This window comes from Aulonocara stuartgranti (assembly GCF_965226115.1).
Source record: "Aulonocara stuartgranti genome assembly, chromosome: 15".
Lineage (NCBI taxonomy): Eukaryota > Metazoa > Chordata > Actinopteri > Cichliformes > Cichlidae > Aulonocara > Aulonocara stuartgranti.
The window spans coordinates 41107501-42020000 of record NC_138951.1 but is presented as its reverse complement, the minus strand read 5'-3'; the positions used below and the strand labels follow the sequence as shown (position 1 = coordinate 42020000).

The 912500-nt window shown below is 41.8% G+C and overlaps 16 protein-coding genes and 4 long non-coding RNA genes across 70 annotated transcripts; 9 read left to right on the top strand and 11 right to left on the bottom strand.

Annotated features, from left to right (window-relative positions):
- The first annotated feature begins 2478 nt into the window (after positions 1–2478).
- On the top strand, positions 2479–21895 carry LOC309689773 (BTB/POZ domain-containing protein KCTD1-like). 12 transcript variants are annotated; one of them, XM_082506421.1, is made up of 5 exons: positions 2479–3022; positions 15452–15643; positions 16265–16409; positions 17271–17576; positions 20087–21895. In XM_082506421.1, exons 2-5 carry the CDS (start codon positions 15477–15479, stop codon positions 20240–20242), a joined length of 774 nt encoding a protein of 257 aa, XP_082362547.1. In that variant the 5' UTR covers positions 2479–3022; positions 15452–15476; the 3' UTR covers positions 20243–21895. The 12 variants fall into 12 exon arrangements, with proteins under 12 accessions (XP_082362547.1, XP_082362555.1, XP_082362554.1 ...); XM_082506429.1 differs by having other exon boundaries at positions 15447–15643; XM_082506428.1 differs by having other exon boundaries at positions 15429–15643.
- A 1917-nt stretch (positions 21896–23812) lies between these two features.
- LOC309689522 (transcription initiation factor TFIID subunit 4-like) lies at positions 23813–40964 on the bottom strand. 8 transcript variants are annotated; one of them, XM_082506028.1, is made up of 16 exons: positions 40757–40963; positions 39287–39715; positions 37591–37712; positions 37393–37497; positions 36844–36966; positions 36314–36436; positions 36009–36098; positions 35598–35747; positions 28277–28400; positions 27887–27971; positions 27382–27542; positions 27152–27282; positions 26741–26866; positions 26528–26584; positions 25127–25234; positions 23814–24230 (listed from the first exon to the last, which is right to left on the bottom strand). In XM_082506028.1, exons 1-16 carry the CDS (start codon positions 40806–40808, stop codon positions 24105–24107), a joined length of 2112 nt encoding a protein of 703 aa, XP_082362154.1. In that variant the 5' UTR covers positions 40809–40963; the 3' UTR covers positions 23814–24104. The 8 variants fall into 8 exon arrangements, with proteins under 8 accessions (XP_082362159.1, XP_082362154.1, XP_082362155.1 ...); XM_082506029.1 differs by lacking the exon at positions 40757–40963 and adding an exon at positions 40449–40750 and having other exon boundaries at positions 23815–24230; XM_082506030.1 differs by lacking the exon at positions 40757–40963 and adding an exon at positions 40427–40515 and having other exon boundaries at positions 23815–24230.
- Positions 40965–44279: 3315 nt separating this feature from the next.
- On the bottom strand, positions 44280–50648 carry ddx10 (DEAD (Asp-Glu-Ala-Asp) box polypeptide 10). The gene is made up of 2 exons (XM_082506024.1): positions 49180–50648; positions 44280–46498 (listed from the first exon to the last, which is right to left on the bottom strand). Exons 1-2 carry the CDS (start codon positions 50527–50529, stop codon positions 45293–45295), a joined length of 2556 nt encoding a protein of 851 aa, XP_082362150.1. The 5' UTR covers positions 50530–50648; the 3' UTR covers positions 44280–45292.
- Positions 50649–52588: 1940 nt separating this feature from the next.
- On the top strand, positions 52589–165537 carry szt2 (SZT2 subunit of KICSTOR complex). Of its 19 annotated transcripts, none has more exons than XM_082505996.1 (74): positions 52595–52835; positions 54704–54829; positions 55049–55222; positions 57315–57485; positions 57768–57890; positions 61197–61359; positions 62471–62577; positions 62753–62963; positions 64025–64195; positions 64285–64516; positions 64624–64753; positions 65072–65217; positions 65597–65749; positions 65830–65944; positions 66186–66391; positions 66542–66778; positions 67051–67129; positions 67206–67294; positions 67809–67974; positions 68098–68215; positions 68459–68572; positions 68755–68958; positions 69119–69216; positions 69604–69742; positions 69808–70116; positions 70199–70406; positions 70764–70811; positions 73402–73529; positions 73748–74012; positions 75061–75238; positions 75348–75440; positions 75640–75715; positions 77552–77842; positions 78010–78145; positions 79384–79564; positions 79766–79951; positions 80184–80417; positions 80642–80858; positions 81208–81282; positions 81465–81603; positions 84309–84444; positions 84696–84816; positions 84986–85138; positions 85709–85811; positions 87284–87398; positions 89103–89190; positions 103132–103250; positions 103474–103638; positions 105402–105486; positions 113564–113737; positions 120241–120432; positions 122152–122351; positions 122517–122683; positions 123922–124019; positions 124117–124249; positions 125466–125596; positions 127944–127991; positions 129483–129604; positions 130062–130247; positions 135718–135973; positions 136047–136126; positions 138004–138129; positions 140591–140793; positions 142499–142595; positions 144474–144554; positions 145827–145901; positions 153415–153480; positions 159635–159848; positions 161062–161239; positions 161327–161449; positions 161631–162147; positions 162589–162699; positions 163238–163306; positions 163388–165537. In XM_082505996.1, the coding sequence occupies exons 1-74, from the start codon at positions 52812–52814 to the stop codon at positions 163529–163531; spliced, it is 11136 nt and encodes a 3711-aa protein (XP_082362122.1). In that variant the 5' UTR covers positions 52595–52811; the 3' UTR covers positions 163532–165537. The 19 variants fall into 19 exon arrangements, with proteins under 19 accessions (XP_082362121.1, XP_082362132.1, XP_082362131.1 ...); XM_082505998.1 differs by having other exon boundaries at positions 65827–65944; XM_082505993.1 differs by having other exon boundaries at positions 65827–65944; positions 67803–67974; positions 73399–73529.
- A 3322-nt stretch (positions 165538–168859) lies between these two features.
- Positions 168860–182325, bottom strand: hyi (hydroxypyruvate isomerase). Its single transcript, XM_082506048.1, has 8 exons — positions 182003–182325; positions 179470–179581; positions 172702–172816; positions 171200–171278; positions 170312–170361; positions 170176–170245; positions 169142–169276; positions 168860–169060 (listed from the first exon to the last, which is right to left on the bottom strand). The coding sequence occupies exons 1-8, from the start codon at positions 182199–182201 to the stop codon at positions 169002–169004; spliced, it is 819 nt and encodes a 272-aa protein (XP_082362174.1). The 5' UTR covers positions 182202–182325; the 3' UTR covers positions 168860–169001.
- Positions 182326–279463: 97138 nt separating this feature from the next.
- Positions 279464–677414, top strand: ptprfa (protein tyrosine phosphatase receptor type Fa). 9 transcript variants are annotated; one of them, XM_082506013.1, is made up of 34 exons: positions 279464–279776; positions 326987–327064; positions 384910–385084; positions 421218–421363; positions 474523–474664; positions 526842–527030; positions 539087–539197; positions 555938–556207; positions 560891–561472; positions 563145–563281; positions 565400–565544; positions 570387–570692; positions 578895–579088; positions 600610–600727; positions 601725–602306; positions 603618–603727; positions 603875–604131; positions 605687–605768; positions 611909–612121; positions 628297–628460; positions 633681–633790; positions 641151–641183; positions 641750–641847; positions 653048–653171; positions 653264–653439; positions 657225–657344; positions 659668–659822; positions 663926–664211; positions 665708–665886; positions 671004–671130; positions 672472–672597; positions 672735–672889; positions 673006–673141; positions 674314–677414. In XM_082506013.1, the coding sequence occupies exons 3-34, from the start codon at positions 384991–384993 to the stop codon at positions 674380–674382; spliced, it is 5736 nt and encodes a 1911-aa protein (XP_082362139.1). In that variant the 5' UTR covers positions 279464–279776; positions 326987–327064; positions 384910–384990; the 3' UTR covers positions 674383–677414. The 9 variants fall into 9 exon arrangements, with proteins under 9 accessions (XP_082362139.1, XP_082362143.1, XP_082362142.1 ...); XM_082506017.1 differs by lacking the exons at positions 279464–279776; positions 326987–327064 and adding an exon at positions 357798–358075 and having other exon boundaries at positions 603630–603727; positions 628300–628460; XM_082506016.1 differs by lacking the exons at positions 279464–279776; positions 326987–327064 and adding an exon at positions 357798–358075 and having other exon boundaries at positions 603630–603727.
- LOC309689541 lies at positions 435843–438455 on the bottom strand. Its single transcript, XR_014271430.1, has 4 exons — positions 438224–438455; positions 437941–438057; positions 437721–437824; positions 435843–437618 (listed from the first exon to the last, which is right to left on the bottom strand). It is a non-coding gene; the product is annotated as an uncharacterized lncRNA (long non-coding RNA).
- LOC309689545 lies at positions 481763–484582 on the top strand. Its single transcript, XR_014271435.1, has 3 exons — positions 481763–481815; positions 484160–484193; positions 484301–484582. It is a non-coding gene; the product is annotated as an uncharacterized lncRNA (long non-coding RNA).
- Positions 636323–639503, bottom strand: LOC309689539. Its single transcript, XR_014271428.1, has 3 exons — positions 639025–639503; positions 637402–637519; positions 636323–636784 (listed from the first exon to the last, which is right to left on the bottom strand). It is a non-coding gene; the product is annotated as an uncharacterized lncRNA (long non-coding RNA).
- A 2952-nt stretch (positions 677415–680366) lies between the features above and the next one.
- Positions 680367–701336, top strand: kdm4aa (lysine (K)-specific demethylase 4A-a). 3 transcript variants are annotated; one of them, XM_082505424.1, is made up of 22 exons: positions 680367–680490; positions 682801–682965; positions 683617–683792; positions 683879–683993; positions 684627–684820; positions 685123–685172; positions 686170–686273; positions 686393–686530; positions 686640–686875; positions 688059–688366; positions 688735–689129; positions 689559–689655; positions 689837–690021; positions 690996–691200; positions 691654–691730; positions 692957–693012; positions 693660–693768; positions 695486–695674; positions 695781–695951; positions 696989–697108; positions 697492–697584; positions 697685–701336. In XM_082505424.1, the coding sequence occupies exons 2-22, from the start codon at positions 682828–682830 to the stop codon at positions 697823–697825; spliced, it is 3297 nt and encodes a 1098-aa protein (XP_082361550.1). In that variant the 5' UTR covers positions 680367–680490; positions 682801–682827; the 3' UTR covers positions 697826–701336. The 3 variants fall into 3 exon arrangements, with proteins under 3 accessions (XP_082361550.1, XP_082361549.1, XP_082361548.1); XM_082505423.1 differs by having other exon boundaries at positions 689556–689655; XM_082505422.1 differs by having other exon boundaries at positions 688735–689153; positions 689556–689655.
- Positions 701337–715836: 14500 nt separating this feature from the next.
- On the bottom strand, positions 715837–718711 carry fam174c (family with sequence similarity 174 member C). The gene is made up of 3 exons (XM_082506703.1): positions 718274–718711; positions 716743–716865; positions 715837–716445 (listed from the first exon to the last, which is right to left on the bottom strand). The coding sequence occupies exons 1-3, from the start codon at positions 718531–718533 to the stop codon at positions 716442–716444; spliced, it is 387 nt and encodes a 128-aa protein (XP_082362829.1). The 5' UTR covers positions 718534–718711; the 3' UTR covers positions 715837–716441.
- A 1693-nt stretch (positions 718712–720404) lies between these two features.
- On the top strand, positions 720405–744434 carry LOC309689627 (calcium/calmodulin-dependent protein kinase type IV-like). The gene is made up of 11 exons (XM_082506206.1): positions 720405–721356; positions 724279–724357; positions 724720–724782; positions 727105–727187; positions 728302–728374; positions 734918–735008; positions 735935–736009; positions 737060–737135; positions 737447–737573; positions 738157–738309; positions 738899–744434. The coding sequence occupies exons 1-11, from the start codon at positions 721250–721252 to the stop codon at positions 739409–739411; spliced, it is 1440 nt and encodes a 479-aa protein (XP_082362332.1). The 5' UTR covers positions 720405–721249; the 3' UTR covers positions 739412–744434.
- A 1763-nt stretch (positions 744435–746197) lies between these two features.
- On the bottom strand, positions 746198–750578 carry LOC309689646 (uncharacterized protein). Its single transcript, XM_082506216.1, has 4 exons — positions 750253–750578; positions 750010–750066; positions 749772–749923; positions 746198–746778 (listed from the first exon to the last, which is right to left on the bottom strand). Exons 2-4 carry the CDS (start codon positions 750042–750044, stop codon positions 746465–746467), a joined length of 501 nt encoding a protein of 166 aa, XP_082362342.1. The 5' UTR covers positions 750045–750066; positions 750253–750578; the 3' UTR covers positions 746198–746464.
- A 1894-nt stretch (positions 750579–752472) lies between these two features.
- On the bottom strand, positions 752473–758788 carry sid1 (secreted immunoglobulin domain 1). 2 transcript variants are annotated; one of them, XM_082507115.1, is made up of 3 exons: positions 758726–758788; positions 754071–754138; positions 752473–753398 (listed from the first exon to the last, which is right to left on the bottom strand). In XM_082507115.1, the coding sequence occupies exons 1-3, from the start codon at positions 758785–758787 to the stop codon at positions 753013–753015; spliced, it is 516 nt and encodes a 171-aa protein (XP_082363241.1). In that variant the 5' UTR covers position 758788; the 3' UTR covers positions 752473–753012. The 2 variants fall into 2 exon arrangements, with proteins under 2 accessions (XP_082363241.1, XP_082363242.1); XM_082507116.1 differs by having other exon boundaries at positions 754071–754135.
- A 766-nt stretch (positions 758789–759554) lies between these two features.
- Positions 759555–776505, top strand: LOC309688632 (uncharacterized protein). Its single transcript, XM_082504510.1, has 5 exons — positions 759555–760462; positions 766887–766983; positions 772833–772986; positions 773078–773223; positions 775167–776505. Coding segments are annotated over exons 1-5 (726 nt in total). The 5' UTR covers positions 759555–760135; the 3' UTR covers positions 775169–776505.
- Positions 776506–776666: 161 nt separating this feature from the next.
- LOC309688633 (cocaine- and amphetamine-regulated transcript protein-like) lies at positions 776667–778459 on the bottom strand (the record flags this gene model as incomplete). Its single annotated transcript, XM_082504511.1, has 3 exons — positions 776667–776837; positions 777233–777316; positions 778328–778459. The coding sequence occupies 3 exons, from the start codon at positions 778457–778459 to the stop codon at positions 776730–776732; spliced, it is 324 nt and encodes a 107-aa protein (XP_082360637.1). The 3' UTR covers positions 776667–776729.
- Positions 778460–779115: 656 nt separating this feature from the next.
- Positions 779116–792087, bottom strand: LOC309689306 (uncharacterized protein). 4 transcript variants are annotated; one of them, XM_082505607.1, is made up of 10 exons: positions 791954–792087; positions 791679–791744; positions 790561–790692; positions 790036–790224; positions 788275–788469; positions 785801–785911; positions 783112–783252; positions 782472–782627; positions 780995–781031; positions 779116–779389 (listed from the first exon to the last, which is right to left on the bottom strand). In XM_082505607.1, exons 1-9 carry the CDS (start codon positions 791984–791986, stop codon positions 780996–780998), a joined length of 1059 nt encoding a protein of 352 aa, XP_082361733.1. In that variant the 5' UTR covers positions 791987–792087; the 3' UTR covers positions 779116–779389; position 780995. The 4 variants fall into 4 exon arrangements, with proteins under 4 accessions (XP_082361733.1, XP_082361734.1, XP_082361735.1 ...); XM_082505608.1 differs by having other exon boundaries at positions 790036–790226; positions 790575–790692; XM_082505609.1 differs by lacking the exon at positions 790036–790224.
- Positions 792088–798459: 6372 nt separating this feature from the next.
- On the bottom strand, positions 798460–799103 carry LOC309689631 (growth arrest and DNA damage-inducible protein GADD45 beta-like; the record flags this gene model as incomplete). The annotated part of the gene is made up of 3 exons (XM_082506208.1): positions 798460–798573; positions 798695–798908; positions 799003–799103. The coding sequence occupies 3 exons, from the start codon at positions 799101–799103 to the stop codon at positions 798460–798462; spliced, it is 429 nt and encodes a 142-aa protein (XP_082362334.1).
- Positions 799104–818630: 19527 nt separating this feature from the next.
- LOC309689322 (growth arrest and DNA damage-inducible protein GADD45 beta-like) lies at positions 818631–820288 on the top strand. The gene is made up of 4 exons (XM_082505624.1): positions 818631–818881; positions 819082–819183; positions 819299–819521; positions 819643–820288. The coding sequence occupies exons 1-4, from the start codon at positions 818838–818840 to the stop codon at positions 819754–819756; spliced, it is 483 nt and encodes a 160-aa protein (XP_082361750.1). The 5' UTR covers positions 818631–818837; the 3' UTR covers positions 819757–820288.
- An 8657-nt stretch (positions 820289–828945) lies between these two features.
- Positions 828946–831310, top strand: LOC309689542. The gene is made up of 3 exons (XR_014271431.1): positions 828946–829204; positions 830948–831033; positions 831140–831310. It is a non-coding gene; the product is annotated as an uncharacterized lncRNA (long non-coding RNA).
- The last annotated feature ends 81190 nt before the right edge of the window (positions 831311–912500 follow it).

Here is a 912500-nt window from a genome sequence, read left to right as displayed (position 1 = left end):
AATAGTCCTGGCCAGGGGGCAAAAAGAATTCAAATATAACAATATAAAAATAAAATTCTAAAAATCCATCAGCGAGTAGCCAGAATCTGCACAAATTGTTAAAAACACTAAAAGTCCAATAAAGTCCCTGTAAAATACTAAAGCAGCAGCGTCCCCACACGTCCTCTGCAGTCCTGCACTTCACTGCCGAACTCTCCAGGTGGGCACCGCCCTCAACTCTGCCCACCGCTGTTCTTCGTTTGACTCAGTCGTTAACGTTTGTTCAGCAGAGATCCAAACACTCCCTTGCTACAGATTACACAGGTTTCACAATAAAAGCATGCAATAAACTATAAGAACTAAAAACACACTTAGAAGATAATCAAAAGATTAAAACTTATAAAACACTGCGACTCATGCAAAGGGAGTGAACCTCAAACAAACCTCTCTTCCTCAGGATGACATTTATGTTCACTATCTTGCCAAAACTCTTCACTCACCCATCCAAATCATCAGATTCAGGTGTTCCAAGCACTTACGTGGCCTGCAGGCATGCAAGCTGCTTCTATAAACATTTGTGAAAGAACGGATCGCTCGCAGGAGCTCAATTAATTCCAGCATAGCGCCGTGATAGGATTACAGGACTTGCACAAGTCCAATCGCGAAATTTCATCAGTAGTAACAGGCAGCTATTAGTGATATCATTACAAAGTGGAAGCGACTGGAAATGCCAGGAACTCAGGAGGTAGGCATATAAAATCAAAGCATCAGCTGAGCTGTTCTGTGGCGCATGGGTCGCAAAGGTCACCGAGTTTCTGCAGAGTCGATCGCAACAGACCTCCAAACTTAGTGTGGCCTTCAGATTAGCTGAAGAACAGCGTGTGGAGAGATTCATGGGATGGGATTGGCCAAGCAGCTGTATCCAAGCCTTCCATCAACAAGTGCAATACAGAGCATAAGATGCACTGTTGAACAGCAGACTGCTGCTGGACACTAGAGCAGCACAGAGGTGTCCTCTGGAGTTACGGATCACAGACTCCCTCTTGAAGGTTTTTGGCAATCCAATAGAAAAATCGTTTTGGTGATTGCCAGGAGGACGGTACTTGTCCAATTGCATTGTGCCAAGTGTAATGTTTGATAGAAGGGGCATTATGATGTGGGATTGTTGTTAGGAGTTGGCAGTGTTGGGGAGTAACAGAGTACATGTACCGCTGTTACGTATTTAAAATACAAAATATGAGTGATTGTATTCTGTTACAGTCGGCTATGAGCCCGACACGAACCCGACGTATTAGCCAGAGGTCCCTTTACTACGGTGAAGGCAGACGTGTCAATGCTTTGAACAATCTGGTTTATTTTATACACATTTCTATGACCCTGCATGTTTTTGTCTTTCACTTGTGTTGTTTCAGTGAAGTGAGTCTCTGCGCACGGCTGCACTGACTTAAACTGTGACTTCAAAGTGGTCTGTTTGTCCAGCTCCCATCAAGACTCCACGCAGATATTTCAAGGTCATTTCACTGCTTTAGACACATCACATTACCTGATCATAGCTAATGTTTCACTCCAGATGTTGAATCATTAGGTGATGGACTAGTATCAGAGTCCTGACCACTTCCACCATCAACCCAAATATCGGATCCCAAATGCAGGTTTGTACTGTTCTCTCTACAGGGACAAATTAGTTACAAAAATACACACATGCACTACTTTACCCCCGCTTCAGTGTTTGTGTGTTTTCTGTTTGGCTCAGCTTATATTTGGATGCGCTGCCTCAGGCCACTCAGTAGTTTGTCAGGTTATTAATAATATATCAGACATTCATTTAAGACAAAGCACGAGCTTGCAGTGCATGCTTATAGATGCACAAACCTGGAGCTATTCACAGCACAAAGAACAAGGACGCAGTTTGAAATATCACTGCCAGCCTCGCTGTCTGTAACTGAATGAGAGGCTGAGTTCTGTCGCTGATACAAATTAAAGTCACTCATTTAATTAATGGAATTAATTTTTACACATCAGTCTGAGAAGCTGTTAAAACTTTTTAAAAACCTACATGTTCTTGTATTTAACATCTTTCTTTGACAACTGAAAGATGTGACATCTTCAAGCACTGTCCATCCATCCATCCGCTTCTCCTTTTCAGGGTGGCGGGAGCCTATCCCAGCTGTGTTAGGGCGAGAGGCGGGCTACACCCTGGACAGGTCGCCAGTCCGTCACAGGGGTAACATACACACAGACACAACCATTCACGTGTTTCCAATTAACCTATCCCCACTAACTGCATGACTGTGGGAGGAAGCCGGAGTACCCGGGGAGAACTCACACAAACTCCACCAGTGTTGGTCAAGTTACTTGAAAAAAGTAATCAGTAACTAATTACCGATTACTTCCCCAAAAAAGTAATCCCGTTACTTTACTGATTACTTATTTTCAAAAGTAATTAATTACTTAGTTACTTTTTAAAAACACGATTTACAACCTGAGTAGGTGATAAAGCAATAGATCTTTCAGCCCAATTCTACTTTTTCTGCATAATCCATCATACAAAATGTAATCAAATGGAAAAGTCTCTTTTTAAAACTTGTTTTATTAGTTTTAATCTTTTAACTTTATGCATCAAGCAAAAATTTAATTATCTGCAACATTCTCTGACTGGAAGAAATTAGTTTAACATTGAAACCTATTTTCTGCACATTCCAGCACATAAAATAAAATATTTTTTGTGTTTACACTCAGTCTTTCAAATAGATGCAAGTAAAACACAGCAGAAAATAAATAAAGTCACAGACTCAGCGGTCCTTTTGCTCTATTTTCACCTGTAAAGCAGGAGTGGGGTAGGCGGAGGTTTACCCTGGTGCAGGTGTGCCGCGGTCAGTGGAAGAATCCGCGAGTTTCTCTGTGAGTTTCCCATTACGTCGTAGCTACTCGGTGCTTGTTGGAAGTTTAGGGGTTTTTTTTCGCTGTAAAAAGAAGTTTTCTTCCCACGCACAGCGGACACTAATGTTTTTGTCACTTTTTATGGAATCAAACTCAAAGTAAGGTCAGTACTTCCACGCTTTAAACGCTGCACGCTCATACTCTCTCTGCACTCGATATATGATCCATTGTTGATCTGCACACAGCTGTTGTCACGAACATCGCACTCGCTTACGTCACTGTCATGAGACATTCTCGCAAAAAATCACGGTTTTAGTAACGCAGTAACACAGCGTTCCTACGGGAAAGTAACGGTAATCTAATTACCGTTTTTGCAATAGTAATCCCTTACTTTACTCGTTACTCGAAAAAGTAATCGGATTACCCATCTCTGGATATAATCACAGTCTGCATTTTCACCAAGTTGTGTTGCTAGACTTTTGACTTTTTTAAGAGCCTTTGTTTTTCTATGGTCCCGGGTCATTTGACCCAAATTACATTTTCCAAACTCCCACTGTAAATATGTTCCTGCGTGAAACTGTTCACATTTACACGCTGCATAATCTTGTGGTATAAAATGGTGTTACATTAAGCTCTCATCCCTCTGCAGTTAATATCTCTTTATAACAACACTGACATAAGAACATAAACATAATAAGTAACAGTTTCTTTGCTTTCTGCTTATGGCTTTGAGTTCATTTGGAAAAGTTTTAAACATTTTTCTAAAGTTCTAACTCGTATTTACAAAAAATATTCATAAGATAAAGATCAGACTTGAACATTAAAGAGGTCAGAAGCGTTGTTATGCAGTTGCTAGTTAGTAAAACATTTTGACCAATCACTGACCAGAGGGAGACTTGAACTGAACCACCTGATTAATGTAGAAATATATAAACTGAATAAAGAAATAAAAAAACTTGTAGTGCAGTTTCTACTTCAGTTTTAGCTCCATCCAACCTCCACCTACACTCTGCTTCCTCATCCAACACAAACAAACAGAAACAGTCTTGTGTCTCGTATCGCACCACAAATTAATTATCTCCGGGCACATATGCGCTCTCATATATACATCAATACACTGCTGTGTGTATACTGGTAAAGGCAGACATGTTCACACACATCCTCTCATTACCTCGGAGGTTTGTGCTGATGCTTGTCTGTTCCAGCTATTACACCTCGGTGTTAATTTCTTCAGGTGTTTGACAAGCCTCGGAGCTACAGCTTGCTCTTTGTGTAAGTGCTTTTTCTGAACTTCTCCCTATCTCTGCAGATTAGTCAGGGAGCAAATTACCTGCCTGGACAAAAAAAGCGCAGTCCTACACATTTTGCTGTGCTTGGTGCACAGATCTCCCTTTGAAGACGGGCCATGTTATTTCCCCTCTCCCTGCAGCAGTCCTGGCATGCAAATCATCACAAAATTACATTAAAAAAAAACCTGCGCATGTACTGCGGGTGCTCTTATCAGCGTCTGCACAAACTGCATACAAATCAGGCCAGAATCACACACCACAGCAAAGGTCTCCACTTAAAAGGCTGGCTAATTGCTAATTGAGTAGCAAGGTCTAAAGTGGGCTTGCCTAACAAGAATTAAAATGCGGGGGCGCCTCATGCCTGTGAAGTGTCTCCGGCTTCCTGGTGACATGCCCCAGAGCACAAACACACTGACAAATGCCACTGCCGCAGCAGTAGAGGCTGACGCTTCTTTAGAGCTGTTTAAAAACATTGCCTATATATCACATAATGGATACAACAGGTGAAATGATTTCTGCTTTGCAGCGACGCTGGCACGCAGTCGTTTCACTGTGGTGTGCATGGACAGGCGCATTTATTGTTAGCTGCATTTACACAACCATGTTTACAACAGACATTTCTTTTCCTACATGAAGCCCCCACCCGTCTACATCTTGGAATTAAGCATCTGTTTTATATCCAACTGCTTTAGCACAGGGCGAGATAATGAGACAGTGGGCCCCTGGGCACAGAGATGTAAAACACACCAATCCGCGCCACTTGCAGCTGTTACATGACTTTTTGTCCCTACTATAATAAAATTACTGAATTATGCAGAATATGCAAAGTAAAACAATAAAGACCTCTGCGATATTTCTTGCAATATTTAATCAAAATTTAATTATGTTTTCACAATAATAAATTGGGGTGTTTTAAAGTGCTGTGAAAAAGTATTTGCTCCTTTTGAATATTTGTCCCACTGACATGTTTCAGATAATCAAGCAAATTTTAATATTAAACAAGATAACCTGAGTAAATACAGAAAAGACGTTTTTAAATGAAAGCGATTAAAACCTACACTGCCCTGAAAGGAATTGCCCCCTAAACCCAGTAACTGGTTGAGCCACCTTTGATGGCATTAACTGCCAGTGAGTCTTCCAGACCTCCTTTGTGTTCATTCAGCAGATGCTGTGGGTTTCCAAGTTTAAGGTCATGCTAAATCATCTAAATTGGATTCGAGACTAGGCCATCCTAAAACCTTAAGTTTGCTTGTTGAGCCAATCAGAGGACTTGCTGGTATGTTTTAGGACATGGCCTTGCTGCATCACTCAAGTGCACTTGAGCATCAGTTCACCCAGCTGAATATTAGCAGCTGAATGTTTTCCTTCTGGATTTTCTGGTACAGAGATTTCGTAGTTCCATCAATTATGTCAAATCGTTCAGGTCCTGAAGAAGTCAAACAGGCCATCACACTGCCACATGTCTCACTGCTGGTATGATGTTCTTTTTATGAAGTGCTGCTTTCATTTTATGCCCGATGTAAACTTGTTGCTGTTGTCTCATTAGTCCCCAAAAGTCTTGGGGATCATCAAGATGTTTTTTGCATTTGTGAGACGAGCCTTTGTGCTCTTTGTGTCCAGCAGGGTTTTCTCCTTGGAACACTTTAGTGGATGCTGATCGTCTTTCTTGTTGTTGAATCATGAACACTGATCATAACTGAAGAGAGTGAGGGCTGCAGCTCATGAGATCATTTCTGGCTTCTTTTTGTGACTTCCTGGATGCGTTGTTGAAGCCTCATTCTAAATGAAATCCTCTCCAGACCGAAATATCTCAATGACTGTTTCTTGAGTTTCTTTGGGTCCTGATGAGATTTGTTGGTTTATTAAACCTATTTAGGCATCTTTACTTTGTCTGACAGACAGTAACGGGTCTGGCAGTGGCCTGAGTGTGGCTACTGAAACTAAACTTGGCTTTCCAACAAAATGTGATCACAGTTGAGTTAACAAGAGAGGGCCACTACTGTTCTACTCATGTACGTTTTAGCTTTCTTCACTTAATACATTAAATCATCATTTCAAAAGCACATTTTATATTTACTCAATTTAACTTGTATAATATAATAATAGGAATCTGATATATCTGCTTTTTTGTTTGTTCTTTTAATTTGTTACTTAATAACAATAAGTATCTGATTAACAATAATTATCAACTAACAGACAAGAATGAGTTTGTGTAAAGTTTATAACTAGCTAGCATTAGTAGCATTAGCACTTCACTAAAAAAAATAATTGTCATTAAAGATTGTCATTATTATTGATACACAATCTATTTCCAAATGCAAGAATGCTAACTGCTGAATTTAAAAGGCTGACAATTAGGGAGCTGATTATTTAGGCCTAGAGACCAGTTCCTAAACGGTTTGTGGCATTAGCTGGGAAATCAATTGCTAAACCCCAAATTAAACAAACCTAGAGACTGCTCAGTGACCACCTGACGATGGGGAAAAGTGTGCACACTTTTGGAGAGTGGTTGCTGGAGATTGCCAGCAGTTGCTAGCTTGAAATTGGTTGCAAAGATAAATATACAGTGCGGCACCCAAAATCTCTTTGGAACTGATCAGATCATTAGCAGGTTTTTGTATTTATCCAGTGGAAGTGTAAGAAGTACGACCCAAACCAGAAGCACAGAGTGTTTGGCCTTAAAGTAAAAACAGCGTCTTTTGAAATGTGTTGGTTACAGAACAACATTTACGTAGAAGGCCAGTGTTCTCAGTTTGCGGTTTATGTCACACGAGTTTCATTACCGATTGAAGAGCAAATGGCAAGTGTTTGCAGACAAGTTGGAGGCTTTCATCCAAATAACAGGCAACTGCAGCAACCACATCAGCCTCTTTGCAACTGATATCACCTGGTGACAGCCAGCAACCACTTGCCAATCAGTCAGGGACAACATGATTTATCCTGCTAAATGAGCTGTCTCTTCATTTCAAAGACTGTGATGTTGTGAGTAGTTGTAGGGAAACAGTTATTTCAACGGTAGCTTGTGTGAGTTGTGTGGTTTATGGTAATCCCACACACCGCACGATTAAGTTGAATTATACACTGTAAAGTCCACTCACTGGAGTTCACAGTGAGTGGACTTTACAATGATTTGTTGATTAAAAATGAAGCGCTTTGTTTGCGTGGTCGATGTGCAGTTGTGTTTTGTAATATTGTTGACACACATTTTCATGGGAATTTGAATGAATTCAAAGTTTTGTTTTTTCGATTACACTCTAAAAAATATTTTATGATCGCCGCCACTCTTTCTGTCACAGGAGCAGCAAGCTCTGTAGTTTAATATGAGATAATAATTTGATGTAATCCCAACAGTAATGAGAGCAGTACATGGGGTGCAGACTGTATATCAAGGTCATGTTTGCCCAGGGGAGGAACCAGTGCTCTTAGCTCGGAGCAGGCATAGAGCATGATGGGATGCTATATTAAGAAGCTGCTAAAATAACTGCTAACATAACTGTGCATCAGAAAGGGAGTCTGAGACGAAAAGATCAATGCTGCATTCTTCCATCAACGAGCCCAGAAAAAATGCAAATAAACAAGCAGAGCGATGGTAGGTGTGTGGTAGGGTTACTATGACTGCAAACTAAAGCAATTTCACCTAAATCCTTTTGGGTCAAATGGTTCATAATGATAAGTGGGACATGTTAAAGTGCAAATGCATTAATTCAGTACAATACTTCCTTTTAGGTTGGGGGACTTCAAGGTTACCTCTGGCTCTTGGTACTGACATTTAATGCACTTAATGGCTTAATTTATAAAATGTACGTTAACATGTTGCAACAATAAGAAATGTAAAAGAGCTGCATTAACACACAGACAGCGAAAAACCACCACTTTTACCCAGAAGACAGATTTCAGGGACCGCTACTTGTATTTTTATATTTTACTTTTATTTTCAGCCTCTGTGTTGGTTTGGGCACTAAAGCTGTTGGTTAGGTTTAAGAATATATCCTCACCTCAGCACCTGTGTCGGCTGATTTGCTGAAACAGGCCGCCATCACATTAAAGGACAATATGTTGTAGAGTTGTGCATGCATGCAGTGCATCAATTCTTCTAACTGTGAGGAAGAGGAGGAGGTAACTCTCATTTAAAAAAAACTACAGACGCCTTGCATTGTAATATAATGGGGTTGCCTTGTCATGGTCCTGCGCCACGTTGGCCCAGTATTCTTAGTTTTCGTGTGTTTTGTATTTTGTTCTTTATTTATGCCGTGGTTCCTGGGTTCTGTTAAGATGCTCCTTATTTGATTACCCTCTGTGTATCTGTGAGCCCTCGTCTCTCCTTGAGTTTTATTCCATGTGTTCCCCAGCCCATTATGTCTGTGCTCTCTCTCTCTCCTCCTGTCTGAACCTCTGTGTACTTCCTGTTTTACTTTGACAGTCTCCCGTCAGTGTTGCGTTACTCCTGCCGTGTCTTGTTATGATTATCTGTGTCAGCTGTGTTCCCCGTGTGCTCCCACTTCCCTCGTTAACCCTCTGTGTATTTATGTCTGCGTCTCCCTCAGTTCTGTGTCGTGTTCTCCCGCATTCATGGCCGTGTGTTTCTCTGTGCAATATGTTATAGTTTCCGGTTTAGTTTGTATGGTTTTTCTGTCCAGCAATAAAGCTGTGTTTTGAGTTCAATCCTGCCTCCGTGAGCGCTGCACACAGCCACAACCATGACATGCCTTCACCCAACAAAAGAGTCAAATTGTATAAAAGTATGAGAAAATTATCCTACTGCTCACTTCATTTGTGACCTCAATAAACACTTTCCTGATGAGTTTATGGCCTCAATATTTTCAAGTCATTTTGAATACATGTTTATTTTGTCAATTTTATACACGTTTGTCACGTCACTACCACACTGAGCACGCAGCGTCCCTCAGTTTCTGAAGCATATGTCCAGAGTTTCTAAGCTCACCTTGAGGTTTCACAAACAGGATTTTTCTTTCAGTCTGTGTTCGATCAACATCGTTTTAAAATATGAACATGACTTTAACAGTAGCAGCAACACAGCCTGTAATCCATACAGTTTGCAACCACTGAACATAATGATATGAATGAAAGGCCCAAAGGTCCAGGTGCTTCTCTTTTAGATCTGAATGTCCCTCAACAATTACCAATGTTGTTCATGCAAAAAGCACAAAAATCCCAGTGCACATATTCAAGAAATGCTCAGATCAGTTTGATTTATTAGCTCAGTTCTACAGTTTCTGTGGCTTAAAGATGGGTCTCTGTATTGTTGTTGATCAATTTGCTGCTCCGTTCTCCTGTCTGTACTGCTTCCTATCCCTTGTGTTGATGCCACTTTATTACAATCACAGTAACAGTAATTTTATTTTTCAGCAGTTGAAATGATAAGCTTAGGCAACCCCATTATATTACAATGCAAGGCTTCTGTAGTTGAAATGATAAACTTTAGGGGTGCAAGTTCCCTAAAATACAAAACATAAACAACATGGGCTTTTCCAACTACTGCTGATGTCCACTTTCCCCACGTGAGTCATGTGCCACGTTTTCTAAATTGTGATTACCTCTGATTGAATATTTTGACACCCATCTGCGTGCATCGCCCCTTCCTGCCTTAATGTTGCGTGCATTGGTGGTCCAAAGCAAGAAAGAGCCTCTGACCTTTCATGTCACAGATATACCTGGATGTTCTCTACATTGCAACAATAAAAATACACAAATGATATTGAATTTTCACTGAGCTGCAGTTCTGGGTTTCTTTTTAACCGTGTTAACTCCACTGGACTACATCATGTGCATTTTTGCTTGTTTCACGTGCTTGTATCACGACCTTACTTTCTTTTTATAAGGCACCAACTGGACTCTGTGACTGGTGCAGCAAACACACGAGCACCTAAGCTATCCACGCGTGTACGTAACTAAAACAAGCTGCGTGATATTTATTGTTGCTTTTCTTTCATTCTTGGCTGCCTTCCGTTAATTTTCCGGTTAAGTATCAAACTGCTTCTAAAGTAAAAAGATATTTGGATACTGGCGGTGGCACTACTGCAGTCTTGCCATTTTCCTCATCAGTGCTCGTGCTGCTGGTCCAATATTCAGTCCAATACTGCAGCCTTTCTGGCAGGGAGCGCGCCTCCAAATTTACCCTCCCGCTGCGCTCGCTCCCCGTACCTTAAAAAACGCGTGCACGGCTGAAGGTCACTTAAACACAAAAGGCTTTCAGCGCTGCGGTCCAATATAGCGCATGCGCGCTGCCGGAGGACTGCTTCACAGACCGCAATATGGCGAGAATGCCTGGCAGCGGAGACACGGAGCAGGAGCAGATGAGCTGCCCCGAGAGGAGCAGGGATGAGGAGGAGGAGGAGGAGGAGGAGGAGGAAGATGAAGATGAGATTCAGGAGGTCCAGATCACCGGGGAGGAGGAGGACGAGGAGTCCGACAGAGATGGAGTGGAGTGGGAGTCAGGGAGCACAGTGCTGGACTCCAGCGGTTCCGCCGCGCAGACACAAGCGGTCGTTATGCGGAGTATGGACCGAAGGGAGGAGGGGGAGGCGGACCCACTCGGCAGCAGCATCCCCTCCGGGCGCGAGTCTCACCCGGAGGGAGAACTTCAGCGGTCAGAGCGAAACAAGCTGAGCGAGAACACCCGCCTGGCCACCAGGTACGCCGTGAGGATCTTCAGGGAGTACCTCAGCGAGAAAGCCCAAAGTCCAGACTTTGAAACTCTGGACAAGGATGCGCTCTGCGCTGTGCTGCGCTCCTTTTACGCCGAGGCGCGCTCCAAAAGTGGACAACTGTACAGCAAGTCCTCCCTCATCAGCATCCGGAGCTCTCTCAATCGGTACTTGAACGAGCCGCCCTACTGCCGCACCTTGGACCTCACCAAGGACCCAGAGCTGCGCAGCGCCAACCTGACCCTGGCCGCGGTCATACGGAGGCTGGAGGAGCAGGGTGCCGGTCCGGTGGTGCAGAAACAAGCCATCACGCGCTCGGACCTGCGGAAACTGTACGAGTCCTCTGTGTTCAACACCGACACCCCGTTTGGGCTTCTGAACAAAGTCTGGTTTGAGACCTGCATGTATTTCTGCACCAGGGGAAGAGAGAACCAGCGGGAGCTGGAGGAGGACTCGTTCGGCCTGGCCGTGGACGAGGACGGAAGAAAGTTTGTGTATTTTAAAGCTCTCGGACCCTATCACAAGTCCCGCTCCGCCGCCTGGACCAAGAAGCGCCCGGACGCAGACGAGGACACGCTGCCGCGCATGTACGAGACGGGCACGGAGCAGTGTCCGTACGCCAGCTTCGTCCGGTACGTGTCCAAACGGAACCCGCTGTGCAGGGCGTTCTTCCAGCGGCCCCGGGACCACTGCTGCGCGAGCGACGTGACGTGGTACGAGAACAAAGCCATCGGGAAGAACCTGTTGGGCACGAGAATGCAGATGTTGTCGCGCGCTGCCAAGCTCTCGAAAACCTACACCAACCACTGCATCGGTGCCGTCTCCATAGCAACCCTCAACAGCATCGTGGGGGCCGCGGGCTTCAAGCCCTCGACGACGCTTTACGTTGCCTCGGAAACGGTCAATGGTCACGCGCAGTCCCACCTCCAGCTCGTGATCCCGTACCTGCGCAGGGTCAGCGACGCTGCGGATCTGAATCAGCAGCAAAGCACAGAAGCAGAGACGTCGAACACATCGCCTACATCAGCAGCAGCAGCAGCAGTGAGGAGGGAGAGCAACGAGGACGACCCGGGAGCTCCCTCTGCCAAGAAGCGCTGTGTGCGCCCCGGGACGCGCGCCGAGTCGCCCGCGGAGCCGAATGAGAGAGAGTCGGTGCCTGCCACAGCCACGGAGTCCCGTCTCGCACAGTCCGGCGCCCGGTCCCCTGTGCCCACAGAGGTAACCCGGAACATGTTGGTCCGTTTTCATCTGTTGGAGCTTCAAGCCTCCCGTGTTAAACCCGACAGCCAGTCAGTCCCGTACCGATGTGACGCCCATCTTTAGGAGGAGAGTTAGTTAAGAGCGCAATAAAATATTAAACTAGTAGGTGTTTAAGGTGGGCTGTAATCTATGAAAAACTTTATTTGAACTGCTTTATTAGGGGCTTAAAGTAAAATTAAAATAAACAGACGCTCAGGAAAAGCATACCTATTCGAGTTGGCTACCTTAGTAAGCACTCTGACTTTATTTCTCTTCTCGGGCAAATACAACGTGATGCCTTTAAGAAGTACATCAGTATCAGGGTGAACTTCCTGTTACAGGGACATCTGGGATCAGATCAGCCTAATAAATACAGAGAAATAAATAAAAACAAAATACAGATGCCGAACCATTGCACCCTTCATTTACAAAGCAATTCATCACTTTTGTGTTATTTTCACGTCGTATAATCTTGAACATGACATAAAACATCTGTAATCATGTAGTTTACTTCAGTGGTGCCACAGTGTGAAAATCGATGCACATAAAGACCTACAAACACTAACCTGGAAGCCTAATTAAGCGTTCAGTTCTTTAGATCTAGGTTGTAATTGGATACCAAAACATTACACGTGCTCAGTTTTTCAGTGAAATAATGAAAGTAGAATTTAGCTTAAAGTCCTGTACCAGAGTTTGTGCACCCTTTATTCTGAATTACAAACATATAAAACCATTTGCACAACATCAGCTCTAGTGCTTGGTACGAGGGAAAATCATTACTTTGTAGTCACAAATGTTTATCACTAAGGGCTGCACAGAAATATGTACATGCATTTGTCTGTGAAGGTTCTCAGTCATCCAGGTCATCGTAGTCTAAGGAGCTTGGAAAGAAAAGCGTCTGGACTCGTTTAAGTTGCTTGAAGATGTTTCTCCTCTCACCCAAAAAGCTTCTTCAGTTCAGTTCCCCCAGATGTACATGCATTTGTTTGTTTTTAAATCAGTAGTAAGTGGATAAAAAATGATCTGATTGTACATTTTTATATTTTTGTTACTTAAGTTGCTCTGACGTAAACATAATGCAGAATTAGAGAATCTCACCCTGTAGGAAACTGTGTTGTCCATGTGGCCCAATCATGTGAGGAGAAGCAGTGATTTGTCTTTGGGAGTGTCCCTCTGTTGCCATGGGTAACTATACCTGCTGATGAATTTATCCACCATGCATTAGTGCCATAGCTGCAGGGTACAGACTGCTTGTTGGGCAGTCACAACACGCACGCACGCACACGCACACGCGCACACACACGCACACACACGCACGCACACACACGCACGCACACGCGCACACACACGCGCACGCACACGCACGCACACACACGCACACGCACACACACGCACACACACACGCACACACACGCACACACGCACGCACACACACGCGCACACACGCACACACACGCACACACACACACACGCACGCACGCACACACACGCACACACACGCACACGCGCACACACACGCACGCACACGCACACACACGCACACATGGATTATATAGATGTGATAATCTGTATCTGCTATACATCGTGTGAGGCCGGTGTCTCAGCTGTTTGTTTGCCCTTCATGGTGCTTACTCTGATATTTATTCATATGTAATTTGATCATATGTCATATGTACATACAAGCAAAGAATTAAGCAAAATGTTAAAATTATGAATTAGACAGTTGAACTGTTTGCGCTCTCTGAGGTTATAAAATTAAGGTCAAGGGAGACGAGGCAGGAATGTGAAAGGTCACAGCAGAAATCCTTTAACAGCACCGAGTCATTCAGGAGGAGCTCGGAGTAGAGAGACTCGTCCTCCACATTAAAAACTACCAGCTGAGGTGTTTTGGGGATTTATCTAAGATGCCTCTTGGATGCCGTCTAGATGAGGTGGTTCCTGTATGCTCTTCTGTAAGGAGACCCTGGGAAAGCCCCAGAACAAGCCAGAGAAGAGTTTGTCTACTGTCTGGCTTGGAAACACCTCAGTGTCCTCTTCAGAGAGCTGGAAGCACTGGCAGGAAGAGGAAGGTCTGCTTATCTCTGCTTAAACCGCTGCTTACACTCTTACACTGCTGTTTTCTTTAGCAGTGCCGGTCGTTGATTACTTAGCAAGTTAATCCCTTACATATTCATCTGTAGCCCTTATTGTAGAATTGCTCCATATTATCATAACATATAAACTGGCACAGTGCTACAGCAGCCAGTAACAGCAAATGTTCAGGGCATATCCTCACTGCAGACCATTCACATTTAGTGTTCAGTGTAGTTGAACTGACATGAACACCATCGTTTGGAGCAGAACAGGTTTGAAAGGAGCCGTTGGAACAGAATGAAAGGAAACGGCGGATCAGTCTAGAAGAGCAGAGTGAAAGCCCAGAGGACGTGTGTTCCCAGCCTGTCAGCCACTGGCCTCCTACCAGGCTGCCAATTGTTTCTTTCAGAGCTTAATGATTTGTTTCGTGCCAGACACCTGGCACTATAACGTAGCCTACAAGGCAGTCAGGAATAGCTCTGACCGAGCCGTATCTGTGAGCCTGACAGGATGTCCTTGTGCTTCTTAGCTTCCTGTCAGGCTCCTGGCTTTACCTGACAGTCCCGAGTCTGCCTGGCAGGAACTGTTCTAAGCAACCAGCTCCTCTGTAAAACTGTTCAGGTCAGGTTTGCCAGGCTGCTTGCAGGTTTTTATACAAACATCGACGAGACCCAGTTTGGCTTCAAGCGCAAAACATCTTTCAGGAGCTGCAGATAGATGCATTTATTATGGAGCATGACTTCATGACAACACGCAGAGATTTCTCTAGTTTAACCTGCAGCAACCAGCTGTTCACATAAAGGTTGAGGGTGCTGCACTTTGGGTTGCAGAGGTGGTTGTGCAGTTCGCCTTGTTGTCTCCAGCCTGTCCAGCTCGGTGGCAGAGAGAGGTTTGCAAATAATTGCTGCATAATTTATAAACACAGATTGCCAACATGTTGCAATCAGTTACATTTGCTCTGCAAGCGGTCGCAAGTTAATACATAACTCGTGGGCAGCGATGAAAATGAGTGTGCTGAAGGGGACAAATCTCCCCTCTTTGCTATATTTCCTGCCTCTCCTCAATCATTTTGATTTATCACAGATTGCACGTAAACGAAAACTTGATCCAAACTGATAGCAGGCTGCCTTGTTGCTGCCTTGTTGCTAAATTGTTGTTTAAACAGACACATAGCAGTTCCATGACTTGGTGATAAATATGTTCCAATGTATTAACTGTAAAGATAACCTATGTCCATGGATGTGGAGATATTCATGGCTATGTTTGGTCTTTTTTTCATATACTGGCACCACCATCACTGCAGCGTGTATTTGTGTCCCAGGACAGACGTAGCAGCGGCAGCTGCAGCAGCATGTCGAGTCAGAAGCTGGCTTCTTGGTCTCCGATGTCTCCCCCGTGTACCACGGGAATCCCAGCACCAGCTCAGCTCACCAAAACCAACGCACCAGTCCACATTGATGTAGGAGGACACATGTACACCAGCAGCCTGCCCACACTCACCAGGTACCCCGAGTCAAGGTGAGGCACACATCCAAGCTTTTAAAGTACATTCCCCCCATTAAAATACACAGGATGGCTGGTGGACGTATGAGTAAAGCTAAGGCTGTAATCCACCTCAACACCTCAATATCAAAAGCTCTTAATCAACAAATTAGTTCAACATTACTGATTATTTTGAATATCTGCTACCTTAATTATCACATTTCAATACAAATGGATATTTTTCCTATGATTCAGGAAACAGAATTTTAGTATATTGAGTTGGTTTTAATGGCTTCTCTGCAAAATATAGAAAGAGTTTGCTTTTCAGTTATTTGTTCAGAAAGTTTAAATCTGTGAATAGTTTAACAGGCAGCGGTGATCTACTTCCTGCTTCATGGGGAAAAGGTGGCCTGCTGTCCACACATTAAGGAAAATGCAGATATCTCAACTCATCAAACAGCGAAGATTTGATTAAAAAAGCCTCATAATCTCGATCACTGTACACTGTTACAATAAACTTGATCATCTTTGAACCTACTTTTTAAAATTAACTTAGCATTTACCCTTCAGTGAGCTAGGAAATGATTTAGCTGCAACATGTACATTTAAATTTAGCCACAGCTGAGTGTAGAAACCTGTTTCCTTCTCTTTGGGCAGAATCGGGCGTCTGTTCGACGGCACAGAGCCCATCGTGTTGGACAGTCTAAAGCAGCACTACTTCATCGATCGGGACGGGGACATGTTCCGCTACATACTCAACTTCCTGCGAACCTCCAAGCTCCTCCTGCCTGATGACTTCAAAGTGAGTGCCTGATCAGGTACTTCCACAGTTCACCGCTGCTGCTGCGTGACCTAAAGCAGGGAAACAAATGTCAAAAGAAAGACTTGAACCCCTGTCAGAGTCTCACACGAGCCTGTCGCTTACAGTACTGAGACTTCTTTGAGTGACTCTGTTGCCCTTTTCTGTATTTTCTGTCATATTCTCTCAAACATCATAAAAATGACCAATAGATAAACTGCAGTAAAATAAATGAGTATTTGTTCCATTACTCTAGGAAGGCGACAGGTTATGGCAGCAAAATGACCCCAGATCTCAAAACTGATTAATGCATGGAAGGATTTATAGTAGCAGTGGCTTAATGTTTGCATCAGGGAAATTACCTGTTATCAACATTGTGAGACTTCAGGCGAGAAACAGGCAGCAAGTCCGTGCCAAAGACACATTCATTCTCTTCATTAATTCTTCATCACAATTATGACAGCCCAAACAGAAACTGCCTGCAGCCAGCGTGTGCAAACTTCTTCATTGGCTTGTAGCAGCTTTCAAATGAATCAGAAGGTTTTGTATGTGATTTGTTTATAGAATAAATGAAAACGAGAGTCTTCCTTCGGTTAGTGTGTTAGCAGCAGAGCAGCTGCTACCAAGGCTTTAGTACACCTTTAGTACTAAAGTACTGAACGAGCGTTTATATGTGTTAATGCATTTTTTAAACTTTGTTTTTTGCAAGAAAACGTGGAGTTTTCTGCATTTTTTGGTGGGTGTTGTGTACTCATCTGCATGTGTGTGTATTTGTGTGCATTGTGCGTGTTCTTTTGGCCTGTGTAAGTCTGCACTTATGCTTCTGAGAGTGTTTTCTTGTTTCTGCTGTGTGTGTGTTTGCAGGAGTACTCCCTGCTCTACGAAGAGGCTACTTTCTTCCAGCTGGCACCTCTAAAGACCGAGCTGGAGCGCTGGAGGGCTGAGCAGGAGCGCCGGGACGTTTCTCGAGACTGTGAGTGTGTCGTGGTCCGCGTGACGCCGGAGCTCGGTGAGAGGATCAGTGTGAGTGCATCCCGGGCGCTGATGGAGGAGATTTTCCCTGAGGTGACTGATATCGTCTACAGTTCTATGAACGCCAGCTGGAACCAGGACCCCACACACGTGCTCCGCTTCCCACTCAACGGCTACTGCCACCTCACCTCAGTTCAGGTACATAACATCCTCTGAGCCACACTGGTTTATATTCTCTCAACATGTCAGATGCTGGAGTGAGCAACTCAAAGCATTTAAGTATGTAGACACAGTCAAGACAGCCTGCAGAAGTTCACAGAGTATCGTGGTTGTTGGTGGCAGACGGGCAGCTCAGAGTGTTCCAGAAACTGCTCATCTTACATGGAATGGTTGGAAAAGTCAAAAATATCCAGTTTTTGAGTCAAAATGCCTCGTTAATACCAGACCACAGCTGACAGGAAGAAAACAGGGACTCGAATAACAGCTTGTTACAACCAAAGTGTGCAGGAGAGTGTTTCTGAATGCACAACATGTCAGACCTCGAAGCGGATGGGCTACAGCAGCAAGAGCCCACAGCTGCTGCTGTCAGCTAAAAACAGGAAACTGGTGGTACAGCTCACCTACTTTAGACAATGGGAGACTGAAAAACATCGCCTGCTCTGATGAGCCTTGATTTCTGCTGCAATGTCGGATGGAAGGTCATAATTTGACGTAATCAACATGAAAGCTTATATTCATCCTGTCATAGGTTGTTTATACACCACAGCGTCTGGACTGTTGCTTCTGTCCATCCTTCATAAAGATGGACGTGTTACACGGGACCTGGAATTTAGAAGTTCACCGTCCAGACACCCAGTGTGAGAGAGTCAAGCTAAACAGCCGCCGCTGTGATAGCTGTGTTCAATGCACCGTCTCAAGCTGCAGCTTAACTAAAGGAGTCAAGATGATATCTGGGACTCTAAAATGTGCCGTCGCCTGTTATCTGTCAGCTCCGTCTTTGGCAGATGCCACCCTTCCACCATCCATCAAAGCCTGATGTGTTTTTATGTGATGTTAGCATACTCTGAATGCTGACAGTCGGTTTGTAACAGCGCTGTGTTGAGGCGGGTGACACATTTCATCACCTGAAGGTCTGCCTTTGTCTCCTGGGGGAGATCTCAGTAAGACAGACCAGCAGCACAGAGAGCAGAAGCCTCCAGAGGGCAAACTGAGATAATGTCACCGCGTTCACCTCAGGAGGAAACGCTCAGAGAGGGGAACTAATGGACTACTTCTGAAGTGTTTGTGTTTCAGGCCAGATAGGCTGATGGGTTTCTTGAGATGGAGAGTGACCCTGGGTCCTGAGGCTCACATGTTGTTAGCAACACATTTAAACGCAAACACAAAAGAAGTGCAGAGAATAACCGTAAATCAGAAAGACACAGATTCGCTGCTTGCTTTCCTTTGTTGTCATACTTACTGAACACAAAAACATCTGGTTTGTGTCAAACACTCTAATGAAAATGCAATGATTTGACCATTTCATAATAAGTCAGGGGAAAGAACAAAAACAGAGCTCAGACATTAAGTGTTTACGGGAGGTTTATAAAGTAAAGTTAGCCATCATGACTGACCTGAAAACAGTTGGATTGAGGTACTTCACGTGGTCTGGTAAAGGCCTAACAATAATAGAGCAAAAACCCTAACAATCAGATGACCCCGTATGAGCAAGCGCTTGGTGACACTGGCAGGATGAACTTCTGTGGAACAACCAGGCTCAGGGAGGGGCAGCCATCTCCAGAAACTGTACTGAAGAGAGCCAGAGTTTAAAAACAGCTAATAATTAAATGCAGTGTTGGTTATAAACGCATAGAGAGTAAATCCAAACTGGGAGTTGGTACCACAGGAAAGATTGGATTCTGGATTTACCATTGTGTAAAGCACAGTGGCTCCAGCACACAGCCCTGTGGAGCGCCATATTAGCCTTAGTGTGTGAAGAAGACTCCCCATTTACACGAACTGAGTTTATTAGATATTATTCAAACCCCTGTAGAGCTGTACTGTTAACACTACTAGTGTGTTCTGATATCTACAGTAAGTTACTGTGATTATCATAATTAGGGTTGAAGCACTAATTAATAGCTGAACTTCGCCCCAGCCTGCAGGTTTCTTCCACAGGAATGTGTCTTTCTGTGGCAGCAAGCATCTGTAACCCAGTGGGCTATTTATCCCCTTTTACCTACTTTTCCACATAGAGACTTGATGCTTTGATTAAATACTGACTATATCTACAATATCTAACGAGCTGCCCAAGGAAATCAGGTCAGATGAGTTGAAGGCAGCTTACACTGCCTCTTAAACCATACTTTACTGCAGAGGCTTCAATTTCAGAGTCTATTTCTAAACTGTTTAAATGCCTTTGTGTATTGGGGTGGTTATTATGTGCTCTGGTGTGTAAGTATTGATACCAGGGAGTATTTGGTAAAGGTGTGATAAAGTTATTGGTATGCATGATGGTGAAAATGAGTGTTTTTAATGCATGCACTTCACAGGTTCAACTCTTGTAGCGAACAACCGGGTGGAAACGCCATCAAATGCTGAACAAGTCCCACCTTCCTTCAGTATTCCTGACTCCAGCGAGACAGAGATCACGTCTAAATGTTTTGCTCTGGATCTTCTCGTTATGCCTCATTCTTTGTTGCTGTTATTTGGTTTGTGTCTGACTGCAGGTGCTGGAACGGCTACAGCAGAAAGGTTTCTTTATCACAGGGTCGTGTGGCGGCGGAGTGGATTCCTCCCTGTTTAGTGAATACGTCCTGCGACGGGAGATCCAAGGCAGACGCCCCCTGATCCTCAAAGCAATAAAACAGGAACTCCTGCATTAAATTCAGAAGACCTGATTGCACATCTGTTCTGTGCAAGTGCGTGGACAGTTTGTCACATGACACAGACTCCCTCACTGCAGCAGAACAGTGAAACAAAGCGGGACGTGCAAAACGTGGTCTAATCTTCAAACGTGAACGTAAGGTAGCACCTGAATTAAAAGACAACACGGCCATCCTTTCACCAATTTATTTCATCACATTGATGCAAGATATGTTTTCCTTCCTGTGATCCCCAAAATTGTCCACATTAACTGTCAGTCTGTGTCACGCTACCAGAGTGAAATCCAGCCATTACAGTAAATAAAGCTTTTTCAAAGAATAAATGTTTTTAATAATTTGTGATGAAATAAAAACACGTAAGAGTTGTTTTTTTTAGATTTGTTGGAAATCAAGAACTCGATTCTCGCCTTTAAAGGTATTCAGACCTTTAACTCTGCGCTTTGTGAATGCGTCTTTGGCAGCAGTGACAGCCTCAGGTCTTCCTGTCTGCTCTTCTCGAGCTTAGATTGGATGAAAGCATCAGTTCTGTAGTCCCGCACACGCGTGCGTTATATGTAACCAATGCTCATTTTCTCCTTTAATGCACACATATGTAACCATGTGGGCCTCACATCAAATCTGTACACAAACATTTGCATTTCAGATGTGAGTCAGTGGCCCACAGATCGTCAGAAACAGGTTTTCACAGCTGATGCTGGTTTCTGTGCTTTCAACAGTTGCATTGAACAGTGTAAATATGAAGGCCTTGCCTGCATGAACCTTTACATTCATATTTAATACTTGCGAAGACCATCAGTTACTTTTACCTGATGCAAGCGTGACAGGTTTATTTTTGGTACGGCAAAAACACAAAAACGTGTAACAAACCGAGCTTCTCAGTTATATTTTTAAGCCTTAATTTCATTTATGGCATGCAACGTTTTTACTGTAGAAGCACAATTTTTCTCCTCATGCTTTGAGAACTTACAAGAATCTACAAAAAAGAAATGAATGCATTTTGTATTTGGTTTTTCAAACGTGTTTTAAGGGACAGCGAATCAGTCCCACATTGTATATTCACGTCATCTTTTGTTTTGCATAATTACCTGTAAGATCATTTTATGAATGAAGAACTGAGACTCTTTAAAAGGCTAAATGCACAAATCTGTCATGAATTTTATTTTGAAGGCAAAACTTTGATTCTTCATTTGTTAGTGGCATCGTGCACTTTGAACAGCTCAGACATTTGGAAAATGTGCTTGTCTGACATTAAGAGGACAGATCGACCTCATATTCATGTACAAAGGTGAACAAACGTTAAATAGAAATCTCCTGCCGCTGTGCAAACGGTTAACTAACACGAGTAGCCATCAATCAGATCACAACAAGAAAACAAAGGAGCACATTTTCCAAACGTTGAGCTAATCATGTAAAAATATTAGGAAAACTGGTTTGATGCTGCTTTCTGGCACTTCCATGATGACACCGGAGTGCAGGGAGGCTTCACGCCAAACAATTATGTAAGAAACCACAAAATGCTCGAGAGGACCTGGTTCAATAAAAGACATTTGCCACATTTCATGTTACTCTTTATTACCTGCTGTGCTTTAACTCTAACAGCGTCTGATGTTGGGATGCTAAGTTCAGCTAAACCAGAGTTTGCAGTTTTACATTTAACCGAACCAACACTGCGTGTGTGTGTAAATGACATCCTTAAACATGCGTCCACAGCTATAATCACTGCGTCTCCATAATCGACTGCAGTGTTGATCTGTGGTCATGGGCACAGCTGCCTCGTGTGCCACATGTTGGCCTTCAACTAATATTACTGAGAGAAAACGTTGAAACAGATCTATAAAAACAAAGCAGTGGGATTTAAATATGTCATTCTTCATCCATCAGACATGTTTATAACCCTACTTGTCTTTTCTTGTTAGTCACAGCATAGATCTAAAATGGAGTAAGAGCGGGGCGATCGTGGCTCAAGAGTTGGGAGTTCGCCTTGTAATCGGAAGGTTGCCGGTTCGAGCCCCGGCTCGGACAGTCTCGGTCGTCGTGTCCTTGGGCAAGACACTTCACCCGTTGCCTACTGGTGGTGGTCAGAGGGCCCGGTGGCGCCAGTGTCCGGCAGCCTCGCCTCTGTCAGTGCGCCCCAGGGTGGCTGTGGCTACAATGTAGCTGCCATCACCTGTGTGTGCATGTGCGTGTGAAGGATGACTGGATATGTAAAGCGCCTTGGGGTCCTCAGGGACTAGTAAAGCGCTATATAAATACAGGCCATTTACCATATAAGAGGTGTCAGAAGGAAAACTAAAAGACTCGACGCCAACAAAGAGCAAAGAAATCCCTGCTGTTAGGCTGCTGATGATCCGAGATGTGATTCCAGGTGTGAACCAGAGAACATTTTCACATTTGTCCTTCACTCTGGGCTCATGTACAAACACCTGTAAGCACTGAACTGGACTCTGCAGTGTAACAAGCAGCAGGATCAGTGCTGGGATCAGCAGCACGTTGCTGTACGTGAAAATAGCCCCGCTGCTTGATCCATTAATCTCAGTCAATGCTTTTGTGATGGAGTTTATGGTCTTTTTAATCTTACAGACCTATTTGTTGCACCACTTTGTTCACTTTCTCAGTTATGGTCTCGTTAGCGTCATAATGGAGACGAGTCGACCGTGGCCACGGTGACACTCGTGTGGTAAAATTCATCTTTTATAGAGTCTATTGTTGTCTTACTGCGGAGGCTGCAGTTAAATATTGACAAGTCATTAGCTAATGAACGTTACGTAGTGTGTTTCTGAGTCTAATGGAGATTCTGTTTGACAAAAACTTAAAGTTGTATTCAGTGACTGAGCATACAAAGTCATTAGGAGCCAATTGCAGGAAAGCTCAGATTTTTGGCATCTGACTTAATTTTCTGAAGTTTTGTAAGACTAGAAATGTCAGGTTTGTGGGCGCTTCCAGCGGGCTGGTGCTTCTTCATGCTACCTGAAAACATCTTGCTAAGGTTATTTAAGATTGTTCCCTGGCTGTTGGTGTGGATGCAAGCGACAGGCCAGAACTGCACCGCATCACTGAGTTCAGCTACGCTTAATTACAGCAATGAGCTATCCGACTGACAGCATCGTGCCAACAGCCCATATTACAAATCAAGTCTTTAAGTAATTGTAGCACTGACCAGCTACACTTACCCTCACATCAAGCAGTCACACAGCTGATCACCTACTCAACTCAGGGTTTCCCAGTTTAGCCAGGTTCATGGACAGGTATCCTGGCAGTAGATCGTATATTTTACAAACTATGAGAAAAATCATGTCATGGTCTCACAACTTGCAGCGAAGAAGAGAAAAAAGTAAGAAGTGAAGAATGTCCTTAATTTCTTTCCTTAATAAGTGCAAGTGAATATTTAGTTGGGCTGCTTCAAGCTACTGACTCCGGGGTCCAGAGTCAGCCTGAGACTCCGATTTATTATTTTTTTGAACCTTCATGACCCTAAAAACTCAGAGGTAAAACTACAGTTTCCTGGTTAAGCAACAAAACTTCCTTTGCACTACAGTCTTCTGTCGCAGAGGAAAGAATCTGCAACTGTAGGTAAGAAACAAAGACACAGTGAGATGTGCAATTTCAACATGTTTTTAATCGTGGAAAAAACCCAACAATCCAGCAGGAAACCACAGTCACTTTACTTTTTCCACACAGCTCACGGACACACAGCTGTGCTCACTTTCACATTTAGTTTTTCCAACAGAACAACAGCAAAACCAAAACTGACTGCGATTCAAATGCAGCTGAACCCGACCGTGACAAAAAGCAAAACAGAATATCACAAAACGAGGACTCCAACAAATTATTTTAGATCAACTGCAGGAAGACAATCAGCTGATCAAAGCATGGCTTTGTAGAGGGTGAGAGAGTGACGCAGAAAGGGTTCCTCCTCCATACACACCAGCAGATCCTTCAGGATCAGCCGGGTCACTCTGTGAACACCTGGTCTGGGCAGCACACACACCTGACACACAGACACAGTTTCTGTGTTACCCTCCCTGCATGAACCTGCTGGTTGTGTTGCGACATAAACACATGCTCCTGCTCTTCAGCTTGCTTGGCTGCTACAGATTTAATTTAATCTGATCTCTTAAAACAAAGCAGCCCAGAGGTGATGATCCATCCACCAGCAAGAGTACGGAGAGGACGTCTCCCTCGTTCAGTTTTATGCTCGTAATTATCCTGACATAATAAAAATAATCTCATTGGCAGGTTTTAAAACAGCATCTTTCCTGTTAGGTAGCTAATATGTTGCTTTAGGTTTCAAATATTCTCCGCGATCACACTTAAATCAGTCTCATTTCAAACCATGTCTAAAACATTTTAAAATGAAGGGGAAAGGCTTCTTCTGGTTACTGATAACATAACTGATGTGTGATCTGAGCACTAACTCGATATTGAAAAAGAACATCTGTGCAAAGATGGCGCTCTCTCCATCACTACTCCATGCTTCCTGTCAATGTTTGCTGAACTAGCTGAGGTAAAGTCTGTACAGACGTGGAGGAAGGCCTGCAGCAGCGAGAGGAAACAGAGGCGGCACGCAGTCTTTTCCTCTGGGTAATGGAGTTCAAAGGCAGCGGGTAGAGTGTGCAGCTAACAGAGCGTCCCCATCTATAAACCTACAGCCTGAAGCGCTGCGACTTAAACACACAAAGAATTAAAGACTCAATGAGCTAAACTAACAGTCTTATACAGGCTAACTGCAGCAGGTTCTAGATTTGCTGTGTCTTCATCAGCTGAGGAGGGCAGCAGTTTTACAGCAGCAGGTTAAACATTCACAGATATCAAATTAGAAAAGATGTTTCTGAAATGATCCATTCAGACCACAAAAGAATAGAAAACAAAACTTTGTGCACCCACCTGGCTGTCGGCCTGATCCAGGGGTCTCTTCCTGCGAGGGCCAATGGCAGCCAGAGCAGCGAGGTTGGCCTCCCTCTGCTGCAGCTGAGCTTCCTCTATTTGTTGCAACTGAAAAGAGAAGACAACGAATTCGTAAACATTTATGTTTTCACACATATTTTCTGTATGCATACGTGGACACACTGTCATTGTTTTATACATGCAATATATAAGCCAGGGTTTAGAGGCAAATGCACTTTGCTTGATGAGGCAGCTGTAGCTAAATATATATGACAAATTATGGCAAAGATTTGTTAATCAAATCCACACCAACTTTGTTAAGTGCGTGTCACTAAAGGCACGATATTCACCAGTGGGAATCCTTTCAGTTTGTACCTACTCATACTCTCAGTACTTGTGTAGGTACAGACTTGGCAAAGTGCTAGCTTGTGTGCAGTGCAGAGGTTGAGTGTGTGTGTGGGGGTGGGAGGGCATGTAAATGAACAGATTGTGTTGCTGTGGAGAAGCCTCTGGGGGCGTGATGGCTGCGAGCTACACAGCTACAGCTAAACACGCCATGTGTGGCGTTTCCGCCTCCTTAAATAGCCGCAGTGCTACCGCTGCCTTTCATCTTCCTCACACTACTCCGTCTCCTGCCAGCCAAAAACATCACACACACCATCGTATTATTAAACGAACAATTAGCATGAAAAGTAGCAGGGACTTACAGAGTTTGACTTCCTGATGCTGAAATGAAGCCAGCGATAAAATACGAACTGCCGTTCCCACAATGACCCAGATTTCCAGCAGAATAGAGAAGCTTATGGCCTGGAACATGAATGACTGTGGGCTGCATCTCTCCTTCACTACAACTGACAGACTAAATCTTATCAAGGCTTCAGAATTAACAGAGGTGTGGCTACTTCGACTGACACAGGCCTGCTCGAGTCTTCTAGACTTCATCTCCGTGATGATGCACTGCTAGTCTGTGGGACGGGAACAGCAGGTCACCTCGGCCACTCTTACTGCTGTTACTTCGCCTGTCCTTCCCTTTCAGCTGATCTGTATTCAGCCCACATGTAGCATTGTTCAGTTAAGGTTTACAATCCCTCCCTCTGTGAAGTCAAACAGTGTATGGATGATGCGTACTAACCAGTAGTGTTACCTGACACCCTCCTGATAATTTTAAGTTGACTTTTATCTGAAAAGTGGTCACATGTGGCTCAAAAAACAATCAAGCCTTTAAATTTGGACTTATAGTGGCAATGTTCATGTTATATACATGTTCTTTCTTCACAGTTCCAACCTGCAGTCAGAACAACAGTTTCTGCCTCCCAGAGTAAACAGAGCTCACAAACGCCAACATAAACGGGGGCAGGTGGAAGAATGACTCCTGTGGAGGTTTTAGAGAAGGAAACGCACCTCTTTGGCTTTTTGCTTGAGCTGCTGATACTCTGGATCTTCAGTGTGAGAGCGACTCTGTGATCACAACCAGACATGTAATCCAGGATTTAATGCACAAACTCTTCTCAGTAGTTGTTTTCAAAGACACATTGAATCTAAAAACACTAATCGTGTTAGAGTTGTAAAATTCTCGGTTTGATAAGAGTGCAGCCTTATTCTGGCTTCACCTACTCTGGCAAAACGCAGCAATCTCTCCCTCTCCTCCTCATCTCTCTTCTTCTTCTGCAAGGTCTCAATTTCCTCCAGGAAGCGAAGCTGAGAACGAACGTCACTGACTTGCGTGTGCCACGAGTTCTGCTGTTGAAAGACAAATTTAACACACATGTTGCATTAGTTTGCCACAGGTTCACGGTCCTTTGCAGGCCATGTCTCCATATAAAGTATATGATAGTGCTTCAAAATAACATCTTGTTAACAACATCTTAACAAGTGCCAAGCACCAGGAATGCCACAGTAAACTAGATGGACATTACCTCAGCTGGGTTTTTCAGATGAGCGGCTGATGCATGTATTAACACCTCGTGGCGTTAGTAGATGCATCCCTGCTCGGGTCTTATTCATGCCTGTGTTTTACATCTTTACCTTCAGGGCTGTCTTGCGGTGTTCTGCCATTACAGTGAGTTTCTCCAGCAGCCCACGAAGAAACTCCTGAGTAGCATGAGAAACCAAAGCAACCACATCTGGACCAACATCGGTTACTCCCAGAGCCTGTCCTAACAGAGGGTGCATGACAATATCACATCCTGGGAGTCTCAGAGACTAGTCTGAGACAGTGTCTGTAATAAACATGTGTCTCAGTGTGGATCTTGTACCTGTGTGAAGGATTCTGCTGAGCACCGGGTGAGTGGACAGGAACAGCTGATCCTGACACGACTGCACCACAGCACCAACCGTGCTGGTCAAGATCTGTGCGTTCTCCTCTCTCAGGTTGACTCCAGCCATGGAGGTGACGTCATTAATATCATCATCTTCTCTGGGACACAACACACATTTGTGCTGAGGACGTTTGTGATTAAATGTTGCTGCTGCAGTTAGACTGCTGCTTAATATTCTCTCATCATGCAACATTAGGTGACTGTTGGATCTCAGATGTCACACAACCACCTGCCACAGATGAAGACACCCCCTCTCTGTGACGGCGGATTGTGCATATGAAGGGTGCGAGCTGTGTGAACCAGCACAGCTCCACTTTGAAGGACAAACAGCTGGATGTAGGGCTGCTTTTACACACTTCCTTTCATCCACCCCATAGTGCACCGATTCCAACCACCACAAAATTCCTATTAAAGTCTCAAATGTGTGAACTTTATATCTTACTTGTAAGATCCTGAACTGTCTCTGAATGCAAATTTGGTAGAATTAGGTGGCTCACGAGGGAAGGGCTGCTTTACCGAAAAACCTCCTATAAAACAGCAAAATGCATAAAGAGTGAGAGCACGCCAGGGTCATGCAAGCGTCTCTTGGTGTCATATGGTCTGTACATGTAATTCCACTACACTTTTGAATTTCTAAAGCCTAAAAAACACATTTAGGTCTCCTGAAACATTGTGAGGACACACTGAAGCACCCTGACTGTGTACAATTATTAAAAAAACAAAACAACACCCTCACAATGAAATAAACAACTAGAGGAACAAAAATGAGCTGATTGATCAGTTCTGTGTTCACCTCGACGTGGCTCCAAATCTAAATTTTAACAAAGTTTACCTGAGAAGTTTTTTCCCGAGTATCCCACTATGGGCCGAGTGGTGGGTTTCTTAGATATGCAATTTCTGGACTGGACTAATGTCGTCAGGCCAGGTCTCAGAGCCACTCCTCGAGGCTGGAAAACCTGCATTTTAAAAAAAGGTCATCATCATAAATCCAACACTATGATCATAAAAATGACTCCAGCTGTAAGTTTCTATGCCATCTAAATATCTCATACACATTTGTATTAATACAATAAAAAAGGCTCTTAATATCTTAACTATAATTTCAAATGTTGGACAACAACACCTCTGATTTTTTGTGTGTTTTTCTTTTGTGTGTTTTTGTATAGTAAGATACAACCTGGTTCTCAATTTTTCTAGTAGAACAAGGACAAGGTGTATTTTCATAGTGAGACCTTAGCCGCCACAGGGAAGATCAGAATCAGAATCAGAATACTTTATTGATCCCTGGGGGAAATTATTTTTTGTTACAGTGCTCCATTTTAAACCAACATTAAGACAAGACAGACAATACGCTAACTAAGAATAGTACAATATATACATATATATACATACATACATACATACATACATAAGTCACTTATAAATAAATATTTGGAAAAGAAACATGTGTAGCTGTAGCAGCAAACAGTGTGTTAAGTGGATGCGTTGTACAGGGAGATGGCCACAGGCAGGAATGATTTCCTGTGTCGTTCAGTGGTGCTTTTCGGTAATCTCAGTCTCTCACTGAACGAGCTCCTGTGACTGACCAGCAAGTCATGGAGTGGGTGGGAGGTGTTATCCAACATTGTCTTTATCTTGGACAGCATCCGCTGTCCAAGCATCTTTGCAGGGGAACGTTTACACCCTGCTGTGCAGTGGACACTTGCAAGTTTTGTTTTCAGGGGTTTCCAGGTCCAGTTTATGTCGTTCCATGTGTATTTGTATTGTCCGGTGTAGGGATGGGTACTGGTATCTGGTGCCATGACGGCACCGGTTCTGACATAAACGGTAGTAACCAGACCGAAAAGCAGCGCACATTTCGGTGCTTTTTTTTCCTGAGCTGTGATACACTTTGGATTCTAGCCAATCATTTTACGTTTCCGAGGATAGTAGGCGGGGCCAGGTACGTACGTTCTTTTAGAGCAGAGCTACAGATTAAAAACGCCCAAGGCGAAAGTCTGGCTGTACTTCACAGCAAAAGATGCAAACTCAGCAGCAACAAGTGCTTTAAGCTGATACTGCGATACTGTCAAAGGAGGTAACACCTCAAATCTGATGAAACACCTGGCGACGCATAGCGTTTTTTTTAAAAGCCGAGAAATGCGCCGTATTTGATAGCTTGCTGCGAGCCCTCACACCGAGCACATCTACTGCGGGTGTGGTGCCTGTTATCGGACCCGGAGTTAGCAACATCCCCCAAGAACCCGAAGAGGAGAGTCCTGGCCCCTAGCCCTGCCAGTGTAGCAGAAATGATGAGGATGATGATGCAGCAGCAGCCGTTCTTCTCTGCGTGAGTAGCTTAATGTTGTTCGTGTGTAATTTACGTTGAGTAGGCTAACCACGTTATTACATTAATGCATGTAAGGTGAACTAGCAAACATCATCATAGCTACATGCGGCTGTCTTCTTGTTTGATGGCAGATACTCCCTTCACCCTGGACAAAAAGGCTAAAATGACCAAAGAAAAAGTGGGAAACAGCTGAACATGAGAGGTTTTTGGACAAAGTTTGTGTTTTTTCCATTGTTTAAGCACTGCTTCCAGCCAAGAGTGATACCATATATGTCCTATAGCTGCAGAAAAGGCACACATTGTTATCTTTTTACAAAAAACCAGCTGAACATGAGAGGTTTTTGGACCAATTTTGTGTTCTCCATTCTTTAAGCACCGGTTTGAGCACCGTTTGAGCACCGGCACCGTTTCAAAAATACCGGTTTGGCACCAGTATCGGATAAAAGCTAAACGATACCCATCCCTAGTCCGGTGTTTTGTTCTTTTTCCTTCCTGTTCACAGTCTATTACCTCAAGTACAGACAGCAGTCTTCCCTCGGCCACTGTCAACTTAGCCAAGTCAACAAATCATAGACCCGTCTGACTACAGTAAGGTATGTTGAACACAATCAGTGGTCTTAGAATCGTCTCCTGGGATGTGAGGGGTGCAGGAAATGCAACCAAAACTAACAAAGTCATGGCGCATTTACAGCAGTTGAAAGGAGATGTGGTTTTTCTTCAAGAGGCGCGTCTCTGCAACAAAGAAGTGAGGCGACTCAAGAGAAACTGGATCGGGACTTATATATCACTCCAAATTTAACGGCAAGGCTAGAGGGACAGCCATACTTATTCGTAATAATATTCTGTTTGAGCAACATAAAGTTATTGCGGACCCAGATTTGTGTCAGGAAACTCGCAGGGCTCACTTGTGTTACTGGCAGCGTGTACGGGCCGACTGGGACGATGAATCTTTTATAGCTAAACTTTTCTCTTCACTCCCAAACTTGGAAAACTATCATCTCATTACTGGAGGTGAGTTTAACTTGGTTCAGGACGCTCTGCTGGATAGATCGTCAACTAAGGTCTGTTCCCTGAGTAAATCTGCTGAAACCCCAGAATCTGTCAAAACTCAGCTGTGGATCCATGGCGACATGCGAATCCTAAGACAAAGGCATTTTCCCGTTTCTCTCATCCCCACCACACATATACACGCATAGACTTTTCCTTATCAATATTAGGTTTCTCTGTAAAATTAGCCACTGGGAGTATCGTGCTATCCCCATTTCAGATCACTCACCAGTTTCTTTTGATGCGTTATTAGCGACCCCGTCTCGACCCATTAAACACTGGAGATTCAACTCTAGCCTGTTGATAAGGGATGACTACACAAAATGTTTCAGATCACAGCTTTCACGTTTCCTTGAATTGAATGATTCCACTGAAGTGTCGAGAGGTGTACTATGAGAAACGGCAGGTAGCTCCAAGCCCTCCTGGGTTTTAAATGCACCTTAGAACACACATGCATCAACACTACAATGAGCGGGTGGAGGGAGGTTTGGAGTCTTCTCCCACCCCCATTCTCTGCGGCCTGCTGGAGCGGGGGGGCTAGGAGGAGGAGTTGGCCGTCCGACTGCGGTCTGGGGTGTGGGGCCTCCCTGCTGCTACGGAGTCGGGGCGGTCTGCCTCTCCCCACCGCAGGGAAAAGGGTAACACCACCTGGGTCTGGGTGCAGTTCCCCCTCCAGGGGCAAGGGTACCTAGACCCGGTTTGTAGAGTACGCTTGGGGAGTGTGATTGTGTGTACAGCGTCTCTTTATGTCTGTCTCCACGTCGGTTGAGTGTGGAGTGAGTGCATATGAGAGCATGAGGGGGGGAATGGATGTTTGTATCTGTGTGTGCCTGTATTTCTGTGTCTATATGTCAGGTTGGGTGTCAGACGCCACCTCTCTGGGGACATCTCAGGCCCTCCAAGGTTTGGAGGCCTATCTCCCCCCACCACCACTTCCCCTGCCAGTGGCGGACTCCCTCAGACATCGGTGCGTTGGTGGTTCTTTGTGTCCGGGGGTGGGCGTCCAGGTACACACCGGCTCACTCCTTGGCGGCCGCTTATCGGGGCCTGGAGCCTGGGGCTCACTCGGGCCACTTCGGAGGTGGGCTGCCCCCGGCCTCTGGGCCTGGGGCTCGGTCACTCAGGCACAGCTGGGGGCCGGCGGAGCTCACGGGCGCGTCACTGCAACCCCCCCTGGCTTCTGCTCCGCGGCTGCTGAGTGAGCCCTCATCTGGGACTCTCCTCAGCTCTTTCTGGGACAGTGGCGCGGCTGCCCCTCTGTTGGTCTTCCTTGGTCTCTTGTGTTCTGGGGGCCTCTGGATGTCTGGAGTCTTGATCTCCTCCATACCCGCTTCACACCCTGGAGGACGGGGCTGTGGCCCCCCCACACTCCCTAGCAGATCGTTACATGGAGAAACCTTTGGAATACAAGCATGCTGATCCACACAGGTATGCACACAGGTGTACACTGCTCGTAGACCCAAATTACACCTTTCTTGGCCGCTACTTCGAAGCACATCTGTCCTGCGTGCTGCACAACAACATTGAATATTTAGTATTTACTGCTGTTTACACTTAGCTAGATTAATGCGATGGTGTTGTGTTTAGTATGTTGCTTTGTTTTTTTTCTGCTTGTTTTCTATTCTTCTTCTCTCAACAGGTGATCCAGGAGATTTTTTTTCTCCCCCCTTTCTCACTGTCCCTCTCCCCTTCTGTTTTTCCTTTCCTTCCTCTTTCTTTCTCCCTTTCCTATCTCTCACTCATGTCTGTCCCGTCTGTAACATCTGAAAATAAAATATAATAAATAATAAAAACAAAGATCGACCAAATGGACCAATACGGCAATGCCACGATGATCCATTTGGCAAAGTAAATCCATTGGGTATCCTTGTTGGTCTTCAGACAACAATTCTGACGGCTAAAGAACCAAATGGGACAGGCAAAAAGAAAAAAAAAAAAGAGAAACGTCGAAAGCCTACATGAGAGGCCAGCTTATAGCTTTGTTTCAGCTTTCTTACACGCCCAGTGTATTGAATAAGATCAAAGATCTAGATGGCAGATATGCATCGAACCCAGATCCTAACCTCTATACAGAACGTGTGAAACTTCAAGCCAGGCTCAATTTAACCACCACTGCAACAGCTATGGTTCAATTAATTAAGACAAAGCAACGCTTTTTTGAATCCGGTGATAAGGCAGGGAAACGTCTGGCTCCGACATAATATCGGACCCAGAGGGAATTAATGAAGTATTTGTTTGTTTCTATTTCGATCTGTACACTTCAAGCTCTCCACCTCTATCAGAAGAAACTCTCCAAAATATACATTTTCCAAGAATAGATAGAGATCTGACGAAGGGATTAGGGGGACCAATTACTGTAGCAGAGGTGCAAGAAGCCATTAAATCCTCAAACACGGGTAAATTGCCGGGTCCTGACGGCTACTCTGCAGAATACTATGAAGCCAATGCTGATCTTATGGCACCATTGTTGAAAGAAATGTATAATGAAGCCTTTTCAAAATGTCAGTTACCCAAGACTTTGTCCGAAGCTACTATTTGTTTAATCTTGAGAAAAGACAAGGATCCTCTGTTGTGCAGCAGTTATGGACCAATTCCTCTTTTAAATATTGATTTTAAAATACTTTCTAAATTCTCGCACTTTGGCTACAACGTGTTCTGCCACAAATCATCTCCTTCGATCAGACGGGGTTCACGGCCGGCAGGCACTCATATCATTATTCAAGACGCCTCTTGAATATTATCCAGACATCGTGCAATTCAATTCCAGAGGTTGTGGTATCTCATGACTCAGAGAAAGCTTTCGACCGCGTCGAGTGGAGCTTCCTCTACGAGGTGATGGATAGCTTTGGCTTGGGGGCTGACTTTATTCTCTGGGTTAAGTTACTGTTACTTATTATCTGCCGTTACTCATCATCATCAATACTCAGCTCACCACTCCCTTTCTCTCCGACCCTTGTTGGGAAGAATCCAATAGCTAAGGAAACGGTAACTATTTGGCGACAGTTCAGAAAATACGTTGGGCTACGTGGGCCGTCTTTGCTAACACCTTTACTAAAGAATTGCAATTTTGCACCTTCAAACACTGATGCGGCCTTTAGCAGTTGGAAAGATAAATGACAGGGCTGTTAAGGACTTGTACAGTCAGGACACCTTTCTATCTTTTGCTGACCTATCGTCTAAATACAACCTGCCTGATTCCAACTTTTTTGTTATCTTCAGGCTAGATTTTGTAAAAAAGCAGTTCCCTCACTTTCTCCAATCGGCCTCCAGAAACAAATCTGGATATGATCCTGCAGACGAACCCTCATCAAAACAGACTGATACCAGCCTTGTATAAAATACTAGATGCTTTGGTCCCCAAACCAATTTCTCCTACTAAGCTGAGATGGGAGGAAGAGCTGCCAGAACAGCAGTGGGATTCTGCTTTGAAACTCATTCACTCATCCTCAATTTGTGCCCGTCATGCTTTGATTCAGTGCAAGGTGGTCTGTAAAGCACATTATACAAACACAAAATTATCTAAGATCTATCCAACCATTACTGATGCCTGTAGCAGATCACCTGCCAACCATGTCCACGTGTTTTGGTCTTGTTCTAAACCGAGTGCATTTTGGAGGACTGTCCCTCCTAACCCACTCTCCGCAATGTTTGGCATCCCCCCCAGTTTACAGTAATCTGGCCCCCTTAAAAAGGCCTTAGCCTTTACCACTTTACTGGCTCGGAGGCTTATTCTGTTGAAGTGGAAGCTTCCCCATCCCCAACTCATGACCATTGGGTGAGGGACGTACTCTTTAACTTAAAGTTAGAAAAACTTAGATTCTCTCTAAAAGGTTCAATTAGGAAATTTAACAAAACCTGGAAATCATTTCTCTTACTGGTGGACACTATTACTTTACTTCCTGAGACTGAAGTGAACTGAGCGAGGCGACATTATGAAGTTTCTGGTTTTTTTGGTTATGCTTGTTACTCACTTTCTTTTGTGTGTGTGGGTGTGTGACTGGGTGATGTGGCTTGAGATATTTTTATGTGTGGAGACTGGATCTCTGCCGTGTCTTGTTTAGTGTGGACCTGGAAGAGCAAGAATCCAGGATTGGGGGGTGTTGGAGGGTATAATGGACATACATTGTTCTGAAATCAAAATCGACTTTGCTGTTGCTAACTGTGTGTGTCATGGCTGAAATCAATAAAACAAAGGTGGAATAATTTCAAATGTCTTACTTCAGGTTGCATCATGTTAAGTTCTTCAGTGTAATCAGGTAATTGGAGCACGCACGCACGCACGCACACGCACGCACACGCACGCACACGCACGCACGCACGCACACGCACGCACACGCACGCACGCACACGCACACACACACGCACACACACGCACGCACACACCATTAATGTGGGATGCTTAATGTAACATGAGGATGTTCCTAAGAAGAAATATTTTTACTGTCAGTCCTGCAAATACAAGACGACCAAAGTCAGGTCCACATTTTAATGCATTTAAAACAGCACGATTCCTCCTCAGTATACCATCTCTGATTTCTGTTTTGACTATATATTCTTGTGCCGACTGCACAGCTGGATTTTTCTTTTTGCATTTCAAGTCAGTGAATTTCACTTTTGTTAAACTGTGAACCTCCATGGATGCTGCAAATACAACAGTGCTGCTCAGCAATGCCTTTAATCACGTCAACATCCATGAATAAGATCACAGATCAGACATGGTTTATGTTTGGTACAATTAATGTCAAATTCCCCCCCATAAAATATTGCATCTGGTTACCTGCTGCCTGTTCTGGAGGGTTTTTCCTATCTCAGTGTTGGACTGCTTTATGCTGGAGGACGGTGTTGAGGGAGGGGGTGTGGAAGCTGAAGCTTTCTGGATGAATAACTGGGGGTCTGCAGTAAGGCAACGCACCGCAGGAAGACTTTTCTGGTGGCAATGAGGAAACAGAAATGTCATCAGCTAAATATGTAACAGTCTAGCTATGATCAATGTGATTCACATCCTTTCAGCAAAGTGTAACGCAGTCTACACAAATGCAAAAAGGTTTTTATTTTTAAATCAATCACAGACATCTGGAGATGAGGAAGCAACAGAATCAGAATCAGAATCAGAAAGGGTTTTATTGCCAAATGTTGAGCAGGTTTACAACATTAGGAAATTGCTGCTTGCGGCTTTACTTCTCAATACCTTGAGAAAAGGCACCAAGCAGGGTTGTGGAGTCGACTTCAACGTGTCATAGAGCTGCTCCGTAAACGCTTCTGCTTCCAGTTTTCCTTCCTGCAGGTAAAAAAATTCATCAATAAATAAATAAATAAGCTGGTAATTTAATAATGAACTTCATGATAAGAATTAAAAATTACAAACATGTAGCACAAGAATACAACAACTTATTAACTCTTACCAACAAGCCTCTTTCAGTCTGCCTAGTAACAATACTTTTTGTAAACAAGGTTAAAAACAACAGGAGAAACAAAGTGTCTTCAGAGATGTACCAGCAGACTCCTGACCAGCGCTTGGACATTGTTAGCCACGTTCACAGATCTGGAGTCACTGGAGGCCAGCTTGATCAGCGTTACCAAGAAGTTCTTGCACTTCTTCACACTTTCCAGCGTCTCCTGTTGGTGAAATATTTAGTAGTCACATCTCATCTGTTATCTCAGCTGTTATCTCAGCTGTTATCATCTACTCTAAAAACTCAATTTGTGGCTGCTTTTTGTCGTGTGTTTCGTGAGAGGATATCCCTCATATGGATTCCTGCACTCCTAACTCAAACTCTGTTCTGACTGGCTGTCCCTGACAAAGTTGGTTTAAAGAGGAAGAACTAAGCGGCTACACCAGTATAAGATTACAAAAATTAGTCTGAACTGGAAACTGTGTGAAAAGATTTCCTCTTTGACAGTACAACAAATCCTTGGATTTTATAAACAGTATCAGTAAAAATCTAAAAAACTCATTTGATGGCTTCTTGCTGAGCCAGGTCAAGCTGAGTGTGCAGGTGGGAGCTGGGCCTGGTCGCACTCACCTTGCTAAACGTGGGCGCTGATTCCTTTTTAGCGCCTGCTGCCTGAGTGCCAGCATGGCTGCCTCGCTCAGACATCACGTTCACCGTGTGGACAAGAGCTGGTTTGGGGGCAACACCAATGACCTGAACACAAAGTCACCAAAAACTAAAACCAGGAACAGCAAAGAAAAGCCAGCATCACAGCAGCAGGAGCCTCTCTGGTGTTTGTTGCTCATTATTTTTTATGTTTCATTGGAGAGCTCTGCTTTTACTCAACTCGGGATCCTATCAAACTGCAACTTTCCAGCATCATTCTGTTTTCATTAGTGTTACTGATTAAAGATGACGTATTGTTATTAACACAAAGTTCAAGCACCGTCACTAAATGACATTTTTTATACTTCAAATGAAAACAAATGTGTCCATCAGTCGTGTAATTATTGCATCGATTTTTTGGATTTTCTTTCTATACCTAAAAGAACAAACTAACTGTCAGAGGTGCACACAGTCATACACTGCATAACATGCAATCAGTGACTGTGAGCTGCAAACAGACTCCTGTAATTTTACCACAGCAGTCTTCTGGACTGGTGCTGCTTGCTGGAAACTGGAAGTAGGCGTCATCTTGATCACTGTTACATTCTCATTCCTTTTACTTTCAGCTGCTGCACACACCTGAACAGCAGACATGCAGCTGACATCACAGGTGCAATCACACATCTGTCATTATTAAATAACATAGAAAAGCAGCCACGCACATGCACCCACCTGCGGTGCAAGTATCCTGGTGGGTTGACCACTGATAAGTCTTTGTCCCTGCTGAGCCTGAACCAAAGCCTGCTGAGATACAAGCATCAGCTGCCCACTGTCACTGCGGATCAGCATCATACCTGCCATAAATGTGGCCCAAACACTACAATAAACTGATGAATTATCCTTGCAGGTGACACGTCTAACTGAAGTGTTTATTAGCAAATTATAGACAGCACATGTCCAACAAGGTTTTGGAATATAATAAAGGAGGATCTGTAATGGGATTACAGTAGAGCTGGGCGATATGAGATTTTTTCATATCACGATATGTTTTTTTCATTTCAGGCGATAACGATATCTATCACGATATAAGCCAAATAACTTGTAAGAATTTGTAAGATTTAAATGTGCCATTGCTCACAAGTAAAATGTGAAATAATCAGCAGCTTGTTTTTATTTAAATATTTATTTCCCATAATAAGTTCAACAGGGTAGATGTACTTAAGGAACATGAGACTTTTTCAGATAAATAAAGGCAAATATTGCAAACTACACACAAGGCAGCCGCTAAAGCGTTTAAGTTTCAAAATAGAACAAACGAAACAGACTAAATTGTCAATTCCACTTAGAAACAAAATATTAATTCTAAAAATAAATCTTAGTTTGTTTTACAGAAGAACAGACAAAACTGACTAACTTTTGTCAATATCAAATAAACTGAGAACTAAAAGGAAATTCTCAATCTCTCCTTGTTGTATAGCTGAGCTTTTCATACAGTTTTAACAGTTACTTTAGTCTGACAAAAGCCGAATGACGAATCAGCGCTTCCAGTCAGAGACTGAGGCTACGTCCACACGTACACGGGTATTTTTGAAAACGGAGATTTTCCGTTTTCGTTTTAAAAAATAATCCCGTCCACACATAAAGGCAGAAATGAAGGAAAACGCTGCTATGAACATGCCAAAGCAGCAGGTGGCGCTAGATTCCTAACCGTGCAGAAATGTTGGCCAATCAGAAGTCTAGAAGCCTCGGTGGGAAAAAGTAAACAAAGCTGGGGCATAGAAGCAGAACCGAGTCGTATGTGTGGAGGGACAGTAACTGTGTGTATATGTAAGCATTTAAACACTGCAGAGAGTAGAATTAACAGTATTGTAGAAATTCATTTCACCGAAACAATAACGTGGCGCACAGTGTGACGCATGCACCAGTTTATTGTATTTCCAGACTTGCTTTCGGCACATTTACAGTGCACGCTACTCTGTTTTTTGTCAGACTTGAAATAGCCGAAATACCTTCACACTACGGAACTTCTATGGCTCTTCCGTTCGACAATCTCTCCGGCGTTGGAACCATCATCTGTTTTCTCTTCGGTCACGCTCGGTTGATTTTTCTAGTCGGCACACTCATTTCCTCCATTACCCGCTGGCTGCTTCCCAAACAAACACACGTGCGGCTTGGCACTTGTGCTGTACGTAACAAGTCACATGACGTGACGCTGCGGCTGTGATTGGTTCGGCTCTGCGCTACTTAATTTGGATTGGCTGACCTTTTTTTTTTTTTTTTTTTTTAAGAGGACAAGAGCGGCGAGGTCTATCGCGATAGCTTAATTTCTCTATCGAGTAAAAGTTATATCGCGATACATATCGTTATCGTTCTATCGCCCAGCTCTAGATTACAGTGTAGACTACAGTCAGCGGGTTGTGCAGCTCACCTGGAGGTATCTGGATATTGGCTGGGAGATGTGGGGAGGTGGCCTGTGGCAGTCGAGGAGTGACTGGCTGTGCAGTTGCTGATCTGGGAACAGTTATCAACACCGTCCTTCCTGTGGTTGTAACCTGTTTCACGGAGGCCACCTGGTTCTGAGGCTGTTTCGTTGTCTGTTGGTTACCTGCACTCACGCCTGCATTTGCAACCACCACAACAGGAGGTGAGGTGCGAGGCCCTGACACTGCACAGGTTGAAGGCTGGCCACTCGGGACGACTTTAGGCGGGGCTGAGACAGAGTCACTCTGTGACATGCTTGCAGCTGTGACAGCGACTTGTATCCTGACTTGAACAGAAGCGTCTCCATCCCCGGGTGCTGCCTGGGGTTCCAGCCTGTTAGCTTCAGTAACCACGTTGTTTGTGGCCATGACTGCAGCTGAACGAAAGAAGGGTTCAAAGCAAAAGCATAGTTAAATACAACAAAGGAGTTTTTCAAACGCGCCGTGGTTTGCTAGACTCAATGTCACCCGCATCGTGCCAAAGTGTGTCTAATATCTCAACCTGTTAGCAAACACCTGTCTCGACATGGAGTAGCTAAAGTTTCATGTATTTGCAAACAAATATGAAACCGGCTCATGTTAACCACAGATCTTACCTGAGACACAACCAACCCCCCACTCGAAAAACAATTAACACGAAAAGAAGGACACCGGAAGTGCGAAACTACTCGTTTATTCCAGGTTTTAGGACATTTCTGTGAATTTCTATTTCAGCTGGATCTGACCCATGTATGCTTCGGGAAATTAAGACTCCTTGGGCCTGAATCCAAGATCATTTCGGCCAGTTTTGGTGAAAGATTTCTGAATCCAATCAAGCGAAACTGGGAGCCAACCGGTGAAAATGGCGGCTGTGGCAAAATGTAATGCTAATAATTACAAGACGATTTTATCATTTTCAGCTATAATAAATTCAGGACAGCTACATGTAGAACGGTTTCGTTTTTAAAATGTATGCATGTGTTAAACACCAGGAGCATCCGAGGGTAAACCCCGTTTCCTGCCGGGCTCACATACAGGCTGCGCTAAAGGTTTAAAGCGGGAAAAGGTTTATTTGGTCCTACACGTTTCCCCATCCAAGTCATGCTTACCTAACAGTGAGACAAAGCTTACCTGTGTGCTAAATCTCCCACACACCGAGGTTCAGTCACATAAACCAAAGGGTCCAATTCCATTTCTGAGAGCTGCTGTCCTGCAGCTTTTACATGCATCCTTGTTCCGACACAGCTGAACCAAATGAATGGCTTGTTACCAGGCTTCTGCCAAACTCGGTTTCATGCTAAAGAGGTCATCTAACCATTAGATTAACGCTGTGTTGGAGTAAAGATGCATCTAAAAGCTGCAGGACAGCAGCTCTCGAGGACGAGTTGGACACTCCTGACATAAACGTTGGAGGAACGAGGCCTTGCGCACGAGCTCACCTGTGGTAGCTTCGAGAACGGTGTGACGTTCACGGGCTGTCCTATGCTGCATTCAAGGGCTGCAGCTAAGATGACCCAGCCCGAACTTTATTAATAAATCACCGCGAGTTATTTCTTATCGATCTATTCTGAATTTCACTTTAAAGGTAAAATAGATGTACTCTTTGGTTTCTGTTTTATGTAGATTTAGGGCCGTGCAGTATTTAGAGCACTTGCCCTCCTTCTCCATAAAAGAAACAGGTAATTAGGGGTCGATCTTCTAAATTTTATCCCCAAAATATAATTTTAAAGTATTTCATTACTCGAAGCTTTTCAACACAGTCCTCTCTGGTGACATCTGGTGGCCAAAAATATGAAGAGCAGCTTGAATCCACAAAATAAAACCAACTGCTTCATAATGATTGCCCACTCGACAGAGTGGAATTCTGTCTGATATTGGGCCGCCGTTGTGTTGCTTTGAACGTGTATTTTTGGGGGGTTAAAAAATGTGGTTTATTTGTTTAATAAACTCTCCTTGTTTAAACATGCACCGTTGTGTGGTCTTCCTTTGCTTGTGACTTCTTGATGTTGGTAAATAGAATAATTGAAAAATACCACATTACATATAATAAATACATATAATAATGTACAACACATTATGGAGTAGGCTTCTGCTCTGAGGTCCTGCCTCCATGCACTTATGCAATTAACCGCTAGACAGGTATATTTATAAATAATATTACATTAGGGAAATTTTCCCAGACATATTTTTGACCTGGGGGTTAGAACTGATTGTGAACTGGAAAGAGAAAATGCTTATGAACTTGCAAATTAAAAACATGATGCATTTAAGGTAACGCTTTTTCATTTTTATTTAAAAAGAAAATGTATTCCACTGTGCGATGGCCGAACCTGTTCCTTTTCGTGGAGATAATTTCTCCTGCCTTAAGGGAAATCCCTTCACATGGCCCAGAGGAGGCTGGAGTGCAGAGAAACTGGTAGAGATGCAGTTATACAGTCTACCACACAAACTATCAGCTAAAGAGAATAAATACATTCAACTGCTGCACATTTGGCAGACTAACATTTTCAGATTAATTAAACAATAAAATATATATTTTTACAACATTACATGTAAAGAATCAAGTGGAAGTTTTTCTAAAGTTATTTAATGATATTTATATTATGGAAGCAGATTATTGACATTTTTCCCTTTTCCTGTTTTCAGATATAATAAACACGCACAAACAAAATCAAAGGGCCAGAACACAAAGCTGGAAAACCCACCCGATCGACCAAAATCAACTCAAAATTCTCCCACACAACAGAACCTCCTCTCTTCCTCGCTGCCTCCAAATCTCCCAGTGGAATGATCACTGGTTCGCTATTTGTCACCATCAAAACGCGAATGATTCACCTGCTTATAAACCAGGGAATCAGACACCGAAGCAGTTAGGCTCTAAATGAAGCTTCGGACGTCACTGATCACGTGACTCTGGCCAAACAAATCAAGCTTCGACACAGTGCTTCTGAAGCACCAGAGCGTCAGCTTCAAGCGGGCCATCACTACCTTACAGTATAAAGTGCATCAATGCAACTAAAGTTGTGATTTGGCAGTATTTGAATAAAATGTAAATGTATTCAGCAGACCTCAGCGATCTAGATGTATGGTTGTAGTAACTCACTGATGCTGCTATTCATACTGTCATTATATTAATGCTGCTATCCTGTATATATGTACATACATGTTTGAGTACTTACGATTGTTTTTTTTGTACTTTTTATATTTTACATTTATATTTAGGCAGCACGGTGGCACGGTGGTTAGCACTGTTGCCGCACAGCAAGAAGGTCCTGAGTTCAATTCCACCATCAGGCCGGGGTCTTTCTGTGTGGAGTTTGCATGTTCTCCCCGTGTTTGCGTGGGTTCCCTCCGGGTACTCCGGCTTCCTCCCACCGTCCAAAGACATGCAGCTTGTGGGGATAGGTTAATTGGATAATCCAAATTGCCACTAGGTGTGAGTGTGAATGGTTGTCTGTCCCTGTGTGTTGGCCCTGCGACAGACTGGCGACCTGTCCAGGGTGTACCCCGCCTCTCGCCCTATGACAGCTGGGATAGGCTCCAGCGCCCCCCGCGACCCTGAAAAAGGATAAGCGGAAGCGAATGGATGGATGGATGGACATTTATATTTATTATTGAAACTTGCACCAAGGGAGTGGCACTCCAATTTCATTGTACTCTGTACAATGACAATAAAGGCTATTCTATTCTATTCTGATGTCACTGGGTGAGAACATGGATTGTCATTTTCAAAGGTGATAGTTTCAGGTTAACAAAGAAATAAAATTAATCCACAAATTTGTTCAGAAACTTTTACACATACCAACCCTTCTGAAAGCAGCTGGCTTCCTTTTGTCCTCAGGTGTGTGTTTGGAAAGGCCCGAGACTGGGGGTAACAAGACCTTGATTATACTTCCCTAACCTTTCCCTTCGGTTTGCTCCAGGAGCTCCTTTTACTTTCACACATGGTAAGGAGAAGACAACTAGGTGAATATTGCTAATGTCTAAATTAACATCCACTCACAGTAAACTAAAAACATTTAGGTTTATAAGATAAATAAATATAAGTTGTTAACAGTTCTAAGGTTTTATTTCCAACACAGGCTGGCCCGTCCTCCTCTGTTTCTTCACCTTCAGCATAAACTGTCAGCTAAATATTACTCTGTAAACTCAGTAAAGGCTCCTTAAACAATAGTTTGTGCTGTTTCATTTAGCGTACAACATTAATCACTCAAACTGTTAAAATATAGGTTAAGCATCATAAATATAATTAAAATCACCCCCAGCTGCAACATTAAAGACTCAATAATTACGATTAAATATGACATGTATGATTCTCCATAATAGGTACATATGAGTTAAATACATTGTCAAGTGTTTAAACATGTAGAAATTCAGATGTTATTTTAGAGCAGTCAAACCAAATTATTGCATGTTGATAGAATAAAATAAAAGACGATTGCTTCATATTTGAATAAGAATCTGAAAGGATTTTTGAGTCTATTGCATGAATTGCTTTGTACGGGGAAATGTAGTGGAACAAAGCTAATTTGTTTTAAATCTACATTTGCACTTTTCCAATTAAGTCTCTTTTGTTCTTGCTCTGCATCACCCGGCCTCATTCTCAACACATAACAGCCCAAACACGTGCATAACCAAGGAGCTGCCGATCACTGAGATGAGCAGCTACTGGGTCACTTTAGCTCCACCTGCTGGACACATGTTGGACATGCAGGGTGTAGCGTCGCATCTGTGGAGCAAAATAAGTGGGAAATCTCAATGTAAATCAATCTGACTGTAATCCTGACATTCTTAATTTTTCACAGAAGTACATGTTTGTGAAAAACAGGCACACACCGAGAGAAGCACTTCAGCTGACTTTAGAGCAGGCTGATCCATCCAGGTCACTAGAATTCACTTGAAATTCCTGGAAATTTACCCCTAAAGTCCTTAAAGTTCAAACCAATGACAAGAAAACTTCAATGATTACAAATATTTTAATAGCATAACTCAATAATCAGACAAGTCAAAGTTGTGACTCTCAGACATGAAATTATATTCATGGATCAAGAAGAAGAAGAAGAAGAGGCCACGATTCCAGGGGTGAGCCAGGGAGCCACAGGGAACATCGGTGCATTAACTAAGCTGTTTAGTCCTTTTGGAGAAACACAGCTCCCCATGGATGCCAACCAGGCACCGCTTGTCCTCATCAGCAGCTCTGGCATCGTGGAGCTAACCTGTTCACATTTAACAGTGGACAGTGATTGAAAACGATCACCCCTCAGATACTAATGTGGGCATCAGAAAACAACTTCCTGTTTGGTTTTCAGTTGAAAAGTCACAGACTACCTTCCAGAAACGGTTTTATCCCACTATGAGTGCAATAACACAATGACCTAGTCTTAACCTCAGCAGCCTAATGGCCATTTTAGCCACTTGGGGAAAAGTAGAACAACAGTTTAAACATAATACATGTAAAATAAAGATGCACTCATTGTCCCTCTGCAGGACCTTCAGTAATGTTGCTGTCTCAAGCTTTGTTGAGACTGACCAACCCCGAGCTCGTGTTTAAAGTCTGAAAGTCTGCATTACAAACTGGAATTGACTGTTTTACAGAGAAAGTTACACATTAATGGCACACCGCCATCTTTCTTCTGTTTTGAACAGCTGGGTCACAACTTCTGCCTCAAAGTGAGCTTTTATTTTTTGCTAATGTGCTCTAACATGACTGACTGGTGCTTCACTCTAGGAGCATGTTTGGCTCGTCTCTTTGCTATGACTCTGTTCTTGTGTAAGCCAATCAGGACGGGGCAACATTTAGCAGTGTTTCTTTCACACCCAATGGGATCAGTCCTGATAACGTTTGATGGCAGTTTCTGATTGGAAGCCTCTGGACTGAACAGTCACCTGCACGTTTGCACTGCAGAGTAAAACACTGGTCAGATTGAGTACTCCTCATTAGAACTGACGGAACCGTTCTGTTCTCTTTGGGTCATCTACCTTCGCCCACCCAGCAACTGTAAGACTAACTCCTCATCCTCTGCCAAAGAGAGACCAGTGTCCAGAGCTGTGTGCTCATCATCTTCATCGCTCACTTTCCTCCTCTTTCCTGCTGTATGCTTCTCATCCTCCTCTTCGCTGTCCTCCTCCTCTTCCTCTTCACTGCTGTGCTGCCGTTTAGACGACCCCATTTCCATCTCGTCCTCCTCATCCTCTGACGACGAAGAAGACGACGAGTGCACTTTGTCGGGATCTGGCAGGGCACTGGGGTCAAACTCGTCTTCGCTGTCATTGGCCAGGTAGGCCACGACCTCGTCCTCCTCGTCCTGGTCCCGCTTGCTTGCCTCCTTCCTGGCAGCCCTCTCCTTCAGCCGCTTCTCTCGGTGTTTGGCTTTCACCTTGCGGCTGTACTCCTGCTTATCAAACTCTTGATCTTCCCGCTTCAGCCTCTCCCGAGCCTTTTCCACATTGATTCCCGAAACGTCCTCCTCTTCTTGCTCCCCCTCATCCTCAGCAGTCACTGCTTGCTGGACTGGTGGCCAAAGCTGCACAGCCTCACCTTCTTCATTGAAAGTCACTTTGGTGTTTACCTGAAACTTTCTCTTGAGGATCTTTTTAGCTTCTTTGTACTTTGTCTCTTTCTCAGTTTTCTTTTCTGGGTCATTTTCAGGATCCTCTGGACTCTGCTGATCCTCCGTCAGATTAAAGACATCCTTTCGTTTGACTGTCAGCAGGTCCAAGTCTCGTAGATCATCATCATCATCGTCATCAGCGTCACCTGCACTCGGGGTTAATGTCTTGGACGTATCCAAACCTCCTTCATCACCACCGTCCTCATCCTCACTGGACTCGTCTGACTCCGAGTTTTGCCGCTCCTCACGAGAAACCTCTCCTTTCAGCTGGGCCTTAAATCTCCTCAGCTCTTCTTCTTCCTCAGACTCCTCCTCCTGCACTTCTTTCTCTACTTTCTGTGCCTGAGCTTTACTTAGGAACCGAACCCTTGGGGCCACAGCGAGGCCGAGGGACAAAGCGTACTCGTGAAGCTTGATCTTAAAGGCATCAAACACCTCTTTGTTCTTCATGAGGTACACCGAGCGCAGGTAGGAAACAAAACACCTCTGGGCTCGCTCCTTCTGCTCCTTCTCCTGAGCGAGGAAGGCCTCCAGCTTCTGCTGCACGTTCTGCAGTTTGTCTGGGTTCACCTGGAAGTAGCCAAACAATTAAGTTAATCAGATCTTATGTAATGTTTTGTGACTACACTTAAATCTGCCTGTTTGAAACCACATATAACCACGTATATTAAATAAATGAACTATAATAAATATATTCTGAGGAGGTTTCTAAGACTAGTACAGCTCTGGGTGACGAGATGTGCGGACAAAGGTTTTTTTATTTTGCAATATTTGAAATATAAGTACCACATTAAGCTGTATCAGCAGTATTGGGTTTAGCATAATCATATTATATCTGCCTGTACTTGTTCCTAAATTTGAGTTGCTGTCACCACTGTGAGTCTTTTCCCCAACTTTTCTGTCAGATTTGTAGTGATACTTAAAGTTATTTGACGTGTGCACACCTCGTTAGGACGGCAGTTTGTGCAGATATTAACAGTGTTATACTAACGTGTAGTGCCTACACTACTAAGCTCTTCACCTCACTGTACAATACCTTGTGCAATACTTTTTGTAAATAGTCAACAGTGCAATAGACTCAATACTTGAAATGTGCAATTCACTTGTATTTTTATTTTTATTCCTATTTATTCTATTTATCCCCTTTGTATATTTTATTTATATTTGTCTCTGTATTTATATATATGTGTGTGTGTGTGTGTGTGTGTGTGTGTGTGTGTGTGTGTGTGTGTGTGTGTGTGTATATATATATATATATATATATATATATATATATATTAGGGGTGCAACGATATTCGTATCGATATTGAACCGTTCGATACAGTGCTTTCGGTTCGGTACGCATATGTATCGAACAATACAACATTTGTAATTTATTTTATCAATTTTCCTTCTGACGATGCTGTCTGTGTGGAGCACTCAGTGAATCTGTGTTCGACTACTCCGCCTAGGCTGCACTGTCGAGCGCAGATCCACTGAGCGCTCCACACAGACAGCATAGTCAGAAGGAAGAGCGCAGGGCAAGCTAGCGAGACAGAAGTTAAGCTCTCCTTGCAACAGGCAAATTGACCCTCATTCAGATCTGGCGTTTGGAATTATTTTGGTTTTCATGTGACGTATGACCCTGAAGGTAAGCGAGTCATGGACTAAAGTAAAACAGTATGTTGGATGTGCCACGCAATGCTCAATTACATGGGTGGGAGCTAGTGTGTTAGCGCAGTTAGCTCGTTAACGTGTTGGCCGTCCAGCCCCATGCACGGGGCGATCGGCGGTAGATCGGCGGTAGCTCGTTAACGGAGATTTGCCGTGTTGTGGCGTTAAGGTCATTTCAACGAGATTAACCTGAAAGCACTAGTGGGAACACAACGAATATGACTGCACATTTACACCGACATCATCCTAGTGCAAAGACAAAAACAACAAGCATGCTACTAACTTTAGCCGAGTCATTTAGACAGCTGTTAGCACATGATTCTCCTTATGCTGCTGAGAATATAGCCCAGAAGAAGCGTATAGTATAGCTTTTATTTTGGAAAGAGACATTTCTCTGTAATAAACTCTCTTTTCCAAAGATGAGTGATTCCTCAATCAGATACAGGGCTTGCAATATCGCTAGCCCGACGTCCTGGGGCTAGCGATTTTTTCAGTCGGGCTACCAAAAACTATCTCTGCCCTGCCCGTCGGGCTATTGTAGGAAAAATATATGTCAATGCTTCTGCATTCTTTCAGAAATGTAGCTGGGTAATTATGTCATTGGCATCGGTGAGCCACTGTCAATATGTGACATATTGAAATCGTGTTTGAATTTGGGCTTGTTTTTTTGCTTTCACTTTGCAATCGTGCGAACTGTGTATAGAGAGCGACAGCACTGATCTGTGAGTGATGATAATTTGTGCACCAATTCCTCTGACATCGTCTTATTAATCGTTAGCTTACTATGCAAACATGACAAGTGAAATCTCCCGCAGCTTAAACATGTGAGAGGTTGATCGCAGAGAATCGCTGAGCTTATGTGAGTGTGTGTGTAAAAGCATTTCAGTTCTGCTGAGCCAAATAAGACAGGTCAGGGTGAAGAAGTGACAGCCAAAGAAAAGCTTACCACAAAACGGAGAAGTTATGACAAATCAGACTATAAGGCAAAAAGAAAGTGCAGCTTTATGGTTTCATGGACAAAAGAATTTCTGTGGCTGCAATATGACGAGCTAAATAACCAGGGCTGCACATAAGTGGTCCGCAGGTGCGCATTCGCTGTCAAAATAAAAAACACGCACAAGGGTTAGGGTTAAATTTAAAAACTGTACTTTTGAGTTAAAATATATATTTATAATTTTAATAAATGACAAATTAAAAATGCATGAACATTTTTTTGTATCGAAAAAATATCGAACCGTGACACCAAAGTATCGAACCGAACCGAACCGTGAATTTTGTGTATCGTTGCACCCCTAATATCTATATATATATATATAACAATTCTGTAACTGTAACTTCGGTCGTTGCTGTGCTTTTTTTTGGAAGTCGAATTTCCCAGAGGAACCCACCCGAGGGATTAATAAAGTTCTATCTTATCTTATCTTATCTTAATTCCTGGGGAGTAATGCAAAGTACTGTACCGAGGGTTTGAAATATCTCCTTCTAAATGGAGTAAAAACATCAAACAGTTATTTTACTGTTTTACATAAACCTACTGAACAGTGTGTGTGTGTGTGTGTGTGTGTGTGTGTGTGTGTAATGGGTAGATGATGTCTCACTTGTATCTTGTTGATGGGAACTTTCTTCTCCTCCAGCTGCTTCACCATGCCTGTCTCCTCCGAGGGCAGCAGCAGCAGCAGGGCCTCTCCACCCTCCTTGTACCTGGCCGTCCGGCCCACCCTGTGGATGTATGTGTCGGCGTCCTCTGGACAGTCAAACTGCAGCACCCAGTGGACGGCAGGGAAGTCCAGGCCTCTGGCAGCTATGTCGGTGGCAAAAAGCACAGCGTTTTGCTTCTTGAGGAAGTCGTTGTACACCTCCACCCTCTTCATTTGCTGCTGTTTTCCATGCAGAGCCAGGATGGGCATGCCTGGCCGGAGACGGCAGAAAGCTCGGAACAGGTACTGCACCTCCTTGCAGCAGGCGAAGAAGACTATGATCTTCTTCTTTAGGTGGCTCCTAATGAATGAGTAGAGCATGTTGACCTTCTGGTGGAGCTCACACACGATGTAGTTCTGCTCCAGCGTGGCTGGCGTGCTGAACTTGGCTTTTTCGTGCACCCACACATACTCCGGATCTTTGAGACTGAGCCGGCCCAGGTCTTTGACTGATTTGGTTTGCGTGGCAGAAAACAGCAGAGTCTGCCGGGACTTGGGGAGATTCTCCACGATGGCATTGAGCGTATCTGCAAAGCCCATGTCCAGAATGCGGTCTGCCTCATCCAGGACCAGCATGTGGAGGTCGGACGCGTGGAAGGTGGCCGTTTCATCCATGTGCTGGAGGAGTCGGCCCGGGGTGCAGATGACAATGTTGGTACGGTGAATCCTCTCACACTCGCTTTTCAGGTCTTTTCCGCCGATGATGAGCCCTGCAGAAAACTCGTGGTTCCTGCCCACCTTGCGCAGGACTTCAAAGGTCTGGTAGGCGAGCTCTCGGGTGGGAGAGATGATGAGAGCACCGAGGCCGTCCATGGAGCTCCATTGCTGGCGGTAGAGACACTCCAGGACCGGTATGAGAAAGGCTAAAGTCTTACCGGAGCCAGTTTTAGCCGCACCGAGAACATCTTTCCCCTGCAGAGCGAAGCCGATGGTCTGCCGCTGGATCTCCGTAGGCTGCCGATACTGAGCCTCCTGCAGGCCCAGCAAGGTCTTCTTAGAAATGGGGAAGTCGGAGAACTTGACAACCTCCTTGAGGTTGATTTCTCCATACCTGCTCACCAGCTTATCGATGTACTCTCGTTCTACCTGCCACTCGGGCTTCTTCTTCTGCGCCCTCTCTTGCTTCACTCGTGCTTTGGTCCGGTTGTACTTTTTCTTCCATTTCTCGAAGTTTCTGACGGGGTCGACGCTCGCTTTCATCTTTTGGGGTTTCGGTTTTTTCCCAACAGGATTTGGGCCTTTTTTCTCCATGACTAAAGACGAGAATCGCAGCAAGATCGAGTCAAAAACACACACGCTGGACTCTAGATAAACAGCATGGAGAAGCCTGCTCGCCGTCGCGTGTTGAATGACGTAGTCATCCCGCGACTCAAATCTTTAACATGGGGAAGCTTTGCCCTGAACTTCATTTGACAGGCAGAACTGCAAAATATTTATTTATGTATTTAAATGTATTCACAGCGCTGTGTAAAGACAACGGGCGAATAACAAAGACAGAAGTGGGTGCAAAGGTCAGCATAATTCCGCAGTGTTGAATATTTTTACCGTCAAAGGTGGCAGCTGCCTTGGCCAGCTTCAACCTTCCTTCAGAAAACGTGTAAAAACAACAGTTGTGGTTGTCATTCTCACAGAGGACTCACGTATTCACATCCAAATTAAACCACGATGTTGAGTTGTGTAAATCTCATTTCGCTGCTTCTTTTGAATCTTCTTTCACTTTAGGGGTTTAGGAGGTGGAAACATACTTTCTCCTTATTATTTAACATCCTCGACACCAAATTCCTTCAGAATATAATTCAACTTTTTGGGTTAACATATATTTCAGTGATTTGACTGCTGCAAATCAGAATTCCCACTATATGTCTAAAAAAATCCCCTAACCTTCGCATTTGACCAGGTCCTCACCTTTCGCTATAGAAATATTGTTTGTAGCACAACACATGGAGTTTGCGTGTTTTCCACATATTTTCCTAGGTCCTCCCACAGATATGCGTGATTGACTCTATAGTCTTGAATGGTAGTATATCTCTATGTTTAAGACCCATGACAGTTGGCAGCCTTTCCAGGGTTTACCTTCTCTCTCACTCTATGATATCTTGTTACCCTTCAGCCCACCAGCTACCCTGAACTGGACAAGTGGAAGAAAGTGGATGGACAGAAAGATAGCCCAATTTAAAATCAAAATGTTTAATAAAGCAGGGTATGGTGTAGGGTAGGTCTGCCTTGGGACCGTAGTTGCTGTTGTATGGGTGTGCAGTGGTTCTTGGTGTCACAATTACATGAACTTATTATGTCAGTGTTTGTGTCACAGAAGTAGCATCAAAACTCTGAGTCTTCACAGCAGGACCTCACCTGAGTGCATCACAGTGACTCTGTGGTTTAGCCCTGTGGCAGACTGGCAACCTGTACAGGGTGTATTCTGCCACTTGCCCTGTGGGATCTGGGATAATGTTCAATGTTCACAGCTAGAGTGGAAAAAACAACTCAAAGAGTGCGAGAAGCAGAAAATATTGTCTTCAATCCATCATTTGTTTTCAACAGACATGATATACAACAGACCTAACGAGCACTAACAGTCTGCTTCTCTATTCACATTTCAAAAACTCCTTCATAAACTTTTTTGCGTATAAGTATCAACTGCTTTTTATTCAGCTTTCACAGCCATCTTATCCACCTCCAATTATTCATAAAGAGCATGCCACAGGCAAAATATGGCAGCAGTAACAGTTCCGCTATAATTTCTTTATTAAAATCATGAAAATCAATTCTGTGTCAGAGAAAATCTAAGAATGATGTTATTGCTGGAGATAGTCCTCGTTTATAAAGTTTGTAAAATGCCCCATTAGTGCTGTGCCATACTGCAGATTTTATTTGGTATCACTCTGATACCAAGCAGGGCCAGTATTGCTGATACCAGTACAGATAGTGGTACTTTGAACTTATAAAGGCAGCTCGTGTTGTGGAGAACAGTTTGTGAGCTTTTTATGTATTTTCAAACTTCTATGAAGACCTGCAATGTAAATGTGCCTGTCTTTAAAGGACTTTGTGTTTGTAGCCTGTAGCACATTTATAAGACAGAAGTCTTATAAATGTGCTACAGGCTACAAACAGCATAGACCTGAGAGTCAAAAAAACATCATATGTCACAGTGCATGTTTGATGTTTATTTTTTTAATTTCTAAAAAATAATTCATTTAACACATGTAAATATTTATATGTATAAATCTTATCACTCTTTCTAGTATTGATCCGATACCAACACCAGCATCGACACTATCGTTTCGACCCGGTCACCTGTAGGTCCCGCTACAGCCCAGCAGGTGGCGGTAAGACCGCAGAGTTTGGACGTCAACTGCGCGAAAACAAGAAGACGAAGAAGAACATGTCGACGCTGGTACCGCTCTACAAGCACCTGATCAGAAGAGAAGACAGATGATAAACAAGTACTAATACAGACCACTTTGCACAACACAGAGTGGATATCCGTCGGCCGAGCCTCGCCGACACCCTGCAGCTCTTATGCTAAACACGGCATGGCAGAGAGACCGGACAATGAGGTAACAGTCAGGGTAGCACTGGTTAGTAAAACATGCCACATTTTAACTTCGTGCTCTTAACACCCAGAAGTCGTTAAAGTCCCTTTTAAAGTGAAGCATGAATTTAAATAATCCACAACAGAGAGGCAGAGCTGTTACGTGACGTCTGCAGACGAGGAGAAACTTGTGATAGCTGCACAGCTACACGACTACAGGAAGCTAGCAGCAACTGACAAACTGGAAGTAAACACGAGTCACATTAGTCAGAAGGTTTAAGTTAATTTTGCTGAGTTTCTGGCCTGTTAGCAACTCGGCGATACGTGCCTGCAGATTACAGAGCCAAATAAAACTTTCCTTCAGCATTAAAATAGGCAAAAGGGTTAACGCTCCGCGTGTGTTCGTTAGGAAACAGCTAAAAACATTTAGCCCACATTATGTATTTACAATAAATACAAATGCAGTTTTATGAAGTGAAATTTTAACATGAAAGTCCAGTATCTCAAAATACCAGCTAGCTAAAAGATTGACTATTATATGTTATTTAAAGGCAAGCTGTACATTTGTACTGTTGGACTCTGCAGGAGGAAAGGTGGAGAAGAGCCTGCAGGCAGAGTGCAGCGGGTGGGGACGAGTGTCACGGGTGATTTTTGACAGATGGATAGCAGCAAGAGATAAAGGGAAGATTCCTAAGATGTTAGTTAGACCTGCTATTATGCACTGACAGAAAGACGTGAGGCCGACCTGGAGGTGGCAGAGCTGAAGATGCTACTGAAGATTTTTGTTGGGAGCGACCAGAATGGACACAGAATGGACACAGGGACAGCTCATGAGTGGTTTGGAGTAAAGTTAATGAGGCAGAGCTGAGATGGTGCAGAGGAGGGAGAGTGCATGTGGAAGGATGTTGAAGATGCAGCTGCCAGGCAGGAGGAAAACCAGAGATGATTCATTGACGTAGTGAAGGAGGATATGCAGAGGACTGGTGTGACTGAAGACGATGCTGTTGAATTATAATTACTTCTTATTTTATTTGTATATAAGTAATGTGGAAGCTACAGCTAATGTTGATCAATATACTGCTGAGTGTTGTAATCTATAACTATGTGTAATGATGCACAAATATGTAGGCTAACATTGTTATTCTTAGATATGGACCCTGCTGACTGCCAGTCAGCAAAAAAGCTCACACTTACTCTGGCCTATGTTTAGCTGTTACATCAGTTTAGCATTGGCAAAATGTTGAATTGTGGTGTAATAAAAAGCTGAAGCAGAACAAAAGAACATCAGCACAAAACGTGGTATCAGCCAGATGGTGTTTTAAACAAAGGTAATGATTTCAAACTTGGTGAAGCTTTTATTTGGATTATTTAAATGATAATACTAAAGATTTTACGGTACATTGAAGCACAACAAAACTGATGAAAATGATGCACAACAGCCAGCAAAGCAAATAGGAAAAATGACATATCAAATTAAATGCAAAATTAAAATATAGTTAAAAATGAGAGTCGGTGCTGTTCACAGAATCACACCTGTTAACAATTAAAGCTAAAACTGAAAAGGTGAGTTTTTAGTTTCGATTTGAAATCTGTTGCTCTGGAGTTTCTGCGCTGGGACCTCTGAAACATGGAGTGAAAGTTGTGACCCTACTGCTCTCCTGAACTGTGATATTGGTAAATACTTTCATATTACCTTTATAGCCACTCTTGCTAGTTTAAATAGAATAGATCACATAGATCTGTTCTACATGGACATGCTTATATTAGAAAATATGGTCTTTATTATTCCTGAATAATGCTGCCATCCAGTGGGGTTGGGCATCCTCAAACCCTCTCTCGCTCATACAGATGTGTGAACATCCCAGATTTATGATTGTGCATGTTGTTGTTAAGGTGGAGGAGGCTGACCACATCTACCTGCTCATGAAAGAGGACTACCGGATCTCTAGGAATGTGCGACTGGCGTGGTTTCTTAGTAAACTTAACCAAATCATCTGTCCGGCTTCAAAGCCTGAAGTGGTGAGTTTCCTCTCCTGTCCTCATGATGGCCCAGCAGCACCAAGATCAAGATTGGCACCCTTCTATTATTATCCTTGTATATGCCACCGATGATTAGATGGTGGCTGCACTGTGACAAATTAAAGGAAAAATGGAGAGCTATTTTAACATTGTAACTGCTGTTCTGATTGGTCTCTAAAAGCTACTGCAAATCATATTTCCTCCCACTTCCTGTTGTAGCTGCACTCTGAAAATGAACTGGACCTGCTTAGCATCTTACCTAAAGGATGGCAGCCAGATATCTCCCCAACTTCACACCCATGCATACTGATGCCTTCAACCCGGGCCACCTTCCTGGCCCGGAGGTACCGCTTCATCATCGAGCTGGACCTGAGTCCCTCCACAGGGATTGTGGTAAGTCTTAAATGCACTGTCTCCTGAATGAGTTCAAACAATATTAAAAAGTGCTTAGTGCAAGAATAGATGTAATATTTAAGTTTGTTATGATTATTTGCTGTGTAAATTATTCATAGTGGACAATCCATTTGTCTGCTTGTCTTATATCAAGTACATCACGTCTCTTTCTGGCTCCTGAGTGTCTCAGTGTGTTTCCATTTGTAGTCAAGAAGGCTTTTAATTTATTCAGACGCTGTTAGAAGAGCAAAAAAATTTAAATTTTGTGAATGAATTTTGCAAATGGTAAATATTTGATCACTTAAAGTGCTTTTTCTTACTCCAGCTGCCTCTTTATTTAACATTGGGGACAACCTGGGGTTCAGTATGTTGCTCAAGGATACTGCAGATGACCCGCTCTGCCTTCTGAGCTCACAATCATTTGCTGCTCTGACTCGCAGACGAAGCACCTCATTAAGATTTAGATTGTTCACTTTTAGTTGGTTGAATGTGAATCGTGCTCGAGCTGTTGCTCAGTGGGATGTTGCTACTCCGTACTGAAACCTCTCACAGAAAACTGGATGCATGGCCATCCATGCATGTGAAGCAGCACTGCATGGTGATCCAATGAACTCTTACCAAGTGCAATCACAAGGATAGAATTAAAGTCTGAAAGCACAGAACTGAGACTGTTGTTGTGCTGCTGAATGTGTTCCTCAGTCTTCACATTTGACCCTTTTTATATGAGACAGCACAGAGTATTCTGTAAATGCACACGCTGCACTGTTGAACCATATCGTTGCATAAGAGAAGGAGCTCATGCAGTTCAGAGGTTTCAGGTCCGCTTCTCTCAGCATGTCTGGTAACATATGGACAACGGATGGACTTATTTGCTTCTTTGTTAGCATGAAGCCCATATCTGGAAAACTGTTAAGCAGTTACCTACAGATAAGAGATATCCTTATATGGTGTAAAATAAGAACTTGTTTTTAAGTGCCTTAAACCTGCACGACTTCAAATTGGAACCTCGGGTTGCAAAAAGTATTAATTCCTTTAAATTACAACCTCAGTAAGAGATTTTTCATAAATTTATGTAGTTTATAAATTCACCTAATGTTAAAGGTCCCTATTCCCATGTTGACGTCCAACATAACAGTTTGTCAAATCAAAGTTGCAGACCTGTCTGCTGTGGTGAACCCTGCTGATTAAGAGCAGCTAGAAGAAGCTTTAGGGGCCGTGTGTGTTCTCTTTGGGGATTGTGGCTTCATCCAACAGTCCAAAGACATGTGTAGGGTTAAATTAAATGGGTTGAATGTAAGTGTGACTGGTGGTCTGTCTCTATATGTTAGTCCTGTGACAGACTGGCAACCTGTGCAGGGTCATGACAGCTAGGATAGCCTCCAACATCCACTACTCTCAGCTGGATAAGCAAGTGAGTAAGTAAGTAGATGGATGGATCTTCTAGAGTCAGAAAGCTGAATAAAGGAGGGTTTGCTTTAGTGTGGGCGTGGCTTGTGACTGAAGTTGTATGAGTGCCATGTTTCTTTGTTTCACAGTTACATCAGTGCTGTTTGTTACGTCAGCAGTTTGCTAAAGTAGTGCCAACACAGATGTTCCAGTCTTCACAGCACAATGTCATCTAACATGTGAGTGACATCACAGTGATGTCATCACAGTGATGTCACTCACATGTTGCCTTTAAAAAACAGTTAAGATAAGGCCTTCCTGCAAAGCCTCATCCTGAACTTCCACATCAGCCTGATGTTAATGTTAAAACTGTTATTCTCAGTGTGGTGAAAATCCATCAGACCGGCTCTTCAGTCTGCACAGCAGAGCTTCTGTGCACAGAGCACCACTGGTTGAGTCAGCTCCACTAGTAACAGACTTTAATTCAAGTTTAACGTTTTTTTGACGTAGACCTGGGCTCTCACAGTGGCTTCATTGATGCATGTAAAGAACATGTGTTCAGTTCAATATAAAACCTCTGCCTAAACTGGGCAGGTATGAATGTCATAGACTGAGGGAAACAGCTCACACTGAGCCCTGCCTCTGGTGCACAATATGCCAGATCATTTGGTGTCTCTGTGTTACACGTTGGTTTTGTGTCCTGCAGGATGACAGCACAGGCGAGATGATCTTTGATGAGGTCTTCCACGCCTTGTCCAGGTGTCTGGCTGGTCTGGTTCAACCATTCAGAGTCCCTGGAACAGATCGATTTTTCAAGCCTAAGATCTTCATCACCATCCTTGCATATTCCTCCATCATTGGCCTCCCTTCACATCAGGTAATGACTGTAATTTACTTTAGTCATAAAAATGAATGAAACAAATGTCTTCGAGAGTAACTTAACGCCAAGAAAAGCAGAGTTTCTCTCTCCAGCACGTGTTTATTGCCCAGCCCACATTGGTGTGGAGTGCTTCACGCTTACTTTAATCTCTGTCTTTACTATGTTTGACTACATTTCAGCCACCAAAGCACACGTTGGGTTAGTTTCTGTGGGAGATGTTAGGCTGCTGTAGATGTTTGTGCAGTTCTCTGACGGTCTTTAATCTTTTGTTCCCTGCAGGTTTTGGTCCAAGGATGCCAGCTTGATAAAACAGACCTGGATGAGTTCTTGCATCACATCTACCAGCAGCTCAGAGCGTTGGAGAGTAGCATCGCAGAAGTCCTGCATCAGCAGCACGAACAGGCAAGTGCACACTAGCAGAAATGACACTGTGCTAGCAAGAATGCTGTAACTATTAGAGAAACACTGCAAGTGTAAAAGCTCTCACCAGCACCCTGTAAAGCTCCACCGTGCCTTACAAGCAAAAATAAAACAACATCCTACTTTATCAGACTAGATTAGCATCGCTCTTCAGTTTGACCCCGAACATCCTCTCCACGATTGGCTTCCAACCACAAGCACCTGTTGTATCCATGGTTACCAAAAACAGCATGGGTGTGATACTTTAGCCAACTGCGGCAGGTTTGTTACGCCCATGGGATTCACTTGTGACTAGGGATGGGTATCGTTTAGGTTTTATCCGATACCGGTGCCAAATCGGTACTTTTGAAACGGTGCCGGTGCTTAAACGGTGCTTAAAGAATGGAGAACACAAAATTGGTCCAAAAACCTCTCATGTTCAGCTGTTTTTTTGTAAAAAGATAACAATGTTAGCCTTTTCTGCAGCTATGGGGCATATATGGTATCACTCTTGGCTGGAAGCAGTGCTTAATCAATGGAAAAAACAAACTTTGTCCAAAAACCTCTCATGTTTAGTAGGGCTGAACGATTATGGAAAATAATCTAATTGCGATTTTTTTGCCCCAATATTGCGATTGCGATGCGATATGCGATTATTTTTTAAGGTCTTTGTCTTCTGTATTATTAAACAAAGACAAGCAATACATCATATAGTATGGCCAATACTATATTACATTAATTTTAAACTGTTCTTTCCTGGAAGACAGACCTCTGTTATGATGACATGAGGTGATGCATGAATTGATGACTGACATTTTTATTTAACTTCTTCAATCACAACAGTATATTTGAACATACACAATAGTTTATTTTTAGCTTACAAACATCTGAGCATAAAGTGCTGACAAGGAACCCTGGTGTAAACATTAAAATGAAAGTCAGTACAATGTGCAGATTGCAGAAATATACATAAACAAAATCAGTGGCTTTACCACACTCAGTTTTTCGACATCTGTGAACTACTAGACAGTCATTCAATTAAAAAATAATATTAAATAAATAAAACTAATAAATAAAAAATACACACATCTTACTGATCTCTGCAGTCAGTAACATTACACATAAAGTGCAAACATAATAGCAATTGTATAAACACACACACAAACACGCCTTTAAAATTTAAAGGCGTGAAATTGGACGGTCTAGTTCTGATTAGCGTCACCGCTGTCTCGGTGGAGTTTAATAAACTCGGCCGTCTGCTTCTTGCTATCTAAAATATAACCAGACACTGGTGTAAATTCTCGACTGTCTCATACTTCTGTTTAATAAGTTTTCTGTTTGACGTTTAGTCAGCTGTGTGAAAACCAAGGAGGAACCCACCCGGGGGATTAATAAAGTTTTATTTTATCTAATCTAATAACTTTAATCTCAGCCAAACCGATTTACTCACGAACAAACAAAACACTGAAAAAAGCCCAACAATAACATTTTTAGGTTGTCTAAGTGACTTATATATTACGTTTAACCCGAGCAGCGAAACTCCGCGGTGATCTGAAAATGATGTGCCGGGAGTTGTGCCGTTCTCGGCCGCATCAGTAACCCTCGAGCTCCCGGCTAGCTGTCGAGCTGGTGGGTAGCAGACGCCTCTGAAAACGTCGAAGCACTTTTGCAAATATGCGATATCTTGATAAACCGAGCAGATATTTGATGTTTACACAGCTACTTTATCGCCTGAAAATATGTTAAAAGTTTTTTTTGTGACCCAGAAAGATTAGTATGAGTAATTTTAAAACTTAGTAGCGGCCGCCATTGCTGGAAACTGGAGTTTGGCTGGGCCGCGCTATGAATTCTGGGATATGGTAGTAATTTGGACAGCCTTCGGCGCGTCGGTGTGACGTAATCGGTCTACAAATGCGGCCTCAGGAGGATGCAGCCCATGAATTTGGACATGTCCAGAGTATAATCGCAGCCTTTGCGGTTAGAAAATTGCACTTGATCATGTCGCGATATTATCGCAAATGCGATATATCGTTCAGCCCTAATGTTCAGCTGTTTTCCTCTTTTTCTTTGGTCATTTTAGCCTTTTTGGCCAGGGTGAAGGGAGTATCTGCCATCAAACAAGAAGACAGCCGCATGTAGCTATGATGATGTTTGCTAGTTCACCTTACATGCATTAATGTAATAACGTGGTTAGCCTACTCAACGTAAATTACACACGAACAACATTAAGCTACTCACGCAGAGAAGAACGGCTGCTGCTGCATCATCATCCTCATCATTCCTGCTACACTGGCAGGGCTAGGGGCCAGGACTCTCCTCTTCGGGTTTTTGGGGGATGTTGCTAACTCCGGTCTGATAACTGGCACCACACCCGCAGTAGATGTGCTCGGTGTGAGGTCTCGCAGCAAGCTATCAAATACGGCGCATTTCTCGGCTTTTAACAAAACGCTATGCGTCGCCAGGTGTTTCATCAGATTCGAGGAGTTACCTCCTTTGACAGTATCACAGTATCAGCTTAAAGCACTTGTTGCTGCTGAGTTTGCATCTTTTGCTGTGAAGTACAGCCAGACTTTGACCGCTTCGCCTTGGACATTTTTAATCTGTAGCTCTGCTCTAAAAGAACGTACGTACCTGGACCCGCCTACTATCCTCGGAAACGTAAAATGATTGGCTAGAAGTGAAAAAAAAAGCACCGAAATAAAGCACCGAAATGTGCGCTGCTTTTCGGTCTGGTTACTACCGTTTATGTCAGAACCGGTGCCATCATGGCACCGGACACCGGTACCCATCCCTACTTGTGACCCCTGTTTGTAGCAGGTCATTGTTTTTAAGAAAAAGATCTTCTGTCAAAGATCTTTATTGAATGGTTCATTTTGGGAAGAAGGGCCAGACTTTAAACAGCTATGTCTGAGTCTTTTTGTGGGTCGACTGATTATGCAGGTCAGTAAAATATCGTCTCTCATCACACGGCTGATGATCCCAGGGGAGCGAGTAGCTGATATCCTGATATGTTAACAAACACACAATTCCCTGCTGACATTATTCACTGTTATTTGCTAGAAAACAAACAGGGGCAGACTTTGCACTGCATTCAGTGCGTCACCTTGTCCACCTATGAAAGCACATGTTGTAACTGCCCTCAGCAAAGTGAACTAAAAGCTCCTCCACCTGGGGGCAGCTTGTGAGTCTACATCAAAGCGTGTCACAGTTTAATGCTGCTTTATAAAGAATGAGTGTGGCATTAAATCCTGCCTTCTATGTTGTGCATTAAATGTGTCCTAACACATTTATATTTCCTTTGCTTCTTAGTGCGTGGAGCCGTCACAGAACTCAAGTGACCAGAGCAGCGGCTTGGACGAGCACCCCCACCGGACGCAAAGTGTTTCCCTGGTGTCAGCTGAAATGGGGCTGGTCAGCATGGTACGCCAGGGCATCCTGGCCCTTCAGCTGCTGCCTCCCAACTCCAGTGCAGGTTGGTGAAGTTACACTTCAAGTATCAGAGGTGTTATTTAGCAGTTTCTCTTTCGTTGTCGTGCCTTATTTAAAAAACGTCTCTTCTAAGAACAAATCTGTTTTTATGCAGATGATTTTGCACTTGACATCCACAGATCAAGAGAACTGTTTCCTCAGAGCCCAAAAGGTTGATTCTGTTCATCTGCACGTTTTCAGTGGGGGAGGAGTTTCGTCACTAATCTCAGCTGACTGCAGGTTTCAACCTTATAAACAGCACATTTCTGTGAAAAGGGAACGACCACCTCTGAAGCAGAGGGTGCATCTGTCTCCATCTTACATGCTGTGATTGCAGCCGTTCCCCACCTCTCTGTGAATGGGACTCATGGACATTGATCAGTGGTGATGAGGATTTGCATAATTATGATGAAGGTGACCTCCCAGCCCATTGTTCCTTCAGTGGGCTGGTTTCAGTCATTATGCAAATGTCCTGTTTATAAGATTGAAACCTGCAGTCAGCTGAGACTGAAGACGTGAAAACGCTGATGAAGAGTATCAGCCTTTTGGGATCTTCTTACCTGGATGATTGTTTCCTCAGAAATAACCGTTAACATCTGAAAGCACACAGTACTCCATCAGATATTACTGATGTTGTTTTCCTGCTGTATGGGTCAACTTATTGATCTGATGTGAACCACTGAAGTCACACATCTGGGACTTTGTCATGGCTTCCTTTATTCTGCAAGCCAAGAAACTGTTGTTTTTATTGAGTTTATGACATGATTGATGGAGGAAGAGTGCACACTCTCAGACAGGTTAAATCACTGATGCACTCAGTTTCTCTTCTGTAAAATGACAGGTGTACTTATGAGAGAAATAAAAATAGAGAGGTTGAAACTCTGCGTGCATTTGTTTTTTAACGTTAAGTTTCATTGATGAACAAGTAAATGCAGTCGCATAAAACACACATAAGCTTCCTGTAACTTTTAAAGGTTTTTAACGAATGGTTTTGTACCACATGACAGTCATTTATGTGACGATCCTGGAGCGATGGATATAAAGTTGCCAGTGCTTTACAAAGAAGAATAAACTTGGAACACCGACTCCTTTCTTTACTTGTCTTTCTGTCAAAGGCATCATTATAATCACGGACGGGGTCACGAGTGTTCCTGATGTGGCCATGTGTGAAACCCTGCTGAACCAGCTCCGGAGTGGAACCATCTCCTGCTCCTTTGTACAAGTAAAGACAAGAATCTAACTCTGTATTCTGAATATACATTTTTGTGTGCAAGAACTGTTATCTAAAGCAGTCACAACAATCGTTTTCCACAATAGAAGTGATGATGATTATTATTTAAAGATATTTAGGGGATTCTCCAGCTGCTCGTCTCTGAGTCCTGTTTTTGCATGCACAGGTTGGCGGGGCGTACTCCTACGACTGCAGCTTTGGCTATATCCCCAACGTCGAGCTGATGAAGTTCATCTCATTAGCCACTTTTGGCTCCTACCTGCCCAGCTGTCCTGAAGTGGACCTAAACAGCGAGGAGATGAATGCCTACCACAAAGCATTTCTAACATACTCCTTCCTCAAGAGCCCCGAGTCCATGAACTCAGAGTATTTCTGTGGTGAGACAACGATGTACAAGTCTGATGCTAGTTTTTTCATCAGTCCTGTGAGCACTGGTTCAGTGACAGGATGCAACACAAATGAGCTCTGACAGTTTTTAAAACGGTGCAGAATCTAAATATTTATTCTTTGTTTTGAAACACAAAAGCTGTGTTTTTTATTGTTAACGTTTTTTTGAATCCTCAGTCTCAATGACTCATTTTACATGAATATATGAGCGTTCCCCCATCAGGCCTCACAGGACAGCACTCTGGTTGACACCACCGGTACCAAACGACTCACGCACCGGTACCGGTCGTTTGGTACCGGGCTGCGAGACTTGAGGCTCCGGTGTGAAGTTTATGGTTTTCAGGGTTTTTATCGTTAGCTCTGGTTCCCTGGGTCTTTCCTGTGTTGTAGTTGTGTCTTATTTTGAAAGAAATATTTACGCGTTACCATAGTGACCAGAGAGCATTAAGGGGCAGAGAGGAGGATGTTACTCTCATGTTGTTGGTGCATTTCAGGAGGACGCTGCTAATAAAGTTACACAGTGAATTAATATTTATTATTATATTTACAAAACACCACAGTTTGTCTCGGTCGCATCATTTTATTTTGTTGTATTTATCCGCGACACCTTAAAAATATTGTCTGACATGAAACCGTCTGTGGAGCAAAAAAGGTTGAGGAGCGCTGATTTACACCAAGCCTTTTTTACATTTTACTGTCAGTTTTTACAGAAAAGCAGCTGCTGAATTATAATATTAATCTTAAGCGTATCACAAATACAAGATATGTTGAATTCTCTTAGTTCCATAGATTGTTAACAGTTACTTACCTGGGATCTCTTTAGCTACATTATATGAAAAACCAGTTATATTTCAGGTCATATGAAGGAATACATAGAATTACAAAAATGTCCGAGGAGTTCAAACACTGCTGCATTTATCGCTAGTCCTCTTGCTCTTCATTGTCAGCTTATTAGCGTTTGTAGGCCATAATCTCTTTATTGTTAGTGATGAAGACGATAGTGATGGTTCTAATCATCATGACACATACTAACTGCTTCTGTTTTTTGTAGTTTCCCAGCACAAGCTGTTCAACGAGCACCTGGTGTCGGCCAGTGGAAACCCTGCTCTGGTCATGAGGAGGAAGAAGCACACGGAGAAGGAGGTCCATGCTCATCTAATCAGCGTGCTGTCTGTGAGACTGAGAGAGGGCTACACCATCACTGACATCAGCCTCACTAAAGGTAAACGGCTGTGTGTCTTTACTAACATCTCACACCAAGTCAGGAAAACTGAATGTTTGTGTTGAGACTGAAGCTGCTGGTGACATTAGGTGGGACTCAGCTGGAGGTGAAGCTCGTGCTCTTATGGAAACACAACATGCACATTGAGTATCTCGCGGCTGCCTCCTGGCCACTGGACCCCTCCAAGAGAACCACCAGAGTGGAGGTGACGATGGAGGGGAGCTACGACATCTTGCACGACATCAGCTGCACCCAGAGGAAACCCATCACCAGCCAGTACCGCACCTCTGTCATCCGGCGCTTCTGGAACACACTGCAGAGGTACGACATGAGGACTGGAATCTGGTTTCCAGTTAGAGACTCTGTGCGATCCCACCATCATGTAGCCATATTGATATGAAAATCCATGTGCTGTTTGTCCTTTCCAGCATCAACCAAACTGATCAGATGTTGGTGCACCTGCAGTCGTTTAACTCGATGCCTGAGAACTACATGATTCCTGAGAGCACCAAAAATGGAGTTCCCCTGTTCTACATCCCTCCTGGTTCCACCACTCCGGTCAGCCTTGTTGCTATACTTCACACTATGCTGGGAACTTACCAACTCTTATGATCTGTGTTGGTGCAAGGTTTAAAAACTCTGTGTGTCACAAAGTGTTGCTTTTGCGTAGTTGCATTTTTTCTTGGGAAACTTTCATCCCGAATGCTCCTAAATCCTGCAGATTTATGAAGCAAGACACCAGAATGGACCTAAATATTCACAAATCGTTCTTATTGTTCCCGCTGTGTGGGACCTACTAACATGTAGTGTTTGTAGAGACCAGCTCTGTTTATCTGTTTGTCTCTTAACGCTGTCGTGTCTCTCCTCCTCCTCCAGGTCTTGTCTCTGCAGCACAGTGGATCCAAAGATTCCTCTCAGTCCCAGTTTGCATCATACTGGAAGCCCATCCTCTCCATGGACGCCAACTTCTGGCAGAGATGGCTACACATGCATCGCATTGTCATCATCCTTGAGCATGATATGTAAGAATAATGAATCTCCAAAAGTTGATTCTGTTTATCTGGACGTAGCGTTTTGTGGGAGAAACGTTTCGTCATCATCAGGTGACGTCTTCAGTCTCAGCTGACTGCAGGTTTCAATCTTATAAACAGGACATTTGCACAGTGACTGAAACCAGCCCACTGAGGGAACAATGGGCTGGGAGGGCAGTTCCTTCATCTTAATTATGCAAATCCTCATGACCACTGATCAACAACCACTGAGATTTCCTTACCTGGATGATTGAGCTTGCATTAAGAATAATGAAGCTCTTGTATTCTTTTTATCAGCCATATTTGTTTATATCAGCTTGTTTTTCTTTGCCAGTCTTTCATTGCTACCACAATACTTTGACCTTTGCAGGCCTGTCCCCAAACATCTGCACACACCTGGGAACAACGGGCGCTACAGCACCATCCAGTGTCGCATCTCCCACTCGGCCCTCACGTCACTGCTGAGGGACTGCAGCAGCTTCGTGCTGGTGGAGGGTTACTCGTATGTAAAACTCATATACAGGTGAGACGACAGGTGGTGTTGGCTGATGATGTTTAAGACTCACTGCTTCTGCCTCAACGCTCTTTGTTTTTTCTCAGCAGCTCTTCTGATCAGCCTCCCACCTCCTTCTACTTGGTGCGTGTCATCTCAAAGACCCCCTGCATGGTCCTGCGTCTGGGTTTCCCCATCGGCACACCGGCCCACATTAGGAACAAGGTACTCAGTCAAAAAACATGGGGCCAATACAATATCAGTGTTATGATCCATAGCTGTTAGTAGATGACAGTATTGTATTTTTCGTGCACTGTTTTTATAAAATGTGGTTCTCCGTTTCTTTTATGAGCAGTTTTGTAAAAACATGAAAGGAGGTTATAGGACACATGTATGCTCGGGGAACAAACTGCCCCACTTGTAACTCTCTGTGAGACTCGTGTTGTGCTTTGTTTTCTAAAATCAGATTGTGGATGAGCTGCGAGAGCAGATCCTCAAGCTTCGCTTCCCTCATCGTGTTCAGAACAAAGAGGCAACACCCAAAACCAAGAGGAAGGCTGTGGGCCACCCGTCTCCATCCAAGTCTCCCTCCATCCCTGCTCCCAAGCCTGCGCTCTCTGACAGACCCTGTGTGGTGGTGGTCAGTAAGCCTCTGGAAAAGCTGCTAATCAGGTCGGTCCATGTCATAGTAGGCCACCAGAGGAAGGTCATGTAATCTAATAATAAATAAATAAATGCATAACCACTTAAAAGTACTGGTTACACAGTTTGCTGTTGCTACCAACAGCAACTGAATGGAGACTAACGGCTGATCCTGTGCAGGTATGACAAGCTTCCTCTAGACTTCAGGACTCCCTTCATCTTCAACATGGAGACCTTCCCACTGCCCTCCAACACCGCTGCACCCCTCAGCGTGGCAGCAAACCGCACAGCCTCCTCGACGCTGGCCTCTCTGTCACGTTACTTCCTGCACCAGCGTTGGGTGTGGGCCGTGCAGAGCAGCCAGGGACCGGCTGTAGCCATGCAGGCTGTTGCCCATATCCTGTCCGTGCTCTCGGAGTAAGTTCAAACTATTAAATGTGATCTATTTAAAAATACCACAGCTACGAATATAAATGAGCCAGAGGAAAAAATGCACGCATTTGAGCAGCAGTTTTTCACCGTGGTTTTGATGGTATCTACTCTGTGGTTATGCAGCTCTCCCATAAATCAAACTGGAACAAACAAAGATGATTCTGATCTAAATTCAGGATTCTTTAAGTGCCGTGTCTCTCTTTACAAATTTCTTCTCTTTGAGATGCAAAACCTTAAAATTGTCCTGATGTCTGCAGGATTCGCCTGTCAGAAGGCTTCAACTTTGCTGCCAGTGGCGAGGGCATTATAAACCTGGTGATCGAGCTGCCAATGAAGGTAAAGAACAGCAGGACAAACTGCTCTCCCAAAGTGATTCTCTGTGATCCTGATTTGGTTTTATTTGTGTCTTCAGGGAACATCAGGAGACGTGGACAGAGAGAGTCACTCTTGTATTGTTCAGTATATCCTGTTTCCCCCTCACTCTACCTCAACGAAGGACAGGTAAGCCTGGCAGTACCCATAGTTTAGACCAGGACACGCTGTTAGGACGCAGCTTTTATTAAAAGCAACAGGAATGTTTGTCACTTGGTTTGAGTTCAGCGTGATCAAAGTCTACGTTTACTTCACCTGTTTATTAAAGCTACAAATAAGCAACAGAAACCAGAAACGGTGGATTTCATTTGAACCTCAGAACCTCTTAAAAAACAGTAACATGTACATAATGCAGCATTTTACATCCAGGCTCAGTTTGACTGATTTATTCATGTTTATTGCAAAGCTGCAGCTGGTCAGCGTGTGGTATCGACAGTGATGAGGAAGAAGCTGTGTGACTGACATGTTTATGTTCCGCCAGCAGCGTGTCGTTGTCATTTAATCTGAGATACCCTGATGCTGTGTCGATGTCTGCAAAGTGTTAATCTAACACGAAGCCCTTTAACACAGTTCAAAATGTTTGTGCAGCTCAGCTGAACTCTTCAATTTTCAGCATTTTGTTTTGTCTTTCGTGGAGTTCTAGCTTCTCCACCGACGACGACAATGACACCGAGGTGGAGGCAGTCGACCTGGACACGGAGCTGAACCTCGTGACCGAATGCTGGGTGGAACCGCAGTGCGGCACGGTGAACTGCACGGATCAGCACCGCTCCTTTCAGGGCCTTAAGTACCAGGAGCTCCCTCGAGCAGTACGAAAAGCTGGCTTATACAAGCTGCTCTCAAACTAGAGCTCAGTTTGCTCCGTTTGTGTACGTGAAGCTTTGCTCGTCAAAAGCAGCAGGTTTGGTTTACGCATCCCTGTTGTGTTGCAGATCTTCCCGAGGGACTTGGCCTGCATGTCCACCATGATGACCTTTGAATATCTGAGCCAGCTGTGTCAGAATAAGGATCAGGTCTGCTCTCTGCCAGCTGGACTCAAGGATGCACAAGGTAACAAACGTAGCTTTTAATCAGCGTTAGCAAAACGTCTCACATCACAGAAACGCCTGCAAGAGTCGTGCCTCGCTGAAGTGTTAGCACTCAGTCTGCCGTTGTTAGACGTTTGTTGAGCTCATTCTAGTCAAACATTAAACTAAAGCTGAATACATTAAAGCCTTGATGGCTCAGCGGATGCGATTCTCCGGTTTTTGCTTGTTTGAAAATGTGATGATTTTCCATTATGTGTGCGTGCAGGAGAACATCTGGTCTCTGAGGAGAGCATCCACATGGTCCCTTTCCAGTTTGACCTCATTAAGCTGCTCCCAAAATGCCAGCAGGTTGAGCTGTTTTTCGTCACATTCAGCACAGGTATGTACAGCACGTTTTACGTCAACCTGCTTTAGACAGAGTAGCGCACTGTATATGAGGGCTCGCTGATCTTAATGCATCTCACTTCCATCTGTGTCCTACAACATGCATCTATACGCTTAGAAATGATAATAAATAAATATAATAAATCGATTTGAGCGCGTTTCCCTTTTTGTGCTCAGCGACGGGGAGTGAGGAGCAGATGAACAGCTCCCACTGCCTGCCCAATGAGCTCCTGCTCAGCCTCTTCCACACCAGCCTGGAGAACGAGCTGAGTGACAGAGAGATCCCGTTAGCTGACGGGGACCACGTCGCCTTCATGCATCACATCTTGGAGCGGGAACGAGACGGCCACGTCGCTCCTTTCTCCCTGCCGGTTATTAAAGGTCTGTACGAGTCTGTGTCCAAGTGGACGTGAATCTAGCCAGAGTATCTCCTGGAGGTAGATGATCCCATTATAATTGGAAAAGAATGATAGGAGAGTAACAAAATATGAGTGTTTTGTTCTCTGTTTTATCAGTTTCTCTGTCGTCTCGGTTTCTTTAGAGGAGTGCGTCAAGCCTCCAGAGAAACAGGACACGGTGACGTCATTCTACACGGCCGGCAGCAGCAGAGAGGTGATGGGGTCAACCAGCACTTTACAGGTGATCTCCAACATTGGCACAAAACCAAACCTGTGTCACTTTTAAGTGTTTTTTTATTTATGTTGTTCTAATGCAGCTAGTGATGATCTGTTGAAGCCTTTGAAAATGTTTGAATCCTTACAGCCGTTGGTGCCTTTAGGCCACACACGTCTGTGATACTTGTATTGTTTTCTTTCAGTCTGCTGTTTCTAGTTAAACGTACTAAAGTAAATCATGGGATAGGAATGCAAACATTTCTCTAATAAATTGAAATAGTCCTTTTGAGCTCTCTGACTGTTTCTGTGGGTAATGAGGCCACAACCACACTGGAAATCTGCAGTGGGAGCTGCTTCAGGTCCCTCGTTGGTCTTTCCTGTATTCGTGACAAATGTCTGTTGTGTTTGGCAGAGTTTCAGCAATGCAGACCTTGTGGATGAAGAGCCCCTGTTGTTGGAGAGCAGCTGCTCTGCGCCACAGTGGAGATGTTATGCCAAGTGCATCAGCTCCCAGCATCTAATCCTCACCTTCCTTCCTGCTACCTTCACAGGTGAGTCTGGAGTTTGTTGGCTGTGGTGCTTCTAGCGCGCTCTCATGATGTTTGTTATGTTGCAGATGTTCTGATGTTGATGGCTTCAGGAGAGACCGAGCCTCGGAGTAATGTGAGCACACAGGAGGACGACGCTTTGACCCCCAGCAACAAATCTCAGGCTGACTCTTTGTCTGGATCCACTGGTGGCTTTGAAGGGTCCGAGTCTGGACTCAGCCTGCGCTCTAGTCGGCGACTGAGCTCCAGCACCGCCAGGTCCCCTGTGCTCTCATCTCCATCTGATGGCCAGACTGGAGCTGCTGACTCCCAGACCCTGGAGCAGAACAGCTGGGACAGCAGAGGCTCAGAGATGGAGAGTTGGATGCCGGGCTCAGGTGAGCCTAAAACCGCACGTCTGCAGGGTTTGAATTGTTCAAACATTTTGCACAAAGATTGACGTTTTTCTGATGTTTCCAGATGCTGCAGAAAAAGAAGGAGTCCACTTCTCTGAGCCACACAAGTCAGACTTCCATATCAGCCTCAGCAGACAGCTTTCCCAGCAGAGCACTGGTGACAGCAGCCAGCTGAAGTGTCCAGTTTACGTCTACAACTGTTCACTGGAGAATCTGAAAGAGCAGCTGGTTCACCCAAACTCCAGCCGCCAACCCAGGGACGTCTTCTTCAGGTACTGAGGGAAAAACAAGCAAGCATTGAAATCCTGAAAGACAAGGAAGGTTTTACAGTTGTGTTGCCAGTTACAATTATAAAATGATAAGAAGGTCTTATAGAATTATTGTATATATTTGGGTCTCTTTGTAACCTTGGCTATCTCATAATAATGACACTGTTATTGCCTGGAACACAAAAACCGTCACCAAATACTGAATATGGATCATCTAACCCAGTCTTAGAAGTACTAGACGAAGAGGAGCCGTGTTGTAATTAGGCTTTGTCATGATTGTGTGACGCACTGCGAGCCTTGGATTGTTGCAGTGGAGATGTTAACATGTGTGTCTCTGGTTGTCTTCACGGGGGAGAATAGAGCCCGAGATGCAGAGTCCTGGGAGATGTGTCAGCAGATGAAGTTCAGGTAGCACACTGTCTGTCTGTCTGCTCTCCTTCTGTCTGCTGAGGGGCTGCTCAGCTTTCTCTGGACACTTGTGGCAACTTGGGGATGCGCTTGTAGAGCGGGACAGTGTGGCTTTCCTAAAACTAGGCTGGTAAAAGCATCTACTCCCCGGGCCTGTCTGTGCTTCCTCCTGTTGCTGCAAACATCAGAGAAAACCACAGACACTCATCAAAGGGTCACATTTCTTCTTCTGTTGCTTATTTGGAGCTCTGACATTGTTGAAGTCTCTTAAAACTGTGGCCTTGCCTTCATGCCTGCTGTCCTGTCCTACTGAATAAGACATAAAAATGATGTTTGGTATCATAAATACCAAGACGTGTTTTTTTTTTTTTGAGGTTGTAAATCAAAATTGCCTCAGACACTTCCTGTGGGATGGGGGAAGGACTGCAGGTTTAAGACACTTCCAGTTTAGACTGATATTTAAACCTGGGATCTACATCCATGTTTTATATACAAGGTTTTTATCCATGAACATGAATTATGAAAGTCTCAGCGGGATGCTGGCCTCGCTGTATTTATATGTATTAACACTGATACTATCACAGGCTGCAGTTTTGTCTGCTGCTCTTCAGCTTTGTAATTTGTTTTAGTGGAGAACCAGCCTCACTGCTGATGAGCCAAGGATTACACATGAACTATAGTTTTAATTCAAAGAGATGATGTGGACAGATCAAACTTTCTGTTTACATTATTTGTGCTGGTGCGACTGAGTAATGCAATAATTCAGTTTTCTGTGTGAAACAGCACTCACTGCATGCTTGAAGCTGACAGCAATAGTTTAAAATAGTTGGCAGTATTTACTGGTACACCTCAGAAACACTGAATGTGGATTGTAGTGATATTTGAAGCCAAACTCTGTTGGGTCGGCAGGATATTTGTCAGGGATGATTATTGATACCTGTTATTCTATATAAGAGTGTCACACAGACACTGCACTCTGAACAGTGCAGATCAGCCTATTTAACACCACATGCAGTTTACACGAGACAGTTTTATTTCTTATATGAATGTTATTTATTTTAACTGTCATGAACAGGATGTGACACGTCATAATAGTAATAACTGTGCTGCATTAAAACAGCAGGTGGGATAGCCAATCGTTAAGTGATGACGTCTGAACAAACTGCTCCGTGTTTATTAAGGCTGCTGTGTTTTTAACATGTTTTAATACTTTGTACCTTGTTCTAATCTCAACAAGCCCGTAAAAACAGTCAGTGATCACTGTCGGCCTCTCACTGTTCATTTTACAGCTCAGTGTTTAAACCCTTACGATGTAGCTGCAGCCCAGCAGCAGTATATGAATGACTAACCTCGTATTGTGGATGTATTATCTCAGTTGTTCTCCTGCTGAAGTTTGGTCCGTTTACAGCATCCTGCCATACGACTGCATTTGTCCCTAACTATCAGGAACCCTCAGGTTAACTTTTATCCAGTGGAAGAAAGTTAGCTTCATCCTCCAGCTTCACTGTGTTTATGCTAACATAGCTGTGTTGCTAGCGATCACGTAGCACATCATTATATAGCAGCTAGCCCAACTTCAGTAACCCTACAAACGTCACTGCTGTTTAGTTTTCTGTCTTCATTCATGTTGGAAGTGACAGCAGAGCTGTACGTTTGAACCAGAACGTGCCAGATATCATTTAATCTGGAGACTTCCCACGTACCACTAGATGGAGCCAAAGTACCACCAGTGGTACGCGTACCACAGTTTGCGAACCACTGATGTAGCGGGAATGCAGAGACTGGTGATGCTTAAACTGACAGCATGGGGCCACGACATATTTGTAAACATGTAAAGTTATGCTGATGTTTATAAACAGAAGCATACTGGAGTCTATCCTAATACTTAGAATGGGTTAACTGGGAAACAATAAAAGACTTCCTGTGCTTAACTAACAGTTAACTCTGGGTGTCAATACTGAATTAAGACTGTTGTTTTAGATTTTTGTGTCTTATTTTAAGTTTAAACTACAAACCTATAAACACACACAAATAATTTCTACACTTAGGTTAAAAATAGAAATATTGTTAAATGACTCGTCTCTCCCTGACTTTGACCTGATAAATCATGTTTGCTCCTCCCCTAATTCAGCGCTTCAGATGCTTGCTGTGGAGGTTCAGCTGTCCCTCACAGGCTTATTGGCTCCTTCGATGATGCTTAATCCCCAGTCCCAGTCACATAAGCATAGAGACCAGTCAACAACCATGGTTAACATGGAAACATTCAAATTTATTTGCTTTGGGAAATGCATGTCGGTCATTTAGCAGTCGGTCAGAAGGATTTTGGCTTGTGAGGGTTTCATCGACTGGTCTCTCGGCCTTGTGACTGGGCTTGTACTGTGGTGCAGATATGGGTTCATGTAAGTGCTTATGCAAAACTAGGTGCAGTGGAACTGTCTGTATTTTAACCAGCACTGTTTTCTACATGTGTGAAATTGAGGTTTTATGTACTAACGTAATCTATCCTTGTGGGTTCAACTGATCCTTCATCATCCTGTCAGACCCGGGTTCCTCTTCTCAGTGTCTTTTCTGTGCTGTTGTTCCCCAGCAGGTCTCTATCTCAGGATCGCAGCAGTCAGTCTCCTTGGACCGACCTCCTGTCTCAGCCTCACAAACACAAGGAGCTGGCCAACTACTGCAGCATGCTGCAGGAGCATTACCACCAGAGCTACGTCAAAGGTGATCTGTGTCCACCAACACGAATGCTTCAAGCTTAACTGAGTAGTCAAAAAGAAAAATCCTTACTCCACCAAAACACACACACAACTGAGGATCTGAGGTTAAGTCCATCACAGCAGTGCAACATGTCACAGTCGTCCATGATTTCACAGGTGTTAAAATACAGTGACTGAAACTCGTCCGAGCGTCGTTTGGTCACGCGTCCATGTTCTTGTCAGGTGTATACCGCAGCCTGCAGCAGTCCTACAACATCAGCTCCCAGGACGTCCTGATGGCGATGGACTACTGTGAAGAATCGCTGCAGGAGATCGACATCACCTCCTTCCTGCAGACGCTATGTGGACACATCAGGGTCTTCAGGGAACACGGCAAGACTCCAGGATGGGGAGGAGGGCCTCTGAAAGCTTCAAGGAGCCCTGCCACGTTTATCCTTGGTGAAGCTGAGGGGGAGCAACTCGATGATAAAGTGGCCTCTTCATGCAGGTGAAGCCAATCATCAGAATCAGACACATGCCAGTCTTTGAGAAACGAGTTGCTTCTATTTAACAAAGTTAAGTTACAGCTTATCACCTTCTTATATTTAGCTTTACATAAAACATCTCAGCATAGGGGGTAAGCCACGTTTCTGCCCATCTGTCTGTGGATCTGTTTATCTGGGGCTAGTGGCATGCAAACCATCAGCATACAGTTTAGTCATTTGGTAATGATTTAAACTGTCCAGCAGGTGGTGCTGTCTGAGCTGGTGAATTCACATCCACAGAGGCCTACGTCAGGGTTTTCTTCACATGTGCTGATGTTGGTGTGACTCAAACATACTTTGATTCGTTTGTTATATTAATGAACTTTATTTATTTTTCTGTAAAAAGAGGGTTTAGTTCTATTATAAACAAATCTTTGTTTCTTGTAGTCACACTTCTAAGCACTCGTCTTCTCACTGTGCTTTACATGGTCAGGGAAAGACTTAGTAAACTGCAGTAAAAACTATAACATTAGACCTCCAGACCAGCCCCTGCAAGCAAGCGAGCGTGCGGAAGAAGAGCTCCAGTTTACCAGGATGAGATCTCTGACAGGAGCCGAAAGAACGAACACAGCACAAAACTATGATACAACTAAGCAGAGTTTTAGTGTCATTTAGCTTCATGAAAATGTTTGTAATGTAAGAAGTATAGATGGTGTCTGTTTCCTAAATGCAGTCTGCCACCGGTGGGCCTGTGCTCCCACAGTGGGCTGCTCTGTTGGAATAATGTGGCGCTCTGAGACCTCCAGGATGCCAGAGCTGTTTGAGACGTGATAAATGCATGTTTCCCTTTCACCAGTCATCATTCAAATAAAGCAACAAACCACCACACCATGTTGCTAATTGTCCTTTGATGAATCACATCTGTTAACACGTTCCAGTTCATAAGTTTGCTGTCAGTGTGTTGGCTTTTCCCTTCCAAAGCACTTTTATAACGACTGTTTTAAGGTCAGTCTGCAATAAGATTCATGTTAACTGACACAGTTATTAATTGTGTGGTATTTCTGGCTGCAGTACTGAAGTGGAGGACACCAGTGAGGCTGAATCCAGAGGAGTTCCTGATTCCTCTGCTCCTACATCTCCACCGATCAAGGAAGAGCCCAAGAAAGGAGCGATAGCAGAATTCCCTCTGACGCTGCTGCAGACACAACCCGCGTGTGACGTGTATCCAGATCTGCACAAAATAATACAGGTAGTGTCTGAAGGGGGATCCCATACTCTTCAGTTCCTTAAAGCTGATTCTTGGACCAGAAAGCTAACGGCTTTAAATAATTATCATTTCAATTTTAAACTGTTGTCAGGATAAATTCATGGAGATCCTTTCTCAGTATTTCAAAAGTGTTCCCTCCAACCCACACTACTTCTACTACTCTCCACCTTCATCCAAGAAAGAGGTGAGTTTGCTGTAAATTTGCTACAATATCATAGCAGGTTAGATGTTATAAAGAGGGATGGATGTCATCAAGGATTTGGACAAATCAGATGTTGGGGGGAAACTAAAAACTGTTTATTTCAGAGAAGCAAACCGAAGAGAGGTGAGTCTGTATCTCTATATCTGAGCATGAACCTTGCTGCTCTGATTTTCCTTCACAGGAGTCGGAGGACGGCGAGATGAAAAGACGGGCGAGTGAAGAGCTGCTGTCAGAAGCTGAGCCCGCCACTGAAGACGGTAAAGGCCGTTCTGAAACGTTTGCCTTTAGTTTGGGTTTGTTGTTAGTCTCCCGTCAGCACTGTGGTCACACATTCAGTTGTTCAGTGTTCAGCAGTAACAAATGTTAAAGGTGGAGGACCTTTCATGTTTCGTCCTTCATTAAGCACAAGTTGTTATACTGCTAAGCTTCCCTGAAGCTTCTGTGCAGGAGTATCGTAGCTTTTTTGTGTTTGTTGTTTCTTTTCTTCCTCCTGTAGCTGTTGATAACCTGTAGCCAAAAGGCTGATAGTGGAATCATCGAAATTACTGTGAAAACGTGACTCAACAAAAGGGCTGTTGTTGTTGGAGGAGGCTACAAAAGATAAAATGTGAGACTGATAGAAAGGGAAAATAAAACGAGTGAATTTTCAGCAGTCGTCCATCCTGTGCTCTGAGCACAGATATTTCTCTCCAGTCAATAACAGCACCTGCCTGCTCGTGAGCGTTACACAAGTGGCTTTTTATAATGGAAAGCAATCGTTATGGTGACTTCAGCGTCTGGGAGAAAGGTGTAGAAGAACTCAAAGCAGGGTGAAGATGAGGAAGACTCTGAGGCCGAGCCCAGTTAAACTGATCATTTTAGTACGGCTCATTTCACATTTAATATCCAGTTAGTGCTTCATCAGTTAGTTTTTAATCAGCCGTCGTTATTTCAGCGACTTCTGTTTCATGCTTTAGAAACGCGAGACACATCGCCTCCTTTTGAGGTGTCCCGACTTCAATAAATGTGGAGCAATGAAACAAACAGCAGAGGCCCAGAAGAGTGAGGTCCAACGCACACAGGAGAAGAAGTCTGCAGCATCACATCAGCACACGTCTCCTGCTAAGAACACACTTGAAAATGCTTTTATAACATCGGGGTTAACGCCCCTTCTCACGTCGATTGCAGATCAAATACATCGATTGCAGTAAATGGTACATGTTAGATGGCTAAAAACAGACACAGAAGTTCCTCTTTCTATAACAGCTTCCATACATGGCAGTAAATTTCCAGCCTAGACGGTCCCTGAGGGCTTGTCCTTTTCTTGACTTGTCTTCTGTCATCTGTTACCAAGCAAACTGAAATGCAGTTAGAAGCTAAATGAATTTCAGGCTTTTGGCCTGGCAGGATTATGTGTTTGTAAGCGTGTGCGCTGTTTATCCTTCTGTGCTCCAAGTCACCTACACTACAGATTGTGAGGACACAGCGCTTCACAAAGCTTAAAACCTTCTTTAAGAGACTGAGCATCAACTCTGAATGAGCACAAACATGCAATGTGTATAAAATAATTATAGCTGCACCTGTAATAAAAAAGTTAACATGGTGGCAATAACTTTAATAAGCATCTCTAATGCAACATCAGTGCTGTGGGATATATTACTAATACAATGTTAATAATGCAGGTTATATTGTAGCAGTAAATGATCTCTGTACAGGTGTCTGATACTCGTCTGTGTATTCATATACAGTTATATGCCTTTACTGTTAGACACTGACACAAACACATAAGTTATAACTCAGTGAGTAACCTTCAGGGATTCCAGACGTTCATGTGGAGTCCTTTATTTCCTGGAACGCCCAATGCAGTCCTGCGTTATCGAGAGAACAACGTCAAGACAGGGGTCGCTTTTCCCGTAGTCGGCATGTAGCCCACATATGCACAACAATGCATAACAGGCAGGATCCACGTGGTCCCTGCGGGTCAATAAAAAGCCTGAAAGTAAAATAAAGTCTTTCCTAAAACCTTATTTAACCAAAGACGTGAAACAACAAAAAGAGTTTGCAGAGTTTATGATTCTTAGGACTACTTTAAAGTTGTCTTGCTACACTTGCAGAAAATGTGCCGTCTTCCTGCATAATGACGGAGAGCGACACAGATCTGGTGGTGGAGTATGAGGAGCACCCAGGCAGCAGCTCCCAGGGAGAGGGTGAGGACCAGTCCCTGTCTGACTCCAACACTGTGAACCAGGACCAGGACTCGTTCAGCATCCTGGAGGGAGAGTCCCTGCTGGAGAACGAGGCCCCACAGCTGGACATGCCACCACTGTTTGTTCACATCACCTGCTCTGTCAACATGAAGAGCTGCCATGGCTCCGTGCCCATGCAGACGCTGCCCACGTGCCTGGGTGAGTACAGCTGACTGCTTTCCACCTAAGTGGCTTCTTTCTGTGCAAGGAAGCATATCTGAAGCTGTGTTACTCTTTTGCTTCTATAAATCACCACTTTGGACAAAGAGCTTCTTCTTCACACTGTTAATTTTGTTCCCGAGCTTACTTCACAGTTGTGTTTGCAGGTGAGGTCATTTCCTGCCTGGAGAATGCTGAGGCGGTGCAGTCTGTAGATCTGAACGAACTCTCGGTCACGCTGGATATTTTTGTTCTGACGCTGCCTCTGGAGATCGAAGCCATGGCGGACTTCCATCATAACAGGTCGTGTGCAAAATCCAAATTTTTTTTTATCTCAATTTTACATCCTGATCGATTGCAGTAAAGATCCTTTGTAGGAGCGTTGGTAGGATTTTAATGAAATCACACTTTTTAAAAGCGGTGACACGGAGCAGAAATAAAGACAGAAACTGGTGACGTTGCTTATTCTGCAGTGAATTTCTCAAATGGCCTTTAAAGAGTTATTGATGCCTCTTTGGGCAGGACGTTACTCACTTTCCTGGATTTGACCACAAAAAGCAAACAGAATGAAAGGAAAGCTGAACATGAACCAAAAACAGACCCTTTCAGAGAACAAAGGATCTTTCTGCACTGCTCTCTGAATTAAAGTGGCTCCAGCACAGATGAACCAGGAACACCTTTGAAAGAGAAACACGACAAACTGGACCACAGTTTGTCAGCGTTTATGTTACCCAGTCCTAGTGCTCGTTAGCTCTGCTGGTGACCTGTCCAAGGTGTACACCGCCTCTCAACCTGTGATAGTCGCAGCCAGATGAAGAGATGAATAAATGTCAGGCAGATGAAACTCAATGAGAGCATTTTAGCAAATCACAAGCTTTGAAAGTAAAAAACAGCTCTGTGAGATGGAGGCGGAGCTTCATTTTAGACACACCCCACTCAGGACCCTGGACCTCTATCTGCCTGTATATAATCATCCATAATGCACATCTAAGAAAACACTGCAGCATCAGTCTGGATCTCACAGACAGTTATAGAAAAGGCTGAACTGACAGTTGGTAGATGGACTCCAACAAGCCTTAGAAAAGCAAAGCAACAGTTGTGGCTGTGTCGGTATTTCACTGATGACTACACCAGCACATCTGGAATATCACTCCATTCATTTTACTACAATTAAACACGTGCTGTTTCCTTTTATTTATTTAATTTTTTTAAGTTGAATTAATTGATTATTTTATCCACAGAAAATATCTTATTTCAGTCATTTTTCATTCAAAGACTGCTAATTTCCTGCTACCAAGTTATTATTGTTTCTATCATCGTGTAAACCTAAAAACCGAGGTGACAAAAATAATCAATTGTAATTTTTGTCTTCATGTTCAGTAGTTATTGCTTATTTTAGATTAAATTGACGGGATTGGAAGTGATGATTAGCAGCAGCACCAGAGTGAAGCTGTTGGCAGGAGACCCATGCACCCACTGCGTCTTTGAGTCAGTCTGAGTGTGGACTCCATGATGTTCACGTCAGCTGTCTCCGTGTGTAGGTACACCTCAGAGAGCAGCATGAATCGTTCACCAGGGCAGCCCTCCTCCTATCGCTCTGACGAGGAGCTGATGGCCGTGCTGGACAGTCTGAGGGGAGGAGGTGTCAACGGCATCTCTGGTGACCCCTTATCCAAACTCCCACTTCCCCACAAGTTGGCAATCCTGGCCACAATGGACGAGGTGAGTCCTCCCACACGTGACAGGTGGGCAGCTTTTCCACATTACTGAAGCGTGCAGCGTTCGTACACTTCACAAGAGCATTTCTAATAGTCTTTGTGAAAGATTCACTGAACAGATATCTGTGCTTCCTGCTGTTCCTGCACACACACACACACACACTAGCAGTGCTGCTCTTATCCTGGTTTCTCTCGTGTGATTCAGATCCGCTGGCTGCTGGAGGATGAGATCGTCTCTGCTCTGCGTCACTCTCGGGTCATCGGCCCGGCCACGCTGCAGAAAGTGGCGGAGCACGTTTTACGCTCCAGCGGTCGACCGCACTGTCACTGTGAGGAAGTCCCGCTTCAGTTTGTCTTTGGGCCTGAACAGTCGCTGGAAAAATTCAAAGAGGCAAGAAGAACAAACAGGATTTAAACTTGAGACACAAAGTTTCTCCAGGAATGTTCTACAAAAACATGTCTGCACATATTTGTATGAGAACATGATAGGAGTTAATTAATGAATCTTTAATTTTGTTCTTGCATATGTGCCTACAGGCTGATTCACAGGCATGCACAGAGGTTTGTTACTTCTGTATAGATGGACGTATGAATATAAAGTACAACGTTTGTTTATCTTGCAGGAGTTTCGTAGGATGTCTTTCTCTGGCTATGTGTTAAATGGAGAACAGGCCGGCTTCTACTATATGTCTCTGAGCAGACTGCACCCTCAGAGGATCCGAGAGACCGAGAGGCTGTCTGAGAGCACTGCATCCCCCCCACAACAGCCTGCTGCCGCCACCATATCCTGCAGTGCTGCAGCTCAGGCGGAGACCACGACGCTCGAGAGCGAAGCAGAAGCTCAGGCCGACAGTGAGGTTAGATACATCAGTGACTGTGATGTGCAGAGGAGGGAAAATACATCAGATCAGCCTTCATCTGTCCAGCTGTGCATTCAGTTTGTTTTTATGTTATTATTGACATCAGCATAAATCCATGATCGGAAATAAATCAGGTTAAATTTTAAGACGTATAGTTGGTAGAGTTTATCTGCAGGAGTTTATCAGACAGAATGACTAACTTTTACTTGAACTCTGTGCAGAGTGAGGACAGGAAGCCAGTCAGTGACACGACTCCGGACGCTGGTGAATCAGTTGCAGCCTTGAAGCCTGAAGCAGATGACTCTGTTAGCATGGTTGGGGACAGAGGTCAGCCCAGTACCCCCCAGCTGCAGGCAGAGAGCTGCACAGAGGCCAGCTCACCCCCAAAGACCCCCTCGAGTGTCAGCCTGGCTGAGTCCGTGCAGTCGGCCTCTCACAGTGAGTTTCACATTCATACCTGTTTAGGTTTGCTTGTTTCACTGTTTTGTTGCACGTGTGTCATCATCATGTCCAGTGATGATGACACACCTTACATTTGTACTTTATTCATTCCAGAAGTTGGTCAGTAAAAAAAGAAACTTCATATAAAAAGATAAATATAATGCATAATAAATCTTAATAAATACAAGTATTAAAAAAATAAAGTCCGTGTAAAAGTAAAATGTGAAGATATTGTAACAGTAACCGATTCTTTCAGCGTGGTGCACCGTTCGGGTTTCAGCTCTGTAGTTTAACCTGCGTAGAACAGAGACGCGCTCCTCTATCACTTCTTGTTTTCTCTCCTCAGGTGGCGGCAAACTCAGGCCGAGTCGAGTCCAGAGTGTCGTCTCCAGCCAAGGCAGCCTGGACTCAGACATGCAGGGTAAGTGCTGCACAAAGCTGAGTGAGAGGCTCCCTGTGGGGGAGAGTCATAGAAACACCTGAAAGGTTCAAAGTGTCTGCTTTACAGAGTCTTAATTCTTATGTTATAGACGGTTCATGTCAATGCGTCTTCAGAAGAATGGTGGAAACATGTTAAATACAGACGTAATGCTGTGTTGACAGGTTATGATGGTGGCAGCAGCGACTCTGAGTGTGAGAGCTCCACCCTGGATGAACAGGAGTGCCAGGCCCGGCTTATGCCAGACTTCTGGCTCATTGTTAAGATCCACCAGGACAGAGTGACGGTGTACTCCCACTCCAGGTCAGAGTCATTTAGTGATTCCCATTTTTCATTCATTTAGTAACAAGTGACCTAAAAACAACTATACAGGTTTTAATTGAAGCAACTGTAACAAGTTTTCAAAGAAGCCCCTGTTTAAGGATCCGTTTTTATTTTTATAGACATGAAAAATCAGAACCGTTTAAAGCAGGGTGTCGGACTCCAGGCCTCGAGGGCCGGTGTCCTGCAGGTTTTAGATCTCACCCCGGGTCAGCACACCTGGATCACATGATGAGTTCATTACCAGGCCTCTGGGGAACGTCACGACCAGGGCTCTAGAGTGCCACCAATTTGGTTGCAAATGCGACCAAATATTTCAGTGGTGCGACTAAAAAAAAATATTTGGTTGCACCTGTGCGACCAACTGTTCAGGTAGCAAAAAAAAAAATCTGCAACCTTCCCTGTGGTCAACAACAGACACACATTATGCCCCTATCGTGGACTAAACCAATCAGAGATAGTCAGGGGCGGGACCTCTCTGATTGGCCGTGGTCCAGTTGAAAGTGCAGGTGGAAGTGGGAGGTGAGTAGCTTGAATAAAGCGATATTATTCATTAAATCCTGACTTTTAAATATAACTGTGTTTTGTCAGAAACGCCAGATTCTCAGATTAAAGCTCACAAAACCATTTCAACAACAACCAAACAGCAGATGAGAGCAGGTACACGGACTCCACACAAAGACGTAAACACAGACCGACGCATCAGGATCAGCTTTGTCTTTCTCGGCTTTCTCACCCGACGTAGACGGACACGCTGTCGGAGCTCAGCGATCCTGATGCGTCCGGTCCGCGCTGTGTTCACGTCTTTTTGCGCTGATTCTGAGCTGCAGGTTTTGTCTCTCCAACCAAAATCCACCGAGCCAGCAGCAAAAGAAGCAGCAAACTGCGCTTCACATTTGATCAATGTCGTCATGAATTTTGCTGTTTTGCTTCCACGACTATTAAAATCACACTTCATGCACAGCTAGCTCTCTCTCTCTCTCTCTCTGTACTTCAAGAACAGTTTCCGTCTCCAATCTCTGTTTTCTGTATTATTCAGTCGCTTATTACCCACCAGTCTACCGCTGTTTACAGCGCTGTGGCTGCTGTCTTTTTCTTTTTCACTTAAATGTCCTCGGACAAGAAAGCCTATTTTTTCTGTTGTTCAATACTGAAGAAATTTAAACTTTATATGCAGAACATTGTAGAATATTTTTAAGGTTTTCTGCTATAAAAAGCCAGACCAGGAAAATCTCCTTCATGTTTTTCTGTTTTATTCTCAGTTACTTTCACACAAAGGCATCTGCTGTGATGTTCACAATTCTGATGAAGTCAGTGCTGATAAATGATCAGAATTATAATATTTCTGACTGTCTGAGGCTAAGTTGAATCGAATCGGGACTTTGAAAACCTGAATCGAATGGATTGTAGAAATCAGTGATGATACCCAGCCCTAGTGAGCCGCCTAGGCCCGACAGAAGTGGATGTAGCTGTAATAGGAAAAGAACTATTGCTAACTTTTCTGTTAAGGCCGGATCCTTCTGAAATTCATAGCCAGTGCTCTGACACGGTGTCATCAGTCTTTGAATGCTGAAAAAGCACATTATATAAATTATTATAAAATTTGTGTGCGCCTAACTTTTGTGCCGGTACGCCTAACTTTAAAAAGTTAGGCGTACCGGCACGCCCATGGCAAAAAGTTAGTCTAGAGCCCTGACGGCATGCTGAGGAAGTAATTTAGCCGTTTAAATCAGCTGTGATGGATCACATCTAAAACCTGCAGGACGCCGGCCCTCGAGGCCTGGAGCTGGACAGTCCTGACTTGCAGAGAGGTAGACGTTGATAAGTCAGATTGGACTTCTCTTTTTTCACATTTGTGCACTCAGATATTAAATGCATTATTCATTTGCAACACAATTTTCACTACACAAGCTTCTCATTTTTCGTTTTTAGTGGTAATAGTTTTTGACCTGGCTGCTCAAAGATTTGCTTTAAACCTCTCTGAGAAGCGGAGATATTAAACTCATGTAATATTTTTCATGTATGGTTTATAAACATGAACTCTGTGAATAGCTTTGCTCTGACTTTCTGTGACTTCTTCCAGACTAAGTCCAGACTGGTAACCAGTTATTCTTAATTGAAACACTTACTACATACCTTATTATTGCATGTTGTTACTGTAACTTCTAGTATGTGCTTCGTGACCATGAAAGGATTTGATCCATGAAACATCACAGTGCTAAAAGATTTACTTCCAGTTATTTGAAGTTCTTATTATTTAACAGTACAGTCTGTTTGTAGGTCATGTTGTCAGGTGTAATGGTATTTCTGGATGGCTCCCAGTTATCAGCTCTGTAGCTCTTGTAACCCTTGTGGCTCTTCCGGTTTCTGTCATATCAAAGTCGAGTTTGGATCAGAAGTTAGTGATGGCGGTCTCGGTCGATGCATGTACGCTTGGAAAAACAGTCGACTGATATATACTACGGTGTCAAACTCGCCATTAATGGGAGGTCGCCAGATGTTATCTTTATGAGGGAAAGTCTATCAAATACAAATGTTGTTTTCCTTTGACTCTTTCTTATTTTTCATTTTTCTTTTAGTCAAACGTTTTTCCTTTCTGACACTAGAGGCACTAAAAACAAGTCTGAGCTTCCTTTCATAACTTTGATCACGGCTGTTCATCCTTTGGGTGTGTTGTGTCGTTACAGATGCTTCAGTGAGGGAAAAGAGGTCGGCACCGAGGAGCTGGAGAAGAAGGAGGAAGAGCAGGAGTTGCCTGAATGCTTACAGCTGCATCAAATGGTGGTCAGGAAGATCGGAGAAATGTGCAGAGTTGTGAATCAGGTAGTTACTGCAGCACCCCAAGCTGCGTCTCTTTCATTGTTTGTAGCAGCATAATGTCCTCGTAAGTGGACATCAGGCCCTTGTAGAGCAAAATTGAGTATTTTAGTCTAAATAACCCAAAATGTGACGTCCACATATGTGGACGCAGGTCCTAGGAGGTTAATTGCTGGATCATTTTCAGACATTTAAGAGGATTGAAACTTGCATTTTCAGTCTACTGCTCGGTGTTTGCACACTCTGTGCTTTTGTAGCGTATGCTGCTCCAGGACCTGCACGACAGCCATCTGTGTAACAAGCTGCTGGTGGCTGAGAGTGAGGAAGACATCTGGAAGAGTGAGCCTCACTGCAGGCAGAGGCTCAACACCGCTGATGGTGAGTGAGAACAAGCTGCAGGTAGTTTTACAGTGTTTTATATTAACGCTGGGATTCCTCACAAAGGGTTTCAGAGCCTATAAGACATTTGCAGTCTTCTGTCATGTTGCACTCTGCAGTTAGTCCTCTGCAAATAAAGTTGTAAATATTGGTATTTCTCTAACCACAGACTACAGCACAGAGGAGAGCTACCAGGCCAGAGATTATCTGGCTGCTACCATGCAGTTTATCCCAGGGCACTTTGCCTGCGATGTGGTTTGGCGCACAATCATCCACATTCACCCCCGCCTCAAGATGGGACCCAACATGGGAGTGGCCAGAGGTGAGAGGAACGTCCGGGTGCTCGGCTTTAAACGCGTGCAGTCATTTCAGTTCAGTGTATGATAAATCTCTTCTTACTCCGAGGAGTCGCTGTGTAGGATTTAAATGGCTCCAAAGCAAAAAAAGTAATTTGTAATTCTGTTATTAAATGTGCACCCGTAGCTATGAATCCATGCGTTTTAATTAGCTTTAACTGGGAACATGTGGACTCTTTTTCATGGCTCACTGCCATATTTTCGCTCAGGTTATGATCCAACTTTTTCAATTCCAGTATGATACTGAGGGCTGGACTAATCTTTGATACAGAGAGCTGAAGAAATAAGTGCTTGTGACTGAGCAGTGACTCGAGTCACAGCAGCGACTGCTGTAATGTCCTGTTGGACGCTGGTTGTTGCAGTGGGCTGCAGTTGGGACTGTGGTTGTACTGAGTGTGTACTTGATGTGCAGTTCTCATATTTACATCAGTTATGTGCTTATTAGAATCTTTCTCTGTTTCAATCCAGCGAAGATGATGTTCCTAAATCAGTGGATTTGTTCTGTAAACGTGGATGTTTCTGTCTTCCTGTCGCAGCGATCCAGGCCCTGCGCTCTGTGTTGAATGCCTTCTGCGTGGTCAACAGGAAGAACATGTTTGTCTACCAGGAGCGTTCCACTAAATCAGTCTTCTACCTCAGGTTTGACTCTCTGTTACTTCTTTTCTTCTCCAGTGGGTCCAGTTTTGTCCCCAAAGTATTTTTCAGCATTTCGCCCCCGATGCTTAAAGAAAGCTCCCAGTATAAACTTCCCAGTATAAGTTCCCAGTATAAACTTTCCTCTATATTGCGAGAGCTTTGTGAAGATTGTTGTGACACGGCTCTCCTTGACTTTTTTCCATCTCGTTTGCTGGAAGCAAAAATCCACCCACAGATGTTCTTACAACAACAGTGTGGTGGAGGAGAAATCCGACTTCCTGGTAATTGAACTGCTGTCAAACAGGACATCGCAAGGAAACAATTTTGTGATGTTTGTGCCAGATGGAGGAGCTTCCAAATCGCAGTGTTCACTCTGAGGCTGGAGCCAGCGTTTCCTCTCATGCTTGCTGACGCAGTTCCCCGTTCACTTCACAGTGAAACACAGTCAGTTAACTTACTGTGTTGTGTTTAACTAAAGATTTGCTGGAGTTGAACACAACACTTTGTGTGCGTGTTTGTTTGATTCATAAGGTGGAGTCCACGGCATTGAAATGTGGGTTTTTGATGTATTTGGAAAAGAAAATATTTTATTTGCATAAGAACCGTCGTCAAATGTTATAAATCGGCCTGACAGGCATGCAGTCATTGTTCTTTACAAACCAGCAGTGTGTCATCCCAACATTAGCATCGAATCTTTTCTATTTAGTTTCTTTGTTTATTTAAGTCGCACATCCTCAGCAATCGCTCTCCTTAGAACGCACCTGCGGCAGACGGTCTTTGGTTTGAAGGGTTTGTCACTGGAGAAATAGCTGAGACGGTCACGATGGTTCCATTTCAGTTGTTATTCAGGACGTCTCTGGATGTGGTGCAGAGGGAAAGCACGAAGCATGTGCTGCTGCTGCACACAGGTGATCAGCTGATGATCGTATCAGCTGTTTCATTGTGTGTTGTTCTGCAGGAAAAGCCTAAAATCCCTTGTTTGAGAATAAAACAGGAAACAAACAACAGAATACGGAGTTTCATGTAAATCAGTCTGTGTGTGAATGTGTGTATTTATATAGATTATTGAGGTGATGTAGTGACGATAAAAACAGCGGCGAGACGTATGTAATGTTACACCTCAGCAGCATCTTTGCTCCGACATGAATTTGTGATGAGGATTCAAGCGTACGTATTGATTGGAGCGTGAGTGATTAGAGCAGTTTATCTACACTCAGAGTGGCAGCACATCGACGTTTCTCTGCACAGGCAAAGCAGAAAGTAAGTATTGTAATTTACCTCTAATGTGTTTCAGATATGCAGCATTTCTTTAACATCACTGAGTGAGTTTCAGATAGAATAGCCTGAGAAGCAGCAACAAATTGTGTGACATTTGTCGTAATGGTGCGGGCAGAGATGGTTCTCTCTTCTTAAATACATGATTATTACCAGCTCATCCAGAAAAACATCAACTTACCTCCTCGTGCTCTTTCCAGACTCTGTGAAACGTCACTAACAGGGAAGTACTCCGACATGGACGGGAACCTCCACGTGCCTCGCTGCATCGGGCTCGCCAGGAGTCAAGAGCCTTCGATGTCCGAGGACTCTGTAGTAAGTGACCAAGTCTGTTCACCACTGACTGCAACCAGTAACAGACCATTTCACTGTGAGATGTGGGGACTGTGTGATGATGTAAGCCAGGATAGGCAAAGTTAGATGCAGGTTCCACACAAACGTCTACATTCTGAAACATTTAGAGTTTTTGTGTATATAAAACTCAAAGATGACGATAAGGTTTTTGTTCAGAGTCTTAGTCGGTTTGAGAGGTGCAGGCATGGGTGGAGAGTGGGCAGACAGGTAAGTATCAAGAGAGGCAAGGATCCAGAAATGAGGCTGACAGTTTGCTGGCGGCCACACGGGGGGAAATTTACTGAACAAGGAAAATCTCCGATAATTGACTGGGAGCATAATTTGAGCCTAAATTGCTTTGACGACTGTAACGTTCTGGCAGAGACGGTGTATGAGCTGGTCCTTAAATACTGCAGGGTGATGAGGTGGTAAAGCACAGGTGTGCCAAACCTGCCCACAGGCATGAACCTGAGCTGCAGAAGGAGAGAGGCAGAGTATGTGCCAGGCAGGGAAGGCTGGGACGGATCAAACGTATGAGACTGTTCAGCTTGATTTGAATCCCATTTTTCACAGTTTATCTGCAGCACTATTCCTTTAATCTTATCAACGTGTCATTTTATCATGTGTTTCTGTTGGTTGGTGGACTTATGTTAAAACAGCAATTATGCCATTAAGATGATCTCGCTGGAATTTGTTCTCTCTGAGGGCCACAGGCTTAGTTTCCCAGACATGGATTAAGTCTACTCTCGGACTAAGATCTGCTCTTAGAGTAAAAGTTTCACTTGTCAGACCACTAAAGCTGGACCATAGGTGCATCTACTGAAAATCTCGGATGAGTTTGAATCTCAGTGGTCAGGGTTCGAGCTTCATCAAAATGCAGTTGAGAAGAAGGTGAGATAGGCTTTTGAAATTGATACCATAGTTGTATCTACTGGGAGGCTGAAGGGTAGCACTGGTGGAGACCAGTATCTTCCTTTAATTTCCCACTCTTCTGTGAAATGCTTCAAGGACTTCCTCCCGATAATAAACCACAGTGTGCACATGAAGGTTTGCTGCTTAATTGGATTAATAAAACAGGGATTTTAAGTCTTCTGGAAGTTTCCTGTAGTCAAAGGTCAGAGAATTCAGGCAAGTTTTAGTTCAGTGACTGTAATTCCAGGTCCGGTGGTTCTGTGCACCTTATCTGATGTTCTGAAAGGGAGATTATACCCGAGCCTGTCAGTCACTGGGTGCAGTCGATAAGGCAGGAAAGCAAGACGTTTTCAGCTGCGTTCCCTCAGATTCACTCACGGAACGGCTGATGGACAGTTTTGGAAAGCACTTACATTAAGCAGCAGAAGTAAATCTCATCTTCCTCTCAGCATATTTCCAGAGGATCCTGTGCCCATGGAACGGGCAGAAAGGACAACGTGAAGCGAAGTATGAAGGACTGAATATTTGTCAGCACAAGCAGAGAGAGCAAACAGATGTCTATCATAATATGAACATGCACACTGTTTACCAGATTAAGCACGGGGGAGGGTTTTGGTACATTGGCAGGAGGCATGAGCACATTTGATGCCAAGTCCATGTACATATACCTCCCACAGAGATGCTCTGTCACACACAAATTAAAGGATACCGGTGTAATCTGCATTGAGGTTTGAAATCAGAGTACTGTTGCCAAATCTTTGATGTGTCTTTCAGGGCTCCAGGTCTTCTTTGGAGGGCTCTCGGCCAGTTGGACAAGTAGATAAGCACATCCTGCTGCTGGTGCATGGAGTGGGAAGTGCAGGTGAGAACTGGGAAACATCAGGGCTTGAGAATCATTTCCAAGTTGTAATAGTGCGTTCCAAATGAAGTCAGAATTATTTTCCCAGGCGGAAACGCCCTCTCAGCTCAGAAAGTTGGAGCAGCTCCACCAACACGAGTTAATAAAGTAAAAAGGCGGCAATGAACGTAAACATCAGTAAAACTGTGAAACTTTTAATCTGTACAGTTCTTCACATCACAGGCTCTATCCACTAATGTGCTGTTTTATAGTAAGGAAAAGTATTGTGCTGTATTGATCGTAATGTACAAATTGCTCTACCTCGCTAGCAAGCCAAACAAATTCTGTTTTTCTTTGATTTTCTGATTTGGCCACGATAATGAAGCCAATTTGGGAGTGATGTCACTATGAGTAGCTGAGATTTTCATATTTTCCAGGTGAGAAATAAAAGCGCTCATGTGCTAGATTGGACTAAAATGATCAGATGTCCACCGGACAGAGAATATGCTCGATGCAAATCTAAAGTAGTTTTCACCGAAGGTTTTTAATGCATAAAAAAAGCAGAAATCATCCATGTGATGGAGAATGCATATGGTTCAAAGGCTGCCTGCAGTAGTAATAGTGTCCTTTGCTGCAGCCTTTGTGGTTCATTGTCAAACATTTCATTTCAATATTTGTGAAGAAGCAAGCCCAGCACAATATCACCTCCTGTAGAATAATGTCATTAAAAGGCAGCAGCTTAATCTGCTCATCTTCATGTTTGTCTTAAAGACTAAAGCACTGAAACACAATCACCTCCTGATGGTGAACACAACTCCTGCACTGGTTTTAGTGGGACAATATTTAAATAACCATTACTTAAAGTATGAGGGGAAAAGCAAACCACAGAATCAAAGCAGCTGATGTCAAAGCCAATTCAGCTTTTACACCAATTAAATTACAAATTGGTGACTTAAAGCCTGACCTGCAGATCGCTGCTTCTCACACTATAGACACAGATGCTGCATCCAGACTCGTGAAATGGTAAACGGACGGTATTTCTATTTTCTCTTTTCTATACTTTTCGTCTTTGCTGAGAACTGAAAGCACTTCCTTACAACAAGACACACACACACAAACACTCGGTGCTTTATTTTGTCCACTTTAGGTGCTTTTTACCTGATGCGTGCACACACCCATCACACTCTGATGGTTGCATCAGGAGCAATTTGGGGTTTAGTATCTTGCCAAAAGGCCCAAAGGACTCTTTGTCATGTGGGTTCAGCTCGAACCTCCTCATCTTTAAGCAGAACGTAAGGATGCATTTGTAATGGTATTTCTAAATATATATATTTTATGCAACTATGTTGTAAACATAAGATAACATAAGGGTACACCACATACCCTGTGTCATAAACAATGTTCCCTCTAATGTTTCACGTGTCTGAGCGAACACACAAACTCCCTGAGCCGACACTTGGACCACTGTGAGCAACAGCAGACGTGAGCACTGTGGTCACGCCAGCATCCAAGTTACATGGTTATTAAAATAATCAAATTACAGCGTTTATGTTAGACTACTTTTAATTAACTGCTTCAGCCCACTTACAATGAAATTTAAAGAAGATCTTGTTGATGACCTGTGCAGCATGTTAACACTATTGGAAGGAAAAATAACTTTAACTTTTTATATATTTATAAAGCTCTGACTTGTATTGTGAGTCTGTGGTCTGGGAGAGAGTCTGTAACTCTGTCTGTAAAATACAGTTAATAATGACCAATGTTGGGCAATTAATTATATAGTTACTTCTTCAAAAAAGTAACTGAGTTATGCAAACAAGTGTTTTTGCAGCTGTTTACCTAAAAATGCAGCCAAGGCTTTTTTAAACAAACATTTCAAACTATTTACAGAACAATCAGCTGTTCTGCATCAAATCTGATGCCACACAAATTATTTGTGCCGCTCCAAAAATAATTTGTGTCCACTATGAGATGAAGGAGAACAACAGCCTGATACCTGCAGGCCTGACAGCAGCAGATGTATCACTGCTGTAACACCTGTAACACTCAGCAGGCGCCTCATTGTTCTGACACACAACAACACTACTGACTACACACTGACTACACACTGACTACACACTGACTACACTCTCACTACACACTGACTACACACTCACTACACACTGACTACACACTGACTACACCCTCACTACACTCTCACTACACACTGACTACACTCTCACTACACACTGACTACACACTAACTACACACTCACTACACTCTCACTACACACTCACTACACTCTGACTACACACTCACTACACACTGACTACACACTCACTACACACTGACTACACACTGACTACACCCTCACTACACTCTCACTACACACTGACTACACGCTGACTACACACTGACTACACACTGACTACACTCTCACTACACACTGACTACACACTGACTACACTCTTACTACACACTGACTACACACTGACTACACACTCACTACACACTGACTACACACTGACTACACACTGACTACACACTGACTACACTCTCACTACACTCTCACTACACACTGACTACACACTGACTACACACTGACTACACACTAACTACACACTGACTACACTCTCACTACACACTGACTACACTCTCACTACACACTGACTACACACTGACTACACACTGACTACACTCTCACTACACACTGACTACACTCTCACTACACACTCACTACACACTGACTACACACTGACTACACTCTCACTACACACTGACTACACTCTCACTACACACTCACTACACACTCACTACACACTCACTACACACTCACTACACACTGACTACACACTGACTATACACTGACTACACTCTCACTACACACTGACTACACACTGACTATACACTGACTACACTCTCACTACACACTGACTACACACTGACTACACTCTCACTACACACTGACTACACACTGACTATACACTGACTACACTCTCACTACACACTGACTACACACTGACTACACTCTCACTACACACTGACTACACACTGACTACACACTGACTACACTCTCACTACACACTCACTACACACTGACTACACACTCACTACACACTCACTACACACTGACTACACTCTCACTACACACTCACTACACACTGACTACACACTCACTACACACTCACTACACACTGACTACACACTGACTATACACTGACTACACTCTCACTACACACTGACTACACACTGACTACACTCTCACTACACACTGACTATACACTGACTACACTCTCACTACACACTGACTACACACTGACTACACACTGACTACACTCTCACTACACACTGACTACACACTGACTACACACTGACTACACTCTCACTACACACTCACTACACACTGACTACACACTGACTACACTCTTACTACACACTGACTACACACTGACTACACACTACACACTGACTACACTCTCACTACACACTGACTACACACTGACTACACTCTTACTACACACTGACTACACACTGACTACACACTACACACTACACACTGACTACACTCTCACTACACTCTCACTACACTCTCACTACACACTGACTACACACTGACTACACACTACACACTACACACTGACTACACTCTCACTACACTCTCACTACACACTGACTACACACTGACTACACTCTTACTACACACTGACTACACACTGACTACACACTACACACTGACTACACACTGACTACACACTGACTACACACTGACTACACACTCACTACACACTGACTACACACTGACTACACACTAACTACACACTGACTACACTCTCACTACACACTGACTACACACTGACTACACTCTCACTACACACTGACTACACACTAACTACACACTGACTACACTCTCACTACACACTGACTACACACTGACTACACTCTCACTACACACTGACTACACACTAACTACACACTGACTACACTCTCACTACACACTGACTACACACTGACTACACTCTCACTACACACTGACTACACTCTCACTACACACTGACTACACACTAACTACACACTGACTACACACTGACTACACTCTCACTACACACTGACTACACACTGACTACACACTGACTACACTCTCACTACACACTGACTACACACTGACTACACACTCACTACACTCTCACTACACACTCACTACACTCTCACTACACTCTCACTACACACTGACTACACTCTCACTACACACTGACTACACACTAACTACACACTGACTACACACTGACTACACTCTCACTACACACTGACTACACTCTCACTACACACTGACTACACACTGACTACACACTGACTACACTCTCACTACACACTGACTACACTCTCACTACACACTGACTACACACTGACTACACACTGACTACACTCTCACTACACACTCACTACACACTGACTACACTCTCACTACACACTGACTACACACTAACTACACACTGACTACACACTGACTACACTCTCACTACACACTGACTACACTCTCACTACACACTGACTACACACTGACTACACTCTCACTACACACTGACTACACACTGACTACACACTGACTACACTCTCACTACACACTGACTACACACTGACTACACACTGACTACACTCTCACTACACACTGACTACACACTGACTACACACTGACTACACTCTCACTACACACTGACTACACACTGACTACACTCTCACTACACACTGACTACACACTGACTACACACTGACTACACTCTCACTACACACTGACTACACTCTCACTACACACTCACTACACACTAACTACACACTGACTACACTCTCACTACACACTGACTACACTCTCACTACACACTGACTACACACTGACTACACACTGACTACACTCTCACTACACTCTCACTACACACTGACTACACACTGACTACACTCTCACTACACACTGACTACACACTGACTACACACTAACTACACACTGACTACACACTGACTACACTCTCACTACACACTGACTACACACTGACTACACACTAACTACACACTGACTACACACTGACTACACACTAACTACACACTGACTACACACTGACTACACACTAACTACACACTGACTACACACTGACTACACTCTCACTACACACTGACTACACACTGACTACACTCTCACTACACACTGACTACACTCTCACTACACACTCACTACACACTGACTACACACTGACTACACTCTCACTACACACTGACTACACACTAACTACACACTGACTACACTCTCACTACACACTGACTACACTCTCACTACACACTCACTACACACTGACTACACACTGACTACACACTCACTACACACTGACTACACACTGACTACACTCTCACTACACACTGACTACACACTGACTATACACTGACTACACTCTCACTACACACTGACTACACACTGACTACACTCTCACTACACACTGACTACACACTGACTACACACTGACTACACTCTCACTACACACTGACTACACACTGACTACACTCTCACTACACACTGACTACACACTGACTACACTCTCACTACACACTGACTACACACTGACTACACTTTTACTACACACTGACTACACACTGACTACACACTACACACTGACTACACTCTCACTACACACTGACTACACTCTCACTACACACTGACTACACACTGACTACACACTACACACTGACTACACTCTCACTACACACTGACTACACACTGACTACACACTGACTACACTCTCACTACACTCTCACTACACACTGACTACACACTGACTACACTCTCACTACACACTCACTACACACTGACTACACTCTCACTACACACTCACTACACACTGACTACACACTGACTACACTCTCACTACACACTGACTACACTCTCACTACACACTGACTACACACTGACTACACTCTCACTACACACTGACTACACACTGACTACACTCTTACTACACACTGACTACACACTGACTACACACTACACACTGACTACACTCTCACTACACACTGACTACACACTGACTACACTCTTACTACACACTGACTACACACTGACTACACACTGACTACACACTGACTACACACTACACACTACACACTGACTACACTCTCACTACACTCTCACTACACACTGACTACACTCTTACTACACACTGACTACACACTGACTACACACTGACTACACACTACACACTACACACTGACTACACTCTCACTACACTCTCACTACACACTGACTACACTCTTACTACACACTGACTACACACTGACTACACTCTCACTACACACTGACTACACACTGACTACACTCTCACTACACACTGACTACACACTGACTACACACTGACTACACTCTCACTACACACTGACTACACTCTCACTACACACTCACTACACACTGACTACACACTGACTACACTCTCACTACACACTGACTACACACTAACTACACACTGACTACACTCTCACTACACACTGACTACACTCTCACTACACACTCACTACACACTCACTACACACTGACTACACACTGACTACACACTCACTACACACTGACTACACACTGACTACACTCTCACTACACACTGACTACACACTGACTATACACTGACTACACTCTCACTACACACTGACTACACACTGACTACACTCTCACTACACACTGACTACACACTGACTACACACTGACTACACTCTCACTACACACTGACTACACACTGACTACACTCTTACTACACACTGACTACACACTGACTACACTCTCACTACACTCTCACTACACTCTCACTACACACTGACTACACTCTTACTACACACTGACTACACACTGACTACACACTGACTACACACTACACACTGACTACACACTGACTACACTCTCACTACACACTCACTACACACTGACTACACACTGACTACACACTAACTACACTCTCACTACACACTGACTACACTCTCACTACACACTGACTACACACTGACTACACACTGACTACACTCTCACTACACACTGACTACACTCTCACTACACACTGACTACACACTGACTACACTCTCACTACACACTGACTACACTCTCACTACACTCTCACTACACACTGACTACACTCTCACTACACACTAACTACACACTGACTACACTCTCACTACACACTGACTACACACTAACTACACACTGACTACACTCTCACTACACACTAACTACACACTGACTACACACTAACTACACACTGACTACACTCTCACTACACACTGACTACACTCTCACTACACACTGACTACACACTGACTACACACTGACTACACTCTCACTACACACTGACTACACACTGACTACACACTGACTACACACTGACTACACTCTCACTACACACTGACTACACACTGACTACACTCTCACTACACACTGACTACACTCTCACTACACTCTCACTACACACTGACTACACACTAACTACACACTGACTACACTCTCACTACACACTGACTACACACTGACTACACTCTCACTACACACTGACTACACACTAACTACACACTGACTACACTCTCACTACACACTGACTACACACTAACTACACACTGACTACACTCTCACTACACACTGACTACACTCTCACTACACACTGACTACACACTAACTACACACTGACTACACTCTCACTACACACTGACTACACACTGACTACACTCTCACTACACACTGACTACACACTGACTACACACTGACTACACTCTCACTACACTCTCACTACACTCTGACTACACACTAACTACACACTGACTACACTCTCACTACACACTGACTACACACTGACTACACTCTCACTACACACTAACTACACACTGACTACACACTGACTACACTCTCACTACACTCTCACTACACACTGACTACACACTGACTACACACTGACTACACTCTCACTACACACTGACTACACACTGACTACACTCTCACTACACACTGACTACACACTAACTACACACTGACTACACACTGACTACACACTCACTACACACTGACTACACACTGACTACACACTACACACTACACACTGACTACACTCTCACTACACACTGACTACACACTGACTACACACTACACACTGACTACACTCTCACTACACACTCACTACACACTGACTACACACTAACTACACACTGACTACACTCTCACTACACACTGACTACACTCTCACTACACACTGACTACACTCTCACTACACACTGACTACACACTGACTACACACTGACTACACTCTCACTACACACTGACTACACACTGACTACACTCTCACTACACACTGACTACACTCTCACTACACACTGACTACACACTGACTACACACTCACTACACTCTCACTACACACTGACTACACACTGACTACACTCTCACTACACACTGACTACACACTAACTACACACTGACTACACTCTCACTACACACTGACTACACACTGACTACACTCTCACTACACACTGACTACACACTGACTACACTCTCACTACACACTGACTACACTCTCACTACACACTGACTACACACTCACTACACACTGACTACACACTGACTACACTCTCACTACACACTGACTACACTCTCACTACACACTGACTACACACTGACTACACTCTCACTACACACTGACTACACTCTCACTACACACTGACTACACACTGACTACACTCTCACTACACACTGACTACACACTGACTACACTCTCACTACACACTGACTACACACTGACTACACTCTCACTACACACTGACTACACACTGACTACACACTGACTACACTCTCACTACACACTGACTACACACTGACTACACACTCACTACACTCTCACTACACACTGACTACACACTGACTACACACTGACTACACACTGACTACACTCTCACTACACTCTCACTACACACTGACTACACACTGACTACACTCTCACTACACACTGACTACACTCTCACTACACACTGACTACACACTGACTACACACTGACTACACACTCACTACACACTGACTACACACTGACTACACTCTCACTACACACTGACTACACACTGACTACACACTGACTACACACTGACTACACTCTCACTACACACTGACTACACACTGACTACACTCTCACTACACACTGACTACACACTCACTACACTCTCACTACACTCTCACTACACACTGACTACACACTGACTACACTCTCACTACACACTGACTACACACTAACTACACACTGACTACACTCTCACTACACACTGACTACACACTGACTACACTCTCACTACACACTGACTACACACTGACTACACTCTCACTACACACTGACTACACTCTCACTACACACTGACTACACACTCACTACACTCTCACTACACTCTCACTACACACTGACTACACACTGACTACACTCTCACTACACACTGACTACACTCTCACTACACACTGACTACACACTGACTACACTCTCACTACACACTGACTACACTCTCACTACACACTGACTACACACTGACTACACACTGACTACACTCTCACTACACACTGACTACACTCTCACTACACACTGACTACACACTGACTACACACTGACTACACTCTCACTACACACTGACTACACACTGACTACACACTCACTACACTCTCACTACACACTGACTACACACTGACTACACACTGACTACACTCTCACTACACTCTCACTACACACTGACTACACACTGACTACACTCTCACTACACACTGACTACACTCTCACTACACACTGACTACACACTGACTACACACTGACTACACACTGACTACACACTGACTACACACTGACTACACTCTCACTACACACTAACTACACACTGACTACACTCTCACTACACACTGACTACACACTGACTACACACTGACTACACTCTCACTACACACTGACTACACACTAACTACACACTGACTACACTCTCACTACACACTGACTACACACTGACTACACACTGACTACACTCTCACTACACACTGACTACACACTAACTACACACTGACTACACACTGACTACACACTAACTACACACTGACTACACACTGACTACACACTGACTACACTCTCACTACACACTGACTACACACTAACTACACACTGACTACACACTGACTACACACTGACTACACTCTCACTACACACTGACTACACACTGACTACACACTGACTACACTCTCACTACACACTGACTACACACTGACTACACTCTCACTACACACTGACTACACACTAACTACACACTGACTACACTCTCACTACACACTGACTACACACTGACTACACACTGACTACACTCTCACTACACACTGACTACACACTAACTACACACTGACTACACTCTCACTACACACTGACTACACACTGACTACACACTGACTACACTCTCACTACACACTGACTACACACTAACTACACACTGACTACACACTGACTACACACTAACTACACACTGACTACACACTGACTACACACTGACTACACTCTCACTACACACTGACTACACACTAACTACACACTGACTACACTCTCACTACACACTGACTACACACTGACTACACACTGACTACACTCTCACTACACTCTCACTACACACTCACTACACACTGACTACACACTGACTACACAAGATTTGTGCTAAACGTCACAAATCTCTCACATCTCAAACACGCCGTCACTCCTAAAACTTCCCCCTCCCTAAACAACTAAAGGCCATGTTGCCATATCGTTTTTTGATTGGTCCACATGGTAATTTTTGCACCAATAGGAAAGGCTGGGGGTGTTTTTGTCTTTGCTCACAGGCTTTCGAGCGTTTTCCTTATAAAACGCCGTTTTTACCGTTTCTTCCTGCAGTAAATATAAACAACGACAGTATTCAGGAAGAAAAACAAACATTGCAGATATTTTATCATAACTCTGGTTTTACGCGGCCGATCAACACAATTTAAAAACTGCTATAAAGTCCACACTTTGTCCGTCAGTTGTTCGTCTGTCCTGCTCACGTCTCCAATGGTCGTACACGTTGTCATTAACGTGGCTTCACTCCACATCAGCCGGTTTGCTAAAACACCGGCACATAAGGACGCTGTCATAGCCTGTCAGCGACGTTGATTGGCTGCGTATATACGAATGTGAATCGCATCATTGGCTGGACTTTGGGATAAGGTGGCATCGTTCTGATCACATACGGGAGCAGCCAGTCACTGACTCACACTGCAAAACTGAATCGTTAAAGTTTTCATTTTAATTTCAATTCAGGTTAGATTTATTTTTTTTGTTGTTTTTTTTTGTGCGCAATGCAGATTTTCTGTGCGCAGAGACCGAGCCAGCAGTGCACAATTGCGCACGTGCACAGCTTAGTGGGAACATTGGTCATAAATATAACTTGAAAATTCATATTTTTACCCCTCAGTACGGAAGAGGATTAGGGCCACTGGAAAAAAAAAGTGGGCACGTCTTTTTTTTTTTTTTCTCCTTTTCCTGAAGTCAGAATTCTGACTTTAATCTCAGATTATTATTGTTTCCAGTGGCCCTAATCCTCTTCCGTACCTCAGCCATAAAAGGCTGATGGGATATTGTTGTCACCCCACTGTGGGGGGTGGGGATGGGGGGGTGGGGGGGGTCAGCAGCATGAACATCTAAGTTTGTGAATAACTGGGAACGAGGCAACGTAGGAGCTTCAAATTGATGCCATTGGTGTTCAGATCTTAGTGACTTTGAGGGTTCTGCCAATCTTGTGAATGGCATGTCTGCTGGAGGGCAGCTTCTAGTGTTTTGAGTGGTGTAGAGCCCTCAAACTCCGTAGATGTCCATGCATTAGTAAGCTACTGAAAAACATGGTGACTGCATTGATGCATTGTTTCAATTAATGGCAGCAATGCAGCAACAACTTAACCTGCAGCAGTTAGTTAGGTTATCCTGGTGTTAATAACGGGCTTTGACATACATGTGGCAACATTTCCACATATGAACTTTGATTTCTTAAGGATAGTTGGGTCAAATGTTTTTTATAGATGTTCATGTTTCCTGCAGCCTAAGATGTAATGCGCTGTTATCTGTGACCATTGTCAGGCGCAGATTTTGCACAAAGCAGTTCTCAGTTTCTGAGGAGGCTTTTTAGTGCTGCGTAGCATTATGAAGGGCTTTGAGTGCTCAGGTCCATTTACCAGAAAACATAAATGAAGGCTTGTTGCACTGTGTGGCGCCCCTCAGTGCAACAAGCCGGTGGCTGATGCTGCTCCGCTGCACACACAGTGGTGAGGGGTGGAAACCTGCAGACAGTTTTGCTAACACCCTTCACTGCTCCTCTTCTCTCACTGAGTGTGACTTGGGGCGCTGACAGAGAAGGCAGTTGTCACCTACCTTGTTTACACATCTTTTGGGGAACAAGGGTTCTGTAGTCGAGGGGTGTGACTCCCAAATTGGACTCAATTTAGAGAGAAATGTTTTTCAGCCCTGCACACAACACAAACCCAACTACTGTGTGCACCTTAGTTTCATCACACTGAATAATCCCACTGTGTGTGTGCTTTAAACACGTCTTCCTTCAGCTAACTCATGTTAAAAATAGAAAGTCGAGACGTTTGGGTGTGAAGAGTTTCTGCTGCCCGGTGCTGTTCCTCCTGCGGACATGTTGATGGGGCTGTTGCACTGGGAATCTGTCTCAGGCAGACACGCTGGCCTCACTTCATGGTTTCTCAAAGCATAACTCATTAAAATCCTCCTCTGCTTCTTCCACTCATCATAGTCTGAAATGATCTTTATTCTGCAGTATCACTGGATGGCTGTATTAAAGTCTCCTCCATGTGTTTGTGTGATTAGTTTTCTTTTGTCAGCAGAAGAGCTGCTTTATTAAAGCAGACCCAACATTACTCCTTTACATGTTTTTTCTTATATAGAGTGCCACAGTAGTATCATGGTAATAGTTTCCAATATTGAGGTTAACGTATGTTTAAGCTGTGCGCCAGAGATGACCATATTAGGAATGTCCCCTCTCTGTGACATCATACAGAGCCGGAAGTAGAAAAAATGCCTCTGTGTTTAGAGCAACCACAGGGATTGATTGTGGATAACCTGACCTTGCTATTTGAAACCAAGGCCATGTTCAATATCAACATTCACCTTGGAAAGTATAAATATGTCTTTGAGAAACAAAGACGAGGTTCCCTTGAAATGCTCAGCAGAAGCAAACAAGAATAAAAATGTTTCCGTCTGGATTTGAAAATTCGTTTTCGAGACGTTCCTGAAACTATCATGTTTTTTATGCTGCATTATATGTGAAAGCTGCTTCCCCATACTTTGGTTTTGCCCTTGGCACCACAGGCAGTCCACTCCCCATCGATCCAAGGCGTCTCACTCACATCAGCAACGGGCCCATCTTAGCATCTTTAAGCAAAGACTGATATTTTTTCCCCTTGTTTTCGATTTCTTCTTTCTTTTCTCATTTGTTTCTATACAGCAAGATCCAAGCAAGGTGCTGTATCCTTACTTTATACTGGGTTTCTAGGTTCATACAATATTAGTGAGACAACCATCCTGTGGCAGAACCAGTGTCTGCAGCGTGGTGCAGTCATGTGCTTCCATCACAGGATGGTGAACACAAAAACATCGGGCTATAGACGTGACGTTGGCATGTTATTAGAGATCAATATCACATAGCTGGAGACTTTCTAAACATCTCGCACAGCTTGAAAGTTTCTGAACTTCACAAACAAGGACAGTCTTAAACCACTTGGACGGTCCCTTTGTAGGCAGAACCTTTGGATTATTTGACTTTGTCACAGGGGAGCAGTTTGCCTCATGCACTTGATCCTCTGAAGACTTTAATCGCTAACTTTCTGTCCCGTTTCTAATGCACTGGCAGAAGAGGTGAGGGTGACACAGGGCTCTTTTATCACCGTTTGTTCAGGTCCAGAGATCACAGACGAGCTGGTGAAGGTGCTGCGTAAGCGCCTGGATGAAACCACCTTGGACATCATCACTGTCATGCTTGTCAGGAACTGCAAGCTGACGCCAGCTGATGTGGAGGTACATTATGATTTTCACTTTTTAGGGGAACGTTGCTTTTGTGTTTCTGTGTGTGTGGTGTTCTTCTGTAGTTCTGTGTGCAGCGACTTGTACAGTGAAATGAGTAAACTGTGTCCTGCGTCTGGGTTGTATCCACCCTGGGGAATGCAGAAAGCACTCGTTTGCACTCAGACTACTGAAAATTGCTTCAGATAAAAGCCTTCACCAAATGTTGTCTGGTCAGTTCATCCAGCCGTCAGGATCTCCAGCCACTGAGGTGATGACCTTCAGCCTCCCCCAGTACTGTCTGCCCTGGCTGTCCGCTGTGGCTCACTACCTCAAACAGAACCTCCTCATCTTCCTGCACGTGCCCAAGTACACGGACATGAACACAGCACATCACTTCAAGGTACAACCTAACATTTCCCCTCATGCGTTCAGTTTAATATTAGTCTTTAAATCTTTAATAATACCTGGAATCAGCATGGTGTTAGTCAGGTGAGCAGAAAGAAATCTCGTTTGTTTCCAAAGGTTTTCAACCACAGTGACACTCTGTGATAAAACGCCAGCCTGTGGTGGAGAGTAATTACAAAAGACCTTTAATGATGGCTGCCTGTCATTACATTTCTATGTGAGCTGTGACGGTGCACCAGTATGCACAAAAACAGAACACCCTTTAAGTGGAGTTGAGCCTTCATTAAAACGCGAGTCCTCTGACACGTCAAAGTGTCGGCTGTGCAAGTGATCGTCTTTGTAGTTCTGGCTCTTGGCAGTTCTGTCACTTTCAATAACTGTTTACACCCCAAATGAAAGGCTGAGTTCAGGCAACACTGTGACATTGTTACAATAAAGTCTGATGGCGTGAAAAAAGCAGTCGGATCAGAAAGCTTGTTGTTACTTTATCGTTCACTCGGTCTGCTTGTTTGTATCTCTGTTTATTGGTTCTTTAGGCTTATTGAACATTGGGACTTATTACAGTGTTTTCTTTACTAATAATTATAGACTGTGTGTAAAATAGATTATTATGTTAATATTTGGTATCAAGTTACAGATGAATAAACTACTTGAATGCTCTTGTATGGGCCATTAGTCCAGTTACCTCCCACAGCAAACAGTGTTAGTTCTCAGATAATTAAAAGGGACCCCAACACATTGCTGTGGATGTGCAGGTTAAAGACAGTTCACAGGAATTTGGAGGCAACACAGAAAACTTGAAGAAACTGTCAGGAACTAAAGTCAGGTTTGAAATTCTGGAAGTTGCCTGAAAAGCTCTGCAGTTTATCCCTGTGGGCCTCGAGGAGGCTGTGACGTGAACCACAGACATGAAGAATAGAAAGGGACCACCAGACATTCTAGTGAAAGAAACCCGCTTTGATAAAATAAATAAAAGGGTAATGTAAATATGTCCTAGCATGTCTACTAAGATCGTTCTGTTTGAATAGATTAGCCTTTATTTTACTGGTAAATCCCACTGAGATCAAAAATGTATTTCATAAGAGACACGTGTCCAAGGAAGCAGCTAAACAGGCTCACAACACATAAAGATACACGAGCGATAAACAAGTGTCCACTGGTCCACTGCAGCTGCCTCCCAGTAAGAATAAGAAGCAGGCACTGTTACTGGTTACCTGAGCATCTGATCGGTGTAACCCAGCTTCCTGTAGTGTGTACCTGTTCAGGTCTTATCTCCACACTGTGTGTTTAATTTACAGGATTTGTTTTGTTCTTAAGAAAAGAGAAAAGTCAGCAGATTGTGTGGTTACTCATTCAGCAGCTCTCTAATCACTCACCATGAGATCGTTTCTGACAGTTTAACATAATCCAAGAAACTACTGCTGCTTGATTAAACACCTGAGTAAACAGACTTTTTTGTGTCCTCCGAATACTTTGAAAGATTTGTTGACTTGTAAAAAATAGGTCCGTGCTCCCTGCAAACTGAGGAAGGCCTGCCTGCATTGATAGATGACAGGCTGACATGCGAGTGCACTACAAACAGCACTGTTTAAAGTGATCGGGATTAAAAATGAATAAATCCTAGATATGGGAGGCTCTGCACAACTGAGGCAGACACTAAAATCATTTTGACAAGTCTCATTGTGGTGTATGAAATAAATGCTGACTTGTGTGGTTTGAGCTTCCAGGGACTGATTTGCTCTCCTGTTCTGTCTGCAGCACTACTTTCATTTGAGCAGTGACACGGCTGACGGTGATATCTACCTCTACAATAAGCCCGGAGGCCAGGGGACGGGAGGCAAAGGTAATCACATTCTCCCAGCCCAGCACGTCAGTGCCACCAGGCCTCAGTTACTCTGTGTTTGAGGGGAAGGTAATCCTACAAAGACAGTCAACAGCACAGTAACCTCAAACCTGTCACCTGTGAATACCGATAGCCTAACCTTATCCAGGTGGGCTGCACTACTGTGTTCAGGAAAATCCAGCTTTGACACATGACCAGAGCCGGCGGTGTCTCTTATTGAGGCTGTTTGCCACAGCCTGTCTCTCTGATAGTGATGCAGGAGTCTACATGTAGGTTATTGCTGCTGTGGTGCTGGTTGCACCTGCTGGAAACCTGTAAGTACCTGGAGTCTGTATACTTACTGAGCACTGCTGATGTTCATTCCTGGTAGCCAGGACTAAGTCTCAGCACCTGGCAGCCATCTCGGCAACACCAAAAGGATGTCAGGTGATGTGAGACTGAGCGCCTGAACAAAAAAGAGGAGAAGCATAGACTCAGTTTCATTTGTCACAGAGACAAGAAATGTTGCAGCCTTGCCTCAAAATAAGGTTTAAAAACCTTTATTCTCTGATCAGACAACATTATGGCCCCATTAGTGTTCAGACACGTAGCTTCTCCCAGCTGAAAGCTGAACCCAGCTGTGGGCTGATACGTTTCTCAGTTTTTAAGCAGATCTTCAGTGCAGTGCGTCACCTTTGGCATTACGTGACACGTCTCTGTCCTCGTACGGGGTTTGGTGGAACCTGTGACACTAAGGTTAGAGTTGGTTTCGTCCACTGAAGTAAAAAAGGTTTTGTGTCTAACTGAAGGTGCAGGCCACCTTTTCTTCTGATTGGCTGTCCCTCAAAACAAGAAGCTTTGAACTGCAGGTGGGCGTGTACACAGCTTCCTACCTCAGATGCCTGCACGTTGCATGTTTGCACTTGTGGACGCTCAGAGTAGAAAAAGCAGTATGAAACTAAAAAGTGTTGAAAACAATGTGAAGCCTGAGCTTCGGCTCACAGGGTGACCTTTCAGTCCTCTGTCCTCATTATTCGAAACCTTAGGCCTTAAGTGGGCATCCACTGCCGTGACCACATATATGTGAGAGGAAGCAGAAAATGGCCTGTTTAAACACGGATCCATTTTCATAAACTGCTTTACAGCACTGACAAGTTCTCCTTGTTTACTGTGAACAAATAATGACTTGGAAACTTTGCTGTAACCTCAGCTCTTGGCTCCGTTTCCTTTGTTAAGCTGCAGATGTGGAGTCAGTGTGATATCGTCAAATTCGCTGACATTCTCTGTTTTTTGTCCTATTTATAACTCCCACATTAAATTCAGGAGACATTTCCCTGTCCCTGTCTGGCATAACAGAGACCATCACACTCGTCCTCCCTTTGCTGCACACTCTTAATTTCTGTGATGAGAATCAGCACATTTGTTTTCCTGAGGCGGCTCTCTTTTCCCCCTCCTTAACCTGCACCTGAAACTTGTGTTTGTGTGTGTCTGTGTGTGTGTGTGTGTGTGCGTGCACGTGCATTAAGCTGGGAGCCTAACTTGCTCTTTAACCAGCGGTGACCTGCCTGTTGCAGGAAAGCTTCTCAGCTGTCCTGCTCGTTATGTGGATTGTTGTGAGCGGCACAAACCTTGAGCTAGCAGCTTGTACAGTGTGCTTTATGCACTCATGAATGTAATTTCACACTTGTGTAGAAATTGGTTTGCTTCATGTCAACGGTGCCTCATTTAGCTGTGCTCCTTCATTCAAATCGAGCTGAAGTTCTGCAAAGTTTTTCCACTTTGCTGTCATGCTTTCTCCTGCAGAACTGATCAGTTCCATTTCACATTGCAATACTTTCTTGTTTATCAATATGCTAATGTCATCTACTGGCATTTGAAGCCAGTTAAAGGGGAGTGCTGCTGCTTTGTAACTGAAAGGTTAGCTAGTTCACTGCGAGAAAGCGAATGTATAACTCTCCAACCAAAGGGCAGCTAATTATCAATGTAAATGATGAGTTTACTGAATTGAAGCGCTTATGTATAATTACTGTTTCTGTGACACGTTCCCTGCCATTGTCAATACAACTCAACGTTTGGCTGTTAATTACACTGCTTCATTTTCATTTGTAGAATCATTGTGCCGCCCAAAGTACACTTCCTGTATTAACCAATAACAAAGATATTGTATATAATCAGACCTTTGGTTGCAAGTATTAAAAAGCAAAAGCACATCAAATGAAGAGGTGGCCAAGGAGACGGCCTGGAAGGGGAAAGTGGCCAAATTTACATCAGGTGTGGTTTTTGGTTTTGTAGAGTTTTGCACCAAATATTGGATCAGTATCAAACCAAGATCAGCAACAACTTCTCCTGGCATATCTTTAAAAATAAAAAAGCCAAGATTTATTTGTTTTGTTTTGGTACCAAGTAACTTTCCAGTGAACAGACACAGCGCTGCTTCCAGCTGCAGAGCAGCGAGAGCTCTGGAGATGGCCTCCTCGAGTCTCTTTCAAACTGACCTCTGCGCGCCTGTCGAATCTAAACATCAAGGCTGATGTGAAGAGTTTGTCCCTCGCTCCTACATTCGCTCCACTTGCCGTCTAACTACTTTTTAATTGCTATGCAGGAAAGCTCTGACTGAATCTCATTAGTCTTAGCAGCTGTGGAACGAGGTCCTCAAGTTATATGATGATATCCAAGCCCCCACTCACTGTGTGAAATAACTCCCGAGTGTCAGACAGCTCGAAAAGTTGCAAAGTGAGAGATACCCTGACTCTCACCTGTGTTGCCTGACTGCTAATTAATGATGACTCTTTGCTGCTCAGTCGTTTATCGTCTGAATCCCAGCTGACTAAATTAGGATCGGCTTCCAAACTAGCTGTGAGGTAACAGCTTCTGTTGTAGCTTCAGATTTTATTTGCACTTAAATGTCACGGGCCTTATCAACACTTGTTAATAGATAACATCCTTATAAAGCGCTTATTAACACACACTAGCTGTTAATAATATGCAAATGTGGCATCAGATATCACACAAGGGTTTATTACATGTTATAGACCCATTAAGACTCTAAATAGATTCTTATGCTTAATAGTGATGATACTTTATTATTTATTTATTGTGTTTAACAACTAACTCTGCCTTCATATTCTAAATCAACAATAATACCTTATTAAGAAGTCCTGTTAACATGTAAATTATGTCAGCAAGCATCTTATAAAGACCTTTTTCTAACTTCCAGTCAGGTCATTTTGGTTTGCATCGACCGATTTGTGGTTACATTTCTCAGGAAGTGCACGTCAGGTTACGTGGGAGGTTGCAGCGTAGGGTTAAGTAGGGTTTTGGTTGGGGTGTAATTTACGGCGTAGATTTGACGCAGCAGTAAAACTCGCGTGCTGAGTCCTGTTCTTGGAAACAAGCTGCCTGCTAACCTGCTCAGTTACAAACAAACTGAAAACCTTTTTCTTCACACAGGCTTAGACTTCACAGGTGCTGTTGCTTTGTTTTATTTCACCTCTCAGTGCAGTGAAAGCCTGCACAGCTTCTTCTTTTTTCAATATATTTTTATTGATTTTATAATTGAGCCGTATACAACAATCACCTTCCAAAGAACACAATAGAAGGTGGACGGCAAGTCAACGAGGTGGTAATGCAGCACACATAAATGTTAAGACAGAGCACATTTCACTTAAATTTATCCATCAGGCTAATGACTGGTTGCCAAATCTTATAAAACACTCTCTCTCGATTAGACAAGGTAAACCTGATTTTCTCCAGGTGGAGTACATTTCCAAATTCTCTCAACCACATTTCGAAGGTAGGAGGTTTATCAGACTTGCAGCTTTCTTGCCGCAAGTGTGGTCATTGACACAACCTGCGTCTCTGTCTTGTCCCTTGCCCATCCCGGGTCAGACACCCCGAACAATGCTGCAAAGGGGAACATGGGACCTCCCTGCCAAAGGCTTTGGTCAGAAAATCAAACAGATGATTCCAAAAAAGTTAGTTTTTGGCATTGAAAGAAACGGTGAGGCAAAGTTCCTCGACCACTTGAACACTTAAGACAGAGGGCTGAAATGTTCTTGTATATTTTTTCCACTTTAGTGGGAGAAAAAAATACCTTAAATTGGCTCAGACTATGTCTAGCATTTATAGAACTACAATATGTATTCTTAATGCACTCTTGCCAAACATCATCAGTAACATCCACCCTGCCACTGCTCCCTAAAAGTATCAGATGAAGCACTGTATGTATCTAGTAAGGCGTGTAGGGCTCAGCTGACACGGAGCTGTCAACTGCACAGCTTTTTATGCTTTTTCATATGTGTTCAACACACTGAGTTTACCTGTAATGAAATGTAAATGAAGTTAAAGTTCAAATGTCTGTGAGAGGTCACACTCAGCAGGGCTTTAAACATACATTAGATAAAACTTATATATATATTTAAACTGCAGTTTAAACAGGTGCTTGTGTCAATACTTTAAAAACTAAACTATACCCACAAATGACTCTGTTGGTTGCCTCCGAGAGAAGCTCTTGGATTTTCTCAAATCCACACAATTCCCACTCCCGAGTGTCTTGCCTGAGTGCCTCTCCTTTGCTCGTGTCTTTGTCGGTTCTCAGTCCTCTTAAATGCTTAAATAGACGGCAGCTGGACTTCAGTAGGTTTGTGAAAAGCTTCTGCCTCTCATCCAAGAGGCTTATTCAGTTCAACTGTCAGCTATGAGGCACCTACAATGCAGCCTCCAGATCCTCTTTAAACCCCACGCTCACTCCTGGCCTGAGTTGACCTCGACAGCTCACATGAGGGTGGAAATGGGGCGATGTCTTCACACTTTGGCCCCAGTAATGCTCACCTTCTATCACACCGTGGCTCATGTGTATATTATTAACAGTAGGTGTACGAACATCTGGCCCCCGTACAAGGGGTCAGCCCCACCAGGGGATCTATACCTGTGGCTTGGTAACAGTTTGAGAACTGCAGAAGCCTCTTGGATGAGAAGCATCTCCATGAACCTAAAAACATGTAGCTCCCCTCTTTTTAAGCACCCAGGAGACTGTTTTGCTCCCAGCATCAGGACTAAGCAACGATAGTTAATGGTAGCTTAGAAATGCAGTAACCAGCACAAACTCCAACACACAAACACAACAAAGCAACGAGTTTTATTGGTAATGACATAAGCATGCTATGGTTAGACAGCTGGCTGCTGGGTTGGGCATTAAACAACATGGCAGGCTGTTTTGGTTTGGTGGATCAAATCTGACTCACAACCCTCTTTCTTTAAGCTAATGTTGGCTAATGCTAGTGTGCCTACAAACACAGAAAACTGTCTCATGAAGCCAGATACTGAGAATAAGGCTGGATGACTCCCTGGGCTGATCTGGCTATGTATAAATGAGTTTATCACCGAAACATCAGCAGACAGTGAAGTTGCAGCTAGCTGGCTAATCATGTTTTGCTTGCAAATATTACTGCAAGCAAAATCCCGCCAGTGGGTCGGCTTTACTAGTGTGGTGCCCAACAACTGCCACCCCCTCTTGGAGTTTCCTGGTGTTAAATTGGATAAAAATAAAATGTTATTGGTTTTGCATCCCTAATACTCTCTGTTCTCTGGGTCTTTTTAATGTTGACCCAGGTACCATGTTGGAGCTGGTTCAGCATCTCTTCCCACCTTCTCAGTTTAAAGGTACCTGCCCGTTTCACTCCTGCTGGTTGTGTCGACTGAAGCCTGCGCTGCTGCTGCTGCTCGTGGCCTTTTATTTATTTTCTTTGTAGTGCCCTAACACTGTGTTCGGCCTTTGTTAGGCTTCCATCAGCATATACATCGTTGTTGTTGTTGTTATTATTATTATTGTTAGCTGCATCCATCTTTTAGTTGGCTTAAGATTTGGCATGGACTTGCAGGGTGCATGAAATGCGGTGTTCCCAGGGTCTCTTCTGCTTACGGACATTAGTAAGAGTTCAACACAACCACAATGAAATGGACCTGAAATATAAGAACATACACTTTAAGTATGACACTGTGTAAAATGTAAACGGAAATGAAACAATTTGCAAATTTCATAAAGCATTTTTTTCCACAACAGAACAAAAAAACCATTTTAAAATGTTGAGAAATGAAAAAGTTGTAACAGGGTCATGCTCATTAAGCTTCCCAGCTTTTATAGAACTGTTAGTCAGTCAGGACCGCTTTAGTTAAACACATGTATAGTTCCCGTAAATGTCTGAGGACGCTGGTTGCTGGATTTTTGTGGGAGGAATGTCTGATGGAGGATTCTAGATGCTCGACAGTCCTGTGTTTCTGTCGTCCCTTTCACTTAATTTCACTGCGGGCCAGTTCAGACTTTTGTATTATGAAGCTATGCTACTATATAATAGATGCAGTGTGGGGTTTAACATTATCATGTTGAAATGTGCAAGCCCTTCCCTGAAGAAGTGTCATATGTAAGGCAGCGTACGCTGCTCTAAACACGGTCTCTAACTGTGCCCTTTAATGGCGCCTGATCCCTGGGCACTGATGCACTCCCGTCGCACCAGCAGCAGGCTTTCATCTGAGCGCTGAAAACACGCCCAGTGGTCTTTCTCCTCTGCAGGCCAGAGGATCCAGTGTGCATGTTGCGCATAAAGAATTTCAAATTTGGATTTGTTTGACCTCACAGCATTTTTCCACTTGGCCTCAGTCTGTCTTTTGGATCATTTTTCTGCCTCGTGTTCACATTGAGCTTCATTATTGCATGATACGGCCCATTTTTATTCTTTTGAAAAACATTATTCTAAATTTGTTGCACAGTGTTTTGCAGTTTTTTTGCACACTGGTGAACTTCTGCTGTTAAATCAGAAGAAAACAAATTCAGTGTAAATATGTAAATGTTTTCTGTGTTCTGCTGTGAAGGAAATATGGGTTTATGGGATTTTACTTTTGTCTCGTCCTGGGGAGCATTTTATGATTTCGTTTTTATTTGTTGTGTCAAGCTCACCAACCAGTGTCAGTGTTGATAGACTGTGCAGAGGACGGCCATGTGCCCTGAGAATGGAGCCTGAAGTCACTCTGTGGCTGCCCATTAGACACACAGGCCTCATTTCCCAGCTTGATCGTTCGCTCACCATCATGAAGAGCCAGTTACAGGAAGCTTATATCAGTAACTGGCTAATGCAGCATGCTCGGCTGCATGCACATTGCAATGAATAGTCAAATATGAGATGCAGATTCACTTTGATAAGCAGTAAAATTAGCAATTTAAATTGTTTAAAAAATAAGAGTCATCTCGCCCATGGGGACTTTCCTATTTCTCTGAGCAGGGTCCAGTATCTCCCAGTACAGAACAGAGCGGGCACAGGTGGCAGCAGACATGATATTAAATAAGGCGGAGGTGGAGGGTGGAGGTAGGGCTGCAGAGTAGCTTGCAGTTTAAAGGAGCTTAGTTGGAGATTCGCAGTGACGGCTCGGCTGGTACCTGTACTGCTGCGCGAGGGTTTCAGTTGTTGCCGTCTTAGTTTAGTAGCGTGAGCTTTGTTGTCGTCTTTGTTGACTTTGACCTTCGTGTTGACCCAACATAGGCCACTAACACGGAAACACGCTCACAGACAAAAACGGGCCAATACTTGAATAACCTGCTTGATCTAACAACACATGTGAGTTTGGTTTCTTCTTACTGCCTTGGAATAATTACTGCTACATGTGATTGCGTAAGTTTTCATTTACTAAACACCGTGGTAGAAAGAACGCAGCCGCGGATGCCCTCACTCATCCTTCCTTAAGCTTCACAGTATTTCTCAGGGAGTGTCAGCTTGTATGGGTTCAGCTCACTCCCAGTACTTTATTGAAATTATAAAGTGTACATACGTGGTGGTTATGTAGCTGTGTGTTAGCTCAGGAGCTTTCTTTGATAACTAGTATAACATCCTCAGACATGTGGTGGCAGCTATACTTCTGATGAAGCTTGTGCAGAGCTGTGATGCGTCAGGAAGTATGAGATGATCAATAATGAGGCCTGAAAACCTCAAAGTTGCTGGGAAATTTCAAATAAACATGAAATGAGGAGACTATGAATTGAAAACTAATGAGCGACCCAGACTTTGGTGATTTGAAGTTGGTCGTTTGAACACGTTCCCTGCTCTTTCAGGTATCGCCTGCATCGCCCTCTCCTTTGTCGATGCCCACGGTCGGCCCCTTCAAGTTCCAGCTCAGGGCGGTGCCGCCCTGCAGAAGTCCGAGAACTGCTCCGTCCCCCTGCACCCGGATCGCTTTAATGAGCTGACCGCTGTCGTCAAAGTGGAGTCCATCATTAGCGGCTCAGGTAATCAAAAAGAAATCGCAGTCATTTGTAAATGTTGTATCGATATTTTAGTCACAGCAGAACAAAGGAAACACGTGTTTATCAGAAGGAAAGAATTTGCCATTTTAAGAAAAATATTAGCAGCAATGTTGATGACAGGTCGACAAGATTCGTGCAGCAGGAAACGGCTGTGAGTGGTGTTTGGTGCTCGGTGGGTCCATAAATAAGCTTTATTGAAGAGATGCTGGAAACAAGAATTCATCAACACAACAGTGCTGGTTTGGCCTCTGAGGAAGACGAACTGATTTACAATGAAAATGAAAAAATGCCTGCTTGTGTTCCTCAGAAATGAATTTTATTGCTCCTATAAAAGCTTAAATTGACCACCGAGTGACATGCCCCGAGGAGAGAGGGAAAAGAAATGTATAAATATTCAGTTACTTTGCTCCTTTTTGAAACTTTCAGTGATGTAAAGTATCTGTTGAATGTAACCTGCAGCCGCGCATGTACGTGACGACTCACAAGCTGCAGATTTGCAGCCTGTAAACAGCTGATGCAGCCTGTAAACAGCTGATGCAGCCTGTAAACAGCTGATGCAGCCTGTAAACAGCTGATGCAGCTGTCACTGTCATAGCTGCACTTTTATTTTTCATTTGCTGCAGTTCTAAAAATCTCCATATTGTGAAGCTGCCTTTCTGGTGAACCTGAACTGTGTCTTTGCAGAAGCTGTCCACACACAGTGACTCGAGATCACAGGCCTTTGTATTTCTGCAGTTCAATAAGCGTCTGTGTTATCTGAGCTTTGCTGATATTTTATTGAAAACCCAGCAGCCAATCAGAGCTGCAGACTGTAAACAAATTTGTATCTCAGGTGAAGCTTGATATTGACAGGGAGCCACTTTGATGTGCAGGATGTAGACTAGAGCCTCTTTCAGTCTGACATTATTAAAGGAGGTGATGAGAGGTTTGTAGCAATGCACAACTCTCTTAAAGGTGTGCTGAGTTTATGTTGATGCAGCTTGAGACAGAAGATGTGGCTCTGGGTGATCTTTCTCTTCATCTGCTCCAGAGCATATTTTAATATTAGGTATCACTGAGATCCAGATGTCCAAGCCCAAACTGAGGTAATGACCTGGTCTCCAGATGTTTTCATAGTCTGCGTAGATTAAGCACGACTTGAATTTAGCATGTGAAAATCAGTGCAGCCCACTTTTACAATGCCAAACTAATGTTTCCAGCAGAGACTGGGCTCATTGGTTTTCACATTATTCTTCACCCTCTGGAGAATCGTTTCACTGCTGGATTTGTTTATGCAACAAGGTTACAGCACGTCCCAGGAGGCATGTAAACGCCACTCATTTTAAAATGGATTAATTGCAAACATAAACATCAAACTGTGCTGGGGTTAACAGTACAGCCATTAAATTTAGTGTCCAAATATGAAATGCCCCTAAATCGGAACAAGTAAATCTGCCGGTTAATGAATACGAGTCTATTACGGAGCCACTTACGGAAGCTAAATTTGTCAGTGTGACACTGCAGCACACGGCCATAAATCAAAACGAAATCTCATATTTGGGGCTTGTTGTTATATAAAGTGTTAGTCACACTCTGCTGCTGGGATTGGTGAAATATGGGGGAAATAATAACCAAGCTGTTTTAGGCATTAAAAATAGTCATCGTCAGTGCTGTAGGTTTAACTGTGTAGTATAACCTTCACATTACATGGTTTCTATATAGTTTCATGACATGTTCAGTGAATTCTGCTGAAATATGAAGTGTGTGTGAAGCAGTGAACAGAGGCCACAGAGTTCACATGATGTGTCCCTAACAAGCATCTGAACATAACGGGCCATCGTCCCTCTGAGCAGGTGCTTTTTATTCTTCATCACCTTCTGCAATTAGGTTGAATAGATGTGTAGAAGTGACAGAGAGGGATGTGTTAGCTAATCGTTAATGCAATGTAATTTAAACTGTGCGCTACCATGAGCTGGTTTTAACATCGATATATCACAGACAGTTTAATCATGATCCTTGTGAGAGAAATGACACCATGGTGCAGATGATTAATGGCCCTTATCTGAGTCCGACATGGTGCCACAGCTGACCTGATATTAAGACCACATCTCTAAGAAACGTGTGCTGATTACTTCTGAAAGCTTAAGTGTTGGTACTTTTATCTCTACCTGGATTATAAGGAGCAACCCTTTCTGTGTAGGAACCCCTAAGATTTAAAATGACAGAAGCCTCGTGGAAATTACTGAGAGACGAGGGGCTTGGTGTCTACGCAAAACATCTAAACAGGCTTTACAGTTTTGTCACTCCAGTAAACACCTCATGCATGAGATGCAGGTGTTACCATTTCAAACTGAAGTCTCTCCATATAAGTAGCTTGTGCATGTAAATGAAGTATTTAGATATCAGGGCCCTATTTCAGGAAGCCGGTTTAGAAAACTCAGAGTGAAAAACGATACTCAGGGTTGAGTAACCCCGAACTGTCCAACTCGGAATATTCTGTTTCAGAAAGGCTGATAACAATTAGTTCAGTCAACGCGGAGTTGCATTAACCCCAAGTTAAGCGCGCGCACGAGGATACATAAAGCCCTGATTAGTGGAGCACAGATTAAGCGAGTCACCATGGAGACGGAGGGAAAGAAGGCGCGGTCAATGTATCTTACAGCGCTTGAGGCCGAAATTCTGATGGCAGTATAGGGCTTTGGAGCGTGATGTCACGGGGGTGGGCGATAACATGCAAATTTTGCGGAAAAAAAGTAACACAGCCTCAGCTGCAAAAGAAAGGGAGCATGCATGGCAAAACATGGCCGACAGAGTCAATGCGTGAGTGTTAATTTAAACATTGATCGAGGGATTTCCACCCATTTAACACGTTATTTTATTATATTTTATTTTATTTTTTATTTCATACATTTTATTTTGTGATGTGATGTGAGCGCAGGTGCAACCCAACAGGCCCCAAACGTTCCTGGCAGCAAGTAAAAATGAAATATAAAAATATAGTCCAAACAGGTAAGGTGTAATTGTATTATGAGTCATAGTGCTTGGTCTGTTTGTCCCATGTAAATCAATTGCAGTTAGAGGCTACATTAATTTCCCCTCTGTAAGCACTTATTGAAATTATCTGAGCACATTACAAGTACATATTTGCATACTCTGTATGCTCAAATGTGACCCCGTTATAGCCAACAGAAAAAAAAGCAGAGGCCCGAAAAACAGGTGGGGGTCCTCCACCACCACCACTCACAGAGGCTGAGCAGTTGGCTTCCACATTTGTGATAATGTTGGCAGCATCACATATGATCTTCACAGTGCAGAGAACACAAATTAGCATCCATTACTATAATGAAATAATTTGTTAGTTTGAAATGCTACAGGGAACTATGTACCTGTACATTAATGCTGTGGAATAAATGTAAAATTTAAGTAGTAGTCCAAGTATCACCACATCATGAATTAAGTTTTGTTCATCCTGCTACCTGCAATTTTGTGGCATCCCTCTTTGATAAATCTTGTGGGTCCATGACCGGGGAACACCACAAACGAGTACAGGAGACGTTTCAGTGCAACTGTAACATTCCTGACTGCCCGACAGACGGTAGCCTTGGAAACGTGCTCAGCGTCACCAATATTATACAGAAAGCTGCCGTTTGCAAAAAACTGAAGTGCAATACACCTTGTTCCCATTTTCTTCCATTTTTCAGTGACAAAGTTTCTACTGCAGCTTTAAAAGCGAAGCACAAGCTCACCTCTCCTCTCACTGCCCCTTACTTAGGTGACAAAGCTCAGTCGACCGTTACAGCCACTGCCTGGGAAGCATAAGCTTACATTAAAAGAACAGCAACTGGTATTTTGTCCTACCTGCAAACTGCACCTCACTGCTGCCCTGTGAAAATAACCAGTACTGTGAGTAAATACAAATTATATGATTCATTTTCTTTTCAGTTTGGATTGGTTGAGACTACTTGTTTAGGTTAAGACACTAAAATGTATCTAGTTAGCTTTGGGCACAAACACACTATTGGTTACTTAAGACAGTAAAAACAGAAAGCTCCCGTTTGCAAAAAACCGAAGTGCAATACAAATAATATGTACAGAACTGAGAGAATGTCCGCGATGTGTCACATGAGCAATATTAGGCCTGAGGATGTTATTCAAATAAATTATAGATTGTGCTGAAAAACGGTAACGTTCACACAGGAAATCATCAGGAAATGATAAAATGTCCGAACGCGCTCTGATCACTCTCTCCCGGCGGAGAGCTCTGCGGAGAATTTGGGCTTCAACATCTACTGGCTCTTCAAGGAAGGAGCACGCCATGTCTGACACTTCCTACAGTCAGGTTTCCGACAAAGAGGCGGAGAAAGTCAGGGTTAGTTGAAGTAAACCTGCTAGGGGGCAGGTTAGCTTCACGGAGTGTGTCGTCATAGTGACTCACTCAGGCTTCAGCTGAACTCGCTTTGTGAAACCGAAAAACCAGAGTTTTCGTTAACTCAGGGTATACTTAGTCAGACTTTGCACTAAACCGGCTTCCTGAAACAGGGCCCTGGATAGTGACTAAAACGGTTTTCTTTTGTTATTTTGGTATCATTATGAGACCCTGAAACTGTGTGCTGGAGGAAAACTCATAGTTTTGGATGTTTGTCCACATCACAGGTGATCACATATCAAAAAGCATGAACGATGGGACAGCTGGTGTCTGCAGTGCTTCCTTTTCATTGGCCGTAACATTTGATGTCACTTAACAACAAAGATGTTTGTTGTTATGACTTCTCTGCAGCAGAGCAGCTCATCCACTCATTGAAAGGTTGATGGTTCGATCCCTGGATGTAATAAATTTACAGTTTACTAACAATAATCCCAAAATGCTCTTTGATATCAGAGTATGAATGTGTGTGAATGTTAGACGGACAGTGCTTGAATAAATGAATGTGAATGGGTGAATGATGTATAGAGTACTTTGAGGGCTTCAATAGAGTAGAGAGTGCCGTATAAGAACCGGTCCATTCACCATTTACATCCTACAGCTACTGAATTTTACTGAAGCCAGTTCTGCATTGGCTTCAGCTACAGTTGAAGCCAATGCAGAACTGGGGGATAAAAAGTCCGACTGCACATGATTAGAAATGAATAGGAAAACAACCTTATTGCTGGCTAACTCGATGACCTCAGTAAATACTTTCTGATTATTTTAGGATCTATTAAAAATGTTTATATTAAATATATTGGACCTGATTAACCTTTAGAAAGAAAAGTATGCTTTATGGCGGGCCTGTCCTGTGGTTGATGATCCCTCAGTGTCACAGTCAGACCTGCCCTGTGCTTTTCATGCATGGGTGACATGAGGCCAAGCCAATGAAAGGGCTCAGTCTTAGGCTTTGCAAACCAGTGGGTGATATCACAGTGGATACAGACACCTTTGATACAGGGGTTAAGCTAAAGGACACACAGCACAGGCATTAAGAGCAGCCTCATTATCAGTTGTTTTACATACTTGTAACACAACGTCCGCTGATGACAGCATTAAATGCTGCCATGAGGCTGTGGCCCTTAAAGGGAAAATAATGATATCTCAGTTTCATTTTGCCACCCATCCATCCATCCATGCACCCGTCCATCCATCCATCCATGCACCCACCCACCCATCCACCCATCCATCCGTCCGTCCGTCCGTCCGTCCGTCCGTCCGTCCATGCACCCGTCCATCCATGCACTCACCCACCCATCCATCCATCCATCCATCCATCCGTCCGTCCGTCCATCCGTCCGTCCGTCCATCCATCCGTCCGTCCATGCACCCGTCCATCCATGCACTCACCCACCCATCCATCCACCCATCCATCCATCCGTCCGTCCGTCCATCCATCCATCCATCCATGCACCCGTCCATCCATGCACCCACCCACCCATCCATCCATCCATCCATCCATGCACCCACCCATCCATCCATCCATCCATCCATCCATGCACCCACCCACCCATCCATCCATCCATCCATCCATCCATCCGACCGTCCGTCCATCCATGCATCCATGCACCCGTCCATCCATGCACCCACCCACCCATCCATCCATCCATCCATCCACCCACCCATCCATCCATCCATCCATCCATGCACCCACCCACCCATCCATCCATCCACCCACCCATCCATCCGTCTGTCCGTCCATCCATCCATGCATCCATGCACCCGTCCATCCATGCACCCACCCACCCATCCACCCACCCACCCATCCATCCATCCATCCATGCACCCACCCATCCATCCATCCATCCGTCCGTCCACCCACCCATCCACCCACCCATCCATCCATGCACCCATCCATGCACCCATCCATCCGTCCGTCCATCCATCCATGAGATGTTATGCTCAACAAAATATCACAGATTGATGTCAGATATCTTTCTGGCTCTGTGGGATGTGTGTGTTGTGGTGTGAGTCAACAAAATGTTCCTTTTTATTGCTTTTTTCCCTTTTTTCACTTATTTGTCTGTTTTGCTTCTAACAGAACCACAGCTGTATGTCCGCTTCGACATCTGGGAGCAAGGCAACATTAGCCCCTTACAGCTGAGTGACAAACTGCAGGGGGCACTGCGCCACGCACTGTGTGATGTTGTCATGGAGCTGAGAGTATTGCCAAACCCTCTTTGTGTCGGGGTCCTCTGCCCAGCAACGAAAGCTCAGAAAGAAGAGGCAAAAGGTGAGCTCATTACTGCATCTGTATGCTGGGTCTGTTGTGTCTGCACCTATTTGCAATCAGATTGTACCAAGCAGTCCAATAAAAACAATGCTTTACAGTGTAATATCATTCACCACACTTCTGACACTGTGTCAACAAAAACACTGATGTCATGGCTTATGTTCGAGGAGCAGCAGAGATAATTGGCTCTGTCTACGTCCTAAAAGTTTGATAATGGGTCTGAAACGGTCACATAAGCAAATGTAGCCAAAATAGCCAAAGAGGTTTATTTTTCTAAAATGATTTTGACACATTGTTGCTGTGCGGTGCACGGTGTTACATGAAAGCTGTAGTCAGCAGCAGTTTCATGTTGTTACAATGTTTTTGTCTTTAGCAAATCAAATAACAAACGTTCACTGCAAGACAAAACTACAAGCAGATGAACCAGAAGGTTGATTCTGTTCATCTGGACGTCGCCTTCTCATCCTTCAGGTTTCCACAAACTTACAGTCAGTACATTCACATAATGACTGAAAGTAGCACCACTGACTAACAGTGGGTCGTGAGGTCAGTTTCATTATCATTGAACTGTCATGATCAGTGGCCATGAGTGGCGTTCACAGAGAGTTGGGGGCTGGCTGCAATCACAGCATTGTAAGATGGCGACAGAGAAGCAGCGGTGCTACAGCCAGGTGTAGGTGTACTCTATATTTGTGCTTTCTTGACCCGCAGACAGTCCTGTTCCTAAACGCGAGTCTCTTTCGGAGTAGTAGGCGACTATGCCATGGGTTTTTTTTTCCCCCATCATTTGTTTTTCAGTTTTTTAGTTTAGTGCTTGAATCTTGAGCTGGTACAACTCAGCGGATAATTACACAACCCAAATGGTGTTTGAGTAGGTCTCAAAAATGGATGCAGCTGTCCCTCCAGGACTGCTCTCTGGTATCAAAGGGACGTCCTGCTAACCTTTTAACTACAAAGCCACAAATTTAGCTGAGCCTACATTATCAATGCCGTCCTCAGAGCGAGGCGAAGAATTCTGTTTGCTGACAGATTTTCTGTTTGTTACCAACATGGAGTGTACTGCTGGCCTTTGTACATATTCAGTGAGATGGTTTACCTGCTGCTGCATAATGGCCCGTTTGGCCGGATTAATCCAATATTCATGCTGCTTCATCTGTTTGTGGCCTTCCACACTGATATCATGACACAGATCAGAGGTTTAATGATGGTGATGGTGAAAATTGGCAAGTTGTCCTCTGAGCTGATAATATCAGCACAAGCAGACTTAGACCGATGGGTCACAAAGGACTCCAGATTACCCCACACTTTGGAATTTGTCAGATACCCCACAAGCATGGAATCTGTTTTTGGTTAACCCAACATCAGAGGATGACATGTAGGAGACGCAGCAGCACACACTGAAGCTGCAGGGCCTTTGTGGAAAGGTAAAGTTTTAACACGTTGGTACGACAGACTGATTTCCTTTTCCTGTTTGAATGTAGTAAAGCTCCCTCCCATGTTATGTTTGACCCTCATGTAATTGGTCATGAAAGCACTCTATTATCAGGCTTATTTGCCTCACAGACTAAACGAATAATCTAGAAGCGTGTGGGATATTTGGATGCGGGCGTTCGTGACACCCGGTGGCAGAAAGCAGAACAGCATGGAGGATCTCACTGCAGCCATCCTTGGGAAACGTTTAAGACTTTAATTGAAGTTTGATTGTGAAATGTTCTTCAGGGCTGCTGATTCCTTTGGCTGAGGCGAGAGAAGTGAAGGACAGCCCCAGGCAGCGCAGTGGCTCAAGGGTTTTTAAAACCAGTCCATCTCCGATCAGCTTAATCCAAGCTGTAGGAGGCGCCCCCACGACAGGAAGTAGCACACCCGAGTCCACCACGCCTACTGGCAAAAGCACTCGCCGCAGCTTCTGGGACATACTGGTCAGTTACTGGCTTTCTACATCAGCATTTTGTGATCATTTAAAAAACAATCGTTCCTTTTTTGCACAGTTCCCAGTGCTTATTGACTGTTCGTCTAGTTTCGACAGATCAGACGTGTCGTCACAGACACGTATGAAAGTAAGCATGTTTCTTTCCCTCCATCAGAGTAAGCCAGACTCGGCCGAGCTCGGGAGCCCCAAGACGACAGATGACATTGTGCAGGAGAAAGGCGAGGAGGGCCGAGCAGCACGCCGCAGACACAAGACGGAGAATGTAAAGCAGCAGTGGAGCCAGGATAAGACGGTGGCTGTGGAGCTAGAGCAGACCCAGAGGTGGGACTCACTGAAGCCACTTTGAGTTATTATACTGAACACTAACTGCATCAGGGAGCTAGAAATCATACAAAGTTGAACCCTTATGCAGTCCTTGGAGAGAATACGGACACAGCGTGGGCTGTGCAGTTCCTCCTTCTACTTCATGTAAGAGTGTGATATCGCAGGAAAAGACCAATTATTACTAATGAAAGCTACATGACACATCATATATGCAGCATTTTTCCTGTGTGGCCCTCAATCATATATTGGCCCCTTGGGTTAACACTTGGACATTAATGCTTTGAGAGCCGCTTGTCTAAAGCGCATTAAAACTTTATATCGAGAGGAAAGCAAGAAGAGCTGAAATCATTCTGGTATGGTTTAGAAGATGGTCACGGTCTTTGGTGCCAAATTTAACCTCCTAAGACACGAACTCCTTCATGGCGTTTTTAATTTCTCTTTGCTGTTTAGGCTGATTGGATGTAAAAGCAAAGAATGATCTTTTTACCTGATGTAGTGTCTGAGAAAAATGAGATCCACATATGAGGACATTCGTTCTATATCTCGATAGAACAGTGGTGAATAATTGTGGTCTAGACAACCCAAAATGTGAAGTCCACATATGTGGACGCCCGGTCCTAGCAGGTGGGTCTGCACTATGTATGGAGAAAGCTGATAGGTGTAAGCTGCTGCACAGTCTTGCTGGTGGCTCTTCAGTCTCAGACTGTACATAGATGCACACAGCTGCTGCATCGTCACCATTTAGCTTCATTGGCATTTTGATGCCTGTTAGATCATTGGCTGCTGCTGTGGTTGCCTTTTGGACTCACCAGTGACTGTATTTACAGATGAAAGACACCAGCTAATACTTGCAAGACTGGTTAGCAAGTTGCTGTGACTGACAGGCTGTTAGCTGGTTAGTGTGCGGTGTCCTTGGTTTCATAGTCAGATGTCTTCCAGCGCGATCACGATGCCTGGTTTCAGAAAAGGCTAAGACAGCATGATGCTTGAGTGGGTGGAGTCACAGTGCCAGTACTGTCCATTTCATATTTAAAGATTAAATATTTTACCATGTATGGTAGTATTGTCATTTCTGTCTTAGATATGGAGCTGAGAAAGCAGAAATCTTGCCTGACCACCACTGCATCACTGATGGCAGGCAACAAGCCTTTAAACCACCAAAACAGGTTTTCTCTCTGCTGTGAGTCCCATAGAAATGTGGTTTAATGAAGTGTGGGGGGTTTGTGGCTGTGCAGGAGGAAGCTGTCTCAGTTTGAGGAGGGAGATGCAGGCACTCTGGACCCCATTTACCAAGATATCTGCCAGCCGTGGATAACTTTCATGGCCAAACTTGGTAAGTTTTATCTCTACATTCATCCAGAATCTGAAAACTTATTTGAGAAGTTGGGGGTTTATATTCTGCGAGCTCTCACACTCTGTGTTACTCTCAGGTTGCCCCTCCATTCAGCAGTGTACCACTAAAACGGCCTCACACTTCCTGCTGCCTTCCATCTTGGCAGAGATTGTCAGTTTGGTCAGTTCGCTGGCCGCCGACACAACAGTGAAGACATTTCGAAAGACGAGGTGAGTTTTTACATCGTGTTTTTCTTGGTAATCGATCATCACTCTTACCTTCCTGATGTTGAGAGCAATAAAAAGTAACACTGAGTTGTGATATTTTTTGTTGCCGAGGTGCATGAAAGCTGTTGTTGTGCTCTGACATTCAAAAACACCTCAGCTGAGACTCTTCAGCTTCAGCTCAAATGTCGATTGTTGCTTCCAATGCAAATGACATTTCCACAGCTTTCATTCACTTTCATCTCTGCAGCTGATCTTCCAACTGCTGTCTGCACTTCATCAAATGGCATTCCAGCTACTTTCAGCCTCCTCATGCTTTGAGTCATTTTGACTCTTCAGCTGAAATTTGAATGACTTTTATTGGTTATAAGTCCAACTTGCTGTCATCTCTTTCAGTGCAGACCCCTGAAAGCGAACAAATTGTTCTCGCAGACTTCTTAGCAGCCTGCTCGTTAGAAAACACTGTGAATAAGAAGTGTGCGCTCTCTGGAGCCACACAACTTCTTCGTTCCTGATTGTTGCCACACAGATACCGAGTCACTGTTGTGATCGCACTCGAAAATCAGTTCTCCTTTAGACTTCTCAGACATATAATCAATGAACACGACTATAGACACACAGTTTTACCTTATAGAAGTTAGGCGCTGTTTTTGGGTTACCACCCCCAGTTCATCCTCTGTCAGCCATGAGGCCTTTTATTTCTCTCCCTTTACTGCAGCATTTATTGTGATTGGCTGCCAATCACAAACTAAAGGTTTGACGAGCAGGTCGCGTTGGTGACGTTTCAAAAATAGAAAAAAATGTTAAACTGAGGATTTTGAGCAAACAGCTGCAGCTTCGGGTCACACTCAGAAACACTTAGACTGAGCTCAGGGGGCCGAGCAGGTCATCCACTAATCAGAAGGTTGGTGATTCGATGCCTGGCTGCTCCAGTCTACATGCCAAATGTCTGTGCACAAGATACTGACCCCAGGTTTCTCTCAGCTTCATCCACTGGAATGCATCCAATGCACTTAGCCATAGAAAGCAGTGCTTCTATGAATGGGACTGAAACATTAAGACATGTTGCATGAAGCACTTTGAGAGCTCAGAGAGTAGAAAGGCATATTTTTGGAAACTGTTAACAGGATATATACCATACCTGGTGGGCGCCCTCTGACTGCACACTGCCATTAAAGTCGTTCAGCGCTATAATATTGCACCTGTATTATACTTTTTGCAGCTGCCCCACATCTGGAGACCATTTTGTGCCGCTCCCTCTTGGCCAGAACCTCAGCCAACCACCGGACGCTGTGAGGAGCTTCATTCTCATCGGCCGCAACTTCCATCAGTGGCACTACAGCACAGAGCAAGGTAACCGCTGCAATACCAGCCGTTCACATTAGCCCCTTACTACCTTACCCTCTGCACAGGCTATGCATCACTACCTCAGCTCCAGTGTGTTTTAAACAGCCTGTTATGGTTGTTTCCTTTTTCTCCAATTCATCAGGAAATCAGAATATTTGATTAGAAATGAATGCCGTTCATAGATTTGTGCAGCCCTGATATAGATGTAGTAAGTGATGAGTCTTTCTGTAAGAGTCCATGTTTGGAATTGAACAGCTGTTCAAGTACGAGTACATCGGTGTCATCCATCAGTTTTCCAAAGCCGACCCCAGCTGACCTTTAGGTGGGAGGTGGGGCGCACTGTGGACAGGCCACCATACTTGCATAGAGAGACGTTCACACATTCATTCACACCTACAACCAATTTAGAAACACCAGTTAACCTAACATACGTGTCTTTGTTCACGGAGAGCCACACAGGCACACGGAGAACATGCAAACTCCCGCTGACCCCAGCTGGCCCCCAGCTTTAAACCCAGTGACGGCGACCACCACATTATATTATTGGATGGCGATATGTTCAAATGACACATTGTTAGATTTATATTTTATCATCTACAAAGTACCAGAGTTTTTAGAATAAAAGTTAATTACTTTGTCTCCCTCCTGCTTAATTACCAAACAGTCAGTTGACAGATGAGCAGAATCAAGGCCAAACAAAACAAGATGAAGGTAACGGTGAGAACGAGCTGCAACAAGACTGCACAATGCAAAACACAGAATAAATGTCAACAACAGAATAAAAGCATTTAATGAGAAATGATCAAGAATAATTGAAAACAATAAACAGGCTTATAAAGACAATGAGAGAGAAAAAGCATCACATAAAAACAAGTCCATGTAAAGTGTTGTTGCTGGTCCTGTGAGCCTGTTATGTGCTCGAGTCATTCGTTGCTTCTAATGAGCAACAGATGACCCCATAATAAAGTAAAATAGAAGTCCAATAAACACATTATCCTGTGATGTTCTTTTGTTTCCTCATTATTGTAATCAATCACATTTCAGTCTGTAGTTCGTCTCATGCAAGTAAGTGCAGTTCAAAGAGCTTCACAGACGACTGAGAAGCCGACGATGAGACAAAGCGAACTGAAACCAAACAGAAGGTGGAATAAAAGGACGTTAAATACAAGCGCGCTCAGAGTTCAGCACATCAATGAGGATTAGCCCCAAGTCCAGTGTTGTGGTTCTACGGTGGAACAGGAAGGAACGTGCGCTCCGAGTGTGGAGGAATTTAAGTTCATGTTAACGTCTTGTTCATGAGTGGAGTGGGAGACTAACGTATAGTCAGACCGTCCATCCTGGTGAGAAAGAGCCGAGTGTGGAATCAATGCTCTCAGCTTCCTGGTCTGTCTACGGTCCTACTCATGGGTGAGGCTACCATAGAAAACACAAGTAGTGGAAATGAAGGGTGTGTGTCTGTCTCACCCTCAGAGTGGGGTGAGTAACTTGGCCATGGGGTAAAGACCAGCAGCTGTTTGATATCGAGGTTGTTTAGGCATCTGACCTGGATGCCTGCTGGGTGAGGAGTTTGTGGTTGACTCGGTAAATGAAAGCTGTGTTTGGTTGCACCGAACATTATGTCAAACATTTCCACTATAAGCAGCAGAGGATGGAAACACAACAAAATGACACAAACAAAAAAGAAACCTCTGAAAAGTTGATTAAACATCATATAGTTGAATAAAATGCTACATTATAAACTATAGTAAATAATTACCAAAAACTAAAAAGAATCAACATGAATAAAACTATAATTTACATATAACAAAGTCAACAAACATGATGGCTATAAAACATAAATACAGTTTAATTTGAGATATTAATGTCTAACTGTAGTGTAGTTTATGAGTCCTTTCAGGTGTCCAGTGAGTGAAGTCTGCTTTTGTCTCATGCAGAGCTTCTGTTTCTAGTTTTTTCTCATTTATTCGACTGCTGCAAAATAAAGTTCGGCCTCATTTCTGTTGCTTTTGTGTCGCAGCAGCTAATCACACACTGCTAGTCTAGTGAGGATATTCTTGAGGTAAAGCTGTTCGGTATATTAGGCTGGCATAGACCTGTCTGCAGCATGTTGCTAACACTTGTTTTAACACCATGAGTAGTGTGGAGGAGACGCTCCACGTGTTTCCTGTTGAAGCTTTGAACGTGCTCTGTCCTCGCCGCCGCCGCCGCTGCTCTTTGATTCTGTGTTTCTCTGTCCGTGCTCGCTGCTCTCTAACATCTGTCTTATTTTTGTTTTGCTTACATCGGTTTGTGTCGAGCTGTGTTTCACTGTCCACGCCGCCTTGCTGTTTGTACCTCCTCTGTTTACCCACAGAAGACAGTTCAGATGAGGAAAACAGCCCAGTGCTAAATAGGTTCACACGTAAGTTTGCTCCTCAGCTTACCAACAACTTTCATGGTAATGGGATTTTCTTTATGGCTGCGTTTTGTCAATATATTGGTTTGTTTGTTTGTTTTTCTATATTCTCAACAGCTGAAATATATGTAAGCGAGCTTTCACAGAGAACAGCAGAATACTTCACATGTTGACATGAAAGTCTTAGAGAGTCAGTGTGATAAAAAGATGTTAGTGTGTTCGCCTCTTCAGTTAAACTGAATTTTTACTGGTTCTTTAAGACCTGCAGTTTTTTAAGATCCATGATCTGAATTTAAGGCATTAAAATGTCTTAAATTCATTTTTAATGGGTCTCAAACTTAGTTGGATTTATGAAATTTGTTTTACATTATAAATAAAAGACGACTGAAGTTGCATTAACTTCAGTCGTGTTTTTAATTGTATCGATCACCCTGTAACAAAGCTACAGAACGGAGCCATCATAAAACGATAACCACGAATGCTAACTATGTCGCCTCGCCACTTTAAAACACATCAGTTAATCAGACTAATTGTTATGCTGTGATAGCAAAGTTTTTAATGTGGACTGTATAGAAAACATGGATCTATTCATGTGACGTCCTCTTGTTCATCCTCGAGCTACGACTGTGAAAGCCGCGGGATACTCGATGCTCATTGGCTAACAGCTCGATCACAATTTAGAAAATAAATGTATTTTTACTTTTGACTTCTTTACAATCAGACTTATTTCTGCAGTTAGTCCCCTGCACTGGAACCCATGTCCGGTTCTTATTACACTACATGGCTTCATGATGTTAGCAGTTCTCTTCTTGAATAGTTTCTCCATAGCTTCATAGTTTGGGGCTGAATATTACTAATTTATACTTTGAGGTAACAAATAAATAACTAAACCTGCCACCAACCAAAGTGAAGTAAAAGCAGCCCCGTGACGTTGTGTCTCACACTGACGAGGAGAATAAAACGCACACATTGAGAGAATAGCACTCATGAGCTTTTATAAAGCTGCAGCACCAATACGTTTTGTTTAAGCGCACCTTAAATCATCTTGAAGCTGAAATGCTGTTTGACCTTTCTGTGGTAATGATATTACTTCATCATTCTCTGCTTCCTTTCTGCGGGGATATCACGACCGCCGCTCGCAAACAGGTTTACATCGGTTTTAAAAAATAACCACGTTTCTTCACTCCTGATAATCAAGCCAACACTGTTTTTGTGGTCCATCGAACGCTGTGATTTCAGAAGCAGCATCACAGTAAAGCTTTCGCTCTCGTCAGTCAAACCTCAGAAACCCCAAAACCTCCCAGGAAGTGAAAAACCTGCGAAGCAGCTGCCCAGTACGTTTGTATTTAAAACTCAGTTATGTTCATCTGACAGTTCAGTAAAGATTGTGATCAGAGTCAGCTGGGACTCTTTGTTGAAGGACATAGCACAGCCTGCTGGGCAGCTTGGACTCGTATTGCTTTGCTGTTGCACTGACTTTCTGTCTTTTCTGTCCAGCTCATAAAGGCTTCCAGCGCTTCGATGCTCTGGAGCAGAGCGATTCGGTCGGTCCGAGCCAGGCTGGGGTGGGAATGGCTCCTCGCCAGAGGTTCCTCTTTATCAGCATCCTGGACAAAGAGGTGATTTGGGATACGGAGGCCTCTGTACACTCTGTATATCCCTCAGGCCGGGCAGAGAACAAGATCCCAAAGGGTCCCATTTGTAATGGCTTTCAAATACATGAACTTGTCCTTAGATGTATTTTTGTCAGTGGGTGCTTGAGCAAATAAAGATGGTGCTCTGACAGCGCATGTGTATAAGCTGCCCACAATAATGAAAATGTGTGACATATAAGCCTACGTGGTAGCCAGGTTACTAGCCCAAAGATCTTTAATCCTCTGGGTTTTTTACCTTTATTAGTGTGTTTTTGAAGCCAAATGCTGTCATTTCTCTGTAAAGCAAATTTCTCTGATATCTTTTCAAAAAGGTAGCACACATATCCTCATTGTGCTTCATAATTAAGCTGTGGGATTATGTTTCTAAGTACAAGTGTGCTCTTTAAAACATGATTGTAATACTTCACCGTTGGTTCTTCAGGTGACGCTGTACAGCTACAACTGGTCCGTGGATCTGGGCGCCTCTCTGAATCGCGAGCTGGTGCGTCTGGTGAAGTGGCAGAATGCGAGGGCTCACGTCGTCCACTGCCTGTTCAATCAGAAGATGGGTCTCTTCCATCACTACTGCTTTTCCGATGCTCCCATCCATGAAATAGACTCCAAGCAGGTGAAAACACTCTGGTGTATTGTAAGCAGGCCAACAGCAGTACAGGAAGAAAAGCATCATGGGATCACTTCATTGTTAGTTATTTGTGAGGGACGTTTTGTGATGTCTGTACTCAGTGAGAGCTGAGTCAGAGAGAGCACACAGAGGGTTTAAGCACTGAAGCACCATTTAGTACATAAACTGTACCTCAAAGATGGCCTTAACTGGTTGCTGAATGCCTGTTTTAAAAGCAGGACAGCCTCACTGTGTCTTAGGTTTTAGGTTATGAGCAAGTTGTCGTCTTATAAGTAATCAGGTAATCAGACTTGGCAGTCAGACCCACAAATGAAAGCTTACTACATTGTTTTTTTCTGTGTATAAACAATGTAAAATACTTTTTGGTGACTGTTTTGTTTACATACACGTTACCAAAGTCCGTCTCTGAGGATACTTCAGTCTCCTCTGATATTTACAGGTGCCCAAACAGTCCTGTTGTTGTCTGTGCCACCCCAACATGCTTTGCTGGGTAGATTGCACTGCATGACTGGAGCGCAGCATCAAACTGTTAAACTGTACAGTTGCACACTTCCTACAAAATCCAGCAAAATGTAGTTTACGGTCCAGTTACCCCAGCAGGTGTCTAGCAGCTTAGTCTGCCCTCACCTGTCAGTCAAAGCTTTCGATTCTTAAAAATAGAGATCAACGCATTTTTGATACAAATCTGTTGATGTGCTTTTTGGCCGTTAAGCACCGACTTCATTTTTTAGCCCTGGAGTTTTCTTTTGGGTTCAATATCGCATACTTTATTCTAACATCATTTGTGTGTGTGTGTGTGTGTGTGTGTGTGTGTGTGTGTGTGTATATACATACATACATACATACACATACACACACAAATGAAGTCAGTGCTTAATGGCCAAAAAGCATATCAACAGATTTGTATCAAAAATGCATTGATCTCTATGTATGTGTGCATACATATATATTCATATATGTATGCAAGGCAGTCAAAGCAGTCAAAGTTGAAGGTACAGTGCTCTGACAGAGGAATCAGTTCCAGCTCCAGTAATACTGACTTTATGAGAGAAGCTGCAGTATGGACTGAAAGTAGTATTCGAGTATTTGATTTGGAACCCAGGGCGTATTTTTTATTCATGGTATTTCAGCAGCTGCTGAGTCACCAGCAGCTCTCACAGTCAGTGCTGTGCTTGTCCTGCATTAGAGAAAGAAAGGAGGCAGCTGACTACGATCGGCCATCATGTGTTCACATGTGGTGACAGCAAATGACCAGTGTCAAACTCACTGCAGAGGTTATGTGGCATCAGCACTGTGGCAGTCACCGCGTGCTTCCTGTAATGACACGCTGTGTTAACTGAGTTCTGCAATGACAGGCTGTGCCGCTCAGTTATTGTGCAACTGTGGAATATGATCTGCACAGGGGTGTTTTTCATATAAAAGCAGGACGATTAACGCTGCTTAACATGTCTGGGAGAATAATCACAGCCTTCTTTCTTTTTATAACAGCAATATAAAAAATGACATCAGAAAAACCTCGGCAGCATTTTCAGGCTCCCCCTTAGACCTCAGACTTGCCTCTAAAAAGCACGGCTGCACCTTCTGTTTCTGCTGCATCTGGTGGGGAGCTGGTGAGGAGAACAGGATGCTAGCTCAGGTGGAATCAGCCTGGGAGGGTAGCATCTGCACTCGCGCTGTCACAGGAGGCAGCAGCTCCCGGAGCACACTTCATGCAGCTGTTGTGTCCCGAGGACGAATTTGTGTGACTCCCACATGGATGGTGATGTCATTACTTGATCCAGCCTGTTAGTGGTCCTCGTGCTATTTATGAGTTTCAGTGACGATGTGTCACAGTAATGTGTTTTCATCTTGTACTATGATACAATAGTTGTATAGAGAGCTGCAGGGCTGCATCTCTGTGGTTCCTCTTACAAAAAGCTGAAATCGTCGCGGCTTATTACAGTAAATAAGCATCGTTTATCATTTTTGCAACATGCACACAAAATGCTAATGCTAGGCTATGACAGTTGTAGCCGTGGGACTATAACCACCTCTTAGCATGTACGTAATTAGCCCGAGAGGTTTGGGATTTATCTGAGTGTGAGTGTCATTTTTAAATGAGCATTTCTTGCTTTTGCATCAGAACCATTTCTGCTTTGCTCCGTTTGTCCTCCTGCAGCATTTTCTGTACGATCACTGTAAAGTTTGGCTTTTTAGATACAAGAGGTGTTTTTTAACTTTGGTCTGCTACTAGTCGCCCCTACTACACTTATCTCGTGTAAAATATTCAATATTTGGGAGATGCTGCAGTGTGCAAACTGTTTTCAGTTCAGTCGATTGACATCCTGTGTAAATATTGGCAGGCAAAGACTGTCACTGAAGCCTCTTCCATATTTATGCCACTTGCAGCTTCATCAAAGCTCGCTGTGGCTCGATTCAGCTTTGTTTTCTGTTTTGCGTGTCTCAGCAAAAACTGCTGGACACCCTTTATTAAATATGGAGTTTTGGATCAATATGCAGTTGATGGTGTTGGCAGCAGAAACCAAAACAAGATTTTTCAGCCACACGACTAAGCATTTTTATTCTCCTTGATTATTACCCTTCTCTATCTGCTGTCTTCTTATGTTGTCCGGATCATATCCTGGAAATATAACCCTGTCACATCAGCGGCCTTGTTTTCCAAAATGGAGGACTTAACCACCTCAGTGCAGTTTAGCCTCTGTCAGTTTCCATTCATCCTCCTCGATTATTTATGATCCTCTCTCACACAGAGGGCTTTGGGTTGTAGGTTTCTGTAGTCTGCTGTGCCGCCTGTTTAATAACTGTTTGCAAAGCATCTTTTACATCCCATCTTCCCTCCCACTCTCACACATCAGCTGTCACATCAGCTTCGCTGCTCTGAGGACAGCAGTGCAAGAAGGCTCCACTTCTACAGCTACTGATTGATTTTACAATCGTTTTTCCTGGTGAGATGAAGGGGGTGTCATACGTGATAGTGTACTACAGATGGCTTGAGAATTGGGCGACTAAAAAGGCTTCTGTGTTGGAACATCTGGAAAAATGTAGGCAGAGAAAGCAGAGTGACGGCATCAGCGACTGCTGCTAAAATACAAGAGACATCATGCAAATGATAAAGCCATCAAGCCACAGAGCTTTTCAAAAATCGATTAAAACTAGCTTGCATCGTGCAGCATTGGCGTAGATGGAACATTGATTTGTAACCTGTGATTCAATTCAATTCAATTTTATTTATATAGCGCCAAATCACAACATAAGTCGCCTCAAGGCGCTTCATAGATACAGAGAGAAAAACCCAACAATCATATGACCCCCTATGAGCAGCACTTTGGCGACAGTGGGAAGGAAAAACTCCCTTTCAACAGGAAGAAACCTCCGGCAGAACCAGGCTCAGGGAGGGGCGGGGCCATCTGCTGTGATTGGTTGGGGTGAGAGAAGGAAGACAGGATACAGACATGCTGTGGAAGAGAGACAGAGGTTAATAACAGATATGATTCAATGCAGAGAGGCCTGTTAATACATAGTGAGTGAGAAAACAGTGATGTGAGGACACTGCAGTTTATCAAGTTTAGTTTGTTTACAGATGTGAACCTCACAGATGTGCAAGACTACTGTATAAACATGAAAAAGGATTTGAAGAGACATGAAAAACGAGGCACAGTCAAAAACTTTTATTTAAATATGGTCTAATCCGGCGGTCCCCAACCGGTTTAATGTCAGACGGTATTTTCACAGACCGGCCTTTAAGGTGTGGCGGATAAATACAGCAACATAAAATAAAACCCGAGCCTCAACTCTCGCGGCCCGGTACCAAACGACCAGTGCCGGTCCACGGCCCGGGGGTTGGGGACCGCTGGTCTAACCTTGTGACGAATGGATTCAGAAACCCTCTCATATTATTGAAGGAGTGATTATTTAAAAAGCTGCCACCTCATGTTGCACAGCCATGTTTTTCATGTCTTCTTTTCAGAACAAGAACTTTTGAATTGTTTCGTTTAGGGGACATCTGTAAACTGTAAAACACAAACCTCTGTGAACAGGCCCCCTGCTGGTGGTGGTAGATGTGAGGAAGAGTCCTAATCTGAGCCAAAGCGCTGTCCACGCAGACTAGCCAAAGGCCCAGCTACAGTGGGGAGCGAGTATTTTGGGATCGTTCGATTGGAGGAAAACTCCTGGAGTAGATGCGTCTGTAGAACACACTAAGGGACGAGGTCTTTGGTGACTGTTCGGCTCTTCTCAGATCGGAGATCACTGGTTGGATAATCAGCATACAGTACTTTTCCAGTATGGAGAAGTATACCGAGAGCAAAGAGTGCCACCCTTCCCCACCATGTCAAGCTGACCATGGTGTTGTTTAAATAAATCATGTAATGCTGTTTTAGTTTGAATGAAAGTTCAGTAAAATCCAGCAAAATGTCATGCACAGTGTGAGCAAAACAGACGGACGAAGGGACTTATTAGACCCCGTTTTGCAGCCGAGAATGACACCAAATGCCCTTTCAGTCTTCTCCCTGTGGCCAACAACAAAACAAGCGCAAAGAATAGAAAGAAGCAAACTTTTCCTTTCCCTCCGATGGCCTCGCTCTTCATCACGGCATTACTAATGAGTGCGGACAGAAGGCAGAGTCAGAGCAGCAGAAAATTTGCCTGAACAGAACTTCATCTGTCAAGGTCCTGATGAGAAGCAGAGGGAGCACCAGTGCACGGTTTGACCCCCCAGCCTGTGGGCATGGTGCAGCCAGCACTGCCACACGAGGGGCATCTGGGCCCTGAGCTGCTCCGCTGAGCAAACTCACCCAAAAGCTCCTGTCAACAGCAAAAAGAGAAGAACAGACAAAACTAATATGCAGCGCGGTGACTGCAGCACGTCGCTGCGTCATGTGATAGAAGAATGCAAATGTGCTTCCTGTCTGTGGTGTCCAAGGCTTGAGCATCCTCAGGTTAAGGCAGAATTAATCACCTGATGAACACAGACTAAGATTTCACGTATTAAACTCTTTTAAGATGAGTTTTAACGGACCATACAAAAACAAGACCTTTCCAGATTATTGAGTTCCCTCTTGCTGCTTGTGAAATGACTTCTTGTGAAGGACTTGGGCCCAGACTTCTCTTCTGCTGTGAGCAGCACTGTCTGAGCGATGACACCCAGCAGTCACCACCACAAACATCAAACCCTCCAACACAAGCTTCTCATACAGAAACGCCAACCTGTGGCTTCAGACAGTGTTTTAGTGGTGACTTTAAAAGCTACTGTGCTGTGCTTGGCTCAGATATAAGCTAGCATTTGCTAACAGTAGCCCGGTGAAAGCCTGCTTGGCCAGACAGGAAACTGCGATTCACTCGACAACTATGTAATAAGAGTGGTTTCCTGAGGTTACTCAGGAGGTATTTAGCTGCTAAGTGAGGTGATGGCGTCATTAATTGTCGAGGTATTTGATTTATTCTCTATCTTGATCAGGATCCCAACCCATTCCTCGGTCCCTCCATGGAGCCTGATGCATTGCTGCGTAGCGCAGTCCCTCCTCTGCCCAGTAAAGAGCAGGGCAGACTGGGAAACTCTGGTCGAAGTCTTGCTCCCCTCCACTTTCCCTCCGAGTTGCTTCCCTTTGATGAAGCTCTGAGGGACGTCTGCACCATTCGGCCTTTGATGGACGGAGATGTGGTGGCTCGACATGGCAGCCAGCTGTTGGAGATCAAAGCTGCTGAGCGGAGAGGTGAATAGTTTGACCTGTACATTAAACATGATGTCAGTTTGAAAAATTAATGGCTTTGTTTTTATTCTTACAGAATTAGAGAAGCAGATGAAGATAGAGAACCTGTTCGTGACCTGGCAGCAGAGGTCAGCACAGTCCAACATGCCCATTTCAGTAAGTACCGTATTTCCCGGACTACAAAGCGCACCTGAATATTAGCCGCACAAGCTAAAATCAGGGGAAAATCCTGTTTTGTACATACATTAGCCGCACCTGACTAAAAGCCGCAGGTGTTTCAATGTTGACTTATCATATGCAAGAGAATATGCACAAAGGGAATTGTCAGGAAAGAGATGGCTGTTTGGAGACATCACTTTTATTAATATTTTGAAAAACAAGTTATGGGTACATATTTGCACATGTAGTACATAACAGTAACCTACAGCACACCAGAAAAATAGATCCGGACTACCTTTTAGGCTCAGGTGCAGTGACACGGCTTTAACAAGAAGAAAAGTCAGTCATTCACCATCTTTCTCTTCTTCCTGCGCTCTAAAACCACCAAAGTCCTCTTCTCCAGTGTCGGAAACGAACAGGCTCAGGATGGCTTCGTCATCCACTCTCCGCTTCTCTCCTTCGTTGTCACTTTCAAAACCAAAGAAATCCTCGTTGTCAGTGTCAGAGTCGAACACCCTCAGAAGGGCCGTGGCGGTGTCCTCCTCTCCATCATGCAGCAGTCCAGCCCTTCAAAATCCGTTGGTGATCGTGGATGTTTTCACACTTTTCCACGCTGTCAGAATCCACCGGTGGAGTTGGGCATAACTTGCTTTTCGCAAGTTTATCGCCGCTCGTCATCCACGCCTCCCGCTGAACGCGTAGCGTTAATTTGAAGTTTGTTTTTCGCGCTACTTCGTAGGGCACTACGTTGCCTGGCGGACGGACATGTGACTAACATACCACTCTTGAACCCCGATCCTTCCGCCAGGCAACGTAGTGCCGTACAACAGCGGAACAAACAAAACAAATCGTCTTACGATATGACAAAAATCATGGAAAATCCATAGAAAAGCCGCACCTGACTAAAAGCCGCAGGGTTCAAAGCTTGTGCAAAAAGTAGCGGCTTATAGCCCGACAATTACGGTATTTTCAACAGTGTTTAACCCTTTAGAGCCGGTCGCTGGGGTCACACAGGCACCTGCAATGTTTTTATTAAACATCTGTAATTCCCATAACTCCTGAACCAGTTGCTCAATTGAAAGAATTCCCACGCTTCCTGAAAGCAGCGGCTCAGCAGGGTCAACGTAAGTAAATGTAGCCTTAAAGACAGCTGTTCTTATAATGGAGCCTGTGGAGTGTGAGGAATGCAAAACAAAAGAAAGTTAAAAGAAAAGCAGCACACGTGTCGTTATACTTTCTGAAAAGCCTGCCCCCTGGTGGTGATAGTTTTAGTTAACGTTCATAAAGGGGAATCACAAAATGCACCTTTAAGTTCATAATGATGATGGATATTTAAAACATAAACAGCAAATTGTATTTGACCAGTAAATTCTTCCACTGTGCAAGCAGCATAATCTCAGATGGAGCTAATTGCACTCGACTAACCCGGGGGAACAGCGTCTCACTGCTTCATGTCTTTGAGGGGCTTCAGTTACAGCTCACTCCTCGGGGAAATCATTTTGCATCGCCTTGTTTCAAAGTGGGGAATATCCGAGCTAATTAAAAAGGTTCTATCTGACACCGTGACATCTCGAGAGGTTACACGGTGGCATTAAATTTACAAATTTGATATTTCAGCAGTCGCCCACATGGTGCTCTTACTGAAGCACATCCAGCAGGAGGTCTGCAGCCTGAGCTGAGTCTGTCGGGGCCAGGACCCGTGTCCAGTGCAATAAACAAGCTAAATTACCTGTTGGCTGTAGTTTGAATGCTGATCTGCTGCTAAACGTTCAGCCTGGTGTCATCTTTGATGTTGCTGTGGTCTTTTATGTCATCCCACTTGCAGTTTCATACTTTTACCATTTCAGTAAGAGTTACCTTGGCTGTCTCTGCAGGGGACAGATTTGGAGACTCTGAAGCAGTCGTCCCGACTGGTCCACTACTGTGCCACCCCTCTGCTCTTTGACCCCGTCTTCCGCAAGCAGATCCAAGAGGAACAGATTATTCAGCCTCTAGAAAAGGTTTGTTTTCCATGCAGCTAAAGGCAAAGTTACTGGCAGATTCATTTTTCACTTTAGACATTTTATTCATATGAAGACCGAATATAAATACAGTCTTCAATTTCTGATCCTGTGTTTAATGTTCCTCTCTTACTTCATGGTAAACGCAGTGACTCCAGGTTAGGAATCCTCTGTTTTACATTCATGCTTGATTTGAGATGTTCTTTTACAAAAGGATTTGCTTTAACGACGACACAGAAAACACATCAAATATTTAGACTGAGAAAATGGATCATTTTGGTCCAGAAGAGTCATTTTCAATTCAACGGCAGGAAAAATGTTTACAAAACTGGAGCAGGGCGACGTGTAAACAGTGTAGCATCGCCCCTTCTTTTAACAACAGTCCATAAATAGACTTGGAGCTGAGGACACCAGTTGCTGGACTTTTGGAAACAAATGCTGTTGTTTATTTTGGTCCCTTTTTTTAACTTTCCCTACGCACAGCATTATACATCTGTAAAGACCAGAAAAGGGCTGAGTGAGGATGGGCAACTCTCCGTTTAATCCATTTATTGTGCACAGATAAGACATCTGAGAGCATCATATCACAAAAGGCTATTCATATCATCAAGTATTTCCAACACTGAGATCCAGTTTGTTCTTTCTATGAAAAGGCCTCAAATACTCCAAACGAGTGAGCGGGTAACCCTTTAGCTGAGGAGAAAACATGCTTTCATATTAGTCCTGTTAGTCATTTGTTGGATATAAACCTTTAAGGGCCAGAAGATATTTTCACTGAGACGAGATCCTGAATGCAAACTCTTACTGCTTCCCAGAATGCATTTATTCGAACACACTGCTAATTATTTCCACATTAAAGCATAAATGAAGCTATTCTTTGCTCTGGTGCTCCGTAGGTTCATGTCAACCAATTATTTTTGCAGTAGCCTAAAACATGCGTTGAATGTGTTTTTGAATGAGCCTTGGATGCCTTCCTCCACTCTTCCTGGGAATATCGTCGTGTTAGTCCTCTGCAGTGTTTTTACAGAAGACTCAGAGGACTCGTCTGCTAATAAGTGATATAGTTTACATATCAACCCCTTCCCAGAAGACTAGTTTTTCTATTATGGTCAAAGAGGGAATAGATAGTGACTGATGAAGTTAGTTAATTGTAAGTATTTAAAGCCTTTTTATTGTTATTTAACAACACAATGAAGGTTTTAGAGGAATTTATTTCAGAGCCTGATGTTTCCTAAAGTATCTCAGTCTGGCCCCAAAGTGTGTGACTAGATTTGCTTAAGTCTTTAACAACGACAGTATCATCTGTGCAGTGTTCGATGTGGCGTTCAGGCTGCTGAGCTGTACATCCTGTTTCATTACCCACCAAATGTGTTCAGTTGACGAAAGGTCTGCAGACACTTCAGTTCAGCATACTAAGTGTTTGCTTGGGCGCGTGTGTTGCTCTAAAACCTGCATATGCTTTCCAGCATTGACGGTACCTTTGCAGAAGTGCAAGCCACCAGTTCCAGCACCTTCTGAACTGATAACTAGCAGATGGTCCCTCTCCTCGTTAGTCCAGAGGAACAAGAATTTCAAATTTTGCTTCATCTGATCACAAAACAGTTTTCCATTTTGCCTCAGTTCATTTTAAATGAGCTTTGCTTAGTTGAAGATCATCTTCTGTGCCTCTCTACATCTTACTCACCTGTATTAAAGGAACCCAGTTAGCTGCAAAATGCTCCTCCGGCTGGTTTACCCCACCAGCCTCGTGTTGTTGTCATGCTGACAGATGAGGAGGGGGCTGTGGACACCCGACTTCCTCAACATGAGCTCAGCTGCAAAACGAGAAATGGTTTTTCATGAAAGAGTAAAATGTCTCAACATTTGATATGTTTTCTGTGTTCTGTTGTGAAAGGAGTATTGATTTACACAGCACTCCAGCATGTTTTATGTTAGTGTTGTAAATTTATTCCCTGGAAGTTCCTTTCAAACCTCAGGAGGAAGTTTTGTAGGATTCCAGCTTCTTTCATCTGAAAAATCTCACAATCGGAGTCACTTTGGTCATTTTCAGTACAGGAACATGTTGTATGTATGGAGCACTTTGTGGTCGACAGGCTTCAGACAGATTCTGGGATGTGGATCAGTTTGTGACGTGTATTTCCACATGTGAGCCCCGGTGCTCCTGCTTCCTGTCAGAGCTGACAGCAGCCCCCTGTCTTTCTGCCTGTGTGCTCTAACTCTGCACATGTCGCTCTTTTCAAGTTAAACAGGCCTTCATCAAAGTTCAAATGCTCTTTCCATTAGTGGTGCATTGATCTGGATTATTCAGACGTATGGCTTCTTTGTTTCATCAGGCTCAAAATGAAAGTTGTGATTTTCAGTCATCTTTTAGAATTTTGTATTCAAACATGGTTCATTTCTTTGATATGTATTCAGGCCATGTGCACTGTACTATAAATTCTTCTGAAACTGTGTGTGTCAGAAAAGGCATCGCTCCAGTGATTCCACGGCATCAGGTCGGGACCGCAGCTACAGCACAGACTCAGCTGACATGCTGCCCGGCCGACTGAAGGAAGAGTCCTGGCTGCTTGAAATTTCCAGCACCTTCCTTCAGCAGTATGTCCAATACCTGCAGAGCATGGGCTTCATTTTGGTGCAGGTCCGGCCTCAGTCTCCAGCTCGCAGGTGTGTTGGATGTGTGCTTTTCAGCTGTTGCTTCCTTCTAATGTACCCTCAACCCTTTCAGCACCTGTGCGTCCCCCTCCACGAGCTCAGACGTGTTAATCAGAACTTTACGTTGAATCCGGGCTGCTTGTTCTCAGAGATTTCTCTTTAATGCCCCCATTTAAATTCAAATTGTATTTGTCACATACACAGTGAAGTGCTTAGACAATGTTGCGAGATCGATCAACTTTAGACCAGACAACAAACGACGGAGGCTCCGGAAAAGTGCAATCAAACGATGAGTTTTATTATCACAGAACAACCAACCATCAGCATACGGATTGTTTTGCTCTGACAAGAATACACTGGGTTCTGGTTTTATAGGACAAGATAGCACACCTACGTCAATACAGTTCAAAAATACATGGTGACAGACGGGCAAAAGTTCAACTCGTACAGACAAGGGTTCATCACGTACATATAACCTTACACCGACATATAACTTCTCCTTTCTACATTACTTGCCTTTTAAGGTAATAACTTCAGGTCTTAGCTTTTCTGAGAGCTAATAATGGACCCTCGTCATTAATCACTAAGTAGAGTACTTTTGCAGCCAGTCTCAAACTGAAGCAGAAGACGCTTAGGCCTTCACTCAAACCTGCTACTAGATTAATATGTGTATTGTAAGCATGCATGCAATTAACCTGCTATGTTCTCATCTCCCCTCAGCATGTATCATCTGGACACTCTCACCAGTGAAGCTTAAAACCTTCTAGAATGGAACATCAACTCTAACCAAGCACATTTATGCATTGTGTATAAAATGAACTCAACCTGTAAAAATAGAAAGGTCAATGTGATGACAGACATATTCAATGCAATATAAACCCTGCAGGAAATATTACTGATAAATGATACTGTGAAACATGTTATTAATACATTCTTCATAAGGCAGATTATATGGTAGCAATAAAAGAATCTCTGAATCCCCACAACAACTGCTCGTGACCTAAAATAAACGACTATGAATAGGATAGGAAATAAATATGAAAATAAAGGGTAAATTTAACTAGGAAAGAATAAAGTAAAATATAAAAATTAAAGTTAAAAATAAAATAACTGTACAACAAAATACACAATATAGAAAATATATAAGAGAATATGAAGAAATATGGAACAAAAGCAGCTGTACGAGTATTAAATGGTAATGAAAGAAATGTAATGTCCAGGGTTGGGCACATGTTTAAGTGTCTTGTGAGTGATTGCATCTAAACTGGGGCATGTCTAATGGCAGCAGTTAAAATAAAGGCTTTCATGTGTAAGTCCATATTTATGTTTATTAGATAAGAATAAACAAGTTTCATAAACTGTTTAATTAGTAAACGGGTGTTTTTTTCTCTCCCTTTAGTGTGTAAAATGTAAGACAATCAGGAATCATTAACCTCCAGTCTTCTCTCGCACTGTCGTGTGTCATACTTGTCTATTAGTCATCTAATCGCATATGTTTTGATTCTCCTCTGACCTTTGACCTCCATCCACTGAGGCAGGAAGCCTGAGCGTCCTGCCTGCTGTCACTTTCTCAGTCTGTGTGTGACTCGCACTGAATTGTCTTCCTGCTTGGATATTTGCTGCTGGCTCTCTATGAGCCTTTGTTGGGTTTTTTATAGTTTAAGCAGATCTTTACTGACCCCTGTCCCCCACTCCACCCCCACCCCCTGTCCTGCAGCATCGCCCGCGCTCGTGCTGCCATGTTGAACTCTATGTCATCAGAAGGCAGGATGTCTTTTTCTTATGTGAAGCAGAAGAGCGAGGACAGCCCTAAGGTTAGTGTTCACCTTGAAAATGCTCTTTTATTCACAAAACTTGGGGATAAAGTCAGACTGTGCTGTGGGAAAACGGGTCCAGTGAATTTCTAATGTGTCAGTAAAACTAAAGTCTCCAGCATCTCCAGAGACGGGTATTTCCTCTACGTCTGATTTAAACTTTTTTTATCAGATTTGACTGAAGAGCTGCCACAGCCATGGTTTGAGCTGTGGTGAGGCAAACTCGAGGAAGACTCATGTACTCATGCACGCTGAGAAGTTGACAGTTTTAGATCTTTCTGTATTTTTAAAAAACAGATGTGAGTTCCCAAAGACGGTGTAAACATGTGTGTAATGATGCAACAATGGAAAAAGACTGCAGCGCTGCTTCAGGGGGTCAAGAAGCTGTTTTGTTTGTACTCAGGCAGTGGTAACCTTTTCATTGCTGCTAACTTTAATGAGTTATGGCGTGTAAAAAGTTCCTCTGTGGCACAACTTCAGCACCTGGCAAATATGGACGCTCTCCTCGATTTAACGGAACATCAGCCTGATTTAAAGTAGGAAACAAAATGTGACGCAGGTTTAAATGTTGTCCTTTCATTGTGTGTATTTATTGTAAATAATCACACTGTTTAGGCACCAGCAGCTGCACATAATCAGACACAGTAACGTCTTATTGGGCAAATATAAACCTGTTTACCTGCTGGGTGAGACTAACATGCACACCTGCATCCTGAAACAGGCCACAGTGAGAAATCACAAAATTCAGTTTCATCACTTGTGATCCTGCAACAGCAGGCGGAAAATCCAGATCCCTTCTGTCCCAGCTTTTAATGACGTCACCTTCTATGTCGTTGCTATTTGAACATGAAAACCACAGCCAGCTACGTAAAAAGAGAAATGAAAAAGATTCGCAGTGGCAGATTTTACAATATCAGCCACAGGCCTGATCATCTGTCTCTTATTTACAAAGCTGAGGTCTGAATTGCTCTTATGCACTGGACCTTTCACGTGCTGCAGTTGGAAAGTTACCTGCATGGTTTGTTGGCTTTGCAGCCACACAAAGATCAACCTGACCTTCACTCACTGCATCAGTCAGGAGTTTCAAATCTGTGCCGTGATGCTGTCCAACACAGAGCTTTGGACTCGTTTGCATATTTATTGACTCGTCGCCCCCCTCCATGTCTGCAGATTTACAGAGATGCTAAAACAAAACTTTGCTTTTAGATTAGAAATTAAGACGGCAGGGACGTCTGACTGGATAATGATCGAATCCAACACCGGTGGGTTTTTGTCAAACAAAAACATAATGCGGAGTGGAGGTGTGCCTCCTGTGACATCGCATGCTTCTTGCAGCAAGCACGTTGGCTCCACTGGGGCAGCATGAACCTGACGGACGTCTCTACAGGTTAGATGAGCCTTCTGTGAAACAGCGGAGAGACGGGCAGATGGCTTCAAACCTGTGGGAAGCAAGAGCACAATAATCATGTTCGTCAGCTTCGAGGAGCTCGGTAGCATAGCTACGTTTGGTGCTGCCCCCCCTCCACTGAATGCTTTGTTTGGATGCGCCCTGGTGTTTCGGAGACCATGAAAGCCTCTGTGCACAGATGGAGGTCCACACCACATATGTGCATAAATAAGACCTAAATCCCATTAGGCTGAGATGACAGCCCTCGCTTTGATATCAGTCCTTCCCTTTGCTTTCCAAACCTGCACAGCAGTCAGTCCACACAGTGGGAACAGTTTGTTGCTTTAGAAACAATATTGTGTTACAATAAAGAATATCTACCATTATAACATTAGTGTTGATGAGGGTGCTGGAGTAGTACTATGCTACACATAAAGGTGGTGCGCATTTAAAATGTTACAGTTACAAACTGTGACTGTTGTGACCTTCAGACTGCGGCGTCTGGGACCACCGCATATCACCTGCAGAGGGCGCTGCCAGGAGGAATCGTGTTGATGGAACTGGCTTTTCAGGTGAGAAGCGCTGTCCTCACTAATACACTGTATGTGCTAAAATCACAGTGGTATGATTCTTTCAGTTCTTTGAGACAGGCGAACAGTTTAGTTTAGATAATGATTAAAAATCTAATGTGATGGTTAAATGTTAAATAGTTAAAGGGATGATGGGTCACAGCGATCAGCGGCCAACTGGCTGTTCAGACGAGGTCCATGTGACGCTGATGGGGATCGTTTCCAAAGTTCACAGTTATTCTGTTCATCCTGGAGAGATCCGGTCTGAACGCCAGCATTTCTAACACTTTGTTTCTGGTCGTGTTGGTTCTGCTGCAGTGTTGAAAGATGCTAAAAAAGGCAGCAGTGAGAAGAGAAGAGGTGCTGAGCAAGTCGAAAAGTGTTCAACTTCAGATAAAAACGCTGAGCTTGGTGTCACTTTTCACCTTGCTGTCAAATTCCTGCGAAGGAGAGCGCGACACACTGACCAACAGCCACATCCTACTGGTAGCACTCAACAGTAATGACCTGCTTAAAGCCCCAAACTCTTACAGTAGTGAAAGGGAAATAATGCTTGGAGGAACTTTTTGTTTGCAGTGCGTCTACAGCAGGCAGTTGGTGTCAGGTACTTCTGTATCATAGGAGTGTGTCAGACAGTGAAACGCTGTGCTGCCAGAGTGCTCTCGAGCATCCCCAGTAAAGCATTTGTACCTGTGGTCAGTGTCTCAGTGTCAGCAGCGCTGCCACTGCAAACACTCAGAGTGAATCAGTATCAGCCTGCATCGTGGGTCCCACTGAGTAACTGGTGTTTCCCACACTAGCATCTTTCGTTAGGCCTTCAGTCGTGTTCAGCTAAGGTCTTCCTCCCAGGTTGTTATGGCAACCTTTTTGTTTACTGTGTCCCACACTTAACGTACAACGAGACAGAACACAACTGGTGTGAGACGAGTGAAATAAGCCACAGTGTTTGCCAAAACCTATTACTGAGAGTGGGAGGAGTGGGTAATCACTGCTGTGATGTTGTCGTCGCAGCGCTGTGCGTTTGGCCCCGTGCTGTGTGTGTGGTCTGATATCCTGGCACTATGTGTTTGTTTTTGCCGTTTGCTCATCCTTAGCTACACGTGAAACGTTTTGACCTTTCGACATATTGTTTGTTGTGATGGTGAGGATAGATTTTTTCCACATACAAGCCTTCAGCTCTCCTGAAAATCAGCACATTGACTCCCTGTGTGCAGTCTTACGGATTATTTTACTCTGGTGTTGAGTAACCTTGTGGTCTTTGTGTCACTCCACCAGGGCTGTTACTTTTGTGTGAAGCAGTATGCACTGGAGTGTTCCCGTATTCCCATGGGCCAGACCGTCAACTCGCAGGTAAATGCTTGACACTGATCTGCACTGCTGTGTGGACACACAACACTGAGCTCCGTGTCCTCAACAAGAACATAAAAGAGCGAAAAGGAAACACAAACCAGAACACAAATGATCACAGTGGGAGGGCAGGAGTGCCGATCTGTGTGCATCATGTAGGTTTGGGGTTCTGACTGGTGTTGGGCTGCTGGGCTCTTTATGATCATGGGCTCAGTCAAATTTAAATCCTTAAATCTTTGTTTAAATCAGTTTTTGTAGGAACTGATATACTTGAAATTAAAGCCGTTTTTAAAACACCTAAACTCTTTCAATATAAATGCTGAATAAATTCCTTGTAGTCTGAGTTGTTTAAAAACCACATTTTTTGAAGCCCTTCACACCATTAGTGCCTCACGTGAGTCGACATGTAGACTTTATCACTCTGACTACATTTTCCCAGCTGTTAGCAGTAAAGCAAAATAAAAAATAAGATAAAATAATCATTTGAAGCAGCCAGTTCCTGACAGCATGATGGGAAGAGGTGAACCACACGTAGCTTTTATGCTAGCTTTACTGTAGTTTAGTGTTATTTTGCCTCTTCTGTTCGTGCTGCAGTTGAATATTATTATTGCTCTGATGCAGTTTAAGAGCCACGTGGTCAACAGCAGCTGTTCAGTCTGGTTTACAGCGTGTTCGCCCATTTCTTTACTTCTCGTCCGATGTAATTTCCACCCTTTGTCTGTTTATCCACCGTGAGCAGAAACACACTTATTAATAAATAAGAAGCAGATACAGATTTGAAAATAATCCTCTGGCTGAGACAGAATAACCTCCACTGTTGTTTCACATCTACTAGTCATGTCAGGTCCAACTAGGGTAAATTTCTCATCATAAGGTGGCGCAACTTAAAAGTGTCGGCCGTAACCATCTATGAGAAACTACACTGCAGTGACCAAACAGGCTACAGCTATTCAAACACTCGTTGTTGGAGCCAAAGCTGCTCTCTGACATCACTTCTCTTCATAGCTTTCATGGACAGAAGCTGCAGGTTGAAGAGCATCTATCTATGCTAGCTTTTAGCAGATGACCTGCTTATCTTGGTTTCATTGACCTCTAAGTGGGAGGATCCTAGGATTGGAAATTTAGCACTTTCAAGTCTGAGGCCTCAGACTTGAAAGTGCTAAATTTCCAATCCCTTTTATGGTACAGGATTTGTGGCAGTAGTAGGTATCTGTGTATGCAGAGCTTAATCATGGCGGTAAGTAACAAATGCAGGCATGCTGGCTTCCAATGACCCAACAGTATGTAGCCTGATGTGGATGATGACGTGTGTAGATTCAATGCTGGTTTCATGGGAAATGTGCTGGAACAAAAAATGAGTGTCAGTGCAGCAGTACAACAAAAACACCTAAGATTTAAAAAACCTACAGCAGGAGAAGCTCACACGGGAGACTGCAGGGGGCACGTTTCTCTTGGTGACAGTAAACAACTACAGCATGTAGGCAATAATGTCTGTCTGCAGGCTGGGTGGAGGACCGCTGCATCATTCAGCCATCAGCTGGAAGCAGGTAGAGCCCACTCAGAAGGTTGCTGCACCTGTGAAGGAGATGTAGTATTTCAAGGCCTTCACATAGTAGAGTAGAGTAGAACCGTACCCTGTGGTAAAGACAGAGTATGAAGGCAGAACTGTAGATTTGTATGGCAGTCAGCATCACACCTTCGCCTACGGCCACGAGCAAAATAATGCGAGTCTGCGAAAAAGCACGACACAAGCTTCCTCCAGAGGATGTGTGGACACAAGAACCAAAGTAGAATGTCAGCAAAAAGAGCAACAGGTCAGTGAAAGTGGCATTTATTCAAAACACAGTACAGTAGCAAGGACATCAGCCAGTTCAGGAAGTGATCCTGTCGAGCACTTCTGACCAATCAGTCTGGTTGTTTTAGACTCTCTGTGGAAGTCCCACTATTTCCTGTGTAAGCAGCAGTCTCTCAACTTTAAATTGAGTTGAGTGGACAAATTTGTGTTGTAGTGTTAAGTAAAAATGGTGCCGCTGTCCTGCGTTTATCCTGCTGTCTGTGCTGTCACAGGACAACCACAGGCAGTCTCAGCTGCAGGGACAGCATCATGGAGCACAGTGAAATGAGAAACATGTTCCTGGACTCGCCTAACCCACCTTTAGGCTCGTGAAACTAAACTAAACTTCTCAGCCACAGAGGGAGGAAACAAGAAACTGCTCCAAATGTTCCAGTTCTGCAGACTCGTGCACCTCCAAGCTTATCGACTCCTTTTATCAGTGCTGGCATGTTATGTTCTGATATTTGCATAAAAATGGCATCAAGCTGGTGTCGGAGAAGCAGCAACAATGAAGCTTTTTTTCTTTCTGTTGAGACTCAGATAATGAAACATGAATCTGGAAATATTGAGGCGATCGATAAAGAATCGGACCTAATAACAGCATTCGTGTCTTACAAGTCCCGAGCTTTAGTCTTGTCTTCGTTTTAAATGTGTTTTATTTATGAACAGACAGAGCGGCTGTAAAATTCTGAAACAGGATTCAATCACAAATGATTTTTAAAAATATATCCGCATTTTCTTGATCTGCACATAAAAGCTAACAGCTGTTTGTTATTTTCTGTTTTGAGTTCACATGTTTTGAGTAACTGCCTGTGAAGATGAAATCCTGACGCTGTCCAGCAGCGACTGTTCATCTGGAAAGAAAATCACTTTGCTCCAGTACTTTCACCATCCAGGGTGTTTTTCACACTGTGTCACTTTTCAGATTTCATTGGGTCTGCCGCTCCGTGCTGTTTCATGCTGTGCATCCCGAACATGTATTACTGCAAGGAGGAAAAGTATTTTAGAACAGGCACACATGGCCTGCCTGCTTTTAGCGACAAAGTGAAGTGGAACTTTTTAAAAGCCCATTTCAATCTAAGTGGGCGTTAATTCAACTGTTTGCAGAGCTGTTTAGTTCTGCAAACAGTCAGCTGGTTTTTATTTATTTCTATTTTTATTTAAATTTGCCTCCAGTTTCAGACCCGCTGTTTCTAACAGTTGCTGATGTTTAGCTGAAGGGAGAAATAAGTCCAAGTTCTCCTCTCTGTGAGGTCTCCTCCGATCATGCACGAGTGACAGTTGCTGCCATCAATCTGGACGCCAAATATGTTAAAGCAAATTCAACATTGGTGGACTGTTTCTGACAATGTGTGGCTTTAGCCTGCAGCTCGGCCCCCTGACAGTATTTTACTATCAGCCATGTTGCACTTCCCATCTCATTTCACCTCGTCTGTTAGAGCATACTCCACGTGGTTTAATCTAAAGATGCATTATTTATCAAATGTATTATTGTCTGATGCATAAAATAATATGCTTACAACACAGCCTGAAGAAACCAGAGTCAAAGTAACAACAAAAGTACTTTGGAAATAATTCAGGTGGAACCTTTTCCAAGTTTTAGGAACAAAAGGATGATCAAACAGCCTTTTGATCCTCTCATCATTAGTTGTTGTACTGGTCCAGCGTCAGAGGAGCATCCTTTTAGTTTTTGGCAGCTTCACTATAAATCATTCAAACATACAAAAGTTACTAAACTCAAAGGATGAATCAGCGTTGTTTGTTTGACATATCACATAAACAGCTGTGCAGATGACACACAAATATATATCACAATGTCACCAGGAGACCGAGGCCCTGTACAGGCTCTTGGTAAATGCATTGAGGAAATCAATGACTGGTTGTGCCACAATTTTCTCCAGCTAAACAAAAACAAAACTGAGGTAATAGTCTTTGGCGCCAAAGAAAAACGATTACAGGTCACCAGAGAACTTCAATCTATACATCTAAAAACCACAAACCAGGAGAGACATTTGGGTGTAGTGATGGATGCAGACCTAAACTTAGAAAAACACATTAAGACAATAACAAAGTCAGCTTACTATCACCTCAAGAATATATCAAGGATAAAAGATCTGATGTCTCAACAGGACCTGGAAAAACTAGTCCATGCATTCATCTTTAGTAGGCTTGATTACTGTAACAGCATCTTTACAGGTCTACCTAAAAAATCAGTCAGACAACTACAGCTCATTCAGAACTCTGCTGCTCGAGTCCTCACTAAGACCAAAAAAGTGGACCACATCAGTCCAGCTCTGAGGTCTTTACACTGGCTGCCTGTCCGTCAGAGGATAGACTTTAAAGTTCTGATGCTGGCCTATAAAGCTCTGAATGGTTTAGGACCAAAATACATCAGTGACCTCCTGACCCAGTATGAACCTTCCAGATCCCTCAGGTCATCTGGATCCGGTCTTTTATCAGTTCCCAGAGTCAGAACCAGACACGGAGAAGCTGCATTCAGCTTTTATGCTCCTTATATCTGGAACAAACTCCCAGAAAGCCTCAGATCAGCTGAAACACTCAGTTTATTTAAATCCAGGTTGAAGACTCACCTGTTCTCAGCTGCATTTGAATAAAGCACCAAATCCACACTTTAAGCTTAAATTTCAAAACTTACATTTTTTTCATGCTTTGTTTTTGTTTTTTAATGTCTCTGTAAAGCGCTTTGAATCACCTTGCTGTAAATAAACTTGCCTTACACTTGTACAGCTGTTACTGCAGCTGAATCTGTGCAACATGTGGGGTTTGTTCCAAAAATGGATTTCCAAAGAGCTGTTAGCTGCATACGAATGCATTTATTACATAATAACAAACACTGTGATAAAATCAAAAAATGCAAATATTTTAGAAATTTATCAAAGTTTAAAACCAAACGATTATGTTATTTTTTAAGGCAGATAACAACTGGCACACTGGACTTCTTTATGGTTATTTAATCAAGTATTTATCTGTAATTTGGCGTCTTATAAAGATCATAATATACTTCACTATTTTTTTTCTGTTTTTTGGTGAAAAATGATCATTTAGATGAAAGAACTTGCACATAGTGGTGGACTAACTATTACAGAAATATGTCAAAAAGGATTTTAATGAGCAATAGTGCTGTTTTAGAGCAGCTGCAGCTTAAACCGCACACTGGGGTGGTGCCTGGCATGGTGTGCAGTGTGTTCTTAAAAATACTGAGGAAATTAGATAAATGGAGGATTCAAGACTACATGATCAGAAATGGTGTCAGTGGAAAATGTAACTGTGAAGGAGACAGGAGCAGGAAAACATGAAGAAAAGGTAACCAGCGGCAACCAGAGATAAAAAAATAAATAAATGAAAATCCTACAAGAATACTTCTGGGTGGAGTCATGAATCAAACCATCAGTTTTTATATCGAGTAACAGGACGTGTAAACATGAAGGGAAATAATGAGACCTGCATTAATCTGCCTCGTAGCTTAGGCATGAATTTTAAAGCCAAGTTAGACGCAGCAATATTCAATAAAAAAAGACAACATAAGCTAATCGCCATTAGTTCTGCTAAACTTTGTTTATATGGACTTGTTAAATGAAATGTCCTCTATCTTGTATAAATGCCATTTCTACTTTAGGATGGCTCACAGGAAGTACCAAAGTACAACTTCATGGTGTTCCCTTGTGCACAAAGCTGCGATTGTTTGTTCTGTGCATGAGCAGAGGTGCTTTTTCACTTCTGTTTATGGATTTTTGAAGAATTTCCTACCTTGAAGATTCAGCTCTTATCCCGAGTGCCAGCAGCTTCGGTCCTTGTTCTGCTTCTATATTAGGTGAACATCTCTCCCACTTGTGACTGATCCATTTTCAGATTAGGGGGTCGGTGCACTTTGATGTGACGAAGGCAGAGAAAGATGTTTTGAAAGATGTCATGCTGTTTGTTTCCCTCCCGGTGGTGTTGTCAGGATGTCTACAAAGTGATGTGAGAGGTTGACTGTGTTGAAAGAGCCTGTGCCTCTAAGCACAGTGGGGAGGCCAAAGGGTTTAAGTGTTGAGAAAGGAAGAAAGGTGCATTCGCTGCAGCTATTGTGAATTAAAGATGTCCATAAATCCTCAACAAAAAGCTTGACATTGAGTAAATTAAGCGTAAACAATGTGTTTTATGTTTAAAATGAATTATCTCTGTAAAGCCCAGAGATGTGTTCCCTGTGTTAGAGAGGGAGTCATAACTGCAGTCAGTATTTACAGGTGAGAGCACGTTCTGAAGTGGCTCTTCACATTGGCCCAAACATTATACACAAAAGCAATGAATTGCTTCTTAATTAATAGATAATTTTAAACAGTTTAGAATATGATTTACATTTAAATGACGATGTTGCTGAAACACTTTAAACAGGAGACTTGTTGACATGTGAGAAACACACAGATATAAAAAGAATGAATGTTCATGCTGGCCACATTAAAGGGGACCCGTTTATTTCCAGCCTTTGTCCTTTGGCTCTGTTACAGTAGCTTTGCATGATTTGCAGAATAAGCCTTGTTAATATCAATAATATCAGTGCAACCCCTCAGTTCATCATCCGTCTGACAAAACCTCCCATCTTTCTCCTCATTGGATGTCCCTCATAAGCAAAAAGATTTGATTGGAAGGTGGGCTTGATCTGTGCCTGAGACAATAATATCAGAGTAAATAGTTTCAGTCTTTTTATTCAGATCTAAGAGGTGAAAAATGCGTCTGGAACAGTGTTTCAATACGCCATCATAATAGGCTGCATGCAGAAACGAACTCTTCCCCGTGTTTTTCCTAAATGTGAAAATACTGTGGGATCTTTTCCATTTTAAGATGCAGATTTTTTTCTACTTTAATTTGTTCAAATATTGTTTCTCGTGTTCCTCTGATCATCAGTGAATTTAATTGGCCAGCACACATGCAAAGTTTCAGACGGTGTTCAGGACGAGGACTGTGGTAATTCATTCGTTAGCACTTGTTAGTGCTGTCAGTATAAAATGTCTTTATAAATAAACACAAATTAGTTGCATTAGTATTTGGGGTTTACAGCAGCGTGCATTAAACTTAATGTGTTACTGCTTTGACAGTGTTCTGGTAAATACTGAGAAATAGGCAGGCAGCTTGTTAGTGAAGTGACACCAACTTAATGAATGAAGCGTAAAGTTTGCTAACAGCTATGGATCAGCCCAACATTAGAACCACATATCATGTGATTATTATAAGTCCAAGCCCAGGTCGTTGAGCTGGCCTCCTAACACGCCTATCCCAGTCTGACGGTGCATCTGTGGGAACTAACCTGATCCTGAGGCCAACAGAAGGATGTGCAGCTTAACCACAGGATGGTGGTTTTAATGTTGGGGCTGATCGATGGATATATCAGTCTTATGATGCTTTACTGAAGTCGTATTATCCACAAGTAGTTTCCTACTAACCAAGATGCATATTACTGTGACTATCAGCTAGTCAGATTAGCTGAGTGTTTAGCTGGTTAGTGTCACACTAAAAACAATAAACACATCCAAGTCCACAGTTCTAGAGTGTGTATGTAATGTGGATATTTGTAGTCTGAAATGGTTTTATTTGATCTCTTAGCACATCTTCAGTCTTCCTTTCCATCCATCTGTCTGTGTCTCTGTGTCTGCCTAGTCCCACCTCATGTCATCTCTCCATCAGGGCAGCCTCCTCACCAAACCTCGTTGCAAGCCGTTTCCAGATGCCACACCAGTATCTGACTGTGCGGTATGTCCCAGCCATTCTCAAGGGAGGGGTGTCTCACTACAATCAGGCTCCACCCCTCTTCGCCACTCTATGCTTGCTCTCATCAGTCCTGGTCTCTTTCCTTTCAAGTTTACCTGCCTGTCTCTGTGGGAATGATTGGGTTTAATGTTAAATCAAGTGCACTGTGGGAGCTACTGTTGCTGCAAACTACAGCTTGACTGTAAAAACGCATCTTTAGCTTAAGGCAGGGACTCAGACTTAAGTTATGCAATAAAAATGATGCATTTATACCTGATTGTGTTGAGGATCAGGTGAGGGCCAAGCACCTCTATGATTTTCTTTTCCTTTTCTGTTTTCAACAGGCTGTCTTCTCTGTGGTTGTTGGTTTGGTGTTTTGGGTGTTGGAGCTAATTTTTTATGCAACCATGTTTTTCTTTTGCCCTTCCTCTTCTTCCTCTTCTTCCTCTTCTTTAGCAGCCAGGTGGTGATTGGAGCTAGGGTCTGTGTTCATGTGTGAAGGTTCAGTCTTTGAATTACACAGAATGTAAACTGCTGCTTCTGCTGCTCCGCTGCTACAGATACAATACTGGAAAATTCTGTATAATTTCTATTATACAGAATTTATACAGAACTATTAATTCATTTAAATTGTTAGTGACCACTGGGTGTTTATAACTGTATGTCTGAGTAAGTATATGTTGTTCCCCAAGGCTCAGTTATTGGGCCACTTCTGCTTAAATGCTGCATGTTTAGCAGCGTGATGGTAGCTACAATTGAATCATGCCATCAATGACTCATTTCATTGATTTTTCTTCTAATATTTTCAGACTATTTTGATATATTTTCTTTGTAATGTAAAGCTAAATGAGCTTGAGTCGAGTATTAATTAACAGTATAATGGTAGGTTGCAAAGTGCAGGCTGTGAGGGTGCGGCCACAAGGAGTTTGTTTAAATATTATATTCTAGATTTTAAAACAATCATTAAAAAAAAGTTTATAGGAGAAAAAGGTCAAAGGATGAAAATAAATCACTGAAAGTGCACAAACTTTACAAGCTTGTGTGGTCATCCAGATTGTGATTATTAGGTTATCGTGAGCTGAAAAAGATTTTTTTAGATTTTGAAATGATCTGTCTTAAGTTTGAGTATTTGATAATTATTAGTATCCATCCATCCATCTTCATCCGCTTTATCCGAGGCCGGGTCGCGGGGGCAGCAGCCTGAGCAGAGAGGCCCAAACCTCCCTCTCCCCAGCCACCTCCTCCGGCTTATCCGGGGGAACACCAAGGCGTTCCCAGGCCAGCCGAGAGATAATCTCTCCAGCGTGTCCTGGGTCTGCCCCGGGGCTGCCCCGGGGCCTCCTCCCGGTGGGACATGCCGGAATCGACTGGTAAATTGAGAGCTTTTACACTCAGCTCCCTCTTCACCACGACAGACCGGTGCAGCGTCCGCATTACTGCAGCTGCAGCCCCAATCCGTCTGTCGATCTCCGGCTCCCTTCTCCCATCACTCGCAAACAAGAACCCGAGATACTTGAACTCCTCCACTTGGGGCAGGAACCGATGAAGCCAACAGAACCACATCATCCGCAAAAATCAGAGATGAGATTCTGAGGCCACCAAAGCGAAAGCCCTCCGCCACTTGGCTGCGCCTAGAAATCCTGTCCATAAAAATTATGAACAGAACCGGTGAAGCCCATCACCCACCAGGAACAAATCCGACTTATTGCCGGCAATGCAAACCAAGCTCTTGCAACGGTTGTATAGGGATCGAATGGCCCGTAGCAATGGGCCAGACACCCCATACTCCCGCAACACCTCCCACAGGACACCCCGAGGGACACGGTCGAATGCCTTCTCCAAGTCCATAAAACACATGTAGACTGGTTGGGCAAACTCCCATGCGCCCTTGAGTATCCTTGAGAGGATAAAGAGCTGGTCCAGTGTTCCGCGACCAGGACGAAAACCACATTGTTCCCCCTGTATCCGAGGTTCGACTAGCGGACGAACTCTCCTTTCCAGCACCCTGGCATAGACTTTCCCAGGGAGGCTGAGGAGTGTGATCCCCTTGTAGTTGGAACACACCCTCCGGTCTCCCTTCTTAAAGATGGGGACCACCACCCCAGTTTGCCAGTCCAGGAGTACTGCCCCTGATCTCCACGCAACATTGTAGAGGCGTGTCAACCAGGACAGCCCTACAACGTCCAGAGCCTTCAGGAACTCGGGGCGGACCTCATCCACACCAGGGGCTCTGCCACCAAGGAGTTGTTTAACTGCCTCAGTGACCTCGCCCCCGGAAATTGGCGGGTCATTCCCCTGATCCCCAGACTCTGCTTCCTCCTCGGAAGACGTGTCAGTGGGATTAAGGAGGTCCTCAAAGTATTCCTTCCACCGCCTGACAATTTTCTCAGTCGACGTCAGCAGCGCTCCGCCAGCACTATACACAGTGCAGGTAGAGCACCTCTTTCCCATCCTGACGGTTTGCCAGAATCTCTTCGAGGCAGTCCGAAAGTCTTTTTCCATGCCCTCTCCGAACTCCTCCCACACCCGAGTTTTTGCTTCAGCCACTGCCCGAGCCGCATTCCGCTTGGCCTGTAAATACCTGTCGGCTGCCTCCGGAGTCCCACAGGCTAACCAAGCCTGGTAGGACTCCTTCTTCAGCCTGGTGGCTCCCTTCACCTCTGGTGTCCACCATTTGGTTCGGGGATTACCACCACGGCAGGCACCAACCACTTTGCGGCCGCAGCTCAATGCAGCAGCTTCGGCAATGGAGACGCTGAACATGGTCCATTCGGACTCAATGTCCCCAGTCTCCCTCAGAATGCTGTTGAAGCTCTGCCGGAGGTGTGCGTTGAAGATCTCGCGGACTGGGGCCTCTGCTAGACGTTCCCAGCACACCCTCACTATGCGTTTAGGTGCACCGGGTCTGTCCAGCGTCCTCCCCCGCCACCTGATCCAACTCACCACCAGGTGGTGATCAGTTGACAGCTCAGCCCCTCTCTTTACCCGAGTGTCCAGAACATATGGTTGCAGGTCTGGTGATACGATTACAAAATCGATCATCAACCTGCGGCCTAGAGCGTCCTGGTGCCACGTGCACTTATGGACAAACTCTTATGTTCGAACAAGGTGTTCGTTATGGCCAAACTGTGATTTGCACAGAAGTCCAATAACAAAACACCGCTCAGGTTCAGATCAGGGAGGCCATTCCTCCCAATCACGCCCCTCCAGGTCTCGATGTCGTTACCCACGTGAGCATTGAAGTCTCCCAGCAGGACAACAGAGTCTCCAGGTGGAGCACCTTCCAGCACCCCACCCAGGGACTCTAAGAAGGCTGGGTACTCTGAACTGCCACTCGGCGCATAAGCGCAGATGACAGTCAGGCCCGTTCCCCGACCCTAAGGAGCAGGGAACAAACCCTCTCATCCACCAGGAAAAACCCCAACGTACCGGCAGCAAGCCGAGGGGATATTAGAATACCCACCCCAGCCTGAGACAGAGTCCAGCCCCTCTCCAGGAGACTGGTTCCAGAGCCCAAGCCATGCGTAGAGGTGAGCCCGACTATATCTAGCCGGTACCTCTCAACCTCACGCACTAACTCAGGCTCCTTCCCCACCAGAGAGGTGACATTCCATGTCCTTATTGCCAGTCTTGGCAGCCGGGGATCAGTCCGCCAGGGCCTCCCCTCCTGGCCGCCACCCGGCACACAATGCACCCGACCCCTATGGCGCCTCCTGCGGGTGGTGGGCCTGCGGGAGGATGGGCCCATGTCTCCTCTTCGGGCTGTGCCCGGCCGGGCCCCATGGACTAAGGCCCGGCCACCATACGCTCGCCCTCGGGCACCCTCCCCAGGCCTGGCTCCAGGGCGGGGCCCCGGTAACCCTATCCCGGGCAGGGTAAACTGTTCCCTCGATGTTCTCTTCATAAGGGTCTTCTGAATTATTAGTAATGTGTGTAATTATTCTGTGCCTAAACCTGACCAAGCAGCCAGAGAAAGCAAACGTACTGCAACACTCACACTAACATATCCTCAGGGTGTTACGGTTAAGAAAATCAGGTACTAAATACATAAGCAGAGAATCAGACACTCACCAGCCACTTTATTAGAGACACCAACACTGCAAATACTAATGGGCCAATCACATGGCAGCAACTCAATGCATGTAGACATGTAGGCATAGTCAAGAAGACCCGAAGTTCAATCCGAGCATCAGCAAATGTTATTTAAGTGATGAATGTGCGATTTTTCAACACAGACACTTGTAGGCTTTACAGAGGATGGTCCAGTAAATGCCAGTGGTCAGAGGAGATTGGCCAAGCTCCTGTTAGCTGATGGGAAGCCAACAATAACTCGGTCAATTGCTCATTACAACCAAGGTATGCAGAACAGCATCCCTGAAAACACCAAGTGAGAAGCTCTACAGCAGCAGAAGACCACACAGAGTGCTGCTGCGTGCAGGTAAAACCAGGAGACCACGGCTTACGATTTCCACAGCCTCGCCAATAGTGGACAGTTTGGAAGCTTATCTGCTCTGATGAATCTCCTCCATGTACCCGTCTTCCAGCTGGAGAGCATGGCACGTCAGGAAACTCTCATGATCTGAAACTGGATTCTTGAACCTGATTCTGCTGTAATCAAAGGTTCAAAGTGTTGATCCCACACAGCACCTTTAGGATGTGATGTAACAGGAGACTTCAAATCTACAGCATGCGTGTGACACTATCATGTCAGTGTGAACCACGAGGAATGGTGCCAGCACCTTGTCGAATCTGTGCCACAAAGCACTACGGCAGTGCTGAAGGGGGAAAGGTGTACCTGGTAAAGTGGCTGTGAGTGTATATTTGCAGTTGTAATACACACATCACAGCTGGATAACTGCTGTTACTCCTGTTGGGTTTCAGATCACTGCATTGTGATAGTACCACTGCAGAAATGTGAGTCTTTTTTCCAGGAGTGAAAATGCAGAGCCTCACAGGGACGCATCGATGGATGTCACAGTCTGAGAGCTTTCCTCTCGTCGCTCTGCTTGTTTTTCTTTCAATCAGCTTGCTTTGTATTCTCTTCTTTTTCTTCTTCTTGTATGACCTCGCTGATTGCAGCTTCTCCCGTCAATGCAGCCGCTGTCATTAATTTCACTTCCACCGAGTGCCGCTGACAGGAGACGAGTTGCAGCCCCACGACTCAAACTGGCAATTTGTTCTTGTCAAAGTTACACGGAGTGTTTTAATTAACTAGAACATGAACCATTTGGGATTACAGGTTAGGAAATAATAAATGTTAGCGTGATAGCAAGGAGGACACACACACACACACACACAGGAACTACCTATGAACTGAGGAGAGCCGCGCAGTCCCATTGGCTTCCAGGCTCCATAGATAACAGGCCAGGAGGTCACACTTAATTTGTCTGCCAGACTGCAGGAACACCGCTGGGGAGAGAAAAGTTAATATTCATCTTTTCATTCCTGTGTGCAAAAGAATATTCTTCCTCATTCTTATCTCTGCGGTGAGGGTGCTGATGAAAGTCTTCTGCCCTTTTGCCAGTTTCTGGACAAGTGTCGAGGCAGGAAAAGGTTCCAGACGGCGAAGAGATGAAAGTCTGTAGCTACAGAACGCTGTGCAGTCTTTTCTTGGCTCTTTGATATAATGAAGCTGCTTTTGTGCACGTTCCAGGCAAATGGTCCAGATCAAAGTAAAAGCAGGAGTAGCAATTAGAGCTCCTTGTAAACTCTTATTGTGCTGTAATTAACTGCACAGCACAGCCTCTCACTGCAGCCATTTGCATTTGCAATTATTGCTTTTGTCAGCTCCCTTTTGATGTTGGATTTAATTAAAAAGGATATTATTATGAATCTGATTGATATCAAAGTTGCTTACAAAAGCTTCTCAGTAAGGAGCGATGGGAGTCACAGTGCAGCAGGGCCTTAAGGTGTGCTGTACAAAGCAGTCTCTGTTGGAGTGGCTGGAACAGCAGGTCCTTCCCCTTCAGATGCAAAACAGTTTCATACATGGCTGATCGCACAGATAGACATTCAGAGTTAGCGCTGTCTGCCAGATCAGTTTTGCAGAGGTATTCAGACTGACTGAGTTTGGAGTTAGAGTACCTCCTTCTTTTCCCGTCTGTGTCAGTGAGTCACGCTGTCCTGGTGATGACCGTCTCACAACCTTCTGTTGCAGCTCTCCATGCTCTTCACTGAGGAGTGTGATAAAGTCAGGGACACCATGCACGTTCACTCCTTCAGCTACGACTTCCACCTGCGAGTGGTTCACCAGTACCTGGTCGGCTGCCACATGACGCTACGGCAAGGCTACCAGCTCACCGACTTCCTGGACGACTTCATCTCCCATCACCCGGACATCCCCAAGTTCGGCCGCAACCACGTCTTTCAAGGTGATTCTGGTGTTGCTGACTGCATCGAATCCCATGTGATGATGATGATAATGTTTTTTTGATTCTGCCATGATTTCTAGCTTTTCAACATTTACAGCAGCCGCCAGAGCAGCCAGTGAAAGTAAACAAAAGATGGCAACACAGTGAACGGTGTACAGAGCATTTACTAAAGGGAACAAAACTCGAATTCACCAGAAACAAAGACCAGAAAAAAACAAACTGACAAATGAAAAATAGGCCCAAAAATCATCATGTGATTAGAAGCATTTGGACTGTGGGTCAGTGCCCACACAAACACACACTGGTTCTGATGGGAAATACAAACTAAGGATCCAGTTATATCCACCATATAGCTGCACGTCCTCACTAAAGTGCGAATGGCATTCCCCATTTTTATGGTGCGATTAGGTTTATCCAACCTTAAAAAGTGCAAGGTTATAACTTTAATTTGTATTCTTTGCCTCCGGCTTTCAACTTCCCCCTTTTACCTAATGGTCCCTGATACATGAGATGAAGTCTTTCCACCAGCTTCATTTAACAAAGACTTGCATCTGAAAATGTGTCCGTGTGCTGTGACTTCACTGAAGTTATTCGCAGCACGTTTATGGAAGTTGTGGTCATTTTAAAAAACAAACTCTGCTGTCTTGGCTTAAACTATGCAGACGTGCAGAAAAAAATAAGTGCACCGAGACCTTTGGGAGGAAGTGGTCTGGATTAAATTCCAAACTCCAAACAAAGTTTGGGTTAAACTCCTGTAGCTAAACAGGTAAATCTGAATCATCCACAGTGATGGTTCATGAATTTTTTTTTTTTGTTCTGAAATAAACAACTTTAGCTCACCTCTTACCCCCCCCCCCATCCCTGTGGTTGATTTAGCACAGAGTTTATTCGCTAACCTCTGCTAGCACGAGTACTGGAAGTCTACTCAGGTGAATTTGTGTTCATGTTTAGCGTCTTCTCCAGCTCCCTCTGGTGGTCAGTGCAAACCAACTGAAATGATATTCAGAGTAAATATTTGAAATTGTTTCACTGAAAGACGAGTTCAGTCCCTCTGTGTCCCGCCTCCGTTCGGGCGTCACCAGCAGCGCTCTCTGAGCCGTTCTGGATCGATGAGCAGATATTTGTTTTTCCATCAGAGCTTCTCGGGCTCTGTGTGTGCACAGGAACAACTGTGTTTGTCCTTCTGAGCGTCTGTCATTCTTGTGTAAATCAGGGAGCTTCTCCATCTCCACGGGGATGATAACGGCTCACCAGCTCTACAACTACATCACCGACCACGCCAGCACGTATGGCATGAAGCCGCTCCGCATGTCGAAGGCTGCGGTCGCCACTGACAACAAGAAGGCGATGCCTGACCTTCACGAGTATGCCCTGGTGGCTCTGTGGAACAGGTGGAGAAACAGCTCTGACCTCAGAATAAACCTTCTCTCCTCATATCTGCGGCTTAACTTTACCTTTGTTGGCTCCTCTTGCTTTAGTTCGGGCTCCTACAAGGATCTGGACGGTCTGCCCCACCACGATGACTTCGATGTTTCCCTGGTGGTGTGTCACAACGCTGCTCCGTTTGAGGAGCAGTCAGACGGGGAGAGGCATCTGCTCAGGTAAGATCTACTCATATCTGGGCTGACACCATGTTTGTTTTATCTGACATGTCCTGACACAACCTAAAGAGGACTGGTGGACGTTTCACGGGCCAAACAAATGTGTTAACAGTACATCACTGAAGGCACTGGATAACCTTGGATAAACTTTTGCTGAGTCTCATCTCGTCCCCTTTCATAGGCTACGCTTCTACGTGATCATGACCAGTCAGCGGGAGCTATTCCCACGCCTCACTGCAGACATGCGCCGCTTTAAGAAGCTTCCTCAGATCCACCGTGATCCCGGAGAGCTGGGGGGACGGCTCTCCCAGGATCGAGCAGAGGCTTCTGGGTCACGTGGTTCTGAGCAGGACCTCTGGGAGGAGGGTTCGTCTGAAGCTTCAGCACCCTTGGCTCCAAGTGATGGCAACGAGTTTTACCCTCTGACAGGCGGTGGACCAGAGGCTCAGGGGCTCCTCTACGCCTCCCCTCTGTTCCCTCTTCTCAACAACGAGGTGGCGTCTGCCCGCAGACAGATCCAGATCAGCGTGGAGCAGGCCATGGGTCACTGCCGCAGGGACAACCTGTGGAGGAGGCTGTTCCACGGCGAGCATGTGGCCCTGGATAAACTGAAGCTGGCCAAGTTGTCGTTCAGCGAGCTGGAGGAGCTGCTGGAGGCTGTGCAGAGCCGATCAGTGGGGGAAATCGACCCGCAGCTGGTGAGATTCTAATTTTAGCCTATGACCATCAAACATCAGCAATACCAAACACCTTGATTACTAAGACCACAGCTCGACACAAATGAACCGCCAGCAGCTCGACACCCTGTCATTTGAAACGCAAAGCAACACCAGCACACAGCTAAGCATCGGTGCTCCCACAGTATGAGAAACATTTGGAGGTGATCAGGCTCTCGCTGTGACCTCAGCCAGCTGCAGGTGACCTGCAGATCAAACATCAGCTCGCACATACATGTTAGCAGGAGCTGTGAATGGGAGGTAAATGTTCCTAACACATCAGGAGGCTTCAGGATTTTGTTAGTTAAAGGAGGAGCTTTTAAATGATACATCTGCAGCTTGAATATTTGACTTTGCAGGTGAAACCCAGTGAAAGTTTCTGATGGTCAGTGTTGTAACTGTAGTGTGAACGTGTTGCTGCAGGACTGTTTCCTGACCATGGGTCCAGCCTGGTACCAGAGTCTCATCAAGGTCCTGCTCAGTCGCTTCCCTCAGAGCTGCAGACACTTCGACGACAACGGCATCCAGTATCTGGTGAGAAAAAAAGAGTTCAAAGTGGCAAACCCACAGGCCCCTGTATCCATGAGTTTCCCTCTGCTGTGGCTTCACAAACGGGCAGCAAAACGTTACCAGCCAACAACCAAATGAAGGCGTTCCCTTTAATGCTCAGTGTCATCAAGATCCCTTTAAAAAATATTGGAAACACGACCCCAAACGTCATCTCTAAGCACAGCTCCGTTAGTCTCTAGTAGCATTTCTCTGGACACAAATGGGACCATTTAGCCGACTCGAGCTAGAAACACCTGCAACACGTAATGCGACACTGATTAGTCTCACTCGCGTTCAGACTCGATTGTTAGATCAGTCGAGTCAGAGTGTAAAAGAGACCTCGAGTGACTTACAGGCGAGAGGATGGAGCATCGAGCTCAGAGTGAGAGCTCCAACACATGAACTGCAGTAACACATATTTCTTCTGTATCTGTGGAGACAGACTTTAAAACGGTGACGTTTGTGTTGCACACACCTGTTCACCTCGTTCCAGCTAACGTCCACTCGTGTCTTTGTACTTCAGGCTGTTCTGAACCAAAAGTTCACCGACTGCTTCGTTCTGGTATTTCTGGACAACCAAGCTGGAAAAACTGTGAGTTCTTATACACGTCTGACTTATTTTTTCTTATAATAAAGTCATGCAAAGTTCTCAGATTTCATCTTCCTCCCGCAGAGTTTAAAGGTCGTGTTTCGGGAGCCGCTGCCGTTGCAGCCGCAGGCCGGCAGCAGCCCCCCTCCTCAGCTGGTGTCCATGTATCATCACCTGGAGTCTGTAATTAACACCGCGTGCTACAATCTGTGGACCGGACTGCTATAGCACCCGGACCCGAGTCGTGTCTTTAACACGAGACAAATGGAAATGAGAAGAGAAGCTTTCTGCATAACGCTGAGCTCACTGAGTGGGAGCAGCGACATACTGGACTCATGTGCAAGAAACAGTTTTAAATGTTGAGGATCATAAAGTTGAGCAGACACTACGATGGGTTCCCTCGCAGTTACTGTACGAGCCTTCAAACAGCACTGTGACCACGCCACAGCAAAAGCACCTTCCTTACCACTATTGTCAAGAGTCAGACGGGCGATCAACATCCAGATAAAGAGAACTGCAGGCTGTATGCACTTATGGGTTGGGACAGTCCCTTTAAATCACAACGTACAAAATCCTGTTTAAAAAGTGATGTTTTAGATCTTTGTAGCAGGTGAGACATGTCAGCAATATCTCACATCCTGGAACAGATTCAAAAAGGGGCTGAGGATGAAGATTTGGCCAAAGCAGCATCACTGGCTCCTGGTTCCTCGAGGAACTTGAGGTCATTTGCAGTGCTTGATAAGATTAAGTTTGATAATTTAATATGTAGCATATATCAAACTGAGTCCTACTCAGTCCAAATACTTGGGGCGGTCTGAGCTGAGTAGGTGAGATGATCTGCAGCTTTTCAGGGCTCATATCTTTAACCTTTAACCTCCACCAACGTCGTGCCAAATCCAGAACCAGTTTCACGTATTTCCACCTCCCTAAAAATGTACTGGTACTAGTAAGCATGGCACCACAAACTGATGATGCCTTGCTGCCTCCAGTTCTTCCAGGAAGTGAGGATAATGAGACGTTCCCGAACAGCTCAGCTGTGTCCCGGGTCTGCAACGGGGTCTCCTCCTGGTTGGACGTGCCCAGAAAACATCACCGAAGAGGAGACGACCTGAACCTCGTCATCACAGACGCAAGAGCTCTGCTGCTTTGATGGGATGCTTTTGGTCACCAACCAAAGCTGGTGTCATAGCTGAGAGTAAGGACATACCTTCACCACCACAAGCTGCTGCAGCTCCATCTGTCAATCTGGAAACAACTCTGAGCATTCGGTGCTCAAAGGCACAAAGGTAGAACGGGTGGACGACCTGGAAGGTGCTCTTTAACACATTCTGATGGATATGACACGGCGAGGACGCCGTCGATGTACGGACAGAAACATCGTGAGCGTGCAGCGGCTGTTTGACATCATTGAGCCTGAGTCAGTGGTCAGAAGGCAGCACTTACATGCATTCTGCACAAATTTGAAGCTCCACATCTTCACTAATGTCTCAGCGTCGGTTTGGATCTCGTGCCTTCTGACAGTATTTAGCTTCACGCCACATCAGTGTTAAAACAAGAAGAGACAGCCCAGATGCCGGTGCGCAGAGTGGGAAGGCTTTTATGTTCAAATGCGTCAAACCTGTTTCCACTTGAACCCCACTGCCATGTCTGTTGCCCTCAAGTGCCTTTCTCTGTTTATTATTTTCTCCCTTTTTTCATTCCCAAACCTGTGAAGTGACGCCGTTGTCGCTCTGGCAGGAGATGTGTGGAAACACACTGCTGGTGTTATGCAGCGAAAGTGCCTGAGTCAGTTTGGAGAAATGTGACAAAAATTGCCTTTCATAAGCAGGAAAATTGGTCATATTAACTTTGGTGATTTGCATAATAACATGCCACATGTCATCAGCGCCGAGTGTTTCCAAAGCATGTTGGGGTGGTGGTGTGTACTCTCACACAGTGTGGCTGGTAGTCATACCTCGGCCTGGCACAGGACTGTTACATCACAACAGGAAGGCTCCGTGTCCAGTGTGGCTCCTGTAGGAGTCGCACCCGTTCTGGGAGGGAACCAAACAGGTCTGAGCTTCACCAACTGAAGAGGACTGAATGTTAAACACTGGATTATTCATCATGCAAAATGTGAACTGTAAGCAGACAGCCCTGTAAAATAAAACCTGCACTACCTGTGTCGTGTATATTGTGTATATACAGAACACTTTATACAGTATGTAAAGTTAAATAAACAAGTTACAGAGTAAGAGTGTGCTGAACTGTTCTTCACTGTGCAGCTTCGTGTCGTGACAGAAGCTCCGGACAAAACTTTAGTGCCGGACTGTCCAACGCCAGGCCTCGAGGGCCGGAGTCCCGCAGGTCTCAGATGATCCAACACAGCTGATTCAAACGGCTGGATGACCTCAACATGCCAATGAACTCATGTGATTCACGTGTGCTGACCCAGGGTGAGATCTAAAACCTGCAGGACACCGGCCCTCGAGGCCTGGAGTCGGACGCCCCTGTTTTAGCATCTTCAATCCTGCAGACGCCAGAATCATCGGCATAAAGCACAAAACGTTTGTTATTACAGTGTGTCAGAGCATTTATTATAGTTCGGGTGTTCAGTCAGTGGGAATAATTTTAAAAAGGCGCAGCTAGTTGGGAACACTGCAAGTAAAAGATTTAATGAAGGCGTTAGCATGAGTCAGTCAGGCGTGACAACAACACCAGTTTGTGAAAACAATTCAAATTCTGGCTCATGTCTATAAAACGTACTGATTTGTGGTCTCACTGAATGAATCCAGAGTGGTTTTGACACTCATGCCATCCATGTCACATTTTCATGTCTGTGTTATTTTTAAATGTGTTCACTAAGGGTGTGTATCAGAGGTCATTGGGTTAAAATGCAACAGCTGGGATGAAATAGAAAAAGCTTCTTTCAGGTTTCACACGCGCATCTCTGCAACCTTTAGAACAGGATCAAACAGATGTGTTTTTCACCACTATTAGTGTTTTTGTTTAGAGACTGCAATGAAGGGGAAAAAACGCAGATTTAAAAAATAATTTCTCTCGGACGTGACTCTGCAGTACATATTTGATCTCCTCCAGTGCGTCAAATTGATGATCCTCTGACTTCATTTCCATTTTTAAGATGAAGTCACGCTGAGGAAAGTCTGCTTGCACCCACCTCATTTATCAAAGCCTGTGTCAGTGCAAAAGCTGAGTATTTACCCTAGGATGTCTCCGTATTAGTCCACGTGCACAGTTTCACCCTGGGAATGACCTCGGTCACAGTCCCATTAATGTCACACACAATTATGAGCACAGTCCTGGTCTCAGTGCTCACCGTCCAGCATCCAACCAAAAAATAACCAGTCCACTGAAAACCGTGGAAGAGTTTTAAAGAGGATGCTTGCTCTCTGCACAATGAGCAGCATGTTCTGGCCAACAGTTTACGCCAGCTGCCCATCCTGATGCAACAGTTCCAGTATGCAAATGTCCTGTTTATAAGGGGAAACCTGCAGTCAGCTGGGGCTGCAGAAGCCACCTGGATGAGTGAGAAACGTTTCTCCCACTGAAAACGCCACATCCAGATAAACAGAATAACTTTATGGGAACCGCCTCGGATAAGATGCAGAACATCTTCAAGAACCTTCAACCAAGCTCTCAAATCTACTCGTGCAGCAGAACAACAGGAAAAAAGTCTCCAGAAAATCCTCAAAGATGAAAAAAAAGAAACAAGCTCGTGGATTGTGTCACGTCCGTGTCACTCACACCTGAGGAAGAGGAAGAGCACCGTAGTAACGCCAGTAAATAAAGACTGGTGGGTGTCTCTGGTGATGCAATTGTCATAGCAACACAAATCGCTCACGCGGTCCTGGCTGAGCTTCAATTAGCACTCGGCACGAGCCGAGGTAGCTGCCTCTTACAGATTCAGCTCATGTACACAGCTGAGTGACTGCTCACTGCAACGATCAACTCTTCCTTCGTTTTGATGCTGAACTGCACAAGCAGCCAGTCAAAGCATCACCTGACTGCTCGACACGTGAAAAACATTTTCTCAACTTTGAGTGCAAAAGCAAAGCAGCAGGTTCACCGTTCAGTCGACAGGACGCCATCGCCATAAATACGTCGCGTAAGTTACGACGCGAAGAGGCTGAAATGCGTCCATGTGGAGGCATATCGATTATTAACATAACGTGTTAATAATCAATACATATCTGAAATGTGAGATGGACGGTTAAACCATTCATTTACCTGAGTGTTCATCAGTATGTGCACCAGTCCAGTGGCTCCGTGTGTGGAAATATTTCTTAAGTGTACAAAAGCTGCTGTGGACGCAATCATCTCAGTGTAAAGTCTACAGGCCACGAGGGTCAGGACGATGAACACTAATGAGCTGCGCGCTGAAGCAAACCAGAAGACAGAATGGAAAATGATTTGGTGTCGTTTGTAATTAGGACTCAGAGCTGAAAGAAACCACGAAACATGAAACCCGTGGAGTCAGATCCACATTCTGCATCTCGCAGATGATCGACCACCGCGGACTCACCAGCCTCAAGCCACAGGAATGATTGTATGTTTCTATATTACAGCGTGGAGTGTATCAGCAAACCTCAGAGACTGAGCGACTGTTCATACATTAAACCTCACAGCAGGACAAACAGTTGCCTTCTTTTATTCTTACGATCTCCTCAATGTAAACAAGTTCGCCCAAATAAACTGAAGGTAGCCAGGACAATAAACCTGATCAGACACTTCAAATGACTCACACAGCTGAACATTTTACAGGAGCTAACAATAGCAAAGTGGCTAGAGCCAAAGCCTCGGTATGAGCAACGCATCACAGCATAAACGCTCTGGTTCTGTTACATTAAGCAATAAACTTAATGAAAGTACCAGAAATTTGTTTTAATATATAAATCTGTCCCAACTCTGAGTTTGTCAAATTCATCAGCTAAATGTTCAGGAAATGGTTTACACTTCATTACTTGGACTTCTTCTAGTAGCAAAGCACTTAATCAGCTGTAAATATGAGAGGACCTTAATGCAGTTTGGGGCAAACTGGAAAGTTTATTCATTTCTGAAAATACTATTTTACATCGAAGGAAAGTTTATTTTTCTAATATCTCGGCTACACGTCTCGGAAAGAAAACCCACTTCAGCACTTTAACTTTTCAGCCCTGAAGGTCATTTTCTCAGACGCCAAAACTTCAAATATAACATTCATTAGTTCATTATTAAATGTCATTATGTTGCAGTTATTTGTTTTAAATGTCGTACCAGGAGTCAAAATATTTCATTCAAAAACGAATTCTTAATCATTTGCTCCATCAGGCTGCTACTCTAAGATTTTTTTCTTAAGAAACACCTTTGATGTCGAGCTTGCCTCTCACAGTCAGTATTTTCTACTTCTGAGCCTTCGGCAGCTCTGCCTGCTCCGTCCTACGTTCCTTCCACCTGATGCTACGAAGAAACTTATGGAAAAAATGATTTGAACTTTTAAAGAACAACATTGCCATCCTGAATCACTGCTGTGAATGAACTGAGTGCACCGATGAAGAAAGAAGCACAAACCCAGCAACGATGAGGAGGAAGTCGTGTATTCACTTCTTTCTACAGTGTGGAAACAGATTCAGAGAGGAGGACACAGGAGTCTGTGCAAAGTCCGCGTGCTGCAGGTGGAGGTCCGTCGGGCTCTGGCAGCTTTATGCTCCGTCACCTCCTCTCAGCACTTTCTGTGAGCCCAGTACTCTTTGATCCAGCCGAGACCCTCGTCTGTGGAGCCTGCAGTGCAAAGAGAGAGTTAATTACGGCTGTTTTCTAAGTCTTTTTCATAATCATTCCTTAAATCACACGAACACTCACCTTGCGGCTTGTACTCACACCCGATATAACCCTGGTAGCCGATGTTTTCCAGTGTGTCGAACAGGTAGCTGTAACTGAGCTCTCCGGCGCTGTCGGGCTCATTTCTGCTGGGAACCTGAGCAATCTGGACGTGACCTGAGAAACGTGGCAACCTATCATCTTGTGATGTGTTCACACGAAACATAAAACCAGGTTTTATGTGTGAAACTGCCCAAATTTGTGTTGGGCAACATAAAGAGCAGAAGTCAGCGCCTGACCAGATACCTACTGTGGATAGGATTACCTCCAGTAACACGGAGGACCTGGGAGTGCTTTTGTCCTTCAATACAGACACGAAAGAAACACGTAGGACTCTTTCATCTGTGCAATGATGTGTCAGAGTGATGCTGAAAATCAGCCCGTGCATTTGTTACTTCTACACTTCAGTCGCGCTGCACACAGAACTAAACTAGACAGAAAGACTTCTGCCCAGTGCAGACACAGCCTCTCTGAGTGCAGCTGACAGAGGTCAGTGTCCATATCAAGATTATGAGGTCTGCAAGGTGATTTTAATTAACATCCTTAATGCCACTTGTGTGATAAGACACAGATACCTTTAGTCTGCCTCTGAGAAAGAAAAAAGCATGCTGCTCGATAACAAGGTTCAAGTTTTAAAATGTCATTTACGGCAGCCTACAGTCAGTATCTGATGCTGATGAAGCAAACGACCTGATGGACCTCGTTTCCTCTGTAGCTGCTGTATAAAGGCAAAGCACATCATCAGCAGGGTAAGTCAGTTCCCTCTGCACATCCAGTTTTTGTGCATTATGGCCATTTCCTGGCTCTAACTCAAGCCACCACGCCGTCACCCCCACGAGTTCGAGCACTTTCAGAATAGAAGAGACAGGAAGTGTGAGTGACGGCAGAAATTAATAAAGAAGAGAAGGAAAGACAGGCAGCCTCTGCAGATATTAACCCAGAAGGATTCGATTTGAGGTCTTGACTGCTATAACTGATTTGAGTTTTTAATACCAGATGAACATTTGCATACTCACCAATGACAGGAATATACTTTTGAATGTTTTGTGTGAGGTTTCCATCCATTATTTGCCAGTGAAAGATGTCCTGAAACAGTGTAGACGGCTGTTACGTTATTTGTCTCCACTTTAGACACATTTTGAAAGAACCCACCATCTGCAGTTTCATATTTGGCTTTCCAACCTTCTCCAGGATTGCAGATGCTGCAGACAGAAAAAAGAAGCATCTACATGTGCTGGAAATGAGACGACATACTGAACGTCATCATTACAACATCGCGCCGTTCATGGTTCAGGGTCACTGATGAATAAACATACCAGCTCACATTTAGGTTGGGATTTTACCGCTTTAGCTGTTGACTAATTTTAATGACACAGTCTGAAGGCCTTCACACACCAGATGCATAAAAACTGTGCAGTTTTTGGACCGATTGTTAATGCAGCAGCTGTAATTTCACTTTTTAACCAAGCTCGATTTTTCGGCTCGGAATAAACCGATCTGACCAATCAGACCACTGCATTTGGTTGGTCCAGCTCAGCGATGATGGAAGATTTCATTGCTGCTGTTGGAAACAGGCTTTTGCATCATTACGTTCACGAGTTAATTTGGAAAAAACAAACTGATGAAAGTCTTTAAAACTTTACCAAAGTCTACAGGTTGCACGTGCAACCACTGCCATTATTCATTTTGATGTCTGAGACTTTTATGACTCTTTGGAGAACAAAAGTAGTGAAACTGGTAACTAAGGTAACAGGAAAAGACGTAGGCAGACACAGCAAAGCAGTGTTAGCATGTCTGCATGAAGGACATATAATACACTCGCATCTAACATGATATCCAGAGGGTCAAAGGTCACGAGTATGACACCTGGACTGAGCCCTGATATTATCATCATTCTAGTCAACCAGTCAACTCTTACTTGAAGCTCCAGCTGAACTCATAGTTTGGTCAGGTCAGCGGTTTTTGATCATTCATATGCAAAAGTAAACATAACGTGTTTCTTGATGTCAGTTCAAGGGTGTTTAGAGTGGGCGGGCTTACCCTGATGAGGAGAGTCCAGAAAATACCCGGGGTCTGTAATCCTGGTGTTGATCGGTTCAATCAGTCCAGTGATTCCTTCCTAAGAGCGATAGTGTGATTGGTGTAACTTGAATCATATTTTTCATTCAATATACACATTTTAGTACCTAACAGGGACTCAAACCAGCAACCTTCAGGTTACTAGTTGCCAGTTTCAAACTCTGGGCATCTCATATTTTGCTGCCCAAGCTAACATCCCAGACCTGGCTCACCACAACGTACTACAGGTGTCCAAAGTAGTGACTGTTGACAAAAATAGTTACCGAGAAATCCAAACGTTTGGGGAAAAGCCTGCACACTGTCCACAGAAGAGTCGAGAATATCGCCCCCGAGCACAGACCCTGCTGTCCTGTCAGAGGCGCTTCTATCTTTGCTTTTACTCTGCTCAGTAAGTGCAGAGTGGAAAAGGTTTCAACAAAAACACATCATTTTGAGTCATTTTACACAAAACTATAGCAGCCGCCCCCCCCCAAAGGAACAAATACAATCACAGCTGTTGGCTTTTACGCTGATTTTACCAGATAATGCTGCAACTACTAGAATCAGGATTTCAGCAGAGAAACAGCAAGAATAAAACTGGAGTTTTAGTGTGTGCCAGCTTTGGTCTCTATTAAATTACAGTATACGAGCACATATACAGCCTCACATCATGGCCTTACTTTCAGCAAACAGTTGGTAAAAGCCAATGTGTCCCAGTGCCAGCCCTAGAATGGATTCAATTATGTTTTATTGTAGGTCTATTTTGCAATGACTTCTAGAAGCTCCACACGAGTGCAACTGTATGTATTAAAGGGATAAATTGAGCATGAAATATTTGAAATATCAAGATATAAACTGTCTATTGTGGTATAGCCTAAAATCATTGTCCACAGGCCATTACACCCAGCTCCATCTCTGTTCATATCTGGCAACAGTGCAGCTAGAAACGATACAGAAGTGCTTCAAACGCTGTCGCAGGTCAGTGTCGGGGCTCGTCCACGTGGATGCACATGTGGTTTTCAGAGTATTTCGCTGAAAAGCAGCCGTGTCAGACACCGGAGAGTGGAGGGCTGGGAAGCGGTGACAGGGACGCCAGCTGAGGTGGAAAGTCACTGACTGATGTCGCAGTGGGCGTGGCTCTCAAGCAGAAGTTTGTGGAGAAGCAAACGGCTACAGAGCACTGAGTGACTCTCACGTTAGCTCATCTCTGTGCGACAGCTTCAACCACTGGAACAGATCCAGTTGTTAGCGTGGAGATCCTCTTTCTCAGCCACGACACCAAACCGCCTCCACGTAGGCTCAACCCACTCAATTAAACATATATTTACCTTTGCTGTGCTCATCACGTGCACTCTGAAACTCTGCCTTTACTCGAGTGCAGGGATTAAATCCTTTTTCATGCCCAAAGGGGAATGCATTCATGAAAGATTTATGACTGCACTGCCGTGACAGTAGTGGTATGTTGGACAGAGAAGGTCACTTACCTTTGAAAGGATATCAGCGGCATATTTCAGGTTCTGCACAAAGACCGTCTCCATTTCCTTAGCAACCGTTGCTCTGTCAGAGTCCACGGGAACTCTCCCAGCCATCAGGTGAATCCTGGAAATGTAGAAAAGATGGCACACAGGAACATCTATTACTCTATTCTAGCTTTTAAAACACATTTATAAAGACTGCTTTTGTGCCAGACTTATTAACTCATTCACTGCCAGCCATTGGCAGTGAATGAGTTAAGGGAGCTGAGCTTGTCCCAAATTGGTCTGAATCGACCTTTTTCACAGCAGACACGTTGTCTGGTTAAAGCAGGTGTCATTAACAATGCCTGCGTTCTGCTGAAATGTGACAATGAGTCTGCACGAGCAACACCAGCAGCTAGATGGATTTGTATTTTTCACACACTGTGCCAAATCAACATGGCTTTGTTCAACTCTGTACCTGCAGGGCAGCTTTACACACCTGAGAACAAAAGTGACACACAAAGATCTCCAAAAGGTGCGTTTGTTTGGTTTATCAACCATCTAATCAAACTGGCTCAAATTATGAGATAACTCGGCGGCAATTACAAGAATTAAGAGACAAACAAGCTTTTCAAATTTACGTTGCCAGCTGCTCGGAAACAAAACAGAAAAATGAGCCGACAGATGTTGAAAAGAGACGTTTCCAGCACGTTCCAGGGAACAGCCGGGCGCTCGGACACAAGGGGCTGTTTTATGACTCGCATTTGGCAACATGTCTCCTTGTTTGCAACTGTGGTCAGTCTAACACGCAATGATGTCCAGTGAGGATCTGGAACCATAACGCCATGTCACAGGTCAGCCAGCATCCTCTACATGAACAAAGCAGTGGGGATGATGTACGCTTTAAGTCCAGATCAACACACAATGTCTTCACTTAACCTTTAGTGGAAACGCGACGCTCCCGTAACTGGATAAGACAAAAAGGAAACGCACACTGCAACATGAAGTAGAAATTTCTGCTTTACATCTACGGAGCATCAGCGAACCTCGGCGGACCTCTCTAAAATCTCGCACCATTAGACAGCACCATTAAGAGGCTTAGCCCGCCCCAGAGCGGTCATCAAGAACCTTACGCTGAAATTTCCTGTAAATTACTCCGATTGTATCAGGGGACAACGCCAACGGGCGGAGTTATTGATTGCTGTGACGTCACGCCTATTTACATGAACTGAATTGACTTTTCCTGGTGGTACTTTGGTCCCGACCACAGTGGACTCTGGTGTCTGCTGCACACAGCTGCTTCTGTTCGCTAAATCTCTGCAGCCTCTGAAGACAGCATATGTTGGCAAATCTGTAGCCTCAGATGCCAGAAGTGTGATTAACTTCATTATAACACATCCAAAAGATATCAGGCAGTTAATGCATTTTATGAAAAAGTCACAAAAACCAGCAAAGCTGTGACTGAAAGCTTCCAGTAACCAGAAAATCTTCAATGCAAATTTTGAAGATGAACCAGAAAATCAACAGGAAGTTACAAACCAACTGCTTTGACTGTGTCCAGAACATCTGTGCACGGTGCTGAAGAGATATCAAATGAAATTAAGTTCAACTATTGCTGAGCTTTACTTTCATTAAGTACCAGCTGGTGTGTCGTGACTTAATCAGACGATAACATAACGGAGCGACAAATGACAACAACTCTCGAGGAAATGAGGGCTGTGCAATAAAATGCAAAAACAATTCAACACATCCACCAGTAAATCACCTGCTGGCTGAACCTGCCAAAGCAACCGCAGCATGTACCAGTAATGCTGCGGTTGTGTCACTGCCAGCACAATGAAAATGACCTTTGATTTTCTTATACTTTGTATAACATTTGGCAGAATGAGTGGACACCATGTGGAGAAAGCAGTCTTTGTGTTTTAAAGTAAATGTGTTTCGGCTGCTGAGAGCACAATGTTTTACTTAGTGAAGGAGCACTTACATTTACAGAGTGGTATTACTAGGCCATAAACGTTGCCTGGTGTTCAGCAGACAGTGTTTGGGCTCTTGCTGGCAGCCATGCCTCTTACTAAAGTGCCTTTCTTCTAGCTGCTCTACTATCATGGCCCGAGAAACGTCTGAGCCTGGTTGACTTGCAACTGTAAGTAAGTTAATTTTATTTATGCCGCACTTTTCAAGAACAAAACACACAAAGTGCTTCACAATGTGTTATAAAGAAAGCGCACAGATTTAAACCATTTAAACCATGTAAATGGATCCAGCTAAATAAAGGCAAGCTTGTACACAAAGCTGAAGTCCACCGGGAGCGAGTTCAGCCTGGACTCACTGCTGGAACAACCAGCATCACTCAGTACAGCTCACTGAGAGAGACAGCTGACCCCAGAGAGCAGGGGGGGTGATAGTGTCCCATTTTTATATTTACAATATTTAAAAATACTGTTGAAAAAAGCTACGAACAGCTGGGAACAGCAGCATTATTGGTGCAAACTAAAACTGAAATTCAAACCTTGGTTTTGATGACTACTGTCAGTGATGACAGACGACCTGTTAGTGTGAATTTAATGTCACAAGCTGCCAGCAGAAGCATCATAGTATAACAGCAGTGACACAGTAACAGATGCAGTTGGACTGCAAACATTCAGCGAGTAATTTGAATAATTCCATCGTAAAAAATTCTCGACACAAATTCTTTGCTTCGTTTAACACACGGCTCTGGAAATGTGAGCCACTGAGAACAGAACTGCAATACAGGTAATACAACTTAGGAGCAGCAAGTAAACAAAAGGTTAAGTTAATTAAGTTTATTAAGCCCGCCAATACTGACAACACCACAGCAGCAGAGATGATGATGGTCTAACATGGAGCCAGAGTTTACACACTGCGAAGAACAAACCTCTGAGTCCAAAGACGAGGAGTATGTGGTCAATGTCCCCGCAATTAGCTGAGCTGACGACATGGAATATGTTGACGGGTTAACCAGAGATGAGCCGGAACCACGCGGGTGGCCAGCGCCCCCCAGGGAGACGAGGACGTGCTGGACGTGTGGTTTGTTGAGGGATGAGCAGGAGAGCCTATCGCAGTGCGCCGCTACTGCTGCGTCGGCCGGCCACAACGACGTGTCTCTTTTTCCCGTGGACTGACCCTCTCCTCTGCCAGCTCAGGACACGTTGTAATTCTTATCCTCCCACCGGAGCCCATGACGGCCAAAAACTGGCGTCCCATGTTCCCGACTTGGTCTCTGAGCTGACCGCATCATGCAGCAAAATACTGTCACCTGTGTCACTGTGGACCTGGATGGTGCTGAGGAGGCTGGCTTAGCTGGAGCTGTCCCTGGCTGCTTATCTGCCCCCGTCTCACAACCACGGTGACGGTTGCCCCACAACTCTGCCGTTCACGCACTGCAGCTTCAGCACGCGCAGCTGGACAAGATTTATCGGGCTCAGGCACTGTCGCTTCGTCACAGTGCTCCAGACGTACCAGGCGATGTCCCTGGTGGTGCTCGGGCTGCTGGTTCCTGCAGACAGCCCGCTGGCACTTCTCCTTAACAAGGTCATAATCGCCACTGATTAGATCCTTCGTGCGCCCCGCTATGCAGTAGTGGTATGGAGTGCTGCACCCTATGCAGCACTGCCTTGGCAGAGGGATGGTGTTGATGGGAGTGGCACAGAGGTACCTGTGGCTGACGCTCTTTGATTTCCCAGACAGGGACAAGGCTGTGTATTTGACGAACCAGTGTCTGCTGCTGGGCTATTCGGACCATCACTGGAAGCAATGCAGGCTGGATTTGATCTGAGGAAGAAGCAGCTCTAGCTCTCACAGGCCTGCCACTCCTCTGCCGACCTGCGAGAGAGCGGCGCCCACGGCTGCTGCGGGTGACCTTGCAGCGAGCGCACAGCCTCCGTATCGACTTCCACACCAGCAAACCCTCGGGCCCAACAAGCCTCAGCCCTCCTATCTCTGGGACCGAGTGGAGAATGGGTCCAGAGGCAGGGAAATGCTGCTTTTCCCTCTCTGTTGCTGTCCAAGAGGCACCACTTAAGTTGTGTTTAGGTTGTCGGCCCCAGACAACACTGCACTTTTCTACCACCGTCTACGAAGCACAAACCCCCTGCACACGAAATTTCTCAGGTTGTAACTCCAAGTTTGGGTATATTGAATTTTCAGGTGACCAAATCAAGTGTTCCTGCTGTGTTTCATTGCTGTGCCCCACCAAGGTGTCTCCAACAAACTATTAATGTACACGGTCCTGTGTTACAATCAATGAAAAATGCTTATTCAAATGCTCAGCCTGCAAGCGAGTGAGCCAGGCCAGGCAGGTGATGCATTTCCCCATGAACACACTGGCAGCGTTAGCACCCCTCAGAGAGATGGGTGTTTGCATCTTATCTGGACCACTGGGCTCTCGTAACTTGCTAAACAGAGGAGGTGGCGACATAGCTTTTGCTGGAGGATGCTGACGGTAACCACAGCTTGCATGTTAGCTCTCTGTCCCTGGAGGGAGCCCTGGCTGCTGCACCAGGGCTCTCCGACTGGCAGTGTTGTTTCACAACGTGGTATCCACCACTGCTTCTCTGATGGGGTGGGGAGCTCTGTGTGATGGCGCATCAGTGAGAGGGATCTGGACCACAGCACAGGCTGCACATCGATCACTTACTAGCAGTGTTCTCAGCTCTCAAGCATTTTCGTCTGATTCTGAGGAGCCAGAATATCCAAGTCAGGATGGTCTCTTATATAAACAGGCAGGGAGGGGTATCTCCAGTTCTAGAGAGAGCACATCGGCCCCGCATGTCCTCAGTTCATCATGATGACAGGTTCAATTTGACAGCTAAGGGTCTGCCCCCAAGCATGGTAGCAGCAATCAGGAGCCTCATATGCTTACAAATGGGCAGCCTTTGAGGAATGGTGCCAGGACCATCCCAGTTATCCATTTCGACATTCCTGCAGGAGCTGCTGGATAAAAGCATTTTTTTTTCTACAATTGAGGCTTATTAAGCAGCAGACAGGGTGAGAGCAAGTGCACCTCCCCTTGCTATGCGTTTCTTTGAAAGGGCTTCACGGGCTGAGACCCGTGGTTAGGGTCCGCATCCCTGTATGGGACGTCTCTTTAGTGTTGGAGGCCCTCTGTGTATGCGAGTATGTGGATATGAAATGTCTTTCATATAAGACTGCATTACTTCTTGGTTTCCCTTGTGTAATTATTCTGATTACTTGAAGAATCAATGCAGCCCTATTACACAGCACAAGACAAATGCAAGCGTTCGTATGACTACACGCTTGTTAATAATAGAGCAGGGCGATATGGCCAAAAATATTTATCACAATATATATTTGAAAATTTGCGATAACGATATAACCGACGATATAATTGATGCGAGACAAAATACAACTCCACAACATTACTAGCGCAAAAACACAACCTTCCATTTATTTTCACTTAAACAAGAAGCTGGTTTTTATGTACATTAAAGCTTTATAAAAATGTAACAGTGCAAATGCAAATTCCTTGCTGAAAGTTTAACCAAAAGGCATTTCCAGTAGAAATGGGCTGACATATCCTGAGCATAACCATGTATAATATCCACTGAAGTTAAAAAGAGGTGCTTTGCAACATTAAACTGCAGTGTGCAGTACGTATTTTTCGGACCATAAGGTGCACGGGATTATAAGGCACATTAAGCGAAACAAAGCAGTCAGATAAATCAAACTTTATTAAACTCATTCTTCCTCCACTTCTGTAACATTGATTCATTAATGTTGAATTCTCTGGCAGCTGCTCTATTCCCATGTTGTTGCAGTATATTAATGACTAACCTCGTATTGTGGATGGATTATCTCAGTTGTTCTCCTGACTGAAGTTTGGTCCGTTTACAGCATCCTGCCATGCGATTGCATTTGTTTCTAACCATGAAGAACCTTCACGTTAACTTTTATAAGTGGAAAAGTGTTAGTGTTCGTCCTCCAGCTTCACTGTTTATGCTATGCTAACATAGCTGTGTCGCTAGCGATCACGTAGCACATCATTATATAGCAGCTAGCCCAACTTCAGTAACCCTACAAACGTCACTGCTGTTTAGTTTCCTGTCTTCATTTATGTTGGAAGTGATAGCAGAGCTGTACGTTTGATTTTTTTCAGAAATCTCTCAGTCAGAACATGCTATATCATGCTTAGGTAACTAGCGAAACTAGCGAGCTAACTTCCGCTAGCTTCCTGCTAACTTCTAACTCCGTTAAATGTAATAACTTTTGTTTTCATGGATGCCTGGAAGTTAAACTTTATAGTTACACCTGGTAAAGCAGCAATGCTGATCGTTTTATTAAAGATGAAAGAATTTAGACAGTTTTTAACTCTCAGTGATGCTGCAGTGTTGTTTGACCTGAAACATACGGAGTTTAGGACCCAGATTACTCCCAGATTTAAGAGCATCTTAGTCCGACAAATATGACAATAACAACGGCCGCTTGCATGTTCTGCAAAAAAATGTGCTTTGTTGTGTATCTGACGGACAAACACCAAACCAGTTCCACATCACTGAAGTTGCACCATTTTTACAAACCAATTCTGGTTCATCTGTTTCACTCAACAATTGGCCATGTGCGTATGAAAACAAAGGCACTGCGCATGCGCGTTTTACTCCCATTCTATCGCGATATTTCATTTTCCTATCGTTGCCTAACATTATACCGGTATTACCGTGAACGGTATAATATGGCCCAGCCCTAGTTAATAATATATGCAATTTCTTTGTTTCTCAGGTTGGAGGTTAGGGGATAAAAAAATGGATTTCAATTTACCTCTTACAGTCCAAAGCTCTGGCATACTTCACACTTAGATCCAGTCCCTCTCTGAACTCTGCTTCTCTTCCAGGAACTGCTCCAAGACCGAGATCACCTGCCTTTATATCTCCTGCAACACACACACACACACACACACACACACACACACACCACTCTTAAGCTTAATTTCTGTGTGTTGAATGCCTGCTGTAGTGGGTGACATCATTGTTAGTGTTTATGATGCGTCTTCATTGCTCTGCCTCCGTAAGTGAAACTGATGATCTTGTTGCTCTGGGTGATTAATAATCTTGAACGACAGTTACTTTTAATAAAACCCTGAGGAAGAAATGAGGACTTCAAAACCAAAACTATTCACAAACTGTCAGAGCCGTGAAAATAGGGAAAACTGTTTGTCTATGCTGGCAGATTCCTACCCAACATATCCTTGTTCTAATCAATATACTGTGTTTACACTAGAGATGGACCGATCCGATATTACGTGTCGGTCCGATACTGACCTAAATTACTGGATCGGATATCGGAGAGAAATAAAAAATGTAATCCGATCCATTAAATATCACAAGAGCACCTCACAAAACTTGCCACATGGCCTAACTCTGCTCATAACCGCAGCACGTCGGAGCAGTGATAGGGCAGGGATAGCTCAGTAGGTAGAGTGGTTGCCCCATGATCGGAAGGTCGGGGGTTCGATTCCCCTTAACAGCTACCCTGAGGTACCCCTGAGCAAGGTACCGTCCCTACACACTGCTCCCCGGGCGCCCAATGGCTGCCCACTGCTTCACTGAGTGAATGGGTTAAATGCAGAGAGCAATTTCCCCACGGGGCTCAATAAAGTACAATAATGTACACACTTTCTTCAGTGTGGTCACGTGATAGAGCGGCTGTGGTGCGAGACCTGTCGGCGGTCTGGTTGAGTCTCGCTACCAAACCAGCATTTCATCTCCGAGGAAGTGATCCCAGAGAAGTAAAGCAAGTGTGTAAGTCCATCTCTGAGTGTTTGTAAAGCATTCCAGCGTTAAGCTTAACAACCGATATATGGAGCGACTGCCTCCCCCTCCCTCTCCTGCTGCTACTTCAATCATGAAACTGATCAATGATCAGCTGATCGGCTTTTCTCTCGTTTGTTTTTGGCCCACTTTGCTTTTCAAGAGACAGCAAAGGGCAGCTCAGAATTGAAATGCACACATGTTCATATCTCAGATTTGCTCTTTTGACCAAATTGGGACTATGCATAAAAAAAACAAGTTAATGCAATTGCATCCATCCATTATGTTCCCCTCATTCAAATTTGGACACCTCTGGCAGCAGGGTATTCCATACATCCTTCTCCCCAGTCACATTTTCCCTCCGGGGGGGGGGGGGGGGGGATTCCCAGACCTCCAAAGGGAGGTGCCTGGGAGACATCTTAACCAGTGCCCAAGTCACCTCAACTAGCTCCTTACAACATGCAGGAGAGTCAGCACCTCGGAGTCAGAGTCTGAGTCCTACAAGTCTGAGGCCACAAAAACAGTGGAAGTCTCCCACTGTGTTGGAGAAGAGACGCTGCCTCAAGCAAGAGAGTTCAAGCATTTTGAAATCTTATTGGACCAGCAGATTGGTGCAACATCAGCAGTATTGCAGGTATTGTATTGAATTGTCAAGGTGACGAGAGCACCAAGTTGAAAGACTGAGACAGTCCATCTACGTCCCAACTCTCATGGAATTTGGGTAATGACCAAAAGGTCGCAAACTCATGCAGTTGAAATGACAGTATGGTGGCTGGGTTCATTCTTAGAGAAAGGGTGAGAGCTCAGATGACTGGAGGCATAGTGTGGAGTAGAGCCGCTGCTCCAGCATATCGAAAGAAGACAATAAATGCAATACTTTTGTTAACCCCTTGAATTATAGCTTAAAGTCTACACTTCAATCAGATTTTATTTATTTATTTTAAATGATCAGTTTCTCCCTTTATTAACCACCTCTCAGTCAGCTGAGAGGAAACATTAACACGTTTCGCCAGAGAGCCACAACTATAAGGCCACCCTGCCTCCCCCTCAATGACATGTGGGACAGGCTCCAGCCCAACTGTGACCCTGAACTGGATAAGCAGATGATGCATGGATGCGGTAAGACTAGGGGTGGAACAATCCTCAAACAGACTGAAACTGTGACACAAACACAATGCAGCGCTATCGTCCTGTACTCACCCTGTACTGAAACTGCATTAGTTACATTAGAATAGCTCAAATGTAGTATTTTTGGCTTTGTAAAACATGCCAGTAGTAGTGGAGCAGTAGCACTACCTGACACAGGCCTGACTGGCTTTGTATTGGATTTAATTTGTATTTTTAATTTTCAAATTGGCTTATTTAAGAATATTTGTCATTAAAAGAAAAACAATTAATATATATCGTTTTAAGAAGGTCGTGGGTTTTTTCTTTTATTGTTGTGCACTCCCACCCGGGAGGAAGTTGCTCTCCACGCCATTCTTCAGCATTGGTAGTTAACATGAACAGCTGCGTGTAACGGTGCGACCCCCTCTAGTGTCTACCTGGCGGGGTGTTGATAAGGACGACCTCCACCCCTGTGGCCTTTCTGACTCTCTGAAGCTCCTGTAGATCCGAATCGTACAGCCACGCTGCCTCCACAGCCTGAAATCCAGCCGCGGCTGCTGCTAATATTCTCTGGCTGAAGTCCGGAAGCTCTGTGAACAGCCACGAAATATTCGCACAAAACTTCAGTGGAGCCATTCTGTTAAACTTCCGAGGCCAACGACCGAGTTCAGCCGTCCAGCTGAACTTTCTACGTGCTAACAGACAGGGAGGAGCTACGCTAAGCTAGCTACATTTCCGTCGGTCTGGACCGGAAATGGAAAGCAAACCTTTCAAAATAAAATAAATATTATTTGAATTTTTATGTATATAGAACACAGTTCCTTGAAAATGTTCTGACGTAAAGCTAAAATATAATTAAAACAAATCACCATTGATATTCAATTGTTTTACACCACATAAAACCATTCGGGGCCGAACAAAATTCATGAAATAATTAGAGCCCTTTATTGTGAAAAATAAACCGGAAACGTTAATCTTAGAACGTCAGAGGAGACCGGTGTTATCGTCACGTGATTGGCAGCGTGCGTCCTTGCTTGTTTTTCTAAATCCAGTACGATTATAATTTTATTTAATCTTATTTTATTTTACTTTGTTCATTTTATTCTACTTTATTTTACTGTAAAATTATACCTTAAAGTATAAATAATACAAAAATAATAATAAAAATGTAATATAAAAAACTAAAGAAAAAGTACAGCAAAGAATGACTTTTAAATAAGATTGTAAGTATGCGGATAAATGTAATCTCAGGTAGGAAAATACTGTTTTCCCAAAGTTTTAAGTGTTTTAAAATACACTGTCTCCAAAACAATAATGAGTTAAAAACAGTGTTAATGTAATATGTTCAACTCCAGCATCTCAATGTTTATGTTTTCCTTGTTGCTTTCTTTTCTTTTCTTTGTTCGTTTTTTGCTTGTTTGTTTGTTCTTTTGTTTTATTTAAAGACAAATCACAAATGCAAAAAAACGTATTTCAGGACAATGTTTTTGAAATAAAACTCTATTACTGAACTGTACATTAATTTACTTACCACACACTTACAAAAAACTGATATCATACATTATTGCTCTGGTTCATTTGATTCTTTATTGTTTGACTTATTTCAGTCTTTTTTCTTTCCATTTAGCAGTTTTGGTTCGTTATAAAACATCTGTCATGTTTATCATTGGAAACCTTCAGATTGTGAGGTTTGGCAGCTCAGTTTATCCCCAGTTTGTGCTCTTACATGGGCTTCTAGCTAACAACAGCTATTCACATCATCCATATGTGACATTTTTCCATTGTGAAAAGGCTCTTTTAGTAAGTTCTCAGCTTACATCTGTGTTTCCCATCCTGGATTCCAGCAGGCTGCTAGCTGTGGTTTGATTCTGAAGCAGAGGTGGACCTTGGGGTTACAAATATAGTTTTTGTTGTGCTCTGAGCTGAATGTTTTTTTCTCAATCCAGATATGATATCCAGCAACAATATCAACCTTCTGGGTTTTCCAAACATTGCAGATCTGTATCTTTTAGAGGAATTGGTGCTTATCTGTGGCCTGTCACCTACTGATAGGCACAAACCAGGGTTATCTTAACTTGAATTCACAGTAGCTTACTTTCTCATTAAAAACATATTAATAGACTGTAAAGGCTCAGAAACAATCATGGTCTGCTATCTCAGTTGTAAATAACTGGATACAGATATTAACCTTATGTATAGTGTTTTGACTAGAACTGGTCCTTTAAGTTGAACATAATATTAGTGTCTTCTTTCACCTGTGCGGTCCTGTCACCGCTTTGAAACATCGTGTGATGTTGCCCTGGCAATGAGTCTTTACAGCACCATGGAGGAATTTTGTCTAACTCATCTTTGCTTAACTCATTGTTGTAATTGAGCAACACTGGAGTGTTTTCAAGCATGGACTGCATTTCCAAGGCCATGCCCCAGCATCTCAGTCAGATTCAGGTCAGGGCTTTGACTACGTCACTCCACATACAAGTCGCACATACATGTTTCTGCTAAGCCATTCAGAGGTAGACTTGGTGTGTTTCGGATCATCGTCCTGCTGCAGAATCCAAGTGCGCTTCAGCTTGAGGTCACAAACAAACTGCCGGACAGTCAGCAGAATAACATGGTTCAGTTTAGCACAGGAAGTCTTCCAGGTCCTGAGGCAGCAAAACAGCTGCAGACCATCACACCACCGCCATATTTGACTATTGTTATGATATTCCTTTTGTGAAATGTTGTGTTAATTTTACGCCAGATGTAATGAGCCACACACCTTCCAAAAAATTTAACTTTTGTCTTGTCAGTCCTAAAGGTTTTGGGGATCATCCAGATGTTTTTGGCAAATGTGAGATGAGGTCCTTTTTGGTCAGCAGTGATTTTCTCATTGAACTCTGCCATGCAGGCCATTTTTGCCAAGTCTCTTTTTTATTGGTAAATTATAAACTCTGACTGTGACTAAGACATGTAAAGCCTGTGGTTCTTTAATGTTGTTCTGGGTTCTTTTGTGACCATCTGAATTAGTTACCTTCTGGACTAAATTTGGAGTAATTGTGGTCGGCTGGTCACTCCTGGGAAGGTTCACCCCTGTTCAGTGTGGATAATGGCTCTCTCCATGATTAATTGGAGTCTCAAAGCCTTAAAATGGCTTCGTAACCCTTCCCAGGCCGATAGATGTCAGTGACTTTGGTCCTCAGGGGTTTCTTTAGATCGTGGTATGATGTGTTGCTTTCTGAGATCTGTTAGTCTGCTTCACTTTGTCGGACAGGCACCATTCAAGAGATTTCTTGATTCAAAAACTGCGTTTTGTGTTTACTTGAGTTATCTTTGTGTAATATTCAAATTTGTTTGATGATCTGAAATATGTAAGTGTGACAAATGCAAAAAACTAGAAAAGGGAACAAACACTTTTTCACACCACTGTATACCCCTCAGCTCCTAGTAGATGCTCCTATAGTATCAGTCCTGCGTCGCCTCATTCTTATCCCAACTTAAAAGTGTCCATGCCACCTCCCCGCCTGGCAGGTTGACAACAATACCCCATACCCTTTTGCAGCTGAGAATGACCCTGAGAATGACCCTTATCTCCATGCAGTCAAATGTGATGTGTTATTAGAGGAAAAGCAGAAGTCAGAAACGCTCTTACAACCAAAAATCTGGTCCATTTATTCATATCAAGATTTATAAAGATGAAAAATGATTTTATTGGCTTAATGCTGCTTTTCTGAAACTTACCAAACTTGTAAAATAGATTCTTAAAACAAAAAATAAGACAATTTTTTTTTATTTGGGACACAGAATACACCGTCCTAGTGAAAACACTACCCTGTGTCATTTTGGAAGGGCTGACCAAACAAAGCCTTTGGTATAATTTTAAAGGACTTCTCTTGGTGCTCGATCTGCTGAGCCTGCTGTTCAGTGCAGCCATATTTGGCTGTCATCAGAGGCCTGACCTGTTTTAGGCTTCCCGCTTACCTTTACAGGTATCCTTCATTCATTATCTCTGAGCAGACAGTCCTGCTGACTAAGGCTAATGCATGCAAAACCAATATTATTGCACCTCTGACAGCAGCTGATAATGGTGCTCTAGCTGCTGATGTGTTATTTATACTTTGGCATCCACCTAGGGTGGGAATTCCCTGTGAATTCAGAGCATTCTCAATAAAAACCCTTCAGGCTGACTTACAAACAGTGATCACTGTTTAATAAAGCCAACAGGAAAATATCTGCTGTGAGATTCAGAAACATGATTCTAGTTTATGTTATTGTCAGCAGTGCACACCAAGCTCTTACTGCTTGTGCATGACTAAACAGCTTATTCATACACATATTATATTATATATATCCTGTAATCTAAGAGAATATGGCACAAAGTAACAGCTAAAGTTATACAGAAACATCCTTAAGATGTTAATGTTTCAGAGGAATGACGCACCTGTTTCAGAGCGCCAGATGTGACCAAACATCCTCTCAGTGCCGTGCTTCATCGGTGTATCCCTGAGAGCGCTGACACTCCTCCCTTTAATTTAACATGAATGCAGATATGAGTCACCTCCAAAATATTGTAAGGCAATGAATGAATGCATGCAGTACGAAGATTTTCACAGCAAATCATGTTAGTTAGATCAATAGTAATAAAGACTTTCTAAATATTTATAATTTTAGAACATTTTGTTCCCATATGGTTCAAATTGTGCTGCTGATTTTTTTCTCTATGGTAACCTGCTTTGATTTTAAGGACTCAACATCAAATGACAACTCCAGTAAACACTGCTGTCACCAGGGATCATTGTCCCCTCACACCAAACAAGTCATGAAATAAAGAAACCAAAGAGTGAAAGCACGCTGGTCTACACCATATACTCCATATTCTCTCAAATGTCAGCAATCCACACAAGTGAGGCAGCTGCTTTGAACTAACTTAAAAAATATTGTGAGTCCAAACGACTGCCAGACTGTTACACAGCTCCTGATGAGCTGTAGCTGCTTATTTTAGCCATAGTTCCCCCCCATCACAGTCATGCCAAGTCAAATCTTTTAAAACATCAACATGTCCTAGTTCATCAGAGCTAGTTTAGTCTCTGCCTGGTCCTCAGGGAAATATCTTTCTTGTTAGCTGCTAAATGCTCCCACTGTTCACCAGCAATTTATAAAATTGTAAACATTAAAGCAGCTGCTCATGTTACCCAATATAAAAAAACAGAAGCAAAAAAAGTGAGTACAGAGCGATCACGCTATGGTGAGCCTGTGGGCGCTCTTTTATCCTTCAAGCTCAGGCCCTCTACCAGAGCGCCGGGAGCTTGAGGTTCTTCAGTATCGGGACAGAGGTCTCAGATGTTGTTGCAGGATCTGCTGGAGCCACTCCCATAACCTGGGGGGTCACTGCACCGAGTGCTCCGATTACCACTGGGACCACACTTACCTTCACTCTCTACAGCTTCTGCACCTCTTCTCTGAGCCCTTGGCACTTGTACAGCTTCTTGTATTCCTTCTTTCTCACGTTGCTAACACTTGGTATAGCTACATCTATCACTATGGCCGTCTTCCTCTGTTCCTGTGCTGCCATGATTAGTGCCTCTGTGCTGTCTTTCAGTCCACCTTTTCCAGCCACTGGTAGGATTTCTGGATGTCAGCCACTTCTTCTATCTGCGGGTGGTACATAGCATGCGGGGGCCTGTCCTTGCATGATGGTTCTTCCTCTTGCCTGAGGTATTCATGAATCACATGGTCGTCTGTGATCTTCCTGATGTCCTCGTGGATGTTTGTTTTCTCATCTTGGGCAGTGGTTTTGCTCAGTGTGAAGTCTCAGGGTGCTTTATTTGGGGTGAAATTCTCCATGATTGGTCAGGAGCTTCCCTGTCTTGATGTCAGTGGCCTCTATAGCCTCCTTTGGTCATCTTACTATCCTAGCAGGGTGCTTGATCAGCAGCAGGGCGTAGGTGTGGATTACCTAGATCTTGTTTTATCCATTCAGCTGACTCCTCAGCCTGACCCTCTGCAGGTCTTGGGTGGTTGCGGCTTTCCCAGCGGCCTCTTCATTGGTCCAATTTTTCACCCCTCTGGTATTCCTGCCAACTCCTTTCTGCGCCCCGCTTATGCACTGAGCCGTGTGTGTTCATCTTAGCCACTATGATACCTGACAGGAGCTTCCATGTGGTACTGAGGCAGGTTATTGGCTGGTAGTTGGATGGGACAGGGCCTTCTGGGGATCCTTGGGGATCAGGACTCTCCAGACATCAGTTAGCCAGTCTGGGTGTCTCTTGTCAAATATCAGCTTGTTCATTTGTGAAAGAAAAGAAAAAAAGCAGGTGTAATATATATATTATATATCTTCTGGCTCTTGGAGGAGGCGGACACATCTTTCACCCTCTCCTTCCCTTATCTTCCCTGCTGCTGCTTCTATGTCCTTGTCTTGTCTGACTCTAACCCTGAGAGAGTCTCTTTCTCACTCTTGTTCTCTAAAACTAAAGAAGAACTATGGATTTGATCAACTGGTCCCTTAATGCAATTGACACTCTATTCTTGACGAGAAGCCTGGGTTCGGGAGAGCCCGAGTGTCACTTGCTGGATACACGATGGACGGGTGGCAGAAGTGGCGTGTCCTGGTGAGACTGTCTATCGAAGACATTGAAGACATCCACTTATTCGGACCCATGATAACAGGGCTCTTGGCTACAGGATACCACTATGATACCTGACAGGAGCTTCCATGTGGTACTGAGGCAGGTTATTGGCTGGTAGTTGGATGGGACAGGGCCTTCTGGGGATCCTTGGGGATTCAGACATCAATTAGCCAGTCTGGGTGTCTCTTGTCAAATATCAGCTTGTTCATTTGTGAAAGAAAAGAAAAAAAGCAGGTGTAATATATATATTATATATCTTCTGGCTCTTGGAGGAGCGGACGCATCTTTCACCCTCTCCTTCCCTTATCTGGCTCCAACACCATTGTGAAGTTTGCTGACGACACAGTGGTGTTGGGTGCCATCTCCAACAACGATGAGGCGGCCTACATGGATGAAGTGAGAAATCTGGCATCATGGTGCCAGGACAACCACCTCCAGCTGAACGTCGGCAAGACCAAGGAGCTGGTGGTGGACTTCAGAAGGGGTCAGCACAGAGACTACAAGCCCATTATCATCAATGGAGCTCCAGTGGAGAGGGTGCAGTCCTTCAAGTAACTTGGTGTCCACATCTCCTCAGACCTGACATGGGCTGCCCACATTCAGGTCCAGACCAAAAAGGCTAGGCAGCGCCTGTATCACCTACGACAACTGAGGAAGTTCAGGGTCTCTCCAAAGATCCTCAGGATTTTCTATACAGGCGCTGTGGAGAGCATCCTCACACAGAACATGACATCGTGGTTCGGGAACAGCTGTGTGAAGGACCAAAAAGCTCTCCAGAGAGTGATCCGTACAGCAGAACGCTGCTGCAGGATTGCTCTCCCCCCGCTTCAGGACACCTACACCAGGAGATGCTGGACGGAATGATGATCAAGATGGCGCCGAGTATGGCAGCCTCGTCGCGAGCTCCCCCAAGCAACGGCTTTCTTCTGTGTTTAATTTTACTTTTCCTTTATTTTTTCACGAGCAGCACTTGTCTCCTTGTGTACGACCGACAAACCTTACTGGACATAAAAGACGGTCTTTCTTATAACTTTCCGGAGTTCAAGTTTTGCAACACGGACCCTCCGTTCGCAGACCCCCCATTCATCTCACCTGAGACGCCTTTGTTCTCTGGCCCTGGAGGCCGCAAACGCCGACGCAGAGAGAGAAGATCTGGCGTTCTGGTTCGACTGAGACGGCGCACTTACAGACCACCGTTACCCAGTTTATTACTGGCTAATATGCAGTCTCTGGAGAACAAGCTGTGCGAGCTTCGGGCACGGATCTCATTCCAGCGAGAGATGCGGGACTGCTGCGTGATCTGCCTCACAGAAACCTGGCTATCGGACAAAGTACCGGACTCCGCAATACAACTGCCGGGGTTCTCTGTGCACCGCGCGGACAGGTCACAGGATCTTACTGGGAAAAGCAGAGGCGGTGGTGTGTGTTTCATGATCAACAACAGCTGGTGTGATTATGCGAACGTGCACCCGGTCAAATCCTTCTGCTCACCGGACCTGGAGTACCTGATGATTAAGTGCCGGCCATTCTGGCTACCGAGGGAATTTACAGCAGTGATCATTACGGCTGTTTACATTCCCCCACAAGCCGACACTGACCGAGCACTCAGGGAACTGTACAGCGCGATCAGCAGCGAGGAAACCGCACACCCAGAGGCAGCGTTTATCACAGCCGGAGACTTTAATAAGGGAAACCTGAAGAAAGTCTCACCCAAACTCCACCAACACATCCATTTCAACACACGTGGAGATCGGCTACTCGACCACTGTTACACCTCTTTCCGGGATGCGTACAAAGCCCTCCCCCGCGCCCCATTCGGCCAATCAGATCACTGCTCCATCCTGCTCCTGCCCGCCTACAGGCAGAAGCTGAAACAGGAAGCTCCAACCCGGAGGGCGGTGCACTGTTGGACGGACCAATCGGAGTCTGCGCTGCGGGACTGTTTTGATCACGCGGACTGGGAAATGTTTCACGTGGCTGCTAGGGACATTGATGAGTACACAGACTCAGTCTGTGGATTTATCAGGAAATGCGTGGAAGATGTCGTCCCATCCAGAACAGTTAAATCCTTCCCAAATCAAAAACCCTGGATTAACAGAGATGTTCGCGCGGCACTGGCGGCACGGAACACCGCCTTTGCCTCCGCGAACACATCGGACTACAAACACGCACATTACCAACTCCGGAAGACGATCAAAGCAGCCAAACGTGAGTACAGGGACAGGGTGGAGCAACAGTTTGACAACCCTCGGAGTATGTGGCAGGGACTAAACACGATCACAGACTTTAGAGGGAAAACCAGCACACCGCAGACCACGGCCTCTCTGTGTGAGGATCTAAACGTATTCTACGCTAGATTCGACACAGCGAACACCATGAGACCGGACAGTGTGCGCACCGCGGATGACGTCAGTGCGCACACTGTGTCTGAGGCGGATGTGCGGAAGTGCTTCAGGAAGGTGAACGCACGCAAAGCTACTGGTCCGGACGGGATTCCCGGCCGCGTCCTCAAGTCATGCGCGGCTCAGCTGGCTGGAGTGTTCACGCACATCTTCAACCTTTCCCTCTCTCTGTCTGTAGTCCCAGCCTGCTTCAAAATGGCCACCATCGTCCCTGTACCCAAATCCTCCACCATCTCCTCATTGAACGACTGGCGACCTGTAGCCCTGACCCCCATCGTAAGCAAATGCTTCGAGAAGCTGGTCAGGGACTTCATCTGCTCTGCACTACCCGACTCACTGGACCCTCTACAGTTCGCATACCGCCACAACAGGTCCACTGATGATGCCATAGCCCTGACACTACACACTGCCCTGTCACACCTGGAGAAGAGAGACACGTATGTGAGGATGCTGTTTGTAGATTACAGCTCAGCATTCAATACCATCGTTCCCTCGAAGCTGGACAGGAAACTGCAGGATCTAGGACTGAGCAGCTCCCTCTGCAGCTGGATCCTTAGCTTCCTGTCTGACAGACGCCAGGTGGTCAGACTGGGCAGCATCACCTCATCCCCCATCACACTGAACACTGGTGCTCCACAAGGGTGTGTACTGAGCCCTCTCCTGTACTCACTCTACACCTACGACTGCACAGCCACTAACAACTCCAACATCATTGTGAAGTTTGCGGACGACACTACAGTGGTGGGTCTTATCACCAACGGTGATGAGACGGCTTACAGGGAGGAGGTCAGCGCCCTGACCCACTGGTGTCAAGACAACCATCTCACCCTCAACGTCGCAAAGACAAAGGAGTTGATAGTGGACTTCCGGAGGTGCAGAGAAGTACACACCCCCATCACCATCAACGGCGCTGCTGTGGAGAGAGTGAGCAGCTTCCGGTTCCTTGGAGTACATCTGGCTGAGGATCTTACGTGGTCAGTACACACAAACAAAACAGTGAAGAAGGCGCAGCAGCGCCTCTTCTTTCTCAGGAGACTGAAAAGATTCGGCATGAGCCCCCGCATCCTCAGGACCTTCTATCACTGTGCCATTGAGAGCATCCTCACTGGATGCATCACCACCTGGTATGGCAACAGCACCGCCTACAACTGCAAAGCTCTCCAGCGAGTAGTGCGGTGCTCTGAACGGATAATTGGAGGTGAGCTTCCCTCCCTCCAAGACATCTACAGGAAGCGCTGCCTGAGGAAAGCGGGGAGGATCATCAAGGACTCCAGTCACCCCAGCCATAAACTGTTCAGACTGCTTCCATCAGGAAGGAGGTTCTGCAGCATCCGGTCCCGTACCAGCAGACTGAGAGACAGCTTCTTCCACCAGGCCATCAGACTGCTGAACACGTCATAGACACCTCAGCTTCACTACTGGAACTTCAACATTATGCACTCCACACTGTATATAAATGCCACTTGTTCTGCACATATTCAACTCTGTATATTTTATATATTTTATTATTATTATTATTATTATTATTATTATTATTATTTTATTTTATTTTTTTACTATTTAATTTGTAAAAATGTGTATACACACACACACACACACACACACACACACACACACACGTAGGAAAATATTTAGTATACACATCCAGAAATGCATACACTATTATATATTGTACATATATTTATTAGTTTCAGGTTGGCCATTCTTGTATTTTGCTCGTTTGTGTTGTTGTGTTTGCACATCTCTGTTGCTTGTGGGGCTCGCACACAAGAATTTCACTCGCATGTGCTGTGCCAGTGTGCCTGCACATGTGATGTGACAATAAAAGTGATTTGATTTGATTTGATTTGACTAGAGCAGCGCAGATACTGAAGGACCCGTCCCATCCAGGCAACAAACTGTTCCAACTTCTGCAATCTGGTAGAAGGTTCCGCATCTTCTGGGCAAGGACAGAGAGACTCAAGAGGAGCTTCTATCCCCAAGCCATCCGGGCCCTGAACACACACACCCGCCCTCTCACATCATCTATAAGTGACTGAGACAGGACTCTTCCAGACACTAAACCAAGGCACAATGTACATTTCAATTCCTTTAATTTTAAATATGTTTATATTGTCTATCCTGTAAAATAGTCAGATGTCTATTCATATTAATGTACAGAATTCACCTGCTTGCTGCTACTACTGCACATTCACCCAGTGTATATACTATATATATAATGTTCTTCCTCTAACCCCCCCCCCCCCCAATTTTTGCACATGTCGAGGAGCGTGTCAGGCTACATTTCACTGTGTGTTATACTTGTATAACTATGCATGTGTCAAGTAATAAAGAACCTTGAACCTTGAACCTTATCTTCCCTGCTGCTGCTTCTATGTTCTTGTCTTGTCTGACTCTAACCCTGAGAGAGTCTCTTTCTCACTCTTGTTCTCTAAAACTAAAGAAGAACTATGGATTTGATCAACTGGTCCCTTAATGCAATTGACACTCTATTCTTGATGAGAAGCCTGGGTTCGGGAGAGCCCGAGTGTCACTTGCTGGATACACGATGGACGGGTGGCAGAAGTGGCGTGTCCTGGTGAGACTGTCTATCGAAGACATTGAAGACATCTACTTATTCGGACCCATGATAACAGGGCTCTTGGCTACAGGACACTTTCTCAAGCTGAACCGATGGAGACACCCGCTCAGCTGGAGGCGTACATCGGCGTACCCCCGCCCTTATGTTGCTTGTCTGTGTTTCATGGCGTTACAGTGTGATGATATCTGTGCTTCTTTATGTGCTATGGAGTTTTTGTGTTTTCTCCTCATGATGACTCACTGGTTGGAAGTCATCATGGGCAGAACCCTTTTTTTCTCCTGACTTTGCCCCCATATGTTACATATTTCACTGTCTATCCCTTTTTTTGCTGCCTCGCCTGACCTGTCTCCCCAATGTAAGTCTGTATATTGTCTGTATGGTCGACTGGGTCTGTCATCTCAGCTGCAGGCAACTGCAACTGACAGATAAAGCGTATCCTTATCCTTAATGAGGTATCAAAAAAATATTTAGTAAGAATATTAACTGATGACATGTCACATTGCTGCGTTTTTCATCTACAGGTGAAGGACACCTGTCAATGGGTTTGACTAACTGCACCTTTATTCTTACTCTTAATTCCTCTAGATTTTTCTCCACATCACTGTAGATAGATCCCAGAGGTCTGCAAATCCTTATACCTGCAATCTTTCTTTTGCAGGGACGACTTCTCTGGAAGTTATACAAAGTATGATTGCATAGACGCCTACAAGAAAGTTTCCCTGCTGCTCACTTGACCTGTGACCTCAGTAAAAACTTTCCTGATGAATTTATTCGGTCACTTGCTAGTTTCAAGTTACTGGATATAACATGATTTCCATTTCGTAAATGACTTTCACATTGAAGGTAAAGAAATGCAGTAAAGTCGACTGTGTTTTTAGTGTGACTGGAAATGTTGGTGCACTGTAAGCTTGAAGTTTCTGCCTGTTTCATATTCAGATCTGCACATTGCTCATCGTGTCCATGCAACATCAATATACCCAGAAGGTGATGATGAAAATCCTCAGCTCGAGGTTTCAGAATTGAGCTTCACTAATCAATGGCTGACATCATGATTGCCATGTCTACCTTTTATTGATAGTCTATCTGAGCGCTACACTGCTAATAACAGAAGGCACAGTTTACAGTTAGATCCAGTTGTTTATTTTTTTGGACACCGGGATTGTTTTTGTTATTTTTCTTCTATACATCACTTTCTGCTTTATTACAATCGACTTAAGTTCCACCTTAACTGTGTGGTAATTACAGTCATTTTTAGACGGTCCCACATTTTCTTGTGGGACAGGTGAGGCCTGTTACCTTATTTTTGTTATTTCATAACAAATGTGGAGAGAAAAGAGCTACAGTTGGTTCCAAGTGTTGACGCTGCAGCTGGTAGCGGTTCAGCGGAGCTCCCAGTGTGACCCAGGATCAGGTGATTCGGTTAATCCATCACTTTTGGTAAGGACCTCAACAGCTACAGGCCGGTGGCTCTGACATCCCACCTGATGAAGACCCTGGAGCGGTTGGTCCTGGCTCAGCTTCGGCGCCTAATAAGCTCATCACTGGACCCACTTCAGTTTGCCTACCAGCCTGGCATTGGAGCGGATGATGCCGTCATTCACCTCCTACATCGTTCCCTCGCTCACCTGGAGACCGCTGGAAGCACTGTGAGAATCATGTTCTTTGATTTCTCCAGTGCCTTCAACACCATTCTTCCCTCGGTTCTAAAGGACAAGCTGGAGAACTCTGGAGTGGACCATCACCTCACTACCTGGATTTTGGACTACCTCACCGACCGACCACAGTATGTGAGGACTCAGGGCTGTGTGTCGGACAGGGTCGTCTGCAGTACGGGGGCCCCACAGGGAACGGTTCTGGCTCCGTTCCTCTTCACCATCTACACTGCAGACTTCTCCCACAACTCCACCCAGTGCTTCCTGCAGAAGTTCTCTGATGACTCTGCAATAGTCGGCCTCATCACTGATGGGGACGACAAGGAGTACAGAGGTCTGACCCAAGACTTTGTGGACTGGTGCCAGCTGAACTACCTCCAGATCAACGCCAGTAAAACCAAGGAGCTGGTGGTAGACTTCCGCAGGCACAAGCATTCTCCACTGCAACCACTGAACATCCAAGGTATGGACATTGAGGCTGTGGACAGCTACAGGTACCTTGGTGTTCATCTGAACAACAGACTGGACTGGACTCATAACTCAGACGCCCTCTACAGGAAAGGCAGAGCAGGCTGTACCTGCTGCGGAGACTCAGGTCGTTTGGAGTGGAGGGCCCACTCCTGAAGACCTTCTATGACTCTGTGGTGGCTTCTGCTATCTTTTATGGCGTGGTCTGCTGGGGCGGCAGCATCTCTGCTGGGGACAGGAAGAGACTGAACAGGGTGATCCGAAGGGCCAGCTCTGTTCTAGGATGCCCTCTGGACCCAGTGGAGGTGGTGAGTGACAGGAGAACGGCGGCTAAGCTGTCATCCCTGTTGGACAACATCTCCCACCCCATGCAGCAGACTGTGACAGCACTGAGCAGCTCCTTCAGTGGGAGACTGCGGCACCCACGGTGTGGGACGGAAAGATTTCGCAGGTCTTTCCTCCCCACTGCTGTCAGACTCCATAATAAAGACTTTAACTGATCAAGCACACACATCCATACATATGCAATAATACTAAGTGCAATAATCCTTTCTGTCATCGTTGTATTTTTACTCAGTTGTATATAGTATTTGTATTTGTATTCTATTTTTATCTTATTGTATATTTATTTTATTTTATTCTACTGTATATAGTATTTTATTTTATTCTATTCTGTACAGCTGTGTACTGTATTTATTCTTATTGTATTCTAATTTTTGCCTCATAACTTTTGCACTGTCCACTTCCTGCTGTGACAAAACAAATTTCCCACGTGTGGGACTAATAAAGGTTATCTTATCTTATCTTATCTTATCTTATCTTATCTTATCTTATCTTATCTTATCTTATCTTATCTTATCTTAAAGCCCTTAAATTCCAGCTGAAAGTCTTCAATCACGTGTTCATTACTTGGTTTTAAAAGCGACTGTAGTGGTGTAAAGAAACTAAATTAAAAAACAAATGTTTCACTGTCCAAAAGCTTACAGACCTACCTGCGCATGACATTATAGATGTGGTGTTTAATGATTGTCACCTATGTGATGGAGTTTAATGCTAAAGAAAACCACTGCTCACGAAGGAGCATGATTAAGCAAATGTGATGGAGCAGCAGAACCATCGGTTGGATTAAACCAAAAGGATACTTTGGACTTAAACGGGTACCTGACTGGCACTACTGCAGTGACTGTGCTGAGTGCAAAGCATCGGGTGGGAGTGTGCTTACGTGGGATTGCATGGTGGAGAAATGGGGAAAACCCCTCGTAGTTTCATGAAGCTTGAAAGAAGAGGAACATCATTTTTTACAAAGATCCCAAAAACACTGAAACAGCTGAGACTGTTTAAAAGGAGGGAACGTGCGACCTGTCATTTGGCTTGAATCTGAACACTTCTGGTGTTTTTCAAAGTGGAAAGCAGAGCAACAAAACCTTGTGTGAGAGATTGGTATCACCCATCCCCAAGAGGGTCCAGTCTGTCATCAAAAACTAAAAGACACAAGATGTTTGTCGTACTGAGGTCGCAGTTTGAGCCTTAGCTTTTTAGTACACCCTTTCTATGTAGTTTTTAAATTTATACATACGGTTTTTGCACTCATCTTCTGAAGAAGCTCAAGATGTGAATAAAAACATTACAAATGTTCTCAGAGCAGCATTTAGCCTTGATAAAGAAAATGTGGCATTAAATGCTGTCTTTATTTTCTTCAGCAAACCTTCCCTTATTCCTCATGTAGCAGCAAATTCATGTAAAACACTTGTTAGAGGAGGGTAGCTGAAGCCAAACTGAAATAAATATCCTGACAGAAGCAGGTTACAGTGGTGAAGCAGCGAGTGCCTCTGGAGGCTTAACAGCACACGACCCAGGAGGATTAATATTCTGCTAACACACAAGTTCTGTCACACTGAGGTTAGCAGCAGTGAGGAGTTATTTCTCATCCCAGCACAGAAACTGCTGTATGTGAAAGAATATCACAGATCTGATGAGGTCCTAACGAGAACACCGTTGTCTGCAAACATCTTTTTTGTTCTCTCTAAACGGTCGTTTTTAAACAAAAAATTACTGAACTTATGACCGGCGGCCATGTATAGCTTACAGGCAGTTAACTGAATAATTACTGACAGCTGTTTTGTCTATAGCACTTCATCTAATGACTTTAAAGTTGAAAGTAATTGTAACAGCAGCTGTAGAGTATTTATACTGCTTAAACAACACGTGTGTGTCAATATTTACCAAACGCCGTGTATTCATTGATTTCTCGTAGGTTCCAAAGTAAACGCTCTGGTCAGTGTTGTGTGATACAGCAGCTGGAAACATGGGCCTCAGTCCTCAGCTGGTTCAGCCTATAAATCAAAGACGGGGGCTGTGCTGCTGTTTCTGGAGCCCATAAATCAAAATCGTTTCCAGGGGCCTCCACACGCTCCCTTTAGGTTTCTATAACGTCTGATCATTAATGACAATAATGTTAGAATATAATATATAATGTAATGTAATATCACAGCTGTGCAGACAGCACTGCTCCCCACTGAAAGAGTTTAGAGAAGAGTCTGAAAACTGAAGTGTAATTCATTGTTCCTTCAGCTGAACCTAATGTGTCACAGACAATCTCTTCCTGAACTCTTTCTACACTAGTTTGGCAAGAAAAGGATGATTTCATGTGACATCCAATCGTCAACGTCCAGTCTCTTATTTTATGTAAAGACTTTTCCTTTTATTTCTTTGATTCTAAATATTAGAGCCGGTAAAAATAGGTGTCTCCTGCTTGTCTTGTCAGCTTTCCTTTTGCTATGCCAGTCTCTGTTAGCAACAGAGGTGTGCTTGTCTCGCTGGAGACCAAAATATATCAAGAACCTACATTAACATAGAGGTTATATTAAACCTTATGACAGGCTGTATTTGGACGGTGTGACATGAGGTGAAACTCAAGATCTTGTTTAGGACTTAAATCCACCAAAAGCAATAACAAACCAATATTATGAGCTACTTAGTCATCAGCTAATGCCAGTTTGCTTGTCATACACATAGACTGTACAGGTGTAACGCACAAACAGAGACACCTGCTAATTAATGCTAAGAAAGAGACTAATAAATGCTAGAACCTCACTCACCAAAGCTAGAATTCTTGGAAAGGCTGCAAACTGTGTATTAATTTAAACACATGAAGCATGGTTGAAAGAACCAGTTCAGAGACTTGAATTAATGTAGCCCACACGCCGAGCTTTAAGCCCAGACGTACAGAGATAGATCTGCCAGTCACATTCGACTGATTTCAGACTGAACTGTTAATGTATTCCACTCAGTTTCAGTTGTTATGAAGAGTGAAATTAGCTACAACAGAGCTTTTAACAGAGCTGTAAGATGATTTCTGATGTTGACTCCATTTAGCTCCTGTGATGCCTGACAGAGAGCACCCTTTGACAGCACCCACCTGCCATTCAAAGATGCCATACTTTTAATTATGCATATTCAAGCCCTCATACAATTTAAACAGGTGAGTTAAAAATTGACACAACAAAGGAACATTTTTATACCAGACTTTAAATCTGATTATTTCTGCTCTGTGCGTTTCAGACAGGAGGTTATGGCAGCACACTTGGTTTTGGCAATTCTGTGTTCAGTTTCATTACAAACAAACATAGTACGCGTAACATAGTATTCTGCTGTATATCCTCCTGAGACCCAGTAATTCATTTTTGTGCACTGTAGTACACATTTAGTTTTTGCTTGTACCTCTCATACTCTACTTGCCACTCTTCTAAGTCCTGATGTTTCTTAGAGAGGACAACAGTACCTTTAAAATGATATCACATGTGTGGGGGTGTGGCCTTGCCAATTGTCTTTTTCCCACCTTTTCAAAATGGCTGGCGTGCCCACAAGAATATTTTATGGAAGAAAGAAAGGTAAGCTTGATATTTACATTTAAAATGTTTTTTAAAATCAGATTTTGAGTAATTTTCAAAAATAAACATCTAGTAAATAATTTGAGGGTTTTTTAAGAATTAAGCTTATTTAGTTTCACAGAGGAAATGACTAATTTATTAATGTGTACTCTGGTGCACGTCGGGACTTTGTACTTATATTTATTTCACTTTTTAGTAGACAACTCTTTGACAAAGGCAGAGAGAATTATTAACAGAATCATTGAGGGAGATTCAAACATAGATTCTTCAGAAGATGAGTCATGTGAGCCAGATAGGAGAGGGTGAGAACCGAGGAGGAGCCACACGAAGATTATCAAGATGCAGTGGCAGATGTAATAGAGAAAGACACAGGGCCACCTGAAATCTGTCGTCCTATCTGGTCCAAAACCAACATGTAGGAGAATCTGGAATTTTTGATTTTGAGTTAAAAATAAAATATGGGTAAAATGCAGAAATGTTTTCCAGTAAAGTAAAAATAAGAGTCGCATTTATAAATGAATCCATGACACCTGATTGTTTCTACAAGATCACGTCGTTGTTAAAAGTTGTCAATGATCTCAATGTGCGAAAAGAACTCACAGTATCTGGAGTTCAAGCTCCTCTTGGCTGAGAAACCAGGTACAAACATGTGATCAAGACCTGATTAATACCAGTAATGAAGAGTTCTCTCCAAAAATCAAGAAAAGGAAGCCCCAACCAGATGAGAGTGTAACAAAATATGGTTCACTCCACTTGCCTGAAATGGTTAACAGTCCAAGGCATTTCATTTGTAGAATGGTTGGGTGCAACAGTAAAACACATGTGGGAAGTGCCAAATGTTGCTTTGTGTCTCCAAATAAAAAAATCACAGTACTTCCTCAGATATCATAAATGAATTGACTTTTGTGAAATAGAAAGCCCAGTGCAATCACTTGTTCCTGAACCAATGGCTTACAGCTAGTGAAGTGTCAGTGACTTCTAAGTTGACCCCTGATCGACATTTTTATGATATTGTTATATAAATAAGTTTTAATATCCTGCTTACAAAAAATTCAGTGGAGCATTTAATTTTCTTAAATAGCTCTTGAATTTTGTTAGTTTCACATTCGTGATCAATGAACTCCCCTTGTGCACTGAAGTGCACATGTTGTAAAATTAAAATAAAATTAGTTAAAATTAATTTTGTTTTTGTAATGTGTTTTTTTGCCATCCCAACACTTGATTTATCTGAAAAAAATCAAAATCAAAATACTTTTTTTCCCTGGGTCTCAGGAGGATATGAATAACAAATCCCAAAAAGAAAATACCACTCAGTGAAAAACCGCTGCTCTTGTGTCAGATGTGTCTTCAGAACGAGCAGGATCACAGCAGAGGAGCCATTTTAAAGCAAGCACAACTTTACCTGGATGATCTCTGCAGTGCAAACTGTTGCCTGTTGTGATCAAAGGCATCATTTGTGCCAATAATTGAGGAGCTCTTATGCGTGAGAGTCCAGATTTCTCTGTTAGGTTATTTGGTGGCTTTCTGCACAGTAAAGGTCTTTGAAAGCAGAATTGCCCAATCATCAGCTCCCAGGATGCTGTTCAAGAGGCTTGTTTCAAGAGCTGACAATCTTTTTACTCATGCAGTGTTTGCCAGCATGTGTATATACTTTTAACACCACCCTGTTTCACATTCATATAGTCTTCAGCATGGCCAGGTTGAACCACCTGCTTTTCCTACTTAAAATGTCAGTCATTTCAACATCACAGCATCTACTTTCAGCAAGTGCCTCAGAGTTGTTTATATTCAGCTCCTTACTGCCAGTTTTAATTTAGCAAGCCAGCTTCAATGAAATTAGACTAGCAGCATAGGCTTTAAACTCTTGACCTTGCAATCATATGCTGTATATAAAAATTGTTGTTTCTACATGAATGTTTCTGCCTCAGAGGGATATTAGATAATGTAAGCAAGCCTGGTTAGCCACAAACTTTATTAGTAACCCAGTGGTGATCAGTGCGGACAAGCAAGGCAAGCACTGCTTGTCCAATCAAATCTAAACATAGGCATCAATGAAAATCAAATGAAGGCGATCCATCTCCGTTCACCTCAAAGGGTGATAAGAGCCATAAGCTTTTCTTAATGGCTGCTATTGCATCCACACTTCAAACTACTACTGTCTGCAGTTTGTATCAGGAAGCAGCCTCTGATTTCACTGAAATATGGAGCTTCTCCTGATTGCGTTGACACATCCTGAGAGGCCAGCAGCTTTATCTGACTGTTTGCACAAATGTATTGTGAATAAAGATCTTGTCTTTGATTAATGGGAGACTTGCATGCTAGACAAGCTGCTACTGGCTCTGCCTTCACTGCTCTGAATCAGTTATTCAATTCAATTCAATTTTATTTATACAGCGACAAATCACAACAACAGTCGCCTCAAGGTGCTTCATATTGTAAGGTCGACCCTACAATAATACATACAGAGAAAAACCCAACAGTCATATGACCCCCTATGAGCAGCACTTTGGCGACAGTGGGAAGGAAAAACTCCCTTTTAACAGGAAGAAACCTCCAACAGATCCAGGCTCAGGGAGGGGCGGGGCCATCTGTTGCGACCGGTTGGGGTGAGAGAAGGAAGACAGGATAAAGACATGCTGTGGAAGAGAGACAGAGGTTAATAACAGATATGATTCAATGCAGAGAGGTCTGTTAATACATGGTGAGTGAAGAAGAAACACCCAGTGCATCATGGGAATCCCCGGCAGCCTATTGCAGCATAACTAAGGGAGGATTCAGGGTCACCTGGTCCAGCCCTAACTATATGCTTTAGCAAAAAGGAAAGTTTGAAGCCTGATCTTGAAAGTAGAGATAGTGTCTGTCAAAGCAGACAGCAGTACGAGTAAGCTACTGTAGGAGTTTGGCAAAGAGAAATGTGGCAAAGTCAAAGGACTCTAAGTACTGCTCGGTAAAGAGACTGAGCTGGATAAGCAGCAGACTGAGATAGAGATAGAAATATGCTACCGAGCAGTGTTGGGTAAATTACTTTAAAAAAGTAATTAATTACTAATTACTAATTACTTAATCAATATTGTATTTAAAATACTTATCTAATTACTGTGTCTGAAAAGTAACTTAATTACTCAATAAGTAATTTAACTAAATTGAAGTAAAATCAGGTTTTGCTGCTTAGCGGGAGTTGCGCGGTGTTATGGATGATGAACAAGGATCACTCAGAAGTGTTCGTCTATGCTCTGTGTCAGGCGCTTCAGTAGATTACTGCTGCTGTTAACAGCAGCCGATAGTTTTTACATATTACTGTAATGTTCGTGTCTGCTTGTTTCAGAAAAGTGAAGAGACGGGAATATGTCCATGTCATAAAACAGCCACTGCTTCAGCGAGTCCGACAGCTTCTGCTTTAGAAAACGACTGTGCAGCAAACTGGCGCGAAATGACTCGCAGCTGCACTCTTCTGAGAAGAGAAGTGTACTGGTTCCAGTTTTTAAGAACAAGGGTGATGTGCAGAGCTGCATAAAACCATATGATGAGTCACAGTTATGCTATGGGAAAGGTGACAATTAGTGAGCATCAGTACAGAGGAGGCCAGAAGAAATTGCACTGTTTCTCTATGGATCTAGAGAAATGCGTTTGTGTCAAGAGTGGGACTGCATTGGAGTCACGTGGGACCGCCGAAGAAGATGGCCGCACACTAGAGGCGCTCCTAAAGCCTGTTGATTAATGTTCTGAATCTGGAAACATACACTCCAGCTGTAGTCGTAAATTGGACGCCCTTTGTGGACTTTGAAGCTTTTCAAGGATTACCGTCTTTGGAAAATGGCAGGTAACAACAAAGCAAACTTTTTTAAGGGAGCTACCACGAGGAAGAAGCAAGCTAGCATTAGCCTCGCTCCGGAACCACCCGAAAGTGCATCTGCATCTGAGGCCGCCTCTCCAGTAGTTGAGGACGGTATAGGGAGCGAGAGCAAAAAAGACATTTTTGAAGAAATTAAGAAGATGAACGCTACTCTTCAGGTCGTAGCAAAAGATGTCACCACTATTAAAGAGGCCACTAAAGAATTGAAAGATTCGGTGGAAGATATAAAAGTGAGGTTAGGGGAGGCGGAACAACGTATATCAGACATGGAAGATGCCAGCGTGCTTACCGAGGCAAAAGTGGACAAATTCCAGAAGAGGATGGACGCGTTGTGGTCGCGAGTGGAGGACCTTGAAAACCGTAGCAGGAGGAATAATGTACGGATCATTGGACTCAAAGAAGGTGTGGAGACACCCGGGAACGTGGACAAATATGTGATGGAAATACTGGCCAAAGCATTTGAGCTTTCTGGAAGTGAATTTGAAATTGAACGTGCCCACCGTTCCCCGGTACCAATGCCGGAACCTAACGAGCCTCCCAGGGTGATACATGTCCGCTTTCTACGTTCATCTGCTAGGGAGAAAGTGCTTCGGGTGGCCAGAGAGAGGCGTGGAGTCGACTGGCAAGGCTCCAAGCTTTCCTTTTTTGAAGATATTACAAAGGAGCTGGCGGAGAAGAGGAAGGCATTCAATCCGGTGAAGAGGCGTCTTCGGGAGCTACAAGTGAAGCATAGGCTGATGTATCCTGCAACGCTCGTTTTCACGTGGAACGGACAAAAGAAAGCATTCAAAGACGGAAAAGAGGCCGAGAAATTTCTGCAGGAGTCGACTTAGAGGAATGCGGGACATGATGTAACAGATCGGAGTAGTGTATGTGGATTTTAAAATAAGGTAACAAACAAACAATGGGCACAATGGGGCTGCGGCGGTGGTGCTGCTGTCGGATGATTAGCGTGTCTCACGGACCACGAGCAGTTTGGGGTCTCAAGCTAAAGTTAGTTAGGCTTGGGTAGGAGGGGAGGGAGGGGGCGCTTAGCAACGTTGTTCAGAGTTGCTATGCAAAGAAGGGTGTTGGTTTTGTTCAGGTTTGTTTGTTTTTTTGTTGTTTTTTAATGACGGCTAGTTTGATAAGACCAGATGGGTTTTGTAATATTGAGTGCCTATGCATATATTTGTGTTGTGTTGTAAAGCGCACAAGGTGTGCCTTACCCCATTTCTGTTAGAAAGCGATGAACAGGTATACTAAAATAATATCGTGGAACATAAACGGATGTGGGGACCCAATCAAGAGGAGGAAGGTTCTAACATACTTAAAATCTAAAAATGCAGATATAGTGTTTATTCAGGAATCCCACGTTGCGGGGGAACTAGAGTCATGGTGCCACGACAATAACTTGGTCTTAAACACCAAAAAGACCAAGGAGATCATTGTAGATTTCCGGAAGAGGGGTCATAACAACCATCTGCCTCTCTTCATTGGCAGTGAGGCGGTGGAGAGGGTGAGCAGTTTTAAATTCTTGGGGGTAACTGTGACCGAGGACCTGTCCTGGGGCAACCATATCACCTCAGTTGTACGGAAGGCCCAACAGCGCCTCTACTACCTGAGGAGACTGCGGAGCGCACACATTCCCAGATCTCTGATGTTGAACTTCTACAACTGTGCCATCAGCAGCGTTCTGACGTATGGATTTCTAGTGTGGTTCCCCAGCTGCACCAAGGCCGATCAGCAAGCACTCCAGCGGGTGGTGAAAGAAGCTGGCAGAATTATTGGAACAAGTCTGCCAGAGATCAGTAATATCTTCCCCACTCGCTGTCTGAGGAGGGTGCACAGTATCCTGCGGGACCAACATCACCCTGCGCGCCACCTTTTCCATCTGCTGCCCTCAGGGAGAAGGTACAGGTCTATACAGGCCAGAACATCCAGACTGGCCAACAGCCTGTATCCACAGGCTGTGAGGCTCCTGAACTCTCTGCCCCCCCTCTCACGGACAATAACCATATCCAACTTCTTAATAGCAATGAACTGGTCTGCATTGGTGCATCATATCTTTATTCTCTTCCCCCTCCTGCCCCCCCCTCTTTCTTAAATAGATAACTATCATATCTGATATCATATCTCACAGTACAATAATATTGAATGGGTTGCATTGTTGTATTTTGTCATGTTTCTCAGGTCTTTGTCTGAATTTCTACGAACATTATTGCTAAGGATTGTCTTATTGCATTGGAGTCACACTGGGTTAAATATGTACACTTGGGTTTTAAGGGGTATTTATTATTTTCTTCTTTTTTTGGGTTGTATGGAAGCCCCAAACACAATTTCATTGTTCTTGACAATGACAATAAATAAATAAATACTAAATACTAAATACTGAAGAGGCGAAAAAATTTAAACGAGACTGGGTGGGCTCCGTTTTTCATAGTTCATATTCGAGTAAACGAAATGGTGTATTGATCCTTGTTAATAAGAAATTAAGCTTCGTGTTGCTGAAGAAGTATAATGATGACGAAGGACGCATTATATGCTTGGAGGCCTTAATTAATGGGGTTCGAACAGTTTTGTGCAATATTTATGCACCTAATAAGGAAGAGCCAGTTTTTTTTCACAAAATGAATAAGATAATAGGGGATCATGTGGGGCAGGTGATATTGGCTGGGGATTTCAACCAGGTGATGGATGGGATAATTGAATCAAATCAAATCAAATCAAATCAAATCAAATCACTTTTTATTGTCACATCACATGTGCAGGCACACTGGCACAGCACATGCGAGTGAAATTCTTGTGTGCGAGCCCCACAAGCAACAGAGATGTGCAAACACAACAACACAAACGAGCAAAATACAAGAATGGCCAACCTGAAACTAATAAATATATGTACAATATATAATAGTGTATGCATTTCTGGATGTGTATACTAAATATTTTCCTACGTGTGTGTGTGTGTGTATACACATTTTTACAAATTAAATAGTAAAAAAATAAAATAAAATAATAATAATAATAATAATAAAATATATAAAATATACAGAGTTGAATATGTGCAAAACAAGTGGCATTTATATACAGTGTGGAGTGCATAATGTTGATAAGAGTAATCCCAGGGGTACGTCTACACCCAGGGACAGAGAGGCTGTTCATTTACTGACAGAGGATCTTTGCTTAACGGACATTTGGAGGTTAGTTAATCCCAGTTCAAGGGAATACACGTTTTACTCCAACTGTCATAAAACATATTCGAGGATAGATTTCGCCTTAATATCAAAGTCTCTGGTCGAGTCAGTCGTAGACTGTGAGATTGGTGCCATTGCTATTAGTGATCATGCCACAGTAGAGTTGCAAATTGACTTGAACACAGATAGAACGAAGAGGGGCTGCTGGAGGCTTAACACGATGTTGTTGCAGAACAAGAGTTTTAGTGAGGAGTTAACAAAGGATCTCAAAAATTTTTTCGAAATCAATATGGGTTCCACAGACAAAGTAGATGATTGCATACGCATCAAAAGTTAAGAAAAGTGATCTAGAACGGGTAGAAACCTTGGATAAAGAAATACGGGAGTTGGAGAAGGACTTAGCGAGTCAATATTCAAATTATAAATATCAGACTATATGTAAATTAAAATACCAGTTGAATGACATTTATAACAAAAAGGCGGAATATGCCTTATTTAGGCTCAAAACAAAATTTTATGAAGGTGGCGAAAAGAGTGGAAGACTGTTGGCAAGACAACTGAAGCAGCAAGATAATTTGAATAATATATCTATGATTAAGAAGGACGGCCAAGTGATAACCTCATCGAAGGAAATAAACTCAGTTTTCCAATTATTTTATCAAGATTTGTATACGTCTGCTGGTGCGCTTGATGAAGAGGAGGTGGAGACATTTTTTTCAGGTCTACAATTACCTACTCTCTCTGGGGAACAGAAAACGAGACTGGATGAGCCTATAACGGAAGAAGAGGTCAGGGCTGCGATCTTATTAATGAAGAATGGGAAATCGCCAGGCTTGGATGGCTTCCCGATTGAGTATTATAAGAAATATATCGATATTTTAGCCCCAGTCCTGCATAAAGTTTACCTTGAGGCATTGGAGATAGGTTCCTTGCCGAGTACGTTTAATGAAGCACTGATCTCCCTTATTCCTAAAAAGGATAGGGATCTGTCGGACCCAGCAAATTACCGGCCTGTAAGCCTTTTGGGCGTTGATTGCAAAATTTTGACAAAGGTTTTGGCCTCCCGCCTGGATCAAATATTACCAGATATCATTAATGGTGACCAGGTTGGCTTTATTAAAAATAGGTCCTCAGGTGATAACATTAGAAGACTTCTTCATCTCATGCACAGAAGCGAATCTAACCTAACCCCGGTTGCGGCCTTCTCGCTAGATGCTGAGAAGGCCTTTGATCGGGTGGAATGGGGCTTCCTTATGACGACCCTCGCAAGGTTCGGGTTTGGGCCTGGGTTTTGTAATTGGGTCAAAACTGTATATGCAAGTCCAAGGGCAGCGGTTTTGACAAATGGATTGGTGTCAGGGTTTTTTCATCTTACTCGCGGGACCCGACAGGGGTGCCCTTTGTCCCCGTTGCTTTTTACAATATTTCTGGAACCGCTGGCCTTGGCTATTCGAGCAAACAGGGGTGTCAGAGGTGTTCATGCAGGGGGTATGGAACACAAGTTGTTTCTATATGCTGATGACATCTTAGCAGTATTGACGGATCCCATGCAGTCTCTACCAGCGCTACTCACGTGTGTTGAGTCATTTTCAGGGTTGTCAGGTTATAAGATAAACTGGGACAAGTCAGAGGGCATGCCATTGTCAGCATCATGTCATTCTGGATGCGTTACTCCATTCAATTTTAAGTACTCACCTTCAGGTATGAAGTATTTAGGAATATTATTAAAACCCGACTTGGAGGATATTAAGCTTTCAAATGTGGAACCTCTCCTCCTAAAGATAAAAACAAATCTGGATAAATGGGGTCAATTGAATCTTACACTATGGGGTAAAATTAATGTGATTAAAATGATGGTGGTCCCACAGTTCAATTATGTTTCCATGATGTTACCTGTACGAATTCCTTTGCACATATTTGGTCAAATTGAGAAGTTAATCAAAGATTTTTTGTGGAATAACAGGAAGCCGAGAGTGAATATAAAGAAAATGTGGGCCTCTAAAGACATTGGGGGAATGGCCCTCCCAAATGTGAAGTTGTATAATTTAGCTTTTGAATTGTCAAGACTGGCCAAATACTGGACAGGATCGGGCTCTGAGCTGAGCTGGATGAAGATCGAACAGGAACTAGCGAGCCCCTTCACACCTTTGGATGTTCTCTCGCAGGGCGCGGCAACTAATGGACAAGACTCTCATGATAACCCAGTGCTCAGGTATTCCAAAGCTGTCTGGGTGGAGGTGCACAAGTTGTGTGGAGCATCTCATCTAAGACAACCTTATGCCTCGCTATGGAACAATATTGCTGTAAGGATTGGGCGGAAAACTGTGTTCTGGAAGGAATGGCTTGTCAAAGGCATACGCAGGATAAGTGATCTTTACTCAGGGGGAGTGTTTATGTCATTTGCTGAAATAACCCGAAAATACGGTTTGATAAGAGAAAATAATTTTTGGAAATATTTACAAATAAGGGATTGTGTTACCAAAGGAAAATTTGCTCAAAGCTCGAATATGGTTGTGGAGTTTTTAGAATTGTCCAGTACAGCACATAGGGCGGCGGTTTTCTACAAACTGTTTAACAATCCAAAAAAAGAGATATGTGAAAACTTGAGGGTTATATGGCAGAGGGATCTGGGTTGTGCAATTTCTAAAGAAGACTGGCGCAGAATTTTTCATTCTCTGATAAATATATAAGAGAGGCCAGGGGTAAATTTACTCAGTATAAATTAATACACAGGTGGTACTTCACTCCGTCCAAACTTTATAGAATGGGAATTAGTCCCAGTAATGTATGCTGGAAATGTAGTTCAGATCCAGGGGCATTTATACATGCTATTTGGGAATGTGGGAAAGTTTATCCCTTTTGGCAAAAAGTATTGGACAAAATAGGAAGGTGGATTGGTTTGATGATACCCCTGTCACCAAGACTGTGCTTATTAGGGGATCGGTCAGTATTACCTGGGGTTTCAAAATATGACTTTGTGGTTATAAAGGTGGGGGTGATCGCAGCGGCTCGAGTTATTCTCAGTGTATGGAAGGAACCGTCTCCTCCAGAATATAATAGGTGGAAAGAAAATATGCTGAAAATGGTGTCGTATGAAAAACTCTTGGCTAGGATTAATGATGATAGGGAGGGTTTTGACAAATCGTGGGGACGTGTTTTTGGCTGAGATGGTTGGAACTTATTTGGTCAGGGCAATTATCTTTAGTCATGTTGTACGCTTGCTGCACTGTTTGTTTGTGTAGGCACTCAGTAAGGGAATGACTTAAAGATTTGAGTTAACTGATTTGAGGGTTTTTTTTTATTTTATTTTTTTTATTATTATTATATTTTTTATATATATATATTTTTTTTCTGTTGTTGTTTGTTGGTTGTTTTGTTTGTTTTCGTGTTGTGAAATGTTAAAAACAAATAAAGACTTCAATTATAAAAAAAAAGAGTGGGACTGCATTAAGAAGTCAGGAGTGGCGGCGAAGCATGCGACGGTGGTGCAGAACATGTTTGAGAACAGTGAGAGGTGTGCGTTCATGACCTGACCCTGTCAATCCAGGACTGTCACACAAGAGAAGGTGAAATGGAAATAAAATAACTCAGGTTAAAAAAACGACCACATCAAAAGAAAAAAAAACAAGAGTGAAATCAAAGCAAACACTCTTTCAGATGAACTGGAAAGCAAAGCTTCAACTCATCTGTTTTGTACTGATGATTTTTGTATCTGTCATAAAGGTGCTGCCCTGTCATCTTCTCTGCGCCCTCGAGGGACTATAAGTGGTGCTTTACACTTTAATCTTTTCGAATATCCCAGACAAGATATACTGCGACGAGGTCTTCTCTGTGCTTGATAGCACAGTGATGAATATTTTCTGTATTTTAAGCAAAGAATTGAGTCACACATTTTTCCAGATCAGTTCCAGTTCAATTCTTAAAGCTTCGTGATTTTGAGGAATGAGCTGCAAAGCTACATTTCTCTTTGTGTCTGAGTTTCTTACGAACCTTTGATCCCTGAACAGCAGACAGGCTCTAAGTACTCCCACACAAAGGCGCTGTAGAGACATGGCTGCTTTAAAACAGAACCTATACGAGAAGGACAACTTCTGAGGGGCAGCTATGTTTGCAAGGACTAAGTTTAGAAGCTGCAGATTTACAAGTGCAGCCAGCTGCAGGCTGAATAATATTAGCCATAGGATTAGTTGAAGGGGATATATCCTAGTCATTCCTGCTCCATATTATTTTTATTCTAATACTAGAGTAGCTTTGCATGATTTACTGTTAAAAGTCGCTGTTATTTCACTTTTACTGGGCTTTGCCTGCAGTTTATCCTTTGGCTGAAATAAGCTGATTAATCATGGTTATTGATATATGTACTACTACTGACAATAGTAGCATTCAAATCTACAGAGGAGTGAAAAGAAGGAAGGATAAACGCTCAATTTTTTGTATTTATTTATTATTTCTCCCGATAAATTGAAGCTATAGCAACATAAATGAAGGACTTCTTAAGGTCATGTGACCCAGCCCTATCAGTCTCATGTCTCCAGTGTCCTGAACCCAAGCTGAACATAACATAACAACAGTTCAATTCAATTCAATTTTTATTTATATGGCACCAAATCACAACAACAGTCGCCTCAAGGCGCTTCATAGATACAGAGAAAAACCCAACAGTCATATGACCCCCTATGAGCAGCACTTTGGCGACAGTGGGAAGGAAAAACTCCCTTTTAACAGGAAGAAACCTCCAGCAGAACCAGGCTCAGGGAGGGGCGGGGCCATCTGCTGTGATTGGTTGGGGTGAGAGAAGGAAAACAGGATAAAGACATGCTGTGGAAGAGAGACAGAGGTTAATAACAGATATGATTCAATGCAGAGAGGTCTGTTAACACATAGTGAGTGAGAAAGGTGACTGGAAAGGAAAAACTCAATGCATCATGGGAATCCCCCGGCAGCCTACATCTATTGCAGCATAACTAAGGGAGGATTCAGGGTCACCTGGTCCAGCCCTAACTATATGCTTTAGCAAAAAGGAAAGTTTGAAGCCTGATCTTGAAAGTAGAGATAGTGTCTGTCTCCTGAATCCAAACTGGAAGCTGGTTCCACAGAAGAGGGGCCTGAAAACTGAAGGCTCTGCCTCCCATTCTACTTTTAAATACTCTAGGAACAACAAGTAGGCCTGCAGAGCGAGAGCGAAGTGCTCTAATAGGGTGATATGGTACTACAAGGTCATTAAGATAAGATGGGGCCTGATTATTTAAGACCTTGTATGTGAGGAGCAGGATTTTGAATTCTGGATTTAACAGGAAGCCAAAACAGGAGAAATCTGCTCTCTCTTTCTAGTCCCTGTCAGGACTCTTGCTGCAGCATTTTGGATCAGCTGAAGGCTTTTCAGGGAGTTTTTAGGACTTCCTGATAATAATGAATTACAGTCGTCCAGCCTGGAAGTAATAAATGCATGAACTAGTTTTTCAGCGTCACTCTGAGACAGGATATTTCTAACTTTAGAGATGTTGCACAAATGGAAGAACGCAGTCTTACATATTTGTTTAATATGTGCTTTGAAGGACATGTCCTGGTCAAACATGACTCCAAGGTTCCTCACAGTGTTACTGGAGGCCAAGGTAATGCCATCCAGAGTAAGAATCTGCTTAGATACCATATTTCTAAGATTTTCAGGGCCGAGTACAATAACCTCAGTTTGATCTGAATTAAGAAGCAGAAAGTTAGCGGCCATCCAGGTCTTTATGTCTTTAAGACATTCCTGCAGTTTAACTAATTGGTGTGTGTTATCTGGCTTCATGGACAGATAGAGCTGGGTGTCATCTGCATAGCAGTGTAAATGTATGCTATGTCTTCTAATGATGCTGCCTAAGGGAAGCATGTATAATGTAAACAGAATTGGTCCTAGCACTGAACCCTGTGGAACTCCATAATTAACCTCAGTGTGTGAAGAGGACTCTCCATTTACATGCACAAACTGGAGTCTATTAGATAGATATGATACAAACCACTGCAGTGCAGTACCTGTAATACCTACAGCATGTTCTAATCGCTCTAATAGGATATTATGGTCGACAGTATCGAACGCTGCACTGAGGTCTAGCAGGACAAGCACAGAGATGAGTCCACTGTCAGAGGCCATAAGAAGATCATTTGTAACCTTCACTAAAGCTGTTTCTGTGCTGTGCTGAGCTCTGAAACCTGACTGAAACTCTTCAAATAAACCATTCCTCTGCAGATGATCTGTTAGCTGTTTGACAACTACTCTTTCAAGGATGTTTGATATGAAAGGAAGGTTGGAGATTGGCCTATAATTAGCTAAGTTAGTTGTGGCTAACATTGAGTTTCAAGGCTCATGTCAAACTCAAACTGTAGTATATGCCATATAAAAACAGTCAAACATCAGAGGACCCAAATGCAGAGCATAGGCAAGTTAAACAATGAAAAGCAAACTGTTATTGGGCGACCAAAGAATACAATATACAGAAAATTCAAAGAATAAAACAAGCAAAAGAAGCCCATTAACTGAGAGGTGGACCCACAAACCAGACAATCTGACAAAGACAAAGACTGGACTACGTACACACATTAGAGAGTGGCTGAGAGGCAGCTGAAACTACAGTGCTTAACAACCAACTTTCATAAAAACAAAAAAACATTATTTTAGAAATCCTTCAAAATCTGTTTAAAACTGAAAAGCAAAGAAAAAACAAAACCTTAAAGTGAGACATGACAAAACTAACCTTCAAAGTAACACAGAAGGTAAACAAAATCATCACAACAGGCACAGGAAGAAACGAAGACAAACTAAAGGACATCCCGGGTACCATGTCGCTGTTGGTTTATCAACTTTTAGCTGAATGCAAGTTTCATTTTAAGAGCTGGACTCAGCTGCTGTGATGACTTTTTACAGGAATCACACTAACTGTTACCTCCTGCTTCACTATGTCCAAATCTCAGCTTTAAACATCTGTCAGCCTGTCAGCTGTCCAGTGCTGAAACGCACTGCTTACTATAAACAGTGCAAACAGTAACTCTGCTTCTGTGCATCTCATAAGCCTAAAGCCATGAAATCTGGAAAACATTGTAGCTACAGTGACCATCACGCTGACTGAACGAAAACAGCAAAGTGACAAACTGCAACGCAGTGGCAGAGGAAACTACAAAAATCAATTACAATGATGTGGCTTTGTAGACGGACAGCCTGCTGCAAACTTGGTCTGTGTGCTTCGGTCGGTCTGTAACTCTATTTCACTTCTTGGGGATGGTGGTTACAGTTTGGGATAAATTCTGTTTTCTTGCACTGACATTTATGCCGAGCTGTTTATCTTTGGTTATCGATTAGAACTTTAACAAAAAGTGAAAACACATTTCACAAAATGTTCTGTTCAAAATTGACAAAAACAAAAGAGAAATAATAATGGCGCATTTCTCCAAACATTTCGACAACCTCCTGTACAGTGCACAGATGTATCTTTAATTTCCAGCCTACATTTGGGCTCTTCTCCTCTGTGACACCCCCCCCCCCCCCCCCCCCCCCCGCACTAACACATCCTCCAACCACACACGCCCATATTCAAGCAAATACAAGTAATCTGCAATAAATTACAGGTGGTAATAAAAGAAACTACTAACTCTTTTAAGCTGCGTCCGCACCTACACGGGTATTTTTGAAAGCGCAGCTGTTTCGTCCACGTAAACGGCGTTTCCAATCACCGAAAACGGAGATTTTAAAAACTTGTTTTTTGCATTTTACGAGGAATACAGAGTTCGTCACACAACGTCAAAGGTATGTGCCTTTTTCACGCCACGCTGTGGCCACGCTATTGTTTACATGAGATGAATTGCAGAATGATAGAGACAAAATACTGTTAATCTGACTGTCTGCAGGTTTTACACGCAGTTACTGTCCCTCCATTTACAAAGGCAGAGGTGTCACAGTGTCATTATTTTACATGTAGTTGTTTTTTCCTGTGTAATAATGTTCAACATTGCTGTCAATACATTTTTCAAAAAACGCCTCTCTGTGCAAAATGGGTTTAAAAACATAAACAGCTGTGGGATCCTGTTTGTCTGTGATTTGATGGTATAACTACACATGTTTCTTTTCCAGCTATTTATTTATGAGTGACTTATGTATGTATGTATGTATATATATGTATATATTGTACTATTCTTAGTTAGCGTATTGTCTGTCTTGTCTTAATGTTGGTTTATAATGGAGCACTGTAACAAAAAATAATTTCCCCCAGGGATCAATAAAGTATTCTGATTCTGATTCTGATTTAGACAGGGGCGGACAAATCGTGGCAGGATCAGCCTGATGTTATTTGTATCCAGCTGTAACTTTACTGTATAAAGAGCAAACATCTCCAACATGTCAGGAGCAGTTAGTCATTACAACAAGTGTTTGTGAACTAAAAATCAAGAATGTGGGATCCTGTTTGTCCGTGATCTAAACAGCCCAGCGCTGCTCCAGACACAGGAAAGACCAATCCTGCAGGGAGACCTACCTCAGCACCTGTGCAGGTGAAACCAAAGGGAAGAGTTGCTTCACCATATTTTCTAGTCTTTGGCTTAGAATGAAGTTGGTTTGGAAACATATTCAGCGACGCTTCATCTCCTGCTCTGCGTTTGTGTGGGCGCCCATGCCAGCAGTGTCCAAGCGTTTTTTGTTTGTTTTTTTCCCTTTTCATACCGCGCCCCCCCTGGGGCAATGGGGCCCCACACTTTGGGAAGGTCTGCCACACAGTACACCTGCAGCTATTATCAGCTTATTTCTGCAGCACCAAACTTGAAAATGTCCTTTTTCTCCTTCCCATCCACAGACAGCAGATATTAGAATAGTCAGCTGTTATCACCCTGTCACATGTGCCAACGTGCTTAAAAAACCTGAAATACTGTAATAATTGCTGCATGAAATTCTTGCACCCTTCCTGCTAAACATACACTGACCAGGAGAACTTCTTCATTAATTATTTTCAGCTTAACTATTTTGAGGATTTAAAGTCTTTTAACTTTCAGACTGAAGAACTAAGCCTGTAAGCAAAACATCTTTGCTCTGTAATTGTCTTCTTATCACAATCTGCTGTTAGAAGATAGCTGCTTACTATACTCTTCAAACACTAACTTATTGACAGGCTACATGAAAGACGTGTCGTTATCTGGAATTAGGGGTCTTATCCAAGAGCATCTGGCTGCAGCCACTGTGGAGCTCCACAGTGGCTGCAGCCAGACCCTTCTCGTCTTATCTCCTCTGCTCTGCTGTAGTAGGTTTAACGGTTCAAGGCCTGATATTAGACCACTATTAAGGGCAAAGTGTGCGTGCCATAATGGCTAATCAGGGGCATCACACGAAAATTCACAATTTCATAACCTCATGGATAGAAGAGCTTTAAGTATATATAGCTATGGAGCTATCTGAGCCGTGGTGTTATTGTGTATACTGCAAATAAAAAAATCTGATGTTTGTCAGTGAAAAAATTATATTCTTCAGATTCTTCAAATTAACTTATAGTCACTAAATGCCTCAAAATCTGGAAGTCGGCCTCTCATATAATTGTATATCAGACTTAGTCTGATGTGGCTAACTGGCACCACTGATAATCTGTAAAAACACCCCCCAAATGTAGTTTACAACAGCTCATTATTTTTGTAAAACAGCTGGTCACAATAGTTTTTTTTCCTAATCTTTAAACATACAGAACAAAAGCTATGTTACCTCAAAACAGGATTGTTGACCTTAAAGGTGAGAGCAGAGAGTGCTGATTATGGCAGAAATCGCAGGGCTAGCTTGAAAAGAAGGTGAGTTGCAAAGCCGCTTGCAGAGGCAGCAAAACTACAGGCAGCTGAAGAAGCTGAGATCAGATCGATGAGATTTGCCAGAAGGATGTGCAGAAGGGTATCAGCCAAAATCAGCTGATGTCTGGGACTGAGCTCAGTGTCACACTAACGTTATGCTCAGTTTTCAGTAAGTCGTTACAAAAAGCATACTTTCATTTACTATTTAGCATTAATGCTATACAGTTGGCCATGTTTAAGCCACATAAGAGCAATTAGAGTGCCAATGCACATGTTTATCAGACGTTTAACAGACATGTCAACGAATATTTAACAATATTCTTCCTATCTGCTGTCGCACCAGAGATGTGAATCTACTCCATGAGAGGCCAGATAGCTGCACAAAGACTGTAAACCAAAGGTGGGCATAGCCATTAGCATTACCAGCTAATTTTTAGTCCCATTCTGAAGCCTCAGTTTGAGTATTTGTTGCCATCTTGTTCTGTGAAACAATTAAAAATCACAAGAAATCTGCTTTTAAAAGAATGTGACATCAGCAGGGGCAGACTGACCATTCAAATATACAAGCGCACATTCATGGTTGAATAATTTCCGAGGTGAACAGGTTCTGCTGGAGCGTTCGAAAACAAAGCTGCTGTAAAAATCATAATGTGAAAGAGTTGGACGGTCGTGGGAAGCTGTTTGAAAGATATAACAGGTACTGTTATTCTAAGCATCCACTGGTGAAACTGCCACGTTACTCAATCTGATGACAGGTCTCTGTACACATTTGTACTCATCTATGAAGAACTTTACTTATGTGCTTCTAAACCAGATTTTGTTATACTATAAATGAATGATCAGCTCACGGTTGTCTTTGTTGTCTGTCTTTGATTTGCTCCTGTTCTGTTCCTTTGTGTTTGTTTTGTTATTTACTTGAAATAATTTTGATGAGTCTGAAACGACGAGCTGTTTTGTAACTTCAGCTGAACGTCCTGAATTGTACCTGATTGTGTTGAGGTATCTGACAGACTTGCCCAGTACCAGCCTTACTGACTGAGTAGATAACTACACTGCAATCAAAGTGAAACTGACTTCAGTCTTTCCTATTGTTCTTGAGGGAGGTACAACAGCTTAGAGTACTTACAGCTGCAGGCTCTGCACTGTTGAGTCTGTCAGCTCGCAGATTTTGGGTGAAAAGGTCACTGATGGCTGCCATGACTGGAATACAGTGTGCATGAGCCACAGACGTGTAATAGCTTTTAATGCTTTTTCAGCACTGGACTCCAATTCATTTCAACTCTGATAACATGTGAGAACCTGGTCATGTCTGGTAATTGCTTCTTTACTTCAAACTTGGGCTTTTCCACTGGAAGCTGTTGTTTCTTAGAGATGTTTTTTTTTAGTGTTTGAGTATTGGTATCCAGAAGAAAACAATGAAGTTTAAAGTGCAACACAGTCTTATTCTTTAGAGCTGTGGGAAGCAGCTGCGTGTTTCTGCTCGGGGTTCGGTTTATAGAATTGGATTATAAAGTTTACCCACCAATCATGGACACTGAAGTGCTTTATAAGATCCCTCCTGAGTGGATTTATAACTCTAGCAGTTCAGTGTAATTCTCATTATTTGTGAACACGGGGGACGGACACACCAATCCATTATAGTAAGGTCAAAATGAGACCCCAAAGGCAGGTTGCAGGATATTGCAGCCAGGAATGATGAGCCAAAAGGTAACTTTAGTTAAAACAAAAGAAAACAACTTAAAACAACAAATATTGGTGGAAAGTGTTGGCAGCACACAAGGTGACTGGAGAGTTTAGGAAAGCCCAACAAAAATTATATTCTGGAAGAAAAGTCCCACAAAACTGAAACATGCTGGGAAAGTGAAAAGAACCAGTTTGAACTTTAAGTATCTCTTCAAATAAATTTACCTCACAATCAATCACATTGTAATTTCAGATTAAAATATGACAATAGTGATGCAGTCTGAGCTCTGAGATAGACTATCCTCTCGTCCCGTCACAGCTGGTGGGCTGCAGCATCCCCTCAACCCTGAGCTAGATAAGAAGACTGATGGAGGGATGGGTGGGTGGTCTCAGACAGAGAACCTTTAATAGAAACGCACAGAAAAAACTGAAGAACTTTGATTATCATCACCAATAAAGGTTCTCTTTTTAAGTTTCAACATTTCCTTCTTTATGTGTGCATGTTTCTGAACTTTGCTTTTGAAAGGCTTTATTCAAGTCTGATTAACTGTGAACCAAATATACCGTTGTCAGCTTTTGCTTCAGGCACATTGGCTGGCTTATGCTTTTTCAATTAATGGCTTTAAAACTTTTTTTAACCTTCCACATTTTCTCTGCATTCATTATTATTGCTGCCAGTTTTTATTTGCTTATTCCTGCCTGCTCCGCTCACACATCTCCAGATCTGAAAAAGATAAAAACCCGACCTAAATGAAACAGGCATTAAAATGTCATTATTCTACAGTGTTATTCGACCTGCCGCGGGTTGTTTGTGCACATGTTATTCACATGGTAGGAACTTTTTGTATGATCTTACGGTTGAAGTATCAGAACTGATGCTTTTGCCAAAACCAGAGGTGTAATAAGTCCAAATATTTTAAAGGTAAATAAGTGTGAGAGGACTGTTGAAGCACTTCTTGTTTATTTCCACATCAAACTTCTACAAGTTCAAGAGAAATCATCTGTCAGACTCCAGGTGAGTTCTTCTCTCGTTTCAGACACCCCGTATCGTTGTTTGCAGGAGACTCTTTCCACCTGAAGGCTGATGACATTCAAGGACTCCTCTCTGAGCTTCCCTTGGGCTCGTGCTTAAAGTCGCACACTGCCTGCTCATGTCATCTCCGTGACACCGACTCAGAAATGTTTACCTGCTCTGCTCACATGTGCAGCTGATGTGCAGATACCAAATGCAGCTTTAAAAAATACCAAGGTTTTTAATCTCAGGACAAGCATTTCTTCTGAAAGAGCTCTTTGACTTCCGCTCAGTTTGGGATCGGCTCCTGTCCTTTGTGACTCAGTTTTACTTTGCTATGTTACCCTTTCAAAAAACTGATGAAGGTTTTTTGACGTCTCATAAGGACGAGTAATAATTTTAGAGGTAAAACTAGAGCAGTTTTCCATTTTCAGTTTTGTTATTCCTAATGTGGATTTTCCCGCCAGTCTTGATATCATTAACCACCAAACCTGATGTTTGGATGCAAACACTGACTTTAACATAAAAAGAGTTGATGCAGCTCAACATATGTGACAGTAGACGCACAGCACAAGTGCATTTGTGTGCTTGTGTTTTGAAGACAAGCAGAATATACTAACCACATAAAGCACAGCTCATCAGCGACTTTATAGATAAAACTGTTTAATGAGCAGGCAGAGAAGAGCAGAAGTAACGTGTCAGCTGCGACCCTCAAGGCTGCTCGAGAACCATGTTGACAGAATAATCTCAAACCAGTGAACCGTGTCGGGCATGTCATCTACTGGCACTGCCCGACGCTCCTCAAGAACAAGTAAATAAGTGCTTGTTTGTTCTGAAGCCACAGAGCTGTGTTCCTCTGACATTTGACTTTGCATTAATATCCACATGCAGAGCGGCGCACGCGTGCAGTTAATTACTCTTAACAAGGCCTGTGTCCATTTTTCCGTTGCATGTGAAATGAGACCGGGCATCCAGCTGAAGGCTTGTCAGTTGGCTCTGTGCAGCTCTGCCCAGGGACAACGGGGAGGAGGCCTTCATGGTCGATGGAGCAAAATGAACTAGAACCGCAGTTTTTCACTGCTGTGTACAGATTTCAATCATTCCTATCGTTCAGTAATGCTGAACAACGTGTCAACGTGGCTCCTGTCAGGTGATCCACCTTCACCATCAGCTGAATCACTCATTTGATTATTGTAAATGTTTTATAGCACTCTTTTGTATTAAATCACTTTGTTGCCCAAAGCCAGAGTGTGTTGCAGTCTATTCTAAGAAAATGAGGCCTTGCCAAGCTCTCGTGGTGGCCTCTAACAGCCTGTGGAATGACTTCTGTGAAGTACTTGGGTTGGATTTCTGCTCAAACTCAAAGGATGTGGAGCTTGTACGTGAGCCTCATTGCCTGTTTTCCACTCCAGCCTCAGCGTATGCAGCCCCAGCTAATGGTACTGTAGAAACAGAGCTTGGCAAATTACTTCACCAGGTAATTTGATCTATAATACTAACTTATATGTAATGTCACTATTGATTTTAGCCATTAGGAAGCTGTGACACAGGACCCACACACACACGGGTTATGCATGGCGTCTTTTTTATTTTGACAATAATCTGCGGCTTTTTGGCACCCGCCTCGGACGCAGCCACCCCGTCTCCCTGCCAGCATCATCTGGTCCATCTCACTGTGGGAACACAAAAAGACATCTCCCTCATTAACGCAGTCCCGTACACCTGTTGCCTCCCCGCCGCCCAGAGAGCTCACTGTGTCACCCCTCCTCTGCAGCAGGTCAGCAAACCACGCCCCCGCCACAGAAGCTGTTTATGATTACAAAACAAAAGATTGCTTCTGAGTACTTGCAAGCTTTCCAGCGTGATAAATTTCAGGGTTGAGGGGCAAACTTGTAACTACTGGAGAGGAACAGAGTGAGAAACTTCAGAAAGAGAAATGAACCAAAAACATGGGGGAGACATCACTTAGAAAATACTGCAATGCTGAGTACGGCGCTGTGCTGGAAACCGACCAGTTTAAATGAACTCTCCCAAGAAGAGTAATATCAAGACTTATGCCAGAAGCTTGTTAATGACTATTTTATTAGTCCTTTATTTATCCAGGTAAAAATCTGAGATTAAAAATCTCATTTCCAAGAGAGACCTGGCATCATGGCAACAAAAGTCACATACCACATAAGTATATAACATTTAAAACAAATACAACATCCCATACCAACATGTGTAAAACATACAATAACAGTATCAACACTATCAAGAGTGTCTGACTAAAGTAAGATTTAACCAGATGCTAGAGAGGGTATATGTTTATATTTGAGCCTGCATGAACGAGAGAAAATAAATAAATTCAAACCCAATTCTTGTTTTTTTAAAATCAGTCAGTGATGTGATGCTGTACAGTCTCTCCACCCAGGAAACAGAGCAGGTCAAAGAAATCGCTAAAAGCCCAAAGTTACCATGAGATTCATGAGAGCGTAAGCTTCTGAAACATGTGGAAATGTTAATTATGAATTTTAATCTACTACTGTAAAAATCGCCCAAATATTTATTGCAAAAATAGTTGAGAAATACTGAATATGTTGCTAAAATGAAAAAGCTTTATAAGGAGGAGGGGTAACTTATTATCATCTGCTGTTCATTATGGATGATGATGCTGTTGGCATTTCTGCTGTCAGGTTATTCTGACCCAGATATTTCTATTAAGGACAGAGCAGATTCTCTGAATCACTGTCAGGAAGAGAAATGCTCCTAAATATCACAACTGATGAGCTGCTAAAATGCAGACCACCCTCATATTTAACTCTGCCGTCTGTCACCAACACATCAGATAGATGACAGCTGTGATAGTTTGTCACGGGGTCCTCTCGTAAACTTGTCCCGAACAAACAGAAGCGTAGTCAGTAGGGTTTGGGGCGTGTACCTTATTCCCAAGTGCACAAAGGACTATTTACCAAAAGAATAAACAAGGAACTTGTAAAAAATAGAAAAATAAAAAATAACCTATTCCCGAAGCTCAAGCGGCTGAACCAGCCTACATGTAACCACGTTACCATCTCACCCAGGCCCAGGTATAGCCTCCCTTGCCCCTCCCACTAGGCATTTATCCATCAAGGGGATTTTCTTCACAAAACAATACTTTTCTTATTTCCAGCCATATTTTCCATAATAATCATATATGTGTTTATTTATGATTTATGACAACGTACAGTGTCTCGTAATAGGAGAAAAACCCAAACAAAAAATAATGTGGTTCACGTGACTGCGCAAGCGCGCGAGAACCCACTATTTAACTAGGGATGAGTACCGGTATCAAGGTACCGGTTCTGACATAAACGGTAGTAACCAGACCGAAAAGCAGCGCACATTTCGGTGCTTTATTTCGGTGATTTTTTCCCCTGAGATACACTTTGGATTCCAGCCAATCATTTTACCTTTGCGAGCGTAGTAGGCGGATCCAGGTAGTACGTTCTTTTAGAGCAGAGCTACAGATTAAAAATGTCCAAGGCGAAGTGGTCAAAAGTCTGGCTGTACTTCCCAGCAAAAGATGCAAACTCAGCAGCAACAAGTGCTTTAAGCTGATACTGTGATACTGTCAAAGGAGGTAACACCTCGAATCTGATGAAACAGCTGGCGACGCATAGCGTTTTTTTTTAAAGCTGAGAAATGCGCCGTATTTGATAGCTTGCTGCGAGAGCTCACACCGAGCACATCTACTGCGGGTGTGGTGCCTGTTATCGGACCCGGAGTTAGCAACATCCCCAAAAACCCGAAGAGGAGAGTCCTGGCCCCTAGCCCTGCCAGTGTAGCAGAAATGATGAGGATGATGATGCAGCAGCAGCCGTTCTTCTCTGCGTGAGTAGCTTCATGTTGTTCGAGTGTAATTTACGTTGAGTAGGCTAACCACGTTATTACATTAATGCATGTAAGGTGAACTAGCAAACATCATCATAGCTACATGCGGCTGTCTTCTTGTTTGATGGCAGATGCTCCCTTCACCCTGGACAAAAAGGCTAAAATTTCTTTTTAATTATTTATTTAGGACAGTGCATGTTAATGAACATAAATGTAAAAAAAAAAAAAAAATTACATGAACGTAAACATACCAGATTATAGCCAAAGGCTAATTTCCATCTGTTGTCCTTAAACATAAAAAAATAGACATAATAATTCATAAAAATTCATCATTCATTCATAATAAAAACTCCATCACCAAACTCATACACACACCATTCTGTTCCCAAATAAAACATTAAAACTATACAACTCATACATGATCACACACTTGATTTGTCCATAACCAGTTTTTAACCTTTGCCTTAAACAAATTGAATGTCGAGCGTTCTCTAATGGGCTGAGGAAGACTGTTCCACCGATGGCCGCCCTTAACAGAGAGGACGTTCTGCCCAAATGCTGTCCGTCTGTGGGGTATAAACACGTCTCCTCGGATTGTAGCTCGAGTGGTCGTGTCTGAGCTTTCTTTATGCCTAATGAACTGCTTCAGTGGTGGAGCAAGGGAGTGTAAGACTTTATATATTAAACACACTCTTTTAAGTTTCACTAAGTGAAAATGACTAAAGAAAAAGTGGAAAACAGCTGAACATGAGAGGTTTTTGGACAAAGTTTTTTCCATTCTTTAAGCACCGGCACCGTTTCAAAAGTACCGGTTTGGTACTGGTATCGGATAAAACCTAAACTGTACCCATTCCTATATTTAACCCCGAAACACCTTCGGCTTGCAGCTGCTCTTGCAATCTGAGACCGCAGCGGGGACCGCGCGCCCGGCTTTAATTAAGGGGAAGTGACAATACATGGTGGCGGCCCGCGCACCGCTGTCACCCTTCCCGTTTATCTGACCGGTTGGCCTGGCATCGCTGGACTGGCCATCGTGGGCCGATGGTGATTCTTCATATTTATGGGCTGATGTTTTTTTGTTTTTTTCTTGTTTGTTTGTTTTTGTGACGGTATAAACAATGAAAGGTGGTGGGTTGTCCAGATGCTGGCAGATGTTTAAAAATAACTCTTTTGGCTCTCGGGTGACTGTTTCCTCGTGGCTGCGTGCAGCAGGGCTAGGGGAGGGTCTGTGCTGACGGACGTGGGTTACTGACCTGGTAGCCTGGCTGCCCCTGGGTGGGTCCGGGATGGGCGTGAGGTTCTGGGGGCGCTCCGTCTCTGGGCTGGGGCCCTGGCCGGGCCTCGGGGCCTTGGGTCCTGGTTTGTGTGTTGCCGGGGTTGTGGGCGGGTGGGTGCATGGGGGCCCATCCCTGGCGCAGGGTGCCGCCGGTGCGTCGAGCCGCCTGGGGGGCTCTTCAACTGGTGGGGGAGATTGTCACATCTTGCAGGAGCTTTCCTCTCCTCAGGAGCTGCCTCTGCAGGAGGGGGAGATACAGGAGAGGTGGAGGAAGATCTCAGCCTGGGCGTCTATTGTCTCATGTAGTCTGGAAGATGAGTGGATGGTGGGGTTGGGTGGACTGTCCCGGGCTCTGTGGGGCCGGGGGCGCTGCTGCACTGGTCCCTGGTCTGGATGGGCCTGGGCCCCCTTTCCCTGACGGGTCGCGGAATATGGGGGTGCTTACTGGGGTCAGCGGGGGAGCTGGCCCCAGGGAGGGGTCACTTGCCCCTCCCTTCCTTCCCTCCCCATCTCCAGCTGCCTCCCTCTTCCCGCTCCTCCACAACCACCCACACATGCAGGGCCTTGGAGTAGGGGTATGTCACCAGGGTGCAGAGGAGGCTACCCCCCCCTCTGTCCCCTTCTGGCTGCCTCTGCCTCAATTTTATCCCACAACTTAGACATTCACATTACTCACACTCTCATTACACATACATATAGGATCTTGGGGGTGGGCACGATACACGGAATCCAAAGTACCATCAAGGTGTACACCCCACCCCTGACGTCGTTGCCCACCTCTCAATTTTAAATACACGTAGACATTGAGGGCTAGCAGGAGGGACCATGCGCTTACCTGCTGCTCTCTGGCAGGTAGCTCCATGCCCTCCTGGGTTTTAAATGCACCTTAGAACACATATGCATCAACACTACAATGAGCGGGTGGAGGGAGGTTTGGAGTCTTCTCTCACCCCCATTCTCTGCGACCTGCTGGAGCAGGGGGGCTAGGACTAGGAGGAGGAGTTGGCCGTCCGACTGCGGTCTGGAGTGTGGGGCCTCCCTGCTGCTGCGGAGTCGGGGCGGTCTGCCTCTCCCCACTGCAGGGAAAAGGGTAACACCACCTGGGTCTGGGTGCAGTTCCCCCCTCCAGGGGCAAGGGTACCTAGACCCGGTTTGTAGAGTACGCTTGGGGAGTGTGATTGTGTGTACAGCGTCTCTTTATGTCTGTCTCCACGTTGGTTGAGTGTGGAGTGAGTGCATATGAGAGCATGAGGGGGGGAATGGATGTTTGTGTCTGTGTGTGCCTGTATGTCTGTGTCTATATGTCAGGTTGGGTATCAGACGCCACCTCTCTGGGGACATCTCAGGCCCTCCAAGGTTTGGAGGCCTATCTCCCCCCACCACCACTTCCCCTGCCAGTGGCGGACTCCCTCAGACATCGGTGCGTTGGTGGTTCTTTGTGTCCGGGGATGGGCGTCCAGGTACACACCGGCTCACTCCTTGGCGGCCGCTTATCGGGGCCTGGAGCCTGGGGCTCGCTCGGGCCACTTCGGAGGTGGGGTCACTCAGGCGCAGCTGGCTGCCGGCGGAGCTCACGGGCGCGTCACTGCAACTCCCCCTGGCTTCTGCTCCGCGGCTGCTGAGTGAGCCCTCATCTGGGACTCTCCTCAGCTCTTACTGGGACAGTGGCGCGGCTGCCCCTCTGTTGGTCTTCCTTGGTCTCTTGTGTTCTGGGGGCCTCTGGATGTCTGGGGCCTGGATCTCCTCCATACCTGCTTCATACCCTGGAGGATGGGGCTGTGGCCCCCCCACACTCCCTAGCAGATCGTTACATGGAGAAACCTTTGGAATGCAAGCATGCTGATCCACACAGGTATGCACACAGGTGTACACACGGGTATTCACAGACGCGGACTAGAGCTTTCTTGGCTGCTGCCTCAAAGCACATTGTGCGCTGTCAATCTTTCGTGCTGCACAATATTGTTTATTATTTAGTATCTACTGATATCTACTGCTAGCTAGTTTATTGTGATGGTGCCGTTTTTTTTATTATGTTGCTCTTTGTTGTTTGCTTTCTCTTCTGTTTTTTTTCTCCATACAGGTGACCCAGCTGTTTTGTTTTTTTTGTTGTTTGTTTTTTTTTTTCTTTCTTCCCCCCCTTCTCACCGTCTCTTCTCCCCTTTGGTTTTCTTTCTCTCCCTCTCTTTCTTTCATTCTTTCTCCCTGTCCTATCCCCCAGTCATGTTTGTCCCGTTTGTAGCAACTGAAAATAAAATAAATTCATAATTATAATAAAGGTCAATCAAATGGACCAATATGGCAAGGCCATGATGATCCACTTGGTAAAATAAATCCGCTTGGCATCTTTCTTGGCCTTAAGACAACAATTCTGATGCTAAAGATCCAAACGGGACACAAAAAAAAGAAAAACAGAAAAAAGAAGTTATGACCTGCAGTCTATCTGGGTCAGATATGAACCAAGTTTAAGTGGAGTTTATTTTCGTTGTGCTGACTTTTTACAGTCAGTTACAATAGCCTGTACTGTGTGCTAGCTAGCATGATGGAGTTTCTATACAGCTGGGTGGGTGCTATGATGTTACTGATGTTGAACTTTATTCATAAGGTTAGTTAGTAGAGTTGCCAGCCGTCCCGTAAAAGACGGAATCGTCTCGTATTCAGAGAAATTATTACGCGTTTCGTGTTGAGGTGAAAAGGAACAGTTTGTCCCGGACTTCAGCTAGAATGAAAAAGACACAAAGCTGGAGTTATTCTGTCTTTACACTGTCAGCTGCCTCTTCTTCTCTCATTCAATCATGAAACTGATCAATGATCAGCTGATCGGCTTTTCTCTCTTGTTTGTTTAATGTTCACTTTGCGCCAGAAACAGGAAACCATTGGATGTCGCGCTAAACAACAGCAGCACGTTTAAGCTTGATCAGCTGTTGTTAGAATTTATTTAATATTAATTTCTAGTATCAGCTGATGTTTGCTGGAGCCACAGCTGTAAAGCTGCTGGTCATGATGTCGGTTTGGATATGTGGTGAGAGGGAAACATGAAGATGAAACCAGGAGACGTCCTTACTGAATCATCAGAGCTGAACAGGTGATGGAGAAACAGGTTTACCTTTTAGGTGACATGGATGAGTTGAAGTTATGAGCTGTTTCTGAGAGACAAATAACACCAGGGCCCTATTTCAGGAAGCCGGTTTAGAAAACTCAGAGTGACAAAAGATACTTATCTTGAACATCCGATGACCTGTATAGTGCACTCTATGAAGTATTTTGTATTGTATTAATTGCAGACTGGGATTTTTAATTAATTTAAAAGTTTTTAAGCAAATCTGAGACCAGAAGTTTTGGTCTAGGTTGACTGATAAATCTGCTTCCCACTTTGCAGTAGGAAGGGATATTGATTCATCTAATTTAGAAAGTGTTCTGTATATTTTAGATAATAATTTGGGGGATTTAAGAGTAAGAAAATGTGCCGCACTTAGTGGTGTTTGTAATTCAACTTGACTGAGGTTAAATTTCTTTTTTACTATGGATTTAATTTGTTGATATTCTAAAAACCTTGTCTTGTTGATCCCATATTGTTCAACTAGTCTGTCAAATGGAATAAATTCTGTTCCCTCTAATATATGTTCTAAGTATTTAATTCCTTTACAACTCCATTCTGGGAAATTAATCATATTATTGTTTTGTAATATGTCAGGGTTATTCCAGATAGGTGTACGTTTGCATGGGATTAATGAAGACTCCGTTATTTTTAGAAACTCCCACCATGCTGTCAGAGAGAAGCTGATGTTGATACTTTTAAAGCATTCATGTCTTTTGATGTTTGAGCTAATAAATGGTAGGTCTGAAATCTCTAGATCCTTGCATAGTGCCTGTTCAACATCTAGCCAGGGCTCAACTAAGAAGGTATGTTTTAACCATTCTGAGATGAACTGAAGCCTGTTGGCTAAGAAGTATTGGTGAAAATTAGGCAGATCTAATCCTCCTCTATCCTTGGTTCTTTGTAGCGTTTTTAAGCTAATACGCGGGGGTTTATCTTTCCAAAGGAATTTGGAAATATATGAATCCAGAGATCTGAACCAATCTTGTGATGGTTTGTTAGGGATCATCAAAAATAAGTAATTTATTTTTGGCAAGATCATCATTTTTATAGTGGCGACCCTTCCCATGAGTGATATGGGTAAAGATTTCCATCTAGTCAGATCGCCTTCTACTTTCTTTAGAAGTGGGATGTGGTTTAGTTTAGTTAAGTCTGAAAGCTTAGGAGAGACATTAATACCTAAATATTTAATATTTCCGGATTGCAGTGGGGCAGAGGAAGAATTATGGAAGGAGCAGTTAATGGGGAGAACTGTAGATTTTGGCCAGTTAATTGAATAATCTGAAACTCTTGAAAACCAGTTTATTAAAGTAATTACCTCAGAGAGGTTGGTTTGTGTGTTTTGCAGAAAAAGCAACACATCATCCGCATAGAGACTGATTTTATGTTCTATGTTCTTACATTTTATTCCCTTAATTGTTGTAGCCTGTCTAAATGCTGCTGCTAGAGGTTCGATAAAAATTGCAAAAAGTGAGGGGGAGAGTGGGCATCCCTGTCTGGTGCCCCTCAGGAGACAGAAGCTGGAGGATGTCTGGTCATTTGTTCTGATACGAGCCGTTGGGGAATTGTATAATATTCTTATCCAGTTTATGAAAGAGTTTCCAAAACCAAATTTGTGTAAAGTTGCGAATAAAAATTTCCAATTAACTCTGTCAAATGCTTTTTCTGCATCTAGAGATAATATTATGGTTTCGATGTTTTTATCGTATGAGTAGTCTATTAAATTAAGTAATCTACGAGTGTTTGTTGAGGAGTGCCGACCTTTTATGAAACCAGTTTGGTCAGGATGAATTAAGAGGGGGGTTATTTTCTCTAATCTCTTTGAGAGAGCTTTGCAGATTATTTTAAGGTCTACATTTAAAAGAGAAATTGGACGATAGCTTGAGGGAAATAAAGGGTCTTTGCCTGGTTTTAGCAGGAGACTAATGTTGGCAGAATTCATATTTGGTGGTAGTCTGCCATTTTCCTCGATTTCCTGCAACATGCCGTGGAATACTGGTGCCAAAATTGTCCAGAATTCTTTGTAGAATTCTGCAGGGAAGCCGTCTGGACCTGGAGCCTTATTATTGGGCATACTTATCAGGGCTTCCTGGAGTTCACTTGGCATCAGTGGCGAATCCAGTTCCATTGCTTGACTGTCTAGTAATTTTGGAAGAGTTACGTTGTCAAGAAACAGATCAATTTCGTTTTTAGATGGGTTTATTTGTGGTGAGTATAATGTTTCATAGAAATCCCTAAAAATGTTGTTTATTCTTCCAGGATCATATATTGTGTTCCCCGATAAATCTTTAGCAGCACATATAGTTGTTTTTTCTTTCTTTATTTTTAGCTGGTTAGCTAGAAATCGACCTGATTTGTTACTGTGTTCAAAATTCTGCAAGCGAAGTCTTTGTATAAGGAATTGTGTTTTTTTATTAATAGTTTCATTTAATTCTAGTTTTGTTTTGCATATTTTGTTCAATGTTTCCTGATCTTGGTGGGACGCGTAGGCTTCTTCTAGTGATTTGATGTTTTTTTCTAATTCCTGAATATTTTTGTTTTCTTTTTTCTTTTTGTGTGATGAGAAAGAAATTATTTTACCTCTCATCACAGCTTTCCCTGCTTCCCATAGAACAGAAGCAGATATTCCGGAAATGTCATTAAAGTCTAAATATGAAGTCCATTCCTTTTTAAAGTATTTAATAAAGTCTTCATCTTTAAGTAGTGATATATTAAATCTCCAGTTTTTACTTGGCGTAGTGTTATTCTTGTGCATTAGTGTTAAAGATACAGGAGCATGATCGCTGACAGCTATAGGATGAATCTCAGTGTCTGAAATGTCACTCAGCAGTGAGCTGCTGACCAAAAAATAATCCAGACGAGAGTAAGAGTGATGAACATGCGAGAAAAAAGTATATTCCTTACTGGTGGGGTGAAGAGAGCGCCATGCATCGCAAAGACCAAAGTTGTTCATATACTGTTTGATTATATTTGTGGACTGCCAATTACGCTGAGTTCCTGTTGTGTTGAGCCTATCCATGTCTTCATTTAGTCCAAGGTTGAGGTCACCGCCAAGAATGAGTGTGCAATCAAGGTGTTCAGAGAGTGCACTAAAAAAACCGTGGAAGAATGAGGGTTCATCAACATTTGGACCATATATACTAACAATACATAGTTTTTTGTTCAATATTGATAGTTTAGTAATTAGAAATCTACCCTCTGGATCTATAACTGTATCGAGTACTGTAAAATTAACATTTTTATGTATTAAAATTGCTACTCCCCGTTGTCTAGAATTATAACCGGCTGCAAACACATTAGGAAACTCAGGTGTTTTAAGTTCATTTAAACCTGTGACAGGTCTGTGAGTTTCTTGTAATAAAACAACATCTGCCTGTAGTTTTTTAAGCTGGTTAAATATTTTTAACCTCTTTCCTCTGGTGCCAGCTCCATTTACATTCCATGTGACAAACCTCAGCATGCCCTTAATTGTGCGTGTATGTCTAATGATGTATGCTGGGTGTTTCGTTTAGATAGGTGGAGAGAATATGGAAACATCCCTTGTTTGTAAATAGAAAGAGAAAAAGAAGTGTGGTGAGAGACTCCATAAGTCTGACTATGTGTGTGAATATTCACTAATATGAACAAGCGTGGCTTGCTTATGTGTCCTGCAAGTCTGTGCGTGCTGTGAGGCTGTTGTGAATGTGCCGCCGTTGAGCTGATGTGTTTGCCTGATCGTGTTGTGAAAATATGGAGAAATAGAGGGTGTTGTTTGTAGGTGAGTGGGGAAGTAGGTGACCACAGCAGTGAAAGACAAGAGAAAGAAAGAAACCACATGAACTGTGAGCGACAACAAAAAAAAAAGAAACGAAACGGAAACATTCCAATTAAAGCAATGACGGAGGGTGACGGTGTTATATCTGCTATGACATCATATTGATATTACTAGCTTAAACTCATGTTAAAGGAGAGAGTGTGAATGAATAAGAAAGGAGTGTAGCGGGTTCTTATCTGGAGTGCAGTTAATATAACCACGGTGTGGTGCCGAGGTCGCGGTAGAGCTGTCCGTCCACGTAGAGCCGGTCCACGGCGATGACAGCACGGGAGCCTTTCTGGATGAAGCTACGTCGAACTGGGAACAGGACCTTGTGTCGTTCCAGGATCTCTTTGGGGAACTGGTCGTTCACGCTGAAGTCCGTTCCTTTCAGCTCTCTGCCGCGACTCTTCACCTGTTCCTTCTGTTTGAATTGACTGAATTTGGCCACAATAGGCCGTGGTCTCCCGGTCCGCGACCGCGCGCCCCCCAAGCGATGTACTCTATCGAAGTCGATGTTCTTTACGGTGTCCTCCGGCAGCTTCAGGTGGATTTTAATGAAGTTTTTCACCGTTGCCTCTGCGTCCTCTCCGGCAGTTTCTGGAATACCAGAAAACACAAGATTATCTCTCATGCTATGGGCTTGTAGATCGATAACGGACTCTTTTATTTTTTTATTTTCAATGTTTAGCTGGGTCACGTTATCGGTGAGAGATGGGCTTTACATCTTCCAACAACTGCTCACACTGTCAAGGCAATACACCAGACAATTACATCCACGCTCTTTGGTTCTGTCCACCAGTGCAAAAGTTTTGGCGCGAGATATGTGAAGACTTATCAAAGTGTCTGAAATGTAACATTCCAACTTCCCCCTTAGTGTGTCTACTGGGCAGCTTAGATAATGTCACTTCAGAAAAGAATATAGCCCATATGATCTTCACTGCCCTATGCATAGCCAAGAAAACAGTCCTCATGAACTGGAAAAATAAAAATAATCTTAATTCGAACCAATATAGAAATTATCTATTAGATTACATTAGTCTTGATACAGCCTCTGCCACCACATTAGATCAATTGCTCTGGGCCCCTTTTATCAGCTCCATCACCTAGTGGGGGTGGGGGGTCATAGTTTGGTCCCGCCTTCACTGTTGTGATTGGTGAGGGGGTAGGGACAGGCTTAGGGCGTCGGGGGGTTCCCCGGAGGCATCTTCCTTGGGGGGCTCAACCCGGGGTAGCGGTCACGTCCGGTTGGGGGCTCTGTTGGCTCTCAGGTGACTGTTTCCTCGCGGCTGCGTGCAGCGGGGCTAGGGGAGGGTCTGTGCTGACGGACGTGGGTTACTGACCTGGCAACCTGGCTGCCCCTGGGTGGGTCCGGGATGGGCGTGAGGTTCTGGGGGCGCTCCGTCTCTGGGCTGGGGCCCGGGCCGGGCCTCGGGGGCTTGGGTCCTGGTTGGTGTGTTGCCGGGGTTGTGGGCGGGTGGGTGCATGGGGCAGGGTGCCGCCGGTGCGTCGAGCCGCCTGGGGGGCTCTTCAACTGGTGGGGGGGATGGTCACATCTTGCAGGAGCTCTCTTCTCTTCAGGAACTCTCTGCAGGAGGGGGAGATACAGGAAAGGTGGAGGAAGATCTCAGCCTGGGCGTTTACCGTCTTATGTAGTCTGGAAGATGTGTGGATGGTGGGGTGGGTGCAGTTTTCTCTGTGGTGGGGTTGGGTGGACTGTCCAGGGCTCTGTGGAGCCGGAGGGCGCTACTGCACTGGGCCCCGGTCTGATGGGCCTGGGCCCCCCTTCCCTGGCGGGTCGCGAAGGGTGGGAGTGCCTACTGGGGTCAGCGGGGGAGCTGGCCCCAGGGAGGGGTTACCTGCCCCTCTCTTCCTTCCCTCCCCATCTCCAGCTGCCTCCCTCTTCCCGCTCCTCCACAACCACCCACACATGCAGGGCCTTGGAGTGGGGGTATGTCACCAGGGTGCAGAGGAGGCTACCCCCCCCCCCCCCCCCCCCCCCCCCCCCCGTCCCCTTCTGGCTGCCTCTGCCTCAATTTTATCCCACAACTTAGACATTCACATTATTCACACTCTCATTACACATACATATAGGATCTTGGGGGTGGGCACAATCACGGAGTCCAAATTACCATCAGGGTGTATACCTCACCCCTGACGTCGTTGCCCACCTCTCAATTTTAAATACACTTAGTCATTGAGGGCTAGCAGGAGGGACTATGCGCTTACCTGCTGCTCCTTGGCAGGTAGCTCCATGCCCTCCTGGGTTTTAATTGCACCTTAGAACACATATGCATCAACACTACAATGAGCGGGTGGAGGGAGGTTTGGAGTCTTCTCTCACCCCCATTCTCTGCGACCTGCTGGAGCGGGAGGGCTAGTAGGAGGAGTTGGCCGTCCGACTGCGGTCTGGGGTGTGGGGCCTCCCTGCTGCTGCGGAGTCGGGGTGGTCTGCCTCTCCCCACCGCAGGGAAAAGGGTAACACCACCTGGGTCTGGGTGCAATTCCCCCCTCCAGGGGCAAGGGTACCTAGACCCGGTTTGTAGAGTACGCTTGGGGAGTGTGATTGTGTGTACAGCGTCTCTTTATGTCTGTCTCCACGTTGGTTGAGTGTGGAGTGAGTGCATATGAGAGCATGAGGGTGGGAATGGATGTTTGTGTCTGTGTGTGCCTGTATGTCTGTGTCTATATGTCAGGTTGGGTATCAGACGCCACCTCTCTGGGGACACCTCAGGCCCTCCAAGGTTTGGAGGCCTATCTCCACCCACCACCACTTCCCCTGCCGGTGGCGGACTCCCTCAGGTGTCGGTGTGTTGGTGGTTCTTTGTGTCTGGGGGTGGGCGTCCGGGTACACACCGGCTCACTCCTTGGCGGCCGCTTGTCGGGGCCTGGGACCTGGGGCTCGCTCGGGCCCCTTTGGAGGTGGGGTGCCCCCGGCCTCTCGGCCTGGGGCTCGGTCACTCAGGCACAGCTGGGGGCCGGCGGAGCTCACGGGCGCGTCACTGCAACTCCCCCTGACTTCTGCTCTGCGGCTGCTGGGCGAGCCCTCATCTGGGACTCTCCTCAGCTCTTACTGGGACAGTGGCGCGGCTGCCCCTCTGTTGGTCTTCCATGGTCTCTTGTGTTCTGGGGGCCTCTGGATGTCTGGAGTTTTGATCTCCTCCATACCCGCTTCACATCCTGGAGGACGGGGCTGTGGCCCCCCCACACTCCCTAGCAGATCATTACATGGAGAAACCTTTGGAATGCAAGCATGCTGATCCACACAGGTATGCACACATGGGTATTCACAGACGCGGACTAAAGCTTTCTTGGCTGCTACCTCAAAGCACACTGTGCGCTGTCTATCTTGCGTGCTGCACAATATCGTTTATTATTTAGTAAATATTGATATCTATGACTAGCTAGTTTATTGTGATGGTGCTTTGTTTTCTCTATTATTATGTTGCTCTTTGTTGTTTGCTGTCTCCTCTGTTTGTTTTTTTTGTTTGTTTTTTTTTTTTTCTCCATACAGGTGACCCAGGAGTTCTTTTTTTTTTTCTCTCTCTTCCCCCCCCTTCTCACCGTCTCTTCTCCCCTTTGGTTTTCTTTCTTTCTCTCCCCCTCTTTCTCTCATTCATTCCCCCTGTCCTATTTATTAAAAAAAAAAAAAAAAAATGACAAAGGATGAACTGAAGCTCTGCCATCACGTAATGTCGCATACTGCTGTTTCTGATGTCATTTAGAAAAAAAAAAAAAAAAAAAAAAAAGACAAAAGATACTCAGGGTTGAGTAACCCCGAACTGTCCAACTCGGAATATTCGGTTTCAGAAAGGCTGATAACAATTAGTTCAGTCAACGCGGAGTTGCTTTAACCCCAAGTTAAGCGCGCGCACGAGGATACATAAAGCCCTGATTAGTGGAGCACAGAGTAAGCGAGTCACCATGGAGACGGAGGGAAAGAAGGCGCGGTCAATGTATTTTACAGGCCGAAATTCTGATGGCAGCATATGCCGATAACATGCAAATTCCGCGGAAAAAAGTAACACAGCCTCAGCTGCAAAACAAAGGGAGCATGCATGGCAAACATAGCCGACAGAGTCAATGCATGAGTGTTAATTTAAACATTGATCGAGGGATTTCCACCCATTTAACACGTTATTTTATTATATTTTATTTTATTTTTTATTTCATACATTTTATTTTGTGCTGTGATGTGAGCGCAGGTGCAACCCAACAGGCCCCAAACGTTCCTGGCAGCAAGTAAAGATGAAATATAAAAATATAGTCCAAACAGGTAAGGTGTAATTGTATTATGAGCCATAGTGCTTGGTCTGTTTGTCCCATGTAAATCAATTGCAGTTAGAGGCTACATTAATTTTCTGTCTGTAAGCACTTATTGAAATTATCTGAGCACATTACAAGTACATATTTGCTTACTCTGTATGCTCAAATGTGACCCGTTATAGCCAACAGAAAAAAAGCGGAGGCCCGAAAAACAGGTGGGGGTCCTCCACCACCACCACTCACAGAGGCTGAGCAGTTGGCTTCCACATTTGTGATAATGTTGGCAGCATCACATATGATCTTCACAGTGCAGAGAACACAAATTAGCATCCATTACTATAATGAAATAATTTGTTAGTTTGAAATGCTACAGGGAACTATGTACCTGTACATTAATGCTGTGGAATAAATGTAAACTTTAAGTAGTAGTTCAAGTATCACCACATCATGAATTAAGTTTCGTTCATCCTGATACCTGCAATTTTGTGGCATCCCTCTTTGATAAATCTTGTGGGTCTATGACCGGGGAACACCACAAACGAGTACAGGAGACGTTTCAGTGCAACTGTAACATTCCTGACTGCCCGACAGACGGTAGCCTTGGAAACGTGCTCAGCGTCACCAATATTATACAGAAAGCTCCCGTTTGCAAAAAACTGAAGTGCAATACACCTTGTTCCCATTTTCTTCCATTTTTCAGTGACAAAGTTTCTACTGCAGCTTTAAAAGTGAAGCACAAGCTCACCTCTCCTCTCACTGCCCCTTACTTAGGTGACAAAGCTCAGTCGACCGTTACAGCCACTGCCTGGGAAGCATAAGCTTACATTAAAAGAACAGCAACTGGTATTTTGTCCTACCTGCAAACTGCACCTCACTGCTGCCCTGTGAAAATAACCAGTACTGTGAGTAAATACAAATTATATGATTCATTTTCTTTTCAGTTTGGATTGGTTGAGACTACTTGTTTAGGTTAAGACACTAAAATGTATCTAGTTAGCTTTGGGCACAAACACACTATTGGTTACTTAAGACAGTAAAAAGTACCTTCAGGAAAAACTGATTAGGAACCAAACCTGCTCGGCTTGTGTTTGGACACTCTAAACTACAGTTAGTCTTAGATACTGAAGACTCGCTCCTTTATTATTTATCACCAGGACTAAAGTACCACTTTTCAGGATTCCCTCTGTGAATGGATTGACTTGTTCAGCCTTCCTGTTTGCAGAGCACTGAGCTGCGTCTAACTGTGTGAACCCAGAGAAACATTTGCTTAATGTGACACTCTCCTGGGAACTCGAGACTGCTGCTGTGCTGAGTTTCATGGAGAGAACTGTAACCACTCCAGACCATGAGAGGGCTGCAGGCAGCATCTGCTGCTCCTCTGTTGTTTCATTAATCCCGAGGCCACATGCAGTATGCCTGTTTCATCATCCTTGCAGTGTGCTTTTAAGTGACAAAGTCAGAATTGTAGTTTTATTTACTTTTACTGTGTGCCTATCCTAGAATGATACTTTTATAGCACCAGTTTCCAACAACGTTCATTTCAAGGTGATTTATATTGTAATGCAAAGCCTATAAAGACCCACAGACGAGAGAGAGAATGCTAATGATCCAATTATTCTCTGAGCACTATGAGCCAGTAAGGCCCCCTTCTAACAGGAGCAGCCATCACAACTAACCAAAGCAATGCGTTTGAATACCTGAAAGCATGAGGTGGCAAAAGAGTACCAAGTCTACCTATAAGCATCTTTTTGGGAGTTCTCTAAAGCATGGTCAAACAGTTCACTGAATATTATTTTAGCTTGAAGGGCTCATTCACAATCTAAGATTTCTAAATCCATCATATATCCTCTATAAAGGTAGTGCACCATTGTTTGAGCAATAGATGCACTGCAGATATGCCTCACTCTATCTGTTGTTAATATTTCTCCTCATGGAGAACCCTTATTTGCCGAAACAATTACTTGGTTTATTAATAATTCATCATTCGCCGGTGTAATTAGTGATTCGGTTTACCTCCGTGGTTGGGGAATATCTCCCATTTACCCCATGTGTATATATTGTATCAGCTTTTTTAAAACCGAAAGCACTCAGGATGAAAGCTCCTGCCTGTCTGCACTCTGCTGCTCTCACTGCTTCTTTGTAGTTTGTTTTCTCTTACACAACCTCAACCTCGAGCTGCCACCGGCCAACTCTCGCTCACCTCTCCCTCACCTCTTCCATCTGCTTCATCTGTAAAAATTAACGCTAACAGAAGTTGTATTCCTTGTTGACACCCATGCAAGGTTTTCCCCTCACTGACCTTGTGTTATCTGCCTTGTTTACAGAGGACACTTAATGGATCTCAATCATTTCTGTTATTGGGGGCAGAGATGTCGTGCTTCAGACACATCAGCTGAATTTAATTTCATGTCTCCTCTTCAAGCATCAACCTGTGGGGCTGAAAAATGAAACAAAACTAAATGCCACAGACTGCAGTTCCTCTAATGCCCACTCGAGGCTTGTCTCAACAGTGAGTCATATAAAGTCCTACGTCCAAATACTCCACTTTGTAGCAGAAATAAACATGTTTGCTTCAGATCTGGTGAGTGAAACACTACCATTATGTTACTATGTTACTTATCACTAATTCAGCAGATACCTGTGTTTGTGCAACAGCAACTGTACAGTTCATAAATGCAACTTATTAACCAACAACTTTACTCTCTGGTCTAAATACTTTCACATAAAAAACCAACATTAGCACAAAAATAATTTCACCAACTTCTCTCTGTGTAACTTGGATGATGTATTATAAAGTGCTACCAACCTGACCTAGAGTCAGTGTGCACAGGATGGAAATCAGTGGCCTAAGAATCGAGCCTTGATGAACTCGTGCAGTTTGTGGGATATGATCATCAGAAGCAACAGTCTTACATAGTCTGAACTAACTGTGGCAAACATGTCGCCTTCTAATCAATCAGGATGTTTTGGTGGAATCTGAACTCAGATGATTCCACACAGTACAGGAGGTGGTGTTCGGATTAGAAGCTGGCAGTAATTTTCCAGTGGAAGGCAGATTTGAGATGAGTTTATAATTATTTAATATTGTTAAGTGTTGAGGAGTGAGACATTTTCAGCACATCCATTTACAAGCACTTAAAAATGTTTTAAAAATCTGGTTGTCATGGTGAGAAAAGGAGAGCACTGATTAAAAAAGTCTTTTTTGCACTTTTAGTATTGATTGCATTAATACTGGACAAATTATTTCTGTGCGTCAGAAGAAATCCAGTTCAGTCAACACGAGAGAAACCTGATGTCTCCAGTTTAATTACAAAACAAAGAGATGGAAGTGAGGTCGACAACAGACAGGAAGCCAATGGGCTCAATGGCACTTGTTAATACTCATGCTGATTATGTTAGATAAACGCACATCTACTCATCTTTGGATTGTAAACCAGGCGTTTCTCTAAAGATGAATTTGCACCATTTGTTCTCAGCTTCCTGACTTGTGACAGCTGGATGGTTTCTCCACGGTGCTTTCTATCTGCCAGGCGCCAAAGTGGGAAATAATATCACAAAGCAAATCTCCAGTGTGACACATAAATTAGTATTTATTTATTTAGGTTTTTATATACCTGTGTATCTATTTGTACTTAGCTTACCTGCTATGTTAGTGGGTTTGCAAACTTATCAACAAAATTAAGAAGAAGACAGTTCAGTAAAATCTGTTTTAGAAAGAAGCTGAAAAGGAAGTGGCTGAGCATGGATCCGGTTCAATAACAGCTAGTGTCGAAGGTTTCCAGTATTCAGTCACACCTGGAGTGGCTCCTACTTAACTTTATACAATCAGGAATGTGTGACCTGATGCTACCAGAGTACATTAGAGCGGTGCTGACCCAGAGGATGAACAGAAAGTGGAAATGATGGATCTTGTAAACATGTACCAAAGGGAGTCTGAAGTGGGCTTAAATGGTCGAACACAGAGCGAGTTACTGGTTTGGTTAAATGACAGTAAACAGGGTTTGGTCTCTCGTTCCAGGTACAAGGAGAAATACAGGCTTCAAATATTTTTCTCACTGTGTATCGATGTCAAATTGCCGTCCTTGAACTCTTTTGCCGTCCTCTCAACTTGGTTTGAAATTACTTTTTACAAAATGTGTCTGCAAAAGCTAAAAACCAACAGCAGCCCACATATCCATGCGCCTCGGATGATTCTCCCACTGAATCTGGGAGAAGCCGTTTGGTAGCACATGTGATGAAGCCACCAGGACTTTAGACACTCATTTGAAGCCGTACGTCCGGCGTCTTTATGGTGTATAGGCAGTGACATACTCCTACCTGCTGTTCAAGGACTTTTCCAAAGTAAAGTTCTAGGGAAGGCAGATTGCTGTCTCTGAATCGCACTGACAGTAGTGCTGGCAATGGCTTTGGGGTAAATACAAACAAAGTTGTTGAGCAAATTTAGAAAACCCCTTTTGAGAAACGGAAGAAAAGACGAAGGAAAAGAAAAGAGTTTGAGAAAAGGAAAAAGAACTTAAAAATACACCAGTTCTTTAAAGAAAAACCCTCTGAATTACTGGGTCAACATACAGGTAAATATATAGTGTTTTGCAAATGAGATAAATTCATCCATAAATTCATCTTCATATATCCAAACAGTTAATCCAGCACATCTGATAATCAGAGCTAAGTGAGTGCACTTTCAAAGCTACTTAGTCATGATAATGTGTTTTGAAACAAAGCCTGAAGACTGGCACATATTCAGATACGCTCCTTGATAACCTGATAATTTGGTGTCCAGACCAGCGCTGGTCTACATGTAGCACACACAGTAGCATCAGGAAGAATCGATGGTTACAGGTGATTGTTTTGCCTGATAGCAGAAAGCAGTTTTGTTCCTGGGACATCTACAGTTTGAAAGTGGTTTTCTTTCTGACATCTGGAAATATCATTATTTCCATTTTATGCAGAAAAGTGAAACATATGTACATAAACATACATACTGTATACTACCACAGTAATACTAACTGGGAGGGAGACTTTCATGATGACTTTATGGACTCAGTCACTTGTGTTAAGTCTCATTTGATGCAACTTCATACATTTTAGTTTCATTTACAGTAAACTAGAGTGTTTGCTTTACAGCATGCCGACCTTGGGATGTTACAGATACTGTATGAGTATTTAGGGTTGCTTGGTTTCTCAGTCAAGTTAAAGCTGGTGGCAGAGAAAAGGCTCACCTTTAAGCTAGTTCCTGACTAACCAGTGCGTCACACGGCTACTTTTTTATTTTACATACATGGAATAAATGCAACCTAATACAGAGAGGTCCTTGAAAAACAGTGTGCAGCGACTCAACCAACTCTGAAGAATAATGATTTAAAGGATGACCCAATTACTGCTAACTGCCGAGCGCTGAAAGCCAGTGTGTAACTACTTGGTTTATTTTGTGTTTATAATCACTGAGTGATCTGCCAGTAAGTTGGACTTTGCATGAATCATTATTTTGAGCAAGTTGTGCTTGATAACAGATTTTTCAGGACTGATTTGACTCTGATAACTGATATTTACTCAGGAGATGCACTTTCAAGGAGACACCGTTGTGAGGATCAAATTTGTTTCAAACTATAAAAAGATTATTATCAGTAGGGTATCCTTTCATCTGCAGTGCAGAGACAGAGCACCGAAAGCCTCAGACGTGAGTGGCTGAGACTAAAGCGTAGTTCAGATTTGGGCTCTGGCAGATTTATATTTCACAGCTTTGAAAACCAGTATTCCCAGAGGACCCAACCAGCGGAGATACTGGGTTAGCACTGCAGAGACACTCAGCCCCATTACACTGCTGCTGCTGCCTCTCATATACAAAAGGTCCTGTGACCTTGACTCACATTTTTATCAGCAGCCTAACCCACATTGATAGTTAAAATATTATGTGTCTTCATTATGTTCATGCTATGAATTTATTTTTGCCACAAAATGCAGGAAAGACAAATGAATTTGCCCGTCATAACACGAGACAACAAACACACACGAAGTTCATTCAAATTATACAGAATGAGCTATACTTCCAACACTTCTTGTTCATCAGCACGACCACACTTAAAGTTTCAAAACTGGGCAGATGCTAATCAGCATCAAGCTGTATGCTGGCAGCGATGTCCAACATGCAGCTTGGGGCCAGAAGCAGCGTGCTGAAGGGTCCAGTTATGCCAACTGGATGACCTTGCAAAAGGGGAAGATGGCAAAGTTTTGCAAAGACTTTGTGCATTTAGAGTCCCTCTATACTGTGTGCCACGTTAATTGTAATTATGCCAAATTATGACATCTTAACATATATCACATTGAAATGACATGCTTGTTTTTTAAAGACATCACCGTGTGCTTTATGTAAGCATTCTTTCTTCCTTTCGTTCTTTCTTATTTGGTTTTATTGGTATAATTTTCTGAGCATCTAACTGACTTGTACATTGTCCACAAACTGAATGGAGTTTTGAACCGTTGCTCTGGGGGACTGTGCTCAGTATGCATCAGGGGTCTTCTATCACTCCTGATCTTTGACACTCATGTAAAGCAGATCTTTAGCACCTGTTTCTCATATATGAAAAATATTATTAAATTGAGATGCACAGTTTCTAATGAGGAGCTAAAGATCCTCAATAGTGCATCCATCTTACCCCTTATTGACTATGTTATTCACTATTTTCCTCACTCGATGAATCTGCCCTGAATCTCTTGCAGATAACTCACACTGCTGCTGCTGGGCTACACACAGGTCAGACAGACAGTGTCATCTGGGGGAATACATAAAGAAGTGGCTGTAGTTCATAATCGGCTAATGCAAGGCATTATTACAGCCCATGAATTAAAGATGAAAGTCTGCACTTGTATTGCATCTTTTTAGTGTTTGATCTAAAGTCCAGTGTGGAGTCTACAGAGGCAAAAGTACAAGAATTGTGTAACTGCCCAAATATTTATGGCTCTAAATGTATTTTTACTGGTTCTCAGAGAGCTCCTGACTTAGCTTAAACTATTAGGGTTTATGATTTCTGACAATGCCTAGAACAACTCTGAGCACAGAAACTTAAACATCACAGTGAGGAGGTGTGGATGGAAAATTAATATCAACAGATGTGATCCGGTGATGCAAAGACAAAAGAAAAAACCTGAACAACGTGCAATGTTATTAAAATTATGGAGCACTGACCGATCATGGAACTTACTATATTTAATGATGGACTTCACTATTTGATTTCACTATTGAATAAACTTTTATGCTTCTGTGTATGAAACTCTTAACACTTCACAGCTCTTCACCTGTTTGGTTCACCTTTGTTTAAAAATGCTTGTGAAAACTAAACCCACTAATACACGAGCGAGTAACAAACAAAACCCCCAAAAGTGAAATTAACATTATTTCAAATCAAACATATGCCTCTTTAAATGTATACATTAAATACATACAGTTATATGTATTAGTATTACTTCTTCCAGTAAATAAAATATTATCTGTAATGAGACAGAAGACTGTCCTCAGACCCTCAGGCCCACACTGATCTCACTGATGCTTTCCACACTGTACAAATTCTTGAACATTCCTATTTTTATTAGTTTGTCTATGAAAAGCACTTTCTAAACAAATATTGTAAGTTCAAGTTCATTAAGCTAGTTTGTTGTGCAACAGGTTGAACAGCTCCAACCCCCCCCCCCCAAAAACAAAGCAAAAGGGAAAAAAAGGGAAGAAAAGCATTATGGGTAATATTCAGAGTTACCATTAGTCAGGTAGAGAAAAAAAAGGTCTGTAATGACCAGGGAGGTCGGTAACTACCGGGAACGGATAAGGACCGCTAGCAGCAGTCCGACTGTAGTGTCAGAAGCAGATTCCCACAGTGTTGCTTCAACATGTCATTCAGCGTAAACATTGCATTGATGACTTTTATAGACGCTGTTGTCAAAGAAATTAGACTTCAAAGGGACACAAAGGGGCAAACAGGATGCTGGTGGTGAACTGCAGCTAATCACGATCAAAACCACATCAAGTCTTCCACTGCATGAAGGATGCTGCAAACAGTTATGACTGAACTATAATTGGGTTCCAGAGAGTAGATCAGTCTGTAGAATCCATGCTTGTTATGGCAGTTGCAGTTTACTGAAATAAATCTGTTAAAATTATGGCTGAAAGACGAATAACTGATTAGGCTGTTATCCTGATGGGACTTCCAATCAAAATGAAAAGCAGCAGCACATCAGGGCTACAGCCAAGGACCTAAAAATCCAACTGGAAATGCAGACTTACTCTGCGAGCACAAACTAAGGATCAGGACTTTTGTATTTATGTTTTTTTACACTGCATTGCCAAAAGTATTCACTCATCCATCCAAATCATTGAATGCAGATTTTCCAGCCACTTCCATGACCGCAGGTGTATAAATCAAGCACCTATGACGAATGCTATGCTTCTACCAACATTCGTGAAAGAGTTTCTGAGAGTTCATTCCAGAAAAGGGTCAAACATTCCCATGAACACATTCCTAAACCCTGTGGAAAGCCGTCCCTGACAAGACGGACTGACATTATACTAAACCGTTTGGATTAAGAATCGGTCGTTATGAAAGTTATGAAAGGCAGATGAGCGAATACTTTTGGCAGCATCGTGTAACTCACCTGTCCATCTGTTAGCTGTCCAGCACCCTGAGCTGACTGTTCTTGTCAGTTGGTTCAATAGGAACAAAACTGATATTGAACTTTTATTGGACTGAATTAAAGTTGACTGATTAAACATGTTAAAGTGAAAGATGAAAAAAATTAAAAGATTATTATTAATTTCATTAACCTCATGGTTTGTGCTGCTGTGGAGAGGAAATGCCCTGTCAAACTGAACAGATCACTAATGAGCTGTTTGTATGAAATATGCACTGGTGTCCAATTTGTGTGGAGTTATTCTCTTAAAATGGGTCTAATTTCATTATCACAGACCCATTAATGTCTTTATTTGTCTGTCCACCGTTTAACAAGAAGACCAGGGAAGTGCACTGCACAAGTTCACCATCGCATCTCTTACCTGACTTGACAGAACCTGGAACCCCATCAGAGATAATGGTATCACAACAATAGTTATTAAGTTTCTATGTTAACTCGGGCTTTCTGCTTCAAGCTCTGTGTGCACTCACATAATGAGGGGTGGCTGACACATCATTTCACTCCTTTTCTACACAAAATCAATCAGCCGAGCGCTGCCTATGCTAGTCAGAGACATTATCACAGGGAAACCCTGAACGTGATCTGGTCCACACCAGCTTTACTGCACGTGTTCAGAATAAGTGATCAAAGGAAGAGGACGACCTGTCACAGTGAAACGTTTGACGTTAGGCTCAACATACCTGTGCTGGCTGTACACTCCATATGACGCATAGTGAGGGCAGTAAATGATAAGATATTGATATATTTAAATATGTAACAGTAAAAAAACAAAAACAAACAAACAATAACTGAACTCTATTCACTTGCTTCATTTTCAGGGTCCTTGTATTGTTGCTTCATGCCGTGACTCACATTAACGCCACGTGGGATTACGAGGATGCTGAACTACAGCTGAGCCATGGATACAACTGCACATGCTACAAATACAGCTGCTATAAAAAGGCTACAACTGAAAACTAGGCAATGACATTTATTCATTTACAGGTAATAAATAAATAACAAATTAGAACAAACTGAGCAGTTTGTGAAATGTTTACCTACCGTCTACATTATCAGCTGATGGATTTCCTTTTGAAGTTTTTCTACACATATAAATGCAGGTTAGTAGTGAAACCACTATACACAGAAACTGCTAAGTGAATTATTTTTCTGTTTAATTAATAAAAGAAGTCTTTACTGTCAAAGCTCAAACTTCATCGGCTCCTTTATGAAGGAAAATATCTGTACCAACGTTTGTGTTTAACTTCCACATAATCCTGGCTTTTCTGTTCTAGCTCTGGGGTCAGCAGTGTCCCAGCTCAGGACACAGTCAGTATAATTAACTCCCACACTGAACCTCTGTTCTGCAGAAACACACATTTCTATTCAAACTGAGCATCCCACACTCAGTTCAAGGGAATTAAGCTTGATTTCCTGCTGCCAGTGACCCCACAGAGATTACCGTGACGCTGTGATGGTTGCGATATGTGCCGCATGCTGCTAACAGCTGCATTTCCACAGAGATTAGCGCTCCACGCTGAGCAGATTGTCTTCTGTTCAGGGTGGTCTGCACAGGACAACAGTAAACAAAAAGGTGGGCTGCTCTACTAGTCACGCTTGGATGCTCCTGGAACATACAACAGAAATCAGCCATGGCTCAGGCAGGACAGGGCAGTCCTATTTATACTCAGTTTTTACTTACAGTTACTGATTACAACCCTTTTGTTAATAGTAACTTGATTACTTCTTGTGAACAAAAGCCACAAAACAATTATTCTTACTTAACTTCCCAACATCTGTCAGCGTACATGCCCCTGTCTGTGCTACATCATTTTTTATGGCTGCTAAAAGTCCTGTTGCTCTTTGGATGGATGCCTTTGTGAAGTTTTGCCTTGTCTCATTGAAAACGGGTGAAAACAAGGTTTCGTCTTAGCTAAAGCACGTGTTGTCTGGTGGTAGTGCCAATGACCGTGGTAGTGTGGAGCACACCTGGCGGTCTATGGAGCAATCCCCCCTAGATTGTTGTTTTTTAGATGTGACGATCTTCTGGATGGTCAGCCTGACACTCACGCCACCCTTCAAAGACTTTTCAGCCCTCTAAAATGAGGCTGTTACCTCACAGCAGCCAGTGCGTCAAGATATACACGTGTAAAGACACGTTGTGCGTAATGGTGAGACGCAGGCGGCATCTGACAAAATGGCATTGTGTGTCACCCTGGGATGAGAACGCGTTGTCTCCGACCTCGTAGTTAGACTTTGGCAGCAACCAGCACAGTCTGCTGTCTGCTGGGCCCACTGTCAAAATATCTTGAAAGAAAAATTACTCTTACGTCTAGAATGCTTTCAGAGGGCTCGGACTATGTTTAGCCTTAAATATAGAGTGCTAGAGTTTTCATAGTGCTGCGCTTGGTTAGATTTCACTCACATTGTGCTGTGAGTCAAAGATGCTCTCATGCCATCTGTCAGTGGAAGTACCTTGAGAAATGCTCTAATATGTCTAATATTAGCTGCTTTTCCCAGTGTACATCCCCTCAGTAGCTGTATCCTGGGGGTGACCATCTGGTGGCTTGTTTTAGGATTTGTACAACTGCCCGGGGGAGGATGGAGAGGCATTCAACACTGGGCCTCTATAGCATTCATACTGTACATACACATACGCATATATTAGATTTGCTTGTGTTTTACACACATAAATTGATATTTCTTTTCTAAGCTAAGGAAAATATAAGCTTTTCCATGCATTTAACAAACACTGCACTGCTCCTGATTATTGCAGTTCTTATGCACTAAGAATTTATTATATTTGTGGAGGAGAGCACAGAGAACACAAAACCTGAGGCTCGGCCCCTTGAGGAGAAATGCATAATCTGGTTTTAGGGGAAGTGTACACTTCTATTGTGTTTGGATTTCTTATAACAAACATGCATAAAACATTTTACCATTAATCTGCTATTTATTACCTTACAGTGCTAGTGTGAAAAACAGACACATTCAATGTCCACAAATCTAGAACAGAATGATTTAAAAAGCTCCTGCAAAGCTTTAACTAATTTTGCTAAATATTAGCCTGAATGTTGTGTCGTGCTTGTTCTTGTAAAAATAATTGCATTTGTCACACAGGTTCCTTTTAGATGGGCAGCACAGCGGTGTGGTGGTTAGCACTGTTGCTTCACAGCATGAAGGTCCTGAGTTTGACTCCACCATCTGGACAGGGACTTTCTGTGTGGAGTGTCTCCCTGTGTTTGTGTCTTTTGACTGCAGCTCCCTCCCACAGTCCAAAGACATGCAGGTAATGGGGTTTGGTTAATTGGTGACTCTAAATTGCCCGTAGGTATGAATGGTTGTCTGTCTCCTTTTTTTTTTTTTTTAACATTTGTTTTTTAAAATTCGCGTTAACTTGCTAACGGAGATTTGCACGTATGTATGTGTGTGTATATATTAGGGGTGCAACGATACACAAAATTCACGGTTCGGTTCGATACTTTGGTGTCACGGTTCAATATATGTCTAAACGACTCGGGTAAAGTTTGTAGCATGCTGCTTGTTGTTTTTGTCTGCTTCCACTTGTCTTTGCACGAGGATGATGTCGGAGTAAATGTGCAGTCATATTCGTTGTGTTCCCACTAGTGCTGTCAGCCTTAATCTTGTTCAAATGACATTAACGCCATAACGTGGGAAATCTCTCGCCCCGTGCGTGGGGCTGGACGGCGTTAACACCTTAACAAGCTAACTGCGCTAACGCACTAGCTCCCACCCATGTAATTGAGCATTGCGTGGCACATCCAACATACTGTTTTACTTTAGTCCATGACTCGCTTACCTTCAGGGTCATACGTCACATGAAAACCAAGATAGTTCCAAAGGCCAGATCTGAATGAGGGTGGGGGAGGTTCAATTTCGGGAAGCGTTGAGGCAGTTGCCATGTTGCAACGAGCTTAGCTTCTGTCTTGCTAGCTTGTGCTGCGCTCAGATCTGCACTCGACAGTGCAGCCTAAAAGTTTCATACATCTCCGAAAACGTCGGAGCACTTTTGCAAATATGTGATGTCTTGTAAACCGAGCAGATATCTGACATTTACACAACTACATTCACGCCTCAAAATATCTTAAAAGTGTATTTTGTGACCCAGAAAGAGTAATATTACAGCTAAGTAGCTGCCGCCATTGTTGGAATTCAACTTTTGCGAGATCTCGCAAAACTTTTGCCGTCTTAATTTTTTTTCTCCCATGTCCCCTACGGGGCTCCGTACTCAACACAGACAGCATCATCAGAAGAAAAGTTGATAAAATAAATAAAATTTTTTGTATTGTTCGATACATATACGTACCGAACCGAAAGCACTGTATCGAACGGTTCAATATCAATACGAGTATCGTTGCACCCCTAATATATATATATATATATATATATATATACAGGTGTGACTGAGCATAAATAAAATATATATTATTAATCATTTTGAGAATAAAGTGAAAATATTGAGAATAAAGTCTAAATTGTATTTTAAGAAAATTTTGACATTACAGTTGTTGTTTCAAGACAAACTGCCACGGTACCCTCTGAGCTAGTGAAATTGTACTTTAGAATCAGTTTTAGTAACGAGGAACGATTTACAGTGTGGTGATAAATACAAGGACGACAGAAACATGGTGCAGAAAGCTGCATCTAGTGAAACAGAAAAACAGAAAAACATGGAAGAGTGAATTTATGCAAAATGAAATGGTTGGTAATGGACAGATGCAAGGTTATCGATGGTTAGACTGGTGCAATAAAGAGGATGTATGTTGTATCACGGCTTATCAGTCTGTTTCATTAAGTCATCTCCCTTTATATAGAGGGTATAGCAGCAGTGGCAGTTTGTCTTGAAACAACAACTGTTATCTGCATATTTTGTCTTTCTTCTTGAAATGATCAATAAATGTTTTTTTCTTTATGTTGCCCTAATAATCGTTTGTATACAGGTGATCCACAAAGGTTGTGTTGTTTTCTAATCAAAGCTACAGTCACTTCATTTCAATAAAAAGCTCAAAAATAATACATAGATTTTTCTGTGTTACTATTGGCGTCATTAACTATAGATTGTGTTGCACAAATGTTAGCAAATCATTTTGTACACTTGATTATATATGCTTTCAATAACTGAGAGGTTCCTGCCTGTTACACGCAATCTTGTCACTGTGCTCTTTGTAAATACCAACATTTGCACTGACACAACACAGCAAGTCTGGCCCACAATCTACTACAAGGGTAGCCTGATTGCTTCTTGTGAACAAAAGCCATGAAACATTATTATTAGTTAATTTCCCAGTACCTTCTGTCAGGGCACATGCCCCTGTTAGTACTACATAACTTTTTATCGTTAGTGGGGATAAAAATATGCCGCTCTGATTTAGTGCTGTATCTTGAAATAGTCTACAGCACAAACGTCAAATCAGAAACTGCCTTTCACTGTCAGCACTCTTGATCTGGTGAAAGTATAGATGAAACTGCCTTTGGTTGATTCTTTTCATCTCGGTAATAAGCAACAACAATGTCTGAATAAAAGCTACAAAAAACTACAATTAACTATATTGAGAATTCCGAGTGCCAGGAAACTCAGGAAATGCTAGAAACATTCAGATTGTCAACCCCTTCACTAACTCCTGAAGAATTCTCGATAGGTTTATGTTAAATTACAGCTATGCAACATTCCTGCTCACTGCATCTCAAAAGACACCATACACAGTATTTTGGACTTGAGATAATAGAGAGAAGCAGCCACATTCTGGTGTGGACAGAAGCCACTCCAGCAGACTTTGAACACAGATGTATTGGTGTGGATAAAAGAGGGTGACACGCTACAGCTGTGAATATTCATAATCGTTTGAGTTGACCACATTTTGTGCTGTTATAATTTTAGATTATTTCATAGTAAAAACTGATGTTAGATGTCAGAGCTGGAAAAATAGTGCTAAGTGTAAGAGGAATGGTTAAATCATTAGTACTGTCACATTTGGTTGGATCATCTATATCTGAGGAAGAAAACCAGAGCCTGAGGATGCTGTGTACATTAACATAATTAAACACATATATGCTTGTAAAAGCTGAGTTATGTGTTTAAATACTGAACGTGTTTGTAAATGTTACATTGATAGCAGTGGATGAGTACAGTACATGTGTAGCTTCACAGTATATGAGACCAGTCCAGTTCATGAATTATTTTCCCAGGAGGAAAGAAAACTTTTGTCTTGCTGATGGAAAACTGACAACTGCCGTGTAATCGGCTCATCTTCAGTTCTTTTACATCAACTTTACACAAATCTTTTACAGTAAGTAAATACAGCCACTGACATGTTAATTTTTTGCTAGCAATGGCTGAACACCACCACTCAAATCCTTACAAATTATATATGCTATGTGCACTGACTCATCTCTTTAATATTATGAGTACGTTCCAGTGCGTCTGTGAACTGTGCATGTCAACAATGAACTGCAGGATTACAGCAACTCTACGTGCATGTTGTTGAGATTCCCTTATTATTATTATCCAGTTGGCTAAAATCCAACAAACTTGATTAAAAGTATTTAATTTAAATGTCAGTTTCAAACTACAGAAACTCTAAAACGTGATAAGTCATGTCTCGCTACATATTAAGCAGGGAAAACATTTCACATCTAACATCAGCTCTTGTAAACATAATGACAATCTGCACGTAATATCTCAGTGCACCTGCTACCATATGATGTTCATTTGTTGTGGCATATGGTCTGCTTCAGATAGAGTTAGCACCACATTTGCATCTAATTTACAAAGAACTTCCTGTGTTTATAGTGAGCCAGCTCTGCTACCTGAGAGGATTACAATCAATATCGCACGAAGAGGTTTTTGTTAAAAGCAAAGATGCATAAATTAGTGTGCAGTGCAGCAAATCCACAGACGTGTGCCAACGTCTTCATTCAAGCATACTGGTCTGACACAAAGAGTTCCTTATAGTTTTCTAACCCGGTTCATTGTTAACTGCACATACATACACAATCATGTAAGGCCAATCAAGATACTGACAATCCATCAGAAACAAGTGGAACAAAACAAACAAAATTCAATGACAGCAAAAAAGAAAAAAAGATGATTTGTGATATCTCTGAGTGTAATCGAGGTTTTCCAAATCCATTAGAGTTAAAAAGATGATAAATCATCAAGGGGATAAATATGATGTCTCATGTTTATTACTTTCACTGTCTCATGATGCTGTAGGTCTAAACTTGTCTGTCGGTAGTTGTGATGTTTAGATTCTTCACTGAGCTGTCATGTCTTATATGATTGGCACAAAGTGATTTAATTGGCTGCTGATGAGAAACTTTTTCACAGACTTGTAAAATAAAATAAATCAGAGTGGCATGCTTTCTGAGATTAATACTGGCGTCAGTCTCTCCTTAAATATAAGTCTGTAATGTGAGAAGTTTAACTCCAAAGATCATGTTCAGTGCAATCACAGTTAAACCTGAGCACAGTTATGTTGTATTTTGCTCTCATTTTCTATCTCTTCCACTAAACAGAAATATCTCTGATGCCCAGTGAATAAATGCAGAATCTTTGTTGTACAAAACATTTTATGCTGCTCGGTGAATAGTTGTCTGCTGGCCATTGGATTCAGCACCACATTAAAGACTAGATTTCATGCAAAGGAGCAGTTTGCGTGCGACATGGCTTGGGAGGCAAACGTCTGAAGCCACAGTGGTGGATTGCTCCCTCTGGGTTGATGCCCAAAGCCAAAGCATTGAAATATCTTGGGATTATATATATAGGATCTTTGTTGATGGGAAGGTGGAGCATGATGATGAGGTGTCAGGAGGCATGAAGGTGTTGGGCTGGACTGTTGTGAGGAGAGGCTTTAGATTTACCAGTCAAGCGACCACTTTCCCTCATTGGATGGGCCTAAGCCTTAGAGATGGTTTGAGTGCTGATCTTTCATGTTGAAAGGAGGCAGCTGCAGGGGTTTAGCCATCTAATCAGGATGCCCCCTGAGCGAGGTCTTCAAGGCACGTCCAACTGGGAGAAGACCCCAGGGGAGGATTTTCTGGAGAGATTATGCGGCTCTTCTAGTATGGGATTGCCTTGGGATCCCCCAGGAGACACTAGAAAACATTGCAGGGGAAAATATCTGTGGGATAACAGACTTTGGTTATGGGGAAGAAATGGATATAAACAGACAAATGCCAAAGAAGGGATTCAGAAGAGATGATGATGGCCCTAATACACGTCCTCTCTCTCCCCTGTTGGTATTGATCTGTACATTACTGTCTATGACTCAGGGTTTTACTCCTCCAGTTGTTTCTGGTCTGGCTGAATGAGCTGGAGAACAATACAAAGGAAACAGAAAGTTCTCTCTCTTTTTTCCTTATTATTATTATTATTATTATTATTAGTGAGTAAAATAGTACCATTATCTTTACTCCCCCCTCCCCCCTCTGATTGATGCCAGAGGGAATAAAAGCATGAATGATGGTCCGAATGGCACTAAAATGTAGAACGGATCTTTTCCTCACCATATTCCTCAGGTGGTAGTAGCAGGACTCGTTGACTATGTTTATGTATTTCTAAAAATAGGGTACAATCAAATAGCACACACGTTTCTGACAGAGCGAACAAACTATTGATGCAGAAATGCCCTTAAAGAGGTGCTTTTACACAGTGTTCTGCCCTTGATCAGATCAGCAAGTTGTTTTTCTCCACTTTCATACAAAAGTCAGATTTCCACTGAGATCATGGAATGAAACAGACTGAAGCAGGTAACGTTGAAATCTGCTCCCTTCAGGTTATGCAAACACTCGTTTTACAATTCAAGCTGCTTGTTTAAGATTCCAATAATGTTTCACATCCCCTGTTTATTCGAACTTACCAGGTTTATTGCGTCTTTGCAGAAGCCAGTTTACTGCTGCAGTTTGGATCTGTGTAACAGTTTGAAAAAACATCATTTCCATGCATTGCCTTTACCCTCACAATGCATGTTCCAGTGGGACAGAATTAGAATGAATTAGCATTTAATGCATCAACTATAGGGATGTGAAGTAGTCCCAGTGCAGCCTGCAATGCCTGCAGCATGCCCAAGCACACTATTTGAACATTGCTTCATGCGGGGCACACAGGTTCATTCATGTAGAACAAGAAGTTGACTTTAATTGCTGCTATTTTTTCCCCAGCAGTTACTTTAAGGCCTAAAGTTGACTTAATATGCACGCAGTATGCACGATTTGGAACTCAGACAGTAGCTGGTTTCTTAATTAACTTTCATCATTGTTCATCATTACATCCCAGACCCAAATATATGTTAATGATGGAACCATTCCTACATTTAGCATCTGTGAAGATCACTGCTGCTGACAAAAATTCATGTTGATCAAAATCTTTGTCGCTTCTTTCAAAACAAAGATGTTAGAAATTCTGTCGGGGAATTTCATTAATTACTCTACTTCTATATCAAACTGCTCTTCCTGACTGGTGACAATTCAATCCAATTCAATTCAATTTTATTTATATAGCGCCAAATCACAACATAAGTCACCTCAAGGCGCTTCATAGATACAGAGAAAAACCCAACAATCATATGACCCCCTATGAGCAGCACTTTGGCAACAGTGGGAAGGAAAAACTCCCTTTTAACAGGAAGAAACCTCCGGGTTTCTTCCTGTTAAAAGGGACAGAGATTCAAACTCAAAGCAAACATCAAAAGGTTTGAGTTTTTCATTCAGTGCATTCTTGTCTCTGAGCAGAAAACTTAAACCTCTTTGTGCCAACACACACACACACACACACACACACACACACACACACACACACACACACACACACACACACACACACACACACACACACACACACACAGCACAAGGAAATCATGTCACTCCAAGATTCAAAGTTATATTGCTTATTGGAAAATGAGATTCATCTTAGTCTTTAGAAAATTTGATCTTACCAGCAACAAATGTATCCTGTTAACAAATCATGTGTGAATCCAAAGCCTGATCTGTCGTGTTCCTCTGTGCCCCTGAGCTCTGTGCTTATCAACAGGCTTCACTGTTGAGTGCATTTCTCTTATTTTGACTCAATCCCACGTACATTACACGCAACAAAACATCTAGCAGCAGTGCCGACATGCCTCAGATGACTGCGAGGACGTTTCAAGATGTCGGAATGTGAAGTATTTTTATTCCTTGATGCTGCAGTAATAATAACCGCAGGTCATAATGCGTGTTCCCAAATAGCCTCTCAGAAGATTTAACACTGATGGGAAAAACTGGACTGTGTTTTGAAATTTGGAAACGGTACTCTGACATCGTGACATCGAACAATATCAGCAGCATACAACTACGCCCATGGGGATGTCATGGCCAGCTGATCACAGATGTTATAGAAACGTCAGAGAGAAGTGCAAGATTATCAGCTGTAAATGATGCTCAGTAACCAGTGACTGATATCACCACGGCTACAATCAGGTGATCAGCTGAGTTGCATAAAAATAAATCTCTGTACAGTTACTGAAGGTAGAAACTGAACACAAAAGCATGTGTGCACAGGACAGTAAACTGATTTATTTTTCCTGCAAAGTTGGACATTTTAACCTGGAATTTGTGAGGACTGACTTGCTTTTAGAGTTGCGTTCAAGAGGACATTAGAGGAACTGCAGCACTGCAGTGTTTCATTTGTTTGTGAGTTACAGAGGTTGCTGCTTGGATGATGCACCAAACATGACAGGAGCAGGTGGAACGTTTTTAGCGATGCCCACAAAATAAAGAAAGAAAGGAAGAAAAGAAAAAAGCTGCAATGTAAAAATCAACCAAGAAGTACTGAAGGAAATTCACATTTTGCCCTTGAAAAGAGTGGGAAGTTTTAAATTAGAGGTACACTGCCAACTGCTCTTGCTTAATAGTAGGAAACTCTGCCTGCAGGTAAGCGTTTTTGGACTGGAACTCAGCAGCAGTCGGACCGGGTTCCACAAAAAGCTTGTTGTGCAGTGAAATGAAGTCTGGTGATACTGTACCCACTGGACAGCAGCCCCCCCTCTGCAGTGCTTCTTCACAGTCTGCAAAGAGATACCTTATCTGAGCCATTAAAGTAATTAAACATTAACCAGGTCACTGTTGTGTGCTGTCTGCAGCAGAAGAGGACAGGCTGGAACGGTTCCCTCTGTAAACTCGAGAGAAAGAGAAAATTAATCATTTACGCAAATTCTGATTGTTAGAATTTGCTACATCTTAAACTGCCAGCTAAAGATGTAGCAGAGTGGCACAGAAATGTGGACAGCAGTGACGGCCAATAATAATAAGGGGGTGACAAGCTAAGTATGAAAAAGCTGTGTCTAAGTCCCAGTGTATTTCTGCAGTGTGGCAGCAGGCAGTATCAGGACACATCAGCCCCTGATTATCAAGGCTGATCTCTTCAAATTAGCACCTAAGAGTTGCCGTGGGCTGTGGGCTCACATCACAATGGAGCATTTGCTGACTTCTGTCGCACTGTCAGGGAATGATGTCCTGTTGTTTTTCTCAGCCCGCTTACTCACTGATTGCTGCAAGGTTCAGCGTCAGCTCGTGTTAGCGGGAAGTCACTTCTACAGTAAAACACACTGTTGACTCACTCATTTAGCTGGGAGTTTGTGTCCTGTCCAGTGCACAAAAACAATGAATGTGTTATCTTTAAATGGAAAAACTGCCTGTGAGATTTTGTTACGCTTCTAGTAGAGTGGCTCAGGGAACACCAGTGACAGCCAGCTCTTTGATCAAGACAGAATCCTTTCAAGAACAGCTGCTTGTTAATGTAAATATAGATCAAAGTCCTGTCCTGCCACCCATTCTCTGTTACTCAACACCATTGGCCCATACCTCCACCTTCACTTCCTGTTTGCCATTTGTTTGGAAGTTGTGTTTTGATCGTGTCCTGTGGATTTTTTAAATTTGGCCATCAATTTCTGGAGCAAAGACTACTCACATTGTTGGAACTTTTGGTACAACCCTGTCTGGATTACGACTTTGATACAGGATATTGGACTGGACTAACGGAGTTAACGAGGTAATTGCAGGCTAGCCAACGCGTTACCAGGCTAACAGCTGACTGAGGAATCAGCTGACCGAACCTGCTACCAGGGTAACCAGATAAAATGGGGCCGAAGAGGACACCGACAGCTGAGGAAGTCGAGGACATTAAAAAGTCCCTTGACTTCATAATGGAGGAAATTTCTACTATCAGGTTGCAGCAGAAAAATATCATTGAAATTGTGGAGGAGGTAAAGCTCCTCCGCATCCAAAATGCCGAAAAAGATAAAAAGATTGCATACCTGGAAAGTAAGGTCGCTGACCTGGAACAATACTCCAGGATAAACGACGTCATCATCACTGGGCTCCATATTAAACCCCGGTCATACGCTCAGGCGGTGACCGCTGACAGCAACGAGGAACCTGGAGAGCTTGACATTAGCTCCACGGAACAACAGGTGGCTGCTTTCCTGCGGTCCAAAGGGATTGCCCTGGACTGTAACTCTGTCGAAGCATGCCACCCTCTTCCCAGGAGGAACGGCAACATACCGGCTATTATATTAAGGTTTGTAAATCGAAAGCACAAGATTACGCTGCTGAAACAAGGAAGAAATTAAAAGGATCTAATGTCTTTATCAATGAACATCTAACCAAACACAACGCTGAAATAGCCAAAAAAGCGCGACACCTTACGAAGCTGGGAAAAATCCAAGGCACTTGGACGACGAACTGTAAAATATTCATTAAACTAAACGGATCACCAGAGGAAGCCAAAGTTCTGACCATTAAAAATATGGCGGATCTCGAAAAATATCAGTGAGCAACACGATCTGGACGGCAAACAAGGTAACAGACAACCACACACTCACTTATGACACACACTGGAAGGAAGAACTCAGATACATCTGGAAGAATCAGCTGCATCAGTCAGACAGTTGCAGAATATGATCAATTGGAACTGAAAACATTTAACTATATGGATCACAATACACATGACTTGGAATATGAAATAGATCCAGACAACAACTTTTTCTCATCTAACAATAACAATTGCTGCTACTATACAAATAAAGACTACAATCAGAGGATTAAAACTGAGAATAAATGATCAATTATCCACTTTAACTGTTTAAGTCTCTATGCTAATTTTAGTCAAATCAAAGAATATCTTAACCAGTTTTCACATCCATTTAGTGTCATTGCCTTATCAGAAACTTGGATCAATATGGAAAAAGGAACAGACTTTGAACTGGAGGGTTATGAATTCACATTTATAACTAGGCGAAACAAAGGAGGAGGAGGAGTGGCCTTGTATGTGGACAAATCCTTGAAATTTAATGTGGTGGAAAAGATGACGATGGTGATTGATAATGTACTAGAATGTATTACAGTTGAAATTTGTAAAGAAAAAAGTAAAAATGTAATCATTAGCTGTATATACAGAGCTCCAGGTAGTAGTATTGATACATTTAAAGACTGGATAGAAGAAACATTTATTGAAATAGCTCGCAAAAAAGTTTTCATTTGTGGAGACTTCAATATTGATTTGCTAAACCCAAATAAACATAAAACCACTGAGGAATTTATAAACACAATGCACTGTATGAACCTATTCCCTAAAATTACTAGACCTACCAGGATTACATCACATTGTGCAACTCTCATAGACAACATTTTTGCAAATGACATTGAAAATAAGACTGTAAGTGGACTCCTGATTAACGACATAAGTGACCATCTTCCAATTTTTACAATCTATGATAGGAATTACAAGATCAATAAAATGGACAGTAAAAAAGAGTACAGATGAGTAAGAACAGAAGAAAGAATGAATGCATTTAAAAAAGATTTATTGAAGGAAAACTGGGGTGAAGTATATCAGGAACAGGACGTTAATAGTGCTTATAATAAATTCCTTAGAATATTTACATTACTGTACAATACCAACTGTCCAATAAAGCAATATAGTAGGAAACAGAAATATATGGACTGTCCATGGATAACAAAAGGTCTGCAAAATGCATGTATAAAGAAAAATGCTCTATACAGAGAGTTCTTAAGAACGAGAACTAAAGATGCTGAAATCAGATACAAAAGATATAAAAATAGGTTAACTAATATACTTAGATTTAGTAAAAAGGAATACTATAAGAAGCAATTAGATATAAATAGAAATAATAATAAAAGATTATGGGAAATCCTGAACAGTGTTATAAAATGTGGGACTGGACAAAAGAACTATCCCAAGTATTTCATTTGTAATGACCATGAAGAATACAATATGGATGTTGTGGCAAATAGTCTCAATGAATTCTTTGTAACTGCTGGACCAAATTTAGCAAGAACAATCACTCATCCTGGGAAAGCACAGGAAAAACCCGATACACTGATTGACAGAAATCCATATTCTATGTTTCTCACAGCCGTTGATGAAAATGAAGTTCTTGAAATTGTCAAAAAATGTAAAAATCACAAATCTTTGGATTGTAATGATATTGATATGATAGTGGTTAAAAGAGTCATTGAGGCTATTATAAAACCATTTACATACATCTGTAATTTATCATTTCAAACTGGTCGATTTCCAGACAGAATGAAAATAGCAAAAGTTATACCTCTATACAAATCTGGAAACAAACACCATTTCACAAACTACAGGCCTGTCTCTTTACTACCTCAATTCTCAAAAGTTCTTGAAAAACTGTTTAAAAACAGACTGGAAAAATTTATAGATAAACATAAACTACTCACTGAGAGTCAGTACGGATTCAGATCAAGCAGATCAACATCATCGGCACTATTAGATTCAATAGAATACATCACAAATTCCATAGACAAAAAGCAATATGTGGCTGGGTTATTCATAGACTTGACAAAGGCATTTGACACTATAGATCCTGATATATTAATAAGAAAACTGGAACGTTATGGTGTCAGAGGGGTAGTTTTAGATTGGGTCCGGAGTTATTTAAGTGACAGAAAGCAGTTTGTGAAAATAAATGGTGGTTGCTCCTTATGTATGGACATTGCTTGTGGTGTACCCCAAGGGTCAGTTTTGGGTCCAAAATTCTTCAACTTGTACATTAACGACATCTGTAAAGTGTCCAAAGTATTAAAAATGGTTCTCTTTGCTGACGATACAAACATTTTTTGCTCTGGTGATGATCTGCAGAATTTATTGGAGGATATGACTAATGAAATAAGTAAAGTGAAGTTCTGGCTTGATAAAAACAAATTATCATTAAATTTGAATAAATCTAAACTTATGTTATTTGGAAATAGTAGTTTAAATACTAATGCAAAGATTCAAATAAATGGTGTTGATATTGAAAGAGTCAGTGAAAATAAATTTCTGGGGGTAATAATAGATGAAAAACTTAACTGGAGAGCTCACGTAAGATATATTCATTCCAAAGTATCACGAAGCATTGCAGTACTAAACAAGGCAAAGCAGGTATTCGACAGAACATCACTTCATATTCTCTACTGTTCACTGGTTTCACCATACTTAAGCTATTGTGCAGAGGTCTGGGGCAACAGCTATAAAACCACATTACATTCACTTTTTACTCTTCAAACGAAAGCAATTCGAATCATCCACAATGCAGGTTATAGGGAACATACAAACTCACTATTTTTGCAGTCTGAAATATTGAAAATTGACGATATAGTGAAATTCCAAACAGCACAAATTCTATTCAAAGCAAAAAATAAAGAACTGCCAGGTAATATTCAGAGTATGTTTTTTTTGAAAGAAGGAAGTTATAATTTAAGGGGTTTTTGTAACTTCAAAACAATGAAGGTACGTACTACAAGAAAAGGCTTTTGTGTTTCTGTTCAAGGAGTGAAACTATGGAACAAACTGAATATGGAATTAAAGCAATGTCCAAACATAAAACTGTTCAAAAAGAGTTATAAAAATATGATCTTCTCGATCTATAAAGAAAAGGAAAATATTTAAATTAAGTGAATGTCTCTATTTAAAAACAAACAAACAAAAAATTCATGATGTGATATTATAGTATATAGTATATCAGAAATCTGTTCACTATTTTTATTACAAATTATATCAGTAAGGAAGCTGACTAAATATTCACTGATAATTTATGGGACAGGGGTGGGATTAAATAAGTGTATACTTCTTCCCACTCCCTTTCAACATGTAAATTAATCAGAATGTTTTTTTGTATGTAATTTGTATAGTATATATTTTTTTCTCTCATTTCTTTTCTAAATGTACTTGTATATTGTTCACATGTTGAAATAAATTACCAATCAATCAATCAATCAATCAATCAATCAATCAATCAATCAATCAAGATCTATGAGCTCAGAAATTGTTTGCTTCACATGCTCATGAACACACGCTTTGTCATTGAATCACTCCTGCCCAGAGTGATTCAGGCTTCACACTGGAAAAAAATGCAGCCCTCTTATTCTCTTGAATGGAATCAGTCCTCAGGGAAGCATCCCCCAACCAAGCATCAACCTCTGGGGCTTATGACAGCAAAGTGAAATGGCCGGGTGAGGCTGGCTCCAAAGCTCCAAATTATGCATTTTCATGTTGCATAACGTCCTGCGAAACAGACTCAACTATACTGAATCTGTGTTGTTCAAATGTTGCAAAATGGGGAGTTTTGTGCAGGACAAACAGGTCCGCTTGCATTAATGAGGTGAATTCACAGTAAAGCTCTGTGTTAGACTGGTGCACAGTGGCTGTGGTGCTCATGGTCAGATTTAGGTTGCAGAGATGAGTTTGTATTTAATGATGCTTAGATTAGTTCCAGCTTCTATTAGTCCCCCTCTACAACGTAGGCTACAGACAACTGTTATTTTCTAAGTTCTCTTGTGCTGTATGTGTCCTACATAATAAATCCTCTGGTGATAATCACAGTTTAGATTAGAATAGTATTTGTATTCTCGTGCACTAATATTTTATGATTATATCAATATGGCACAAGATTCAGTTCCCTTTGTGCAAAAAGAGTCAGTAGAATTTTTCTTCAAGTAGCTACTTTTTTACTTTGAGTACATTTCAGAGTCTGTACTTTTTCACTTTTATTTGAGTAAAAAAGTTGCTTCCGTACTTTTACTGGAGTATTTTTTAATCCAGGTATCTGTACTAGTAAAGAAAGTCTGTACTGTTGTCACCTCTACTCTGCAGGAGAGGGTTTCTCACTAACTCATCCATCTCCATGAGAGCGACTGACAGGTGGATGCAGACACGGGGGACGGTTACTGCTAAGGTTTCACCACAGCTAATTGGAATCACTGAACTCGACCTCGTTGTGATGTTGGTCCCTCTTCAAACATTTTGGTTGCAATTCTCTTACCTTAAATCCGTCACCTTTGCCTAAGCTGTCTGAACCACAGTTTAATGTGCTTGGTCTGCAGGTTTTGAAAAATATGGCCAGATGCCCTGTGTTCTGCCTGTGTCTGATGTTCAACTCTCTCTACCCACCACAACTTTTTGCAACACAGAATGATCAGCTGCTTCTGAGAAATGGTTTGGAGACCAAGGACCTGCAGTCTGAAGCCGACTTTCAAGCTTATCAAGGTTGAACCCTGGGTTTCACTGTCAGAAGGACACTTTACTTCTTGGAGCACATTGCCATGCTAGCAAAATGTTTTTTGAAATCCAACAGCCCAGGACACAAACGATGTTTGGGTTCTTTAATCGAATTTATAAAATTAGTATTCAGAACAAATACAGATTTCAAAATAAAGTTTGAAAAGCCAGTTCTCACAAATATACAAACAGCGCTCCACACTGTTACCCAACATCCACCACAGTTTGTATTATCTAAACTTTCCAGTGCTTGTCATGTACAAAGACGATGTGCTATTTGGTGCGAAGCCCTAAATTAAACAAAATAGGAAATGCTAAGAGTGACGGTAGTTTCTTCTGCCGTTCAGTATCAATCTGGAAGACTGGGGAAATGGATTAGACAGCTTCCAAGGTGCGAACAATCAGGCTGGCCTCCTTCATAAGCGATGGCTGGTCCAGTGTTCTGTCCAAGCCCATATTCTCTGGAAACATCCATTCTTGTTAACCGAGCTAACCCAATATTCTTCATGCAATATTGGCTTATTGTTCCTCTCAAAATAAATGGCAAATATGAACATAAAGCAGGCTCTGTTTAAAGCCAGAGTGTGATTAGTCAAACAGATCAGTTTAATATTAATAGAATTTCTTAGAAAAAGAGCTGCTTTTTTTCTGCTGAGGCACATTCAGAGACAATTGCAGTGACGGCCCCACACTGATGCTGTTCTAGCTATTTACAAATTAGAGTCCCAATTAAATCCATTTCAATTAAATTCTTTCTTCACTTGTTTCAATACAAACATAATAAAGCCTCTGATTATCAGAGTCAGCCCAAAAACACCTCAGACAAATGAGCCACAGTGATTCGGTTAGCAACCCGGACTGTCATGACCACGGCGTTAGTAAAAGGGCATCCGGCGTCATGTTACCACCAGCGTAGTTTCAATAATAAACAAAGACAGAAAGGTGTGTTTATTGTGCACTCGTGACTGGAAATGATCCCTTGATGAAATGATCTTTTTAAAGGAGAAAAAGAAAAATGAATTGTTTGTAAGTGAGTCCAGTCATTGAGTCCGTGGGTCAGATGTTTAAAATACCTGACTTCATTCATTCTCTTCACCTGTTTGGTGAAGAAAACCAATTTGTTGAGCGTTTGTTCAACGGGCCAACAGCAGGGTCAGAGGATGATGATGATGTAGGTCAGCAGCGTGCATGTTTGTGCACTGGTGGACTACAGGAGGGGTCTTTCAGTGCTGTGGTAAACCCAACCCAAAAGCTAGTATTAACATAGTAAACGTACTGGTGCTTACACAGCACATCTGAGCTTTCAAAGCACTTTTTCCTACAAGCCTCAGTCACACAGTCATGCAGCGCTTTTCTTCTGTGCCTCAGCACCTTGTCTAACATTCACACTCAGATGGATCCTCCCAAGGATACTTTGAGAAGCTGGGGGTTGACCTGGTCTACTTCCTGATCCACAGCTACCTCAGCTTCGAGTGTTCATTTTCATTGCATATAGATCCATGACAAATTGTTCCTTGTCATGAAATAGACATCGAACAGAAATCCCTCAGAAAGGTCGTTTCAGTACAGTGTAGGCCAAACAAACCCAGCAGTGCGACATTTCCTGTGCTGTTATCAATGGTTTTTAATTTCATGTTCCACTTCCTCTGTGAAGTTGAGTTTTGCCCACTTTATGATTCCCTTAGGCCAATTACCCCACAGCAGCAGCTTGTTTGACACTGTGTCAGAGAGAGTGAACGCAGGGAGCTAAATGGTGAGAGGCAAGATGGACCAATATATGAAACCATATGTTCTACCAAATAAAGTGTGTGCATGTATTGATACACGCACACGTTTTGTAGCATAGCATAGCATAGCATCTTTATTTATAACGCACTTTACATCCAACTATGTTGACCAAAGTGCTACAAATATAAAACAGAGAGGAAACAGTTTAAATTACATATAAAATATCTTAAAATTAAAAGTAATATAATTAATAAGAAACGTATTAAGAGACATCAACAAGTCCTGCTGTGCTAAAAGCCAAGGTAAATAAATATGTTTTAAGACGTGATTTAAAAACAGATAAGGAAGGTCCTGTCTAACATGTAAAGGCAACTCATTCCACAATTTTGGTGCTGCCACAGCAAACGCCTGATCCCCTCTGAGCTCACGATTAGTCCTGGGCACGCTCAGGAGGAGCTGGTCTGCCAACCTGAGGGACCGGGAAGGTATGTATGGATGAAGAAGCTCAGAGAGGTACACAGGGGCAGCATTGGACAAACATTTAAAAACAAATAAAAGCATCTTAAAATGGATCCTAAAATGCACGGGCAGCCAATGAAGTGAATATAAAACTGGGGTGATATGCTCGTATCTATGAGTGCCAGTTAAAAGGCGTGCAGCAGCGTTCTGGACTAACTGCAGTCGAAAAACAGAAGATCGACTCACCCCAAAATAAAGAGAATTACAGTAATCCAGCCGAACGGTTACAAAAGCGTGGATTACTGTTTCAAATTGCTGTCTCGTAAGAAAGTGCTTAATTTTGGCCAGCTGCCTCAGATGAAAGAAACTAGACCTTACAACCAACCCGATCTGGCTTTCAAGCTTAAGCTCAGGATCCATTTTAAAACCCAGATTAACAATCTCTGGTTTACAGAATGATTTCAGGGATTGCAAATCAACACACGGAACAGCAGTGGAGGCAGGTCTGAACACCATTACTTCAGTCTTAGAATCATTAAAACAAAGAAAGTTTAGCGCCAACCACGACTTGACGTCCTCCAGACATGTTTGTAAACGATTTACAGACGACCCATCTTTCTTTTTAAGAGGAACATAAATCTGGCAGTCATCTGCATAACAGTGAAACGAGAGTCTGTGTTTTCTAAAAATTGAGCCCAATGGAAGTAAATAAAGTGAAAACAGGATAGGGCCCAGAATGGAACCCTGTGGTACTCCATGAGACAGCGGAGCACGGGAGGACTCACAGTTTCCTAAGCAAACTGAAAAGGTTCGGTTTGTTAAGTAAGACCTGAACCATTTCAGAGCCACACCTGCTATACCGACACACTGCTCCAAACGTGAGATTAAAATTTCATGGTCTACAGTGTCAAATGCAGCAGTTAAATCGAGTAAAATAAGAATGACACTTTCACCAGAATCACATGATAAAAATATATCATTAAAAATTCTTAAAAGTGCTGATTCAGTGCTATGCATTGCTTTAAAACCAGATTGAAAAATCTCCTGAACATTTTGTGCATTCAAGTATGAGATCAATTGGTCATATACAATTTTTTCCAAGACTTTAGATAAAAAGGGCAGCTTAGATATTGGTCTAAAATTCTCAACAGCGTTTGTATCTAGCCCAGGTTTCTTAAGAAGTGGTTGCACAATTGCATCTTTGAAATTCTTTGGAACCACACCTGAAGTAAGGCTGTTATTTAAAATGGTTAAAATAGTTGGACCTAAGGTAGAAAAGACTTCTTTCAGAAAAAGGGGAGGGATAGGATCATAAGGTGAGCCTACAGGCTTTAAATGAACCACCACCTCCTGTAGCTGAGCAAGAGTAACCGACTCAAACTGTTGAAAGACAGCTGAGCAAACTGGAAGATCAGAGGCGTCAGATGTGGGCAAAATAATCTGCGCCCTAGCCGAGGCTACCTTGTTTATAAAGAAGTGCAGAAACCTTTGACACATTTCAAGTGAAGGCTCAAAACTAAGAGCAGAGGGAGAGCTTAAAATAGTCTCAATTGACTTAAACAATATGTGTGGTTTCTGATAATTCACCATAATAATATTTGCAAAGTGTTTCCGCTTTGCTTCTTTTATTGTAAGCTGATATAAGGCCCAGCACTCTCTTAAACGTTGTAAAGAGAGTTTTGTGACAATATATGGACTGGATGTATCGCACTCACTGATTTATGCTCACAGCAATGGAAGCATCAGACCAGGATTCAGCACCTTGGACAAGGAGATCAGGAACAAGCCACGGACCTGCTCTACATCCTGAGGCACAGCTGCTGTTATGTAACAAAGCAATAACTAGTTGCCTCTCCAGGACGTTCTTTATCACCTGGACAGATTTCAGCCCCACCATCCTGTGCTGTAGCTGGGGAGGGTAGAGCCTGCTCCGCATCTTAGCTGAGCTTGCTGTGAGTCCCTCCAGCTCGCACTGGATCTCCAGAGGATATATCTGTTTATTACCAAAATGTTTTTAATGTAACTCTGGAAGTATAATATATAGACGAATGAAGTTTAGCTGTATGTGAACATAATTGTTATGGAGGTGCAGAGTAAGAGTAAACAAATCCTAAACTTTAGATTTAAGACAGTTTGCTCGTACCCACGTAAGAGCAAAGTTTAGCCCATGGTTCTCAAAATGAAACTTAAAAACTGCAGGTTTTAATTCTCAAACAAAATGAGTCACTTCCTAAAACAGCTGCTCACTCCGGCAGCAGACATCACAGCAGCGAGAGAGAATGAGATAATAAACAGTGACTGTTTTTAGCCGTGGATTAATCCATGTTTGTTGCTCTGGGGAGTTTTCCAACAGTGGGACACTTTATGTGGGACTGAGTCAAAATAAAGTAGTTTCTGTTGATAATGAGGATCCTAACACCCCGTAAAACACTGAGACTCACTGATATGTTTTTAATGCAGCAGAGCCCTGTGGCACAGAGGCATGGATGTTTAAGTGAGACGTGCCAGTCATAAAATCTCAAACTGGCGTCTTTGGGAGGATTAAAAAACTGGAAAACTGGTGTTACAAGTGAAAATTAAAGAAAAAAAGGTTTTTAAAACAGTATTTTGGGTTAAAGTTAGGAAAACATGGTTGAATGTGTTTTTACTCTCTTCTTTTTGTCTCTTGTTAGTGTCTGATAGAGATCACCAGTTCCTTATTAGCTCGTGTAATTAGCCTGTGTCCAGTCCATCGGTCTTTGCCAGGTAGTTAGTACGGGTGGCCCTCAGTGGACACCACAGTCCTGAGGACAGAGCTTGCACTGAAGGCATGTGTGGACCAAAGTCTAATTAAAGACATTTAGAAAGGCTACAGACAGGAGCGTCTTTGGTCACATGTCCTCTGAACAGGACAGCTGTACTGAATGCATAAAGCAGTGTTAAATATTCTTACTTTGAAACCAGAACATTCTTAAACGGCCCTGAAAAAGAAACGAGACACCGCTTAGTGTCAGGCTCATTAGCTCCTCTGTGGAACAAATGTCACCGTATAACTGGGTCAGATGTGAAGTGTGTGTTTGAAGGAACATTTTAATGCCTGAAAAACACACACACACACACACACACACACACACACACACACACACACACACACACACACACACACACACACACACACAAATCCTATAAAATTGCTACCAGAGAAAAAGATGGGGGAACATTTACAGTTTTTTCTGATTGCTTAAGCACATTTTTTGTAACTATTGGCTAATTTTGCAAAACTCTTCACACAAATAAGAAAACCTGTCACCCAATCATCAAAACATTTTAGTTCTCTTGCAAAAGCAAACACAGCTAGATTAACTCCTCACACCTTCGTAAAAGTGGTGTTTCCGTATCAAACAGTACACACAAGCCATCATCTACTAAGCACACAATGCGCCAACTGCACACTGATGGTATGAATACAAAACACATCTGGCTTTTGCTTCCTCTGTGCACAAGGTAGGCTATGTCAGTTTGAGCTCATACTTCTGTCATAGATCCATAAGCATAGAGGGATCCAAACTTCAAGTACTGCTGTTTATTCAAACACATCAAAACAAACACAAGTGTTTATTTCCAAGTATAGGATTATTTGCAATCGCCATAATGACTATATGGGTTACTTGGTCTGCAGTGAACATGCTTCCTCTGCCCCAGCATCTGGTCATCTAGCAATTCTGTAAAGTAACAATTTCAGTATTTTTACATCAATGGTATTGGTGTGTTTCTCATTGGCATATGGCAGTGCTACAAGTCTTTGTGCGAAGTGACTGTACTCACCGATTCTCATTTCAAGATGTCCTTATGATGCTTGCTACAGTGTAGCGGCTCGAGTTAGGCTGGACCCGTTGGCCAGCTTCCCTCAGGGTCATTCCACGGTTGATTACATGGTCCACTATTGTAGCTCTGATGTCATCAGCAATTCTATTTCTTACTCTTCCTACCCTTCCTATCCCCCCTCCTCATCTTCCTCTCCCCCCTCCTCGTCTACCTCTTGCTCCTCCTTGTCCTTGTCGTCCTCTTCATCCTACTTCTTCACCTCCACGTCATCTTCCTCGGCCTCCTCTACTTCTCACTCTTTCTGCTCCCTCCATTGTACTCCGCACACACAGCTTACCTGTATTATAGTGCTTAGGCTGATTGCAAAGTGAACTAATTATCTAAGAAAGTCTTCACATGTGAAAGTGTGCCAGACAGTTGGCAAGTTAGTGTTAATGATAGCCATACATGTGTATACTTTTGCTAGGAGTGTGTTGGAAATTTGATAATTGAGTGTTGTGCAGTGAATTGTGCCTACAGTTTTGCAAAGTGTGTGTTACAAAATTGCAAACTGAGTGCAAAGCAGTTTTTGTGCTTTTAGTTTTGCAAACTCAGTGAGTGGTTTTGCTATAAGTCTGAATAGTTTTAGGAATTGTGCTACAGGAATCACAGTTAGGGTTTAAGCATTCAGAAAAAACTGTAAGCTTGATTGTTGCAAATGTGCCTCAGTGGTTATGAGCACAAAGTAATAAAGCCACTGAAATACTGCAGACATTATTTTGGTTTCGAATACTTTATCGCAAACAAGGACATAAAGTCCTTATATCCTACTTCAATGTCACAGTACAATTGATTATGTCTTGCATTAATACATATTATTTCATGACCCTTTATGGGTCAGATACTAGTCAAAAAGTACTACATGAAGGAAATATGTTAGTCTTTTTTGACCCACCCCTCCTTTTTCTATCACACTGCTTTTATCTTTCTTTATGAGAAAGACAGGTGGGGTAGATTGTTTGTATACTACACCCTGTGTAAAGACCAGGGTTTTAATAGTTTTGCAATTTTCATTAGTTTTTATTTTTATTTAGTTTTGACTTCAGATTTTCAATTTTATATCAGTTTTAATTAGTTTTTACCAATTGTTTGCTAGTTTAGTTTAGTTTTTAGTTTTTTGAAAATCCTTAGTTTCAGTTTAGCTTTGATTAGTTTCAGTTATAGTTTTAGTCGTGTTTGCAATAATTAAGTGTAACAAAATCCCAGTTTCATCATATCAGTCATGCTCTTCTGCTCATCCTTGGGTATGTTGCTATTCCAGCTACCATACCCTGCACCCTGGACAGGTCGCCTGTCTGTCGCAGGGCTAACACGCAGAGACAGACAACTCACATTCCCACCTATGGGTTCTTTAAATAAATAAATGAATAAATAAATGAATAAATAAAGGCAGGTGAACAACCATTGATACCAGGCAACTATAAAATGTATATCTTGGCCCCAATGAGACTATTACAGTTTTTTACAGACGCTAGGACACATTTCTCAATACTTAGGTCACGTTTGTAAAACTCCTCACACAGTGAGCACAACAGAAGTCTATGTGGGCTAAACTGAGGATCAGTTATCATTGTTTTGGCACAAAATGCATTCAATGACTACATCTCTCAAATTTCATGAATTATCTTCTCACTCAGACACAACAACTGCCAAAAATCTTTGTACGTACAGGACATTTTGCATGTGCTTACATACTGTTTTCAAAACTGTTAAACTTATGGCCAAAACAATAACACAATGCAAAACTTGAAAAGACAGCAAAATGCAACAGCAATATTTTATTGAAACATATTTTAAATCTAACAATGCAGTTTAACCAGCCACAGCTGATTCTCATTGTAGATGAACATCTACACAGGTGTTACTCCTTCAATTTTTCAACTCCTTCAATTCTGGCAGCCAGAAGATTCTTTCCTAGGTGTGTTGCCCTAGATGACATAAGATGTGATGTGGATGAGAACCTGTGGCCAAATGGAGAAGACCGAGTAGATTAGCATTACTATTGTATGTGTATCAGTGGATGGTGTGTATACAAATTCTTGTATTTTGGGATTACTTAGTGCAGAAAAATAAAAATACATAAACAAATATTAACGAATTCTGCATGATGTCTGATTCATTGCAGTAACATATATTGAAATTATAAACAGAGATGTGTCCTTGTTTTACACAAGAAAACACTGTGTAATGCTACATGTTGTTAGTGTTTTTTAGGTCATTGTTTTGTGGGTGACAAAGTGTGTTTGTCGGCTGTCAACCTTTGCTAGTGTTCTGGAAGAATGAGTTTATTTGAGACCTGAATGAAGTGTTTTGGTAGTTGTAGTGCATTTTGAATGTGAAATGAACTGCTTTGCCAAGCTGACGGTCAGTTAGGAGGATTGTGTGAAGTGTTTTGCAAAAGTGACCTAAGTATTGAGAAATGTGTCCTAGCGTCTGTAAAAAACTGTAACTCTTGCAGCACCGGGTGTTCCTAATTTTGGTTCAAGTGAATTGATAAACTTTTTGAAGGCAACTGACTCACACAGTTGTGTAGATGTCCCAGTCCTGTTGTCTCGGGATGCATCACGCTGCCTTGCCTGGGGTTAGCTTCTGTTTCTGGGGATGAGGGTTGAGTGCGCTCCCTTACCTTCTCAAGGTAAGCTAGGTTAGCCTTCTTGTGTGAGCTTTTCAAGTGCACTTTGAGGTTTGTGGGATTTTTTCCCTTTAGAAATGTCCCTCATAATTTGTCTCTTTCCACTACAAGACACTTGCTTTATCCAAAGCACAGTCATATTCAAAGTAATCCCAAATTGGACTCTGGCGCTTTCTCCCGACTTTTCCTGACATGATTCTGCGCGTGGACGGAGCGACACAGACGACTCGACTAACGTGCTGCCACCTGCTGGCATAATGAGACACAGCAAGAAATAAATCTGGAAACTAAACTTCATCTTCACCCTCGACTATTGTATGACACGCACACATCAATGAAAACTAAACACATTTTTGCTATAAATTCAGTTAATTTTAGTTAGTTTTGTGAACACTCATTACAGTTTTAGTTAGTTTTCCTTTTTTTGTTTTTATTTTTATTTCCGTTAATGAAAATGTTTTTCGCTTCTAGTTTTCGTTATTTCGTTAGTTTTCGTTAACGATAACAACCTTGGTAAAGACTGTGTCTGTATATGGACTGTGAGCTATGAAAACAACAAGAATATACTTAAAAAATAATAGCATTGTAATTTTTGGCATTTTGCTGAAGCTGCTGACTTCTCTGAGGCATCCTTTGATTTGATGCACTATGGGAGGAATACTGGACACTGACAATTAGTGCTTCTGCATGAAAGAGCAACAAAATAAAAATAAGGAGGCACAAGGGTGCCGTGACTACAGCACTGTTAATCAGGAGACTGTGTTTGTGTCCAATCTGCACACTTTGTCTCTTGCATTGGGTTTGAGCACCAAAACTGCTTTGTTAGGTTTATCAGTCATGATTAGGGTTCAAATTTTGCCATTCACATTTTTATTTATGTCTAAATGTCACGCCAGGGGGAGCCGGCCATGTGTCCATGCGTAAGTAGTCGGGAGTGAGACTGGATTCATCACTGGCTGGTTCCTTCAATAGTAGATGTCAAGTAGAGTTATTGGAGATGAGGTCAGCAATCTATAATCCACCATCACTTATACCGTCTGCTTTGAATTGAAAACAGCTCAAAAGGTAATTAGTCTAGACGACATATTGACAAGGTGTAAACTGTAAATGTCCTTGATCGCATCACTGGAGTTGAATATCCATCAATAGCATCATGCTGTTGGTACTAGAGACAAGAAAAGAACTAAATAACCCGATGAACTCTCACTCAATGTGCTAGACTCCTCCCGTGTGAAGTATGGGATGAGGTTCCCTGTTTAAGAGAGATTTAAACTTTAAGCCCCTCTGTCTGTAGCCACAGGGAAATGTGAGGTTACTGCTGAGGATCGATGAGTCCTCTGCCTCAGTCAGGGCACAGTGGGAATATCAACCACCAAGTCCAATTTGCTGTACAAAGGCTTTGTTACAGGAGGATACTGCAGACTCTGTCATCAGTCCTGTTTTCAGCGTTCACCGCTGGACCGAGTGTGGTGAGAGAGATGGACGTTTTTATTCCAGTATAACTTTCTGTCTACAGCCAATAATCCAACTCTCACTGCCACTGTGATTTGGATTTTCATCGACTGATTCAGCGAAAGTAACAAATAGTCCACACAAGACAATTACTTCAGTAACATTTATGAAAACAAACAAGGAGTAGCAATGAAACGGTTTCAGTAATGCAGCGAGTGGATGAGTCAGTGCTGTAAAAAGAGTGGATGGATGTGGTTAAATAGACAAATTCTTCAGCGCTGTTACGATGAACCAGAGCATCATTTGTTAAACATTAGAAGATAACAAACAATCCAGCAGTTCACAGTGACACGTTATCAGACTGTTCACAATGAGCCTCACTGACAACTGAAGCAGATCAATATACAATCACAGGTGCCGTTTCCAGTTTATAAACCCACAGGTGAACTCATTAAAATCTGCTTGTTGCTTCCTTCTGAGACCCACTTTGCAACACGGTGTTCAAACAGGTGCGTTTTAAACAAAGACGACTGGCTCCATCACAAAGTAAAAGTAGATGATTGCATTGTTTACAGCAGAGGCTCCTTTTGGACGTTGCCTTTCTCGTTTGGATTATCATTAATTCATTTGACTACAGACACACTGAAAACTGAAACTGAAGATTGTATGCAGTAGTTAAAGTAGATGCTATGTGCCGACAACATTTCATTTAAACGCTCTGACTTAATATATTCTTCGTTTTTAAATTGCAACCATGGAAATGAATGAATCGTACAGTGGTTTCCATGTTTGTGCAGCTTTCATCCTCACAGTAAGAAGGCTGGGATAACGTATTGAAGTCATTTATGACAGACTGGTGTCCTCATCCATCCACACATGATTAAGCAGTATAGTGTAAATGCAGTCACCTTCTCTGAGCAGTGCGGTTCTTCAGACTCCTTTTGAATTGGCTTTTACAGCTTTTCTTGACCTCCTGACATTTTCCATCAGGGTCAAGAAAATTTGATGTGAAAAAGACATGAGAGGAAATGAATACTGACTTTGACCTCAGCTAGAGTGAAGCCACAGGCCAGCTCTTACCCAGGCCCAACTGAGCTGCATTAGTGTTTGACACTCCCTTGTCAGCCCATTGCTCTCCAACACTGGATCGAACTGACTACAAGGAAGTGGGCGGGGCATCACATTGCCCTTTTTTGGCCCCACTTATTATTACATATGGGCGTGGCTCCTGTGATGTCGTGCACTGGTTCCTCAAGTAATGTTTGAAGCATTGAAATGAGCATTGCTGCTCTGACATAGGATTGGATGAGCAAAGTTCGGATACTCTGGTGTGTAAGTTTCATTAGATAATGGTCTTAATGGTTATTCAGTATGAGTGACTTAGCCCATAAACTCATCAAAGTGTCCACAGAGGTCAAGTCAAAAGCTTTTTTCCCTTTGTAGGATATCTATAGGACCAGAAGTCTGTAACCAAACAAATCACCCCCTGGTGGATATTATAAAGAATGCAGATTTGAGATACTTATGCATCACCGTCACTTTTCAGACCCAGAAGCTACAGTATGTCCATCTCTTTTACTATCTCTGCTTTTGCACATACCTGTTGCCACAAATCGTTATTTTATTTCTAAATCTGTCTTCCAAAGAGAATAGAAATGACGGACACGTCTTTTGGATCTGAAGCCGACCTGGAAGTGCCTCAAAAACCTTTTGTTTTTACCAGCCAGCAGGCTCATCACAACTTGTTAGTCAATGAGTGTGTAGCTGCAGAGGCTTATCCACCGCTCATTTGGTCCTGACAATGCTCAGAGAATGCTAACATTACCTCAACAACCACTTGGTGATGTTACTGCAGCAATGTCAATCTTTTGTGCTGTGGATCAGAACCATAATAAAAATGTAGAGCAATGAATATTACACAAAGTCGTTGCTCTCTAAGGTAGGTGCCACGTGCCTCTGACTGTCTGTAGCTCAGCTGAAAATGTGCGTGACAGCTGATTCTTTCAATTATTTCTGAGAATTAACAAGATGCAACAAGACTCGCTGACAACGGCAGGTTTGGTTACAAGGGAGGAGAGTTTCCATTATTGATAATGCAAATGTAAAAATTAAAGGCCTTAACTGACACTTGTTGTTCATGTCAATAAATCATGTGGCTTGTGATTAACACTCCGGTGTGTGTACGTTTCAGATTCCTCTTTTCTGTCTTTGTGATGCTGTGCTTTGAAAGAGACAGAGCGTGTTTAAATGTCCATATTGTTGAAATGCTTTCAAAGCAATTATTATTGTTATTACCATTTACAACACAAGATTGAGTAACGTAAGACTACAATACACGTGGCACAACAGGAAACACAGGAAAAAGCTTCTTCATAAATAAATGCATTTAAAAAATCTTTATCTCGTGTTGTCCTGTCATTCATTGACAATTTCAAAAGATTTGGATGCAGAATGGAATAATTTCCAAATTTCAAAACCCCAAATTTTACAATTCTGTGTTCACAGCAGAACGTAGAAAACATCAAATGTAAGATGAGCTTGAATGTGTTCAGTCGCCGCTGTGAGGAGTCTTTCTCTTGATGGACAAAAAGGCTCCTGTAGCGCTGAGTTGATTGATGCAACTTTTCACTTTTGCAAAACTGATGTGATTCACACTGATTTAAACTGACTGGAGAATGAACATTCATGTGTAACTCTAGCTCATTCCACATGTTTATATTTGCAATTTGCTGAATTTACCCGTTGTATTCACACAATTTAAATATATAAATTTTTTTAAACTGCAGATTTCCCCTTAATTTAAAAGCCGTCCCCATCCACCCCACGCTCAGCCGATCCTGCTTCCGACTACAAAACTCTTGAAAATACAAACTTTAGCTTCAGATCAATCAGACTTCTTCCAGTAAAGTGTCAGTTTGTGCAGGATTTTCCTTGAAGATGTGCTGCCAGTGTTTCGCACTGCTGACTCACACTGTGGTTCAATCCCTGTTCAGCTTTGTGGTTGACACATAAGCTCCTGGTAACATGGATTTGGTATGAAGTTGGCTGATTGGACAAAACTTCTTCCTTTCACAAGGCTATCTATCAAAATCTGTCCCCTTTTACCCTTCACTGCTCCCAAATCAACACAATTACTGGCGCTAACTCCTAGAATTAGCTCTTAAAGTCACACATCAGTCTGTTTTTGGGAGGACTTTTTGGTTTGTGGTTAAAAAAAGTATAAACTTTCAAGAGTGAAGAGAAATCATATGAAGTTGTGACACTGAGCATAAAGGCTACATGTTTGAAAGGTAACAAAACCGGTGCATGTAGAGTTAGAGAGAAGTGCAGCACTTTGATCCTGTTGTTTTAACTATCACATCGCTGATGTGCTCATACATGAAAGTGTGATCTTACACAAAGCTTCTCAAACTTTGTCTGGCATGCACATTGCAGAAGTGGGGGGAAATAGGCTAACACCCCACATTTTTTACAAAGTACAAAATAAACTGGATTTTTGTGACATGAAGATCAGCACGACTGTGCTATTTTATTTTCTCTGGATTCGTTTAAATTACAATAGTTTCACTCTTTGATAAAAGATGTAAAGAGGTCGGGTTTCTCAGGGATCCTCATCTTTCTGCCACAGTCCTCGTCGTGTCCATTTACAACACTGCAGAGCCATGAAACACTCAATCCACATTTGCCTTCATTAGACGAAGAAATATAGTGAAAGAAAAGAATGACATGCAAGAGGTCCAGCCTGCAACACTATTAACACTAATTCCAGTTTTACCTGTAGAGTATGACACCTGCCAGTCAGGTCCCAACAAAGGAAGAGCTATTGTCATGATGCTGATGTGGTAAGACCACATGTGGACCCAAAGGACCTGAAAGCTGCTGGTCCTTCACCAGGTGTGACCCAGGTTAGATAGATTTTCAACTGTATGTTTGCAGGACTTTCACCTCCTTCCTGCGTGCGCTGTGATTTCTCAACACTGAATGTTTTATATTCACTGTTACAGAGACTAGTGTGTAGAATTAGAAAGAGGCGGGATCTTAGGTAGTCTTTCTTCACCTTGTATGAAACTGGCCAATCACAGTTGATGATAATTCTCTAAATTAGCTACGGCTACACTGATACTGGATTCTCTTCTTCTGTGCTGATCTGTGGAGAACCTCGTTGCTCCAGATGAGGCTCTGTTACATTGTCACTTTATCTATTCGTCATGTTGTATATTCAGAACCTATAATATACTCATACCACAGTCATGCTGACAATAACCAGCTATACTGATCCAGGCAGCTCTAATTCCCTTCTTCACTGTAAGATTCAAAATCCTTCAGCTAGAACAAAATAAAAAAATAAGGCAGCCAGGTTTCCACCACAGTCACTGCCCTTTGTCATATAAAATCTTAATCTGTGGTTTAAAAAAATGTGGACCACCACCATTTGTTTTGGACTAAACATTAGCATTTGTCTTGATGGTTTTGGGGCAAAGAATTAACCAGCGAGCAGAAAAAATGAGAGCTGAACCAGAGCAGCAACGTTTCTGATGCTGCTTTGTTATCTCTCCCACCTACGTCCTTGTTAGATTTTCTAGCAAGCTAAAGTTTGTGTTCAAGAAATATTTTCTACCAACTTTTTATTGATTAAGATGAAACACACAAAAAATAAAAAGCTTTAAGCCTCGACTCTGATGCCAGACCTCTTTTACATCCACCTCTTGTCCCGTTGAGCTAATTAGCTTCATAAGTTAAAAAGCAGCATTCCTAAGTTTATGTTGTGGATAAACTGAATCAGAATCAGACGTGTTCAGTTTAATTTTATTTATATATTTCCATTTCACAACAGTCACCTCAAGGTGCTTTATATTTTAAGGTAAAAGGAAATCCCAACAATCACACAACATTGGAGCAAAAGATGATGCTTTAAGTTCACCATGTCACAAATGAATTACACTTGAAATGTAACAAACTGTTAGTGGCGTAAAGACATTTTACTTATATATTTTATTTATTGATTTATTGATTAGCATTCAAATATCTCAGTGAATACAGCATAAAGATCTACCACAAAGCATGAAAGCACGAGACAAGGCTAATTAAAAGGTATTAGCTGAAGCATATATGCTTATTACGCCAACTCTTTTAACAAAAGGTCTTTTAGCATGCAGCTCATGTACACAGGGCTCGAAGCAAAGAGTGAAACAAACAAACAAACAAACAAACAAACAAACAAACAAAAAACTTTCCAGCTTAGATAAGTAACTACATTAAATTAAATGTCATTTCAGAACATAATAAAACATAACGTAATCAAAGCAAAACAAGAGTTTCAGTATTATTTTGCCCTTTTCATTCTTGATGTATGCTCACAGCGCAACCACGTGCTGACCATTTTAGTTAAAAAAGACAAACAAACAAACAAAAAGCACAAATGCATTGAATTCCTTCTTTGCAACATCAGCCTGTCTGCGGTGCTCTGCTATTGAACTGCAGCCATTTATGACCAGAGAGACGATGTCAGGGTTTCAACCATGTTTGCTGGGTGTGTAGCGAAGACGTTATAGTACTAAGTTATCAGCTTATGTTAGCAAAAATGATCAGCAAGATGCAGCTAAACTATAAGCAGTATTGTGCAGACCACATATGCAGTAGTCATGACTGTATTTGACAGAGGTGTGGACTCGAGTCACATGACTTGGACTCGAGTCAGACTCGAGTCATTAATTTTATGACTTTAGACTTGACTTGAAAAAATGTTCTAAGACTTGTGACTTGACTTGGACTTTTACACCAATGACTTGGGACTTGAATTGGACTTGAACCGGTTTACTTGAAAAGACTTGATATTTTACCCCAAATATAAAATTTAACATGCATATTATATGGAGATTGAAAATGTGACGTCATTCACGGGTAGAACCGCAAAGGATTCTGGGAACTCGTGGCAAGCGGTACTAGCGCACGCAGGCTTTCAATTGAAATCAGTCACACAGCGATAAAAAGAAACACAAAAATGTCAAGAAGCTGTTGTATTATTAACTGCAATAGCCGGTCGCATGACAGCCACGGGAAGCCGACGGGTAAAGAGATCGGTTGTTATCGGATTACGTCGTGGAAGAGAAATTGTTCGAGCCATGTTTCCGAAGTAACAAAGAGGCGACTGGATTGCAGCCATTCAAAGACCAAATATAACGTCCTAGAACACTCCAGCTCACAGGTTAGTCTGCTCCAAGCATTTACACAAAGGTCAGTCTGCTGTTGTAGTTAATGCGTCATTTTTCTTAACATAATTGGTGATATAGGTTACAAGCAAGTCTGGCGCTGAACAGAAATTGTCGCGCTATGCTCCTTTATTTATTGTGCATAAATAGTGAATTGTCCTGACACAATATTGCGTTTCGCTTCTGTTATTATGGTACACTGACAAAAACACATACTTTTATTCACAGGATAAAACAGGTTTTTTGTATCACTAATTGCCCAGTACGATTACAGCATACAATATTATTGTCACTGCTACATTTCTGTGATGGGTACCAGAAATTATTTCCACTACTAATTAATTACCGTTGAGCTCAAAGGTCCTATTAATAAACGGTTAACGAATGTGTATTTATGAAGACGATTTGTGAGACTGGTAAACTTATGATACGTACGATGGTCTTTCGTTCTACACGGTGCATTTCAAGGTCCTGCACCCATCCGTCGGTAAACTGTACCTGGGCTTGTTGCAGTGACCTGAAGTTACTAAACTTCATGAGTGTATGCACTCACTCCAAGAACCGTATAATTATAAATATGCATATAAATATGCTAAGATGAGATAGCTGACTTCATCTAACTAGCAAATGTTGTCCAGGCTACGTTGGTGATACAGTTTTTTTTTAATGTGTATGATATTTTTGTCATGCGATTTTAAAGCTGGTCCTACAACCGCATCCAAGAATAACATGCAGCTTATCTCAGAACTGTCGGTGAAAATTATTCTTGGAGCTAAGTTTAATTGAGCTGCATTTTAAAGAGGTGCAATTTCACAATTTGTGTATATTTTCTAAGTTCACTATTTTGTATGTGTTGAGAAAAACACAGATTTTAAAATTACATGGTCTAATATTTACATTTAGCATAACTGCAACATTATTTTTTCGTTTGTTTTTTTTAAAGACTCGAAAGGACTTGAAATTCAAAGTTTCAGACTTGTGACTTGACTCGGACTTTTACACCAGTGACTTGAGACTCGACTCTGACTTGCCTGACATTACTTGAGACTTGACTTGAGACTTGAGGATAAAGACTTGAGACTTACTTGAGACTTGCAAAACAATGACTTGGTCCCACCTCTGGTATTTGAAGCTATTTTTATTTTTGTATGATTTTATATGGAATATGGCTGAAGTAAACTAAAGCCTAAAATACTTAGTCAGCCATTTGTTTAATACTAATTTAACATTATAAAATTCACATATAAAACTATGAATTGTAATTTTAAATGGTTTAAAAGCAGGTAGAATAGCACATGTAGGCAAGTATAGAGTTAGATGAGGCGAAGCCACCGAGAAGTTTAAAATATATTTGCATAATAAATACATAAATTGCATAAAATAAATATTTGGCATGATTAAATTTGGGTATCACTGGTAATTGGCCAAAGTTAAAAAGGTAAGTTGTACAAAATAAGTAAAAATATTCAAAATAAATGTTTGTACCACAGTTTTTCGTCCCGCTGTGTTTCCTCGGTGAAATGTCTCATTATCGCTTTCAGTGCCAGAACTGTAGGAAATCCTTTTCTCTATAGATGGCACCTCTGCACTGTCACAGGCTGCAGCAGGTCGATGGTGTGGTGTTAATTACTGCCGGGACCTCCTCTGGAGCAGGTAGCTTATCGCTCATGGGCTCCGACGGGGGAGCTGTCAGGGGGCAGCGTTTTCAGTGCGGGAATCGAACCAAAGACACAGCCTGGTTTTGTGTTTTAAAGTGTGTGTAAACGAAATTTCTATAGAAATAAATGTCATTATGAGCGGGATGATTAATACGATTCAAGAGGAGCCTGTCAGTGTGTAAATAAACTAGGACGTCTTTGACAGCCTCCACCCAAGAGCCTATAATGTTACCGGAAACAGCCGAACACAGCCGACGCCTCCCGAGGGTGTGTGTGTGGACAAAGTGTTAGGGATGCTGCTCTTTCAGAGCGCGGCTACCGCGGACGGTCAGGGAGCAGACCGCTGGCTTACCGGGAACACTAACCAACGCTGAGGCGGGGGAAGCTCCACGCACGGCGGCAGCTGAGCGGAGGATTTACCTGACGCTCCTCACGGTGCATTTACGGACCTTTTTCTTATCCACCTCGGGGAATTAGACCAAGTGTTGTGGGACTGGAGGAATTCCAAGACTCTTCGCTAACTGTCTGTAATCTCGGGACCCCCGTGCATTCATTTCTTCAACATCTTCTCCGAAATGCAAACGTCTAGGAAACCCTAGAATATGGTGAGTTTAAAGGTCTTTTCCCTTTTAAAACGGCTTTTTCGTGGAAAGTGTCACAAATGGAAGAAATGCAGCGCTGTGTGGTGACAGCTGTTAGAGAGGAGCGTCCTGCAGAATGGACACACTGAAGGCGAGAACGAATTTTGTATTCACACAAGTCCGTCAACTCTCACTCACACCTAACAATGCAGTCTGCACAGAGGGAGCACAACAACACCCAAACTATGTTTTTTAAATCTATAAGAAGCATATAGAAATCATCTTTAAATGAAACAACAAAGCCTGCCTCCAAAATCTCAATTGAATCATTTAATGTAAATGTGAGAATTATATAAATGTAGCTATCATATGTCATATGCAGGTACAGTATGAATACTGAATCACAGTCATCTTTTTTTTTTTTTTACCATTTATTTGTAAATTATATACGCATTATATATGATTTGTATATTATGCTTTTCTGCTAGATGATCATATTGCTGCTACAGTTGTGAAAGTGTTGCCCACATTTATGGGAATATTTGCGCTGTCACGAAGACTGTCACAGTAGTTTTTCCCCTATGGTGCGCTGTTATTTTTGGAATCAGGGTTTTTTTAATGCAGTTTGATGGGAGCATCTCTCCGTACAGGCATATAATGGCACAGTTGTTCTGCGCACTGAAAATCTTTGCAAGTCAGGGCACTGCTCCCTGTCCTTTTGTGTAAGATGTCATTTCTGCAGCAATGTGCAGCACCCTCATTAATCGGTCATTATTAAGTTACCTTATTAGTTTCATTAATTGCAGACTCACAAGTCTTTCTGTTTAGACTTTGTCTTGGTGACATTAATTAAAATGTACAGTTTAATGCGTTTTGCACGATTATGATAAATGCACGTGTGAGACTAGAGCGACCTGCGGACTTGTTAACGGAACATTTTAGTGTGAAACGGTTAAATGTGCCAAAGCATTACGTGAGTGGGCTTTCTGAAAATAATACAGGCCTAGTTCGTGCACAAGTCTTTCTGTATTCTACTCTACACGTAAATTCAGTCTCGGCTCTGTTGTGGCGTCTGTGTGGCAGCCCGCGTGTCCGCTTGCTTATCCTCGCACGGCTTCATACTCAGCCTTCATTCTTCTGGCAGTTTCCTAAAACAAGAATAGCGAACTGTCCTGTTCGTGCTACTGATGCAAAAAATCAAATTCCCGCAAGGCTAAAAAAGGGCAAAAGAAGAGGGATGGGAGTGCATGACTCGGTGTGACAGAGTGATAATTGGCTGTCAGCTCACCTGGATTTGACGGAGCTCTAATTAGGCTGGATGGAAAACAGAGACCGAGCGAGGCGGGTGGAGTGAAGGAGTGCAACAGATGGAGGGAAAAGGGGTGAGGACGGGGATGCTGGATAGCAGGTGGAGTCACAGAAGCAAGATGCAGAGAGAGAAGACGTGGAGGGAGTGTATTCTTTGTATGTGTGTTGCTCATAAATGCATCAGCTGAAAGCCAGCACTGTGGGTCTGCGTGTTTGTGTGTTGCTCCTCTCACCCTAGTGAAAGCAGCAGGAGGCTTGGCCCTGAATGCTGAATGCTTCACTGCTACACACACATGCATATACACACGCACACGCCGGTGGCATTTATAGGATTTCTTAAATTGGGTGGCACAAGGGGGCCGAAGAACATCAGATTAGAAATGATTACAGTGTAGAAAATTGGTTTAGAAAACACCGAGCATCATTTTCAGGCTAACACGCAGCTCTGTGCTCTTGTACAGATGCATTACATGAAAAGTGACATTGCCCAAAAGTTTAAATGTTGTTACACAAAACAAGAAATTAGACTCTACATGAGTAAATGTCATGCAGCCACATGTACAAAAAGACTTGGCATTAAAATAAAGTACTGAAACTAAACATGCTTCCAAACTACGTTCAAACGGCACGCACACACACTGGTTGCACAGCAGCTGTGCAGCTTCTGGCTTCCTGGCAATTAATCAGCAGGTTTTTCTCCTGACATATCCTGACAAATAATAACCATCTAAAGCTGTTTCTGCATCAGACACCAATTAAAACATTCCCTCCATTCTATCAGTCACATTTTCACATGTGAACTTTTCTATCGCCATTTGTGAAAGAAGTGAATGGATTTTTCTTCTTTTTTTTGTGGCTACTTCTCAGAAGCTGTAGCTTTGAATGATTCCAGGACCTTGCTGTCAACTGTCACATGGCTGTTCCCTCAAAAAAGGTCATATGAAAGCTATTCACAGCACTGCAGGTTTTCAGTTTGCACTCTTCAGAATTGCTAATAATTACTCACTTAAACCACCTGGACCTCAAAAACTGGGTTTAAAAGGCTAAAAGTTTGCACATTGCACTTTGTCTGGCAACGAAGGCAGAAACAGCGACACACTTCTTTGTGTTTATAGCTTGGCACAAACCAAGAAGGGCTTCAGCCGATTAAGTTCAGGTCTGGAACCAGAATTAGCTGTTCCATCAACCACATGAGCAACGTTACAAATAAACCAACATAAATCCAGCTGGATGCAGCACACACACACACACACACACACACACACACACACACACACACACACACACACACACACACACACACAGACAAGTATGTCATATTTGAATCATACACATCTTTTTCATTAAGTTATTCGAATGTGATATTCTGCTGTGGAAAAACTAACTGCAGCATCATCTCCCTTTAATAAAAATGATTACTTAAGTGAATCATTTCTGAACAGCTGACGTCATCTTGTTGAAACTTTTGGGCAGTCTTGATGCTTTTCAGTTTGAGGCTTCACTCTGGTGTACTTAACAGAGTTGCTAAAAAGTTTTTCTTGTAGTTAACTAAAACTAACAAAACTTTTTAGGTGATTAAACAAGAAAACAAAACAAAAGAAAAATATGAAAAAACCTGAAAACTAACTGAAATGTTACATTTATAAAACTCCCTGAAATAAAATAATAAATAGACATTACATTGCTTTAGATTTAGTTTTTGTAAATTTGGTCTAATTTGTCAACACAGCCAGTCTGAGGAAGCTTCCCCTGACGAGCAAATCAAAACTAACAGCGAAAACTATTCAAAGACGAAACTAAAGCTGAACATTTTAAAATAATTAAATCTAAGCTCTGGAAAACTGCCCACTCTGGAAACGAGCTAAAACAAATCTAAATTACAAAGAAAAACCCTGAAGTCTATCAAACTTTGCTGTGGCCTTCATCAAACACGCCTGCTGTCAGGTCAGGAAACTCTTTGATTCCTCTGTCCAGAGCACATTATTCTGAAAGGCCTGGTCTTTGTATGTTCATGAGTTTTGGAAGCACCCTTGTTCTCTTTGGACCTCAAAGGATTTTTCCCTGAAATTCCATGAAAGTCAAATGTATGCAGTGCTTTTCTCATAGTAGATGTATCTTCTTTGGCAGCTTCAGAGTCGCCTACAAAGGATGTGAAGACATTTTCGAGATCTTGGTGATTTCTTTTTGCATCAGTTTATCTGGTCACGGCAGAACCTTGTGGAACAAAGTGAGAGCTGCTTCAGATGTACTTGAAGATTATTTCTTTCAGTGAATTTATTTTACAATTTTAGGAGAGCCCTTTGGAGTGCCAAAGATAGCCAAGTGGTCAACTGTTTAAATAAATTAACTCCCTGATGAATTTCTAATGACTGGAACCTGATAGGAGTTCAAAGTCGTTATAAGCGTTTTTTTAACTGTGTCATTTATTGGATCATAATAGCTTTAGCTGTAGGTACTGTTTCACAGACGGTCGAGTGCTTGTTCAAATATGTATGAAAGAGGCAACATTTTCAATTAAAACATGTTTTTTTGTCCTCGACCTTTAAATCCAACTCAAAGCTTTTTTCTGAATGAGATCTTCTACTGGTGGCAAAGGATGTTAGAAGCAGAGTTTATAATAGAAAAGGCAGCAGCATGGCCTATGTTAATGGCTTTGTGGCTCTCTAACTGTGTCATGTCACTTCCTCTTCAGTCATAATTACTAAGACCATTAAAGATTAGGCCTAAATAACTCTTAATGCTAATTCATGACATGGTTTAGTAGAACTCTACATGAAAAAAAAACATATATACAGTTGAAAAGTGACATAAAAAGCCTTCAATGGAACATTAATTTACTTATGTAAAATAAATAATGTCAAATCACACTTTTTGAAAATAAGATTGATTGAAAACCAGGTGTTTTTATTAGATGGGATTAAATAACTTCACATATCTGAGCAAGAAGCTGGGATTCTTTGTCTTGATCACAGCTCCATCCGAAGCTGCTGGTATTACAGCTGAATGTAGGCTGGCTCGCCTCCATTTCTGCTCACACTCAGCCATCCTCTGCACATTGATAAATTGTGTGTAATTTCAGGGATGAACAAGCATGAAAACATATGGGTGGAAAGGGCTGCTATGTTTTGGCGTTCTGTATATACAGCTATTTTATCCAGGTTAGAGAGACAAGAGGACTAACCAGGGCAGTGCTCAAATAGTTCTTTACAGTGACTTTAAAACTCTATTTTTAATGAATTTTAAACACTTTTTAAACAAATTCTATTCATCTATCTATCTGTGATATTCAACATGACAGCTGCTATCATGAAACCTACCAGATGAAATAATCTATTAACTAATTAATTGTTAGAGATTAAAGAAGTGGTTTGATAATTAAAAAATCAATCATCAAAAAACGATTATCTTTCTCCAAAATACAAAACATTTACACACACACACACACACACACACACACACACACACACACACACACACACACACACACACACACACACACACACAAAGTCTTTTTAAACTGTCTGCCGATATAGGTGCCCAAGTTCAGTGCCCTCTAGTGGCCTTGTGAATAAGTGCATATAAAATTGTCACTTCCATGAACTTGGTAGAAACACTGGAAACATCCCTATCTATGGTAGGTGACAGTGACATTGGTTGGGCACAACCATGCAGTTATTTAGCTGAAGGGCTTTTTTTCATTTCATATGACACAATTAAATCAAAGTATAATGAGAAAATGTTCATTGCTGCAACTTAAATTGTTTATTTTGTAGATACTACAGGCTAATGTGTCCTGGGTCCAAAGTAATGGATCTCAGTCTCTTCTGACCTCTCTTTCTCATTGGCTGCTGACTGGTCTTGCACTTCTTGGAGGAAAGATATATTTTCTGAAAACTTGTCGTATTGCACGATCTGATAGCCCCTTGTTGGTGTTGTTCCTTTATCGTCATAAATGAACCAATGACGTTGTCTTAGTATTCAGTTAGCCAAGATTAGCCAAGAAGTTAGCTATTGCTATTAAAACCTACATTTGGCTAACAGAAAAACTGACTTGATATTATATTGGGGTCTTTGGGGTCCTTAGGGACTAATAAAGCGCTATATAAATACAGGCCATTTACCATTTACCATTAAATTAATCAAGAAAATAAATGCAATATTTACACTTTGTTCTAGGAGAGTTTTTTAAAAAAGGGCTTTTTTTTTCTTTTATCCTCACTTTGCAAAGCTGTGACATCATTGGTCAGTTGCAATGTTGGTGAACCAGTATTACTATAATAATGCAAGAACCACCCCAACACGTGTTCATCAGTGAAATCTGGGTTTACTTTTACTGTAAGAGTGTTTTTCAACTTGGGATTGAGCCATTGCCCACTTACTATGCTAAGCTGGTCTGAGCACATCCTGCCTCCACCTGCAGCTCTCATTGACCTGAAACTGACCCAGAGAGTCTCCTACAGTCTGCTGCCTGGTATGGATTGATGCCTCTGCTTCTCAGCATCAGTCCCATAAACCTAAATGTTTAAAATGTACAAATACATCACTCTTTTTAACTTAATTGTTTTTATTTTTAATTAAAAAACCAAACAAAATTAAGGCAATTTGATTAAATCTGAGATGACAAACAGGCCAAGCAGATGGAGAATCTTACTTGCTCTCCTTGTTGACAGTTCCTTGAAAAATCTCCAAGAACACATCTCCCACTCTGCTGCCTCATTACCATACTGTGTCATAGACCAAAGCAGGAGATTGTACTGTCTTAAAACAGTGCCTCGTGTGGGTCTTAAAACCTGCTGTGTGAAATCATGAAAGACGTTTTCACTCCCGGGACCACTATCTGGGCCCGAACCCAAAAGATTCCTGTACATCCTTCCCTCAGCAGAAACACCAGTTTTTCCTTCTTTCCTCCTGTGAACATGAAAGAGAACAGATGCTTGGCTCTGTTTTTATTTGTCTGGAGTCACAGTTGCTTTAAGAATGAGATCAGATTACAGCAGGTTGCGTTTCCTGCTGCAGCACCTTCAAAGATAAACATGTTTCTTAATCATAAGCTTTGTAACAACACAGACGGCTGCTCCCTGCTATCATCCCATCTCATCTGTCTGTAGTATACACCAGTTGTTTATGGGTGTTTTCTGCCAAACTACAGCTGAGGCAGAGAAATGTGATGAATGCAGTTTGTTTGCCTGTTTGTCAGCACAAGAACAACCAAGCTGAAATTCATCAGCTGTGGTGGGGAGGCGAAAAACCCACCCACATCTCGGTGTGGATCACGATGATTTTCTCTAAAACTGCAAAGTAGGGCATTGGCAGTGTCCTTCTAGTGAGGTACTGTACAGGGAAAAGCTCTTTTTTATTTATTACATTTAATTTCAAAGGAAACGTGTGTTTAATGTAAAACACAATGTTATTGTTGGTGCTAATTTTAATGTGAAAACGGCAGAATATTCAGTTAGAGGTGCCACAGCTCTAAAAACTTAATCTGCGAACTAATTTTAAGGTCTTGTGTCTGGGTTCAGTTTTAACGTGCTGAGAGTCCTGAAAGTAGTCATTTTGTGGTAAACACGCTGCGTCTCTGCAGAGAAGAAAACTGATAAGATAGCAACAGGCTGTTTGGCTTCCTGTGGACATGATTGGATGCGAGTTCAGCTTGTCTCCTGTGTGCTGTGGCATTGTTCCTGTGCTGATTGACCCATCTACTGCACAGTCCAGTTTGTCTCCTTTCATTCCCACAATAGAACTGCAGTACAATAGCCAGGTTTTTCATTCAGACTCTATTATTTTCTGTTCAGCTAAAGAGTGGCTGCAGTTGTTGTTGTTTTATTTCAGCTCAGACTGGGAGCAAGATCCTATCAGCACTGACAGCCCTGTGATTTCCCCACTGTGACACAGGATATTTTCTGGTATCAAAAATGACCTCTGCTACGGGTATTTGGCTTGTGTGGGTTTTGTGCACGCTGCAGACGCTGTATTCGTCATCGAAGGAACAACCCGCAGAGAGAGTGTTCACAAATCGAGAGCCATGTGACTTAAACGCACACTCAGATCACCTGCCATACATCCTGGTGACATCAGGTGGTGCTTGTATCATTAACGCAAAAACTCATGCACAGAAATTACGGATGGGTCACAAATGTGAAAATGATTTAGTAAGGTGCTGGGCCACCATGCGCCTCCAGGGGAGTTTTAGTGCTCCTGTAGTTTTCAGGTTTCTCAGCTTTGCTGGAGGGATGCAGCTTCAGTGTGCTCAGGATTACTTCTTTGCTTTTTGCAGACGTTGTGGTGCTTCTTTTTTCATCATGCAGCCTGACTTCCAGCCTGTGCCTGTGTGGCAGGCATCTATGAGGATTAGCACTTCTAAATCAGATGCCAAAGGGTGGAGCACCCACTCCAGGGTTGGAGATTACTTGTTGCCAGAAGAGTGTAGGGTAGTGACCCAAAGAATAAGAAGGATAAGACTTCTTCTGTCGGGTGTCTAGGCCTATCCTTAAAAATTGGGTAAACAAATTACCAATAGCTAACCATTTAATCATCAGGAGATTTATCACTCCAATAATTATCACTCTTTCAGTGTGCACGGGCAGTAGTAATGGCACTTCATCTGAAAAAGCTCTGCTATGACCTGCCATGGGTACCCCTCTGTCCTCCTCCTGTGCACATGCTGGTCTTCAAGTTGTGCTGTATCTGCTCTGTCTGTCGGTTATGGCTCCATCACATGCCCGTGCTGCTGTCAGAATGATAAGCTGCTCTTTACTGCAGTGCATCAATTAATAAGGCTTCAGAGGCTGATAGCTGAGCTGCGGGATAATGCCACATATTCTCGGAAGATATTTGAAATTATGGAAAGGAATATAATGTGAAATTTAGAGTACAGTGGGGTAAAAAAGTATTTAGTCAGCCACCGATTGTGCAAGTTCCCCCACCTAAAATGATGACAGAGGTCAGTAATTTGCACCAGAGGTACACTTCAACTGTGAGAGACAGAATGTGAAAAAAAAAAAATCCATGAATCCACATGGTAGGATTTGTAAAGAATTTATTGGTAAATCAGGGTGGAAAATAAGTATTTGGTCAATAACAAAAATACAACTCAATACTTTGTAACATAACCTTTGTTGGCAATAACAGAGGTCAAACGTTTACTATAGGTCTTTACCAGGTTTGCACACACAGTAGCTGGTATTTTGGCCCATTCCTCCATGCAGATCTTCTCGAGAGCAGTGATGTTTTGGGGCTGTCGCCGAGCAACACGGACTTTCAACTCCCGCCACAGATTTTCTATGGGGTTGAGGTCTGGAGACTGGCTAGGCCACTCCAGGACTTTCAAATGCTTCTTACGGAGCCACTCCTTTGTTGCCCGGGCGGTGTGTTTTGGATCATTGTCATGTTGGAAGACCCAGCCTCGTTTCATCTTCAAAGTTCTCACTGATGGAAGGAGGTTTTGGCTCAAAATCTCACGATACATGGCCCCATTCATTCTGTCCTTAACACGGATCAGTCGTCCTGTCCCCTTGGCAGAAAAACAGCCCCATAGCATGATGTTTCCACCCCCATGCTTCACAGTAGGTATGGTGTTCTTGGGATGCAACTCAGTATTCTTCTTCCTCCAAACACGACGAGTTGAGTTTATACCAAAAAGTTCTACTTTGGTTTCATCTGACCACATGACATTCTCCCAATCCTCTGCTGTATCATCCATGTGCTCTCTGGCAAACTTCAGACGGGCCAAAAATGTCCCGGAGATGCAGTACACCTCTTCAATCTGTTTTCTGGCTGTTTGTGACCAGCAGACACCTGAAGGTGAATAAATGTCCCCAACAGCCTCTAAGTACTACAAAACAGGGCCGTACACTGTGGACCGTCAGTTGTTTATATATGATATGATATCTAATATGAAAATGAGCAGTTGTGCTTTCCATTAAAATGAGTACGACTGTTGTTATTATTTCGTTTCTTATTTTGTCTGGGCACAGTCCCACATAGCAGACACAGTATTTTGTAATGAATGTCACAACAGCCTGCCAGTTATTAGCACCAGGCCATGTGGTTGCATCCTCGAGTCGTTCCAAACCCCGGCTCGAGTCCAGCCGCCACGCAGACCTGCTGCTGAAGCTCTGAGCTCGAGCTCTGCAGGAAAACAAATGCTTCTGACAAGCAAACATGGCCACCAGCAGCTAGCAGAGAGTCAAAGCTTTGCCCAGTAAAAACACAAGAGGGAGATTAATTTACATGAATGGACCATGAATTATTTACATTGTTCCTATTTTTGCTGTAACACCGTGAGGCCTTGATATCGGAATTAAATTTTTATTGCACAATAAAAGTGAGATTTTTCTGTTTCTAGTTAATATTCCGTTAATAATAAATGACTTGGGTTTATCTGACATGGGATTTGTTCAAGTTCAAGTTCAACTTTATTGTCACTTCAACCATATACAGTTTAAAAATACACAGTGAGGCGAAACAACGTTCCTCCAGGAACCAAGGTGCTACAAGACAAGTTAGTGCAAAAAAAAAAATAATATATAATATATCTAGTAATAATATTGTGCAAAAGAGCAATTTGTGAAGCTTATAGGGATTTTTCTTCCAAGTGATTTGTCTTTCAGCATTAACTCGGACATTTCATGGCAACTAAATGAAAAATGATTAAAAAGTGGATTCTCCCAACATTTTTTACTTTCGGTTTTTATTGTTTTGGTAGTTGCTTGTGATTCCAAATCAAATGTGGAAGCCAGGCAGGTCCTTATGATGCAGCCAGCTGTCAGAGAGTGTAACATAAGAAGTGTTTTTAGGGAGTTTAACATTCCCTTTGCATTCCTAAATTAAATCCAATTTTCATATATATGATATTGTTTCAGACCTTAAGCCTTAGATTTGAGCACATTTTTAATTAAATGAAAATGACTCTGCATTGATAGCTTTACAAATAAAATGAAATATAAATTAAATATCTGCAAAGTGTCAAATAAGGAAACAGTGGTAAGAACAAACCTTCACACAGTTTTTCTCTGGTTGCTGTCAGTTGAAATTGATTCCCTTACATGGTTTGAGGAAAGCCATTTACGCTCTGACTGATTTGGATGCTCTTTTCAAATATTCGACTGAAACGTTGTCTTTACAGCACGAGACACTCGCAGACAGACCTAAAGGTTCTCTTTTGCCACCCACAGGCCATTTGTTTGTTCCCCAGAGGAATATTCACGAAGCGTTTTCAGTGAAGTTAATGGTGTAAGACACAGTTGTTCCATCTATAAACGGCTCAAAGGAGTCAGAAGCAAAATCTATGAATAACACATGATGTTTTTCTTATACTGATAATTACATCGAATGGCTTATGACTGCTGGTTATGATGAAGACAAAGGAAATAGGCTGGGGAAGTGATTTTATGTTGATGTCATGTAGCTGAAGCTTGTGTTCAATATGCCAAATATTATTTTTAGCAAAAAAGACAAAGTGCTGTAAGTAACTTAACATTAACTGGAAGTAGGAGGAGCTAAATGAAGGCAATTGCAGCTCTTTTTATAATGTGGGCCAAACTACAATAAGACATTACCTGCTGCACAGCTGTAACTGCACAGTTTATTGAGATTAATAAATACTTTGTCTTAAAGACCTCTGCTTTCATCATCAAGCTCGTCAAACTATCAATTTAATGACACAGGTTTAAGCAGCAGTCGTGTTTAGTCCTCTCTACTACTTTTTTTAATCCAAGTCGGTTTTCACAGAATAAACATGGTCTATAATTACCGCTCTGTGGCTGAACTGCAGCTTGTCAGCTTCTTCTGTGATCAGGGTCATGGCCACTGGTTTGCTTTACAAACAGCTGGTGTGCTGCCCAGCAGGGGAGCGGCTGATATTTCCATCTTTCACATGACTTTCACTTGTTGTCTGAGGGCTTTTAAAGTCCTCGTAGGCCCAGGATTCAGTGGTAGCTGATAACCAGCAGCATTTCAGAGCTCTTTTAATGCACTAAATACATCAAATGAATGGGAGAGAAGTCTAATAACACAGCTAGAGGTTTTGTCTTCATCCACAATCACTTTTTCACGTCTCTCTCCTCTTTTTATGGATGGGAAAGCTGTCAGACTAATATCCCTTCCTGTGATGATAGTTTGGGAGTACCTCCGTTTTTAATCAATGGTGGTACTCCAACGTAACTGTGTTCTTGGCCTTAATTTGTATTAAACACTTTTTAAAGACTGAGAATGATTAATGTGTTTTTAACAGTGTGTGCAGCTAGTACAGACCATCGCTAATATGTATACATAAATATAAAGCCCAGAAGTTGAAGTCGTGACGGTTCCTCTTAAGGGGAGTCAAAAAACATGAAATACACTGCACTGCAACTTGTAGTATATCATGCTGCACTATAATGACTTCAGTGCTTGAGCAGTGGTCTTATTAGCTGCATTAGATGCTTCATTTTGCCTCATGAACAATATTTCATGGAAAGCATTACCCAGTCACTCACTGGGACACAATCCATCCTCAGTGACTGGTTATGTAATAAGGATTGATATTTATGGCTATGTAGTGCAGAGCCAGTGGCAGCAGTATGAATGCTATAAAAGGCAAGTGTATAGAGTGTCTTTTATGGGGTTTTTACGGTGCTTCCTCCTAACGGCACACAGAGATGGGCGCTGAAGTGGGCAGTTATGAAGGAGGTGCTGATATTGCTTCTAGATTGGGACTGTAGTGACTGTGTGTGTTTAATAAAGATGTTCACCCAATGCTAAAAAAGAAGCCGCACGCGTGCAGTTTGCTTTCTGGAAATATAATCCAATAGGTTTCACTTCACAGTTGTATTCGTTTCTGGAGAAACGCTGCCTGAAATTCATCTGGTAATCACTCGAATAACTTCAAACAAGAAACACTGCAACTTACTGAGCGCGTCTTAAGATGACGAATTTCTTTGATGTCCAGAAAGTGTGTTTCATTTGATGCAGGCATTAAAAGGGTTTGACTGGTCTGTGCTTTATTAAAGCCACAGAAAGAGCAGCGAGAGAACTGTTTGTTTGGATTTCACGTCTGACTCAGAGTCTTAACTGTCACATAACAAATGCAAAGAGATTCTTCAGTATTGTAGCGAACACATTTATTCTCATTTATTACAATCACTTTACATCGCTCCTCCACGGCCAACCAGTTTCTCCAAACGTCCAACGACAACTAGACTAGATTAGACTTCGGCTGTGTAACTCTCTCTCTGTGCAGAGAAGAGAGTGCAGGGGTGGATGTGAGAGGACCGGAGAGGAGGGGGACCCCCTATCGATGTGGACAAACCATCTACCCTGACAAAAAGCCTGATTTCATTTGTAAGGCATCAAAAAGTGACTTTTTGCCAAAGCCACTGGCATCGCAATAATGCACACAAGGTGTCCTTTGGCTATGACTCACCGTGTTCTGGAAACAACATAGTGAGAGACAATCATCTTCACATATGGAGGTCTTTGGGTGTTCTCGGGCCACACAGCTAATGCACACACTTTCAGTATCTGCAGCTACGCCAGCGGACGCCTTATGCGTGTTTCGGCGATGGAAGTGTGATAAGCTCGAGATAAATGGCAACAAAACTGTTTTTCCAGACATCAATGAGCAAAACTCCTTTAATAGAAGATGAGCGAGTGTATAGCGTTTTGTTTTTAATGATTTAAGTCTCAGGCCCAGTTTCTACTGCATGAAAACCAGACTTTGTCCCTCATTTTTCATGTCAGCACTTTGCTCGTACGCCGCACTCTTTCCTGACACCCAGCTGAGGGCTTCAGCTGGAGGATGGAGCAGGTCTGCTTATTCATGAAGGGATCTGGCTGTGTCCCCTGGAGGCCCACTGGAACAGCAGGCATTATCAGTGGTAAATGGATGTGAAAGGACTTGGGTCAGGACAGCCTCACAGCTGCCTGATTTATGGCTGGCGATGTAACAAACAGTTTGCCGTGTTACCAGCGGGGATATAAGCATTTTCATAGCCACAGTTCAAGTTTATTTCAGCTATAAATTCGAAAAGATATAGAACAAAAAGAGCCGTGAATTTACGACACAGGAGATGTTGTTTGTGAGCTGCCAGGGAAAAGTGTGTTTTAATACCCCGTGGACAAGGATGAATGGTCATTTTGCTCTCTTATCTCAGCTTTTTGTCCAGCACAGCATCAAAATAAATATTAATCTCCAATCCTGTAAAAAGCATCAAAACAAACCATAAAACCCCCAAAACAAAACGTTTTTCAAGAGTAGAGGTGTTCAAAGCTTTTATCAAAACCAAGTTATGTTAACCCCTCCAGCCATGAAGATCTCTGAACCAGCACCAGGCTATATCTGCTAGATAAACAACGAGTGGTGCAATTTTTCATATGCTGCTAAGTGAAGCACGGCTGGTGCTGCTATTATGAAAGTGCTGCATTTCTGTTCTATCAACATCAGTACAGTTAGGAATTTTTCCAACAGGTTCAGTAACAATGGTGTCATGATAGTGAGTAACAGGAGCTGCTGGAGAGCTGCTTCACACGAGTGTCACACGCTGCGATCAAAGATAAAACCCGTGCAGCAGCGGGCACAGACGCGTTCTGATTGGAAACTTTTTCCGGAGCAGGATTCAGAAATGCTCTTCTTAGAACTAAACTGTTAAAAAACCAAAGCCATTGTCCATCAGCAACACAATGGTTCATCATAACTCAGGACCATTAAGAAAAAATAAAGCTGGATGTCATCTGGAAATAAGCGACATGCTGTTATTTGTCCCAATGCCAACAGAAATAAGAGCCGAGCCCCAGGGCTGAGCTCTGAGCGATGCCACAGCACAACAGTCTTCCATGCAGTGAAGTTTCTGTCCACCAAATACAATTCAAGCATGCTTTAACTGAAATGCTCATCCAGTTATGCAGCCTCTTAATCTCTGTCGGTCTCCTGCATCTATTCCCAAACGAATGATTGCTGTGGCCACTTTCACAATATTCAGATTTTCTGCAGTTTGACCGGCCGTTCATCACAACTCTGATTTCTTCACAACTTTAAACTAGCTTGTAAATTTTTAATTAAATCTTCTTTTTGTGTAAATGAGTTATTGTGCACCAGCAGAGTGTTCCAGCCCACACTTTGGGTATCATTGATCGAGGTCTAAGAGAGCGGCCCCCGCCCCCCGGGCCACGGACCGGAGTTGTTTGGTATCGGGCTGCCAGAGTTGAGGCTTGGGTGTGAAGTTTATGATTTTCAGGGTTTTTCTAGATTTTTATCTTCATTTTTTATCGTTAACTCTTTTATTTTGTTGTATTGATCTGTGACACCTTAAAGGCCAATCAGTGAAAACATTGTTGGGCATAAACCGGACTGTGGTCGGGGCCCGCTGGTCTAAGACTTATTTATGTTTTACTTTTCTCAATCTTATTTTAAATGTTGAAAGAAAAACACTCTGCAGTACAGACACATTTATTGTTACTTTAATAAATATTTGCTAGATTTAGGCAACAAAAGTACTTTCTCTTAGTGCTGAGTCAGTGTAACAATGTAAAACACTTTTAACGACACTGAAGCATGTGCATGAAGCAGGGCTCAGCTAACTGACTAAAACCTCTAAAATCACCTCACCAATCAGCAGGTGCCTGTTGTACAATCAAAGCTTTTCTTGACTGCTGAATACTTGTTGCATAATTCAGTGTGTCACATGAGGGGACGCTGTGTTTCCTGTATATTCTCTATTGCAGGAGCTGTTAGGTCTGATGGCGTGCGTTCCAGCTCCCCCATGGAGAGGCAGTAGATTAATGAAAGTGATTAACCTCAGTGTGAATCACAAACAGCAGGCCGGATAAAGGGAGGTGACAGGCTCTGAATTCAGCCTCTCTTTCTCCTTTATTACTCATTAGGGAGCACAGACGGTAATCAGCCCGACGTTTATCTGCTGCTCTACAGCCTGCCGGACAGGACCGCATTTCTGCACAGGTTTCCAGGATCCCTGCGGTTTGGTGAGCTGGATGGAGTGAAGTGTTTTCTAGACAGACAGGAAAATTAATTGTTTGATTAGTTTTACAAATCCTGTTCAGGGCATCAGAGAGTAGAAGCATTTACCGCTGCATGAGGCACCGAGCCCAAACCTCCGTTACTGATGAGTACAGTGCTCGTCACCTTTCCATGTTCTTGTATTTGTACTGAGTCTTGTCATGTGACGTTGCTCAGGATGGGATTTATTCTCTAGGTCCCACATTGTCATTATGATCGTCACACATCCAAAACGGCCAAAAGGTTAATGTCACATTTTGTTTGTGTAAAACCTGCTTAGCACCATTTCACAAGAAGTCCTGTCTTATACTGTAAACACTGTGTACTATGTGTAAAGACTGTTGTGAGGAGCATGAGGAGGAGATGAGGAGAAAGAGCTCAGTTTGTAACAGGAGACCTCCAGCAGAAGAAAGCAGAGCGATCTCCATCAACTGGATGGAGAGATGGAGAGAGAAGATAGAAACGTTGAGCATAGAATGACTATAAACAACAAACTGTGGGAGAGAGTATACAGAAGCTAATGACATTTAATTGTGATACATATAAACCAATATGGTGCGAGAGGTGAGAAAGGAGAAGTTCATTATGGGGAGTCCCCCAGCAGCCGAGCCTGTAGCAGTGCAGCAGAATCGAGTCTTTTCTACATTTGTTTGTTTTCCATACATCAGTTTGTCATTGCAGTAACCCAAACCAGCTTTCAGTCTCATCCTGTTCTCTTTGATCACTTTCATTTGGCTTGTATTGGAGTCGAGTGCATGAAATAGCCATTTAATCATGAGTAGTTGATTAAAGATCAAGCCTCATGAATACTTAGTTGACCATCAGTCATTACTGAGCTTCTGAGCTGCTGCAGATAAAATGATTTTGTTATGATTGCAGTAAATAAAAATCTGGTCAAGGACAGCAGTTGACGTTTAAAATGTGTGATAACAAAGAGGAACAAAAGGTTGTCACAGTCAATGCAGCCTAAAAGCATTGTTCCTGTCTCAGTGCACCGCTGTGCTAATGCTTGTTAAACACAAAAAGCAGACAAAACAAACGACATTAGAGATGCGACAGTGCAGCTGGCCTTTTGATTAAACAGGACAGTGTGCAGCAGGCAGTAACGTGCAGGGGGAGATGCACAGCAAACAGCTCGGGACTCAAACCTGTGACGCTGCAGGAGCACTCCAGCCCATGCTACAAGGATTGCTCAAACAGGTGAGCTGTGGCGCCACATACACATACTCATTCAATATCTACAACACGAGCACACACTTCTTTTATAAATCAGCCACAAATGTTGAACATAACATTCAATTCATTTTTTTTACATTGCACCAAATCACAACAACAGTTGCCTCGAGGTGCTTTTTATTATGAGCTAAAGTCCACACAAATATAGGAGAAAACCCCAGCTGTCACATGACCTCCTGTGACCAAGCACTTGGCAACAGTGGCAAGGAAGAGCTCCCTTTTTAACAGGAACAAGCCTCTTACAGAACCAGGCTCAGGGAGGGACATCCATCTGCCATGACTGGATGGGGTTCGGGGAGGGAGACAAGACAAAAGACACACTGTGGAAGAGAGCCAGAGTTTAATCATAGCCAATAACAACAGCTCTTAGTTTCCCTTTTTTAGCACTCACCACTGGTTGATGGGATATTTGTCGTTTCCAACTCAAGGCTCAGCTCCACCTTGAAAGAAACGCATAGCGTGAGAAGAAGAAGAGAAGTGCTGATAGTAACTAATAATAATTAGTTTAAACTAAGAGCTATTCTGAATATAATTTGTGGATTTCCTTAACTCTGACTATCATCACGTTATTTCCCACATTTAATATCTAATGTGTGAACCTTTATTTTCTACCACACCTCCTGCATTGAGTTATGTCGCCTTGTCTGTATCAGACATTATTTTTCATGCTAAAAAACACACAAACAGTGTGAAGTTTGACTTGTGTGTGATTCTGCCTGATAAGCAGAGCTGTTCTACAGACAGCAGGTAGAGCAGCTGATAAGCAGGACTGTGGCAGCTCACAGTTGTTGGATTGTCTTAAGAAGCTGACAGTTGTAGCGGGCCTGTTCGTGACTGATAGAAAACCATCGAGCTCTGAAAGTTTTGCACAGAAATGGGCCCAAATGTCTCTCTGCTGCTGCCAAAAACCATGTTCCTGCAAAACTGACAGCTTCCCCACAACAGACACCCTGAAGCCATCGCAGTACAAAAGAAACTCCCAGCAGAGTTCACTCTCACTTATTTTCACTGCCACTTTGCTGCCATTTTTCACATGAATTTATTTTATTATTCCGTAAAAGTTCTTCTTTTGCTTCAAGGACCTAAAGATTCCCAGAGCGAGTTACAGAAGGAAACTGTTTAACCATAGATTGTATTGTAAGGGTGGATGTAGTCACTGCAATGGCACTCATTCATTAGTGAAGCACTCCCATATGGAAAAGATATATATAAATCTTATAAAGTTTGTATCTGTCTGTGTGAAACTTGTATGAAAAGCATACAAGAGTGAAGACACATATAAGATCCCTTGAAAAATTATATAATGAAACTTGTATGTTTTGGATACTTAGTAAAATAATATATGAAAGAAATGAGAAAGTGGCCACTTTCATGAGTGAATCATATAAGTTTTTGCTATTTCTTTTCCATATGGGCTGTTACGAAGCCTCGAGCTTCAGTTTTCAGTGTCGAGTGTTTTGAAACTGCATACAAAGAACAAACGGTAGATCCGACTGAGCGACTGAGGGACAGTGACACGATTGGGCAAGTTGTCATCCTGCTTTTTGGCTCTAATGGACATAATTTCTCAAAAGATTTTCATTTTGTTTTCAGCAAGACTTGAACGTAACGTTTGAGACCATAAAGTCATCATTAAAGTGTTTACTGAGGCCATAAATCAAGAGGGCTGAAAGTCATATTTTACATGGACTTTTTGAAATATTCTCACTACATTTTGAAAGTTTAAAGCACTTCTGCATCAGCTTCTCTTTTCATACTCAGAAGGTTTTTTGAAATCCTCTAGGATTAGGGAAAAATAGTGTAACTCAATATGTTTTCTCTTTCTAAAATTCTCTGGCTTCAGGATTATCTCATGAAATCTGTCATTTATGGTTCTCAGGCGGAAAAAGGTGAAATGCCCACTTTAGACAGACTGAGAGCAGAGCGCCTGTTCCCGGACAGCGAAAAGGAGACAGTTAAGTGGTTCAGGTATTTCACTTGGATGCCTCCTCGATGTTTCTTACGTGGGGTTTTCTGGACATGTCCGACCAGGAGGACCCAGGGCATGCTGGAGAGATTAACCTCCTCATCTAGCTTGGCAAGGAAAGGGAGGTCCTACACTTCTGCCCCTGCAGGCTGGCCCCTTATAAAGGACAGAGGCTTTTACATTTTACTTTATTTACATGGAAATTGTATAATGAGCGAAACACGACTCTAAATATAATGAATTATATTTTATTATAAGTAGACTTTTACCAATATTTGTTTAGAAAAGTGACGAACCTAAATGCTGTCCCTCGTCTTGTGTGGTGGTTTCTGTTTAAATGCATTATGTGATAGTTTCAGCCTCCTGTATATTTCAGTGTACTTATTGTGTTCATAATGACCATCGGGATCCCTCTGTGCTCCTGCATTGCCTGAGAAGTCTTTAAAACATGACTGCATGTGGAGAGCTGCAGTCAGGCTTTCAGTGACACCTCAGGTGGGCTGGTAGCTGATGCATAACAAACGCGGCCTGAGGACATAAAGAGTACCACCTATGAAGAAAAAAGTTTTCTGCTGTTTGTCTCAGCTAAGAGCACAAACTGCAAGCCAAACAGAAACATCATGCAAATGGAGTGTGCTGTTAGTTACTAATGTCACATCTAATGCAACAAACAAACTCAGGAGAACTTACAACCAGTAGCTGCTTAACATCCCAAACGTTCTTTCCATGGATCCTCTTCCTCCTTTCCTCTTGTCCTGCACCTCCATATTCAACATCCTTTGTCCAGCATATCCACCATCCCTCCTCTGCACATGTCTAAACCATGTCAGTCTCTAACTTGCTCACCACTGAGACTGTCTTCTTCATCTGTTTGACCCCAGGTATACAATCTCATCTACACTTGCAGCTTCAGTGTTGCACCTGTCTCCCTCATTCACACATCTATTACGGCCTTCTTCCACTGACTGTTATTCCTCTTCTCTCTGGTGCGTACTTCCACCTCTCCATGCTCTGCTCCACCTTGTTCCTGCTCTCACTACAGATCCTAATGTTGTCTGCAAACATCCTAATCTTTTGCAGATCCATCTGTTTATCACCACTGCAGACAAGTAGGGGCTCCCAGGTGATACCTTCTGTGATCCCACCCCAACCTTGAATCCATCTCGCTCCTCCTCAGCACCACTGTCTCGCTGTCCTCATGTCCTGGACCCCCCTCACGTACTCCTGACTTCTTCATAGGCTACCACAGTTTCTCTCCTGGCACCCTGACTTCTGTACATCCACAAAGACACAGTGCAACTCCATCTGATCTTCTCTAGACTTCACCATCAACAAAGATCTGTGGCGCTCTTTACGTCACTGATTGTCACCTCTGTGTTAACCTACCTTCAGCAGATCTTTCCCCTAGCTTCATGGTATGACTCATCAACTTTAGTCTGCACCTGCTGACAAAACCTGTTAGGAAACCAAAACTGGACTGAGACGCTCCAGACTGATTCATCTGAAGCATTTTTCTAGCTAACAAGGACATGTCAGAGCAGTTTACAGATGAGAGGAACTTATCTTTTAATGCATGTTTAATGAGATGAAAGGGTGCATTTTGGTAAAAGCACTGGTTCTTGTGTTGCTCTTTTCTGCTCTACCTGAGCACTCAAAACGCTTTATACAACACGCCTAATTCACCCATTCACACCCACTGCAGAGCACAAGCACTTTTTCTATGCTTAAGTGCTTCCTAACAGTCAGACACGTTCACACTCACGCTCCGATGGATGCATCGGACAGTAACTTCAGGTTAGTGTCTTGCCCAAAGATATTTGGCAGGCGGACTGGAGCGGCCACGGATCAAAACCTCCACCCTTCCATTCGTAGGTGACCTGATGTAGCTCCTGAGCTACAGCCACCCCAAGCATAATCAAATCTGTTAGCGTTCACGTGATTGTGTTATCGATTTTCCTCCAGTCTTTTTGTCGTTCATCATGTTTGAAATTGATGCTAAAGGGTTTATGTTGCAAACAAATACATAAAATGGGTGTTAAAATATGACAAAAAGGAATTGCAACAGTCACACAGTCACACTTGGGTATTGAATAAGAATGTACTGCTCTCATTAAGCTATGGACATGGACAGATTTCCATGTAATACGATTAATATATTGAATACCTAGTGTACCTGGTGTCTGCAGTGGAGTTTTTTGTTCTTGCTCAAAACAGCTGCGTGCTGGAAATTAGGTTGAGAAACTGAAAGCCATAAACACAGTGGAGACATGAAAGATGCTGAACTGAGGGAAGAATATCAGATAATTCTCTGTTGGGATGTCACGGCGAGCAGCACCTTTAATGCCAGACTCCTTCATCTATTGTTAATGAGAAAAATATTTAAAAATGAGACAAGAGGACATAAAGAAAGACTGTATTTCCTTATATATTTGTGTTTGTAGTAGCCCTGTCAGATAACACATGAAAGGAATATCAGAGAGATAATGAAGGATGGGAAACAAAGACGGGAGAGACGGCGTCGCTGTCACATTCACAGTGATGACATTTCTGGCGCACACAGCACCTCAGTTCCCCTTAACCATCAGCACCAAACAAAGATCTTTGATACAATTAATTGTATTTCCACATCTATCACAACCTGCCTGCAGCTTTTCATATGCTGATGTTTCAGAGCTTTTTCCAGCAGCAGCAGCAGCAGCAGCAGGCGGCTGTGAAAAGCTGCTCGGTGGATCTATCTTTGAGCACTGCAGCACATGGAAGTGTGAGCGGCTGCGTCGTTGAATACTGATGATTCTCTGTTGCTTTCCGTCCAGATTTGTTAATTAATGTTTAACTCAGCTGCCATGAATAAGAGGCTCACTAATAACTCTCTGTAGATTATTTTCTCTCTGCTGGAATAAAGTTCACACAGTACCGTGTGTTTTCCTTTAAACTGTGTGCTAACACATTTCATCAGCATTCAAATGAAGGAGACGAGCAGGCAAACAGCACTTTGCTGTGGGTTTGAGCCTGACTAACAGGTCATTTTAGATTCTAAAGAGCATTTATTTCTGCCTTGTCTCTACAGCCACTGTACCATTGTTGTGTTTACAGAAGGATCTCCTGTAAGTGATGTAAGGAAGCTTGGTTAATAGCACTGATCGTCCACCACCTCATATTAAATGTTGCGTTTGACATGACAGTCAGGCTCTGACATCCCTCTGCATATTAAAGGCTCCCTGAGGAGACACTGATGCTGATTTGTCTCCAAGTCCAATTAAACTGCAACGCTGTGCCTGCGGCATCTCTGCCACATGTCAAGGGTTTAGGATGAGCCACGGCCTGTTTGTCACTGTTTCCTCTTGTACATCACAGCATCACAATTTTCCAGAGGGTTAATACAGCCGATTGTCAGAATAACAAATACCCAACCTATCAATACTGATTTTGTTTTTAAAGATACTTTGCACGCAGGAAACCCCATTTTACCATTCGTAACTTGTTGTTTTTGGGCTAATTGGTTAGCTCATGTAAGATTACTATAAGCACCAGAGGCTTTGTGAGGGTGTGGCTTGACTAGGGATGGGTATCGTTTAGGTTTTATCCGATACCGGTGCCAAACCGGTACTTTTGAAACGGTGCCGGTGCTCAAACGGTGCTCAAACGGTGCTTAAAGAATGGAGAACACAAAATTGGTTCAAAAACCTCTCATGTTCAGCTGTTTTTTTGTAAAAAGATAACAATGTTAGCCTTTTCTGCAGCTATGGGGCATATATGGTATCACTCTTGGCTGGAAGCAGTGCTTAAACAATGGAAAAAACACAAACTTTGTCCAAAAACCTCTCATGTTTAACTGTTTTCCACTTTTTCTTTGGTCATTTTAGCCTTTTTGTCCAGGGTGAAGGGAGTATCTGCCATCAAACAAGAAGACAGCCGCATGTAGCTATGATGATGTTTGCTAGTTCACCTTACATGCATTAATGTAATAACGTGGTTAGCCTACTCAACGTAAATTACACACGAACAACATTAAGCTACTCACGCAGAGAAGAACGGCTGCTGCTGCATCATCATCCTCATCATTCCTGCTACACTGGCAGGGCTAGGGGCCAGGACTCTCCTCTTCGGGTTTTTGGGGGATGTTGCTCCGGGTCCGATAACAGGCACCACACCCGCAGTAGATGTGCTCGGTGTGAGGTCTCGCAGCAAGCTATCAAATACGGCGCATTTCTCGGCTTTTAAAAAAAACGCTATGCGTCGCCAGGTGTTTCATCAGATTCGAGGTGTTACCTCCTTTAACAGTATCACAGTATCAGCTTAAAGCACTTGTTGCTGCTGAGTTTGCATCTTTTGCTGTGAAGTACAGCCAGACTTTTGACTGCTTCGCCTTGGGCATTTTTAATCTGTAGCTCTGCTCTAAAAGAACCTACGTACCTGGCCCCACCCACTATCCTCGGAAACGTAAAATGATTGGCTAGAATCCAAAGTGTATCACAGCTCAGGAAATAAAGCACCGAAATAAAGCACCGAAATGTGCGCTGCTTTTCGGTCTGGTTACTACCGTTTATGTCAGAACCGGTGCCATCGTGGCACCGGATACCGGTACCCATCCCTAGGCTTGACACACTGATGCACAGAGCTAAAGCAGTCATTATGGGCCTGCCAATGCCAGGCTGAATTGGGCACCTTTTAAGTGATGATATAGTCACATGCTGCCTTCCTCTCAGTTACTTTTCTGACTTATGTGGAAGAAGAAAAAGTGGGAAAATATTTTTAATTATTCTTCAAAAATATAGGTGTCACATGGATCAGGATTTTGTTTTGTCTTGCAAAAAGCATCCAGAGGCCGAGTGGGCAGTAGCAGACACTAGACTATCCACTGAGTTCCAGTACAATATTCACTAAGGGGGAGTCCTTACGTTGGGTGAGTGCTCAGTTTTTGTATATGTGAGCATGAGGGTGGGAATGCATGTTTGTGTCTGTGTGTGCCTGTTTGTCTGTGTCTATATGTCAGGTCGGGTCTTAGACTCCACCTCTCTGGGAACTCCCAGGCCCTCCAAAGTGTGGAGGCCTATCTCCCCTCACCACACTGCCTGCCGGTAACTGATGCTGCCTCACAGGCCTAAACAAAGCTGTCAACAGGTTTCATGTTTCTCTCCAGATGTGCCCACGCACAGCATATTAGTATGTGAAGAATAAGACACACCTTATTGACCATGGATTTTGCACATTTCATATCCAGATCACATGTGGAACCAGGTGGAATTAGGGCCTACATCTAGCACTGAAGCAGATCAATGAATAAATACCAATAATAAAAATCAGACAAAAGTTGAAGTGCATCTGAATGCTGGCTGACAATCCCTCTGGAAAAGCAAATATTTTCAGATTTTAAGGACGGCCTCCATAGCAACGGGCCAGCGAGCCAGCAGGTAGCAGTGACTGAACTTTAGAGTCAGAAAAATAAGAAAAGGTCATCAAAAGATTTCAACAATGGAAGATCATTTGCTTTTAAAAGATGCACAGCTGCAACATTACCCTATGCAAAGACATCGAACGAGATCATTAAGTGTGTATGTATATAAGATCAAAAGATCAAACTATCAAGCTCCTTCTTCCACATGCAGTTGTAGAGTTAAAAAATGAAGTCTTCTATCTGCATATACATAACTCCCATCTATCTGTGGTAACCTTTCAAAACCACTGGTCAAGCTGTATTTTGGCCACATATACTTGATCTGCTAGAGATTTGTATTGGGTCGAGCTTCTTTGTGCAATATCAATCTTTTAGTTTTTCTATGCTCAAAAAGCTTTGGCTTCATCTCGTCTATTTTCAAAGTGTTACTCTTCTTTCACATTTTTTCATATAAGAATACTTGGACATATTTTTCATGTTGGGTCGAGATGTTGCCAAGATATATTCTCCAGGATGTCTTCTAAGTGGCTCTTTTCTGTGTGGAGGTGTAGTAGTTGTAATCTCCTGCTTTCTTTCAAGCTTTTCTTTTGCTTCCTCTTCACGGTGAACGACCACTGTCACTTCCTTTTCTGTTCAGGTTTTCAACTGGTCAGCATTCTGGCATCATCAACATAAGACAGTGAAAGAGCATCTGCTCAGGTACAGCTGCACAGTTGTACCATGTACAACCATGCCACAGATGCAGCTGTGCGATCCAAGGCTGCAGTCATAAGCACAGCCACAATTTGTCTTATGAGGGGAGAACAGGAGAACCGACTTCTCTAGCTTTCTTTGGAAAATTCAGTGGTACATGCATCTGCCTGACAGCCACAGTTTTGGGTGCACTGCCGCTGTGTCATAATACAGCTCAGTGCCTCTGTGTGGGATGCAGGGAATGAAAACAGTTGTTGGGGGGCCGAGTATTGTTTTGTTTGCTGGAAAACTCGTTGACAATCAATACAAATAAAATGAGGAAAATTGATTTTGCAATAATGCAACTGAGTTTAACTTGCTGGTTTTAATTGGAACTGAAGTCATTTAGCTAAACCTTTATTGTATATGATATCAATAATTAGTCATTTTACAGTAGTTAGCCTCAGTCATAAGAGTTTGGAAATCTGCACTTCCAGTATTTGTAGACGCTTGCAGACAAAACAGCTGGTCCACTGAGGCAGAGCATGAACTCTGGTGGGGAGTGAGTGGGCCTATTCACATGCCACTGCACTGATAGTGAATTGAAAATGTGGTTTCAGGTGATGAGGAACTGTGGGAACACAGGTGGCATTACCAGACAGGAACTGAAATTACAGGAGAGTTAATACAAGAAGACAACGTGACTGTGACCAATGTAATAATAATTATAATGCTAAGAATGTCTTTACTGGCAAGTACAGAGGGTAAAACTCTCTCATGACCTCACTAACTAATAACATCAACTTTTCTAACTTGCTTTCTTTTTATCTTTTTCCTTTATCATCTGTTGGCTGCCCCAAACCAAAGACCACATTCAGTAAACCCCTTCAAGCACATAAGTCCATCCTCAATTCTCTTTTCCTTCAATTAGTGACACGTCAACATGCAGACGCTCAGACTCAAGGGATGAACTCAAAATCACAGCTTTATTGGCTGGCAGGGAAAAAGCATACAAACTAAACTAAACTAAACTGGAAAAATCACAAACTAAAACTCGCAGGGAGACACAGGAAGACGCACACAGCAAGAGGGACGACACAACACTGACTCAGAGAAACACAGGGTTTAAATACACTGGGAAGTAACGCGGGGAATGAGACACAGGAGGAGGGCACAGCTGGGAGAAATCAGAACTGACGAGACAAGGAAGCAAAGCAGGACACATTCACATAAGACACGGACCTTCAAAGTAAAACAGGAAGTATCACACAGAGACGCAAACTTGACACGGTGGAGACAGCAACTAAGAAACACAGAGACATAAACCATAAGGCAGAGGACTCTAAGAAGAGGGTCGCAGATGCCAACAGACTTAATAAACTGATCCGTAAGGCCAGCAATGTTGTGGGGATGGAGCTGGACTCCCTCAAGGTGGTGTCGGAGAGGCGGATGCTGTCCAAGATAAAGACAATGTTGGATAACACCTCCCACCCACTCCATGACATGTTGGTCAGTCACAGGAGCTCGTTCAGTGAGAGACTGAGATTACCGAAAAGCACCACTGAACGACACAGGAAATCATTCCTGCCTGTGGCCATCTCCCTGTACAACGCATCCACTTAACACACTGTTTGCTGCTACAGCTACACATGTTTCTTTTCCAACTATTTATTTATAAGTGACTTATGTATGTATGTATGTATATATATGTATATATTGTACTATTCTTAGTTAGCGTATTGTCTGTCTTGTCTTAATGTTGGTTTAAAATGGAGCACTGTAACAAAAAATAATTTCCCCCAGGGATCAATAAAGTATTCTGATTCTGATTCTGATTCTGAACAGAGAGACACAGAGGGAAACACTCAGCATGGAACACAAGAAACTAGACTCGAGGGAGAAACAAAAGACCAACCATGAGAACATAATTCACAATGCAGAGGGACAGAAAACACAAGAAACTCAAAACATGTGACGACACAGACCAAGAAACACGGACGGGACACAGAACAGAGGGGACACAGAGAAACATGAGGGGCGAGGGATCAAAACTAGGAACCACAGAATAAATCCCACAAGTACAAAATACAAAAATCACAAAGAACTAAAGTCGCTGTCTGAGGCCAAGAAAAGAGCATCAGTATCAAAACTCTGTCAATAGGGCAAAAGTGAATGTAATGAATTATAATCAAGCATTTCAATAAAGTAAAAGATGGTTTTTAGTTGCTAGTGGGGTTTAAAGATCTGAGAGCAAGTGAAGATCAAATACAAAAGCAGAACATTCAAACGTAGCTCTGTGATAATTTCATAGTCATCAAGTACAATTATGCACCGTGTTTCAGGATTAATATTTATATTAGGTTAGTGTTCCCTCTTAAGTCCTCAACGTTTCATGATCCTTGTTATGATGTGGACTCCTGTATGTTAGACTCGTCTGGACTCTTCCTACCAACCGAATAAAACGTTTGCTTTTTCTAATTGAGACTTTTTGCATTTGGTTCTTTCTTTCTTCAGTAGATAGCAGCCTTACTTTACTCCTGCTTTCTTCACATTATTATTGGTTTATTTCTCAGCAGTAGCTTAAATAGTTCTTCCTTTGCACATCATGGTTGTTGATGCCGGTGGGTTAGTCTGCTGGGAATTTTGTCTTTTACAGCTGCAGGATGTAAGTCTCTGTCTTTGAGATATATGAAAGTGTCTTAAATCAAAACAACGAAAACATATAACAACAAATAAATAGCTTTTTGTGCATAACCACGATTATATATTCATGCCTTCGACTGCAGCTGCTGTCCTGCTGTGACCTCCCACATTGTAACTAATGGCTTCCCCACATTGTACTTTGCAGAGCTCCTTCTTATCGGCCACCATTCTCTTTCCCCTCCCTGGTTCAGATTGAGTTTTTACAGCTTATATTATCACAAGAGCAATTCCTCTGGCGGATATGAATCATGACCATATGTCCAGTACATGATGTGCTTGTATAGTCAGCTGTGAGCTGAATAAGGGGAGGCCTAGCAGGGTGCTGGCGCTGTTTTTCTGGGAGCGTGACGTCCCCGATGGCAGGAGGTTTGGCTTCTGGCTTGACGGCAGCCTGGCCAAGGCTCTGAGGGGATGTGACCCACAGAGCCTGGCAGAGTCCACGGCCCCAACAATCTGCTGCTTCCCTGGACACTGGTGGGCAGGGTTGGGGTGGGTGGAGCAACACCCTGCATGTTGTAACAGCATCAGGGAAATAATGATGCCAAAAAAAACAAAAAAGTGACTCTAAGTGGGTAAAAAGGCGTTTTTTCTCTCCACGCCAAACCCTCTGTTCATTTAACATAAAAAAAGCATCACAACCAATAAACGAGCTTAAAGAGGCCAAAAGGCTCGATAGTCTTGAACTGTTGTGTTTATTTGTCAGTAAAAGAAACACTTTCTACTGTGAAAATGGATTACACTATAGGTCATATTTGAACTGAGATCAAGTTAGTACCACTCCCAGTGCAGCGTCCAGAAGGTAACAAGTATCTCCAACTGACAAAAACACAGCGGAGCTAATGTATTATAACCCTAATCAAGTGGAAACAAACAAATCCAGCCATATTTATAATTACTTAGAATATAATTTTGGATAAAATAACACAAGCTAGCATTCATTTTAAACAACAGTGGTAATTAATGTCACAATGTCAAGGGGTGAAGTGCAGGTACAGGGCCGGGTGAGAGCCTGCAAACACAAATGAAGTCAAATATGGAGGAAGGAGTGCTGAAACCTGCAGCTATGACACAGATATTTGATATATTATTAATGGAAACATTGCAACTTTGATCACTGGTATCCACTTTTGGTTCTGTTAGACCCAGTTAGACACGTTTCTCTGACTTCAACTGATTAATTATCTCATTTTATAGCGCAGAATATCTCAAAGAACGGATCAAACACAACAACTCAAACTGTTTGCTGTGCTTTCACTCAGGCCTTTTACATAGTGTCATTTTTGTCAGGGTTCTTAAAGTTCTTTAAAGCCCCCAAAACCCTTTTAATTCATTCATCTAAAAACAAACTGCTTTATTTTGCATTTGTGATGTGAAATCTGAGAGTACGGGGGCTAAATAGCTCAGAGTAGATACACTATGCTATCTGGCAATCAGCAGTGAAATACAAAAGTCCAAGCTCCAGTCCTGTTTGAGCCACAATATGTTTTGTGCACGTTGGTATGACGGGAGCAAAGGCAGCTGAATCACATGCAAGTTGCAGGTCAAAGATCACACACAAACAAAAACATGATCTTACAGGAACAAATAATGATCTTGATAAAATCATCTGTGTTCCTCACACCTTCAGATGAGCGTAGCCTCCTGAGACTTGACCTATTTGTGTCCTACAGTGGACATTTTATTCAGCTGTGTTTGAGTCACCCGATCAAGTCCTACAGTCCTCTTCAGAAAACATTCGGGGCTTTGCAGTGATGTGCATCTTTTCAGTTAGGCCAGCATACAAACAGCCACATTTTATGCAAAGGGGAGAAGGAAGCGAAATATTATTTCTCTATTGCCGTTTTTACCATGATAATTATATTGTTTATTAACATGTCGATAAAACTATTTTACATCTGAAAACAATTAAATTATTTCTATTTTGAAGCACTCCTTTTATGAACGTCACCTCAGTGGACAATTTTTATAGATTAAAGGCTCAACATTGGTGGAGAAAAAAGTGAAGCAAAGAGGAATTTATTCTGAGTAGTAGAGCGAGAATCTGATCTGGAGCTGTTAGATGAGGAAAAGGATGGGAATGAGTATTAGCCTGGGATTGGAGGAGATGGTGAAGAAGAAGTAATTGAAGGAGGGGAAGAAGATGCGGGAGTATCTGATGAGGAGACAGGCTCAGAGCCAGAAAGGTAAGAGGAACATCGTCCTGCTCTGTGGGCCGGGTTTGATTATCACGTTAGAAATATTGAGTATTTTAGCATTTATTTGTTTTTTCTTTTCCATTCGTCTTAATAGATTGACACTTTGTTTCACGTCAGTGTCGTGAGATTCAGTCTCTTACACTTTGCTTCAGCCTAAAGGACTGTTTGAAGGACTGGATGAAGGACTGTATGGAGGACTGGATGAAGGACTGTATGGAGGACTGTATGGAGGACTGTATGGAGGACTGCATGGAGGACTGTATGAAGGACTGCATGGAGGACTGTATGGAGGACTGTATGAAGGACTGTATGAAGGACTGTATGGAGGACTGCATGGAGGACTGCATGGAGGACTGTATGGAGGACTGTATGAAGGACTGCATGGAGGACTGTATGGAGGACTGTATGAAGGACTGTATGAAGGACTGTATGGAGGACTGTATGAAGGACTGTATGGAGGACTGCATGGAGGACTGTATGAAGGACTGCATGGAGGACTGTATGGAGGACTGTATGAAGGACTGTATGAAGGACTGTATGGAGGACTGCATGGAGGACTGTATGGAGGACTGTATGGAGGACTGTATGGAGGACTGCATGGAGGACTGTATGGAGGACTGTATGGAGGACTGTATGAAGGACTGTATGGAGGACTGCATGGAGGACTGTATGAAGGACTGCATGGAGGACTGTATGGAGGACTGTATGGAGGACTGTATGAAGGACTGTATGGAGGACTGTATGGAAAGCAAACTACAGCTCAGATTCTCTCCAAAACGTTTTGGCCGTGTGCTTCTGAAGTTCTACCAATTGTGTTGTGGCATAATGAAACATCATTGGGTGAGCACTAGTTTAAAGTGGATCTCTGCATCTTAACGTTATTAGAGAAGCATTTGAATATCCATGTGCTCAAGATAATTAACTGTTCCTACAATTTAATTATCTTGTATGCACAAGATAATTAAATTGTTCCCAGAAGTAACATAGTGTGCAGAAGATGAAAAAAATAATCTTATGGTACTACAGGGACTTAAGGTGAACCTGAGCTGAGCTGAGATTAAATATGTGGTGAAACACCTTATTGTCCTGCTCCACCTCACATGGTTACAGTGCATGAACCAGTACGGACTCTCAGCTCCATCATCAGCTTTCTCATTTCAAAATGAAGGACATTAAGCTTCAGACAGACTTTTATGGCCTCAGGTGCTGGAACAGTCTAAGCTGGAGGACACGAGAGCAGCTGGAAATGTGTAAAAGAGTTAAAAGAGGGCTAGAGACTAGTTGGCAACACCTCTGGTAGGGCTGCTAGCAGATTGCTGCAGTGTCCTGTGTTTTGCATGAGACTCCAACTTCTCTGCGACACTTACTAACTAGTTACTGAGCAACAGTGAAACCTGAAAAAGTAGAAATCGTTCTTGCAGAAAGACCGGAGCCCACGCTCAGTGTTCACAGAGTGTCTCTTTATTTCTGGTTACTTTATTACTGGGCGTGCTCACACACGCTGCTCTTCCCCGACGTTGCTCATCAGTGCCATCACCATCACCTGTCCACTCACCTGCCTGGCACCGCCTTCAGCTCACTGCACCACCCTCCCCTACAGCTGAGTCAGGGGCCACACCTCTCCCACAGTTCAAAAACAAAGTTGCACGTTTTACTTCCACATATGGTTTGTGTCCCACGTTTCCCAGTTTCACTGCTGCTCCACAAGTAGTTGGGGAATGTTTGCGTCTGCCATGCAAACTGTGGACAACTGTTGCAACTTACTTGCAACCAAAGCAATTGAAAGGAGTTTTTAGTGTAGCATTATACATCTCTTTGGGACCAATTTTATGTAAGACTGTTAGCAACCTCCAACAACCACTCGCCAACCAGTAAGGGAATATGTATTTTCCATAAGGACGTGGTTGTCAGGGGAACGCAAACTGGTATCTGTATCTGCATGACTGGGAGTTTAGCAGCTGATTCCACAGTGATTCTAGCAACAGCCGCCTGCCAACTGGATGGGCACTAAAGCTTTTCCTAAGTGACCGGTGGTTGCGAGCAGTCTTATCTCTAGGACTGTGTGACTGGGGCCTTGCTAAAGCACCAAAGCTAATGTCCTGTTTTAAAGAAAGCGATCTAGAGCCACACCAAAGATTAATGTTTTGTTCTACTGTGCGGGGCCTCCCTCCCACTGAGTTACATGAAACCCAGTTGGTTTTGCATAATCCTGCTGACAGTTAAATAGCACTACAAACCGTAGGAGGGCGGTTGAAGAACACATCCTCCACTGAGGTTAATGCCCTTACTTTATATTTTAGGTAAAGTGATTTGGATCTAAATTTGATGAGTTCCTCTTCTGTTCGTGCATCAGCTCTCCACCAAGACTCATGAAATCCAGCTTTGAAGCACTGTAAGCATGTCTTTGTGCTGGCAGCAGAACAAAGAGAAGTTCTAGTGTGAAATTTTAGATGCAAGTTTTAGAAGCTTTAGCGATTTCTTAAATTTAGTTCCTTGAACAGCAATATTTAAAGATACAGTAAAAATACACCCACACTCAGAAGACACATTTAGATGTTGTATGCACTAGTACAGCCTCCAGTAAACTTACGGTACACTGTCTTTTTCTCATTTTCTCATATATGCACAAACACACACACGCATTCCCAGTGTGTATTAGCTGAGGCTGGGCTGCAGCAGTGTAATGACTGCAGCCACCAGCCTTTGACTGGAAGCTTGCTCGATGACTCTCCAGCTCGGGTGTTTTCAGCTGCCCGTCTCTTCTCAAGTTTCAGTCAACAAAATCAGCCGTTTGAACTTCTTCCCCCTCAAAACAGCGAACAATCGCAGCGAAGAAAACTTGATCTAATTTGGTAGGTTGCTCGTTCCACAACATGAAAAGCACATGATGTTGAACTGACTCTGACCTCAGTGAGATAATTTTTCAAGGGCAGCCTGATCCTCGTTTGTGTGGGAACAAATTATTATTAAGTTCAGCCAGGCTTGGCTGCACATCAAAGGCTGCATTTACAGTGCGAGTCATTATGATCTGTCTAAAAATTGCTGCTGGTATCAAATGTTTTGGACGGGTGTTGATATACAGATGTGAGTGTTTGGTTCATGAACCCTACAAAACTAATGAATCTGTGAGAGATTTCCCTTGAAAATCATCATTTTTAAATACCTTTGAAACATATTTTAAAGAGAAATATTTAGCAGAGAATTACGACGTGTGTCTCATTTTAAACAGTCACCTCTCAGTCTCCTACTGGATGAAATGGTTTTCACCAACTAAAACTTTGTTCTCTGGCCCTGGAGGCCGCAAACGCCGACGCAGAGGGAGAAGATCTGGCGTTCTGGTTCGACTGAGACGGCGCACTTACAGACCACCGTTACCCAGTTTATTACTGGCTAATATGCAGTCTCTGGAGAACAAGCTGTGCGAGCTTCGGGCACGGATCTCATTCCAGCGAGAGATGCGGGACTGCTGCGTGATCTGCCTCACAGAAACCTGGCTATCGGACAAAGTACCGGACTCCGCAATACAACTGCCGGGGTTCTCTGTGCACCGCGCGGACAGGTCACAGGATCTTACTGGGAAAAGCAGAGGCGGTGGTGTGTGTTTCATGATCAACAACAGCTGGTGTGATTATGCGAACGTGCACCCGGTCAAATCCTTCTGCTCACCGGACCTGGAGTACCTGATGATTAAGTGCCGGCCATTCTGGCTACCGAGGGAATTTACAGCAGTGATTATTACGGCTGTTTACATTCCCCCACAAGCCGACACTGACCGTGCACTCAGGGAACTGTACAGCGCGATCAGCAGTGAGGAAACCGCACACCCAGAGGCAGCGTTTATCACAGCCGGAGACTTTAATAAAGGAAACCTAAAGAAAGTCTCACCCAAACTCCATCAACACATCCTTTTTAACACACGTGGAAACCGGCTACTCAACCACTGTTACACCTCTTTCCGGGATGCGTAAAAAGCCCTCCCCCGCGCCCCATTCGGCCAATCAGATCACTGCTCCATCCTGCTCCTGCCCGCCTACAGGCAGAAGCTGAAACAGGAAGCTCCAACCCGGAGGGCGGTGCACTGTTGGACGGACCAATCGGAGTCTGCGCTGCGGGACTGTTTTGATCACGCGGACTGGGAAATGTTTCACGTGGCCGCCAGAGACATTGATGAATACACAGACTCAGTCTGTGGATTTATCAGGAAATGCGTGGAAGATGTCGTCCCATCCAGAACAGTTAAATCCTTCCCAAATCAAAAACCCTGGATTAACGGAGATGTTCGCGCGGCACTGGCGGCACGGAACACCGCCTTTGCCTCCGCGAACACATCGGACTACAAACACGCACATTACCAACTCCGGAAGACGATCAAAGCAGCCAAACGTGAGTACAGGGACAGGGTGGAACAACAGTTTGACAACCCTCGGAGTATGTGGCAGGGACTAAACACGATCACAGACTTTAGAGGGAAAACCAGCACACCGCAGACCACGGCCTCTCTGTGTGAGGATCTAAACGTATTCTACGCTAGATTCGACACAGCAAACACCATGAGACTGGACAGTGTGCGCACCGCGGATGACGTCAGTGCGCACACTGTGTCTGAGGAGGATGTGCGGAAGTGCTTCAGGAAGGTGAACGCACGCAAAGCTACTGGTCCGGACGGGATTCCCGGCCGCGTCCTCAGGTCATGCGCGGCTCAGCTGGCTGGAGTGTTCACGCACATCTTCAACCTTTCCCTCTCTCTGTCTGTAGTCCCAGCCTGCTTCAAAATGGCCACCATCGTCCCTGTACCCAAATCCTCCACCATCTCCTCATTGAACGACTGGCGACCTGTAGCCCTGACCCCCATCGTAAGCAAATGCTTCGAGAAGCTGGTCAGGGACTTCATCTGCTCTGCACTACCCGACTCACTGGACCCTCTACAGTTTGCATACCGCCACAACAGGTCCACTGATGATGCCATAGCCCTGACACTACACACTGCCCTGTCACACCTGGAGAAGAGAGACACGTATGTGAGGATGCTGTTTGTAGATTACAGCTCAGCATTCAATACCATCGTTCCCTCGAAGCTGGACAGGAAACTGCAGGATCTAGGACTGAGCAGCTCCCTCTGCAGCTGGATCCTTAGCTTCCTGTCTGACAGACGCCAGGTGGTCAGACTGGGCAGCATCACCTCATCCCCCATCACACTGAACACTGGTGCTCCACAGGGGTGTGTACTGAGCCCTCTCCTGTACTAACTCTACACCTACGACTGCACAGCCACTAACAGCTCCAACATCATTGTGAAGTTTGCGGACGACACTACAGTGCTGGGTCTTATTACCAACGGTGATGAGACGGCTTACAGGGAGGAGGTCAGCGCCCTGACCCACTGGTGTCAAGACAACCATCTCACCCTCAACGTCGCAAAGACAAAGGAGTTGATAGTGGACTTCCGGAGGTGCAGAGAAGTACACACCCCCATCACCATCAACGGCGCTGTTGTGGAGAGAGTGAGCAGCTTCCGGTTCCTTGGAGTACATCTGGCTGAGGATCTTACGTGGTCAGTACACACAAACAAAACAGTGAAGAAGGCGCAGCAGCGCCTCTTCTTTCTCAGGAGACTGAAAAGATTCGGCATGAGCCCCCGCATCCTCAGGACCTTCTATCACTGTGCCATTGAGAGCATCCTCACTGGATGCATCACCACCTGGTATGGCAACAGCACCGCCTACAACTGCAAAGCTCTCCAGCGAGTAGTGCGGTGCTCTGAACGGATAATTGGAGGTGAGCTTCCCTCCCTCCAAGACATCTACAGGAAGCGGTGCCTGAGGAAAGCGGGGAGGATCATCAAGGACTCCAGTCACCCCAGCCATAAACTGTTCAGACTGCTTCCATCAGGAAGGAGGTTCTGCAGCATCCGGTCCCGTACCAGCAGACTGAGAGACAGCTTCTTCCACCAGGCCATCAGACTGCTGAACACGTCATAGACACCTCAGCTTCACTACTGGAACTTCAACATTATGCACTCCATACTGTACAGTAATGCCGCTGTTTTGCACATATTCAACTCTGTATATTTTATATATTTTATTATTATTATTATTATTATTATTTTTTTTTTACTATTTAATTTGTAAAAATGTGTACACACACACACACACACACACACACACACACACACACACGTAGGAAAATATTTAGTATACACATCCAGAAATGCATACACTATTATATATTGTACATATATTTATTAGTTTCAGGTTGGCCATTCTTGTATTTTGCTCGTTTGTGTTGTTGTGTTTGCACATCTCTGTTGCTTGTGGGGCTCGCACACAAGAATTTCACTCGCATGTGCTGTGCCAGTGTGCCTGCACATGTGATGTGACAATAAAAGTGATTTGATTTGATTTGATTTGATTTGAAACTTACAGTTCACAGATTCAGCAAATTCAGCTCAGCTCCACATTTAGAGAAACAGGTGGTGAAGCTGTAAACTTAATGATTGGTCCTAGAATATATTTCATTATGGAAGAAGTATTCAGGACAACGGTTTGCTAATCCTCTGTTTCTTAATGCAAAACTATCATTACCTGTGTGCTCATCATAGTAAAAACAGCCATTCACTGTGGAAATTACTGTATTGGGCAACCGTGGCTCAGGGGGTTGGGAAGCGTATCTGTAACCGGAAGGTCGCTGGTTCGATCCCCGGGCTCTCTGTCCTGGTCGTTGTGTCCTTGGGCAAGACACTTTACCCTACTTGCCTACTGGTGTTGGCCAGAGGGGACGATGGTGCGATATGGCAGCCTCGCTTCTGTCAGTCTGCCCCAGGGCAGCTGTGGCTACAACTGTAGCTGCCTCCACCAGTGTATGAATGTGAGAGTGAATGAATAGTGGTATTGTAAAGCACTTTGGGTGCCTTGAAAAGCGCTATATAAATCCAATCCATTATTATTTGTTTTGATGTTTTTAACTTATTGATAAGGAGGCATAAATTCATAAAGAGTGGTTCACTGTAGTAGCTGCTCAATCGGAGAATCAGGTGCTTTAATAGATTTACTGCGGTAATCTAAGAGGCTGCTAGAAAATTAATGGAAGTGAAAATGAAAAAAGTTGATACATGAATTCATTTTTATGAAAGTCTTATGTTCATTTTATGTTATGGGGGAGGGAGGGGGCTTAAGCTAATATTCTGAGAAAAAAATGAGTTCATTATGAACAAGATCCTTTTGAATATTCTCTTGGATTAAAACTGTAAATTCATGAGAAATGAACTTCAATGAAACTGTTTTGTTGTCAAAGAATTCCATTTCTTCATTAGTTGAACAGCCACGTGGAACATTTAAGGTTTAGACTGAGCTACAAATGTGGCCAGGAGTTTATCCGACCCCCAGGCTCGGCTCTCGGGTGTTGTTTGCCACCTTGTTTCCTTTTTGTCTAATGAAATAAAATGCTGTGTCATCAGACATGGGTAAATGGTGTCTAGTATTATTTTTAAAAGTAAAGTAAATTCTGAGGAAGAAGAGAAAAACGAGCGAGTGCTGTTTTTTTTCTCGTTTGTCCGGCACAAGTGCCGTTCTTTAAAGAGCTGTGGTTGAGGTGCAACAACACGATGGAAGACATCCTTACATCATTTTTATTCACCCAAACAGATCGATTCAGCAGCAGCGTCTCTTCTGGATGCTTCCATTGATGATTCGGATATATTCAGTAGCAAGGGGCTCTAATCTGACTCGGTCTATGTGGGGTGAGAAGGTTTTCTCTCCAGCTGAATCTCTGAAAATTTATGTTTTTAAATTTGTGAGTACTATTAACAGAGTTTTTTTTACTCTCTGAATTCAATCGAAGTTTAATTCTGAGTTTCTTCTCAGTTTTTGTAACAAATAGTTCATAATAGCTGTTTTAGTTGTTTTTATTTTTAGAAATTTGGCAAAATATTTAATTCCTTATCTACAACAGGAATCTGACCAGTATGCAAAAAAATAAAATAAAGCTACTACTTTAACTTCTACTTTTCCCGTGTTATTAGAATATCTGATTTTTCATTTCCTAAGTCTTGACAATCAATGGAAAAATCAGTCTGATACATATAAAAAAACTGTGGATATTTTTTTCCAGAAAAGTAATTTAAGACGCTGTGTTGGAGACGTTGGTTCAAAGTGTCTTTATTCAAATAATCTTACTGAAGGAATCTGCGAGTATATTGATAAAGTGAGAAACATGATGGACTCAGTTACCTTCCATCAATTATGTTCCATACTTGTGCATCTTTATAAAAATGTAAGTCCAGCGTCACAGGTTTGTGGCCGAGGTCTAATGAGACCTGCAGTTTATAAAACGCAGCAACACAGACAAGGTCAGACCTGCTAATGATTTAATGTTCCTGTGAACCTCTGGCAAGACTAATTTGTTGCAATTTGGGTCTGGTTTCCCCATTAAAAAGCTGATAAAGGCTTGTAAATAATGAGCCAGTCATTGTCCTCTTTGTGCCCTTTAGTCCTGTTGCACCATTAATTAGCTGTTTGATACTCTGAGTCTTACCTTTAGTCCCTGTGTGCCTTTTTCGCTGTGGCTCGCTGTCCTGCTGGTTTGATGTAGGTTTTAATGAGACTCCAATGAGACTCTCAGCCTGCTTTCACAGCTGCGTCCACCAGCTGTACATGTGATGGAGCTGTTGGCTGAAATCTAATGGAGAATTTGAATCATCATTAATTGTTATTTTTTTGTATTTATGTTTGCTGTGCAAAATGTCTGCACACCTGAATGTGTGGCAGGAAAACAAAGAACCAAAACCCCTCTATCTGACCCTCTCATGTTAAATGAGGAACATCTAAACTTCTCATACTTGCATTTATGTAATAACATTAACAGCAACATTTACTCAAAGGTTTAAGGAGATTCCCAAAGCAGTGAGCTCATCTTGGCCCCGGTCAAAGTAATCCTAGACGCACTCGGGTATAAGATCACGGACGCAGGTAGAGGAAGCCCTCCGTAGAGAATAAGGCTGGAAGCCAAAATCCAGGAAGCCTGGAAGGATGTTAGCTGGTTAACTGAGGTGCACAAGGTCTCCATGAGAGACAGGCCCTGGGTGACAAACAGATGTCCATAACACTGAGACAAACAAAGCCACGAGGCTGAAGAGATAAACCAGAGAAGCAGAGGGCCTGTTCTCTGAAGATCCATCCAGGGTGTTCTCTCATCTACCGGGAATAACAGCACGAGGGCAGAGCCACTCAGAGCTGAAACTCAACAACACTGGAAAAACATCTGGGAGAAAAAGGTGTCACATACCACCAATGTCAAGCGGCTGGTGGACCTGAAAGCAGACGACAGCAAACAGAGCCAGGGGTGCCAGGTGCTGAAGGAACAGCTGGAGCAAATGTGGAAGGTCAAATTCAAAGTGGTCCTAATGGTAATAGGAGCATTAGACACTGTAACCCCCAAACTGGAAGAGTTTCTCCAGCAGATTCCAGGCCAACATCAGAGGTTGCTGCCCAGAAGACAGCAGCTAAGATCCTGGACAGAACCCTCAGACCCCCCCAGACCTTTAATAGAGGACCTGAGGGACACACACATTTTGTATATTTACAGGGAGGACAGGGATTATGCAGACGCTGCCCACTGTGAAACCTCTACTCTGATGAAACTGTTGTAGTATTTAACAAGTTTTACTTACCCAAGGGTGGAAGCTGAGATAAATAAAGGCTTTCTAGATATTAGAGATATTGTCACTCGAGCAATAAATAACTTTTACTTAATTTAATATTTTAGTTTATTTAAAATCCAAAACAAAACTGGTCAGAAGTGTAGACGTGAACAGTATAACACAAGTCAGTTAACTTTCAGGGAGATTAATCTGCATAGAAATGTGACTCTGAACTCTTTGTAGACGGTTTTGACTTTAAACTTCTAGACTTTGTGTTTTGGATTTGAATCTGCTGCCATGTTCAGATATTGATGATCTCGCTCATACTGTTGTACAGACAAACATATGTGCAAGGATTTCATTGGTCCAACTAAACTCTTCCTATGCATTTATAAATATGAAAATGCTGCTGCTCATAAATCTGATGAATGTCACACAGACCAAAACATTACAACTTAATGAATGTTAATAAATGTTCCAGTAGTAACCGAGCCAGCGTGTGAGCGCTCCTTCTAATTGCTTTTACACTGTTTCATGTTTAAAGTGTTCTATTCTCTCTTGTAATTTACACTATCTTTGTCTCATTAGTCTCAAATTGTTTCAATTGTGTGAATTGAAACTGTCATATTTTTGTCATTCTTCTGCAAAGCAATTTAAATTGGACTAACCTGAATGAATAGAGGGGAATTTGGAGTGATACATTTACAAACAGACACACATGCTGCTGCCTTCTGATTGGCTCTGAGAGGACTTAATCAGCTGAATGTGAAGCAGTCTGAATGAGATGGGGAAGGAGCTGCTTTTAAAATGCAATATTAGAGCAGTGAGACACACGCTTGCTTTGTTTGTGTGCAGGTGTGGGGGAGGCACTTTCAATCCTTGCAGGATTTGTGGTTTCTTCTCTAAATGTATTCAGCAGGGGGAGAATTGGTCTCTGGATTTGAAGGTCTTAAGCTAGAAAGTCTTTCCTGCGGGGACGTTGCCACTGAAACACCTGTCTTTGGCTTTTTTCTTTGTGCTGAGATACACCAGCATTGTGCTCAAATCTCAAAATGTAAATTGTACAGGCAGAACTGCAGCGTATAATCCCTCTATGGATGCATTAATGTCCAAGTAAAATATTAGAAAGCAGTAATATTGTGTTTGCTATGAAGTTCCTGATAAAGGATTAGCCAACAGCTGTCACAGCGCTGAAATGTTGATTCTCAATACTTTATGCAGTGATGCCTTTCAAACAGTGGGACCAATATTAACTCCACAGCTTCAGGAGGTGAGGAGTTAAAAATATCTCTCAGCAAACATTTCTGGCACAACTTTGCCTTCTTCCAAGGTGCATGGAGAGGATGAGACGCTAACAACATGGAGATGTGATGGTTAATTTGACTTTTTTTTTGTTTCTTGTCCTTTATTCAAGCCCAGATGTGTTATGTATTACTATGACCCTGATGAAGGCCGAAACATGTTAGTCAGTTAATAAAATTGTTCCTCTTCACTTTTAAGTGTTGCTGGAGTTCCTGTGTTGTTAGTTTAAGATATTTCTGCCATGATTTGAATCTGGTAAAAAGATGGTTTGTAAGGTTGAAAGTCTGCTCTTGAACGTTGTTCATTTCACCTTTTGTAATTTTTGCAAAAGTTGTAATTAAGCTTTGACAGTTTGCATCATTTTTGACCGGCTGAAAACATTCAGAGATCTGCAAACATTTAATCTACATTTTCACCCTTTGTTCACTGTCCTTTGTTTCAAATAATGTTGTTACTCTTGGACTCTGTAGTCAGACTCAACAGTAGCTTTTCATGACTCATAATAGGTTCACCACAGGCCATTTTAACTTCTGTCTCTTTATAGACTGAAAAGCCAGCTTCTTTCTCATTGGATAATTTTGAGCTGCGTGGCTGAGAAGACCATATACTTGCTGCCATATTTAATGACATCATACAGACACCAGTGTAAACAAACTGTCTGAAACTTAGCAGTATGAAGCTTCACTGATTCGTTGTTGGAACCTTTGCCCCTCCCTAATATGAGTATTTATCAAATAAATACACCTGCTCAGCTCCTCAGATTAGCTTTCGTCAGGCATTAAAACTTGTTAAACTGACAATGATTCAGACCCCTGGCTGAGATAAAATTAATAGTCTGGAAATCCTCTTTCATGGCTTAAACGCTTGTAACAAAAGTCCAAAAATAAAGCTTTTCAGAGTTAGCAAAGCCATCCAGTGGACTGGATTGGACCCTTGGGTGGGCCCATCCTGGCTCATGGGCCATATGTTTGACAATTTTGTCAAAAGACTCTATTGTGGCTTTTGAAAAAGATATTATTGGTTTTGCATCAAGCTATGAAGTGCATCCCTAGTGTTTTCAGCAGGACTTTGAAGTAATCATTTCAAAGAAACATCACTTCATACATAAAGGAGATGCTGAGATTAGACGTGTCACTTCCTGCATGGAGTCTGCAGCTGCTATCAAGATGTTATCACATCAGGATTTATTAATGCCTTCTGATTATTGTATTCATTTACACCCGATGAGCGCTGTCATTATTTGGATTCTATCAGCAGTCAAATCTCCAAATACAAATCAGAACTTATTGTGCTATTCAAATGTCAAAGTCATAACATTACTGCTATATATGGAATCACCAGGTCAACAGTAGTTTTAGACTACGCAAACGTCAAATAGCTAATTATCACACAATTTACTGCATTTATTGAATATCACACCTAAGCTTTCCTTACAGCCTTTCCCAGGATGTGAAGTGTGTGGTGTGTTAGTGCAATTATGTAACAGTATCGCTCAATAATTAGAAGCCAGCTACCCACCACCCATCCACATTTTACATGTTTAAATAATTTAGGCACGTCTACTCCTGCACTTTATGTCAGTGTCCAAACGAGGGTGCTTGGTGAGGAGGAAAAAGAAGGAGGGGCAACCTAGTGTCACGGTCTGGCTGGGGCAGACCGTATGTGTTGCAGAGGAGGACTCAAACGCAGACCAAAACGTAGTGTGGATAAACAAAACAAGCCGTTTATTGAGGCTAGCAATGAGGGTAAAAATAATCGGGCATCGGTGAAAACTAAACAATAACCTAAACTGGGTGAACTAATAACAAAACATGAAAAAGCTTAACCATAGTGAACTGACATGGGTACCTGGGGATGAGACATGGATGAGCAGACGACCTGACAATGGCATGCAGAAAACAAAGGGCTTAAATACATACATGAGGTGATCAGGGGAGGTGGAGACACATGGGGGAAACAGCTGACAGACATAAACCTAATGACAGGACCAGGAGAGGAAAGCTAAATACAATAAACAAAGAACACATGACATTGTCAGAATAAAACAGGAAATACTAAAACTAAAACATGACAACACAACTTAACAGACCTAATATGTGATGAATAAATACAAAACCCCAAAACATAGAAAACCCAGGAACAATAACTGCCTAAACTAAAGGCAGATAGGAAATAACACAAACTAAATCACATAACAAAATGAGACAAATACAAACATGAACTCAGAGCGCTGGGTTAGAGACCCAGCCTGTGACAGAGCCCCCCCCTCAAGGGCGGAGTCCAGACGCCCAAAACCTCGAAAAACAAAACCAAAAACAACCCACCAAGGGCGGGCGGTGGGGGTCCAGGACGGAGGGCCAGAAACAAGGCCAAAAAAACCAAAATGTCCATCAAAATCACAGGAGCACAGGGAACAGTTCATGACTCCTCAGGGGGCCGACCCGGAGGGTGACGGTCCAGAAAATCATAGTTCATGTGATCAGGGGGCCGGCCCGGAGGCCGACGGCACAGAAGTCCATGGTCGAACAGTTCCGGGGGCCGTCCGTGCGGACGGCAACGGCGTAGAAACAGTTCAGGTGGCCGACCGTGTGGACGGCAACGGCGTAGAAACAGTTCAGGTGGCCGACCTCGACGGTGGTGACGTCCAGCAGGTGGCCGAAGATTCCCAGGTGCAATGGTGGCGACATGGAAACCGTTCACGGGGCCGACCGTGCGGACGGCAACGGCGTAGAAACAGTTCAGGTGGCCGACCGTGTGGACGGCAACGGCGTAGAAACAGTTCAGGTGGCCGACCTCGACGGTGGTGACGTCCAGCAGGTGGCCGAAGATTCCCAGGTGCAGAGCGAGGCTTGGGCGGCGGCATAACAGCCGTAGGACCAGGCGACGCTGAAGCAGAGGCTGGACCAGGCGTAGCAGAGGCCGGACCAGGCGAGGCAGAAGCAGAAGCCGAGGAAGACTCGGATGAGGCCGAACCAGGCGAGGCAGAAGCTGAGGCCGGACCAGGTGAGGCAGAAGCAGGAGCAGAGGCCGAAGCCGGACCAGGCGTAGATGAAGACTCTGACGAAGCCGGACCAGGCGTAGACGAAGACTCTGACGAAGCCGCACCAGGCGAAGACGAAGGCTCTGACGAAGCCGCACCAGGCGAAGACGAAGGCTCTGATGAAGCCGCACCAGGCGAAGACGAAGGCTCTGATGAAGCCGCACCAGGCGAAGACGAAGGCTCTGACGAAGCCGCACCAGGCGAAGACGAAGGCTCTGATGAAGCCGCACCAGGCGAAGACGAAGGCTCTGATGAAGCCGCACCAGGCGAAGCACAGTCTGGAGCTGCAGCAGGCGAAGCACAGGCTGGAGCTGCAGCAGGCGAAGCACAGGCTGGAGCTGCAGCAGGCGAAACAGAAGCAGAATCTGAAGGTGGCTGGACGGGCTCCTCGGGCCCCCCAGCTGACGTGGCTTGAGGCTGGTGCGGTTCTCCTGAACCCCCAGCTGACGTGGCATGAGGCTGGTGCGGTTCTCCTGAACCCCCAGCTGACGAGGCATGAGGCTGGACGGGCTCCTCGGGCCCTCCAGCTGACGAGGCATGAGGCTGGACGGGCTCCTCGGGCCCTCCAGCAGACGAGGCATGAGGCTGGACGGGCTCCTCGGGCCCTCCAGCAGACGAGGCATGAGGCTGGACGGGCTCCTCGGGCCCTCCAGCTGACGTGGCATGAGGCTGGATGGGCTCCTCGGGCCCTCCAGCTGACGAGGCATGAGGCTGGATGGGCCCCTCGGGCCCTCCAGCAGACGAAACTTGAAGCCGGCTGGGTTCACCCGAACCCCCAGCAGACGAAACTTGAAGCTGGCTGGGTTCTCCTGAACCTCCAGCAGACAAAACATGAAGCTGGCCGGGTTCTCCTGAACCTCCAGCAGACGAAGCATGAAGCTGGCTGGGTTCTCCTGAACCTCCAGCAAATGAAGCATGAAGCTGGCTGGGTTCTCCTGAACCTCCAGCAAACGAAGCATGAAGCTGGCTGGATTCTCCTGAACCCCCAGCAGACGAAGCATGAAGCTGGCTGGGTTCTCCTGAACCTCCAGCAAACGAAGCATGAAGCTGGCTGGGTTCACCTGAACCCCCAGCAAACGAGGCATGAAGCTGGGTGGATTCTCCTGAACCTCCAGCAGACGAAGCATGACCAGCAGGTGTAGAGACCACCGGCTGGACAGAAGGCTGAGCAGGTGATGGAGCGAATGACTGAGCTGAACAATGGGGAGCTGGCTGAGCTGCACAGTGGGCTAAGGGCTGAGCTAACGGAAACACAGGAAAATGAACTATTGACTGGGCTGCTAACAGAGCTAATGACTGAGCTATAGACTGAAAAGCATGCAGTAGTGATGGTGGTGTTGGTTGCGGACTGAATTCTCCTGAGCCTTCAGTAGAAACAGGAACGGGTGCAGGCACCTGCTGGACACTAGCCACTCCCACCCGAGGAGTAGGTACGGGTGCGGAGACGGGCTGTATCCTGGCTGACCTCACCCTGGGGACCGGCATGGGTGCAGGGGTGGACTGGTTCACAGCCCCCCTCACCCCGGAAGCCGGGACAGGCACCGGCAACGGCTGGGCAACTGCCCTTCCCACCCGAGGAGCTGGTACGGGTGCAGAAACGGACAGAGCCTCAGCTGGCCTGGAAACCAGAGCAGGGACCAGCTGGGCCTCAGACTCCCTCACCCGAGGAACTGGTACGGGTGCAGGGGTACGCTGGGCCCGAGCTGCCCTGGCAGCAGAAACACGAACAGGTAAAGGAGCAGGCTCAGAAAAAACAGTCTTAGAAACGGCAGGCTTAGGGTTAATATGTATTGGGTCGACAAAAACAGACCTAGCAAAAATGAATCCGCCGTCCACTTCATGTTTAGCAGTCTTAGTATTAGCAGTCCTTGGGTTAATAGTTTTCGAAATCCTTGGGTTAACAGTTGTAGAGTGAGCTGACTTGGGGATGACTGAACCAGACTTAACAAAACCTGAACTGACAGAACCTGAACAGACGGAAGTGGAACTGAGTGTGTTTGTCCTGGTAACGTAATTAACAGTCTGTCCTTTAACCCTATGTGCAGGCTTAGGCGAGCGGGAATTGTCTTTCATCCCTCCCTGTGTAGAGGGAGTAAAACAAAACGGATCCTCCCAGTCCACGTCGTCATCCATAAGGGAAATTCCCCATGGATCGGAAGTGAGCCGATTGTTGTTAGCATCAGACGGGTCGTGAGGGTAATAGTCATTGTTACTCACCACCGTGAGCTCGGCATTGTCCAGTTTATGGCGACGGGCGCGCTGCTTCCTTCGAGTGGAGGAAGCCGGCGGAGCGAGCGACTGAGCCCCCGGTGCACAGAACGGAGACACCGAGGCTGGAGCGTGAGCGCCTGAAGCCACACGGAGGACTCCCACCTGAAGCGAGCGAGGCTTAGATGCAGGCAGCGCAACAGGCGGGGACTTTCGGCAGCTCTTGGGACCTCCGAGAGCTAGCCGAGTCCCGTGGAAAATGCGCTCGTAGTCGGGGGTACGCCACGGCTTCCAGCGGAGCTCCTCCTCCAGCTGGGCGAAGGCTGCCTCCCGACGCTCGTAAAGCTCGCGGTCTGCTGAGTCCATAGTGGTCAGGTCGTACTGTCACGGTCTGGCTGGGGCAGACCGTATGTGTTGCAGAGGAGGACTCAAACGCAGACCAAAACGTAGTGTGGATAAACAAAACAAGCCGTTTATTGAGGCTAGCAATGAGGGTAAAAATAATCGGGCATCGGTGAAAACTAAACAATAACCTAAACTGGGTGAACTAATAACAAAACATGAAAAAGCTTAACCATAGTGAACTGACATGGGTACCTGGGGATGAGACATGGATGAGCAGACGACCTGACAATGGCATGCAGAAAACAAAGGGCTTAAATACATACATGAGGTGATCAGGGGAGGTGGAGACACATGGGGGAAACAGCTGACAGACATAAACCTAATGACAGGACCAGGAGAGGAAAGCTAAATACAATAAACAAAGAACACATGACATTGTCAGAATAAAACAGGAAATACTAAAACTAAAACATGACAACACAACTTAACAGACCTAATATGTGATGAATAAATACAAAACCCCAAAACATAGAAAACCCAGGAACAATAACTGCCTAAACTAAAGGCAGATAGGAAATAACACAAACTAAATCACATAACAAAATGAGACAAATACAAACATGAACTCAGAGCGCTGGGTCAGAGACCCAGCCTGTGACACCTAGCCTGGATTTAGGAGAGTTAATAAAGCTGTTTCCTGTTAAAGTTAAATCCAGGCAACATTAATATGTTACATCCAGTAACATATTAAGGAACAGAAGGATAAAAGAAATCCTTTTTGGTCAAAGCTGCTCGTGTTAACTTAAACAAACAAATGTGTTGACTTTGTAAATGAACAGCGGTGGACTTCGTGTGATTCTGTGTCAGCTTTCCTGGTGAATTTAAGGCAAAAAAAAGTTGGTTAGGCACAATTCTGTAAATATCTTCACAGACCTGTAAGAGAAGTTTGACACACAATCAAATCTAGCTGCACTACACGGTGCACACTGATAAAGCTGAGTTTAACATAAACAGCTGCAGATAAAGACAGAACCAGTTCTTTTTACTGGTTTACTACATCCGTATGACTCTCAGCTCTAGAGTTGTGGCATCTCGCTGGCCTGCAGGCATACACTGGATACTAACACTGTAATAAGATAGTCCCATTCACCCCACAGCATGCTAACATTAAAGACTGTCCTGTTCCTGTGGGTGTTTTGGTAAAATAAAAGTAATCGACTCGATGTTCTGTTCCTTCCAGGAGGGCACGAGGACAAAGAACTAAAGCTGGCCGAGGCGTCTCAGTATCAGCTGTATCAGTGATGTCAGGCAAACAAACGTAAGTAATAAACAGTCGTCCACCAACAGGAATCAGTCTTGTATGTTGCAGCCAAGATGTTACTGATGGAGAGAAAATAACTTTAGTGAAAATGTTGAATTATGGAAACAACAGCTCTTAGTCTGTAACACAAAGACTGATTGTGCTCAAACAGAAAGCCTCCAGTGCTGAATATTGATCAGATGGAGTCAGCAATTTGAAGGATTTGCTTCGGGCTTTGTTGCATATGGGTCCCCTTACTGCCAGCGTCTGACTGATTGAAGAATGAATCAGTCAGTCAAACAAAATAATCGATATGTTCAGTTTGTCCTTTATATTCATTAATACAGATTAGTTTCCCTAGACTTTTCTTTTTTCAACCACACGCACTTTTGTTTTGCTATTAAAACATAATCATATGGAAATTATCTGCTGTGCTTGTTAATATCATGGGCATAAGAAGATAAGATGACAGCACAGCAGAGTTTACCTCCAGCCAGCCTGCAGGTAAATCACTGCTGAATCTGTTGAATAATTTAAAACTCAACACTTGTAAATGAGTTTTGTCTTTTGGGAACAACAACCTAGTTCAACACGTGCTGCAAAAAAGAGCTGGGCATAGGCGTTGTGAAGTCGGCCACTACATTCGGACTTCTGAACCCATCACGACAGCGTTTTAGCGGTCGCTATTTGGGTCTGTTTGAGTCCGACGTGATCAGCTAACGCTATCATTAATAAACTGTACAGATGCAAAGCAAAGACATGCTATATATCTGCTATTGGATTAAGACAAATGTGCTTCAACACACAGGAAGACGTAGTGTTTGGCATATCCAAAAGACACCATTAGCAACAATACAGTTGAGAGGACCAGTTAACTGACTTTAATTAACAGAGCCAAGGACTAGCACACAGCATTTAGCTAAAGCTCCCAGTGCACCCTGTTAATCAAAGCAGCAGTGCCCTTAACTCTCAGCCTTACTACTCTCCAAATGCAAATTACCTGCCGCTGTTATGGAGGTGTACATTACTCAGAGGCCAAAACAGCTTTTAAATGTAATCAGTTGGTCATTTTAAAATAGGAGTCTCGTGAGATTTCATCACTTTAGAGACACCCCCCCGAGACTTTGGGTTTGCTGCTGAACCTACCTGAGGACCTCACTACATCCCTACAGCACACAAATCACTTACTGGTGTTCTTCTGGTTGGTTTAAGTTAGCAGAAGTACAGCCCATTAATTTCTTCCATATTAGTGAAAACATTGACCGTGAGTTACAACAGAACTGCCTCCTGATGATTAGAAGTATTTGTACAATGCTGGCACAGTGTCCCAGTTGTATTGACTGAATTAATGACACACTTTAATGAAGCATTTTTTTAACCTTGGCTCTTTTTTCCATCTTTTGGGGTCTAAATAATTTATACTGACTAAATCAGAATCAGAATCAGAATACTTTATTGATCCCTGGGGGAAATTATTTTTTGTTACAGTGCTCCATTTTAAACCAACATTAAGAAAAGACAGACAATACGCTAACTAAGAATAGTACAATATATACATATATATACATACATACATACATAAGTCACTTATAAATAAATATTTGGAAAAGAAACATGTGTAGCTGTAGCAGCAAACAGTGTGTTAAGTGGATGCGTTGTACAGGGAGATGGCCACAGGCAGGAATGATTTCCTGTGTCGTTCAGTGGTGCTTTTCGGTAATCTCAGTCTCTCACTGAACGAGCTCCTGTGACTGACCAACATGTCATGGAGTGGGTGGGAGGTGTTATCCAACATTGTCTTTATCTTGGACAGCATCCGCCTCTCCGACACCACCTTGAGGGAGTCCAGCTCCATCCCCACAACATTGCTGGCCTTACGGATCAGTTTATTAAGTCTGTTGGCATCTGCGACCCTCAGCCTGCTCCCCCAGCATGCAACAGCATAGAGGATCGCACTGGCCACCACAGACTCATAGAAAATCCTCAGCATTTTCTGGCAGATGTTGAAGGACCTCAGTCACCTCAAAAAATAGAGACGACTCTGGCCCTTCCTGTAAAGTGCTGTGGTGTTTTTAGCCCAGTCCAGTTTATTGTCAATGTGTACTCCAAGGTATTTATAGTCCTCCACAATGTCAACACTGACCCCCTGGATTGAAACAGGGGTCAAGTGTTTCCTGGTCTTCCTGAAGTCCACGATCAGTTCCTTGGTCTTTGCCACGTTGAGCTGCAGATGATTCTGCTCACACCACGTGACAAAGTAGTCGACCACAGCCCGGTACTCTGTCTCATCATCCCTGCTGATGCATCCAACCACCGCAGAGTCATCAGAAAACTTCTGAAGATGGCAGGTCTCTGTGCAGTGGAGACCTGCCATCTTCAATGGCTGTGATTGGTCCAGTACTGAGTAAGAATGTAACCAGCAAACTGCAAAATGGCTTTAAAGTCCCACAGGGCAAATTCACATGTCAAAGTAAGAATGCTTGTTTTTGGGTCTGACAGGCTGAGGTTGTTGTTCTTGTGCAGACAGCAAGATGGAAAGGATCTCTGCAGACACACAAGTGTGTGACATGCTAGAGAAGTGTCGCTCTGAGATGTGGTGAGAGGTGTGGTGTTGTAGGAATACAGTCTGTCAAGATGAATATGAGACACAGTCCTCCAAGGAAAAGTGGAAAAACATTAAATAGTTAAAATATAAAATAATTTTAAACAAACAAAGAGAGATAAGACCGTCTTTTGGGGGTCGGGGAGTTGCGTTCTCTCTCAGTGCTGGATCAGTAGTTCACCTATTTTTATTTTGAAGATTGGAAAATCAGACTCACGGTTAAAAAAGCGTTATTGCCCTTTAGCAATGGATGGTTGTTTTGATGTAAATCAATCAACCACTGGGATGGAAAAATGAAGCCAACAACTGTGCAGTTCCTCAAATGGCCACTGAGTCAATTCCAATAGAGTCCTGAGTTGAAATGTGCTGTACGACTTTAAAGCATAAAAACATGTTTACAGGCGGGTACAAAGGCTGAGTCCTCACAGACAGGCGTCCCAGTCAAAGGGCTGTGCTAACTGCAATCACTGAAGTGTACTGGTCTGCTGTGTTTGTGTTGTTTTGACCAGTTGGACCAGTTTAATGGGATTATCTGATCAATAATAAAAACCCTGTTGTGTGTTACAGCTCAGCCAAGAAATTTGTTCTGTAGTTTTGGTGAGTAAAGTTTGCAACACAAATTCAGGTAATGCTTCTGTCATTGCATTTCACCCCTCTTACTAAGCCTGTTAGCCTTAGCTAATGACTTAATAATAACATAATAGTTATGTATTAGTACTTCAACTAAACCTGGTTAAAAGAATCTGATGTTAGGCTTCCAAATGAGTCCAAAACCAGTGCGTGATGTCATAGTAGCCACCTCAATTTTTGTCCACAAATACAGAGTATCGATGTACTTTTCTGTACCAAAGATGATAGATTTAACCACTACATCTTTGATGATAATATTATCATTAAATGATCATCATTAAACATTTACTGGAAAACAAATCTCTCTGCATTTGCAACGTGCTAAACAAATAAATAAATGTTCTTTTTCTTTTGCTGTTGCAAGCTTGTTACATACAAACCATTTCTATGAGACCTGCTTGAGAAGAGACTAAAGATGTAGATGTATGTCTGAACTGTCCCCACACGTGCTTTTTTCTCTCCTAGCATGGTGAGGTTAAAATAGACACAATTTGCGTTGCTCTGGAATTGAGAGCAGCTCTTGACAGACACTGTTGCTGGTTGAAGTGTGCTGGTTAATGGCATGTGGGCAAACAAGCATTGCATTGGCAGGTTCAGAGAGACTCTACTGGTCTGGTGTAGGAGCTGTGCATCACACAAGGAGTGCCTTCTCTGCCGAGCACCCCGAGGACCTCTGTATCAGCAAAGCTGCATTCATGAATATAAATGTGTTCCCACTATTATTACACTTAAACACCTGAAGTCACGCACAGAAGCAGTCGCTAAGCGCTCGCTATTAGTGAGCTGCTCAGCAGATGACACTAAGGAAATATAGATATTGAAAGATGTTGACACTGAAATAAGTTGAGTTCCCTATAACTTTTCTAATATGTAACAAGTGTAAGTGACATCTACGTGAAGGGACATTAAAGGGACAGCTTGTCAAAGTCAGTAACAATGACTCTTTACATCTTGTTTACCTTTGCTTTGTGTGAGTTTTTAGTAAAAGTAAATGGCATGCTGCAGTTTATGTTTTTCTTTGATATCAAAATCTTAATTTTCTGCAGTTGAGGTTTGCAGCTCCCATTCTTCATTTTATGTAGGGATGTACTATAGAGGAGAATATTATTAAAGCCAGTAGGTTATTAATTTCATAGCACCAGCATGTAGAATGTCCTTATATGTCCTGTGATCTCAAGTTCAGCTCAGAGCATTGCTATTTAATAATGCCAAGTAATATCATCCTCATCTTAGGCTAGATCATATAGTAAGGTCAAGCCTTTGTGTGTATATATATACATATATATATATACATATATATACACACAATCATATATATACATATATACATATATATATATACACACACACACACACATATGTATATATATATATATATATATATATATATATATATATATATATATATATATATATATATATATATATATATATATATATATATATATATCCATAGGTCCCTCATCCTATTCATGACCGAGCTAAGATCCTGTGGGACTTCCAGATACAGACGGACAAAATGGTGGTGGCTAACCAACCAGACATAGTGGTGGTAGACAAACAGAAGAAGACGGCCGTAGTGATCGATGTAGCGGTTCCGAATGACAGCAATATCAGGAAGAAGGAACACGAGAAGCTGGAGAAATACCAAGGGCTCAGAGAAGAGCTCGAGAGGATGTGGAGGGTGAAGGTAACGGTGGTCCCCGTGGTAATCGGAGCACTAGGTGCGGTGACTCCCAAGATAGGCGAGTGGCTCCAGCAGATCCCGGGAACAACATCGGAGATCTCTGTCCAGAAGAGCGCAGTCCTGGGAACAGCTAAGATACTGCGCAGGACCCTCAAGCTCCCAGGCCTCTGGTAGAGGACCCGAGCTTGAAGGATAAACCGCCCGCAGGGGCGTGCTGGGTGTTTTTATATATATATATATATATATATATATATATATATATATATATTTATTTATAATCCCAACAATCCCCCACTGAGATGCACTTGGTGACAGTAGGGAAGAAACCCCCCCAAAGATAAAGAATCTGACTCAGGTAGGGTGGACATCTGCCTTCATTATTTAGAGAGGAGAGGGAAAAGGTTTGAGAGACTTCTAGCTGTAATTCCAGATTAGAAATATGCAGAGCACCTGCAGAAGGATACTGCAATTTTATATAGATTCACTGCGAGTGAAAGACAGGAAGGGTGCTTATGGGACCCGTACCCACATGTAACTAAGGAGTATTTCAGGGTTGTCTAACTATAAGCTTTATTAAAAAGAAAGGTTGAAAGTTTGAAAAAGGAAAAGTTTGAAGCCTAAATTTAAAAGTATAGTGGGTGTCTGTCTCCCAAATGCTGCTTCTCTTCTACTTTTGGAAACTCTAGGAAACCAAAGGCAGGCCTGCTGTCTGAGAGCAAAGTGCTCCATTGGGATAATATGGTCTGATCATTCAAGAGTGTTTTTCTGAGGAGAAGGATTTTAAATTTCACAGAATTTAACAGGGAACCAATGAGAGAAGTGGGGAAATGTCTCTTTCTAGTTCCTGTTTGTACTCTTGCTGCAGGATTGCAGATCAGCTGAGGTGTTTAAGGACAGCCCGATAATTGCATGCATGAACTATAGCTGGTATCCTAACTATTCCTGTTTCTGACAATATGCAAGTCCAGGAAGGCAGTCCTAGATATTTGTCAAAAGTATGAGTTAGTGACTCCGGAGTGCCTCACAGTACTACTGGAGGTGAAGGTGAAACCCTCGTGCTAAAGTAAATTGTTAGACCAGTCTGAAATGTTGGTGGACTAAATACTTTAACTCCTCCTAGCAAAAAGAAATGAAAAAAACTATATTTAATTCAATTTGACAAGCTTAGTCTAAGAAGACTAAACTTCCACTGAACTGACACGTGCCAACATGACTCAGGGTTCAGACTTGTAGAAGCTCAAACTGTGTCCATCCATTAGGTTTATCTTCCTCATATGATATCTGGAGCTGCTTCGATGTTTTCCTCTGTTTACTTGTTGTTTGGATGACTCACGTTGTACACATAGTTCTGCTGCTCTCACGTTCTCTTTGTTGCTGTGGTAGAAAACTTGTTTCCAGTCACATTTATTCTCAATCAATGAAAAGCAGCAGTTCCAGCATTTGTCACATTAAAACCCTATCACCATTCTGGGAAACATTTAACGTGAAATATTTGCAGAGTCACTGACAGAGGCTCAACAGCAATCTGTGAAACTGCAAACCAGCCTTTATTTGTTACAGAAGAAAAACTCCTAGACACACAGCAAGCACACAGACTGCATATTAAACATACAGCCATCATGGTGTCATCCATGAGTCTCTGAAGTGCTCTTGACTTTTGTTAGTCACTGTCTGGATCAGACTGGAGAACCTACGGACGTTGTAAATTCATGTTGGTGGTAACTTGTCAATCAGAAGGCATCCATCCATCCACCATCCATCCATCCATCCATCCATCCATCCATCCATCCATCCATCCATCCATCCATTCATCCATCCATTCATCCATCCATTCATCCAACCATCCATTCATCCAACCATACATTCATCCATCCATCCATCCATCCATCCATCCATCCATCCATCCATCCATCCATCCATTCATTCATCCAACCATCCATCCATCCATCCATACAACCATCCATCCATACAACCATCCATCCATCCATCCATCCATCCATCCATCCATCCATCCATTCATCCAACCATCCATCCATTCATCCAACCATCCATCCATCCATCCATACAACCATCCAACCATCCATCCATCCATCCATCCATCCATCCAACCATCCATCCATCCATCCACCCACCCACCCATCCATTCATCCAACCATTCAACCACCCATCCATCCATCCATCCATCCATCCATCCATCCATCCATCCATCCATCCATCCATGTGTTGTGTTGCTGGCACAGTGGTCCAAATAATCCTTCCAGTATATCCCAGGTTTGCCCTGAGGCATAGGTGAGAGTACGAATGTAGAGCCAGTAAATTGGCAGGTACTTTTTTTTGTTTTGTTTTTTTTACATTTAATTTTCAGCACAACAGACCACACAGCCTCACTGCAGATCCTACACTAGCCTGTCAATTATCAGGTTGCCAAACCCTAAAGCATATTCTGTGTGCTCATGTGCTCTAACTTGTACTATAATTTACAAAATGAGCATCCTATTTGATTCAGACTTAAAATCAACAACTGAGACCATAAACTCATTGAGAAAGTGTTACCCCTCTGTAGTCAATATCTGGAGGTGATGTCCATACCTGACTTCTATCAGCAATCCATTTGAGATTGGTATTTCAAGTATAAGAAATATTATTTGTTAATATTCGCCAGAGGTGGGACCAAGTCATTGTTTTGCAAGTCTCAAGTAAGTCTCAAGTCTTTATCCTCAAGTCTCAAGTCAAGTCTCAAGTAATGTCAGGCAAATCAGAGTCGAGTCTCAAGTCACTGGTGTAAAAGTCCGAGTCAAGTCACAAGTCTGAAACTTTGAATTTCAAGTCCTTTCGAGTCTTTAAAAAAAAAACAACGAAAAAATAATGTTGCAGTTATGCTAAATGTAAATATTAGACCATGTAATTTTAAAATCTGTGTTTTTCTCAACACATGACAAAATAGTGAACTTAGAAAATATACACAAATTGTGAAATTGCACCTCTTTAAAATGCAGCTCAATTAAACTTAGCTCCAAGAATAATTTTCACCGACAGTTCTGAGATAAGCTGCATGTTATTCTTGGATGCGGTTGTAGGACCAGCTTTAAAATCGCATGACAAAAATATCATACACATTAAAAAAAACTGTATCACCAACGTAGCCTGGACAACATTTGCTAGTTAGATGAAGTCAGCTATCTCATCGTAGCATATTTATATGCATATTTATAATTATACGCTTCTTGGAGTGAGTGCATACACTCATGAAGTTTAGTAACTTCAGGTCACTGCAACAAGCCCAGGTACAGTTTACCGACGGATGGGTGCAGGACCTTGAAATGCACCGTGTAGAACGAAAGACCATCGTACATATCATAAGTTTACCAGTCTCACAAATTGTCGTCATAAATACACATTCCTTAACCGTTTATTAATAGGACCTTTGAGCTCAACGGTAATTAATTAGTAGTGGAAATAATTTCTGGTACGCGTTACAGAAATGTAGCAGTGACAATAATACTGTATGCTGTAATCGTACTGGACAATTAGTGATACAAAACAACAGTTTTATCCTGTGAATAAAAGTATATGTTTTTGTCAATGTACCATAATAACAGAAGCGAAACGCAATATTGTGTCAGGACAATTCACTATTTATGCACAATAAACAAAGGAGCATAGCGCGACAATTTCTGTTCAGCGCCAGACTTGCTTGTAACCTATATCACCAATTATGTTATGAAAATGACGTATTAACTACAACAGCAGACTGACCTTCGTGTAAATGCTTGGAGCAGACTAACCTGTGAGCTGGAGTGTTCTGGGACGTTATATTTGGTCTTTGAATGGCTGCAATCCAGTCGCGTCTTTGTTACTTCGGAAACATGGCTCGAACAATTTCTCTTCCACGACGTAATCCGATAACAACCGATCTCTTTACCCGTCGGCTTCCCGTGGCTGTCATGCGACCGGCTATTGCAGTTAATAATACAACAGCTTCTTGACATTTTTGTGTTTCTTTTTATCGCTGTGTGACTGATTTTAATTGAAAGCCTGCGTGCGCTAGTACCGCTTGCCACGAGTTCCCAGAATCCTTTGCGGTTCTACCCGTGAATGACGTCACATTTTCAATCTCTATATAATATGCATGTTAAATTTTATATTTGGGGTGAAATATCAAGTCTTTTCAAGTAAACCGGTTCAAGTCCAATTCAAGTCCCAAGTCATTGGTGTAAAAGTCCAAGTCAAGTCACAAGTCTTAGAACATTTTTTCAAGTCAAGTCTAAAGTCATAAAATTAATGACTCGAGTCCAAGTCATGTGACTCGAGTCCACACCTCTGATATTCGCTGATGACTACTCAGCTGTGCTTTGAAGAATACACCTGATCCTACTATGCAATGACAGTGTATACTTGTTCCAGACTTATGGGCCAGCTTTACAATAGCAGATTACAACTCAGCTCATTTTCTGTTATTTTGTGAAGAGTTCTAGGCAGGAATTATAAATCGTTGCAGAAGTCTTTGGCTTCACATACAATCATTAGTAAAACTTTGTCAGACTTATCTGTTTAACTGCTTGTTGAAGCCAACATGCACGGCCTCAGTCAGTGCATTTAGACATGTTGTCACCCGAGTTTCAGCGTGGGGTAGAAAGGTGGTTTAAATGAGGTTGCATCTGTGATGGTTGTCAGTTCAACACAGTGTGTTTAGTCAGTTTAAGAAACTGCTGATTCACAGAATCACTCTATCTACTACAGCAGGCTTTGCTGCTATTGGCTAAAAACAGGAAAGTGAGGCTAAAGTTCACATTGGCTCACCAAAGAAGACTGATAACTAGGGCTGCACGATTTTGCATAAAATGAGAATCACGATTTTTTGGCTTAGAATTGAGATCACGATTCTCTCACGATTTTCTTTTCCAGTATAAATATTTCCAGTATAAATATTTATCGCACTTATTAACTGCACATCAACTTCGTAACAGTTGAGCCTGAACATAAAAACAATAAATAAACATAAAAACAACAAATGTCTCACATTTTGTTGTTGCTGCAAAATGTTGTACTGCTTGAAATTCCGTCTCCACCGTTGCTTGACGCTGCGTGTATAGAGCAGGTAGTGCAACAATAGAAAAATAGTTGCTGGACGGCACTGTGTAGCGTTTGTCTAGGGTGTTGATCATTTTCCTAAATCCCTCGTTTTGCACAGTGTTGATGGAGCCATATCTGTGGTCAGGTGATAAGTGATAGCCTCCGTAATGTCTTTGTGCCTGCGGGAGTTCGACGTGTATAGGGAAGCGCTGTATAAGGTTCCCGTTATTGATGTTTGGGTGGTTGACCGGGACGGATTTTCTCCTGTCACTTTCTCGTCATCCCTGACGTGCTCTCCGTGGTTTTTTCCTGCTAATTTTAGCATCACACGGCACAGCTTCTGTACCACGTGGTATAAGGCTCCGCCCTCGTCATTTGTTGAGCAGGAAGAGTGAGCGCTTGTTTTCATGCAGAGAACGTCCCGAATCAAAATGCCGGGATTCATAATTCTAATTATGAATTTATTTTATTTTCAGTTGCTACAAACGGGACAGGACAGGGAGAAAGAATGAAAGAAAGAGAGGGAGAGAAAGAAAACCAAAGGGGAGAAGAGACGGTGAGAAGGGGGGGAAGAAAAAACAAAACAAAAAAAACAAACAAAAACCAAACAACAAAAAAACAAAACACCTGGGTCACCTGTATGGAGAAAAAAACCAGAAGAGAAAGCAAACAACAAAGAGCAACATAATAAAAAAAAACAGCACCATCACAATAAACTAGCTAGCAGTAGATATCAGTAGATACTAAATAATAAACGATATTGTGCAGCACGCAGGATAGACAGCGCACAATGTGCTTTGAGGCAGCAGCCAAGAAAGCTGTAGTCCGCGTCTGTGAATACCCGTGTGTACACCTGTGAGCATACCTGTGTGGATCAGCATGCTTGCATTCCAAAGGTTTCTCCATGTAACGATCTGCTAGGGAGTGTGGGGGGCCACAGCCCCGTCCTCCAGGGTATGAAGCAGGTATGGAGGAGATCAAAACTCCAGACATCCAGCTGTGCCTGAGTGACCGAGCCCCAGGCCGAGAGGCCGGGGGCACCCCACCTCCGAAGTGGCCCGAGCGAGCCCCAGGCTCCAGGCCCCGATAAGCGGCCGTCAAGGAGTGAGCCGGTGTGTACCCGGACGCCCACCCCCACACACAAAGAACCACCAACCCACCGATACCTGAGGAAGTCCGCCACTGGCAGGGGAAGTGGTGGTAGGGGGAGATAGGCCTCCAAACCTTGGAGGGCCTGAGATGTCCCCAACCTGACATATAGACACAGACATACAGGCACACACAGATACAAACATCATTCCCACCCTCATGCTCTCATATACACTCACTCCACACTCAACCAACGTGGAGACAGACATAAAGAGACGCTGTACACACGATCACACTCCCCAAGCGTACTCTACGAACCGGGTCTAGGTACCCTTGCCCCTGGAGGGGGGAACTGCACCCAGATCGCGATTTTCTAACGATTAATCGTGCAGCCCTACTGATAACAGTGACTGGTCTGTTTACCTTCTTGATGCAGTGGAACAACAGAGCTGCATCACAGAGGTGCAGCTGGCACAGTGTAATAGTATCATGTCAATAGGGACCAAAATCTCTGATGAATGTTTCCAGCACCTTGTTGAATCGGATCCATGAAGAATTAGGCAAAACTGAGCGCAACGCAGTAACAGCGAGGTCTAACTAGCGTGTATTTCCCGTGTCCTGTTTGTACAGTAGCATCCAATCACTAATCACAGTTATTGACTCGTTTTTAAAGCCAGTTGGCCGATAGCTTCTGGGGATGTTACTGCCACCATCTGGCAGGTCTTCCATTCTCTTTAGAAAAACTCTGAGGTTATGGTGAGGCATGTTGCTGTCGTGGTTGACGATTGCAGCTGACTCTGCATGTCCGTGACATCACACACATACACACAACTGTGTGTGTGTGTGTGGGTGTGTCTATGACTTCAGAAGGATTTATATTGGCTTTCATTCATTTCCTGGACACTCTAACCTTAAGAGAAGTCTTCCTCCTGTGATTTGTGTCGTGGGGTTTTGCTTTTTGTCCCATAAAGAAGATGCTCCCCCAAAATGTAAATATGGAAATTGATGTTTGTCCCCACAACATGAGTAATACCTGGACTGCTTACACACCTCAACATGGAGTTGGACCATTTACCAGGCCTGGTGAGAACACACACAGGGATTCAAGGAGAAAACACTGCCAGGGCATCGCTCTCGCCCACACACACACGCACGCACACGCACACACACACACACACACACGCACGCACACACACACACACACACACGCACACACACACGCACACACACACACACACACGCACACACACACACACACACACACGCACACACACACGCACACACACACACACACGCACACACACACGCACACACACACGCACACACACACACACACGCACACACACACACACACGCACACACACACGCACACACACACACACACACACACACACACACACGCACACACACACGCACACACACGCACACACGCACACACGCACACACACACACGCACACACACACACACACACACACACGCACACTATAAATCTTGGCACAATGTTGCACAAAGCATCACTGATAAATAAGCTAAATAAAGCAATAACAACAGTAAGCAAACTCATAATAAGTAAATCCGATATAAAAATGGTTTTAAATATAAGGCAGGAAATGGAAACAGAAATCTATTTGTGATTGGTTGAGCATGCCAGGAGGTGGGCTGAGCTGTGTCACATTAGAACAACAAGATGAGTTTTGTATTGGAGCGGGAGATCGATGAGAACAGTAGGAAGACATCCTTCATCAGGTGCTGTTGGGAAAGTTTATCGAGCGGCTCGTAGTGGAGGACATTAATTTGACAGGAGTCGGCCTCCTGGTCACGCTGCTCACTCCTCTTACCTGTCTGCCCTCAGCCGGCTGCCTCGTTAGACACATCGGCCACGACAGATCACAAGAGGCGATGTGACCAACATGGGGACAATGACCCTGTCTGGGTTCTCTCAGCTGCTTCAGATTGGGAAAGAAAGGTTTTCTGTCCTTGTCCAGTTAGTTTGGACCAGCAGTAAACAAAAATCCCAAATACTATGAAGAAATGAAGCAGCTCTCATGTTATTTTACTGACATTATTATTAGTTATGCTCAAACATACGCTCGATCCACCTTTATATCATAACGGGATTCTCTGTAAAAGAGATGGAAGTGTTCGATACAACAGCTAACTGATGTTTTTGACTGGTGGAAATGAGCAAAGAGGAGCTTATTATTCCTGTCAGCTTCTGCAAAGTTGTTGAATTGTAAGAAGACGACACAAACAGCAGTGCCACCGGAAACTATGACTGGAGAGCTGGTGTTTGAAGGAGGAGTGTACCTGACAGTATTTATAAAGATGGAAGTTACAAGGTGTGACACTACCTGCTGGTTTCGTTTGGGTCGGTTTAAAGCCCATTGTTGGTGCCATCTGCTACATTCAGAGCCAGGACAAAATACGGAGCACAGGGGAAAACTCAGAACTCAGAGCTCAGTCAGAGCTTACAGACTGGCCCACACATGGGCTCATTGCTATTTATGCTACATCAGGCTTAGAAGACAGTTTGCATTCTTGTAAGACTGAGATGATAATAATGATAAAAAGCCAGCAACAAATGAAATATTAAATATCAGTAAAAAATGAACATGGTATGAAATGCAGCAAGATTAGTAAATATTTGTAAATGTTCTGCATAATATCTGACTTATATTGAGTGTTTATGTCTCTGTTTATGTCTCTGTTTATGTCTCTGTTTATGTATGCCAGTACTGGGTTCTCCTCTGCAGCCCACCCATCTATTTATTTCCTAAATTTCTGTGTTTTTACATTTTTTTTAAATCAATTTCTGCTTAATTATGAAAATGAGGGGTCTGCCATTCAAAGTGTGTTATAGTGTTGACAAAAGTCCACAAAAGGAGCGGCTGCCCCCAGAGAAATTAAATGCTTAGCAAGTGTAACTGAAACATTTTATCTATTACCTTTACTCTTTTTAGTTGTATAGTTATTGCAATTATTCACTATTCAGCGTTGATGCATTTTCAACATAAATGTTTTTCTGCTTTTATATTAAACTTTGGTTTTGTGGTTTGTAAAGCCTGTGCGGGTCCTGGTAGGGACGAGCGGATTGTCAGTCACAACCACACAGTAGTCGTCAGAGCTCTCTATAAAGATCTTATCAGCATAGCAATAATTATTTGATTAATTACCAGGATGTAATGGCTGAGACCACAATGAGTTCTTTCTTGGCACGTGTGGATATACTTTTGGAGTTAACTGATTCCAGTTTACAGTAAAAATGTAAACAAAGCTCCGTCTGAGTGATGCTGATTCAGTTTGTTAGGATTCACTGACATCAAAGGGAGACATAAACCATGAATCAAATAAATATACTGCATGAGCCTCATATAGGCACGTTCTTGTGTTGATGGATGATCGAAGAGCACAAACAGAAGTGGGAAGTAAACTTTTGAGTGCTGCACCACCTTCAAAGGTTGATGAATACATTGCCTTGATCAGAGATCAAAGACAGCATCTCCCATCTCTGCCTCCTCTAAATCCCAACCACATCCACTCACAGAGAGTTACTTTGACTTTACAAGCTCTTTCTCATCCTGTGCACTTTCCATTGATCAATTAGTTTAGGTATCTCACCCTGACAGGGAACACGTCTCCTCAAAGCATAGATGATGTCCCAATCAAAAGACTAAATAGGCTATATATCTCCTGTCTATGTTTATGGCTGATAAGTAATGGAAAAAGCAGAAGACCAGGACTTTACATTTAGCATATGTCACTGTGAAGCTAAGTGTACACTGACAAAACACATCGAGACAACACAGGATCTAAAGAAAATTCAAATTCATTTCTGTAAGACAGTTCAGTTCAATTTTTCATCAGATTTCACCCACAAGTAATTAGATCATTCTCACGAGAAGAAAAACAAAGTGTGGTTCGGAATATTAGTTTGATACGTTGATGCTTCACGTGTTCGTTTCAGAGCAACGTTAGCCTGAGTTCTTTCATCTGAAATTACCTGAGATCTTCATGATTTATCACTTCTGGATTATATTTCCTGTCATGCCACCTTTTTATTCTTTTTATGTTTTTGAGGTCTGTCCCTCTTTTGATTTTATTGTTTAGTTATAAGTGTTTTTGTTTCTTGTGTGTGAGTTTCTGGGTATTTTAGCTTTATGGTTATTCTTGTTGTTCTGTTTACTTGTCACGTTTTTATTCACTGCAGTAGTTTCAGTTCTTTGTGTCTCACTTTGTTAATACATGGTGGTTATCATGCACAGTCTATGGTTGCTTCCTTTTTACTTTGAATGTTAATTTTCTTTTGTGTCTATTAGCAATTTGCTTTGTGCCTTTAACCTCCTCTGTGATTGTTTTCCACCTGCTGTTAACCCTTTACTCTTTCATTATTCCTGCTCTTGTGTTTTCTTATTGTGACACTTTTAAATTATGATTTATTTATTCTAGTCTGTGTTGTTTGCACCTTTGTTCATCTGCCTGAATTTTTGCTATTGGTCTAACAAAGGCTGAATTTAGTTACTATGTTGGACCAGTGTCCTGCTTTTGGTTCATCTGTTCCTGGTAACTAATGACATTGTGTTTGTATATCAGCGTTGGAAGTATGTTTGAATTAAGTGCTTTAAAGTTCACTTTACTAAATTCTTTTTAATTCTTTTTTTTTCCACATTTCACCTTTATTAATGCAGTTAAATCTCATTTTCAAGAGTGACTGTTTACCATTTCTGGGTCCAAATGCTCAGTTTGCAAAAGCAGAAGGGACAATTCAACCTTCAGCGATCAGTCAGCTGTTCTCTCAGGTACTATGGTAGTTTAATGTCCAGACATATTAAGCACACATACTTTAAATGGTAAATGGCCTGTATTTGTATAGCGCTTTTACTAGTCCCTAAGGACCCCAAAGCGCTTTACATATCCAGTCATCCACCCATTCACGAACACATTCACACACTGGTGATGGCAGCTACATTGTAGCCACAGCCACCCTGGGGCGCACTGACAGAGGCGAGGCTGCCGGACACTGGTGCCACCGGGCCCTCTGACCACCACCAGTAGGCAACGGGTGAAGTGTCTTGCCCAAGGACACAACGACCGAGACTGTCCGAGCCAGGGCTCGAACCGGCAACCTTCCGATTACAAGGCGAACTCCCAACTCTTGAGCCACGATCGCCACTAAATGAATTCAGTTTTATTTAAATGGTAACAAAGACTTTTGCGTCAAGGCACTTATACTGTAAGGTAAAGACCCTACAATAACTAAGAGAAAAGCCCAACGATCACACGCCCTCCTATCAGGAAGCTTTTGGTGACAGTGGGGAGGAAAAACTCCCTTTCAACAGGTAAAAACAAGTTTAATTATAAATGTTTAAAGTGTGTATAAACACACTAAGAAACACTAAGAAACACTCAGTGCATCATGGAAACCCAGCAGCCGAGGCTTTTATGCAGAAAAGGTTCAGGGTCACCTGATCCAGTCCTAAGCTTTATCAAAGAGCAAAGTTTTGATGACATGTTACTTACAGAGCTATCAGCAGGCTAACATAAATATATTATTGCAGGCATGATGTTGGAGGAGAGTTTAATTGCTCTCGATAAAAGTACATTCTGAGATTCCCGTATCAGCAGAGACAAATGCCATCACATGACAGCAGGAGACGATGCACAAAACCTCAGCCGAGCAGTCGTGGGAGAGATAACCCCAGTCTCAACACAAGGACAGCTATCAGTATGTTGCAGTGCAGTTTGTGGATTACGTGCTGTGAAAAAGTCCTGATCCTAACTAACCTGAGAGTAAGCATTAAATATTTGGTGTGTGGGTCATACGATGAGTTCATACAAACTATGATAGACATGAAAGACCAACAGAAGCCTAACATGACAGCTGAATAGTTTTTGGGGTCTCATGTCTAGCAAAACATGCGATGAAGCAATGCAACACGTTAAAAGGATGAGTGCCTGATCCAGTGCAGCAGACGCTTGGACCTGGAAACAGAGTCGTTTTTTCAAGACTTAACAAGCTGATCAGCTGTGAAACAGCTGAGTGGCTCATTAGCATCCACTATAACAACTACCTCATATTTTGGCTGCGCAAACCTCACACAGCAGACACATTTCTAAATTATGTTACTTGAAAACTATGAAATTCTCCTTTTTAAACACCTCGGCATTCTCAGATCAGTTTCTGACATTCTGACTATTTTATTCTGTCCTCTGCAATGGAAGATGCACCTCAGTATTCATCAGTGGAAAAGTCTGAATATATTTGTTGTCTTGTGAAGCTTAAGTGAAGTGGATGATAAAGAATAAAGGAAGGCAGGAGTTTTTTGTCTTGGTAACAGCGACGTGTTATTTTAAAGGAATGGAAAGATTTAAAGGGGTTTAAACAGAGGATTAAAGTTCTTTTTTGTTCAACCTGGATCCTAAATTCCCTCTTTTGGGCTTTGAGTGATTACTATTTAGCAAAAATATGTGGAGCTGTTTCTTTATGAAATACAGTTTGTATGTGCAGCAGTGCTTAAATAAAATCTACACAAACATGTTCAGGGTTTTATTTTCTGAGCGATTGTTTGTGATTTCATCCTGTTATACCTTCATGTTTAGCAGGAAGTTCAACAAAATCATGAAAGAACTCAAACACAGGCTTTATTTGGCCTTCCTGAGAGCACTTTGCTTTTAATTAGGCATTTCTCCCGAGGGAAACTGAATCTAAAGTTGGATTTTTTCTGTTTGTTTTCAGAATCCTCTCATTCAAAGTTGTTCCAAACTCCACAGTTTATGCAGCACGGTGAGGAGTGTCACTACCCCCAACTTCAGTGCATCTCCTAAAGGTAGTCAGTGCAACTTCCCCCCACTGTGATGCATCATTTTGTAGACACAATTAAACAATGTGCTATTATTTGTTTCTTAAATCATTCAGGTCCCAGTAAGATCCACTCCCTGTTCTCCTCTCTGTCATGTTTACCCTGTTGTCTTCCTGCAAAAACGCTCCTCCAGCGAGATATCAGAGTGAGACACTGTTTGATGTGAGATGTATCTCTCTAGGGATCTCTTCTATAATGTTGTCAGACACTTGGAACAACAATCTGAGATCATCAGCTGCAAAACTAGCACTTTTACTTTGATGCAGACAACAGCCTCGTGGGACTGTGCTCTAGTTGTTTCATGATTGGTGCTTAATTCGTTCCTGCTCGACTGTAGACTGATTCTAAAATGGACTCAAAAAGAAAACTATAAACGCTTTCTGTTGTCCTGAGTCATATATATATGTGTGTGTGTAGAAGTCTTGATTTTAAAGGTACCGTCTTATAAATAAGGCTAAAATCCAACCTTAGCTCTACCAGTTTGTTTGCCAGTGTCCTGATAACTGTCAATGTGAGCCACAAAAATGGGTAAAACAACAAGCCCACTCAGGTTTTTTATGGCGGTTGAGACTATTTTTTGTAAATACACTTTTGAGTGCTATAGACATTTTTTTTAACACTGGAGTCTACAGAGTTTGACTTTGGAAGCAGCCTTAATTATAGTTTTTGCCACTTCCACTTTGGCATCATGTTTCAGCTTCTTGCCCCCTGGTGGTGGCCCGTGTAGGGTTAGGGTTTGGCTACTAGCCATCTCATAGCAGAAAACTAATGCAAAAATGTATTAGACTGTATACATGGCTAAAAGAAAACCCAATCGTAATCGTCACGGTTCTGCTAGTGACTTGGTTGACAGACACTCCCTTTGCATGAATAAAAGACTTCCTTATCAATCCCAAGCTAACAAAACAACACCTATTTTATTTAAAGGTATAACTTCACATAGGTTACAGCTCTGAAAGCAGTGATGTGCTTTCAGCATCAGTACAGTAACGTCAGTAAAGAATACGCTTTCCTGTAGCAGCTGCTCCTCGTGTCCCTCATGTCGGGGCAGAGAGCCTAGACAGGTGTGAGTAGATGTGGAGCTCGCTGTGACTTTGCCAACCTGCAGCATCAGCTCTAACAAACATGTGGGTTGTTATCACCTCATTATTATGGCCCCCTGGCATGGCACATCCATGGGCTATGTGGGCGTTATGAAGCACTAGAAAACATCATCAGCATAGATCATCAGGCGTGTTTTGTAGAGGGGGCTGGTGATTGCTACTGATGAACACATTTAGATTCCTGTGGATATTAGGAGTGCTTTTGACTGCATGAGAAGAATTATACGGGAGCCTGTTGTGGCAGTCATGTGGCTCAGATTGCGAGTATTAGCGCTGGAGCACACTGCTGCTGCTTCTTCCCTGCACATCAAGGTTTCCATCATCCCTCACATGTGCTGACATGTCGATTTCCAAGTTTTAATACCCAAAATGCACAGACGTGGAGCACAGAGATGTTAAGTACCTGTTTGTGTCATGCTGGAAGGGAATGATTAGCTTGCAGGATTAAATCAGTTTTTGAAAATAAATGTAACTGGGTCCAGTTGGAACCAATCACTGGACAGAAAGTTTCATACTGATGAAACGACTTGTTTGACACGTAGAGATTATTGACACAGCTAAACCACAAATTTCAAGTTTGTTTTTGTTTTATTTATGATGAAAGATCTGTTGGGACCAGTGTTGCCAACTTAGCGACTTTGTCGCTATATTTAGCGAGTTTTCAGACCCCTTAGTGACTTTTTTTCTAAAAAAAGACGTGAAAGCGCGTATTGCTTTTACTCTCAACAAGCAGCGGGTGCTGTAACGCAGTCAGTTCTTCTTTTACTCTTATGCTGTTTTGTGGATCACAAGGTTTAAAACTACTTATAAACACACACACAAAGTAACTCCACCAGAGTGCCTATTTCGGGTCACTTTTGCCGGTCCAAGCCCGGGTAAAGGAGCAGGGTTGGAATTGTGACATTAAAAAAAAACAATAATTGCTAAAAGAAATTTAATTTGTAGCTCTAAATAAACTCTAAATGCATTTAGGACGTTTTTTACTCACTTTATGTCTCTTCCACGATGTTATTTCTCTCTCCAACAACATAGCTTACAATTAGATTAGCATGACCAATTATGCAAATTAGGCGATGGCATCATTTAGCGACTTCTAGCGACTTTTAGGACAACCAATAGCGATTTTCCTTACTGAGGAGTTGGCAACACTGGTTGGAACTCTGACTGAAGCCTGATGCTACCAAAATAACTCAACACCCTTTGTTTATATCTAGAAGTAATGCAAGTGCATTCTTCTATAAACCAAAGCTGGAGGTAATTCGGTAGAGTTCAGGTTGAACGTGTTGCACGTCTAACTTTCATGCAAGAGACAAGAATTTACAACTCTTCTCAAACGTGCAGTTGCTGTAATTTAAGCCTTTAAATGCTCGGCACTCAACAATGTGTTTTGATCGTTTTTGCTTCTGTTAGATGTTGGAGCTTCACTGTGCCGAATACATTCAGAGTGTGACACTTCAGTTCATCTGCTGAAAGGAGAAAGTTTCGCAGCGCTTAACTTGAATTTCGGTTAAAGCCATTTTGCCTGGCAGGATGTTCAGACGTGAAATGAAGATTCATGCTATGGCAGCTGTGCTCTGCCTTTTAATGTAGCTGGGTTTATACACACATTTCTGCTGATTGTGTAACATCTGTGACACACCCACCAATATGTTTCTAGAAAATGTGTAATTCAACCTGGAAACATGCTGTTTTCAAATTGAACATACCCGAAGATTTGTGATATCTTAACTATTTTTGATGCTAATCCTGGTCCAATAGCTGACTGGTATGATGTGTGAACCTGAGCAAAACTAAAAGATGATCCTGCAGTGATATAGAAGAGATGCAGTCCAGCTGTAGAATTAAAACCTTTACGCTGTTTGCGCATATTAAATGTTAATTAAAAGAAAACAAAGAAGAAAAATCATTTTACAGGGTTGAACACTTATCTAAACCTTATGCTCTTTGTTTCACGAACAGTCTTGATTATGAAACCACACCATAGATATGACACAGTAAACATGATACAAAGGTTTAGTGTATTACATGTAAAGTTCTTTATTATTAAGAAGATGCGAAGGAAATCAAGGGTGCGATGTTGAATGATGTAAGTGCACATGCCTCACAGGTTGGATGTCCAAGAAATGTTGACGTTTGTTGGGTGAAGTGGTAGAGAGTGTTCCCGGGGGGTGGAGAGAACAAGCTTCAGTGCACATGTAGGTTAAGAGAACAGAGGTGATGAAGAGGAGGTGTTACATAGGTATGAAGTTAAGGAGAGAAATGCGGATGGACAGATGTTAGTGGATTTGCTCTAAAGGAAGGCAAAAGCATGGAAGCATGTATTGATCACATACTTCATCTTAAATTATGTGGTGGACACATTGTTTAAGAAGAGTAAGGAACGTAGAGTATAAGTGTGGACAAAGGTGCAAACAGTTATCTTATGCACAAAGTTGAACCTGAACGAGAAGAGTCTGCAAGGTGGTGGCAGGGGAGAGTGTGTCTGCATGGATGGTAGTCTGTAGGATGACTTTGGACTTCAATACAGGAACCAAGTGAAGGCATATGCATGGCTGCATATTACCAGTGCTTGTCTTAAGACAAAGACCAAAGTAGATCCTGTGTGCTATCTGCTACTATCTTCCTGTGTGAGGGAGTAAAAAAGAGATGAGTGCTCGTTTTTAGTATTTCATTTCTGTTCATTGTGTGTTCTCCAGCTCTTGTGGAACCGTGGGAAGCAAACTGTTTCAAAGTGAAGGAAGGTTTGATTGGACAGATTGTGAAGTCTTCTCAGATTGAGCAACAGCTCACAGAGCATTGTGTGTGACTGTCAGAGCCAGCAGGAAACCTTTAGACAGACCTTTAATTATCCGCTGATGAACAGAGGCTGTATTTGTAATTAGAGAAAGAAAATGTTAATGCATTCTGTGGAGGATAATGGCATCACGCTGCCCAGGCATAAATCTCCACTCTGTGACTTTGCTAATCTCACGAGGCAACACAACCACACTGATTACCGTTAGTGTGTCCACACTGCAGAATACCTTCCCGGCATTAACTGTCACCAACAGAAAGCAGAAAATGATGCTGCACTCATCCACGCAGAGAGACCGCTGCATTCTGTAGAAAACCTTTAATATCAAACAGGAAAACTGTTACATTGTGTTTATCACTGGAGCTGCTCTCATAGACTGAATTATGATGGTGTTTCTGTTTCACATTAATGTAGCCTGACATCAGGTTTCAATGGGGTGTTATTTTCCATTTATCAAAGCAGTAGTATTGAGTGAAGTATCTCTGCAGCCAGTGTCGTTTTCAGTTTCTGGTGAAGTCATGGTTGCTAGAAGCAGTTAACATTTCTCATGCCAAACAATATGTCAGTGTGCAAGTGTGTCCATTTCATCCATGCCTGTCAGTATTGTGGCAATTTCTCTGCTGCTGTTTGTATTAATACAGATATTTTAGCGGCTCTGTCACAGAAATATGACGACAGGTTGATAGTAAAAAATGACAGGGTGATGTTTTCCACTGCTAAAGTGCTCTCAGAAACTCAAGAGAAAATGCAGCCTTTGTTAAATCAAGGTGGGGCATTGCCCCAACATATCCTCTCTCACCTGTAGCGCATTGGTGTAGGTGAGTGGAGCGTACAGGAGCCAGGACATGGGTCAAGCTCTCAAATCAAATCAAATTATTTCCAGCACAGTTCTCACATCTGCACAAATGCAATCACATGGTTTTGGGAATGGAGAAGTTAAAGACCTTTTATTGACTGCGTTGGATATTCGTGTTTCACATGCACCACTGGGCAATGGTGCACGTGAAACACAAACGTATAGAAAAGTTCAGAGTGCACTGCGAATGTGAAAACAGCTTATGATGGGAAATTCTAATGACTCATAAAAGTGAGGTATGGTGATTTCTCACATAATTTTACATGGCGTCTAAAGGACATGGGTTCAGGGAATGTTAGATGATCCCCATCAGTTTGGTGAACTCCAGTTTAGTCCTTAAACTACAAAGCTTTGTGTTGCTTTTGTGAAGTAAGATATCCCAAGTGCCAGATTGCAAAATGAGGACGCTACGGCTATGATGGTAATTTGTAGCCATGCCTTAAAGAGTTCTTAAACACACCATGGTCCCTACTCTGTAGGGATACATATATATATATATATATATATATATATATATATATATGTATATATATATATATATATATATATATATATATATTTTGCACCCCTAATATATGTGTATATATATATATATATATATTAGGGGTGCAACGATACACAAAATCCACGGTTCGGTTCGATACTTTGGTGTCACAGTTCGATATTTTTTCGATACAAAAAATGTTCATGCTTTTTTAATTTGTCATTTATTAAAATGATAAATATATATTTTCACTCAAAAGAACAGTTTTTAAATGTAATGTTGCTGAAACAACAAAGTAATAAAATAATAAATCTATCTGATTGAGGAATCCCTCATCTTTGGAAAAGAGAGTTTATTACAGAGAAATGGCTCTTTCAAAATAAAAGCTCTACTATACGCTTCTTCTGGGCTATATTCTCAGCAGCATATTAAACATATCAGGTCCCCATAAGGAGAATCCTGTGCTAACAGCTGTCTAAATGACTCGGGTAAAGTTTGTAGCATGCTGCTTGTTGTTTTTGTCTGCTTCCACTTGTCTTTGCACTAGGATGATGTCGGAGTAAATGTGCAGTCATATTAATTTTGTTCCCACTAGTGCTGTCAGCCTTAATCTTGTTGAAATGACATTAACGCCATAACGGCAAATCTCCGCTAACGAGCTACCGCGGATCACCCCGTGCATGGGGCTGGACGGCCAACACGTTAATGAGCTAACTGCGCTAACGCACTAGCTCCCACCAATTGAGCATTGTGTGGCACATCTGACATACTGTTTTACTTTAGTCCATGACGCGCTTACCTTCAGGGTCAGTGGATCTGCGCTCGACAGTGCAGCCTAGGCGGAGTAGTCGAACACAGATCCACTGAGCTCTCAACACAGACAGCATCATCAGAAGAAAAGTTGATAAAATAAATTACAAAATTTGTATTGTTCGATACATATGCGTACCGAACCGAAAGCACTGTATCGAACGGTTCAATATCGATACGAGTATCGTTGCACCCCTAATATATAGATATATATATGTATATATATATAGATAGATAGATAGCCTTGCTGCATTACTTTTATGGCATGGTGTTTAGTGAATTAAAAACCTTTGAATCAAAATTACATTTGACTTTTATTTTCAGAGCCTGTGGATCACTTAATGGAGCCCTGCAGGTTGCCTGCATCAGGATTTTCAAAACTCATATTGATTGGTCCGTGTATTGATGTTTTTGCCGAGGCCTAAATGCTTTGATGTCATACCCATGTGACGTTCTTCCTGGAGACAGTCGATCTATACTGTATCTCATTGATGCCTGTGTGATAGTATTCATATTACGGGCTATATTAAGCACCATCATGTCACAATGACAGCGCTCAGGCTAAAAATAGAGAGCAGCAGAGCCAAATGAAAATCTAATAGCCATAGATTACAGCTCTTTAATAATGATTTGAAAGATGTGATGAGAACATATTAGAAGATAATTGAAGTTCATGCTCAATTACAAAAACATCATTCAGTGATCAGAGTCTGAAGGTTTGAGCATCCTTCATCAGTATATGTTGTGTTTATTCAGGTTGTTTTAAATACGTCCTCATTCTGACAAGCACACATTCAACAGATCTGTTATCCTGTGAAATAAAGGGGATACAGTTCAAAGATGCAGACAGTGTGACCAAGACGGCTGCATCATTGCTGCTTTTTTCTCAATTATGATACTTCATTTGATTTTGATTGGACGAGAATGAGATAATTATAATATAGCCAAAATTGTAGACAAGTGAGCCAGAGCCTTTTTGAAATGGCAAAGCTTGTTGAGCCAAGACAGAAGGGCTAAAATTCCTGAAATGGCCATTTGATGTTGGTTTTGATCTCTCATCGTTCATGAGCGCACCATTCCTGGCCATGCTCGCTGTGCTGGTGTTTGCAGCATTTTCAAATGAGATTATGACAGATTCTTCTCATGCAGCAAACCTGCAGCTGACCTGAGCTGGCGGCCTGCTTCACCCGCATGCAGCAGTATTGAACCAGATGCAAACTATCACACATGTTACTTACTACCAGTGGCAGCCTGTCAGGGCAAGCAAGGCAGGCCCTGCTTGATCAGTTAAATCTATAAATAGCCATAATACTCAAACAAAGAGAAAGTAATTTTATTAGTCCTTTATTTATCCAGGTAAAAAATCTCATTGAGATTAAAAATCTCATTTCCAAGAGAGACCTGGCATCATAGCAACAAATCTGTCTACTCTTATTTCAAAGAGTGATCTGTGTCATAAGTTTCTCTTTGTGCCATCCTTTCAATTACTCCCATCTTGCAGCTGCAGTTAGCTGTTGTCTCAGGAAGCAGGCTTAATTATACATGCCTTCAGTTCCAGTGAAAGCTGTTGTGTCCCTCAGTGTCGTTGGCTTGTCTGTCTCACTAACAATGGCTTGATCTTGTCGAGCTATGAGGCCAACAGCTTTTTCTGATTATTTGCACATTGTGGATAAACCTCTGCTCTGTGATGACACTGATAGGAGACCAGCATGTAAGACAAGCTGCTGCTGTCGGTCCTTTTCCACTCTGGGATCTGTTGACATCTGAGTGATGTGTGTAAACAAAGCCAGCACTAGCAAGTTAACAAGCAGTCTGATGGTGATTTCATTGTAGCATATACGTTTTCTCTGATTAACCACTTTACTCAATATGTGTGATGTAAGAAATCTTTATTAACTCCTTCAGCACATTTGTAAGGAAAGCCTTGATGATGTGGAGGGAACATCAGCTTCTCCCACATCTGTTTTAATAAAACAGGGACGTTTAAGAGGTGCAGGCTCAACAAACATTTTTATGATGATGTTAAGTCTAACCAGCTGTTTTGTCAGCAGTCTACCATTTTTCTCTGTTATCTTTAATATCCATCTAGATATTGACAGTTTACTATGTCACACAGTACTCGAGCCTTTTAATTCAGCGTGATAAATAAAAAAGTAAATAAAGGTGTAGTCCTGTTTTTCACTGTAGTACATAGTGTTATGAAAAACTTGTAGGTATTGTTGTCTGTGTCAAGCACCCATACAGTCTCTGGATGCACCTTTCAACCCAGCAAACACTTTTTCTCCCACCAATGATCCCACTGGAAGTCCACAATGATTGCTTTCTGAACTGACCCCACCTGCTGACTGCAGAGGTGGTGCATGTGTGTTTTGGGCATTCAGTCAGAGGTTTCATATGAACAGCCCACCCCTAAAGTTGGTGTTGGAGCTTTTTCCCGAAGGAGAAAAGTGATGCATTGCACCCTGCTGCTCAGTAGCTGAGTAAGCCTCAACATTTCCTCCAGACTTTTGCAAACCAACATTTTAAAGTTTGAGGATTATTGTATTATTGTATTTCAGCCTGACACATCCTGCTTCTGAATCTATGATTTCAGAGGGTCATTAAGAGGCAGCTCACGTCAGTAATCACAGATGCCGGGTGACTTTGTTGTAACTCAAATAAGGGAAAGGAACTCTACCAGGTGGCCACTCACTTTTAAGGGGAACTACAGCTTGTTTGATGTGGCTTTTGACCTTGTGAAATTACTGGAGTTCATTTTGCTGAAATGATAAATCTTTACGAGAAACATGAGCCTGCAGGCTTCTGAAAATCTGCTCTGTGATGTTAAGTCAAAATGGATACCCCCATCAGAGCAGCAGCACAGGTAAAGAGAGATGTTCTTTGTTCATGGATTTAATGCCATTGACTTTCTTGCATTGAACCAGGTCCTGCTGTGATAAATCACTCTTCTGTAATAAAAAGTTTTAAGTCCCTTTAAAAAACATTGAACCAGTGGTTCTTTGGTGAGGCTTAAACACATCAAACTGTGGGGAAAATGGACCGACAGGTGATACCATCTGAGGGTTTGTGAATCAAGCGGAAACTTGTACAGTATGTTGGCTGTAGCGACTTGTCTCCGTCTCTCTGCCTTTATGTGTCGAATTTCTTTTCCACACCAGATTATGGATTTTCTACTATTTCTACTCTTGGTAGAAACTTTGCCTCTTGATCACTTCTGAATTTTGTTATTATATTTCTGATTGATATCAATCTACTTCACAGGGCTGAACTTGTGTTGGTCATATTTGCTTAAAACAGCTGGTTTTGTCACAGTAGAATTGAGTCTTTATCTACAGTTATGTCCATAAGTTTTTGGACAATGGCATGTTTTCTACACCAACACTACGAGTTTTAAATCAGTCAACATGTGATTTGACTGCATGCTTTTGTCTTTATTCAGAGGCTTTCACAAAAGCATTTCATTACCTGTTTAGGAATTACAGACACATTTATACATAGTGCCCCATTTTCAGAGGATCAGATGTAAATGTGCGTTTGTTAAAACCCTAAAATCAAAGCAAAAGTTTGACATTTTTATCAAACAATGAAACGATGTGGCAAAAATACAAAAGATTAGTTGTTGTCCAAAAGTGTGACAAAGTGGGTGGAAACACCATTTGTCCACATTAACATTCTTATTTTGAGTTAGACATATCTCATTCTGTAGCAAGCAAGCATGTACTGGGTTTGTTTATGCTTTGCACTTTTACAGATTATGTAACATAATCTTGGTTTAAATCAAGCATGCTATTTATTTCAACTGTTAATTGTCTAGTTTGAACTCACCTTACCTACCTGTGTCCCAGGAACAAAAGGAGGAAACGTAGCTTCACTTCCTGTATTTAGAGTTTCCTAGTTAGTCTGAGGTCACAGGTGAAGAAGGGGGAGAATCCTTGTAATTTAATAAAGTTGATTTTAAAGTGTGTTTATAGAGAAATAGAGTTATTGCTGTAATATGTATTGATGACACTGTAGAGTTTTATTGCTAGGAAAGAGTTTCAGTAAGTAGGGAAATGTTTGCCTTACCTACCTAATGGAGCAGTCCAGGGTGTTTGGTTTGGACTGTTTAAGCAGAAGAACGCAGGTGTTTGAAGGACCAGGTCAGTGTAGCTGTGTGCATGTGACTGTAACTTCTGTTGATCTAAGTTCAGTTGTGTTTATTTGAACCGAGTTAACTATGGAGTTGAGTTTCTTATTTATTTTTGTAAATATTGTTTGGTCACAAAAATGCTGAATAAATCACTCGCTACAGCATCAGTCTCCTGCCCTTCTTTAGCCGCTTAGGCCAAGTCTTACCACACTATGGACCTACATAAGATTTGTATTGACTGCAGTTACTTTGGATTTCTCAGGGTTTCACACGTTCATTGACCTGAGCTGTCAGCTAAACAGGTTTCTGTGTATAACTGCAGAGGAAGGACTGTGCTCGTTTTCTTTGTTTACATGAGACTCGAGAAATAATGAAGCAGTTTGAAGAAAATTTTGTTGGATGATTATTGAATAGAATAGAATAGAATTCAACTTTATTGTCATTGCACATGCACAGGTACAGGGCAACGAAATGCAGTTTGCATCCATCCAGAAGTGCTTTAGCCGTGATATAGATATATTACAATATATATTAGCAATAATATAGATATGTAAGTATATTACAGAAATGGGTCTATTATGGTATGTTATAATGTACACGGTATGAAGTATGTTGTGAATATTCTATAACTATAAGTATGTACAGGCTGTAGTGAGTACAAGCTATGTACAGGATATGAACAGGATATAAATATGAAAAACTATACAGAATATGAAATAAATAACTTTACAGAATCTGAGATATACAGCTATACAGAGATGGGAACTATGCAAGTTGTAAACAGTTGTAGGATTAAAGATTATCGAATGTACAGAATGATTATTTACACAGAGCTATACAGTAGTGCAGTTAAGATAAGTGAGGGTGTAGATAGTTTCTACAGAGGCTATAAAGTGCTAGTGGTTGTGAGTGGTGGTTCAGTCCATGTTATTATTGTGTGTTTGAGGGTACAGTTGTCCATTGTGGGTGTGTGTATGTTCAGTCCATGAGTTTAACGTGGGTCAGATGTCAGGAGGCAGAGTTCAGGAGTCTGACAGCTGTGGGGAAGAAGCTGTTCCGGTACCTGGTGGTCTTAGTCCGGAGGCTCCTGTGGCGCCTCCCAGAGGGCAGGAGGGTGAAGAGTCCATGTGATGGGTGACTGGGGTCTTTGATGATTTTCCCAGCCCTTTTCAGACACCGCTTCCTGTAGATGTCCTTTATGGCAGGAAGTGGTGCTCCGGCGATGCGCTGGGCAGTTTTCACGACCCTCTGCAACGCCTTCCGGTCCGAGGCAGAGCAGTTCCCGTACCAGACTGTTATACAGTTGGTCAGGATGCTCTCGATGGTGCAACGATAGAAGTTCACCAGGATGTCTGAGGACAGGTGGTTCTTCCTCAGAGTCCTCAAGAAGAAGAGGCGCTGGTGAGCCTTCTTGACCAGCTTGGAGCAGCTGGTCGTCCAGGTGAGATCCTCGGAGATGTGGACTCCCAGGAACTTGAAGCTGCTCACACGCTCCACAGCCGTGGAGCGTGGAGTTATTTGGAAGACAAAAACTTTTTTTAAATTAATTTTCATTCAGCGATCGCCTCAGTGTGTATTTGATGTCCAATGTGTTCACTAACAAAAGTTTGGAAGCTTATTTGGGCATTTATAGAAATATTTTCAGAGAAGTGTTAGATGACTCATAGTTGGTGGTTTCTGATTGATATAAAGCTTTGTTTGATAAGCGAGTGCAAAACAACCTGTTTTATTTTGTGAAAAGGAGTCAAAGTCACTGGATGCTCACTTACAGATTTATTTAAAAGCTCAGTTTATTCCCTTATAAGTTTCTGACAAGTGATCACTGTGACCAAAGACTACAGACCCTGCAGCAAATAAAGACTTTTTTCTGAAAGTCATGGAGAAATGTTTTAGTCAGAAACAAAAGTGAAACGATGTAGCAAAACCCCAAAGATCTGAAATGGGAATATGTAATGAGTAAAAATGTTCCCAGGACCAGCTGCTGCTCTGGCTGTGCAGCACAATGAGCTGATGAAATATAATCACAAAAGTTTTTGCTTTTTGTATGAAGGAGAGGAGAGAAATGCAGAATACAGCAAAACAAGAAAAACCCCAAAAGACTGCAAGGTGTGATCACACAAGCTCAGTCAGCAAACACAACAAAGTAGCAACAACAAAACGAGGAAGACCTGAACCCAAAAATCTGTGTTTCCAATATGATTTCTCAAACTAATTTTTACAACAGCTTCTTTTGTATACATATGATTCAAAGTTTCATAGTATCAGAGTTGGCTGAACAGAAGATATTTGACATATCTGAATATTTTAAGAATGGAATGAGACATTATATCTACTGATAGTGTTGCTGAAGTTTAATTTAACTGTTCTTGCAATGACATTACATAATGTGATTTAGCATATTGTTGTATTATGATACAAGTATATCAGAAATGGGGTTTGCAGATTGGAGCTCTGTTTTCTGTTGCTCTTCTCCGCTAACAACAGGTAAAGTAAGAGGGAGGAGCCTGTCTCACCTTCCTTGGGTTAAACCCAAAGCACAGCTTCCCAGCAGAACAGAGCCCGCCTCTCGGCCTCCACAAACCTCCCCTGAAACCTAACACCTGTGACATCATGCTCCACACACAGGCTGCTGGCTGACTAGTTCTGCGCACAGAGCTGCAGGCTGTTCACTAGCTCTCCCTCCCAGGAGAGATCCACAGCTCTGAACCCGCGCTACCAGCCACAAGGAGGTAATCTGCGATCAGATCAATCACGCTGCTGCAGCCCGGGCTCATTGCTCCAGCAGCTTGGAGGAGAAATCCTTTATGGGCTTTGTAGGGGAATTGTTCTGTCACTTCTGAGGCACATCGCTGAAGACTGCCAACACTAATTCAGCCCAGGATACTCTTTGTTTTCTCCATGGAGCCTAATGCAGGTAAGCACTTGCTGTTCAGCAAGTTGTGAAGTTTTAATGCTGAACGAGGCCACCTGCTCTCGTGTCTTTGGAGACTTATTTTCGTCATTATAACTTCAAAAGTGCCTCTCAGATATCTATTTAGAGTCTTTTGGAACATCATCTTCTCACTGGCTGAATTGCAGCATTCATGGATTGCACTTAACAACAAAAGACCCTGATGAGTTTACCTCACACAAGGGTCTGCGCTCGTACACACACTTGTGCACACTCACACAAATGGCAAAGAAGGAGGACAAAGAGGGAAGAATGAACAAACAGAGAGTCTATATCGAAGACTTCACTTTGCCTGCAGAAGTGAAACTTAAGATTGGGCTGTGATTTAGTGCAGAGACCTAAAGAGGTCTGTTTACTGCTGTTTGATGAATTCTTCCTTCTTGTTTCACTCCACGAGTAACACATCATTAAAGCCTTCCAATAATGAATTTAAGATTCGGCTTATTTAGTAGTTTCTAAGTAATTTCTCACACAAAGTCAAAGTTTCTTAGAGAAAATTAACAATCCACAGATTCACGTTGCATCCAAGAGATTTAACAAGGCATTGCAGGTAAACCAGTTCCAAGACCTGAGTGGTAAAAAAAACATTAAAAATGAGTCACGACAAACTCATTTTTGCCAGTTTTGATCTCCAAAAGTCTGAGAATAAGGATTCATGTCTGTTAGGCTTACCCTGTCCAAACTGTATTCATGTAAAGCCAACAAAGCAGACCTTTCCATGTTTTATATTCATGTTGAATCCGTTTTATTTTGATAGACTTGATATTTGAAGTTGTACCTTACAAGCTCACAGCAGCTCACACACCTTGCACCTGACACAGAAAATGTTTTCCTCATAATTATATTGCTTCTCATATTTGACTTTATTCAGTCAGCTGCTCAGTATTTTCTTTAGTGTTTGCATTTTTTAAATAGACTTTTCTTGGTTTTTAGTGGACAAATCTAAACATAGCTTTTTCAAATACTCAGTGCTATGTACCATGCAAATAAAATAACAGACTGTCACTTACCAAAAATAATGCATAGACTGCTTTTTCTTTGTCTGTTAATTAATTAATTAATTAATTAAAATTACCAGAAAATTGCATTGAAATTGCTCCAAAAGACGCCATCACCACCACGATGTGTACGCTTTAGTGATTCAGACGACCCACGTAGGTGTATATATGTCACTACTAATACGGTGACGAGGTGGATTTTCATTGTTCAGCTTACTTTATATGAAATAAAAAAATAAATAAAGCTTAGCCATCATTTTGCTTATGAATTATTTAGTTTCTGAACAGTTGCAACATGTTTTCTTCATTTTCATGCATCTTATTAAGAAAAAAAACATCAAACAAGGTGAGAAATAAGGCAGCTTCCCTGGAGTGACATGAACAAATCCCTACCAACAGGTTGTCTAATATCCACCAGAGAGCCGACCGACCTTTAGGGAATGCTGAAATTTCATATTTTGACTTTCCACCACACCGTCCCAGGCGCTAATCCCAGCGTCTTATGCAGCCCCTGTCGTTAGTTTAACGAGACCATGATTTGCTTAAGACTAGCTGTGCTACATATTAATGCAACTCTTTTTTTTAAACTAAACATCCTAATCTGCTCCAAAATAATTGTTAATTTTCAATACTTAACATTAAACTAAACACTTCTGTTATGTGAGAAACATTTTGCTCCTTTGTTCAAAGATCTAGATAATCTCTCATGTTTCAAGGGTTTAAGAAATTAGAATATTTATCAGAAGTAAACACAGTGTGAAACAAAAAAAGTAATATATAAACTCTTGACTGAATGTCAAGTATTTAAGTGAAAGACTGCTTAAATAATTAAAAGATACTTGAGGAAAACAGTTATTATGCAGAGTTGTTCTACACTAAGTCATAGTGAATATAAAGCATCATATTTACGTTTAAAGTATTGCAGGATAAGATGACATCACTGCCATGATCCTGGGTTCGTTCTGTTTTGGACCCTTTGACAGTTTTCACTTGAATCATGTTACATAAAGTTCTTCAGTAAATTATTTGAGTAAGTGTACTCCACGTCCAGCTTTGGGTACATGCCCTCCCCCCACCTCCCTTTATTATTCCTTCCTATGCTGTTCCTTAGCACATTATTTGTGAGGACGCAGCCTTATACTGTTTCCTGGAACATCAGTGAGGCTCTTAAAAGTGTGAATGAGAACTTTGTGTGTTGGCTTTGTGAGTTGTGGTCATTCTCCCAGTGGCAGCGGTGTTGAGAGAAAAGCAGAAATCGTGGGAAATGAAAGGTGCAGCAGAGGAAAAGTAAACTTCCATTTCTGTCGTCTATTCTGGCTTGTATGTTCAGTGGTAGTCGTTGGTATAGGTCACTATCTCATCACTGCTTTCTACAACCAATCGCCTTTTTCTTTCTACCCCGGCATGGTGAGCTTTCCAAAAGCACCCCCACCCCTCGTCCTTCGTCACTTGGCCTCACTATCATCCTCCTCCCGCTCTGCCGTTTGGTGCCTCACGCTGGAATCTGAGACGGGGCTTTGCTTGCGGCAGGTTAATTGCCTCTGAGATTCCTGTGCTAATAGAACTAATCCTACTTTTGTGTAGCTTGTGCTCCGCTTTTGAGCTTGTTAGCAGGGTTATTGTGTGAGGTTGTATTAATTGATTAGTGTCAAAGCTCTGTGTGCTCTTGTCTTTGTGATGAATCCTTCATTTGGAGCTCCGGGAGATGTTGGTCAAACATGAAACAACAACTAAAGATGCCAACGAAACGATATGCATGCACACATGTCCGTTCACCTGTGTGAGCTTGATCTGAAACCTTATACCAGTTACAGTTAACAGCATGTATTGAACTATTTCGCTGCACTCTTTGCGTCTTTGATGAAGGACTTTAAGTCCCTTCCCTCTACCACAGGCTTCTGAGGCTCACATCAAAATAGGCAGAATTTATTATCATTTCATTTTCCCGCCTCAGTTATTTAGGGTTTCATCTATAGCAGGGCCTGTGTGGGACTTAATCTCTCTCGCTTTTGCTTTTGTGGAGCAACAATTTAAATATAATTTGTTGCTTAGTTAATTTTTGGGATGTAAAGAGAAAATATTCGAGAAATGTATGACTTGCAATGGGAAATGATCCCAAACTGGTTATAAATAAGAGATGCAAATATTCTGCTTTGAGGTTTCTGTCATTATGGCAGCCTGAAGGAATTCTTTCACTGTCGAGCAGTCGGTTATGGGTCTAGGCGTCCTTTAGAGGCCAGTTACAGACTCCCGGCAGCGTCTGTTGCTCATCAAGGAGACTCTCAGATTCAGATGTAAAGGAAATCTTTAAAGGGATTGTTCTGGGTTTGGTAAAGCCTATCGGGTTCATAATGAGCTCCTTCTTTAAAGGAGCCGCCGAACCCTTGTTCTTTTTAGTCTTACGTCAATCAGCTGTGACAAAAAAGAGAAAAAACTGTCTTGAGTCAGTCTGTATTTTGCCAAATTAAATCTTCACACATTTCCCCTCAAAAGTAGAACAATGGCAGGTCTCTGCCGTAGAGATGTGTCGATTTGAAGTCTGGACAAATTTGCTTTGTTGAGTGAATACTGTAATTGACTGATGTAATCCGCTAATGTAAACAGTATTTGAGCCTGCTTTTTACATTCCTGTATCCAAAGTGGCTGCTAATCAGCTGTTCAGTAAATTGTTGAGCACACGAGCTCATGTGCGACTCTTTTAACATTTTAATTTTAATTTTGATTAAACTAAGATTACGATGACTTTTTTCCAAGCTCCTTAGATTAAACTAAGAAGGTGTAGGCTACCATTTTAATCTGAGACCTAGTGGGTGTATTTGACTTAATTTAAATAAACAGGCAGCAGAGTTAAAGATGTAAGATTCTTGTCGGGAGGGTCCAGGAGCATTTCACAGAGGCGGCTCAGTTTGGAGACAAAGTTAGAGAGGCAAGGCTGAGATGGCTCACACATGTGCAGAGGAGGGATAGTGAATATATTGGAGAAAGGATTTTGAATATGGAGCTGTCAGTCAGAATTAAAAGAGGAATACCACAGAGGAGGTTCTGGATGTTGTGAAAAAGGACAGGAAGGCTGGATGTGATAGAAGGAGAGGAGGGATAGGCTGAGATGGAGCAGAACGAAGACCAGAGCCAAGTTTTGTCTGTAACTTTAATACTTTTGTCAGAATAATCTTACCCATAGCTGTCTCTTTGTTTAGAGGCTGTAAAGCGTCACCCATTCGATTGCTTCACTTGGGTCGGCTACCATCGATGGTAAGAAAACATGGACGGAGCTCCTGGGTCAGAAAGATTAAGCCAGGGTTAGAAGTGCCTTAAAGCTGGATTCTGACGGCCACCCGATGGTGATAACTGTGGTTGCAGAAAGACTTCCAGGCTGGGAAGGTGCATGGGAAGTGTTTCATAGCTTCTCCTCTGTAAATCCTTTCCTGCCAAGCTTATGGACTCTTGTTTCAGGACATATAGAAAAAAATGTCTATTCTTAAAATCTTGGTGATACCATGTTTCAAAAGAAGGATCTGCACTATGAAACCACATGCTTATTGGCTAACAGTGCATCAATCACAAGATGTTAGTCAGCGCCACCTTTCATTTGTTCGTTGCAGCCCAGATGGCCTGCTGGGAATGCTCACCTCGAGGTGACGGGACTTCAGACACAGGTGGGTGATGTCACAGTAGCCACACCCACCTGTTATACTGTGCATGTTCTGCTCAGATACATAGACATATATCGTCGGTTGTTGAACTTCATCATTACGTACCACTTGACCACTGTCTGTTATTCCTACCAGTCCACACTGAAACTGTCCCAGTCTTTATGATGCACCATAAACTGCTGGCTGCTGCTTACATTTTAGATGTGGAGGTCATATCATTGATCTCATTGAGGTGTAATTGTATTAGGTTTAATTTTCCCAGCCTTAACCCTGTTTATGTAGTTCGCTTGTTAAAACAGCTGTTTTTCCACCATCTTCAAACTTACTGTAGTTGCCGTGCAAAAATACTTTCACTGAATCACCCAGTATCACAGTCTCGTCTGGCAGGGGGGTTGAAAATTGTGCTTCTGTAAATGCTGGTGTGACCAAGCTCCAATAGCAATGAATGATGAATGCGACTGTTTTTACAGCCTCCTCTGCTGTCACATCGTTGAAGCAGTCAGTGGAGTTATCACAGTGCAGCCTGTAGGCCTCCAGCAGCCACTGAAAACATTCACAACCGCGTCTGTGTGAAGTCAGTAGCAAAAGGATGAGTCTGCACACGCCTGCTGAATGCAGCCGGCAGCTCACCTGACTGGCTGTTATGATAGGAGTTATGGCCTAAGACAACCACCCTTTTCCTTCATTTCACTAAGCCGGGCTGAACGGGACAATAAAGTGGAGAACAGGGGATGGCTGCGATTCTTTGAATATATGTCATCATTTATACACGAAGGGGGATATTTGTCATCAGCCGTCTGCCTACAGATCCATGAGTGTGCTGATGGCTGATGCAGAGAGGAATGATGGGTGACTCACTGATGCTGCTGGGCACAGGCAAATTTTTGTGCCGGCAGGTATTGAATTTGACCTGGATGTGGATGTCACAGTGTTCTAAAAATGGATGAGACTGAATTAATTTTTTTATTTATGAAACATTCAAATGAACTAGCCCTTTGAGACTGAATTAGGCACGTGAGTAAGTGCAATTTCAGGCGCTTACGTTTTAGTGTTTATGCTGCAATTTACTTTGTACTTAATAATAGTTCAACATGAGTAGCTTTTTGTTTACCAAGTAGGGTTCAAAAAGCTATTTTGAGTTAATTATCTGGGGTCAGTTTTCCAAGTTATTCAGTGTTATTTTGTCTGTTTTAATTGTGCAATTCAAAGCTTGTGCCCACAGGCATCGGTAGTCAAAGTTCAACTTGTCTTTCACAAAACAGGGCAGGCAGTGGCTGAAGGACATACAGTACAAGCTCTCTTTTGTGCTTCAAAATATCAAAGGCTAGTTCTAGTTTGGTTAAGCTGACATTGAGGGAGATTAACAAGTTTTGTTAATGATTACGTGAACGAGGAGTCAGTCTCAGCTTTGGAGTGCACGAGCTCTGGTTGGATGATCAACATGCAGAGGCATAATTTCATAAAAACATAGCTTGTTGTTTTTTTCACTCCTTGATGCTTTTTTGTTACATTAAACACAACTTAGAAACGAATGTGTTTCACATATGCTTTGAACTTTGAAAGAAGTGGCAACACTTACATTTTTACTCAAATTATGTATTTTGTTTTTAATCCTAAACAAACCGAGTGATTTTTTTTTATAAGAAGGTGTTAAAAATGTTTGTTTATTTGGCGTGCATGGACCAAAATCATGTTCAGGTAAACAGGAATGAGGGGGAAACATTACTGTCCTGAATCACACCCAGCTACTCTTCACTGCACAGGTCTCTGTCGGCCCACACCGTTTGGCCACCGGGAGTGGAAGCAGCCACGCAGCCTGGGGACGCGCTGGCTCGTCAGCATTCATATTTAACAGTGTTTATGGAGGCGGACGTGAGCAGCTGTTCTGCCAGGAAGCGTCGCCTTAAAAGCTGCAGTTTGTCTGTGACCTTTGGCACGGGGGAGCATGGTGTGGAGGCACAGCTCCTGCCTTGGTGGTGCTGTGCGTCACACGTCAAATGTTCTACAGCCACGAAGCCTAGAGTAGACGTTTTAGGTCAACAATAGCATTTAGTGACAAAAAACAAAACAACTGTTTACTTTTCTCCTTAGAGTGCTGGTGTCTTCTCTGACTTGTAATTTGCAATAATATACTGTGTTGTTGCTTCCTAATTAGTCCATAATTGCATAAAATAGGGAGCTGTAATTAAAAGGCCTACTGCAAAATGTAATCAGCAGCTTTTCTACCAGTGGAACATTTTGATTTTAGCCTTTCAAACAGTAATACCATCCTATCACAGTGAACACACAATGCCTTTCATTTCGGTTTATTTCATTTCATTTTTAACAACAGCTTGTCAGCACTGAGTGTTGGTGAAATGGAGATAATGCAGATGGTGGCAGGATGGCAGTATGCTTAGTTTGTTCTGTAAAGTGGCGTCCTCTATGTTTGGTTAATGTCTAATGTCTGCTCTTGGATCTGGATGATGTTATAGAAGGATTATATCTCTTAGGCAGTTAGCTCTGCTTGTGAGCACAGATTTCCCATTTGCCTGGTGTTCAAACCACTTGTTTGGGAAGGGTCAATCAAAAGACAGTTGCTTTAAAGGATAGCTGGCCTTAAAGTTGGAGGAGCTAAAACAGCTAGTTTCTGATGGAGGAAGAAGTGAGGCGTCCCACCGAGACTCAGTATAAGATAAATTAGGATGATTTTGAGCTGTGAAGGATGGAAGCTACTGTACTGAGCTCACAAATAAAAATTTAGCAGCTGAGCTTAAAGATTACCAACAGATCAGAACAGCAAGCATTCAGAAGGTAATGATGCTCTCCGTGCAGACTGTGATCACAAGCACATGTGGCACATCTCTCATTCAAAGCTGGCTCATTCTGGATCTGTTCTAGCCTGGCTGCTATTTTTAGATGATTTCCTGGAGCTGCCTCTGCAATCTGTGGTAGATAGTATGTTATATAGTATTGCAGTATTATTCTTCCTATAAGTGCCCTCAGACAATTCAGGACCCGCAAGGTAGTCCAGAGGGGTACAAGAAGGCAGCCTTGAAGGAGAGATTATCTGTAATTAAATAATATTCTGTCCTGCAGCATGTCAGTGAATTTGAGGGGCATCAACAAAGCAAATGATTAGCAGCAATCTTTCAAACCGATCCCACAGAAAGTCACTTATATTCAGTGCCACAAAGTGACAAAGGGCAAAATAACTACTGGAAAAATTCCCTGTTAAATCCAGAATTGAATTCAAAACTGCAAACTTCCTTGTTGTTCCTAGAGTATTTAAAAGTAGAATGGGAGGCAGAGCCTTCAGTTTTCAGGCCCCTCTTCTGTGGAACCAGCTTCCAGTTTGGATTCAGGAGACAGACACTATCTCTACTTTCAAGATTAGGCTTCAAACTTTCCTTTTTGCTAAAGCATATAGTTAGGGCTGGACCAGGTGACCCTGAATCCTCCCTTAGTTATGCTGCAATAGACGTAGGCTGCCGGGGATTCCCATGATGCAGTGGGTGTTTCTTCTTCTCACTATGTATTAACAGACCTCTCTCCACTGAATCACACTTGTTATTAATCTCTGTCTCTCTTCCACAGCATGTCTTTATCCTGTCTTCCTTCTCTCAGCCCAACTGGTTGCGACAGTTGGCCCCGCCCCTCCCTGTGCCTGGTCCTGCTGGAGGTTACTTCCTGTTAAAAGGCCGTTTTTCCTTCCCACTGTCGCCAAAGCACTGGCTCATAGGGAGTCATATGATTGTTGGGATTTACTGTAGGGCAGGGGTAGGGAACGTTAGTCCTACCCCGCTGCAGGGTCTACCTTACAAATAAAGCGCCTTGAGGCGACTGTTGTTGTGATTTGAAGCTAAACAAATAAAATTAATTTGAATTCAATTCGGATTTTGGTAGATTTGGGTAGTCCTAATTAAAATTTTAACTAAGTGACTGCCAATGTGAGTGAAAGGGTTAAATACATCAGAGCTTCATTTGGTCAGTGAGAGTTCTGAATATTTGCTAGTGGCCAACTCTTAACTACAAAACAGCGCTCGACGGCCAAATCACTTTCAGGATGGATGCACATTAGAGTTATAAATTCCTTCTTAGCCCTGCAATCTGAATTAGACTATTTTCTTTGATTGCTTTTTGAACTTGATGCTCTAATTGTGTCACTGTGCTTTGCTAGCTTGGCATTACGGTGCATTTACCTTTTAAATGTCATTAATTTTCCTTTACATGTGAACTCAGTTGCAGGAGATAATTAGGCAGCTTTTAGCTTCAGCTGTTATAAATTAGGCTGTTAATCATGCAAAGGTACTAGTTGAGTCCACAAATGAAAATATGGAGGTGGAAATGAGACAAATAGCCCGTTGTGGGTAAGCGAAGACAGTGCTACGTCTTCACTTTATAGTGCGGCACAAACGGTTTGTTTAATGTCAGAAAAACCACAGTCCAAGTGATGGCACATGATAAACCAGACACTTTCAAATTGTCATTAACATGTTTAAAATGGGATCACAGGCCTCGCTGCCTATAGCTCACCTCTGTTTCCGTGTGTCGTCAAAGTGTTACAATGGTTTTGCTAAGGACTGTAGAGATTTAGGGTCCACAGCACGCTGGCCCTTGAGGAAAATAGGCTGCTCTGGCAGTAATTGGCTGAGAGATGGCTTTTAGATGGACATAAATTATTCACCCAAGCCATCTCTTTCCATCTTCAAGAAACACAGGAAACTGACTGATGTTGTACTGTTTGTTCTTCCACAATCTTTTTAGAATGACGTGTTCTTACAATTTGTTGGTGACCATCTCATACCAGCAGGATCATTTTTTAGGAAAAAAAGAGATTTATGGATATAAAGGATGTCACTTCCTGTCCCTCGGGATGGAAATGAAAAAGAATTTAGCAATTCTTATCCCATTATTGATATCACTTATCAATTTGATTCCTTATCGATTCTCATTGGGTTATTATTGGCTCTGCTTTGACAGTTACCACCATCGCCTTCATGCTTTCACATTTCTCCACAAAATAACCCTTAAACACATTGTCTCATAATTACCATCAACCATATAAACCTATATGTTACAAACATGCAGAGCAACACAAATCCCTATTCTAATCAGAATACACATGAGCTATGATCACAAAGCAAACATGAACAAGCACAAAGAGAAGCTATTGTTATATATCCATAGATAGATCTCTCTATCTGCAAAAATTGCTGTGACATTGATGGATACTTGACGCTTCAACATTGAATCAATCCCCAAAGACGTTCACCAAATACTTGCATGTTAAAATGTCCAAATTTTTAGCAGAATTAAATGTCACTGCAGGCTTGTACAAAACATGCTTTTAGCCCCTATGACTGATTTCTCCCTTCATAAAACCTGTACAGTGAATTTTTGTTAGTTTACTTTCATTCTTAGCAAAATCCAAAGAGAGTAAAGTTAGGAACATGAACTACAGATGTGCTGCCACACGGCAGCCAGAGCCTGTTCTTGCCTGGGAGGCTCAGCTAATATGAGCAAATAAACTTGACTTCTTTACTATGTTTGCAGTGTTGTTGCTTTTTATGACATTTTAAATGATATGATCTGAAAAACAAGAGCACTCACAGAGTGCAAATCCCCTGAAGGACAAGGCCTATATTAAAACGTTGATGTTTTATGAGGTTTTATTCCAACATGCTGACGTCAGCCTGCTTTTATAAGAACGCGCTGATTTCACCTCTGACCTTGAAGCACTACAGACTAAAAAGGTATGTTATGTTATGTTATGTTTACCCCAATGACGGAAGCAAAATTGTCTGAAATCTTTGGCTGTAGAACTTGAGATTTAAACATATATTATTGTAGTGCATGATTTTGAATTTTTATGGCATCATTGTGATGTTGTATTGAGAAAATAAAGTGTGCTGCACATCTCTCTCCATGCCCTTTCATATGATATATTATAATATACGTTTTCTTGATTTTGATTGATCTCGGGTGCTGATAATGAAGGCCAAGGTCAAATGCTTAGCCAACGTAGCTGCTCGTGTCCCCGAGGGGCTACTATATCGTGGAATTTGAAGACAATTCATAAAACATTATGGGTAATATAAAGGTCTTACAGCTTTTCACATTTAATGTGACGCTGACTTTGACCCAGTTTCCACCAAAATTAAATCAGCTAAAGCCGTTATTGGTTTCAATCATCACACAGAATTTGGACATTGAACTTTGGACCCTGCTGACAGACAAACTGTTATATCCTGCTGTGGGGAGAAGAATTCTGCGCCCCAGTTTTTAGGAAGTAAATTCTAGTGTGATTTCAGCACTAGTTGGCAAGAGTGCATGCTGTGCATTGTACCTGTGCAGTTTATGGTTGCAGCTTGCTAACCAAATAACCAGTAACGTAGAAATTCACCCTTCTTATTCAAACATGATGAGTCTTTGCTAAATAGAAAAAAAATCAGTGGCCAAAACACAAAATTTGAGGCTTCAAAATGCACTAAGTGATGCCCAGTCAGTTATATACGGTCAGTTAAATACGGTCAGTTGCTAAAACGTGGTAATTTGTCTCCTTCACTCCAACTGCCTTGTTTTTCAGAATTTTATTTTGCATTATATTCTGCTCGAGGGAAATTGCTTCCTATGTGTGAATCAAGGGTGCAGATTTCATTGAGTATTCTTGAGTTTCAGAGCTCCATAAATCTTCTTCTTAATTAATTTTTGTGTAGCTGCACTCCACGACATCCAAACTTTCATGGCAATAAGGAAGAAATATCATCATATAGGCTGTGGGGGTTTTGTGCAGAAACTTCAGTTTCATTAGTTATTTTCAAAATAGATAAAATACTTGGCGATTAGTATTTACAAAACTATACTGCATGTTTAATCTGTTTTGATCATGTTGTATAATTACAGCAAAAACACATCAGTGAGTAGAGGTGACTGTTTGTCACTATAATTGATTAGGATGTTGGGATGAGACGTGTAGATTAATGAGAAGATTGAAGTGATTGGTAACTGATGAGTGCAGCGTTTCATCTCACTGCATTAATGTCTCCAAGCTCTCTGAAGGTTGCTTCTCATCTGTGTGCTGCGGCTGCCAGCTGACAGACAGTCTTTCTTCCTGCCAGCTGTCTGGGCCATCAGTAAGTGAATAACCCTGTCGACAAATAGCCTGTATAGGATCTCACAGTCTCCAGAGGGATGAGGTGGACTAATCAGTGTCTGTAGTGGAGCACGGTGGGACTGCTCGCTGGGGAGAGGGATGAGAGCTGATACTGTAGGTTGGGTTTTAACGGTAGGCTTACGTCAACGCGTACGTCTTATGTGAATAAATACACCACAATGGCTGTGCAGCATTTCTCCAAGCGAGGTTGCATGTAAGTAACTCCAACTCGGTTAGATGTGAAATGAAATGGTTGATGCACATGAGGATAACACAGGTGAATTCACGAGGTTCAAGTAGCAATACTATATGTACGTTTCTATAGTTGCTATGTCCATCACTTAGAAACTCACAACAAAAACAAACAAAGTAACTGTGATCTGTAGACAGCCCACAGCTGGACAAGCCTCACACAGCTGCACCGAGACAGACATTTATTATGCTAACACACCACATATGTTACTTCTGTGTAATATTATTTAACCATCTATCAGCCTGGATTACTTCATACATTATCTATATAGCTTTTTATACAGCTTGTAGAAAATAACAACAAAACAGGAGCGTACAATGTAAGCTGCAAAATAAAAAACAAACCTGGCTTTGTGGTGACCTCCAGCTTGCGCTATGGAAATTGTTACTTCTAAATCTAAGGCTTTGGTTCTTTGGATTAGTCGTTGCCCAAAGTAGAAAAGTTCAAGCCGTAGAGTGTTGTTAACGAGTGAAACTGGACCAGGAGATTGACAAACGGCTTTCAGGTCTGTGTTAGTGTGAAGGTGAAACCCTCGATTTAAGGGTTGATCTGTGTTCTACCCTCAGCAGTGACCTTAAGCTGTGGGTAGTGACTCAAAGAAAAGGGATTTTAGGTACAAAGTGTCAGGACTTAGCCTTAGAAATATATGTGTGGGGCTCAGAGTAAATTACCTCTCCTGCATATCAAAAGGAGCTAGATGAGATGGTTTGGGCATCTGATATGATACCTGACCGATGCCTTCTAGGTGAGAAGTTTTAGGTATGTCCAACCGGCAGAAGACCCAAGGCATGCTGGAGAGATGCTGTCGTTTCTAGAGTAGGTGGGAAAGATATCTGGGCATCTCTGATCAGAGATAAGAAGTAGAAAATAGATGGGCAGCAAAACCAACGCACAAAAATAAAGAAACAACAACATGGTTTACACCCTTTTACTCTGAGATTCATGCAGGAGTAAAAATTTTAACTTGGTTGAGGTTTTAAAATCTCAGAGTGACCTGATGGGCAGAGAAAATCACCTCGATGTCTCTGATCCATAATTCATCTGAAGTAAATGGCTTCATTTTTAGATTAGATGGTTACATATGAGTACTGTGGGTACTTGATAAGAATGGTGTTAAAGGGACTCAAGGTACACTAACATTTGGTGACTTCAACTTCTGGTGTTGGAAGCTCAGGATGAGCCAACACTACCACCTGCATGTCCTGACTGACTGCAGCTGTTACCTCCGCGGACTTTAGACTTGAAGCTGAGAATGGCCCGACTCAGAGACAGTAAAGGAAAGCTTTTAATGGCAAACTAAGGTGAGGGGGTTTAGTCTGCAACATAATAGCCGAACACTTCTATAGGCTGTGGAGATGAGCTTATCAGCAGTGCACAATAAAACCATTCAGCAGCCACTCTCCATTTGTTCTCTCTTTTTCTCTCTAGTGGTTGATTTGGCCTTTCCTTCTCTTCTTTCGGTTATGATAACTTGATGGATACAATGGAAGCATCAAAGCAGCAGTAATTTAGATGGTTATATTCTAATGTCAGTACCAAAGCAGGGTTTTTGTACTTTGTTCCCTTACACACTGCAGGATGAAGGAGCAAAATGAAACTGGAAATGTGACAAATCCACATTTCAGAACTTTAATCACGATCTTCTCTTAAATAAACTAAGAAAAGACTTTGTGCCAAAGACCTCCGGTGGTTCTGTGACCAAGCAAAACAACTTTACTTACTGCTATGAACAGGAGTACATGCCATGCTGTAGGAGCTTCACTGAAAAGTGAAAACTCTAATCTTCACGCAGGTGGGATTTACTGCAGGATTAGATCGTATTAGCTGGTGCTTGTGTTCAAAGGGACATGACAGGACGACATAATGAACGGAGAAGCAGTAATTCTGATCTGTCGTGGTGTTTCATTACCACGGCACATTCAGATCTTTCTGAATGGGTCAATTAGTCTATTCTTGTCCATCTGAACGTGTGCAGTCCTAGAGAGAAGGGCAGCTGGAAACTAAAGTATTATTATTTTTGTTGTGTTAAGACCATTTCATTTGTTGCATTTGTGAATTTTAAATTTGCTTCCTGGAAAGGAGATTCTGCCCATCAGTCGCTCAGGATGAACAATGTGCTTTTCTTACAGGCTATAAAACACTGAACTAGCTTTTTACCTTCTCAATGTCACCTGTGAGTATATATGTGAGTATATAAGTTTTCACAGCCAGTTTGCAGAAATGTACGTGGAGACCACATGTGATTAAATCCCTCATGGATTTAATCAGTGGGGCCGTGTGCGCGGTGGTTTGGGAGTATGGGCTACTGGACCTAATGATACAGTTTATTTTGGTAAGTCCTGTACAACCACAGACAGAGCTTGGTCCACTTGCTAGAAATAAGTCAGACTTATTGTGGGTGACTGTACCAGTGATTGTACCAGCACTACTCTTTCTGTCTCATGGAATTGAGCTTCCTCTGAAGGCTAAGATCAGATCTCCTGCTCTTCCACATTGGGGGGGAAATGCTATTTGCGGTGGCTGATGGATGCCCTAATGAAGGTGTTCTAGGAATGTCCCCAGCTGAAGTGAGAACTTGGGCCATAAGTGTCACGATCCTGGGTCTTATGACCCAGTGTTTTGAGTTTTAGTTCATTTTTGATGTTTTAGTTTATGTAAGCCCTTCAGGTTCCTAAGTTCATTTGTTATCATGCTTAAGTGTTTCTAGTTATTATTTCCCCCTCGTGCTTCCACCATGTTAAGTCTCCCCTGCTTTTCATGTATTTCATGTCTGTGGCTTATGTTGTCAAGTTCAGGTTGTCATGTCTATATCTCACTCTGTTTCCTGTTTTATTGTGAAGAGGTCTGGCGTTTCTGTGTTCATCGTGTTCAGTTTTACTCTCCCACTGTGACGTCATTATGTTCATGTGTGCCAGCTGTTTCCCCAGGTGTTGCCACTTCCCCTAATCACCTCCTGTGTATTTAAGTCCTCTGTTTTCAGTGTGTGATTGTCAGGTCGTCTGTTGTCCACGCCATGTTTCCTATGCCATGCTTCCAAGTTTCTTGTCTAGGTTTTTCTTATTGTTTAGATTTCCCAGTTTAGGTTTGTGTTAATTTTGCTTCAGTTTGCCTTGCCCTTTGTTTGTACCTTTTTTTACCAGCCATATTAAACGGCTCGCTTTTTGTTAACATTCAAGTTTTGTTCCCTGTTCCTTGGAGTCTGCATTTTGGGTCCTTTTTCAATTCATACAGTCTGCCCTCGCCAGACTGTGACAATAAGCCAGATGTGGTGCCCCTGTAATACAGAGTTAGATGAGTGAAAGGGGGGGGGGGGTATTCTTCAAGGCTGATTAATAAAATGTTGTAACTTGATTTAGTTGACATTAATACAGCCAACCTATGATTAGTGATAGTACTGCTGTTGCCCCCTCCCCAGATCAAAAACTCAGTCGTAAAGTTCATTTAAAGACTTTTTGTCTTAATTTGACTTTGTCTGCCCGGCCAGTGGCAGGAGGGGTCCTAAAGAGATTTAGGAAGTCTAGACTGCCCCTGAACTTTTATTTGGTTTCTCTTTATTAAGTTACTTCAAACTTCATTTTGAATTCACCTTCATCCAAACCACAGACAGGAAACTTTGAGCCCAAACAATTCACTGCTCACCGCCTTTCTATTTGTGACATTATGGTTTTTATATCAACGTCTAATCAAGTATTGAAGCTTGAGGCTTTTTCGAGAGCTTTCCTAAAATCTCTTGCTTTTGTTCTTCACAGGAGAAGCCATGAAAGATTTCTAATCAGCACATTTATTTTTGCTTGATATTTTCTTGACATTTTCACTTCCCCACATGAATAAAATGAACGAGTTTGTCTTTTTTGTTGTTTTTTCTCCATCTGGTTGTGTGACACTTCCAGCTCTCCTGGAGAAAGGGGATTGTTTCTTTATCACAAAGTAAGCCTTTAAGGAATCCTGCTTCTGTTGGCTCTGCTGGTGAAAGTATTAGAAGTGCATTAAAATTGGATTAGATTCCCTTTGAGGTTAGAAGGTTGCAGGTAGTGGGCCCTGCTATCATGCCTTCCAGCATACTTTTCTACATTGTCAGGTCTATCCTGCTGTCAGTGCAGAGCTCAGTTATTTCCATTGTTCTTGTTGTTACTTGCAAACAATAATGAAAGTTTTTTGCTAGCTTTTTATATGTTAGGATCCACCTATTGATCAAAATTATTAATGTACATTCTTCTTATATTTTCTTTAAATGCTACCTATAGCAGCCTACAAACATGAGAAAATCTGGTTGCAGTCTCTCTTCCTTTTGTCACACAGCCGTCCTCTTCGATGGGTTCGGCAGATGTGAACTCTAAGCAGCAAACTTATTTTCATATTTTCACTGTGGGCTTCTGAAAGCTGAGCTCCTGGAGCTAAGACTTACTATTACAAATATATCAAAAACCTTAAAAACCCATTTCATAGAGCTGCAATAGATTTAATACAGCTGAGCTGTTTAATTTTCCCTTTTTTCTAATTATGAATGAACATATGATGTTGTGCACTCATGTCTAGAATGCCATACGGCCACTTTAAGAACATGACGGGATGTAGTGTGATCGTGTGTGGTTACTGGTCCCTATAGCTGTGGCAGGCTGACTCTGTGCCACCCTGCTGCTCTCCCCCTGACAGGCCTGATGGTGATAGATGCCACTCCTCTCTTCCTGATGAAGGGGATACATGGCCCTGTATGTGGCTGCCTGTCTGGGGAATATGAGGCTGCCAGTAAACCACTGGCTCACATTGTGATTGAGGAGCACCCTCATTCCTGTACAGCAAGTCGTGACCTTCTCTGTCAGATCTCACCAGGAGTGCTGGTCTCAGTGTGGTCTGTGGATCCACTGGGGTTGCTTCAAAAAATCCAATACACCTGAGCAAAATTAATCATATTTCCATAACTCCCATATGTGCTGTTCATATCAGCGCTCATGTCATTAGTTCATAACAAGCGAAACAGGTTATCAAACGTGGTTGTAAGTCATGTGTTTTGTGTTTTTGTGGTGTCCAAGCAACACGTGCTTTATGCAGTGGAAACAAAGGATTTGATCACTCACCAATATAACTTTAAAACTTCAAGTTTTGTAAGAGAGTCAAAGTTGTGTTAAAGGTTCACGTGTTGTTTAAGGAACCTCGCATATTTTAAATGGGTTACTGTTATGAGCTGTCCTACGTGACGCCTTTACAAGTAAACATAATCAATGAAGAAATAACCTGGTTTTATGTAAATGTGGGAGTCGTAGCAGCTTTGAGTGATGGCGCTCTGTTAAATTAACTGGACTGTCAACACACTGAGTGACAGCTTGATCCAATCCAATCAACATTTTCAATAAATGTGTACAGTGTGATGCTCAGGACGCTGATAAGTAGAAACCAAAAACATTCAAGAGTCCAGTGAGTTAAGGTGTGTTCACACATGCTCTGCAGTCATGAACGTGACCTTACCTGGCTGACCAGCACAGTCGTGAAACTGTCTTCGACTGCTCAACACCTGCCGAGTTATAACCGGTGGTTTGACTCGGCAGGTTGCATTGAAATCTGCTGCAATGACCCAGTTACTGCGTTCACCAGATATCAACACAATTTCGATCCTCACGTGTTAACCTCTTCGACATGTCGATGGCTGTGAACAAAGAGAAACTTGTAAATAACTCATGAAAGAATAAAGTTACGTTGAAACCAAGCACACCATTGTTTTTCTTGTGACATTACCAATAAGTTTGATGTGTCACATGGCCCTCTTCCTATTGAAAAAACAAAAGTTGTATCCAAGATGGCCGACTTCTAAACGGTCACCATGGTCACCACCCATCTTGAGGAGTTTGCCCCCTCACATATACTAATGTGCCACAAACAGGACTTGAATATCACCAACCATTCCCATGTTATTACGGTGTATCCATATAAATGGCCCACCCTGTATTGACACATCGTGCAGAAGGCCGGCATGCGGAGCTTCTCGGGATGTCTGGAGCATGCCAGCATCATCTGGCACCAGATTCAAACTGCCAAGAAAGAACAAAGGGTGGTTTTTTTACACCTTGCCAACACCTTTGGGTCAGTTCCGCACGAGATGTTGTGGATGGCCTTCAACTATTTCAGCGTACCAAACCACATCACAGGACTGGTCAAGACGTACTTTCAGGATTTACAGTTTTGTGTGACAGCTGAGAATACCGCCACAGCCTGGGAGCACCTGGAAATTGGAGATTTCTGCTCTGGCATTTATCATGGCAATGGAGTTGGTCCTGAGGGCATCCTGGTGGGTAGTGGGAGGTGACTCAAGAGTGGCCTTCGTCTTCCTCCCATTAGGGCCTACATGGACGACATGACCATCATTACAACAACAAAACCATGTACTAGGCGATTCCTACAGAAGCTCCTGGAAAACAATGGGCAAGGATGGAGTTTAAGCCAAGTAAATCTTGCAACATCTCCATCGTAAAAGGAAAGCTGACAGCCGAGCAATTCTATATCAGTGGAGAACCAATTCCAACAGTATTACAGAAGCCCATAAAGAGCCTGGGACGGTGGTATAATGCAGACCTCCATGATACATGGCAACTAGAACAACTAAGGCAGAACTTGGCTGATGACCTCAAGCGGATTAACAACACTGCACTCCCAGGAAAACTGAAGCTCTGGTGCTTCCAGTTTGGGTTATTACCCAAAGGAGGAAGTGGACCACAGCCACATTTGTGCTACAGGCGAAATCTGCTCTTCGGCATTGTGGTGTGGTGGGTCACGTCCAACAGGGAAGAGGAGGATTTGGTCTTGGCGCAGTAACATCAGTGGCAACAGGCATCTGTAACTGAACGTTGAAAAATGGTGGTGGAGGAGGTGCGACGACAGGAGGAAACAGCCAGACATGCCAGAGCCGTGGCGCTGGCCAAACAGGGTCGCTGGATGAATTGGGAGAGTGTGGAAAAGAGAAAATCTGGGGAAAGGACACACTCCAGGCCCTGATCAACCCTGGCAGGGCCTCCTTGGATGAGGGTGTCTAGTGATAATGGCTGAAACACCCGACACAGGTCCACTACTGACGATGTGTCCCAAACTGGTAAAGTGTCTGGGCTGCCTTTCCTCGTAACAGCCATCCCTCAACATTTCTCCATTTAAAGCAATGCATTATCAGGGACTGTAACATCCAGTCCTTTTTACTGAATGGCTACCAATAGTGTATCCAGTATGCACCATCTCCACAGTGAAGCCAGACATTGTGTTACACTAGTACACTACTATCTGCATAATCTGTTATACAAACCGCCAAAAGGTACGTATAAGTAGTCCGGGGCAAAAATGCAGTTAATTCCTCAACCAGCACCATAGCAAGACTTGCTGTTGTTGTTGCTGAAGGAAAGCGATCCAATGGCTCTCGGGGAGTCAAAACATGTCAATAACTCTTTTATTTATGAACCATCATCTCAGAGCTTTTTACACAGTAAGACAAAGACCTGCACACTAGCTGAAGAGGAAAGTGACCTTGTAAGAGAACCAGAGATAGTGACTGACGGGCTTCCCACCCCTCACTGGACGAAGACCTCTGCAGTGCTGACCCACATGTTAATTATAAAGGATGCATTAAATTTTACATTTAATGAAAAAGTAAACACAGGATCTGCTGAGTATGCCTCAACAAAATATCTTCAACATCAACCAGGTTAAAAAACAGGCTTTCAAATTAAATTTAAGCCATTTAACTGAGCGTGCTGTTCCATAGTGAAGGTGCCAAGATAGATGGCGAGCATCTTTAAAGTCCATTTGTGTCATTTCGCTTTGTTCCTTCTAAAACACAAGTACATAACCACATGTACCCATTAATAATCATCAGGCACTGTTGCCTAGCTAGATTTGAGTGGGACTAATTATTCTCACCTGCATCATCTAGGCACCCCACACAGTGCATTACATTAACTTCAGCATTGCTACCTTTATTTAAGGCTCCAGTGTTTCTGTTTTAACGTGTGCAAAGAAAAACAATCACACCTTACCCATCCTGGTTCAATCAGAAAGGTTCTTCCTCATCATAGCCCTTATTTTTGACCTTTTGTGCTTTATATTTCTTGCTTTTCCATGAAATCCATATCTCTCGGCTCTGTATCTGCAATCCTTTGGTTCAGCTTTTTTTCTGACCCCGGTGTTGTTATCGGTCAGATTTGGGGAAACGCATTCAGCCCAGCTGTGTGCAGAAGGTCTGCCTGGTACCATAGCCTACCTCAGCGCTGCTGCAGTGCTCACAATGAATTAGAAATATGAAAGTAATGCAGCCCTCCAGGCACTCCCTGTAAAACAAATATTTCTGCTAATGGTCATCTAGAATTTAGCATCACTCAACAACAGTGAATCATCTCTCTGCTGTTATACAATCGCACTGAATTCTTTGGGATGTCTTAGCTTGTTTTTGTGTTGCTTTATAAATCAGATGTTTTCTTTAACCCCCCGAGGCCCTGCTATTGGTATTAAACAGACTTACCTTAGCTACATGTGTGAGGCAAAAGAAAACAGACAAGTGAGAAACTCTGCAGAGCAACATATCCAGACGCTGTCATCAGCATAAAGATGAATTTCTTTCGAATTCCCTTACCTGAGTTACAACAAGCTGTACTATCCTGCACTTGTTAGCAAACAGATTCAGAAGAACATAATAATTCATCTGGAGTGATGTTTGTGCCCACATGATTAATCCAAGTCCCATATTTGCTGTCTTTTGTCTTTTTTTGTTTTTGGCGGTTACTCCCGGCCATGAGAGAAAAATCAGGCTCTGCCCTGATGAAGAGTTCCCTGCATTTACAAGCTGGTTTGCAACTACTGGTCACTGACGAGGACCGGAGAGGAGTGTTGTGGCTTTAGAGAGGGTAGTGTGAGTGACCCAGAACAGCTTAGCAATGCTCCAGATTAAGCAGAGAATTCTCTTTAGGTTATGAGTGTGAGCACAACCTCAGATGCAAGCACACGTATTTTTCTGTTGCACAAAATAACCAGATTAATAGATTATTTTAAACGGGAAAAAACGAGAAACCTTAATGAAATCATATGAAGCATAACTGTCAAAATGAGACATGTAGTAATAAATGAAATCAAGTGGTCAGGGTGTGCAGAGTGTTATGTCAGTCAAAAAATAGCAACACGCTAGTGTTCCTTGCATGGAAAGCTTGTTAGCTCAGTCATTTTTTGGACACTGGCATGAAGACTCACCTGTGCTTATGTTGACAGCTGCTGCATGAGGAGGCACTACAAAGTTCTCTTCTAATCTTCGAGAAGCTGGATTCCTGAGAGGTTATGTTTTTCTGATTTGTTGTCACTGTATCATTTTCAAGAATAAAGTTTCAAATTTCTGAGAGTTTTTCTCAGCTATGAGCTATTCTAAATTGTAGAAGGCTGCACATAAATAATGTAAAGACTTTTAGGCGGCTCTGCTGGATAGGAAATGCAGTCTCTTCACAGACAGTCGACAGCAAACACAGAGTGCAAACTCTTTAAATCTGACATTTTTCATTGGCTCTTTTCTTGAGATCTGTTTTTCTTGTTTCGTCTTCTTTCTATCTTAAGCTGAAATGGAGCTTGTACGGACACTAGTATACTTCTGTCAACTGCTCGGTAATTCATCACTCAGCCACACACATGTTTCTGTGTTCATACGTCAATGAACAAAAAGTCTCTTTCTTTCGTTAAACATACGTGGTGTCAGACGACCAAACACACATACAAACAGGGCTTTGTATCCTTCAGTAGTACAATTTATTTTTAAAAAACACTCTATTTTTAAGTCATAGATCTCATTTAAATGCATTTTATTGCTAACCCAGTGTATTATGAGCACTTTGCATTGGTGAAACTCTCATTGTCCTACTGTGTACTCTCAGAACTATGCAAATGGACTCAGACTCTGGATGATAAACCCTGCTTGTGATGGTTATTGTAAAACTTCTTCAAGTTCCTGTGTGCTTTTCATGTCACCATGGACCCGGCTGTGTGCCTTTCATTAATCGACACATACTCATCGCATTATTTTGCAGCAACAAAATGGATGGATCCATCCAACACATCCATAATTTTCTTAAATGGTTATCTAATCCTGGGATGTGGGGCAGCTGAGGCCAGTCCTATTTGACTTTGAGCAGGAGACAGGCTATATCCTGGACATGTCACCATTCATCACAACAAAACTGCTGCTCAAGAAGATCTACACAGGCATAGGGGGGCTGTGGAAACCCCACAAAAGAGTAAAACAGGAGCTGTGAGGTGCACAGTGGGGCTTCCAGATATGTCATTGGTGATATAATTGATATTTGATTTTGAATAAAAAAGTTTCTTGTTTCGACCTTCTATCACAGATATGCTTAAATATTGAAAAGTAAACAAATCAGATACACTAGAGCTTAAGAGGTCTCAGTGTGATTGGTAAGCTGAGGTGTGAGTTGCTGCAGAATGGGTGTGTTGTGATTTGTGAGACGGCTGAGTGCACATGAAAGTGTTGCAACTGTCTCTACAGTGCTATTGGCAGACAGTAGTAATGCTGCTCCAGAAACACTAGAAATCCAGCACTTAGCCTCCTCCCTGCCTTCCTGTCACAGCACACTTAATGATGCGTCAAAGATGTTTGAAATTGTCTCCAAACTTTCTCTGAATTGTTTCTGTGAGACTTTCTGTAATTGTTCAACTTTTACAGTAAACAGTGGAAGAGGGTTTTTCAGTCAAACTGATGGAAACAATCAGAGCTTTGTGAGGTTTCTTTTCCTCCAAAAGAGAAAGTTTTCAGCTGTCGAGCAGTTTTGACAGAGTACCGTGTGCATCTGCATGGATAGAGATGCTGATGGGGATTCATGTTTCGCTTTATCATTCAAGAAATGAGGAAATTCAAAGGAAGCTACACTGTGACCACTCCTCTCTCTCCCAGTCTGATTTTAATGTGTGCTGGGGCATACGGTGGTTGCATGAGCTCGCTGCTCTATTGGAGCTCACGTTTGATGTTGATGTGCGGTGAAGGTGGAAAAATGGAGTTGTGCTGTACTTGTCATGAATGCATTTCTGTAGTCTTGTGGAATCCGTGGACGCCACAAGAAACGCAGTAACAAACAAGCTACTGTGTTTCGTGGAAGACTCTAAAATAGCAGGTTCACCTGTGGAGAGAATTACTTATAATTGCACAGGCTGGCCTGGATAAATCAGTCTATCTCAAGTACTGTCATAATGTAGGTTAATTCTACTGGCATTACATCATATATCACTGTAGCTTCCTGTTTGATGCGGCCGAGGACCCCACTGTTTCCTGCCTGCTTGTTAAGCAAAGACATTAACCCTGTTTCAGCTGCAGCCCATTGTTTTAGCTGCGCTGAATGCTGTGCAGCTGATTGATTGATTTAACTGTCATTTCTATAAGAACTATTTGTCCCAGTCTTGCTGCTATGGCTCTCATGGGCTACAAGCGCCACAGTGTTGTGTTGCTTTATCTTTTGGTTTTGTTTTTTTATTGTAGAACATACAACGGGAAAAGTAACGAAAGGAAACACAAAGCAAAAATCAACACAATGACAATCTTTGCAGTAGAGCATGTGTACTGGTGCATCATGCAGACAAGCTATCCATGCCAGTAGACCGTGTGTGCACAAATATATTTAGTTGCCAGTTTATTAATATACAAATAGCTTGAGTTTACCCACTTAAATACAGCGGTCCTGCAGTGACATGCGAGTTTCTGTTGAAACTGTTTCAGAGAGGTGTGGTTCTGTCTACATCCTGGAGGAGGAAGTTTGCAATGCTGTTTCCCTCATTCGCTATATTTGGCAATATGCTTGAACCATATTAGAAACATACAACGTTGAATCCTCCAGGTGAGTTATTTTACTTGTAATGATGATTGTTACATGTTGCAATAGTACAAGAGCTCAGAGACATCCAGTACAAAGGGCTGCTCAGGTGGCTGAAGGACAAGAATTGTAAAAATGAAAGCTGACATTTCAGTGTGACAACATGATGTTGAACGAATCATTTTTAAATAGATATTTCTTTTGCTGAGGGAATCCGTAGACACTTATCTTAGACATCTCTCAGATGTCTAAGCGAGGGCTGCAGGTCCCACCTGTGAGTCAGGTTCAGTTTCTAAATACAGAGAGTTTGATATTTATTAATCTTAAGTGATTGGCGAGTGCAGCCACATGTTAAAATTTATACATCCATTAATATGAAATTCCGTTGTTACATGAACTTGTTTCCAGTGGGAGCTGAGCTCCCGCAGGCCTGGTCTTTGTCACCAGTTCTAACTTTTATGGACAGAATTTCCAGGCTTGTGAATGATGTGCTCCCTCTGGGTTATGTGAGCAGTGACCTTAACGTCACACTGGGGTGGTTCATAGTTGATATAGTTTGATACAGTGGGGACGAGAATTAGCACCCAAATCTGAGGCCACAGCTTTAAGTTGCTGCTCCAAAACGAGGAGTTGAATTAAACCTTTGATTTTACTGATTGATCGATGTTACTATTTTTACTGATGGAAACAAGGTGATATGTTTCTGCCATGTCCAAATGGAAAGAGACATCAGGGCAGACCAGGATGTGCTGGAGAGATGATGTCTCTGTGGCGGCTTCGTAACTTGTTTGTGTCTTTGCTGGGAGAACTGGAGTTAGTGGCATCTCTGCTTAGAGCAATGACCTCCAGTATGCTGGTGACTCGGCGAAGTGTTGGCAGCTCGTAGCAAAGCTGACTTTTAGTGTTTTCGCCAGTTGATTGTAGCAGATTTGGGAAAATAACCGAGGAAGCATGAGAATCATCTCTTTGTTCTCTTGTTCTTACTCTGACATCCCCGATTACAGAGTGAAATATAATGACTGACCAGCTTCTCTGTGACTGACCTTTCAGTGAACCATATCCAGAGCAGACGCTGGTGTTTCCTGCTAACTGGAGTTTCTGATTAACTGGTCAACCAGTGTGTGAGACAGATGTGTCGTAGGTGTGATTTATTGATGTTTTCAGCATGTCCCACAGACACCTTACTTGGCACTGGAACCAAAGCCTTAAACTCAGACTGCGTCCACACCAGCCCGGATAGATTTGAAAACGGCGTTTTCGTCTGAAAACGCTCCGCATCCACACTATCGTTTTCATTCGTTTTCACCGAGTTGTGCGTCCACATTGAAACGGCCGAAAACACTTACGTTCCAGTCCTGCGCAAGAAGATTCGACCTGCCTCATTTCTGTCTGCCGCTTATTTACTTTCCGGCTCTTTGAAACGTCGCGGCAAAATGTTGAGGAAAAGCACCGAGTTTGTTAAATGCACTAACAATGAGGCGGAGTTGTTGCTGCGAGTAACACAAAAGTACAAAGGTCCAAAAGCGAGTGAGAATTAAAGAATTTGAAGAAAAGTTCTCAGGAGCATGTGCAGGCTGATGTTAATCTTTAATAGGGCTGTCAAACAAAACAGCTGCTGTTTAATGCCCTCCGCTATCTTTGCTTATTTGGTCACATGACTGCATCACATGACTAAAATGCGTCATTGCTTTCGAAAGTCTGCGTCTTTGAGTGTCCACACTGCGACGGGACAGCTCCGTCTTCAAATGTATGTGTTTTCAAGAGTGTTTTCAAAACGCTGCGTTTTCCTTCGGGAAAACGGCGTCTCAGTGTGGACGGGAAAACGATGCGTTTTCAAACGAAAGCGCATTAGTGTGGACGTAGCCTCAGACAGATATCACCAATTAAATCAACACCAGCTGTGTTGCATGTGTGCAGATACACAATACAACCCTTCTGCTGACGGTGCCTTCAACAGGTGTGAGAGTACGGTGATGCGCAGATTTACCCTACAGACATAAAATAGTGTTTCACATAGTTTTTAACTACCAGCACACAGGACATGACTGTACCATCTGCCATTACTTTGCCATCACCATGCTGATGCTTTGTAACTTCATACATTACTCTGTACAGTAATGTTAACTTACCCACATGAGATACTCTGGAAGAGAAAGAAAATCACTGTGCAGGGCCCAGAAATCGAAGACATAACAAAAGTGTAAAAGCAAAGCTCTCTGACTTGTGACTCACACGGTCCCATGCCAAATGCATCCTGCAGGCGTAGTCACCGGAAAGACATTCTCACCGGCCAACCACACGGCACCATTTTGCATTTAGGCACGTAGCCATAGTGGAGGAGACCTGCTGAAGTTGAAAACGAGCATCAAGATGAGTTAAGTAACTTTGCACACTGGATGGTTGTTGGTGCCAGACAGGCTGGTCTATCAGAAACATCTCATCTACTGGGATTTTTGCAGCACAGCTTTCTCGGGGTTTGAGAGCATGAACTAAAATAATGAGCCAAAAAAGGCAACAGTCACTCAATAACTGTTTATTACAACCGAGGCATTCGAAAGAGCATCTTTGAACACACAACATGTCAAACCTTGATGCCTACAGCGGTCGGACACGCAATGAGGCGATACTCTTGTCAGCCAACACTAAGAAACTGAGGCTTCAATTTGCTCAAGCTCAAAATTTCACAATAGAAGATTGAAAAAATGTTGCTTCTTAGTACATTTCCAAGTTAACCTGGCAGACTTCATTACCTTCAGATGTTTAATTAGCATTAGGACTTGCGTGTGTGCTCTGCAAGTGTGTCTGACTCTATTAACTGGGGTTGTATTATAAAGAACATAAAACACTTTCGCCACAAGCGCACGACAACACACTCAAGTACACTGATGTACTGAACCTCTGACTTTAACATCGGTTTGTCTTCTCTCGTCGCAGGTGTCCATCTATGAACCTGTGAGGTCATAGCCATCTAACAGCAGCATCAGCACCAGAGGAGAGTTTACCAGCAGTGGGACCATGGACCTTAGATTTAGACGTCTGTCGCCTCTCACCAGGGCAGCTCTTCATCTCCTGCTGCTGGCCAGACTGGTGCTTCCTTCTCACACAGAGAGTGAGTCCACATAGCTCATAGCTGTGCCTACATGTTCACAGTTTTACTGTCAGCTAATATCCATTAGCTGACAGGAAGTGTGCACAGACAGCTTTCAAATGGAAATGTGTTATGTGACTGACATACAGCATCACTGCTCAGTTGAAAAAGCCCTTTGAAAAGCTTTGATATAACAGCTTTGATACATGATTTCATATTTCACATTATGAAAGCGTCACACAGAAAGCTGACACCCTGTACCTTTTCCTGTGTTTGAAGGGCATTTTTAAAGTAGGACTATTCTGTTATTTTTTAGCTCTGTATACAATAAACTTCATGGGGCCCAGTTGTTACTGATGTCCACCTGTTTAAACCAGCTTTCTCCTGATCTAAGTAAAACTAAAAGTCCTTATTTGCAGCGAGAGTTGAAAAACAACATTTCATTTCCAAGTACCATTAAAATGAACTTTAATGGTGGTCAGAAAGTGCAAAATAGAGCAGTGATGTTGGCAGAGGACGCAATTTAAAAGAAAGAGTGAATGACTTCTTCCCATGCCCAATCTCCATCTCCACTTTCTGGGTTTTTTGTGTATTCTAGCTAAAGTAAAATAAAAAATAGAAAAACAAACTGCAAGCATCACTCTGGCATCCATGTAACAAAAATCCAGCCCTACAACCTGACCTCACTCTTGAGTTTGCCTTGCGGTTTCATGCAGCGTTCTCTTTTCAGCTGCCTTTAACAAACACCATTCCTCACAGGACTATTGTGTGTTGAATGTCAACCAGCTCGACTCTACCTGAGGCCAAATCAAAGGAAAACAAAAGGAAAGGAAAGAAAGTGAGAAAGGGATCGAGAGATTGTGTGAGAGAGGAAAGGCCTGGGCCCTTTCTGTCTCTCTTAGACTGGTGAACTTATTCACACCTTATAAAACTTTTACAAACATCTGTTTTGCTTGGCTGGTGCATTTACTATCAAAGGCCTGCATAAAAGTATCCAGTAGAAGTGATAAAGTTTGACATTTGTTACAGCATCAACAGAACTCTAACCTTTTTCTTAATGATCCTATTTGTGAATAATAAATGTGTCTTGAGAAATCCATTTTTATTCATATAGCTCAAAGCCAGATCAATACTCATTTGAAGGCACTTTTTCTGAGGTAAAACCTGGATTACCACAGATATAAACCCAAACAATCTAAAGACACCCAATGAGCAAAAATATAGAAAGACGTGCTAGGGCTGTTCGATATAACGATATATATCTGATGTCGATATAAAAACGTCTATCGTTTCATTTTACGCTATCGTTTGTTTCGTGGTGTCGCAAAATAAACTGTTTTTGTTTATAAACCTGTTTATTTTCTCATTGTTCTGATGGTCCCTGTAGTGGCTGTATTCAAGTTCTCTCTTTCTCTTATATTTTATATAACCACACTATGGACGAACAAGCGCCTGTTTTTATGTGTTGTCTTTAGCAACAACGACGGTAACAGCATCGCGTGTCCGCTTGTTTATGTTCCACATAAAACTTTCACAATAAAGCTCAAGATCCTGTTGAGACTTTTCAAAATAAACTGAATCACGTGAAAGAGCAGATTATTTACGGATGAGAAGTAAAAAAGAGCCGCCAGGTGCTAAAAAATAAACCGTAGACTCAAACGTTAGAACAGGCTTCTCCCCGCAGCACGCCGTGTAATAAATACAAAGAAAACGGCGCCGTTACAACTTATGTCTAAAATGTATCGTTTCATGCATCGGTTAAAACACTCGACTCCAGCTACATGACGCACAGCTGGAAACACTTCACACAAGTCGAGCTGCCCGAGATTCACAGAGTTTACAGAAAATGTTACATTTTTGTGATTTACATCGTTATCGGACGATAGATGTCTGATATCGGGAGATGAGGTTTTGGTCGTATCGCACAGCCCTACGTTGTGCATTTAAAGGCAATAATCATATTTGATTTGATATACCTTTATTAGTCCCACAAGGGGAAATTTCATAAGGCTGCTGACCTATTGCACGCAATGGCGGCGCCATCTTACCCTCTGACCATACATACATGACACAAACATCACATGGGGAAGACAGGTCAGAGAGGGATAACAATGGAAAATGCACCACATGAGGAAAGATAAGGAGAAAAAAATAACTCCCCCCAGACTGAGCTCCAACAGGGAGATCAGTTTGAGGACAGAAAAAACACCTCTGCACATGAAAACACTCTTAATACACCAAAGAAACACATGACAAGCAGCAGGGGGGTAAAGGTGAGAGACAGCCGATGTAGACAGCACATCCGGGCCTGCGTGCGCTGGTCTCCTTGATCCACCGTCAGCATCGGAAGGGAATAAGCGTCGAAGGCGTTTGGAAAGGGAGGGGGGATGAGTGTGTGCATATCAGTGTATATGTGTGTGTGTGTCCAGAGTTCAGCTGAGACAGTGTCCTTCGCCCTGCCAGGCTAAGTAAACAGTCTTCCAGCCAACCCAGGTGGCCTTGCATGGAATGGGAAGGAACAGACTAAACTCAGTCGCTATCAATATAATCTGACAAGTATCCTGTAAAAAGAGCTTTACGTAAAAGCACTTATAAAAACGTATAATTATTCTGATCACAGCTAAGGAAGCGTGCTCGTAGAGATCATGGTTAAGACAGACATAAAAGCTTGTGCTGTAGAAGCACAAGCTCAAAACTCTACCTCATGTTTCAACTGAAAAGGCGACGTTATGATTTTGTGGTTGACCAAAGCAGCAACTCCAAACGAGCCATTAAAAAACAACAACTATGGGAGGAACTGAGATGGTTGCTGCTTGGGTTAGCTGACATACGTTTCACTTGATGAAGTTAGATTTGAGATTAGAAGACTAAAGGTTGTAGGCATTTAAAAAGATGTTGCTCTGAATTTAGCCAGAACATGTCTTAGCCTCACAAACGACTCCGGACTTTTTCATGGCCACTTAGATGTATCTACCCCAGAAAAACTCTCTTTTTGTCTCCCACTAAAACATCCCTAAACAAGGTCCTCCAGTAAAAAGCGGTCTTTAGTCTACACCTATATTTAGCCCCAGGTACTTTCTGCAGTATATTTGTCCCACTCTGCACTAATGTCTAGGAAGAACATAAAAGGTCAACATTAAAAGCATTTCATTTGCAGAGGGGTCATAGTGGGGTTTGGAGACTAAAAAATGTTCTGCATGCACGGAGCAGACTCCACTTAATTTGATAATGGTTATGTTGTTCTTCCTTTAGAATCCTATTGAACCCAGTCATACATGTGTAATCAGCACAGCATTAGATCTGAGAAGGACAAAGGATGTAGAGGTGAAAGGTTAAGTAGGAACATTTGGAATTCTGTATTAGTCCAGTCATAAAGGGAAATGAGGCAGCTACAGTAACAGCATCAGAAAAATTACTAAACATCACTGCACAATATGCTGTACGAACTATGGCTTTGGAGATCTTCATCGATCTATTTGTAAATCTAAAGAGTTTCATGGTATGTTTTTGGATGCTTGGGGACAATAAGCAACATTGTACAGTGTTTCCCACAAGGCAGGGGGTGCAAAGGAGGTGATGCTTCCACACATAAATGACTATAATGCCATATCATGTCACCTCACCAAATGAAACAGAATTATTCCAGTCACATGACACTGCTGTCACGAACCCTCTTCTGAAAGTATACAACATTTTTACACGTGCCAATTTACAGTCACTGTATTACAGAGTCAAGCGTGTGAGGCCAGCCAGGCCGTAAAGTTGAGCTCAGTAATAGTCTTTTCAGATCTCTGTGCATCAAACTCGCAAATCTTATAATCAAAGCTGCTCTAACAAGTCACTTTCTCTGTATATTTCTGTGAAACAACCAGCGCATTTACTCACAGCTCTTACAGCAGCACAAAGACCCTGTTCATGTATGTCAGGAGACATGGTCTACATTTAGGCCAGGCAGGGGCAGGCTGATGCTTCGGAGGTCTCCGAGGCAGAGGAGGAGCTCCGTGGAGGGCAGTGTTTCTCGACAACAGGTTCATTATCAAGGCTATTTGCTTTATGGCTGCAATGAGCACATTTTATAATTTTCCTTTATAATTTGCAGATAGGAATTCATCAGCGAGCTGTGTCAGTAATTACCTTCCAGTGTGAGCACTCCGGAGAAAATGAGAATCATTAATTGTTCACAAAGAATTGAGATTTTCTCAGATTTTTAATGAAACCATATTAAAACCATTTAAACCTGATTCATGGAGTTTGTGTCAGAAATGGAAACCCTTTAATTCCCCCAAATTACCACTGAAATACACAAAAGTCATTTTACATGCTGCTGGAATCAACCGGCGCTCTCGATGAAGGAACTCACGATCTTGCCAGCTAACAAATTTACAGTATTTTATTTCACATCAAAATTAATGTGATATGTTTATTTTAGGGTTCAGTTGTAGGCCACAGAGTGGCACGGGTGTCGTTACGGTGATTGATGGAGCATCAGTCAAAGCTTTATGAGGAAAGTTACAGGGTAAAAACAAAAAGCACCATGGCCTCTTCATTCCATACTGTGTGCACTTCTGTGTATCATCAGGATGGTTTTAATAGCCATTCTTCTGCAATGTCCTATTTTAAACCTTGACTAATGATTTTTGGACATCATCATCTTTTGCAACAAACAGAGAATAATAAACACACACACAGATCATCTGTTTGAGTATCAGTGGGACATCATGCACAAAATGAACATCATGCTGTAGTCAGTAAGACTTGAAGCTGAAGATTGAGACCATAAACGAATCAGGAAAGTGTTCACCAAGGACATAAATAATAGGCTTGTTTTCTCACCGGCTTTGATAGACTCAGACCTCTTTCTGAGGAGTCGCCCCCTGCTGGCTGTTGAAAGAATGCAGGCACCAAGTGTTGCATACACCTTCTTTAAACAGTGGATGACCAAAACATATTTGTTTCATGTATTATGACTTGCATGTCTCTGGATGGAGTCATCAAGTGAAAGGAACATTCATTACATTTTATAAGCCTTCAAATTAAGGGCGTGGAAGAAGAAAAAGAAAAAGAAGCCTATGATTCCAATATTCTCAAAGAAAAATGCAGATGCACTGCAGTATTGTGCTGTGCATGGTTGGCTGCGCAGCAGTTTTCATGACCTTAATGACTTCATAATATTGCATTTTGTGCGACTGTTTCCTTCTGTGCACAGTTGGCTACTCAGTGTAACACAGTCCTATCATTTGTTGATTAAGTTTGAGGAGGAATCATTAGCACTTGATTTGATGCAATAGATCTCCCTGTTGATGCAGTGTGAGGGGTTGTAAATGAGATGGATGAATAGAAATTGTCATTTTAATTAGTTGAATCCATCAAATACTGAAATGTTCTTCACATGTGCTGATGAGAACGACCTCCTTCAAAGGAAAAGACATAAGCCATGCGATATTATGTCTTTGTAAGCTGGTTGCATGTCAAACGTCAGCTCTCCGCATGGAAGGAGTCTGTGGCTTATTTTCACCATATAATGAAAAGATTTGAACAGTGCCCCCAAAACATTAGGCTGCTTAATGAATGATTGCGCACAAATAACTACCTGATGTAAAAAGTAACCCAGACTGAGCTCAACACAAAGTCTTTTAAAAGCAATAAAAGTTTCATCATAGTCTGTTTTTAGAATCTTTCCATGACTCACTCATAATAACACCGTGTGTGCAAAATTACCTTTGCTTTCTAAACAACGTACGTTAGAGCGAACTCTGTTTTAGTTTGATTTTGATTTCTTTAAAGCATTATTCCAAAGTATTTATGTAGAAGTATCAAAAACTTTTCTTTCAGCTGCACCTTTTGCCAAATTGTCACATTTCCAAGCCTGGACGTGCAGGTTTGACTACTTACTGAAGAGCAGATACGTAAGTGTATCTGCTTTAAAACTTTAAAATGTTCCCGAACATTTAAATACAGAGATTATTAGAGAAATACAACGTTTTAAGCCAATGAGCGACACGGTCTGATCACTATACCGGTGGGTCACAGAAGTATGCACTCATTCTCTGATGCAATTGCAATCTTGTTTGACGCTTGTATGAATTTGCAACAACAGTTTTGTGGAGCATAAATGTTCTGAACTGTTCTGAGTTTCAGTAATGGGCATAAGTAACCTGCAGTAGCTCACGGTACACCAGCCGAGCCGGCGCGAGCACAAAAACTACTGCTGTAGATGCACAAAGAATCAATATCAGTTTAAGTGGACGCTATATTTAGAACATTTTCATCTTCTTTCTGTCAAGGAAGTGAAGCCATTACATGCCAGACTCCATTGACCAAAACAGTAATTTTACGCCACAAAACAAGGGAATTGCTTGTCTAAAGCTCCCTCGACTGGTTCGTTTCTGACTTTGATGTTTAAATGGATTAGTTCACAAAAAACGCAAACGTCAGACAAAGTGAACACGACTCCTGTTTTCTGAAAAGTAACAATCAGTGTTTGTGTTCAGGCTCACGTGTGAACGATGATGTTAACATACTGCACAGACTCTGGGTTATTAGCAATGGACCAGGCTTCATGCTTCAGTGAAACTAAGACCACAAGAGCTGAGACACTGGCAAAGTCTTACTGAGCAAATACTTTACACATCATCAGACTGTAAGATGGAAATTTTATTCTCTAATTTGATATTATTTCAGAAAATATATATTTTTAAAAATCAGCTCTAATAAAAAACTCTTAAAAATATTAAAAACAGTTTTTCTAGAAAATTGCTCATTTTATAATTTTTTAAAACTTTTAGTTGTTACAATAATGTACTTGGTAATGTAGTGAGCCAGTCTGAAATATGTATATATATTTTTCTGGAACAAATTTTATTTGCTTGTAGTAAATCATTTCCTTTTTTTAAAAATATTGCAATACTAACGTTCTTCTCTGTAGTAGGTTCAAGAGAGAGTTGTGTCCCAGCAGTTTGGTTAAAACCAATGCATTCCTATTTTAGAGTGATAAATATTTACCTCGTGTATTTGAGGCTGTTAAATCAGGAAGGTATTCTGATCATTTCCCTTCTCCAGCAGTGAGGAGTTATATCTCATGCACGGTGCTGTGAAGAAGTTATTATTGTACATTATGCTGCAATCTGAAGAAACGGCTGAGAAACAAAGTCGTTGACATTTTTGGGTCTGAAAAGGAGTACAAAACCATTTGCTTTGGGACTCCAGTGAGAACCACATATAGAGAAACCTTGGTACTGGTGCGTACCTTCCTAGGATTGGCTGACCTACTAAAGTTACTTCAAGAAGGCATTGATGACTCATCCATGAGGTCACAAAAGAATCCAGCACAATATCTAAAGAACTACACGACTCGTTTGGCTCAATTCAGATTATTTGGGACGTTTGGAAAATATTCTGTGCACTTTTTGTTTGAGTCCCGTTACATCTGGCATAAAACGAACAAAGCATTTCATAAAAGGAACATCACCAGTCCAACACGGTGGTGGTCGTGTAAAGGTCTGGGCTTGTTTCTGCTTCAGGATCTGCACGATTTACCAACATTGATGAAATCCTGAATTCTGCTCTTAACCAGAAGAATGTCCTGGTTCAACCCTTGAATCACACTCTTGCTATGTAGCAGCACAATGATCTGGAAACTCCACCTCTGTAGGGCTTAAAAAACAAACTTTTTACACCTGAACAGGTAAGTTTGAATTATCCCTTCTTTTTTTTTTAAATAAACAAAATCCACATATAAAAACTTCATCTTGTGTTTACAAGCCTAATAATAAAATCTGAAACGTGTGACAAAAATGCAAATATATAAATATATATAAATATCTACAGTGGGGCAAAAAAGTATTTAGTCAGCCACCGATTGTGCAAGTTCCCCCACCTAAAATGATGACAGAGGTCAGTAATTTGCACCAGAGGTACACTTCAACTGTGAGAGACAGAATGTGAAAAAAAAAATCCATGAATCCACATGGTAGGATTTGTAAAGAATTTATTGGTAAATCAGGGTGGAAAATAAGTATTTGGTCACCTCAAACAAGGAAAATCTCTGGCTCTCACAGACCTGTAACGTCTTCTGTAAGAAGCTTTTCTGTCCCCCACTCGTTACCTGTATGAATGGCACCTGTTTGAACTCATCATCTGTATAAAAGACACCTGTCCACAGCCTCAAACAGTCAGACTCCAAACTCCGCCATGGCCAAGACCAAAGAGCTTTCGAAGGACACCAGGAAAAGTATTGTAGACCTGCACCAGACTGGGAAGAGTGAATCTACAATAGGCAAGCAGCTTGGTGTGAAAAAATCAACTGTGGGAGCAATCATCAGAAAATGGAAGACATACAAGACCACTGATAATCTCCCTCGATCTGGGGCTCCACGCAAGATCTCATCCCGTGGGGTCAAAATGATCATGAGAACGGTGAGCAAAGATCCCAGAACCACACGGGGGGACCTGGTGAATGACCTGCAGAGAGCTGGGACCAAAGTAACAAAGGTCACCATCAGTAACACACTACAACGGCAGGGAATCAAATCCCGCAGTGCCAGACGTGTTCCGCTGCTGAAGCCAGTGCATGTCCAGGCCCGTCTGAAGTTTGCCAGAGAGCACATGGATGATACAGCAGAGGATTGGGAGAATGTCATGTGGTCAGATGAAACCAAAGTAGAACTTTTTGGTATAAACTCAACTCGTCGTGTTTGGAGGAAGAAGAATACTGAGTTGCATCCCAAGAACACCATACCTACTGTGAAGCATGGGGGTGGAAACATCATGCTATGGGGCTGTTTTTCTGCCAAGGGGACAGGACGACTGATCCGTGTTAAGGACAGAATGAATGGGGCCATGTATCGTGAGATTTTGAGCCAAAACCTCCTTCCATCAGTGAGAACTTTGAAGATGAAACGAGGCTGGGTCTTCCAACATGACAATGATCCAAAACACACCGCCCGGGCAACAAAGGAGTGGCTCCGTAAGAAGCATTTGAAAGTCCTGGAGTGGCCTAGCCAGTCTCCAGACCTCAACCTCATAGAAAATCTGTGGCGGGAGTTGAAAGTCGGCGACAGCCCCAAAACATCACTGCTCTCGAGAAGATCTGCATGGAGGAATGGGCCAAAATACCAGCTACTGTGTGTGCAAACCTGGTAAAGACCTATAGTAAACGTTTGACCTCTGTTATTGCCAACAAAGGTTATGTTACAAAGTATTGAGTTGTATTTTTGTTATTGACCAAATACTTATTTTCCACCCTGATTTACCAATAAATTCTTTACAAATCCTACCATGTGGATTCATGGATTTTTTTTTCACATTCTGTCTCTCACAGTTGAAGTGTACCTCTGGTGCAAATTACTGACCTCTGTCATCATTTTAGGTGGGGGAACTTGCACAATCGGTGGCTGACTAAATACTTTTTTACCCCACTGTATGTATGTATGTATGTGTGTGTGTGTGTGTGTGTGTGTGTGTATATGTATGTATGTATGTATGTATGTGTGTATGTGTGTGTGTGTGTGTGTGTGTGTGTGTGTGTGTGTGTATGTATGTATGTATGTGTGTGTGTGTGTGTGTGTGTATATGTGTGTATATGTGTGTATGTATGTGTGTATATATATATATCACACACACAAATTAGAAAAAGAATATGTAAAATAATTTTTCATGGCACTCAATTAAACATGTTAGTGCACTTGACATTATTCAGCTGCTCGGTCTTTTCCACGCAGGGTTTCTTGCTCTAACCTCTCTTTTCTTCCTGCCCAGCTCTGCTCAGATGCGAGACTCCCCTGGGTCGCATACACATAATGATTAGAAAAACAGAATCAGTTTATTCCCCGTGTCTTTGCCTCCCTCCTCCCAGCATTCATGCAGCATGTGGGTACTGCTACCGTACTTGTGTGGGAGGCAATTTTGCGGGTCATGAACAAGAAGCAGTGGTGAACTATGTATTATTTATAAGAACAAACACAAGTGGCAGCCGTGTCTCTGCATCCAGCTCTCCAAACAGAAAGGAAGATTACTAAGACTCCGCCAGGCTGTCTGGGATTCGATTTTAGACAGTGGAGTAAAATGATCAGTTTAGTCTCGACTATGCAACACATGTGAATGTAGAAGATTTATAAAGTCCAGCTTGGAATCTGCGTCCTCCTGAAAGAACGTCTTAAAAGTCCATTTGCACCTGTTCAGTTAATTATTGAGTGATGATATTCCTAACTGTTTGCTACATTCACGCTGCTCCTCAGCCTGGTTGAATTTATCGGGTTTGCAGGGTGTGTGCTGGCAAACAGCTATTGACAAGAGCGTAAATTGATTGGTCCGTGAGAATGTAAAGCTTTATCTCTTTTAAGATAAGCTGTCTTTGGCAGAGGGTTGACTTATGGATTACCATGTAATGAAGGGCAAATGTTGACTGTTTTTCCTTAAAAAACAAAAATGTATCTTGGAGTCTAGACTGCAGACACGCAGTGAGCTGCGCCCTCTGAAAAAATGTTGAAGTAAACACCTGCATGAGCCCAACATTAGGATCACAGATTACCTTTAAAATTAGTGGACGTTAAAAGGAAGAATATTATTTAAATACGGTGAAAGGGGTTGTTGCACATGATGCTAATGCGTGTTTCACTCCAAATGACTTTAGCTGATACACTTACACTATACATGGCTGTACTTGGACAGTAAATGTGAGACACGTGTAGATTAGTGTAACTAATTAAGAAGAATGTGTGACCAGGTTAAAGATACACAGAACATTACAGCTGTCTGTTGGATGGATAGTGTGCCATTCAAAGTAATGTAATGGGTTTGGTTTCACTCCCAGTGTGGTGCTACACTAGTGTACCACTGTGGCCCGTCATCATCGCTGTTGTCTTGTGGTATTTTAAAATGTCTTAGAATTCATAAAAAGTGGCTGAAAATACTGCCTGCTGCCATCAAACGGTCGCTAATAGGTTTCAATACTGACAAATGCCATTCGGCTGTAACAAACATGATAATAACTGCACAACTCTGTTGCTTGTGAAGCTCGCACACAAGAATTTCACTCACATGTGCTGTACCAATGTACCTGCACATGTGATGTGACAATAAAAGTGATTTGATTTGATTTGATAAATGGAAATTTAGAGGTAGATTGACTTGTTTTAGAATGAGGACAAAAACTGGATAAAGAGAGGATGAATAAAGAAGAACAAGGAAGGCCTTTTCTGTCCCATAATGCACCGCACTCTTATTTATTTTTTTTTTCTTCTTAAATGACATCAGAAACAGCAGTATGCGACATTACGTGATGGCAGAGCTTCAGTTCATCCTTTGTCATTTTTTTTTTTTTTTTAATAAATAGGACAGGGGGAATGAATGAGAGAAAGAGGGGGAGAGAAAGAAAGAAAACCAAAGGGGAGAAGAGACGGTGAGAAGGGGGGGGGAAGAGAGAGAAAAAAAAAAGAACTCCTGGGTCACCTGTATGGAGAAAAAAAACAAACAAACAAAACAAACAAACAGAGGAGACAGCAAACAACAAAGAGTAACATAATAATAGAGAAAACAAAGCACCATCACAATAAACTAGCTAGTCATAGATATCAGTATTTACTAAATAATAAACGATATTGTGCAGCACGCAAGATAGACAGCGCACAGTGTGCTTTGAGGCAGCAGCCAAGAAAGCTTTAGTCCGTGTCTGTGAATACCCATGTGTGCATACCTGTGTGGATCAGCATGTTTGCATTCCAAAGGTTTCTCCATGTAATGATCTGCTAGGGAGTGTGGGGGGGGCCACAGCCCCGTCCTCCAGGGTGTGAAGCGGGTATGGAGGAGATCAAAACTCCAGACATCCAGAGGCCCCCAGAACACAAGAGACCAAGGAAGACCAACAGAGGGGCAGCCGCGCCACTGTCCCAGAAAGAGCTGAGGAGAGTCCCAGATGAGGGCTCGCCCAGCAGCCGCGGAGCAGAAGCCAGGGGGAGTTGCAGTGACGCGCCCGTGAGTTCCGCCGGCCCCCAGCTGTGCCTGAGTGACCGAGCCCCAGGCCGAGAGGCCGGGGGCACCCCACCTCCAAAGGGGCCCGAGCGAGCCCCAGGCCCCAGGCCCCGACAAGCGGCCGCCAAGGAGTGAGCCGGTGTGTACCCGGACGCCCACCCCCAGACACAAAGAACCACCAACACACCGACACCTGAGGGAGTCCGCCACCGGCAGGGGAAGTGGTGGTGGGGGGAGATAGGCCTCCAAACCTTGGAGGGCCTGAGGTGTCCCCAGAGAGGTGGCGTCTGACACCCAACCTGACATATAGACACAGACATACAGGCACACACAGACACAAACATCCATTCCCACCCTCATGCTCTCATATGCACTCACTCCACACTCAACCAACGTGGAGACAGACATAAAGAGACGCTGTACACACAATCACACTCCCCAAGCGTACTCTACAAACCGGGTCTAGGTACCCTTGCCCCTGGAGGGGGGAATTGCACCCAGACCCAGGTGGTGTTACCCTTTTCCCTGCGGTGGGGAGAGGCAGACCACCCCGACTCCGCAGCAGCAGGGAGGCCCCACACCCCAGACCGCAGTCGGACGGCCAACTCCTCCTACTAGCCCTCCCGCTCCAGCAGGCCGCAGAGAATGGGGGTGGGAGAAGACTCCAAACCTCCCTCCACCCGCTCATTGTAGTGTTGATGCATATGTGTTCTAAGGTGCAATTAAAACCCAGGAGGGCATGGAGCTACCTGCACCGCACTCTTAAACATATTTGATCACATTAATAATGAGCCAAACCCATTAGCTGCTTGCTGAACTGTTGACTTTTTGTTTTATTCAGTGTTGTATCCACTGTTGAGCGTGAACCCTCGGTTACATCACTCAGCTGTGGCATCCTGCTGATTCAGCCACATGGATAGTGTACCAACACATGCACAGCAGCCGCGATAACGACCCCGCAAACGTCACAACGTATTGGGTGTAAACAAAGCATTTTTTGCTGAGTTTCACATGCCTGGTTTAAAAGCGCGGCTGATGATTTAAAAAAAAAAAAAAGAAAGAAATCCAAAATGTGTCAGTCAGATTTTTCAGCATGGAGTTGTACTGTACGTGTGAGCTGTGAGGGAACTCTTCACGTTTGCTTTATGTCTTCATGGCTCTGGATCAGACTGCTTCCTGCTCTCTCAGCTGCACCGTGGATGCTGGAAGGTACGGGTGGTACACGGCTGCCAGTTCATGCTGACAGGCCCGTCAGCAGAACTGGCAGAACTGTCTGTATTAGAGGGCGCGGGGTTGTGCTGTGAAAGCCAATGAGCAAATGTTTGCTCTGCCCTCCATCGTCTGCACCGTGTGTTCACTTCATAGGCAAAGCAAATATTCTACTTCTGTTGATATATGATTGCTTTTCATGTGGTATCGGATAACAACATCATGAGAAGTCATTCACCTAGACACCTTTTATTATTTACAGGCTGTCATTTGTTTTTATGAGTGGTACCCAGTATTCAGTGTTTTTAACCCTTTCAATCACTGACACTAGCTGCAAACATACAACAACACTTTTCCCGTGTTGTAGTTGTGCGTCTTATTTTGAAAGAAATATTTATGCGTTACCATAGCGACCAGAGAGCATTAAGGGGCAGAGAGGAGGCTGTTACTCTCAGTCTTTCAGGAGGACGCTGCTAATAAAGTCACGCAATTACACAGTGAATTCACGTTTATTGTTATATTCACAAAACACCACAGTGTTTGTCTCGGTCGCGTCGTTTTATTTTGTTGTATTTATCCACAACACCGTCCGTGGAGCAAAAACTGTTGGGGAGCGCTCTGTTAGACCGTGTAAAAGATGGGAAGAAGGTCAATGTCGGAGCGTCAAAAGTTTAAATAATAAACTTAAATTATTATGTTTTTCAAATACAGGAGGTGAGACTACATTCATACTGTCGTGCATGTGCAGTCACATCCACTATATATCCTCAAATCAGTGAAAACGTAGATCCACAATCTGTCAATCCAGTTTAATCATAATCACACACCGGGTCACGTTTACTGACTACACAACAACCTCAAGCAGAAACAACCTACTTTAAACCACATCGTGGTCTTGTATGGGTAACTGCAACCAAACACACATGGTGCACTCAAAGAAAAATAATAATAAAGTACAAAAGCACGTCTCGGGTGCACAGCAGGACGATTTTTTTCTTTCAGTGTAGAAATGGATTAATGAGCTCCCCATACTGTGGGACAGCTGCTGACTAAAACTAAACCAATAACTTTTAGTCCCAAAGACACAAGTGTGGCCCATGTGTTCCAAAGTCATATAAATAAGAAAAGCAAACATCAGAAAGTCAGAATTGAACAAAATAAATGAATAAATATAAAACCCAAAGCAACTCAAGGAGCCAAATGGAGACAGAAAGATGGACACCGGAACTACACTTATCAAAGACTGGGAGGCAACACACAGGATTGATTCTCACCACAGAGCGGGACAGTACGGCAGAAATAACCTGAGGGTATAATAAGAAGAGCAGGGAGAGGGACAAAGGAAAGAATCAGACATTTACAAAGCCACAAGAACGTTTTATTCAAAACAAGAGTAAACTTTAAGGCGTCAAAGTTAACCCAAGAAGACAAACAAGAAGACACGGAAATGCTAAGGGTGATACCTAAAACTAAGAACGCAAAGCATGAACCTCACAAAGACCTTTATGCTGATAACTCATCCAAGAGGTCTGTGATTTAGTTATGGTCAGAAGGATTTTGTAACACAGCGGCTGCTCGTTTATCGCGGAAGTTACGTTCTAAAAATAACTCGCGATAAGTGAAATCTGCGAAGTCGCCAATTTATTTTTTACAATTATTATAAATGTTTTAAGGCTGTAAAACCCGTCACTACACACTTATGCACTTTCCTCAGACAGGCACGAACAGTTTCTCTCTTGTTTAAACTCTCAGTTCAAACCTTCGTAGGAAGTCCAGTATTAGAGAACGAAACCAAAGGAACCCGCAGGTGACGGCGTTTCATCCACACCGTTGTGTTTGTTGGGGAGAAAACTTACAAACATGCAGTGCAGCACTTCAGAGTCACTCTGCTAGCGATTGAAGATTTATCTACATTAAAAAAGCTGAATTCTGCACTGCACAGGAGACACGGCATGAAATTGATGTTAAAAAAAATCCACCAAACAGCGAGGCCGTGAAAGGCGAACCGCGTTATAGCGAGGGACCACTGTACTGTTTGAATAGAGACTTCCTAGCAGGTATGGTTCTAATCATGATGCAGTATCTTGGTGCTGGCCTTTGTTTGTGTCACTTCCTATTAAATTAAAGTAGCTCTCTGTTCTCTGCTTTAATGCCACTTACATTAATATTCTTGTAATTTATGCTGCTGATAATAGTACTGACAATTATTTCAGACAAACTTCATTGACCTCTGCACCTCAACTGATTGCTTTTTGCCAGAACTGTGCATGAGAAGCTGCCCACTGCTCAGTTGGAGGCTAGCAGGAGAACTGCAGTGTTTCTGAGGAGAAGCCAGATTGTTTATATGTCACTTTGACTGATCAGAGGTTGATTTGCATGGCTGCTTCCTCTCAACTCCACAGCCTAATGAGTCTCTGTGAGGGGAAGGCACTTTTTGTGAAACTGTTGTCACTTGTCATTGTGAATTGCCTCTGAAACACAGCTTTATTCCGCCTCACACAACATTTGACTGCCTGGCTACATGCCTAGACACCATTAAATTCTGGAGCCCAAATGAGAAACGGGCCTGTAAGACAAGTGTGCTGCAGTGGGTGACAATGAGACGCGAAGCAGTGGGCTGTAAACTCAGGGGGGGTTCAGGAGTAGCTTTGCTGAAGAATAGCTCTGACCTAGGAACAGTATTAAGTCATTAAGTCTGGGAATTTGAGATTGTCCTTCTCCAGGGTAATTTTCCAGCTGCTTAACCTTTGTCTAAGACAAACATCTGGAAGTTTCTCTGCAGAGATTTTCAACTAAAAAAGTTACTCAAAACTTTCGATGGTAACTAAAACATAAACTAACATAAAAATGAGATTTCTTCCCACTTGTGACCCAGAGATGAAAGATTTTTGGCATCAAAATTTGACTAATGTTTTCATTCTTAATCGAACCTCCAAACAGAGTCTGATGTCTTGTGATTGTGGTCTGAAAGGAAATCAAAACAACAATGAATCTTCAAAATAATAAAAGCAACAACATGTTTTCCACTGTAGCTGCAACTTTCACTTTTATATGAATATCTCATAAATTCTTTGCCATAAATGTAACTTTTAACAATGCACTGCACCATTTTTCAAAATCTAAATCCATTTTTGCAGCTATAATGAATCAGATACCTTTCAGGGTGTCCTATATGATCCTTCGGGTGCTCGGCTTTGGTAAAGTTAGCGTGAAACACAAACTAGACCAGAACTGAGATGCAGTTTTCTTGAGCTGAACTGCAGGTTTGCCTACACTAAAAACATATTTCCATAGGACAGGAGTTGAGTAGATGAGTGGGAGCTTTGTCATTGGGCACATCAGGACTCTTGGCATCAGTCATATTACAGCGCACACCGTAGTCAACATCTGTCTCCTCTGTCCTTCCATCAATCACTGGAAACTAAATGGCCTCTGTCTTCAAAGTCTGACATGGAGCATATTTGCATGGAGCTAATTATATTTCTTCTTAAATAATGTCTGAGTTTATTCCTCCACCCTGTGAAAGCAGCTTCTGGAGCGTTGAGGGTGTATTTATTTAACTCTTGCCTGTAGCCTGTGTGGGTGGCGGTTTGATGGACAGGATGTAATAGTGATGGTACAGTGTTGCAGTTCCAAACAAAACAAGCCATCTTTGAATATGCATAAGAAAGTAAGAGAGGGAGAGTGGACTAGTGATGTAAACTTTAAAATGTTAGTTATTGATTCAACCACACAATGTGGTTCACAAATGACTGATTGTCTAAACGTGAGGATTCAAACAAAGTAAAATTAATACAATATTGGTGATGAAGATGAGAGAAAGTGGAGTAAAGACTGCTCGGCAGGTGACATTTGAAAAGCTTTCTTGTAACGTCCTGATTCATTTCATGTGGCTTTAATTCAGAAGTCAGATCTGTACATAATGTGTGGCAGAAGTTATGTTTTTACTTTACTTGTCTAGATCCACAAAGAGCAGAGAAGGTTCGATTATCAGGCTCACAGTAATCATTATTAACTCAAAGCTATATAAGTTTCACGTCAATAATAACGAAACGGTTATAAAAATAATTATTCATTAGATAACAATTAACTACAGTTTGTTAATGATCAGGTGATTGAGTTTTTAAAGCTTTTTAAAGTTTGTTATGAAATCTTACAAAATCGTTACGTTGCTGTTAAACGATACAGATCAAAACCTTCAGCTGATCTACGATACACGACATCAAACCTACCAGTGAATAGAGCTGTCACCCTCCACCACACACAGAAAAGTGGGATGAAATGTAGACTGATGCTTTTCACATCCACTCATGTTGCCCATTCAGACTGCCATGTCTTTCATATTGAACCGAGCCACTGAAAGTTACAAAAAAAGGGCTTGGCAGGTATAATTCTGTGAAAAAAGCTCAAAACTTAAATTTGCCACTTAAATGTAAAAAAATTCAGTTTTTTTTTTTCCAGAAATATTCATCCCAAGCCCTGACCTTTCTTTTTTTCTACCTTTAGTGTGCCTAATATGCTGTTGTGCTTTTCAGCTGCACCTAGGTGTGTGAGGTGAAGGGGGAGGGCCGGTCATGTTGAGAAATTTGATTGGTGTGCAGTGGACCTTCAGTTTGTGTCATTGGCTCAAATGTGCGTCTGCCAACCAGGAAAATGTCCAGAGTGCCGATGCCCAGTCCAGCCCTGGTGAGCCTGTAGTTACTGCACTTCATACGCAGTGTCACTCTCTATTTGACCAGTTTTATAACCCTCTCAGGCTCAAATTAAGCTTTTTGTTGCTGATGCACAACCAAGTCCTGCAGTGGTGCTTCTGAGTAAAAAAACCTCATAAAATATGTATGTGGGGTAATCAGGTTGTTAGTTTTTAACTGTTGCAAATCGGCAACGCCTGCCTGGAGAGGGCTACAAGGAAGGTCAGAACTATTTATGGAATGAGGCCACAGACTTATGACTTCTTTGGTGGGATTGTTTGTGTGGGTGGTGTTGTGGTGGTTTAATGCTGGATTTCTTAATAACTATGACTCAGACTCATTGGTTATATGCAAAACACTATGTTGAAACTTAGTGTTACAATAGGGTGTAAGTAGCAACCACTTTTTTGATTCTCTAATTTTCATATTGGCAACAATGCTGTGTGTTCCATCCAAAAATGAACGTGTGTACTAATAATATTTAGTCCAAAACCTGATTTATGTCTTGCTCTTGTTTAATATAGAGCTCTGCTGTAGTTCATAAAAAAGGAAAAGACACACACACACACACATTTGAGAGCCACAAAGACTGGAAATGACAAAAAAAGTAAAGTACAGAGAGTCTAACACGATGCTGGTGTGGAGCATTTTTGATGGGATCTATTTACAATAGGAAAACAGAGAATAGAGTAAACAAAGAGAATTTTGACACAGATGTGTGAAACGATCCTGTTCAGTCTCATTCAGACGTCTAGTTTTATGTGTTTTTGGAAACAGACCTGCCGCGGTGTCTGCAGTCGCTGTTTTACGTGTTTCAAAGCTTTTTTAGTTGTGCTTCTGTTTTGCTCAAGCTCGGGTTTTTACTTTGTGCTTCACGCGTGCTTGTTGTTGCCATCATCTCATGTCTGTATGTCCTTGTCATTTTAATGTCATGTGACCTGTGGCACACCTGCATCAGCTGTCCATTGTTTACATCCTATTGCTTTACTTTATGACTTCAGATGTCATATACAGTAAGTGTAACAGCGTCGATGGTGACATTTATATTCATAGTTATTTTTAACTAGGATCGCACAATGTAACAAATTATATATATTTTCAATAACACACGCACAAATTGTAAAGGACAGAGAGTTCGACTGAGACAGCTGACCATCTTAAGTAGCTAATTACCTAATAACTAGTACTAAAGAAACACATGTCAATGGCGTAAGAACTTCACATAAGAAACTGCGAGTGACTTTTTTCATTAATTATTTTCAGCTTTATTAGTTCTGACGATCCAAAATCGTCATGATGGTGTTTAATGTGGTTCAGTCAAATGGCAGCAGTAGAAATTGTGCTTAAAAAATTTCAGCATTTTCACTGCACTTTACTCTGCATGAGGGAGAGCGTTGTTTCACAGGCTTTTTGGTTTAAAGTCTCTCTCCATGCCAGTCACGGTGAAACCTTGTCACCCCATACTGGTTTTTCACAGATGTACACGGCAGTTACTGTGGCACGTAGGCAGCATACTCTGCTGAGTGGAAGGATTTGCTGGCTGGTGTCAGGGAGCCTGTCAGAGTGGAGGAGGTATGTGATGCCACAGGCCTCAACAGAATGTGTTAAAAGCACCGTCTCCTGTTTACAGTGGCATCGTTTACCAGAGTAATTGAGTGGAGAAAACGCTCTGCTCCTCGGAGCAAAAACCACCCATGAAGAGATGAGCTCATAACCAATGCACTTTATTCCACCAATTATTCACCAGCCTGCAGGAAGTTGGATATCAAGGCTTGTCTGAGAGAGAGATTATGACCTGCTGGGATTCACATATGCACATGTGTAAAACTCTGGATACATGATTAAGTGACCAGTCTGGGTTTAAAATAAGCCTCGTATTTAGAAAAGTTCATAAGAACACAAACATTTCTCAAAGGTGCTTCACAGACTTGGGCCACAGGGTCCAGTTTGGCCCACATGCTCTGCAAAGCATGGGAATTACATCAGTGAAGTGAGTTTCCAAAACAAGAAAACCACATCTGCATGTATGAGCCTGATGTGGATGTGAAAACTAATCCCTGGCCCAGTCTCCAGGTACACAGGAAATGTAGAGCAGCTAAAACAGACACTAATACCCCCAAACAATACAGCAAATCACTAAGAACAACACACAGGTGTGTATGATTAAAGGCACACAACTAAAGCACCACTCAAACAGGATCATGTCGATACAGTCTTACTTGTGAGTAGCTACGAGCACAGTAGTGAGAGGTATGGCAGCAAAAGCAGCCCCGACTAACTGCTTTGCTACCGTTTAAAGTAGGAGGTGTGATTGATGATGGAGCTTGATTGGAGCTGGGACTGGGACACCCGTCCAATCAGGAGCAGCGGCAGATAAGGGCAGGATTTAGGGGGAGGCAGCAGAAAAGGCAAGAAACTATAGTCAAAAGAGTCGACATAATGACAGAGTGGGCAGGACGTCCTGTACCCCTGCCCTCAGGATTACAGTACGTTGCTAATTACTTGATGTTAACTTGTGTGACGTTTTGGATATAGATGATGAAAAAGGATAAGCAGAAGGGGATGGATGGATGGATGGATGGATGGATGGATGGATGGATGATGCAGGGTCAAATGAATACAGCCTCAGGACACAGGCCTAGAAACCGACCCATGACTATCTGGCAAAGGAAACATGTATGTTCCCCAGCATGTTGGCTGCTGGCAGATTGGTCAGTGGCTTCGTGTTAACCGCCTGTTGCTATGTAAGAGTATGTATTCCCCAACCATTTGGTGAAAATCTCTTTGCAGCTGGTTTGACTGGTAGTAGCTAGTTGTGATAGTTGACAATAGTATAAAATGTACTGGATTTGGAGGTGAGGCACAACTTTTATTTTGAAGGCAAGTGTTCTTTGTTTCTGGTTTGAGTCCCACTTTTTCATGGTCCACAACAGAAGCCCCTTATAGGAGTCCTCTGATCCCTCGTAACAGTGAGACTCCCTTGCTAGTGCCTGGTGAGACTTCTTAAAAGATGTGATACGTTTCTCTTGGACGATTCCTCTCCTGCCTGTCCATGAAGTCACCATTGAAAATCACAGTATCACCAATGCAACTCCACAACTCTTCCCTTTCCCAGATTTGCCACACGTAGGTGGCGCTCATTACCTGACCTCTAACTGAAAACATTGTCCCTTATGTTTTGTCAGTGTTACTTTAGCTCAGGATCTGCCCTCTAAGGAATCTTGGGTCCTATTGTGAAATATTGCCTAATATTAACAATTTCCTGAAGAATTACACGGATTCAAACACTGGCCTTCTTCATTTCTGCACTCGTACATATTATAATGGAAACCACTTACACGGTTTGTCTGGATGTAGCAAAATGCAATCGTTCTCAATCAACACATGTAGAACAAGTTTAAAGGAATTAAAGTGCATTATTAATGAGGACAAACTGGGCTGTCTCCAGTCCATTTATTCATTCCCAACTCAAAATTGCCTCTTAATTGTGTTTCTGTATGCAGAATACACTTTCATGTGTGATTTCAGTTTGGCTGCAGCGAGCCTCTCAGCATATGGCTCAAGTTGTTCCTGAGAGTCTGTAATGGGCACAGAGACATGTCTTGCTGGATTTGGCAGTGGCACGGTGAGAGGAAATTTTTGCAAGGAAGCCAAAGAAGATGGCTCCCTCTCTTTAGAAAAACATGTAACGAAGACCTGCTGGAGAAAAAACACACGGATGTGGAACAAACTCAACTGTTACATCTGGTTTAATCTGCAGAATAGTCATAATAATAGATGAGAATATAATTTCACTGAACAGGATCAAATGCAGCCAATGTTGACAAGCGTGAGTCCAACTCAAATGAGACGCTCATGTGCTGAGGACCCTGCAAAGATTCACAACCAGTAACTGTTGTGGCACGCAGACATGTAGGAGTCGGGTTATAGGGGAAAATATTGATGTGATGGTGCTGTGCTAGGCTTTCAAGATTACTGGTGAGATGCCAGAGACTTCTGGTGCAGAGCAGGAACACAGTACCAGGAGGACACTGAGAGGCCGTGTGGACAGAGCAGACTGAACAATGGGGAAAAGGGGCGAGGGTCAGGATGCAGGCAACAGGCTGAAGATGAAAGTCAATTTACAGAAAAGCTTGAAGCGAACGCTGGCTGAGGCAGAAGCAGCAGTGGAAGAGCTGATTGTTTTTTCAGGGCTTGATAACAGCACAGCGATGCACCTGGCACGGCTCTGTTCTGACTCCAGTGCACCTACTTCCACTCATGCAATCACAGATACAGGAGAGAGAACTCACCGGAGAAGACGGCAGGTTATTGTGCATTCATGTGTTCTTGGAAGCAATACATTACTTATTGGTAAAATGCACACAAAAGCTGCTCGAGCCAGAAAAAGAAACAACCGAAGGTTTGATACATGAACTGCAAAAACTTTTTTTTTAATTAGAAGAACTTTGCGACTCATGGTGTGAATTTTTGTATTGCAAATGCAATTTGTTTACATTTATTTAATAATATTTATTACTAATTTATTTAGTGTGGCCTTAATTTGTAACCATTAGCTATCCTCCATGCAAAATGACCCAGATTAGTTTGTAGCGTCATCCTGGTAACAAATCAAGTAAAGTGATTATATGTAGGGCTGCTTGATTAATCGAATTTTAATCACGATTACGATCTGGGCTTTCAACGATCATTAAAAATGACTGAGCCGATTATTAGCCCCTCCCTCGTGCTTTACTCTCGCGCTGCTCCGTGTGGCAAATCGAGCGCACCTCTCTGCGTTTCGAACACGCGTCACAACAATTAAGAGCAGCGGTCTCCAACCTTTTTTGCGCCACGGACGGTTTATGCCCGACAATATTTTCATGGACCGGCCTTTAATGTGTCGCGGATAAATACAACAAAATGAAACTAGTACCGGTACCGAAAAAAAGAAGATTTATTCATAACACACGTGAAAAGACCAAGGGAAAAAAAGTAAACGATAAAAACGATAACAAAATAACGCTGAAAACCGATAAAAACCCTGAAAACCAGACATTTCACACCTGAGCCTCAACTCTCGCGGCCCGGTACCAAACGACTCACGGACCGGTACCGGTCCAAGGCCCGGGGGTTGGGGACCGCTGATTAAGAGGACCCGAGGGAAGCTCGGAAAGCTAAGCAGAAGTTATTTGGAGAGGAGAGTGACGGCCGTTGGTTGAAAAGAGGTAAAAAAAAAACTTCAGTGGTGTGGAAACATTATGGGTTCAGTCAGACGTGGATCAAGTAGACACAGTGTGTAAACTTTGCTACAGTGTAGCTGCACCACAGAGCAACACTGCAAAGTTCACTAAACACAGATGTTTACATTTTTCATTTATTTTTTTTATACTGCAAACATTTGCACTGTTATCAGTATTTGCATTATTTTATATTATTTTTTTAAAGTCATTATTCAACACATTGTTATTGTTAAATAAATATCGTCAAATAATCGAGATCTCAATGTCAGTGAAAATAATCGTGATTATCATTTTTGCCATAATCGAGCAGCCCTATTATATGTGTGCTGAGAGCAGTTGGCAAAGTGTGTTTTAAATACTCTGAGGAGTAACATACAACACATTGTGTTTGTAATGTCCACGTTTGCTTTTACATTCGATCTTGGCAGCACACGAACACAACAAAGTCAGTGAACCAACTTCCCCACTTGAAAAATCCAACTATTTGAGGAGTGAATGCAGAGATGAGTAAAGGAGAGCTTCTTCATTATGCTAACATATCTTGTTCCTTCCCTCAACATTTCTCTTCCTTGCATCTTATCTCCTTAAAGCGCTGATACTGGAGAGGGAGAAAGTGATGCAAGACACATAAGGTTGCAAAGACCTCTTCTATAAGCCACCTCGCTCCTCATCACCTCAAGGGGCTGCTGAGGGATTGAAAACCTGCATGATGGCAGATTCCTCAGTAACAGGAGCATGTGAGGAAGCATAAGTTTGCATAATGAGAAGCATCTACTGAGTGTGGTTTGCAGAGGCAGCTATGACACAAATATGGCAACCAAATTGAGTTGTTTCCTTAGGTGAGAATCAAGATACACCTTGACAGGTTGCCAAACAGTTTCAGGGCTAATGCAGAAAATAGGACAGCTGTTCACTCTCACATTCAAACAATTTGGTGTCGTCCACTAATCAAACATATAGGTTTTAGATTGTGGGGCCAAAGTAGAGCATTTGTTTTTGAATTCAGTTTATTGTCCAGACAACTCTTGATATAAATGCCTTCTGCATTGGTAAAGCAAGCTTCAGTGCTCATGCGCACCATGTGGGAGCTAGCATCGACCGAGCAACCAGGGGATTTAGAGGAATCAGAATTGTGTTGCAGTATGCTCAAACATAAAAAGTCTAATACATGAGGAAAGTTGCATGGAGCACATCCCACAAAGCGTTCGCTGACCTTTTTTTTTTCCTGTGAAAGAGAGAAGCTCTTCTCCCTGTAGCATTTCTATACAGAATAATTCCCATAAAAAGCCTGTGTGGAGAGGCAGCTTGTGTCTCCTGTGGGCTGCTGCTTTACACTGCCTCCCTCTTGCAAAGCAGCCTCTCCTCTGTGGCTCCAGCCATGCATGTCCTCTGTGAGATTGGCTTTATTCAAAGATCAGCCGCTAAATGAGCAGGGAGGAGTTGGCATTTAGCACATGCTAAACCTATTATAGTCAGGCTATATCTGTTTCTGTTTGGAGACTTACAGCTTGCTCTAAGGGTGCTGGATTTTTTGTTGTTGTTTTCTTCTTTGCATGTGTCAGTAAATGTCAGTAAATTGTTTGTGTGTCAGCATATCTCCTACCTCCTCCAGATGACATGAACTGACTATCTGAGCAACTACCTGCCCACTAAATACATGCAAAATCCTCACCACTGATGCAGAGGTGCCTCAAAATACAGCAACTTTTAATGGCAACTTGATCCACGAGCATTTTTTACAAGAAATTAGTCACGAAGCAGGTAACTGCTATGCCCTGTGACTGCACCTGTAACAAATGAAAACTCTCCCCTCAAATTAAGCCCCCCGTGTAATGATACACCACTTTAAATGTTCCTTCCATGCTGGTAACAACAACGCAGCAAAAATTAAGGGTGTTGGCCTCCACATCTCATTTGCTGCATGAACATCACCCTTACCGTAGGTGTGTCTAATCTGATGCTGTAATTTTAGACCAAAAGCTTGAATGCACAGACATGACACTTGAGACGTACCCACTGGCATGTTATTTATATGCAGTCCCCTGATATGTAAAACCATCATGAGCCTAAACACGCCAGCAGACACCAGCTCGATTCTTCTTGAATTTTTATAGCAGCATTGTGAAATATGAGATTTGGTAAAAGCAACACATTGATATAGAAAATCGAATTAAACATTGTAAGACTAAGGCACAGCTTTATTTTTTAATTAGCATCATATATTTTTAAAAGTGTTAACACGAGTCTTCAACAACTCACAGCTAACTCAGCTGCTCACAGCTTTGCCGAGAAGGATTTTAAATGTTACGAGTAAAACTTTCACTTAAATTCACCGCAGCTCAGTAGGTAGAGTGGTGGCCCCGTGATCGGAAGGTCGGGGGTTCGAATCCACTGAATGGCAACCCTGAGGTTCCCCTGAGCGAGGTACCGTCGCTTGCTCAGGGGCGCCTGCTTAGCGGCTTCACTGAGTGAATGGGTCAAATGCAGTGAAAGTAATTTCCCCACGGGATCAATAAAGTATGCATTATTATTAACAGCTCACTGAGCTCAGCTACTGACTTTACAAACTGTCCTCTGGTGGCTTGTGCTCCAACACATCAGCTGAGGCGGTGATGGCACTGACGATTACCACAATGGGAAAGTGTAAATGTTTTGGCACAAAATGATACCATACAAGCGTAGTAGACACTAGACACTTTTCAGGGTTGTGGGGGGTGCTGGAGCTTATCCCAGCTGTCTTAAGGCGAGAGGCGGGGGGCACCCTGGACAGGTTGCCAGTCTGTCGCAGGGCTAACACACAGACTGAGACAACCATTCACACCTATGGGCAATTTAGTGTTTCCAATTAACCAAATCCCCACTAAGTGCATGTCTTTGGACTGTGGGAGGAAGCACAGAAAGACCCCAGCCTGATGGTGGAATTGAACTCAGGACCTTCTTGCTGTGAGGCAACAGTGCTAACCACCGCGCTGCCCAATAATCTGTATCTTACTATTAATTCCCTACAGTAAAAATTACAATAGGAAAACAAAAGAGTTCATGATGAACAGATAACTGCATGCTTATGTGTCACACACAGAGTATTTAACTGTTTTCCTCTCTCGTCATCATAGATGCCTGTTAAAGATGTCAAACAGGCATATTGCTACAGCCATATGGGTGGCTGTAGCTCAGGTGGCAGAGCAGGTCAGCCACTAATCAGAAGGTCGGTGGTTCGATCCCAGGCTGCCTCCTGACTGCATGCCAAATATCCTCGGGCAAGATACTAACCATGTTTGCCTACTGGTGGTGGTCAGAGGGCCCAGTGGTGCCAGTGTCCGGCAGCCTCGCCTCTGTCAGTGCGCCCCAGGGTGGCTGTGGCTACAATGTAGCTGCCATCACCAGTGTGTGGATGACTGGATGTGTAAAGTGCTTTGGGGTCCTTAGGGACTAGAAAAGCGCTATATAAATGCAGGCCATTTACTATATTTCTAAGAAAATAAGGCCAAGAAACAGCTGCAAACACGGGTCAGAGAATAATGGGAGTTCAAGGCAACCGACAGCTGCCCGAGAAAAGAGCAGAGGGCACAAGCATGTTTTATATTTGGAGTGTTAGGCCTTGGGTCAATGATCAACAGCCATGGGAAATAAATATCTTAATAATGGTCTGAGCCGCTCACTTCTTCCCCGCCCACTTCTGGCTCCTCGGATGAAACTCTGCAGACTTGATTCTTTCATTCTGCCAACACGTTTTGCATAATGCAGTGAAAGTATTTCCCTCCTGAACACTGACCATCATCGGGACCTTATATCAATCTGATGTACAATTTCTGTTACAAGAAATGTTCTTAAGGACAAACTGTTGGATCCAACTGTACAAGTGGGTTTGGAGTCACGTTGAACTTTAAAGAGCAAACTTATCAGCTGCTAAAAGTTGCTGTTAAAATGTCTCGCCTTGCCTGCAAAAGGCTCTTCGTGGCTCCCTGCTGGGGAAGAAAAAGGATTTAACCCCTGCTTGAAACATTCGCATTTCTCCTTGCAGCCTGCCACTCTGAAAATGTTGCTGTCACGGTGCTGTGAAGTGTGTTGACTGCTGATTGATGGTACGGGCTCCTCGGCTGAGGCTGTTGCATGAGCGGACACGCAGAAGCAGCTCCGACTCGTAGCTGCAGCACATACATCACATTACAGAGTGTATTGTACATGTGAATTGAAGTTTCAAAATAAATCATAGAAATGTTGTGTGAAGACAATTTCATTTTGATTCATAAAGGTGCCTGTGCTGCCATCACACAGCTGCATCCAGAGAAGATAGACGGCTTTTATTCCGTGCTCGATGTTTCTAATAAATTTATCAGCATTTGTGTGTCAGCGCCGACACTGTATGAAACGCAGCTACATGTACTGCATTTTTTAAAGTGGAAACCTAGAAGGGGGTCAAAGGAAAGGATTTAAACAAAAGACGGCAACCTTTATGAAGGTGATGACACACAGTTATGAACAAATGAGGGTTTTGCATCAGATTTCCAAAATGTATAATCTCAGAACTTCATTTGGATTCTTCTACACTCCATGCTGCGTATGCTATACACACTACTTTTACTTACATTTAAAAAGTGTATTTCTATGTATCACATGTGTATTCCCTGACCAACTGGAGAGTAGTTGTAGATTGCTGTAGCCCAGTCACTCAGGCCTACAGAGCTTTCAGTGATGCTCTTCAATCATAGCTTCCTAGGAAAAAAATTGCATTCCTCAACCAGCTGCAAAAACCTTTGTGAATTTTGAAATGTGCTGTAACACCAAGGCACAGCTTTCACTTTGAAGGTGAATGGTCTCCATTTCCAATTAGCAAAATTGTTCTTTTAACGTTTTAACACGAGTGGCTGCCTTCAACTACAGGCAACCACAGCAATCTCCCAGTGAGCAAAGCAATTAGAAGAATGACTGTGGTGCAACACTCTTCACGACTGATTTCAACCTGCTACACCCAAGAAATCGCTTGATAACCATTTGGAAAATACACTTGTTTCTTTGTGACTGCCTTTTATATCATGTCCAATATGAAAGGCAGCTATGTTCATATGGCCCCACGTGAGAAACGTCTGTATAACATAATTAGTAGCACAGTGGTTGAATTTTGATGGGGTAGAAATGGAACACGGTAAGCTGTGCACGTTTTAGACATGATGACTGAAATGACTGATATACTACATGCATCTATCTTTTGTATTGGAGACAGATATCTGACAGATGCGGCTGTTAGCATAACTAGCCAGCCTTGTCACTGGTATCTATGCCTGTGACCTATCAGGCCTGTCAGTTAGTGTTGTGTTTGTTGTACAGCACTTCAGAGTCACACTGGTAGCCATCAAAGATTTATGTAAAGTTGACAAGCTGAAAGCATTTTGTACTGTACGGGAGACACGGCATGAGATTGATTGACAATGGTCTATAGCCAATCAAGACGCAGAACACAATGCACTGTGGAAAAAACAAAAAAATAAACACATGCAAAATTGCACCAAAAAAATCAGCGAAACAGCGAAAGGTGAACCGCGTTACAGCGAGGGAGCACTGTAGCTCCAAAGGCCCATCCACAGACGAAGCTGGTACACGGCTTTGCCTTAAAATTAGCAAAAGTTGAACCTACCCCCTTTGCATTACTAATAGTTAATTTGCCTCTCATGGCTGTAAATTACTGAATCAACTCTTCATTTTCTCTGGTGACGACATTGATGCCAATCTCTGTGCACAGGAAATACAGTGGTCATCACTTTTTGCAGTGCAGACAGAAAAAAAGGTTAAAAGGTCTGAAAGTACCTAATGTTTCTTTGTGTTTGTAGCTCAATCACAGGACTCACGTATTTGTGAGTTCGGGTGCTGTAGCACAAAATCTGAAAGTATATATATCACAGGGGTTTGTATGGAAAGGAGCCATGAACCACTAACCACACAAGTAGAAGTCAGGCAGACAGCAGCCTGCGAGAAGAATGATCTTTGATTTCTGCTGCTTTTCAAAGTTACATCAGAGAAACAAAGTGTTATTGGAGGAGACATGCTGACAGGGGGGAATCGGGAGCAGCGATGACGCAGGGGAGGAAGCCACTGAGAATGACAAGACTTTGATGCTTTATAACACCAACACTTCAAGTATCTTCCACCTGTCTCAGCCGTCTTTACACCAATGGCGTGTCCAGCGGGGTGGCCTGGGGGGGCACAGGCCACCCCCCCAACCAGACTGGCCACCCCAGGTGCCACCCCAAAGGCAAAACAATAAAATTCAATCAAATATCAAATGTCCGATTATGTTTTCACGGTGACGCTCAGATATCCGAGTGTAAGTGAATGCAGCATCGGCTTCTGCGCTATGTGCATCACGTTAGCAAAGGTAGGAGAGCCAAGCACGAAAGAGGCACCGCAGGAAACAATTTTTCGGTGAAAGAAAATGAGGACAGAATAAATGTCCCGGTAAGTAATATTAAGTTTGTTGAGTTTAGTAAACTTCGGTGAAATTAGAATACCAAGGAAAAAAATAACACTTAAAGAATTATTGCAGCTGATCGGCTTTTCTCTCTTGTTTATTTATCGCCCACTTTGCGCCAGAAACAGGAAACCAGCAGATGTTGCGCTAAACAACAGCAGCACGTTTAAGCTTGATCAGCTGTTGTTAGAATGTATTTAATATTAATTTCTAGTATCAGCTGATGTTTGCTGGAGCCACAGCTGTAAAGCTGCTGGTCATGATGTCAGTTTGGATATGTGGTGAGAGGGAAACATGAAACCAGGAGATGTCCTTACTGAATCATCAGAGCTGAACAGGTGATGGAGAAACAGGTTTACCTTTTAGGTGACATGAATGAGTTGAAGTTATGAACTGTTTCTGAGAGACAAATAACACCAGGATCCTTTTCTAAGCAGCTGACAGCTGGTAACTGTGCAGGGGCGGGTCTAGCAAAGTGTTGCCAGGGGGGCATGTAGGGCATTAACAGGGAGAGGTGGGCGCAAAGAAATACTTTTCTTTCTTATTCTCATTTAAAATATCTAGCTTTTATTAAATAATTATCTAAATCTTACAACCAAAGTTTTTATCTGACGTAAAATGTATAGAAATCATACATATACCAAAAAGACTGTACATCACTGTCACAACAGCATTTGTTTTCATTCAAAGTCTTTATGGCTTTACTACCTGGTGGGCCGGTCTGTAGTCAAAATGCCCGATTTTCTGTCCCAGTCCAGCCCTGCAGGTTAATACTGGCAGTGTCACCATGCCAGCTGACTGTATTTCATCATCAGCCAGTGTTGTTCTTGATCAATATTACCAAAGTTTACCATAAGGCAGCATAGAAAGTATTTACTTGCTTTCAGGTTTTATTCTCTGGTGTCCTGGATTGTTGATTACCTGACAGGAAGACCACAATATGTACGTCTCCCACAGTGTGTGTCTGACAAGGTGATCAGCAACACAGGGGCACCACAGGGGACTGTCCTCTCCCCCTTCCTCTTCACCCTCTACACCACAGACTTCAGCCACTGCACAGAGACCTCCATCTTCAGAAGTTTTCTGATGACTCTGCGGTGGTTGGATGCATCAGCAGGGATGATGAGACAGAGTACCGGGCTGTGGTCGACTCCTTTGTCACGTGGTGTGAGCAGAATCATCTGCAGCTCAACGTGGCAAAGACCAAGGAACTGATCGTGGACTTCAGGAAGACCAGGAAACACTTGACCCCTGTTTCAATCCAGGGGGTCAGTGTTGACATTGTGGAGGACTATAAATACCTTGGAGTACACATTGACAATAAACTGGACTGGGCTAAAAACACCACAGCACTTTACAGGAAGGGCCAGAGTCGTCTCTATTTTTTGAGGCGACTGAGGTCCTTCAACATCTGCCAGAAAATGCTGAGGATTTTCTATGAGTCTGTTGTGGCCAGTGCGATCCTCTATGCTGTTGCATGCTGGGGGAGCAGGCTGAGGGTCGCAGATGCCAACAGACTTAATAAACTGATCCGTAAGGCCAGCAATGTTGTGGGGATGGAGCTGGACTCCCTCAAGGTGGTGTCGGAGAGGCGGATGCTGTCCAAGATAAAGACAATGTTGGATAACACCTCCCACCCACTCCATGACATGTTGGTCAGTCACAGGAGCTCGTTCAGTGAGAGACTGAGATTACCGAAAAGCACCACTGAACGACACAGGAAATCATTCCTGCCTGTGGCCATCTCCCTGTACAACGCATCCACTTAACACACTGTTTGCTGCTACAGCTACACATGTTTCTTTTCCAACTATTTATTTATGAGTGACTTATGTATGTATGTATGTATATATATATGTATATATTGTACTATTCTTAGTTAGCGTATTGCCTGTCTTGTCTTAATGTTGGTTTAAAATGGAGCACTGTAACAAAAAATAATTTCCCCCAGGGATCAATAAAGTATTCTGATTCTGATTATTCAAATATTAGTCTTTTCATTTGTTTCCCCACTTTTTTCCTGTTTCAAAATCAAACACCAGTTTGTGAGAAGATTATCTTCTTTTTTATATGAAGCGCCTTGAGGCGACTTTTGTTGTGATTTGGCGCTATATAAATAAAATTGAATTGAATTGAATTGAATTAACAGGCAGAGAAAGTTTTACATTGGAACTGGCTAATTTGTCAATTGTTTGTTACAAATGTTCGTATTTTAATATTCAAAAATGTTTTTGCCCAAAACATATGTGCACTACATGTCAGTAAAAATACTATGCAAATATTGATGTCCTTGAATGCTGAGTAAACACTGACAAAGCACTGATTGTATCTCTTGTACTTTATCAACGCAGTATCTAAAAACTTTGCACCGTAGTGGTTAAAATCTCATTCTAATAAGAGTTAAAAGTGCATTTGGTTATTAGGTTTATAGGATTATTGAATTATGGTTAATGGTTGGTAGAATTTTTTTTTTTAAAACATTATCTGCCAATTAAATCTGCCACCCTTCTCCAAATCTGTGCCCCTACCTGGCCCCCCAACAAAAATTTTCTAGACACGCCACTGCTTTACACACTGACCCGCAATAAAGAAGCCGCTTCTACCTCCAAAGGAAAACGGCAACATTACGATTCGTTCTGTGGGAAAAAGGTGAGGCCTCTGAGGTGAGGAGCTCCAACAAGGAATATTTAATCATTAGTCAAAGTCTCCACATTCACAGCAGTCTGTCTCGGGAGGAGAGCCGGTCTTTGTTAGTGTTACCATGGAGCGCTAACAGGACTGGGTGTTCTTTTTAACAAGAATTCAACACATGAGCGGAGGCTCAGAGACTCGCCACACCAATGCTAGAAATATTAATAACATCACACATGACTAGCTTGTTCCACCACATCAATTATCTTTTTTCAAGACGCTGCTTTGTGTTAAAATGAATTTAGATTCTGTGATATTATCTTAAGAGTAAAACAATTTATCATAAATGTTATCAGCATTTCCTAAAAGTTAATGTAGTAACACAACTGCACTAAATGCAATTAGTTTAAGACGATGATTAAATGATTAAATTGCCTGGAAGCCTTTAGAGTTTTTCTTTAATCGGACGGCGATTAGTCAAGCTGAGCAATGCAGAAATTAGGTGTTGTAAGCAGCAGGTGGACTGTGTATTCTTCCACTGCATTAGCCTGGACAGCAAGGTAAACCTGCTCACCTTGATGGTGTGATGGAGGTGTGCTGGTCACAGTCAAGTGCCTGTCACCTGCAGGCTTCTTCAGCTCACGGTGGCTTGACTGGTTTGTCACTTGTAGTTTTTTTAATGTGATGCAGAAGCAGCAGGACATGCTGGATTTGCGTCAGCAGTAACTTAACGCAGCAGTAAGAGAACAGCAAGCTGTCACATTGCCAAAACAAGTTTCACACCAAATTAGAGGAAAACTTCTACATGAACACCAGGCTTTTTCTACAAATCACTGCACTGACACTGGTGCATAAATACTACATGTGAATGAATGAATGAATGAATGAATGAATATTCTTTATTGTCATTGTCACAGGTACAATGAAATTGAAAGATGTCTCTGGTCAGTGCAACATCACAAAAGATAAATACTTAAAAACTATAATTAAATACTTAAAAACTATAATGATAGGATATAAAAGATAGAAATACATATAAAATACAGTATTCTCATACCGTAGATACACCCAAGCAATCCAGGCCTAAGGCCCCATACAGACACTCAACATACGACCTAGTTGATATATCACTCAAACAATCAATCACTCAATTTGTTAGCGCATCCAACAAAACATGTCTGAAAGCATTCCAACTTCATGGGCACAAATGACAACAGGGGCAATGAAAGTCATCTACTTTTTGTCCATCTGGAGTAACTTTGTTTCTTCCCCTTCTTCTTTGTGAAATATGTACATAAGACTGAGGCAGGGAAGGCAGCAGCAATACCTCTGTTCAGAACAGAGCACACAGTAAACAGATGTAAGTCAGATATGGTGTAAAAAGGAGGAACTGGGCTGGAGTTGGGTTGCAAAGTGGCTTGCAGACACAGAGGAACTATGGGAAGGCTAAAGCAGTTTAAATAGCAAGCCGTACATAAGATTAGCCAATTCGATTTGTAGCTAAGCCCATCATCCGGTGTGGGATGGCACTGAAACTAGACTCAATACTTGAAATGTGCAATTCACTTGTATTTTTATTTTTTATTCCTATTTATTCTATTTATCCCCTTTGTATATTTTATTTATATTTGTCTCTGTATTTATATATGTGTGTGTGTGTGTGTGTGTGTGTGTGTGTGTATATATATATATATATATAACAGTTCTGTAACTGTAACTTCGGTCGTTGCTGTGCTTTTTTTGGAAGTCGAATTTCCCAGAGGAACCCACCTGAGGGATTAATAAAGTTCTATCTTATCTTATCTTATCTTATCTTAAATGCTTGGCTTGAGCTCGACTTCTTGGCCTGCATGAACTAACGCAGGCGTTGGTTCCATATTTGCAGCTCTGTTCTGCGACTCTGTTCTGGCACCAAGATTTCCTTTTAGCATCTCGGTTGTAGACTGAGCTTAAATGTGTTAGGACCACACACGGATGCAAACACACAGTTTGGCTGCTCTCATGTAATCATCACTCAGTTTCTGTTGTCATACAACAAATGACAAATATGCGCAAACAGTGATTTGATTGTGTCTCACAAATGTTGATTTTACATCACAGTCAGACAAACCATACACACTGCTGTGACAGATCCCTACTTAAATAATAATTTAAAAATAATCTTTAGTGGTACCAGAGAGCAGCCCCCAGCGCAGACATATAACATTGTTGTAATGGTTTTAGTTTGCACAGTGAATGATTGCTCCTCAAAGACAGACTAATCCACACACACACTCTGTTTAAGATTCATTCCTGAACATGTTCTTCAAAGCTCCTGGAAGTGTTAGGCTCTCTGTATTGTGTCTGTTTCTGATGTAGCTTTATTGTTTTATTTCAAACCCTAAACCTTGAAGATAAAGCAAACCCCTACAAATGGAATCAAAACTCCGGCTTCATTTCACGAGTTATAACTAGCTCAGCTGTCCCAAACACATCAAATGACTGTTTATAACTCGGATTTGTTCAGTAAACATTTGTAACTATGGAGGGATATTTCTTTAGTCATAATACCATCAGATATGTCACAACTACCAGGAGATGCATCTGGTCTCTGATTGTGGAATAATATTGAAAAAGGTAAAACACATGAGAAAATAAAACAAAATAAAACCAAAGTAGAAGCAGTATTAGGATGTCTTTTGTGTGATGATAGTAATTAAGCAGTGACGTTCGTGTCAGTTTATCATATCTTTAGAACTTTAAGTAAGACGATTTGGAACACGTCGTCTCGATGTTCTCAGAAAGTCTCACAATCATGTTTATCCTGCTGTGGTGACGTCATCAGATAAGATATCTCTTTATAGTCATTGCAGTCATACAGAGTACAATAGTGCAATGAAACTGGAAAACTGTCCGACGTCGGCACTGCGTACGACACAGTAACTTAAATTAAGTATAAAAAGAAGAAAAAGTTTATGTGTATTGCACATTATTATTGTTGCACATTATTATAATTATTGCGCCTTGTTGCAAATATAAATATTATTATTGTTATTGTTGTTGCCCCCCCAAAAGTCCAGGCAGGTAGCCGATCAGGTCAGCTGTTAGCGCTGATTAGTTACCTGTTGTAAAAGCTGTCCTTGAGTCTGTTTGTCCGGGATCTCAGCAGCGTGAACCTCCTGCCAGACGGCAGCAGCTTAAACCCCGGTGTCCTGGGATTTTTTTTTTGTCCATATTAATGACCCTCTGAAGTGCTCTGTTAAATGCTCTGAATCGATTTGCAGCAACGTGTTAACAGATGCGATAGAAAGTGTGCAGTTTTACCCTCTAATATCCTTTGAATTTCTGTATCTATATTCACTCTGTGGTTCATGGACAGCACCATGTAGAATTGTCTTGCTTTGCTTACATTGGTAAGCCTTCTTCTCCAGGTTTTATACATATATACATATATTGCTACATTTCTCATTGTATTTTTATGAAGTTGCTAGTCGAGAACCAGGTCCAGTGCTCATTTAAACATTGCATCATAACTCCACTAGTGGTCCAAACCACCACGGTGTATGGTTAACATGTGAGACCATGACATGAATTTTAAAAATGATCTTCTGAGCTGCACTATTATCCATGCACAACACTTGTTTCAGCCTTTCATGTTGGTGATGTACAGTATTATGGTCACAGGGCTGGTTTATGATTCATGTTTATTCATGCATTCAAAGCAGATTTTTCAAGGTTTCCATCTGTCCGTTCACATCTGCCTGCGCTCTGCCACTACTAATAAGACTGACGGATGTTGCATATTTTCAGGGAAAGGATGGTGCTGGGCTGTTTTTACGGCTGGGTGTGGCTACAGGCATGAAACAGCTTTTGAAAGAGCATGTTGTTATTGCAGGACTTAAAGCAAGTACAGAGATGTTTCTCTGTCAGGGCTCTTCATCTGACTCTGGTTTTGCTCTCTTCCTGCCCTCATCTCCGTTTCTTTCCCTTAGGCACGCCCAGCTTCATCAAGTCCCCCGAGGATCAAACGGGGATTTCGGGAGGAGTGGCGTCGTTCGTATGCCAGGCGGTCGGTGAGCCCAAGCCTCGCATTACCTGGATGAAAAAGGGAAAGAAAGTCAGCTCCCAGCGCTTTGAGGTACGACGCGTGAGCTCCCTGTCTGAAGTGTTTGAATGTGCAACACCTCCTTGTCTCACACCTTCACTGCTCATTACCTGTCTGCATTTGTGTGATACAGAGCAGCAGGTCACACGCTGTCATTTTATAGAACATATGCAACATGCCGCTCAAGAAGATGTGTGTGCATTTAGCAGGAGAGGCCAAACTGCAGACTGGTGGTGTATTTATTCATTACTACCATGCACAAAAAATCAGACACAGCAGCTTTCTCCATTTAGTGCCTGCTTGAAAACCACTTAATGCAAATTATGTTAGTTGTGTTATTCTAATGAAAACACTTGAGGCTCAGAATTAGAGGAGGAGGTGCAGATTTTGATGTCTGTGGCTTCAATGGTGGAGCAGAACTCTAATAACCTGCTATGGCCAGCACATCAGGTTTATTTAGTGTGTGTGATTTCGCTCAAAAGCATCTCTCACATGTCTCACATGTCTATGTTATGAGTGAAGCTTTTAAAATTTGACATCGTGAAATTAAATTTGAATTGAGTGCATTTCATTTTGTTCAGCAGAACAGCAAACAACTAGAAAGTGCATTTTCTGAAGAAACTGCAGTGTGAATGCTTGAATCTGAATGTATGCACTGAAATGAATTAATTACTGAATTTAAGTTAAAAATCTTGAATGAGATAAAAAAAAAAACCCCGAATTTAACCTGAAAACAAAAGTGCTGAACTGCTAAAAGCTGAAGGTTACACAGAAGAAGAAGTTGGAAAAAAGCTGAAAATGTTTTAATTTTAAATTAGAAAAACCTAAGAAATGAGAAAAGAACATTTAGAGTCAGAAAACATGTGAAAGAATATTAAAAGGTCATATTCTTTGAATCACTGAATGACTCAAATGTGATCCCTCCACTTGGACCCACACAGTTTAAAAAGTTTACATCTCTGAGCTTTGAAAGACAAGATGTTGGAAAAAGAACAACGATGGCGACGTTTTGAGGGTAAAATGATGGCTGTGACACTGTGGACACAGCAGCAGTTGAAAGAGAAGTGTTTAATATGAATCTTGGCACAGTGGCAGGCAGAGCTCGTTAAGCAGGCAGGTGTGAGCCTGGTTGCTATAGTGACTGCACCCAATGGCTCCATACACACGACACAGACATGCACCTCACTTTTGCTGCTTAAAATGAACAGAAAAGTCAGGCCGAAACAAATCGTTCCCAAATTAAAAGTACAAGTCGTATTGACAAAATTCTTTCACCGTGAGCGACAGCAGCTTCTAGTCTACCTAATTCTCAGTTTTCATGCCTGTGGAGTTTATTATATGGACGTGGTGACAGTGGAAAGACACCATGCTCTTCTGATTTTCAAACGAACCTTCTGAGCCATTTTAACATTAGAGTCTATGGAAGAGTTGGAAGGAGGAGGCTGTGCATTGGTGACATTTATGAAAGAACCGTAACACCTAGTACAATAGTAAACACATTGGATGAAAGAGGACAGCCATGGCTACGTTTTGAGGGTAAAATCATACCTGTAGAGCAAACGCTGTGGACACAGCAGCAGTTTTAAAAAAGATTTTAAGATTAATTTTTTTGCTCCTCTCACTCTAGCAGTTGAGCTGCCTCACTCTAGCCCCAACATTCCGTCCCATACACACCCATTATAAACTCTGAAACGGGTGAAAAAACATCATGAAACTTAAACTGGAACTGAAGAAAAAGTATAATAGATATTGAAAAGATAAATACAAGTTGAATAGTTGAATGTCTTGTCTTCGTTTTAAAGTTTGAATGGTGGCTCTATGTCAATGTATGTGGAAGTAGTAAGAGTTTAAAAATGAGTAAGTTGAATGAGAATTTGAAGGGTCTCCCCATTGAAATACATGGGAAATTTTTGTTGAATAAAGTTGAATAAAATTAAAAATATAAATGTTAAAAATGAGAAAATTAGAAGCAGTCATGTCCAAAATAATAGGAATCTAACGATGTTTGAATGGTTTTTCTAAGTTGAACGGTTTTGAAGGAGTAGGCTTTGAAAAAACGTACGGAAAAATAAAATATAATAATAACTAGAAAGTGCATTTTCTGAAGAAACTGCAGTGTGAATGCTTGAATCTGAATGTATGCATTGAAATGAAATAATTACTGAATTTAAGTTAAAAATTTTGAATGAGATAAAAAAAAAAACCCCGAATTTAACCTGAAAACAAAAGTGCTGAACTGCTAAAAGCTGAAGGTTACACAGAAGAAGAAGTTGGAAAAAAGCTGAAAATGTTTTAATTGTAAATTAGAAAAACCTAAGAAATGAGAAAAGAACATTTAGAGTCAGAAAACATCTGAAAGAATATTAAAAGGTCATATTCTTTGAATCACTGAATGACTAAAATGTGATCCCTCCACTTGGACCCACACAGTTTAAAAAGTTTACATCTCTGAGCTTTGAAAGACAAGATGTTGGAAAAAGAACAACGATGGCGACGTTTTGAGGGTAAAATGATGGCTTTAACACTGTGGACACAGCAGCAGTTGAAAGAGAAGTGTTTAAGATGAATCTTGGCAGAGTGAGAGAGAGAGCTCGTTAAGCAGGCAGGTGTGAGCCTGGTTGCTATAGTGACTGCACCCAAGGGCTCCATACACACGTACACAGACATGCGCCTCACTTTTGCTGCTTAAAATGAACAGAAAAGTCAGGCCGAAACAAATCGCTCCCAAATGAAAAGTAAAAGTCGTATTGACAAAATTCTTTCACCGTGAGCGACAGCAATGTCTAGTCTACCTAATTCTCAGTTTTCATGCCTGTGGAGCTTATTATATGGACGTGGTGACAGTGGAAAGACATCATGCTCTTCTGATTTTCAAACGAACCTTCTGAGCCATTTTAACATTAGAGTCTATGGAAGAGTTGGAGGGAGGAGGCTGTGCATTGGTGACATTTATGAAAGAACCATAACACCTAGGACAATAGTAAACACATTGGATGAAAGAGGACAGCCATGGCTACGTTTTGAGGGTAAAATCATACCTGTAGAGCAAACGCTGCGGACACAGCAGCAGTTTTAAAAAAAGATTTTAAGATTATTTTTTTTGCTCCTCTCACTCTAGCAGTTGAGCTGCCTCACTCTAGCCCCAACATTCCGTCCCATACACACCCATTATAAACTCTGAAACGGGTGAAAAAACATCATGAAACTTAAACTGGAACTGAAGAAAAAGTATAATAGATATTGAAAAGATAAATACAAGTTGAATAGTTGAATGTCTTGTCTTCGTTTTAAAGTTTGAATGGTGGCTCTATGTCAATGTATGTGGAAGTAGTAAGAGTTTAAAAATGAGTAAGTTGAATGAGAATTTGAAGGGTCTCCCCATTGAAATACATTATAAATTTTTGTTGAATAAAGTTGAATAAAATTAAAAATATAAATGTTAAAAATGAGAAAAATAGAAGCAATGTTGTCCAAAAGAATAGGAATCTAACGATGTTTGAATGGTTTTTCTAAGTTGAACGGTTTTGAAGGAGTAGGCTTTCAAAAAACGTACGGAAAAATAATAAAATATAACTAGAAAGTGCATTTTCTGAAGAAACTGCAGTGTGAATGCTTGAATCTGAATGTATGGACTGAAATGAATTAATTGCTGAATTTTGAGTTAAAAATATTGAATGAGATAAAAAAACAAAAAAACAACCTGAATTTAACCTGAAAACAAAAGTGCTGAACTGCTAAAAGCTGAAGGTTACACAGAAGAAGAAGTTGGAAAAAAGCTGAAAATGTTTTAATTGTAAATTAGAAAAACCTAAGAAATGAGAAAAGAACATTTAGAGTCAGAAAACATCTGAAAGAATATTAAAAGGTCATATTCTTTGAATCACTGAATGACTAAAATGTGATCCCTCCACTTGGACCCACACAGTTTAAAAAGTTTACATCTCTGAGCTTTGAAAGACAAGATGTTGGAAAAAGAACAACGATGGCGACGTTTTGAGGGTAAAATGATGGCTGTGACACTGTGGACACAGCAGCAGTTGAAAGAGAAGTGTTTAAGATAAATCTTGGCAGAGAGAGAGAGAGAGAGAGAGAGAGAGAGAGAGCTCGTTAAGCAGGCAGGTGTGAGCCTGGTTGCTATAGTGACTGCACCCAATGGCTCCATACACACGACACAGACATGCACCTCACTTTTGCTCCTTAAAATGAACAGAAAAGTCAGGCCGAAACAAATCGTTCCCAAATGAAAAGTAAAAGTCGTATTGACAAAATTCTTTCACCGTGAGCGACAGCAGCTTCTAGTCTACCAAATTCTCAGTTTTCATGTCTGTGGAGTTTATTATATGGACGTGGTGACAGTGGAAAGACACCATGCTCTTCTGATTTTCAAACGAACCTTCTGAGCCATTTTAACATTGGAGTCTATGGAAGAGTTGGAGGGAGGAGGCTGTGCATTGGCGACATTTATGAAAGAACCATAACACCTAGTACAATAGTAAAAACATTGGATGAAAGAGGACAGCCATGGCTACGTTTTGAGGGTAAAATCATACCTGTAGAGCAAACGCTGTGGACACAGCTGCAGTTTTAAAAAAGATTTTAAGATTAATTTTTTTGCTCCTCTCACTCTAGCAGTTGAGCTGTCTCACTCTAGCCCCAACATTCCGTCCCATACACACCCATTATAAATTTTGAAACGGGTGAAAAAACATCATGAAACTTAAACTGGAACTGAAGAAAAAGTATAATAGATATTGAAAAGATAAATACAAGTTGAATAGTTGAATGTCTTGTCTTCGTTTTAAAGTTTGAATGGTGGCTCTATGTCAATGTATGTGGAAGTAGATACACTTTAAAGAGGAGGAAGTTGAATGAGGATTTGAAGGGTCTCCCCATTGAAATACATTATAAATTTTTGTTGAAAAAAGTTGAATAAAATTAAAAATATAAATGTTAAAAATGAGAAAAATAGAAGCAGTGTTGTCCAAAAGAATAGGAATCTAACGGTGTTTGAATGGTTTTTCTAAGTTGAACGGTTTTGAAGGAGATAGATTACAAAAAACGTACGGAATACAGAATAATAATAAATAAAAAAATAGAATAAAGATTAGAAGAACAATACTGTGAATGCTTTTCAAGCATTCACACTAATAATAATAAAGATTAGAAGAACAATACTGTGAATGCTTTTCAAGCATTCACACTAATAATAACTAGAAAGTGCATTTTCTCAAGAAACTGCAGTGTGAATGCTTGAATCTGAATGTATGCACTGAAATGAATTAATTGCTGAATTTTGAGTTAAAAATATTGAATGAGATTAAAAAACAAAAAAAACAAAAAACGAATTTAACCTGAAAACAAAGGTGCTGAACTGCTAAAAGCTGAAGGTTACACAGAAGAAGGAGTTGGAAAAAAACTGAAAATGTTTTAAATGTAAATTAGAAAACCCTAAGAAATGAGAAAAGAACATTTAGAGTCAGAAAACATCTGAAAGAATATTAAAAGGTCATATTCTTTGAATCACTGAATGACTAAAATGTGATCCCTCCACTTGGACCCACACAGTTTAAAAAGTTTACATCTCTGAGCTTTGAAAGACAAGATGTTGGAAAAAGAACAACGATGGCGACGTTTTGAGGGTAAAATGATGGCTTTAACACTGTGGACACAGCAGCAGTTGAAAGAGAAGTGTTTAAGATTAATTTTGGCAGAGTGGCAGAGAGAGCTCGTTAAGCAGGCAGGTGTGAGCCTGGTTGCTATAGTGACCGCACCCAATGGCTCCATACACACGGACACAGACATGCGCCTCACTTTTGCTGCTTAAAATGAACAGAAAAGTCAGGCCGAAACAAATCGTTCCCAAATGAAAAGTAAAAGTCGTATTGACAAAATTCTTTCACTGTGAGCGACAGCAATGTCTAGTCTACCTAATTCTCAGTTTTCATGCCTGTGGAGTTTATTATATGGACGTGGTGACAGTGTAAAGACACCATGCTCTTCTGATTTTCAAACGAACCTTCTGAGCCATTTTAACATTAGAGTCTATGGAAGAGTTGGAGGGAGGAGGCTGTGCATTGGTGACATTTATGAAAGAACCGTAACACCTAGGACAATAGTAAACACATTGGATGAAAGAGGACAGCCATGGCTACGTTTTGAGGGTAAAATCATACCTGTAGAGCAAACGCTGTGGACACAGCAGCAGTTTTAAAAAATATTTTAAGATTAATTTTTTTGCTCCTCTCACTCTAGCAGTTGAGCTGCCTCACTCTAGCCCCAACATTCCGTCCCATACACACCCATTATAAACTCTGAAACGGGTGAAAAAACATCATGAAACTTAAACTGGAACTGAAGAAAAAGTATAATAGATATTGAAAAGATAAATACAAGTTGAATAGTTGAATGTCTTGTCTTCGTTTTAAAGTTTGAATGGTGGCTCTATGTCAACGTATGTTGAAGTAGTAAGAGTTTAAAAATGAGTAAGTTGAATGAGGATTTGAAGGGTCTCCCCATTGAAATACATTATAAATTTTTGTTGAATAAAGTTGAATAAAATTAAAAATATAAATGTTAAAAATATGAAAAATAGAAGCAGTGTTGTCCAAAAGAATAGGAATCTAACGGTGTTTGAATGGTTTTTCTAAGTTGAACGGTTTTGAAGTTATAGGATTACAAAAAACGTACGGAATACAGAATAAAATATAATAACTAGAAAGTGCATTTTCTGAAGAAACTGCAGTGTGAATGCTTGAATCTGAATGTATGCATTGAAATGAAATAATTACTGAATTTAAGTTAAAAATTTTGAATGAGATAAAAAAAAAAAACCCGAATTTAACCTGAAAACAAAAGTGCTGAACTGCTAAAAGCTGAAGGTTACACAGAAGAAGAAGTTGGAAAAAAGCTGAAAATGTTTGAATTGTAAATTAGAAAAACCTAAGAAATGAGAAAAGAACATTTAGAGTCAGAAAACATCTGAAAGAATATTAAAAGGTCATATTCTTTGAATCACTGAATGACTAAAATGTGATCCCTCCACTTGGATCCACACAGTTTAAAAAGTTTACATCTCTGAGCTTTGAAAGACAAGATGTTGGAAAGAGAACAACGATGGTGACGTTTTGAGGGTAAAATGATGGCTGTAACACTGTGGAGACAGCAGCAGTTGAAAGAGAAGTGTTTCAGATGAATCTTGGCAGAGTGAGAGAGAGAGCTCGTTAAGCAGGCAGGTGTGAGCCTGGTTGCTATAGTGACCGCACCCAATGGCTCCATACACACGGACACAGACATGCACCTCACTTTTGCTGCTTAAAATGAACAGAAAAGTCAGGCCGAAACAAATCGTTCCCATATGAAAAGTACAAGTCGTATTGACGAAATTCTTTCACCGTGAGCGACAGCAATGTCTAGTCTACTGAATTCTCAGTTTTCATGCCTGTGGAGTTTATTATATGGACGTGGTGACAGTGGAAAGACACCATGCTCTTCTGATTTTCAAACGAACCTTCTGAGCCATTTTAACATTAGAGTCTATGGAAGAGTTGGAGGGAGGAGGCTGTGCATTGGTGACATTTATGAAAGAACCATAACACCTAGGACAATAGTAAACACATTGGATGAAAGAGGACAGCGATGGCTACGTTTTGAGGGTAAAATGGTGGCTGTAGAGCAAACGCTGCGGACACAGCAGCAGTTTTAAAAAAGATTTTAAGATTAATTTTTTTGCTCCTCTCACTCTAGCAGTTGAGCTGTCTCACTCTAGCCCCAACATTCCGTCCCATACACACCCATTATAAACTCTGAAACGGGTGAAAAAACATCATGAAACTTAAACTGGAACTGAAGAAAAAGTATAATAGATATTGAAAAGATAAATACAAGTTGAATAGTTGAATGTCTTGTCTTCGTTTTAAAGTTTGAATGGTGGCTCTATGTCAATGTATGTGGAAGTAGTAAGAGTTTAAAAATGAGTAAGTTGAATGAGGATTTGAAGGGTCTCCCCATTGAAATACATTATAAATTTTTGTTGAATAAAGTTGAATAAAATTAAAAATATAAATGTTAAAAATATGAAAAATAGAAGCAGTGTTGTCCAAAAGAATAGGAATCTAACGGTGTTTGAATGGTTTTTCTAAGTTGAACGGTTTTGAAGGAGTAGGATTACAAAAAACGTACGGAATACAGAATAAAATATAATAATAATAATAAAGATTAGAAGAACAATACTGTGAATGCTTTTCAAGCATTCACACTAACTAGAAAGTGCATTTTCTGAAGAAACTGCAGTGTGAATGCTTGAATCTGAATGTATGCACTGAAATGAATTAATTGCTGAATTTTGAGTTAAAAATATTGAATGAGATTAAAAAAAAACAAAAAAAACCCGAATTTAACCTGAAAACAAAGGTGCTGAACTGCTAAAAGCTGAAGGTTACACAGAAGAAGGAGTTGGAAAAAAACTGAAAATGTTTTAAATGTAAATTAGAAAACCCTAAGAAATGAGAAAAGAACATTTAGAGTCAGAAAACATCTGAATGAATATCAAAAGGTCATATTCTTTGAATCACTGAATGACTCAAATGTGATCCCTCCACTTTGATCCACACAGTTTAAAAAGTTTAAATGCCTGAGCTTTGAAAGACACGGTGTTGGAAAGAGAACAATAATGGCAACAATTTGAGGGTAAAATGATGGCTGTAACACTGTGGACACAGCAGCAGTTGAAAGAGAAGTGCTTAAGATGAATCTTGGCACAGTGGCAGGCAGAGCTCGTTAAGCAGGCAGGTGTGAGCCTGGTTGCTATAGTGACTGCACCCAATGGCTCCATACACACGTACACAGACATGCACCTCACTTTTGCTGCTTAAAATGAACAGAAAAGTCAGGCCCAAACAAATTCTTCCCAAATGAAAAGTACATGTCGTATTGACAAAATTCTTTCACCGTGAGCGACAGCCATGTCTAGTCTACCTAATTCTCAGTTTTCATGCCTGTGGAGTTTATTATATGGACGTGGTGACAGTGTAAAGACACCATGCTCTTCTGATTTTCAAACGAACCTTCTGAGCCATTTTAACATTAGAGTCTATGGAAGAGTTGGAGGGAGGAGGCTGTGCATTGGTGACATTTATGAAAGAACCATAACACCTAGTACAATAGTAAACACATTGGATGAAAGAGGACAGCCATGGCTACGTTTTGAGGGTAAAATCATACCTGTAGAGCAAACGCTGCGGACACAGCAGCAGTTTTAAAAAATATTTTAAGATTAATTTTTTTGCTCCTCTCACTCTAGCAGTTGAGCTGCCTCACTCTAGCCCCAACATTCCGTCCCATACACACCCATTATAAACTCTGAAACGGGTGAAAAAACATCATGAAACTTAAACTGGAACTGAAGAAAAAGTATAAAAGATATTGAAAAGATAAATACAAGTTGAATAGTTGAATGTCTTGTCTTCGTTTTAAAGTTTGAATGGTGGCTCTATGTCAATGTATGTGGAAGTAGTAAGAGTTTAAAAATGAGTAAGTTGAATGAGGATTTGAAGGGTCTCCCCATTGAAATACATTATAAATTTTTGTTGAATAAAGTTGAATAAAATTAAAAATATAAATGTTAAAAATATGAAAAATAGAAGCAGTGTTGTCCAAAAGAATAGGAATCTAACGGTGTTTGAATGGTTTTTCTAAGTTGAACGGTTTTGAAGTTATAGGATTACAAAAAACGTACGGAATACAGAATAAAATATAATAACTAGAAAGTGCATTTTCTGAAGAAACTGCAGTGTGAATGCTTGAATCTGAATGTATGCATTGAAATGAAATAATTACTGAATTTAAGTTAAAAATTTTGAATGAGATTTAAAAAAAAAACCCGAATTTAACCTGAAAACAAAAGTGCTGAACTGCTAAAAGCTGAAGGTTACACAGAAGAAGAAGTTGGAAAAAAGCTGAAAATGTTTTAAATGTAAATTAGAAAACCCTAAGAAATGAGAAAAAAACATTTAGAGTCAGAAAACATCTGAAAGAATATTAAAAGGTCATATTCTTTGAATCACTGAATGACTCAAATGTGATCCCTCCACTTTGATCCACACAGTTTAAAAAATGTAAAAGTCTGAGCTTTGAAAGACAATGTTGGAAAGAGAACAACGATGGTGACATTTTGAGGGTAAAATGATGGCTGTAACACTGTGGACACAGCAGCAGTTGAAAGAGAAGTGTTTAAGATGAATCTTGGCAGAGTGAGAGAGAGCTCGTTAAGCAGGCAGGTGTGAGCCTGGTTGCTATAGTGACCGCACCCAATGGCTCCATACACACGTACACAGACATGCACCTCACTTTTGCTGCTTAAAATGAACAGAAACGTCAGCCCTAAACAAATCGCTCCCAAATGAAAAGTACAGGTCGTATTGACAAAATTCTTTCACCGTGAGCGGCAGCAATGTCCAGTCTACCAAATTCTCAGTTTTCATGCCTGTGGAGCTTATTATATGGACGTGGTGACAGTGTAAAGACACCATGCTCTTCTGATTTTCAAACGAACCTTCTGAGCCATTTTAACATTAGAGTCTATGGAAGAGTTGGAGGGAGGAGGCTGTGCATTGGTGACATTTATGAAAGAACCATAACACCTAGTACAATAGTAAACACATTGGATGAAAGAGGACAGCCATGGCTACGTTTTGAGGGTAAAATCATACCTGTAGAGCAAACGCTGCGGACACAGCAGCAGTTTTAAAAAAGATTTTAAGATTAATTTTTTTGCTCCTCTCACTCTAGCAGTTGAGCTCTCTCACTCTAGCCCCAACATTCCGTCCCATACACACCCATTATAAACTCTGAAACGGGTGAAAAAACATCATGAAACTTAAACTGGAACTGAAGAAAAAGTATAATAGATATTGAAAAGATAAATACAAGTTGAATAGTTGAATGTCTTGTCTTCGTTTTAAAGTTTGAATGGTGGCTCTATGTCAATGTATGTGGAAGTAGTAAGAGTTTAAAAATGAGTAAGTTGAATGAGGATTTGAAGGGTCTCCCCATTGAAATACATTATAAATTTTTGTTGAATAAAGTTGAATAAAATTAAAAATATAAATGTTAAAAATATGAAAAATAGAAGCAGTGTTGTCCAAAAGAATAGGAATCTAACGGTGTTTGAATGGTTTTTCTAAGTTGAACGGTTTTGAAGGAGTAGGATTACAAAAAACGTACGGAATACAGAATAAAATATAATAATAATAATAAAGATTAGAAGAACAATACTGTGAATGCTTTTCAAGCATTCACACTAATAATAATAACTAGAAAGTGCATTTTCTGAAGAAACTGCAGTGTGAATGCTTGAATCTGAATGTATGCACTGAAATGAATTAATTACTGAATTTAAGTTAAAAATCTTGAATGAGATAAAAAAAAAAAAACCCGAATTTAACCTGAAAACAAAAGTGCTGAACTGCTAAAAGCTGAAGGTTACACAGAAGAAGAAGTTGGAAAAAAGCTGAAAATGTTTTAATTGTAAATTAGAAAAACCTAAGAAATGAGAAAAGAACATTTAGAGTCAGAAAACATATGAAAGACTATTAAAAGGTCATATTCTTTGAATCACTGAATGACTAAAATGTGATCCCTCCACTTGGACCCACACAGTTTAAAAAGTTTACATCTCTGAGCTTTGAAAGACAAGATGTTGGAAAAAGAACAACGATGGCGACGTTTTGAGGGTAAAATGATGGCTTTAACACTGTGGACACAGCAGCAGTTGAAAGAGAAGTGTTTAATATGAATCTTGGCACAGTGGCAGGCAGAGCTCGTTAAGCAGGCAGGTGTGAGCCTGGTTGCTATAGTGACCGCACCCAATGGCTCCATACACACGTACACAGACATGCGCCTCACTTTTGCTGCTTAAAATGAACAGAAAAGTCAGGCCGAAACAAATCGTTCCCAAATGAAAAGTAAAAGTCGTATTGACAAAATTCTTTCACTGTGAGCGACAGCAATGTCTAGTCTACCAAATTCTCAGTTTTCATGTCTGTGGAGTTTATTATATGGACGTGGTGACAGTGGAAAGACACCATGCTCTTCTGATTTTCAAACGAACCTTCTGAGCCCTTTTAACATTAGAGTCTATGGAAGAGTTGGAGGGAGGAGGCTGCGCATTGGTGACATTTACGAAAGAACCATAACACCTAGGACAATAGTAAACACATTGGATGAAAGAGGACAGCCATGGCTACGTTTTGAGGGTAAAATCATACCTGTAGAGCAAACGCTGCGGACACAGCAGCAGTTTTAAAAAAGATTTTAAGATTAATTTTTTTGCTCCTCTCACTCTAGCAGTTGAGCTGCCTCACTCTAGCCCCAACATTCCGTCCCATACACACCCATTATAAACTCTGAAACGGGTGAAAAAACATCATGAAACTTAAACTGGAACTGAAGAAAAAGTATAATAGATATTGAAAAGATAAATACAAGTTGAATAGTTGAATGTCTTGTCTTCGTTTTAAAGTTTGAATGGTGGCTCTATGTCAATGTATGTGGAAGTAGTAAGAGTTTAAAAATGAGTAAATTGAATGAGAATTTGAAGGGTCTCCCCATTGAAATACATGGGAAATTTTTGTTGAATAAAGTTGAATAAAATTAAAAATATAAATGTTAAAAATGAGAAAAATAGAAGCAGTGTTGTCCAAAAGAATAGGAATCTAACGGTGTTTGAATGGTTTTTCTAAGTTGAACGGTTTTGAAGGAGTAGGATTACAAAAAACGTACGGAATAGATAAAATATAATAATAATAAAGATTAGAAGAACAATACTGTGAATGCTTTTCAAGCATTCACACTAATAATAATAATAAAGATTAGAATAACAATACTGTGAATGCTTTTCAAGCATTCACACTAATAATAATAACTAGAAAGTGCATTTTCTGAAGAAACTGCAGTGTGAATGCTTGAATCTGAATGTATGCACTGAAATGAATTAATTGCTGAATTTTGAGTTAAAAATATTGAATGAGATTAAAAAAAAACAAAAAAAACCCGAATTTAACCTGAAAACAAAGGTGCTGAACTGCTAAAAGCTGAAGGTTACACAGAAGAAGGAGTTGGAAAAAAACTGAAAATGTTTTAAATGTAAATTAGAAAACCCTAAGAAATGAGAAAAGAACATTTAGAGTCAGAAAACATCTGAATGAATATCAAAAGGTCATATTCTTTGAATCACTGAATGACTCAAATGTGATCCCTCCACTTTGATCCACACAGTTTAAAAAGTTTAAATGCCTGAGCTTTGAAAGACACGGTGTTGGAAAGAGAACAATAATGGCAACAATTTGAGGGTAAAATGATGGCTGTAACACTGTGGACACAGCAGCAGTTGAAAGAGAAGTGCTTAAGATGAATCTTGGCACAGTGGCAGGCAGAGCTCGTTAAGCAGGCAGGTGTGAGCCTGGTTGCTATAGTGACTGCACCCAATGGCTCCATACACACGTACACAGACATGCACCTCACTTTTGCTGCTTAAAATGAACAGAAAAGTCAGGCCCAAACAAATTCTTCCCAAATGAAAAGTACATGTCGTATTGACAAAATTCTTTCACCGTGAGCGACAGCCATGTCTAGTCTACCTAATTCTCAGTTTTCATGCCTGTGGAGTTTATTATATGGACGTGGTGACAGTGTAAAGACACCATGCTCTTCTGATTTTCAAACGAACCTTCTGAGCCATTTTAACATTAGAGTCTATGGAAGAGTTGGAGGGAGGAGGCTGTGCATTGGTGACATTTATGAAAGAACCATAACACCTAGTACAATAGTAAACACATTGGATGAAAGAGGACAGCCATGGCTACGTTTTGAGGGTAAAATCATACCTGTAGAGCAAACGCTGCGGACACAGCAGCAGTTTTAAAAAATATTTTAAGATTAATTTTTTTGCTCCTCTCACTCTAGCAGTTGAGCTGCCTCACTCTAGCCCCAACATTCCGTCCCATACACACCCATTATAAACTCTGAAACGGGTGAAAAAACATCATGAAACTTAAACTGGAACTGAAGAAAAAGTATAAAAGATATTGAAAAGATAAATACAAGTTGAATAGTTGAATGTCTTGTCTTCGTTTTAAAGTTTGAATGGTGGCTCTATGTCAATGTATGTGGAAGTAGTAAGAGTTTAAAAATGAGTAAGTTGAATGAGGATTTGAAGGGTCTCCCCATTGAAATACATTATAAATTTTTGTTGAATAAAGTTGAATAAAATTAAAAATATAAATGTTAAAAATATGAAAAATAGAAGCAGTGTTGTCCAAAAGAATAGGAATCTAACGGTGTTTGAATGGTTTTTCTAAGTTGAACGGTTTTGAAGTTATAGGATTACAAAAAACGTACGGAATACAGAATAAAATATAATAACTAGAAAGTGCATTTTCTGAAGAAACTGCAGTGTGAATGCTTGAATCTGAATGTATGCACTGAAATGAATTAATTGCTGAATGTTAAGTTAAAAATTCCGAATGAGCTGGAAAATACAGAAATTTTCACCTGAAAACAAAAGTGCAGAACTTTTGAAAGCTGATGTTCACACAGAAGAAGTTGGAAAAAAGCTAAACATGTTTAAAATGTAAATAATAAAAAGATGAGTAATGACAAAAGAAAATTTAGAGTCAGAAAACCTCTGAATGAATATTAAAAGTTCAAATTCTTCTAATTGAAATGAACTTAAAAGATGAACAAAAATTCTGGAGAAAATACAAACTTTAATATACAGCATAATGTTTTTCAGACATATACACATGTGTATATCATGTTTAATAGTATTACATACATCAATTTGTTTTGTATGTCATAGAAAATAACATAAAAATCTTAAGTCATATTTTACAGCTTCTTTCTGAAAAGGACTAGTAGAATAAATAAAAATAACTAAATTAAATAACTAAATAAAAAATAATAAGCAAGATATGAAATACATGAAAATTCAACTTTTAAAACCACAATCCTGAACCTTTAAATTGTGTTGGTTTCTTAGAACATGGCTGAACAGCTGTTTCTATCGTCCTACTTAATCTGTCTACACATCTTTTTATTACTCATTCTTCTTTATGTTTTAATGTAAACAGAGTCCACACAGTGGTAAAAGAGAACTGTATAGAGATTTTTGAGTAAAGTCAAATGAAAGCGTAAGGTGGTGACACAGTTTAACACATGCAAATAATCAAATAAACACATTAGTCCTTTTTGTGAACATGGATAAATAAGTATCAATACAGCATTGTTCAGCCATGCCACTAAATGCTTTTTTACACATTGTTTTAACCTGGGCTCAGACACAAAGTCCCAAAATTAGTTAGTCCCTGACTTTGAGTTGTGGTTATGACTAATTATTATACACAAGGCTTTATCTATCTGAACTCTAAGGACACAAATATGAAAAAAAAAAAACTATACTTACCAGCTGATACCCCACACTACACACTAGGTGTGCCATGTGACCTGAAACTTTGGTACAAAATCATCATAATCATTCTGTTAACACTGTTTTTTAACGCTGTTTGTGTTGATGTTCAGCAGTTTAAAATGTTTTAGATTGGATTACATGGAATGAATTTGAATTTTCTTGGGGGGTTTTGTGTGTGTTTTGTTCTTAGCAGATTTTTTCTTCCATACTGTTGAATTCCAGTTACCACATTTCTGGTCATATGACATCCCGAGTGCCCACTTAAAAAAAATCCCCACAGTTAATTCAACATTAGAACAAAATAAAAATATCCATCCATCCATCCATTCGCTTCCGCTTATCCTTTCCAGGGTCGCGGGGGGCGCTGGAGCCTATCCCAGCTGTCATAGGGCGAAAGGCGGGGTACACCCTGGACAGGTCGCCAGTCTGTCACAGGGCCAACACACAGGGACAGACAACCATTCACACTCACATTCACTCGCACATTCACACCTAGTGACAATTTGGATTAATCAATTAACCTATCCCCACAAATAAAAAAATAAAAATATGTTAAAGAAAAAAAGGTTTGCTCTGTGATGAAATACTAAATAAGCATACATTGTACAGAGCACTAACAATGACAACAATCCTTTAGCCTGTTGATCAGAGAGAGGCAGTCATTATGTCCATTTAAAACCTGTAATCACAGAGCACATCGTTTCTGTGAAACTATAAAGTCCCATATGATCCTCATCATGTCCAGTGACTTCAGAGTGGATCCTCCCTGTCATCCGGCCACAGTTTGATGTGTGGCAAGCAGCACAGAAGCAGGATAGCTGAGGACTTTAAAAGAAGAGCAGAAAACAGGAATATGTAGTTGTAAATGTAAATATCAGTGATACTTGTCTTGTCAAAGGGAATAAAATAATGAAAATGTTAACTTACACACTCATTTAGGGAGGATCTTGACACTGCACAGAGGAGGCACAGTCAGTCTGACAATGATGGTGATCTCCAGGGATGTTTTCCTGCAGCAACATTCCTGCCAACTGGCCATATGATCCAGAGTAGTGGGTTTGTAATGAACAGAAAGGTGTATATGTTAGGTAGTGTGCACTCAGAGCTGGTCCTAAGAAACAAACACATCCTGTAATAAACTGAATACCTGTAGTAGTGCTGCTGCAAATATGAAGCCCTTCTATCATGAGTGGTTTCAAAGAAGGTGTTTTGGAGGCTCAGTCACAGAAACTGTGCCGTCTGTTCAGTCCTGAGTGTCTCAGCTCTGAAGGGGATGGATCACAGAGGGAAACACCTGAGTACAGACATTACAATACACTCTAACACTCCTAAGGTCAAGTGAAAACACAATTTAAACACTTTACAAAGAATGAATACATGTTTTCATGGAAATTATGTCATTAACCCTTTTTGTTGTGAGTAAATCTCACCGGCTGCTTGTGGGACAAGCTAGAAGGAGGACTTATCACAGAATGTCTCCTGTGCTCCAGATGTGAAGTCTCACGCTCTGATCGTACGGCGATGAAGATGGTGATGATGAAGTTTCTCTGATCTGTGGCATTACAGTTTCTGGCTGCTATGTGCTTCACATTGTTGGATTTTACATGTGAAGCTTGGAGAAGACACAGGAGGACTGTGTCTTGCTTAAAAAAAAAAAAAGAAAAAAAAAGGAAACCTAACAGGAAAGGAAACCCCCCCCCTCAACTCCCACCGTACCCTCCCCCCCCCCTCCCACTCAACTCCCCAACCTCACACCATCCAATGTCTATACAAATGTAGGGTATCAGCTGGTAACAGAAAGCAAGTGTAACATATGCACTACATATGTAGCACTGCTGAAACATTTCTGGCCAGAAATGTGCAGTTATCAACCCAGACCCACCCTGATGATTGCACTGGCCAGAAACATGATAAAAGCTCATAAAAATTTATGTTTCATAGTAAAATTGGTCCAAAAATATAATCGTATACTTTTGAAAAAGTTTAAAGTTTATAACAAACCAAAATAATAACATTTTTGTAAATAGTATTTCAAAATAGAGGCACACATAAAGTGGCTTAACTGTCATTATTGCTGTAATTAGGTTTTGTTTGTTTGTTTGTTTGTTTGTTTTTTTAAAAAGCAACCTTTAGTCATTATTGTTCTCTCAGAAACAATGAAGAAGCTGTTGAACATTTATGTGTTGTGTAGGCAATCCTCTGGTCCACCCTCCCTCCCTCCCAGCCACAGTGAGACTGGGGCAGCCTGGCAGGATGTTGAAGCCTGGCTGCAGAGAGGATATGCCTACACTATTCATTTTAAACTGCTATATTTGATTTTTCTGACATTTATAGGTTACTGTTAGTGAATTTTAGATTTTCTGTAATAAATAAAATTGTCATCTTTTACTGATATCATTACTTAATTCATGTAATTGTATTTTATGTAAACAATTCAAACATTATACTGCAATGCAGGGCGTCAACTTTTAAATATCGCTCTACTTTATGTCTGTGAAGGTTCTCAGTCATCCAGGTCATCGTAGTCAAAGGAGCTTGCAAAGAAAAGCGTCTGGACTTCTTTCTGGAGTTCAAGCATCGCTCTACTTTCTTAAGTCATTCAAAAATATAGAAATTACTTACTGTATTCAAAGATCTAGATCATGAATCATCACAGGACAATACACAGTATACTGGGTCATGGTAACTATGGTATGTCTTCATGACTCCAGAATGGAGACATCGATCTGACTGAGAAATGAAAATTAGGTCAAGCAGTGTGTTCTTCTCTGTGGTAGGGGCAGTGATGACCTGTGCGTATCCCCTAGACTCAAACAGCTCCAGGATTGGTTTGTTTGCACTGGATAAAACATTCTCATTAAAATCACCACAAACTATGATGGGATGACAGTCCATGATCTCCAATGAGTCTAATAGGCTTACCAGGTTTTTCAGGAATGGCCTCAGAGTGTAGTCTGGAGGTCTGTATACAACTGCAATCAGAGCACTGACTGGTGCTTCAACCTTTAAAGCCAGAAATTCAAGGTCAGTTACATTATGGATGTACTGTTTTTCATGCACTTGAATGTCACTTTTCACATAAACAGCAACTCCACCACCACTTCTGTTTGCCATCTGGGGAAAGTTTGTGTAGGACAGGTGTCTGTTGCGTTTGAACAAATTGTAATTTTCCAAGTGGAGACTCTCTGCGACAAAAGAGCCCCGCAGGTGTGTTTCTGTTAGGCACAAAACATCTGCTAGACACAATTCATGGTGACTTTTGATGTCATTAATGTGAGCTGGCAGTCCCTCTGTATTATGATGAACAATGGTGAAAACCTCTGACCTGCTCAGTGTTTGCCTCACGTGTAGAAGAGGCATCATGTCATCAAGGTTGGCTTGTCTCATGTTCTCAAGCGCTGCAGTGATTTCTGGGTTGGTGAATATTTTTTTCTCCTCCATATCAAGAAGATACAGTCCACTGAGAGACGTCACTCTACTGACAGCTACGTAGGCCATGCCGGGCTCAAAAATGCTCTTAAGAGAGACAACAGCTGATGTAGTTGTCATACCCTGTACCTTATGTATTGTACATGCAAAGGCCAGCTTCACTGGGAACTGTCTTCGTACCACTCCTTTCTGCTTCAGATTCTCCTCTGCTCTCTCAATGTACACCATATCGTCTGCTGGTGTGCGGTTATTCTTTCCAGATGTCTCATTATCCATTTTAAGTCCAAGCTTGATGATGTGTTGGTCATTTTCAGAGTAAACTACTCTAAGTAGTATTCCAAAAGCTCCATTAACCAAACCATTTTGTATGTCAATGTTTCTGGTGAGCATGACACGAGCTCCTTCTGCAACTTTCAGTGTGTCTGGTAACTCGTTTTTACCTCCTTTCAATGGTCTGTCTTGAAGTGCCATTCTGCCAGTTCTAGGATCTTTTCTATAATCATCTGCATGGATGTCAATGATATGAGTGTGGAGCAGAGCCAGTGTTGAAGAGTTGTGTGCATCCACTTCTTTATTAGTTGCAAAAATGTGCAATGCATCAGTCGGACAATGGGCTGGTTCAGTTATGGCCTGTAACAACAAATTTCTATCTGCTTCGCAAAGCTCATCCAACTTTCCTTTTACACGAATTCTGTTCAGCATCTCAGCAAAGACAACATCATCTTTCTGACGCATAATCTCAGTCAGAGTGATCATCTGAAAATGCTCCCGCCACAGGTCGATCTCAGACGGGTCGTGCACACAGAGAGGTTTAGACTGTCGCACTGGGGGTAGCTGATAGAAGTCTCCGACAGCAATGACTGACATGCCTCCAAAGGGTCTCCGAGTCCCTTTGATCTGTTTGAGTCTTGCATCTACATATGCAAACAGATGTCTTGACACCATAGACACTTCGTCAATGACGATTATTTCAGCATTCAAAAGTTCTGATCTGACTTCATCCAGCTGATTGCCAAGTCCCTGAATGGGAGGTTTTAAGCTTCTAGGCAGCTTGAGAAGAGAATGCAGTGTTGTTCCAGAAATGTTAAAAGCTGCAGTCCCAGTGAAAGCAGTTAACAGGACGGTGGGTTTTGATATGTCAACGTCGTCTGCATATCTGGGCACTTTGCTCAGTATCTTAGATGCTTCTGAGTAGATGCATTTGATTAGATGTGATTTTCCTGTTCCAGCACCACCATTAATATAAAAGAAAAACTGCTCTGGATTTAGAGCACAGACTCTTTTAATGCACCAGTCTCTAACTGCATAAAATATGCAGGCTTGCTTCTTATTCAGATTTTGAAACATCTGACGTAACAATGTGGGATCAATAGCAGGGGGTTCCCTGATGGCTCTGACTTCTGTTGAAGCATCAGCCTGACGGCTGTAGTCGGGCACATCTTCCTGTTCATTTTCATTGTCTCGCTCTCTTTCTTGTTCGACAAGTGGCAACCTTACGAGATCTGATTCAGGTGCCAGATTACACCATTCGTCAGTCACACCTCTGTTCTGCTCATATTCCTCAACAGCGCTCTCGATCTCCTCACTGTTTTTCTCATATTTTTCTCTGTTTCTTTTGACAATGTGTTGCACGTACTCAAGACGGTCAGTACCTGGCAGCTGTACACAGCCAGCACCATAGAAAGCCTGATAGGTTGGCAACGATGGTGTTTTCAGTTCGTGGTCTGAACGATGAGGAAGGTACAGTTTAAGCAGTCTTCCGTAATATTGCTCTGGATGTTTTTCTTGTGAGCAGCGGTGAAATCTGATGATAGCAGGCTTATTGTTTTTGCGCCTTTGCACAAACCCCATCTCATTGAGAAGGGGCAAAACATCTTTACCTTTTTTCTGTTGGCCATAGACAATCCTGCAAGTAGCAGCAAAGTCTGCCATGCACATCTCCTCATACTCTGGTGTTTCAGGTCTGGCTTTGTATTTGTCATTCAAAGATGTCATCCAAACATTGGAAGACTCAGGTGTTGTGTTGTCCAGAACTGACAGGGGACGACTCATTTTCACAGGATTATCATCAGTTGGAATGAATATTACAGCACGTGAGCATTGCTTCATGTGAAGACCACATGCACGAGCAACACACTCCTGTGCACTGATCTCTCGCTTCTTTGAATATGCCTGCATGACGGCTCTCATTTCATCGCACTCATTTACACTGTCCTTATGGGAGTTCTCAATGACAGTTTTCAGGTACTCAGATAGCCCGCCCTCTTTTTTTGATATATATTTCATTAAATAATTTGCAGCACCAAAAGCATCTAAAACAAAGCTTATGTCGATATTACTGTTCCAGGCTTCAAGCAGATGTGGATTATAGCCGTTTATCCAAGAGTCTTTTGGATCACGCTTTAGTATGATCGTACTCCTCATGTTCATTTTATTCAGGTATCTCTCATATTCTGCATGTGTCAACTTGCATCTTTCCAAGAGCTGCTCTAAACTCATGGAAGCAGTTTCAGGTTCATTTAGCAGCTGGTTCAGTGGTCTGAGCTTGTTCTTTGCCGTTTCTACTTCCAGTGCATCATCCTCACTGGGTCTTGTGATCATTGTCTCATTGCAGGGTGGTTTGGGAAAACCAAAACGGCACCCGGAGCTTAAACTCCTAAAGCACGTCTTTGTGTGGTTCTTACTGTGTTTTTGCACTTCTGTTACTTTTTTGTACAATTCAGGTTGTTTATGTGGATCAGGCAGCTGAGCTGTGATGTATTTGTTTATAAAATCAAGAACAGTTTGCTCATCATCCTCCTCAAACACAGGAGCACCTTCTACCCACAGGAGGCAGTGTATGTGTGGGCTTCCTCTGTGCTGAAACTCAACTCTGTAAAAGTAGTCAATGACTTTGCCAAGTGGCTCTGCGGGAGATAAGAGTAAATCTCTGAATAATGCTTCAACTCTCTTGTCAAACATGCGCATTGTTGTGACAGGATTGCTTCTCAGGATGTCACACTTTGCTGACCAGTCGAGTCCTTCAAAATTCACTTGTTCACCTTGCTGCCTTGTTATTGCCTCGATCACTTCAGGCCAGCGCATTTCAGCAGCTGAAAATGTGCAAAAGAACGTGGGAGTTCCCAACTGTCTGATCATGGCAAAAAGATCTCTTGTTGTTTTCTCCCAATAGGCTGGGGTTCCTCTCAGAGGCTGCATGAATCTCACTGCATCTTTATTTCGCACCAGTTTCTCCACCTCATGTTTATCTTGTAACATGCCTGAGGTTATTTTTCTACCATCTCTGGTCAGAGGCTTTGCCTTCCTTAACTGTACTGTCATGCTGGATGTAGCCAAGTGTATTTCAGTCACAAACTGTGCAAAGAATAAATAGTTTGTGTCTTTGGCAAAACGATCATCAATGCAGAAAAGTCTTGATTTGAAATACCCACTGGGGGATACTTTGATCAGCCTTCTTTCATCAAGTGTGTTTTGGCCTGTAGGAAACTGCACAGGGAAGGCCATGGCCTCCAGTTTAGGTGTTTTGAAAAAACTTATTGGATTGTTTCTCTCTGCAGGAGCAACAGAGTAGATTCCTTCACTGAAACATAATATCTCCTCAGCCACATCAGGGGGCTGCAAACAGGACTCGAGTGCAAAACCACCATTAGTCAGTCCATCTTCTTGCTCTGAATCATCTCTCATCTGTTCATGTGATTGTTCACCATCACAGGGTAACATGTCAATATCCTGTTCATTTTTATTTTGTGCTTCACTCAGTGCATTTTTCTCACAGCTGTCAATTTCCATTAAATCAGCCTCATCATAATCGTCCTCATTCATGTTTTCATCATCATCATCATCTTCATCAGGAAGTGTTGGATCACACAGCTCAGCATCATCTCTGATGCTCACATCCTTATACTGTGGATGAATCTGCTTGAGTTTATGCAGTGCTTGCACAAGTTTAGACCAGCTTACAGTCTGAAACAGCTGATGACCTTTGTAAGACAAGCGTCTCTTCAATTTTACTCTCATGACCTGAGAATTAATTCTCAATCGAGGTAGTGTTTCAACAGTTTCCTGTACCTCTGATGGGACACAGACCACATTTCCTCTAATTGCTCTTTGTCTGCCTTTGGGAAGAGGAATGATCTTGGCAAATGGTATGCACTTGGCTATGAGATGTCTCTCCAGTATGTTGAGATCAGACAGTTCAGGTGGAGTATCAGCAAGATCCAGTTTATTGGCAACAGCAAGTGCTGGCATGGATCCATTTTTAAGATGATCGTGGCAAGTGTGACAAATCCACTCTCTCTTTCTCTCATCGGGAACATTGCACTGCTCATTTCTGCAGTTTTCATCACAAACATGAACAAACTTTCCTGTCAAACATGTTGCAACCACATGTGGGTTTTTGACATAATTTGACCTTCTGCAGGGTCGTACTTGGTTTGGAAATGAAGCCTTGAAGCATACAGTACATGGGTATGATGGTCCAGCTTTGATTTGTGATTTGAACACAGATATGGCCTCGTTAATCACACTGTTGTCACTCTCTTGGGTTTGTCTGTTCACCCATCTGTATTTCCTTTTTATTTTCATTGCACATCTCATATTGTGCATAATCCTGAAGGCAAGATTACTTTGATACCTGTCTCGCATTAGTTGTTTCATTAGTTGTCTGTGTCTTACTCTGAATGCGTCATCACGTGCATAACGCTGAGTCACTCGAGATCTCTGTCTCTCTCTGAATTCAGGGTTTTCTTGATACCTTTTAGTGATATAGTTTTTTTGTTTTTGTCTAAATTCAGCATTGTCACAGTAGCGTCTTTTAATATATTGTTGTTGTTTCTTTCTGAATTCATCGTTCTCACAGTAGCGTCTTTTAATATATTGTTGTTGTTTCTTTCTGAATTCATCGTTCTCACAGTAGCGTCTTTTAATATATTGTTGTTGTTTCTTTCTGAATTCATCGTTCTCACAGTAGCGTCTTTTAATATATTGTTGTTGTTTCTTTCTAACTGTAGCATTCTCAGAAAAACGTTTTTTAACATATTGTTTTTGTTTCTTTCTGAATTCATCATTTTCACAGTAACGTCTTTTCATATACTGTTGTCTTTTCTGTCTGACTTCAGGATTGTTTTTATATGCCTCGCTTGTGCAAGATTTTTTCTTTTCTTTGTAATTTTTATTTGAAGCATACTTTTGTTGTTCTTTCCTTTTTTGGTTTTCTTTTCTCTTATTTCTGGGTTTCTCTGATGCCATTAATCTTCTTTTCATTTTGTTCCTTTGTTGTTTATTAACTTTTTTCAGTTTTTGTAAAACTATATCAGAAAGGTCACAGGCAGCAACATTTGTTATGGCAGCATTTGATTGACATGAAAAAGCATCACTTGATGGAAGGAAACTTAATTCACTGCATAGTTGTTCAGTGGGTATATTAGGAGGTTCATTCTGATCTTCATATGATGTGAACTGAGTCATTTGGTCTTCTTTTTGTTTCACCATTTGACAAAAGATGTTCTCAGTCAGATCAGTGGTTGTGTTTCTCCTTGGAGAAGAGGGGTTTGCTTCATCAACAGTTGCATCAGAGTGAGTAGGTGCCACAGCAGTGGCAGCTGTTGGTCTGCAGACTGTGTCTGTGATAGTATCACTCAGGTTGACTGTGCTCATACTGTAGAACTGCACAGGCTTCAGCTCATAGTTACAAGAAGGTGATATCTCCATCATTTCATAAGAATCTTGGATCCTCTTAATCATGTCACTGAGGAGTGTGAATTTCAGCATCACTGCTGTACCACGATTACGTGACTGTAGTAGTAGAGGAAGACCACTGGGTGTTCTGGAGTGTGGATCAAAGAAACCATATTTGCTTGATGTGGATCTGAACACTGCTATACACAATCCACTCATAATCAGTAAGGCATACTGCACATCTGACAACAGGCAGCTCAGTCCTGCTTCTAAGCTGAGAAAGGTATCTACTGCTTCCTCTGGAGGTTCTTCAAATGTCCCATACCGGGAAGGCTGTGTCATGTCGACATCATACATAGACCAGCGAGCATCAACTTTGTCTGGCAGCTCATCGGTTGCCAAATGAATATTTTTAGGAAATCTTTTCTTGGCCTCTTTGTACATCACATCACCTTTATCCAAGACCAGATTAAGGTCAGCTGTAGTCATGTTTACATTCTCATGAAGGAATGCAAGAAATGTGAGTGAGTTACATGTGCACTGCTTGTTTCTGGAGTCTCCATACTTGGGATGAGCCTGGCTGTGAGATGCACAGACCTGTGTAACAGATGGCTGATTTTCAAGGTTCATTCTTTCTGCATGAGATGGTCCTGCCACATCACTGTGACAGCCTCTTTTCAAAAAATCAGCATAACCCACCTGTGGGTCACATGACACCTCATGTTGTTCATTAAATTCATGCTGCAGTCCACTCTTTACAGCATCAGCATAAGATACCTGTTGTACATGTGCAGGAACATGTTGACCTGCCTGTTTGACACCATCAGCATTGGTCTTTGTAGACACACTGTCTTCTGCAGAGCTCTGAGGAAAATCAAACTCAGCCTGTTCACATATTGGTACACTGTGAAACTCATGGAACTTCTTCCAGCGTTGTTTTGCAGCTTGTGACTTTTTCTGCTTCCTTGGCATTTTCACACACCTGTGTTTCTTAGGCTTTAGAAAATATGTTTATAAAATAAGAGTGGCACACACCAGGAGATGTTCTCTTTGTCTTTATATTTCAGTTTTTATTTGTCAGAAACAGTTGTCTTTCGTTTGACAGTTTGTTCTTCAGTCAAGAGAATATTATGCACTCTCTTTATTAGCTTGGCACAACTTAGCAGCAAGCGCAAAGTGAAAAACAGGTAGAGAGAAAATTTAGAAGAGAGAACAGGCAGAGCAGGAGAGACACGGCTGGGAAATCACAATCAAACCGTGAATTAGAGTTTTCTTTGTTTGTTCTCAGGTAGAGGCAATATATGCACTCCTTATTGCTTTAATGGCTTGGCGTTTTTCAGCAGCAAGCCAAGAGTGAAAAACAGGTAGAGAGAAAATTTAGAAGAGAGAACAGGCAGAGCAGGAGAGACACGGCTTGGAAATCAAACCGCAGATTTTTCTTTGTTTGTTCAGTTTGTTCATAGGTTGAGGCAAAATATGCACTCTTTATTGTTTTGTTGGCTTGGCGTTTTTCAGCAGCAAGCCAAGAGTGAAAAACAGGTAGAGAGAAAATTTAGCAGAGAGAACAGACAGAGCAGGAGAGACACGGCTTTGAAATCAAACCGCAAAAGGATTGTTGGTTTGGCAAAATTTCTCACAAACCACAGAGTGAAATACAGATGGAAAGAAGGCAGAGACAACAGGTGGAGCAAGACAGAGGACAGAGGGGTTGGGGGGTTGGGATGTGAGAGAGAAGACTGGAGATCTGGTCCTTGTTCTTCTTCTTCTACACACTGTGAACAAAAAAACAAGAAAAATATAATAATTTTATTAAAATAATATCACATGGTAATTGTATGAACTAATTGTGACTACTGAAAAAGGACAAAACAAATATTCAAGCTAAACTGTTGTCGGCTGCCATGTGCAAAAAGTTGCATAATTGGGCACTTTTTAAAATAATAAATATTTAATTAAATTCAGCAATAATATTTTTAAATATTCAAGCTAAACTGTTGTCGGCTGCCATGTGCAAAAAGTTGCATAATTGGGCACTTTTTAAAATAATAAATATTTAATTAAATTCAGCAATAATATTTTTAAATACAAATATGATTGAGTGAATCATTAACTAATCACATGTAGTGTGACTACAAAAATATACGAAAAAAAATATTTAGCCCAATTGTTAAGCTGCACTTGTGTGTATTTGTTATAAAATTGTGTTTAAAAGGTCTAGCAAAAACTTTGAACCCATCACTTTACAGTTTATATTATTCAGATTTTTTATTTTTATTTTGGTCTGCTTCTCTTACAGTATGTGCACACCTACCAGGCAAAGCACAGATGTCAGTCAAGTTCCTGAAAGTGTAAGAGGAGAAATAATATGTTAGTTGTCTGTACAGTGTTATCAGACTAACAGAAATACAAAGCCCACACGACATGATACACTGAACTTATAATTAGCAGGTTATAGAATAATACAGCACACTAAAAGACACAGCAGCCATTTTATAATTCAAACTAATTACCTGAAGTATTGCCACTTATGTAAGACTGTTAGACTGTTACTAGCCTTAGCATTCCAGCTAGCATTAGCACTTCAGTTAATGTTAGCACTGTAGCTAGCGTTAGCATTGCAGCTAGCGTTAGCATTGCAGCTAGCGTTAGCATTGCAGCTAGCGTTAGCATTGCAGCTAGCGTTAGCATTCTTACTGTTAAAACTGAGCCACAATGGCAATAATGAAGCTCATTTGTTACTTTTGTCTCAGTGACCGCCAATAAATATCACAGGGATATCACAGGAATATTCTTTTTGTCAGTTAACAATTGCTAAGGCTAGTGTTAGCACTATAGCTGGCGTTAGCATTAGCATTGAAGCTAGCGTTAGCACTGCTGCTAACAGCAAAACATCATAAACCTGTATAAATGATAGCGAAGGTTATTCTTTTTTTTTTTTCCTTTCTTTATTCTTTGAACTCTGTTGGACTTGATATGTGAGTTTAAATGTCAAACGTATTTTTACCATCATAAAAATAAAACACTGCAGTACTGATTGTATTGTACTTACCACAGCAGAGAGCAAAGCGGAATGACGACAGTTGGTCCAGTGATGGGTTAAAAACAGATGAGGCGTTCAGGTGGTGCTTGGAAATTTGAGCATCAGTTTGAACAGCATTAATGAGCATATACATGTCTGTGTGTTGGTCTGTGTGTGTGACAGACATAGAGAGATAGAGGGAAAAAATACACTATACTAGTGTACAAATTGGTACTTTTTGCCCAAGTATAAGCGAATGAGTGACATACAGAAAAACAGGGCAACTGGCATTAAATGAGCAAATAAAAAGTATTAAATCTTGAACTGTTTTGTGGGTTTTATTTTAAGACTACTTTGAGTGTATTCGTGGGGAGATAAACTATACAGACTATAAACAGAAACATTAAATGAGATTAGATTAGTTAAACGTTAGTTAAAAGGTGGGGAAATTAACTACAGACAGGTAGATGCTGTGAGCTTTAATTATCCAGTCAGAAAAGATTATTTTAAAGTCATCAACTGACTCCAGATCTGAAAAACCTGTGTGCAGAAGACAAGTCCACCAATACACAATCAGCTTGCATTTAGCAGGGCAATCAGAATGCTCTATTCAGTTGGCCTACACTAACTACTGACATACTATTTGTCTGAATTATTAACGGAGCCAAGATGCAGACTGCTTAAGTAGAGAGCGAGCTTTATTAACACGAAGGCAAAACAAACAGGAACGTGGTGTACAAAAAACACCTAAGAGTAACCTAAACTGGAAAAGGCTAAGCAAAAACAAACATGAAACAGAGATGCAGGGAGATGTAGAAAACATAGGGAAGCCACACAGGGCAACAGAGGGCGATACACAGATGAACCAGCCGCAAACACAAGGCTTAAATACACAGAGGGATAACGAGGGAATGAGACACAGAAGGAGGGCACAGCTGGGAGTAATCAGACATGATTGTCTGACATGTAATCTGAACACACTGAGATTGGACACGGACCTTCAACGTAAAACAGGAAACACACCGACAGAACAAAACCCACACAAACTTAACACAGACTAGGGAACACAGAACATAGGAACATGAAATGTGAAAAAGGAGCACAAAATCCCATAATAATAATAAACTTAAATATAAACAAGGAGTCACAGACTCTGGACAATGACACTATTATTCTGTGACCCCTTTCAAATCTGCTTAATGGCATCTGTTGGAAAAACTGCTTCTAAATCCAAAATTGTAATTCCTGTCAAGCCAGCTTTTAAACCATGGAGATCCAGAGGAATTTTTCTACACAACAGCATGTTCTTTATGTTCCCGCTGTCAAAAATGTGGTCACAGGAGTAATTTAAAAGGTGGGGTCTTTTCTGCTGTTGAGACAAACTCCTGACTGAAAACAATGTATTTCTATGGGTCAGTTAGGAGGTTATCTATCTACTTGGATCTACACAGTTCAAAAAGTTTACATCTCAATGTTTTGAAAGACACGGTGTTGGAAAGAGAACAACAATGGCTACGTTTTGAGGGTAAAAATTATAATAGTATATTATAACAGCAGCAGTTGAAAGAGAAGTGTTTAATATGAATCTTGGCACAGTGGCAGGCAGAGCTCGTTAAGCAGGCAGGTGTGAGCCTGGTTGCTATAGTGACTGCACCCAATGGCTCCATACACACGACACAGACATGCACCTCACTTTTGCTGCTTAAAATGAACAGAAAAGTCAGGCCGAAACAAATCGTTCCCAAATTAAAAGTACAAGTCGTATTGACAAAATTCTTTCACCGTGAGCGACAGCAGCTTCTAGTCTACCGAATTCTCAGTTTTCATGCCTGTGGAGTTTATTATATGGACGTGGTGACAGTGGAAAGACACCATGCTCTTCTGATTTTCAAACGAACCTTCTGAGCCATTTTAACATTAGAGTCTATGGAAGAGTTGGAAGGAGGAGGCTGTGCATTGGTGACATTTATGAAAGAACCGTAACACCTAGGACAATAGTAAACACATTGGATGAAAGAGGACAGCCATGGCTACGTTTTGAGGGTAAAATCATACCTGTAGAGCAAACGCTGTGGACACAGCAGCAGTTTTAAAAAAGATTTTAAGATTAATTTTTTTGCTCCTCTCACTCTAGCAGTTGAGCTGCCTCACTCTAGCCCCAACATTCCGTCCCATACACACCCATTATAAACTCTGAAACGGGTGAAAAAACATCATGAAACTTAAACTGGAACTGAAGAAAAAGTATAATAGATATTGAAAAGATAAATACAAGTTGAATAGTTGAATGTCTTGTCTTCGTTTTAAAGTTTGAATGGTGGCTCTATGTCAATGTATGTGGAAGTAGTAAGAGTATAAAAATGAGTAAGTTGAATGAGAATTTGAAGGGTCTCCCCATTGAAATACATGGGAAATTTTTGTTGAATAAAGTTGAATAAAATTAAAAATATAAATGTTAAAAATGAGAAAATTAGAAGCAGTCATGTCCAAAAGAATAGGAATCTAACGATGTTTGAATGGTTTTTCTAAGTTGAACGGTTTTGAAGGAGTAGGCTTTGAAAAAACGTACGGAAAAATAAAATATAATAATAATAATAATAATAAAGATTAGAATAACAATACTGTGAATGCTTTTCAAGCATTCACACTAACTAGAAAGTGCATTTTCTGAAGAAACTGCAGTGTGAATGCTTGAATCTGAATGTATGCACTGAAATGAATTAATTACTGAATTTAAGTTAAAAATCTTGAATGAGATAAAAAAAAAACAACCCAAATTTAACCTGAAAACAAAAGTGCTGAACTGCTAAAAGCTGAAGGTTACACAGAAGAAGGAGTTGGAAAAAAACTGAAAATGTTTTAAATGTAAATTAGAAAACCCTAAGAAATGAGAAAAGAACATTTAGAGTCAGAAAACATCTGAATGAATATTAAAAGGTCATATTCTTTGAATCACTGAATGACTCAAATGTGATCCCTCCACTTTGATCCACACAGTTTAAAAAGTTTAAATGCCTGAGCTTTGAAAGATACGGTGTTGGAAAGAGAACAATAATGGCGACAATTTGAGGGTAAAATGATGGCTGTAACACTGTGGACACAGCAGCAGTTGAAAGAGAAGTGCTAAAGATGAATCTTGGTACAGTGGCAGGCAGAGCTCGTTAAGCAGGCAGGTGTGAGCCTGGTTGCTATAGTGACTGCACCCAATGGCTCCATACACACGTACACAGACATGCGCCTCACTTTTGCTGCTTAAAATGAACAGAAAAGTCAGGCCGAAACAAATCGCTCCCAAATGAAAAATATAGGTCGTATTGACGAAATTCTTTCACCGTGAGCGGCAGCAATGTCTAGTCTACCTAATTCTCAGTTTTCATGCCTGTGGAGTTTATTATATGGACGTGGTGACAGTGGAAAGACACCATGCTCTTCTGATTTTCAAACGAACCTTCTGAGCCATTTTAACATTAGAGTCTATGGAAGAGTTGGAGGGAGGAGGCTGTGCATTGGTGACATTTACGAAAGAACCATAACACCTAGGACAATAGTAAACACATTGGATGAAAGAGGACAGCGATGGCTACGTTTTGAGGGTAAAATCATACCTGTAGAGCAAACGCTGCGGACACAGCAGCAGTTTTAAAAAAGATTTTAAGATTAATTTTTTTGCTCCTCTCACTCTAGCAGTTGAGCTGCCTCACTCTAGCCCCAACATTCCGTCCCATACACACCCATTATAAACTCTGAAACGGGTGAAAAAACATCATGAAACTTAAACTGGAACTGAAGAAAAAGTATAATAGATATTGAAAAGATAAATACAAGTTGAATAGTTGAATGTCTTGTCTTCGTTTTAAAGTTTGAATGGTGGCTCTATGTCAATGTATGTGGAAGTAGTAAGAGTTTAAAAATGAGTAAGTTGAATGAGGATTTGAAGGGTCTCCCCATTGAAATACATTATAAATTTTTGTTGAATAAAGTTGAATAAAATTAAAAATATAAATGTTAAAAATATGAAAAATAGAAGCAGTGTTGTCCAAAAGAATAGGAATCTAACGGTGTTTGAATGGTTTTTCTAAGTTGAACGGTTTTGAAGTAGTAGGATTATAAAAAACGTACGGAATAGATAATAATAACTAGAAAGTGCATTTTCTGAAGAAACTGCAGTGTGAATGCTTGAATCTGAATGTATGCATTGAAATGAAATAATTACTGAATTTAAGTTAAAAATTTTGAATGAGATAAAAAAAAAAAACCCGAATTTAACCTGAAAACAAAGGTGCTGAACTGCTAAAAGCTGAAGGTTACACAGAAGCAGAAGTTGGAAAAAAGCTGAAAATGTTTTAAATGTAAATTAGAAAACCCTAAGAAATGAGAAAAGAACATTTAGAGTCAGAAAACATCTGAATGAATATTAAAAGTTCATATTCTTTGAATCACTGAATGAAGAAAATGTGATCCCTCCACTTTGATCCACACAGTTTAAAAAGTTTAAATGCCTGAGCTTTGAAAGACACGGTGTTGGAAAGAGAACAATAATGGCGACAATTTGAGGGTAAAATGATGGCTGTAACACTGTGGACACAGCAGCAGTTGAAAGAAAAGTGCTTAAGATGAATCTTGGCAGAGTGGCAGGCAGAGCTCGTTAAGCAGGCAGGTGTGAGCCTGGTTGCCATAGTGACTGCACCCAATGGCTCCATACACACGTACACAGACATGCACCTCACTTTTGCTGCTTAAAATGAACAGAAAAGTCAGGCCCAAACAAATTCTTCCCAAATGAAAAGTACATGTCGTATTGACAAAATTCTTTCACCGTGAGCGACAGCCATGTCTAGTCTACCTAATTCTCAGTTTTCATGCCTGTGGAGTTTATTATATGGACGTGGTGACAGTGTAAAGACACCATGCTCTTCTGATTTTCAAACGAACCTTCTGAGCCATTTTAACATTAGAGTCTATGGAAGAGTTGGAGGGAGGAGGCTGTGCATTGGTGACATTTATGAAAGAACCATAACACCTAGTACAATAGTAAACACATTGGATGAAAGAGGACAGCCATGGCTACGTTTTGAGGGTAAAATCATACCTGTAGAGCAAACGCTGTGGACACAGCAGCAGTTTTAAAAAAGATTTTAAGATTAATTTTTTTGCTCCTCTCACTCTAGCAGTTGAGCTGTCTCACTCTAGCCCCAACATTCCGTCCCATACACACCCATTATAAATTTTGAAACGGCTGAAAAAACATCATGAAACTTAAACTGGAACTGAAGAAAAAGTATAATAGATATTGAAAAGATAAATACAAGTTGAATAGTTGAATGTCTTGTCTTCGTTTTAAAGTTTGAATGGTGGCTCTATGTCAACGTATGTGGAAGTAGTAAGAGTTTAAAAATGAGTAAGTTGAATGAGAATTTGAAGGGTCTCCCCATTGAAATACATTATAAATTTTTGTTGAAAAAAGTTGAATAAAATTAAAAATATAAATGTTAAAAATGAGAAAAATAGAAGCAATGTTGTCCAAAAGAATAGGAATCTAACGGTGTTTGAATGGTTTTTCTAAGTTGAACGGTTTTGAAGGAGTAGGCTTTCAAAAAACGTACGGAAAAATAAAATATAACTAGAAAGTGCATTTTCTGAAGAAACTGCAGTGTGAATGCTTGAATCTGAATGTATGCACTGAAATGAATTAATTGCTGAATTTTGAGTTAAAAATATTAAATGAGATTTAAAAAAAACAAAAAAAAAAAACGAATTTAACCTGAAAACAAAGGTGCTGAACTGCTAAAAGCTGAAGGTTACACAGAAGAAGGAGTTGGAAAAAAACTGAAAATGTTTTAAATGTAAATTAGAAAACCCTAAGAAATGAGAAAAGAACATTTAGAGTCAGAAAACATCTGAATGAATATTAAAAGGTCATATTCTTTGAATCACTGAATGACTCAAATGTGATCCCTCCACTTTGATCCACACAGTTTAAAAAGTTTAAATGCCTGAGCTTTGAAAGATACGGTGTTGGAAAGAGAACAATAATGGCGACAATTTGAGGGTAAAATGATGGCTGTAACACTGTGGACACAGCAGCAGTTGAAAGAGAAGTGTTTAAGATGAATCTTGGTACAGTGGCAGGCAGAGCTCGTTAAGCAGGCAGGTGTGAGCCTGGTTGCTATAGTGACCGCACCCAATGGCTCCATACACACGTACACAGACATGCGCCTCACTTTTGCTGCTTAAAATGAACAGAAAAGTCAGGCCGAAACAAATCGTTCCCAAATGAAAAGTAAAAGTCGTACTGACAAAATTCTTTCACCGTGAGCGACAGCCATGTCTAGTCTACCTAATTCTCAGTTTTCATGCCTGTGGAGTTTATTATATGGACGTGGTGACAGTGTAAAGACACCATGCTCTTCTGATTTTCAAACGAACCTTCTGAGCCATTTTAACATTAGAGTCTATGGAAGAGTTGGAGGGAGGAGGCTGTGCATTGGTGACATTTATGAAAGAACCGTAACACCTAGGACAATAGTAAACACATTGGATGAAAGAGGACAGCCATGGCTACGTTTTGAGGGTAAAATCATACCTGTAGAGCAAACGCTGCGGACACAGCAGCAGTTTTAAAAAAGATTTTAAGATTATTTTTTTTGCTCCTCTCACTCTAGCAGTTGAGCTGTCTCACTCTAGCCCCAACATTCCGTCCCATACACACCCATTATAAACTCTGAAACGGGTGAAAAAACATCATGAAACTTAAACTGGAACTGAAGAAAAAGTATAATAGATATTGAAAAGATAAATACAAGTTGAATAGTTGAATGTCTTGTCTTCGTTTTAAAGTTTGAATGGTGGCTCTATGTGAACGTATGTTGAAGTAGTAAGAGTTTAAAAATGAGTAAGTTGAATGAGAATTTGAAGGGTCTCCCCATTGAAATACATGGGAAATTTTTGTTGAATAAAGTTGAATAAAATTAAAAATATAAATGTTAAAAATGAGAAAAATAGAAGCAATCATGTCCAAAATAATAGGAATCTAACGATGTTTGAATGGTTTTTCTAAGTTGAACGGTTTTGAAGGAGTAGGCTTTCAAAAAACGTACGGAATAGATAATAATAAAATAGAATAATAATAATAAAGATTCGAATAACAATACTGTGAATGCTTTTCAAGCATTCACACTAATAATAATAAAGATTAGAATAACAATACTGTGAATGCTTTTCAAGCATTCACACTAATAATAAAATAGAATAATAATAATAAAGATTAGAAGAACAATACTGTGAATGCTTTTCAAGCATTCACACTAATAACTAGAAAGTGCATTTTCTGAAGAAACTGCAGTGTGAATGCTTGAATCTGAATGTATGCATTGAAATGAAATAATTACTGAATTTAAGTTAAAAATTTTGAATGAGATAAAAAAAAAAAACCCGAATTTAACCTGAAAACAAAAGTGCTGAACTGCTAAAAGCTGAAGGTTACACAGAAGAAGAAGTTGGAAAAAAGCTGAAAATGTTTGAATTGTAAATTAGAAAAACCTAAGAAATGAGAAAAGAACATTTAGAGTCAGAAAACATCTGAAAGAATATTAAAAGGTCATATTCTTTGAATCACTGAATGACTAAAATGTGATCCCTCCACTTGGATCCACACAGTTTAAAAAGTTTACATCTCTGAGCTTTGAAAGACAAGATGTTGGAAAGAGAACAACGATGGTGACGTTTTGAGGGTAAAATGATGGCTGTAACACTGTGGAGACAGCAGCAGTTGAAAGAGAAGTGTTTCAGATGAATCTTGGCAGAGTGAGAGAGAGAGCTCGTTAAGCAGGCAGGTGTGAGCCTGGTTGCTATAGTGACCGCACCCAATGGCTCCATACACACGGACACAGACATGCACCTCACTTTTGCTGCTTAAAATGAACAGAAAAGTCAGGCCGAAACAAATCGTTCCCATATGAAAAGTACAAGTCGTATTGACGAAATTCTTTCACCGTGAGCGACAGCAATGTCTAGTCTACTGAATTCTCAGTTTTCATGCCTGTGGAGTTTATTATATGGACGTGGTGACAGTGGAAAGACACCATGCTCTTCTGATTTTCAAACGAACCTTCTGAGCCATTTTAACATTAGAGTCTATGGAAGAGTTGGAGGGAGGAGGCTGTGCATTGGTGACATTTATGAAAGAACCATAACACCTAGGACAATAGTAAACACATTGGATGAAAGAGGACAGCGATGGCTACGTTTTGAGGGTAAAATGGTGGCTGTAGAGCAAACGCTGCGGACACAGCAGCAGTTTTAAAAAAGATTTTAAGATTAATTTTTTTGCTCCTCTCACTCTAGCAGTTGAGCTGTCTCACTCTAGCCCCAACATTCCGTCCCATACACACCCATTATAAACTCTGAAACGGGTGAAAAAACATCATGAAACTTAAACTGGAACTGAAGAAAAAGTATAATAGATATTGAAAAGATAAATACAAGTTGAATAGTTGAATGTCTTGTCTTCGTTTTAAAGTTTGAATGGTGGCTCTATGTCAATGTATGTGGAAGTAGTAAGAGTTTAAAAATGAGTAAGTTGAATGAGGATTTGAAGGGTCTCCCCATTGAAATACATTATAAATTTTTGTTGAATAAAGTTGAATAAAATTAAAAATATAAATGTTAAAAATATGAAAAATAGAAGCAGTGTTGTCCAAAAGAATAGGAATCTAACGGTGTTTGAATGGTTTTTCTAAGTTGAACGGTTTTGAAGGAGTAGGATTACAAAAAACGTACGGAATACAGAATAAAATATAATAATAATAATAAAGATTAGAAGAACAATACTGTGAATGCTTTTCAAGCATTCACACTAATAATAATAATAATAATAAAGATTAGAATAACAATACTGTGAATGCTTTTCAAGCATTCACACTAACTAGAAAGTGCATTTTCTGAAGAAACTGCAGTGTGAATGCTTGAATCTGAATGTATGCATTGAAATGAAATAATTACTGAATTTAAGTTAAAAATTTTTAATGAGATTAAAAAAAAACCTGAATTTAACCTGAAAACAAAAGTGCTGAACTGCTAAAAGCTGAAGGTTACACAGAAGAAGAAGTTGGAAAAAAGCTGAAAATGTTTTAATTGTAAATTAGAAAAACCTAAGAACTGAAAAAAGAAAATTCAGAGTCAGAAAACATCTGAAAGAATATTAAAAGGTCATATTCTTTGAATCACTGAATGACTCAAATGTGATCCCTCCGCTTGGATCCACACAGTTTAAAAAATGTAAAAGTCTGAGCTTTGAAAGACAATGTTGGAAAGAGAACAACGATGGTGACATTTTGAGGGTAAAATGATGGCTGTAACACTGTGGACACAGCAGCAGTTGAAAGAGAAGTGTTTAAGATGAATCTTGGTACAGTGGCAGGCAGAGCTCGTTAAGCAGGCAGGTGTGAGCCTGGTTGCTATAGTGACCGCACCCAATGGCTCCATACACACGTACACAGACATGCGCCTCACTTTTGCTGCTTAAAATGAACAGAAACGTCAGCCCTAAACAAATCGCTCCCAAATGAAAAGTACAGGTCGTATTGACAAAATTCTTTCACCGTGAGCGGCAGCAATGTCCAGTCTACCAAATTCTCAGTTTTCATGCCTGTGGAGCTTATTATATGGACGTGGTGACAGTGTAAAGACACCATGCTCTTCTGATTTTCAAACGAACCTTCTGAGCCATTTTAACATTAGAGTCTATGGAAGAGTTGGAGGGAGGAGGCTGTGCATTGGTGACATTTATGAAAGAACCATAACACCTAGTACAATAGTAAACACATTGGATGAAAGAGGACAGCCATGGCTACGTTTTGAGGGTAAAATCATACCTGTAGAGCAAACGCTGTGGACACAGCAGCAGTTTTAAAAAAGATTTTAAGATTAATTTTTTTGCTCCTCTCACTCTAGCAGTTGAGCTGTCTCACTCTAGCCCCAACATTCCGTCCCATACACACCCATTATAAACTCTGAAACGGGTGAAAAAACATCATGAAACTTAAACTGGAACTGAAGAAAAAGTATAATAGATATTGAAAAGATAAATACAAGTTGAATAGTTGAATGTCTTGTCTTCGTTTTAAAGTTTGAATGGTGGCTCTATGTCAATGTATGTGGAAGTAGTAAGAGTTTAAAAATGAGTAAGTTGAATGAGGATTTGAAGGGTCTCCCCATTGAAATACATTATAAATTTTTGTTGAATAAAGTTGAATAAAATTAAAAATATAAATGTTAAAAATATGAAAAATAGAAGCAGTGTTGTCCAAAAGAATAGGAATCTAACGGTGTTTGAATGGTTTTTCTAAGTTGAACGGTTTTGAAGTTATAGGATTACAAAAAACGTACGGAATACAGAATAAAATATAATAATAACTAGAAAGTGCATTTTCTGAAGAAACTGCAGTGTGAATGCTTGAATCTGAATGTATGCACTGAAATGAATTAATTGCTGAATTTTGAGTTAAAAATATTGAATGAGATTAAAAAACAAAAAAAAAACGAATTTAACTTGAAAACAAAGGTGCTGAACTGCTAAAAGCTGAAGGTTACACAGAAGAAGAAGTTGGAAAAAAACTGAAAATGTTTTAAATGTAAATTAGAAAACCCTAAGAAATGAGAAAAGAACATTTAGAGTCAGAAAACATCTGAATGAATATTAAAAGGTCATATTCTTTGAATCACTGAATGATTCAAATGTGATCCCTCCACTTTGATCCACACAGTTTAAAAAGTTTAAATGCCTGAGCTTTGAAAGACACGGTGTTGGAAAGAGAACAATAATGGCGACAATTTGAGGGTAAAATGATGGCTGTAACACTGTGGACACAGCAGCAGTTGAAAGAGAAGTGTTTAAGATGAATTTTGGCAGAGTGGCAGAGAGAGCTCGTTAAGCAGGCAGGTGTGAGCCTGGTTGCTATAGTGACCGCACCCAATGGCTCCATACACACGCACACAGACATGCACCTCACTTTTGCTGCTTAAAATGAACAGAAAAGTCAGGCCGAAACAAATCGTTCCCAAATGAAAAGTAAAAGTCGTATTGACAAAATTCTTTCACCGTGAGCGACAGCAATGTCTAGTCTACCAAATTCTCAGTTTTCATGCCTGTGGAGCTTATTATATGGACGTGGTGACAGTGGAAAGACACCATGCTCTTCTGATTTTCAAACGAACCTTCTGAGCCATTTTAACATTAGAGTCTATGGAAGAGTTGGAGGGAGGAGGCTGTGCATTGGTGACATTTATGAAAGAACCATAACACCTAGGACAATAGTAAACACATTGGATGAAAGAGGACAGCGATGGCTACGTTTTGAGGGTAAAATCATACCTGTAGAGCAAACGCTGCGGACACAGCAGCAGTTTTAAAAAAGATTTTAAGATTAATTTTTTTGCTCCTCTCACTCTAGCAGTTGAGCTGCCTCACTCTAGCCCCAACATTCCGTCCCATACACACCCATTATAAACTCTGAAACGCGTGAAAAAACATCATGAAACTTAAACTGGAACTGAAGAAAAAGTATAATAGATATTGAAAAGATAAATACAAGTTGAATAGTTGAATGTCTTGTCTTCGTTTTAAAGTTTGAATGGTGGCTCTATGTCAATGTATGTGGAAGTAGTAAGAGTTTAAAAATGAGTAAGTTGAATGAGAATTTGAAGGGTCTCCCCATTGAAATACATGGGAAATTTTTGTTGAATAAAGTTGAATAAAATTAAAAATATAAATGTTAAAAATGAGAAAAATAGAAGCAATGTTGTCCAAAATAATAGGAATCTAACGATGTTTGAATGGTTTTTCTAAGTTGAACGGTTTTGAAGGAGTAGGCTTTCAAAAAACGTACGGAAAAATAATAAAATATAACTAGAAAGTGCATTTTCTGAAGAAACTGCAGTGTGAATGCTTGAATCTGAATGTATGCATTGAAATGAAATAATTACTGAATTTAAGTTAAAAATTTTGAATGAGATAAAAAAAAAAACCCCGAATTTAACCTGAAAACAAAAGTGCTGAACTGCTAAAAGCTGAAGGTTACACAGAAGAAGAAGTTGGAAAAAAGCTGAAAATGTTTTAATTGTAAATTAGAAAAACCTAAGAAATGAGAAAAGAACATTTAGAGTCAGAAAACATCTGAAAGAATATTAAAAGGTCATATTCTTTGAATCACTGAATGACTAAAATGTGATCCCTCCACTTGGACCCACACAGTTTAAAAAGTTTACATCTCTGAGCTTTGAAAGACAAGATGTTGGAAAAAGAACAACGATGGCGACGTTTTGAGGGTAAAATGATGGCTTTAACACTGTGGACACAGCAGCAGTTGAAAGAGAAGTGTTTAAGATGAATCTTGGCAGAGTGAGAGAGAGAGCTCGTTAAGCAGGCAGGTGTGAGCCTGGTTGCTATAGTGACTGCACCCAAGGGCTCCATACACACGTACACAGACATGCGCCTCACTTTTGCTGCTTAAAATGAACAGAAAAGTCAGGCCGAAACAAATCGCTCCCAAATGAAAAGTAAAAGTCGTATTGACAAAATTCTTTCACCGTGAGCGACAGCAATGTCTAGTCTACCTAATTCTCAGTTTTCATGCCTGTGGAGCTTATTATATGGACGTGGTGACAGTGGAAAGACATCATGCTCTTCTGATTTTCAAACGAACCTTCTGAGCCATTTTAACATTAGAGTCTATGGAAGAGTTGGAGGGAGGAGGCTGTGCATTGGTGACATTTATGAAAGAACCATAACACCTAGGACAATAGTAAACACATTGGATGAAAGAGGACAGCCATGGCTACGTTTTGAGGGTAAAATCATACCTGTAGAGCAAACGCTGCGGACACAGCAGCAGTTTTAAAAAAAGATTTTAAGATTATTTTTTTTGCTCCTCTCACTCTAGCAGTTGAGCTGCCTCACTCTAGCCCCAACATTCCGTCCCATACACACCCATTATAAACTCTGAAACGGGTGAAAAAACATCATGAAACTTAAACTGGAACTGAAGAAAAAGTATAATAGATATTGAAAAGATAAATACAAGTTGAATAGTTGAATGTCTTGTCTTCGTTTTAAAGTTTGAATGGTGGCTCTATGTCAATGTATGTGGAAGTAGTAAGAGTTTAAAAATGAGTAAGTTGAATGAGAATTTGAAGGGTCTCCCCATTGAAATACATTATAAATTTTTGTTGAATAAAGTTGAATAAAATTAAAAATATAAATGTTAAAAATGAGAAAAATAGAAGCAATGTTGTCCAAAAGAATAGGAATCTAACGATGTTTGAATGGTTTTTCTAAGTTGAACGGTTTTGAAGGAGTAGGCTTTCAAAAAACGTACGGAAAAATAATAAAATATAATAATAATAAAGATTAGAAGAACAATACTGTGAATGCTTTTCAAGCATTCACACTAACTAGAAAGTGCATTTTCTGAAGAAACTGCAGTGTGAATGCTTGAATCTGAATGTATGCATTGAAATGAAATAATTACTGAATTTAAGTTAAAAATATTGAATGAGATAAAAAAAAAAACCCGAATTTAACCTGAAAACAAAAGTGCTGAACTGCTAAAAGCTGAAGGTTACACAGAAGAAGAAGTTGGAAAAAAGCTGAAAATGTTTTAATTGTAAATTAGAAAAACCTAAGAAATGAGAAAAGAACATTTAGAGTCAGAAAACATCTGAAAGAATATTAAAAGGTCATATTCTTTGAATCACTGAATGACTCAAATGTGATCCCTCCACTTTGATCCACACAGTTTAAAAAGTTTAAATGCCTGAGCTTTGAAAGACAAGATGTTGGAAAGAGAACAATAATGGCGACAATTTGAGGGTAAAATGATGGCTGTAACACTGTGGACACAGCAGCAGTTGAAAGAGAAGTGCTTAAGATGAATCTTGGGACAGTGGCAGGCAGAGCTCGTTAAGCAGGCAGGTGTGAGCCTGGTTGCTATAGTGACTGCACCCAATGGCTCCATACACACGTACAGAGACATGCGCCTCACTTTTGCTGCTTAAAATGAACAGAAAAGTCAGGCCGAAACAAATCGCTCCCAAATGAAAAGTATAGGTCGTATTGACGAAATTCTTTCACCGTGAGCGGCAGCAATGTCCACTCTACCTAATTCTCAATTTTCATGCCTGTGGAGTTTATTATATGGACGTGGTGACAGTGTAAAAACACCATGCTCTTCTGATTTTCAAACCAACCTTCTGAGCCGTTTTAACATTAGAGTCTATGGAAGAGTTGGAGGGAGGAGGCTGTGCATTGGTGACATTTATGAAAGAACCGTAACACCTAGGACAATAGTAAACACATTGGATGAAAGAGGACAGCCATGGCTACGTTTTGAGGGTAAAATCATACCTGTAGAGCAAACGCTGTGGACACAGCAGCAGTTTTAAAAAAGATTTTAAGATTAATTTTTTTGCTCCTCTCACTCTAGCAGTTGAGCTGCCTCACTCTAGCCCCAACATTCCGTCCCATACACACCCATTATAAACTCTGAAACGGGTGAAAAAACATCATGAAACTTAAACTGGAACTGAAGAAAAAGTATAATAGATATTGAAAAGATAAATACAAGTTGAATAGTTGAATGTCTTGTCTTCGTTTTAAAGTTTGAATGGTGGCTCTATGTCAATGTATGTGGAAGTAGATACAGTTTAAAGAGGAGGAAGTTGAATGAGAATTTGAAGGGTCTCCCCATTGAAATACATTATAAAATTTTGTTGAAAAAAGTTGAATAAAATTAAAAATATAAATGTTAAAAATGAGAAAAAATAGAAGCAATGTTGTCCAAAAGAATAGGAATCTAATGGTGTTTGAATGGTTTTTCTAAGTTGAACGGTTTTGAAGGAGTAGGCTTTCAAAAAACGTACGGAATAGATAATAATAATAATAAAATATAACTAGAAAGTGCATTTTCTGAAGAAACTGCAGTGTGAATGCTTGAATCTGAATGTATGCACTGAAATGAATTAATTGCTGAATTTAAGTTATAAATTTTGAATGAGATGAAAAATACAGAAATTTTCACCTGAAAACAAAAGTGCTGAACTGCTAAAAGCTGATATCCACACAGAAGAAGTTGGAAAATAGCTGAAAATGTTTTAAATGTAAATTAGAAAAACCTAAGTAATGAGAAAAGAAAATTTAGAGTCAGAAAACATCTGAATGAATATTAAAAGTTCATATTCTTTGAATCACTGAATGACTCAAATGTGATCCCTCCACTTGGATCCACACAGTTTAAAAAATTTAAAAGTCTGAGCTTTGAAAGACACGGTGTTGGAAAGAGAACAACGATGGCGACGTTTTGAGGGTAAAATGATGGCTGTAACACTGTGGACACAGCAGCAGTTGAAAGAGAAGTGTTTAATATGAATCTTGGCCCAGTGGCAGGCAGAGCTCGTTAAGCAGGCAGGTGTGAGCCTGGTTGCTATAGTGACTGCACCCAATGGCTCCATACACACGTACACAGACATGCACCTCACTTTTGCTGCTTAAAATGAACAGAAACGTCAGGCCGAAACAAATCGTTCCCAAATGAAAAGTATAGGTCGTATTGACGAAATTCTTTCACCGTGAGCGACAGCAATGTCTAGTCTACTGAATTCTCAGTTTTCATGCCTGTGGAGTTTATTATATGGACGTGGTGACAGTGTAAAAACACCATGCTCTTCTGATTTTCAAACCAACCTTCTGAGACATTTTAACATTGGAGTCTATGGAAGAGTTGGAGGGAGGAGGCTGTGCATTGGTGACATTTATGAAAGAACCATAACACCTAGGACAATAGTAAACACATTGGATGAAAGAGGACAGCGATGGCTACGTTTTGAGGGTAAAATCATACCTGTAGAGCAAACGCTGCGGACACAGCAGCAGTTTTAAAAAAGATTTTAAGATTAATTTTTTTGCTCCTCTCACTCTAGCAGTTGAGCTGCCTCACTCTAGCCCCAACATTCCGTCCCATACACACCCATTATAAACTCTGAAACGGGTGAAAAAACATCATGAAACTTAAACTGGAACTGAAGAAAAAGTATAATAGATATTGAAAAGATAAATACAAGTTGAATAGTTGAATGTCTTGTCTTCGTTTTAAAGTTTGAATGGTGGCTCTATGTCAACGTATGTTGAAGTAGTAAGAGTTTAAAAATGAGTAAGTTGAATGAGAATTTGAAGGGTCTCCCCATTGAAATACATTATAAATTTTTGTTGAAAAAAGTTGAATAAAATTAAAAATATAAATGTTAAAAATGAGAAAAATAGAAGCAATGTTGTCCAAAAGAATAGGAATCTAACGGTGTTTGAATGGTTTTTCTAAGTTGAACGGTTTTGAAGGAGTAGGCTTTCAAAAAACGTACGGAAAAATAAAATATAATAATAATAAAGATTAGAATAACAATACTGTGAATGCTTTTCAAGCATTCACACTAATAATAAAGATTACAACAACAATACTGTGAATGCTTTTCAAGCATTCACACTAATAATAATAAAGATTAGAAGAACAATACTGTGAATGCTTTTCAAGCATTCACACTAATAATAACTAGAAAGTGCATTTTCTGAAGAAACTGCAGTGTGAATGCTTGAATCTGAATGTATGCACTGAAATGAATTAATTGCTGAATTTTGAGTTAAAAATATTGAATGAGATTAAAAAAAAACAAAAAAAAAACGAATTTAACCTGAAAACAAAGGTGCTGAACTGCTAAAAGCTGAAGGTTACACAGAAGAAGGAGTTGGAAAAAAACTGAAAATGTTTTAAATGTAAATTAGAAAACCCTAAGAAATGAGAAAAGAACATTTAGAGTCAGAAAACATCTGAAAGAATATTAAAAGGTCATATTCTTTGAATCACTGAATGACTAAAATGTGATCCCTCCACTTGGACCCACACAGTTTAAAAAGTTGACATCTCTGAGCTTTGAAAGACAAGATGTTGGAAAAAGAACAACGATGGCGACGTTTTGAGGGTAAAATGATGGCTTTAACACTGTGGACACAGCAGCAGTTGAAAGAGAAGTGTTTAAGATGAATCTTGGCAGAGTGAGAGAGAGAGCTCGTTAAGCAGGCAGGTGTGAGCCTGGTTGCTATAGTGACCGCACCCAAGGGCTCCATACACACGCACACAGACATGCACCTCACTTTTGCTGCTTAAAATGAACAGAAAAGTCAGGCCGAAACAAATCGCTCCCAAATGAAAAGTAAAAGTCGTATTGACAAAATTCTTTCACCGTGAGCGACAGCAATGTCTAGTCTACCTAATTCTCAGTTTTCATGTCTGTGGAGCTTATTATATGGACGTGGTGACAGTGGAAAGACACCATGCTCTTCTGATTTTCAAACGAACCTTCTGAGCCATTTTAACATTAGAGTCTATGGAAGAGTTGGAGGGAGGAGGCTGTGCATTGGTGGCATTTATGAAAGAACCATAACACCTAGTACAATAGTAAACACATTGGATGAAAGAGGACAGCCATGGCTACGTTTTGAGGGTAAAATCATACCTGTAGAGCAAACGCTGTGGACACAGCAGCAGTTTTAAAAAAGATTTTAAGATTAATTTTTTTGCTCCTCTCACTCTAGCAGTTGAGCTGTCTCACTCTAGCCCCAACATTCCGTCCCATACACACCCATTATAAACTCTGAAACGGGTGAAAAAACATCATGAAACTTAAACTGGAACTGAAGAAAAAGTATAATAGATATTGAAAAGATAAATACAAGTTGAATAGTTGAATGTCTTGTCTTCGTTTTAAAGTTTGAATGGTGGCTCTATGTCAATGTATGTGGAAGTAGTAAGAGTTTAAAAATGAGTAAGTTGAATGAGGATTTGAAGGGTCTCCCCATTGAAATACATGGGAAATTTTGGGAAATTTTTGTTGAATAAAGTTGAATAAAATTAAAAATATAAATGTTAAAAATGAGAAAAATAGAAGCAGTCATGTCCAAAAGAAGAGGAATCTAATGGTGTTTGAATGGTTTTTCTAAGTTGAACGGTTTTGAAGGAGTAGGAGTACAAAAAACGTACGGAATACAGAATAAAATAGAATAAAGATTAGAAGAACAATACTGTGAATGCTTTTCAAGCATTCACACTAATAATAAAGATTAGAATAACAATACTGTGAATGCTTTTCAAGCATTCACACTAATAATAATAATAAAGATTAGAATAACAATACTGTGAATGCTTTTCAAGCATTCACACTAATTAAAGCTCAAATACCAAAGTTTTATTTCTCACTTTGAAATGCAGGAAAGAGGTTGTAGACTTTGTGAAGGCTGTGTGTGCTGGAAACTGATCTGAAACCAGACAGAAAAACTGTGGAACCAATGATTTCTTTTTTACATTTTTGACTGGAGATCTTCTCATTAAAACATCTGAAAAAAGAGGGAAAATGTCCGTCACATTCAGAGGGCCTGTTTTTATTCAAAGCTTAGAGATATCTAAAGCCAAATGAAGACCGCACATGGGCTCAGTAATAAGCATCGTGGCTTCTTAGTGAGAGGGTCCCGAGTTTAAACCACAGACTGTATGTGAAACGTGGACGTTATAGTGGCAGTGTCCATCTTTAATATACAGTCTATGGCTCAAGCATGGCTTTTATGTGTCGAGGTTACGTGTTTACGCCAACGTCTCCAGCCGACTGAAACAGGGCACTGTTTATATCTGCATTACACTTGGAAGCCAGGCGTTAGGCCGGGTCAAATGCAGGAAATAAATGTCCCTGTGGACGGCAATACACTTCCTTTTTATTACAGTTATTACTGAATGAGTTCTGCACATTTTTAGACTTTCTGAATGCGCTCTCTTGCCCTTGAGACGACCTCTGACTCATAGGAGCCCAGAAAAAACACTGACGTACCAACAAAGTTCATATCTGCTGATCTCAACTGGATCATTTGTGTTTCTTTTATTCGTAAAAGGCAAAAAAGTGTATTTTCACCTCTCTGTGAACAAACACGACATTTTAATGACAAGTTGAAATACCTTTTGATTAGATATTAAATGTCTTTTCTTTATTTGCATAATTCTGAAAAATTCAGTGAACAGAACCCTGATTATCTCGTCTATCAGCATTAGTACTAAAAACAATAATTAAAAAATACATGCATGGTGACATTTTGAATCAGCGTAATTTAGATACATGTGCAAGCTACAAAACGCTGGCAGAAGATAAAATATGCAGAGTTAAAACGTCTCTCTGTAGTTTTTTTAATGTAACTTTAGGCTGTGTGACCTTTAAATACGTTTTGTAATCATGCACTTTTTTTTAAAGTACATGATTACAAGTCATTTCCAGTAAAGGCTCAGTGTCAGGATAGGACCTTTAGGTTTAATGGGTGGAGTTGAGCTTAAATTCCTTAACATTTTTTGCAGTGTGTTTGAGGATAGACGGGGTCTGGAAGGCCTTTGCCTATGGGCTGTCTGTGCTCTGTCTGCAGCAGTAATTAGTTGTGCAGTTAAAGCAACATTTACATCAATGGCAGGACAACGCAGCCAACCCGTGCAGCTGAAAAGTGTGTGCTGTGTGGTAGCAACAAAAACCACAATTCTTCTAAATTGCCACTTGAGGCTGGCTTCAAAAGCGCATCAATCTGCACCGACTCCCTTGTTAAAGTATGTTTACAGCCTGCTGCAAAACAGGGACTGATTCTTTCACAACATAAGTGAAGAAAGAAAACTGTCATCAAATAATAAGCAAAGTGTATCCTTCTGTCCTCAGAGGTGAATTAGCACTAGCCCTGCTATAACCTTGATCTTTTGAACATTTGACCTGACTTGAATGAAGATGGAAACGAACTACCAGCAACAGTTGGAGTGAAGCTGGCCTAGTTTACATGAATTGATCTGGTACCTTCAAGCTTGAATATGTGCTGCACATAAACAGCGCTAATAAAATGTTGTAGAGGCCCAGAATGACACCTGAATAGTTTTTCATGTCTATTAAAAAAACACCACGAGCTTCATCCGATAGAGTCGATGGTTGGTGGGGAGAGAGGAATGTTGTGTCTTCATTTAACAAGCGAGCTGAGTTACGGCACTGGAAGGATTTGCGTAGCTAATGACCGAGATTGACTTATAGCACTGAACTAATAATATGACCGATTATTTGTGTGATCAAACCTATAAGTCAAGCCAGTCAAACAGGACTGCTGCATACGATGTAATGCTATGTTTTTCTATTTATTCACAGATTTGTACGTTTGTGATTGATGTGCTTTGTGACAAAATTAAATGAAGTGAACTTTGAAGGATATTTTTTCATCTACTGCAAAATGGCTTCTATACAACGAACAGAAGCACTGAGCAGAAAGTCGACCTTTTATTCATGCAGCTGCATTAACACACACAGCAAAAGCTTAATAAATAGGACTGTACAAGCCTGCCTGCAGGACTCTGCAGCAGCAGGAAGGCTCATTAGCTGCCAGCCAACCCAAATGACTTCAGCTGAAGTGACTCAACATGAGTCCTGCGTAGACGGAGACACTTGGTTCCTGTCGTTGTGAGTAATAGGAATTATCTTCCACCTGTCTGCTCAGCATTATTTAAACTGATGGCGACCCTGTGTGTGGTGTGGATGCACCACCTCCCAGTACAGACAGTCCAGTACTCCCTCGGTACTTTCACTTACGTTGTCTGTTATTCTGTTTTATTTGATTTCTGCAGTTAAAAAGCTTTAATCTTGGTCTATAAATAGCCACAGCCCAACTATTTTAATCCTCATGAAAATATCCTTTCACACAGGGGTCATATTTGCTCACCTACCTGTTTAATGTTTTGTTTTTCATTAGATGCTCCAGATTTGTTCAGACTTTGCTCTTCACATAGTCACAGCACATATATTCATGATACGTTATATATCTATATTTTACAACTTACCTGAATTGTATTGTATTCATTATAGTTTTAGAAATTGAGCATGCAGACCGGTGAGTGTCTTTCACTTCAAAATTATAGTAGCCTAGTATCTGGATATGTTAGCTGTAAAGTTCTCTCTTTGGAAGACACAAAATATGTGCACGGTGGGAGAGTCCTGAGCTATCGGCTATTGTACTACAGAACACGTCACAGCACTTATATTTCCACAACCAGACGATGATTCTCTTGAAAAAGGCAACAGCAGCACATACAAAGGTTAAAGATCTAGTTCAGTGATAGCAGCAGCGAGGCATAGCATGTCCTTAAGCCCAGTGTCCACACTGATGAGTTATTAAAGATAAACAATGATTCCTGGACATCTTCGAGTGTTTGTAGGCAGCTTGAAGTAAACAGTACATGAATGCAGGCGTTGACATTTCAACCAGGGCTCGGTTTTGGTTTCAACATGCAGAAAATGTCCTTCGAGGTTTGTAGAGTATCTGAGTTTGTTTCAGCTAACAAAAGCGTTTACATGAGAGCGTGTAAGTGTGCAGCGTCAGATATGAATGGCTAACAGAGAAATGGCAGTGTGATGAAAACAGTAACAGCTGAGAACAGAGCGTCTAATCTGGTTTTCAGGTTAGGTGAGTAAATCCGTCAGTATTCCTGTGATAGACAGAAAGGTTCACTGAGTGATGGGTGAGTTTATAACCTAACTCTCCTTTTGGAACAAGAACAGACAAACCAACACTGTTTTAGAAGAGCCTCAACAGTGGACCGTGTTTTGTTTGTTTGTTTGTTTCTCTGCTGCTGCTTGACGTTGCTCGGCTCCTTGTTCTAAGGTTATCTTTCCTGCAGCCTCCATGTGTGTCAAACCCCACTTTCTGTACGCAGGAGCTCTGATCTTATTCGTTTGAAATAATTCTACGTCTGTACAATGGATATATAACTGGCTCGTACCACGCGGAGCAATGGGAATGATTCTCCTTTGGGCTAAGAGTTAAACTGATGGCTTCCCTGTGTGCTCGCTGGATCGACCTCCTACTGAGGCAGGAAGAAAGTGCAGCTCCACACTTCCTTCATTGGGGCAGGAATTTGATTTCTGCCAGTCCACTGCTTGGGTCGCACGCGTTTCAGAGGGGAGGAAGTGCCGTGACCCTGACTCTTAACCACAGCCCCTCGAACATTTCTAAAGCCCTTACATACCTGATATCCAGTCAAGTCTGTTAGCACATTTGTCCTTCAGCTCATTCCAAGCATTCTTTCTTTTGCTCTTTGAGCTGCTGCACTCTTCATTTTTTTTTTATTTCCACCTTATTGTCTAAATGATTTCCCTCATTTCTCACTCTTGTGCTGCTTCCATCAGGAGCTTTGGGGCAAAGTGCTGATCTGGTGCTCCGCTTGCAAACAAAGCAATCAGAATGAAATCTGGCAGCTGCCACTTCAGTTCATCCAAATCTTCCCTAAAATTAGACGCGCTCCATCGACTGTAGTGACACTGAAACCTCGGTTTGGCCGATGCTAATGGGACGCAGAGGGAACGTCCCCATCCAGTGACACCATATCACCTGTGACACACACACACGTATGACTTTGCCAGTTTCAGCTGAAACAATTTCAGTGTTTCAAACCATGTTCCAGAGTTTATAGTTCACCGTTCATGAAGTTTCAAGAAGAAAATGAAAGACAGATCTGAATGTTTGAAAGTGTTTTGGAAAAACTCTGTAAAGATTAGAGGAACAATACTCAAAGGATAAATTCAACTGTTTTATTTTGTTAGATAAGTTGAAAAAAGAGTTAAACAAGCAAGTAAATAAAGAAAGTAGGTTAAATGAGGTAAGAACAAAAAGTTAACAAGTAAGTAAAGAAAGAAGGTAGAGCAGAGAAAACCCCAACAATCCCCTCTGAGCAAGCACTAGGCGACAGTGGGGAGGAAAAACTGCCTTTAAACGGGCAGAAGCCTCCGGCAGAACCAGGCTCAGGAGGGGGCAGTCAACTGCCGGGACTGGTTGGGGGGTGAACAGAGGTGGAGCAAGACGAGGCTACATCAGTTGAAGAAGCGGTATTGTCCCTCTTCCGGAACAAGCAGAAGAATCTTTTCTTCTTTTTCATGGACTTTTCCACGAGCGCCTTTTTGTCCAGGATGAGGCTTCTCAACTCATCGATGGTTTCTTCTTTCTTGCTGTTGCTCTTTCTCTTGAAGGAGGTCTTTATTTTGGCGCAGTGTTTGGTCCAACCTTCCCTTCACCATTCTGTACTTTTCCTGCATGCCTTGGAGTTTGCGCTGCAGGTCGTTTTGCTTTGTGTCCTGTTCTTCCTTCTGTTGGAGGACTTCTTTATTTTTGTCTTCAGCTTCATCAAGCTTTCTTTGGAGCAGCTGATTCTGTTGGTCCATGTATTGGAGATCCCACTCTATCTTATCAATCGTGGCTTTCCTGCCTTGAAGCTGCTCGGACATTTCTTTAACTTCAGCGCTCTTTTTCTTGTTTTCTTTGATGAGGAATACAATCTGCTCTCTGGCTTGAGCAAACTTGATCCCCCAGCCCTCATTAATAATGTTGATGTCGGGCTGGCGCTGTAGTGTTTCTTCCAGGTGTTTGTTTTGTGCTTCCATTTGTAAGCACTTCTTCTCCAGGTGAACTTTTTCTTTTTCAATTTGTTGAATTTTGTTCTGGAGATGCTTGTTTTCATTCCTACTCTCCTGTAATGCCCTTTGGATGGATAAGAGGCCATTTGGAGAAATTGGCCGGCCACGCAAGGAAGGAGAGGCGGCGTAATCGTTTTGTTGGCGTTTGTATCCGATGACTCTGAGAGGTTTCCGAATGTTTCTGTAGTGAACGTTTGAAGGCTGCGAGGAAACGAACTAAAAATTGCTGTTTCTCACCCTTACTTAAGGAAAAGCTTCAAAGGATCAAAGATCAGATTGTCACATGACATTTTGGAATCTGGAATGGGGATCAATTTTTTTTAAACAGTTTTCAAATTTAACTTAATATTTAAGTGTTTCTTACTTGACCCGCTTAGTCGATCAAAAAGTTAATTGCCACGAACACCCCTAATATTATATAACAGACCACAGAAAAAAGACCGTTTTTTTCTGCGTGACAGAGCTGTAATAAATGTTTAGTGGTTTTTAATGATCCTACTTTTTCTAAAAGGGAACATTATTTAAAGAATATGTATTTAATTAAAAAACTCTGTATTCATCTAAAGGGTATAACAAGAAGGGTGAGCTTCCTGCTCCAAAATGAAATGAGCAAAATAAATGTATTTCTCTACAATTACAAACTCTGTGTAAACAGTCTTGGTGTCAAAATAAAGCTAACACTGGTGAGATGTCATCAGAGCTGTAAATATTACTGCACATGTTACTGTGTCAAAGTTACTGTGACTCAAACATAGAAACATTTATTTTTTATTTCCCTCACCTAATTTTTAAAAGTATTTTATAGCATATAACACCTTTGAAAATATGCTTTGGTTCCCCTTTAACTCCAGAAAATCATAAATCAAAATATGGATATTACCTGTCCACAGATTCATGGTGACGTAACTGCTCTTTTAGCTGTTTGGTGTCTTTGCTTTGGTGTTTGTAGACATGGTTTACATGAGCTTTTAGCTGAGATTCAGAGGTTTCTGTGGACACTACTCATGTCAGCACTTATATTTCTGACCTCGTGTTATAATCGATTAAACGCCATCTCCTCCCTTTTGCCCTCATTTTTGATGCATGACATTCTCATAATAAATCAGATAAGATACTGCAAATAATGAATCCTGCATCTGTGTGATTGAAAAGTGTGTGCAATGGCACTGTTTTAAAGATTTAGCCTAAATAATTTTGGCGTGAATGAGCCTAAACATGATGACTATTCAAAAGTGTTTACATGAAGATGTGATGTTTTTCTTTTTCTTCTATTAAAAAAAGAAAATGATAAAAATAAAATCTGTTTGAATATGTATTTTCCAAAGCTGCCATTTAAGTCGGTTCGTCGTTTTGTTTTGTTTTTTTAAATAAAGTTGTCTTCTGCAGGAAAACAACAACAGAAACCTGTTTGGACAAAACAGGGGGAATGTTTCAAAGTATGGAAACATTATAAATGATGAAAAAGGAAAATTCAGCTTGAAACGCTGAACAAACTGAGTAGTAATAATCACACAATGGGATGTGACCCGTTTGAATGTCACATGCAGTATTTGGAGGTTGATTATTATATACCAGCATTGTAATGGATGGAGTGGTGCAGAGGTGTTTTTGTTCCTCCAAAGGTCATAGACATGAATGCAGCCCACCTTCCTCCGAGCACAGTGGTGTTAGTGTTGTGAGTTAAAATGACGGCTTTTGCAGAAGTGGTTCCTGCAGTTGTGTAAATGTTTGGCATTTTAAAAAGGAGAAACTTCTCCTTATAATCAACTAGCACTCTTACATATGTTGCACACGTCTTAAAAGCATCCTGACAGACTGATAATGTAACGAATCATCTGGATAGCTTAAACTGTTTTGTCAGTTTAAGTTATTTCTGATAAAGACTGTTGATTGTAGTGCACCAAACTCATAATTCTCTGCATATGTAAGGATTGAACAGTTATTTCAGACTAGCGATACTAGGATACTTCCAAAGCTGTCTTGCATTCCTAAAAGCTTTAAGTTAACAGGCGTTGTGTCACACCCGCTCTTTGTCCGATTCAGGTGATTGAGTTTGACGACGGCTCAGGCTCAGTGCTGCGTATCCAGCCGCTGAGGACCCACCGCGATGAGGCCATCTATGAATGCACCGCCACCAACAGCATGGGAGAGATCAACACCAGCGCCAAGCTCACTGTCTTAGAAGGTAAGACCTGACTGTCTGTCCACATCGCACTACCACTCTGACAGCCGTGACCCTGTGTGGCTCTGACATCACAGCTTGTCTTTGTGCATACAGTCAACACGGCGATCTCTCCGCTTCACTTCCTCTGTGTTCAGTTTTAACCATGTAGTTGGTCTTTAGTGCTGAACGGTGTTACAGCAAAGACAATAAAGCTGTAAATGACTGCAGGTTAATGGCATCTGTAACAATGAACGCTGGTACGCTGCAACAGTGGCTGGTCCAGCAGCGGTTGCATGTTAGGGATGTAAGGTTCTGGTTTGGTAGCATTAACCCTTTAAAGCCGGTCGGAGCGGGCACGCTCTGTTTTGCGCAACTACTTTTAAATCCCAGTATCACTGCAACCACGTAAGCTAATAATTTTTTTTGCATATGAAACCGGAGGAGTTGTACTTACATCTTATGCCATCAGCTTGTCCTCGGTCACAGTTTCCTTCCACATACAGCTTTGCAAAAACTGCATAAAAAGCACTCGCAGCAACAAAAACACAATATTCCAGAAACACGCTTTGCCGATCCGATCAGCTGTTCATAACACTTCCTACGTCCATCAGCGTGAACTATCGCATGTCCGCCATTACCTGCCCGAAACCGGACGTGACGTCATTTTCGTGGAAATGTAGTTTTTTTTTTACCATCAGGGCCTCATGAGCTTATACTGGTGTTTTTAAAAGTTATCTTTGACTTTATGACTTTCTGTGTCGTTTCTGGGATGCTTAGGACTCATATTGCACTGCTGGAAATAGTTTATTTTGATCCATATGCTGCTTTTTTGCAAATTTGCATTATAATATTTATTTTCGTTTTTCCTGCAGTGTATAAAAATTGGTGTAGTTCAAAAATAAAACTATGAAGACACTCAAAATAAATTTCCTGTGGAAACTATTTTGTGCAACTTTTTTGTATTTACAGTTTTGAGGGATAAGCCTCTTAAATTTCTCTAACTAGAAATATATGTTAAAAAAACAAAAACGATTTTTTTGTAGTTTATTGCACTTTTTTGCAATTTATGTAATTACTATGCACTTAATGCAGACATATTATTAAAATCTGGGCTATAATGGTTGTATTGATGTATAGCAACTTGAAATGCTCCCAAAAATGGCTCCACAGCATGTAAAAATATAATATAAGCTCTGGTGGACTTGGTTCTATGGTAGGTCTTAAAGGGTTAATGTGTTTGTTCATCTTTATTTTGTGTTTGGCATTTATAACAAGTGGTGGAATTTACATTTGGAAAGAGTCTCAGAGTTTCCACTGACCGTCATATGGAGGTGTTCTCCAAACTCAATGACAAATTGCAGTGTTTCACATTTCCTTTAATTGTCTCTAATATAGTGGCATCGAGGACTCACTGGTTACTAATTTTGCTTTGATGTTGTTGGCATTTCACATTAGTAGTAGTTCACATGGGAGTCTGCTGCAGCACTGTCTGTTACTTATCTATTTTTCTGTTTGTGTCTTATTCTGAGTTCAATCAGTCATTTGAAATGTTTGTTTTGTCTTTAGTTGCATTGCAGCTAAACCCACCGTTGCTCCAGTGGCTGTGCAACAGCAGATTTTCAGCTAAGCTCCCTATTTCATGGAACAAAATGTCAGTCTGTGGTTTGGCTGTTGGATTTGTAAGTCCCAAACAAGGCCCAGTATCTCTGTGTGATCGTGTTTATCGAGTGGGAATGTGTTGAAAGTGATTTTGGCTGGGAACCTCCTGTAGGTGTGTCTCTAGACAGCTCTGTTCTTTGCCAGCGGCAAGATGGAGCCCAAACACATTTATTTAATTGACACTCTAATTGATAGACAAACAACCACGCAGAAAAAAGGGCTGTCTCTCTGGCAGCCTTTTCCAAATCACTCAGGAACCCGTTATACTTATTCTGCTATGTAGATATTGTCAGCAGTAAACACAGCCTGAGGCTCTGGAGCCTGTTGCAGCAAACAAACAGGACTTTTCTCTCTAAAACCACTCAGGGTCTTGTTAAAGAAGAGCGATGGGCAAGGCTGATAATCACTGTTAGCAGACTGATGTTTAATAGGTTTTATTTTCAAATCATGTACACGCATGTCAAACCATATCATCAGAGTGGAGATGCCAGAAGATGTTGAAAAATGTGACTATTTTCTAAAGAAATGCTACATGTAAATGACCCCAATCGCAGAGAAGAAACACGCGTGAAGCTGCTAAATCTGAAATGTATCATAACAGAAACATGTATTGATTATTCTGTGTTGTGCTTCCATCTTCTCACATTTTACAGGCATGATGGAGCCGTTGAACCGGACGATATATTTTGCAGAATTGTCACATGCATAGTAATAAACCACGAGTTAGCTACACAGTGGCAAAGATGATAACTGTAATAGAATTTCTTCAGTCGCAGTCAGGCCATGAAGATCGTATCTGACATGACAAACACTGTAACGCTGTCTCCTGCTCATTTAGTAAATGGTGTTTTTTTAGGTAAACACGTTACTGCTGCTGACTGTTCTCGTCGGGGGAGAATTATTATTTTTGGATGATTTTTGTTGCTTTACTTTCAGTGTGGCGGTTTGTCACTCAGTTAACCTGTAAAGGGCATTTGTTGCCATGGTCGGCACATTACATCCATTTGCATTAAAGTGTGGGACTTTGGGATTGGTTACTGCTCACCTGCTCAGAAATTTAATCAAATGATTTGTATTTTTAGTAATATTGTTTTCTGAACTTTCGACCAATAAGGTTGAGCAGTTGTCATCTGTGAGTTTTTTGCATTGGCTTCCATCATACATCATTTTTGCATGACTTCATTTAGACGTCTGCTTTCTTTAAACCTCATTTCAGAAATAATAATCTTGGTAATCACAATTGCTGAGTAGGTGCCTTTTTACCCACTCAGCCGGTGGGGTGTTGTCGTCCCACTGTCAGGCTAGATCAACGTGACGCGGGAATTTCAAATTCATTTTATGGGTTCTTCAACTTAAAATCTAGGACGGGGTCGGATTTCAGTGAGCTCGGCCTCAAGGTCAAAGTCAGAGATCAGGTTTTCTGAAAATTTTGTGAATGTGACAACTCGGGAAGGCAGGTACTTCAGATCCTGAAATTGATACAAGGTCAGAGGTCAAGTTTTCTGAAGATCTTGCGTATGTGATAACTTATGAACAAGGTGATGTAGAATTTTCATCTTGACACCACAGGTGTGTCTACTACAAATCTCGAATGAGTTTGAATCTCAGTGACCACGGCCTGGAAGTGCAGGCTTCCTAAGACCTCGTAAAGGAAGTGACCCAGGACATGAGACTTATACCGTAGCTGAACTACAGTGGGGCAAAAAAGTATTTAGTCAGCCACCGATTGTGCAAGTTCCCCCACCTAAAATGATGACAGAGGTCAGTAATTTGCACCAGAGGTACACTTCAACTGTGAGAGACAGAATGTGAAAAAAAAATCCATGAATCCACATGGTAGGATTTGTAAAGAATTTATTCGTAAATCAGGGTGGAAAATAAGTATTTGGTCAATAACAAAAATACAACTCAATACTGTGTAACATAACCTTTGTTGGCAATAACAGAGGTCAAACGTTTACTATAGGTCTTTACCAGGTTTGCACACACAGTAGCTGGTATTTTGGCCCATTCCTCCATGCAGATCTTCTCGAGAGCAGTGATGTTTTGGGGCTGTCGCCGAGCAACACGGACTTTCAACTCCCGCCACAGATTTTCTATGGGGTTGAGGTCTGGAGACTGGCTAGGCCACTCCAGGACTTTCAAATGCTTCTTACGGAGCCACTCCTTTGTTGCCCGGGCGGTGTGTTTTGGATCATTGTCATGTTGGAAGACCCAGCCTCGTTTCATCTTCAAAGTTCTCACTGATGGAAGGAGGTTTTGGCTCAAAATCTCACGATACATGGCCCCATTCATTCTGTCCTTAACACGGATCAGTCGTCCTGTCCCCTTGGCAGAAAAACAGCCCCATAGCATGATGTTTCCACCCCCATGCTTCACAGTAGGTATGGTGTTCTTGGGATGCAACTCAGTATTCTTCTTCCTCCAAACACGACGAGTTGAGTTTATACCAAAAAGTTCTACTTTGGTTTCATCTGACCACATGACATTCTCCCAATCCTCTGCTGTATCATCCATGTGCTCTCTGGCAAACTTCAGACGGGCCTGGACATGCACTGGCTTCAGCAGCGGAACACGTCTGGCACTGCGGGATTTGATTCCCTGCCGTTGTAGTGTGTTACTGATGGTGACCTTTGTTACTTTGGTCCCAGCTCTCTGCAGGTCATTCACCAGGTCCCCCCGTGTGGTTCTGGGATCTTTGCTCACCGTTCTCATGATCATTTTGACCCCACGGGATGAGATCTTGCGTGGAGCCCCAGATCGAGGGAGATTATCAGTGGTCTTGTATGTCTTCCATTTTCTGATGATTGCTCCCACAGTTGATTTTTTCACACCAAGCTGCTTGCCTATTGTAGATTCACTCTTCCCAGTCTGGTGCAGGTCTACAATACTTTTCCTGGTGTCCTTCGAAAGCTCTTTGGTCTTGGCCATGGCGGAGTTTGGAGTCTGACTGTTTGAGGCTGTGGACAGGTGTCTTTTATACAGATGATGAGTTCAAACAGGTGCCATTCATACAGGTAACGAGTGGGGGACAGAAAAGCTTCTTACAGAAGACGTTACAGGTCTGTGAGAGCCAGAGATTTTCCTTGTTTGAGGTGACCAAATACTTATTTTCCACCCTGATTTACCAATAAATTCTTTACAAATCCTACCATGTGGATTCATGGATTTTTTTTTCACATTCTGTCTCTCACAGTTGAAGTGTACCTCTGGTGCAAATTACTGACCTCTGTCATCATTTTAGGTGGGGGAACTTGCACAATCGGTGGCTGACTAAATACTTTTTTGCCCCACTGTAGGTGTGAAAGTCTCCGTTTCCCAGAAATAAAATAACAAGCAGGAAGGTTGACCAGCTTTTACTAGTTTGTGTATCTGGTCATTATTAACTTATCCTCTACGAAAGGGGAAAAATCTTTCAGTCTGACTTTTTGGGGGTTTGTGTGTCCACTACAGAGGACATACATGAACAGGCTGGGTCTCAGGAGGATACGGTAACAGCTGTTTATTCATTTAGATGCTGTGGTGTGTCTTACATCACGTGGATCCACACACACATTGCTGATTGTTAGACTAACAGTGGTTGGTTGGAAAATCTAAATGTACTGCGCAGTGTCAGCAAAAAAAATGTTTTTGTTTGCTTTCTCAAATGCTTCCTGTTGTTATGTAGGTTTGTGGTTTTACTTATTTATCACTATAAAGTAATTGTTTTCTATTTACAGTCTCTGTGTTTATTGTGTTTTAAAATGTGGTGTGTCAATATTGAATTATTATTATGATCAGGAAAAAACAGGCATGCTGGCCAAATTCCTTATTCTGTATTCGCAAACAAAAATTAGTTGTGGAGCCAAAACTTGTCAGGGTGATGGTAAATATGAAAATCAACACAGCAGGGATTTATAAAAACAAACAAACACCAGAACGACTGCAGGTGTGCAGGGTAAGTTGCGTTATTTCAGGATCTAGTTAGCCCTACTGCAGAGGAGCCCACGTAAAGTGGCAGCTCATTTCAAATGTCAGCTCAACAAACATCAGCAAACACACAAACTGTGTGTTGCTAGCTAAAGGTCCAGCTGCTGTAGTTCACAGCGAGAGAAAAGAAAGAGAGCTAACTTCACTCTGAGATGGAGAAAGATAAGAAAGACAGGAGAGGAAGAAGAGAGGAAGAAGGTAAAGACTGCTCAGTGGTGTTTGATGAACTGGAAATGCAGAGCTTGCATGTAAGTCCTCATGTTTTAAAATCAGATATTGGTTCTGTGCATGTCACAGTGTGTGCAAATCAAACGGAGGCAGACTAATTGTGTTATTTAAGGCCTGCATTAAACTCCTCTGCAGTTTAGTGCAGGATAAACAGGTTAGTTTGCTGCACTGTGACGGAAAAAGTAAAGACCAGTCTGTGACTGGTGCACAGTGGCCGTGGTTTCATGGTCAGTCAGCTTACATCAAGAGTAGGAGGGATTCATATGATTTTTGACTGAATTTTCCCTTCATACCAACTTTAAAGTGTCTAATGTGTTTACTGAACCATGGAAATGAAACATCTGCTCACATCTGGTTGAATTCAGGTGTACATCCACAGAGAGCAGCAGGTCAGCTGATCACTGCTGGCACACTGAGAAAATCTACTGGAGCTCTCAATAGAAATTATTGTGAGTTGTGATTCTTTTCCACTACGACCAATTTTAGGGTCCCCCCCACCTGCTGAACCCCACTTTAACCCTCGACTGGACAAATATTCTTGTTTAGAGGCAAAGTCAAGCTGTACAACGTAGACAACAGAAAATAGAAATGTATGTTTTATTTTTCCTTCTTATTCTTATAATTAGAAAAAAGTTAGAGTAAAGTTTGTGTTCTACTAATATTATTGTATCCTTGTGTTAGTACAGCACACGGTTCCTCCAAAGAGCTCCTTTTACTCTCTTAGCTTCAGTACATTTCAGAGCTGGTACTTTCTACTTTTACTTGAGTAAAGAGGTTGAAACAGTACTTCAACTTTTTACTCGAGTATTTTTCAACAGTAGTATTTGTACTTCTACTTAAGTACAGAATGACTGTATTGCCAACTCTGCCTCTTAGTGAGCATCTGCAGAGCCAGTATCCTCACACAAACCCAGAGTGAACATATTCCACCTCAACAAAGCAGGAAGAGCCTGATCTTGATTTAAAAGACACCTTGTGTAACTAAGTGGTTTTGACAAAAGTGCATTATTGTTTAGATTAGGGGTCTCAAACTCGTGGCCCGTGGGCCATTTGCGGCCCACGTCACTTCTACTTGCGGCCCGCATATTGATGTGAAGAAATATTTTTTTAAAATTATTATACGAAAAATGATTTAATACGACGGCAGAGTGTTACAGGCATGGCCCTTTAAGACTGTGGCCTCATGGGTGGTGTAGTCCGTGTAGCAGGGAGAACGTGTGGGACCGCCCCTCCCGCTGTGTGAGCGTGAGGGAGGGAGAAAAAGGAAAGTGGAAAAGTACGAGCTGTCACCGAGCAGAAACGGGAGCTGGAAGCATGTAAATATCATCATCATCATCATCATCATCATCATCGTTTATTTGTATAGCACTTTAAGAACACACCAGGCAGACCAAAGTGCTGAACAACACAGATCAAAACAACAACCAAATTAAAAATACCATAAAATCATTACAAACAATAAAATAAATAAGAAGGTGTCAGTTTCCTACAGAGTTAAAAGCCAGGGAATAAAAATAGGTTTTCAATCTGGACTTAAAGACCTGCACTGATGACGCTTGTCTAATTTGGAGGGGAAGGTTATTCCAGAGCATCGGAGCCGCAATTGAAAAGGCACGGTCTCCTCTGCATTTCAGCCGCGACTTAGGGACCGACAGCAGCAGCTGCTCAGCTGAACGGAGCGAGCGAGGAGGAACATGTGACTTCAGCAAGTCAGTTAAGTACACAGGAGCCAGACCATTTAAAGATTTAAAAACCAATAAAAGGACCTTAAAACGAACCCTAAAATCAATGGGAAGCCAATGCAAGGAAGCCAGAACCGGAGTGATGTGATCGAATTTCCTACTACCGGTTAAAAATCGCGCCGCCGCGTTTTGCACTAACTGCAGGCGTGACAAGGTGCCCGACCCGACCCCTATTAAAAGGGAATTACAATAGTCCAGACGTGAGGTGATAAAAGCATGAATAAGAGTTTCCAAATTGGGTTTGGAAAGGAAAGGCTTAACCTTCGACAGGCGTCTGAGGTGATAAAAAGCTGATTTTACCACCCCACTTACATGACCTTCAAAAGTAAGCGCAGAATCAAGTTTAACACCAAGATTAGTGATTGAACTTTTCAGATGAGAGGTCAAATCACCAAAATCAACATCTGGAGAATCAGTAGAACGATGCGGGCCATATAAAATTGCTTCCGTTTTGCGACCATTAAAATTCAAAAAATTATTTGCCATCCATAATTTAATATCGCTAAGACAGTCAAGCAGTGATTGACATGGGGAGGTATCCAAATGACTAAAAGGTAAGTAAAGCTGACAGTCATCGGCATACAAATGAAATGACACTCCGTGTTTACGAAAAATCGCACCAAGGGGGAGTAAATACAGCGAGAAAAGTAATGGCCCAAGGATAGATCCCTGGGGCACACCCCAAAGCAGAGGGGCCACAGAGGAAGCGGCCAACCCCAGCTTGACACAAAAACTCCTTTCGGAAAGATATGATTTTATCCATGACAATGCCAGATCAGAAATTCCCACACAGTGATGTAAGCGGGAGATCAGCAGGTCGTGGTCCACTGTGTCAAATGCAGCTGTCATATCCAATAAGACAAGCACAGCATATTTACCACGATCAGTAGCAACAAGAATGTCATTCATAACTTTAACAAGAGCTGTCTCCGTACTGTGAAAGGGCTTAAAACCAGATTGGAAAATTTCAGACAATTGCGAGTCGCTCAAATAATCCAACAGTTGGGTATGTACAATCCTCTCCAAGATCTTGCTTAAAAAGGGAAGTTTGGAGATAGGTCTAAAATTTGACATAGTAGAACTATCAAGGCCAGGTTTCTTAAGTAAGGGGTGTATGACTGCATGTTTAAACCCACTAGGAACTTGACCGGTTAACAGACTAGTATTGATAATTTTCAGGATATAAGGTCCAAGGATGGGAAATACTTTTTGGAGAAAGCGGGGAGTAACAACATCATTTGGGGAGCCACAGGGCTTAGCATGTAGCACCAACTCCTCTAAGTCACGCAGAGAAATCGGTGCAAAAGCAGGGAATAAGCTTGAGCAAGGAGAATGCATGGCCGGATCAACAATAGGTGGAATCAGAGGCCTCAGGCTAGCAATTTTGTCCACAAAAAAGGTGATAAACTTATTGCACATAGCCTCAGAGGACGGCAAAAGGTTGTAACCCTCCAAGTTAAGTACAGAATTAATCGTATTGTATAAAACACGAGGGTTATGAGAGTTGGCCGAAATAAGTTGAGAAAAGTAGGAGTGTTTATCGGCCTTAACTGCCCTCTGATAAGTTTTCCAACTAATCTTTAGGGCTTCCAGGGAGACATGCAATCTGTCTTTTTTCCACTGTCTTTCACATTTCCTACATTGTCTTCTAATAGCTCGGGTATGATCTGTTAACCAAGGATTAGTCTTAGATTTACATTTTCTTACTCTCAAAGGGGCAACAACATCAAGCACAGATTTACAAGCAAAGTCAAAATACAAAAGTAGGTCATCTGCAGTGGGCAACTCAGGGGCATAAGACATTAATTTGTCAAACAGTATAGAAAACCGTTCGGCAGAATCAGAGCCAAAGGCACGATAACATCGAGCAGGTGCAGTCTGATTTGCAAAAGCGTTAGAAGGAGCAATATCAAATAAGATAGGCATAATAATAACCACTGACGAGCCCAGCTGTGAGTAAGCTGTTAAGACTCGACTGTACGCTGTGTTCCTGTTTTCCTCCGAAACAATAAAGTTCTGCTGGAGCAGCCTTTCAGCGCCTCTCTCTGTCTCTCGCTAGCAAAGCTGACCCAGACAGTAAAGCTCGTTCGTGGCTACGAGCCCCACACGGACCCGACGTTTTCGCCAGAGTTTACTTACCGCGGTTCGGAGCCGCCGACCTGGCCGAGGTAACGAGAGTGCAAACATGTTGAGGGCTGAGTTAGTTCAGCAACAGATTTATTTGGAAAGAAAACTATTTTCACTTGCAGTTGAAAACGCTTATACGCTTGCACGCTTATACCTGCATTTTTATTTTATTAAATACAAACAAAATTGTAGCAAAAGTGCTTCACGTGTCTGAAAGAGCTGTTTATTTGGTAGTTCAATGAAACCACTGTACTACACTGTCTGCTGCTGTCAAATGCATTTCATTGCAATGTTGACCCTGTGCTAACTTGTGTACTGCAACTGGCTGTATCTATGATTTTGAATGTGCAATGATTGTGTCACTGTGTTTGCTTATGTAGTTGTAGCTTTGCTTTGGGCTACTTCTGTCTATGATCATTTCTAACAGGTTTAATTATGACTACACACACAATTATGACTTTTTTTGTTTTATTGACATAATTGTGCTTTGCTGAGTACTGTATTTAAAATGCAAAATATATGCAAAATGAAAAAACCAACGACACATCAACACTGATTCAAATTAATTGGGCACTACAAACCCACTCGGGGAAACCATTTATTTATGCACCCTATGATTTCCTCTCATTTTCCATATTGTATGGGCTCAAGTGTCAACGTGTACAATCAGATCATATCCTCATAAAGTCAGGCTGTGAAAATAACAGAAAGCTCGTCGCATCGCTGTCACGTCCGCAGAGATGTTGACAGCTTTGTTCATTTTTGTTTTCTTAAATGACTTTCCAAGAATACCAAATACTTCACAGCTATTTCCAAGAGACACCATTTGTTCAGCCTGTGATTATGATGTCAGTTTACATTTCAAAGTTTCAATCTCTAATTCTAATAATCTTAACTTGCATCAAAACTTTTAAAAAAATAGGTTTTTGTGCTTGAGGTCTGGATCACATCAAAAGGACCAAATACAAACACAGGGTTTAATTCCAATCCCGATCTTTTCCTTAAAACAATTCAGTTTGTCTTTGTTTTAATTAAGTCTCCTGAACACGTCTGTTCCATTGACGGCGGTCTCTAAGAGAATCTAAGAGCGACATTGTTCAGCTGTTTGACTGAACAATACTTTCTGCCAGTAGTCAAATTTAAGAGCTTTTAGTGGGCTACATAAATCTGAGTTAATGGTATCAATGTGCTTCAGAAGGCTGCATATCCATCTCAATATTTCACAACTGCTCATGACTCTGTCCTCTCAAAGCGGAAGAATACATCATAATGAGACCTACTTTCATTCCAGGCTCCATTTTTTTGTTTTCATCAGTGGGTTTGTCTTTTCTGGAAAAAAAAAAGTGATGCTGCTCTCAGCATCTCAGTCTGTGTGTGAGTGTCAGTCTCTGAGAGAGTGACAGCTGAAGAAAGAATGGAAATACAAAACAGCAAAAGCAATAACTGAGAACGCTAGCAATGAGAGAGGGAGAGGATGAAGACGCGGGCGAGTCGACAACAGGACTCTGGGTAATGAGAGTGCAGCATTAGTCATGAAGCGAACCGACAGAGAGCTTAAGGGGATGAAGGGAGGGAGACGGTGAAGACAGCAGGAGCTGAAGCCAATGCAGACGGAGAGGAAGAGGTGCTTCTCACGCGTGGGAGTTGTATTCCTTCCCGCACAAAACATCATATACTTTTCTCTTTTGCTTGATTGTGACACTCAGGAGGAGCAAATGCACATCACTCCAAACAGGCTTCCTGCACTTGTTATGGCCCCGAGTGGAACTGCTGGTTGCACTGATAGGCACTGAATCAACATCAGTGTCTTTTAAAGTGCTAGATTTCCTGTCTTACTGTTTTCCTGTCTTCTGCTGCTCGCTCTCCGTCTGTAATAACCAATCTCTGTGAAGTCTTTTTCCCCTCTGAGATGCCCTGCCTAAGGGCACTTTGACAGTAAAGGTGGCTTGTGTAGATATAACAGTGCTAGAGTTCTCTTTGTGCTCTGGCAGAATTTATATTTATGTGCCTCGCTATAAATGGCCATGTGCAGAACTTTTAGAGATTTTCTGAAATGCTGAAACTCTAATTCGTATTCTCTGAACCAAATGCTCAGTGGCCTGGAGACATTCATTTACTCAATCACTCCCTTGGCAAAACCTTAAACAGGTTCCACACACGCAATTTGCAAATCTCATTTATTCTTTTTCCAAAATTCTAAACACTTTCCCACTGAAGCACATTTTTGCACCATGATGCGTAATGCTAACCAGAGATGGCACAAGTTGAGCGCAGATGTCACTGGTTACAATGAAAACAAAATTCGGTCACACTGGTTGCTAATAATAAGGAGTCGTGGCTCTATTCCTCCCCCTGTCAAATGACAGAGCTCTCCACCAACGTGTCAGGAAACCATAGAGAGAGCGTTTCAGACATCTCACTCGGATGCTTCTAGGTGGAAGCTGCTCTGACATGTCCTGCTGCGAGGAAATCCTCTTCACCAAGGATCTGTAGAGATTTTGTCTCTCAGCTGGCCTCCGTGTCCCCTCAGAAGACCTAGACTCAGTGGCCGAGGACGAGGTCTGGGAAACTCCACATGGACTGCTTCGCCCATGTCCCAGACCCAGGCAAACTGTGGAATATGGATTGTTGCTAATGATAAAATGAAGTGTAATTTCAACAGGTAGGATGTAAAACCTAATTTACCTAATTCAGCTGAAATTTTAGTGACTAAACCATGTTTTTCTCCATGGAATGAAAGGAGGAGCAGAGAGTGCGACCCAATCTCAGCAGATTCTCTGGGAGCAGCATAATCAGGAGAAATTGCCACATGTCATTGCAAGACAGCCAAACAATGCAATTTAGACTTCATGAAATATAGCACAGGGTTGTTCACTTAAAATGAAGTTTGAGGACATCCAGGTCATAACGAGGAGCAGAGATGCTCAAGTTCTCCCAGACACGAAAAATGAAGCAGGCGCTGAACATAAGCTGTATATAAAAGATGAACTTAACCAGTCTGGTGGCGTGATGTTCCATGGCTGTGTCCATCCTGACTACAGAGCGGGCTCTGCCAGATTTACCATCACTATGGTTGAAACATCCAGTTCAGTAATAATGTCAAAGGTGAAGCCTAGAAGACGGTGAATGGATACAGATTTCTGTGACCACAGCAGTAAATCAAAGCATCCACACAACTTTTTTTTAAAGATTTTTGTTTTGCATTTTTGCCTTCGTATGATAGTACAGCAGAGAAGATGGACAGGACACTAGGGAGAGAGAGAGGGGAAGACACGCAGATTCAAACCCGTCCTGCTTCACTCGGGCCATGTGGCCCGTGGTTGCTCACCCGCTGAGCTAAAGTGGCGTCCCGACTGAGACCAAGGCTGATTTTGCACATGTCTATTTATGCTTTAAAGTTGAACATTTTAACCTTCTTCATTTTAGACTCAATCTTAACTTTCCATTAGAGGAACTGCAGTTTTTACACTTCTGCATCATTTCTCTGCATTTTTACCACCGTGCTACAAGTTAAGTAGAGAAGAAGCCAAAACTCTCTCATATGTAATCGGTGGTTTGAAGACTAGATGCTGCATTTTCAGCTACAATACTCTGATGAACTGTCAGAAGACAGTTATTGAGGTAGAAGAACATATCAAACTTTAATCAATTAACAGCATCGGCCAATTCTCCAGCGCACAAGTGAACACAGAGAAAGTACACAGAGAATATCTAGGATTAAAATATGTGTCAATACACAATACAGCACAACATTCAGCCTGTACTGTGCTGTGACACACGATGCAATCATACTATATTATAGGTCTCTCTCTCTTTCTGCAGAAATGTTTGTATTTCTATGCAGAGGCTGTTTGGTCTGGATTCTGTAGAACGAACAAATGAATCCAGTGTTTGGATGAACCCGGGTTGAGTCTCACAGAGGACGAGGAGAGGCAGGAGCATAATTAGCCAACAGGGATTTGTGAGGACCTTGGACGGGACTTTGGCAGTGCGTCGATTTGTTGAGGGTGTCAAGAAATGTTTCTTATCTATTGTGGAAAAACTGTAATCGCTGGATCATCATGCCTCCGTCAGTGCTGCTGTTCTCTTTCTGTTGGAGTTTGTTCAGCTGCGTTTGGATTTGGTCTAATTATCCTCAGCTGGATTTAGTTTGTGTTCTCACATCTGTCTCTCTGAATCTGCTTCATTTATACTGCATGCTTCCAATGGCTCGTGCTTGGATTTAACCATGAAGGTCATTACTCTGAGTAACTAAACACATCTCTAATTATTTCAAGTAATTTATTGGCAGTAGTCTATCATCTTCATATACCAAGGCTAAAGCAGGAAACTGCACTCAAGTAGCTTTTAGCAGCTCATTATATGGCATTTAATGACATACAACAATGGTAAAGTCCGGGAGTAGGCTTCTTATTCATGTACTGCCACTTTCATGGTGTTGTGCCGTAATGTTGATGGGCTTTTACTTTCAGCTGCTTCCAGGTCAACTGAAAATGCCGTTAACCATCAAACAAAGCCTTAGCTGATTAGTTGGTGCCTGCATGGGATGTTTTGGTGCTTATTTTGGGACTTCTCTGTACTGTGCAGGGTAGGTTGGATTGGGTTAAATATTTTTGCTCAAGGACAAATTTGACCTCATGGTACATTGAACCCAGGATGACATCACCAACCAAGAGTCCATGTTGCAGCCTCAGGACGTGATATGGCTAATTAGTTTCTTTATAGTCCTGTTCCTGCTCTAGCACTCTCCATTTCCTGTGTGCGAGTCCACCGTCGTTTCGGCCATTTAAAAAGGCATTAAGACGGCAGAGAGAGCGAGACAGAGGGAGAGAGGAAGAGAGCTGTCTGAGCTGGATTAGCAGTGATAAATGACACATTATGAAAGATGAATGATAGCTGCACTGCTGCTACACACCCAGCAAGTTTATAAAACTGAGCCTTTGACCTGCAGGGATTGTTACACCATGACTCAAGCAGGGATAATCATGGAGCATCAGTGTCATCATCAGCATCTTAGGGAAGGTTGCTCTGAAAATGTCAGAAATCTCCAACTTAGCATTATAAGACCTGGTAATTAAATTACTTTTGACTGGCGAGGTGTGGAAAGCCAAGTGCCGTTGCAAAAGGATCTGCACGAACACAAAAGGGATAAAGTTAAACCAGTCAAAATGATGACAAAATGTGCACAAACATACAGTATTCAGTGAGATGAAGGAGAACTCCAGTAGAGATATCTTTGCACCAGATTCTCTGCACCAGCATTTCTAAAAGCCTGAATTGACATTCAACCAATTCATGCAAAACATACAGCAAAGTGTGGTAAACATGTGAGGAGGCCCTTAGTCTATTTTTGAATAGCAGAACTAAGGATGCCATTTTGACACAAGATGAACACATTAACATCCACAAAATATACCCTGAAAATGTTACTAAACATTTGCATGAGCCCAGCCTGCACGGGTATAAATGCTGGCAACAGCATCAGCCGCTTCCTCGTAGGCTCTACAAATCCCATTTTAGAGATTTGCAAGTTGCACATTTAAAGGTTGCAGTGTTCGTGGTAGTATAAATCACAGACTTATCATCCAGGAGACTTTGGGACCTCTGTGTTTGGATTTTTTGATTTTAGTTCTACTTTTACTTTCATTTCTTACTTGGTTGCAGTTAGGAAAGATCATGTTTTGAGTTAAGTAGCATCCCACAGTTTTTTACATTTTCTATGCTGATGATTACTTTGGGAAGACTGACCAATAGCTTGCACTACATCTGCATGGATCACAACTTCACAATTTCCAGGTGTAAACGAGACTTTTGTAGTTGTCTGATCATGGTTGGTCTTAGTAGGTGACTACAGCTGATAGAGAAATGACTCTCAGAGGTATCAAGTTCACGGCCGATAACTTGTCAAGCATAAACATTTTATAATTCTCTGATCAGAAGCTAAATATGAATACGAAGCAAATGACAGTGCCTGGTATAATCCTCCTGTTGGATGTTTGCCCTGCTGAAAGCCAAACAAATGGCTTCTTGACTGATAACTTTGCTAACAAAGCTGGATTTTACACTTTCCCAGGAGTCTTAAATCTTTTATGTGATAGCAACGTTTATTTTGGAAGCTCCGAGTCTTTCTGTTGGTCTGTAGATGTGTTATCATTCACAGTTTGATCAACTGGAGTTTCTTTGAAGTTTTGGCTGTTTCCAGAAAATGACGTGGGCATGAAAATAGTCTGACTTACTAGCATAAATTTCACTGACTGGTTCTAAGGGAAATGTTAGAACACAAATGGGTTTTTTATTTATCCAGACGTAGAGAAAACATCATCTGTGGGGAGGAACTGAACTGATGCAAACTTAAAGGTAATTAATGATGTTATGTCTATCTCTAAGTTAAGCTTTGACATTTTTGTCAAGTATCTGTATTTATCATAGTTTACATGGTCCTCAACATAAACTCGTGACTGGCAAGTACACATGATCCACCAGTTTAATACACAAACTTTTGATTGCTCACACCAGATAGCGTATTAGTCAACCTGTAAAAGCTAAAAATGTGTCCTGTAAGTAGGTTTGTCATTCCTGAGAATAACCCAGATGGCGCCATAGAGCAAGTTGCAGCAGATATCTTTTCCAAGTACAGAAGGTCACACCTGCATACAGTTGTGGACTTTGGAGAGACTGTAATACTTAAAACAGTGAAGTTTCCTTATACCTTTCCCGAGCAGACCTGTTCCCTCTCGGCACCATCCCACTAGTCTGCACTTAATGATCCAGACCCTGAGCTGCTTATCTGCTGCTGAGACCCTGCTGTCTCAGCAGCAGCTCTTCTCTTGCACTCACTCGTCTTTCATGCACACAAAAGCTTTTGGAAAACACTCTTGCAGAGCAGAATGAACGCCATGATTTTATGCATTTTTGTGTTTTGACTGGAACATTTTTAAAGGGGTGATGCTCCATCCTGTCACATGCTTCATAGATTTGTTAATTACTTAAAAGTGTGATTTTATTGGAGGCTGCTGCTGTAGAGCAAATGTTGGGGTTCTGTGCTTGATCACACGTCATCCATCCTATGCTCGAATCCCACTGAAGCACAGCAACCATTTCAACTGTACCAGGCAAAGCATTCAGTGAACACACTCGTCAATCAAACTGGACTTTGGGGGTCAAATGGGCACAGTTCAGACTGCCTACTGAGAGTTTACTCTGAAAACCAGACTATAAGATATTTCAGAGATTGAGTTTTGCGAAAAACTTTCTGCAAGACTAAAATTCCCTTTAAGATTATTTCTCTTCATGCTCATCGTGGAAATTTCAAGGAAGAAAACTGTAAGAGAAAAGAGCAGTTTTTGGGCCACAGATGAGCTGTGAGAAAGATGTCAACATGACCATGGCTGAGTACAACTGAGAGACTTTAGGAGCACCTAAAGATACATGTTAGGCACCAACATGATGGAAGCAGATGTCTTTAGCATGATGCTGAGGACACGGAGTGTTGATATGGTTTATTCTTTCCAGTATAGAGTGAATAAACAGCTGGCACAGGTGGGACTGTTAGGTGTGCTTTGCATTTCTGTTCCCCTCTAATATGTTTAATGTCTTCATTAAAAGTCAGGATGGGACATTTGTCTCCAAACTTTATGAACATATGATACAAATAAACAGGAGAAATAGAAGTTTCTGTTTCTTGCTGCAGTTGGAGTGACCGTGGGAACACAGTGGGAACTCGCTGCGTTCACCAGCCTTTCACTGTATTTTAAATATTCAGTATGTATTTAAAAATGCCACTTAGATTGTTTTCAACCATCTCTGCAATTAGACGTCATTAATGAAAATGGTGAGTCTGCATTTGTTCTAGATTTTACCACAAACCCACAGTGGAATATAATTACATGTCAATCAGTTAAAGGCATACGAGGTGAACTGCACTGTTTTGGTTGCTTTCTCATGTTGATTCAAATAAGCAGTGTCGTCTGGATCAGGATGAGGGAAGCTTGGTTGCACTGAGCCTCTCTGCTCTCTGTAGATATCCTGAACACTCCTTGTCTGACCAAACATCTTTATCTTGACTGCACACGTGCAGAGACTGAAAAAATCTTCCAAATGGAAAGTGAAAGAATTTTGTCTGATATTCCAAATTGTGCCTTTTTGTCTGAATTTGCATTTTGAGGATTTAGTTTCTGTGGTAGAAATCACAAAAAGGAAGAGAAAAAACCACAGATGAAAATCTGACACGAACAGCTCATGGTGCGTGACATCCCTGCAGTGCGCTCTAACAACATTAGACTGCTTAACATCTTCAGCAGTGGAGCTTATCAGCCATGCATTAAAGCTTTTTGCTAACAGAGCAGTTAACCATTAATGGGGAATCAATCATCAAGCGGGTGTTGCAAGCCAACCAGTCTGCCTGTCACAACTTCAAATGCTGAGTGGGAATTAAAATGGTGTAAAATGAGAGAGGCAAATCTCTGGGTTGGAATTACTCTGCAACGGAGCAGAACACTCTAAAAGGTCTCTGAGCTCCAGGCTGTGTGGAGGTGGTGCACAGCATTAAAATGACAGTACATAGCTTTAGAAGTGACCTGTGACCCTGCTGGGCTTGGAGATGGAGGGAGGCCAGTATGTTAGGGGCTCCTGACCTGACCCCAGCAAGGGGCCCCTTGCAGTGTTCAGGTCATGTGCAGGCTTTACACACCTGTTTCCGGAGGAGGACGTGACCTAATGGCTGTAACTGCCACTTTCACTGCAAGTCAGATGCTCCTGTGCGTGCTTTCACACACTGCAGTGTTTTTGTGAAGAGGCAAGTGGTGGAGTGAGGTTACACTATGTGTCGGACCTTATGAAACGATATAGGCTCATATTTTCGGTTGTGACTAACATATGAGCAAAACAAAACAGGGAAAAATGCACTCGTGCCTCGAACCGTGCAAGTTTTGGACTCTGATAATGGAATTCCAAAACTACAAATTGAAAGTCTACCACAGCCCAGAGTAGGGCTGCTCGATTATGGCAAAAATGATAATCACGATTATTTTCACTGAAATTGAGATCACGATTATTTGACGATATTTATTTAACCCTTTAAGACCTACTATAGAACCAAGTCCACCAGAGCTTATATTTTTATTTTTTTTACATGTTGTAGTGCCATTTGTGGGAGCATTTCAAGTTGCTATACATCAATACAACTGTTATAGCCCATATTTTAATAATATGTATGCATTAAGTCCATAGTAATTACATTAATTGCAAACAAGTGCAATAAACTACAAAAAAATATTGAAAATCGCTTTTGTTTTGTTTACATATATTTCTACTTGGAGAAATTTAAGAGGTTTATCCCTCAAAACTTTAAATACAATAAAGTTGCAAAAAAATAGTTTCCCACCACAGGAAATTTATTTTGAGTGTCTTCATAGTTTTATTTTGGAGATACAGCAATTTTTATATACTGCAGGAAAAACAAAAAACAATCCTATGATGCAAATTTGCAAAGAAAACAGCATGTGCATCATTTCACTGTGGGAAGTGTTACGAACAGCTGATAGGAACGGCAAAGCGTGTTTCTGGAATATTATGTTTTTGTTCCTGCAAGCGCTTTTTATGCAGTTTTTGCAAAGCTATATGTGGAACGAAACCGTGACCGAGGACAAGCTGATGGCATCAGATGTAAGTACAACTCCTCCGGTTTCATATGCAAAACAAATTATTGATTCTACAGGGATTTAAAAATAGTTACACAAAACGGAGCGTGCTGCTCTGACCGGCTTTAAAGGGTTAACAATGACTTTAAAAAAATAATATAACATAGTGTGCAACACCACTGAAGTTTTTTTTTTTTAAACTCTCTTTTCAACCAACGGCAGTCACTCTCCAAATAACTTCTGCTTAGCTTTCCGAGCTTCCCTCGGGTCCTCTTAATCAGCGGTCTCCACCCTTTTTTGCGCCACGGACGGTTTATGCCCGACAATATTTTCACGGACCGGCCTTTAAGGTGTTGCGGATAAATGAGGGAGGGGCTAATAATCGGCTCAGTCATTTTTAATGATCGTTGAAAGCCCAGATCGTAATCGTGATTAAAATTCGATTAATTGAGCAGCCCTAGCCCAGAGTGTACATATAGGGAGAGCCGTCAGCCTCCACTACATGACATGTGGTATTTGTGTCAATAAACAGCACTGTAATCTTTGTAGCTGTTGATGAGAGGAGTTTCAGAGCAGCACAGAGAAAAGGCTTTACCAGTTCACTTCCTTGCGCCTTGGCCACGAGGAGGCTTTGCCTTTTAAAATGAAATGCTATGAAGTCTATAAATATAAGTGCTGCTCCATATTTGCACACTATATTCCCAATAGTACTTAGTACTAGTATTAGGACCAGTAATTTCTCTCTCTGCTATAAATAAATCCAGTTTAATATGATGTACTCATAACATCATCTGCCTAACATTACTCCTTAAACTCTGTCACTTACCTGTTATACCATCACTTAAGAGATACAGTAGGTGTGCAGCTACTGGCATGCATGCGTACCAATACAAGGAGAGTAATATTAGTTCCTGCTGACCAATTTACTGGTCAGTTAAACAGGAGTAAAAATGACTATTTGACTGGTGTAAAACAAATAAAACCAATAATAATGTTTGAGGTTAAATACTGTCATGAATCCCACAGAGGTGGAGGTGTGGACACCTGCCAATCCACATGGAGGACTTATAAAAATATTCATCCCCAGAGAGTGGTTATGAAAGCAGCGGTCCCCAACCCCCGGGCCGCGGACCGGTACTGGTCCGTGGGTCGTTTGGTACTGGGCCGTACTGGTTTTATTTAGTTGGATTTATCTGCGACACCTTAACGACTTGAAAAAAAGGCTGGGGACCGCTGATCCTTAGAGACCAAAGCCAAACATTTTCTGATGTAAAGTTGATTATTTTACTTTTACACCCTTAGTGGCCACTATAGGAACTGCAGTTTGGGGCAATATTTTTCACCCCCAGAGCTCACATACCTGGTTTCTGTGAGCTCCATCATCACACCCTTCGTCGTCTTATCTTACATGTTTGCTTATGTTCGTGACCTGATGTCAGGGGCTCGCAGTCGCTGGTTCTCCCCTTTCTGTGTGGAATACCTTTCAAACACACAGTCCTGAAAGCAACAGATAAATGTGACGGAATCCAATGCACTGTGTTCAAGCTCCTGCCTGCTTTGTGCTTTTGTTTCCCTGCCTTAGCACAGGCTATTATGTTACATATGGGATTATATAAATGCTGAACATAATACACCAGGGCCTCATGTTCACGCACTGACAATATATTATGAAACTTTAGACAGAGAAGCTCTCAAATCCCTCCTGGAATCTGTGGCTCTCTCACGACCCGGTCCACAGAGGGGATTGGACGTGCAGGTCATTAAAGGGATACCTCTGCTCCTACTTGTTTTAATGTGGGAGTTTCTATGATGGGTTGAGCTGAAAATGGCAACTGCTGTAATGTTAGCATTCCTAAGTGGAAAGCAGTGGGCACTGCCAGTAGCACGCTGGCTCATTGGTTTCTGTCTAGGGGAGGATTGCTGGACTGATTGAGAAGTACTGGCACTAACAAGCTGTCTTAGAAGTATCCAGGGAAGAAATGCAGAAACTTTTCCCTCACACTCTAAGTGGAGAAGAAATATAATTGACTGGAATTCAGATTTCTGAGTTATCTCTAACTAAAGTGATGCTTCAGAGACTAGAATAGAGGGTCAGGGTAAGACTCCTGGTGCTTTACTTTCTTAATGAGGAAGAGGAGTCTGTAAGCAGCCCAGTGAGAGACCAAGAAACATGGAAAATTTATGTCCACGTTCAAAGGGATTCTTTTTTTGATCCCAAATCTCAGCCGATTTTCAGATAGATGTCTTTACATGACAGCAGTATCTACAGAAACAAGCATATCAACCAGCACCAGGTACAGGACATCTTTCTCATCAGTGTGCAGAATTATTCTTCACGGGTAGAAACTATTATTTTATTTAGTTTCTTTTTAATACTAACCGATTGTGTTGATGTCAGAACAAACTATTTATCTTGGTATAAATTTGCCCAGCTCTAGTTACAGAATACATGCCGTTACGTTACCCAATCAGAGTAACGTATTCTATGTGGCGCCGTTTGTAAACTGAAACACCCTGAAGTGTTTAATGACGGCATTTTTCCACGTTTAGCTCAAAACCTCACAAAAACACGTCTTTTTGAGTCATTTTTTACAACATTTACTAAAATATTTGTAACTTTTTATATTTAAAACACAATTTTAAACATTAAATCTAAATGTTAAGTCTAAACATGCACACCTGTGTGCTCAGAACCAGTCCAAACATCTTTGTCTGTGTTTCTTCATTATTATTTAACATCCATAACATGCAGTTCCTGCCCCACAACTCAAGTTGAGAGTTGGTTGTGAAGTCTAACTAAACAGTGTCACTGCTGCCATCAAAAGTTGTTGTGCTTCCTCAGTGAGCCAAATGAATGAACCTCATCCTATATTCATGCAACCGTCCCCTAATCCGCCCAAATGTGTAAAAATACAAACAGAATAAATGTGTCTTGCTAACCACGCCTCACCCTCCGGTCCAAATGTCAAAATCAAGACTTCACAAAGTAACATGTGACATTACTGTGGCCACCCACTGACACTTTTCATTTACAGGCTGAGAGAGAAAGAGCAAGCTACAACTGTGGGTGGAAAAGGTGAAATAACTCAATCTGACAACAAGCTAACTCATTTGAAAGCTACACAGACAACACATGCAGCTCGTTAGTTTTAATTAGAACCCCCTCTTCCCTTCGATAGCACCAACTGGACCAAAACTGCCTCGTTGGTGTCGAATTTTAGCGCCGTCAGAAAACATTAATGTTTCCCGTGTTTAAACCACCTGAGTATCAGATAAAACCTTCTGCTGGAAAATGGTGTTTTTGCATCGTGTTGTTCAAAAAATATCTTTAGGGAATGACAAAAGCATGATCCATACCAAAAATATGTGAGCGCCAAACAACAAGCAATGAGGCTGAAGAAGTAACTTTTTGATCACGTGAGGGGAATAAAGATGTGACAAGAAAAATAAACTTTCCTTCCTGTTTCTCCCAAGTGTGGTTCAGCATTGTTCTAATTGAACAGACTGTGGGTGGAGGATATTGAGGTATGATAGTCTTTTACCCGGAGGCAGACAGAGATGACACGTAGACAGCGGAGGCATTGTCCCAGCCGCTGCCCAGCTTTTGTTTTCTCCATCACAGGAAAATAGCCAGACAACCAGTTGAGACAGATCCACATGCATCTCCAGCTGCCTGAGCCTCTGCCATGCTGTGTCTTGCCAGGTTTTTCCTCTATTTTCCTTCTTCTTATGCCTGTTATTACTTTTCAGTGTGGATTATTAATGCTGTTTCTATAGCATTTGCAAACTGGCTGCTATTCAGTTCTTGTCAGGAAGTGTCTTTCTGCTGACAAACTGACAGATGATTATTCATCTTTGTGTTTGTTTTTCATTTTTCCTGTTTGTACAGTAGAATGCTTTTGAATCTCAGAAGCCATTTGTTTGAGTTTGTCTTTTTAAAGCTCTGCATTTTCAGACACTGGCCTATAAAGTAGGCACATATGACACTTAACTGACCCAGGCTCATTATTTTTTATTTTTACTGAATAGATTCCATCTGTTTGCTTTTGTCTTTCTCTTATATTTTCTATTTACTTATCTTTTTCTCATATTCTTAGATTTTTTTTACCCATGAATAAGGGAAACTTTTCATACTCAGCCGACAAATTTCAGGAACTATGGGAATCTGGGTTCAGCGAAAGGTTCAAGGTTCTTTATTTGTCACATGCATAGTTATACAAGTATAACACACAGTGAAATGTAGCCTGACACGCTCCTCGACATGTGCAAAAATTGGGGGGGGGGGGGGGGGGTGTAGAGGAAGAACATTATATATATACATATAGTATATACACTGGGTGAATGTGCAGTAGTAGCAGCAAGCAGGTGAATTCTGTACATTAATATGAATAGATATCTGACTATTTTACAGGATAGACAATATAAACATATTTAAAATTAAAGGAATTGAAATGTACATTGTGCCTTGGTTTAGTGTCTGGAAGAGAGTCCTGTCTCAGTCAATTATAGATGATGTGAGAGGGCGGGTGTGTGTGTTTAGGGCACGGATGGCTTGGGGATAGAAGCTCCTCTTGAGTCTCTCTGTCCTTGCCCGGATGATGAGGAACCTTCTACCAGATTGCAGAAGTTGGAACAGTTTGTTGCCAGGATGGGACGGGTCCTTCAGTATCTGCGCTGCTCTAGTCCGGCATCTCCTGGTGTAGGTGTCCTGAAGCGGGGGGAGAGCAATCCTGCAGCAGCGTTCTGCTGTACGGATCACTCTCTGGAGAGCTTTTTGGTCCTCCTAATGTCAAACGATTATCGTTTGACATTAAACATTCCTCAGGGTGAATAATGAATGAATGCTACATCATTTGCACCCTGTGATCACTTTTTGTCCTTTATCTAAATACTTTCTTTAAAAACAAAACAAATTAATCACAACTAAATTCACTTTGACATGTTGAAGCCTTGGAAGGCCCTCTGAGGCTGGACAGAAAGCTGGAGCAGCCACACAGACCCCAGCTTACAGTGACGGTTCAGTGTGGCAGCAGAGCTCTTCTTAATCATTGGTAGGACTGTAAAACCTCTAGTCTTTACTGCTGCTGTTGTGTATTTGTGACTCACTAAATAAGCCATAAGCAGAGCCCTGACACACAGAGTGTTTTAGCCACAAAAAACACTATATTGTGCTGTAATGCTAGTGACGCATGAATGGCTCTGCCTTAAAGAGCAAAACAAATTCTTCTTCCGGAGCTCAGACTTTAAAGCAACAAAGGTCTGAGGTCAGACCTGACCAGTGAAACCAAACAACGGCCCCTGCTTATGTTATTAGCGTTGCACCAGCATCATTTGCATTTAGCCAGAAAGGTTTTACTAGATAGAAATGGCTTTCTTAGCCAACTGTCAACACTTAAACTGTAAAGGAAACTCAGTCTGTTCTACACGTGTGGAAAAGGCTTCTTGTACAGCGGCTGTAAGAGTTCAAAAGCTCTACAACTTAAGGAAACACCAGAAAATAGAAACATGCATCAAAAGCACACAAAATACAATGGAAGTTGAGTAAAACACAACAGAAATAGGAAAAAGATGTCAAAGCTGACAAGCAAACAGTAAATGGCAGCAAACAGCAAACATGTATCTAACATGTATCACAACACCGATGAATCCTCTGCTTGTTTTAATCACATTTCAATCCTTCGGTCACCAAAAAGAGAAAACTGGGCAAGAACAAGCATAAACGTCCAATACTTCATGTTCAAAGCAATGTCAGAGAATCATAAGAACCAGGCTGGTTTCATTGTGTATGTTATATTAGTGTTCACACTGACATTAGCAAAGTGTTTAATACATGAAACACGCTGCACAGAGCTTGTTGGAAAAATCTCACTGGATCAGTTAATTCTCAACATAAGCAGCTGCACTTATCGACTAGGACTTTACATCCTAGCCTTTAGCTGTTGCATCTGTCCACTAGTGCACAATTTCACTCAGTGTCAAGGGTTTCCTGCTGATTTTATACTTTTATTGGAGACAACACTTTGGCCTTCTCTCTGCAGCCTGAAGGCTGGTAATGTTCTTGAAGTGTTTTCAAAGCTGTGCTGGCTCTAAGGCCAGCACCTCACCTCCTGTAGACAGGTTAAGGATTGGAGACTGAAGGCAGTGGTGGGGGCGGGTGATGGAGTGGACAGAGCCCCAGGAATGAACAGCCATGCGTCACTGTTATTATATCACATGAGCACGAGTCTACCCACTCTCCCCACCCTCACCCCCCCATACACACCCATACACACCATACAAGTGGATGTTCCACATAATTATTGTCATCCATCACCCATACAGGCTCTACAGGCCATGCAGAGGCTGGCTGCCTTCATATGCTCTCACCGAGCTGTAGGAATCCCACATACCAATTTTTCTCTTTCTGTCATACAAGTGTGATGGCAAACCCGCAGTTACTGTTGTGTAATATAACACACTTTTGATTTCCATGTCAGTAGATGGACCGATATGTTACTTTAATACCAGTTCAAATAAGCTAATCCATCAATGTCTCATGGCCGACTACAAAGTCACACTAGGAGTCCCAGGCTTCTACCTTTCTACCTTTAAAACCCACCACCAGCCAAATGGCTGGTAGGCTTTTAGCTAGGCTTTAGCTTCAGCCAAGTGGAAGCTAAATTGGCTAGTCATTCATATGTAAATTAGGTTGTTAGCTGGGAATTCTGGAGGGAGGGGAGTGGGGGTGTGTGGATGAGGGGGTGGGGGAGCTGCTAAAAGCTGTGAACTTCCTTTTGTGTTTCATCTTGATGCATTCTCAATCATCCAGGGAAATAAATCTCCAAAAGTCACCAACTTGGAGTGTTTCAGTTTGCCATCTTAGGGAGAAATCAACACACATGGGTGTATGTCCTTTGTTGCTGAGATTTATTGATAAAAACAGTACAAAAAACCAACCATTTGTACACATATTTACAAATAATAATAAAAAGTGAGTGAGTACATTTCAACATTTTCAGCAACTGTTCTTTTCTTGCCTTCTTCTCAGCTACATGAGAGTGAGCCAACTCTCTTGCAAGCTCCACCACATTTACATATGAATGACTAGCCAATCCACTAGTGGATTGAGGAATTTCCCTGCGAATCCTGTTGACTGTGCCGAGGATGGTGGTTTTCAGTCTAAGAGGTTTTTGCGCAAGTGAAAGCGATGTGAAGAAATTGTCCGTGGTAACATTTCTGCCCTTGTCTAGGAATGGTTCCATCAGCCTCATTACTACATTTTCAGAAAGTCTCTCCCCAGTGGGACGATTGGGGTCCTTGCCAAGATATGGGAAGACATTGCAAATGTACTTGGATTTTAGGTCGCAAGCCACCCAAAACTTGATCCCAAACTTGTCAGGTTTACTTGCAATATACTGCAGGAAACAGCACCGAATCTTTGATGGGAAAAGCTGTTCATCAACGGTGATATGTAGACCAGGGTTGTAGCACGTGATGCAGTTGGTGACAAATGATCCCCACACACTGGAAATTGCAGCGAACTTATCAGTCTTTGCTCGATTTGCTCCATTGTGGCATCAATCAGACCACTGGTATAATGTTGAAATGTACTCTCTCACTTTTTATTATTATTTGTAAATATGTGTACAAATGGTTGGTTTTTTGTACTGTTTTTATCAATAAATCTCAGCAACAAAGGACATACACCCATGTGTGTTGATTTCTCCCTAAGACGGCAAACTGAAACACTCCAAGTTGGTGACTTTTGGAGATTTATTTCCCTGGATGATTGAGAATGCATCAAGATGAAACACAAAAGGAAGTTCACAGCTTTTAGCAGCTCCCCCACCCCCTCATCCACACACCCCCACTCCCCTCCCTCCAGAATTCCCAGGTAACAACCTAATATACATATGAATGACTAGCCAATTTAGCTTCCACTTGGCTGAAGCTAAAGCTTAGCTAAAAGCCATTTGGCTGCTCTCCAGGTTTTAAAGGTAGAAAAAGCCAAATGGCAGTCCGTGGTGATGTAAGTCTTAACACCAAATCACTTAAGAATATGATCCAGCACTTGGATACTTGTTGTTTAAAGAGATTTCCCTTCTCTCTGCACGTCTTTGGTAGGTCATCGTTTACAGGATGAGGACTGATTTGAGAGAGCGCGATAAGGGAAAACATTGTGGCTGTCGAGTACTGTCGCGCTAAAGCAGTGAACAAGCTTGTAAAGACACTTTAACATGCAGCCTTGTTTAAATTGAGTTCCAGAGGAGGGTACATATTGATTAAACAGTAAAAATGGAAATGCACATCAGCTTAAGTTTAGGGGATTAAAGAAAAGGTAGGAAGTTTGAGCACGGACAGAAGTTGAAATGGCAGCTACAGTTCTGAAAGGGAAAAAATCTTCAGCGAGAGAAATGAACATCCATCAGATAAAAAAACTGCCAAATGTGTGAGCCGGCCTTTATTAGAATTTCCTCCAGTCTGCCTCGATGGTACCTTTGATAATATTTTGGAGCCTTGATAAAGTCCTAATCATCATTTTTCGATATTCCTTCCTACGACTCTTTTTCTTTTTTCTGGAGAAGTTATTAAGCCCTTGAACATTTGACTTTCTGTAGTGAGCGGATCCATTTTGAAGATGTGTTATTTTGTCGTGAGAGTGCCCCTCATGTGGTGGGCATGGGTCATAGAGGGACCCGCCACCAGCTAAGCCATTTAGAGCAAACGTTCATTAAGAACTTGGTTGGAGGCTTTTAGCCTGCTATGCATTCAGCCTCATGGCCACAGTGGGGGTTTGTTTTAGCTTTGGGCTCAGTGCCAGGAATTTCCTTCGTCGTCTGCTCAGTCACCATGGCCATCGCTTATTCCTCCTAATTACATCCTCTACTAACATATTCATCGGCATGATGGACGAGTTTATCAACCAGGAGCGTTGCAGTTTATTCTGGCAGTCTTTCAACACTGAGGTTATAACGTAGACTTTGCTAGCAGTTAATACAAAGGTGTAGGGGGTATCAATGATTCCCCTTTGCTTTTTTAAAATTAAGTTTCCAGTGTAGTTAACCCCCTTCCATCTTCATTGCTCTCTTTGCCTTCAAGTCATCCAGTTAATAGATTAGAAGCACACATCACTGGGCAGAAATGCTTTCTGGGCTATTGACAAGGTGCTCAAGCACATCAGCTCAATCACCCCCTGTTGCTCTGTTGATGAGTAGCACTGCAATCACATCGGGTATAGAGGGCACGGTCAAAAGACACACTTAACATTTTATAACAAAGGAGACGAGGATGTACGCAAACCTGAATGGCTGTTGCTGGCTGTTATTTTACCTTCAGAATTAACCAACTTTACCCACTTAATCCGCTGCCAAACATCCTCATGTTACTTTTTGTTCTTTTTTCAACCATTTCTTGGTCCTGTGTGTTTGCCCGGTTGAACTGTGGGATGTAGTCTTGGTCACAGCTTAGAGACTGAGTGTCGGTACAATTGCAACAACATTTTCTTGGATGTGTTGAAGCTAAAACACGTGCTGTGTAATAAAGTTACAGTTAGCTGCATAATGCCCATGTTGGCTGATTGTGTTGACCGTCCGTGTTAGTTTAATATGTTGTTACATTACTCTTAAAAATCTGTTACATTTAAATGCATTTTTTAAGTTGGTGAGCATTTGTATTTAAGTATAGATGGTTTTCATTGGAATGATATTAGCACTACACAATACACAGAAAACATTTGGGCTGGTTAATAAATGATGTTACTGGACTGCATTGTTCTTTTTAATAGCACTTTTCCACTCTGCTGGAGCACTCAAGGTGCTCTATACAGCATGCCTCATTCACCCATTAATACAAGTGCTTTCTATCTAACATTCACATAGGAGACCAATACGCAGCAATCGGAGAAGGGTGCAGTAGCTTGGCCAAGGGTACGTTGGCATACAGACCAATGGCTAGCAGCCATTGATACAGACTGGAGCAGTCAGGGCTCTAAACACCAACCTTGCAGTTTGTGGATGACCTGCTCTAGCTCCTGAGCTACAGTCACCCCTGATAACCTATTTTGAAAATGTTCAGCTAAATTAACAAATCAGCCCCAGGGGTCAGGTTGCTAGTAGGCATCAGTTGCCCAGATATCCCTGTAATGTATTTGCCACTATGTCGGGGGTCAGGGGACGCCTCTATAGACTTTCCATGAAGCTGATCAAATTCTAGTTTACCCATGTGGCCTTCATAAAACTGGCTTTTTCTGGCTAATGTTAGCTTATGAGCTAATGTTAGGAATCCCTTCTAACTTGAACAAATTTCTTAATATTGACTGTAACAATATTAAAGGAGCGTTCCTATGCTTAAACTCTGACTAAAACAGTTTTTAAGGAAGAAATCAGGTTTTTGATTCTGGCTTATCTTCAAACTTAGATTGGTTATAAAATGAAGCAGTAGCTGACTAACATCAGTTTGCTGTGTTAAAACTGTTCAACTGTTAAAATGGGTTTCTGATTGTGGGGCTTTTGTTGAGTTTTGAAACTTTTATTGGGAACTATTGGTTTAATAATTGTATTGATTAGTGGACTAGGCGAGTATCAGCGAGGAGCATCCTTTGGATTTTCACAGAAAATAAGTCCATGTTTTAACATAGACAACCAGCACAGTCAAGGAAAGACTTTATTACATAATCTCTTCATACATTAGCCTAAAAAACCTAATAGATATAAATGTTACAGAGAGCACATTTAACTACAGAAGTTTTGTTTTGGACCATCATGTGACCTCGTCATGCCAGGACTGAATTGTTTGTTACTGAGAGCAGTTTCAGCAGGAATGTGAGCAATGCAGCCTGGGTAAATGCTGCATCCTTAGGATTATCAGCAGCATGCTATGCTAATGATGTAGCTCAGCAAGTGTGTGTGTGTGTGTGCGCGCGCACTGATATGTCAGCTCTGGCAGCTGCTCTGTGTTTGGACACAGGAGCCCGGTGAGGCGGCTGGCTGTGACAGGAACCCTGTGGGAGCTGCTGTGGATTCCCTCTCCACAGTAATTAGAGCGGGCAGGATGCTGGAGTAAACACACACACACACACACACACACACACACACACACACACACACAGAGCATTTTATGCATCATACTGCACAACAATAATTAAGGTGATTCCATGAGCTGTAACCTCCTGTTCCCATGATTAAAACTGATAAACAATGATTTATTTCATTCAGAGTTTATTAAAGAAAAGAGATGCTGGTAGGGTTTGCAGTAGCACCGCAGGACATTCTCCTATAATATTTGCATATACGTATACATGGGCTTGCTTCAGAGACTGAATCAGCTCATGATGACGCGCTCAAACTGGGGTTGTGTTGGTGCAGCCAAAAATACATAACTGCTGTAGAGGCTGTGAGCCATGTCCCAACTGTGGTTCATATAATTTGCATTGATATTTTTTTCTTACAACCTTGAAGTTCCTAACATGAAAGTGAGCTGGTAGTCCACAGGTGCTGTAAAGAAATTTACAAACCCAAATCTACAGGCTGGAGAAGTGTCAAAAAGGAATCTGATTACTGGAACTTGAGCTTTTCAGTGAACTTTTGGGATGTTGATTATTGCTGTTTTGCTAAAGGCCATGCGCCATTACCTCTACAGCCTCCTATGGCCAACTTGGAGGCTCTCTTAAATGGGACAGTTATCTCTTGGAAGCCTATATTGCTGTGGCCATTATATCGAGGCACTGACTCAAAAGGACAAAACAGCACTGGATCAGGCCGTGTGCACACTCTCCGTCCACACTGAGACGGCGTTTGTGGTCAAGGAAAACTGAGCTTTTTTAAAACACTCTCCGAAGTGGATACATTTGAAAACGCCGTCTGATAACAATGTTAATATGCTGAATATGTTGTCTCATGAAAAAAATGTACTTCTGTAATTCAAGCCTGCCCATTTTTAAAATAGATATTTCAAATTTCTAGAAGGAAAGTAGCCAGAATACATTAAACAATCTGTCTCAAGCCATTAGTTTACTAACCATTCATAGGACAGGTGCCTGTGTGGATGTCCCTGCCTAGCCTACCAAAGAGACTCAAACATGTAATATGAATGTACCAGTCAGTCACCAGTAAAGCTCCTAATTATCTTCTATGGCCATGCAGCGGGCTGCAGAGGTGTGTGGCCATGGTTGAATTAAAGGAGATATCGTGTTCTATCTGTCAAAATCGCCTCGGTCAGAATGATGGATAGAGGCTCCATCGGGTGCATAATTCCATCTAAAGAGGAAAATTCCTCCTTCATTTTAAAGCAGCGATGCCAATTACAGCTACAGCTCAGGTCTGCTGGGCTGGCTGCTCCTCCACGCAGAGCTGCCTTTCTGGAACACTGAGCACTGAAACCCTACTAAACACATTCAGATTGGAGCTTTTCTGACATATTCATGCCCTTCAACAGCCAGTCTCACACCGGTGCGCTCACATACACACTGAAACACACAAATACGGATGCACACAGGTAGTTCTCCAGGGAAACACTGCAACCTGTGAGCGAGCAGTGGTCTGCAGAAGAGGAGGATGCCTTGGAGAGTGGTTTGAATTTTCCATCACCAGCAACTGTCGGAAAAGACGAAAAGTAAACTCCCTTCATTTTACCAGCCAAATCGTACTTTTATATCTCTGCATAATGCATGCTCATATCAATCCTTAGCCCCCAATAAGACAGATTAAAGTAGTTGTAGGGATTTTTCTCCTCCCCTGATCCAGTGCATGTTCTTGTAAGAGGGCATATTTAGTATAGGGTCGATGCTGCTGCGGTGACTTCTGCATTAAAGAGATTTCAGACTCAACTATCTGCCATCTTCCTCTGTCGTTTATCTCCCCACAACAGGCCCAACACTCAGCTTCCATGCTCAAAGGCTCATACTGACGAATATAGCCTACAGTACACAGAAGACACACAATGACAGACACACACAAGCCATACAGCGACTTGGTGTTGCACACTGATAAAGAAGCAATTAAAGCCATCAGATTTCAGTGTCGAGTAAGAATAGCGGTTTATTTACTTATTGGTGCTCCCCTCTGCCTCAGTCACTGGTGACATTGAGAGTTACTTTATTTATCTAGTTGGAGAAGTTCTCACTCTGAGCACCACTGAGAATTTGAAGAGCACCCCTGTTTTTATTTACTAATGTTATCTTGAACTTACGGACACTTTCCTTAACTTTTTCTTCATGCCGTGCACACCTGTCAGGGTTTTACCTGCAGTGGCATCAGAAGACACAATGCAATGATCCCCTCGGGAAACCCTAACAGAGAGAATGACACCTCTCTGTTTAAGTGATGAGCAGATGTCTGTAGAGTGTAAATGAATTTAGAGCTCAGCAGAGGGTACCACACATGTGCTGTGCATTTTATTTACTCGTACATTTTTTTCAGGAGCACGTTTGTCCTTTAAGCTGATTTGGTAAATCTGATTCACACAGTTGTTGATTAGGAGACTGTCCTCACTCCAGAGGTGTGGACTCGAGTCACATGACTTGGACTCGAGTCAGACTCGAGTCATTAATTTTATGACTTTAGACTTGACTTGAAAAAATGTTCTAAGACTTGTGACTTGACTTGGACTTTTACACCAATGACTTGGGACTTGAATTGGACTTGAACCGGTTTACTTGAAAAGACTTGATATTTTACCCCAAATATAAAATTTAACATGCATATTATATAGAGATTGAAAATGTGACGTCATTCACGGGTAGAACCGCAAAGGATTCTGGGAACTCGTGGCAAGCGGTACTAGCGCACGCAGGCTTTCAATTAAAATCAGTTATACAGTGATAAAAAGAAACACAAGAAGCTGTTGTATTATTAACTGCAATAGCCGGTCGCATGAAAGCCATGGGAAGCCGACGGGTAAAGAGATCGGTTGTTATCGGATTACGTCGTTGAAGAGAAATTGTTCAAGCCATGTTTCCGAAGTAACAAAGAGGCGACGGATGGCCTGGATTGCAGCCATTCAAAGATCAAATATAACGTCCCAGAACACTCCAGCTCACAGGTTAGTCTGCTCCAAGCATTTACACGAAGGTCAGTGTTTTTTAGTAGTTAATACGTCATTTTCATAACATAATTGGTGATATAGGTTACAAGCAAGTCTGGCGCTGAACAGAAATTGTCGCGCTATGCTCCTTTATTTATTGTGCATAAATAGTGAATTGTCCTGACACAATATTGCGTTTCGCTTCTGTTATTATGGTACATTGACAAAAACATATACTTTTATTCACAGGATAAAACAGGTTTTTTGTATCACTAATTGTCCAGTACGATTACAGCATACAGTATTATTGTCACTGCTACATTTCTGTGATGCTACCAGAAATTATTTCCACTGCTAATTAATTACCGTTGAGCTCAAAGGTTATATTAATAAACGGTTAAGGAATGTATATTTATGACGACGATTTGTGAGACTGGTAAACTTATGATACGTACGATGGTCTTTCGTTCGACACGGTGCGTTTCAAGGTCCTGTACCCATCTGTCGGTAAACTGTACCTGGGCTTGTTGCAGTGACCTGAAGTTACTAAACTTCATGATCGTATGCACTCACTCCAAGAACCGTATGATTATAAATATGCATATAAATGTGCTACAATGAGATAGCTGACTTCATCTAACTAGCAAATGTTGTCCAGGCTACGTTGGTGATACAGTTTTTTTTAATGTGTATGATATTTTTGTCATGCGATTTTAAAGCTGGTCCTACAACCGCATCCAAGAATAACATGCAGCTTATCTCAGAACTGTCGGTGAAAATTATTCTTGGAGCTAAGTTTAATTGAGCTGCATTTTAAAGAGGTGCAATTTCACAATTTGTGTATATTTTCTAAGTTCACTATTTTGTCATGTGTTGAGAAAAACACAGATTTTAAAATTACATGGTCTAATATTTACATTTAGCATAACTGCAACATGCTTTTTTTCGTTGTTTTTTTTTTTTTAAAGACTCGAAAGGACTTGAAATTCAAAGTTTCAGACTTGTGACTTGACTCGGACTTTTACACCAGTGACTTGAGACTCGACTCTGACTTGCCTGACATTACTTGAGACTTGACTTGAGACTTGAGGATAAAGACTTGAGACTTACTTGAGACTTGCAAAACAATGACTTGGTCCCACCTCTGCCTCACTCCAACCTGCTTTCCCCATCACCAAGGCTTAATTGCCAGTTGTTTAAAAAGAGGTGAATGCTAACTGTCTACATAGCAAGTTTGTCAGTAATAACTTAGATCAGACTAAAATGCTGATTTTGACCCTGGATTCATGCTGCATACTGTATACGTCACACTGGAAATTCCCTTTTTGAGACGTCACCATTAGTTTTGGCTTCTGCCATGTTGGTTTCATTGAACCAGATGTGACCAAACATTGATGAGAGAGAGTTAAGTTATTACTTAATGCTAGCCTCCTTCAACGGTCCCTCGTGGACACAGAAATCAGAGCCTTTACTTGGCCACAATTTTAAGAAGAATTAACTCTGTTCTCAGATCTTTGCTGTCTGCGAGTTCTTCAGACCATGTCCTTGGTTTTGTGTCCCAGCTGATCTCAGAGCCCTTGGGACAAGATAATTTCCCTCATGCAGTGCTTAGAGCTCTCCACAGTTCTGTTACTTGGCAAAAGAACTGAGCCTGTCATCCGTCCCTCGTGATTAAACACATCATGGTCAGGAAAAGTAAAAATGAGATATCTGATGACACTAAATCAGATGTTCAGTTCACCATCATCAGAGTTTTTAAATATGACAGGTGTCTTTGATAATCAGGACACCTCTGGTTCATAACAGTCTGACTCTCGTGGCTTGTAAATTAGATCACTGGTTCTTTCTTGCATTTCTCATATAGTGTTCAACAACAGCACTAAATTCGTCCAACCAACATCTGTGTTATTACTGCACAACTTTGCTCTAGTTTATTTCCTGAAGATGTATTAACTGAGCTCTAATAAGCCAACGTACACACACTTGTACGTTTCTTTGTATGAAGCACAGCAGGCTAAAGAAGGCTGGTAGTGTACCGGGGATGTATATAGGCCAGCAGCCTGGTTCAGCCCTCAGGATATTTTCTGCTCTGTTATTCCAGCATTATATCCTGACAGCCTCAGGCCAATGCAATTTATGGCGAGTACTGACTCAAGGCCATTCCCAAAGGCTGCCCCAAAACCCCTTCTTAGAATGCACCACTACAAAAATTATACAGTATAATATTTATTTAACAAATATATTGATATAATAAACCTTTAAAATACCAGAGATAGTAATGAACCTCATTAATGTTGAAAATATGTTCATGAAAATCTTCTGCTGCTGTGTGATTACAGATTTTTATTTGGGGGGGCTGTGACTCAGTGTCAACCAACTGGAAGGTCGGTGGTTCAATTCCTGGTTACTCCAGTCTGCATGGCAAAGTGTCTTTAGGCAACTTACTGAACCCCCTGTTACCTGTAATATATCTGTCAGACTGTGGTACTTATATAGTATATAAGTATATATAGCTTTAGTCAGTGAGAGTAAAAATGCACTACATAAGTACCAGGATATTTTCCCCATTCCTTATTTTAATTTAATAGAGCTGTGAAATAACTGGAAAAAGAAAAAATGTCACTGTAAAACAAAATGCATGTTCATGCATATACATTTCTCAGGCTGACCTTTTCTTAAATAGCCACTTCCTTAGTTAATTGTCAAGGGCGACCGTGGCTCAGGGGGTTGGGAATTGCATCTGTAACCGGAAGGTCGCCGGTTCGATCCCTGGGCTCTCTGTCCTGGTCGTTGTGTCCTTGGGCAAGACAATTTACCCTACTGGTGATGGCCAGAGGGGCCGATGGCGTGATATGGCAGCCTCGCTTCTGTCAGTCTGCCCCAGGGCAGCTGTGGCTACAACTGTAGCTGCCTCCACCAGTGTGTGAATGTGAGAGTGAATGAATAGTGGTATCGTACAGCGCTTTGGGTGCCTTGAAAAGCGCTATATAAATCCACTCCATTATTATTAATTGTTCAGTTACAGAAAGCAAAGTCAGATAAAAAGATTATTTGGTTTGTTGTTGTTTTTTCTTTTGTTTTTAACAATAGTGCAATCATACATCCTTCCATCACACCCAGCATCTATAGGTGCTCTATTGCTTTATTAACTATTGGATTAGATCTCAATATGGAAATAATGTAGTTGATCAAGCACGATGGCATGTTTCAGATCATGCTGTGTAAAGCTACAGCTAGTTAGGAAAAGTTATGTGAGAAAGTCGAGCACCTGTGCAGCTAGATACTGTTATTAATATTATTAATATGAAAAAAGCCCATGTAGAAACTCAGCAGTATATGTTACAGTAACTGGCATTAGACTTCAGTCTTTCCTGCTTCTGTGCTCTTCTTCTTCTTTTGTCTTCTAGATGAAGAATTATTTGAAGCTTTTTGACAGGCAGCTTGAGGTAATATACAAAATGTTCAGGTTAGCATGCTACTCAGCTGCTCTGGCTCATCTCGTCTCAAAATAGCACTTCAAACTTCTAAAGGCATAAGTAGCGGCCAGTCCTTCTCTTGGTCCAGCATAAAGGGATTGTGTTTTCCTTTGTCATGTGAATAAAAAACCTAAAGTGACAATGGCTGAAACTCTTGGAGAGTACCAAAAAGGTGATTCTGTTCATCTGGGCGCATCATTTTCAACGAGAAACGTTTCATCACTCCTCCAAGTGACTTCTTTAGTGTCTTGGAAAGCGTCCATTGGAGAGCAGATGAACGAGGTATTAAAGTAGGGTTTGTTTTGAGCCTATACTCAGAGCTAACGCTTCCCTACACAGTGCTTATGACATCACCTCAGAGGTTCCTGTACGTGTTATTGACCCGTTCATCATGCAGGTTTTTGTTGTTGGAGTTTTTTTCATCCTGTAGCAGTGACTGTGGATGATAAAACACACACTGGCATAAAGTCACATAACGGACACACATTACAGTGTAACACAACTGGGCCAAGAAACAGAAATGTAACATTTAGGACCTGCACAGAAGTGATCGCGCTTACTTGAAGGGGGGGTGGGGGGACTGTTACCTTTTTCTGCATTACACGTGATTTCCTAAACGTTTGGTTCACGACTGCATTATGCAAATTATCTTATTTTTACATTACATTACATGTGATAATTACCAAGCCATTACTTGGTAATTATCCACACATGCAGAAGTGAAGTGTAACACTAACTCTTTGGCCTGTGAGTAAACTCCACAGACAACAAAGCATTCAAAGGCTTGGCTTCAAAAAGCTTCTATTATTAGGAAACGGGTATGTGGGTGGGGGTGGGTGGGGTGTTCCCTGTGTGTATAATCATTATTTGTATTCATGTGCATGCCTGTGTGTGTGCACTACATATAATAGAACAGGCAGTCAGAGATAAATGAGAAATGCAAATAAATTCACAGAACTAATTACTCCTTATGAAATCGAGTGAAGGTCAGTCAGGTGTGCTGAGACCTTGGGAGAAAGCTTTGTGTGTGTTGCTAAAGTGAAAAGAAATAAACAGTGAAAAAATGAAATGCAGAAAATTACCTACGGAGGATATTTTTTAAAAAGTTTTAAGTGCTCATGTAGAGCACGTTTGGTCCTGAATTCTAATATAATGATTCTAACACAAAGTTAGCTTCCTGCTACGATATGTCGTCTTCCTTTTGTCTTCATGTTGGGTCTTTGTCACCCTTGTTTATTTTTTACTTTATTTATGTTGTTAAATGTATTGTCTTAAGTCTTTGAGGTCCACACCAAGAAAAAAACAATGGAAAATTTTTGTTTGCATTTCTTATTGACTTGGATGAGTAATAACCACAATCAATAATTATTTTTCAATAGACCCTGTAGTTTTTAAAATATTAATCTCTACCAAATGGTTGAGATGTCACTTCATGGTAAACGTATGACCGGTAATCACAGGCTCCATGGCCCTTCTTCATCAGGTCTTTGTCTGCCATCAGGGGAGCTCCACCGGTGCAGTTTGGTCATACAGTACCAATGCACCTGACACCAGAGGAGGTGTGCAAGTTCTGGACCAAGATGAAACTTGTGAAGAGCTGAGGTTCGTTTATGGGTTTGTATAGTGTTTTTTTTTACCCCTTAGAGGGAGCTTCTGTTGCTTTTCACTGAGGGGAGCATTGAAGAACATAGACCCCCCTGATACAGCAGCAAGTCGTGGATGATGCCAGACGAACCTGCTTGGCAGAACAATTTAAAGCCCCACTCATCTGGTTTGTTGGCAATATACTGGTGGGGAGTGCCAGCCCATGGGAGTGCCATGTGTAAATGTGTGATTTCCACATGTTATTCTTGATTTTTACAACATTTACTAACTCAGAAAGTTACAAAAATGACTTACTGAGGAAATTATTTCAGCATATTCTTGCTGTGCTAACACTTAATGTGATTTATCAACAGCAATGGATAAACAAAATAGGTTTAGTGGTCTGATTTTATGGCCAATAATCAATTTGAATAACATTTAGGTTATGTTAGCAGTAGCACCATAAAGTGACAAATCAACCTTTTGGTTGACCACTTTTAAAAAATAAATTATTAAACATTTAATTTCACTTTTTTAATGCTGTCAGGTGACACACATCTGTTTAGTAAGTCTTCTAACACTATCATAGATCAAAAAATTATATCCTTCTACCTTAGTTTAATCAAAAATGGTTGGAGAGAGTTATAAGAAGAGCCAACCGTTTACATTCACAGCGCCTTCTGGTGGATTTTTTGGGCATTACAGATGTAAACCAATTGGTAGAAAAGACTCAATAATGTAGGTCAATTTCAGTGAAAGCCTCAGTTAGATATAGGGCCTGAAAATGTGCTCTACCAATTGGTTGGGCAGAACCGTGTAAATGTGTCCGTCTGTGTACGTGTTTCTGCTTGGACACGGAGACGGGCTTTCACCCCCACAAACACGCTCCAGTGCAGTCCTCCAAAATCCCGACTGCACATTGTTGGACTCTGATGACACGTCAGTACTTCAGACTGCAGGCATACAACTGCTCACAGACTGCCTTCACACAAGCATAAAACAAGCATTAGTAATACACCGTATATAACAAAGATGCAGCAACAGTGTTGTCAGATTGGTTTCCGCAGGACTGAGTGCCAAGTTATCAGCTAACTAGCTTGCTTTGTGAGGTACAGCCATAAAATGTATGAGTGCAATGCACAGACAGAGATACCCGTGCTTCTTGGACAGGCTGTACCACATAGCAAGTCATTTTCTTTCTTAGATAACAGCATTAAAATATATGTATAACAAATGTGGTGCAGAGCTGCAGTTCAGGGAGGGAAATTAGCAGAAACTAGCTTTCTTTTTTCAAACTACAAGTATCCATTTGCTTATTAATAAATTCTTAAGTTCTTCTCTTCTCCCTGCTAGACTAAATGTTTCCTATTAGAAAGGTACCCTGCACATGTGGGAGCTGCTTGTTGTTTTTAATTGGAGATGCACTGGGCGAATGTTCTCAGCGCCCTGCCAAGTTCTCTCTCGCCGTCTGCTTTGTCCTGCCCAGCCACCCCTGCCCTCCTCTCTGCTCACACTGAGAGACTCCCCAGCTCTTTTAATTTGCCAGGAAGATCTTATTAAGAGCATATACCTCCTCCAGAGAGGTACTCTGGCATCTGCTTGATTAAAATGATGGATGGCGATGGGGATATGCTGTCTCAGAGAAATTGTAAGGCTCAGAGAGGCATTTTGTCTTTCCAGGCCTCTCAGGTCACCCTCTGACTGCCTCCTCCACACTGGTGAAATTTTGGCATCACTGAAGGCGCCAATGGCCTGAGGCTAATGTAGCGCCGCTCGAATGCCAAGAGTCTGCTCAGTGGTTGGTTGGGCACTAATAGCTGTCAAGTGTGACATCAGTTAACTGATCCCAAAGCTTTTCAATTGTTTTCAAGCAGCTTCGGGGTCAAGAAAGCAACAGTGCAATAAAATACATGCTCACAGTGCAACCAGAGGAACCGCAGAGCAATTCTGCTAGAACATCATTTAGGCAATATACTAGTTTATATTCATTTCATGGATATTCAGATGGATTTTTGTTAACATAATTTGTTATAGTAAGAAATGTGTCACGTTATACAGCAATGCTGAAAGCCACATGTCAGGAATCAGTGCTCATGTACTGTGAACCATAAGTTTCACTTGTCATATTCACAAGACAGTGCAGTCCAAAATATACTGAGCTGAAGCCAATCAAAGAACAATGCTACCTATGGCGCCAAGTAACAAAGCAATATATGACAGTGCATATAAACATTTATGCAATCATGTGGAAAAACTGACTGCATCCTATGACGGAGCATCTTGTCGAACCACCTGTAGCAGCAGTGACTTCATGCAATCATTTTGTGTATCAGTCTGTCGCATCATCGTGTTCAGTGCAGGTGTTGTTTAGTTCATTGAGATCTGTGGGCACTCGTTTATACACAGCTCACTTAAGCTCTGACCACAGCATTTGAACTTGGATACAACTTTTGTTTTTTCAATAGGAAGAGGGCCATGTGACACATCAGACTTATTGGTAATGTCACAAGAAAAACAATGGTGTGCTTGGTTTCAACGTAACTTTATTCTTTCATGAGTTATTTACAAGTTTCTGACCACTTATAAAATGTGTCCAATGTGCTGCCCATTGTGTTGGATTGTCAATGCAACCCTCTTCTCCCACTCTTCACACACTGATAGCAACACCGCAGGAGAAATGCCAGCACAGGCATCCAGTATCCGTAGTTTCAGGTGCTGCACATCTCGTATCTTCACACCATAGACAATTGCCTTCAGATGACCGCAAAGATAAAAGTCTAAGGGGGTCAGATCGGAGACCTTGGGGGCCATTCAACTGGCCCACGACGACCAATCCACTTTCCAGGAAACTGATCATCTAGGAATGCTCGGACCTGGCGTGAACTGAGGGTCCTGTTCCAATTTCTGTTTTGCCTATTCTGCAAATTCTGTGGCCGATCTGGGTCATCCTCGTTGAGATGCTGCAGTAGCTGGAGTTTGTAAGGGTGCCATTTGTGAGTAGCTAATATCCGCTGAAGCGATGTTCGACTAGTGCCACTCTCCAGCGACATGCGGCGAGTGCTACGCTGTGGGCTCTTGCTGAATGAAGCTAGGACAGCCACTGATATTTCTTCATTACTGACAGTTTTCTTGCGTCCACATTTTGGCAAATCCAACACTGAACCAGTTTCACGAAACTTAGCAAGCAGTTTGCTAACTGTAGCATGGGAGATGGGTGGTCTCGTAGGGGGTCTTGCATTGAAACCTGCTGCAATGACCCGGTTACTGCGTCCACCAGATATCAACACAATTTCGATCCGCTCCTCATGTGTTAACCTCTTCAACATGTCAATGGCTGTGAACAAAGAGAAACTTGTAAATAACTCATGAAAGAATAAAGTTACGTTGAAACCAAGCACACCATTGTTTTTCTTGTGACATTACCAATAAGTTTGATGTGTCACATGGCCCTCTTCCTATTGAAGAAACAAAAGTTGTATCCAAGATGGCCGACTTCTAAATGACCACCATGGTCACCGCCCATCTTGAGGAGTTTGCCCCTCACATATACTAATGTGCCACAAACAGGACTTTAATATCACCAACCATTCCCATGTTATTACGGTGTATCCACATAAATGGCCCACCCTGTAGAGTGTACAAAGGAAATCTGGGATGCAAAATAAAAAGGGATCTTTCTGCTTCCCAGCATGAGCATTGTTGTTTCATGTGCAAAGTATTCCCTGGCAGCCACAGTCACTGTGGGAAAGTCCTTTGTGAAAATGATCCCCGTGTGCCATGTCAGGTTGCTGAGAGACGGTCTGCCTGCTGCAGGGCTGCAGAGGTGCAGTACATGTTTGAAATAATCAGGAGAATTCTCCTAACCTGGCTGCTCCTGGCTTTCCACCACACTGAGGTCAGAATAAAGTTACTACATGATCTGGAGCCCACTGTCTATCAAAGCTGTCTACTTTTACACAACTTTCTTTTCATCAGCTGAGTAACTTTGCTACCTTTTTACCAAAAAGAACTAAACTGATGTCCACAGCTCCCATTTTATATGCCAATAAAGTCTAAACAATATTAGCAAATGGAAGTGTTGCATACTGCAAAAAACAAACCAACAGAATGAAGTGGGCCAAATGGCTTTTGTCTTATAAGAAGTATCAAAAATATCTTTACAAATACAATCTTACCTCAATTATGAACCTCTAAATAGTCAGTTCAATGTTGCTTTATGTCTGTGCAACCTGTAATCAACTTTGCAATCATTATCTTTCTTACTGAAACCTGATGCTAAAAATCTACCTTGCCTGCAGTGATTTCTTCTCCTCTTGGCAGATGTAAAATTGCTCATTGCTGTCGTCACCAAAGCTAAATTGAGATAGAGAGAGTTTTGTTGTGTCAAAGAGCTTTTGTCAATTGTACGACAACAACGTGAGGCCCATGTTGTCCGGTCAGCTGCTCAAGAATAGCTTATAGTTGTTAAGCTGCGGGATCAGCGCGCACAGCGATCTGTAACTACGAAAACACTTTTTGGTATTAAACTACAACACATGTCTGCAGACAGCCTTTAAATGAATAAGGTGCACCTGTTGGCATTTTATTGTTTTTATAAAAGCATTGAATGAGCAGCCAATAACACTACTGTATACTGTTACAAAAAACAGCTTAAAAAAACGGTAATATTCTGGGAGCTGGGGCGCCAAAATACGACCGTAAAATAACAGAAAATAACTTCCTCATGAAAATACGGTTATTTCCAGTAATGAAAATAGAGTTTGTTGCGCTAATTTTACATGGGATTCTGCCTTTTCCAAGTGCTTTTAGACATTAAATTAGGAACATTTTAACGTGATCAAACAATGAAATTACCTATAAACAAAGTGAATACGTAAATGTACAGAAATATACAGTTAAATAAAAATGGATTGCATGCCCTGGGACAGAGGCAAGGCTGCCATATCGCACCATCGGCCCCTCTGGCCATCACCTGTAGGTGGTAGGTGAAGAGTCTTGACCACGGACACAAGGACCAAGAGTGTCCAAGGCGGGGCTCGAACCGGCAACCTTCTGATCACAAGGCGAACTGCCAACTCTTGAGCCACGATCGCCCTAAAGAGCAATGATAATACTTATGTGATGTAACACAAGCTTATAGGAACCATGTTATATACTTTTCCATAGCATTACATTTGAATTCAACAGTTCGATCTTTCAAATAACGGACAGATATTTGTGAAACCATGATACATTTGTGAATCTGTATCTAAATATGCATATGTACAAACAGATACATTTAATAATCATGAAAATTATGTTTTATTAAGTTACAGTGATTTAACGTTAATTTACATTTGAAATGTGAAATCAGTCTATTTACGTAACTTTAATGATATTCTAGAAGAACAAAACTGTAAAATGCAGTAAAATACTTTCATATTAGGATTTTTTCCTACAGTGCAGCCGCGACCTTGTGGTTGTTAGTTCACATTCATTGGCCGATGCTTAGCATCATGTTATTATGTGTCCCAACATCCAATGGCATGTCACATTGTTTTCATGGCCACACCCTCACCCCAGGTGCAGAGGCCTATTTCTTTGTTGTGAATACTTTGAGATTTGTATTAATTGCAAGTCCTACCTCTACATTTATTTTTTAAAATATATAATTAGCACAGCGTGCAATGTTTTATGTTTTTATTCCTATTAATTATATTTTCACTTGTTACCTCTGAATTATTGAATCAGACCTAGATGACATGAAATCAGCACAATTATAATTCAAATGCTCCTTTAATTATTGATTATTCTCATTAATTTCCGATCATTTTATATATTTTTCCATAGTATTACATTTGAATTTAACAGATCATTCTCTCACATAACAGACAAATATTTGTGAAATTATGATACATTTCTGAATGTATTTTTACAATCTAAATATGCATATGTACAAAAAAATATTTAAAAAACAAGTAAATTGTGTTTTACTGTATTTACAGTGATGTTATGTTATTTTACCTTTGACATGTAAAATCACAGCCTACTTATGTAAATGTAATGATATTCTAGAAAGACAGTAAACTGTAAAATATACAGTAAGATACTTTGACATTACTATTCTTTGGAACAGTGTAGCTTTACTCCCAGCAGATAAACATTTGCTGACAAGAGTTTGAAGATGACTGTCTTATTAAAAATTCAAAAACTGTCTTTTTGTGATCTAAACATCTCAGATTTTTCTAGATATCTGTATAACATCCTGAAAGGAGGATGTCTTTTTAAAGGCCATTACTGAGCAGAACATGGATTGGTGAATTTGTAGTTTATTGCATTTCAAGACCTATTTTCTTACTCCAGCCCACCTGCTGAACTCAACCCCATCTCGCACCATCAGGTCTAATCAGGGTTTCCTCTGTGTTTATGGAGCTGTGGCTGCTGGGAGGTGTGGTTCACCTAAATACCTGGCCACAGCACAACACTGAGCTTGGTGTCTATTGGCTCTCATTAGCTGTGCCACTTTGCACCAATACAGTGGGCAGGGATGCACCCAGGCTGTAGCTTTTAACTGCCTCTAACAGTGTATTAACCATTAATTCAATTTAAAGACGGAATAAGAAGGTCTTCACCTTCCCATTGCACAGAATGACCATAATGCACCTGTGAATCACTGATTACCTGGCTGGCTGCTAACAATTTGTTTTCTAGCCTCTGTTGTGGGTCAAAATCTCCCACTGAACTGTTACCACCCCACCCGCTCCAGTTATTAAGTCAGCGCAGCCTACTCATCCCTGTTGTGTGACTTTATTAAGGTGAAATTAAGCCCACAACTAACTTTAAATACCACCGTTTAATAAGGCCCACTTTACAATTTTCAAATTCTGAACTAATAGCTTTAAAATTGCTTAATAACTCCTATATGTCTCATGCAGAAGGACGATAAAATGTGTATCCAGCCCCATCTGCTCCTCGTTACGTTACTTGCTAATCGGTGTTATTAGTCCGCAGCATATGGAAACTGCCTCACCAAATGGAGTACATACTGACTTTTCTAAGCAGGAAAATATCAGTGCAAACTGATTTGAAAGCTCACATATAGAGCAACACAAATCCATAGCAGGAAACTGATTGAAGTGTTAAATTCATTGAAGTGGAAAAATCAGTTTTGTGTGCAACTTGAACTGTCTCTGAGATGAACAGTGAAATGTTTCACTCCACTGCCAACCTCTCCTGCATCGCACCACATTCAGTATTTATTTGAACATGCTGGTATAACATTAGTGTGGCATCTTGATGCCTCAGTTTGAGCTTGGCGTTAATTACCTGTGCAACTCTGCAGAGCTGCAGGCTAACTGTACAATACTGTACTGTACTAGCAATGAACTTTGTGGAATCACACAAGAACCTGAAGCAGGTTTATAGTTAGCCATGGGCAGGTGATCCCTGTATCATGTCACTCCAGTTCTACATTAATAATCTGCCATATCCTGTATGGACTTTTTAAAAACAGCCCCACTGTGTGTTCCTTGTTGTCAGTTGCATTAGACATCTCTGTCAGTTGCAGCACTATCATATTTTCCTTAAAGACACACAGCCTGGTGGACGATGGGCTCAATTGCTTGTTTTGAGTTTTATTGTATGCAACATGCTGCTTATTTTCTAAATCCAGAGTAAAATAGACCATGACGCTCTGCCCTAGGGTGCCTACTGCACTTCTGTTCACTCGGTTTCAAATCAGGTGAGATTGTTGTGGTTCAAACATTCAGTTCAAGGCTTTAAAAACAGGAAACAAATGAGGCTACATCCATCACTTAAATACAGTCTATGGTTAACGATGCTAATATCCCCCGTCATTGCTTTTTTGATTTTTCTGTGTGTTACATATAGACAACTACTGATTAGCGATAATATATCCTGATGAGATCGAGGCTTGCTGATGATTTCCTGCCTTAGTTGTCAGAAAAGCTTTGGGACTCACCTTTTCATCTATTCACTTCACTGTTGACTCAGTTCGGTGTAAATTGAAAATACTGTTCACCTAATAATGATGCAGTTTTCCTTCTTGACAAAACCTCCATGGATTTCATTTAAGACACCTTTTAGGGCAAAGTATTTCCATTTGAGGGTGAAGAAAATCCACTTCCTCAGCTGAATGAAGTGAAAGCGAATTACTTTAACGTTCAGCTAAGAGCCTGAGCTCAGCTCAACATTAGAGGCTGTCAGAGGTGCAGGGTGTGAAGCTGTTAAGCTTAGCGAAGTGATGGACTGTCATATTAGGAAAACTGTTTCAGTGACTGACGCCCACCTCAATGTGATATTTTTTATAACGCTGGTATTTTGGCAATTTAAATAAAAAAAAATCATAGTTTTGTGTGATTATGGTTTTTCGTGCATTTGTGTTTTTGTAAAGTGTTGGGTTACTCTTCTTCCTGCCAAAGAGCTGATGTAAAGAAGGAGCAAGCCAGAGTGATTGACAGCAGTGGTCAGATGACACATTTCTTTACAGTAGGCTGTATGTAAACAGTCTTTGACTGACAGCCAGTCAGCTGGAGCACAATGCAGTCTCCTCTTGTGTTTCAGTAATGCAATAACAATTCTATCCTATCCTATTCTAACAAACTTTAATACAAAATATTTCTCTCTGAGTCACAGCAGATTGAGCTGTAGAGCTTAAAAACACAGTCATTTTCTCCTCTCAACTTTGTGCCTCTTTTACTGCACTCGCAGAGCACATGCATGAATATCAGGTGTCAGAATCAGAATCAGAATCAGAATGGGTTTATTGCCAGATGTTGAGGTTTACAACATTAGGAAATTGCTGCGGTGCTTCAGTGCAGACAATAAGAATTAAAGTGCTATGTAGAAAGAAAGATATGTGCATGAGATATACATGAGATATATACATGAGAATAAGAATTATGAGTGCTACGTAGAAAGATATATACATGAGTGCAGGTGGTGATCAGTGCCAGACATGAAATGATGCAGTGACACAGCGTAGGGTCATGTGTTAGTGGTGGGTACAGTCATATGGTTATTGTTCATGTGTCCAACAGCAGAGGGGAAGAAACTGTTCTTGTGGCGAGAGGTTCTGGTGCGAATGGACCGGAGCCTCCTGCCTGAGGGGAGCAGGTCAAACAGACTGTGTCCAGGGTGAGAAGGGTCAGCTGAGATCCGGGCTGCACGCCGCAGTGTCCTGGAGGTGTACAGGTCCTGCAAAGATGGGAGTCTGCAGCCAATCACCTTCTCAGCAGAGCGCACAACACGCTGCAGTCTCTGTTTGTCCCTGATAGTGGCTCCAGCGTACCACACGGTGATGGAGGAGGTGAGGATGGACTCGATGATTGCAGTGTAGAACTGCATCATCGTCCGTGTTGGCAGGTTGAATTTCTTCAGCTGCCTCAGGAAGTACATCCTCTGCTGGGCTTTCTTAATGACGGAGGTGATGGTGGGCTCCCACTTCAGGTCCTGGGTGATGGTGGTACCCAGGAAGCGGAATGAGTCCACAGAGGTGATGGGGGTGTCAGTCAGGATGATGGGGGGGAGTGGGGCTGTGTGCTTCCTGAAGTCCACAATAATCTCCACTGTCTTCTGGGCATTCAGCACCAGGTTGTTGTGGCTGCACCAAGACACCAGACGTTCAACCTCCCTCCTGTAGGCAGACTCGTCCCCGTCCGAGATGAGCCCAATGACGGTGGTGTCATCTGCGAACTTGATTAGCTTGACAGACTGGTGGGTGGAGGTGTCTTGGGAGGAGTGCAAAATCCATAACCAGCTTTGCTCTATTGTCATGGAAAATGTCAAAGATTCAGTTCTCTGTAGTCGTTAGCGGGAACAAAATCATCTGAGACAGGATGCTGTAGTGGTTACTCGGTTTCAGGCTGCATATTTCAGCTGTCTGATAAATAAATACAAAGCCTTTCCAAACTCTCTCAGCTTCCTGGGGAAACTGCGAATAACCTTCTACTGTTGTGTTCACATTAAATCTGTAGGAGAGTTGCCACTAATCGATGCAAATAGTGGCCGATATGCATCCGCTCGAGTTGAAAATATCTTAACCTCAGCAAAGAATTTACATGGTACTATGAGCTGGATTCTCCTGAGACCACCTTGTACCAGCCAGAAATGGAGGACAAGCTTATTGTCACCATTTGTGAGCAGCGGGAGCTGTTTGATTCTTTTAAATAGAGACTGGAGCAAAGGGCAGAGCTTTAAGAAAATAAAAGGCAGTGGGACTTCCTGGTAGGTTCTGAGAATCTGTTACTGTTGGATATTAAGGGAAGGTGCAAAAACATAAAAAAAGGGGGGAGGGAGCCCTGGGGGCTGTAGTTATGCTTATATCATAAAGTGTGTAGTAAACTGTGTAGTTAGCAGCGAATGCATTTATGAGTGTATTGCACAATAATTTAAGTAAAATACTATGAATACATAGACACTACAAGAAGTGTAGCAGATATTTTGGAAAGTCTGTTAGTGATCATGTTTATTATCATATTATTGTTCACTGAAAAATCCTTCATGAGGCACCAAAATTGAGAGGTCTACTTCAATGAACTGTCTGAAGTGAAGCCTAGCAGGTGACTGGCAGCCAGAACCCTAAAAATACATAACTGTAGTTCTTAATATAATCTGAAAAGTAAGTTATAAAGATTGTAAAGATGAAATTTCCTACAGTTTTGACTTGGACCAGATTGTAACCATGTCTTTTTCTACTGTAAAGCTGGACATTTACCATATTTTTTATACATAAGGCGCATTAAGCAAAACAAAACAGTCAGATAAGTCAAACTTTACTCAGCTCCTTCTTGCTTCCTTCTCTTCTGTACCATTGATTCATTAATGCTGAATCCTCTGGCAGCTGCTCTATTCCCATGTTGTTGCAGTATATTAATGACTAACCTCGTATTGTGGATGGATTATCTCAGTTGTTCTCCTGACTGAAGTTTGGTCCGTTTACAGCATCCTGCCATGCGATTGCATTTGTCTCTAACCATCAGGAACCCTCACGTTAACTTTTATCCAGTGGAAGAAAGTTAGCTTCATCCTCCAGCTTCACTGTTTATGCTAACATAGCTGTGTTTCTACCGATCACGTAGCACATCATTATATATCAGCTAGCCAAACTTCAGTAACCCTACAAACGTCACTGCTGTTTAGTTTTCTGTCTTCATTTATGTTGGAAGTGACAGCAGAGCTGTACGTTTGAATTTATTCACAAATCTCTCAGTCAGAACATGCTATATCATGTTTAGGTGGAAGCTAGCGAGCTAACTTCCTGCTAACTTCTAACTCCGTTAAATGTAATAAATTATTTTTTCATGGATTCCTGGATGTTAAACTTAATTGTTACACCTGGTAAAGCAGCAACGCTGATGATTTTATTAAAGATGAAAGAATTTAGGTTTTAACTCTCAGTGATGCTGCAGTGTTCGTTTGACTTTGGGACCTGAAAGTGACGGCGTTTAGGACCCAGATTACTCCGCAAGGCTCCTGAGTACGGCAGCCATAATGCTCAGACAATCCATCAAGCGGTGCGGCTTCGTAGCTTACAAAAGTCGTACTAATACTGAACCTTATAGCCCGAAAAGACACGGTAACCATCTAGGATTGACTCACTTTGGAGCCAGCCCCAAGTGGCCACTAATGGAATTGCAGTTTTTGGTCCCTTTTGCATGGGCTCCATGTTTTGCTCCCCCCTGTTGCCAGCAGAAACCATGACAAATGCCTGGTCTCATTTGCTTTCTGTGTGGAGCAGAGAAGCTGTTTGTTGATGTTGAAAATCTTCCAGCAGCTTTGAGGCATCTTGGCTGTCACCTCTCTTTCGTTCCCTGGGGTTTTCATTTTATATGTGTCACCGCAGTATCTTTCCTTCCCTCCTCACAACTCATTCTAAGCTCTTTATTTTAGGCTGTCATGGCACAGTGAGCTCGTCAAAGTGTGAGCTAAAATGTTTGAAAAATCTGCATCATGGTCTTTTAGAGTGTGACACAGGGTCTTCTCAGGGTAGTAGGCTTGCCATGCTACAAGGGTTTCAAGCTCAATACTAAGGAAAATACTCACTACTTGTTATCATGTCAAAAATTAAAGGGACTTTTTAAAAAATAAAAACTAGAACAGTACAAACAATATCAGTGACAACCATATTTTAAGTTGATTGATGTAGTGCACAATACATCAATGTAACTTTCAGGTTTATATCAAATATTTAAGATTTTCTAAAGTACTGACAAAAAATAGACAAACATATTGTGGGTATATAGTTTCAATTAGATAATGTAGCAGTAAGTGAGTATAATGTATACTGCAGAGGCTCACAGCAGGAACGTGATGTAAACTGATTCAACTTTATACATTTGGTCATTTATAATCTTGCATTGACCTGAACTTTTAACTTTTGACTTGTGCTTTTATTTGAATCTCTTCTGTGTGACTTTGAATTGAATGAAAACATGTAGTGAAACTTGAGGATGTTATTGAGAAGTTATCTTGGATTGCTGATCACAGAAACCATCCGAACCTCTGTGGAGAACAGCCAAAATGTAAAATGTTATATGCTGACAGGCACCAAGGAAATTATACTAATGTTAAATTAGATGTTAAATGTGTGCAGTGGTTTTTATTTGTGAACTAACTGAGGCAATCTAAATGACAAAGAAAAGATTTAAGTTTGTCTTAAGTGGCTGACAAATCGTAATGACCCTTCAGGCCTCGTATGTAGTGCCACCTCTCACTAGCTGCTCTGTACTTTGCTTCATGCTGAACTGTTGAAGAATAATGAAAAGAGCTGTACCAGAGTCGGTGCTTGTTAACCTGCTGTGTTGAAATGATTCCAGCTTTTTGCAGTTTCTATCGGCTCGCTGATGTAATTATCAGCTAAAGAAACTTCTTTTAGCTGGAGGTAATGTCTGTTTTGTATATTGTTTCATATCAATGTATATCAAAACTCTCCTGTTTGTAGAGCTTTGATGAATTTGTTCATGCTGTTTGCATATTTTTGTTACAACAAGAAGGTAATTGAAGTAATGGTTTCCTAATTGATTTGTGTATGTATACTGCTTCTTGCTATATGGAAGGATGGAGTATACATTGCTTGTTTCTTCCACTCAGCAACAGCAACTTCTATCAGCATGCCCTGCACTCTTGTGGGGTGAAAGATGTGCAATGCCTGATACTGAAATCAGAAAAAAATCCTTCAGGGTTTGATAGTTTTGTAGCTGAAGGTTCAAGCAAACTTCCAGAACCTTATTTTCTGTTATTTACCCATGAAATCGTTTTTATGTTGAAACATCTCTGCAATGCTGTTTTTAAGGAAAGATTACAGATTAGAAATCTAAATAATTGCGGTTTATTGTATGAGAAAAGCTCAAGTAGGTGTGTAAAACTGTCCTTCCTCGGAGGCACGGACAGAGGTGTGGAATGGGATTTTCAGCCTGTGATTTTATTACATTTGGTCTGTAATTTGGCAGGATTGTGATCTGACTGCATCGAGCGTGTCAGATTATGTGTGCTTGGTAGGAGCCTTTTTCTGTCACAATGCATTTTACTGGCAGTGAAATTGCATCGCCCTCGCTCTCGTTCACACAGATCCATGACGAGGAATTCTGTGGTAGGATTAGTCATGCAGTGGCCCCGCCATACTTACATTAGAGCTGGATTTCACTGTGTTTGAATTTCACGGGGGGAAACCTTACAACCTGAAGGTTTGTGGAATGAGCAGAGAAAATCTGACAGAGCCAGGCTGAGACTCGTCTGTATCGTGTCCAGGAGTGCTGATGTGTGTTTGTCTGTCTTACAGAGGACCAGATACCACACGGCTTCCCCACCATAGACATGGGCCCCCAGCTGAAGGTTGTGGAAAGAACGCGTACGGCTACAATGCTGTGTGCAGCCAGCGGAAACCCCGATCCAGAGATCTACTGGTTCAAAGATTTCCTGCCTGTGGATATTAGTAGCAGCAATGGGCGCATTAAGCAGCTGCGATCAGGTAAAGCAATCATCTCAGTCGCTTCACACACAGATTTCTGTTAAGCAATGAGAGGCACAGGATTCTTCAGGCGTTAATCATTCATTTTTAATTAGTAGAAAACCTGTTGAAAAGGTGCAATCGTGAGAGTTTGAGGAGAATCCACATATCATAATAACACTGCACTGTCTGTGCAATACAATATTTATATGTATTGAATGAGAGTCCATTTATGTTTTCACCAACAAGAGGGATGTACTAAGGAGTGTCAGAGTTGTCAGTATCACGGCTCTCCCTTCATCTGGTTAGAGCATCGTACTAACTTGTATCGGCTATGCAGACGTGAAACGCACCAGATTTTTTTTGTACTCTTAAGTGCAACATATGAATTCATATGGAGTTAATAAAGTTACAGATAAATACAAATATGTTTACTCTGTGCTCTGTGCAGCTTCATATATATATAATCTTTAAAAAAATAAATAAAATAATGGATATTCCAGCCCTATTTTAAGTGACGCAGAGGGGAAAACTGCTTCTCAGGCCTTCTGCTGTGACGCTTCAATTGCAAGTATTGTCTCGAGTAGATGCAATCAGTTCCAGCAGCCCCGTCGGAGCTGGAACATGATGCAGACTTTGACATACTGACATAGTCTCAGAGGAACAAGCCTGAAGAAGGCAACATTCAGTTGCTCCATTTTTACAGAGGAAGAGTGAAACTGAAGCAGCAGCGAAAGTTGATGAACGCTGCTGTAAAACCAGTTATCTCTAACTGGGGTTTTAGGTTTGGTTGAGCGAGTATAAGCAAAGAAAGTCTGGCTGAGTAGTGGACCTCTCCGAGCCTGGGACTTCTCTGAGCCATTTAACAATTCCTTCAGATATTAGCACCCAGGCCTGTCAGTGTCATACTGTTAGTGTTGAACACAGTTTCTGTTTTACTGGATATACAGTGGGGCAAAAAAGTATTTAGTCAGCCACCGATTGTGCAAGTTCCCCCACCTAAAATGATGACAGAGGTCAGTAATTTGCACCAGAGGTACACTTCAACTGTGAGAGACAGAATGTGAAAAAAAAATCCATGAATTCACATGGTAGGATTTGTAAAGAATTTATTGGTAAATCAGGGTGGAAAATAAGTATTTGGTCAATAACAAAAATACAACTCAATACTTTGTAACATAACCTTTGTTGGCAATAACAGAGGTCAAACGTTTACTATAGGTCTTTACCAGGTTTGCACACACAGTAGCTGGTATTTTGGCCCATTCCTCCATGCAGATCTTCTCGAGAGCAGTGATGTTTTGGGGCTGTCGCCGAGCAACACGGACTTTCAACTCCCGCCACAGATTTTCTATGGGGTTGAGGTCTGGAGACTGGCTAGGCCACTCCAGGACTTTCAAATGCTTCTTACGGAGCCACTCCTTTGTTGCCCGGGCGGTGTGTTTTGGATCATTGTCATGTTGGAAGACCCAGCCTCGTTTCATCTTCAAAGTTCTCACTGATGGAAGGAGGTTTGGGCTCAAAATCTCACGATACATGGCCCCATTCATTCTGTCCTTAACACGGATCAGTCGTCCTGTCCCCTTGGCAGAAAAACAGCCCCATAGCATGATGTTTCCACCCCCATGCTTCACAGTAGGTATGGTGTTCTTGGGATGCAACTCAGTATTCTTCTTCCTCCAAACACGACGAGTTGAGTTTATACCAAAAAGTTCTACTTTGGTTTCATCTGACCACATGACATTCTCCCAATCCTCTGCTGTATCATCCATGTGCTCTCTGGCAAACTTCAGACGGGCCTGGACATGCACTGGCTTCAGCAGCGGAACACGTCTGGCACTGCGGGATTTGATTCCCTGCCGTTGTAGTGTGTTACTGATGGTGACCTTTGTTACTTTGGTCCCAGCTCTCTGCAGGTCATTCACCAGGTCCCCCCGTGTGGTTCTGGGATCTTTGCTCACCGTTCTCATGATCATTTTGACCCCACGGGATGAGATCTTGCGTGGAGCCCCAGATCGAGGGAGATTATCAGTGGTCTTGTATGTCTTCCATTTTCTGATGATTGCTCCCACAGTTGATTTTTTCACACCAAGCTGCTTGCCTATTGTAGATTCACTCTTCCCGGTCTGGTGCAGGTCTACAATACTTTTCCTGGTGTCCTTCGAAAGCTCTTTGGTCTTGGCCATGGCGGAGTTTGGAGTCTGACTGTTTGAGGCTGTGGACAGGTGTCTTTTATACAGATGATGAGTTCAAACAGGTGCCATTCATACAGGTAACGAGTGGGGGACAGAAAAGCTTCTTACAGAAGACGTTACAGGTCTGTGAGAGCCAGAGATTTTCCTTGTTTGAGGTGACCAAATACTTATTTTCCACCCTGATTTACGAATAAATTCTTTACAAATCCTACCATGTGGATTCATGGATTTTATTTTTTTCACATTCTGTCTCTCACAGTTGAAGTGTACCTCTGGTGCAAATTACTGACCTCTGTCATCATTTTAGGTGGGGGAACTTGCACAATCGGTGGCTGACTAAATACTTTTTTGCCCCACTGTAATAAGTCTCTTAATGGGATTTGGTTTGTGTTTACATGCATTTATAGACTCGTGACCATAGCACAGACGACTGATCACAAAAATGACATAAAAAATAACAACACTTAAGGTGAAGTGGTAAGCAACAACTGAAGTTGCTAAGAGTAAAGTACACATTAAGCAAATGATGGAGGCTAATGTTTCCTACTTTGAACAGAACCTCATAGATTCAGTAATTACCTGAGCAGCACCTGTGCAGGATTATTGGCGTGCCAAGAGTGCTTAAGACCCCACAGACGGTGATGAATGTTAAAGCACAGGCAGCCCTGTAAAGCAGCTCTGTGAGGAGGCTGCCAGCATCCAAAGAAGCAGATAGTGCATCTCATTCCACCAATCCGGGCTGAGCGGCTCACAGCAGAGCTGGATGGCTGAGTAACCGAGCCCTGCGCAACCTATCAGCTGCCCTTTCTGCTCACTTTCCGAGAGAAAATAGAAATGTTTGAGTCTTGCCAAAACTCGTAAGCACCTACGCATCGTTGGATCGGCTCTTCAGGTTCAAACATCCCTCCCAGCTTTGCAGCAGTGCTAAAAAGCCGATTTTGCATCTCAGCGGGCCCGGGGCCCCTCTTGAGGCTGCTTGCATCTCAATACAGGCTGGAGACGAAAGGCTGAGAGACATGCTCTGGGACATCGCTGGCACTGAAGTTCACCCCCAGGATTTGCCCAAGTCACAGTCAGGGCCTCAGGTAGGGAAAAAAAGGCCATATATTATTAACTGAACAGCACGGCAATTTGTTTTAATTTGGTTCATAGAGCCCCACTGTCACATGGAGTCCCTCTGCAGTCGAGCACAGATGGCTTCCTTTATTGGAAAAATCAGAGTTATCCAGTGGCACGCCAGCAAAGTGAAACAGATAAAGTCATTTGTTTCAGTAGCTTTCATTATAAAGAAGAGTGACTATATTAGTTCCTTTTAAATGCCTTTGATCCATTTAAAACTTTAATAGCTTCTTTCTTTTTCAATCTGAGGCCTTTGCTCTGTTTGAAGAAAAAAAACATAAAAATCTTCTGCATGGTTTTTTCCTGCCAATATTTCAATAAAAGATGTGAAACCAATGAGGGACAAAGTTTCAGGATGAGATCTGACTGTCCGGGGGGAACAATGAGACCCAGAGAAGAGGAGCGATGCGACAGCCCTGCAGTAAACGTGGGGTGCAACGTTCACCTCCGAGTCACCACAAACCTGCGACTCAGCTGAACACTGCTGCGAGTCACTGAAAACCTCTGAGACCACGTTTTGGAAATCAGAAAGAAATCAACTTTAATTTGTAGGTGAGACTTCACTAGCAAGGACCACAACCTTCCTACTTATTACTGATAATGTTGTTCTATAAATGAGAAGCAACACTCTCAGGGAGCGGCTGCTGCTTACGTAACACCTCAGTGGGGACTGAGCTTGATACAGGCAGGCGGGCTGGTTTATAGACGTCTTACAGGAAGGGTTTGAGGTGTGATCCTGCTCATGAAATCTGGAGATCCCACTTCAGTTATTTTTGCTGCCAGATGTTCTTAAACTGGTATTTCAGTCATGTAGAACTGAAGTTTAAAATGGTGAAGATACAGATTTGAAACCAAAAGAAATCCAAGCAAAGATTATCTGACTTTTTTTTTCTTCGGATCGAGCTTACAGTACACAGAAAATCATTCTTCTGAATATTTCCAACTATTCCAGCCTCAGTCTGTGAGGTTCAACAAGAAGACAAATAAGATCAAACACCTGATAATCTTGTAATTCATCCAAATTCAGTGAAGACGCAATAATTCAGTGTGCAGTTGTTTGTTTTTGGTTAACCCCCAGAGACAGCAGTGACACCCCAAAGTGCCCACCTTTCTCAGAACCTTTCCCATCCCAGCGCCATCTTCTGTTCACACCAAACGTCCAATAAATTGTCCTTGTGGTGCAAAGAACAGAGAAGTTTTAAAGTGAGTGATTTCTGAAAACACTAAAGACTGTCCTCTTCAAAATCTTTCCAACAAGAGGTGAAACTTCATGTTGAGAGTGACAGTGAGCACTGTGCATAGCAGTAGGTGTTCTCCAGGGAGGGGAGAATTATTTTCTGTCTTCCACTGTGATTCCTTCAATTCTGTGACTTTGAGTAATTAGGCATCAACAAGACAGCACCACCTTAGTTTAAAGACCTATAAAGAGTAAGGATCATGTCAGTGCAGCTGGATGGAGCTGTGAACACAGCAACACAGTAGTATCTGCTTGTCTAGCCAGCCTCAGGAGCAAGATGTAGTCTGATTTGTCTCCAGATTTTATGACTCTGTAATCGCCTGATCTGAGTCAGCGACCACCTCAACAGATAAAAATGTTGTGTAGTCTGAAAGCAGCATCATTGCTCCGCATTGAAACCGATAGATAACATCAATGTCAGCCCCTCTAACAGCCAGTCAGATGATATGTTTTTGCTTCATTCTGCTTGGAAAAGGAAACTGAAACAAAGCTGGAGGTTTTTACTTTACACAGTTTCATACAAGGACTCTGATGTTCTCAGCTGATATATGAAGATACAACTGCACTCACTCTTGGTGGACTCTACTTCGGAAACAAAATAGTCCTTCCAATCCAAACATTGTGAAAATATAATAAAACCGTATTATTTTTCACAATGCTGCCCTGAATCTGTCATAACAGACTTCCTGCTGCAGTGGGATCCATCCAGCTGTCAGGCAGCTGTGAGAGGGAAGTCATGGCAGGTCTCGGTAATGTCCAGCCCCGCTTTCTGGAAGCTGCTGATGTCTCCTTCATCAGCTCACGGGGCCACACAGCTTCCAGGGCTCCTCTTCACCACCTGTATCTGACACTTTGTTTTCCTGTCAAAGCGGCCTGGTTTATTATCCAGATCAGGAGAATCTGCATAGTAACCATCCCTCTCTCTCGTCCGTTTGTTGCATATGACCTAATATGCTCAAATGGTTCCTTTTACTTACACCAGTAAATTACAGAATGAACAGCAGCAGGCTGAACAATTAACATTATGTAAATAGGAATTTGAGTGTTGTGTTTGAATAACAACAAGCTGTAATTGTAACTGAACTCTCCTTAACAGCGTCTTAACTGGCTTCAAGGGGTGAAGATGAGGTTCATGTAGCTGTTGACCCGAAATTTCATTCACCTACAATAACAGTTTGCTTAACTGCAGCTTATTAAAATCAATTATCTCCATTAAAAGAGGAACTGTTGGCAGCTGTCTGCTTCATTTGCTCTCTGCAGGCCAGAATCTTTCATGTTATTATTTAGAATTAAAGATGGTTTTAACAAAGTGGAAAGTCCACTCTTTGCAGATTCATGTGTGCATTTCTCAAACAGTTCAGTGTGCTCGTAGCCTTCTTATATGTCTGTGATGCAATAACGATGTTGACTATCAGACAGCTCCAGAGGCTATTATACGTATAATCATAGGCTGTATATAAAAGATGGACACTGCAGTTTTGGTACCATCTTGGCTTTAGACACGAGTGATCATTTCTGCTGTTCTGAGAAAGTGACTTGCCGATTGAAACATAGCGTTTTGCAAACTTTTTCTTTTAAATACGAAAGAAGTGTTTAGTGAGGTCATGGATCTAATGAGCAGTAGGGTCATTTTGTGTTTGGCCACTAGAAAGAATACAGATTATGTACTGGTTTCATTTTACAGACTCAACTATTACACCACAGAGTGAAAGGAGCGCATCGTTTGTATTTAACCAGGAGGGTTTGTGTGCTTCTTAAAAATAGAAATACTTAATCTCTCCTGAAATAAAGAGGACTGATACAACCTGGTGAAACCAAAATAACTCAGAACTCTTCAGGGTTGAATTATAGCCAGAAAGTGGAATAATTAGTCATCGGCAACCAAACTTTAAGCGAGGAATTATTGATTGAACCTTCACATTAAAACTGCTGAAACTGGCCTAAGCAGTCATTAGAAGTGTAGAGCTGTTAGTTATCAAGCTTTATGTTATCAGACAGTGACACGCTTATTTACAGCCATGCATTTGTGATAATTAATACATTTGTTTAAGTGTACGTTATTATCTTTTATTAGCTATTGTATGAAAATACTATCTAAACTGAGCTAAAGGGGAGACACTAAAGAAGAACAGGATGAAAACAGATTTGAGGATGAAACCACTGAGCCAATTTCTGCTTTTGGAAGGGAATTTTGGAAATCTCTAAAAGCAAGAAACAAATCTAATTTTATGAATAAATTGCTCCATGGATCAGCCTCTGAAAAAATTCCTCTGTTAAAACTTCCAGAAAACAGAAGGAAACAAAAGTGTTGATTGGCGACTTCAAGTGGGAGGAAAAAGACACTTTGAGAATGGAAATGGACGGGCTGACCCCTGGAACCCTACAAGCCACATTCATCTTATATATTCACATATACACTTTAAGCCAGGGGTGCCCAATCCCGGTCCTCGAGAGCTACCGTCCTGCAGCTTTTAGATGCATCCCTACTCCAACACAGCTGAATCAAATGGTTTGATTACCTCTTCAGCATGCCATCGTGTTTGGCAAAGGCCTGATAACAAGCCATTCATTTGATTCAGCTGTGTTGGAGTAGGGATGCATCTAAAAGCTGCAGGATAGTAGCTCTCGAGGACTGGGATTGGGCAGCCCTGCTTTAAGCACTGCCTCTTATCCATAGACACTTATTTTGGAATCACTAATTAACACAACAGGATGTCTTTGTACTGTGGTAGTTAGCCAGGATACCTGGAGGACACATATGCAGGTACAGGTAGAATATGCAAAAGCCATGCAGAGAAGCATCTGCTATCAGGTCATAGCGGCAAAATTCTAAAGTAAAATTTTCATTCACCTGTGAGGGAAGCAAAACTGTCTCAAAGTTAAAGGCAGAGAGGAAAGTACAAAAAATCTACATTTTCACCACCATGTCTCCCTTTAATTAACAACATTTCTTTATAAAAGAAGACGATCTTAATCTTTGTCTCTTGTCATTATATCTGCCTTGACTGTTTAAAACACAACATTTAATGTGTAGAAACTAATGTCAGAAGCATCCATACTGGGAGAAACAAACCTCAGATCATGAACGCTGCACAGACAAAACATTGATGAGCATTTAGATGACCCAAATAAAGTGACAAGTGCTACAAAAATACATCTGTAGTATGCTAATGCACTGTGCTAATTATGAAGCTAGTACAGTTCTCAGCCACTGAGGCAGCAACGTAAGAGCACATTTCAGGACGCATGACGGTTTCTGTGCATTGCATCAGAGGGAGAGCAGGCTGTGTTCTGCAGGAGAACATGAAAAAGCACCGCGAAGCAGGCCTGTTGTTGGTGAATGAGGGTCAAGTGTTTGACAGCTTGGTGCTTTCAGGGAAAAAGCAGGTGTGGGGTTTTATGATGAGTAGCTTTATGATCACAACAGGAAGCCAGCTCTGTGGCGCAAGTAGCCAGGTGTGCAACTCAAATAAGTACCGTGTTACAGTAAATAAGTAGATGCACAAATGACAGTCTGCCAGTCGGAGCTGTGTGAAGATGCATTACTGAAACTGTTTGTGCTTTCCAGATCTCGTGGGGAAAATAAATCACGTGTCTAGTGAAGAAAATGGTTTTCACTCAGAAAACATTTTCCACAGTTGTCATTTATGAAATTGGTTTTGGTTGAAAATAAACATTCAGTTTATTTCTCCCTCTGTGCCAACACTTGAACTTGTTCAGCGCTGAATAATATCAGAACTATTTACAGAGATGATGTTTTTTGAGTAGGGAGAGCCTAGCTTCCTCTTACCTGTTTGCTCTCCTGCCTTCTTGTCTTTCTGCTTCACTTCTGCTCTTTATACTAATGCTTATCTTTAATCTTATTTGCATTCAAATTACCTCACAGGTGGTACACCAATAAGAGGTAAGAATGCTGGCTACAGAAAAAAATCTACTCATCCTCCCTTTCTCCTTCATCGCCTTCATCCTTCTCTCCACCTCGGTGTGTCCCCATTTCCAGCCCTCTGTCCTTTTGCCTGTTCCAACACTTTCTTTGCCTTCAGCACATAACCGTGCACAGGTGTGTATGGTCTTGAAAGAGGCGGGTAAAAAGTTTTCCAATTCAGAAAACCAGGGTAAATAATGCCTGTCTGCGGAGCTTCATGAGTACTTATTTTGGTTGAAGTCTCGCAGCTGAACAGTGTTGAGTTTGCAGGTTGTATAAAACAGAGTTGGACATTTTTTTTATCAAATGCAAAATAATGCCTTTTTGATATAATATGCAATCGTTTGTATTTTGCTGCTACTTACTATACACATGCAAGAAGGAAGAGTGCACCTTCAGAATGAGAATGCAGCACTGAAGACAAACTGCAGCTGCTTTCTATCAAACAGCTGTTTTACTCCATTTTCATGGTGTGGAAGGAAGGACAGCGGCGTGCAGAGGACTCACTAAAATCTAGACTCATATTTTAAAGAGTGCCTAACAATTATTATTTACCCTCCAAAATAAATGAAGAATTGGACGCGAAGTGTCTCAAAAGGAGCTGTTTAAAGTTCTGTGTCTCTTTTTCATTCTGTCAGCATGAAAGCACAACAATTTGTGTCAATCAGCATGAATTTTCTAATGATTTCTCCCCACTGGAGTGAGTCTGTGCTCACACTGATTACCAGGCTGGATCTCATCCAGGAGGTATTGTACTCAGATGCCCAAATCTTAGCGAGCCCTTTCGATGTGTAAGAGCAGTGCTGTACTCGGAGGTCTTCACCCTCTCTCTGACAAACAGAAAGACGCCGTTTTCTTCATCTGCTCTTCCTTCGGTGACTACCCACCGCTCATGGCCACAAATCAGGGTGGTAAAGCAGACCGAATGGTCAGTTGGTAGCATCGCTTTAACCATCTCTTTACCCCAGCCGACTGGTACAATCTTTGCAGTCATGCGGTGAATCTGCCTTGAAATGTAATAAATCAGATAAGCTTCAGATTGGATCGGCCCGTTCCTAGAACATTTCGCTCTTACATGGTTCCCACTCATACATGCTACATACGCAGTCATACACGGCTCGAGGTGTGAAGGTAAAGGAAGTTCTGGTAGAGAACAACATTCTGTTCAGGGCTTCAGACGTTTCTATGTGTGACAAGACACCCTCTCCTGCCGCACCCGTCAGCCTTTTTGGTGCCAAGAGGCCAAAGCAAACATCCATCAGCTCAGGAGAGAGTGACGCACTTTCTCCTGAAATGCTGCTTCCTTCAGGAGGTGCAGAATGTCCAATGAGACAAACAGTCATCGCTAAAATGGAAATAGAGAATGATTCAATCTTCAGCAACGTGACGTATCGCCTGGACACTCTTTGGGAGAAACTTTAGAAAGTAGAGCTCTTAATCAGTATTTTGACCCAAGGATTTCTGATGTGTACATGTACTGTGTGTGTGTGTGTGTGTGTGCGTGTGTGTGTGTGTGCGTGTGTGTGCGTGTGTGTGTGTGTGTGTGTGTGTGTGCGTGTGTGTGTGTGTGCGTGTGTGTGTGTGCGTGTGTGTGCGTGCGTGTGTGTGTGTGCGTGTGTGCGTGTGTGTGTGTGTGTGTGTGTGTGTGCGTGCGTGTGTGTGTGTGTGTGTGTGTGTGTGTGTGTGTGTGTGTGTGTGTGTGATGGAGAGAACGAGAGAGAGTGGGAGATTGTTTGAGGACATTCATCGCTGCACAGTGTCCTTGCATCCCAGATGAAGGTTGTTCCTCCTCCATCTCTGGGCTCACTGTCTGCACCAGATCCACCCGGGATGCTGCCACACACATGTTTTCTTTTCTTAAACCGGCTTCACACACCCATCCCATGTTGCATTTCAGGATTGTATTCTGAAATATGTACATTTTTATTTCTCATAGTTTTTACTGTGCGCTGCTACACTGCATGATGTATGTCACGGTCAGCACATAAAACCACATTATTACTAAACACATGTTGCTTCTTTCTCAAAGCTAACCTCAGCAATGACAGCTCATTTTACATGTTTCTAAATGCTATGAAATTGCAAAAGAAGCTTTTTGGTGTGATTGGATGTAGATCACCATGTCAGGTATGTATTGTGTGTTTATATAGCAGTGATCGGTGGAGGTTAGTTTAGTTACTGAAGGCTTTGAACAGTCGGGGGTTTCATGCATTAACATTTTAACATCTGAAAATGACAAGCTGTTGAATCCCTGGGACACTTTCAGCAATTAGGCCAAAGTCTTCTGTTTCACTTGTTTCTGTTCAACAATTTGAAAGTGTTTTGACTGACAGTCAGAATAAACAGCTCAGATTGCTTCTTGGGAATCCTGTAGTGCAGCAGTCAATTTTGAAATGGTGTTGCCAGAAAAACAGGAAATTACATTTCATGGCCGATTGTGTTTAGCAGCACATCGCCTATTTAGACTTTCAAACAAATGTCTTCAATTCCCATCCATTTGAACAAAAGCAGTTTCATTAAATGGAATCTGTTCTGTTCATTTCCAGGTCCAGGTTTGTATTGTAGAGCTCAGCTAATGTTGCTTTGCGTGATTCAGATCTCACAATATTCCTTTTTTGATCTTAAATTGGCCGCTCAGTTTATTCTCATTCAGAAAAAAAACGTTTTTGTTCCAAACTTGGATGTTTAACATCCAAGTTTGGAACAGCACATCTGTGACAGAAAATAAGGAACATCAGAACAGGCTCCCTTTAAAAAAGAATCACATTTACATGGTTGTGTCTCTACAAGACATTTTAGCTATACTGTTGACAGCGACAGCTGTGCCAGTGCATTTCTATCCCAGGGTGTCGAATGCTGCTTTTCTGTCTGATGTTGCAAAGATACACTGAAGGAGTTCTTGTCTTTCAAAGCCATCAAAGAAGAATGAGAGGTTCAAGAATAACAGTCATTTTCATAAATTTACAAAAACAACTTTACAAAACTTTACTAAAAAACGTTTCTTGTACTTAGAACTACTTTTCCCCAACAGTTTGTTTGTTACATGTTCATGTTTTGCTTTGCTGACATGGAAAACTGTAGATTTTAAAGTATCTATTTTTAATGAATTTATCTGATAAATAATGTGGTTTGCTTTTGTGGTTAATTGTGCAGATAGAACATCCAATATTCATCTTCAGTAAAATGTAGCCTGCAGAAACCAAGAGGTTATCTTATGGTTTAAATATGAAGCCCTGCAAAGACTTCATACAAGTTGGGAGTGAAAGACGTGTTGTCATAAACCTGATGTGTCGCAGAACGGCTACCATAGCTGTGCATATCTTGACAAATGTCAGTATTTGAAACCCTGGAATGAGAAAATGCTGGAAAGCCTGAGTCAGCACAATAACAGCTAATTGTTAAAGTTGTCATAAATAATAAGATCAAATGATACGACTTGAAGAAAACTTGTTAGTTAGTTGTATAGATTTGGATTCAGATTTCTGCTCAGCCAAGTTAAGGGGAGCTTTCCGTTTGGACGATCAGGCTAACAGTGTGTCTGTGTGTCTCCACGTGTGTGTGGTGCAGATCTTAACTGTGACATTTTAACCTCCCTCCCCAGGAGCGCTTCAGATTGAAAACAGCGAGGAGTCGGACCAGGGCAAATATGAGTGTGTGGCTGTCAACAGCGCCGGGACTCGTTATTCGGCTCCAGCTAACCTTTATGTTCGAGGTAAGCTCCCTCTTGACCTCGGCCGCCCCCCTCCCTGCTGCCGTTCGGGTCACCGCCTGCAGCAGAAACGGTGCTCTCTCGTCACCTCCAGCTCTGCCTCCTGAATGCTAACAGGAAAACTGCCTCTCCGGATGTGACTGCAGCGAAAATCACACCTCCAGCCTCACACTGTCATTTCCTGATCTTTCTGCCTCTCTGTCTCGTCTCTGTCTCCTGGGTGCTGATTTATGTATTTTGCTCCTCTGCTCTGTTGTTACTTTGCTTGACCTGCCTAACCTCACAGTGACCTGGGGGGATGTTTTGACTCGTCAGGGGTGAAAGAGAGTTTGGCTGCGGTTCTGCCTTTTAGTTTTGGGGCAGTGGAGGTTTTACGTGTGGGGTCTTGCCTCCAAAGGGAAGCTGACACCTTCACGTCGCAAATGGGGAAAAAGTGGAGAGGAAATCCCCTCCATGCAGTTGGCTGGATGTAAAGCAGCAAAGCCAGCAGGGTGAAAGGAAGCCTCAGGCTTCCTCTCAAGTCTCGTCAACAAACAACTCAATTAGCCTCAGCCAGTATCAGGTTCTCAAAGGCAATTTTCAAAGCATGCTGTTGATTCATTTCTCCTTTTAATCTCGTTTTTGTTTGACAGCTCTCTTTGATGCAGTCGGACTTAAAATCATTTGAAAGCTTCTGCATAATAAATACAGCTGTTACCAAATCTTTAGTGCTGTTTAACTGGAGCTGTTGTATCGTGTTTTTGATCATGTCGAGCATTGCTTCTTAAACCGTTGCCCCACAATCTATTTTCCCCCAGTGTGTCAAACAAAGACAGGCAGAGATGTTTGATTTTTCCCTCACACGTTCATCTCTGATCACACAGCTAATGTGTGAAATTCGTTCTTTGATTCATTCCACCTGCACAAGAAGGGAGGAGATACCTGCAATGACCCTGTGTCCTGCCAACAAGCCTACATGCCACTGGAGTCAGTGGGTAAGATTCGGGCCCAGTTTCAGCACTTAAATTACCGCATCCAGCACAGAACTACAAACAGGAGCTTGGATTTTAGCTGCTTGTTACGTCTGGCATTATTAGCCATTTCTGGATCTACATGCTCCTTTAATTTCAAACAAGCATCAGGGTACCACTGAGAGTTAAAAACAGTCCAAATTCTTCCAGTGCTGTTCTCCAAGGTGGTAAAAGAACATTCTTCCATGGAAAAGAGGATTAGAAGGTAGCAGAAAGGTAGCTCGCTAGCTGACACCCAAAGATGACATGCTCTGTTCTGATGGTAGAATAATGCCCGATTTCAAGCATTAAGTTGCAGCGTTCAGCTCAAGAAACATGCAAATGACAGACTTTAGAGGCAGCAGCTTTGATTTTATGCACCTGTTGTCTGACGTCATGACCCAGTTCACACAACTCAATGAAATACCAGCAATGTTAGTGAAGCTGACAGTACAGACAGGTCCTTCTCAGTCGGAGAACAAGGACTCTGTTTATACAGTGAGGTCATACTGTGGAGATGTTTTCTATATTCAACATAAGCAGGAAGAATTCTCACAGGGAGCAATGAGATCCCCACGGCACAGATCTGCTGCAGAAACCCTGAAACTTTAGTCGTTTAACGACTTCTTGCAGGTTAGTTCAGGCCAAAGTGGTTCAAGAAGTCCATAGCAGGACAAAGCAACATGTAATGAGATCAAACAAGTACAGATAAACAGATTCAAATAGTTTTTAAAGGAGCAAAGACGGGTTTTGAGTTTCAAGTTCTCAACATTTCCGGCTGTTCTCAGTTCCTCCACTCCGACTGCTCCAGCAGCTCGGGGCATAAAAGCTAAAAGCTGCCTCCCCATGTGTCCTTTACTTTGGAAAAACTAGCAGATTTGTGCTGGAGGACCTGAGGGTCTTTGCTAGTTCATACACTGTCAGCATGTCAGACATATATAGTGGAGCAAGACAATGAAGTGCTTTAAAAACAAGTAAAAGAAATGCAGTCAATAAGGTCACTGACAGAAGGCCACTGCAGGGACTTCAGAGCTGCTGTAATATGTTTTCTCTCCTTCTGGCCCTCGTAGGCACTCGGCTGTAGGATTCTGGATTAGTTGGAGATGATTTATAACAATTTCAGGTAGACTAGATAGAAAGGTTTTGCAGTAGTCAAGCTTGTTGAGTAATTAGTGACAAAGTATTGACATTTAAGAGAAAAAAAAACAGATTTTCTGCCCTTTCATGTTAAGATAACTCCTGTATACACCACACTGAGCTTGCTTGGATATTATAAAGTGAACACATCATAGCAGGTGTAGGATGCTGAAGGTCATAGTCCAACAGGAAAACAATAAGGGTGCAGATGTTGCAGAAAAAGATGGAAATCAACTCCCTGCCAAAATGTTATTTTTACTATGTGGATATACTAATAGAGCAGACTCTGGTCATTTAATGGATGAATTCAAGTTGTAAAGTTGTGTCCTGTGTTCAATCAAAATCAGTAGCAGCTGGTTTTCGTGGGATTTATGCATGTAAACATTTCTACTTTGATACAAAAGTTTACCAAGGAAATATCCCGCGAGCCAGGACGGATCCTTTCTTCTGTGTTGATCATAGCCGATTCTGACTGTATCTGAAGTCCAACAGAAACCGAGGCTCATCAGATCAGCAACACTTCCAGCCTCTGTTGTTCAGTCTGGTGAGGCTGAGTCCTGCAGGCTTCCTGACAGGAGTTGCACCTGGTGTCATCTTCTGCAGTTTCACTTTCTTTGGCAGGAAACGTTTCGAGGGAAAACCTTTTTTAAAATGTATTGTGAGGTTTAGGTTAAGTATGTGGTGCTTTTCCAGTATTCTTCAATGAAACTGCAGAGCGAAAACAGCAGGAGTGACGATCCTGATGCAGCGTTAATGAAAATGGTACAGAAACAATACTAACACGGGAAAACAAAGCAACACAAAAATGGGCAAAAGACGTGATAGAGCATGTGACTGTAAGTTTAAAAGCACATTCATTCATTTTGAAATACACTTGAACTTATAGCCAAATTTGCCCCCATTGTGTGTGTGTGTGTGTGTGTGTGTGTGTGTGTGTGTGTGTGTGTGTGTGTGTGTGTGTGTGCCTTTCTTGAAAGTACATATGTGTGAACAGATGTACATTTTTTATCTACTTAACATGGCATGTGCATCATTTTCCAAATAACAGATCGTAGCACAGCACTCAGAATAACATAAAAAACTTGCCTTTGGGAACTAAAGAGAACTGTCAGTTAACCATCTCGGTCGTGAAGAAAGTTCAGGCATAGTTTTGAGGACACTTTGTTTGTTTCCACATAAATGTACATATTTGATGTCATTTTACAAGACGCATCCTCCACTGAGCCACCAACAGGAACCGCAGCCAACAAAGTGAGAACATAAAGCATGTGACTTGTTCTGTTTCTGCTTCTCTTTTCAAGGTTCTGCCTGTGTTGATTTAACCTGTAACCTCTCTAGGTGTGCCAGTATTTGCGTTTCCATTTTCATCTCACACTGTGGCTTCTGAGCAATCACTGCAACATATGTCACAGATATGTTGCCAGTGTGTCTGTCTTCCTTCCCCACCAGTGTCTGTCTTCATCTCTTTTTAGTTTCTTTCTCTATATTTGTCGCTCTGGTCTCGTTTCCACTCAGGTGTCAGTCATATACTTTGACTGTATATGTTACTTCTCATGTCTCAATGCTTATCCTCCTATCTGCACATGAAGACAGCTGCATTTTATTGTTTAACATGCTTTGTTTTCACTTCTTCTTCTGATGGACGTGAGAGACTATTTTGGGAGTGAATGTGTGTCACTATTTAGTCCACGTTTTAAGACATTACTTGGAAAGCACAGGAAGTTCTTTGGTCCATTTAGCTTTTAAATATTTCTTTAACTTAAACATTGCAGATCAACTGGCTTTAGTGTCCTAAAGATGCACTTTAACATAACCATACGATTGATGGGGTCTAATAATATTTTAGTGCCTATATAGAGAAAATTGGATAAAAATGCAAAGAGTAATTCATATTTACTGAAGGTTCACTAACTTTTGTTGAGCTTTCAAAGCTGTAAAAATAGGGAAGAAATTAAAAGCCTTCATTTAGTATTAAGTTTGCAGTTCCACAGACGTGTGATCCTGTCATTTGTGGGTTATAGACTGACAGTTGAGGTTTTTTTGTTTTTGTTTTTACAATATTTTCTTTCCAGTAAGCTGTGGCACTAATGGATGGCAAGTCTTACATCAGCAGCATCTCAAAACCTCTAAATTCATTAACTTACTGGAAAAGCCTCGTTATTAAGTTGCCTAAAAATGTGTAAGTCAATGCAGCTTATGTAAAGCTTATAAAATATACAGAAAATACAGTTGGTTCTTAAGACAGTGACACAAGTAAAGTTCAAATGAAACTATCATGCTGCAAGTGCAGACTCTCAGCTTTATTTCAAGGGGTTGAAACCAATGAACCACCAAACAACTGGTCATTGTGCAAATTCACATAATGAGGAATAAAATGTTTCTGTTTAATAGTTTGTCCAGAATCTTTTGCAGGAAGCGCCTCCCTGAAACCACAGCTCTCTTTATGACTCTTTGATTCCAGACTTTTCTGCAGCTCTTTTCTTCGGCAGCCTTCGACTGACAGTCAGCCACTTTACCTCTAAAAACTTCTGGGTTTGTTTTTCAAGCATGTTTTGGGTCATTACGTACGTTCCCATCTGCTCCGTCTTGTCAATCCTGCAGAAATATGCTGATTCTGAGCAGAAGGCGTGTCGCCCAATTCAGAATTCACACTTCTGTCATATGTCACATCATCAGTAAACAGCAGTGACTCAGTGCCACTGAAAGTCAAACATGCCCTGACTTCGTACTGTCTTCAGCATGTTTTTAGTCAGTGATCATGAGTCTATAAGTTTCTCTCTTGGAATTTTGTTACAGACTGATCTGAAATTTTCACAGCGTGGTGAACTTGTGGATAATGCTGTTCCTACCTCCTGATAGTGTTTCTCTACCATCACAAGGATCCTGTGATCACTCAGAACGGTTGAGTTGAAATTATTTCCAAACTTTGCACCTGTTGAACAGATGAAGGAAATACTGATACTGTAGCATGGAGGAGGAGTCGAGCATGATGATAACAGACAGACTGGTCCCTCGTGATAAAGGGAGAGCCATTGATTTACTGGTTGATCTACTAACCCTAACCCTTACTGCCTACTGTGGAACTGTGGATAGTGACCAAAAGAATTGGACTGCCGATCCTTGCAGTAGAAATGAGCTTCCTCCAGACATTCTCTTAGTTTACTCCATGGACCTTTCAGGAGAGGCCGCAGTAAAGGCACTGCTTTCAGACATATGACCAGCACCTCCTAGATGAGGGGTTTCTGACACACCTGGGGCAGACACAGTGCAATTCCCCCCAGAAAAGCTTAAGGCGGTGCCTAGGGGGAGGGAGGTTTGAGTATCTCTACTTACTTCATCCTGGCAGCCCGCGGTAAATCAATGTGAAGATGAATACCCTCAAATCAAAGCTGAGAGTTTGCACTTTAGGCTCATATTTACTATATAACTGTAAAAATATCAATGATTGTGTCAATTTCCAAATATGGATCCACCCAACTGGGTAAAATTCAAAGTTTTTTCCCACGTACACTGACAATAAAGGGCTATTCTATTCTATTCTATTCTATTCTATTCTCAGTGCTCCCGGTATCTGCTCTGTCTGTGGGTGAGAGTAACATTCACAGGTTCAGAGGGTTTAGCAGATTTACAACTCTGTTACTACAGTTTTTTAATCAATGTTTATCTTTTCATCAGCCAGTGGGTAAAAAGTGTCCTTTGAATTCGGTGTTAGCTAATCCGAAGCGCCTCCATACAAATGAATCTGCTCTAAGTACGGACTGGGTTCATGGTAGAATAATTTCCAAGGTGAGTGTTGGATTAATCCTGTTAGGGCAGCATGTTTATGTGCTCATTGATTTCAGGGTGCTGTGTGGCTGAGCTCCCCCCACAGTCAATGAGCAGAATAAATGTGAGCGGTAACACAACGTCTGCTTTGTGTGCCTAATGAAGTCTGGTTGTCAGCAAGCCTCCACCTCCTTAATGCTGTCTTAATTCACAGGCTGTGGAGGGCTCAGCTGCTGCAGCAGTGTTAAAGACAGGGAAGGGAAAGTGTGTGTGTGACTGGGGGGTCGGGGGGGTCCTTACTGTGAGATCTCCCTGTGTGCCTTATTCTTGTTACGTTAGAGTGTATCTTTCATTGTGTGCATGGTGGGTTTGCGTTGGGTTGTTACATGCCGTGTGTGTGTGTGTGCGTGTGTGTGTGCGTGCGTGCGTGCGTGCGTGCGTGCGTGTGTGTGTGCGTGCGTGTGTGTGTGTGTGTGTGTGTGTGTGTGTGTGTGTGTGTGTGTGCCACTGATGTGTACAGGCTGTTTTTCACTCATTAACGGATAAGCAGATATTTGCCTGTTTTACTCTCTCTGTTTCTCCTTGTCTTCTTCCTCCCACTCCTTATTTTGCCCCTCTCGTTGTTTCTTTTTTTTCTTTCTCACTTTATCTTAAATCCCTCCATCGCCATTGCACCCCGCCATCCAAAAAAACCAATCCAAATCTCACCACTCAGATCAACGGGAAGGTTGGTTCTTTCACTCTTTACCCTCTTAAAGCCAAGGCCTGGCAGACTGGAGCCGTGCCGCGCCTGCATCTCGCTTGGCGCCTCAGGCCCGTCCCGGCCTCTCTCAGGACCCCAACCCTACAGTGCAACCACCCTGCCCCTCACCTCCACTGATGTTCAACCCACCCCACCCTGCTTTAATATATGAGCCGCATCACATCCTGCTCTATGCACCCTGCTTCATTAAAAAATGTGAAATGAGCATGTCTTACTTTAAATGTCATAAATGCACATTATTAAAAAGTGAATTTCCCACCAGGAAAGGATCACACTGAGGACGTGGCACTGAGTTGGTGTTGTAAGGCGTCTAGGGAGCTGCTGTATTTTCTACAAAGGCAACAAACCTGTACACCACAGCAAATTGGGAATAAAGATTTCAAATTTGTCCTGGTGAACTTGCAGGAAAGGGAAGATAATTATGATCTAATGCCTGATTAGAACAACAGCATGTGTTTAAAACAAGAAGCACTTATCTGCGCCGTCTGCGTGTAGAAACGCTGTAGAAGAATGGGCTGTTCTAAAGAGCTCGCTGAACTTGAGCATGTTACTGTAAAGGAAGCCATCAATCCAGCAAATCAGTTTGTGAAGTTTCTTCCCTTTAGATATGCCAAAGAGGAAGTGTTTAGGAACCAAAGCAAATCAGCCATGCAGTGGCAGGACACGTAAAGTGGGGTCACTGAATCCACATTGTGTGTAAAAGTCATCCAGGCAGTGGGCTTCATAGCCCAACAGCTCCTGTAAGTGTAATGTGTTTCCATACACAGGTCCAAAACACATTATTATTATTATTATTATTATTATTAATGTTAGATTTTCGACTGTGGACAAGAAGCTCGACGGGATCATGAATATTTACATTTAAACAGACCAGCTCCACAGTTGCAAATGATTTTCTACGACCAAAAACTTTGGAAAATGAAGCTGATCTTTTCTGAGTAACCCAACAGTCTACCTTAAATCAGGCTCATGGATATCATAGCTTAGAACATCTGTCAGCAAATCAGTTGTTAGCCTGGTTACTCTTTGACAAACCTTCTTAACAGCCTAACTGTCGTGCAAGATTTTTGCCCTTCTTATAAAGCTGTTTTTCAGGGCAGTGACACGATGATGACACATGTAGTGCCAGTCTCACACGCCTCACAACTTTCCTGGTTAAAATGGAGCAGAGTGTTTGCATAACATCTCTGGTTTCAGAGTTTGTGCTCACTTCACAAAATGTTGCATCAGTCTCATGAGGTCCTCTCCAGCATGCTGATCATGTTTTTGTTGTCGTGGCTAATTCAAAGGCATGGCTCATCCCAGCTCTCATCTGCTGCCTGACCATCATTAGGCTGAGCGGCAGGCTCTGAGCTCACACTGCTTTCACCATTCTCTCCTCTCGTCTGCTACAGAACTACACTCTGCAAGAAAGAAAGAAAAGATAGCCTCAGACATGTTTACAGCTTTTTCCAAGACTCTTACTGCTGGATCATTAATAGCAGAATGTGGAGGAGCTCAGAAGTGGAAGTGAACTACTAGAGGAGAGAATTGCAGCTCTAGCCCCAGTGTTTGTGTCTGATATGTGAATTTACAGCCTTGTAGTGCCGCTTGTTTCCCTTGTCTTTATATCTGAGGTCAGTGAATGGTGCCGATCGATGCTGCACTTAGTTTTAAATCTCCATAACGTTATTTAGCTAATTTGACCAACTGTGTTATTCTTGATTGTTCAAAAAGGGGAAGTTACATTTAATCCTGACAGATTACTTTCCAAGGTGAAGTGACACATTTAAAATTAAAGAAGCAATAAAAGTAAATAGATGAGAAGACTGGAACAATTAATAGTGTTTATATGATTCTGAAAAAGCTTTTTTGCAGTGAGTTCTCATTTAAAAAGAGAAATGCAATCCAGTCACACCCGGTTATCATCAAAATGTATTAAATGTGAGTCCTATAAAAAAAAGCAAACTGTGCGAGAACAACAACAGTAAATGTGTCGTGATGCAACAAGTCCATGAAATCCTTTGGATACATCAGCAACATCTGGTCGCAGGGGAAATGGTTTTTGGACAGCTGGCTGAAATCAGCTGCAGCGAGAGGGCTGCACCAAAAAGCTCTTTGATTGTTTTGGTTGCTAGCAGGGTGCCCCGCAGTGGAAGTCTGAAAAAGCTTCTCTGTTTCCAGTTTGAGCTGCAGTTTTCGCAGTTTCAGTGTTACTTGGCAGACAAGTATTTTTCATGGAAGCTAACGCCAAGTACAGCTTCCTACTAGCGACCAGAACAACCAGAAGGAGGTTTTTGGTACCATAGACCACCTGTGACTAGTTTCACACAAGCAAGCAAGTGCCACAACAACAACAACAACAACAATCGAATGTCGAATTTCCCAGAGGAACCCACCCGAGGGATTAATAAAGTTCTATCTTATCTTATCTTATCTTATCTAACACATTTTTCCATTGCAATTTTCTGTTTGCAGACGGTCACCAACATATTGAGGCCTTAGCAGTGTACCCATGACCAGTGTTGGGTTTTTGGAGCCAGAGGTTATCATAAATGAGACTGGAGTGCTAAGCTATGAGCTAGCGCTCGCAACTTTCATAGGCTGTATATGGACAACACACCTACACAGAGCTGCTAATTAGTGTTAAGTAACAGACTAATAAAATATTTGAACTTTACTCACAAAAATAGAAGCAAAGTCGTGGAAAATTTGCGCTACACAGCAAACCAGATAATTTGTCATCTAATGTCCTTAACAAAAAATAAATATTTCACTAATACTGCAAACACTATAAGGAGGAGGTGAGCCCCAGCAGACACTGATCAGCTGCACCGGTCAGCCAACACGAACATTGTGCAGTAATCAAAGTCTTTCTTTACTTTGATCACAAACCATGCAGATTAAAAGGCCTCACAGAAATCTGTGTAGCTTCATTTGTGTTTTCAGCTGCACTGCTGTTATGTTTCAAACATTTCTTGATTTCTATGAATCCAAATATGTGAAACCCAAACATGGACCCTCTCTCACACTAACGGTGTTTGTTGTTTTCTCATTTTGTCAGAAGTGACATCAGTTAGTAGATTACAGGGATTACAGCAACATATTATTATAGTTATCATGTCCTATTGATTTTTTAAAAATATTTTTAAAAATTCGAACTGTTGCAGTACATAATTGTACCAGCATCTTTATTTTCTAGTGAGCTGATAAAGCAAACACCCCGTAACAGATTTTGGGCTGCAAAGTCACTTCTACAAAGTTTAATATTTTACACAAAACTGAAAAACAGCCAGAATCTCTAAACAAATGGCAGCATACTGTGTTATAACCTGCAGTTCACTTGAAGGAAAGTTTGGCTTATTAATGTAAAATTAAGGAAAAAATGATACAGTGAACATTAAACTTAAAGCTGAGCTCCTGTTGGTCCAGTTAAAGGGAAAAGAGATGCCAGTTAGTATAAAAGTCCTTTCTCCCATTCATTTCTTCACGAGCAAGCATGCTGCTGCTGCCTCTACACCTGTGCTGCTGCATGCACACCCTCACCGTGCACACAGATGTTCGCTTCCCCATTCATCGCAGCTTCTCCATCTTAGCTTCTTCTACAACTGTAGCTTTTTCTTTATTCGGGCTTGGCTTCAGAAGTTTGCCTCAATTATCCCTCCTCCCTTCTCCTTCCCTTTCCCTTCTTTCTCTCGTCTCTTTTCTCTGGCATGCCAGTAAAAAAACGAGTCTGTCTGCATTTTAACTCTTGTTGGTCTTAACATGTATCTCTTACTATTCAAAGTTATCTTGGCTACTAAGTTTGATTTCAGTTTCACTCAGTACCTACATCCACCATCAGGCCATCATCCAGATTAAATGTTGCAGTAACACCATCATGTTTAACTGCAGAGTTGATAACTGTCATCGTAGTGTGACCATCCTCCATGTCCATGGGTGACTTTTTAATTGACTAACATAAGAATATGATGATTTTCACAGTTCTGGCCAGCATGCACCCGTCTCACAGTTTTGCTAAGTATTGAACGCAAACACGTCAGTTTTAAATGTCTTGAATCAAACATTCATATGACAAGTGCAAACGAATTAGTTTGATGAAGTACCATGCAGGCGTAAAATGCACTGTATGGTTAGATTTCTGTTATCCGTCACCCGGTCCCATCAAGGAGGCCTGACAAACGATCCTCAGTGATATGAGTAACAAGCAGTGCAGGAGAACATGGTATGACCCCCACTAATATGATAGAAGTAACGCGTTGCATTACAAAACAAACAAAACATTACAAAATTTCACTGTGTGTTATACTTGTATAACTATGCATGTGACAAATAAAGAACCTTGAACCTTGAACCTTGAAAACTATGGCTATTAATAATGAACCTGTTACCCTGCAGTACTGGGAAGCATCAAACTTTGATTTAGAAAGGCCTAAAATCATGGCAGTACAGCCCGCTCTCCCTCAGCCCTGTAGGTCGACCTGCTATAATAAATTAAGAATCGATACTGATACTACCATTAATAATATTAACAATAATAATCTAGTAAAAAATCAAACAAACGGGTCCCTAAAACCATGACGTTGTAATTGGTAACTGATAAGTTATTATGTTACCCTATTAAAATAAAGTAATCTGAGTACTCTAAAACACTAGCATTTACTTGTTACAGCCAATTCTGCCTCGCTGACAGGACTGAAGGCCGTTCTGGGAGAATCAGCTCAGGATGTTTTCCACACCTGTTTTCTACGTGTGTGTTTCAGACACCAGCTCACTGCAGTATTTCTGAGCTGAGACCAGTCGGACGGCACTGATGTCACATCACATGTCAGACATTCACATATGAAAAAGCTCTGATTAGCACAAATATAAATCCTCCACGTTGTGCTGCAGGATGATGCTTTTAGAAGCCCCAACAAAGTCGACTAGATAGGAAACATCGATTTTAATGTGAGTGTTGGGGATTATTTTTATACCTGACCATTATTTAAGACGGAGATGACGAACAAAAACTAAACAAAACATAAAAACCTGCATTCACAGTAACAGTTTTGTGGATGTTGCATGAAAAACAAGCTGAATAACTCTTCAAGCACATAGTCCAGCTTGTTTTAGCCTTGACTTCTGATCATAAGCAAAAAAATGAGATTCTGGATACGAGTCTTGGAAATGAGTTTTCGGTTCACTCTTGGCTTGTGGAGCTCAGAATTATTGAAGAAGCTGATCTTAGAAGTGCTGCTCCTCCAGAATCAGAATCAGAATGGGTTTATTGCCAGATGTTGAGGTTTACAACATTAGGAAATTGCTGCGGTGCTTCAGTGCAGACAATAAGAATTAAAGTGCTATGTAGAAAGAAAGATATGTGCATGAGATATACATGAGATATATACATGAGAATAAGAATTATGAGTGCTACGTAGAAAGATATATACATGAGTGCAGGTGGTGATCAGTGCCACACTGGCAGGTCAGATCACGTGGGTCAGGTGTATCTGATTACCTGCTAGACTCCTCACTATCGAGTTATTCCCGGCACGTACAGCTAGAAGAAAGCCGGGAGGAATCATACATCCTGCCTGGGCTGGATGTGCCTGAGGAACACCACAGCAGGAGCTAAAGAACACGAAGGAAAAACACAAACTGCAGCAAAAAGTTCTGGGAATTGGCTCGAACAAAACAAAATTAAAAATATAAATTTGTCTCTGCTCAAAATAATCTGACATACATAAGCATCCAGTGCAGCTTCTGTTTGTATGTCTCTCCACGCTGGTGACTCTTCCTCTTACAAAGTTTACAAATCTAGTGAGTAGACGTGTGAATTGTGTTCCCCAAACTTTTCATGTCTGTTTTTTGTTCTTCTTTATTACCAACAAAGATCCTTCACATGAAGTGTTTTTGTTTTGTTTTTTTGAAGTTTTTTGGACGTTTTGCTTTTATTTCACGGTTCAGCCGTGGGAAACAGGAAAGAGGGGGAGAGAGCCACAGCTCGGACTCACGCCCGGTCGCTGAATTTCAGCCGTGAGGCTCAACCAGTGAGCTAACCACCTCTTCACAAAAGCTGCGAGTTAGTTTGAGGCAGAAGTTAATGTGTGATTTCAACAAGTTTGAGATGATAAAATCGGAAAGTGCAGGTGGTAAGAAACAGACTTCCAGGGATCTAAAAATAGCAGCCACCCTGCAAACCATCTGGAAGTGTTCAAAACATAACCACGATCGAGTTAAATCAGGTAAGGCTTTTGAATAATTATGGACTGATTCCCAAAAGCTGCTATCGGGCTGCTATGCTAAAAGATTTACATAAACATTTCTGGCTCGTTACTCTAAAGAATTTCCCAAATCTGCCATAAATCAAGTGTAACTCATACGTCATAAACATGGCAGGAGATTAAATGCAATATTCGACAGTGAGTTTCTCTGTATCCCATTATTGGACAGATGACAGGAGCATGCTAGTTGTTTGTTTGTTTGTTTCCTGTGAAACTGGTAATATAACCAAAAATAATAATGCATCGGTTGACTTGATGACTTGTGTAGGACTTTACAAAACCAAGAAACTAAACTAAGAAATAAAAAACTTCATGTCATGTCAGCTGCAGGTATATATGTCAAAATATAAAATAACTGCAGTATTTCGATCAGAACTTTACTCACAAATTGCACGAGTGAGTTAATCTTAGCACCGTGTTGATATTAAGCATTGGGTGGGTTCACTGAAGTAATATGGACTTAATCGTATGTAATGCAGCTCCTGCAAACGTCTGAACACCTGTGAACGGATAAAAAGAACAAATATAATAACCTCCTACGACGCCTGCTGTGTTCTTACATTTTCTAACTTTGTACACCACATTCATGTCATGTAAAACTGAAATGTTTGCAGCGGTCTGTAGGGTCAAACACCCTGTGTACACAATAACAACAGTTCAGTGCTGGTGAATGCTGGCCAGCTGAAGCTAACATGCCCTGTTGTAGAGCTCTGCCTACCCCCCCTCTGTCTTGGTAAGAGTTGAATCAGGTAATGATGACAGTGATATGGTGTCTGTCACTGTGATCGCTGATGTGCTGCTGGCTGTAGTGTTTTGATTTTACTGCCACACACATGCACACACACAGATCACAGTTGGCAATCAAATTTTACAGGTTTCGGCCTCGTATTTCTGTCACTCAGCTGTGAGTAAAATTAAAAGTTTATCTGATGTTATCTCAGTCAGTCTGGATTTTAAATCGTTTAGCGTGATAAACAAAGTTGGCAGGAAACACTTCCCACATTAGCAGGAAGCGCCACCTGTGTGAAGTGTGTGTGTGTGTGTGTGTGTGTGTGTTGGAAGGTCAGTTGGGAAATCAAGGCCTGACTTTTCCTGTGCACTTATTGAAAATTTACTACCTCCATTACAAGACTGTCACATATGCTGTAAAAGCCTGGCGGGAGAGATGCAGCTTCCTTCAATATTTTAGGGTAAATTCGTTCTGAAAAGTCCGTTCCTGCAGATTAAACACAAGTGCAAAAAATACGTCACAACATTGACATTAAAACGTCAGCTCAGCATGTTGTTGATCTTTGTAAAGCTAGAATCACTGGTCTGAAGTAACTTTGAGTTATTGTCAGTGATGAATAGCGGTTCCAGCCCTAAAAGTATTTTTACTCTCATTTGACCTTTTTGTACCTTTAATCAAATCCTCCAAAATAAAATACGTGATTAGCAGCAGTAAGAGAATTGACCTAACTGAGCTCGCAGCCCCTGAATCCTCCGCCTACTCTTCCTCCTCCTTTTGCTTGCCCTGTCTCCTCTCTTCTTCCTCCTCCACATTAGTTTTCTCCTTGGGAATCTGTCTTAATGCCAGCCATCTGCATTTGTGAGCCTGCAGCTTACCATGTCAGCAAACAATGCTGTTCTTGTATGAGCAGCACCCAGAATGCTGCATTATCTCTTGCACCACAGTAACATTTAGCCCACGCATGCTCTCCAGCACTCTGGATGCTGTCAGTCATTGATCAGCAACACTATGTGCAAACGAAGAAAACTCCGAGTTTCTAACTTCACCGCTTCTCCTGTTACATCAGATTTTTTTACAGTGAGGGCTAGAATGTGTAACCCTGCGCTTCCTCTTCTTTAGTTAAACCACAATGAAACCCCAGAAAAGCCTCTGATCCACACTGTAAGCTTCTCACACCAACACGCTGGCTCAGGGCTTAAATTACACTTTGTGAGTCAGATTTTCGTGACTGTGTACTCGCCTAAGTCAAGCGCAAGGACTTCATTTATGCAACAGAGCTGTCTGCATTTGACTTGATGTGCACACAGGACTGTTGCACTAATTCAGACATTGTGTAATGAGGAAGTAGATCCAAACACTTTGGGGAGATTTCCAGGGATGAGAGCTAACATTGGAGGAGAATCTTTATCCCACGTTCGCTCCAGCACACTTTGTGCCTTAGCATCACGACACGATGGAAACTCTACCGCCTTGCCGCGCATTAGACTCCAGGTGCAATTTAATCCCTGCAGCCCAGCAGGAAACCCCAGATTTTCCAGAGAAATCCAGTTACATGCTTTAGACACAGCTTCTCATTTTACCCAGTTTCTCGGTGAACGTGGCGCCCTACGGCGGTGATTCCCAATATTTCTTCATCTGGCCCGTAGCACACTGGATACAAGGACGTCCTTTCTTTAACAACACCTCTCAGTTTAAATGTGTATATTTGTTTTAAACTGGATCAACCATCCAAAACTATTAGCGTATGTATTAAACCAGTTCGTCTACTGGTTTTAGCAACTGCACCACTTAACCACAGTCACAGTCACAACCATTATATTTTGGAGAAATGTGGTTACTGTTAGCAGGGTTGAAAGTCTCTCATGTCTGACACGTCAGCCCTGTGTTAACCTTCCTTCTCCCACTCACACAGCAAATAAAGGAAACTGAATTTCTTAAAGCCCACTTAAAGCTGTGTTTGCAGCTTCCACTGCTTGAGATTATGCAGAACCTGCTACTCAGTATAATCAATAGATGGCTCTCCAAAGCACACATTTCTGCACATGACACAGCAGTGTAATGATTCAGTCAGATATTTCTGGCAAATGAAAACCTCTCCAAGTGTGAGCTATCACACGCAGTCCCAGTTTTAGGTTCACAGTCCACAGACCTCCATCAGTGTGGCGTTAGTGTTGGTATCGATGATACTGATCTGATACTGGTACAAAACCTTAATGTTTTATTGTATCTCAAATTATAGCATCATAATGATTACAGGACATCAGATTACTTGTTCTTATCACTTAATAACGCAGAATTATCATATAGAAATAAAAAACCTGAAGTTGTGCTATTTGAACACCCTGCCTGCAGCACTAAAGGACTCCCTGAGACGTCTGTCTCGCCCTAGCACCACCCGTCCTTCTCCTCCTCCTCCCAATGATAGTTTCTTTCCACTGTGTTCCTGTTAATGATAAACTACAGATTTACCCCAAATGACTAAAATATCGATATTTTAATGTGAGAATCGATTCTAGAACATAAAAGACTGAATCGATATTTTAACATCGATCATTGGTATTTACCATGGATGGCTCACTGCTAATCGCTGGTGTTTAAATGAAATGCTCTTCATTGGCACAGAAGGTTAAATAAAAAAAGTTTTGCCAAAATAATTCATTTAACATGTGACATATTAGTAACCATGGCAACAAGACCTTACAATATACATTAATTGATGATTTACATTGTTTTATTTAAAACGTTAGCTAGCTATTTCATTTATGTGCCCATTATGTTCAGCAATTTATTAATTTAATAATTTAATCTCAGCCGTAGTTTTCATAATTTCCAGTTTTTTATTCAGTAATTTTAATAATGTATTAATTATTTTAATACAACATGTTGATCATCTCATGCGAAGCTGGTTGGAGGGAAATTCCTGACCAGAAATTGGCTTTAAGATGACTCAACATTTTAAAAGCATAAAACTCCACCAGGCTCATTGACCAGTTCACACTGGTCTACGGTGCACAGTAAAAGCCAACCCAGTCAAACACTGAATCAGTCCAGTGGTCCCTACACCCCACCCCTCTCCTTTGTCCCCTCTCACTCTGCTCCTCTGTACTCCCACAGTTCGCCGTGTGCCGCCCCGTTTCTCCATCCCCCCCACCAATCATGAGGTGATGCCCGGAGGCAGCGTCAACCTGACCTGCGTCGCAGTCGGCGCTCCCATGCCTTACGTCAAGTGGATAAGTGGTGAAGTGGAGCTGACCCGGGAGGATGAGATGCCCATTGGCCGCAATGTTCTGGAGCTCACCAACATCCGCCAATCTGCCAATTACACCTGTGTGGCCATATCCTCCCTGGGCATGATCGAGACTACAGCTCAGATCACAGTCAAGGGTAAGAAACACTCACCTTTGTGGGGGTGGGATGGCGTGTGATATGATCCCGGTGAACAGTGGAGAAAAATTAATTGGTCCGATTGTGCAGTTCTGCCTGGCGTAATTTGCGCTGGCTTCATGAAGCTCCTGGTCATCATCCAACAGCCTCTTAGATGTTTTTGCAGCGCATACTTTAGGCCCTATTTAACTTGCTGATGTGATCACACGTGAAGGAGGTGCGCAAATGTCATCAGTCATCATTAAACCTGGAATACGTGCACCAGATTTCAGATCTTGTCGCATATGGTGCCTTTAAAGGACCAAAAAAGTCAGTTTTTCTGCTGCAGGGCTGGAGTGGAGCATGTTTTAAACCAAACACTGACCTTTTTCTTAGTATAACAAAGTTTACCTTCCTAAACCTAACCAGCAAGATAAAGGAGAAATAGGGGAGAAGAAAATACGATGCATGTTCACCTGGCTAACAACCAACTCCAAATGTAGACGCTGTCACTATTTAAGAGAGAATTGTTGTCTTCGTAGCACATCGCTGTGCCTTGGTAATGCAAATGCAGATCAATGAATTTGGCTTTGGACAATACTGAGCCTTTGATAAGGATGGCTTTGCCCAGCCCCACTGAGGCAGCAGCAGTGGGGTCAAATAAAGTATGCATAAAGCTCCTTACATGCACTCTCTGACACAACAAATAATATCAATATTTGAACATGTTTGGACAGCTTGGAAAGACGCTGCAGTGCAAAACCTGCATGTCATTTAGTGTTCATTAACAAAGCAAGTCCCCGATCCTGTGTGTAATAGCCTCAGCAAAAAGCAGAATATATTAACATAACATAAAGTCAAGTGCCATTTTTCATTTACAGTGTCCATATAGTCGAGGTGGTACTCTAATAAAAAATGAAGATACATTTATTCTTGTTCGAGCAACAAAATCCTTCTTACGTCAGGATTTGTGTTGCTTTAGATTCTGGATGTATTGTGTTATTGATGATGTCTGACTGACAGGAGCAGCGGTGTGAGTGGACTAACACATAGAAAGCTTTCATACAGGACGATCAGCTGAAGAAAAAGCAACAGCAGCAGAAATGTGCTCCTAGTATCTTTGTTATATTGAGAAAACAGGAGCTCGTAGCTCTGCAGCTGTAATCTTTAGTTATCGCAGGTCAAATCAGGTCATTTTAGTTTTTGGTAGAACCAGTTTTAGTTTAGATATAGGACATTTTCTACAGTTTATAATAAACTTTATAATAGTAGACGTTGACATATTTTGTTACAGCAGGCTCATTGTTTTCTACACTGCTCAAGTAGGAATCTCACATTAAATGTCTTGCAAATCTTGTAATCCAATCAGAAGGGACACTTAGATATGTAGAAAGTCTATGTTAGTATGAAAGTCACTGCTTTATCATGTGGTTTGCTTTTGGACCTTTGTGTTTTGTATTTGCTTTTCCTTTTCTTCCACTAACTGATTCATTGTGGGTCTTTATCCCTCAGCAGTAAAACACTGTTTTTATCGTCACCACCCGGGTGGGCAGCTGGGAGCAGGCAGTGTGGACACCCAAGTGTGTGAACTTTCAACTTGATACTATAGGTGTGAAATATTGGACGAGTTTGAATCTGTGACCTTGATGTTGACTTCAAGTTTTATGAAAATCTTGTGAAGTCACCTGGGTGAAACTGATATGATAGGTGCATCTACTAAAAATCTCAGGTGAGTTCAAATTCCTGTAACCTTGATCTCAAGGTCAGAAGTCGGAGGTCAACTTTTCTGAAAATCTAGTTAATGCAAGAACTAAAACCTCTGATGAATCTTTGAATCTTGGTGACTTCAACCTCAAGGTCAGAACTTGGCTTTTCTAAAAATCATCTGAATGCGATCACTCAAGAACGAAGCAGCAATAATACAGTAATACCAGAGGAGGCTGAGGGGAGGTGTATCTACGAGGAGGCTGAGGGGTTTGTGTCCATCAGTATTTCTTTACTTTCATTTTGGCTACTTTTAGGCTAAATGAAAGTACTGTGTTGGGCACGCAGTGCAGTTCTCTGCTGCTGTATCTGATTCAAGGTCTGTGTTTTGCATACAAGTGGTTATTTGAGTTGCTGCTGTCCTTCTGTCAGCTTGAAGCAGTCTGTCCACTCTCCTCTGATCTCTGGCATCAGCAAAGCATTCTTGCCCAGAGGACTGCTGCTCACTGGATACCTTCCACCACCTCTTGGTCTCGAGGGGTTTGTGGAAAATCCTTGAAGAGCAGCGTTTGCTGAGATTATAAATCAGGTGAACAATGGGATCATTTTCTGATAGACACGTACAGTTTGGCTTGTTTTGGCAGAGGAGATGCACCCTGCTAATAAGATCAAACAGGTTTCAGTCCCTGCTGCATTAGCTGCACTTTTCAGATCCCGGTCCTATTTTATATACAGTTTGATGAACAAAAATATGAAGCAGCAGCTGGTTGTGTGTGTGAGAAGTTTGATTTCAGGCTATGTGCCAAAGAGCTCTTTAATATGCGCAACAGTTAGATAATAATGATTTTAGCATTTAAACTAAATCATTATTCTTTCCTAATCCTGCCTTTTTAAAAATGGGTTTTCTTTCCACTTCTAGCCAAATAGAAACTAATAAACAGAAAAAAATATTAAGCCAATGTTTCCACATCTTATATAAACCCCAGTGCCCTGGCTGAAAGTCCAGTGTAGGTACTGTGCCGTGAATCTGTCTTTACATAAATGGTCACACTCGTACCTCTGCTGCTCTGATAGGACTTTTCTTTAAAAATAATAAATTGGCTTTTGTTTGGATCACTTGTGTCAGTAAAATTTGCCACTTCCTCCGTAGCTGTGTTCCTGTAACAGTGGCTCCAGGGGCCTCAAGGCTCTCCTAGTCTGGTTTTCCTGTTGAAACCAGGTGAAAGCTGTGAATTTGCAGTGTTGGTGAAAATATACAAACAGCAGCATGAGAAAAGTGCACAGGAGGGATTGTTGTACACATCACAGTAGAAACTACTTTCTGCATTAAAACAATATTTGTTTTAAAAAGAAAAAATGAGAGCAGCAGCCCCACATGACACACTGAAGCCATACAGTAGAAACAGACGTTAGGAAAATGTCTCCAGATAGCAGTCAGAAATCATTTTCAAGCACTCGAGGTGACAGACAGATCTCATCAGCAGATCTCATTTTTAAAAAGCTGTGCTTTTACTTTTATTTGCTTTTCATAAACTGAAGCTCTTAGAGCTTGTTTTTCAGAGGAAACTGTATCAGATATTGTGGCAACAGATGATGGGAACTGCATGAGGAGCAACGGCTTCATCCTGTCCCAGCCTGCTGGGGTTCATGCGCTTGTAAAGAAGAAGAGGAGCTTGGCTGCATTGCATGAAAATGAGGCAGATGTCAGGACTGGAGCAGCAGAGCTAAAAGCCTGTGGTTGCACTGGTTTCATCCCAAAAGGCAACCCGTGAGCTTTTCTGCACCCCGCTGCTCTGCTTTGGACCAGCTCACAGATTCACAGGGTTGAGCTCAAAGTCCCAACTGCCACCATGTGTTTCTAATCCAGGCTGTTTTTATTTCTCTTTGTCAAACTTCATATTCAGTATAACACTTCATTTGATACAGAATGAGCTGACTGAGTGACAACAACAAAGCAAGAGAATAATTATAGTTAATAAAGTCTTTGATACGATAGCTTCATTATTTCTTGCCTCTGATCTTTTACCATTTTCTATTTGTTAGATGGTTGAGTAGATTTATTGAATTGAGTTGGCCGTCACTACTTTGGAAGATGCTTTGTTTCGTGCAAATCTGTAACAAAATGAAGATAATAACTTAAGAAGTATTTTAGGACTAGAAAATATTGTAATTCAAGTGGTCTTAGAAGCACAAACTCTGGCCTGTGTCTGCAGGTCATGTCAGTCATATAGTATATTTTATAAAGTGTGGAAAGTACAATGTTTTAGGAAAAGAGCAAGATTACCACAAGGTTCAAATCCTGAGTGAAGCCACACTTTAGCATTGACTCCTCTGCAGGGAGGTGATTAAAACAAAAAAAGCCGCAGGAGAAGAAGCAGAACTGAGGAGCAGCTAAAGTTTCAGGCCAAATACAATTTACTGTGTCTGTGGATGAACCGCCTGCCTGCATTTTGCTGTTACGATCTCCACAGACAGCTGAACTCTGCAATCAGCAGACCCACTGCAGTCGGCACATCTCACCTGACACAAGCGCTATGTATGAATGCAGCTAATAAACATGCCCGTCCACATGTTGTAACAGTCATTATGGTTTTACGCACACATATAAGTTTAATCTACAAAGCAGTGATGGGATTTCTTTCCTCCCTTCTATGAGAAAATGCAACTTATCTTATATCCTGTTAAAATCCAGGCTCTGCTGTGTGGCTGCATTAAGTAGATGCACTTCTGATGATCTGCAGCTCAGGTCTGGATGACTATAGATGGATTTACATAGGAGGACATGCACCCATCTGCTTGGCAACATAATACTGGCCCGGTGCAGATCAGGAAAGGACAGAAGCAAGCTGAATAATAATGAAGTGTTAGATTGGCAATGTTGAACAGCTCTGTGTACCCGGCATCAGCAGGTGACTTTCCTGGCGGAGAGGAAGAATAATGTAGATGGAGAAAGTAGAGAAACGTGTTTTTCTGACTCGGTCTGTCTCTGCTTTCTGACAGCTCTTCCCAAGATGCCCACTTCCCTCACTGTGACAGAAACCACGGCTACCAGCGTCACCCTGACTTGGGACTCCGGCAACCCAGAACCTGTGTCCTACTATGTTATTCAGTATCGTGCCAAATTGTCTGAGAACGGTTTCCAGGAAGTAGATGGTGTCGCCACAACCCGCTACAGCATTGGTGGCCTCAGCCCCGTCTCTGAATACGAGTTTCGTGTCATGGCTGTGAACAACGTTGGCCGGGGTCCTCCCAGCAGCATCGTGGACACCCGTACAAGTGAGCAAGCACCCTCATCACCACCTCTTCATGTCCAGGCACGCATGCTGAGCTCCAGCACCATGCTGGTCCAGTGGGAGCCTCCCGAAGAGCCCAATGGCCAAATCCGGGGCTATCGGGTCTACTACAGCTCAGATCACGATGCCCCGCTCAGCGCCTGGCAGAAGCACAACACAGATGACAGCCATTTCACCACCATCTCAGGCCTGGCAACAGATATCACCTACAGCCTGAGGGTGCTGGGCTTCACCTCAGTGGGAGATGGGCCTCCGTCTGACACTCTACAGATCAAAACCAGGCAGGGAGGTGAGAACATGCTCACTACATCACTGCAGAGCAATGTATCATAAGCAGCGTGCGCCTGGCTCAGATTATTGGTGAGGTGAAAGTTATTCAGATCATTTACTGTGTGCACGTGTTACCAAACGCTGCCTGCTGTTGCATAAGCAAGTTACAACTCGAGCATTTACGTCCTCTTAAACACTTCTTCACATTAATATTCAGCTCTTGTCTTAAACAACATTTGTGTTCCATAATGTGCTGTTTGGTAAAATTCTATTTCAGGTCTCGTTACAGTTTTGATGGCTGTGCCAGTTCATGAAGCATCTCGTGATTGAGATGCATATAGAAAAAAGAATCACACCCATTTTCACTCATCAGGCTTTTTTTATTTTGAAAATCAGGTTGGGATATTCTCCAAAGTTCTCCTTCCTCACATGTAGCACACAGCAGGAAATGCTCCGCTTCAGCTCCATTGGTGGTGCTTGGAATATTTCACCCTGGACAGAGGGAGCCAGAGGCAGTGCACTCGCCACCCACTCGCTCATTAGCAGTGAATGGACTGAGCTACCGTATTGGCTGCGCCGCTCCCACGTCGGCACAGTCCGGCATCTCAGTGACGTTGTAGTAGAGAGCTAGAAGATTAAAGACCAGCTGAGTTAGGCTGCACGTGTCTGTGCAGAGACTCGTGCTTTATATTGCTAACTGTCAGTTTTTAATGTTTGGTGTGAGGCAAAGTTTTGTTCTGAAAACAGTTGGACTGAAACGCTGCTGTCACTTTGGACTCCAGCATCACAGGGTGATACTAGTTATGAATGAATGAAAGATACAGTAGTGCACTCTTTTTTTTTTAAAGGTTTTGTTATTGAGGTAATCTTGGTTCTATTGAAAAATCTCTTGTGATTTTTAGGATTAAAAAAATAACGAAATCACATTTGCATTATATTTATTTTTATAAGAAGAGATGTCAGCGTCAGGTTGCTGTCAGGCAGCCCAGACGTTTGTACAAGCCCGCACTAAGAGCAGGGTAAAGCTAGCCTGAGCTTGTGGTAAATGTGGGCATAAACCTCACTGTTACCAGCACAACTGCGCAGAATTCATTTCTGGCTCGCATCATTTTCTTTGCTAAGGCTACACCTGCCTTATGTTCAAGGACAGGCTGGTGCTTTAGTCACAGACAGCATCTTTTACAGTGAGCTACGCCTGACAGGACGAAACATGGCGCCATACCCGGGCTGCAAATGAAATGAGTTCAGGACTCTCACAGGCTGACACAAGATATTTCAACTTAAATACTTTTTTCATTGTCTAGAATTTTAACTTCTTTGAGTTGAACTCTACTGTTACAGGGCTTGGAACATATTAAACCTCTTTGCATACATATAGCTCTTGCTTCCAAGAATTTACTGGTTCATGGCAGGTGTTGGTTTTCTATACTTTGTTGGCATAATTTCACCCGGAAATGTAGCGATGACTCTTTGTACATGTATGAAAGCAGTGCAGGAAGAGCCTGAGTTGTTGGCACATCTATTCATGATGTGAATAGATGTGCCAACAGGATTTTACCTACCTGCCTGTTCGAAACAACAAATGTGGATTTTCCTGGCAGGGGCAGGTCCTCGCCCAGCTTTGCTTTACTCCTCTACTTTCTTACACTTTGTGTTTCCATCTTAACACATCTCTTTGTTTCCTCCTGCAGTTCCAGCTCAGCCGTCTGACTTTGACGGTGAGGCTGAGCTAGACTCACGCATCATGCTGTCATGGCTTTGGCCTGTCCAGGAACCCATCATTAGCTTTGAACTGGTGTACTGGGAAGCCAACAATCCCACAGACAAGGTAAATACCCCCTTAGAAATCTTTTCTTTCCACTGAGATGTTGCTTGTAAAATCTTTATTGGCTAGGAGCTATGCTGTGCTTCAGGCTGTGTATTTGCATTAATGTCTTTTTAGTAAGTTCAAAGTGTCTGCACTTTATTCAGGTTTGATAAATGTCATCACATCACGAACACTTCTTGCTGTGATTTATCCACGAGGAGATCTGGGTGATTTTATGCCACCGTCTCCATTAGAGCTGCGTGATTCACAAGGTCCCGAATCGATTTGATCCCCAATTCGATTCGATTTGATTTGAATCTGGGAAATTTTGCATCAGACAGTCAGAATTATTATAATTCAGATCATGCATCAGTACATTTCCATATTTTTATATCTATAAAAGGAAATCTGACACTTGTGAGACTTTATCAAAGCTGTGAGCGTCACAGCCGACGCCTCTGTGTCAAAGTAACTGAGGATAAAACATGAAGGTGATTTTCCTGGTCTGGGATTTATAAAAATATTCTGCAGCAGATCAAAAACAGAAAAAAACCATCAACACATGAACATTACCTGATGCTGCTGAAGTGAAGCAGAGCAAAGTTACAGAGGTTTGATTACAGACACAGCGTTTTGCAATTTTGCATAATTTTAAAAAGTTTAAATTTGTTCAGTGTTGAACGGCAGAAATGAGGCTTTGTTTTCAGAAGTAAGTAAAAGGAAAAAACAGCGGCCGACAGGCTGTAAGAACGGTAGACTTGTGCGTAACAAGCAAGCGAATAATGAAGAAAACAAACTTTTAAGAAACTGTTCAGTACAGAGAGAGAGAGAGAGAGAGAGAGAGCTGTGCATGAAGTGAGATTTTATCCTGGTGGAAGCAAAACATCAAAGAGTGAATCCATGACGATGTTTATGTGAAGCATAGTTTGGATCTTCTTTGGCTGCTGGTTCGGTCAATGTTGTTTGGAGAGAGATAAAACCTCCAGCTTCAGAATCAGCGCAAAAAGGGCGTGAACACAAAGCGCCGCCGAAACATCAGAATCAGCGAGCCGTCGGCTTTCAGCCCCGACCGTGTCCGTGCCGTCGGTGAGAAAGTCACATCTCACTGATCCTGATCCGTCGGCGGGTCCGAGCTTTGTGTTTACGTCTCTGTGCAGACTCCGTGTTCCTGCTCTCTTTTTTAGCTGTTTGGTGGTTGTTGAAATTTTGTGAGGTTTAACCTGAGATTCTGACGTTTAGGCCAAAATAAATTTATATAAAAAAATCGATTCAGGATTTCAATAAATCGATATCACGTTATCCAAGCCAGAATCGATTTTAATCGATAAATCGATAATCAAAACCCAGCCCTAGTCTCCATATTTTTGAAGCTACTGGAGTTGGAGGGGTTTTGCTGTAATTTGGATGTATTACAAAAACAGAGCTTGGATGAGCTGATGGCTGTTGTGCATCAAGAACTACACTGTCTGTGGTGTGATGCACCTCCTTCACTACAAAAATAAGAAAAAAGTCCCTCCTATGATTCCCCTAATATGATGTCATTGACAGGTTTTTCAGTAGTTGTGGGTGTTTCCCACAGACACAGGTTTAAAACACACAGGTTCATATTACGAGCCCTGAACAACACCAGCGTTTATCTCAGGAAGAAAAATATGCCAACCACCAAACTCCAAGAACAGCTGCCTGTTGCCCAAAATCTCTGCATTAAGTAACTGAGAAAGATTTAAGGCACACGAGAAACAGTCATGGCAGTAATAAAAAGTTACAATCATTTGGTCACATATTGCATCGAATCATAAACCTTATTGTTCGTGCAATATTGTTTTTCTAAAGTGTACGTGTGAAGAGAGAGAAGCTGAGACAAACTGCAGCGTATTCAGGGCTGAAACAGTGAGAGCAGAGCTGTGGGTGGAGAGGTGACAGCTTTGCTTGGCCACTGTACAAGGCAAGCATGCTGAAAAGAGCTCCACTTCTCTTTACTGCACCGGCTCGTCAATGTTACAAGGAGCTTGGCAGGTAGGCTGCTCGGCCTCCTCGAGAAGCTCCAGGCTTTGTCTGCTGACTCCATTATGTTGAGACCAATCAGGCCCTGGCTTCATTTTTGCCCTCGTGACCTGGTGCTCTTTCGTCTCTTCACAGCACCGCGTCACTTTCGATGCAGCAGGCTCCTATGCAGTCGATGGTCTGAAGCCAGACACGCTGTACGTCTTCTCCCTGGCAGCCCGATCTGAGATGGGCTTAGGCGTCTTCACTCAGCCTATTGAATGCAGGACAGCTCAGTCCAGTAAGTATAACAGCACTCAGTCACGTTCACAGGTGTGGCTCCAGTTATGTAGTCCAGGTGAGAATGACTAAATGAGTCATCTGTGACTTAAAACTGACTAAATACACCAAAAACATGTGGAGGTAAGTGGAGCTTAATTCAGTGCAGTCCAACTAAGAGATCCAGCTCCCTGGGAGCCCGGCCGGCTTTCTCCTTTCTCTTATTCTGTTTACTGAGTGTGTCTGTGTCTGATTTGAACACCTGTAATATACCTGAGCTAAACCGACTGCATAAACAATGAATAACCGTGTGTCAGTTTAGAGCAATCCCCACGGTGTGTTTCATTCAGGCCTCTGTCAGCAGGAAACCGTCTCTGTCACACTTACTGTTTTTAGAAAGAAAGATTGACAAGTTGCTTTTTATTCCCACAGCATGTTGGAGCTTAACTTTGCTTCACATACGCGATTTATTCGTTGTGTTTCTGTGATTTAAAACATTAAGACTGTGTTTTTTGCTCAACTATGCATTTACAGCATAAAAATGATAAATACTCATTTATATGAGAAGCTGGCGTTTTAGTGCCGTCTGGTGTTATTGTTCTCTAAAGAGATCAGCTTTTACCCAGATCTCCATGCCGATGGTTCCCACCTGAGTCGGGGAGCAGAACCTCCTGTTCTGAAGCCACCGCTGAACTATTCAAACACAATAGGACCAGCAGCAGACGGCAGCGTAGCTCACAGAACTGTGTAATTGCAAATGTCATTTTTCAAGCTGGCAAAATGTAATCAAAGCTGTAGCATTAATTATATGTTGAATTTTTCCACCTGCCAGTCACGCTTCAACTCAATTATAAAATTCAAAGGCAACAACCAAAGAAAATGTCGCCTCTTTGTGACACAATCCACACACGACATCGTTCGTAGGGGCGTGCTTGGTATTTATGTACATTCTGCTTTCTGCAGCGTAACAATCAGCGGGCGTTGCACATTTTGACAAATAGTCCAATAAGTCACTGAGTCGATACATGCAGCACATTATGATGTAAGGCCAAGCAAACACAAACAGACATTTGCAGAGACAGCTTTCATCACAACTGTCATCTTCCTTTCAAATGATTGTTTGTCATGTGAAATGTGGCCGAGCATGTGGCGATGTGCAGGACTTCGATCGCTGCTCCGTCACTAACACCATCGAACACCGTTAATTCACAACTACGATGTGTTATCTTAGCGTCAGAGCTCTGGCGTGCCGGCCGATGAGGAGCTGAAGCTGCAGTATTTATGACAGTTTCCCGAAGGAGTGCAAGCCCTCGCTCAGCTACTTGTTTTACCTGTCAGGACTGAAATCTTTCAGCTGTCACACTGCAAACAAATGTGTTGTAAACTATTCTCTTTGATTAGCAGTCTCTCTCATCGCTGCTCTGACTGCCAAACATAACGCGTCAGAGAACTTGCAAACAAGTCTGAGGACCCTGACCACTGCTGCCACCTCCCTGCAGCTTCTCATCCAGCTGCCACTCTCACTTCTGTTTACTTACAGCATATCAGGCACTTGTCAGATTTTATACATATTGTATTGAAACTGCAAGGTTACTACAGGAAAGAAAACACCATCTAATAACTGTCCTGTGCTTTTCCCAGCAGAGTCTCACGGCAGTCTGGGAAACAATCATTTATTCGTTTAGATGAATTTATGTTTCCACACGCAGATTGTTTGCAGACTTTTGTTTAAATGTACCATTTTTTTCTACAATAATTAACCTACCAAGCATCATGCATGTATTGAACTTCAGAAAAGTGTTTTCACCGGTGAGTTTGTTGAACTTTAAATGTGATATAATGTAAATGTAATTCAAATACAAACAGGAATCTAAAGCTGAAATTCAAGCAACACCTCCTTCTACTCTGTTTGCTTTCAGTGTGACTGATCTGGTGGAGCCGCAGTTAGCTGTTAATAATTCTTCTTTATTCATTTTACCTCTTCTGTCATGCTCCTTTGGAAATAGCTTAATGTATGACAGGCAGGGAGGGTGGAGGGAAAAAGGGATGTTAATCATTACAAAAGTGAGAATGGATACATATGACTGGTTATACTTAAAACACAGCAGGATGAGACAATGAGACCCTGACACAGGAAGCCCTGAGAGGAGGGCAAGAAGGTAAAGCTGGTGAAAATGAACATAAAAGGGACATAAAAGGAGATTGTGTCAGGATCTGAATGACTCCAGGACGTTTTCATTACAGGCTAAATGGATTACATAGGTGTGCGTATGAATGTCATTGTTCCTGGCTTTATAGTGAAAGTCCATCTTTTACCACTTGCAGAGACTAAAACAGACGCAGTCTTAAATATTTTTACCCTGGCTTGAGATCACTTTTCAGTTTTAGATGTTCAAAAAAGAAAAGATTAAATCGATGCGATGTAATCTTTCAGACCTCACAATAGCGTCTGTTTTTTTGTTTTCTTTTTTCTTACGGCTCTCTTTTTCTGCCCAAATCTTGATTCCGTTTCTCTCAAATCCTCCCACCTCTGCTTGAAGTTTGACTATTTTCCATATTCGTGTTTCTGTTTGGGACTTTAATCTCCCACACATGGATCTCTGCCTTTTGATTCATTGCACCCCTGCAGTGATACATCCAAAACTTCTCGTATGCATGAAGTTTCCTTTCAACCAGTGGCGAGCACCTTTCCTGCAGCAGGAGAACGAAGAGGCTTCCAGCGCTGTTCAAACAGGAACTGAGTGCATCCGCTCGGCTGGGGCCGCCACAGCACAGGCGAGCGTGATAACTGCCACCCGTGTTATCTCTTTCACCTGCTCCACATTCATCTCAGTCGCTGGTTTTGTTGTTGAGTGTTGTTGTATTCTGCTCTTGTGGGTCATTGTGCATACATGCATTCATCTGTAGTGTGCCTGTTTTATCTTTCAGTTGGTGAAACTTCACACTGTGTGTGTGTGTGTGTGTGTGTGTGTGTGTGTGTGTGTGTGCGTGTGCGTGTGTGCGTGTGTGTGTGTGTTGCAGTATGACATTTTTCTGCCCTCTGGACTGTGAAGGTTATTTGTACTTGTTATTTTGAGGACATCACATCGATTATTCACAGAAAGATTTCCTGATAAATAACTTTTCATCTTAAAATCATCTTCATTTACATGTGATTGGTTATCTCTATGGTTTGTGGAAAATGCAGTGCAAGTATTACCCAAACTGCTTTATTTTTGTCTGAGTAACATTTATATTTAGTCATCTTGTTAAAGATGAATTCAGGACTGTTACTGTCATGTTTCAAAATATTTAGTGATTGTTTTGTTTCTGATCCAGGAAGGGGGGCAATTTTGCAACTAATGCAAGAAGTGATATAATTAAACATGTAAGACAAAACTGAGTTTTCTCAGCTTTTGTTACCAAGCTTAAATAGGAAGCTGTACCAAGGTACGACCCAGTGTTGTCTACACATACAGGCAAAAGTACAACTTAGATAAGAGATAAGATAAGATAAAACTTTATTAATCCCTCGGGTGGGTTCCTCTGGGAAATTCGGTTTCCAAAAGCACAGCACCGACAGAAGTTACAGAGTTACAGAATATTATATATACACACACATATATAAATACAGAGACCTATATAAATAAAATATACGAAGGGGATAAATAGGAATAAAAATGAAAATACAAGTGAATTGCACATTTCAAGTATTGAGGTCTATTGCACTATTTACAAAAAGTATTGCACAAAAGGTGTTGCACAGTGAGGTGAAGAGGCACTGCAGCTTTGCAAAGAACCAAGTTTAAAATGTATCTTTATTGTATCTTTATTTGAAAATAGAAAAAAATCACATAGTTTGACAGGCATGAAATAGTATTTTTGCACCAATAAGGTGATTCCCAAGAGCTATTAGCCCAAAGCTTAATCTTATCTCAGCGTGGCGTATCCTTCGAAACTTGAACTTGTGGCTGATCTCATGGAGTGATGAATCCAAATTTGAAATAAATTTTATCAACATTTACAACGAAGATCAGGAGAGAAATATGACGAGGAGTGTTTACAGCCAACTGTAAAGCAGGGAGGAGGCTCTGTCATAAGAGATGAGATAAAATGAGACTTCATTGATCACATTTGTACGTTACCTCCACTCAGGCACAGAAAGCAGAAGAAAAATACCAAAAATTGCCCATTTTCCTGACAAAATCTAAAGAAATGACACGTGGCTCAAGATTTTTCTGTCAGAGTGGAACTACTGCAGGTAACATCTGAGTGTAATTCACATGCTGACATGCCCCTCGAGTGCTTAGGGGTAGTGCTAGATCACAGATAACACACTCAAACTTTCACTCACCAAACTGGGACACAGAATTCTTGGACAGTCTGCACTGTTAAAAACAAAGTTATAACATTTGTCCGATTTCTGCTTTAAAATGCTGGAAAGAGGCACCGACACTACAAACATGCTTGAGGGGTCCAGGTGACGCATAGCAGACAGCAAGCAGAGCCTGTGGCAGCACACCTATCAACCAAAGCTTTCTGAACAGGCGAGTCCCAAACACGTAGTTTTTGGAGGGGCGGGGCCTTCTTTGCACTTTGTGGTTTGATTTGTCAGCCATACTGGCTTCATGGTTTTGTTATTCCCCTCCAGACAAATGTAATTTAAAATAATCACATATTTCTGTGTGTTTACAATGATGTACACTGAACATACAGCAGGAGACACTGTTTCCACAAACCATAATGACAAAAACATTGATAGGATAATGTGGCATTAATCTGCCAGTTTAATAATTACTCTGTAACACAGTCCAGAGAGACAGTTGCTTCATCATCCATCATCCACCCTACCTGACCATTACCCTCCCTCCTCCCCTTCCTTCAGCCCCATCAGCCCCACCCCAGGAAGTACATTTGCTCAGCCTCAGTTCCACCAGCGTCGAGGTGAGGTGGGTGGCCCCGCCCACAGACAGCCAGCACGGTGAGATTGTTGGCTACTCCCTGGCCTACCAAGCACTCACGGGAGAGGACCAGAAACGCCACCAGGTGTCAGGGATTGGTCCTGATATCACCAGCTACATTTTGGAGGACCTGGAGAAGTGGACGGAGTATTTGGTGTGGGTGAGGGCTCACACAGATGTTGGGCCAGGTCCAGAGAGCTCTGCAGCTAAAGTCAGAACCAAGGAAGATGGTATGTTGATGGTTTCATGGGAAACATTCAAACTAACTGTCCAATTCTTTTGTATTCATTTCCTGCTGCTGCAGTTTAGTCTTACAAACACTCACCAAAGTGTGCATAAGCGCAGTGTATAAGCATGGCTCAAATACAGAATACAGCACCCGGTCTTCAGACGCTTGGAGGGTTTGGAGTAAACTGGTTAATTTGTAAATGAATAAAAATCAGTCTGCAAAACATCAGATTGATGGACTGGATTAAGAGTCCGGTGTAGGATTTGTAATCTTGTTGATTCCACTAATACACACGGCTACCCTGCACAGTGCCAACAGTTGGTGCCAAGTCATGAAGCTGTGCAGTCTGTGGTGGTGCATCATGTAGTCTTCATATACGGCACTTAAGCTCTGGTTTTGACATAAATCCAAAAGTAGTTTTATGGTTCTTTAGACATCACCTCAGGAACAGGAGATCAAACATTTCAGCCAACTTAGTCCAAGCCTATTTAAACATGGAGTTTCCACTGTCTCAGGTTTCAGTGTGTAATGTTGGATTAGTTATATGTTCACTCAAGAAAAAAACAATCTTTAAGCCTGAGTCCCTGTTTGCTAAAAAAGTTGTCCAACCTGTAGGCACAGATTGGAAACCCCATGAAAAACCTGCGTGTAGAACACAGTTTCTACAGCGACAGGACAGATATACACACAGCTCTTTATTGAACCTGGAGTAACTCAGTGTTTAATCTGTTAGGTCAAAGACTTTTGATTTACACCTGAAAACAAACCTTGTGCTCTTTGTGGGAGAATTTTAAAAATAAATTTAGCTTCCTTATCTGTACTGCTAGTGCAAGTAAGCTCTAATAAATGCAGCAGACAAGAAATGCAACAGAAATCGCAACCGTGCAGTCGTGTTTATATCAGGTGGTTTCTGCAGCAAATGTCAACAGTCTTTGTAAAACACCATCACTTGTGTTTTTATAACAGATATGGCGGCGACCCTTTTTTTTTTCAGTACAATTTCTTATATCATGAATAAAACGCATGATTATTTTCAGGTTTTTGGGAGAATGCCGAGCTCAGTCAGCAGTCTGTACAGAGCAGTATACAGACCTGCAGTAGGTACATACATGCACAGAAAATAAAGCTAAGGTACAGAGGAGTGGGCCTTTTTGCTTATGGTCTGCAGATGAGATGATACCAGACCCAGAAAAGTTTTAGGAATTAAAATATCACAGTAGTTATGTCTGCATGACACAGTATGTCATACCTGAGTATTCAGCACGCATTCTGAGCAAGGGGGGTCAAGGTTAGTCACGACTCTCACTGCACCATGATAGACGTAATCATCAAGACAGAAGCTTTTCCTTATTTCACTACATTTTGTGAGACTTTAGCTGCCACTAAGCTCCTGCCTGTCATGCTCTGCCAGGCTGCGTGTCCCTTTTCCCAGCGTGATGACATGGTGTGCTGCACTGCTAGGCCAAGGTGTCTGGAGAGTTGCCTGAGTGGCAACATAGCATGCTCTTTCCCTGTTGTTAGTCACATGGCAGGACTGAAGCACAAGCTAAATAGACACTATGATTCAGTCCGGAGGGATACTCTGCTATTCAGCAGCATCCGTTTGCTATTACCTTCACTGCTGAAGATGAGTCCAAATGCAGCACAGCCCAGTGCTCACATCTCTAAGACACACGGCATTACAACAAATCCTTACAAGAGGATTCTCTTCTTTTTTGTGCAGGCACAATTGGCCGTATCATGACCAATGAGAGCAAAGAGTAATGGACTCTTTTCTGGAACCACTCAAGGAAATCAAAGCATCAAAGTTTAAGTCCTGTGCAATATCACCGAGGCTCAGCAAGTATAGCAGCACGGTGGCCTCTCCTCTGTTAACGCTTGCAGTTCTGAGCCAGCTCAGGTCTTGTACTGCCTAAGAATGACCTCCAGCTCTGCCTTTACCACTATTAGATTTCGTTTATATATATATATATATATATATACACATACTAGGGGTGCAACGATACACAAAATCCACGGTTCGGTTCGATACTTTGGTGTCACGGTTTGATATTTTTTCGATACAAAAAAAATGTTCATGCTGTTTTAATTTGTCATTTATTAAAATTATAAATATATATTTTAACTCAAAAGTACAGTTTTTAAATTGAATGTTGCTGAAAAAACAAAGGGATAAAAAAATTAATCTGATCGACAAATCGCTCATCTTTGGAAAAGAGAGTTTATTACAGAGAAATGTCTCTTTCCAAAATAAAAGCTATACTATACGCTTCTTCTGGGCTATATTCTCAGCAGCACATTAAACATATCAGGTCCCCATAAGGAGAATCCTGTGCTAACGGCTGTCTAAATGACTCGTGTAAAGTTTGTAGCATGCGTGCTTGTTGTTTTTGTCTTTGCACTAGGATGATGTCGGAGTAAATGTGCAGTCATATTCGTTGTGTTCCCACTAGTGCTGTCAGCCTTAATCTGAAATGACGTTGACGCCACAACACGGCAAATCTCCGCTAACGAGCTATTGTTCGATACATATGCGTACCGAACCCAAAGCTCTGTATCGAACGGTTCAATATCAATACGAGTGTCGTTGCACCCCTAATACATACATATATATATGTATATGTGTATATGTATGTATGTATGTATGAAAATAAAATTTATGCCACTGAAATATTTAGAGCGTTCCTAAAAGGACATAAAAGCTCTGCAGTTAATCGGTTTTACTCAAACCTGACGATGATTCTAAAACTAACCCCTCTTCTTTCAAACCTGCCCAACAGTTTTCAGTTACCTGATTTAAACAGAATATTTTAGTACTTGCCAAAAGCCAACAGTGACCTTATGACCAGTGTTTTTGTTTGTTTGTTTTCCTGGATGGCATTTCTTTATGGGTGAAACCTCAAAGAGACAAATCTGAATAGTGTTAGAAGCACAGTTTCCTTCCTCACACCACTAACCCTCTCCATCTGCTGCCCTTCTCTCTCTCCTGGCGTCTCTCATCACTCTTTATTTCTGAACACCCACTGAATTTGAATCTCACACTCTTTTCATCTCTTTCCATCTCTCTGCACCCCATTTGACTTTGAGCTCTCATTGCATTTCTCCAGCATCTGTCCATTCTCCACACAGTGTACGCTTTCTCCCACGAATCCTCCTTCCAGCTCTTATCCGTGTCAGCCCGAGTAACAAAAAACATTCTCGTTTAGCTCCCTGACATAGTCGCAGCGTACGCTGAACTTTCCTGGCTTACTGTAATTTCCTTTAATAATCTGCAATAAAGGAAACACTCAAATTTAAAGAGAATAACAATTTTTCTTCTTAGATATTATAATTATTCTGATATGAGCACAGAGGAGCCGTAGCAGAGTTTTGTCAGACAGGCATTGGATCTCTTTTACAGATTTCATTAGGCTGTGATTGGGACTTTGCTCACTGGGACACGTCAAAGTTATACTCGGCTTCCCTGATGCCCCGAGACAAAGGACCTGTTCTGTGAGCTTATTCTCCTGCTTGTGTTGGTTTTAATAGGACACAAATCAGAAATAAATGTAGCCAGCCATTGCTCAGTCTAAAGGCAAAGACTGCAGTTGTGTCGACCCATGGTGTCATTAATGTGACGCAGTTATAGTAAAAGTGTGATAGGACTCCAACAAAACCCACCGTACATCAGAACTGCTCAAAACAGACCTTTGGATTCAGAGATTGTGTATAAATGTTGCATGAATTTAAGAGTCTGTATTCATTTATTGATGGAAGTTTATTTTGGGATCTCTCCTAAACAGAAATCTATTTTGTTTTTGAGTAATCTTAATTTTTTTAAAAAAGTGTTTATTTTGTTTTGTTTTTTAATCACAGTCCTGTTGATTTGCTTTGGTTGAAGGCCCAAAGCTCTTTGGTTTGTACGAAGCTTAGGGAACACAGAACAAATCATCCAGTGAAAGCAAAGGCAAAGCTAGACAGTAACCACAGACACCTGCATGTGGTCTGTCCCTCTGCTCTGCCTCTAATGTGTCCGATAGTTTAAGAGCACGACTGATACCTGGTGCACATTTCTGGTGCCAACAGGATCTCACAGCTGCGACTGATGCCTTGGGATGAAAATGTGCTGATTTGACATTTTAAAGCAAACTAACAGCCATTATCATTTTCCCCTTTCTCCTGCAGGAAATGCAACATAACTGTCCCAGCTTTTGCTTTCATGTCCACTGTTCTCTGCTGGTCCTGAAAAGCATTTCTGTTCTGCTCTGCACTGCTTAAACTCTGCTTAGTTTATCTTTAGGTACTTTAGAGGTTGTTGGTCTTTCGTGTAGCTGTTTCCCATCACTTCACCTATTTTATTACAGTGGGACACTGTAATACTGCAGAGAACTTTAAAGATAAGTCAGGATATCACAGCCTTGATTAGCCAGTGTGGAGCACTTCAAATTAAATTTCATGTTGAGGTGAGAGGGCAACGTTTCAAGGAGTCGATCTGGCTGCTTGTTTTTCCTCCATGCTGAGAAATTCACTATGCACAACAAATCAAATGTTTTGTTCTATGATTGCTACTTGCTCACCTTGTTATACTCCATGATTATCCATCAAAAACTCCATGAGACAAAACAGCATTTATGTGAACGAGAACTTTAAAAGTTTTGATGATTATTTTTAAAATTGCAGAAATAAGAACAGTTTGTATGTTTGTGACCCAACTAAACAAAAGTAAACTTTCCAACAGTATCTGTTTGAAGAATAAAGTTTTAATTCAGTGTTCAGCTCTTGTGCTGAGAGAAGATTACTTTGTCACATACGGGATCTTTCATGTGCTCAAAGAGAAAGCAGTGACGCTGGATCTCCTTCTTAACAACGTTTAATATTTACACGCTCAGCTAGCTTCTAAAGATGTGAGTAAATGCTAATAAATCCAAACTGCATACAGAGGTCGTTCAGGTTGTGGATTTGTTTAATCTGATGTGTGCAGAAGGAAGTGAGCACACAGAGTGGACCCAGTGAGAGCGATACAGAGGAGACAATTAGTGGCTGCAGTAGCTTTGACAGCCGCTGCAGAGAACCCCCAGCAGCCACAGACACAAGATCCGGCTTCACGCTGTCAGTCAGGATGGTCCTACAAGTTTAAAACCAGCATGAAGTGTGTGAGTCTCACAGTCTGCAGTAAGCATCTACATGTTATAGTGGGAATTAAAGATAAGTAAACCCGTGTCCACACTCACGGCACATTTAGCTTTAGTGAAATCATAAAAACTCCAGCAGACAAAGAGGCCTTTGTAAAGTGTAAGCCAGGCAAGCAGGAGGACGTATACAGACAGGACGTGGAGCGATAAAATCAATCTGAAGAACGGCATGTCCTGATTTATTGTCGGAAAATCTTCTCCAGGCCACCGAAACCCAACGTTCATCCTCTCCAGGTTGGTTTTTCACTTCTGTTGGCTTGTTGACGTTGATTCGACACTAACGGCTTTTTGCCTTCTTACAACCACTTTTTTCATTAGCCACTCTTTTTCTGCCAAAAAGCAGATGCAAGAAAACTTGGTAAATGGACTGGTTCTTATAGAGCGCTTTTCTACTCTTCTGAGCACTCAAAGCGCTTTACACAACTTGTGCATTCACCCATTCACACAAGCACATTGTTCTAGGTTCTTTTCTAAGTAACATTCACACACATTCACACTCCGATGGATGCATCGGAGAGCAATTTGGGGTTAATACCTTGCCCAAGGATATTTGGCATGCAGACTAGGGGAAGCCAGGAATCGAACCACCAAACCTCCGATCAGTAGATGACCTGCTGTACCGCCTGAGCTACAGCCAAGCAGAGTACATGCAAGTAGGGAAGATGTGCAGCAAATGTCACATAGGATTGAAACCTGTGCCACTAGATCTCACAGCAGCTGCTCTTCCCATTGAGCCAAACCAGCTCTGGTTGGTTCAGTAGAATAGCTGAATAATTAAAATACTTTGTCTTTATTGGGCTGTTGCATGGCAGCTATCAAAGTAAATGTGGTTACCACAGAATGAATATGAAACACCTGCTCTTACGTTTTCAGGCCTCAGCTAAATAATGAGCAAATAGAAAAGCCCATTCCTGAAAAAGAAAAGAAATCTCTTCAGTTTGTGTTATTTCTGTTTGCTCAGATTAGCATCAGATTAGCATCAGATTAGCATCAGGCATGCATTAGAAAACAACTGTAGCAGCTGCATGCACTTCCTCCCATGACCACAGGAGGTTGTTTCCACAAACAGTGACGTTTTAGTCAGAAATCGACCACCGTTATTGCTTTTCAGCTGAGGTTGGCTTTATTTTAATCCGTGGCAGCAGATGGACTTCAAAGCTGTGTTTAGTCTGCTTTAGGATCCCGTTGTCTGTTACATGCTCATTTTGTTCTTCTTCTTCACTGGCTTTTGCTTTTGCAGTTAACACTGTGGTTTATTGACGTTTCTCCTCCAAAGCGTGAAGCTTGACTCTGGAAGGTCTCTGATTTTATAAAAGGTTAAACGATTCTAATTAGTCGAAAGTGCAAAGTGCTGACACCGAGTTGCAGAGCTTTCCTCTGCCTGCTGTGCCGGGTTGATACTTTAATACTTCTGCTTGCTGCTTTAACACTTTTCTCTCCCTGTTTTTCAGTATTTTCCTTTTCTGTTCTCTCTGTGTGAATTCCATTAATATTAGCAGAGCCTCATCTCCTCATTTTTATTGAAGTTAAATTTGTATTCATTTACACCTTCCTGTGAAGCTGACCAAGCATTCCAGAGGAATCTTTTTAAGCCTATTTTGATATGCAGCAAAGTAGAAAGTGTGTGTGCTCTAAACCCAGCTCCCAGCATCCTCTTGGGGCTCCATGTGACAAGCTTTGATGTGGATAACCTGCAAAGATAGCCAGTGACCTTCACGTATCCTTGCAGCCTCTCCAGGCTGGTAGCTACCTCGTCAGGTCAAACTTTGAAGTGGTCCAACTGATGAAGAGAAATGACCGTGGATAGGCCTTACCACACGTCTTCGTCTACATCTGCTGCTGGACATGTGGGCACCATTTAAAATAAACGTAACCCCATGCAACAGTTATTGCAATTTTATTTAAATGAGGCAGGCTCGTTGAGATTAAACTCTTTCACAGAGATGGGAACATGAAGCATTTGCCAGAACAAAGCAGACGGGAAAAAACGGCACAATAAAGACATGTTCTCCTGTCCCTCAGCATTACAGTCGAGTGGTTTGATGCACCAGTTTCTACAGTGTTGGCTGTTGGCTCAGGAGTGGCAGCAGCAGAAGGCGGTCTGAAGATTAAACGCATTGGTTTGGGTTTAGACCTCATTCACAATCACCTGACGACCTCTGGCTGCTAGTGGAAAATGTGTGTTGCTGCTGTTGCAAAGCTAAATGTGGCTGCTGCACTGAAAACCTTCTTGTGGTTTCTCTGGTTGCGTGTAGGTTTGTGCAGTATTGGACAAAGGAAGTGGAGAATGTCAAAGTAAAAGTTGTGATTTTGAGGGGAAACAGTCTCTGAGCCTGTGTGACGTGAGAGTGAAACACTAAAAGCTTACAAAAACACTAGAAAATAGTCTGTTGGGGTTTTCACTCTAAAAACGAATTGGTTCGTTTTATGAAAATATGGTGGTGTGTGTTAAAATGCGCCCAAACACAGCAGTGAAACCTCCAAAAACGATGTTGGGAGTGACAGCATCACACCCCTCCCCCAAAGCCTCACCAAATCACCAGTGCATTTGCCAAAAATGACTCGCATGAATCACACATAAACAATTCTAACAAAAAGGAAAATAAAAGGAAACAAATTTCTCACTTATTCTTCTTCCCATCATGAAGCAGTGCCAACAAGTGAATCACATGAAGGCACAAAGAAACAGCAACAAGCTTTTCAGTGAATAATATTCACACTGACAGCGTACCACAGTGAGCAGTGTGAGAAAAAACAGGCACTGTGACACTTATCAGGTGTATCTGAACACACAACAAGTCTGTTTGTACTTGTTGAAGGTGAAATCATGCTTCGCAAATCTTTCAGCCGCCAAAACGTTACTGTGGAAATAGTAAAGGGTACAAAGTAAGGCAGAGATACTCAGCTTCTGAGGAACAGATGCTAATACAGTCTCATGAAGACGTGGTTTAATAGTAGCCTACCTATTGAGACGCACAAAATCAAACATTCCACTTTCTAAATGTAATTTGTGTTCTCTCATTTGTTTTCAGTGCCTGGAGCTCCTCCCAGGAAGGTGGAGGTAGAGGCCCTGAACTCTACTGCCCTGAGGGTGAGCTGGAAGCCCCCGCTGTCCGTGAAGCAGCATGGGCAGATCAGAGGATACCAGCTGGTTTACTCCAGGCTAGAGAACGGGGAGCCCCACGGCCAGCCGGTCATCCTGGATGTTAACCTCCCTGAAGCCCAGGTATTCTCACACGGTGTCATTCAGGTTGATGTGACTGGGTGAGACAATGAGTGAGAGCTGAAGACGGGGGAGTTTGGTTCAGATCCCCGAAGTTTATTTGACACAAGTTATTGTTTTAAGGCAGGAAACAATTTTTTGGTCTTTAAACTATTGACTGAAGCAATACACCCATCAGTAACAGGTTGTTTTTTTCACATGCTCTACCTTTGCACAACCAACCTGCTAATAGACACGAGGTGCACGTTTCAGAGTCCGTAATCATCAGAAGCAATTAAGCTGTGAGACTAATATGTATGTGCATGTGTTAATTCCCCGTTATTACTTTATGTTGGCTTGAAAAAAACATCTCCCTCTGCTGGTGCTTCAGATTACTGCGACTTACTGCATCCATGTCACGGTGGACCAGCGTGTGGGTTGCACGTTTTGCCCTCTCATGGCCATTAGACAGAAAACATGTTTAAGTCGTTTCTTTAGCGGCTGAACTTTTAAAGAGCTGGAAACTAAGTAAATCTGCAGAACTGCACAGCTCTAAAACAGCAGAAGAATATAATGAAATATAGGAGCTATTATTAAAAAAGAAATAAATACTGAAAACTTTTTAATACAATCCAAATGATTTTGAAAGATTTTTAATCATAAATGTTGATTAAAAATGTTTATGAAGCAGGAAGTTTATGAACATAATTTGTGCAAATTATTATTTTAATCTTCTCCTTGAAAAGAAAAAGGATAAACAGGTTACAGCTGTGTGTGGTCTGCAGCCTGCTGTGATGAAAAAGCATCAGATCCCAACATCGGAACATTTCTAAAATAAGGATGTGCATCCAGTACCTCATCCTGTACCTCCCTTTGTTCCATTAGAATAATTGGATTCGACGTTTCTTTTTTCAGTTTATTTTTATTCCCGTCTCCAGTGGGAAAAAATAACCCCAAATATTAATAATTATTTGGCATCTGACATATTAGATCATCTGCACAACCAAACATGTGCTTCTTCATATTTTTAATTAGTGTAATATTAAGGAATTTACTTTTCTCTAACCAGAAGCCTCGGTGATGATGATGATGATGATGAGGAGGAGGAGGAGGAGGCATTTCAGCTGCAGAAAGTCTTTGTTGTGGTAACACTACATGACTTAGTGCTTAGCGAGCTCGACTTTACATAATTCTTTACATAAAGACTGAAATTTATTTACCTTGAAAACACTTTTTCCAAAACATGAAGACAAATTTTTGTCTTTTTACATTATTTGTACTTAAATAACTTGAACATGAGAAAACATGTGTGTGCACGTGCGTCTCAAATGACGGCATGAACACACATAAGAAGAAAAAGATAAGAGCAACACCTCCAAAAGATGCATCACAGAATATCTAAGAAAGCCGACTGCTCGAACAACTGGCATGAAATCACTGCACCAAAGACTGAGAGCAGGTCACAGGGTGGATGTTTAAAAGCTCTCGCTGAGGAGGTGCCGCTCAGTTCCTCTCCTCTCGGCTTGTTTTGTTCTCCTGGAGGAGCGTCTCACCTGATTTCCTTTATACGCAGCATTCCTGTCTTATCTGTGTAAGGCAGGAGGCCTGATAAAGGGCCCGCATCTCACAGCCATCTCCAACCTCTCTTTAAACACACACACACACACACACACACACACACACACACACACACACACACACACACACACACACACACACACACACACTTCTCTTTAAGGAACTGTCTTCAAGCCTCATCTGTGATAAGTTTAGTCTCTCCCCCTGGCATCAGTGATGCTGATGAGAATCAACACACGGTGTGTGGAGTGACCCTCCGCACTACACACACACACACACACACACACACACGCACACACACAGACACACACACACGCACACACACACACACACACACACGCACACACACACACACACGTGCGCACACACACACACAGTCAGGGGCATAACTCGCTGCGACCCTTCATTTGGACTTTTGTGTGCCATTTCTTGTTGTTTTTTACCAACTTTCTAAGAAGTCAGTCTATTGTGTTGCATCATAACAACAGTTCAAGCTATTCTGAGTGAAATACAGAGGGTTATTTCAAGTTCGGTTTAAATATAATAAATTATATAAACCTTAATAACCTTTTAACAACCAGGTTTCCAGCAAACATTTCTATGCTGAATAACCGCGAGCACTCGCTGACCATTTCTCCTTCTTTGTGTCAAGAGAAAGTTTGTGTATAAGAGTTGTTTTATATTTGACCAAAATGAAATTTTAAAAGTTCTCAATCAAGAGAAGAGTGAAAAAACAACAACATATGGTTACTATGAACACAAAGACATTTTCTTACAGTTCAGAATTTTTAGCAGAAAGAGCAGCAGATACATTTAAAGTCTTTTTATTTGTTTAACAAAACAAAATAGTCGATACTTGTCTGTGTGCATGAAAAACGTCATTGCAAAAGTCTGATACATATTGATGCTTTGTTTCTAAGATACAGTCCAGATGCACTGTAACATGAAAGTCGTACATCGAAGCTGTATTGAAACTGTCCACTCAGCCACTGGACTGAGCCATTCTGTAGTGCTGTTAGAAATCTCACTCCACATATGAAGTGTCGTCACAAGTGATCGTGTACTCTAGATGACCACACCACACCATTGTGTGTCAATAAAGTGTATCCCCTCCACCCGCTGTGCTCATCTCAGCTGCAAAGTTAACACTGCTGTTATTTAACCAGTTGCTGTGCGTTTGTTATAATGTCAAATATTTCGATTTGACATTCTGTTGCCTCGGCTCACCACACCACCGGCTGCCACAGAGCACTACGGTGTCCAAAACAAACAAGCCCAACAGCTAAAGAGTAGTCTGCAGAAGCCATCGTCTCTCTGCCCGGGCGGCAAGAATTCAGAGACTAAAATGTGTTCAAAAGAAAAGATTTTGTAGAACTGATATATAATAGCACAGGGGGATGGATGAACGGACTTTGGGTATCACTGGGTCGTGTTTGTGAGGGACTGACTGAAACAGACAAAAGAGAGCTGGAAAAGTAGTTTTGCAGAAAGCTGCCCCTGCAGCATAAATCACTGCTCTGTGTGTTGATACTGATAAACATCCACGGACGTGTTACTCAGCCGCTGCTATAATTTAAATATGGCAATAACAACACATATTTTCAGATGACATCTCCTGGATGACTTTCACTGTGGTGCAGTTGGTTGCTCACAGAAAGCTGGCCCTTCAGCGTGCATTTCTGATGTAGTACACTGCCCAGCAGAGAGTTTATGACTGTATCGACATCACACTCTCTATGATGAATGGATTTCTTCTCTGTTGTGCTGCGAGTTACTTCAGCGGGCTGAGATTTCTGTGCCAGCAGAACCAGCTCCATCCCAGCTGCTTCGGTACAGCTGGATTTACAGCCCATGTGTCCTTGTCCTTGGACACCAGTCCTCAGTGCTGCTGACGAGGTGACACAGTCTGTTAACAGTTTACATCTGTGACTTCAGTAAGCAGAAACTAAACAGCAGTGTTTTTGAAAGTCTCCGAGCTCGGCTGTGAGTGCTGAGCTGTGTGTTGTCTCCAGCGAAGCAGCCTTAAATCCCTCAGTTGTTCCACTGAGGCTCGGCCTGCCAACAGTCAGTACAGACGACTATTTTGTCACAAAAAAGACCTTACTGACAAAATAAGTTCAGTCATGCCAAATTATGGCAGCTTAGAGGCAGGACCAAAGCCTTAATTGGCTGCTCATTCCCTGTCCTGGCCTTCTGAAGCCTCTGCTGTTTGCTTTAGACTCAACTCCCTCCATCTCTGTTGCTGTTCTGCTGGCAGGCTCACGGCTTTTAAGATCTCAGTGAGGCGTATTTTTGGATGGCTGAAGAACGCTTGAAGGAGCCTCTTATCCCTCTCAGCACTGATGGCTGTGAAGCGTGAGCATCGGCTGATTTGATAAGACATGGCAACCTCTCTGTGGCTCATCTCTGCATGTTGTACTCAGAGAAAACAAACCCAGACTCAACCAAAGACAATGTTTTTGTTTTCACCATCTGCCTTCACGGTCACATGAAGTATAAGCATCCAGTGTCTTTCACACAAGCGTTAGTGTGCCATCAAGCGACCCGTGTGAAATTAGACCATTTAAAACAATTTACATTAAGTCTAAATAGATGGCTGCATTACCTAGTGACAGGCAGACAGCTGATTTCAGACATATTGATTAATTTATTCTATTGTTTGATATGTTCTAAGGATTCCTGAAACAATGCATGAGGTTGTTCCTCTTAAAGGCAGACAAAGCCCAATTCATGGGTTGAAGGTGAAGGTGCAAACACTTGGCAACAGCGGAAAGCAAGAACTCCCTTTTAACAGGAAGTGGAAGAACCAGACTCGGGGAGAGGCTCCTCTGCCTCGACCAGTTGGGGCTAATGGGAGGAAGACAGGACAACAAAGAGACCGTGGAAGACAGCCAGAGACTAACAATAACTGATGATTGAATGCAGTGTGATGTGTGATCACATAGTGACTGAAAAAGCTGATTTAAGAAGAAAACCAGTAGCCCAGGCCTTTCACAGTATTACTACAGTTACCTGAGTATATACCTCAATCTGTAGATGATCAGATCAAAATTAAGAAATGAAGCATGACAGACACAGAAGTGGAAAAAAGAAATCAAAGTAAAACTATTGAGGTAAGTTAAAAATGGATTACACACATTAGTTTCCTCAGCATCACAGACTTCTATACAACCAGAGGACGGCCCCTCGGTGCCTGTTCAAACAAATGCAACTGTGTTTTTCAAACCAGGAAATCCGGTCAGTCTTTCATACTGTCAGTGTTCAAAACATAAATACAGGTCAATAAAAACAACCGGGGGACACGTTTTCTCAGTAAACATTAAGTTTAAACGTTAGTTGCAACACCAATAAATCCCAATATTTGTATGCAGCTAATCAGATTTGTGCACTTCTGCAAACTCATTAGCACGCGAGGACGTGACGTCAGCTAGAATGTGCAGCTTTGCAGAGAACGTGGGAGGAGATGTTTCCAGAGTTCTTATCAGTCATCACTTCACTTTCCCTCACTATCTCATCTGTCTTTGTCAGTCTATTGGTTGCCATCACTGCAAATTAGAAGGAGCGCTAAAGAAAGGCGAGAGGACAGTTTAGGTGATAATAATAAGATAAGATGGATATTTAATGACCCCCTTGGGAAACTGGCAGAAAGAATGGAGCTATTTTTTCTTTAAAAGGCTGCGCTGGGTCCTTGTAGCCTGCTGTGAACAGCGTCCCACCTCCTCCAGCCACCATTCAACAACTAAATGGCAACTTCATTTATCTGTCTGCACCGTGAGCTCCAACCAAACTCTGATGTATCGTCGCACTGACGGTTAGTCATTGATGAGACTGACGGGATCGGGCTTTGTGAAGTGACCCCAACTGAAACGATGGCGTGGGAGTCTGTCTTCATCCCACAGTATTGTGACAAACACTTTGTTCATTATAGCAATAACAGCACTTAAACATGGTCTTTTAATTGCAGTCTCCTTTGACCATGTTGACATGTTGAAGTGCATAGAGTGAAGTTTGATTTATAGTTCTGTGTGGAGTATCCACAGTGCTTGAAATAATGTGATTAGCAGCACCTGTGTTTACCAACCATTTCATGTCAAAACGTCTGCTTTGAAAAAAGGTCTGAAACAAGCTTGATTAATGGAGGTCTTACCTATCAGGACCCAAAGGATCCACTGCCAACATCCTGGTGTCAGACACCCGGGGACAGTTGACAGGACGCTATTATATTAATATCAGACACAACATTAAACCCTCCTGTTGTAGCCACAGTATTACTCGGGTGGTGTTAACGTTGTGGTTGGACAGTACCAGTCAAATATTGGCCTTATAGGCAAAAGGAACCAGAAACTTTTGTCAATCACATGTTTTAACTTCTAATGGCTGCATCAAACATCCTTCATGTTTCTTTAAGCCTTTGAGCAACATATGCATTTCCACAGCATTATTCTGTCAGGGCAAAACAGATTCCTCCAGTGGGAGAGCCAGTACACACTGCAGTGATCATCACATCTAACTTGGAAATACCTTTGGAAATGTTGTTGCTTCTTGCAGGAGAAAAGCTTATCTGGGCTGCCTGCAATCAGTGTAACTGGTTTTCAGCAGACTGACAGGTACATTAGAGGATGAAGCTGACTCTTCTACCTTTCCAGATTGTGCTGCTGGCTAACAGTACCACAGTTAGCAAGCAATGGCACTTTTATTTTTCTCCATTTTACAAGATGCAATGAAGCGGACAGCACGGGGAAAAAGAATTTGACTGATCTTGGAAGACCTTTTGATTCCCAGTTTGAGCTGTTGAGCTGTTGAACTGTTCGCTGACACCTGTCAAAATATCTGATCATCTAATAAACACACTGCACAGCTGCTCCCTTTAGGCGTGTTGTGAGAAATGTAACTTAATCATATACAAATGCAGCAGATGATGAGGTTACATTTCCACAGGGATATTATGTAAAGGAATTTTTAATATAATTTCTTTTTTTATTGCAGCGATCTTGTTCTATTAATCATTTCCATCAGAGTTCGATGATCATCACAGATGCATTTCACCTTTCTTTGCTTTTTTTCCTTCTTTTCTTTTTTTTTGATGGTAATGATGCAAATGTTGATTTACAGTGAAATAACATCAGACAAGACTTTTAATAAACCATGGGTAGCACACTTCGCAGCCTGAGATGCCTCCTTATCTGTAAGTGTGATCATTTCACTCTGGTGTGAGGGTGCAAACACAGACATGAGAGCATTAACGGCGTTGTGTGTTAAAGATATTAATATGGTTTTACATTATTACTGGGAAACAGTCTCACATACATTAATAATGTCAGTCAGTCTTTATATTAACACTCTCAGATTAAATGACTTTGATATGTTCAAAAATAGATGTGACTACAAAGAACACGCCTCTGGTTCTGTTTACAGCACAGTGAATGTTTGCTTGTGAAAATGATTGAGATGATCCAACTTGTCAGATGGTTGAACAGCTTCAGAAGCTCTGCGCTCACATTTCTGTCATCAGCTGTCTGACAGTTTCAGGGTTTGGCCCAGTTGTGGCCCACACCTGCTGCTTTCTGTTGGCTCTGTTTCACCTTGATTGATGATGTTGGCTCAAGGTGAGTCTGGCTTCTTCAGTCTGACTCCAGGGCCACATGATATGGGACGGATGTCAGATGTGTTGTGACCCAGTTCATTTGGGTCTTTTCTGGCCCCCAGAACACCTGTAACTGAGCCCAAAGTGCCAAAACTAGTAGGCGGGGCCCAGATGTGCCTGCTGTCTGGTGTGTTTGTAGGTGTGTTAGTGTTTTAGCCACTTGCTGTCTTTTTTTAGTAACAGCGTTCTTTGTGTATCTCCGGCTTTTTTTGCTTCCTCCGGTTTTCTTACATGTGGTTTTATAGAGATTCTTTCTCGTCTCTGCTTTTGCTTGTAGATTACTTTTACAGTTTGACATTATTTACTCACTTTTCAGAATCAGAATCAGAATCAGAATCAGAATGGGTTTATTGCCAGATGTTGAGGTTTACAACATTAGGAAATTGCTGCGGTGCTTCAGTGCAGACAATAAGAATTAAAGTGCTATGTAGAAAGAAAGATATGTGCATGAGATATACATGAGATATATACATGAGAGTGAACTGGTTCCTTGTGTTTTTATGTGTCACTAAAACGAATGATTTGTGGTTTGAGGGAAACTTTTTTCCCTCTTGTGTCCTGAAACTAGGTCCTCAACCTGACTATAACATAACAGGATGTGACAAAGCAAGCAGTAGTTCCACTTCTCTCACTTTCACCTGTCACATATGCAGCTGAATGCCATCCAGTATGTATTATCGCTATATTTAAACCCAAGCAGGTCTCTCACCTCTCTGTGACAGGCAACTATTCATGACACTGCACGTGGGGCTGTGGCTGGAACAGCTATAAAATCGTTTTCTGTTGAGCGAGGATGGCCAGCATGCTGTGTTTGTCTGCTGTAATACTCGGCTGCCTGCCTCTGTTTTGCTCAAGTACCCGACTGCAAGCCTGAATATCACAGCTGTGAAGAGGTGTGCACAGATTATTGTGGACATGTAGAGATTAAGATACTCCCATTACAACCCTCAAAGGAAGCAGGCACAGAATTTACGTTATAAAGACTAAAGAAGACTCGAAAAATGATACTCGGTGTATCTAGGTAGACTCATCACTGTCCTTTATTCAAACCCGTGTCTAAGGATTCTGATTATTTCAGAGAGAAGAAAGCGTCTCCACCCGTAGACCAGCAAGGCGCTTTAAAATATAGTATAGCTGTGAAACCAGCCATCATGAGTTCACTGACAGAGCCAGTGATATATCACGGCGTAGAATACAGTAATGCATCAGTTACTGTATGAAAAAATGAGAGCTACTCTATGCTGAGGCCACTTCGAGCTGCTTTATTTAATGGATGTTGCTGTGATTTAGAGCTCGGGTTGCACTCTGGCCAGGGAATGGATGTAATTTTCACCCCATCGTTAACAGCTTACATTGTTTATGATATCGGCTTTTATTTATTTCTTCTAAGAAGCTGAGGAAGCGAAGCTCTTTGTCCTTTATTTTTGGGTACTCAGCAGGTTGTTCAGCACAATGCCCAGTTCCTCTGAATCAAGTTGTTGAAGCAGACATTCACATGCGAAATGTCATTAATGTCCCGATGGCCTTCGTGAGCCAGCAATCTTTTTCATCCATGTGTCTTTCTGTCCATGTGTAGCCGTCTGTGCTGTCGGGGTAGCAGTCTAAACAGAGATGCCCAACCTTCCTCATCACAGCATTATTTTTAGGGAGTATCAAGCTAACTCAGAGACATCATCTCTAGAGTCTCCCCAGTGGGACATACCCAAACGGCTTGTGTAGGAGTCAGCTTTTTTAATAAGGTTTAATTAAAATTTGTAGGTCAGTACCCATGGCTTTCACAAGGGAATCCAAAAGTGCATTCTGAAAAATAGCAAATTGTTTTCCATTCTGTACATGAACTCAGGTTTTGAATCAAAAGGAAATCAGGATTTGTTTGTGTCGCTTTTTGGAGAATATCAAGAAAAAAAACCACAAGTAACAATTTTGTTAAATTCTTCCTGCAGCTCTCTGTTATACACAGAGAGTTTTGTTTTTCTCTCCTGGTCCTTCGATGATCCAGCTTCTCTTTAGTGGTTGCTATGAGTTTTAAAGATGTGCAAAGCCAAAAGGTTAGAGGGTTGGTGGTGGGATCTTGCTCAAAGCTTTGTGTTCTACACTTGGATTCGGTTTGTTTGTTTGTTTTCTCCTCTCAGCATCTAGTTTCATTTCCATGTGACAATCAGACTTAAGCATTTACTTTGTTAGCTGTAGGAACAGATTGTGATTTAAATGCAACCTTACAAATTCACTTTGTAAGGTTTAGGCACCAAAATGATTTATAACTCATGGTTAGGATTTAAACAGACCTTTTTACAACAGCACCCACATTAGATGATACTTTATTAGGTAGGTGTAACACATGATGACTCCTGTTCTATCTAATATACTATCTGCGGTTAGCTGACAATTAGAAACATTAGGAAAGCAAAAAACATACATATCTGAGATGTGTTAGTCAGTTAGTGACTTGGCTTTGTTGTGGGAACTTCACAAGCAGCAGCAAGACTCCCACACAGCAAAGAGCAGCATGTGACAATAAGGCTACGTTCACTCTGCAGGTCTTGATGCTCAATTCCAATTTTTTGATCAAATCCGATTTTTTTGTCTGCTCGTTCACACGACAAATAAAATGCGACAGCAAACGCGCTCTAGTGTGAACGCTCAAAGCACCCGCATGCACAAAAGAAGACGTCACACACAACGCGCTCTGTTTAGACCCAGAGCAACAGTATTGTTTGACTGATGGCCCTTAATATAAAGACTTTACGTTTCCCAATTTTGCTTTATTATAAAGTTATTTTGTTATTTACATTTGGCCTAATATTGATCCTTATTGCTGTTTGAGAGGAGCGCTGCTTCAAAGGATAGCTGCAGATTTCTGTCAGAATCTGCAGATTATACAGTACAAAGAAAATGTTCACGTTTCTCCAGCGTTGTCTTCCCAACAGTTTCGCTGACATCAGGATGGCCAGGAAGTGTTCGCGATGTCTTCTCCGGCGCTGATAGTTGGCGTCTGTCTTGTGTCGGTGACGTAAAAGACAGATTTAATGCGACGTGACCATCAAACAGCAGTCGCTTTCTGAAACATCAGATTCAGCACCACATACGAAAGTGACCCAGATCGGATTTGAAAATATCGGATTTGTGCCGTTCACACTGTCAGACCATGATCGGATATGGGTCGCACAGGGTCAAAGATATCAGATTTGATGCACTTTCACCTGCAGTGTGAACGCAGCCTAAGAGACCGCATGGAAACGAGGGGCTGGAGTGCAGGTGTGTTGCAAATCGACTTGCAGGTAAAACCTGAAACAGCTTAAATAGACTTAAACTGGATGTGGAGGAAGAAATCAGCAGAGCTGATGTGGTCTGGATCTGAGATATTGCTCTGCTGGGTCTTTTGGCAGAGTTTATCCAAATGCATAATAAAATGGAGAGAACAGGAGAAAACGGATGCCAGAAGAAGATTGAAAACATAAATAACCAGTGAGCTCACAGATGACCTCGAACCAGCTGCAACAAAACTTCTTGCACCTCTTGATTTAAATAAAGAGGTGTGTCTTCTGTGACATGATTTTTCCAGCCTGGACAGGTGAGGTTCACAGTGAAATGGCTAAAAGATAGAGAAGGGACTTGTTTTTGTTCTGATCAATATATTAATGTCACCAAACTTTAAAAACACGTGTTTCCTTAGTAACAGTTTACTACACTCAGATAAACAGGGAAATATTAAAATACCTGAAGTATTATAATTTCAGGACCATGGACAGCGCACAGCATTTTCATCACGATCTCACGGACTGTGATGTAACACATGACTGTTTGTAGTGGTGGACCTGCACAAATTCAGCTGCATGCACTTTGACAGTAAGTGGGCTATAGATCATAGATGCGCCCACGCGCAAATCTCCCCGATGAAATCTGCAATTTCTTTTATTGATTAATTTGTCTCAAAACAAAGATAGCTTAGAAAACTGTGGTGATGTCAACACCACCAGAGTGTAGAAGGTTTTTTAAGTTTAAACCTTTGTCAGTCAGGCACATTTGGTTTGTTTTATCCCTTGAAAGGGTGCAAGTTGTCTTAATGCAACAATGCTGGAGGTTTACAGTCCTACACTGAGCCTGTTTTCATTAGAGCAACCCTTTCTGCCAGACTGCCACTGTAGGCCTACATCTAACCTATATTTATATGCTTGTCTGATTACAATTAAGAAGCTGCCCCTATCCTGTTAATAAATTATTCTTAGCTTGGACTTAATTGCAAGGCTCAATGGGAAGATTGAGCATGTCATATTTAAATGAACTGTGTTTAGAAAACAGCGCAACGCTCAGAAAACAACCATAAAACTAACCACACCTATCAGCACAATGTGTGGGTTATATTCACATATTGTGTGTTTTGGTAAATCTGGCCTGATGCCCAGTTGGATGCCCAGCATCTGCTGGTCTGTCTGGAGCTTGAAGGATCTTATTGCTCCCTTTGGGATTGAAGGGATTTCCATCAAGTCCATGTTCTCAGTCTTTTTCCATATATGCTGTGTTCCATCAGTATGCTCATCAGTTCCTCTGATTAACTCAAAGTCACATGTTTTTATTGAAGAAACTTGTGTTCAGTTGTGAATATTCAATATTAGGATGTCAAATCTAAAGATTAAGAGAGTGGCCTATTGGCCCGGCACTGGGTTAAGTTTGTTTTAGATTCACAGGTAAGACATGCTGTATAGTGTGTAGAAAGCTAACTCTTTAAAAACAGTTGAAAGTTCAGAATTTTACAGGTCAGCACTAGGGATGGGTATCGTTTAGGTTTTATCCGATACCGGTGCCAAACCGGTACTTTTGAAACGGTGCCGGTGCTTAAATGGTGCTCGAACCGATGCTTAAAGAACGGAGAACACAAACTTTGTCCAAAGACCTCTCATGTTCAGCTGTTTCCCACTTTTTCTTTGGTCATTTTAGCCTTTTTGGCCAGGGTGAAGGGAGTATCTGCCATCAAACAAGAAGACAGCCGCATGTAGCTATGATGATGTTTGCTAGTTCACCTTACATGCATTAATGTAATAACGTGGTTAGCCTACTCAACGTAAATTACACACGAACAACATTAAGCTACTCACGCAGAGAAGAACGGCTGCTGCTGCATCATCATCCTCATCATTTCTGCTACACTGGCAGGGCTAGGGGCCAGGACTCTCCTCTTCGGGTTTTTGGGGATGTTGCTAACTCCGGGTCTGATAACAGGCACCACACCCGCAGTAGATGTGCTCGGTGTGAGGTCTCGCAGCAAGCTATCAAATACGGCGCATTTCTGGGCTTTTAAAAACCCGCTATGCGTCGCCAGGTGTTTCATCGGATTCGAGGTGTTACCTCCTTTGACAGTATCACAGTATCAGCTTAAAGCACTTGTTGCTGCTGAGTTTGCATCTTTTGCTGTGAAGTACAGCCAGACTTTTGCGCTGCTTTTCGGTCTGGTTACTACCGTTTATGTCAGAACCAGTGCCATCATGGCACCGGATACCCGTACCCATCCCTAGTCAGCACTGTTATTGCTGATTGGTCATGTTTTCTTTAAGGCTTAAGGATCGAATTGCACGACTGTGCAGTCACCTCTGTATGCTCCACTGTCGGATAGGCCAGTTCAGAGTGCAGCAGTGGCGTTATTCTGCTTTCATAAATGATTAATGAAGAAGAAAACACAGACAGACCACCCAAAAACAGAATGTGCAGGTGAAATGTAATTTAACTTTACATCAGTACCAAATTCTAATCTTGACTTTATCCTTTCTGTCTCCTCATCAGCGTCTCCATCTACACGTTTTCATCTCTGTCTCTGCTCTGAGCACAACCTCGGGAAAAGCTATGACATCTAAAGTGTAGATGAGTCTTTTTTTATGGCGCAGAATACTAAGCATGAGGAGATGCCAGCAATACAAGACATAAAATTATTTAAATCCTTCTCCCTATTGTCTGTCTCATAGCTTATGTTTATGGTGCCTGCATTGTTCAGATGGAATAACAATGCGGTTTTACTGCTGATACAGTTGGTTCAGGCTATGGATGTAGTGCTGCAGGTTTTTGAATTTTTTCAAGCAACATCTAGTTTCCATCCCCATGGTGTTGTTTAGTTGGTTCTTGTGCAGATTCATCAGTTATTGACCATGAAACACAATCCAGTGGCACAAAGAACACAAGCGGGAGATTTTTCTATTTTCTATTCCTTTCAATTCAACACAAAATGCTTCAAAAATAATAATAATTCTAATATTAGTAACAGTGTGAGTGAAAATGTGAGCCTCAGTTGATTTCAGCACATTTGTGGCTAGAGACTTGTCAATGGCATAAAGTTGTTTTTTTCATACACTTTGTCGCTTCAGTTTTTAACTTAGTTTTTTAGCTCTCAGCAATAAAAAGCTGACGGGGGTCCTGCTGGGCAGCAGGTGGCCGGGCGGGTGGCATAGAGACCCAAGTTTGTTAATGTGGTGACACAGGAGTTTGATGTGTGTATCTGCTCGGAGGCTGAGAGGGAGCACGGGCAGTATTTTCTTTTTTGTTGTTGTTGTTTCTGTGATAAAATGAAGAACAGTCACAGTGATTTCATAAGTGTCAAAATGTTCTATTGGCAAATAATAAAAACTTACCTGGGCTATGGTGCCACTGCCAAAACGTTTGTCCATCACTGCACACAAGCTTCAGACGTAAACATCCATGTTTTCATGTCACAGTGTTACAACGGAAAGAACTTCTTGTCATGTTTTAAAGACCTCCTAGTTTCATAGAGCTCTTTGCTCTCAGACCGCAACGTTTCCAGATTTTTAGTCAAATCTGGTTGTGATGTAAAACTAGAAAAACATTTATAGTAACTTTCTAGAAACTCTGGATGACTGTTAAAATAGTCATTTGAAATAGACATTAAAAATGGAAAAATCCGAAACGTCTGTGGTAACTAACACGAGAACAATCTGCGATTAACAAAATCACAAGTAATGGAAATATTCAGTTTTGAATGAACATTTAGGGCATCTATAAGTAGGTTTTTGTTTGCAGCTGTTTCGAGAAGTCTTTCCTCTGAGTTCTATGTAAACCTGCAACAGAATCTACAGCTGTCTACTTGATCTGTTTACTAAAGTGTGCATGGATGCATTCCCATAACTTCTTCATCAAAATGGTCAATAGCCCCTTTGTTAAAAAAAATGTAAAAATATTACCTGCCTCTAGATTTACTATCAGATAATGTACACAATGCATAATGGCAAGTGATTTTGTTCTATGGCTGTGTCTGATATTAAAATGAAACTGACCTGGTTTTAAATGATCCATAACATTGATGAAGAACCATCAATGTTAAGTAAACGATGGCTGAAAAAAGCTTTGCATATCTTAGTTATTTTTCTGAATACATCTATATCTGTAAAATCCAGGAAAAACCATAGTAACTCACTAGAAACGGATTATTTCATTAAATTTATGTTTCTTTTTGGAAAAGCACCATAAATATTCATCTAGGCAACAAAGACAACAATGAATGAAATCAGGCACTTAATAGAGCAAACCTAGAGCACGCCTCAGTGTGTGATTCACATCCCCAAGTTGAGGAAACTGGGTTTATCTGGCAGGTGAGTCAGCGGCTCTGAATGTGCTGCCTGAGCGAATCGAGCTCTTTGCAAGAAAACACGAGTTTTCGTTATCGCCCTTCTTCTTAAATTGGAGCCCCTCATGAGCCTGGGCCAGACTCCCCTCATGAGTCGGCACTACAGAGGAGAGCACTCATTATTCACACATTACCTCCATTTCCACATGAAGTTTAAAGTGGCACCTGTTCCTCCTTCAGTCCCTGATCACTGTAGTGTTCCTGCTGAGCTGAACAAACATTCTGCTCTTCTGGCTGCGCTCCCTGTTTTTCATCAGTGGACTCATGAAGACTCAGCGGACTGCGTGAGTAGTCACAGTGCGTGTTGTGTGGACAGGGGTTATGGCGAGTGTGTTTTCTGTCACAGCATCCCATGATCTCTGTGTGGGTACTAACACAATTATTTTCCACCTACCTTTCTCTTCAGTTAGCAGTCTAAAGAAGAAGAAGCCTGATGGCGCTCGGCAGCTACAAAACCAAGTAGTAACATTTTCTCAGTTATACCTGATGTAAGCAAGATATCTTAGATCTCTGCTTTTCAGTTTAGTTAATTAAGGTGTTCGAGTGATCGCAATACATTTTTATATAATGCCAATGCAAGGCTGTATATTTATTGCACAGATATCAGTATGTTGTAGAATTGCACAACAGATGCAGACAGCATTTTGCTAATTAGGCTAATAGGTTTAATTCAACCCAACCTCGTACGGCCATATTAGAGGACTCCAAATCTAAACCATATATAGTGTCAATGTGGTGAAAAGTGTAGGGTTAGTGAAAGTGACCAAAGGTCACATGTGAATATTGAAAAAACAAACAAATTCAAATTTCTTATCCACAAGAGGGAAAACCAATCTAACAAGAGTCTGAGAACTGCCTTTGTTCATAATTTAAAACAAATGATCACAAATGTGTAACGATTTAAAATTTGAGACTATTTTCAAATCTTAATTTAATTTAATAAGTTGACAGCTTTTCGGGTCAGAGAGGAGACTGGCAGACGGTGGCGTAAACCTTCACAGCCTTTACAGATGTGTTGGTGAAAACCAGGGTGGCACCTGTGGCAGCTGCTCACAGTGTGTGTTTGTATGTGTGTGCGTGCACGTACATGTTTGGTGTGGGTGTCTTTTTGGTGTGTTTCTTGAACCACAGCCTCCCAGTCTTTGAAGGAATGCAGCTGTAAATACTCTGTTGACTTTATTCTGCAAGTAAAGTCGGGCTCGTGGTTTCACTGTTGGTTTTCTGAGCCAGCAAAGGGATCTCTGTTTAGCTGACATACTGTTACTGAACACACACAATATTCTAGACTCTGCAGCAGTAATTGTCAAACAAGTGCTCAGTGTCTCCTGCTGCCTCACATCACATTGTTATTTTATTGAATGTGGAATCTGTGTAACGCAGACGTCTGCTTTATGCTACCTTCCATCCAATAAAGAGTGTCTGCTTATTTATTCTACTTGAATGCAGCTGCTGTTGGTTTATTCTGCAATCCAAATCCACAGAGACATCAGTGCATACTGCTTTTGTTTGTGAGCATGAAAAGTACAGTGCTTCCCTTCCAGCTCTCTGCTCCATTCCTTCTCTGCAGTGCCCATCACAATAGTGTTGTAAGTCTGTGCACCGGTGCAGCAGACACACAGTCCCATAGTTCAAGAGTAAACTAGATGTTTGTGTCTACCTGTAGTGCAAAGCACGGGGCTTATTGATGAAGGATTACAGGGAGTTGGGGCTCAGTTTGTACTGCTGTAAATGGATTTTCTTTTACATATTTTGTTCTGTGGTGTGTGCTCTGTGGGCTATGTGTTCACGCTTTGACCTCACTTACAGTCTGTGTAAGATTGTCTTATTTGCACTAGGCAGACACATCAAATCAGTGCACACACAACACGCTGCTGTTTTGTGGCTCCTATTGCGTCATTTCTCATGCAAGAAGCGAGGTCCTCAACATTTGTGCACCTATTCTTGTCCAAACCTGTTAGAAGCTGAGACAGAGAGAAATTTAAAGACCGTTTGCAGGTAACTGATTTTTGCAATTTGAAAAATCATGTAGAATTGTTTTTATAAATGACAAAGGTCTGATACTACACAATACTAGAGACTAGAATCAGCAGACACTGTTTCTGCAATAGCTGCTGTCTGAAAGAAATATTTTCAGCCTCTTGTGGTTAGTTTGGGAAAGTGGAAAATGCGTTTTGATTGCATTCTCAGTCGTGCACCTTGCCTGTGCTCTGGTGACTCACTGTAAATGACTGTAGGCACAGTCAGACGTATTGCATCTGTGCTCTGACTAAACAGTGACATCACTCATTCTTCACAGCGTTGATGCTTCCTTTCATAATATTACATCATATTGATGAGCTAACAGCTTGTTAGTGAGTTTCTAATGAAGTGGAATTAATGGAAAATAAACTGAAGGAAGTTCTTCAAAAGCAGGCTCGGTGTAACCCGGCATTGAGCAACATTTTAGATTCTTTTAGATCCTTTTTGGGACAAAACTAATTTAGGTTTCAACTTCATTGCTACTGTTCACTATTAAGTACTTATTAAATACTCAGTTATTACAGTGGAGCTCTCCACAAGCACAGACTGCAAAGGAAAATAAAGTTCACATTTAAGAACACGCCGGCTGCTCTCTGTGGACCTGTACATTATTGATGACATACATTTATTAATAACAGGGTGAAAACAACAGTCGGTGGTTCTGCTTCTTTTTCTTTGTGGTTATGTGTTTGTATTGTTTCTTTGTTTTTTTTACCTTTATAAAATATGGTTCTTGGATTTAAACGAAAAGCCACGTTTGTATGCGCTTGTGGAAACAGTGCCTTGGTTGCTTAGTGTTACCTGCCAGCATGTACTTACTTCTCTGCTAATACTTTACAGGTAAACTCAAATTAAAAACAATTTCAAGCATATCAGATTATGAACAGTCAACAGAATGTGCAGAAAGAACCACTGCAAATCTAAAATATGTATTCAATTTCATTTTAATTCAGTTCAACTTTATTTGTATAGTAAAAGCCTACAATAATAACTATGCAGTATTGTTGTAGGGCCAGGCAGCACTTTTGTGTAATACCAATTTCTACCACATGTTGGCGCTTCAAGTCACTGTAAGTTTTGTTTTGTAGGAATCAACACATTTTTATTTACAATATCAGGGGAAAAAGCAGCTGTTGAGGAAATGTTGGAAGGATTAAAAAGAAAACTATAGCAGCACATTTCTAAACATATTTAACTACCAAATGGTAAAATGCCACCGAGCGATGAAAGCTCTGGTTCAGAGCTTCACAGAGTAATTACAAAATGTACTTTTAAGACTATCGTGCCTTTAAGCCAGCTTTCTTCTTGATTGGCCCTCATAAATAGAAGCTTTGACCAGAATGAGGGACCGTCGGGCCAGAGCTGTGCGTCTGAGATGAGAGATATGATGTCCTCTCTGCTGACATCACACAGAGCCAAACCGTGTTAAACTGTGAAGACGAGTCGTTCAGATGACCCTGCCATCCATAGTTCTGCACAGTGGAAAGAGCCACTCGCCACATCTGCCCCTGAGAGGCCCTGTCCACGGGGGAACACTCATTTCAGACCCATCCTTCCAATTTCTGTTGTAATGAAGAGCAAAGCTGAAACACTCATTAAATTTTTCATAGCACATGAGTTTTCCCTTTAACTGGATTGAAACCAAAAAAGAAGTCTCTAAAACGTTTTAATTATTTCGACTTCATATTTTATTTATTCAGTAAGCTGTGCCTGTTTTATTTAAATGGGTCAGTTATTTCGAGGAACAACTCCTTTCAAACTCTACACAATTAACCCAGAGTCGTTTCTCTATAGATTAAACCCCAACACGAACACCTTATAATGCTCCAGCAATAGAAATACTTTGTGCATTTACTGTTGAGCACAAGTTTCCCTCTGCAACGGTTCAATACGTCAGTCCAGCACAGGTAATAAATAATGCAACCTACACAATACTTAAACGGAGAGTGGCCAGAAAGGCTATTGCTTAAAGGGACTTTCATTCCCAGCTTCAAATTTTAGTTCTTGTGTCCCCCCCCAACCCTAAGCCCACATTCTTCTGTTTGGCTGCATAAGGTTTGAGCAGTAGAGCGTCTTGATGACCACATAAGAGATCTCTCTCTTTGACAACACACAGAAAAAAAAAGTAGTGTGAAACTGAGCAGGAAAAAGCAGTGTGAAGCCTGACCTTTTATCTCACAGCGATTACTTGTACAAATGTCCTTATTGGAAACTTTGGCCATGTCTAATGAGCATCCACTGCTAGAACAAAGAGGAACATGTCCAGTTTAAATTGGGTAAGGAAGCCCAGCCCTTGAACAAAGGTCTAGCTGTATGCTTCCAGAGCCATGGCTAACAAGCTTGCAGACTGTTAGCTCAGCTTCCCTAGCTGCCATCTAAAGCATCAAATTGATCAAATTCCTAAATGTAACATGCTGACTGTGGGTGTTGTTGAAGGGTCTCCAGCATCCACTGAAATATCAGGCACACGTGTCCTTCCCTCTTCATGTGAGGAAGAATCCGCGCAGTGTGCGAACTGCTAATGCGCTTTTGTAGTGGATTTGTTCCCAACATTAGTGGAATCTCCCCCACTGGTGATGGAGGTTGAAAAGACAAGGAGGTGGAGGACAGCAGCGTTTGATGTCTGACACACAGGAAGTCACTGCCGATTGATTGGCTCCCGTTAAAGCAGACGCTCCCCTCATAGGAGAGATGTCTCATGTCTTAATGTAAAGTGTATCATCTGTTCAGTCCCTGGGAATTCATCCCTGCAGACTCCTGCTCGCACTGCGTTTGAAAGACAGATGAAAGACCAATTTGATTTTTTTTTCTCCCCATTTCAAAAGCAAGAAAATCTCTGGCAACAAAAGTGGAAAGGAATAGCAGCAGATTAAAATAATGAGGCTTTTAGAGGACTTCAGTAGCTTCACATGAGTCGCATTTCTCTCTCATCTTTCACCTTCTTTGCCCTGCAGAGAACACAGGAAGGAGGGAAACATCTTAACTCTTTACGCCCCGGCTGAATTCAGTTTTGTACGTCTCTGCTCTTAAATTAGCAGAAGACACCCCTTTTAAATATCCAGTGGTAGATATTAAACTGCCTGCCACAGAATAATAATTAGAGTGGTGGTTGTTTCTGGAACACCCCCCCTTTTCCTTTGGCAGCGCTTTGCTAATTTGCAGTGACATCTCCGTGGCTCAGCAGCCCCTGGGCTGTAGGCAGAGGCACGGTCATGATGGGCAAAATGGAACCCACTGGGCATTCTTTACTGGAACTATCAACCCCCGCACACACTCGCAGCTACACCACTTTCCCGCTGCCATTTTTCTCTCATCACATGCTCCTTCATCTCTGCAGCTCTGCTCCACTCAGCACTCAGGAGTAGAAAGCAGTCCTCTGCTATCTGAGAAAAGTGGACCTTTTTCGTGCCTCTTCATGGACTCGCGGCAGTTGACAGGCCGTACATGTGGCTATATTAACGCGGCTGGACGAGCACGTTCGAACATGTAGCCTAATGTGCATGGCAGAGATTCTCCTGAGACGAGTTTCTTTGAGAGGTCTTTATCATAAAACACATTTGAGTTTAATATTGCTGACAGTGACTGTTTTGTATACTTGGAGAAGGCTTATGTTCTGTGGGTAGATTACTGGAAGGCATCAGATCCTCGTAAAACAAAGTGAGAGCTGTGTTCAGGTCCTTGGCACTAAGTCCTCCACATTTTCAGGGGATGTTTTCGTTGTCTGTGATTTGAACCACACGGTCGCACCCTTGCTTTTTGTAAATGATATGGTTTTGTTGGCTTTGACAGAAGGTGAGCTTCTGTATGTGATGTGGGGCTTTGCAGCTGGGTTGAGCGTCAGCATCTTCAAGTCTGAGTATGGTGTGAGATGAACAGGCTGAGCAGTGCAGCATCAGCATCGTGTTACGTAGCGCACTTTTGTCAGACGCCATCTGTGTTTTGCTTTTATACGCAGGGTGTCTTTTGGCTTTGGCTCCTTGATGCAGGATCGGACACCAAGAAATAACGCTGTCGTATCAGATCGCTAGAAAGCCGGAGGTTGATGGTGGTTGGTGGTCACTGAGTAATCAGCCAGGAGACCATCGCTTGTCCTTGCTGTTGTGCTCATTGACTGCCTCGTTCTTTTGTTGCTGTCACTCACTGGTTAGGTGGACCTACTAACAAAATGGTTTTATGTTCTAGTTTGAATTATCTAACTGGACAAACAGCAGGTATGTTTTCATTATCTTCTCATGACTCGTTTCTTCAAAGAGAAGATCAGGATTCTGGATTCAACGTCCATAAACTGCATCTGTGCAGTTACCAGTTAAAGAAGAATAGAAATAAAAGAAAAACAGATAATGAAACGGGGAACAATCTCTGAAGAACCTTCGTTTCCAAAAGCCTTTTGTAGCACTCGGTGCTGATGTGCAGTGATGGTATACTGGAGTGTTGTGAACAGGTTGGTGTTCGGGTGGTGTGGAAATGTCAGAATACCTTGAGTGGTGGAAATGTGAAGCTGATGCATGTGTTGTGTGCTTCAGTTGCTCAGTGCACTAAATTTTCTGCCAATTGAACTGAAGCTGTTGTCTCAACTTGAATTTTGTTGCCCTTTCGTCTGTTTTTTCCATCCTCTCTTCATCTTTGTCTCCGTTTCTCTTCCTCCTCCTCTTTTCTTCCCTGTGTCTCTGTGCTGAGCAGGAGGCCTTTATAGCAGGTCTGCTCCCAGAAACAACCTATTCTGTGACTGTGGCTGCATATACTACCAAGGGTGACGGAGCTCGCAGCAAGGCCAAGGTGGCCACCACCACAGGAGCAGGTGTGTGTGTTGCATACAACTAATACAACAAATCTGAGGCCATATCTTGATCACATTCCTGCTTGTTTTCTAATATGTCTCCATTTAATACCTTTCAGGAGTTTTTTTTAGTCCTGCGTAGTCTGATTTTTTCTGTTTGTCTGATTTTGATAATAATATGAGCTAATGTTGGCTCCATTTTACGTTTAGCTCGGTATCATCCTGAAAGAGCTTCTTAAACGGTTTTGCAAATAGGCAAACAGCTGCATTCTTATATAAAAGATCTTGAAATCTTGCTTTTTGCCACAGAAACAGTAAAATTTCTAAACTTAAGTCACAACTTTGGGTGCTCACACTGTTGCTTTTGAGTTTTCCTCAAAATGTACTCTAGAATACTTGGCTGCCCCAAGTCAACACAAGTCAGCACAAGTCAACACTCATTACATCCTCGATAGAACGGGCGGGGCAAGTACACACAGAGGCATTTGTAGCATACTCGACTTCTTTGAGTTGGAATTGACAGATGATATTTCACAAGAACAAAAGTAAACCCAAGTATACTGAGAAGCAGGTCTTGTTTTTTAAACCAGATGTCATTAGCAATGAGCAGATTGTACTAAGAGTCCAACAGCACTGCACACAAAGCCCCTCTGAAAAGCATTCCTTACTTTGTCTGTTTCACTCCACCATAATTTACACATCAGAAAAATGAATTTTGCAAACAGACGTCTTTGCAACTTTGACTTCTTGTGGAGCCAGAAGAGTTGCCCCCTGCTGGTCATTAGGAACCCCGCCCCACACACACACACACACAAAAACACAGGTTTAAAGAGCTTTTTAGACTCAAAAGCTAGTCTGAATAACAGTCTTTGTTCTTCTGATAATAAAAAGTAGTGTGGCCTTTATGATGATCTCAAAAACAGGTCCTATACCTTCCAACCAGCTAAGAAAATAAGCTAGATCATATTTAAATGTGTCTTTCAGTGCTGAATATTTACAAATGTTTCCTGCATCGCAGTTCCTGGAAAGCCCACTATGATGATCAGCACCACCATCGGGAACACCGCTCTAATCCAGTGGCAGCCCCCTAAAGAAATGGTTGGGGAGCACATGGGATACCAGCTGCAGTACAAGAGAGCAGAGGAGGAAGCTTTCACCATTAAACACTTCAAGAAGACAGATGATCATTTCACAGTCACCGGCCTCCACAAGGGTGCCGTGTACATCTTCAAACTGTGTGCCAAAAACAGAGCAGGGAACGGGGAGGAGTATGTAAAAGAGATCAGCACCCCTGAGGACATTCCCAGCAGCTACCCGCAAAACCTGAGCGTGGTCGGCCTTACTGCAACTTCCACCAAACTGGCCTGGGACCCGCCTCCTCTGGCTGAAAGAAATGGGAAGATTGTGAAGTATGTGGTGATGTACCGAGACATTAACAGCCCGAACAACAGCACCAACGTTACCACAGATACACAGATGACCGTCTACGGTTTGCAGCCTGACACAACCTATGACATAAGAGTCCAAGCTTTCACCAGCAAGGGCGGAGGACCTATCAGCCCCAGCATCCAGAGCAGGACCATGTCCACCTCCATGCCAGGTGAGAACCACAGGCTTAGGTGCAGCTACTAAAAATCTCAGTGATCTCGACCTCAAGGTCAGAGCAAGTTTCTGAAAATCGTGTGAATGCAATAACTTGAGAACAAGATGAAACTGAAAGGAGGGTGAGGCTAGTCCCAGTATTATTTAGTTCTGTCCTCTACATAACTCAAAGAAATGTAGCAGAACTTCATCAGGGAAACAAATTATGTTCAGTTTCTACCCTTTTTTATTCCTGGGTTTTACTAGAGTAACTTTGTAAGATTCAAAGTGAAAATTAAAACGAGTTTAGACAGTAAGTAGAGTCACAAGTGACTTTACTCCACTGACAACTTGGAGAGTTTTTATTTATTTAATAACCATTGCCTCTAGCTGGCATTTGCAAACTGCAGCCCTGTAGGATTCTTCTCTAGAGATGTTAAACAAGGACTTTCTGGCCATATTTGATGCAGGAAGCAAGCAGCTAGTTCCTGTGAGTGTGTGTGAGTCTCACACTATTAAATCCACTTAGTTCACTAAGTTAGACCTCATTATAGCATACCATCTGAAAACAGTTAAAGATACACTTAAGTCCTGTGTGTTATTTATTACAATGATCTTTTCATTGGAAACCTTTTGAGATGAAAACCTCATGAAGCTGGTTATGATATTGACAAGTGTCACTAACGCACGCGAGGAATTTTAAATATGAAAAAAACTCATTTATATTTATATCATTTATGTTTGTTTACAGTTTCCTACATAGTCCATGTGTGTCATGTCATCTTTGCTCACTGCTATGATAGTTATTCGATATTATTTGGATATGAGGCATGGATTATGTTGGTGCATCATGTAGTTACCTGCTGATTAGCATAAGTCACTAATTGGAGCACAAGCTTTCTTGACTGTTAGTACAATTACATGCACAGCAAGCAATATTGTTTTTCAGATAATTGCATTAAAATTCCAATTAAAGTTATCAAAACTGCAAGCTGGCATTAATCGAGCAGACATCTGTCAGCTGCACACATGTAAACGTTTTCATGCCACTGATAATGTACAGTTTATCCTTAATACAAATGAAACAAGTGAGTTGTATAAAAAATGTAGTGGCAGGCTTAAGTGGACATTAGAGAAACAGCAGTTTTTGGTCGTTTGTTATTGCCAAACACCTGTTTGTGCTTTTATAGATCATAAAATCATAAAAACTGTGCCGAGATCTATCTGGTAGTGTTCCCCGTAACTGTCTTGCTTTTCTTGCACCTCCTCATCAGCACTGAATCATCTCAGTCATATTCACAATCAAATTAACCACCTAATAATCATCCAGATCTTCCCTCAGTGTTTACCAAGAACTTTGGTGTGAAGGCTGTGACAAAGACCTCGGTCCTGCTGACCTGGGAAGTGCCAGAAACATACAAATCTCAAGTGCCTGTCAAGGTAAGCTCAGCGCTCTCTTTCATGCAGGCAGAAAACTGGTTGTTTTGGGTAAAACAGAGAGCTGGATATTGGTGACAGACATCACAGTGATAATTATTACAGTAGTGCAAGGTGTAAATTAACCTCTATAACTCCATCCTGCTGTAGATTCTGTACAACCAGCAGAGTGTGGAGGTTCAAGGCAACCTGAAAAGGAAGCTGATCACACAGCTGCAGCCAGACACTGATTATTCGTTTGTGCTAATGAGCCGAGGGAATAGTGCTGGCGGCCTCCAGCAGCAGGTCTCCATCCGAACGGCTCCGGACCTTCTGACGGTGAAACCAGCTCAACACCATATAGATGTGGAGGAAGGTGGTAAAGTGACTATCAGCCTGCCGAAGGTCCCGGACGCAGCGGCTGTCAGGTCAGTGCTGACAGTTTGTCTGTTTTAACACTGACAGTTTCCGTGACTGCTCCTCCATTTCCTCATCTCAGTATTACAGGGAGTGCAGAATTATTAGGCAAATGAGTATTTTGTCCACATCATCCTCTTCATGCATGTTGTCTTACTCCAAGCTGTATAGGCTCGAAAGCCTACTACCAATTAAGCATATTAGGTGATGTGCATCTCTGTAATGAGAAGGGGTGTGGTCTAATGACATCAACACCCTATATCAGGTGTGCATAATTATTAGGCAACGTCCTTTCCTTTGGCAAAACGGGTCAAAAGAAGGACTTGACAGGCTCAGAAAAGTCAAAAATAGTGAGATATCTTGCAGAGGGATGCAGCAGTCTCAACATTGCAAAGCTTCTGAAGCGTGATCATCGAACAATCAAGCGTTTCATTCAAAATAGTCAACAGGGTCGCAAGAAGCGTGTGGAAAAACCAAGGCGCAAAATAACTGCCCATGAACTGAGAAAAGTCAAGCGTGCAGCTGCCAAGATGCCACTCGCCACCAGTTTGGCCATATTTCAGAGCTGCAACATCACTGGATTTTCTCATTTCCTCATCTCAGTATTAGTGTGTTAGATACCGTCGTGTTGGTTTTTAGGCGCCAAGAGCGTTGAGTGTCAGGGTATTAGCCAGTCCTGTCAGCTGATCTGAGCCAGGTTCTATAGACCGTATGGGTACGTGTGAATCTCAGCAATGTCTTGTCCACTGCATCTATAGAGTGCCAGGCTATTTTCCCCAACATACACTCAGCGTATTAGCAGTTCAAACATCTTAAAAAGCCAGAAAATTCTGGCGTGTTTCACCAGCCATTACAGCCTCTCTTTATTAACTTCTTGTCATGTTTTACCCACTTCACAGCGAGCCAATTATCAGAAGCAGAAGCGTTTTCTTTAAGGTCAGAGTAGTTTTAAGTGCAAACAAGACAATCAAACCTCTGGCCCAACAGCTCCGTGATTACAGCAGAAAACCACACGACTATATTAACAGTCGCCCCACTGCAACTCGTAGCCCTCTCATGATACCAGAAAGCAATTTGAGGTAATCAGCAATAAGAATCCCAATGCAAAAGGTGCATTTCACAAGAAGTTTATTTCATATTATTACCCAGCGTGGTCAAGAAGACAAGCACATAGAAATAATTAATTGTGTTTCAAGTGTTTGTTTCTCCGAAGAAATAGCCCACAAGTAAGCAGTAATTAAGAGGAGTGGAGTCAGTGGAGAAAAAAGATGCTAATGTCCAAACCAGACCTTCTCATTAGGCTCAGTGAATGCATCTGTTTAAGAGAAGGTTCAGAAAGTTTATGGAGAAGATCTACAAGATGTGCTGAAACAACATTAGACACATGCATACATATAAACTGCATTTTTTAGTCTTTTAATACGTCTTTAATTCACTTTGTGCTTCTGACTCTTGTGTTGTGGTAACAGGTGAATTTCCTCATAAACTTATCTTCTCTTAACATTGAAGCTCTGCGTGTGTGTTTGGTGCACAATCATATATGGGTGCATTATACGTTTTGTGCAGGTGGTACTACATAGTGGTTGTCCCTGTCACTCCAGTTTCTCTGAGGAGATGGGAAAACCCTGAAGACATGGACATACAAGAGGTGAGCGGATGTCTAGTTCAGTTTGATTTCATTGTGGCTGACAATCTTAAAAACGGCTCTTTTATCAGTTGTAATTGTTGCCATAAATTTTGTGAACACTGGGTAAAAGCAAAAAAGGAGTCAAATCCTAGAAAAAGTCTTTCAAATAAGTTGGGACATAAGCTGCAGTAATTTGTCCATATTGGAACGTAGAAAATATCAAATATTAAAACATGAAAGATGTACAATTTTAAGAAAAATGTTGCTTTTAAATTTGATGACAGCAAAGCGTCTCCAAAAAAGTGGGACGGGGCAAACAAAAGGTTACCGCAGTGATGGTATAAAAAAAGAAACTATAACTGGAGGTTAGCTGCCAGTAGGTCAGTCACATGATTAGGTAAAAGAGCATCTTAGAGAGGCGGAGCTTCTCTACAAATCATCTACAAATTGTATAACAATTTCAGAAAAATGTTCCTCAACATAAAATTGCAAAGACATTAAATATCTCGTCATCAAGGCCAAAACTCAGTATTGGATGCCAGTGGTCTTTGTGCCCTCGGGCAGCACGACATCAAACATGTGTCATGGACATCACTGTGTGTGAGCACAGCTTACAGTGCCATCCACAAATGCAGGGTAAACCATGCAAAGACAAGCCCACATGTGAATGTGATCCAGGAACACTAAAAACAGAATCCCTCAGCCTGGTATAAACTGGGAAATTAAAAACCAGAAGCAGCCTCAAGTGGCCATTGAGGGAACTGCACTTTATTGTTCGTTTTTTTATTGCAGTTAAATTTCCCTATTAGTCCCAGTGTGAAGGGTAGAAGCAGCAGTAAGGTGACAGAGAGTTGGTATAAGGTGGAGGAGGAAACCTACTGGCAATATGCATGGGACTGATAACATTGAAAACAGGTGATTAAAGCTGCTAAATGTTTTTCTGCCCATGTTTATCTGGAAAAGGGCGAGAAACACTGAATGAAAATGTAAGTTATTGCAGTGTGAGTGACAAAACAGAGTTCGTGCACCTTCATTACAGGAAAATGTTTCCAGCAGTATAAATGGGAATCAGTTTTTATAATTTAGTGGCACCTTGGCAGTTTTGAAACATCACTGACACCTTCTGATCCAGAAATGCTGTGATTATGAATCCGCTTCTTCAACCACCCTCGTGTGTCGCTTACGAAAGAATGCAGCGTTCTTCGGCTTTTTAGAGCACCGCCTGACGTCACTGCATGCTTTGCGTTTTAGCTTTGTTTTCATTTACATGTCTTCATGATGAATTTTCACAACCAATCAGACTGAAGCCCTTCTAGCATCATTACACAATTCATTACACGCAACAATTCAAAAAGGTTGTGAGGGACAAACAATATTCGAATGACTTGACTGTTCTCACCGTCATGCAGTCAGAGATACTAAAAAACAAAGTGTAGATGTGGTCAGAAGCTATCAACCGAAAATGTTGTTTACAAGTGGAAATGTTGCGAGGCTAAATAGAGGCGATTAAAGAAAAATCATCATGCATCAATATGTGGATTGAGGAATATTTGTACAGAGTTGCCACTGATGATGGCAAAGGGAAATCTTACCTCATGTCTGAAGCTTTGTTTCTATTTTTGATTCAGTTTAATTTGCTGCATCTCCCATAATGCAGACGGGGCGGTGTGGCATCACTCTTATGTTGGCCCCTCTTGCAAACGATATTGGGTTAATGCTGAGCTAAATGGTGGCACGGGAGTTCAGTAGTTAATTTTGTTGAATCTACAACTCAAAAATAAATGAAGTTTTTCAAAGAGTAAACTAACTGCTGTGCATCATTCTGAGATTTTGCTTTGTTCTTGCTTTAAAACTTGCTGACACATTAACTGCTGAGTCAGCTCTGCTCCTGAAACGTAAAATAACAACTAAGAAAGAAATGGGGCTTTTTTTGCTTCACCTGCAACTGTATATAATTACCTAGTGTCAGTAAAATCCTTTAGCTTTGATTTTATTGTATCTCTTCCAAGTCCTTTCTAACCTACAACAGAACTGCTGCTTAAGGTGTCATTTACATACATGAGGCGCTGCACTGCGTTGTATTCCCGTGAGCCTTCATTGAGCAAGATCTAAAGGAGATGGGCTTTTACTATGTCTGCAGGCAGACTGATCAGGTTGAGCTGTGCAGTAACTGTTATGGGTTTGTCATTAATTCCCTCCCCTGACAAATTATGAAATGCATGCCAGTGGATAATGGTCTAACAATGAAGGCAAAGATCTGGAGTCTGGTATCTCATAGTCTAGACCCTTGTTTGCTTCAACTGGAGAGTTGCGGTCATAAACTAAATAAAAATGTAAAAGATGGACTTTCTAGGTCTTAAAAAATTAAGCCAGTGTAGAAGAGCTTTAACCTGAATTATTTCCAAGGGTCAGAGGGGGGTTCATCCTCATTGCTGTACAGACTGTATAGAAATCACTGAAACAATGTATGACTTGGGTAGTGACAGACAAGTAGCTAAAGTATCCCTTAGTTTATCAGTCATGGCTTCAATAAAGTACGAGACAGCCAAAATGCTTCAAGCTTCAAAAGAGGACTTTGCAAACCAATGGGCAACGTCACACCGGCAGCTATAATGGATTTTATGGTGTTTACTATAATAGCTAGTATAGCAGTGTCTTTACCTTAAATTAAGTGTTGTTGCAAAATGGTTCTAAATAAATAAAACTTCCATGAAATGTAACTTTTGACTCTGCATGTCAAAAAACATCCAAAAGAAAATAGCGCAAAGGTGTTCCTAATAAGATCCTTGAACCAAACTAGCAGGACTTTCAGTGTAAAGGTGAAGCAGGTGTATGTCTAAGGCAGAAACGCAGCTATGACCCAGTTCATAGGGCGCATCCTTTGGAGGCCACATTTCAAGGCCAATTACGTCATAGCTAGGCGACGAAGGCTGCTCCAAATGCGTCCGACAAATGCGTCCTTCATTTCCCCGAATTTGAAGGATGGATGGGGTGTGTCCTTCGTGACCCAACATATCCCAGAATTCATTGCGCGGCCAAGCCAATTCCAAATCTGAAGGCTAGACCAACCCATTTCACAGCCTCGCACTTCGGGCCTTCTCAGTCTATGAAGGACCCGGCACACGTAGACCGCGGAGGCCAGGTCCTCTGAAGGATGCAGCCTATGAATTGGGACACACATCTCATTTTGGCTGCATGTAGAGCTCGTGACCATAACCGAGAGCTTGGAATACATTCGAATAATTCAAAAACTTCTGGCCCAGCTCTCTTGCCCCTTCACATGGGGCAATAACTGTTTCCCAGCTCAGAAGCAGCAATCCATCCAGAACCATTTCATCCATACACGGTAAAGCCCTAACCAATGCGCCCACAGCTCTTCATAGTCTGGCTTTTTTTAACCTTTTCTCCTGATCTTTGACAAAGAAGCATTTTGGTATTTTGTAGTTTTCCTGAAACCAGCTCTCACTCCAAACACTGACAACTGGACCTCAACTGAAACTCTTGAACATATCCAATACATGTGTGCATAAAACAACACACAGTTATCACAGAAGCATTAGTGTGCAATTACATTTGAATCTGGCCAATATGAGCTCTGTAAAAAGGCATGTATGTGTTGTAGAATAGCAGCATACACAGTTTAAAGTCTATGTCTTTGTTTTTATAGGATGCTGATGCATAAAGACTGTGTAATTATACTAACTTATAGTTATCATTTGCATACAAGTCTAAATGTGACCTGCATTGTATTTTTTAGTCTTTGTTAGTAACTCTGGCCTCCGCTTTTTATACTCCAGTCATTTTGGAGCTACAGCAACAAGTAATGGAGTTGTTCAGTGTCTGAGGTTTGTGTTTACTGGTCACTATCGCAGCTTCCTCTACTGCAGATTGTGTTGTTGCTAAAATGCAGATCACTATCTGGGTTTGGCTGAAGAAAAGCACTTCACTTTAGTGGAGTCATTTTCTAATAGAGATGGTTGGCAGCACATCAATCTTGTCATTACTTCTGTCCTACTAATAAAGGGAGGCCAAGTGCATGTTTCAATCTGGTCGTGCACAATGTTAAATGCTTATTTATTATATCTTGTGTGATTTATCCATATATTTGTATTTTTTGTTTTTGAGTTGTTGGTGACTGGTCAGGTTTAGGTTTCTATTCATTCTACAGAACTTCATATTACTGTTTATTTATTTATTGCCCTGAGTTGGATTGGTCTATGGCAGGGGTGGGCAACTCCAGGCCTCGGGGGCCACTGTCCCTGCAGGTTTTAGATGTGTCCTTGATCCAACACAGCTGATTTAAATGGCTAAATTAGCTCCTCAACATGTCCTGCAGTTCTCCAGAGGCCTGGTAATCATGTGATTCAGGTGTGTTGACCCAAGGTGAGATCTAAAACCTGCAGGACACCGGCCCTCGAGGCCTGGAATTGCCCACCCCTGGTCTATGGCATGATTATAAAGTTCAGAGATTTCCCTTTTTTATATATCCTGGATGAGCCCCGGCGTTATAAGCCCTGCTTATTTAGGACATAACGGGGTGATTTTTTTTAGTAAGGTAAAACGTATTAATGGCAACATGTCCCTGTGAGCCAAACATACAGCTAATTGGTGCTTTCCAGATGGAAAGGGAGACCTAAACATTAGGAGTAATTTAGCTTTTAAAGGTCCAAATTCCTTCCAGCAGCAGTGTTTGAGTTTATTAGTTATCCAAGAAAGTAGGATATATCTTTGGCATATATCATAGTGTTTTGGGTTTTTCTGAATGACACTTTTTCTTATGAAGTGTGGGGAATGTAAGCAAATTTTGAGAAACGTAGACTTATTGAAAAAGTGCGTAAAGGGCTCAAATTATCTGCCAGACAGCCCTCATGTACTTTGACAATGGGGGGTCCTAGGCCCTCACATGGACTCCCAAGCAGGGGGGATAAGTCAGGTGAGAGGACCAAGGACTGGACCATAAAAGGAAGGAAGCAGAAAGCAGCATCTGAAACTGACACAAGGCACGGGATCCAGTACCTTCATCTGAGACGTTTTTAAGTGAAATACTGTCAACCGGCTGTTTGTTAAATTTCCTTTTTCTTACAAAGTGAATGTTTGAAATGTCAGCACCCAAAAAAGGAAGAAGATGCATCCATGTGATTGAAGTGACTTTGCTGCAGACAACCGTCCCCAGTATGTCAGTGTCACCTTGAATATTGTTGCTTTGCGGGGACGTGTTGGTCTAAAATGACAAAAGCAGGTGGTTGAAAGACACGTCTGTCTCTGAACACAGAGAGCAGCTGAGTTTCAGTAATGAAGCCACGACCCTCGGTGCTTCCTGAATGTCACAGAGGGCCTTCAGACTTTATAAATTCAATCCTGCTAATTGTAAGGCGTTTGGCATCCTCCAACATGCACCTTTCACCAAGTGCACCACAAATTTATAAGATAGAAGTAACATTTTTACGTGGCTCAAAAACAAAATAAAATAAAATAAATTAAAAGGTTTATTGCTTCAATTTAGACTTCGAGAAATCTATTTTCTAGTATGTTTTTGCAAATTGCAGCTTTGATCAAACTGCTGAACAAAAGTGTAGTGCATCAGCAGCATGATGAAGCATCATTTCGAACATTTTCAACAATAACATTTCATAATAAAGTGGTTTAACTAACATCGGCACCCTGTTTGTTTGTCTTCTTACACATTGCTCATCTTTACTGGTTCTTTTGACTTTGTTGACCAGTCACACAGAGGTCTCAGCAACTTAGTTCATTCCAATCAATAAGACAGGTGATAAAAACTGCAGAGTGTAAAGAAAAGGATGGATATAACCCTCATGGCATCTCCCATTGGCTTTTTTTTTGCATTATTAATGAATGCTCCGGTGGCATTGTTGCTTTGTGGAGCCATTAGTTTCTTGCCTGGTTACATTGTTAGCATTGTTACAGTAAGACATGCAGACTTTAAGCCTTAATTAAGTGAAAACAGATCAACAGTTAAAGGTGGTTTGGATTAGAAATAAATAAGAGTAAAACAAGTGAATAAAATGGAAGAATCGTATAACTGTCACAGAGGGTCAGGAAAAGAGAGCCGTCATCTACAGAGATGAGGTTTGTTATGTCATCTTGTGTCACTATGCTCCAGTGTCATGTCAACTCATAATATTTTGTTCCTCTGGTAGCTTCTGGAGTCCGGTGCTGACAGCAGCCTGCAGAGAAGGAAAAGGCAGAGCAATGACTTCCTGCAGCCCTACATCGCTGCCAAGCTGGATACGCTCCCTGAGATCTTCACTCTGGGTGACGAAAAGAAATACAGCGGCTTCTACAACAAACCGCTCCCTGGACAGCAGCAGTACCGCTGCTTCGTTTTGGCTGACCTGACGGACCACGAGTCTGTGAGTGACCTCTCTGCATTTATGAACACGTTCAGCAGCAGTGATGCATTTGGAAGTGGTTCAGTGGTTGATCTCAGAGGCCAGGGCTTCAGTGCATACACTGATTTCTTAAAAAAGAGCACCACCCCACCTCAAAACACGGCACAGACTTACAGTACATTGTGAAGATGATGCTACATGTTTGTCCACAAGACTCTTTGGCTTTTTCTTTGCCATCGTAAGGCAATATAGCAAAACTGAGATTAGTGTTGGTAATAAACTGACAATTTGTTAATACATTTTCAACATATCAGCTGGTTCTGTCCATACAGTGTGTGTTCTATAACTCATCCATTTGTGTAGCCTACAGACAGTTTGAGTGCTGTCGTCAGTGGTTAGGGTTAATTAAGGGTAATTCAGGGTAAGGGTTAAGTTTACATTCAAACTTCCTCTTTATATGGAAGTTTCACCTGTGACATAACCAAATTTGACTAAAAATGTCTCCAAGACTTGAGTTCAAAGATAAAATCCTTTTGTTTCCAAAGCTAGCTTGTTTTGCATGTGGCTAAAGTGCAACACAGTAGTTCTCTTTCACAGGAGGAGCATCCCTAAAGCAGGGATGTTACCCACATGACACAGCAGCAGTAGCTTAATTGTAAGATAAGATAAGATAGAACTTTATTAATCCCTCGGGTGGGTTCCTCTGGGAAATTCGACTTCCAAAAAGCACAGCAACGACCGAAGTTACAGTTACAGAACTGTTATATATATATACACACACACACACACACACACACACACACACACACACACACACACACACACACACACACACACATATATATAAATACAGAGACAAATATAAATAAAATATACAAAGGGGATAAATAGAATAAATAGGAACAAAAAACAAAAATACAAGTGAATTGCACATTTCAAGTATTGAGTCTATTGCACTGTTGACTATTTACAAAAAGTATTGCACAAGGTATTGTACAGTGAGGTGCAGAGGCACTACAGCTTAGTTGTTCCCCCCTCCTTTGTCCTCCTGTTTCCCCTCCCTCTCCCCTCCAGAGAGGAGTTAAACAGTCTGATGGCGTGTGGGACAAAGGAGTTTTTAAGTCTGTTAGTTCTTGTCTTGGGGAGAAGCATCCCTGTATCAGAGCCATGATAAATTGCAATTGGGGTTGCTGTAGCTCAGGCGGTAGATGGTAGAGCAGGTCACCTATCAAATATCCTGGGCAAGACCCCGAGTTGCTCTCCGGTGCATTCGTGGGATTATGAGTGTGTATGTGTGAGCGTTAGACAGAAGGTTCTTAGACAGAAGGTTCTTAGACAGAAGGTTCTTAGACAGAAACAACATAGAAAAACAGTGCATGTGTGAATGGGTGAATTCGGGGAGCTGTGTAAAGCGCTTTGAGTGCTCAGAGTAGAAAAACTCTATATAACCCAGTCTGTTTACCATTCCCATTTACCAAGAGATTTGAGGCCAGACTAACAATCTGCAGCAGTGCAAAACCCTCTTTTGGCATTAAAAAGTTACTGTAAGATTTTACTAAAGAGGTGCAGTGTCAGTTTTGTGACTAAAAGGTGTGGAAGTATTTTTGCCTTCGTGCATAAGTATTTGTAGAAGTTTCCCTTTTTTGGGAAAGAAATTTGGAGCGCATTTAAATGATTCCTACAAAACCTATTTAAGTTCATGCACTTTACAGCAAATAACAGAATTTAACCCTGAAAAAAGCAACTCCTATTTTGTTCCCTATGGCTGTGATAGTTGTCTCTAGAAGTGTTCAATTATTAGGAATTAGAAGAGGAGGGGTTATCAAAATGAGTGCAGCGTTAGCACAGCTGGATGGCTCAAAGCTATGAAGGCACTCCCTAACCTTGGGCTGTCCTGTGCTAGTGGCTTTACAGTGCTGCTTGCAGTGTTTCCAGTTTTTAGTTACATTTCTACACAGATCAGTCTTGTGTCTCTTGCTTGTGTTTTCACAGCCTCGTGCACACAATGAGCAGATTTTGTTTAACTTCTCTCTGGTATCAGATCTGTTACAAGCTGAATGAAAATGCAGAAATGTGTCAAATTCAGACCTGACAGCTGTTAGATTCATATTTGAATCCTACAATCTGTAAATTTTGACTTTAAAAAATGCACGCAGTCTCACACTTGCATAGCCTGCAGAGATAAAGAGCATGCATTTAATGACAAAGTAATAGCAACATCAAAGCCTGGGTCACGATGTGACATCCTCTTCTACATATATAAAGTCAGTACTGACAAACAGATTCATAACATCGATTCATTTGTAATAAAGCTGCGATCCTGTGCTCTAACTGAGCTGTCAGAATTATCCAGAGAATGAACGTCTCGAGCTACAAGACTGTGCATCGTCCACGGCAAATTCTAACAGAAGAGTTTGTCTTCCAGGCAAAAACACATTGATCTGAATTTCCAAAGAGAAGCACAAACATGAAACTCACATCCTGATTGCTTCTGCCTGCATATGTACAGTGCTCTTGGTAGACTGCTGGTCATCATTAAAACAAATTATTTATCTTTATAAATTAGCAGATCGCCAACAGAACCTCCCACTTCCGTCGACTGTGGCGTCACGCTAGTTTGCCCTGGTTAGTAAATCTGCCCATCGATGTCGAATTTTCAGATCTCCATAATGGAATAAACACTGTGGCTACCTGACCAGACCCGTCCTTCTTAGAACAGGGGGATTGTCTGGAAGGTGAATGCGCTCATGTGACCAGGCACAATTCACAAACTCAGCAACTAACACTTGCATCAAAAACAATACAAACATTGAAATACAAGAGAGAAACTATGACAAAGATGCACCAAAAGTCAGCAAATCATTCATCAGCAAAGTTATTTGTGCAGATTTTGTATTGTACATCTTTATGAAAGTTGTATATTCACAGACAAGAGTCAGGAAATAGAAACAGTAACAAGGACCAATGTTTGATATCATGCAATAGCCTTGCAATGAACGCAACCTGTGGGACACTTGTTACTGTGGACCTTGCAGCTGCTTCCTGTGGTGGTGTTGTACTGGATTGCAATACGCGCTTTCCCCCCACACTGCTGTGTTTGAGTGCACATGATCAATAGTCAGAATAAAATGTGGAAGAAAACAAATGGATTCCCCTGAGTTTGACCATCTTGCCAACAAAGTGCCCATTATGTTTTATGTTATGTAATCCTTCTGCACTAATGTACCATCTGAACACACAATACAGCTGCTGCTACCACGTGAGGGAGAAGCAAAGTCAACTATTAGAGTTACAGCCTGCCTTGTATGCAGCAGTGCTGTGTCAAGAAAGGTTCACTGAGACCAAGGCTGTGCTTGACACCTCTTGCTCTTTAATAAATCATAAATCTGCAGCAGGGGCAAGGGAACAGCAGAGGCAACGTGGATGGTTTTTTAATATGCTGCTCTATTGCTGTTTTGTCTGCATTTGTGGCCTTTAAAGTTGTCAGATGAATAGTTCTCATAAAACTGTGGAAAAACTTCATTTATGGGTCACATTGTGGTACATACAGCTGCAGTGCATGTTCCATACTTCTTTGTAATGCTGAATGAATAGAGCAGAGTTGGTTGTGAATGGCATTATTGCTTTCTATCTGTGGAATACAAGAGTAGCCCTTCAAGCAGCGCTGCACACATGCCAAGCACGTCACAGTGATGCTAATCATGTCCTTGACTCCTGCATGCATCTGCAGGTATATCTTCCAAGCAGTTAGGCCGTGATCCCCACCGTCACTCACATGCACCTTGCTTCCAAGAGCATTAAACCTTCAGACTGCTTCTCTAATTTCAACTGCTCTTGTTCTTGTTCGCCCTCGTGGCATCTTCATTTAAATGTGTTGCGATCTATGGAGAGGGAGGAGGTTGGTCCAGAATAGAACACTTCTAAAGGCTTCTGGCTTTAAACAGTCTTATGAACTATTCACACAAACACGGTGATGCACCAGATCAGTAAAGATTCACTTGGAGTAAGGTGTAGGGGGAGATTAAGGTTCAAATCTTTTTATGGAAAGGCTTGTGAAGAAGAACAAGAATGCATGTACGGGGTCCGATCAGAAGGGTCTGACAAATCAAAAGCTTCACCTGATTTAGATTTGGCTGGTCTCACATTCAACTTCATCTTGTTCCAGCTGACTTTTGCTTGCTGTGCAAGTTTGAGGTCCATGGTGGAGAACGCAGAGTGGACGTGGTTACAACAGCAACTTCCATGAGCTGAAAATAGCAGCTGAAGGATGAAGGATGACTGAATACATTAAAATAGATTCTCTCAAACAGGTTGTGATTTTTAGGTCCTGCTGTCTGAACTATTTTAATCATTCCTCATATGAGGCTTACATTGAAGTAAAGCATTTTCTGAAAATGTGCTTGTACTACGCTGAGCCCAAACCATGAGCGTGTTATGGAGAGCTGCTGGATGTTAACAGGATAAACCTGCATTCAGAGTCTCCTTGTATGGGTGAACCCAAGTCAGGCTTTCATCACTAACCACTTTCACCTACTGCTGAGCAGACTGCAGATCCTTCACACGGTGTTAATATTTGCCTCAGCTCTTGTCTCGCCCCGCCCAGTGAAGACAGCAGGCCCACTGTGGGTCCTGCTCAGGGAGAGTTACTGGCTTTTTCTTAAATGATCCAAGGTCTTGGCCCCACTATGTAAAGTGCTCAATGTGACATATGTTATGATTTGGGGCTCTATGAATAAAACTGAAATGAATTGAGCATTTAAATGTCATTCAAATATCAGTGGCTGAAAGAAGTGTGAGATTAAAAAAGGGGGCAGATGGAGAAATGAAAGCAAGCTTGTTTCAGGTTATCAATGAAGGAAATTCAGCACATTGGTCGGATTTATCTGCACTGCAAAACAAAGTCAGTCAGTGAGTGAAGAGCGGCCTGAAAACCTTCCAGGTAGCAATCTGCAGATTTGGCCAACAGTTGTAGAAAATCGTCTTCTTTGAACATGTTTGATTTACAGTATTGACAAAAGGATCATTTTATATGGACAAAATTCTAGGTGTGATGGGACATTTCATGCCCTTTACAACAACCCTACCCCAGATGTGATTGGGTAAGAGGCACACCGTGGGCAGGTCACCAGTCTATCACAGGGCTAACTCACAGAGCCAAACAATCCTTTGCACTCACACTTATGAGTAATTTAGAATCACAAAGTAATCTAACTCTAATAACTGAATGACCTTTAACTGTGGGAGGAAACCAGAGTACCCACTGCAAACTAGCCAGACTGTGGGTTTGAACCTGGGCCCTTCATGCTGTGAGGTAACAGTGCGAACCACTGCACCACCACGCTGTCGGTACAGACTTCACAAAAGGAGGAAAGCTACGATTTCAAGGCTTGATGCAGAATTTTTCTGCACGTTTTTGTCCTTGACAGGTTAAACACAATAAATAGCGCTAGCATGCACGGGGTGTGTAGTGTCTGCCTCCAGTGATTTTCCTGTGGTGTAAAATCTCATGTGGTCTTGTGAATTTCGTGAGTCCAGCAACTAACCACTCCTACTAGATTGTATCAGGTCATCTCAACAAGAACAAATGAAGTTGTTAAATTTCATACAGATCCTACATGATTCAATTACGTTCACCACAGAAACAAAATACAAGTTAGACTTTTGTAAATGTAACAACCATCCAATTTCCTTTTTTGTAGTGTACACGTTTGGGATCTCTGTCTCGCCTCAAGTTACATAAAATTCAGCTTTGTAGTTGTTGTACGATCCTGCTGGCAGAAAAAGACTGAAACTGCAGTTTCCCCACCTTTAGGCACAAAGATGAAACGCTGACCTTTCCATCTAAGTGGGTAAGACAGCAAATTAATACAGCAGAGCTTCGGTGGCCTCGGCGGATGTTTTTAGTGCTGTTTGTATGATCCTGACACTCGGTGGAGAGGTGGAGAACAGACGTTAGGTCGGAGGACTGCGGTTTTTTAAGAGGAGCATCCGTGTGGATTTAAAAAATGTTCAGAACTTTGAGATAAAAAGAAATAGTTTGATAAAAACTAAAATGTTGATACATATTTAAGCAAATCGCCACACATGCAGGGACTCTCTGTATGCATAATTGGGCATCTTATTCCTGTCATCCCTTAGTTCCTGGAACTTTATCAGAGAGACTTAGCAATTCATTGTTCTGTACATGCCATTGTCCTCCGACATTTAGATGCCATTCAGACATTTTAAATAAATGATTAAATGGAGCATTTCTCATCACTCCCACTTTGCTGCGCCTCCGCTCATTACAGCTTTTGTAATGAGGGAAGTGCGTCGTCTTGGACAATACTTTTCCACAGTGTTGAGAACAGAGCTGCAGGGTCCAGATTCAATAAATGACACGTTGCTGAATGTGATTCCAGCCTGTACAAAAATAGAAACCTAATCACATTCATTGAAAAAAAGGGGACATAAGCTTAGCTTTTATTTCTGCCGCAAAGCTGCTGGAGGGGTGGAGGCGACAAGAGAAGAGTGGGAAGGAAAAGAAAGGCGAGGGGGCTGGAGAGTGAAGGAAAAGGGCACTGTGGCTTTCTGTGGCCCCCACTGCTGGTAAACAAGCCGGGACGTGTGAAATTGGATAAAAGAAAAAGGCCATATAAACAGTGTGATCACTTAGAGTGGAGGGGTGGAGGGTGGGTGGAGGGTGGGTCGGCTAGGAGAGCACGGCGGCTTCCTGTGGATGCAGAGCCCTGTGGGAGCGACAGAGAGGTGAGCAGAGGAGTTAGAGGGAGCTTAATGGGAGGATAAGACCAAGAAAGGAAAGAAATGCTGCAGCCACTGGAGAGAGGGCCTTACAGATGCCGGGATGTGTTTCTAATGTGGGAGGAGGAGAGTTGCTGAACTTTGAGGGGAAAAGAGGAATAGGTACTGGATATCTTCCAGCTTGTACGCATAGATGAGCCGAGAGGAGACGACTCCGGCTGAGGGAGAAATATCCAGTGTTTCAGAAAATAACCGAGCTGTCAAAATACATTGCAGTCAGACATTGTTTCATACTTTGTAATCAGTCACTTCTTGCGGAAGGATTACGGACGGTGGAAACAATTTTGTTGAGCAAAATGTTCATCCCCCTGCACCTCTGCTATTATAGACACTTCTCTTCTTTGCGTCTCCTCGCTCCAGTTTGCAGATGTAGCAGCAGCATATTTTTCACCCCTGAAGGATTACTATCTACGAGGTCCCACCGCTGAGATTGATCACTTCAAAACTTCCCCCCTGAGATTATCTAAATATCCTTCAGAATATGCTTCTGCTGCATCTAAAAGCTGTGAAAACTGTCATTTTTCAAAAAGAAAAAAAGTTTTCTGAGCTGTAAGCAGTACTTTGCTAAAAGTGCCACAAAGTACTAAAGAGAGAAGCGAGCGGAAAGCGCTGAGGAGACAGATGAGCTGAGCACGTTATCAAGCGCCACACCTTTTAGCTGCTAATGCTTCAAGGTTTCTTCTATACGCTGCAGAGCTCGGAAAGGTGGCTGCCGTCTTTTTAAAGAAACGCTGAGGTTTGTCGTCAGTTATGAAAATGTGTAAACCAGGAATGGGACCAATATAATAAGACTTCTTCATTAGAATTATCATAAAGCAATGATGAGCTCATGAGTAAATCAGTCTCTTCATAATCCCCCCTTTAGGCTACAATAATAACAGTGACAATGAAACAAGAGGGAAAACAACTGAACTTTTGTTGTTTTACTGTATTTCTTTATTTCTCATAGAGCAGGAGCAAAAATATGAACAGTGAAGCTTTAACAAATGCAGCTACTACAGTTTCCATCCGCACAGCACAAGCCCACAGTGTGCACTCTCCTAACATTAGTAACCTTCTCGGTCATTAGGGAGTCTTTGACAAGACTCACACCTGCAGCCGCTGCCTCCTCACACTTTTTAAGTGGCATTTCCTGTTGACTTGTTGTGACATTTTTGTCATTGCTTGGCTAAAATATCAACTGCTAAGACTTGTTTCTGAGACTGAAGTTGCAATAGAAAGATTCCCAGTCTCGTGCCACAGCTCTGTCCTGATACAGAGACGCAGACATTTGAAAACTGCAACACTGCAGTGCATTAATATAAACCCGCATGAACCGGGAGGATTGTGTGACAGCGATGGCAGAGCAAGGAGACGTTCTTTTATCACTGTGGTTAATTGAAGTAATAAAACAGTAATAATACTGTTAGAAATGCTATAAAGTCTGTTATAGCATTTCTAACAAACAGCTTATCCAGGTGGCGAGCTCTGAAAAATGACACCAGCGCAGAAGCGCTAAAAGCCGCAGTTCCTCTGGTGGCCACTTGACTGACTACCTCCCATATCAACCTTTACACCAGAAATAAACATGTACAATGCAAGCAAACAAATGGCAAAATAAACATGGATACTGGAGCTTGGGAACTGGTTAATGACAGAAGTGCCTTGAATTAAAGTCAGCTAATTAAAGTCACTGAATCAAATCTCTCTACAGTGTTTGTGCTGCTGTTTTAATGAACACAGACTACGGCCTGCTACAAAGTACAGCCTGCCCGAAAGGTTGTGCTTTAGTGTTTGGGAGTTAAATTTGACTATTTTACCAGTCTGCTATTTAGGACTAGTTAGCTCATATAAGTATCTGTGCAATGCAGCGGTACTGTTTATGAATGCAGCTTGCTAACCAAGGATTAGCTGACAGCTGTCCAAAACGAACATGTTTATGGTGGCTATGTCCATCTTTTATATACAGTTTCAGTTTAACAGAACATCCTTTTAAAGATTTTTATAATTAGCAACGCAGCTTGTGTTTAAATGCAGGATAAATAGTAGCAGTTAGGACATAGCTTCTGTAATGTGCATTATGTAATGAAAGCTGTTTAGCCATCTGCTTATGCTGCTTGTGCTGTTAGCCATGAGGAGCTGTTAATGGTTGGTTTAAGTTTGGTGAAAGCTGCGATTTGAAGATCGCTCAGGTAGAAAGTGAACTAGAAAACCATCAGAATAACTCAGGTTATGTTTCAAATCCATCCTCCTAAAATACACACAGAAGTGAATTATGACCTGGAAAATTAACACTCCCTTTATCATGTAAAAAGATTATTTATACATTTTTCTGCTTTAGAGAATCAAGCTGTGAGTTTGTGCTGCTGCCTTGGCCAAGAGATTTGATCGCAGTGGGACGGAAGCACAGAAAAACTGTTCCTCAAGGCAGAAAATATTAATTATGTATGAGTTTTCATTAAGGCTATATGCAATAACTAACAGGTGACCAGCCAACATAAACATCTTGCGTATGTATTTGATGGGTAAATAAATATATTCCTACCCACAGCTGTCAAGTATAATGGTGTGAAATGGGCATGACATCAGCCAGCGTGCATATATGCATACTAAATGTCTGACATTTGCAGCCTGTACTAGATGCAAAAACAGGGAGACGTTCACAGAACCGACTCCATGGCACCACATTTAAAAATTTGCTTACTGATAAACAGCCTCCTCTCGTAGATTAAAGAAACATTTAATCAGCTCCACTCCCTCCACTACTTAATCCATTTATAACTGTTCCAAGTCTTAATTTCTATCAACACTGCACCAGAAGCTGGAAGAAAGGAAGCGAGAAATGAAACTATCAGGTGCAATGCAAAACCAAAAAAGGAAAATTAAACTTCTTAACACCAGACATCTTTATAAATGACTGCGTGTCACATTCAGCATTCACACTTAGTGTTTGCAGTAAGTTTGCAGTGCATGAGAAACTTTCATTAAACAAGCGACAGCTGCACTGTTATAATAAAAAATCTAAATCCCAGTCGGAGACCCACCTGATTGGTAGATTACTTTTGCTTCGCTACAGTGCTTTAGTTGTTTGGGACGGACGAAACGGCAAAAAGTAGACTTGTCCCAAAAGACACTAACAACACCAAACTATAAACACTGAGGAAATAAGGCATTTGGTTGGCAGCATGTGCTTCTTGGAGAAGGGATATGAAAGCGGTGCATCAGACGAGGAGCAGAGACAGTTCGGCTGTGGGAGGATAAGCCTGGAGCGCGCCTGCTGCCAACTGGTGCACGCTTCTAATGTGGGTGACAATTACTCACACACAGCAACACACGCACAGTCGAAGTCATTACGAAAAACAGTGGGAAAAGGAAATAGAAGAAGTATCACTCACTAAGCTTTCTAACAGTGTGTGTGTGTGTGATTATTATTATTATGCAAATAACAAAGGCACTTATCCAAAGCAAAGCAGAGCAACTTGTACCTTGACTAAAGTCATGCCAATTCAGCCGTGACAAATGAAGGCCTGAGTAAGAGGTTATATTTTAAGGCCTTTTAATTCAAAGAGAGCTTTATTAACACGTCTGAGCAAAAATCAGGTATGTTAACACTTGTGACAGGATTAAATTCAGTTTTTCTGCGTGCAGGAAGTTCTCACCAAAAACAAAGACAGAAATCGGATTGTCAAGACTTTTGTTTTCTCCTTAAAAAAGAGGTTTTAAAAAACTGAGAGACAAGTTCATGGTCGCTTCTGTAGAGTGAAAGTCATTACATGTGCATGCTGAAAATATGGGTAGGAAAAACATCTCTACTTTCCATGTGACTGCCACTTATTTTTGGTTAGCTTGTTGTTGTGTAACTTCAGATCTTCAGGCCATCAGATTCCCGTGCGTTTCTACATTCATACAAGTTTGGATTAACAAGAATGATTATAATCAGGTTTCTTGCCTTGAAATGAAAGTTTACACTACAAAGAATAAACTTTAGAGTTTGATGTGTTTGCAAGGCCGATCTGTGTCAAAATGATTTATATTTTTTTGCATTTAGCAGCAGGACAAATACAAAAAAAGTCTGTTATAGACAAAGATCATGTATAATTCATGTGTAGCTGTCAGATTGGACACCGCAACCTCGACCATGAATGCTAAAGTGAAAATGACTGTGGAAAAATGTGCTGAAATTAATGAATCATTAAGGAAACAAAGCTGGTCGAGGGTGGCTTTGTTTTTAACAAGCGGCACACTTCAGTGGGGTTTACGGCTTTTACCCAGCGGAGCTGCAGCCTTGTTGAGCCAGAGCCCGTCAGGCTTACAGGAATATTTATAGTCTCATTCACCAACACAGTGCAACTTACTACACTTGTCTCACAGAACATAAAGTGACAAGCAGAACAGTTACTTAAAGAGAATTACTCCCTGCAAATTGATCCATGTAACCCCTTTTAATGTTTATTCTGTTGCCAATATCGGACTGCCTCCAACTCTGCCGCTTAGAGAAGACCTAAAAGTGTTTTCTTTGATTTCGCTTCATCTGCAATATTTGATTATTTTGTAATGAAGCGATTTTTTTTTTGCACTGCTTTACTCCAGAGGTCATTAGGATGACAAACATCTCTTGGTTTGGTGTTTTTTGGTATTAATTTCTCTAATTTTACATGTCAAAGTCAATTGGAGAAGTACTACTGCTGTGCTGGTGAAGTACTTGTTTAATGTGTTTGGTGGCTCTGGAGGAGTTTTTGTTTACTCGAGTGACATTGCTTGAGAAATGATTGGTCTCCACAGAGACTGTAATTACAGAAACACTGCATGAAAACCTGGCCATCTGGGGGTTTAATGATGTGGGCTTTTACAGAGAGGGGGCTCTAAAATACTGATGCAATCATGGGAAACATTGCTGTTTAACATGGGAGTCATACTGCCATAGACTAATGGCCCATTTCCATTGAAAAAACTGTATACAAAAGATGGATGTAGCTGACATGACATCACTGCCTGGTATTTCTGATTACCATATTTTTCAGACCATAAGGAGCATTAAGTGAAACAAAACAGTCAGATAAGTCAAACTTTACTCAGCTTCTTCTTCTTGCTTCCTTCTCTTCCGTACCATTGAGTCATTAATGCTGAATCCTCTCTCAGCTGCTCTATTCCCATGTTGTTGCAGTATATTAATGACTAACCTCGTATTGTGAATGGATTATCTCAGTTGTTCTCCTGACTGAAGTTTGGTCCGTTTACAGCATCCTGCCATGCGATTGCATTTGTCTCTAACCATCAGGAACCCTCACGTGAACTTTTATCGAGTGGAAAACTGTTCGCGTTCATCCTTCAGCTTCACTATGTTTATGCTATGCTAACATAGCTGTGTTGCTAGCGATCACCTAGCACATCATTATATAGCAGCTAGCCCAACTTCAGTAACCCTACAAACGTCACTGCTGTTTAGTTTTCTGTCTTCATTTATGTTGGAAGTGACAGCAGAGCTGTACGTTTGAATTTATTCACAAATCTCTCAGTCAGAACATGCTATATCATGTTTAGGTGGAAGCTAGCGAGCTAACTTCCTGCTAACTTCTAACTCTGTTAAATGTAATCAGTTCTGTTTTCATGGATGCCTGGATGTTAAACTTCATAGTTACACCTGGTAAAGCAGCAATGCTGATCATTTTATTAAAGATGAAAGAATTTAGACAGTTTTTAACTCTCATTGATGCCGCAGTGTTCGTTTGAGTTTGGGACCTGAATCGGACGGAGTTTAGGACCCAGGACTCCGCGACACTACGGCAGCCGTAATGCTCCGACAATCCATCAGGCCGTGCGGCTTCGTAGCTTAGCAAAGTTGTACTAAAACATTTTTTGACAGATTTTTGAGCGCCATGTACCACATAAAATTGGTTTGAGAATTCACACATAAGATGCATTGTCGATTTTTGAGAAAATTAAAGGCTTTTAAGTGCGCCTTATAGTGCGGAAAATACAGTAGCTAACACTTGCGATCGCTGTTACCAAGCTTCATCCATACTGTATGGGTCACAAACAAACGAACATGTAGAAGATTCAACTTAGTTATAAAAAAGAATTCATTATGGAGGTTTTGATTAACTGTGAAGACCACAATAATTTTTTGTACCTGACTGGAAAACTGTTTACCTCGACTGTAGGACTGTGCATTTCAACATTAAAGTCTATGTGGATCAGCTCACCGGAGTCAGCCTCAAGTGGCCTTTACAGGAGCTGTTATTTCTGCATTGGCTTTATTTGTCAACCACGAGGTGGACGCTTGTTTATGTAAACCACTGAATCAAATTTAAAGACAACTGCAGCCAATGACACTGTTCCTATGGATGCAAATAGCTTAAATTGAGAAAGCATTAGAACACACACTCTGTCATCTTTTGAAGTTAAAAGTCCTTGAACTCAATAAATTGGTGAAAGCCATTCAAACCTGGCTGCTTTGGAGCACTGGAATCTCAACAAGTGATAAAGTGGGATTTGTCACATTATGCTTGATGTGCTCAGCCAGAATAGGCCTGAACAGTGAGGATACTTTCAGTTTTTAGCCTTTTTTGTTGTATTTTTTTTTTTAAGCTAAGGTAGGCAACATGTTTTTTGCACCATTAGACGAAAATCCATTAAAAGCTTTCAGCATATTGAAATGCAATTAGTCTGAGAGAGAAGCAGACCGTCGCACCTACTCTGGCCTGTTTTTAAGTAGGTGACAATGATATGAGACTATGGCCAGATGGCATAATCGATGCTTTGTTCAGCGCGAGTCCGGATGGTCGACATCAGTCCATTACACAAATCAAAGCCCTAGATGTAGCTATAAAGAAATATGTATGCTTCAACAGATTTATATGTTTTTCGTTTTTCTTTGTATATGTGCTGGTCTTTCCAAAGATGCGCGACTGCAGAGCTGTGACTTTCTGTCCATCAGCATTTACAAACATTAAAAATATGTGGCGAAAACAGATCTTTTAGATGAACAGACTCTGTCCTAGCAGCGAGACATGAGTTTATATTGTGCCAAAGTGAGAGTCTAGGTCCATGTCCTTTAGTGATGGCAGGGGAGAACTCAGGGCTGGCCTCAGGTCTCCATGCCCCATCTGAAGGTGTAGTGAAGCTGTTGGCATTGTTGGATGTGTCCTCAGAGGATGTTGCCGATGCGTATCCTTGCACTGAGCTTCTTGTGCCCCCCTGGCCTCAGGGTGGGTTTCATGACAACAAGCAGTACGGTCCCACATCAAGCACATCCAACACAGCAGCCTGTCTCTGCCTGTCTCACACCTCACTGTCTGTCCTCCTCTGTCCCCAACCCCATCCCCTCCACCTGCTGCCTTCCAGGAGCTGTTACAGATAACCAGTTGCCTTCACCTGCAGAGACCTGTTATCGTTTAAACCTCATTTACACTCGCACATGGAATCCTGCTTTACAATTGCTTAAAATCTTTAAATTGATGAATTGAATCAAAATGTTTTCACAGTTTAAAATATTTAAATTACATGAAGTTTTTTGGTAATGTGATGGATAGTCCTGTTACAGGTTTCACATTATTCCTCTGATCGATGGGGGACTGTACCACAAAATATTGTAAAGCTTCAACAAAAGCAATAAAAAGGCTTCATGCAGGTTACATGGATGCAATAAATGCAGGATTTTCTTTGGGTTTTTTCAGGAGCTTTTTCAAGAACTCTGTGCACCACGAAGATATTTTAGAGTTTTAACAAGAACCAGCAAGAATAAACAAAACTTATCCAAAAGAGTGCAAAACTGAGTTTCCATTAGCATATTGTTATGTTTGCCACACACTGGGAAACAGATCAGTTTGTATAGTGTTATTTTTTTCCTCAGTGAGACAACAAATGCCTCTTTGTGTTCTAATTATTGATGATTGTGTTTTCTGTTGTTGTTGTTGTTGTTGTTTTTTATTGTGATGGGGTAATCATATTAGTCATAGAAACTGAACTGGAATAGAAATAAACGTCACTGCACACATGGGGAACAAAGGTACCTTCATGCTACGAAGCACAAACCTCTATATCAGCCTACTGCCAATATACAAGACAGAGACATAAACTAGCCAGAATTTCTTTCCATTTAATTTCAACAAATAAGAAAACAGTAAAACGCTCACATCTAAGAATAAAATTAATTTTTATCTAAGTTGTTTTTGTGTTGACCTAGACTGTCTCCTGATATTGTATCGTAAAAACTAGATGAAACCTTTACCTCTAGGGAACTTTTTTTAAAACCACCCTGAGAGCCAGTAATTAGCTCTAAGAATATTCACAAGTTATTTCCATTCAATGGTTTTTACTGTCCCCTTATTTTCTTCCTAAAACATCGCACAACTACCAGCGGGACTGTTTGATAGATGTGTTGCATTGAAAAGGGACGCTGTGGTGTGAATACCTGAAATCCCCAAAAACTTGGCGAGCTGTGTGACAAGAACAAAATGCAATGATTTGCAAACCTCATAAATCCGGATTTTATTCATGGTGAAACACAGAAAACAGGAAGAGGAATGACGTCCCCTTCTTGTCTGATATAGGACTGTAGATGCTCCGGTCCATGATGCTCCAGAAAGGTCTGGACTGCACTTAAGCTAGTTCAACACTGGACTCCTCTAGTATGAAGTCATGCTGTTGTTTTAGGTGTTTGTTTTTTTAGGGATTTTTTCACCGTGTTTACTTCTTCGAAACTCTAAGATGCTCCTTTCATGCCCACTCATGTTACTCACTGTTTACCAGTTAACAAAATATTCCTCCAGCTGTTTCTTTTTAGTACCACTTACTTTTCCAGCCTTTTGTTGCCCGTCTCTCAACTTTTCTCAAAACATGTTTAAAATGAGCAAAAAGATTTCATGAAATAAAATGATGTTTAGACATCTTTGTGAGGACAGAACATTGGGATCAACAGTCACTTGTTGCAGCGGTCCCCAACCTTTTTGGCGCTACGGACCCGTTTATGTCCGACAATATTTTCACAGACAGGCCTTTAAGGTGTCACAGATAAATACAACAAAATAAAACCAGTACCGGTACCAAAAAAAAGAAGATTTATTCAAACGATATAAAACTAATGATAAAAACTGATTAAAACCCCTGAAAACCATAAATTTCACACCCGAGCCTCAACTCTCGCAGCCCGGTACCAAACGACTCACGGACCGGTACCAGTCTGTGGACCAGGGGTTGGGACCGCTGGCTTCAAAATCCCCGTCCTCATGAGTTTGAAGGCATTTTTGAGGCTCAAAATGTGGTTTTAGTGTCAGGATTAGGTTATGGTCAGGTTTTTCACTCGTTTTTGATGGTTAGGGTGAGCAGCTAGGGAAAGCGTTATGCCAATGAGATGTCCTCACTGAGATATGAAAACAAGTGTGTGTGTGAACTGACTGAATCCTTCTCGTTTGCAGCAGAGGACATTTGCAGCCAGCCCTTTCTCTGATCCCTTCACGGTGAAGATCAGTGGGGTTATTCGACAACCACAAGAAGACCCAGAGATGCTGTGGGTGATGGGTCCGGTGCTGGCAGTCATTCTGATTATCATTATAGTCATCGCTATTTTACTCTTCAAAAGGTGAGTATGACACACGCAACAGCGGACACTGCGAGGACACACACTGGTTATTTTTGGAGTGACGCCTCCAACAGATGCAGAAAACATTAATCGTTGATCACATCAGACTCATAAAAATACTGAAAACACTGTTTTTTACAAGCACATTTTAATTTCTGTTAACATTTTCCTTCACAGGGCCTTTACTGCTTTGACTTCAGTGAATATTCAAGTAAAGACAAAGGTTCCTGTTTTGTTAAAATGCTAAATTATTAAATTAATGTAGTGGATCTATCAGTGACTGAATATGATTTTAATCAGTTTTAGTACATACCCTAATAGTAGGAAGGAAGAATGTCTTTTTAAGAGGAAATGATCGCAGCAGAACCAGGCGTAGGAAACAGCAGCTTTATGGAACGTGTCAGGGTAAAACGAGCGCACAGAGATAGCAACAGAACCCAAACTATGGAAGACAAAGGACGAAATGTAATGATATGCAATACAGTAGAAAACTAATACTCAATACATGATGGGAAGTCCTCCATCGGGCTGAGCCTGTAGTGACATATCTAAGAGATTGTTCAAGATGACCTGATTCAGCCCTAATTTTTCTTTATTATCAAAAAGGAAAATTTTAAGTATGATCTTAAAAGTGAAAAGGGTGTTTGTCTCCTGAACTCAAACTGGATCCACAGGAAGGATATCTGAAGCTCTGTCTCCCATCCTACTTTAAGGGATTCTATGAACCACAAAGAAGCCTGCAGGCTGAGAGGGAAGGGCTTCACTGGGATAATATGAATATGAGGTTTTTAAGATTATATAGCACCAAGTCACAACAACAGTCACCTCAAGGTGCTTAATATTGCAACGTAAAGACCCTATAGTAATACAGAGACTGGTTAGGGTTAGGGTAAGCAGCTAGGGGCCCTCCATGAACAGTGGGAAGGAAAAACTTCCTTTTAACAGGAAGAAACCCCTGATAGGACCAGGCTCAGTGAGGGGCGGGGCCATCTGCTGCACTGGTTGAAGCTGAGGGGAGGGAGACAGGACAAAAGACACACTGTGGAAGAGAGACAGAGGTTAATAATAACTCATAATTAAATGGTTTATAAACAAATGGTGAGAGAAGGAGAAACGCTCAGTGCATCATGGGAAGCCTGTGGAGGGTGAATTCAGGGTCACTCGATCCAGCTTTAAGCTCTGTCAAAAAGCAAAGTAAATGAAGTAAATTAGTAAGACACCATTTCCTCTCCATCTTGTGAGTAATCTGCTTTAAAGTTGGTATTTGAGAGTGAGACCATGGTGTCACGTCACTGGGCGCTCTGATAGTTCAAGACTTTGAATGTGAGCAGAGGAGAAAAACTAGAAAGATCCATTTTTCTAGTTTTTCCTGAATCCTCTCACTGCAGCATTTTGGTGAAATAACAAAAAATGGAATACACTCACATCTAAATTACTTTTTCTAGTTACCGCTTTGTCATTTCAGTTAGCAGAGCAGTTTGTTCATATATATTTTTATAAACTTTATTTAAAAAAAAAACGTTTACATGTCAAACTATCAGATGTAAAAAAAAAAAATTACACTTTTATTCCCTGAAACTAAGTAACAGAAGCATCAGGATACAGATGATCCTTTTTTGTCATCTGTTGTGAGAGAAGCAACACTTTTGGTAAACCTTGGAGGCAGTACATGCTCATTGTGTTCCTCCTCATATCATCGAGCTGAGTCCACAGAGAGACCTGAAGCATTTTCTTCAGCACAACAGATGACAAGAAGATTTTATTAGAACCGAGTGCCAGGAAACGGTCAGAGTGGAAGATTTTCTAGAATAGAGACAGACATTTGTCTTCTTTGAGCCGGCCTGAAGGCAAAGGTCCTCCATGGCATATGGGAGGGAGGTGCTGCGAGCTACCTCGCGGCCCTGCTCTTCAAGCCTGACAGTTGGCTCGTGCTTCCTGTTCTTGGGTCAAACATCTGGAGTTACTGACTGGGCTGACGAGGGCCTCCATATGGCTGCTGCGCTGCTCAGAGGCACAATTTGTTTTGTCTTTTTCCTCATTCTTCCTTTTGCTGTAGTCCAACGTCAAACAAAATCCTTTGTTTTTCCAAGATCAATTTTTTTTAGTTAGGTAAAAAATACATACAAATATAAATATTGCCTGAGATTGTGAAGACTTGGTGACATTTTTAACTAATATTGACATATTCAGATATCTTAGAGTTACTAAGACTTTAAGTGCGTCTAATTAAGGGGTATTTTAGATTGTTGGGTGTGTTTTTACTGTAAGCCTCACATGATTCCATTTATTTTGAAAATCATGAAACTTGAATTAGGTCATTAGTCACAAGAAAAGTTTTCAACACAGTTAGCTTATGTATACCAATATCGACTCATGCATGCTAAACTGAAATATAAAGAGGCTGCTTGGTAGTTTCACTTACAAATTTTTTTGAGGGGAAAACTGATGCAAAAGTTGGAATTAATACCAACCATAGAAATGGATAGCCATGGGTTTATGACCCAGAAGTGACCAGAAGGTGCAGTGTTGTTATTAGCTTAGCCAGGAGGCTAGGTTAGCATGCTGCATTCATAAACTATACAGGTCCAATTCACAGCCATCGGCTAATTCATTCCAAATAAAAGAAAAAGACAGGATTTGTCTCACCAGCAGCACAAATACTGCAGATAGATGGACTGAGACGAAGCCTAGCAGCTACACCCTGCTACGTCACCTTCCACCTATCAATAAATGCAGCCAACCCCTCATGTAGACTTTATGCTTTAACAAAATAAAAAACACAAATTCATCCACCACACGGCTGCTATGAAGAGGGGAAGTTTTTTGTAAACATGTTTATTTCTGCTGTAAGCTTCGACACTTTCACTCGGGAGTCTGTGACTCTTGGCTGGCTTTTAGAGCCAGTCTCCAATGACCATTAGAAGAACTTTGGTTTTTGGCCCTTTCAGCACTGTGGGTTGATGTTTAGAGGAGACGGCTGCTTCATCACGTTCCACAGACTGTGAAACCAGCTTTCCATTCAGGTTACAGTAATTTGTTCCAGGTTGCTCTGTGGAGATCATTAGAAATATTAAAAACACTCTCTCTTTGTTCATGAACTACATCAGATTTTATTAGAAAATGAGATCAGGTCAAAGATGAGATGAAGGAGTAGTTTGTGAGGTGAAGCAATGAACTCTGTCAGGTCCTCTGACGACTTGTAAATGAATCCTCTCTGTTTCTTCCTCCTTGCTAACTGTCTGCCTACTTTCTGTGGATGCAGCAAACAAGAAAGGTTAGTGCTCCTGTCTGTTTCCACCCTCCCACCCTCCAACCTCTCCTGCCTGCCCTTGCACATCGTGCATGCTGTGTAAACATGCTTTGTGGGTCAGACGTGTCTACATTTGCTGACAGTGATGATTTGAAGTGACAGATACTTGTTTCTGTTACACGTTCAAATCACAGCCCCACGTCAGTGTCTGTGAGCTGTCTTCTTTTTGTTTGGTTTTCAGGCATATCGGCTTCAATTGACAGCCCCTCTAAGCATGTGTGTCTTCAGTGTCAGCGTGTGAGACTACATTTTAGCATGTTTGTCTCTTTGTGCGTCTGTTTTCTGCTCTTCAGCTCTGTGTCGAGTGTCGAGTTCACAAATCCGGCTGATCTTTCCCTCCAGAATAATTCTCCCTTCATGCTTTCTTCACCTCTCAGCCCCTCACACACCTGCAGAAGCAGCCTTCAAAACAAATTGTAGACATGGAAAAATCGAATCCTGATATCACCAAGAGGCAATAACTGACATCACAATGGCATTTCACTCTCCTGTTTGTGTTACCTGCAAAAATCATGCTGAATACACACCTGTGAATATATGTGTCACGTATGCGTGGGCTGATTGATGATGTATGGGCTCCATTTACTTTCCACAGTCCCTAGTTCAAAATGTATAAAATATATATAATATCCGTTTATCAAGAGATGTTTTAAATATAAGGACGTTCTGTTTCAAGGTGAAACACTCAGGTTTGCCTGCACTTCAACCCTAATGTAGTTATTACATTTAAGGAATGCAAATTAACGGTTCATTTAAAGGGGCTATAGCTGTTTGAGCTGAGCAGATGAATTTTAGTGTCATATTTCTGTTTTAAAGGAGTCATTTGCATTTCTCATTGTCTGTGTAGCAGCCGTGCAATGCAGTCTCGTATCGCCACATTTCCAGAGAGGGGGTGTTGAGTTGCCCACTCTTTATTTGCATAAAGTTTGGGTCGAGGCTACTTTATGCAAATCAGGTGTGTCTGAAAATCTTTGAAACAGGCAGCTGATGATCTTAAATCAGTGTTTGAAAAGTAAATGGAGAAAGCTTCTACTGTGCAGTTCAGTAGCATACTGTAAATATTAGGTCATACTTACACGTTTAATATTCCCAAGTACAACAGATACTTCACTAATGATAAAGCCCTGTTAAATAAATACCAACATGAGCCACTAACATTTGAACTGATTTCACTCATTTTGTTTGGAAAACTGTGTCATCAGAGAAGGGTCTGGATGTGACTCATCTGGATGTCTAAGGAGTTTAGAAGTGCTGAGAAATAAAAGATGCCCTTTCAACCAAATTGAGCTATAACAGGATGTATTTTTCTGGCTCGCCACCTTTCGCTTTTTAATCAATTCTTAATGTTCTTTTGATGCTTGGTTTGGCACCTTCAGCGTCGTCTTTGAGCGTCGTCTTTGAGCGTCGTCTTTGAGCGTCGTCTTTCAGTGGGTTTTAGCTGAAATTCTGTGCAACCCTGGAATCAGGAACCAAGACTGGACACATTGTTACCCATCGACAGATTTTATTCACGTATCCAGTCCAGGGTCAAGTGACTGAGTAAACTTTAGGTTGCTGGTCTGTTTCAGGAATTATATTGTTACTGATTTTAAGTCTGTGTTTATTGTTTAGTAGAAACTTTTCTTGGGCCATAAAATAAAATTTAAAACAAATACATTAAAATTCCTATAAAATTGAAAAGTCAGAGCAAACCAGCTCAATATTGCAAATAGGAGGACACTGCTTGCAGCCAAAGTTTTAGTCCTCAGACATTCTACAACGCTTTTCATCATCTATAAAGTATGCTCAAATTACGTGTAATCCTTATTGTTTTTTGCACAGTAGCTTGTTTTGCTCATTCGGAGTCATTAATACCCATTTGGCCTGTTGGTACATTATGTAACGTTAAATTGGTTTTGCTTTTTCTCCAGGAAACGAACGTCTCCAGCCAAGGATGAGCACATGGCAGGAGTGAAGGACTCGCTGCTGGCCCACTCGTCAGATCCTGTGGAGATGAGGAGACTCAACTATCAGACACAAGGCATGGACACACAAACACATGCACATGCAAACATTCAGCCCCATAAACAGCCTTTTACTGAGGTCTAAATTTTTACCAGTTGCATCCAGTTTCTGTTTCTAAAGGTGCTGAGAAATTATCACTGAAGAATTGTGTTACTGAATCCATTGACACCCAGAAATATAATGAAGGATCCTGTTTTTGAGGTGACAGGTGACAACTAACTGTCAGATTCAGTTTCTCAAGTATCAGTGTCACCTCAGTCATTTTTGGATGAGACTTACACGGTTTTAAAACTTGTGTTTTAGTGTCTGTGCAAGAACATGAAACAACTGCTTTAGAAAATATCTTCATTCATATTTGGCACTTTGTCTCCATGTTGTTGTTCTTTTCACGTCAGAAGTGATATTTTCATGAGAGGGTGGAGTCCTAAGTTAGCAAGTTTAGCAACGTGATTTTAGAGATTTTTTTTTTTAGTTCAGTTTAATTTCATCAGTTAAGTTTTACTTACATAGAGCCAAATCACAACAACAGTTGTCTTAAGGCGCTTCATATTTTAGGTAAAGACACAATCCCAACAATCAGACGACCCCCTATGAACAAGCCCTTAGCGACTGTGGGAGGGAAAAGTCTCTTTTAACAGGAAGAAACCTCGGGCAGAACCAGGCTCAGGCTGGTTGGGGGTGAAATTTTAAGAATGCCTTGCTCAGACACAGACTGACTGACTTTGCATTCATTCCAGTAATGAATGCAACGTAACAAATAAATCACATTTCTTGGACAGTCAGTTAATCTAACCATTTTGTTTATCACATACTTTAATTAAAAATGTGCCATCACCACACACACTGTCAGGAGGGCCATATATTAGCATGAATTTAAACATCTAGTGCTAATTATTGATGCAAAACTGAAAAACTGACTCCCACTCATGTTTGTCACAGTGATTTCATTCACTGCCTCCTATTCCCTTACTCCGTTACTTTGAAAACGTGGCGTTAAAACAAAGTGTGTGTGAGACATCATACTTCTGCATTTTGTTAACTTCATTATCGTGCTGTTAAAGCCTGGGTGGCATATTGTTTCTGGGGCAGCCGTGTCTCCTAATGCATGTTTTTGGAGGCAGGAAGTCCGTCTATAACTAAACAGTTTTCAGCTGGCTTAGTCTGATGTTTATTTCTGAGAAAAATGTCTGATTTCCATCCATAATTTTCATGTGAAAAAGCATGTAAACACTCTAAGGTTGTGTGCATCGGGACATAATAAAACCAAATCACCTGGTCTGTACCAGGTTCTAAAATTAGATAAGTACTCTGCTGGTCAAAAGTTTCAGAAAACCCCACTTTTTCCTGTTTTTATTGAAAATTATGCCGTTTATTGTCTCATTGCACTTTGAAATGAAAGTATAGTACAAATAAACAATTGGAAGCAAGAAATCTTGGAATCAATTTATAGACTGTGGTGGGGCGTGGTCTGCGATGCCGTGCAGGGAGGGCGGACGCACCTGCTCAGCATCCGTAATCACACCCGCCGAGTTAAAACACAGGGACTCAGGTGTGTGTGGTGTTGTTTCGTGGTGAGAAGTGTAAATAAAATGGCTCTGAATGTTGATCTGTGGTCCCGCCGTGCCTTATTCTCACCACATAGACCAAAATGTATTCTCCGCTTTGACTCATCACAGTCGCCTCCTTTGGCTGATAACAGCTGAACACACTTGTGTCATTCTTTCTACAATAGAAATCAAAGTTGTTCCCATATCTGTTGCAGAGGTTCCCATAAATGTGTGGCACACTGCTTTTATTTTAATCCAGAACACCTGCAGAAATCAGTAACACCACCTTTCGAGGCTTGATCAGCCTCCTGCAGAACAGCTTTAAAGTGTTCACCCGTTTTGTGTTCCCTGAAAAAAGGACTTTTTGTATGATTGTGAAATACACACTATTTTTCATTTTGCTGTAACCTTTTAACCTCTGGCGGTTCATCTCTTACCTTTTGTACCGTTTCATTGGACTTGAACAACTTGAATTGCAGTAAAACTGGAAAAATGGAGGTGTTCAAGCTTTTCACTGGCAGTGTATAACATGTGATGTTTTAAACACATCATTACTAATTCGTCAGAGACAAATGCGGAAGCGCTGTATGAATAAAATACATATTTACAGTGTCCATGGAAAGAGGTGCAAGTGGCAGCCAGGTTCTACTAATTAACTGCACTTGATGAGCAAGTGTATAAAAGCAGAGGTTTTGACAGTTTTCTGGTCTGGAGCATTCAGGTGTGTTGACACAAAATGCAAAGATGACAGAATAAAGACATCAGCAGTGATTTCAGGGAAATCTTGTTGTTGCCCATCAATCTGGAAAGGGATATAAAACCATTTCCAAATGACTTAAAGTCATTCTGCAGTTACAAAGATTATTGTCAAATGGAGAAACATTCAAAATAGTCACCAGTCTTCCCAGTATGTCTCAATTTCACCACAAGGTCAAACTGTGCAATCTGCAAAAAATGCAAATGCTTCATCTTCTGGTCTACAGGACTCGGTAAGCACGTCAAATGTTAAAGTTCAGTTCATTTTTATTTCAAACATATACAGTCACCAACATTTCATAATATTATTCCACGCAGTTGATTGAAAAGGAGTAAGCAGAAGTATATACTTATTTAGCCCCACCCCCTATAGGTTTACATCTTAATCATTTCCTCATCATCTAAATTTGAACAACAAAACTTATACAATGGTTTCAACTTAGAACATAATGTCACAAAAAATTATTTATATGTTTAGATTTACTAATTTGGAAAGTAAACATCACTTTGACTGACAAGTGTGGCCTTTTTTACACCTCTTCTCTTTAAACATGGCAGCATGAGCTGGGACATGGACACCTTGAAGTCATTATGTCAGACATGATCTCTTCTATCTAATTTGAGAGCGTCTGTCCAACAGCTACAGGAAGCCTTGGATGAAAATGGCCCACAGAAGAAAGGGAATAATAACAAGAGCACCAGCAAATCTGTTAGGAGAAAAGAAAATAACCAAGATGTCAAAGCCCAGACCTCAACCTGAATGAAGTATAAAATCTTCAGAAAGCTTTGCCTTGGCTTAGTTTTTGTTGAATAAGAATGATGCTAAATTTGTAAGTTATGGCCTGATGCATGAAACCTTAGATTTTCTTTCCGTATGATTGTGCAATCAAAGACTAAATTTACCATGAAAGCAATTAGAGTGAGATATTTCTATTCAGATGTTCAAAAGGGAAATCGAATGTCTTCACATCCAGTGATCGTTGAGCTGTCCATTCACCCTGACCTCCTAGCGAGGACTTTGTCCCAGTAACTTAGTAACCCTTTATTCCCATAAGAATTACTTATAAACAATTAGTTTTCATATTTTTAGTCTGCATGCATACTGTAGCTCTGTTTTTCTGTTTTATCGTCTCTTTGTGTCCTCATTCATTCTCCCATCTGACTGTTTAACTGATTTTTAGCTTTGTTTTTCATCTGTTCTACGCCTCCCAGCATCTTCTCTTATCCTTTTCTCCCACCTGTCTTTCAGTGGGAAGTTTTAAGCATAAAGTATGTCATTGTTTTTTTGTCCACGTTCTTCTCTCTTGAGATGGGTGGCATTTACCTGTGGTGGCAGCAGCAGGAGGGATTTTGGCAGATGTTGTTTACTCGAGCATAAATTCATCAGCTCACTTGACAACCTCTGCACGCTGGGTGGCCTCGACGTTACTCATAACAAAACACTGGAAAAAATGACAGATGATATCATGATAATGAAGTCAAACTGTGATCTCTTTTTTTTTTCAATAAAATGGAAACGCTCCACAACTTTTAGTTGTCAGTTCGGGTGACCGGGGCCATTTTACTTTTGTAGAATTTCCAGGTTCATATCAGGTAACAGAATTAAACTATGAAAATCTTCATTTCCCTCTTTAATATAATGTGTATACAACACATGATAATGTTAAAAAAACAAAAAACAAGTAATGATATAAATTTATTTAAACTTCACACAGCTTTTTCATTTTATTTTCTACTTCCATCATGGACTTCCTTATATCACTCTACAGACAAGGCCATCAGGTGAACTAAATCAATAAAATACAAATGCTGCCACAGAGATAATCTGCAGTTTTTGGGTTGGAGTCCAAACTACTGACTCGTGCTGTATAATCATTGTTTTTTCTCTAGAGGTTTCTCCAGTTTAAATATTTGTCATTTAGTTCCATTTATGTCTGTCTAGCAGGGCAGTAAGCCTCATGTGCACCTTCTAAATGAATTGCAGTGGAATTAATGGACGATTTGATCCAGTATGAGTCGCTGGGTGTTGTCCCTCAGTAGTTTTCAATTAGTTAACCAATCAGAAGAACGTAGGGTTTCTGAAACGGGAACAGGGTTTGAAGAGACAGGAGCTAAAGCAGGTTAAAGAACCCAATGCAGACAATGTAGGCAGACTGATTTAACAGAAGGCCACTCAACGAAGCTGACGCAGAGTTTAAAGACAATATAATCCAAACAAGCTCACGAGATCACAGAAGGAAATGCATGAAAGACTGAGGCAAAGATAGAACTATATATACACATGGAGTGATTAAGGGATTGGAGACAGTTGGGACAGAGGTGCAGACGATCAAAACAGTGAGACGGGGAAAGTACAAATAAACACAAAGCAGTACAACAGGAGCTAACTCGGTGGATGACCGCGATACACAAGCTGTGCTGAACAAAGGCAACTGTGAGGAAACTAAACTCAAATAACAGAGAACAGTAACAAAACACTAGCTACAATTCAAACACAACAAGAGATACACAAGGGTGCAAAAAGTTCACAACTTTAAAGAAATAAACAAAAAGTTACAATGAAACCAAACAGGAAACACAGAAACAACTCAAAGCTTCAAAGAATACATAAACAAACATGATACACAAGGGATGATAACGTAGTAACTACTAAACATGAATGAATGCAAAACACAAGGAAACACAAAACTGACTCTGCAGAAGCCACAGATTTAAAAAGTGTTATAATAGTTTTATCAATGAAGGGAAATCATTCACACAGGAATACACTAACACAAAAGACCAACAACGCTTTGTGTGCTTAAAGACTATGTTCGTTAATAAATGCAAGTCTGGTCATGATCTCGAACTCTGAGCATGTTACTACTTCAGCTTGAGCTAATTATTTTTGCCCTGCTTGTGAAACAATCAGGGCTGAAGGCGCACTCAGACACGAGCTGGTACTCACTGCTTCTGCTGTTTTTTAATTTGCTCCCTTCTGAGATAATGGCGGCCAAACTCGTTGTAACTTCCCACCAAGGCTCATTCTGGGACATCTGTGGCAACCGAAGAAAGCGCAGAGCAAAATAAGGAAACACGAGTCTGTATCTGAAAAAGAAAATCTCTTCTTCAGCACCAAACACATCACCATAAAAGTCTTGTTGGAACAACATCAAGTTTTAGTGTTTCTATTAAGCATTCACATATACAGAATTCACATATAGTGACGAGTTAATAAAATTGTTACATGTTACTAATGATTGCCTCTATTTTATGCTACACGCTGCTATTTTGGTTACAGTATGGATGAGATTGGAGTAGATGAGGATGCAGAGGCGCTGGATCAAAGCTCCAAAAACGTTCCAAACTTTCAGTGTTTTTGCTTCTGTTGCAACCTGACGTCTTTGCAGCACGTAGCTTAAATGGACACTCTTCAACTGTTAGGCCACGCCCAACGATGTTAGGCCACACCTAATCAATGTGCTCTCATGTAGTTACACATGTTTAGTCTTAATATTTGCACCATTTTGTAATATTTTGGAGTTATTTTATTCAAAACAAGCACTGTTGGAAATGAAAGTTCTCTCAGCAACATAATCTTAATCTTGGTTGGACTGTATAAAGTAGATCTGCTCTCCTATTTGCTGCAATCATAAATCAATAACTAAAACAACACCTTTGATCTCATGTCGAGTGTATTTATTGCATATTTCTTGCTTTAGCACAAAATCAAACTTAGACTTTAGTCCAATCAGTCCACAGCACCAAGGTCAGCCTCAATTGTGACAGATTTTCTTATGATGCTGCTTTCAGACCCATACTTCTAAATATGAAGGTTTTTGTTTTGTTGTTCCAGGTATCATTCAGCACATATGACATATATTGTTTAAATTATCACAACGAGCAATTTCAGGTTCAATAAACATTCATTTTACCCAAATGATTTTGTTCGTAATGTAGCAAAGACTGAAGTTGTGAATTAAGTTTGCAATAATTTTACAACACTGGCAAAAAACAAAAAGACGTTCACTATATTATTACTCGGGTGAGTTACTGAGGTCTTGTGATTGGTTATCGTACCCAAATCCTTTTAGAAGCAGCCATCTTGGCCAGAGTCTGAGCAGCTGTTCTGAAGCTGCTGTTTAAATGAAAGTGAAAAGACAAAGTTCCTATTGGCACAGGGACAGTAAAACCACTTTAATACAATCATGACTTAAAGCAAATAAGAACAAACCAAAAAAAGCTAAAAGTTGGCTAAACGTTGGCTACTGCTGTGCATAGACAGGTTCCAGGACATAAACATCTCAGTCCAGAGCATTAAACAGATACTGTGCTGGTTTATTATGGCTGCAAGTTTTTTTAAATGCATCTTACATATATTGGTACATATGCTTCTGGTTTTAGCTGTTTTTTCCTCTCTGGGACAGTAGTGAGAAAATCACCACTACAATAAATTTCAGGTTGGGTGTGATCAATGACTCTGTTACAGAGTCATTGATCACACCCAACCTAAACCAATGTGTCTGTGAGATGACGATGAACGTGTGTCTAAAAGAATGTCGTTTGCATTGAGATCTCCTTAGCAAATATGTAAAGTATACTTCACTGGGAATGAAGGACCTTCAAACACAGGGGTAAGGGCCTTTAAGTGTCAAGAGTAAGATGATGAGCTTCTTGAGGCTTTAATGCTCCTTGCCTAAAGAAATCCTCATTTTGAAAATGAAAAAAGGGAGACGTTTTATTCTTGGCAGCTGTGGTTAAACACAGATGTAAGAGTGCCAAGAACCAAACATCCAAAGGTGCTAATAACAGCAATGTTGGACCGAGACAGCCCAGTTTAACCCAAAATGGACAGCTGAGTCGGACCACTTCAAATGAAACCAAAGAACAAACAGATACGAAGCACAGTCAGTTTATTGATTACAGTGAAACTGATGTTAAATTCTTTTAAATGTTATTTAGCCATCTGGGAAAGTTGTGTTCAGCGTCTCTTAAGTCTTTGCTGAGTAGGGCAGCTCCTTCCTCACTGTTCCTTGTGTCCTCTTGTCCTAACTGACCCCTGTGCTTTGGTTTTGCCTCATCTTTCCCACACAGGTTCCAGTGTCCTCAGTTGCCCGAATACTCCAAGTTAGTTTTCAATCCTCCTGTGTTTTACTAATGTTTCCTTTCATTCCCGCCTGGTGCCCTTTTCTGTTTTACATAGAAGCCTTTAGAAGTAGAGACCTCCCATTTATCACCATCACCTTCTCTTCTCATGACCTGCCCATGTCAGCTATTTTACACCAAGTGGGTTTCATTAGCGCTAAATGTAGACTGTCTATCTAATTTAATAAAGCAATACATCTACCATTAAGTTAAAATATATACATATATATTTGACCACATCAGTTAAAAATGCTGTATTTTTTGCACCCCAGCCACCTTCCCACTCACCTACTGCTTTATGGGATTTCTTTAACCAATCAGCATGCTAGTTGGTGCTCATCTGCAGCGTGGTTACAGCATGCTGTTGAAGAGCTGCACAGCCAGACATCATCCCTCTGCTCAGCACACAGCACTCTCACTGTCACCTCATATCACTGCGACCAGTTAACACTGAGCCTTCAACATGCATCTGCACTCTGTGTGCGCACACATTTCTGTGCATGTGTGTCTGTGATGGACGGCACTCACCACTCTCGCTGTCTCTGCAGGGATGAGGGAACATCCTCCCATCGCTGTTTGTGACCTGGCCGACCACATTGAGAGACTGAAGGCCAACGATGGTCTGCACTTCTCTCAGGAGTACGAGGTAAATGTTCCTGCTCTTATACACGCCTTTCAAGTAAAGCAATGCACATTTCAGCCACTGTCAGTTATTTCAGATTTTATAAGCTAGTTTTCCGTAGAAAAAGACCTAGATGTGTAATAGGAAAGCCACAATTACTGTGGCGTACAAGAGTGTGAGAATTGATCCTTCGTGGTTCAAAATGGAGAATTAGGTCAGTTGTAAATTGCCAGGTGTATTGCTGCGGACCTGAGTGAATGCAGTGCTGAGTTTTCAGGTTGTTTGGATCAGTTTTTCTGATGTTTTGGCTAAAAGTTGTTTTCTGTTACCAGAGTTTGCACTGCAGTCATTGCTGCATCCTCTCGGCTGTGTGTAGAGGGGTTCACATGAACACAAAGACGTGCTCTTTTTGGCTTTGAACCTAATTTAGCTTAAAAAAATGTTCTAGCTTTTTGAGAAATATATTTTTTCTAACAAAAACAGCTGGATTCAGATGATTTATTTACCTTTTTTTGTTTGCATGTCTGCTTCTTCATACCAGTCTGCTCCTCTGAATAAGCACACACATACTCAGTGAGCGTGTCCTTGCAGTTGTCCTCTTTTTAAAACAGAACAGTTCTTCTTCGCCTTAGTAATTGATTATAAAGTCACTTTAGAATAAGTGCTCACTTACGAATGTTAATCTCGAACTTTCTGGGTTCTAATTTTATGAGCAGCTTCTTCATCCTTCAGCCATCTTTAACTTGTTTTCTCTCGAGCACTTGAATAGTCTCAACCTCTCCTGTGGTGAAAGTCATCGTCTCTTTCCACCTTGATGACAGCCCTGTAGCTTCTCTCTCTTTTGTCTGGTTTGACGCCTCGTACTAACATGCTGCTCCAGCTACACCTGCATAGAACAATATTAGCTCAAAGGAAGCTTTGTGTGGGAGGTGCCAATTATGAGCTTAAAATAAGTCAGTGCTTTTTAAAGACAATAAATAAGTGAATTTCCTTATACTAGTCAACACTATAGATCAGTTGTTTGTTTTTTAAAAACTGAGCTGATATCAGCCTGAATAAAATACAGTGGCATAATATCTTTAGCCCCTCTTGAAGAAGTGAAGAGAAAATAATCTCCTTTGCTGACTCAAAACTTTCTTTTTCTTGATTTTTAGCCATCTTTAAACCTGTTTGTTTCACTCAGTCCACGTTTAAACATACATATTTACACAAACGCATCTGTAAAATCAGCATTTTATTTTGTAACTAAAATACCTCACACAGCACATTTTCCAAGAACCATTTTGCCCCCTGAGATGTTTTCATTTGTGTTGGCCGAGCATTACAGAGTTAAAGTTTAGATTAGCCAAAAAAAAGGATGCTGCTAAGTATGCATGACTTCTCTGCTTCCTTTCCAAGAATAATATTCGACTGCTTTTACCTACTGTAAGAGCCAGTGAGGGATTATGGCTTGTTGATGTCCTACAAAGGAAGGTAATTTGCATTTAAAGTGGTGAATTTCCAAGCGGATAAACCAGGACAGATGGGTGCACTGTTTATGCACAGCAGAAGGAAGGGGGCATATAAATTATGAAACAGCAACTGAATCAACTTTTCCACCTTTCCCATTTTTTCTTACCTCTGTGATGCAATGGAGGGAACTTTCTGCAGACAAGTTGTCCTGTTTGCAAAACAAGACGGTTCAGTTCAGATACGAACGTTTTGGTTTGAATGATCTATTAAATGTGATTGTTCAGATGGAGAAAAGGAAATGCACAAAACTGGGTTTAGATGTCTTTGAAAATGAAATTTGATTTCTGATCACAAAAGTGTAAACTGTTAAAAAACAATATCATTGTTATTGTTATGACAGCAAACTGCTATCCACATACTTTCTAGGGTATGTGACAGCTGTATCGCTTCAAGCATCCGAGAGAGACTTTTTTAGACATGTTCTTGTTTAGAAGATCATTAAAATGTCAGGTGGTCTTATCCATAAACCATACTGTGGATGAAACATGGATGCAGAGCACATTTATTAACTTTCTCCAAGACTTAGAATAAGAAATGCAATTATTCATTCAAATTCCATTTTTTAAAAATGAGTAATGAAGACAACAAGTTTAGTGTTTGTATCCACTCGTGATGACATCCTGAGTGTGTGATGTGTAAGATGCTTCTCAGGCATGTGCACTAAAGAGTTCATTAAACTTTGATCAGGACAGAAGTGACAGAAGCATAAGGTCTCACACACACACACTCACACACACTCTCACACACACACACACACACACACACACACTCACACACACTCACACACACTCACACACACTCTCACACACACACACACACTCACACACACACACACACACACACACTCACACACACACACACACACTGTCCCCTGTCCTGTTGCAAAGGAGGCCCCCGTCATTAGTCCACAGTGAGAGCAGCAAGGCTTGAAATGAAAAGCTGATAATGGCTGTGTTTAAAATGAGACCTGCCAGAGGATCCCACAGCTTGTTACGTCTGATAAATGGGCCAGTCTGTTTGGGGACTACTGGAGACCACTTCATATAACACATATGGCCCTGAAACAGTGATTCCCTTCATTATATCATAATGATTACATCTGCTATTTTGGCTGTATCAAATGGTTTGCACAAGTAAAACTTATTTTGGGCTGATGCTCAGGACTCCTTACAGGATTTCTAATATGATCATTTCTAACTCAACCTCAACATTTTTATTCGTGGACTCTTCTAGAGTAGTATGAGTCACAGTCGCTGTTAGTTTGTTCACTGCCCAAAACAAGACAGCCCCCCTCCCTCTGAATGAAATGTCTTCTGATTGGTTGTCCCTTAAAAAAAAGAAGTTTTGAAAGGATTACAGGCGGGGCTTCTGTGCTGACAGCTAGAACTGTGTGCCTGGGGTGAATAGACCGCACCCACCCTGATGGGTGCGGTCTATTCGTCCAGACAATTTGGGATTCATCCTCAAGGACAATATGCAGACTGAAAAATCCAGGGACTAATAGATGACACGGGAATATCTTTTATAACATCGTGCAGATCAAAGAGTAGAAAACTCATTTCAGTCTGAACCCTGAGCTTCTGGCTTAAAGGCATTAATTATTTTCACATAGATTGACCTCATTATTTGAAACTGGAACCAGTAGAACAGCATGTGACTGAAAGGGAAAGGCAGCCTAACACAGCTCTGTTGAAAGATCTGTTTCATATCTGCTGCCCTCAGCACTGCCATGAAAACTGCCCACGCTGCTGCTCCAGGCCTTTTCCACCTCACAAACACCAGGCGAAACGAATTTCATTTGAGTCCCTTTAAATGTCTCAGTAAAGCATGGCAGTGAACCTGTGTGTACCACAGCCGGGCCTCCCATAGGTGCAACACAGTCAGCATTAAAGCACGTCTGTGTTTTTCTGCTGTGTCAATTATTAAAATGAATTTTTAGGATGGGCAGCTGCTCAGAGTGCATTAGAACTATCTCGGGTCACTTGCACAGAAAACATAACACAGGAGGAGATGTTTTATGCCACTGTCAGTAAATCATCTGGGAACTAATCGTATATTAAAAACTGATGTGTCTGTTGATGATGTTATCTAAAATATTTTTGCTGAACTTCCAGTCAATCACAAGTACTGATGCCTGTGCTGCAGTGTGACTGTCACTGCTTCTTTTTTATTTCATTTTCTGGCTTCTGCTGCCTGCACAGCAGGCGGGGTGGTGACAGTGGGGGGGTTTGAAACTTTGTTCAAAGATGAACCAAAAGAAACAAACCAAAACCAACACCAGCTGCCTACTGAGCAGGAATGTGTAACCTCTGCAATGCTGTGTGTGTGCACTCAAGATAATCTACACTTAACTACAGCTGAGGTGTTATTAATGAAGCTGTGTTTACATCAGGGCTGCCATGATTAGTCGACTAGTCACGATTACGTCGACTATCAAAATCGTCGACGACTGATTTAATAGCCGACGCGTTGTTTGAAACTTTGTAAGATCCCAAAAGACGCAGGAATAAGTAGCAGGATTTAAGAGTGTAATAACGGACTGAAACAGAAGATGGCAGCATTGCATGTACAAGGATGCCAGCTGCCGTTAAACTCCGAAGAGGAAGCTGTGTCCCAGAATTCATAGCGCGGCCCTGCTCAGTTTCCAACAATGGCGGCAGCTAGTTAGTTTTAATATTACTCTTATTATTCTTTCTGGGTCACAAAATAAACGTTTCACATATTTTCAGGCGAGAATGTAGCTGTGTAAACCTCAAATATCTGCTCAGTTTATCAAGACACCACATATTTTCAAACGCGCTCCGACGTTTTCAGAGACGTCTGTTACCCACTAGCTCGATAGCGAGCCGGGGGCTAGGGTCACTAGAGCCGTGGGATCTAAACGCCAGATCTACTGGCGTTTAGATCAACTGGCGTTGGTCGAACAGATGTGTGGCAGTCTTGCGTTTCAGGAGCTGCTACCGACAAACCAGCAAAAAAACGCCAAATGTGTCATCTGTGACACTTGTGAGGTTGTCTCAAACACACTCCGTCAGTCTTGATGCTGTTGAACAACAAAATGTTTAAAATGTGGCGAGTTTACCTGGTGATATCCTCATGCGCGACGCGATCGCGAAAACAGCAAACAAGTAACACCACGCCGTTGTTGTTCACAGGACAGCAAGAGTAAACGATCGGGAGACTCTTGTCGTCGTCATCGTTCCCTTCGCACGGTTTATTTCTCCGAATTCAGCGTTTTTGCTTCACAACTACAGCGTGCAGTTTACTTTGTGCACTAACATGGACTCGAGTCAACCAGCGCCACCTCTGGCCACGTGCCACAGCCTACAGCCAGATCAACCTGTGACACATCTGCACCACGTTTGAATCAGTGTCATGCACATTTGTACCTTTCAATTGTGTCTGTTTGTGCGTCATGCAAATAAACCTTTGAAAAGAATGAAATGATATCATATATTCCTTATTGGCCTACATTTGTTCAAAATCCCAAATTATATACACAAAGTCATAGAAATCACCACTCCAATTGGTCATCATGATTTTGATATTCTCTTTTTCCATAACAATGAAATACGCCTTGGACAAATATGACACATCAATATTTCATTAGTGTTGTAACATCACATCCTGTAAGCATCGTCTGTCTGTGTCTGTTCCCTGGAAATTAATATTTCCAGCCAATATAGGCAATCCATCAACATGGCTGGAGTTATATACAGTCTGTATAAGTGTGGTTAATCTAATGAACATTTGTAAGGAGACGGCAGTTACTTTGAATTCACAGCAGTTACACAGTGATTAGTAATAAACAGCCAGTGAGAGTGAGTGGATTTAAGAAAGTCAGTGACTCAGGTGTGTTGCTTGGTTTGTCATCTGTTTGTGAGACTGGAGGAGACGTAGAAATCTTTTGTTTTAAATCTTAGTTAGGAAGATTCCTGTTTGAAAACAAGCACTTTCTGTGAGGAATGCAAGAAGTACATCTGCAGAAAGCACATTTTGTCCAGCATGTGGACAAAATTGAAAATGTTGAGCATTGAAAAACTGAGAACGTTGGGCAAGTTCAAAAGAAATGTGTTTGTAAGAACGAAAAACCAAATTGTTCCTAAAATAGTTATGGAAAGTCTAACTGTTGTATGTCTGTGTTCTACATGTTTATCTAATGGGAAATAAAGTTGCTATTGTTTTATTGCAGTTTTTGGATAATTCTGAGTGGATTTACACAGTACGGGTCAAAATGACCCGCAACAAAATCAATGTCAATTGTTTGTTCTTCAACATAATACAAGGGTTCATTTCCAAAACTTGCTTATGATCTTCAATTTGTAGCAGATCCACTATCACACAGCAGCTGGAGCAGTTTCAAATGGAGGTCAGTCCACTACTACCACAGCCTACTACTAGATTAACTTGTGACACATCTGCACCTGCTGCTATGATCACAGTGAGTAGAGGCTGAGTGGCTGCACTTACCCCTGGTACATCCAAATCTACCCACAAACATGTTGACAGGTGCAATGGCAGCAATGTGGATTGTCAACACTAAAAACAATCAGTAAGCAAAGACAACAGGGATCACTTTTTTCTGTTTATTTAGCACCCACAACATTTGTCCACAACACTGTGTGGTACCACTTTCCACAGAAGGTGCATTCAATCTGCAAGATTGAATGAGATTGTCAGAGTCATTGTCTGACTGTTTATTACTAATCACCTGCTGTACATTCACAGTAACTGCCATCTCCTTACAAATGTTTATTAGATTAACCACACTTATACAGACTGTATATAACAACCAACTCTGAAATGTTCGTTTGCAGAGGGAAGACACAGGCAGACTATGCTAACGACATGTGATGTTACAACACTAATGAAATATTGATGTGTCATATTTGTCCAAGGTGTATTTCATTGTTATGGAAAAAGAGAATATCAAAATCATGATGACCAATTGGAGTGGTGATTTCTATGACTTTGTGTATATAATTTGGGATTTTGAACAAATGTAGGCCAATAAGGAATATATGATATCATTTCATTCTTTTCAAAGGTTTATTTGCATGACGCACAAACAGACACAATTGAAAGGTACAAATGTGCATGACACTGATTCAAACGTGGTGCAGATGTGTCACAGGTTGATCTGGCTGTAGGCTGTGGCACTTGGCCAGAGGTGGCGCTGGTTGACTCGAGTCCATGTTAGTGCACAAAGTAAACTGCACGCTGTAGTTGTGAAGCAAAAACGCTGAATTCGGAGAAATAAACCGTGCGAGGGGAACGATGACGACGACAAGAGTCTCCCGATCGTTTACTCTTGCTGTCCTGTGAACAACATCGGCGTGGTGTTACTTGTTTGCTGTTTTCGCGATCGCGTCGCGCATGAGGATATCACCAGATAAACTCGCCACATTTTTAAACATTTTGTTGTTCAACAGCATCAAGACTGACTGAGTGTGTTTGAGACAACCTCACAAGTGTCACAGATGACACATTTGGCGTTTTTTTGCTGGTTTGTCGGTAGCAGCTCCTGAAACGCAAGACTGCCGCACATCTGTTCGACCAACGCCAGTTGATCTAAACGCCAGTAGATCTGGAACACCGGTGTTGTGCCAAAAAGTGATTGTCTGCCAAAAACTGATTTCCGGTATTTGCCAAAAAGCGATTGCTCATATTTAAAGTGCTATAAGTAACTTGTTGGGCTATAATATGTTAAACATATGTCAAATGCATCCCTTATGGATGACATAAAGTCATCTTGAGCCACAAACAACATTCGTGTAACAAGATACAAGCCGCAATCAGTTTTTGGCAGCGACTTTTATATAACCTTTATTTATGCAGTAAAAAAAATCTCATTAACATTAAAAATGTATTTTGTAAGAGTAAGTTGCCCAACAGGACAGCAGAAATGGCAGCAAATATTACAATAGTTCTGTAAAAATATTTTAAGTGGGGATAAAGGACCGGATTGGTTATAATGTAAGTACAAGTTGTAAAGATACTTAAAAAACAGATAATTTTTTAATTCTTTATGTAACCCCTTTGTATCCCCTGTTCACTGAAGTCTATTTACGAACATACGTAAAGATATTACACATAAAAAATACACAGAAACACTGGAAATCAGTTTTTGGCAGACAATCACTTTTTGGCACAACAGGCAGATCGTTTTCAAACCCACCGCCGTCTTTCGCTACTCAGGTTAAACATGATATATGAGTCACTTAGATAACTTAAAACTGTTATTGTTTGGCTTTTTTTAGTATTTTATTTGTTCCTGAGTAAATCGGTTTGGCTGAGATTAAAGTTATAATTTTTACACAGCTGAATAAACGTCAAGCAGACAGCTGATTATCAGAAGTGTGAGATGCTCCAGAATTTACTCCGGTGTCCTGTTATATTTTAGATAGCAAGGAGTTTATTAAACTTCACCGAAACAATCTGCAAGTTTCATTAAAATGTAATAAACTATCATCTTGTCTTTATTTTTAGTTAGCACAGACCTTAAACACTTAAAGCTGTAAGCTAATGATAGTTCTATAAGAGCAGATGCTGCTGGTGCAATAAGCTGTAAGTTTTACGTTCAATGGATGATGATCTGATTAGTCGACTAATCGCAGAAATAATCGGTGACTAGTCGACTATCAAAATAATCGTTTGTGGCAGCGCTAGTTTACATATGACATCAGTGTATTCAAGCTTTTTTTTAATTTAGTAAAACAGGTTATGGGTTTAGTTAAAAAAAAAGCTAAAGTTGAAACACAGAGTAGTAAAAACATCTGATATTACCTCTAATCTGAGAACTAAGAAAAAGAAAACTATGTTGAATGTCTGCAGGAATAAGATATGTTCCTTATACCAGCTGTATAATAAAAACATTACATACAGCAGTGACTAGTCAATCAAAATGTAGCCACGAACTGAAGCTTATCCAGCTGTACCGTCTCTTTTCCTCTAAATGAGACCCTAAATTAGAAAATGAACGTCATGTTATATTTAATAAGACGTGAAACTAGTTAGTGAGATTATAAATGTGTCCGGCAAGTGTTTCCTGAGGTGATGTATCAAATGAGCAGTGGGGTATTTTCACATACAGTAAGGTGTATACTTTAGCCTGCTAGCGTTGCCTCAGACGCTGAGCATCTAGTTGGTCTTTGCTGATGGTCAGCATGGCTGTGTGTTTGTACAATGCACCAACTATGCACACGACCCAGGCAGCATAATTTAGGTGGACTTTAAGAAACTGTAACAGGAATGACTACTAGCGAGTCTCCAGATGTCCGTATCTGTAACAAAGTATAAAGTCTTAAAACATAGTTTTGCAGCTTATTTTTTCAACTTTTTGTGGCCATTGCAATGAATACAAGTTTAAAACAGTACCAAAAACACAGGCGACATCAACACTCTAACCAAATGCATGCCTGCAGGAGGAGCGTAAAACTCCCGTAGTAATCTTGGCTGTTTTGTCCATATCTCCCATAATGTCTTTGGTCAGTCTAATCACTTTAGATTTGGAATTTGGTTTTGTAAGTGTTACTTGTGGCTAATGTTTGATGGTTTATGTTGCCAATACCAGTTTTCCTGTACATAGATAGTGTTTAAACCTCTACCGAGGTTAGATTGTTTGAAATGTACTCATTCGTAATCATGAATTTATGTGACTTTAACTCTGACTGAACGACATTCATAGTAGTTTCTTTTTCCATTCAGCTGTAAGCCGCACAAAACATCGCTGAGGGCTGCAATTAGCAAACAAGGCGTACTTGGAAAACCCTGGTTGTAGAAGATGTGAACAAAGAACACATTTATGTATGTTTGAACAACAGTGTGAAATAAAATAGATGTAATGTGTGCCTGTGCCGTTTGGGGGGATTTAGTGTATTAAAGGTAAATCAGTTATAAATTGCAGTCCACTAAATCTGCACACACTGAGTGTGAGCTAACCCTGTCACATGCATGTGCTTCACAGAGGCCTGTTCCTCTCTCTGTGTTTACCTGCTTTGTTTTTTTTGTTTGTAGAAGCGCAGATAGTGATTACACTGTCATCGCAGTAACTGATCTACATGTAGGCGGAGCACATTAGCAGTAATGTGAGTGGTTTCTCAGTGCAGTGTACTGGAAGCCTTACCTAACAGGCTGTTAAATAAGATGTGCTTTCAACCTGTTTCCCCATTGTCATTATTATCAGTTGTAGAGCGCAGCGCTGAGCAGCTATGCAGCCAGTCAGAAAGAGAAAAAGCAGCAGGATATTAGAGCCCTCGCCACCGATTCATTTTTCCCGTGCATCGGTATCTGTGTGTTTATTTACAAGTGTGTGTGTGAGATTTCTTTTTTTCCAGGTGATGGGAGATAAGCAGTTGGAGCATAAAAGATCAATCAAGAATAACAGTATGCAGAATGCCATTTCAGTTAAACCTGTGCCTGTGCTCACAGCCAGCAATCGATAGAGACTGTTAACAGGCAGTAAACCTGCCTGGTTCATATCAGCTCACGAGTGCAGCAGAGGTAAAGGAGGCAGAACGGCTCGCACGCTAATTGAAAGACTGGCAGGTTCCTCAAGTCCGCCTGTCAAAGTCACTGAACCCCAACTAATAGCCAAACCGGGTGATTAGGCAGCAACTTAAAAACAAATAAAGCTGACACTGGTTTCTTCATCAGGTCAAAATGAACTTTGTTCATTTGATTTGTGTTTCCTCCCACATTAAACTGAGGTTCTTTCCTTTGTTGGGCGACTGCATAAACAAAAAGCCGCTCAGTGGAGTCGTTAAAAACAGTGACTTTCTGCAGAGCTTCTTTAAAACAGCACATGTGGCGTGACCTTGCTCTCTAGTGCCCTTCTTATGTGTTGCTGGAAGTATTTGTGCCTTCTTCTTGCACCTGGTTTGACTCAATAAACATCACTTAGTAATCCAATAATTTCCTTTTGACCTGATATTTTCTGTTGGCCCAACCATGCATTCAACTACTGTTTCAAATCTATACGTAAATTGTCCAATGAAATTGTTCCGACAAGATGATGTAGCTAAAGGTTGATATCAGGGTAGCAAACATAATGTAGTTACTCACTGACTTCATCCTGCTCAGCTTTGAAATGTCACCTGAAGCAGTGACTCTGCACTACATATTTCAGCAAATTCAATTATGCAGCTTAAGTAGTTGATGAGTCATTCCTGAGCCTCTGATCATTATACTTTTGCATAATTTAGGCTTCAGCAGTAACTTGTTTTGCTGTTCTCCTGTGAGTCTCTGCGTCTCTACCTCTGCTCACAGGTGCTTTTCAGCCGGCTCATATAATACAGCGACCCCCATCTCACTAGAGTTTGACTGCTTTCCTGCCTCTGCCTTACTGTTGGTACCGAGAAATAAAATCGAACACAGGTCCTTATCTCTTCACTTTAAATATGATGCAAGTGGTCCCCATCGTTCAGTCTCATATGAGGAAAAAGACATGTCTAAGGCCATTGTCCTAAACCTCACCTCAGTGCTTTCCTTGATTCACCACACACCGAACCAGTAGGTGGGTGGGTGGGTGGATGGATGAGATTTTAGGAGTGGAATGTGGATTCAGGGGCTTAAAGATCAACCAGGTGATGGAGCTGCAGGCTGAAGGAGGGATGATGAATTTATGTCACGTATATCGGCCTGCACTCTTCTCTCAAAGAAGAGTAAAGATGCTCTCTCACCCACCTCTCACTCCCAACGCTTGTGTGTCCAGTCTATTGATCCAGGACAGCAGTTCACCTGGGAGCACTCCAACCTGGAGGTCAACAAGCCAAAGAACCGTTATGCAAATGTTATTGCTTACGACCACTCCAGGGTCATCCTCACACCCGTGGACGGTGAGAAACAAGCAGTAGTCGACCTCCATTTTCTGATCTGCTGCCATTTGTTTTTGTTTGCTCATTATGTCCAACTGTGCTTCTTGCTTAAGGAGTTCCAGGTAGTGACTATATAAATGCCAACTACATTGACGGGTACAGGAAACAGAACGCTTACATCGCTACCCAGGGTCCGCTGCCAGAGACGCTAAGTGACTTCTGGAGGATGGTATGGGAGCAGAGGACGTGCACCATCGTTATGATGACTCGCCTGGAGGAGAAGTCACGGGTGAGCTCCATTCATTTCAGACAGTTTTTTATGGCCTGAACCTAAACATAAAGCTTTTTCTGGCACTTCCTTCAGGGCTATTTTTTGGGGGTTAAAGAAGTTATATACTCTGGGAGAATCTCCTGCGTGGGGCATCTGAAACCAGAACAACCTGAACAACCTCAAAACCAAGCGACCTAGACAAAACCAGATGAATAGAAGCACAAAAAGTGGGAAAGATGTCAAATTTCAAATCTGGAGTGGTGGATAAGAGACAGACAGTGGCTGAGGTTCAGCAGGCTAGACAGCGAGTAAGGAGAGAGGCTGGTGTTAATGGAAATAAAACGTTGTTTTCTGTCTGTTTTACAGCAGTTCCAATCAAAAACACATAATAAACACTAAACACACCTCTGTCTAACATGCAGGGACGCTCTGCTTGTAGCATCCTGTGCACTTTGGCTGTGTATGTTTGCAGACTTGCAGCTCTAATGCAGACAGAGAACAATAAACAATAACAGAACACTAGCAGCCTAGACCCACTGCAGCACAACTAAGAGAGCATGCAGAGTCATGTGATCCAGTCCTAACTATAAACTTTATCTAAAAAGAAAAGTTTTAAGCCTGATCTTAAATGTAGAGAGGCTGTCTCCCAAATCCAGACTGGGAGCATGTATAATGTAAGTGGACCTGGTCCCAGCACATAACCCTGTGATTCCATGTATAATATATATGTGGTTCGGTACATAATTACAAAAATAAAGTATATGAAGGAGACTCTCAAAACAAGATCATTTGTAACCTTCATTCATGCTGTTTCTGTGCTGAGATGAATTCTGAATCGGACTCAAACATTTGTCTGCAGCTGATCAGTTCGGTGTTTGTCAGCTACGTTTTCAAAAACGTTTGAATAAAAGGAAGGTTATAAATTGGTCTGTGGTTAGCTTACACAGCTGAGTCAAGTAAAGGCTTTTATAAAGTAACGGTTTAATTAGCAGCACCTTAAAAGCCCGTGGACTGTAGCCCATTAAGCAATAGATTCATCATATTTAAAATTTAAAAACAATAATTAATGGGGAAGCTTCTTTGAGCGGTCTTCTAGGAATGGGGTCTGAAAGCCACATTGATGGTTTAGAGGAAGAAATCTTTAACGTTATAATATAAGTAAATATCAGGAGTTATTACAGTTGCTGTACTTGACAGCTGTAAATGTTTTTTCACTAATAGCTGCAGTTTTATTTATGAAGAACTTCATGAAGTTTTTGCCAGTTAAAGTTAAAGGAATATGTCCAGTTGAATTTAGAAAACTACAAACTGCACAAAGTTGCCTGACACGTAAGTGACTGTGTGTGAACCAAGGGTGTCAGACTGCTTTAGTCCTCTGGCATCCATCTATTCACTTTCCTAATTATCAAGCTTAGGCTCACATGGACCATATCTCCTGGAGGCTATCCTGGCTGTTCAGGTGAAATACACTCTGGGCAAGCTGATAGTCCCCATCACATGACTAATGCAGAAAGACAGACAAGCATAGACTCTTGCATGTGACCTATTAAGAATCACCAATGAGCCTGACACCATATCTGTGGACTGTGTGAGGAAGCGGGCAGAGCAAATCTGCACAGCAGCACCTTCAGGAACTTTCTTCCTGTGAGGCAGGAGTGCTTATCAGTGCAATGTTCTGCTACTACAAAAAAGTCTTCAACCATCAAGTTTATGTGTACCATACAAACTTCTGACACGAAGCGACCCCCAAAAAGAGCATCAGTTGCAAAAAAACAAAAAATCCCTGGTCAGTTATTTGTGTTGCTCCTTTTCGAGCTCCATCACTTTGAGATTTGGCTTGAAGAAACATATTGTGCTATAGCTGTATGCCTCTTTTCAGTTCAAGGACGTTTCACATCCACAGCTCCGTATCTCTGCTGGTATGTGGATACAACGTGACACACATTGGGCCTCACTTTAAACTCAGTAACGAAGCACTCGGTCTTCCTCCTCTCCTTCAGCATTGATGTTCATTTTTACTTCCATTGCCTGTTAACTATCGTGCTAGCGTGCAGGTGCAGTGGAGGTGAACCTGTCTTTTATGTAGAGCAAAATGTCTTACAAATAAAGTGGTTTTTGGGTTTGATGAAAATTTCAAAGAGGCATTATTGATTTTGACACAATATGTTGTAGTCATACAAAAACGCATCATCCCAGCTGATGGAGGGAGAGAGGTGGTGGCTTGCTGCAACCCATAATTTGAGAATATCAGAGCACAGTTGATATATTTTCTAATATTTTGCTCCATTGCTGTCTGGATGAAATTCATTGATTCTCTCACAATGGAAAATACATTACAAACAGGAGAATATAAGACAGGAGGCTGGAAGAGGATTGTCGATCCTCTGATTTACTGCTCTGAACGTACTGATGAGCTTGGCTCAGCAGCAGCACGCCGCCTGTGGAATCACATGGCAGGTAGCAGGGTAGAAACGGCGTTCATGTGAGTAATGATGTGAAACCCTCATTCTCACTGTTAATAACTCCACAACCACAGGGCAGAGCTGAGTGCCACAGCACTGTGCCATTACTATTTGTGACAGTGGCCATCAGCCCTCTGCCAGAGCCAATAACAGCCTCTGTGGTTCAACCAGAGGCGCAGCAAATATTAGATGCTCTCTAACCTGAGAGCAGAGGTGACAACCTGTCTGTCCACACTTCCTGCTAATGTGCATGGCCCACAATCAAATGAACACATCCTGCCATTATTTACAGACTATACAATCAGAGGCTGCCATTAGACACACCAACAAGTTTCTCTTATTAGTTATTACATGCAGCTTCCTTGGCAATAATCATTTGGGGGCCATGTGAAGTAAATCATCCTGCAAGCTTGGGGTTGTGAGGGTCTAAGATTATGATTATGGTCTAATCTTGTGTAATGTAATCACTGAGTCCTTTTCCAAATCCATTTTCATATAGGAATGAATATATCAGGAGAATCAGGTGAGAGCATTGTTGAGTTCTCCATCCTTACATGTAGCATGCATAAGGACTTATTTTACTACTTTCTGTAGAAGCTGTTTCCACACAGGCATCACAGCCCTGAGCTTTTTCGTGATTATCTGATGGAGGAACATTAGAGAATCTAAATATCCATCACACCGGGCTGTTTCCTGATGTGTAGGAAAAAACAAATCTGGCTTTCACCCGACCCAACTCTCCCGATATTGCCGGTAGTTCATGTGATAAAAAAGGTATCCCAATGGCATGTATGTCTGGGCCTAATCTAGACTACTTATGGTACTTTTAGCTTTGATATAGCCCTGGTAAATGTGCTGTGCCCCAAATACCACAAGTTCCACCGTCTACAGTGGAACGTAGTTGAGGAAGCCAAACTTACCCTGAGTCAATACCATTCGTTTAGACCAACGGTGGCCAAAAACACTGCAAATAAGGGCCACATTTCAGGTGTCCAGGTCACAGGCCAGCAATCTCAGAAGAGATGCCCAGACCTCCCTCTCCCCAGCCCCCTCTTTCAGCTCTTCCAGAGGGATACCAAGGTATTACCTGAGACCAGACACCGTTAGAAAGGTGCTTGTTTCAGTCATGTGCATATATGATCCTGTTCTTTCAGTCACTGTCTACAGCTTGAGGCCAAAGGTAAGGTCATCTCCAGCTCTCTCTTTTCACCAGCTGAGTCCAGCACAGCAGTCACATCACTGCAGATACTGCACCAACCAATCTCTCTATCAACACCTACTCCACTTCCAACACCACTGGTTGTAGAGCTAAATAGTCCTTTACGTTGTCTCTGTTTGTAGGTGAAATGTGACCAGTATTGGCCCAGTCGAGGCACGGAGACGTACGGGATGATTCAAGTGACCATGTTGGACACGCTGGAGCTGGCTACGTACAGTGTGAGAACGTTTGCCCTCTATAAGGTAAGACCACCATGTTGCTGTTGATTCATTTAGTTACACAGATCACCAGGAGCAACTCAGGGTTCAGTATCTGGTACAAGGATACTTTGACTTGCAGATCAGGGATCAAACCTCTGACTTTCCAATTAGTAGACGACCAGTTCTGTCTACTGAGCCCACAGCTGCACAAGCGACCTCCCATCCAAACACTAACCAGGACCAACCCAGCTTAGCTTCCAAGCTCAGACAAGACTGGGTGTGCTCAGGGTGGTATGGCTGGAAGCCAGCGTCACATCTTAGTCCACTGGACTGTTTGAAAATTGCTTAAAAGTTAGAATCTTCTGTTGTTGAGATTAAGCTTCGTTAGCATACGGCTTAACTGTAACCTATCTCTAAATTTATGCTATGCAGTTTGGCAACCGCCTGGTGGAGGTTAAATCACATCAGTCACTATTTTTCACTAACAGTAGACCCAGACATATAAAAAATACGTAGAAAAATTAAACACCAATACTAATAAACTAAGTATCTGTATTTTCACCCTGTATATTCAGTTTACTTTCAGCAAACAAAGGAGTGTCATTTTTTATCCGCTTGTTAAGTTTCGCTTCATCAGTCGTTTCCAGATCCTTCAATGTTCAAAAGCAAATAAAAACCGAAGCATAACAAAGAACGAAAACAAGTCCAAATTCTTTCAATTTCAGTAAAATGATCTGAGACTGCTTCATACATCCGAGGAAAAATGGAAACAGGATCATAATTTAATCACTTAACAAACAGATTGCTGAACTCTCGCAATTGCAAATCACAAAATGTCTTTAGCTCATGGACCTAATTCTGCTCACCAGTGTGCAAGTATTATAAACTAGTGTTTCCCACAGAACCTTTTTTCTCTGATAATCCAAAAGCCACATACTTTTTTATAAGGAACTGACAAAGGAGTCATTGGGATGCTAAAGACATGCTACCTTCTGGGTTGGCCTACAAAAAAGGTCATCCCTGCAGCACTCCGTGCTGATTAAGGCTTCCGCAGCTTTAAAAGGATAGAAAATATTCTTTCTTGTCTAGAAAGTACTTAAGAGTCTAAGCCAGGGGTGTCCAAACCTTTTTCACTGAGGGCCACATACATAAAAATATAGGAGGGGCGGGGCCACTTACTAGAAATTAGGTATATAACCTTAACTTTACTGTATTACTCTGTGTGTTAACAAGAAAAATGCAGATAAGAAAGTGGTGCAAAAGCAGGGTAGTGACAGAATTGATGCGCATCATTGATATTTGAAGCATGTGTATCTGCACATGCATGCTTATTAACACACGGGTACTGTGGAATATATTTTTAAAGCGCTCGTGCTCTCGTCCACTCCCTGCAGAAAGTTGCAGTTTAATGTTGGCTGACGAGTCTTCAGTGAGTCGCACGACTGGATTTCTGGACACGCTGACGTTGTTGAAGTTCTGCACTTTTTCGGACACATTATTTCGGTGACTTTAACGAGGCCGTGTTACATGGTTTCCATGTTTGATGAGGTCTCCATCTGAAAAAGGCTCGCCATGTCTCGCGATGAGTTGGGCGACCTCATAGCTCGCTATTGGAGCCTTTTCCTGGACAATTTGAGCACGAAATAAATACTGCTGCTGACCCTGCAGGAGAGTTACTTTCTGCTCTGGCTCAGCACCAGTGTCGGATGCACAGGCCTGATGTTTGGTTTCATAATGACGTCGTACATTATCCTCTTTCATAACTACCACAGTCTCAGTGCAGATCAAACAGACACGGTTCCCCTTGAGTTCTTTGAAGAAATCTTCACTCTCCCACCGTGTCTGAAATTTTCTGCACTCACTTTCTACTTTTCGCTTCTTTGGTTCTGCCCTGTTTAGTAACTTGGGGGTAAATTTCTTCTGTGATGTCCTTTTTGGTGGAGCAACTGCCTTGATCAACAGTAGCTCCCCCTGGTGTTAAAACTAAGAAGTGCAATACACTCAAGTGCGGCTATTCTATTTATGAAATTACTTGCGGGCCAATTAAAAATGGACCGCGAGCTTGGACACCCCTGGTCTAAGCAGATTGTGGCCTTGGTGCCTGAATTGGGGAAAAAAAATGTGTTGTGCCTGATATTATGTTTGTCACTGATAAAGCTATGAAAACGTCATCATACACCAAGGACACTTTGTGTGCTTCTGAGTGCAGCTCAGAGTGCATTTGTGATGCACAAATAATAAGAAGTTCTTGCATTAATCATTCAGATAATCGAATTTATGCCAGTGAATCTTTTAGCCTCATAATCACATTAGTGTGTTGGGGTCTGTTTTTATGAGTGACAAACTTGAGTAAATGTGTCAACAGAATGGCTCCAGTGAAAAAAGAGAAGTTCGACAGTTCCAGTTTCTGGCTTGGCCGGACCATGGAGTCCCTGAGTATCCGACCCCAACACTGGCCTTTCTACGCAGAATCAAGTCCTGCAATCCTCAAGATGCCGGACCCATGGTGGTTCACTGCAGGTAGACCTTATCTTACATTAACACAAATACTGCAGCATGCTCAAAAACTATTGTTTCAGATCATGTGACATTGCTGGAAACCATCTTCGTGTATGCAACTCTCAAACCAGTAACCAGCCCCCTTTAAGGGACATGCACGCTCTTGCATCTTGCAAGGTTTTCACAGCTACTCTGTGTGATATTGATTTAATATACTTATTTGCTTTGCCTGTTTTCTGTCTCCATCTGTTGATCTGTATTGTTTAGTAATTCATTCATTTATTTATTCAAGTCTTGTGTGAGAACGTTGTAGCTGAAGTCTGATATTATCCTAAATTTCTAATATTTTTTAACTTCGTCTCAGGCTAACATTGATCTTGTTACAAAACCAGCTGAACCTTTTTCTCAGCTACGGCGCAATCATTTTAGAACGAAGATAAAAGTGAGTTTTAAACACTGTTGGTACGTCCGTGCCTGACATTTGCATTTGTGCAATTTATTTCTCTATGAACACAAATGCAAATACACCAAAGTGCTAGAGGTGAATCAGGCAGACAGAGATGCAGCCTGGAGGAAGCTCTCACAGAAGCCTTTTCACCCCAATTTCCAGTGTAAACATTAATCTGCCTTTAGACATGCTTGGACAATAAGTCGCAACCTAGTTTGTTCAAAGCATACTAACACAGCTAACCCATCAAAGAAAATGTGTTGTGCCGAAAGAAAACAGAAATCCTTCAAAGTGTTTTCGTACGCTGCACACAGCACACTCATGTTTACCAACCCAGCTGATCTGGGGAGCTTTAAACCAGACTTATCAAAGGAACAACAGGGGCAAGGATCTGAAAAGCCAGTCCAGTTTTCTGTAGGCAGCGTGCTCCCTCCCTGCTGTCTGAAGGACCTTCACACCACTTCTTCTGTGAAGAAGTGGGATCAGTGATTTCAAAGTGTAGCACTGAAATACTTCAGTATCTAAAGCTCATACTGCATTTAGTCTCCAACCTGTAATAAAGAAAAAGCAAAGCAAACGGAGGAAACTGGAGAAAAACAACTACTGTGCATATTTTACTCTACGCCCTAATGTGGCAGTGTGTTATTCATCATGGTCTCATGTGTTCACATACAACATGGTTTATAATTGAAATCCATTGATCTGTTTACAAGAATGAGTTAAGTTGGTCAAATGAACAGAAATGTATTTGATTCTGTAAATCAGAATACTGTACAGCCTTCCTGTTACAAAAGAATCGCCAACAACGCATTATTTCACTTTACAAAAAATGTCGTTTATTTGTCTTTAAATGGAGGGAACAGAGTCCCTTATGCTGGATGGATGTCACTTCCTGTTTCTGCTGTCATATAGTGCAGGAAAAGGGACCCAAATGCAGGACTCAGAAGCAGGCAGGGGTAAAACAGAAAAACACATTTATTAGGTTCATGCACAGAACCAAAAATAGTAAGTCCACTGGGGAAAGACGAAATACACAAACAAGCCACACAGGGAGGGTAGATAAATGCTAAGACATGGATAAAGGGGGACGGCTTGATTATAGATTTACACATGAGATAATCATGGATAATTGAACACAGGACAAGAGAAGTAAAACTATCAGAAAGACAAAATAAATAAATAGCCAAAAGAAGGACTATTAAATAAACAAACATCACACTACAACATAACATACAGTGAGGAAACACTGAGGGTGATAAGAATGGAATAAACCAAAATCACAAACAAACAAAAGAAGCCAGTCCGTGAGTATCAGAGTCCAAACTATGAATACTAAAGTACAGAAAGACCCAAACACAAAGCTAAGCCTGCAAAGTAAGGACTCAGACACCAGCAAAACACACAGACTCTAACATCTATACTTCTCCACCAGATTTATATGGCACCAAATCAGAACAACGGCTGCCTAAAGGTGCTTCATGTGACAATAATGCAGAGAAAAGCCTGACAAGCAGATGATTCCCTGTGAGCAAGCACTTGGCAACAGTGGGAAGGAGAAACTCCCGTTTCACAGGAAGAAGCCTGCGGCAGGACCGGCGTCAGGGAGGGGCGGGGCCATCTGCTGCATTGGGAGGAAAAAATAATAATATCGTTTATACGCTTTTCTTTGTCCTGGAAATGTTTCCGCTTTTATGCGGCTCTTGGCCAGCAGAACTCTTTCTTCTTCATTAGTCTGCTCTCAGCGAAGGTTCGTTTTAATGTCACGACATGCTGAACGCATGAACGAACTGTTCCCTCGTGATTTCATTCTCCTCTGCCGTCCTTTCAAAGTCAGCTTAAAATTCAAAACGGACACTGCTGAAGGTCGTGTAGAAACAGGAAGTGACATATAGCTGTCGTCAGGGACTCCCATGTGCCGCGGCAGCTTTTGGATGTTTGTTTCCTCCGTTTTTTATCAACCTGCATAAAACACCAGTTACAACATAAAAGGTACAATCTTAAAATGTATGGTTTCATTTTGTACTCTCACCTTATAGTAAGTGTTCAGGAACTTTCATTATTTTGTATTTAACAGTCAATAAAATTAAAAAATACAGAAACTGCTTTTTTATCATTTTAATAATCAGATACAATAATGTTCTACAAACAAGTTAATAACTACTACACTTTATTATGTTTGTTAATTTTGTTAACTAACAATTTATAATTAAATAACAGTGATTAAAAAAAATACCCATTTATTAACATTAAGGATGGAAACTGTTCTAAGGCGAGCAGGAAATAGATTTTTCTTCTTTTTTCTGCATCTCAAATGACTGGTCTGCTTATACTGTACAAATTTAGACACAAAAAGCAAATATATTTCTTCCTTATGGAACAGATATTACATTTCCATAAAGTCAGAGAACCGTATCTGGCTTTTCCATTTCCAATTCTGCAGCACAAATCCAGAATTCATATATTCCCATAAGGGGATGTTAGATATAAACTGCAGGTATTTTTATTTATAACACAATAAGTACATGAGCACGTATGCAGAGGTCCTGAGCTGCACTTTAAAACCCACAGTCATCCTGTAACCCTGACATCCTGCAGTGCTCACGGTGCAATCTGTGGGCCTCGTCGTCCACAGCACAACATTGTAGATGGAACCAAATAATGGCAAATAATACAATGATATACTCTGAAAGCTCTTGTCCTGTTTATATGTTCAAAACAATACATTTTTGGATATGGACTGTTCTTCAAATGGCTCACAGCAGTTTGGTCCATTCACTAAAATCAAGGTTGTAGAGTAATCGCTTTACTTCTGCCACACAATAGAATAAAACAAGTTTCCATATCGGACTGCAGTTTGTTAGCTCCATTAACTCACAGTTTTTAAATTTATATCATCATTTATTTACCTTTTTACTGTTAAAATTAAAAATCTCTTTTACAAGAGTGTCCTGGCCAAGCTCAGCAGTGGTATCATAAACGAATTATGAACACGGCAAAAGACAAGAAACAGGTAAAAAGTGCATGATCGTAAAGCTCAAAACTGAGGAAACGTAGCTGATCTGTGTCAGAATAACTAGTTTAGGCAACTTTAACGATCTGCCTCCAGATCAGTTAAAATGGCCTTTTTTATAATTTAATGTGAGCTTTAAGTGCAGGTGCCACGAATAAGTCTTTGAACCAAAGACAATAACCATCTATAATTTCCTTCATGTGTAGGTCAATAAGAAAGACCAAGAACGGCCTTGTAAAAGAAGATTTTACTGATGCTTGTGTCTCCAGAAGGACAAAGCAGCCTATCCAAGCCGAGCAATATTCAATGAGGTGTAGAGACTCTAAGGTCCATCGTGAATCTCTGTGCACCATGACAGACAAATCCAGAACGTGTAAGCGTTGTGAGCAAGCAGGCATATAAACGAAATCACCCTGATCAACCAATGACATAAAAGTGGAATCAATGAGCCCCTCCTTGCCTCCATAATGTTAAAGGCCAGCCTCGTCTCTCAGTGAATCTTTATGGAGGGACGAGGACCCATTTGTAACTGGTTTGGACTGGTATTCATGAGGATTTCGATGCTGTTCCCGGCCCGTGGAAATGCCACAGTGGTCAGGGGAAAGATGTAAAGCGCTCAGGGATCTCTGGTCTGACGCCTGTGTTTCCTCTCTGTGCTCCCATCAGTGCCGGTGTGGGCCGGACGGGCTGCTTTATTGTGATTGACGCCATGTTGGAGAGGATGAAACACGAGAAGTCGGTGGACATATACGGTCATGTGACGTGCATGCGAGCTCAAAGGAACTACATGGTGCAGACAGAGGATCAGTACATATTCGTCCATGAGGCCCTGCTGGAAGCTGCAGTCTGTGGCAACACAGAAGTCCCTGCCCGCAACCTGTACGCCCACATCCAGAAGCTCACCCAGGTGGCCGCTGGAGAGGCGGTGACAGCTATGGAACTGGAGTTTAAGGTGAGCAGATCTGGACTTTACGATTGTACGGCTTTGGGCACTCAGTATATTTAAGGAAGCACTTTAAACGCATACAGTAACTGCCTCGACTGTGCTTGGATTCAATGACAGACACTTTAAGTCATGGAAAAAGATGAGAGAGCAGCTGCACCTTTAGTTTCTTACAGGCTTTTCAGGATCATCACTGAGGAGAAGGTGATAGGAGTCCAACCCAAACGCCTTCTGTTGGGATTTTTCACTCTGTTGTGCAAACTCACTGCATTTCTGTCCGCTAGTAAACTAGAGGTCATTCCATAACAATGTACAGTACACACACTGTGTGTTACCATGTTTCAGTGCAAATTAAGAATAAAAGAAATGAGCTTTAAATGACTGCAGTGCTAGTAGTAGTCTCAGAGTCAGATTCACTACATGTAAACACTTTAATGCATCTAGAGAAAAATATTAAACAGGTTTTGGGGATGGGTGGATGGATCATTGACACAACCATGCCATGAGGGTAAAAGCATTTTTTGTTTATTTAAATTGGAGTCCCTTGGAATATGGGGATCTGCAAGACTCATATCCATCCAGCCTACTTTAGGTAGATTTTAAATCATAAAGTCAGAATCAGTTACTACAACATTGCAGTCAGTAAAAGTATAGCTATCATGGCCTGGTTTGTACAGTCTCTCCAAATTCATGTAAATGTAATACTCAAGTGCAAGCAAAGGCAGAAGGAAGATTTTCCTTCTTCTCAGAGGAGAAGTTGTTAAAGCTTAACTTCTGAGCTCCTGATGAGGCTGGAGTAGAGGGAGCTGCAGAGGGAGAGCAAGAGCCAGGAAAACCGGGAGATAAGGTCATCCCAGGTTAGATAGTTTTATACGGGATGATCTGCAGCAATCCACTGTCTTCAACTGCTTTAGCAAAAGTGTAGTGGCTTAAGCAGCTTCTATCCTGCAGCAGGGGGAATGCCCAGCATTCAGTATTATGCTGCTTTTTAATGCAAGCAGGGTGGCTGTAAATCTAAACAGAGCATGATTAGGTTTTGATCCTCAGTTCACTGCACTTGCACTTGCAGTGCAGAGGTCTCAAGTTGGTGCCTGTCAGTAAAGAAACACCTCCTCCCCACCGAAACTGAAAAGAAAAATTTGAGAATGAAATCATTCACGCAGCTAGGTTTGCATCCAAACATCTTATTTCTCTGGTTTGATCTGCATTGTCACAGGCCTGTCGGCTCACACTAAATGTTTCAGGATTTGTTTTGACTTTTCAGCATCTTCAGGATGAGCTTCAACACACAACAGTATCCGACATTCATTTGAAGTCAGAGAAAAAAAGGATCGTCTCAAAGTGCATCATTCTCGTGCATCAGTACGAACGTTAGCTCCTCGTGCCCTTTAACAACCTTGCTCACGCGCCACACTGGATTAGCACTATAAAGACCAGAGGCAGATGATAGACAGTGGATGCTGCCGTGTAGCTGCAATCACCTGTCCTTTCTTCTGTCTCTGCAGAAACTGGCCAACTCTAAAGCACATACCTCAAGATTCATCAGTGCCAACCTGCCGTGCAACAAATTCAAGAACCGCCTGGTGAACATCATGCCTTTCGAGTCTACTCGCGTCTGCCTGCAGCCGATCAGAGGGGTGGAGGGCTCTGACTACATCAATGCCAGCTTCATCGACGGGTACAGGTGAGCCCACAGAAATCACTTCACAGAAATGAGTAGTGCGGCGCATTTCTGCTCAGCTGCTGCACCTCTAATGAGCCGGGGGTTGGACCTTCTCTGTGGCAGCTGACAGCATTAAATTACAGGCTGACATGGAGTCCGGTGTTTCACCGCCTCACATCCCTTTGTTGTGTCAGTTGTCAAAACAAATTGGTTTTCTTGACAGGCCTGTTCATTCTCCCACTTTTTCCACCTCTTGTGAATGGATAGGCTGTTTGAGATCAGTGACATGTCAGAGAAATGAACTGATTACACCAACAGGTCCACGACGCGACTGCCGTCTGTGTCCATGTTCTGTCTTTGGACATGAAGAAATCTTGAGGGTTTTCTACCTTTATAGAAGGGAAATGAACTGAGGAGACACTCAGCTTAATGCCTGTGTGATCATAGCTCAGTATGAAGGCCAGAAATCTGATCAGTCCTTTTCTTATTTCTATCAACATTTATGTGCAAAAACATAATGAAAACAGTTTAGGTTAAGTTTATTTTATTGTCTTCTTGGATCAAGGAAACACTGACATTGCAATAAAACATAGTAAAGTAGAGACATGCATGAATTTGAGATTCAAAGTAACGCTGATTTGAAGAACATGCAGTCTATATGCTTCATATTACTTATTCCTGTAGTCTGCATTTGGAGCTCTACGATGTAGCACGATGCCCAAAAGATCATGTGACAACACGAGTCATGATCGTCTCCACAGCTTTAGCCAGAACTCGTATGATCGCATGATGATATGGTTCAGGATATACAAAGTTGGTCACTTGAGCTTTGGGCTAAAATTCAACTCACAAACTTTCATGTTGTTGCTCAGATTTTATTCTGAAAGTTATGACGGCGAGTGATGATTCTCAGTCTGCTAACATTGTCTTCTGTTTACAGTAAGCTTACAGCTGCGAGATGCATCACTGAGCACTATCACAGTCCGTCACCTCCCCTTACTTCAGGTGTAGAAAGCATGTTTAGACAGTGCTGTTTATTTATAAGCACAGATGAATATTAAATTCTTTGAAATGGCCAGCAGGTCGTCGGCTGCAAAAAACAACTTGTGTTTGTATAGATTTCAGCTGGAAAATGACTCCAAAGTTATTGATGAGTGCCCTCAATGCACGGCCTTGGTAAACAGTTACCAAACTGAATACAACATGATGTTTATTTTCTAACATCTCTTCCCCAATCTTTGTCCAGAAACACGATAAACAGAGTGACTCTGACATTAGCCTAGCAGCATAAAGTGTCCCTCAGACTCTTAGTCACATTCAGCCCAACACGTCACAATGTGATTTCATAAACAGTACACATGTCTCTCACAACATTAGCACCGATATTGTCACACATCACGTTAATCACGGGCTCTTTTATGAAAAGACTTATTGAAAGTTTTCTAGCGCACTTTCACAGAAAGCAGTGGCTAATGAGTCAGGACTTCCCATTTTACATGCAGGGTGGGTGTATGTTGTTTTTGGCTCCCAGCACCTAATGAAGTCCCCTGAGTACCCCCCACCAAAGGGAGGCAACGGAAAGAGGCAGGGGTGTCGTGTAATTCCTCTCTAATTCCTGTGTCGGTAATTAAGAGCGGAGTGAGATTCGGGAGCTCCATCCCTCACTGAGCTCAGCCTTTAAAGAGCGAAGCATGGATTAGGATAGATTAAGGTGAGGGGAATGCACATGATTATGATGATTAGTGGACATGCCCGGTGACGTCTTTGTGTATCACCATTCGTTATTCTCCTACTTACTGCGCTGCGAGATACAAAGGCAGCGAGTGCTTACACCACAATGTTATTAACTCTGCATGAGTCAAAAGTTACAACAGTGAAATCTGCTTCCTGCTTAATTAACTTTTGATAGAACTCTGTTGTGGTTCTCACTATTAACTGTGAAATGCTTTAATTTGTGTAATATTAATGGAAAATCTATTCTATTAACTTTTCTGGGTTATTGATTTGGCTTTCGTTTCTGTCAGCGAGTATGCCTGAAACTCTTGCTTCATGTAGAATTTTAACTGGTTCATATTTTTTCATAATTTCAAAAAGATAAACCTTCACATATGCTATACTGATTACATACAAACTGAGGTATTTCAAAGGCTTTTAATGATTATAGCTTGTAGCTCAAGAAATTCAAAAGTCTAGTATCTCAAATTATTGAAATATTTCGGCTGCTTTTCAAATAATATGAACCACATATCTGTCAGTCTAGTTCAGCAGACACAATCACAGGGAAGTGTGCTGACTTGAAAGTTGTCCAGGTGATGATCATCAACACCCTCTGCAAGGAAAGGAAGCCACAGAAGGTCATTGCTCAAAAGGCTGTTTGCAGCGAGTATATTCATGAAAAAATCATTAAACCCAAGCGACAGATGACCACCGATTTTTGTGGATTGTCAAGAATTTGGGAGCGCTTCATAAGTAGTAGAGTGAGGAACATTAAAAGCTGTCACACACAAGTGTCTTGAAGAAAAGTGCTACACCATCACAGTCCTGAATCAGAGGCTGCATTACTGAAACTGCATTACTGCTTTTCTTTGGTGATTTGGGATGCCACGTCATCTGCTGGTGCTTTTTGCTTCACTGTGTTTTATCACGTCCAGAGTGAACACAGCTTGTACCAGGGTATTTAGAGCACTTCATGTTTCCATCTTCTGACAAGTTTTATGGAAATGGAAATTTCTTTTGTCCAGCAGGAGCCGACACCTGCCCACAGCGCCAAAATCACTACCAAATGCTTCGCTGACCAAATTATTACTGTGCTTGATTAGCCCGTCATTTGTTTGTGGTGTGAGGAAGATGAGAAATACTCAACCTTAGAAAAGAAACAAAAACAGAGAAGCTGAAGGCAGATAGCCAAACAACCTGGTAATAATAATACCTCAGCAGTGCTGCAAGCTGATGGCCCCATCACACAGCACAGGGATGCGATAATTCATGGTTAATGGTGTATTAAATAAGGACTATATTCTGCTGCACCCTTTCTGCTCTTGGCTCTGTATGATGGCACGATCTGATGTGGTCGTGTTGGTGTTGTTCCCAGATCAACATAGTAAATGTTGTTCCAGGACCAATCAGAATGTTGTGACGTCATACTTTTGCGACTTCGGGAAAAAATGCCGTAAAACAAAAAACTGTACTTAAGCTGCAAGAAACCGCCTCTGTCCGCCGATCAACGGACCCTGACCCTTTAATAAACGCTAAGCAGAACTGATATTGTCCTTGCAACACTGGAACTTCATAAATGCACGAATGGCTTGGCGCGCCAAAGAATAACGTCAGAACAATGTGATTGGTCACTTGCAATGTTGATCCTGGATCAACACCAACACGACGATATCAGATCATCCCTGTAACACGATATATTATACATATGTTTAGATCAATATAGTCACAAAAGCTGCACCACATGTTGTTAAAGCCTTAGTCAGCCATTTAGATACAAGCTGCCTTAAAGGGGGGCTAAGCCAAGATAACAATAACAATGTAAATAAGGATTATTTTGAACTGCAAATCATGCAAAGCCACTCTACTCCAAGAATAGAAATGTGGAGCTTTCAGGCTTCCAACTTGCAAATGATTGCACACTGTTTTTATTTACATTTTAAGCAGCATCCAAAGTTTTGTATTCAATCCCAGGAGGCTTAAGTGACATCAGCTTAACATGAACATCCAGAGAGTTCTTAGAGACGGGCTGATACACGTTGGCTTTTGATTTTCTGCTGGCAGTAGAAAAAAAGGCAGAATAACTCCAGCCTTGTCTCTAAAACAAAGCTCTGAATATTAGCATATATGCTAATATTCAGAGCTTTGTTTTAGAGGGTTAGGGTTAGGGCTACTACAGTTTAGTAACATTTGGTTCAAACTGTTCTCGGTGCTCATCAACAATCTGGCTTTAACCAGCTGCTGCTGGTTAAATGCTTCAGTCAGTCAGCAGCGCTCAGCAGGTAAAGTGACAGCATCAAAATAAGCAGCGTTCGTTCCTATTTGTTTTGGTTGTTGTATTATGGAGTATTGAAATATTAGCTCCACTGCTTGTGAGAGGAGGACAAACATGTAGCCAAAAACAACAAAGCCTCCAACCACCAGTGTCACACAAGAGCACTGATATATACAGATAACAGAAACACACCCAGGCATGCAAGTCTGTGGGAATTACCTAGGCCCACTGTTATATGCGTCAACACTGCCCCCTGGTGGTGTCCAGCTGCAGAGGATCGCCTGGAGCCGGCGGAGCAGCTGGGGTGGCATCTGTCATTTTAACAGAGCTGTTAAAAAGGCTATGTGTTCAAGCAAAACTATTTAAAAATCAGCGCACACATTAGCAAGCAGCTGACTCATCAAATTTTCTTTAAAGGGGTATGTGAAATTAAATATTTAACACCTGAGAGGTTCGTTCAACACTTGTGGGATGTCATTGTCCGGATGTGGTGAAGCCGCAGCTAAATTAACTCTTTTATTTTTGCAGTGTCACGAATTGTGAAAAACCATGACTGTAATTCATAATGAGCATTTTAGGCAGATGTACTTGATCCATTGCACATTTTAATGGAGCAAGTTCTTGTTTTCTAAGGTATTATTTATCAGCTTACGTGTCTCAGAACCAGCCAGGCAAAGTCGGTCATCACCCGAAATACCCGGACCCCCAAGTTCCTAAAACCAAATCACAGATCTCTTTGGGAGCACTGAGTCGATCATTAACTGACATGAAAAAGCAGGTAAAATTAGTTCGGGGCAGCTGGTGATTATCTGGCTAAGCAAATCATACACGGTTTACTTTACTGAATCACAATCAGGTAAGAAGATGAGAATAAAGATATTTCTTTGCTTTCATTGGACTGTACATGTACGAACTCACTCGCAGCCTTGACAGATCAAACTAAACCTTTTCAATTTCTGTCCATTTCATGATAATATGAGTGGGCAACAGTGAGATTATTTAACTGCTGTCACTTTGCTTTACAGAAAGAAACCCAAAGTGATTTTCTGAAGCAGAGCTGAAGTGGAAGAAAACTGAAGCCAAATAGCAGCAGAGCTGCTGCAGCCCAGAGGAGTAAACACAGGCTCTGTGTCTCTGTTTCCATTTGCAGGCAGCAGAAAGCCTACATGGCCACCCAGGGCCCGTTAGCCGAGACCACAGAGGACTTCTGGAGAATGCTGTGGGAGCACAACTCCACCATCGTAGTGATGCTCACTAAACTCCGAGAGATGGGACGGGTAATACAAAACAGCTTCACCTTCTTTTATGTCACGTTGCACTGAAAACAATGCAAGATCTGAATCGTTTCTATACATCAAGCAGAAATCTGGAATGAAAGTGATGATAAAGGCTCCACAGGGAAAAGGAGGGCAGAGCATACACACATGTATATTTTTAACATGAGTAAAAATGCTTTCTTTTTTTTTAAGGAGCATGAAATGTTTCTACATTTTGCCAAATCTGGTTTTAATAAAACTCGTATACACTGAATTTACTGTTAATACAAAGTAGAATGACACTTCAAAGAGTATAATGATCTGTACGTAACACATAAGGCTCTGCTTGAAACATCTGGCTGTGGGATTTTGTACGATAAATATTTTTCAACTACTGGTAAAGACAAAGTTTGTCAAGGATTTAAAGTCTTTGACAAAAAGTTCAATATACTCCTAAATACCATCCAGTAATGGGTTTCTAAAGATGGTTGGATCAGTGCGTATAAAAGTGGAATATACAATTTGAATATGCAGAAAATATAGTGCTTTACTTAAATGAAGAAAGACGTGTTTTTATTCAGTAAAATTTAAGTTAATTTAATTTTTTTATTTTTGTCATTGTAACTTCTTGTTTTGTCTGTTTTTGCTTTTTAGTTAGGTATGAATCTATTATTTGATCATCACACCTCTCAGGTCCATTAAATATGCAGTCTTATAATAAACAGTAAAACAAAAGGCTGTTATGTGCAGTGATTTTATATGTCAACATGGATTTGCTCTGGCTGCTCATGGAGGTGGGTTGCAAAGCGGCTGGCAGCTTAAATAGTTCTGGGCTGAGCTGATATGGACGAGCTGTGAGATCAGCTGAGCTGACGGGCATGTAGCTGAGCTCGACGTTACAGCCTGCCTCATGTCATGCAGGATTTCTCCAGCTCTGTGTATGTTACAACATCGATGCATAGAGTTCATTGTCATATACTTTTAAATGTTACAAGAAACAGCCGTGTTGATGATTCATAAGGACATGCAGATACTCACATTTTGCTATAATTCAGCAATGACCTGCTTTCAACTGAATGCTCCTGTTCCACCACATCAGCCTTTGTCCAGTCTCTGTGTTATCAAAGTCCTCGAAGAAGCTGGTGCTGAAGTGTCACACTGCTTTTATTTCCTTTATCAGCAGACACTGGAGTTGTTTGCTGTGCTGTGAGTAAAAAGCGTGGTGGTCAAAAGCAGCCTGACAGCAACAGAAACCACTGCCCATTTCACACTAATCTGAGGCCTAATCGTTGCATTTTGGTCTCAGTGTTAAAACTCCAAGTCAGTTATGCATTTCGCGATCATCTTCTCTCCATCTTTCAGGAAAAGTGCCATCAGTACTGGCCTGCTGAGCGCTCTGCACGTTACCAGTACTTTGTTGTGGACCCGATGGCCGAGTACAACATGCCTCAGTACATCCTCCGAGAGTTCAAAGTCACTGATGCCCGGGTAGGTTCTCTTTTAGCAGCAGCAGGAATGTGACTGCAGATCACTCGTACACTCTTTCCAGCTGGTGGGGGAGGCAGGGATCGTTCTGTGTGAGCCATTTATCCTTTTTTCTTTCCATTTTCCTGCATATTAACCAGGATGGTCAATCGAGGACCATCAGGCAGTTTCAGTTCACGGATTGGCCAGAGCAAGGAGTGCCAAAAACCGGGGAGGGATTCATTGACTTCATTGGCCAAGTGCATAAAACTAAAGAGCAATTCGGACAAGATGGACCCATCACTGTTCACTGCAGGTAACTAAGAGCGTGTGTATGTTTGACCGTGTATAATCGGTTTGGTTGTCAAAATCTGACACGAGAAGCTTTAAGTGATACATTTCAGTATAATAATGTTAATGTATGTTTACCAGTGCTGGTGTTGGGAGGACTGGTGTGTTTATTACTCTGAGCATCGTTCTGGAAAGGATGAGGTATGAAGGAGTGGTCGACCTCTTCCAGACCGTCAAGACTCTCCGAACTCAGAGACCGGCTATGGTGCAGACAGAGGTATCAGTGTGGTGCAGGGGCGTTCATCACAAGGGCACAGTCATAAACAGCACATAAAAGAATATAACACATCTTTTTGATTCTCCCCAAACAATAACATATCTTGGCTGTATCTCTAGCTACAAATTCAAAAAGCAACACAACATTGTGGCTTCATTAGTATCTGTGCAGACACAATCCACGTCTCTATGGCTCCTCCTGCCAGAGCAATAAACAAACATGTTGATCGACATCACGAAGTGCACAGAACTACACAGAACTGTCAGCTGTGCCACAATGCACAGCTGACAATGCACAGCGCAGATGTTTACTGGTTTATCTGTTGAATGGGTCTGTTAGGGAAGGGCGGGACAACCGCCGAGTTTACAGAGTTCTCCCATAGATTTCTGTTCCGCTTTAGTTCCACGCCTCCACCTTATAATGTCTCTGATGTAGCCTTCAGATATGAAAAGTGACTTTGCCTTAAACCTGCATTATATCTCATGACCAGCAGGGGGCAGTCCACTGAACGCAAAAGCAACCCAGTAAAACTTTGTCAATGAGTTTAAGGTTTCAGTTTGTGAATACATTATGATGTTTAAATTGCTCCATTTAGAGTGAAACAGAGCTCAACAGTAAGAATCCCATCCACATTCTGATTAGGAGCCATAATATTGCATCCATCCAAAGTAAACTTGGATTGTGAAACAATGGCAGGTGCTCCTGTAAAAGGTCTGTGATCTCTGATTTGTGGAGGTCACAGTTACTGTGGAACTGTTTAAAACCACAAACATCACATCGCTTAGTGAGTATGAAACTTAAGTCACCACGACTGTACCGTGTTGAAAACAAGATTATCGATTGTACAATCTATCTATCAATGAATTGGTTTGATCCAAATCAAATCTTTTTATGTTCACGATTCACCTCACCGCTGGTTGGCTTGGTTCATATAAGTGTTGTGTAGCGGGATAATTAACAGGGTATTTGGGGCAATTTTTTAAAACAACAGAAGGTCAGCCGGAAGCTTCAGAACAGGATTTATGTTTGTGACATATTTACATTATAAACTGCTGCTGCACTGCAGCGGCAAACCTGAAGTTCCTAATGAAAATAAATCCACTTTACTGTACAACTTTGTCTCTGCTATAATCCTCCTTACGTGCTGATCAAAACTTATTCTGTGTCTCTAGGATCAGTACCAGCTGTGCTACCGGGCTGCTCTGGAGTACCTGGGAAGCTTTGATCACTATGCAACATAACCCTGCCCAGAAAGAAGCCCTCAGAGGAGATCTGTGTCTCTTCTGAGCCACATCCACTCTGCTCCATTGGCCCCTGCAGGCTGATGAGGAGGCTCTGAAGAGGACTGATGAGGAGATGACCACAGCAGGAATCAGGAGAGATTAATGGAAAGAGGAGAGGCGATGTGATGACCTCCCCCTCCTGGACTGGTGCCATGATTCTGCCACAGACCCCACACAAAAACCTCCCAAAAAACAACCCTGAAAGACTCGTACTGTACTCATGCCTCATTCTGATCCCTGCGACTCCCCAATTTCTGCCTCCTCAAAATAGCAAAAACTATTTTTCTGCTACTTTCATTTATATCCATCATGACTATGTTGTTAGCCATTATTAGAGTTTATTTTGTGATCACTTACATTGGTTACTATATGTCTTAATGGGTCTTTTCTTAATTTGCTTCTCTTATTTTTCTTAATTTTTAATAGAGGACATGTATTTTCAACATGATCCAAGTCATTAATACTGGACGCCGTATATTCACAGCTGCTAATGATTTTTTTATTTTATACCACAGATATGATATTCTAATGTTTATCGTTATTCGGTTGGTCTTATTTAGAGGGAAACTTGGAGAATGATGATCTCTACTAGACAGATCAACTGAGCAAATAAGGTTTGTGACCTGCAGTATGAAATACATCACAGCTATAAATGTGCAAAGACTCATCACATCTGAAGAACTGCAAGCATGTACAGCGTTTTTTGTCATTAAATAATGTTCTCAGAGTCTTCAGAGATCTGGAGGCTTTCAGCAAAAGAATAATGAAGCAGTTGGAAAAGTTGTGGACTCAGGTAGACTAACACAGATGGCCTGTTCATGAGTGTTTTTGTGAAATAAGTGTGACGTCAAATGCAGAGCTCGTGCTCCACACGTAAAAAATGAAATTCTGACACCTGGAGAGAAAAAAAGAATAAAACCCCAACATCAGAAGATCCTCTGTGAGCAACATTAGTAACAGTGAGGACAAAAAACTACCTTTTAACAGGAAGAGACCTCTCACAGAGCCAGGCTCAGAAAGGAGCAGCCATACACAACTGTCCATTGGAGGAATGAGGGGAAATAGAAGCGAAAAAAGGGATCGTGAAAATGAACAACAGACAATATTCTGGGATGAATTTTAATCAGATTGGTTTTGTTGCTTCTCCTTGAAGGATTAACTTCACTCTTTATTTCTGTTATTGTCAGCAAATGCCATAAAAACCCAACAGCACAAGTTACACACTGCAGTGTAGGGAAACACAGTCAGGACCTCTGGTAGACTTTCTTTGCTTAGCTGTGATCAGCTCAAATGTGCTGCTGCTGCGACGCCAGTACTCGCTGCTCTTTGTGGATTTACACAACTGAATTCAAAACGATATCAGGTGATGTTACATGAACCCAGATACTACAAAGCTGGCATAAAGGTGAAATTCAGTGAGTGAATCACCTTAAATTTCATTTGATTTCTGCTATCTCTGATATAAACCAGCACAGACTGTGGCCACTGCAGCTTCTCTGCACAGTCAACATCATGCATTACTGTGAACATCACCACAATGCTGCAAACTAACCTGTTTCACCTTGCACTAAACTGCCTGGTATTTTTATGCAATGTTCAAATAACACAAAGTTAGTAGACTTCAATTTGCTTTAAAGGATGTTTTAAATTTAGGGAGAAAAAATGTCACATAAGCATTGATCTGATATCTGGAAATTTTAAAATGGCTTAAAAAATGACATGTAAGCAGTGGTGATGGCGCCATGTTGCTCAAAAGACAACAGGAAGAGTGTTTCTGCACAGCAACAGAAATCAGCATAGTTAAAAATTACTATCAACAAGAGACTTGTGTTTGAGACTTATTGGAGTTTGTTTTGACATTTAAGTTGAAGTTTAGGCTAAAATAGACTTTTATAATAATCAGTACACGTTACCAAGTTCAGCTTTCTAGCCTGCTACTTTTTCACATGACCACAAGAAACTAGAACACACTCTCTGGCCTGATGTGGCTCTGTGGGATTGTTGAAGAGGCAAACTTAAAATGCCAAGAGCCTTACAGAGGCTCAACTGAGGGGCAAGCAGCGTGATACGTCTGGGGCTACAAATGTGCCACATGTTTTATGACTGGCAGATCCTGTGTGGACCAGACATGGATAAAAGTCATGAGATGGGCTTAACATTAAAACGAGTGTTGTGTGGGCCAGATATGACCCAAATGTCCAACAACAGCTGGCATCTTGTCCAAATAAGGTGGACCTGTGGCTGAATTTAGGGAGGCAGACTCAGCCTGAGTCGGGTACATCACCCAAGCCTAAATGCAGCTCATAGAAAATTTCCTGTGGGCCAAACATTTATTGGTGTCTGGATATGAGATAAATAAGGATTTTTTTTATTGTAAATCATTTAATGCTCCTGTATTGGACTACAAACTTTTCAAAAACTGCAACAACAACAACAGGGAAATGCTTCTAGAAATAAGCTAAATAGGCCCTCCGTTAACATTAGGGGTTACTAATGTGAAAAAGCTCTGCTGTGACATGCAGCCTGGTTTCTGACGCTCATACTCATTTCACAAAGATTCTCCACATTGTGTTTGTACAAAAACAGCCCAGTTGTTGTAAAGCACACTGAATATGGACTCAACATCCTACAGTACAAGACAGTCATATCTCACATATTCACTCATCTTTGCATCTGCATACATGATTTTACATTGACAGGATGCATTTAAACGGGATCGCCACCACAGATAACTCACCTCTTTTATCACTGTGTAGCAGGCTCAGAGAACAACATCATTGTTCATTGATGCATCTCTGCGTTTTTCATTGAAAGATACAGTGAGGTGGCTTTTGAATGATGCAGCCCACTTAAAGGATTCATTTCTCATAGTTGTGCTGTAGGGGTCCTAACTGTTGTATAAACGATCTGTTTTCTATTAAAAGCAGAGAAAAAATGTCTTCAAAATCTTGATGTTAATAAAGTTGAAATGTTGGGTTTTTCATATAAAAGCAGTGACTTCTTTCAATTTTTATAAAAATGTGACGTGAGGTGACACCCGGTGGACCAAGGGGAAACAAATATGCTGTGCTTTGCTGTCCTCGTGTGACTGTTTGGTGTTGTTTATTTTAAAAAATATAGAAGTAAACCTTCATTAAAGTAAATTTAGGGGATTTTCTTTATGAAAATGACATTTCTGCAAATTTCCTGTAGTCTAAATTTTACCCAATAAGAACTTTATTTTGCACAGCATCAAAAGCATCAAAAGTAAAAGTACTGGAGGTGTATAAAAGGAAATCCTACAGTCACTTAGTAATAATGACTGAAAAGAAGCGTTTCTCCAGTGGAACTTTTTATCTTCTCTGCATTGTTACATTAGAATGTCTGGAGTAAAAAGACAGCAAAACAGTACAAATTTATCATAAATGCAGTGCTTTCTGGGCACCCGTGTACTGAGATATCGCACCCTGACTTCCTTCTTTTAACAAGGCTGTTTGGTTTGGCAGTCTTCCTACACAGTAGCCCATTCCACAGCTGCAGACTTCCTCCTTCATGCTGAAGAAAAGCAATCTCTGGATGACTGCTCTGAATAACACTGGATGGCTGCAATGGCTGTTACTTCCGATTTCACCCTTCCAATAGCGTCATCCATCCTGGTCCCTTTGTAGATCCAGCTTACTTAGCAGGGCCATTAGAGTATCACCCAATGGGAGTCTGGAATAGCAGAGAGTGATGCACCAAGTTGATCAGGACCTCATCAGGACCTCCTGATGAGGTGGTGAATTTAGCACCACATGGAATTTATCAACCACAGCCCATTTTACTCAAGATGATCATTTCTTTCAGAGTTCCAGAACCTCTCTGGGTATTCTTGATAGAGTTGGATGGGTGACGAAACTTTTCTCCCACTGAAAACGCTACATCCAAATGAACAGAATCAAACTTTGGGGATTTACTTAGCTGGATGATTGAGCATGCATCAAGATACAGTTTACATGCAGTATATAGGACTTCAGGTCAGCAAAGGCCAGGACGTAGGCCACGTGTGATGTCCAAAAGGCTCTGATTTCTTAAAATAGATGGTCCTATGTGCTGGAGTTTGCTTTCCTCGGTGTGCTGGAAGACAGCATTTTGTCAGAACTGTCAAGACTCGCACAAAAACTGAGTAACTGATAATAAAGCACTGATAATTCAGAAGGAACAGCCATATACAGAAACCCAAGAAGGATTATAGGGTCTTAAGATCAGTAGGCTGGAGCCACTAAGTTATTGCTTCTATTTTTCTTGGCTGGTGGCAGACACAATGTAGCAAATGTGCTTGGATACAGTTTTACAAACTTGGAACATGTCAGTGGACACCTTCAAATCATATTCCTGAAAATCTGAATCAGAAAACTTTATTAATCCATCCATCCATTCGCTTCTGCTTATCCTTTTCAGGGTCACGGGGGGCGCTGGAGCCTATCCCAGCTGTCATAGGGCGAGAGGCGGGGTACACCCTGGACAGGTCGCCAGTCTGTCGCAGGGCCAACACACAGGGACAGACAACCATTCACACTCACATTCACACCTAGTGGCAATTTGGATTATCCAATTAACCTATCCCCACAAGCTGCATGTCTTTGGACGGTGGGAGGAAGCCGGAGTACCCGGAGGGAACCCACGCAAACACGGGGAGAACATGCAAACTCCACACAGAAAGACCCCGGCCTGATGGTGGAATTGAACTCAGGACCTTCTTGCTGTGCGGCAACAGTGCTAACCACCGTGCCACCGTGCTGCCAACTTTATTAATACCTATGGAAATTATGTGGTTACAGTTGCTTCAAGGCAATAACAGTAAGAGACTGAACAAATTTCAAAGTTAACAAAATATAAGAAATAGCTCTAATATATACAAATAACTCAATTATAAATATACAGAATATCACAGAAGTGAAATATTTACGATTGATATTTTACATTAACCTGTAAAGCTTTGCTATTTGTTATTTTACTGTGGAGGATGTGCAAAAGGGTGCAGCTATTACACTGTGTACTGTGCATTAGATAGAGGAGTTGGAGATGGATATGGCCACAGGCAGGAATGATTTCCTATGTCGTTCAGTGGTGCATTTGTGTAATCTCAGTCTCTCACTAAACGTGTGTACTCCGAGGTATTTATAGTCCTCGACGATGTCCACATCGACCCCCTGGATTGAAACAGAGGTCACAGGTTTCCTGGTCCTGAAGTCTACAGTCAATTCTTTGATCTTTATCACATTGAGCTGTAAGTGATTCTCCTCACACCGCGTGCCAAAGGAGTCAACCACAGCCTGGTACACTGTCTCATCAAGCTCACTGATGCATCCAACCACTGAGTCTAAGGCATCATGGGTTCTTGTACTTATTTAGAATGGTCTGTAATCAATATACATCCTGATTATGCAAATTTTCCCCCTTGCTACAGCAATTGGGGATGCATATAGACTGTGCAACTCCTTGATTACTCCAGCAGCAAGTACTTTTTGTCGGTGGAACCACCTGTCGTCTATAACTGTTGGCACAAGGCATCTTGATCAGGATGATGTAAAAGCTCAAAGCTCATTTACTTACTAATGCTAGTTGTATTTCCACACAAAACACAGATTGTAACTGATCTCAGTGGAAGCCTACCCAGTGGCTTCTTGCCTCACAATCTGGTTCTCATCAGTTTACCATCAAAGGCCAAAGGTTTATCCACAATAAAAATGTGAAAAAATGAACATAAAAAAAGCTGCTGGCCTCTCACAACCGTGACATTAAAATAAAACATCAGAATCTCTTCAACTTACTTTTAATATCTCAGAATGGGAAACAGGTGTTTCATCAGCTGAGCTGTCCGTAATCAGAACAGCAGGAGGCGTGGTCTGGAAACACAGGGCGTTGTGATTAGCTGGGAGACTATGGTAGCCCCGCCTTCATATGCGCTGTGTAAACAAACACACACTGGGCATGCGTCACTGTAATAATGGAGGACTGTCTTTTCTAGCCGGACTGATGTTGTCCGTATTGCAACTCTGTTACCTGTGATCGGAGAGCAAACAACTCCCCTTCATTTCAGCGTGTGTAAGTTAAAGTTTGTCACTTGTGAAGCGGCTCACTTTGAGGGGAGCAGAAATAACTGTTAAGTTTGCGCATGAGAAACTAACGGTGAGCAACAAGCCATGTTTGCTAGTTGGTTAGCAGCTGTCAGATCTCCGAGTCCGCAGCACTTCTGCTATTAACTTCTACCAGTTTTGACGGTAGGATCTGCGCTGTCCGTAAATGTTGGCTACTTAGTGGTTACTTTTGAACATTAGGGTGTTTTTGATTTTTGTTGACTTAACTTTTAATTCTCGGGTCGCAGAACAAGCTATGTTGCAGATAGCATTTTAGCTAGCGGACTAGCTAAATATTTTTCCGAGGAGATGCGCTGTAAGTGGGCTACCACGTGTGAGTGACGTTCTGCTGAGCCAATCACATGCCGAAGATAAGACTGAGTCGGGACTGTGTCCAATCACAGAGGATCTCCGAGTCTTCCAGTAAAGTCCGTTAAGACAGAGTGCAGCGTTGCCTTTAGCTAAAAGTTGAGTATGTGTGTAATCGGAAATCGATTTTTGTGATACACAATGTTTAGTTAAACTAATTACTTCGGGAGTTTACGTTATTATTCTGTTAAAGAATAAACTAATCAAATATAGTTTATTGTGTGTTATTACTAAAGGTGGAGGCTTGGTTAAAGTTTTTTTTGAATTCACAAACCTGAAACGAGGCTGTAGATGGTGTTTGGGATCCGTGTGTTTATGTTCTGGTCCCAGTCTGGGTGGATGTTTTGCTGGGAGTGCTTTTGACTGAGGAGAGGTTTTCAGTTTTCATGAAGTTAGGAAAATGTTCACAAGCAGACAATAATGTAAAATCACAGAAGTTATTGCTGCGATGCTTGGTATAGTTCAACTTGGTGATATGTCCGAAACTGTGTTTGTTGATATAATTAATTATCACGAGAAGTCTCAAATAAGCATTTATTTCTAGACCCACGAATTGTTGGGTGGGTGTGGTTGTGGTGCCTTTGTTGAAACTGTAGTGCCCAGCACTGCTATGAGGTTGTGGTTTATTACATCCTGTGTAGAGATTTTAATTTGAATTATGATTATGGCTTTTAACAGTTATGAAAACAAGCTAATCAGGATAAGATTACTCTTTTTTTTTTCATATTCATTTGAAGATTTTGTTTTGTCTTTGTAGTAAAATGAGACCAGATACAGCCTCAGGTCAACGCAATATTTTCAGAAGTAAAAGTTGCAGAAAGGATCTGTAGCATCATTAATGTTTGTGTGTGTTTATATTTGAAAGCATTTTGGTTGGTTGTTAGCTTCAGCTCTACTTAGTTCTGTGTGTGGAGACCAAGCATCTCTCCTGAGGTGTGTGAGTCTGCTGCTGTCTGGGCCTTTTTTAGGCCTTGTCTGCACCCAGAGAGATCCCACTGTGGAAGCTGTGGGCCAGCAGGTATTGACAGTTGCTCTTGCGAAACGGCCTTTGTGGTCAAAACACCCACTAGTCGGGCAACAATCAGTCCCTGTGAGCTTGACTTTTTTATGTATTTATGTAGTTTTTTTATTGACTTTTCTTTAAAGTTAAAGGGTATCATCTATAAACAAAGAAAAAATGTTAAAGGCCATAAAAACTGGATATTTGACAAATTAATGACTTATCACAGTAAATAATTGACCAAAATCATTGTTTTTGCTGTAATTGAGCAGCCTTGTTCCTGTGTGCTGATTTCAGAAGGTTTTAGGTTTTATCATAGATAACATTAGTCTTTGTAATGTAAAAGTTAAACTGGCTCCAAAGTTACACAGAGTATTTTTTTTTAAACTTGCTAAGTTTAAGGGGTTTTTTTGTTTTTATTTTTTCAAGTTTGTATTAAAAAATTGATGTTCTGGTTTTATCACCTGGCAGTGTGTTTGAGATGATCAGTTAAGTCTGTTAAATGGCACAGAGGGGTTCCGACGTGGTCACAGACTTAAAAGAGGAACTGTGAACCTGTGGGGATGGTGGATATCTGGTGAATGTCACTGATTGTGGTGTTTGTGATCACTGCGGCAGATCAGTTAGAATATATGAGAGAAGATGCTTGAATGGTTTCCTGTACTTAACTGACAGGCTGTGCAGATTTTCACTTTGTGTGTATATGAATGTAGAGCACATGATTAAAAAAAATGCATAGCAACTAACGTTAATAAAGAGCAACATCAGCTAAAGGCAAGTCACAACAAAGAAACTGAGTTACTCCCAGGATGCTCCCACAGATGCTCCATTGATGCTAAGCGTGCTGCATTGTCTGAATGTATGCTTAACTGTCAGGCAAACAGACATAATCGTGTTTATGTTTTCCAGAGTTGAGGTCACAATAACACTCCCAAGATGACCACAGACACGCCAGCCCAAAGTGTGGGCTGCAGGGTGATGACATTCACCCCCTCCAAAGAGGAGTTCAAGGACTTTGGACGTTACATTGCCTTTATGGAGTCACAAGGAGCGCACAGAGCTGGGATGGCAAAAGTAAGTTGCTTCTGTCTTTTTGTCACTTTTTGTTTAGCAGAGCAGAGAAACGCTGCGAATGTCTTTGTACCACAGCTGTTAAAGACTTTTGAACCAAAGCACAAAGTCAGAAGCCAGTCGTTTCCTGTTCATTAGTGTTTAGAGGATCACATCTGAAAGTTTGCTCTTAGTGTGAAAACATGAACCTAACAGGAAGTTAGGTTAACTGGTCGTGTTCAATGTTGACATATTCAGAGTTTTATCATCCTTTTAGTTACTTTAAATAGTTTCTTATAACATTTGTGTTGCCATATAAATGTTCTGAAGAGGCAGATGTAAGAGGAGTCTGAGACTCCTGTGCTATTGTTTAAAGCTAACATGCCTGTAAAGTCACTCATTAAAATAACATAACTTGTGCACTGATTCATAGCCGTACTTCCTGTGTCATCTTTACATACACACAACGGTATCTGTCTACACAATTTCCATCAATTGTTAAAATATGTAAAAAAAAAAAAGATTTAAGACAGGAAGATAAATGTATTTTAAATAATAATAATATCAATGATAATATGTAAAAGGGGTGAGAAATTCAGTGTGATACTAATTCCAGAAATTCACTATTTTCCTTCTGCTGTTGCCCTGAGTTTCTCTCATCTGTGCTCCTTGCAGGTTATTCCTCCTAAAGGCTGGAAACCCAGAAAGACTTATGATGATATCGATGACCTGGTGATTCCCGCTCCCATCCAGCAGGTGGTTACCGGCCAGTCAGGACTATTCACACAGTACAACATCCAAAAGAAGCCCATGACTGTCCATGATTTCCGCAAGACCTCCAACATGGACAAGTCAGTTTACTCAATGAAAGTTTGCATGAATGGGTTTCAGCGACTGTGACCTCTGCTCAGTCTTCTCTGAATATCTCTCTCTGTAGATTCTGCAGCCCACGATACGTGGATTTTGACGAGCTGGAGAGGAAGTTTTGGAAGAACCTGACCTTTAACCCTCCACTTTACGGTGCTGATGTCAGTGGAACGCTATACGATCCAGTGAGTGTTGATAGGCTGCATACATGGAACTTAAATATATTAAATTCTGTTTGTGGTAGACAGGTGGGGTTGTTAAAAAATGTAGTTTACACATTCCTCCTGTGCCAGTGTTATTACCTGAGTATTTGTGATAAATCGTTGAGCGATAGAATCAGCTGGCTCTCAGAGAACCTCTCTTCCGGCGCCTATCTTCAAGTTCAGTGTCTTGACTGCCGTCTCTGTTCTGCAGCCTCGGTGAGCTCAGAGCAAATGAAGCAGCTCTACCTGTTGCAGATTCGGACTAGTCTGGCACTCCAAGATCAGAAAGATTACCGTTCCCAGCTGGGGTCCAACGAATTGTAATCTCTCATGGAAAGAGAGAATCTGTGGAGGAACGTGTGGATAGAATTGAGGCAAACTGATGGGAAAATACAACCACATATTATACACTGGAGCTAGCTTGTTACTAGCTGCACTACTAAATTGATAAACTGGGATGCGGTTGTTCTCATAGATTAAAAAAAGAGACTTTTATGTTCACAAACTCACATCTTTCTTCATTCCTTAGTTTTCCTGATCAGTTAAAGGTAAATCAGTTTCACACATACGGTTAGTCGTCCTGACTTGCAGCCTGTGTGAATCCTTCCTCTGCAGGATGTGACTGAATGGAACATTGGTCGTCTCAACACTATCCTGGACATTGTGGAGAATGAGAGTGGCATCAAGATCAAGGGTGTCAACACGCCCTACCTGTACTTTGGGATGTGGAAGAGCGCCTTTGCGTGGCACACAGAAGACATGGATCTATATAGCATCAACTACCTGCACTTTGGAGAGCCAAAGTCCTGGTAGGGTCACTGACAAACCTCACCTTTGTTTGAACGAGTGAATATTAACACATATCTAGTTTTTGTATTTAGCAGAAGTCTGTTTGCCAAAGCAGCCAGTTTACAAAACAGTTTAGAAAAATCCTTTAAAAATGTCTTTGTTTGTTTATTTACTGTTGAAAACATTCAGTTATTGTTTCTGTTCATGTAGTTATTACTTAAAGTGAAGCAGGGATCTCATCCACCGATTGGAGCATTTTTGACTCTGGTGTAAACGTCACAATCACCTTTTTCAGTATTTCTGTACGTTTGTTACTTCTTAGGTACGTCGTCCCACCAGAGCAAGGGAAACGTCTGGAAAGGCTCGCCAAGGGTAGGTGACAGAACCCTTATTGTTGTCTTTAAGCTGCTTGATCACAGAGTCGATGCCTGAAGTGACTTCAGCTTATTATGTGTAGATGTATGAATCCAATCCAATTTTATTTATAAAGCACTTTAAAATACCCAGCACAGGAACAAAGTGCTGTACAGAAAATAAGTTAAAACAATAGAATAACAGAAAACAGCAAAATAAATAAATAAAACATAAAATTAAAACAAAAACAAGATAAAACGGCATCGAATCACCTAAAAACAACTGAAATAAAAATAAAAACCAACATCTCACGTGGTGTCAAAGGTCAGGTAAAGAGGCGGGTTTTCAAGAGTGACTTAAAAACAGGTAAAGAAGTGGCCTGTCTGAGCTCTAAAGGAAGCTCGTTCCACAGTTTGGAGCTGCTACAGCAAAAGCAGGATCTCCTCTAAGTTTACGCCCAGTCCTGGGTACATGCAGGAGCAGCTGATCAGCTGACCTGAGAGAGCGGGTGGGTGTATAAGGCTGTAGCAGCTCAGAGAGATAAGATGGAGCTAGGCCATGGAGAGCTTTTAAAAGTAAATAAAAGAATTTTAAAATGAATCCTAAAAGAAATGGCAGCCAGTGAAGTGAAGCTAAACCAGGGGAAATGTGCTCAAACTTTCAAGTGCCAGTTAAAAGACGAGCTGCGGCATTTTGAGTAATATATGATGCGCTGACCCCAACATAAAGTGCATTACAGTAATGCAGCCGAGTGCTAACAAAGGCGTGGATCGCTGTCTCAAAGTGCTGCCGCGAAAGAATTGGCTTTATTTTTGCAGCTGCCTGAGGTGAAAGAAGCTCGATTTTACCACTGCCGTATGAAAGGGGAAGTCCAGTGTACACTCAGAAAGCACCCCAGAGACTGTAACGGCAGTGATGTTTACATATCCCACATAACTGTTTTACACTAAACCATTTAAATAAAAAGAGCCAACGAGGCCCAACTGCACCGCTGCTGATGAGATCCTGTTTCCAGGTTTCTTTCCAGGTAACGTCCAGGGCTGTGAAGCCTTCCTGCGCCACAAGATGACTTTAATTTCACCATTCATCCTGAAAAAATATGGCATACCATTTGAAAAGGTAATCTTTTATTTAATTTGCGTTGTCTTACATGCAACACTAAATGGTGATGAACAGATAAGCAGAAAAAATAAAATAAAACATTCATCTTATACTGATCTGTGTTGTTCTCGACTCAGGTCACTCAGGAGGCCGGGCAGTTCATCGTGACGTTCCCGTTTGGTTATCACGCTGGTTTCAACCACGGCTTCAACTGCGCCGAGTCAACTAATTTTGCCACTCAACGATGGATCGATTACGGCAAACAAGCAACGCTGGTACATAACGACGTTTGAACGGCACTGAGTATAACTCCACAGCTGGTTTATTTATAGTGAAGTGAATTCTTATCAACTTCGTAGTGTGTTAAGAGTGTTTTCCTCTCAGTGTTCATGCCGGCAGGACATGGTGAAGATCTCCATGGACGTATTTGTACGCAAGTTTCAACCTGAACGTTACAAGCTGTGGAAGGCAGGGAAAGACAACGCTCCCATCGACCACTCCAAGCCCACGCCGGAGGCCGCCGAGTTTCTGAAAGAAGACAAAAAGATCGGACCTTCAAAGGAGAGTCCTGCTGAGGTGCCATCCGAGGAGCCCAACACTGCTGTCCAGGAGGACAAAAGGTCTGATTTAAAGTCACTACTAACCCACTGCTCCTATATTCACGGAGTTTTCTGATACGGATGTGAACCGGTCGTAATAAATCATTGTTAAATGCTCAAAATCTTTACCCAAACTATTTATATGGCATATAAACCAATTTTAAGTACAATAACAATAATCAGCTAAAGCTAATTAGTTGAATTAAAACATGCATCCACCATAAAGATGAAAATTTGAGTCACTGCAGATTTGCAGATGTTCTCAGCTTAAAGATTGCAGTGATTCAGACTGTTTCCAGTACAGAGGTGGTTCTGTCTCCACTCAGAGGAGCAGCACTGACACAAATCTCTTTAGGCTCTGCCAGAAGTGATTGAGCATAGGCTGTGACAGATTATGTGATTTGCTCTCACATGTCAGCCTCACTCGGAGTCAGCTAGGGGTGGGGGAAAAAATCGATACTGTGTAGTATCGTGATATTTTGTTTGCTAATAATGTATCGATACAGGGACAGCAGAAATCGATATTTTGTTACAAACAACTTTTTCTCTGAAGTCAACATGCTCTGCAGTCAGAGCATGTTGACTTCAGAGCACGTTGATCCTTTTTCTGAGCAAGAATCCTGACATTCCTTCACTGTCCAAATGTGTTTAACTTTTTTTTTGGCAGCAATAAACATGACAGTTTACTTATTTTAATTTAAGACATGTTTTATTTTAATTAAGTTTAAAACTTTTTTATTTAATGTAAAATTATATTTTTTTAAATTTACTTTCAAATTCTTCAGTTGCTGAAGGGGCTGCATAGTTTTCATATTGCATAGTTCAGAATAGCTATAATTGTACCAGATGGTTGCATTCAGTTAAGTTGGACTTGACTGTAATACAAACCGTTCAGTTTGTCAACAATAAAACTGACTGAAATGAGAGAAAGACTGAGTGCGAGACTTTGATATTAGATAAAATGAATATTGATAAAGTTTACCTTTATGTGCAGAATTTAAATATCGCAAAATATTTTTAAAAAATCGCAATAATATCGTATCGTGCGTTAAGTATTGTGATAATATCGTTTCGCGAGTTGTATGGTGATTCCCACCTCTAATGTCAGCCTCACTCGGAGTTGTTAGTTTGTTCGCGGCAGTCTTTGAGAAACACGGTTTAGTTTTGAGTCCTGTCCAACATGTCTTCGATTTGCTCTCCCAAGTATCAGTCCAGAGCCTCACACTGCGACTAAACGTCAGCTTGAAGCTGTCAAAGCCTCTGAAGATGTCAAACCTGAGCTGCCAGTGGCGGGGGTGGAGCCAAAGGAGGCGGAGGTGGAGCCAAAGGAGGCGGAGGTGGAGCCAAAGGAGGCGGGGGTGGAGCCAAAGGAGGCGGAGGTGGAGCCAAAGGAGGCGGAGGTGGAGCCAAAGGAGGCGGAGGTGGAGCCAAAGGAGGCGGAGGTGGAGCCAAAGAAGGCCAAGCTGTCACGTAAGGAGTCTCCAACTAAAGTGACCAGCAAGGCAGAAAAAGGTACCTCAGACTTCACACCAATGTTCCCTCACACAAACTCCCTGAGCCGACACTTGGACCACTGTGAGCAACAGCAGACGTGAGCACTGTGGTCACGCCAGCATCCAAGTTACATGTTTATTAAAATAATCAAATTACAGCGTTTATGTTAGACTACTTTTAACTGCTTCAGCCCACTTACAATTAAAATTTTAAAGACCTCTTGTTTATGACCTGTGCAGCATGTTAACACTATTGGAAGTAAAAATAACTTGAATATGTGAAATAAAGTGAAGATTATAAAAAGACTCTGTGGCACACTGAACCCATGTCCTGTAAAAGTTTGGGGGCAAAGTGCTAGTCTGTGTATCTCAATGAATCTCTTTCAGACACAGTGAAAGTCAAGGAGGTGAAGAAGGAGAAAGGGACCAAACCCCAGCCTAAAGCTCAGTCCAAAGCCAATGCCAAGAAAACTTCAAACAGACGAAGTCCGCTGAAAAAAGAGAAGAACTGCGTGGTGGCTATGGAGGTCTTTCCTCCCGAGTCCACTGAGAACCAGGTGGTTTCTCTGGGCGCTGAGGAGACCGCTGGAAGCGAGGAGCCTCCACTGGACAACAGCTGCAGCAAAGTGTTTCAGAGGACGCTGAGTCCCGCAGACGTCCTGCACGTCCACAGCTATGCCAAAGGAGACTACGGCGACGGAGAAGTGCTGTACAGAGAGGAGAAGACGAGTGAGGATAGCGACCATGAAACCGAGGAGGACAACTGTCATGTTGGCAAAGCAGTGAGTGGACATGTATTTAACATTGTAAGTTACCCACTGCTGTAGTTTTTGCACTTTTCTGGCCTTGTCATTCCAAGATGTGTGATCTTTGTACTGTTCTAAACATTTTCTCCAGTCTTTGGTTCGTGTGTTTGTCCAAATGCATACATGCAGCCATCAACGCTCTTTGCTACTTTCCACGACTTTGAACATTGAATAACTGCATTACTTTAACTATACCATCGCTAACTAAGAATTCTGGTGCAGCCCAGTCTCGTCATCTAGTGGTGTGTAAGCCTTTTTTACTTTCATGCTCAGATATTATTAATATAAAAACACCCTAAAATGATGAAGGCGCAGGCCTCTGGAGAATGATGCATATATGGTGCAAACATGATCAACTGCAAACTAGCTGTGTGGCCTTTTGAAAATGCTGTTTCTCTCCAGCAGGTGGCAAAAGCGATGGCAGGACTTCGAGACTTTGAGACTGACCTTGGGCAGCTTCCAGGACACCATCCACTCATAAAAGACGGCATGAGTGATGAAGGTGTGTCTGAACACTTTAAGGTCCCATTATCTGCATGTAGTTTATATTTGAGAGGTAATTAAGCCACCTTTGACTTCAAAGCCAATAACAGAATTAGATTAGTGAAACTAAACAAACCAGGCCTCTGTCATTCCTAATGCTGTTTTAGCTAAATGTGTTGTCTTTGCTTTTTGTGCCTCAGAGACTCCAGAAGAGCCGCCCCCAGTGGAGGCAGGGGGTGTGGAGGGTGAGGGCTGGGCCAAGCCTCTGGCTCACCTGTGGCAAAGCAGGCCACCCAACCTGAAGAAAGAGAGGGAGTACAACCAGCGAATAGGCTCCAAGCCTCCATACTGCTCCATCTGTTTGCTCTTCCACACGTACCACCAGGTAATTCGCAGCAGAGCAGACCTGCTCCTCACCAGTCCACCGAGACAAAACCAGATATGGTACAGGCCCCCGCAGCATCTGAACATGCAAGTAATATAGTGTTCTTTGGTGAGATGAGCCAAGCCAGGTGAGGTTTGCTAAAAGGGATTTTTATCAGAACAGTTGCATCATGGGAAGTTTACACTGTTTTAATTGGTCCAGACTGTATCTTCTGATACATCACAGTACAGAGTAAATCCAGCCTCACGGCAACTTCATTTACCAAACTGCATCTACATGAATTCAATGAATGCACTTGGTAGTGTCGGGCCATATGTAAAGATTTCCCACCGACACCTGTCAGTCCAATAATCGACGATGGGCGATACATTCGCGCACGCGCAGACTTTTTGATGGGCAATGTAATCATGCACGGACTGATTTGCCCGTTTACAACACAGAAGTTCAAACATGGACGAACTAATTTCCCCCCCAAAATTAGGGCTGTCGTTGATATGTTCGTCCAGTCCAACTCTCGTACTTGGCATTGATCCTCTTTATGGCTGTTCGTGCAAACTTGAACAGACTCCAGATTTTCCATTTTAAACAAAAGTCCGTCATCTGTGAAATCTTCAAACGTTCCATTCATAGACTGAATGTCGTGTCATATCATCTATATTTACCTTTTTCCTCAACTATTTTCCCTTCTTTCATCCTACAAACATCTCATCTTCAGTACTGGTTTCCAGTCTGCTAATATTAGCGCTGTACCTTAATGTGTGACTGTTTTGCTTCTTAGATGTTTGATTGATCATAATCAGGTTTGAATATGGAGCGACTCCAAAAATAGTATTTTTGACAGCTAATCAGGGCGCGTAAGATTACGGAGCATTTAAACCTCTGTGGCTGAAGATGAAAGCAGTAAATTGTGTGTTTCGAGAGACAAACAGCAACTCTTAACAGAGTCCACATGTGTTTGTTGTGACTGCTGTCAGACTGAGTGTGCGAACAGCATCGACACGCACGTGGTGGTGGCCGGGGAGCGGATGCGAACCAAACCTCTGATTCCTGAGATGTGTTTCACCACCACCACAGAGGACGACGCTGAGTGTGAAGAGCAACCGGTCACTCCTCGTCTGGAAGAAGATGGAACCAGTCTCCTCATCAGTTGCTCACAGTGCAGCGTGAGAGTTCATGCATGTCAGTACACGCATGTGCGCCTGCACACACACGCACTCTTCAAGTAGGAGTGTTAGTTTATATCTAACTTAGCCTTGTTTGACATATGAGTGTTTTCATCAGAGGCTTTTCCTGCTTTAAAACGAGTCTTTAAGTGTGACCACTATACGCACAAATGATGTTTCAGCGAGAAGAAGAATTTTTGTTTCAAAATAGTTTATCGAAATGACCAGAGAACAACGAGGAATTAAATTCAAAGAACAAAATAGAATATGAAGTCTTTTACGCTCCTGAGTAATCATTTCATTACGAGTTTGAACCGATGCAAAGGCCAAACAAAACAGAGGACATTTCATACACAGCATTTGTCATATCATCAGTTATTAATCATGTTATAAAAATGGAATCATTAAAGCTTTTCATAGTTCTTCAGTGTTTCACTGACGTCTCAAAGTTTGCATTTCTATCTTCCAGCCTGTTACGGTGTCGATCCAGCCAGTGTGAACAAGGAGTGGAAGTGTGCACGCTGCAAGGCCAACGCCATGACTGAGGTCAGCCAATAATTGTGGCTGTTTTTACTCTTTATCGAGCCGTGCAAGTTAGCATGAATCCAGTTGGTAGTCAAGGGATTTGTTTCCTAACGGCTTCTAAAAGTGGAACTGTCCATCCTGCTTCTTCACAAGTCCCACATTCCAAATCATGAAAAGATATTTTACACAATCACTATTTGCACCATTAACGTGTAACATGAATTACATTAATTAACGTGTAGTGTTTTTTTTAAGGGTGTTGAATTATATTAATTTAGTAGATGTGATGGTTTTACAGTTACCTGTTTTCTACACCAGAGAGAAGAAAAACGTCACTTTTTACAACTTGTAGGCAGATCATTTGATACCGTTGGAGTTACAAGCAAAAGATTACTTGCCTAAAACAATCAGATACATTAAATGCTACATCAGTTTATAACTAGCTTGCATCTTGATAATGTACTGATATGCACCACTGCATGAAACACATTATTATAAATAGAGACTCGAAGGAGAGACTGCTTTGAGTCCATTAGATTTATACTCTAACACTTTGGTAGTGCAGGGTTGCTGAATGAAGAAAGGATTAGGCTACTAATTACTATCTATGAATACACACACACACACACACACAAATAAAGCAGTTATCTCCCCCCTGACCCGTCATCCTGGCTCCCCGTTGCCGTCCCGTCCCCAGGCAGGGACGATATATAGACAGAGGGAGATGGAGTATTTGTTATTTATTCATCAGGATTGAAATATTTCTGCCTACATGTGTGGTTGTCATGTTTGATCATGTGATTAAACACTGAATTAACTGCCTCGTTCATCACAGTTTAGAAAATAAATTCAGTGTTTCAAAAATTCATCACGGAGAGGAAGAAGTGTGTGTGCAGTCGTTTTCAGGTTTGCACCTTTTCTTGAGCTCTGCTGTGACAGAACCTGAAACTGCTGCAGGCTGACTTCATCACAACTGTGTGAACTTAATGTGACTTGACTGTAACAGATGTTCATTAATATGTAAAAGACGAATACTTAAGCTGTAATGTGACAGTGAGGAACTTGAACAGATCCATTGGGTCCCTAATTTTACCTCCCACGTGTTTGAATAAACTTTTAGATCAGACACATTGTGTTTGATATCTCCAACCACATCATAGACATTGATTTATTAAATCCATATTTAGATGTTAGCTACCAGATGTTCTGTATTTTCATCATTTTGATCATCTCGCTCTTTTTTGTAGAATTGCTGCCTGTGTTCATTGAGGGGCGGAGCTTTGCAGAAAGCCAACAATAACAAGTAAGTCATTTAAGATACATTAGTGAGTGAGCACATCTGATCATGTGGTGCATCTCGAGATTAAATTCTGTTCTTAGAAACAGAAATCCTCTTGTTTTATTTTCCTCTCTTTCTGTCAGAGAAAATGCAGCAGGTAGCTTTTACCAGCCACATGAGATCTCTGTCTCCGCAAGAAGTTGAATATAATTCAGGGCCTGGCCAAGAAGCCAGGTGGTAGGAAATCATGAAATTGGAAGGATAAGAGCGTGCATGTTAGCAGGAACTGAAAGATAAATTCAAGGGGATTATTCTTGAGTAAATCAGGTGGGGATTTTGTCAGTCTGTGAGACGGTTATTTTAAAAAAGAAAACATTAAAATGTTAAAATGAGTTGCTATCTTGGTGCCTGGAGGCCCTTATTACATCTAGACGGCCTGCAAGTAAAGTGTAAGTGGGGAAACGTGGGTGTGATTCAGTAATGGACTTGACTTCATTGTTTTGTGTGATGATGCGCACAAAATTGACTCCCCTGCCATCTGATTCATTTTGCTGTATCTTTGCTTGGATAATTAGAACCATAAAAACAGATGAAGAAAACAAACAACATCAAACTGATGCTGCCTGTGGTCGGGTGTGACCTCTTTGTGGGGGTGTGTTTGTGTGTTGCAGGTGGGTACACGTGCTGTGTGCGGTTGCTGTGCTGGAGGCACGCTTTGTCAACATCACAGAAAGAAGTCCTGTGGACTTGAGTGGGATCCCACTGCAGAGATTCAAACTGGTAAGTTCACATTTTTATGAAGAAGGAAATTCGAGTCTGAAAGCTGCTAATTAGAGTGAAAGTGCGACCTCCAAACAAACAACGTGAACAAAACAAAGATACCAGCAAGTACAAATAATGTCACGAACAGAGACAGAAGCTGAAATCTTAGGACGTTTAACACTTCCTCTACACAGATGACAGCAGTTTATCATTAGTTATATCTCTTTAGAAGAAACACTGTTGTTCTGAAGAGATGACACTAAAAAGTGTGACACGGGTTTCTTTATGTAGTCGTCTGCTACAGATTGTGATTAGAAGCATTTCAGGACCCAGTACAGACTTTAAGCTGGCCAGGTGTGATTGCGGATGACGCTCAGGTGCGTCTGGACTCTGGCCCAGCGACAGGGAGGTGTCAGTTCAGGTGGTAGCCCGCGTATCCATCGGCGCTGGTGACGAGGTGGGTCCGGAGGTGGCGGTGCGGCAGGTGTGGCCGTGAGCCGAGGCTCCCAGACGGGTTGGCGGGCGGCCGGTGGGCAGGCCTCTGGTGGAGGTGAGGCCGGTCTGGCCAGCATGCCGACTTCAGGCTTAGCAGGACCCTCGCACGCCCCGACCTCCATCTCCGGTGGGTGAGGTCCCTCGTGCGCCTCGTCCTCTGGCCCCAGCTGGGTAGGTGGTGGGGGTGGAGGTTGCTCGGCTACCCTCCTTCGGGGAGAAGAAACCGGGTCGGGCCACTGCCGGGCACCAGCCGCTCCTACCCGAGGAGTGGGTACAGGTGCAAAGACAGGTTGGCTGGTCTCACTCTAGGGGCCGGCGCGGGTGCACTCCCACACAGTCGAGGGTCGCGGGTGTGGGTGGCGTCGGCCAGGACCCAGTCTAAGCTGCAGTTCTTCCCATTGTTGCCACCTGCTCCCTCCACGTGGTCCCCATTTGGGCCAGCTCCTCTCCTGGCTGGCCCAGTACTGGGTCGGGCGTGCCCCCATCCTGGGTTTTGGCACCCCTGGAAACGACCCACAGCAGACCTGCCCACACATTCATGCTTTTCAGCATTTACTTTTATTTGCACGGTTGCTGTGACACACAGATGGCTGCAGCTTTGCAGCCACACACACCAACAACATTGACAACAGACAGGACCCAGTACAGACTTTAAGCTGGCCAGGTGTGATTGCAGATGCCGCTCAGGTGCGTCCGCCTCCCCTGCAGCAGCACTGCAGACCACGCCCCTCCACAGTCATGATGCAGCTAGATACAGTACAGTTGTTCGAGATAGCAGAAAAACAGCTGTGTTACGGTTAAACTCTAAAGAGGTTAAAATATCTTAGATTTCCTGACAGTGTAGCTCCTAACATGATGGCACATAAGATGAATTCTGTATGTTGGTAGTAGTGCTTTCATGTCACCTGCTCAGCGTCACTTTGTTATCAACCAATTTACTGATTTTAGGATATTATGTGAACCAAGATACTAGGGGGGACTAATTTTATGGCGTACTTGCAGACAGTTCCTGCTGTTAAATACCAAGTACAAGGGAGCTTCTAGTGACACGACAGTGTCCCTGATGTGGCCGTAACTGTTCATATGTTTGAAATGGAAATGTGTGAAAGAAGAGGGAAGATGTTGGAGATGAGTTACCAGGTACATTTAATACTTGGTATGAGGGCAGTTTGTTCCTTGAAGTTTTGTTAATAAAAAATAATTTCATAGACTAAAACGAATTTTCTTTCACTTCAAACAGAAATGTTACTACTGTAAGAAGCGGATGAAGAAGGCGTCCGGCTGTTGCGTGCAGTGCTCTCACGGGCGCTGCCCCACCGCCTATCACCCCACCTGTGCACAGGCCGCCGGGGTGCTGATGCAGCCAGATGAATGGCCGTTTGTGGTACACGTTACCTGCTGTCGACACAAAGGTCCCGCTCAGATTGAGGTAAAAAACAAACAAACGTTATTTTATACCCCAAACTTCCCCAAATATCAGATTTATGAAGCCGTTTGCAGTCGCACGCATAAAAATACTTTTTTCCCTTTGACAGCGCAATAAGGCAGCCATGCACGAGCTGACCGTGGGACAGAAGGTCATATGCAAGCACAAGAATGGGCGCTACTACCAGTGTGACGTGGTGCAGCTGTCCAAAGAGACGTTCTACGAGGTCAACTTTGACGATGGTTCTTTTAGCGATAACCTTTTCCCCGAGGACATCGTGGTACGTTCCACTACCTTCTACGTCTTTTCATTTTGTAAAGAACACAAAGTGGTTAAACATACTCTCAGGGAGTGGTCTCTTTAATAAAGGAGACCACACAGAATTTAAATAAACTTAATGTGAGGAAATGTCCATCAGCTGTCTCCAATAAGCTGCCTGCTGGTGTGGAGAGGCTGAACCGCCCTCTTCACAACCTGACTCGCTGCAGCGATGGCGTCCCATTACTGTACCGCGCTCAGAGCCAGTGAGCCGTTAGCTCGTTCACAGGTGTTTGTAAAGGCTGGTTTCATGTGGCAAAGGGACCCAGTGTCCATATATTGTGTATCCTTGTAAACAAGCCTAGATGTCGACTTTGTACAGCAGTTAGTTGGCAGTAACATCCCAGCATCAAAACAGTGAGTCGCAGAGATTAGCTAACCGTTTTAGCTTAAAACCGGCAAAGCTGAAACTGTTTAAAGGAAGTTAACGTAAAAAAACCTTAAATTCAGAAATGTTGCCAGTGTAATACAGTGGTGTGGTCATGATGAAGATGATGAAGACGCTGGGCAGCCTCCTGGTTAGCCTGTGAAACAACAACCACTCGTTGTGAGACTGTGAAGCTGGTATGAGCCATGAATATGAAGCAAACTGTGCTGGATGTCAAAGGCGATGCTCGTGTGTTTGCTTTCTTTTAGCAGACATTTGTTCAGACGTGTAAATGCACGTCGACACCCTGAGTTATCCACAGCGTGTGTGTCACTGCAGTAGACGGCAGCGGTTTAACCCTGCACTATATTTGGGATATTTTCACAGCTTGTCCCTGCAGGCAGACAGTTCATCCACCTGTGCTCGCCTTAAAGCCACCACACACCTTTGACAGTCATGTTACACAGCAGTTCCTGATTATAAGCCTCTGGAGTAATCCAAACATCATCTAGTGCTTCACACTTGACCCGAGCATCAGAACAGCTGACACTGCCATATTTCATGTCAGGTTGCATCAGATATTTATCCTCCTTTCACGTTTCTTTGAACTTGGTTTGTTTTTTGCCTGTTAGAACCGAGACTGCGCTCAGCTTGGACCACCGCCGCAGGGTGAGGTGGTTCAGGTGAGATGGACGGACGGCCTGGTGTACGGGGCCAAGTTTGTGGCAGCTCACGTCATTCAAATGTACCTGGTAAGATTTTTTTTGTCTTCTTTCTCCAGTTTTTAATCATGTAAAGAAAAAACTCTTCAGTGTGTAACAGCAGAGACGGGAACGCAGGCGGGAACCATTTCTGACTTCCAGTAAGGAAGGATGCGTTCGCTGGCGAGCACATCTCCTTCATGCCTCGTATTTCTGATTGGGGAATATTTTCAGAGTAGGTTGGACGCGTAGTAAGAAATCAAAATGCTTTACAGCTTCACATAAAACGAGTCACCTGCTCGGCTTTAAAGGCAGTCGTCTTCTGGCTGTTCCTGGAAACTTCTAGTAAATCAGCAGCAGATTGCAAAGACGTTGTTCAACAAGCTGAATGTTGTTATCTGTTTGTGTCCTGACTCAATGTTTCTGGACTGCAGGTGGAATTTGAGGACGGATCACAACTAACAGCCAAGAGAGATGATGTCTACAGTCTGGATGAAGAACTCCCCAAGAGAGTTAAAACCAGACTGGTACGTTCTCCCGTCTGTCCCATTCAGTGTTCCTTTCAGTTTACTTGGAAGTTCATCAAAATGAAGAAGCACTTTCAGTGACGGTACCATCTCTTTACAGTCGAAAGCATCGGACATGAGGTTCGACGGGATCTTCGAGGAGAAGGAAATCATTCAGGAGTCAAAGAGACAGAGAGTAATCAACTCCCGTTACAGGGGGGACTACATCGAGCCTGTGATCTACAGAGCCATCATGGAGTAACGGCCACTTCCTGTCTGCCCACCCACTCACCAGCAGCACTGACAGACTGAACTGTGCTCACTGTACCTTAACTTAGCAGCTAGCCGCAGAGAGAGTGTAGCTCCAGATGACTTCCTTCAGGACCCGCTTTGGACTGTTCTCTTTTTTCCTCTCCTGTCTGTAAGTCGAGGAAACTGCAGTATTGTTTCATTCAGTTTTTTCCACACAAGTCCACAGACGGGCTGAATCCACGCCCGGCAGCACGCATCAGAAGGAAGCAATACAACAAAAAGCATTACATCAGTCAAGTAGCATTTTGACACAAAGATGTCAATTTAAAAAAATGAGGTTTTGAATCTGCTCTAAACATTTCAGTCTCCTTAGTGTTGATCTAAGCTTAAAGCAAACTCAGCTTTATTTCATTTTGTCCTTTACCATTAGTGCCTGTGATACACTGAGCCCGGCAAGTAACAGGTCAGCAACTTTTTATACGCTCGGATTTACAGTTTCTGACTGTCTGAGTTCGTTAGAACGACCAGCATCGTCCAAAATGTTCACTCTTAAATTTCACTTGATGATTTATTACCCTACACTCGACTGTTGTAGCACAGGAACAAACACGCCTGACTGCACATCCTGTGTTTGCCACTGGTCCAGTTCTCTTCTCTACAGTAGAGAAAAACCAAAACACTCAACTGTTCCAACAGTTGGACTTACTGAAGGAAGGCGTGTGGAAGGGGCTGGTGCTATATGTGCACGCCAAGATTTCCTTCACAGAAATATTTCCCCAGTTACTGGTTCTTAAATATGTGGTAGCGTCACTGAAGCCAGGGCCACAGCAGTAAGGCAGGCAGCTTCTGAGGGGGGAGGCTGAGAACGAGCATCACAGACATACTTCTCGTCTTAAAGGTCATTTATGGAGATGTTTAACATTAAGTGCAGAAATCTTCCATTTTTGCTGACAGCAGCAGCTTCTTTGAGGGTTTTTGTGTTTAGAGTTGAAACTATTGCAAAACGATTGTATTTTCAGAATCAGCTGACGGCTCACACCTGCTGTTAGCTGCAGCAGTGGAAACGCAGAGACATCAAACATCTTAACGTTTACAGTTAATTATTTAAGGAGTCTGATCGAAGAGCTGAATTAACTTTATTCTTCTTCTACCAGTTACTCAAAAGATCAGTTGGTTAACTGATTGAGCTTTTAAAAACGTTACCCCTGAAACTTGCCGGGTTTCAAACTTTGAGGAGGTTAGACTGAAATACTGCCATGCTAATCTAATTGAACACAACTTGCTTGCACGCAGCAGCGCCACAGTGTTACAGAATGAACGGCACCCCCTACTTCACTAAAAGTGGATCAACTTCATAAGAATGTGCAAATTTGCCACAAACCATCAGACTTCCAGCTTGTGAGGCTCATGTACTACCACAGATTGTGGTCAGAGGAAACCATTTGTTTCCTTAAATAGCGTTTCAAAGATGCAGGAGTGACGTTGAAGAGTCGGGACAGTTCCCAACCTTAGAAGGTTCTTCAAGCTGTCCTGATGGTATTTTTAAAGGTTTAGAGAAACTGTTGATCTGTGACGTCTGTGACAGAAGCCTGAACCGAGGCAAATGTTCACTTTAACAAGCAGGTGATCAGACCTCGCTGACCGCCAGATTTCTTACTCGGGGCTACATTGTTGCATAATGTAATTCATCACTCGTTAACAAGCTAAACTAGCCAATCGGTTGATCTTCTTCCATTTGGCATCCACAGATGTAAATGATTTGCAGAGTTGGAGAATTAAATTTCCCAATGATGACATTTGGAAAAATCCCCAACCCCCCCCACCCCCCTTTAACCCAATAGAAACAGGAGTCTATTAAGCCACAGTGCAGGTTACACAGTTACTCTCACTGGCAAACCTTCCAGCACATCTGGACTGGTGTTCAGTCCAACGACACTCTGATCACCTCTTTGTCAGGCGATCTTGTTACAAGGAGATTATTTTAAACTGCAACCTCAGTGTTTATCTGTAGTGCAGCTGGAACGCCCGAGTTTCTGTACCGAGACTTAATCAGTACCAACAAAAACTTTGCCTTAAATCTGTCAATAACCTGTATTTCTACTCTGATCAGACGACTCCTAATCTGACGGGTTTTAGACACATCGTGAGCATTTTTATGGCGTTTCGAGTTCAGTAACAGCAGTAAACTAAATGTTTTCCACTACAAGTACTTGGGGACAAATAAACAACATATCAGTGAAGTCTGTTGATTCTCCAAAGAGCCTCTTCCTGTGGGTGGACTTTGGTTTCATTGGACTGCAGCTGGTAGTCCTCGTTCAGCTCTAACATCCTCAGTGAGCTTGATGTAGTGGCACATGAACCAGTACACCTTCTACTGGTTCTGGTGTCCCTTCAGCTTGCAGTAGGTCGTCAGCAGCTGCAGTCCAACAGCAAAGCTGGAGTCTGTCAGCAGGGTGACATCCTCTGTGGAGGAGCAGCGCACTGATATTTAGTACAACAAGGACCCTGTGAAGGCGTCAGGAAGGGAAAACAAGATGAACCGTAGCAGCTGAACTTCTTATAAGGGCGAGAGGACTGTCCCAGTACAGGTGGCAAGAAAATAAATTCAATGCTTAAATTTGTCAATAAATATACTTGAGCAACACGACCACGTAAAGTTTGTATGTGGAAAAGACTAATAAGTGTAATATTTCAGAGTTCAGAGGATTTTACTTTGATGCTGTTTGAAAGAATCTCCCTGTAACTTTTCCCAGCATTCCCGGCTGCAGGATACAGAAACTGATGACCTATTTCTCTTTGGGAGCGGTGCCATCTAACTCACTGAAATTGCCTCCTTGTCATTAACTGCATTCCTTCACATTTAGCAGAACTGAAATTCGCTTTTTCATGTTTTTACCTGCCTATTTATTAAAGGTGCTTTGAGAAAGCAGCCTCTGCGTTAATAAGAGTCTGCAGTGACCCTGCAGCCGTCGAGGTTGCCGATGTATGTTCTATTTTTTCTACACTATAGAGATGAATTTTAAAGAGTCCATTTGGATTTTTAATGCGCTTTGTTTCCTCTCTCTCCTACTGAAAACTGTGCTTTGCACTTTTATTTAAATTTGCGAGGACATTTGAACAGCTGTGTGCTAAATTTGTTAATGTTTAAGAATGTTAATTGTACATTTATAAGATGTCTTATGGATTGTGTGCTCCCCTCCTCCTCCCGGCCGAGCCTCGGGCGTCACAGAGTTCGTCTCCATCAGGCCGGTGCAGAATGAATTTGTTTTATTCAGAAACTATCAAAAGAGTTTTACGAGAGCGAGTGGGGACGGGATTTTCTTTCAATTCTATTTTGTTGTTGTTTTGTAAAAGCTGTTCTGTGTAAATGTCATTTTAAGATGTTACCTGTCGACACAGGAGAGACCGGTCCACTCTCGTCGTCTCCTCTTGAAGGAAAATATGAAAATACTTCCAGATTATCATCGAAACATTTTGTAAAAAGTCATGTGTTCGTTTCAGTAAAGAAATCTGCTTAAGCACCAGTTGTCTGTCTTGATCTTATCCATATAATTGAGGTAAGCCGTTTCCTGTTTCATTACTAAATGACTTCCCCTTCACTCTTGCTGCTGTCCTTCTGTCACAAATCGCTTCCAATACTCGTCTCTGAGTTTGCAGATGTAACTGTCTTTGTGCTGAACGTCCAATGACCCAACAACTTTCACTTAAGTTCAGACTCAAATTTTAAAGCCTGAAGGTCCTCGGGCAGGTTCCTGTCCTGTGATGTAAGGACGTTTATGTTAATATCAGAGCCTGGTTATTATAGTTAAATAAAAACTACTATTACTACTAAAAGTAACTAAAATAAAGTATTTTGAATATTGTAGCATAGTATAATACCTGCACTGGTTTTCCTTATTTTGCCTCTGATATATGCCCTCCTTACAGTAATCATCACAGAGACTGAAACTAATAAAAACTGAAGTAAAACTAAACAGTTTCAAATAAAATCCACTCTAGAAATTAACTGAAACTAAAAAAAAGTCAAAATTACTAATTAGAAAATAAATTTAACTCAGAGGTGTAAGAGTGCAAAAACATGCTGGCATGTCATATTCTACCAACATATGTTTAAAGGTGCTCAGTGTGAGTGAGATTGCAGCTCATCAGATTTGGCTTTTTGAGATTTGAAGCGAATTCATTGCGTTAGAAGGGCACTTTCATGTAATACCAACTTCAGCCACAAGAGGGTGCAACTGCTCAATGTTGCGTCCAGTCAGTCTGAGTCCATGCGCGGCTCCACCTCTGTGCAAATACCGCGCATGAGGGGAAAAATACTGTAACCGAGGACAAAGGTACCGAATAAAAGGGGCAAAGAAATAAACTGATAATTTGTTACATTAATTAAACATAGTTTTCCCAGTTATTTCCAGACGGCACTTACAACACATCCTGCTGATATCCCCGCTGCACATGAGACGGCAAACAATCCAGGTCTCAGCACAGCTGGGAATCAGCGCTATGTGTTGATGTTAAAGGAAGTGGCACAAACAAAAAGAGAGGTTAGTCCTCACACGGCTCACTCTCAAGCATTAACCGCCTTTAAGGCTGCACGGACCAAAACAAAATTACAAATCAATGAAAAGAACGACAAAAGGACAGATGAGGCAGCACAACAACAGCTGAAAAACAACATTATGGTTTAAAATGTTACCAAATAAAATATCCGTTTTATTAAACCATTCAAAAATCACAGAACTAAAACAAACAAATATACCAACGATCGGTTTCCCTGCGCGCAGTCGATCAATTCCTCCATTAAAACTCGTGGTCACACTAAAAAAGTCCAACAACACGCATTAAAAATCGGCACCTACAACAATAAGTGATCCAAACGAAATGGCAAAAGTCTCTTACCGAACAATACACCCACTCGCACCAGAGAGCGTTAATCGCCTCTGGATTTTTCCACAGAAGAGCGCCGACCTCACCCCACGCACCCACTCTGCCAATCACCAGCGAACTGCCAGGTGACACTTACAATACATACTAGTGGGTTTTGTTGTTGTTGCTGTTTTTAAATATCTTATTATTTCTGATATATAATTACTCACTTACAACCTCAGACGCGCACTGCGTTCACTCAGAGAAAAGCTTCTTCGGACTCACACTGTGGTGTGTTTGGACTGTGACACATCTGTCGCCTCTGCAGAGTGAATCTGAACTCAGTTTCATAACACTTATTGGCAACCAGCCTATTTTAAGCCAACGCTTCTTTTATTTTTTAACTTTCTGGAAAAGCCTAAAAGATGTATATATTTTACAGATTTTATTTATTTACAGGTTTGTGTCAAATTTATTTTTTTGACCTTTTTATTGGTGCCGTTTTGCACAGTTGTTTAGGTTTGTTTGTGTCATTCTTACAGGTATGTGCGTTTGTGTTGTGGGCTTTGGGTTAAAACTGGCCAAATTTTATCCACCACTGCCCAGCTGATAGCTCACTCTTCTTCCCCTTTGACCATCGTGGTAATAAAACAAATGCTTAATTCATTTTTAGTGTCCATAACTACTGTCTTTAACTTCTGTTTCACCTGATCATCAATGGTAGTTCTTTTCTACTCTCTTTGGCCACAACATGGCGCTGTTACACATCAAATTTGATTCAGTCCTGATCAAACATTAAAGACCACTTGAAAAATGGCAACAAAAACATTAATAAATAGATCAGATTTTGCATGGTTGGATCTTAACAAGGTTCCAAGTAGAGCTTAAACACGCAACAAGAAGAAATGAGAGTGAGACAAAACATTTTTGAGCATGACATCATGACCAGCAGCTTTACAGCTGTGGCTCCAGCAAACATCAGCTGATACTAGAAATTAATATTAAATCAATTCTAACAACAGCTGATCAAGCTTAAAGGTGCTGCTGTTGTTTAGCGCGACATCCGCTGGTTTCCTCTTTCTGGCGCAAAGTGAGCGATAAACAAACAAGAGAAAAGCGATCAGCTGATCATTGATCAGTTTCATGATTGAAGTAGAAACAGGATGAGAGGAGAGGAGGCAGCTGCAGCGCAAAGACAGAATAACTGCAGCTTTGTGTCTTTTTCTATTCCAGCTGAAGTCCGGGACAAACTGCTCCTTTTGAGCTCAATGCGAAACTTCAAAGTTCGACCTCATCGGCTGTAATCTATCCAGCCCAGAGTCGATCGTGACCAATTAGCCAATCCACCACCTTTCATTGTTTATGCCGTTACAAAAAAGACCCCAAAACAAACAAACAACAAAACATCGGCCCATAAAAACGAAAAAGCACCAGTCCAGCTATATATGCAGCGGGTGGATGTAACTGACTGATGCACAGAATGGAGCCCAGGTGGTGTGAATGATGAGACCAGACACAGAAAATCTGTCAAAGAAAACCAAAAATATATTGAACAAATTGGGAAAAAGCGGAAGTGGAACAAAACAAATACAAAACACAACATGGATAAATACATGTACCACAATTAATTTCACTGCTTGCAATCGCTGTGCAAAAGACTTTTAAATGCCTGTTCATTTCCTTTTGAAGGTCAGTTTTCAGGAGTTCCTCTTTAGGGCCCAGTTTCACGACGGGAAAAAATACGTCCGTAATCCAAAGACAGGATGAAGGGGGGGGGGGGGTGAATATGAAGAAGCACAACAACAAACACATCTGACCTGCAGGGACAGAAAATGTCCATTTCGATTTGAATTCAGTTTAATATACAATGATTCCACACTTCTATAGCGTGAATCTGATCATTGCATTGTCACATTTCATAACAGTACAATATTTCATCCATAGCTTCATCTGTACACTTCAAACAAATACGGAAACTGCACGACGGAAGGCAGTTAAATAACAGACAGCGCAGCCGAACTCGAGGCATCTTTGCCGCGGCGGGCACGCAGCGAATCAGGAGAGGGACCTCGCGCCAGCTGATGTGGGTCATGTGACAGTGTGTAGGAGCTGTGGGTTACTTACGACTAATCAATTTCATAACCAGTTTCATGTGATTGGTAATATTAGACTAAGAGAAGCCAGATAAAGAAACGATATGCTCAAAGTCCTGAATCAGTTTCTGAAGCTGTTCCTGTGGCTCAGTCAATTTCCGCCTCTGAAACGAGATGACTTCATTTATACGAGTTATCAGCAAACAGTAGATGTCATCATTATGATGAACGGGATTCCTGTTTATTTCACACAGTTGCATTTGATACGTTTTATTTCACTCAATTAAATATCACAGACCAGAAGTAACACAGATTAATTTATGTGAACTGAAACCAGAAAAAGCATCATAAAAATAAACTTTCTTCCATAAAGGAAGAAGTTGAGATTTATAATGGAAGTAATAAAGAACAAAACAAAAACCACGTCAACATCATCACAGACAATTAGAGAGATTCAAACAGCTGATTTTATTTAACCTCCACATCAACTCTACAAACTTTAATGAAAATAAACACCATAAAAAATAAAAGCACATTGTTTGCAATAGTCCTCATTAAGCGTTTTAATCTACGATGGTCATTAATCACTAATGTTTGTGGATAGTTAAGGATGTAACTCGTGCAGGTTTTTAATCACGAGTCTCACTGCCGTGTGTCTGTGGCTCAGCCTAACTTTGTCACCTCCCTGACTGCAGACATCTCCTCACCTGTCTGTCTGAACACCTCGCAGCCTCCGGCGCAGGCAGGGGTGTCCAACTCCAGGCCTCGAGTGCCGGTGTCCTGCAGGTTTTAGATCTCACTCTGGGTCAACACACCTGAATCAAACGATTAGTTCATTACCAGGCCTCTGAAGAAATTCAAGACCTGTTGAGAAGGTCATTTGGTAATTTAAATCAGCTGTAGTGGATCAAGGACACATCTGAAGCCTGCAGGACACCGGAACTCGAGGCCTGGAGTTGGGCACCCCTGGGCGCAGGTAGAGACGTTTAACGGAAAGCGAAGCGGCCGTTTGATGGCGTCAAACATCAGATAGACGAGTCTAACAGCTCGTGAGTGAACTGCTCAGCTGGAACCACACGACACCTGCAACGCTTCCGGCTGCACACGAGTCATAAATACAAATTATAAGATAATTAAGTAAAAGGCGTTTGATAGAAGTTTAACAACCACCAATAAGAAGGACCTCAGCCATCCCAACAACAGACTGTCTCTCTGCTGAGGTCAGGAAAGCGATTCCGCTCCCTGAAGACCAACACAGAGAGACTGAGGAGGAGCTTCTTCCCGCAGGCGATACGGTCTCTCAATCACACCACCACACAGTACTGACCCACACATATGGTTCTTACACACACACTGGACTTTCTGGACATTGGTTTTGCACAACACTGGTCACTATATTCTTCATTTCCGGTTAATACTTGTACAGCTGCTGTTATTGTCTATATATTTATTTATATTTAGATTTCTTCATACATTCTTATATAGTTCTATATTGTGTATTGTGTATTTTGTTGTACAGTTATTTTATTTTCAACTTTAATTTATATATTTTATCTTATTCTTCCCAGTTAAATTTACCCTTTTTAATTTTTCATATTTATTTCCTATCTTATTCATAGCCTTTTCCTTTTTTGTTTTCTTTAGGTCACGAGCAGTTGTCCAAGCATTTCACTACATATCGTACTGTGTATGACTGTGTACGTGACAAATAAAATTTGAATTTGAATTTGAATTTAATTCCCATTGCGCAGTCTAGCCACGTACAGAAACTGATCGATCAATAAATCAATAATGAAAACAGTTACATTTTTACTTTTATAGGCTGATGCTATTGAAGACGTTATATTCCTGTTTGTAACTGACCTTGGACAACATGGCTCAGTGTGAGCATTTAGCATGTTTTCCTCCTTTGTCTCTGATTTTTAAGTTGTCCTGCTTGGCAAAGATTAAAACAAAATCCCAGTTTACCAGCATTTCATTAAGTCTTCTTAATATTATTAAATCGTGCCGTTTCCCTCTTACTGACGTGTCCTATAATAGCTGTAAACGTATTTTGGTGCAGAAATGTGAACAGATAGAACTTCCGAGGAGTGTATAAATAAAATAAAAATTCCCCTTAAAATTTCGGCTCACCTGAGAGGCGCATCAAAGCTACTCAACAATAAGTCTGAGACTTTCAGTTTTTTTAACCCCGCAAACAAAAGCGAGAAACCCCCAGAGCTGCCAAGAAAAGACAGTTTAAACAGAAACAGTCATATGGCGATGAATCATATGTGGCATGTTTGGTTTTACTTCAATACGTAGGCTACTTCAGTTAGTGTTTCAGTCACTGAGAAGTTTTAGCACAGGACCAGCCTTGATGGTCTGTGCGTACTGGGTCCGGCTGGCAGCGGTGGCGCCGAAGGCTGTGGAGTCGTGACGGAGGAAAACACGACTCCTACAGAGGGGGGGAGGGGGGAGGCGGACCAAGGACCCTGCAGGTCCCTGGAGAGCTGCTTCCTGGGACCCTGGGTTTAATGACTTTAATGGGACTGTCTTTATCAAAGGGGGCTCCGAGGAAACGACGCGCCGGGACACGGGGAGGTGGGGGTGGGAGGGTCCGTGGATATAAAAAGAGGCGACCGACACTGACTCTCCACAGAGCCGAGGGAAGGTCAACGGAGCCCGAACTGCCAACTGAACCCCGATTAGCCACCAGTCTCCTTCACTTCTGCTGCTTCTGTTCGCAAGAGACATGCTGCACGAAGATGTCCAGGACCGCCACACCTTCCGCAGGTGAGACCGGCGTTTATTAATGAACTGTAAACGGCTTAAAACAACCATTTTTGTTACTGTAAAGATTAATAGATGTTGGAGTTTACAACAGTCAATGTGTTTGCACTAAAAAGCTGCTTGTTTTACATAAGCCGCAGTTATTACCTGTTATTGGCTTTTTGATCTGCGGTATTTACACAGTTTTACAAGACAGGGAGAACGCCATTATAACGATTATGGTGCATTTGTTTCAGCATGTTGCTGGCATCTGCATTCTATTGAAACCATTTTTAAAATAAAATATGAGTTTCCATAATTCATCACCAAGGAGGATTTTTCTGCTCCTCACCAACGTGTCTGTGTGTCTGTGTGCAGTGATCCAGATCCACGCATCGCCCTGAAGCTCAGAGCGGCTCCGTGTGAGAGGAACCTCACTGAGGGTGAGTTCACTGCATCACCACATATGGAGACACGCATGTTAGTGTGCTCTTCTATAGAGCTGCCAAAAGACATCTTAGCAGCATTAAGCTTTACTTAATTCAGCATTTAAGAAAAATAATATCACATTCAAAAGGTCCACTTATCAGTTATAAGTGGTTATCAATACTAGCAGCTGTTTTCAACCGTAAATTATAAATAAATCAGACAAGTATCCTATAAGATGAAAGAGGGCTGTTTTAATTTGTAAAAAGCTTCGCAGTTTTCCTTTCTATTAAAGATAAAACCTTGACGATGATGCTGCATAAAAAGATGTTTTACAGACAGAGTGAGATTGTGTTTCTTCTTCACGTGGTTCTGTTTAAGGTGTCGTGTTCTCTCCACTGTTCAGTGGTTTCAGTTGTGAATCCTTGTCCTTGTGTTTTTGAAGATTCTCTCTTCTTTGCTTCCCGTCTTTCCTCTGTTTGTCTCACTGTTTCTCCCTCTCCAATTCATGCAGCTTTCAGTTTTTTTCCACTTCCCTTCTTCGTTCTTTTCTGACTTCACCTGTATTTTGTAATCCTTGTCTTCATGTTGTGTGTTTAGTGTGAGTCAGTCTTTGTCAGGTGTTCGTCTCTGTTTCCTTCACTTCTGTCTCTTTTATTTATTTGGTTCTTTTATTAGATTTTTCCTACTAGAACAAAACAGTTGTTTTTTTGTCACTGCACATGCTTGTGCTGTCACCAGTTGAGGGTCACTCAGCTACTTTGTACCCAACCTTACATCCTTAGATGTGGTTCTCCAGCTGATCCTTCTTTGCTCTCCCCTCAGGTACCCGTCCCAGAGTGGTACGTCGGATTTTCACCAACAGTCGAGAACGATGGCGCCAGCAGAACGTGAATGGTGCATTCGCAGAGCTGCGACGTCTCATACCCACCCACCCCCCAGACAGGAAGCTCAGCAAGAACGAGATCCTACGCCTCGCCCTCAGGTACATCAGCTTTCTGGACCATCTACTGACTGAGCAAGACCTCAGCGGGGCCCCACAGAGCCAGGCTGTGAGGCTGGAGGAGGACAGACTGCAGGGGACACCATCACCTAACTCCACCTGCGAGAGTTCATCAGAGGGAGACTCTGATGGGCTGATGGGGGAGCAGAGGCAGCTCCAGTACCAGCAGGTACAGCTGAGCAGGTCGAGCAGAGATCAGCTGAGACTGTTTCATCACTCCAGATGTGAAGGCCCCTGCAGTCTGGGGTCAGACTGATGCTCCTGTGCTCCAGTTCTGCTGTTTGTCGTCAGTCAGCTGATTCAGGCTCAAACACAAAGATGTAAACAGGGAACACTAACAAGACAGAAACCTTCGTCGTTTACAAGCTTTTTGTCAGACAATGCCTCTGCATTATTTCTGACTGGTTTTAGAAAATCACAAAAATGATACACGACACTTCATGCAGCAGACAGATGAATTATTGATCTTCATGAATAAATGATTACAGGTCAGACGTACTGGCATTGGGAACATCTGTTCATATTGTAAATGTTTTGGGTTAAACTGATGATATTCTTCCTCAGTGAGGTGAACAGAGTGAAAGGGAAATGTGGATTTTAAAGGCCATTTAATACATGATTGAGATGTTAGTGTAGCTAAATAAAAGCACAGAGTGATGGCTGGTAGCTTTAAAAGCACACATGGAATTATCCATAAATATGAATTATTCTGCATTTAGTAATTCACTAATGAAAAAAGTTCATGTGATATTCACATGTATCAGTGTTATTAGCTTTCCATGTTGTTTGTGTGTTTTATGTTTGATATTCAGGGTGATGTTCTGCCATGAAGCAGAAGAACCAGTAACCAGATTCAGGTTCTTTCATGAGGAACCTTTGGTGATTTTAATGTTAATAAAAATGTCTTTTTGTCTACTGATGAAATCTGTGATGATGCGCAGGTGTGATGCTCATATCTGAATACAGAGAAATAAAAATACAGAGAAACTGATGCTTTTCCTCTTCATTAATGACAACCTGCTGATTCACTCGTGCAAGACTATCATAAATTCTTCATTTATTTTTTTCTAAATTTGCACCTGATGATTGAGTGAAGAGCTGCAATAAACTGATATCATCACATACTCATATAGTCTTTGTCCAAGAAGTCCTCGGCATACTTCAGTCTGACTTAAGGGTGTCTCTTTTGCAGAAGTGGAGGTCTGGGGTCTTTAGACACATTGCTCACTAGTTTTCTTTCCAGAGTCTTTGAAATTTTCTCTTCCTGCTTCTGCCACACTTGCTCTGCACTGTGAGGGCCGATGTGAGCTCCTTGACGATGCCTCTAACAGAAATGCTGTGATAACTTGGTATATCCATCTGCTGCTTTGTGACCATCAACAATTCTGTTTTTCAAATCTAAACTGATTACTGTTGGGTTTTTTCTGCATGATGTTTTCTCAAGAGGCAGCAGTGGTTAGCATTGTTGCTTCACAGCAAGAAGGTGGTAAGTTCAATTCCACTGTATGGCCGGGGCCTTTCTCTGTGGAGTTTGCATCTTCTCTCTGGGTACTAGTGATGGGTCGGTCGTGAACGAAATGGCTCTTAGAGCCGGGTCTTTGACTTGAACGACGCGAGCCGGCTCCTTATCGCGAGCCGTGGGGTTTTTTCTCTCTCAGCCTCTCTCTCACCCTTTTTTCCGCTTCACTCTGCACGCGAGCCTTGTGCTTTACGCTGGGCAGAGGGGGGAGGGGCGGTAGTTACACTCAGTAGCACAGGAACAGAGCGGGAGGGAGAGAAAGAGAGCCAGGGACAACAACGTCACATTAGAAAGGTATAGTAATCATCCACAACTATATTCAGTTGCAGATGATAAAGGATTCAGAAAGTTTATTCATGCAGGTCCATATGACAGAGAATGTGCATCTTCTTTTTGTTTTCATATTATAATTTATATTTAATTGTGTTGTGGTTTGCAGTGTTTTGTGTTGTTTCACTTTAAATTTGTAAAAGGAAAAAGCTGAAAATTTAAATAGTTAAAAGTTAAAAGGTGTAAATGTGAATAGTTGTTTTTTGTATTATATGATTTATTTATTACATTTTATGTGGAGTGAATAAATAAAAGTATATTTACGGTGGCCCCTAGAGACAAAGCACATACAAACTTCAAAACAAGTACAAAAGACAACAGAAGTGCTCCAGGATGCTAGGGGGCAGTGTTGAGCTTTTGTTATCTTCTGGCTACACAAGCCAGCAAGTACCAACGACCAGATTTGGTGTGTGGTAGTAACAGGTAAATGAACTTTTTTTTTTTTTTAATTATTTGACTATATATGAATGCTTGTGTATAAATACACAAACAATACACACATGCTTTCATGATTTCAATTGTGTAATTTAGGTGATCCTGTTTTGGAAGTTCAGTTCATGCTAGAAATGTGTTTTGGAGTTTGTACGTGTTTTGTCTCTAGGGGCCACCGCATATATTTATGTATAAACATATATAAATAAAACCACTTTTTTTTACATTAGTAATTCCTTTTGTGCATAATTTTATATTATTGTTAATAATAAATTAATTAAAGCAACAAAACAACCTGAAGAGCCGGTTCGGAGCCAAAAGAGCCAGTTCTCTAAAAAGAGCTGGAAATCCCATCACTACTGGGCACTCTGGCTTCCCCACAGTCCAAAGACATGCAGTGAGTGGGGTTAGGCTAACTGGTAATTCTAAATTGCCAGTAGGTGGAATGTGAATGGTTGTCTGTCTGTGTGTGTTAGCTCTGCAACAGACTGGCTAAGACAGCTGGGATAGGCTCCAGACCCCCACGACCCCGAAACGGAGACGAGAATGGATGGACGGGTTTTCTGATGAAGCTTGGGTTTTCCTATTGTGCATAAACTGGAAGTTAACTCTCAGTTTTCACATGATTTTACAACCTTTGATCTTTATAAAGTTTGCACATCAGAGGTTTGTGCTCTGGATATAGCTCGATAAACAGGTTTTAGGGGATCGTAATATCTAACATGGTCATTTTGTTCTGACATAATTCTGTTATTGTGTGTAAATATAAATGATTCATTCTTTCTAAGGAAAATAAATATGTTTTGAAATACTGTTTTGAAAGTAACAGTGCATAAGTAAACATTCTTGTTGTTATATTGTAACATGTGATGTTTTTTTCTTTTAAAAAAATTATTTAAATTAAGTTCAATGTCAAATTTTGTTGCAGCATTATTAGTGCTCTAACACAGCAAAGCACCTGAACTCACTGTGGAGGTGTGTGTGTGCGTCTGTGTGTGTGTGCGTCTGTGTGTTGGGGAGCAGGGGGGTTGGGGTGATGGGGCGGAGTAGACTGTCACTGTGCCACTGTAACAAGGCCATGATGAGTTGAGGAGATGACTGATAAACATCTCACCCAATCGGACGGCCCTGAGGGAGATGGCAATAACAACAGGACAACTCAGAGGAGCAGAGGGGCGTGTTTCAATTAGAGAGCTCTGTGTGTGTGTGTGTGTGTGTGTGTGTGTGTGTGTGTGTGTGTGTGTCTGTCTGTCTGTGACAGAGAGATATCGGCTCATCCTCAGTTCCCACCACTGTTTCTCTGTTTGGCTTCCTCCTGAATATCCAGTGGGGTTAAGGTCAGGTGGCTGTGGAGGAAAGTCCACTGAAAACCAGCTCCCCCTTTCAAAGCTCCGAGGTGGGTTTGAGGCTCATTAATCTGCTTCAGGATGAATCATTCTCCAAAAATACGCAAACCGGAGGATATAGCATAGCTCTAAAGGATGGATTCCTCCATCACCTCATTTAGATTTAAAGTGGAGTCACAGCAGAGAATGATTAAAAATTCTCTTGCATCATCTGCACTCTGTCCACTTCAGTTTGCCTCAGCTTCATTTCACTCTTGGTGCATTAGTTTGGGCCAATGTGACAACCTTACTGTGGCTCCAAAAGAAGAGCCAAATCATGACCTGTCCATCACCCCACTTGGCAGGTGGATTGAGGTGTTTGTGCTGGTTTGCTGTGTTTGCTTTTCACCAAACTTGGTCCTCTGCACTTTGGCCTCATCTTTGCAAAGGACATTATTCCAGAAGTCTTGTGGTTTGTTCAGACACAGTTTTGAGTCTGAGATGCATCCGTTTTCTGCAGTTTCTCTGAGCATTGCAGGCCAGCAAAGTGTCAACATCTGGTTTTATACATGTGTTCACACTTGCTGATGATCCTTCAATCGAGTACATTTGAGTAAGCAGTTAGTGAGCACTGCGTGTCAGCCAGTTGGGTCTTGGTTTTTTAATCTCTCAGCTAACACAACTTGATGTATTGGACTTCTGATGATGTCACCTTTATCCTCCGGATCCTGCTTTGGATCCATGAAGTGTTTTTGGGCTCCATGCTCCGCCCTCTTAGAAACCTTTGATCCAGCTCGATCTGGCTCTGAAACTGCCCTTTGATGCTCAGAACAATAATCTTACATCTGTCTATTTAGTTGGCTGTTCTGATGTCATGTTTCCCACTATCACAGTGTCTGCTGGAAACTGGAGGTGCAGCCATATTTCTAACAGGTGAACAATAACTGCAGGTTGATTTAGCTAAAATTAGTGACGGTCTTCAGCAGATTTATTGACACCTGATCAGATAAACTGTGTGAAAACAGAGAGACTAAGGTGGGAACCGAGGATAAGCCAGCATCTCACAAACACACACACATATACTCAGCTTTCTCTAATTGAAACACGCCCCTCTGCTCCTCTGGGACCTGTTGAGTTGTACTGTTGTTATTGTGGTCTCTCTGGGGACCGTCTGATAGGCTGAGACGTTTATCAGTCTTCAGCACCACGCCCACTCATCATTAGCTTGTTACAGTGGCAGTTCAGCAGTCACCCTGCTATCAGTGACCCCGACAGACCGTGAGGTGGGAAAAATCGCCACTTCCTGTTTTATTACCTCAGAATTAGCCTGTTTTCAGTGAGTTTAGTAACAAAGCAGCAACAGGTGGAAGAACAGGGAGAGAAAATTCTTTCAGTTATGGTGACAAAAAAATTATTTCCACATGAGGATTTGTGGGTGATTTCTTTTCAATTTGTTTATTGATTGAATATAACAGAAAAGCAAATTAGTTTTTATTAAGATACCAAAATAAAGTTATTTATTTACAACAATTTATTTACTTCCATTTGTGCAACATCTCTAAAGTTAGAAATATCCTGTCTCAGACTGACGCTGAAAAACTAGTTCATGCATTTATTACTTCCAGGCTGGACGACTGTAATTCATTATTATCAGGAAGTCCAAAAAACTCCCTGAAAAGCCTTCAGCTGATCCAAAATGCTGCAGCAAGAGTCCTGACAGGGACTAGAAAGAGAGAGCAGATTTCTCCTGTTTTGGCTTCCTGTTAAATCCAGAATTCAAAATCCTGCTCCTCACATACAAGGTCTTAAATAATCAGGCCCCATCTTATCTTAATGACCTTGTAGTACCATATCACCCTATTAGAGCACTTCGCTCTCGCTCTGCAGGCCTACTTGTTGTTCCTAGAGTATTTAAAAGTAGAATGGGAGGCAGAGCCTTCAGTTTTCAGGCCCCTCTTCTGTGGAACCAGCTTCCAGTTTGGATTCAGGAGACAGACACTATCTCTACTTTCAAGATCAGGCTTCAAACTTTCCTTTTTGCTAAAGCATATAGTTAGGGCTGGACCAGGTGACCCTGAATCCTCCCTTAGTGATGCTGCAATAGACGTAGGCTGCCGGGGATTCCCATGATGCACTGAGTTTTTCCTTTCCAGTCACCTTTCTCACTCACTATGTATTAACAGACCTCTCTGCATTGAATCATATCTGTTATTAACCTCTGTCTCTCTTCCACAGCATGTCTTTATCCTGTCTTCGTTCTCTCACCCCAACCAATCACAGCAGATGGCCCCGCCCCTCCCTGAGCCTGGTTCTGCTGGAGGTTTCTTCCTGTTAAAAAGGAGTTTTTCCTTCCCACTGTCACCAAAGTGCTGTTCATAGGGGGTCATATGATTGTTGGGTTTTTCTCTGTATCTATGAAGCGCCTTGAGGCGACTTTTGTTGTGATTTGGCGCTATATAAATAAAATTGAATTGTTTGTGTTTTCTAATTTTATGACAGGTGACCCTGTGTGTGTGTGTGTGTGTGTGTGTGTGTGTGTGTGTGTGTGTGTGTGTGTACATAAAATGAAGTATTTCTCACACTTTGCTTAACGTTGTTTCGATTGTTTCCTTATTTGAATACCTTTTGCAAAGATTGTTTTGGATGTTCATTCATAATATTTGTCCCGCGTTATCATTCAAATCTGATCTTTTTCTGATGTTCAGTTTTCTGTTTCAGGCTGTGCTAATATGATCCCTATACGACAGGTGCTTTGCTATTAACGTTGCCTTTAGCTTAATGTTTGAAACAGTAACACTGGCGACATCTTGTGGTGAACGCCTGCTACTACAGCTTCATTTTGAAGCTCAAGCCCTCTAAGTAATGATTAAATTATTTAAAAAAACAAACAAGCAGTTACACAGACTCAGCCGCTGCTTTGAGATCCTCATCCATCCCTGTTTCTAATTTAGGACCTAAGAGCTACTTGGTAAAAATAATAACTTATTTATTTTTTACATATTCCAGAAGTATTTTGCTTGGCAAAAGTATTTTCCAATATTTTATATTTATGGTTACAACATTTTTACATATTTTACTAAAACTTCATGTACTCTTTACTTCATGTATTTTCACTTCTGCAGCGCTTTTACAAAATTATTTTTTCCAATACTGTAAGCACATTTTTTTTAACTACAGATATTTTAATTTTATATCATATCATGTCACCTGACACGACATGATAAAAAATAAAGTAGCCAATAAAGACTCATGTTCAAAAACAAAAACAGATGATAAGACTTTTTTATATTCAAAAATCAGATTTTAATGTTTTGTTAAGAAGTGTGAATCTTGTCCACAGAGAAAAAAATGTCATCAGGAATCAGAGTTATACAAAAGCTTCACATTCACCCTTTTAGTCTCAACACAGCCGATGTGAAACACTGTTTCAGGGCAGGCTGACCGTCTGTCAGGACAACAAATCCTGATCAATTGCAGCATTTCACACCACCATTGCTGCTGCCTGCCATCAGTCTGCAGTAGTATAAAGCATGTAGTCAGAGCAGAAAAGCTCAGAGTGGAAAAACACACCAAATAAACTCTTAGAAAAACACTCTGAAATAATATTAAGAGGAGTAACGAACAGAAAAGGAACATTTGGCCTCATGAGGATCCACTGATCCGTCATGTCTGCATTTCATCCGACACCACATTTAAAAGAACAAAAATTTGATTATTCTGCTCATCTTCCTTGAGCAGCTGAGATTTGGCATTTTTCTTCAGTGACTATTTGGTCAGTTTGTTTGTTATTTCCACTTGTCTCAGCAAGTCGTTGGTCACTTCTCCCACCCTCTCTCAATCTGTAATCAATACGGGCTGATCCGTCAGAGGACAAAGACCAGGACTCATCTGAACAGAGACAAAGATAACACCAATCAGACTGACTGTAAATCAAAGTCAGCAAAGTTCAGACTTTGGAACAATTCCAGTCAGCGTCTCTGGATTATTTAAATAATCAAACTATTCAAAATAATCAAATGTATTTATTTATTGTTTTGACAACTTTGTGTTTTCATGATTCTATGTTTTTTACTTTTGCTGATGAACATCAGATAAAAAATAAAAATAAACTTTTACTGGTATTAGCCTTAAAATCAGGTTCTGGTTCTATTTCAGCGTTACTGCTGTTGCCTGTTAACCTCTGACCTGCGGAGGCTGCGAGATTCGTACAGCGTGTCGTCCTCGTCGCTGTCCACCGCATCCATCTCCACAGCATCGTCCTCATTGGACAGTAGACCATACTTCTTTCTGTGGGTGGGCTTCTTCAGCCTGACGACATCATCACAAAACAGACATTTACTATTAACTCGACGCCACTGTGCTCCAAACAGGTAGTTGTAATGTACAGCACTTAAAAAAAAACACGGGTGAATTATGATATTTATGAACTGAATGTGAAATGTTAGGAGAATGACATTCTTAATGTAAAGGCACTTAAACTCAGAACAAGGCCAAATGATGGCCAAAACAAATTGAGACACTGGTAGACCAGGATTAGTGTTAAGTGTTACCTCCTGAACCACACAGTGAGTCCAGCAACTTCACACAAACACATGACTGACACTCTGCACAGGTGTGTCACATCGCTAATATGAGACAGAGCTTAAAACGACTGAATTTACAATGACGTTTGGTGTGACATCACTCAGGTGGGAACCAAACCTGTGATTTCATATGAACACCACAGCTTTAAATGATGGGAGAGACCAAAGGCCAGCAGCCTGTCACTAAACCTTCAGGTTGATGAAGTTCAGACTGAGGTTACACAATGTGTCCAACTGGCTCTGACTCACTGACAAACTAATGGCGGGACTGAAGAGTGGCCACTAAAAGGCTTGCTCTAGTGTAAGTTTAGAAATTGCCAATCCTCATATGTGGACAAACATTAAGCCCCACTATTCACAGTTTTAAAGTTTCTCCGCTTCTCAAGTTGAGGACACGTTGTAAATGTGTCTCACGTGACTTCCTAAAACTGCAGGAGCCTCCGTTTGGCTTCTGTAAATATTTGTAATTATTGTGACAGTTGGCCCTCGATTCTGACTGCATAATCTCCGTCTGTAAGGAGCAGGTTTGCTGACTTCAAATTAAAAACGTACTTCTCACCAAAGACTACGTCGGATGAAACGAGAGGCCAAGTTCCACCTCCTGTTATCAGAAACGGTTACACTGAGAGAAGTGATAGGAGTTTGGAGTGTATGCCGAACTAAAAATGGTTACTAAAACATAATGCAGGACTTATATATAGTCATTTACAACACATAAAAACAGCTTATACAAAGTTTTAAGTTGTTAGATTTATGGAGGGAATTCGGCTTTATGTATGTTACTCTATTCTTACTTTTGGATTTCTCTAATAACTTGTCAGATACAGTAATATACACAACCGTGTACCCCGAGAATGCAATCTATGTCAAAAAGCTAACAATAAACGTGCAGCACCTTATAATCAGCAGACTCCATTCATAAATCCAGTTTTTTTAAACTTTCTTCGCTTCTCAAAAGTTACTGAAGTACTGTAAAGTGATTTTTTGAAGCTGGAAAATGTGCTCTTCAATTCGGCTTTCACCTGATCCGTAAATATTTCTAATTATTTTGGACATTTTAGGCCGAAATTGTGACTGCGTAGCGACTGTAAGAAGCAATGATTTTTGATCCTGAATTAAATTGTAGTTCTCACCGCACGGCTCGGATGAGGAAGTAGAGGACGCCGATTATAGTGATGCCAACGAGGACGTAGAGGGCCCTCTGGATCATCGAGCTGTCCACGTTGAAGGTATTAAGCGGACCCTTGCTGGTGCCGTTTATGGCGTTAACCCTGCTGGAGTTCGTCGCGGCGGTTCTACGAGTTTCGGTGCTGTTCTTCACCTCCTCCGCCACGGACAAGAGAACCCAGCATACCGATACAAGAACCGCTGAGAGACTTCGATAAAAAGTCATTTTATATTTGAAAACTCTCAGAACAAAAAATAAGAAAGGAAGCTTAACGACTTTCGAAGCGGTTCGGAAGCAGAGTCCCAGATACACGTAGCGTTAGCTAAACTCTACCGCCACACTGTTGACAATCCCAACAAGGAAGTTTACGTCCAGCAAGGGTCGACGTCACAACAAAGATGGAGTCGCAGTCGTAGGGCCGCACGTTACCGCTCACCGACCAATCATTGCAAACCAATCCGCAGAAGGAGGCGCGGGGTTTACGCAGCACTGTACCACAAAATACACCATGAACCCAACACTTTAAAAATTATACAAATATAAAAATGGACGCTAAAGTTTTTTTGTGTTTTAGATTGTAATTTATTTTATTTTTAAGCATTTATACTTCATCTAAGCTTATTTGTTATACGTTATGTTTAATAGGCTGCTGTAACAAGTTCTAGGATAAATAATGTAACCTATATCTTACCCTATCTCACAAACCTACAAAGGGACTCAAAAAGAACCAGTATAACACAAATTGATCACTGATGAGTATAAAGACACGCAGACACACAACAAGGATACAAAACCAGCTGTTGTCACTGTTCTCACACTGTTGTCTGAGTCACTGAATGTAATTCAGAGATTTGTATTAAAAACTTGCTGGTTCATGCGAACTTTTATACTGTTTACAGTGTAGTTTTTATTTGTTTAATCAAATGTGACAATGATAGAAACACACACACGCACACACGCACAGAGGGTAAACGGTCTGTATTTGTATAGCGCTTGTCCCTATGGACCCCAAAGTGTAGATTCAGCCATTCACACACTGCTGATGGCAGCTACATTGTAGCCACAGCTGCCCTGGCTGCCGGACACTGGCGACACCGGGCCCTCTGACCACCACCAGTCAACGGGTGAAGCTTCTTGCCCAAGGACACAACGACCGAGGCTGAAAATAATTAAGACCACCTGATGTATTTTAAATAGTTTGGTATTTCTTTTGTATATTCTATTTACTTTACTGGAATATTGGTAAGACGATATTTTCATGTAATTGATGACGTATAGGTATCAACGTAATAAGGACACATAGAAAAAATTTAAAAGTAAAGAAGAGACAATCGTGGTATGGATGTTGACAATGCACACTTCTTTCCACTGGAGGGCACTCTGCAACTTTGCTGATGGCAACTAAAATACAACAACCAGCAGATCAGAGCAGAGTGGGCTAGAGCAAAAAGTAAATCACTAACTCCACATAACAAATGTTAGGGAATTATGCTTATCTTTCATCAGTCCAAAAGTTTAACAATTTTTTTAGTTTACTGTGGACTTCTGTACAATCAGGAGAGGCGCCATCTGGTGGATATTAGACGGACTGCAGGTTTAAAGCATTTCTCACTGGCTTCTCTTTTCAGATAATGATGTATTTAGTGTTGTGCACTCATCCTTTCATGTTCACAAATATCTTTATGGAGTCCCGGAATTCAGTTTGATAATATTTTTAATGTCTCTTTAATTTTTGCACCCTCTGGAGTGCTCAAATAAAAGTCCTGCAGCTTGTTTAAGTTAGGAAGCTGTTGCCGCAAGGTTACCACAGTATGATGTCTTTGAAATATAGAGGTTATCTTAGAAACAATAATAATCCTTAGCACAACACTATATCAAACTGCAAATAAAGCTGTGGAGTGCGTCTCCTGTTTGTTCGTTAAAACCTGACCAGAAACTGATGAGATGCAAAGAAGGAAGCACCTCAGTGTGTCAGCGCTGTGCTTCTGCGGCGCTGGGCACGTGTGAAAGAGTGGTTTGATTCGCGCAGAATCAAAGTCTCCACATGTCACGCTAATGTACATTTATGTATTTAGGTTATTTCTGTATTTAGGCTGCTGACAGAACTTCGGTGACTGAGAGGATGGTGGTCCAATAGGAGTGCGACTCGGCTCCCCCGCGGGGCTGTGATTGGTCTGCGGGGTGGCGGTGGGGCGGGGCTGTGAGATTACAGCAGCATCTCTCTCCCTCCGCAGATCCATCAGACATCTGGAGCAGCCCTACCCGGGAATCAGACCCCTGAGCATCGAACGCTGACACCCTCCACCTACTCACCCCGGTGTTCGCAGTCTGTTTCCCGACACGTACCCGCTCTTCGGTGTTGCTGTGGTGGCTCTGTGGGCTGCATCTCCGGAGGGAGGCTGCTGCGCTCCGGAGAGACGGACGGTCCGTTTCTGCCAGTGAAAACACGGAGGTACTAAGCCTAAACCCGGGAGGATGGTGATGGACTGAGCTGATCCGACGTCTGAGAGGTTTTTAGGGCCCGATGGAAGCTGCGACACATCTGGAGCGTCTGGATCCCGGCTCCAGCTTCAGTCTGGATTAAAGAGCCGTGCTCATCACCGGGGGTTCGGTGTATTTGTTTTCTTCTTTTAGTTTTTGCCCTTTCCTCACAGATAAACGGTCCTGATTGAGAGTTTGAAGGAGCAGGCGGATCCCCCTCCTCCTCCTCCCCCTGCTGGTCTGGATTAAAGCCCATCAGGATCATGAATCATCCCCCCTCCGTGACTCTAATCTGGGTTTTACCGAGCTGGATTTAAATCTGAGATCTGATCGGGATTACTCTGTTCCTGGTTCTGATCGGGTCACATCTGGCCCGGTCTGAACCGGTCCCGGAACTGGTGTGATCTTTGACTCGGTCCCGGTCTTCTTGGTGCTGGTTTGGGGGAGGTCTGCTATCATCATGCCGACGTCCCGGCCTGGTTCGGAGCCGGTGGAGTTCTGGGTGGACGGATCAAGGCGGGACGGGACTGTGGAGGAATTCTACACCCTGAGCTCGGAGCTGGGCAGGTCTGGACCACATTATGGGGGGGCAGGGGAAAACCGATGAGTTCATATGGACACTTCATTGGGCCAAAGTTGCCTGCATGAGGGGTCCATGTGATCCTTCAGGATTAACTTTGGCCACACTTTATAATCCATCCCGTGGATTACAGAGTTACTCATTTGAATGAGGTACCGGTTAAATACTGGTTCCTGTTGGAATTTAACGGGAAACACCGAAGCAAGAAAACGAAGCTTGAGCTTTGGTGTCAAAATGTTGTCAGCAATCTTTGTCTTCTTGTGTAATCACAGAGTGAAAATGTGTTTTATGCGCAGCATCTTGCTGTCTGCACATTCACGTTGTGTAACCAATATAAGATTTCAGACTGCGCCACTTTAAGCAGATTGTTGTTAAAAATATTGATAACAGTAAAACACAGCTGCATCACGTGCTTGGTGCACGCGTATAATCTATCTATCTGGTGTATGTATCTATACATATTTGTAATGATTTTCAAAATGAGGTATATTTTTTATCAAAGAGGTTTTGCATTTTTAAGACTAGTATTTGATTTGATTATTTAGCTTTTAGCTCTATCTAGGTGGTAAATTGGAATATTGTACTGGCATCTATCCAATTTCATACTTACTTTTTGATGATAGGGGAATTATTTCCATTTGCCGATACAAGTTTTTTTGAACAATTTACAATACAGTTTGTCAAACATTTTATTAATATATTTGAACACTTTACAGATTTTTATTAATAAATCATATTAATATCTTCCAGGTTTTCAAGTCAGTATTGATGTGGATATTTTGAAACATAAAAAATGACAACATAGAAATAAATACATTCAAATGTCTTGCATTGATCAATAAGTACTTCGGTTGCTTAAAGTACATTTAGCTTACACGTCTCTACTTTGACTGCAGCAGTTTTAATCCTGTACATTTATACTGCTGTGCTTTTGCTCCAGATGCTCTGACGCTTCAGTGTCTGCCAGTCTGGGTGGCTCATGTTTAAAAACCATAAAAAGTCAGAGCAAACATGGAATTTGAGCTAAAAGACAACAAAGATGAGTCGTGAAAGAGACCTGCAGACTGTTTGGAGCTCGGGCAGTTTGTTCGTTGTTTGAATGTTTACAGCGTGCGGTGGACTGTGTGTATTTACACACTGTGTTTGTTGTTATCTCAGCAAACACCAACACCCACAACACTGACAGCAGATCTGCAGAAAATGATGAAAATGATGTCAGCAGTGAAATCAAACGTGTGAGCATGCCGCCACCAGTTCTATTACCAGGTGTCCTGTTGCCATGGAAACCAGCCAGGACTGTGTGTGAGAGAGAGAGAGAGAGAGAGAGAGAGAGAGAGAGAGAGAAAGAGAGAGAGAGAGAGAGAGAGAGAGAGAGAGTCTGTGGTTGCTTCTCAGATGGATCTGTTTCCTCCATCTGTCCCGGCAGAATACCAGATCCCTAACCACACACACACATACACACAGAGTTGTGGTTGTGATCCCATGTCTTAATTGGACTTACCCTTAAGTAATCTTACTCTAATCCTAACTGAAACCCAACTCTGTTCCAGCTATAATCTAACTAAATCTAACTTTAACAGGCAGGTGTGAAAAGAAAAAAGCACACTCATAACAGAAAAGATGGGAATAAAACATCTCAAATAAAAACTCAACTTGATTTTTTTTGTATACGTCCACCAGCTGTTAAACCTTATCTAAACCTTTTTAATTTGAGTAACAGATAAGTTGAGTTTCATACTACCAGATTCTATTGCAGAATCTGCTGGGGCATTATTGGATGGATGAACCCGTTGTGCATGTTTCAAACACAAGGACTTCCTCTTGTAGGACCAAAAGTACCTACAGATTCGAGGCCTCTATGTTAATTGGTTTAAAAAATACTATTTTGAGAGAAATGTGTGAGATGTGTAAAATGTGGAGCTGCCACAGCTGCTGTAGTTCTATAAAAAGCCTCGTGTAGATGAGGTCGTGAAATTGTACTTCAAAATTAAGGAAATTATTTTGAAAAGAGAAATTATTTCTCTTTTAGCACAAGAACAGTGTGGTGGGGGTTGTAAAGAAAGAAAACCCCACACAAACCTGGAAGAGTTGAAATGGCTGGCAGTGGACAGCTGTGAGAATATTGATGGTTACACCCTCGTGCAATAAAGAGGATGTATGCGGTATAACAAGACACAACGATCAATTTGTTTCACTAACTCATCCACACGAGGCATTTTGTAGAGGGAACAGGAGCCATGGCAGATGTTTGGCTTTACATGACAACTGTAATCTCCGCATTTCAAATTAATCTTGAAATTTTGACTTTAATATAAAAATGGACATTCATTTTTTTTTTCTTAATGTGGCCCTAATTCTCCGTCGTATAGTCTAGTGCAGGGGTGTCCAACTCCAGGCCCCGAGGGCCGGTGTCCTGCAGGTTTTAGATGTGTCCTTGATCCAACACAGCTGATTCAAATGGCTAAATTACTTCCTCAGCATGTCTTGAACTTCTCCAGAGGCCTGTTAATGAGCTCATCATGTGATTCAGGTGTGTTGACCCAGGGTGAGATCTAAAACCTGCAGGACACCGGCCCTCGAGGCCTGGAGTTGCCTACCTCGGTCTAGTGGAACATGTCTGAATGCCCTTCAGTGGAACAAACACTAGTTTCTTGGGTTTTTTTCACTGCACCAACATTTAAGTACCAGCAGGAACCAGTAAAAAGTCTAAATGTTGTGTCATTCATACAGTAGAATAATTATCAGTGTTTCCTGAAAATGAAACTAAATTTTAGTACTTAGTTCAAGTGCCTGTTTGGCTCCAATTAAAGAATCTCAGTTCCTCCTTTTCAGTAGCTCAGACTGGTTTCCATGTTGTACACACAGGTCTTTGCAGTGTTCAGGTTTAACTGTTTTGTGTTTCCTTCCAGAGGAGCGACTTCTATTGTGTATCGCTGTGAGGAGAAACAGACCCAGAAGCCCTACGCTGTCAAAGTCCTCAAGAAAACGGTCAGTGAACCAGCATGATGGAGACTTTAGCAGTCCAACAATATATAACATGTGCACAGATGAGACGAAACATTATTAGCAAGAAATGATGAAGAAAATAACGTAGACTGTCCAGTTAGAACAGTGCAAGTCAAAGTCTAGGAGCCAAAGTGTTGGTTTGCCAAACTGTGTTTGATGGGGTTCTTCTGATTCTTGGTGGCTACCAATCCAACGTCCCGGACGGATCTGCTGCTAATATCTTTGTGATATACAGGAAACCTTCAAAAATCTGTAGGGTAACACTGTTTCAGCAGAAGACATTTGTTATATTTTGACTTATAAGGGTAAATCCGTCCATTCTGATAATGTTTCTTCTGTTGCAGATTGACAAGAAAATTGTTCGCACTGAAATCGGCGTTCTGCTGCGTCTTTCTCACCCAAACATTGTAAGTATATGCGATATATGTTATTGGGGTTTTCTCTCTATAACTGTAGGGTCTTTACCCTACATTATAGAGCACTTTGAGTGGTTTGGCACTATCTAAATGAAACTAAACTGAATGGAAAAGAGGGTTGAGTGCCTAAACTAGGTTTTGTGCCGAGCTGTAACGATGCTTGTTTAAGGGAGTCTGTGGGAATTGGGTTGTTCTTGGACCCAGCCTTGGTTCCATTTGGCTGCAAACAGGTAAACGTTTTTCTGAAATGCATTTTCAAAACCATCAGAAACTTAAACGTGGACCTGCATTTGTAAAGAATTATTTGATGGGTGGAAATGGAAGTCTTAGCCCAGAGATCCACTAGACCCCAAATGATCTATCAGATGACAGCCAATAAGCTCCCAGACTGTGAGCGGTCTAGTTCAAGTCAGGTCACTCTTAGAATATTTATATGTATTACTTAATCAAAACTTTCCTCCAGCTTTTAATGTCGTTGGATAAAAGCGTTGTAGAGTTGTGAAGTTTCAAATCAAATTCAAATTCAAATTTTATTTGTCACATACAGTCATACACGGTACGATATGCAGTGAAATGCTTACACAACTGCTCGTGACCTAAAGAAAAAAAGAAAAGGCTATGAATAAGAAATAAATATGAAAATTAAAAAGGGTAAATTTAACTGGGAAGGAATAAGATAAAATATAAAAATTAAAGTTGAAAATAAAATAACTGTACAACAAAATACACAATACACAAATACACAGTATAGAAATATATAAGAATGTATGAAGAAAAAAAAATAATTTTATATATATATATATATATATATATATATATATATATATAAAATGTCCAGTGTCCACATTTGTGTCTTGTGCAGTGCAAATATGCTTAAAGTGATTTAGTGATGAAGTGATTCGATTAGATGACCACACATCTAATCGAATTAGTGTAAACAAAGTCCAGAATGTCCAGCGGACAACTTTGAGGAATTATTCTTGGTCCATTCATGTGAGTCACAAATAGTTGAAATAAGTGCAAAATATGAAAATATGGAAGAAAACACCAAAACAGACACTTCGGGTTCTGCCAGGACATGAATTAATGACTTAATTTATAATATGCAGAATAAATCAGTTCATTTTTATTGTTCATGTTCACCTGGTCTGGTGTGACTGAATAATCTCTCTTATTTTCAGTCGACTCTAAAATTTTCCCCATAAATCTCTCTTTTCTTTGTATCACTGATTTTAAACACGACCCTTTAATGTGAGCTAAAACACTTGTTTATGAGCTTGTAAGAATTTAGATTCAACTTTATTTCAGTCTGAGCATGGCCCAGAGTTCATCTACCAAGTATGCAAGCTATAGCATGTATTCTAATATTTTATTTAAGACAAGACTGACGCATCAGTTCTGTTTTTCTTTTCTTAGTACTATTTTAAAAGCAGGTCGATAAACTGCACCACATCAAAGTACGTGATGTGTGTGCTTTTTTTTATTGTACTTTAAGTATTGAACTGTCTATTGTCTGTTTCATGTTTGTTTCTTTATTTGTTGAATCTGGGACAATGATGACTGGAAACATGAAAAAAATCTCGTTACTATGTTCCTGCTTGGAAAGTTCAAAAATACTTCAAAGTGTTTGCTCTTCTCAAGCATGTTTTAAGTGATATTGAGTGTTTATGTACCAGAGGCAGAATCAGTTGGTTTTGCCTTCACTATTAGTGCAGTTTCAGTTAGTGCCTGTTGTTTACCTGGTGGTTAGGCTTTGGCACTAAAAGCTACTTAGGCTTTAAAGGCTGGGTTTAGGCTCTGAAGGATCCTTGAAAAGGTTTACAGGCCTAGGCTGGGATTAAGTTGTATTAATTAACATCTAATCCACCCTGAAATGAATTATTGGATGTAGGGATGGATGAATAGGAACAACTTGGTTAAGATTAGGTTCTATAAAGTGCTTAGTTAGGTTAGGTTTAGGTTTTACGCTGATAGATAATTAGTAGGTTCAGACACTTAAAATCCTGAAAGGGTTTAGGAAAAGATTGTGCTTATATCGTTCACATTAGAGTTGGGAATGACACAACCAAACCCAGGATGCTATTCTATACGACATCTTCATGTGTCACTGAGGAACACCAATGGCTTTGACAAAACTGGACATTTTTGCACTCTTACAGTGAATTATTCAATTACCAGTAATTTGAGCAAATAACAACAGTCCCACAGAAGTTCTATTTTTATATGGACATTGTTATTTACATATATGACTCTCAGTACTCGCTCATGCATTTTTAATATATTTCTGGCTTCTTGTGCTTTCCTGTGGCTCAGATCCAGCTGAAGGAGATCTTTGAGACAGACACAGACATTGCTCTGGTGCTGGAGTTGGTGACTGGAGGAGAGCTCTTTGACCGGTACGTACACACTCACATTAGCTGCTTTAGCTGTCCTACTGACATTGCTGTAGTTTTTGTGTTTAATTGAAAGTATCACTGGTTGGCTTAGTTTGAGAAATCTTTGATTACAAGTTGGGCTGTAGTCTGCAGTTCAGTTACAGTAGCTGTTGTGCAGTTGTAATGGCAGTAGTTGCTGTGCTGCATTTGTTACATTAGTTTCAGTGGTGTGTGTAGGTATATGCATTGCTGTATCATCAGTGGTTGCACATGCTGCATCAGTTGTGTTGGTTGGTCAGTTGCAGGTGTTGATCGAGATGGTGAATAGTGGAGTTTGGCTCGATCCATTTTGTTGTTATGTTTAGTTACAGATGTTGAGTTGGTGTGTTTAGATTTGCTGCAGCAGCTGTTGTGATTGGTGGAGTAGCGAAAGTTGCAATCGTCTATTTTTGGTATATGGTTTTGTTCAGGGTTGGCAGTGTGGCTGTAGTGGCAGAGGCTGGTTTTGCTGCAAAAGTTGTGATGTTTGGTTGCTATAGTTAAGAGCACAATTCCTGCTAATGAACCAATCACTTAACTTGGCAGTTTTCCTGTAGTTGCAGTGGTTGCCATGGTTAGATGTTGCTGTACTTTGGGGGTTTTAGGAGTTGCTGTGTCCGGTTACAGACGTTTCTGTAACTGAAGTTCTATGTTTGGGCACAGAGGCCCCTGTGTTAAGTTACTCATGCTGTTATTAAAGAACTTGTCATGTTTACTGGAGGTGTTACTGAAGTTTCCGTGTCAGCGATTGGTCATTTACATAAATTAACATGTTTAGTTGAAGCAGGTGTTGCTGTGTTTCGGTGGCGTTGTTGGTGTAATGTGATGTGGTTGTTTTGACTGCATAAGTTGCCATTTTTACAGGCTACAACAGCTACAGCTACAGCGGTTTGCTCATTTTGTCCTGAGACTTCCAAACTGAGATGCAAAAGTCAAAGAGAATGAAAGAACTAACAGCTTGTTCCAACATCTCTGTTGGAAAACCGAACCAGACAAACACGTACATTAGTAAAGTGTAACCAATCAGAGAACAGATAAAGAGATGCTGCTCTTGATTTTCATGTCATTTTATCTTTGACTGTATTTTTGTTTCCAGGATTGTGGAACGTGGTTACTACAGTGAGAGAGATGCCGCTCATGTCATCAAGCAGATTCTGGAGGCTGTGGCGGTAAGATGCTGTATTCAGTGTCTGGTTTGACTTTGACAACGTTTTATTAAATTGTAATAAAAAATTGAATTATTGTGGAAACAAAGGCCTCTACAGGCTACGAGCAATGAGAGGAACTACAGAAATCCTGAGAGGAATTACAAAAACAGACTCTTTGCCTATAAATAACCCTTACAGGCCCAAATGCTGCTGTTATTAATTTAAAACCAAAGCTTTAGCTGCTGTTTGGTTTAGTTGCTGTACTTCCCATGTTTAATCCCTGGTGCTGCCTTTGTTACAGTAGTTGATGTACTTGCAGGAGAGGCTTATTTTTTGACCTGTGTTTGGTTACATGTGTTGCTTAAATTGGTTGGCTTAGTTGGAGTGGATTCCTTGTGTAGCTGTAGGTCTTGCTGCCACTGCAGTAGCTGGTTTCATGGTTGTTGTTTGGTTGCAGTAGCTTCCGTGCTGCAGGTGCTGCTGATACTACAGTAATTGGTTTAGTTGCACAGTAGTGATGCTTAATCACATTTTCAGTAGTCGCAGGTTTATTTAGAGTAGCTGCTGACAGCTGGCATTGAGGCTCAATTTGATCTATTTGGCTGGTGTTGCTATACTTTATACTTCGTAACTGCTTGGTGTGGTTGCAGCAGTTGCTATGTTTAGTTGCAGTTTCCTCCGTTGACGCGTAGTTGTTTGGCTGCATTATTTTGCAGTAGTTGCCATATTTATTTCCAGCTTCTGTCATTCCACTAGTTTGTTTGTTTGATGTGGTTGCTATGTTTAGTTACAGTGTCGCATCAATTGCCATGTTTGGTTGCAGGTGCTTCTTTTGATGTAGTCGTTAATTCAGTTGCAGTAGTTTCCACGTTTAGCTTCTTTTGACATGCAGTAATTGCTGTTATTTTAAGGCTTAAAATGGAAGAAGGTCTGGGAACCTGAGCTCTGTCTGGGTTTTCTGCTTCTGATCAATCAGCTGCAGCGTCTCTGCTGTCTGTGGATCATTTACCTCCATCCACCCCTCTGCTCATTAGATTACTGCTCGCCCCCACCAGCTCTGCTCAGTCTGTGCAGCCTCACACCAAACCTCAGCTTTAAACAGTCTGTTTATAGATCTGAAAGGTTTCATGGAGAGCAGGTCGTCAAATCCGTAGAGGCAATGTATGTAAAATTAAATCAACACTGTCAAAGGTGTTGGGCTTTTATCCTCATCTGATGGAGCTAATTTACCGTTTTTTTGGTCACAGGCTGACTAGAAACGTATTAAGCTGATATTTATCTGAAAGAACTAGATGTGACATTTCATTAGCACAGAAACATTATACGGCTCTAACAGGAGTCTGCTATCTTGCCATTCAGAAGAGGATTTTTTTCCTCGTGTAGGCGTGAGCCCTCCTCCAACTGATGAATCACAATCTTCCTGTTTCTCAACAGATTTGATCAAACGTTGAAGTGGCAAAGAAATCATATTTAAAGGTCAGCGTGCTATGCTTAATACAAAACCAAGAAGCATTCACTGACATGCTTATACAACACTGTACTGAACACAGACACACAGAATGAGCTGATTAAAGAAGCGAGTGAATCATAATAACATGTCATTATCGCCAGCATGAGACATCCCAATCTTTTGATGATCGTCTGAAGCTTTTTGTTGCAGCTGCGGTTCTTTCTGTAAGCATAATGCAAAACACACTCAGGCTGAGAGGCGTGTCTGCCTGTCAAGGCAAACTCAGGGGACCCAACACAGGTGTTGATGTGTTTATACTGTTGATGTATAAACATACTGTTGAGATAATTTTAAACACCCAGCACGCCCCTACGGGCGGTTTATCCTTCAAGCTCGGGTCCTCTACCAGAGGCCTGGGAGCTTGAGGGTCCTGCGCAGTATCTTAGCTGTTCCCAGGACTGCGCTCTTCTGGACAGAGATCTCCGATGTTGTTCCCGGGATCTGCTGGAGCCACTCGCCTAGCTTGGGAGTCACCGCACCTAGTGCTCCGATTACCACGGGGACCACCGTTACCTTCACCCTCCACATCCTCTCGAGCTCTTCTCTGAGCCCTTGGTATTTCTCCAGCTTCTCGTGTTCCTTCTTCCTGATATTGCTGTCATTCGGAACCGCTACATCGATCACTACGGCCGTCTTCTTCTGTTTGTCTACCACCACTATGTCCGGTTGGTTAGCCACCACCATTTTGTCCGTCTGTATCTGGAAGTCCCACAGGATCTTAGCTCGGTCATTCTCCACCACCCTTGGGGGCATCTCCCATTGTGACCTCGGGACTTCCAGGTTATACTCAGCACAGATGTTCCTGTACACTATGCCGGCCACTTGGTTATGGCGTTCCATGTATGCCTTGCCTGCTAGCATCTTGCACCCTGCTGTTATGTGCTGGATTGTCTCTGGGGCATCTTTACACAGCCTGCACCTGGGGTCTTGCCTGGTGTGATAGACCCCAGCCTCTATGGATCTTGTGCTCAGAGCTTGTTCTTGTGCTGCCATGATTAGTGCCTCTGTGCTGTCTTTCAGTCCAGCTTTGTCCAGCCACTGGTAGGATTTCTGGATATCAGCCACCTCCTCTATCTGCCGGTGGTACATACCGTGCAGGGGCCTGTCCTTCCATGATGGTTCCTCGTCTCCCTCCTCTTTCTTGGGTTTCTGCTGCCTGAGGTATTCACTGAGCACTCGGTCAGTTGGGGCCATCTTCCCAATGTATTCTTGGATGTTCGTTGTCTCATCCTGGACTGTGGTGCTGACACCCACCAGTCCCCGGCCCCCTTCCTTCCGCTTAGCGTACAGCCTCAGGGTGCTGGACTTGGGGTGAAACCCTCCATGCATGGTAAGGAGCTTTCTTGTCTTTATGTCAGTGGCTTCTATCTCCTCCTTTTTTCGTCCCTTGCCTTCTTGTTCCAGTAGCCCACTAGAGATATATATATATATATATATATATATATATATATATATATATATATATATATATATATTAGGGGTGCAACGATACACAAAATTCACGGTTCGGTTCGATACTTTGGTGTCACGGTTCGATATTTTTTCGATACAAAAAATGTTCATGCCTTTTTAATTTGTCATTTATTAAAATTATAAATATATATTTTAACTCAAAAGTACAGTTTTTAAATTTAACCCTAACCCTTGTGCGTGTTTTTTTATTTTGACAGCGAATGCGCACCTGCGGACCACTTATGTGCAGCCCCGGTTATTTAGCTCGTCATATTGCAGCCACAGAAATTATTTTGTCCATGAAACCATAAAGCTGCACTTTCTTTTTGCCTTATAGTCTGATTTGTCATAACTTTTCCGTTTTGTGGTAAGCTTTTCTTTGGCTGTCACTTCTTCACCCTGACCTGTCTTATTTGGCTCAGCAGAACTGAAATGCTTTTACACACACACTCACATAAGCTCAGCGATTCTCTGCGCGATCAACCTCTCACATGTTTAAGCTTGCTGCGGGAGATTTCACTTGTCATGTTTGCATAGTAAGCTAACGATTAATAAGACGATGTCAGAGGAATTGGTGCACAAATTATCATCACTCACAGATCAGTGCTGTCGCTCTCTATACACAGTTCGCACGATTGCAAAGTGAAAGCAAAAAACAAGCGCAAATTCAAACACGATTTCAATATGTCACATATTGACAGTGGCTCACCGATGCCAATGACATAATTACCCAGCTACATTTCTGAAAGAATGCAAAAGCATTGACATATATTTTTCCTACAATAGCCCGACGGGCAGGGAAGAGAAAGATTTTGGTAGCCCGACTGAAAAAATCGCTAGCTCCGGGACGTCGGGCTAGCGATATTGCAAGCCCTGTATCTGATTGAGGAATCACTCATCTTTGGAAAAGAGAGTTTATTACAGAGAAATGGCTCTTTCCAAAATAAAAGCTATACTATCCGCTTCTTCTGGGCTATATTCTCAGCAGCATAAGGAGAATCATGTGCTAACAGCTGTCTAAATGACTCGGCTAAAGTTAGTAGCATGCTTGTTGTTTTTGTCTTTGCACTAGGATGATGTCGGTGTAAATGTGCAGTCATATTCGTTGTGTTCCCACTAGTGCTTTCAGGTTAATCTCGTTGAAATGACCTTAACGCCACAACACAGCAAATCTCCGTTAACGAGCTACCGCCGATCGCTCCGTGCATGGGGCTAGACGGCCAACACGTTAACGAGCTAACTGCGCTAACACACTAGTTCACACCAATGTAATTGAGCATTGCATGGCACATCCAACATACTGTTTTACTTTAGTCCATGACTCGCTTACCTTCAGGGTCATACGTCACATGAAAACCAAAATAATTCCAAACGCCAGATCTGAATGAGGGTCAATTTGCCTGTTGCAAGTAGAGCTTAACTTCTGTCTCGCTAGCTTGCCCTGCGCTCTTCCTTCTGACTATGCTGTCTGTGTTAAGCGCTCAGTGGATCTGCGCTCGACAGTGCAGCCTAGGCGGAGTAGTCGAACACAGATTCACTGAGCGCTCAACACAGACAGCATCGTCAGAAGGAAAATTGATAAAATAAATTACAAATGTTGTATTGTTCGATACATATGCGTACCGAACCGAAAGCACTGTATCGAACGGTTCAATATCGATACGAATATCGTTGCACCCCTAATATATATATATAGTTTCTGAGCATGGCTCAGTTGGAGGTATTGCTGTAGTTGCAAAGGTTGAATGAGTTGTGGTAACGACCATGTTTAGCTGTGGGAGGAGGTTGTTTGTTTGTTGGTTTAGCTGCAGAAGTTGTTGCTATATTTGCAAGGTTTTAATTCATTTTGATATTAACCATGTTTACTTGCAGGTGTTGCTGCTTTGGCAGGATTTGCGATTTTTGGTACCTGGCTTACTGCTGTAGCAATAGATTAGATTTAGCTGCAAGTGTTTTGGGTTGCTTGGTTACATAGCTGGCTAATTTAAAGTCACATACGTTGCTGTAGTTACCAGGTTTGTTTTAGTGCCAGTAATTGACATGTCTAGTAGGAGGTACGGCATGAGTTGCAGTGGTTGGCATAGTTACAGTAATTTATATATATAGCAAGTGACATTATTAATTGCATAAATTACCCTGTTTAGTTGCAGGAGTTGCTGTAGCCGTGGTTGATTTAGTTGCAGGTGTTGCTGGTATCAGTGTTGTTGCACATGGCAGCAGCGTGCAGTGGCTGCAGGTCTCTTATGTAACAGCTGCTTCCATCCTGCTGCTGAACAGATTAAAACCAGAGAGGATTAACGCACGCACACACTCGCACACACTGACCACAGCTGACCTACATCTACAAGAGAAACATACGCCCCTTTATGTGTATGTGTGTGTGTGTGTGTGGGGGGGGGGGGGGGCAGGATTACAGTACTGTTGTATTTGTTGTATGTGATGTGAGTGGCATTAATCTGTAGCACAGAAACATCCCGCAGCCCCTGAACACAGCAACAGCTTTAACAGCAGATTCTCAGCATCTGAGTAAAGACCCTACAAGGTTGTGTTTGAAGTTAGAAACAAAATATAAAAAGAAATCCATATTTAAAAGCAAAAGTGGAAAACGACACAGAGCCCGTCTGCCTGTTCTGAATTACAACCCCACACCTTCACCAGCATGAAGGAGGCTCTTTGACTTCCTCACAATGTCAGCAACTGATTTTGTGATTCAACATCAAGCCGTAACGTGAACCTTCTCTGTGGCTCTTTTCCTCCTGTTTGGCAGCTCAATCTTCAACATCCTTTGTCCAATATATAAACCATCTCTCCTACGCACATCTTTGCTGCTCAACCTGAGCTGTTCCTCTGATGTACTCATTCCTAATGCTGTCCATCCAGCTCTTTGGAAAATCTTCACCGTAGCCACCTCCAGCTCAGTTTCCTGTCTTTTTAAAGTGCCACTGTCTCCAAACCAAGCAACAAAGCACATCTAGCTGTTATAATCTATTTAATTTCATTTATATAGTGCCAAATCACAACAACATTTACCCTGAGATGCTTTATATTGCAGGGTAAAGACCCTATAATGATACAGAGGTAATCCCAACAATCAAAGATCGCCCTATGAACAAGCACTGTGTGTCACTGTGGAAAGAAAAACAAGAGCGCGTCTGTGGAAACAAGAAAAACACCCTTTCAGCTAGATTGCTTGTCTTTATTTGTAAATAACATACAAAAAAAACCTGGTCCTTTAGAATAATCAACAGTACACCGTTTTGTTATTTACCAGATAATTGCACTAAAATGCTGTAAAAGGCACCATCACCACAAGAATAGTCAAGAGATGAGGCCATGGCCCTGTGATGCAAACTACGCCTTGATAAAGTTTTGATATTGGGCTCTATTCCAGTTCTAATGCTAGAAACGTGTTTATTTTTGCTGCAAAGTTGGGGATTTTAAATTGGGAGTCCATGGGGACTGACTCGCTTTTGGACCAGCCTCAAGCTTCAAGTGGCCATTAGAGTAAATGCACTTAAGCTCTGGCTTCATTTTTCAGTCCAGGAAGTTTCCGCTTGATGAGGCTTCCCACATTTTTCATGCTTTTCTTCTCTGTGCTTTAGTATTTACATGAGAACGGTGTTGTGCATCGTGACCTTAAACCAGAGAACCTGCTGTACGCCGACCTGTCTCTGGATGCTCCGCTGAAGATAGGTAACAAACTCTCTACATACCCTCCACATCTGAATACAACAGAATGAAATGACAAGTTTATCATGTTCCAACACAAGTTGTGGAAAATATTTTTCTGTTATTATCGACCACGCTGTCTGTTATCATCAGTGGTGAAACAGTGCAGTTTGGAAATGCCGAGTATGACTGTGATGAGACATCGATGATCTAAAACACATGAAAGTAAAACAAAACTCGTTTCCTGGCTCATAACAACAGGAAATTATTGCTTTGTTTACTTCAATTTTAAACACCGTCTGCATTTGCAAATAACATGTCAGTAACTGCCCTAAAGACTGTTTTCAAATCTGCTCCTATCATCTCAATTATGTCAGCTCCTATTGTGCTTATACTGTATGTAAAATAAAACTCAGCATTCTTAAAATAACCACAAACCGTGGTCGTCTTGTGGCCCTGAAAATATGCATGAACACTGGAGTTTGCTGTGAGAGCCCAAACATTTGCATACAGATTTAGCATCAGTCTTAAATTGAGGTTTTGCATACAGCTCAACCTTCAGTGTCTTTGGCTGCATTTGAGGCATTAAACTTGTGACTGCATCATATTTCGAGCTTGTTTAGTCCGAGAGGTAAAAACTCACAGAAACATATTGTTGGCTCAGAATTTGGTTCATTTTTGGAGGAGCTCCTGCGTCCAGATGGCCAGCGAGCCCTCGGCTAACAGATACAGATGGAAGCCTCCGTTCCTTTCGAGTGAAACTCTTCTCCACCAACACCTTCCTTTAGTTCAGAGACTTGCCTGCAGAAAAACACATTTTCCTCCACCTCCACTGCTTCACCCCCTCATTTCTCTTAATATAGAAACAGGAAACTGAACAAAACAAATGCATTACAAGGTTTTTATCTCGCTTCAGTCTGAATGAAAGAAAATATTCTCTTCTTTTACAGCTGACTTTGGTCTTTCAAAAATCGTAGATGACCAGGTGACCATGAAGACAGTCTGCGGTACTCCGGGGTATTGCGGTGAGTACAAAAATTGGTGTAGCGTAGCTATGAATACCACATTCACTTAAGCTCACTGTATTCTTATCTATATGGCCTCCAATCACACAACATTAGTCATCTCAAAGTCCTTTGTACTGTAGGTTGAAAGCCTACAGCACAAAATAGTCAAACGATCCGATATAAACAGCACTTGGCAATCAGAGAGAGAAAAATTTGCCTTTTAATAGGAAGAAACTTCCAGCAGAAAAAGGCTCAGGGTGGGGCTGCCATCTGCTGCGACCAGCCCGGGCTCAGAGCAAACAGTCGATGGCAAAAATAAGACTCAGCTCACAGAAACAACAAACAGGACAACACAAACTACTGCAAAGAAGCATAAACGAGTGAATGAGAGAAGAGTGATGGAGAAGTGCTACGAGTGTCATGTGAAAATTCTCAATTTTCACTGTGATCCTTCTAATCGGCTGAAGGCTGAAGGACAACCAGATAATGAGAAGTTACAACGTTAAAATTATTTTTCAGCATTGCTCTGAGCAGGATGCTTCTATTTTTGACAATGTTGTCAGTTAATTAGTACATCCTCAAAAACGACTGCAGTGTTGCTCACGGTAGTACTGGACATGTAACACCATCCAGAGAGGATTTCTGTTTAAACACCAGATTTTTAGGACCAAACACAGAATGACTGGATGGTGTCTCTCCCACAGCAGCACATCGTGTTTGAGGAAGACTCAAACACTCCAGCATAGTGTGGGACCTTTAATCTCAGTGATACGACATGGCACAGCAGCAGGACTTGGTGGTGTAGTAACAGCCAATGAGCAGCACTTTGAGGTGTGGGGAAAGTTAAAGTGGTGACGATATGGCAGCTGACGCTCTGGATGGTGTCTGTAGATGTTGCTGTAGTAGGTGTAGTATCAGTAGTAGATGTGTTTATTCACCTGCGTTGCAGTGATATATGCGAGTGGGCAGTAAGGCGTTCCCTGTGGCGTGTTCTCTGTGGGATTTCAAAAACTCTCTGTTAGAGCTTCTGTCAGCCATCTGCTGTCTAACAGACTCCTCTGCTTGCAGCTCCAGAGATCCTGCGGGGAAATGCCTACGGCCCTGAGGTGGACATGTGGTCGGTGGGCGTGATCCTCTACATCCTGTGAGTCCATTAACACCTTGCTGCCAGTCCAAGCGTACACTCACACATATATACTAAAATATTCATCGCTGACTCACTCTCATCAGTATATAAGTTTTATGGCCCATCTGATTCATGACAGCCATTTAACACAATGACATAATGTGAAAGTCTGCATCCTGTTTATCTGCTTTCCTCAGACAGCAATTAAGCTTTTAATGCTGCCTTCAAATGGATCTGAGACCGACACACTGCTGTGGTTTCTCATCTAGAAGGGATGTGGCAAAATAAGCGTCCTTTCCTAGACTCTTTCCTTTGGTTTGTTTCCCCAGACTCTGTGGGTTTGAGCCCTTCTTCGACCCAAGAGGGGATCAGTACATGTATAGTCGCATCCTCAACTGTGACTATGAGTTTGTTTCTCCGTGGTGGGACGAGGTCTCCCTCAATGCTAAGGATCTGGTGAGTTACACCAATGATTTGACATTATTATTTATGTTAAATGTGAAGAAGTGCAGGACCTCACACTTTATTTTAAAGCTCTCAGACATGTTTTAAACTCTCGCTGCCCAGGACAGCGTAGTAGAAACTTAAACTGACCTGAAAGACTTTATACTGGGCATTGACTGGGATTGGTGACATCACTGGGACTTCACACTTTATATTAACTTGTCTGGAATCACTTTGGACTTGGATGTATATTTGTGATGCTGTTTTTGGACGGCTTGGTACATGTTGGATCTTTGGTTGGTGTCGACTAACACGACTAAGGCTTATGCTAAACTAAAACTAGACTTGACTTGAGTGGAGACTTGTTTGAAATGATATTGAGATTTATGGAATGACTTGACACACTAAATTGTCTTGGCCTTTACCTCTGGATGACTAAAGATCCATTTCTTGGTGTGATTTGAATTCAGAATGAAGTGAATGACTTGATAATTCACATGAGCCTGATTCTACATCTTGAATCTTAACATTTATTCATAGATTGGACTTGGACTTGTTTGAAGGCCTCGGTTTGTCCTGTCTGATTTGTCCGCAGGTCAGTAAGCTGATTGTCCTCGACCCTCACAAGCGCCTCAGTGTCCGGGAGGCCCTGCAGCACCCCTGGGTGCTGGGCAAAGCTGCCCGGTTCTCTCATATGGATACTACCCAGAGGAAACTACAGGAGTTCAACGCTCGACGCAAACTTAAGGCTGGTCCTTTGTCATAGTTTCATTTCACAGTGATTGGTTTTGTGGGCATCAAAGGTCATAGAAGACTTTTCTGTCATTTTAAGATTTGAGTTGACATTTTGGGAGATAAACTAGGGAATGACTCTTGTACATAAAGCCCAAAATGAAATCTGCTCAGAGCATCTGCACCTGTATACTATGTGGCCTAAACTTTTATATACACACACATAGACTAGTTAAACTGCAGGTGAAACTTCACCGGGGCTCCAGATTCCACCCACCAAGAGTTGGCTTTCAGATGATTCAAACTTCATGAATGAGGTCAGTAAAGATCTTAGTAAAGCTGGCTCTGGTGAGCCTGGGTGCAGCATAAAAATGTAAATTCAACAATCACAGGATTTACATTCGAGCGGGCAGTTGGTAACAAAATCATATTTTTTCTACATGGCATTTTGAATTTATTGAAATTACAGGACAGGGTAATAGAGAAACATATTTAACAGGGAAGAGGAAGCTGAAAGCAAATATCAACTCAACATAGTTGACAAATCTGCTTTAAAGACTTTTAAAAGATCCTGAATGCTCACTCACTGTTCTGTGTGCTGACAGGCGGCCATGAAAGCTGTCGTGGCCACAAGTCGGATGCATGAAGGTTCGCGGCGTCGCACAGACAGCTGTGACATTCCAGGTTCAGGGGCTTCCAGGCAGAGCAGCATGCAGCAGGACCCGCCTCCTGAGTCTGCATGCTCCACCCAAAAAGACAAAGAGGCTCCACCTCCTGACCAGCAGTTGCCACAGGAAGTTGAATCGAAGTCTGCTGACCCAAACGCCCTCAGCCCCTCTCCTCCACACAGCCCCAAACTACCCAGCTCTGATGTCACACCCGCAGGGCCCATCCCCACCAGACCGCCACTGCGCGCTGATGGGCTGCGACAAGTATCTGTAATCCCTAAAAGCATGCTGGTCCAACCCCGGCCGCCGCAGAAAAGCTGCTCTGTCATAGAGCCAACCCCCAGAGTTGGGGCCACACCCACACTGGGCTCACCCCCGAGTCCCAACAACCTCAGCAATGGCTTCACATCTGGGGCGGAGCCTACCAGTAAGACCACCCACTGCCAGTGATCACATGGCAAAATTAAAAAAATTCTCGACTCTGCTTCAGTTTCACACAGAAGTAAAAAACGTTCAGCTTTCAGCAGCTAAATGAACTTATTTGGACCAAATTACAGTAAACCCAAAATCTGCAGCTCACATTTAACCCGCATCACCACACGTCTGGGATCTCGTTGGCTTACATGCTAACAGATACGGATTCATGGAGGGGTCGCTGGACATTTCTGAAGATGGGCAGGTGTTTTATCTTCTGTTTTTTAGTATAAAAGTATAAAGGCCTTCGATTATTTAGGAGAAGTAAAAATAATTTCCCCCATCAGCACTCGTTTATGTGAGGGTTGACTAAAAACACAAGAAATGTAATAAATGTGAATTGTCTGTTAAGCACTTCAATCTCAGCAGCACTGTCGAGCTTGTTTGCTCATTTTCACTGAGACAGTGGACGTGTTAAGCTAAGTCAGTGACAAATAACCAGCATGCTGGGGAGCAGTTATCAAGGCCGTGCACATTTGGACCTGAGGGTGTGTTAGCATTTAGCTCACCCACTACAGCACTTCATCAAGTAGCTCTGAATTATTCAGCACATCAGCAAGACTCAATATATTTTTGCAAAGACTCAACATATTTGGAAAAAATTCGAATAATAAAATAACTCGTAAGAGCTACAATTTATTTGTCTTACCACAGAAATGAACCAGTGACGTGTGTGTTTACAACCAAAATGAAGCACTCGATCAGTGACACTGGACGATGGCGTCTGTTATCACACCTTCTTACTTACAACCGGTATCAAAAGGGAGCTATTATTTTTTAAGTTCTTATTTTTTGTTATTTTCTGTAATATGTTACAGTTTGAGCTGTTAATATTAAACATGGCTAACATTTCAAATAAAAAGGTGAACGTATGTAAAAGTTATCCATATATGCAAAAAACTCAGAACTCAAAACTGTTTTCTGCTGTTTTTTGTATTTCTTTTTAAATGTATTATTTTTTAATGTTCAAAATCTTTATGTTTTCATCTGCTACAGGCAGTATATGCTTACCTAGTGTCAGGCTTACAGAAGTTAGCAGATTTGAAGAAAGTGTTTTTTGGGTGGGGGTGTGGGGGACGGATGAATAGCTCATTTCTGACAGGATGAATTGAGGAGTATTTTTAACTCTGCTAACTCTGCACTTACTATCTCAGTTGTAGAGATTTGGGGAAACTTCAGAAATAGGCCACTGTGGCGTTCAAAGTAAACTTTAATGGAGCACACATTAGAAAAGTAAAAACTAACACCCAGAAAGTTTCTGGATTACTGCAACTAAATGCAATTATTGACTGAGCAGTTTATTAATACAGAGTTTTTAATAACCCAGATTCACCTACAAAATCTGCATCTAACATCAAAGAGGTTAATCGCCGGAGAAATAAACGACAGGTTTTCTTCAGGGAGGAAAAAAGTGCTTCATTTTTGCTGCAAACATTTATTTTGGTCTTTGCAGACTCCCACATTAAAGGGACATTACAACATTTTGCACCAAACACTTTTGCTAAATTTGACTATGACTCACATGTCCTACAGTTAGCTTAACATAGCATAATACTGGCAATAAAGAAGCAGCTAGCTTTAAGTCCACTTTCCACCACCTTCAGACTTAACAGCCCAGATCTCGTAAACAGACTTGGACTGCTATCATGTGGGCTTGATGAATGTATCCGGTACCTGAGGAATTAGGATCAAATTTTGACTGTTTCTTTTCTTTAGCGTTTCTGTGGTAACATTTGGGTGAGATCTGGCAAAGAGCTGACTGTTTGTGGGCCTAGATTGTGATTGTGCCTGCTGTGATTTAGATTTGCACCACAGCTTGGGTTTAACAAAATCAAGTTCAAGTCCAACATTCAGATAATGTATGGATTCCCTAACTGAGTGGCACCGCAGGCCGACCTTTACTGCAGCTAAACATTTAACAATCTAATTGAAAAGAAAAAGGAATTCGTTCAATTTCCACAAAGAGGCAATAATCAATTATTTCTATCCTATCCCAGGTTTAATGTTCATGCTTTCTGTCTGTTGGCAGGTGTAGGTGGAATTTCCTCCATACTTAACACAAAAACATGAAACTGAAATCCATGCTGATCTTTTCCTTTAAGTCCTGCTCTGGGACAAACTGAGACTTGAGTATTATGTTTGGGCTTCTTCTTCTCCTGACGCAGAAAGCGGACTTTTCCTGTGATGCTCAGGACAGAGACTGATTGTATTTTATTAAACGTACACAATGACTTGGCGCTCACCTGCATGAACGGATGCTCTTTATTCATGGACAAGGAGAGAGAGCGCAGCTTCATTTCTCGGCTTTTTCTTCTTCTTCTGCATCCCTTTTTTTAGCATGCGCGCTCAGACGCTTCAGACTTTCATGTTGCTGTAAAAGTTTTTTAATCCTTTTTACTATTTACCGCCGACACCCGCTGCCGTGATTACGCAGCTGTATGAGTAAATAGAGTTCCTCCAGTGTGTAGCGTTCAGGTAAGTAACTCGTGTTTGTTATCTTCTCGTAAAACGTTGTGTTGTTTACACTTTATCAGCAGTGACGATGCGATCTTATTTGCACTGTACATACTGTAGTTTGGTTTTAGACAAGTTATTACTAACAATTTTACTGCTCGACTCGCTAAGAAACATGTTCAGTGTTTAAGCTCCCAAATATACCAAATTTGACCTTCGTGGAAAATAAACCCCTTTCATCCGATCTAAAACCACACGTTCTACCTCTTTTTGTACAGGGGCTTCCAAAATGAAATGAAAAGATGCAGATCTGGAAAGAAAATGAGATGAGACAAGAAAGATCCAATTTACATTTACACTTAAAGTTATGGTGGCCAAGACAGAACCAACAGAAAGTCTGAGAAAACACAAGCAAGCCAGCCAACAGTGTATGCTACCTAGCAGGAAACATTATACTGTTTGCTGGTTCCACAGTAGTTAATCGCTGTGAGGTTTTGGAGATGTTAGAGGAGTTTGTAAGAACACTACATTGGCTACCGAGCGGTTTCTCAAACATTTTGTTTGATGTGTCCAATGTCCACTCACGACACCACAGCTCATTAGTCAACAAGTCCTGAATTTATCACGAGCCAGTGCAGGAAATTCCTCTTAACTGACCGCACATATGCTCACACAGAGCAATTCATTTGTTTGCTTAATCACTGAGTGAGGCTGGTCAGGAGGCTCGCGATGAACTGGCTGCTTCAGATGTTGTTTATCAGCATCTGATAGCAAGGCCACGATCTCCGAAAAATCATGGAGAGCCTTGCCAAGATGTCCAAGCCGGGATGCCTCTTACTTCATTGTTTTCTGCATTCGTTCCTTGTCTCACTGCAGGCAAGCAGTTTTCTTGTACTGCATATGAAGAATGGACACGACGTTGGTTTTTTGAATAGATGAGAGGGTGGATAGCTCATGTATCAGCTGACACTAGCAAGCTTGGTTCGTAAGCTGCATCCATTAGCGTAAGGTGAATGATGCAGTATTCTCTCACTGTGCTTCTGAAAGTGAAAGAAGGATGCTTAACTGCATCTGAATGACATCATCTACAGTTGAATCCGCCTCCAGTTGTTTCTCAGCAGAGAGCTCAGTCCACAGTGAACCGCTTCACATAAAACCAGTCCAGTCTCTACTTTATCGAGACGTTTTCACTTTGCAAACAGCAAACCTGCATCACAGCATCATGTCTGGAAGATAACTAAAGCTAATATCTCACAGCTTTGATTCTCAGCGGTTAAATCACCCACACAGACGCCCTGCTGATTTTAGGATCAAATCTTTTATTTTAAAAGAAGCTAATTATGTCTGCAGCACACCAGGCTGGATGAACGTCATTATATATCAAATTTGTAAATAATATTAATATGTTGAAGCAATGCATATATCTGGTATGTGATTTAGCTATCTTTTGATTCTTTTGACTCAATTCTTTTCAGAACTGAGTTAAAAGAATCTCATTTTAAAGCACTTTAAGAAGAAACGTGAAGAGATGCAGTAAAGTCTCATTAAGCAGTAAACTGTGGTGTTTACAGCTGCCTAAAGGTCTCTGCTTTGTGTTCTGTCTCAGCCACCATACAAAATCCTAGATTATGAAGAGGAGCACATTTGTTCCTGAAGGGCTTTTCTTTTTTAAAGAGGAACCACAGCTGTAACCAACACTGCTCCCACAATTGATGAAAACTGATGAATGGATGGACATGCTGATCACAAGCTTACCATCTCATAAATTCAACAGTCTGTCTAATCGCTGTCCCATATTTTATTTAGATAAAAAATATATTTGCATTTATGCATCAAATCATTCTCTTCAATTCAGACCACTCACCCGGGTTTTCACATGGTTACATGGGAAGTAATGAATCATTAAAAAGGAAATATCAAACCTGCAGTTTCAGACTGTCAGTCACAAAACATATATTTTGGATTTGAATTTCAGTTTGTGATTTGGTTCCTCTTTAAACCATTCAGTTAAAGCACGAGTTTTCCGTTGGACAGATGTGTCACAGCTGGATGCCACGTTTACCTGAGCACAGGTGTTTAAAGCTTCTTGCCAGACGGAACACACTGGATAACTAGCAGTCACGGTGAACGCATGTAACTGTATATTTGATTTATATCTATACGCTTCTGTAAGAACATGAACATTTTGCTTCTATTTATCTAGCCTGTTAGAGATTTGCAGGGTGGGGTTGAAGTGGGTGGGGCTACAACTGTAAATGGTATTTGTTTTGTGTTTGAGTATAATTGTACCTTTTTTTAAAGATTCTGACAGCTGACATATAAAGTGACAGTGTAACAGTCTGAGCTGTTACACGTGTATCTTTGCATGTATTATTTAACTTCCTTTGATCACATCAGATTGAAGAAGCAAACAGGGAGTTTGAATCCTGCAGGACTCTGTAACAGCTGCTCAGCTGATCTGAGGTCTGTTTGAATGAACTTTTGCTGCAGGATGTTTCAGGCAGGGTTTTGCATCACATGTACAGTAAAGGATATGAATCACTCATTGCTTCTGGTCTTCTTTCCACACCTTTGCTGTCAGCCAAAGACGTTTGGAGGACAGATGGATGCAGTGTTGACGGTATTCTGGTATTTTCTGGTATTTCTTTTGGTGACAAATGAGTGTGCTCATCATACACACGTTTTGTTCGTCATACTCTTTCTACTTTTAAATAAAATAGAGAATTCTAGTGTGAAAATGCTATCATGGCGTCTAAATTCAAGTGTCGCTTTCAATATAATCGGACAGAAAATAGAATTCCTTGGAAAGATTTAGAATCAGAAAGAGGAAAGAGGAGGCTGGAATGGGTTAAGTTCAGGATATTACACAGAGTCAGTGCAACCTGATTGTAAATCAATTATGTAAAAAAATAAAAAATAACATATAAATATAAAACAAATATAAATGCTATGTACTTATATGGTTTATTTTTGACTTCTGTTGCCATGATGACAGATCTTTCTTCAAAATAAGATTTCTAATCTCAATGAGATTTTTACCTGGATAAATAAAAGACTAATAATAAAATGTAATTTGTGTTAACCCACTGAGCATTATCTGTTGGTTAGAGAAAAATCTACAGAAATGCAAACATGCCTTTGAGTATATCCACGTTTATACTCTGTCAGTGAACTTTCCTGACCAGGTTCTGTTGTTTGACCTGACCTGTGTGTTGACCAGTTAGCTCACGGGCTTCGGGGTGAAAGGTCAAAGGTTTCGTTTTGAGAGTTTCTGTTCACTTTTCTTCATATTTATAGAAAGATAATATAAAACAATTCTTGCATTCACATTTCCAACAATGATTAGGACAAAATGCATCAGAGAGCACGGTGACGTTTTCAACATCACAGAATCGATTGCTTTGATTTTTTGTTACAACTTTTTAGTACAGACTACATGTGAAGTCATCCAGTGTTAAAATGTACAGTTTCCCATGCTAGGGGCACACTGAGGACTTGGTAAGCAACCAGAGAATGCAAGTGGAAGTCGTGCCCTTTCTCCTTTGAACCATGAAAACCACAGGGAGAGAGGTGGGGTACAACCTGGACAGGTTAACACAGACAACCATTCACACTCACCCCCATGAGCAATTTAGAGCCAATTAACCTACCCTCACTAATTGCATGGGACCACACAGACACGGGGGAACACGCAAACTCCACACATAAAAGTTCTGGCTACACAGTGGAATCAAACTTGAGACCTTCTTGCTGTGATGCAACAACCACTGTTCCATCATGCTGCGGCTAAATAACACACTAAATATGACTATGAAACATGAAATATGTGCTTCAGGTTACCGTGTGTCTTTCTGTATAAAAGCCTGGATTTGTTACCGATTAACCCATCCATCCATCCAGTCACTGCCGCGCATCCTTTTCAGGGTCACGGGGGGTGCTGGAGCCTATCCCAGCTGTCATAGGGCGAGGGGCGGGGTGCACACTGGACAGGTCGCCAGTCTGTCGCAGGGACACAGAGACAGACAACCATTCGCACTCACATTCACAGCTATGGGCAATTTAGATTTTTCAGTGAACCTTTCCCCACAAAGTGGATGTCTTTGGACGGTGGGAGGAAGCCGGAGTACCCGGAGGGAACCCACGCAAACACGGGGAGAACATGCAAACTCCACACAGAAAGACCCCGGCCTGATGGTGGAATTGAACCCAGGCAACAGTGCTAACCACTGTGCCACTGTGCTGCCCATTAATTAAATTCAAACAGAAGATATCAGCCTGACCATCATGTCCAGTAAGAATACCAGTTTAAGGTTTCTTTGGATTCATTTAATTATTTGCTGTGATTTCCTCTCTACACCTTCATAGCAGAGAATCTGAGAAACAGCAATTGTAATAATACAATTTTACCATCAGTTTTATTGTTTCATGAATTATTCCTCATAATTATGTTTGTTTGTTTTACCTTATATAAACGTTCCCATCAGAAAAATACTGAGTTTAAGTAATATGAGCTCAAATCGTGATCAAGGACGCCTAAATGTCATTCCAGGAATTGAACCCGTGGCCTCCAAGCCATTACTCAGCCTCTGAGCAGAGTTTCTGTCTGTACATTTTCCCTCCTTGCGTTGTTCCACACCAGTATGAAGATGTGAGCCTCCAGTCTGCCGTTGACACCTCCCTCACTGAGGTGGCGCTGTAGCCCCGCTTTGACTTCTTCCATGGCCGCTCAGGGCGTACTGATGTCAGCACCATATCATTCAGGCCCCACAGGATGTGCTGCTGAGGAGAGGTTAGTCCAGTCAGAAGGCAGACCAGGAGGGGAGCAGATCGTGGATGCTGAGAGAGCCGCACGGACGACAACAACTGAATAGACGGCGTGTTGGAGGAACCTGGAAACAAAGAACATTGTAGTATTTTTTCCATGTTAACAGAAGAAAATGGCAGAACTGTATGGATGTGTTTAATATTTTAGATGAATTTCCAAACTTCCATTATTAGGTAAAATGCACTGAAACAACAACACAAACATCAGATCCCAGACAGGCGCCTTTGTACTGCTTACTGTGATTTCTACAGTGCCATGAAAAAGTATCTGCCCCCTTCCTGAGTTTTAATGGGTTTTTCTTTTTTGCATAGTTACATGTGTCAGACCCTCAAACTTCCCTTATTAGATAAAGAAGGGGAAGTGGTAGCTACTCAACTGAAAAAGTTCAACAATGTTGTCTCAGGGATTAATGTTAAAACATCTTTTAAGGTCAAAGCTGCATAAATTTTAAGATTATCCAAGTCAAAGCAAAATAGTTTTAAAATGATTATTTCCATCTATGAAGGGTGGAAAAAGCGGATGATCTGATATCCGAGTGTCGGTGTTGTTCCCACATCATCATAATAAATGTTGTTCCAGGTTCAACATTGCAAGTGACCAATCACATTGTTGTGATGTCCCCCTTTTGTGCCTTTGAAAAATACCGCCTTAAAAAAAAGTCAATTTCACTTGCGAGAAGAGAAACCGCTTCTGTCCGCCGATCCAGGAACTTGAATTCTTTGCATTTCAGGATACTTTCCTTTCATAAACAGTAAGCATTATACATATTGTCCTTACAGAGGCGCTTTCTCTTCTCGCAAGTGAAGTAGATTTTTTTAAGGCGTTTGTTCAGCAGAAGGTGATTGGTCACTTGCAATGTTGAACCTGGAACAAAATTATTTATGATGACGAGGGAACAACACCAACACGAGGATATCAGATCGTCCGGAAAAAGCTCTCCTGGACCGCTGTAAATGGGGGGGTTTCCAGTCTCATCTCAAATTTTCCAATAAAAACATCAACACCTGTAAGACTTTTGGGAAAGTGTTCAGTGGACTCTCGAGACAAAAGTCGAACTTTTGGGAAGGTTTGTATTCTGTTATATCTGGGGTAAAACTACCACAGCATTTCATAAAAAGAAAATCCTATGAAGACTCAAACGCGGGGGTGATGTCTCGGGGCTGCTTTGTGATGGTCTTGGGCTTTTTTGCTGCCTCAGGGCAATTTTCTTTCCTGGACATACCCGTAAGTTCTGCTCTCTACCAGAAATTCCTGAAGGAGAATCTCTGGTCATCAGTTTGTGAACTGAAGCTCACGCAGACTTGGGTTATGCAGCCGGATCCAAAACTCACCGCAAAGTCCAACCCCTGAATCTGTGGCTCCAAAGAGAACCAAAATGAAGTTTTGAAGTGGCCAAAATCTGGACGTAAATCAGACTGAGATGTTTTGAAGTGACCTTAAACAGGCTGTGCATGCTGGAAAACCTCAATTGTGGCTGAATTAAAGTATTTCTACAAGTAAGAGTGAGCAAAATCCTTCACAACACCTTGAACGATGGCACAAGCAGTTATTAAGTTTAGGGGGAAATTTCTTTTCACACAGTGGCAGGTAGGTTTGGATAACTCTTTCCCCTTATTCAATGAAATCATCATCTAAAAACTGCATTTTATATTTGCTCTGGTTATCTTTGTCTTCTATTAAAAGTTGTTTGATGATCTGAAATATTTAACAAGCCATTCGTGGCATTGTATTCTTAGTTTTTCAGTTCTAAAGTCCAGAGAGGCCTGGACTCAACATAGGGGAGACCGGGGATAGTTGTAACGTGGGTCAGTTGTAACACTTCCAATTTCTCCAATCAGGGCTAAGTTTCAAATGATGTGACTCATCCTGTGCATGCCCAACTCAGTTCTGCTATCACATGTGAAAAATCAGCACATTTTGTCAAACACAGACAATTTAACACGAAAAAAAGTAATTTGTATGCCAAAAAGTAAGTTTTTCTACTTTATTTCAATTTCTAATAGCATTATCTGCTTTGCAGTTAAACTCATCAAACTTAAATTATGTTATTTGTATGTCTATGGGGATATATTCTGTGTAGGTCTTTAGTGCTAATGTTTTAGCCGTTGGCTGTAATGTTAGCGAGTTCATGGCTATAGGAGTCTGGGTCAGTTGTAACAGCTACAGTCTGGGTCAGTTGTAACAATAATGCAGATGTTACCACACTATTACTTTAACTTATATTAAACAAGTTGGGGCAACGACATCAGCAGAGAGAGGTTCACTGGTCGCATTTGTATATGTGGTTAATGCCATTGGCAACACAATTCCTCCACTGTTTGTGTTCCCACACATACATTATGCAGACCACTGTGTCAGAGATGGACCAGTAGGAAGTACTGGTAGTGGAAATAAGTCAGGATGGGTGCAAGAAACAGATTTCCTCATCTTTCTGAAGCACTTTGCAAACCACACCAAGGTAAGCCAGGATAAAAAGTAATGGAATTGTGATGCTGGTGAACAACTACATTTTTTCAGCTTCATTGTTATGTTCAAAATTGGTGCAAGAGTTGTAGGTTCTAATGCCCACTGAGCCAATGAGGCCAAACTCAAGGAAGACCAACAAAGATTACATGTTAATGTTTTGTTAGTACCCTTATTTCATTGTGTTACATTTCACCCCAGGATATGTTACAACTAACCCAGACTATGGGGTTAATTGTAACATTTCACTCTTTGTGTTTGAGGCCATACCATGCAATGGGTAATTGTGCTGCAGAGAAAATAGCTGCACTATTTAATAGCAGACTTTGCATTACATTTTGAATCCACTACCTTAAAAGAGCTTCAATTTACAGACAGAAATGTCAAAAATGTTACAACTATCCCCGGTCTCCCCTACAGATAATTAAACCCCTGACATACTGGTCTAAAGGGAAAAACAAAGAAACAAAGACGATCTTTCATCTTGTTTTATGTTTCCATGTTTTTGTTAGTTTCTAAAGAGAAGCTCTCAAAATCCAAACAGAATACGAACACAGTGCTGACCGTGGTGCAGTTTGTCTAGTGGAGCTGTACCTGTTGACTTGTTTTGATGGTTGAGAAGGTCATCATCAGCATCAAAGTCAGCCACTTCTTCATCAACATGCACCACCAGCCGGGTCCCAGGGCCAAAAACCATCGAAAAAGAGAAAGTCTGTCTGGTGGGAACTGAGCAAACAGTGCAGCAGCTGCAGCAGCAGCAAACCACCATTACTAACAGTGGAACAAACGTGAGTGTTAAAGGAACAGTTCACTATTCTGTGCAGCATCTTACCTTATGAGGATGATGAAAGTCACTGCAGTTTCCATGACGATTCCACTAAAGATTTAGCTGAAGAGAGAAAAATCCTGGTAAACAAAGATTAAAGTAAAAAGCCTACACCACTCATAATGCTGTTGAATAATACCTGTGCATCTTTCAGATTAAAGTCTGGTACTCCAAGAACATTTCTAAATCATATCGTTTTCCTTAAATACTGATATTAATTTCTCAGCTGCCTCGACCTTAGATATTTACCTTTGATAAGTGTGTCCCCGTGGTTCCTGCTGTCACTCTGATGCCCACAGATCTCCTGTGTCGTATCATCTCTCATCAGTGAAATCAGGAAACTTCAGGGTCTGGAAAATAGAAACATGAGAAACTGCTGGAGCAGAACAACAACAGTCTCCAGAGGAGAGAAACTGCTCTTGGATCACATCGACCGTTGGTTTAGTCAGTTGGTGAAGGACAGAAAAACAGGAAATTTTCAGTTTTTTCTTAATTCAACTGTTGGACCCTAAATAAGATCCCAGTGAAACCGTCAGTTTGCATGTTCACAAACACTGTTTTTATGATTTATTAGCTGAACATTTCCCATAAAGATACACTGTAACACAACATCTAATCTAATCTAATCTAATCTAATCTAATGTAATCTAATCTAATCTAATCTAATCTAATCTAATCTAATCTAATCTAATATAATATAATATAATATAATATAATATAATATAATATAATATAGTTCAAGTTACATATGATCTTTGTTACATTTAAATAAAATGTAACTGATGCAAGAGATTACTGACAGTTTAAGGAGACTGGCAATAAATACAGCGCTGATTGTAACTATGGCAATTACGTTTTTGATTATAATTTTCTTGAGATGCTTGATGTTGAATGTTTATTTCCTATTTCAAGTAAAAGAGTTGATGAGTATTTTTAAAATATTTCACATAAAACATACTAAAATTACTTTGGGGACTTTAAGGACAAAAACTTTCAGAGCAAATAAAACTAAAAGACTACGTGTGATTAAACATTTCATTTAACATTTCACTTGATTTTTGTTTTACAGCACAAACACAAAAAACACCAGAAGTATAACAGCTCTGCATCAAACACATTTGTAATTTTATTACCATCTTGTACTGAGTTTTTAAAATGGTGTAAGATTGTCTTGAAAGAAATTTTCATGTTATAGCAGCTTACAGGAAAATACGTCTTTAAAGGGCGCATCCACTTAGAAATATGATTTTGATGCATACTTCACTTCATGACATCTGCGCAGATGTTGTTCGTCTGCTTGCTTGAACACCTGCAGCTTTTATGACATCACAGCTATTTTTCAGTCACTTGGGTTCGAGCTTTAAATGTGAAACGTTTAGGTTAAAGAAGAAATAAATCTCAAGTTAAGCTGGCCTACATGCCCCCATGGCACAGAGGCAGGCTGTCCTTAATTCAAGGACAATAGAAGGGTGAAAAGTAAGTTGTAGCAATGAATCTTTAAGTCATGCTTTATCTGTATTTTCAATTTTAATAATGTAAAATATATATGGTTAGATATTTAATGATATGAGGTGCGTCAGATTTTGACAAGCTCTAGAGGTTTCTGCTTACTAATGAGAAGTTTTTTACTTTAATAACTAATAACTCTTTTTTTTAAACTATTCTTCATTAGGTCAAAAAATGTTGTTACATGTGTTTCCCTGTGCATATTATTAATATAAAAGAGATTATAAAAAACTTTCAGATAACCTCGACATTCATGGTATAAATTTAGGAGTGGCAGAGAAGTACATGAAGGTTGTGCAGAGGCAGCGCTGAGGTGTGCAGTAAGAGTGACAGAAGGCTTTGACTTTACACCAAGGCTCAACTCTGAGCTGCTTCTTGTTTGCAGTGGTGATGATGAACAGGTTGACAGATGAGGTCAGACAACAGTCTCTGTGAACTATATGTTTGCAGATGATACTGTGATCTGTAACAACAGCAAAGAGCAGGTAGAAGAAAGCCTGTAAGTAAAAGGAATGAAATGTCCTGGTATTACAGCACACATCTGTGAATGAGAAAAAGGTATAACAGTGAAGCTGCACAGAGCACAGGTGGCGAAGGTGGATGAGTTTAAGTACCTGGGGTCAGCCATCCAAAGCAGCAGTCAATTCACAGGAGAGGTGAAGAGGAACGTGCAGACAGGGTGGAGTGTGACAGAAGGACAATAGCAGGAGTGAAAGGGAACGTTCATATCCACCAAATCAAAACACACACACACACACACACAAACAACTAAATTATGCTGAAAACACAGTAGACACCAACAAAACCACATCACTGCTGTCAGAGCACATTCACCGACCAAACACAGCCTGGCTAACTGCTGCAGCTGTGCAATGGTTTCTCAGGGGAAATGGGTGGCAGAGGAGTTCAGGGAAGAGACAGGACACAACAACAGGCACACAAGGCTGAAACTATGTTTGGATCAACAGTTTTTATTATGGAAGGTATCAACAGGAAGCAAGCATTCTTGCTGGGTGAACAAGTGTGTTTCCTGTATTTGGCAAAGACAGAATCAAAGAAAAGATAGCGTACTGCAATGTACAAGAAAGGCAGTTTTTATTTATGCATTTTTAGCTTTGCTGATGCTATAATCTAGCAATAAATCTGCCAGCAGAAATGGTGGGGAAAGAAAAAGTAGTGCCACAAAGCAAATACCTTTACAGCAACAGCTTCATTTGGCCGGACTGTGAGAGCGCATGGATATTGAAAAAGCACAGCCTTTAAATCACTCTTAATTCAAACACAAGTTAATTAAAAATCTCAGAAACTTGGCCGTTGTACATGTAAGCTCACTGTTTTCAGTCACTGCACAAAAAAAGCACATTTATTAAACTGTGAGATGGGGTGCAGATATTCTTCTGCGTATGATGTTCAAAGATGAGGCTTAAAAATGAGGGGAACTGAAGAAGAGCAGAGAAACAGTCGGAACAAGCAGCCAAGTAAAGCCGATCCTCACTCCTGACATTATTTCCTTCTGCGGCTCCGTGGCCTTGGTTCCTTCTTCCGGTCATCTCCCCGGCTGATTCCACAGTAATAAACCGCCGAGTCGCTCTGCTTGGAGCCTTGCACCACCAGTGAGCCATCGGCCGCTATAGAGACTTTACTGCGGGGAACACCGTTGCCGTATTTCAGTTTGAGTCTATCCATAGACCTGAAGGAGACAAGGAGCTGTGGTCCCTGTCCTGGTGCTTTCCTGTACCAGCTGAGGGTGGTGGGCGCGGTCGGGGCAGTGGTGGTGGTGAGCATGGTGAAATTGGAGGTGTCCAGCAGAGGGCACTGCAGGGTGGCATTCTCTCCAAGCCTCACTTGGATGGTCGATGAGGGATCGACAGCTGCATGGTTCTGTAAACCTTTACATGAACAACATCAAAGCGTTTGATATTCCTCACATACTGAAATGTTGTGTAAAGTAATATGAACACGTAAAAAAAGCTTGTAGTGGAAAATCAAAACCTACAAAGTGAGTGTTAAAAATAAAAAATTAACATGGGAAAAAATGTTATAACATGTCATAAAATCAGAAATGTTTGGGTCCAGATTTGTTGAATAAATGTTAAAGAAGAAAATAGCTTAAAAATTAAAGTATGTTAAAAAAAATCTCAAAATATTACCATTATGATCAAAAACTTTAACCTTTTGGAAACGTATTAAAAAATGTGCCTGTTTTCTTTGCATTCAACTTTAAACAACATCAGCGTTTAGTTTGTTTGACCAAGATTTAAAACAGAGGAAAACCTTCTAAATTAATTTTTAATGAATGTTTATTCAATCAAACCTGTAAGTCTGTAAGCCAATAAACATTTTCTCTTTTGCACTCTAATCTCTTAATCCTGCACACAGGAAGCTTCATTTTGAACAGATTTTCACCATAAAATCCTTTTAAATTGGCCTAAAGTGGCGAACAGAGCTTCAGCCTGTCGACAGCGTCTTCGTTAAACATCCAGTTTTAAAGTCGGTGAGTCAGTGAAGTGTGAATTTGAATTCATTAATTGACGACAGAAAAGACAGAAAGTAGAACTCACCACTGAGAGCGAGCAGGATCACCCGGACCAGCAGAGACTCCATCATCAACTGACTGAGGAAGCTGCTGCTGCTGTGAAACCAGAGTGTTTCAAAACAAGACTAACGGATAACAACACATGGCTCAGTATGTGAACGCTGGATGTTTTTCCCTCATGTGAGACCTTTAGTTCTCATGTATGTAAATGTGGTAACACTTCATTCATATGTTAGCTACATTTAAAAAAAATGCTGAAAATTTCAAGATATTTCAAAGAAGGTTTTGTACTAATCAGAAGAGACATACTTTTAACATTTAACATAGTTAGGTCCAGATATATTTGGACACTGACACAAGTTTGTTTTTTTACCTGTCGACTGAAACATATAATGGACATGGACATAACTCTCAGCCTTCGTTTGGGGCTATCCACATTTCAGTTCGATGCGCCCTCTTTTTAAAGGCGCCGAAAGTAATTAGACAACTGACTCAAAGAATATTTCATGGGCAGCTGTGAGGAATTCCTTTGTTATGTCATTATCAATTGAGCAGATAAAAGGCTTGAAAGAGTTGATTTGAGGTGTTGTGTTTGCATTTGGAAGATTATGCGGTGAACCGATAACAGTCAAAGGAGCTCTCCATGGGTGAAACAAGCCAATCTTAAGCTGCAAAAACAGAAAAAAGCCCATCCGAGGTATTGCTACAATATTAAAGGTGATAAAAACACTAAGCTTTGGTTCAGTCAAACCCCAACCCATTTGACCTTAGAACTGAAGAAGCTTCTCGGATGAGAGGTGAAAAGTCCAGACGCTTTTCTTTGCAAGCTCCTTTGACTACAATGACCTGGATGACTGAGAACCTTCACAGACATGACAGCATATATTGCTCTGCACACCTTTCAGCACTGATCATGCTTATCTAGACGTGCAAGCTGCCAGTTCCATATGCACTAATGCAGCGGTCTCCAACCTTTTTTGCGCCACGGACCGGTTTATGCCCGACAATATTTTCACAGACCGGTGTCCCAAAGTAGGTATCCCTGACATAATTTGTTTCCCCTGTGCTGGGAGTATGCAGGAAGTACTGATGTTTTCATTTTGTGAAAAAGTGAAAAATTAGTATCGTTACGTTACCATTCAGTTTGAAGGTTACAACAGAAAATTATATATTTATTGCTCACGAGGTATCAGATGGGATTATTTTAATAAACCATTAACATTTTGGCTGATAAATATTTTTATTCTCCTGTAACTTCACTATATAAAGAGCTAAATCCTCCAAAGTTTCAGGAGTAATGCGTGTTTGTGAACAAAAAATCAACAATGTGGGATCCTGTTTGTCCGTGATTTACACAGGGGGAACAAATTGTGGCAGGACCAGCCTGATATTATTTGTATCCCACTATAACTTCGTTGTATAAAGAGCTAACATCTCAAAAATGTCAGGAGTAGTTGGTCATTATAAGAAGTGTTTGTAAACGAAAAATCAACAATGTGGGATACTGTTTGTCCGTGATTTGGACAGTCCAGCGTGTGCTCCCTACGCAGGGGAAACAAATTCTGTCGGGGATACCTAGTTTGGCACAACACCTGTACCGGTCCGAAGCCCGGGGGTTGGGGACCGCTGCACTAATGCACCCCTATACCAACAAAGATACGGACTGTGGACTGAGTGCTGATAACAAGCCATATGGTCTCTTTCTCTGACCTTTACCTCGATGGATGCAGCATGCATGTTTTACAAACAGAATTACAAATCTCGATTCTTCTGACCATAGAACAGGTTTCTACTTCCCCACATTTTAAACGAGCTTTGGCCCAGAGAGGAAGGACGCATTTCTGGTAACAAATGGCTTCTTCTTTCCATGATAGAACTTTAACCTGCATTTATCGATGGCATGGTGAACTGTGTTCACAAACAATGAAGTGTTCTGGAGCCCATTCAGTCATTTTCACCACAGAATCATGCCTGTTTTTATTGCAGTGCCAGCTGAAGGCCCAGAAACTGAACGAATACACAGATCACTATTGATGGTCACAATTTTTTTAAAATATAATTTTAACAGAATTTTGTTAAATGATCACAGTGTATAAAATAATACCATGAATAATTATTGAACTCTTGTCTGTGTTGGGAGTTTGAAGGTGTAGAGTATGTGATCTTCCAGCAGGTGGTGCTGTAAAATCATCACTGCTTCGGAATCAGTCCGAGGTATGAAATCATGAGATGATGAAGCCTCAAAGGGCACACAGGGACTGGAGACTGTCACAAGCCAAAAACAACTTGTTTCAAATCTGAGCTTGTGCAAGGGGTTGCACAAATCTCTCCTCACAAAGCGACAGTACTTCACTCACTGTCTGACATGCTGGATTCTTATGCGTTCTGTTAAACTGAACCACATTATCTCATTAGTGATGTCTTAGTGTCAGCAGTAACACAACGCTGAACAAAACAATTAGAAACAGAAATGAAAACTTTGGTTGTTTTTGGACAACACAATCAGCTGCAGAGCACAGCACTGCTTTTATTGGTAAGCTGGAATATGAAGCCACTAACACACAGCCAGCAGGAAGTGTGACAACATGACACTGTTTTAGTTTACCTGAGTCACCCACACATTCACACACACATTCATCCAAGCACACGCTCACACTCCTGGTGGATTGGGGGCATTTCAGGGTTCAGCAACATTCAAGGTTGCTTTGGCAGACAGGGAGAGCTCGGGATTGATGAGTAGATTAGCTGCTCCTCCTCTTAAGCCTCTGTTTTTGGTATATCTGCTGCTAACATCAGCACCACTGTTCCTGGTTTGAATTAGCTCACTTTGCTGAGACTGCTTTTGCACTAAACTTTAAACGTGTTCATTTGTGCTGTAAAGTTTTGTATTTTAAAATCAGAGTCAGTGGAGATTGATTCACTTTTGACACCAACACCAAGCGGCCATCAGAGCGACTGTGGATGTGTGGCACTGATCGGCTCATCTCGTTTCCAGGAAAGGGAGGAAAACAACCTGAACCTTATTAGAAACTACATGTTAAAATGCATTTAGATTTCAAAGAAGGTTTTAAAGAAGTTTAAAATTGTAGGTTTGAGTTGATGCGACCATGTCTCTGACCGCCACGTTTCTATCATTGGTTAATACTGCTGCACCACCAATAAATAACAAATACAAGGCACTTGATTCATAAGACAAAATTCACATTTAGATTATCCCAGAGTGACGGAGTACAACACCGTGTATCCAGTACTCTCATCATATGGAACTAGAGGGTTGTATTTTTACTCAGTTGTATATAGTATTTGTATTTGTATTCTATTCTTATCTTATTGTATATTTATTTTATTTTATTCTACTGTATATAGTATTTTATTTTATTCTATTCTGTACAGTTGTGTACTGTATTTATTCTTATTGTATTCTAATTTTTGCCTCATAACTTTTGCACTGTCCACTTCCTGCTGTGACAAAACAAATTTCCCACGTGTGGGACTAATAAAGGTTATCTTATCTTATCTTATCTTATCTTATCTTATCTTATCTTATCTTATCTTATCTTATCTTATCTTATCTTATCTTATCTTATCTTATCTTAATTTAATTTAAAAAATACAATCATGGACATATTATTTCCGGTCTTGGCTTAGTATTGCCATGCTGTGTGAGAGTGCGGTTAACCCCTGACCTCATCTGAATGCACAGCACTTCCTCTGTTTGGACAGTAGAAAGGAGGGTCAGAGGTCAGCTGGCTGTCTGCCTTCAAGCCAAAAACATCAGATCTGAGAACAGAGGAGTGTTTTCTTTCTCTGTTCTCATGTTTTCTCTGCATTATTGGGTCTTTACCTAACAACACGAAGCCCCTCGAGGAGACCGATGTTGTGATTGGTCCTATATAAATAAAAAGAATTGAATCGGTTCACAAATCTTTATATGGTGGCAAGAAAGTGATGCTGATTAAACATTTCCTGTTGGCTTTTGCTGCAGCTTTTGAAGGTTTGAAGAATTCAGATAGTTTTGTGTTTGCAGGTGGTTCATATTTTAAGGTATACACACCATTTGGCTAAAGTGATAGCTACTCTGTTTCTTAGTTTAAACGGTGATTTTGAAAACCTGCATTCAGGATGGCAAAATGAGAAAAACATACGGTAATTTTAATGAATGATTTATTGCTTTAATCAAGAAAAATAATCAGTTTCAGCTTCTCCAAAGTGAAAGGTTGGTGCTCTCAACTGTTCTGCATCTTTGTATATTTAATATTTTTGGAGCCCTAAATGAACTAAACCTGTGAATGTAAATATCTTTTTCATGGCACTAACATATAATTAACTAGTGTAACTGAATTGTAGCTATCGAAGCATGCAGAGGTCCACAGCATTGTTAACCTTGACTTCCTTTGAGTCTCGATTTCTATAAAAGAAGTTAAAACTGGACTGTAGCTCTGATGTGACTAAATGAGTCGCAGCTCTCGTTTGAAAACTAATTCTAATGGGACAGTCGATTGGTGTGAATTGTAGAGAAACATATTTTATATTTTTCAGTCGGTTTTCTCTTTTTAACTGAAGGATACACAAACACCTGCAGAATAATAACAATGGGATTATTTTTCAGTATGAAAATGTGCATGTTAAACTAAAGCATCCTGTATAATGAATATAATTAAAGGATTGAAACAAACCAACCTGGTTGAAAATGAGCTGAAATTGTGCAGCAACCGATTTTGTGTACAGCTGTCGCTCCTCATAGATGCACTCAACCACCCAGCACTATGGCAGCTGTGCTGATGAACAGGCATATTTATCATTGACAATGATGGCAGAAAGCCACTGTTTCCTGCTCACTGTTTTTCTCTGCTATTTATGGACTTGGCCCAGGACACCTTCACTACACTAACTGTTTATCTGTCAGAGCAGTTAGCAAACACAGAACTAAAGGCAGAGGTCAGTGCATTATTGTTTGGACAGGAAAATGAATGTTATTTCCAGTTAGATTTGAAAAAAGAAGCATTTTTATTTAAGCTGTAATGCATTTTGATTCTAAAATCTCTTTAAAGCTCTCCCATCAGCAACAATAGTTTGGTGTTTTCCAGCTGTGATCAGCTGGTCCATTTACCAGAAGTGAGTGTTGTTTGGTCTTAAGGCTCTTTGCTTTCAGTAAGTCTCCCTGTTTCATCTATTCTGCAGACGCTGCTGAGAAGTATTATCCACTGGCTTCTTTATGAAAACAACTTGCATGTGTTTGGCTCCATCCCTGAAAACTCTGTCCTGACGGGGTGGGGTAGGTGGGTGTTGTTAAAGGAGTGGCTAACCCTAGGTGATTCAGGGACATGGAGCCACAGCTGGACCAGGGTCCCTTAAAGCTCCTGGTAGGAGTTACAGATGTTTAAAAAGATGTTTGGCTAAACCACAGAGACTGTTGCCCCTGAGCCAATCACAGCGAAGGTAGACATGGTGGGCATTGGGGGCTGTGGTCTTGTGAATCAGAGGGTGGGGCTTGTGGGATCTACGTGCCAGCAGCTGGCATGAAAACATGAATGCGGCTGTAAAGTAGGTTTTCTTTCTGATGCTGCGTTTCTTTGTCTTTCTTTTCTCTGTTTCTCTTTTCTGAGTTTCATTTCTCTGCCTGGAGCATATTTGCAGTTTGAGTTCATCCAAGATCATCACTGGCAAGCTGGGAAATAGAAACAGAAAGCTTCAGTGTTCGACACACACCCACACACCCACACACCCACAGACACCCTCCCTCTCTCTTTACATGTAACTTTCCAACTTAGCTCTGTGTGAGTGTTAAACTCTGCTGGCTTCACTCTGATGTTGTAACTTTCCTGTTGATCGCTGCATGCTCTCTGGGTTTGATAACACCGACACAGAGAAGGAGGGCGAGGTTCAGGGTGGGATGGTTCCTGGGGGTGGAGATGGTGAGGTTTGCCGTCCTCCTGTCATCGTGTGAGGGAGCCCCTCCCTGTGTCCCTGCCCAGCCTGAAGGGAAACTCCAGCTCACTTCAACCTGAGAGACTTACTGAGAGCAGCTGCTCCACCGTTCTCCACCGTTCTTCATCGTTGTCATCATTTTCATAGCCTCCAATCCCCCCGATGGCGGCCGCCTCCAAGTCCTCCCAGATGGTAAAGAGTGTGGTGATTGCCCTGCTGGCGCTCTGGTCCATCATCTCTCTCATTGTGATCGTGGTGTGGGCGACATCTCCCGACATGAAAGGCGCAGCCCAATGCCGCGCTGAGCTGCAGGAGGTCACCGAGAAGATGGAAGGGGCAAAGGTGGTGTATAACAAGAACAAAGAAGCTCTGGAGAGGATGGTGTTGGAGGAAAGGAGGAAGACAGAGCAACAGAGAGCTGAGAACCTGGTGCTCCTGGGCCAACTCAATACCACCAACGTCACACTGGAGGAGTGCCGGCAGGAAAACGTGAGTTCAGTCATTTATTTATCATTTCAGCACCTCCTCTGCTACCCATGGGTGGCATTTATGTCAGACTGATTATGTAGTTTACAATGATGTAGACTTAGTTGAAGAAATAGAAAAGAATAGAATAGAATAACAGAGCACCAGTTGGATCAGTTATCAGAGCCATGCAAAGCTCCCCTCCTGCTGTACCTATCTTTGCATAGTATGGTTGTTTCATTAAAATGGTGAGCCAGCCTTTGCTTCATATTAGAAAATGTTCATATATCGTTGGACCAACGAGTAATTTTCTTTGAGGTTAGTTTGCACGATGGTCGGTTGGCCTTACTACACCCTTAACTCCACAAACCCTTCAGAAGCTTCTTATTGTATCTAAGACATTATAATAATTTTCAGCTGCAACATTGCAGTCATATGCACATGAACAAATTACTAAATATTATCCTGCCATATCATGTGCACGACAATTAAAAAGCTCTACGTCTTTTTTAATAGAAGTATGTTGTGTAGGTTGGCCTGCTGCTACAGTGGTTAGCACTGTTCTCGTACACCAAGAAGGTCCCGTGTTCCTGTGTGGAGGTTCATGCTCTACTCATCTCCGGGTACTCCTGCTTCCTCCCACAGTTTAATGATGATTCCTAATTGAATGTTAGTGGGAATATTTGTCTGAAGGGCATACCTGCCTCTTGCCCTTTGATAGCTGGCATAGCTAGGCTCCACAAAGTAGAAAGGGGGGAAAGGTGGATGTTTGGGTGGCAAATTTCAACTAAATTAAATGACTAATATGCTCCTTTCACTTTTTAGACTTTTAAACCGGTTTAAAAAAACGCTCTCTTTATCTTTGATACTGCGGGAATAAAAGTCAAAACCTTTTTGATTGGTTCCTTTCATCACAACCACCAATAGAACCTACGGTCATACGGTCGACACTGCAAAGAGCCAAATAGAAATGCATTAGATTCACCTCAGTTTTTTATTCTTGCCAGCTTTAGACTGAAGCTGAAGTTGTGCTTAACTCACAATGAGTCCCAAACATCAGCAGACTTCCCAGCATGCACTGGAAGCTCCCAAGAATGATAGTTTGACTTAAATTACAAACTGATACTGAAAATAGCATCTTTTTTTAATCCAGCTTGCAAAATTGAAACCAAAGCTGCCCCACCCACCTCACCAAAACACTAATGGCTTCCATCTGTCCTCAAAAAGAAAAAACGCTGAGACATATCAATAAATGTCATCAGAGAGGGTAGACGGAGACCAGAGTTTAGCATGTTTAGGAGTCAAAATGTGAAATATCCACAGTGACGGTGCAGAGCTGAGTTTGATGCAACAAGGATTTCTCTGAGTGTGAAAATGAGCTCAGATATGAACAGAGTGGGATTCTCTCCTCCTCTTTGCTCAACTCTTTCCACTTTGGGAGACCTGATTTTCCTTCGCGTACAACAACTTTTTTCCTCCCTGCAGGCTTGACTCAGTGTTTATAGGATAAGAGGCATTCAGTTGCTTCCAACATTTCCAACTCTGTATTCTGAGAGTCGCTGGTTGGAAAAAATGAGTGTTTGCCTTCTCTCTCCCTCCTCCTGTGGTTCGTCCTGACTCACTCCCACTCTCCACTCCTTCACTCCTCCCTCCCTGCCTGCTCCTTACTTTTTCCTCAGTCTAACTTCTCCCCTCTTGACTCTGACTTTTCTACTCATCCAGTAAAAATGTTTGGCTTCTGCACACATTTTTGTGCAGGCGTCATTGCTGCTAGCTGTCCACAGCTATTGAGATTATGGAAATGGATGCATGCACAAACACGCAGCATTTTTCTAGAAACATGCTCACCACTGTGATGTGCGCAAATCAGGTCATCGCAAACATAAAAGCAAAATGAAACTCAAGGAAACAGAATCTTATGTTGAAGCTGCTTTTAGGGCTGAGTGCCAATGAGCAAAGATCTCTTAAATATGCATGTTTATGAGAATTATAGCAAGATGATCATCCACACTGACAAAGCAGACATTTTGGAAAGTACCAAAGAAACCAAAGTTTATTTTGTCCTTCCTGTCAGCTTCCTGTGCTCAACTTCAAGCTGGTAGAAGAAATCCTGTCAGATATCCTTCAGCTGCTTTTCAGAGGTTAGCAGTTATTCTCAACTATCTTCATCAACATTTCCCCAGCACTGCAATTAATGCTGTCAAGTCAACCGTGCAGGCTTTTTCTTTTTGCAGGTCTCCTGTGGCATCCCCACACAGACATACAAAGTTTTAGCAAAGTCCACCTAAACAGGGTTACCATTGTGAAGAGTTTCGTTTTACCCCAAAGTACTGGCTAAACCCTCCCAGCAAATGAAAGCAAAAGTAAAAAGTGAGGCACAACAAACAAACAAAATCCTCCTAAGAAGCTTTGAGGCTTGGATGCAAAGTTTTCAAAGGGACCTGACAAAGTTGCACCACCTCTATCCTTCTGATGTAGATTTCACCTGTCTATAAAAAGGAAAGGTTATCTTATATTACTGCAGCTGGTTAATCGGGACATTCAGTGAATATGCAGAGGGCATCTAACAACAACGGGGCCAAAGCTGGAATTCCTCCAGTACACTTACGACCTTTTGGAGGATTTTTAAAGGAGATATCTGAAAGATAATTCTTAACTTTACTAACATGTCCAAGACGTTTGTGCTGAATTCGCAGTAAATGAAATTGTAGTGTTTTTTTATTTATTTGTTTTATATTTTATGTATTTGTTACTTAGGACTGTGTGCATGAAACACCCACCCAGTAAATGGATGCGGCTTGCTAACAGAGGCTACTTGGTAGCACTGGCTGATAACGCCATCCGAGTCCTTTCTGGCTCCATAAAGCCTGCAGCACTCATGCTGAAAGTCCAAAACCTGTAACTCCACCGTGCTTGGATTTTTCTTGATTCTGATTAGTTCTTTGGGTGTGACTGTGCAGAGCGACGTGCAGTAAAGTCTGTTACCTTATATGACCATTACTTCTAGCCATCTAATAAGCAATAGTGTTAACTGCACCTGAGTAAGTGAAAATCTAATTAGAAAAACTGGTTAAAAAAAGGCAACAACAATGTAAGAGGTGGGAGTTTCCTAGGATTTGTCTAAAACCTTTTTCCAGGATTAAGAAAGACAAAAACGTCCTCTGTCGAGGGAAAAGCCTGGACGTGTCAGTTAAACTCCACTGCCGTAAACACACGCTCTTCTTTTCTGCATGTAAAGAACAACTGTCGCTCAGTCCTTCCAGTCATGCTCTGAGCTCTCAGATGTGAAACGTTTGGACTACATGTGATATTTGCAGTTGTTACGTGAAATTTTGAGATCTGGGTTTAATTTTAGTTGGTGTGTTTTCATGTTAATCAGCTGAGGCTGTCTGTAATGTTTGTCTTTTGACTTGGGTATTAACTTCCTTTAAGTGATTGTTATTGCACTTTTTTTTTTTACTGTAAAAGTTATCAATGAGACCAGCAACATTGGAAGCACCTACCCGTGAACCATTTTTGCACTCCTTGTCTATCAGAAATCAATAATCAGTATGAATGTTAAGACATTGGTAAAGATCAGAAAGCACACAGTTAGCAGAAAGGAGCACTGCTGTGAGGGCAGAAGAACAGCAAACAGAAAGGAATCCAGATCCCTACATCGAGCCTTCAAAAAAGGTTCTACGAAAACAAGAAAAAACCCAAAAACTGATCAAACGGTAAAGTGAACCACTGAAACGCCATCAACCTGAGTCGTGTCTGTGAAGGTTCTCAGTCATCCAGGTCATCGTAGTCTAAGGAGCTTGCAAAGAAAAGCGTCTGGACTTCTTTAAGTTGCTTGAAGACATTTCACCTCTCATCCGAGAAGCTTCTTCAGTTCTAAGGTCAAATGGTGGAGAGTCCCAGATATAAACCTAGTGGGAGTTTCCCCCCACAGAGGGACAAAAGGACCCCCTGATGATCCTCTAGTCGCCTGAGCCAAGGTGGGAAACTGGGTGTGGGTCACAATCAGCCAGAGTTTCGGGTGTGTTCATTGTGAAACCTGGCCCCACCTTATCATGCGAATTCCTGAGGTCAGATGGCCCAGGATGTGAGTGGGCGTTAAGGCGTCTGGGAAGGATCTCAAAACTGGATTATAGATGGCAGAGAGTTGGTGTCGTAAGCCCCGCCTCTGTTCAAAGATGGTCGCTCACAGTGGACATAGATGGCTTCTTTCACTCCTCTTTCAAACCATCTGTCCAAAATGTGAACATTGGCATCCTCGAAAGAGTGACCTTTGACCTCTAGATGCAGATGGACTGCTGAGTCTTGTCCTGTGGAGGTGGCTCTTCTGTGTTGTGCCATGCGCTTGTGAAGTGGCTGTTTGGTCTCTCCAATGTAGAGGTCTGGGCATTCCTCGCTGCACTGTACAGCATACACCACATTGTTAAGTTTGCGTTTTGGCGTTTTGTCTTCCCAGATGCCTTAACACCCACTCACATCCTGGGCCATCTGACCTCAGGAAATCACATGATAAGGTGGGGCCAGGTTTCACAATGAGCTCACCCGAAACTCTGGCTGATTGGGACCCACACCCAGTTTCACACCTTGGCTCAGGCGATTAGAGGATCATCAGGGGTCCTTTTGTCCCTCTGTGGGGGGTCACTCCCACTAGGTTTATATCTGGGACTCTCTCACGTTTGAGAACTAACATGAAAGTTCTCACTTTACATACTGAGGAGTCATTGTGATAACAATAGGGGGATTTTGGAAACCTGTCCTTATGCTCCAGTATTGATAAGAGATTGACGTAATAAAGATCTCTGCCTCTGCACAGCATCAGTGTCATTATCAGTGAAGTCTGAGTGGACAGATTATGTTATATTGTATCATTAAAAGGCCTCTCAGGATGGAGAGATTTGTTTGGACTGGTCCTTTACATCTAATAATAACTGTTGCCTGTGATGAAAGGAATTCTTCTAAAAGCCAGCGCTGCCCTGCTTTCAGTCACCAGCTTAGCTCTGAGAACACAAAGTTTGGTCCAAGTTGATGTCGTACCAAAAATGATATGAAACACTGAGTTGTTGCCACATAGAAGCTCTGTTCATTACAGAAAACAAAAAAGTCCTAGCTATATATTATTTATGTGAAGTCAAAATATCTAGATTTGTTTTACTGAAAAAAAGTTCATAATTAAATTCATGTTTCTACTGCTGACTTAAGCTTTGCCAAATTTTCTCAATTGCTCAAAATGTTCATGTTGCATGCTCCCAAAGAGCAAAGAGGAATCCTGCCATCACACAGCAGGAAGAAGGCAACAGAAAACCTTCAGTTGGAGAGTCTGAGTCACGATGTGTGCCAAACCCAACAGTCACTGAGATGGCATGAAGACCCAGCACACATTTTAGCAGCTGATTTACAGGTTTAACTAATCATATATATAAAAACATTAAAATTGTTGGAAAGAATCAACTTCATGAAAAACGTTGTTTACAAACAAATAAATCTTTTGTTAAACTTGAAAATCTTTACTGCATGTACAGAGATTCAAACTGCAACGTGACTCTTGGTGAGGCAGCAGTTCTAGTTGTTACACATAAAGAACCTGTCAACTTGTCATGCTGGTTGTGAACATTTGAGTTCTACTGAAAGACTAGTGACTAGTTAGTAGAGGTAGTCCCGGTTCATCTACTTGTCAGTTTCTTGGTTCATTGCTTCCTTTGATCCAAAACACCTGTGAGGTTTGTTTACGCCCACATACTTGCCTCCTAAGAGGAGGAAGCACCTTGTGACAAAGTGGATGAGCAGTTGGAACACGCTCCTCACACCTAATCAATGCCCCACATCTTTAAAGCTTCTTGAAAATAAACGAGTGAAATCTTTCTCTCACAATACTCAGAAAGTCAACAATGTCTCAGACAGGAACTTTTTTAAACTCACTAAATCTAAATATGAATCCTATTGTATGACTAGAAATGAATTCTTACCACCAATAAACTGTTTGTGGTAAATTTACACAAAACATGGACATAACCCTGGTGATGCCACCCAGTGGTTAGTGAAGCTGCATGTTTTTGTCCACACCATCGTAGCCTCAGGGTGATGTGTACTCGGGCCATTAGGTGAGCAGTGGCATCGTTTTCCTACAGATTTTGATCAGAATTTTGCTGTAAGTTTTAAATTATTACAATATATATAAAATATGTGGTTGATAATGATGGAGGCATAAGAAAAAAAGGGTGTAGTCTTAAACTAACCACTGACCCTCTTGCTACAAGTTGCTGATAGTTGACAGAACCACGGTCAGAAATCTTGCTGTTAAAATCAAGGGATTTATGATATAAAATGAAATATTATTGATAGGAAAAGCTAAACATTACACAAACGCAATGCACAGAACTGTTAACTCACAGTAACACCAAGGTTTCTTTTTCTTCTTCTCCCTTTGGGGTGTGTTTAATTCATTCTACAGGTCCTCCTGAACAGGAACATGACCATCATGCAGGAGGACATTGAGGAACTGCGACAGAAAGAAGCGAACCTCACTGTTCAGCTCGGCCTGCTGAGAGGTAGGAAAAACTCCATCACTGCCATGAAAGGAGACTTTTCCCCGGCCCTATTCTTAGCCATATTTTCCTCCACTGTTGCCATGAGGACAGAGTGTAAATAAATACACGATTGGTCGGTCAAAAAACAAAAAGAAGTGGAGGGCTGGTATTACCAGCAACAGCCCAAGTTGTAGGTGTTGTTGTCTCAACACCTAAAGCACCCATTACTCTGTCTGGATGTCGTTGTCAGTGTTGTGGTCATTTCTGTACGTTGTCGCAGTAGATTTGCCTCATCAGTAGAATTTATTCCTTTTTTTTATGTTTACTTTATCAGGAATTCTGAGATAAAAACCTGGCCAAGGTAGCAACTTTACACACAACACTGGTGCATTGTTCCTTTGTTGCCGGTGTAATTACTTTCAGAACAAACAGCAGGACCCGTCAGGTCTGAGGAATGTGGGTTTCCCTGTATTGAAGGATCACAACGCTATGCCAACAGCTCGCAGGGCAGAAGTGACTTCACAGAGCAGCTCAACATGTCACAAACTCCAACACCTGCATTTTAATTTAACTCTTACATATCTTCATGTTTCCTCTAATGATCAGGTCCAAAACCTGGTGCAACAGTTGTCTTTGATTCTTTGTGCTGTTTGCAGCAACACAAACTACAAAATTCTGTGTGAATCCAAGTGCTGGAGATATTTCAGTACCAGCAGGGTTGATGGTTGAACTGCATCAGCATTGTGTGGTGCTTCTAAAATTAATTAGATCATTTTTTGTTGTTTTGTTTTTCTTTCCAAAGCCAGGCAATGTCTCGCTGTAAAACAGCTGCCCATCGGTGTTCTTTCATATCCTTTGTTATTCTTTTAAAGCTGATGAAACAGTTATGTAAAAAAAAACCTTCGACTGAGCTGTTACAACAGGAAGCTCTGCATGGTTTTGAGTTTAGGAACCATTTATGTTTCACTTCCTCTTTTGTGCACATTCTCTCAGGGAGGCAAGTGGTTCACTTTGTGGTGTTTTTGGTGTATAAACTACCAGTCAAAGGTTCAGACACGCCTCCTCATTTAATGGTTTTTCTTTATTTATACTACTTCCTACATTGTAGATACATACTGAAGAAATCAAATATTTGAAGCCAGATATATAGAATTATGTAGCAAAGAAAAGATTGATAAGATATTGATATGTTTTATATTTTATATTCCTTAAAGTAGCCGCCTTCTCTCAGTGAGCTTCATGATGTAGTCACCTGAAATGGTTTCTACTTCACAGCCGTGTCTTGTCAGGGTTCATTTGTAGAATTTCTTTGCCTTGAGTGGGACCATCAGTTGTGTTATGCAGGTTGGTGCACAGCTGACAACCCTATTTAACAATTGTTATAATTCATATTATGGCAAGAACCAATCTGCTAAGTAGAGAGAAACAACAGTTCATCATTACTTTAAGAACTCAACGTCGGTCGGTCCGGAAAATTCACGAAATTTCAAATGTGTCCCCAAGTGCAGCCACCAGAACCATCAAGCGCTACAACGAAACATGATCACACGAGGACCGCCCCAGGAAAGGAAGCCCAAGAGTCACCTCTGCTGCTGAGGATAAATTCACCAGCCTCAGAAATCGCAAGTTAGCAGCAGCTCAGATTAGAGCCCAGATAAATGTCACAGAGCGTTTCAGTAGCTGACACATCTTTACATCAACTATTCAGAGGAGACTGTGAATCAGGCGTTTGTGGTCAAATAGCTGCTGATAAACCAAGACTAAGGAAAAGCTACAAGCAGAAGAGATTTGTTTGGGCCAAGAAACACAACGAGTGGACATTAGACCAGAGGAAATCTGAGCTTTGGTCTGATGAGTCCACATTTGAGATCTTTGGTTCCACCTGCGGTGTCTTTGTGCGATGCAGAAAAGGTGAATGGATGATCTCTACATGCATAGTTCCCACTGTGAAACATGGAGGAGGAGGTTTGATGGTGTGGGGGGGCTTTGCAGGTGGCACACTGAACCAGCATGGCTAACACAGCATCCTGTAGCAACATGCCATCCCATCCAGTTTCCGTTTAATTAGTCCATCATTAATATTACAACAGGACAATGACCCCAAACACACCTCCAGGCTGTGTAAGAGCTAACTGACCAAGAAGTGATGGTCTGGCTTCCACAGTCACCCAACCTTAACCCAATCAAGATGGTTTCGGATGAGGTGGACCACAAAGTGAAGGCTAAAGGGCCGACAAGCGCTCCGCCTCTCTGGGAACTCCTTCAAGACTGTTGGAAACCATTTCAGGTGACGACCTCATGAAGCTCATTGAGAGAATGCCAAGAGAGTGCAAGGCAGTAATCAAAGCTAAGGACGGAAAGTTTTGAGTTATTTCACACTTTTTTTACTACATAATTCCATGTGTTCATTTTGATGCCTTCAGTGAGAATCTACAATGTAAATAGTCATGAAAATAAAGCAAAACCATGAAATTGGAAGGTGTGTCCAAGGTTTTGTCTGGTAGTATATATGTGACGTAGGATTTCTTTAAGCAGGTGTAAAGTCTATATATTGTCATTTTGAGAGTTGCACTCATGGAGATCTGTTTGTTGTTGAGGCAGTTGGGCTTTCTGAGCGTCTTGGAGATGATGTCTGGATTCTCTGTAATGTTAATGTTTAGTGTAAAAATGTCCCGGACACCAAATATGCAGAAAAGAATCACTATCGACTAAGGTTTTGGGTTGGTCATTAAGTTTAGTCATTAACACTTTCACAGCAGCTTAATTCAAACCACCTATTACTGACTAATCAGTTAAGTATGGGGTCATCTAAGATGTTCTAACCCTGGATAATGAAAACATGCATTTTTAAAAATTCTGATCCAAAATATTACCTGTGCCCAGTGTTTATTTTAACCTATTGATTTAGCCCTGGAGGGCCTACTTCTGGTAGCTAAAGATGCTAAAACCATAGCGTAGTCAGAGGGATGACAGCAGCATTTTTTCTTTGTCAAACCAGTTTGAACTAGTAAACGGCAACAAATAAGATAACCATCTCAAAAGATAATCTGCTTTAGTCTTGTTTGTCTCGTTTCATCGTAAACTGAAAATGAAACTAAAAAAGTGTTTGAGGTTCAGAGGCACCACTTTGTGGTGACACATAGATGTCTTCTCTCCTGCTGGTCAACTCAGCACTCACATTCTTAACTTTTGTTCAATGAGATCAGTTCTTAAAGCTGTTCATACTATGAGTTTTGAACCAAAGCAGCAGGACTTGGTTTAAGTAGTTCCTTTTTAAAAAGAGCTCATTAAAAAACAGATGTCAAACTAAAACTTCATTAAAGGACTCTTTGTATTGTTTAAGTGATTTTTTTAATACTGTACCATAAAACACTAATCTTTATCATACGAAGGAAAGCAATTTTCTTGACTAGGAATCTCAAAAAATAACAGGGCAAGAACAGCGGCCTGATGGGAAGTGGAGACATACATTAATGGAGGTGACTTCCTGCAGCAAGCGGTTGAAGGGAAACAATAAATTCCTGTACGGAGGAGATATGAAAGGAGCATTGTGTTAGAAGGGAGAGGGTTGCTCTGATAAACATCAGTCACTATTTAATATGAACAAATCAGTGTGGAAGAAATCAGTCACAAAACATCGGACTAGGAAAAAACATGTAGCCAGGGCGTGTTTTCGTTTAAAATGTGTGCTTTTGATCCCTGAAATTTTTCTGTTTGCACCAAACGCTGTATGTATGTATTAAACAGACTAATAAAACCCCACTAATTGTTTTTCACCAAAACCAAAGTGCAGATGTCTTGGACAGTTATTCAGCGAGCCATGCTATTTATCACATAACTGCATTTGAGTCATACTGAATAGATTCAACACTCTATATTAAAAAGAAATGGGAAGTTGAACTGACCATAAAAATAACAGAGAAAGAATGGCTCAATATGTGTGAATTGCAACACAGTACAACTAATTCGCCGTTGTGGAGGGAATTTTGTTGGAAAAATTTGACACGTTTTTTCATTACACCCAAAATAAAAAGCAAACTGACCTCAAGTTTACAAAATTGTTGGAGATTGTGTGGAGAAATGGAAGCGGATCATTCTCATGTATTCTGGAAATGCATTAAAATTAAAAAGTATTGGGAAGACTTAAAATGAATATGGATAATATTTTGAGTTATACATTCCCAAATACTTGCCAAGTGATGTATCTAGGAAACATAAAAGAATACATACAAAAAGAGGACGTGTATTTAGTCAAAATAATTCTGGCCGCAACAAAAAAAAGCAATTACAAAGAAGTGGTTACATCCAGATCCTCCCACCCAGCGGGATTGGATCAGTATTGTAGAGGATATCTCAGAGATGGAAAAAATAACACTCAACATTAGACTGATGGGAGGTAAATACGACAGACTATGGAGGAAGTGGAAAACATTCAGAAGTGACACAAATGAAATAACATAATAGGTTTTCTTTTTTTTTTCTGCAATGTGATAAATGGAGAAAGATATGTAAACTCCAGACTCTGTTTGTTTATATGTATGTCTGTTTGTTATTTTCTTTACTGTATGTCCACAATGATAAAATAACCTAATAAAAATCAAAGTAAAAAAAAAAAAGAGTCATACTGAATAAAAAAAATTAAGTTACGCTTAAAATTTAAGAATGCTCATTGGCTTACAAGTTTCCAGTCTCAGGCCATTAGGAAGCGGTTTCACAATCAGACCCGTGCCTTCTTGTCACTTCTGGTTTTTGAAACCAAGATGTCAATGGGAAAAAACCTAATCTCAGAATCAGACTCAACGAAACCAATGGATGATGTTAGGTAGCTACTTTCATCTTTTACACCATCTATGCACCAATGACTGTAGAAAACTTTTATACAGTCATTGCTATGAACCTACAGCTACAGCCCCCTATGTCTCTAGCTACCTGTCAGTCAAATAAGCCAAATGCCTATTAATGCAAACTTAATTTAAACTGGTAAGTTACTTAAAAGTTCACATACTTTACAGCTGTTATGAAGGATGGGATTTGCTACAAAGTCAAAATTGTTGTTTACCAGGTTTGGGCTGCAGTTTTTTAGGCTTCTGATTTAGGTTCATTTTCCAGCTTTAGATGTTGCTGCTTTTTTTAAACATACTGAAATAATTTTGCTGTTTCGCAGAAGACTTTAGGAGCCTGGTTTTTGGAAGTGGAGGAATGTTGGAAAGAATTAAGTATGAAAGGAAATAAATGAATGTGTGTTGGAAACAAGTGAAATGATGACACAACTCTAGAAAAAAAATCCGGTTGTAGGATTGATGATGATGATCTCACTGAGCCTGAGTAACATTCTGCAAATGACGAAGTCAAAGTCCAGACAAGACGAGTGCTGGCAGCACAGCACAGGTCATTCCTCACATAGCTCCCACTGGAGGCTCTCTGATACCACTCCATGTTTCCTTATAAGCTAATGCAGGCGCAGACCTGAGACAAACCCTCAAAGCGTGTCTGGACTGAGGAGTTCCCAAGAAAACAAATGTAGGATTGGTTAGTTACTGTTGCTGGGTTGGAAAACTGTCTACAGGTCCAGAAAACTAAGCAGAACGTAGACTTGGAGTTTTATTTCTACTTCACAGATCTACATTTTTTTTAAAGCACCTGTTTCCAACCGCAGTCCTCTCAAGATCCTTTATGTTGTGAGACAATATAATAAGATAACCTCAGCTATCAGCCAATCCCATGTAAGGAAGCACTTGGCGACAGTGGGGAGGGAGAATCCCCTTTTAACAGAATCTGGAAGTATCCTGTATGTGTGCTGTTTGTGTGGTTCATCTGTTTTTGCATGGTTCCTTGCATTCACTGGAGCTTTCCCTGTTTTCTGTTCTCAGATCAAATTGACACCCTTGAGCAGAACCTGACCCAGGCCGTTCATAAGACCGAGGCTGCAGAGAGTCTGCAGAAGGCTGCTGAGAGCAACATGATGGCAGCTCAGGCTCAGACCAAAGGCTGTGAGTCCAGCAAGCAGGCTGTGCAGAAGCAGCTGTGAGTCCACACTGTGAGCTAAACTGATCATTGGGGGATTCTCCTGAATGAGGCGGTAGTTCTGACTCTGTCTCTGCTTTTGTGTTAACAGTCAGAAGTGTACAGCGACCAAATCTGAAGCTCCTCAGCTGACACAGCCACGGGCCCCCACCTCTGCCCCTAGTTCCACTGCTCCTCTGTTTGCTGGTATTCCTGCACTGATGCTGCTTGTCTGCAGTGCTCTGCATCTGATAACCTGTGAGTAGCAACAATGCTTACACATCTGTCTCACTGCAATGTTAATCCCTTATGCATGATGCCAAATCTGATCCTAAACAACCTGCTGCACCCAAACGTGTTCTGCACAGGGTGTAGCAGGGAGTCATCCTGGTTTTATCTTTGCTAAATTATTTAAAGTTGAGTTTAAGTAGATTTGCTTATTTCACTTAAGAGTTTATTGTTAAAAACATTTTTCATTTTACTTTAGTTTTATTTATTGTGTGTGTGTGTGTGTGTGTGTTAGTTTTTATGTCTTTAGTATTTACCAGCTGGCATCCTGCAACAAACACAGATTGAAACTCTTTTGCTTAAAAATGTAACAACATGGAAATGAATGATCTATCGTCACTTGCAAAAAACGTTCAACAGAAAAAACTCATTAATGGTGTAAAATAAATGATTAAACATGTCATTATAATATGCAACAACATAAAATGATGACAAAAGTCTGCATGAATCTGCAGTTACTAAAATACCATAGTTCATCACACAGGTTAAGTTCTCATTAAGAAAGACACACACTCACAAAATAAATAGTTCTCCATCTGCTGGCTGGAGTTGCTCACTGCAACGAAGAGGCTGCAGAAAAGCCGTAGAAAAGAGCATCCTTAAATTATAAGTCCTTTAAATTTTTGAGTCCTTTAAATGTTGGGGTGGAGCTAGACACTTCGGTTAAATTCAGTTTTATATATAAATCGTGCCAAATCACAACAGTTGCCTCAAGGAGCTTTACACTGTAAGGTAAAGATCCTACATAAATACAGAAAAAACAGAGAACAAACGGCCCCTATGAGCAGGAACTAGGCGACAGTGGGAAAGAAAAACTTCCTTTAAACAGGAAGAAAGCTCCGGCAGAGCTAGGCTAGGGGACAGGCAGCCATCTGCCACCACCACAACGTGAGATTTCATAGATTTTCATTGTTTTACACATTTCTGTTGTCCTAAATCAAATTCCATTTGCTAAGTTTCAAGCAAATGGAATTTAATCTGGCAAACTTAGTTATTCTGAGAGAAAAACAGTTTTTAGGTTTGAATATATGTGGAACTTTTTTCATGTATTTTTTCTGTATTGTTTTTTAATGTGAAGAAAAAGTAAATTCAGTGGAACGCAGAGCTCTGGTATTTGCTTTGTAAAGTAGACTCAAATGTCTTTATTATTATTATGACCAAGTTTCTTTTGCATCTTTTGTTAAAGGAAGTAAGCTCTTAATCTGCATGTGACATATATCTATGTCACTGTTTTAGTTAAATTTCTTCAGTTTTTTTTTTATCCATTTGGGAGATTTTAACAGCCTCAACAACTACTGATCAGTGGCCATGAGTACCATTCATAGAGAGTTGGTGAATGGCTACAATCAAACCATTGTAAGATGGCGAAAGATGTATCTTTGCTCTGTAGATGTTGATCAGTGGTCATGAGAATCTGAATGATCATAAACTGACCTCCCAGCCCATTGTTCCTTCAGAGGGCTGGTTTCAGTCATTATGCAGACGTACTGTTTATAAGATTGAAACCTGCAGTCAGCTGAGACTGAAGACATCACCTGGATCAGCGACGAAACGTTTCTCCCACTGAAAACGTCCAGATAACAAAATCAACTTTTGGGACTGACTTACCTGGATGGTTGAGCATGCATCAAGACACACAGGAGATGTTCATTATTTATTTACTGTATTATGCAGAGTGAATAGACACCCACTTTATTGGTGGTAAGGTGACAAAGGGTTTAACACTGCCACCTCTACAGCAAAGAGGTCCTGGGTTCAACTCCCATCGTCCAGCTAGTTTCTTGTGTGTGGAGTCTGCATGTTCTCCCCAGTGTGGGTTCTGTCTGGGTTCCAGCTCCCTCCCACATTCAAACACATGCATTTTAGGTTAATTAATGATAACCATCACTTAACTTGTTTTTTCTGCTTTGTAGGAGTTGAACATGGAAAACGGTCGTACTAACAGCGAGCACTGCTGTCCAGCAGGAGGAGCGGAGCCTGGACTAACATACCGACTGCTGTACAAACGTTTTGCGTAACAAACGAACTGGTTACCGTGGGGATGCATCACGCTGAATGGACACAAACCTTGCTTTTTGTTTTTTACCCCACAGCTGAGACGTTTACTGCCCACTGGACGCTGTTGACTGTCTTTTTTACTGTTACATATGACCATTTGTAGAACAACCATTTCCATTAAATGAAATCAGATAAAGGTCGGATTTTTACTGCTAGCTGCGATCAGGTTCAAGTGTGTGAACGATGTTTTGCTTTTTGCATGCCTTTTTGTGCGCTTGAAGCTTCACTCATCCAAAAGACTTTTACAGGCTTTTCATGACTTTCATTAGATGCTTTTGTTTTAGGCAGAGGGGGTGGGGGTCAATGTTCCATTTAAATAAACCTGAGGATTGTTTTAGGTTAACACCATATTTTTTTTCTCAGTTTTGGATTAAAGTAGCTTTTTTTGTACATTTCAAGCTTTGCTCTTTCATTGGGAAATTTTGACGACTGAAACAACCTGAATGTTACTTCGTCCAAATCTGAGGATCTATTTTAGTGTTTTAATATTGCAGCTGTTGGTTTTGCAGGATATCCTCAAATGTTACTGTTGAAATGGAGGTTGAACATCTGAAATGTTTGTTGCAGTAAAGGTTGAGGCACTTGGAGTAATGTAAGTGTTCTGGAAATATTGCTGGTTTTAATTTCACTCAAGTACTTGTAAGGTAAACATGACAACATGTTCAGTGTGCAACTTTTTTCAGGTATTAAATGTTCTATTTGGTCACAACAAATTTTTTGTCGCCAGAAAATTTAATGTAATTTGCAATTTTCAACTTAATGCAAAAACTGGACCCTGTCTGATTATCTGGTTTTTGTACATACTTCAAACAAGTACAGACAGAAATTTGATTATCACAGATGTTACTTTGTTTTTAATGCTTTTCACACCGGCAGCTACAGTGCTGACGTCAGCTTCATTAAACATCAAACACCACACACTCTGGCTGTTACCAAGTGATCTTAAAATCTTTTAAAGTTGACTTATTCTGCTTTTGGTCATTTTTTTCACATGTACTGTTTCAGTGATTGAAACTTTTTAATATGAGTATCCAAGTCAGTGTTTGCATGTATGCAAAAGGTAGAGGTCAGACTATGTGCAAATAATCCCTGTAAGGCAAAAGTACAAACTTAAGACTGTCCCCGATATCGTTCCATCTGTTGTTCATTAAAATAACCCAGAAACTGATAAATAAAGATAACTTTGAACTGTGATGTGTAATCATGATTATAAATACAGTAGTATCTGTGCAAATTGAGTGAATAAGTTCATGTTAGTTTTGCTTCATAAAAAAGCTAAAAAAGAAACAAATTTCGATTGTCAGTGATGATTTTTTTTATTTGAGGTAATGTTTGTATAAAAAACAAACAAACAGACGAGAGGCAATTTTAAAAACGTGTCTTTATTCTCTGAACAGCAGGACTTTAGTGTTTGAACTTTACAGACACTTGAGGACACTGAAGTTACAAGCGGTTCCTCCGGGACAGCCACACAGCTTCCCGATTCTCGAAGCCTTACGTATTGCACACTGCTCACCTGCATCACACTGACATACAAAAACACAACATGACTTTCAGTCTGGATACAGTTTGATCATGATATTTGCTAGTACAGTATTAGTTGGACAAACAAAGCCTGACAAGTACATTGTTACATATTCATATAAAAAGAGATGTGAATCACCAGAAACCAAAAAGGTTTGTGTCTGTAAATCTTTCGTTTTTGTGGAAGATGGGAGGCATTTCAGTTTGGCACGAGGCCGATTGTCTTATCCACTCAGGATCAGTGGTACTTGGATGGCATCCTGCTCTAGAACAGCAGTGTGAGAAATGTGCATGCTTACTCTGGAGGTGGAAATCTGCTAACCTGAACACCTAAAATAAATCCCAAGCTATCTGATCAGCACTGGAGGAGGAAGGAGAAATGAACGATCGTACTTACAGCAGCAAGCCAGCCGAGTTTTTTCTCTGAGGATGGCAGCTGTTTGCCCTTTAGCTTCTCCAGAACTTCCTGCAGAGCTTCAATCTAAGGAGGAAACGAGATCATGTTAAAATCTGACTCAGAAATCAGAAGAACTGAAACTAACATCATATTGTGTTTATGGCTACGCCCATCGAATTAATTTGAGATCCCAGAGGAGCATTTACCATCATCAGCCTTGGATTGATAATGATCAGTGGCACCTACTCTGTCGTTTTTAAGGGCTGTAAACATTGCATGAATTCAGACTTTGCTTCATAACTATTACAATTCTTGTATATCTAATTTTCATACTACATGTGGACAGTATTTCAAATAAAGAGAAAAGTATGTAAACTAAATCCTGCTGCTTGGCACCAAGTACAGCTGTCAAAGACTACGGTTTGCTCTTAAGGTTTCTGAGAGATCCGGCTTTTAGGCAGAGGAGGGGGCCTTAAAGAGGCCTAAAGCATTCAGCTTTGCCCGTGATAATCATTAGCATGGTAACACTAAACTGCTTCAATTAAACTGGTAACATTTTCAAGTCAACTTCTCATAATGAAGAAAATGTTAGCATAATTTAACAGCTATAGATGATGATGTCAGCATGATGGTTGAATAACTGAGCCCCCCTCTCTTTTACTGCAAAGGAAGCCTTTATGATACAGCCAGTACAAGAAGGTGGCTGGGAATATTCAGCCCTGAAGTTTGTACTGGATTTAGTTTATATCAGTCAAAGCCAACTCATTTTTAACATTTATTGCAAGTCCTGTTTGCAGGAAAGCCAAATAAAACAAGATAATACAACTGACCAAAATCTCAAATTTGCTAAACTCAAACTGCAGGCAGCAGCTGATGGACAACATGGTCATGCAGAATGGACGACAGACCCAGCTTCAGATTTTCTGTTCCTAAAGGCGTTGCTGTTGTGGGTTAGGGTTAAATAGTACAGACAAAACAATTCAGAAACAAAATTTGTAATGAAAAAAAAATTGTTGCAGCCCCAACAATCAGCCCCCTTTGTCTTTATAGCATCATCATGACCCATCATAAGTCAGCCATGACGTTGCTACTCACCAGCTCTTTCTCTTCTTGTGTCTCGATGGCGTCGTATTCGGCTGACCTCTCTTCGATTGGCTCCTCGCAACTCCCTAAAACAACGAGCAGCCAGCAGGAGGCACCGAGAAGCAGCATCCTGCTGCTGACCATTGTGCTGAAGGACTGCCGACAGGTAACGGACACTAAAAGATGCTGGCCAGCGACGCTCAGTGTGCTCCCTGATTCTGAGGCTTATTCTCAGATGTTTTTAAGTGAGCAGCTCTGACGTCACTCAGACAATGTTTAGTTTTCAATAATGAGACAATCAGCCATCTCACATCTGAGGTCAACTGTGAGAAGAACCTCTGCTCTGTCAAACAGGACATGAAAGCAAGATCTTCATTTTTAATATTGGATTAAAATCAGACTTAAGAGATGACACGATTCCTGCTGCCATACAACACCACCACACAATAATTTTAAATATTTTCTCTAATCAAATTCATCAGTGTTTCAAAATGATCAGTTCTTATTGCTGTGATTTATGGATAAAGCCTCTTTACAAACAGCAGCTTGATAGGAAGAGGTGCTACGCCCAAAGGTCTTCATGTGTCACCGTTTACGTCAAAGCACATAAGAAGCTTTAACATCTAATCAATCGAGTCAACATGTGTCACGCAAGCAGAGAAAGGGGGTTAGAGTAAAGTTCAGTGGCATGAATGAGGAGCAAATGTCAACCGGCAAAAATAAAACCATGTGCAGGATCAGAACCTGCCACAGGAAGTTGATCTGTTTTTTAAGACACAGAAGAAGATGACGCTCAGAGGTAATCCAGCTTTCTTTTTAATAACAAAACACTCTTTTCTCCAAATAATCTGATTTAATTTGTCAACAGCTGCAACTTTGAAACAAACACTTCATATTCGCTTCAAAAAAAATAAACAACAACAAAAATTCCACTACGTGCACAGTTTCCATGACAACATTCAACTAAGAACAAATAAGATACTTGTAGAAATACAAACAATAATCAGAATACACGTGAGCTGTGAATGAAAGATGAACATCCCAACTGCATCTTGTCCCTTGATTCTCTCGACTCTACAGTAAAGAAATAAATGCATACATTTAAGATCAGTCGCGCTGCTCAGATCCTGCACTCATTCAAATTTTGTCTTTTTCCTTTTAATCAGGTAAGTCTGTAGAAACACAACTGAAGAGAAACGCTACTGTGAGAGAGATCTTCCAGGAACAGTGACACCATTATCTGGATAATCGATTGGTCAGCAGGCCGTGATTTCATATCTGCTTACCTCTAATCTGGAACCTAACCTGCTCCACAGGCCTATAGCATACGTTTCCAAGATGATTTACCCCAGTAAGACGTGAACCACCTTCACAGTACAAAACACCCAGGGTTAACCCCAATAAGCCAAAATTATGCTTATAATACAGGCCTCTGGTCCATAACTTGCAACTGTCATCTGAGCCAATGTTGGGACTTTTAAAGCTTTTCCTATTTATAAAGACCTCCTCAATGGCCATTTAGGCTAAACAGAGGAATTAAGTGACCGATGAACAATTAAATGACAGAAAAATAACCTCCATCTGGTCTTTAAGTCTGACGTCATCAGCTGTGTCAGGCCCAAACTCTGCTGCAGGTTATAAAGTCAAACGAACACTGCAGCATCACTGAGAGTTACAAACTGACTAAATTCTTTCATCTTTAATAAAATGATCAGCGTTGCTGCTTTACCAGGTGTAACAATGAAGTTTAACATCCAGGCATCCATGAAAATAGAACTGATTACATTTAACAAAGTTAGAAGTTAGCAGGAAGTTAGCTCGCTAGCTTCCACCTAAACGTGATATAGCATGTTCTGACTGAGAGGTTTCTGAATAAATTCAAACGTACAGCTCTGCTATCACTTCCAACATAAATGAAGACAGAAAATTAAACAGCAGTGACGTTTGTAGGGTTACTGAAGTTGGGCTAGCTGCTATATAATGATGTGCTACGTGATTGCTAGCGACACAACTATGTTAGCATAAACACAGTGAAGCTGAAGGATGAACGCTAACTTTCTTCCACTGGATAAAAGTTAACGTGAGGGTTCCTGATGGTTAGAGACAAATGCAGTCGCATGGCAGGATGCTGTAAACGGACCAAACTTCAGCAGGAGAACAACTGAGATAATCCATCCACAGTACGAGGTTAGTCATTAATATACTGCTGCTGGGCTGCAGCTACATCGTAAGGGTTTAAACACTGAGCTGTAAAATGAACAGTGATGATTAAAACCGAGAGAGGCCGACAGTGATCACTGACTGTTTTTACGGGCTTGTTGAGATTAAACAGAACAAGATACAAAACATTAAAACATGTTAAAAACACAACAGCCTTAATAAACACAGAGCAGTTTGGACCTGAAAGGGTTCATCACGTCATCACTTAAAGACCAGATAGAAGTTTTGGTTATAGAAAACAAATATAATAAACTCAAACTGGAGATCTTTCACGTTACAAAAGTGTAAACCACTACTCTATGAAGCTATGTATACACTCCATGGCATAAATATACCTTAAAAAACTTTTTATATATACACTGACATGTTTTCCTGTGATGCCTTTGTGTGAAGCGCATTATCACGACATTCTATTCCTGCCTGTCTGAGTCTGCGCACATGTTCAGTGTGGATTCTCACCTCAGTCTCTGGAGGCCGGCTTGAACATCTGCTGAGCCTGAAACAAATTCACGACACATAAGTTTAAAAGCAAGTGTCACATTCTTATATTTATAACTGAGCTACAAAAAATTTATTTAATGACACAAGCAAAGTCCTGAGTGTCACCCCCAGCTCTTACAGTGTTCACTACTCAGTTACATTTCAATGCAATCAGTATCATTTACTGTTTTTTTAATACATCTCTACGTTCTATAATTCAGCGGTCCCCAACCCCCGGGCCTCGGACCGGTCCGTGAGTCGTTTGGTACCGGGCCGCGAGAGTTGAGGCTCAGGTGTGAAATGTCTGGTTTTCAGGGTTTTTATCGGTTTTCAGTGTTATTTTGTTATCGTTTTTATCGTTTACTCTGTTTTCCTGGGTCTTTTCACGTGTGTTATGAATAAATCTTCTGTTTTTCGGTACCGGTACTAGTTTTATTTTGTTGTATTTATCCGCGACACCTTAAAGGCCGGTCCATGAAAATATTGTCGGGCATAAACCGGTCCGTGGCGCAAAAAAGGTTGGAGACCGCTGCTATAATTCATCTAACACATGATGCTTTCTACTAGCTAGCATCTACTGGGCTTCACCTCAGGTCATGTTTGTGCTGCTGGTGACTTTGTAGCATTTCTGATGCAATTATCTGACAACTAACACAGCTTTCAGGATTAACTGTTCCAGTGTTTCAGTGAATGGACCATTATACTGTCTGTTACTCACTTAATGCCAAACAGTTTATGGATGAAGCTTGCTAACGAGGAACTCCACCCACTTGTCTTGATATTGTCACTTCAGGCTAAAAAGTAGGTGACGTCAAGTAAGATCCACCATTTATGTTTGGCTGTTCTGAAGGAACAGATTTTATATAATTTCAGCACAATGAGCTGCAGTTGTGAGATTAATATGCAAAATATTACCAGAGGTCAACTTTTTAAGGTTTATTATAACCTCCCCTAACACTACATCCAGTGATACCCTTAACTGGCAGGTCATTACAACTGTACCATCAAACCAACTGGTCACATGGTTTGGATAAAACACGTGACCTCTCAAGTGCTGCGTACTTCAGAGATACCTCATATATGAAGACAACAGACATGGATGAAGATGTATTATTTTTTGTCACAATTGTCAACTTGTTTTGTTTAAATGGCAGTCACACATTTTGTGATTTATCAGGTCATATTCATTCATAAAGAGCTTTTTATACTCTTCATATGTCCTCAGGACGTGTGATATACGACCATGGGCCCCATAACGAGAACAACAGGAAACAGCTGGGGGTGAAAGAGCGTTGGAACCGTTAGTGAAGTATAAACTTCAATACCATAAAAGGTATTGCAGCTAACTGTCATGATGCATGATAATATACTCTGTTTACGCATACAGGGCGTGTACAGCCCTTTATACAGCCCAACATCAACGAATCGGGACACTGTCTAATAACCTGCTACTGACCATGAAGCTGCCCGTGTGGAAGCCACACATGTACCACAACATCAACATGCTGGATGTGGAATCAGTGCCAGGAGAGCCATCAGACTCTTTCCCACCAAACATCCACGAGGGAGGAGGAGGAGGAAAAGGGGGTGGAGCCAGGAAGGACACGCGATCCTGACGAGGGAGACACCGGCACAGGAAACATTATTATTACATTAAAAACAACATTGATAAACATTAACTTGATCCAAAGTAAAGAGAATTTGATTTCCATGTGTCACTGAAAAATAAAACGTGAACAACGTCCACATTAAGCAGATAACGATTAGAAATGGCAGAAAAAATGGATACAGCACAGCATTGCAATGTTTTGTGTATCCATGTTGTGTTAACGCACAGAGACAAAATATTGCTATATTATTATTTAAATTGCTATTATAAATTTAACTTTGCGGTACTAAATTAAAATCACTTCCTTTTTTAGTCACCAGATGGTGCTGTTGAGTCTTTTGCTAGTTCCTACAGACAGGTTTATAAAACAAAGACGGAGACATTAGAGAAAAATCAGAGCATTTAAAAACATCTGGACTTATTTGGGATTTATTTTTATTTTTCAAGAAAGAAAAAAATCTCATAATTTGAATAAATGTAGGTTTACCTCTGAGCCCAAATGAGGAGGAGGAGGAAAAGGACGGAAGCTGTGACTGGTTGTCTTTTCTGCTCCTACTGTCTGCTGGCTTTCTTTCTTCTCCTCAGCTTCTTTCTCCACTTTGCGCTGATCACCAGGTCTCTCCTTATCCTGCAAAAACACAAGACAAAAAACACAAAATATCAGAGGAATCTTTTCTGTAAAGTAGATACTAGCTATGAGACAAATTATAAATAAATTAGGCTATACTGAGTGAAAACACTTGTAGTGTATCTATTAAACTTTGCTGAATTGACATCAAAGTGAACAGTGTGATCAGTAATCCAACCGGCATTTAAATGATTGGTTATATGACTTTTTAAGTTAGAAGTAGAAACTAGTTATGATCTTGGTTGCTTAGTCTGGAGTTTCAGGATAACATCAGTAGTGCTAGTGTCTTGATGCATACTGATGTCATCCAGGTAAGTAAATCCCAAAAGTTGATTTTGTTATCTGGATGTTTTCAGTTTGAGAAACGTTTCGTCATCATCCAGGTGACGTCTTCAGTCTTCAATCTTATAAACAGGACATTTGCATAATGACTGAAACCAGCCCACTGAAGGAACAATGGGCTGGGAGGTCAGTTCCTTAATCATTAATATGCAAATTCTCATGACCATTGATCAACAACCACTGATCAAAGCCCAGATCACACCAAGAAGGTCCTGAGTAAAGGTGGTTGTCCCAGCTGGAAATGTTCTTTGCCTAAAGAAAGCTCCAGCCGATCCAGGAAAGAAGGAGAAGCGCAGCCTAATGCTGGGCTCACACTGTGCGATTTTTGGCCCATTTTGAGCCGATTTTTCAGTCGTGCGACCGTTTTGGGGATCGGCCCGAGTTTGGCCTTAATCGTGTGTCGTGTTTCGTATACACGGGGTAACGAGAAGCGATTAACACCTCACGACCAGCTCCCGATCATCAATCGTTTGGTCGTAAGAAAATCAAACCTGTCTGAAATCCTGAAAAGTCGGAGCAGCACGGCAGCGCAGCGTGTGATCTGGACACAAGCGATGGAGGCACGACTTGTAGAACTTTGGCTCATCCGAGCATTTTCGATGGCCTCACAAAATTATCACGACCACAACAACCGTGAAAATAGTTGGATGGACTTTGCTGCTCAATCACAGCTGCCTGATCAATGTTTTTCATTAGCAAAGTTGATGTTGGTGTCTGTGTGAGTGAAAGACAGAGAGGGAGAGACAGATTTTGTGTTTTAAGCTTCATGTTATGGACGCACAGTGTGAGACCTACGAACTTCTCACCCCTGCGAGTCAATCGTACAGTTTGAGCAGGAGCTGAATAACGTAACTGATAAAAATCACAATCACAGCTTAAGCGAAAAACAGCAGTGATCCCGTACTAGAGCAGGGCAATGTGACCAAAAATATTTATCACAACATACATTTGAAAATTTATGATAACGATATAACTGACGATATAATTGACACGAGACAAAATACTTTACAACTCCACAACTTTATTAGTGCAAAAAACCCATCAATGTATTTTCACTTAAACAAGCAGCTGTTTTTTGCATTAAAGTTATATAAAAATTTAACAGTGCAAATGCAAATTCCTCGCTGACAGTTTAACCAAAAGGCGTTTCCAGTGGAAACTGGCCGACATATCCTCAGCATAACCATGTATAATGTCCACAACACTTAAAAAGAGGTTATACACACACAATACGGTAACATTATGTTGAAGCACAGTACGTTCTGAACCAGAACCAGTTCTGGTTCATCCGTTTCATTCAACGATCCGCTCTCGCCCTTCTCATTCCCCGCCGCCGCCATGTGCGTATGAAAACAAAGGCACTGCGCATGCGTGTTTTACCCATATTCTATCGTGATATTTCATTTTCTTATTGTTGCCCAACATTATACCGCTATTACCGTGAACAGTATGATATGGCCCAGCACTACCCCGTACGTGTCAGAAGTATCACAATAGTTGAGACGTATTTTTTTCTAAACACAGAGTCTCACGCTGCGCCAAAAATTGGTCCACTCCAACAATCGGGTCCCCGAAACAAACAGAGTAGCATAGTGTACGCTGTGCCAGGAGGATTGGCAGGATTTATACATCGGGGAAACCAAACAACCTCTGGCTAAGCAGATGATACAACACAGCAGAGCCACCTCGTCAGGCCAGGACTCTGCAGTCTGTTTACACCTACAGGCCAGTGGACACTCTTTCAATGATGAGGATGTAACATCCTGGACAGGGAGGAACGCTGGTTTGAGGGCGGAGTCAAGGAGGCCATTTACGTGAAAAGGGAAAGACCATCTCTGAATCGAGGAGGGGCCTAAGGGTACATCTGTCACCATTCCCCAACTCTCTGTGAATGGGACTCATGGCCATTGATCAGTGGTCATTAGAATTTGCATAATTAAGATTAAGGAACTGCCCTCCCAGCCCATTGTTCCTTCAGTGGGCTGGTTTCAGTCATTATGCAAATGTGCTGTTTATAAGATTGAAACCTGCAGTCAGCTGAGACTGAAGACGTCACCTGATGATGACGAAACGTTTCTCAAACTGAAAACATCCAGATGAACAGAATCAACTTTTTAGGCTTTTATAAACCTCTTGAAGGCTCTAATGTTTTGATCACTCACCCATGAATCACTATTTAGATTCTTGACCACAAATGGAGACTCACTCTGGAGTAGTTCTGATCATCTTTCCCTGCAGACCTCCTCTCTGCTCCTCGTTCTCCTTGGTTCTCCCTACTTCTCCGCCTGCTTGTTAAATTGGACCTCCAGTTGCTGGCCTACAGGAGAACAACACAACACCTTTTTTTCTTTATGGGGCATAAAGACACCGATCAATGAAATTAAAAACACAAAAGAGAGCAGAACAAACAAAACAACCCAAAAACATCATTTTGAATAGTTAAAACAGAAAGACTGCGCCTCCACTTCATATCAATGATGAGAAAAGCTTTTAGACCACATCAAAGAGGTGAGATTCTGCCCTCATCAGACAGCAGGGAGGATCAGAAGTGAGCTACATCTAATTAAAAGAGTCCTTTAATAAAGAAATGTATTTTGTTTTTTATTATTTTAGTTTAACTGCTTTCATATTCGTGCAGTGGTTCAGTTATTTTTTAAAAATGCACACAATGTTGGTCCATAAATCTAAATGATTTTTTGTTACTATTGTTTCTCTACTGCTTTGAAAAGTCCTGAACACTTTCTTTCATCCTGAACATAGATCACATATAAAAGGTAGACATCACAGCTTCGGTGACTAGCTTGATTAGCATGTTATATCCACCTATACTGCACAGGTGCAGATAACTGCCGATCAGAGCTAAACAACGTACAAAAATAATACCAGAATTTCACTAAACTCAAGCAGAGACAGCGAGAGCCAACCTCAAGTTATCTTTAAGGGAACTGCAATGTTGAGCTGACTGAGACTGCCGCTTCGCTACAACAAAACATTTTTTCTCAAGTGTTCATATCCATATCAAAGACAGGAGCTACTGTATAATTGTAGGGTCTTTATAATATAAAGCACTTTGATTTGGTGCTATAAAGTTGACTTCAACTGAAGTAATAACCCTCTGTAAAACAACTGAGTAGCAGCACAAACAGCTGAAAAACCACCTGAGGTGGTATTAACTAGAGATGGCACGATACCACTTTTTTTATGTCCGATACCGATATCATAAATTTGGATATAAATCTGATATAGTGTGTTTTTTAATTAAAACTGTTTTTTTAATATCTTGTTTCATTTTGTATAAGTTCAAATTCAAGTTTAAAAAACAAACAAACAAACACTAAAGCTATTCTGTTATACCTGTATGTAAAAAACGCACTGCACCCAAAATATTTCATAGTTCAGCAAAACTGATCAATCTAATAAACTTAAACCTGCTCCAGCCTCCCTATTCTGGTATTTTAAAGAGTAAGCAATCTAATTAATAGGGTTGCAAACTCCCAGCAAAAAAAAGAAAAAAAAAAAGGAACCACCCCCCCACGCTCCACCTCATGATGCTTAATCGACGTAATCAACTTTAATTTGATGCAGTGTGAAAAAAAATGCACAGAAATCAATTATTTTTCCACAATAATTAAATAGATTCAACATCTTTCTTCAACAGAACTGCAGACTGCACAGATGGTACCTTCCCAAAGGAAGAAGTACTATAGCTTACTAGGGTATATATATTAGACTTAACAGTTAGTATATACAGTAATGGACTTCTATACATTTTACATCAGATTAAAACTTTGGGTGTAAGATTCAGATAATTATTTATTAAAAGCTCGACATTTTAAATGAGAATAAGAAAGAAAAGTATGTCTTTGTGCCCCCTTTTCCCTGTTCATGCCCTATCGGCCCCCCTGGCTAAACTTTGCTAGATCCGCCCCTGCACAGTTACCAGCGTCAGCTGTAGAAAAAGATCCTGGAGTAGAAAGTAATATTAAATACATTCTAACAACAGCTGATCAAGCTTAAACGTGCTGCTGTTGTTCAGCCGCTGGTTTCCTCTTTCTGCTGCAAAGTGGGCCAAAAACAAAGAAGAGAGACGGACTCGCGACAGAAAAGCCGATCAGCTGATCATTGATCAGGGAGGGGGGGGCAGTCGCTCCATATATCGGTTGTTAAGCTTAACGCAGGAATGCTTTACAAACATTCAGAGATGAACTTACACACTTGCTTAACTTCTCTCTGGGATCACTTTGTCGGAGATGAAATGCCGGGTTGGTAGCGAAGCTCCAAATGCTCAACCAGACAACAGGTCTCGCACGCCACAGCCGCTCTATCACGTGACCACACTGCTCCGACGTGCTACGGTTATGAGCAGAGTCGCCATGTCGCAAGTTTTGTGAGGTGCTCTTGTGATATTTAATGGATCGGATTACATTTTTTATTTCTCTCCGATATCCGATCCAGTAATTTAGGTCAGTATCGGACCGATACCGACACGTAATATCGGATCGGTCCATCTCTAGTATTAACCTGTGATCTGGACCAGGAAAGGTTCTTAGACAAACAAATTTCCCACGTGTGGGACTAATAAAGGTTATCTTATCTTATCTAGACTGTCTCACTTGTCAATACTGTCTAGACTCTTTATAGACATTTCCCCATCACTCAGAGCCTGGTGTGGGTCTCTACCTTGATTGTGGCGGCTCTGCTGGGTCCATAGAGCTCATCGGGACTCAGCAGGCAGTTAACATCTTGCTCCTCCTCATTGTTGTAGTCATCAAAGCGAATGCGGCAGCGCTGACCTTTTACCCACAGAACCACAGCAGGATAAAACAAACCATCCTCTGAATACACCGCCCGACATTGAGAACCAGGCTTCCAGTCCTGAAACACATATAACCAGTTACTGAATACAGATTTACATTTTCAGGGCGATCGTGGCTCAAGAGTTGGGAGTTCGCCTTGTAATCGGAAGGTTGCTGGTTCGAGCCCCAGCTTGGACAGTTTCGGTGTTTGTGTCCTTGGGCAAGACACTTCCCCCGTTGCCTACTGGTGGTGGTCAGAGGGCCCGGTGGCGCCAGTGTCCGGCAGCCTCGCCTCTGCAGTGGCTGTGGCTACAATGTAGCTGCCATCACCAGTGTGTGAATGTGTGTGTGACTGGATGTAGTGTAAAGCGCTTTGGGGTCCTTAGGGACTAGTAAAGCGCTATACAAATACAGGCCGTTTACCATTAAAAAATGATGTACTTTGATGTATATTGTGATTCCAACTGGTTTTCTGTATTCAATCAAGTGGATACAAAAAACTACTTTTATTAAGCTAAATTTACACCAGCACTACTCTAAAAAACTCGCAGATTTAACGCTGTTCATGAAGCAAAATTTAAAAAAAAAGTGTTTTAGGTTATGGTACTTAAAGCATGTATACCACCATCCTGCCTAAATGGCATCACTAGATTGGCTGATTGTCTGTAGTCGATAGTTTATGTTAGCTACCTAGTCACAGAACCAATAAGTCAACGGAAAACAAGGAAACTAAAAAGCAGTTTATGGTCACTCTTGTGTTGGTCCTGACTGCAGCAATACATTTTATGTTTCAGGAAAAACAGAAGGAAAACAAGGAAAACTGTCCACTTTCACTCTTAAGCAGTAAGTGGCTCTTTATTGTTACTTGCAAAGCTGGTGTTTGCAGAGAACTAATAAATTACAGATGTCTTGAGGACTGTGAGGAGAGGGTGCTTGAATTAGATGCTCTGTTGGTTTGCCAAGCCAACAACGTGAGGTTGATGCTGAACCCTAAATTTGATTCCTCATTGGGTTGGGTGCACAGAGTGTTTGACACAATCAGCTGACATAACAGATGTCCCCAAGACACGATGAGTATCACTTTATGCAATAATAATATTTCCCACCCATTACACTGGGTTATTGTGACCATAGGACGACGGAAGGAACAGTCAATAGTGAGGAACCACTTACTGCTTAATATTTTTAATATTTATTATTATTACTATTATCATCATCACAACAACAGCAACAGATACTGACAATATTTGATGAAGTATTTAAGGAAAGTTAACACACAAACTATGATGAATCATTCTTCACTCTGAATGTGTTGCTTAACAAAACTGAATTAAGACATTTTTTCCGATTGATCTTTTGACTACATACCACAGCCAAGCAGAGCTTCCTCAGCTGTTACCATGTGCCTTTAGTTGTTCTTCTCAAATAACTAATAAGCAGGTATCGAAAGAATTTTTAAACGATGATTTTAAAAATACTGACAACTGCCAGTGATACCCCTCAACAAGACTTTCAGAAAACTCACTCTGACATAGAGATCAAGGTCAATACCCCATCAGCTTTTTACAGCTGAGGAGTCAAGAACAACCACTGACTTGCACTTTAACCCATTAAATATTGCCATAATATGTTAAAGTGCATTAACCTGAGCATGTGAGTTCTCCATTTGTGGTGTAGCATTAGGACTCTTAAGCGCACTCAGTTCCATGTCCTCCTCATTGCCATAGCCAGTGAAATGAACTCTGCAGTTGTTGCCATCCACAGACACCACAGTTGCTGGATACTCCTTCCCATCTACAGACCACACTGCCCGACACTGAGCTCCCACGACCCACTGTGAGACATAACAGGGGTTTTTTTGCACAACATATTATTTATTGAAATCACCAAAATAGCGATAGGTGTGTTTACTTAATTTTTTATTTTAATTGGTCAGGGAGTAGTTTGTTAGTTGATCCTGCATCAAGTTATGAAAAGACAGAACAAATTCTGAGACAGTAATTTAAGTGACAAAATTATAAGCTCACAAACTTGTAGTTCTCTCAACTTCTCTGCAGTTCTTGATCTCTGTCTGCAGAGTGCAGCAAAGTCCCACGTATCTGCTCCGAAGCTCTGGGCTACACTTAAAAACTTCTGCAGATTAGCCCTCACCTGTCTGTGAGGTCATTACCTTTGACTCAGGATCAGCAGAGTCAGCTGAAGATGGACAGGCCTTCTGTCCGTCATTCTGTCCAGCCCCATGTTCTGGCTCCTCTCTGCTGTCTGCATCCTCTGAGGCTTCAAGCCCTGTCAAAGTCACATCCTGTGTATACACACACACACACACACACACCTTATCCAAAATTTGTACAATTTTTACTATGACATGGAAGCCACAGTATTATAAAAGCTGGAAAAAGACCATTTTACCGCATTCTAGTCACCTTCATAAAGCAGTTATCCACTGGTTATGGTGGAAATGTCTATTTATTTACAATTTAAAGCACAAAGCATTTAACTTTTGGCTCAGATACTCAGATTCTGTTTTCCTTTGTGCCATTTCTTTGGAAAGTAACATCCTTAAAAACAGAAATGCCTGTTACGCTGAACAAATGTCTTCTTTTAATTTGGACGCTCCCTTTAGGGGTCACCACAGCAGATTATCTGCCTCCATCTCACTCTATCCCCAATATCCCGCTGTGTGTGTCCTCCTTCACTACGTCAGTCAATCTTCTCTGAGGTTTTGCTATTTTCCTCCATCCTGGTAGCTCCATATTCAACATCCTTTGTCCAAAATATTCACTATCCCAGCTCTACACATTTCCAAACCATATCAGCCAATCTTCTCTAACTTTGACTCAAAACTGCTCAACCTGAGTTGGGTCTTCATCTCTGCCACATCTCTCTTTTTTCCCTCAATAAAATATACTGTAAAAACATAACCAAGTTGAAGAACAAATCTTTCAGTTAAACTGACAGAAACTGCAGAGGTAACCCAGAAATTTACAGTAAAAAAATTATCACATTTATTATTATGCATTGCATACCCTTAACTTTGAATATAATTTAATGGGTGGTCTTTGCAGTTTGGTGCAGCTTTGTGTTAAAAAAACAAACAAACAAAAAATGTGATTTTTTTCCCTGTATTAGGATATCTTTGGGAATAAATGTGCAATTATAGATTCTGTACGGTGACAGGGGAGTTTCACTGGTCTGGCCCGCTTAAGATTAAAGTGTGCTGTATGTGACCCACAATGTGAAATGAAGGCCACTTGTGGAATAATGTAGATATTTAACTTTCAAACCCACTTGGGATATTTCCAGGGCATCCCTGAAAACTTCTGCCAGAGAACTTTGGTCTTTCACGGACTCCTCCTGAGGACAGAAAACTGTTAGCTACTCCAGCACACAGGCTAAACTCAGCACATTATAAAATATCTTCAACCCTTCAGGCCCTCGGTTTGGTGTGTAGCTAGCTAGCTGCCTTTGAGGTTTGTTGTACTGTTATTAGTCGCCGTCTGGCTGTTTTGTTCATTAAAATAGCAAATACACATAATACACAAATAAATAATATAAACACGTACCAGACAGACTCCGTTTCCGGCCAGTTCAGTCATGGCTGTAAATAGTTACAGATACAACCATTTCACAAACCTTAAAAAAACGCGCCAGCACCTGCGTTAACGAAACAGCTTCCGGTCCTGCATTTCAAAATAAATGTGGGACCGGAAATAAATCTTTTAATAAAGAAGCTGGAAAAATCTAAGAACACAGTTTTCGTTTGTTTATTTTTTTTTTTTGCTTGTTTTTTTTTTTTTTAACGTCACGAACTTCTACATAAATCGGTTTTTTAATTATAAAGTACATTACTTTCATTGTTTCCCTCATATCATAAGATAAGATAAGATAAAACTTTATTAATCCCTCGGGTGGGCTCCTCTGGGAAATTCGGTTTCCAAAAACACAGCACCGACAGAAGTTACAGAGTTACAGAGTTATATATATATACACGAAGGGGATAAATAGAATAAATAGGAATGAAAATAAATAAAAATACAAGTGAATTGCACATTTCAAGTATGGAGTCTATTGCACCGTTGACTATTAACAAAAGTATTGCACAAAAGGTATTGTACAGTGAGGTGAAGAGGCACTACAGCTTAGTTGTTCCCCCCTCCTTTGTCCTCCTGTTTCCCCTCCCTCTCCCCTCCAGAGAGGAGTTAAACAGTCTGATGGCGTGTGGGACAAAGGAGTTTTTAAGTCTGTTGGTTCTTGTCTTGGGGAGAAGCAACCTGTCACTGAACAGACTCTTCTGGTTGTTAATGGCCGTGTGCAGAGGATGCCCAGCATTGTTCATAATGTCCAGCAGTTTTTTTAGTGTCCTTTTCTCTGCCACCTTAGTGGCATATCATCCCCATGCTGCGCCAGGGCATATTGGGAGCTCATCTCTGATCTTTATCATTCAGCTTATTGATTGATTGATTGACTGGTAATTTATTTCAACATGTGAACAATATACAAGTACATTTAGAAAAGAAATGAGAGAAAAAAAATATACTATACAAATTACATACAAAAAAACATTCTGATTAATTTACATGTTGAAAGGGAGTGGGAAGAAGTATACACTTATTTAATCCCACCCCTGTCCCATAAATTATCAGTGAATATTTAGTCAGCTTCCTTACTGATATAATTTGTAATAAAAATAGTGAACAGATTTCTGATATACTATATACTATAATATCACATCATGAATTTTTTGTTTGTTTGTTTTTAAATAGAGACATTCACTTAATTTAAATATTTTCCTTTTCTTTATAGATCGAGAAGATCATATTTTTATAACTCTTTTTGAACAGTTTTATGTTTGGACATTGCTTTAATTCCATATTCAGTTTGTTCCATAGTTTCACTCCTTGAACAGAAACACAAAAGCCTTTTCTTGTAGTACGTACCTTCATTGTTTTGAAGTTACAAAAACCCCTTAAATTATAACTTCCTTCTTTCAAAAAAAACATACTCTGAATATTACCTGGCAGTTCTTTATTTTTTGCTTTGAATAGAATTTGTGCTGTTTGGAATTTCACTATATCGTCAATTTTCAATATTTCAGACTGCAAAAATAGTGAGTTTGTATGTTCCCTATAACCTGCATTGTGGATGATTCGAATTGCTTTCTTTTGAAGAGTAAAAAGTGAATGTAATGTGGTTTTATAGTTATTGCCCCAGACCTCTGCACAATAGCTTAAGTATGGTGAAACCAGTGAACAGTAGAGAATATGAAGTGATGTTCTGTCGAATACCTGTTTTGCCTTGTTTAGTACTGCAATGCTTCGTGATACTTTGGAATGAATATATCTTACGTGAGCTCTCCAGTTAAGTTTTTCATCTATTATTACCCCCAGAAATTTATTTTCACTGACTCTTTCAATATCAACACCATTTATTTGAATCTTTGCATTTGTATTTAAACTACTATTTCCAAATAACATAAGTTTAGATTTATTCAAATTTAATGATAATTTGTTTTTATCAAGCCAGAACTTCACTTTACTTATTTCATTAGTCATATCCTCCAATAAATTCTGCAGATCATCACCAGAGCAAAAAATGTTTGTATCGTCAGCAAAGAGAACCATTTTTAATACTTTGGACACTTTACAGATGTCGTTAATGTACAAGTTGAAGAATTTTGGACCCAAAACTGACCCTTGGGGTACACCACAAGCAATGTCCATACATAAGGAGCAACCACCATTTATTTTCACAAACTGCTTTCTGTCACTTAAATAACTCCGGACCCAATCTAAAACTACCCCTCTGACACCATAATGTTCCAGTTTTCTTATTAATATATCATGATCTATAGTGTCAAATGCCTTTGTCAAGTCTATGAATAACCCAGCCACATATTGCTTTTTGTCTATGGAATTTGTGATGTATTCTATTGAATCTAATAGTGCCGATGATGTTGATCTGCTTGATCTGAATCCGTACTGACTCTCAGTGAGTAGTTTATGTTTATCTATAAATTTTTCCAGTCTGTTTTTAAACAGTTTTTCAAGAACTTTTGAGAATTGAGGTAGTAAAGAGACAGGCCTGTAGTTTGTGAAATGGTGTTTGTTTCCAGATTTGTATAGAGGTATAACTTTTGCTATTTTCATTCTGTCTGGAAATCGACCAGTTTGAAATGATGAATTACAGATGTATGTAAATGGTTTTATAACAGCCTCAATGACTCTTTTAACCACTATCATATCAATATCATTACAATCCAAAGATTTGTGATTTTTACATTTTTTGACAATTTCAAGAACTTCATTTTCATCAACGGCTGTGAGAAACATAGAATATGGATTTCTGTCAATCAGCGTATCGGGTTTTTCCTGTGCTTTCCCAGGATGAGTGATTGTTCTTGCTAAATTTGGTCCAGCAGTTACAAAGAATTCATTGAGACTATTTGCCACAACATCCATATTGTATTCTTCATGGTCATTACAAATGAAATACTTGGGATAGTTCTTTTGTCCAGTCCCACATTTTATAACACTGTTCAGGATTTCCCATAATCTTTTATTATTATTTCTATTTATATCTAATTGCTTCTTATAGTATTCCTTTTTACTAAATCTAAGTATATTAGTTAACCTATTTTTATATCTTTTGTATCTGATTTCAGCATCTTTAGTTCTCGTTCTTAAGAACTCTCTGTATAGAGCATTTTTCTTTATACATGCATTTTGCAGACCTTTTGTTATCCATGGACAGTCCATATATTTCTGTTTCCTACTATATTGCTTTATTGGACAGTTGGTATTGTACAGTAATGTAAATATTCTAAGGAATTTATTATAAGCACTATTAACGTCCTGTTCCTGATATACTTCACCCCAGTTTTCCTTCAATAAATCTTTTTTAAATGCATTCATTCTTTCTTCTGTTCTTACTCGTCTGTACTCTTTTTTACTGTCCATTTTATTGATCTTGTAATTCCTATCATAGATTGTAAAAATTGGAAGATGGTCACTTATGTCGTTAATCAGGAGTCCACTTACAGTCTTATTTTCAATGTCATTTGCAAAAATGTTGTCTATGAGAGTTGCACAATGTGATGTAATCCTGGTAGGTCTAGTAATTTTAGGGAATAGATTCATACAGTGCATTGTGTTTATAAATTCCTCAGTGGTTTTATGTTTATTTGGGTTTAGCAAATCAATATTGAAGTCTCCACAAATGAAAACTTTTTTGCGAGCTATTTCAATAAATGTTTCTTCTATCCAGTCTTTAAATGTCTCAATACTACTATTGTCAAATGCTTAGAAACTAAATGAGCAAATGTGCAATAAAACCTGAAGAGATTAATTTTTTACAGAAACATCGTTAACTACAACCCCACAAATCTGATAAATTACAAAAAAAAGGGGAAAAAAAAGAAAACGAATCACCTTTGTTCACTCATATGTCTACACCAGGATGAAATTCCAGTAGCTGCTGGTACAAAACTGTCAAAGCCTTTTCACATTTTTTTCTTTAAACTGAGGATCTTGCCACTCTTCAATTCTAGATCCTCTGAACTGACGCGATTAGCTTTGTAAACGTAACTATGGTCTTGGAGGTGCTGCAGACAAACCCACATTGTGCACGCGGAGATCACGTTTGATTATTAGTTTGTTTTTTTCGTTTTAACTGCTTTTTCTGCCCCATGTTCACAGGTGGTCCGCCTACGTCTGATTTTTGCTACCTTTGCAGAAGCTAATCATCAGAAGAAGACTGCACGCGTATTTCCTCGTTTTTGCCTTTGTTTACAAGACCTGTGCTGGCAAATGGTATGGGGACAGTAATTAATTTCAGTTCACTTTAATAGGTAATTGCACTACCGAGCATCAGGATGAAAGTAGAAACGTTATAGATTCACACGATTTGAGAGTTGTGTGTTCACAACTTGTGCAGGAATGCGGGAGTGAACCAGGAAAAGAAACAATCGCTCTCACCGGGGGCTAAATCTAAAGCACGGTCCCTTCTCAACAGTTTTTGACCAATCAGATAGACGCGCTTTCTCTTTTATAAATAAAAAGAGAGTGTGTGTAAAATAAAGGAGATGCCTATCAGAGAGTGCCATCTCTGCAATGACTCGTAATTACGCATTGACAGGATGTTCCGGTCCCATTTTACACCGATTCTTAGACCAAGTTACTGACCTGACCTCTATTTCCGTTTTTTCCCCGCATATTTAGCACCAGCGGCAGAAAACTGTGGAAGTTTTCTTTTTACAAACCCATCTTCTTAAGTCATGGTCTTGCAGTCTTGACTTTAGCACGTGAAGAAAGCTCCGGTACACACACACACACACACACACACACACACACATCGAGACGGGTTTATCGTTTTCCTTCCACACCGCCCGGCTAGCTCAGTCGGTAGAGCATGAGACTCTTAATCTCAGGGTCGTGGGTTCGAGCCCCACGTTGGGCGATTCCTGTTTTCTTGGAGCAAGCAACTTCCTCACGTGTGAAGTCTTTGCACGCATCCAAGAGTTAACTCAACCCACTACAACTTCCAAGCTAGGTTCAAGGTTCTTTATTTGTCACATGCGTAGTTATACAAGTATAACACACAGTGAAATAGCCTGACACGCTCCTCGACATGTGCAAAAATGATGGGGGGGGGTTAGAGGAAGAACATTATATATATAGTATATACACTGGGTGAATGTGCAAATCAAATCAAATCAAATCACTTTTATTGTCACATCACATGTGCAGGCACACTGGCACAGCACATGCGAGTGAAATTCTTGTGTGCGAGCCCCACAAGCAACAGAGATGTGCAAACACAACAACACAACAACACAAACGAGCAAAATACAAGAATGGCCAACCTGAAGTAGTAGTAGCAGCAAGCAGGTGAATTCTGTACATTAATATGAATAGACATCTGACTATTTTACAGGATAGACAATATAAACATATTTAAAATTAAAGGAATTGAAATGTACATTGTGCCTGGGTTTAGAGTGTCTGGAAGAGTCCTGTCTCAGTCAATTATAGATGATGTGAGAGGGCGGGTGTGTGTGTTTAGGGCACGGATGGCTTGGGGATAGAAGCTCCTCTTGAGTCTCTCTGTCCTTGCCCGGAAGATGCGGAACCTTCTACCAGATTGCAGAAGTTGGAACAGTTTGTTGCCAGGATGGGACGGGTCCTTCAGTATCTGCTCTGCTCTAGTCCGGCATCTCTAGCAAGACTAGAGCTAAGCAGAAAAGCTAGCAAGACTTATCTGTTCAATCTAGCATTAACAGCTCCATTAATATTCAATTCAATTCAATTTTATTTATATAGCGCCAAATCACAACAAAAGTCGCCTCAAGGCACACACGTACCACATGTTCACAGCATCTAGTAAAGACAGGCGTAATTATGATAATAATGAACTAAAACACAATCAGGAACTTCAGGGTGGATAAAAATAGACAGATATAATTAGTGTTGGAAAAGAAATGACACCGACCTCTCCCACAGTGGAATTGAAGAAAAGGGTATGATGCCTTCATTAACATCGGACAACAGATTTAGACATCAGACAGTAAATTACAAAAATGATGTTTAATCAACATCAACGTGATTTTTTTATACAATATTATGTGAATGAAACACTTTAGATTTATTAGTGAAAAATAAAAAGAGGGGAACGAGTGAAACTGTGTTAGCTGACCACATTCCATCATGTACGAGCAATGTAGGGAATACTGAAGCACATTCTTTCAGTTGATAAACTGCAATTTATTTTGCATGCACTGCTTAACAAAATGATTGCGTTTTAAAACGAAATCGTCCTCAACTGCTCTATTAAATCTGACACGGGTCTGGATGAACCCTCTGCCGGCTGCTGTTCGAGTTTCACGAGCAGTTCCTCGGTTTTCCACCCGTCCACTCAGGTCACATGTCTAGACATTTTCTCACACACCTCTTCGTGGCCTTCAGCTTCCCGTCCTGAACCAGATCAAACTGAACTCCCGATAAAGCAAAACCCCGTTACTCTACTTGGGCCAGTTTCCATTAATTCGAACCGCTCTGCAGCGGTCTAGTTTAGGTCAGCGGTCCTGCAGCTCAAGGTGGGGGAGACACTCGTACCTGTGGCGGCTCTCCTCGCAGAACCTGGCGACCTGCTGAAGAGCCTCGCACTGCAGAATCTGTTCAGAAGTGTTCTGCAAAACAAAGCATGGTTGAATATTTATGTTAACCAGAGTTTATCTAGAAAATAAGTCGGGATCCACACTGGCAAAGTTTGACAAATGCAGTGGAGCAGAATGAGGCGTTTGGACTTACAGTGACCAAGATGCAATGCAGGTCGCGGGATTCGCTTCTGTTGCTGGTTTCCTCTAGCAGCTGAGCGAGCCGCCTCATTCCCGTCACTCGCAGGATGTCGAGGTAATTGTCGTAGCAGAAAGCCTGCAGCAGTTTGAAGTGAATCTGCAGCGCAGCGTCATCTTCATCCTCCTCATCAAGGGCCAGCACACACAGCACCGCGCCATCCGGGTATCTGCGGGTAGGACAGGAGAATAATAAACCCCACAAAGCGTCAAAATCACTATTATTCTGACAGTACAAATGAATTGCTTTACATTAATACTTACTCATTCAGGAATTTTGCAGACTCATAAACTCCCACAGTCAGACAGTTCTGATGATGAGCTGTGACCAATACATGTTCCAAAGTCTGGCTGATGGTCTCCATCTACAGAAACACGAAGGAAAGTAAGTATAATACAGGCTCTAAACAAGGGCATAAAAGCTTATCAAAGTGCACTGTAGCCGGATTCAAAATGTAACTTGTGTCAGTGCGTAATTACGCACCAAACATGCCTATCTTACCTTTTTCTGTGTGCTGCTGGATTCCAGAGAAGAAGAAGAAGTAGTCGGAGACAAGTCGGTGGTCATTGAGCAATGACGAATCTCTGTCTCTTCAGGTCAAAACTTTCATACCTGCTCTGGGACGTCACACCTTACCACTCCCTCTGTTACTGGCCAGCTGTACCCCCCGTCCCTTTTCAAACTTCGCTCCCTGTCTCCCTCCTCTTCTTTCTGCACACAAGTTTGTTTGCTTAAATCCTTCTCGTTAAAAAATAATAATTAAACTTTGGAGAAGATGATTTTAGCATAGGGATAACCTCTCAAGATAAGGCTGTATATTAGCTTTGTTTTTTTATGGATGAGCCACTGCAAGAAGAGGCACGCATAAATATTCAAAATAATATTCTGATATCTATATTTCAAATGTATGTGCAGCGTCTCTGTTCCTGTCATGCTTCACATCACGCATGTTTGACAAACATGACTGGAAGCGCCCTCTCCCTCTTTGATCAAGTCACGTAGACCTGGAATGGACCTTTTGGAGATGTGCACAGTGAGTGGGTTTAAACGGGTTCTGCTCTTTTGTTTGGTGAATTCGAAAAGTGTTCCGGTGGACGCGTGAAGGGCTCGCAGAGATTAAGGTGAAAACAATGCAGAAAGCTGTGAGCTGTAGCTGATAGCTGGTTGAAAGTGCATTGATTGTTTCTTTAGGCTGATTCACTCAAACATTAAGGACATCATGTGTTCACTGTCCCTGCAGGGATAAGACCCCCAGAAATATCTGGGCTCTGTACTCAATCTCTGGACTGTGTATTTAGATAAGATTTATGATTTTAAATCTCTGCAGTTTCGTTCACTTGTAAGTATTTATCTTCATATTCAGTGTTTATTACATTAATACGTTAATATCAGATAAAATTACAAGATCAATTAAGTGAAGGAATCCAGTTTACACAAGATGTGGGGGCATTTTATGTTAGTTTATGTCAGTCTTTGAGTGATTTTGGGGTTTTCTGAAAACACCTCCAGGAAATGTTTCAGTTGAATCATGGCTATTGTGTTTAATGAATGAGAACATTAAACTTGATGAAGCCCCTAATAAGGTCTCGTGCGGAAAACACCTGATTGATTAAAGACTTAATCAGTGGCGCTGATAAGGTGAAGCTGTGAAATTTACTAACAGGGTCGCTGTTACAGGCATGCACCCGAAATGCGTCCACAGTCTTTTTTTTTTTGTTCAGTTTCAGTTTGCTCGTTATGAGGGGATGTGGGTTTGTCTGTCTCTGTCGGCAGAGAAAGTGTGCGATAGTTAGACAAAGGTGACAAAAAAACTTAGTGCCAATAAAAATTCCAAGATCACATGAAAACTAAAACTAAAGATTTTCTTAAAACATTTATTTTAGTTACATTTGCAAGCAGAGAATAGCCCGAAGTCTGTTTGGTTTAATTATTTTTTGTCATCTGGCCTTGAAGCATTTTGTTGTCGTGAAATTTCTGTACAGCACTGACAATGAAATGAAACAGCGAGATGATAAACTTTATTTGGCTTTAGTTTTATTTTAATTTTTGTTTTTCTCTTATTTTTCATCAAGACAGCCCCAGGACGCTTTGGCGCATCCGTTTCATTGGCAGAGATATGACTTTGTGCAGTTTTCGCTTTAAGAGGCAGTAAATCCCTCGTTTTAAAAATAATACATTGAAAGTTTGAAACTGAGGATTTCACCTTTACCCCATTTTTTTTCTCTTTGCCACTTTAGAACGTGGATTCAGAAACAACGAACACGCTGAAGAATTAAATCCTTCACTTTTATTTACAGCAACGACAACAACAACAACAACTGCGGCTTGGGTAGCGATAAGAACAAACGTAGTAACAAGAAAGGCAATGCACCGACGAGTCCCTCCGTCGGCTTTCTTCGCAGAAGCTGCTGAGGATCTGCAGGGCCTGGCGTGGAAGCGGCTTCACTGGAGGGACCTGCGAAACACAGCGAGGAAGGACGGTGAAACTCCCGGAAAACATATCACTTTGCTTCTTATTCGAAGTAGCCTATCATGAAGCCAAGTGTACAAATTACAACGATTTTAATAGAGATAATCGGCAAACATGTTAACTGCGCAGCAGCACAAATGGAAATTTGGCTTACAGTGACCAGAATGCAGTGCAGGTCCCGCGAGGCCTCGTTGCCGTTGATGTCATCCATGTTCACCAGCTCTGCCAGCCGTCTCGTGTCTGTCGAACACATGATGCTGACGTTCTTCTTGTAGCACATATCCTTTAGCTGGATTAGATTCATCTGTAACATAATGTCACCCTCTGTTTCGCTGGCAAGGACGCACAGGACGACTCTGTGCGGGTTTCTGCGGGAAACAGGACGACATTAATGTCACCATTGCCACGTTGTTCCACTATTAGATCAATTACTGCATTTGAACTATATTTAAACGTAAAAATTAAAATACTAACGCTTTCATGTATTTGTAGGACTCAAGTACACCGATTCTGAGGCAGTTCTGGTGATAAGCTTCCACGAGCAGCTCCTCCAAAGCCTGACCCACCATCTTGATCCTACAGATACGCAGACGGTTAGAAATGCGCACAAACTAAGACAAAACAGCCCCAAAGTCAACAAATAACCCCAAACAATGAGAATACACCCTAACCCATGACTCAACATTAGAAACTGCTATAAAAACCCGAAACTGGGATGAAATTTGAGCAAACTTACAATGTATCGTGTAGCAGGGGTGCGTAATTACGCACCACTGAGATACAATGTAAGTTTTAATTTGGAAAATTGAGACTTACAAAATCAAGTTAGCGTAAACAAATATAGTGATTAAAGAAATCAAATCCTTTTTCAGACACCGCAGAATGTTTCACTGAACTGAAACACAAGCAAACTGTGGAAACCCCCCGTGAAGTCTTACATCCACTGTTCGGTCATCTTGGATGTAGCAAAAGTGCAGAGATCCAAAGCAGGAGCAGAGTGTATGTCTTTAAGAGAAACTGAGCCCAGTGGATCAGGTCCTTCATTTATACTCAGGTGGGGTGGGTTGGCCCACCTGAACACAGCAGGCGGTTTGAAGGTAGACAGTTTTAAATGGTTTTAAAAATGTATTTGCAAGTCACGTGTGCGAATGCTTGGTACAAAATTCAAAAGTCCGAAACAGAAAATGTCTTCTTTAAACGGGAAGAAATGTATAATTACACTTTTTTGGACGGGAGGTTCTGACACTGTTATACAGCTATAATCATGTGTAATTACCTGACCTTACTTCGACCGAAGCAAACTTTTAGACCAGGCACCCAGCCCACGATTATTCTAATATTTATCGACAATTGGAAATTAAAAAGTAAAATAAAAACTTTAATTGAGGTCAAACAAACATGTCTGTGCGTCCCCCTTACCCCCTCGTCTCCTACAGACTTGAACTGAACTTCGTACAGCAACACCAGGTCTCGGACCCCTACCCCCACCCTGCCGGTGGTGGGGTGTAACTGGGACAGAGAACCTTGCTCTCTGCATTGTCTCTGCAGATCTCATTTCCCCCTAAATAATTTAGACACTGCCTTAATATGAAGTGTGTAGGAAATTAAACTCGAAATTGAAGATCAGCAGTTTCCGTAAATGCGTGTTGATTAGTCTTTGGAATTGTGAGATGAACATATGTATAATTCAATAAAAGAGTGTTTCATTTCTTTCTCTTTTGTTGTGCATTTGTGGACTTCCTGAGGTTTTTAAATGGGTTGGGGTTTCCTGGATTCAACTTCATGATTTACAATGATATAAATAAAACACCCCAACAGAAAGAAAAAAAAACCTGTTATGTTTAACATCATGTTTAAACATTTCCGTTAGGAGAATTAATCAAATCTTACAAGTATCAATATTTAGACTTCCAGAGAGCAATGTAAAACACTTCCGTTTTAAAATAAAACATTTTATTTGTCATATTTCTAAAAACAAAACAAAAACAAAAAAACAACTTGCAATTTTTAGAATGCACGGAAAATAAAATTTTATTGCTCTTATTTATTTTAAATTTTCTTAACAGGTTAATTGCTACTGGGGTCAGAAAGATCCTTCTACAGGTTAAATAATAATTCATACATTACATTTGTTATAGAAATTCTCTATGTATAAACATAAAAAAAAAAACAAAAGCTAAAATGAAACAAATGTTCCCCCTGACCCTGAACAGCGCAAACACCGACAGTGTACCTCAAAGCAAATATGAAACTTAATTTGTCACGGCTCTTTCAGTACCAAATTCAGCTGAACGACTGTTTTCACACTGAAACACACTCCACCCACTTATTAACGTTTCTTTTATTTTATATTTTCTGTATATAACTTGTGCATGTCCTTTTGTGTAGATACATTCCCTGTGCAGGTACCTCTTAAACGTATTTTATCTTTATTAATCTAATTGTCTTATCCGAAAAATCTGAATGCAAAAACCTAAAAGCTGCAGAGAGACGCCAAACAGTGACAATAAAGATCTATCTGTAAGACAGATAAGAAAACAGGTTGGAAAGTGCCAGACTGACTCACTGTTACAGGGATTCACCTGAGAGAACCTGTGGCAGGACTCGACTTAAGCGGTCAAAGAAGTGCAGGAGACTGATGCTGTCCAGTAGTGATGGCCCGCTTGAAGCTGGCGCTCCGGAGCGTGTGTCGAAAAAAACAACACACTGGTTCAGAAGCACTGTGTCGAGGCTTGCTTCGTTTGGCAAAAGTCACGTGACCAGTGACGTCCGAAGCTTCATTACGCACGTAACTGCTTCGGTACCTGATTTAAACGGATATAAGGAAGCGAATCATCCACGGGATTCGTGGAGTGTGTTGATGGTGACAGAGAGCGAAGAGGTGATCATTCCACTGACAGATATGGAGCCAGCGAGGAAGAGAGGACGTTCTGGCGTGTGGGAATATTTTGAGTTGATTTTGCTCAATTCATTTTATCTGCCGAAGTGAAAAACTTGAAATGTCCAAAATCATGTTTTCATAATGTAAATATCATTACAGCATATGACTTTAGGAACACTTCCATGTGAATTAAAGCTAATGAAGACTACAAAAATGTATTTGACACTATACGTACATTACATTGCTACAGTTTAGAAAATCATTTTGTTTATTGTTTTTAGGTGATAGTCTGCAGGACCCAGGAATACCTGCATATCTACCAGCTTGCAGTGTAGTTCCTGCACTCCACAGCCTCTTCTGTTCCATGCAAGTGGATTTTCTTCAGGGCAGGAGAAACTATTTCTAAGAAAAGAAACAGACTCAGCCAGCGCACAGTAACACTAATCCTCTTTTTAAATGTAAATAACAAAAGGGCTACCTGACATAGATCATGTTTTTACTTTGCAAGTTCTTGATTAGGGGTGGGTTTTGATTATCGCCTTTCTGATTACAATCCATGCTAAATTGAATAAAGTGATATTGATTCATTACAATCCCGTGTCGATTTGTAAATTAACGTTATTATGCCTGAAACGCCAGCATCTCAGGTTAAACCTCACAACATGTCGTCAAACACCATACAGCTAAAACAGTAACTGGGAGCAGGTTTACGGATTCTGCATACAAACGTAAACGCAGAGCGCGGACCCGACGCGTCAGAGTCAGATTTTGGTGCGTCGGCTGGTCCGCGCTGTGTTTGCCTCTTTTTTTTCGCTGGCTTCTGCAGCTGCAGGTTTCATAACTCTCTGTTTACATCTCTAATTAAGTCTCACATGTGTCAGCTTTCTTTTAATAGATACGAAATTATGGATATATACTGTTAAATGATCAGAATTGTAATATTTCTGACTGAGGCAAAACTTTCCAGATTCCAATCAAATTGAATCGGATCCTGTATCGAATCAAAATGATTCTACAAATCGGTAACGATGCAGCCGTACTCAGCTTCCTAAGCATTTTCCCTTTCCAGTTCACAATCAATCCCACCCCTAGGTCAAAAATATGTATAGGACAATTGGCCTCATCTAATATTTTGTATGAACCTGTCCAGCTGTCCAGTGATTAAATGACAAGTAGATGGAGGCAGGACTTCACAGCAGGGGCATACTCCATAATGTGCTGTGCATTATCATATGTATATTATATATATTGCTCACTTATTGTATTTACCAACATCAAGGAGTTATGAGCAGAGAAAGGCCACACCATAGTGCATGTTTAAATAGGGAAAGTTTATTGATCAAAATGTATTACGCAGATACGCATTACATTTTTTTCAGCCCCCCAATCGAGAAAACAAAACCAATTACATGTTCAAAGCAACGGAACGGTGGCCCAATATCAGAGAGAACTCCACTCTTGAGTGAGCAGTGATGATTGAGCAGTCCGTTTTATTTTGCAGATTCAAGCTGCTCTTCAAAATTTTCACCACCAGATGTCACCGGAGAGGACTGTGTTGAAAAGCTTCGAGTAATGAACCGTTTTTCAATACAAGCTTCAGTGCTTCGGAAAGCTTCGTGGCACTGAAGCTTGTATTGAAAAACGGTTCACTCTCCCTCTGCGTGATGCGCACATGATCACTGATGCCCTCATTTGGGTGCGCTTGATTCTTGCCTCTAGACATCCTGAGGCCGAGTCAGCAGGGAATTTGCACAGTCATTTTGCGGAAAACTGCAGAAAACTACATTTTCCGCAAAAATGACGCAACTTCCGGTTTCGGGCAGGTCATGGTGGACATGCGATAGTTCGCGCTGATGGACGTAGAAAGTGTTACAAACAGCTGATCAGATCGGCAAAGAGTGTTTCTGGAATGTTATGTTTTTGTTGCTGCAAGTGCTTTTTATGCAGTTTTTGCAAAGCTATATGTGGAAGGAAACTGTGACCGAGGACAAGCTGATGGCATAAGACGTAAGAACAACTCCTCCGGTTTCATATGCAAAAAAAAATTATTGCGCTAGCTTTTTAAAACTATTTAAAAATAGTTATGCAAAACAGAGCATGCCGCTTCGACCGGCTTTAAAGGGTTAAACATTAAATTAGGAACATTTTAACATGATTAAACAATGAAATTACCTATAAACAAGGTCAATGCGGCAATATGAATAATAATACTTAAATTTACAGAAATATACAGTTAACCGTTGGTTTAAATAATAATAATGGATTGCATTTATATAGCACTTTTCGAGACCCTCAAAGCGCTTTACAATTCCACTAATCATTCACTCTCACATTCATACACTGGTGGAGGCAGCTACGGTTGTAGCCACAGCTGCCCTGGGGCAGACTGACAGAAGCGAGGCTGCCATATCGCACCATCGGCCCCTCTGGCCATCACCGGTAGGTGAAGTGTCTTGCCCAAGGACACAAGGACAGAGAGTGTCCGAGTCGGGGCTCGAACTGGTAACCTTCTGATCACAAGGCAAACTGCCAACTCTTGAGCCACGATCGTCCTAAATAACATTATTTGATGTAAAAAAAAAAAGTTTATCAGAATCATTTTATATATTTTTCCATAGCATTACATTTGAATTTAACAGTTCAATCTTTCAAATAACGGACAAATATTTGTGAAATTATGATACATTTGTGAATGTATTTTAACAATCTAAATATGCATATGTACAGACAGATACATTTAACAAACAAGAAAATGATGTTTTATTACATTTACAGTGATTTTATGTTATTTTACATTTGAAATGTAAAATCACAGTCTATGTAAATTTAATAATATTGTTACACCCCGGCCTAGGCAACCGGAGTGCAACACGAAAAAAGTAAAAATAAAGGAAAAAAAAAAACACACACACACAAAAACCCCCCACTAAAGCTCACCACCAAAATCCCGAAACGAAAGTATCAACAAATCTATTTACAACAAACTATTTACAACACGGGGGAGATCGCGACCATGACACACTGAAACACAGGGTTTAAATACCTAGAGGGAGCAATCAGGAAAATGGACAACAAGAGGGAAACACAGCTGGGGCAACTCAGAACTGACGAGACAGGGAAACGTAAACTGAAAAGACTAAGATAACACAGACTTTCAAAGTAAAACAGGAAACACATAACAGTCACGCCAAAAACAACACACTGACAACACCGAAACGTAACAGTTCCCCCCACCCAAAAATCAAACATTTAACACCAAGTGAAAAGTTTGATCCAGACAGACGAAGCCGATGAAGGCTGGAGCGGTCCCACTGACCCTCCAGCAGACGACGAAGGCTGGAGCGGTCCCACCGACCCTCCAGCGAAGGCGGATGAAGGCTGGAGCGGTCCCACCGACCCTCCAGCGACGACAAAGGCTGGGGTGGTCCCACGGACCCTCCAGCAGACGACGAAGGCTGGAGCGGTCCCTCGGACCCTCCAGCGGAGACGGACAGCTGAAGCGAAGGCAGACGAAGATGATGAAGGCTGGAGCGGTCCCACTGACCCTCCAGCAGACGACGAAGGCTGGAGCGGTCCCTCGGACCCTCCAGCGAAGGCGGATGAAGGCTGGAGCAGTCCCACGGACCCTCCAGCGAAGGCGGATGAAGGCTGGAGCGGTCCCACGGACCCTCCAGCGACGACAAAGGCTGGGGCGGTCCCCGGACCCCCCAGCGAAGGCAATCCCGGACGAGCCCCCATATGTTACACCCCGGCCTAACAAATATTCTAGAAAAACAGTACAAAACCGTAAAATACTTTTATATTACAATTTTTTTTACAGTGTAGCTCGTACTGAATATCGACCCACGGAAATGCACACGATAAAAAGAAAGCATTAAACTTAAACATGTCTGGACGCATGCTCAGTCGTCCAGGTCAGGTCAAGTCGATTCTGTTCATCTGGACATGGCGTTTTCGGTGGGAGAAACATTTCGTCACTCATCCAGGTGACTTCTTCAGTCTCGGCTGACTGCAGGTTTCCCCAAATGAAAACGCTACTTTGCAGATGGACAGAATCACTTCATTTGTTCCTGTAAATATTTGTTTGGTTGTGTTTTTAAAGAAAGATGGACACAAAGCCCAGTTTGGGGAGCAATCACCCTTTGTACTTTATATACATACTTAAAAAAGAAAATCTGTTAGTCCCAGAAATGAATCTGCCTTAGGAGAGGGCATCGACTCCTTTGTATCATTATTACAAATATTTTGTTTTATTTTGTTTTTCTTTTGTTTATTTGTTTTATTTTTCCACCTCTGCTTCTCCCACAAAATGCTATCTTTCTGCCCAAGCTCGACTCAGTCCTGGCCGCTCGTTATGGAAGCTATAACGGGACACTCCCGGGTTCTTTCCATGTGGAAAGCTTCTCATTTGTTCCTTATGAGGCCTATTAGCAACCATTCAACCTGTTTTAAAAACCAAAATGAGGACCTGATAAAAGAACACGTGCTTTATCATTACCAGAACCGATTAGCTTAACAAAAAAAGAGGTGAGGAGCAGGAGCATCGGACTTTAGGGCTAAAAGTACTTAGACAAAAAAGATATAATAATCCGGTTTGGAAGATGTAGAAACATTCGCTTTCTTTTGAATATAACGCAACGTAGAATACGGGGAAAAAAGTGGAAAGAGACCAGAGGAAAAAGGTATATTGTATTTTGAAGCGGAACTGTTCCTTTAAATAACTTCAAGATCCAGTTACACACGTAGACCCAATGCGTTTAAAGCTGCAATTATACATTATAATCGTAAGTACAGCTAAAATGTCCCATTCGTGTCATCAAGAATTCAACAACTGAGACATCTTCTATGCAGTTGGTTTGTGAAATTGGCTTAAATTCACCCTAATAGTGTGAACTTTTGTACAACCCCAACTTTTATCTTAGTGAGTCAGTGTGGTAACCAGTCTGCTCTAAGCCCTGCAGAAGAAGAAGAACAAAGGAGGATAGGGTCCTACAGTGCAGCACCTGGACTCTCATCACCAACATGCAGACTTCGCTAGAAGAACAGGAAGTTTGAACCCAAAACCCTCTTGCAGTAAGTCGACAGTGCTAACCATTACAACAGTCTCAGGGCAAATGCTTGGTTTTCTTAGGCCACCATATTAAAACATTTTGATGAAACACTACCATCTAGTGGTGAGGTCTTTTTTTGGTTACATTTGGCAAATTGCAAGATCTTATTTGCTGAGAACTTCATTGAAGTTTACTTGTATTTGAACCACCCTCACGTGCCAGTGTATTTTATCACTTATATCATCAGTTGATCATACAATATTCTGTGGCTATGCTCTTGATAGAGATATTTTTTATTTTGTTTTGTTTTGTTTGGATCAGTCTGCAACAATGTCACAAAAAAGAGAGAATCCCGAAACAGGATGAAGACCAGGGTAAAGATCCATTTCAAGTCCATTTTTTTCAGCAGTTACCCAGAGCTAATGACCATGGGTAATGGTTGGCATGTAGACTAGTAGATCGATACTTAAATGTCTTTGCTTGGGACAGCCCCAACTCAGGGGAAGCAGTCTGCAGTGTAACAGCAGAGAACCCTGCTAACGTAATGGATCAAACTATTTCTTCCAGCTATTCCAGCTGTCACAGAGTGGGAAGCAGGGTAAACCCTGGACAGGTTGCTAGCACATCGTTGAGTGTGTTAGCCCTAGAGCAGCGGACCCCAACCTTTTTTGTGCCACGGACCTGTTTATGCCCGACAATATTTTCACAATAAAACTAGTACCGGTACCGAAAAAAAGATTTATTCATAACACATTTCAAAAGATCCAGGAAAACAGAGTTAACGATAAAAACAATAACAAAATAAGGCTGAAAACCGATAAAAACCCTGAAAACCGAACCGGTACCGGTCCGAGGACTGGGGGTTGGGGACCGCTGTCCTAGAGGATCGTTAGGGGTTGTATTAATATGGGACAGTGTGTCCATTTTTACAAGTTGTCTTGTGTAGGGATGGGTACTGGTATCATGGCACCGGTTCTGACATAAACTGTAGTAACCAGACCGAAAAGCAGCGCACATTTCGGTGCTTTATTTTGGTGCTTTTTTTTTTCTTGAGTTGTGATACACTTTGGATTCTAGCCAATCATTTTACGTTTCCAAGGATAGTAGGCGGGCCCAGGTACGTACGTTCTTTTAGAGCAGAGCTACAGATTAAATATGCCCAAGGCGAAGCGGTCAAAAGTCTGGCTGTACTTCACAGCAAAAGATGCAAACTCAGCAGCAACAAGTGCTTTAAGCTGATACTGTGTCAAAGGAGGTAACACCTCGAATCCGATGAAACACCTGGTGTTTTTTTTAAAAGCCGAGAAATGCACCGTATTTGATCCGAGCACATCTGCTGCGGGTGTGGTGCCTGTTATCGGACCGGAGTTAGCAACATCCCCCAAGAACCCGAAGAGGAGAGTCCTGCCCCCTAGCCCTGCCAGTGTAGCAGAAATGATGAGGATGATGATGCAGCAGCAGCAGCCGTTCTTCTCTGCGTGAGTAGCTTCATGTTGTTCATGTGTAATTTACGTTGAGTAGGCTAAATGGTAAATGGCCTGCATTTGTATAGCGCTTTTCTAGTCCCTAAGGACCCCAAAGCGCTTCACACTACATTCAGTCATCTACCCATTCACACACTGGTGATGGCAGCTACATTGTAGCCACAGCTGCCCTGGGGCGCACTGACAGAGGCGAGGCTGCCGGACACTGGCGCCACCAGTGGGCAAACACGGGGTTAGTATCTTGCCTGGCATGCAGCCAGGAGGCAGTCTGGGATCGAACCACCGACCTTCTGATTAATGGCTGACCTGCTCTGCCACCTGAGCTACAGCCAGCCATATGTTATTACATTAATGCATGTAAGGTGAACTAGCAAACACCATCGTAGTTGCATTCGGCTGTCTTCTTGTTTGATTGAGTGATGCCATATATGCCCTATAGCTGCAGAAAAGGCTAACATTGTTATCTTTTTACAAAATAAAGACAGCTAAAACTGAGAGGTTTTAGGACAAAGTTTGTGTTTTCCATTGTTTAAGCACCGGTTCCAACCAAAAGAGGTATGTTGTATCAATGGAAAAGGCTGACTTGGTTATCATTTTGCAGAAAAAGGTTTTTATTTTTAGAAGTCTCTAAGAGGTTTTTGGACAAAGTTTGTGTTCTCCATTCTTTAAGCACCGGTTCGAGCACCGTTTAAGCACCGGTGCCATTTCAAAAGTACCGGTTTGGCGCCGGTATCGGATAAAACCTAAACGATACCCATCCCTAGTCTTGTGCTCCTTAAACAAAAAACAGAAGAGATGTTTGTGTTCCTGGGACAAAATGGGGTATGTTTTCTTTTGTAGCTGATTTGCAACCATCAGTGCATGGCGTCCAGTGGCTTGGGTCACTCCATTATTCCTTCCGGGAGGTACAACAAATATTCAGTTGTTCCACTGTCATCAGCTTCATACATGTATTGTTATGTAAAATGCTTTTTTTGGTATACTTTTTTAATCCCCTGTATTAAATTACTACTACTAAAGTACTAAATTACTCTCTGCATTTGACCCATTCACTCAGTGAAGCAGTGGGCAGCCACCAATCAAGTGGCCGGAGAGCAGTGTGTAGGGACGGCACCTTGCTCAGGGGTTCCGGTTCGATTGGATTTGAAACCCAACCTTCCGATCATATGGTGAACGCTCTACCTGCTGAGCTATCCCCTCCCATATGAATGCAAACTTGACATTTTTTTGTCCAAATCTGATGGTATTACGAACACAAAAGCAGATTCAGAGTTTGAATCACCATGTAATTCCATCTTGAAAGCATCTAATTGGCAATGAATTCATCTCTCACTATGGCAATGATCCTAAACATACTACAGATGCAGTAAAAGCATACATGGATAGGAGAAAAACAAACAAACAATGGAACACTTTCAGTCATGGATTGGCCTCCCCAGAGCAAAAGCCACAATCCAAAGAATAACTTTGAATGACCTTCAAGAAGCTTGGAGATTATTCTTGCAAATATTTCATTAAGTATTTCTTGTATAAGCATTATTATTTATTTGAATTTAATGACCCCCGCGACCCTGAAAAGGATAAGCGGAAGCGAATGGATGGATGAATTTAATGACCTATTCTTTAGACTTTTTAAGGCCTATTTGGTCTTGCACCAAAATGTATTTCAGTTCTTCTGACACTGATCATAATCTGAGGCTCAGATGGCCGTCACACAGTGCCACAATCCAACATCCTACAGAAAAAAAATTATATAAAAACCTTTTTTTCTCAGGAGACATATTGAGGACTTTTTCCCCCATACAGTTTGTGTGTACACCTGTGTGGATCAGTGTGCTTGTATTCAAAAGGTTTCTTTATGTAACGATCTGCTAGAGGGTGTGGGGGCCATAGCCCCGTCCTCCAGGGCATGAAGCAGGTATAGAGGAGATCCAGGCTCCAGACATCCAGAGACCCCCAGAGCACAAGAGTCCAAGGAAGACCAATGAAGGGGCAACGGTGCCACTCTCTCGGAAAGAGCTGAGGAGAGCCCCAGACGAGGGGTCACCCAGCAGTCGTGGAGCAGAAGCCAGAGGGGGCTGCAGTGATGTGCCTGCGAGCTCCACCAGCAGCCAGCTGTGCCAGAGTGACCGAGTCCCAGGCCCAGAGCCCAAGGGCACCCCACCCCCCGAAGGGGCCCGACCGAGCCACAGGCGCGAGGACCCGACAAGCAGCCACCGGGAGTGAGCCGGTGCGTACCTGAGCGCCCAGCACCGGACACCAAGAACCACCAATGCACCGACGTCTGAGGGCATCTGCCACCGGCAGGGAGAGTGGTGGGGGGAGATAGGCCTCCATACCTTGGAGGGCCTGAGATGTCCCCAGAAAGGTGGCGTCTAAGACCCGACGTGACATATAGACACGGACGAACAGGCACACACAGATACGAACATCCACCCCCCCCCCCATGCACACATATGCAAATACTCAGCACTCACCCAACGTGGAGACAGACATAAATAGACACTGTACACACAATCACACTCCCCAAATGTACTCCAGATCCAGGTACCCCTGCCCCTAGATGGGGAAAATGCACCCTAACCCAGGAGGTGTCACCCTTTTCCCCAGAGTGGAGACAAGCAGATCGCCCCCGACTCCGCATTAGCAGGGAGGCCCCACGTCCCAGACCCCAATCGGATGGCCAACTCCTCCTCCCAGCCACCCCCCCCCCCCCCCCGACGGGCAATGGGGGTGGGGGGCCTCCCCTGCACCCTGGTGACAAACCCGCACTCCAAGGCCCTGCATGCGTGGGTGGGTGTGGTGGAGTGGGAAGAGGGAGGAAGTCAGGGATGTGGAGGGAAAGAAGGGAGGGGCAAATGGTCCTTCCCTGGGGCCAGCTCCCCTGCTGACCCTAGTAGGCACCCCCACCCTCTGGAACCCACCAAGGCAAGGGGTCCAGGCCCATCTGGACCGGGGCCCACAACTAGCAGCACCGCCCAGCTCCACAGAATCCGGGGCAGCCCACCCGACCCCACCACAGAGAAAACCGCACCCACCCCATCCACTCATCTCCCAGACTACACAAGACAATAGACACCCAGGTTAAGTTCATTCTCCATCTCTCCTATATCTCTCTCCCACCTGCAGTGGCGTGTCTAGAAAATTTTTGTTGGGGGGGCCAGGTAGGGGCACAGATTTGGAGAAGGGTGGCAGATTTAATTGGCAGATAATGTTTTAAAAAAAAATTCTACCAACCCTTAACCATAATTCAATAATCCTATAAACCTAATAACCAAATGCACTTTTAACTCTTATTAGAATGAGATTTTAACCACTACGGTGCAAAGTTTTTAGATACTGCGTTGATAAAGTACAAGAGATACAATCAGTGCTTTGTCAGTGTTTACTCAGCAGTCAAGGACAACAATATTTGCATAGTATTTTTACTGACATATAGTGCACATATGTTTTGGGCAAAAACATTTTTGAAAATTAAAATACGAACATTTGTAACAAACAATTGACAAATTAGCCAGTGCAAAACTTTATCTGCCTGTTAAAAAAAGAAGATAATCTTCTCACAAACTGGTGTTTGATTTTGAAACAGGAAAAAAGTGGGGAAACAACTGAAAAGACTAACATTTGAATGAAACCTGAAAGCAAGTAAATACTTTCTATGCTGCCTTATCGTAAACTTTGGTAATATTGATAAAGAACAACACTGGCTGATGATAAAATACAGTCAGCTGGCATGGTGACACTGCCAGTATTAACCTGCAGGGCTGGACTGGGACAAAAAAATTGGGCATTTTTACTACAGACCGGCCCACCAGGTAGTAAAGCCATAAAGACTTTGACTGAAAACAAACCCTGTTGTGACAGTGATGTACAGTCTTGTTGGTATATGTATGATTTCTATACATTTTACGTCAGATAAAAACTTTGGTTGTAAGATTTAGATAATTATTTAATAAAAACTAGGTATTTTAAATGAGAATAAGAAAGAAAAGTATTTCTTTGTGCCCACCTTTCCCTGTTAATGCCCTACCTGGCCCCCTGGCAAAACTTTGCTAGACCCGCCCCTGCACAGTTACCAGCTGTCAGCTACATAAAAAAGGATCCTGGTGTTATTTATCTCTCAGAAACAGTTCATAACTTCCCTTCAACTCATTCATGTCACCTAAAAGGTAAACCTGTTTCTCCATCACCTGTTCAGCTCTGATGGTTCAGTAAGGACATCTCCTGGTTTCATCTTCATGTTTCCCTCTCACCACATATCTAAACAGACATCATGACCAGCAGCTTTACAGCTGTGGCTCCAGCAAACATCAGCTGATACTAGAAATTAATATTAAATACATTCTAACAACAGCCGATCAAGCTTAAACGTGCTGCTGTTGTTTAGCGCAACATCTGCTGGTTTCCTCTTTCTGGCGCAAAGTGGGCGATAAACAAGAGAGAAAAGCCGATCAGCTGATCATTGATCAGTTTCATGATTGAAGTAGCAACAGGAGAGGGAGGGGGAGAGAATGAGAGAAGAGGCAGCTGTGCAGCATAACGACAGAATAAATCCAGCTTTGTGTCTTTTTTCCATTCTAGCTAAAGTCCGGGACAAACTGCGTCTCTTCTCAGCTCAATACGAAACGTGTAATATTTTCTCTGAATGAGGGACCATTCCATTTTTTTAAGGAGCCGTTGGCAACTCTACTAACCTTATGAATAAAATAAAGTTCACTATCAGTAACATCATAGCATCCACCCAGCTGTATAAAAACTCCGTCAAACTGGCTAGAACGCAGTATGAGTTATTGCAACTGACAGTAAAAAGTCAGCAACATGAAAATAAACTCCACCTAAACTTGGTTTATATCTGACCCAGATAGACTGCAGGTCATGACTTCTTACCTGAAGTTCAGTTCACCTGACACTCGGACTGGTGGCTGCTTCGGGTCTCTCCTCCTGCCTCCCCTTCCCTCATCCACCTGTTGCCTCTGTGGAAGCCCCGTCATAGCCACCACCAAACAACGGAGTTATTTCTACACATCGACCTGCATCTGGCCAATCCACCACCTCTCATTGTTCATGCCATTACAAAAAAAATAAAAAATAAGTCACTGGGGATATGCCCGGTATGCCCGATGGCCAGTCCAGCTATGTTAACCTGCAACCAAATCTGCAGCTCCATACAGCAATGTTACGACTTAGATTATATCTTATAACGCATAACTCTTATGTTAGCTGCCCTCAGTAGCCTACTGTCTGAAATATTCCACAGCTGCAATAATTCTTTAAGTGTTATTTTTTTCCTTGGTATTCTAATTTCACCGAAGTTTACTAAACTCAACAAACTTGATATTACTTACCGGGACATTTATTCTGTCCTCATTTTCTTTCACCGAAAAATTGTTTCCTGCAGTGCCGTCTTTCGTGCTTGGCTCTCCTACCTTTGCTAACGTGATGCGCATAGCGCAGAAGCGATGCTGCATTCACTTACACTCGGATATCTGAGCGTCACCGTGAAAACATAATCGGACATTTGATATTTGATTGAATTTTATTGTTTTGCCTTTGGGGTGGCACCTGGGGTGGCCAGTCTGGTTTGGGGGGTGGCCTGTGCCCCCCCAGGCCACCCCGCTGGACACGCCATTGCCCACCTGCAGAGTGAACTCCCGGAGAGCAGTGAACTTCTGCAAGGATGTAAAAGCCTCCCCACCAGTTGAAGAGCCCCTTTGGATACTTTCTAATAAAGCTGGTACCCTGAATAGTACAGTGTAATTAGATCATAGGAAGGTGAGAATTTTGGATGCTTTATAGCAGATTTTGCACTTATCGTAGTATTGTATAATTACTGATGATGTACTTGAAAGAATGAAAATACTTTGCCCTTAGCACTTTATTTAACATTAAAGTTATGCTTTGCTTCATTTATTTGTTCCACTGTTTCATGGATATTTCAGTCTCATGGAGAAATATCGTCTTTAAAGTGCATACCTGTTGTAAAGTTATTGGTGAGCCCTCATACAAATCATATGTTACGGCCTTCACGGTCACCAGATCTCAACTGACGCTCAGAAAGAAATGAAACAGAAAAAGAGATTTTATATCAAACCCATATTTCTATAATTTGTTAGTTACTGCTTATTTATTGAGGGAATTCTGGAGTGTAAAATCTGCATAAAACAATACACAGACTATGAAAAATTTACATTTTTAAACTAATCTTATCCATAAAATAACACATCAATGTTTGCTTAGTAAAAATTGTAGTGGGCATATTGTTTATGTGTATAAATATTTATTGTATTGCTTTCTTTCATTTTATATTGTTTTCTTCCATGAATATCTAAATATATCAATAAATATAATAATTTAATGTATTTAACTAGTATCTATTTCTGTTGGAAATTGTAAGAAAACACTATAAAATATAACAAAACCATAACACAATTATTTACACACGTAAAGTGTGAATCTTTCCACCAGGTGGCGCAGTAACATCAGAAAAATCTGTTCATACGGCAACGCCAACAGATTTTCTGCGCCTTTCAGTGGACAAGTGCTAAATCAGTTAAGTGCTTACAATGTAAGCGACAATAGACAACATTTCATTGTTTATTAAACAATCCTACATATTTGTGGATGTTCCTAATAAATGGATTTGAAACTGTTTAGCCGCGGCTGCCCTGTTACCTATGCACACAGAGTTTGCACAGATTACAGGCGGATTTTGATAAATTTCAAATAAATTGCTGCACATAGTAAAGTGAAGCCTGCAAATAGTTTCGTTTTCAATTTTATTTTCGTGGAAATTCAGACCCAGGAAGTCCCCGAAAAACAAAACAAAACATCAAACCCCCTAAAAATGTTTTTCACTAAACCTCCCCTTTAGGAATTCCCAATATTTTCCAAAGACCGGGACTCGCTCTTGCTCTGCGCGTGACCCAAACGGTTGTTGCAGGGTGCTGTTCCAACATGCCTTCTCTGGGGGTTTCGCCGCTGACAGCAGATGCATTATGGAGCCGCTGGAGGGAGTCTGAGACCTGGTTTTAATGGGCAGAGAGTTCATATCAGGCTCGGTGAAGTGGACCTGATCACACACAGGGCCACCGATCAGGCGTGTGACAGCTCTGCGTGTGATGTTAAAAATGCATGTGACAGAAAAATGGAACCTGCTTTCATGAATGTGAAATATGAAGGTTATTATAACAGTTTTGAATGTTGTTGTAACACACTTCCGTTCTGCACGCTGCTGTCTTCAGCAGATAAACAGCTCTGATCCTATATCGAAGGATTATTTTTATCCTGTTGGAGGTAGTGGTGCTGAGCTGAAGCTTCAGAACAACACGTGCTCTGCAGCTGCAATAGCGCCTCAAATGGTTTGCAAGAAAAAAAAAGATAAAAAAAATATGTGTGATATAAAAGAGAAACATCAGTGTCATCTGAGATTCTCGTGAATTTCGCCTCGTGCTTATCAGACAGCGCCTTTTCCCATTTCTTATAACCTTGCTCTTGCACAACGCCCTTACACAATGTCCGCTCAGCGCGTGCTCGCACACGGGGCTGGTCAGCTGCTCCAGCTTCCCTTTTATAACATAATTTGAAATATATTTGAATTTCATGTGTGTCGCCGCGGGTGTGCAGGTGTATTTGGGGGGTTTGTGCACGAACACGATGCGAGAGCATTGCCACGGTGAAGCTTTCTTTTATTCGGCCAGTGGGGACGAGGGAGCGGGGGGGGGGGGGGGACAGAGATCTGGAAATTCCTCCACTCATAAAGAAAAGCTGCCGGTAAACAAACCGAGAGAGAGGGACAGAGCGGCGAAAGAAGCGTAGGAAGAAAAGGAGGGAGAGAGCGGGGGATTCTCCGAAACCACCAACGTGGGATCACCAGCGTCTTCTGGCTCTCAGCAAATAGGCGCAGAGAACGGGGGATGTATTCATAGCGGCAAACCAATGAACGAACGAGAGGCTGGGCGTGGCCACGCCTACGGTCGCGAAGCAGTAATATAACAGAGAGTTTCGGCTGAGAGAGGCACAGTTTCTTTCTGCTCGCGGTCTCGCAGTAATCGGACTTGTTACTCAGTTAACGGACTCTGAAAGGACCTTTACACGATCTGGAATACCACTGTGTTTGGACGTTGTATCAGGAATTTCATAGTACAGCCGTATCCCCGCGCTGTGGATATTTCTTCTTATCCTGGATCTTGTGGATTATTTTACTGACTTCAACATGACTTTGGAAGAGGTCGTTGGATCAAACAGCACCGAAAAAAAGTAAGTTTCGGCTGTGTGTGATGCGCAATTACGCATTGGCACATTTGATCTGACATTACAGATCGCGTTCTAGTTGAGTTTATAATCCCGGCTTGTACTTTAAAGGTTGCATCTGCATGCTTATATGTAGACTTTAGAGTTGTTTGCCACAGTTTAGTCGTGTCGTTCGCACATTTCTAACCGCCTCCGCTTCTCTGCAGGATGGAGACGGTGAGTCAAGCTCTGGAGGAGCTACTGGTCGCTGCTCAGCAGCAGGATTGTCTCACGGTTGGAGTCTACGAGTCCGCCAAACTCATGAATGTGTAAGTATAAGTTTGATTTTCCTCACCTTAATTAACCACGCCAAAGCTTTTGATATGAGAAATATGTAATGACGCTGACATTAACCGGGTCTTTCACCTTCTGTCCCGCATGCAGAGACCCAGACAGCGTTGTACTGTGCATCCTCGCAACTGATGAGGAGGATGAAGACGACATAGCGCTGCAGATCCATTTCACGCTGTTGCAGGCTTTCTGCTGCGACAACGACATCAACATCCTGCGGGTGTCAGGCATGAGGCGGCTGGCTCAGCTGCTGAAGGAGGACACCGAGGACAGCAACAGCAATGAACCCCGGGATCTGCACTGCATTCTGGTCAATGTAAGTGTAAACTTGCTTTGAGCTACTCGAGAAATGATACAAGTTCATGATATTATACTCTTGTAAGTTAAAAAAAAATGTTTCCGAGAATCTAACCGTCCGTCCCCACCATGTTTTGCAGAACCCTCAAGTGCAGCCTCTGCAGTGCCAAGCCCTGCAAGACGTCGGCAGTTTCTGTGAGGAGAGTCGATGCAGCAATCAGTGGGTGCCCTGCCTGGAGCTGCAAGATCGTTGACTGGAACCGGGCCAAGCCAAACCGAATCAGACCGCCGGGGAGCGGTGAGAAAAGAGTGAAAACAATCAAACCTGCGCAGAAGTAACGCGGTATGAGTTGTTGTGCTGTGCCGGACCGAGCCAAATCCGAGCCCGATGGGGGAGGTCTTTTTGTCCTCGTGGAGCACGTGAAACGTCGGTACTGGTAGTGGCTGTGGAAGCTGGACCAGACTGAGCAGGAAGTCTCAGTCATGGAGCTGCAGAGGGGGAAGTGAAGATGAAATACCAGGACTTGAGTGACGCAAATGGAGGTCACATGAACGAACTGAAGAGCTGCATGTAAAGCTCTCGACTATCTGCGCTGCAGGTGTGGCAGGTGTTCTGCTTACCTGTTTGCTGCACATGAACTTTTGTCATGATGTGATTTTACACACTGATGTATCTAAATACATTAAATATGAGTCTGCTTGATGTGATGGATTTGCCACAAGTGAGAAGTGAAACCACATTGTGACTTATTCTGTTTGGTCAATAAAGTTTTGATGGAAATATAATCGATTTTTGTGTGGTTCATCTAAAAGAAGTGTGTATGTATGAGTGTGGGTTTGTTTTACTACCTTAAAGGGGTCTTGTGTCATTTCTGAAGCATAGGAGGACAGTTCTGTCACAGAATCTAGAATTAATGTCTAGAAAAACTAGCATGCAGTGTTGGGTCCATCAACAAATTCTGGCCCCATAAGTTCCACAGGAAACTTATCAAGTTCTGCTTAAGGTCCTATATTTGTAGAAAGACAAATGGTTCTGGGTCCAGTTTGATTCTTATAATTTTTGTAGTCCTATCTCTCTTTCATGGTGGCCTTTTCTCTATTGGATAGTATCAGTGTGGACCTCAAATTATGATCTATTCCTGGCCCCATGAAGGGGACTCTTTAAAGGACATTCCACTAATTTCGCACAAGGTTCAGTTCTCTATTCTGAACGTGTCCTACTGGTCTAAAAAACATGCAGAGGACATCTTTGGTATCACAATCTTGTCATCAGAGAACTGATTCAACTATATTAACCTCCTAGGACCTGCGTCCATATATGTGGACATCACATTTTGGGTTATTTAGACCAAAATACTGAATTTTGCTCTACAAGGGCCTGATATCCACTTACAAGGATGTTATACTACTATTGTTCTATCGAAATTTTAAACAACTATCCTCATATGTGGCTCTCATTTTTCTTAGAAACAAAAATCAGGTAAAAAAAAAAATCTGGTCATTCTTTTACATTCATTGGGTCCAAATATGCCCAAATATCAAAGAGAAATCAAAAATGCATGCCGTGGAAGAGTTCGGGTCTTAGGAGGTTAAATGAAACTCAGCACATCTGTAAAATGCTGACAGTGTTCCAGTGCAAACAGTGCAATCATTTACAAATAATCTGGATTTTACATTTAGCTGATGCAGCTCAATGGGAAAATGCTTCCTTGAAAATCTTCTTAGAAAACTGTTGCATCCACTTTTCAGACAAAAAAATGCCTTTGATGTGGAAATGTGGTGCCGTTCTGTAGTTAATCCAACTTAGGTTTTAAGTTGTTTGCATGATGCATATAAATGGTTTATCTTGTCTGTGACTCTGCAGGATAAAAATGGATGAAAACACGGAGGAGTATGTCGGTGGACATCTTCACACCATCTCGGTTTCCATGGTGATACTTGGACGGTGTGTAGGTTATTCCTGTCCTGTGGGTTTGTGGCTGCCTTGCTTGAAAAAGAAGAAGATAAGATATAGACAATAATAAGGCTTTTTGTTTGTTTTTTAAGCTTTATTAATGCTGTTCTTTGCAGCAATAACTTACATAAAGTCTGACCAGGGGAACAATGAAAAACAAAAACAATAAAAAATAAAGAAGTCACCAGTATAAAGCACCGGCAAGACGTTATAAAATGTTATACAAAAGCCAGTCTACACGAGTGGGTTTTGAAGGTTTTTTTTGAATGGAGAACTTATTGAGTTGATCTGATAGTAAGAAGAACCTTTTCCACAGCATGGGTCTAAAACAGTGAAAGTACTGACCCTCTGTGTTTTAAGCCTAGACCATGTTGCTCTATCAAATATCAGAGGTCTGGAGCAGGGTTTTATTAATGTTTGAATGCACTACACGCTGGACTCAAGGCTCTAGCTCATGGGCTAACATGATACTTCTTTGATAACATTTGTGGTTTATTTCTGACATTATTTATATTTCACGACATCAAACATGATTTAAAATAGATGTGAACAGCCTGTTACTACTTCCCTGGAGTTTTCTTGGCTTCTTTATGCATACTGAACCTTTTTCTACGAGACATTGTGTGTATGAAAAAGAACACCGAGTTCTTCCAGTTGTGTGCCTGTGTGAAACCGGAGCAGTAAACTAAAGCTGGGCCTGCAGCCAGTTCTGCCCATGATGTCACATCCTGATGTCACATCCTGCTGTTACTCCTCCCGCTTATGGATTTGATGGGGACTCCACCACTTTGCTGACGCCACAGGTTTGATTGTTTTGGCAGCGACCCGTCCCTGCTGGGGCCTGAAGGCCAGACACAGCCAGCACTCCCAAATTCTTCAGGTGATTGGCAGCTCAGCTCAGACAGTGTGCGGCAAGAATTTAGTCCTGACATGATCAGCTGGTTGCTAAAGGCAGTACATGCATAAATGCATACACTATTATATATTGTACATATATTTATTAGTTTCAGGTTGGCCATTCTTGTATTTTGCTCGTTTGTGTTGTTGTGTTTGCACATCTCTGTTGCTTGTGGGGCTCGCACACAAGAATTTCACTCGCATGTGCTGTGCCAGTGTGCCTGCACATGTGATGTGACAATAAAAGTGATTTGATTTGATTTGATTTGATTACATAGCACTGTACGAAATGAATTGTATGAAATGTACTGACGCACACAGTAATACAGCATGTACAGTTATAGTGCAGTTAGCCTCTCTGCTTGCAGTTGTCTTTAGAGACATTATGTACGGCATTCTAAGAATCATGAACTGAACACTACTAATTATAGTTAAACATGCTGTATCAAAATAACTGCCAAGACAAGAGAGGCATGTGAATGAGGTTGCAAAAAGGGAAAACTTGCTTCTAAAAAGGCTTTGTTTCGTCTGTGCTATGCTAGCTTAGTTATTGCCTCTGTCCTGCTAGTTTACAGTCAGCTTGTCTGACTGGAAGCCAAGTTGCATTGGGCAAAACACACGAGGCATATAAGTGCTTTCAGATTTACACAGTGTTTTGCTCACACTGTCATGGAGTGGCTGTGACGAAGCTTTTTCACACCTCGTCTCTGATGGTGTCATTTCTGATCCTTGTTTCAATCTGAGCCGTGATATGTCAAGTATCAAGTTTTAGTTTCTCTTGACGTTAAGCATCTGCTCTGTGCTGTCCAGCTTTCACTCACACTCGTTTGCAGACCTTTTACTGAAACTATGCTTCCAATAAATTTCAACCCTCTAATCATATAATTTGAGAGAGTCAAAATGAGTCAATCCTCATAGACTACCAAGTTAAAATCTTCAAATCAACATCAGAAATAAACATGGATAGTTTCCCCCTTCATAAAACCGTGGTACAGGAGTGATTTCATTCAGGTGAGGCTGACAGATGCAGTTAAAGCACCTACCTGTCTGCTGAGTCACTGATCTTAACAACTCCACTGTGATGTGGTGATCCAAACACCAAGAAGAATATCCAAGAAGTTTAATCAGTGAATTTTATTTTCAGCAGCTAGAATAATTTTCTGCAAGTGCAGCTTAATTGAGCACAATTTGGACAAGACTTGAACTTATTCATGCTGAAAGTTAAGATGTTTGTATGAAGATGTTATAATTTGTTTTATTCACAATTATTTTTACAGGTGCCTGCCATGTCATCCTCGGTTATGAAAGCAGCACTATGTAAACATTAACATTAAGCAAGTGCAGTTGCAGTGGGTTACACATGAGGAGCTCACGCCCTGAAGCAGGCAAACTGATCTGATCCAGAGGCGTCAGTGGTGGCAGCACAGAGGTCACTGTGTCCCTGATGTGAATAAGAAATGTATCCGCCTGCATTAATCATTTTACACACCCACAACGATATCCCTGTGCGTGTGTGCATTAAGTAAAAGAAACTGGGAGTGTAAATACCTCACAGCAAGGACACAATGAAATACCTTCAGTGCAGTAATCCAGTTTGACTGCAGTATCAACATGTCGAGACTTCCGACTCCTCCACAATTGTGCTTATCTGATGACACTATATCGAATCCAAATCTTTCAGTCCAAGGCTGTGCATATATGCATGGAGGCAGTCAGACTGGCAGAACACCAGGCATAAAGGCAAAACCCTAAAAACAAGCAAAATGTCCTGAAATAATTGATATGTGATTATTTCAGGACATTTTACAGTAATAAACACATTGAAATGGCTTTAAAAATGTCCACAGTTTTGAAAAGTGTTGCATATTTTCTTTTTGTACCAGTGTTGTAACATATGTGAGGTTTTTGTAAATATAATACTTGACTCTCTTACAACTCCAAGTGTGACTCCACATCTCACTCACACATCACAACATCAGGTCAAAGAGGACACAATGGAAACGGGCCAACGTCAGCAAGCAGAACAGAATGAAGTGAAACAAGAATAAAACAGGAAATGTTTGTTTTGATTTCCATTACACAATATTTCTGTCAGCCTGTTATGACGATCACAGATTAAACAATTATAGATCAAACTTTGCCTTCTTGTCTCAGACATACACTAGATTATATAATGGTCTCCATTCATTCATGCAAGTGTGCCATCATAAGCAAAAGAATGTAAACACAAAACTGAAGTTGTCCCTGTTTTTTGTTTTTACCTTGAATCTAGAAAATTCTGTTGCTTCTTATGAAAGCTTGATGTACTATTTGTGCCATTTACGTTCAGCATTCCCACGTCCCCCTTGTGCAACGTTTGATATGTGCGCTCCTGATGGCGTTGGTGGCGTTGACCTGCTCATCAGATCACCAAAGCTCAAGAATAGCGGCGTTATTTTTAGAAGACTTAAAAAGAAGCTCAGTGTGTCACTCTAGCAGCTATTTCTGTTCACAAACGGTGAGGAAGCTCCCTACTCTCTACATCACGTCACCCTGGAAACAGATGGAGTGCACTGATTGGACGGCTGGGCAGGCGGCGGTCTCTATATTAGATAAGGTGCCGAAGCTGTGCTGAATGGCACGTTGGCGTGTTACGTAGGGAGATCCTGCCACCACGTCATTGACCATGTAAGGTTGGTTCAGGAGCAGAGGAGAGCATCAGAGCGATGAGTCAGAGAGAGGAGGAGAGGGGTGATGAGTGTATGAGAGATAGAGATCGCTCCAGCATCACAAAACACACAAGCATCTAAGTACTGAGAGAAAGGCAGCAAAAAAGCTGCAATTACTGGCTCACTGACATTGAATTAAACACTAAAAATACACCTTAACATTATTAATTTAACCTTTTACTATAGTAAAGGATGCAAATTTGACTGAAGTCCAGGTTTGGATGTCTGTCATAGCCATCCAGCATGCACAGACAGTCTGTTATCAAACTGACTTCTTGATCTCTGCCTTGAAATTCGTTATTTAGTATAAAGACACCAGCTCTATGTTCTGCAGGCCTTTTCAATAATATGTTGCAGCCTGTTCTTTTTGTCAACACTGTCAGATGCACAAGATGTCATGTGGCATCGGTCAATAATGGACAAGGTTTAAACTCTTTTCTAAAACTAACCAAGTTGTTTTAGTAAGTGTAAAAAATGTTACCAAGTATGACATAAACTGCAATCAGCTGGCTGACGATTTATTATGTAGTCCAGTATAACATAATATGATAACCAGCAGTTATCTGACAGAACAGCAGTGACTGATGACCTGGGATGAGAACGTTTCTTATCTGTTACACCGTTATTGGCTAATCAGTGAGGATTTATTCTGCAACCTTTTCATTTTGTTGCACCTACTTACCCCCGTCCACTGAATTTGCTTGCTTCAGCTCTTAAAGCCACTCTTTCTTCTTTTGGAACATATTTGTGGGCTTTACACCAGCTCAAATACACTAGGATCAGCAGCCACAACATCCCCAGTGAGACCTACTATGGGAGGAGGCATCTGTGGTTGATTGTTCCACTCAGCTCTCATCAGCAGCTGTTTGGCCGATGAAGCATGCTGTACTGTGACAGAGAGCTCTGCCTGCGTTTGAGTGGTGAATCAGTGATTTCACCCATTTGCTCCTCATCTTTGTTTTCCTCCACATGAAAAACATCTCAGGATGACGGCACAAAGAAAAGTCTTTATCGCTCTGTGGTTTGGAAATGGGTCAGCGTGTTTGTTGTCTTTTGGATGCTGAACACAGACTTTTGTTTCTGTGTCACAACCTTTGTGCATGTCAGAAGCCGCCTGTCATGAAGAGAGAAGCAAATCATTGAATCTGTTGTCCCTGAGGTATTTCGGCTTTATTTTGTCATTTCACAGACAGGAATTCGCAGCACTCAAACCGCTGAGGAATTTCAGGAATGTAGCTTCACATGTTTTCGTTTGATGTTGACTTTTATCTTTTTCTATTCCTGCTCTATCGATGTATGCTTTCTGTTTGCATTAAAATCAAAATTTACTTTATTACATTTGTGTTTTTTTTTTTATTGTTTTAATTGTTTCATGAGTTACACCTAAAACAAACCAGGAACCAATGTGTTGTATGAAAACAGGTTGTTAAAAACAACGTATTTGTCTCCCAGCTAACCTTCACTTTTCACCCCCTGACTCCCCCCCCATGTGATGTCATCACGCCACACGTGTAGTCTGATGTGGCAGGACGCTGCAGACGCTGATTAGCAGAGAGAGACCTCTGACCTCAGCAGTGCTGCAGGTCCTGAACTCGAGGTGCTGTGACGCTGCGTCCAAACACACAAGCAGGATCTGAACTCAGGACCCTTCAATGAATTTGACTCAAAGGGGATTTGGGCTTTGTTTATAAATTGGAAACGATATTTATGTTGGATTTGCATTTACATGTGAAGTCAGTGTGCTTCACATTAAACAGAACTAAGATTTATGTTAGGCAGACTATACAGAAAGGCCCCACCTGACCACTGGGTGTAAGTCAGCCTTCAGACATGACAAATGAAGCCAACACTTATGTGCTGTTACTTGCAGTTCCTCTTATGGCCACTTGAGGCTAGCTTAAAAATGAACCAATTCCCACAGACTTTAATGTTAAAATTAAACATATTCAACTAAAATAAAAACACATAAGAGTTTCCTTCCATATTGAATATGATACAATCATCATCTGCTGGGGAAAAATGTATATTTCCCAACATGCAGTAGTGCCTGAAGGTTCCTGGTTCTTACTGAGTCAAAGTGCTTGCAAGGAAGGTGCTGTACTAAATCTCTCCTAACAATATCTATGTTTGCTAGCACGTTGTCACGATTGCCTTTATGCTTCATGTTTGTCTGCAAATACTTGATAACTACTGGCTGAGGATGGTACATACTGAAAAAGTATGACTGCAAACTGGAAATGGAGAAGGTTCTCCTTCAGAGCAAAAGCTGTGCCTCAGCACTATCACTGTTCAAAAGGTGCAACTTTTACTTTGAGGCTCTCCGTTTGTGTCACATTTTTCATAGTTCCATTGTTTCCATGTTTGTAGACAAGTCTGTCACCTGTATCCAAACTACGAGCATGGCAATAGGCTAATGACCAAAGCAATCACAAGGAGGTTTTTTAACAACCCGCTTTCCCTCGTCTTCACAATTTTTACGCAGATGAACATTATTCTGAAATTTTTCCTCAATTTGCAGCTGAACCTCGGTCCATCTCTATGTCTGAGAAACACTACCTCTCTAAGATGGTCTTCTGTCATATTATTGACCTGCTGCAAATTAACTTGATTAGTTGAAAAATCTTCAGTCTGTTTCTTTTTATTGACACTTATTTTTTAAAAGTGGATGGGAGCAACAAAAGGCTGGAAACCCGTGTTGCTAAAATTCAAGAACATCTAGTGCACAAGCTTCCCTGTGGAATACTGAAACATCTCAATTTGAACATTTGTTATGACTGCTGGGCTTCTAAGATTTGCAGATCATTGCCTTCTGATTTTCAGCTCTGTTGCTGTTGGACGTGTTGGTTTTAAAAAAAGTGGCAGAAGATGTTGACCCCCCTGCCCCCCCTGCAGGTTACAGACTCTTGTGTCATTTTGTTTCCTGGGTAGTTGTAAATAAAGTTCAGGGCTGATTGTGTGAGTTAATGATTATATGGATGTTTGTGATCTACTGAGTTCATCACCCTGTGTTCTGAACAACACAAACCAGAAATGACACCACTTCCTGCATGTGTGTGTGTGTTAACAGCTGTCTGTACGAGGACCGGTGTGTGTTTTAGACCTTGTAGCTCGTCGCCATAGGAGCTTTATATAGCTGTTTAAGAGGTAAGATTCATCTTTAAGGTTCAGGTTAGAATCAGGATAACAGTTATGAGAATTTGCATTATGCAAAGGAGGGTTCTCACAAGAACAGACGTACATGCATGTGTTCAGGGGGCGTGTGTGTCTGTGGGGGGATTTACTGGCAGCAAAACCAGAAGTTGACTTTCTTTATCATCCCTTACTGAAATCTTTCCTGTTTGTAACTTTTTATCAGTTTCCAGTTGTAAGTTGCAACTTTATCTTTTGGCTCTTAATTCCATTCAACCCACTCATGACACAGATGAATGCAGCTGAAAAACAGATGACTTCCAGTGAAATATTTGTATTTTGTGGTATTTAAAGTCAGGGTCATATTGATCTTTCAGAAACCACTGAATATATTAATGTAGATCAGATATTCATTTCAACCGTGGATGAACTGAGAGAATATATATCTGCAGCTTTACACAGCTACTAATGTTTCAGCGTTGCTTGAAACTGAAGTGACAGAAGGAGCTAATCAGAAAGTAACCTTTGCTGGACTTTGTTACTTTTTATAGTGATACTCAGACTTGCAGAGCTGCAGGTATGTCAGCTCAGTTGTAAGAAGTGTTGGTCAAGTTACTTGAAAAAAGTAACTGACTGGAAGAAATTAGTTTAACATTTAAACCTATTTTCTACACATTCCAGCACATAAAATATTTTTTGTGTTTACACTCAGTCTTTCAAATAGATGCAAGTAAAACACAGCAGAAAATAAATAAAGTCAAAGACTCAGCGGTCCTGTTGCTCTATTTTCACCTGTAAAGCAGGAGTGGGGCAGGCGGAGGTTTACCCTGGTGCAGGTGTGCCGCGGTCAGTGGAAGAATCCGCGAGTTTCTCTGTGAGTTTCCCATTACGTCGTAGCTACTCGGTGCTTGTTGGAAGTTTAGGGGTTTTTTCGCTGTAAAAAGAAGTTTTCTTCCCACGCACAGCGGACACTAATGTTTTTGTCACTTTTTATGGAATCAAACTCAAAGTAAGGTCAGTACTTCCACGCTTTAAACGCTGCACGCTCATACTCTCTCCCGCAATCGATATGTGATCCATTGTTGATCTGCACACAGCTGTTGTCTCTAACGGCGCACTCGCTTACGTCACTGTCGTGAGACATTCTCGCAAAAAAATCACGGTTTTAGTAACGCAGTAACGCAGCGTTCCTACGGGAAAGTAACAGTAATCTAATTAGCGTTTTTGCAATAGTAATCCCTTACTTTACTCGTTACTCGAAAAAAGTAATCAGATTACAGTAACGCGTTACAAGTAACGCGTAACGCGTTACTGCCATCTGTGGTTGTAAGTAATAAAGACAGGATGCTGCATTAGGACTGAGTAGCAACAAAATTAAGCTAAGACACAAGCTGCAGGTCCTCTAGTAGCCACTTGAGGCAGGCTGCAAAAGTAAGCTTATCCCCGCAGTCTCCCATGTTAAGTTGCCTAACCTTACAGCAGACATAAACATGTTTACATTCTGCACAAATACAATATTAGTCTCTGTGGATAATTTCATATATTATAACAGCCTGGATAACTCTAAAAAACAAATCAAATTAAAACAAACAAACAAAATGTTACCTCTAACCTGCTCAAACTGAATTTTGCATCATTAGAAGCGCGCCAGCTGTACCCAGAGCTGTCTGTTAGGCTTCACCTCGGGTGATTCAGCTCACTGAACTGCATCTCTTGACTGAGTGTGTGATGTCATTGCCTTTTTGAACATTTCTTGCAATTTTGTGACAGATAATATAGCTTGCTTTGTACTGTGAAATTCTAGTAGCAAGTTAGAAGGTGTATGTGTCTATGTGATGCACCCATGCAGTTTATGAATGCAGCTTCCTAACCAAACTGTCCTCAGCATTTCATCCTGTGGTCCAAATTCAATCTCTTTGGGCTCCAAAAACTAACAAGATGCCACAGGGTGTGAGATAACACTGCATATTTACAATAAGCAACTTCAAATAAAGTGAACTTTGATCAGACTCAAAGAGTAAAATGCATTTTATGCATTTAATAGGGGGAAGAAGGGAAAACACATTCAGCAAGCTCATTTACTTTTATTAATACTTCATTTTTGCCTTCTTGGATTTGAGTTTAGACACTTTTAGATGTGCGCTTCTGTTTGACCCATTTCTTTTTCAGAGCTCCCTTTCAGCCTCACTCAGACTGTGACCTCAGCTCTCTGGTTTGACCACAGTGGAGAATTGAGAAGGAAAGGAAAAGGGAGGGGTTGGGGGTTATTCTGTGGCGGGACGGGTGGGGCGACGCCTGGCTCGGTAAATTTAGCCTCAGTTGGGATAAAAATAACTGGCGGTGTCCAGAGAATCTATTTATAGTTGAGATATTTTGAGCTGCAGAAAGGAAAACCCTCCCTCAAAGGAGCCAACCACACTTTCCACACAGATGAAAACAAACATCTGCAAAAGAGAATAACGCAAAAGTTCACAGCTTGTTTTGATCAACTCATTTATGTTTCTATTTAGTATCACCTAACTGTTCCATCTACAACCCTCATCTGTATAACATACAAATCACATTCAAAAAACAGACTTTACATGGAGAGTTTCGCTCAACTTGCTTGAGTTAAATCTTTCGTACTGTCCTCTCCTTGCATTTACTGTGTTTCTTCACAATGCTCTGAAAAGTTCTTTTAAATAAAGTTTTCACGTTTAACAAAAAGAAACTTCCAATTAAAGGGCAGCTCAAAGTTTTTTCTCTTTCTTCAACCAGAGCTCATCAGTGGCTTCATCCAAACACCATCACGCAGCCTCATTTCTCTGAATCCACCAGCCCACAATTACAGGCCATGTGCTGAGGTAACTTCCATTTGCCCACCGCCACTCTAACCCCACCCACCCAAACCACACTTTGATCTCAAACCAAATGTTCCCTCCCTCATGTGGCAACGCGTTTCTCCTCCAGACCACAAAGTGGAGGGATTCCGAGTGGAGACCTGCACTAACCCTCTGAATGACTGGAACCACGCAGGTCCAGACCAGGGTCTGGAAAAGTCTAATGAAGCTGGTGCATGCAATGAACATGCACCTCTGAGTCCTAAGGGATATTACACACCAGCAAGTAAAATAAAATAAAATAAAAACCAAGAACACTTGTTTGCATTTGTCTCAGAGAACTTTCAGTGAACAAAGTTGCTTTAGTTGTTGCCTTAGTGGCAATAGTTGTGGTGTGTCGTTCCGCGCTGTTGTAGGTAAAGCGTTTGGTGTAGTTGCAGCATTTAGTTGCAAGTTGTTAATTTACTTGTTGGTCCAGCTGCTGTAATTGGAGCAACTGGTTTAGTTGCTCTAGTTGGTGTGTTTAACTGCAAATTGATGAATATTGAGTTTGCAGAAGTTTCTCTTTAGTTGCAGGTGTTTCTGTAGTTTCATTAGCTGGAGTTGCAGTTATGACTACAGCTAAATGGTTATGTTCACTAGCTGACTGAGTTTAATTGCAAGTGTTCCTGTACTTTGTAGTTTATTTGCTCATAAGTGTATATTTTTGAAGGAATTTATTAAGCAATAGTATTTATTAAGAATCATTTATAAAAAAAAAGATGACCATTATCAATAAGACAGGACAGGTGCTTTCTGCAGAAGGTTTCAGATGCAATGAAACAGTCTAATTTCTAAACTCCTTTGAAATGGGCAGCAGTCTGTAATGACTGTAAATGTGTGCATGAATGACTTTTTCCCATAGCAGACACTGAGTCCGTCAAGAGCTCACGTCAGTTTATACCAGCAGCATAAACATTCGTAGTATCAGTTTCTGTTTCATTATGCAAAACTCAGCTGAAGGGACAAACCCCTGAGAGCAGAAACTGTTTCCCTCCACGTCCAGCCTGAAGCCTCCAGCTCTTTGTGAACAATATGCAAATGAGACCATTTTCCAAGCGCCCACTGAGAACAGACTTTGTTATCACAGCGCAGACAAACTGCTCCTTCAGCAGCACCAAAACCCAGGCGACACTTTTAAAGAGCATTTTTATCAGGAATGCTAGTTTGTGATTTTTTTTAATCTGTGTTAATGCGCAGAATCAGACTACATCATCTCTGTGAAGAAAGTGTGACTCACTAGTTTCTGTCTGACTCTCGTAGAAAAATTAGCTAAAAAGCAGACATGCAGGCAACTACTGCAAATACACCCAGTGCTTTATCTAAGTTGCTGTCACTGTAATTAAAAGGACAACTGTCTAAATAAAGACAGTTAATATTTATGTGTTGCAATAAAAATAACTGTATTCACTGGATAAGGTTTCTTAAACAGCATGTCAGGCTTTTATTTATATCTGGTTTTGCACAACAGTCCACTCTTTCCATGAGCAAACAGACAATTTGAGTCAGTCACATCTCTATAATCAGGCCAAAATGAACAAAATTAGTCTGCGTGGATCAGAGACACTGTAGACAAAAATATAAAGACATTTTTACACATGCATTACAGCCCTGAGCCGTCAGCAAATGACACAAGTGCATCAGAAGACTCAAATTCCAGAATAAGCACCGCAGCACAAAGCCTGCGAAATTTAGTTATTAGCAAATGCAAAAGTTGTTTGTGCATTCAGTACTGCTGTAATAGTATAAAGTAATCCATTACTGTAATTACCTAACTTTCTGCAACTGTACTAAAGTCAGTAATCACACAAGTTGCTGATCAAAAAACCGTGTTGTTACTTTATTAAAGTTCTGTGGTCATTTCAGATTGTATGGTCAGCCCGGTTGAACTCTTTAGAGTTTTGATCAAAGGGTGAGATGATTATTGGACTCTTTCTAATTTAACTGGATTCATGTGGAGTCTGAGCTGGACTCCTGCTGCTCCACTGTGAATGAAGGAGGGTCAAAGTTCAGGTGATCCTCGGTGTTCCCTGCTTCTCTCTGACCATCGTAACAATGCTGTGAGTTGTTTCCTCCTTCCAAGTGAGAAATCACAGCAGAGAACCCATGTGAGTGAGGGGGCGGTGCCTGGTGATAATTATTAATTGAGACAGAATTAATTATTTTGCAAGAATGAATCTTTTTTCATGTTGACTTTCTCTCTAATCAGAGCCCATCACTAATAGGACAGCTAAATCTGTTGTTTACATTAATGTACACTAATTAATTTTATTTTTAAATTCTGAAAAGAATTTAAATATCAACACAGCAGCAGGCAAAATAATTCAATAAAAACAGATTCAAAGAGTTAAAGAAATACCACATATATCTCTACTTACAATAAAAAACATGCTTTACAACCTTTAAAGCAGTAAAATATGATCTCTGATTCATAATAAATAATAATAATAATACATTTTATTTGAGGGCGCCTTTCAGAAACCCAAGGTCACCTTACAAAAAACACAATTAATAAAAGGAACAATAGTCATAAAAAACATAAAATAAGTTAAAATTACAAAACAGAGCGTGACAACAGATAAAATCAGCATTAAAGCGAGTAAGCCAGTTTAAACAGATGTGTTTTGAGCTGTGTCTTAAATACGGAGAGGGAGTCAATATTTCTTAGTGCAGGAGGAAGAGAGTTCCAGAGCCGAAGAGCAGAGCGACTGAAAGCTCTGTTCCCCATAGTGATAAGGTGTGAGGACGGAACAGTAAGATGAATAGCAGATGATGATCTGAGAGTGCGGGAAACAGCGGTGATATGGAGCAGGTCACACAAATATGAAGGAGCAGATTTATGGATACACTTGTATGCAAGAAGTAAGATTTTAAAATTTATCCTGGCTTCTATGGGCAACCAGTGAAGCTGCTGAAGAACTGGGGTAATATGAGCACTTAACGGAGTGCAAGTTATGACCCGAGCTGCAGAATTTTGAAGAAGTTGGAGTTTATGAAGGGACCTTTTAGGGAGACCAAATAGGAGGGAATTACAGTAATCAATACGGGATGTAATAAGACTATGGACAAGGATGGCAGCAGCATGGGGAGTAAGGAAGGGACGGAGTCGGTTAATATTACGTAAATGGAAGTAAGCAGACCGTGTTATGTAATTAATGTGAGACTGGAATGAAAGAGTATTATCAAGTATGACACCCAAACTCTTAACCTGAGGGGAGGGAAGGGTGGGAGAATTTTCAACGTTAATGGAAAAGCTGTGGGATTTGGTTAAGATAGATGGTGAACCAACAAGTAAAACTTCAGTTTTATTACTGTTAAGTTTGAGGAAATTGGAGGAGAACCAGGATCTAATCTCAATAAGACAGTTTGAGAGGGAGGTAGGTGGGAGGGATGAATTGGGTTTAGAAGAAAGGTAGAGCTGGGTGTCATCGGCATAACAGTGAAAATTTATATTATATTTTCGGAATATATAACCAAGAGGAAGCATATAAATAATGAATAAAAGAGGCCCCAATACTGAACCCTGGGGCACACCAGCAGAAACAGGATAGAGAGCTGAAGAATGGGAGGTCTCTCATCCCAGAGGTCACACGAGTTATTACACTAAATGTTACTGGAAAGACTGGTCAGTGAGGGGGAGAAGAAACTGGGAACACAAGCAAACAGAACTACAGTGCAATTGTCATTTAGTCAGATAGCAGTGGGACACTGATGCTAGTGCTAATACAACCTCAGCCACCTGCCGTGAGGCAAATGCATTTACAGCAAGAACACTGCAGGAATGTTTTTCTCCAAATAATCATTTTCTCCTCCTTTTACGGACCTGCGACTAAAGATAGAGATCTGTTCTGTGTGTCTGTGATAAACCTTTTATTCATCAGCGTCACCTGCTGAGTTCAGGTGATCCAGTCTTTTGCTCTCACCCTTTTCACCTTTCGCATGCTTGTGAAAATGGTGATGTGTGATGCTTCCATGTGACAAATCACAGTGGCAGGAGTCAGGTGGTGGAGTCAGATGAGGTTTTATTTAGCCATGTGATGAATGTTCTCCTCTACATTTTAGTATCCCCTGGAGAGAAGGAGAAAAGTTAGTGAAGCAGAAAGTGCAGAGGAGGCAGTGATGACAGTACGGCTTCATACTGAGAAAGAGCACTGCAGATGCAGTTGTTGCTGAGAGTGTTGATTGAGAGCTATTGAGATTCATGGCTGTAGTGAATGGTGTGACAGACGAGAGTAGGGTTAGGATGAGATGGTGGCAGATGATCTGCTACGGCGACCCCTAAAGAGAACAGCCAAAAGAAAAAGAACAATTCAGAAAACGATAAAATAATTTTTAAAAAGAATTTAAAAAATGAAAGACAACTTCATTCAGCATTTAGAACAATTTCAATAAAATATGTTGGAGTTTAATTGAATTAAAAAAAATATTTACTTTAAATCTGTTGAGGCTATATGTTGATCAGATGGGTGATCAATAAGCAGCAGATACGAATATGAATGAAAAAACATGGGAACAGGAAACAAACAGAACTGAAGTGCAAATGTCAGCTGACTGTGGGCCACTGCTGTTAATGCTAATGCAACCTGAGGTACCTGCAGTGAGGCTAATGTCTCTGCAGCCCCACCTCCCTCTCTGTGTGTTTACAATGTAATGGTTGTGTTACCTGCTGCCTGATCTAAAAACAGGAAGAGCAGTGAGCTTTTAAGTTAGACGACAGGAAGGAAAAACAGGAAGGAAAAAATCAAACAGAAGGAAAAGTAGAAAGCTAGAAAGAAGAAAGACAGTCACATGTGAGGTGAAGAAAGCAACAAATTTCGGACCTATTAGCCAGTATTGATTTGTCTCAAATGAAGATGAAATTTGAAGCACTTTTTAAAATGAATTTCTGTACAAGCAGAGGAATGAGAGCGATGTGGAAACCTTCCCTCTAATCTCTTCCTGCTAATCCTTTTCTCCTGTTCCTCCTTTCTAACGCTCACTTGTGAAAGTGTAAGTGAGTGTGTGTGTGTGTGTGTGTGTGTGTGTGTGTGTGTGTGTGTGTGTGTGTGTGTGTGTGTGTAAAGGGTTTAGAAGAAATAAACTCGGTTGTAAGAAAAGTGAAGCCAGATGTAGAAGCTGTAACACGTGTTTTTTCTGCTTCCTCTTTCTTTGAAGTGTAGCGTGTGTTTCTTAGCTGTGCGTGTGTGTGTTTATATCACACTGACAGTCGAATTAATAACTCATGTTTGCTGGTGTTAGTGTTTTCCCCTCAGCGAGGTTCACTTTCTTTTTCTCACTTCAGCCTCTGACCTGAACAAAGCTCTCATCAACCAGACTTTAAATCCTGCTCAAATCTTTTTTGGCGTTGTGTATTTCTACTCTGTGATTAAATTTTGCTGTTGTCTCACACCTGTGAGCCTCACTGCGCAGCAGCAGCATCATGGGGCGACCGTGGCTCAGGGGTTTGGGAAGCGTATCTGTAACCGGAAGGTCGCAGGTTCGATCCCCGGGCTCTCTGTCCTGGTCGTTGTGTCCTTGGGCAAGACACTTTACCCTACTGGTGTTGGCCAGAGGGGCTGATGGCGCGATATGGCAGCCTTGCTTCTGTCAGTCTGCCCCAGGGCAGCTGTGGCTACAACCGTAGCTCCCTCCACCAGTGTGAGAATGAATGAATAATGGCATTGTAAAGCGCTTTGGGTGCCTTGAAAAGCGCTCTATAAATGCAATCCATTATTGTCTTAGAAAGTTTTTCTCTCTCAATGAAAACAAAATGCAGGTTAATATTTACAGACTCTTGAAAAGCAAGTTCCCAGAATATCTCTTTGTTATATGACTTTAAAACCTAACAGGTGCCACATGATGGTGGTTAGTAACTTAGGAAGGTAAACCAGTAACACGGACGGTCCCAGAATAAAGAGCCCAGCTCCTGAGACTGGTGCATGGTTTATATGAAACAACTGAATTCGAAACAGGAGAACTTTCATTGCTGGTATATAGATGAGTAACGGTGGATCTATAAACGATGTTCTGTTGTTCTTTAACTCTGTATCTAACTGATATTCATACTTTGGCTGAAGTAAAGGATCAGAGCATTTCTGTCACCACAGCATTAAAGAGCCCAGGTCCTTATATTCAGCTCTGATTGCTTTGTTAGTCTGTGTAAGTGATAGGTGTAGCTATGTGTGAGTGTGTCAGCCTTTACTTGAGAAGCACGTGGCAGGAATCACTCACTGCGGTTAACCTCGCCACAATAAAAGCATCTCCCTGACTCCAGTCCTTGATGAGACTCTAAGCTCTGTAACAGACTCTTATTGAGCCTTTCATCACTTCGCCGCTGCAGATGACTCATCCAGCACTCGCCCGACTCCCTGCCATCTTGCATCCTCCTGTTAAAATCCTGTGTGACTTCACTCATGCCGACCCTTCCTCAGCCAGCTGCAGGACAGGGGAGGGGCTGCTGGGAAGAAATGAGAGGCTGATGCATAAAGAGGCTGATAAGGAAAATGCTCCAGTTTCCTGTGATCTGAAAAACTGTTTGAACACACAACAAAGTTTGTGGTTTGGATGGAAATTAGCACAAAGTAAATCTGGAGCCCCACAAAGGAGCTGTAGGGGTCCAGTGGCTGCTGAGTAAAACCTCATCAGGGGGTTTTATTTCAGTCCAAACTCTACACCTGGGGCCTCATTTATCAACCAAGAACACTCAGAGTTTTACCCTTAATTCATGTGTACACTCATACATAAATGTCAACTGCTGCCTGCACATTTTCAGTTTCTCAGTTTTTACATCTGATTCTGATTCTTGGTGAACTGTTTGAACTAATGTTAAGTAGGATTACTGTCAAAGACGAGACAGTGAAGTGATTATGAGGTCCCAAAAGGTTGATTCTGTTCATCTGGACGTAGCGTTTTCAGTCATCCGAGTGGCTTCTTCAGTTTCAGCAGGTTTCAACCTTATAAACAGGACATTTACACAATAACTGAAACCAGCCCAGTGACGGAACAATGGGCTGGGAGGTCAATTTCTTGATCATTAATATGCAAATTCTCATGACCACTGATCAATAACCATGAGTCCCATTCACAGAGAGTTGGGGAATGGCTGCAATCACAGCATTGTAAGATGGTGACAGATGTACCCTTAGGCCCCTCCTCGATTCAGAGATGGTCTTTTCCTTTTCACGTAAATGGCCTCCTTGACTCCGCCCTCAAACCAGCGTTTGAGCCGGTGGGGGAAACAGTGTCCACTGGCCTGTAGGTGTGAACAGACTGCAGAGTCCTGGCCTGACGAGGTGGCTCTTCTGTGTTGTGCCATCCTCTTCTTCAGAGGTTGTTTGGTTTCCCCGATGTATAAATCCTGGCACTCAGCAGCGTACACTATGTTACTCTGTTTGTGTCGGGGGACCCGATCCTTGGCGTGGACCAATTTTTGGCGCAGTTTAGAAGAAATGCGTCTCAACTGTTGTGATACTCCTGACACGTACGGGATCACTGCGGGTTTTCACTTTGGCAGCTTGTCCTTCTTTCTTTAGGCGCCTTCCCAGCTTTGACAAATGTCCAGCTGGGTCAAACTGAGAATAGCTAATAAATTACAAATATCCTGCAGAAAACTCTCATCAGGAGATGTTTTTTTTATTATTAATTGATTCTGCAGCTCTGTTAAGAAGACTTTACTTAATTCATAGATGAGTTCACTTGAACTCAGTGTGCTCCTGTGAATGACGTGCTGGACAGTCACTGGAGACTAAGATTACCCAAATGCACCACTAAACAACAGAGGAAATGATTCCTGACATGCTGCACACACTTACTATCTTCACATCCTCTACAGAGAAAATAAAGTACAGTGTGATAAGAGGGGCATCTCAGTGTCCACCACTTATGCTTAATTTTGTGTAATATACCAGGACATTTATCATTAGGGCTGTTAGTATCTATTATGTTATGTTTTGTAACATGATTTGATTCGTGAGGTGTGACACTGTGTTGTTGTGATGTGAAACTGATGTCTAAAGATGTCTCGATTATATTAGAAATTCTCTGCCTTTGGTTAAAATTTCAGCAGGTTAATTCCTTCTTTTCAGTCTCCACAAACCTGCCTGCAACCAAAGCCTGCAGACAAACTGGAAAGATTGTTGGTGCTGTGCGTGTCCACCTGCACATTCATATGCTTATACATCTGTTTATAGAGATGAAAGGATTCTAGAAATTCATTCAAATTCTGCAGTCTTATTTGTTTTCATTGTGAAGTTGATGTTATTCATTAGAAACCTGCAGAACAGTAAATGTAAAGCGTTTCCACAAGAATGTCTTTATGTGTCAGAGGTTGAGCAAAATAGAAACGTTACATTAAAGTAGATCTCTCCTGTTCCTGCCACCACCGTTTATCTCTATTATTAAAAGTCACATGTTCAATTCCACCACCTACACAAGCTCACTGTCAACCTCCTGCTGTAGTTTACGCAGTAGACACACGATATATGCAGTTTAGAGTGAGTCATGTAGGCGAGCTGGAGCTGAGCAGACAGATTATATCACTTTCTCACCGATGATGACTAAGCGCGCCGACTGAGATAGATTTACACCTCTCTGCTTTCTCCTCTGACATGCTCAGTCTCACTCCAGTTATTAAACACACATAAAAGCATCCTGGGATTGCACTGTCACTACGAAATGTTCTGATTCAAATCCCTCGCTGGGGTTTGAGTCATTTCTGTGGTGCATGCCTTTGTGTTGTTATGCTCGGCTCCAGGAGGATTCTGGGAAGTGAACTGACAGTTTAAGAGCAGTAAATTCTCATTTCTGATAAATGTTTTGGCTCAGAAAGAGTCAAGCTGATGACACATCTGTGCACTTTCTGTTTTTTGGATGTGTCACTCTTGTAGTTAAAGCTAAATGCTCTTGTACTTCAAAGGTTGGATGATTAAAACGCAGCAAACCCATCATAAGCGCTGTGCATGATAAGATAAGATAAGATAAGATAAGATAAGATAAGATAAGATAACCTTTATTAGTCCCACACGTGGGAAATTTGTTTTGTCACAGCAGGAAGTGGACAGTGCAAAAGTTATGACGCAAAAATTAGAATACAATAAGAATAAATACAGTACACAACTGTACAGAATAGAATAAAATAATATACTATATACAGTAGAATAAAATAGAATAAAAATATACAATAAGATAAAAATAGAATACGAATGCTATATACAACTGAGTAAAAATACAACGATGCCAGAAGAAGAAGATGCATAAAGAACATGCACCTTCTTCTAAAAAGAATCATTTGTGTTGTTGGTGCATAATTCAGTCAGTCGGTGTATACATGTGTGAAATGGTTGATGTAATATAAATCAAAGCCAGTGAGTCTCATATTATCACAGGACCTTTTCTTTTCTCAGATTCTGACACAATCCTGTATTAACAGGCAAAATTCATCACTGCATATTATTTGGCATTGATTAATATTCTGGTGTCTTTTAATGTTACAATTTTACAACCCTAATAACGTCGAGCTTTAGTGATCGTAATCATGGCTGCTATAAATAGCTGTGTCTGTGCACAGGACTCCTTGCTACTGTTCTTTTTCCCTCCGTGGTTCCTGCTGCTTGTAACTGAAAACATGACACACATTTCCTTTTTTCCACTTCCCCAGTGTCTTTTGCATTACAATGCTTTTGCTCCAGAGGACTTTACACTAGCATGCCTAACAACCTTGTGTATATTCAGGTGTATGTTAACACAATTCCACAGTCTTCCCAGGAGTGTATATCCCACCAGATTCACCATGAAACCAGACTTTGCACCGCAGAAAAACCAAGTGCTTTAGTGACTCCAAACTGGAGTAAAGCCAGCAGCTTGTAGACACAGCATGTTGTGGGAGCAGCCAACTCAGTCAAAGACGCATGCACTTAATGATGAAAATCCAAATAATAAGATTATAAAAGGTGAGTTTGATCTGCTTTCTTTGCATTCTTGTAAAGAAACTTTGGCTCTTTCAGCATTGCTGCTCAGTTAACAGTCCACAAGTATGTCCAGTCCTCACAATGACTTACAGCATGTCCTCACAGTATCAGTTATGCATGTTTATCTCCTTCTTTTTGGGGGCTGTCAGCAGGAAAGTGCACAGAGCTGCTTCATCCAGAATCAGTGATGTTGTCTGATGAAGGTTTGGACTGTTATGAAACAGTCTGACTGAAAACATCTGCTGTCTGTCCAGATGTTAGAAATCAGTTGTTTAGATGGACTAAGGAGGATCAGACGTGTGTGTGTGTGTGTGTGTGTGTGTGTGTGTGTGTGTGTGTGTGTGTGTGTGTGTGTGAGAGAGAGAGAGAGAGTTGCATTGGTGTTGCTCAGACAGTAAAGGAAGCCAGTGTGTGTGATTAGTCAAGTTCCTGTCTGGGTCTCTGTTGTGTCTGTCCAATCTGGGTTTCCCCTGTTGTGACTCAAACACAACTCTCCTGTGAAGCTTTAGCATAAAACTGAGTCATTGATGAACTTTCTAACTGAATGTTATTCTTGTTTTCAGATATTTTAATGGAAAACCAAATTTATCTTAAATCATAAAGATGAGTGTGGCTACATGCACACGCCTGCATGCCTTCAAACCTCTACTAATCTTAGTTGCTGTTTGTGCAACAGTCATGATATCCATAGCTAATGAAGCCATTTGCATGCAGTTTCCTCCTTTGGTAACATCAATGTTACTCATGGTTCAATACACCACAACATAACTGGAAAAAAGTACAGGGAAATTTTACCCAAATCAAATCAGTTCTAACTGCTGGAAATATTCTATTTTTATTGTATTCTGTGATATATTCACTCAGCAGGGAACACAAACCATGAATCAGTGCTGCAAGGAAACCAAAAAGAAGAAGAAGTAGATAACTGTTGGAAACCTGAAATGCAAGGAAAGGACATCAGCCCAAAAGAGATGAGTCCAGCCTGATGAGTCAAACAGCAACTCCTGAGACTGAAAACTGAAAAAACAACAAAAAGCTAAAGAGAAATTCTCTCACTCACCACTTGAGGCGAGTGGGAGTGTAATTTTTTGTCAAGCAACATGGCTTTCAGTTCATGTCACGAAGTATCCAAGACGTCTGTGCCACGCTGAAATTCTGCTAATTTATTTGTATGTGTTTGTGTGATGCTCATATACGGTAGCAATTGTTAGCTGATAAGTGACCGTCTTATCCAAACGTGGTCACTTTTGGTTCCAAAAAAAACAACGTGGCAGGGCCAAAATTCTTAGGTTGAAGCATCAAAGTGGGCCTTCACAATCCTTCTACACACATAGTACATGGGTCAGTTGTGAGATTTTTTGGTGGTGGTAGTGTTGGACATTTAGGCGACACTTTAAAGAGACATTCTGTGCTCTCTGGTTGAAACTTAATGGGTCCATCATTACTTCTTCAGCAGGCCGACTGCCGTGGAGCACAAAATAGCAATATGTGTGAGAACTGAAGACATTTGGAAAGGATCCAGGTAATGGCCTTGTAAGGCAGCTGGAGGAAAGAGAGTGTGCTTACATGTAAATGTGACGCAGCACAGATGGAGGTTCTCTGTTTTAAACAGTTAAAGGAAGGAGACAGAAAGTCTTTATGCAACTGAGATGCAAACTCTATGCAAATGAGTTTGTTAACAGCAGAGTTGTGAGACATCTTAAAACAGATTATCAGGGTGCAGAGAGGGACTGTCTCCAATTGCAGACTTTGTGTATTTGCACGACTTGAAAATTTACTGGCTATTGACATTTCAAACACTCTTCTTGCAAAGCATTAAAACTTTCTTGCCCTGCAGAGGTGCAAAGGTGCAAAGCCCTAAAATCTTAAATCAACCAGAATTGAAGGGGGTCAAAAGCCTGAAAGTCTAAAATAATCGTGTTTGTTAAAGTCTGAATCTATCTCACTGAGTTGTGGTCGTTCAGCTCCACGCTGACTCCGCCCGTCTCTGCCTAAATGAGGCTCCTCTGGCTCCAGACATGTGGTAAACCCGAAGTGCAGACTTTAATCCGTCTCTTCAGAAAACAGAGGGGGACCACACAAGACTGCAGACCGGATTCGTACAGTCTGACTCCTACTCAGGATTTACAGACAGTGATTCAGGCGTCTGAGAGGTGTTTCCACCACGCTTCGCCCAGAAATCTGTTGCTTTTGCAGTATTTTCAGGTTCAGACAGTGCAGAGTTTTCCCTCCTGCACAGACTGTTCAGGATGTGTGGAATTATGTCTGCACGGATCCAGACTCAGCTTTCTGTCTGTCTGTTTCTCTGTCTCCCTACGAGGCTATTAAATTGTGTGTTTCCTCTCAGGCTGCTGCTGTCAGACAGAGTGTCCACATTACAAGCTGCAGGCCTCATCAAACATTAAACCTTTTCCATAAATGGATTCTCTGCTCCAGAGTCAGAGCCGCTGCAGTTGGACGGTTTTCTGGGTGTTGCCACTGCGCTGCATTCCTGAATCCTGAGCAGCCTGAGAGGAATGTGAGAAATGCAGGAGGCATGTGACAGCACTTGACAGTTCAGGAGCGTCTGCATCCGCACAGATAATATCACGAGACTCACGGTGGGCAGATACTGGCACACCTCTCTGTCTGTGCAGCAAGGGTGACAATCTGTGAGTCACAAGTTGTAGTTCAGGGGTCACAGAAGCACATCAGTGGCTGTCATCAAACGATGTTAATAAGAGTCATTTAAAAGTTGTCAAGTAAATACATCAAAGACAGTTTTCACAGTCATTTTAATGATGTATCAGTACATAAACGGTACGGACTGTGGCGACATCGCTGTTTTTGTGGAACTCGATCAATGCACGGTTATTTTTTTTAATGACCGTATTTTAACTTAAATCATAATCTCCAAAACCAACCATGTGATTAAACCCAACCAGCAAATGGGAAAATAAACCACAAAGGTACACAATGCCACGGTCTCCCAGCTGTTAAACACGGCTACTCACGTGATGCAGACACGATGCATCTTTTAGTGGCTGTCACTGCCACAGTGGGCATATCAGTTCACCCCCCAAAAAAAGAAAAAAAGTGACCAGGCAGTATTTGACAAAGTGCTTTGAAGGGCCTTTCCTTACAAAATAAAGTGCCAGGAGTTGAGTGTTATTGTGAAGCAGCACTGCATAAAAAAGTTGAGTTATTCTCCAGGAACACACCTCTACAGGCGGGAAATGTGGTGAACAATGGAGCAGAAATAGAAGGAGCTTTTAGCCACAGTTGGTGTGTGTGTGTGTGTGTGTGTGTGTGTGCGTGTGTGTGTGTGTGTGTGTGTGTGCGTGTGCATACATGCGTGTGCGTGCGTGCGTGCGTGCGTGTGTGTAAAAGCAGAAGACACTGCAGAATGTAGACTCTGGCTGAAACTATGAGGAGAGCGCCCCTGCTGGTCGTAGATCATGAATGATTGATCACTGACTGGCCTTCATGGAGACCCTGAGCCTCAGAAGCACAGATGCACCTGAACATGACTAAACAGTTTTTTGGAGGCGTGACAGGCAGCAGGGTGTCCCCGTTGGGAAGACATGTGTTGAGCTGTCCCACTTTCCGAACCTCCTCCTCCCCACAGAAAGTCTGAGCAGCAGCTGTTAAACCCCCTCACTGTCTGCGAGCTGCTGCAGGTTTTCTATCTTTGTCGTGTTTGTGCCACAGTCTGCAGATTCAGACCGACTTTATAATGTTTAGTCTTATGTCCACACAGAGGCATCCAGAGGGTTGCTGTAATTATGGAGGCTTTCACTCAATTTGTTCCCATGACACGCTGACGTCTGATGCCTTTATTCCCCCAGAAGCCAGCCTGGAAAAGATGTATATAAATCTTATGAAGTTTGTATCTGTCTGTGTGAAACTTGTATGAAAAGCATACAAGAGTGAAAACAGATATAAGATCCCTTGAAAAATTATATAATGAAACTTGTATGTTTTGGACACTTACTAAAATAATATATGAAAGTAATGAGAAAGTGGCCACTTTCATGAGTAAATCATATATGTTTTTACTATTTCTTTTCCATGTGTGTGCAGCTGCAGACGTTTTCACTCTGCATTGCAGGCCTGTTTTGTATTTTAATTTGTTTGTGTGCACTCATGTCTCGACCCCTTTCTGACCCCGATCCTGTGGGGTCAGTGACTGGGGTGAAAATTCACACCTTGAGTCCTTCAGAGCTTCAGAGAAGCTGCAAGCATGAAGGTGTCGACTTGGAAACACGCTTCACGTCTCCGACGGCCCAGAAATCAAACGATGATGACTCTTCTTTTTCTTTGTTGTATTTATACAGATTTGAACACCTCATATGTATTTTGCTATTTGTTGGTGGACAGATTTTTTCCTGCCTTTTAAGCACTTTGTAAATGTTTAACTTTGAAATAGTTTATTTCATGTTATATATGTTATATATTGTCTAAAAGGTAATACTACACCAGTAAAAACTGCATTTCTGATGACATAACATTTTGCAAATGCAGGTCGCCAAAAAAACCAAAAGCATCCGATTAAAAAACACTGTCACCTGCTATGAAAGCCACTGATGCAATGCTCTTCTCTGCCATGTTTAAATCTTTATTGTGATTCCTTCCAGTCTCTTCTCTACTTCACTGTAACATCATGTCTTGCTGACAAATTAAAGTGTTTCAGGCTATAAGTCACACTTATAGCACTCTACTCTTTACACTTCAAGTACTTTATCTACCTCACATCCATGGCCAATTTGGAATCACCAGTTAACCCAACAAACACGTCTTTGGGCTGTGGAGGGTAGCTGGAGGAAACCCACACAGGTACAGAGAGAATATCCACAGAGAAAGGCTGGAAACGTAAACCAGGAAACTGCTTGGTGTGACACAACAGTGCTAACCACTGCACCATCCCAAGATCCCTTAAGTGTATTTATTTTCATGCACACTCATTAATGTGGTTAACATGGACATATAGCGCTTATTTCCATTTCCAAATTTTAATTCCTTGATTAATTCCAAGTATATTTGCGTGATTCCCAGTTCTGAATAATCCCTGTTTGTCTTATATTGCACGTGGGTTGGTTCATCCTCCGTCTGAAATGATTCATTTTAGCTTATCCCACTTTAAGACCTCCCTTACTTTACGCCAACTGTTCCCTGATCTCAGTTCTTTCAGCTGTTCTTTGGACATTGGCTGCTTTATCACTCATTTTCAGTTCAGTCTTTGTACCTGCTCATTTTCAGAGGAATCATTATTTTGTTAAACAAGTTAACTCTGACCTACACTCAACAAAAATATAAACGCAACACCTTTGTTACTGCTCCCATTCCCCATGGGATGGACGTAGAGACCTAAAATTCAGTTCAGTTCAGTTCATTTTTATTTCAAACATTTCAAACATGTGCCTTCACAATCATTACAAAATATCATTCCATTATTTGTTTGAAAAGGAGTAGGCTGAAGTATTTACTTATTTGTCCCTACCCCCTCAAGTTTTACCTCTCATTCATTTAATTTTTTTTTGTCTTAAATTAAACAAACAACATATGAAACATATAAACATATGAAGTAAAACAAAACATAACATACATAGCAAACATAACATAACAAAACTGCACATTCCAGGGTGGCCTTTTGTTGTGGGCAGTCTGAGGTACACCTGTGCACTACTCATGATGTCAGATCAGCATCCTGATGTGGCACACCTGTGAGGTGGGATGGATTATCTCAATATAGCAGATGTGCCCACTACCACACATTTGGACTGATTTGTGACCACTGTTTGGGAGGGATGGTTATATTGTGTATCTGGAATGAATTTTAGGTCTCTACGTCCATCCCATGGGGAATGGGAGCAGTAACAAAGGTGTTGCGTTTATATTTTTGTTGAGTGTATGAATCATTCAAGTATGACAAAGCGTGTTAAACCACAGGAGAAATTATGGTAAACGGTAAATGGTCTGTATTTATATAGCGCTTTACTAGTCCCTAAGGACCCCAAAGCGCTTTACATATCCAGTCATCCACCCATCCACACACACATTCACACACTGGTGATGGCAGCTACATTGTAGCCACAGCCACCCTGGGGCGCACTGACAGTGCGCTGCCGGACACTGGCGCCACCGGGCCCTCTGACCACCACCATCCAAATTAGCAAATAATCAATATTTAATTGTATCTTTAGGCACTTTTGGCGCTGGAAACCTGCCACAATAACACAACGTTGATTCAACTGAATGTTATCAGTGAAAGAGACAAGAAGCCTTTCTTAAGGAAGGGAAATGACAACAAAAGGCTGATTTAGAGGTCTTACAAATTAGAATTTGACACTTTTGGTTTAAATCATCATCAGTTTGTAACCAAGAAAGAGGTTCAACTATTTACAGACACCTACAGTAGAGGTGCAGTCACAGTATTGAGCTGCATTTCAGTCACTGGTGTTGAGAATATTCTTAGAATTATGAATGCATTAAAGTTCTGTCATATTTTGTTCTCCAACGCAATACCATCTGGAAAAAGTCTGATTTGCAATGTTGTCGTTTCTCAGCGTTACAGGGATCCCAAACACAGCAGTAAGCATACATGGGCAGAAAACACAGTGGAGCACTATCAGTTCTGGATTTGCCTTTCCAGATCCTGGACCTCAACACAGTTACAGTCTTGTAGGATCATCTTAAAGAAGGGAACAAAAGGCCCCCAACATCCAAAGAAGAGCTTCGACTGTCCTTCCTTTACTGCTTTTAGGGTTTATTTAGAGTTTATGTGTCATTGTGCAGAAGTCTGTTTTAAATAAATTACATTTTACATTTAAAATAACATTTTATTAAATAAATTATTCTGTAATATGAGTTAAGAGGTTGATTGTTAAAGCTTAATATTTTGAGGAATTTGCTAGATATGGATAACTTTTTATGATAGTTCTTCTCAGTACACTTTAAATGTGTCATATACGTTTCTTTCACTGGATCCAGTGAAACCAGCAGATTCATCCATCTAAGTTGTTTTTCTTTTAGTTTTACATCACAGATGTGTTCAGTTACTTCCACCACTAAACAGTGTGGCTTAGCTCCCGTGTGACCTGAGGGGTCCTTTATCAGTTCAATTTAAACAAATTACCACAATCTTTAAGAAGGTCAGGGCGCAGGACTGGATGGGTATGTCGGGGGTCAGTGGGGTCCCACAGCAAACATTTTCCCAGAGGATGCTGAGCAGGTCAGCCTGTCCATCTTTGAGCTGTGACCTCTAAGTGGTCCGAAGTGCACCTGTGGTTGTTTACCTGAGGAGGTGTGAAATGTTCACCAAAGAGGTCACGACCTTCAGAAGCCCTAGCAAGCTGAGTAGACTTCAGTCACCTGTCACCATTTAACACACACACACACACACACACACACACACACACACACACACACACACACACACACACACACACATGCACACGCACGTGACGGGAAACTGCAAACAGGCTGTAATGTGCTTAACTAGAAAAAAGGATTTTATCTTTATATAGATACATTTTCATTAGCAAAACACAATAACAGCAGCATAAATAATGCTACACAACAGAATGAATAAAACCAATATGAGTAGAATAAAATAAAATGAAATGAATTAATAATAAAAACAAAGAATTGTTTTTTGAAAAGTTGTTTGATGGACACAGTTAAATAAAAATATGGACAAAGTAAAATCAATAATTCAAAATAAAAAATAGAACCGCATTAATACATTAATTCAGTAAAATAAATGAATCAGACTCCACTGCCAGAAGTTCTCCATGACAGAAAAATTCTGCCTGCTCGTTTTTCTAATTATCTGACACAGATAAAAATACAAACAATTTGCTAAGTTTTGGGACATAAGGAGGTGAATCTAATGTTGTTGATACTGTTTAGCTTGGCTTATTTGCATTTAATCAAACTACACTGAACCAAATGACTGTTTTGGAGTAAACCTGGGCCTCTGGGGGCCTCTGAGGGGTGTCTAGCAGATGCACGAGTGTCTGGAAATCAACCCTCCTGGCAGTTCATTTTGGGCATTTTGGGTGGGCCTGTGTGGGAAACAAAGCTCTGACTTAGTGCCAAACTCCAACCAGGATTTATAATTTTTGTTTATGAAGATGACAGTAATTAGCTACAGCTGAGCTCGCTGAGCTCCTCCCACTGCTCCACATTTACCTAAACCCCAATATTAAGATACCACACACAAACAGTGTGTGGTAAAATATACATACACACATATATATATATACATATATATATGTGTGTGTGTGTGTGTGTGTAGCAGGCTGATCTAGCTGAGTAAGCTGCCCATATCGGAAACTGCCAAACAGTGCCCAGATTGAAGAAGTATACCAGACAGATGGAGAGGGGCAGGAGAATAAACCAGATGTTTTCCACTGAACCATCCACGCCGTACTTCCAGCAATATGAGAACAGCAGTCTCACTACAGCAACCTCCCTGGAGAGAGTCCAGTAACAATCATAGTGACAGATGTCCAAGAAAGGATGTCCTTCAGTATAAAGAGTTGGACAGCACCAGGCCATGGCATGATTGACATCTACTGGCTGAAGAAGCTGACTGCTCTCCATGAGCATCTGGCAGCACGACTGAACCAGCCGCTAATCCATGAGAGACAACCGGAAAGGCCGAACAGTCCTGATCCCCATGGATCCTCAGAAGGGTCCCATCCAAAGACCGACCAATAACCTACCCCAGTGCCACATGGAAACTCCTCTCAGGTATCATAGACGAACAGGCACATGGCTCAAGATTCGACTACGGATACTGACAACAGAATGGAGCAATTGTCAGCCACCTCCTCTACATGGATGAGTTCAAGCTGTATGCCAGGAGTAAACAAGACATTGATTCAATGATCCACATCACTAGGATCTAAAGCAATGACATCAGAATATCATTTGGACTGGAGAAGTTTGGTAACACTAATCGGATGGTAACAAAGAGCAGGAAGGTAATCAGAATCAGAATCAGAATCAGAATACTTTATTGATCCCTGGGGGAAATTATTTTTTGTTACAGTGCTCCATTTTAAACCAACATTAAGACAAGACAGACAATACGCTAACTAAGAATAGTACAATATATACATATATATACATACATACATACATAAGTCACTTATAAATAAATATTTGGAAAAGAAACATGTGTAGCTGTAGCAGCAAACAGTGTGTTAAGTGGATGCGTTGTACAGGGAGATGGCCACAGGCAGGAATGATTTCCTGTGTCGTTCAGTGGTGCATCATGGGTAATCTCAGTCTCTCACTGAACGAGCTCCTGTGACTGACCAGCATGTCATGGAGTGGGTGGGAGGTGTTATCCAACATTGTCTTTATCTTGGACAGCATCCGCCTCTCCGACACCACCTTGAGGGAGTCCAGCTCCATCCCCACAACATTGCTGGCCTTACGGATCAGTTTATTAAGTCTGTTGGCATCTGCGACCCTCAGCCTGCTCCCCCAGCATGCAACAGCATAGAGGATCGCACTGGCCACCACAGACTCATAGAAAATCCTCAGCATTTTCTGGCAGATGTTGAAGGACCTCAGTCGCCTCAAAAAATAGAGACGACTCTGGCCCTTCCTGTAAAGTGCTGTGGTGTTTTTAGCCCAGTCCAGTTTATTGTCAATGTGTACTCCAAGGTATTTATAGTCCTCCACAATGTCAACACTGACCCCCTGGATTGAAACAGGGGTCAAGTGTTTCCTGGTCTTCCTGAAGTCCACGATCAGTTCCTTGGTCTTTGCCACGTTGAGCTGCAGATGATTCTGCTCACACCACGTGACAAAGGAGTCGACCACAGCCCGGTACTCTGTCTCATCATCCCTGCTGATGCATCCAACCACCGCAGAGTCATCAGAAAACTTCTGAAGATGGCAGGTCTCTGTGCAGTGGCTGAAGTCTGTGGTGTAGAGGGTGAAGAGGAAGGGGGAGAGGACAGTCCCCTGTGGTGCCCCTGTGTTGCTAATCACCTTGTCAGACACACACTGTGGGAGACGTACATATTGTGGTCTTCCTGTCAGGTAATCAACAATCCAGGACACCAGAGAAGCATCCACCTGCATCGCTGCTAACTTATCACCCAGGAGGGTCGGCCTGATGGTGTTGAAAGCACTGGAAAAGTCAAAAAACATGACCCTCACAGTGCTCGCCGGCTGGTCCAGATGGGTGTAGACACGATTGAGCAGGTAGATGATGGCGTCCTCTGTTCCGAGACGAGGCTGATAAGCGAACTGAAGGGGATCCAGATGTGGTCTTACTATGGGTCGCAGCTGGTCCAGGATGAGCCTTTCCAGGGTCTTCATGATGTGGGAGGTCAATGCCACGGGCCTGTAATCCTGGGGGCCACTGGGACGAGGCGTCTTTGGTACAGGGACGAGGCATGATGTCTTCCACATCATCAGAAGGCACCATTGCAGACATCGAGGATACTGGGTGGTAGCAGCATTAGGGAGGAGGAACACAAGAAGCTCAAGAAATACCAAGGGCTGAGAGCAGAGCTTGAGAAGATGTGGAGGGTGAAGGCCACAGTAGTCCCAGTGGTAATCCTAGCACTTGATGCAGTGACCAACAAGCCAGGCGAGTGGCTCCAGCAGATCCTGGAAGAACATCTGAGATCTCTGTCCAGAAGAACGCAGCAGTCCTAGAAACAACAAAGATACAGCAGTATATTCCCCTTTCGCCACTCTGGGTGGTCTTTATTCTCAGGCTTAGCTTAGGTCCTCTACCAGAGGCCTGCTTGGTCCTGCACAGCATCTTTGCTATTCCCAGAACTGCAGAAGGCACTTCAAACTTGGCTTTACTTTTTAGACCTTGGAGGTATGGCTACTGTTTATATAGTCTCGGGTGGAAACAAAGATTTTGTGTAGGACAGTAATTAGGAGAAAAAAAGGGTGTGACTTTCAGTTGACAGGAAGTTTATCTAATTTAAATTTGATGCTTTGATGGTGTCGGCGAAAGCAATTCAAAAACACAAACTGGAGGAAAAAGACAAAATGCACTAAAGATGATGTAAAATTGTCTTCTTTGTACAATCTCCGCTGAAAGCTTGGCCTGCCATCTCGGCTATAACAAACTACACGTTTACAGTTTTCATGCCTGCAGCCATGAAGGCGCACAGCAGCTGCAGCAGCATCATCCGCTAGGGCTTGGTTGGTCTGACGGTGCCTCTCCTCTGCGTCTGGCGTCAGACCGGTCTGACATTTGGATCCAGGCTATTTAAAGCGGGCCGACTCTGGTCTGAGTCAGGGCTCAGTGTCGACGTATTTGCTGCATGTGTGTGTTTGCGTGTTTGTTTGCGTCTGTCGGGCAGCAGGGCGAAGCCTGAAGTCTGCTGTGGGAGTTTTCTGACTTAACAGTAGAGTATGTGTGTGAGTGCTTGAGTGTGTCTTCACTCTGCAGATTGATGAAGCCACTATGAGTCACACCAACGCTGTCTGTGCGTATTTTGCACATCTATCTTTGTGAGGACTGATATACGTTGTTAACCTAAGATAGAGATTTTTGGAAAGTAAGGTTTGAGCTTTGAAGGATTGATTGAGGGTTTAGAGTTCATGTTAGATTCATGTTTAGGTTTAATGGACCTGCGTGTGCAGATGTCATACAGGGCTCTCACAAAGATAGAAGTACACGTGTGTGTGTGTGTTAAAAGGTGTGGGCTCAGATTCCTGCAGCTCTTGTTTGTTGTGGAACATAACTGTGGATGAGCTGCTCTGTGTTGCACACTATGTGCACATTTCCCTCTTCCCACTGTCGAGACACGCCTCATCATGCTCTCACAACATGCTGTCTGTGTGTGTGATATTATGCATATGTGTCTGTTATGAGTACTGAGACATGAAGCTGACTCCGCAGCTCTTTAGCATGTTAAAGAGTTTGAAATGAACATATTAGTGACATCTCCTCTCTGTGATGTCATACAGATCCAAGAATAAATCTGTCCTCTTACTCACCAGATGACAGTGATTCGCACACAGGTAAGAGCTGAGGTATGTTTTAGGTGGGTGTATGTTTTCTTATTTTGCCCTTCAAGTAACGTAAAAGCTACATAACTGAATCTTCTGAAAGCGAGGGAGTGGTGGGGCACAGCCAAAGGAAAAATTGAACTGAGATTAAAATGGATAAATAGGGAGAGAAGATGTTGAGGAGCCAATGTTTGTACTTCTTTCAAGATAAAAAAGAGAGAAATAATCTGGTAGGAAATCTATTTCAGGAACTGGGGTTTCATTCTGTGGAAGCAGGATCTGTGGTCTCCCTGTTGGGGTAGGGGGTCTGCCGCTGTGATGGGTCGTGGTTGGAGCCCCTCCCTCTGAAAAGGGAGCAGTGTGCAGGGAAGGGTCTGCGGTAAGCATGGTTTGTTCTTTTCGGGGGTTGGAGGGCTTTCGGGATGCAGTTCAGAGAGCTTTTTTGGTTTTTTGTGGGGGTCAGGAAGGTGGAGGGTGTGCTGGGATGGGTGTAAACTCCTGTGGTGGCGGTGGTGGTAGTCAGGATACCATTTTAGTCTATTTCTAAACTAAAATCCAACCAACCAAAAGAATAGAAACAGAGGAGATGAGTATGTGGTGCAGTGGAGGATGGGCATGGGGGCCTTTTGTCAACAAGAGATCTGCTGTTTGATGTAGGAGCAGGTCAGTGCCTGGAGCACCTGAGCCCAGAATCAAGCAGCATCTGCATCTTCTACCTGTAACTAAGTGCAATAAACAGATATTTGAGATATTTTGGGGAATAACGCATTACACAGTAAAATGTTACTGTAATCACATTACATTTTTCAGTAGTGCAGGAATGTAACACGTTACAGTTTTGTATTAGCATTAGCATTAGCATTTGTAGCAGTAAAAAACCTCTTCAGTTATTCACACGCTATGCAGATATAAAAAAACCCACCATCACATGTGTTTTGGTTTTCTTCCCTCTTCCTGTGCAGTTGGGTTAAAATCAGTTGATTTCAGTTCAGAGTGGGAAAATAAAACAGTGGTGCAGCTTTTCATCAGCAGAGATATCGACATTGCTTTTCTTTCATTGCACAACCGGACAAGAGGACAACAGTGGAAACAGCAGCAGTACACTGCTAACACAACTTCAGCTCTTTGCAAACCTCTGCACAGACAGCATGCTAACGCTAACCTAGCCAAGAACCCAGAGTGATGGGGTGACATTCAACCTGTTCCTGTTTCTTTATTCTTTGCTGCTTAACTACTCCCACAGTTTTTGTGCGATTTTCACCATTCAAATTTTAAACTGATCTGCTATTTCTGCTAATGCCAGCTATATCTGTTGGTGCTCAAAACCTTTATACTTTTTAAATGGTTAAGCTTTTTAACATTTCAACTCATCGTAGCTCCTAAACCGTGGACTCCAGAGACACGAGCCTTGTGCCAATATATCTTCAGACACTCCTGACGCTCACGGTGAAAGGATTTTTTTGAGACCGTTTACCGTTTTCCCATCACTTACGTGTGTTTCAGGATAGGAAATCTGTCCTTCTCTCAGATTTCAAACTCTGGAATTGAAGCCGTTTTTTCACTCGTCATATCTCTCTCTGGGACGAGTGCCGGTTTGCCTCACTGAGATGAGCAGGCGCCCCTAGAGTGGGGCACGCAGGTCCGAATCCTACTTGTGGCTGCATGTCGTCCCCGCTGTGGCTCCCTCTGCCTTCTTGACACTCTTCAGTGTACCCTTTCTAACAAAGTCTTGTTCAGCTGTTTTCGGCACATGATTTCCACTACACGGCAGTCCTTTGGGTGGCAGCGTGATGGTTGGGAATGTTTCCTCACAGGAAGAAGGTCCTGAGTTCAGCTCCAGCATGTGGACAGGGCCTTTCATGTTTGTCTGGCTTCCCTGCAGGTACTCTGGCTTCCTCCCATAGTCCAAAGACATTAGCGGGGTTAGGCTAATTTGTGAATCTAAACTGGTGAAAAATGATTGTCTGTCTCTCTGTGACAGACTGGTGACCGGTCCAGGGTTCTGCCTCTTGCTCAATGGTAGCTGGGATTGGCACCAGCTCCCCTGCAGCCCTGATAAGGAAAAGCAGAAGAGAATGGATGGTTGATGTGATGTAAGGATGCAAGTAATTTAATGAGTTACATTGGTGGTCCCTACTTATTATAACAGTAGGAACAAACAGAGCAGTTTACTCACACTATGATTAATACAGGTACACACACACACACACACACAGACTGAAATGTCATCAGTGAAGCGCGAAGAGCCTGCAAAGAAAGGTGTTTCTCTTTCTGACCTTTGACCTGTCTGGACTTCCTGCCGACCCCCACATAACAGGAAGGAGCTGACGTCAAATAATGGTGCTAGTAAGGAGGAGGGGAAGGGGTTAGTTGGGTAGTTAAGTTAGAGAATGTCAGAATTCAGAATGTGTGATCGGGCTGCACACCTATGACGATTTCCTCCTCTTTCTTTGTAATAAGGAATTTACAGACATTCATTTTGGTGGAAGTGTTGGTGGAAGTGTTGGTGGAAATGTTGGGGGGGGGGTCCACCGATTGGGACTGTGTGAAAACATTTATAATTTCTATTTGGCTTCAAATTCACTCCCTCATTAACATGTTAGGTCAGCGCTGCTTACTCTCATGATTGGTAAATATTTGCAGATGTGTTTTTAGCTGACAAACAGAACATGCGTGTGTGTCTATTTTTAACTTGTCAGCTGGCCTGAAGCCTGTTATTATCTGCAGCAGCTGTTCAAAGTACAAGGATTTATGTACTCGCTGAACTGAGTACTGAGTACATAATGACGGCACGATATTTAAACCGTGAAAATAAAAAAGACAATTTCCATGAGGTTCAGGTACTTTGGGGTCTCAGGCTCACGCTGCTCTGCTTATAGTTCAACTCGGTGGAGAAGAACATCCACCTCAGTCCATGACTGTAGAACAGCTTTCTTGACTTTATTGTAGTTTCCCTTTTCCAGAACTTAATTTTATAGTAAATCTTATTCAGTTTTTTAAATATTACTACATTTATATTTTTATGTGCTTTAAACAGCTTTACCTTATTTGTGAGTTGTCAGTCAACAGTGAAGCGATTTGAACTGCATGAATAGTGCAGTTCAAATGTATTTTTACTGAACTGTCCTCACTCCCCTGGAAGTTCACCTTAATGCACCTTCACCCTGCCACTGTCCTGTGAGTATCAAGTAACACTGAAGTGCCGAAAACTCTCTAGTGGCTGTTTAAGGCAAGCTCCAAAAGTCACATATTATTAACCTTGTTTTGTTCATGATCAATGTATTTTTTATAACCCACCTTGGGTTGCATTGAAGCTTTAAGTTAGCATTTCTGGGCGTGTGGCCTCTTTTACCTGTGCTCACACATTCACAGCAGGTGTAGCTTTCTGCTTGACCCTGAACTGAACCTCTTGACTGTGTTTGTGTTGCTGGTTGCAAAGCATTCATTGCAATTATCTGATAAATAAGATAAACTGTGCAGGTTAATTGTACTAAAAGACCATCCAATAAGTCAACATTGCACTTTTGTTGAGTGAAATTATAGTAAATAATTTGTCTGTTCCTTGGCACTAATAAGAAGGTATGTGTGTCTTTGTGATGCATCCATACAGTGTTAGCTGCTGCACCCTCCTTTCTGGCCTATAGATGGTAAGTTTGGCGCTAGCATATATACAAGTAGTCCCTGTGCTTTTTAAACTCTATTCAAGATAAAAACCCTTTCATGTCATGCTGTGCCTCACCTGCAGCCTGTCTCAATGTAAACACGCCCTCATGTCTCATGACATCAACAGGGATGGAGGTGTGACATCTGTAAAATGTTGCCCAGAGGCAGGTGACGATCAAGTTTGTTTGTGCATGTAAAGACCTGTGTAACTTTTAGGTCTTGATCCTATTAAACGTCATAAGTCAACCTCAAGTACCCTGCAGCAGCTTTATACTTGTACAGAGACGCCGTGTGACACTGATGGAAGTCAGCCAGTTGTAAACAGAAACTGATTCAGATCAGGATCCTGGGAGCCTGCAGCATGCCAGCAGGGTTCATTTCCCAGAAGTTTGCAAAACAGAGCGGCTGCAGATGGAACAGAGCGTCCACATGAAAGGGAACGGCCATACATGGTCAGTGTGTCTGTCTCTCTGTCTGTGTGCGTGTGCATGCACGATTTGAAATATGCAAGAAAGTCCAAACATTAACAGAAGCAGACGTTATGAAACCTGTTTGGAACCTGCACGAACAGAAGAGAAGTCTGCGGGACCCCTTTTCCTTTACCAGGAAATACAGTTCTGCCAGGACCACTGCAGTCAAAATTAGACCGTTATTCCATCTGCAGTAATTTATATTTGGTAGTATAGCTCCCTTCTTAGACCTCTCTGCCCTGCCTTGTACACACGTGTAAAGCCAGAAGGTAGGAAGAGGAGCACGGGCACTGGGAAGAAGAAAGACTGTAGATAAATGCACTGTCTGCATTCGGGTCCCCACAACCCCACAGTCTGCCAGCGCAGCCGTGACAGTTTTAGTCAATTAAATGTTATTTTTGAGAGATAATTCAGATTTTTCTGTGACCGTGGGGTGGAAAGCAATCAAATAATCCAAAATGTGTGAGAACAGAGTGAAACAATGCTGTGAATGTGTAATGTGTACATGATCTCCGACAGCCTCTATTCATTCTTCTAAAGAAAAATTAAAAGTGATAAGACGATTAAATAATGCCATATTTCAAGCTCCAGATCATTGTCTGCGTCCTGACTTTTGACTTTTGTCCCACTTTGTCCTGTACAATTTTTCCTTGGGCTCATTTGTGCTGCAGCGTCTGGATGATAAAGACGTGGAGGAGGAGAGGAAATGTCCACTGTTCTCCGGACAAAACACTATTGTATCAGCGGAGTGGACCTGAGAAAGGCTGTGACAAGAGCCAGTCAGTTTTCATGAAGGCAACAATAAAGGCATGAACAGAGAGAGGAGAGATCAGAGTCAGAGTCAGTTCTCACCAAGACAAAGACAGGAAGGCATTAAGACTTGAGACGCTGCTGGGAGAGTTTTTCTCTCACCAGCTTCCAAGACACACCTGGATTTCACTCAGACGTCAGAAAGTCCCAAACTGTGACATGAACATTAGTCAGCGCAACACTTGCACATCTTGTAATAACAGTAACGACAGACAAGAGCTCATGCTTTAAATGTCTGCTGGAAACAGCAGCTTTAACTTCGGTTTGGCAAAAACGAAAGCAGAATCACATTTATCAAACTGATAAGCCATAAAATCCATACTGTGTGTACATTTTTATTATATGCTTTTACAATTCTACTGACAGCAGCAAAGACTCTCTTTGTATCCTTTAAGTGATAAATGCACTTGAAATGGTTGTTTGTCTACATAATTAGCGATTACTCACATGAAATGTGAACACAAGCAAAGAAACGGGTTATTTTTACAGAGCAGCACAGTGAGGCTCTGTGGCACAGAGGAAGAAGATCAGTCAGGCTCGTCATTCTGAGTTTAAAGTCACAAGTCTGGCTTGATCAGGACTGTCTGATGTCTCTTCCTGTGGAACCTGATCTGTGTCTGTTTACTCAGCAGGAGAGAACAGGAAGCTGTCAGCAGCCAAAACATCAAAACACTGGATGTCACGACATGCAAGGAGGAGGAGGAGGAGGAGTCCCACCCAGCCGCTGCAAGTAGTTGAAAACATTTTCATATCTAATTGTTTTAACACTTTGTGCTCATTGAGTAATATTGACTTGACTTGGACTGAAGTTTATTTGGATCCTGTGCTGGCAGCAGATGGTAGAAAGAGAGAAAAGCTGAATTTTTGTTGCATGGAGGGGGGGCAGCCATGTGCAGGGATGCTGAGAAATGCAGTCTTAATGTGAGCATAGACAATATACAGCTCCGCTTGCAGCTCTGCAAGCTGACCCCGCACACTGTTGCAGGCTGGTTCATTAAAAACAGATGATTGGTTGCTAATTGAGCGTCTTCAGCCACCCTTACTCCCGCCTCTCCTCGGCGACTGCGCTTTGCTGAACCAGCTGCTGCCTGTCTGAGACTCCCAGAGCCTGCAGACCGACCAAGCGCAAACAGCAGTGACGCTTCCCAAGAGAACAAAACCAAGCATTAATACTATCACACTATCATCACTGACTATTTATCCCATTTATCAACATAGTATTTAACACTCCAGAGATTCATAGCCTGTGTAAAGTAGTTTTTAAAAAACTTTTAAATTAAGATGTAACTTAAAAAATCCAGCACACATTCTTATGGCCTTGTTCGTAATTGTTTTTCAATACGTTGGCTACAATATAAAAATAGCGTAGCTCGTATATCATTAATATTAAACTACAATAATTGTTACGTGAAGTATATTGCCGAGGGTTAAAAAATATTAGTCAAGCAGCTGAGTGGTCATCCAGAGGTCAGGGGTGCAGCTCACTAATGACAGTGACTTACCATCTCAGAGGCAACAAATTAATGTTCACACGGTCCCAGTAATTTTGGTCATGCACCACTGTGTTCCCCACCCAGTGTGACTGTAGCATAAGCTAATCGTTCAGTTAGCAAAGCAGTTGTGGGGTCAGCTTAGCAAATATTCCCCTCAAGTCACTAAAACACTGATGACCTTAGTTTAAGATCAAGAATTAGGTTTAGTTGGTTAATTAATGTCAAAACAAAATTTGGTTAACCAGGTTTGTCCAACTTTAAACCATTTAGATGACAGTTAAAACACTTCAGTAGTTTAGCATTAGCTTGTTTAATAATTGAACATGTTGATGTGAGCTAAACCATGTTTTAAGGATACCTAATGCTTTCAGGACATTTGATTTTATAGTCTAGATAAAAGCTCAAACACATGAGTGTTCTGCAAAAAGAGAAAAACAAACAATAAAAACAATTAGTCAACATTAATTTAACTCCAGAATGATGTGAATCATCTTACCTCTGAGGTAAGCTGACGTACGCACCTTTTGTTTTTTGCCTCTTTATGTTCGCTTTTTACTGAGCTCGCCTTTTGCTTTTTAAAAATGTTAAGCCAATTTTATTAGCTTTGTGCAGAGACATGGTGTTCCCGCATGTGATCAAAGTTCACATCTGAATTAGATGCAACTTAACAACTGTTTATCTGCTCAGAACAGCCAGTGCCTTCACTAAAATACCCGACGTGCCAGAACAAGTCCTGCAAAATTGAATAATTAAATTATGGAACAACAGAGCAAGAGAAAAAAGGACAGAGGCTGGGAAAATATGTGAGGAGCAGACGAATGGTAACGTCTTATCGAGATGTTTTAGAGTGAAACTTCCTAACAGGTGGTTACTGATAAATGCATGCATGCATCTTAATGCATCATGTCAGGTTCATTTTAGAGCCTCGTTTAGAAAATATACAACATGAAAGCTGTAATTTGCATTTTCATATTACTTCCTCTGCTCAATCTGTAAAACCTGACCATGGCAAGATGTTTATGATCAGAGGCTGTAAAAAAGAAAACTTCCTAAACAAAAATAAATAGAATAATATGACTGGACAAATGAATATATTAGCCGAGAAACACAATGTTGAACCACTGCAACATCATAAATCACAGCACCATGTCACATTATGCAAACCTAGCAACAACGCAGAAGGAAAACGAACAAAACAAAACAGACAGGGTGAAGCAGTGAATCCAAACCTGTAAGAAGAAATATGTTTCTGACTGATGGGCCACAGGTCGCTCAAAGATTTGTCCATTCATTGGAAAAGAAAATGTCAAAGAAGAAAGGGCGTGTGTGTGTGTGTGTGTGTGTGTGTGTGTGTGTGTGTGTGTGTGTGTGTGTGTGTGTGTGTGTGTGTGTAAAATATATAAAAGAGCAGAAGTACAATTAAACATCACATATTTACATGTAGCTTTAAAGGCTTCCAGGACAGCTCTCCTGAAAGCAGTTAGCTGTTAGATTTGGGCTAAGGGGCCTAAAGGGGGCTGTGTTCATCTTTAATGTTCCCAGGGTCAAACGTTGCTCCCAGAGCTGACTGACTGAAATCAAATCAAATCAAATCACTTTTATTGTCACATCACGTGTGCAGGTACATTGGTACAGCACATGTGAGTGAAATTCTTGTGTGCGAGCTTCACAAGCAACAGAGTTGTGCAAAATACAAGAATGGCTACATCTGAAACTAATAAATATATGTACAATATATAATAGTATATGCATTTCTGGATGTGTATACTAAATATTTTTCTACGTGTGTGTGTGTGTGTGTGTGTGTGTGTGTACACATATTTTACAAATGAAATAGAGTAAACAATAAATAAAATATATAAAAATATACAGAGTTGACTGAGGTTCCCGCTTCATCAGAGTTCAGAATGAAAAAGGAGAATCCATATTTTGTCTCCACACACTTTTTTTTTAAGGTTTTAATTTAACGATAACAGTTTTTAACTCATTACAATACTTTGCATTGGGCAGTCGTAGAACATTTATTAAAAGTCACTAATCTGTGGAGTCACCTGCAGCTTAGCAGGTTGTTGCATCAGTGTAGGAATGTTTTGGTGCAATAGCCTGAAACTTTTCCATCGCTCCCTCTGTTCACTTCCTCCCCCTGCTCCTCCCCTCTTCTCTATATTTCCAACCATTAGTGAGAAGCACTCGCCCCTTTTTCTCTCTTTCGTCCCACCTCTCTCTGCTATCTGCTGTAAACAGACTACAACTGCTGCCCCTTCTGCACCTCCAGCAGCTCTGAAACTAACAGAGTTCAGACCTATTTTGTCCCTTTTGGAACAATTTTCCATTGCATCATCAGAGCAGGTGGGCGCCGTCCTGACCTCTGACATGACATCCATGTCACAGCCAGCGTGTGTCCTGCAGCTCTTTCTGCATTCACAAACCATTTGCTGTCATTGTTAAGCTGGAATAAGTACCAAATCGATAAGAAACGTTTAAAGTAGGAATGAATATTTATTAATATCTACAGAGAATCATTTAAGCATCCATCACTGCTGCGTTGCAGTGGAATACTGTGTTACTTCATGCAAGCTGAAAGCCTGACTGAGCTGTACAAAAAACTTTTTCCAGTTATGTTAACACGCCTGAAGAAGTGTTGCAACTAAAAAGCAATATATGTGCACAAACAAACTTCCCTCAGTTCATGTACAGTAACACATCTTTACATTTAAATGATGAAGGCTGAAAAAGAAAACAAGCAAAACAAAGTGATGTGACTTCCACTCCTTACATTCAACAATCCTGTTTGCTGTTGCTGTAAATGAACCCGCTTCCAAACACGTGAGCTTGTTCAAACTTTAAGACGAGCGTTTACTGATAAAAAGGAAACAGGAGATTTAGTATTGCTGATGCTACAAAAAGGTACGAAGGAGCAAGAAAAGCCTGAGTTTTAGAGATAAAGAACAAAGTATAATAAACGGAGCCTTTAAAACTGGATGCAAATGCACAACAAAGATGTCTCGTTTTTGTTGATTACTTAAAATCCCTCATGTCTTTAGATGCTACAGGGAAATATTTTTTTTGCAGGCCAACCAGGAAGTTAGCATCGTCCTGCTTCTGTTGAGAAAAAAGCAGAGAGGATTTTATTATAGGCTTTGGTTTATCACATAAATACGAAGAATGGGGAAGCGCTGTTGTTCTAGAAGAGCAAGTCACGAAGTCAAATAGACATCTCTCATGCTGGTGTTACTCCTCTGTTTATCCTTCACATCACGCTATCGAAAATAAGGTATTATCATGTATGCGTGATTCAGTAAACAAACAAATCTGGCGTAATAAGGGTTCTTCCTAATGGTAGCATAGCAGGATCTCTGTTTGGGTCAAAGCAGACTGGAACAGACTGTCTTACTTCACCCACTGAAGGATTATTTGGACAATATTGCACTGCAGGTAGCTGTAAAGGGAGACAGACCATTGCCCTTGACATTGTGATACTTCAGAAGGAAAAACCCACAAAAAAGGTTAAGTGGTCAGAAATTTTCCTACAATGGAAAACTTCACAGTGGTTGATGCATCAGCTGCCCCAGATAGCAGATAAATGGCACTTTAGACTCAGTGTGGTACTGACAAATGTTGTGCAGGCCCAAAAATCACGAGCTTGATTTGGGCCAAGTGTCACAATACACCTGACATTTGGCCGAGATTAGGTGAACCTATACTGAAGTTAAAGTGTCCAGAATCAGTAGTCAGTATGACTCAAGTAAAACTGCAAATATGAGCCACATTTGTGCCAAACAACTACTGCTACCAGGAAAGCACCAGCACTGCTCTACAGAAGAACTGATGTTGAAAATGTGACTGCACCAAGCAGGATTTTAGTGCATCTTTTCCCAGATGCAGCATTGAGGACTAGACCAACACAATCTATGGCCATGGCATAACATGATTCCTGTCTGGTGTCAGCTTGGGCGGCCATTCATTTTACAGAAAGATAACGAGCCATAAGACACCTCCAGCTTTTTCTAAACCGGCACAGAAGAAAAGAAGATCGCAAAAACCACAGGAACAGTCTGCAAGCTTCAGTCAAGCTCGTGTAGGGTGAAATGGGAAGTAGTTTGCGAAAAACAAAAACAAACAAAAACCATTACGGGTTTTATAAAGACCATTATGTTGGTGTTATAAAGAGCTTTGAGTGCTCAACGAGTAACAAAGCACCAAATATGAAGTGGGCTTTTTAGCACGTCTGCAAAAAGTGGGAGTTTTTAAAAGTGTAAAGCATGGATGTTTTAAATGAAAGGGGCAGTACTGTAAGCCATTAAATTATGTTAATTAAAACATGGAAAAAAGAATGATCAGATTATATTTATTGATGCATCAGTGTTTGATTCATGTTGCAGCTAGCTTTGAGGTACTGCCGGGCTGCTCAGTCTAAAATAATTAGACTGTGCTGAGGCCGTAAGTCTGCAGATAGATAGAGAGGTAGAAGTGGAGGGTGTGGTGAAGTCCTGTGTGTTCTGGGCTCTTCCTGCAGAACTCTGTAATTGCACTTTAGAGACTTGCTGGCTGCTTTCAGATCAGTTAAGTGTGCAAGATTCCTGCATGATGACATGTGACTATTTCCCGGGACAAACAGTCCTCAGGTTTGTGTTTCGTTAGAACACAGAGAGGCAGAGGGCGAGAGCTAAGTGAAAGAGAGGGAGGAGGGGTGGACTAGAGGAAAGTTCATGAAGGGAGGGAAGGAGGGAGGGAGAGTTTTTTTCACTAGCGTGTTTTTGTTTTTGTTTGATCTGAATCCAGGTAACGTCCTGTCCCTGTCTGCAGCGTTATTGCTGGTACATGCTTGTGCACGTACACATGCACTCACATTGTTCATGCATGTGTGGGTGCGTGCACATGCACATGCACTCACTTTGCTCGTGTTGCGGAGACTAATCTGTTTGCATGGACAGATTGCTCTTTTGGGGATAACAACACACGGTCTAATCGGGTAAATCATTAGATTTTAGTATGAAATGTGGAAAATGGATGCTAGTCAATATGATGTCCTTACAAACACCAGAATAACCCTCTATGTGTGTGCACTTACAGCATTTACCTATTTACATATTCATACGGTATAATGTGATTTGCAGTGATACTCTGCATTTAAAGATTCTGTGTAGATTTATTAGTGTGTATTATGGCTCAGGAAGAAGAGAGCAAGGTCAAACTGAAATAGAAACTAAAGGAAAGAGCAAGGGGGAGTCCTGATTCCAGGGAATCTCGCTCATCATTCCTCACATTCCTAAAAAGTTTAACCTTGTCCACAACTTCCTTTGTTTCTCTGCATGAATCTTTCCAGTAAAACGTTGTATTTCCAGAAGAGGAACATAGTCTGACCAGCAGCCTGTTTCCTTATATGGTCCCTCTGAGTATGAATAGGAATTGATATAACACACACACACACACACACACACACACACACACACACACACACACACACACACACACACACACACACACACAAAACTGGAAAATCCCCCTTAGTTACAGTCAGTTACACTGTAAATTTGTTATTGCTTTGTTTCTACTTTGATAACTTTTAAAACAAAAACAAAAGAAGCTGATAAGGTGACTCATTCCACAAAGTTTCTCTAAAATTAATAGTAAACACTCAGTTCAGTGGAAATGATCCTCCTATTATTTTAACCTTTACTGAGACAAGTTTCACAGGGCTAGCAACAGTAACTTGGGGGCAGGTCTTAGTGGTCAGTTGCAGTAATAAGCTGTGTGCATTATCTTATGAGCGGCCTCTAGCTCGGACTAGAGGAGAAACACAATGCACAGGGCTGCATGTGTGAGAGGCTATGAGTGACTCAAGTCACCACAGCAACAGCACTGGTGCGTCTCCCATAGCAGCAGAGCGTTGTTTGGGGATCCCTGTTCGACTGGGACGCCAGAAAAAAGGTATTAATGGCTGGAGAGAGAGTGCCGTCTCTCTCTGTCTCTCTTCCTCACACACACTCAGTAGATAAATAGACAGATGTGCTATTATTCCTGCTGCCAGTTTCCAGAGTCTCAATTATGGTTTTCTTGTTGCACCTCTCTTTATCCAGGACCGGTCTCTTGTGACGCCCTTTTGCTCCTCAGTTAACCAACTAACATTCTTCTGAGCTTCACTGATTTTGGTTGCCAGCCTTCCTCTTCCTCTCCACTGGGGGCTTCCTCAGTCTGCAGCCTCAGTCTTATGTCCAGCTGCTTTTAGGATTACTATGACAGTGGCCAATATGAGTTTGCTGGTTTCAGTGATATTTTCAGTGAGGAATATGCGTAGAGCAGTGTTCACATCTCTCCGAGCACTTTGGCTTCCTCCCACAGTCCAAAAACCTAAGCTCAGTTAATGGACGATGGTTGATTGGTGATTCTAAATTGCCCATACTGAATGTGAATGGTTGTCTGTAGAGATGGGTACCGGTATCCGGTGCCATGATGGCACCGGTTCTGACATAAACGGTAGTAACCAGACCGAAAAGCAGCGCACATTTCGGTGCTTTATTTTGGTGCTTTTTTCCCCTGAGATACACTTTGGATTCCAGCCAATCATTTTACCTTTGCAAGCTTAGTAGGCGGGCCCAGGTACGTACGTTCTTTTAGAGCAGAGCTACAGATTAAAAACGCTCAAGGCGAAGCGGTCAAAGTCTGTTAGTCACAGCAAAATAAAAACTCAGCAGCAACAAGTGCTTTAAGCTGATACTGTGATACTGTGCAAAGGAGGTAACTCCTCGAATCTGATGAAACACCTGGCGACGCATAGCGGGTTTTTAAAAGCCAAGAAATGCGCCGTATTTGATAGCTTGCTGCGAGCCCTCACACCGAGCACATCTACTGCGGGTGTGGTGCCTGTTATCGGACCCGGAGTTTGCAACATCCCCCAAAAACCCGAAGAGGAGAGTCCTGGCCCCTAGCCCTGCCAGTGTAGCAGAAATGATGAGGATGATGATGCAGCAGCAGCCGTTCTTCTCTGCGTGAGTAGCTTAATGTTGTTCGTGTGTAATTTACGTTGAGTAGGCTAACCACGTTATTACATTAATGCATGTAAGGTGAACTAGCAAACATCATCATAGCTACATGCGGCTGTCTTCTTGTTTGATGGCAGATACTCCCTTCACCCTGGACAAAAAGGCTAAAATGACCAAAGAAAAAGAGGGAAACAGCTAAACATGAGAGGTTTTTGGACAAAGTTTGTGTTTTCCATTGATTAAGCACTGCTTCCAGCCAAGAGTGATACCATATATGCCCCATACAGGGAGTGCAGAATTATTAGGCAAATGAGTATTTTGTCCACATCATCCTCTTCATGCATGTTGTCTTACTCCAAGCTGTATAGGCTCGAAAGCCTACTACCAATTAAGCATATTAGGTGATGTGCATCTCTGTAATGAGAAGGGGTGTGGTCTAATGACATCAACACCCTATATCAGGTGTGCATAATTATTAGGCAACGTCCTTTCCTTTGACAAAATGGGTCAAAAGAAGGACTTGACAGGCTCAGAAAAGTCAAAAATAGTGAGATATCTTGCAGAGGGATGCAGCAGTCTCATAATTGCAAAGCTTCTGAAGCGTGATCATCGAACAATCAAGCGTTTCATTCAAAATAGTCAACAGGGTCGCAAGAAGCGTGTGGAAAAACCAAGGCGCAAAATAACTGCCCATGAACTGAGAAAAGTCAAGCGTGCAGCTGCCAAGATGCCACTCGCCACCAGTTTGGCCATATTTCAGAGCTGCAACATCACTGGAGTGCCCAAAAGCACAAGGTGTGCAATACTCAGAGACATGGCCAAGGTAAGAAAGGCTGAAAGACGACCACCACTGAACAAGACACACAAGCTGAAACATCAAGACTGGGCCAAGAAATATCTCAAGACTGGTTTTTCTAAGGTTTTATGGACTGATGAAATGAGAGTGAGTCTTGATGGGCCAGATGGATGGGCCCGTGGCTGGATTGGTAAAGGGCAGAGAGCTCCAGTCCGACTCAGACGCCAGCAAGGTGGAGGTGGAGTACTGGTTTGGGCTGGTATCATCAAAGATGAGCTTGTGGGGCCTTTTCGGGTTGAGGATGGAGTCAAGCTCAACTCCCAGTCCTACTGCCAGTTTCTGGAAGACACCTTCTTCAAGCAGTGGTACAGGAAGAAGTCTGCATCCTTCAAGAAAAACATGATTTTCATGCAGGACAATGCTCCATCACACACGTCCAAGTACTCCACAGCGTGGCTGGCAAGAAAGGGTCTAAAAGAAGAAAAACTAATGACATGGCCTCCTTGTTCACCTGATCTGAACCCCATTGAGAACCTGTGGTCCATCATCAAATGTGAGATTTAAAGGAGGGAAAACAGTACACCTCTCTGAACAGTGTCTGGGAGGCTGTGGTTGCTGCTGCACGCAATGTTGATGGTGAACAGATCAAAACACTGACAGAATCCATGGATGGCAGGCTTTTGAGTGTCCTTGCAAAGAAAGGTGGCTATATTGGTCGCTGATTTGTTTTTGTTTTGTTTTTGAATGTCAGAAATGTATATTTGTGAATGTGGAGATGTTATATTGGTGTCACTGGTAAAAATAAATAATTGAAATGGGTATATATTTGTTTTTTGTTAAGTTGCCTAATAATTATGCACAGTAATAGTCACCTGCACACACAGATATCCCCCTAAAATAGCTAAAACTAAAAACAAACTAAAAACTACTTCCAAAAACATTCAGCTTTGATATTAATGAGTTTTTTGGGTTCATTGAGAACATGGTTGTTGTTCAATAATAACATTATTCCTCAAAAATACAACTTGCCTAATAATTCTGCACTCCCTGTATATTACATCAACCATTTCACACATGTATACACCGACTGACTGAATTATGCACCAACACCACAAATGGTTCTTTTTAGAAGAAGGTGCATGTTCTTTATGCATGCGCAGCGCTTATGATGGGTTTGCTGCGTTTTAATCATCCAACCTTTGAAGTACAAGAGCATTTAGCTTTAACTACAAGAGTGACACATCCAAAAAACAGAAAGTGCACAGATGTGTCATCAGCTTGACTCTTTCTGAGCCAAAACATTTATCAGAAATGAGAATTTACTGCTCTTAAACTGTCAGTTCACTTCCCAGAATCCTCCTGGAGCCGAGCATAACAACACAAAGGCATGCACCACAGAAACTTTTTGGGTTCATTGAGAACATGGTTGTTGTTCAATAATAAAATTATTCCTCAAAAATACAACTCGCCTAATAATTCTGCACTCCCTGTAGCTGCAGAAAAGGCTAACATTGTTATCTTTTTACAAAAAAACCAGCTGAACATGAGAGGTTTTTGGACAAAGTTTGTGTTCTTCATTCTTTAAGCACCGGTTCAAACACAGTTTAAGCACCGGCACCGTTTCAAAAGTACCGGTTTGGCACCGGTATCGGATAAAACCTAAACGATACCCATAGTTGTCTGTGTTTGCTCTGGCAACCTGTCTAGTGTGTACCCTTTCTCTCACCCTGTGGCAGTTGGGATAGGCTCCACCCCCCCAGAAAATGGATGGATGAATTGACAGAAAAGCAAATCAGGAAAAGCTCCAGTTAGCATCAATGGGTTTGAAATAGAAAGCAGTTTGTAAACAATAAAAATCCATTTGGGATGTGAAGGGAACAGCTGAGAGACGTCATGACTTCATGTTTAATCCTCTGAAAACCAAACTGAGGAAGAAGCCAAACAGTCTGAACACAGTGGTGTCAGAGCAGACACACTCGCCAGCTGTCTGAGGGGATTAACACCAACACAGACACACACGCAGGGACGCTCAGTGAATTCATTCATGCACATAATGAGTATTATTTCATTAAATGCTTGTCAGAAACCATGTAGAGAGACAAACCTTCTGTTTAACACATCACGAGGTGGCAGTGCTCCACCTTCAAATTACACTCAGTTATTAAACTGTATCCAGTATGAGGAGTCAGCAAAACAAATTAGAAATATAATCTTTAATCTGCAAATCACAACACATAAAATATTGATCTGTTTACCAACAGTCGAGTTAAACTCAGAGTCCGATAACAGTTCTGAGCTTCATTGTTTTTCTGTATTTCTCCCATGATGCATTGCCTGCTATCCAGCATGTTTACAGCAGTCTGTGGGTTAGTTTGTGTGCCTGTTAACTGTTTGTGTCCAGCCTGTTTCTATTTTTAACCCTAAATAAATTCAGAATCTTTAACTGCTGAAAAATAGCTGCAGGGGACAAACTAACAGCTGATTGACTCTGACAGCCATTTGTGTGTTTAGATACTCTCACAATGACCGGCACTGATCAGACTGCACGTGACACCGTGACTAACATAGTCACATGCATAACATAATGACAGTTTCTTGTCTTATTTTGAAGGTCCAGCTGCTGATCTCTGACTTGCAGTGTGACCCTCTATTTGTCTCAAAGTTTAGCAACAAGACTTTAAAGACTTTAATTTCCTCTAAATAGAAACACTGTTATTAAATGATCATCTTTCAGTTCGTGAGCTGCAACATATGTGAATGTGATTTGTCTACAATGGGTTTCTGCGAGCTGTGATGACACTATTATTCTTAATGCAGGGCCAATCAACAACATGCAAACTTAAAACATTAACTGGATACTATAAATGTTAAATATGAGCAAGTCTAAGATAAGATGAGAAAAACTTGACAGCTGCAAACAGCATCTCTGTTCACTCAGGGTCAGTGAGTAACTGATGTTTTGTGACCTTTCAGCCTGCTGCAGGTCGACAGGGAAGCCAAGTCCTCTCAGTATGTTGGACTCATGAGATCATGTGATTCATTTTGATGTCCAGTGTCGCTATAACGTGGTTCACCAGCTTTTACATAAATCTTCGATCGCTAGCAGTGTGACTCTGAAGTGCTGTACTGTATGTTTGTAAGTTTTCTCCCCAACAAACACAACGATGTCGACGAAACGGTAGCACCCAAAAGGCCGAGGAAGATGCTAACCGTCGCACAAAAAGTTGGACTTCTTTCCTCAACTCATTCTGCTTGCGTCCTCCACGTCCGTACCACTGATTCATTAATGATTCTTTAATGTTGAATTCTCTCACAGCCGCTCTATTCTCAGGTTCTGAACCTGAAAACAGGGTTTGATCTTTGGTTTCATTCTATAATACTGGACTTAATTGTCTACGAAGGTTTGAACTTTGGGAGTTTAAACAAGAAAGAAAAGTGTGAAAATGTTCATGCCGGTCTGAGAAAAGTGTATAAAGTGTGTAGTGAGCGTTTAACATCCTTAAAACATCTATAATAATTGTAAAAAATAAAGTTGGCTACTTAAAGTTGGTTCTAAAAATAACCCGCCTTATCGCGGGTTATTTTTAGTAACTCCTGCAATAAACGAGGGACAGCTGTATTTATTTTATACCAAAATGTTTTTGTCATTTGAAGCATATTTCATGTGCCTTTTATTACCAAAATATATTTTTAACATTTCATTTTCTAGCTTGCATTATTTAAAATAGTTTATGACTTGTAACATTTTGTGGATATTGTATCAATTTAAACAAAAAGCCGCTGTTATTTCTGAATGTGGACATCATAAAAAGTCTGTTTAAGCTGTTTTTGTTCTTTGTTCTCATTGTTTCGAGCTCAAAGCTGTCGGCTATTTCTGACTGAAAATCAAAGTCGTCAGAGTGTGTCAGAGTCATGAGGCCATGAGACTCAGCACCCATTAACCTCATTACTGTAACACACAGTGGCTCTGTGTTCACACAGTGAGGGGTTAACATGCATGTGTATGTTTTCAGATCACATGACTCCTCTGTTTTGTTGCTGTCACCAACAGTCGCTCACTGTTTCAGCACTCAATGAAGCACTTCAGTCTGACAGCAGAGCGACTCCCCCACAGAGGCCCCTTTAGTCCCCTGAAGTTGCCTCTGAGAGCTGTTCTCAGGTCTTCTGTAATGTTACCCCGCTCAGAGGTGTTTCCCCTTCAAAACAAACACACGGTGACCATAAGGGACTGAGGAGGGAGTCCTGCTACTAAGCAACACTGACTGTAACAGAGTAGACCACTGAAAAATTCAGAAGTACTACATGAGAGAAACAATGAACTGTGACACGTCTGCGCTGAGGAGCAGGGAGGAGATTGGCTGCTCTGTCCTTGTATATATTTGTTTTTTTCTAAAGCTCTGTCTGTGTCTGGTTGTGCAGGAAACCTCTCAGAAAACGTGTTCAGAATATCCAACACAAAGTTTTATTTGCTGATTCTGGACAAGCTGAGGCTGACTCAGCTGATATCAGAGTTTCCACGAGGAGGAAAGCTCATGTATGACTCCCACTGTTACAGCTGCTCCCTCTGTAACCTCACAATAAAAACTACTTCAAAAGTGAGTGTATAAAAGGTCTGCCTGCAAACACAGAATTACAAGCCTAACAGCTTATTTCATGATGGTAAGTTCCAGTCTAACTGCTGGACTGCAGAGATCAGTTCTGTTTATATACAAGACATATACATCTTACAGTGTTCAGAGGATGATCACTAATAGCATGTCAGGGGAAGTTTGCCAAGTTTCCTGACCTCTAAAGGTCTTTTGTCAAGAAAGGGAGGGATGGTCTTATATTCAGGCGAGTAATTAGGCTCCTGTGGATCCACATGCAAAAACTGGTGGGAGGATTTCAGTTCCTGTTTCAGCAGTTTAGCTTCGTTTCCTAGAAGTGTGCAGACAGAGAGCTGGGCGGGTGACTGGCAGAGGGACAAAACTCAGACACTGAGCTCTGTGTGTGTGTGTATGTGTGCACGCGCGCACATGTGTATATTTGTGTACCTGCAGGCTCAGCTGAAGGTTCTTCAAAATGACCACAACCTGTTGAGAAGATAAGGAAATACTGAAATACAACAACAACAACTAAATTAAACTGAATCCCTGAAATAAAGTGAAAACCCTGCAATAAAGGAGTGGTGCAGGCTCCACGGAGCCTGAAAGCTGCAGGACGCTTGCACATTTTCCGCTGATATGCACAAACCATTTTTGCATATTAAAGGGAAGTCCCACAGTCTAAAATACACCAGAAGTATCCTTTACTGAATACAGAGGGTGTGCTCTTCATTTTCTGATAAAATGTGTGTATTATACAACAGAGTTTTTTGCTGGCTGTAAGGAAGCTCGGATGCTACTTCCTACTTGGAAATGTTTAGGCACGGGCCCTGTTTGCTCTTTTGTTCCTGAAAGGTTTCTTCCTGTAAGGTGTCTATGAGAGCTTTTGTCCTTATTTGGGAAGTGGAGAAGAAAAGGTGCTGTAAAGTATCTGGATTAAATAACCTGACACACCCACACACAAATACTCAGTACGGTCAGTGGGTGTGTGTCCTCCCTTATCAGCTCAAAGGGGAAATGATGCTCACGAACACATGCACATGCGTGCACACACGCGCACACACGCGCGCACACACACACACACACACACACACACACACACACACACACACACACACACACACACACACACAAAGCTTTTTGTCTGCTTTATGTATTTACTTATTGCAGGAAAAACACATGAACACTAATGAAATCCAGTAATTGCTCCATTGTTATTGTTGCACTTCTGCTTTCTTCCAGTGTACAGTGAATCCAGGAAGTTGTGCACAAACATATAAAGTATTTCAGTTGTACTCACTGCCAAACTGTCAGATTACCAAACCCTAACACACCATTTAAAATTGTGCCAATTTTAACCTTTAACCTGTTTAACCCTGTGATTTTCAAATGCAAGTTAGATATAACCCAGGTACTGTTGCTGACCATGTTCATTTCTTTTTGTCCACCACAGAGTGTTTCAGCAGGATGATGCGCCCTGTCCTGGCAGAACAGGACATTGGCTGCACATTTGTTCTCAAAAGAAAGTATTCAGCCACTTATCATGACTGATAATGAATAAACATGTGGAGCAGAAACCTCACAGCAAACCTCACCTCTGCAGTCTGAACAAAGATTAAGAGCAGTTAACTGTCAGGTTGTTGCTGCATTCCAGTTTGGAAATAAAGAGTCAGGGAGCGAAGAGGAAAATGTTGGCGTCACAAATACCAGGATGGCTGAACTTTTTCCTCGAAGGTAATTTGGAGGTTTAGCTCCCCCACAGCAGGAACACACACACACACACACACACACACACACACACACACACACACACACACACACACACACACACACACACAGTCATGTGTCCATGACTTCAGAGGAATTTACAGTGACTTGCATTCCTTTCCCGGGGTGTTATTCTGAAGGTCAGGAAGAGAGTGCTGTTTGGTTAGGCAAGTGGTGATTTTTAAGTTTAAACATTCAATTCAATTCAATTCAATTCAATTTTATTTATATAGCGCCAAATCACAACAAAAGTCGCCTCAAGGCGCTTCATAGATACAGAGAAAAACCCAACAGTCATATGACCCCCTATGAGCAAGCACTTTGGCGACAGTGGGAAGGAAAAACTCCCTTTTAACAGGAAGAAACCTCCGGCAGAACCAGGCTCAGGGAGGGGCGGCCATCTGTGCTGCCGGTTGGGGTGAGAGAAGGAAGACAGGATAAAGACATGCTGTGGAAGAGAGACAGAGGTTAATAACAGATATGATTCAATGCAGAGAGGTCTGTTAACACATAGTGAGTGAGAAAGGTGACTGGAAAGGAAAAACTCAATGCATCATGGGAATCCCCCGGCAGCCTACATCTATTGCAGCATAACTAAGGGAGGATTCAGGGTCACCTGGTCCAGCCCTAACTATATGCTTTAGAAAAAAGGAAAGTTTTAAGCCTAATCTTAAAAGTAGAGATAGTGTCTGTCTCCCGAATCCAAACTGGAAGCTGGTTCCACAGAAGAGGGGCCTGAAAACTGAAGGCTCTGCCTCCCATTCTACTTTTAAATACTCTAGGAACAACAAGTAGGCCTGCAGAGCGAGAGCGGAGCGCTCTAATAGGGTGATATGGTACTACAAGGTCATTAAGATAAGATGGGGCCTGATTATTTAAGACCTTGTATGTGAGGAGCAGGATTTTGAATTCAATTCTGGATTTAACAGGAAGCCAATGAAGGGAAGCCAAAACAGGAGAAATATGCTCTCTCTTTCTAGTCCCTGTCAGGACTCTTGCTGCAGCATTTTGGATTAGCTGAAGGCTTTTCAGTGAGTTTTTTGGACATCCTGATAATAATGAATTACAGTCGTCCAGCCTGGAAGTAATAAATGCATGAACTAGTTTTTCAGCGTCACTCTGAGACAGGATATTTCTAATTTTAGAGATGTTGCGCAAATGGAAGAAAGCAGTCTTACATATTTGTTTAATATGTGCGTTGAAGGACGTGTCCTGGTCAAAAATGACTCCAAGGTTCCTCACCGCGTTACTGGAGGCCAAGGTAATGCCATCCAGAGTACGAATCTGCTTAGATACCATATTTCTAAGCTTTTCAGGGCAGAGTACAATAACCTCAGTTTTATCTGAATTAAGAAGCAGAAAGTTAGCGGCCATCCAGGTCTTTATGTCTTTAAGACATTCCTGCAGTTTAACTAATTGGTGTGTGTTATCTGGCTTCATGGACAGATAGAGCTGGGTGTCATCTGCATAGCAGTGAAAATGTATGCTATGTCTTCTAATGATGCTGCCTAAGGGAAGCATGTATAATGTAAACAGAATTGGTCCTAGCACTGAACCCTGTGGAACTCCATAATTAACCTCAGTGTGTGAAGAGGACTCTCCATTTACATGCATGAATTGGAGTCTATTAGATAGATATGATACAAACCACTGCAGCGCAGTACCTGTAATACCTACAGCATGTTCTAATCGCTCTAATAGGATATTATGGTCGACAGTATCGAACGCTGCACTGAGGTCTAGCAGGACAAGCACAGAGATGAGTCCACTGTCAGAGGCCATAAGAAGATCATTTGTAACCTTCACTAAAGCTGTTTCTGTGCTGTGATGAGCTCTGAAACCTGACTGAAACTCTTCAAATAAACCATTCCTCTGCAGATGATCTGTTAGCTGTTTGACAACTACTCTTTCAAGGATTTTTGATATGAAAGGAAGGTTGGAGATTGGCCTATAATTAGCTAAGACTGCTGGGTCTAGAGATGGCTTTTTGAGTAAAGGTTTAACTACAGCCAGCTTGAAGGCCTGTGGTACATAGCCGATTATTAGAGATAGGTTGATCATATTTAAGATCGAAGAATTAATTAATGGCAGGACTTCTTTGAGCAGTTTTGTAGGAATGGGGTCTAAAAGACACGTTGATGGTTTGGAGGAAGTAATTATTGAAGTTAACTCAGAAAGATCAATTGGAGAAAAAGAGTCTAACTTAATATCAATGGTACTAAGAGTAGCTGTAGATAATATTACATCTGTGGGATGATTATTGGTAATTTTTTCTCTAATGATAAAAATTTTATTTGTGAAGAAGTTCATGAAGTCATTACTAGTTAACGTTAAAGGGATGGTTGGCTCAAAAGAGCTCTGACTTTTTGTCAGCCTGGCTACAGTGCTGAAGAGAAACCTAGGGTTGTTCTTATTTTCTTCAATCAGTGATGAATAGTAAGATGTTCTGGCTTTGCGGAGGGCTTTCTTATAAAGCAGCAAACTATTTCTCCAGGCTAAATGATGATCCTCTAGATTTGTGACACGCCATTTCCTCTCCAGATTACGAGTCATCTGCTTTAGGGTACGTGTTTCAGAATTATACCACGGAGTCAGGTACTTCTGATTTGAGGCCTTAGTTTTCACAGGAGCTACAGTATCCAGAGTCGTACGTAGTGAGGAGGTGAAATTATTAACAAGATAATCGACCTCTGTTGGGGTAGCGTTCAGATAGCTGCTCTGCTCTGTGTTGGTACAGGGCATTGAAGATGATAACAGTGGGTGGATTATATTCTTAAACTTAGTTACAGTGCTTTCAGAAAGACATCTACTTTGATAAAGTCTACTCTTCACCGCTGTGTAATCAATTATTGTAAAAGTAAATGTTATCAGGAAATGATCAGACAGGAGAGGGTTTTCAGGAAACACTGTTAAATGTTCAGGTTCGATGCCATATGTTAAAACAAGATCTAGAGTGTGATTAAAGTGGTGGGTGGGTTCTTTTACATTTTGAGAGAAACCAATTGAGTCTAATAACAGATTAAATGCCATGTTGAGGCTGTCATTTTTAGCATCTACATGGATGTTAAAATCACCCACAATAATTATTTTATCTGAGCTCAGAACTAAATCAGATAAAAACTCTGAGAAATCAGACAGAAACTCTGTGTAAGGCCCAGGTGGACGATAGATGATAACAAGTAAGACTGGTTTCTGAGTTTCACAGCTGGGGTGGACAATGTTAAGCATCAGGCTTTCAAATGAATTAAAAGTCTGTCTTGGTCTTTCATTAATTAATAGGCTGGTGTGAAAAATTGCTGCCACACCGCCCCCTCGGCCTGTGCTTCGAGATTTCTGGTAGTTAGAATGACTCGGGGGTGTTGATTCATTTAAACTAACATAATCCTCCTGCTGCAACCAGGTTTCTGTAAGGCAGAGTAAATCAATTTGTTGATCAATTATTAAGTCATGTACTAACAGAGACTTGGAGGAGAGAGACCTAATATTTAATAATCCACATTTCACTGTTTTACTCTTTGGTTCAGATGTGGATACTGTATTGTTCTTTCTTTGTGATTGTTTATGTTTAAGTTGTTTGTTGCTGGTTTTTAGTTTGTTTTTTGTCTTTTTGGAAGCTGACACAGTCTCTATGGAGATGGGTTTTTGGGGGGGTAGCAGGAGGAGAGAAGCTGCAGAGAAGCGTGTAAGACTGCAACTCTGCTTCCTGGTCCCAACTCTGGATAGTCATATTTTGGGGGGTTTAATAAATTTGTCCATATTTCTAGAAATGAGAGCTGCTCCATCCAAAGTGGGATGGATGCCGTCTCTCCTAACAAGACCAGGTTTCCTCCAGAAGGTTTGCCAATTATCTATGAAGCCCACATCGTTTCTGGGACACCACTCAGACAGCCAGCAATTTAAGGAGAACATGCCGCTAAACATGTAGCCACTCCTGGTCTGATTGGGAGTGACATGTCTTAGAACATGCAGAGTCAGGGGAACATGTGTTTGCTCCTCTATGGTATCATGTAAGTGTGGAGACGTAAGTCCCTACAGTGATACCTGGGCCACATGCACACAGAGTTACACATGCATCACTTTAAGGAACATGACAATGAGCTGCATTCAAACCTCGAATCCTTATGAGAGTGTTACGCTCCCCCCAATGTGACTGTGATACACATGTCCTCCTGCACACACACACACACACACACAGACACACACACATGTGCACCTAGTAACTGTGAAGAGTAAAATCTGCATGACAACCATGTGAGCGAATAAGTAAGAGTTGTCGCCTCGGTAGAGTCAGCTGACCCTGTGTGTGTGTGTGTGTGTGTGTGTGTGTGTGTGTGTGTGTGTGTGTGTGTCAGCTGACTCACAGAAACAGGAAACACATGCTGATTGGCTAATTAAAGCAACAAAAAAAACTGCATTCACAATCATGAAACAGCAAATTTAAAATGTTGTGATGTTATGAACTCTCCAGTCCTGGTACTGCCCCTGCAGACTTCAGTCTTCATCACAAACAGAACGAATCACATCATGATCATTTCTCTATTCTTCTTTACATGCATCATTTGGGGGCAAAGGATTGTCTGTAAAGCAAAGTAATTTTGTAGAAAGGCCTGTGTTTGTCTTTATGTGTTTTCCCTGTGATGGTCTGATGACCAGGATGTGGCGTCAGATAGTGCGTCCTTATCAGACTTTGGGCCCAAAGTCAGATAGGAGCGGTCCTAGCTGAGCTGTCAGTATCTACAGGATTGCATTAAGGTGGTATAATTACCAAACCTGGTTAAACTGAACACCCCTTATCATCCAGACTTCATCAGCTGTGCAGCTGTGTTGAGCCTCATTGGAATTGAAGTAATTCAACTGTGGGTGGAAAAAACTTGAAGAGAAGAGAAGATTTCTCACTTGTCAGGTCATAAAATCATAGAGCAGGGCTCCGTGTTAGGAAAGTTTATCTTAACATAGCAAAAGACGTTCCTAACAGTTCCCAAATATGGGTGGGTGTTTTCTTGTTGCTGAGCTGAGGAGAGTCTACACCCTCAGCATCCAGAAAGGTCAGCTATTGACCCTATGAACTCTAAGCTATAGGTGGCATTTCCTGGCAGGAAAAATGTTGAACCTCCCATGTGTTTCCCTGTCGTGGACATGAATGCACCACAGGCCTCCTCTCATAGTTCCCAGACCTATAACACTGACTTGCAGGAGTTTGAGATCAGTGGTCACCCCACAGCACCACTATTAACAGGAACCCCTCCCTCCACTCTTCTAGGGAGGACTTGTTTTCCATCTCTGGCTGCTTTCTGACTCACTGCTGACATCATCACTCAGCTTCAGCACAAAGCAATAGCTTCTATTGTTTTCCAGGGAAGCCCTCCACCCCTAACGCAGACACACACACACACACACGCTCGTCAGCATCGTCACTGCTGCCCAAGACTTTCCGTCCATATAAGGACAAAATAGCTTTTGATGCTGCTGATTAGTTTACAGGCAAGCATCTTCACACACAGCCTTTCACAGCTCAATCTTGCAGGAACCAACTCAGGATGCCTCCTTTGACTCATTGCCCAGTCTGCCACGGCTGCATCTGCTGCTTGGTCCCAGTGTGTTCCTTCAGGCCTCAGCATCCTACTGTAGAAGCTGGTATACAGCACATGTGCCAGTCAACACCATTTGGCACTGCTCGCTGAACTACTCAGGCTGACCTCTCCTCTCTACGAGCTGAGCTAAAACTCCCTGCCACAGGCCCAAACTGGGGTAAAGTCCCTCTGTGAAGAACTTCATGTTGTTAAAATGCAGACCTAGAGTGAACAGCAGGTTTTTATTGTGTTTAAACATTATTTTTAACACAAATCTGAGCTTTGATTTACATACAGTTTATAAAATCACACAGCAATAGTAGCAAGCTTATTCATTTCAAGATTTGGTTTATCCTTTAATAGCATCATTGGGAAGTGCTAAAGGTGGCATGAACAAAAAAATATGAACACCAGGAGTGTGAGGAGGATGTTTGGTTATAATAAATGCAACAACACTTCATCACCAGGGTAAAAGTTCACTGTCTGCATTTTGAAAGAGTTCCTGTAAATGCAAAAGTGTGAGTGTTGAGAATGGGACTGTCAGGGTACAGGAAGTGGTTCAGAGGTGCAAAAGAGGACGACCCGAAGAAAAATAATGTACGGTGCTTGGTTTGTTTAGCAAGTTGCTGAAAGCTGTGATCATATCTGTATATTGGAAGAAATACATTTTAGATATGAGTAGCAAGGCTTTATTAAAGAAAAATATAGTTTGACCTTAGAAAAACGTTAAAGTTTGAGGATTAAAAATAGGAAATGATGATGAAATTAAAACAGCAGGTTCTCCTGGTTGCATCTAAAGATAAATGTTAAAAATATAAAATAGGAAAGAAATAACAGTTCCAGATAAAATAAGACTCATGAAGCACAGAGAAAGTCTAGTGTGCACTGGAAGGACTTCTATGGGGGGGTTGTTTTGTTTTTTTGGTTCTAGAATGAGATCACCGCTAAAAATGTAGTCTGATATCATCCAAGATGAACTACATGATGACACACACACACACACACACACACACACACACACACACACACACACACACACACACACACACACGGTGTCTCTGTCAGCTGATGTGTTTTCGGGAAGTGTTAGGGTCTATGGGAAATGCAGACCTGGAGAGAAAAATGGAGAGAGGGAGGGAGAGACTGATCTCATGTGACCGGTGAGTCAGCTGCTGGTGATGACATCATCTCCTCCCCTCACACTGCCACAGGATTGGATGAGTCAAACAGTGAGCCGGGCTCAGCTGACCAATTAGAGGAGGCCGTTGTGGATGGAGTGAGAAGGCGGGTGATCAAAGCACAGAGAGAGAGATGAGGCTCACATGATGTCAGTATGAGCTCGCTCTCTGTTAGAAAACACAAAAATGGATTACTCATCAATATTTACGTATTTGAGCCTCACAAAAGAACAGTTACCCTCTGAGTTTGCTCCTTTATTTCTGATGTCTTCACTGTGATCAGTGTAAGGATTCTTTCACATTTACAGGCATGAAATTGACTGTTTTGCTAAAACTGTGTAATCTGCACTAAAATAACAAGATATAAGACATATATGAGAAAAAAGAAAGGAACCGCTGCAGTCATATGTAAAGGCATACTCCTGCTGCTAACATATTAATCAAGAGGGCAAGCACTTGCACTTGCACTTGCACAATTGTGAGCAAGTGACTTGTGGCGGATGTTGTTGTGATTTGGCACTATATGAATAAAACTGATTAAAACTTCAGCTATGTGCTAACAATGTTCCCAGGAGTGAACGTTAAACCAAACTCACCAATTTACCAACAATTCATTAAGTGCAGTTAGCAAAGACTAAACCAGTATGGCTTGTTTGAAAAGGATAAATGAACCATGCTAGGACAACAAAGTTTGCAAAGCTGCATCTGAACAAACCACGAGACTTCTGAAACAATGTCCCCTGCACAGTTAATCAAATTGAAAATGTCTGATCATGGTGCACATGCCATGTTTGACAAAAATCAACCACAGCATAGTGACATAAGCACTTTGTACCAGCTGTCAAGCATGGTGGCAGAAGTTTGAGACTCAGGCCACTGGAGGCTTGCAGTCGTTGAGTAAACTCGTTCCATTATAGCACTTTTCTTCTCTGAGCACTCAAAATGCTTTACTTGAGCTACACCCACTGAGTCACTCCAAATGAAATAATTTTGATGTAAATCAATCAAGTTCTTGATCTCTGTTAGCATCCATTAACAGCAACATCCCTCAGTGTGTGCAGCACGATCCTGATGTGGGTGTTTTTAACAAACAAACACAATCAATATAATATTGAACTGTCATAAAAATCTAGACAGAGCCTATGTGATCCCATGTGTATGTCTTTAGACTGCAGGAGGAAGCCAGAGTACTCAGAGAGGACTCATGCATCCAAATGTGGATTCAGACTCTGGACCTTCTTGCTGTGAGATGACATTGACACTGCACCACTATTATTAATTTTATACACTGCAGACATATGGATACATAAAAGATCACTCACACATGTTAGTACATTAATTTATGGAGTTATTATGACTTGATCAAGTTCACAACATGTCTAAAACAGATTAAAACCATCCATAAGCAAGCCAAGGAACAGTCCATGCATGCTCTCAAACCATCCCAACGCAGCATAGAGGAAACTAAAACAAGCCCTAAAAAAACAGAAATAATATAGTTGAAAACTAGTCCAAAACCTAATGATGGATCCAAGCATCATAGCGTTTACCTAGCATTGCATAAAAAGACAAAGAGATCATTGGCAATGACCAAGTGGGAAATTCTTGAGCTAGAAAAGCGAAGCCAACACGCCAATGCCAGCAAATGCAGTTCCTCTAATGGTCACTTGAGGCTTGCCCCACTTCCTGGAAAAAAACCAATCACACTGCTTGGTACAATCAAAGATTTTGTTTTCTATTCTTCCCCTGTGGTAGCAGCTGTACTGGGGTTGATGGCGTTTTGTGATGACTCACCTGTTCAAACTGTTTTAAGCTTTTAGGCTTGCACTGGGGGCACTGGTTTCTTTGACTGTCCGCAAGGCTATCCTGTTAAATTAGCACTTAACCATCACATCTAAATGTGGTCAATTGGGACTCCAGTAAAATACAAACCAAACATGGCGGTGATCAGAAAAACGGTACCTAGGGTTCAAAATGCACTCAAAACCAATTATTGATGCCAATTTTGTATGTACAGTCTGTGGTGGTGGTTGTGTTATTGTGTAAGCATCCTTCCTGTTTTGGTTCAATACGACATTGTTGCTAACTTGAACCACTGTGATCATTGACATGTTTCTGATTGTCTAAACAAAATCTGGAGCTGTGAAGATTTTCAATGGTGTTGGAGTGCAGTAGCCTGTAGCAGCATACAAGAGTCTGCTGAGAAAATCCCAAACTGTACGATTAACATCAGTTTAGAATATTTTCTGTCTGAGCCGAAGGAGAAAGTTGAACTGCTGTCTGCCACACACACACATAAACACACACAGACACACACACAGACAAACATACACGTTCTCCTGCTTTTCTGCGATAAACTGAAGTCGAGACGTCTCAGCACACAGGACTGAGGAGGTGGAGGAAACTGTTCTGACCCACCGACAGTCTGAACCAGAGGGACCTGGACATGAAACGAGACGGTTCAGACTGTTAGTGTTTCACTCAGGTCAACAACTCTTAGTGATTTTCTGATGGAAACATGCTTCAGATGTTCCAGCTCTCCAACTCATTGGTTTGGCAGTACTGCACACTAAAATTGGAGATCTTTAGGTTACTCCTACAATGTAAAAATGTGTTACAACTGCAGCTGCTATAGGAGTGAAGCATGTTTTAAGTGGTCTGCAAACAGTTTCTGTTGTGAGAAAAAACTCTAGAGAACAGTTCGTCCTGGAGCCCAGGCAGGCCGAAGAAGGGAGATCTGCTCACCTTTGGTCGGGTGCAGTGTTTGATGCGTGTTGACCAGAGGCTGAGACCCTGGTGGACCCCCAGCTACTGAGACTAGTGATTGTGGCATGGTATGTCCCCTCTCTGCTGGGGAAGGAGGCTGAGCTAGTGCGTGAGGTTGACAAGTACCAGCTAGATATAGTCGGGCTCACGTGAAGACACAGCTTGGGTTCTGGAACCAGTCTGTTGGAGAGGGGCTGGACCCTGTCTCAGTCTGTAGAGATCTCAGTATCCCCTCGATCGCAGATACAAGAGGCGGAAATGAGCTTTCTCCAAAAGGTGGCTGGCCTCTTCCTTAGAGATAGGATGAGGAGTTTGGCCGACCAGGAGGGGCTCAGAGCAGAGACGCTCTTCCTCCACATTGAAAGGACCCAGTTGACAGGGATGCTTTGTGGGCACCTCCTGGGTGAGGTGGTCCTGGGATTTAATAAAAACATTGACGATCTGAGAAAGGTTCAAATCCTAGAAAAAGAACTTTCTTAATTTTTAATGTAAAATCCGCTGATATGTATCACCTAGTGTGGGAAACAGCAGACAAATGGATTATTTTCAGTACAAATAATATACCAATTAATCACCTTCCAGATTTTGCCATGAAAACTGTTTTCTGTTTTATCAACATCCTACAAAAACACTGTGTTCACATCATGGTTTTACTTTGTGATATTTGTGAGTGAAACATCATATAGTGTTGAAATTCATGACTTAAGCTCAAAAAAACATGATCAATACCACTGATCAAAATCTAATCAGCAGCAGTGCTGGTACAAGCTGCTACCACTTAACGGGAAACCCTAAAAACCAAGTCAAGTCAGGCCGAGTGAATCAGGGAAGTACTGGTGAAAAAGGGCTTTTAGTCATCAGCCCAGCAACACCTCTGCAAACCCCGGGGCTTCTAATTTCCATGAGTAATTTAAATTCAAACTTTTGGCCTATTCCTCGTCTCACTCTGTTTATTTGACCATCCTAGGACAGAGATGTCATCGTCACCATTGAACCTGGATCTTTTGAAGGGCTCTTTCTAAAAAGGGGGGTTTTTTCATTCCCACGGTTGCCAAGTACTTGCTCAGAGGGGACTGATGTTAAAAGGGAAACTTATTTGTGATTCTCTCTCAAATATTATCTTTGCCTTACAAAATAAAGAGCTTTGAGGCAACTAGTTTGTGGAAATAAGAACTAAAGTGAAGAGGACCAACCAGCGTTATGAAAGGACAGACGTCATTTTATGCTTTGCAGACTTTTTTTCAAAGTGGGTGCTGGTGTTTGTGATGTTTTCTCAGTTTGTGGTTTTAAGAGATTCAGTTTTGTGTTATTTATGATGGAGAGGCCCTACTGCCTGTTCCCAGGCCCCACCCCTTTCTCTCCTCAGGCTCTCTCACCCTCACTGTGGCTCCCTCTATCCAGAGTTTCCCACTCTCTGCATTTGTTCTCACAGCCCTCCTCTCTCCTTCTGTCATGTGATACTGCACACCCTACAGACTCCCACACACACACACACACACACACACACACACACACACACACACACACACACACACACACACAGCCTGTGTTACGTTTCCTCTGTAGCTTTATGTATGTTTGTGTGAACATCAGTCTTAGTTTCTGGGAAACTGGCAGCAGTACAAACATTTGCAGTATTATTTGAGGTACTGCAGCAGTAATAGTGCAAAGTAGCTGCAGGTATTCTGCAAGTTCAGAATTTTCAGGCGCAAACATCAAATGCACTGTTGTTACTAGGCAGATATCTCAGTCATGAAGCCAATACTTTGTTATGTGCATGTGTTGGTCATCAGTCTTCTTTCTTCTACCTGCTCACACAAACCACCATACCTCTGCAACATTTAAATGAACCGTCAGTACACATTTTTCTCATATTCATGTTGAACACATTTGTGGTTATATACTCAAGTGTATTTATGAGACAACTTTTAAAACTCTTTAAAATACTTTTATGGTGTGATGTCCGCCTAAAGGGACAGATGGGGGTGGGAGAGGAGCTACAGGAGGTGTAAGTTTTCCCACATTTCCTCCTGCTGGATGAGATGTGAGTTTTCAAGAAATAAAACCTGTAGGACGAGACTGAGATCAGGGAGAACCAGAGAGACTTGCTGGATCGAGAGGACACACAGAGATGGAGCAACAGGACACACAATGGGGCAGAAAGTGAGAGAGCCTGAGGGGATGAGTTTCAACCTGCTGCTGTTGCACAACAGAGAGGGAAACTCTGAGCTAGAGGACATACAAAACCTGTGGTGCTGTTGTGTTTATACATGAAAGTCGGCAAGATCATTTTAAGGGTGCATTTTGTTCAGTATGTTGTCTCCTAAATTCTAGATATCGTATGTTTCTAAGCCTAAAGTAGTTCCTCTCTTTTACTCTTTTTCTCACAGTTTTGTTCACCAATGATTCAATCTGATGATGTCAAAAGGTGTCGTTGTTTGCAGCTCCTTCTTGTTACTTCTGCTACACAGAGTCCCTGGAAATGTTGCCGCTAAAGCGAGTACAAACCTGCAATGTTATAGATTGGTGCGCTTCAGTGTGTGTGTGTGTGTGTGTGTGTCAGCTTCTAATGATTCAGTTTGCTTCTCAGGCTGTAAAATCGTAGTTTACACACTTCACCATCTTCAAGCGTAACGAGTTTTTCACATGAACAAACCTGCTGATACAAACTTGAGTAATTTCTAAACAGATAAAGTTGCACGTGTCAGCAGTTTCTGTAGGACAGGTGAGTCATCGCACGATGTGAGAGTTGAAGAGTCTGAGCGGATGATTTTCAGTTTCCTGTAGGTAATCCTGCATTACTTCTTCTGTAGCCAACATGCAAATCACAGCGTGCTTTTGAAGACTCCAGGAAGTTGTCTGTCGGACTCAGAATGAGCGGGTGGAGGAGGTGTATGCTTTACATACAGGTACAATTCAGAAGCCACATCAGCTGGTTAGGAGACGGAAAGACGTGATGTGAGCATGCTCAGAGGCTTCTGTTCTGTTTCCATCTGGCCTGTAAAATAACTGCTTTCCTTTTACATATATTCTACTGTACAATTACTCTGCTTGTGATTAATAGTCAACTTGGATTAAAGGAAAATGATCTGTTCCTGTATCGATGGCTTATAAGATGATCAGCAGTAAAATGTATTTTGAAGATTTGGAGGTAATTAGTGGCATTAAGAAATCCAGAATTCTCCAGAAGGATCCACTTTAAACTTTGTCTTTACAAACTAAGAGATGAGGCTTCAAGGGAATCTTGTTTCACCATCAGCCTGATTCACCACAGCCTGACCTCCATGTCTTTTCCACACACAAACACTCGCACACTGGGAGCACTGGGAACCTCTCAGTCTGTCTAAGTTCCCAGGACGCAGTGTGTGTGGCATGCTGAGGGCCTGGGAAACAGACTCACCAACACAGTTCACAGGGATCAGAAAGGTTCAGCTCAAGAAGCGACTGGTTCAGCGCTGACGTTGCAGTGATGCAGTCATTGTGCTGATAATTACCCAGAGAACACGATTAAACAGACATTTGGGTTTTGTTTTCGCGAGCAGCTAATGTGTGTCTCACCTCTTAATGATTAAATCTCAAATGTAGGTGGTGATTATGCACATTTCGAGCTTAATATTTTGTACTGGGTGTAGATTTGCAAGACTAATACTGTAAAGAGCACCCTTTGCTCACACTCAGTTTACCCCATAGATGGTGTGAAAGACAGAGGCTGTGGTGAGGTCACCTGCTGGTCGCTGATGTTTTGAGCTTTTTCGCCTCTGTCGCTTTGGTGTTTTAAAAGAGGATATGATGAGTGAGCGTCAGCTGCAAAACTGCATGCTCATTGGCTAATGATTATCTAGAATGTGTATTTTCTGTATAATAAAGCATTCTGGCTCTTAGAATGAGCAAAATTCACAAACTGGACTTACTGTTTTGTTCTGAGCTGAAATGAGTGACCAAAGTGATCCATTAGTTGCTATTAAAAAGAAAGCGGAGTTATGGTACTTCCATGCTGGCTTCACTTTTCAGGTGGGTGTAGCTTCTGTTTGAAACAAGTTGTCTCAATTTCCTGCTTGTTGGTGCTTAAAGCCAACATTTTTTTGTAGGGCTGGAGCTTCTTTGGAATTTCAAAGTAACCTCTCAGCGTGGATGCCAGTAAAATCTGCAGCAACAAAGATTACAGCATTCCCTCTCTGTTTCCCAAAGACTACTGGGCTGTCTGATAAGTGAGACTGACTAATCTCATTATTTAAATATGCGAAAACAAAATCACACCAGTCAACTCGTGTAAAAGAAAACACTCTAAAAATGAGCTCAATGGAAAAGATTAAACATTGTTCAAATGTTGTGAATTAAACAAAATATTTAAAACCATTAACTAAGAGCTTAAATGATTAGTTTTTAGTTGCTGGGCCCTGTGCACAGCATTGCACCCCTGATCACTTTTCACAGCATGTCTAGTAGCAGTCTCCTTTCCTTTCTTTTGTCCTCCCTTCACCTCAAGCTAATATTTGTTTTTTATTTAATCATATAATCAGTCATTTAATCATTTCTAAGTTCATATTTAAGGCTTTTATTATTAATGTTTGCAGAGGACACTGCGAGTTTTAGTGAGATCACAACGGAGGTACGCACGGGAGAGGAGAGGAGTAAAAATCAGTGGAGGTAAAACACGATGTGTGTGCGAATGAGAGGGAGGCAGATGGAACAGATGCAAGAAGCAGGTGCAGTGAAAGCACTTGAGGTTAAATACCATCCAAAGCAATGGACAGTGCACAAGAAGTGAAGAAGAAAGCGTTGGCAGGGCCGAGTGTGTGTAAATGGTAATGGTGATGGCAGCAAGATGAAATGGGAATTTTTGAATTCCCAGTCAGAATGTTAAAGTGAAACAGCTACTCGAGTTGGATTTCACAGATCGGAGCAGCCCCACCAACCCCAGGTTAACAATCCAAGATGGCAAGATGCATCAGTAAGTGTATCTGGAGACGTTTTAGACCGTACTCTGTATTTGGGGTCATGCTACTGTGTTATTTTCCCAATGTTTTTTTCTTTTGTCCTTAAATTGAGGAATGCCGGCATCGTGGTGTTGCTATTGTACACCGGATAATGGTAGCACCCTATCCAGTAGACTCTTTCTAGGAAGTCTGTATAAAAAGGAAGACTGAATGTCATATTTTGTAATGAGCAAGGCTGAAATTCGCATGGACCCGATGTTTGGTAAATACCAGTAATTTTTGGATAAAGAGCATGTCAAAATGTTCTGTGGGACATGCAGGCACACTTTGCTCTGCCCTCCTCCCTGCTGTGTTTAGTTGTTGTGTGGTCATGGGATCAGCGGCAGTGAGTAAGCATCATGTACAGGTACGTAAGGGCTGCAAATGAAAAGACTACAAACAATGATGCATATTCGGGAGGAAATTGTCTATTGTGGCAACACAAAATACCATATGAGGGAATACCAAAAAGAAAACAAACAAACCTTTTTCCTGGAATGAGCAGAAAAAGAAACAAAGAGAGAAGGAAGGAAATCCCTGAGACAGACCCTGACCCTAGCACACAGGTCACTGTCCTTCCAGAAAGTCAAAGAATATTCACGCAGCTCACACAGTGGTGAAGTAATCAAACCTTTGATATTTATTATTGAAATGAAAAAAAAAAAGACTCTGGTCAGTCTGGTCAAGCCATCAGACCAGAACCATAAAAGGTATGTAGACATTACAGCTGATGGGAATATTAATGATATTCAGACAGTTAAAATGAAGAGCTCACATCACACATACAAACCGGGGTTGGTTTGTTTTTGGTGTGTTGCTGAAAGCTGCTGGGAGACGACGGATGGACGATGGAAAAGAGGATTTTACCACACAAACACACATTGTTTCCCACAGACCTGCTGCAGCAGCACCTTGAGAACAAACCTCTTGAGAAGCCTGCAGGATATTAACTCCCACCTCAATGTAAAACTTCAACTTTGTGTCATGAAATTTCAAAAGGGTTATGGGCCAATCGTGCAGAGCTTTCTGCACAGAAAAAGTTGCACAAAAGTGGAATACACTTGTTGATGCATACAAAAATCATCTGAAAAAGAAACAGTTCATTTGCAGGTTTTTAGTGCAACAGACTCGCACAACACTGGGTTCCCTTTACTTCTGCAGTCTGCAGAGGCTCTGAGACTCAGTGGTAGCGCAACATGTAGACAGGAGCTGTCTGGGAAACTGAGGCATCCAATCAGTCACCACCATCACTCACAACACATGATTACAGGCACACACAAAGTTTGTCAGAAGACCAAAAAAGGACAGTTAGACGAGCAGTAAAGTAGGAAATCTGTAGTTTAGATTTTTTGTCAGTATTGCCAAATGTATCAAAACAAATGTCCTTTTGCGGATTTCTACATAGGTTTATTTCAGCTGCTTTAACATTGCACATGACAAACATCTTTGCTATTGTAAGAAGACGACAGGTAACACTGAACATACTTAAAAGCTGCAGGGAACTCGCAACTTTTGATTTTCCTTAATCACCGTGTGTGAGAAGCAAGCACAGACAAAACTCAATTATCTACTAATGACAAGCTTTGGCTGATAGAAGACATCCATGCTTGTTTTTACAGCACTTATATCATATAAAATGGAATAATTTAGCTGTCATTAGCTACATGATAGTGTGCACATGGCTTGATGTGAGAACAGCAGTGTGCTGCTTTCCAGCCTCTATGCCCAAATAGGGATTCTGTGGATCACACACTCAAGCATTCAGCTGATTACAATAGCGCTGCAGAGAAACACTGGTGTGGCATTAAGAGATCAAAACAGCTGAAATGAGATGATGGAGATGTGAAGAGGGAATGAAAATGTCAAGGAGGTGTGTGGGTGGATGACACGCACACATACACACAAAGAGAGAGAAAGCACCAGAATAAAAATCAGAGCAAGAAACAGAAGCTCCTGGAAGTTCCTGCCGAGGATTATTATTACTCACCTCCACAGAAAGGAGAGGACATGAATGGATGAGGAGGTGGAGGCGGTGAACAACAGGGTGGAGGAAGAGAAGGAGGAGGAAGAGGAGGTGTTTCAAGAGTCGTGCAGTGTCTTTGAGGTTTCAGGCACAAATTACATGAAGAAAAATCAAATTTACGAGCTCGAGGAAAGAAACTCACACAAGTGGCCGAGAAGATTTAATGACATGAAAATAACAAATATACAGTTAAAAATCAGAAAGCTGGCAGAAATGTCCCATCTGTACTCCAGCTACTACATCTGTACATCTTTGAGGAAAAAATGTGAGCAACTTTACACAACATCTTATTCATGAACTCTACTACATTGACTTTGTAAAGTAAAATGTAAAAAATCCTTCTGTGACTGACTTTTCTAGTTAGCGGCTCGGGCGTAGTGCTGCTGGGGGTGTTCCTTCGCAGCTCCTCTGACCTTTCATTTAATCATTGTCATCATTAAACTCTTGTCCCCACCCCCTCCTTCACCCCCAACCGGTCGCAGCTCCCTGAGCCTGGCTCTGCCCGAGGGTTCTTCCCATTAAAAGAAAGTTTTTCCCTTTATTGCCAAATGCTTGCTCATAGGGGTGTTCCTGTCATGTCCCACCAGGAGGAGGCCCAAGGACACACACAGGTCATCCCAGAGAAATCGTATCTCCTGGTTAGCATGGAAACGTCTCGCTGTTTCCCCAGAACAGCTTGAAGAGACGGTGGCTGGAAAGAGGAAGTCTTGGTGTCTCCATTCAAACTACTTTCCCCACAGAATGGATGGACAAATTGTGTCCAAGAAGACAAAAAAATAGATTTGTGTTTTTATAACTATTATATGTTTTGCTATGACAGGAGTGCAACAATTCAATAGGAGAGAAAGACGAGGACAGAGTTTGAGAGAGCAATGAGAAACATGGAGTTGCAGAAAAAGACGGTTAATCAAGCACAGATGAAGATGAGGCTGAAACGTGATTTTATGAAGTTCGTCCTTTTGGTCACATCAATCAATCAATCTTTATTTATAAAGCACTTTTCATACAGAAAAAATGTAGCACAAAGTGCTTTACATAGTTAAAAGCAGCCCACCCCACCCTCCAACTCACTCCCCACACTCTCAATACACATATATCCCCCCACCCCCACCCACACACACATACACACACACACGCACACTTAAAGAGTAAAAATTGGGCTGGGCTCGCATGAGCCAAGTGAGGAAACAGAGAGCCGTCTGCACCGGGAGCCGGTCACAGACCGCAGCCTCCGGGCTGGGCACACAGCAGGAGGGAGGCCAAGGAGCCCCCCAACCAGGCTGAGAGGACCCCAGAGACCCAGCAGCCACGGTCAATAACAGCCCCGGTGCAGAGAGCGCCCTCCGAGGAAACACTGGAGATATGACGCAATACGGTATATACAGGGTAAAATGATAAAATAAATAAGAACAGGATACAATATAAATATAAATATAAATAGAGTAAGAAGATTAAAAAATGAATAAGAATAAAATCAATAAATATTAGGTAAATCCTAAATTAATAATAGAATAACAGGATAGAATAAATAAGCATAAAATAAATAAACGCTAAGTAAAAGCTAAATTAAAAAGGTGGGTCTTGAGCCTGTTCTTAAAAACATGTACGTTCTCTGCGGCCCTGAGCTCCTCCGGCAGGCTGTTCCACAGACGAGGACCATACCACTGAAAAGCTGCCTCTCCGTGAGTATGTGTCCTGACTTTAGGGACAATCAAAAGGCCAGTACCAGAGGACCTCAGGGTCCGCGAGGGTTCGTATGGTAAAAGCAGATCTGAGAGATAAGAAGGCCCAAGACCATTAAGACATTTAAAAACCAATAAAAGAACTTTAAAATCGATCCTGAAACACACGGGGAGCCAATGCAGCGATTCTAAAACCGGTGTAATGTGGGCCCGCCCTCTGGTCTTCGTCAGCACACGAGCTGCCGAGTTTTGCAAGAGTTGTAAAGTTGAAATATTCTTCTTAGGAAGACCAGAGAGCAGGGCATTACAGTAATCAATGCGACTGGTAATGAAAGCATGCATCAGCATCTCCGTGTTGGTCCGAGAGAGAATAGGGCGACTCTGGCTATATTTTTTAGATGATAAAATCCAATTTTGGTTACATGTTTAATATGTGGGATAAAACCAAGCTCAGAGTCAAAAATAACACCCAGGTTTTTCACTTGTAGCGAAGGACATAGTGAAAATGCCTCTAATTTAGACAAGAGTTTCTCTCTCTGAGCCTCAGGACCGACAATTAAAACTTCAGTCTTGTCCTGGTTAAGCTGTAAAAAGTTTTCTGCCATCCAAGATCTTATATCCAAGATACAGTTAAAAAGGGCATCCATTGGTCTGGTGTCATCAGGAGACACAGAGATGTACAGCTGCGTGTCATCAGCGTAACTGTGGAAGTTCACTCCATGCCTCCTGATGACACTGCCGAGAGGCAACATATACAAATTAAAAAGTACAGGGCCTAGAACCGACCCTTGAGGCACACCACATGTCATTTTATGGATCTTAGAGGAGCATGTATCCATACTCACCATAAAAGATCTGTCAGAGAGATAGGAAGTGAACCAGTTGTGTACAGCACCAGAGAGGCCCACCATGTGTTTTAGTCTGTTTAAAAGAATAGCGTGGTCTACTGTATCAAAGGCTGCGCTTAGATCCAGCAGCACCAGGACTGAGAGCTTTTGGGCGTCCCAGTTACATCTAAGATCATTTAAAACCTTTAGGAGAGCCGTCTCTGTGCTGTGGTTCACCCTAAATCCAGACTGGAATATCTCCAGGATGTCACGGTCTGCGGAGGCAGACCGTGCGGGAATGTGTATGGTGGACCCAGGTGCGGACACAGACTGCATGAAACACAGAGACTAAATACACATGAGGGATGATCAGGGGAAGTGGATGCACACGGGGAACACAGGTGACACTGATAATCATAACAAGACATGGCAGGAGTGAACGTAACACTGATGGGAGATGGGCAAAGTAAAACAGGAAGTACACAGAGGTTCAAACAGGAGGAGAGAGAGCACGGGGAGAACGCAGACATAACGGGCTGGGGAAAACATAGAATAAAACACAAAGAGAGACGAGGGCTCATAAATACACAGAGGGGCACACAGGGGGTAAGAGTCACGAAGGGAAAACACATAAGGAACAACGTAACAGATCAACCCAGGAAGCATGGCCTAAATAAAGAACAAAATACAAAAATACATGAAAACTAAGAATACTGGGCCCACATGGCCCAGGACCATGACACAGGATCTGTCTATCATTGAGAAAATCAGTAATCTGAGTAAAAACAAGTTTTTCTAAGACTTTACTTAAAAATGGTAAGTTGGCTACAGGTCTGTAGTTATTAAAATCATTACAATCCAAATTGCTCTTCTTCAGAAGGGGCCTCACCACCGCCGTTTTAAAGGCAGCAGGGAAGACACCCAACTGAAGAGAGCAATTCATCATGTATAAAAGCTCAGCCTCAAAAAATCCATAAAGTGTTTTAAAGAGTGAAGAAGGGATTGGATCTAAAGGACATGTGGTGGGTCTCACTGTGGAGAAAACTTTCTGAAGGTTCTCAGCATTAACCAGGACAAAGCTGTCCAGTGTCTCCTCAGGTACAATCGAGGCCTCAGATGTGTTTACAATCATATCGCGATTAGATAAAATATCAGATCTGATGGCGCTGATCTTTCCCCTGAAGTGGTCTGCAAACTGCTCACAGAGCGAGTCTGTGGGGTTCTTTGGGAGCTTTTAAAATCAGGGTTAAATAAATGATCTATGGTGGAAAAGAGGACCTTGGGATTATTTTTGTTATTACTGATTATTTTGGCGAAGTATGAATTTCTTGACTTCCTTAATGTATTATTGTACATTTTAAGTTGCTCGGAAAATATTTGATGGTTGATAGTATTTTTATTTTTCCTCCATCTCCTTTCTGCTGCCCTGCAATTTCTTTTGAGTTTTTTGACTTCTTCGTTTCTCCAGGGTGATGCATGTTTTACGTTAATCTTTTTGGTGGTGAGTGGAGCAACGGAGTCAAGGCTTTTCTTCAGTTTGCTGTTAAAATAACTAAAAATCAAATCGCAGGGTGCAGGTAAAATCACAGGGGGGCATTTGACTAAAACCCTGGTAAAATTTGCAGCCACTTCAGAGGTTAGATAGCGCCTCCTCACAGTTCGCACTGAGGTCTCCCGCTGAATAAAACCCACATGGCCAGCTATACCTGATAAAATGTAATTAAACAGTTCACTTTGCTCACTTTTATGATTTTGTGAACTTGAAGACAGAACTACACCTCTGCAAAGAGAAAACTATGTTCCAGTGTTTCTTGGGCACGTGTGATTTTAATGAGATTGTTTTCGTGCTCGTAAATGTCTCACTGATGGTGTTTTTGCAGTAACACTTTTCTCTGTAATGTGAGGCTTTGCAGGAATTTTCTTTGAACTTCAGTGCCAGCAGAGCTCTGGGAACACATACACCTTCCTCTAGTGTTTGCTTGTGTGTTTGCATGTCTTACAGGGGGGTTAATGGGTTTCAGCACCTGGAGGAGAACGAGGGAGAAAACACTTTCCAGGAACTGGCTGATAGCTGCATATTAATGAGAAACATTATGCCATCAGCTGTAGGTGTGACCTGGACTCTAATTTCATAGCCATAATTGGCTAAATGTGCTTATATGGTTTGACAGGCTCACTGTGCAGGACGCACTCGTGGCACCAGGTAATAATGTTCAGGTTGCAGGTTGTGCATATCTGCTGATCTGGGACTTGAAGGTCTTAAAAGGTTAGTTAAAGACTTCAACAGTTTTTTGGCTTCTAATGAGAGAGTTTACCACACACACACACACACACACACACACACAAGTAAAAAGCCTGCATTTGCATTCTTAATGTCATGACGATAACACTACTGTGTGTGACTGCTGAGTCACTGATGACTTAAAGCCAGACCTTTGACCTCCCACACTGTAAACGGGACCACAAAAGGGAAAAGGACCTCATCACGCGTCACTCTCCTTTGTCTTCACTTCTCACTCTGAGCCTCCGTCGCTCGCCCCACACGCCGACCACAGCAGAAACTGAAACACTCTGACCGCAGGCTGCAGCTCAGCTCAGCAAAGTGAAAGTGATGTCAGTGCAGCGTGAGGGAAATTTTGGTTATCCAGGGGGCCCGTCTTAACGTCAGCACACATTGACCCTCACAGGACTCTAAGGGGGTTTTGTGGATAAAATGTAAGAAGCTAAAGTAAACAGATAGCTTATCTTACAGATGAAATAATGAAAAGCACTGCATGATGAGGCAAATTAGTCCAAAATGCATGACTGCATGCTGATGTAGGAAAGTAGTGACATTACTTAATGACTAAAACGTTTTTACACATGCATGTTCTTGTTTTATGGTCTTATACTTTATTCCAGAAGGCACAGAGACATTCTTGTTCTTACTGCAAGTCCTTTCTCTCCTGCCATACAACTGCCATACTGAGCCACAGGATGCTTTCTAATGTGGCTGTATAAAGATTGACAGAGCAGAGCACAGCCAGTTCACGTTTCCTGAGGAAAAGAGCCTGTGCTGGGCCTTTTCTACCAGGCGAGACATATTCAAGGCTGCGATGTGAATGTGCAGGACCTTAATGTTATTCACCTCCTCGCTGTATATAAGGAGAAGAGCATGTTCTATCTTCCTTCTTGGTTTTACTGCTGTTCAGGACCAGCCTGTTGCCTGCACACTATTGAGCAAGGTGACCTGTTCGCTGTAGTAAGTCAACATTATCCGATATGACACCCGCTGCTGTAGTGTTGGTGTCAACTGCAACTTCACAGAGGTATTTGAAGAGTGGATGGAGACACAGTCATGTGTGAACAGTGTGAAGAAAGCTCGGCTGAGCACACAACCTGTGTTCAGGACCAGTGTAGATGATGTACAGCTCCCTGCTGTCTCCATCTGAGGTGAGAAAGAGCACAGAAGTGTGGGACTTCAGCTTTCTTGGCATTACTATATTAAAGGCAAGGCAAGGCAAGGCAAGTTTATTTGTATAGCACAATTCAACAACAAGGTGATTCAAAGTGCTTTACAGAGACATTAGAAACAAGAACAAATAAAAAGCATGATTTAAAATTGATTAAAACAAGCAAATAAACTAACTAACTAATTAACAAACAAACAAACAAACAACAGTATATAAAATCAAAACAGATAAAATCAGAACAGTAGATAAAATCAGTAGTTAAATGTAAGTTTTGAAATTTAAGCTTAAAGTGTGGATTTGGTGCTTTATTCAAATGCAGCTGAGAACAGGTGAGTCTTCAACCTGGATTTAAATAAACTGAGTGTTTCAGCTGATCTGAGGCTTTCTGGGAGTTTGTTCCAGATATAAGGAGCATAAAAGCTGAATGCAGCTTCTCTGTGTCTGGTTCTGACTCTGGGAACTGATAAAAGACCGGATCCAGATGACCTGAGGGATCTGGATGGTTCATACTGGGTCAGGAGGTCACTGATGTATTTTGGTCCTAAACCATTCAGAGCTTTATAGACCAGCATCAGTGTAAAGACCTCAGAGCTGGACTGATGTGGTCCACTTTTTTGGTCTTAGTGAGGACTCGAGCAGCAGAGTTCTGAATGAGCTGTAGTTGTCTGACTGATTTTTTTAGGTAGACCTGTAAAGATGCTGTTACAGTAATCAAGCCTACTAAAGATGAATGCATGGACTAGTTTTTCCAGGTCCTGTTGAGACATCAGATCTTTTATCCTTGAAATATTCTTGAGGTGATAGTAAGCTGACTTTGTTATTGTCTTAATGTGTTTTTCTAAGTTTAGGTCTGCATCCATCACTACACCCAAATTTCTCGCCTGGTTTGTGGTTTTTAGATGTATAGATTGAAGTTCTCTGGTGACCTGTAATCGTTTTTCTTTGGCGCCAAAGACTATTACTTCAGTTTTGTTTTTGTTTAGCTGGAGAAAATTGTGGCACAACCAGTCATTGATTTCCTCAATGCATTTACCAAGAGCCTGTACAGGGCCTTGGTCTCCTGGTGACATTGTGATATATATTTGTGTGTCATCTGCATAGCTGTGATAGTTTATTTTGTTGTTGTTTATAATCTGTGCCAGTGGGAGCATGTAGATGTTAAACAGAAGGGGTCCCAAGATGGAACCTTGGGGAACTCCACATGTGATACTTGTCTGCTCAGATGTGAAGTTACCTATTGATACAAAGTATTTCCTGTTTTCTACGTATGTTTTGAACCAGTTTAGTACAGTTCCTGAAAGACCTGTCCAGTTCTCCAGTCGTTTGAGTAATATGTTGTGGTCAACTGTATCAAATGCTGCACTGAGATCCAGTAAGACTAGGACTGACATTTTTCCACTGTCTGTATTCAGACATATGTCATTAAACACTTTGGTCAGAGCGGTTTCAGTGCTGTGGTTCTGTCTAAAACCTGACTGGAAGGCATCGTAGCAATTATTCTGTTTTAAGAAGTAACTGAGCTGTTGAGAAACTGCTTTTTCAATGATCTTACTTAAAAACGGGAGATTTGAGATCGGCCTGTAGTTGTTCATTTGTGTCTTGTCAAGATTGTCCTTTTTCAGTATAGGTTTGATTACAGCAGTTTTTAGTGATTCTGGAAACACACCTGATAATAAAGAAAAGTTGACGATCTGTAACAGGTCTGACTCTAAAGTCTTTGAGACCTTTTTGAAAAAACTTGTTGGCAGGACATCTAAACAGCAGGAGGAGGAGTTCAGTTGACCTAAGATGTCCTCCAGGTCTTTGCTGTTAATAGGTTGAAACTGTTTCATGGTGTTTAAACAGTTTTTTGGTGGACACAGTACATATCCTGGATCTGCTGTTGATGTACCAATTGCTTGTCTAATCTTTTGGATTTTTTCAGTGAAGAATTTGGCAAAGTCATTGCAGGCCATGGTCGAATGAAGTTCAGCTGCCACTGGCACAGGAGGGTTTGTTAGCCTGTCAACTGTAGAAAATAAGACCCGAGCATTATGGCTGTTTTTAGTGATGATGTCAGAGAAGTAGGACCTCCTTGCATTCCTCAGTTGTAAATTATAATTGTGAAGTTTCTCTTTATAAATGTCATAATGAACCTGGAGGTTTGTTTTTCTCCATCTGCGCTCAGCTTTCCTACACTCTCTTTTTTCATTTTTCACCAGTGTGGAGTTTCTCCATGGAGACTTTTTCCTTCCAGAGATAACCTTCACCTTAATGGGAGCAATAGTGTCCATTACATTTAACATGTTAGCATTGAAGCTATTGACGAGCTCATTGACTGACCCTCTGGGCAGGTCAGGTGTTAATGGGAAGACCTGGTTAAAAATTGCACTACTGTCTTCAGTTATACACTGTTTTGTTATCACTGTTGTTGATATATTTGTGTGGGCTGAGATTTTACTTTCAAAGAAAACACAGTAATGATCAGACAGGCCCACATCAGACACAGTAACCTTTGAAATGCTCAGGCCTTTGGAGATCAGTAGGTCAAGAGTGTGTCCTCTATTATGTGTGGCCTCTGTTACATGCTGAGTCAGCCCAAAGTTGCCCAGAGTGTTACTCAGGTCTTTAGTCCCTTTGTCCTGAGGGTTGTCCACATGAATGTTAAAATCCCCAACAATAATTACACAGTCAAAATCAACACAGATCACAGACAGCAGTTCACTGAGGTCATTAAAAAAGTCTGTGCAGTATTTGGGAGGCCTGTAAACATTAAGAAACACAACTTTGGATGGGGCCTTCAGCTGTAAAGCCACATATTCAAAAGACTGAAAACTTCCAGGAGATAGTTGCTTACATTGAAATGATTCATTAAATAAGACAGCAACCCCTCCTCCTCTCCTGCTCGCCCTGACCTCACTGATAAAACTGTAGTTAGGAGGGGTCGTCTCGATGAGAACAGCTCCACTGTTACTTTGGTCCAACCAAGTTTCAGTTAAAAACATAAAATCAAGGCTGTGCTCAGTGATTAAATCATTAATTAAAAATGTTTTCCCAGCTAAAGATCTAATGTTTAATAAAGCCAACTTAAGTGTTTTAGAGGTATTACTTGTCCCCTCGTGTTTGGGAGCAGTCTGTGGCACACAAGGTATGTTTACTATGTTTAAAGATCTTTTAGAGTGCAGCTCTCTGTGTTTTGACCAGGCCACATGTCTCCTGTCACCTAAAAGTACAGAAATTTTAAAACCTTGTAGTAAACAGGGTCCCAGCTTCTCCTGGGAAAAGTCATCACTGCCATAATCCTCACAGCCCGGACCCTTCACACATCACGCATCAAACTGCGGAGACAGGGCATGAAGAGGAACTAAGGGGGGCGAGGCTGGGCAATGTGACTTCGATTGCTCTGTTGAGGGTGGGGCTCGATGGCGAACCTTTGGCCGCTCTGGTGGGGGGTTTATGGGGGACAAAAAGGGATTGGGACGGGGGGTAGATCTGAGCCCAGCATTGACCCGCTCCATCATCTCCTCAGTGAATTTCAGGTGTGGGGAGGAGGGAGAAAGGGAGGGGGAGGAGGGTGATGGCCTGTCAGGGGTTTGGGGGACTGGGGAAGGTCGTGGTCCCTTGTCCTGGTCGTTGGTGTTGTTGAGAGAGTTGGAGGCAAATAGGGACCCCTCTTCTTGCCTTAGATGTCTCTCCTTTCTGAGGCTCTTCCTCAGATGCCATGGATGTCTCTCCTTTCTGAGGCTCTTCCCGGGTGGGGGCAAATGGAGCTCCTCCTCAAGGTTTCTGCTGGGCTTTGTCTGTTCTTGGAGTACTGTTTGTTCCTCTTTATGAGATAACTCCTCGTTTATCTCAGCCTTGGCACCAAGCACGGATGGATGACGTATGGAATAAAACAAGTTGGAGGTGAACAGTTTCACCCCTGACTTGTTAAAATTAAATCCATTTGCTTTGAACAGATGCCTGCGTTCCCAAAAAATATTAAAGTTGTCGATAAAGTGCACTGAGTGGTCAGCACATGCTGATATAAGCCATTTATTCAGTGTAAACAACCTGCTGAATCTCTCGTCTCCTCCTCTGACCGGCGGTACAGGCCCACTGATGAATACAGCTGCATTCAGAGAGTTTACAGTATTTAATAATCCAGTAAAGTCCCGTTTCAGAACCTCCGACTGTTGTTTGGACACATCGTTTGACCCTGTATGCAGAACAATGTTTGTCACAGTTGGATATTCATCTGCAATTTGAAGAATTCTCTCCTTCAGGTTGTTGACCATATCCTTAGGAAAGCAGAGGACTTTAGTGTTCTTACCGCACATCCTTTGTACATCCTTTACGGCAGAGTCACCCACAATCAGAGTTTCAGGCCTAGCCTTTAGCTTTCCCTGTGGCCTTTCACTTTTCAACAGATTTTCAGACCTTATTTCGCTGCTTTTAGATGGATGGTTGTCCGATATAGATCCAGGGTCCTTTGATAGTGGAGCAAATCTGTTCTGCAGTTTCACATTCAGTTGTTTTGGAGGTTTGTTGTTAACCTTCCTATTCACGGTTGTCCAGTCCTGTTTCCTCCCGTATACAGGGGTAGAAGAGCTTCTCTGTCTCGTAGGAAGTGAAGGCCAGTCGGTTTCAGAGATTTCAGCTCGCTGTGCCCTGCCTGTGATACGTCCTCCCCCTTCCAGGAGACATGATTTATGTCTTGGTTTTGCACCAAGACAGTCTAAGGGGGGATTATCACTTGAGGATTTATAATAATGCACAGAGTCTACTTTCTTGGTCATGTTATCTGTGCTCCTTAGCTGTGTACTAGCTTGCTCATCGCCATTGTTTTGAATCAAAGGCAAGGTTGTTTCATTTCCACACAGTCCATTTACCTCCACGTTTACTTCTAAGCGATGAATTTTTGTCTCCAGTACTGCAATCTTCTGCAGGAGGCTGTGGTAGTCATCTGTGGAGAGGGAAGGCATCTTGTTGCTAGTTAGCCTAGCGGTTAGCACCTTTCCAGGCTATTGAGGCTGCTCGGTGCCCAGACGCTGTAATCAGGCTTCAGCTGTGTCTAGGCCACAGACACACGGAGCGCTGAGGACAAGGTAACCATAAAATGTTGCTGTTTCTGTTAAGAACACTCTAGTCCTAATGATCTACAAGTGTCCAGAAGTTATCGCAGGTAAGCTCACACGGAAAAAAGGGAAAAAATCAGCATAAAAATCAATAAAAATCAATATAAGAAGCAAAGCATTCAAGAGCAAAGAGATGAAGCGTCCACACTCACAAAGGGGAGGAGCCTAAAAGGCAGAAGTGAAGTCAAACGTAGCATCCTAACATATGTGATAGGAAGATGCAGGGTAGACAGGGCTGTTGTGCTTTTCAGACTCCTTTCAGACTCCTCTCTTGAGCATCCTCTCTCGACCACTTCATCCAGTAAGTGAACTAGCGGCTGTCCAGACCAACAGGGAGACTATTCTCGACTGCAAATGAGTGATGATTTGGATTGGATATTGGCCTTTAACCTGCCAGCTCCCTGGAGAACCCCATGTGTCGGAGAGCACTGAAACATCCAGTGCATCTACTCCTAGCAAGTGGCCATTATGTGTGCTGCCTCCTGCACTCTCTCACCACTCTCTACACTCACCTAAAACCACACAGTATTTCCATTAGTGAGAACACAGCTGAATCCAATCACTTCCTGCTGAGCACTAAACGTGAGAAAGGACAGTTTTCATGACCTAATTCTACCAACATTCTTATGTGAATGTGCCGAGTGCAGAATGTAATGGGAGTTTGATAGTGAGCAAGTGGCAACATCCAGGGGTGAAAAATGAAGACCCAGAACTTTCTCCACCTGAGCTAACGGCCACAGGTTCCTGTGCTAAAACATCAGCAGAAATGTTTACAGGCCAGTACAGAAAGTGTCATTAGCATCTCTTTGTGTAGTTATTTTATAGCTCACCTGTTAGAGTTATTTAATAGGATTTAAAGTTTGCATTATTATTGGGCCTCTTTGATCAGCAGGATCATGGCAAACACATCTAGCTGTCTGCTGTTTGGAGTATTTATAAAGGAGTCATCTGACAAATATTACCAACCCAAAAAGTCTTCACTCCAGCTGATGCATGAAAGTCTAATATTTTATTATTCTACTTAGCACACAAATGCCTGAGTTCTGTTACTGTTACTGGCATTAGCACTCAAATATGGTCACTTTGGGCTATAACTAAAATGGCAATGGACAAAGTGGTGAAAATCAGTGGTGCATTTTGATTCTTAAAAGAAAATCTAAATACTTCCAAGGGCAACACAGTGGCACCGTGCTTGGAGGTGCTTGGTTCAAATTCACTAGCTGGCCCGGGTTTGCATGTTTGCCCGCGTCAGCTCTCTGTGAAGGGCTACACTAATTAGTGACTCTAAATTGTGAAAGTGAATGCATATTGTTGTTGGTTTCTCTGTGTTAAAGTAACAGGTGTACTCTGCCACTTACTCCTGCCCCCCTGCAAGCCTGAATTGGGTAAGTGAAAGATGGATAGATGGATCCTTCCATCTGTCCCTGATCCAATTAGCCGAATGCTGTCCAGGTTGACCTCACGGGTTTGCATGATTTACCAACTGAATTTGTGAAATACTTTTTAATTTGAATGTTTAAAAATGCTTGATCAGGGGATTGATGCATGAGCAATATTATAAAAATATGCCAAGTAATATAACATTTTTATTTAGGGGTCGTTTAGAACCGGAACGAGAGGAAGGTGGCAGGAGACAAAGTTATTTGGTGGTTACTTTGATCCTGGATCACCTGTGAAATACAAAGAAACACAAAGTCACTTCACAGAAATGTGTTTTAAAGCTTTATGGTCTGAATCCATCAAAGTACCTCTCCTGGGAAATAAGAGTTAAATGTTATCAGTCTCTACTGACTGGTTCTGAAAAGAGTTAGAGAGAGTTTATAACATGTGATAGAAGGCCTGATTAAGTTATACTGTAATCAGCATTAGAAAAACTGTTAAGCGAAAGTCAGTACGGATTTCGACAGAACAGATCAACAGCAATAGCATTAATGAATACTACTGAAGACATTTCATCAGCAACACATCATAATAAATATACTATAGGGGTCTTCATTGATTTAAGAAAAGCTTTTGACTCTGCAACACTCCATCTTGATTTCTAAGTTAAGAACTTATGGTGTGAGAGGAATGGTATTGAATTGGTTAAGCAGCTATTTAGATAATAGGTTTCAGTATGTGCAGTGTTTAGGCAATTCATCTGATAGAATGAAAATAGACTGTGGGGTCCCTCAAGGTTCTGTTTTAGGACCAAAACTTTTTAATTTATATATAAATGACATTTGTGATGTGTCAAAAATGTTGAATTTTGTTTTGTTTGCAGACGATACAAATTTTTATTGTTCCGGAGAAAACTTGAAAGAATTGGCTAAAATTATGGTTATTGAAATGAAAAAAATAAAAAAATGGTTTGATGTAAATGAGTTATCGCTGAATTTGGAAAAAACAAAGTTTATGATATTCGGAAACCGTGTAAAGGAGGAAGAGATAGTATTATCTATAGAGGGAGTATTCATTGAAAGAGTGACAGAATTCAGTTTTCTGGGTGTAATAGTGGACGACAAGTTACCATGGAAACCTCATATTGAACATGTTAAAAAAAAGATGGCTAAAAGTATTTATATCCTGGGTAATGTTAGATATATATTAGATTACAAGACAATGAGAATATTATATTTTTCATTGTTTCTACCTTATGTGAGTTATTGTGTTGAAGTATGGGGGAATACATACGTGACTAATATGAAACCATTATATTTATTACAGAAGCTTCGAATTATGCATAATGTTAAATATAGAGAACACACTAATAGTTTGTTTATAAAATCGAAATTGTTAAAACTAGAAGACATAGTGAAATTACAGACTTTAACTATTATGTTTAGGGCGAAAAATAAAACACTACCTCTCAAGTTACAAAGTTTATTTGTATTGTGTTCAGAAAATGGGGACGGCAGAAGGAAGTTTTATTTTAAGCTCGAACCACACAAAGGCAAATGTGTCCAACAGTCACAGGCATAAGAAACTGGAATTCTCTCAGTGATCATCTTAAGTGTTATATAAATGTTTCTCAATTTAAAATCTGCTATAAGAATAAAATGATAAACCAATATGAAGAAGTTGAAAAGAATAGAATTTAATTGTAGAAAAATGATCCTTTTAGTTTGATACTTAGTGGTATTGCTCATTGTTGAGTATATTGTTCTGTTTGCTTTGTTTTGTTTTGTTATGTGCAGAAAATTGTCATAGTGTCATTTTGGTTGCCTACTTGCATTATCACAGATAGGGGGCAGGTATCAATAAGAATTTATTCTTCCTCCTGCTCCTTTTCATGCATGGAAACAGTGCTACTTTAATTGAAAGGAAGGTTGTGCATGGGAATGCATTACTGCTGTGCCATGTGTGAAACAAAAAATAAAATAAAAAATAATAATAAAACAACAACAGGTCAGGTGACAATATGCTATTAGATTCTATGCATACTGACTCTGTGCAGGGATGGGGAAGAGAATGGGCAGGCGGTGGTTTGGTGGAGAGCGTGACGCTGTCAGTCAGACGAGCTGCGACCATATAAGGACAGAGCAACAGGAAGCGGGGATTTCTCTGCAGAGTCATGTGACTTCCAGTTACAACGATGCTCACACACACACACGCGCACACACACACAAAGACACACATGCTTAGGTCTGCCTGCCGTTATTTATGAAGCTGTTTGTTTGTTTACTTCAGACTGCTGCGCATTAACACATACTTATTTAAATCTCATTTTGATGTCATTTTAATTTCAACTGATGAAAATCTGTTAGGATCAAAAGTGTGCTGAAGCTCACTAATATCACAGGAAGTCTGTGGGAGAGCAGACAGCGTGTCAGCAGCAGGATGCATCATTGGTCTTGACTGGAGTTATAAAAAGAGTAATTATTCATATTCAGGACCTATAGATGCACATCCTGGATGCACACACTTACTTCAGCCTCAACAATAAACCTCTTGCGTAATATTGTGTAGATCCTCATCGTGCTGTTGGTGCATGAAAGTTGCATCTCTGGGGTTTCATACAGGTGCATAAAATTGCAACAAATGTGATAATATCAGCAATGTTTGTTAAAAGTCCTGTTTTAGACTCCTACAAGGTCTGTTTGGAGATGAATGGCTAGCAGGGGTGTACGTTGCAGGTTTTCCAGACAGATGGCTGTGACGAGTACCCCGTTTGGATTTTTGTGTTTTGTTTTTTTCCCCAACTATGAGTCATTTCATTTGCACTCTGCACTGGTTAGGTTTAGTCACTAAAACCATGTGGTTAGGTTTAGTTATTCATCACATTTTGTGCTAAATATCCTCCTTTACTAGAGTAACCCTGCACAGAGATTATGACCATTTCAGAGTAAGAGTTGTAACCTAGTGCATCACAGCGTGCCATCACACGTGGTGTGTTTGGATGTTTTTGGGATGAAAGTTGACAGAGATCATAGCTGGGATCAAACTGTAATCACACTCAGCCGTGGTGTTTTTCTTCTGCTGATGGCGTCTGGATGGTGTGAACACAACTGTTCACTGGCTCTGACATCACCACACTAATGACAAGTGAGCAGGAAAACCCGACCTCTGACCTCCCACACTGTAAACTGGACCACAGAATGGAAGTGAACGTGCTAACACGTCACTCTGCTGCTCTGTGTTGCTAGCTCCACTCCCTTATCTGATTTTGCCTCAGTCGCCGACCACAGCAGGAAGTGAAACTCCGACCGCACGGTGCAGCTGTGTATCACTGCAGACGATGTCTGGGTTTACCTTTTAGATTTTTAATGGTCTTTCCTTTACCGCCACACTCAGGACAAGCTTTATAAATCAGAAGGGCTGTTTGTTATTTTTCCTTTTGTAGGACAATATTTACATATATGCAGGTGACACTCAGTTGTATGTTTTAGCATCACTGAACCTGCAATATCACAAATCAGTTACCAATTGTAAGAGTGGTTACAGCCTTTATCAGCAACTGTTAATGTAAAAGTCACCTTCGAGGAACGTTCAGTTTAAAAAACAAACAAAAACTTTCACAGTTTTAATCCATAATTATTCCACAATCCTTGATTGAAACTCTGTTCCTGCATGTAACAGTTATATCACACTTTTGGGGGGCATTAAAAATACATTTTAAAACAATCCAAAATAAACCTGCAATCAAAAGGATCCATCAAGTGGAGATTAAATATGCAGCTTATCTTCTTGTTGTCATCTTACATGTCGACGCTGCGCGCCAGCTCTTCTTCCTCTGTGGTTAGTAATACAGAAACCGTCACCCACATTCAGCATCTTCACCCACAGAGCTGCCTACAACCATCGGCAGCTCCAACCTGCTGCTGCTTTCCTCTCTGTCACGGTTCGCCCTTCATCACTGTGTGCATTACAAGTGCTTCCTGTGTGCACAAATGTAGGTTACAGCTTGTACTGATATTTAAGCACATATTTGATATTTTGTTTTGTTGCTGCAAACTTTTCAATGAGCATTTTACTGAATGCCATACATTGTACTGTACAAACAGCAGGTTCTGTATATATGCTGTTCTGTGTGGACTCATTGTTATTCACCAACCAGGCTGGGAGATGCTGATTGCTATGGTAACGGTGTGGGAGCTAACAGCATGAATGAAGAATAGATTATCTTATTCAGCCCAGGTTTAGTCATCATTCATGTTTTTACTGACTGAGAGCAGCGCTGGCAATGGCAGTAGTAGAGGTAGAGTAGTAGTAGTAACATGGGAGTAACTTCCAGTGGGAACAGATGAATCTGCTTCTCTCTCCAATTCAGCCCAGCTTAGAGAAGAGACAAACTGAAGGTTTGCTCCAGGGGACGAGAGAAGCTGAATATAAACAAAACCATCAGCACAATTTTTAATCACAAAAGTGCCCCAATATGCATCTAAGGTTAAAAGAAGAAAAAAGGTCTAATCTAAGTCTAACCTTTAAGACTAGCAGTAAAGAAATGACATAATCATAACCAATAATGTGCACAACAAGATTAATAGAAATAACGGCAGAAAACATAATCTAAACGTTAGCATGAAAAACTAGTGAATCCTAATTTAATAAAAGCACAAAACGTCAGTTAGCATAAGAAAAGAAGTGTAAGAAAAACAATGAAACGAACTTAAATGCTAAAGTTTGCATAAAGACCAGTCACTGAGTTTAGCATACACAACTAATGTTGGAACAAATACTAACATTAGCAAACAAAAGAGAGGAAAAAACATTACTGGAGAAAAATGCTACCATAGCATTTAAACATCATACGAGTCCTAAATGAGGCACGAAGAAAACAATAGCATAAAATCACATGTTAGGGCAGCATGATGGTGCTGTGGTAACACTGTGACCTCACAACTTTCCCAGTTCACAAACTGGGTGGGGCCCCGTTCCCCCTGTGCCCACGTAGGTTTCCTCTGGGGACTCCATCTTGCTCCCACATGCGTGGTAGGTTAACTGGTGGTTCTATACTGGCCGTGGAGGAAAAGTAGACAAAGTGCTTCCGTAAAGTTCTCTATATGTATGGGCTGTAGTCTATAGCACTTTGATTGGTCAGTAAGACTAGAAAAGCACAAGAGTATAAATGCACATAAAAAAGAAACACAATAAAACTCTGTGATAAAGATGCTGATAAGAAGCTAAAAGATGGTATAAGGAGGTTTCAGCAGGTTTAATGCACAACTCCAATTGCTAACAGTCGGAGCACTGCAAAATGTAAAGAAAAACACAATCCAGTGATTTTCAAATCTCATAGAGCCATGTTTTATTCACAATAAAGCATAGAAACATATCAAATGTTTAAAGCGAGACATTTATTATTTCATCTTATTTCAGGGTCTGAGATCCACACAGGTTAAAGCTACATCACGCAAAAAAGCAGCCATTTGTGAACATGATGCAGAAATGCCAGTGACTTATCTGCACCGAAGCTAATTTAAAAACTGGAAAAGTGGAAAACTGATCTGATATTGGGGTGTTCCTCAGTATGGTGCCCTGGTGAGGTGAGGGTTTGATTCTCTGCAGCTGCAGGTCTGGCAGGTCAGATCTTTCACAGACTGAAGTGTGGCAGGTGTGAAGATGTGACACCTCAGACTGTGAGAACTTATCACCACAGCGAGCAGACACTTGGATGTCAAAGGTCAGCTTTGACTAGCTGCACCATGACCTCTGAAAAGGACAGACCCTCCTGGAGACCTCAGCTGTTAGACAGCAGGGAGGCTGGGATCAAAACACACAGGCTTCAGGTAGTAAAAACTGCCTCCTGTAGCAACATGAATTAATCATCATCACGTGAAGCTTCATTTCCAAGGTGCCCTATAAGAAACTGGGTTCTGTAGCTTATAAAGAGAAAATATTTAGAGTTCATCTTATTGCTGTTGTCCTCCACAGTAAAGTCAGGATTGCACCAATAAAACAGGATCAAAAGCACCATGCAGCGTTTCACAGAAAGCAGCTCCAGTTTAAAGATCAGCAGAAACCTGAGGTTTCAGTCAGTCCGCCTTAAAATAAGACAGCGCATTGTAGCAGTCTGTAATTAGATGTCAAATAAAGCATTGACAGATAAATCTTCACGTCTGTTCTACATTTAGAGTTTCGACTCAGTGCCAGTCAAACCTGGTCTTTCCAGCATGTCTGTTGAGTGTCTGGGCTCCAGGGCCACACTGCAAGAGCTGCTGGCCTGTTGTGGTTCGGCTGCTCCGGTTGCATCTTCATGCTGCACATTAGCGGTGAGCTGCTGAGATGGAGAAGCACCGTGGGAGGTTTGCGTTTCCCAGAATACCCGCTCGGTCCAATCAGAAGCAGGAGCGGGAACCTGAGCAGAGATTTCCTCTGATGGACGTCAGCAATTGCAACATCTGTGATGTAAAACGAAAGGCCAGCAGCTGGGCAGCTGCACAGTAAACGCAGAGCTGACCACATTTATCCAGCTTCCAGAGTTTTGTTTGCATGAGCTACACATTACAGAAAGGTCAAGCACACACAATGAAGTGAGGATTTTCTGACTACATTTGCGCCTCCTGTAAACAACCGCAGATGGTTCTCCAAGTTCAAATTTGATGACAAGCACGATCTCCAGCTTATTTAGGCGTAAATGTCGTTCTGACCACATGAGCTGCACTGGAGTCTAAAAAGCTCACGCTCACAAATCTGTGAGTAAATCTGAATTGCAGAAGAGAACACTAATGATTTAAAAAGAAGCCATCAGAAGTCAGTTCTGAGATTTAACTCTTCAGCCATAAGACCCGCAACATTGCTAAAATAATAAAATAATTCCCCGAAACAATAAATCTATTTATTAAACATTAAGCTGGCAGAGAGCTTCCCCGGCAGCACAGGGAAGTTGTTGCTCCCTAACCTACAGCAGTTGTTCTGAGGAGTTTGGTTTGGCACAGTAATGCAATCAGCTGGGACTCTTTAGACTAGCAGTGTTATGTTTAGCGTAATGATAAGTGTATTATTAATTGTTTTAACCATCCACTTCACAGTGAGTTTTGCCCTCTGGCTGTCGCTTTAGAGTCACTGTGAGGAAAACCAAAAGACTCCAGGTCTCCTTTAGAAACAAAAACCTCCCAAAAACTTTTGTTTTAAAAAAAAAACACTGCTTGACTTTAAAAGCAATACAGTGAAGCCAGTAAAAGCAAATACTACTACAGAAATATGACGATATGTCAGGATGAGGTCGTGGACGAAAGAAGGAGGACCCAAACGCTGGACTCACAGGTAGGTGAAGATTGGTGTTTTATTGTCAACGGAGTGAACAAACAGAACAGAAGTAGGAAACGGCTGGCCGGCTGGACGACTGACTGAATGGATGAATGAAAGACTGACTGACAACTGACCGGCTGACCTGACGGAACTGAACAGAGGACAACCTAACGGCGGCGAGAACAACATCACAATAACATCAATGACAAGACATTGGACTGGTTGAACTGAGGGACATAAATACACAGGCTGAGTGATGAGAGATTAGAACCTGGTGAGTACACAGCTGAACATAATGACCTAATGATAAACGGGAAGAGGACGGAACATAATGCACATGGACCAAGGCTAACACAATAAAACAGGAGGTGAAGCAGACAGAATATAAACAGTGAACATGAACTAAGAATACTGGGTCAAAGACCCAGAAACCCTGACACGATAAAACTTTCAAAATGAGGCCTGTGTGTAAGTTATTATTCAGTCATGTGTCTTGAGCAGTCTGGTATTCATTACATGGATTTCACACACTGTCAGATTTAATACCATCATCCCTCCGGTTGAATCATTTTCTTGCCCCTCATTCTGCTCCATCTTATCCTGGTTAGATAAAGCTCCCCATCCACATCTCCACCTGCTTCACCTCTCCCACCACCTGCTTCATCAGCGTCTAATCATCAATGAGTTTATTAATTAAATTCTATGATTTGATTAATAAACTGTTGATTTCCTATAAATGATTTCTCTCTATTGAAAGACAATATAAATGAAATATAAGATATCAGAAAGGCTTCTGCCATATTTTGGTGTGGAAGGAAGACTGGACATGTGAGCCATCTTTTTATCCAGTCTCTGAGACAAACATTTCATTTCAACATAAACATTAAAAACGAGGGTTTAAATGGAGAAAGTAACAAACCCAAATTATGTCAAACTCCAGTCTAAAAGCAGCCTTGGTCCAAAAACAAGTCTAAAGAAAGCTCTGCCACAGTGCCCTCATGTTTGTTTGTGCCTCTTTCCCCTCAGTGTCTTTTTCCCTTTGTCATCATCGTTCTCTCCAGTTGTGAGGTTGTTTTGTGGGCGTTGTTACACACCAGTTCATGCTGGATCAGTTCCTTCATCATCTAATCAACCACCTGCAGTTTATAATGAACATCCAGCCACTCGTAGCCAGGTCACAGTGGTCCCACATTCTGGCTTCTCCTCAGGGTCTGGTTGTTTCTGGAGTTCACTCTCTTACTTTTGATTCACCGCTGCTGGCCGACTGTCCAATGATGGCCCTCAGCAACATGCTGTACACCTCATAACTGAATGCAAAAGGCTTCTCTGCACACACCATTCAGTCTCAGTTTAATAATCACTAAGAAGTGTTAATGTTCTGAAATACAGATGCTTTGAGGAGTTTTAGATCACCTCACTATTGATTACAAATGACTGCTACCAGAATAAACAGCCGTCCCTTTAACTGATAACGACAAATATTAAAAGTAACACTTCAATTCAAATACTTTATTGTCCCACAAGGGGAAATTATATTAAAAGCAAGACAACAGTAAGAGTAAAAAAAAAAAATAAAAGCCACAAGACAGTTATTTGCCATTAACAGGGCTTCACTTTTTGCACATTGTGTCCTGTTACAGGCTTATTCCAAAGTGGATTAAATACATTTTCACCTCACAATTCTACACACAATAACCCACAATGTCAAAGTGAAAACGATAAAAAGAAAAAAAAAAAACTGAACATGAACGTAAGTATTCAGCTTAGGTGCTGATCACCTGGCAGCTGTGGTTTACATCTGGATTGGAGTCCACTGGTAGTGAATTGCACTTGATAACTTTTGTAACAAGTAACAACAAAACTGTAACTTTAATGGTGCCGTTATGCACGGCCTGTGTCGTGGGTGTCGTACGCCGATTTTTACACTGTATAGTCTGGCAATGATTCAAGGACTGATCTGGTCATTAAATACACAGGTGGGCGATGACCTGATAGTGGCAGGTGTGGCAGGCATGAAACCAGCAGAACCAGTAATGGGGTAGATCTGGAGGAAAACCAGGAAGACCTGCCCTGTCAGACACACACACACAGCTGAGGGTAGAGATGAAGAAAGAGAGTGGGAGGAAGCATCAGTGGCAGCCAGGGGAACGTGACAGTTTCTGTATCGATGAGGATCAAACTGTGGTGTAATATGATCATTCATAAACTGCTTCTTCTGATAAAATACGTTCTAATCATGTCATCATTTCATAAATGAGGCTGTGGACAGCTACAGGTACCTTGGTGTTCATCTGAACAACAGACTGGACTGGACTCATAACTCAGACGCCCTCTACAGGAAAGGGCAGAGCAGGCTGTACCTGCTGCGGAGACTCAGGTCGTTTGGGGTGGAGGGCCCACTCCTGAAGACCTTCTATGACTCTGTGGTGGCTTCTGCTATCTTTTATGGCGTGGTCTGCTGGGGCGGCAGCATCTCTGCTGGGGACAGGAAGAGACTGAACAGGGTGATCCGAAGGGCCAGCTCTGTTCTAGGATGCCCTCTGGACCCAGTGGAGGTGGTGAGTGACAGGAGAATGGCGGCTAAGCTGTCATCCCTGTTGGACAACATCTCCCACCCCATGCAGCAGACTGTGACAGCACTGAGCAGCTCCTTCAGTGGGAGACTGCGGCACCCACGGTGTGGGACGGAGAGATTTCACAGGTCTTTCCTCCCCACTGCTG

Bases quoted from the DNA above. Each gene is read 5' to 3' on its own strand.
- LOC309689773 (XM_082506420.1), top strand. From the start codon at position 10,421: ATGGCGAGAATGCCTGGCAGCGGAGACACGGAGCAGGAGCAGATGAGC. The intron at 15,644-16,264 runs GTGAGGCACACA...CTCTTTGGGCAG, and splicing joins ACCAGGTACCCCGAGTCAAG to AATCGGGCGTCTGTTCGACG. The intron at 17,577-20,086 runs GTACATAACATC...GTCTGACTGCAG, and splicing joins GCCACCTCACCTCAGTTCAG to GTGCTGGAACGGCTACAGCA.
- LOC309689522 (XM_082506028.1), bottom strand. From the start codon at position 40,808: ATGCAGCATAGGACAGCCCGTGAACGTCACACCGTTCTCGAAGCTACC. The intron at 36,099-36,313 runs GTACATCTCTGA...TTTTACCTGCAG, and splicing joins CGCTGGTCAGGAGTCTGCTG to GAAGGAAAACTGGAAGCAGA. The intron at 25,235-26,527 runs GTGCGTTTCCTT...TTCTCTTTTCAG, and splicing joins TCAAGCAAAAAGCCAAAGAG to TTGCAACAAATAGAGGAAGC.
- ddx10 (XM_082506024.1), bottom strand. From the start codon at position 50,529: ATGGAGAAAAAAGGCCCAAATCCTGTTGGGAAAAAACCGAAACCCCAA. The intron at 46,499-49,179 runs GTGAGACATCAT...GGCTACTTCCAG, and splicing joins TTCCCATCAACAAGATACAA to GTGAACCCAGACAAACTGCA.
- szt2 (XM_082505990.1), top strand. From the start codon at position 52,812: ATGGCAGAGAGACCGGACAATGAG. The intron at 103,639-105,401 runs GTACAACCTAAC...TTCTGTCTGCAG, and splicing joins ACACAGCACATCACTTCAAG to CACTACTTTCATTTGAGCAG. The intron at 136,127-138,003 runs GTAAGTACCGTA...CTGTCTCTGCAG, and splicing joins AGTCCAACATGCCCATTTCA to GGGACAGATTTGGAGACTCT.
- hyi (XM_082506048.1), bottom strand. From the start codon at position 182,201: ATGGCTCCACTGAAGTTTTGTGCGAATATTTCGTGGCTGTTCACAGAG. The intron at 172,817-179,469 runs GTAAATTGAAAT...CTACATTTCCAG, and splicing joins AGAGCTTTGGACTGTAAGAG to GATTCACCTGATGGCTGGGA. The intron at 170,362-171,199 runs GTAAGCCCGCCC...TTCTGTCTGCAG, and splicing joins TCTGGACTCTCCTCATCAGG to CATCTGCAATCCTGGAGAAG.
- ptprfa (XM_082506013.1), top strand. From the start codon at position 384,991: ATGGACCTTAGATTTAGACGTCTGTCGCCTCTCACCAGGGCAGCTCTT. The intron at 561,473-563,144 runs GTGAGAACATGC...TTCCTCCTGCAG, and splicing joins GATCAAAACCAGGCAGGGAG to TTCCAGCTCAGCCGTCTGAC. The intron at 570,693-578,894 runs GTATGTTGATGG...ATTTGTTTTCAG, and splicing joins AGTCAGAACCAAGGAAGATG to TGCCTGGAGCTCCTCCCAGG.
- kdm4aa (XM_082505422.1), top strand. From the start codon at position 682,828: ATGACCACAGACACGCCAGCCCAAAGTGTGGGCTGCAGGGTGATGACA. The intron at 686,876-688,058 runs GTCTGATTTAAA...TGCTCTCCCAAG, and splicing joins GCTGTCCAGGAGGACAAAAG to TATCAGTCCAGAGCCTCACA. The intron at 697,585-697,684 runs GTACGTTCTCCC...ATCTCTTTACAG, and splicing joins AGAGAGTTAAAACCAGACTG to TCGAAAGCATCGGACATGAG.
- fam174c (XM_082506703.1), bottom strand. From the start codon at position 718,533: ATGACTTTTTATCGAAGTCTCTCAGCGGTTCTTGTATCGGTATGCTGG. The intron at 716,866-718,273 runs GTGAGAACTACA...TGATGTCGTCAG, and splicing joins TTCCTCATCCGAGCCGTGCG to GCTGAAGAAGCCCACCCACA.
- LOC309689627 (XM_082506206.1), top strand. From the start codon at position 721,250: ATGCCGACGTCCCGGCCTGGTTCGGAGCCGGTGGAGTTCTGGGTGGAC. The intron at 728,375-734,917 runs GTAAGATGCTGT...TCTGTGCTTTAG, and splicing joins AGATTCTGGAGGCTGTGGCG to TATTTACATGAGAACGGTGT. The intron at 735,009-735,934 runs GTAACAAACTCT...CTTCTTTTACAG, and splicing joins GGATGCTCCGCTGAAGATAG to CTGACTTTGGTCTTTCAAAA.
- LOC309689646 (XM_082506216.1), bottom strand. From the start codon at position 750,044: ATGGAAACTGCAGTGACTTTCATCATCCTCATAAG. The intron at 749,924-750,009 runs GTAAGATGCTGC...CTGCTGCTGCAG, and splicing joins ACTTTCATCATCCTCATAAG to CTGCTGCACTGTTTGCTCAG. The intron at 746,779-749,771 runs GTACAGCTCCAC...CTTTGTTTCCAG, and splicing joins CCATCAAAACAAGTCAACAG to GTTCCTCCAACACGCCGTCT.
- sid1 (XM_082507115.1), bottom strand. From the start codon at position 758,787: ATGAGGAGCGACAGCTGTACACAAAATCGGTTGCTGCACAATTTCAGC. The intron at 754,139-758,725 runs GTTGGTTTGTTT...GTTTCACAGCAG, and splicing joins TTCAGCTCATTTTCAACCAG to CAGCAGCTTCCTCAGTCAGT. The intron at 753,399-754,070 runs GTGAGTTCTACT...GTTCATGTAAAG, and splicing joins GATCCTGCTCGCTCTCAGTG to GTTTACAGAACCATGCAGCT.
- LOC309688632 (XM_082504510.1), top strand. From the start codon at position 760,136: ATGGCGGCCGCCTCCAAGTCCTCCCAGATGGTAAAGAGTGTGGTGATT. The intron at 760,463-766,886 runs GTGAGTTCAGTC...TTCATTCTACAG, and splicing joins AGGAGTGCCGGCAGGAAAAC to GTCCTCCTGAACAGGAACAT. The intron at 772,987-773,077 runs GTGAGTCCACAC...TTGTGTTAACAG, and splicing joins CAGGCTGTGCAGAAGCAGCT to TCAGAAGTGTACAGCGACCA.
- LOC309689306 (XM_082505607.1), bottom strand. From the start codon at position 791,986: ATGACTGAACTGGCCGGAAACGGAGTCTGTCTG. The intron at 783,253-785,800 runs GTGAGTCTCCAT...GTGTTTTTGCAG, and splicing joins ATGATCAGAACTACTCCAGA to GATAAGGAGAGACCTGGTGA. The intron at 781,032-782,471 runs GTCAGTAGCAGG...AATTTGTTTCAG, and splicing joins TCCACACGGGCAGCTTCATG to GCTCAGCAGATGTTCAAGCC.
- LOC309689322 (XM_082505624.1), top strand. From the start codon at position 818,838: ATGACTTTGGAAGAGGTCGTTGGATCAAACAGCACCGAAAAAAA. The intron at 818,882-819,081 runs GTAAGTTTCGGC...GCTTCTCTGCAG, and splicing joins TCAAACAGCACCGAAAAAAA to GATGGAGACGGTGAGTCAAG. The intron at 819,522-819,642 runs GTAAGTGTAAAC...CATGTTTTGCAG, and splicing joins TGCACTGCATTCTGGTCAAT to AACCCTCAAGTGCAGCCTCT.